A 1,059,503-nucleotide genomic window follows, 5' to 3' on the forward strand; every position below is an offset into this window, starting at 1 on the left:
ACCCTAAACCCTAAGCCCTAAACCCTAAACCCTAAACCCTAAGTCATTCTTGTCAACCTCGAATTCCGAGCAGCTTCGAGTCTGCACGCAATTGGAGTCTGCTTCAATACTATGGCATTTTGCCCCATCGAAGTTGCCAAGGTAGTACAAAATCTGGGACGAGAACTTATCCTTGATGTCGTCTTCGTCAGAGTTGTCTCGGTAGGCCTTCCAATCCGCAATCACATCACTCCAGGCATCGGCGGCGCCAAGCTTTTCCCAGCGGGTCATGGGGGACCAATAGGGAGTCTCCCTGTAGTACTCGTCGTCACAGCCCTTGTTAGTCCAGTTGCCCCTGCGTTTACCAGCGCCTCGTGGAGTGATGATGCCAGACTTCGCTTGAAGTATAATACCAGGCCAATTATCGAATCCCTCGGGTGCGTCGTTGAATTCTTCCAAATCGGTGGCCCAGTTGACTGTGCCGCCCATACCAAGGGATCCGTACATCTTGGCTCGCTGAGCCCTGATTTCGGGGCTCATGTAGGCCACCCAATTTGTGTCGTCGTAGACCATGATGTTGCTGTTGCTGTGGGTGTCAATATAATGTTTATTGACGCGGGATGAGTTGTGCTTGAGGAGTTGGTTGATCTCCGCATTTGAGATGTAGCCTGCGGTATCAGTGCACTCTGCCTTATCGGCATTGGAATTCAGCCGGCCTCCGGTGAATTTGCACAGCGGTCCATCGCAGTCTGCATCGGCCATTTTGAAAGATCTTCCGTAGCTGCTGACGCCGACAACTACCTTGCCCGAGTCCACACCAGCCTTGGTGATTAGGGAAAGAGATTGTCGGGTCTCCGTCATATTGACATGGCTTCGCAGACAGCTTCCATCATCGCAACCTGGTTGAGCGTTGGGATTACCTGCATCCCATTGTCCGTGCAAATCATAAGTCATGAAGACGATGTAGTCAACAATCTTACTGATCTTCGCGATGGGGAAGCCCTTGAGGTACCAGTATGAGCCAGGAGCAGCAATTGAAACAGACTTGTCTTTGAGAAGATTCTTCAGAATCACAAGGAAAGCGAGATAGTTGTCTCCTTCGCTCTTGTCACCAGGCGGGGTTCCAGGAATATCAGGTGCCTGGTTTTTGTTAGTAACTGATCACACTTTCGGCCTCGGGGAGAAATTGCGCATCGGGCAGTACATACACTTGGGTACTCCCAGTCAATGTCGACACCGTCAAGGTTGTTTTCGTTCACGAAGTTCGCAATGTTAGTGGCAAGCTTCTTGCGATTAGCCGCGTTGGTTCCTTGGCGTAAAATCTGGTATGTGTCTGCTTGGGTAGAGAAGTCCCATCCACCGAAGCTGATAATCCTCTTGGGACCAGAGATATGCTTAAAGTTAAGGAACTGATAGTTGGTGGATTTGTCGTTAATGCTGATTTTGTAGTCGGAGGAGATATCGGCAAAACCAAAATGCAAGTGAGTATATTTTGAATGATCAACTTGCGACGCATCTTGATACAAGCAATCACGTTTGAACTGATAGCCTTCGTAGTATCCGATGCTGCGGAACTCGCTGGGGGCATTTCCTTTCACGATCTTCATACCACAGTGTGAGATGCAGCCGTTGGTGCCGGCTTTAGCAGTACCAGGGGCGCCCGTGTTAGTATCAGTACAGAATTCTGCCGTGGTTCCGCACTATAGGAAGTATTAGTGAGCCCAGTGTAACGGCGGAAATCAGATGGGGAGCATACGTGGCCAAATGTGTTGCAGCAAGCATTCAGTGGGCAAGGGTTGAGATCGGCAAGCTTGTTCATATCCTTTGGAGGCTTCGTGCCAGGAACCTGGGGACCACACTGGGCATCAGAAACCTCAGCCGGCATGGGCGGAGATCCTTTGCTGACACATATGACAGAATCTTTGAAGATATTTTTGCACCCAGTCCATCCCCAAGTCTTTTGATTGAAACCATCGATGTCTTTCTCGGTAAGACTATTGGCCGCAGCAATCGTTGAACAACTTTCGCCATCGCCAACAGTGGTTGTGGCACATGATCCGTCTTTGTTGGGCTTTGGGCTGAAGTCGGGAAGTGTACCAGAGGAGCAGCAAACGTGCTGACCAGGCTTTAACTTCGAGCAGAAGCCTTTTGCGGAGTTGTACTTAGTGAAGTCAGCCCCGGAGATACCACACCTCGAGGCGATTGCGGCGCAGCTATCACCATCCTGGACCTTCTCTGTTTTGCACTCCGCCCTGGAAGATAGCAGATTCCCCTCTTGCTGCGTAGATGACTTGGCAGGTAGGGGTGAACCAGAGGCTTTCATGCTGCTTGTGGTTGTATTTCTTGACTTGATGGAAGACAGCATGGGAGATGTAAAGTGGGCACTAGTCGTGAAGTTCGTGCTTTGTTCGAAGCCAAGGCACTCGGCATTGGACCAGGATTCAAAGGCAGACTGGATGGATCTAAAGGTGCCATTTCTCAGAGCCAGAAATCCAAAGACGTGTTGAGAGTCATAGTGTGGTCCACAAAGCTGCATAGCCAAGCTGTCTCGACGTCCATCGAAATCGTGGGAATCGTCGATGAGAGACTCCAGAGCCACATCGCTAATGTCTTTGCTTTGTAGACTGTTGCCAATGTAGATACCAGCTGAAGTGGCACCAAAGCGAGAATATAGCATAGCTGTCTTGCTGGGATCAAGGTGTCCGCGGGCAATATAATCACGCATTTGTCTGATCAAGGAGCGGTACTCGGATTCAGTGCCTTCTGAATGTGACGACCAGCCGATCTCATAGTTGACCTTATGCTCCTTCACAGGGCGAGAAATTCGCAAATGGGCCTGCGAGTTTTCTCTCCAGTCATTGCCGTATGCCGAGCAAGCGAGGATACGATGATAAGAGTTGGTATCATCGACATCATCGTACATATTGAAGCCATAGAACAGAGGCAGGTCACACCTTTCGAGCTGTTTCATATCGTGGTAGGTCGACCAATTGGAGGGATTGGGTCCCGTGACAATACATCGCTCGGGGCAGGCGTTGTTAAACCCCTGATAGCTTGGACTGGCACCCAGTCTGGGATTTCCCTGACCGGAGACGACTGCAGCTGATAGCAGTATGCCTGCAGCCATGCCATTCAAAAGGGGCGCCATGGCTTTGGACCCCTCTTTGCGGAGGTTGAAAAGAGTGTAATGTAAAAAAGTTGAAAAGAGTGAAGAAAGTTGACCAAAAGAGTGTATAAACAAATGAAATGAGTGTCTGTTGGGAACGGTGAAAGTCCCGAGAATCTCCCCAAGTCGAAAGGTATATTTATTCTGAGAAAACCATGTCCAGTGCTGGAGCAGCACAAATAAATATACGATATTTTCTCGCCCCCAATCTTAGACTTGACATATGTTGTAGAATACTCCCAAAGTACAAGTCTCTCCAGGGCTGCACTGGATCCGCAGACCCATCTGGTATGGCCCCCGGGTGTGATTGTATCACGGACGACATACTCATGCGGATACTTTCTTCGAGTCCAAGAACTAGATCCATCCGGTGTTTCAGAGAAATGCACCATAATCTCCGTAGAATGCCATGAAGTATAGGACACCCAATTGCAGCGTTTGTACAAATCATACAGGGGCCGCCAAGAGTGGCAAAAGACCCCTAAGCACTGGCTTGATCCACTGCACTGGCTTGGCCTATTGTAAAATAGACATAAACTAGGGTTATTACATACATATACGTAATAATGTACGGATTAGTTGTGTATTTGTATATAATTTCGTATATAATTTCGTATTGAAATGACCCACTTTAAAAAAAAAGGACCCTCTTTTCCACCCCCAAACTACAAAACCTTCTAATCTCCCTAGCGCGCGTAGTCCCGTTTGTGCCCGGAAAAATTACACCACATTTGGGGTACTTCGGTACTTCGCCCTGCATCAAAACTTCCCCTGTCTTTAGATCTCTTCTCCTGACCTTGACAGCCTTGGGATCGATATCATTGATCTCGGCTTTTTCTTTTAGACTGTCCTAGTCATCCATTGTCTCACGACAGACCTTTCCACTCCAATATTGCCGAACTCGCAGGATGTTCAACATCAAGGCGCAACTTCTCGCCCTCGGCCTTATGGCGTCTCTAGGAGCGGCCAATACGCATGACTTGGGCTTCGGAGAGGTCGATCTGATCTTCCCACGAAATGGCACCTTTGAGCCGATGGAGCTTATGCCCGTCATCTTCGCGTATCAGAACCCTAGAGTGATTGATGGACTCTATCCATACCTCAGATACGGAGTGTGGCCGGTGGATCTCCCAAGGGGGAATCAATCAATGGCCGCCTATTTCGATGACGGTGAGTTGCCTCTTAATACGACGGACCCGGTGTGGTACCTTAAGGGTAGCATACCAAGCACTCAGCATCCCGAGAGTCTAAACACCGAGAATGAATGGCAATTTAACTGGGGAATTGAATACACAAACTGCTCTACATCGACGAATGGGACCACTTCCGACGACAAGCCCGAGTTCAACTTGAGCGGCCCGTCCCAGAGCCAGAGCCATTCCATCCGCTTCACTACGAAAAAAGGGGCAGGTCAGCCCAATTTGACCGCTCTTACTGCCGATGACAATTGCGATGACATCTCCGCCATAGTGTTCAACGTCAAGAAAACTCTCATAGCTCAATCGGGCTACCTCGAAGGCGACAAATGCGCCGTGCTCGATACTCCAGCGCCTACTCCTTCTCCTTGCAAAGTCAGTATCGTTCCTTCGGCTGCCTCGAGCATAGCAGCTGCTATCACCTCGGCTAAGTGCCGGGGTATTGACCCCGTTGTGAGCTGCCCAGCTAAGCACAGCGGGGCTGCTATTACCGATATAGCTTCTTCGCTGAAATGGTGGACTACTAGTGTATTGATTGTGGGAGCGTTCTTGATTTAGATGCGATCTTGTTCATATTTCTATGTATTAGAGCATTCTACATGTATGAAGTATTACTGTCACAGCGAGATTGGAGATATCACATTTTTTTAATACAAGGAATGGGGCCAATTTAGGGTCGCATTTGAGCTGAATTGACGAAATACTAGATAATAAATATGTTAGTTATAAATTATGTAAATATTCCAAATACTAATAAATCAATAACATCACCAATAACTATTCTCTACACAATATACAGAATAGGAACTATAATATCACCACTAACATCCCTAGCCATGGGCCTTTGCACACCGGAGTTCACCGTGGACCTCGTCGGGTCGTGTGATATTTAATATATCTAGCTCTTGGCCTTTGTTTAAGGTCCCTACGCACCTCGGAACTCCACGACTTGTCGACTTTCGTACTAGAACAAGCTTAGTGCTGCAACCTCACTTCAATTTAGCACTTTCTTGGCATTACAAGTAGCGGCTTGAAAAATTTACGTGAGGGCAAATTTACGTGAGGGCAAATTTTTCTTGTGCTAGTAACTTTTACATTATTCAAACAGCAAGTTGCCTTCCGAGTACGGAGTATAACTAACTAACTATAGGGTCTATTGGCAAACTACACTATTAAGTACCCTAGTACCTGTATTTCCTAGTTAAGTACCCTCCTCAATGCCAAGTAAAAAGGCTTATTAAGTCCCACAGCGCTCTTCCAACCGGGGTCCTAATGTTGGGCGCGATTGAATTAGGGAACCTTGAGCCCTTTGAGAGCATGGTCTCCGACAATCTTTTGCATTTACGAGGGCACAAAAACAATAACGGTTCCATAGGGCTAGATTATACACTACCGGTCGATTGCGGGTGGAACAATCGGGGGTGGAAGGTGGGTCAAGCCCTGGTAATTTAAATGTGGCCAATTCACATCAAGAATGAAAGTCCTGCCAACCCCTTTTCCCATTCCCGGGCCGGATCACCAATCGGGACACCACGACTGAAGTGCAGGTGGAGATCCGGTTAGGCATAAGGCGGTTTTTGAAATCAGGTTCGAAGGTCAGTGCAGTTTGGAACTGGGCCGAGGTTTGCGATAGGCTGATGCCTTGGCTGAATTTTGAGCTGTGGCTGACTTGTGTAGGGTTTGCGAGGGACTCTTGGTTCCTCGGGCGTTTTTAGGGCCTTGGCGTGCTTCCAACGTTACAGTCTGTAAGCGGAAAAGCGAGTAAACCCGGCCCCATCCATCCTATTTGGGACTATCAAAGCTGCAATAGGGCCCATTTGCATAGTTCAACCTACGATGCAGCCCACTGCAATTTCCTTTGCCATGATGGATTGAGATTGAACTGAGACAGCACTACTCATATCTATCGCGCCGGTGATTTTGGATGCGGGTCGACAAGTCTCCCAGAAACGATGGAGGAATTGGAGTCAACCATGTCGTTGGGGGCTAATTGTGTCGAAAGACTCTCAAAATGCATATAAATGCACAAGTTATCCGACGCTATGGCCCAGTCTGGTTCAGATCGACTTGGTTCCTGAAAATCATTACTAGAATTCAGCAATATAGTCATTATGTACGGAAAGTCTGTTCTTGCCTTGGCTCTCTTGCCGGGATTGATTTCTGCACGCTCCATCAGACATGGCTTTTCTCGTCGTGGTGTTGACTGCACCTTCACGATAGCTGCCAATTCTGGAGACACTTATGAGACCTTTGCCGACAGCTAGGGCATAATAACCAAGGAGCTTAAGTCCCTCAATCCTGATCTGGACTGCGCCAAATTCGATGGTCTCGCTGAGTACTGTGTCTCTGGTGAGGCGAATGATGATAAGCCCACCAAGACTACCGCAACTTCCAGCGCCGCTGAGACCACGACTGCCGTGACGACCTCCAGCTCGACCGAGACTACTAAGGCTCCCACCACGACCTCTTCGGCCAGTGACCATAAGCCCACCCAACCGGGTCTGGCTGAAAACTGCGATAAGTTCTATAAGGTTTCGGACGGGGACAGTTATTATAATATTGAGGCTTCAGCCGGAATCACCCATTCGCAATTCTTGAAATGGAACCCCTACATCAACGAAAGTATGTTCCCACATCTTCATTCACATTTCTTTCTTCTCTAGCTTAGCTAACTAACAATTATCAGAGTGTACCAACATCTGGGGAGACTACTACGTCTGCGTCCACGTCCCTGGAGCAACTACTACCACTTCTGCTGCTCCCACGCCTACTGACAGTGGCAAGACCCCCGCACAGTCCGGCATTGCCGAAAACTGCGATAAGTTCCACAAGGTCGTTTCCGGTGATCAGTGCGACTCCATCCAGGCCGAGTACAAGATCACCCACAAACAGTTCATCGACTGGAACCCCGCCATTAACTCTGGTATGTGAGAAACCGTTCAAAGAATATCTCCAACCCATTTCCTCAACACTAACTCTTACGCGCCTCAGACTGCACAAACCTGCAACTGGACTATAACGTGTGTGTCCACATTCCCGGTGCTACCAACACCCATGGCCCTACACCGCAGATGCCCAACCTGTCCTCGGACTGCAAGACATACCACAAGGTTGCTGATGGTGAGAGCTGCCCTGCGATTCAGAAGGAGGCTGGTGGTATCACTCTCGCTCAGTTCCGTAAGTGGAACCCGACCATCGATGCGAAGTGCAGCAACCTTTGGAGTGGATACTACGTATGCACTGGCGTTTAATATCCCATAGTATATGATGGTTGCTGTAGAAGGAAGTTGGCATCAATATGACCCTCAGAGTCATCACGCGAGCCCGCCGGTCAATGTTATGTATTTATAGTCTAGAACTGGCATGAATTTTGATCTTGTTGGATCTTATCGAAACCTGGCAAGAGAAACTTAGATACATGTGGACAAGCCCCAGGGCTGTGGTATACTATGAGGAAAATGTTGGTGAAGTTAACATCGTGGATTATCTATTCTCTAGTTTCTATGGATATAAAGAGCTTGAAAGTGCCTCTTAGTAGTAATATTACGGATTTCTAGGTCGCTAGAGCTAAAGCGGTATTCCTAGGAGCAAGCGGTAGATAATAAAAGCGATAGTTCATTAAAATCAAGCGAAAATAAAAAGAATCTGAATAGCGTGGTGCATTTTTTTGAGGTGAGCTGTTAAGCTGCTCTCGGGCAACTTTGCTCAGCCAGTGAGCAAAAGGCTAAAACGGAAAGGGAACGCCAATGAAGTAGCAGAGGAAATCAAGTACGTGGTTAGTCACCTACTCACTCCCAGAACCATCACAGTGCCCGCATAGGCAGTCATAGTCAAGAGCAGTCCAGTACCTATCACCATAGCCAACGGTGATCTCTTCAAATGGCAGAATATCACGAATGACCTCAACTGTGCACACAACTCGGTTTCCAATGGTACGAGTCATGAACTGCGTTGCGGGCCGGCACGAGTGGCTGATAAAACGAGTCCAGTTGCCAAACTGGTGGGGGCAAATTGTACACAAACTGTTAACTGTAGTGGTAGTAGTAGTAGTAGTAGTAGTATTGTTTTTGTCGTCGTTTTGCGTCAGAGGATAGACATTCTCTACGATATCGGGAAGGAGCTCGCCCATGAATATATCGAGAATATCACCGCGTCGGAATCTAGTCAGCGCTCGAACACCAGTGCCAGTCCCGGAGTATTCTCTCAGCTCAATCAGTTCTCCTGCCCGAGTTTCCAAGCGGCAGGCACACGAAACGGGGCTGCCACATCGAACACATTGGCGTCCAACATTTGTCGGAGTACCATTGGCCTTGTGGCGAAGCGTCGGGTCCTGTTTCTGACCACTCCACTTCTTGGGATCATAGATACTCTCGTTAATGTGCTTCTGTAACTGGCCGTTGTAGCTGGGCTCCTTTAGCTTGCCGTCGAGCGTGATGACGGTGTGGTGAGGGTGGTCGACTTTCCAGTTCATATATGTCTCGATTTCAAGTTTCATATCGGGCAGGCCTGGAATGGGGTAGTTCTGGTAGATCCAGAGAATGTCGCGCCACTTCAGGGTACGGTTGTGCGAGTAAAGTTCAATACTCAAGAAGTTTTCGTGAATCTTCTGGAGCAGGCAGCCCCAGGCTCTATCGTCGGCTTCTTTGATACCTCGTCGGAAAGACTCGGTATGGGAACAGATAGCAAACATCTTCCATCCGAGTGCAGTAACGAACTGTAAGAATCTACTGTTAGGTGTGACGGATTGGAACTCACCATGTTCCGCCTCGAAGGATTGCATGCAGGACATGTAGCCGGTAATTTCCCGCTCCATAAACCCTTCCGTAAAGGTACGCAGGTTGGAGAACGTCTCTAGACAACCATAAACATTCTCTCCCGCAAGTCTCTCAAGCTCGCAGTAGGCGTTGATGTCATGGTATATGGCCACGGTGATATCAGTAGCTTCCTTGTTTGCCGTCTGGTTCTTGGCCTCTTCGGAGCCCCAGGGCGGGAAAAGCTTGTTGAGATCGATAGGAGGTAGGGGGGCTTTGGCGATCTTCTTGTTGACCCTTATATTGGTAGTCTTCTTGCTGGCAGTCTTCTTGCTGGTAGTCTTGCTTGCGTTGTTGCGTGTCGGGGCCATTGTGGTAACTATAAAAAGTAATAAGATAAGAGGTCTTATAAAGATAAGAGTGAAATGTTGGATGTTGGATGTTGGATATTGGATATTGGATGCTGTATTGTTTAGAATGTATGATGAATGATTGATTATCTGGCGGGGGAGAGAAGTGCCTTTATACTCGTTCGCCTCGGCCCAGGAGCTATTGCATTATTATACGCACTTCTTTGTTTCAACCATAAATAGTATGGTGTTGCAAATGTCCAGAGTAAGCCATTCAAACACTTAAAAGAGACAATGAGTTCTCGAAATATGTTTGAATTCATTGTGAATCGTGAACTGAACCGACAAATTATCCTTGTTAAAGTCAGAACAAGGTGAAAAACTGAAAGAAATGGCCGAGAATAACCCCAAAGAGCTATATATTTTAGGCCCAAAGAAATGAAGAACTAAGGCAGGGGGAAGCACAAGGAGAAGAAAGATGTAAATAGCGGAATGACGCTTGACGCTTGACGCTTGGCGTCATATGGTGGGGAAGCTCCGTTGCGACACTTTGTCTTTGTCTTTCTCTTTCTTTTTTCCCAACTCTTCTGCCTTCATTTGCTTTTTATTTGCTGTTAGTATTGGTATGCTTGTACATTGATATCTTCATTTCCGGTTTCAGCGCAGAACCAGACAACATGGCCTCCGAGCCGACCGAGGAAGCTATCACCAGCTTTATCAGTTTTACAAGCACGACACGCGAGCAAGCCATCGCTTTCTTGAAGGTAGGAGACTGACACCGGGCTGATAAACTGTATTGTAACTAAAATTATTCTGTACAGGGAAACAATCTCGACTCACAGAAAGCGATTAACGCATACTTCGAAGATCCGACAGGGTCTCAGCTAAAGGTAAATTTGGCGGCGCGCAGCAACTTCTGGCTATGAGCTGACATCTCAAAGCCGATAACTGGTTACTGGGATGACAACAGAGGTTCTTGTAAGATCACCTCCCTTATGCGAATTCGGGTTGGAAATTAACATACCCCGCCTCAGCATGGGATTTTGCCCAACAAGACAACGCGCCACCAATGCCAGCGACAGCACCGCCCTCTCGTCCTCCTTCCCGAACGGAACTACGTGACCCGGAACAAAATACTGGATATCAAGATTCAGTCGCGATAGCTCCAAAAGGTATCATGATCTTGACATTTCAACTGCAAGAGGTATGCTAATTTGTGGTTATTTGACCATATAGAAGGTTCTGGACAAGGTCTCAGTTTGGCGGAACGCGAAGAAAAGGAATTGCAGCAGGCAGTTGCCATGTCTTCCCGAGGATGGGGACCAGACAGTCTGCGAGGCCAATTTGTTTGCACTCGTGAGCAATTTCATTGGTCACGTTACTTCTACTTTCCTGATGGGTGAGGCGTTCGTGGAGAATTCCCCTAATCTCGCAGAAGACCTTGGAAGACTCGACGATTGCTTTGTGACATTGTTTGCCGGCACTCCTCGCTGGGTCCCGCATCCAGCGGCTTCTGCAGGGCACGCGGCCAGTGATCGGCTTCGCCATATCTTTTCGGTCTTTCACCGAGCTTTTACCGCTTGGGACGATGGGATTGACGCTGGCATTGAATTGCGTGACCTTGATGATGTCTCTGAACTGGTCAAAGATAGGATGCGGACTTTCCGTAAATTGGAGCTATCTCCAGGTGCCAGTGCTGCAGGGCACTTGTCTCTGTATTATGATCTGATTGAACACACGACCAAGATCACTTTTTGGACAATTACTCATCTCTTTGCCGAACCTTCACTTCTCGATCAAGTCCGCAAAGAGATTGCCCCTTATGTGGTGGCTTCCAGGCCACCTCGGGAGGAAACCGGTTTCCCCTTCGATGAACCTCCTCGTCTCTCTCTGGATATTGAAAAAGTGCTCACATCTTGCCCTCTATTCCGAGCGTGTTACTATGAGACTGTGCGCCTTCATTCGGCGGGAATTTCGTTCAAGAAGCTGGCGTCTGATGTGACACTTTCCGAGTCGGCAGAAGAAGCTGCCTATGGTCTGACGGAGCCCCGTACATACAAAGTTGCAAAGGGCGAGGATATCATTGTGCCCCATGGTGCCCATTATCACGATGCTCGATACTTCTCAAATCCGGAGCAGTATGATCCCCTGCGATTTCTCGTGACTGATCCTGAAACGGGAAAACAAGTGGCTGATTCAAGCATCCTTGCCCCCTTTGCGGACGGATTGTATGGGTCGACAAACAATGGCTTTACCGAGAGAGCTATCTTAACTTTCACTGCTGGTATTGTGGCCTTGTGGGATATTGAACCCACAAGTGGTAAATTCCTCTCAGTTCCAGGGCATAAGACTAGCTGGGGAGCTTGCCGACCTACCAAGGAGCTGCGGGTGAAGATGAAATTGAGAGTATAGACTGTATTTGAAGCATTGGGCATTTTGATTATAGAGAAATCCTTGTGGTCTTCAACGGCGAGTCGTTCGTAAGTCTCGAGGTCCTGTTCGCTGCTAATCGGTCGGCGTGCAAATCGTCGGCCGTGGTCTTCCAACGCAACTAGTGACGTAAATAACTCTCGTGCATCCCCTTCGGTTAGTTGCAGGTAGCGGCAGACAGATTCGTAAATTTTCCGCTGTTTATCCTCAGTCCGTCCACGGACGTAGTCGTAGGGGACAGTGTTTTCCGATAGGAGCGGGAATTTTCCCTGTCGTGGAGCGAGACGGTGTTTGCGCTCGGAGTGGCCTCCAAAGGAGATCGTGGCAAAGTCGGATGAACTCTGGAAAAGTCGTCGGCCGGTTGCGTTCCCTCTGTTGTCTCTCCCGCTCCTCTGCCTACCTTTGGCGTTCCTCTGCTCGTTTCCTTTCCTCCTCTGCCTTGAGAAAAAGCGCCTTGTAGTCTGGGGGGCTGTTCTCACTCATCTTTATTGTAAATAAAGGAAGATACAGGTGAGAAACCCTATGGCGATGTTGTTGGTCATACTCCCTTGTATTGAAGCTCAAAGAGGGTGCATACTCGGTAAAAGTGTTTTTCCGCTGGCACGTGATCCGTGGGGAGCCCCTTTCCACTTAGTCAGCTAAGAATGTAGTTAAGGCCTTGTAAGGAATGGTATCTCTTCCCGAGGCGCTGAACTTTGTTCGCTGACGCAACCTGCAATGATCATTAGATAAAAAATACTTGGAGGGCGGACGTCTACGAGGTATTTATAGGGATAAGCCTTGCTTGGTCCTGGTGGTCTCTGACAGTATCAGCAGTTTTGGGTGGGTTGATGGCAAAGTGTACCAGAAGTTTTTATAATGCTAATATTCCTAGATGGTGCAATTAACATTTCTCGTCGCTAGAAGGTGGACCGGACCGCCTAGGGCTCAAAATAGTCCGCCCTAAGGTTTGTTTGCTAAATCGTTCAATGAGAGAGTCGCTCGGATGCGTTAAGCAAATGCTGGATATGACCAAGATTTATATATATCTAAAGGTTCCTCGATTAACCTTCAACTCTCGTTTAGGTCTTAACCGCTTCCTAACCACTCTTCTTAACCACCCTTCTTAACCACTCTTCTTGACTACTCTTCTTGACCACTCTTGACCACTCTTGACTACTCTTGACCACTAGCATTAATCACCCTCCACTTACCACTAGATATCTCATCTGAATATTATTTGCGACGATACTCAGTAGGCTGTTTATCGACGCACGCAGATGTGCTGACCTCAAGAACTCATTTATTAGGTATGTTGGACTCAAACGTAGACTGCGCCAAAACCCGCAAACCCGCAAACCCGAAAAAACCCAACCCGCAAATGGGTCGGGTTTCGGGTCGACTTTCATAACCCGCAATGGGTTTCGGGTTAGCTTGGGTAACCCGCGCGGGTTTGCGGGTTACCCATACGGGTTACTAAACAGTGCAAACATAGGAAGAGTCGTATCTACATAAATTGTGCATTTCTTACCTATATCTTATTGTATTTCCTTTTCACCTTAAGAGGGTAAAAGCTCCTACAGCCCGCTCTAATTCCAATATACCACTACTATTTCTAACGGCTATCAGAAATTACTTATACGTGAAAAGCCACTTTAGCCTATACTGTTTCTGACCGCGGTCAGAAATCAAGCCTAAAACCTCCCTCGACTGTTACTATTATACTATATTTCCTATATATACTTAGATTGTAAATAACACAGTTATCAATTTGAAGCTAATAGTATTCCTATTCATCGTTATCCTGCCTTATACGTTTCCGGGATCTAACAAATCCACGTACCTAAGTATTCCCTTCCTTAGGTATGGGTAGTGGGGTATCACACTCTGGTCCTTGATCATCGTTACTAGTTGATAGAGTAGGCTGCTCGGTCTCCCCTCTATTACTGATCTCTACCATCATCCCATCTTCCTCATTATCGCTAATCGGATCAAACTCGCATATATAAAGACTATCATTCTGCTCTTCGTTAGCTGTCTCGACCTTATCGCGAGAGAAGAATTCCTTCAGAAACGTATACTCGGCTTCTTCGAAGTCAAACCTCGATGTATATAGGTATATTATAAGATCCTGAATAGTATCGGCGTTAAGTCTACCTCGGTAGTAGTGACTAGACTGCGACAACGCCCATGAAAGTGGAGACACTTTTAGCGTCGCCAAGACATATGCGGGCACTCTTGGCAAGGTGGATACTGCCAAGAACTAATTATACACATAAAATAGCCTAATAGGGTAATTTTTGCATTATTTTTGCATAAGGGTGGGCGATGGGCGTTAAATTCCAAAAGGCCCACGGGCCGTGGACACTTCCTAGTGCCCATGGACGGGCGATGTCGCAGTCTATCCAAGGCATCCTTCTGCGAATAACCTCATGAAGATATATCGTAACAATACGGTTCTATAGATAATAATTACTCATCATCGTTAGCAGTGTGTGGCTTGTTTATGATCGGAGCTAGGCCCCGCCTAGGTGAGAAATAGGCGAGCACCGCTTTACTGTCGAGAGACGCCAATACTAAGATCTCTGAAATAATCAACTTTCCTCTGCTAGGAATTAAGAATACAAGGTTTAAACCTGAGAATTCAGGGCGGACTAAAAGTGTTTGAGGCTTCGAGAACGCCTGCGCCCAAATGACTTGACTATACATGAGCTCTCCAAGTCGACTCTAAAAACTCCTGAACAGTCCTCGGTTTAAAGCCGGGGAATCTGCTTCCAATTCGCCCTTCGTCAGGTAAATGAAAGCCCCTTGCAAGGTAAAGTTGATATCCGAATACACTGTAGTCTAAAAGTTCATTTGGCTGTATGCCACTTCCGTCGGGAACCTTTAGTATAGGAATATTGCCTTTTTTGACGTCCTCGGCCTTCAGATATTCGACTTGAAACTTTTCACCTTCATATAGTATATGATAGTTAGAACAAACTGCATATTGTTCCAGGAAAGAGTACTTACCGCAGATTTCCTCCGCTATCCTCAAAACCTCACTTAAAGTAGTGTCATCCCCATTGCAAAAGCTGAATTCAGACCATTCATCGACTTCTAACAGCTTGGCAACCAAGGTTGCAGCATCATAACTGTAAATCATGGTGATAGGGGTATTCCCATCCCCAGGAATGTAAGCTTGTCGATTGAGAACATCAACGACAATGTTCATTGGGGCAATATTTGAACGAGCGTGTGGCATTCCCAGGAAATCCATGAATGCGCCACAAACAGGGCGAGTATAGATCAAATTGCTGTTCTTGAGAATATTTGCAGCCTCCAAGAACCAGTCAATCCCTGGATCAATATGTCGCCTCCTGCCGGTGTATGTAAGCTTTAGGTACAAAAGGAGTATCCGGGGTATAACCGGGGCGAGGGCTAGGGAGGCGATACTCTTTATGTGTAAAATAGCCAAATTCACTCGTTATGAACCTTTGTACCGTGCTTGCTTCGTCGGCAGCCTTGATTAAACTGATTTGGGCCTGTGAACAGTCATCTCCTAACATGCCAATTGCACAGATCACCGTCTGTACCGCATGGCGCTCTAGCTGTTGCACAAGTGTTGAGTGATCATCATAGTCTATTTGTACATATTGTACGTCATTGACTGGTGATTCGATATGTCCCTAGTTCAATTGTCAACCGGTATGCTTTGAGGAATTAGAGGGGTTTGCTTTACTGGAACATACCCTTCGTGTCAGAGCCACCACCGAAAATTTGTTCTCATTCAGGATCTGTTCAACGATTGTTCTTCCTACGGCACCAGTCGCACCGGCCACTGCAATTGTCAAGGCCATATGGGGTTGTTGCAGGGAAAAGGTAGACAAGATCGAAGATCGATGTTCGTCTTATGCGGGGCGATCCAATAACACGTGACTAGGTATTAGCCGGACTATCTATGTACCTATGAGGGTTAATGCCTGAGGCAGAAACTATACGGCCTAAGGCCGCCACAACAGGTTTGACTCACTTTCGTTTATGCGTTACATCAACTGCACTTGCAATTTCTATGGATATTTTTTTGCTAACAATGTGAATATAATACATATGGACTATTAAAAGCCTTTCTATCGATGGTCATCATCCTCGTTTAATCCCGAACCAGAACACCGCGGTATCGCATCTTTCCATCACGCAGAGTCTGCATAGCAGCCTCGACACCATCTTTGGTTAAGGGGAAGGTCATTGTAGTCGGGCTAATCTTCTTATCCGCAGCGAACTCAACCAATGTGCGCAGACTCTTGCGCGACGCAACAAGCGAACCCTGGATCCGGATACCCTTAAGATTCATGAACAGAAGGGGAACAGGCGAGGGAGCAAAATCGACAGTCAGAGGGTAGATTGAGCCGTGCACATCCATAAGCGGGATGAGGCTAGGGTAGTCGACGTTGGCGCTACCGCAGAGCAGTAGGTGATTCACAGGCTTGAAGTCCTTCAGTTCCTCGCCCTTGCGGAATACATGGTACTCGGACGCCCCGAACCCGAAGGCCTCCTCACGCTTCGCCTCCGAGCTGGACAAAACAACGACGTGGCACCCCATCGCCGAGGCGAGCTTGATAGCCAGGTGACCAAGACCACCGACGCCCATGATGGCCACGCGGTCCGTCGGCTTGACGCCGTATTCCGTCAAACAGGTCCAGACGGTGGCGCCAGCGCACATCAAGGGCGCTGCATCGCCGGAGTCATAGCCATCCGGGATGGGAACGACGCATCCGGCATCCCAAACGACGCCGCCGCCAAACGAGCCCAAATCGTGGTCGTGTGAGCCGTATTCCTTCTTATTCTCGCAGTATTGGTCCCAGCCTGGTTACTATTAGCATGTTGTTGATCTTGTCTTGGGGTTGGAATTCGTACCCGTCAAGCACTTGTCACAGTTTCCACACACGTAGTGTGTGTATCCGTATCCGACACGCGCTCCAACCTGGACATTGGTGACATCCCGGCCGAGCTGGCGAACGATACCAACACCCTCATGGCCGAGAGCCATCCCGGAACAGAGATAGTGCTCATCTGTGCCGCATAGACCGGAGTGTGTTGTTTCGATGTAGACCTCGTTGGGCTGCAAGGTGCGGGTGGTCTTGTCGGCCACGATCTTGCCCTCCTTGGAGCCACGGAAAACCTCAAAAGTGACGCTCATTATGACAGTGTGTGAACGTGATTTTGCAGGAAAACAAATTAGTGTAGCGTGAGATAAGAGGGCAAGACAGATGGCAGTCCTTTTAAATCAAATCGCTTCTCCAACTTCCGAGTTTTACATGTCTGGGATTTATCAGCCTGGTCCCTGAGCTGTGCCGTTTCCCGTCGGTTCTCAACATGAGAGTGCCAATGAAGTCTCTGCTAGGTGTGGATCAAACGATGATCAAATGGATTAAAGTTATTCTGTATCATTCTGCAGCACGTTGTGTAGATCGGCTAGTGGCCATCGAGCCTAATCACTGCTATTGCCGAGACATCCGGCCGTCTTCTCGAAGGCCTGTGGAACCCGTCTGGGAATTTTATGTTAAGCTAAACCACAGAGGGTGCCCTCCGAGCAAAGTCTCCACTAAGCCAGATAATTTGAGATGGCGCAAGGGGTGGAATTCCTCCGAAGTCAAAGCTTGTCGGAGACTTTTGACCTTGGGTCGGGTTTACTCGGCATAGATATTATAATCATTGTGCCGATAACATGGTAACATCCATGAATACCTTGATGGAATGACAGGGAATTTTGCCATAACCTTAAAATTCGTCCCGAGTCCATGGAAAACTCGGTGCTTAACCTAAATTATTCAGTGACGTCAGTACATATCGATGTACTGCATCTTGTAGGAACGTGGTCTTTTACAGTACGGACTACTACAGGCACAGCTGATTGAGAACTTGAGTGTGGTCTCTTTTTTTCTAATATGGTAGAAAATATAGAATAAAAAGGGATTATTTTGGCTTAACATTTTAAAGTCAGACATGTGTGGGTGCTGAATATTCCTTGAGCGCGCTACAAATTGAGACCCTCTTTTGTTGACAGAAACATCATACGATCCTCCTCCGATAATCACTTTTAGTGGATGATTTTCACTCCGGTTCCCACTGAGCGCGGATGTTGTCGCTGGTGAGCGCCTTTTCCCTTGTGGAAAGTGGGTGGGAAAGGTATGGCCGGCCGAGTTGCGTCATTTCTTGGGTTGTCACAATGTCCAATTATCCATTGGAGATAAAGCGCGATCCCCTTTGCTTGGCTTGGACTCGGGGACCGCGTGTAATATGTGATAGTAGGTCGGATTTGTTGCCGAGTTTTTGGATTGCCTTCGGGGCTGATATGCTATCACAAAGGATCGTGGAGGATGTTAAATACTTATTTATTGCTTGATCCCTGACGTACAGGCTGTATGTAAATTGAGCCGAGGGTGTAGAATGTGCCAATAAGCTCAGCCATATGAAGAGACCACCGATCCAGCGGTCCCACATGGATTTGTTGGAAATCCATCATCTCCAGGTCGTCATCGGGCGCGATCATGGCAGCACCTAAGTGCCCCTGGCGACTGGAGGTAGTCTGCCATCCGAGTAGACGACAACGTCGGATTTCGACCGTACAGCTCCGGCCCGCTTTTTGGCACTGCTCGGTCTGAACCGATCTCGGCCTCGCTGAAAGGCTTCTGTAGCCATTGTGGGAGTTGTGTTCACTCGGACGACCAATTTTGGGGTGGGGGGGGACACTTTATGTTGACCTTCACGCCCAACGAAAGGGAATCCGATCCCTTCACTTGTGTTGTAGATAAATGGGTTTCGTCTAACAAAAAAAAAGAGAAGAGATTATTATTATTGGATTTCGTGGCAGTGGGCGCAGACTAACGAATTATTGCACATGGGAGGCGAAGGACCAGGCCAATTTCTACAGCTACAATTAGGTTGTGGACTGCATGGGCGCTTCTCAGAACGTCGACCATGTTTGTTGAAGGCGAAGAATCTCCCGTTCCATTTGTACAATATTTGACAACATCGTGAGCCCGGAAAATGCCTTCCTTGCACAGCTCATCTGGTCGCAAAGGTACGCGCATCGATGACAATGATGCGCATGAAGTTGATAGGTTTCTACCACATAGTACTCATTTCCATGGGGAATGCGCACGTCATGAGGAAGGGCCGGGAAACCGGGCAGACCTCGGCATTGCGACAAAGAGTGTCACTGTCAAAATGTAAGTTGCAACCGACACTGGACAGCTGCTTTTACATGCACTGGCCCACATGCACCCTGAACAACAAGGAACGATACAACGATAGCCAGCTCATTGGGCTAACTTGGGGCTCGATGCGCCAAGTCGCTAATTTCAGCATCAATTGATGATACAATCGCTGTCGAGAATTTGCCGATGAAGAAGCAAAGGTTGAGCGCTTCTTGGTGCAGAGATGGGAGTTGCGACCGGGAGCGGCGAATCGGGGAAACCGATAATTCGTCCCGCCGCAGCTGCTAAGAGAGCGGTACGTCAAAGCTACAATGTGAGATCTTGATCCAGATGTATACAATGCGAATTGGGCTTCGCTACTTCTTGTTCAAAATCAAGGCAGCCGAGAGCGACTGGTGTAATTGTGACGAGGGCTCGCAAACACCGAAGCATATTCTCATGCAATGTCCGAACTATAACATGCCGCGAACGAAACTGCGAAAGCTGACAGAAACCTGTCTGTATTGCAATGTATGGGTACAAATGGCATAGATGAAGACTCATTAACTAAAATGACAAAACTCGCTATTTCAACAATCTGAGCGGTAATGATGACTAAACGTAATATATGGTATGCATGGTACTCGAAGTCACATGATTTGCATGGTATAATACCTTGTAAATCCATGTATTTGACCTTGCACTTTGACAAAAGCAATTGTGGGATATTGGGATTAACGAGATGGATTACGATAAGATCGTGTCGAACCCGTAGGTTACCCGTTACATTGTCAACATTTTTCAATGCGCACGTGGCGAGGCTGGAAGGGTACTGGCCAATGGAACTCCTCACGATTTGCAATACAAAGTACGGTCATCACCTTGGATAGTCCAGCGGGCCCATGATAGGTACCACAGATGCGAGTGGAGTCTGCTGGCAGGTTATCGTCGATAGAGGTAGATTTGGTCATGGTCTCAGTATCTCTCACTTCCCGGCCTTTGGTTCCTGTTCTGTGGCCATGTCAGTAGTATTGTGTTTCTATTTTCGGGCTCACTTAAGAGCGGCCTTCCAGCAATCACTGGAGTACTTTGTATATGAAACGCAGCCAAATGCTGAAGTGGAAGGATGAGACAAATCTTGGAAACCTTGGCAACCTCGAAATGATATCAACACTTGTTCTGGCCCAACGATAACTGCCCGAGTGGAGTCAGTGCCTCAGTGGCTCAACTTTAAATGAACTAATCAACCCCCCGGGGCCTCCATTTGGGGTTTAGCCTCAAACCACCAAACCCCGATCGACCGGATCCCCCATTCTCCCCGGCCCCTGTCTCCATTCTTCTCAAAAATTGGACGATTCAGTCCAAGTTCAACTCCCTGCCCATTTTCCTATGAACGGCTTCGGCCCACAACGTAGCTCATCAATTCGAGCAATTTCAACTCGAGCATCTTTCTATGCTCATCGCTGGCTCGATCTTGCCCATTCACCCATATGACGGACGAAACAAATATGACAGGCGAAACGGGACCAGTCGAGGTGTCTCGGACAATTGCAATGGTAATTGCAGGCCTTTTCGCCCTAGCATGTTGGAACGTCCTCCAAATCCTGGTTTCCATTTTTAACACCTTCCAACGCCGTCGCGGCCTTTACTTCTGGAGTATGGTGATCGCTACCTTGGGAATTCTTCTTCACGCTCTTTCGACATTCCTTCGCTACTTCGCTCTCGCCCCCAATTTCCCTATGTGTGTTTTGATCTGTATCGGCTGGTATGCCATGGTCACTGGCCAGTCTGTGGTGTTGTACTCACGACTGCATCTGGTCACGAACTATGATTGTTACTCCCGCTGGGTGCTGGGCATGATCATCTTCAACTTTTGTGCTTTGCATATTCCGACCACTGTTCTCTTTCTTGGCATCAATCTTGATGTCGAAAGCTTTGTCGGTCCGTTTGATATATACGAGCGTATTCAATTGGCTGGATTCGCCGCGCAAGAGATCATCATCAGTGGTTTGTACATCTGGGAAACTATGACCAGCCTGCGGCTCGTTTTGGTGATGAAGGGCCGTCGCGGTCAGAGGGTTGTTGTCAACCTCATTATTGTCAACGTTCTCGCAGTTCTGTTGGATGCAGCTCTCCTGACGACAGAGTATACCAACCACTTTGACGTGCAGACTACCTTTAAGCCCGTGGCCTACAGTATCAAGTTGATGCTAGAGTTCACGGTCCTTAACAGTCTCCTTGTTGTGATCCGCACCAATCCATCGGTTATTGAAGACGTGGAACAATTACATGATGATCTTCACATCGACTCACGCTGGGGTGGGAAGCACCCCGACAATACTGCTGCTTTTGTTATCGATCCAGAAAGGTCTGATCAAAGTGATCGGGGGTTCCAAATATCGCCTGTAAGATCACATTCCTCTTGGGTTTCGTTGGACCCTCACGTCGGGCCCGCTTGAGAGGTTTCTGTACTATCATTTGTTTCAATATCATGTGTTCATCAAAATACCCCTGAGATTCGTTATATTACTTTGGCTTAGCCGTGGTCATCCTTTATCCGTAAAAGAGCTCATTCTAATGAACTCACCCGTCAATAGTCTTCTAGTATCCAAGATCTAGCTGATATTGAATTTTCAGGCTCCTGCACCAAACTATATAAAGTGGCGTCCCTAACACTCTGGTCCTGGCATGGCGATCACCTCGCATTTTATTGGCTCATACTAAAAAATGACCCACGGGACCGGGAGCTCTACCCGTACATTGGACGGCATTTAAAGACGGTCGACAAATTCGAACGGGGCAGAGATGGTAAGGAGCTTGATTTGGAGAGATCTAGAAAGATCTGTCACTTTCAAAATCTGCTGACACTGCCCCTGATTCTGCGAAAGCCGGCGAGGAAAACCTTTTACTGCAGGGGATTACATGTCTATGCCATTCTCTGCACCTTCGTCCGGCCTCCCAGGATCCCCCAAGATCCTTCTTCTGGCAATGAAGAATTACTCTTTGCCACGCTTCACACAATACGTTGTGTTCCCCTCTCCCTCATTATACCTTACCTGGTTGGCAGGTCTTACACCTGAAAGCAGTATGCCTTTACACTCTCAGCTTCCTCTCCAAGATCTAGGGTATTGAAAAGTCTTACATCGCAAGACCAACATGCCCAAGTACGTCCTTACCGGGTGGAAACTGGTAGCATTGGAGCATCATACATACGCATATGGCCATACATTTTCGGAGTAATGGATTGGGGCCCACATATGAAGACCCGGACCTCGGGATGAAAGTGTTGAAAATGTTGATGGATAACTTGGCGTGGATTTTTGGAATGAAAAAAAAAAAAAAAAAAAAAAAAAAAAAGAGTTCTTGGCATCGCTTCGGTTCTTCAATTCCTTTTTTTTCTTCCTTCTTTCTTCGTTCTTGGATTTTTGACAATTGGAATTGTATGTGGTAGTTCCTCGTCAATATGGGTTTGAAGCCATATTTTGGCCTTCGAGGAAATGCCCTTCTCCGCGCTGCCCTTTTCTTGGTCGTGTGCCCAGCCTTTACTTGCTATGGGTACAACATGGGAGTGACCGGTGGTCTCTTAACGCTCGATGCATTCAATTCACAATTTCCCCGAATGGACACAATTCATACTCACGGAGCTCAAAACAAAGAGAACTCACAAATGCAGGGTTGGTAACCATCGGACAAATTCTTACTACTCTCTAATTCGAACTCTTTTTCCCCCCCAATAGGCACCGTCATCGCCCTCTATACCGTTGGAGGTATCTTTGGCGCCCTATCATGCATCTACCTGGGTGACCTCTGGGGTCGACGTAAGGTGATTTTCATAACCAACTTCGTCAGTATCATCGGCGCTATCCTCATGGCAGCATCTTTCGATTTTGCCCAATTTATCGTCGCAAGATTGGTCCTCGGTTTGGGCATCGGTGGATATGTGGCGACGGTCCCGGTCTGGCAATCTGAGATCTCGCCAGCACACAAGCGAGGATCCAACGTCGTCACCGATGGCATCTTTGTTGGAATTGGTGTGACTCTGGCCCTGTGGATCGATTTGGGGTTCTATTTTGTGAAAGGCAACTCCGTCTCTTGGCGGTTCCCTCTCGCCTTCCAAATCGTCATGCCGGTCATGACAATGGTTTTTATCACAATGCTGCCAGAATCGCCTCGCTGGCTCATTAAGAATGGACAGGTGGAGGAAGGACGCAAAGTACTCGCGGCATTGCTCGATCTCGACGAGCATGCGGATGATGTCAACGAGAACATCCTCAGTATCGAGGCATCTCTTGCCTACTGCCCGGGATCGTGGACGGACATGTTCAAAAACGGTGAGCAGCGGCTCTTTCACCGCGCATACCTCGCTGCCACGGGCCAGATGTTTCAACAGATGTGTGGTGTGAATCTGATCACCTATTACGCAACAACGATCTTTCAGCAGTATCTTGGAATGAATGCTGTGGACTCTCGGATCCTCGCGGCTGCGATGACAATGATGCAACCCCTCGGTGGATACATTGCCTATTTCACTATCGACCGTCTCGGTCGCCGCCCTCTCATGTTGTGGAGTGCCGGAGCCATGGCAATCTGCATGGCAGGCCTCGCTGGCACGACCTCCCCCTCTGCAGCCAATAACACTGGAGCTCTCGCCATGGCCGTGGTCTTCCTATTCTGCTTCCAATTCATATTCACAGTTGGCTACTGCGGTCTAACCTTCCTCTACGCCGCGGAAATGGCACCTCTACAGGTCCGTGCCGCAGTGAATGCGGTATCCACTGCCACCGTGTGGGCTTTCAGTTTTATGATAGCTCAGGTAACCCCCGTTGGTTTCTCCACGATCGGAAACCGTTACTACATCATCTTTGCCGTTGTCAACGCGGCTATTGTGCCCAGTGTGTATTTCTTTTTCCCCGAGACCAAGGGGCGGTCACTGGAAGAGATCGACGAGATTTTCGCGCAATCCAAATCTATCTTCGACCCACCTCGTGTAGCTCGCGCTATGCAAAGGCGTGCAATGCAGGTGAGCGAATCCAACTCCAATTGTGGCGAGAATACCGCGAATGCCGTTACTCTCAGTGAAGAGGTCAAGGCTTGAGATCAATTCGAAGAGTCCGACGGTGAAAAAAAAACATCACTTGGAATGTCCTGGTGAGCCAGGGAATTTGTAAATATGATCTTTTCTTAATTCTTTTGTAATCATCACTCTGTTTCTTTCCTTTTGAGCAACTTCATCCAAGTCTATTGACTACATACCTATGCCGCAAGCCTCAAACATTATGTACAGGGATTCGGAGACAAAGGTGACAGCATGTGCATTCAGAAACCCCCAGCAGTGCCCTCTGAGCAAGATAAAAAAAGTAGCACGATCTCGCAAGCGACCATGTTCTCCAAATATATCGGTTCGAGTTGAGAACAAACGCTCAATGAAACCAAATCTGATGGTGTGCCCATGAGGCTCGGTTCCAGTATGGTTACTTACATCCCTCACTGCAGTTGCAGCCAAGAAGATCACATTCTTTGTTTGTTTTCCCCCGTCAATGATCAATTCAAATTCAAAGGGTTTCGTATATTCACTCACTTCCTTTCCCACAAAAGGGGTTTGGCTTCGATCCATCAGCGCATAGTTTCTTGCAGATTTTAGTACCCAAGGCATCTGTCGAGCAGTGTCTCTTGCCCACTCCATGACAGCACTCGGCCATTGAAAGGTGTGCTATTGCAAGGAAGAGGAGGCAAATCGTGAGAACTCTAGGTACACCCATGACAAACATCTTGGAAGATTTTCACCAAGGAACTAAAGGAGGTTAGTTGAATGGGATTGACTTTGGGAAATGCTTGTATATATATACCAATAAAAGTAGAGTGTACTAGGTCTTGTCAGAGATCGGAGATGGTTTTTCTTGATTTCTGGAAAGGTCAAAAGTGAGATGATTTTCTTTTCCATCTCAGAGGTAGTCTCTGTCTCTTATTCGGACGATGTCTCCCCTGCCGTCCCCTTTCTAGGAGATTTGACTACGTATTCTCATACCTGAAAGATCCACAGCCCTCTAGGGATGTGACGAGTGATATCATCGAAAGTATGTCAACACAATAACAATCACCCTGCCAAAGATGGAATGCGATTATACGCAGAATCCCTATAACTCTCGAAATGCCTACGCGATTCCCAATGAGGACATTGTCAGAGACACTGGAAGCAAAAGAACTCCATTTTAAAGCGTTGAGTGCCATTTCCAAGGTACACATTGTCATAAGAGCAAATTTTGATGCAAAAGGGATGGTATTCGATCATTCTAGCAGTTCGTACCATTTGATTGCGATCTTAGAAAGAAGAAAAAAACAACAACAACAAAATGACATACCTTGTAACACTTCAGAGCTCTCATTTCAATCATTAAACACGACTGTGACCTTGGCAACAGGCCAATTCTACATAATTCATGTCTTGATCATCACTCTTCGCAAGGCTTCACATCATACTCTACGTCGGTTCGAATAATATATTTTGCCCCCTTCCTCACCCCTGTACCTTCATGTAGCAAGGCTCCATTCGACTCCCCATGGGGGAATATCGCAACAGCTCCCATCACAGGTCGCACTGGGTATCCATTCAAGGTCCCCTCCCGCGGGGCTGGCATGAAGAACGTCGTCTCCCCGCCCTCAAACTCATCGTTGAGATATAATAGGAAAGTGTACATCGAGCTCTGCTTCTTTTCCTCGGGCGAAGAGTCGTACACGTATGTGTCATCCGGGAGAATACCGGACGGTGGCCAGGCTCCGTCAATGTGGCAGCGATATTCGGCTCCGGGGATGTACCTATACACACGGAAGCGACGATTGATGCCTCGGACCATGCGGCCGTTGATCGAGGGCGGCACATATGGGGAAATTCGCGCCCAAAGCATGTCGTGGAAGGTGGTGTCGATGATCCAGTAAAAGTTGTGGGCCAGGATGCTGATGTCTCCATCTTCGCGAAGGGGCGCGTCCGGCAGGAAATTGACAGATTCACCAGCAGCGATGATCGCCCTGCATTCAGCGGCGGAAAGCACATTGAGAGCGAGGCCGAGGCCTGGCACGGCGGGATGTGCGTGGTAGGTTATGGACGGACCGACGGGAGCCAGTGGGACGGCATTCGGGGCGGTGGTATAGAGGATGGCGGGATGGTGGTTGGGAGGTTTGCGGAGTGGGCCAGGGGTTTGTTCGATGACGCGGAGGGCGGATGGAGACTTGGGCGCCTCATCCAAGATTGATTGGTCAAGGACTGAGGCGTAGACCGGGAGTGGTGTTGTCGAGGGGCGTAGGTCCCAGATGGACTGGAAGGCGATGGGGTTGGTTGAGTCAATGGCGTCCGTGTTGGTGTCAATCGAGGTGCTGACGCGCAGGATGGCATCAAGGACACCGAGGATTTCCATTTCCTTCACACTGCGCTTAACGGGGACATGATCTTGTGCTTTGGGCTGTGTGGAGAGGCCGCTGACGACATCCAGATCTCGTACCCAGCGACACAACGCTCCGATCTTGGGTTGTTCCCCCCGAATCCTCATCTCGGCGAGCAAGATCCGAGCTTCAATGTATTTCTCGTCCACCAATGCACCGGTTATTCTGGCTGTCAAGTTGGCGCCCTCTATCGAATGATCTGATTAGTTAGAGTCCTGGGGCAGGGACAAAGCGGCATACCGGCGGTGTTGACACCCGTAGTGCATGTCTGGCGGAAGTCATAGATCGCGACTCGGAGATCCTTGCATGCCTTGGACTTTGTCAGGCTGGGATATTGTGCAAGTGCTGTGAGCGTCTCGATTGTGATGTCGAGTTCCTCGTCTGAGACGACGGCATTGAGATGTGTGGACTCGAGAGGTACGCCATCCGGAGGTGGTGTTAGATCCGGGACTGCCTTGGGAAGCTTTTGTGGAAGGTCGACCTGTGCGTTGCGCTTGCGCTTGGCTGCTTTGGACTTGCCCATTGCTTCTATATATATATATATAGACTGAAGAGTTAAAGTGTTCACAATTTCCCAAGTGCGTCTTCGGATCTTCTGCGTCTACCGATATTTTGCCCGAGAATTCCGACCTCATGGTACTTGGATTATGTAACACGGGAATTTTCCCGGTCCAGCCCCGGGGCCAACATCTCGCATTCTGTTTATATAACAACACTTGAAGTCTACCTAGGTACAATCCGACTTGTTCATGACCTGCAATTAGACAACAAACAAAATGATAATCGGGGTATCTTGTTCGGCGCGCTAAATATTAAATATACGAAGGAATAGAAAGAATAGAAATCATGTGCCCCCGTACTCATTTTTGCAAATGATGGAACTTTTGCTTGCGTCGACCTTTTCATGTACAGCACGCGCCTTTCGTTTTGTTTTTGTATAACCTTCAATTCCAGCGAGCATGAGATAAGACTTGCTCATCGAAACATGGGACATATCAACACCTTTTTGCTGTAGGGCATGATGGAATGCTCTGAAGTTGGCAGCTGGAGGGCGATAATGACCACTGAGCAAGTTAGCCTGCCCTTTCGAGCAATGATGGAAGCCAATGAATGAAACCTTTGATTGAACTCACCTGAGTGGTGCCAGACTTCGAAGTTGGCCGTGTTTGATCTTGACCATTCCAGCTGCTGCGATACGGGCACCTCGAAGAAAAGATGAATGCTGAAAGGCACCTGATTTCTTTATGCCAATGTACAAACGAAAAGACGTATCCGCAACCTAAGGTTGGGTCAGTGTTCATTCAACAACCACAAATCCACACTTAACTTACAAATAGCCACATATCTTCTTTCTCTGAGGACTTTCCCAAAAGTCGCTTAAATGCAACAGTAGGGTTTGGGTGCACCACGTTTTTCATCATCTTCGCAGCTTTGTAATCCTCATCGGCGAAATTCTTCGGGTCTTGATTTGAAAGGACATCGTCAGGGCTGTGTCTTGCAGATGTTGTTGATATCGACGATGAACATGATGAACATGATCTTGATGGTGCTAAGTCCCAGGTGGAATCTGGTTGCAGGGTTGCGGAGTTTCCACTGAATTGAGGTACATCATCCTCGATTCCCACAATCCCTTGGAGGCTATCTTTGAAACGTGCAGTATTTGTCCACACTAGTTCATTGTTTTTGGCCCAGCGGAAGCGCCCAGTCTCGTCTACCGTCACCATGTAATTCATACGCTCCTCGCGAGTGAGATAGCGGACTTGTTCTTTCTCAAGTCTGTCTCGTGGACATTGTGGAAGCTCAATGTTTTTCCCCTCGCCATAGTCCAACCAGTAGAAGAAGTTTTCGTTTGATGATGAATTCCGCCAATACGTGTGGTACGAGTGCAGATTGCTCCCGTGCCGATGTTTGAGATCAACCATTTCAAGAAAGTATTGAAGATCCATCATTTTAGCCGTGGTCCCCGCGGCGATCTCTGTGTTATGTTTTGACCGAGTCCCCGTGGATGGCGAAACTTCCAAAACACGATCGTCACCGCCGACGCGCCTAGCGACACTAACCGCTCGTTGCCAGTTTCGACGAGCTTGATTGAAACCATCATTGCTAGGTGCCACGCGAGGCTCGGGAGGTCGATGGAGTTGGCGCCACTGGGCTTCTCGAAAGGCCTAGAGGGGCCAGAGAAACAAGATTAGATTCGGTCGGGTTCGCGCAGGACACACACACACTTACCTCAACCCATCGTGTGGAGGCAGCCAAACCAAGTCCGCGCAGCTCTCGTCGTGTTCGGTGACCACGATAAATTCGCTATTGATGCTCAGGTAGTCAGCGAAAATCGACAACGCCAGGATATATGGTAACTGTACCTGAACCGTCCGCGCGGCGTCTTCCTTATCGATGACGTCAGAAAAGGTCGAAGTCTCGGGGAGTTTGGTCATGGAGAAGGTATAAGTTGGAAAGGAGGATATTCAACCATCAGTTTCAACCAGCAGTGAGTCAAGAGTCAAGAGTCAAAAGTCAATAGTCAAAAGTCAAGAGTCAAGAGTCAAGAAGTCAAGACATTCCAGAGTCCATGTACCTATGTAGGTATGGATGTCCATCCATGGATGGGTGGCGGGGGGAAGGTCATCTTTGTCAGCCCTCATTTTACATGTGGACATCAACATCCATAGACTATTACGGAGTACAGTCAATATACAAAATATAAGAATTGGAGAATTTAACAGACCCCTCAGGACAAATTTCCCTTCTCCTCCTCAGAAAATAAAAAAAAAAAAAAAGAAAAAAAAAGGAGATCGGTATAGATCCCGAGACTAAGAAGTAGATGGGATATTATTTCCCCATTCAGGATCCGACCCCCCTTCCCCCCACACAATGGGCAATCTATACCATCGTGTTCATCTACTGCGGGATAACGACCCGGTTACCCCTCGTGAGGAGATGTGAGGAGATCTGAGGAGATCTGAGAATTGAGGTTGGAGCTTATATTACATATAAGTGGGATCCACATTCACTCTAAATTCGTTCATTGACCTCAATAATACCCACGCATTTTCCATTTCTCACCATGGCACCCTCTCTCCACCCTCTTATCGACAACGGCATCACACCAGGCTCTAGCAGCTTCTCTGGTGGAAAGCTCCACTGCCGCTGCGCCTCCGACCAGGTCGAAATCACTTTGAATAGCAATGTTGCCCACAACCACGCCTGTGGCTGCTCCAAGTGTTGGAAGCCCTCTGGTTCTCTCTTCTCCATTGTTGGAGTTGTACCTCGGGATGCCGTCTCGGTGACAGCGAATGCCTCGAAACTTTCGATTGTGGACAAAGAAGCTACCATTCAACGCAATGCCTGCAAGGACTGTGGTGTGCACCTCTTCGGGCGCATCGAGAAGGACCATCCTTTCAAGGGTCTTGACTTTGTACACGTGGAGTTATCCGATGAAAAGGGCTGGCAGGAACCACAGTTCGCCGGTTTCGTCTCATCCATCATTGAACAAGGTTCTCACCCCAAAGAAATGGATGAAGTGAGAGCCAAATTCAAGGCCATCGGACTGCAGACATACGACGTGCTATCACCAGTGCTGATGGATCTGATCTCCACTTTCACAGCTCAGAAGTCCGGCATCAGATTTGCGAATTTGTGATCTAGAAAAGTTGTTATGATTCATGTACTTAAAGGGTGGGTGTTGGCAGAGGTGGGTGGAGTTAGAACTCAGAGGGGATTGTGGAAAGGAGCATACTTGAACCTCAGTCAAATAGTGTATATCCCAAGTTTTATGTCATCGTGAATATTGGCTCATTTTGGTAGATTATTGTAGATTTTGAAAAAGAACATGTATCGCTGCCTGAGACCTCCAATTCGCTCTCCAGAGAGGAGATCTCCCTCCACCACCGGCACCTTTCATAGTCATTTATTCACTACGACTTCGACATCATTCATTCTCTATTGGGTTCAAAAACATGGAGTGTATTTTTTGATTTTAACAAGCAGGTTTCCTCAGATCCCAGCTGAATGATGCATGTCTCCGGAATCCAGTTTATCAATTGTCCTATCTGGTTCCCTCAATGTAGCGACAAGTATTCAGACTTTTCCACGGGCTCTGATCGATCCGTCCTTCTTACATGCGCGCTTTGAGCTTCTCGGCCGTTTCCTGAAGCGGATACTTGTGATGCTTTGTTTTGCTACGGACGCGTTCGCCGTCTTGAGGTGTGATATACCGAGCTTCGACTGCGGGATTGTATCCCAACCCAGAAACCCTGCTAATATCTTCATCTGGAATAGGATGGCTGACCTGTCCATCGGCACGTTTATAGATCGTTACCACCACTGCTCCCCCCAACCCGAGATTGTGCTGCAAAGCGACATCAGTGCCAGGGACCAAACGATTGTTGGCCCAACCGCGGAGCTGCCAAGTGAGTTCCGCACACTGAGCTAGCCCCGTGGCTCCTAGAGGGTGACCCTTTGAGATCAGCCCGCCAGATGGGTTAACAACTAGGCCGCGACCTCCGTACGTGATGTCCCCCCGACGGACCATCTCATGGGCTTTTCCTGGCTCCGAAAACCCAAGTGCGTCAAGCAACAGAAGCTCGTTTGTGGAAAAACAATCGTGCAGCTCGCAAACCCCGATATCTTTTACTCCGACACCAGCCTCCTGCATCGCCAGCTGGGCAGCTTGGCGCGACATATTGAACCCGACGAGGTCTATTGCGCTTCGGGAATATACCTCTGGTCCATCGGTCAACAGCCGTTGGCCAGCCATCAGAATAGCCTGGGATTTGAGGTGAGGTCGCGCATCCAAGAACCGTTGGGAGACAATGATGGCCGCTGCGGCACCATCACTCGTTGGGGAGCACTGGAGCTTGGTCAGGGGTCCATAAATCTGTGTCTTCGGGTCCAAAATCTGATCCAGAGAGTACGCAGTTCGGAACTGGGCGTACGGGTTTCGCTGGGAGTGTTCATGCGACACCCGAGCAATTTCAGCGAAGTCTTCCGCTTTAGCGCCATATCTGTTTACATGGTCAGCACCAAGTCGAGATCCAAGTCTCCGGGCGCTCTACTTGTCCATGTACTCCTGTCCGGCATTTCCAAAATACTGAGCATTTCGAGGGCTTTGGTGTTTACCGAATGTATCCTCCATCATTTTGGTCGATGGACCCAACGGACTGGGCCGATCATCCCATACACTCTTAATTGAACCCGGGCGCATCTGTTCGAAGCCGACGACGAGGACACAATCTGCCTGGCCTCCTTTGACCAGGGTACGTGCAAGATGGAGACCAGTGGATCCAGTGGCACACGCGTTGTTTGTATTATAGATTGGGATCCCCGTCATTCCTAGCTGGTACATGATCCGTTGACCAGAAGTCGTGTCGCCGTAACAATAGCAGGCCACACCTGCCTGTACATCATCGTATGTGATATGCGCATCGATTAAAGCTTTGACTGCTGCCTCATATCCCAGTTCTGGATCTGTCAGGATAGAGACATGAGCAACATAGTATATCGACCAGAGACTACGTGGAAAGGGATAATCTCACATTCACGAGTGCGACGCGGTTTCAGGAACTGAGTCATTCCCACCCCCAAGACGTATGATTGAGATTGAGATGCCATGGTGAATTGTGAAGACCAAAAATTGTGAAAGCGAACCTAGTCATTATTCACCTTCCAGGGCTACATTCATATAATACAACATTTGAACTCGTTAGTAGCCGAGCTTCCGAGGTACGTTGCCTTTCCCCTCATCACGCTCATCTCCTTTGGCAAGGTCATGAAGCCGACTGTATGACATCTTGGTCTTTTTGATATTATGTATTCTGACTATGCAAAGTATAGATTGGTTCTCATATAGCCTATTTAAATCGCGGAAGCTTTTCCCACAGCTCCGCAATTACTATGTATGTATTGCATGTTAACGATCGCATGAATATCTATGAAGATGTCAAGGGACTCGATCATCGAAATATTAATTATTGTGATGTACATCGATGTAGATATGTATGAAATGGCCTGAGGTACTGTCTACATATATGTTTGTATGGATGAGATCCTCACAATTCCACTTGCAATTGCAACTGCAACTGTCAGGTTGCACTTGGTATTCCATATATTCCATATACACTGGATACGAATCAAAAGGTGCTTTCGTCTTTGAACCCCTCTTTCTCGATACTCGATACTTCGCTCTTTCTCGGCGATTTCTGAACATCCTCGGTCTCCCCCCGCACCATGAGCTTTGCTGTCAAAAGGCCGACATGTTGATTCCGGATTTTAGTCCCGGTATGTTTCATAGCAGATTCCCTTCGACATGGCAGTTCTGACATACGTACGGAGACTTACCCGGTCGAAATTCCTTTCTAACATCTCATTTAGATTCCACGAATCCCTCGATTGCTGCCTCTTAAAGCAAGAAGTGTGTCACGCTGCATCCGATTACGATCATTACACGCGCGTGCGACCGAGTTTCTTCAAAGCCAAGATCCCGATCTATCAGAGTCCCAGCGAACGGTGCGAGGATCTATTTCCAAAATATGCAGGGATTTCCCGGACAGTTACTGGGCCCAGGTAGACGAGTCGCATCGATTTCCAACCGAACTCTATGAGGCTTTGGCAGGCCAGGGTTGGTTGGGTATCTGCCTGCCACAGCGTTATGGAGGCTCGGAACTTGGTATTTCGGAAGCAGCAGTGATGATGCAGACTATTGCGGAGTCGGGGGGAGGCATGACGGGTGCCTCGTCTATCCATATGAACATTTTTGGCCTGGAGCCAGTGGCCAAGTTTGGGACCGAGGAGCAGAAAGAACGGTGGCTCACTCCGCTCATTTCTGGTCACCACAAGGCCTGCTTTGGAGTCACGGAGCCCAATACGGGCTTAGATACCCTGCAATTGCAGGCAACCGCACGCCGGTCGGGGGATGGGTATGTGCTGTCGGGACAAAAGGTCTGGATTTCCACTGCGCAGCAAGCTGACAAGATCCTGATTCTGGTGCGCACTACACCACGCGACCGAGTGAAAAAGCCATCACAGGGTCTGTCACTTTTCTACACAGATCTACAAGTTCCTCAGGTCCAAATTACTGAAATCCCAAAGATGGGCCGGGCTGCTGTGGACACCAACTCCCTTTTCTTCGATAACTGGCGGGTCTCAATGGAAGATCGCGTCGGAGAAGAAAACGAAGGATTTCGAATGATTCTTCACGGAATGAATGCCGAGAGGATTCTGATCGGCGCAGAGGCTCTCGGGCTAGGATTTGCTGCCTTGCGTCGTGCAGCCTTGTATTCCAATGACCGACATGTATTTGGGCGACCGATCGGTCAGAACCAGGGAATCCAGCATCCCTTGGCGGACAGCTGGATGAAACTGGAGGCGGCGCGTATGATGATCTACCAGGCTGCTCGACTTTATGACCAGGGCTACACTGGTGGTGAATATGCCAACGCTGGAAAATACCTGGCTGCAGAGGCAGCCTTTGAGGCCTGTGAGCGAGCCATACTCACACATGGCGGAATGGGATATGCGAAAGAATATCACGTTGAGCGATATCTTCGAGAAGTGTTTATTCCTCGTATTGCACCTGTTAGTAGAGAAATGATTTTGAACTACATAGGGGAACGGGTGCTTGGTCTCCCAAAGTCATACTGAGTGGTATCATCTTGCAAAGTCTCGTGTCTTCAATCAAACCAGAGCTGTGCAAGGCCTGACATCACTTTCAGTAGATATTATCATAATCGGAGACCTTCATCGGTGAATTTCGGTGTTTTGCTACAATATTATTTCGGCAATCTACCCCCTCTAATGCCTATTTACTGCGGAACATCTCAATGACCTTGAAAGCGGGGATGCTTTTATAGATCGGCGTTAACCATAGGCGGGGGTAATATCATCACTTGAAAAAAACATTTCTTTATTTTTTTGCTCTCAGTACTACATTAAAAAGAGCAGATATGACAACAACTAGGACCATTCTCAAAGGCTGCCCCTTGGTTAGGACGACTACCACACAAGTGTTGAAGCATCGTAAATATGGTATCCATTCAGCATCATATTCGGAGAATTCTCGATTCCGTTGCAGTCACGCTTCAGCACATGCCAATGGTCCCTTGTCGGGGATTCGGATTCTTGATCTGACGCGTGTTCTCGCGGTGAGCTTCTGATATTCGTACAAGGTTGGAAGTGATCAATGACTGAAACATCCCAGGGACCATTCTGTACACAGATTCTCGCTGACTATGGTGCCGAGGTTCTCAAGGTTGAAAATCCCAAAGGGGGTGTATGTCCCCGGCTATCTTTCTTTGGTCCTGTTTGGGTGGATTTGATACTCACCAGGGATACAGGATGACACTCGCTTGTGGCGAACGGCAGCAGAGAAAGATATTTGGAAACTCACGGGCAAAGACATGTCAGCCTATTTCTGCGCGATCAACCGGAACAAGATGTCTATCACCTTGAACCTCAAACAAGACAAAGGCCGGAAGATCCTTTTTCGACTTGTCAAAGATTCCGACGTGGTGTCAGTAATCCCACGCAATCTTGATTCAACAATTTTCCGTACTAAATTTATCACAGAGTAGAAAACTTTGTTCCAGGGAAGATGGATAAGATGGGCATTGGATACGAAAAGCTACGAGAAATCAATCCACTGATCATACATGCAAGCGTCTCTGGTCAGTGCTCTATCCCCACTGATTCATATCCACTGTAAGCACAGAGTATTCCTGACTTCAATGCCTACTAGGTTACGGCGCTAGTGGTCCATATTCCCATCGTGCAGGTTACGACGCCATTGCCGCAGCTGAAGCAGGCATGCTACACATCACTGGCGAGCGCGATGGACCCCCAACACGACCTGGTCTTGGTCTCACCGATATGAGCACCGGTCTGTACCTGCACGGGGCAATTCTTGCCGCGCTTTATGCTCGCAGGGATACAGGTCGGGGCCAGAAAATTGATGCATCCTTATTTGAGAGCCAGGTATCGTTGCTTTCTAATGTAGCAATGTCCTGGCTGAATGCTGGCGAACATGCAAAGCGTTGGGGTACAGAGCATCCAAGTATTGTCCCTTATCAAGCTTTCAAGACAAAGGATGGCCACCTGGTTCTGGGCGCTACGAACAACCGCCAGTTTCAAACCCTTTGCCATTTGATGAAGCTATCGGGGTTGCCGACCGACCCACGGTTTATTGACAACAGCTCTCGTGTCCAAAATCGGGCCGAACTAAAAGGGATACTTGAACCAATCATGAGCGCTAAGGCGACGGAAGTCTGGCTGGCGAACTTAGAGGGTAGTGGATTACCGTATGGACCTGTTAACACGATAGAAGAAGTGTTCTCACACCCACAAACCGCTGCGAGGGACATGGTCTACAGTCTCCCTCACAAAGCGTCAGTATCAGGGGAGATTAGAGTACTCGGTTTGTTCTTCATCAGGCCCTGACTCTACATACACTGATACAGGTAAACGTTCAGGAACCCCTGTCAAATTTAGTGAGACAAAGCCTCAACTTCGACGATCACCGCCAAGTTTAGGGGAGCATACAACTTCCACGCTTGAGAGGATGGGATTTTCACCGAAGGAGATTAGGGCAATGCGAGAACAGGGTATTGTATGACGATCCTACTGGGTGATTGGCCAAACTATATACATACATTTATCTTACCATTGTTCCTTATTCTCCCAATTTTCAGTAATAGCAAAAAGGAAAACATAAAAACAAATTGACCAGTCGGCCTCGAGAGCGCAGGTTACAGTATTGAGTGGTTGGCGCAAACGATGCCGCAGCAAAATTGACCGAGTCCACCCTCGTGACAGGAGTTGGCATAGCTGAGGTGGAATTACAATACTTATGGCTAGCTGAGATAGCTGCAATAATTTAATGAACCCCAGTTCGTGCCAATTGTCAAGCCAGCATGCAGGCCGAATAAAAATCCCGTACAACAGTTAGTTGGTGATCTCCGAACACCATCAACTTGGCATCAAGTTACCCCCCCCCCCCCCTCTCTCGGGTCGAGGTCACAGCTGTATATAGCCAAATGTGGTAATTGTGAAGTTGACTGCATCAGGGAACCTTGGCTGGGAACGAATACCTGTATTGTTTGGTCGCCAATAATTTCCCCGCGCTGCACGAGGGGTCGTAAAAGGCGTCGTCATTTGTGAGCTGAGCTATGCGCTGATGCGAAGCTTGCATTAAAATGTGACAAGACAGCATTTATACCAATAAGTGCTAATGGGTGCAAAGTCCCATGCAATGTCAATCAATAATTGCTTTTTAGGTAGTCTCTGACTGATGTCCTGCTATCACAAGGCGCGAAAGAAATCATATAAAACACTCACTTCGATCCGGTCCCCCAAGTAAACCTTTCCCTGATAAGTTCGAATGCACCTCTTCGGGCGATTGAGAAAAAGTTCTTCGAAACGAAGTATTGCTGCAACAATTTCAACAATCTCAGCATCAGATAAAATGGCATCTGAATCATCTCCGCACGAGTACTACCAGATCCAAGCCCGGTTTCCGGCCAAAGATTCTAGTCCTGATGATGGCATCAATCGCAAGGTCTTTGTCCGGCAGGATATCGACGAATGGAGTGGCAAGAAGTCGAACAAAAAGCAAGTTGATCTTTTCATTCTAGCTCTGGGCAATTTCCAGAAGTTAGACCCCAAAGAAAGACTCTCGTACTTTCAAGTGGCTGGTAGGTCCTGCCTCCAATTTATGAGCTTCTGTTCACGGTATTTGACATGCATTTGACCAGGTATTCATGGACAACCTTTTGTACGATGGGATGATCCTAGCCCAGAGCCCATGAAAAATGGCTACTGCTTCCACTCTCATGTGATATTCCCAATTTGGCACCGGCCGTATGTGCTGCTTTTTGAGGTAGGAAGACCTCTTATCGGAGACAAACTGGGTAGTACTGATTCCATTCTAGCAAGTTGTGTATGACATCATGATCAAGGAGATTATCCCTCAATTTCCGGAGGCCCATCAAGCTTCATGGCGTGAACAGGCCGAGTCGTGGCGTCTTCCCTTCTGGGACTGGGCACGAAACGGCCGTGTCCCTGACTTGGCGAAATACCCTACCATCACTGTTGCTAGACCCGAGGGCGGATCGGTTCGAATCAACAACCCCCTGTTTCAGTTTCGCATGCCCACAGACAAGCCGATGCGAAGCGAGGGCGTCGGTACTGAAAACACGTGGGAAAACGACAGCGAACAGGAAGAATACAAGAATGTACGTATATATAAGATCTAACGTGGAAACAAACGAGCTTACTCAATCAGTTCGGCAATGCGATCGGAACCAGCCGTTGGCCGGATGAAGAGGACCAGAATCCAAACAGTGAGGGCTGGCGACACGGCGTAGTCAATAACCGCAAAGTGGCAGATGCCTTCAACTCCCACGAAGGATACAACGACAAGAATCATGGTCCTGCGGCTGAAATGGTATATCGACTGCTTACTGTGCCCATGGACTACACTACCTTTGCAAGCACAAATCCCACCTCGAAAGATCAAAACGTTGATGAGGATTTGAACATAGAATATGTGAGTATATTGATCTGATACATCATAGCACAAGAGCTAACCGGAAATTCGCCCGAATAGATTCACAACAATGTGTAAGTACTTCATCACCCCTAGAGTGCCATCGCAGGGGAATCTGCATGTAATCATCTGCTGTATGGTATTCGCAATCGCTTCAACACTAACAATATTGTTTCAAAGTCACGGGTGGACAGGTTCTGCAGGACATATGGGAAATGTACCAGTTGCCTCTTTTGATCCGCTATTCTTCTTGCATCACTGGTAAGTATACCTTTTTCGACCAGCTAGAAATGAAACTCCGATTAACAATTTCTTGCAGCAACATCGATCGTCTATTTGCAATTTGGCAAGCTCTCAACCCGGACAAGTGGATGGATAACATTCCTGCCGACAACACTACCATCCGTGATTCATTCGGCAAAGAGCACCCCGTGAATGGAAACACGCCTCTTCAGCCATTTAGGCATGATGCTGAGGGGAATTATTGGACCCCTGAAGGAATTAGATTTCCCTCCAATCTAGGATATTCCTATCCAGAACTGCCACGATGGGAGACTAAATACCACCAGGAGGACGGAACACTCAACCAAGTTCTGTTCAAGGAAAACATCACCACCATCATTAATACATTGTATGGCGTGTCGCGTGATTTGGCATTGGATCCCAAAGCTCCAACCCCGGAGGGTGTTGAGGCAATTGACGGTGGGCTCAAAATTCCCGACTTCGCCTTCAGTGTTCGCTTCTTGAAGTAAGTTGCCCTTGAGGAAATATATGCCAAAACAAGAAGTGATAGCTAATTATTCTAAATAATGCAGATATGCATTGGGAGGGCAACCTTTCTGGGTCAAATTGTATCTCGCCCAAGAGGACGGCATTCAAACCCCACTGACAGACTTAATCGCTGAGGTTTACAACTTCAGCCAAAAGCCCGAGTTAGATGGTTCTTCGGTCTGTGGGAACTGCACAAAGGGACAAAAGTCGCGTGTCAAGTCAACTGCTTACATTCCAATTACCCCGGTTCTCTACAAGCTTATCAGGGGTGGACGGAAACTGAAGTCGCTGACTCGCGACGAGGTTCTGGCCTATATAAGAAAACGCGCATACTGGCGGGTATTCAAGGCAAGCAAACCCTAACCATTGACTCTCACCCTCCTTGTATGAAAATCGCTGACCGTTCGCAGAACGAGAAAGAATTGCCTCGCTACGACGTTGAGAAGCTGGAGCTAGAAATAATTGGCAGCAGCAATGACACCAAGCACTTCACCAACCCCGCTATCCCACCAGCCTTTGAAAACTTCAAGAAAGAGCCTACCATCACTGGCGGTGCTGATGGAGCGCTGGATCCAGAGCTGAAGCAGGCGAAGATTGACCCACCGGCTCCTCGGTAAGCTCCCAACCCTACAAATGAAGGGATAGACATGAAAACACGATTGCTAACTCCAATCAGGCCGAAACGACCAAGAGCGAACCTACCACTCCATGGCAGTCGTCGATTCCAGCAGACTCTCAAGGCAGACAGCGTCATTCTTCTCGAGTCGTCAAGCGTGGATCCTGTCAAACCCGACGATGGCGTGGACATGACCCAGATTTCAATCATGGATGCAGAGAATGACACCATCTTCCATATCTCCATTCGCCGAGCCCAAGGTCAAATTGTTTTCAATGCCAAGATCGGTGGATCATGGGGTGAGGAGGAACGAATTAACATTGCCCGTCGCTTCGACAGTGAAGATGGTGCGACAATTTTGATTCACGACCAAGGAGAGGGCTTCGAAGTTTCTATTGACTGGGTTCATGCAATTTGGTTTGCTAAACGTGCCCAGGGCAAGGCAGCACAATCAATTCGTTACGAACTTGGTAACAAGGAGGGAACTTCTGTTTTATCTGATGATCTTGAAGTGCGCACCTATCCCTCGATGAAAGCTTTGTTCCTTCAAAAGCATGCTCATGAGGAGGGGAAGTAGCCGTCTGTCGTTGATCTGCCGTTTTATAGTGGTACTGGGAAGCTGGCAATATTAATTTGATCAAATTAAGGAAAAGCCTCAGTATCACAAAATTATCATTGTCTTGGTGTATGGGTTACCCACTGCAACTATAGAGCCTTTGGCTTTCAGTGCCAGACCAATTGATATATTCTACATCAAAAAGGAAGTAAGAATTGACTCACTTTAACACTCGCAACTTTAGAGACCAGATATCTTTGGATTCTCTATATTTCACATACATCAGAGCCAAGGGTGCACTCACTTCCACCTCAAATGAACATACATACAAAATCACCTCTCACTTCTTCCTCCACAAAGCCACCAATTAAAGGCATTGACAAGTGCCAAGAACAGGGCAAAAAAGAGCTATAGGGCCCGAAGGATTTGGCTGTGTGAGATGAATGTAAGGCTAACATTCTAACAGTCATGGAATCACCACGAGCCAACGAGTACTGTGCTGCAGGAGAAAGGACCTTCTCTCCCCCGGACAACGATGTTAAAGAGAATGTATACCCGGTCCCGATATATGGAGCCTTCGGACAATTCGACAAGGCGCCGGGCTACTAGGCGAGCAGAGCCCAGATAATCTAACAAGAGTTGGAGCCTGCCAAATTCTGGGAAATGGGCAAAGTATATTGAACGGCTGTCATGGGGCATTGCAAAGGAAGGCGACCTTGTGAAATCACTCTTGATTCGCTACACCCTCCTGATGGATAAACTCCGCGAGCCTGTGGTCAGAGCATCGACGGTAATAACCTCTGAAAGATGGGATGAAGAAATTGGTGGACGAATTGATAACGTGGAGACCTTGTTCATTCGGATGGTTGGCCGGGTTGTGACTGAGCGCTGTGAGTGGCACTCCGGGCACTGCAACGGATGAATCTTTCCCCCGCCTAATGCTGTCAAATGCTATCATTTACGGGGAAGGACTTGCTCTCGTTAGCTTTTGTTGTTGAGGACGGCTGCCCTTCGTTCTTCTTGCTGCATGTATTATTCTGTTGTTATCATCCATCTGTGGTGTATGCAGTACCTACGTTTGAATTTATTGCTTTATTTGCATCATCAATCACATACACGTGATACCTATGTATCCTTTTACGATGAACCTCGAAAGATCCGGGTGTCTTGGTAGGGAGCGCATGAGGAACTAGAATTACAATTGTATTGGGCGAAGTATAAGCACGTCCACAACGACAGTGGATCTAACATCGCACTGTACAACTCAGCTGCCTAGGCTTTCTTCGACGGGTACTGGATTGGCCTGTATTATGAGCCTTGCAACGGGAGCTGCCAAACCAGCATGATGCAGGTCACGAATGAGCCTCAGAATCTGGTCTAGTATTCGATCAGCACGCACATGACGGATGTGGTGGTGCTCGATGGGAAGAGCAACCCGCGTGAATCGAACCACAAAGGTGGGTGGGAAGCCATCATCTAGGTTTATGGCCAGTTCACAGCGTGATATTCGGCGGGTTGTGTTTACTGCGTCATCATCACTGGATATGGGAATGTGGACACCTACCTTTAGTCTAGGCTTGAACCAACATGACTACAAGCATAGAAAAGCGCCTTTGATATTAGAATAATGCCTTCTGTTCTTGGTATATAGGTGGTTCTCCGCAATCATAATCCTTGGCTGGGTTAAGGCCAGTAATAAATCCCATGGTCAATATCCCTCTTGAGTTTACCATCCACGCGTAGATATCCAAGCTTTTTCAAATCGTCAAATTTCTGGGTAACCAACTCGGCCACAATTGCCCCAAACAGAGCACTCCCTGGTACGTTCAAATGTGTATTGTCCGCTGGGTTGAGGTTGTATGTGAAAGCATTTTCTGGCCCGATTGCATTGAGGTACCGGGTGCTAGCTTCATTCAGGTCAATATACGCAGTATATGAGCGATGGGCAGCAGTGACGGTGGCCATAGTCTCATTGGCGAGACTCATGATGATACGCGGTGTCCCTGTTGAGTTATCGTAGTTGCGCCGAGATAGAGGGGTGACGAGAATTGGTGTAGCCCCAGCATCCGTAGCCTCAGTCACAAATCTTTCGAGATTGCTGGTGTATTGTGACAATGAAATGTTCGCAGCTGGCTTTTGGTCGTTGTGCCCAAATTGGATTGTCACAAATGGATGATAGTCGTCTCGAACTTGTCTCACGGTCGTTAAAACATCATCCCAATCACCTCCATCTCGAAAGCTAACAGTAGTTGCACCGTTGTGGCCGAAGTTGCGACCAGAGGCTCCGTTAAAAAGAGTTGTGTTGAGAAATCCGTCTCCCCATCCTCCACCGTTCGAGGATTGAGTAGCTGTGGTGCTGTCACCAGCCAGAACAAAGAATGGAGGCCTTGGCAAGTGTTTGAAGGCACTGGAAGAATACGCCTGAACATAGGATATGATACTGAGGAGAGCCACTCCGGTTGTTTTCAAGCTTATGCTCATTGTTGTGTCCCTGGATGTAATCCCGTTAAGTTATGGGAGATCAGAATCATTTGCACCAAAGATGTCTTTGATATGAACTTATATGAACTTATAGCACTCCGATGTGGGGGAATAGAACCGTTTCTCCCGTTGGTGGAAATCTCTTGACGCAGAAAAGTGATTTGCGGGGTTTTGATAAATGAAGTGACGACATTCCAACAAATTCTCGCGGCCAAATATCCCGAAGGTATTATGGCCAAGGAGCAAAATCTTTGAGGAATTCTCCGTTGGCTTTCTTCTGCATGAGACCTTGAGATGTTAACCCGAGGTCCGTTGTCGGATCTTCTTTTCAGTTTCCCCTCTTGTGTCGCCTTTTACGGCGATTGAGTACGACTTGGCATTTTGAGCAAAGATTGCAAGGCAAATTCCGCAAAATGGATATGCATCTGCATTTCTTCAATTCATAAATCTTCCTTCTTTCTTAGAATACCTCCATTCTACCAGCCCCACGTTGGCTCAAAGCTTTAGTGTCTTGGACACAAGCTCCGCCACTTTCGCCAATTCCTCGTCATGCATGTTCCTACCAACGAGCTGCGCACAGCACGGAGCCCCCTCAATATCATCAGCCACATCTCAAATTTCAAATCAGCATTAGGTTCACCAATCATAATAGGTGATGGGTGGAAAGTATAACACTTACAGGGGGGTTTGTAGTTCACACTCCGAATGAATGCCTTGTCGGCGCTCTTTTTCGCTTTCCCATGCGGAATGATGCAGCTCGGGTACTTAGAAAAGGATTAGTTCAGTGCCGTGGGACTAGAGAACGTGAACTTACATCCATCACATTCCAAAGGACGGTGTAGGGCACAAAGCCAAACAGATCATGAGGTTGAGCGGTACCTTGATAGCCGGGCATGATAATAGCGTCGACTTTTTCCTGCATAATGAGATTGCGGAACTCTTCCTTGATGTGATTGCGCTCCTCGTTGAGGTCATACAATCCTTCAAGTGTCAATGGGGCATACCCATATGGCATGTAGCTATGGTGCAGAGATGTCGATGCCAGAGCAGGAATGGTGGGCTCCCCACTGGCAGTAATGTGCTTAAATGGAGTCTAAGCTGGATCCATCGAGAACATGCGAAATGCCAGCGCACAGGCATCTCGAATAAGCAGGGTTTTCAGGGGGATGATCTCATTTCCAGCTTCTTGAAGCTTTCCAGTTGCTCTTGTAAGAGTTCGCAAAACCGGTGGATGCAGAGGGAAATGGGGATCCTCCTCGATGAACCCGAGTCGCAGGGCGGACTTGGGGGAAACGATGCGCCATGGCGAAAACAAAGCCGAAGAATCAAATTGCCATGGGTCTGCATTAGTTACCAGTCTCATGAACAGCTCCAAATCTCTGACTGATGTTGCCAACGGTCCTGCACAAGGCTTGATCCCAGCCAAGCCTCCACGAGCAGAGCTAGTCTGTCCCCCATATGGAATGCGGTCCGCGGAAGGTCGCAATGCGTAGATCCCGTTGCAGATAGCTGGGATTCGAATGGAGCCAGCAATGTCTGTACCAACACCCAGCACCGATCCTCTCATAGCAATCAATGCCCCTTCTCCCCCAGTCGACCCACCAGCGGTAAGATTCGATCGATGAGGATTGAGGGTCCGGCCGAATACGAAATTGTGCGAATCAGCGGCCTAGTATTTTGAGCAATTGTGACAAGTTTAGAATCGTAGGAGCACTCACCATCATTGTCTGGGGAACATTTGTCTTCACATACGGGATGGCTCCCAGGTTGAGCAGAATCTGAACTGCGGGAGAAGTTGAATTCACAGGGCCATTTTTGATAAACGAAGTAAATCCAATCGTGGACGGAACACCATCAATGTTGAAGCAATCCTTTATATCACATCAGTAAACCCAAATTCGTTATCCAAAGTTGTCGTCGTACCTTGAAACTGATAGGCAACCCATGCAAAGGCCCAACAGGTGTCCCTGTTTTAGATAAAATCTCATCCAAATCCTTTGCGCGCTGCAAGGCACAGTCAAAGAAAGTCTCAGTGAGGCATCGAGTCTGTGAGTTCATTGTAAGACGGTGGCTAAGCTTTCGAAGGGTCATGTTAATCATATCAACACATACCACTTGCTGTGCGATCGCAGCGCGAATGCAAAATGCTTCCGTGGCCTCATAGGCAGAGAGCTCTTGACAATGAATCTTGGCCAGCAGATCAGTCGCGTCATATTTCTCGGTTATCTCGGGTTGTCTTGCCGACAAGATTCCCGACTAGCGTGGAACATCTAGCACATTCATGCCAGATATCTCGGATATCTGACTCAGTTGTTCCGAAATTCGCCATTCAGTTGGGATTTTAGCAGCACCTTCAAGTTGCTTCTTGTGCACAAGGACTTCCCATGGTTCAGTCTCCATTGCTGGCAGTGTATGTTGAGAAAAGATGAAAGAGAATAAAGAATAGAGAAAGTCGGAGATGGGGAGAGAAGAGAAAGAGAAAGTGAAGGTGGAGGATATTATATCCAGCGCAGAAGCCAACGCATCAAACATGTGGGCATACAAGAGAGTCAAGTAAATTACTCAAATTGGCTTCACACTGGAAATTTGATATCTAGCTATTTCTCTGCTCTCCCCGAACTCCTTTTTTTTTGAGTCCATAGTAATAACCGTGCGGAACATTACCGTCTCTTGAATTATAGGATCTACAACCTAGCAAGCTCAATGTTGTCCCAAAGTGATATAACATATGTCTAATTTGGCTTCGATAGAAATCTCTGGGCCATATAGTGGATTTGTTCCGGCTCAGGGAACTCAATAGTTTCTTCTGAATCTATCGCATGACCATCTGAGCCACGTATGGACAGGCGAGCCTCGGAGAAAGCTACATGTAGACACTTATGTTAAGTACCCTGGTAAAATAAATGCCCATGAAGGCTTATCATCAGTCTAGTGTCAAACGCCACCTCCCCAAGCACTATTTTCCATTAACATTAGTTCCATATTTTCATTAATATAGCTTACCGGCTAAAATGAAAATATATTTGCTACAATCGAAAGTCATTTCCCGGAGAACGAGATCGCACGTGCCATCAGGTGCTGTTGCCACGATGAGGGATAGTCCCCTGGCTTTTGCAACGCTTCAGCCCGGTCCACCTTGCTACCCGAGTGCTATCGATACATTCATGAGCTCCCAAATCCCATAACTAGTTCTTCTTGGGATTTCGGGACAGGACAAAAAGCAAGTACCTGAGTTTGGGTTAGTCATAACCATTTACTTCAACCTTGGAAGTCGATTTGATGCAGCATTCTGACCTCCATGCCATGCCCCACCGATGTGACCTGAGCTCAGTCTTCCACTACGAGACGGAATCTCTGACTGCGACTACGACAACTTCTCCAACAATCCCATGACCGGGCACAACTGGACTAGCAGACGTTAGTTCGGTACACTATACTAGGACGATGGTGAGAAAGACATACAAGGATTGGCCCATACGGTACAACTTGGCAATGTGATCCAAGAAGCAAACACCATATTCCTCGAGTTTTAACAACTCTGCACCTGAATCGGGTAGAGTGGATGGGGTGTCTTCGCTTATAAGAGGCCCTCCGGCCTCTTTGGAGACGGCACACTTGTGGGAAGTTGGATGGCCCGGTTGCGGGTTTCAAATTCATATTTGTAGAACTCGGTGTGATACAGTTGTACAAGTCATACAGTGAAGTTATATTGCACACCAGCAACTTCCTTCCTGATATTCACTTTTGCATCTCTGGTCGGCCATCGTTTTCACGATCATGATTCTAGTCAACAGATAACGGATATATCTAGGCCTATACCGAGGGACCGGTGAGACGCATATTTTCTCTCCTTCGGCTTCAGACAATGTTTACAATTCCAAGCTTGGGATAAGCAATATTTCCGTCAGAAATAACTTGGAACTCTCAAGGGTCCGACGAGTCAAATGCAGCCAACTCGGTCCACTGATGCTCCAGCTCCCGCATTATCCATGAAGTGCGCCATCCTAGCACTTTTTCCACTCGACTCAAAAATTGCAATGATCCCTCCTGTTCGACTACATTCCGAAGACAGTACCCAACTAAGGACAGGTCAGCGGGCAAGAGGATCGAGGGATATGGAGCGCACACGAACAGCGATGTAATAAATGGGATGCCATGAAATAGGCATTCTCTACGTTTTCGTTGGACAGTGACAGGCCAATAACCATGACAAGATGGTCGGCAATCGTTTTCTAGGATTTGTATTAGCCTGCAAATATAGTTTCCCAGAGCTTTAGTTTGACTACCTCCTGCACACGCCTTGTACGGGCCCTTTCGTAATCGCTCATATTGTGCGATGGGAATTCAGACAAGGTGAGAAAAATACACGCCGAGTGATAATACTGCATTCCGACCACTTCGGTTGCGGTCAGTAACTTTAGGTCACATTGTCATTGGGACTTGAAAACATACCTGCCGGCGGGGATATCATCCATATCACAGGGAAAGGCCGACCATCAGCCACGCTTGATGCTTGGTACCGAATAGGTTGCCAGGTTGTGGACTTTGCTTGATTCCACTCGTTCACGCTGTCCGATATTTGGCGCCAGGTATCCTGTGCCACAATATGTCCAGGCGCATCGCAGCATACTTGTAGGATGCGAGCACAATGATAGATGATTTTATTAGCGCAAGCAGCGTCATCGTGGCGGTGAAACATTGACGACCGCTCGTAATTCTGCATATCGAGTTGTAAAGGTTGATACTGTACTACCGATGCATAGATAGCTTGTCGTAAGAACTGCCAGCTGACTGCCTCTGCTACTCCGCCAGAGGATGCCGAGCGGGTCATAAGATTCACCAAACGATTGGACCCAAGCAGATGAAACTGTTGGTCTGTTTTAGTTTCCAGCTCCTCATATATACGAAGAATCACGACCGCAATGAGCATGTTCTCGTCACAATTTGTCTCAGCTTCATCCAATGCTGCGATTAATAATTTCAAACATTGACCGTGATAAGCCGAGGCCTCCCAGTCACTATCGTTGGCCAAGATCGCATCATGTCGCGCAGACAGGGCCAGCATGGCTTGCAATACCATATTATTCTCCAATGCCCGTCTTGGGACTTCGGTGCTGAAATGTGAATGGATATCACAAATATCGGCCTATGCAGGTCAGATATGTAAAGCTAACAAGAGACTCGCTTGTAGCTTACCCAGGGGGCTAATTTCTGAATAAAGTAGCGCACCAGTGATGCCTCTCTTAATGTCAGTGCGGATCCATTGTCTGACAGCAGGCTGAGTGGACTGTTTGTAGTGTCCTGGTGGGGTCGGTTCTCATAAACTGGGCTGCCAGCTTGAGCCTGATATGTGTTCTCCGAGTGAAAATCTTGAGGCCATCCATTGCGACTATGTGATACTGGCTCTGGCGCTGGAGTATATTGTTCCAAAGTACCCCCAACTGATTCTGGTGCTGGCGTGTTGTATTGTTCTACAGCACTATGTTCGTCTCCAGCCGATTCATCATTCGCCTCAAGGACGAATGTCACTAGATAAGATCAGTACATGTCCAAAACCATAGGCTCTGGACTCCTACCGGGTTGTGAGACATCCACCCAAACTTGTTCTTTATCCCAATCCAGTTCAAATCGGGCAGTAGCACCATTATTTTTCTGATAAACGTGGTGGACAGGCTTGAACTGGAAGCGGGGATCAAGATGACACGCCCGACCAAGTCGCAAACATGGAGTGCAAGTTGATGCACCGGTGGGGATCACACATCGGATATGTCGATAACGACACCTTCCACAGCCCTTTCCTACTCTCATAGAGATATGAGCTCGAGGTGGCTGTTATCGAGGTTCATCTATGTAGAACCTCCCAACATGATGCCGGGGAAGGGTTCCCCGCATATGCTGAGTCATCTTTTTTGGGGAAGTTCCAAGAAAGTTTTCGACTTCCATGGTTTGCCACTCCTCAGTACCAACCTTGGAAGGACCTCGGGCATAAAATCGAGTCTTCAGCGATGTTTTTGATATTACAATGTTCTATGTTCTTCTAAATGGATTCTTGTCTCTTGATACCTCCGGGATTCCAGTGATGTCAGTCCATGCGGGCCTTTTGAACCAGACCGGGCCGCCAAGGGCCACCAATTCTGTTGCCTACTTTGTACTCCGTACCCCATTCGACACTACCACTCCATGCGGAATAGCAGAACAAGGGTTCCAGTACATACTCCATACACAAAAATAGCAACACCGCTTCGGTGGTATTCAGCGTCGATTCATCCAGGCAGATAGAGAATGGTTTTGTGCAGACTGAACTCGCGCATCCCGGTCTCCCGATCCGTGTCTTGGAATGGAAATGCCATGGGTTTCGGATGTGGATCGTCAACCAGAAAAATCCAAAGTTGACCAATCAACAATAAACAGACCGCGACGATCGGCAATCTTGATGCTCAATTGATATACAAAGTACAATTGGCCAAGGCCGGAAATTTTCGACTCCGCCTCCTTCCATATTATTGACCTTAAAACTGCGAATGCCCGGTACCTTCGCGCAAACTCATTCAAGGTTTGTCGTGTCAAATAAGTAACTAGAGATTCGCAGATCTCCCCGTACGGATGATTGTAATCTACCTTCTGCTGATTGCCAATGCATGGCAAAGAGCGGTCGCTGATTCTGATGCTTGTAAGTAATGTATTGCTTGCTTGTCTTGCCAACTGTGTAGCTCATTCCCTATAGGTTCAAGCAGTGTGACCATCTCAAGTCAAAGCGATGCGGACAAGCTGAGCAGCTGCGACACATTTGACGGAAGCATTACGATATCCCCTTCTACCAGCGGAGTGATCACCATCAACAATGTCGAGGAAATTAAGGGCGCATTAATTGCCGAGGGTGCCTCAGAGCTCACAAGTCTTCTTGCCCCTGATTTGGACAGTGTGGAGGGAGGTATCACACTGAGTAACCTCAACTCACTCACAACCATAACCATGGGCGCGCTATCACAAGTTTCTTCGGGCATAATCATCACGGGGAATCCGAACCTGAAAACACTGGGATTCCAAGATCTAGAAAAGGTTGAAGGACAGTTGGATTTGGCGGGATCATTCGACAGGTATGATCATTGCAACGGTCATCAACTCCTCACCTTCTAAGATACTGATGAATATGCCAGCGTATCGCTACCTTCTCTCGATCAAGTCAAAGGTCGGACAACAATCATAGGCAGCAGTTCCATGTTATGCAGTGTATTGGACAATTTGAAATCCAACGGTGTCTTCAGAAACGGCTACACGTGCTCTAGTGGCTCGTCTGGTCTGAGTCCAGGAGCCAAGGGCGGAATTGCAGTGGGTGTCATTGTGGCTGTCCTTCTCATTGTGTTACTCCTATGGTTTGTGCTTCGGCGGCGGCGCCAGAGACAGAGAAGTAGAGGCGTCCAATCAACTATTCCACCTTCATCAACCCTATCAACTGTCGTGGGTCCTGATGAAAAGGCCCCCATTTCTCAAGGCAGTATCTCACCTCAAGAAGAGCCATTACGTTCAAAAGAACCGCAGACTCTCTTGCCCCGAAAGCCAGTGGGATCGGCAATATTCTTGGATGGTCGCTCAGTCTACGAGGTCCCGAATGCATCCACTCCAGTCCATGAATATCACGAGTTGGACGCAGGACCAGTCTTCAGCTCTCATCAACGACCAATACACGCGAACTAAGGTGATTCTCATGGATTGATGAGCACAGATGATTTTGGCCATGAATTAACAGCGATGAGATGGCTAGGCGACATGACAGGCAGCCTTTTGCAGTTATACATATACCCTTGAGACCCTTTTGTCAAATGCAACATGTAATAATGATTTTTCCCTTCGTTTCTGAATTCCAAAGCAGGCAACTGTTTACGGCCAAGTGAATCTAACCTACAATTATGTATCTACCTGGGCTTGTGTGGTCTTTTGGATCCTCGCATTTGAACCATACGTTACCACCGGCGCCCACTTTGTGGCCATTTTGTTGGGAACGCAGTCTACATGGACGGCTTCTGTTTGAACTCGAGGTCTAGCAACACACGGTACATGTATCAGAAACCAGGCATTCAACAGGCTTAGGCCAAGGCATTTATATGTAATGGTAGTTTATCTTGGTCGGTTCATTATTGAGCATGTTATCTAGATATATCGGCATTAGTGCAAGCCTGTTTACACTCTATCAAACACACCGATATCTACATCTCATTCAACCAGTGGTCGCCTGGGGCGATCAGCGAAATTAAACACTCAGAATGACCTTGTGATCAGCGGCCTTCTCCTCGGGCTCGCCGAAGATATCAATGTTCCAACGAGGCTTGTTGGCAGCGTAAGGAGCGTTGTAGCGTTTCCGGTTCTGGCCCAGAGCACTGACCTTCTCAACCTCCTCGGGGGTGAGTTCTACCTCCTTGAAGTTGTCACGAATGCGCGAAGGCGTAATCGACTTGGGGATGACACTATGTCCGCCGACCTGAGACCAGGCGAGACTTGAAGACTGTTAGCTTTCACGGCACAATACCACAGAAAAGGCGGGTATAATCTTACATAACGTGTGCGGGGCTGACTTCCTGACCAGTGCGCTTTGCAACAGATTCGGCAACTTCCTTGACCTCGGGGCGGGTGATGAGCAGGGGAATATCGAGCATGTTGTTACCAAATGCCTAGAGATTGGGTTAGCGTTGAGTTTCTCTGCCATCAACCAAAAAGAAAAAAAAAAAGGGGGGGGGGGATAGATACGCACAGAGTAGGCAGTGATGTGAATTCCCTTCTGTTGGCAGTACTCAATCAGGTCATTGCTCTGGAGCACGGGGTGGCGCTCGATCTGGTTGGCGGCAGGGACAACACCAGTGCCTTTAATGAGAGCCTCGAGCTACGGGAGTGTATTAGCTAATGTATGGCGAGTTCTGGAGCAGGGAGGATACGAACATGCTCAATCTTGTGGTTGGAGACACCGACGGAACGGGCCTTGCTCTTGGGGAGCTGGGTCATAGCTGAGAGGAGTTAGCTATGTCTGATTTTCCCATTCGCACAAGATATCCACTTGCCCTTCCAGGTGTCCACAATAGAAACACCGTCGTCAATGATCACATCGCCACCCTCGACGGTGCTGTTGGCAACGAGTGGGAAGTACGAATCGCCCTTCTGGAATGCAACGGGCCAGTGAACAAGGTAAAGCTTGGTCTGTTAGCAATAGCTCACGGGAGTCACTGGATGCAATAATCATACGTCGAGGTAATCCAACTCCAGCTCAGCAAGACAAGCATCCAAAGAGGCCTCGACAACCTCCGGGCGGTGCTGGCTACATGCAGAGTCAATAACTTTGTACTGTAGCGCTGTAGTTCGAGATATCGTACCTGTTCCACAGCTTGGAGGTCTGTAGAATTCATGTCAGTTGCTGAAATTGTGTAACATCCCAACTATGGATTAGACTTACAATAAAGAGATCCTCGCGCTTCAGACCGGGAACATCTTTATAAGCACGCTTGATGCCCTCCGCGACCTCACGCTGGTTCTGGTAGCTGTGAACAGGTGATAAGTATATCGCAATTGTAATGGGTGGGATTTTGCAATTAAGGAGTTGGTGCTGCATACATAGTTGCCAAATCCTGAGAGGGAGTGGGGGGTTAGCGAACAGTTTGAAGAAATGATCGATGTACACATGTACATACCAGGTGGCGGTAACCAGCCTTGAGGGCCTCATAGACAGCCTCGCCGACCTGGCCAGGGGCAGACTGCCAAGTACCAAAGCCCAACTGGCTGAATGTGGGGTCAGTGGTGTCGTCTTTCAATCTTCTGCAGAATATACTCACGGAATCTGGTGGCCGGAGTTGAGAGTGACTTTCTTGCCGAGAGACATGATGTTTATCAGAGATTAAAGAATAATTGGAAGGGAAAGAGGAAAGAGGACAGAGGACAAAGGAAAGAGATGGTGGAAGATCCCCCAACTTTTAACTCCCTCTCTATTCTCCGGTGGGGAGGAGGGGGACCTGTCCATCCCACGCCCCTCTCGGAGTAGACCCCACCGAAGGTACACACAGGACATCAGTACATAGTAGAGTACTTTTAAGAAAGTCATTTAGATTCATTTATTTCTAATTCATAGCTTATGGGCGTATTCTATTGGTATATACACGATGTCCTACTACATACTACATCATCTATAATTATAACTAGGTACATAGTATGTATATATAAGGACCTTGGGAATCTACAACATCGAACCCGCTACACGCGGGGTAATTTATGATGTCATTCTGGATGTGAAATCATGATTGTATTCTTTTGCATACACATATAGACACATCGTTGCGCATAGAATCCCTCCCTCTGCAGGAGAGAGACCGGCTTCGTCGGTGCGATTGCTCCGTGTGCCGAGAATGGGACAATATTGGAGTGCGGTGTCACCATCACCATCACGGTCGTTTTATACTTTCTAACAGAACTTGCATCGAATCTCATCGAATCCCCAGTCTTCATTGTTCTTAGATGTGTCCACAAAAGCGAGATCGCCCCCGATAATTAAACTACTCTACTGGCCCATAAAAATCCTCAAAAGTTCCGGATAGTTAGGGGTACCCAATCCAGTCACTGGATCCCAACCCTCGGCCGCAGAGAAGCCATCGGTATTGCAACCTGCATTTGTGCCCTTGGTCACGTCAAAGAACGCCTCCGGGTGAGCGTACAGTACAGGGTTGACAAAGCCAACAGTGGACTTGCCAACGGCTAGTCGCTCCTCGTTGATGCGAGTGAGAATTCCAGCAAAGACAGGTGCAGAGGCCGATGTCCCACCAATTGACGTGGCCGTTCCTCTGTTATAAATGATGACTTTGTCGCCAATAGCAGAAACATCCGGATACGCACGTCCGATCCGGTTGTAGATACCGTTATTCTCACCGAAGCTGCTGTTGTCCACACTCTCATAATATGGGTATGAGGGCTTGGCCTTATCAAAGTAATCGGCAACAGCCTGGGCTTGATAATCAGGCGCCTTGTAAATGTTACTGAAACCGCCACCTGACGGGAACCTAGTCACAGCTTGCTCTTTATGATCCCCTGGAGAGGAACCCGTGGGGATCTCAGTAGCTCCCACCGCAGTCAGGTATGGACAGGAGGCAGGGAAGTCTGGGGCAAAGATTCTACCATTTGGGCCAAGACAGTTGCTGGGGGTCGGATCGCCGCCACGTCCAGCCACACCAGAATCACCCGACGCGACCACCACTGAAACTCCCATTGTACCCAGCTTCATAAACTCAGCACATTGTCGTCGCTGATAGGAAATGGGAAGGTCTGCTTCGGCGGAGCCATAGGAAATCGAGATGACCTTGGGTGGGTCGTACACGCCACATTCAAGGGAGCCCTTGTATCCTCCGGCTGCCGGATCAGGGTATGGAGGGTCCAAAGGCGAGATGGTACTGCAATACGAGCCATCAATGGCATCCAAGAACGTGTTGAGGAAGCCACGGAAGGTGTATTGATTCTCGTAATGCATATCATCGGTTTGGAAAAGGATAGAGTTCTGCGGCCAGATAATCGGGTAGGAGATTTGGAAGTCCAGATCAGATTCAGCCCCGGCATTGGAAATGTGTGCAGGAGCCTGACCACCATCAACTGACTTGAGAGTTGGGTGTGTGCCGTGTGGGATTTTCCTATAGGAAAGTCAGTTCGAACTCTAATCCCCTCGACGAAATAGGATTGAAGGTGACATACGAGTACAAATTGGAGAAGAACAAATCTAAATCTTCCTGGGCGTAAACATCCCCGATGCCTTCGAAGATTCCCAATTCATTTCCTTTTGTGGCAGAGTGGCCCTCGCTGATGTTATACAACTCTGAAGGCTTGTCAGCATATTCAGCGTGTGGGTATCTGTACTCGGATCACTTACGTTGAATGCATTGGGGCGTAATTGCTTGCGAACAAAAGGACGAAACCTCGCTCAACAGCTTCTCAAGTGGTAGGAGGATCGGCTCAAGGATAGGTGGAATCCCACCCATGGAGCGTTTCTGCTTATCGGTCGATCTCCGGACACCAGTCACCTCCCGCAGAGAGATTCCAGGAGTGATATAGTCGACGTGCTCACGTACAGAGTTCGGGAGGTGATATCTGTGGTCAAAGGTCAACGAAACTCTAGATCCAATCGAAATGACAGCCTTACTCGCGACAGGCCACGTGGGATCGGCCCGTTTCAGCATGTGAGTAGACATAGTACTTTGTGTGCAGCAAATTCTCGAGCTCCTCGGCATCGGCGTCAAACTGGATCCATTGCTTGTTGGTCGACTGCGTGATGCGGTCTTTTGCAATACCAGCCGCCTCCAGCCAAGAACGCACATCACTCACGCTCTTTTCATTCGGGGCAAACAGGTCGTGCACTTCATCGGTGGACAAATGCTGTCCGTAGCGGCTCGAGGATGGGTTAGATCTAAAATAGTCCACGTCAGTTTCAGACGGTGGGGGGTGCATGGCGTGGCGCAAATTCATACAAATCCATAAGTAGCTCATGGCCATAGTCTAGGTTAGACTGGGTCAACCCGATTCGCACAGGTAGTGACACATTTCCGTCGAGCTTCTTGCCTTCAATCCAAGATCTTGGAATGAAATCACGACGCTCGTGTACTTGATAAGTATGAGCCGTTGGCACTGCGATAGCACTGGCTGCCAGGGCACAAATCATTATGAAGGATTTCATGTTGATAATCTTTAGCAGGAGTTTGCCAATTCAGCTTCCTGTTTAGAAGTTGCGAATCAAGTCAAAAAGACCAAAGGCGGACAAGGTATACTTTATAAGTGTATCTCGTCTGGTAAGGTGGGCCTGTATGGGGCTTTCAGGGTCGATCACCATTAATTCAGTTGGACTGAGATCACCCAAGAGGAAAGACAGCCAGTCGATCAATGATGCTAAGACCCCGGGAAATCAAACAGGGTAAGAACAGAGCTTATCCTGCCTCTCATTAACTTTGCCTTAGCCTGTGAGTATCTCGCTAGGTGTTGAACATCGGGGTGAAGTTGCTCGGGGCCATTCATCTAACAAGATAAACCCCAATCGACCCCCCTCGGAAGGTTAAGGCAGGTCACACGGGGTCCATGTGAAGATCATTAACACGGAGAATATGACTCTTCCCTAATGGGGTTGCGTTCTTCGGCGACTTTTCAAAAAATGGCATCGTTACAACCCATCAAGTCAACGAAATTGAAGACATTTCGAAACATGTATCTTTGTCGTCCGTCGGAGTCCAGAGTCCATTGGTTCCGAACGTCCGAACGGGATCTTAGCAATTACAGTCCGAGATAACCAAGGGCTGTCTCGGAAGTACAGGCATAATCTCAGGTGAAAGTAAAAAGATCATCGGGGTTGTACCTCGGGAGAAAACTACCCCTGAGGGATTGACTCGCAACCAGGCGATGAAAATGCAACCATCGCATGATTCAACGCAGAAGGCTTAAGCCACTGGACGTCGAAGGCTATCTGGTGGAAGTGTGGAGAGTATTTCTTGAAAGAGATGCTTCTGTCGAATCATAATGACAAGGTTTCACGTTATCATTTGATGCCGAAATGAGGTCGACGATCCCGATGCACCCCTGGACACTTTCCGCATTTCAGGGTGCTGGATGAAGTTATACATTCTGAAATGTGGTGGAAACATGGATAGGGGAATTGAATTGGTTTGAGACCAAGCCCAAGCTTAAAGCTAAACTGTTGATGTTAAAGGATCATCTTTCCTTGAAATTCAGACAGCGGAATTATTGGGGATACTTGCTCACGTGGTCAAATGGTAAATGCCCGGTCTTATACGCTCTGCATACCTTTTATCAATTTACGATTAAAACGATTGGTTGCCATTCCGACGCCATGATTACTACGGGAAAGGATACTTGCATCGGGTCTTGCATCGCAACTGTCATCCACCCACTACGCAGGTGCCTAAACTCCGCATATGGGGGATGATCTCATGAGTGGTATTAAAGAATTGATACAGAAGACCACCCAAGGCTGCGTGGCTGCAACGTCGGTGGCAGAAACAGAGTTGCATGTGCCTTCTCCAGACATAAGTCATGCGAGCAAAAGATGATAGCTCTAAGGCTTTTCATGTGCGCGGAACTTGATTATATCGGATGGCATTGCCGTCGAATTCCAAGTGCCAATGATCAGCGGAGAACTGGATAACCCAATGTGAAAGAACATTTGGAGTCCTAGAAGCCCCAGAAATCAAAGCATTGCAAAGAACGTGGTTTCAAGGCCGGTTTGATGGACTGGTGGTCGAAAGGTCCTGGTGAAAATGGCGGCATTTCTGCTGCATCGATAAGGGGGCGTGATTGGAAAATTCTCAACCTAACGGTTCAGCCGCAGTCTATGATCCATGACGCTTACACGGGTCTGTTTCAACTGCCGTGCCTTAATCGCATTAAAAGACGGCTTCAAACGGGCGATGTGGTTTTTGAGAGCACAGTTTCCCCTCGATTTGGGATGGGCAACCACTCAGGATCCACACCATTTCCATAATAAATCCACCAGCTGCTGCCGATGCAAGGGCTTGGCGATATAATCGTCCATCCCCTTGGCCAGATACGTTTCTGCATCTCCCTTGAGGGCATTGCCCGTCAATGCGAGGATAGGCACATCGAGTTTCATCCGTCGAATGTGCTCTGTGGCGGTTATTCCGTCCATGACGGGCATGTTAATGTCCATCAGGATAACATTATAGGTCAGGGGCTTCTGCTTGACCATACGCACTGCTTCTGCTCCATCCCAGGCAGCATCGACGCGCTGGAAACCCAGGCTGCTGAGAAGTTTCAGCATAATAAGTTGGTTGACCTTGTTGTCTTCGACTAAAAGAATGTGTTTGTGTGGAGCGATCTTCTGGAGCGAGGCGGAATTATCCAACGCCTCGGGGGTACCCGGTTGCAACTTCGACTTCACTGGAGACACCGGCGAAGTGAGGCGAGCCATCTTAGCTGTCATCCAGAACACACTGCCAGGACCGTCGGGGTTGGCATGGAATCCAACCGCTCCGTCCATCAATTCAGCCAGGCTCTTGCATATCGACAGACCAAGGCCAGTACCCTGGTATCTTTTTATGGCCGTGTCCGCGAATCGCGTGAAAGGGGTGAAGAGGGTGCTTGTGGCATCTTCAGGTACGCCGATACCAGTGTCCACTACCTGCGTGGAGATCACATACATATCAGGGTCCTTTTCGTCGATGGTATAAGCGGCATGAACTCGAACATGACCCCTCTCGGTAAACTTGACCGCGTTGGTGACCATATTTTGCAGAACTTGGCGGAATCGCAGCGGGTCACCTTTGAGGTTTGGAGGAAATCCTTCGCTAACAGTGCCCATGATTTGGACACCCGGCTTGAGCGCCGACTGACAATTCCGAACCACAGCAGAAATCACGTTGGGGATGCTGACAACGTCTGGGTTCAAGGGGAAGGTTCCCGACGATAGCTTAGAATAATCTAGCACATCGTTAACGACTTGCAGCAGGATCGAAGTCGAGTCTTCAAGGATGCACCCGAATTCCCGCTGGTCATCGGTCAACTCGGTCCTCAGTAGCATTGTCAAAGCCAAGAGCATTCCGTTCATCGGGGTGCGTAATTCGTGGGACATGTTGGCCAAAAAGTCGGACTTCAGCTTAGCAGATTCTTCGAAGGCGTCAATCAAACGGGCCTCAGTCGCTCGACGTTCGGTCATGTCGCGGGTGACTTTCACAAATCCGACATGGCTGCCATTCTGATAAATGGCGGTGATCATGACATTGGCCCAAAACCGGGTGCCATCCTTGCGGTAACGCCAGCCCTCATCCTCAACTTTTCCTTCTTGTAAACAGACCTCCAACTCGCGGGCGGGCTTTTTCATTTCGCAGTCATCGCGACCGTAAAAGACGGAGAAATGCTGACCGATGATCTCGGATGATGTGTACCCTTTCAAAATAGCAGCGCCCGAATTCCACGTCTCAATATAGCCGCGCGTATCCAGCATAAAAATGGCATAATCCCTCACCGTGTTGACCAGGATTTTGTAGGTTTCGTTGAGATAGGTTTGTTCGCTCATGGAACTCGACCTGTTCCGTTGGCGTTTGGTCCGCTGGGCTTCGAGGAGTACGTAGATCAGGGCGTCATCCTCAAAGATGGGCGTCACGCTAAGTGAAAAGAAGGCGTCGATTTGTGCCACGTGAACACGCTTGATGACCTGCACTTCGCGAGTTGATATGGCAGTACCGAGGGCACCACTCAGGGAGGCGATATCGGGAGCCGGGAGGATGGAGGGGGGCAGATCATAGACATTCGTTGCCAACAGTTGGTCTCGTGAGCGCTTGAAGATTTCCACATGACTGTTGGACACTTCGATGATTCGTAGGGCGCCGTCTAATACGAGAGTGGGTTTACTGGAGAGGGTACGGATGTTAATGGAATAATTTTGGAGGGGGGGGTGGATATCCTTCTCAGGATTCCAGGGGGTTCTCACGGTGTAAATCGATAGATGCGACTTAAAGATCCGGTCACAATGGGCTGTTCAAGGGCTTTGTTCTCAAGATTCACGTCACTCTCGGCCGGAGGAGTGATCACCATATCGACATTGTTTATAGGACAGTCGATTCTCAGGTGGAGCATCTGATCCACAGGCATATTGCTAACAGCCTGGGAGGAAGTGAGGATGTCATTCAAGGAAGATTTTTCACAATTTTGAATGAGATCTAGGGATATATGGGGGGTAAGGATGAAATGAGAACTTTGAAACCGGGTGGAATTTGGAATCCCAAAAAGAAAAAAAAAAAAAAAAAAAAAGCTGAAGAGAGAGAGTTGAGCCGAGAGGAAGATGAGAGGAAGATGAGAGGAAGATGAGTGGAAGATGAGTGGACGGGGGAACGGGCTTTTCATTCCAGGCCAAAAGGTGGATAACAGAAGAAAAACAAGATAGATTAAAAATATTTGAAACTATTGAAATTATTGAAACAATTTAAATATATTCTGAGAAACGTCAAGATAGTTAATACATATATGTATCTTTTCTAGTTTGTAGTTGAGCCTAGGGTTAAACCTCATAGTTATTGTACACTCCCCTTAGTATACTCTCCCCTTAGTTACATACTATGTACAACATATCCGCATGTCCGCATATACGCACATCCCTACGTAATTCTCTGTTTCCAAAAATACAATGAGGGGCAACCTTGGAACGGCGATAACTCGGATATATTGCGTACTTTAGTTCTCGGGATGGAGTACTCGACCTCAGTACGACTACGTACATATACCAGATATGTACGGAGTGCTCCGTACCGAGGATGATAAAAGAAGACCTTTCTAGATCACATTTTCACGCTCAGCCCTCTCCACCATCTTGACCAACGCATCGGCAATCCCATATGAAAAGGCATACCCACCGCCCCCAAATCCATAGGCTGACAACACCACCCGGTTGCCCTTTCGCTCCGACTCGAGACGGAACCCTCCTTTTCGGGAGGGTCGGATCCCAATAATGTAACTCACCTTATCCGCAGCTGGCTGTTCGGGAACAATTTCAGGAGCTAACCGATGCGCGCGTGCAATCTCATCCCTTGCGATATCCATATCGACTTCAGGTGACCTGGAGAGGTTAGCTTTAAGAGAGTTCTCCAGAGTTTCGGCATTTTCATACAGGTTGCCTTGTTGTTTCACTCCACCGAGGACCACCCCGTTCGACAGAGGTCGAGGGATGACATAAGTATATTCCTTGCCATTTCGAAAGTGGAGTGTGTGGCATTGATCAGTGGCCAGAAACAAATTCTGCCCTCGCTCCGGGAAACAGTTATCATCTTGCACATCCGTCAGGGTTTTACTGCCCCAACCGCTTGCATTGATGAAAACCCGTGATTCGGGGAACATCTCATACAGCTCCTGAAGAGACTCGACACGTTGGCGGATAAAACGACCCCCGAGAGACTCAACCTGTTTCTTAAGATAAGGCATATGTCTCGTGGGATCTGTGACAAGCGTTTCGTAGGCCCAGGCACAGTTGAAATTGGGAGGGTATTCACCGGGACTCATCTCCCGGAACTAAACAATTCGGATAATGTCAATATCAATCAAGCGGGAACCACATGGAGGACAAGGTACCTTGGCGACCACCGTCTTACCCCATATCGCGGAGTCAGGGGCAGGTTTCTGTTCGAGGTATTCTCGTGCGTTGACAATGCTCACCCCTGCCTCGGGGCCATCTTGTGCCATCTTGAGTAGGATGCGATGCGTGACAGCTTGAAGGTATCGTTGATCGGGAGTAATACCTCCCGCGGCATGCCACGCCGCTCCTGCCCAAGCCGATGCATAGTAAATATTCTGGTCTCCTGGTAGATATTCGGCCACCAATATCACGGGGAATCCATTCAGCAGTAATTGCCGGGCTGTCGCACAGCCAATGATCCCCGCACCGAGGATTACAATGGGTCTTTGAGGAAAAGGCACCTCATCGGTATCAAGATGGTCGCATTCACCCATTGGGAGGTGTGTACAAGGTTCAGATGATGAATGAGACCACAGAGTTTCCCGAGGTCCTACGTAAGTTCCCGGTAGAACTGGACCAGCCTTTGAGACAAATTCAAAGGCAATCGAATCCAGGGTTTAAGGGTGGCTTCGAGTAAATAGTAAATATGTGTATCTTCAAATCGCCCAAAAACAAAGGGAAAAGGGGGGGATCAACCCTCAACCATTTAGGGGTTCGAACTTTTAAGCCTTCAACGTGGCGTTGCTACTTTGTTACTTTGTATGTCTAAATTTTAATCGATTAATTGAATTAATTGAATTAATCTGATTATTTCACACAAATTCGAAGCTATATCTTACTTCGGCAATAATAAAGTGGGTCTATAACGGCCTCTTCCGACGTCGCATCCTCCCGTCAGTCACTTTTTCCCCTTCCTATATATCCATTTTACCTATACTATCCAATCCCATCCAATAGAACAGAATCCGGGGAGGAAGTGATGTGATAGATGCCCCGATACCCATTCTCTATTGGTTATTTTGTTAACTCACCCGTGGACATCCCTGTATGGAGTACTCCGCATCTGGAGACACTTCATGCAGGCATCGGTACCTAGTCGGTCTAATATTTCGGCCCAACCCGACTCAACACTAAACTGGGGCTTGGTGTGCTTTCCCCCTTGCTCTAGGGGAAGTCTAGGGGCTCCTGCGGAGGACCCGGGTTCATGATGGAGAGGGCTGAAAAGAGTCAGGTGGGTGCCCGTTTCGAGATTGACTCCTCCCCCACATATTTGGTTTAATTAATTGTTTCATATCTCAGAACGCTCCTTCCGATCAAGATGGAATTGCCATTCTTCACGATCGGGATGCCGAGAAGATCTTACCCTATGAAGCCGATGATTCGCCTTTCCCGGAGGTGCGGGCTGTCATCCGGCCAGTCAATGACTTGACGCTGCCTGTCAGCACGGTCCGCATGTGGACTATTGGTATATTGTTTACTATCGTACGTCTTATCTTTTATGCGACCGAACTAGCGGCAAGATAATACTAACCAGCACAGGTCGGTAGTGGACTGAACCAATTCTTCAGCTTACGACAGCCCAGTGTAACTATCAGTGCTCTAGTGGCGCAATTGCTGGCTTTTCCTCTGGGATGCGCCTGGGCGAGATGGATCCCCCTCGGAGTGATGAATCCTGACCGGCATTTCAATATCAAGGAGCATGCCTTGATCACAATCATGGCGAACGTCTCGATTGGCTCTGCTGCTGCCACTCAAGTTATTGAAGCGCTTGTCAAGTTCTATAACATGCCATCGCAGGGTGGGTTTGAAGTTTTATTGTGCATTACCACGCAACTGTTTGGCTTTGGCTTGGCCGGCATGGCCTCGCGCTGGCTAGTTGGTCCGGCTTCGATGCTTTGGCCACAGGTGTTGTCAAATGCAGCACTTTTGACCACCCTCCACTCCCATTCCAATCCTATCGCAGATGGCTGGCGAATCACACGTCTTCGCTTCTTTCTTTATGTTTTCATCGGTGGCGCCATCTGGTACTTCGTCCCGGGATATCTCTTTACAGGTCTCAGCACCTTCGCCTTCATCTGCTGGATCGTGCCATCCGATGTGGTGGTGAATCAGCTCTTTGGACAAACCACCGGACTAGGGATGTCGGTCTTGACCTTCGACTGGGCCCAGGTGGTCTATGCCAATCAGAGTCCCCTGCTTGTTCCCTTCTGGGCTGGGCTTAATGTGATGGGATCATTTGCGCTCTTTTTCTGGCTCGTGTGCCCCCTCGTTTACTACACCAACACCTGGTATTCCGCACACCTGCCGCTGCTCAATTCCAACACCTTCGACAACACTGGAATTTCTTACAACACCAGTCGTATCATGGGCCCCGGCGGGGGTATCGACCAAACTGCTTATCGAAACTACTCGCCCATGTTTTTACCGGCTGGCTATGCAATCACATTCGGTGTTGCCTTTGCTAACTTAACTGGCATCTTCTTCCACGTCGCGTTGTATCATGGCAAAGACTTGTGGCAGCAATGGAAGGGCACCAGCAAACAAGACGTCCATAGTCGACTGATGTCTTCATATCGAGCCGTGCCCTGGTGGTGGTTTGCTGCAGTCACTGTCCTGATGTTTGCATTAAGTATTGTGACCAACGAGGTGTGGCATACGGGCCTACCGGCATGGGGTGTGCTTGTGGCATTCGTGTTACCAGTGGTCTACTTTATCCCTGTAGGAGTCATCAAAGCTCTCACAAATATCAGCAGTAACCAACTGAACCTGCTCACGGAATTTATTGGCGGATACGCTTTCCTTGGGCAGCCAGTGGCCAACATGGCTTTCAAATTCTATGGCTATGTCGCTGTTCAGCAAGGACTCGAGTGAGTTATATACTGTTCCAAAACAAAATTGACATGGATTAACACCACATCAGATTTGTCGCCGATATGAAGTTGGCTCATTATATGCACATTGCCCCACGGCTTCTGTTTGTAGCCCAAGGCCTGGCCACACTCATCGGAGCTATCGTTCAATGTGGTGTGACAGTGTTCATGATCACCAGAATTGAGGGCGTGTGTACCCCCGAGGCCGAGGGGAATTTTATCTGCCCTCATGGAAAGGTCACATACTCTTCATCTCTCATTTGGGGTGAGTTCCATTTTATTGTCGATGTTCTGCAATCATATAGCTAACCAACCTTCCAGGTGCTGTTGGTCCCGGTCGATTATTTTCTTCCGGGGAGATATATAGCAATCTGCTTTGGTTTTTCCTGGTCGGACCCGCCGTGGTAGTCATTACTTATCTTCTAGGTCGTCGTTGGAAATCTGCCAATTATGTCTCCTGGCCCGTCGCTTTCGGTGCAATGAGCCAAGTCCCACCTGCTACAGGTATCAGCTTCTCCTCGTGGTGGATAGTTAACTTGATATTCAATGGCGTACTTCGTCGCCGCAAGCCCGCGTGGTGGTCGAAATATAGTATGTTCATCGTTTCTCCTTCATTGTTGCTTCTTTTGCTGATCGTCCGCAGATTATGTGTTATCCGCCGCTCTAGATTGCGGTGTTGCAGTCGCGACGGTAATCATCTTCTTTTGTATAACTCTCCCAGCCGGTTCATTGAGCTGGTGGGGAAATACTGTGTCGAAAACCACAGCCGACGGCAAAGGCACGCCTTACATGGGCTTACCAGCGCGTGGATACTTTGGCCCTCCGAAAGGATCTTGGGAGTGATCAGGAACGCTTAATCGTGCACGTTTCCTCTTATTTATAATATACGATAGGGTGGGCATACAGGGGTTGAAAATGGTCTTTTGGATACCTCTGCGAACTGGGCTACCGGGGGGGGGGGGGGGGGGGGGTTGGCGTTTATTCTCATGTATCGTTTCTCATTCCTCATAAACTAAAACTGACCATCAAACTTTGACCGACCGACCGCTCACATAGACTTTGAAAATATTCCGATCGTCCCCAGTCATCAAAAACTTCTCAAATATCACCTGGATGGTATCTTCACCTTCGACTGGGCTCATCACTCCCGGTTGGTCAAGATCGGTGGTATGAACTTCCAGCGCATCGAACTCTTTGCCAACTGCAAAGTTACCGACTCGGTCATCGAGACCACACACTTGCGCGCCACCCATAGTAGCGAGAAAGAAGCCCTCGCGCAAGGAAAGCGCAGGGTCCCGTCCTTGTGTCAACATCTGCTGCGCATTCGACACAATGAAGGCCTGTTTCATGGCATCCAGTATGGATGACGAGTAGCCACCGCCACTATCAGTGCCCAGGCCCACCTTGATACCGCGGCGGAGATACTCTCGTACAGGTGCTACCATAAAATCTTGCATAGTGGTGTTGGCGATTGGGCAGTGGGCAACCCCACAGCCAAGCTCTTGGATGCGACGCATCTCTCCTTCTTGTAGAAAGATACAGTGGGCAAGAATGGATCGATCATTCAATAGACCATATCGCTGATAGAGGTCAGCTTCCGTGTCAAACTCTGGAAAGAGCTGACGCGTGAACTCGATCTCCTGCTTTGCTTCATTGAAATGTGTTTGTATTGGAAGATCGGGATGTTCACGAGCGATGGCACCAATCCCATCCAGGAGTTCCGGCTCACAAGATATTGCAAAGCGTGGCGTCAGTATTGGTTTCACCAGATGGTATTCCGGATCAAATTTCTGAACATGGTGGATGAGCTCACGCGTTTCGTACAGTGAGTCGGACACCGACGGATCCCGATACCAGTCCGGGGCATTCCGGTTCATGTTACACTTGCCCACGAGAGCGCGCTGTCCCTTTTCGAAGCAGACATCAGCCAAAATTCGAGTTGCCTGTCCATGATGTGAGCCGTAATATGATGCGGTGGTAATGCCCTGTTGCAAGAATCCCGTCACGCAAGAGGCATACATGCGTTTGGCATATTCCGGATCTTCAAATTTGGCCTCATGGGCAAAGGTGACTTTATTCAACCAGTCAAGCAAGGAAATCCCTCTTCCGACACCACGCTGTGCCCACTGAGGTGCATGGTTGTGGGTATCAACAAAGCCGGGGCACAGGAATTCCCCACGCTTGAGATATTTCACTGGGAAGACGTCGGGTACATGGCCATTTTCTGAGACAATGGAGTTGATCTGATTTAGTTCCACATTTTCTTGTAATGCCTGGATCTTGCCATCTGTTCCCACAATCACAATGCAATTCTCTAGGATCTCGAGCTCATCCAAACTGCGGGAATGAATTACCGTGCCGTGAAAAGCGAGGGGGAGCCCGGAGGTCGGGCTGGCGTTCTTGTCGAGATCTTCCATAATACACAAGAAGAACGATCACCTATAACTATTCTGAAATGATGGCTGGAGTCCCGGACAATGTAGAAAAGAGATAGAGATGGAAGAGCGCTAGAGGTGAGGGGGAGGGCATTAATAATCGACATATGCTGCCCAGCTACTCAGCAGGTGGAAGCCTGAACGTCAAGAAACAACCCGTGATTGCGACGCTCCTTATTGTTCTAGCAGAAATCCAAGAATAAGCCTGCTGTGCTTCGAATCTAAATAGTATATTTCTCTCGATTAAGTGGGAATCTTGATTGTTGGTATCGATTCGACTTGTCTGTCTTGAATTTTGACAAACTCGTAAGGGATTAACATGAAAATAAAAAGCTTGGCCCGATGGAAAACTCCGTCTACCTCCGATAGAGTACGGTCTAAATACAGAGAAAGAGATTCGTTCAAAGGGTATAGTATGATGCCATCTCCTCTTGGAACCAATTGTAGGAGTAGAAGAGTTGTTCCGCCATCTGTGGATCGATCATAGGGACAGTCCCGCTGCCATCTACGAGTAGCACATCGTCGAGAACTGGAGCGAGTGGGACTGGAGGTGGAGGGGGTGCGGCCAAAGACATGGGATGAGGTGGGAGGAGTGCAGGTGGAGGCGGTGGTTGTAGTTGCGGTTGGTGCTGTGGGTGATGGTGATGTTGCTGCTGTTCTAATTGCTGCTGCTGATATGCCATTTGGCTGAAGATCACTGTGCTCTGGTGCCGGAATGTCTCTGCCAACCGGTCCACCCCAGGCCGACGCTTGCCAAATTCTTCCAAGAGTACGACAACCGCCTGAATACCACGTCGCATCGTCTGTTCTTCGGGATGCCAAGGGGAAGGCTGAGACTCGCGTAATGAGCGCGCGTTCTGCTCAAGGCACCACAGAATAGTGATACCAGCAAAATAAACTTGACTCAGTGTTAACCAGATCCATTTCAGCTTGCCGACTGAATAGCTGTCCCAATATGATCGAATGACTTGGATACTAGATTCGCCACAGCTGATGATGCTGGTTATGTCGGGTGTCGGATTGCGGGGGCTGGGGCGGTACATCAAGAGAAGGGTCGTGTAATAGAGATAATCGTAATAAGATGTAGAATAGAGAAGTGCGGATGGATATACGGGAGCCGTCATGCGCCAGTCATCAACCTCATGCCGGAACCGACTGAGCGTGGCGGTAGCTTCTTGGGGTGACAGTCGTGGTAGGCTGCTATATACTACAGGCGAAACAGTCAGAAAAGAAAAAGCAGACGGGATTCCAAGACTTCACTTACAGTATTGATAGATGCGCGAGAATATCCGCCGCAGACGTGTCACCTGCAAGGGTATCGTCATCGCGCTGGCGCCAGGTGCTTCGGTTTCGTCGTCGTTGAGTTCTCGCAGAAGACCCACGCTAATGTCATCGTCGGCAATTCCTAATGGCCGACCCAAGGTGCTAGCGATGAGGCGATCCAGGTTGTAAAGACTCCAAAAAGCGCGCTTGGCCATTTCCTCCTCGGCAATGCTAGGATACGACCGCGCTTTGTGCAAACCCATACTAATCGACAACCTCATCGTCGCACCCAACACATGCCAGATGCTGGGGCCAGCAGTCGCAAACATGGTATACAAGGCCAATCCCAGCAGTGCCCGCACAGCCGGCAAGTCTTCATTTTGCAATGCCAGTGGGAGGGTTTCCTGGCTGGCATGGTAAAATTCAGCGGCTTGGCTCGGGTCCGCAGACCCAATCAGAAGCGAAATGGCAATGACGATATGATAAGTATGATGCGTTTCCGGTGACGGAACACCACCAGTATAGATATGGCGCAGATTGGCCATGAACCCCGGACGAGACAAGAAGGGGTATTGGTATCCCATGCTGTCGAAATATTGTCCAGATAGCCTTTCCGCTTCCTCCAGCGACGACAAGTGCATGACTCGCGGCGCGGAGGAAGGCCGTGCGACCGACGGTCGGCGATGCTCCAGCTGATCGCGAAAGATCTCGCCGATGTTAGGCAGTTCGGTGCCCACTCCGGTCGATGCCTCCGAGGGTCCTGCAGTCACAGAAGAACCACCACTGCCGGCAGGGCTCGGCATTGAGGTAGGACGATTACCCCCGGTCGCAATCATAGCGGGCACCTGATACCACCAATCCGGATCTCCCTCGCCATCGACTGGTGTTCCCGTCGGTAATTCCGCCACAGAGAGGCCCGACTTGCGGCGGACAACCTCCTCTAGCCATTGTACTCGTTTCTGCAAATTCTCTAGTTGATCTCGGGGAACTGAGGCGCTAGCGACTTGGGGACCGGGCGGGGGTATGGTGCATCGGACTCCGGCGCGGGTGCAGGCGGAACAATTGGGGTAGCGAAAGTCGCATTTCTTCTTCCTTTTGCGACAAAAGTCACAGGCAGTCGATACTCGTTTGCTGCGAGCATGATGCGAGACATCTATAGACTCATGAACAGAGGGTGGTTGAGGCCAAGTTGGGGTATAAGTATTAATCGAATCCAAGCGGAACTTTCCCAGCTGATCGCGGAAATCCTTATTTCCAGATGTGCTCATGGTCGGGGGTCACTTAAGCTATCCATTTCCCACATCCACCAATTGTCATTGAAGTAAGCACACGTTCATCGTACTGTACTTTGTATTGTTGAAGAAGGGAAGATATGAAAAGTGGGGAGAAGAGCTTAGCCCCCCGGTACGGAGTACTTTCGCTTACATAGGCGAAGCGCCGATGACCGAAAGAGTTATCATTCTGCGAGATTAGTTGTACTTTGGATGTTTTGTTTTATTTTTTCTAGGTATATTAATTTGATTATTCTATATCATCCCCGTATTGATACATATATCGGTGATTATATCTTGATATTCCTGTTTCATCGGGCTTATCTTGGGGATTTCAGGGTTACTTTGCATTTCCTCGGCAGTTGAATACATCTATCTACAACATACTATGAGGTCTATGATCATATTGAAGTTGAATTATTAAATTACCCATCTCATCAATCTGAAACCTTACAGATGTATGTAGAGTCTATTCATCTTACCAGATCCCTCTAAACCGCGGTATCTCCCCAGGATGCTATATACCAACTAAAGTGCAACGTTGAAAGATTAAAAAAACATACAGGAACTGATCTACAAGAATCGATCTACATTGTACATGCCTGAAGTAGGATAAGAGAAATGGACCCTCATGTTTCCATTATACAACCTTATACTGCATGATATCCTCGTATTATTGTATGGTCCCCGAGGTTGCAATTACATGAGGCTTCATTGCCTGGAAAACACATAAATAGGCCCTCAGTCCCCCTTCCAAACTCTTGATCACTGATTCAGACTGAATACACTCTCCACTTACTCTTCCAATCTTACTCTCACTCTCACCATGAAGATTAATGCCCTCCCCCTCCTATTCGCCACTGCTGCCAGCGCCAGTGTCCAGGGCTTCGACATCTCCGGCTATCAACCCAATGTGGACTTTGCCGGTGCTTATGCAGCTGGTGCCCGCTTTGTTATGATCAAGGTGGGCTTTGACTTTCCTGAAGTTACTACGAATCCCTTCTCCGCCATAATACTAACTATATCAGGCGACTGAGGGTACCAACTTCATCTCCAGCTCTTTCTCGAGCCAATACACGGGTGCCAGTAGCGCCGGTCTGATCCGTGGCGGATATCACTTTGCCCAACCCGGCAGCAGCAGTGGTGCTGCACAAGCCACTTACTTCCTCGCCCACGGTGGCGGTTGGTCCGATGATGGCCTGACCCTGCCCGGCATGCTAGACATTGAATACAACCCGTCCGGCGCAACCTGCTATGGGCTCAGCCAATCATCCATGGTTGCCTGGATCAAGGACTTTGGAGAGACCTACAAGAAGACTGCTGGCCGGTACCCTATGATCTATACAACCGCCGATTGGTGGAACACTTGCACTGGCGGCAGCACGGCATTCAGTCAGGACTACCCGTTAGCTCTGGCTCGATACAGCACTTCGGTCGGCACTATCCCCGGTGGCTGGCCTTCCCAGAGCTTCTGGCAGAACTCGGATGCGTATAGCTTCGGAGGTGATTCGGATATTTGGAATGGCAGTGAAGCCTCTCTGAAGACATTTGCCAAGACCGCTGCTTAAAGCAATTGGTCTGACAGTCCCCCACAAGATGGACATGTATCTATTGGATTATGATTTGTTTTATGCAGATACTTGTGCAGATCGCCTGGTTTTACCTTTTTGGCGGCACTGGAATTGACTGTCCGTATATACCAGACAGACCCTCCTACAGTAGTTGACGGCAAGTTCATATGCCCTATAAACCCTTGTCGCTATCAAATCGGCATCAAACTATCCATTGCCATGCAATTTTTCCAAGGTTGTAATAATGACTCATTCTTATTCATCGTGACAGATTGTTTGCATGTGACTAGGATCTATATCCATCGTGTATTTGAACCATCCCATGTCGAGACAATTTACTACTCATGGAGGCAAAAATCAAGCAGTAATGACTTATCTTATTTCCCACTCAGATGGCTTTCTTGTGAAAGATCTCTCTGTCATATATCTTCACCGACAGCCCTCTTGGGCTTTCTTGATGTCCTTGCATGGTGTCGGAGGGAAGAACCGACAATACCGATTGTCAACTCATACTCCGGTGATATAACTTTGAAAAGGGCTCAGTCGGGATTCATGTCAGATGCCAGAAGGTTGATCAGAGAAGGAATTAAGAAGGTAAGTTGGGTAGCTTTCATAACAAAACACTGCGTCTAATGTAGAAACTTCAGTTCAATGGCCATTTCGCATTATAACGACTCTTGGCTCTCGGGTAATCCTCCCAGCGTCTTATAATGAGTGGTTAAAATATTTTCTGGATTTAGATCATCAGGCGCTTGTCCACGATGTATGTTGCAGCCCCCTCTACTAACGAGAGATGGGAACTGACACACGATTTCATACAGCAATATTTTGCGGCATACCCCGGGATGGAAGGACAGAGAGTTGTCATTGATCCTAGGAAGATTATGATTAATGTCACCAAAACGAAATTTAACAATCAGAACGGTCGTATGTGACAGCTTCAGGGCCCATGATTTATATTGGAGTCTCACTAACATGGTCTTCCATCACAGAGTGTGCGCTGTTTCATGAACATATTACGGAGTCTCTAGAAGAGATTTGGATGGACCGCGACGGTAATTTTGCTCTATATATTACCAAAGTGCTTGATTGACTTATTCTTCAGATTGGCACACCGTTGGTTGGTCTCAACATGCAGTCCGCTTCATCGGGCGAATGTCAGCATCTGTCGTTGTCGGACCTGAATTAGCTCCTGAATTCTAACTTCTACAATGAATACCTTTATGGGGATTCGATCCCTCCGCGCTTGGCCCGCCTTTCTTCGTCCATTGGTTCATTGGTTTTTGGCAGAACTCAGAAAGGGCCATCAGCAACTTCGCCTTGCTCGTCTAATGTTGCAGCCAATCTTCGACCGCAGGCGGTATAGGCAATCTCACTCTACTAAATCTGATAAGGTAGAAAATTTCGAGGATACTATACAGTGGCTTGAGGAAATCTCTGCTGAACGCCCCTGTGATGCCGCTGCAGTGCAAATTGCGTTCGCGATAAGCGCAATGCACACAACTTCTGAGCTACTCAAGCAGGCCCTACTGGATATCTGTATGCATCCATATATAATTCCGGTTCTACGGGATGAAGCACAGAAAGCTGTTGAGGAGAGCGGATGGACAACTGCGGGTGTTTTCAAGATGCAGCTGTTGGACAGCGCAGTAAAGGAAACACAACGGCTCAAGCCGGGATCTTTAGGTATGTGTCTATAATGTACTTCTGCCAGCTCATCAGTACTCTCATGTCACAGTACTAAATGCACGCTCTCACGGTAAATCTTGAGCGAAAGGCCCTGCGAGATGTTATCCTCCCCAATGGCTTGACTATCCCCCGCGGAACAAATATTGCCGTTGATTCATCCATGATGTGGGATCCAGCGATTTACCCCGATCCATTCTCTTACGATGCTTACCGTTTCCTTCGTCTTCGTAAATCGGGTAATACTGCGGCAGCACTCGCATCCACGAGCCCGGAACATACTGCATTTGGAATTGGCAAGCCAATTTTACCCTGGGAGATTCTCTGCTAGCAATGAAGTCAAGATTGCTCTGGCTAAGATTCTTTTGACTTACGATGTCAGGATTCCTGAAGGGACGACACCCAAGATTGTGGAGATGGGATTTGAAATGCTGAGTGATCCAGATGCGAAGTTGGAGGTTAGAAAGCGAAATGATTTATAGAAATGATATTATAGTAAGAAGTAGTATGTACACTACATCAATCAATTAATTATTTCCAACTCCATTAAAATCGAAGAGAGCTGATACTTATGTACATAGTGCATAACTACACATGTAGTTAGTGGGGGAAACCCCGGGGTACCGATGAGGATTAGTGTCTCTTGACTCACTCCTACATCCTCTTCCGTCATAAGGCTCTGGATATTCTCTGCTCTCCTTCACTTCCGATTTGTGCTTTTTTATCTATGAAAAGAATCATGGATCTCATCAAATATGCCGCCGAGGCCGATGGACCAGGACTTGCCAAAGTCAACGTCCAAAGCTTCCAAGGCCGCCGTCTCCTCGAGGAGCTTTTCCCAGAAGCCAGCCTGACCAGAATGCAGGAATACAAAATAGTTGTGGGCATGAAACATCTTGCCAACCCCAATATGCATGTTCTCAAGATCCATGATCCAGTCAGTGGGGAGCTGGCGACCTACAGCCGCTGGCAGTTTCCCACATCATTTGGTCCGAGTCTGGTTACTCTAAGTGAAAAGGCAGCCTGGTTGGCCAAGGACCCTATTCCACATGCACCCAAACCAATGAATGAGGAAGTTTTCAATGCCTTCAAAAAACTCCTAGAAGATGGTCGCAAGCGATACACCACCGATAACGATATTAGTAAGTGGCCCCCACATCCATTCCACATCCATTCCCAGCAAGGGGATTTTGCTCAAATGGATCATCAGTCCTCGATCTACTAGCAACCCTACCGGAATATCAAGGGCGAGGTTTTGGCTCTGCTGTCTTGAAATGGGGCATGAACAGGGCAGATGCCTCCCAGTCACGCATCTTCCTCGAGGGTACGCCCGAAGGTGTCCCCATCTATCTCAAACACGGATGGAAGATACTAGAGGAGGTGGTTATGGATTATACACCATATGGTAGTGTTGGGCAAGAGTCTTTTTTCCTGATGATGAGAGATCCAGTTTCACAATAAGGGATTCAAGGTTCATTATGAATCTACATGTACTTTGGAGAGATGAATGAATACCGTTAAGGCAGATTTACCGAGGATAGGCTTGAAGTACGAACATATTACTTCAGTGCATTTCAGTGCATTATGCACAATTCCTTGTCGAGCTGTTTGATGATATTACACACATGGATATGTTTATAACTAACTATATACTACATAACTAGTGGTCCGTGGATAAATGAACTGCCGGGCACGTCATTTCCCCCGGAATTTCTCACTTCCCCGCTGTTTCCCCTCGGCTCTCTGTCTGTCATACCTACATGTGTACACTTATATAACCTTGGAACTATAGGTATTCATCTTTGACAATGGCTCAGCTCAAATTTGCTATTCTTGACGATTACCAGGGCATTGCACCTCCCTATTTCAATCACCTCGACTCGCGAGTTGACATTTCCAGTTTCCCCGAAACCCTCGACCCTCGTGATCCTACACAACACGATGCTCTTATCCAACGACTCCTTCCCTTCGATATCATCTTGGCGATGCGCGAGCGAACTCCTTTTGCAGCCAAAACAATTGCAGCGCTGCCAAATTTGAAACTTCTTTTGACCACGGGTACCCGCAACCTGGCCCTAGATCTCGAGGCATTTAAACGTTCCAATGTGGCCGTTGCAGGCACCGAGGGCCGCCCACCCGGTGTGAATTCGACAGTTCAGCATACATGGGCTTTGGTCTTGGGACTTGCTCGAAATATAGCACGCGACGATGCAGCTGTCAAACGCGGCGCATGGCAAGGTTCCCTTGGGATCAACTTGTCTGGGAAAACACTGGGGCTGCTTGGCTTGGGAAAACTCGGGTCACAAGTAGGAAATATTGGCGCTCTGGCTTTTGGGATGAAAGTTCTCGCATGGTCCACAAATTTGACACAGGAAAAGGCCGACGAGCAAGCGCATGCTCAGGGTCTGCCAGCGGGGACATTTGCCGTGGCTGCGTCCAAAGAGGAATTTTTCGCACATGCCGACATCGTCAGTGTACACAGTGTGCTATCGGATCGAAGCCGTGGAATCATTGGTGCGGCTGAAATAGCCAATATGCGATCATCTGCATTTATCATCAATACTTCACGTGGGCCCTTGATTGAGGAGCGGGCCCTCCTCGAGGCCTTGAATATGGGCCGCATTCGTGGCGCCGCGTTAGATGTCTTTGACCCGGAGCCATTACCTCTTGATAGCCCATGGCGTACTACTCCTTGGGGACACGATGGACGCAGTGAAGTTCTACTTTCGCCCCACATGGGATATGGAGAAGAGGAGCTATTGCGGGGGTGGTATCGCGAAACGGCCGAGAATTTGGAGCGCTGGTTAAATGGACAGGAGCTACTACGTAAACTGAACTGATGGACAGTAGACAATAAACAATAGGCATATAAATATAAATACAACGAGTTCAACGTGACGAAAAGAAAAAAAAGGAAAAAAAAAAGTATGCAGCACGCAGATCAGGAACATTCCGAAAGAGTCGGGATTTCCGAAACAAGAATTGTGTGGGCTGATGGATCCAACTTCTTAAATAGTTGACTGGGATAGACGTACATAGACGTACATAGACTGTGCATCCATTTGACCTAAACCACTGAACCTTTATGAAGCCGAGAATGTGCCCAGGTGGTCAATGTTCTGCATGTGGAGGCTCACCGAATGACGAATGCGTACGATCACCCGGCTAAAAGTTCACGTTCACGAGTCTAAATGTCTAAAATATCTAAAATATCTACAGATTGACTCTTTTTTGAGACAATTAATTGTGTTTTAGGCCTGTGCCTCGGTCTTCCGAGCGGAAAGACCTCGGTTGAAAGGAACAATGTGGGATGTTCTCTACCATCTCTACTCCGTACATCTCTACTTAAATAGAACCCTAAGTAATTCCCCCTCATTTTCACTTGCCTCAAAGATCTCCCATTCTCATACATCTCCTCATATCCTCTTATACCCCCCTCCCCTTCCTCACTCCATACCTCCGTCAGTATGGCCCCATCCGCCGATCCCATTCCCGTGACGCCCACCCTTGCCAACTACCCTCCTCCGACCCATCCCGAATGTCTGCGTGTTGAACGCAGTACGAAAGCATTTGCAAGTGGGGCTTATTCTCTTGTTGACCTCCCCGCGGGTGCCGTCTTCGCCAAGATCACTACGGCAACTCCTGGAAAGAAAGCCTACACGAGTGTGCAAACCGGCCGCGACACCCACATCGAACTCAACTCCGACCTAGTCTACTGCAACCACTCATGCGCACCATCATTGGTCTTCGACATGGGCCGCATGGAGGTACGGGTCGTGGACGACCATCCTTTGAAGGCAGGTGATGCGCTCACCTTCTTCTACCCCAGTACTGAGTGGGATATGGACCAGGCATTCCAATGTACCTGCGGGGCAGGTGACGGGATCTGCAGAGGCTGGATCTCCGGGGCCAAGACCATGCCCACCGAAAAGTTGGAGGGGTATTGGCTTAATGGCCACATCTCCGAATTGTTGAATGAGAGCAAGGCCAATTGAGGGGCTGGCCCCCCAAACAATTGAAGGACTTGTGCTTATAAAGGATCGAGAAAGGAAACCAAAAAAAAAAAAAAAAAAAAAAAAAAACGATATCCAAAATATCCGATAGAAAATATATACTAGCGTTGAGACAACTCAAATACACAGACGCTCTATACATTTCATAAATCTCAACTACCAGCTCCCGCAATGATTGCCAATTGAATCATCCTACGTCGGTCAATTTCCTTCTTCAACATCATCAAACACGTCGCAACAATAACCGCCTCGTCTAGCTCCAGGGACTGTAACGCAGCTTCATCAATCTGCAATTCACCCCCATTGCCCGCAGAACATCGCGACGTGCCAGGTGTCCGAGAATCCTCTCCGCGAACTAACTGTGCAATCCTGTGGGCCGGAGTCTCTTTACTCTTGCCCTTCTCTTCCTCCACTGCACGAAAAACAATCAAATTGACTTTCTGCCCATCCACCCTTTTTTCCTTGGCATATTCCCATTCAAACTGTTTACCTCCAGGCATACCGAAGCGCATTGTGCGGGATGTCCATTTCCCAGCAACAATCACTTCTTCGGGGATGTCACTGGAAGGTTGAAGCCGGTACACAACGGGGTCCCGGTTCGGACCGAAGAAGTATTCGGTTCGGATAAGACTTCCGCGCTTTGGGTGAGACAGAGTCGCATTACCTGAGCAAAGCTTATCACGCGTGGAGATGTAGGCCTCGGTGCCGTCTGGATTGTAGATAAATATCTCGGTTTGGCGAGATGGCAGTGGGAGACGAAAAGCGCGAATCCCTTGCGCATTGATGGTTAAAATGCGTGAGGGGCAGAAAGAGGATGGACTCTCGATGAGTGTGCTTAGGGTACTGCTGGATCTCATAGACAAGGCCGAGGAGTGAACCTCCATTTCCTTTGTCTTGGGATCGAGGGTGGTTGTGGTGGTCATTATGAATGTGATTTGGCTCTGGGTGACCACTTTATCTCAGAGGCAGGAGTCTATGTATGTCTGTTAATCGATATATATATATATATTGTTCTCCAATACGAGACTTGCCTATTTGGGCCGGGAACTCTATTCCATTTCTCGGTGCTCGTGTTTCCATGACGTCGATCACCTGGACTACCTCCTTCGCCCATTCGCCACACATGTACTTTTCATGCTGGCTATATCTAGACTTGCTGAGCCTCACTCGTATAGCCCGCGTATAGCCCGCATCTCATCACACTGGGCAGTGAAACAATATCCTTGAACAGCCTCCAAAATTGGTTCCGAGCGATCAGCCCAATGCATTAACAGGTCCCAAGGCAAAAGATACTGTCTTACAGATCTCTATGGCTCTGGCGAGAAGCATCTATTTCGGTAGAGGAGCGTTTCCATTACAGGCGCTTCAATCTCCAATCTCCAATCTATTGATGCCGACCCGTTTCCTAATGGGGTATTCTAGACGATCCAGATCCACTCCCAACATTTACTGGCCCCTTTATTGGTGAAGTCACAGCCCCTTTCGGCTAACCTGGTCCATTATTGGTTTCCGCTCTTCAGTCATTAAGAGGCAGTCTTTTCCATCTAACTGGGCTTGTGGTTTAGTGGTATAATACTCCCTTAGCATGGGAGTGGTCCGGGGTTCGATTCCCCGCGAGTCCATTTTTTTGCTTTTGCTATGTTCCTCTAATTGCATTGTATTTGGGATTGCGATTTCTTTTTTTGGTCCATTTCATGGCCATCATCTGTCATGTTGGCATGATCTATACATCGTGAGGTTCAAGTCTAGTATCTATATCTATCAGTTGACACCAATGCCGCTATATCTACATTCCAGTCACACTCGAGTCCAGATCTCTTGAGCAGTTAGCAGTGTACTCAACACCATGGTCGATCCAACCACCACATCCCCCGTGGGCATCCAGCCCAGAAGCTCCAGCGGGATAAGCAAATCACAGCCATCCACCACGATCTGCTTGACCCGGGCAGAAGCAGCAGTCGGTTTGACCGGGGTAGCTTTCTCAGAGACGGTCTTCCGGTTCTTTCTCTTGCCATTCGTCTTAGAAGACTGCTCCACGGGACTGACAAGCAGCGCCCAAATAGCCCCGGCAACGGAGAAAGAGAGCGCATAGAACCAGAAGGTATTGGCCTGGTCCATAACATGGTCATTCCAGGGCACTGCGTAGACGCCCATTGCATGAAGCTAGCTCTTTATCAGTCCTATTCACCGAGAGAAAAATAAAAAAAAAATAAAAAGGAAATAACATACCGTGGTCAAGTCTTCCAGGACAAAGTAAAGGCCGAAGCAAGTGCATTTAGCCAGTTCTAGCATCCCAGCCACAGAACTGAATCCATCCTTGCCCAGCAACGCAAACATGCGCTGGAAGGAATCAATGAACCCAAAGAAGCGGAAATATCTCCGCGCTACGCAACAGACCCTAGTATCAGCATACATGACAATCAGAGAAGGGGGGGGGGGGGTATAGCTGTCCATTGGACATGGAATTCAACTTACTCAATGCCAATTGCAACTTGACCGTGGTTAATTGCACGACCAGGGCACTGCTCACAGTGAGTGCAGCGACGACCTGGGACACGCATTGGATCAGACGAAGGGTCTTTTCAAGGCCAGCGCCCGATTTGACAAAGCGAGAAAATTGTTCGATCATCGTCATAGCACTGCTACAAGGCTCTGGGGACAATATAAAACAACCTGGAATATACTCTCAATGGGATAGGGGTGGAACTCATGTGTCAAAAGGCTTGGAAGCGGGCTAATCTCACCTGCACTAGCAGTGTTGCTTATTCAGCCTTTGCAGGTTCGAAAGCCCAATATATCCATAGATGTGAATTAATTTACATGTAATCGGATATTAATTATCGTTCAGAGTAGTTCATTCGGGTTACTCCGTACTTTGGGGCATGGTTGAAGAGGCTGGTAGTTGTGCGCTAGAGAGACATCTATATAGGGCGACAGGTCTAGCACTACAGAAAAATAAACAATTGATACGCAAAATGAGACAATGCTTTCAAAATAGTAGGTTATATCAGTCCATCAGCTATTCGCCGCAAGTAGGTTCTATCAGACCACTCGACAATATTTCCAAGTCTGCTCTACCGCCCTTTGCCGCCTGAGATATCCTGACCCAGACGGTACCCACCAACCTTCTCCCACTCTACTTTCTGTCGCGTGATGGGAAGCTGCCTCCGGAGACCCTTAAACACGCCCTCGGATGTTTGGATAAAGGCCCGGTTCAGCGCTTCCTGGTAATCGCGCTCCGCCGCAGCAATCCGCGAGACAATCGACTCGGCTGATACGGAGGGGACGGAAATGTTGATAGGTTTAGTAGTGTTGAGGGCTACGTTGCCATCTTCGTAGTAGTGCACGTCAACGTGGATGTTGCCAGTCAGGGTAGAGGACGAGGAGGAAACGGGAAGTTGGTAAATTGCGCGGAAACGACCATTCCTATTGTGACAGAACGGACAATCCTCCCCAGATGGGGAAGCGCCCACAACGATTAGTTTCCACCCAAGGTTTTATTTGTAGAGATTGTAATCACTCACCAGAAGTTGTTGGGGGAGTATCGGTTGGCGACCAAGACGATGGCGACGGCAGAGTCATTCTCAATGGGGTAGACACCATATGAGCAGTTGGGGTAGTGTTCACGGGCATGAACACCGAAAGACTTGAGCAGCGATTTGCTAAACACGGTAAGCGGAATACCACCAAGACCTGAACCGAGATAATTTCTTACATCAAGTCCGCATGCTCTGACTCCAATGCGTATGATTGTGCCGCAGATGCAGTCTATTTCCATGGTGCAAGCCCGTAAGCCTTCAATGTACTACCCCAGTTGGTCAGATGAAACCTACCTGTGTGGTGTGGTCGACCTCGAACGAGGTTTGGCTCTCCGGGTCGAAGTAGCGGTTGTCTTCGAGCTCGTTAAATCCACTAATGATGACCTTCCCAGCAAAAGTGTTAGTTCACCACAGACAGAGACCACTCCCGGGCGAAACCCACCTCCTGACTTGATCCCGGCAATTTTACCGTTGCGAGCTGCGTCTCGTTGTACCGTTTGAATGCAGGTAGAAGGGAGGGAACGATATCCTCGCCCTCAGAGGTCAAGGCTTGCACATCTAATCAAGTAGTAGGGATCAGCATCACCATTCGTGTAAGAGTCGGTGTTGCGGGGTTCGGGACAGGCAGCGTAGCGCTAAGAGGGCGATTTACCGGCGACAACATCTGCAAGCTGAAGAAAAACATATCAGCGGTCATCCTTCAAGCTCTAGGAAGACGATGACTAGGGGAGTGGGGGAGCCTTGGATCATTGTTGACGTGCATACCTCTCCTGGCGGGGCACCCTCGATGAAGGCAGAGGCCAGTTCAACAGTGGAAGCCATAGCGTAGAAAAATGCGATCGAGGTATTCAATATGGAGCAAGAGGCTCAAGCGCAATTGAAGTCCTCGAGAGAATTATCGGAGGTAGCTTGGAAGTGGTGATTGTCTGCGGAGAGAAGGGGAGCTGTCGGAGGCGGAGAGTGATAAGCACGTGGCTTGGTATACAACCTACGACGTACATGTTTACAACATAGACTTCAACATCTTGTAAAGTAAAATCATTCATAAAATAACTATGAGGTATCTGAAAAATCGCTGGAATAACAAATGTGTATCTTGCTTGAGATATCCATATCCAAATAACACCATGCTCTTGAAAACCCTCACAGAAAAAGAAAAGAAAAAAAAATACCCATAAGATGAGAGCGCATAACGAAGAATATCAAATTCTGTTCGCAAATTCAAAATGCTCCTTTCAATCAATGCTCATGTTCATAAAGCCATCGCTGGCCTCGGTCATCCCTTGCAGGCCTACGCGTTTCACGCCTCCAGCATGAGAGATCGTTCGATTGCTCGATTCAGAACTTAGTCGTTCCGAGAACGGTGCACCGAGGCCCGGCTTTGGCGGTGGACCCCAGATGTTTGGGCCCGTATCATTGACATTGTGGGAGTGAGTCATCACTGGACTGCTTTGAACACTCACACTGGGCGAGACAGCGCGGCGCTTGAAAAGATTAGGATCGAAGTCATCGTCACGACGCCGCTTGCGACATATCTCCCCAATAGTTGGCATGCCCGGGGCATGGGGCGTGGAAGAGCGGGAACGCTGCTTGAAGGATTCAGCGGTAACAGAGCCGATGGTTGTGGACGGAGTCATATCCATAAACATATCCTCATCTGCTATAGATGAGGGACCTCCCTGACGAGCTGGGGGTGGGGTTCGGTATCGTCCATCAAACGAGTTCCAAAACTCGACGCCGCCCGAGTTGCGACTGGCTTGCTTGCCAAAAGTATCTGTAGGTGCTGTGTCTATTCCCGCTTTGACCGCGGGGTCTTCTGCCGCTGTCGAATCAAACGAGGTCGAGGGCTGCAATGATGGGAACTCGCCGAGTGCAGGGGTTGATTCAGGTTCAGTGTCGCGGACCTGCCGGACCACTTCTGCCTCTCGTTTCATATCGCTATCAACCGGAGCAACCTCCTCCATCAAAGCGGCACGAATGCGCGCAAAGGTCTTGGTTTTGGGCTGTCACTGGAGTTTAGCTTCTGAATCATTGAATGAGAAAGGTACCAACTTACAAGTAAGCTCCCACGCCGGGTGACCGCGCGACGAATTACCCCCAATGGGCCGCCACCTTCCGGGTGTGGAGTGGGATTTGGGCTTCCGCTCCGCGTTGTGCGACTCTCACTATCGTCACTCATATCGGACAAACGCAGGTCGCGCGTGCCAAGACTGAGACTCTCTCTGCGTGAATGCGCCGTCTGTCGCGGGGCAAAATAACCACTGGAGTGCTCGACACTCTTCATGATGGGCGGAGAGTGAGGGGTAGGGCTAGGCTTTGTACTGTTTCCACTCGCACTGCTGGAGCTGTGGCGACTACGGCCTTTGCGAAAGCGCGCGCGTTGGAAACTCATCAAGCTGGCAGCGGCTTGTGAATATCCTCCCATCCACTCGTTGCCCGGGCTCTGCAGATTGCTGGCAAATGGACTCGGCGCACTTATTCGAGTGGGCTGTGGCGTATTGATCATAATATCGTCGCGATCAGCCATCGACTCATCTTCCTCCTCGCTACTACTCGTGTCCGACTCCATCATATTCACACTCGACATGGAGCTTGAAATTGTTGTACGGTCCGCCGGACCCGATGTTGAAAAAGGTGGGACGGATGTCGCTCCCAGTGATCCGCGTCGCTGGGGTATTGCCATGCCTCGCCCTCCAACGGTGGGAGACGAATCCGGGGAAGACTCGGCTAGGGTGGAATGGTGGAGGTTCGTACATGCGCGTGAGAAGTCGAGGCCCCGAGATCGTCGAGGGAGAACAGATCCCGGAGATCCGTAGATATGTGATGGGTCAAGTTTGGGAGAAAGAGGGGCGCGGTTTGTAAGTGATGGCGACACGGCGGGTTTGGAAGGCAAGTTTAGCGAGAGGTTCGAATGCGATGCACTTGATCTTCGAGGTGTTGCGGGGAGAGCAGGTATTGCATTATCATCTTTGGTTGGTGCTCGACTGAGATCACCAGCGGATGGTTGAGTGGAGGATGTAGGTCTGGACGCATCGGATAATGAACGCGACTTGGGAGAGCGCGACGGTTCAAGTTGGTATTCCAGGTCTGTTTGGTGAGGCTGAGCTAATTGTTGACTGAGTTTGCTTTCAAACCCGTGGGCTGATGTACTGCGCCCTGGCGCTGGAGGTCGCACCTGCGCCATATTCAAGTCACTTTGATCTGATTTATCGGTTCAGTGCAAGGGCGTACAGTGAAGGGCATCATTCGTCGGCACCGAGGCAGGAAAATGGGACAACCCTAAAATTGACGCCCGTAGAGCACATGCGCTGTGGTATATAACAAGATATACACAGTATTCGGGTCGATGTGAGGTCTACATTGCAATTGCAGGTCGCTGGCTCTGGGCGGTTAACGAGATCAGATGACAACGCGCTAACCTGATCCGGACACGCCCCTCATATCGTATAGCGTGGGTGATCTATGCATGTATATATATGTTGTACGATTGTATACTTTCCATGTGCATAGGGATGTACAATTGAACTGAAAAAAAATATTGAATTGATCGATTATTTAATGTTTCTCTAATATACAGAGATTCAATATGCTCATTATTCCTCGCTCATGCCCTCACGCTAGACTCATGGCATTGCTGATTGGCACCACATGCCATTCCCAATCATTGTATTCATTCTGCAGAGTGGTTCCCTTGATCAAATCCGAATCGCGTGTCTGCCATAACTTGGTGATCACTGCCCTTGTTCTAGCAATGTTCGAGATCGTTGAATCGGCCAATGTTGCCAGGGACCGTAGCACAATCGCTCGTCCCGACCCTGACTCCATTTCCGATTCCGGGCAGAGCTCATCATCGGATGGGTCAAGCTCCACAGCCGCCACAAAGACTGGCCATGTTACATTGACCAGCGATTTACGGTCAAGAAGGTTCGATACGACTCGCAGGATCTGGCGCACATAACTCTTCACCAAAGGTGTGGTAGGCCCAGCCCCATACAAAGAACAGTGTAAGTAAAGCATGGCAGCCAATCGCTTAGAATCTGCAACCAGACCAAGCATTTCTTCGTCACCCTCTCCCACCTCTTGGACCAAGTTCTCTAGCTGGCGCTCAAGGGACGCCGCACGTCGTGAGAACGATGCCTTGTCCGCCTCGGACGTATTTTGTCTCCTGGTTCGACTCATATCTGTGATTTTGGCCAGGATCGAGACCAATTCAGGACTACATCCCATCCAAAGATCGATGTTGCGTTCGTCCGGTTTCCAGTAGTCAGTACCAAACAAAACCTCTTTGGCACAAGCTGTTCGACCCATGACATCCTGGAAGGCAAAGAATTGCTCTGCAAAAGTCGTCACGGGATCCAATGGGGCCGTTGACTGCGATAATCCTATTTGCTGTTTTCTTCGCAGTCGGATTAAATCGTTGGCCCCTTTGAGATGGATGATCCATTGTTGATCACACTTGTCCACTATCTCGTATAAACATAGCATGATCATGATAACCAGTACTTCAGGATCCATGGAGCATGTCAAAGTTCCCTCCGACGAAAGCCGTCGACGAAGATCTCTCAAAGCCTCTGATTTGAAACGCAGGCCGATGGCACCATAGCTTGGATTGCGCCTTGACCAGTGGCATGCTCCCAATGCTTGAATGGCTTTGAAAAGCGTAGGAGAAGCCGATAGACAGAATGGAAGAATCACAGAGGCAAACGGCGAAGAAAATGTGGAGCTGGCGGTTGTGCGAGGGCACACTTGTTGAAGATAGTAATCAAATAGCTCTCCGTGCCCAGATTTGGATAGCTCTGGAAACAGTGCCAGAGACGGCGGGAGGCCTGGGTTGAAATTTAGGCTGAGCCCTCTGAGATGTGGGAAATGTTCTAACCAGGACCATATTTGGTGGTTTCTGGAAAATGGTGAGTCGGAGCTTTGAGCAACCGAAATCAGTGCATTCAACTCGTCGAAGTCCACGTTCACTTCATCTGGGTGTTCGAATGTCGACACACCGCTATTTATGAAGCCCCAAGGGCTAATAGTTGGCACTGGGCACCACTCATGTATTTCCGAGGAAACGGAGCCGTGTGTAGGTTGAACTGCGCCGGTTTTGTTCCAAATACCTGCACGCCCAAATGCCACTCCACGACTGATAAATTCCGATTCCCATTTTAAAACCAGATTCTTCGTGCATGGCAATCCTTTCTCCCGGCAACGTGTGCAAAGAGGCTTTTTGGTGTCACAGCGAACACGACTTGCCCGGCATTCTTTGCACCCATCGCGAGATCGGGTTTTCACCGGACCTGTGCGGTCTGCAGCTTTTCTTCGTGGCATACGAGTTACCAATTGTGGATATATAAACTTCACATGGTATGAATCAGCCTGCCAGGGTCAAAGATCGTAGGTTGAGATAGTTGAAGTCGGCAAAGAAAATTGGAGGTCGCAAGTGGCGGATAAGGGTCTTTGGCCACCCCGCCAAATCTCCAGGTTTAATTTTACTCTACTCCGTACTGTCCAATGTGCTATGTACTAACTAACTAACTATGATATAGTTACAGGTCAAATAGAATGAATTGAATTGAAAGATTGTACTTAAGCATTCTTTTTCCACTCTGCTGCACAATCGCCAAATGTCACAAATTCAACCTCATCTCCCTGCTGTTTGAGCCACGAAATCATTCGGTCAATCATCCCAACCACATGGGCCATTCCACTAGTATCGGGGTGCAGAATCAAAGGGAAAACAAAGCCTTGCTCAGAATCTTCCTCAATTGATTTTTCGAGAGCCTCACTGTAGAGGAATGCAAATCGCGACTTCCAATTCTGCTCAATGGTGGTCGGACTGACAAATCCATGCGAGTTGGGGGCCGCTGGCAGATAACCAAGGGGTGTCATGTCCTCCATATACCAATTGCATGGAATTTCAACCAAAGTCTGGGGAGTCCTGGCTGCAGGGATAGGGAGGGGCTTCATCCAAGTAGAAGCAGACTTGGAAGGCGAAAAGTCAATGGCCTTGGGCTCTGACATTCGAGGGATAAAGTACAACGACGAATCATGATGCGTGAGAGAGGAATCTGGGCTGGATTTAGTTTCCTGGTAGTGAGATACGATACGAGCAAAATAACATACCGTATAAAAATCCAAACTCTTCTAGAACTTGAATGGTGTGTGTTCGCAATTGATATAATGGCGCCCTCCATCCTTGAGGTTTCTTTCCAGTTAAGTCGGTTGCTAGCTGCACACATTTGGCGATGACCTCTCTCTCCTGCGATTCAGTCATTTGACTGGAGCCCTCGTGCGCATACCCATGGCAACCGATTTCGGCGCCCGACTGAACAATTGCTTTGGTTTCTTCTGGGAATGATTCCATTGAATGACCGGGCACAAACCAAGTCACCGAGGAACTAATTCCATGTTTCTTAAACAAGCGCAATAAGCGTGGGACTCCGACTTGAGCCGCGAAAAAGCCACTGCTGTAATCGGCCAGATTGGTTGTAGTCGAAGCACCAGTGCCTAGAAAGCCCGAGACAGCATCGAAATCCACGGAGAGTAGAATTTGGACTTTGGGTTTCCGGGAGAAAGACATCTGTAACGGATTTAAGTGTAAAATTGTGATCTGAGTGAAAAGGTCAAGGGGGTTATCAATTTATAAGAAGTTCAAGATGAAGTTCAAGTCAGAACCCGAGAGGGAAAAAAGACCCGACACTTGGATCCACCCCCGCCATCGAGAGAGAATTCAACCTTCACAAATAATATGGGGCATTAATATGGGGATGAGCATAGACCAGATCATAGACCAGATCATGGAAGTACTATGTCGCTGAGGTGGTTAAGAGGCTGTGTTGTTTACTGTGGTGATACCATAATAAATGACACTCAAGCAGAAAAATGTGTACCAAGGAGTGCTATACTACTTCCAAGGTTAATTAGGCTAGGCCAATGTGGCCAATAGTAAGACTGCTGTGCCAACATTATATCCCTTCTTGGTTAGAATCAATGGCAGTTGTCGAACTAGGAATATGGTCCAGTGGTAAAATGGCTGTATTTTTTCCCTCAGCATTCTCTGCCCTTCAGCGACAGGGCTTATATCTATTTCCACAATTTCACAGGCAAGCAATTACGGGACAACGTGCCAACCACTCGACTTGCCATTGTCAGATCATTAGCACATTTCTAGCTCAGTGCTTGGGAAACTCTGCAGCCAATGTGCCGTTATCTTTGGTAACCACTGGCTGTGATTCGGTCATCACTCCCACCATGCGTGACCACTTTGTCTTGCTCGGGTTTCGCCACTAATGTAGGGTCGAGAGTTGGATAGTCAGGTAGCCTTATTTGATAATCCGCTGCTCGCCGGTGGATAGCGTAAGCTCAATCTCACCGTAGATCCGGATGACGAAGTCCAGACTGACGGTACGGTGCATAGGGCTCGCGGAGTCTGGGGATGTATCGATATACCAGACATTGGCACCACCGCCGGGTTCCACTAGGGAAGGGATATCGGTGAGGGTGGCTTCGTAGAGATTGAGATCGCTGTCGGCTGTAAGTTTTAAGCATGGCATTGCCGTCCTACCTTGGTGGATTCGCATTTTCTACATCTATATCGCAATTCAACACCTGATCGCCTCAATGCTGCGCTCAGACATTTTTGCCTCTACATTTCCAGAGGCTTGGGGCACCGCTATGGCTGCTCTCGGAGCACATGAATCTCTGAGCCAATCGGTCAGTCGATGTATGGCAAGTTTTCGGTATATGTGGCAAAAGGTCATAGATATCAACTGTCGAGCGACCCTACCCCCCGTTTAAGGTTGAAACCCAGGTTTTCCGGGATATTTTTGAACACTTGGGCTTTGATATAGATCTACCTACCTTTGACTTGGATAATGCGGCGTGGCTGGGAAATGTGGATTGGAATATATAATATAATTTACCAATGTCAGCGATGACTCTGATGTTTCAACATTGTATTTGTCATTCGATTCACATTTTAATCGGAGAACAACATGCATGTTCGCTTGACTCGGCTTCAACAAGTTTACTCTTGTTATCCTCTTGACTGGACACAGCCACATCTAAACTTGGGTTTCCCGTAAAGAAGTTGACCGGTTTGAGACCAACCACCATCTTTTCAGATGGCATCACTGGCCAATCCTCGATTCTTGGATTGTGCGTCGACCCAAATGTGTGCCAAATAACTATGTCTTCGTTTCGCACTGTTGACTTGGAGTCCGGGTCAATTCTCCGCCGAGTAATGGCTGAGTTGATTCCTTCGCCGCCGAGGGACTGCATGGTATGATTCCCGGCCGGAAAAAGCTCGTCATCGTTATAACGAGTGATCCAGATTGCGTGGTTTCCATATTCGGATCGCTTTGCATGGAAAGACTCTGGATGGGCGAGTAGCAGTTGGCTGTAGCATGGAACGAGTTTGAATCCCACCGGCGTACCGGTAATAGGATTGACTTTTGCTTCATTGATGATCTTGAACGTGCGATTCTTGTTAAAATCAAGATCTAACCCCTCCTCATCCGTCACAATCTTTGAATGTGTTGTGTACCCAACCCCGAACGGATTTTGAACGGATGGTTCGTTAAAGGGCAAAGGGTTGGACTCTTCAACCTGCAACGAGTTTGCAACACCATCTATCGCAGGATCGATACGAAGAGAGAACAAGTGTTGGTGATATGGTGCAAGGACACCCGGGGCAACAATAGTACCATATCCAACCTCGTCGCCAATGTTGATAGGACTGGTAGATAAGATCCCAGTGGCCCGAACTTCATAATGAATCGAAGCATCTTGGCCAAAGTGGAAAGCAAAGATATACTCATAGTTGCTGACTGTGATGATTGTCTGCAAGACCAGAATACGTGATCTCACCACCGCCGCATTTCCCGTACGGAAGTTTGTGTGCTTCCATAAAATCCCATCATCTTGTTCATGACAGCAGATGACATTGGGCAATTTCAATGGTTCTCCCGAGGAAGTGTTGTGCCATCCATCAAAATATTTGATCAGTCCCAGGCAATCACACCCAAGGGATAAATTGTTCGCATTAATCCCAGCACCATCGTTCCCAAGATCGAATGCAGCTTTGCGTGGAAACGGAGCACGAGGATCACCATAAGGCACGAACATCTCTGCCAGAGACAGTCGGTAGAAGAGACTCCGACCGTCATAACGGATGTCGTGTAATGTGAGGCCCTCGCGATAATTGAAACCCACGCGCATAGTCCATTTCTCCCAGGTCAACAGGTTTCCATGTGACTTGAAGGAAACCCCTTCTGGCTGGACAACCTGGTAGGGCTTGGTGGTTGTGCGCGGTGGTGGTCGTAGACTGGGATGGTATTCACTCATAGTAGTGGAATGAATCTTGCAAGGGTCATATGATCGTGCTTCTTCATGAACCCTTTCACTCTCGGACGAAGGTAAATGGTAGACCTTGGTCACCTTGAGATGCTCAGAGACCTCCGCACACAAATCAAGTGGATATGCGTAATAGTTGGCGTCGGGGTTGTCCACCAGTCGCATATAGAACCAACACTATGCATTTTATGTTAACTAGGATTAAGACATTGCAAACATCATCGGACGGATACTGACCATGCTAGTTCGCTCCGACATGTCGTTCATGCCATCAGTGGCATATGCCCACGGTTCGACAACGACCGAGGCCCCTTCAGGTAGCTTCAACTTTCCGATTTCATTTTGTACCCTTTCATCCGCCATACAAGCATTTTCAACATCTTTCATATAAGCGGAGTCAATAAACGAGTGTTTTCCCACCAGGATCTCTCGTTTAACGACAGCACTCCGGTCCAGATCCACCAGGAGCTCGGTCAATTCGTTTGGCCCCGAATCACCACGAACGATGACTTGGATATGAGCGATACGAGCAGGTCGGGAGATTTGGGGCTGCTCAAGATGTTCTCTCTCCAAGAATGCTATCATCTCTTGCTTTGGTGGTTCTTTCAAGGTGATGACACGAAAGTTGAAGCTTTTTCCATGGAGTAGCTCTTGGACAACTTTTGCTGCCTAATATATGGTGAATAAAATATTCCACTTTTGCTTGATATAGAGGACATACCTTGGTAATTTCCTGGGGCCCAAGAGGATCAAAGGGGTGCGTATCAGACATAATGGTGGTATTTAGGAAGTAAAGTAAACCGGGAATAATGAAGACAATGCGATTAATCTAGAATTTTATAATTCAGCGAGCAAGATATATAAGCCATGTCATACCCCGGCCAAGATAACAGGAAAATGCACGATATTCGCTAAGATATAAGAATAACCGAAAAGATTGGCTGGTCAATCGCTAAGGTAAAGAATAGCCGGAGGACCGGATATCTTCGACTCCAAAGGTTAGAACGGAAATATTATGGTCCACAGGTATGATTTTAATCCAGTCTTTGAATATGATCATCTGGTTATGTAGTATTGAGTATGAAGACTCGAAGTATATGCTCTAAGCTTGTGTACTACATCTTGATAATGAACTGACTATATTACAAACAGGACCGAAAGAAACAAGGAAGATTTCAAGAAAACAAGGAAACTCGCGAGTTAGCTATGTGGTGAAATGAGGTTGATTCATTTGTGCCATGTCCACATTTTGGGAATACCATATAGAGAGGGAGTGAGTAGAGCTTGACACATTAGACCAAAATAATGGATATTTTTGACGAGACCTCATCCGAGTTTCTTTCTACCTCGGCAATGTGATACAGAAAAATTCTACAGTACGTGTGAGAGCAATGGGCATGCCAAGACTACCATGTTGTTCCCTTTCAGATGTCTTCAAGACAAGGGTCCAACAGCAAAAGGCCTCTAACAGTGCGAGTGAATATTTCAGGGCAAAAAGGAAATGACATGATGTCAAAAGTAAGCGCTAGGTTCATCGAGATGGCTCTATGTCCTGGAGCTGATAGTTTCCCTCCGAGGGACTACCGCGTGAAATGAAGGGCTGCGCAAGTGCCTCCTCGTCGCCCAATTTAGCAAATCCATCGGGCCCAGCAATATCAGCCTTGTCGTAGGGAACGTCGCACATGACCGACCGCAGCGGTGGATAGTAGCGGCGGTATGAGAACCAAGCTATCAGCATGCCCAAGAGTCCTCCACATGTCACATCATATACATCATGTCGATAATCGGCCAGACGGGAGAGGGCAACCATCAAAGCACATAGTAATGGGGAAAATGCAAGTAAACAGCGTCCAAGATCGGTTCGAGGACGGAAGACATGCATTTGACCACACAAGAAGCTATATGGTCATTGTCAGATCCAGTGTCCCAGCGCTGTGCGATTGAAGAACCACTTACAGATATAGATAGCCCAGACCACCAAAAGAGAAGCTGCTATGTCCACTAGGGAAGCTCCTCCATCCCTCTTGTAGAATGTGCTGGTTGGACTCTGTGCAGACGGTCCATGCGACCAGCGCATTGTTCGATGTACCCCGAGAGGGTTTGCAGCGCGACAACAAGTCTGGACGTGGTCTCCCCGCCGCATTTTTTATTATGTCCGTTAGAAACGAGGTCAACATCAAAGCCACGAATAGCCCGAGTACTGTCACTTGCGTCTTCTGCACACCGGCGCGAAACATTGCGGACCAAGCGAGAATAACCAGGAAAGGAATCAGACCAGCGAAGATGACCGACCACACTATTAGTCCCCGTTAGAATCAAGGGAAATAGACTGTATTATTGGCAATTGACTTACAAACAGGAACTCGTTCATGGACGGCGAACGGGTACTGAATGGCCTTGTTATCCAGCGAAAACATGCGGTGGAACGGGTTCACGAATAGTTGAATCTATTGATGTGTTACAAGAAAAAAAACTCCCCCATGTGTGTGTATCGACAATTAATATCATTTAGGACTTACTAGTACCCATCCTGCCACTAGAAATCCCAATGCGATGTAGTCGGCGGCATAGGTGCGTTGCGCAAAGCGAGCTGCAGCACCAGCGAGTCCAACACGTTGTAGAATCGGGGTTGACCCGTTCCCCGAACCATTGTGAGGCATCCTGCACAACTTCCGAGGACTTCAAGAAGATCTTCAGATCTTCACTCGGAGCATGTCGAAATTGAAAAAGGTTAAGTTGACATTCGACACATTGCGGAAGCACAGACCACGTCACCGCCTCTCCGCTCTGTCTTTCTGTCTTTCGCAAACCAAGAGAACTTCCACTCTGCTCACTTGGCTCACTTTTCTCTCCTTTCTCACATCCGTTACCTTCTTGCTGATCGATATGGCCGATGAGAGCCAACAACGAGCCGTGAACACTGCATTTGCGCCCCCGCCGCCCTTATGGAAACACTTTACGCGCGAGAATATCGACAAGGTGGAGCAGATCAAGGCCGAAGCTTCCAAGAAGGAAGATGGACGGTCAAATAAGAACAAGCAATGGTCAGCAGCCGAATTGCGCGCTCTGGAGCTCCCCTCAGAGCTCCGGTACCTGGTGCCGCCCGATATCCCTGAAGGCCAATACAGTGTCTTTGGCGAATTGCAAACCGTTCGTCCACCTACACCTGAACTCCGTACCTGACAATACTGACTCTGAAATAGATGTCTACAACCTTGCCATCATTACAAGAACAGGGAATCGAACAGCTCTACCCAGAACCCCCCGCGGCCGGTACCGAACAGAACTCGCAGCCCTCCCCCCTCTCAACCACGCATACTACCTTCTCAAGATCAGCAAGTCCCTGCTCCTTAATTTTCTAGAGTTTACCGGTATCTTGTCGGTTTCGCCGGAACAATTCGAATCCAAGGTCGAAGATCTGCGCAACTTGTTCATCAATGCGCACCACCTTCTCAACCTCTACCGTCCCCACCAAGCCCGCGAATCACTCATCATGATGATGGAAGAGCAGCTCAATCACAGCCGAGAGGAAATGAGACAAATGGACAAAGTCAAAGTGGAGGTTGAGAGTGTACTAGAGCAGCTGCAAGCGGAGGGCAGTCGCGTGAGTGCGACTGGGTCAGAAGACGGTACCGACCAGGCCAAAGCGCTGAAAGAGAAGGCCGATGAACACTCTCGGTTGATCTGGGATCTGCTGGACAAAGAGAATTGAATCCAACAAACGGGCTGGTCTTTCTGAATTTGAACAGTATTGCCTTCTCCGAGTCAAATGACTGACCTTTTCCTGCGCTATGTGTTCAATTGTGACACTGGGTTCAAAGGTCAACTTCGTCCTTGAATGGCCCAACGCGGAAGAATCTCAAACTGAGGATTCATCAACATCCAACATCTAACAACATTCTCCCTCGGGTGCTCTATCCCAGACGCCTCATGAGCACGCAAGCTCTCACTGAGCTGCTAGATATGACGCCCTGATGTGTCGATTGAATCACCGCGCATTTCGCATCATCCCGAGGCAGACATTGGACCGCATCAATATCTGGAGGACATCCTCCGATGTACCAACGAGCTGCTACCACCAACCGCACCTCGTTTCAGGAAACTGAAATATCTGAGACAGGCTGACTCGAGATCTCATTCCATACACTTGAGAAGCTAGCAACATGCCTGTGTTTCGTGAATATCTGCCGGGAATTCTCGCTTACAACTGCATACTGCATCATACATATATGAGATGTCATTCTATTAGATACTGCTCTGGCCATCTCTACCGAATGCAATCCAAGTGACCGTTCTTCTATCTATATTAATATTTTCGTCAATTCTAAGTACCGTAGCCGATAAACTCCTCACGCTAAATTGCAGCCAATAATATCGACCCATAAAACAATAGGAAGAAAACAATGTGCCAAATCAATGAGAGGCGGCGCGCTGCTCCGCCCAGGCCTTGTCAATGGCACACTCGGCCAATCGCTTCAATTCCACAATGAAATCGGCGACCATTTTGAAGTGCACAAGCTCACTTTCATGTAGTTTCCGTGAGAAGATACGCTCAATCATAACCGTGGCGACATTCAATCGGCCCAAGTCTTCGCGCGAATGTGGGTCCAATGGGTTCTGAAGAATGTTGCAGAAGATAGTGAGCAGCGCGGACATGGGGTAGAAGATGAGAGTCCTAGGACAGATTAGCTTAAGCTCTAGACAGCCAGGACAAGGAACACCTACCAGAAAACCCCGTCGACTACCACATGTTCTGCCGCCTCGAGGTAACATAGACTTGATCGACTGGCCTCTACTGAAAGTGCCATACTTGAACTCACCCCATCCATCATGCCACTTTGTCCTTGCATCCATGCCTTGCATCTTCCACTCGCTTGATGGATGATGGTCATACATAGGTGATAGTTCAGACGCAGCATGACAGTGTTCATACCCATGTTTGGGTCAGAGGTCTCGGAAGAAAAGGACATGGTTGGACGCCATTTAGGAGGGACTGATAGCCGCCATTCTTCTAGCGCGTCATCGAGTTCTCGGATTGACTTGAGCAGCTCGGCATCGGATTTTTGGAGACAGCTGATTGAATATAGTTCTCGATGGGCTCGGGCTTTGATCATACTCAAGCGCAAGTCGAATGGAAATACTGCACCACACCATGGAGCCTCCTCGTCGTCCACATCCAAGAATGCTCGATCGAGATAGCCCGGCGGAAGCGTCAGCTCACAATTTTCGTCAGCGATAGTAGGTGGCTGACCCGTGCGCAGGGCAAGGTCCTTATCAATTGTGTAGCAAATCCAAAATACATTCCGTAGTTGTGCATGCTTTTGCTGGCTGCGCGCATCCCTCGCGGTGGCGTGACCGCTAAAAAGATTGCCACCAAGCATGAAGACGAGTCGCGCAGCAATCGCCGCATAGTAGTTTGTTGCCCGCATATTTCCCGAAGATAATTCGAAGAGGGTCTGATGGATTCACTGGTCAGTTATCGAAATTATGCACCAGATCGGCTCACTTACCAACATGGTAATAGCCTGGGCTGCGTCCAGACTGGCAGACTCTTGTAATACTTGAGGCATAAAGAACTGCGCCTTGGTGGCAAGGAGATCATGGTCGACTGGAATATTTGTAGTAGCGTTTGCAATGGTTTTGACGTGGGGTAGGCGAGAAGCAAAGGTAAGAAATGCAATGACACAAACTTTGGCACTAGCTTGGCCATATTTGAGGATAGATGTCGACTGACTGTAAGCTTTGTTGAGGGTCTCCTCGAAAAGATCCAGATCTATAATAGGAAAGATGCGCTGCATCACCTTGGAGCTCTTATATGCGTGGAAGTACACCTGCACTGTTCTCCAGTCGGGAAGTTCATAGGGATTGCAAGTGTTAGTGTTCATGTTCATGTTCATCAAAACAGTGTTGAATGTTTCTCCACGCTCTTTCTCCCAAGGTGCTCGAGCTGGACTAAGTTTGTCAATTCCACTATACTGTCCTGTGCGAGCTTTGATCCATTCCTGTCCCTCGGGGAAGAGAAACGGCGCGCCTGTGAGTAGACTGATGGCACCCAGTTCTTTGCCTGCAAAGTGAACTCGCACTGACGATGGATCTGGAAACTGAGTGTTACTTGGCGAGTTGGTGGCTGTCGTGTTGGCTTCGTAAGACTGAGGCGAGTCTTCAGGCACTTTTTACCAATTAGTCTTGGATTGCTCCTCGGTCTGCATATTGAAGAGACACTATACCGGAGATTTGATCGGCCATCAAGTTCTCTGCCAGAAGCTGCTCGATGCGACTAATTCGCTCCGATAGCCGTGAAACTTTGGGGCGTCTTTATCTTTCAACGTCAGACACACGAACGAACAAGCTCGACGTACAGGCTCACCCCTCATCGTTGACGTTTTTTCTTTTCCTCTGCACCACTCTGTCGAATGTGCAGGGAATATTATGGTGACTGCACCAATTACACTGCGGAAGCGCCGCATCACATTTGATCTGGGACTAGTTTAGCGACGAGGTCGAGAATTGATCAAGAACACATTCAACCTTTCTTTTGTAACAAGAGTCGCACGCACGGGCAGTCCGTGTCCGCGGCTGATCATCCGACGTATTAGATGCCGGATACATTATAAATCGATACTTTGCTCTCTTTTTCAGGGAAATTGGCCATTAAGCTCAAAAGATTGCGGATGTCTGGCCCCGGGGCCCCGAAAGCCGCTGACCAAAAGGGCCGCTGACTCAGCTATCTTGTGCCTCAGGCATCAACGATTGAACTTAGTTAACTATGATTGACTTTAAAAACTAGAAGATATTTATATCAATTAGTTTATATCGCATCCATGATTACTGAGATTATATAAACTACGAACCAAAAAAAGGGGCCATTAAATAATAAATATATTGGTGGGCTCAGGGTATGTCGCATGGACCCAACCATCAAAATCCCCTTGGACCCTGATCCGCAGATATTCCCCCGTATATAATTTTCTGGTGACCTCTCCACATGCGATCAGACCATCCGCCACTGGAATTCCCAGAAAAGTACGGAGTATATCGAGGAAGATTGAGAGGAATGGCAGCCAGCTCACATCACAGTGCATATGCAGAAATCGCACTCTTGATCGCCACAGTCACAGCCAAAGCATGGCTTAGAGACTGATTTGATGGGCTTTTTAATGGAGCTACCGGAGCTGCTGGAAGGAAGGACGCAGTCGAAAGGGGTTGAAATAGAGGTGACAGCCATGGTGGAGGCTAGACGGGCGTGGGATCTATTGAGGTTGTTAGATATCCGAAAGAGAGAGAGAGAGAGAGAGAGAAAGAACAACGTACCGTCAAGCAAAGATAATAAAACAAAAGCAGAAGTAATATATAGGGCTGAAAGCAGTGGGGGTTGAGGGGGGGGGAAATGAAGGGGGAAAGTTGAGAAAATCAGGTCCCAGCAGGCAGCCATATAACTTAACTTATGTATATAACATAATTATATGAAACATATGAAATATATTAAAATATTCAATGTTTTCACTTAAACTTCACCTCCAAAGAAACAGATCTCGACAATTTTAATTATATTGATACTCCCCGTTATACTCTTGTCTTGCTTTTAGCCTTGGGTTTGTACTCTGCTTTATATTCTCTCCACTCGCACCTCTTCTTGAATACGAATACCATCATGACTGCTTCCATATTGACCCACTAGAACCTCTTCATCACTCCGGCTATAACCAGTAGTAATATATGACTCGGTGTGCCCCTCCTGGACAACACTAAAAGCCGTGGCGCCCTTTGCCAGGTTCCGCATGCGATAGCGAGGGGATTGTTTGGGGTCTTCATGTTTGACATATCTGCCCTCCGAGCTCTCTGGACGCGATCCATGGACAATGGTGCGATATAAAGGGCGGACAGTGGGGATGCCAACGCAGATAAGGGTGACAGCCAGTTCAACGGCGGACCAAATTATGAGGTCAACCGTATCCTCTAGAAAAGGGGCACATGTGAGAATTAGTGATGTGTAGGGACTGAGAGGTTAAGAAGTGGATTACCAGTGTAGTTGGAGCTGGACATCCCGCCCAGTTCAATGGTTCTGATAATCCCGCAAATACAGGCTCTATAAATAAACATTAGTCTATATTCATAGAGGACGAGGCACTGAAGTGACACACATGAAGCCCAGACTTAAGCTAATTGCGATGGACATCTTTTCCTTGAATTTCATGTTAAGATTCCAAATGAAAATCCATGGAAGAAGAGCAAAATAGAAGTCCACAGCGGCACACCAGCCTGGATTGCATGAATATTAGCATATGGCTCATATAACAAGTCAAGGAGATCGAACATACATCCGAGCAAAACGGAGACAGGGGTGACTGGGATAACGGTATTCCCTGGAACGCGAGGGTCATATATAGATTGAGATGGAAGACGCTGGACCCAGAGGACGATGGCGGTCACTACCGACACAATGAACAAGCTGATCATCGAGATCCATATTGAAATACGATGCCATTGCTTGACAACAATGCGAAGCAGGAAGATTCCCAGCGACAGCTTCGCGATTGCCATTCCTAACACGGCAAATGTTTGTCCAATCAGTTCGTTATAGACGGCTTTCACGGCTGAGTCCATCTCCAAGGTATGTATGGGTTGTCCAAATCCATGTACACCAGCAATCGTGAGAAAGACGGTGTAAAGAAGTAGAAATACCTAGAGTCCGGTCAGCGTCCTATCATACTGGGGTAGCCCTGGAAGATCTGCCTTGGTGGGTTTATAGATGGAATGGGAAAGGAAACCTACCCAGGCCATATTGAAGACATGATCGTCCACTCCAAGTCCCTTCACGATATAGATTCGTGTATAGAGCCGGAGAGGAATCAGAATAAAAGAGATTAAAGTCATCGCCCACATCACTGAAATGGCACGAATGCCTTTGCCAGCTAACATCTTCCAAATTTTGAAACCGGGTTCAATGTAAAGCACCAAGCCCTATAGAACAGGGTGAGGGATCGAAAAATTAGACGACGTCATTGGTGTACAGAAAGGTACAGAAAAGTACAGAAAAATCCTCTTCCTCGACTCAATGTCTCAATAAATTAGAAAAAGAAAATGTCAAAGAAGACAGCCGTGGATTACCAGATAACTACAAATCAGACCCAAACCCAGTATACTCGGTTCAAAGGTTATAGGAGAACAGCGACAAGTGACAGCTTACTCCCTATGTCTCTTTGTTCATTCCCGCCCTTTCACAGGGTTGTAATTTGTATACCAGCTAATTTATGTGATAGCTTATATTATATATTAAGGCCAAGCAAACTAAACATCAGCGGGTCGGGAAAGGTCCATTTAGCTTAGCAACGGTCAGTAGCGCTCACTTAGGGAGTTCCCAAAGCCAATGGGGTTCTTCTAATTGGATATTCCGTACTCCGTATTTCGTACTTTTGGTGCTTCGGGCTATTGTGATGTGTTGACGTGTCTTTCCGGTAGCTCATTCGACCACTGTCACCGGAGGATGGCCCCTTTGGGGTAAATAAATTATGTATTTTCCTATTCAATTGGAGCTAATGTTTCATCTGATTGGCATTGACAGGGCCTACTTTGGAGCACGGTTGAATCTAGGCCCAGAAATATGGAGCATAGAGGATCTTCGTATCTTCGGTTGAACTAGCTTTTGATTCGCATGCTCATTTATACTCCGTATACGCCGTACAACGTACATGGGATCGGCCTTTTGAGGGGCATATTGTTACACTCGCCTATATGTTGCACGTGGGCTTATAATTTATTGTACGACCTATATGATAGATCTTCGAGAGTTTAGGGATGTATCCAACCCCTCCGAAACAATCAAATATCATTCCACATATGAATATTTTTACAATGTTTGATTATGGGAATAAAGATGCTGTCACCATGATTGGCTATGTCTTTGTCCTAGCACTCCCGATCTGGTATTTGACGGCATATCTTCTGTCCCCGCTACGCCGTTATCCCGGTCCCTTTCTCGCAGGTGAGTCGACCAGTATCCTTCTAAAGGCCAATTTGGCAGCAGAGGGAGCCAGTTCCATATTGACCTCTCATATTTTGATAGGCTGGACGAATCTATGGCGCATGCTACATGTTCGCCAGGGGAAGTACCATGTGGTCATCCACGAGCTGCACAAGAAGTACGGCCCAGTGGTGCGCATTGGCCCCAACGTGCTCGATCTAGATATCCCCGAGTTGATCAAGACAGTTTACAATATCAAATCGGAGTATTTGAAGGTGAGTGTCTCTCTGACCGCGAGTGGTTACTAGTACTGATCATAGCCTGTGACAGACCGAGTTTTATCATGGCAGCAGTGCGAAAAACAACGGCAAAATCATCTACAATCTCTTCAGCGAGTGCGATCCTAAATTACATGCACAACAGAAGCGACCCATCTCGAAACATTACTCCCTCACCGGGGTGCTTCCGCTGGAGCCCCATATCGATGATATGATTTCGTACTTGTGTGAACGCCTGGAGGAGAAATTCATCGATGGATCCAATCGAACCAAGACATGCGACCTAGGTGAATGGATTGCGTATTGTAAGTTCAGACCCTGTACATCCATGCTTCCGAGGACTTATAAATCGTCCAGATACCTGGGACGTGGTTGGCAATGCCACATTCAGCCAGCCCCTTGGATACCTGGAACACGGATGTGACTTTGACGATACCCTACGCATCGCGAATGTTGCTATGGACTACTTCTCTCTCGTGGGACAGATGCCAATTCTGGATCACTTGTTGGACAAAAACCCCATCTACCGAATTGGCCCGCCGTCCTTCGGAACCGTCGCCAACATATCAATCCAGCACCTCATGGACCGACTGCAGAACAAGGACACCGACTACCATGACCCCAGCAAGCCCGACTTCCTAGACAAATTCATCGAGGCCAAGGAGAAATACCCAGACGTGGTGGACGACTCGCAAATCATCTCATATCTACTAGCCAACATGATTGCAGGAGCCGACACAACCGGCATCACCATCAACGCGGCATTGTACTTCTCCTTGAAACATCCTCACGTTTGGGAGCGTCTCAGAGCCGAGATTCCCGCCTATGACCATACCCCTGAAAACAAAGTGGTATCGTACAAATCCGCCAGGCAGTCCCCATACCTAGATGCCGTGGTACGAGAATCACTGAGATGTCATCCCGGTGTCGCCATGCTCCTGGAACGATACGTACCAGAGGGTGGACTTGCCCTCCCTGATGGAAGTCTCGTTCCTGCAGGGTCCATAGTTGGCATGAACCCCTACGTTGTGGGACGCAATAAGTCTGTCTGGGGCGAAGATGCCGAAGAATTCCGCCCGGAGAGATGGCTTCGCGATGAGAAACGGGAGACTGAAGATGCGTTCCAGGAACGTTTGCTGTCAATGAATAAGGCTGACCTCGCTTTTGGTGGTGGAAGCCGTATTTGTATCGGGAAGCACATTGGTCTGCTGGAGGTGTATAAGGTGATTGCAACTCTTGTGTCACGGTACGATATCCAGCTGGTCCATCCGAAGGAGGATTGGAAGACGCATAACAGCTTCTTTGTGCGGCAGACGGGCATTGAAGTGAAGCTTACTCGCCGGAGCTGAGACACTGTGATCTACGACATGACACGGCTACAGAGGTACAGATACATGTACGTAGGTAGTCTAGCCACTTCTACACAAAGGTTCAAGGTTGAAGATCAAAGCATGTAGTCATTGACAGTATATACAGCAGCAACTTTTGAGGGGGTTTCATCAATCATCGCCGCAGTGACTGGGGTATCGTCTAGTCATCTCGGGCTTCCAAGCCATCCGTCTATCCATTAAATAAATCCTTTTTTTTTGTTCATCAATCCATAATAGAAGCAACTTGCTTACAGCTGCTCCGCCCAGGGAGCGGCACCGGGCTGCATCTGGTTCAGCCACTTGACAAGCTCAATGAGCTCGACCCGGCGCTCATCCTCCAACTGATCCTCATCGCCGGTGAGAACCGACTGGAAGACGGGAAGGAGGCTGGGGGTGAGTTCACGGATGGTGACATCCTCCCACTTGTACATCTGGCAGATCATGCGGTACAGAGGCTCGTTCTCCTCGTAGTCGTTCTTCAGGGGAAGAATGTTGACCAGAGCAGGAAGAACATCCTTGGTAGGGACACTATCGCGGTAACGCAAGATCATGCGGCTGACACAGCCGGTGGCGTTATCCTGGAGACGCGAGACATCCATCTGAAGGCAAGCCTCAAGACGGGCAAGGATGGTGGGGATCTCCTTGATGATCTCGGCCTCAGCGTTGGAGTGCTGAATCAAGCGGCCAACGGCATAGGCAGCGTTGGACTTGGTCTGGGAGTCCTCATCGGCGAGGCGGTGAAGGAGTAGCTTCAAGAAGACAGAGGTGAAGGGGGTCACGGCGGCACCCATGCCGTTGATGCACTCAGCGAGGACACCGACAGCAGTGGCTCGCTCAAGAGACTCAGAGCTACCAGCGTAGCGAAGAATGGTCTTCTCGAACACCTTCCAGAGCTCAGCGAAGCTCTGGCCCATGGCAGCAGCCATGCCAGAGACAACATCCAGGGCGGTGTCAACAACGATCCAGTCGAACTCAGAAGATTCCTCTCCAGCCTCGAGAGTCTCCTCCTCAGGGCCGAACTCCACCTGACAGATGTGCTGCTTGGTGATGATATCAGTGATCATCTGGATCACATTGTGAAGCATGGTCTCGTTGGCAATGAGGGCGGGACCGCAGAAGCGCAGGTTCTCGGCCATGTTGCGGTTGATATCGGCGACAGTAGAGCTATTAAGTATCGGTCAGCAATCAAGTCATTGAATCGACAGTGATAAATAATGAGGCAATGGTAGGAGTAGATCTCAGAATGTAGACTTCGCCGTTTACATCAAGTACGCCTTTGGCGCATCAAAGTGAGCTGGGTTAAGCGGAAAAACATCATCATAGAAATGATTGGGCAAGGGGTAAAAAAGGAAAAAGGTTAGGTGAAACATACCGGTCATCTTCTTCGGTCCACATCTTAACAGTAGCCGTCATGAGGATTTCACCGAACTTCTGGACCTCCTTGGCAGGCTGAACCTGAAGGGGGAGACCAGGCTGCCACTTGGGCATCTGACCATTCTCCTCTGCGATAGCGAAGAGCATCGCGTAAGAGCGGTGCAAAGTGCTGATGGTGCTCTTGCGAACACCCTCGTAAGGGTGCTCACACAAGGGCATCACATGCTCAATGGTCTTCTCGAAGTAGGGCAGGAAGGAGCTGCGGGTGTGGGTGACAAGATCACCAATGACCTCAACAGCGATCTCCTTCTCGAGCGAAAGAGGAGTGGTGGCGGTGATGTCATCCCAGTCATCCTCGTCCTCAAGGTCCACATCCTCGATATCACCATCATCTTCGTCGTCGGCACTTGCGACCTTGACCTTGCGGCCGTTGAAGGTAACCTCCTGGCCAACAAGATCCTTGGCAGCACTACCGAGGTCGACATCAAGGTCGCTCTCGTCCTGCTCGATGCAATCGTACAGACCCTTCACGACACCGTCAAGGAAGGGAGCGAAGTGCTCGCCATAGACCTTGGCCATGGCACCCCAGAATATGTATGTGCTCTCCTTGAGACGGGAGTGACCGAGGTGCAAAGCTTCCTCAGTGGCGCGCATGAGGGGCTCAACGTACGGCTGGTAACGCTCGGGGCCAGCAGCAGCGGCCATCTCACCCATGGAGTCGGTGACACTGGCACGGAGGTCCAGTTCATCCTCACTGTCCTTGACGGCGGCGAACTCTTGGAGGAGATGCATCGACTCATCGAAGAATGAGAGGAAGGAGTCTCCGGCAGAGGAGGCGAGGGAGCCAAGAGCACCGGCAGCAAGAGCCTTGATCTTGAAATCGGGGTGCTTGAAGAGGTTGTGCAGGATAGGAACCAGCTCAGCCTGGTAGGGGGAAACATCCTTCTCATCCAGGCCATCAACGACAGCATCAATGGCACTAATTCCGGCCTTGATGATGTCAAGTGTAGGGCCTTCCTCCTCACCCTTGTACTCCTGCATAGCGCTGGCCAAGTTCTGGAAGAGCAAGGGCATGAGGCGCGCGTGCTCGGAGCTGAGATCTTCAACGAGGTCCTCTGCGAGACGAGCGACAGCGTGCAACGAAGCCTGGCGCACCTTGGGGTCCTGATCAGCAAGGAGCTGCAGGACCATAGGGAAAATCTCCTTCATCTGGGTGCTGATAAAGTCGGGGGCACCCTCAACACACATGCCAAGAGCCATGATACCAGCGCGACGGTAGTCTGGGTCGGGGTTGTTAAAGTACTGGCCCAGCGCGTTGAGCAAGGGAACAACGACCTGGCTAGGAGGCAGACTCTGGGAGAGCATGTCCAGGAGGCCAAGAGCAGAACGGGCAGGTGTGATATCATCATCGCCAGGAGCGGCATCGCCCAGCTCGGTCACGATCTGGAGAGCGGTGCGGGTGAGCTCCTCGCCAATACGCATACCCTGGACCTTGAGCTTGCGGTATTGAATGGTCTGCATGAGGAAGCTGATGGCCTGGGTGCGGACATCCTCATCCACCTCGGTGTTGGCAGAGATCTGGTTCATCAAGATGACCAGGTCCTTGAGGTGGACAGTCAGCAAAGCAGGGTCACAACCAAGCAGAGTCTGGAAGACTTCGAAAGACTGCATGATGTGGTCCTCCTCTTGCTTCTCAATGGAGTCCTTGAGGATGGCGACCATGGCAGGAACCATCTCCTGGAATGCCTTGACGGGAGCCTCATCCTCCTCAGAGTCCAGGTGCATAGCGAGCTTGCTCAAAGACATGAGTGTGTTGATACGAACTTCAGCACTCTCAGGATCCCGGATCGTCTTGTTGAAGAGGTTGAAGAGGTCCTGGAACTTCTCCTCAAAGCCTTCACCTAGAGTATCCAAGATGGTAAAGAGAATATAGATAGCCACAGCACGCTCTGCGGCATTGCCATTGTTGCCAGCCTGTAGCAGCAGGTTGGGCAGGTCAGCCCACTCGCCGTCGTTCAAATCAATCTTCGCAATGGCGGAGATGATCTGAGCGATGGAGTGCTGGACGAGAGATGAACTCTCGCCCATGGTGGAGCGAAGCAACTGCTCGCGGATCTGGGGCTTCTGGTCGGCAGGAACCTTCAACCAGTGCTTTGAAACGAGCGAACGGGACTCCACGGAAGAGAGCTGGCGCAGATTTTGGTCATCATGGCTAGTGCAGATCTGGATGAGGAAGACAAGGGATTCGGGCTTGTTGTAGAACTCCTTTTGCAAGACTCCGGTGGCCTCCTTAAGGTTTCCCTGGGAGGCTACATGAAGGGGTCAGCGAGACGAACATGGGCTTCGACATTGCAAGACTAACTCACGATCCAGGATAATCTGCAATTGCTGCAGGAATCGCTGTTGATCCATGATGGAGAGAGGGGATATAGAAGATTTTCGAGTGATTCTTTTTTCTTTCAACAGTTTCAGTTGCCCCAGGTCTCTCTATCAGAGAGACAGGCCACAGGAACAAGGATTGAGCAGTCTGTCTCAGACAAACAACTCAAAGGGGGTATCACAAAGCAATATTGACAGGAAGAAAAAAAGGAAAGAGAGAGGAAGATGAAGAAAAAAAAAAGGAGAGTGGTGGGGGGAGAGAAGAAAAGAGAAGAACAGAAAAAAAAAATTTAGGGGAGTGGGCTCGTGCCGAATTGGGCTTAGCGCGGGAACAGTTGTCAACACGCGGGAATTTGGGCAGAGATTTCTTTCAACTTCGTTTATATTGGGTTATGTTGGGTTATATTAGGGTTGTATTTAGCAAGATTGTATTATATTATACATTAACAAGTACTATCATGTTATGGTGATAATTCGCACAATTGGTTCTTACTATAGAGAGTGCAATTGGGACATGATCATTATATACATGTCACTGGAACCTCTAGGTCACAGAAGAGTATAGAAATGTCCCACATTGAAGATAGAAAAATAGGGCGGGGGAAATAATTCAAAAAAAAAATCCTTTCGCTTCCAAACTCCTCTTCCGTCCATCTTGTTCGATGGTGAGCAAACTGTGCCTCAGCAAAAAGAACACCGGATTGACAGTGCTTTGTTATGTACTAACAGCCGTGCATCCGGTGGTTTCCAGAAGACCCACACACCAATGAAGCCCCAAATAACCGAGGCATCGCTTAGTATTCATCAGTGTCATAATCATCATGGACTAGCGAGGAGCGGTAACCACGTGAAGCGAGGTTGGCTTCTAGGCCACCGTCAGACGCAGGGTCAAAGTAACCTAAATCGGTCAGTAGAGCTCACGTTATTCCATGGTGATGGGTCAATTTGTACATACCACCGCCGCCAAAGTAGCTAAGAGCGACTGGTAAGAAGATGAGAGCATGTGTAGCAGCAAAAATCACCAGGGCTAGCCACACACGGAAGTAGTAGATCTCGAAGATCTTGCTCCGAGTAAACGCCAACACGGAAACTCCTAAAAGCTTGGTCACGGTGATACCACTGAAGACACTGCCACCGACATTGACCAAGGCCGCCCATGCTCGAGCATCCTTACCACGGAATTCGACAGGAACCTTCTCCATAATGGGTCGAGCTGGGAACATGAATGCTCGGGCAATGTGAGCACAGAACTCAACGCCAATGCCCACACAAATAATCAGGTTGACAAGAGACACGGCGTTCAAGGAGACACCAGCGATCGCCATGGTGCCAATGATATCGACCACTATCATAACCACCGTGGTTGTAACGACAGCGCCCGTGGCTATAGACCCCAGTATCACAGAGGTCAAGACGAAGATGATAGCCACAGCCGACCCTAGAAGGGTACCAGTAAGTCGCACAATGGAGACGTATTGATCAAAGAAGATGTAGAACTTGGAATATGGGAAGACGTCGATATTATGCTCCTGTGAGATGCCATCTGCAATCCGGCGAGCTGCAATATACGCCTCGATGAATTCCTCCTGGCTCCGAAGGGGCGTGTGACTAGTACGGAAATGGCTGGCATTGATTGTCGTATACTTCTCATCAATAACCAAAGCATTGCTGTAGGGTGCTTTGCCACCAAGGGGACATGAGGCATCGGTGGGAGCATCGATCCATTTTTTGGCATAATGAATAAATTCAGATCCCTCTGGCATTCCCAAGAGAGAGATATTCCAGGCAGGAACGCGATCCTCGAAACAAAGCTTGCCGTTTTCTTTGCAGCAGTCTTGCTGGGGGTTTAACCAATAGAGGAAATCATCAATCCAGCTCGCGGCAGAACCTGCAAGATAAGAAACATCCGGACGCTTAGACTCTTGCTCGAGAATAAAGGGCAGCGAATATTCCTCGCAAGTGGTGAACCGTCCACAGAGCTGTTGTTGGTGACCTCGCTCAGTGACATTCACATTCCGGGTCACGAAGTAGACCGGAGGCCCCACACCAAAGTATGAATCCAGGTCGTTGAAATATGAAATCAGATACGAGTCGCTGGGAAGCGCAATCCGTTGATCTAACCCAAGAGGAACCTCGGGGATAAACGCTAGACCAGCAGTCAAAAGACCCAAGAAAAATATAACAACCCCAACTTTCACACGACGATCCAGGAGGAAAGGAGCGTAGACCCGACGAATAAAGGCCTGCAGGGTACTCTCCCCATCCTGTCCGTCATAGTTTTCCTCGGGGAAGCCGAATGAGTTTGCTTTTCGGACAGTAAGACAAGGGATACAGTCCGCACGGAGACTCTGCACCCGTCTCTGATTCAGAGCCAAGACGGAGATGAACATAGTAATTTGCAGAATGGCATTGATGAAGACAGCACCGGCGGCGTATGCGGCAAAATTCTTGACAGCAGGCATACCAACAAAGACACCCAGGGCAAAGGCCACTGTCTCCGTCAAAGCAGACAGGAAGATGCTAGGTCCGATTCGACTAACCGCTCGAGCAACTCGCTCGTCAATTTCTTCATCGGGATGGCTGATATTGACTCGCTCGAATTCGTGGACGATCAAGAAAATGTTGTCTACTCCCACGGCCAGGACTAAAAATGGAATAACTTCAGCAATGATCAAGGTCACCTTGACGCCCGCTGCCGAGAACAGTCCGACCGATGCCGAAACGGACATCAAAACAATGATGATGCCGACGATACCCAGTGTAAATTTAGACTGAACAAGGGCATTGGACGGATTGGTCAGCAGAGACCTCCAGGTAACTGTGACGGAACCCAGGGCCATTGAGGCGTAGAAGAACATGATCAGATAACTGATGACAACGATCTTCGCATCTGTGTTGGTAGACTTGTTCAGTTCCTGCTCCAAACTGACCTCGGAATTGAACGACACGCGAAGGCCTCGCTCGGCAGCTTCTTCTTGGACTACCCCGAGAACGGCCTGGAAAGTGTTCTCCCAGTCGATAGCTTTTGCTTCTTCTTCGGTTCCCTGCGCAAAGTTATTTACCACCCAGGTCACAATGAGTGCCTGGGCATCCAGAACATCCCCTGTATCTTCATATCCACCAAGAATCATTTCGGGCTTGAGGGGCTGCGAGAAATCGGGGAGACAGCTAGGGTCTCCGGGTGACTCTGTACAGTGGCTAAGTCTGTCCTTCCATGTATCTGGGGCAAGGTTTGAGACAGAACCGCCGAAATACCCAGTGACCGATTGCACGACACAGGCTTCTCCGGTCGGTTTGAAACAAACGTCATCGAAGTTGAGAGCCTGGTCCAACGAGATCACGCGGCGCACGCGAGACTCGACGTCAAACCACCAGGTGAGGGTTTCGTAGTCCAAGAGCGGACGTGAGTCGTTCTCTGGGCGGTTATTCACCAAAAATGCCTGCTCAGCTCGGTAGAATGGACCAAAGCTCTGATCAAAGAAATCCTTCTCCTGGGCGGCCGCAGATGATGGACTCACCCAGAGTCGCACCGGGTCCGTTTCAACGGTGAAGCTCAGCCACCCTAGGCTCAGCAGTGCAACTCCGATGACGCTGGCGGATATTGTTATTGCTGGGAACCGCGCACAAACACCACCAATTCGGTGGAACAAGGCTGACAGCACAGAGTTGAGCTTGTACACTCCCTGTGACCGTTCCATATATCCTCCACGGTGCATGATTTCCCCTTCATCTTCGTCGTCACTGAGCGTGGGATCTTGCAGCAAGCGCACCCGCTCTGGTTTGCGGAACCGGCGCTCCTTGTATGTGACATAGCTTGCCAGAGCCATAACAAACAATAGAAAGATGGAATAAACGAGAATGACGGCAAAAGAGAGACATGGTAGAAGTCCTACGTGACATATCTTGTGGGGAGAGATGGCGGGCAACTCCGGACACACGTCCGGACAATCGACACAAGAGCACCGGAATGATTTGTCCTCGTCATTGCAGGCCTTTGGCTTTATTGACAAAGCCTTCATTCCTTGCGGGTCAGACCCACTGGGCTCTGTGTGGTAGTTAATCTGGAACGGGCTTCCCAGAAACTTCTTATCACCTAAGAATTTCATGAAATGGGTATCGTCTTTCGCACCGCCACCAATGAAGTCGATGGCTTTTCCACCCGAAGCACCGTTCTTTACATTCTTGCAGCTGTCGAAGAAGCCGCTTTGGTACTCCTTGGACCAAATATTGTCCAACTCGGTCACAAGTCTTTTGCCAGAGCTGTTTTCTTCTGTTTTGGTGACATTGACGAAAAGCGACTGGTCAGGGGAGCATGTAAAGGTACAGAAGATGTTGAAGAAGTTGTCTCGGCAGGCGGGACAGGATGCAATGATTCCCTCTGCTAGTTTGAGGTTACTTGAAAGCGCATCGATCTATGGCTCATCAGCATGATGGAAAAATAAATATAGACATGGCAGCCTTATTGAAACCAGAGGTCGGGATTGCTCACCTGTTCATCTAGACAACAGACCGGGCCTTCACTCCACTTGCTGCCACACAGATTTACCAACTTCTGGCGTACAGCGTCTTCTGGTTGTTGCGCCAGGTCATTATCGGGACAGGGTAGTTCTCCCCCGAAAATAGACTGCTTTCCACAATGACCTCGAATAGCACAACGGCCCCTTTCGTGGATTTTGGTTTCGCCCTGTGCGCCGACCAGCATGGGCGCAAATGAGCCCAGCCCAACGATCGCAGCGATAGCCCTAGGTAACCGCATGTTGTGGGGAGGGTGAGTATGGTGAGAGAAAGGACCCTTTATACCAGACTTCAATTAAGATGCCGAGGGCGACACTTTCAATACCGGAGGTTGGCCATGCACTGGTCGGTCCGTGTGGGGAAGGTTGTAGGCCGAGCTCAGGAGCTGGTGCAAGGAGGGAGTGCGAATTCGAAGGACAATTTGACGATGGGGTTCAATACAAAGATCAGATTAATATCAATATTTCAAGCTTGATAGCGGCTATGATAGAAGAAGCGATAAAGTAAGAGATAGAGTAAGAAAGCAAAGCAAGCTTTCAGAGTTGAGTGACGTGAAGGCGGAGACCCCCGGTACATTTTTGGTCCCCGCACGGTCACCACAGTCACGCAACAAACCCATCAAAGTACCCAGTTGGCGCTAACGTCAGGCACAAATGATTTGGCTATATCGTGGCTCAAATCACATTGTAGAACTGACTTTCCTCTTCTTGGCATTTGGAACTAGAGCCAGATTGCTCAAAATATCTTTCCAAGGGATTTTCAATATATATATATATATTGAAAATGTCATCGCTCAAAGAGACCCCAAGAAAGGTATATAGGGAGATTTTGAGTCTACATTGTAAGCCCTAAGATATGTCCTTTTGTAATACTCATGATTTCATTCAAAAAAAAATAATACAAACATAGAAATGACCGACTCCGAGCTGAACCGCATTCTATGAACAGGAACTCCGAGTCTCAAAACAGAAGAGACAAATATGACTGCGTCTGCATCGCCGGTGATTCAGTTAGCGATGAGAACAAATATGAGAAGAGCCAAGAGAGATATCATGAGGTGTCACATGTGAAAAAAAAATTGGCAAAACCATTCGCCCAAGGGGTATCATCACAATCCGGGCCTGGCAACATAAACATGCAACTTAATAGTTGTCCTCTTCCAAATGTTGGTAAACGTGGCGGGTTCGGGTCGGATCCTTGCGCATGGTTTGTCCAGAACCTGTAAATCCCACTAAGAAAGAGATGAGACCAATTAGCATCCACCAGAGTTGAGAAAAAACAAAAAAAAAAACAAAAACACAATTGAATAGAAACCCCATACCTCGTGCATTGACACCTTCACCTGTGCGGAACATGCTCTCCTTTTTGCCGAACGCACCCTTGCCTTTGCCCTTGGTCTTCGCAGCGAAATCTTTCCACTTATTCTTGCCTTCTTCGAGCTCCTTGTTCGCTTTGACCTTGCGGGGCATCTTAGCGGGACGAACTAGTCCATCACCGGCCTTGTTGGGTTCGTTGCGAGCCTGGGTAGCTAGTGCGGGGTTGATATCTGCCGCGGCGGAGATCACACCGGGGTGAGGGAGAGCGGGCGAGGGCGATGCCGAACTGCCTGGGGTTCCATCAGCCTTGCGCTTTCGTGAGTCAGTGCCAGACATGGGTCGGATATCCTTGGCTGTCAAATTTTCCACAGTTGCATATGACTTGAATGTGACAAGGTAGACTGGGTTGGTTGATGAGCCAGTGATGGAGTTAATTTTGGCCGGGTAGAAAGCACGATCGCCGGAGACCCAACGCGCAAGAACAATGTCGTTCACCGAGAATGATACGGGAGTAGTAGTTACAGCAGGTGCCTCCTCTGGGTGTTCAGTAGGCTTTGGGGAACCATTATCCTTGAATCGGCCAGCCTTGGGAGCCGGTTTGGCGGGTGCAGTGGGCTTGAGTTCGGCGATTTGGGTTTGGAGAACGGCGATGTATTCTTCGAGTTCGGTTTTGAGGCTGTTTAGTTCCACATTATCAGGGTCTACCTCCAAGCCTAACGCGACAGTTTCCATCTATTGATTCTAAGTTAGTGACGAATCACGGCGCGTGGTGACCGTTTGGGGGATTCGATTTGCGGTAACTAACCTGCGATTTGCATTCCGTCAGATCTGTCTCCAAGGAAGAGATATCAGCCATGATGAAATTCTGATTGATTTTGAATTCAGAGAGATGTGCACGATCGTGATCTTAGAAACTGAACCTGATTGACGCGTATCGGTAGGAAGAGAGTGCGGAGAAATAATTATTATGTTCTATCTCATGGCAAATTCATCCGTGATCACGTGCATTCGCTTTCCGCCTTTTTCTCCGCCTTAATATATGGTTTGACGCCACTATGTAACTAGTTATCTAACATGATTATGTACGTAACTAACTACGAGTAAACTAAGTACCTAGGTAAGTCTGGTGTGGATTGAGGTTTTGATTTAGGGGTCATGGGGTAAATTAAGCTATTCTATCTAAATTAGCAGTCAAGCTTGTTCAGTGTGATGGTATCTATGGATGTACGGAGTACATAGGTCATTATCTTATAGTATTGGATACATCATAGAGAATCCACTTTCTGCAGATCGACGGGGATATGCATGTTAAAAGTCTACATTGTTTTAGAGCTATGGAGTACGGAGTACGGAGTACAGTATGGTCGATACTATATAAACCATGTCCAATTAATTCCCTGTTTTCCTATGGGGTATAGGAAAAGTGGCAAGTGGCAACGTCATTAAATGGTCTGACCTCGGGACACCCAAAATCTCGGACCGGAGATTGGGAGACCCGTGGGGCCAGACCGGAGAGATTAGTGAGTACATATGTACATGTATACATGTATACACAAGTATATATGTACTCCGTAGATTACAGGTATATTGCCCGTCAAGATATGAGTCAAATAGGATAATCCGATGAAAATATACTCGGAATTCCGGGAGCAGTAGGAGCAGTACGCAGTACATAGTAACCCGTTTAGGGCTCTTGAGAGAAGCTACTCGAAGTGGAGAAGAAAAAAAAAGAAGAGAAAACTGATTTCAAAGCAGAGACATCCACAGCCAATCATATCCTTAGAACCATTCACCGCCCATCCATGATCGCCCTTCTCCCCCCCTCCTCCAATCCTCCAATCCTCCAGTCCTCCAGTCATACTCTCTCTTTCATTATTTCTCTTGGATTCTGCAACTTTCATATTTCAATTTCATTTGTTTTCAATCTTTCCATATCAGCCTCGTATTTTGAGCCACACTTCGACCGTAATTTGACTAGCGGGGAATCTGTCCTCAGGCCCCTCTCGAGAGAGCCGCTAGAAACTCTTCTTCTTCTTTCCCCCTCCATATCCAAATATCGCCCCCCCATATCACCTCATCCCCACCATATTTGCAATTTTTATTATCGATTTTTACTTGCGACTGATAAAGATCCAATATACAATCGGATTGTTGAGATTGTTCACTCACAAATCCGGCGAAGCTGTGAAGCTATATTGTGAGGATCGAATCATCCTTCAATCCTCGTCGTTTTACGGCATCCATCAATATCTGTTACGGGCGGGAGGCCCGGCTGGACTCTGTATTGAAATCTATTCAATTTCCATCTCGTCGCCCTTTTTTGGTTTTCGTGTCAGCCCCTCTATTGAAAGTAAACCGTCACAATGGGTGATTACGAACGATTCCAGCAAGGTCTTTACCTTTCCCCAAACCAGCAAGATCTCCTGCTTGCCGCTCTATCTTCCAACAACCCCAGTCAAAAGCCCCAAAGTGGCTCTCCCCCGCTCAAGTCCTCTCAGAGCCCCGACGAAAATTCCTCAAACGGTCTCAGCGCCCCTCCCTCGGGCGGGTTTGATAATTCCCATGCCAACAATTTCGGGTTTGGGGATGATGAAAGCCCTTTCTTGGATTTCACCCCGGACGTTGACTTCGATTTCCCCGGTTCCGCCGACTTGATTGGGGACCTACCGGGATCGGCCGACTACGATATCGGCGGGAAGCGAAAGTCCCTCGACGGAAAGTCGGACATTGAAGGGGAAGAGACCGGAAAGAAACGTAGGGAAAGTGAGGCCAAGAAGCCTGGTAGGAAGCCACTGACTTCAGAGCCTACTACGGTATGCCACTCTTGCTGCACGCGGAAGTTGCTGGGACTAGAGTCGTGAACTGACGTGATTGAGCAGAAGCGCAAGGCCCAAAACCGAGCTGCCCAGCGAGCCTTCCGCGAACGCAAGGAGAAGCACTTGAAGGATCTGGAGGATTCGGTGGAAAAGCTGCAGAAGACATCGGACATGACAAACCAGGAGAATGGTTTGCTGCGTGCCCAGGTCGAACGGTTGCAGGTCGAGCTCCGTGAGTACCGAAAGCGCCTTTCCTGGATGGCCTCGGGATCAGGAAATGCCATGTCGGCTATGAGCTCGAATTCCATTCCGAGTGCTCATTCTAAGGGAGCCTATGGCCTCCAAAACAATGAGTTTCTCTTCGACTTTCCCAAGTTCGGCGATTTGCCTGGTGGTCATCTCTTCAATGGACAAGCCAACAAGAATGACCAATCCAAATCCAATGTCAACACCCCTCAGGCACCGGGTGTCTTGGGTCGTGACAATCTGAACAGCCCTTCGTCTCGATCGAACTCTCTTGCCCCGTCCAACAAATCGAAGTCTCATGGGACTGTTCACAGCGTTACTTCCGCCAAAGCACCCTACTCTGGCTTCAAGTCTTCCGGAAATGATACCTCTACTTCGGAGAATTCTCCGTCGTCTTCGTCCGACTCGCACCAGAGCCAGATGCTGTCCTCGAACGGGACTTCCCCAGAACCAAGTCTGAACTCTCCTGCAGATGGGCAGTACCGCGAGCTGGGACCAGGTGATTCGTGCGGCGGGCATGTCACCACCGATGGCGAGAAATCCTTCTGTGCACAGCTTGGTATGGCGTGCGGGAACATCAGAAATCCCGTCCCAGCGGTCCGGGATAATAGCAGATCCAAATCCCAGAGCGTTTCAAGCGGCCAGCCCACCCCAATTGATAACCCAGCCGAGGGCGAAGATCCTCCGGATCTTGGAATCGATTGGTTGGCCCATCAGAATGGCGGCCAGTTCGATCCAGTGCTCTTTGGTGACTGGCGAGAGCCCCAAGATGCAGTGCTGTCTCAGGACTTCGGCTCTTTCTTCAATGAAGCATTCCCTCTACCGGACCTGGGTAGTCCCTCCCACAACTTGTCCGAGGTCGCCACTGACGCGACCCAACCCAAGAAGAGCCTCCTTTCCCAGATTGATAGCAGGCTCGAGGAAGATGAGGTCGTTCCCGGCGAAGACCAGTCGCAGATGCTGTCGTGCACGAAGATCTGGTATGTCCCTGCTCATCTCCATATTCATCAATTCATTTTACTTCAGCTTACTGACATTATTTTTTCTTCTCTAGGGATCGTCTTCAATCCATGGAAAGATTCCGCAACGGCGAGATCGATGTTGACAATCTCTGCTCCGAGCTTCGCACTAAGGCCCGATGCTCTGAGGGTGGTGTAGTCGTGAACCAGAATGACGTTGACGACATTATGGGACGAGCCAAGTAGCGGCTTGCTTCCAGAAGGCTCACCATCACCGCCGCCCTCAGCATAACTCACACTCGGGCTTAATTCACGATTCACGGACCAACACCAACTCATTGATACTCGCGTTCTTTTGATTTCTACGCATACCCATCATCGATTGTCATTTATGGGAGGAATCCTGCTCGGCGTCATGAATACAACACAGGATAAAAGAGGAAAATTCATGGGAGGGGAGAAATAACATCCAATTCAATGGATATTTGATTTTGAACACAAATCTTTTTTGTCAATGCCCATAGTTGGGCAATCTATCAATGTCCCATCTTAAGGGGACAACACACTCCTTTTTTTTACTTCCTCGCGCACATTTGCCTATTTATCCTCCCTTTTTTTTTTTGCAACAGTAATTGCCGTTTGATTGTTTCATGCTTGTTTTGATCGACATCGTTAAGCTTATCGAACGGGGGACTACCGTCTCACACTGGCCATGAGATTTAAGCAAATACGGGGTGGCACTTCCAATGCCTATTGTACGGAAAGGGACTATGGCGAACTTGATATACTACTTTACTTTCCTTTGCAGCTGGGACAGGATGACTCTGCTTTGCGATGCTCAATGTACTTTTCTTTTTGTACACAATCTATTCCTGAATGGTTCTCTACTCTGTTCCATCGACTCATTCCTACCATTCCAGATGCTTTGTACGCGAGAGAAAGAGTATGAAGTAGCAATCTCGTAGATCTACAGACTTTAAATGAAGCAGAGCTGTAAGGGTATCGATGTAGTCCACGGACATAAAACTAAAGTACAAAGAGAAAAGAGGTGAAAGGGTGTATTCTGTTTTTTTTTTCTTGCTTTTTTTTCCCCGATGTTTTCTGCATCCACTCCTCCCTCTGCAAACAAAAAAAAAGAGAACACTGTCTGGAGCTCACCGAAGGACTTACTTCGGAGTCCAATCAACGCTGCAATTCGCGTTCATGCTCTGTGCCTCCGACCAGACTTGAGAACAAAGAACATAGATATTGAGCGCTATCAGAGTCAAAAAGGCAAAAAGAAGATTTGCAAATGGGACGAGATAAAAAAAAAAAAAAGACACAAGAATTAGAGTATCAAAGAGGTGTGAAATCGAGGCAATGTCGATGGCCGGGGGAAAAATATGAGACAGAGAAATTTCCGTGTCACCGATCAGGCGTCGCCGGATGCGACAGGCTTGTCACCTGAGGGAGCAGGAGAGTCATTGGGGCCACTCTTGAAGCCGCCCCGACCTCCGCCACGACCACCACGACCTCGCTCGCCACTGCCACGGCCGCCGCGGCCACGGCCACCGAATCCACCACGGCGACTGCCATCGCTGTCACTGGCGCTTTGATAACCACGCTGAGCGGTAGTGATGCCACCCCGGGTGCTGGACTGCCAGGTTCCAGCATTGCCGACAGCAGCACGGGTGCTGCGATCCTCGAAGAACTTGAAGTTGGGCTTACGTTGCTGACCATGGGGAGTGGGACCGGGCTTCTTCAGCTCAATAGGCAGGTGGTCCAAAGCCGCCTTAGCCTCTTCGGCGCCCGAGAAGGTCACAACGTGGTTGTACTTGCCGAGCTTTTCGATCTTGGTGATCTTCGATCTGTCCTCCTCAGAGATGAGGTCACGGACAGCCTGTTCGCTTTCGGCGCTTGTTACGAAAAGAGCATTTGCAGGCTTCTTTTCGCCGCGGGGTGCAGGTGATTCACTTGGCTTTTCGTGCGGGGCGGTACCATTAGTGTCGGCAGCTGCGGTCTTCTCCTCCCCGGCGGGCTGAGCAGAGGCGGCAGCAGGTGGCTGCGGGCTGATGGACTTGGGAATCACGGGAACAGGAGAGGCTCTCGGTCCCTTCTGACCCTGAGGAATGGGTGCACGTGTAGGAGGGGCTTGGCCGAACTGGGGAGCCACGACGGGGGTCCGGGCAGCGCCTGTCGGGGCGGGCGAGGCAGTCGTCGCTGGGAGACCGCTGGATACAGGCTGAGGAGCACCACCGGCCTGGGGCTTGCCAGTGCGGTGGGCGAAGTTGAATCCTTGAGCCCGCATCTCCGTCGCGATGCGTCCACCTTCAACCTCCAGTACGAGATATCCGAACGCGGCATCCGCCAAGTTGAAGTTCCACATGTTCTTGAATGCACTCTCATCGACCTGTCCAGCAGCATTACCAGCAGCAACGGGGCCACCGAATGGATTACCGCCATTGGCAATGGAAGGCATCTTGTGAACAACATCTAGGGCATTCTCTAGGAGAGTCTTCTGTCCATCATTAGAGGAGATAGCTGCCTCAACTTCGATTTTGACCGTCTCCCAGACATCGTTGAATGACGCCTTGGAGGCAGCAAGCTTGCCGCGATAGTGGTCCAAGGACGGGTTCACGGAGAACTCATTGTAGGAAGAACCGTAGCGGAAATGAAGACCAGCTGAAATGGAAAAATCGGCCTTGAGCGTAACAGACAACTGGTTCAGCATGCCCTCGCGGGCAGGGGAGGCGTGGGTGACAAAGACACGAGTCTCGGAGGGGTCGTAGACACGATTGGCGGTGTCAATGAGTTCGCCCATCTGCAAAAGTGTTGTCCACATAGTGCCTTGGCCGCCGGCAATAGTCGTCTTTCCTTCACCATTGTCGAAAAGCTTATGCATCACGACGGCACCTCCCAGACCCAGCAGACGGAGCTTCACACCGCCGATATCGAGAAGGCGCGAGTTGGCCTCGTCGATAATGTGAAGTTTATCTACCTTGTACTCACCCGAGCGGAACTTCTCCAACACGCGCACATCTTCGCAAGCACCCCAAACTGTGTAGACCGGGACATCAAGGGTGATGCGTTTGTCGAGAAGCATGGAGAGCTCGGAGAGGGGCAGTTGCTCGGGCGGGAAGCGCTGCTTAATTGACTGCTGGGGAGATACCTGTGCGATGGACCGTTTCACGTTCTCCGGGAGGAGGGGGGAATATTGTGCCACATGCTTCAATGTCCTATTCGTAGATCCAGGGTTAGCTGATGCTGTCCGGTATATTTCGATGCCTGGTGAGGCGAATGTGTTGGGCAGCAAACACGCGCCGAAAAGCTTGGGGAATACTCACTTGTCCGCAATCCGCTCAAGGGAAGTGTCATCGTAGAAACCAAAGTCACCGGTGTGAATGATGTGGTCGGCGCGGGCCTGCTTCGCAAGCTCGTTAAGAGACTTCAAGTTGCCTGTTTTACGGGTCCAATTAATATTGTGTCACTTTTTGCCAAGGAAGATATTGCCAGAACGTAATTACCTCGCACGTCTGCAATGCACAGGATTCGTGTCGGACCGCTCTGAATCACACGGCCATTGTTGGGGAGAAGCGGCGTGGCACCGGGGACAGGGCCCGCAGCCGCACCATTCGAAATAGGGTAGCCTTGAGCACCGAAGTTGGGGCGGGGCTATAAATGAAAAGGAAGTGATGAGATTAGCCAAGCTGTCCAAGATCTCGAGATGTGACATTCATCTCGCGCGGTTAGAAGCTGGGGTGCGCAAATGCGAGGGGAGAGGTAAGGTTAGGGAGCAACCTACAGAAGCCATGGAGTTTTTTCAATTAAATCGATATGGATCGGAGGATATGGAGTGTATGGTGAGGATGAAGGAGGAGAGAAAGAAGGGAAAGGAAGGAAGGAAAAGGATGAAGGTGGGTGTCGAGGGGGAAAAGATGTCGAAGATTCACTTTCTCATCGATGAAGCAGCAGGCGTGACATGAAGATTAGGTAAGCCGCCCCTGGGCCGATACGGAGTACAAACAACACTCTTTATATCCATGCATAGGGCCTTTGCACTAAATTGATTGAAACTAACTGATTTGAATCTTTTGATTCTTTTGAATACATTTTATTACTCTTACCCTGCTAATAGGATAGGGTGTTTCACTCCCCTTTACTGGCCCGAGTTAGTGTACAATCTCGTCCTGAGCTTGTTATAGTCTGACATTGGAAGTGAGACAGAGTCTCCTTGCCCAATCATCTGGGATAGATGTTTTCATATGATCTGTAAACAACAAACTTATAGAGCTTAATTCCCATCTCAAGGTGTCTCGACTATCAGGTATGAAGCTATCCTACTCTATAGCCCAGATGCCTGACCAGCCACACCGTGTATCAAAGTTCTTCGATATAGTTCCCAGCGAGATAGTCCTGCCTATCCAACATCTGCACAACGGGGTCTGACACTCCTCCACGCTGACATGATAAGGATTGGATGGATTGAGGGCCCTTCAATGCCAACAACGCAAAATGACCACCAACAGTCGGACGGGCCCGACACAAGATTGGAACTCCTGGCTCATTTCCGTGCGCAGAAGTTGCAACATACCGGTCAGAGAAAGCCCAGTTGTGTTTTCCGTTGGTCATGAATGACCACAAGTCATCGACGAACTCATCCCTGGTGCTCGTCTCAAAGGTGCCAGCTAGCCACATATTCCAATCTGATTTGGCCCAGTCTTGCCGATTATCGAGAGGGACCCCGTATTCACCGCGAACTGATGTGAAAAATCTACTTCCCATTTGATAGGCAGCGTCGGAGAATGTTTCCAGGCCCAGCAATACATCAGGGAAGAGATTGTATGGGGTCTTCCAGGTATCTGGCCAGTCAGGATATTCCAGAACGAAATGTGTCTGATCTCTGTCTGTCCCGAGGCCTTGCTGGAAGAAGATATTTGCATGCTCCTCCCCGACGCGGGAGTAGAACTCATCTCCACTCATCTCCCCAAACGCCTTGAGACCAACTGCGGCCTTGATTGCCAGATTTGTCTCGTTGGCGAGGGGTCCAGCTGCATCATTCGACGACAGCTGATTGGCAATATCAACACTATTGTCCACCAAGTAATCTGCATACTTCTGGAAAACCTCCATGTACTGCGAAGTCCAATCGGTATCGCCAGTGGCTCGAACATATGCAGCAGCTAAGATAAGGAGATTTCCACACTCCTCGATAGGCATTGGTTCTGCTTCCTGGTCATCGTGACCAATGGCATGTGGATAATGAGCGCCAAGGTCATGGATCATGTATGGCAAATGCCAGCGACCAGCAGCAAGGTACTTCATCACGGGCTCCAGCAACAGTCGGATGTAGTCCGGATCCATGACGTAATAAATTGGGAATGCGGGCATAGTCACATCAATTGTGTTGATATTTCCATCACTGGAAAGCTCCTTGATAAAAGCCAAAACCTTGCCTGTGTTGAGAGAGTCATTGGGAATAACCAGGTCGATGCCTCCGTATGCTTGTCGAGTCGAAAGAGCTAGGATATCTGCGTACTTGGGGCCCGCTGTGGCGGTCGACAAGGTGGCCAGCTCCCGGTCCAGCTTTAAGGACTCTAGCAATGCGCTTCTGTAGTCATCTAAGAAGAATGAGAGGGCACTCGATGTGTTCGGGCACTCTGCGCGATAGAAACCTGTGTACGCTTCTCCCAGATAATCGATGGCGGCTTCCCTCTCGTATCCGACCACGAAGTTCACAGAAAGCCCACCAGTTAATTTACCAAAATTGTGAGCCAGTGCGACAACACTTCCCTCGCCCCAGATATCGTCCTCGCCGGATAGCTCACCGTCCTTGACGAATAGACCTCGTACATCCTCAGGACCTCCCGAAAGGGCGGACAACTGAGTGAAGCTAGAAGGTCGAGAGGCGAAGATTGCGGAACCCCAAAGAGCCATGTCGTCTGCCTCGGCATATAGCGGTGCGTCTTCGACTGTGAGCGAGTAGAAGGCTAGACCGTCTTGTTCTTCAAAGTCACGCCGTGAGCGTCTTTCTCGGCCAGTCCACCTGGCATCGATATCCGAATACACCTGGATATCATGACCATGCGCTTCAGATACATGCACTGTCAAATAACCTATTTGTTGTCAGTAAATCCAACGAATACACCATCTACTATACTCTGCATAACCCACTAAAAGGAAGCGATTGCCGAACATAGTTTGACGGTGACACAGGCGACAAGAAATCCAGCGTGACTGCCACGGTACCAGCCGTGAGATCAAACATTGAGTGCGTAGCAGTGAACTCAGCACGACGCACCGTCGCTGGGCGGATATTGCTTGCGTCCGGGTCCGGCACCCCCATCAGACTATATGCCTGACCATCCACACGAACAATCACGGACCAGCCGAGCTCCTGGCCAGCCCAGAATTGGGGTTCGGCAGAGGGTAGCTGCTGTACTCGGTCGCTGGGCATCCATGCTGATAGATACGGGTTGCGCACTGCTAGTGGGTAGGATGGCGGGAGGACCGGGTGATGTGTTACAGAAATCGACTCCTGGCTCGAGTAAAAAGAGAGCACTGATGCGTAGAGGGAGCCCAGTCCCAATGAGTTTAGATTAAATCGCATGTTGACATTTGTGAGGCCATCCGTGCATGTGCCGGATGTTGAAGTATGTAATCAAATGCGCCGGGCATATATATTGTAGATGGAAATATAAACAGCTTGATAGATGTCAGTACATCACCTTGATCAATATTCAAGGGAAGTATACTGTTGAGGTCAAGAAGCATGTAACTATATCGTAAATCGTAAATCGGAACAAATCCCTTGCCGATCTTCCTGCGTCATATTGGGGGAAACCCCACAGTACTTACGTATCATCCATGGACTAGTTATAAATAAATTAGTTAGTTAACTAACTAGTTAACCATACATCATAACTAGCTCTAGTTTCAGGCCCATTTATTTTGCGTAAGACTGTGGCTGAATGGCGTCAATACTTGAGCCGAGGCTTGGTAGAAGAAAAGAAGATTCTGGTATCCAACTATAGAACTATAGAACATCATAAAATTCATCTAATTTCATTTATATATGTATCTACAGCTGGGCCTTCTCAATCCGTCGCCCAATCTCATCGAAATGAATCTGCTTCCCAGATACCAGTGCCTCCTGAAGGTACGAACCAATCTCAACGGCCTTGACAGCATTGCTCAACTTCATAGGAAGCGGGGTGTTGTCCAAGCAGGCCGCGGTGAAGTCATTAGCCTCCTGGACAAAGGCAGGGCTGAATCGACCCATGAAATTGTGAGGAATTTCGCGAGTAATGCCACCGTTGTGGTATAAGTTGACAAAGTTCCGCTGGGGGTTGCCATTCACTGTCAACTTGCCCTCGGTACCAATGATCTCAGTGGTGTCCTCCTGGCCGGCGGCCATCATGCGCGAGCAGTAATAGTAGGCAATCTTGCCATTCCAGAACTCCACAATGCCCACAGCATTATCGTAGTCGTTGTACTTCTTCAGCTCTGGTTGGACTGCGGTGATACCATGGGCAGAGATGCTCTTGGGAAGGACTTCATCCCCAAAGAACCACAGACTGAGATCAATGTCGTGCACAGACATGTCGACAAACACGCCGCCGGACCAGGCTGCATATTCAACGTAGAAGCCCGAGGGATCAAACTTGTCACAGGTCTGGCTGCGGATAATGGCAGGCCGTCCGATGAGACCTTGCTCCATCTTGGCGTGGGCATCACGGTACGAATCGTCAAAGCGTCTGGAGAAGCCACACATCACCTTCAGATGGGGCTTCTTCTTAGCAGCCTGGACCACTGCTCTGCACTTTAGAGGAAAATCCATCAGCATTCGTTATAATTCCAAACAGGGAGAAACTCATACCACTTCAACATCGGTGGACAAGGGCTTCTCGCAGAGAACGTGCAAGTCTTGCTCGATAGCCTTGATTGTCTCCTCCGCATGCACCGAGGTAGCCGTACCAATGGCAACAGCCTGAAGACCGGGATGCTTGAGCATCTCATCGTAATTGGTGTACAGAGTCACACCATGAGGCTCCAAGTTCACCCTTCCCCATGTAATCTCAGCAGGGTCTGGGGTGAATGCCGCAACAAGCTGTGCACGGGGTGTCTTCTGGAGGAAGTTGATAGCATGGAGCTTGCCAACTCGACCAAGACCGGCCAGGCCAACTTGTAATTTTTGAACTGCCATGGTTTTGGAGGGATTGAATAGGAGAGCTGGGAATAATTGATGTCTTTCTGAACCCTCAGTTTCCTGGGTCTTCGAGGGGGTTTAAATAGTTTACAAAGAAGCTGTCCCATCTGCATCTTGATCAGTATATTGCTTTTGGTCTTAACTCAAGGTAAAAGTCCCCGTTGTGAAATGTAAGGTGAACGGAAAGAATTGCTGGATGCAATGAAAGGGGAAGGTTGCTTAGGTTGGGTTGGGGTTTCCCCGCATTTGCACCCCAGTTACACGATTAATGTACTTATGTAATCATTTCGATATGTTTTTTGCTTGGCTGTATAATGCCAAGCCGTTTTGCTTTCCAGATATTCCGTTTATATGATATATGTGGGTCATGCACACTGCCCCGTGGGGGGACGGAAAGAATTTCCTCCTTGCAAATCTCCGTGGAAAGCTGCATGTCTCCAAGAAGAAATCGCCTAGTGGCTGGCTGGTGGGTTAGCCAGTATTCAAATTGCATATTATGAACATCTCTGCTAATTGACCTGCGCAGCCAACGATGTCGTGGTAAGTCACCGTGGGGTAGGGATCGACGTATAGGGCAAGTTACTGAACTCCAGACAATTGCACAGTCCGACACCTTAAATGTAAGAATTGCCGTCTAAAAATCAATAGGCTAGACTGACAAGCATTTAGGTGATATCAGTGACCTAGGTTGCGAGCATTGTCAACAAGCTGGTGTGGATTGTGACAGGACCAATGTCCGGTTTCGCAATGGCCTCTCATTACCCAAAGAGGCTGAGCTTGCCTTTTCGGAGGGCTGCTGGCCCCAACTGCGTGGCAAAGGTAGGAGATTTGATTATTTTCGATTATCTAAATTTAACCATGCGTTCTAGTGCGCTTCCATGACGAGACACTCGAGATCGCTAGCCTGTACTCGACTATTCAGGATAGCCAGTCGGCTTTTACCAATGACTCCAGTTGCAGGATAGCAGTCGGTCTAAGAGAGGAGCTCGATATCCCCAGTGGTCCACCGGCACAGCAACCATATCCAGGCAATGGAGTTGATGAAGCCAATGCCTTGGTCCAATTCCCAGCTTCTACTACAGAAAGCGTGTCACCCTCTTTCTCTTCTCCAAGATCAATCCAATCAATAAACTCCTCTAAGCCTTTGCAACCGCTAAGCGAAAGGGAAGCTATATTATTGAGGAATTTCGTCGAGAATATGGCACTCTGGGTGCGTTATGCTCGACGACATACCCATCTACAGCCACTAATTAGAACAGGCTGATATCACCGACCCTCAACGTCATTTTGAAACAAAGGTTTCAGCTCGGGCATTGAAGGAGCCTGTCTTGCGCTATGCAATTTTTGCATTTTCCTCGCGCCATCTTGACCGACAGGACAACAGCGATGTAACAGAGGCACTGCAGTACCATAATTGCTGTGTGCAACTGCTTATTCCAGCGCTCTCTGGGTCCCGTGAGCACATCACCGAGGACATACTAGCTGCAGTCGCTATACTCCGTCAGCATGAGGAAATGGATGGTCAGTCATCGACGCGGACAAGTATCATACGTCAAATAAATGCTCACACATTCCAGGGGAGGACAATCAATTCCATCTCACTGGCACAACTCATATCCTGAATACAGTATCCACCTTTGGTTCTTCAGGTGGCCTAGGTGAAGCTGCTGCTTGGCTTTGTCTGCGGCAGGATATCTATATCTCGCTAACGAGCCAACGGCCTCTGCGGACCAACCTACAAAGCTTCTACCAGTCAGATGTGTTTCAAAGAAATGATGACTTTGCATGGTCAAGCAAAATGGTCTTCCTCCTTGCTAATATTCTCCAGGGTGCATTTACGGACTCCACTATAACACATGGGGCAGACCAGATCGAAGAGTGGTATTCCACTAAACCGCACACCTTCGACCCGGTTAGATCAATCCCACAAGGCCCCGGGCCCGATCAACGACTCCCTACCATGTGGATGCTGCTACCCGTGCATGGTGACTGGTCCCCATAATATGTGTGCCTATCAGACTCGAGGCTGACATTGGCTCTTAAATGCTTGGCAGTTATTGGAATTCAATATTACCATATTGCCAAGATTGTTTTGGCGCTTTCCGAGTCTTCACGGGCATCTTCCACCTATGAGAGTTTGCGGCATTCTCGAACAGTGGAGGTTTGTTTGAACACCAACAGCCTTTTTGGTCGGTGCTCACAATGGATTTAGAAGAATGTACGCCACCATCTGCTCACGGTCCTCGGATTGGCACATTCCAACGCGAAGGCCGAGAACACGCTATTTACTGCACGTCACAGTCTAGTTGCCTGTGAGTTGCCAGTGTTGGGGGGTTTTTTTTGAGTATTGAAACTGACTTGGCAGGGGGATGGGTCCTTCGGAATCCCCTCGACCAAAGGGCTGCGGAATCAGTATTACAATCCATGCATGCAAGGACTGGTTGGAATATGAACTCGCTCATTCAAACATTGCGCGCACAGTGGCAAGAGGTGGACGAGAATATGAATTAGTCAAGGTCAAGAGAACAATAAGGAATAAGGAATAAGGATAATTGAAGACAGAGAATTTATTCAGCCAAAAATACCCGATTTTCATGAGAATGCCCCTCAAGGCTCCCAAGACTGCCCAGGTGGGTATACCAAAGGGGGGTGTCAAGGGGAAGATCTCAATCTCAGGGGGACTATCGTCGTACGTAGTCGCACCCCACCCCTTTCTCCAGTTGAAGTCATTTAAGTCACCATGACACCTTGTTTTGACTATTGCAACTTATATTTATTTTCTCATATTCTTCACTTCAAAAGTCCCTCAAAAAAAGCCGTACTCAATTTGCGAATTACCCCAAGTTCACTGTGTCTCACCCCCGCAAATTCAACCTCAACGCTAGTGAAAGCGGACCCGCCTGCATTGGCCTCGGACATTTACAGAGTCGACGCGCGTGACAGTACATTTTGCTTTTTGCCCTCGAATCTTCCTCTCCTCAAAAGCATGAACGCAATTCTCAGCCTATTCCTCGGGCTGGTCCCAGGAAGTCTGAAATCCAGTTTCGATTTCTCAAATTCCGACGAATCGAGACATTACTATATACCCATCATGCAAAGTTCATTTTCCCCCAGCGCAACCAAAGAGCACAAAAACACACCAATTCCACCGTCAATCGCACCCCCGCCTGCTTACAATGATGTGTGCGGCGGCCCCGTTATCATAAACCAAGACGGCGAACCTCAATTCCTATCACCAGAGGAAGAGGTAGAGCGACAACATCGACTACAACAAGCTGTGCGAGAGAAGATGTTAGGGTTACCACGAACGACAAAGTTTGAATGGTACCAGCGAAAATCATGGATGTCAGGAATGTTGGAAACTACAGGAACCGAGAGCGAGGAACTACCACTGCCGCTGTATACACCCCGAGAAGATGAGAAATGACGTCATATCAAGTGTATTGACAGAGCCTTGGGGTTCCCTTCTGGTGCATTGGTTGAGCCTGTACAAGGGGGCAGGGTGCAAACCGCAGTACACTCTATAAAAGACTGCAGGAAGGGAGTTTTGTATGATAATGCACCGAGGGGTTCGCCTTTTAATTTTATGGCCGTATCCACTATTTGTACAATGCGTGTGTAGATGTATGCAAGTCTAGTTCCGGAACAGTCTCAAACCACCTTCCTCCCGATCAACATCATCCTCTTCATCACTGGCACCCTCCTCACCTTCACCGAGCAAGCCACTGGCCGTTTTACCGAGCAGAGAAGCAAAGAACTCATCTCGTGCGCGCGTAGACCAGGAACCACGGTCATCAGGGGCCATGAAGTTCTGAAGCTTTTCATGCACATTGTACTTCATCTTGCGGCCCTTGGAAGCACGGGTATCAATGTCTCGCTTGACCTTATCGTTGCGCATACCAGTGATGGGGTGAATGGGCAGGCGTGAGGGGAGCTGGTGCAGGTTGTCAAAGCCACTGGTCATGGAATCGGCCGAGGACATGCGCTGCTCAACGAGATCGCGCAAAAGGGACTGGTAGAAAGCTCCGTCATCGTAAAGAGGTTCTTGTTGATCGGTGCGCGAACGCTTGTTGGATCGTTCTCCGATCTCTGTGGCGACTTGAGCATCGAGAACGGCTGTGATGGTCTGTTGGCGACCGGAGGTAGAACCGAGCAGTTTGCCCCTGGCATTGGGGAGAGATGCAGAAGTGCCACGAACTTTCGAGGACCACTTGTCGAGAATGGAACGACGGTGGGAAATGGACTCCGACTCTAATTCAGCCATGCGTTCCCATAGCGAAGCGGAGCTGGTGGTAGGTGAGGCGGGGGATGGTCTCTTGCGCTTTTTGCTGCCTTCTTTGGCGGTAGCATCGGCCAGGGCAGTACGTAAACCTTCAAGAGTCGACCATAATGCCAGCGCAGCTGACTCCGCCGACTTAATTGCCTCCTCGTCAACAACTTCCTCTTCGTCGTTCATCGTGTCCTCTCCATCTGCTTCGTTCTTCGAACCCAAGACAGCAGCAATACCGTTGATAGACGTCAATCCACTCTGAAGCTTCATCCGCGCGTTAAGGAGCGCATCAAAAGTGGTACGTTGTTGCTTGACAGCCTTTCCCTTTGTAGCATCGGCTTTGGCTGCCGAGGAAATTGTCGCAGCGATAGTTTTCTGATCCGTCGCCATTAGTTTCCGGATCTCGTCGCGATCACCGGACGGTGCGCTTGTGTCGCCATGTCGGACATCTTGGCGAGTCTTCTTGGAGTGCTTGTGCACTACCTCGTCGGCATCTTCACTCTCATCCTCATCATCCTCCTCCTCACTATCTTCCTCGTCGTCATCCTCGCCTCCCTCTGTGTCCTCATCGGAACTCTCCTGGGCCAGGGCATCGTCGTCGCTGGCAAATTCTTCAGAGCCGGACGAGAGGTCTGAGTCCTCGTCATCCTCATCGCTCTCAGCACCTAGCGCTGCCCGGCTGACCCGGGCACCATCATATTGTTTCCCCAGGGGGAGGGGGTCATCTTTGCGGAGCTTTGCTTTCCTGTTTGATTATTAGCGAGTTGTTGATACCAAATACACCTATTTTTACACACCCAACAGTTTGATAATGCTCTCTGCCTGTAGTCACTTCTTCATTATCTTCACCTTCATCATCGCTTGATTGTTGACCATTATCGATATCCTCGGGGTCGAAATCTAAGCGCGAAGTAAGCATTGAATGTCCGGTACCAAAGACAGTCTGTAGATGCATCATTCAGGCATACCTTTAGGAGTTGGGTCTTCAAAATCAGCAAGCTGATCAGCTAGGGAACGAGCTGCGCGTGGTTTGCCCATGGTGTTTGGTATGGAGAGAGAAGAGGCTGACGAGCAACTTTTTTTTTGTGGTTTTTCCGGATAACGGATTATTACTCCTATCTAGGTTTAGCGTCCGTGGGCGGTATACGTTCACGTGGGCGGTGTACAGCGCGGGAGCTTCAACCACGAAAGGCGGTCGGCTCTTTTATTGGCAGTATCGCGGTGGATATCTTGCGCTGCATCCTCTGGAACTACTTCTGTTACTCACAGATTATTTGGTCTTACATTCTTCCTTCTCATCTGCCTCTTTTGGCCTATAAAGATGTTGTGTTCTCCATCCGGTGCCATTGCCAGGGGCACAAGACTTTTTTCCACCTGTCGAGCTCTTCAGCATGACAATCCTTTGGTTAGTGATTGATCTACATTTTGGAGCTCCGGTGGTTGCATCTCTCACTGGTTGATTCCAAGAACCATTTTCATCGCTAAAGTTGCTATTTTTATTTGCATTGACTAACTATGATTAGGGACTTCCACGCTCTGGTACTCCACCAACTTTCCGTTCGCGCCGAGGGCTGCCCGAAAAGCGCAAGATTCGAGATGTCAAGAAAGTCGTTGCAGTCTCTTCAGCAAAAGGAGGAGTTGGAAAGTCTACAATAGCAGGTGTGTTGGTATTCTTCGTTCCTATATATGTTTCAAACCAGTAGCGACAGCGCAAGACCTGTGAACTCAAGTGCGACGAACAATCACTAATAAGGTCTTACCAGTCAACCTCGCACTATCATTTGCACGCCGTGGTATCAAGACTGGAATTCTTGACACTGATATCTTCGGTCCTTCCATCCCTACCCTCCTAAATCTCTCCGGCGAACCTCGCCTCGACGAAAGTAGGTCTCCTTTTCTAGGCTCATCGCCATTGCCGCTATAATCAATATGCTTATGAACATTGCCAGACAACTGCCTCGTCCCTCTAACAAATTATGGCCTCAAATCGATGTCAATGGGCTACCTCCTCCCCCAAACACAAGCCGACAGTACAACAGGCGAACTACCTATGGACACAACACCAATCTCATGGCGCGGACTAATGGTAACAAAAGCCATGCACCAACTCCTCCACTCAGTATCATGGGGTCCACTGGACGTCCTAATCCTCGACCTACCCCCCGGAACCGGCGATGTGCAACTGACAATCAATCAAGAAGTCATCATCGACGGGGCAGTGATCGTATCGACGCCACAGGACATTGCCCTCCGCGACGCCGTGCGCGGCATCGGGATGTTCCAGCGAATGGAAGTGCCCGTGCTCGGAATGGTGCGCAACATGGCATATTTCGCGTGTCCACAGTGCGGGACTCAGACTCGCATATTCTCGCATGGCGATAGTCACCACCACGCGCACGGTGATAACCACGGTGTCGTGGCTGAGTGCAAGCGGCTCGGAGTGGACTTCCTTGGTGACATCCCTCTTGATGCTCGAGTGTGCGAGGATGCTGATCGTGGGATGCCGACTGTTGTTGCGGAGGAGAGTGTTGAGCGCAGTGCGAGGCGGGATGCTTTCCTTGGTGTTGCTGAGCAGGTGGCTCGGAAGATTGGTCTTGATTGGCACTGAAGGGTCAACTCTTCTTACCTAGACGTAGGGTTATAAACATTATGTATTATTATATTAGACTTGGATCATCCAGTGGCTGGCTACTGGTTGTTTATGTTCCTCGGCATTCAGGGGTTCTTCTCATTTGAAGTATAGTCTGTATTCATTCTCCAGAACTACTTACATCTACAAATGATGGTCGACTGCCAGAGGTCTCGCAGTTGACTGCCAAAATGGGGTATATCCAACGCAATAAAACACAAAAATAACAAAATGAAATGGGAATTCACTGTGTGGAGCTTCAACAAAAGAGCCAAAAAACCATAGAAAGAAATTGTAAAGGTTTGAAACGATGGTTCAAAATGACACAGATAGTGGAATATGTTCATAAATGGCAATTATACAAGCCTTACTCGGCGGTTTTGAATCCCTCTCTGTCCAGAACTTCAGGACGGTGTGACATGGAGTCCCGACCAGCCGCGGAGAACACAGATAGAGTATCTGTAGAACGACGGCCATTCTCGCCAGCCATAATTGGGGCAATAACACCCCGCGCGCTCCGCACAGCTCGGGTGCTAGCGGTATCGGGTGCCATGTTCATATAGGCAACGGAGTCCTTGTCGCCGCCAACGGTACTAGCAGTGTCCGACAGCATCTCGCTTCGGCCAGCGGCTGATCCTGCAGCGGATGATGGCCGGTACCGGCTGTGAGCTAAGGAAAGATCGGATTTCATCGGGAGAGAGCCTGCTGCATGAAAGAGAGCCCTTGTGCTAGCATTCTCATCCGTGAATTTGTTGTTGTTCACCTCGGGCAATATAAGGATTGGACCAGCGCTTTTCTGCGAGAGGGGTCGGGAGAAGGTCTCGGGATCTGTGGACGTACGTCCAATAGAAGAGTCACCGTTTCTGGGCCGTTCCCTTTTGTCCGGGCTGACTGTCGTGTAGCCGTTAGACTGCGACTTTGTGTCGGTAAGGTCTTTGTCTGAGACTTTTTGGGGTTGGGGATGTGTCGCTGGAGTGCTAGACCATGCTCCAGCCTGCCCAGCATCAGTGCTGACACGGGTGGAACGTCTGCCCGATTCCTCAGCCCGCTTCTCCATTTCCATTCTGCGTTCGTCATGCCTGCTTCCCCAGCCGCTCCACATCATCATGCCGTAGTTCTTCTTGGCATGCCGTTTTGGTAGTACGCCAGGAGCAGCTCGCCGGGCGGCCAAAGAGCTCGGGGGAGGACATTCACCATCAAAGTCTTGGAAGCCGTGCGCCAGCTCTTTCAAGCGTCGGCTCTGAATCCGAAGTTTCTCCTTCGCAAATCTGATGTCCCATTCCTTTTTTGCGTCCAACCACATTCGGATGAGCAAGGGGTTGATTGCCCCGACTTCGGCAGGGGGTATCTCTAGCACTGGGTATGAAGAAGGGGGATCTAGCGGGAAGACATGTCCTCGTTTATCGATTCGTTGGCGTATCATGTATTGATGGAACGCCGGAAGAGGATCCCCAGCCTTTCCGACAGAGGAAGGCCCGGGTGCATCAGGCGGACTGTTCAATGCGGTTCGAGGCCCCGGGACGTCTTCATCTTCTGAGCTATTTGATGAAACGGCCGAAAGAGCACTATCATCCACGATTTCGACCTCGCCATTCTGAGCACGCGCCAACGCCCAAGAGCCAAACTGGGAAATGGAACGGAACATGTACTTGGCTGGTCGCGTAAAGCTCAGAGTGGGAGCGACATGGCATAGGTTGTCCCAGACCTGAAGTTGTACATAAGTTGGTTCGTACTTGTTCAAAGTCTCCCGGGTGGGATCATTCTCGTCGAGATATGCGTCACTGGGTGGGTATGCTGTTGGGTTGGCTGCTTTGTGGGCGATGTAGAATTGCTCGTCACGAAGGGTCTCGCCGCCGCCGCTCAATATTTGCAGAGGAGGCAAGCCACCCAGGGAGGGTTGGAGGACTGGGGAAACAAGAGGGTGGGACATGAGTTGGTTTGTCGTGTACAACTGAATTTGGTCCTTGAGTTCGACTGTCTTCCCATCCAGAACAACGTGAATGTTATCGGGTTCAGCATGTAAACTAGCAGGGTTGGGGGCTTGCTGCAGGCCAGGGTAGGCGTGTTCGGCTAGAGGTGGGCCGTTCTCATGGACAGTATAACCACGGATGGCGGTCTCTTCAGCAGTGCTGTTTGGTTGGGGAATAGCCTTTTTGACATCCTCGGTATTCACTATTGGCTGGCGCGACAATCTTTTCATTTCCAGGATATCATCAGCATTGGGAGGAGGCCAAGCAGGTGAGGGTTTATGACGGAAGCCATAGGCAGGGACATAATCACCCGGGTTGTCCTCAACAATACTCGGGAAAGAGTGTGTTAAATCAACCCAGGGCGAGATCAAGATGGCGCCCGCTGGTAAGGGAATACCCTGGTCTCTCATGATGACCAGCATCGATAGAGCCAGGCCTCCACCCGCAGAGTCACCAGCAAGAATGATTTCTTTGGGTTCATAGGAATTAAGCAGCCAGAGGTAAGCCGCCATGCAGTCATGCAGGCCACATGGGAAAGGGAACTGCGGTGACAGTCGATACTCCGGCGCAAATACACGTCCCTTCAGTTTGCGGGCATGACGCTGCATCATGTATCGATGGGTGTCGACACTCCCGAAGAAATAGGCCCCACCATGGATATATAGCATCACGCGGTTACAATGCCCACCAGCCCCCTCCGTTTGATTATAATGGTTCCGCATCTCAATCCACTCCCCCTTCAGCTCTTCGGATGGCCCCCGCCATTGCCACCATTTCTCTCCTCCCACTCGTATGACGCCCTTGGGACCCAGCTGCTTTGTGACAGCATCCGCAGCAGAGGACAGAAATGTGTCGGGGATTGTGATAGTTTCGGTTCTCACCCAATGTGGGCTTGGGGCCCATTGGCGGGTGAATGCCTGTAGGTCTTCGACGGGGTGTTTAGATGCATAGAACAGGAATTGACGAACGATCTGGATACCCTCATCATAGGTAACATGAACGGTGGGTTTGTTATGTAGCGATTTGCGATGCAGGTACTATATAGATCATGCGCTATCAGCCAGATAATCCTAACCCTGTCAGGGTATTCCACAAGGACTTACATGACTGATGAGAGTGTGAAGGACAGTGGGAGTCAATGCCACACCTAGTGCAACTGTATGTAATGGCATAATTGGTTCTGTTCGGGGGGGAAGATGGTAGGAGTATGCCAGCTGTCGCAAAATCCAAGAGAACTCGAAGAGCCAAAACCAATGTGATTTAAATGAAAGACAAAAGTGAGGGTCCGATCGTAAAATGGGCCGACGTCATTTAAGGAAAGAAAAGGGATTGGAAGAAGAATATCCAAATAAGTTGACAAGTTGACTTGAAAAACAAAAAGAAGAGAACCAAACGAAGACACCAGGGGGGGGAAGAGATGATGTCATCGGGGAAATGGATCTGCAGTAATCCGAACATTTTAGGCTCTCCCAATGTCAATCCTCCGATCTCTTACCCCATACTCAGTGTATACTCAGGCTATCCTCTTCATCTTCATCTCCATCCCTTTACAAATTGTGTCTCCTTGGTCTTCCAATCCAACTAACAATCACAATATAAACCATTGCAATAATACCAGCAACAACACTAGTTGCAATGACCGCCCCACGCGGTGCGTTCGCAAGCTTGAACCCAAGCCCGACATTGATGATACCCAAAATTATCATCAACCGTCCAAACCAACGGTGCATATAAGCAAAGGGTCCTTTCCCACCTGTCTTCCGGAAGAATCGGTGCTGCAACACCCCCATAGCAGGCTGGAAAAGAACAAGGCATGGTACAACAATCATCCCCAGGATGGTATGGTAAGAATCGATCAATTCAATCTGCCGTGCCATAGAAATACCAACTCCAAAGCCTGCAATTACCACGGCCAAAGTGAGGAGTTGAAATGTTCCATGAATGTTCACCGTCCATTTCGATGGGAAAATATGAAGTCCGAGCGCGAAGAAAGGGAACATGACCACAAAAGCCAAAATCATGAGCACAGCATGAGCCGTCTTTTTCCTCTTGACTGTTCTTCGGAAGGCCACAAGGCCCGGATCTTCTTCACTGGATGAGATGGGCGCTCGGGCCATTTGGGCGAAGGGATTCACTGAGTTACCGCCCGTCGCTTTTTTCAGGTTGATGGTCATGGCACCGTGATCATCATGTTGGCTAATACCTTCAGACAAACTGACCGAATTCAGGGACTCTCCATATTTGATGGACCAAATCCATGGACTTGAGGAGCTGTTCACGTTTGCTGTTCCCCCATTCCATTTTAGGCAGGTATCGCATCGGACATTGGCAGTGATGACCCCATCGTGCACACCACTACCATTCAGAATTGTGATTTGGGCGTCCCTGTTATACAACGGTTCAGTTTCCCCGACACCCGACCGCGGAGAAACGGTGACATTGTTGCCAGACGTGTACACGACAAACATATTGGCACCTGCCATTTGCATTCCTTGGCCCAAGGCAAACCACTGTACTTGGCGAGTAGAATTCATCTGGAAGTATATGGGGCCCGAGCCCGACTTAGCAGTATCATCGGGGACATTGAAGCTATATGTGATCTCATCGTGGCCTTGAGGGTGAATGCTCTGAACTTGAACATGGGCCAGGGCAGGAATGGCCCAGAGCCAAGATAAAATATGCCGAACCATTGAAAGACTGAGATTGACTACTCTGGTCTAACAAGGGAATCATCCCAATAAATACCTCCCAGCGCTTTGTTGCACGGTTGACATACCAATTGGGCTACGTCAGGCCAAGTCTTTGTGGGCGTGATTTTTGAATTTGCCACAGATATTGGGAATATCTGTCAAAGAGTTGAAGGGTTATCTTACAAGATTCCTATTGGAATAGCTTAAACTAACTATCTCGCTTTGTGCTTTTGTGTTTCAAGTTACCTCAAGTCAAAGAAAGGTAATACGACTTTGCTGCGCCTGTCAAACCCTGATCAGCGTCGGGTCAGCCGCATCAAATATCAAGGCTACTTCAATTCTCCATGTATTGTTAATGGGGGGAAATATTAGTGGTCAATCCACAGTCAGAACTGGAAGATATCCCGAGGTCAAGGTCTATACAATTCCGGTGTGCCTAAGCTTTTGGCATATTAAACCGATGCAGATTATGGGAAATTAGGGTTATGCATAGTTACAAGGTTACTTCTGTGTTTATATGAGGTCAAAGATATCCGGGAAGGGAAAAGAAGACAGTTCTATAGAAATATAAGAATTTCTTCGACTCTCAAACTATCGAATACGGACATCCTCAATCGCAATGAAGAAGTCGGTTTGTTCCTCTTGGTATTTCTCTGCATTAACGCCTAGATGGAAACAGTATGACAACTAAAACTACCGGTGAAGACAGCTTCGCCGTTGTGTCTCCCCGGAAGAAAAGATCGAGGTTCATTTTGACCCGAGTGATTCAGTGTCGCAGGTCTTTCTTTGTAACCCCGGTGACCCTAGTGGCTTTGTCCCAACTACAAAGGAATCAGTAAGCATTACAACAAAGCCTATCAATATCCCGCCGAGAACTGTGGTTACTCGCAATAACACGAATCCAATTTGGTACTACTATGGTCAGATTGGCCATTGCCAGGCCGGCATGGTTGGTATTATCAATCCGCCGTAAGCAGGGCAGGCTCGGCTTATTCATCTTTTGTCAGCTGCAGTGGCTGGGAAGCCCTGGACTCTTTCTAGCAGGCTGCAGAAAATGTAGAAGGCAGCACCATACCTCCAATTGTTCAGGGTTGTCCTAGGAGTCCAAGGAAGAATCTCCAAGCAGAACGGCCAGTAAATCGGCGAGCGGAACAACCAGCTCTATTTCAAGCCCAACAACTCGGTTAATAAGATGATCATGGCCATGTATATAGATGTAGTTATTGTACTTATGCTGGGCCTTTCATGTATTGTCTCCCTGTCTTTGGTGTATTGTCGCAACAACTGACAGTCCAGATCACAACAAGAAGCACGTGTCTCTGTATGATTGCTTAGCTCAATTGGTTGTAAATGAGAGATATCCCCAACTTACGCAGACGATGAAAGAGAACCCCAAGATAGCAACTCACGGCTCACATCATGCAAGCATATTCGAGAATAGTAATCAAACCTCATTTTCCATTGCCCTCATTCTGGCGCTGGCCCACCTATATTGCCGTGCATAACATTTGGGACTTTGGTCTTGGCTGATTTCCAGCAGCAAATTACCCATTTATCTGATTTTCGAGGTTATTATAGCGTGATAATTGATTGAATAAGTATCTCTAGTCGTATAGATATAATCCCTTGTTAATAATGAGGTAAGCATGACTACCTAGAAGCTTATATGAAACCTACTAAAACGAGTTTATTAAATCTCATGTTGACTGTTGAGTTCAGACTTTCAAACATATCGGATGATTCAGGCACCCCAGACCTCGAGTGTTTCGAGGCCTTACGCTACACGAGATGGGTTTACTGAGGTCGATCGACCTGACAGGGTCTGCACGTGTCAGAGGCAGGTCTTGTTCAAAGGAGCCCGACGGGTCATGGGTCCCTCAGCCACATTTGGTAGGACGTGATGAAAAGTGGCCAACCGTTGTGATGGAAATTGGAGTGTCGAATGCATTTCAAAAGTTAAGGGCAGATGCAGCGTGGTGGCTGGCAAACTCCATGGGCCAGGTCAACCTTGTCCTCGTTGTGTCGATCGATCAGACTTGCCCAGAAATCACCTTCCAGACAATTTTCCTAGACCCGGAGTCACCAGCCAAGCGGCGCTATATCCCAATGGTGCGGCAGTCAGTTACCACCTCGCGCGCACCGAAACAACCCGACACTCCCATAACCACCAGCCCCGAAGAACCTTTGATCATCAGGTTTGAGGAGATGTGCTGTCGTCCACCAACCGCCCCAGAGAGAGACATCCAGATTTCGCTTCATTGGTTGGAAATGATCTCACGCAACGTTTGGATGAAGCAAAGCTATAGGTCTACCGATCCTAGAGGGTGGGAGTATTTTGCTTTTATATTGTGTTTTTGGCTTTACTTTATACCTCCAAGGCGTGTCTTAGCTTCTTTGAAGAATGACACCTTGTCATGGTACGCAAATCATCGGGGTCTGTCTTGCAAAATCCGTTTGATTTGGCCGATCTCTGCCACAGTCGAGGTCAAAATCTGTGGAATTGCTGATCAACCCCAAGGTCCCCTTCCACGCGGTACTCTTCAGAAGTGAGATTCGGGGAATATTCCCACTTTTTCAGGGAAATAAACATAATATGCTCAAATAATTCCCGCGGATACGGTCGATCCCATTCTCGTGCCTTTCTTGGCACCGCGGAAGGTCCCCAGGGCCACCGAAGTGTGGGATGCGCTAACGAGTCTGTGAACATAAAAGCTAGAAGCCATGCCAAATACTGAGCCCAAACATAGTCACAATGCTCGGCAAGCCATCTCTTGTAGTGGCTACTTTGGCCGCCCAGGCTTTGTCTGGACTCGGAGCGATCATCGAACGAGAAACGGTCAAAGTGACAACATCCGAGACAGTTCGAGGTGGTGAACTGGCCAATATTCATCTCGATTGGTATGATCAACCGCCAAGTCTGATCAAATCTGTCTATGCGCCCTGTGGCGGCGAGGATTCGTCGACAAAGGGACAAATCATTGGACAGTTTTCAATTCACGATCATCCTCCACAGCGACTAGCTTGGGTGGTTCCAGATGAGGCTCCAACGCACTATTGTGTTTACATATATGGGTCTGCCGGCCCAAATGTGGCTCAAAGGGTCTTGGGCAAAAGCGGCCCTGTCTCCTTGCAGAAGAAGTCGAAGAAACGATCCACAGCAGACACCAACATCTCATTGCTGAAGGACTTTGATGCGCAGGGTGCATGGTTCGACGGAGTGGCCAAAATCAAGGCCAAAGTGGAAAGTAACGGAGGAGTTTCTTCGAAAAATTCACCAAAGAACTCCTCAATCGCAATTGTTGGAGGTGGAATCTCCGGCCTTGCAACGGGGTTGATGCTGGATAGCGTCGGTGTGCACAACTGGGAGATCATCGAAGCCAGCGACCGCGTTGGTGGCAGATTCCGGACGAAATATGTTGCAGACACTAAAGAATGGGCTGAGATGGGACCAATGCGACTTCCGCACTCTGTCACTTACAAAGACGATAATGAGACACTCCTGTATTCTGACCATCAGTTAACTTTTCAACTGGCCAAGATATTGAACAACATGAACAAGAATGACTCGCAGTGGAGGATAGACTTCATCCCCTGGATCCAACACAGTCCCAATGAGTTGTATGCTCAAGGGACTCGCCGCCATCCAGATGGAAGAATCCCAACACGCGCTGAGATCGAGGAGGATCCAAGCCTGAAGGATCCCCCAGAAATGACAAGTGCCGAATACAGCAACACTGAGAGCCAGATGAACAAAATCCTGAAAGACGAAAAGACTCTCAAATCTCTTCAGAGGGATGTCTGGAGAGCCCATAAGACCGCGATGGACCAGGGGCTCGATGACTGGAGTGAACAGGCAATGATGCGACATGTCTTCAAAGCCAGCCAGAACATCACCGACGAGATCTGGACATCATCCGACTACGATGTGTTCTGGGATGAGCTACATCATAACTCCAATCTCGGCTTGGATGGAAGCAAGGATAGTCTAGGCGAAACAGAATGGCTCTGTATCGATGGAGGATTCAATCGCCTGTCCGACGCCTTTCTTCCTCACGTCCGTGACAGGCTTACTCTCAATCGAAAGATCCGGAAACTGGAGTCATTCAAGGGAAGTGATGGTCACACCCGCACTCGACTGTCATGGTACCCCAATGTCTCAAATCGCACCTTCGAGTCCAAAGAGTACGACTATACAATCATGGCAGCGCCATTTACCATGACCCGCTTCATGGATCTACCCAAATTCTCCTCCGTCCTAGACCGCGCGATCAGCGAAGCAGGTTTACGCTTCAAGTCCGCATGCAAAGTAGCCCTACTATTCTCCGAGCGATTCTGGGAAAAGGGCGACCGACCAATCTTCGGCGGCTACTCCAAGCCATCAAGCAACTCAGTCGGTGCACTCTACTACCCAGTCTACGGACTCAACGAGTCCCGTCCAGGTCTAATCATGCACTACCGAGGCGGCGATTGGAGCGACCGGTTTGTGAGCTTCTCTGACGAAGAACACGTCCAGACGGTGCTGGATTCGATTGTCAGTCTGCACGGTGAACAAGCGCGTGACCTTTACACGGGAGACTATGAGCGTCTTTGCTGGCTCCAGGATGAGCATACTGCGACCGCTTGGTGTCGGCCGGATGTTGCACAGCATGAACTATACATTCCGGCCTATCATCAGACGGAGCATAACACGATTTTCATTGGAGAGCATACTGCGCCAACTCAAGCCTGGGTTAGTTCTTCGCTGCATTCTTCTGTTCGTGGGTCGGTTCAGTTGCTGTTGGAGTTGGGTTTGGTGGATGAGGCGAAGGAACTTAACCAGCGGTGGATGGGGAGATGGATCAAACTATGATATCACCGTCCTCCTTAGTTTGGGGTAAACTATCCTAAAAGATGGAAATACCCACGATATACATACATGCATACATTCTATATATCTATTTTCATGGCTCCATATCAATTATACAGTTTTCCCTTTACCAGAGGCTTCACAGTGTCCGCAGAAAAGGTCACATGTCCAATACCATTGTCCATCTGTAGCTCTTGAACCACACCCCATTTTAACTTCTTATACGTCAAGTATTTATCGAATTGTTGCCAATCGGGTAGATCATCGTGTTTCTGAGGCAGGCAGGCAACAGCTACACAGGTCATTATTAGGATCCCCCCCCCCCCAGAGCCGCCTATTCAGAGATATAAGATAAAACGTGAACCTAACCATAAACATGGGCAGATATTTTTGCTCAGCTCAGGTTCCCTCGTGCGACTTCAGGCAGACCTAATCATTCAAATACCCTCTCTACCATGATAAAATATCTCCCGTTTGCGACATGAACTTTCCCGACACATTTCCCCTTGTAGCACTATCAATAACACCAAGCATTCCCTTGACACTATCCTCAACAGTTACTGGTGGGTCATCAGGATACCCCCACTCCTTCGCAGCGAAATCGCCCGCGCGCGTCTGCACCCAGCCAGGATGCAGAGCAAACGCAACCAATCCATGTGCCTCATTTTCAACATGAAGAGCCTTGGTGAGCCAGTTGGAGGCCGCTTTACTTGGACCATATGCTCCACCAGGAACAGGCTCCTGACTAGCAATCGAACCGACGGAGGAAGATATGACAACAACCTTGGGCGTAGAAGCCGATCTCTGCAGAAGTGGCCAGAAGGCCTGGAACACGAGAAGTGGGGCGATGGTGTTGACTTCAAAAGAGGTACGGAGGTCTTCCGCCGAAGTGACTAGGGCGGGAGTCAGGGGCGCCGCGAATCCAGCATTGCAGATAAGCACATCGATGTGCGTCACTGTACTGACAGTTGCGGCGAAGGCCTGTGCGATCTTTTCGGGGGGTATCGCAGTTGAAAAGTCTAATTCGATGATGTGGAGGATACTGTTTTCGCCAAACTCAACACCTTCAATGTCTGACCTAAGGCTTGTGGCAGTATCGTGGCTGCGCACCGAGGCCACGACGGTGGTGGCAGGACGTTCTAGTAGGTGTTTGGTCAGTCCAAGACCGAGGCCTCTGTTTGCACCTGTCACGAGGTATACTGCACTTGCAGCAGATGTCATTATGAGTGATTTTTATATGTAACTCTTTTGGTTCAAGAAGGAAGAGAGGAAAGAAAGAAAAGAAAGCAATGCGCCCCCTCCTTTTATACCAGGTTAGTTAGGGCTTATGTGAAGCGGGCCAATCAAAGCAGAACTCACCATCACGCCAACAGTTGTTGGAGTTGTCATATTTAATTCAAGCTGAGCATACTACTACTTATATATTCAATCAATTCGAATGGCTATTAAGCTCTATACTGATATACAGCCAAGGTAAGCCTTCAATAAACGCCAAGATCTCCCAAGGTTCTCCAAATTCCCCCTAAGATCCACCGAGAAATCCCGAAACCCATTGCCAAGAGAAGTTGGAGAAGACGTATTATCTAGCATGAAATATTAACAGAAGAAAGGCTAATTACTGCAAGCTATGTCCGTTATCTCTCTATTTGGGGTTCTTGGGGCTAATAAGACCTATGACTCCAATGCCCTCGGAAGGTCCCCAGCCGGATATGCGTGAAAGCATCCGATTGTGAGTTAGGCTGGCATATTTAAAGCTCCTGTCTGCTTTTGCCACATCTCTGCAAGAAATGCACATCATGGCTCCTAATGGTCTTAGTTCCTGCCTTTGGCGGGTCTCTGCCTCTCTTCTTCTCTTTTTGGCTGCCTCGACTATCTCCGCCACTGCAAGTGTCGATAATGGCAAACTGTTTACGATCAATGGTATCAACTACTATAGTGGTGATGCGGTCTCGAAAGTGGTTACCTCGGATTTTGATTCGACTCCATTCGATACAATCGTTCCCCTGACAGTCATTCGGACAGATGAAGCTCTTCTCACCACGAATATTGTAAAAGAAACTATTTCAAAGTATTCGGCCACCGATGATGTTTTCCAGGCCGGATTTCTTGAAGGTGGGTGATTAATAGAATCAATGTTTCTACCAAAAACTTCTGTTGACTCTAAGATAGCGGTTCTCCTTGTCTACGACGGAGATGGTCGTGGCCAAGTCGAGTCTTCTGTTCAAAAAACTCTCAGTGGACTTGGAAATAGACTTGCGATGGCCTCTTCCGGCTATCAAGCTGGGGCACATATTACATCCGCCAAACTGGTCCATGACATACCAAAGGGGCCCTACTTTTACTCGCCGCGGACTGGAGAGATCTATCAGGCCTTCCGCCTGTACTCCGATCACCAGCTAGCATTCACTGAAGCTACTCTTAGCGATGGGGTCGGAGGGTTTAAGCCCTTGCCAGCAACCTCATCGGTGAATAAAATTGTGACCTGTCTTCGGGAAACTTTGCTAATCAATCCCAGGGTGCTATGACGAAGAGCGTTGCTGTACCATCTAGGTTATACCACACGCCAACATCAACGAAGCCACTTTCAGGGGTACTTTCAGCAATAAAGTCCACTATAATTCAAAATTTCACTAACAATATGTAGCTACGTTTAGGAGTGAAAGATATCTTTGATTTGAAAGGACTACGGACTAGCGGTGGCAATCGGGCCTTCTACGATTTATATCCTCCGCGAAACACCACGGGCCCCGCACTCCAGAGACTCATAGATGCGGGGGCTATCATTGTAGGGAAAATGGGCACTGTGCAATTTGCAAATGGAGACAATCCAACAGCTGATTGGGTCGACTTCCACTGTCCTTTCAACCCTCGAGTAAGTCCAACCATTGGAATCGATGTGATTCAACTAAACCTTGTTTCAGGGTGATGGCTATCAAAGCCCCGGTGGTTCTTCATCAGGACCTGGTGCCGGTATCGCATCTTACGACTGGCTGGACATTGCCGTAGGAAGTGACACGGGTGGCTCTATGCGCAGCCCGGGTGGAATGCAGGGACTGTTCGCCAACCGTCCTTCTACTGGGGCTGTATCTCTTGATAATGTTCTTCCACTTTGCCACGAACTCGATACAGCGGGCGTTTTTGCTCGCAATGCTGCAACCTGGTCAAAGGTTATGCATGCGTGGTACCAGAATTTCACTAACTATAGAGAGTATCCGAAAAGGTTGTTCTACCAGAACTCTTCTTTCCCCAACTCCAACACCGCATCCGGTGCAATTCTTGAGGAATTTGTTATGAAAGTGGAGTATTTCCTGGGTACGAAGAGGGAGTTTATTGATATCGCTTCGCACTGGGAGAAAAGCCACCCTTCAGAGACACCCTCGAATATAACAGACTTGCTGAATACAGTGAGTGCCCATCAAGGTTGAAATACATATTCAGACACTGATATCCTTTAGACATATGCTGTGTTGGTATCTGTCGATCAATATCGCTCACTTTCTTTGCCATTTTATGCAGACTATGGTGCAAAACACGATGGTCGCCGGCCATTTGTGAATCCAGGTCCCTTAGCGCGATGGACCTGGGGCCAGAATAATGGTGGTGACACCGCATACGGCGAAGCTATCAAGAACAAAACGATCTTCAAAGACTGGTGGGAATCCGATGGATACGGAAAGGCAGACAAACAGACTTGCTCGGAGGGTATCTATATGTATCCTTACAGCAAGGGTCAGACACAGTATCGGAATGCCTATTTTGAGTGAGTTAAACCCCCTTGAAGAGACAACATGATCTATGAAATGATCTATGGCTCATATCTACAGTGCACCTTCTCCGCCTCCAATGGGCTTCAAGGATGGTCGGATCGCCATCTTGGCCGGGACCCCGGATCTGGTAGTTCCTATTGGAGAGGTCCCCTATTACTCTACAATCTCGCTCAAAACGGAGTTCATGCCGGTTACGATGAGCTTTGGCGCAGCCCGGGGCTGTGATTTGATGCTGGTCAATCTCATCGAGGATTTGGAACAAGCGGGTATCTTGAAACCCGTGAGCACAGGGTCAATGATGTACCCTGCGTGAGTCCAAAACAATTTATTTCAATGTTTTAAGTCAGTAGAGAATTAACTCATGAATTGTGTGTATGAAATTTCAATGTTAAATGATTAATTGTGCGAAATATCTCGTGGTCCGCCGGGGCCCTCTTCCAACCCGTTTCTTCTAGGTGCGTCAGGGCGCCAGCGCCAGAACGAGCGCATGAAAGATGAGCTTTTATCACCATTCTCGAAGATTTCCGCCGCATGCTGTAAATTATCAGATATTATCTTACAACTTGAGTGGGGTTTCCTACCTTTCCTAGCACCGGCAGGAATTTTGCACCATGGCCACTACCCCCAGTGCAAACGAAGACGGATTTCTCTGCGTATGTTGGGACATGATCAATCTGATTCAAGATAATATTAGCAAAGGTATTGGGATAAGGAAGAACTATGTGCTCACCACAAATGAATTGTCCAACGAGTCGGTGTACCAGCAAAGCTTTGTGGAGAAAAAGGGCGTATTTTCGAACTCAGGCAGGAAGATAGACACAAACTGCTTAATAGCATACAAGGCTGGTTCTGGAAGTAGTGAGCACTCCTCCGCTGGAAGAGGCACTGACCATTGACCGTCCTGGGTGAACGGGGTATCTTGCGGCGCTGGCTGAAAATTGGTCCACTGAAAACAACACAGTCAGTAGATATCAAGAGGGATATAACTACCAGTACTCACCTTTATTCCACGGTATCCAATCTTGACGAGGCCTTCTGGGGTTCTTGGTAGGACGTAAATACTCCCTGTGTCCTTTCCGGAAGTGTCTCGTGGTGTACTCTTCCAGGTCATGACAGGGAATCGTTCCGGTGAGTATTTGTCCCATAGGTCGGTGTTGCTCTTATCTATCTTAAAGGTCCCAAGGCTACCGGCTGAGGACTCAAGATGATAGCTCAATTCAGGGAGAATTTGTGTCGAAAATGATCCGGCTTCAAAATTGTGAGTAAAAGCAAATGGGGATAGGGGGGTCTCTCGCGACTTACCAGCCACAACAACGGCGTCCGCATCATGAACAATGCCATCCTTGGTCTTCAAACCTGTCACTTTGTCTTTGCTTGGCTCGAGGTTGCTTTTCACTTTAACCAAGTGATCAACGGCTCCCTCCTGTGGCCCGAGATGAAATTTCACGCCTTTATCGGCGGCCACTTTTTGGTAGTGGGCACAGGCATTACTGCACCTCACAAATCCAGCCAGAGAGTCAAGAACCGCCTCATATGTGCTTTCAGAGTCTGGGATGCGGAAATTGAGTATCTTATCTTTCCAGCCCAGCTTATCGGCCCGTTCGCAGTCTGCGGGGTCACTCTTGACGAACTGCGTGTCTCGCAGACCATCACGCTGCATGTTGGCTAGAGTCTCTTTCTCTAGGGCAGCCAAGTGGTCAAAGGGCTGTATACGGAGCATTCCGCTATTAACAAAAAGTCCGACATCTCTGCTATCGTCTTGTTCCGTTGATCCACGCTTTTCATCCTCCGAAACCCACGCTTTTCGGCTTTCCAGTGCGAGACGCTGGTAGTGAATCTCTTTCCCATATGACGCGCGGAACTGATATTCTTGATTAGCATGGACTTTTATCTGTGCCAGTTTGGATTACTCACGATTTTGTTGTGATCGGCAGATGCAGCTTGTACATCGTCGGCTGTTGGGTCGTATCCATTTTCATCGTACTGACTTCGATCAAAGACAGTCACTTCATAGTCTGTGGATTATAAGCTATTTGTAAACTTTCTCCAGGGAGATACCTTGCTTACTTCGATCTCGCAGGGCAATCGCTAGTGAAAGACCAAATATGCCCGCTTTAATGGTTGTTAGTAAGTCTCAAAGACCTGTACACTCAGATATTTGTCTTACCTCCGATAACAGCGACTGACTTGGGATCTGTCATTCTTGGCTCTGCTTCCTTTGAATCTGGGGTTGTAATGTCTTGGTGAACGTAGTAGGGGGTGAAGGTCCCCCGCGATGAAGCCAAGAGCTTCAATGCTCATGGGGTCCTCACGATACTCCGCCTGGGTTAGCGAGAATAACCCCTCTGATCACGTCAGACGGGTCTAATAATACCCGTTACTATTTTTTTCCGTTCCTATGTGATATTTCGGTTATAATCATTGGCTCACTATCGTCAATAGACGATATATATATTTTCCCATGATAACCATCGTCAGTGCACAAATCAATCGTATATTATGTGTTACCCATATTTTATCTTTCAAGTCACTGTAATACAATTTATAGTAACCTTTAAATAGATTATTCTTCGATAGAAGAAATAAATAGCTAGATTGAGTCTACAAAATGTATAGATCTGATTCGTCTATATCAAATGTAGGTCAACTATCTTCAAACATCCAAATCTAACACACAACCGCCCGGATGGTCTAGTGGTACGTTCCACTTCTATATACTGTCCTGCGAATCTCAACTAATGAATAATTAGGTATGATTCGTGCTTCGGGTGAACCTGTGCGAGGTCCCGCGTTCAAATCGCGGTTCGGGCCCTTCTTTTTTTTCTCTTCTATTTTTGCATTAGATACGGAGTACGGATTAGAGAGAGATATTTTAAAAGTAATCCCCACAAAGTAGATATTGGCTCCAAAATGAAGGACTAGGGACTCAGCCCGAAGTAATACTAGAATAGCGCTGTATGGCTACTGCTGGCGTCGGTCATGCAAATCTTAGAAATACTGGAACCTGTTTTTAGAATGTGCCATGTATTAATAAAGGGGTGGCGGCCGTCTACATATTTACATTGCTAAATCCGAATACCAAAGTCCACCTTAATTTGGTATAAAGTCATCGATCAGAGAATGATCCGAGTGGTGGTGCAATATACTCTACTCTCCCCTCGGAAGAATTGGAGACAATAGGGACATATAGTGTATACAAAAACGGACACGGTAAATGTTTCACCCACAGGGAATAAACTATCTCGATATTGACGTGGTTATCGCTATTTTGGAACCAGGAACCAAAGTGAGATAGATGCTTTGCCACGGAGTCCCTTACTGCGGTACTTGGAAACGCCGCTAGTTGTAACATTGGTCTACTACTGGGAACTACCATAGCAGCTGTGGTAGGTGTTGTGCTCGGTGTCAAGGAAGATACGTAGTGCCGTTAGGAATCGGTGACACCGAATTATGTCCTACCCGGCGTATCCGTGGGGAAGGAAGGAAGTGGCCATCCGACCTAGGGTTAGTGGTAGCGGCAGCTAGGTGGTTGAATATTTCCTGGTTGTCCGCGTATAATATTTGCATATGCTGTCGAAGATAAAAGGAATGAAAGTACTAGCCCCAGAGACGCACTCGGGGCTTAACCAACAATTTGAAACCAATATTGGAATTTACTATGTACATATATATATATGTAGGCAAAAAACAACCACAGATACTAAAACAATGTATGTACGGAGTATGTGAGCTCTAATTTGAACAGGGATCTACCTCTCCCTGCTCATGAATTTAATCAAATGACAGAGATAAGAAAAAAAACCCCTCCCCAAAAGAGATGAACAAGGACATGAGTGTGTAAGTAAAGTAACCGACCTCAGGAAGACCAAACAAAAATCAAAAGCAAAAAGAAACGTCCCCGGGAAGGCTTGAACTTCCAACCTCCCGATTAACAGTCGGACGCGCTAACCAATTGCGCCACGGAGACGTGCTTGTTGAAGAGACATGGACTATTTTGTTACTTAATGTAGACAAAAGTATAAGATGGTCTTAATAACCATGATCAATCTTAGTTAGGACAAATATACATAGTTAGTTATGGGAAATAATAGTACGGAGTAGACTAGGTACCTTAGGAAACCTTCAAAACTACATTTAGTTTCCGTACATCAAACCTCTTTCTACTGATTTCGCCATCACAAGTCTCCGTGGCGCAATTGGTTAGCGCGTCCGACTGTTAATCGGGAGGTTGGAAGTTCAAGCCTTCCCGGGGACGTTTCTTTTTGTTTTTGCTTTTTGCTCCTTGGTTAGTTATGGAGTACTTAACACGATCCAACTATCTGCTTTACATATTTGCGCTCATTTCCTTCTTCTTTTTTCCTTTTTTCCCTTCCTTTTTCTAGTTTGATGAGATCAGCTTATAGATCTAATATTAAATTTTGATTCAAACCCAGATCGAAATAAAATGTGGCTGTGGCATTCTGTCCGTATTGCTCGATGCAACCTCGAATGCAGTCACCCTATACCGTAGCATAAAGAGAGTCTCGCGTGAGCTGTATGTGGATCGACTATGCAGTCCTTTTACGGACCGGACCAAAATAGCAGCCAAGATATGCCATGTCTCAGTCTGCCTGCATGCTTCCTCGTGAACCCCACAATAGTCCTCGGCCTTATTGCACCGGTTTCTGTGGGTTGTTCGTTATGGGAGTATCGGCTGATGATGGACCCCAGATGAGGGTATCCTATTTGGGCCGTTTCACCTGTGAGTCTAAGACCTTCATCCAAGACCTGTGCCGGATGCAGCCTGCCATCAAAGAGGAAATAGAACAATATTAGATGGGAGGCCTGAGTGAAGGAGATATATAAACCTCGTCGAGGAGGGAGCAAAGTAGATACAACAAGCAACAAAAACATTCTTCTCTCTTCCTCAAAGTACCACCAAATCCTCTACAAATATGAAGTCCACCATCACCTTCACCTCTGCATTCCTGGCAACCCTCAGCCTCGTTTCTGCTGCTCCGGCTCCGGCGGCAGCGGAAACAGTATCCGTCTCCTACGACACCAAATATGATGTTGGAACATCCTCTCTGACCACCGTCACCTGCTCTGATGGTGTCAACGGCCTGATCACTCAAGGCTACACCGACTTCGAATCGCTGCCAGGCTTCCCAAACATTGGCGGTGCGCTCACCATCCCAGCCTGGAACAGCCCCAACTGCGGCAAATGCTACGCGTTGCACTACTCGAATGGCAAGATCGACAATACAATCAATGTCCTTGCTGTTGATGCCGCCCCGGGTGGCTTCAACCTTGGCTTGCAAGCCATGAACAAGCTGACTAACGGTCTGGCGGAGCAACTCGGCCGTATTGATGCCACTTACGTTGAAGTGGATTCCAGCGCATGCGTGTAGTGAGGACTAGATAAGATTCATGGAATGTAACAACGAAGGGACAGAATGGTACACGGAAGCGCTGGATAATGCACGGGCAAAGATGAGAGTGTTGGGCCGAGTATGTAATTAGATTTGTCAAACTATGTATACAGATAGTCCATAATATACATAAAGGTTCAATCAAGCACCTTCAACATTTCTTCTACACGCCCAAGCTTATCCCGAGGCTTGCCCTTTAGTTGGCCGCTTTCTCGCTCTGCCGCATCGATTCGTTGCCAGTCTTTCCACGACGTCGGGCGTAGTCCGCGGCGCTGGGCCTCGATTTTCACTCCGTCCCAGCCTAGACCGCTACTGTGATCGGGTGAATGAAGCAAGGACGCTGAATCGGCACGTTTTGCCAGATCTTGCACAACGGTGTCTGCAGTAGTGAATGCATCGGTCATTGTGGAGGCAATTACACCCGTTGGGCCTCGCTTCACCCAGCCAGCGCAGTACAGACCGGGCAGGTGGGAGATAAGAGATCCGTCAGATAGACTTTCAGGCTCGCCCTTGTTCGACAAGCTTGTTACGCGGCCAAATCCATCATTCGGGATGATACCGCGTCGGGTATCGAAGTCGATACCAAGATCCTCTAGTCCTGGAAGAGGCAGGGATTTGTAGCCCACGCTGCGGAAGAAAACGCTAGCTGGTAGATTGACCTGTGCACGCTTTCCGCTCGACAAGTGCTTTGGAGACACCTTGGAGGTGGGGCTGTGGGGGTCGGATGGGTCGAGTTCGTTGCGAGAGAACTTTACATGGGATAGATGGTATGGGTAATCAGGCGACCAGTGAAGAGAATCAGGAGCAAGTAAGAAATCCAAAGACCATGACTTTGGGGCTGTCAGAGGATCATTGGCTGATCCTTTAGCCAAGAGCTGCATTAGACGCTTCTGCGCTCGGGGCAGTGCCGATACTACTTCTTCCGGGGGAAATATATCTTTTGGAATGGGATCAAATGATACACCTGGAAGCTGTAACATTTCACGGAGCTCTTTGATCGTGAATGAAGCCTGAGTCAAGTAATTAGAAACCCGTGTGTATCAACAGCGAATTCATGGTAGCTCACCTGCAGAGGTCCGCGACGCCCAACAACTCGCACTCGCTTAATGCGACTTGTGGCGAGTTTTTCCACAGCATAATCTGCTATATCTGTCTTTTGGAGGGTATCGACGTCTGAAAGAAGAATCCGGGCAACATCTAGTGCAACGTTGCCTTGTCCGACAATAACAGCGTTCTCTCCGCTTAGGTCCGGGTCAAGATCTCTGTGCTCTGGAAGACCATTGTACCACCCCACAAAGGCACGGGCTGAGTGCACGCTATGCAGAGCTTGTTCTCCAGGAATCCCCAGCTCTCTATCCTTTGAGGCACCGTAGGCGAATATGATGGCATCGTAGTGTGGTTTGAGGGCAGCGAGCGGTAGATCATGTCCGAGGTCGATATTACCGACAAAATTGAAGCGCGAGGACTCCGCCACCTCTGTGAATTTATCTTCGCAATTCTAATTTTCATATAATCATGAGCTTATTCCTACATACAATGTTCAATGGTCGACTCATCATTGAATCGTGGTTTACTGTGACTCACCTTGACTTCGGGGTGGTCCGGAGCAACACCGAACCTGGCCAAGCCGAATGGTACAGGTAGCTTCTCATACATATCAACTATCGCATCTTGCTGTTTAGCCAAAAGACGGTAGGCAGCATAGAACCCCGCTGGACCGGAGCCCACGATGGCCACACGGACGGGTCGGTCGGTTTGGGCGACATGGCTGTTGGAGCGTTTGGGTGTAAATCGAGATACGAAGCTCTGATATTGTAGAAGAGGTCGGCGATTAAGCCGCACAGTGCATTGAGCACATACAAAGGTCTGTTTTAGGCGCATGATGCATAGATTCGAGAAACCGCGGAGGTGATCGGAGATAATGAGACATGACACGTGATCTTATCGGTTGCCCCGGGTTACTATCACATGTTTGCAGGATGTACAACATACTCAGACCTGAGCACATCCCAAGCTGACAGTCGCATTTCACATTCCCAAGGTTCTTCACATTCCTCTCTTTTGCTTCGCGTGGGTGCCACGAGTGGCTTCCAGTCGCTACCATGGGGAGATCGTCACCTCCATTCCTTTATGAAAGCCCGGCCGCCTACAGCTTTAAAGGTCCGACCGACCGCGGCTTCAACCCGAGAGCCGCGACAGAGGCGAGCTGGACTCGTCCAGCAGACAAGCCCAAGCAAAAAGGACCGCTAGTAAATCTAAACCGCCACCCTGATACGGTATGTGCGATCATTCGGAAATTAATGGTGGGTTCTGCTAATGGTGGATGTAGTGGGGTTCCTTCAATACGGCCAGCTCATTTACACCGATGAGCTACAAAACAAAGGATCGGGTCAAGTATGCACGATCAACCCAGCTCGCACTTCGCGTGCTCACTCTTCTGGGGGCTCTCGGGTCCCTGTTCTGCTCTGTCGTTATTAAGGGAGCTGCAGTGACCGTCATCTGGATCATTCGCGCCGGCGTGAGTACAGTCCACCCAAGAAAACGTTCTCTTGCTGACCTCTATTGTAGCCCATAGTTGCAATTCTCCACACGATATATGCCATCTACCATAATTCCCGATCTGTTATTACCCGCCCCGCAGGCTCTCAAGCCAGCTATGGGCTATTCGCTGCGATTTTCGACTTCGGACTCATCCCGTTCTACGTGTTTACTGCGTTTATGGCGTATGGAGAATGGAGCCACAATGCATACCATTGGGGAACTCTCTTCAACAATAGCGACCTGACTGTGAAACTGTCGGAGGCCACCTTCATCTTGGCTATCGCAAATGGCGGGTTGCATCTCATCTCCCTTGCCATATCGGTTTTCTTGGCTGTCACATTCCGGAAGATCTCCCGCCTACCGCCTGACATGAACCCACTTGAAGACAATTTGACTGCACGTCCCCGTAAGACCCACCAGGAGACTCAAATGGAGGAGAAACATCTCAGCCAATCCACCCTGGATTCCACATTCGAGGATCCGCTCATTGGATCTCCTCGCAGTGTACCATTCATGCACACACGTGAACAGTCTTCTGGTGGTGATTTCAACCGTGAATCAATGGGTATGCTCGACGAGCAGCGCCAGTCACACCCTTCCTTTTATCAGCATCGCCTATCCCACTTGGAATCTCCAACAGAACCTCACATGGATCCTTCCAGCCCTGAGACACTATTCCAAGAAACAGCGAGCCAGCCATATGACTTCACATCACAAACACCTGGCCCAGAATATCGAAAAGTTGCCTCGCACGCCCCCGAAATCATCAATGCCACTGCTCAAATGCGTAACCTGTCATCACGCACCGCTGATCGATCGGAAACCGTCAGCCCATTGTCTGATAATTGGGTGGCATACTCTGAGCGGTCTCTATCGCCAATGGGTGAGACGCAGGATGGGAACGCAGCCGCTCTCCGTCAGTCCTCTTCTGTCTACAGCCGAAAATCCGCCACGTCCGCCGGTAGCGGCATTCGAGACTGGTTTGCTTATGGCTCCAAGCCGGAGCCAAGTATCGGAAATGCTATCCCAGAAGATGTTCGTGGTGAATATGCGTCACTCGCCATGCATGAATTCTATGGCCTTGATGATGGCCGCCGTGAACAAGATGTGGGTGATCAGCGCATGGACATATTCCCAGACCCAGAAGATCACAGAGACGACCTTGATGATGACCGTGATGGCTATATCCCATTTAACCCGCTCATGCTTAATCCACCAACCCCGCAACCTATTCTGACCGAAAAGCCGGAGAATACCGATCCCGTGCGCCGCGTTGTCTTGGGCGATAGCCCCAATCTATCGTACAATGCACAGGCACAGCCAGTGTCTGTTCCACACGAGAGCCCCAAACCCACTTCGCCCAAGACCCGATTCTATGGCGAGCTGGATGTAGATGGCAAGCCTGGGTTGGCCGTGACTCGCGAGCCAAGCGAACAGATAGTTCGTAAGCCCACCAAGCTTCAGAAGAAACGCAGCAGCAAGATGTCTGCTTATGAGTCTCTCAAGAAGAACGACGACAACGAAGAAAACGGATACCTCTCAACCAGGATGCCTGCTTCGCCCCGCGCCACCGAAAGCGACCGCAAGGGCCGTGTCGTGAGCAACACTGGTACAGACACTGCTCGGCCTGGAATTGCAGCCGGAGTTGGTGCGTCTTTATCCTCGTATGGAAGTTACATCGCTGGTCTGGGCGTCGGACGCCGCCGCGATGTGAGTGGCAAGGTCGCCGAAGAAGGACGCAGTGACAACCTTCTCAATGAGGAACCCGACCGCAACCAGAACGAAAGCGACAGACAAACTCCGAGTGCTTCGCCAAATCGGGCTGCAGGATGGGCTCGGTTCGCCGGACTTTGAATGTGATATCTATCGTCTTTGTTTTTCTTTTCTCCAGGAGTTTACGGTTTGTCTTCATGAATGGCATGTAGCGACTTGCTTTTGTTTGGGACTTTGATATCCCGTTTCCAGTGGTTTGATTTTCATGGAAATATGTATGGATTGGAATTGTTTGTGTATTATGGATATCATTTTTGTTGTATGTAGTTCTGACCAATGAACATTTGAACCGAGCATGATAGCTATACAACTTGCCGTACACTGTTCCAATACACCAGCGAGCCTAGATAAAAAGTAAACCATAGCAGTGAGCCAGCTGATTTTGTTAGTGTTAACAGGGTCTCTGCAGCTAGAGTGCAGATCAGCTCATTGATATTTATCAGGTGCGCAGTCCATGCTAGCAGCGTTGGCACCAGAGCCGCCAGCTGGGGCCCCTACCTTGGGTTGTAGATATTATTAAAAAGCTGTAGATCAATTTCTATGGGCTCAGAGATGAAGTTGACACCATCTACGATCTACGGAACGACCGACCATTTGGTCACATTGGGCATAGCTCTAAGTGTGGGGTTGGTCTCTGAGGGCAAGATAATTAGGTATGGATTCTTAGAATTTTTGACTGCGTCTCTATGGTCTACATTTGAAGCAATAGCCCATAGAATCCTCTTGTGTAGATAAGATGCGACAGAGAGACGAGTCAAAAGAGGTCCCAATAGAATACAGACCCCCCATTTCTGGCAGTTCTTTGAAGATAGCGATCGATCAGGTTCTTGATGTCCAAAGGCAAATCCGGGAAATCGCTAAACGAACGAGATCGCAGTCCCCTAGGAACTGACGTTCTGAAGTGTCTCATGCGCGGCGAGTATCTGCATGATTCGTGACGCCTAAGTGGCAGATGTCGAGCAGCGGAAACCCATCTATTGTCGCACATCCTATGTCATTGGCAATTGTCAATGAAGGACAGCTTGTTTCAGGAAGTCGCCGATTGTGTTCATGTTTCCATGGCTAATATAATCAACGGAAAAGAGCATCCCGGAAGAAATTCCCCACCCGCTGTAGAGTCGAGCCCGATAGCTGGTCGCTGGACTTGAGCTCATGGATGTTGCGGGGAGTGCGCTCAGACAAGCCCGGTGGTGGAGAGGGTAGGAGCTTCAGAATTATAGATGTGCAAATGAAAAGGCAAGGCAATATGCATAGTATATAAGATGTCCAATTTTGATATACACCCAAAAGGCCGAGACAGCACCTTCAGGGTGTGCCGAGCGCTTGGGGTCATCATCGAGATAATTCCAAGTGCATAGACTGTCTCATGAGGGAACACCTTCATATGCCCACCCTTCGATGACACGCTTTCTGCGCCGGGAATTTCGGCGGTTGGCGTTGCACTTGACAAAGAAAGTCAAGGCCGTGATAAGAAGGACGATGATACCCGCAATCGCAGCTACAAGCACAGTTCTGCGCTCGATTTGCTGCGGGTCAGAGGCATAGGGACACCTCGCCTCATAGCCACCGGATACCCAGCAGGAAGTAACATCTATCGAGTTGAAGTCTACGAAGACCTCTTGAAGGGCGGGGTTTGTGGAACCCAAGTCGACTTCTGTCTCTGGCAGAGAGAGAAGGTGTCTGTAGAGATACGTGTTTTCGAGACCGGTGCGCGGTACAGCGAAGCTCGATCCTGGCGGACAGGTTTTCGACACATTGGAGAATGATTCGGTCGAGTCTGACAGGACCCAGGAGAAAGGCGAATTACCGACTCGACAGGCGCCACGCCGCTGCTCAGTGCAATTCGTGGATCTCCAGTGGCCGTCCAGCGTTAGATCCATGATCGCACAGCGGTCATACTTGGGATCACCGTCGCCACCGCCATAGTTTGCATCATGTGGCTCGCCGATAGCCCAAGCCCAGGAAGAGGCGAGGGAGACATTACGGTAATGTTCAACTTGCTGGTCTGCAGTCTGGCCGAAGAGGGTGGTGTTGAGCATTGGCGAGAGACCACAAGCTGTAATGTTAGAGAGAACATTCGATAGTGAAGCCATCGTCTCATCTGTGGAAAGACCACCAGGGACAGGGAAGCGACTGGATATAGCCCATGATGAGTTGGTTTGAGACACGCGTGTGAGCCCAGGCTCATACAGACAGCCTGAAGTGAGGGTCCCGTTGGTGGTTGCGGAGATATTCACATCAGAAGTCAGTTGTCCGGGAGGAAAGACCAAATTTTCTTCGGTAGACAGATTGTAATTCATTAGTTGGGAATCGATAGAGCCGTATTCAATGAGTACTCGATCGCGTTTCGCAAGCTGAATGTACTTTGATGATGGCCAGCCATCCGGAGTGCTCTGTTCACCCGCTTCATTTTCATGAACGGTGAAATACTCTGTGATGGGCATGTAGCCCTGCTCGACCTTGTACCATGACTGGTTTAAATTGCTTCGGTCTGAGGCAAGCTGAGCCGGGCTATAGATGAAGTCCTCAAGGGACATCCCGAGGATCGAGCCGGCTAGCTCAGTTCCCGATGGCATTTGACCCCCTGAGATAGTGGAAGCAGGCTCATCTGGTGTGGAGTCACTTGCGGCAACATGGAGATTGAGAACGAGATAGGCTGTGTACACGGTCAGACGTGAGTTTGTCTCACGGAAATAACCTACAAGCACTTCCGCCAAGGTGTAGAGATCGAGGTCGTTGGTGCACTTGTATGAGCCTAGCTCATAGAGAGTGTGTCCATGTGAATCAGTAGTACCAGTGACAGTCGCGGAGTCCGCGCTAGCTGTTGCTGTTGATGTGGCGGATGTACCTGAGGATACAGACACTCCAGATTCGGCTGGAACAGACACCGGACAGAAAGACCAAGTCCTACGGTTGACCGACCAATATAGATCGACAACAAGACGTCGGTACCCGATTGCGACGAGGTTAGAGATACATTTTGCAGCGTCATCTCGATCATAGATGCGGTTTCCAAAGCAGGCAGCTGACAGTGACACAGCAGGGTTTGTCACATAGTTAAGTGGAATTTGACCAGCCACATCTCGTTCGCTCTAGATCAAGATATTCATGTGAGTGTGGGGGCATTAATTGCGAAGTGAGACACATACCAGTAGAACAGCCACCAAGGTAGCGTTCAACAGGGTTTCTGTAGAGTCATATTGGACAGACATTGAGCATCGACATGAAAATAGCTCTGAAGCTCATGAAGCTCATGTTCAGTGTTCAGCGTGAGGTTGAATGTAAAAGGGAAGAAGATTAAGCTTGGCCGGGGAAGTCGGGAGGGCGGACAAATCAGCTGAGTCAATCTGGCCACTTCTCTTTCTTTTCTTTCACAACTTCTTCTTTGCCTTGGACTTCCTTCTTCTCTTCTGCTTTTTATTTCCAATTTTAATTCAAAATGGCCACCCCCGGCCAGCCCAGTCCTGAGCAAATGGCGGCCATGCAGCAACAGTTCGCTGCCGAAGCCGCCAAACGAGGGATGACGCCCCAGCAATTCGCCGCAAAGCAGCGTGAACAGCTGGCTGCCGATGCTGAAAAGCTTGGCCTGACCACTGAACAATATGTTGCGCAGTTGCGCATGCGAGCAATGCAAGCCCACCAACAGCAACAAAAGATTCAAGCCGAACAACAGGGTCAAGCAGCACCAGAAGGACAACAAGCTGCGTCGCCCGCGCCCCAGCAGCACCAACACACAACCACACAACAGGTTCCTGTGAACCCCAACAATCCTCCAGACCCAAAGGCATTGGCAGTGGCCAACTGGCTGCGGTCGCAAAACCTCAAGCCACGCACGTGTATCATGGACGGACAGCGCAAGGACATGTTCAAGGGTGAGCAGCGACCAACATCTAAACACATTACGAGGAATCACTATCTAACATAATTTTTCTTCAATGCAGTCAAGCGCGCAATCCGAGCCATTGAATCCCCCGCCTATGCCAAAGCCGCCTCAAAGAAGAACTCTCTCCTCCCCCCAGTGACCGATCGCGCCTCCGCCGAGAATGTTTTCAAGCTTCTTCCACTTTCTCTTTTGGCTCTCCGAGTCAGCAAGGTTGATCCCCACGAAGGACACAACCATGCCAAACCCAAGAACCGCACCAAGGGTCTATGGACCGTGAAGATCGAACAGCACCAGGAGACCGACCCTATGATGCATTATGTTTGGCTGTATGACGGCCCCCAGTGGAAGCAGAAGGCCATGGCCGCCGCCGTGGTCGCGGGTATTTTCGCCGTTGTCCTGTTCCCGTTGTGGCCTATGATCATGCGCCAGGGAGTGTGGTATCTGAGTGTTGGCATGATGGGACTGTTGGGTCTCTTCTTCGCCATGGCTATCTTCCGTTTGATTCTCTTCTGCATTACTGTCTTCACTGTGGCCCCAGGTCTCTGGCTCTTCCCCAATCTGTTCGAGGATGTTGGATTCTTCGACAGCTTCAAGCCTCTATGGGGCTGGCAAGAGGTATGCATCTGTTCCATCCTTATATTCTCCAGAAATAGTAAAACTGACAATTCAACCCCACAGACAAAAAAGAGCAAAAAGTCTAGCAAATCCAAGGCCTCAGCCTCTGCTCCCGCCCCAGTTACCGCAGCTGCTCCCTCTACTCCCGCCCCCTCGGCGACCACAACCTCCGCCGAGCCCACTTCTACCCCGTCCGCAGTCGCAGCGCGACGAGGTCTGACCGCAAGTGTGGAAGAGGTGGAGGAGTAATGCTGCTATGTTTCGAACGACATTCAAAGCCGATAGATCAGAATTGGTCTTACACGGTCTTATGCGGGTGCTTATTTCAAGCCATCCGAGATTTGTATTTTCAAGATCCTTATTCCACGTTCATTATGGCGTTTTGGGCCTTGCTCCTGAGAATTGATATCATTGGGATATTGTTTATTTCCCCCGGTTTCTATCTTTATTTCATTGCACAACTTCTATTTGGGTTTCATGTAGCATCAAATCGACGTAGGAGTATTGCAGACAGTAGACAAGGAGGAAACATGGTAATGTACAGGCTCAGTTCTATGCTATGCCCACTGTAAACCCATCCGCCGTAGATTATATAGATCCCCAATAGAAAACAGAAGACAGAAAATACCGAGTTCAGAAGAGAGAAGAGATATGCTTCTAATGCAAAGAACAAGAAAACAGAATAAAACGGGGTATATACAAGGAAAAAAAAGCCAATAGAAACACATTCGAAACGAAGCGAAGTAATGCATAGAAAGTATAGACAAAAAAAGGAACTGACATATGCACGCAAGGGTTGATATCGCCGATGTGCGCAATAAGAGAATGGGTATGATAGGCTCTCAGATATGCAATAGATGTAAAAGGGCCCGGGGGTATTCGATGCTGAGTAAGGCCGAAGCCGAAATGCCAGATATACTAATAACAGATTCAAGAAAAAGGAAAGAGGGTATAGGGAATGCATCTCAAGGTATTGTCGTGAGAAGGAGATCGTAGGAAAGGGATGTGAGGGGGTATTGGAGTATCGGCGTTGGAGCGAGGTAAAGCGTCATAGATGTGATGTTGAGTCACAGAGAGAGGGTGGATTTAGACCAGGGGACTCTTGATAAGTTTCGAATGCCGAGCAGTTCGTGGGACATTGCTTGCTGGATCATTGCTTGCGGCATGGGCACCGCTCTTCCGATCTTCGACGTGATCTCGCACTGGCTCGGATCCGTAGAACCGTTGCGTTGGAGACGTTGGAGACCAGGGTGATAGCATCTGCGGCGCGGTCGTGCCGGTGGAAGTGGCAGGGGTGGTGGTGGTGGTGGTGGTGGTGGTGGTGGTGGTGATGTTGACGATAGGAGGCGAGGGGAGTTTAGGGAGTGGGCAGTTGGGGGGTGGTGCGGATGGGGGCCCGCTTGTTAAACCAAGACCGGGCATGCTCTTGCGGCGTAACATGCTATGAGCAGCTTGGTTGTCTGGGTATATAGTGGAGACTCTCTTGCGCGGTATTGGGTTTGTCGGTGGAGGAGCAGGTTGGACTTGGGTTGCATTGATGGGTTTCCGACTCATGCTCGAGCGGCCGATCAGACTGACTGGGCGGGAAGATGCTCTGGGATCGGGTAGAGGACCTGTAGGAGGCACTGTTCTGGGCGCCCGGGAGAAGTTTTGGGCATTCTGCGTTGGACGGATGGGTTTGGTCAGGGCATCCTCTGAATTCGAGGGTCGTAGTACGCGCCTGGGCTCCGATGAATCTGTGTAGCGCGAACTGGCGACGCTGAATGTCGGGGATTGTGGAGGAGATGCAAAGGCAGACATATTTGGGTCGGTCTCGACGCGGCGTGCGAACCCATTAATTGACGAAGGAGAGGCATGGGAAATGGGGATCGGCCCAGATCTCGGAACAAATTTCTTGCTAAACGAGGGGACACTGAAATTAGGCGCTGGAGGTGAAGCACTGCGGATGAGAGCTTCGGGAATAGGCGGCGGGTGATTGGCTTGCGGCTCCTCCGTGAAGTCGGTAATTGGGGGAGGCTGAGGTGGCGTGGGCATATATAAGGATTGTCGTTTCCCTTGACTAGAAGCGGGCGGGGTGCGCGTGTAGATTCGGTCAAGCTCTTCTGGCAGAGGCTCGTCAGGTCTGAAAGCACCGGTGCCTATTGGCGGCGAGTTGGGTATATTCGAAGAAGTGAATGACGAAGAACGAATGTCAGACGCGATCGAAGCAGAACCGTTGGTGGGGTTTGTGGCCTCGGTTCGGCCAGTCGACGCTGATCCGGATCGAGATTCAACCGTTGAGCGACGATTAACCGACACATATGAACTGCGGCGAGATTGCCATGTTGCGGCACCGACAGAATGACCATCTTCTTCCTCAGTGGGCGATTGGAGGGTCTGGGGTTGAAGGAAAAGACTGGAAATGCGATGGGGATCTTTCTGTATCATTTGTCGAACGCTTGATTTGGACCGCAGCTGAGGCATAGTATCTTCATCCGAGTGCTTCTCTTGCGTGAATTTGCGTCCTCCCCGTTTTTCGATCTCAGCTCTCACGGCCACCAACCAGCCAATCATATCTTCGGGGTTGTCGAACACCAGAAGAAAGTTGCGCGAAAATCGCCGGGTATTCGATTTATGGAAGCCAAAGCGCGAAAATCGAGGTTTGGGGGGCTCCGGCACGGCGGAACCATCATCTGTCGGATTGTGAGAGACCTGGACTACCCAATGTTTCCCAGGGATAGCATCACTAGCAAATGCGACAGAGTTGGGCCCTAGCAGTAGCATCCTCTCCGGAAGACGGTCATGCTTCCCTTCGCCTGCATATTGGAGGATGTAACCAGTGGTTGCTAGGACATATATTTTCTCAGTCCAATCCACCTTGTTGATGGTACCGGATAGCGTCCGGAGATGCTTTCTTTGCTTTTGTTCCCGCTTTTTACGCGCGGCATCGGCGGCCTCATCCTGTTCTAAGGGATTGGCAGGGCTATCGTCGGTGGAGCTCCTTGCGGTGGTCGCGTGCAGGCGCAAGATGGAATCCGCAGAGAGAGCAGGGGCCGGGAGACAGGCATGCTTGGTAGATTGGGGATATGCCTGGAACAATGGGGGAGGCTTCCAGCCATACTGTTCCTGGTTCGCATGTTTGGGGTCGGGTTTCGAACGGGAGGGCTTCAATGTCGTGCGAGATCGTTCTGTCGGGGAGGTAATTGTCGGGGAGGTAATGGTGGGATTGGTATCTATAGTTTGGGGGCTCATAATAGAGGGCGACAGGGCTGTTTCCAACAGAATGGCCGTTTGAGGTTCTGTCTGTGCCTCTATGATCTCCTCCAATTTGGGGTCTGCGCGCGAAGATTTATGGCCAAAGAGATTGCGCAGACTCGTTTTGGAGGATTGCCTTTTAACCGGAGTCTGGAGCGGAACGGGACCTTCTGATCCATCGGTACTGGGATACTCGGTTGGCCGAGGGCGTTGTACCCGTTTTTGAGCAGCTGGTCGACTGAAATTGGTTTGTAGAGGCGCAAGTCGACGACCTCTGCGTTCGCCAATTGATGGCTGATCTGGATTCATGATGGAGAGTACCACACAGTTCACAGTTCCACGCAGCTCCAGACAGCTCCGGACAGTTCAAGTCAGGATTTCACGTTGAGCGCATTGAAGAAAAAGGAGCGACCAAGGTTTAATAAGATAGGCAATGATCATCGGAAAGGAACGTGGGCATGGACTGATTGCGACGTCATGGCACAGCCGTTGAAATATAGATCTATAAATATATGTAACTTGAGAGAAATCCAAATCGAAATAGAAAATTGAAATCGAGGAACGACCCTTTCGGGAGAAAAAAAAAAAAAAAACACTCAAGAGAAAAAAAAAGTCACTTCCAACAGGATTTCAAGGGGAAATTCGCATTCAGACTAGTTCCAACCGCCAGTGGGGGGATCTACTGGTGATAGTGTGCGAGGAGGGGGGGGCCAGACCGGGGAATAAAGGAACTGCCAGTCCACGCAAATTTGAGAAAATGAGAGAGATCAAACTAGACAGTTGGACCACATTTCAGTCCCTGACCTGGATCAACAGCACCCATCAGATCAGCACCTCGATCACAATGTTGTGCCATTGTAATATCCTTTTGGGTGAATCCTCGTGGGCGATGGGTTGTCCAGTGCACATCGACCGAGCCAATCCGCTAATGAGGCGTCAGCCTTAATTTCTTTTTTTTTTTGACCCAGGCACCGACGATTTAAAACGTCCCACTTACCACTGTCATAGTGGGATGATGTTTCTTGGATGCACTCTCGGCTGCAATCATATTAACAAATGCCTACTCCGTATAGGTTGTCAGTTTATCCAGTCTCACAAGCAGAAAAGTAGAAGCAGCCCCAGTCTGAAGTCCAGACCAGACCAGGAACAACAAAAAAAAAAAAAAAAAGGAAAAGAAAGAGAAATAATAACCCACCACAGCCTTGAAATAGCTCTTAAAATGAAACGTTTTCGTGACCCCCATCCCGTCTCCATCCTGCGCCCAGCCCTGCTGTAATAAAGCATCGGCATCTCGGGCAAGTTGCTGCGCATCCTCGCCCTCGGCAAACTGAAACGCGCTGGATGCCATTCTCGGGAATGAGCGCGCGAGCGGGAATGCGGGTGCGTGCAGGTTGGGGAGTCGGGTGAGAGGTGTGATTGAGATGCGTCTTGCACAGAGACGCATGGAAGTAAGACAATTCATTTCCTGTAGGTAAGTATTCTTATGTACTTTGGAGGTCGGGGGGATGGGAAGGAGAGTGTTGTCAAATGTGGGTGCACGGACCAAGAGTATCTTATCGGAATCCGATGGCTGAGACTACAATGCTATTCTTGTTCATACATCTATTGAGATATTGATATATTTATATCAGTGGAGATTTATCTATTGAAATATTTGCTATAGAACTGCTGTTCAGATTTACTCCAAATCTATGCATTTTGCCGAAGGTGTAGGTTGAAATGCCATATAGATCATCCCTAAGCTCCCCAAACCACCTCTTACCCAGCCCCGGAGAGTATAATAAAGTACAACACCTGGGCTGCAGTATTATAGGTCGACCTCGGGAAATTATTATGCGTCCCACTGGTTATACCAAGCCAGCCGGTTGACTATAACCATGTATAGGTCATATTTCGTTAAAAAATCTAGAGGTACAGCTACAGCTTGAGGTGGTTGCGATAGAACAGTAGAATAACGGTTGAATTATTTCGATTGGTATTATACATCTTGATAAGCACAATCCTCAGTAACCTGATCCCGAAAAAGACAAAACAAATACATAAAAGTGTCATGCCGATGACAAAACTCAACGCCTGAATTCACTGTCGCGTTCTAACCACGTCCCAAAGTCTTTGAGCCCTGGGTTGATTCTTCTCAGCTCAGGGATTTCAGCCTTGTAGCCCCCATCATGGAACCACTTGAACATATATCCCATATCCTTCATCGATGCCATGAAGGTCGAGCAGAGGAATTGGAAAGTCGACGGGATCGACTTGCCCGTCTTTTGTTGGAAAACCGACGCCATTTGGTCATATGTCAACTCATCTCCTGCCAAGGAAATACCCTTGTTCTGGTATTTCTCCGGGTGTAGGAAAGCTTCGGCCCCGAAGAATCCAATATCATCCGTCGCCACCATCTGTAAAGGCTTCCCCTTCAACGCCATCTTGAAGCTAGTCGCAAAAACCTTGCCGAAGAAGCCCGGAACGAGATTCTCATAAAAGGCAACCGGTCGAAGAATTGTCCATCGCATGTCGGTATTCTTGCTTCGCTCAACGAGGTGGTGCTCGATGTTGTGCTTATTGATAAAGTGCGGGACTTTAGTCGGAGTCGTATAAGAGGCATCTCCTCCCCGATCAACAGAGCTATACACGAAGAATTGAACATTCTCCTTCAGCGACTCATCAATGAGTGCCTTTCCTTGCGATTCCTCCAGCGCGCCGTTGCCAATTGCGACCTATTTAGGGCTGGTTAGCCCAAGTACATTTTGTACAAGGAGGTAGAAAGTGCATACCTGAACACTGTAGACACCCCAGATGGGAGTTTTGGAGACTTTGCGTGCATTTTGGAAGATCGCTGCGGGATCGTCCATATTTCCCTCGACCAGTTTGATGTTGGATGACAACTTCGCCAATTTCTGGGCCGATGAGGATTGGGCATTTCGGGTGACGGCAAGAACTTCGAAAGAAGATTTTCTAGCAATTAGACTCTTGATGAGCGCGCCTCCTTGCTTTCCTGTCGCACCGGTAATTAGTACTGCAACCATTGTGTAGAGGAAACGTTCTGTTGCGTTGGTTGTATATGGATGTGGCGGTGAATGATGGTGTCTCCTAAGATCGCCGGACCATTAAATATATATAGGACTTTTAAGGTGGCAATAGTGATCAGGGAAAAGTGTAGGGGGAAAAAAAACTTAAGTGAAGTCTGGTGTGTAAGTGTATGTTATTATTAGCTTTCGGGCTTCATCTCAATCCCGCGCTGAGTAAATCTACACTTTTGGATAAGAAATACCTTGGAATAGTATCACGGCAATGATATTAAGCCCGATAATAGATTTTGTTACCAAGATTATACCTCCGGGACACGTTGGCTACGCTTACAAAACAAGAACCCCGAAATCCGATCTCTTTGCAAGCAGAAGCTATTGCAGGCTTAATCAATTGGAGCCCTCGAGACATCGCGACCTATAAATTCCAATGCTCAGCACTTCAACTGGTCTATAACCAAGCAATTACCAAACCCATCTACAAAGTCAACAATGTCTAAACTTATCACGGTTTTCGGTGCGACAGGACAGCAAGGCGGTTCTATCATTCGCACTATTCAGCAGGATGCTACCCTCTCCCAGGAGTTCAAGATTCGTGGTATCACTCGTGATGCATCCAAGCCGGCGGCTCAAGCTCTCGTGAAACAGGGCGTCGAGGTCAAGACCGTAAGTTCCCTCATTATGCACTACATAGAAATAAACCCGATGCTTACATACTCTTTCTCAAGGCCAACATGAACTCAAAGGAGTCACTGGTTCAGGCATTGCAAGGCAGCCACTCGGTCTTCCTCGTGACCACCCCGGACTGGGGCAATGCCGGATCCGATGCTGAACTGGTACATGGAAAGAACGTCGCTGATGCAGCAAAGGAGGCTGGCGTGCAGCATCTGATTTTCTCGTCTTTGCTGAATGTCACAGAGACATCGGGTGGTCGGCTCAAGCACGTTCCTCACTTCGATCACAAGGCAAAGGTCGAGGAGTATATTCGGTCGATTGGCGTGCCAGCCACCTTTGTGCTGCCCGGTTATTTCATGACCAATTACACCGTGTTTGGAATGCTGCGCAAGGGCGATGATGGTGTTTACAATTTGGCCTACCCTGTCGGCAAGGACGCTCAATTCCCGCTCATTGACATTGCTGGCGATATGGGTATGTGATAAACCATATTGACTCAAACACCAAAGGCTGAGGCTAACGCAATGTAATGAACAGGCAAATACGTGGCAGCGGCCTTGAAGAACCGTTCCGAGGTTCTTGGCCGTCAGCTGTTGGCAGCAGCAGACTATTACTCCCCTACGCGTATCCTGGCTGAGTTTGAGTCGGTCACTGGCAAAGAAACCCGATTTGTTCAAGTGGACTCTGATACCTACAAGAGTTTCATCCCTGGTCCGATGGGCCAGGAGATGTTGGAGAATCACTTGTTCGTTGAGAACCCGGGTTATTTCAACGGCAAGAGTTTGAAGGAGGGCCATGCACTGCTCGAAAAGTCTGGTTATCAAGTGACGAGTTGGGAGGATTTCTTGAAGCAAAGCAAAGTCTCGCTTTAGTATATTAGTGTACTATCAGCCGCAGATCGTAATCCAAGCTTCTTCCTAGATCTCGGATTGCCAGAGAACCTTCGAATGGAATTTATATACAATCGAAACATGAGACCACCTAACCCAAATACTAGATCTGAAGCTGAATTCCGCAAGCCATCCTGGTGAATGGCATCCGCATTTTTGAGTGAGCATCATCTTGTCGTATTGGCGTATCGGTATTTTTGTTCACACACTTCATCTTGACCTGGGCAGTTAGTTATACTTCAAGACCAAGATACAACTAACCAAATCCCTCAGAGGAATTCCCTGTACTTCTTATGGCCATGGTTTCACTCTCCAGATATTGGAGCAATTACTCTTTACAGCATTCGTTCCGAGTGGTATTATACGAGGCGGGTAGATTACTTAGCGTGAGAATTACAAATAGACGATCTACTTTCTCTTCAACGAACCCCGTTTTTCTATTTTGTACTCACCGTGGACAGTCCCACATGGCTACCAACACACTCACTTTGGGATTAATTCCAGGCAAAGACGAAATGGATAAATTTCACGAGGCATCCAGTCAGAAATTAACCAAAGGATCATCTTCCCGGAACTCTGGCAATGATAATGAATTCCGTTGTGAGATTTGCCACAAAACTTACTCGCGGCGTATGTTCATTTCTTATTCAACAGGTAGAAGACAGGTCTGTGTCTGACCTGATATCCTACCAGATGATCTACGAGATCGACATCGGCGTCGATGTATCGCCAAAGGAGGCCAGGGCCGCAAATCCAAGCAGAAGTCCTGTGAAACATGCGCTCAAAAGAAGATCCGTTGTTCTTTGGCCCGTCCTAACTGTGCGCGATGTGCTCAACTGGGCATTTCATGTCAATACCCTTCCGGCAGAGAGGCGGAGATGAATTTACCTTCGGTCAATACGATGGCCCCAACTATTCAGGAAACATCAGAACCCTTACAGCCTACCGAGATAAGCCCTGTCTCATTGGATGATACTTCCTATGAAAACCATCAGGAATCTCTGGACCTCAACGCTCTACTACCTGACACATGGCCACCCTTCGATTTGGAGAGTATGCAATTTACCGAGGATACAATAACAGATGAAATTTGGTCTTATCCAACTAAGAGAACTGGGAGCTCTCTGCCATGGAATGGAGATATAACACAACTTCTAGAGTTTGAACCAATTCAACCTCCCCCGACCGGGTTTACTTCAACTTCCGACCAATCTATTTCAAAACATCTCGATCCCATTCAACACACCGAGAACAAATCAAGTCCATCAACAGAAAGCGGCCGATCACATTCCTCCCCTTTGGAAAGAGTATGGCTTGATAGTTCCAACGAAGAGGAGCGTTTAATGTCCGTAAACCTGGATAATAGGCTTTACAGCCCCTCCCACCTCATCTTCGGGCACACATTCAAGGTCGGTCTGGGACATCAGATCCGGACTGATTCAAACAGTCTGTGCCAGGAGATACTCGAGCATCTGCGGGAATATCCCAGTCTCATTCTCAACCGAGACTTCTGGTCCCCCTTCGTCCACCACAGATTATACCGCTGTTCTTTGGGCAGAATGGCACCACCAATGGCAGATGCCTTAGCCTGTGTAGGTGCCTATGCAAGCACAGCAGGCTCAGATTCTGGTTTTGTCGATCGGATGATATCCGAAGAGCGGGAGAAGCTTGTTCGGAATTTCCACAGTTATACCGATACCCCCGAACTCTGCCTGGCTGCTATGCATGCTGTATGCATTTATCAGATTATGGGACTCTTCGGTAACAGCTTCGTACCAGCTGCTGTTAAGAAGCCAATGTTTAGCAATGGAAGCGAGGAGCGACAGCAGGAGTTTGAGAGATCTGCCGAACTCTATAGCTCATTCTTGTTGAAGGTAAGCTACGCTTATTCCATTTATATAACTGATTGACTCACCAAAATGAAGATGACCCGACGACTATCGAGTGTCCATTCAAAGGCCCTCCAAATCCACCACGAGGATGAAAACGATTGGAACCAATGGAAATTCATGGAATCCCTCCGTCGGAACTTCTTCTTCGTTCATATAATCAACATCCTGGAGTCGAAGACACAAAAGTTAAACGAGAACTACTTTGAGCCACTGAACGATAACATGATTCTCAGACTTCCACTTCCTGCCCCGGAACAAATGTGGCGGGCATGCAGTGCCGAAGAGTGGATGCTTGCGCGTGCACAAACACTAGGACGTCCAATTCCACCCAAATCTCCTGGAACTGGTGGTGGATCGACTGCTCAGACACTGGGGAATGTCCTACAGGAAGTCCATGCCGGAAAGGTGGATATCGCGTCATTGTTGCCACTTACTCGCATGATCCTGGCCTGTGCTATCATTTCCCCGCCAGGGACTGCATCATTCTAGTCGAGACCGTTAATCTCCTATACTAGGCTTAGTGGTTAAGTTTAAGTTGTCATGTATGTGCATTCGTTCATCTCGAATAACTAGCTCAATTCTACGCCGAGATCACTATGTGAGAGGTGAGCACTAAATGGAAAGCGAGAGGTGCCCAGTGCCAGACATTATCCGATATGTACTGGAGGTACATGGATGTACATATGGAATTATCTCATTCGGAAGAAACCCATATGTAACATAACAACCTTGAAAACCCTCGAAGTAATAGAGTGACATTAAACTACATTTAACATTTAACACTAGTCCCAATTAGTCCCGAGGTGTCTGGCCCCCGGATGTTTTGAGAAACCACAACGCCACAAGCCTTCGATGTGACCTAAGCTTGAGAGTATAGTGATTTCGTAGTCCATACCAAAAGCGGGTTCTTTCACTTGAGTCTTAGACCCTCGGCTTCATTGACTACATCTAGTCATGGCCGGAACCGGACATGGATTAACCCAGACCTCCGGCAAGAATGCCACATCGTCTCTACCGTATCCTTGGCGCCGGGACCGATCAAAGATACCAATCAATGTATTACTAGATCGTACTAATGTAGGTATACTGCTAGATCGAACTCGATATACATGTACTCGCAGTTCTCGTGCTGCCTAGGCACTTTCTTCCAACTATTACTTGTCCAAAAGAAATTCAAATATCTACACATGTACACCGTTACTACATTGTATACTCATACACTGGTAACCACAAAGCAATCTCTTCAGTCAATAATAATGGTATAATTCATAATTGGTATCGCTCAGTTGCGAAAACCCATAGCATACATGACAACCCCCCAGATCGCAAATCTTGTCTTTCGAGTCAAAAGGAAACACAGAAAAACAAAAAAGACAATTAATTTTTAAACCAGCGCCCGTTCCCCCTCCAGTCCAATTCCCATCGTACTCAAAATGCACAGGGTCAAAAAGCCACAGACCGGGAGTGGGATATCCACCGAGCATCAGGTGCAAGAATTAGAGCCAGCCAAGCACAGCGTAGGATTGACGCCGACGTAAACATGCACAGAGAAGAAATGTGAGAATGCTCATAGATTCCCATGACAGTGACTTCAGTCCCATCACTACCCCTGCTGGATATGAGTATTCACAGCAAAAAACAACAAAAAAAAAACAGCGATTAAGGATTGAGGTTGATGCTGTTGCGGCGCGAATTGGCGCGGGAATTAACTTGCGAATTGACCCGGGAGTTGCCTCGGCTGCCGATCGTTGGGCGGATGCGGAGGTCTTGCTGGGAGCGCGCATATGAACTGGCGCGAGATGCCGGAGGGATCTTGGATCCGCGTCGGCTCTGGATCTGCATTTGGTGACGAGCATCCTCCAGCTGCTGGGCGAATGGAGAACGCTTGCGCAATGCCGGGCCCTTCCAGTAAATGACATAGACCGCAACAACAAGAGGCAAGGAGATACAGACTAGAATAACCGTTAGACCATGGCTCATGGAGGGAGATAGGGCAGGATAGACATACAGAGAATGGTCGAGGCGTATTCGAGATGGTATTTGCCACCGATATCTGTGAAAAGACTGTCAGTATTATAACAATGGGAGATTTATTGTAGATGACAACTTACTTGTGAAGAACGGCGTGGCCGGAATAGTGAGAACACCGGCAAGGAAGTCTCGCGCCCACCCATTGCCACCAGTCGCAGACGCAGAGTATGGTCCGTAGGCGCAGATCATGTAGTCAACTGTGGCCATGTAAATAGCATAATTGGCAATACCAATGATGGCAGCAAAGATCATAGATCCAATCCAGTGGCACTGGGGCAGACTGGTCCAGGCGAATCCGATCAGACCAATTGGTAGACAGGGGGCAGTATACAGCAGCCACCACAGGCGGGACTCGTATTGTGCTCGTTCACTCTCCGGATTGTCACGACGCTCTTTCATATTGCGCTTGATGATCGGGAAGAAGGAGAACCAAGCGATGAAGTAGCCAACCACAATTGGGATGAAGGCCAGACCTTTCTCCCAGGTGTTGAAGCCCCACTGAGAGTACACAAGGGAAAGCGACTGGATGAACATGAAAATCAGGGCATCACTGAAACCACTCAGCAGAGAAAGCACCAATACAATGGGCTCAGTCAGGAACATCTTGAAGGGACGAATCCAGGTAGCCATAAGCTCACGAGGCGGGAAACGCTGGCGGAACGACATGCCCTCTGTGGGACCGTAGATGTTGGGGTTTTCGCCGGACTTGCGCATATTTTTGGCAATCCGATCCATCATCACGGTAGTTCTGGTTTCTGGGACCAACAGGTAGTGGGCAATTTGCACGAAACCACCGAAGATCAACTGAATCCAGATATTCCACCGCCAGGGCAGGAAAGCTTCGACGAAGCCACCGACCACCGGACCCAGCACAGATCCACCAACCGATGAGAACACGACAGCAGCCACGGCGTATTGTTGCGCATCGGGTTCCCACATATCGGCAATCATTCCCAGGGTGACAGAACCACCAGCGGTAGAGAGACCACCGAGGGCACGGCCGACCATGATGGAGGCGAAGTTAGGGGCCAGAGCCACCGGGAGCTGAAAGACGTTGACAAGGAACAGAGATGCCTGGAGAATGGGCTTGCGACCCAACTCCTCACTCCATGGTGCCCAGAGTTCACAACCAAAAGCATAAAGAACCAAGAAGATCATGGCACCGCAGCGCGCAGCTTGCATGGAGACACCGAACTCCTCTGAGATTCCTGCGGCGGCGTTGGAGTAGAGCGATGTGTTGAAGTTCATGGATGTTTGCACGAGGAAGATTGTAGTGATGATGATCCACTTCTTCTTTTCACTGAACGAGTATCCCAGTTTATCATAGCACATGTCCTCGGTGAGCTCGATTATCCCATCAGGTGTAGGCGAGGCCTCCTCGAGCTGATCCTCTTCCTCTAACTTTTCAGTAGCAGCATTGACGACAGCTTGGGCGTGGGCAGCTTCTGCTGCCTGCACGGTATCCCTGCCGGGTTTCTCGGGGATGATCGCCATTGTTTTAACCTGTGACGCCGAGGTGATAGTATAGGTATAAACTGGTATGGAAGACCAGTGATAGTAGAAGAAACCCCAGGAAATGAGGACACAAGAAGTCTGGAGAAGATCAACAGAGAGAAAGAGAGAAAGAGAGAGATATAGAAAAGGAAAGAGGGAAAAAAAAAAGAGGAAAATGGAGGAATTTAAATACAGAAACGGGGAGAAAAAGGGCAACAGCCAAATGCAGGAAAGAGCCAATGTTTCCAGGGTTCACCATGTCAGTGGTACCTTTCCATTACCGTCCTAGTACAGAGTTCCAGTATGTCAATTTCCACGTTTCTTGTGATGGACCAGTGAGATTAATCGGTTGGTTTTATTACAAAATACAAGGTGTACCTGGTACTTACTTTACTTAACTTAACTTTTTTTTACCTCCAGACGGGATGCCGAGTGTCCCCACTTTTTTCTTTTTTTCTCCAGACTTCTCTCCGGACTCTCTCCAGACTATTGCCTCTTTTGCCTCTTTTTGACCCCTTTGGAATCTTTGCATATTCAATTCCATTCTGATTTATTACCTTTACCTGAAACCTACATATAAACCTCTATGGGTGAGAATTCTGTCTGGTACTTCTCAGGGCCAAATAGCCGGAACAGGAAGCTCGCATTGGGGTAACCGGACCCACCTTGGAGAAAACTACATCTCCAGCCAACTTCCCCCGTTACCGCTCTGGGCCGAGAGAATGTCCGCTTCGAGTTTCAATCTTTCTACATGCAACATCAAGTCTACATCAAGTCTACAGGAGATCGTATCAAACCCCATATGCCCCGCGAAGCAAGGAGCCGGGGTTATTGCCGACCGTGCCCGACCGCATGGTTCCCCATATGTGATGGACATTCTACGTGGGACGGAGTGGACTCCATGCAAAGTCTATGAAAATGACAAAAGGGGCTGAAAGAAAAAAAAAAAAAAAACCAAAAATCAACAAAAATCAACATTTGGTTCAAAGCCTTGTTAAAACAAGATATTGCCAAGTCGCCCATTACTTGCCTTCGCTGTGTGTGACGTCAGGTCAGGACAGGTACGGCTAAAGTGTAGACTATCGCCCATGGGGCATCTTACGGCCGTGGCGTTGATCGTCATCAGGGCTGGGGGCCATAACTCTTGTTCTAACTCTCGGACTACGCTTACCTCGTGATCAACATGTAAGTATAGTATGTATGGCTTAGTTAGGTATTTTTTTTATTTTTATTTTTATTTTTATTTTTTCTCTTCTACATGGCCTGATTATCCAATTTACTCCAAAAACAAAATATGTATTCTTCGGCCTTCCCGGCTTTGCGTTCCAGAACACTAAGTGGAAGGCTGTCAATTACGTACTCAACCACACATAATCACACATAACCACACGACGGATCGGACTCCCTTGCAGGGCAACCATCTCACTGTTACATTTCCCCAGGATTATTGATCCTCACCCGCCATTGCCCACTGGGGTAAAAGACCAAAAAGAAGGTTTCCCTAGTCACATCGCCCTTGAGCGCCCTTGAGCGCCCAAGGGGGAATATACGTCCGGAAACAACAACATCGTACGTCCCAACCCGGACTTCGATACATTCCTGCACATGGCAAATCACATTCCTAAGATCGACTTAATCATATCTAGAGCGCCACGCGATGCTTTGATGATCTTTGCGGCGATCCTACAGCCGGAATTTGTTTACATGTAAACTCTAGAGCATGACTCTTTCTAAGAAATTTGTAAAATTTGAACGCCACTCGGAGAAACCGGCGTATTCCCTTCTTGGCCTGCGCGCAACCAGGGGCCAAGATATGATTTGCTGTGGCTCGACCTCTTACCCGTGGACGCCTAGCCTGGCCCATGGTCCGCAAGAATCCTATAAGCCCCGAAAGAAAAGAATCCGAGTTGTACATGTTCGGGGTGTAAAGGGAATGAGAGAGACAGAGTTTGACAGTCTAGGAGCCTCTAGAGCATTCCACGACAGTTCCAGGCTTTCCAGCCTCAGGCATCAGTTTCCACAAACGGTTTTTTATCACGTGACTAACCCCGCGAATCAAGAGGCTGAGTCATCCGATCATCACGGGCGGGATGTCTGACGTTACCTACAGATTAGAGCTTGTGCAATCATACATATTCTTCATCCCCCCTACACAGCTATTGGTTGAAGATGTCACCGGATCTGAATTCTCTTCCTCCATCCCGCTCGTCTTCAACCTCTTCCTCGATTCCGCAACGTAATATGCCCGGCCCTGGAACTGGTCCGGCCCCCGTGAACCCGAACACCGCTTCACCAAGGCCCTCCCGTGGCTCAAGCATAGGTCGACTATCGGTATCCGAGCGACGTCGATCCGCTGCCGGCATGAACCTAAACCTGAATGAAATGCAGGGCACTAGTCCAGGAGTTAGCAGCGAGTTACCTGTATCAGACCACCGCGATCATCGCAGCTCGATCGGACATGCATTCCGCACAGCTAGCCCATCCAGCCATGGTGGAAGCCCCATCTTTGCAACAGCAGATCCGCACCATCAGCGCGCACCATCGTTGGGAGAGCTACATCAAGAGCTAGAACAAGAACAGGAAGCACAAGTGGTGGGTTGATCTTTTATATCCCCAGACGCCAAATTATAGTAAGCTAACCAGGTAACCATGGTGGAATGTAGAACCGTCTTCTTCAGATGATCCGCAGCCAGCAGGCCCAATTGCATCAATACCAGCAGCAACACAACCCGCAATCAACCGCTGCAATCGACGACACAACCCCGGCATCGGAACGGTCGGCTTTCTTCCCCCCGGGCCCAGCAGCACCTCCAGCCGGGAACAGATTATCGATCTCTTCTTCATTCTCAAACCGCCGAAACTCGCGACCTTCAAGTCAAGCGACGTCGCCGAACCTGCGGCCGCTAGACTCACGTGGGCCGGATGGCGTGGAGCCATTCCCGGGGTTGCGGGATAGTCCCTCTCGGCGCGGGAGCCGGGACGAGAGTGCCTTTTACCAGGCCGAAGCGAGCTCACTAGCCCGAGAAAACGTGCTCCTTCGGCAACGGATCCGGGAACTAGGTAAGAAAATCCCGGGTTAGCGTTTTTAGCCTAATTCTACAGAGTAACCCCACTCCGAGATGTGGATCTCGATCTAAGCGCATATATTAATTTCTTCCTCCACAGAGAGACAAATCGGTGGCCTAACGACTTCCCAGAGCACGTCGTCTGCAACAACTACTTCGGGTATTGCGTCCGGGCAAGCGGGGACCGAAACCGCGGACCCGCCTGCCGTGGGTTCAGCACCAGACGGCAAAGACTGAAAAAGCGCATTTAACACGAGTTCTTGGCCCGACCCCCCACACCGCGATATGATTGATACAGGCGATACCCCGGATGTCAGCCCAATACTATGTTCAATACTCTATGCAATACGATGACAGAGAATAACCACAGAAAACCCCTCAAACCCCCCAGGCAATGGACGTTGCGCGATTTTACAATCTTGGCGTCTGGGTTTTCGTGAAGGATTCAGTCTTTTGGGTTCTGACCACAAGACCCTTTTTTCCAGGACAGAAGGTGTTTTTTTTCCATTTCTTTTGTGGAATGTGCAAATTTGACTTTATGGGCTTTTTGTCCAAGCTGCAGTGTGATCTGTACGCACGCAGGATGTAATGGCCTGTTGCTGTTAAAAATCTTCCCATTGGGAGTGTCGAGGTCTCCATATGGGAAACCCCAAATTAATGTAGAAATCCATGACGATACATGTTGACTTTATCCTCGTTGTAGGTAACTAAACACTAAAGATACATACATGTAGACTACGCTGTCTTCCCAGATAGGCTTAGCCATATCAACGAGGTATTCTCGAGGTCTAGATAGCATTTCTCATGTTTTCTACCCAAGTCTAAATCTTTCAGACAACCCCGATGTCAATGTCTCACAGATCCCCGAAAGATCGAAGACATAACCCGACCACCAAAAGACTCGACAGGGGCAGAGGTAGGAATCAACTCATTCCGACACAACCTAACAATACCCCCTTGATCAATAAAAGGCCCCAGTACACCCTCAATCCTTCCCCGAAGAGCATCAACAGAGAAATTCCCCCTACCAGAGCCCGCGATTCATACGAGTACCGGAAAAACCAATCATATCAGCAACAACTTGCCAATGCCAATCAAAAAGGATGCCCAAGCTCAATCGGCTCCAAAGTATTACCCATGTGATTAGTATTCCTCCAAACAGCCTTCAAACTCCAACTCCTCACTGAGAATACGATCCAACAACCGAATCCCCGAATCCCCGAATCCCCGAACTAGCAAGAACAAGACCAAGTCCGTACCAAAACACCGAAACGAAGTGATCGAAATCCAAACAAACCTTCCGTCCAAGTAACAGATCATACCATGTATCGACCGAGAAATAATTCGCTCGCCATCCTACAACGAACCGCGACTACCACGTTCATCACCACCATCCTTCCTCCTCTCCTTCCTCTTCCTCCCATTGCAAGTACCCTGCTTGTCCATCTGCGTAATACCCACAACCTCAAGATCACGCCCACGCTCAAAGTCACGAAGAAGAATCCCACAAGCGCCATCGGTGCCAGCAACACCATAACTCGATCCTGGGAGTCGAGGAGTCGCGCGAAGGTGGATATACCATCGATGTACATTAGAGGATATGGGGGGTTTTGTGATATGGTGTAGGTGTGGAGGTAATTATCTCACTGACACCAAGACTGATATTCTTGTATCTGTATCTTGGTCTTTGTCTGTGGATGTCTCTGTATTTGTATAGACATGGACATGTGCGGTAGTAGGTAGGGGGAGAGCCTAGGGGAATGTTTATGTGTACCGCATTGCTCAATTGATATGTATATATCTCTACTAAGAAAAAGAGTAGACTGGGTTGAGATTGAGGTGGACATGGGAGTGGTTTTGATCTCTAGTAGACATGACTGGATTATAGTGTCACTCCGTGATTGTATCACCGAGATTGTTTTGGTTTTTCTTTTTAGGTTAAAACGACTGAATAAAGAGATGGTTGTAGTGAGTGAAGAAGAATTTGGGTGTAATCGTAGCCACGGCCTTGATTCCCCGATGTGGGTAGACTTCAATTTTTCAAGCTTGGAAATGACTTAGGACTATAGAACTGGAGATTGCATATCTACAATAGGGGGAAGTATGTAGGTAGGAACTATGAATAGACACATTCGTCGATCCAATTCGTTCTATTCAAAGAACAAGAACGTAAAACCAGAGGCGAACCACATTGTGTACAAAAACTGTAGATCAAGACATCCCAAGTTGAAAAAAAAAACAAAGATATATTCATCTATCAGGCGCTGGAGGAAGGAAACAAAAATCCCAAAGCACCAAAAGTAACAAAAACCGGGTATATGCAAGACACATCTACAGCTTCGGCTTCGCGGCCTGGGCAATCAGGTCGGGCATGAGGAGGTCACGAAGCTCAGTGGCAGCCTCGTTGAGGTAGTGACTCATGCGCTCAGCACCAAGACGCTTGCAGACAATGTTGAAGTTGAGACTGGAAAGGATTAGTTAGTGATATGCATAAATGAAGAGGGGGGGGCTTGATGCTTACCTGTTCTCGTTGATCATGTAGGCAATTCCGAAACCATCATCAATAACTTGGCTCCACCCGTATCCGTTGAAGAACTCGGAGCTCAGCTGGGAGGTGGAGAGGTACCAAGAGGAAGAGTAGGCGTAGGCGGGATCCTGGTAGAGCTCGGGCAGCTTCTCACCGGGCTGGAGAAGCTTCTTCAGACCGAACAGGTGACGGTCGACACCGTGACCGGAGCTAGCCTCCTGGGTGTACTTGGTGTGCTGGGCGAGGGCAGCGCGGAAGAGCTTGACGGTCTCCTCGCGGGGGGTGGTGTGGTCCTCGTGAGCCTTGCAGAAGGCGACACTCTCGTCCGAGACGGAGCGGGTTGTCTCTGTGCGGCCTTCGGCGTACTTGCGGGTGGAGGCAGACTCGTAGGTGGGACGGTTCTTGCCGTACATCTTGAAGTAGGCGAGTTGGATGGTCATCTGGACGAAGGCATCGGGGCTGCACTTGAACTTCTTAATCAGACCCTTGCCGTAGCCCTGGTAGGACTGGACGACTAGCTCGTGAGAGCCGATCTGCTTGCGGTGGTACACAGCTGCGACATCGATGGCCTCATTGGCGGCGTCGTTCAGCTCGAAGTTGATAGGCTTAGGGTCGGCGAGCTGGGAGCGCACGGTCTGGGCGGAGAGATCGATCTTCTTGTTGAAGATGACGTTGTTGATATAGTCGTTCAGGCGGTGGGTGGGAGTGCCATCCATCATGCTGTGCTCGCCCGTGAAACCAGCGGTACCATTGTCATTAATAATGAACTGCAGAGGCTTGTCGAACCAACGGTTGGAGCCATCACCGTGCCAGTACTGCGAGCAGCGCTCAGCCAGAGTGACAGGGCGGGCATCGTCCAAGCAGATCACGAAACCAGCGGACTCAATATCCTGCAAGGCCAGCTCATTGGCAGGGTCAAGAGAAACGAGGGTCTTGCGGGCAGCAGTCCAGTGATCACGGTCAGCAACAGTCAGTACACCCACGGGTGGCGCAGGCTGTGCGACCTCGTAGATGCGCTCGAACTGCTTCTCCAACTCAGAGACATTGAGCTGTTGACCGTCCACGACGAGCGGGACCTTGAAGAACTGGTTCTTCCGGACCACAACGATGTGCTGGTTCTCAGCAGCGGGATACTTGCGAGGGAAATCCGAGCCCTCGGCAGGGATACGGCAGCAGTTGAACATGTACTGGTACGAGCTCATGGCCTGAGGCTCCTTGCGGAGGTACTCGGGCTCCAAAGAGCCATCATCGACCTTAGCCTTGAACTCGAGCGCAGCAGTGGTAATGGCAGCAGCGCGCTTGGCGGGGTTGCGACGCTCGCGGTCGTCCCGGTAGGAGTAGAAGTAGGAGACGTAAGGGATGACGGGGTCGCGGTAGGTGAGGTAGGCGGCCTGGTTCCACCACTCGGCGAGCCAGTTCTTGATCTTAGGGTCGGCGGCGCGAGCCAAGAGACGCTTCTGTAGAGACTCACCCTGACCACCGGGGCGGACGAACTCCTCTACGGCATTCTTGGTGCGCTCATACTCGGACTCGGAGACGACGGCGTGGACGGACTTGAGGTACCGACGGCTGGTCTCTTCTAGGGAGGGAACGGGGAGTTTGGGGAGAGAGTCTTCAAAACGAAGCATTTTGCCCTTGGAGAGGTCCTCCGTGTATCCTATTCTTCTGTTAGCGAGTCTGATTCTTATTTTTGGGTGTAGATGGGCTAAGGGATAGCCCGCATTGCGCCGGACGCATGTGTTACTCACCCTCAGGGACGGAAGATACTGTTCGTCGGGGGGCCATTGTGAGAGTCTATATGAGAGTCAATGGATTGATTCCAGGAGATTTTACTGCATTCCACCGCCACTGTCATTACAAAAGAGGACTTACTGAGCGGGTGAGAGAGTTTGAAGGAAGGCGTTGCCTTGACAGGGTAGAAAGACGGCTTCGGGCAGAAGCAGTGAACATCCCTCTGGTTATATGAAAAATAAAATCGTTGGGGTATAAAGAGAAGTGAACGTGAAGGTGAAGCTTAAAGGGAAAATAAGAAGAGTTGGCCGAATGACGCTCGACACAGAAAGCCTCGGCTGGCGGGGAAGCCGGTAAAACGCGGTACCGGGGGGACCACTGGGAGGGTACATATGTATCTCAGTCGGTCCCGTCCGAGTTGTTTTTTTTTTCCCACGGGAAAAGGGGAGGAGATGAGGAGATTAAAGATCTAATGAGCAATTGTTTTCTTTATGTTTTCTATGTTTTCTTTTCCTTTCTCTTATTGTGTTGACTGGTGTTGATTTGTGTTGGTTGTATCTCAACTCGACTTATAAGCCACTATGTACATACATATAATACGGAAATACTAATACCATGCTCCACCGACGAGCCTCGGTCCATTTTCTCGTTGATCTTCACAGTCACAAGGAAGAAAGGAAGAGAGGTGGATATCACCTGAGACTAGGAGAATAGTAGAATCTCATTATTATTTTCATTAAAAAGGGAGTATAACTGTATAAAGCACACACATAGACATTTACAAAATATCCAAAATACCCAAAATACACAAAACCCAAACTTCAATACTCCGGTTCTCCGGGCGATCACAATGCGGGGAGAGCTTCTAGCGTAAATATACGGAGTACACATACAATATACGGGATCATGGACAGTCTCAATGTACATAGTTACATAGTTACAGAGTAATAAGGGAAGAAAGATAACATAGCGCTAGATTATGTATAGATGGGAAAAATAAATCGAAATCTCCCTTTCATCCGATCCCGTTGACCCGGCCAATAAAACAACACAAATTTCAACTAAAGAAGAAAATGACAAGAAAAAAAGCCACCTTGGGAATATCCCAAAGTACACCAAACACGGGGAAAAGGAAATAAAAACAAATCAAAAAATCATAGGCACCTGCCAAGGTAGATCAAGCCCAGATAGGCCATCAGGAGACAGGCTGCACAGCTGCCGGTTGATCCTGGCCATCGATAGGTCGAGGTACCTGCACCCCACTGCGACGTAGTTCATCCAATTTAGCCATGGCAGGCCCCGTGCAGATGCGACCGGTCTGCATAAGCGTACGGAGACGTTTCCGACGGGCCTCGCCGCTGCGCTCTTCGCCACGAGCAACGCCCTCATCCACCCAGTCCACGGCATGAACCTTGAAGCTCATGCCATCGTGGTGACCGGCCCATTTGCGGGACTTCAGCCCGAACATGAGTGTGCTGTCATACTGCGCCACGCGGGGGAGAACGAGCAGGGTGATGTGCAAGTCCTTGTCGGTGGGGGGGATCGGTGGTAGGCGGGGGCCCTTAGTCGGGGTGTCGCCATTAGTGGCTTCGGGTGGCGGTGCATGTTGGTAGGTATCTTTAATCTCGAGATCGAGCATTGACTCGTCCACGTCGTCACCCCACGCACCGCGAATGAAGCCGGAGTGGATGGCAGCGGCGACAGGGTCGGAGTCGTCTGTATAAACACCAGTGCCCCAGAGGGCGCGCCGGGCGCAAATTTCCTCTCGGTGAGATTGGTTGATTCGGAAACGGGGCACTCGGACAGTGAATGTGCAATTCTCCCGCTGTTCGAAGCGGGGAAGGGGCTGAGGGGTGGTTGTATATCCAAACTTAGAGCTGTCCAAAGAGGACTTGGCAGTAGGGGAACTGATGCGAGGTGTGTAGAGCGTTGAGCCAAGGTGGTGGCGAGGAAGATGGGCCACACTCGAAAGCAACGGCTCCAGGTTCACGGTAGTGCGAGGCTCGCGGATAGGAGATGCAGCCGGAATGGTGGCTGGTCGAGGAGCATGGTGATGATGGTGGTGGTGATGTGGGTGGTGATGGTGTGTGGCAGGAGGCTCCGCTGGGGATGTTCGATGGAAGAAGGTGGGACGTTGAAGGGAGCTCAGGGTAGCCGCCTCTTCGTCTGCCTTGTGGCGATGGTGGTGGTGGCTAGAGGAATGTTAGCATGTGGATGATAACCAAGGGTATTCTGATTGGGTAGACCGTACTGATGGTGATGGTGGTGGGAATGCCGAGAGCGACGGGCGTTACGTGCTGATAGTAAACCTCGGGCGTCATTGGCCTCAATTTCCATCTGCTCCTCGTCGCGCGATTTTCTCGACCGTCTGCCGGCTGCAGAAGATGGTCGGGCAAGCTTGGACGCCTCATCCATCCCTTCTCCGTTCATCGAGCGACCTGTGAGGCTATCGCGCTTGAAAGGACTGGTTCCCAACGGCGTCGATGGTCCGCTGCCACCAGTAGCCGCGGTGACACCACCAACACCGCTGCCAATACCGGAGAAGACTCGCCCCAGTTCATTTTTGATCGCTGGCTCACCAGCAGGACCAATGTATGGAGCCTGGGCGCCTTGTACAGCTTGGGGAAGCGGCGATGCACGGCCACCGCGTTTCCCATCAACACCAACGGTCAGCAGATTGCGATGATGGAGCAGCTCATCGCTGCCTTTGCGGCGTCCCTCATCAGCCAGGGCTGCTAGACCCGATGACGCGGCAGCTGTCGATGCGGTGATGACAGGGGTTGGTCCCATCCGTGAAGGCTGCGCTTGGTGTCTGAGATATGGATCATGGGGAGGAGGAGGAGGAGTGGGTTGACTGTTCCGAGACTGAAGAGAGATCTGAGGCTGTCTATTCCCACCCGGTTGCGACCCCAGTGATTTAGTGTAGCTCTGAATAGCCCCAAACCCGAAACCCGACCCGTGCTCCGGCGCAGGGAAGCGCTTACTTTCCGGCGATGGAGGGTGAGAGCGACCGTTGTCCCAGGTAGAGCTGCTCTGGTGCCGATCGAGCGGGTCGCGTTCACCATAGTGGGAGCCATACCGATATGATCCAGGCTGGTTCAACTTGGCATCTGATCCGGATCCGTGGGTTGGAGCTCGGTCTCGCTCCCGCTGTGCAGTATCCTCCGAGCGCCGCTCGCCAAATATGTTTGCAAACCGACCATGCTGTGGATCATGATTTCCGTACGACCCAGATGCAGACCGAGGGCCGGACTCGAAAGGGCGATCCGCGGCCCCGCCGGGCTGAGAGATCGGACTGTATCCGGGGGGTCGTGTGGGTGCGTCAGCCTGGGGCGGCTGACTACTGGGCCGAGTGATCGGACCGTTGAGACTCATGCGACGAGGTTCGGTGTACGGTGGCTCTACCGTGGAGATTCGAGGCGAAGGGTGCGTCGAGTGTGGCTTCTCAGGATACTGTGAGAGCGACGAGCGCGTCAAGCCCCCGAACACCGACTGCTCTCCACCCTGACTCGAACCTCCACCGGACCCAGACCGGTATGTGCGGGGCCCTGGAGGCTTGGAGAATGGCTTCTCTGGCGTTTGAGAACGACGGAAGGAGTTATCGAGCGGTGAGGGTCTTGCCGGGGCAGTAGGTGGGGACATGGCGGCGGAAGATGATGATGGGGGTGCATTTCCAAATATCGACGATGCAGGTGGTCGCGAAAAGAACGGCGCTGATTCTCGTGCCGGTTCTCGCGCAGCCCGATCCGCGTCCGAACCTAACATCGCGGAAATCGACATGCTACTTCCCGGTCGGTGCGCTTGGCCGCCAGGTAGATCGCGCGACATCAAAGATCCCCCAGGTGTGTGGGTTGATTGTGCTCGCGAGGAATATGTGTGTGGAGGGGATGGGGGTGGCATTTGGCGATTCCCAAACGCGGGTGGTGCGGACTGTTCGTTTGGACCTGTCAGACGGGTTCAAGTTAGCAAATGCTTTTTTTTTAATAAAAAAAATACAGCGAAGGGATTCCAAGATAACCGCGCATGTCCCGATCGGATGAGTAACGAAATTCATGTATCGCGACAAAGACGGTTGCACGGGGCTCTCGGGGCCAAGTCGGGTGCTCACCAGGAAATCCAGGACTCCCACTGCTGCCCTGAGAAGTACGACGCGCTGTTTCGTGTTGTGATGGCGTATGATTCATAACGGAAGCACCTAAGAGCCCTGAGAACGAGTGAGCAACAGTTCCAAAGGGAAAGCAAGGGCCAGATCGAAGAGAACCCGTGACTCCGGAAGCTCACACGCTAGTCCCAAAAGGGCAGGGGCTCCTCTAGACACGCTAGACCCGACCTGGACTAGCGCTCCCGAGCTGTCGTCCAGTCGATCTGCGCCACCGGGGAAAATCCATCAGGGGGGCAGTGTGTTGGGGCAAGAGAAGAGGGGGCAAGTTTTGGAGAATGGGATTGGATGTGGTCACATAAATTGGACCTGAATCTGATGGCTACAGAACCCCATTTCCTCCGGTCGCGCATACCCCCCAAAAGCGGACTGGAACAACCTTGGAAGGTGACAAAGTGGAGGCCAACCACGGCACAAGTCCGATCCTTGGAATCCTCAATCTGGGGCATCGGAACCATCTGGGCAGGCGAAAATAAACAAAAACAACTTAAAGAGATTGCCTACCTTCACGATATCGAACAACCTGAGGTTGTGAATTATTCCTGCGATGTGTTTGTTCATGATTCCTCGTCTCGAGACTCCCATGCCGACGGTGTGCTTGTGTTGGGCCATTCCTCGGAAAGTATGCGCTGGGAGTATCTCCACGAGAAGTATTCGATGTCCGTGAAGCGGTTGACTGGTAGAGCTGTGACGGAGAGGGTGTGGTATTTGAGGAGGGAGAGGGGTATGGGCGAGGCTTGTCAGTCTCTTGACGAGACTCGGTAAAAGGCGCAAACTGTGGATCGCGAGGTTCTTGCGAGGCCCCCAAAGGCGAGGGCCGTGGCGGGTATGAATGTTGTAGTCGTCGGTAGTCCATGTCCAAAACCGTGTTTGAGTAGTAAGAGTATAGAGGGAAGAAAAGGATTAGAGAACAGAATGGCGGTGGAACAGTGAAATGCAGAAGAAAAGAGAAAACGGAAATGGGCCAGAGCTGCAGGATCAGCGGTTGATCGCGCGACCCGGATGATAGCACAATGGGAACGTGCAGAAATATGGCGTTTAGGTGGAAATGTGTCAACAATCAACAATCAATTAAAAGGAATTTCCCCTTTTACCGAAAATTTCTTCCCAAAGTTGGGGGAAAAGAAAAAAACGGTGAAGCGATGACGGTGTTAGCGGAGCCAAGACCTTTTTAAAAAAAGCTATGCATGCGGGGATTGTGTACATTGTATACAGAGTATAGATTCTGTGGATACATTAGATACATATATATTATATATATATATATATATATATATATCAAATATTATAAAAAAACAAATACAACAGTTATATATCTTTATTTTAAAAATATATTCTCTTTTTTTCCCATTCAGATTCATGCCCAACCCACATGCTTTAAATCCTGGAGTTTGTATGTCTTGTATTACCTGTTCCTTGTGTACCGGGATGTGTGTGTGTGTGTGTGTGTGTGCGTGCTAGGCCCATTTGGAAACTTGCATATGCAGGAAATATGCTAGGATGACCTTGTTTGGGCAGGAAATAGGAAAAAAATATCCTATTATACTAGGCTTTGGGTATACTTCATTTTTAGCCTCTTAACCTCTTCAACCGGACACACTGGTCCTAATATATGTACCTACCTAGGTATGTATCTTAATATACCGAGGTAATCAAATGCAAAGATAATGCACACAAAAAGAACCAATCAGAGACACTCAAACGTCATAGGAAACACAATATTCAACACCTGACCGTGGAACCTCACTCTTACTTCAATTGCAGAGTCGGCCTCATCCCACTCTTGGCCATGGCGCGCTGGGTACGCTCAAGCGGATAACTGGGGGATTCACCACTAGTGAAGATCAAGAAGTCATATAGAAAGCCCCCATAAACCCACCACTTAGAGCTCTAGCCTAAGGCCTATAGAACTAGCAAGGGTTAGTGAAAACAGTGGTAAGCCGAGGACCAAAGTCATGACTCGGGTTAAATGTTGCCCTAGTTTAATAGGTAATGCACATGCTTAGAGAAGTAATTGACCAAGCCAATGATCAGCGAGTTTATACTAACACTAGGTAGAGTATTCTGGTCACCACTAAGAGCTAGAATGGTGAGGATTGAAAAAGGCGTAGAACTAACCCACACACCGCGAATTCGTCGCGGAGCTGTTAATAATACCAATGTCCGGATTAAGGTGGGCACTGGAAACACCCTTATAATTGTAGATGGGGTTCCTGCTTTCCTATGGATTGTCTCTGATCTTGACTGGGATGCCACGGGAGATTTATAAAAAGGGGGGGGGGGGGGGTTCTGTTGATATGTACATCAATTCTATTAATTTGCATCATAGTTATGAAGCCTTACATGTATTTTCCCTCCATAAGATATAAAGTCCACGGGTACATAATTAGCTTACATTATGACCGATCGCACATCTATTCTAACCTTGGAATTGATATTACGCGCTTCGCGAAGCTGCAGGTTGAGAGCCGAGAGTATTCCAAAGTGGATCACCTTATCAACCTCCTTGCTGTGGATGGGAAGTCGCAGATGTGTATTAAAAGCACAAACACAATATTGAAAATCGAAATCATTCACATTATTAAAAGAAACTCAAATTGGGTATCACAGAAGTCAACAACACTCATACTATACACACCGGCGATAGATGTCGAAGGTTATCCTTCGTAAGCTCACTCGTCGTAAAGCGTCCTTCCGGTAGAGCAGACCAGAAGACATCAGAATAAGAATGATTGACACAATCACTCTCAGAGAATGCCTCCCCAGTAACCACGACAGTCACAGGGCGCTGAACAACATTCTGTCCATCCCAATGAGACAGATACCCCCTCTGCCGGAGAGTATCAAGTTGTTCCACGAGATGCGGGTACAGTTCATGAAGTGGCGTCTTGGCATCAAGCATCAAAAGGAAAGTTTGCGCCAAGTCAGCGTGAAAGCTGCCTGGTGTTTCGGGGTTAAGAGATGTCCGGGCGGTGGCATCGTTCCCAGCGTCAAGTTTCGCTAGAAGAGGGTCGAGACCGAGTCGCTGCAGGAAATCCTCGGGCTCGGTTTCCGTAACGGCGTTTCCAATCTGCAGCTCGCCGTGGTGCATCCACACGGCTGTTCGGAGTCCATCGCATCCCTCGTTGAGAGAGGACTTCAGGGCACCTGGTCGCGTATCTAGTGTAGGGAACGTGCACGCACTATTCTGGGGGTGGATCTGGACGTGTTGTATGGATGCATGAGGCGGGAGTATCCGTTTGATATTGGTTGGGAGCAATCGGAGACATTGGAATGCGGCTCTGGTAAAAGAATGATGTCAGCTTGGCGTATCCCAGGGACTACAACGTTGTAGATATTGCGGCAATACTTACAAGCATCCGAGGATAAGGCATGCAGCGCGGAAGAGAATTGCCCTTCGCTTTCCGATGGATTCATAGTATTCATCGAGATAAAGCGACAAGCCTGGAATGCACTCTGTCGGATATGATCGTAGGGGATGATCATCGAGGAGCCATGGGTCGCAGTCAAATCGCGTGTTGGATTCAAGATCAAAAGTCTCCTTTGAAGACTTCATGGTTGCAGTTTGCCCGTCAGATAAACCAACAGCTTCCATAGCGAGCTTCAAGGGCGAAAGCTCCCAGGTGCGATATAGCGCGTATAAGGGAGGTTGCAGAGTGTTAAGTGCTCAAAAGCCACGGGTGCGACGTGCATAATATAAATATTGTAAGCTCAAGGTATCCAAGACGAGGGGGCATCGCGCAATTGTGCAGTGAATTGCGTGAAGCACGCAATCATGATTGGCGATTGCATTTGCATGATCGTCGGATAAGGTGAGGTCTCGTCTTAAACTCGCACATTTGTCGGATCGATAAATTATGATTTTGTAAACGGTAATAATGCATCCATTCGCATGGTGTACATGTGCAATAGATCGTAGTTATATAAGGGGTTGCACAATAAGACCTCGGGAGTATCTCACAACTCATCCGCCAATACGCCAAGACGCCAAGACCAGGCGCATTTAATCTCACTAGATGCAATCTTCAGAGTTCAGTAGTATATTTATTTAGAATAAAGTGAAAATAACTGCATTGATGGGTAATAGCTCCAAATCACAGAAGAAAGGCGATACCAACATGGGATCACACAGAAAAAAGTTGTTCTGATTGCGAGGGAAATCAGTGATACCTCAGCCCTCCATATCCACGCCCGCAAGTTCCAGCTGGGCCATTTCCTCCTCATACCGGGAAACCACTGATCTAGCTTAGGCTGAGTCTGCCTCCGCCTCCACTCGATGCCGGTGTATTCTAGTTGCTGACAGTTGACGTCGCGCTTCTTTTTGACACGACCTAGCGTGTGCTGTTGTCGCAGGAGAAGTTCTGGAACCAATTAGCGGTCGAGTGCGAGCAATCGGGAGCGTGACCTTGATCGGGAAATTGGCGGAGGCAGTGGTACGCGTGGCTCTGGGAGGGGATTCAGCGGGGTCTATACCATGCTCCGAGCGAACGGGTTGAAACCCTCTGGCCATTGGTCGAGTCCCCTCCCCAAAGAGATGGTATTGCTAGAAGATCTTGGGGCGCTTGCAATTGAGAGTGGAGAATTTAGCGATTACCCTTAGCCGTGATTAATCGGAGAACAGGATTAAAGAACTTGGGACAATTCGATCTTCCCTCAGTTCTCTTGATTATATGCTCGGGCCAACGGTGAGGCTCAAACCGCCGTTGAGTTTTTCGGATGCTCATTGATATGTTCAAAGACTGAAGATCGCATTTGGATAAGCTCTAGCTCGAGATCGGATTGACTTGTGATGGGCCATTGGTTGTTACTTTCGGCTCGAACCGCCGACATGTGGTATCATGGCCTGCGAAAGCGAACAACCTGTCCGAACCAAGATTTCAGGCAAGTATCCTGATTGATTTACATGGTCGGACAGGAAAGGTAAAGAGAAGAAAAGCAGCCTCATCAGAGTCTGCGGGAAGTGAAAAGGGAAGAGGAGGGGGAGGAAGGAGCCATTCTCATGTCCCTACCCTGAGGCCTAAGGCTACAATTATACCATGAGAGTAATTCGTACGAAAGGCCCCGGGGGCACCGCCAACATTTGCTCCCATGACTGTGGTTTATCTAGCCACCTGTTTCCCATTAGTAGATCTAGAAGGACGAGAATGAGGGCTGATACATCTAAGGATATATGTAATTGCAGACGAATCCCTCGTCTTGACTGCATCCTAGATGCCTGGAGCTAACTAGTGGTGTTTGTATCTCGGCGAGTAACCTGTCTCGCCCAATAGAGAATAATGATTTCCATCCGATTATTTTATGCCTGTCCTGACATGCAATATAGCTCCATGTAACTCGTCAATAGCCAGTAACTGAGCATTTGAAAATTCAACTCCTGCTCATAGTCTTGCTTGCGGTTTCTCAGCCCCGGGGGTGCTAGCGAATATCTTGTTCTGACGACTATCAAGCCGGGACTGAGTAGACTCGAACAATCTCGGGAGTCCAGTTTGCGCAAAATCGAGATCCCTGAGTACCATTTTTGCTAAGCCCTCAGCTGCTAGGAAGATCTGTGGCATTCCATGTCCCGTAAACCCAGCGATGATATACTGATCCTTCTGTCCTGGGACATGACCAACATGCGGTAGCCCATCTGACGAGTACCCCATAACTATTAAGAAGTCGAGTCAGCTTGGCGGTCAGCGTATGGGTATCATAGATCGAGCAACGTACTCCCTGTCCATACTCTGTCCGTGTAAGCGTGGCTATTCTCCCACCCGACAAAGTTACGCTGCATATAATTATCCCAGTATCGAACAGCAGGTTCGAGTACTAGGCTGTCATCACTGACATTGTACCAGCTGCCCAGATCATTGATGAAAGCCGGGCGAGCACCGCCGACGACTATACTCCCATCGGCCCGTGGGATGAGGTAGTCATAATTCCAATTGTTCCAACGCAGGGTATAAGTATTCGTCAGGCGAGGGGCGGTGGTACTTGCAGGAACAATGATTCGACTGCATGTTCCTCGGACAGGGATAATCTTCTCCTTATATTGAGGGGCCAAAGACGAGGTATAGGCATTTGTTGCTAAAACCACTGTCTTGGCGGAAATAGAGCCTCGGGCAGTATTCACCGTCCAGAGATAACTCGACGTGGAGTTAGTAGACTGTGTCATCCCAGTTACCGGCGTGTGCGTCTGTAGATTTACACCTTGTGCAATTGCTTTTTCCAAAAGGTGCAGCACGAATTTGTATGGCCAAATGTGACCGGCATCATATGTGAAACAGGCCTGCGCGCCTTTGACTCCAGAGAACTGAGGTATTGCTGGTTAGCTTGTACGCATCCCGGGGGTTAAAAACATGGGCTCACCTTCTCTGCCTCATTGCCGGGGATATATTTTGCCTTTTTTGTTGCTTCACATCCTTTCTCGATCAATGCCTCATATCCCTTCTTGAGAGTTGCGCTATGACTCCGCGACAGCTGCACATCGATAGCTTTCGTAATTGAGTAGTCACAGTCTATATTTTCTCTTTCGATGAACTCCTTGAGAAATGAAACATGTTTAGCCTCGAAGGCTGCAACCTCAGCAGCAGCCTCGACGCCATGATCAGCGGCCAAGCCAGCGATACCATTATAAATATCAGGCTTCATGTGTCCTCCTATAATAAGAAAAATAAATAAGAATTGGCAAAATTCCTCATTTGGGATTATTCTAATCTTACCATTTCGACCAGTGGCACCAGAACAAGCCTGTCGCGCCTCCAAAATCACAATCGAGGGCGGCTTCGACCCGGGGCTAACTTGGTCGAGGATATGGTGCACGACAGAAGCACCTGCATATCCAGCTCCTATAACGACGATATCGCACTCCCGAGGGAGAGTTTCGGTAGATCGATGGCTGTCTAGAAAGTGAGGCTCTGTCCGCCAGAATGACGTCATCCCATTTGGGACTGGGGTATGTTTTGCTTCCATTTTGGAGATTTTGGGGACTCCAAGACTACCTAGGTATTAGCGGGCTTGGAAACTTAAATGAGTTGGAATTATTACATATATATTTGTTGGCATTTGGGGGACTGTCTTGTCTCCTCTCCCGGCGGCTTTTCCACCGGGAACTTTCCCGGTCCAGTTAGTTCACTCCCGATAAGTAACAACGCTAGTACAGCGTTGGAGGTGATAACGATGCGGGGGTATCGGATAATCTGAGCAGTTGACTTGAATTATTCAACAGTAGAGAGGCGAGGAATAAAAAGTGTGAAAATTAAACCAACATTATCGGTAAAAGAGTCGAGGTGGAAATTGGTTGTCATAGAACCTCCCAAGGCTATAAGTTGATACCACAATGGTTTAGTGATATAATGATGTATTACTCCAACATTTACAAGTGCACAGAAGTTGATATGTTTAATCAAACGTACGATACTCAAATTGATGTATGTAAGACTAATTGCAAAACCTCAAGATGACGCCTGGTGGGCAATGATCTTGCCCGCCATCCCTGGCAAAGTATCATCCATAACATCCATTTCTCCAAAGAGTTCCGACAGGGACTCCTTCTCCCACACAGAGCAGTATGCTCCCTTGAATCTGTGTAATACAAGTGTCAGTAACAGCTATTAGAAATTCATGACTTCAAGGATGAAACACATACCCAGCCTTCCTTGCCGCGGAGACATCCCACATATGTGCCGCCGCAAACCAAGGCGTCTTCCCATCATTTTCCGACTTCAACTTCTCCAACAAGGGACGATAAGCCTCCAAGTCAGGCTTACCGACACCAACGTCATCACAAGAGAGCAAATTCTCCGCCGGTAGCTCGACACCCGCGTTCTTGAAATAACCTCCAACACGGTTGATATCCGCCGCAGTAAAAGCCCACACCGTGAAACCGGCATCACGCAGCTTTTGAACGCACTCCGCCGCGTCAGGACGGAATTTGAGAAGTTGGTATTCCGCCATAATATACTCCAGATCTTCCGCTGAAGCCCAGGTGCGCGGCTCAGCGATGCCGGCCATCCAGAGCATCCGGTAGAAAAGTGCACGGAAGACTTCACCAAAGGGGACGTAGCTTTGTGCAAGACTCAGATTGGTGTACTCGCGCTCGGCTGCTTCCATCCAGGTATATCCCAGTAGACGGGGCTTGATTCCCTCTGCGCGCAATCGGTCTCCTAGACGGGTATCGATGGCGTCGAAAACATGATCGTAGGCGACAAGGGTGCCAACGATGTCGAAGACAACGTGCTTAGAGGAGGACATGGCTGGGTATTGATGCTGGAGGTAGTCATCAAAGATTTGAGGAAGGATTGAATATACTCAAACACCTCTTGTAAGAGAGAATCTTGATTTATCTTCAAATAGATGAAGGGAGACAGGGAGACAGGGAGACAGGTCAGATAAGTAGGATTCAGCTAGACACTGCCTATTTCCCAGGTGTTGAATTTATCTCTGATTTTGGGACTACATGTATGAATCATCCTTGTACCCCGCACCGGTTATGCGGGGGCTTGCATTGGGAGGTTGTCAGTGAGATAGTAGTAGAATAATAGTAGATGATAGGGATAATACCCTTACAATAACTAGTTATTACGAGTATGATCAATACATGTTGAGTGAACCGCCTGCTTTGTTCCCGGCCTTCGATATACATTCGAGATTCACGCCATTCAAAGAAATGCGGTATGTCACAGGTTTTTGAAGTCAGCAATTAAGGCTATGTCTGCGGAGTTTTGAGTGCTATATATTTCCTCCCGGGACAATTATGTTATTGGCGTGGAAACTCGTTTGATCTCTGCGATACCTCTAATTGATTTAGCTGGGTCCTGCTAGAAACTCTTCTTGACGGTCCCCGAGTCTAACGACTACTATCTACCTTGCTTAATTATTCTACTCATGCTACTATGCAGTAATTACAGGTAAAGGTACAGTATTACTTACTAGTAGTACTAGCAGTAGTGCATATCATAACCCTAAATACACTAGCCGTTCAAGCGCAGTGCCGGCGGGAAGTCCACAATTGCTCCCGCCGGGAATGTGAGCGCGTCGAAGAGATACCAGAGATAGTGACAGAGATAGCGATAAGGATACAATTACATGGTTGACCCTGGTAACCAAATCTCAGATAAATGGACACATAGTAGGTTTCTAGTTGCTACAAACACAGCTACGACTCACGCAGTCACCAGCATGAACGAATCACCAATGCAAATCGCAAAGGACGCAACCGATCTTAAAACGACCGAGACAAATGACATAGAACGCTCAGCAAGCTCAGGAACTGAGCGTCATGGTAGCACAGTCGTCCTATCTGCGTCGGACGATGCTGGGTACCATCGTTCTTTGACGAGACGTCAAATCATGATGATGACTTTTGGAGCTGGCATCGGAACTGGTCTTTGGGTGGGAACTGGACAAGCATTGCACTATGGTAAGCAATGAGACTTGGATATAGCCTTCAAGATTCAAATATTAACTTTGGATAGCCGGTCCTGCTGGTACAGCAATCACCTATACGATCACAGCGTAAGTCATTCCAGAATACTCCACCATTGTGCTATTGCGACTAACACCATCTGCGAAGGATGATCGTATACGCCCAATACTCTTCAATCGGCGAGATGACTACATACAAGCCTATTCACGGTGGCTTTATCCGACAATGCGCCGAATACGTGGATCCGGCTTTCGGCTTTGCAATTGGTGTTAACTTCTGGTTTGCAGTATGTTAGCCTACCCGAATATGAGTGTTGTGTGTACTGACGCAGGATAAAGTGGGTGATGATCATCCCAGCAGAGATTACAGCAGCGATATCCGTCCTGAAATACTGGCCACAGACAGACGTCATCCCACTCGCGGGATTTATCACTATATTTTTGGTAGTCTTCGCCCTCGCAAACATGTTTCACGTGAGGGTCTACGGCTATATCGAGTATTATATGTCTTTTGTGAAGTGCATCGCAGTTGTCTTGATGATATTCTTCATGTTCATCATGACATCGGGAGGAATACCAGCAACAAACGGCCCAATCGAGTTCCGATACTGGAAGAACCCTGGGGCTTTTAATAATGGAATAAAGGGTATTGCTAAAGCGTTCGTACAGGCGGCGTTTAGTTTCGGCGGTGGTATGATATCCGAGCACAAATTCCGAGGAGAATATACTGACTGAATCTAGGCGAGCATATTGCTGTTATAGCTGGCGAAGTAGCCGATCCACGTCGCACTATCAAGAAGACAGTGCGACCCGTTTTCTGGAGAATGTTTACTTTCTTTGTGGTTAATATCTGGCTTGTCGGAATGTGTGTGCCATCCAATGACACTGATCTTGTTAATGCCAGCGGGACCATGGGAAGCCCCTTTGTCATTGCAATCAAGCGGGCGGATGTTTATGGTCTAGCGCATGCTATCAACGGGTTCATCTTCCTTAGTGTTATTAGCTGTGGCATTACCAGTGTCTATATCGCAAGTCGAAGCTTGACAGCACTATCTGACTTGCAGATCATCCATCCGTTCTTCGGAAGAAAGGACTCGCAGGGCCGGCCCTATGTGTCCCTGGTAATCAGTTTGGGACTTGGTGGTGGGCTGGGCTATCTCAACTGCAACAGTGTGGGCACTTTGGTATATAGTTGGTTTTCTGCCTTGGTAAGTACATCATAAAATGGACGTGTTTAGTGAAGAGGGGTTAACAATTTGATTTAGGTGGCAATAGCAACCCTCTTCCAATGGGGTTCGATTTATATTGCTCATCTTCGCTTCCGGCAAGGTCTTCGCGCCCAAGGCAAGGATCTCAGCACCCTCCCATTCAAAGGTCTTCTCACCCCATGGGCGCAATACTTCGGTCTCATCATTGTGTTGTTTGTCTTTGGTTGTGAATTCTATCTAGCTTGCTGGCCTTTTGGAGAAAAGGGTTCCGTGAAGAGCTTCTTCTCTTCTTATCTCGCCGCTCCTTTGTTCTTCTTTGATTATTTTGTATACAAGGTGAGTGCCTCCAGGTTGTGGTTGAAGACCGAAAATGTCTGACTTTCGCAGTGGTATTTCAAGACAAAGATAGTCAAGCCAGTTGACATGGACTTCGGCCCTGCTAGAGCCTTTGATGAGCAGGATCTTATCAATGCTATTGCAGCTGAAGATGCGGAGCGGGATCCAGAGAAGAACAAGCGCAAAACCTGGACAAAACGTGTTCTGTATATGGTATTTGGATAAGGGGAGCAATCATCAAGGAGATTAGTTCTATATACCTCAATTTGAAATTATTTTCACAGAGATGAAATATTATACGTATCAAGCTCAAAATCACCATTTGACCAATCAGGGTCAAAGAAAGCCGTCATATCATTCAGCTCCGGATTCGTAAAACCTTCTGTGCCAGGTGTGAGATGCGATAACGGACTAAAAGAAGACAGCTCCACATTTCCACTTGCAGACTTGTCCTTCTTTAGTGACTGCGTCCAGTCTTTGAACTTCGAATAGGCAGAGACGGAATTCTGGTCGCTTTGTGGTTGCGAAATGGAGTCTTGTTCGGGGATGGTTAGAAGCTGGCTGATAGCTGATTCGATAGACTCGAGGTAAGATATTTCTGATTCCGAAGAGCATCCTCCAACCATCTGACGTATGAGACCCATGCCACGATGTAGACCATCTTGGAGTCTCTGCGACTTCCCTGAGTTGAGGCTTTCTGCAAGGATGACCAGAATAGCCGCACGACAAGCACCAAATTCATTGTAGGAAGCGCGACATAGACCGACATGATCAGATAAAGCTTGTAGAGTGTTGAGAATGTCCAAAGCACTTGCTACGCAGTCGTCCACCAAAACTGACCGACGAGCCCGTCCTGGATCATGGTCTGCACCAACTATAGGTTCACTCTGCTTTTTTCTGTCATCGACAAATATAAAAGCACGGCCCATGTAGACATATATAAGCAGGTAGCAGAGTCTGAGATGCGCGTTTTGTCGGAAATTCGGACCTTGCGAGCATAAGTCTCGACATTCTTTAGTGGCTGGGAGTGAATCCCACCACTTCTTGATACTCGCCCTCAGCCGCAAGAGCCGCTCTGAATATTCAGACAGAAGCCTTTTCGGACATCTTTTGAATTGTGCACTGTCGAAGTATCAGTGTGTCGTTGATGAACTGTTCAACTTTCTGAGCCGCTTACAGTGTTTCGGATATCTCCCCCAAGTATGAAATCAATGTATGAAACGCGGATAGGTTGGCAAATCGTGGCGACTCAAAGGTAGGGCAGTCCTTTGGCATGTCGGCATTTATCTCCGATCGCGCGATTGACATAGGGCGTCCATGCATGATGCTGACATATCTATGAAGTATTGGTTAGCTTTTCTCTAAAATGCCCTCTAGGATATCATACTTTTCAACAGTGTATGTTGTCCAAAATAACCGATTTCTGAGTTCGATAGTCCTAGAGTCACAGTTACCCCCTTGATATTGGCGATGCATCCCATTTTGAATCGCCATCTTCATTGCAAGACCGTAATAGGTGTATGCAAGGCCACCCGTGGAAACAGGCAGTGAATATGTGGCGAGAAGCAGGAAGACCTGCACACTTTCGTGAGAAGCAACTAAAAGGACATCGGGAATAAGCTTGCATGCGGCATGGTAGAAGACTAGCCCGACAGAGTCCTCAGAGCACAAGTTGAGTTCTTCGGTGATCTCTGAATCGGGCTTTGGCTTTTCATCCTCCATATGGGCTACCTGAGTTCCAATAGCCAAAACAACAAAAACAGAGCATACCCAGGGGAAATCAATGGCCGTATATGTAGTTTCTGAGCTGTAACAGAGGGCTACCTTCTCTTCAATCCATTTCCGCTCCATATAAAAGGAGTTTATCTCAGCGTACTTGAAGAACATGTTGATAAGAAAGTCGGCAATAGGCCTCGGTGGTAAATGCATCATTGTCTCCACCATAATCTCGGGCGAGGATTGAAGTTGGGTTGGTCGCCAGTATTCTTTGACCTGTTGCATATCGTTAGACATGCTCGAGCTTTTGCGGGGAAAGGTACAAACCCTAGAATCAGTCTGATCTATTTGGCAGCTCATTTTACGGCGTAATTTCTGGGAAAAGTTCCAGTGAGAAAATTCCCCTGAGTAATGCGCCATGTTATTTGACACGAAATGAACGTCGAACGACTCGTTGATATCCAGGGCAGTTTCCGGCAGGGTGGTAGTCGTCGAGCTTCGTAACTTGTCCGCAATACGACTTATATTCTCCTCGTCCAAAGACACATCCCCAAGGAAATGACGAGCAATATGTTCCAGACTTTGTATTCGCCGATTCTCGTCTCTCGGAACAGACACGATGGGGGCCGAAGAGGAGCAAGGGGACGTCGTTGTCGGAATCGGCTGGCCTTGGAAAAGACATGACCGTCCTAATCGCTGACATCTCCAGCAGGGCTGACCACCCTCGCACTTTTCTTTCTGTTTTCTGCATGTCTCGCAACTTTTTGAGAATTGTCAATGTGAGGCGCGGAATGATGCCGAGCAGCAGTGTACTTACGCCAGCGAAGCGCGTCTCCGCTCCCCGCGCTTACGCTTCGTGCCATGATCTGGTTCTCGATCAAGAGTCATGGAAAGAGCAGGCAAATACCAGGGAACTCTGGTGAAAGTCAAGAAGACAGGGGAAATGTCCACGGTTGGAGACCTTCCAAGTTTGGTGACACACGGTCCTTATCTCTTATCAGACATGCGGGGTTCCAAGGGTTGGAAATAACGGTAACCAATCAAATCACAGAAGAAGTATATAAAGCCGTGATAGTACCGGTGATAGTACCCGGGAATGTACAATATAGACGAAATAGATAGTATAGTAGATGGATAGCAGATGGATAGTAGATGGATGGGAATAAAAAGGAAGGAGTAAATAGAGAGGTCTTTAATATCTGATTCCCAGTCTGTTGACGTCTCAGCCAAAGCAGAAAGAACGACACACGCGCCTTCCATTGTCGCATCATACCTGACTTTGTTTACTTTTTGTCTTCCCACATTTCAGCTCTGCTGCTTGACTTTCTCTTACCCTCTTAGCCTCCTTTCTCTTCCCCCCACTGTCTCGTTATTTCTCCCTCATTGCCACTCCACCTACACACGACTTGGATGAGCATCCGAAACGCATCCATTGCTCCTTTTTTCACGCCCCATATCCACTTTACTTGGCTAATTCTTGACACACAAAATGACAGCCGGAGCTTGTTACTGGAGCGGTAACGGCTCTTACTCCTGCCCTTGCCGCGGCAAAGGGCAGCCCGATGTGGGCGAATCTTCGACGACCTCTTGTCTGGAGTGCGGACATCCACTCAGAAACCATTTTTGGGGTAAGTAATCTTTTCTCTCTGTTGATTTGACTTTAACAATTATTTAGTACACTCAAGTGATCCTAGTGTTAGCCATGTGTTCATACCAAGACACAAAACCGTGAGAAAGCTTGCCAATCGCATCCATGAACAAAGAGTGGTCCTTGCTCGTGGGATCCCCGCATCAGGGAAGACCTTTCTCGCTCGATCTCTTCATACCTACCTCCGCGGACAGGGCGTCAAGTCGATCTACATCAAAAGCTTTCCCCTTAGTTTAGAGGATGGCCCCTCCGCGTTAGATTATCTGGTCGAAGCCTGTCATATGCAAGGTTTTCCTACATTTTCCCACAGCCTTCTGCGCGACAACTTTGTGTTTCTCATCGACGATGCACACACAACCTACAACAGCTCCGAGTTATGGTTAATTCTGAATTCAGTGAACCAAGATTGCCTCTCGAACGGACCAGGTGCTAGTTTTTGTATGTTCAGTGCATTCGGTACTCCTGATAGAGGTGTTATGCCACACAACATGGGGAGTGACCTGCTGGTATTCAACAAGCGTCAACGCCTCTTATTGAAAGCAAGGTTTGACGAGGATATTTCACTTTTCTACACCCAAGAAGAGTTTGATCACCACATGGAAATGCATCTCCAGGCTCGAGGTTCCGATTACGAAATCTGCGATATTTTGAAAGATATCATCAAGGACTTCACTGCAGGCCAGCCTGAATTGGTGGATGCATTCATGATTCTCTGCGACATGGTATGTGATCTGCAAGCATTGCTAGTATTTTCTGTTATGCTAAACTTTGCCTAGTGGTATGACGCCTTTTTCAAGGATGATGAAATTGATGAAATAAGTCACGATGACTACGAAATTCGTCGATTCTTTGAAGTTCGTGGCCTCCTAGAAGGAAGTATCGCTGTGATTTTAGACTTCGCGGGTCTTCCGCTTTCGCCCGACACCTTCTTCCCTCCTGAACGGGAGTTTGAAGTTCTTCGCCAGGCTCAGCAAACCCTTGGCAAAGGCTTGTTGTTCAACCCACACAGTGAAGCTATGCTGTCATGCCTCACGAAAGGTTGGCTGCACATGGAAGAGAACCGAGACGGAGAGTTCAAATGTTACTTTCCAACCCTGTTTCACAACAGGTAAGCGATGTACTATCTGCTTAAGCCTGACATGCGTACTAATAATATACTAGGCTCGTGGAGTACCTCGTGGGAGTCCAGGACCTTCGATATCCCACTCCGCCTACACTGAACAGAGGGGAACTTGAGTTGATGGTGGGCATGCGAAATATGGCGATTTCCTAAAAGAGGTTTGTCTCTTGTGAGTGATGAGGACAAGGTTTGACGGACATTTCACTCACGCTGGGTATTCGACTTTTGTAGATTTCTCATACTTTCTTCCTGAAGGGGTTGCTTGATTTGTTTTAGTGGGCGATGAACATATGTTCCGCGAATAGCCGGCTGATGCTGCATCGTCAGTCTATGTCAATTTTTTACCATGCTATCAAGTGTGTAATCTACATGTATAACTTTTTAATCTGTGGAAATACTGTAGCAATTCAACTTGATTAAAATTTGACCCGAAAATTTGTAGCTTCCGCGAAAGCCTCAAGTCGCTTCGCCCACAGAAAACGAGATTGTAATCTCCTCTTTAACCCGAATATTCGAGTTAGACAATCTCGCATCATCTCTACTCTTCCCACGTAAGAAGTTCAATGGCCAACCAGGGAAGCTTGTTAATTGAACCTCGTCACCGTGAGGGCCATCTTCTTCATCTTCAGACCTTTGCTGTCTCGAACGACGGGTCTGAGAACCCCCACCATAATAGTCCTCCTGTTTCTTGGAACCCTTCTTCCCCCCCAAAATAGCCCACCAGCGACGGAACAAGGGTGAAAAGGTTGGTAAACAGGCGCATACAATTCCGATGAAAGGCTCAACGCAAGACCACATGAACACGGGGGCAATTGTCCATGACGGATCATTGGAATGTGTATGTTTATATAAGAAAACAACGCGAACGACACCGGCGACACAGACGCTGTAGTAAACTTTGATTAGCATAGTTCCTGAAATCCCTAGGATGCTATCCATGGATAAAAGATCGACTTACAATCCACCGAGCAGCAAGATACTAGTAACTGCAACGCGCTGGGATTTGGGCATTTGCAATTTCCAGATGACAGGAGCTGGGACACACAGAATCATGACATCAATGATGACAGCGGCAATGCCATTGACAAAGAAGAATTGAGGGACGTCTATACATGTCCCTTCAGCTGTGGGATCCGTATATTGCTCCCAGAAATATGATGTTGGGCGACATGCGGCGGCAATGGTGACAATGACCGCGACGAAGTAGCCCAGGATAATGGATATGGCGAAATATAATAACCAGCGTAGGTTAAAGATGCGACGATAGAACACAACGATTGAGCATTTAGTGAGAGTGACCGTTGTTGAGTAAAGAAAAACATGTGCGAAAAGGAGCTTCCAGAGAGAGACGAATTCGGAATCGGTCAGAGCTTGTTGGTGCCATCCATTTTTGTACTTGATACCTTTTAACAGAGCAAGAGTCAGTCAAGAAGGGTTGAGATGTTGGGATATACTTGGGTTTACTTACTGATGATCACACATATACCAGTGCCGTAGGCAAACCACTAGAAGATAGGTAAGCCACCAGACCACGGGGACAATTTACCAATATTATAACTGTATATGCCCACTCACCAAAGCAGCCAAGATCAAAAAGTCATCCAGGCCGAAACTTGTCTGAGATGTCTTTGCCCGTGTATATACACGCAAAATAACCGCTAGGGTTCCAATAATCATGAGGGTAATGACTGCACCCAGCATCTGGGTTTGCTGGTTCACGGCAAGGTCAATGCCTGGAGGCACAGGTCCAAAATCCCCAGTGACTTCCATGGCACTGAACAAAGCACATGAACCATGTGTGGATTGTGAATCTCCAGGATTGCGGAATATCTTCGAATATGGGATATACCTACATATATGTGACTACATGGTATTTACTATTTGAATATTTGAATATTTTAAATATTTAAATTATTCATATCGGGTTAGTCTGACAGCTGTCAGGGGAAATGGTTCCACGGTTGATTGCGGGGCCCAGGTCTCCCAGCGCGAGATATCCCGAGATCAAGGAAGTTTTGTCAACATTGGAAGTGCCCTGAAGCTGTAGAATATGAGACTTGAGGAATATTCTAGACAGCTGACATGACTACCTAGGTAAGACGATAGAAAAAAACTTAAAAATTTCATGGGATCGAGGCACGGATGTGTAACTGCACACAGCTTACCTAGGTAACCCCCCCGATGCACAATGCACAACCTTACCTAGATACATTAGTGCGCAGATTTTTCATCCAATTAAAAACAAAGTAAAGTAAAATAAAATAAAATAACAGCCGATTCATATAAACTCGCAAAGCCACCAGTGGGGGCCGAGTTCATCTATACAAAGCCAGGTGGAGCCTAAATAACGCTTTGCCGCACTTTCAGGCACTTCCAAAGTTGACAGGAGAGATTAAGTGAAATCAAGGGTACGGAGTACCTGGATAAATGACATAATAAACACTTTACGGCATATTTTCTCTGCTTTTTCACTGATTGTTTGAAATGATCAGGATCCATTTTGTGGGGATAGCCGCACATTCGGGAGTCTAGATCCAACCTGCTATTAATATATAGATGCTAGCGAAATATCGTACGTTATTTTGTGAAATTGCAAAAAAAAAAATGGATCCATGAAAACCAGCAAACGATAGATCCAAATCTCTTGTAGCACTGTGCTTTTTCATATCGTTCTATCTGAATGAGACAAGCCAAACATGTCACTCGAAATTTACCATTCTGAAAATATCAAACTCACCAATTTTTTTTCATCCTAGCTCTGGTCTTTTTCTCCAGACCTCACACTCATTATCAACAATACTCAGAGCCTCATGACGATTCTAGCATAAGCCTCGGTGATGACTCGGCCGTGGAATGCCATAGGTGGGTCTCCTCCGCATCATACGTTTGATCTAGAGTTTGCTGTCGTGGGAAATAACCTCAACAAGATGCGAACGAATGGCCTCTCCGCGTGGGGTTTCTGATCTCCTATATGGTACCACCGACCTCGCAATGTGGGGATATAATTGCTACAGTGTCCGATATTCACGGTCAACCGCTGGTATAACATGGCGCTGTTATAGCCGCTGTTATAACCATGTTCTAATCGTTTCCCGAGTGCTTGCCACGTGAATCGAGTAATGAGGTGTCGCCAGAAGATAGTACCGTTCTTTCCTTAAAAAGCCGCTCTAACCACCGGTAAATGGCCATGATATCAGTGGCATACAATTTGCAGGATTCGAATTCCCTTTCCGGCACTTCCATCGGTGCTCCACCCAAAGAAGTGTGCGGGTAAGTCCGGAGACTTCTTGGCCAGGCGTCACATTCTTTTCTCGATTTCCTGACATCAGTTACATGATCTAGGCCTGGTCACTAAGATCTCGCAGCCATAGATAGTACCCAAAATGAAGCTCTTGCAATGTTCGAAGTGGGGAGCCCGTCTTTACCCGCTGGGCCAACTGAGACACCATACTTCCAAGTGGGGATAGAGAAGACCGATAGTTCCCGGTTAGTTCAAAAAGCATGGGTAAACCGTTCTTTGTTGTCCCTGGAGGATCCATCGGTGCCGATATATCTGGGGTCGAAATGGTACGATTGTCCGGGAAGATGGGAAAACGGTAGCAAGGCGTGAGAGTTTTCCCGATTTAGAGTAGGCAAACGAACGTGTCTAAAAAGTGTATATCTTCCTTCTCTATGTTTGTCGGAGTATGACTGACGTTAACAAGTTCAGGTTGACTAGGGGTTGGTGTCGGTAACTAATTGCTTGTCTACTGCAGAACTTGCAGTCAGTTCAATTTCCCCCCAAAAAAGGATTTTCATTAGTCTCGTGAATGTACGAAGTATACCTTTGACTATTAAATACTACCTACCATCGATGTCGACGAAGTGCTAATGAAACCGTATCACAAGCAGTCTATTGGTGTTGGAAGAGCAAATCTTGTCTTCATTTGAACAGCGAGATAAATACTGACTATCCATGGATCACTTCTTGATGATAGCAAGATAACGAATGAGACGAAATAATATCTTAGTTCATATTATATGAAAACTCCATTTAAATAGTAACCCAAGCCAAATTGCTTGCTTATATAGGCAGGTATCAGATCCGTGGACCCGCCGTGGACCCCTGGATCTATATATAATTACTTCTGAAACTTTCGTTTCTTTATTGTCATGAAGTTATATAGATGGTTTCATGGAATCAGTAATGTTAAACGTGTGGGACATGCATACATGTTTGTTTGCAGACTGAGCGTACTTTGGATGGTTATTGTCAGGGTATATAACCCCTGTATTCTTAGTTCTACAATAAGCAACTTCTTCTTCTGTGTTCTCCCCAAACTGTAGTATTTTACTACAACAAGTAGTGCTCTTCATCTCTATATTTTTGAATACGAAGATATTGGTCATCCAGACTAGTTTTACGGTATACCCCGCGATGACTCAGAATTGTTAGGGTTAAACCGGGTCTACGGTTAATATAAGCTTAATCGCCAAGGGTAACCAACTTTGTTTTCAAGGACATGAACATATTCTTCTTTTCACCTCGTTTGCACCTCATCCTCACGCATCAGCCTTCACGTACCTCTTTATGCTCACAATTTCAACATCATACTTCCACCCCAACCATCGTAACTGCGGCTTGACTGCCATCAAAGATGGAACCTTCTTTAACGACCATGCAGGTCGATGGAGGCAACCTAGCAACCCCAAGAGCTCGTCTGTATGTATCGTAACCCCCAGCATAAAAGCTAAGCTAACGCAGCCGCAGACAATCAACCATCATCATCACCGCCTCGACGACCCTCGTATTTACAGGATGTGGAATAAACTTCGCATTCGGTGTCTTCCAAGAACTGTACGATTCCATGTCAAAGGAGCCAAACACGCCATTCACCGGCGCAACACCCGCGCAAATCGACCTGATCGGTACTCTCTCAATCGCACTGATGACAATCGGCGCTCCATTCGCAACAGCGTGGACAAAGCAATATCCCCCCCGATATGTCATCTGGGCTAGCGGAATAATCCACTCAAGCGCTCTGCTTTTTGCCAGCTTCAGTCAACACTTGTGGCAATTCATCCTCACCCAAGGTATCCTTCTCGGCATGGCCACATGTCTGACTTACATGCCATCCGTAACCGTGGCACCCACCTGGTTCACACTGCACCGCGGACTCGCAATGGGGATAATTCTCGCAGGAACCGGAATCGGGGGTGTTGCATGGCCACTGGCGTTTAGGTACCTCATCGAGTCAGTCGGATTCCGGAACACACTCCGCGTCACAGCTGGAATCTCTTTCGTACTCATTTGCGGCTCGGGGACATTTATCCGCTGGCCAGCTAGCCAGATCACTCGTATTCAAGCCGAGAACGCCGCTTCCTCCCGTTCTTCGACCTTCTTCCGCCTTCCATTGGTTGACTGGCGCGTCGTCCGAAGCCGCAAATTCGTCGCGCATGCTCTGGGTGCAGCGTTACAGTCCGCTGCGTACTACACGCCGGTGTTTTTCTTCGCGTCTTTTGCCCGCACACTAGGTTATTCACAGGCAACATCGGCAAACTTCATTGCCATCTCGAACGCTGCAAATGCGCTAGGCAAGGTTGTTATTGGTCATGCAGCTGACCGCATGGGAAGACTCAACACCCTGGTATTAACGACCCTCATTTCAGCTGTCTCGGTCCTTGCATTGTGGCTTCCTTCGTGCCTATCCTCCACACAATCTACCGGGAGCACACTGTTCATCGCCTTCACAATCTTCTATGGCATCTTTGCATCAGCATACGTCGCTCTCTTCCCGACGAGTCTGGTCGAGTTGTTCGGTGTGCAGAACTTTGTCAGTGTTAATGGCTTGCTTTATATGGTGCGAGGCTTTGCGACATTAGTTGGAACCCCAGTTGCCGGTGCGCTGATCCGCGGAAACCACGAGAAGAGCGTCGGAGGTCCGCGAAGTTATGAGAATACCAGCATTATGGTGGGTGTATTGCTAGTTGTGGCAACGTTGGCTGTGGTTTGGGCGCGGCTTGAGGCTACACTTACTCTTGATGCTGCAGCGGGGCGCAGAATGAAATGGTTGATGTAAAAATTCTTGTCACGTAGAGATTGAAAAATGGATGCAGTGTCATAAACTAGACGTTAACAATATCTACTATTAACAGGCAGTCGAATTTAATAAAATCTCCTCTCAGTTCCATAATATCTGGCATCTATCCTGGGCCTAACACTTCTGTAAACGCTTGAGACATTGACCGGGCAAGAGAATTGCCAACGCACAAGCAAACTAGATGCGTTGTCAGACAGGGAATAACAAGGCTATGAATTCTCTGTGGCTACCTCTACGGGAACAACAACACTAACAAGTACACACACACAGTGTTATGCATTGGCTTGCAGATTGGGACTGCTGGAAACAAAATTATTGGTGCACAAGTTTTTCCACCTTGGATGCATTTTCTATAGAGAAGAACCTTTGGCTTGAAATGTGGACACTCTGGTAGGCATGCCTCGATACCCCTCTTCTAAAGTACATACCCCACGCTACCTTGAGTAGGACGGTTATATAAACGGTTATATAGCTTTGCAGAGGTCCTCGTGTATTTCATTCTTTGACCACTGGAATTCCTCCCCTCTCGCTCGACTATACCGACAATTTAATTACAACCATCAACATGAACATCTGCTTTATTTGTCGGCGAATGGCTGCCAATAATTCAACCAAGCATAGTCATCTGCTAGAAGACCCAAAATCGTATCAGACTGAATGTTGCGTGCTTTGTTCTCGTGATTTCTGCAAAGCCCACAATTCTAAAGATGAATCGGTTTGCGAGATCAATCATCAGACCTATTATACCAAACACCAGCAAATTGCTGGCATATTTCCTTCCCTTGAAGCGCGAAACGAGCAAAACGAACAATTAAGATTTGTACAACTACAAAAAATGGTGTAAGTCTTCCCTCCCCCTCCCTCCAAATATAACCCTAGAACCTACTAACACGTTTGAAGTAGGGATGGTCAGAGTCTATAGTTGGACCCCCAGGATGGCGGCCAGATGGAGATGAACCGATGATCCTGGAATGTCGTAAACTGGACATTAACAATATCTACTATTAGCAAGCTGTCAAATTGAATAAAATCTCCTCTCAGTTTTATCATATCTGTCATCTATCCTAGATCTATTCTGGAGCTCTGTTTTGTCATTGCCCCTTTTTACACCGCTCCGCGCCATGTTATATTTCTTATTTTCAACAAGAAAAGACATTCTCCTATCATATTTATAACTAGTTTGAAGCCCCAGACCTACGTTGCTCTATAATCTCTTACTCCCCAATCGATTTATCCTCCCAATCAGTCTTTCAGTCTAAAAGAATGTCACTTCCCGAAGACTCGCAACGAGCTTCAGTGATCGCCTCTTGCGCAAACCCGTTGCCTGGCAATGTTGTTAGCCAATACGGCAAACGAATTATCAGAATCTCCGATCATCAAGCCGTTAAGTGCGGCCCAGATGTGACAAGAGAAGAATTTGAAAATCAAAGGATGGCGTATGAACTTGTGGACAGCCGCATAGCTCGTATCCCATGTGTGTATGATTTCTTTACTGATGAGCAAGGCTGTGGTTATATTGTGATGGAATTTATAGAAGGAAAGGTCATCGATCCTTTAGAAGACATTAGCGCTATACAGAGGGTTGCCAGTATGCTTAACCATTTCGCAACTTTGCGGTGTAACACCCCTGGATCACTCTATGGAGGCGCTTGTCGTGGCCTTCTATTCCCTGAAACAGAAGACCTGGTTTTCGACAGTCTTAGCCAAATGGAGGAGTGGTTCAATAGCCGGCTTTTCGCGCACAACCCGAACTTAGTTTTACAGGGCTGTGATCTCGTACTCTGTCATCTAGATATTGCACCTCGAAACATCATATGGAAGGAAGATGGCTCCCTCTGCCTTATTGATTGGGCATCTGCGGGCTTCTATCCAAGATTGTTTGAGTTTTGTATACAGTGGATATTTGATGGAAAAGATGGAAGCTTCAATTCCCTTCTCTTGGAGTCCGTGGATCCTTTATCAGATCGTGAAATGGCGCAGAAAGAGGCTATTCTATGTGCGTGGGGGAACATCCAAAAGTATCCATTGTAAGTCTCAGTTAGGGAGCTCCAGGTATTCCTCGGTTAATGCTCACCTGCTTTCAGCCGAAACAAAACGTCAACATCATCCCAAAGATTGTCGAGACATTCGACAGATTTTCTCCCCATACCCGCGCATCCTATGCCATTTTACCCGTCTGGGTGGCATGAAAAGGCTGAATGTGAACGCTCTATACTGCCGAGCCTCACATGTGTTGAATCTTCAAAGCTCAGTTGCGAAAGATAGAAACAAAGAACAGGTTTTGCTAAGTCTGCATCGAACCTTCCACCCAGCAGGAGCGTCAGCGAAATCAGTCCCATGAAAAATAGTCATTACGCGTCATTACGCAGTGGAGCTGCGTGCGGGAGATGTCCTCATTCAATTATACATACCTAGGATTTTTCTAAGACATCTTCGATTTTCAAGCCTAAACTTGCTCCGAGTTCTACTAGTATAGCTGTGCGCGGGTAAGCGAGAGCACATGACTCTCTATGTATATAAGTAGATAAGTATGGAACACTCTCTTACCACTTCAAACCCACACGTTGCTGAGAGATTTGCCAGTATTCTCTCCCATGGATCCCTTCACAACTCTGCCTTCGGAAATTATCCAGCAAAATTCTTTCCTACATACCTGATTTTGTGGGCATTGAAAATCTTCTTTCCACTTCACCATGGGTCAAAACAATCTTCCGGTCACAGCCTCGCCGAGTCACGTCACGCTGGACCTTATAAGGTCAAATACTATCACCACGATGCCTGAAATCCAACAGCTGCTCTATGATATTGCTACTATCAATAGCCCCTCGACCCACTGCAACAGCACTGATAGCTACCTGAAGTTATGCCCGAATCAACAGACGGATATCATGGCCGAGGGTACTCCATTTGGTCTCCCCGATCAAATGACACCCAGGAAATAATTCACATCATCTCCCTCGCAGCAAATATCCAGCGTCTTGCATGTATGTGCCTCTACACCATGCAACAGAATTTCATCTCGGCAATGGAAAGGTCTCTTGGCTCCACAGCAGCCCAACGGGCAGCTGAACCTATTGTTTGGATCGAAGATTGGTTCTATGGCATTTTCAGCACTATAGCACCCTTCGGAATACCGCGACGTAACGCTGGAACTGGCCAAAAGAGCCCTGCAAGAATCTGGGCGATACTTACATGACTTGGGACAACATTTCTACCGGCCTACGAGAGCAAATGTGGACCGTAGCTAGTGTTTTGGGGACCTGGGATTACATCCACTATACGGGCATCCCCATAAAAAAGGGGCCGGGGAGACAAACCTGGACGAGGAAGAAGGTCATGAAGAAGAATCCTCAATCGCCGCTTGGGAATTCCCTGCCGAAACGCCAATTCCAATCCCGTTCTTCTCATCGCTGGAGCCACCCCCACGTCTTCATTCTAACGAGGGTGACTTTCCAATCTGGAGCCCTGCCCGATTTCCAGACGATGATTCCCAAACCAAGAAGTTTTGGGGTCGAACTTCGCGCTCTCGGCTTGAGATGTCCAATTGCGCGCCAATGATCCACTCATACACTGTCATAATCAAATCTCGTCCAGCTTTCCAGCAGGCTTGGCGGGATATCAGGCAAGTTCAACCCTTTCGACGTATCGGGGCGATGGTGTGGACTAGATGGCGCATGTATTCTGTCGGGCTGTATTCGTCTTGTCCCCGGGGTATGGAAATAAGCACCCCGGATGGGAACTACGTCCGAGAAACGGACTTCCGGCTGTCAATGTATGATGTTATTTTCAGATGGCTGGCATTAACTGGCAAGCCGCCGCCAGATATGGGCGAGAATTATGATAACAGTCCTTCTACATTGGCTAAGATCATAAATCCTCGTTGATAGCTAGGGATACATCTTCCGGTTCAGGTAAAAGGGCATATATTTCTAGAACACAAATGCTTGATCTCACTCTAACCCGAGATATTCACCCAAATGTCAGTCGTAAATCGTAAGTCTCCTCATAGCCCGGGAGTCTGTGCCCCTTCCCCGATCCCCATCAACCCACCAGCAAGTCCGTTCATCCGACGATCCAGCAAATCCTCTTCACTATCAAGAGAAGCGATACTCCGTCCTCTCGGACGAACTACACCCGGACTTTCAGGAGCACTATTTGTCTCATCGGGATCGAAAGGGTCAGAGCGACCCGCTCTTTCCAAACATCGGAGCTTAGCAAGGAAATCCTCCTTAGCATTGCGGTCATCCCCCAACGATGTAAACCCGGTAACCCGGGAGGAAGCAAAAGAGGATCGTGATCTCCTCCGACGCGTGCGATGTCCAGACTTTGATGCAAGTGCATCCTCGCTACCAGCAACGGATGTGATCTTGCTCATGCTCATCTCCAATGGTCTGTCGTCGTCACCGGAGGACTCGCCAGTGAACTTTCGATGGTGGTTACGTCCCTTATTAGAAGCATTTGCTTCGACTTTTCCTGGGCCAGACCATTTGAGGGAAGTATTAGCTTTCAAAGCATTCACATCTTGATCAGGGTAAAGTAAATCCGCCTCAGTGCTGTCGGTCTTAATCCTCAGCGACAGACTCTCCAGCCAGTCCGCGCTGCGATGGATATACTTCCACGCGTCGGGGAAGAAGCCAGCCATCTGCATGAATCCGTGTGAAATACCAGGGATCAGGGAGATCTCGACGTGGTTTCTCTCGTTGAAAGAATGGTTAGCCCTCTCCAACCCCAGGTCCTGGCGCTCGCGGAAGTGATGCAGCTTTGCTTGCCGCAGTCTGCCTGCAAATATAACCGTGTCATCAACCAGAGGATCTCGCTCTCCGGTCATGATATACGTTTTCGGGAAGCGGGCAAGTAATGCATCTGGGGCCAGGACGGGAGACAGGAGGAAATCGGTGTTGAAATCTGGGCGATGGTGGGGTCCGATGTATAGAATGATCATCGCACGTGTCATTTCAGGTGTGAGGATGCGGTCGTGGACATAGGTGATCATGGATGAGACAGCTAGTCTGGTCTTGATTGGCTTGACTTCGTCTTCTGCTTTAACAGCAGGCTTTAGGACTATCTGCTCGTTCTTTTGGAGTTTCTTCTCCAGTGATTCAGCAGCCTGGGTGGCCACATTGGCTTCTTTGCTATCCTTTGCCTTCTCAGGTGGTGAGATAGCAGTTAAATCGTCGACGGAGCCACCTGGCGATGTGAATGGCGTGAGTTTGCGATATTGATCCTGTTTCCGTTGCAGAACACTGCGGTTTGTCTGACGGGTGCTCTTCTCCTGAATCAATGACATCTGCTCATCGCTCATCCAGCTCTCAACTCTCATATTCAACGCAGGGTATCCCAAAACCACACCATCCGGGGCCGGGAGCACATCCTCTCCACGCCAACCCTGAGCCATCGCAGACTGCAACACCATCAAGGTCATGCCTACTGCTAGGTTGCCACCGGCACTCTCGCCAGTGACAAGAATCCGAGGACGGGTCTTACCACTCAGGCCCATGCAACGACCGTTCGTAGCAACGATGCTATGATATACATCGTAGCATTCATGCAACGCATATGGGTATGCAAATTCCGGTGCCTTCTTGTAATCAATGCTGAGAATGGGAACTTTGAGTCGTCCTGCCCAGGACAATAGCTTATCCTCTGAATTTCTAGGACTCATAGCCACAAACCCACCACCAGGCACATCCAGCACGATGACACTCTGATCTCGGAGCGCACTTAATGGGCCATCAAAATACAACCACGCATTCACTGGATCGGTGTAAACAGACTGCGCTGGGCGGGGAATACGAATCGCTCGGGCCGGGAACTGAGTCATTCGTGGCCGTAACAGTTTCGCCATTGACCACAGGTAGGGACTGGTGGCTTTATTCCAAGATACACGCAGATGCTCCAGTGTCAGTGTGGCACGAACCCTGCGAACTTTCTCATCGGCCTGTTCAGCAGCGATTAGGTAGTAAACTGTGAAGACTAGCGAGGCTATGTCTCGTAGCCATTTTGGCTTTATGTTCATCGCGGTCCAGAACCCAGCATCCAAGCCAGTGGTGATCCACGTTGCTCGGAAGAAGGACCGCGAGTACATGTTTGCCAATGGTTCAGGGCATTCGAGCCCAACTATCTTGGCGAAGTTCCGGCTGAGGTAGAGCCAGAGGAATATGATAACAGTTGTCTGCCATGTTGTCAACTTCCCCGTGAAACGGGATGAGAGTGCTCGAATAAACGGCGGGCCATGTTTATCTGCTCTGGTGGATGTTCAGCGGTTTGGAATTTCTTCGACTGATTTGGACTGGATATTCTGTACCTTAATAAGTAGACAGACCAGAAAGAAACAACTGCAAATACTTGGATCTTGCGGAAGCGGGTTGAAGGTCTCCCTAAGACGTGGTCTGAATATCGATTAGCCTGGTGGATGGCAAGTGGAATACTCTTTGCATATCCTTTGCATACCTATCATTTCTTGAAGTTAAGGCTGAGACTAGTCAGTCTAACTAGTTCAGCCTGTAGTATGTAGTATATGTGAAACCCAGATAAGAATGCATGAAGGTCGAGTCTAAAGAATAGTCAAAAAGAACCAGAGAAAGACAGACATTTTTAGACAAGCCACCACAAGAAATTAATGCCATCAATCAGCATCGAAGTTCAAGTAATGCAACCTTGTCATTGGAGAACAACCCCTTGGGGAAGGTGAATCACATGTCAACCAAGTCCCACATTCACATGCCAGTGACGACATCAGCTGACTCTCCCAGGCCGGGGTAGATCTCTCTCATTTTCGGGTTTTATGTTTTATGTTTTGTGTATTTATATCTGTATGTTTGCATGACGAGGTATTTGTAGATCTATGCCAATCACAGATATCTCCAACTATATCCTATGTCTTTTGTCGGCAATAATCACGCCCATGTCCAACCTGCCAACTGCACAACCAGACCTCCCACCCCATACTGAGGAAGCCTGCAATACAAATACCGCCCGAGTCACTGACAGTGGTAGCCCCCAGTGAGAATTCACGGTCCTCCTTGGGAACACGATCGGCAATCTCAGCAAAGGTATTGACGTATACCACTCCACCGAGGAGACCCTCCCAGAAAACAATGATGAACACAAGCCATACGCTGGGAATAAAATTGAACATGGCATGGAGGGTCAGCAACGCAAGATTGACCACCTGCAGGAGCGATGGCAGGTACAGATTGTGGATGCGGTAGAATGGGGTCGAGGATCGTGAGATGAAGACGCCAATCTGGTAGATGGCATTATAGGTGGGATAGAACGAGCGGAAGTGCTCGAAGGGCGATTCATGCAGTGGGAAAAGCAGAGTTGGAGCCACACCTTGGTTGATCACGTACTCGGCAATGTAGACCAGTAGCATCGGGACCATGCTAGATATCTGTCAGCCTAGATTTGGGAGAACCGAAAGACTCGGATACTTACAAAGGAATAAAGAGTCCCTTGATTCGATGTAGATTCAGGCGAGTCTGGTCCTGCCAGGAACCACCTTGGTCGACATGGATAGACTTGTGGGCGGGGGAATTATGCGACACCCCCAAGAGCCCCTCGTCTTCTCCACCAACACGATCATCCAGTTCGTCTTCTTCCACCTGTTCCCCGCCCTCAACCACACGATATCTATCAGCGCCGGGTTCGGCAGATCTTAGGGGGGACCTAGGTAGCACGACAAAGAAGCTCAGAACCATAATGGCCGGTAAGCAGGCCGAAACCAACAACGTGACATGAACAGAGAAGCCCAGCGCCGAAGTTGCGAGGGCATAAGCACCAGCTCCGATCAGCCCAGCGGCGCCAGTACCACTCCCCCACGCAGCCAGACTGAATGGGCCATAGAAGTGCGTGAGACCCACAAAGCTCAGCTCTCCAGCACCGCAAGAAAGGCTAGCCAGGATGATTCCCGCGATCTTAGACGATATCGTTCCCCCATCGGTATAACCTGGGCTCATGGCGACGACCAGCATTCCCACGGATGACAGGAAGGCGAAGATGAGGATACGCATCCAATATGGGACCAGGTGGATGAAGTACGGGGCGACGAGTTTGGTCGCGAATGACGGGATCACGTCTGCGAGGAGAACAACGCCTTTGGGTACATCGGGTCCGACTAGATCTACGGCTGCCGAGAGGATGATCACATATAGGACATTGTTGATAAGGCCTGCCGGGTATGAGTGTTAGCTAAGCTGATCAGCTGCCCAGGTGGGCTGGTTGAGGATGTGTACCAAATAGCCAGAATGCGACACAGACTCGAGGGTCTGCGCCGCTAAAGGCACCACTAAGACGGGCGCCGAAACGTTTCCAGATGGGAGAAGGTTGCTCTTGGGAGGAAAGCGTTGCGGCATCCTCATCGGACGCTGGGAGAGGCATTCGGTTGTTGCGCTGGGGGGTTTGGTAAGAAGCTACAGCGAAGTGACAAAAGATATTCAGTCCATAATTTATTCTAATTTGAATATTCAGGAGAAACAGAAGACAGAATACGGGGGCATATCGAATCAAGCGCGAAGAGTGACGACTCCTTATCTCCACGCGATCCACCGCCTTCCGCCCTACACGTGGCTGAGAGTGGCCTTCTCCACATAAAAACAAGGGGACACACGACACTTTTCCTTTATTGCTCTAGTTTCTATGAAAATATGTCTTGTCATATCCAACGCAATACAAGATGGTATAAAAGGAAAACAAAATCATAACCGGCATTCAGGACAAAGACACTTATGACTTGGCCACAACCGAATCCACAGCCTGCTCCAAAATCCGCAGACCAGCCTGGATCTGGTCTTCGGTGATCGTCAGGGCAGGGACGAATCGAATGCAACCCTCACCAGCAGTGATGATCAACATACCACGCTCACGGGCAGCAGTGATAATGTCACCAGCCTTAGCGGTGTACTCCGGGGCGAGCTGAAGACCCAGGATCAGGCCGCGCCCGCGGATCTCGGAGATCACACCTGGGAACTTCTGCTGCATGGCCTGGAAGCCCGAAACAAAGAGATCGGACTTGGCCTGGACGGACTGCTGGAGCTCCGGCTCAGCGAGACGCTCGACGATGTGGTGAGCGACACGGCAAGCCAATGGGTTGCCGCCGAAAGTGGTGCCGTGGTCGCCGGTCTTAATGTGCTGGCCAACCGTCTTGCCAGAAACAATGGTGGCACCAATAGGAATACCGTTACCAAGAGCCTTGGCGGTAGTCAGGATATCGGGGTGGGCAGCCTCGCCAGAGGCCGGGGCGAGAGAGGGGTGGGCGTGGGCCCAGAAAGTACCGGTACGGGACAGACCGCATTGGATCTCATCGAAGATCAAGACGGCGCCGGTCTCGTCACAGCGCTTGCGGAGAGCGGCAAGGAACTCGGGGGTAGCGATGTTAACACCGCCCTCGCCTTGAATGGGCTCAACGATGACACCGCATGTCTTATCCGTGATAAGAGTCTGGAGCTGGTCGATCTGGTTGTAATCTCCGTACTTGAATCCGGGGATCATGGGCGAGAATGGAGTCTGGTACTTAGGGTTGGGGGTGGCTGAGAGGGCGCCCATTGTGCGGCCGTGGAACGAGTTGTTGAAGGACACGAACTCGTGCTTATCACCTGAGGGATCCAGAGTGCGGCCGGTCTTGCGAGCGAACTTGATGGCGGCCTCGTTGGCCTCGGTTCCGGAGTTGGAGATGAAGACCTGCGAGGCATCGCGCATAGCACCGGACTTCTGAGTCAACTCAATCAACAATTGACTTAGAGCACCGGTCCAAGGGTTGTGGTAGAGGTTTGAAGCGTGGATGAGGGTTTCGGCCTATAATTGAGGGCCTTTTGTTAGCGATTGATCACTATCCAGTCCATAAAAGCATTTCGCACCTGCTCCGCAATGATTTTTGCGATCTCCGGGTCACAGTGACCAAGAGAGTTAACTGCAATTCCCGCAGTCAAGTCCAGATAACGTCGGTTCTCCATATCCCACAAGTAGCAACCCTGTCCCTTCATCATCATAGGAGCCGGGCGAACGTAAGTTGGGACCATGAAAGGAGCCCGCTCATTAATGAAGGACGCCGTGACTGAGTCCGCCGAAGGGTCGGGGTTTGGCAGAGTTGACTCCTTCTATGCGATCGTTAGTTGCCGATTTAAACGCTATCCTAGACAATTTGGGTTACACATACCTTGACCTGAGACTTCACATTTTGAGGGGCATTGGACGTAGTCGCGAATCGGCGCTGTACTGGTGACTCGAAAGCAGGGACGAATTTGGATGCGCGAGGCAGACGGCGCGCGGCCACACGGAGGGCAGACATGGCAAACTTTTGATTTATAAAAATAGAAGAAAACAAAAAGCTAATCTGCAGCAAAAGAGAGGTGAGGATCGTAAGAGAATCGACTGATCGGATCAGCGACCTACCGGGAGAAATAAAAAAAGGCGATATCGGGATCGGCCGTCTTAGTCACATCGGTGGAGTGAGTCAGTAACCGGGCGAGGTCCCGAGATCTTCCCGTACATTGTACAACTTCAAATTGCCTCATTGGACATATCATTCCCTCATACACAAACACAATGGTGTACTCTCTCATCATTCGCCGTTCAATCCTCTCGGCTACCACAGCCCGCGGCGCAATCCGGCCACTCTCCACAACTCGATTCCTACGCCAGAGCGGCGACGACAAGTCCATGCCCTTCTCAGACTCCCCGGCTCCCCCGCGTCTCCCGAAGGAAGAACAGGAGATCTTCGAACAGCTCCAGAGGCGCTCGACTGGCGCCTTCAGCACGCCTCAAGTCAATCAATCCCCACAGGCCGAGATTCAGGCGGACGGCAAAGGTGGCGAGCTTCACCCGGATGCGCCAAAGGGAGTGCAGCCAGAGTTTGAGGGCGAGAAGAACCCGAAGACTGGTGAAGTTGGTGGACCAAAGAATGAGCCCCTGCGATGGGGTGCAGGTGGTGATTGGAGCTATGGTGGTCGTGTCACTGATTTCTGACTGACCTCGCCTTGACCAGAGAGATTTGCATCATGTTGGCGTTGGTGTTTCTTGCCTAGGGATATAATGTCTCCATAACCGGAGATGGAGAAGTGGGTGTTTGGTTCTGGTTGACCACATCTACAGTGTACATAACAAAACGGCCTAGACTGACAATGCAAAGCATATTTACGTGTGTTTTTGGCAAATATGTGAAACTCGTTGGGAACCAATAAACACTCTGAACGATCACAAGCACGAGCTATAGCGCGAATTGATCAAAGCGACGCTTTTTCTCCGGCCAGACGAGCCAGAGTCGCCTTTCCAGCCCGGCTGTCATTAGCTCGGCCCAACTCCCCACTAATCCAACCTCCAATCTTCGACATCTCATCCAGGCTGATCCCGGTGTGCATCCCCAGACTATGAATAGTATGCACAAGGTCCTCCGTCGCCACATTACCCGTCGCACCCTTGGAATATGGGCAACCGCCAAGCCCACCGACGCTGCTGTCGAAAATACGGACACCATGCTCCAGGCCGACGATTGTGTTCACCAAGGCCTGTCCATAGGTATCATGGAAGTGCAATGCCAAGTCTGTATTAGCGATGCCAGCAGCCTGGAGCGCCTGCAGAAGCTCCATGGTCCGGGGAGCGGTCCCCATACCCGTTGTATCCGCCACTGAGACCTCATCCGCTCCCATCTCCAGCAGCGTCGCGGTAATCTCAGCCACCTTGACGGGATTCACATCGGGGCCTTCGTAAGGGCATCCCAGGGCAACTGAGACATATCCGCGTACCCGGATATTCTTCGTCTTTGCTAATGACATAATCGGCTTGATGCGCTCGAGTGACTCGGCAATGGAGCAGTTAGTGTTCGCTTTTGAGAAAGCTTCCGTTGCTGCTGCAAAAAGAGACACCTCTGTAGTGGTCGCTGACTTTGATGTCTCTCCAGTCGCATCTGCGGGAACTCCTGTGCTATCAAGTATCTTGACCAGGCTCTCCAGTCCTCTGACATTGGGGACAAGATAGTTGTAGGCGATTGTAGATTGTGCTTGTGGCGGTTTTGTGAGAATATGCTCGCAAATCTCAGCTGTGCTTGCCATCTATCATAATGTAACCAAATCGTCAGTTTTCAGTGCCTGAAGTCGCCCGCACTGCATGATGACGCTCGGCAAGGTCATACCTGGGGTACCCATTTTGCGGGCACGAATGAGCCAGCTTCAATAGTGGCAACACCCGTTTTAGCCAGTCGTTCAATCAACTCAAGTTTTGTTTGCATTGGAATTGATTTCTTCTCGTTTTGCAGTCCATCTCGAGCGCCAACCTCTACGATGCGGACATGGTCCGAGGTTAACCGCGACTCGGTCGCGAAGCGGCGTGTAGAATATGGAGACCGTAGGGCTGAGAACAAACTCAATCGGGGGCGAGCTTTCATCATGGTAAATCCTGGGCCAACTTGTACGATCAGAGTAACCAGAATCGTAAAGAGAATGACAGGTAAGAGAGCGAGCTTTGAGAATGGAACAGTAGGAGGCCGAGAATGCGGAGAGCGCTTTACCCCTTCCGGACTAGTTGATCACCCCACCTCCTGCTGAGTCAGTCGGCAGAAAAAAGAAGTGGGATGATATTGATTATCGATTCCAATACTTGAAGATCATCAAGATCAAGTAAAAAGTCCAATTTTGGATATTTTTGACTCATATTACAGCTGGATATCATGGAGGCAAATCTGCCAACCCCCTCTACTGAGGATGGCTCACAAGCCGCTAGCCAAATGCGACAGCCAAAGAAGAGATTTGTCGGACGACGAACAGCAGATGCCCAAGCCCAGAAGGATACGACTAGTCAGAAGGATGTCGAGTCCACAGCGGTGCAAACAGGTACGTATTGTCCACTGACGCAACTAAAACACTTGTACTAATTTTCACTTCCTCCAGCCGCTCCCAGACGCACACCCCGCACCCTCAACCAAGTGCCGCCAGAGATTCTGAACGACCCCGAGATCCAAGAAGCAATGGAGCTTCTCCCCAAGAACTACTCATTCGAAATTCCGAAGACAATCCACCGAGTCCGCACATCAGGAGCCAAGCGAGTAGCCCTGCAATTCCCGGAGGGACTCCTCATCTTCGCGACAACCATCTCCGACATCCTAACCCAGTTCTGCCCTGGGATCGAAACTCTCATCATGGGCGACGTCACCTACGGCGCCTGTTGCATCGACGACTACACGGCGCGCGCTCTAGGCTGCGATCTACTAGTACACTACGCGCACAGCTGCCTGATCCCAGTCGACGTAACCCAGATCAAAACGCTGTACATCTTCGTTGACATCAGCATCGACACAAGCCACCTTCTCGCAACACTAGAGCGCAACTTCAAGCCTGGCCAATCGATTGCCACCGTCGGCACGATCCAATTCAACGCAACGCTTCACGGACTGAAACCCGTGCTTGAGCGCGCCGGCTTCCGCGTCATAATCCCCCAAATCACACCTCTCTCCAAAGGCGAGATCCTCGGCTGTACATCGCCACAACTCTCCGAAACCGAAATCGACGCAATCCTCTACCTCGGCGACGGCCGCTTCCACCTCGAATCCGCCATGATCCACAACCCCTCGATCCCAGCGTACCGGTACGATCCATACTCGCGAACGCTGACACGCGAGAGCTACGAGCACGAGGAGATGCATACGATCCGCCGGGACGCGATCGCAACAGCCAAGACCGCGAAAAAGTGGGGGATTATCCTCGGCTCGCTTGGTCGACAGGGTAACCCGCACACCATGGCGATGATCGAGCGACACCTGCGCGAGCGCGGTATTCCAATTGTCAACTTGCTACTCAGTGAGATCTTCCCTGGTAAGCTAGCGTCTATGGCGGATGTGGAGTGCTGGGTGCAGATTGCTTGTCCGCGGTTGAGTATTGATTGGGGATATGCGTTTGCGCGGCCGCTGTTGACGCCGTATGAGGCGCTTGTTGCGTTGGGAGTGCGGGAGAACTGGGATACGGGGAATAAGGGCGTGTATCCGATGGATTTCTATGCGAAGGAGGGGCTTGGGCGGACGAGGCCGGAGCAGGCTTAAAGAGGTTGGCTGTTGAAAAATAGAAAAAAATTATATATACCCCATTTTAGACTCAGGGCAGCAGGACTGGCTCTGGCTGCAAAAAGGTTTATGACAATGATATACATGTTGATATGTTTCTGTTTAGATTATCACTATGTATGTATATAGTAGACTGGAGTAGAGAATTATACACGGAGAGCAGGAGTATTATTAATAACTGTCGGGCTATCGAAGGCACCGACAGAAGACATCATGGCATTTCATTTCCAAATCCAATAAACCGATCCTAATCAAATACAAAGTTTCATAATACAAGATGGCGTTCGAAATAAATCACCCCTTCACATCATCAGTACTGTCAGTGTTGAAATCACTGGCACTTCCACGCCGAAGGGAGAGAACATTCTTATTAGCCAATTCATCAGCAGTGCGTTCAGCAGCCCGCCATCGAGTAACGGCCTGCTGAACATCCTCAAACATCTCCAATGAGTCCTGGATGATACCGCCCTCGTCGGAATCGCCCAGTTGGGTACTCTCGCGCGAACCACGGTCACTAGACATGGGGAAGGCGGGTCCGAATCCTCGCTGAGGAATTGGGTTGAACATGATAGCGTTGGCGAACATGCGAATCAACTCTTTCTCCAGTTGTGCAGAGTTTACAACTCCCTTGGGTGGTATGAAATCCTCATTCTTCTGCAGCATTAGCACGCCGCTTTTTGACGGCGTGCCACCAGGAACAGGAGACTCTCCATCCCCGGCCGGGGTGCTTGCTGATTCTCCTGCGGTTGCGACAGCTTTGCTACCCTGGTGGATGGCCGATTTGATTGACTTGAGGTCAGATGGTCGATAGATGAGATCGTGGTAGCCGGGGGCGTCGCGCTCGCTAATTGGCTTGGCAAAGATGGAGGCAAGCTTGTGCGTGGCTACATCGTTCATGATCGGTGCCGCAGTCCGGTGGAAGTTGCGCGTAGCCATGACATATTGAGTCGTGTCGAATCTGGGGATGTCCGCAGGGTGGGGTTCCAGTTCCACTGCTTCACTTGCGCCGCGTTTACGTTTTGTCCGCGGTTTGGGCGTCCCTTCATCGGCGGTAGCAGCTACACCCTTTCGGCGGCCCGATGCTCGTGATTCACGTTGGGTGTCTTCCGATGGCGCAGCAGACCCATCGCGTGAGGCCATGGATCGCCCGCGACTCCGGGAAGAAGCCGAACTTACGGCACGCGTCCTCCGAATTGAAGCTAGTTTCTCGGTCTTTATGACGGGAGCGGGTTTGGTGTCAGGCTGGCCGCGTCTTGGTTTCCTGTCTTCTGTAGATGGAGCTCGTTGGCCTAGATTGATCCTTGGGGGAGGTGACATTTCCATCGCATCAACGGGTGATTGGTCTCGTTCACTGATGGGACTGACGTCCTCCGGCCGTGGCCGTGGCGGTGAGCTTGGAGAGCTCGAAACCCTCGGGCGAGGAGTTCTCTTCCACGGTGTGGAGGAGCCTTGCGTGTCAATTGACAGGCGTGGATGGGAGGCGCGCGATTCGGAGAATGAAGGGAATGTGGCACTCGGCGTTTGGGAAATACGCGGGCGGCCGATCGGAACAGGTGTGTGAACTGCGGACGGGACGGCGCTGGGTGTTTGTGGAACAGGAGGTTGGAGAGGAGTCTGGTTTTGTGACCCGGGCAAAGGCGGGTTGGTGGGAAGTGGTGGTACAGGTCGCTTGGTAGTAGCCTGGGCCGCTTGAGGTGTAGCAGCACCTGGGGAGGCGATCGGGTATGGTGAGTGAGGAGAAGGATCCAGCTGCCACTGCTGGAAGCTCGGCTGCGCGGGGGTTCGCTGAGACGCCGGTGCCAACGGGCCAGCCTTACCCGTAGCAATGGGCGCAGGTGGGGCGGGATTGGCACGAGGTGCGATTTGCGACGGATGTGCCGGTGTTACTCGTGGCCCGGCTGGTGTGGTTGGAGGGGCTTTTTGGGTAGATGGAGCAAGTGTAGGTTGGATGGACGGTTTTGGTAAGGGATGGGTGGTGGTCGGCTGCGGTTGAGGTGCATTCCCAGCTATGTCTTGCGGTTTGGGTGTCGGGGTTTGCACTTGGGGAAGTGGAGCTTGAGGTTGGGTCACAGGAGGGACGGGGTGTGTTTTAGGAGGCTCGTTTGTCGTAGGGGGCACATTTATTGCGATGTGCTGTGGTTCGGGCTTTGCCTTGTCTTGGGCGAGCGGGATGGTCGTCGGAACAGGTTGAGCTGTCTGATCTTGTACATGTGGGCGCGACACCTCTTCCTTCATAACAGAATCCTTCCCTTCGATAGGCAGCGGCTTCGCCGGTGTGAGTGCTGGAGCTGCGGCAGCGGCTGGTTTGTCGCCCTCCTGCTGTAGCCGTTCCAGCTCAGCCCTAATTTCTGTGTACTTTTTCTCCTCGTCCCTAATTTCCCTGGTGACTAGATCTCTGTATTTGGCGTAAAGGTGTGTCACTAGCTCTGGGACGAGCGTGGCATGGGTGAATCCGCCGGTCAATCCATCTGGTCGCGGACTGGAGATCTTGCGTTTCTTTGGATTAGGCGGACTAGAGGTATCTGCGGGTCGTCCGTTGACCGGGAGCGCACCATCACGACTGAATCCATCGCGCATTAATGTCGCATAGAGATCTTCCAGCGCCTCCGGGGTCAGGCGATCGGCATCGAAATCGATATTCTCGCGCACGAGCTGGTTGTTGCGCAAAAGGGTTGAGATTGAGCCGAAGCTTGTTGGTCGGGAATCGGAGGTCGCTAGAGACTGGAAAAACAGGAGGGACTCAAACGAAGTGTATGCCGACAGAGGAGGCATCCCCCATTGCCCGTCCGGTCGGCCACTGGGGGGAAAGGCTTTGAGGATGGGGGCCACGGTGGTCGGTCGGCGATCAGGGTGGTCACGGAAAGTGTTCGGTGTCGCTGAACTGCGGGCTTCGCGGGCTAGGTCGGCTAGGTCGGCTAGGTCGGCTGGTATTTAGAGATAGTGAACGCGACAGGTTAGAGAGGCAATACGCATAGCCCTTCAATCTATCCGCGCGAAAAATTGAGCGGGCAAGAAAAAATGAACTGCGACCACAACGGGTCAGGTAAAAACGCGTCGAATTTGGGATTAGACGAAGCGAATAGATGAAATGCCCCTGTCGAATTGAAATGACGATGGAAATGGAAATGGAGGTTGGAATTGAGGAGAGTTCACGATGCTACCGTACTGTATGGTATAGGTCATGTGACCAGTTGCCAGGGAGGAATCTGCCAGAATGCAAGTTATGCAACGTACGATGTACTTTGTCTATATTGGTCTATATCTATATATCTATAAATCTATATATTTGAATATCTTCTATAATATATGAAAGCATAGACATTTTCAACCTTATATGCTTATATCTTCCGGTAACATTGAGCCCATGTACTGTAGTACTGTGGTGTACTCAGAATGAAAATCACCCCCTAATTGCCTTGAACCCCATGTCAGGGGCTATTTTGCCTTTTTTTTTATAAAAGAAAGTCCTTCTCCAAGTGATTTTCTAATTTCCTAATTTCCCGTTTGTAAGATGAATCAAGCCCTAGAGTACAATAGATATGTATTATGTATGCAGCCTCACCCCCTATTTTTCCCTATTTTTCTTCCAATATAAGAAAAATAAGAAAAATAACCAGAAAATAAGGAAAATAAAAGAAAGATACCTGTAATGGAAGTATAAAATAAATCAACCCCTGAAACAGAAACCCCCCTATATGTACGGATTACTCCATACTAATTCTGAAAATGCGACACATAATGGCGTCGAACCCCTGTAATACAGTTGTAACACTTACCTCTCGCTCCTTGCTGGTGGAGATATATGGGACCTCCAATTACCGCGACTAGTAACATAGTCGGTGGGCTATGATCATCTCTCAATTTCGCACTTCTTCCCCTTCTTCTTTCCCCTCCCCCCTTTAGCTTCCTCTGGCAGGTCTCCAAAGTTCTTGCTTATCACTCTTCCATCGGTTCATCGCGACTAGTACTATTGATATCCGGTATTTTTTTCACCTCTCCAGATTATGGCTTATCTGTCGAGAAGTATAAAGAACTGACACTGTTTTTTTTCTCTCCCTAACAGCCTCCAAATCCTCGATTCAGTTTCATCTGTACTTGATTCTTGGCTGGTCCTGGTCTCGACGATACCTAAACCGCCTAATACCTTAATATTTGCGACTTGTTCTTGCCCCGCCTATCTCAAGGTCGCACACCCCTCTGCGTTCAACTGTTGGGACCCGTTCCGTAATCACAGAAATCAAAGAGCTCAAATCACCACACAAGATGTCTGACCTGGATCGCGAGTGGAAGCCGAAGGCCCGGCCTCAGTCGTTCGTTTCCCTATACTATCGTCAAATATTCGAGTAGTGGCATTAACCGTGACCTCAGGACCATGGCGCAAGCCTTCTCGTCGGCCTTGGACAGCGCCTTTATGCTAGACTCTGACGTGGACAACCTTTCGCAAACTATCGACCAGAAGTAAGTAAAATTTGATAATTCCTTCAACATCGATATCGCACGCGACTCTCGTTGTTATCATGATCCTCATATTCATAGCGCTAACCTCAACCTCAAAGGAAGCAGCAGATGTTGATCCAGAACCGCGAATTGGAAGAGCTGCAGAAGCGCATCCTCGAGGCCGAGAGACGCCTCCAGTCCCAGTCTACCGGGAGTGGCAACACCTCGTCCCAACTCAGCCGGGGGCAGGGCCAGTCAGCTGGTGAGCGCTCAATCTGATCTTTTTTGCGGGCCGATTGATATAGCTGGCCGGGTTTGCGCTGTAGCGGGGTCTGACTGTAACAGCTTCCCAGGGAGGATCCTACAACGAGCAGCAGCCGGAGCAGTCTGAGCAGCGGGGGAACAACTGAATTCCAAACATCTGCAAATGTTAAGATCTGGAAGGTCCAAAAAAAGGACCATCCAATCCTGGAGTCGGAACGTCGGAACTAGATTAAGGCTGGGACAAGCGCATCAGGGCGGAACTCTCTCAATGATCCGTGACATTGGACCCGCGCCGCGTCTGATAGACGCAATATGTCCCAGTCGGCGTGGTTATTTTATTGGGATGATTTTTTTAGTTTTATCTTTTTTTTTTCTGGCATCCATTGAGAAACCCCCTATTGTATGGATCTGGTCGTGGAATTTCTATTCCCCAACGCCGTCCCTCGTTTGCAGTGCTACGGCGCTGCCATTCACCTGTGTTTTTTTTTTTTTTTTTTTTTTGCCTTTGTGTCTGAAATTGAGATTCTTTCAATCAGATTTACCAGACCCGGGATATCTGCATATTTATACCCTGGGGGTAATGCGTACATCTTATACAGAGTAACTGAAGATATAGTTCCGGAAAGTGTCCTGCGCCTTCAGGCCCGAGCCGAATGATAAGCAGGCAAGTTGCTAATGGGCTTACTATGGCGTCCAATCATAGGCCTGCTATCAAAAATTGAACGCCCAGCTATCCACTCGATTCCGTCATTGTCCCTGTTTCCCTGGTCTAGGCGCAGAAACCAGAGGGCACGGGCTTCAAATACTGAGCTGTCAGCTCCTGGGGAGCTGCGGGGTATAAATTTGTGGCTTTCGTATGATTCCTTGCTTATTCTCTCAGTTGATAATGGTAGAAAACTAGTCTTTTCCGGGCGAAGGATGTCATAGGGGGGCATGAATATATCTCTACATACGGCCAAGTTCTTCGCCACTGTTACGTCCCTTGATCCTTTGAAAGCAATCTTCTTAGGATGGCAAGTATACATGGTATGGCTTACTCGTTAACTAAGGTTTTTACGAGGCTTCATTTTGGTTAGGCCCATTCTTTCAGATAACCGTTGTAGCCCACTATAATTGGACTAGTTATGTCTTTGGACTAGAGGATTAGATAAGTTGCTGTGTCCGTTCCATCATCGCCTCTTGGTTCTTCTTCTTAAGACTCTGTCACACTAGAGCACTGGTCTTTGGACAAGTTTCCTGCACGATGTATGGTTTTATGCTTGTTGAATATGGGTATGTCGAAGTATGGAAGGTGGAGCGAGGATATCTGTGGATCTGAACATCCAACGATTTTAATAATCATAATACGCCGATTACTTACTTTGAAATCTAGATTTCTTTTTTTTTTTTTTTAATTTTCCTTCTAAACTTGTAATGCTAGGTTATTGTGAACTTGTAGGTCAAGCTAAATGTCACTGCCTTATAGAGCTGGCTACAACATAAATGTCTCAGCTCTAGCGTTACATCCATGGATAGTTAGTATGTGCAAAATAGTGGACACGATAAGAGGGTATTCTTTCCCGATACCAACATTGAATTCTCCTAGAATACATCCATGGATATATGTAATCGGGCAGAAGCCGATCTTTGGGCACCGCCCACTCCGGATCATCGAAATGCAACAGAAGCTCTATGATGATTCGAGCTAAGCTGAGACGATCGATTATATGGATTAGTCTTTTCTTTATTCCCCGCTTTATATGGGCTGAGCTAGCTGGTCTTTTCTTTCCTTAGTCTCGATATGTTACAAACTACAATCAAATCTATGCTAATATACTTACAAAGTACGTAGGTAGCTTATATAGCTAATAATATAAATTTCGGGGCCAAATCAAGGTCCATGACCTGTGCACCTTCCAGGCCCGAACCGAACACAGTCGTATCGACCAATCAGAGATCTCCATTTCCCCAATCCGACCCGATTATCCACCCGAATCGATGTCTGTGGACCCGTGGAACCGGTGATTCACGTCATTTCCTCTCCAGGGCCCCAGGTTGGCACGGACTGCAGGGACATTTCCCCTCTTAACTTCTTTCCCCTCCTCTCCATCTCAATAGAAATTTTTTTTTTGGCCATTGATTCGGTTTCTTCTCAATCGTCAGTATGGTCTTAATCGATGGGAAAGAAGTCATCACAGCGGAAGAGAAGCGCCTAAAGGAAGACCGCGAGAGAACCAAGTATTGGAAGGTAAGATCTTTCCAAATTTTGAACTAGCTCCAAGAAGTTCTTCCTAACTGACCAAAAACAGCGCTGGGGACCATATGTGGTAAGTCGAGGTTTTGGATAGCTCGGGAACATACATATTAGCAGTGCTAAAAGCTCTTGGATTGGTACAGGCGGAGAGGCAGTGGGCCACAGGTGAGAGCTTGCAAAATTATACCGAATTGAGATACAGCAGGCTAATGCCGGGTTTGTCATGGTATAGTCAGAGAGGATTACAGTGCAGATGGCGACGCCTGGAGCTACTTCACCCACGATCACGCAAGATCGAGAACATTCCGCTGGGGTGAAGATGGAATTGCAGGTGTATCTGATACGCACGGTATACAGAACATTGCCTTTGCGTTCTGGAATGGCGAAGAGTAAGTTGAGCCTCTACTTGAATGCTGTGGGTCTGGTCCCCCGCAATGGAATCTGACTGGAGTACAGTGACTTCCTGAAGGAACGCCTGTTCGGGTTGTCGAACCCTCAGGGTAATCATGGCGAGAGTGTCAAGGAAGCACATTTCCATGTGGACAACACCCCAACGGTAAACTCATTTATAAATCCAGTCCAGTTTATCTCTAACCATGCTGACCTCGGAGTATAGCATTCTTACATGAAATTCCTCTACAAATACCCCCAGAGAAAGTTCCCATACCAAGACCTCATTGATGAGAACGCAAAGCGCTCGCGTTTGGAGAAAGAGTATCAGATCCTTGATACTGGCATCTTCGACGAGAACCGCTACTGGGATATCTACATCGAGACTGCTAAGGAGGCCGACGATGAGGAAGAATTGCTCTTCCGTGTAATTGCCTACAATCGTGGCCCAGAGCCTGCTCATCTACACATCGTCCCTCATGTCTGGTTCCGAAACACATGGTCCTGGGGCGACGAGAAGAAACAGGAAAGACCATCTATCAAAAAGGAGGGACCGATGGTAGCCAAATCGGAGCACAGCACAATCGGCGAGCGATATGTCTCCTTTGCACCATCGCCTCCAGTTGGGTCTAGTGATGACGATATCCAGCCTCAGCTGATGTTCACCGAGAACGAGAGTAATAACAAATTCCTATGGGATACTGAGAATGACACACCCTATGTCAAAGACGCATTCCACCGCCATATCGTCGAAGAGGAGAAGGATGCTATCAACCCAGACAACGAAGGCACTAAGTTCGCTGCGTGGTACGCCTTCAACAACGGCGAGGGAGTCCCTCCCGGCGAATGCGCCGTTGTCCGTTTTAGAGTGTCCCGCAAGAAGGAAGAGGTCCTGGATGAAGAAGTCCTGGATGATGTGATTGAACAGCGCCGTGCCGAGGCCGATGATTTCTACTACCATCTCAACCCACTCCCTATGAGTGACGATCTCCGCAACATCCAGCGTCAAGCCTTCTCCGGGATGATGTGGTGCAAGCAGTACTACAACTTCATCTGGGATCAATGGAGCAACGGTGACCCGGCCGAAATCCCCCCTCCGCCTGGCCGAAAGGGCATTCGTAATGAACAGTGGCGTCATCTGTACATCGACGACATCTTATCGATGCCGGACTCTTGGGAGTACCCATTCTTCGCCGCGTGGGACACTGCATTCCACTGTATCCCACTGGCTATGATGGATCCCGATTTCGCAAAGAAGCAACTTGACCTTCTCACCCGTGAGTGGTACATGCACCCGAACGGTCAACTGCCTGCATACGAGTGGAACTTCGGCGATGTGAACCCTCCCGTGCATGCATGGGCTGTGTTCCGCACGTTCAAGATTGAGCGTAAGATGTATGGGCGACAAGATTTGGACTTCCTGGAACGTGTATTCCAAAAGTTGCTGCTTAACTTCACCTGGTGGGTGAACCGTAAAGACTCTGGTGACAAGAATGTGTTTGAGGGCGGCTTTTTGGGACTCGATAATATCGGTCTGTTCAATCGCTCGGAGCCATTGCCCACTGGAGGTGTGCTTGAGCAGGCTGATAGCACTGGTTGGATGGCCTTCTACTCCCTTACCATGCTCAACATAGCCCTAGAGCTGGCCAAGCACCGTCGCATATACGAAGACATTGCATCCAAGTTCTTCGAGCACTTCCTGCTCATCAGTGATGCAATGACCTTCCGTTCGGGCGATGACACTGTGCAGTCACTTTGGAACGAAGAAGACAACTTCTACTACGATGCCATCTCCTACGGCGGACCATGGACCCAGCAGCTACCTATTAGGTCCCTCGTCGGCTTAATCCCGCTATATGCCGTTCTCACCCTAGAGCCCGAGCTTATCAACAAGTTCCCCTCCTTTAAGCGGCGAGTGGACTGGTTCATCGAGAACAAGCCGGACATAGCCGAGCGCAACATCGCCAGCATGAAGCGCCGCGGCAAAGACGATCGACTCTTACTAGCCCTTGTCAGCAAAGACCGTCTCGTCAAGATTCTCGAGCGAATGCTCGACGAAACTGAGTTCCTATCCAAGCACGGTATCCGCTCCATGTCCAAGTTCCACGAAGAAAAACCTTACTCCATGGATGTCAACGGCCAAACCTACAAAGTTAACTACGTCCCCGGTGACTCCGACTCCTCCCTTTTCGGCGGCAACAGCAACTGGCGCGGTCCAATCTGGCTCTGCGTCAACTTCCTCCTCGTCGAGTCCCTCCTCCGCTTCCACATGTTCTATGGCGACTCCCTGCAAGTCGAGTGTCCCAAGGGCTCAGGCGACTACATGCACCTCGGACACGTAGCGGAAGAACTGCAGCACCGCATGCAGCACCTCTTCGCCCGCAACGATGAAGGTCGCCGCGCCGTCAACGCCGGCTCAGACCTGCTCGATTTCGACGAGCACTGGAAAGACAATCTCTGGTTCCACGAGTTCTTCGACGGCGACAGCGGTCGCGGACTGGGAACATCGCACCAGTGCGGATGGACAGGATTAATCGCCAAGATCATCCACGATACCGGTATCAATTGCCGTCTACCGCAGACGCCACGGTCACCCTTTGCCGCTGCATCGCACTACTTTGACGATATCTTCTCTCGTTCTGGACGACCGCGTGGCTCGGGCCGTCCGTCTGTCCGTCGCTCGTCGACTACACGTTCCATCGGTAACCGTAGTGACTTCTACTCTGGCGATGCTACGCCTGCTGCATCGACGATCTTGGACGAAGATGATGAGAGTCGTGGTCCTAGTCGTGCGGGCAGTCGTAGGGGAAGCACTGCGGCCCCTGACAACCAAGATCATGTTGATCACTATGTGGAGAGTCAGCTGCAGCGGGTGCGCAGCTCGGCTTCGATTGCTGCGTACGAGGACGAGTTTGAGACGAAAGCTGACAAGGAGAATGAGCAGAATGGACAATCTTAATCCAGCTGTCCTACCTTCTATATTTTCTCTTTTCTCTTCTCATCTGATCATTCTCCCATTTGGTTGCTTCTGGACACGATAGTAACGATCTCGTCTGTGGTTACTGGTCCTGTTTCTTTCCTATTTCCTTTTGTACACGTGTTGCATCTCCATAGTATTTTCGGAGTATATCCTTGATTTCTAGTGCATTTGATAGTAAAGTAAACGTCAATAATATCATTAGCCTTGCAAACAGAAGGGACCTACCTGCCACCTGTGCCTAGGCATATCACATCCCCCACACCCCTAGAAGAGTCAGGATATAAAAATAAAAAAGTCATCGCTCGGATTGACTGGCGATCAAAACAGCATATCGGGTCCACGCGATACGGAAGGCAGGCAGACACCAAGGCAAGCAGGTTGAGGGATAATGCGAACTATAAACCTGCTAGACCAAGGTGCCCACCGTACCTTGTAGGACCAGAGCAAAGACCGGATCTATAAGACATCAATTATGGATGAATTTGTGCAATTGACAAGTAGTGAGAACAAAACAAAATAAGAGTAGAAAAGGGAATCTTAGAACCCCCTTTTCCCCCTACGAACGCTACCGTTCATCCGGGACGATATGCTATAATCTAACCATCCCCTCAAACGCTGAGGCTAATTTACATTTACAAAGCATCGGAAAGAGCCTTGTTCATCTTGGCGATCTTGGAAGAAACGCTAAGGTCAACGGTGCGGTCGCCAATCTCAACGACGAGTCCACCAACGAGGTCGGGGTTGACCTGATCAACAGAGTTAGTAAACAGAACACAAAACAAAAAAGTTTTTTTATCCATTAGAAACGCACCTTGGCAACAACCTTGAGCTTCTTGCCCTGGCTGAACTGAGACTTGGAAACAGCCTTCTCAAGACGGGAGATGGTCTTGGCATCGAGCTCCTGCGGACGAAGTTTTAGCTTAGATCCTGAATTGATTCGTTTTTTTCTTCTGCTGAGACCGAAACACAGCTCATGGAGTTCGTACCTGAGCACTGGTGATGTTGAGGTCGATCTCGCCGCGGTGAGCGCCCATCAGGGTAGCGAACTTCTCGCAGACACCCTCGAGGGAACCGAGACGGTTGTTCTCGGCGAGAGTCTCGAGGAAGTTCTTGAGGATACCAGCCTTATCGGCACCGGCGACCTTAGCGAGCTCCTCAACAATGGACTTCTTGTCGGCGATGGTAAGCATAGGGGCGCCGAGGATAGCGACGAGCTTCTTGTCAGCCTTGATGGTCTCGCCGAGGCTGGCGATAGCACGGGCAGTCTGGTCGAGAGCAGCGGACTTGGCGGAAGCGGTGTACTATTCGTAAGTCATTGTTAGAGGCGGGATTCATTCCGGGGATTTAATTGCGGGTTGTTTGTGATTAAGATTTGAAGATTGCTTTTGAAGGAGTGGAAACACAACTGTGGGAGGGGTCGGGGAAAGACGGGGGGAGGCTGTTTGTCGCGAAAAAAGTCCAATATACGGTCGCGACAAGACCGGGGCAATGGAGGTGCATACCAGAGCAGAGGCGTAGGTGCCATCAACGCCGAACAGGGCGACGGGAGCGCGGGTCTCCTGGGCCGGGGTGGCATAGGACCTGATGCCGTTAACGGCGGCGGTGCGAGGAACGGAGAACTGGGTGGCACGCAGGCCAGCGCGGGCGAAGCGAGCGGACATCATTGTGCAATTGGCTGGAGGAGTGGCCTCGGGGAGGGAGGAGGGACGCTGAGGGTTGAATGGGGAGGTGATATCGACGTTCGGAGTGCTTGCTTCAGTCAAGGATGCAAGGTTGAGACCTCCGGGCCGAATGTTCCCGTCGTCACGTGCACGCACACAAGGATTGGGTCACGTGTGTGTAATTGCTTGGCGGCTTCGACGTAGCTTCGACATCCTTGGTTACTCAGATGTAAATAACTTGTTGATTCTATAAATGTGCACGGGTGAAGGCATTATACACTGAAATATTACATATGTATTAGCTGAATCTGGCAAAATGTTTACTGCTCCAAAAATGATACTATTGACATGCGCATGTAGTTTGTGCAACTATGATAGGACTTGACCGGCTAGGATATAAAATAAACAGTCATTCCAAATCCCGTTCGTGACTTTCGCGATCTGCTCGTGTGTCGGGGGTCAAGTACCCAGACGTGAACATGACTTCCGGGCTGCTTAGGGCATGTATAAGCTGATATTGGTGTATCTAGTGGCCTAGTGGTGAACCAGCCCACTAATAACGACCAGCGTATTATTGATAATTGGTTTAACATCTTGAACCATACCTTATGCTGATTGCACGAGCATGAAAGTATAACATCTATTCTACACACCATAACCCGCAAAACAATTATAGAAACGCCCTCTTTACAAAAAGAAAATCAAAGTTGAAGAAATATCCATGGATTCATCGTTTCAGTCTTCGCGTCAGGTCAATCCCCAAACGCCAGAAAGTCCAAGCTAAAATACTTCAATGCATGTACCGCACCCGAAACGCCGTTAAAATATCTTTTCCATCAACCAGCCAGTATCCTTGACTGCGGAGATCAGATGCAAAACACAATTACTACCCGATTCCCCCATTCAATTCTCAGTCGCTTCGTAACATACTATCCACCAAATCACCCAGCGGTCCCCAGAAGTCCTTCCCACTGGCCAGCTTGTGCTCATCAATGAACAAGACATAGTGCTTGAAGCTGGTGTTGAGGTGAGGCTCGAGGCCGAGGTGCACTACCACTGGATAATGGTGGCAGTAGATGTGGGCGTAGACACGGTATAGACGCTTGAAGATCTGGCGGAGAAGACTGGGGAAGGTCTTGGGGAATGGAACACCTGAAAGGGAAACATGGGTGAGTAATAGATCTACAATCTAAACGGACGACCACTGAGACATACCGATCCGGCTAGGGAACATTTGTTCGTTGTCGACGTTGCTCTGAACCCAGGCCATTAAGTGCTCAATATATTCCGGGGCAGACATCTTGGTTGGCCGCTTGAAATTCTCCGAGTCTTGCCAGAGGTACTCGAACCTATCCAAACTTGTAAGCCGGGAGTCAACGACCTGCCGAGGAAGTACCGTACTCATCTGTAGCCTTCATCTCGGGACATGTCTGCGGTGAGCAGAACTCAGTTATTGAGCCGTAGAGAAGGTTGATCTGGTTGTAGAAGTCGACAACTACATCGCCAAAACATTAGCAGAGACACCTAGTACAACGCCGCAAGATGTGCCTTACTGTTGACGGCGAGCCATTCATTGTGATCTTCGCCTTCGGGCAGCTTTACGGCCTTGCGCAAGCTACCACTTCCAAGTGTGGCCTCGGCGAACTGTCGTAGCTGATAACTGCTTGTGCCCTTGGCGGCCGAGCGGGGCTTGAAAGGGGCGCGTGTGCGTGCATTGCTGGGAGGTGTTAGTCCAAAGCAGCCTTGTTTGAGTGCGCGCACCGCCGGCGACAGGTAAGATGGAGGCTCTGAGAGGGGGATATGAGAAGTGCGAGTAGTCTGATATAAGGCGGGAGGGCTGATAACGGAAGGGGAGTGGGATTGCGGGGAGCAAAAGGTAGGCTCCCCAGGGGAAGGGAAATGGGCAACGGGAGGGGTAGCGGGGACAGACATGGTGGTGATGAACGAAGCCATATTCTCTCAGGCTCGAGAAAAAAAAAAGTAATCCTTTTCGGTAGGGGGTGTATTTCGGCGGGGTTTGCGCTGATCGCGATGTGCCTACATTCCCATGTTAGATATCAGTTGCTGTCTAAGATTTGAGGAATGTCATCAGATGTGCAGATGTGTTGACATCCAGATGATGCCAATGGACCGTACCTGACAATGATTCTGGATGATATGTCTGAGAGAAACTTTGGAACGCGCAAGGAGAGAGATGTTATCGGGTTTCAGCTCCCAAGTCCATAATGTGAGATCCGATCCGTTGACTGACCGCGTTGCCCCAGTTACCGCATGTACGTCACAGACTACAAGAATATATTTTACATATCTTAGTAGACGAGTAGAACTATGTAGTTATTTTCCAAATTCAAATTTTATATCAATTATACAGGGGGAATCCAGAGCCTGGTGGGGCCTATATTTGGGGGGGGGTTTCTCCCTCGATGGTACAAGGGGAATATTTAATCACACAAAATAAAATCAAGCATAACCTGCACGGCAGGCAAGCAAGCACATGTGTACATCTAGTGTACATCTAGAGTTCTAGATCGGGTAGCCTTCATTCTCCTCGGGCAATCGTTCTCGAACAGTCTCTCCGTAAACCGTCAACGGGATAGCGATCTCGAATGATTCACAGTTCAAATGCTCCATAGCAGACAACACCGTGCCGCGATCATCCGATGACAAGGCCTCGAGTAAGCGAGTACCCGAGGGTTGGGCCCCTTGCTCGCCTCGGACACTGGATGTCACAAACTCGAACCGCAGTTCCCAGTCGAGAGTCACACCGCTCGTCAATATTGAAGGCGTGGCTGTGATAGGGATGGCAGGGCTGAAAGCCACCCGGGTGGCATGGAGTGTGTTCTCGAACAGGGAGGCATGAATGCGCCGCGTGGTTCGGTGAATGCTAGCATTGGACCGGATGGCCAGAGTAGGGGTGACTTTTTCAGATGTCTCTAGCGAGGCACGTACAGCGTAGCATGGAATTGTGGCATCTCCAAAATCCATAGTGGCGATAATGGTCTCTCCAAGTCGGTGAACTGGTCGGTTCAAGACGACCACTGCGATACGTTTACCTTCGCGGGCAATCTCAAAGCGATTGGGACTCCGGCGAGAATTCACGGCCTGGTTGCTGCGAAGGATAGCAAAATCAATGACATCCTTGGTAGTAAGCATCTGGGGTAATCCTTCAACGCTAGGTCGTCTTGAGGGCATAGCACCAGGTGGGAACAGCGTGTTGGAACGCGCACGTTGCTCCAAAATTTCATCGACAAAACCAAGGAAATCAGCCGCGGAATGGTGGGACTTGCTAATACTTTGGTTTTTCGTTATCACAGGCATCACTGGCCCGACCTTTTGCACCTTCGCTTCATCCCGTAGAAGTACGTAAGGTGACATCAAGTCATGCCCAAGGATATCTCCCTTTTCTATAAAAACGTGAGAAATTGGATGGAAAGCGAAATGGAGGATGTAACTTACCATTCACACCGCTGAAAACGCGGAAGGGTATGTTGATGCGGTTGACCTTTTGGGGTTCGTTGGGTCCGCTAGTTCGCTGGGTTCCAATGACTAAATTATATGAGATCTTGATTGCTTTCCCTTTATGACTCGCCGGGAGTCCTTTGGGAAGGGCGAACGAGAAGGAATATGACTGTTCCTCCCCTGGTGCCAGTCGGAGGTCAACAAAAAGCAGCGACTGTGAGGTGGACAACAGCGGAATTGATCTCGACGATGTAACACCACGCATTTCTCTTAGACCATCCAATTCGTTGTTTGAAAGAAGGCCATTGATAGATTCCTCAATGGTGTTCCATTTGAGTGCGCCCCAAAACCCACCAGTTTTACGTGGCCGCTCGGCTGTTGGCGTTGGGCGGCCAGGAAGTCCGCCTGAACCCGGTTGACCACCAACAACTCCCTTTCGCTTGACTTCGTCGAAAGCTGACTGGTTCACTAATGATCCATCGACCGTGAATGATGCATTAACCTGTGCATAGCCCATCAGCAGCGCCTGGCTGTTAGAGGGTTTGGTGGGAGATGCAACTACACTCGAATAGTGCCGCGCGTGCCGAATGGGAGGGGGAGCTCGTGCCCCCTGTACCGAATAATTTGTGTATTCAGACCCGACGGTCTCGGTAGAGTGGTCGCTGGCGGAGTAGAACTCGCCGCTGCTCCGGTTGCTCCCATTCACGCTTGTAGCTGATATAATCCGGGTCAGTTGCTGGTGCGCCGGTCCAGTGAGACCCTGTGCGTCTCTGCCAGTGGGTCTTCCGCCGGTTGATGATGTACCGTTCGTTGTCGCCGACTTTGGTGATGGAGTGCGCACAGTGCGATTGTTAGTTGAATCAGTCGAAGGTGTCGCTGGAAACTTAAAATCGAGGGGAGGTGGTTGGGGCCGTCGTGAAGGTGCACGCAATGGTTCTACTGCACCTATTGGACTAGTTGCTAGAGAGCCAGGGCGGCTGGCTCGCCCCAAGTGGGAGGTATCAACTCTCAGGCTGCCGTTGGGATGCTCGTTAGGAGCCTCGGTCAATGGGAATGGAAAGGCATGAGAGGGGGATCTCGCTGATGAGAGACAGTTATTAGTTAAAGAGCCCTAATCACATATTTGCACTGTCCATCATCTACCTTTTTTGTAAGAATCCTCATAGCTATTGTTCCTTCGCGGCAGAACCTGGAGACTCGCCGAGCGCCCATGACCCCTGGCTGGCTGATGTCGATTATAATGGTGCGGGGAAGGCGTCGGATCGAGTTGGCCTTCGCTATCAATGGAGAGGATGGAGACGGACCGTTTATGGTTGTGGCCCGGTTGCCATGCTCGCGGTGTAGAGGGGCCGTTGTTCGGAGGAAAGCTATGGGAGCCGACCAACGGAGAGCTCAGGGATGAGGCTGCCCGGTGAGAAGGCCTTCGTTGCGAGCTGGTGGAATATGATCGCCGACCAGAAAAGAGCGCCTGTGGTGATTTGAACCCGAAGAAAGATTCCGAGTTCGAGTTGGGTGTGTGGTTCGCGACTCGAGAGATCTTCCGTGAATGTTGACTTCCTTCGCCGCCATTATTGGCATCGGCACCAGTGTCGGCCACGTTCTTGAATGTTATAGTGCATTCCACATCCTCTCCTGCAAATATAGTCTGGTCCTTCCATTTCACGAAGACTTGGATGTTGGATGACATGGCGGTTGTGTCAGCATGTGGGTTGCAGTTCGAGGGGGGCCAAGGCCTTGGAGAAATTGCCGGCACGATGAACTGCAATTAGGTCGAAGCTTGGTGAAATGTGCCGCCAGTAGCATTCTGTCAACCCGAATGAACCATCCTGGTTGTAGAGTTGAAGATGTGTTGCCGAGGGAGTTGCGTGGCGATGATATCCTTGCTCCTAGCTCCACCCCGAACTACGGGCTAAATGACATACGATACCCACCCTGCTCTGCAACCAACTACTATAGTAAATATGTTGTTTATTCCCAAGATTAAAACAGGAAAAAGTCACAGGTGATATTATTTATTGTACAGGCGCAAATTAAAACATATATAACATAGTATAATATACACAGACGACTATCTTCGCTCACGATTGTTGTCATCATACAGCACATGGAAGTCGGAAAGGGTTCGCGTGCGGTCGGTCGAAGGGCGAAGACCAAGCTCAGCCATGCGACTCCAGATTCTATCGTGTCGGTTCTCCCATCGCTTGCGCCGACTCTCCATCTCGTCCTCCGATGGGCGCCATTTGCTCTTTAAAATTCGGCGAATGGCTTCTGGGGACATCTCAAACTCCTCTGCAAGGACAGCGGTCGTGAATTGTTCGGGAGCCTTCGCATGAAGATGGCGGATTCCATCGAGGGCATCAGGTGAAAGCTTCTTGGGTGGGTTCCAACCACCGGCGAATTTCTCCTTCAAAGCCGCTTTTTGCACTTGCCAGCTCTCAGGCTTTCTCTTTCCCCTATTCTCTGAGAACTGTTTCGATTTTTGGGCTCTGTCTTGCCAATCCTTGCGAGGTTCCTTTTTGGCCTCCCTGCGAGTCTCGTTGCGGAAAGCTCTGCGCTCTCTGTCGGTTCTTCCGGTGCTATCTGGGTCCCTTCGCTGGTCCTTGGGGTGACGTTTATGAGTATTCCATCCACCTTTCTTGCCGAATGAGTCGTAATCTTTCTTTGTCGGTGTTTTGTGTTGAGAAGGCACGGTGTCATCAGCGGCGGCCGGAGTTTCAGGGGCTGCGGGCGCCGGCTGGTCATTCTGGGAATCACCCAAGCGCGGCATTGAATTGAAGGATCGTTGAATCTGGATATTGGAAGGGAAAAGAGGACCAGAGGCGAGAGGTCGGTGATAGGGGATTATTGAAGAAGCGCCCAAGTTACTGGTGAACTGAGAGCGGAAAACATTGCGCAGAACTGCAGGTAGGGCCAGCCTCGATGAGGCAGCACATTTAGTAGCCATATTGGGAATCACCTGCAGATGGAAAAAGAGGGAGTAACAACCAAACAAAGTTGAAAATGAATGAATGGGAGAGATCTGGAAGTTCAACGATGGGAAAATATCCGGTGGCGATAAGATAACCAGATCAAAATGTTGGTGGCCTGAATAATGTGGCATAACAGTTTGTAGTTACCAATTTGAACTTTTCGATTTATGTACAGAATAGTCAGCCGCAAACGTTGTCATGACTTTTTGTACACTTTTTCTGGGTCTTTTTAGTAGACGGAAAAAGGCTTTAAATGTGCAGCCGACTTTTGAAAATATATAACCGTGAACTTATATACTATGTGTCTGTTTAACACCAAATGGATCCATATATATTGGATCATATAAAGCAAGTTTATGATCAAATAGACATTGCCTCTTTGAGTATATTATTCCAACCGTGCCCTATAATTATACCAATAGTCTTCCCAAAGTTTACCCAAGCTGATCATCAAAATATATAGATCTACCAAGAATGTAAATCCATATTATTTTGACTCGCAGCTTTGGCTTGATATATTTATCCCAAAAGAGATGTATTCTTGGCAGATATCAACCAAGATATATATGGAGTTATAACCTGAATTGGTTCCATATGGCTTGCTGAAATAGTATCTCTCCATTTCAAATTGTTTGCATCTGTCTCAAAGAGGTTCAATGCAAAGCAACTAAATAGACGTGCAAAGCACAGATGGATTTCAATACAGGCTATTCTAAAAAGCCACATCTGTAATATTTTATTGTGATTGATTGTCGACCAAAGCATATCTGCAAGGTGACGCAGGAAGAAGCTGACCGTCTTAGTAGGATGGCCAGGTGGTCTAAGGTTGCCCTTGACAATCTGATCTGTGATTTGCCCTTAGGACAATTTGTAGTTGGGCAGACTATAAATGGCAATAGGAAAGTAGTATATGTACTCTGTTAACCAAGTAACAGAATGCTTGGCTATTCCAATTTCCCATTATCAATATCCCTCAAGCCGAGAAAGCTAGAGATAGCAGGTTTTGGTACATATATGACTTGGAATTCAAAAGATGCCCTGCTTCTCCAGCCAAGCCTCCAGAATATCGTTCACTTTATGTGACCGCTGAACCATAATCCAATGCGATGAGCGAACTTCTTCAACTATCAGATGGAGAACATACGTATGCTCTCATATCCTCCACCATGTTCGAAGTAATGGCAAAATCATCCATCGCCCGAATGAAAAGCGTGATACAATTGATCACCGCCTCTTTCGGATCCCAGTGAGTAGGGACAAATCATCAACGAAGTTTTGATAAAGCACACGATAGGTGTTGCCCGTATCGTCTTAGTATCCATCCCGGCCTTTAACGGCCACATCAACCGCGAGTGCTGAAGTTGGAAGTTGACGCTTATGTATGTAGCTTTTTACGGCAGTGAGATGTGACCAACACTGGAACATGATTATTGTCTAGCGAGATGTTAGGGCCCGGTACTTCATACTCTGTTGATCTGTGATTGGTAGAAATGGATAAATATAGCTGCCCAATAAGTACGGAGTACATATGTACTGTAGTTATAATACCAGAGTTGGTGATGTATCGCAATAGACTGGTCAAATTATGCTGTGAGATTAGGGCATCGGAGGGGCACGAGATACTCGAGGCACGTGAGACTGAATTGAGGTGTACAGACAACCTTGGAAAGTCCGGATTTGCTTTAGTCTGGGACCAACCCGTGGACCTCCCTTGGTTCCGAGCTGAGCTGATCTGATTTGATTTAATCTGTGATATAACCACGTCCAACATCCAACGTACAACATACTTCCATCAGAACTCACGTTGAGCCGAAGGTCCGGGTTAGTGCGACGACCTGTGCGTACACGACCCACCGTTCATCTCACGCTTTTTCGCAGATCGAAAAGAGTTCAAAGATCTCAAAGCTCTGGACAAGTGAGAACCTGGCAATTCCTCAATTCCAGGCTAATCAGAAGCCAAGCATAATCCCCATATAACCCCATGGAGCCAGGGGGAAGCAGAAATCCAAGGTTCAAATTCCTCTGATCGACTGGAATGATCTGCCTTATCGCGGAATGAGCCTCGTGTTTGTTTCTTTCTCTCTTCCTATACGCTCTTTTGGTGAGTTCTAGATTTGTGTGTGTGTGTGTACATGGAGATCGGACTTGGGCTGATCAAAGCTTCATTTCAGCTTGCCCCCACTAATCCTACTATCCTTCCACACTCTCTCCTGAGCGCTCCCGAGATAAAATTCCCGACGCCTACTACAGCCTGACTGGCATCCGCGAACCTACCTCATGAACTTGGCTTGAAATATAAATATCCTGCGCTCTCAGCGGACCTTGAATCACCGATCGCCTCCTTCCCGAGGATATGGCTACCACCGCCCCCCTCAGTGCGAAAAGCAAGCTTGCTGGACCCGGCGCATCCTTGAAAATCACTCCTTCGAACTCTCCAATCCTCCGACCAGGCACGCGATCCCCTAGCAAAACCTCCCATCAATCCTCCTTGTCCCTCCAGACTGTTATCGGCACAACAACAACCACTCCCAATGGCTTTTCAAGCCATGACCAGAGCAGAAGCTTTGCTCTATGCGCTGGATCAGCAGCAGTTCTTGCAGAATTGGACGAAAACGATAACATAACACAGCGCTTCTTCCGAGCCCGGCCCTCCGCAACAAGTGTCAACCCATCAACTTCTTTTTACAACCATTCGACTCCCCCAGCCACCCCAGACCCGAGATCACGATCCCTTTCCCATATCCGGTCCAATCCACACCTTAATCTCCACAATGGGTCTCCGTCAAGCGAAGCTATTGACAGCGGCAGTCCACGTGGATGGTCCTCGAGGGAAAGAATCAAAGCAGTAACGAGTGTTTCGATCAGCCCGAATGGAAGATTCCTTGCAGTAGGAGAGGTAAGTGGGGGAAGTTGAGATAAATTATTGCAACAACAGCAGCTGACAACTTCAAGACTGGTTACAATCCTCGAGTTTTGATATTTTCGACAGCGAGAGATGCTTTGCCGGATGTTCCCCTATCAATTCTGAACGAGCACACGTTCGGTGTTCGGAGCCTGGCGTTTAGCCCCGACTCTCAGTATTTGGCAACACTCGGCAACCCGAACGATGGATTTCTCTTTATCTGGACAATCAACCTCAAGAATGGGTCGGCCAAGCTACACTCCGCGAATAAATGCACTTCGTTTATTAAGGATATGTGCTGGGTCGGCCAGAGCTTGGTCACGTATGTTTGATTGGATGGTGATAACTAGCTCTCGACTAATCTCTTTGTTTAGGACCGGTCTGCGACATGTTAAGGTCTGGCGTCTTCCAACAGTGATTCGGCCTGTTTCACCAACCAAGACACGTTTAAATGTCGAGGGAGCTGGCCCCTCACCCAATCCTGCCCCGAAAGCACTCTCTGGCAGGAATTGTCTACTAGGGGCACTGGGCGACAACACCTTCACCTGTGTGAACAGTATTTCCTACAACGAGGCTGTAATCGGCACAGATTCAGGCGCAGTTTGCTTTCTCGATGATCGCGAAGGATCCCAGAAGATGATCACGGTAAAGCAAGTTGGATTCAGCATCACCTCGTTGGCCGTGGACTTTGACCAAGAATCCATATGGCTAGGTGGACGAGGAAGGCAAATGCAGCGGGTGCCATTTGAGGTTCTACGATCATCCGGCTCATCCAGGCCGATGTCCCCTGTGCGCCTTGACAAGAGTGCGCTTGACAGGAAAAGCAAGACACCGGCGATTACCTGTATGGGGTCTCTCAATTCCCATTTGGTCACCGTTGAATCCACTCGCGCGATTCATGTCTATCCAATCGACACTTTAGGCGAAGATGGTGAACAGGAGGAGGGCGAGGCTTCTATGCCGGCCCATCGGGACCCGATTCTCGGCATTTGCCGCATGGATTTCCCCAATGACTTGTCTGCGGACTTCTTCACATGGTCTCGCAATGGTTCAGTGAACTTTTGGGATGCCCAAGGGAAGTGTCGAGGATCTAAAAATATCGACCTCGACCAATTTCCAGGAAAGGAAGATGATTCGGCAAACGAACTCAAGGTTTTAAGGACCGCTGAGAATGCGGGCTGGTTTGTCTCTGCTGACAAATTTGGTGTATTGAGGTATGTGCAAATATGACATAATGACCAAGCCCTTCAGCTGACTCTAGTGCAGAATCTTTTCGAACTCCGACTGGAGTTGCCTCAACGAAGCCCGCGCCCATGGTGGAGAGATCACGGATGTGGCCATCCAAGGAATGGACGATACCTGGCTAATAGCTAGTTCTGGGCGTGATAGGATGGTGCAACTTTTCGAGAGACGAGACACCGAGTTGCAATTGATTCAAACCATGGACGATCACGTCGGAGCTGTTGGACAATTGATGTTCATCAACGAAGGCGAAAAGCTGCTTTCGTGCTCCGCAGACCGCACTGTTGTCATACGAGAGCGCGCGACGCGAGAGGTGGATGGTGGCACATCTGTTGCCTACCTCATCTCAAGGGTCATCACTCAAAAGTCCTCGCCAGTGTCCATGACACTTTGTCCAGACGACTCGAACATTCTATACCTTTCTACCATGGATCGTTGTGTTTCGAAATTCGATATCCCCTCCGGCCATCAACTTCACTGTTTCAAGGCATCTGATTCGGAGACAGCTGATGCGGTGGTTCTGTGCTCGTTGACAATTGCATCTGAAATTTCAGGCCAGACTCCGAAGGTTCTTATAGGTGTTTCGAGCACCGACAAATCTATTCGTGTCTATGATCTAGAGCGAGACCAGCTGCTCACTGGCGAATTTGGCCATACAGAAGGCGTCACCGACGTGTTACTTCTGGAGGAGCGTGATAAATCCGATGGGTCCCAAACCAAGCGCACAGTGATCAGTGCTGGTATGGACGGTATCTTGATGATATGGAACCTATCTGTCCAACAACAGGTCTCACCAGACCTCATCGGGAACACACGTGAGGACGATGAAAACCCCGTAAAGGAACTGACAGCGGCGAGGCCCCCTCTCCGAAAAGTCCTTTCCCGTAGCGAGCTCGCCGGATTCCAACGACCTGATAGCCCCAATCCTACAACACCAACACCTATACGCGAGCACTCCCCAACCCTACTCCGCAAGCTGTCTCGACTATCACTAGCACCATCATCACTCAAAAACCACGCCGTTTCAGAAACATCCTCCCCACCAAACCGCCTCTCGCCAACACCAGGGCCAGGCACACCACAAGACCGACGCCGCCGCTCCCCATCCCCAGTAAGCCCGAAAACCAAAACCCCAACACCCCGAAAACCACACAGCGCAAGAACCACCAACCGCCGCACATCCCTCGACTTCCGCAACCGCGGCAAAACAACCCCGCGCAGCGAATTCGGAAGCCTGGATATGTCCACCGAGCAGCTATGCCGGAGTCTGCGAACGTATCGCAAGAAACTCAACGGCTCGAGTCAACGCATGCAAGCGCAAAAGGAGCTCGAGCGCGAGCTCAGTCTCACACTCCGTATTGTGGGTGGTCGTGGACAGAGTAGCGACGAGAGCGCCGAGACTGAGACGGATAGTAGCGGGAAAGATATGGAGCGAGAGCAGAAACAGAGCTACTCGGCCATGCCCAAGTCGCCTCGTATTCCTCACCGTATGCCGTCTACGCCGTCGTTGAGGCATAAGGGAGTGCGGCAGGTTTCACGAAGTCGTTCTTCCGATACGAATGAGGAGGAATGAACTCCGTTCTCTCATCGGGGAATTTTTATTCTGCTTTGAGGAGAGGTACTGCAGTTTTGGTTTTCCATGGCTTCCTTCGGTCATGGAATTGCTACGGCACTTCTATATCACCCACCCTTGATCCTTTTTTTTTTTTTTTTTTTTTTTCTTTACTGGCATTTTCGCTCGTGCATTCTCTTGGGGTTTTTTTTGCATTCTTTTTGTTTCCTTGCATCTTTGCATCATCTACTGAATTTTCGGTGGCTTGCGCGATTTTCCTTTCTACTTCCTGATTTCCTAGAGATCATTTCCCTTCTGATGATACCCATATTTACCCTTTATTGAGAGGCTATAGGCCATCTCACCATGATCAACATCCTTGAGTCCTTTCTTTCTCTTTATATAAATTTTTTTCTTTTGATCGGGAAAGCATAAGAATACCTAATTCAAGTTTTTCAATTTCATTTCAAAAAAGCTAACACTTCACTCTACACACACATTCCTCCACCTCGCCAGAACCCATGTGAAATACCATTGAATATCTTCATCAAATCCTCACCTAATGTCAATCAATCAGTAGCGTCTTGATAGACGCTTCTTGCTAACTGCACGCACACGCACTCTCACCACACACCCACTCGAAATCTCCAGACCAAATCAGCTTAACAACTCAGGGCCTCAAACTCCAATCAAGCCCCCCAGTCTAGTTTGAAGCGTCTCGACCAGTTGTTTGCCCTGGGTACCTGGCACAAGCTGAGCAATACTAATGGCCTTGTTCGCCCAACGCTGACAATCCTCATCTTGTGTAGCACGGTAAAAGTCAGTAGCCTTGTTGAAAGCCACGGTAGCAATCTTGATCAACTCCGCAGCTGGATATGTAAACACTCCGCAGAGCTCAGACCCGGTATGCATGGTGCTCAGATCGTGCAGTGTATTGAATCCCTCCTGCGTAACGTCTGCTTCGTTTGCCATTGCAAGGATTTTGTCGAGCACTTCTTCAGCAACCTTGGGGTCGGCCATTTCGACATCGAGATAAACAAATTGAAGATACTCTGGTTGTTGAACTGGTGTAATGGCTAGAGAAAATAGACAATGGAGGTAGCGGGGCAGAGAAACCCGGAAATCGCGCTGCCATGTGCTTGGGGGGTCATCCTGTGGCTCGCTAAGTTTTAACACGATCCGCTATTGCATCAATGTCAGTGGTTGTTCAGAGAATGCAGTATCACATCCATAATAATAGAGCGTACCTTGATGATCTGGATTGCCAGTGTGGGTGGTGGGTTCAATTGGAGAGTCAGATCCATGATAGGTGCGTAAAACTTTGGATCGGGGAATGTGTCGTCGGATGCACAGATGCTGGCCACATTGTCCCACTTCTTAAGGTGCATAGCAGCCTCAAGGTCAAAGAATTGGGCAACATCATGGTGCCTATCTTCTTTGTAATTCGCGTCATCATCTGCCTCCTCCTCTCCATCTTTCCAACCACATAAGTCACCGAGCTCCTGGAAACAAGCGCGTACATTCTCGTAGTGCAATGCCTGCATATGGTCAGTATGGTCATCAGGCTATGATATTGTGATATTTCCGGGGGATAACTTGGTATGGACAAGAACCGCTGGAACTAACCTTTTCAGTCGGATCATCCTCGCAGCGGGCCTTCAGGGAGCTAACAAGGAGACGGAGGTAAACAACTGCAAATAAATGCGGTCTGGGTGCTTTGGAACCCATCTCGGGGTATGCAATCTGACGATACTGCAGCGCAAACTGTAAACTTATTAGTAAATATAGCCAGAAAGATACATTGCATGAATTCAAAACAGACATCTCTAGAGTGATCCAAGACAGAAGTAGCCCACAGAAACCCGGAAGAGTTGATAAGTTTCAAAGCAAGTTTGTAAGATGCACAATACAGCCATTGCAGTTGGGTGACTGAGACCTCCTGGTCACCACCTTCAAACATGCTGTTCTCTTTTGCGTAAGAAAAGGCTGTTGAACGGTCAGTATCAGAAGATAGCTATAGCTTTAGAAGGGGAAAACGCACCACTTTGGAGTACAGTCTCGATACAGTTGCCAATTCTCTGGCTAAAGCCTTTTGAGAGTTCTTCGGAAAGAAGAGTGATTGCGAATCTGTTCAGGGTAGCCAAATTAGCCTTGTAGACAAAGTCATAGATTCGAAACATGCTCACATGTAATGTTCGGCGGCGGGAAAGTCATCATGATAGATGTCATCTGAAGTCAAACATTTGATGAATTGATCAAGACAGTTCAGTACTTCTTCTGGTTTGTGTTGTCTCTGAGCTTCCATTGCGCATGATAGGAGACTCGTTTGCTTGTGCGGCACCGGGTGAAAAGGAAAGCCGAGATAAAAATGCCCTTGTATTTGGTTAGAGTAAATCAGAAGAGTGAAAGTTCCATGGAATATCCATACCAGAGCCGTCTTTCCCTTCCAGCAAGCGCAACTTATAAGACAAGTACATCCTCTCGCAATCCACTTGACTTTGGAGTAGACCCCGGTCGATTAACAGACGAGCAGCGGTGGTATCCCCAGTCTGTAGGTAACATGCCACCAGCTTCCTGAATAAATATTAGCCTCCAATGCAAGTAAAACGACAGGTTTGTTCCGCTGACTTTTGTATCGCAATCTGGATTTCCATGGAGCAGTATTGAAAGATCTTCGGATCAGTGCACACCTGAAGCCATAGCTGTGCAGTCCAGTAGTCCTTCTTGAGAAGGGCTTCGCCAGTCATTTTCCAGATGCACTGTAGGCAATCAGTCAGCTCTTTTCTTTGATTATCATGGGAGTTTGCCTTACAATCACGGTGGCATGAGCTGCCTTGGCGCTAACTGATGGATATCCACGTTTCTCTAGTGCGTCAATAACACCCCGGAGGGTCCGAATGCGCTTGGAATCAGAGTACTCCGATCTGCCCAGAAGTAGAAGAAAAGCAACAAAGCATTTCTCTGTCCATTCTCTTGGCAGAGGGCGCGTGAGCAAAATTCGAAATGCTTCCATTCCGTTATCCGAACCACTAAATAACCGTTAGCAAGGTACCTCACCAAATAGACTACACCTAGGTACCCTGAATGCCCCAGAGATCTGGCAAATTGGAAAATTCTAGATCCATGTTAATATCTGTGAAAAACTCCCAGTCAATACTTGTTGGGATAACTCACATCGGCATGTTGATATCTGCGAGAGGTAACTGATCAACCAGACCCTTCAGGCCTACAACAATATGGTTAGTTCAATTCCACCCAAGATAAATATCAGTCTTACCTTGTAGTAATTCGTCGTTACTAGGATTGTTATGTCCCACAGAGAGATCGAAAAGGACCATAGCAGGGTGCTTTGCGTAATACTGAAAAAGTCAGCTTCGGGTTTACCACGCCTCACCACAGACGTACTTCTCTCAAGCGTCTCACTTCAATCTCGTAGGTGACGATTGCCTGGGTGCTTCTAGTCTGTGCGGAAGCCACAACTGCAACATGTTAGCCCAGGTCATCAACTAGATCAACCCACTCACTAAGGGAGTGTCGAATGACCAAGTTCCAATTATGGTAATCTGGAAACTTCAACTGATTCATAATGGAATAAGAATGGAAGTGATCGCCTGCTCTCTGCAGCCATGTCATTGCGATTTCTGGCAGGCACCGTGCGAGTGCAGAGTCACCGATGATAAAACAAGTTTCGAAAATCAACTCTTCATCGTTTGACACAACCGGTGTAGGGAGTTTGGCGAAGAAATGTTCGGCGATATCGACTCGCTCCTGCAACCAGGCCTAGAATAATGTGTCAGTTCTGATGTTGACACAACGCAGTGTTCCGACGATACAACTCACCAGTCGAATACGAAGCAAGAAATATCGGATGGTGAGATTGCGGTTGATTGCAGGGTCAAGGCCAAGATGAACAGGCTGAACACTCGTCAGCCTTAGAGCGGCCACGGACAAGATATTCAGCGCAATTTCGCGTTGCTCGTTCACTGTTCTTGTTGTTAGATCTGATAAAGTTATCGAGTGGGATATAGGATGATATACCGATGCAAACACGCGCTGCCTTGAGGGCCAGGTCGAGAGCCCTGAGGCTCCCTATAAAAGGTCAGACAAGCTCACTTTAACAAATATTAGAGATCGTAAGAAACCTAAGAGATCAGGCGTGACAGCCATGTTCAAGATGGCGAACGCGATAGCCCTCACTTTGCCGAGCACTAGGACATCCTCCGGATTGTGACCACGCAAGGGCGTCAGATAAATGCAGTCGTTCCAAAGCAATGTACCAATCCCATCCAGGTGCTCGCGATTCGGCATGTTTACCACGATACCAAACGGGTTACTGTTGAGGTCGCTATCCAGTCTGAGGATGACATCGGGGGCGAGGAGAGGACTTGTCGAAGTATTGACTGTGGATAAGATCGTACGCAAGGTGCAGGCAAAGTCTGAGGTAGAAGGATCTGAAGATTAGCTGTTGCACCCAGAGGAACAAGGTGTGCGTCTCGTACCTGCCAGAGCATGGCGTGTTCCAGACAGTTGCGCCATAGAGAAGACCTGGGAATTGGGAGACAAAGGGAGAGGAAGATGAAAAATAGATAGGAGATGCTAAAGGTTGACGAATATGTTAAGAGAAAAGAAAAGAAAGAAAGAGAGTGAGAGGGAAGATGGTTGAAGTTGGAAGAGCGTGGAGGTGGAGGGACGAAAGAGACAGTTGAGTCGTGGAGGCTGCGCTTCAAACTCCAAGTGCACTTGTTTGCGTCGTCTCTTGACTATTGCAAACGGAACATCCATGGATATACACTATTCAGAGGATTACCTCTCTTCCTATATATCATCCGAGTCAAAATATGCTATTAGAAGTTGTACACATAAATCAAGCACTATACATTTTTCCGTGAAGAGCACAGCCAAAACTCGGGGAATCACTAAACCAAAAGATGATACCAAAAGAGAAATCCTTACGTGATATAAAATAAATAACAGAGTCTACCAAAAAGTACTATTTATCGATGGGGAGGAAGTTCCCAACGATGAGAGACGGGCTGCACAGTGTTAGATTCGGCACGTTAGGATCTAGTGGATAGTGAGCAGTGAACACTTACATGTTGTGATTGTCTCGTCTGATCGTAAACGAAAAGCAGCAGGTAATACCATCGCCTGTGGAGTTAGGATTAGGGCTCTTCAGCGTGCAACTGGTGAGCATGGCCTTTTGGGTATTGTCGAAGGCGATAGCGCCGAACTTTTCCCAATAGCTAACCAATTGATCTTCGACAATGATCTCGTGGATAGCAAGTTTGCCCTACAGAGAGTAAACATGTGAGTTGGCTGTGATATTATGTGGGGATCTCCAATTTTGGAACTTACATCTCGCAGACCCTCCACTGGGACATCAATAAGCTTTGCCATCTCATTATTCCCTCGGAAGATCTCGCCTGTTCGACGCCAGCAGCAGGCCGGGATAGCCATACTGGCAAAGACGCGGTCGTACTCCATAAGACTCCGCTCGAACCACATCTCCACCAGAATCAGTTCGATATCAGTCAAGCTCTGCATGCGTTCTCGGAACTTGGGCCGGAACTTATCAAGCTGCCGCAGAATCTTTTGCCGAGATATTTGCTGCATGTTCTTTTCCATGTACTGGTTCAATCGTGCATATCCCTTGACATAGTTGAACGGTTTCAGCAAACCGGCGTCATATTTCGCTTTGAGAAGCTTGTTCATTCGCTCCTCTGGTGGGTCCGTTCCTGCTGGGTCGGCGGCAGTCATGTAGTATGTTTCCCGAGCTTTGTCATTGCCCACCGTGGAGGTTGGTCGTTGAATGGAGTCTCCTGGCGGTACTTGGCTTTGTGCTGGCGGCGGAAGTTGTGCCGGAGGAGCCAACCCGCTCGGTAGCGCCATACCATTCATCGAATTCATCAAGGATGAATCGGTGTAGATTCCCTGCATGTCTTGATTTTGGAACATCGCCCCATCGTCCAAGAGACTGTTACTGAGGAAATCTCCGAGCAGATTGTACTCGTTGGTCACCTCATGGGCATTAAACATGTACGACGGGTGGAGAGAATGCATATCCTGGAACTGATTCTGACCACCTACCCAGTCGGTATATTGCATGACTGTCATACCACGTCAGCTGAGTCCGGGGGCAAAAACAGGATTTGTTGCAAACTCACGCTGAGAGTTAGGCTCGAGGCCCTGACTAGATGCAGAAAGATTGCCAGGCGGTACCGTTGAAGGCGGGTTCACAGCTGAGGGCGCAATTCCGATCGTGGTATCAGGGAATGATTGCTGACCAGCAGCATCGGCGACATCGACACTCCTAGACATGCCTTGAACGGAGCCCAATTCATTGTTAGACGAGCCCTCGTCGTCTGCAGCAGAATGTTCGTGTTCGCCACGTCCTCGTTTTGCAGTTTCCCTCGGCTCATCATGGCACAGGTGGCCGATGTTTCGCTTTATACAGCGGGTGCAGGGCCGTTCCTTCGTAGATACAGACAGGTCAGCTGGTGCAATTTATTTTCCCGCAAGTTTGGCTTCAGGGTTTCAGATGTGACGGGTCGCGAACGGGGAAAGGGGAGACAGGCGTCGTACCGAGTCACAGGTCATATGCTGTCCCACGCGAACAAAACCCCGTTAGCAAAGCCAGTTCCTCCAATAGATATGCGCCAGCACTAATGCCATGGCCTATCGCGTATGGCAATCAAACATAATGACATCCCAAGAGGTAAACTTACCGAGCGGCGACAATATACACAAGCTAGAATTGCGGGAAACTCTCGTTAGCAAAGATGTTCTTATCGTTATGCGCAACAGAATCGGCCGCGCCCAGATCCCTGTCGCATGCTGCGCAACGGCACCTTACCGTGATTCACCTTCCGGCGCTTCTTGGGACTGGAGTGACTCCCCGAGCCGGTCGTTTCGGCCTTGGCCGCAGATGTTTGCGAGTTCTTGACGCTCGTATCCTTCCCTGCATCAGTGGACCTGGACTTTGTCGCATTGGAAGCGCCCAGCGGCGCATTCTTTTCGGACATTGCGCAAATGTTGAGAACCACCAGGGCCGGGGTGAAATGGCTGCCTGCAGACCAGTTGGTAGTTGGTAAATGTCAAAAAGTTCTTGGGGATGGAGAAAGCGGAGTCACCCCTCCGAACTGCTCCGCATGGGGTTGGCTGTTTGGGCACACGCCACTTTCGGGGGCGAGACCTCGGTCAAGGAATTACGTTTTTCTATTCTTACAATTGGGATTTGAATTGAGACCATATTCTGTACTCCGTGCAAAAATGCAGACTCGTGTTTTATTGATTTACAACCGTTTAGTCTTTTCCCCCCTTCCTCTCATGCAGTGGGGGCCTCGGGTTGCCTAGTCATCTTTGAAGCTAGGACTCCTCAGATTCGACTGGGTGCGCATGATACTCGCATTACCCTTCTCCCAATATAGTGTGATTCATATTTGACCCTTGCAAACCTCTTGCAAAGGGATATCCTCTGTTGAAAAAAGGTGCGGTTCCACCATATGCAGCTATTCAGCGACTGCATTGAGATTCAAGTACGCGACAAGGATTGCCGATGTGATTCCTGGTCGCCAAGCTCGGTCGGTACTTGGTTTGCGTTTTTAATAAGCGTGCATACTCTGGGTCCGAGGCCCTTCATGTGTCAATCATAAGCATCGAAATGCCGGTATTGGTGGCTTGGATGGTGTGGTATGGTGATGTCCAGGGGGACGATCAGTCGTTGGGCATCGAGTATAGATCCAAGGCAGCTTGTGAACGAGTGATGGCATCGCCAAGTCCTGCGAAGGGGGCTGTGTTGCTTTGCATGGATTGAAGATGGCCATGCAGTTGCTTCATGAGTCCTTGGACTTCGGGGTCGGTCTCCAACTAAAATCAAATACAATGGTCAGTTGACAGAGCGAGCACGTGTGGTTCGCAAGCAGTCCATACCTCATCTAGTGTCACTTGGCTATCCTTCGCGCCAAGAAGGATGAACTCGGAGGACCCAGAACTCTCGGTTTGAGGAAGTGCATCCAGCTGTCGGAGCACGGGGTGTTCCTGCGGTCGCAAAATATTAGCCAGTCCCGGTTGGAAGCAAGATGCGTTTGCTGCATACATTCTTGGTCTGTCGTTTCCTTTCAGCCTCGGCCCGTTTGGCATTCTTGTCCATTTCCTGGAGTGACTTCGTCTCCCCAGCAAGGAGCGCTTCTTCTTTGGCAATTTCGGCTTTTAATAGATCGACGCTGTCGTTCATCGTAGCCAAGTGGGCCTCGAGCGACCGCTAAAGATTTAATTAGGATGGACTTGTCGACAATCGTAGAGGGTCACATACGTGCTCATTCAGGGCAGATTCGTAGTCGAAGTTGGATTCCTTCGTTATGGGTGGAAACGGCATTCGCGGGAGTCGTTTGCCTAAACTAAAACAACAGTTACTATCATCATCTCTCTCAAGACACTGGTAGCTCTGCGGAAGCTACCAGACTGAGCATGGCGCCCTACTTTCGCACAACCGCTTGCACGGCACCCTGTGCCTCGATACGCTTGCGCTCATTTTGATTCCGCATTATCACCGGTCGCTCAAGGGAGTGGAACATGTCCTTGATCTTTTCTTGGACGGGTTCCGGTAGAGGGGTCCATTTCGACTTGATGGTCTTCTCTGGGACGCGGCGGACGTGAGGTTTGAGATAGGCGTAACGCTTGGACTCGTCCTCCTGCGGGACATCGTCGGTGTGTTTTCGTTTTGGAGGCATGGTAAGTTGAGGGCGTTGGGTCTGTCGAGGTCCAAAATTAAGGTTACGTCGACGCGTCTTCACATGCAGGCAAAACAGAGCGGTGGGGACAGAACATGGAGATACTAGCAGCATTCCGACAGGTCTTGGTAGTCTTGGCCTTTATTAAACATATTCGTACACGCTGGTATTTTATATCGAAAACTAAGATAGAATCTGGGCATGTTCTTGAAATGTCAAATTGTAGCATTATCTATATCAACTTCAACACTAAATGTGTACACATAGTAGAGAGCAATGGCGGACCTATATCATAGCTTTTGGCAGGGCAATGCATCACGTACTCTCTATATTATGAGCTACGTAGAAATATATATCTTAATATATGGACCAACACAATTATTTTTTTAAAAATAAGGATTTGAAATACTCAAACTATGTTCTGCCAATACAGGCTTTTCGAATTATGCACCAGGGTATCGATATTTGCCGAGAACCAGCCAGAAGATGACTTGTATCACCTACAGCGGGTAGATGGAGAAAAAAAAAAAAAAAAAAGAATACGGCTAAGAAACAGTGTGCAGAGAAAGAAAAAACAAAAGGTATCTTGTCGCTGGGGTTTTCAAAGATGAAATGCCCACTCGCCGGCGTGCATGCACAAAACTGTCCACCCGCTGAAATGCTTGCAATCCCGGCCAAGAAAAGAGGCAGGGGCCATCCATGAGATCATAAATTAACGTTGTGATCGTGTCACAGAGGGTATCAACGCGGCATAACCAAGCCATTGATGCCCTTCAAGTCATGCAATTGGGTTTGGAGGATGTCATTCCCATGAAGAAGGTCCTCGAGCCAGTCAGCAGCTCCAGTGAGCATTGCGCTTTTGCTGAACCCGCCGCCTCTGAGTGCAGGGACGAGGGTGCACAAGTCCTCGAAGCCTTGGCGAATGAGATTTCGGCGTTTCTGTTCCGAAAGAATGTGGTTGGTCCGCTTTTGTTCCTCTGTAAGATTCTCTCGTGCCGCTTTGGACCCTGGCTGTAGTCGGGCTTTTCGAGACATGTCTGTTGATGCCCGTCGGCCTTTGCTGATAGATCCTCTAGATTTCCTTGAGTGAGGTCGTGCATCATCGTCATCGGAGTATTCGTCGCCCTCCTCTTTCACAACCCTTGAGCGTTTCCGAGGGTGTAAGCTCTCGTCCAGGATAGCACCACTTCGGAAGGTGGGACCTTGAGGAGGAGCCCCAACCATGCGTTCTGGACTAGGTGCTCGTGTGTTTGCTGCACTGCTTTGTGGCTCGAAACACCCGAGATGATCGAGCAGGTCATTTGTCCGCTGTTCCTCGTCGGGCTGGTCAGGGGGGCGAAGATAGCCTTGATCCATAAAACTAGCATCTGAGCCCCATCGCAAACTGCGGACCTTCCTTGATGGATGTTGGTCTGCGGGAATGGGGTCACGGACGTCAAAAAACATCTCCGAGGTATGATATCCAATCGGTACATCAGCCCGGGGTGGAGATGAAGTTGAACCATGTGCAGTAGTGCCGGTATGTGAATTGTTTTTTCGTTGTGTCCCAAGGGCAGGGAGAGTGTGTCCCGCGAAAGTCTGTTGTGCTAACGTAGATCCCAACTCTGATCCGTTTAGACCGCTGTGGTAGAGCATGGAGGCTGCAGCGAAGATATCCGAGCTTGTGGGGTTGTCTGTTATCATTCCCCCGGATGCTTTTCCTAGCCCATGCTGCTGAAAAGCAGGCTGTGATAGGGACGTGGTTGATCCCTCAAAGTTGGGTGGCAGTTCACCTGACCAGTCAAAGTTAGGTGCCCCGGGTTTATGTTCTTGTCGCATCCAGAAATCATTCGTAAAGTGGTTTGCGTTCATGGTAGTAAAGAAGTTGTCGAGCATGTTGGATTCATTATCATCAAGAAGAGAAGGCCCTGGGGGAAGAGCAGGTGCCTGTTCAAAGGGGGTATCCATGGGGGAGAGAAAGGAGTCTAGAACCGGGTTAGAGAAGGAACAGTACAGAATGATGCTCGGGGCAACTCACATCCAAAGGGAGCAGCCGGAGGGGATGTGCGCCCAGTCCGAACTTCAGTCCCATGTCCATTCATAGTGACGATTGGTTCAATATCAAGAGGAATTTGTATGCCGGAGTGTCGGTCAACAAAAGGGTTGCTACTCTGATGCTAAGAGTAGCGCGGATCAAGACGACACTGTCATGCCTTGGACTCAAGTGCAAACAGCCTGCGATCAAGGTGATAGCGAAAGTTCGACTCCACAAAAGAGGGACGCGGGGGGGTAGATCAAAGCCACGGGGTTCTCCAGAGTTGATAATGCGACTCGATAAGAAGCCGGTTCGGTTCGGCGCAATGGGAATAAGAACAAGAAGGTCAGACAGAAGTGGAAAGAAAGAAAGAAAGAAATAGAAGAGGATCAAGAGAGTGTCCAAAAGCAAGAGAGATCAAGAAGAATACGTGGAGAGTTTCGCATCAAAAGCAATCGTCCTGTTCGGCCTCGACCTGATCACATGCAAAAATTTGAGCGCGTGACGTAACAGTACCAAAATGACCATAATTACCGTCGTTCTGGTGTGGTCTTACAATGTACCCCCGGTATTTAATACGTTCCCGGGGAAGAGCTCATGTGCTGTTGAGTCCCGGAGAAGCCTTCCCGAGGCCCTGAGACCGACCTTTGTCTCCAGTCCTGTCACTGCCAGACTGCCAGACTGCCAGTGCTGCAAGAAGTACTACACAAGTATACTGCAGGTACCCCCTTTATTACTTGATTCTTTGATGTACATTCGGAATACATCCCACTTCATTATATCTCTTTCTCTTTCTCTCTCTCTCATTCTTATCTTGCAAGGGGGAAAAAAAAACCAGATAAATTGGGTCCGGTTCATCTCCCCTATTTTGGATAGTTCTCCTGGGATCGTCCGCCGCCACGGGGTATTTTTAAATTAAAACATTCGCCTTGTTCAGCCCCGCAATCCCGAGAATTTCCAAGGTTTGCCCCGAAAGGCCCATTGCTTCGGATGATCGTCCTCTGTCTTCTCTTAACTGGTCCCTCCCCCGAATTTGCATTTGGATCTTGTTTGCGGGGGCTTTCCTGAATTTCCCACTTGGGCAGGGACCGAGGTATAACTGAGTCTCTAACAGGCCCATTACATGCGATCCACGATCCACATACTAGTCTAGAAAAACGATCGTGCAAGTGTCAATTTCCCCTCTGCCGGAGAATACTACCCAATTTTCGGGAGGTGCAATTGTTAGGTCACCCCACGGATAAAACCGATTAAGCTCTTACACCTCTTGATTTTCTGATTGGCGAGAAGATTCTTGTGAATCCCATCAGAGTTTCCAAGGTTATTGTTGGCTGGCCCCCCTCATCGCCGATTAGTTCGGGGAACTGTGATGTTGAACACCTCCCGACGGATCATGACATGAAGGTTTCCGGTAGCATGGAACCTACACTCCGGAGACGCCATGGAAGGGACAACGTCCGGGTATTCAAGCCGTGAGTCCATGCGATCTGTTACCCTTGTGGCTTAGTGCAACTGTGTGATCTGAAGAGCTCTTGCTGATTGTGACTGAAGCCTCCTTCGCGCCTACGTCCTCGGGTACCTGTCTTCTGTCACCCCAAAATTGGTGTCTTATGTACGCCGACTGCGCAATAAGGACTGGACTGCGCAACAGAAACTCCAAGAGGTATGTCGCGACATCACCTAAGTACGGACCTGTTATCGCGACTTATCATGTCACCCGTTTTCTCTGGTCCATCGCGCAAATGAAGTGCTACAGCTAACCTTGATTTGAGAATAGCTAGCTAAAGTGTTGACTGGCCCTTTGCGTCTGAACAGTTTCCCAACCGCGTGTGCTTCCCTGGTCGGTGGTTCAACCCTACTACCAATAGGATTGTATCGTCTGTGTGCATTGGTCACAGCAGGGCTCTCCAAACGTGACGTTCAGATTTCAAAAAAGCTCGACCGCTTGATTAGATTCGTCATCACTTTTCTATCCGGGTGGTTCAGTTTTCAACTGCTGAACAGAAACCGCATCTGTCTACCAATAGAAGATGTCAGAGCTATCCGGAACTCCACAGATCAGGGGAAGGACCCTAGTCAGGTCATGGCCAATCCGCTAGAGCATCACCGCCCGGAGTTAGCAGGGAGGACAATGGACCTCACCATCTACATGGTCACAAGAGCTGTAGATGCGGTCGCATGTGCTGCTTGGGGTCGCTGGTCCCGTCGCCGCCGGGCCCAGAATCGCTGGACGACTGTCGAATCCCTTGTCCCTGGCTTCGCCGACGCAACTGTCTTTGCCATGAGTGCCGCTGTAGTCATGTGGGCATGGTTTTATCTCCCTGAAAGACTGCCCAGAGCCTACGAGAAGTGGATCGGGGAAGCTGCTCAGGTCGATTCGCGTTTAATTGAAGCCTTGCGTCGTGTTCGACGAGGAGTCTTCGTTTATGGAAAGGATACAGGCCAGGCACCTCTTCTCCAGTCGATGTGCAAAGACTACAACTGGCCAGAGGTCTGGGGAGACCCAGCAAAAGTGATCCCGATCCCTTGCGAAATGGTTCACATGGGCTGTGGTCCCAGTTGTGAGAAACACGCATTGTCTCGATTTGCCAAAACCTTCAAATTTGCCTGTGCAACCTATATACCCCTACAAATTGTTTTCCGTCTGCGCACGATGAAATCTGCAACTGCCCTCCGTCGGGCCCTTTCCGATGCAGCACGATCATCTGCCTTCCTCGCATCTTTTGTGAGTTTATTTTACTACGGCGTTTGTCTCGCTCGGACACGACTTGGCCCCAAGATCTTTGATGCGAAGACCGTCACTCCGATGATGTGGGACTCTGGGCTTTGTGTCGGTGCGGGATGTCTCATGTGTGGCTGGAGTATATTGGTTGAAAACTCGCGGAAGAGGCAGGAGATAGCACTATTTGTGGCACCCCGGGCTGCCGCCACGGTTTTGCCACGGTTGTATGATAACAAGGTATGTATCGGACCCTCGCATCCTCTGTCCACAACAGGGTTACACCCACATCCCCTCCAACCCCTTCTCAACGTCTCCAAATTAGCCTGTGGCAGGTTCCAAAACAATCACAAGGTGCTGACGCGTGTTGGTGTTTCCCAGTATCAATATCGAGAGCGTGTTGCATTTGCTGTTAGCGCTGCTATTCTTATCACTTTCCTCCGCGAGCGACCTAGCATGGTACGAGGAGTTTTTGGTCGCATCACATCGAGTGTGTTGAATTAGACTTTTCTTTCAATGAAATGCCTCGAAGGCATCAAACGGTTGTATTAGTTATTGGTTATTTTAGACGTCGGGTCTGACTTCTGAGTGCTATTACCCTGTATTATTTCTTTACGAAATTTGTATCCTTACGCACATTCAAATGTTCCAAACTTGATGGTACCGGTTAATTTATGTACTATGTACAAGGCAAATAGTATGTTCATACTAACAGTGTGGTGTGCTATTCTTACTGTAAACTGGTCGCTGATCATGTCAACTCTGCAGGCTAAGCAGCCGGAAGGGTGCAGTTGGGCCTGTTTATTTGACACGATCACGATCAAAATCCAATTAATCTTCATCAGCAAATCAACAATCAATTCAAGATCCACATATCCAACCCCATTGTCTCAATATTGCTCGCCGTTTAGATGTAACGTGACCCCGAAGCTTAGGGCTTATCGATAAGCCATCGAATCAGAGTTGTCATCACGTGTTGGGGATACGCTGGATCTCATGCAACCCAACATCCGATCCCATTGAAGTCATAGAACCATGTTTTCACGATTATTCCCCTCGCTAGGGCGCTCTGCGCTGACGGGGACGATCCCCCAGCGCTCAGTCTGTCTCCGGAAGAGCGTCTTCGAGGTAGAGCGGAGGTACTTCTCAAGGAATTTCCTGCTTCATGAACGCAATTCATCTGCGGCGCCTTTTAATACCCCAGAATCGCAAAAGCGCAATGCCTCTACAATGTAAGCTGCCATCGAACCCGTATTTGAGGTAATCTTTATCCTAACAAAGCCCCCGATCAGGTACTATACCATCAGTATGATCCTCGGAACGGTTGCCCTTGCATATGGATCTGTCCCTCTTTACAAAATGGTATGCCAAGCTCTCGCTCGATCTAGAGTACATCCTAAACAGAATCTCATTCTGATCCCAATTGCAGATCTGCCAACAGACCGGTTGGGGTGGTCAGCCCATCCTCACCCACCGAACCGGCGACGGCGATACCTCTGCACGTGTGACACCAGTGACGGACTCTCGTCGTCTACGCATCACATTCAACGGCTCGGTATCGGATGTCCTCCCTTGGAAGTTCACTCCCCAGCAGCGCGAGGTCCGAGTGCTGCCCGGTGAGACGGCGCTGGCATTCTATACCGCAACGAATAAGGGCCCGCAGGATATTATTGGAGTCGCAACATACAGTGTCACGCCAGGTCAGGTTGCGCCGTACTTTAGCAAGATCCAATGTTTCTGCTTTGAGGAGCAGAAGCTCAATGCGGGAGAATCGGTCGATATGCCTGTTTTCTTCTTCATTGATCCTGACTTCGCTACCGATCCTAACATGAAGGGTATTGATACTATTACCCTTTCATATACCTTCTTCAGTGAGTTTTGTGTCTATTCGTTGCTCTCTTGGCCAGGTCTAACCCCAAAGCAGAAGCGAAATATGACGACAACGGTGTTCTGACGCCAATCGCATCATAAGAAGCTCATACCAAGGGCGCATTGGGGTACTGCATTTTTCAACTATGTGGATTTGCATAGACTTGGACATTCAACGGTGAACAAAGAAACATGCGTGGTGTTGTGTCCGGCTTTTTCGCATTCATCTCATCTCTCAAAGCAAATTTTGCATGTACTATACATCTCGGAGTTTGGCGGAAGGCTGCCAAATGCCTAGAAAAACTATATATCTGTATATATTATTGATTTTATTCATATGTAATCGTACAATCTTCATCGAATTAAGCTCATCGATGCCCTTTGCTGCATTCATTGATATAGTGGGAGCGTGCACGGACCAGTGATTAATTAGGCGCGTACCTGGACGCGTTCTCCAGTCCGCATCCTCTATCGAAAAACCACCAGCACTCCGATACCTCAATCCTCTCAACAGTCCTACGGAGTTTTCAAAATGGCTCTCCTTGTGGACAAGCTGCGGCCACGCACCCTTGATGCTCTCTCGTATCACCCCGAGCTCTCTGATCGCCTGCGGTCACTGGTAAGAAACCCTGACCTGCGGAACATGAACACGATTTTAATACAAGGTACCATCGATAGGCACAAAGCGGAGATTTCCCTCATTTACTAGTCTACGGACCCTCGGGCGCTGGCAAGAAAACACGCATAATTGCGACACTAAAAGAACTGTACGGCCCCGGTGTCGAGAAGATTAAGATCGACGCCAGAGTCTTCCAAACGACAAGCAACCGAAAACTAGAATTCAACATTGTCTCGTCGGTATACCACCTCGAGATCACCCCCGCAGACGTCGGACAATATGACCGAGTCGTCGTCCAGGAATTGCTCAAAGAGGTTGCGCAGACGCAACAGGTGGATCTCGGCGCGAAGCAGCGGTTCAAGGTCGTCGTGATCAACGAAGCCGACCATCTCACACGTGATGCCCAAGCAGCTCTCAGACGGACCATGGAGAAATACAGTCCCAATCTGCGATTGATTCTCCTGGCTAACAGCACCTCCAACATCATTGCACCGATTCGCTCCCGAACCCTGCTGGTCAGGGTTGCCGCGCCTACTGAAAGCGACATTTGCTCTGCGCTCCATCTTGCAGGGAAAAAGGAAGGATGGACAGAGTCAGAGGTGCTTAACAAGAGGATTGCAAAGGAGAGTGGACGCAATCTGCGTCGTGCGCTGCTCATGTTTGAGTCCATTTATGCGCAAAAGTGAGTCTTCGCTTCGATACTCATTAAATTGGATTTTAGAGGCTTACCTTTTTTTTCCCCGTAATTTAGTGAAAAGGTTACGGACAAGACGCTCATCCCGCCTCCGGACTGGGAGGCTCTCGTTGCTCTTACGGCAGATGAGATTCTGGCCGAACGGTCACCAGCTCGACTGTTGCATGTCCGCGCACGTCTTTATGATCTTTTGACTCATTGTATCCCACCGACGACTATTTTGAAGGTGTGTATCCACATTCATAATTAACATGCTCCAGATACTAACTGTTGACGCTAGACCTTGACATTCAAGCTCGTTGCACGAGTTGATGATGCACTGAAGCCAGAAGTTATCAAGTGGTCTGCCTTCTACGAGCACCGCATCAAGCTGGGAAGCGTAAGTCATTGATGATTATTATTGCTATCAATTCAAGCGCTAATGAAGGACTCTATACAGAAAGTAATCTTCCATCTCGAGGCCTTCGTGGCCAAGTTCATGCGCATCTATGAAAGGTATGGTTTCCCTAGATGATTTAACCGATACATAACTAATAGACTAGTTACCTGATGGGCATGGACTTTTAATTACTCACTACCAACAAACCAAGACAATGGATGAATGACGATTTGTACACTAAGGTGGTTTTCAGTGAGCATGGGATCTAGGAAGTTATGGTCTGCTATTAAGCAGAATCATGCTTTTTCGAAATCTCCAGGTATCCGAATTATTTCCATTTTTCACGGGCGCATAAGGCATTTGCTGAAAGGGTTCTGGCGTTATATCACTTGTCATTGTGTACTATCTCTGAGGTGGTAGAAATATCTTTGCATACATCAATATCTCAAACTCATAGTTATATATGCACTTCAACAGTGAAGGTGTGTCCGCATTGTAGATAGGAGTAGTCAATTCTGAGTAGTATAGGTTTGATGCAATGATATCAACCCCGAATTGTGTATATCACATGGGTGTCTTCTTAACCTACGTCATCACATCCCCGTCATCCATAAACTGGACCACTCGCTAAAAACATCGGAATAGCTTTCATCTTTCGATCAGGAATTTCTGCTATATTTTCATAATACTGTATCTATCATTGTCCCATCACTTTACTTCTACCCCAACACGAACAGCATCCAAAATGTCCGACCCCAGACTTGTTGATATGGAACCCGGCGGAGAGAGCACTCAGTATGGACTGCATCAAGACCGCCTCTTACAATTGCTCTTCACTAATGACAGGGTACAGATATGAGTCTATCAGACAATTCACTAAGAGTCCCCCAAAGCAAACCGGACAATTGGGGGGTGTGTCCTTCCTTGGAGATAATCCTGAGTGCACTATAGCAATTACTGACCTCATGTAAGCCGGCGATAAGCACACTACAAGCGAAGTGAGCCCTGGGCTAGGAACACATAGCCCGGCACCCAGCTATGACTCGGATTTCCAGGCCCAGAAGCTGGGCATGGGAGCAATGGCTGACTCTGGTAAAGGTAAATGCTGAATATATTTTCCTTGTCTAAACTCCTAGTATCAAGACAAAAGATCCATCGGAGGAGCCCGTGCCTCGATGGCTCCTAAAGAGACGCAAACAGCTGATGATAATGTACAAAAGATATGAAACGTGCCGAGGACGATGCCGTGGCCAAGGCCCGCAGACAGCAGGGGTATGGGCCTGGATCTGGTGTCGGGGCTTAGTCGGCGAAGACGACCGAAGCAAAAGACATGACCGATGAAAAAAAAAAGGGAAAACGGTATCATGCGGCAAAACGACAGTTTATTGGGTAGGTTCGGAGCTGGAGGAGGAGCTCTTCGGAGGTGAAGCGAGGTCGTTGGTACCAAGAGGCGGGTTTCTGCGTGCCCGCTTGAGAGACTCGAGAGTGACACCGTTTCCGAGCTTTGTGATACCGACGACGGGGGGGGTCATCCTTGTTAACGAATTCCCAGAGACCTAATGAATGAGAATGAACATCTTTCGTACACCAAAACAGTACATGTAGAGAATGAGAATGCATAACCTACCAGGCAATTTGTGGCCCGCCAATCTGAAAGCCTCGCGGGCAATCTTCTCGTGAACATCTCCCTTCAATTCAAAGACGATTCGGCTCACGGGCAGTCGGACAGTCCAGTAGTCGAACTTACCCTTACCCTTACCCATACGCTGCTCGTTACCCTTGGTGTAGACACCAACGTTGGCGCTGACACGCTTGTACAGCTTATAGTTCATTCCTCGTAGCCGCCGCTTGATAGTCTCTTCGGCGATCTTCAGCGCCGATGCGGGCATGCGGCGGTCGTGGTCCTTCATGCGCAGACCGAAGTCTCCCCACACGACTGTTGTTCCTCGGGTGGATCCGCCGGTAGCGACGTGAGGGCGACCCTTGGGGGACTTGGATTTTTCTTGGAATTTCGGGGTCAGCCAATCGAGGGCGGGCGAGGTGGTAGAGAAGCATCGTGATAGAGAAAAGGTGGCCAGCGGTCCCGACACTGTGTCGCACTGTTAGTCTTCGGCAGAATGGGTTTTATGGAAATTAAATGGCTCGTACGGGTTGGCCGCGTGCAGGCGGAGAGAGGTCCAGCAAACATCTTGATCTGTGGACCCATTGCGAGGAGGGAGGCGGCGAGATATACCAATGTTGCGAAAGGCTTCGTTACTCCGGCACTTTTCGATGATTGGCACTAGTCCAGAAGTGGAAGGATGGTGTACACGTGACATGTCTCCTACTTATTTGTTTTGCCTTGTAAATCAGGCCGCAATACCAGCCCACTAACTATGTAGTTACGTACGGCATCTTTCATTCTAGAGTAGCTCTAAATAGCAAATTATTGGTGTGAGATGTACTTAATTGTACTAGTAGAGGAACCTCGGAAGGCTGCACTGCGCTGCTTAATAAGTAAAACTATATGTACATATATAGTATGTTCAGAGTCTGGCTGGTGATCTTCTTGCCCTTTCCCAAGGCTTCGTAATTGTACTTAGTGGCTCATCTTACCATAGAATTATTACGCATAACCTATGTTATTTTCGATGGGTTGGGCAAATCTTAGGTATGCTCCTTTCACGATTCTTATAGTTCTTACAGCTGTACATAGCTTATGTACGCTAATCCTAAAAAGGAAGAAAGTGCTGCCTTACGTCAGCCAGTCACGTCTCCCGGGGGAGTGTCGCGTCGTTCGCGACCTACCAAACGCTGCGGCAAGAGCTCGATTGGTCTTAAACCAAGTCCCCAGTTACGATTCTACGTCGAATTTTCGTGTGACTGATCGAGGCTCATTATGGATATCCGGAATTTCTTTGGCGGCAAGCCAAGTCAAGGCTCCAGCGACGCCGCCGCGAAGCCCGCCGCCAAAAAAGAGGTAAGCTGGTGCCTTGCTTGTGAGAGGAGGTCCTGGTCACTTTATATGTGATCTGGCGCCCTTTGAATCGCTCGAGATTATAATCTAACCTCGAATCCGACAATGCAGGACTCATCCACCACAAGAAAGAGACGTATGCTCTCCATAATCCATACTTCCACAGCACTAGTCTAACGCAAGAACAGGCAGCAGGAAAGTTGTGGATGACAGTGACGAGGAAGAAGATGTAGCACCCGTCAAAGCCCCCGCTACCAAAGCGAAGTCCAAGAGTCAGCCGTATGTCCATCGCTGTATTGAAATGTCTCGTACCATTTGACTGATGAACTTTCTTTGCAGAAAGCCCGAAGACACTAAAGAAGAACCTACAACTTCCTCCGCCTATTTCGCCTCCAGTAAGAAGAAGGCACGACCTGCCAAACCGACCGAGCAAGCTCAGCCCGATGAAGCCAAGATTGTTGCCGAAAGTCCCAAACCCAAGAAGACTGCCGAAGAACCCGCGAGCAAAGGTCGAACCACTACCCGAGGATCAACAAAGAAAGCCACAAACGTCCTTGAGGATGAAAATCTCGGTGCCGATGACATTTTTGCAACCGAATACGGAAAGGCTGGCAAAGGAGAGGACGCTTATGTGGCCGGGGATGGTAGCGACGAGGACAGTGACTTCGAAATGCTCGAGGTGAAGCCAGCCGCTGCAGCATCGAAGAGGACACAGAAGAAGCAATCTTCTCGCGATGACGAGGATGATGTGGTCATGGAAGATCTCCCCAAGATTCCTGCTCCGAAGGCTAGACCTGGCCGCAAGCGCAAATCGGAAGCTCTCATCGACGAGGATGAAGATGGTGACTACCAAGAACCCAAAAAGGAAACCAAAAAGGCAGCCCCGAAGGCCAAGGCCGCCGCATCGCCAGCTGCGAAGAAGCAAAAGGCTAGCCCTAAAAAGGCTAAAAAGGAGGACAAACCAGAAAGCAAAGAAGTCCAAGATATCTTCGACAGCATTCCTACGATTGACGCCCCAGAACCTCCTAAGGGAGAGCCAAAGAAATTCAAATTTGGAGCACAGCAAAGCCGGGACCCGGCAACGACTGGCACTAAGGAAATGCCCGTTGGGCAAGAAAACTGCCTTGCTGGCTTGTCGTTTGTTTTCACTGGTGTTCTGGAATCCCTCGGTCGCGAAGAGGGTGCGCAACTGGTGAAGAAGTATGGAGGCAAAGTCGTTGGGGCTCCTAGTTCTAAAACGAACTATGTGGTCCTCGGAGGTGATGCCGGCCCAAAGAAGCTTGAGACCATTGCAAAGCACAAGATCAAGACCATCAACGAGGACGGTCTCTTCGAATTAATTCGCCGACTGCCTGCTAACGGCGGTGATGGAAAGGCAGCCGAAAAGTACGCCGAAAAACTGAAAGCCGACGAGGCCAAGGTCCGTGCCATGGCCGCCGAAATCGATGCGGAGGAGAAGAAACGAGAAGAGCAGAAACGAAAGACGGCCGCGGCTCAAAGACCCAAGACCACCACTACAGCGTCTCAGACGCCACCAAGCTCACAGCCCGCATCATCTGGCGATCTCTGGACCACGAAGTATGCCCCAACATCGACCAGTATGATCTGTGGTAATAAGGGTGCTGTGGAAAAGATTCAGAGCTGGCTGCGGAACTGGCATGCCAATGCCCAGGACGATTTCAAAAAGGGTGGTAAAGACGGTTCGGGAACATACCGTGCTGTTATTCTTCACGGTCCCCCAGGAATCGGAAAAACTACAGCAGCCCATCTCGTGGCAAAGCTGGAAGGATTCGATATCGTGGAGACCAACGCCAGTGACACCAGAAGTAAGAAGCTTGTCGAGAGCTCTACCCTGGGTGTGTTAGATACAACATCATTGCAAGGATATTTTGCCGGACAAGGCAAGCAAGTGGAGAGTGAAAAGAAAAAGCTCGTCCTCATCATGGATGAGGTTGATGGTATGTCTGCCGGCGATCGTGGAGGTGTGGGAGCTGTCGCAGCCATCGTCAAGAAGACCAAGATTCCAATCATTCTTATCTGCAATGAGCGAAAGCTTCAAAAGATGAAACCTTTCGACTTCATCACTTATGACGTGCCATTCAGACGCCCGACTGCTGAGCAAATTCGGGCAAGGCTGTCCACTATTTGTTTCCGAGAAGGCCTCAAGATTCCGCCTCCTGTACTTGACGGCCTCATTGAAGGAACACATGCCGATATCCGCCAGGTCATCAACATGCTTTCTACCGCAAGACTGGATCAAAAGGGTCTCAATTACGACGAAGGCAAGCAGATGTCAAAGTCGTGGGAGAAGAATATCATCCTCAAGCCGTGGGACATTGTCAGCAAAATTCTCAGCGCCCAGATGTTTTCCCCGAGTTCCACTGCTACCCTGAACGACAAGGTCGAGCTTTATTTCAACGACCACGAGTTCAGCTACCTGATGCTTCAGGAGAATTACCTCAAGACCAAACCCGCCCTCGCAGGCAAATATCATGGCCAGGAACAGCGACTGAAGTCGCTTGAACTACTGGATAATGCCGCGTCGAGTATCAGTGATGGTGACCTTGTCGACCGCATGATCCACGGCACCCAGCAGCAGTGGAGTCTTATGCCCACCCATGCGATCTTCAGTTTCGTGCGGCCGGCCAGCTTCCAGTACGGAAACTTCAATGAGCGGCCTGCATTTACTAGCTGGCTGGGCAATAACAGCAAACATGGTATGTTTTGGATGTCCACCCATCGTCTGTATACATTCTCTAACTAATTTATCCTTCAGGCAAACTATCACGATACGTCAAGGAAATACAGGGCCACATGCGTCTTCGTACCACGGGTAACCGCGACGAGATCCGTCAGCAGTACATGCCCTTGCTCCAGGAGAAGATGATACGCCGAATGATGGACGAAGGCAAGGACTGCGTCGACTCGGTCATTGATCTAATGGATGAATACTATCTCACTCGCGAGGACTTCGATTCCATGGTTGAACTAGGACTCGGCCCAATGGACGAGTCTAAAATCAAACTTGAGACACAGACCAAAGCCACCTTCACGCGACTGTACAATTCGCGTTCGCACCCTATGCCATTCATGAAGGCCAGCAGTGTTGTGGCACCTAAGCAGGCAAAGAAGGAGAAGCCTGATATTGAAGATGCCCTTGAAGGATCCGATGAAGAAGAAGTTGTCGAAGAGGTCAAGAATGAGGACGAGGAAGAACTTGATCTGAAGAAGGACAAGTATGTGACCTTGCCTAAGAAAAAGAAGGCGCCAGCCAAGGGCAAGAAGACGAAGAAGGCCGATGATGATGTTGATGCTGAGGAGGAAAAACCGAAAAAGGCTCGTAAGAGTAGGGCTAAGGCCAAGGCTTGAGAGATTATTATTTTTTTTTGTAACATATTATCCATTTGTTAAGAAGCATGCGTTTCATAGGGTTGGTGCATTCCAATCTGATATCTCTTGAGCACACCAATTTAATTGTTTTACATCTTGACGTGGCTTCGTATTTCTCTTCCTTCTCTCACTGTTCTCTCACTAAGCCTTACCCTTCGCAAGTGCCGTGCTCTTTTTTATCTCTTACACCTCTTTGAATCTTAGCTGTTGCTCTCTCAACTCTTGTTTTGTGCAGGCTTGCTCCCGCAGCCAAGATGACTTCTGTGCCTGGATGTGGTGCCTTTGACGATGTCACACCAAGTACGTCATATATTCACGCTCATCATGGATATAAACACTCAACTGTCTTTCTTCTTTCTACAGATTCTCTTCACACTCGGCATCCAAACATCTCATGCAGAAAACTCCTTCCGAGCGTCCACCCCACGCATCATGCTCTCATTCTTAGACCTGCTCCATTCACTGAACCCCAAGTTGAAGAAGTTCCTATCCCGACCCTACTGCCAGGAAGCGTTCTTCTGCGTATCCTCACAACGCCACTCCATTCTTACAGGAGGCTCTGCTTGGAATTTTACAACCCTGCGAGATCTCATCAAAAACCATTTATTCCCGGCTCAAGTGCAATTGCCCGTGTGAGCCGGGTCGGTGACGATGCAACAATTTTGGAGGTTGGTCAACTAGTCTTCTTTGACTCAGTCATGAAAGGAAGAGATAGTCCAGAGACAGTTAAATTTTCTAATCCTGTATATCATGGGTTTTATCTTCATAGCAGCGAACTACTAGCCTCTAGCGGCTTCGCAGATGGCTCATATGCGGAGGTTATGAGGGCACCACTTGAGAACTGCTATCCATTGGATGAGGCTAAGCTTATGGGAGATCCGAGACAATGGGGCTTTGCATATACCCCAGAACAGCTCTGTGCGATTGCTACCTTCCTTCGACCTTTTGGTGGACTGTCTAGCATCGATGTAAAGGCCAGTGAAACAGTATTTATTTCTCCGGCCACTTCTCCAAACGGCGCTGCTGCCTGCATGGTAGCTTTGGCTATGGGTAATACATTACTTGGCTACCAAAGACACCCCTGGATGCTGAGGAGATTTGACTAGCTGAATATTAGGTGCCGATGTTGTAGCTTGGTCTCACGATGATGCGAAGCTCATGCATCTCAATCACATCCTATTATAGACTCACAACGGTTCTTGCGAAAGGATCCCCACGATAGCCTGGACAGGAAATTGTACAAAAGATAACCGTAACATTATTAGAAGGTTTGGTCCAATGGATGCGTTCCTCGACATTTCCCCTCCAGGAACTGGAGAATCTTTCCATCTCAAATCCGGCATTATGTCGCTCAGGCCTGGAGGCCAGGTGAGTCTGATGGGTGCATATGAAACCTTTGAGATCCCAAATCTCTTCGTCACGCGTTGCAATATCACATTGAAGTGAAACTGGACGTATGAGCGAAATGATATTCTCGCACTGATCAAGATGCTAGAGAAGGGGAATCTTCGCCTGAAAGAAGAAGACGGACGCTATGTTGTCGGCGAATTCGGGCTGGATCAATGGAGGGAGGCATTGACGGCGGCTAATCAGCTCACTGGCATTGGAGAGAGCGTGGTGTTTTCTTTCTAGGTACAATCTGGAGGATACATGTATTCAAGGATCTTAGTCTGGTTTGATTATTTGAATCTCAATGCTTATTGTCATATCTATCAACCACATACCAGTGAGGAGGAGTAGTTGCTTATAGTGGTATAATATATTCCACGGACCAAATTCTCGATTTGCTCAAGATTGAGAGCATTGTCACTTGCGTAGCTATAATTGATTCGTTAAGTATGTTGCATGTACATCGATGTAATTAACTACATAGTTAACTAGTTAAGAACATTGAAGTTGGTAGGGTAACCCCCTTGGCGGGGAAACGATCTGCGGAGAACACCGAAGTTCCCTCTCTTCTTGCTTTGGCATACAACGCTCCTTTCTCTCCTTTCTCTCCTTTCTTGATATCTTTATCTTTTTGATCTGTTTTTTCCAGGCTGGTCCTGTATAGGCTATATGAGCTAGTCTCATTCGCTTTCATCCCTCCCTTTATTACGCCGAGCATGCGCTTTTAGCTCGAGTTGCTGTGATCATCCAGACCTCGATCGCTACGCAGCACACCCCTCCTTACTACAGACATATGTCCTCGTGAAAACCGAGAATATGTCTCTTCTTCACAATGAAGAGTAAGTCGCGTCCGGGATTGCAGACCGCCCCGTCAAAGCGCCGCGGAAAGGTCTCCAAGGACTAACCCGAATATAGCTTTACAATCTGGCAATTACGCTCCTCATATCTCTCGACAATCAAAGATGGAATCGGGGACCGACTTATCAACGTCAATGACTCCGTCCTGAATACACCTGGCTTCCGTGCGGCGGGCTGGTCAACCGCCGCCGCGTACCCCAACACACACAGCTCCTCCCACCTGAAGCGCACTTACTCCCCACCCATTCCAACAACGGCGAACGTTTCGTCCGAATATTACAGGCTAGCAGAACGAAATGCAAAACCCCAGCGCCACGAATTGCAAGGTCTAGGCCTAGAAGACGGCGAGGATGATGGTGGTATGGTGACCGGCAAGAGCCATACAGACATGACTGCGCGGCGGAACCACGCACGCGGTGGAAAGAAGAAAACTCGACGGGAAAGGCAACAAGAGGTCCAGAGACAAGCGGAAGCAGAGGACGACGATAGCAGCGATCTGAGTGATGACAGCGACGACGATGGAGACAACGTTGGCAGGTTGGTGAATTATTGCGCGGTATTCTACTTTCCTATCTGACAAAGAACAGTGCTGTTGATCAGATCAAATTCGACAAGATGCCCATCCGCCGAGATCGAGCCGACTCCTCTCCAATACGTTCTGGGGAACCGAGGGAACGGCCAGAGGTGATGATCACATCTGCGTCAACACAAAACCTTGCAAGTCAATACCGCCAAGTAAAACCACGCCCCCGTCGAGACACAACTACTAGCAGTGATCTGTCCACGGATAACGAAACCGATCCCAGAGGCTACAAACAAGGACAAGTTCAATTCTCCGTGAGTGATCAGGTCGTCGAGTATTCGCGCAGACGGCGTGAGCGCACTGGCAGCCGAGGTGCAGAGAGCCTGGCCCTCGGGGAACTCCACGAGGAGGACGAGGATGAGGACTCCGGTGCCGAGTCTGTTGGGTCTGCAATTTCCTCCGATTTTGACAATACGGCTGGATCTGGCTCCTTGCTACTGGCAGGTGTGGCGGGCGGTTTGAATTTGTCCTCGCCCATGGCTATGATGAACAAGCTACCCTCTGGCACAGGGCCGCAGAATAATTCACCGCGCAAGCATCGTACTCCGGCTCCTGCATTGCAAGATCTTCCCCCGCCACGGCCTATCAGCATGTTACAGCCGGTCAGCTTATTAACCAGCCAGCTTACGTCCCGGAAGCGAGCACCGAGCAATCCAGTGGATAAATTCGTGGTGCTCTCTGGGCGAGGCCAGGACGACTCGTTGTACTTGAAGATCTACGTTCCATTTTCAAGCGACCCCGAAGACCCGCTAGATCTGCCACTTACACGCGAGTCTAAGCTTGCAGAACAGCCCGCACCGGTGACTGTTGCTGAGACGATTGGTCTTGCCCTATGGAAATACTCGGCGGATGCTCGCGGTCCAGCAATTAGTCGCGAAAATCTGACCGTGAACCGATGGACGCTACGGATGGTCGATGATGGCGAAGTTGAATATGACTTCCCAGCGCTTGGGCGGACTCTTCCAATGACGGATTTCACGTCAAACAACAACCAATCTGCCAAGTCCCGAGGACGGTCAAGGGGCAAGCCGTACGATGAATTCGCACTGGTTGAAGCATCGAAATCGGAGTTTGAGGAGAATGAACGCCTATATCCACAGTTTAGCTCAAGTATTGGGTCAGAGGAGGCGGATCAGCCGGCGAATCTTGCAGCGCCGGGGACTCAACCCGCTACACAGAATAAGACCCCTCAAACCACACCAGCCCGAGCAAACCCCATCCTAGGCCAGCCATTCTCGTCTGCCCTCAACCACAGCACTCTTACTCCTGCTGACCGCCCCGTGGTACCTATCTCGCATGCCACTCCCCGTCTCGGTGTTTCCAAGACATTGAAGATTCGCTTCATCAACATGGAGGCTTCCGCACATGTCATGACCATCAACACATCTACCGACAGCTACATAGCCGAGATCCTGGACTCCGTATGTAAACGATGGGGCCAGGATAAGGGCAACTACCTCTTAAAGGTGATGGGGTCGAACACAATTGCACCACTCGACCGCACAGTGGAGGCATTGGGCAGCATCACAGAACTTGATCTGGTGCGCCGTCGCTTCGGCGGCGGGCCCCTTGCACTCGGAACCTCACCAGGCAGCTCATCACCAAACGCGCCTTTGATGGTAGAAACCGCCGACCCGACAACCTCCAAGAAGAGTAAGAAGGAGGCCAAGAAGGGCGCCCAGCGCATGTTGCCCTCATCTTCTCAGAAACAAGACCATCTAGGCGGATATTACCGCCGATACCATGTGTTCCGCAAACAACCCATGTCTTTCACCGCATCCAACCACCGGATCCTCACGTTCGAAAATGATTACATGCATATCGTGCCCGGTGATACGGGCAAAACAGCCTCCGGCGGCAAGACCCGGTCGATCAGCTTCAGCGATGTGATCGGATCCAAGGTCAGCCGACGGCACCCCAAGAGCTTCCGGGTGATGATCGTGCGCGGCAATGATGCCACAGAGCAGAAGCGCTATGACTTTGAAGCAAGGAGTACCAATGAGGCTGTGGAGATCGTGGATGAGATCAAGAAGAACATGGCACATTATCGCATTTGATTATCTGCTCTTTCGGACATGGAGATTGCGTTTTGGGGGGGGGGGGGGGGGTGGGGGCTTGGACTTGGTGTTAGTAATGGCGTTGTACAGGCATTATTCAACAATGAACATTCAACATTCAATCAAGCTTTTCAGTTGCATTTCGATTTTAGTATGGATTCAACCAACAAGCAAGAAGTGAGGATGTTAGGGAAACTCAGCTGTCCGGATTATTATCGGTCCTGAGACCTCAAATATGACCTCAGTGTAAGTCGTTTGGTACTCGGCATGGATTGCCAAACCCCGAGTGGATTAGATATATAAATATCGATATCTCTTTCCTTTCCTCTTAGAATCTCCGATATCCGAGCGCGGGATAGTGTTTTCAATAAGAGCTATAATACCGTATTTAATAGTATTGTTGTACCGAAACAGAGCCTATACTTGTAAGATTGATATACTTCTCTAAATCTTGGGAATATCGGGTATCTAGAAGGATTACGACTACCGGAAGACCTAATTGAAACGATTACTATATAATAGATATAATAGATATAATATTTCTTTTATCTACTACATCCAGACGCTAGATCCTATCGAATAAGGAGGTACGACAAGGAGCTGTGAAATGCTAGATCATCCAGTCAAAGTCCCTCACCCATCTACGTTGCCTGTATGGCTCTACAAATTTTTGATACATAGTCAGGGCCTACAATCCTCTGCCTGATGATCATAAGGCTCTCAACGACCTAACTAAGCTCATCCCCTATTTATTCTGCTCTTTCTATAGTATATAAAAATCACACATAACCGCTGTACCGGACAAGTATTAATGCACATCTCACAATATTAAAAAAAAAAAAAAAAAAAAAAGAAAGAAAGAAAGAATGCGAATGGGAATAATGCGTTTATTCACATTCCTTTATTCCTTACGGATCCCTAGATCTGCCTCTGCTTATCATAAATCTGACAAAAATGCTGCTTATTTTCCGGTTTACGATACGATAGTGGTTGGCCGCATCGGCCGATCTGAGACAGAAACTCGACGACTAAGCTGTGATCGCTAGTTACGGATATCTGCGAGATTGGTTCCCTCGCCTGTTGTACCGATTTGGTCTGGTATAATATACAGGTTTCCCTGTTATAAGGTCTCTCCCGTGTTGATACTTTTCAATGTGCCTGAAAAGGCGATCTCGGTCTCCAAATGTCGCATCACATGTCATGCAAGTCGAATATGGATCAAGTTGCTCTGTGTAGTGTGCTGGTCTGGTGTATTTTTCGGGTTTCCCTGTGATAAGATCTCGCCCGTGTTGGAATTCCTCAATATGCTCGAACAGACTGTCTCTATCGTAGAATTCCTCCTCGCATGTTAGGCAGGTCAGGCGTGGGTCGACTTCTTGGGCTTGGTTTTCATAAGGTCTGATGTATCTCTCAGGTTTCCCTGTAACAAGATTCCGCCCATGTTGTAGCTGTTCGAGATGTTCGAACAAACTGTCTCGATCATCAAATCCTTCCCCGCAAGTCAAGCAAGTCAGTCGTGAATCCACGTGGCGATTCCAGTCATTCCGGATTCTTGACGTTATTTGCGCGTTTTTATTTGACCAAGTTTCAGAACTCGTGTCGGATGCGCCTTCATCTTCCTCGTTGTCCGCCTTGTATTCGACCATTCTGTAGTCCATTTGCTTCTGTGCAATCTTTTTGTCTTTCATGTCTCTAATTTCTTGGCTCATCTGCTCAATTTGACTCGCTTTCTGGTCGCGCTGGTCTTGAATCAGTTGGACATTCTCTCGATGGCTCTGAAGAATCCGCTCGACTTCTTCGAGATGGATGCGATTTTGATTTTGCTGGTCCGCTAATCGCTCCGCTTGCTGGCCTTGAAGTTGCTGGACCTCCTTCCGGTGGCTCTGAATAGATCGCGCCATTTCTTCATGATGCATGCGAGTTTGATTTTGCTGGTCCGCTAATCGCTCCTCTAGCTGTTGAATCTTCTTTTCGTGCATCCTCTCCATGCTGATCTTGAGCTCTTGAATCTCTGTGTCTCTGCGTTGGAGTTCTTTGGCCTGGTTTTCTTGGTCTTTCCGGAGAATTTCGCGCAGCTCCTGGTCCTTCTCTTCCTGAATCTCCTTGGCTCTTTCTTCTAACTCCTGTAGCATTTTCTCCCTTTCCTTTTGGAATTCGCCCTGCAACTCCAGACCGGCAGAAGTTTGATCCAGATCTTTGTGAGAGTCAACCATCTCAGTCTGAATTGCCAATTTCACATGCTGAGGTGGCTCGGTTGTATCAAGAGGGACGAAGTTCTGAATGGCGGCGATCGCAGAGTCATGGTTGTTCCAATGCCTCTGGACCCGGGCCCCCTTTTCAACAAAGTAGCCCCAGAACTTTTCGGTAGTCTTCAGAGTTTGCTCACGGGTATCACCATCAGAACCTTCTACCTTTTCCCAAAAGGTGGTGAGAAATATCACGTTCTTGACCCCTTCGGGCCCACATAGCTTTTTGAACATGACAAGATTTCGATGCGCACACCCACCCATACGATTGTCGGAGATGCGATGCAGGTACAAAATGCCACTCAACTGGATGTTCTGCTTGTAAGTCTTTGTCAGCCAGGTGGCGATCTCTTTGAGGATGTCGGTATCTTTGCGATCCGTATCATCGAAACCCGGAGTGTCGACAAGATAGACGTTGGCGCGCGGACTAAAATATGTGCAGCGATACATGTGAACTTCCTGTGTGCCTAGATTTAACAATCGGCATGCTGTTCTTCATGCATAGTCAATATGAGGATCACATTTAAGTCAAACTTACAAGATTGCAGAGCGCCGGGATCACTTATCGCAACTTTCACATCCGTGCAATGCGAGATAAACGTGCTCTTTCCAGCGCCTGTCATTCCCATGATCGCAATAAATATATTCGGCTCCTTGGCGTCCAAGGTCTCCTTTGAGACTTGTCCATTTAGTAGAAAGAATGGATCAGCATCGGGAGACGTAGATCTTCTCATGATTGCGCTTTAAAATCGAAGATAGGGTTCAGATGATAAGTTTTGATTTGAAATTAACTAAGACAAGTCTATATCGGGGAGCCTATGAGGCTTTATGAGCATGCTTAAAGAGCGCTTGTCACCAGGTCACCAGTTGGCGGTAATTACTAGTTAAGGTATAGGGGTTACCATGACCTGGTGACCTAGCAAGCAAAACGCCGTGGCTGATTGACAGACCACTGCTTTCCCAGTCAACTACCCGCCGCGTGGTCTCACGTCAGCACTGGAGAGTTGCTTACTCCTCACCTGGGCATGTTCCTCCTGAGATCGTATACCAGACACTTGCAAATTCTCGCTTCCCCTACTATATACAGGCCCCATTGGTGGTCTTTTTAACGCCACAGTTCTCAATTTTGGATTTTGCTTTCAGCTTCAGCGGCACCCTGCTATTTTTGGCGAAAGCCATCATGCAGACAAAATTAGTTGACGAATCATAATTTTTCTGCCTACTTTGCTCGAGCCTCAACATTCAATTATTGTAGCTTCGGCTAGCTGTTGACCGCAGCTCCTCGACGCTGAACCCACTCCTTGTGATCTATGATCTCACCAAAGGAAGCCTGATTTATGCAGCTGTAACGCCACGTAGAGGCTCCTGACTCTACACTGACCCCCTATTTTTGTTGCGAACAAAGCAATTTCCGTCGGGTTTGCTAAATATCCCCGAGAGCGGCGCACAGCCCGGCTACAGTCTTCCTCCGGGGAGTGGCAGTGGCGGAGCAGTCGCCGTTATATGTGTGGGTCAAATGTATGAAGAGGCCTGCTCAGACAAAAGGTGTTTCTTGATTGATGCAGTTCGGCGTCTATTTGGAAACCTGTTTAAAATCCATTCATCACCCAAGGCCATTTCAGTTTTAGCATGGACGAAATGGCACTGTACGTCATATAAATCCATTATTTGAATTTCTGTCTAACATTCTACAGATCTTCTGACTCCGCTGCGGGTTCAGCAGTGCTTGTAATGGGTATTACGGGTGTTGGAAAAAGCACCTTCATATCGAAGCTTGTAGGAAAGGATACTGGCATTGGCCATGGCTTGACATCGTGTGAGTACAGTTTGAAATCCCCCAACTAGCTATATTAACATACAATTCAGATACCCAGGGTGTTGAACTCCACAGCATGAGAATCAAAGACAGACCTCTGTATTTGGTGGATACACCTGGATTCAACGATACCTATCGTTCGGATTTTGAAATATTTGCAGAGATCACTTTCATTCTTTCTCAAATCTATCGGACAGGCATGAAAATAGCTGGCATTCTATATCTGCACCGTATCTCGGATAATAGAGTTTCAGGGACTGCTTTGAGAAACTTTAGGCTTCTGGAATATATGTGTGGTTTGGATGCTGCACCGCGGGTATTCCTGGTTACTACCATGTGGGACTCAAGAAATGAGGATTATTATGAGGCGGTGCTTCGAGAATCGCGATTGAGGTCGACAACACAGTTTTGGGGGCGATTTTGTCAACAAGGTAGTCAAACAAAGCGATGGCGCGGCGACGAGTTGTCCGCCCTCTCAATCGTCGATGCAGTAATTTCAGTGGGGGATGGGGAAGGCCACAAACCCCTTCTCATCCAGAGAGAGCTCGTTGACGAGGGAAAGTCGTTGAATCAAACGACCGCCGGGCTAGAGCTTATGTCGGAGTACATAACAGCGGAGAAAAGATTGTCGCAGGAAATAAGCTTGCTTCAATCAGACGCGTCAGTTTCTCAGGAGGATGCCAAGGGTAGTCTCTTGGAACTGAAAAAGGAGATACGGGAGATGAAGCATGCGCAAAGGAAGCTAAGAGTATCGACTCGAGAGATTTTCGCTGAAAGGGAACACTCTTATAGCCAAGTACTTGCACATATGCGCGATGAACAACAAAAGCTTGTTTTTGAGCTTCGAGAACAGAGGCGACAATACCAACGATTGCAAGATGAGATGAAAAGCAACGACCAGCTACTCAGAGACGAGCAATACTATTGGAGCCAGAAAAGAGTGAGCCTTGAACAAGAGGTACGAATGGGCCGACGTAGGAGAAAAAGCATCGACAAAGAATGCCAACAGATTGAAGAGGATGAATCGCTTCTAAACGAGCATTTGAGTGACTTCCAAAACGAAAATGAACACAGTATGTCACAGATGTCGCAAAATATGCTGCAATTGAGGAAGAGAGACGTGGCCAAACGCAACTTGCTCCCCTTTCTGGGAGTTCTAGCTGGAGTCGGCCTCACTGCAGCTGGCGCTGTGACAGGACTAATCCCCCTGGCGGGAGCTGGCGTGGGATTGACTGTTAGTAGCGCCAGTGAGATGAGACTATCCCGAAGGATCCAAAACGAGGGGCCATATGAAAACTATCACGGCTCCTTTGTATCAAACTCCTCCACGACAGCTTTCAACGGAGCTCAAATCTCGGACCTTGTCATGAGTGATAATAAGTAACATGGGGGCATATTTAGTCAATATGATAGTATCCTGTCTCATTACGGGGTTGACTTTTCTTCTCGACTTTCTTTCTTTGATCGCCATATCCAATCGCTTTAATACATTGAAGCCAAAGGGGTATGGCTATATAGCGTAGTTTCGGTGATTGCGACTGGGAATAGCAGCCAGGGTCGAAGACTAGATATTGAGGCTTTCATTGTTGCCATTGGGGATAAAGTGATGATAGTAGTAACTTATTCCGTCCAATGGGCGGAGGAATAGTCTGATCGTCTTAATATAGTTCTAGGTGAAAGTTCTTTCTATCATAGCAGAAAATAAACCAATACATATATATATTGACAATACGACCCACGCTGACACCAGATGGATGCCTAATAGTATGAACACGTTGGGAATGCTAGGTTTTTTCATTTTTTTTTTTTTCATTTTTTTCAAACAATACAATACTCAGTGTAATGACAGGGTTGTCCCGAGGTTCCTAAAGTAGACAAATCCGGAGATATAGGTAGGCAATCCATAACCTCAATCTGCGTCTCATCTAATGCCTGCCTAACAATAATCGCGGTATGTGGAGCGCGCATCACCAGTCTCATGACACATGTGACTAGTAACGGGCACTGACCCGTGACAGTACTCCCATGTCCCAAGACGAAAAAGGAAAGACAAAGCGCCTTAGGGCTCGTAAGCTAATTTACGTGATCACATCCCTTAGTCTTCTCTCCTCACAGCTACTTTTGACGAGGAGAAAGGGGATAAGATGGAGGAAGACCAACTAGGTGATGCATGGAGAAGGTTGACGAATCATTTCGCCAGGAGAATCGTTACATTGCAACAGCTGAGTATACGGACGCGAGCGGGACAGGTGTAGTGATATGATTTCCCCATGCAAAATGGGGAAATCATTGCCCAGGCGTCGAGAAAACCGAGCCCTGCTAAGACAAGGTATTCTGCAACAGACAGGGAACAGCTGTCGCCACTATTGGCTGCTCAGAAACTCCGTCCATTCCTGTACCGTCAGGGGGCTTGGGTTGAAGTGTACAACGATCACCTGCGTTTGACCTGGTCAACTACTAGCTGATTGCAGCACGTCCAGAAATATATTCTTCTCGCAAGGGCGATAGCATATTTAGCATCCATAGTACTGTAGAAGTGTAGTCATAAATATCTATGGGTAGTATATGTATTGAAAAGAATCTTGCACATAGCTAAAGGGTTAAAATGTATCATTACAGCTACTATGAACACGCTTGGCTCAATGTCTGGGCGTTTTACCCGGGTTTTGCTCACAACGAATATACCGTGGCGTATCATTAGTATTTGCACCCCAGTACTTCCGCTCCTGACCGCTCTTTGTATACCGCCTTCCTATTTCCACCCCCACAAACTAGTTAATTATACAGATTAGTTATTACCCCTATTCTCTATATTCTTTAATCCTTTACTACTTGTCAATCTAGCTGAGACTATGCCGCACCGTGTGGAAGAGGTTATTAAATATGAAGGCTGGCATACTAGCTACTAAGTAGATAGGAATTCAGGGGGTTTATACTGGCAGAAAAAATAGTGGGTCTTATGTACTGGGGTGCAAATACTAATGATCACTGACTGTAATAGCCCGACAGAACGCTTTGCTAGTTCCGGACTAGGGTGCCTGCCAGTTGTCTAGTGCAAAGTCAACTCATTAGCCATCATCTGCAGGACTTCGCACAATCCTCTGCATGGTTTCGACCTAACATCTGCACATCCTCGACGAATCGTGGTGACCGATGCTTGGTCATTGTAGGGTTAGCCTAGCGAGGAAGTCGTATATTTAAGCCCCCCCCCCAACTACTGTGAGCAATTACTTAGCGATTAGGTCAATTCCCATACGCATAACATTCCTACCAATCTACCTCCAATATTTCTACCCTCCCTTGGACTAGAGTCCGAGAAACAATACTCTCACGATCAGTGATCGCCTCTACTACATAATCATTTGGGCAATTTCCTTTCCAGGGTTATCAACACTTTCCCTGTGCATTATCCTATTACTCTACTTATTCCTTCTGACATATCGTCAAATCCATCGTATGTCATTTGTCTCCTCAAATTTTCTCATATATATATATATATTTATATATAACAATATCTCTTCTGCAGATTAGCCGCCATGAACCAGGATACTGCGCACACGTTCGTTGTCATTGGAGGATGTTCCAACTGCATGAGGGAGATAAAAGCGGTGGTGAACGCACCTTCAGTATCAGCAGCTCAAGGTATAAGTCTAGGCGCGAGCTGTACTGCATGTGTGGCTGGAACTCTCAGCTATATTATGAGCACAACTCAACACAACTGAACAAGGAGAAATTTTAAGAGATGTCAGAATATGGAGTGTGTACTGTTACGTGCCGTGGCAAATGTGCCGATATGAACACGAGTGGGAGTTGTTCGATAGGTTAGCTTAAGTGTTTGACGACGATGCGATGCGACGACTGGAGATTTTTATGCGATTGAATTCCGCTGGCCTGAGACATCAGGCATGACCGCAGGACGTAAGACTGCCTGATCGGACAGGAAGAAGGTGTTCAGAAGAGAAACTCTAGTTAGATACGTCTCTGTTTTTCTCTTCTTTTCTCTTCAGTCTGGATACTTTCGTTGAAATGCACAAGTTGGTTTGGTCTGCTTCCTGGCACGTAACATAGTGTCAAAGCTCATCTGTTCACTTTCTTCTTAATCGATAGCTGAGCGAAGGACATAATATCAACATATCCAAGCTACCTAGTTGATCTTACACCCTACCTTATCGGACTGACCCAATTCAAACCGATCTGAACCGAAACCTCCGAACGAGTGAGGCACAATGGCTTCGACCACGACGGGACATACTCGATCTAGTCGGTGCCAGGGAGAACGCCAACCATCTTTGACCGCCCGGGACGAGGAAGATACCGCAGAGATTTCAGTGGAGACTGCTGATGATCTGATTGAATGGATCCGGGCCGAGCCGGAGACTGCGCAGTAGAGCTCCGCAAAAGCCCATAAAGCCCATAGCCCGGCCCAACCCAACCCGCAAATGGGCAAGTCAGGGTACTCAATGATGTGCTCAGTTTTACTCAGTGATCAAAAAGTGGAAAGGGGTGAGTACTAAAACCGAAAGGGATAGATCTCGAGTGCCAGGCATTATCCGGTACATATGCACCTACGGACTAGAGAATATGATCTTACAGGAGTAACTTAGGTTTATTGGCGGTTTATATAGAAATTGCAGGCACCATAGGTGTTTTCATTATTATGGATGTATCAGGAATACCAGGAGTCACCAGAGATACTGAACGACTCGTCATGTTTATGCGGTCTTCAGCATCAAGCTCGTTTATGTATTAAGCTCAGTCTTCCGACGAGAACTTCTGATGCGGCAATGACCCAATTCTCTGCCGAAGATTGTCCCGTAAGTCCCTAGTCTGGGGAATATCCATACTATGCAGAGTACCTGTCTCCAATAGCGGTGATTATCTAGAACGAGCTTGCGTACCGGTATGATCTCATATATTGACGTTAGGTATAAGAATTTGATACAGTTCCATAACCATACACGTGGCCTACATCTGCGTGCTATATGACCCATAATCTATATCCCTGCATTAGAACATCTCCATGCTGCAGATCTTGTCTTTATACGACCCAAAAAAGAATATGCATTTTCCGATCTAAGTAAAACAGATCTCAACAACATCCTATGAAAGGTTTACCTCGATTATAGCTGAAATTATTTTTAAAAAAAAATCAGCAATTACTGGCTACGTATACACTTAAGAAATAAGACCAGCCTTGGTTGATTGGTTGGTCTTGTAGTTCATAGAGAGAGAGAAGCAAAACTAACTAGACGGAAATATTAGAGAGATCCCATCTAGATCAGATGAAATCTCATCGACTCTTGCTATATAAGGTAGGTCTTTCCTCCTCTTTCAATGTTCCCAATTCACATTCCAACTCCACAAACATCCCCAATCTCGACAACATAGCATCATGAACCTTTCCGGAACATATGACTCGACTGCTTTTCACAGCATCTCATCTCTTCATGATGCCAACAAGCACTTTCGAGACAACAACGGCCTTTCCTTTGTGGAAACGAAGTTGAAGTCTCTGATACTGCAACACGGTGTCGCAAATCTTTTCGGAGTCGCACTTGTTCATCGCCATTTCGACCTTGAAGAGGGAACTGTCCTTGTGGAGAAAGACATGGTCACAGCTCCTTGGAGCTGTGACAGTTCCTTCACGAAGCACGGTGGGAGAATTATCCCGACCGTTTGGTTCTGTAAGGGGGACAGACTCTATCCTTACGAATTCGGCTTTTTCCCGTACTCCAAGGTCACACCCCCAAAGCTGGAAGAACATGCGCCTTTTGTTGAGGCATTTTTTGATGCTGTCAAACTTCACGGGCTGGATAATTTCATCGGTCTCCGTCGTCTGTCTGGACATGAATCCACGGGAATGCTCGAGTGCACCGAGGGCAAAGTGAATATCATGTTTGCAAGCAACGAGGTTCGTTCAATTACGTATGTCTCTGCCTTGGTATATCACAAGTCTCATTCAAACAGGTCCCTGCTGAACTTCTTCGAACCGGAACTGACACAATGTGGTTTTTCGATGGTCAGCCACCATACCGCATGTATCGATGTGCCTGTACGAACGTAGGCAGTATATTGAACCCGAACCACAATCATATTGACCAGCCTTGAAGCACGCTAGAGGAAGCAACTCTACTGGTGAGTATAATCCTTTGGCCACGGGTTTCTTCTGTACTCATTATGAACTAGGTCGCTTGCTTTGTTGCTGGAAACCAATGCGCTGACACATTTGTGCTGTCACTCCTTACGTCTCACTTATTATCAATTTTTCATTTTTATTTCACTCAATCACTTTGTTGTTGATAGCTCCAGTCCTTTCCACTTAAATCAATGCTTAGCCATGTCCACGGACCATCATTTATCGTTCAAGAATAGGAATGTGGCATAGCGGTAGATTAATTGTCCTAACTTCTGCCAATATGAATAGGAATTCCAAGACAAATTGGTTGGTTTAATTAATTTAACCAATGGTGCACTCTGTACTCCGTAGATGCATTTAATTAATGGGTGGGTGTCCAAGCTCGGTGGATTTAAGCATTATGATTATATAAGGCTATATGTCGCGGCCCGAGAGGCCCCACCCGGGCAGGGACCCACTACCTAGGTACTATGTATGTGCTACCAACTGTAAGGTACCTCCTACCTCTCAGAGTCATGTACCTGATTCTTTGACCTCCCTCTCTCTCTACCAACTCACCTTCTTAAACACCATGATCACTTTCATTTCCCAGAAGTTCAAATATGGCAGACTCACTTGATCTGCTCTCTGAAGCTAGCCGCCTTCGCCTAGGAGTCCCATGCTCACTTGCTGACAAACCTCCTTGCCACGGCGGCACACACCGCGTATTCGAAGTTGTCTTCGAAGACTCCGTACGATGGGCTGCCCGAGTCAATGACGGTCCCGATAATTGGAAAAACGAACTGCGAACCTTTGAACAATTTCAGCATATCAAACAGCAACGCGCAGAGATCAAAGCGCCAAACCTTTTTGTGGAACCAGAGCACCCTGTGCTGTATTCAGAATGGGTCAGTGGCAAGCCGCTAGCAATCTGGAATTCCGAAATCCCTCTGGTTAAGCGTCAAAGGCTTTTAGATGATCTCGCAGACTTTCTGTTGCAACTATGGACTACTCCTGTTCCTCCCGCCTTTGCTGCAGAGCAAAATTGTCTGTACTCAGCCTGGCTCACGAAAAGCCTAGACCGAGGTCTTCGACGAACTCTCAATGGCACTGGTAAATGGGGCAATGCTATTGACTATCTGATCATGCGGTCGATGATCCCAAATTATGCTGCTGAGTTTGATAAATACGCTGGCATCGGCTTTGCCCATGGGGATCTGAATGCCAACAATATCATGAAAAGCGACGACTTCCACTTGACAGGGTAAGTGTAAAACGTCGCTTCTCTGCTCTATAATCTCATTCTAACAGACGGAATCAACTATAGGGTCATTGACTGGGATTGGATGTATGTGGCACCACTGCCAGCCATTATCCACCACCCTTGGTTCATAGCCGATATTCCTGGATGGAATAACAATGGTGTGGCAGAAGGCGAAAGCTTCAGAGAAGACCGTCTTTACCTTGAGGATTCTATCAAGAAGAAAGAGCTTTCACAACACTTGCCACCTATGGTGTCAACGTTACTGAGTGACTCTGGAAAGAGATTGTTTTTCCAATCAGCCTTCCACTTCAAATACCTCCATGAGAGTTTTGTCAAGATGCACTGTCCATGGACAGAAAAGAACATCAGGGCTGCGGGGTCACAGTTAGATACCGTACTTCGTTTGTATCCTGAGTTGGGAGATACAGAGGATGCACAGAAAGTTAAGAACCTGGTATGGGGAAACGAGGAAAGATGATGTCGGATAGAGTGCAGTCGGCCACGACCAGCTTAACGGAGACTAACTTGGTGCTTTTCCTTCAACACCTCAAACTTCTGTCGAAATCGTGATTTTCACCTACGAATGTCAGAAACACTCATTCCACATACATCGCACAACTCATCTTCTAACAAAGCGACGACTCTCCTCGTTCATGGCAGATTCTCCGAGGGCCAGGAGTAGGACGCTGTGTGGCCGCTTCTCGTCGCCTAGGGCCACCATATGCTAATTCCCGACCTCCCTGCCTACGGACGATCGCTTGAGACCAAACCTCCGGAAAATAACGACGCCCCTTGCCGTCTTGCAAGTGGATCATGGGCGGGGATTTACTAGATGGCTTCGAACCGATTCCTTGACTTGCTCTCATAGCTAGTTGACATTTACGGGGCATGTTTAATATCCTGTATTTCTATCACGTATGTCTCCATAATATTCGACAAATTGAATTGCTTTGCCATCGTCACATCGTCCCAACAAACTTAAAATCCAGGTGCTTCGAGCAAGGAATCTGAAAGTGCACAGTTGATCTTGAACAGCTCATTTTGGCGTAGGTATTCCTACTATCGGGTGTACTGAAGGTATACTCTAACTGTACACAGGCAAAACACACTGTGGGCATTAGGTTCCATTGGTAACTTTCAAAGTCTGAGAAACCCTACTCCTGATCGATATGGTAAGAATGACGAATCACCCCAAACCTTATACTCATGAAGCTTGCGTTGAATTCTTCATTAGAGAACCTCACCTCAACGACTGCCGAGGTCAGCGATTCAGTCGTGTCAAATTACTCGGACTCCCCCGACGTCGAATGCTTCGAGGCACTTCCCGCTGACACATTCGAAGCCATCGGGTTATCGACCAGAGCTATTCGAAGGATCATAGAACAACAGAAAGGACTTCCTATTGAGGTGGTGAAATACCTACGTTTCAGGGATGTCCCACCATCCATTGCGGGAAAGATTTCTTCGAGCTCTACTCAACAGATGTTCAACCACAGCACTCAATCCATGATCGTAAACCTCGTGACTGGGTCTCATCAAACAGCTTCGCACGACCTGTTTCTTTCAGTGAGGCGTGTGGGCCTCGGATGCGTATCGAAAGTATGCAGATGCAGCATGGTGGCTCACCAGCTCCCAGGGGGCAGGTCAAGCTTGTGGTCATTGTTTCTATCAATCGAAAGGTTCCCAAGATCACGTTTGAGACTGTTGTTTTAGACCAAGTGGTAAATTCCTTACACAAATGGCCCTACGTGCCAACTGTGCGACAGTCGATTACGACATCCCGTCCACTAAATCAACCTGATGCATATATCAGTGTCTATTCAGCAGTACCTCTGACTATCAGGTTGGAAGAGTTGTTTTGTCGGCAACCAGCTCTGTCCGAGCATGACATCGATATCTCGATTGATCGGTTGAAGAAGATCTCAGCTACGTCTGGAACGAGCAAGAACTATAAATTTTCGGTTTTACACATTGTACTCTTAGCTTAGCTCTGTTCACTTCCTCAAAGAAGGACACAATTAAATTTAAAGTTGATAGACTATTCTTGTTAGTATACAAATTAATAACCAACTATGTAGTCGCCTGTATAAGCCGTGGAGTGGAGATAAGATGACTAAGGCACGTTATCTCCGCGCTTTCCAGATCGGAGCTCATTTATCATTTTTTGACATTCCCCTGATGCTTCTACTCAACTCCAAAACAATGAGATCCGCCGATTGGAACCGCTTCGTCAACTGAAATATATTCGCAATGGAATCCCCTAACCCCACACCGACTGAGGGGCCTGGGACATCCCACCCTCCAGAGCACCCTCAACCCACCAAACCTGCCGAGGACTCCAAAGAATCTCACGACCCCAACCCCGCTCCAAAAGAACACACTCGCACAAGTCACAGCCGGGCATTCCGATTCAAAGATGGCAGCCGCCCCCATCGAAAACGAACCCACCGTCACAGATCACGGACACGAGACAGCGAACCCTCCAAGCGACGCCATCGCGAGGAGAAGCAACCCGAGCCTACAGCCGAAGATCCCTTCGGTTCAACCAGAGACACATTCCGAGAATCGCTATTCGACGCCCTCGGCGACGACGAAGGCGCCGCATACTGGGAATCCGTCTACGGCCAGCCAATCCACAATTACCGCGTACCGGAAGTTCAACGGGGCCCGGAGGGCGAGCTGGAGCAAATGACCGAGGAAGAATACGTTGAATATGTCCGTCGACGGATGTGGGAGCGGACACGGGAAGGCATGCTTGCGGAACAGGAGCGTCTGCGTGCCGAGCGACAGCAGAGAAGGAAGGAGGAGGCTCAGCGCAATGCGCAGTCTGGGAGGGAGGAGTTTGAGCGCGCAATGGATGAGAGTTTACGACGAGGCGCGGAGCGCAAGAAAGCTAAGGTTGAGTGGGGTGGGCCGTGGGCTGAGTATTTGGAGAGCTGGGAGGCTATCGGGAAGGCTGTGGAGGGGTCTAGTACTACTAAGTCGCTGCGCAATTTGATTTTCTGGCCTGTTCGTTCGGGGAAGAGGGTTGATGTTTGGCCGAAGGCTGTTGAGGAGTTTATGCGTCATGCTCCGGCGCCGGCGGAGTTACTGAGCACGCTTAAGGCAGAGCGCATTCGGTGGCATCCTGATAAGATTCAGCATCGGTATGGTGCGTTGGGGATTGATGATGTTGTGATGCGCAGTGTCACGGAGGTCTTTCAGATTGTGGATCGCTTGTGGAATGAGGAGAGAGAACGGCAGAAGTAATGAGGTGGCGTCTTGATTTTTTACTTGTACTATATACCATTGATACCCCGAGCATCATGCTGCATACTATAGAGCTTTCTTTTTGAATGATCATGACTTTAATTCATTTCAAGGATGAACAGAAAAGAAAACAATAACTATTGTAGATCAGAATAAAAAGAAGAGCTTCAAACAGGCTATGTATGCAAGATCCCTTTCGTCAGACAGAAACTGGGGCAAACCCAGAGACCAACTTGAATCGCACAGAAGAAAGGATTAAATTCTGCGCCTTGCCAAATGTCCAATGTCCATACAACATAAATTTAGAAACGCGATGACCGGGCCTTGGTCCGGTAGACCGTCCAGCCAAAGTAACCACCGACAATAACGGCGAAGAACAGAACGGTCTTGAAGAGGAACCAAGACCAGCTACTCTTCTCCTTGACAGGCTTGGAGGAGGGGCGAACACGGCCCTTGGACCGGTCTTCCGTGGTCTTGCCCTTGTTGTTATTGTTGCGGTTAAGGGAGTATAGGTTGTCAGCCTTGAGGGAGATAATGTCGTGGTTGTCGCTCAGCTCGCCGGTCTCGGCGGAGAGGCCCAAGTATGCGACGGAGGGGATGGCGATGTTGGAATCCTCAGCGGAAAGATTGAAGCACTCGGTCCACGTATCTTCGCTCTTGTACTGCAGCTCCAGGGACAAAGACTTGTCCTGGAAGTAGGTAAGGCGGGCTTTGGTGGGGACGGGGGCGCTGCGGAGACCACGAGCCTGTGGACAGTTAGAGGTATATCCAAGAGAAAAAAAATCTGCTAGTCAATTTAACTCACAGAGCAACCGGCTAGCTCGTTCGCCTTGCCATCATGCGCCTGGTCGTAGGTGGTCTGCCCGTCACCCATCATGGCCATGACGTAAGGGAACGAGACACCGGGGCGATTGTTCTTATAGGTATCGAAGAAAATACCGAGACCCTCGAATCTATCCGTCGAACCGAAGACAGGACCCTGCGTGGCACGCTCCTTGGTGAGCCAGAGCGCAAATCCATCACCATGCAAATTGCCGGAGCCGTGGATCTCGAACTCGAGCTCAATCTAGTAGAGATATACGTGAGCCTTTGGCGCAAAATTTGATTCGCGGGGATAGTGTATTTACCTGCCAATTGGTTGCGGTCAGAGGCACGCGGGAAGAGATCCATCCTTGCTGCGATGGCCGGTCAGCCGTGAGGCGGACGTATCTGAACACAAAGACGAAAATCAGCATTGGCGGTCATGAAAAATTCTGCCTGAACGCCAGAGTATCCTTACTTGTCAGCGCGGATTACTGTATCTCCTCCGAAGTCGAACCAGCGGCTTTGGAAATCCGAATCGAGGTATGGCTGTTAATGGCGGTCAATACTGATATTCCTCCTCGGAGCACGAGCTATGCATAGTCTGTTTCCGGAAGTCGCAGACAAGCTGGGCTCAGGATATAATCATACCGGAGAGAGGCTGTGGGTGCGAAGCTAACAGACGTCCAAAGTCAGTACCTTGGCATAGGATCGAGTCAACATTGAGCACATACGGGGATGCTTTTGATATTTGGGTCGTCATAGGCATTCACGGGTAAGGCGACCAGGCCCGCGAAGCAGAGAAGTGACAAAAGAGACGGAAGACGCATTGTGGAATCGTATTAGGGCTCAATGGAGGGGAACCCAGAATGTTTCAAGGATAGACTGGAGGTTGGATGAACGGGGCACGGTGTCGCCAGGACCCGAAAACCCAGGGAGTAGGAAAGAAGAGAAGAGGCCGTGAAAAAAAAAGTCGAGTAAATTCGACAACAAAGAGTGAATAGGCGAAGTTCTTGAGGCGCGGAGACAAGGAGGTGAAGTATACAGCTTGTTATGCTAAGGTGTCCACATCGGATGTGGCGCAGCAAACCCACCAGCCACAGCCCTGCACCTCAGATCCTGAAGTCCGCCGACTTTCTTCGATTCGATCCCATTCAACCCCATCTCATTTACACCTTTTCCACCCATCTCACTCCTTCATAATGTCGTCGCTTTTCGGTTCCGGCTCCGCCGCTCCCATTCAGACCTCCGAGGAGATCAAGGCAGCTGTCATGCGCCAGCTCCAGCAGGAGGCCGCCATGTCCAACGCCCGCTCCCTGATCGGAGTACGTCACCACCCTTGATATCCAAATCCGGCAACGAACTAACAACAACCCCAGAAAATCAACAAGCACTGCTTCAAGGCCTGCGTCCCCACCCCCGGTACCTCGCTCTCGGCCAAGGAGAACACCTGCCTGTCTAGCTGCATGGAGAAGTACATCGCCATGTGGAACACCACAAGCAAGACCTACATTGCCCGTGTCGGCGTGGAGACCAAGCGTATGGGTGGTCAGGACGCTGCTGCCATTGCCTCCATGGCTACCGGCATGCCCGAGGGCGGCAGCGGAATCCTGGGCTAAATCCGATCCATCCTCGAATCGGAAGAAAGCAAGGAAGATGAAGGACGAAACAAGAAGCAAAAGACACACAGACACACAGACCTCTGTGAATGAACTACTGTACGATAGAAGCGGCCTGGTAGCCCGTGTATAATATGGGCGTGGCTTTTTGTGCCCCAGTGGTTGGGAGAGATTGGGAATAAAACAGGGTTCACGACGAATCCATTTGTACATCGAGCAGGCAATTGAAAGAGATATTAAAAAAAAAACACAAAAATTCGATTGTAATTGCTAAGAAAAATGATGTGCATATAGAAAAATATGGGATTTTCATATAATGGCGCCTGGTTTTTCACGACTCCTCCCGGGGTCAATCAGTTCCGGCCCTCCCCCAGAGGACTTTTCGTCGCGTCATAAAATCATACAAGCACCTTAGAAGTCGGGGAAAAGGTGGCCATATCTGGAACGAGTTAGTCAGGTGTGCGGATGGCGGGGAGACAAGTACATACGGATCTTCTCCTTCCTGGCCATAGTGCTCTGTCTCTTCCGGATACTTGTCGTATTGGCTTGCATCGCCTTGTCCACCGCGAATGGGTGGGATATATGGCGCGTCAATATCCTTACGAGCTAGTCGGTCCCAAGTGACCTCGGCGAACCAGGCATGGTTCTTGACATCACTCGGGCCACCGTGCAAGTTGCCGAGGCGCTTGGTGAGGTCGGATGTGATCAACTGAGAGAGTAGATCGACCGCGTCGGCGTGCAAGTATGGAGGATACTTGACTTTGCCGCGTAGGATATTCTCATAGATCTTGACTGGAGATCCACTGTCCCAGAAAGGAGTGAATCCACACAGCATTTCAAAGATTAAGATTCCCAATGACCACCTTGGGACAGTTAGAAACAATTCGACGGAAGCATTGAAAGCAAGCTTACCAGTCAACTGATTTGTTGTATCCCTTGGAAGAGACCACCTCGGGTGCTAGGTAGTCGGGGGTACCACAAAGTGTCCAAGTAATATCCGGCACATCTTTAGCAAATCCAAAATCCGTGATCTTCAGGTGACCATGACGATCCAAAAGAAGGTTTTCTGGCTTCAAATCACGATAGATGATTTGATGTGCGTGTAAATACTCCAGCGCTAGGGTAACCTCCGCGGCATAGAATTTGGCCACCGGATTCGGGAATCGCTAATGACAGATGAGTTCTTTGTTTCACACACACACAAGACCGAAGGAAGTGGTCATGGATCACTCACTTGTGACTTGCGCAGGAGACTGAACAATTCACCTCCCTCCACAAAGTCCATGACCATATAGAGGTTTCGGGAGTCCTGCCAAGTTCCCCACAATGTAACGAGGAATGGATGGCGGACCCGATTTAGCATGCGGCGCTCGTCATTTGTATGCTCAATTTGCTTCATCTTGACCACCTGGGCCTTCTTCAACACTTTCATCGCATAGAAGCGATGATTGTGGTTAGACTGCACCAGGTGGACACGGCCGAAGCTCCCCGTTCCCAAAGTGCGCTGAAGCTCAAAGTCCTCCTGAGAGTACTTCCCCTTTGTAACGCGCTCCTGCTTCGGCTGCTCCTGGTTTATAATATGGTCGATACTGGCGGCATTTTCGTGTGTACCTGTAGCCGTACCCGTATGCTGGGGCGAAGCGTGTGAAGCGGGTTGCATGGATGCGCCTGAACCGTCGTGGTTCTGAGAATCTGGCTTCCCTAGATCTTGCGAATCCTTCGTTCGCCTCTTCTTCAGTAAACCTCCTAGACTCGGCATAGAGAGAAGATTAGACAGGCTTTGGGGCCATTGGGGGGAGGGGGGTGATGGGGGGAAGAAAGCTGGAATGGGAGGTCCGGATTAAGTGGGGAGGGGCAGCGGCCAGAATGACGCATTGATCTTTCATTATGCATTTTACACTTGATACACCTGAACATCACTATTAAGCTAATATATCCTACTTAGAAGTCTATTATGTTGGTCGATTGGGTCGATTTTAGTCTCTAGTAGAATTTATTTATCTATTAATCTGATCTTGTATCCTTATTATTCCTTTATTCCTTCAAATTACTCGGATTTTCACTTATCTACACATACAATCCCTCAACTACTACGTATATCACATATTAATCTATCAATCCTAGAGCCCAGTCAATTCAGATGATTCAATTCTTTAACTATAAATGTCTATGAACACCATTGCCCAATGTATGACCCTATTAATCTCCATAGAAGCGGAGAACCCGGATGCGATGACGTTACAAAGTGATGCGATCATCCCTGCTGTTGCAATGTTTCACTTCGAAAAGTTGAATTTTAGCTTGTGTTTTCGGACATTTTTCTCTTTGGTCCATTCCATCCCGTCCCCTGGTCCACTCTGTAATGTCTCTTTTCCCTTTCCACATTCTCCGAATCGCGATTCGGATGATATGCTTATATAATATATTGATGCCCGAGGGTTCAGGCAGAAAGTAATTTAACTTGTCGCCAACTACGATCTCTCAAATCCCAAGGAAACAACAACAACCCCAACATAAATCTCCCACCATGGCGCTAGTAAGCTACAGTGACTCTGAAAGCTCAGACGCTGAGCCAGATACTACACCCGCACCCCCACCCCAGATTACCAAGGGAAAGAAGCTCGGCTCCAAAACTGGGTTTCATGTCGAGCGCAGCGACTCGGGCAAGATCCGCGTCGCGATTCCAGAAATCAAACCTGAACACCCATCCGGCGACGACACCGAAGATGGTCCGCGCAAAAAGGCTCGGTTAGGTGGAGGAGGCCTTTCGGGATTCAACGCTTTCCTTCCAGCGCCGAAACGAACACTCGAAAAGAAAGCACCAGTGGCGACAACACGAAAAGCGTTTAGTCTCAAAACAGGAGCAGGCCCTGGATTTGATCGCACAGCAGATGCGGAGATGATGAATGATTACGCATTCGAAAATCTAGCGGGAGATGCGGAGGACACCACATCTGCACCCAGCAACTCAAAAGCCGACACTTCACCAGATGCATCGGCGGAGACACTGAAAACCCCCGCGGAGGTCAAATTGCAAGGAAATCCGATGATGTTCCGACCGTTGTCCGTCGGACGACCTCAAAAGAAGAGAAAGACGACCAAGATTGCTGAACAACCAACACCCTCCTCATCAGCAGCGCCGAAGCCTGCTCAACCTCTACAGCAAACCCCTGCCCCTGCACCTGCGCCAGCGCCACCAAAACCCAAAGTCAGTCTCTTCTCCCTATCCACCGATGAGGCCACTTCCCAGCCAGCCCCGGCACCGGGACCGTCAGCCACCTACCAGCCACTGGTATACAACGCCGAAGGCGAAGAAGTATCGGCAGCTGATCCAGTACTCGCCGAACCCGCCCCAATTGCCGTTGGGCATTCAACAGCAACAGTATCAACCAATCCTACATCATCCTTGGACAGCATTGCCAACGATCTGAATTTGTCCAAGGCCGAAAGACGCCAGCTCTTCGGTCGGAATGCCATGCCGTCCCAGTCACATGTACGTACCTTCAACACAGACGAGGAGTACGCGTCAAACAAGGTTCTGGCGCAAGGCGAGCTGGCCGGAACACAGCACAACCCTGTGCGCTCTATTGCGCCAGGCAAGCATACTCTCCAGCAATTGCTCAATGTTGCAAGCTCTCAGAAGGAAGCATTGGAGGAAAGCTTTGCAACGGGTCGGAGAAACAAGAAGGAAGCTGGATCCAAGTACGGGTGGTAGTTTTAACATACGTAAGGCCATTCTGGGGGAATTTTTGTCAAGCGCATTAGCATTGAGATACCATACCATTTTGTAGGAATGACATACGAGAATTTGACTAAATAAAAAAATGTATATTCAACAGACATGTATTTACGTATCACGTCTCTAAAATCTATCATGTACAAAAAGAAAACATCCCAACGCCGTAAAATATGACAAAATAACTCCAAATAGACAATTCCAGACTCCTTTTAATTTTTTTGGCGTATCAAGACGACACATCCACAACTTCGGCGAACCACTGCTTGAGTGCAGTAGCCAAAACAGAGGGCAACTCCCTCACATCACGAACAACGAGGTAGTAAGGGAAGGGGAAGTCCTCGAGGTATCGCTTCATCTTAAGCTTCATCTCACCGCCAGAACCAGGATCGGCCTCGAAGCTAGCCTGCGAGAGGTCAAGGATAGAGCTACCCTTAACGGCATCGACGATAATAAAGACAACCATGATGCGCTCCTCAAGCGCCTGTCTAACAAGACGGCGAATAGTATCGTGGTCTTCACAGATACCATCAGAGATAATCAACTGAAGCTGCCAGAGATCGGCAGAGCCAGAGCCAGGCGAGCGCTTCCAGCGAGCCTCGCGGAAGAGAGCGATAGAATCGGCAATCAGCTTGCGTACATTGGTACCAGTTTGCTGGTAGCTGAAGTGCTGGAAGACCTGGGAGCCGGCCTCGGAGGAGAAGGGCTTTCCGAACTCATGGGCGACGCGAACATGGTCTTCATTACCGAAGCCGAGGACACACAGGTCACCGGCTTCCAGCATGCTCAGACTCTTCGCAACAAGGGCGAGGGTCTCGAAGGCGAGCTGGCCACTGCCACTTTCCAGCATGGACTTGCTGTCGTCGACAGCCAGCATGATCTGGTAGTTACGCTTCGAAGGGATAGAGCGGCGCATCCAGATCTTGTCGCGCTTGTACTGAGAGGCGATATAGGGGATGATGCGCTTGATGTTCAGCCGCTTTCCGGTGCGGAAGTCACCGCGGAGCTTGGTGGCCATTGTGGGGGCGAGGATGAGACGGAGTTGTTCAGTCAGGGAGAGGGAGAGATCATTTGTGGCGGATTCGTAGTGCGACCAGAGGCGGCGGGCTTCATCTTGTGGGGTCAATGGGGGAAGCGAAGAGGAGAGGTGGATCGCTGCGAGTTGCGAGTCAACTTCGTCGAGCTCTTCGTCCACTTCTTCGGTACCCTGTGCTCCGTCTGCGCGATCGTGGGAGGATTGACCGCCAGGAATGAAGGCGCCGGCGGACTCGCCGTCGGTGGGAACGGTCTCGCGGTCGATTTGCATCTCATCCTCAAGCTGGTTGTCCACGGCATCTTGCTGCTCGTCCGACACGTCTGGGAGAACATCGTTCTCGCCAGGCTTGATGTCAGACTCCACACCCTTGCTTTGGTCGAGGGCTTGCGTTTGATCGTCGTTTGCTTGTCCAAGGGCCTGGGTGTCTGCGGCATCTTCGTCATCCTTTAGGTGCTCGAAGTCTGCGTCGGCCATATCGGTGTCTTCGGGCATGGCCTGAGATTCCTCTTCCTGTTGGGACGGATTGAGGATCTCCTTTTGTCGTCTATGCCATTGCTCGAGGATATCACCGAGCTTCTTGAATGCCTGCATCTGAGGTTCATCTGGCCCTTGGTCTTCGCCACCAGCAGCGTCTCGGCTGGGCTGGCTCTCCTCGCTATCCTTGGCAGCACCTGTCTGTTGGTCGACATTGGCACTGGGATCAGTCGAGCCGCTCTCCTGCTGGGCGTCACCCGAGGCACCCTTTTCTTCATTTTGGTCTTGCTCGGCTCCGAGCCCACCAGTGACAGCTTCGCTAGGAGCGACGTTGTCACCTGCGGCATCATTCTCATCACGCTGTGCGAGGAAGTCGTCTTGCTCAGGCTCCTCGGGATCTTCTCCACCAGCTTCCTCTTCCTCCTCTTCTCCGGCTTCGCCTTCATTGGTTTCCTCCGCATCATCGGCCATTTCTTCATCTTCCTCACCTGGCACTTGATCCTCTGGGGCTGCCTCGGCGTCTTCTTCACCGGCCTGATCATCGGCGTCTTCGACCTTTCCTTCTTCGGGGGCAGGACCGAAATCATCGTCAAGATCATCCATATCATCGTCATCCTCCCCATTGTCGTCCTTGCCTTCACCATCATCAAGTTGCATTTCCTCGGGAAGTTCAAGTGTTTCTTCTTCCTTTGCTTGAGGATCGGTGACATCCATTTCCTCACGGCCAACTGCCTCGCCCTCGTCTTCGGGGGCCTCTTCATCTTCTGTTTCTTCTTCCTCTTCCTCTCCCTCCTTTTGCTTTTCTTCACCCTTTTCACCATCCTTGTCACCCTTCTCTTCTTGAGCAGCAGCTTGTTGCTCGGCCTCTGATTGGCCCTTTCCTTCTTCGTTTTCGGTATCCTTCTGCTGCTCATCGTTACCACCATCCCAGAGCTTTTCGTCGACAGCACCTGTGTCAAGGTCATCAACGCTTCCTGTCTCTTCGTCGATATCGTCATCTCCTTCGTCGGCGCTGTCGTCATTCTCCTCCTCATCGTCCTTGCGATCCTCGGCATCACCTTCCAACTCTTCCTGATCCATGTTGACAGCATCCTTGGAATCATCCATCTCATCATCGCCGTCCTCTTTGTTGTTCTCTTGCTGCGCCAGCTCAGTTAGATCCTCATCATCTCCAACATCTTTGCTGATATCTTCCGCGCCTTCGCCTTCGCCGAGACCTGTTCCACTTTCCATCTGGCCTTCCTTGCCTTGATCTTGAGATGCTTCGGCAGGGCTACAGAAGCCTTCGGATGCGACCTGCTTGAAGGTCTTGGTCAGGATGTAGGAAGTCTTGCAGATCTCGCGATGAACGGCAATGAATCGATCAGCCAGATCCCGGCAGATTTGGTAGTATCTGTTGGCGATAGGCAAGATACTGGTGATCAGTGCGGCAGCAACGGAAAGGCCGCCAGCGGAGTGGTCTTGCAGGCAGTGCAATTGATCAAGGACCTTCTCCAACGCACTGGTGATCTCGGTGAGATGGACAGCCTTGATACCGCGAGAGAAGAACTCGTCACTCCTGGACAGCAATCCATCAAAGGTGATGGCAGAAGGCACATCCTTGAGCTTCTGGAGGCCAATAAGCATTTTGTCGATGGCTGTCAGGAGGCTGCTATCGAAGGCTTGGATGGATAGGGTGTTCTCGTCATTGACCTCAGGGAGAGCAGCGATGTTTGTATTGACCCAAGGTGTGATCTGATCCAGCGCGAAGGACAGATCAGGGCGAGCTTGGCTCCATTGCTTCAAGTCAGCAGCCAATCCATCGAGCGAGGATTGGGTCTGCTGCGCGATCTCGTAGTTTGCGTTAGACGCGATCCTGGTGGGAAGCATGGGAAGGGCTTCGTGCGACTTGCGTAGGCTATCGAAGGATTCCTTTTTGGCACGGAGCCGTTCCACAATCTTAGATGCATCAATTCCTGAGAACTTAGAATGCACTCCAATGATCATTGCAGCCAGTCCAAGAATAGGAGACAACCAAGCCACGATTCTGGCCAGATTGGTTCGCTCCTCCAATGCAGAAGCATGATCTTGCGAAAGAGAGTTCGAAGCCGCTGTCCAAAGGTTCTGCACCTTGTCAAGCGTAGACTTCAACTTGCCCAAGCCGGTGAGGGCAGGCGAAATGACACCTCTCTGACGACGGACAGTGAAAATGAGATGCTCAATGGATCCCATGCTCCTGTGGACCTCGACATTGCTTAGCTCCTCGGAATAGTTGCGAGATGCTAGGCGAGTCTTAGGCAGGAGATCCAGAAGTCTGTGGAAGTACCAGTCGGCACTCTGAACTGCAGTTGAGGTAGCAGCACCAGCCTCAAAGGCGGCGGCAGTGGCGAGAACTTGCGGAACCGTTTCTTGTGTTTCGATCACACTCGACCCAGCATTACGTTTCACGCCCATCTCATAAAGCTGCTTGAGGGTCTCAGCATAGAGGCGGCGTTTCTGGGACTTGAGGTGCTGGACGTCGTCCTTGTTGTCTTCGGTCAGGACCTTGGGTGTCTTGGACTTGAACTCATTCATGCTTTCAATCACCGAGACAATGAAGCTGTCGAGGTCCTTCGCAATGTCGAACTCGGCTGGAATTGACGAATACAGGTTCATCATGTTACTGGCTGTTCCATCCGGCTTCTGGAATCTGAGCGCTCGAGTAGACCACAGGTTCTTGTCATTTTGGCAGATGGCCATTGCCTCGGGGAATGTGGCAGTGGGGCGGACTGGCTCTGCTTGGGACATCGAAGTGATCTCCTCGGTGCTTTCTGGAAGGCCTGCTTCAAGGATAGATTGAACGGGCTGGCCAAGGGCTGCACGGTACTTACGAACCAACTTGAATAGCTTGACGTGCGACCTTCTGGCGCTTTCCTTCAGAGCCACGATGTTGACATCTTTCCAGCTTGCGAGCTGAATCTGCTCCTTGATATCCTTCTCAAGGACGGACCGTTTCTCCGTCAGATACTTGTCCACTCCGGGCTGGAAGGGTCCATAGTGGTGGAGGAAGTTGTCCAAGGCAGAGACAATCTTCTTGAGGCAGGGATAATCTGTGGTGAAAACTTCAAGCAGTGCTTGGAAGTTGGCAACGAGCTGTAGACGGCGAGCAAACTGGCCCGTAGTTGTAGACTTGAAGAATTGCTCCAGGGTCAAAACCAGGTTTTGCGTGTGTTCCGTCATGTCCTGTTCGCCTGCCTCGGCCATCATGATGGGAGCGCCGATAAGAGCTTCATAGGCGATGAACCACCAAGCACTCACCTCGTCCTCGCATCGCTCTTTCTCGATATCCAAGAGCTTAGCCCAAGTTGACAGCTCAAGGCGGCGCCAGCTAATGAGAGTGCTTGTAATCTCGTCGTAGACAATAACAGCTGAATATTCTCTGCTGGCCACGGTCTGCCACTCGTGTACGAATGAATGAAGCTTTTCAACCTTGGTCATAAACTTGGCAACAGGTTCGGTGTGCTTGAACTGAAGGATTTCGACGCAGCATTGAATGACATCGGCGAGGACAGCATGTTCAGGCCAGGCGGTTTGAATCTGGGCAAAGCGGGCTTGAACAGAAAGTGCGAGTGCAACCAGCTTCCTTGCCTCTCCGAGATTCGAATCGGTGTAGAAGTTGTAATTCTTCTGCTGAGTGTTGGCTCCCTCGCCTATGGCATCATCGAGAAGCAGAAGAACTGCAGGAAGATGGGTTTGGGGCGACATCGGCGAGAATGAGGTCTTGTTGTCAGACCAGATTGAGCCTAAAAGATGGCCTGATTGCTTGACAAAGGTAGTCAATGCAGTTCCACTGCGCTCATTCGAGACGATATTTGCATGAAGCGAAGCAAGCCGGAGAGCGATACTCTTAGGGTCAATGCGGTCAACACCAGCGGTCGTTTCTGTGTCTTCGACTGATCCTTCGTCGAATGTAGGGAAGAGTGCGTGTAGCTCGGCTTCGTTGACTTCTTCCTCCTCTTCCCAGGATCCCTTGAAGCGGTACAATTCTCCCTTTTCAGCCTCCTGTTCCCGATCTTCTTCAAGCTTGGCCTTCCACAGTTGATGGAAATCAGCGAAAACACGGCGAATGATCCCTCGTCCAGCCTTTGTATTCAGAATTGTGGAATCCGCATCCTTGGCGGCCCATAGGGCCGACAGTTCTTGGAGGCGCATTTCGTTCGCATTCTTCAGAGTTCCATGGGCCTTCTGATCATTTTGAGAAAGAACGGGGTGGTGAATACCTCCTAAGAAGGGCGTGCGCTCGCTCAGAGACTGAATATCAGGGATATCGCTGGACTGTTCCGGCTGGCTAGAGGCCAGGAATACACCAAGGTCCAAAAGCTGCAAGAAACGAACCACAGGCACTGTGATATCATCATAAGCTCTGTAGTGAGTGCTGAGACGGCTGCTCAATTGTTTGATGTTATTGCGCAGAAGCTGGATCATGTCTTGAGACTGTGAAGATTCGGCAGAGCGGACCATTTGCTCGGGGTCTCTCTTCAGGACAGAGTTGATCAAGTTGACAAACTCGCCTTGCAGGAGACTCAATTGGGACTGCTGGGGCCGGTTGACCAGTGAAGGAGGTGGGGCGGAACCCAGATCACGAATTTCGTTGTGCAAAAGTTCAGACCGGAGATTGGAAACCTGGCTGGTGAAAGACTTCTCAAAGGCAAGAATCGCCGCAGACTTGGCGGTGTATTCTTGCAGGCGTTGAGAGTGGCGTTTGCGCTGAACAACGAGACCGAGAGAAGGGTCAAATGTCTTGTCAGGCACGAACAGACGCAGAAGAATAACAGCCAGCTGTACCGTTGCTAGTCCAGTGGTTTGAATGCTCTGCTGCTGGCTTGATGGCTGGACTCGCAGGGACGAAATCAGGGTTGGTAGAGCCTGCTCAGCGAGGGGCTTGAGGAAGTGGGCATCTGGCAAGCTTTGGTCCAGTTCAACCTTGATAGGGGGCTGTTCAACACAAAGATCGCCATTTTGGATTGCCTGCAGCACCGAGATGAGATGCTCGGCTGAGCGAGGCTCGAAGAACTCCCGATGACAGGCCACCAGCTCGGTTGTGAGCTTGGCGATAGTACGTCTGAGCTCCATGGACTGATCTGTTGTGATCTGCTGGGTGCTCAGGGAAATAGCCTTAGAGAGAGCTTGTTTCTCTGCCTCAAGCATGTCCATCTGTCCTAATTTTGTATTACCGATAGCTGTCAGCCTATCCAATAGAGACAGAGAGACAATGCCACCAGTAGCAAGCGCGGACTCGGATTTGCTTAGAGAGCCTGCAAACAGCGAGATTCTATGAAGAATATTTGGCACGTCGCTCTGGAAATTCGATGCGTCCAACGGACGAGCTGCACGACCAGCGAGAAGTGGCACGACTGTTTGAATGACCTTATCATTGACTGGGTTCCGGAAGAACGAGGAGATGTCGTGGTACTGGCAAAGAGCTTCGAAATCGTTGGCGAAGTATGGATACTCGGTTGACTCTGAGCGTCTAACTGCATGAGATAGCTCAGCCACAGTTTGTTTGATACCCTGGACAAGTACGTCACCATCAGCGCCATCCAAAAGGATGAATCGCTGGGCATCAATCAATGAATCGCGTACACGACTCAATTGAGACAATTCCACGCGGGTTTGCAAAGCCAAATTTGTGAATTCAAAGACTGTTGACTCCAACTCGGTCAGAGAATCCAACTTGTCTTGAGAGATAGGAGTGACATGTCTCCAAGAATCCCAAATTCTTTGCATGCTAAGACCGGTGGTCAAAGCCCAGCCTTCCTGGAATCGATCCAGAGCCTGTGACAAAGAGACTTGAAGCGGTTTGAGGAGAGGTGACGAGTCGAGCAACGACCCACAAATCTTCCGGCCCATCTGGAGGTAGACTTGGAATTCTCCTTCGTCAACCTGGCTCACTTCTGTGGCTCTGTAAATGTCCCAGCATAGACAGATCACGGTCCGAAGGGCTGTGATTATGACAGGGCCTTGGAGGGAAATTTGATCCAACGACTGAATGTAATCATACAGAGCCTGGCCACAATCAGACAAGAACGACGCAACAGGTTGCGTCGTGTCTTTCATCAACGCAGGGATCCTCTCAGATGCCAATGACCGCTCCAAACGTGTCATTTGGCTGGGCTTGAGCTCTTTGCCGGATACGTCGGCCTGAATCAAACCTTCCCTAAGGCGATGAATATCAAGTCTCAACTCTTGGAGATAGGCCAAGACAACCAAACTAGACCGGAAATCACTGGTTCCTGCGATAGCGATCAGAGGCTCGTTTGTGAGCGGGTGAAGAGGCTGCAGCATTCCTCGGATACCAAGGTGGGCTCCTCCAAGAACAATCTCGCCGCTGGCGATATCAAGCGGCTTCCATTGGTCGTTGTCATGGAATAGAGAGGCATATCGCTGCAGAACCTTGGATGGCTTCTCCTCTCCGTTGTTTTCGGAGTTGATAGCCACACGGTTGCTTGGCGACTGTTGAAGGTAGGCCAGATCCGCTGGTGACAGATGATCCAAGCACACCTGGAGAGCGTCTTCGAAGGCAGACGATGGCAGGGAGGTATCAAGGTTCCAAATATGGCGAAGTCGATAGAGGAACGATTCGCAGGTGTAGGATGGGCCTATGGTAGGTTGGATATCTTGCAGCTCGCTTGGCAAGAAGCAGATTTCGGTACAGCGGTTCCTCATGGCACGAGACAGCTCACCATTGCGGGGGTCCATGGTCAAGAAGATTCTGAAGTTGGGATGGGGCGTAATGATCTTGGCAGATCCATCCTCTGTCCGTTGCTCATTGAGAATGAGTGTTCCATTCGGCTCCGTCAAAGAATTCAATCGATCGAGGACAGACGGATTGCACAGGTTAGCATTGTCAAGAATAACCCAGTTTCCATGTTGAACAGCCTGAGTGAGGACACCTTCTGTCCATTCAAATCCAACCTTCATTTTATCGGATTGTTGAATAGCATTCAACAAGGTCTGGGCTCTCTCGAGGAATTTTTGGTAGGCCGGGTCAGAAGAAGACTGGCAAAGGCTGGAAAGCGAGGGTATGACATTTTCTAGCGAGATATCTGCAGACTGGAAATGCTCGCAGATGTGGAGTGCGGAAATCACAACATCAGATACATCTCCTGAAGCAAAGCAGTGGATGAGCTGGTTTCGCAAGAACATCTCAATATCATGGACAAAGCCTGAAACCTCTCTGCGATGATCGATTTGTTCAAACCCACCAATGAGATCCATGGTATCAGTGTCAGCACTCAAAGCCAGCTCGACAAGGTTTGCACCGTTAACCGCTGCCAGCTTTCTGATGAGAGTAGTTTTACCACACCCAGCAGGACCAACTAGGATGCTCGGCCAGGAGTTATCGATACACAGGATGAGCGACTCGACAATGTGAAGGTCCTTTGGTAGAATCCTCATGTTTGGCTCGGCCAAGCGCTGCAGCAGAGGGTCACGGGTCAAAATTCCCAGACCGACCTGCAAGTACTCGGGTGTGAGGTTGTGGAAGTAGCTCTTCGTGCCAGTGTCAGAGTCTGTGAAAACGCGGTCATAAATCTGAGAGACCACGTTACGATCCTCTTCACTTCTGAATCGCTGGCTGATAATGACATCAAGGAAGTGCTTGGTCTGGATCTGCAGGTTTCCTCGATCGGCGAGTTGAAGCCATCGCTGGATATCACGCAGATTGACTTCCCATGGCCCGCCAATGGCTCCCAGCCGACGATCTCGGGTGATCGCTTGGTTCAGGAGAGAAATGAAATCGACCAGTCTCTCGGTCTGCACAGAGGGACTACCAGGGAAAAGCCTGGAACAAATCGTTTTCAAGTCATCATCAGTGAAGCTGTCTGCATAGACCACTGTGAATCGGTTGACGAAAGATGCAGGAAGACCCTTTCTGCCACCACCCTGGTGGTGAGGGTTCTGGGCAGCAAAGAGAACGAAATCGGGATGTCTCTTGAATGTTTGGTCCAGCTCAGCGATATAGACTTGCTGACGATGATCCAGACAAGAGTTAAGACCTTCCAGGACAGATTGCGAGGCCAGGTTCATTTCATCCAGCAGAACCCAGTCACCACGCTGCATGGCTCGTAGGAATGGCGCGTCACGCCAAGTGAATTGCCCGACATCTCCTCCTTCCACTGGAACGTCTGAACCGAACAGATCTGTAAGATCTGTCTGTTCCGAGAGGTTAATTCGAGTGAGAGGTTTGCCGAGGGCTCTGGCCAGAGCCGTCACAAGTGTAGTCTTACCCACACCTGGACTTCCTTCCATAAGAATAGGCTTCGAGGACTGCAAACCACGAGCAATTCTCACAGAGTTGGCAATTGTGGTTGGCGCATCCATTGTGAACTGAGGATCGGGGTCTGCTGTGCCAGCCGTAGGGAGAGCGAATGGCCCGACGCGCAGAACGCCAGGTTCCGCGGAAACAGAGGTCGATTCCCAGTAAATCTTGGAAGCATCGACATTAAACAGTTCGCTCAACTTGTCGAGGCATGACTTGCGGTTGCCCTCGAGATTGTTGAGGGAGATGGCAAGCATTGCAGCAGGGTTGGCACCCAAGGTGTCGACGAAGACCATCGCGGCACCTTGTACGATAGCGAATTCAGTGTCTGCGCTTTGACAAGTGTTGACAAAGTCAACCCAGGCCAGAAGATCACGGATGGAGAGCGATGTTGCGGAGGTGTTTTGGAAGGTAACTTTGAACCACTTGGCGAACTTCAGCATAGCCTTTGCCACACTCTTCTCCTTTAGGTTCAATCTCTGTGAGAGAATTGGCAGGATATCCTCATCCTCAGACAGCTGAGGCGCCCAAATTTCAGTCATACGATTGCGAAGAGCAGCCGAAAGCTCACGTTTTCCGTAATCACCACCGGGGTTCATAGTGGATAAGAATTGGAATCCACCATCTGCCACAACCATTGAATCAACGGGGCCCTTCTCGGCGAGGAGAATCGACCTAGCGGGCTCCAGAACACTGTTAAGTCTCTCAAGAACGGAGTCGTCTGCAAGAGAAATTTCGTCAAGAAGGAAGAATTGACCGGTCTTCATGGCGGTGATCAGACTTCCGTCGGACCATTCAAACAGGGCATTGCAACGAATAGCGTTCTTCTCAATCTTCTGTAAAAGAAGTTGATCCTTGGCTTGACGCTGCTCCGCAGTCAATGCTGTGAATTCCTGCTTCAAGTCATCGAAAGATGCGCCACTAAGCTGCCCGTGGAGGAGCATCTGAAGATCATCTACAAGCTGCTTCTCGATTGCAGCCCGGTTTCGGATGGGCCGTTGAGCACCAATCAAGTCACCGGTCTCCAAATTCACATGAGCGTTGACAATGAACAACTCGCGTCGGAAAGCTTCAGCGACGGCCTGGCACAATTGGGTTTTACCGCAACCAGTTTCTCCGACGAGAAGGACTGGCTCGTTGTTCTTGAGGGCCTTCGAAACGAGAACAAATAGACGTCTCATGGCTTTGGTCCACACAATACCGGCTGGAAGCTCGCTCATCTCGGGGGCATTCTTTTCCAGCTCTGCGGAGCTATACAAAGTATCCTCGTCCAGCTTTACCTTCATCACTTCCTCGATCACAGCCTTAACTGCGGCTTTCTCTTGGGGGTTGCGAACACGTTCGCCGAGAAGCATATAACCGTTGACTGCTAGCTGCTCGCGATCATCGGCATCACGAAGAGCCCATCGGAAAAGATCACGCAAAGTGGCGAAACTGTTCTTTTGCTCGAAGAGTCGATTAGACTGGCGCAACAAGGACAATTTCCGGTAGACAGCAACAATCCGTGTACAGAACGAGGGGGCGATTTGAGAACGTTCCTTCAGGATAAATTCCAGCTCGCTTTCTGGAATATCATCGAAGTGCAGCTCGAGGAAGCGGTTCCTGAAGGCACGGGACAGGACCTTTCGGCCACCGTACAGACCAGCGGGATTTTGCGTAGCGAAGAGCATGAAGTTAGGGTGCGGGTGAACGACTTCTTGAGTCTCGGGAATGAAAAGCTCGCGGTTATCGTCGAGGAGTCGGTTAAGGGCTTCGAGAACATCAGAAGGTGCCAGATTCAGCTCATCCAGCACAATCCAATAACCGTTCCGCAGCGCCTCCACCAAAACACCCTCTTGATAACGCAGGCTTCCATCATCCGAGGAGATGTAAGAACCCAGGTACTCTTGCAGATCTGTATGTTCGTGGTTGTTGATTCGTACAAATTTGTTTCCAGACACCTTTGCCAGATACTCAATCATACTCGTCTTTCCGGCTGATGTTGGACCTTGGAGCAAAACGGGGAATCGCCGGGTTGAACTGGCCCGGACCAAGTTCTTGAGGTTCTTCTCGATGAATGGGGTGATAATGTAGTGGGGTTGCTCCTCCGGAACCATAGGACCGCGGCGCATCCAATAATGTTTGAATTGCACATAATCGTTGCCATCCGTTGGTGGGCGAGGGGTCTGTCCGAGAAGAGACTTGGCGTTCTTCGCGTTTCCGAATATATGAAGCTCAAGCAGAGGAATCAAAGCTTGTTCGGAAACCAAGCTCAGCACGGTCAAGAAACTCATACTGAAACCCTCAAACATTGCCCTGCGTAGCCCATAGACGTGTGCGTGGTCGATAACATAGATCAAAGCACGCACAAGAGTACGGATACTGAAATGGGGTCGCTGCCCAGCTCCGTCGGTAAGCTTGTTCTCGTTGCTGAGCTTCTTGGTCACCATGTAAAGCTGTGCGAGGTCTGGCACAGCACGCTGGTCACTGATTGTCAAATCACCCAGGTATTTCTGAATCAAGGCCAATAAATCATCCAAGTCACTATCAGGCGAGTGCACGTAGAATTCGGTGAACCGGGAACGCAGACCTGGGGGTAGATCTCTCTTTCCGGCATCTGTTGCAGGGTTCATAGCACCGAAGATACGGAATTCCGGGTGGCCGAAGACTCTCTCAACATCGCCAGCTTCGGAGAGAAGAACAGATGGTGTCCCCTCACTGCCATGGTGCAGAAGACTGGCAATATTCTCAAGGGTATCAGGAGAAGCCAAGTTTACTTCATCCAGGAGAACCCATTCGCCGTTTCGCAGAGCTCTCACAATCTTACCTTGGACAAAGGCAAAGGCAAATTTGGCATCACCTTGTGAGACCTGAGCCTCGAAATCCCCGAGCTGGGTCGCGAAGCTCTCCCATCTTTGTCGCAAGTGCTGGTATTTAGGAGAATCCAACTTCCGTTTTTTGGCTGGCTGCTCATCGCCATTCTCGGCTGCGGTATTGGGGGGGTTGAACACGCCGTTTGCAAGACGAACGGCTTCATGCCACAAGGTCACCAATCGTACCCAATTGGAAGATGCGGCACTCTTCGATATCGAGGACAAGAACTTCTGGTTCTTTTTGGCGGAGAATGTCAGTTCAAAGAGCTGGGTGAATTCATCCAGCATTGGAACTGCCATTGTACGGATGTTGACGGGTTTAAAACCACCCAGCAGATCAGTGCTTTCACTCTGTTGTGACAAATTCACTACTGTGAGTTTCTGGCGCATCAAAGATGCAAGATGCTGGATGACTGTGGTCTTTCCGATACCAGTTTCTCCCACAAGTAAAACAGGCTCTGCCATCTGGATTGATGCAGCTACCTGTTCCATGAGGGTCAATGCCGCTCGAGTGGGAGCAAATCGTGAAGCTGCTGCGGCAAGCTTCAATGCAGATCCACTTGGTACCTTGATCTTATTGCAGGTTTCTCTGCCAAGGACAAGGCTGTTGTTCTTATCGGTATACGAGGGAGTACGTTCATTGAGACAGTATTGCGCTCGCTGGGGAGAGATCTGAAGCGCTTCGGCCACAACGGCGGCGAGAGTGTTCTGCATCGACTTCTCGGGCAGATATTTGAGGAACACGTCAACAATGTCGAGGAATATTTCATCCTCGGTACCTTCTGACGTGGGCTCATAGCCGGTCTTCGCACCCATGCGGTGTAGACGATTGTGCAGACGGCTGCACAACTTGATCAAATCGCGGAAGCCTGGAGTACGACCTTGAGAGCCCTTGATTGCAAGACTTCCATGGAATGCAGAGCATACTCGTCCGTATACGTTCATGAGAGTTGGCACACGAGACTCGAGCAAGGAGAACTTTTGCAGGATGACATCACGCATCTCATCCACGGGAAGAGACTTGACTTGCACTCTCTCCCAAAGTCTGCTTCCAAGCATTGAAGTGCTCGGTGCGATCTCCTCTCCGGCAATGTTGTACGATGACTTCATGGTTGCGATGATTTTGAAGCCCTCGGCACACTTGATTCGCTCCCTCCGGCTTGGGATGGTGAGTTCCCCCCTCTCAATGATCGGCAGAATGAGACCCATCACTTCAGATGGAGCACGATCAAGGTCTTCAATCAATACCCAGCGACCTTCGCGTGCAGCCTTGGTCAATACACCGGGCTGCCAAGAGAAGGATCCGGAGGCAGATGAAGTGGCATACATTCCAAGCAGACTCTTCGCATCTGTCTGCTCGTTCAGGTGAAGCGTAACCATAGTTTCAGCTTGACCCATCGTGGCAGCAATGTCGTTAATCAAAGACGTCTTCCCCGAGTTCGGCAAACCGACCAGTAGGATGGGTTTGTACCCGAGTAATGACCCTGCAATCCGGCGCAGGTTCTCAACTGTGGTCGAGGTCTTGACGACAGACGAAGGAGTCGGGGGCGTATCTTTCAGCCTAGGAATCAAAACTCCGCAAATCTCTGCGGTCTTGGTTGTGAAAGATTCCCGTGTCTTCTCGATCAACGCCAGAGTGTTTATTTCCGTCCTGGCAGACCTCTCGGTCTGGAGAATTCTTCCAAGAGTCTCCCATCGCCGTTCTTCCCACAATCCTAGCACACGGTAATCGATCAGAGTGCCTTCCCACTCTCCTTCTATAGGTTCAGTCCCAGTATTGACGCGGACCATCTTTTCCGTTGCCGCATCCGCTGCGTGCATATATAAGGCAAAGCATCGTACAGCAAGGTATCGTGTTACTTGGTCTTGAGATTGGAAGAGGGACTGAAGTTGAAGCGGCGAAACGATGGGAGAGAAGGTTTCAAGATCAAACGAAAGAAGTCGGAAGAGGGCGAGGAGTAAAAGTCTAATGCTAGGTTGGTCCAATTGTAGCAGTGTTAATTCCTTCGAGACGGCCAAAGCCGCTAAAGGTCCAGTCTGTGATGAGGCATATTGACTGGCAAGCGACCGCAGATGCGGTGCAAATGGTAAAATCTGCGCGAATGCCGCTAATACATGAATGTAGTCGGCATGTAAATCCGATTGAAGCCATCGAGCTGCAAGATCGACAAAAATCGGTTCGTAGAGTCTGAAAATGCTCTCTGTAAATTCGTTGTTTAATGCGCCAAGAGCAAGCGCGTGGAGGTGTTGAGTCCCCGATGCAGTCCGAATGAAAGTCGAGATTCCACTCGGAAGCTGCTCGAGCAGTTCGGACTCAGTAAGAGTCCTCTCATAGACCGGCCTCCGATCCATGTTTAATCCGGTCGTAAGAGAAACTGTGAAGTTTGAAATAAGAGAAGAAATCCCGCTTCATCGGCTTTCGCTCCAACTTTTTTTTCTTTCTGCCGCCTGTGGCGCAGCCCCGCCTAGACTTGGATCACACCGCTTTTGATCGCGGAGCTTGCGCCACACTTGCGCGTCCGACAAAGCTGTCCTTGAAACAAGGCCGTTTTTACGAGGAGATGCTAATATCGCGATATCGTGATTCATTTATGTTGCACGATGCCAATGAGCGGTCAGGGCTCGGGTGGCGAGGGCCAATCCGGGACGCAACCAAGAGCTGATCAGGATGTCCTTCAGCCTCAAGAAGTGAATCGGGAAGCCGAGGGGTTAGATGAGCCGTATGCCTTGGAGACTCCACCTTTCGTTGTGGTTCTAACCAGGTCATTCATCTAGTATCTCCTTCAAGCGAAAACAAAAACAGCGATCACGGTTCAGTTTGTCTAACCTCCTCTCCCCTCCCGCCGGCGGATTGGATACTAGCTTTGGCTCTCCGGCTCCGCAAGGTGGTCAGAACGGCGATGCGTCGCCCCTCGATCCTTATGCGCCAATCGGATTCAATAGCGGTGCTGAAGCATCAAAAGATGGTGCGCCGTTAGACTGGTATGTGGAAGGCCCCGGACGACGTGTGGGTTACGACGACTTCACCGCTATCGATTGGATCTACGAGTATACCAAAGAACGGCAAAGGAAACGGCTTCTTTATTCGAGTGGGCAGGGCCTATTGGGCCATGCTCGTAGACTCCTCGACGCAAGCAATGTCTGGCTGGTGTTGATTGCGACGGGCATTGCTGTAGGAATAATCGCAGCTTCTATCGACATTGCAACGGATTGGCTGGGTGATCTGAAGTCCGGATATTGCAAAAATGGAAGTGGAGGTGGCAAATTCTATCTAAACAAAAGCTTTTGTTGCTGGGGTCTCGATGGTAAGCCGATGTTGTCAAGTCTCCACGGGTATCCCTGCTGAATTTGGATTTGGTATAGATCACTCCAAGTGTCTGGACTGGACACCTTGGGGGAATGCATTAGGAGCAAACTCCAGTGGAGGAACATATACGATTGGGTACATCTTCTACGTTGTATTTTCGGTAATGATATCTCTGTCTCTTACCTTTAGGGCTCTATTGACAATATCTAGGTTTTCTTTGCTGCATGTGCTTGCTTCCTGGTGCGAAATTATGCCGTTTATGCTCGACACAGTGGAATCCCCGAGATCAAAACGATCCTCGGTGGAACTGTTATCCGACATTTCATGGGGCCATGGACGCTTGCCATTAAATCACTGGGCCTAGTGAGTCAAGCTTCTTCTTGTCAGAAGGGATATTTGCTAACAACGATCAGTGTCTTTCTGTTGCATCCGGTCTATGGCTAGGTAAAGAAGGCCCACTTGTGCATGTTGCATGCTGCTGCGCGAATATTTTAATGAAACCTTTCGAAAGCCTGAGAGGTAATGAAGGTATGTTATTAATCCTCTATCTCTCTCCGCGCGTTTACTTATTTCACAGCGCGTAAACGAGAGGTCCTTTCTGCGGCCGCCGCGGCAGGTATCTCAGTCGCATTCGGGGCACCCATCGGGGGTGTTCTGTTTAGTTTGGAGGTATGACCTATTGTCGATTTCGTTCTATCTACTTTACTGATTTTTCCAAGCAACTGTCATATTATTTCCCCGACAAGACAATGTGGCAAAGCTTTGTCTGTGCCATGGTCGCAGCTGTTACTTTGCAAGCCTTGAATCCATTCCGAACAGGTAAAATTGTGCTGTATCAAGTCACCTACACTCGAGGCTGGCACCGCTTCGAAATTATCCCATTCATTATTCTCGGCATCATTGGTGGTCTCTATGGTGCATTCCTCATCCGCCTAAATACGAGAATCACCAAGTGGAGGCGAGCTCGAACTTCCTCTCGACCGATCATCGAAGTGGTCGTCGTGGCTCTCATTACAGCTTTGGTCAACTATCCGAATCACTTCATGCGAGCTCAAAACTCGGAGCTTGTTCAGTCGCTGTTCGCCGAGTGCAACAGTGTGACATATGATCGATTTGGCCTTTGCGCAACGGGATCTGCCTCAATCGGCGTGGCAATCTACCTGGTCTTAGCTGCTTTACTTGCCTTTTTCTTAGCTTCCTTGACATTTGGGCTCGAGATTCCTGCGGGTATTATCCTTCCTTCGGTCGCTATCGGTGCTCTCTACGGCCGTGCTCTAGGCATTATAGTCCGCTTGTGGCAAGAATCTTATCCGCAAGCATTCCTATTTGTCAGATGCGAGCCAGACATCCCATGTGTCACACCTGGCTTATATGCAATTATTGGGGCTGCTGCTGCTCTTGGTGGTGCTACTCGAATGACTTTGTCGATTGTCGTTATCATGTTTGAATTGACTGGCGCGTTGACGTATGTGATCCCGATCATGATTGCCGTCATGTTGTCCAAGTGGTGTGGTGACATCTTTGGAAAGCGAGGTATCTACGAGTCATGGATTCGACTAAACGAGTATCCTTTCCTCGACCATCGCGATGACACTACTCCGCCAGACGTATCTGCCCACCGGGTCATGACAACCGTGGACGATATCAGCATCATTACTGCCACCGGCCATACTATTGCCTCGATCCGCAGCCTCCTAGCTAACACTACATATCGCGGGTTTCCCATAGTCTCAGAAACCTCGAGTCCCATCCTGCTAGGCTACATCACTCGCAATGAGCTTTCTTTTGCTCTGAAATACTCAACCTCTCCTACAACCCGCAACCTCTCCGATGAGACCCAGGTTTTCTTTTCGCATCAACCTTTTGCGGACCCTATCGATACCCTTGATCTACGACCTTGGATGGACCAGACACCAATGACCTTGAACAGTAACATCACTTTCTTGATTGTTTTACGCATGTTCCAACGCCTTGGCTTGCGCTATGTGCTATTTGCCAATAAGGGCATTCTACAAGGACTACTGACCAAGAAAGATGTCTGGTCAGTGCTTAATGGCGTGGAATTTCGGCGAGAAGAAGCCCTTCGAGACGATGAATTCCAGGATTTTGGAAATCGTAATGAGGCTGAAGAGGTTGGTCTGCTTGATGGGAATGATACGTCCAGTCTTGGTAGTTCGTTGAGGCGGGATTCTCTTTGATTATGTTTGCTACCATCTTGCTCTGTATATTCATTATGTTACTATCTTCACGAAAATTCACTCTCAGTAAATGCCAGAGAAGTTCTTACATAGGTTGTAGGTTATTGAAATAAAATTGTGGCTTTGCCCCACCGCCTCCAACCCCACATCTTTTTGTCGATTTTTAAACCTGACCGCCCTCATGTTTACAGCTACCGATCTTCCTACCGTCGAGAAAGCCAAAAAGTCAGAAGATAAAATGATGATCGATCCTTTTGAGGTGCGCATGCGCTTCACTACGCAGCTGCAGCACCTCAGCGCTGCCGTCACATCGTCGCAGAAGGCTGCCCATTATGCACTGAAGTACCGTGACCTCGATGAGGATCTTCACTCATGCATCCTAGAGCAGCTTGAACGGGTAAGAGCTCCAATTTCCCTTGTGTTGATTTACTCTAACATTGTTTATGGTAGAACAACATGAATAATCGCGCGAACATCATGTACTTTATTGAACACCTCTGCGAAATGGCCATCAAGGAAAACTACCTCCCATACGTACGCATGATGCAGCGAGACATCCTGCGCGTAGTCGACTCGGTTGTTCCTCCCGATGGCACCGGTGCAGCCAATGTCAAGCACGTCCGCCACGTCTTGAACGGTCTCCAGGCGAAGGAAGTTCTCAGCGCCGAAACAGTGACCGACATCGACGCCGCCCTAAAAGACCGCGATTCCCACCCCTCCCACCTGGATCTTGAACAGGATGAAGGCACCGAGGGAGGCAGCAGGTCCAAGTCTGAGAAACCCCAACTGCGCCTTGACAAGAAGCAGATCGAGCAGCGCATTGAGGAGGACCGTGAGCGCAACAAGCGTCAGCGCGAGAGCATGTGGGCCATGACTGGCAATGATCTCGACGAATATAATCAGATGTGGGAAGAACTCAGCCCCACTGGGGAGGATGACTTTATCAGATCTCGTGAGGAAGCCCTGGAACGCGCCGAATGTGTCCGCAAACACGAGGAGTTCTATAAAACCCGATACGGTACCAAGGAGTAATGATTCGGTGGGCATATTGCTTGCTATGCTTTACATTATGATTTCCGGGATTTTATTTACGGTCTAGGCGTTCAACTCGGGACTCTGCAGCGTTCTGGTCTTTTAGTGGAGTTATACACAGCGTGGTATCACTTGCATCTGGTTGCACAATATTCAAGGGTCATGCCGTATGACTGAATATTCAACTTTCTCAACTTTCAACTTCCAAACTTGCCATATTTATTTTAACTCGCCTTATTCCCTTCGAAGGGTCTGAAGGATTATTTCTTCATGGGTTTTATCCCAACAGGCTTGCCGTACAATCAGTATATAGAGGTTATACTTCATTACATATATATTATTTGGCCTCGCAGCTAAGAACCAGTGGATCTATCAATTCAATTTGAGCGGAAAATGCCAGGGAATTTGAGTCTTATACTATAATATACTTGGGATTTGGCTTCAATGCTTGTATGACACGGCTTATATATATTTTTGACCTAGTAGGACAAATTCGTTGTCTGCGCAGATATTCGGCAACAGAGAGTCCAAACCATAAATTTCATTTTCAATACCAGACAAAGAGAACTTAATTAATTAATTTAAAAGAAGATAGACACTACTTACTCACCGAGTGAAGGTGAAATAGATGTAGATGAAGTGAAGTGATAGCGGAGAGTTGCTTATCGTCTCCGCTCTCGGGAAATCCTGATCGCCGAGAGATTTTTTATTTTTGCTTCACCTCTTGACCAACACGAGGAATCGTTTCCCCCATTCGGGTTTATTGCTTTATTTCTCAATTTCCCTTCCACTCTATGTTTGCTCACTTGGTCACTGCCGCCAAGGGTCTATTTACGCGACAGTCCGAAGAACAAGAGTCCCAACCCGCAGGCACCTCTGCCACCAATTCCAAGATGGTGACAGCTACCCGACGAGGAGATGTTGCGCCCGAAATTGCGAGTGGCAAGCGCAAGGCACACTCAGCAGGTGCCAGTAAGACCGAAGACCAGCAGACCAAGCGGAGAAGAAGAAGCGACCCGAAGGCTACTGGAACCGATCAAGATGCTATGAAACCTACCCCAGCAGAGAAATCCACCGTAATTGGCGATAAAGCACCTGCAGGAAAGAAGATCCGATTCGGTAGCGAAGAACCCGAACCAGTCGAAACACAACCAGAAGAAATCTCGAAAACACCAACCCAGGACGACGACGAAGATGATAGCGACGATGATGCGCCGGAGACCATTGATAACTCTGCCCAGTTATTGAAAATGAAGGAGCAGGCTAAGAAGCAAGAAGCAGCTAAGCAATTGTACGTGTGATTTCTTACGTTTAGCGAAGAATTTTGACTAATGATTTTTGTAGAGAAGAGCAACTGAAGAGAGAGAAGCGACGGAAACTCGATGAGCGTCGCAAGTTGCAAGCCAAATCGATTGTTAAGCCCAAGGAGGCTCCAACTGATGATATGCTTTCCGAAAGCACGGCTACTCTCCAAGGCACAACTACCCAAGATGCACGACGAGCCGCTCTTCCTGCTTTGCTTCCTGATGACATTTTGAACGCCGAGTTCGCCATTCGCCCTCCCACACCCCCAGCTGAAGATCAATTCGCCATCCCGAAGAAGTCAAATAAGCTGCGATTCTTGGATAAGCAGGACAAGTTTCCCAAGGATATCAACATGGGGGATGTCTCTATCCGGGTTCTCGATGCGCCGTCCTCCAAGAAGTCCTCAAAGCCCGCGCTGGCCCCTAAGATTTCCAAGGCCGGACGGAACCTCAAGGGTAGCATGCTCCAGAAGACCCGTACCGCAGCTCAAAACAATGGGCTCCGACAGAAGGCAGGCGGTCCTTCTGGATTCATTCGCCGGTGAAATGGAACACTTTGTACGGCCATTAAAAGCGATTTTTGTTCAGTGTCACATATCTTCAAATATAGCTGGAAGTTACATTTACGACCTGCCAGTTGTCAACGAGGGACATGCCCACCTGGGCACTTGCATCGTCTGATGTTCCTCTCGGGGGGTTTCGATGCCCCATTGGCGCAAGTCGAAAGTCGGTGTCGACTGGATATGCAACCAACCCCGCGTCCACTGCAGCCATTTTGTGATCAGTCATTATTGAAAGAAGGATTTTTGTCCAAGTGTTACTCGGGTTGCATGGTGTTTGGCGGGAGTAGAACCTGGTCTGCAATTCAACTTTGGGGGAGTTATGTATATAGGATTCAGTCAATTATGCCCAATAATGTCTGGCAATAAATTCATTCAAAAAGAAGATATAAACATAGAAATCTCTGATATCTTTTGAAATATAAAAAAAGTGAAGAGTCAAAAAGTGAAATGCTACAAAAGCGCCAAGGACCGGACCCGGACCGATTCTCAGATTATTAAGGCGAACATCGAAAGCTTGGAAGCTTGCCAGAGTCCTTGACTTTTTTTCCCCTTCACTCTTTGCTTTTTTTTTCTACCTCCAATCCCATTCGCCAATGGCGCTTGTTGTCTAACTCTACACCTTTCATTCCTCTTGCCATGGCGCCTGACGCAGAGAATTCTCCTCTGCTGCCGCAGCATCAGAACTCGGCCTCGAATACGTCACCACGTGCAAACCGGACGCCGCGGTCGGTATCCTTCAATCCGCTCACACAAATCAGCACCTACGGCAGCACAGCCTCTACTTCCGATCCTACATTCCGACCCTTGCAAACAGGCTCACCTCCTGTGCAGAATGTCAACGCCCAAGGAGGCCAGCCCCGTCCGGGCAGCCAGCCCATGCTCTCAGCACTGAACAGCAAGCTTCGTCGTCGCAATAGCCATGGGGCTCCCTTCAACCCCATATCGAATCCACCACATGCAGCATCTAAGATTGGACCGCAGCGAACCACGAAAAAGGCGCAAAAACTAAAACTGCTGCCGGACCCTGTAACGGAAGAGGAAGAGGGGTCTGATGGAGATTTCCCTCGGGATGTCTACTCACAAATCACTCGCATCAAGGACCCCGCTGCACGAAGCCATGCTGCACGATTGGGCAAAGCTGACCGCGATCGCATACCTCGAGTGACAGCTTACTGCACGGCCAATTCGTATCGACTCGAGGGCGTTATCAAGTTCCTTAAGTCGCGGAGCAAGACTCGCGGAGCCAACCCCAAGTTGTATGATGAATGCGTCTACTCTCCGTTTGATTACCAGTACGAAGAAAAGCAGAACGCACGATTATTTCAGGATCAAAATGGCAATGGACACCATGAGAGACGACCCAGTGAAAGAAGATACTCGGATAGTGCGGTGGAGGTTGAAGACAATAAGAAGACCAGAAGGGAGGACTTGATTGATCTGCATGACGAGCGCAGTCACTCAAATGATAACGAACAAGTAGTCGTCAAAGACACTCCGGATATTGACACCACAATCCACACACCTGAGATATTCCTCTTCGATTACGGAACGGTCGTAATATGGGGAATGACGCCTGCGCAAGAATCAAGATTCTTGTCCGATATCTCCAAATTTGCGACCTCCATATTGAGCCCTGATGACACGCAGATTGAGAACTTCAATTTCTACTATGCGCGCGAGTACCAGGCTAGGATCTACAACGACTTCATCTCTCTTCGCGACCCGCGCAACAACATGGTCAAGCTAGCGATATCTCATGCTCTGGCCCAATCGGTCAAGACTTCGCTTTTCGAAGATCTTGTGTCAGAAACAATCACCGACACCGCACCGCTACCTGCCCAGATTGCGCAAACTGGTAGCGTCAATCTCACCCGTCGGCAAATCAACATGCAGATTGGAGAGCTCTTCATTCTCCGCATCAATATTCACTTGCAAGGATCTGTCCTCGATAGCCCGGAACTCTTCTGGGCAGAGCCGCAGTTGGAACCTGTCTACCAGGCAGTCCGAAGCTACCTGGAGATGGATCAGCGTGTCAGTCTTCTGACGGAACGGTTGGATGTTATTGCAGATCTTCTTGCAGTTCTAAAGGATCAATTGACCCATCGCCATGGCGAGTATCTCGAATGGATTGGTAAGCCTCCCTGCAATTATGATTTCTAACAACGACCCATCTAACAAATATCAGTCATTGTCTTGATCGCCGCAGAGATTCTCGTGGCTGGAATCAACATTGTCGTCGATCTCTACGCTGGAGTAGAGTAGAGCGACTCATTAACTATCTACGCTCGTCTCGATCAATCAATTGTGCTGCGAATACTAGTCTTTAATGCTATGTATTACCAGCATATTGCTTATGTGCCTTGGTATACAATCCATTTGCGATTCTACATGGACAATCGCACAACGCAGCATCCCAGAGGCAAACACCCAACGGAATTCGCCCGACATAGGATTCGGATTCACCCACCGTGTCTAATCTTCCTATGCTACCACTACCCCCTGCTATCTGTATCATCTTTCCAGACTCGTTGTGTCTTCAACTGTACATGACAGAAGACATCCATACCCAGATAATCATATCCCATTCGTGTTTCCAATAATGTGCTGTCTTTTTTTCGCTGGTATTGGAGTTGGCATGGGTTTCTTTTGTGGGAAAACGGCGTTGGAAATCTGTACAGATGGTGTCGATTAATTCAAAAATGCCATTGGCCTTACTTTGCCGAATTACTCTGCAAGGTCTTTCTTTCAAATAGAGCCAAGTATTCGCAGTCCGTACATTTTATCAACCGCAGATAGCACTAGCGCTATTGAGGCATCCCAAATATCAAATAGCGACGCTGAGCTGTACCCCAAAGCCTATAGATCCCCCTGAACATACAGAAATGCACCCATTCCATTGTCATTAGCATTCTCTCTCTTCTCTTGCTCTGTCTCTACCCACAGCATTAACTAATAACAACTATAACAGAGTCTAGATGAGCGTTGTCAAAAAAAACTACCGGGAGCCAGTTGCTTCAACCATGCTTTCAGCGTGAGATTTCTCAGACGAAATTCCTATCAGACACAGAACGCCAGGAGACCGTAGAATCAAGGCCCACCAAAGTAAAAAAACAAATAAAAACCTAGAAAATAGACCAGCACCGCATCCGAACCCGATGCATAAAAAACCCCTCAAATAAAAGAAAACAAACAGAACAGAACATCAGTCTCCGTCACGACTGTGCAAAGCCCAAAAAGCAAAGGAAAAGAAACTCAATAAAACACAACCCATCCACTAAGACTGCTCAACCTTAGCCTCCTTAACCTCCTCCTTATCGACATCCATCGGCGTAGTCCCGGACTCGGGCCCGGCCTCGGGCCCAGCCTCGGCACCAGCCTCGGGACCAGCCTCCGCAGCAGCAGGAGTCTGATCCGCAGAGCCACCACTACCCGTCTGCACACGGAAGGAATGAGTAAGAGACTCCTGTGTAGGAGCGGGCGCGAGACGGGGCAGGGCCGCACCAGCCGGATCCGCAGATTCAGGGCGTCCATCTTGAGCAGGGAGATCATCATCCTGCCCTTCGACGCCAGTGGCGTTGGACTTGCGGGAACGCTTAACGCGTAGCGGACGTTCCTCGGGCTATACAATATAAAAAACAAAACACGTTAGCTTTGGATCTTGCGGACGATCAATCAATCGGACCAATTCACAGAGAAGGGTGTATGTATAGTAAAAGTTGAACAATGTTTCTGGAGAAGATGGAGAAGAGGGTGAAGGTGATTTGTATGAATACGTACTGTGCGTGGCTGCTCATCGGAACTACCCTCAGTATCATCTTCTAGAAGTACACCAGCACCACCCTGAGCGGGATTCATCATTGCTGCGGCGCGGGCACGTAGTTCCGGGTTTGCGGCGCCGGTCTTTGCCTCGTCGGCCATGCCGGTGACTTTTGTTAGACGCTCGAGGAGCATGCAGGTTTCCAGACGCATTTTCTGGATGTATTGGGAGCCTCGGCGGTTGCGGGTGCGCATGATTTCATTTTCGGCTTCGACTTCTGCGAGGCGCTTCTTTAGTGCTATGCACTTGCGTTTGTAGGCGATCTCCACACTGGGGGGATTGGCTGGTGGGATGGAGGAGGGTTGGCGGGAGGCTTCCATTTTTGGTGAAGAGGGAGGAGGTTGGTATTTGTGTGTTAATTGACGATGACCGGACTGGATTGTTGGACACAGCGGTATTTCGTTGGGATCCTTGGTTGGAGCTGACACAAAGCACGATGCGAAGGGGGTGATGTGAAATATAGAGAGAGAGAAGAAGAGTAAAGGATCGGATAGCAGGCGGTTGGATATAGTATATATAGCTTCGATTAGTCGTGGATTAGTCGTTGGTAACGAGGGTGAGTCGATTGACTGAAATGGTGACCCTATTGAGAAGTACCAAACGTTGTCGGCAACAATGCGATGACCTCCAACATTATTCTGCCCCGATATCAAAGGCGGTCTACACAATATTGTTTAACAAATATTTATCCATTCAACTCCTAGCTATATACAATTGTCTAAAAAACGAGAACCCCCCAATAATAACGACTGTCTAATGACCTCCAGTGGTGGGAAGACCAAGGAACACTTTGAAAGAGTCATAACTGAAGAACGTTAGCGTCGCTGTACACGCAAATCAGGACGGAACAAACACTTACATGAGCCATTGGAAACCGGTCAAAGTTCCCAGCATGACAATACGAACAGGCAGACCATTCCATAGGCCAGAGAAGCCAATGTTCCCGTAGATCCGGGACACAGCTGTCATGGCACCTTCACCGGCTACAAACGGGCGGTTAGCATGCATGCATCAAGAACTGCAGCTGAAAGAAGGAAAAAGCTCACCTTTACGATCAGCATTTAATTTGCTGACCATGACATCTGCTGGGTGGCTAACAATAGCACAGAAGATTCCAGCGATGTAACCACCCAAGAAGCTAACACCAGTCTGTGTCAATTGGCCATACTCCTCCTTGGGTTTGCCCATGGTGCGGTAGATGATCTTGACCGTCTCCTCAAAGGTGGCAAACTTGGTCATGGTATAAGGGATCTGTCTGGCCCACAGAGGGTACAATCCTTTATACAAACCACCAAAGCCCTCCTTGGCGACGATTTTGCCCCAGCCCTCGCGCATAGTGGAAGCGTATGGCGGCAGGGTGGTCTGCATGCGGACCTTGATAGCCTCCATGGGACACAGGGCCATATCAGCAAAGAACTCCGCAGAGGCACTAGCACCGAGGAAGACCAGGGTGCGATTGGACTCTGGGAACAGCTGGTTTCCGTACAAGTGCTTGAAGTACTCGTACAGACCGTACTTTCCGGCACCCTGGAAGGAGTAGCCTAGGAAGGTGGGGGACCAGCCGAAGAAGACGCCGCGCAGGCCTTCTTTGGAGAAAATTGTCCGCCATGCTTGTACGTTGGAGGTGTAGATCTTTGGGTCAACCTGGCGACGGCATTTCACGAGATCGAGGGGTGTTACGGCTGTATGGGTTGGTCCTGTGTGGAATTGGGTGTCAATTGAGGGTGTTAGTTGTATTATGGAAAAATTTTACTTACCACAAGCTGAATAATATTGTTAGTGCGTGCCTTGTGATATGGGGAAGCTTGGACATACCGATGATTCCACCGAAGCCACAGCTGAGGAAGTACTTGAGTGAGTTAGGCTCGATCTTCCCAAGGGGAAGCCTGCGTTCCTGTGTAGCCATGGTGTATGTATCTGTAAATAGTAAATATTTAGAAGAGGGGAGAGTTGTAAGATCAATAAAAAGCAAAGTACAGAGCAAGATTAAGCAAGATTGTACCTTGGAAGAGCCGGGAGACCGATGTCGTCAGTGGCCGGACTGGGCTTATCTCTCCGCACTTCCCGAACCTTTGAACGGTTCAACAGGCTATCTACCTAGGTACTCCCTACACTCTTATTGATTTAGATTCTTTACTTTTTACTATTCATTCTCTAGATATTTTGTATTCTTGCAAATCAACTAATATCCAAAATGTTCACTGTGATTTTATATGACGTCAATGATACCCAGCCCGGTACTACCTAACTAAGTATCCATACTACAGAAGCCGACTTAGCCGGACATCCTGCATAATTACCTACATAGGTACCTATCTAGGTAATTAGAGAGCTTTAATGCAATCAAGCTTCTTAATGAAATTATGAAATTATGAAACAGTGGACACGTTATCAAAGCTTACACCTGCGAACGGTTAATTCTGGCCTGAGGCATACAGCACCTGGGATACTGATATCTCAAGCTAGGGACCTTGCGAAGACATTATAAGCTCAAGCATGACCTTGGTTACCAGGTATTCAAGACATTCATTGGACAGATCGGACGCGACCAACATGAAGCTGTACGTCCTGGCTGGCTCAGTATGCACAATTGGACAAGGAGAATGTCAGGTCAAGGGAAGAGTGAGATGAAGCTAGCTCTCAAGGAAATAGACACACGAATCGAAAACTACGCTCTTTTTCTTTCAAAACACATGTCATACCCAGAGAGAGGTAACTAGTCTTTTTGCAATGTTTAGTTTACTTGTAAGAAAGAGGTAAGAAAAAGTGAGAGAAGAAGTGAAAGAGAAGTGAAAGAAAATGCATTCACATCAAATATTGATATTGATATAAAGCCCTTTATGGCTGAAGAATGCAGTATATTTGGTAACTGTATCTGAATCAATAGATCTACATATTGTCGGGATAGATGTCTTGTTTGTTGAGCTTTTATAGGCTATTTAGCCTCAGTTGGAGAGAATACAGATTCCTTCCTTTCTCTCTCATCTGTCGTCAGTTATGATTTAAAGCACTATATATGAAACATATACATATAAATCCTGGAGATGGTATTGGATGGGGATCCTCTAGTTTCTCTCATAGTCCTGGAGAACTGAGAAGTATTCGACGCTTTTGATAGTTTCCCCTTTTGACGAAGTTTCGACCCTTCAAGTGTTTGCTACTATGAAGTGATGACTTAAGGCACTCCGCGTCCCAGTTGTTTACCCAAACAACTACATTAGATTTCCCACAAACAAAATTCACACATTTACACATCTCACTTTCGTTAGATGACCACCATGTGCCCAACTCGCGCCCCAAACAGTGAACTGACAGAGCTACCTTCTCCTGGTACATCCGTGAGGCTTCGCACGGCCGCCGAGCTCACAGCTGCAATCAGAGACCAGGTCGAAGATAGTGAGTATTGTATTCATTCTTCACTACAAGCACATGAATTCGCTAATAGGATTGATACAAAGCTTCCTTCCTGGGCCTAGACATTAACGGATTGCCACTGATGCGCAATTTCCTAACCTCGCTTGACAATAAATTCCGTGATTTGCATCCTGAGCGTACCGAGCTGGACTGGAAAAACGGCACACGCAGGCCAGTGAAGTTCCCGGCGGCTCGACGTTCAGCACAGGGACAGTTGTGTGGCGTTGAAGCCCCGGCAAATCAAGAATGTACCTCGTGCGTCGAAGGCAAAAACATTACATTCGACCATTGTCGTATCGTTTTCACAAAGGAGTAAGCCCAGTGGGCGTGGGCATGTGCCAATTGCGTCTTTGTGGGAGCAGGCCACAAATGCTCTTTCCGTACGTCGTCCTCTATACTCGAATTGCGATAAAAGCTAACGTACAGACAGGCCCTGATCGTTTTCTGCATGTGCCGTCGTGGGTTGTCACGGCCGTGGCTGAACGACAGCCGTCAAGCCCAATGCTTTCCGCACACTATCCCACAATGCATTCAAATGCTAATCGTAAGTCCACAAAGTTGACTAGTCTGAAGCGGCCTGCGGCTGCGGCTCACTTGAACTTGTATTCTCTGACGATTTAATGTGTCAAGGGAATTTCACTCATGCGCAGAAACCCCATCTTGAACGTGACCCCCGCTGGTTCGAATGATGCAGACGAAGAGAACCCTCCCAAGCGTCGCAAGTTCCAGGTTGGTCCCGTCAACCCCGGCGAGGGTGCCGCGAAGGACGCACCCCTAAAGCTCAAGAACGGAGGGCTCCCGTTCAACCCGACCTGGTACAAATCGCCCCTCGAAGACCCAAAGGTATACGGGACGGAGGACAAAGCTTACGCACTTGATACCTACCGTGACCTCGCAGACATCATCGCGCGAGTCACGGAGGATCACGCCCGTATGAAGGAAGCAATGCTTGAGAAGGGATTCCTGTCGGAATCAGATGACCAGAAGCCCGAAGAGGAGAACGTGTTTGCTGTGGAGTGAACGCACTCGGCGGCTCTAATGATTTTTTATTGATTTTGAGATATCCACTGACTGACCTGAAGTCTACCTAGCCGTATTGTAGATGGTCTGGGTGTTAATCTGACACTATTATGCCTTTGTCTACCATAGTCTTAAATGTCTGAAACTGGCGCCTAGTTTCTTTTACCATAAGTCCTGCCAGTGGCCCATTGAGTAACACATCGACGCCAAGTGAAATTGGCACACCTCTCACAGCGTAGCCCTCAGATCCCGCGCAATGGACGCCTTCAAAGCCCATACATCGAGTTTGAAAATTGCACGCAACCCGTGGTAAGTTTCGACCAAAAATTTCGCTTTGCGTATCATCCTGCTCTCTGCTCCGCCTCACTGGCAAGCACCAGCGCCAATTTAATGCCCAGCGTAGACCCAACACGCGACAGCACAGTACGGATCAGATCTGCCTGCGCCAAAGTTGGCATACCGGAGGAGAGAATATACCAGAGGGGCCAGAGCAATCCGTAACCCTGCGCCGCGCGCATTTGCCACGGGCCATCTGATTTATTAGGGCGGCCGAGGGAATCGACGTCAGCCAGCGCGAAGGGGAGGCTGCGACAGACGTCTGTGGTCATTTCGCGGATGGTGGCTTTCAGAGCTGGCTCATCGAGAGCGGTCTCGGACTCTGGTTCAGAACTGCTGATATGCTGGGAACTGGAGAATTGCTTGTTGGTCGCTTTGATGAAGGTAAGTGTGGCATTTAGGCTGAGGAGAAGTTGCTGCACCATCACGCGCACTGCGCGGTAGTAATTCCAGACCACAGCGTTGGTGATACGGTTGTAGGTTAGGAGGGTCTCGCCCTGTGCTGAGTAGACTTCTAGTGGGAGCCAGCGGTCTGGAATGGTCTCTGTCCACTGGGAGAGTTCGATGTCGTACTCGCAGCCGGCTGTGATCCATGATTCGACGGTAGCCTGGTCTGGGGGTTTTGGTGAGGTGCTCATGCATAGGAATAATTGACAGAGCTTTGATGCGGTGAGCAATAGGCGCTCGGTTGGTTTGTTGATGTCTAGCATGCCGAGAATCCAATCGATGTCGAAGCGAGGCCTGTCTCCGAGTGCGAGGATTTCAACATACTATACAATGGTCAGTCCCGGATCGATATCCAGTCATATATGCCAGGTCCCGATGTCAGAGCCTTACGACAAACCTACCGTGTGGGCATAAGCAAAAGTAAGCATATCTCGACCATGCGGATGATCAACCAACGTGTTTCCACGAAGTTTCGTCAAGAACTCAAAACCAGCCGTATGCGAGCTGAACAGCCCGTTCCGCTCACCTGAGATATCCTCATACAACGAAAGCAAAACGACCGAAGCAAACGTCTCATCTTTAACCGCATTTGTCGGCGACGCCAACGCCTCCTGCAAACCTCGCAAGGCCCGCCCATAGCCCTGCCGCGCCTTGTTCATGAGAGGTGGCGCATTCTTAGAATTGGCGAGAGTCATCAGCGCCGTAGCCTCGACCGCCCAGCGCAAACAGGAAGACGGCGATTCGCTGCTCTGGCGACCGAGCTCGCGCGCGTACAGCGGGGGCACATATTCGAGATGTCCGCCATCATCGGAATCTGCTTTTATGGTATATTGGTCGAAGAAGTAGCACAGTGCTCGTTGTTCCCAGCTGGAGTCAGCGAGCGAGTATAGCGTCAGAGCAGCCTTGTCATGGTGTTTCGCATGTGAGCCTGCGCGTCGGCGGTGCGAGACGGCTGATAGAGATGAGTCCGAGGTCGAGGAGCTGTCTGGGCTGTCGGCATTGCTGTGGGTATTTACGCTGGTACTGCTCTTCATCAGCCGCTCGACTTTCCTGGTCTCGTTGCGGAAGACAGCATCCGGCCGGTATCCTGGACATGGTCGGCCATAGATAATGCAGTTCCGGCACTCTGGGTGTGCTTCATCGCACTTGAAGGGAGGATATTTAGCATTTGGCCTTTTAACGAATGCAAATAAGACTACATATTATAGACACAATACAGGTTCATTGGCGGGGTAAATCGAAAAGCCAAGATTGAAGCTCGGGACATACCTTTATCTTCCGCTTGCGACACAGGTAACATCCGGTACTTGGTTTTCCCCCATAGACCATTGTTCACCCGCAGGCAGTCGTCTGAGGAACCTCTAAGTCTTGCGGGTACTTCGACGGAAACCGCAAAGGGGGTTGCGAGTTACAGAGAGGTCGGACTCGATCTGGGTTCCACAAAGGTCAAGGAAGGCCGTGTGTCATCGGTCGTAACTGGATCAACTTGACTGCCTAGTCCAAACGAAGCACATGCACATCTTAAAGGATGTGCGAATGTATTTTCTAAAGCAAAGATCTCGTGTATTTTCAGCGACCAATGTTCGCGTTAAAGTCTTTTGCGTGAAGGTTTACCTACAAACTAAGAGACGTCAAGTTCCGTTCGGGACATTCTCCAGACCGAGTAGCCCGCTTAGTCATTATACAGTAGTCCCGAGGTCCGACCTCAGGAGGTCAAAACCGACAAGTTGGGCAATTGGGAATGTAAATGATATAGATTTCATCAAACTAGATGGTATATAAATCACATCCCAAGTGTTCCCAAAAAAAGGTATCATGTACTCAACCACAAAACACTCCGAAATGGTCGATATGAAATAAAAACAAGGTAAAAAAAAAGGATCTCACAACTCCAACTTCACCAAGTCTGCATAGAGAACCAAGACACAGTAACCAAACAGATTTGCAACACCAAATATGCAACCGCTTGGTGCTCTAGAAACACCTAGGGAGGAACGCCGGCAGCTCATTCTGAAGGCAAAGCACCCACTGTTGACAAAAACAAACCGCGCTCAAAAGGATGGGGAGATAAATATGACAAAATAAATGGATATGCGTAATCGTTAGATGGCAGGATATCAAAACACGTTTGGATCAGTTCAGACCAGTAGATGCTAAGAGATTAGGAGGGCGCGTCTGGCATAAGTGCATCACTATCAGTGCCTAATGGGATCTGTGGTGGAGGGACGGAGCAGAGGGTTCGACGTCGAGTTGGAACAGCCAGCTCGCGGTCATCAACAGAGCTTATGCCTGGAGTGCTTGAAGCACTCCCAATGGCTGTATCATCGTAGTCTTCTGGGGGTGGAGAGAAAGACCAGACCTGCGATATATATTAGAAAACATATTTTCCACCAAACGGAAACATGGCACGTACCTCCATAACTGTGCGGTTAGACCGGCTCGCCATAATTACTGCTTTTTCATCCTCAAAAGCAACCCTCCAAACCGCCTCGGCCGGAGTAGAAAGCTCCCGCAACAGCTGCCCTGTCTGTAGGTTCCAAACCTTGACACGGCCATCGCTGCCACCACTAACAATGCGGGTCTTATCAAACTGGAGACTGGTGACACTGTTATCGTGCGCCGCAAGACGGTGGATCGGTGCCATCTTGGTTAATGACCAAACACGGACAGAGCCATCGGAGCCACCTGTGACTAGGGTATCGTCCCGCATCTGTAGCTGACCAACCAAAGATGTATGACCTTGTAAAATTGCATGGCACTGCCCAGAATGCGGATCCCAGATCCGAACGCTAGTATCCAAACTTCCCGTCGCGATCCGCCGGCCATCAAAGGCAATAGCGTAGATCTGACTGAAATGTCCGGAAAGGGTGCGAAGACAGCGTCCTTGGGATATGCTCCATATCCGCGCAGTCGTATCATAACTGCCCGACACGACTAGATCACCATGAATCGCTAGACACCGCACGCTGGCTTGGTGTCCGACGAGAACGTTGCGACATGTCCCTGTAGCCAGATCCCATATCCGAAGGGTGGTGTCTCTGGATCCTGAGATGGCTGTATTCCGATCCGACATCTTCAGACAACGGACGGTTGATGTGTGGCCTCGAAGGAGATGGATCCCAGCCCTATCATACGTTAGTTTTCGTTCGTGCAAGTCGTGGGGGTTCTGTCCTACCCAGTAGCCATGTTCCATACTCGAACTTCGCGATCGCAGCCTCCGCTGACCAAAATGTCATCCCATGGGACCATCGCCCATACTCCCATCACATGGCCTTGAAGCGTCTTTTGGTTGTCGCCGTTAGTATCGTAGACGTGGATCTTCGCATTATCCAGCGCAACGACAATGTATTTCGGAGTGAGATGAAGACTTGTCACCACACCCTGGTCAGGGGTAATATGGCGCTGGGTGCAGCGACCACCTTTGGTCCACGCTGACTCAACCATGTATTTTTGCTTGAACTGTGAACGGTACGAAACGGGCCGGGCCCGACGTCTTCGGGAGAAGCTTGTCGGAGGCAACCATTCCCCAGAAAGCGTGCGGGGAAGGTCTGGTGCGCTCTCGGTGGTGTGGCCATTTGACGCAGTCAAGCGCCGCTGCAACCCGCCGAAGGAGCGTGCGCCAGAAGCCGAGTCCACGGGATGGGCGGTGAAAGGGTCAACGAGGTCCCCTTCATCTTCCAGCACCCGCCGCACCGAATATGCATGTTTCTCACAAAGGTTTTTCCAAGTGATGTCATCATTTAGTAGTTCTCGCCAACGCCGTGATACTTGTGAAGCTCGGGCGAGTGTCTTGGGGTCGTCGATGAAGGAGAGAACCTAAGCAGACTCAATATTAGTACAGAAGTAGACAGAGACTCGACCAAACGGCTCACTCTTAAGCATAGCTCATTAGGGAAAACCTGAAATGGGTCTTTCCTCAATCGAGGACCGACGTAACTCGACACAAAGCTCAGCTGCTGGCTGTCGCATACGTCCAGAAGACCCTCCAGGAGTTTCTGTTTTCGGGCGTTGGATAGAGTACTGAAGTGAATGCGAAGGTTTAACAAGAAGCTGGTTTCTTCATCGTCGGCCGAGTGCCAAGTTGGTGGTCGTTGATGGGGGGTAGGGCTGGGTGCGGGTGTCGGGGGCGATGCGGGCGCTGAAGGAAGTAGGTTGGCGGGTAAAGGAGTGACGGTTGTCTTATTGCTGAGTGATCTGGATGGGGTGCTGGCAAAAGTGGTGACTGGGTCGTGCGAGGGTTGGTTATGACTGTCTAACTGGTCTGATGTGTGCGCATTCGACCCATCTCCCACGTCGCTGAATGATGCCCGATGGGGGTCCATGGCGACGGAACAGGGGGGAGACCGCCACAGTCGAGTATGATCCTCCCACTTGTCCGGGTTGTATTTATTGATGTGACGCACTGAACCTCTAATAGTTCACGGCTAGCATATAGTTATGAGCGAGTCGGGAGTCGGGAGTATTGAAGTTCGGGGGTATGAGGAGAGGCTGGCGAACGGCCGAGGGAAGGAGGGAGGTGAGACCAATAATCCTCCGAAGGTATCGAGACCGCCCGTTTTTTTCTTTTTTTTTTCGAATATATTAGTTTTTTTTTTCTGATTCTTTTCATTCAATCAGAGTCCGAAATCAACTTCCAATGAAAAAAAGGCGATGAGGAAAAGGGACATTTGAAGCGGAGGTGTCGTGATTCCTGACAAAGCATGGTCTCCCCGGGACTAATCAGATGAGAATTATATGGATCTTATGCATCCGGCACAGATCATCTCTTTTTCTCAGCATCTTTTTTTTGCCTTCTGATTTGCCTAGTATTTCCTTTTGGGGGTTCATGGCAAAGGAGGCAACGGGGAGGCGTCGAGGACGTAAACCTAAAGGTGGTTTGGTCCGAGACCAAGTCATTGGTCTCTAAAGCTGAATATCGTGAACTGTAAAAGGCAACCTGGTATTCACGATGCTCACGATCCTCATGATACTCACGACAAATGTATAGATCCAAGGCTTTGGATTGACATGCGGCTATCGGAGTTGGACCATGGAACTTGTGAACAACGGGATGATTCAGACTGACGAAACTGACGAAACTTGTCATCACCGACATTCTGAAAAAGATAAAACTACGCCCTGGGGAAGTCAGACATCGGGGGGACCTGTCAGGCTTAAAATAGGGCACAGTGACGCTACGTCGATGTGATCGTGAGATAGTGAAATACCATGCAATTATGACCAATATAACACCCAACAGTTATACAAGGAAATCTATTCAAACATATCCTCCCTTTCTCAATTTATCTCAGCTACAGCTACCCATCTCCAAACCGTATCTTGCTATGGGTATAAAGCCCTCCAAAATCTAGTTGAAAAGCGAAAAATGTAAAAGCACTATGGTGTAACCCCGAGGAATACACGAGGTACTTGCTCAGTGAGCATGTCCAATCTGCAAGAATAGCGGCAAGATCATGCCCAAAACAGATGCAATCAAGTCTCTCATGGACTTGTCCGATCCATTCTGGTCTCGGTCACCATATCCGTTGATAGGAAGTTCGCGCGGGGACGAGCCCGGGCCGTTTTCTTGCATGGTGTGCATCGCAACATACCTACATAGATTAATAAGAAAATGTTAATATACTCCGCGAAAGAAGACTCACAAAAAGGTACCACCAGAGAAAAGCAGTAGCATTCCAGTGCGCCAGTGAGTGCCTGCCTCATCGGCACTGGAAGATCCCATCATCTGTACAAAGAGGAAAGTGGCCAAGGCACCGAAAGGAGCTGCCAGACTGAAGACTAGCAAATGCGCTCTCGCGGTGCGACTTGACAGCCCTTGCTTGAGCAGGATGGATGTCAATCCAAAAGATGCAGGAGCCTTGTGCACCATGATCGCCAAGAAGATAATAAAACTGAGCCCGGCATCCGAGCTGGAAGCGCCTAGAGCAATACCGTCCGCCGCGGCATGGATCACGAGGCCGGTCGTGGTCGCAAAACTGTGGCCACGTCTGGACGCGTGGTTCGCATCAAGGAGTCCACCCTCACGCGATGGGGAGGAACCCCGCCGCAACCCGGACCCAAGGTTATCCAAAGAGATATGGTAAGGTATCCGATCGCTCTTAGTGGGCGCAGCAAATTCGGGCAGTTTATCGACGAGATACATCAAAATGAAACCACTGACAAGGGCAATTCCGACCCACGCATGCGGCGAACTCTCCTCCTCTCCGTGAATTGTTTCCTTGCCCGTTGTTTCACCCGCCGAATCCTCGCTTCGGACATAAAGTGTTTGTGACTCGGAGAGTTGGTCTCTTTCTGAGAGGAGGCCCGGGACAGGGGCTTCGGATGGTAGGTTTGAGGCGCTGTCTCCGTTGGGGCCAAAAGTGGCTGCGACGGCTGGGGCTTGATGTTGCCATTCGATAGCGGTAGACCGTGTATTGTGTTGCTTGCGAGTGAGGGAGTTTGCGCTGTAGAGGGTTTCAATGCCCTCGGGGATAATGACGATCAACGATGTCCCCACCAGAACGCCCATACCAATGGACGATATTAAGCGGAGCTGAGAGGGGGACAGTGTAAAAGCTAAAGGTAATGAGCCGACGACAAAGGATCTGCCAATAATTCGGAGCATTAGCTTGAATCCAATTGACCCTTAGGTTTCCAAACGCAGGGTAGCTCACGTAATTGCCATCACAATGCTCAGGACGAGCAGAGTGAATAGTCCCTCCATGATTATCTCGCAGTTCACTCTATAGACTTTCTATCATGGTGAGGGGAATTGGAGAGAGGGTCCAGAGGGAGTCTGGAGAGAGAGTGTGGTTGCGTAAAGAGGCCAAGGTGGTGGAAGGATCCAGGTCGGGGGACCCACGTAGCCCAGGTACCGCTTTCAAAACATACTAGGGGGAAGTATGCAGGACAACATATGGATATTTAAAAGGCATTTTATTTGATAAGGCCCTTGAAAGGTATGCATATAGGGCTTAAGGCTGATTCTAGAACGTGTTGTCAAACATTATGTCTGTTCCCCAGCTATCTGGCCTTACCGGACTATACAGGGCCAAGTGCAACCATTCTTGCTTGAATCGATATGTTTTGTATTTGTTCCTATTTTTTTGGTCTATATTACTTTAATTTATGTCTATAGTCAACAATTATCGTGTTATGGTTTTAACATTATGAATTGTTCAAGCCACGCAAGCCACCGTCGGCCATGTTTGCACATTGATACTCCATGCTGATGCAAAGAACACAGCAGTCGCCCTTGCTCCACTAGAATATGCAAAGATTGCAGATTGCAGATCGCATGTTGATCCACCCCGTGATGCTTATAGCATCCCAATCTCCGAGTCACGGCTACTATGCGCACCCTTTGGCAGTCGAAAGCCCAAGTACGGCAAGTATCTGGCTGGGTGCCAATAGACGAAAAGGGCAACACACGGATAGATACACAGAGCATCAAAGACATACAAGGGCCACTCATGTGTGCTCAAATATCCCTTTGTGCCTTCGGTGAATTCCACAAGTCGATAAATAGACCGAACCTGGTACAAGTCAGCGAGTGAACAGTAAGTGAAGGTGAAGAACTGACAAGGATCAATATCGTAGTGAGATTAACAATCCGCAACAGAGTAGGCCAGTTCTTGTCCTTGACAACGCCACCAATAATATACTCCTTCTCCCCAACATTCTCATATCTCTCACTCAGAGACCCAGTGAAGCGCTTGGAAGTGAAGTTGAAACGGACAGCTGCGACTGCAAACATGCCAAAAGCAACAAGCTGAATAATAACACCTACTTGGGCAACGTGTTTTCCCGTGTTGAGCTTGTTTTTCGCATCCTTATCTGTGGCATCGACTGCAGAGATCATCACCGCACCGCCAAGCTGGAGGAGCAGAGCAATGATATCACACCCAACGAAGATCGGTGTAATGAATCGGGGAGGCACCCAGCATAGTCGAAGCGTACGTGCCTCTTGGGGAACAATAAGGAATAGAATACGACCGAAGATGATGTAGCAGCACGCTGCCATGAGGACGGGCGCAAGGATGACGAGGGAAAACTGAAGCACGTAAACGGGTCTCTCCAATGTGTTTTGGACCGAGACACATCGTCCAATATAGCCGACTGCTTCCACTGAGTTGGGGGTTAGCTTAAGTGGATGGCAGACCAAATGCGCACGTACTGGCTGCTGATATCACCATAATGCTCCAGACCCAGGCCCTGTACCGAATCCATTGAATTGTCGTCAACAGAAGGGCAAGGGTGTACAAGACAGCGGCAACAATTGCCACTGCCAGGGAGGGGTTATAAAGATAAAAGGGAGTTGTAGCCTCGCTGGTCGCACGTTTAATAAGAGACATTGTAGATGTTTGATCCAGACACCCACGTCTGGGATGGTTGAAAGTGAAATCTTCTATCTCTTAATGGGTTCCAGATGTCTCTTTGAAAGGATCGTAAGAGATTGTAAGAGAGCAATTAAGTCAAAGTGAGAGTTGGCAGACTTTCAATTCAACAGGGAGGTTTCTCTGGTAAGCGCTTGACCTCTCAGCTGTATAGCATTTGACTCTTAACTCTCGGCTCTCGACGCCATGAACACTGCGGACCGATCTCACTGCCGAATGTTTCGGGTAATCAGGCTCCCGTGAGAACTAGTGGGAATTTTAGCGATTTACATACAAGTTGTACTGTGTTTGCACTATGTTTTTTGTATGTTTATAGACTAAATTGATGAAACGGATACCCAATTAGGAAAGGACGATGCCAAGCTGCCAAAGTGGAGAGTCTAAGCCCCAGTCATCGGCACTCAATCTCCCCGGGGGCCGATTCTCACGAACTCTTGGATTTAACTTTGTAGAATAAACGTAGCTGTCGATGCAATAAAAAGGGTACGCTCGCCTAGAGATTGTGTTATTGCAACGGCAATGGACTTTGGTAGAGCTGGTCTCTGCGAAGTAGCATAGCAGGCAACCGACCTCAGCAGCTTACGTTAGGTCCCAACTCATGAACTTCTACACTATTTTCTTCTCAGGGAACATAGCTCGTATATGGATGCTAGCCGTTAGTATTAGGGAAAACAGAATAACCTCAAACTAGGCCACTGGAAACTGTTCTGGGGACAATTAACGTTGAATAGTAGAAAATAACCCTAGTTATATATAGAAAAGTGCTCTATACAGCGTACAGTTTATGCCTTTAACCGCTTTCGTATATTATTATAAAGTGAGAAGCCCGCTATTCTTCCTTCTATAGCTGATGGGTATCTTTCTAGCTATACTACCGAGAAGAAAAGAATTTCTTTTATAAAAAACATCTGAAAACCGACAATATACCCGGAAAGAACATCCAAAAAAGACACCGGAGTATATATTGACAAGAAAGAATTGATCCCTATAGATATCATCTTGAGCCGGATAAATCAAATGGTTAAACTCCCTCGTTGAGGATAGGGGCCGTATCCGAACCGGTCCGGCATGATGGATTCGAATATTACTCGGAAAATCTTCGGTGTTTCTTGTCAAGTAGACCCTTCTAAAGCGAATGTGAACTCACTTCCAACGTCAACTATTTGATCAACAGGCACCTGAGCCCATACCCTCAAACATATACAGAGGGAACATGCAGTGATTCGTTTTTCTTAGCAAGACAAGCTGTCCGGAAATCCAGTTATCCAAGCTAGGGCATAACTGAAACATAAGTTGTTTTAACTAGATTAAGAACGGAGCGCTAGATCTCGAATTCATCTACTTTTTATTCCACGCAGTTTGATCTAACATCTAACTACTCCGTACAGAAATAATGATCTTTCATTGATATTTGTTGCTTCAGTTTCGTTCTTGTTCATTCCTTTCTCTTGCCATATTTGTATTCATATATGCTGCCCTTCCTGCAATGGTCGCCTTCCTTTCTTTCGTTATCCCCTTTCTCCCCCTTGTAGCAAGTTTTGTGCATCCCGGCCTCCTCGTCTCCGATGGCGATATCTCTCGCACCCAGAAAAAGATCAAGGCCAACCAGGATCCATGGACTACCTCTTGGAATACCCTGACCAGTCTCTCATTCTCTGACGCCAGCTACACTCCTTCCCCCGTCAGCGTTGTATATCGGGGTACCTGGGATGGCCATGCCGCGAACGCAGAGCTCCTCTGGCATGACGTCGCGGCAGCATTCAATCTAGGCTTACGCTGGAAAATATCCCGAAACACAAGCTTCGCTGATGCCGCTAGCAATATCCTACATTCGTGGGCAACCACTCTCACTGCAATTGACGGTGGCGACGACAAGTACCTCACAGCTGGCCTGCAGGGGTACGAACTCGCCAACGCAGCCGAACTCCTTCGCGACTATCAGCCCTTCGTGGACGATGTTCTCCCCGCTGTTGTGGACATGGCCAATAATATCTTTATCCCGATGCACTACAGATGGCTGAACCATGAAGAGCCGTCCGAGCATAATGTTCTTCATTTCTTTGCCAACTGGGAATTGTGCAATGTCGCTTCGGCGATGGCTATGGGTGTCCTAACCGAAAACCAAACAGTGTGGGATTTCGCCGTGGATTACTTCAAGTCTGGGGATGGAACGGGCGCGATCAACAATGCCATCGTCAACATCGTTGAAGAGCCTGGTACTGGGGCTTTACTTGGCCAAGGCCAAGAATCCGGTCGTGATCAGGGCCATTCCGCATTAGACATACAACTTCTCGGTGTTATCGGGCAGCAGGCCTGGAACCAGGGACAGGATTTGTTTGCCTATAATGATAGCCGCATCCTCCGTGGGTAAGTACTATTCAATCGTTTCTACCTTGCCAGTTACTCACATATCGCCCTAGGACGGAGTACTTCGCGCGATACAACCTTGGAAATGACGTTCCCTTCGTCGACTACACGAACGGCATAGTCAGTCACACAGAGATCAGCAGTGCGTCTCGTGGAGCTATTAGACCTACCTGGGAGCTTCTTTACAACCACTACGTCACGACGAAGCGAGTAGACGCACCTTGGACTACTCTGTACCTCAACAACTCTCTTGAGTATTATGGTGGTGCGGAGGGCGGTGCGGGTTCCTGGGGAGAAGGGTCTGGCCATTACGATGGGTTGGGCTGGGGATCATTGCTCTATCACATGGATGAGTCTGATGTGATAGCTGCAGTCTCCTCCAAATCTGCCTCACCTACGGCAAGTTCCACAACAAGGGCGTCTACTACATTGAACTGGGCTCCTAGCCCAACAACCACGACTTCTAGCGCTTTTAGCCAAATTGCGCTTGTTTCGCAATCAACCACCACCCCTTTTGCTGCTGTCTCCACTGCTTCGGGTACCGAAACATTTGCATTATCAAGTATTACTCCTCCGTCTTCTATGAGCAGTACAACTTCGCCCCCTACACCACTTGATATGTCACAGGAAGCTCCTCGCCATCATCATCATACTCATCATCACAATTACCATCACGTGGAGGGTCAGGCACTTGGTGCTTGCCATGTATAATACATCTGCATTTCGATGTCCCAAAAGGGGCTTTTTTCATCCGCTGACTCTGCCCGGGTTCTTTTGTCATATGCATGTCCTGGTTTAGCCAGTCGATTCCTTATTTTATGTATTTAATTTTCCATATATTTGTCAACATAAATAGTCCGTTAGTGTTGTGTTTATTGAACCAACTTTTCCCACAATTCCGAGGGTCAAAGTCCCGTCTGGAGAAGGAGAGCTTGTCTCGAGAATCACGATCAACTAGCCTAGTGTGCATATACAACATAAAACCATAAAATCCTAAATGGTTAAAATCCGATGTGTATGCATGTGTCGGAGTAAACGATGAAACAGATACCCCATTAGGAAAGGCCGATGCCAAGCATATACCAAAGTGGAGCGCCTACTGTAAGCCCCAGTTTATCGACTCATCTCCGATTGTCACGAATTCTTTGCCTATTTAGAATCGAATATGACACACCCCGCATTTACTCAGAGACGATGCCTTTCTACGGTCGTCCCAGTAAAGCTTGCAGCAGTTGTCGGGAAAGACGAATAAAGGCAAGTGGCGTGGCCCAAGACCAGACTATTATAGCCTGACATGGTCTAGTGTGATCGGCTTGAGCCCGTGTGTTCCCAATGCAGGAGAGCGGGCAAGCCATGTGGCGGTTATCGGGACCTACCGTCTTTTATGTTCCGTGACGAGAATGACAAGGCGGCTCGACGAAGTGCAGAAGCAAAAGCGAAGACCGAGGCCCGTCGAAAATTGGAGGATAGTGCAGCTCTAGAATTTGATATATCCACCCCCGGCTCGGGAGCCGATCCTTCGCCGTCAGATGCAATAGTCTGCAGGAGCAGGGGCCAACTGATCCTGACTCCGAGAATTATTGCCCCGCTATCCATCCCATTGGAGGATCAGGGGTTGAGATTCTTTGTTAACCGTTTTGTGACACGGATGGCCAACAGAACAGGTCGCTCCCTGCATGCAGATACTGTGCAGCCATCTCCTCATCTTGGATCAGTTGCTCTCGATCAATCGAGTCGAGATGCCGTCATCTCGGTTGGCCTTGCTGCCTTGTCCAATGTCAATAATGACAGAGAACTGCGGATATTGTCTCGAGAGAAACATGCCATGGTCATCAAGGCCGTACGAGAAATAGTGGAGAACCCTGCCCAGGCCAATCCCGATAGAACGTTTCACTTGATCGTAATGCTGAGTCTATACGAGGTATGCTCTTCAGGTTTAAGGTTTTTAATAATTGCAATAACTGACCCGCACAGATGGTCAGCTGTACCCCAAGCCAGCTCGACTCTTGGATAGTGCATCTGGATGGTGCGGCTGCCTTACTTAAACAATCCGCCTTTCGGCTATCGCTCAAGAACTTGGACCACCGAGCCCACTTACAATTCTACTTTGTTTCAATTGTCAGATATTTCTCCAAGAGGGTTGTCTCTCCAGATATACTGAGCTGGTCTCCTGATCTCGTACCATCTGCGCCACCAGAGATCTCACCGGGCGTCGATCTCGTTGACATACTGGTAAGATTTACGAAGTTCGATGCATATGTGCATCACCAAAAGCCCGACGCCAGAGCAGTAGTGGACTCGGCACTATTATTTGAAGATGAACTTCGCGAGTGGGAAACCAACCTTCCAGTAGACTGGTCATTTACTGTGAAAGAATCCAACACATACGAGTACACCTTCCGTGGCCAGTATCATGTCTACAAGTACATGTGGGTTGCAAGAATTTTCAACCACTACCGCTGGGCACGACTGTTGGTCAACCAGACCATCGTATCCCAGATTTCGAAAATGACACGACCCACAGCAAATGATGTGATTCAACGGCAGCGAGCATTGCACACGATTGCTTGCATGGCAATTGAGATATGCGCTGGAAGTGCAAGTCAGGAAGCTATCTCCGCGCAAGGAGTTGCCGAAGACCCATCACATATACCCCTGTTGAACGGTACCTTCATGCTGCTTTTCCCATTAGGAATTGCCGGAGGCGCGGCAGGGACCCCTGATGAGGTCCATGATTGGGTTGTTGAAGCCCTTGAGCGAATAGGAAGTACGATGGGAATCCGGCGAGCTTTGGAAATGATACCCCAACTGAAGAAATCAGTCGGGAAATGGAAACTAGATCAGAAGCTGTGGAACAGCATACATGGGTATAAATAGAAATTAAACATACAGACAGCCTGTAAATACCATTCAAAATCTCATAATTTTTTCGTGGGCGGCGCACCAAGATGTGTTCTAGGATGTTTTGGCAAGTTAGATGGATGGGTTATTGGAGCATTGTTTAAACGAAAGAAGACATCGCAATCCTGGAAATCAAGTCCAATTGTGCAAAGATTACATTACTATACTAGCTTTCTGAAGTGATGTGATAATACCATCTATCAACGCATGAAACATGCTCAAGCTTCACTCTCTAGTCCGACTATCTTAAGGGAATCCTTCCAGAGACGGTCCTCTTTCTCGGGATTATACGTTTGTTTCACCCATCCAGCACCAAAGACTTGGCCATCGTCCTGACCACGATCCGCTTCCTTGCAGTCCTCGAGATACCTACCACCCTTTGCCTCCCACTCCTTGCCCACAGCCGCCCACACTGTCGTAGCCGCCCCCTGCTCGGAAGACTTCAAGATTTTCAGAACGTAGGGGTTTGTCATGAGACCCTCCAAGAACTCCGGAGGCATATTGCGGGATATATCAGTGTTAATGGCGCCGGGGTGGAGACTGGTAGCATGTAGTCCCTGGACACCATATAACCGCTCGATGGTGCTGACCAAATATACCGCTGCTAGCTTAGAATTGTTATATGCTAGTTTATGGTCATATTCGCCCTTTTCGAAGTTGTAGTTGTCGCTATTCGGAAGGGTGCCAGCTCGGTGGGCAGATGAAGACACGACCACGACTCGCGAATTAAGCTTTGGAGTGACGCTGGCTAACAAAGCTTCCCTCAGAAGCTGGAAGAGGAGGAAGAATCCTAAATAGTTGCCGGAGAATTGCGCCTCAATGCCATCTTCGGTGAGTGCGTGGTTTTGGACGCCCATAACACCTGCGCCGTTGATAAGAATGTTGACCTGGCCCTTGGACGTGGCGAGAATCTCCTTAGCTCCGGCACGAATACTCTCAAAGGAGTCAAGATCCAAATCGATCAGCGAGACGCGGCCGGGTTCCAGAATCTCGGCGAGGTTCTTCTCGGCCTTAGATCGGTTGCGGGCTGTAAGGAGCAGAGTGGCCCCGGTGGCCGATAGGGCACGAGCTGTCTCGATACCAATGCCTGATGTGGCTCCAGTGATGACAATAACCCTGCCGGCCAGCTTGCCTTCGACGCCTTCATCTTGGATGATTTGAAGGGCGGTTGGTCGTGCATCTCCGGCACCTTGAGGGTCGAGATGCGCGGCAGCGTAGGGGCTTAACGAGCTCATATTAGGAAGAAGAGACGGAGACTTTCAAACAAATATCAAGGTATAATGTCTTGAATGTATCGGCAATAATTGCTGCTTATATATGTCCAATTTTGTATATTTCGGCCTCCGGTATCTCCGTCCATGGCCCCCATGGCCATCATTTGCGCCTGTCATGTATATCCCGCATTCTGTAGTCACCTTTCCTCACTTAGTCTCCCGTTCTTGCGGCCATTGTTGCGGCCGTTAAAACCCGCCAGAAACCGAAGTCCGTCCACCTTCCACATGCAATATGCAGACCCCTGGTCATGAATCCAGCCTCGACCTAGCCCCGCAGTCCTGCCAATCCTGCAGGTCGAGCAAGAGGAAATGCGACAAGGCACTCCCTAGATGCTCCCTCTGCGCCAAGTAAGCACCAGGTATTACGTTACAGCAACAGAGCTAACGCCGAGCAACGCAGGCGTAATAGAAGTTGTAAATATTGGAGACCAGAGCCGCTCAGTCACTCGGCCACCGCGTTAAGCCCGGAGCGAGGATGGTACCCCTCTCCCCTAGATGAGCAGGCAGATATTCAGACTATTGATGTCCCGACCATCTTGTTTCTTGACCCGGCTCTACTACAGCACAGCTTACTGGAGACCTCACCTACGACAGGGACTACAGTCCCGCAGGATATTTTAGAACTCCTAGGGGATTTAGATGGAATTCAGCTCACGGCAACGCGGTTTTTCAAGCATATTCACCAGTGGATGCCCTTTATCTCGAAGAAGCGATTCTACGATTTATACCTACAGCCCTCATTTCGCTCGCGGCCTGATGTTGCTCTTCTTTTATTAGCACTGAAGCTCATCACTACCTTCCCGCCGGCTGGTTCTCGTAGTCCCCGGACAGCCTTATATAACTCAGCTAAACATTTTTATCTAAAAGTGGAAGAGTCTTTCTCTATTTTAGTACTACAAGCCGGAGTTCTTGTTGCCCTTTATGAGCTAGGACACGGGATCTACCCGGCTGCGTTCTTGTCGATCGGGGCCTGTGCGAGGTATGCCCATGCCTTGGGTATTAATGTCAGTCGCACGGTGCCGACTAGGAGAGTGCTCACTTTGGTGGAGGTTGAGGAGCGACGGAGAGCCTGGTGGGCTATTGTCATTTTAGACCGGTTCGTCGCTGTCCACCGTAAGCCCTTTATTATACTAATAACAAAAAGCTTTGTGAGCATCGGCTGTCCGGGACGGCCCTTTGCAACTGCAGATCCAAAATTGGATGATTATTTACCGTCCGACGATGCTGCATGGGACCAGGGGGTATGTCAATTCGTGACCTTTGTCTTTTAGCTGCTGATCTTTTGATTAGACTGTCAAACCCGATAGGTTCTCGACTCTCTCGTCCCCAATGACAGGACACATGAGTAAATTTGCTCTGCTCTGTCAAGCCGCCAGGCTATTAGGCCAAGTTCTCCATCACCTCTCAACAGACTTCACCAGCGAAGATGATGTTTGGATACAGCTCGATCGTACCCTGCAGTCAATGCTAGCCGCTGCATTAAATATTGACTGCCCGGACTATGATCAAATCACTTTCGTGTACAGGTTGGTACTATAACCACCCTTATCTTAGTTACAGGTTTTCATACTAAACATTGAACTTAGTGCCATAGTCGCCCTTTATACGCCCTGGCTATCATCCGGTGCAGTTCAAGAAATGGACAGTCATCATTCACAACGAGCGAAGGTTATCCTTCAGCAGATTACGGAGCGTATTAATGCAAATCTGATCGAGCGACAATGCTTCTTAGGTCGGGATCCAGAGGATATGTCCCCGTGGGGTCTGTATTTTGCCTATCGTATCTGTGGGGCCCATATGCGGACCAGCAGTAAAGCACCGCATGACCTTGAGGTGGTGAGGAGGCTGCGTGAGGGATTCATGGATATTGATGTACGGTGGAATGTGGCGGGTGTTTATTTGAAGCTCTTGGAGGCCCAGGAGGCTATCAATTTGGAAGTGTGAGTTTGGTATGATCCTACCTGGAGTAGTTTAAACGGGTGTGTTTAGTAACGATCATTGAATTTTACACATTGTATATTAAGCTCTACCTTATATGTTCAATGGCGTGGCTTAGCTTCTTCAAAGAATGCCACTGCTTAAAATGTAGGTTTAAAGCTAAATAAGACAGGCATCTACTCCTCTCAGTCACTCATTCGGTCTGTATAGGATGAGTAGATTGGAGGGTTATTACTACTAGTACGACCAGGGTCATCTGGGTAAATTTACATGGCTAAATCGTGTGCGATTCTCCCATAGAGTCAGGTACTCTATAAGTCTTCCTTTTAATCGAAGTGACATTGAAGTGAGAGTAAACTGAACGCGTTCACTGCTCACTCTCCCAGTATTGAGTCTTAGGCTGTATGGAGCGTGATCATTATATGTAAATGGTCCTGAATTAGAGCCGTCCAAAATACGTGCGCAAAACCTGGAGCCATATAAGTTTTTTTTTTTTCTTTGGGGACTCTCTCATTGAGATATTGAATCTTTGATGGCCTGTAGTGACGGGCCATAGATCCAGATTAGGTAATACTGATGCGCGCCGGGGCGCGTATTCGCGCGTCTCTTTAGACTTCATTGTCTGATTTGACATTCAAACTTCACATATCCTATCAAAATGGCGAGTGAAGCTGGATGTAAGTTCATAGTCTCCCGATACCCGACGCTGCCAAGCTATAGACTAATTAATATTCGCTTTAGGGTCTTGCGACGCCAATGATGCGGTCCATGTTACCGTCATTCAACCGGGCGAGAAGAAGCCGAAAACACTTTCGACGTTTCACCCCCAATTCACCTATCCTATCTTTGGTGACGATGAGCAAATTTTCGGTTACAGAGGCTTGATTATCCGTTTGCGCTTTGCGGCTCATGATTTGCGCCCTCATGTTCATATTTCCTATGATGAGAAGTTCAAATCGGTCGGTGACACAGCTGCTGTCGATCTCCTCGATACTTTGAAACCTTTTGTCCAGCAAGGTGAGTTTCAAGCTTCGCGACAATACATGTGATATAAGCTAACCACGAATTTACACAGAGGCGTTCGCCGATCTCCAAGACTATGAGAAAGCTGTTCAAAACGACCCAGACGCGAAAGATTTCAAGCCCCCGGGCGACTTTGTCATCGGCTACGAGGTTGATGACAGAAAATATGAGGTCTGGGCTGGATCACTTGCAAACCCGGAGGTGCGGAAAATTCTGGATCGCATGCAGGTTCTCGTCTCCCTCTTCATAGAAGCTGGAACTCCGCTAGAGACAGATGACCCAGAATGGACGCTCGACCGCTGGAGGGTATATTTCGTGTATGTTTTTATTTTCTTACTGTACTGGTACCTATGACCTGAGACTAACCCAGTCTACAGATATGAGAAGGTCACTCCTCCAACACCAACAGCATCATCATATTCGATTGTCGGATATGCCACAACGTACCGCTATTGGTATTACCAGCGGGATCAATCACAAATCCCCACAGTCAAGAACGACGAGTTCCCGCCATCAGAAGTCAAAATTTCCGAGCTTCCTGCACGGCTCCGCATTGCTCAGTTCCTTATTCTTCCTTCACACCACCGCGCCGGACACGGCACACACCTATATACCACAATCCACGCGGCATGCATCGCAGACCCAACCATTTTAGAATTGACCATCGAAGACCCCAATGAACAATTCGACGCGCTGCGGGACACGGCCGATTATTGTCTGTTGCGGCCGGAGTTCCTGAAGCACAACGTGAATCTCAACCCCGACCCCCTCGGAGCGTATTCTCAAAAGAAACGTCCTCGCAATGTGCCCACTTCCGCCCTCATCCCCACCAAGCTTCTCCACGACATCCGCAAATCGTTCAAGATTGAACTTACGCAGTTCGCGCATGTTCTGGAGATGTACCTTCTCGGCCAGATTCCCCAAAGCCACCGCCTGGCCGGCGGCACAAACCTCGCTCGACTGTTGATCAAGAAGTTCAAGGCCGAAAATGAGGATGACCGACGCTACTACTGGTGGCGTATGCTAACCAAGCAACGTCTCTATAAAAAACACAAAGAACTTTTGAACGAACTGGAGCTTTTAGACCGTGTGGAGAAACTTGATGCCACGGTCCAAAATGTGGAGGAAGGCTACGAGATCACATTGGATGCGCTCGAGGGCCGCTTGCCAGAAGATGAATCGGATGAAGAAGCAGAGGCAAACGACCAGGCCAGTAAGGCTCCTACCGGTAACCAAGACCGGCGTGTCAAACGCAAGCTCACGGTCATGGAGGATGATGACGACGAGGAGGAAGAGACGGAGCTAGCTAAGCGACCAAGGGTTTAAAAGCCCTGCGGTGGTCAGCTCTTTTATGTACTATGTAATGGACACGAGCATGTTATATTGGAAACATTCAACAGGATTCTTATAGGGTATTGGTATACCGTTACCCTTCTTATACCTTTCTCCAATATGTGTGCAACTTGAGAAAGCTCAATTCTAGTCGATATCCACTAATTTATCTCACTCAAAGCTCTTATACTGGTATAACGATGAAGATTTGAATAGTAGATGTAAACGAAAAATATATAAAAAAAAACCTTTGAGAGTTCCTTACATATGGCAACGAAGCCACATTTGGGCTCGGCACTTCCCTTTTTCCGGGCTTCCTCGTCGCATCTCTTGGAGCTTGAATCCATTGCTACGCTCAATATCCCCAGATATATCAACAGGTCCCTTCCTTAGGGTTTAATTCCGCTATTCAATCCATAGGTCACAGATTTTGGATCTACGCAGCAACTCGCGCTCTTTCAACTCTGTGCGCTAACTGACTCTCCCACCTTCACCCACCTCATCAATCGCATTCCAAAATGGTAAACTCCAGCTTTACCCAAACGCCCTTTCCGAAACCTATACTAAGTCAATTTCTGATCAGCTGCCTCTCGGTCTCCTCACGGCCGCACAGGGCCACCCCATGCTGGTGGAACTCAAGAACGGCGAAACCCTGAACGGCCACTTGGTTACGTGCGATAACTTCATGAACCTGATTCTGCGCGAGGTAGTGCAGACGAGCCCCGAGGGCGACCGCTTCTTCAGGTTACCCGAAGTTTACATCCGGGGCAACAACGTAAGCCCTCTGATGAGCCATCAACTCAGAGCCCCGCTCTTTGGGCTATGTGCTAATAACCCACCAGATCAAATACCTACGAGTTCCCGAAGAGATTGTCGAAATTGTCAAAGAGCAGCAACAGAACCAACCACAAGGCCGTCGCGGAGGGCGAGACGGTGATCGTGGCCGCGGCCGTGGTCGGGGTGGTGGTGGCGGCCGGGGTGGACGTGGTCGGGGACGCGGTGGTCCCAATTAGACATAAAGCTTGTTCTGCATCAATGATTTTAAGAAGACGGCAAACGAGATACCCCCGGAGGAGACGGTGGTAAGGTCGCTCGGAAGGTCCGGTGGAACGGTTTGATCGAGCATGGCCGTGGCGTATCTGGCTCTGTATTTTCACGGCATCTGGGTCACTTGGTCGATTTACAACTACCTCTAAATGTTATACTCCAAAAACCCAAACCAGACTTACATATTTCTCTGTAAACCGCGTGCAATTCAAGCAGCGAATATTCGGGGATGTCACGTGATATCAAATTCCAGATCAAATCCGCGGAGGCTAAGCTTCCGATCAGTTAGCCACAAGCGGATATGTCGCGGCGGGCATTGGTCCTCGATGGGCTATGGTACTCTCTCTGTCCATCATTTACAGCTCTGAACCTCAGTCGATCAACAGCCTTCCCCAAATCCAAGGGACGAAACCCGAGACTATATCAACTACCTTCGATTTCTAGCGCGAGCTCGGGTTCGCGCCGATGCTACAACACCTCAGGCGGCGATAGTTTCAAATTCCCATATAATGGAGGACATCATAATGATCGGAGCGAGCCACGGGAGCCACGCGAGAATGAATACCGTGATGTTCGCCTGTCTGCAGATGCAACATACGCCGGGCCACCCACACGACGAAAAGGCCCGCTATACACACGAACGCACAAGGTGCAAGACGACCTCCTAGGAAAAACGAACGAAGGGCTAGAGTCCCGATTGCAATATGCAATGGACAACAAGCCGAACATTCGACACATAACGCAGATCCTGCGACTGCTCATTCGGGACCGTCATGTCCAGCCGAATGCTCGCCACTATAAAGCGCTGATCCTGGCAAACACCGATAACGAGAGGGGCTCGCCGCAGCTTGTGCGTGGCCTACTGGAGGAAATGGAGAATAACGGCATCACCGCGGACTCTGGTACGCTCCACGGTGCATTGCAGGTAGGTTATCCAGTTGAACCAAGCTATATATGCAAAGCGAAGCTAACCATACAATATCTAATACAGGTCCTCGCTGTACATCCGGACTACCTCCTACGACAGGAAATCCTCAACAAACTCCGAGACCGATGGCTCACGCTGAGCCCAGCCGGATGGCATTTTGTGGCGGCCGGTCTTCTCCGCGAGAACCAAATCGAGCTTGCGCTCGAGCATGTTGCATTGATGGGGCGCAAGGATATATTTGTGGAAAATTGGCTACACAGTATAATTGTCTACACGCTCTGCGACCATGGAGAGTTGGATGAGGTGTACGACGTGATGCGAGCGCGCGTCGACCAGGGCCACGACATGACCCATCGACTTTGGATGCACGTGTTGGCCGAGGCAGGGAAACAGGGCCATTATCCCATGGCACACTTTGTGTGGCGACGGATGGTTGAACTGGGCTACATGCATCCGCTCATTGAAGTCTGCGACGACGTATTGAGAATGGCTGCAAAGGCTGGTGATACGGAGATGGCAAGCTCTGTGTTCCGTTACCTCCGTGATAGCGGGATCCCGCTCGAGCGTACACAGTATGAAAGACTTGTTGAGACGCACGTGGCAGCGGGTGATCTGCCTGCTGCATTTGAAGCGCTGTGCACCATGCACGAAGCTCAGATTCCTCTGGCGGATAGCTCGACGGAGCGTGTTCTTGCGCACATGATACAGAGTAAAGTTGATCGTCGGGAGGCGTGGCAGATTCTCAAGCGGTTGAAGAATGCGAAACGGACTATTCCCATCGACTCTGTCCGTGTCATCGCGGATCTCTGTGAACACGATGCCCATGACGATCCATCCGTGGTGGATGACGGCGTTGGGTTCTACAAAGAGCTCTATACGTTATGCCCCGAAGGCGCTGATGTCCGAGTGTACAATGCGCTAATTCGGATGTGCCGAACGGCCCGCAACCGCGAATCGGGCATGTTCCTGGTGAAAGAGATGGCGTCACTTGGGGTGGTACCAAACGGCGTTACTTTCGAGTCTATCATCCTGATGTGTCTGGATGCGGGGAATTTCCGGTCCGGTTTCATGTACTTCCAAGACCTGATGAAGCGGGACGCCAGACTCAGCCCTGAAACGCAAATGGAAATTCGCGAGATCTGTGCCGGGTCTGTGGACGAGTTTGCGATGCGACTACAGTATCACCCCTTCATTCGAGACGATGTGAGGAAGCTAGATGAGGAGCTACAGCAGAAACAGAAGGAAAAGGAAGCGAACGAGAGAGCTGGTCGCCACCCCGTACCCCCGGCGGTCCGTCGGCTGAACATGTCAGATGAGCAGCGACGTGATTACAACAAAGAGCGCCGAAAGAAGAAACGACGTCGCCTTGCCATTGAGCAAAACATGAGAGAGGAGGGTTGGGATGAATGGGAAGCCGGTGGCAATGACAATGGTTCTGCCAAGTCCGAGTGAAACCGCGAAACCGTGAAACTTGAAACTGGTGGAATCCTTTCGATATGCTTTTGAGAGCATTGGTTTCAATTTCGATCGGAATATTCATTTCCTTGACGGCACGTTGCCTGGGATATGCAGCTAATGCAAGCCACACAATCCCCCAGGAACAGAGCACCAATTCCCTTTCTGGGCATGTCACACACAACTTTTTGACCTCGGTCAATATGTATATATCCTGTACTATAAGTCTCTTCGCCCTTGTATTACCCACATTTTGCCCCAGCATCATAGCAATTTATTTCCGTGTTCTGTTCTCACATCATTATTACAAAACAACAAACCCCTGGGACCATGAACCATAGACCCTGTTCCCTGTTGGTGGATCCCTGTACTATAAATAGTCGGACTGAAAGATCTCAATGACGATGATGGGGTAACTGTCGGGCAGTAAGACCTGTATGAATGCCAAACAGCGATTGATTCGATGATTCGAAGGCTATCGAGCAATCAAACGAGTATTGCTATAGGATTGAATCTTGAAAGGTCCATTCACAACATTCCCCTGAAAGTGATCGGCGCGTGTTTCCGAGTGCCAAGGGCAGCCGTCAGGGAAGGGTAAAACGCCTGCCGCCTCTTCAACTATATAATTCCCTCCCTCTCCCCTCCTTATTATTTTTTACCTATTCAACTATTCATTGATTAAAATATCCCTATTTCTTTTCTAATCCAAAAGAACCCTAATTTCATAATCCAAAATGCAACTCACCTCCATCCTCCCAATTGTCCTAGCTGGCCTAGCCACCGCACGCCCAGCCGCCCTCCAAACCCAAACAATCACCGACGACATCATCTGGAGCGTCTCCAACTTCACCGTGGGCTGTTCCCAAGGCGGCTGTGTATACAAATACGACATTGTCGGTCGCGAGAACGCAATGACCCCCAAGTTCCACACCCACTGCACCGGCATCACAGGCAACAAGACCGCCTGCGACGACAAGAACATCACAACCATTATTTCCCCTGCTGCAAACCCGGACTGGAATGTCGATGTCACCCACACCTGGAAATCCCAGCTCAGTGACAATAGCCTTGCGACTTGGTTCCAGCATGGCGCGAAGAATGTTACCGTTCTTGACCACAACCCGATTCGGTTTGTTATGAAGCCTACTCAGGAGTACGGTATTGCTTAAATTGCTACCTGTCTTGACCTGTTGCTCTTTTGAATTGGGGAGATTTGGCTGTTGTTTTCTTTTTTAATGTAATGGATGGTCTCAATGGGTCTGTTTTGATGAGCATGCGACCTGTGGTTCGATTGGAAATTTTCTGGGATTTTCTGATGGAAATATTTCGTGTACTTAGTTTGGGATTGTATGATGTACAAATGAATTGGACTTGGCATGAGATACATGAGATACATAGTAGTTTATAGTAGTATACTTTAAGAGTAGAATGTAGTAGTCGGTGGAGGGCTTAATCGACCCTGTGACATCATCGGCTGCGCCTCGAAAATAGCCCGTGCTTGCTTTGCTTTTGCTTGTCTTGTCTTGTCTGCTCTTGTCTTGTCTGCTCTTGTCTTGTCTTGTATATTATCTTTTCCACATAATTCTGGTGGAACAACTAATAAACACCTATATATTCTACAAATGGTACGCCAGCTCTCACTCAATAATCTTCCAACCGCTAATCTTGGAATATCACCAGTCATCAATTCTCCGCCAGATAGTCGCCGGTCCAAGACAACAACACCCAGAAGCAGGGCTAGATCTCTGCTATGTCACAGACAATGGTAGCACACTCATCAATTCCACACCAAAACTCGGCCTCTTATTAACATAATCTACAGTGATTGCAACCTCTGGCCCATCAGCAACATACCCACAGCGCGCCTACCGCAACCCACTAGATGCCCTAGTCAACTTCCTCGACACAAAACATGGCGCAAACTGGTGCATCTGGGAATTTCGCGCCGAAGGCACAGGATACCCCGACTCAGAAGTCTACGGACGCATCCACCACTTCCCCTGGCCAGACCACCACCCACCGCCATTCGCGCATATTCCAAACATAATGGGCAGCATGCGGAACTGGCTACAACGACTCGATGAGGAAAAAGAATCATCAAACACAGACACGGACAAAAACGAACGAGTCGCCGTCGTGCACTGCAAAGCAGGCAAAGGACGCAGCGGGACGATCGCGTGCGCATACTTGATTAGCCAGGAGGGGTGGAAGAAGGAAGACGCGCTGCAGCGGTTTACGGATCGACGTATGCGGGTCGGCTTCGGGAACGGCGTTAGCATCCCCAGCCAGCTGCGGTATGTCGGGTACATCGATAAGTGGGCGAATGAGCTGGGGAAGCAATATGTCGAGCGGCCGGTGGAGATCCTAGAAGTTCACATCTGGGGCTTGAGGGATGGGGTTAAGGTTGCGGTGGAGGGGTATGTGGATGAGGGGAAGAAAATTAAGTGTTTCCATCTGTTCCATCGGAATGAGCGTACCATCGTTGAAGACGGGGGTTCGACGTCTGAGGAACAAGATTCTGGCAAGGGGAACGATGCCACCACGCCAAATCCCACCTCCAACCCCAAGCTCGAGAACCCACTCCCTTCATCTGCGACCTGGTCCCCGACCGTATCAGGATCCGACGTCTCTGGCTCATCGTCCTCGGCGGGCAACAGTATCTCGACAATAATCTTCAAACCCAACAAGCCAATCATTGTCCCCAACTCGGATGTGAACATCGACTTCGAGCGCCGCAGCAAAGCATCCTACACAGGCTTCGCGATGGTAACCTCGATCGCACACGTCTGGTTCAATCCCTACTTCGAAGGCGGAGCCGAGCACGACTCGGGCGTCTTCGAGACGGAATGGGACGCGATGGATGGGATCAAGGGAAGCGCAAGGAAAGGGATCCGGGCGTTAGACAAGCTGAAAGTTGTATGGCGATATCCTGCGGCAGAGACCGTGGAAGCCAGTACAGTCAGCAAAGGAAAGGGGAAAGGAAAGAAGAGCGAGGACAGCGTGCCGGCAGCGGGGAGGCCGATCAGCGAGCCCAAGCCCGGTGATCCCATCCATGAAAGCGAGCCGCCTGACTGGCGTGGACTGCCACAGGGAGATAAGAAAGAGAACCGGCGTCCTTCTGAGAGTTCGTCGCGGAAAAGTACTGCTGCGAGTATCTCGGACAAGACTAAAGAGCTGGGACATGCGCTGGAGAAGGAACTTGGACTGCGGAAGCAGACGGGTGATAGTCGGGATGTTAGTCTTGCTGGGAGTGATGATGAGACTACAACTATTACCGATGATGAGGGCCGGAAGGTTAATGTCAAGAAGGTGCATAGTAAAGATCTTGAGGGGGTGAAGGCGAATTATGCGAAGAATGGGGGGAAATAGCATTAGCCAGGGCTTGTACAAGTGCATAAGTAATACATAGTGCATAGTGCATTTATAAATATACCATTGAATTGATTTTTTTTTTTTTTGATTGATTGATTGCTGTCACAGGTCGTTTACTCTGTACTATACATAAATGAAGAATATCGTAGCTCGCTAGGAACGTGATGGGTGTGGAATCTAGATATGCCAGGTTTATCTAACTCAAACCAAAAAAGAAAAAAAAGGAAAAGGAAAATGAAAGGACGGGGGTATGCGAGGATAAAAAGGTGAAAAAAAGTGCTGTATATATTCAATGGCGTGGTATTGAATGCAGCTTCAATCAGGGTGGTGGTTGGCTGGATAAAAGAGCACAGAATCATAGAGGCACAAAGCCTTCCATCTTCTTCCGATGCTCTGCGGCCTCCTTCTGCAGTCTATCGGATTTCTTCCGCTCATAGACAGCACGGACAACACGACGAGTCTGCTCTTCACCCTCAGAGAAGTTTGCCTTTGCAAGGCCAACGACTGAATCAATCTGTTCAGGCGTGTAGATGAAGTTCCAAGTAGAGAGGAAATCATCAATCTCGGGGTCGATCGAGTTAGGCTGTGGAGCGAGGGGCAGTTCCGGGTCTTTGGTTTGAGAACTATCCTGTCGCATGGACTGAACAGCTGCACGCGGACGCACTTTAGGTTTGGGAGGGATGTCTGGTGCGGAAGGATTGGGGATCAAAGGGAAGTAAATAACTGCGATACCGGCATCTGGGCGCATCAGGTGGAACTCGGATTCAGAATGGTCTTCGTTGTGGGAAGAATCAAAGAGACGTTTCGATGGTGGAGGCTCGTCTTTCGAGGTTCGCTCTTCTGTGGTGCCGACCCAAACGTTGCAATAACCCAGATCTGTGCCGGACTTGGGCTTTTGGCTAGCGGGCTGGTTTCCAGAGTTATTCTTGGCGTCGGCGAGTTTCTCTGTTAATTGTTCCTCGGTGATGTTCTCTGGCTCACGCAGGGCATTCTCGGTATCCTTGAGACTCGAATTTTTAGGCCATCCGGCGCCGACGGGCCAACCCTTGATACCACGTTGCCTGGCGTATCCATCGACCACAGAAAGCCAGTTCTCTTGCTTGACGTCTGCAGATGCATCAAATGCGACAATTATGTCAACATCGCGCCCAGGTCGAATGAGTGGGTATATTGGCAGGTTGTTACTCATTCCCGCATCCATAAGACGCAAGTGGTCATTTCGGAAGATCGACTCTGGACAGGAGTCCGGCAGCTGATCTTTCATGCCCATGACGTAGTTAGGTATACCCGCAGGGTCGATAGGATGCACCTTGATCAGATCTTGGTTCTTGCCTTGGATGAGAGAATCAATTCCACCAAATCCAGCTAGACCTCTTACCAGAGGCCGGATCTCCTTGTAATAGTGAGACAAGGTCGCACAGAAAGCGCTACCCCAAACACCCATGAGCCCAGGGATTCTCAACTCCGGGATGGGAAGATTTTCAGCGGAAACCTCAGAGCGGCCTGCGTTGAAGTGACGTCCCAAAGCCCAGGTGGGAATACCGGCATTGAGTTCTTCACAAAAGAATTCGTAGGGAGTGAACTCAAACCACTGGAACCATGCTTCATTCCGTGACTCTTTCACTACCTGTTCAGGCGTTTGATGCTTCTTGGTCTGGTCGTTTGAGTGCTCGAGGGCCTTGACAGGAATCTCATGTCGCACCGCCGTGTAGATAGGAAGCGGATGGGCCCCATTTATCAAATTGGTTCGCTGGTTCGACAACTTGAAATCCACATCGGAGACTCCGAGTTCTCCTCGCGGGACCAGGAGTCTCGCTGCAAGCAGCAACCCGTAAATATCCACCAACCCAAAGTCCGCTCCAGGGTCGCCTTTCAGCTTTTCCACAAAACCACTGAGTAAGTATTTGTTTGTTGGAGCAGTAGTGAGGAGGTCAAGAGCTGCCGGCGGGAATGCAATATGAACACCAAGACGACTCTTCAAATGGTCGACAAGTTTGTCGAAGTCTCGCTGCGCAATGGACGAATGATATAAGGTCTGCAACCAGCAGCTGCCACTGACACCAGCTGTGTAGGTAATACAGTCCCACAGCCCTGCTTCCTGTGTTGCCAGGTACGATCCGGTGCCTGCAACTAGAGCGCGCAGGCCACCTCCCGAGCCACACATCGCAATTACCGGTACATCTTCGGGGTAGATGTCCTCCTCGGGTATGTTGAGGTAGGATGACAATGCTTTGACAACCTTCCGTTGTCGCTGCTGTCTAAACTCCTGCTCTTCATCGCAGAGATCCCCACTTACCCGTACCTCGGCGTCGCGGAGAACCTCAGGGTTGATGTCGGGGTCCTGTGCCTCCTTCCAGATATCGTTTGCCAATGAGCCGGGTGAAAGGGAGAGCTCTCGCTGAAGCTTTTGGACGGTAGCTGGTAGAAATCGCGTCCAGTCTGGGATAATGTAGTCTGTGATACTACCCACATCTACCCACTCGCCGGAACCAACAGTTTGCTTAACCTCATCGAGCTTGTGGCCGATGTTGTTCCAGATGGATCCATCGTCCTTGCCGTCCTCGCTAACCCCATCTGATCCCGCATTGGACTTGCTAGACTCCGAATCATTGTTGTGTCGTGTTCGAGAAGTAGTGAATTGAGCTCTTTGTCTGGGCTGAGACCATTCCCCCGCAGTGTATGCAGCTAGGGCAGCGGGAGGTACCGTCCACAGACGAGTGGTCCTTGCAGCGCCCATTGTAGACAGAGAGTGTAGGGTAAAGTAAGAGGCCTGCTGCATCCAGTGGGATCCATTGGAGGACTCCCAAACCCCTGCCTGCCTTTTCTTGCAAGCCAGCCGTTAACAGCCCTCGGTGCATGACGTCGTCATTCACGTGACCGACTAACACGTGATGGCGCCGGACTGGGTCGCTGGCTTCTTTCGGACTAGCGTGGCGGAGCTCCTTATCACTGGATGGAGCTCGGAGGGGACAATCAATACATTCCATTTGGCCTCAAAGGACATGAGGGGTCCGGATGACATGTGATATGATCTCTCTGGATTGATTTTGCCTGAACTGAATTTCCCAATTAACCATGGTGGCGCCAAGGAATACCGCCTACGCCGAGGAGAGCGCGGAGGTTGAGGTCCTGTATGCCAACCTCGAGAAGCTCAACCGACTCACGAAGAAGATACAAGGCTCTATGGTACGCCTGGAAACAGGAGGAAAAGTTGTCAAAGAAGCCATTGGTCCCATCTATAGCAACACACAATCCCTTCAAATCACCAACAGCAATATCGACAAGGTCAACGACGCCATCGATCGCCTCCGCCAGCCTCTTGATGCAAAGAACCGAGAAGATGGCATCATTCGCGCAGGGTATGTGTCTTTCTACTCTATTTGAATATACAGGCTCGAGTCTTTTGCTGACCGTTCTCCAGACCACAGAGCTCCGGCCTCACGCAGTACCTGTCGGCGATGAAACGTGTTGAAAAGGCGCTGGTCGACCTCAGTACAACAAACCTGCGATCAAATCAGAATGCGATCACCGACTTTAACTCTCTTTTAAACACCGGAAGCGCAAAACTTCAAGAACTGCTACGGGGAGAACTGAGCCAGCATGCCACTCCGGTTGAGCCCCTACACTATCTGACCAAAGGTACGCATATCACGACCAAACGACCCAGATCGAAACTAATGCGCAACGTTACTAGATCTCTCCTTTCCATCCATACCTGAAGAAACAATCTCCCATATGGCGCCCTTGTGCTCGGCAGTCGGCTCCGCATCTATTCATGGATCCCAGCGCGGCAAGGGGGATAACCCCGCGTTGAAGGTGTATGCGGAGGTACGAGGACCATACATCTCATCCAGCTTGCAGAATCTCGCCATTGCATCCCTCAATACCGTCAAACGGCGGCCTACCGATGGCCCTTACAGGCAGGGTACCAATGGTATTGGTATCTACTCCAATGCGCTGGAGGCCTTCATAACTACCGAGCACGGTATTATCGTACAAATGTTTACGGGAGATCAGCAGGGTCTGGCGTTACAGGCTACCTTCTTCCCGGCCATGGGCGAATACTCCAAAACACTGCGTGAGCTCAACCAGTATATAAAGGCCAATCTGATGACGGACTGCTTCTTGGCATTTGAGATCATCGAAATTGTGACTGCGATGTCCTATCGGATTGATTCCAAGGCCGCGGAACTGAAGAGCCTCTTGATGGAGGCTCTTCGGCCTGTGCGCGAGACTGCAAAGTCGTCTCTTTCCGAATTGCTCGAGGAAACGAAGCGCAAAGCTGCTACCGCGCCACTCCCACCGGACGGTGGATCGGTGCCTCTTGTGGAGGAAGTGATGAGCTCATTGGCCACACTAACAGGATACTCGGGTCCTTTGGCTTCTATCCTGACATCTTTGGGAGATGGAAACTGGCGTGCCAAGTCCAACGCCGCCGGCTCGGCTCCTCTAGATGTAGGTCCAGACAGCGGCACACTTCTGTCGCATTTTATTCTAGATATGATCGAGTCCTTGATGACCTCCCTAGAAGCTCGAGGTCGGGCTTTCCATCGATCCAAGGCCGCGCTTGGTGTGTTCTTGTCTAACGTGTTCTGCGTGGTCGACCGGTCGATCCGACAGAGCTCAGAGCTGGCACGTTATTTGGGCACCCCCGACAGTATCGCCCGGATCGACACCTTCCGCAAGCGCGCCACGTCTACCTATCTCGATGCATGGAAGGAAACTTCCCAGTACCTTCTTGATGTGCAGTATACCTCCCGTGGCGCCCAGCGCAATTCTGGCGGCAACGTGGATTCAAGTGCCATCGTCAAGTCGCTGTCGTCCAAGGATAAGGATGCGATCAAGGACAAGTTCAAAGCATTCAACGCAAGCTTCGATGATATGGTGTCTCGGCACAAAACCCTTCACATGGAGCGCGAAGTGCGCACTTTGCTGACTCGTGAGCTGCAAACCGTTCTCGAGCCCTTGTATGCGCGCTTTTACGATCGATATGTGGAGATCGATAAAGGCCGCGGCAAATACATCAAGTACGACAAGGCAAGCCTATCGGTACAGCTGGCGCAGTTGGCTTGATTTTCCTGAGCGAAAATTGAAATCACGAAGGACTGTCATTTATACGAGCTAATATCATAATAATGTATGCCACCACTATGGATCATTGCCCGCCAGTACCTAGGTAAAAACATGTGCGTATCGTATGGTGTCATGTGACATGTAGATCATCTCCGATAACGTGACTGATAAGCCCCGCTAAAATCGGAGTGCAGCAAAATTCGTTGCTCGCACATTGCCTTGTCACTGTCTTATCCTCCGTCCCGTTGCTCAATTCTTCTTTTGAGCGTCTTAGACAACCACCGACACAATGTCCGGAAGCAACGATGTCTACCAGACCCCCCTCAACTCGCGCTATGCGAGTAAGTCGGCCCCGACTGCCCCTCCTATAGAGGGGCAACCCCGGAAATTGTATAGATCAGAATTAACCATCTTCAATTGATTAGGCAATGAGATGAAGTACCTCTTCTCCCCCCGGAAGCGCTTCTCCACATGGAGACAGCTTTGGACCTGGCTCGCGGAGGCTCAAAAAGGTACGGGAGAGTTGAGGCTCAACCGAGATCGGAGGTAGTTGAAGCAAGACACCCAAATTGACTGAATCATGGCTACAGAGCTTGGACTTCCTATCACCGCCGAGGCTATCGAGCAAATGAAGGCCCACGAGGTTATCCAGGATGACGAGTTCGCCGTTGCCGCCGAGGAGGAGAAGCGCCGCAGACACGATGTCATGGCCCACGTCCACGCCTTTGGCCTGGTTGCCCCCGCCGCCGCCGGTATCATCCACTGGGGTGCCACCTCATGCTACTGCACCGACAACGCTGATCTGATCCTGCTCCGCGACGGTCTTGACATCCTCATCCCCAAGCTGGCTGTTGTTGTCGACAAGCTGTCCCAGTTCGCTCAGAAGTACAAGGACCTCCCTTGTCTGGGCTTCACTCACGGTCAGCCCGCCCAGCTGGTGACCGTTGGTAAGCGTGCTTGTCTCTGGATCCAGGATCTCCTGATGGATCTGCGCAACCTCGAGCGTGCCCGTGATGACCTGCGCTTCCGTGGTGTCAAGGGTACTACCGGTACTCAAGCTTCTTTCCTGCAGATCTTCAACGGTGACCACGCCAAGGTCGAGAGCCTGGACGAGCTTGTCACTGAGAAGGCTGGCTTCAGCTCCGCTTTCATCATCTCCAGTCAGACATACTCGCGTAAGATCGACGTTGATGTCGGCAACGCTCTTGGTTCTTTCGGTGCTACCTGCGAGCGCATTGGTATTGACATCCGTCACCTTGCCATGCTCAAGGAGGTTGAGGAGCCTTTCGAGAAGGACCAGATTGGCAGCAGTGCCATGGTGAGTTTGCTTGTCTGTTATATTAATTGGGACTTTTTGGCTAATGATCCGTAGGCCTACAAGCGCAACCCCATGCGCTCGGAGCGTCTGTGCTCTCTCGGACGTCACCTGCAGAACCTCCCCAAGGACGGCTTGGACACCTACTCCGCTCAGTGGTTCGAGCGCTCTCTCGTAAGTGTATTCTGGGATTTATTTAGAATCTTTTATTAACTTGTATTAGGATGACAGTGCCATCCGCCGTATCAGCATCCCGGAGCTGTACCTGACTGCTGACGCCTGTCTCATCCTCCTGAGTGAGTTTTCAGAATCATTAAAGCTCAGAGTATAGCTAACCAGTACTAGACAACGTCTCCTCCGGCTTTGTTGTCTACCCCGAGGTCATCAAGCGCCACGTCAACGACGAGCTTCCCTTCATGGCCACGTGAGTCTACATCCAACCAATCTAATGGATATTGCTAACAGTGTAATCTCAGTGAGAACATCATCATGGCCTGTGTCGCCAAGGGTCTCTCCCGCCAGGACGCCCACGAGGAGATCCGTAAGTTTCTGTCTTATATCTTCCCATCCGAACCAGAATTCTAATGTACCTAGGTGTCCTCTCCCACCAAGCTGCCGACAACGTCAAGAAGCAGGGTAAGGACAACGACCTGATCGAGCGCATCCGCCGCACCGCCTTCTTCAACCCCATCATCCCGCAGCTGGACACCCTTCTCGATGCCAGCACCTTCGTCGGCCGTGCTCCTCAGCAGGTCGAGAAGTTCACCAGCACCGAGGTGGCCGCTGCCATCAAGCCCTACGCTAGCACCATTGCCAAGGGCGAGACCTCTGCCCTGTACGTTTAAGGGTACCTTAGTACAGTCGTATTCTATGTATCTGTTAGAATGTGAAAAGTTATATAAAAAGACGGAGATGGAGAGATATGAGATGTCCCATAGACGAAAGGGAAGGGAGTCACATGTGTGTATACAAATTGAAATGCAAGGCATTATGTTCCACTTGTGGATATCTCCTCTTGAGGGAAATTTCCCACCCCACTTCCCTGCTTCCCCGATGCCCCGCGCAAATCTTCGAGGGGTTTAGATAGGAGGGGTCAATTTGGAAGTGTGTCATAGACATTTAGGGCGATAAGAGAAGACAAGCTTACTAGAAGAGAAAAGAGATATAGGATATTCAAAGCTTTTGCTGTATAAAAAGAAAAACTGACAATTGAACCTCCCCAAACATGAATAAGAGAGAAGATAGAAATACTCAGGCTATCAACCTGCATGGTAATCATAACTATATGCAATAGAACGCTGTGGACATGCAATCATAACAGAAATGCAAATAAAACGAATGAAGAAAGCAAAAAAAGAAAGCTGTTTGGGGTCAATTGAGCGCCGAACAGCAGATATAGTCCGTAGAGAAATGACGACCATTGCAAAAAAAAAAAAAAGGAAGCGAATCCACCAGCACATCATCGACAGTGGCATAAGCCCCATTCCGAAGTGTCCAACAGCGTCATTGCCAATAACCCGGAGATACTCCGAAGACCACCAAGCGTAAATCCCAAACGGCAGTTGGAACAAATCAAGCCCACGCGTGTGGATTGTGTTCCTCGGCGCAATCTCTCCAGGGGCCAAAAAGGCGTGTTCCCCCGAAGCGCAAGATGCATCTCTGCCCAAGGCCAGTCTACCCTCTCAGACCCAAATATCCACAGAACCAAAAAAAAAAAAAAAAAAAGAGGCCAACTTTGACGTGTAACAATCCGCAATGGGCAAAAAACCCCCCCACTCTCCGGGAAAAGGAAAATGGATGAAACGCAATCCTTTGGGCGCCCCCCCCCCCACACACGAAAGGCCTTTAATTTTGTTCGGGTTGAGCAGGAGGGGTTGATTCGGATTCGGAGGGTAAGAAGAGGTCGCGGACTAGCCAGACGATGTAGAGGACGGCCAGCACCCAGAGGGTGGCCATGAGTTTGTATGTGGAGGAGCGCCATGTGACGCGACGGATGAGACGACGGCCATCGGGACCTTCGATAGGGCCTCGACGAGGGGGTTGGCCGTTGGATTGACCGTTGGACTGCATGAAGGGGTAGGCGAGGGCCTCATTCATTTCGCTGTGGGATATTCGACGACGAGACATTTGTGTGGACTGTAGAATCCCGGAGGGTATATATGTTTTTTTTTTTTGCTTTCGGAGGACGGGGGCTTTTTTTTTTTTTTCTCGCGCTATGTTATATGCGGGGGGGGAGAGGGTTAAAGTATAGGATGTCACGGGTGCACAGGTCAAGGAATTGAAGAGATGAAGATTTGAGGTTTTGACCGGTTTTTAGGGCACAATTGGTTGTTTTCTCTTTTTTTTTTGTGTTTTTTTTTTCCTTCAGGGAGATTTGTTTATTTTGCCAACGCACACAAAAAAGGAGGAGGGGCCGATGAATAGCCAGTCAGAGACAATAATTGTTAGACAACAGCAAGAGCTCGAAAAGGGAATCTTGAGTCTCCAGAAAGCGGATCTGTTGGACGGGTGAATGGGTAGCGGTGGGAACGTGGCCCGTTGCATCATCTTATGGCTTTTTCTCTCTCTTTTCTTTCTTCTCTATGGGATATAAAGGATATAGGATATCAGGATCTTCAAATGAAGATTCTTCTGAGGAATTGTTCAATTAAGGTGAACAAAGAGTGCTTGCGTCAGGAAATGCGAGATAGCCGCGGTGCTCGACAAGTGTCATTTTCGTTAGCGATGGCTATTGAAAGGCTAAAAAAGGGGGGTGATGGGGGGAAGTTGACAAAAGTACCAAAATGTTAGATTATGCACGGTCCTACATTATGTATGTATCGACCTGAGTCATATGGTGCACCGTTATATACTCTGTAGTTCTATCTGATCTACAACATGCAAGGTATATATATCTCTATATATAAAAATAGAAGTCATCTGAGAAGGAAATCCAGAATTGTTATATAGACAGTATATAGTGTATAACACTAAACTATATCAATTACAGATTCGAGTACACTATATTTTACGTATGATTAGCCTAAATCATGCCATTGTTCTTATTCTACAGGTTCTTCCTAGGTTGCGTGACGATGACTCATCGGTTGGTCCTCGTCGATCTACATATATGTATGCATGTGTGTATTACTTCAATTTATTAATCAAGGAGTTCTTGTTACCCGTGGCTAAGGTAGGTCAGCGGAACTTGAAACTAAGACAGGGCCGGGTATATGGTAGTTTCACATGTCCCTAACATTCCATTTGATATCTCGCATGTGAGTCATGCCTCAGGCCTATAATTCTAGGCCTGAGGCATACATAATTATGTCATAGGCCGACTTTGGATACGGGTGAACGGAGTTATACATGTCGACTTAGTACCTTGAGGATTATGACAACACTTCTCTGTTTGTTTATATATTGTTTAAAGAAAAATGTAAACGAAAACAAAAAGAAAGAAAATCAACTATAAGCAATAACTCTGTAAATCATACGTTGCTTATTTTCCCGTCGTGTGATCTTCGAAGGTTCCTCCGGTCCCCGGAGAGCGCAAGCGGAGAAAACCCGGGGACCGCTTGACCTCGGCAGTGAAAACGTTCCGATGACTCGCATTACTCACACTTCTTCCTCCACACTTCACTTCTTTCAGATAAAACACTCTCTAGAAAAACACATCTTCTAGGCCATTCGGCCAATATACACCCACCATGTGGAAGCCTTCAGAGAGGCTGATGGACACCATCAGACACTATGCCAGCTTCCCCGCAACCGGTGTCTCGCTGAGGCAGATGGTCCAATTTGGTGATCGTCCCTCAACAGGTATGAACGATGAACCAATATGGCACTGTCGCGAGTCAATATCTAATTCTCATCTAGGTACCCTATTCCGCGCCTCTCAATTTCTCTCCGAGGAGCTCCCGATCCGTCTCGCACATCGCGTGCAGGATCTGGGTGAGCTGCCAGATGGACTCAGTGAGATGCCGTCGATCAAAAAAGTCCAGGATTGGTATGCGCAGTCATTTGAGGTATGTGACTCACCCATTGGCAATCGATCCCGGTTCCATATACTGACCCGACTACCAGGAAATCATTGCTCTTCCTCGCCCCACTCTGACTCAAGAAGTGAAAGCACGCCTACTGCGACCAGGTGGGATGAACGGCGGCCCTTCAAAAATCCTCTCTGAAACAACTCAAAATCCCAGCGTGCGTGAAGGACAGTACCGGTCATCCGTGACCGCAGCCAATGGAAATGGTGTTGCAAAGGCGCACGCCGCGGCAGGCCGACGGTACTTTTTCCCCGCGGACGACCGCGGAGACTGGCCTCCGGAACTCAACGACTACAACCAACGATTCGCCAAGACCCTCCAACAGATCAAGCGACGCCATGACGGGGTCGTGACCACCGTCGCGCAAGGTATCCTGGAATGGAAACGTGCGCGACAACGCATGCAGATCGACTCCACGATTCAGTCCTTCCTCGACCGGTTTTACATGTCAAGGATTGGTATACGAATGCTCATCGGCCAACACATCGCACTCACGGAACAAACGCACATCAAACACCCCAACTATGTCGGAATAATTTGTACCAAGACCAATGTTCGGGACATCGCGCTCGAGGCCATTGAAAACGCCCGCTTCGTCTGCGAGGATTACTACGGTCTTTTCGAGTCGCCCAAGGTGCAGCTGGTCTGCAAGGAGGACTTGAACTTCATGTATGTTCCAGGACACCTATCGCACATGCTCTTCGAGACCCTCAAGAACTCGCTTCGGGCGGTCGTCGAACAACATGGTGCCGATAAGGATGAATTCCCCGTGACTAAGGTCATAGTTGCCGAAGGCAAAGAGGACATCACGATCAAGATCTCCGACGAGGGCGGTGGTATTCCCCGGTCATCGATCCCTCTTGTATGGACCTACATGTACACCACTGTGGAGCAAACGCCCAACCTGGACCCTGATTTCGACAAGAACGACTTCAAAGCGCCAATGGCTGGATTTGGATATGGCCTACCAATAAGCCGACTGTACGCCCGGTACTTTGGCGGTGATTTGAAGCTGATCAGTATGGAGGGGTATGTTCAATTCTCTGCTTCTTACTATCTTTCATAAAACTCATTGCTAATTGATCTCCACAGTTACGGGACTGACGTCTACCTCCATCTCAACCGCCTCTCTTCAAGCTCCGAGCCCCTGCAATGACAATCACCTGTCATGAGAGACGGTCGGATCCGGATCACCACTTCGCACCGCCTGCACCACCCAATTTACAATGACCCGGAATACAAACCCACGCCGTCTCGAGGACTGACACTGATGAATGCCCAGGCCCACTACGCTCGCATGCTCAGCCGAGAGGTTTCAGAGCGTAAGCAAGTAGGAGACATGGAGAGTCTGTTTCACTCGGAGAAGCGGAGAAGAGAGGAGGAACAGATGTAAGACGTGCCTCACTTGGCTTAGCCTTGGCTTTGGTCCTGGCTACTTTCTGTCTTCTCATTGGTTCCTCTATATCTCTCGTCTTGTTTAATCCCTTCCTCCGATTTGGATATTTTGGATGGCTACATCTGTGATCAGCTGCTCCATCAAGAATGCGAAGATGAGTTCACAAGTTGGACTGCAGTACCACCGCGTCGCCTGAGACTCTCGGGTAATATCCCAAAGATGAAAAGAGGAAGAGCACACAAAAAAAACCCCCCAGTGAAGCTATTCTGTTTTCTGGATCCTCTCGATGATACCCCTTTTTCTCTTTCCTTTGTTCTCTTCCTCATCCTCTCTGGGCTGGTGATTCTGTCGTCGATTTGGCTTCTCTGTATAGTATTTTCCTTTTAATCTGCTTTAGCGAATACAAACATTATAGTATCATATCCGTCTTTAGTAGTACCTAGATAACCTGTAGTCAAAAGTATTCCACCACAATAAAATCCAACCATGCAAGAACCAGCACGCTCAAAAAAAAAAGAAAAAAAAAAGAAAAAGAACTACCATCAATTCATAACTCATAAATCCTCATCCTCATCCTCCTGCCTCCGACCCAAACCCCTCCCAACCAACGAAGCCCCCCCTCCAAGTCCCACACCAACACCCCCAGAAACCCTCCTCGGCGAATTTGCACCAGAAGAAGACCCCGAAGCCCCATGGGACCGCGAACCACCACCTCTCGCCTTCTTCGCATCCATCGCTCTCAAATGCGCCGGCTTATGCCAATTATGATCATTAATATTCCCAATAACCTCCCGAAACCGAGCACGAATAAGCGACCCTTCCCCGCCCTTCCCATCGGGCGCGATATAGAACCGCGGGTCGTAGAGTTCTTCTGCTTTTTCTGGGTCGCTGGGGGCGAGATATTTTGCCAGGAAGCGACGGCGGGTTTGGGGGATTGTCTTTTGTTTTGTTAATATTAATTGTATCTGTAAGTATGGCTGGGTTTGGCACTGGATTCAAGGGAAGGAAGGGATGTGGTAGGTTAGGTTTAAGTCAGGTTAGACAGGGTATGGTATGGTTGTCAACGTACTTCTCGTGAAGCAAGCGCATATGTAACTAATAACTCACTGTCCATGAGGACGGCTAGTGCGGCGTGTTTTTCGTCGCGGAGATGTGAGCGTGTGCGGGCGTCTTTTTCAAAGGCGGTTTCGGGTTCTGTTGTGCCGTTTGGGCCGGCGCGGTTGTATGGTGTTGTGAGGGGGTTTTGGGCGCGGGCGTTGAATCTTCCTTTTTGGGGTGTTAGCTTTTGTAGACTTGTGGTTTTATTGGATTCACGCGGTTCAGGTGAGAGAGATAAATGGTGGATCCTTCGTAGTTGGACTTGATAACTAGGAAAGGGAAAAGGGATACACACCCGTGTCTGATCCATTTGACGTGTTCAAGCCCCAAACATCATCATCTGATGGAGGGCGGGGCATTAGTATCCCGTCCACGTTTGGAATTCTTCCATTTTCACCGATGTCGAACATTGGTATACCGTCGGCGCGGTCCAGGTCATCGAGTTGCATTCCGCCATCAGATTCGGATTCAGATTCCGTGTCTGAAATGATGTGTACGGGTTGGTTGGACATTTTGAAGAGAGTGAGATAGGATATAACTCAGTGGTAAATCAAAAGCAGACTGAGACAGGGTCTTTTGAGTTGATATGTGGTGGTGTGGAGTCAGAGATTGGATGACGAGGTGCAACCAATGAGTAGTGAGAATGGAAGTACCTAATAAAAGGTGTCTGTGGTAGGCTCTAGTTCACGTCTGTGATTAACAGATAATTTCATGTATATCTTGTTGTATGATCCCAGGATTGATCTATAGCCAGTGTCAGCGATGAGAAACAGATATTGGTGGTAAGTGAACGAGAGACTGGTCATCTTCCGGAGAGGAGTTGACGGGAAAGGATTTTCACCTCAATAAGGAGTTTCAAACATACGTAGTCATAGCACTTCAGACAGATGTCGAGATATAGAGGATTCAGCTTGTTGACGAGATAACCTTGTGCCCTCTTGGGGTGGGTCCCGGTTCTGTGGCTATATCAAGTAGGCGGTGAGGACTCACAATGGCAATTTGGCCAAACTGCTGGTGTTGAACTCCCTAATTGGGCTTAGTGGATATCAGGTATATTGCGATCTGAAGTTAGTCCTAAATATTGTTCAAGACAGTGATCCTTTCAGAATATTATCATTGGGACAGATATAATACAAGCTCTACAAGGAAGAAGTGAAAAGAACCAAACGGTTGTATTGAACCAATGATGAATGGCAAAAATAAATATAGTGTGATGCCAAAAACCCAATAACGCCAGAAAACAATGCCGCTAAAACGACCAACAGTTTAGGAGACAAAGTGAAAAAAAAAAGAAAAAGTAATAATCTAATTAGCCGGACAGTCGTGCATGTAAGAATTTTTAGGCCAATGGTACCCAGCCGCATCCCTGAGATTCAATGTTAGTAAAGCGCAAATAAGAATACAAAACCAGGGTGATAAACATACCAAGTCGTAAAGTTCCAATTATCGTATGCCTTGCGATGTTTCTCAATATACTTAGTGGTCTCATAACCAGGCGGGTCACAAGTAACGCTCTCATCATCGGGGTCCTGGTAGATTCGGACATAGTCGAAGCGCAAGATAGCAGGCATGAAATCAATGATGCTCTTATTCTGCGGCGCGAAGTTATCCGCCATACCCATATTCATGATCAGCGACATAGGCTCGAGTGGGATCGTGCGTTGCCCGATATTGCCGTTAGGCCCGATGGCACGAGCGTCCAGTGTCCAGGTCTTTTCGGCGCCGACGAACCATGTCACCTCGCCTTGTGCACCTGGTGTGTACTCGAAGGAGTAGGTTTGGTATTCGGTTCCGTTGTACCAGCGGTGGTTTAGGTTGGTTAGGCCAGACATGGCTTGTTGGTAGACACCGCCTCGGTAGTCGTTAATTTCGGTGACGCGTGAGTCGTAAACGGCGGCGAAGTCTAGAGTTTGCTTAGTTAGTGGATTTTTTGCATAATGGAAAGCTCGAAAGATACTCACCATAGTCAGGCATGTACCACAAATCAAATGGCGCAGTCTGTAGACTCTGCGACGCACTACCGACGTAGGGACCGCTGTCACCATACAGTGGAGCAGTGCTACCTTCAATGACATCAATTTCTGGAGCACTGCGTGCAGTACCAGGAGTCGGGTGATCAGAGCCCGGACAGGCACATCCAGGCAACCGCATACCAGGCAGCCAGTTGATACCATCAGGAGCACTCTGGTTCGGGGTAATGCCTGCATCGCAGCCGTCATGGTAACTGTATGGCCACATGCCATCGGTAGTAGCAGCATAGCCAGGGCGAGCCAGGTTTCCCATTGCCCAGAAACCAGGCCAGAAACCTTCGACATGTCCATCACCCGGGAGGGACATGCTGGCTTCGAGACGACCACCCTTGAAGCAGAGCTTGTTCCAGCTCTGTACCATACCGGATCGGTAGTTTAGCTCGTGGTTTTCGAAGTGGTCAAATCGAAGCTGGAGGGTGCCATCTGCTGTGGTTACTGCGTCGGGGTCATACCACTAGGCAGTGTCAGTGTTTGAGCCGTAGGTTTTTTTTTTTGGACACAGTTTGTACTAACCTCCTTGTCCTGTGTTACTCCGTACCACATATCGACTGCTTGGAAGTACGGGTCATCGTCCTCGAAGAATGTTCGACCGGGCATGTTAAACTCGTCGGAGAACTGCAATCGAAACGTCAGCCACTCGTCGTTGTTAACGACATATCAAACAACTCACCACTAGCTTCATCTCCTTCCCATTGGCATTTTTCTTGGTGTGTGCCTCTTTCGGTGTGTCTGGGTCAATTAAGCCCTTCCGCAGGTTTTCCAACAGTGGGCGTTCCCCAACATCCAAACACAACGTGTCTGCGGGGTGGCATACTCCATGAGGATGTTTTGCGAAGCCCGTCAACCAAGTTCTGTGATTTCTGGTTAGCCAAGGGTAGAGATGATCAAACAAGCCAACAATGTCTTACATGAGTGGGTAGCCAATGAAAAGCACCAGAAGACCTAGTGTGAAAACTGCCAGACCACCGACATTCAAAATACCCCTTCGATTCCAGATATCACAATCTCGATCCTTGTCCGCTGGGTCCGGGTTATGCATGTAGTCATCCTTCTCCACATCCTCAGGGAACAATAACAACCCATCAGTAGGCATGATATTGAACTTCCCCGAGACAGTCTGCGTGTTGACATCGTACTCCTCACTACCAGCGTGCGAAGGCGCCCTCGAATCATGGAATGGATCCAAGGGGAAGGTGCTCTCACGACTGATGGAGCTGATACTCGAGCGAGCCGCAGACCACCTGTCCGGAGACCGGGGCCGATCAGTATCACTCACACCATGTCCCTGTGTAGGCCGCAACTTCGGAGGCAACAGGAATTCCGAGGACTCAGGGACATTTGATGCTCCGTATGGTGAAATTGCCATCCCTTGAGCGCCAACCGCCGTGGGCGTGTCGGGGCCCTGTGGTGTCAAGGGTCGGGGGAATGTCCGCGACGTCAAAGGTGCGTAGCCCTCATTTGTTTGAAGGAAAGGATCTTGCCGTCCCGAATTGAGTCGGATGTGAGGCGTCGCCTTCCCTTCAGACCCATCAGATCCGTGGTCCGACATTTTATTGTCGATTTTCAAGTTCTGGACAACTCCGACACGCTCGTTTGCTCTGCACTGGCAAAACCTTGCTATCTATCTTCGATTGCTGCCGCGAGAACAGCCTTTTTGCCTCAGTCGTTGGTGGAATCCGTGGGCTAGGTTGTTATGACGATGTGGTTGTTCTGCTTCTTCTTTCTTCCGGTTCTTCACACGAAGATTTCGCTATATATCTGAACGGTAAGGACTGAGGACCTAGGTAGGTATACTGCACAGTTGATGAGTGCGATGTTTAGCGAAAGAACGGACACGGCAGGTCGGATAGCATCGAAGGTCCCTCGGCGACACGATAGAAGAGACAAACAGAGTCTAAACGGAGAAATAAAGCCAAAACCACAGAAGAAAAGAAGAGCCTAGATGGCCCGAGGGGTCTTGTTTGGGTTCACGAGGAGACAGGAATGACACAGATCCAAGGGGGCAACCAGTGGTATGTCTAGGCCTCTCTCTCTTCCCGGGTCTTTATGATAGACTATGGATAATTGTAAAATACTGTTCAACACTCTGTTCCATGACACAATGCCATATTGTGTATACAATTGACTGTCAGGTTCAATTGATTTAAGCAGACTGGTGGTTTTGAAGCTCTACCCTAGCTCTCACGCCCTGGGTAGGGCTATTCTAGGGTGCGGCATTCCCGTTGCTTCCCAGGGCCCGAGGAATGGCCCGCCCTGAATGCTGGCCGGAATTCAGGGATCGACATGGTCATGAACCTGGAGAGATTTCAAATGTAGTAATAATAGCAGTTCAAGGTTGCTCTGTATAGATGGAGAGTTGTTGAAGCGAAGGGCGGGGAAAGATGAGAGACATGGCCCGAGACCCCGGTCTACCAGCGCAACATGAGGGATGTATCTAATTTCTTTACTTTCTCTAAAACATGTAGCTACGAGAATTATTGCCACAGTTGTTCCCTTCAAGGTTAAATGAGTAATTCAACCTGTTTTGCACAGCCATTGACACGCGTCCTGCCAAACTCCAACTCATCGGGCCTGAAGAATGCGACAGATCCCGAACAAACGCTGTCAGGGCCACCTTACACCAAGGGCATAGTAGGTTGAAACCTCTGATTATCCATTCCGTGCCAATATTATCAATGTCAAAGAACAAGGCAGCAAGAAACCCGTACCGATGTGCATCGATGCTTTCTCATAAAATATCGTATTTCGATGAAATAAACAGCTACATATCAAATAGCAAAATACAAACTATGCCCTACACAAACTCCCAAGGGCTCTCTTCATTATGGATATGAACAGCCTGACCATCTACGACTCAACCGCCTTAGCACGCAAACCGACAAGACGGCTCTCAGGCGCATGCAGTGCCAGAACCCAATACTCGATCTTGGTGCTGGTTTGTTCAACGCGGTAGACCTTCAGCTCAGCAGCCGACTGATCGGCACCAGGATCTTTCTCGACAGCCGCAGCGCGGACAGCATCCAGGGCGGCGGAGTATTGATTTTTCGGGTCGAAGGAGGAGGGGGATAGAATGGAGATGGACTGGGACAGGTCGGTATCTGGGGAGATCAGAGAGGAGAGCTGGTCTGCAGTGAGGGAGGTGGGGATTAGCAGGGCGGATCAAGGATATTTATCTTGGAGTTTTTTCCCAAGGGAGCAAGTCTATGAAGGAGGATGCGGAACTAGGAAATGGAAATGAAATCGGGACAGGATCAGGATCAGGACATACCAGCACTAGGCCATGCGCCCTTGGCAGCACCATCCCACTTCAATGCCACAGGCTCGAAGGGCTCGTCTGTATCGGAGATGTAGTATGCGTCGACGGACTGCAGCGGTTTTGGGACTGACAGGGAGCTGTGCACGGTCTCGGTTTTGACGGTGCCGGCCCCTTGCTGCGGAGCGCTGCCGCTCACATCTGCGTTGGCTTTGTCCAAGAAGGACATGTATGCGTCGTCGGAGGACATGATTTGTGTTGAGGTTGAGAAGGGGGACTTGGTGGGGAGGGAAGAGCTGGTTTGTGGTTGCGGTCTTGCGGTTGCGGGGAAGAGGCGGGTTTGGTGCTCTGTGTTTAGGATGTGGGTTCTTGGGCTCGGTTGGTGGTATAGACAGTGTTGGAGACGGTATTGAGGTGGACAGTATTCAATTCGAAAGGTTGATCGTAAAGTGTAAGATGAGATTGGAAAAGCCCGGTTTCTTGCTGAAGCTGGCAGCGAAAAGTGTGGGATGACGCAATGGACCTTGGACTGGCGCATTTTGTTCACCACCGGCCTGTCGGGTTGGAATATCGTATATTTAAACAAACAAAGAGTTTGAAAGAGTGTATATAATGTACCAGATATATGGAGGAATTAGGAAGAATTAGGGAAAGGAAAAAAAGGCAGCTCAACATTTCGGGTGCGTAAGTACTACGTCCATATATAATATATATACAAGACACCCGAACCAGACATATACATTTTTAAGTGATAGGTGATCCAAGAAACGATTTAAGAAATTGATATATTTCGTGGTAGAAAATTCTCCCACATACACCTTAGATATATTTATATAAATTTACAGACAATTATACAGCTACATGCAAATCGTGAAGGATATTCGCTTTTTTATTGAATATGAAACGTTGCACTATCACCAACCATAGGCTTAAACATCTTAAACAGTCTCCACAAGGTCCTTCTTGAGGGTACCCATGAAGGCCTTCTTCTCCTCGAAGGTCTGGAAAGCACCGTGACCGAACTTGGAGGAGGTATCGATCCACTTGAGCTCGACCTTCTCGGTGGCCCTGCGGGAAGTCTGGGGGTACAGAGTCTTGCGCAGAGTCATAACACGCTTCTTGACACCGGGGACGGAGCCCTTGACCATGACGAAGTCGTTCTTGACCTCACCGTAGTGGACGAAACCACCCATGCTGGACAAATGTTAGAATTAAGAAACAAAACACACGAGGAGAAAAGTATCAGGGAGGAACATACGGGGTGATCTGCTTCTTGGAGATGTCGAACTCGGTGGAGGCGTTACCCTCATCGGTACCCTTTCCAATGCGGAAGATCTTGTGGTTGCAAGAAGTACGGTGGTGGTATCCGTCCTGACCGGCACGGGCAACAGTCCACTGGACGTGGTTAGGGTGCCAAGCACCAATACAGGCGACCTTACGCAGACCCTTGTGAGTCTTGCGGGGCAGCTTGGTGGTACCCCAACGGGAGGTGACACCGGAGAAACCGTGACCCTTGGTGACGGCGATGACATCAATCATCTCATCCTTCTCGAAGATGGAATCGATATCGATGGTCTTCTCGAAGAGGTTGCGGGCGAAGTCGACCTTGTCGGAGACGGAGCCACCGTTGACCTGGATCTCCATAAGGTGGGCCTTCTTCTGCTTGATAGGAGTCTGGCGGATCTGGGTGTGGGCGAGCACACGGACGACAGTGCAGTACTTCTGGATGCGCTCAAGCTCGCGGGTGATGGAGGCACCGGAGCTCTCGGCGTGGGACTTGGCGTACTTGGTGAAGGCCTTCTTCTTGGACTTGTACCAGTTCTTGTAGAAGCGACGCTTGACCTCATCGCTCAGGTGCTCAGCCCAGACGGTGGTGAGAGAGCGGAGACCACGGGGAGTCTCGATGTAACCGACGACACCGACGGCAACGAGCTAGAAAGAAAAAATCCATGTTAGGGCCCGGTCGATTTTTTTTTTTTTCGTCCTTCACTTTCGCACACAACGGGGAAAACGTACAGGAGGGGTCTCGATGACGGTGGCGGCCTCGACAATCTCCTTCTTGTGCATCTTGGCACCAGGACGGTCAAGGTCACGGACGATGGTGGTCATACCGGCCTTGTAGCCCATGGAGGCAGTAAGGTGGACAGGCTTCTTGGCATCATCCTTGGGGAAGCTGTCGCAAAAAAGTCTCAGCGCACAAATTCACAAATCACGAACTCATTCAGAAAGTACTGACCTCTTGACCTTACCACGGTGACGGGCAGCGCGCTTGCGCGGGAGGTAGGCAAGGGAGCCTGGAGATATAATCAGTATACTGTTCACACACAGAGGCCGTATTTCGAAATTTCGATATCGAGGAAAAAGGTGATCACGAACCGTGACGAGGCGCTTCGAACTTCCGGTGACTCCTGAATAGCGAAAGCAGGTCAGCAATTGTATTCAATGGCGATTGTATATGAATCTTCAATCGGGATAGACTCACATCTTGACCCTGTTATCGTTAGTCGTCGAGGTGGTGGGAGGACGATCTGGAAATGTCGAAGTTGATTTTGCACGCTTGGTGTGTGGGCTAACCTAAGCGAGACTCTTGGCGGTGAAGAGCCTGAGGCACCCCACAATAACCCAAATTAGCTAATCCAGCCCTGGTCCTGTCACGTGTCGTCTAGATTTTCCCGGGCCCTGAGATAACTTTTATGGGTCTTGCTGCTGCCAAGGCAAACGGCCAGCAATATGGTTTTAGGACATCCACATTGTGGGCTCGAATGAAACGTAGACCGAAATACAATACGGAATATAGAGTGCTACAGTTACAGTTATACGAGTGTACACTTTAATGATAAAAGAAAGGAGATGTTATAAAATTTACTCTACCAAATTCCAGAGTATCAAACAAATGATTTGCTTCAAGGATGCCTAATGCACCATAAAAAATTCACAGTGAAAGGAGACTAAGAAATCATAAAAAAGAAGAGAACGAACAGACATGACGAATTTTCAGCGCACGCGCTTGAAACTTGGTAGTCATCGTAACTCGCACATTCATACCGTACATCACACACTGAAAGAGAGGAAGGACAGGGAGGAGCAAGGAAGCGAGAGATTTGGGGGCTTTTTGCCCGGTTTAACCAGACCACACTTTTGTGGCCGGGAGATGAAAGAGTTTTTACGCCGTTGGCTCGACCTTGGATGGAGTACTGGCACGAGCATTTCCGGCGCCATTGGCTGGGTTGCCAGCAGCGCTGCAGTTGGGGCTCCCCTTGGAAGCAGCAGCAGCAGCCTTCTTTTCTTCCTCAACTTCGTCATCGTAGTCTTCATCAACATCCATTTTGCGCGCGGGGGGCTCGTGCGCAGGAGGAGCCTCGGGGCGAGGAGGTTCTTCCTTGACCGGGGTGTTGGCGGAAGGAGGTCCAGGGGGCGGAGCGTTGGGTGCTGGTGCAGTGCCCTCGGCCATCGGGGGAAGACTGGGGCCAGCAGAAGGGCGGGGAGGCATGTCTTGGATCGAAGGCAGAGTAGGAGGGTGGTGAGCAGCCTCTGAGGGGTGGTAGTTCTCATTGGCACGACGGGCGTCCTCGCGGCGAGCCTCTGAGGAGCTTCGTCGTTGCATCTCACCAGGAGAAGGCAAGCGAGCGGGTGGGCTCGGGCGGCGGTTGTTCTGGTCATCCAGACGAGCGCGGCTCTCTTCATTTGCATGTTTCTTGACTGGACCAGCATCCGCCTCCCATTCGCGGCCGCGCTTCATTGCAGATGCGGGGCGATCTTCGCGATCACGGGCGGCAGCCTCAGCAGCAGTAGCAGCCGAAGCAGGGGCCGGAGCACCAGAGGCGATGGAGTTACCACCTGGAACTTGTGGGGAGAGGGTAGGACCGGGGTGGAACTGTTGGAGAGGGTATCCTGAGCCCGGCGAAGAGGGACGCTCATCGCGAATAGGGCGAATTTCAGGAGCAGGACTGAAAGGACGATTCTGGTAAGGAGGGGGAGGAGCACCGCCATTGGGCCCGGGAGGTCCAGGGGGGCCAGGAGGAGCGACAGGCAGACCACTCGGCAAACCACCTCGTGGGGCACCAAAGGCATTGCCACCACTAGGAGCGCGTTCGTGGCCTGGACCAGGAGCGTTTCCAAGCTGAGGTAGGGTGTGAGGCGGCGGGTAGGCATTGGGATCACCCATCTTTGGCGAGCGAGGCGCGCCACGGGGATCCGGGAACGCCCGACCAGGCTCCTGTCGAGGACTCTGAGCAGGAGCACCGGGGATCCGGACATCGCGCTGGTCAAGACCGTTCGATGGGGGAGCTTGGCTCTGAGATTGAAGCTCGTTGATACCACGGTTCCAGTCAGGAATCTGTCTCGGGGGAGCAGGAGCTTGTGGAGGGGGACCGATGGGGGCTGGGGCGCCCCACTGAGGAGCTGGAGGTGCACCAACGCCAGGCGCCTGATAAGCCTGAGGGTGAACATCCTGCGGCTGAGGCGCGGGAGCAGTGGGAGGCTGTTGTCCAGCCGTGCCAGCAGACAATTGACTCTGAAGAAGTTGCAGACGAGCCTTGATGTGAACGTTGCTCGGATCAAGATCTGCGGCGCGTCCATAGGCATCCAGGGCATCGGCGATCTGGTTGTTGCATGATTCGTACAAAGTGCCGAGGTCATACCAAACCTCCGAAATATAAGGGTTCAGGCGGATCGCACGAGAGTAGGCGTCGAGAGCATCGCGGTATTGGTTGATCTGGTAGTAAAGAACACCAATCGAGCACCAGAAGGTAGGGTTCCGGCCATCGCGGTAGACCGCTTGCTGGTAGGCTTCGTACGCCTTGGGGTATTTCGCCATGGACATGTAGCAACGACCGAGGAGATACCAGCTTTGAGCGTCATTGTTATCTAGGGAACCGATTGATTAGTTTCAATGTATACAATCCAGATGGGGATTGAAAGTGTACTTACCAGCATTGACGGACTTTTCCAAAAACTGGATGGCCTTCTCCTGGCTGTGGAAGGCATTGCTCTGCTGGTGGTAGAGCCATCCAAGTTGCTGGAGAACTTTGGCGTGGTTTGGATCCCGCTCAAGGACACGCTGGTAGGCAGATTGAGCAGACTCAAACTGAGGGTTTCATTAGCATGAGGTAAGAAATCAAAAGTGGAGGAAAGCATGACTTACGTCTTTCTGTTGCTCGTGAACATGGCCAATCTGGAACCAGATGTCTTCTTCGGTCAGAGGGCGTGGGGGATCGCTAACAATGTATTTGAAGCACTAGAATGGATTAGCCACAGCTCTCAAAATTCATAGCAAGAGATTTCACATACCTCCAAACTCTGGTTAAACTTCTGTTGCTGCTTGTATATGATTCCCAGGCGGAAGTAAATCTCATTGGCCTTCTCGAAGTCGGGTGCCATGCGCATCACTTGTGAGAAAGCCTCCTCCGCATGATCCAAAGAACCATAGCGGTCATACAAGATACCGATTCCATACCACAGCTTGGGTTCCTAATGAGGGGGATTGGAGTCAGCGACTAAATATTTCAGGGAAGATATGAGGGGGAACCGCTTACCTTAGGGTCGCGCAAGTGGTAGAGAGCTTGCTGGTAAGAGGTATATGCCTCTTGCAAATTATCCATCATGAGATGGCAGTGGCCCAAGCTGCCCCAAGTCTCTCCATTGCTCGGATCCAACTTCAAAATATTTTGCAAGTACTCAATTGCTTTGGGGAACTGCTCTTTTGTCCGGAGAATGCATGAAATAGCATTCATGGCCGAGATAGACCACTGGTTGTGACGCAGGGCCTGCTCGTAGGCATTCATCGCACCTTCGAGATCACCCATCAGTTCGGTCAAGCTTCCTACAAACGAGACACTGTCAGCAATCGCCAATTTTAAGTACATGGCCTAGTATTCCTTACCTATTTGAAGCCAGACTTGTTCATTGAGTGTGGCGATCTTCTGTGCGGTGGTGAGAGAAGGGACTCCCTTTTGACCTTGCACAGGAATTGCTGACATGTGACCATTGGCCTGCGCCTGCGCCTGCGCCTGCGCATGCGCTGCGAGATGCGCTGCCGCATGGTGAGGAGCTACGCCCGCGGTGGGTGATGGTTGAGTGTGAGACATGGTTCCCGAGAATCGTGAGTATGGTTTGAGTTGAACCGTGTCGCGACCGAACTCTCGGGGTAGGTTTGCGACACGATGATGCAATCCAATTTCACACCAGTATTAGACACTGGTCAAGTGTACTCTTGTGATGTCGCACGCCAATCCTGAGGCGCAATGTCCGATGGGCACGAGAGGAAAAAGAGCAAAAGAAAAAAGAGGGACGGGTCGCGAAAGAAGCAAATGTCCCTAACGCGACACTATCCAGCAGTGAAGGGCGGCGGTTTTCCAAAATCGACTAGACCTTGGCGCTGTCCCGAAGATAAATGAGTGGCGCGAGATGGGCAGTGACACAATCTCGGGGGGCAGCGGGTGAGGTCACAGCTATGTAGAGCTTGATGCGCGAAGGTAGAAGGGGAAAAATAAGATATTGAAGAAAGAGGCGAAGATACAAGGCGATACAGTGGGGAAAGGGGAAGTCAGAATTGAGGATGATCCGAAAGCCTAAGGGGGGAAGAGAGAGGGAAGAGTCGAGGGGCTGGCAGGAAAGGTGAAATTCGCCAAGAGACGCTAGTGGTTGGGTAGCTCCCGGCCGTCACGACTGATTATCTAATACAAGCTGACGCTCAGGAACGGCTTAGCGTTGTGGAGAAAGATCTGGAGGCGGTTATGCTCGTTTTATTTTTATTTTTTGTCCTTTTTTGTCCTTTTTGGGAATTCTTGGGGGATTTTTGATTTTTGATTTTTCTTTTTTTCGCTTTTCTCTTCCTTTTTTTTTCTTTTTTCTTTTTTCTTTTTTCTTTTTTCTTTTTCCCTTTTTAGGCTCCATCTTCCAAACCCACCCATGATCTCATGAAAAAAGAATTAAGCATATAAGAATTTTTATAATTATTTACTCGATATATACCTTCTATAGGTATTAGAATTAAACCCAATTTATTTTTCAATGCCGTTGTAATAAAATCCATCATGCCCAGTCTCCCTGACACGAACACACAAACCCCCGGCAAAAGACGCCGAGTGGGGACTCCCCCCGTGGTTGCCTCTAAGGTGCGTTAGTGCAACTGTGCTCCGTGGTGCTATGTAGCCCACAGGGCCGTGCAGCCGCATTGGCTTTCTTAGATCCCTGTTCCCCCCCCCCCTTTTGCCCAGCACTTTTTAGGTACTGTGCGTACTTAATCCTCCGTCAAATGAGAATGGAGACCACCTCCGAAAATATTCGTTTTACTTGATTTTCTTTGTCCAGTCCTTTTACTATTTATTCGACCTATCTCTATTCAGATACTCTGTACGGAGTACATAATATATATATATATATATATATAATTATTGTATACGTCAATAGGCTGCAAGACCAGCACAGACAGACCAAACCCGGAACTGTGCAGGGTGCAGCTGTCGAGTGACCTTGTGTCCCCTCTCTTTTTTTTTCCTCATCATTTTTCTCCGGACTTCGTGTACGCAATCCCAAGCACCCCCTTGACTCTTGCAAGTCCATGAATTTGTTTGGTAAAGTACCAAAGTACCATGCAGGGTACCTTGACTTGCATATTCGCCCCTTCCGTCATTATTGTACCCGCTTTAAGCAGATTAGCGTGTCCACAGTTTTCAATTTTAAAACTTCCTCAGCCACATATCCAATGGCCCTGTGCATGTGGCTGGTGCATACTTGTGGATTCGATGATCTTTGATTACATTTTCAGTGGACCTCGGGAGACTCCCGGATATGACAACCGTGACAACGCCTTTGGAAATTCCATTACGGAGTAGTGTAGCCCCTTATGGACAGTACTCACATACCATTGTCTCCCTACTTACTTTCAAAAGTATATATAGTATAACTCGGTGTATATAACATACGTGGCCATATTAAAGACCATGTGTACCTTATATTTTCTCCCAATGACGGGCTCCACTTGTGCGTGGGCCTCAATTTTTCCATCAGGGTTTGCTAGCCGAGCCGCCGTCTCTGCCGTTAGGAGGTTGTGAAACGGGGTGTTTCCCAACAGCCTCGGTCGACAACTGTCTTATTATGGTTCCTACTAGGAGGTACATAGAGATCTCCTGGGTTTCACAGCCGCTTATTATTTTAACTTGCCGACCGAGTCAACAGCCTGTATATTTTACCCTTTACCCTTTTTTTTTCTTCTTTCTCGTTCATTTCCCCATCTAAATCCCTGCTGTCTTGGGATGTTCTCGCCGAGTCTGGGTCAATCAGGACAGAATGTATAAATTATTTTTTAAAAAACAAAAGAGAGTGACTTCGCTGCAACTGCAAATCTCGGAAGCATGTCAAAAGCCAAAGCACCACGGGAATCACGGCAATGGCCCGGTCAAAGACAGATCAGCCGCGCGCATGCCTCTGCACTGCGGTCCCATCATTGTGTCCACTGTGGAGAACGCCCATGATTTATCCTGAGACCATAAATAAATAGTAAGAACCAAGACCCCCTGCGACGGGATTTTGCAGACGCCATGCTCCGAGGCGGTGGGTATGACCGTGCGACACGATTCCAGAGTTAGAATCGAGGCAGGGGGTGTGGGCCAGGAAAACAAAGCTAGACTTGACATTGCATGAATCACTGGCGCTTCCGAGTTGATCAGCGGGAGAGAGAAAGAGTCATGACGCAAAGCCATATGCAGATTGTATTTTCATATGAAATTGAGTTCTTCTTGGACGTGGCTCACCTGCACGGTCAACGGTAGACCCTCCACCATTTGCCCGCGGTGGATATCATCTGCCTCATGGTCAGATTATAAGAGGGAAAATAAATAAAAAAGCAAGGCAACTCAAAGCCAACAAAAAAAAAAAAAAAGATAAAGGTTTCAAGTCATGTCTTGCCAAGACTTGATAATGCAAAGCGCAGGGATTGAAGCCCGGTCCAGTTGGGACACAGATGTTCGATTTGTGTGACCTCGAAAAAAGACCAAAAGCCAAAATAGATGCGTCCATTTTCTACCCTCCCCGATCACTGATAAGATAGGGATCGTGGGGGGGATTGGCCTGACACTGCGCCATTTCCAACCGGGCTCGGTGATGCAGATGCGTGGTTCAAGGACGTGGGGGGAGCACAGATGCTGTTTCTTGTGTGAGGTACATTTCTGTTGGGTAACATGTCTGTGTTGCTCTGTGTTGGCGATGGGACAGGGATATAAGTCTAGTCATATATGATGTCTAGATGCAGATGCTTATCATTTGACGTTAGGTGGTTTTAGGCGATCAGGAGGGTCTCATGGTTGCATGGGTTACCCCAGGCGGGCTCAAGCCTTCAACGCGGGCCCGGAGGTCCTTTTCAGGTACCGCTAAGCCAATAATACCAAGCAGTTATTGATGTAGGAGTCGGCTAGCGGACTTCCAAATCTAGCCCGTCACATCTTGATCACTTGTGGCTGCAAGCCCCCGTCAGCCACAAATAAGGGAACCTAAGTTTTTATGAGATCTCTTGATGGACATAAGTACGGAGGGAATATATTTCGACTTGAACTACGGAGTATTTGAATGAACGAACTACCTTCAAATTTAGTATTTTTTGTTGATTGCTTGCATTCGAAATAAACTTGACATTACAACATATATATGTTTTGCTGCGAACCCGATTTTTCAACTCGGCATTGGTTTGGATTTCCTCTTTTGCACGTCTAAATACACAACACGCTATATATACCTACAAAAAATAGACAAACCATTTAAATATCAACACCTTGTTTCAATTCCAACTTTGCCTACAAGTCAACCTTGTTAATGAACCGACACGTGACCATATGCGACATGGAGATTATTTTTGGCATTTCTAATATGTATCAAGAAAATAACACGAAATATTATATCCAATCAAGCATGGATATATAAAAAGAATCCACACTACAACGCACACGAAGAAAAAGGTACCCGTGGACAATAAGAACGCTCAGACGCATTAGCTATGATGGTACGGAGTACATTGAGAGACTAAGTCCAAACCGCATTTATTGCAAAACTGATCATGAATATCGATGTTAATCTACGAAGTCGGCATACTGTCAGTTTAGTTTGGACGTAGAAGCTAAGTAAAGGAACCTTGAGATGAGTGGAGGGGCCTAGAAAAGCACATGTGCAGCAAATAGCTCTAGGGGAGCCGGTACAATATTGGAACCCGTGAATGGGATTGTGAGTACCGAGAATCGAGGATCGAGCGCATAAGCATGTGCAAAACCTCCCAACCTACCTTTGTACGAAATGGCCGAGGTTGGCGAATATTGGCAAACCGATGTTCAAAATCTTAGTGGCGACCTTAGTAATTTGTTTCCAAGCATCTGTATTTCAAGTCTTCAATCCATTATGGGATTCGATAGTGCCGGTGGAGGTTCGTCCGTGGTGCAGTTCGATGAGCTTGCGGTTAATGGATAATGTGCGGGAAAGATTAGTGAAAACCACCCCATGTGGATGAGGGATGATTTCCGGAAGAGAAGCTGGATATATGTGCCGTAGGGCGCGGTTGGTGCCTCATGAGCGAAGAGCCAGGAAGAAGAGCTGCTCAGATGGAATTTTTCTTGGAGATAGCGACCTCGAGTTTGCGTGCAGTCAAGGGGAAAGGTGACTTCATATATAACGTTGTACCTGTCATTTCCCAGGGGAATATGCAAGGAATGACATACAAGTCGGCCCAATATGACAGGTAGATAGTGTGGTCGATCGGATATCTGTGATACTTGAGAGATATGGAAGAATATCGGAAGAGTCGATAATTTTTGACGGTAGTCCATAGCCAGCACATGAGCAGACCACGACCCCTCATATTGGGTGGTTTAGAATAGCACCCAAATTTGGGGGAATGTGATTGATCTACACTCGCCACCTGTCATTGTCATGCCATGCCATTGCGTGCTTGGCTAATGGTAGTTGTATGGTTGATCACTGGCCGAATTTGAGAAAAAAGCACATGATTCTCGTGTTGATTGAGTAAAGACTGACAGCCAAGGGGAATTAGTTGGACAGCGTGCAGCCGTAAATAAAGGAAAAACAGTAGACTTGACCGGGAGTGCGGCAACGTTACGTTTGCCGAGCACAGAACACGCAATCAGTCGCTCCTGACCGCTCACCCGGGCAGCCAAGCAGAGAATACGGTTTTGTATACAGTGCCCAGGCATCCAGATAGAAAAATCCTACAAGCCAAGAGTTGAGATCTGTTGAGGAGAAAGAAAAATTTGGATCTGAAGCGGATGTCGGAGGCGCTGATTCGTTGATATAATCGGATTCATCTCAACGGGGCAGCGGAATGAAAGGACCAGGAGGCCAAGACTTCCAAGACTCTTCCTGTCAGGGCTGGGGGATCTGACAAGAGGGATCAAGATAGGTACGGAGTATCTATTTTGGCTCTCACTATGCACCTGGGCAAAACTCAGGACAATTATTGGCAAAAGTTAGGTAAGAGATATTGAACAATCTGAAAACTTATTTCCCCGAAATCGAAATGCCAACACCCGCCAACCTCTCGGCGTCTGGGCGTTGACCCTCCCTTGGGGGGTACTGTGTTGCCCCTGATTTGGTAGACATCCATGGGTTATATCGTAGCCCTGTGAGGTTCTGTGAGATCGCGAGTATTAAATCACATAGAATTCAGATACATACAACATACAGCCCTAGAGGTTACCTATGTACTTTTGGGAGATTCTAAGATTATATAGATGGGGCAATAGGAGTAATACATATTATCACGTGCGTATGGTTGTTACCGCCAAGACTTCAGGATTCGTCTCAGCGCGGATCATCTTGTCGTCATCGACCAATCAGAGACCGGAAATTATTGACTTCTCATGTCCGGTGGCTGCTTGGCGCCTTGGCGGGTGGTAAAATCTCGTAATTCGATCTGCACCTTTGACCAGACCACTCAGCATTTCTGTTTCACAGTAGGACAACTGCACATCTTGTCCGACACAACCCTACCCTGTTATCGTGTACGCTCTGAGATAGCCATGGTCGGGATCTGAGATAAAAGGATCGGCAGGATACCCACAAAGGATACTTGTACCCCATACAAGGCTCGACTCAATGCCAAGGTCTCGGCATCTGGGCGTCTTGGCGAGAGGGACTGCAAACAGCAGGAAATGCTCTTCCGCTGTCTGGCACGGCCTTTCCTGGGCTTTCCTGGCTTTTCCGCTCTTTCAGGCTGCGGCTCTCCGTTGTCTCTTATAAGTCTCTCTTCCGCCCTTCCTGCCCGCCCCCTTCCCCCTTCGACTTGTCAACAGAGAGCCCCCTATGCCCGAAGGATTACGACTACGGAAACCATGCGGTGAATTCTACATGCAATAGTCGCCCTCTGTGCGTCTACCTCATACGACTCTTGCTTCGTCTTCAACCTACTGCTTTTATCTTCTTGCCCAACATGCGGTCACCGGAGATGTCATATAGTCCCGCCTACTATCAGGATCAGGGACCTCTTGGAACGACACATCCTCGCAGCTCGATCGTCACCCCTCCACCGGCTACCCGTCGATCTCAAGAACAATCCTCTATATTGGGTCACCCCGTAGGCGGATCTCGACCCTCCTCTCCCATACCAAGCCGCGACGTCAGTCCCCGCACATCAGGCTCACGGGCACACCGTGTATACCATAACCAAACACTGGGAGGACCTTCGTGGCCCGGTGCAGACATCCGAGAGACAGACTCCGTTCCGGCCGGCTCAACATCAAGTGGTGCACACAAGGAAGAGCGGGCCCCCAGCAGCTGGACAGACCGGCCGTCATTAATGTCGGGGGAACAATCCAACCCTAGCATAATCCGTGTCCGAAAACGAGCCATCCCGGATGACGAACTAGTCACTAATGAGGGCCAAGATGCTCTCTTGATGCTGGTAAGTGCGCAATGTAGTGGTCCAATGTTTCATGTACTAATAAAAACCTGACAGTTCCGCCTCACAATCGTTCCATTATACTCATTCGGCGCTTCTCTATATACAATCTTCGCCCTCCTCTTCGCACTTCTTGTCTCACCTTTCCGTCTCTGCTCATTTTCCTCATACCTTCGCGCCACGACGTTCGCATCACAACTTTGCGATCTCCTCTCTCCTGTCCTTCACATCCATGAGCGGCTCGTTTGCTTGCAGCCACCATCCGTGGAAGACCGATCATCCTCGACCCAATCCACCCAATGGATTCGCTCAGAGCCAGATTCAGACCAACCGTCAGTCATATCTGAGCCGAGCGAGGTTTACGCGGTGACTACTTCAATTTTCGTCCTGGTCCTATCCCCATTACTCAGCATTGTGATCCTCCTGTTCGCATGGACGGCGGCCTTTTTCTGGGTCTTCTCCATGGTCCTGGGTAACCCGGACGGCACTGAGCGAAAGGACGATGGCCGCACCGCCGTTCTGGGAGTCTGTAAATGGTGGCGGTCATGGCTATGCAAAGCCCGAAAATCATAATAACTTCCAATAAGAGCCCGCCAGAATCAAGCAGGCCAAATCAGTGATACATCTCACCGCCAGCTTCACGAAAGCTGCATCACTCCCCCTTACCTTGAAATATTGTCCCGCACTACATTGATACCCTCCCCTCCCCTCTCGGTACATGGGCGTACACCGGGAATACGTGGAATGACCTCGCTTTACTTTACTTTTACCCTTCACATGCTGATATTACCCCCGTCCCTGGTGGCTATGACTATACACATTCTGCATCGTTGATGCACGCGGCGTCTGGGATTGGCTTTTATTTTTTACACGGCGTCTGGGCGGGCGCACAGTTATATCGAAATTATTTCGACGTGTATCCTTTTTGTTCTTGTGTTCTGCAGGTTATCGGGGTGTGGTTGGTGCCTCCCCTTGCTCGACTCAAGACTTTTGATATTGTCTTGTCTCGTGAGCTGGTGGGGGATCCTCGACCTGCCTTGGAACTGTATTTGTATGTATGAAACTTGCCCGCGAGAGGAGGTTGTATGTATGCACTGCTCTCGAGTGCGAATCTGATACCCGGGTTTATTGCTTTTGATTCTTGGTATTTGCCTAAAGTAGACACTATATGATTCTGTCTTTCACTCAATCCTTGCAAGGTAGATGGCCAGAAGTATTTGTAGTCAAAGGGGAAACTGGAAGTCATCGCTTCAGATGATTGTCTCATGCCTTTCAATTTATGTAGGTAATACAAGAATAGTCGGCCGCTTATGCGGTTTCTGCCCTTGCGACATAGTTCATCATCTGATCCAGTTGACCCAAGATGATATCAGGAATGTTATATCTTAATTTAAGATTCTACTTTGATGTCTTTCCCCCTTCTTAGAACAAGGTTTTGACAAAGCCTGAGGTGATCGTCTTCAAGTATGCTCTTTTGCCCTGCCAGACAAGGACTAGCATATATTCGAAAGACCATATGCCTGAAATATAGGTTTCGTATACATATGAAGTCACAAACGAAGTCGAGGCTAACACGAGCTGACAAAAACCGAACAGTACAGATATGTACCATTCATTGAACAAGACTTTACATTTACTCCCCTACAATCACTGTGTAGTATCCCATATCAAAATGGGAACTTCCTCTCACTATCCCTGCTTGCCTTTGTTGAACCACCCGTCTACACCGTAGGACTATCCCTGTAGAGATATCTCCACAATTCACAACTTCTTCTTTGTGACTCCCAGGGATCTTATTTAGCTAATATTTCAGCTCCCTCTGCCCCCTGAGTTATGTAAGAAACTCGTTGCTTCCAAGATTGTCCAAATTTCATTTAAAGAACCTCCCCTCCAATTCCCATGGAAGCATGCATCCCACCCAGACAACCGGAGGCCCTAACCTCAATATATCCATTGCCGCACCTCCAATATGGACATATGCCGCAGGGGACACTATAATCGGGAGCGTGAACCGGCACTCGCACATCGTGGCCCCAGATGCCAAGATCTCACTTACATTGATCGGACGCACAAGAGCCCGCCTAATAACAGAAGGCTACCCATCGAAAGTCTCATCCTACGGCAACTGGAAGCTTTTCGAGCTTCCATCACAAACCTTGTTACGTGGACCTATACACATAGCCTCGCCCAGCACCCCAACCGACTGGATCAACATCCCCTTCTCAATTGAGATCCCCGAAGCAACTTCACTATCAGCAGTCCGCAACCACACACAAGAGGAGAGCTTCACCCCCCTAGAAGCAAACTGCATCACACAGCACCCGTTACCGGGGACATATTCCACCAAATGGACCGGAGCAAAGGTCTGCATCGAGTACTATCTCCACGCGCAGCTGCGGTATATGCGAAATGGCTTGTGGCGTGTCCAACGTGCGACAGCGCCCATCACGCTAGGCTATCCGACAGTAGACGCGGGCGGGATCCGGTTCGCGCTGCAGCGGTGTAGTATCGTGAGCCGGGTGCGTAGCCAGCGATTGCTTCCGTCGATGCGGGATGTGGATTTATCTTTGATGCAGAAGACGCGGAAGATTCTTGGGTTATCTTCTGTTCCTGGATTTAGCTTTGAGGTTGTGATGAGTGTGCCCGTTGCTATTCAGCTTGATGGTTCGTCGCCGATTCCGCTTGTTATCAGGGTTATACCGCGGAAGGATGGGAGTAGTAGTGCTATTTGGGATGTTGCGCAACGGGTTGATGTTATTGCGGTCAAGATGAGTATTCTTTCGAAAGTTGAGATTGTGCTCAAACCGAGTGAGGAGAGCTTTTATAAGATTCCTAATGATGAACATGTGTTTGTTCAGCATTTGGGTCTGGAGAAGGCGTTTGAGCAGCGAAAGGATCCTATTGTCACTTTTGCTGGGTCAAGTGATACACCGGTCGATATTGGGAGGATGCTTCGGCTTGTTCTTAGACACGATGGTCTGATGAGTGATGGGAAGCGCCTCAGTGTTTTGGCTAGCATCCAGCCTAGTTTTGTCACTTTCAATACTAGGCTGAGTCACTCGATAATATGGCAGGCCTCTCTTAGTATTGCCGGGGAGACACGAACTGTGTCGATGACGACAGTGGTCACTGTGTATAACAGTGCCTCTAGGTTGTGAAGTTGTGCTTTGTTAAGGCCATGGGGATTTTTGAATTTGACTGGTGTTTATTTTGTAGATAGAATTCACTTCTGTCGTATTGCTTTGCGGGAGCATATCCCTTGTCGAATATAAGACAAGGAAAGCAACAGCGAATAGCCTAATGATTGCACGGCTAAACACTTATAATTGAATTGTCATATAATATCATAATTAACAGATAGTATCAAAAGAATGAAGCAGCGGCCGCTTCAATAGTTACCGATTCGTATTCAACGTCACCAGCATCATGGTCGACAAAAGAAGTATCCGGGCCATTAGCATCATCATCAGATAGGCCAATGTCATGGATATCCAAACCAGTCACACCACGAGATAACATCTGGATCTTTATCTCCATATCATGTTTTCTCTTCTGCTCCTTCACCTCCTCCTCTGTCGACCTCTGCAACTCCCTCTCGTACGCGCGCTGCTCCTCTTGGTCCCGGGCATTGTCCGCCCATACCTTTAGGTGTTCCGGGTATCGCAGACACCATATCACAATATCCCGTGTTGCATGCGCATCCTCCAGCGCACTGTGGCCCTGCTTCCCGACTTGGATATCATAATTGACCAATTCATTGGTAAGGGTCTTCAGACTCCATGTGCGGTTGAGTGGTTCACCGGCATGTACAGTGTAAAACACCGCTTCGCTGGTAATGATAGAGGAGTCGACAACGTTCCAGTGGATGATACCTAAGACGTCAAGATCATTGTTGAGAGAATGACCAACGAGGACAGTCTCGCTATCCATGAACTCCCATAATTTCGAGCGTGCGCCTTCCCAGCCAAACAAGGCTGTGCCTTTCTTCACAGCCTTGTTCATGGCACTAGGAGTCACCCCACTGAACCGAGAATCCCAATTCACGACTCTAGATTTAGGCTGCACATAATTGTCGATGAGAACCTCGCCAGTCAAAAAGTCAATTGCACTCAAAAAAGCAAGCTCCCGACGCCCTGCTTCGACTTGCACCATCTCACAGTCAAGGACAATTGCTCTCCTTTTCGGCAAGCCGTCCGTGGAGCGAGGAACCTGGCGGAAATGTCCTGTCTTCGGAGGGGGCTTCTTCGACGGGCGTCTGTTGACATCCGCCAAGCCTGCCCGAAAGGTGAAGCCTCGGGTGGCGAGACGGGTTTCCGAGTGACATCGTGCCGACAAGTAGCGAAAGATCAAGCTTTGCTCGAGCGGCTCAAGCAGAACATGGTAATTTGCGTTTTGGATGGCAAGTGATGACGCATTCGGGGTGTCAAATTCAGAGGTCTTGTTCCATAGGTCTTCAAAAGCCTCTGTACTCAATGGAGCACGTGCTGGGGCCTGGTTTGATGTGCGCTTTTGAGCCGATTTCGCAGGCTTGGCAGGCAGTATATCAGAGCGATCCAGGGACTTCTCAATCTTTGTTTTCTTTGGATTGGGTTTCGCAGATTTGGCAGACAAAGCCTCAAACGGCTTCGCAGTTTTGACAGACAAAGCCTCAAACAGATCTTGGGATTCCTCAAGCTTTGTTTTCTTTGCAATGGATTTTGTAGGTTTGATAGGCACGGGCTCAGAAAGATCCTGGGAATCCTCAAGCTTTGTTTTCTTTGTGATGGATTTTGTAGATTTGACAGGGACGGACTCAGAAGGATCCTGGGATTTCTCAAGTTTTGTTTTCTTTGCAATGGATTTCGCAGGGTTGGCAGACAAGGGCCCAGAACGATCCTGTGACTTTTCATCCTTCGCGGTCTTGGACGATGGCTTTGCAGGCTTGACAAAAGACTCGGACAGATCCGGGAGCTTGTTATATTTCACGGACTTTAGGGCTGATTTCGTAGGTTTGGAAGACAAGAGCTCAGAAAGATCCTGGAACTTCTGTTCCTTTGTGCTCTTTGGTGCTGGTTTTGCCGACTTGAGAGACTTGAGATCGGAACCATCTAAGGGCTTTTCATGCTTCTGGGAGTGCTTGAGCAACGCCGTTACATTCCCAAAAGATCTGTCGCATGGACTGCAAGCAAGTTTGTGGCCTTTGGACTCAAAATGAGCCTTGACAGCACCAATGCTTTTGAAGCCACCTCTCTGACATCCAGGACAGATAAATAACTTGTCATCGGCTGTTGTGGGTGAAGCCATGATAGACAAAAGAGAAATTGATGTGTTGTTTTCCAATTTTGTCGTGAATTGGGTGTACGAAGAGCTATTATGGAAGGAGCAATATGTGTATGCCTTGCCTAATCGAGCCCAAACGTGGGGAGCAAGGATGGGTAGGCGTAACACTTTGCCCGTAATTGCTATGGAAGCGTATGGGTCAATGAGCCAACGATATATAATCGATGGGACAGTCTTGAGTGTCCAAATTACCTGTTTCAACTTGTGGTCAGACAAAAGCGCAGAGTGAATTGATAATTGATTTGAAGAGGGATGAAATTGGCCAAGCCGAGATTCTGCCCAACTCTACCGGGTTGGAGTGGTGCCTGAAATATCGGGCCAATTAAGGCACTCGGATGTCACCGCCAATCACAGCGTAAGAAAAGAGTTTCTCCAATCAGCGTCGTGAATAATATCCTGGCTTATTATTAGGATGTTAGATTGTCGGATGAGGTACTCGTAGCTACTAGTAATTTAGAAATTACTATCGATAACAATTTCTTTACCTATAGCCACTACTTAGTAGTATGAACTCTTGATTTCTGGGGATTTTAAAGAACCCGTCGTCTATATTCTATGTTTAATAGTGACTTACGGGTTTAGAAGCTGCCATAAACTTCAGACGAACTATTGGGGTTTATACTCCAAATATATAAAAAAATCTTTATCATATATAGTTCTAAAAGACTGTCAATATGCACACAAAACGTTTCGCTAGACCAAAAAAACAAATTAAACCGTAGACCTTTGGGAAAAGGCCTAGTATTCCCTACCCTCCTCCCTCCCCTACTTATCGTCGACTTATATATCTAAAGTTCTTCTTCTTCCGAGTCAGATACTTCCCCCATTTCATCATCTTCTATCGAGTCATACACTTCTTCCATTTCATCATCATCATCATCATCATCATCATCCCGCGGCGCTTTCATTCCTAGGATAGCCTCTTGCCCTTGGACGTATAAACTGGCTGGATCTGGCAAGTCTGGATACTCTGGCATCTCCCCAAATGCTAGCTTCTTATGAACTGGAAGTTTAGAATCGTCGTCATCTGCGTCATCTCGTCCTCGTTTACGTGATGTTTCCGGTGCAGGTACAGGTGCTGCTGCTGGAACTGGAGCTGGAGCTGGGGCCGGTACTGGGGCCGGTGCTGGAGCTGGAGCTGGTGCAGGTGCCTTTCCTGTGGCCTTTCCTGGGGCAGGTGCTGGAGCCGGAGGTGGAGCCGGTGGTTGCCATCCAGTCCTGAGTGGTGCAGGGAGTCCCCAACTAGTGGGGTCATGGGCTCGGTAGAAACGATAAAGCTCCATCATACACTCAACAAGGTCAGCTTGAGGACGGCCTTGGATAGATGCTGGTAGATTGGGTATTTCAGCGGCGAAACCAGTCTCCAAGTTTGCTTTACGCACGGTTGAGTGAAGAAGGTGCTTAGCGATTCCACCACCAAGTATATGTGCAGCTTGCTCGCTGTTGTGAACTCTTCGAATAGCGGCCATAACAGTAGCTCTGGCCTGGGGGTTCGCATAGAGACTAAGTTGATCCCACAAACCTTGTTCGGGCCGTGAACCTACACCCAAATTGTACTTGACCATTTTGAAGGCTAACGATGAAAAGTAATATAGAGTCGAATTGTGTTGGTTATTGTATCGTTGGATTGATTGAATAGTTGCTGTGAATATGGAATGAGAGCTGGAATGGATTTCATCGACTATTAAATACTTGACGCGCTCTTTGTGACCGAGGCAGTGTTAATTTAGAACCCAGCTCTGAGATTCGAGCTTTGAGAATGCATTGTTTATTGTCTTTGATATCGACAAAAGAGAGCAGCAAAGGATATGGCTAAGACGATCCATGAGATCCCCTTTTAGATCAAAACAAGGAGGGCTTAAACAAAGCGGAGATGCTTTAATTAGTCTAAGAATAATGGTCCCGAAACAATGGTGTGATATATGGCATTATCTATGTATCCGCTTTCTTGTTGAGGTAGAACATGGGTACTATGTGGAACTAGGAATCTGTGATGATTTAGTCTGTTGATTCCCATATAATGTTTATTTAACTTATTAGAAGAGAAGACGAGAAACAAAGTAGATTCGAGAAGGGTATTATACTTCTATCTCTTAAAAGTTTATCTAGAACCGAGCTAGTGTTTGCTCATGCTCAATATTGATATATGCGAAACAACTCTACAATAGGACGGCGTGGAGGTCAGGATTCCAAGGGAGATTCCAAAGTGAGACTGTTGATGCCCGAACTTCAAACCGTCAAGAATGAAGTGAATGCATATCAATTCCCAAGTAGAAATATCATGTGATTGATCCATGTTGCCGGTCGCGTATATCTCTTTGTTAAAGTGAAGAGAATCCAGATACCTACACATTCATGGAGACGATGACTGATTTCCACTTCACCCAACAGAAATTGGACAATGACCTCGTCTCGTCCATTTCTACTCTTCTCAACTCAATAGGTGTCCCAAACCTCCTTTGGGGCAACTATCTGCTCACTGTTTATGGAGTGCACACGATTGTGGATGTGAGTATTATCTTGATTGACTAGAGAACCTACTAATGTTTTATAGGAAGCCGCTTTTGTTGTTCCAGATGATCTCGGCCAGGCCGCATTCTATTCACTTATGAGTGCTGGATTTCTACCCTGCAACGAAAGCTCGGGCTGCCCGCACTCAGGTACTTTCGGAGTCACAACAGCATTTAAGCATCTGCATATTGATGATGAGCTTCCGGTCTCACCTTATCGGAAATCTGAAGTAATATGGGAATTTGAAGGCCTTGACTTCTTGCCTGATAAGAGCCCAGAAATTATGCTTGCCTCGGATGACCGACTCCCGTCAGCATCTCTAGGCCGTGGCCGGGGGCGCTTCTTGTCACATCCTTGTGCTGTGAAAATTCCCTGTGCTGTCAGTTATTGTGAGGCCCTGATTCTGTTGCTTTACCGTGGCCGTGACTCTGTTTGCGAGAGTTATTGGTTGGCTATTCTGAGCTATATGTTGGAGTATGTCGATGGTACGGATATCTTGGGCGAAAACAAGCTGCAAGAAGGCTATAGGAAGTTTTACCATGATATTAAACTGGGAGATCCTGCGATGTATTCGATACTAAATGACCTCCGACTTAGTTTGATCGAAGAACGTCGCCTCCCAGTGAAAAATAATTAGCAAAACAGGATGCATAATTCAATCTTTCAGTTTAGAACAATTGATATAAAACATAATTTAGGAGAAGTCCGTTGCCACTCAAGTTCTAGGTTTCAATCGTACTTTCACGATCAAATCCTCTAGACTGAGAAAAGTAATAACCTCTTGGGTTTGATGTCACTGTTTTCCCAGTCTTCAAGTCTTGGAAGACGCAATTGAAATGCGTGTGACCTAAAGCCCAAATTTTGACAACTTCATTTCCCCAACAACGTCCGTTTAAAAGGTCGATCATCAAAGCCGATGAGATTTTCGATAACCATCTCGTGGGTGGTTGGACATAAATGAGTAAACACGACAACTTTGCGATCTGAGAAGGAAGTTCGATAATGTTGGATGTTGGACTAATTGTAACCGAATGCGGCCTTGTATAGTCCTGACCAATGGCATAGATTCCCTAGTGGACTAGGGATGAGAAAGACAGTGAAGCTGTAGTTCATTGAGAGTTTCTCGCACCCACATAAGTAGATGAGTTCACTCGAGTATACACACGGATTCTCATCTACTTGGGAGAAATTCGGAATCACTCTTCTCCCAAGGATAATGCTGTTCGAGGTCTCGGATGAGTTGTTCGTGCACTGCGCTTCGCGGCTGGATCGACACCTTAAACGGAGCGGGATGGCTAATGACCCCAGGGAGAAACTTTAGTGGGATATCCTGAGTAACCCCGTTTTGTATCGGTTTCGAGATACTGAAGACAGCCAGAGCCTGTGAAACAGTGAGAAAGACGTTCGCGTCTGCCAGAGTACGCCCAGGACAGGCTCGACGACCAAACCCGAACACAAGCATGTGGGGATCGCGCTCTGGGAGTTTGCCGTCGGGGGAGGTCAAAAAGCGCTCCGGGTCGAAGGTCATTGGGTCACGATAGACGGTTGGATCGTGCGTAAATGCCCTAGGATATTGAAAACTGCATCAAAAACTACTGTATCCCGCAATGGAAAGGAAGAACCCACCAGATGTTTGCAAGAACAGACGATCCCTTGGGGATGAAGTACCCCTCGCATGTATCGTCCTGAGTTGACGCGTGTGTGACACTCATGGGTACAACTGGATGCCATCGGAGAACTTCCTTGACTAGTGCATCCATATATGGAAGATTTTCTCGATCTTGGAATTGAGGCAGTCGATCACTCCCAATTACTGTGTCGATTTCCTGCTGAGCCTTGCGTTGCGCCTCCGGAAAAAGAGCCATTGCGAGGAAGAAACTCGCAATAGAGGAGACAGTCTACTTTTTGTCAGTCAAATATAATGCGTACAGTCCAGATTTTCTTACTGTATCTGCGCCTCCTGCATATAAAGATCCAGCTGACCACTTAATGATATCTTCGTCTTCAGTCCCAGGCTCCACAGGATTGTTTTGAAGAAGATTGGACAAGAAAGATGGCACGAAGCGACCATTACTTATTTGCTGCTTAGTGAATGCATATGGGACGTCACTGAACGACTGTGCTCTTGACTTGTAGCTTTGAGCGATCTTCACGAATCCTGCCCCAGGGAGCCAGCCCGGGAGATATTTCACTAGCCGAAGAGTCAGATGATATCCCATAATTCAGTGTATCGATGTAAATTATCAATAGTTACTTACTTATTGGAATAAATTCTACTGCCCAAGTTGCTGGAAGCAAGGCATATGAAAAGTCCTCCATCGCCTTGTCGGCCAGGTCTACAAGAGGGTCCTGAGCATGAGGTTCAATAGTATACCCATACCCAATCTTCAGGACGATCGCTCCAGCATCCCTGCTGCAATTAGAATTTATATACTAAAATATGTTGAATAGAGGAATTGACCCACTTTCGTATGTGCAGATGAAGTTTGTCTGGCTCATCCAATACCCTCAACAGGAAACGACCAACCTCCGTTGTCTGAACATCATTGAAACGGGCAACGGAATTCTTTGAACCAATCTCCTGATATAAGTGTTTCCGTGTTTTCCTTACGTGGTCCGGGTTTCTGAGCGCCCCGAGAACATATTGCCAACCCGACCTGGCGATATGCGATATGAGTTACCCTGGTGTCACGCGAGCGATGCTTTCACTTACATGTCAGTAAACATGTTTTCTGGACGTCCTGAGTGTATAGAAGACCGCTTTTCTAGCAGCTGCACCGCCAAATTGGCATCGTTAAGGATGATGACGTGTCTGTCCAGCACAGTGAGTGAGCTAATGGGTCCTAATTTGGCAACAGTCAACATCCCACGTTGCATATTCCGCAGTAATTTTCTCTTACCATATAGCTCCTTATGTTTCAGCCAGTGCATCCAATCTTGTTGATCTGGCGTCGGAAGGTCCTTCAGATTTCCAATTATGGGCTTCTGTTTAGGACCGGGAGGAAGAGGAAGGGGGTATCTTTTGCGGCCGCGAAGGGTTGTAACAATCCAAAACCCAAAGGCAATGAGAAGACCCAACCACAGTGTTGACAACATGCTGATATTGGCGTTAAAGATAAAAATTCAAAAGATCAAGGGAGGGGCGCTGGACGGAGGGCCCTTTAAAGCGTTAAAGAGGGGTTTTTTTTGGCACAGATACCTGCAATATGAATATTAACTATTGATTGGTCTCGGTATCTTACAAATGTAGCATTGCAGGATGTATGCACTCGATCGAGCATCTCTAACTCTACGATAGGTCGATCATCTACATATAGGAGGGGTGAGGCGGGGTGTACGTGCATATTTAGTGTGCATCTACGCCATACAAGGCCTGTCTGTGTAACTGAAATTACCCAAGCCCTCTGATTGGATTGGCTTCCAAGGTTTATACGTCTGATGAGTTTGTAGAAACGTGGCTACTCAGTACATCGATGGGTTCAATAAAGTAATGGCTATGGCGGCTTATATATGAAATATTATACAACGACGCTAATTAACGGTAAATAGGCTACCAAAAATGGTTTGTTTCAAGACACTAAACCCCGGGCATGGTGACGACTTCTGTTTGTCTTTACGGAGATCATTCGTTCCGATATTCATGTTACATGTGAAACACAGAGATTCCCTGGTATAGAACTAGTAAGAGCCCATAAAACCTCGATGAATAGAGACAAAACGAATTCCGATAAAGAAGTGGTGAATCGTCCAATATGCTCATCGATATAATTACTTTTCACTTCGTCCATAGATCAACCCTGCGTCTGGATGCGGTGGATGATGATGATACATACCTACGAGTGATTCGCCTATTCTGGGTTCTTGAAATGTAGAATTCGTTGCTGTATAATAGTAAGTACATGGTTATATCACCTCAAATTCCACCCCCTCTACCTTTACAGCAATATCCCCCCCGCTTGCCTCTCCCAGCGAAGCCCGTTCACCTGGGGGCGCCATCACCTCGGCCTTCCTTCCAACCCGCCACCAGGCCACTACCTGACCCTCCTTTATCCCAAACCAATATCGATGTCCAACTTCGAGCGAATTTTGATCTCTTGATCCATTTGGCCGGCGAAATGCCTCCTGGAACTCAGTGGGTGTGTCGGGCTCTAATGTAACGAAAAAGCGATCATCAGACCCACCCGACTCACGACTGAAGGCTGGGCGCTTTCCGCCTTTAGAGTAGTTTAGGCGCAGTGGTTTGATATCTGCTGTCGTGATATCGTGACAGATGAAATCGCTGCGACGCTGGCTCAAACTGAGGTTGAATATTGTTGGGTGAGTGAATATTGTGATTGGCTCACAATATTCTGAAACTGCTGTTAAGGTGATTGTCGGTGGCTGGCTGAGACTGAGGGGGAACTTGGGCGGTGTGATAGCGAGTGTGATGGATATTGATGGGGGAGGATTGGACATTTCGTCTTCTTGATTGCAATTGATATGGAGTAGGAAACCTCGAGTGGATGTGAGAATAAAATTGTATTTTCTTACTGATATCAAAGTTGACACTGAGAATTGGTTGCTTGACAAGTGGCCTTGGTGTTTGATGGGTCTACCTACTAGCCTTTAGTAGAGATTAGCCGAGGCTGCATGAATCACCAGTGCAGATCACCGCATCGCCCCTCAGGTAAAGATGACTGTGTATTGAATCCTTCGATGATCCATCTCCATGGGATAAACTAAGTCAGCCTTGAGATTATTACGCATTCTCTTACTATAAAAATGAGCAATCTAATTTTGGACGAAGGTCCATCCGATACGATTGGGTTCGGGGAGCCTGGGTAATTGGGTGGCGACTCAAAACCAGTCGAAGGGAGTATAGCTCCTTGAGGCTGCCAAATGTAAGAAAGATCAGGTCAGAAGGCTGAGCAGCCGAACTTCGACATTCTTGAAGGGGTGAAAATTTCTAGAGATAGCGAGAGAATTATGTATTAGAGACTGACAAACGCCCGTTGGATATATAGTTTAATGGGCTTCTTCATTTTCTCAGTTTCTTTCATTCTGGATTGATGGGCCTCGTCCATTCAGCCATCTATTTATGTATAGAAACTGTAATCCACTATACTAGGAAGAGCATCTGGTGGAGCTAGACCTTTCTTCAATTAATGCAGAGTAAGGATTAATTCAATAAATCAAGATAATTAACAATTAGAAACACATACGCACTCCAAGTTGCCCGTGAATGAGATCCAAATTACTGAACGCAGGGGAGAAAAATCACATTTCATCCAACTCAGGCGCCCGCTCCTCCTCCTGGGCAGATTTGGCTGCTTTCGTGCCCCTAGAGGCCGGCTTTCCTCGGATACTTTCATAGATATCTTCCATTGTCTGGCAGTCGAATTGTCAGTAACGTCAAGCTAGGTCGAATGTCCGGGAGTATACTAACGGGGTGATAAGAAGCATCAACCCCCGGATTTGGATTTCGTTTCTGGAGAATTTCGGACTTCAAAGGTGAGTCCTCGAAGTCATCGGGAAAAGTCGCGCTGACATTAACTGAGACCATTTTAATCTAGCTGCTCTTTCAGGTCATCAAAATAGGAACAGAAGTCATACATTTCTTGTCATCCTTATTCTCAGGCTGGGCATTTCCATGCACAGCTCGAGCTAGTCTAGGGATGCAGGGAGCAGAAGATCTGACGAAATATCGTTTCACAAGAGCTAGTTCCATAGTGATTGAAAAGTATGAGATTTGAATATTAAATTACCTCCGAACGAGAGTTATTTAATTAGCCAGGCTAATATATACGTATCTAGGGATGGGATCATAATGATGTCAGTCGTCTGATGACCTTAAAAGTTGAATACGAACTGACCAGATTAAAGCATCCTTAGGGATTCGCCACATTGATTCAAAAACCAGGTGTTTGGGACAGTGAGAGCCAGTCCTTAACCAGCCGATCTGCTGTCATTTCCTGGGTTATCGCAGTGTTCTGATATCCATTGGAGACGAAGAGTGGTTCCCTTTGCCTGGACCTCTCTGGCTGTCTGGAGGATCGTGTGGATGATGCATTGTCCTAATTTATTTCCCCGGTTCTGGATTGCTTGCAAGGCCGATCTGCTGTCGCAGAGGATCATTGCGGTCTTTGTTCCATATGCTTCGTTCTAGCTGATGGCTGATCTTGGACACTGTACTGAGAGCGTAAAAAATGCCGACCAGCTCTGTTCGGATAATGCAAGGCTCTGCTTTGTTCTCGGAAGAATTAGAACTATATCGTGAGCAAGGTTTGGATAACTTGCTGACAGACAGGTGAAACTTATGAAGGGCGAACGCACCCTGGGCTCTAATGCGACCATATAGTGCCCCGTTCCAAGGTGGGACGATTAACAGCTATTGAGGACAGTATGCACTGGCTTTTCCATCAAGTTATTGGGCGGCTGCGAGCACCCCCACAGTGATCGGGAATTTCTATACATAGCTTGGTAACGTTCACGCGCTTATCTAGGAACTTGGAGTGATTCCTAGCTAATATCTTCAAGGTTGCGAACTAGTCACCCATACCAATTATCATCTATTCTTTCCCGGCAGTTACATAGGACGTTGATATGAATTCTGACCTGATTTCCATATTTGCAAAACATCCCGTGAGTTTGAACCCTTGGCTCAAAACCCTTTCACCACCCGTTCATTGTCGGGCCGAAGCTTCAAGGGACATGAAGAAAATGACCGACGAGAAGAAAGTGCATCAAACAGCATGCATAATGGACAAAGAAGGTCTGGTAGAGCACATTATGTTGCTCGAAACGTACGTTGAGGCTCTGCGACTGGTAAGTTCTTTTCGAAGTGACTCATAACTTTAAGAAGGGTATTGCGAGATGACACATCTGGCTGACGTGCGCTAGTATAAATTGATACCCCAACGGCCGCTTATTGGCTCCGGGTCGTTAACTAACAGGGTTGGTAATCCCGAGATTACCGAGTTCGATTTAGCCTCATTTACAGGGTAACATCCGCATCGGAGCTCCGAGTTACTGACATATTAGTGATAAGCGCCATGTCACCTGACACTTACAAGGTCAGCTTTCGTTGTTACCTGGCTTCCTTCGACCAAGGGTGTCCCTCACTCTCCCACCTTTCATCTTTTATGGTGTGGTTGGCTCAGTTGCGATATACTATTCTCCAGGCAGAACAGAGACACGGTTTGGCGCGGCAACGAAGAAAGCTTACACTGAAAGCATCCAACCTGTTTGGGCGCTTACAATGCCCTTCACCACCGGAGAAGAGAACTTGCTTCGGCTGAACCAAGAGAGTTTTGACTTCAACATCCAGTTCGAGCAATTATTCTTCTCCATCATTCCATCCGCTTTGTTCATCGTAACATCATCATGGCGGACACTTTACCAGGCACGGAAGCCCAACGTGGTGAATGCGCCGGTTTTCCAATTGATCAAATTGGTATGCTCATTTGCTGATGTAGACTCTCAACGTGCTGATCAACTTGGTGCAGGGTGCTATCACAACCTATGTTGGGCTTGAACTTTCGCTCCTCATCTTAGTTGCGGCTGAGTCCTTCCATGTGACCAAAATGTTCATAGCTTCCTCGGCCCTTAACCTTGTCTCAGCCCTACTCATGATCACACTGAGTGTTGTTGATCACAGCAAAAGCCCAAGGCCGTCTGTACTGCTGAGCAGCTACTTGTTCTTGACTATTTTTCTAGACGTGGCTCAGGCAAGAACGCTGTTTCTTTCATCAGATGGCAAGCCTGAACTCACCTATAGCAGTATCTTCGTCGCTGCTATAGCTCTGAAGACCGGGGTATTACTATTAGAAGCCCAGCAAAAGTCTAGATGGATAGGCTGGGATGAGAAGGAGCATAGCCCCGAGGAGACGAGTGGCATCTTTTCTTTAGGAGTGTTTTTCTGGCTTAACAAAATGTTCCTGGTTGGCTACGGCAAAGTCATGACAATTGGGGACCTTTACCCTCTGGATAGCTCCTTCAGCGCTAGACCGCTTCACGATAAGTTTCTGAAGAACATGGATTATTCTAAGTTGAAGGGTGACAGATTTGGTCTGGCGAAGGTGCTCATCCGCACACTAAAAGTCCCTCTTCTACTTCCTATACCTCCACGTCTGGCACTTCTTTGCTTCACATTTTGTCAACCGCTTTTTCTTGAAAAATTGTTGGATTACCTATCCAAAGCTGAACTCGACGCGAACGTCGGATACGGATTTATCGGCGCTAGCTTACTTATCTACTCCGGACTTGCGATATCATCGGGATTTTATTGGTATGGTGACATCTATGAGACAACTACTAGCAACCTTAGAAGGTCCGCTGCTAATATATATATATATATATATATATAGGTACTTCCACCACCGAATGCGTACTATGTCCAAGTCAATACTAGCCACAGAGATTTTCATTAAAGCGACAGAAGCTCGTATCGGAACTGGCGATGACAGCGCGGCGGTAACTTTAATGAGCACAGACATGGAGCGAATCGACACGGGTTTGAGAAATCTGCATGAGACTTGGGCGAGCATAGTTCAAGCAGCTCTCGCCGGGTGGATGCTATATATCCGAATTGGTATACCGTTCGTGGTACCAGTGGGAGTTGTTATAGTCTGTTTTATCGGCTTAGGGATCCTGCTAAATTTTACGGGCGATTCCCAGAGGTCCTGGATGGCAGGCGTCCAGAAGCGAGTGGGCTTAACGGCCACAGTCATTGCTAGCATGAAGAACTTGAAGATCTCTGGCCTCTCGATTACTATAGGCGATTTTGTGCAGAATCTCCGTGTGCAAGAGCTAGCGGCTGGATCCCGATTCCGCAAAATACTCATCGTTGCGGCACTTTTTGGTTTCATTCCGCTATTGATTAGCCCGCCATTAACATTCGCATTTACCCAAAGAACAATCGATACCTCGACGATGTTTACTAGTCTTTCTTTCCTTACGCTCTTGACCAACCCGTTGTCACAGGTCTTTCAATCTATCCCCCAACTTGTCTCCGGATTGGCGTGTTTAGGTCGAATCCAGGCCTTCTTGGAGTGCGAGACTCGCCATGACTTTCGCCAAGTTCTTGATGATACAAGTCGAAATGCTGAAAAGCCCCGAGCAGACACCGAAACCTTGTCTAATTCTCAACTGGATAATTCTCAACTGGACTCCCTACACCCTCTCGTCATCAAGAGCGGGAACTTTGGTTTGGAAGCAGACAAGTTCGTTTTAAGGGATGTTAGTACTCAAGTACCCAAGTCCTCACTAACTATTGTTGTCGGTCCTGTTGGTTCTGGGAAGACCACGCTATGCAAGGCACTGCTTGGAGAAATCCCTTTCAGCAAAGGTAGCGTGGTTTTAGGTACCAGATTTCCACATGTTGGGTTCTGCGACCAAACAGCATTCCTCTCGAACGGGTCGATCAAAGACAATATTGTGGGATTCTCTCCGCACAATAATGAGAGGTATGCCGAAGTAATCAAGGCTACCTCCCTGGACTTTGACCTTGCCACACTACCGCAGGGGGATAAAACGAATGTCGGCTCGGATGGAATCGTCTTATCTGGGGGCCAGAAACAACGAGTTTCCCTTGCGCGAGCTCTATATTTGCGCTCTGATCTCCTAGTGCTAGACGATATCTTTAGTGGTCTCGATGCGGATACTGAGGAGAAAGTCTTCCAGCAGGTATTTGGGCCAGATGGACTGCTCAAGGAACGGGGGTCTACGGTTGTATTGTGCACCCATAGCATCAGGCACCTCCGCGCGGCGGATCATATAATAGCACTCGGCAACGGCACTATCATTGAGCAAGGTAGCTTTGACAAACTGATGGCTAGTCAAGGATATGTTCAACGTTTGGGATTGAAGGGCTCTTCTGATAACACTGCCTCAGCCGAGAAAACGACTTCAAATAAAACCCCGCAGGAATCAAAGCCAGAAATGCTTCATCCTACAATGACCAATAAATCGTCTACTGCACCGGATGCTGATATATCGCGGCAAATTGGCGACAAGACGGTATACAAGCATTATTTCAAGAGCATGGGATGGATTCTGGCAGGATGCAGCTTGATTTTCGCTGTTCTTTTTGGTTTCTTCACGAATTTTCCAACAGTTTGTGAGTCGCCTCTGCCTTTAGATAGTAGATTCACGACCATAGTGGTCTTCAAACCAAGAGAAATGCGGCCTGTCTTGAAATCCGAAGCGTTATAACTAATTCAAAATATTACAGGGCTTACATACTGGACCGATGACATCTCCTCGGAACATCCGACGCACCCTTACTCTTACTACGCAGGGATATATGCTTTGCTTCAAATCTGTGCCTTGATCTCGCTGCTTCTCTTTGGTATTTCCATCTTAATCGTCTCTGTGGAGAGGGCGGGTGCTAGTCTCCACCAGGATGCCTTACAGACACTTGTTCAGGCACCGCTATCCTTTTTCACCAATACGGATACTGGCGTTGTCACAAATCTGTTCTCGCAAGACCTAAATCTTATTGACACAGAGCTACCAAGTGCAACATTGAACACTGTCTTTTCCGTAAGTTTATTAAAGTTGCATGCCAATTGAAACCCAGCGGTGGCTACTACTCGCATCGAGGGAGACATAAAAGTCCATCCAATTGTCTAACACAGATTACAGGTCTTTCAATCACTCGGACAGGCGGCAGTTATGCTTACATCGTCCGTGTACTTGGCCATAAGCTACCCATTCCTCGTCGGCCTATTGTGGATCTTACAAATGTTTTACCTTCGGACGTCCAGGCAGCTGAGGTTGTTAGACCTTGAGGCTAAAAGTCCTTTGTAGTAAGTTTATCACTGGTTACTACCATATACCGGGTGTGCTTTATTCTTTAAACTAACCTACGTTCATTCAGCACACATTTCCTTGACACTATCAAGGGAATTACAACTCTGAGAGCTTTCGGTGAGTGAGATGCGAAATAAAACCCAAAACTGAGACCGAATTTAATAAGACGATTTGGAAAATGACGGAGTATGACATGGTGTCGCTGACACTACATATACACAGGTTTCATTCCCGGCGATGTCGACAAGAATACTCGCCTAATTGATGCCAGTCAACGACCCGCGTATCTTCTCCTCATGATTCAACAGTGGTTGACCCTCGTCCTCGATATTGTAGTCATGGTGCTTGCAGTGGTCATGACGACTCTCGCCGTTCGGCTCCACTCTAGTTCTGGCTTCGCCGGTGCCTCTTTGTTCTCCCTCATGAGTTTCGGGGAGAGCATTTCAGGCATTGTCATATTCTACACCAAGCTAGAGACTTCTATTGGAGCGATCGCTCGTCTCAAGATGTTCACTGAAAACATCAAACCCGAGGATAGAGATGAAGAGGACATTGTTCCTCCTGTTCAGTGGCCACAGAACGGTGTGGTGGAATTAAAGGGCGTATCCGCGAGTTACGGGTAAGAGAGATATATCCTCACAGATGCTACGCCCACTACATACCATGCTAATGTACCGAGCAGTGCAGAAGATCAACCCGACAGCACGTCCAACTTAGCCCTCCGTAACATCAACCTCACTATCAAGACAGGCGAGAGAGTTGCAATCTGCGGTCGTACCGGCAGCGGCAAGTCTAGTCTCATCGCCCTCCTCCTCAAACTCCTCAATCCTACCCCAGATACAGCCGGAAACGCAATCATCGATAACACGCCGCTCCACCACATAAACCGGGCTGCCCTCCGTGAGCAAATCATCGCAGTACCCCAGGAAGCCGTATTCCTGCCCGATGGATCCACCTTCCGAGCGAACCTGGATCCGTCCAACGCTTCAACTCCTGAGGAATGCCAAGTTGTGCTTGTCGCTGTGGAACTGTGGAAGTTTGTTCAAGAGCGCGGTGGGCTGGACGCAGGCATGAGCGCGGGGACACTCAGCGCGGGCCAAAGGCAACTCATGTCGCTTGGGCGTGCGCTGCTGAGGCGTTTTATCCGGGCACGGAATGGCTCGGAATGTGGTATATTGTTGTTGGATGAGGTGAGCTCGAGTGTTGATCACGAGACGGAACGTGTTATGCAGGAGATTATCAGGGCGGAGTTTAAGGACTACACGATCATAGCGGTCAGCCATCGGCTGGACATGATTATGGATTTTGATAGGGTTGTTGTCATGGATAAGGGGGAGATTGTTGAGATTGGGAATCCTATGGTGCTGGCTGGACAGGCGGAGACGAGGTTTGGAGATTTGGTTCGGGCTGGAGCGAAGTAGAATGTGCTTGGAAGTTTTCTTCCTCGCGGAGCCGAATAGTTGGAGGCTTTGAGGGAAGGTCGTTGGGACCAATCGTTGTCAAACTGCCGTTCGAGAGGAATGTCATGCAGGGATATTCGTTTAATCGGACTGGTGGACTACCCGATATGTAACCCCTTTCCTTTTACCTTTTTGGTCGTAGACCTGGGAGGATCTGTGGGAAGTCCCAGAAGCCCAGAGGGTAGAGGGCGGCGATGGTGAAGTAATAAAATTTCATTATATCCAAGGGAGAGTGTCATAGTAGTATATAGGGCTGAGTGGGTAATGCGAGGCCCGACAATGATATTTGTGTCCAGGCACTAGGGTGGGCTTTTTCCATATTAACCAATCTCGAACCTGTTTGAGCACCTGAATAATTGACTCATGCGAATTAGATATCACCGACTGGACAGCAGTCGGTCTTTCTCAGACTAATCCATTGGCCCACTAGGCTGTAAACCCCAATATTAAAACGAACCCGATCGAGCCATGCGCACCCGTGCCAAGCTTGCCAAGACAGCCAAGCCTTCCCGCCCCATCTGGTAAAACGAACTTTTCTCCGTACTCAGTAAGGAAGCCCGGTAGCTGCTGGGGGTGCATATAGCTGGTATTGACTGCAGTAGTTGAAACGGTGAGCTGACCGGAAGCGTTAAAAATTCGGGAAAAAGATTTCCCGATCGCGAGATAGTCTCGTACGGCTTGAAAGTATCGAGTTGATGTGAGGATCATACTGGGCAGGTGCGAGGGTAGGAGAAGAAATATGTATATTTAGGTGGGTCTGCGACAGTCGCGGTCTTTGGCTGATCGGTGACTGGGTTGGAGGGCAATGCGTTGGAGGGCAATGCCTCGAAGATATTTCTATTTAGCGGTTAGCCTTAGTCGAGAGCTTATTTTCTTTCATTTTGTCAGGAAAATGCACCGAGATGTCGATGGCGGATTAGAATAAGGCGAAAAAGAAGGAGAAATGAGAGGAGAGAGACATGAGAAGACTATACGCTCTTATATATAATATCAAATAGAACTTAGTGCTCAGAAACAAAGTGTCAAGAGACAAGGACAAGGACAAGGAAGTGGAGGTAACGTATGAATATAGCAGCACTAAGAGCCGGAAGTGAGTCTTAAAATATAAGGCAAACATGCAAGTAGAGCAAACAACGGTGGACGGTACAGACTACAGAGGAAAACGAAGGGAAGGCACAATGTTGAATTGCTAGGCTCTCAACTTTGCGCGGGTCTACGTTAGTTAAACGCATCTGGCGAGGACCCGTCTACAAAGAGAGAGGTTGGAGGGCACTCTATATCCGTCAGAAAAGAATTATTAATATCCAAAATGAATACAAGGAAGGGGAGTCCTCACAGACTACTCGTTTACTTGTGGGACGGGTGTCCAAACCCGGCTGCCATATCTTCCCACACCTTCTGCAGGGTCTGGATGTTCTCATCAGCGGCAGAGAGGCGTGTGATTTGGTCGCTGAGGACGGCACGCTGGTGAGTTATGTCGTTCTCGATCACGTTTCGCTCCATGATGAGTTTTCTAATCACCTCGTTGAGCGCCACCAGTGCATCTCTTTGGTGAACCCGTTGAGCATGGTCCTCTGCAGGCTTAGGTCCACTTGTTGTGGCCTTTGTGTCCTTATTGACTGGGTCGTGAGACGACCCCTGGGAAGGCATTTCTGTGTAACAGTTAGCCATGTCTCACAATAAATTCGCAATAAATGCTCGTAGATCGTACCGAAAGAATGGAGCTAAACCTTGGTAGATATGATAGGATATGGTGAATAAGATCAATGGGAGTTGGTTAAGAAAAAGTGAGACTGAAGGAAGATGAAGCGGAAAAAAATTGAAGCGAGATACCGAAATGAGAGAGATATGAAGAAGAGAGGAATGTGGGAGAGGGAATAAAGGAGGTGGGTGCTTGGGCGTTTGTGCAAAGCGCAGTTCAGACGAAACCCGCCGAGGAAGACCAGTATGATTTGAACAACAATTTATATGTGTGTAAAGGAATCAAGGGATTCGACGGCGACTGTATACATGTGGAAGCAGGAAGTGGCCCATTTGTTAAATACGTACCTTCTTAATAGTAGATATATAGAATGAAAACCTAAGATATTATTATTCACGATCTCCTAATAATGCCTGTTAGTATTCGGAGTGCTTCGAATAAAAGCCAATACGTGACTCCTTTAGCATTCAATCATACAGAAGTCATGATAGTGATCTTACTGTGTCCACAGCGATGTCAAGGTTAAGTTCCATCTTGTATTTTCCTTTTCCACTGGCGTGTAATGGAACAGTGTATCTTGACTAAGGAAGCGGAAGCCACCACTGGTCCCAAGCTGACATACTAGGCGAACTCTCAACCGTATCGTCCGTTTTGAGGGTACACACGGTGGTAGAGGCTGCGGTTGCTGACAGAATAAGGATCTTATTATTTTCATAGTCCTAAACGGAATCCTCTGTCTGGGTGCATAACCGGCAACGATTCCAAGGCTCGCAGGTTATAAATCGGAAGTTGTCTTTCATTTTCAGTTGCCAAGCCATGGGGCAGTTTTGTCGGAACGAGCAGCAGATCATCCATGGGGGATTTTATTCTGCAAGACCGGCTTAGCCACTACCTTCCTGAAGAAAACCTCGGCCTCCATAGCCCCTCTAAGGTGACTGAGAAGTAACCCCCTTAACCGTTCTAACAGCACTTGCGGCTTCATCGGGGACACCAAAAGGCATTCTCGAAAGAGTTACTACCTCCGAATTCAGGCGAAGCTTTTGACGTGCGCGATGGCATGCACGACTGACAAGCAATGGAGTCAATGGCCCAGTGTGTATTTCTTCGATGCAAGTCCAAACCCGGCTGCCATCTAGTCCCACCGGCTCTAGAGGCTGTTTATATCCTTGCGCGTTTGCGGGGAGGTGTGGGGTTTCGCCGTCGAGTACTGCATGCTGCACTCTAAAGCTATCTTCCTGGAGCGCCACAAAGGCGTTCCGTTAGGGTTTCGCTTGGCTACAGGACCAGCTTTCTGATCACTTCAGCGAGCGCAACTGGTGTGTCTCATTTGTGAGCTCGTTGGGCAGAGTCCGGGATAGAGTTTGGAGCTGCCGTTGCCTTCGGCTTATCGGTGACTGAGTCTCGAGGTAGTTTTGTGGGATGCATTTCTGTATAGCAGAGTTAGCCTTGTCCCGGAATTTATTTGCTTTTATACTCTTACAGACTATAGTTGGAGGATGATGCTGGAATACCAGGTGAGGGAGATGGAAGGAAAGTGAGATGTGAAAACTAGAGATGCCTTCGAGGAAATGAATGTGGAGAGAATAAATAGAGGGATGAGTGGCGCTTTGCTTTGCTTTTTGTGAGAGTAGTAGTTTAGATGGGGATTGGGGGTCTTGTTGAACAATATCACTATATATATTTATACTCATTCTGCAAAGAAGGAGAGCGGCGTTTCCATAATTATATTCGCGGCTGAAGAAATGGCTTATAATATTTGTAGTTTAGCAAATAAATAGGCACTCACATGCGGCTCGTGGAACCTATATATTGACGGGTATTTGAACTGCCAAACCCAACCCTTTGATTGATTGAGAGAGAGAGAGAGAGACCAAATAAGGTCCTATCCGCCTGAGGCAGGAACTGTCTCAACACGTATTTACATCCAAAGCGCCATTTTCCGAATGCTCAGCCAAGGTTCTTGACGTCCTATAGCTAAATGGTATGGCCCAAGTCCGTGATTGATTGAGAGAACTGAAGGGCTCTGAGCTCGTTCGCTTTGTGAAGTGAGACTGCACCGACAATAAAGCTGGCAGATAGAGACGGTCTTAATTTATGACGTTGTCCTGATGTGATACAATATAGCCCTAAAACGAGAGGCTCCGATCGAGTTATAGTCGTGTTGGACTCACACAGAACCTTCAAATCTTTTATCTTATAGTTCCTATGCGATATAATGCCTCGCTAAGACGGAATGCTTGACTTGCGAGGCTGATATGGATGGCGGGACTCGAAGACAAATTGCACACTACCTCATTACGGTTGATTCTGTGATACTAGAGCTTGGCTGTTGCGAAGACCCCAAACCATCGAAATTGTGCTGTGGTATCTGTTCGGAGTCCTCAGACAGCTTCTCGTTGACCAGTTCTGGATACTCTTCCTGGATGAACGAGGGATCCGGGGAAAGGCTCGTAATACCTCAAAAATGAGCAATCGTGGCCTCGAGAAACGAGATCGGCCGAAGGACGTGATGACAAGAACACAGCTCTTCCTAGTAAGAGCAACATCTCGCCTTGTGTTGTGTGCCTCAGGAAATTAATGCCTAAGGCATTAAGGCATCAGGATTGAAACAAGCGCAAAAAGTTGACCCCGCTGTTACTGCCAGTGAGTATATCAACGATCTTGTGTTTGACCGGTTCGCCAAGTGTCTCCATGATGACGATGGTGTTAGTGGGCTTGGCACGATTATTATTAGACCTTTTCGCCTTGTAGGATTTCATCGTGCAATATATCGAGAATATTCAACAAGGGGATTTGCTTCGTCTGATAGAATTTTGCCATGCAATATCCCGAGAATCTTCAACAAGGAGGTCAAAGTCGCAACACTTCGTTAGGGTCTAATGCAAAAACTATGTACATAAGTATGCAGTGTGGAGTAATCCGGCTCGGGGTTTGCGGCGATAAGCAATCGGCACCGGGTGAATTAGTGACTCCGCCGATGACTTCAAAGCTGACCTTCTCTCTCTCTCTGTTCATTAAAGATCTCAAATACAACAAATATGGTGTCGCTCGAAACTGTACAAAACAGCAACTCTGCTATCAAGGAATATGGCCCCAACCTGGTGGCAGTTTTCGGTAGGACTCGTCATCCGACTCATCCCTAGCACGGGACGATCATTGACATCACTCTAGTTGGTGGCACCAGTGGAATTGGTGAAAGTACCGCCCGTGCTTTTGTGAAATATGCTGTTTCTCCACGCGTCTATCTCGTTGGACGGAGCGAGACTCGAGCTTCCCAGATTATCGAGGATCTCCGCGCTTTGAATCCAGATGGACAAATCAATTTCATCAAGGGTGATGTTTCACGTCTGCAAGAAGTAGACCAAGCATGCAAAGAAATTCAAGCGAAGGAGGACAAGATTAATCTGTTGGTTCTGAGTGCTGGCATTTTGACTACCAAGGGGCGTGACGGTATGTTTTTTATTTTTATTTTCCCGGCCACTTATCAACCCCTCTAATGAATAAATCCCAGAGACCGATGAAGGATTGGACAAGAAACTCAGTCTCCATTACTACTCTCGCATGCGTTTCTTATACAATCTGCTCCCTCAATTAACAAATGCCGCTCAAGGTGCAGCCTCCGGCCACCGCAGTCTATCGCGTGTCCTTTCTGTTCTCGATGCCCGCGGAAATGCACCCTTGATTTTGAATGATTTGTCCCTGAAGGACAACTACTCTCTACGGAACTGCGCTAATCATGCAATTACCATGACATCGCTGTCAATGGAAGAGCTTGCTTCGTCGCATCCATCGATCTCCTTTGTTCACGCATATCCAGGCATTGTGAAGACAAGTCTACTGCGTGATAATGGATTTTTGATCAAGACTGCTCTGAGCGCATTGTTCCTTCTGTTCTCCCCGATGACTGTTGGGTTGGAGGAGAGTGGTGAGAGACATGCCTACGCGGGAACCAACCCAAGTTTCGCCCCGAGAGGATCAAAGGGAGGCAATGATACTGCGATTGGCTCGGATGGTGTTCAGGGGTCTGGTTGTTACTTGGTTGGTTCTGATTCGGCCACCGTGAGTAACCAGAAGGTCTTGGAAGGCTACCGTGCGGATGGTACGAGGGCATCAGTTTGGAAGCATACCCTCGATATTTTCAAGGGTATCCGTGGGGCTTAGGTGTGAGCATCTGGATTCGGGGGCTGGAAATTGTAAATAAGACACCTCTACTCTTAGCATTTAATGATTAATAAACTTCATATCACGAGGTCTGTTTGATTCAAATTGAAACTATTGAAGCAGACAGCTAAGACACAAGTTCATCTAGTGTCTTGCATCGTTGACATGGGGCGTCGTCTCCAATAGGCGAACCGAGGTGACAGGTTCTCGCAGCGCCCGTCCAACATGGCCACGCATACCGGCCTCTTCCATCGCCATCAAACCGCCAATCGTGCAGCCTTCAGCAGATGTTCCCTGGTCTCTCAGTATAGCAAGATGCATACCGCCCTGAAGCATTGTCGCGGTTCCTTGCAGCGGAAGGGAAGATCATAATATCAACCAGATTCCGTGGAACACAGACGTGTAGAACGGGATAGGGGCTGCATTTTTCCATTTGATGTCTGGTCGACCACAGTTAGATCTCTCATAGACCTTGATAGCACATGTCGCTGGCATTTTTTAAGGAAACAGGGAAAACGTCATCAAGGGTGGGCCTTTTGCATGTGAAGCATTCTCTGACTTCCTGGGATTCTGCTATTTTGCATAAGGTATATAGACTTTGATAAACGTTTGACGACCCGATAGGCTTGTATTAAAGGAGATGCCAACAGATCACCTAACTATATATATATATAGTAAGGATCTGTAGTGACTCAAGAGATATCTCAAGTGATTGTAAGTGGATATAGGTACTTTGTAAAAGTACCTCGCCCTGGGCCCGGACCACTGCCAATCGCCCCACTTATCTAACGCGTGGCCTGTCTCCAAGGCAGCAAATTTTGAAGTGAGATGACATTTTTTCTTCCTTTTTTATCACTTCTCATTGTGCATTGTTTTGAATTCATCTTTATTTTGATATTTTGATATTTTGCACTCCTCACTTCTTTAGCCCGGCGTGATTATTTTATTGTTGCTTTTTGCCGCATACGACACCCTACATATCAATTAGATATCCGCCCTTCAAGATGCACGAGGATTATTACCCCACAGATAAATACTCCAAATGGGACCCACGGGGATGGTCCCTGATGAAGAAGATTTTTCTAGCGGCCGGCATTATCGCGGTGATTGTGGCAGTTGTCGTTGGTGCTGTTCTAGGAGTGCGCGCCAATCGATACCCCAATTACTCGAAACTAGACTACAGCTTGAAAGACGAGTTTTCGGGAACGTCCTTTTTCGACAACTTTGAATATTTTACTGATACCGACCCAACAAATGGATTTGTTCAGTACGACTCCTAGATATCAAACTCTGGCTAAACAAATCAGCTAACGTGTAATCCAGGTACATAGATCGACCTGCAGCTACATGGCTTAATCTAACCTCCGCTACCAACACCTCCGCGGTGCTCAAGGTGGACACGAAGTACAGTGGATCGGAGGCTGCTAACGGGCGTCAATCCGTGCGAGTCACCTCCAACAATACATATGCTGATGGGCTTTTCATCTTCGATGTTATTCACACCCCGTACGGGTGTGGTACATGGCCAGCCCTGTGGCTGACAGACCCCAGCAACTGGCCCGCGTACGGAGAAATTGATGTTGTGGAAGCGACCAATGCTGGAACCTTTGGAACTCAATCAACACTTCACACATCGGAAGGCTGTACCATGGGCGTTAAACGAAAGGAAACTGGCTCTGTGGATAACGAGAACTGTTATTACGAAGCGAATGGCTATACGGGCTGTGGCGTGAAGGGTACTTCGAGTACTTACGGTCCTGAGTTTAACAGCAATGGTGGTGGAGTAAGTGACGGTGTCCCGAACTATTCAAAGTCATTTATTAATAACTACCCCTTCTAGGTCTATGCGATGGAACTCCGCGACGCCGGTATTCGCGTATGGCAATGGGTACGCTCTAAGATTCCCTCCGATATCACTTCGGGCAGCCCCGATCCATCTACCTGGGGAAAAGCATTCGCCGACTTCCCCAGCACTGATTGCAACATCGGTTCTCATTTCAAGAACCAGAGTATTATTATTAATATCTCTTTGTGTGGTGATTGGGCTGGTGCGAGCAAGTACTATACTACACAGAGTAGCTGTCCTGGCGACTGCACGACATTTGTGCGGGATAACGCGACTAGTTTTGAGACCGCGTACTGGGAGTTCGGTAGCTTCAAGGTCTATCAGACTTCGTGATATGTTGACTTGTCAAGCGCAATTCTCTTTTTAATGTGTCCCTGAATTGATGTATACTGAGTATCGATCATTGTCGAGGCGTTTGGTTTGTGAATTTTATTTGAAAAGGGTAGAGCTTTCAGAGCAGGCTGTGCAATCATGGAGGCTTGCATGTTGTTACATGGATAATGAATAGATACTTCCATTCTATGTGGTTTGATGATTGGAAATCGTAGGATAGTTGGCTGCAAGACAACCGTTCTATATCTTCCCTCGTGTTTTTGAAGTCCTTTAGAAATCCACAAGTTGACTGGATAATTATTGCACCTTGCCTCTCGAGTCGACCGGCCAGATTTCTTCAATTACACCCCCTCGATAGGCGTAATAGAAATCATGCAAGTTGACTGTAGGGTCAATGTGACTCGGTACCATCTCCACGCGGTCCCCAACCGAAAGCGCCGGGGTACCCTCCTCCCAACTGAGTGACCCATGCTCATCACCAAGAACACCATAAGTGTATCTGGGGTCCTTACACTCTGCCAAGCCACTGTCGGTCGTCAATGACTTCAATCCGCTGTCAATTGTGACCGACCGAGGACCTTGTTTGCTTAAAACAGTTGACAGAATGGTAAGACTGTTGGAATAGAATGTTCCCACGGCATTTCGGTAATCTGTATCCATGAAAATAAACGATCCAGGCTGAAGCTCAGTCACACCCGGTACTGTGGCACAGAACTCGGCTGTTCCAGTTCCACCAGTAGTGACCACTTCGATGTTGAAGCCTGCCTTCCGCAGCACATCGGCAGTGTTCGTGAGGGTCTCCATGGACTGCAGACATTGGCTCTTGCGATCTTCCTTATCATGCAAATGTTGCAAATGACCCTCATAGCCATGGAGTCCGATCAGTTTCAAATGCTTCAGACCCTGTACATGTTTTGCGAGGGTCGTGGCCGGGTCACCTGGTAGAAGACCGGTGCGATGGAGCCCGACATCGAGGTCAATCAAAACGGAGATAGGTTCGTCGATACCGGCCTTCGCCAAAGCCTCATCAATAGCTGTTGCGCCAGCTTCGCTATCAACCACTATCCTGATTTTGCGATGTTTACGGTACAGTTCCACCAGCCGTTGTACTTTTGCAGGGCCGATAATCTCGCAGGTGATAAACAAATCGTCGAATCCGGCCGCGGCAATGACTTCAGCTTCGCTCACTTTGGCGACGCAGCCTCCCTTTGCCCCCGCTTTGACCATCTTGTCGGCTAGGATCGCGCTTTTTGTGGTTTTCAGATGGGGGCGGATATCGAGGCCAGTTGGCAACAGTTTGTCCATCAGTTTCTTGATGTTGGCCTCGACGAGATCGAGGTCTGCGATCATGGATGGCGTGTCGAGGGTATCGACCCTATCGCCGACTTTGGGGGAATACATGTTGAATTCGAAGTTGCGGGATTGAATGAGGTTCAATGCTAGTTCGGTTCTGGTGATGGTCAACGTCTGGCTTTGAATTTTGAGAGGTCGTGTTGGACGGCAGGGATGTTGCAATTTATAAGGTGACGAGAGGATGCAAGGGGTAGGGATATGCCCCCGTGCTCCATATTGTACCCCCGCACTAAAGATTGCCTATCAACGGAGTGGGGGGTTTATCATTTAACCCGTGCGGGGCACGATGTTACATTTCGAAAACAGTGTAGCATCGTCCAGGTGGGAGCGGAGTATTTTTTATTATAGGTAGTCGGAATCGACCTGGGCTAGTGTATGTAGACCTCAGCTTTCAAGGGTTTTAAGTGAGCTGATATCAAGCTCAAATATCCATGGATCACTTGTCCCATGCACCTTGGAACTTTGGTGCTATTGTATTCCTTCAAAGTAATGTATAATACCTAAATTGTTATATGAACATCTGCCATTCATTGATTTGTGAGAAACAATATATTGAAGAATAGTCGGACCTTTATGCGGACATTATCCACATTATCCATGTAGGACTTGCGTGACCCACATGTAGATAGCAGCCAATTTAAATGAATTTTCTTTGTCCCAAAGTTATGAAAGAAAGAGTTTCAGTCAGATTACATAAGATATTATAAAAATAAAAGACGGCGTCTGAAAAATACGTTTGAAAACACTGCTAGAACGGCATATCAAACGAACCTTGTCTTAAAAGACATTATATAATGCCCCCAAATTTCCTTTCCTTCTTTGATCTTCCTATATATACATATATTCACTTTCTCTATACCCCCCGGTAATCCCTTCATCGAACCACAAGACTATTATCTCGATTCACATCTTTGGTACTTCCCTATTTCTATTGTCTCTCCGCAAATGACGAAATATGGCAAAGCAACCCAGATGCCTAATCACCCTCCTCGCGAAACGCATCCCACTCCAACCATAGGCGCAGTTAAAGGGGTGATCTATACGTCATGCAGCTCAAAAGGGACTTTATATTGGATGCGGCCCGTGGAACTGGATTCCACAACTGCGGGTGGGAGCTTCCAGATCGAACCGCGCAGCATTTCCGATATGAACCCTGTACCTACATACCTAGGTAGGTACCTTCCTGTTATGCGAGAAAAACAGACTTTTAATCTCCTGCAATAAAAAGAATTGCCAGTCGAAGGAAAAAGGTTGTTTGAGGCGGGATCCCTTCGCGATCGTGGGAAATGACTGCCCGCCGTCAACATTTATCAGCGACAGAGATGTGAATCTTCCAGTGCATACGTCGGCCCTCTATTTCTAGCAATAGAGAAGGCGATGGATAATAAGGGATGAGCTCAGTCACCACCGTACTGCGCTCTCGACCTTCTGCTCTCTGTTAAATTTGCACTCTGCATTGCGTTCTCAACACTACACTTTGCACCGCACTCTACACTACACTTCGCCGGTTTTCCACCGATTCTATCCAATACACTACGCTACTCTCAATACCCTCAGATCTTTTGATCCAACTCGAGCTACTCGATAGTGTACAAGGTCGGTCCCCCATGCAACGTTTCACCTCCGGTAACTCAGGCAACTGATCAATTCACCTCTTAGATGTCAGCTCCACATCAGTCCTCCCAGGGACCTATGAGGTCTACCCGTTGGCCACAGAGACTCCTGGCCGTTTCACGTAGGATAGGGTATTCTTTGCACCAGAGCCCAACGCCCCTCATCCTTAGTTCGTTAGGATGCCTACCGCTCCCCGCGAACTGCCTTCATTTGACGGCCATGCTTCACCGCTGCTTTCACCCCCGTGACGTGCCTCATGAATACGATCGGCACCCATATTCCCAGCTCCCCCGCTTCGGGTCTGTGCACGGAATTCAGTTGTTGTGACTTCATGCGTCGGGATGGTCCGACCCCAGAGTATAGTCGCTGCCGGAGTCTGGGCCTTGCGTATTTCCAGGTCACAGATATCGATGGACGGTCTACAATCGTCTTCATCAATTTGATAGAAATAGTGAGGATGATGGATACAGATGTGTCTAGCTCTCTTATGCTTGAGATCGTCCAGGGATCGACTCTTTCCATCGCCAGGAAGTGCTTTGATGCGAGATTCGTTGTTCTATTTGTAGTGAATACTACGTGGGGAGGGGTTTGAAGAGGAAGTCATCAATTATTGAAACTAACAATCCTAAGTTTATATCCCCTGTCTAAAACCATCCAAAGTAAGGCTCAGTCTAAACAAACAAGTATGAACACCCTGCATGTTCAACACTATTGTTGTACCTGGAACGTAGCCAAGGTAGTTCTATCCGAATGTTCCGACGACCAGAAGGAGCCCGTCTGCCTCCTGACTGATTAGAAACACAGGAGTTCCCGACGTTAGGTTCTGGGCTCTTATGGTTGCCAGTACCTCTGCCGGTTGTTGCCATGTCACCCGAATCGATTTTCCAAAGCCTCTGGACTTGTCTCTCTTAGCCTCTATCAATCTTGCAACTGGCGTTTGGTTTTTGTTCTCAGTGTCGGAGAGTAAAGGAAAATGTGGACACCATCGTAGTCTCATGGCGGGTAAAGATGATGTGAAAAGAGTGGTAAATTTGATATAAGATCTCGCTGGGAGATTTCTCATGAAGGAATTCGTCGGCGATTTCAAGATTGGGATCTTCTCGCATTCGATGGAACCAACCAACGTATCGGGGGAGAGACTGGAATGCTATGATAGAGCTCATTGATTAAACAGATGACAACCTGTTGAATGTGATGATCCAGATTCAGAAACCCTCTTAGGATGTTTGGCGATCGCTGCGTTTCGGGCTTGAAATCTGCAGCATGGTGCTGGACACAAACACGACCCGCCGTTTCTTCTTCAGCGACTTTTTCAACCATCGTTGCCTTATGACCTATTTCAGGCGATCGAGAATGAAAGGAAGACAAGTCCGGTTCTCGAAGATCTTATGTGTAAGCCCGTCGGGTTCGAGGGCTAAGCGCAAGTGTCGTTGCTCACTTGAAAGCTTGCTTGGTTTGCATCATGTGTACCATTCGGTCGATCGGCTCGGGTCGTGCGCAATCGAGGACTGAAGCCTGGCTGCCCGTTTCGCGCATTTGTCCAGAACCAGAATCCATGGGGATTTAGAACGAGGCAAAAGTGGCAATGTAGAGTGTTGAAGCGACGGGCAACAAAAAGGATGAGATGTGCCATTTTAGTGGGAGAGGTGCTGACGGGAGAGAAAGTAAAAACCTTGGAAAGAGTGGCAGATTATTGGCAGGGAGACCTGCTCTCAGATAATAAAACATGCTCATCCCCATTTCCAGTTAGGACCTCACGCGGGAAGTTCCTTCCCATGATTGGTATCATATCCACATTCATCAAGCGTTCCAGTTTCCTATAAAACCAGACAGGGCAACCTATTGGGCCGTGTGCAGTATACAAATTATGAGCTACCTAGCCCTATTGAGCCAGCATTGACCAACCTGATCGACATCATAGCCCATGAGAGAGAGCGGAGCGGGGGGAATAACCATAAATTCATGTGTAGTTATGGAGAAGAAGGTGTATCTACGTAACAAGGAGATCAATGAGAAACAAAGGAACTTGTCTAGCTTTAGGCTGTAAGGCTCCTAACATAACGCTTCCATTCCTAGCTCTCCGCATGAGTGCAAGGAAACAAAAAGAAAGAAACGATCCTCGTCAGTAAGAACCTCAATAAAGCCTAAGAATGACCATTCTCCGGTCTCCAAGAGTTGAATACGGTCTTCTACTATCTTCACTCAGGTCCGGCTAGTGGGCGTGGATTGCATGTTGGCAGAGATTGTAGGAGTTAGGTTGACTGTACACTTTGCGTTTCTTTCCTTCAGTTCCAGTACTGGCCCACCAGCTAATTTTCTTTTTATTTAGTTTTGTTTCTATATGTGTGTATTACGAAAATCCTTTGATCGAACATCGAAACCATGATTTTGGTTGACATGTTTCATGTTTCCATTTCTGGTTCGTCTAGTAGATGTCTAAACACCCTGTAAACAAACGTAGTTCAGGTGTACACCATCGCGTTCGGGCTGGAGACGGTAGTAGGTAGATATGAGCGGCTTCTCCAGAGCAGGCTGAGTGTGAGTGGAGTGGGGAAAGCCCATACGATAGTCAGCCAGGCCGGTGGTTCGGTTCCGACGTAGGCAGTATTGGGTGCTATAGCGGTGCCGTTGAACCTCATTGTGACTCAACAAGCTAATGGCTTGAGCGACGGCGGATCAAAGTCAGTAGCGTTGACTGCAAAGGTCAGTATGGGGTTATCGTTCGCCACCAATCAAATAGCCACATACCAATTGATATCATCATGAACCCAAACTCATCGGCTTCTCCCAGCCACCTTTCCGCCCGCAAATCCATGACGACGCCTGGTCTGATCTTACCAAATTCGGCTTGCAGATAACCCCTGCCACTCCACCGCGATAGCCAATGGATATAACGAGTGTTCCATTCTTGTTCCGTTTGCGCCTGCCAAAGTACCTTTGCCGCTGGCGCAGGCATGAACCCAAGATCTCTGCAGTCAAAACATGGGACCTTATGCAACACAGAGTATGCCCAGTGAAGTAGATACAAAGCAAGGATCGCACGGCGCTTTGACGTTACTTGTATCCAGGCTTCCCAGGATGGTCTCATTTGTGTTCTTTCTTCCGGCAGGAAAAGACCTCCGTGGACGACATGGTAGACCAGCAGCTCCACTTTGCGAAAGATAATGCTGTGGTCGATAATGGGGCGCGGGGAACTTGCTGATGGGGAGATCAAAATAATTGTGTATATGACCACTGCTTGTAATGCTGCTAGCAGGGTTGTCTCGTCGAGTTGGTCGGACTACGACCCAATTTTGAGTTAGTAAGAACGACGAAGAAAAGAGCAAGGAATAAACTGACCTGATCTACGATGCTGTCCAGTTCTTTTAAAATTGTTTTCCGCACCATGTCTTCTGCGCCTTCACATTGCCCATGCCACATTTTGGTCAAGGTTATACAGTTCGCTAGTGGCGATGGTAGTGTTTTATTTGGTGCAATCTGGGTAGAGTGGAATAAAGGAGGAAGTTGAAACTCTTCGGCGAGCATCTTTGGCCAAGTCCGAATAGCTCGGAAGATGAGCTCCATGCTATGATTCGCTAGGGCTATTGAATTTGTGTCCGCCGGCGAACCCGACAGAGGATTTGGGGGTGGGGTAGCTCGGATTAGCTCTGGTGTGTCACATCCGATGCCAGTATTCAAAGAGAAGAGGTCTGTGTTGGCTGCCTGTGGAGAACGTAAAGCAAGACTCGTGGGCTGTGTCGGATCCCAAGAACCTGGACCCGAGAAAAAGGAATCGAACAAACTAGGATCGAATATTGGTTGTAACTCATATGGCTGGGTCATGAGTGATGTTTCCGGTAAAGAAACGCTTGGAGCATCATTATTGACTCTGAACTCGTTATTCTCGGCTTCCGGGGTGTCAGTTGCATCTGCACTGATATATTGACAAGGTATGCTCCGCACAGAACACCGAGAGCAACTAGGGCGTTTCAGGTTGCACCTGGCTTTATCTGCAACACACTGATGACATGACTTGCGTCTCAGAGTGTGTGATTGGGATTTATTACAGTTGTTCTTTAGGTGGCGGATAAGCGACGATCCTGTAGGCGTGTTAGTTCCAGGCTCAAACGAGGAAGGATCTAAACGTACGATGGCTGAACTGAGTGGCACAGAACGGACAGTCGGAGTTTTTCTCAGTGGATTTCATTTTGATTGCGGAGCTTGCTGTTGGAGCAAAGAAGGTGGGTGTTGAATGGAATGAAGTTCAATTTAACTCGGAACTCCGGGTTGAGTGGGGTCCGATATGAGCAAGGTTTAGAAGTGACATATAAACCCGGGCACCCACGCAAGTAAACCCTAGATGAACTATTAGTGAACTGTCAGTGAATGATCAGTGAGCTGTTAGTCAAGTTTGGAGAAAATGACAGTCAATCATATTTTCTTTTGGGCCTCTGCTGCCAAATACGCGCCACTGCGGTCATTTTATCGCGCCATCCTGCAGCCGATCGGGTATACCGAGATGATTCGTGTAAAGAACGATGCTCTCATAGGCTATGGCAGTGACTATCCTTACTTCTGGCTCAAAAGGCTGCCTGAGGAAAAAGAACCTTTGCCAACTCACATCGCGTTTGATGCCCCAAGTGAGCATGTGCAACATTGAACTTCAGAAGATTCGCTAATACACGCAAACTAGGTCGTGAAGCTGTGGATCAATTCTACCAGCTAGCACTGTAAGTCAGCTCCACCATTTGGAGATTGCACACTACTAGCATTGTATATAGCTAGAGGCTAACCCTATTTCAGGCAACATGGCGGTCGAGACAATGGAGGCCCAGGGATCAGGAAAGAAATGAGTCGGCAGCCATACTACTCAGCCTTTGTAATTGATTTGGATGGAAATAATGTGGAGGCTGTGTATCTTCCAAAGTAAATGCTTGTGGATCAGACTCTCCCCAAAGGCAAAAGATATATATTTATGTATTCTTATGTTCATGTGTTGATGCCACGTCAAAAGTATAATTTATCACCTCAGTTGAATGCCGTATGTCTTGCTACTCAGGGTGGGTGAATAATATAGCGCAAAGTCTACAATTTAATTTTTACTAGCTAAGTAACAAGAAAATGAACTCAAGTCGAGCACTAAGTGGTCAATTTTCTATTTATTGTTTCGATTTGAACTTAAAGATCATTAATAAACCCGATTATACCAAATTAGGATCACTTTAATGACCTGTCTTTAAGCTGCAAGTACTGTGAAAGAAGTTGTCTCACAGTATCCTCAAACCCGGTAAACTGCCAGCCAAATGTTTCCTCCGTCTGCTGGGCACTCAGCCTCCATTTTAATGCCGTCAAAGACCCTTCGAGCGGCAAGGTTTTATTAGCCACCTCTTTCGAAAAGAACTTCCTACAGACATCTTGGACATCCCTATCCCAGACCACTCCATTTGGAGTATCGGAAGAGAGAATATACTCAGAATTTCCAGGGACCAAACCATCGTCTACCGCATCAACGTGTGCGCGCGCAACATCGGCAACATAAACTGGCGTTCCAACATAGGGGAACGAAGAATTGAGCGAGGAGGTCAGCGCAGGGGCAAGAACTGCTGCCCGTGTGCCCTGGAGGAGGCTGTCGACCGTTGCGGTTGGATCTGCATCGAGGCGGTCGTCTGGTCCAATTACCACTGACGGCAAGAGATTGACAAAATCGAATTTCGGGCGCGCATGGTTAACAAACGCTTTGGTCGCAACTCTTGCGAGAGCTTTGGATGCCCAATAAGCTTCCATTGCCGTCGAGAAAGGACCAGTAACGCTGGTATTCACATCCTCCGCTGAAAATCGAAAATGATTATAAGCTGACATGCAGCTATGAATGGATGGCGTCGAAGACTAACCTATATACAATCGCTGGCTGTCGGGGTTGATATTCCATTCAAATGGAATCAGAGTGACGCCTATGGAGGAAGTTAACTCCCTAAATCAAAATGAGGGCGAGGAATTGCATACATGAAGATGTTAAGATTACGCGGCGAATTGACGTCACGCGAGCGGCTGCTTCCAAAACGGTAGTCACCATCGATATAGCTGGCTTAACAATTCCAACATCGTAATCATCGGTCTGTCAAAAGATGTGTAAGTTGAAGGAAACGCCCAGTTCGTTGCGTACGCATTACCTCAATTGCTAACGGTGATGCGAGGTGAATGATGACAGTAATTCCCTCGAGGGACTGGAAAATTGCGTCCGTTTCAAGAAACTGTGGAATAACAACGAACTCGAGTTGCTCTCGATCAAGACTCTGTGCGATGATCGTACTCTTTTTTTCCAGTTCATTGATATTGCGCTCGCTTCGGACGATAGCGCGAACACGATATCCTCTTGTGAGGGCAATTGTGAGCGTCTTGAACCCGATGTAACCAGTGACACCTGTGATCTACTTTCGTATGTAAGCATTCTGTTTATGACAGTATGCAAAGGGTTGCTTACCAACAGACGCTCAGAGCTAATATCATGGGCTTTGCGTGACATGGTGGAAGATCTAGAATTTAGTAGATCTATGATTGAGTAAGATAATATGGAAGTTCCAGTTTTATTTAAACAGAGCTAACATAGAACATGCGGAAGTAACCAAGCCCCCACTATGCGCTCACCGGCACTCGGAGTTCCGGGTCGTTAGGTATTTTAGGTAGACTCCGAGTTAAGAGATAAGCATCGCGATATTCGAAAGTCAAATTAGACGATTAATTAGGAGACATGCCAAATAAAGCAAAGAAGGAAATGGTAAAGCGGATGGGAAAACAACCTTGGAATTGGATAAGTTGCTGCTATTTGGCTAATGAGCCTGACAATCAAGGCCAAGGTTGGGATTTTAGGCTTTTGAATAAGCTTATCTGATGATAACTTGGTACAGAAAGGGAAGGTGCAACCCTGGGAATTCTATGGAAACTAACCTTCTATATGTACAGCGGACCGAAAACAGAAATGAAAGCCCAATGCCCAAGGGACAAATACAAACAACACAAACACTGATGAGTGGCCAGTAACTTCAAGTCTTCCTTTACAACAACCCAACTTCAATCTTGATTCCAGCATCTTTCAACCCATCCACATATTCCATCCCCAGAAATGATGGTGTGACCACTCCCCCATGTCCATGAGCGTCATTTCCCACCTTGTCGGCATTAATCTTGTGATCAAGCAGTACCCTCGCTCCAACACAGGTGACAAGCGCAGTCAGCTCATACAACGCCCCTTCCCGTGCAAAGGATGCCCAAACTCTAGGTTTGGGCCCTCCACTCTCGCTTCCAACAGCACGAAACTCTGCCCGCTCCACACCCCGCAGCTGGTTTATGTCAGGAGCTGAATCCATTCCCGATGCGAGCTTTCGCGTGAGCCAACGGATGAAAGGAATGGATAAGAGGACAAGAAAAGCTTTGGTGAGGAAATGCACAAAAACAGCGGATAGTACACCATTCGCTGGGAGATACTCTTCGAAGTGAAAGTCGGGTCCGTAAAAATCGGGTTTATGAGAGGCACTACGGTAAACGACAGCCTGATTTCCTGGGCCTGTGAATGATGTAGCCAGAGAACCCAGCTCTTGTATGTGTCGATAACCAAGCAGACGTGTGATCCAGGGTGCCTTCTGGGTCTTTCGTTGAAGCGATGGAGACAATATCGACGAGTCACCAAATAGGTACCAACCAGAGCCATATGCCTCGAACGTGTCGAGGACGGTGTTCAGAGAGCCAGCGCTCATTGCCTTAATACTGGGAACGACGAATCAGCCAGATTCCCAAAGAGACTACGGGATGATCATACTCAAGCTTTCCGGAACTAACGATCTCACCTGTACCGGTAGAGTAGGCCTCTTGGATTTTGCTTGCGATTAGCCATGCGATAATATCCGACGGGGTTGACGTTGACAAGCCGGGTATCAACTGCCCAATGTCAGCTCCAAGCTATCCTTGATCCATGAATGTCATTTGTACGAACCAGTGACCCGCTCTGTCGAGCAACTTCGCCATAGCTTTCAATCACTTCATGAATCCACGGAAGTTCCGTCGTACTTTAAATGGTGAGTTTGGGTAATCATCCAAAAGGCGCAGAGGATGGCTTACAAGTCAACATAGTGCGTGCCGAGCGTAGCACATGCTGCCACAATTGGAGTGGAAAAGCGATGGAATGGCCCGATCCCATTGATTACTACCCTTGTTCTCTGTATCAGAGGGTTGAGGCTTGAGGGATTGAGCTCTATGATCTCAATATCTTTGTAGAGGTCAGATCGGATCGAGACCATGACAATCAACAGTGGAGTCATACCTGGCGGCACTCGATCTGGGAAGAGTTCTTTTAATTCATTTACCACAGCCTCTAGACGAGGCAGTGACCTCCCTGCAATGCACCATTGGGTGGTCGAAGGGTAATTTTGCGCGATGAAGTGTGCACACAGCTTTCCAGTAAACCCAGTTGCTCCGAAAAGGATGATGTCGTACATGATTTTGGATTCGTGAGTAATTGAAATATATTCTAAAAGATATATGCATCTTCTTTAAATAGTAGATTCTTGTTCTGGCTCAACTGTCTCATAGCCGGAATTCCGAGTTGAGCTTCAACTGCTAACGTCACTGCGGAGTTCCACGTATAATATGCTTTTTGGACTTAGTTTAAACTCTCTTCCAACCGATAGAATCTAGTAGACGGTAATCCAAATATCAGTACATGTACCTGTCAAGTGCTTGGGCTTGCGTTGCGATGTCGGGGTAAACCAATATATACTTAAGTTAATTCCAAGACTGCATGTCCGAATTTCTCAACCCTGGAATATCATAGTGAGATCAGGCTAGCTTGCCATGGGGGGAAAACCAAACTCTGATAATGCAGGCCATCTCGAAATGGACTGGCCTGGATTTTAATGTCTCAAGTCTAGATGTTATATGTAGTTACCGTAGGAAGCCAGGCCTAATTTGAAATACATCGTAGGCTGGAGCCAATGACAAATGATAGTAGTATATTGTCAACTTTTATTCTAGAAATATATCCTAATTAAGGCTCACTGACAACAATATCCCCACGACGAATGTCTCTTATCGGTTGAGCGAGATCTGGCTCACACGGTACCGCTCCGCCGATTCCTACCATTAAACCAAAGCGAATGTTCGGAAACGACTGAATCAGGTTTGTAACGGCCTGAGTGGCGGAGTTCGTACCGTAGGCACTAGTTGAGATGATAGCCACGTTATGTTTCTCGAATCTTTCTAAAAGGTGGAGATTCTCATCATGCAAACCCGGCGCCAAAGGCTCATCCTCTTCATCGAGCAACGCTCGGACGGCAATGAGCTCACATCCAAGGGCACATATCCAACCAACAGTATAGACATCATGGCTCAGCTTTTTTCGTAGTAATGGCGTTCTGGATTGAAACGTGATAAGCGGTAGAAAGTTAACTCACAATACCACAGAAGAGTTTAAAAAGAATGTGCCTACGTGTCAACTCCCTAAGCATGCACCTGAGCCGAGCGGTTCCTATCTCTGAGAAGCGGGGTCTGCTTACTGAGCGCCCTGATCCGATCACTAAGTCCTGTAGAAGTCTCTGATCAGACTTGAAATCTGACATGACCTCCCATTGCCTCATCTGTCACTAGCAAATAGATGATCATCCAAGACAGAGAAGCGGTAGTGGCCCAACATGATCGGATACTGAAAAAAGGCCGGGAAGACCGTCCTCTGGTCATGTATGACATAAATTGACCTTCCCTATGGCGCAGACATAACGCCAAAGCCGGCGGATTGAGCATAATGTTAGATATTAGACTAAATTGGATTGAAGTGATTAGAATTTTCCAGCTAAAGTGGCATGCGGCCGTTCTGATTCTGTGGATTCTGGAGAAAATATGCGTATTTGACGTGAATCCTCTTGATGCCGAACAAGCGAATCACCTAGGCATTTTGATGATGATGGTAATTTTGCAATACAGCATAAAACGCTTAATGGTGAAACATTTGGAAGACCATGTGCGAACCATTTGGAGAGTGTTGTATTGATACCGGTAATAAATACACCCATTCACAAAATCAGAGTTTGAAGGTTATCGCGCGCAAAGTTTCCACGCACTTTATTCCCACTTTCCAGATCCGAGGCAGAATCCAAAAGAATAATGGAAGATCGGAGCAATTTCCACGAGCTGTCTACCGAGCCATACGGTATTTTCTGGCAAGAAGACTTCATCGATGCCGAACACGAGCAACGACTGATCTCTGTCTTCACCAACGAGCTAGAATGGCCCGACCGCCCTGGCCGGATATCACTCCATTACGGCTACAGTTTCGACTATAAAACATTCGGGATAGACCCCGAGATTCCATACAAGGAATTCCCAGAATGGCTCCAACCTCTCATTCCAACAACCGAGGACCGACCTCCAGACCAGGTCTGTCTGCAGTATTATCCTCCAGGTGCGGGGATCCCGCCCCATGTAGATGCACACAAGCCATATGACCAGCTCTACGCGTTATCTCTTGGTGCGCCGGCGATGATGATATTCCGCCGCGGCGAAGAACGCATCGAGGTCGATTTGACCCCGCGGAGCATGATGCAAATGAGCGGTGACTCGAGGCTGCATTGGACGCATGGTATTAGGAAGCGGAAGAATGATACCCTCCCGGATGGGACGGTGAGGCCGCGCGGGAAGCGGTGGAGTATCACTTATCGCTGGCTCAGGGATGGGGAATGTGAATGTGGAAACCTGGAGCTGTGTGACACGGCTCAGCGACGGAATGGCATTGAAAAAGAAAAGAGATCGTTAAAGGCTTTGGCGGAGCAGGCTGCGCTTGAAGAACCGATTGTATAGATTGGATCGCGATGGTCTGATGACTTGGCCTGTTTGTTATGTAAATAATATCAGAGCGAAATATACCCGGGGTTTGGGTCAGTATCGATGGCGTCTGGCTGAAGCAAACATACTCGAAAGATGTGCATTTATCCTCGTTTCACAGATTTTCATCGCTGCGTTGCGGATCTGGGATATTTCTGAATCAAATTGGAAATGAGGCGCTGGTCATCCTGCTTCTACGGCCTAGACTCGTTGCCCGGCTTAGCAAGATGGTGGAAATAGGTGCATGATACATGATGAAGTCCCAACTTAGTTTCCAATTTTGTTCGATCCCTCAGGGTCACAGATCCATGGCTTACTTGGGATTGAGGATGTGTGTAGTGGGATCGAATATCCGAGCTGAAGGAGATATTGCCTCTCAGAAATCGGAAATTCTAATGAGTTACCTGGACACTATTTTCAGGATTCTATTAGGTAGTACAAATGAACCCAGCAGACGCTATTCCATCGACGGGTCTGAGTAACAGATTTCGCACAAAAATGAATGAAGCACCGTCAACGGGAAGATTAGCGGTTGCCTGTCGAAAACAGGTACTTTCTCTATTTTGTGGAACATCGTTCGGTCAGCGACTACCTATTTGGGACACTTGAAAGCTTTTAAGTGTGCAAGGCTCCCTTGGAATATCCCTCACCAACTCTCAACCGTGCTTTTGGCATTCCTAGAAATTCCTCAACTTGCTTTTGACTCGAACTGAGCTATCTTAGCCATGCTAGGCCTTCATATTGCGGCAATCATTGGTGTGGTGATGGTTGTGGTTCTATCCGCATCGTATACAATAATGCACGGCCAAAGTCGCGAGCCTCCGTCGGTATCGAGCAAGATCCCACTTGTGGGCCATCTGATGGGCTCATCCAACATGGCCCAAGATATTTTAGCATGTTATGGCGAGTTAGCTATCTTGTCATATCGGCAATCTAAACTAACGCAGCATATGCGGCAGCGAAAAATATCCAGAGCACTCAATATTTGCAGTCAACATATTCTCCTTCAAGCTCTTCGTGACATCCTCACCTGCCATCATGCGGGCTGCTCAAAAGCACCCCACAAACATTACATTGGAACCGTTGTTGAAGTTCACGCATAAGCGTATGTGTCAAACTCCACGCGAGAAACTCGTCCATTTGTGTGATCAAAATCGTGGTCCCAGCCTACTTTTCAGAATCGTGCATGATACAACACCCGTCCTTGCTGGGAAATCCCTTGACATAATGAACCGGATGATGCTTCAGCAGTTACTACCTATCATTGACGACATGGGCAACTACGATTATATTGATTTGCACGCATGGCTTCGGCATGCCATTACCATTGTTAGTACAAATGTGACATACGGGAATTTGAACCCATTCCAAAACCGACACATTGAAGACACCTTCTGGTGAGTTTATCAGACCTATATTTGGTTATGAAATCCCTCAGATATTTGTGCAGGGAACTCGAACGGAATGTGGCGTTACTACTGGCCGACATTGTGCCATGGCTAATTGCCCCCAAAACCTGGAAGGCACGCAAGCGTTTGTGTGCTGCGTTCAAAGATTACTTCGATCTCGCAGGTTATGAAGGCGGCTCCGATCTCCTAGCCATGCGATACAAATCATTCCTCGGGGGTGGACTTACCCACGAAGAAATAGCGTATGTGGAGGTGCCCCTGATTGTAGGATTACTGACAAATACTGTTCCTGCTGCATTCTGGGTTCATTTTGAGCTTTTCTCGAGGCCGAAGCTGCTCGAGGAGATACGGGGAGAGGTAGAGCAAAACGCCCTCAATATTGCTCCCGACGGTACGCACATGATTGATTTGGGGCACCTTCGCGATAATTGTCCACTTCTTCTCTCAATGTACCAGGAGGTTCTACGGATGAGGACAACAATGGTGACGATCCGTTTCGTCACGCGGGATGTTGTTTTGGCGGACAATTACTTTCTTAGAGCCGGAACCATGCTCTTCATGCCAGCGAAGCAATTAGGCCGACATCAAAGTGCTTGGGGAACTTCGGCTGATGAGTTCGACGGACGAAGATTCCTGAGATCCACTACCGCAATCGATGATAATGGCGACAGGAGAAAGGACCCGCGGCGTACTGGCGGGTTCATGGCATTCGGTGTTTCTCCGACAATTTGTCCTGGGCGCCACTTTTCCACAAGTAAGATCTTGGCACTAGTCGCCATGATCGCCTTGCGATATGACATTGCTCCAGTCGATCGGCTCTGGCGTGCGCCACCAAAGATGAACTCGGCGACCACATCAAATATGGGTCCAGTTGAGGGTAGATTTCCCGTGACCGTGAAAAAGCGACAAAAGTATGAAGGGAAGCTGTGGCAGTTCAAAATTACCGAAGGCAAGGGGCTGTTTGGTTTGGCTGTGGGTTAAATTTGGGACATAAGGGTTAACCCCCTGGATGCGAGGAGTGATGGGATAAGTTCATGATGGTGTATCAACTTTGGTAAGGGCCAGGTTAGACAATCAAGGTCGCAAAGCCTGCAGGACGAAAACTATGTACCGGAGTATTGTTAAGAGATACCATCGACACGGAACATATTCGACACTGGGTTAAAGACCTCCTAGCGGATATTCAAGAATAGGGTAGTATATTGGCGTCACACTGAACGATAGTGTAGTGTCATTCTAGTTCTGGTGTCTACCATTCTTACTTCCGTGTTTCAGTCGTATGTTTGATGGTGAGCCATTTTAAAGTAGAATTCGAGTTGAACTATATTTGATCAATCTAGATAGAATATCCTCTTTTGCTCCCCCTAATCAACATTTATCTTACACTAGGGGCGAAATGTGGGAGAAACTCGCTGGGTCTAATAGTCAGGTAGGGAATTGTTAGAGAGGCTGCGATAAGGTTCTGGCGTGCTTGTTGGACGCTTTGAGGTGAGCCTATTGGCACAATGATACTAGGACCATCACTTGTATGATGGCTATGGTTAGTGGTGTCCTGTTAAATACTGGCTCACGACCTTGGTATTATCCGTGATGGTGCAACTTAATTCATCCAGAGGAAAGGTTTGTTCCAACATGCCATTTGGTTTCTGATCATGTTCGCGATCTAACGGGGTTGTCCACGGCCGGGGGTTGCATTCGTTCCTAGTTGGTCCCCACGGAAATAAGACGGGGTTTATCCCCGTTGTAGTTCAGCAAATTCGCTCAGTTCGTCTTAGGAGATTGAAAGAAAATTCTAATAGAGATACATAGCTTATCTCCGTGCCCGACCCGTTAGCCAAAATTCTTAACTCCGTTTCTTTCGTATATACCCTTACACCGGGATGTGCCTCGACCAGATTCCCTTTTGTTACTATAAGGCCGCCTCGCTCGTGGAATATATTCAATCCTAAGATCATATTTTATTTTCGGACCGTAGATATATAAGGTGCAAAACGATCACGAACGATGCCCGTCAGATACGCCCAAGATCAACCCGAGGGCTTCACCAACCGCATCGAAAATGTCGCGATTGTCGGAGTATGTCGATCACCTCACCCAGTGGTCAATTCACTTGATATTGCTATTGAAGTCGCTAATAATCCAAACTCCAGGCAGGCGGGTCAGTTGGAAGACATCTCATCGACCAACTTCTTAAAAACGGCAAGCATATCGTAACCGCCATCACCCGCCCCAGCAGCACCAACCAAATGCCAGAAGGGGTCCAAATTGCTCGCGTCGATTATGCCAGTGACGATGACACGGCGCTCGTGGAGGTCCTCCGTGGTCAGCAAGTCCTCTTAATCACTATGAACGTCATGGCCCCACCCGACACCATGATTAAGCTCATCCGCGCCGCCGCTAAGGCCGGGGTGCCGTATATCGAGCCTAACTGGTACGGCCACGATGCCGCCAACAACTTTCTCTGTGATGATAGCCTTCTGACCCCCAACCGCGACCGCGTCATTGCCGAAATCACGCGTCTGGGCATCAGCTCCTACCTGTTCCTCGTCTGCAACTTCTGGTACGAATTTAGCTTGGGTGGTGGACCGGATCGATTTGGGTTTGATTTCATCAAGCGTAGCTTGACACTCTACGATGGGGGCGATGTGCCCATTAACACGAGCACTTGGCCGCAGACTGGTCGGGCCATTGCGAAATTGCTGAGTTTGAAGGAACTCCCCGAGGATGAAAACGACCAGTCTCCCACCCTGTCTCAATTCCGAAATCGCTCTGTGTATGTGTCAAGCTTCCGATTGACCCAGCGTGAGATGTTTGACAGCGTCAAGCGCGTAACCAATACCACGGATGCGGACTGGACTATCACGCAGGACTCTGTTGCGCGGCGGTTTAGAGAAGGACAAGAGGGCATGAAGGTGCACAACTGGAATGTGTTTACCAAGATGCTGTACAGTCGGATGTTCTTCGCGAATGGAGATGGGGACTATGAGTCTAGACATGGTCTGGATAATGAGTTGCTTGGTCTTCCCGTTGAGGATTTGGATGAGGCTACAGCAGAGGGAATCCGGATGGCAGAGAACAACGAGGTTCCATTCTCGCATTGAATACCAAAGCTGGTTGTAGACCCCTTAAGAATGGGGAAGAGTTTTGGATTTTGGTGATCTTAAATGAATCAATGTATGGGTCTCTGTTCGACCCTTTACTGCAATCCTATGTTCAGTGGAAAGCCCCTGTGAATGAAGGAATTTGGCTCATCACATGGTTGGGGAGTTTCTCGTATAAAATATATATTTTTTCACTATCAGGTTATTATGACCGTCTAACTCATACCTCAACGTTCTGGCCCCGCCGAATGCAATACTTGTTTGCCGTTTATCATTGCACTTGGTACTCTTGATGGCGAATAAATGGCACCTACCATCAACTGTTTCGGCGAGGTCGTATTCGAATATGCCTGTGGAAATCTGGCGGGATATTACTCGCGGCAGGAAAGATAAGACTAATAATGTCCGACTAAGAAGTTCGTTGATCCTTTAAAGCTCTTGAGTATATTAATCTAGTTACTGTTGGGACTTTCACTCCGTTGCCCATAGACAAGGTGACAAACTAAGCGGCAATGCTACCGTCAACATTATTACACCCTCCATCTTTCCATCAAGGAACACTATACAACTTGGTTTACATGAAGGCTGCAATAAGACAACCAGCAAAGGCACCAGAGACCAGTCCACTGCCCGCATTAATCGTAGCACCACCAGTGTAGACAGGAGAGGAGGAAGGGGTGCTAGCAGTCTGTGGCAAGTTAGCTATGAGTCCACTACTAAGTAGAAGAGAAACGAACCGAGCTTCCAGCAGGTGTCGCCGAAGGAATCAATGACGATGGGCGAGAAGAACCAGAAACACGCGGGGGGCTCACGGAAGTTGAAGCGACCGTAGTACCGGTAGAGGAGGTCACCGCATCAGTTGTCACAGCGGAATTGACGCTCTCCTCTGTAGTGGTGGTACTAACAGATGTAGCGGTAGAAGTCTCTTCAGCCGAGGTAGCAGAGGCTTCGGCTGAGGTAGAGGACGCTTCGGTCGAGGTGGAAGACGCTTCGACCGGGGTGGCATCCAATCCACATGCAGTGGCAGCCTTGGACACAGAGCCACCGTAATACTTCCAAATGTCGAACTCAATAGCACAGTTCAAACAATCGGTCAACTCGGTCTTGAAGTCATCGGCATCACAGTATCCGTCAGTGCGGGCAGAGGTAATTATGCCACCTGATCAGTCAGTTTGTGTGATGATTTGCAGGATTAGGGAATATGAAACATACCACAGTTGGCGTGGCACTCGTATGCAGGAGTGCCGGGATCCTGACGCCGGTGCAGAGGGACAAAATCCGGGAATTCGAATGCGCTGGCACTGATTACAGCGCAGGCAAAGGCGGCAACATTGACAAGATGCATGATGGTATTAACGAGTGAAATGAGGCAGAGATTAATATTTAGAATTGTAAAGACTGATGATGAAGGCACAAAACTGACGGCAGTTCAGTGTCTACTTATTCCCCCGTGCATGCTCCCCAAGAAAACACAATGTCTTGGCTAAATGCTCATTTCGGTGCAAGAACTGGCCAAGGTGGTATGAGACTTCCGGGAACTGGGAAGTTTTCGGGTGAGGTTACCTGTTATGGCCATGTCTCAAATGAACCCTCGATGTCGGGTCAAAACGTTGAAGCGAACCAACTAAAAGCGACCAAAACAGCCTTGGAGGACCCACTCATCTTATCTGATTGATCTTATCTGATCTAGATCCTGAGTTTTTTTCCCTCTACGGTCTTCATCCGCGGGTTCCTCCGGCTTCAATAAATTAATTTCCTGCATTGGCAAGCCATGGAACCATAATTTGTATCCTGGCAAGTGACTCGTGACTCGACCCCAATAGGTTCCTAACAGTGGTCCAACTTCGGTGAGAGGATTCCCGGCCATAACATCTAGGGAACTTTGGTCGCCACGTGCTTGGCAGTTATTAAACCCCTTGGCAGTGGAGGTCGGCTCAACCCGACACAAATCCGCTCGAGACTGTCTCTCGTATCGGTTGCAGTTTGCACGCGAAAGCGATGGTGACTTAAAGTTTATAAACGCCGATGTCTCGGTTTTCCATATTTTTCTTCAGGACCTTTCTACAAACATATTCCTCTCGTTATACCCTTGAGTATATCAAGTCTCTCAATATAATTATGCGGAACTCTATCGCACTAATTGCCCTCTCCGCCGTTGGAGGACTATGTGCTCACGGCGATGAAGCAAGCACGGAGATGGGTCCGGCTGCGTTCATGTGGCCACCCGATCGTCTCTGGGGTGCAGCGTATGACAACAATGCACCCTGTGGCTCATCAACCGGGGCCGTGAACCGAACGAATTTTCCTCTAAGTAAAACCATACATATCCGCAACCCAAAACATCAAATATACTGACATGACACTGTAGTCAACGGCAAGCTTGCACTTGTGCTTCAAGACGAGTCATGGAATGTGCAGGTTGCGATCTCTCACAAAAGCAGTAAGCCACCTCCAATCTTATCATCTATCCAAACTAACCCTCCTTAGATCCGACCACGAATGACGACTTCGAGCCCTTCATTAAAGGCTCCACTCTTTCTGAGATCGAGCCAGGACACGAATGCTACTCTGTCCCTAACCCATCTATCGACATAGAAGAGGGAATGAACGCTACCTTCCAGATCAAATACACCTCGGATTTTGATACCGATAAAAACGAAACCTACTACGCGTGCGCGGACGTCACGTACATTCCGGCCAGCAAGTTCACCTACCAAGTCCCCTGTTTCAATGTGACATCGGACGAGTTCACCGATGTTACTACCACAACCACGGCCACATCTGGGGCTACTGCTACTGCAGCATCTGGCGGAACCAAGAACACAGGTACCACGAGCGAAAAAAGCTCTGGTCTTTCGGGAGGAGCTATTGCGGGTATTGTGGTTGGCTCGGTGGCTGGATTGGCTATTGGAATTGCCTTGCTTTTCTTCTATAGAAGGCTTTTGCAGAAGTATCGCTTCTTCCGTCAAAAGGCTTCCACCCGAAATGTGGACTGGAATGAGGAGGCACCTCAGCATAAGGTCGACGATGAGGTTCCAATTGGGCTTCGGAAGATTAGATGATTCGTTATCTTCTAGGTGCTAGGTGTAGTAGGAGGAGTGTGCAGCTGTTCATGTCTGGGTCCCAGTAATGATTAATGTGCTTATGTTTGTATAGCTTTCGAACTATAATATCTGTGATACACTTACTCCGTAGTTCAACTTGCGTTATCTCTCTATTCGTGTCTTGATGATTAAACCACAAAATTAAGTGTTAATGCATGAACCCCCCCCCCCCCCCCCCCAGCGACACACTTGGACATGTACTTCCTATACTTCCTTCCTATAGATTGCACATCCAAGGCCCGTTACTCAACGTGATCCACCTTGTTATTCAGTCAAGAAGAACATGGACCAAAAGCCGTAAGGAAAAAGAAAAAGCCATCTGCCAATCTGACCCTGTTAGAACAGGGTAGGCCATCAATGGTGGAGCATACATACTCCGGTAGTTATCTCGTCAATGCTCCCGTGGTGGGCCCAGCATACTGTGCGATGCCGTTCTTCCGGAATACAAAAGCCAAGACAGTGGTAGTCAACTTAGGTAAATGCAGGGATAAAGTGGAGCCACGCTTTCGACCTCGGCGACTAGCTTAAGGCTCCATAATGAAAGAAATATGTTTAAATGTCCGACAGAGAGATTAAATGAGATTGTAAGGCAATAGGGATATTGTACTTGGAATGGAAGCCCATATAAATGATATAAACATGGTGTTCAATTCACATAGAAACTATAGATAGGATAAGTACCAGAGCAGACTCTGACCCACCATCCAGCGGACTCGGGATCTGACCGCGAGATTAGCTGAGTTTTTGTCGGAAGTGGATCCGAAAGCTACCTACTAGACAACCTTGGAGCTTCTCTCGGAAGATCACACAGCCGATGCCAAGTCCTATATCTGAGTGGCAAGGAAAAGGTACGTGCAGATGGTATGATATTCTTCATTGGCTTAAATGATTCCTATGGATAAAATCGCTCCGTCGGATTTCCGTCTGGAGGTTCGGAGGTTCGGAGGCCAGCAGGAGTGACTTAATCGGGGTAAGTGTATCTTGGCGGGAGTATTGTCGGATCTGCGAGAACGGCATGTTCCCAGAGGAAATTAGCATTTACTGGAAGCTAGCAGCTCACAGATCCGTCTGTAATCTCGATCGGTATCCCCGTTGGTGTTGATAGACATTCCATTGAGCAAACCGCCTTGATCGGGATTCGGGAAGGCCATTGGGTAGTATGGACGGCGTTCGTAGGGTTTTGCTCGTTCTTAGAAGTAAACCGGATCAATTATTTATGCAGATCCGCTCTGAGAGGCTGATTGGTGGAGTCCTGCTGTGGTCTTCTCTTTCTTGACCACAGTTGGTGTGGGGAACAACATATGAGCGATATGAATGTCGGTATTCACATCCGGGGGTTGACTCGCTGCTAGTGCAATCAATCTGAGCATAGTGCCGGCGGTTGGATCGCGGAAAGGCGGGACTTGCGTACCTCATCTCGCTTGCCGAAGTAGTAAATCAGGGACTTATTGCTGGGCAAACAGATCCAGGAGTGCTAGAGGCCGACAGGCCTTGACCGCAGGCTCACTAGGTGTAGGGAGATAAGGAAAAGGCGAGAGGCCAGTGCGGTGTTTGAATTTTTTAAGGCAGTGTATCCTCCAAGGTTGGGGGTCATCCCTTAGGGTCATTTGCCATCGTGGAAGTAGTGGATTGTTCCGGGATATTCATTGTTTCGCAAATTGAAATGTCTGACAATAACCTACATACATATGTTTTAGGATGATCTCATCTCTCGTTCAGTAGATCGCAGTTCACCTACTACCTCGACCGCTACAATATCCTCCTCCTTCCGAAAGATAAGGCCGGTAGTGTGTACGGGGTTTTTAATTGGAAGTACAATATCGGTGGTGTGTCGAAGGTTCCCAAACCCATCCACCACGCCGCTTTCAATCAAATTACAAACATATCAACATCTATGGATGTGTTTACGACAAGTCTACTTGAGCTGAATATGCCGGAGGGGTTGGAGATTTTGGAGCATACCTAACTAAGGATATCATCATAAACTGGATCCTGTCTAGCAAGTGACGTCTTGTACAATCTGGGTAAGCCAGTCTCCTCAAATGAAACCGAGCTCTGCACCATATCCGCAACAGCCTTACCAGACAAGAATGCTACAGGCATACCATGACCATGGAATCCAGCCGCGATAAACTGACCCGGTTTACCCGGAATACTACCAACATGAGGCAACGAGTCTGCACTGTATCCCATGACTATAAATGAGACAAGAGGTTAGCAAAAGGAAAATATACCCTCGAATTAAGGGAATCGTGTACAAAGGAATTGCACATACCACCAGCCCAGACATGTTTGATCTCCGCCTTACTATCCTCCCACCCAATGAACGTGCGTTGCATATACCCATCAAGATAATCTGCAGCAACCTTAATCAACTTCCCATCATCAGGGTTATTATACCACTCCTCCCGATCATCGTTATAAAGATGCGCCGCCCCGCCAACAATGAGCGACCCATCATTCCGAGAGATTTGATAAACGCACGCCCCCGGACCGGACCTAGTGCAATAAGTACCAGGCAGCTCCTGGCGGGGTGCACCAGGTGCCGCAGCAATCTGGCTACAGACTCCCTTGCATGGAATAATAGCTTTGGAATATTGCGGGGCCAAGGCGCTGGTGTATGCGTTTGTAGCGAGGATAATTTTGCGCGCGTTAATGACACCACGACTGGTGGTTACCGGCCATGATCCATCTGCGTTTGGAGTTTCCCCAATTGCAGATACCGGTGTATTGGTCTGCAAGTTCAGGCCGTGCGAAACGGCAACACGGATGAGATGGGTGACGAGTTTGTAAGGCCAGAGGTGGCCTGTTGGGAAACTGAAGCCTCCCTTGGCGTCTCGGACATGTGCCGTCTTAATGCAAATATTGTCAGAAAGAATCTCGGAGATGGATATACTATCTCGAAAGCTCATTTTGACTTACATCTCGAGTCTCGGCCTGAGACAGGTATTTGACATCTTCCATAAAGTCCAATCCCTGGTCAACCAACGAATCGTAGAAATTTTTCACCTTCTTCAGTTGATTTTCATCGAGATACATGTCATAAGACCGGGTGAAGGTGAGATCACAATCGATGTTCTCTTTACGCACCAGCTCCTCTATGATCTTCATGTGTGTGAGCTCAAACCGCACGATCTCCGCTGCTGCTTCGATACCATAGCGCTTGGCGAACAAAGCCGTTGCATAATAAATATCTGGTCTCAAATGACCACCTAAGCAAAAATAAAATAAAATAAGTGAGCTGGAATTGTATGCCTATATTTTAGGTCATAGGTAGGCCCTTACCATTGCGCCCGGTGGCCCCAGAACACAGCTCCCGGGCCTCAACTAACACCACCCGGGGGGTTGGATTTTGCGGGTTCTCTGCGAGCAAACGATAAGCGGCCGAGGCTCCGACATAGCCACCGCCAATAATTAAGATATCGGTTTCCTCTGGCAGATCTGGAGTCGTTTGGTGGTTATCGAGAGGGTCTGGTTGCGTGCGCCAAAATGGTTGGGTATACCCCGCCGTTGGGCGAGGGAAGGACTTCGCATCGGAGTTGGAGGACATGATGATTAGTGGTCCAACAGTAGTTCGAAGGCCTAAGATTCGATTTGAACTCCAGGGATGTGAAAAAGCAAATACAGGGGTAACGCGAAAAACAAGAGAAAGAGAAAGCGTGGTATAGATAAGGCGTCATCGGAGTTGATTCGCTGCAACCTATCGCAGGGGAGACCGAATTATGCGGGGCTGGGAAAATGGAGTTGATTGTGGGACTCGGGTCTATATTCATGAAATTGATGGTATTGCTAATCCTCTCCACTATTTTCATCATTGGGAACTTGCTCGTTCCGAATTCGTTGAGCTGGCAGTATTCCCAGGCTGCTGTTGTTGAGTTTCAAATGCCTCAATGACATCGGGGCAACTCGATTGGGCCTTCGCTGACTGTCTAGCCAAGTATTCAGACTCTGTCAACCGTGCTTTGACAAGCTGCTTCCGAGTCTTGGAATGTATAGCCGAATGTAAGCTTTTGGCTAAGCCCTGACCCGGATACGCTACTAAACCCAAAGCACCTAGAGACGGTCAATTAGCATAATCCTACCAGTCTTGTAGGGATACAGGGCGTGACAAACCTGATGCAGCTTTTGTCCCCATGCCAATAGGTCCTTTCACGAATCCTTTGATTGCACCCCTAATACCATCTTTCTGGCCACCCTCGTAGGGCTGTCGGAAGATATCAGTGAGCCCATGTGAGAACCCATGCGCAAAGTTATCTGAAGCGGCAGCTACTCCAGACTTGAAGTCCCGGATGTTGTCGTAGTCTTTGACCTCCTCGCCGTAAAGCCTAGGAACAGCTCTCAGGCCCTCATTGACTGCTCCGGGTATGTCTACCAAAACACCCTTGTAGTAGTAGGCTATGATCCTCCCCACGCTTTTGGCAGATCCCCCCACTGCCTTTCCCGTAACTCCCCAGTCTTCGTCTGTTAGGTTGGTTCTGGAAGTACGTGAGATCCCTTCGGATGGACTTCGCTCGGATTGGGGATTCGTAGTCTCGATCACTACGAGCTCGGGCTCGCTTTGTTGACGGGCGCGGCTGAACTCTTTGTAGGGCCGAATTACCACGTCGCTTGATGCTGTGAAGATATCCTTGTACATGCCTAGTACGGACGACGTGCCACCTGTGATAGGATCCCACCGCCGAGTCTGAATAAAAATCGATTTACTCCCGTATCTAGTTCAGGGTGTGTGTTAGCATAGATATGTGTAAATAGGATGGTTGGGATATATGATCTCACGCTTTGAGGTCCTTTATATCAATGCGAGAATTTTCAAGCAAGATCCCCGCTGCCATTTTGGACAAATTTATAGGGACCTTTGCATTTTGTTTTAACTGCCACACAGCCGGCTCAGAATCGATAAATTGGCATTTCATGTTGTCGATCGGTAAGTTGCGATGGAAAGAGGCAACAGCCGCTGAAACACCATCTTCCTCGCTCATTTCACGAGCAAGGTTACCAGCTGCTTCCAGGGTATCAGGATGCAAGCAAAAACGGATGGCTTCCGCTAGATTATCTGCGTTCAAAGACTTGTGTGGAATGGGCATTGGTCCAATCCCGCGGGACGCGACCATATTTCCCCAAAACAGCTGACTGCGACAAGTAAGCGGGGAAACTGAAAAGGCTTTCAAGGGATTACGTACTCTCCGAAGAATGGTACAATAAGAGAGGGCCTTCCAAATCGTAAACCACATGCTGTAGTTCCTGCTCCTCCGTGGTGTACAACTGCAGTGACCTTCTGGAATAGCCATTCATGCGGACAATCTCCAAGATAAAAGATCTGATCGTCCGATTGTGCTTCGCCGAGATTACTCCAGCCACGGGATATTATTGCACGACCACCCCAGGATCTGACTGCATTGACGAGTGTGGCAGTCATGGCTGGGGGGTCCTCGATCACGATGCTTCCGAACCCGATATACACCGGCGGAGGCCCAGCGCGGAGAAATGCATCAAGGTCTGGAGGTGGTGTAAAATCCGGAGGAGAGCGGAAGAAGAAGCCACAGACGTTGAGATGTGCCGGCCAGTCCGTTGGTTTAGGCATCAACGTAGGGGACCAGCAATATGTGAAGGGTATCTTCAGAGTCTCTGCTAAACGGGGACCTTCGGTCGCTGAGATAGGTTCTAGATCTATAGATTTTCTCCAATCATTGATGACATCGCCCAGGCTATTGCGAGGTCAGCGTATTGGATTATAGGTCCGTAGATATTCGGGCTGTTATTACCCTTGCCATGTCAGCCATTCGACAATCCCGTACGAAAGGTAATTAGCCATTTTCGGCTCTGTGGTTGAATATTTCAAATTTGCCAAGGGATGGGGAAATGATCTTGTGCTGGTCCACGGCATGGTAAACATCATATGTAGAGGGATGCCAAGCGCCTGAGCGCAGTGAATATGGGCGAAGCTTGGAGGGTTTGCGATGATGGCATCGGCCACAAATGGTGTTTTGGTCACGGAGTCATCCTCAATACAGGACTGCCAACATCCCTGGAGAATTTGACCTACCATGACACGCTTGCGTTGAATATCACCCTCTTGGACAGACTTCATCTGTGGTATCAGTCCCGGATTCTTCACCATATATGCCATCAGCTCCGAGGGATCTCCTCCAATGGAATAAAATTCTAGACCGGAGTCCCGCACGAAGCTTTCAAATACACCATGTGTGGCTAGTCGTACGCGGTGTCCATGGCGCTGAAGCTCGTTGCCTAGTGCGACAAAAGGCTGGACGTCGCCTCGACTACCAACAACTTGGATCACAATGTTAAGCTCGAGACCACATCCTGCATCGCCTGAAGGCTCTGGTTGTGGTTCAATATGCTCTTCCTTATGCAGAAATGGTATCAATTTCGACACTTCCCTGCCCACTTTAGAGTCCAGGTTGATCTCAATTCGACCATCAGCTTCGAAAAATTAGCACGTCCTTATTGCCAACGAGTTAGATAATTAGAGCCGTCCCCACCTTGGACCTTTGCCCCATCCTGGGTCGACTGGTTGCGTTCAAGCGTAGAAGGTCGGCGCGGTGGTTCTTCCATCACTGCGGCCGATGACATCACACGTGGGGAGAACAGAGATCTTTCCAATGTTGAATATTCGTCAAACAGCTAGGTGAGAGCTGAATATTTCCAAGTCTCTGTGAAGCATCCAATGTTTTCAAAAGGAAAGAAGTATATCCAAAGGAGGTCCCAAAAACAACTGAAGACCATGGTAGCCTTGGAGCTCGGATGATTCTGGGCCTGGCACGAGTGGATCCCCGACATGGGGATGCGCCACGTGATTGCTGATCCGAGCCAATAATAGGTCGTCTTCCAAGGAGACAGAAGCCATATGACGACATTCCTAGGAGAGTTCTACTTGAGTCGAGGCCTCCAACAAACTTCAAATACACCAATATACATGTTTTTGAAAGAACCATATTTCCACTTTCAAGCTAAACAAGAGATATCGTGGGTTGGGTATTAAACTTATGATGAAAAGCGATATCATGTTAAATATATATTGAAGGCTAATTCCAAAAGATCTTGGGCAAGGAGCAAGAATCTTAATACTAGTCATAAAGCCTAGTCATAAAGCGAATTACGATAATGATGGACTCAGGTTGGGACACTAACAATTTATATTCATTCTTCGTAATGTACAGAGTTGTGTTTAGGGGGCTTTCCCCATGATTTTCAACTTTTTTTTCGTTTTTGTTTTCCAAAAGAAATAAGAGATCCAGAAATACCCCAAAATTTGTTCTCTTCCGAAAATTTTAGCACAACTTGGGCCACTCGCGCCAAAGCGAGGTTATGGGGGAATCGCAAACTAGGAATGGAGCGCAAGGAAGTCGGGGTCATTGTTGAGAACATCCCACACCGACCGATCCAGAGTCAAGTTCACATCAACCGCATGAGGAATCTTGACACCGGGCAAAGAACGTCTATTCTGGCGGCTGGGCACCTCCTCCTCGGTAGATAAGATCATCGCCAAACCATCGACCGGGTAACCTTCACTAAAGGCTGGGGACACTAGAGAAGGGGGAATGCGCTTACCCTCAGCGGTGGCATCAAAGTCAACACCAACGTATGTCTTTCCCCTAGTCCATTGGGTGGCGACGAGGCAAGAACGGGGAAGCATCTTCTTCAGCCTGATGTGGCTTTTGTTGGGCTGCGCAGCAATCCATTCGAACTGTTGCTTCACCAAATCCATATCGACTGAGTGAATAGCATCATGGACAACCTGTGCAACCTGCCAGAGGGCGCCTTTTTCGAGTAGTTCGTGGGAGGCGGAAGTGGAGGGGCAGTAGACCGCGTTTGGGAAGTAGCGTGCGGGAAGCTTCAGACGGGCGGAGTCACGCATGTCCATGGTTGTTCCAAATTCGCGAAGTGACTGTAGGGCGTCGGGGTGTGGTGTGTGTCCCTTGTCACGCAGAACCTTAATTCTGGCTTGGTAAATACGCTGGTACAGGTAGGCTGCGATGAGCTCGAATCTGGTGAATGGGGTCTGCCCCTTGGCGTTGGGGTCGGTCGCAGCAGTCTTGAGTGAAACCAGGTCTTGGCCATGAAAACGGAGAGGACAGGTATAGACAGAGGGAGGTTCTGAAACCTCAGACATAACAATGGGGGTTTCGTCGAGGTAAAGGTTTGGAGGGTCGAACGCAAGCGCTTTCTCCTTCTGGCTAGCCGATGGACTTTGCGTTCCGCGGAAATGTGAGAAAATCTCGGGGGGAGATACAAGTGTTGGCGGAGAAGAGTCGCGCAATTGTTTGTAGATCTCGGCGAGATCGCGCACGAGCTGCATAAACCCAGTGGCATCGCAGACTTGGTGATGAACACGAATACCCAGTGCAACCCCTCCACAGCCGAAGCGAGTGTGTTGGATGGCGAATATAGGATTGTGGGAGATAGATCCCACTGTCGAATGAAAGATTGGAAGAAGACCATTACCAGAATCAGGCAGCTTGAAGACCAAGATACGGGCAGAGAGAGCAGAGATTGCGATGCTTGTGAGTTTTCTGGTGCATTGTGCCTCCCAAAGTTCAGCGCCAGTGCCCAGGCTACCAATCTCGGGGGCTTGGGTGACTGGATTCTGCTGCAGACGGCCAGTGAGGTGCGGGTAGTAGTCGAGGAGGTGGGATGCAGCCACCTTCAAGCGTTCGACCAGGAGAAAGTTATCATCTGACAATATTTTCGGCTTTCTGTAGACGAGTATGGCTTCGATGGTCAACATAGAGGAGACGGTGTGATCCATCGGCCCTAGGCTGAAAGGGGACTCGACGGCGGCGAATGTCGCCTCATTGGCGCAGTTAAGCGTGTGCCGCGTAGAAACGCGGACTTGGTCGAGTACCATCGCCGTGATTGGACGAAGCAACGACAAGGATAGTGAGATAATCAAAATGAGTAAACAGATGGATTCGAGATGACAAGGATCAGAGACAACGAGGATGAAAGATGATGATGAAAGAGGATGAAGACGAAAGGGGATGAAGATAAAAGATAAATGTTTGTGCTGCTTAAAAGCAATGGGGAATTGTCACTTCATCCCATCATTGCCTACTTTGTTGGGACGATGAACTTGTTTGTCCCCCCGAGCCCTTCGAGTGAGGGTAATTGACTATAAAGACACCTCGAGGACATGGGCACGGTTTATTCGACTATGTAGACTGTCAAAGGAATTAAAAAAAGAGTCAAAGAAATGCAACTTGGAGATAGTATGAACACATTTCGAACAAAGAAGCGGCCCGGTATATTGTTTTTTAACTTCACAAAGACACCGAAGTTGTCAGTGATCGTGGGAAACTCCACATATTTACCTAGGTATAGTATGGTTATATCAATTGAATCGTCCACTAAGATGTCCTACAAAAGGGTTGAACAATTTTAAAATGTGAATCTTAGACTACAATGCTAGTGAAGCTATGAAGATGGACGTGAGTGTAGACGTGTAGACCTGTCTCATGTCTCGTGTCTCATGTCTCGAAATATAAAAGGAGCTAACATCTCCCTTCCTTCCCATTTGGGCCCGTCACCTACCGTAGTTTCCCCGTTTGCCTTCACTGGGAAAATATAAATACCCCTCCCCCTCCCACTTCTCTCTCTTCTTCTTTCTTTTCTTCTCCACACCACTCCAGGTCCACATTGCACATCGTGGTTCCTGTTGAGTACCCTTCAATCTTTTGACCTTTGGTTCAGCTTCAGGGTCATATTCAACATATGGCTGCTGTTGTCAAGTGATCGGTTTATCCTGATGGCTCTGGTGGGTCTCTGTAGGCGGCCTGCGCTAGGCTGCGAATGGCACGAAGCATGTCTTGGGAGGTAACAGGCAGGGCTTCGGTCGAGACACTACTATAAACCACTGCGGATACAGAACGTGTTCAGGTGCTCCCGTTCACCGTCAGGAGCTGAACCAACCTAGGAAGGGGCTCTGTTCTCATCCCCTTCGATATTAACTTTTGGAACCTTTATACCAGAGATAACTCTCTGTTGTCCAAAGTATTTTCTGAGGACATTTGTTTTCAAGGTTACTTTTTATGGTTCCATATCCTCCTATCCAGAGGGTCTATCCTTTCCTTCGTGAGTCATTCTTATCTTTCTGTTATGAGTCTCACAGCACTAATTATCAGCATATGACTGTCTAGGTGGAGATGATATGGGAAGTGTGAAGAGGAAAAATTTGTGACATATCTGTGGGATAGTTTCTGTTGAGGATAATATATTTTAATCTAGGGAGGAGGAGACTTGCAAGTCTCATCAGTGATATCGTGATAGCATAATCTTAATGCCTGAAAACTGAATGTATTCCAATGTCCAAAGATCATATGTCAGATTTTCTCAGTACATATTATAGTACCAGGTAACACTAGCCTTTTGTCTGACCTCGGGATGTAGGTACTGGCTAGACACCACGGCTGATGAGCCTTTCCTCGAGGCCGAAGTAGCAAGAAGTTTTGGCATCCAAATGAGGTATCGGTCTAATCGTTGATACCAGCGGTAGTTCTCACAGTCTTTGCGTGGATAACACAGCAAGTTTCTTAAACACTTCTGTATGCACCGTGATGGAACTGTAGGTCTCATCTACCATCCATCGATGTACAATGAAACGAAAGAGCCGCTGGCGGGATCTGACCAATCAGCGACCGCCACACCCTGGAAGGCGGCTCCGACCAACCTTGGAAGAGATCCACTTTGGAGCGGCTCCGATGTGGGGACATTTTCTACATCCCTGCCCAGGTGGACACCAAATGTTTATCGAGATATTTAAAGCCTTCACCTCCATCATGACTTAATCCTAACTCACTACTCTTCATCTCTCTTCAGTCTTAATACTCATTCCTCTTTTTTTTAATACGACTCCATGATGGTCAATCCCTCAATTGTCATTGTGCCAGGTGCATGGCACCAACCTGCACACTTCCAGGGCCTCATTGATGAGCTCGCAAATGTCAACTATGATGCAGAGGGCGTGACCATGCCTTCAGTGGATTCCAGCCCGCCACTGCCTACCTGGGAGCAAGACGCGCAAGCTGTGCGACAAGTGATTATGAGCAAACTGGATGCCGGGAAGGATGTCGTCGTCCTCGCACATTCATTCGGCGGCATCGCTATGTCAGAGGCAGCCAAGGGTCTCGGGAAGAAGGACCGAGATGCGCAGGGATTGAAAGGCGGGATTATCAAGCTGGTCTACATGTGCGCGATGGCGTTACCGGAAGGCCAGTGCCATGTCGGCCAGTTGGTCCCGCAGACGCCCGAGGAAGAAGAGATCGAGCGTCAGCGCAAGGAGTTGGAGGAAAAGTTTGGGGGACTAGATGTGTCAGCGGTATGAGTACCAGTCTTTACTTCTATTTCTCAATGCTAATCTATCGCCAGGATGGAGCAATCAGCCTCCCGAAGGACCGTGTCCATCTCGTCTTTTATAACCGATGCGACCAGAAGGATATCGATAGGGCTGTGGAGCTGCTGGGGACTTTCCCCGTGGGCCCGTTGACCGTTCCTGTTACATACACCGCGTACCGTGAGATCCCAAGCACATACATTGTCTGCAAAAACGACCAGGCATTGCGGGAACCATTCCAGCGAAGGATGATCGCGCAAGGCCAAGACTGTTTTGAAGTGGAGGAATGTGATGAGGGCCATTCCCCATTCATGAGTAACCCAGGCTTCATCGTCGATTGCGTTCGGAGGGCAGCCGGAGAGAAGGTCTAGACATGCGAGGATGTCGAGTAAACCCTGTTGTCCTCTCCGTGTGTCCAGAGTTTTTCAGTAACACTGCCGGGCCAGGGAAGTGTATCATATTTAGATTTTTATGTTTTATATAACGATTCTCCTCTCTGCCGAACATAGTTACATTTTTAATATCGGAGTAAAATACATAGGCATACCGGCATTTGGACTTAAATCTATAGCCCGAAGTACTTGGCCCTAGATCGGCTGCTCTGGGCCCTCGCCTATGGAGCCATAGCCCTGCCACTATAGCTCCTCGGCATTGAACGTGTGTCAGTCGACTACTGGCTTGCCTAGATACTGGTTTTCAAACCGCAGTCACTGTTCCTAAGGCTATGGCCCATAGTCCTAGGTGGCTCACGAACTACGAACCGAGGGCTAGCTGGGCTCAGTATGTATTAACTGGCGACATGGCCTGGGAGCTTGGCCCACATCTCATAGCTGCGGGCCTCAAAAAATAAGGTGGTTGCTAGGCCCAAACGCATGCACTAGAGTTGCCATAGCACAACTCTTGTATCCTACAATGATATTTCTGTTGTGTTACAGTACACCACTTGGTTGCCATTTAAAGGGCCAAATTTGTATTTTATATTGCCGTTCCTGCAAATTTGCTTGTAATAAATCAGCTGTTCTTGCCCTTTAGCATCCTTTGGTAGCTGACAGCGTAGCTATCAACGTCCGCATGTGTACAATACTCCGACAACCATGCGCCCTCGGCGCGATGTGCCTTGACTATGCTCGATTTTGTCCTGAAGTAGACAACCGATTTTAGGCTCTTCGCAATACCAACACCAGGGTATACCACAACACCAAACATAGCGCAACCCGCTTTAGTCGTCATATTTGCTACGCCCTTGCCAATGCCCGTCACAGCGCCCTTTGCACCATCCTTTCGGATGCCTTCGTAAGGCTTCACAACCAAATCGCTCACTGCCTCCACCATCCCCAGAGCGAAACCTGTGCCGCCAAGAGTGAATCCGCTTTTGATGCCAGTAACGGAACCGTCATGCTGTGGCTTTTCGCCATATAATCGAGGGACGTTACGCAGTCCCTCCGTCATGGCGAGGGGGATGTCAACAGTCATGCCTTTCAGCGCAGTCGGCACAAAATTGGCAACACTTTTCACTGAAGCTCCAACCATCCTCCCTGCAAGCCTAGAACTATTAAATTCAGAGGCTGACGGTGCATCTTCTATGGAAACCATACTTTTTGTATCGTCAGCTCCCTCTTGTGTCTGTAGGGAGCGGTTTCCGGTAGAGCTGCTTGTAGGCCGGCGTACAGCTTGACCCGAGGCACTTGTCAAGGGCCGATCCCTGTGGCTTACTTGATAGTCTTTGTATTCCTCAAAAGGTTTGTAGAACAACCCCAAGACGGAATCAAGGAGTTCTGTCGTGGTTCCCATAACGGCAGAAGCTCCGCCTGTGATCGGGTCCCATCGACGATTCTCGATCACAATGGGCTTGATTGCATGTCTAAATATTGGTTAGTTTCGTAGCTCCATGGGACCAGAAGCTACACGTACAACTTTAGTCGTTTTGGATTAATCAACTTTTGTGCGACTAGCGTAGCGGCCGCAACTTTTGACAGTTTCACGTTGATATTGCGTGTGGAATAAGACCACACTGCTGGTACCCTTGGACATACATCACAGGAGAGGCGTTCTAAGGGAAGATGTGAATGGAAGGAAGAGACGGCTGCTTGGACTCCTGTTTCAGAAGCCATTTTGACCGCAATTTCAGAGGCTGCAGTGATCGCTTGCTTCGTGAAGCAATATCGAATTCCTTCAGCTAAGATATCCGCATTTAGCTCTTGGTGAGGGATGGGAGCAGGACCAGCGCCCGCTGCAGCCACCATAGCACCCCAGAACGGTTGACTGAAAAGTAAGTCTAAAGGTCGTTTGAAATACCATTGGGGTTCAAGTTACTCACTCTCCGAAGAACGGTACAATGATTGTAGGTCTTGCATTCCGCAAGCCACAAGCCGTTGTGCCAGCGCCTCCATGATGTACCACCGCCGCCACGTGTTGGAACAGCCACTCATGAGGGCAATCTCCAATGAAATATACGTTCTCGCTATTATTTCCGCCCAAATTCGACCAACCTTTAGAAATGATAACCCGAACACCAGCAGCATTGACCGCGTCAAGTATGGCTGCATTGATCCTGACCGGATCCTCAAGCACAATACTCCCAAAGCCAATATATATCGGCGGTGGACCAGACGATAAAAAAACTCGGAGATCAGATGGAGGGTCATATGCAGGGGCGTCACGAAAGAAAAAACCGCAGACGTCTACATATCTTGTCAGCAACATCTTTCGATATCGAGAGAGCTCTTTTGTGGGGCACTGACCAATATAAGACGGCCAATCCAACGGCTTGGGTACAAGAGCCGGAGACCAACAGTATGTGAATGGGACTTTCAGTATCTCAGCAAGATGAGGACCTTCAAACATGGCCACTTCGTCTAGATCAAGATCTTTCCGCCATCGATTGACTACATCCCCAACCCTAATAGAATAGATTAGTACGGTGTACACGTGTTCGATTTTCAATGTAACCATACCCTTGCCATGTAAGCCAGTTGACAAGATCGTACGAGGCATAATTTTTGAACCCCTGGTCTGGACTGTCGGCCTTGAAGTTGGCCAGAGGATGTGGAAAAGACTTAGTACTGCTCCAAGGCATGGTGAACATCAGATGTACCGGGATGCTGAGAGCTTGGGCACAGTGAACATGTGCAAAGCTCGGTGGGTTGGCAATGATAGCATCCGCCACGAATGGGTGGCCTGTTACCAAATCCGGCTTGATACATGATTCCCAACACCCATTGAGCATTTCCCGTATCATGATGCGCTTGCGACGAATCTCGCCTGCTCGAAAACTCTCCATGCTTGGGATGAGCCCCGGGGTCTTGACCATGTATGCCATCAGCTCTCTTGGATCGCCTCCAATTGGGTAAAATTCCAAGCCCGAGTCCCTGACGAAACTTTCAAACATATCATGTGTGGCTAGACGCACGCGATGACCATGTCGCTTCAGTTCATTTCCGAGGGCAACAAAAGGTTGAACGTCACCCCGACTCCCCACTACCTGGATCACAACGTTCAATTTAGCGACCCAACTTTTTGCAGGTTGTCGACTTGGCTCGAAGTGTCCCGACACGCGATCGGGTCTAACGGTCGTAGACTCGGCATCTTGCGTCGGTAATTCAGAGTATTCAGGCGGGGGTGTAGGAGCTCTCAAGAAAGGGCCAGTGTAGAGCTTCGAAAGACTTCGTACGACCTTTGAGTCCCAATCGATATCCACGCGACCGGCATCTATTTCTCGCAGGTCATATATCAATACATCAAACGTCAAGTCCAGCATCAAGATACCCTCACGGCGAATAAAAAAGGCCTTAAGAAAGAAGTACACATACCATTCAGATTGATACCACCCACAGCGGTAGTCGGAGGACTAGTGGTAGATGCCTCTATAATAGGTTCACCAGGTAGCTCGAAAACACATCCCGAACGGCCATTGCTAGCCATGTTCGCTAACGCTGCGGCGTCTGTCGTAGATGGATTAAGTGAACAAGATGAAGTCCCGAGAACCACAAATATGACCGAGTGATAAAAACGAGGCAGACTAGAGTCCGGAAATGAGATTCAACCATTGAACTAGGACATTGGACTTTGACCCACTTCCAATAAACGAATACGGGCCGGCTTCTTCACTTATTTCTTAGATTCCAGCCAGAGTTTAATTTAAGCTTAACCCCAAAAGTGGGGCGTATTCGTATACGTTTAAAGAAGATTTTATCGACCAATTACGAGGAAATCTTTTAGGTTTGAAATTTAGAAACAAGTGGCGATCTAGGCAACCTCAAAAACCATCTGTCAGTTTAATTACCTTGGCGATCCACCGCCACCGGCTACGGAACGGGTCATCAATAATATTATCTCTTTTGCGTCAGAGTTCCCTATTTTGCACGAAAGGGGCTAATCATAGGTAATAAGGGGGAAGAGGTGGTTAGTGGCGCGATAGTTAAGTTGATCTACAATTAGAAGATTTACGAATAAGAACAATCCCTAGGCGATTTCACCTCGTATCAATGGCGAGTGGGTCTGCTCGTAGATCCTGGAATCGTATACTTTTTCGGCATCGGCTTGTGCGGCTTCCGCGCTGCCGCCCTTCTTCAACTAATCGTATACATCTGGGCGATGGAGTCAAGTGGTTTCTCAAACCAGGGGCGAACCCGTTTACGTATAGAGCTATCGTGTTCGTACCCTGCCAGTAATATAGGCATCGGCCCACGATGTGTCCCGGCATTATGACGTTGTCCGGTTTTAGATTTTCCTAGCTATAAAGCCCCTTTAGATGTTCCACGACAGTCTTGACAATTCACAGAAAGGTCTTTACCAAAGAAACTGAGAATATATCGCCAAACAAAATCATGAAGTCCTTTGCCACAACAATCATCACAGCGCTCCTCGTTGCTGCCGAAGGAGTCTACGCGTTTCCCAGCACCGGTACCACCCCGCTGAGGAAGGAGGCAAGCAAGAAGGAAATTCTTATCGGGTCTGGAGCGATCAACCCGACGTATCTCAATGATCCGGAGTTCGCGGCCGTCCTCGCCAATCAATTTAACAGCCTCTCTCCCGAAAATGAGATGAAATGGTCGTCCCTGAATCCGACTAAAGGGCACTACAATTGGGACACGCTCGACCGCCTCGTTGAATTCGCGGAAGACAACAACATGGTGATCAAGGGACACGGGCTCATCTCGAGCTGCTGTAACCCTGATTTCCTGCTCAACATCACCCAACCCACCGCGTTTCGTGCTGCGATGGAGACTCACTTTGAGGCAATCATGCATCGATACGATGGCAAGATGGATCGGTGGGACGTTGTCACCGAAGCCCTGAAAACCAAGGGCGGCGGCTTAAATAACAATACCTTTTACCAAGTACTCGGACCCGGCTACATCGCAGATGCCTTCCGCATCGCTCGAGCAGCAGCCCCAGACGCCAAGCTATTTATCAACGAAAATCTCGTCGAGTCACTTCCAGGCAAGCGCCAGGAACTCTACAACCTGGTCTCCAGACTCGTGGCAAAGGGCGTCCCAATTGATGGAATCGCCCTGCAGATGCACATCACTGAAGTAGCCCCGAAACCGGGCGTGATCACGGAGATGATCAACTCTTACAAGGCGCTCGGATTGGAGGTGGCCATCGCTGAGATGGATGTTCACACGCTCGACAACGCGGTTGAGACTGATATTTACGGCGCCGTCGTCAGCGAGGCTCTCAACGCAGGAATTACCGACATTAGCTTCTGGGGCTTTACAGATAAGCACGCTTACACCTGGGTGCAGGGCGCAAAGCCATTGATGTTCGACCAGTGCTACAAGCCCAAGAGTGAATTTTATGCCACTCATGCTGCTCTCACCAACTTCGTCAACGGTTTCTAAGGGGCTTGAGCGCCATCTAGGCATCAGGGATTGCGCTTTACAAGTCTGCAGCCACAGCCCTGTGAGATTGACCGCAAGTTGTTTGAAAAAAACGTTGTTTGAGGAAACAAGGTCAGGATCTTAGTGACGCATCCGAGGAGTTTAGAAGTTTCCAACATTCCTGAATGTCTGATTTGTTCCATATTCATAAGGCTGTTAGATTTCCCTGAGGCACCTTACAGCCTTATTTCATTAAGCCTGGCTCCCCTTTATCTTGTGTTATATATAGTATTCAATTATTCACACTGAAGTATCCAATCGGAAGCCCATACTAGTTTTAGTTTGTATTGTGCTGACCTGTTCTGACAGTTATGAGCCCAGTCAGCCCAGAGTAACGGCTGAGACCCTCCCCCAAGTACAACTGGACCCTCCCCCAAGTACAACTGGACCCTCCGCCCGACCCTCTAAGGTCAATCAACCAATCAATCACGTTATATTAAACCTTTGGTGCCTAGGTTAAATCACAACATTCTTTTTCCAGTCATAATCCGTACCTCTGGTCATGCTCTCATTGTACAGAATCAGAGGCTGATGTGCAACGAGAGCATCAAGATGCCAAAAATCAGTTCCAATATAGCAAGTCCAAATAAACATATATCTAAGCGATGACTCTCAGTACAAACTGAACGCAGAGAATGCGTAGCATGCACCGTCCACCTCGATCTGTCTCTCTCTTCCTTTCTCTTCAAATACCCCCTCACCTCTCATTCTAGTGGGATCAGGACTCGGTTACAAGACCGGCTTCAACTTCACTTGTGACTCGCTTTCTTCCTAAGAACGTTCCCACAAGTAATAGCTGCTCAGTTCTAGATATTGTACCAGTACTAAAAACCGCTCTGCAATGAAAGCAACTCCAATATATGAGAAAAATTCGATACCAAAGACTTATTTGGCTGCCCTTGCAGACTATAAATTTGGCGATTATCATGGCATTGAGACCACCACTATAACCCTACAATCGATTGTTGGGCAGAGTTTGAGTTAGAGAACTTAAGGGCAGATCAGTGGACTCACTCGGGTCGGTGAGTGTTCAAATTAAATTTCGGAGCCTTTGAATGGCTATCGAACTACTGTTGAAAAAAGTGGCCTAATAAAGCTCTAATTGGTCCTCTTGCAGTATTACCTTTTGTTATGTCCTTAGCTTGAACAGCCTCATGATCCCTCTGGGTAGCGATTTACGAAGTAAATTTGGGCACAGGTTGCCTCACTTCTAGAAGTTGAACCTAAACCTTCATAAGAGTAGTATTCATGTCCGTAGAACAAATTTTCATGAACCTGCCTGCAGGCTTAGGGACCGGAATTTGAGACTGGTTGGTATCTACGTCTCTGGTTGCTGTGGACCGCCCTGATTATGGGTTCATCGCCGGATTTGACTTAGCCAACTACTCACGAAAACAGGCTGCAACTTTGCGCAAATGTTACCAACCATGGTGGATGTTCTCTTTTACCATTAGAGAAGTTTTGTGACCTGAAAATGGACGAAGATATCGCAGTTTTGGGAGCTTCCGACAGCGCAGACAGTCACAGAGTTATGAGAAGACATCGCGTCCGCCACACCAAATCTCGCAATGGCTGCTATCCTTGCAAATTCCGAAGGGTTAAGGTACGCCTCCTTAGTACTAGTCCTGTTAGTTTCTGTATGCTGACTAAATGCTGATTGCACTAAGTGCGACGAGCTTCAACCCGTTTGTGGCACATGTTCTTCTAGAGGCGAACCCTGTTCCTACCCTCCCCCGCGCTTTACTTCGAAAAAACCTCCTAGATCAAGAGCAGACACGGAGGAAGACAAAGGATATCTCTTACCGGATTATTTGGCGCAGTCTCATGAAGATCCACTACTCAATTGCATCCAGCCCTTGTCAATAAATGCACCAGCACCGGCGATTACTTTAAACCAATCCTACCAACACCGAGATGGAGATCTAGAAATGGATGATCTGAAGCTCCTCCAGTTCTATCATCTATACACTGCAAGACAAATGACGTTGCACCAGAGGCGATCCAATATTTGGCAGCATATTATCCCCGAATTAGCAAGCGAAAGTCGATATTTGATGCATCTGCTCCTAGCATTAGGAGGTATTCACATGGTCAAACAGAAGGCCGATGCGAATAGGATCGTGAGTTTTCAAAACTCGGATACGGTGGACTTGGCAATCATCATGAAACATCATCAAAGAGGGTTAGAAGGCTTCAGGGAAGACGTGTCCCGCATTTCTCCCTCCAATGCCGAAGCTGTATTCACCGGGTCAATGCTCGTGGTTGCATTTGCATTTGCATTCCTTAAGATTGAGGACTTTAACCCCCTTACTGGGCCTACCAAAGGGAGGAGCGGCGCCATGGCAGATCCTATTTCCACAAATACCATGTCGCGCCTTAACTGGTTGTACCTCAACCGAGGTGTAACCTCTGTGATAGGTGACCAATGGAAGACTTTGAAAACCAGCCGGCTCCGGCAGATTTTGTTATTACAGCATAGCGATGAGTTTTGGGTGAATTCATCGTCTAATGCACCGTCTCGGATTTCTCATTGCTCACCTCGCCTGCTGAAATTTGCCGACGGAGCTCGTCAAGCAGTCGCTTCTATCAAGGCTTCTCTGAATATGCTTGAACATGACTTGTCCAGCTGTTCGGGCACGCCAACATCTCAACCTTCACCGCCCACGACTTTAGACTGGGCTATGGATGCGCACAACGAGACAATATGCATCCTAGAATCTGTTTATTCCCGCATTCTATCCATATTGGGGTGTGCTTCAACTGAAAATCCGACAGACAAGGAGATCCAGTTGGACTTGGAAGAGGCAGCAATTCTGTCCTGGCCGAATTTGCTCCCCAGTGCTTTCTTAGCGTCGCTTATGACAAGCGACCATAACTACTTTAGTGGACTCTCGCTCGTCATCTTCGCTCATTTCTATCTAGTAAACACTCTGGTCGATACTTGGTATATGAGAGGCTCTTTTGAAGGCGAGATACTGAGGGTCCATGCGCTTATTGATTCTTTGAATGAGAGCCATTTGTCAACATTCATGCTGTGGCCCAAGGAGGTCATGAGCATGCCATTGACCTGTACATCATAAACCGAATGCACGGCAACAGTGAGGACCCGATAACATTGCCAACGCCGTTCGCCGCATATTAGTGCACTTGTAAAGTATCCATTGCATGCCACATAAACCCATTTATCCAAAAACCAATCAGATCTACCGAAACACTCGCTGATACGGGATACGGAGGTTTCTTACTTGAGGGTTACCCTGAAATTGTTAATCATGACATGATAGCATTAAGACTTCCTCCACTAAAGGTTGAAATGATCGAGCACATGATTTTAGGTAAATCACTGACTGCCTCGCCTCGTAAATAGCTAAAGCTGCTGAATAAAACAGGAAGTGGCAACATGAAAGAACTTTAATGACGAATAAGTCTTAAGTAGCTTACAGTATTTCAAGAGTAAGGGTCGCTTAGAAGGCAGAAAATAAGAGATTTCTTTTGAGAGGGCTTAGCTTATAGGGAAATCCTCTTGAGAGGGAATCAGTCACAGTAGGGCCTACTGAAGAGCACAGGCGACACGAAAAGCGACATGTCATATGAACTGGCTCTTCATGATAGTCGCGATTCTTTTGTTGTGTAAATTGGGTTTTCACCGATTAATTCTCAATCACGAGTATACACGGTGAACGTCATACAACGTGGATAAGGTCCACTGGAATAAGGGCCGGGGTTTGCATCCTTTACTTGCGTTGTTTGACAGAGAGAGAATCGAAATGAAGATCTCTAGCTTGATATAAGGGCAATCCAAATGGAATCTAAATTAATGCAGAAAGCAAGACAGTTAGAGCCAAAAGATCAATTAAAAGAAAGAAGGAAGGAAATGAACAAAAACACTCGTAGTCCATTCCAAGGTCTAGCGAATCGATATCTAGCCCTACTACAACATTTAACCTGAGTAAAGCTTGATGTGTGATTCTCGGCACTCTTTCATTATCCCTTGATGGCTGACCCTGCAAAGCCAAGCGCGACGCTCACTGTGGTTCCCCCCAAAAGTAGAGCAAGTGGGTGCCGAGCTGCCCACCCCTCCCTGCGATTCCACGCATCGCGGACTACCGGGAGGAGATCTCTTCGTTAAATCATGTACATAAAGTTAACAAGTTTTGTCTCTTACATGGCTGCCATTGGGACTTCTTGATGATCCCCGTATTAGGATGATACAGGTCGCCAGCCTCAAGTTGACTAAGTTGACTTGTATCCGCTCGCTGTAGGAGGTTGGAGTTCGGCAGAGAAAAGGAGGCCGAGGAGCTTTGTGCAGACGCCTGGCGTGGGGCACGGTTGGGAACAGCCCTGTTATTTGGGAAAAATTTCCAGGTTTTGTCAACCGTATCAAAATATTCCACAACCCCAGTGTCTGAACAATGGAACATAAAGTCTATAGCTTGAAATTCGCTGTGTCTCTCCTGCATTATGATGGAGGGAATCTATAGATAGTGGAATAAAAGCTCCGAAAGAGATATAATATCGATGGCGTGTATTGGGAAAATAAGTGGCTTTGGGAAATAGGGTCTCGAATCTGGCGGCTCTATATACTGCTCCAGGCGCCAGGAATTGAGTGCCCAATCTCTGGTGCCTAATCCATCGAGGTGAGATCCCATGCTGATTTGCTGATAAAAAAAAAGCAATTCATGGCAAGCCGTAATCAGTGCATTTGATTTCTCAACTTAACCATAGCGCACCTCCTTTGAGTCATGTCCGAACCAATTGTCGGTCGCTAATGACTCTTCGGTCGTGGCAAAATTAATAATGGTGCTCTTAGCATTTGTGTATGCGTTGTAACCCCCATCCCTAAGGGTAGGGCCCGTGGGCAATGCCCACCCGCCCATCTATGGGCGATGTCGCAGTCTAGTCCCATGGGACCAAATGGAGGGAGTTGGCAAGGTCTACTAGTTATTAAGCTATAAAGATCAATAACTATACCGATCTACTAGGTCTAGCAATCCTATACTGGGATAGCTGTGTCGGAGTAAGATATATAGGTATACCGGCATACCGGAGGATTTATTAATCCTATAGTTAGTTATGTTTTATAATTAATGTTATATAATCAAGGCTCTATAACTATAAATTGTAAGAAAGAGCCGATATAGAAATATAGAGTTGAATACTATTGATTGGACCCCTTAATTTACAATACCACTTGATTCGACATTTAGTTAACTATTCGGTAAGCGAGCTGGCCATGTAAGCGGGCTGGCCACACCCAAAACACATAGTAAAGGCGATAAATTACAACTTGATATCTCAACGCCAATACCTTTATTTGACTTCAATCCTTGTCGATAGCTATTGATAAGGATTTTGAATACTATATATCAATCTCAAGGAAATTGAAGAGGTACATTACCATAGTATTGAAAATTACGGTGCCAAAATCCAGAAATATATATATCGTAGCCACAAAGTCATATATATTTCCCAAACTCCCAAGAGAGGCTAGATATTACCTAGAAAGCATTAGGCTACAAGGAAATCTCTATATAGACTACCGTTGCTGAGATATCAAGTTGTAATTTATCGCCTTTACTATGTGTTTTGGGTGTGGCCAGCCCGCTTACATGGCCAGCTCGCTTACCGAATACGTTAAGTAGTGGCGCGGAACGGAAAAAGAACCCAGCCGTGCCGGGAATAGCCCGATCCAGTCAACATCCAGTCAACACTACCTCGGCTTGTAGTTATCATGTAGACACGGAATGCCGGGAGACCTCAATTCTCCAAAGGCGTCGACATCTCCCGTGAATCCACCGCGGCGTCAAAACACAAGTTGTGATCCATGCAGACGTTCCAAGCGACGGTGTGTTGTTCAGTCGGATCCAGACGGAATCCCCGATGCGATCTGCGCAAATTGCAGACGTCTAAAACGCCAATGTACATTTGAGTTCGCTATAGCCCAGTCCAACCCTTTCTCTCGCAAACGCCAGAGACGCGACTGCGGGGAACCTAGTTTCTCAACAACGCAGAATGAATATAACGACTTTGATACAACAACCGACGCAGTTGCTGGGACCCCGAGCAATCGATTCGATGCTACCTCCATCGCTGAGCAAGATGTTCTGGCTGCTTGGCTGAATCTTGACTATGATGAGATTGTCGCGGATAGCGTCAACTCGTTTTCAACCAACCTCGATCCTTCTAATCCACTCACTGCGCTTCGTTCTGAGGACAAAGCGCCAGGGAGCCAGAGTGACGGTCAACTTACAGTTATCACGCCCCAACTGACTCGCTTGCGTGGAGGACAAAATCTCGAATCAAATTGTCACCGACCAACGGTTGGCCTTTCATTCGACAGTCCCATCTACCTGCTGAATTCTGGAATAGACGCAAAGATCTTTGGTGATCGTCTCGCCCGGATTTATGAAGCAATCGCAACAGCCAGTGCGTCGAGGTTTTTGGACTATGACTGCAATCTTTATGCGACTAAGAGTCGCTACCGGTTGGGAGAGAGTGACTCAGGGAGCTCAAATGGATCGGCACCTACCAGCTCGGCCATGGATCCAATCACTATCTCGCCTCGATTCGCCCTTCCGGTATCATCACAAGCAATGCCTTATGAGATTTCCTTGTTGGGAAGCGTTCGGTTCCTTGATCACCTGGGCGACCTATATGGCAATCGACTGAACTCGGCTGCGCGGAAGAAATCAGATGAAACTTTCAAAGCTGTTCTTCGCGCATTCTCAATGCAATGGTTGCCGAGCTCACCCTCCCCTTCCTTTGCAACAAGCTCGGCTTCCGATCCCTTTCGACGTAATTCAATGTCTGGAGAGGCAGGAGATGACTCTTCCTTGAATGCCTTCATTGATGCTTGGGTACGGGCAAGATCACTTCTCAACGATGCGCATGATATTCGGTCATTTCGAGTCGTATTGGCAACACTCATGTTTGTCGGGATTGTCGCACCAACTAAAATAACCGAAAGAGAGGACCCCGTACCAAACCACTTCCTTGACACCGCTTTGCAAAAGTTATCCCACTTGGATGGACTAGTCACGCAATACTGTGCGAACCTAGGACCATCATCTACGTATAGTGCTCTTGCTGAAGCATCTCTGAGTATTGTCCGGTGGACTGCATATATCCGCGACACGGGCGCAGCCTTGGCTATGGATCGGCAGTGCAAACTTCCAGACCTGTGGGGTACTACGACAGGTTAGTGTTCTTCGCATGGGGAATCTCAAACTCATAGCAACCAAACTAATACCGCACAGTCCTTTCAGATAAAGAGCCCGTCGCAGCATTGGCAGTCTCTCAAAACATCCTAGAGTTGGATATCAATGTTCAACCCATCTGCCGAAAAGCCAGTGCGGAAACATTTATTGTCTGGAGGCAGATTATAAATATCAAAACCGTTGCTAACCGGGCGCATGGAACTACCAATGGACAGTCCTCGTCAACAATTGAAGCAATAAATTTGAGCGTAGCGGCTGTTCGTGACTTCAGTCACTCATTCCAACCTTTCATCCTTCACTGCATCAGAAATTTCCATTGTCTGTCCACCTGTCCTAGGATATCCCTAGGTAAGTTCCACTCCTACCAATTCGCTCACTCGTATTTTGCCCCGCACTTCTATCACTGGTATCTCGCTGACAGTTTATGACTTAGTTTCCCTCGTGATGTTCTGGAACCTTGGCATTTTTCTTCTCGTTGAAGTCTTCAAAAAGGTGATCAAAGACCTTGATCCTTCCATGGAACAAGAAGTAGGCCCAACCGTCCGGGAATACCAGCGCGACGCAGCCTCGTGCGTGGCACAGGTAGTTGAATGTGTACTCGACTTACCCGCCGAAGAGGCCTTCAACCTCCAAAATGGACTGGGTGCCGAAGTCCCACTCACCGCTTATCATGTCACTCCCAGTTTGGTCGTCACGGCCCTTCAAAGGGCCATTGAGAGTGTGATAGACCTGCAGCTTCGCTCTAGTTCTGATGGTGCCTCATCAGACGACGCGCAATTTTTGATACCAGACGGGGTCTGGGATCGACAACTCGACATTCTAATGAAGGGACTCATGTCGCTTGATGTTACTATTGGCGGGTCACAAACCGTTGGTGTAGCCCTTAGCGGATTGATGCACAAACACGGAGACATACTATCTGAGTGCTGGACTTCAGGGTTCGGCTCATGACATGTCAACGTGGCGGATACATCCGAAGCGCCAAGGATGTATGTAATGAGGGGAAAGTGGATATGTGAGTGTTGATCAACGCCAAAGCCAAGTACATACCGTCGATATTCCTAAAATAAAGTAAGGTCATGGCAAAAATGACAAACTTACCTAGCCTAGAGCCCTCCATTCGGACTTCCTATTGGATCTAATTTTAACGATATGCACGCCATCACACTTCACACTGCATTGTGGCGCTTGCTTTTGAGTAAAATGGGTCCCTTTTGAGTAACATAGGTCCCATGTCGACAATTTTAGTATTGACTGTTTTCGCGCTCGGGCCACACTTTTCCATACCCAACCTGGACTTTGTCCTGGCCATGGCAAGTGACCTGCGAGATGCTAGATTCGGTTATCGTGGTTATAATCTCGATGACTCAGTTCCAATAAAGAGACCTTGGAGGCGAGGAGGACTGGGATTAGACGTAAGTCGAGCTTGTCCACTAATTCTCCTCAAAAGCGAGACACTAGCAAAAATCCTGGGCTGAATCGTCACTAGAAGCTTGGCAACGCGCCGGTCAGTCTCATCTCAAATTCTCAGGCTGATCGTGAAACTCGGTCAAAGAACACTATAAGCATCTAGGCCTTTTCGTGCGCATGCCGCTGTTGATCCTAGTGCCATGCATGATTTCCTACCCCGCTACAACACTTTGCAGGGACAATAAAATAACGGAGGGTGACGAAACAGAGCTACTGGCAGCAGTGGCTACATAGTTCTGCTAAGTGATTGTACGTTTTGTTCTTTACTTTGTATTTTCATTCCGTCCTATTCTGATATGTTGTATCATGCAGGGTGACAGCATAATCACCTCTTGACCCCGCATACCTTGGGCTTTCTATTTATTATTCTGTATGTACCAATGGTCAACAATATCGCTTGTTAATGAAACACCCATCTATCAGTTTTCATGTGATGATCTATCGCAAACCCACCCGTTTTATCTTCGCAACGTCAAATGTCATGGTTACTCTCTTCAATAAACAAACATGGACCAAAAGCACCTGTCACGCAAAATAGATACGTCCACCGCATGTCTCCTCTTTTCGAACCGAAAATCCGCTGCAAACCCCTGCATATGTGTCGAAACTCGGATATTCAAACCAATGAGCATTGAGCAATAAGTTTTGACTAATGCAAGCGGAAAAATTGGAGATACACAGAGTACCAAATTCTCCGCTTTCTCCTTATGTATCTGGTCTACTACAGCTATACATATCCCCAAATTTTCGACATGCGAGCTCATCTTGAAAGCTCACGCGAGACTAACTTATTCAAAAGTCAAGTCATCTCCCTTGGCAGGCTGTTGTGCCAGAATGGAACTACAGCTACGGAGTCAAGAGTTCAGTGAGCTGCGCGATAGATAATCCACGGGTACTGCGTTTCAACACATTAGGTGGAAGTACCAAACGATCGCCCATCAAGAACTTTACCCCGCTAGGTGAACAGGCTGTATGTCATGGCCCTGCATACTAGGTACCACGGAAGTACGCACATAGCTCACATATAAATATCAATAAAACCCGGCTCGGTATTCTAACCATCTCAAGATATCTTGTTCCCAGCAAAGTAGAGTAGCCATGGCACCAATATCTTTCGAGCTCTTGCAGATTCCCTTTTATGGCCTTGTGGCTGGGGTTGTCGTGATTGCTTGGTCGTTAGCGAAGACTGTACAAACCTATCAAAGTATGTACCTCTTCCTCATTAACAGCGAACTAACACTCAGACTAAATACTCATCCAGGATGGAAGTACGTTCGTGAGCACGGCTGCAAACCTCCAACACACTCTGTATCCCACGGCTTGTTCGGCCTCGGAATGGCCGTGGAACTAGCCAAATCCGGCCCCGAGCATAGGTTTCTCGAGCTTATTCGCGGCTGGCATCAAAGCTACGGCCCGACATTCAAGGCGAGAGTTGTTAATCGAAATCTTATTTTCACTGTCGAGCCAAAGAACGTCCAAACAGCCCTCGCGTTGAAATTCAAAGACTTTGGAATTGGTTCGGCACGAATAGACGCACTCCGTCCACTCATGGGCCAAGGCATCTTCGGCGTAGACGGTAGCAAATGGGAACATGCACGGGCTCTCCTCAGGCCTAATTTCTCGCGCACTCGGATTAACGACACTGAATTATATGAGAGCCACGTTGCCGAGCTCATCGATCGGATCCCGCGCGACGGGTCGACTGTCGATTTGCTCCCGCTGTTTCTCAACGGAGTACGTTGTCGTGCTTGATATCCCCCAAAGTATACGGCTGACCGAACGCAGACACTTGACACCGCTACCGAGTTTCTGTTCGGAGAGTCTGCTCACTCCCAGCGCGGAGAAGACTCTTCTTCGGGGGTCGAGTTTGCGAAAGCCTTCGATGTAGCCCAATACGTGGCTGCCATACGCTTCCGACTTGGGTTTTTGGGGATGTTCTACCGCAGGAAGGAATACATCAAATCCATCAAAGATACCCGCGCCTATGTCGAGAGATTTGTAGAAAAGACCATCGACTATCGTGTCGCAGTTAATAGCGGTCAAGACGTTGATCGAGATATCAAGCGGTTGACTGAAAGTCGATATGTGTTTTCCTACGAGCTGTCGAAGCAGACACTTGACAAGACCAACATAACAGACCAGCTATTTAGTATTATGTTTGCTGGTCGCGATACCACCGCCAACCTACTGGGTACTGTATTCTTCGTCTTGGCTAAAGAGCCTGAGGTGTGGACCAGACTTCGAAAAGAAGTGCTCGCTTTGGATGGACGAAAGCCATCATTCGAAGATCTGAAATCCATGACTTACCTGACCTGGGTCCTGAACGAGAGTAAGCAGCACTAGTTCCAGCTCTACCTATGCGGTCCGCTAAACTAGATACAGCTCTGCGTTTGTACCCAATCGTCCCCTTCAATATTCGCGAGGCCAAAAGAGACACCTATCTTCCTGTCGGCGGTGGCCCGGATGGAAAATCCCCCGTTCACGTACCCAAGGGCCACGAGGTTATCTTTAGCGTATACACATTGCACCGCGACCCCGAAGTCTTTGGACCTGATGCGGACGAATTCCGCCCAGAGAGATGGGGAAAGATCAGGCCTGGTTGGGCGTACCTTCCTTTCAACGGAGGTCCTCGGATATGCATAGGCCAGCAGTTCGCGCTGACCGAAGCTGGATACACTATTACTAGGATTATGCAACAGTTTGAGACGATCGAAAGTCGCGATCCTAATCCCTGGACGGAGGATTTGGGGTTGACGTTGGCAACTGCCAATGGAACAAAGGTTGCTCTGACGCCCATTCAGGATTGACCTATGTTGTGGATATACATTCTTGATTTTAGTGTACATCTTACGTTACTCCTGGCGTTTTCTTTTTTCTTTCAGCTCGGATTAAACAGGACATTGCTATATTATCGAAATCACATGGTTGTGTGTTCCCTGACTCGTATATCAGGTGCTTCGGTGTCCACTTTTGTCGGACTTTTTTCAGATGGCTTTTTGAATAACCCATGCTAGTTGAAAACTGTAGGATACGGGGTGACAAGCCCAATTTGTACAACCGGTCATGATTTCCATAACAAGAGGTTTAGACAGGGAGTGTACATGGCGCTAATGTGCGGAATTGTCCGAGTTCCTCCGTCCACTTTTTATGTATATGCCCGCCTTACCCGCGCCAAGTTGCGAAGCTACGAGGCCTGAGAGTTCCTCCCAACTATGATTGGTCGGCAATAAATTGGCTGTTGTTTAGACTTTTGCCAAGGAAATCTTGAACATCACCGTCGAGGTTTGAGCCAAATTGTGGAGAATGAAATCTCTTTCCCAACCATTAGGGTGGAAAATATTTTGCCAAGTGAAACATCTTTTCATGGCCCCCAACCAACTTGCCATAGCACTACCAATCATGTAGACAGACAGTGGGTAATGTCGTTGCCTTAAATGCTACATTCCGAGGATACCGCGCACACAGGCCTTTTCGGCTAGGGAGGTCTCCATCTGTAAAATTATAATCGATAAAAAGATCATAGACGCGAACAATAAGTACCACCTAATCAGGTTTCTGGTCTTTGGTAGAGAAGCACAGGGTCCATATTAAATAAGTCAGAGGCCAACGCGCTCGATGAATAGAGCTAAGACTAAGACTAAATCGGATTTAACCGACACCATCTGCGCATTCGGAGTTCCAAGCTATCGAAAGCTTGTACATGTAGCCAAGCTTTGAAAATCACGGGAGGCAGATTTGGTGATTAAAAAAATTATATGATTGTCAAAGTTATCTGATCTTCGAATTTATCAGATCGTACGGAGTAAAAATTATCAGATCATGGAATTTATCAGATCATGGAATTTAATCAGATCACGCCACTCGGGTGGAAACCTTGGAACCGGACCCCCGCCCTAATTGGATGGATATTGCCGGGAGTACGGCGTACTAGGGAATGAGCTATCTGAGACTTCCCTCGGAGTAATTTCCTGTCTATGGAGTCCTACTGCAGGGGGTTGCACACTACTTATATTAGAGGACCCACGTGCAATGACCAACGCCACCCTCGCTTACACGAACTCAAAAGGTCTTTAAATTTTAATATATACCCATGAGAGAGAGAGGTTCAAAATCATATCCGTCCTTCTAACCTTCCATTCTGGGTTATTGATCCCAGGCTTCTCTAACCGCCATGGATTCGGAGAACATAACCACCGTTAAAGGGGCCACGGAGCGCCCGGAGTCGTTGGACCCCAAGGACTCAGAGATACCCGAGGTTCAGCAAGATGGTGTTCAGATCGCCGACGCAGTCACAACTACGTGGACTCGCAAGCATTTGATTATTGCTTATACTAGGTGAGCAACCTTGGGAGAAGAATTTGTTCTCAAATGTCAGGTCTAATGCGATCACAGTATGTGGCTGGTGTATTTCGTCAACAATCTCAACAGCAGTCTCACTGCAAACCTGTCGGCTTACATTACGAGTGACTTTTCGGAGCACTCGCTGTTGACCGTAATTACCGTGATTACTAGCGTTATGGGTGCTGCGTGTTTGATGCCCGTCGCTAAAGTCCTGAATCTTTTTGATCGAACTGTTGGATTTGTGATCATGCTTGGGATTGCAATTATGGGTTTGATCATGATGGCTGCTTGTAACAATATTACGACATACTGTGCTGCACAGGTGTGTTTCTATCGCTCACACCCTCCACAGCACCAGGTCAAAATCGCTAATTAATAATTAATTAACAGGCGTTTTACACTGTTGGATTTACCGGTGCCATTTTCTGCATCGACGTGATAACCTCAGACACCTCATCGCTTCGTGATCGAGGTCTTGCTTATGCTCTGACCTCATCTCCTAGTATGATCACTGCCTTTGCGGGCTCGCCTTTATCAAACCAATTCCACGAAACCAACTGGCGATGGGCGTACGGCACAATTTGCATCATTCTCCCTATCGCTGCGGCGCCTTTGATTGTGACTTGGGAATTGGCCAAGAAAAAGGCCAACAAGAACGGTCAAATACAATATAAGGAGAGGACAACACGAACCTGGGGAGAAACCATTAAGTACTACGTCATGGAATTTGATGGTCAGTAAAGCTCTCAAATCGATTTTCTTACACATTTTACTCACACCTGTTTTCAACGCACAGTCATCGGAATCTTCCTAATGATCGGCGGCACAATTCTTTTCCTGACATCTTTCAATATCGCCGGCAACACTGAAGGCCAATGGCAATCTCCCAAGATCATTGCTATGATGGTTGTTGGATTCTGTGTTCTGGTGGCATTCGTCAGTTACGAGCGATGGCTCGCCCCGAAGCCTTTCATTCCATTCCATCTGATCAAAGACCGCACTGTCATTGGCGCATGTCTACTGGATATTACCTACCAGGTCTCCTATTACTGCTGGGCCAGTTATTTCACGTCCTACCTGCAAGTCGTCTACAACACAAGCCTGACGCAGGCCGGTTACATCAGCGCAATCTTTGATTTCATGGACCCGGTTTGGCTTATTGGCTGTGGCTTCCTCATCAGAGCAACTGGTCGCTTCAAGTGGCTTCTCTGCGCCGCTGTGCCTCTTTACCTCCTGGCCAGCGGTCTGATGATTTACTTCCGCCAACCCGGTCACAACATTGGATATATGTGCATGTGTCAGATCTTCCTCGCAGTAGGTGGTGGAACATTTATTCTGATCGAGCAGGTTGCTGTTCTTGCTGCGGCTGCGCATGAAGACTATGCCGCCATGTTGGCACTTCTCAGCACGTTTGGATACATTGGTGGCGCGGTTGGCAGCAGTGTTTCTGGTGCTATCTGGACAAACACACTCCCCGTCAAGCTGCGCGCAAATCTGCCAACAGAGTTGAAGGACCAGTGGGAGGAGATTTACGAGTCGTTGGACGTCCAGCTCAGTTATGCGGTTGGTACGCCTGCTCGCATTGCTATCCAGGATGCGTATGCATTCAGTCAGCGAAACATGATGATTGCCGGTACCGCGGTGATGGGACTGTCAATTGCCTGGGTGCTTATGATGAGAAACATCAAGGTTCAGTCCAACAAGGATCTTAACAAGGTGCTTTTCTAGTGCCTCAATAGAAAGGTGCTTGGGAGGGGGGTAGGTAGACTGATTGAGAATAGAGACGTCTCTTCTCAGCGTGTTGACCAAGCCGCAATGGTTCGAAGTTGGTTGATAGCAGGACTGAGACCATAGAAGATGGAATACGTATATTCAAGGAGTGAAGTGTTGCAGGGTCAATTTACTGTTGACAGAATTAAAATAATAATATATCAGCTTAGAGCAGTGACACAGCGGAGCAAGCATAAGACATACCTCAAGGTGTTATTAACACCCCAAAGGTAGACGTGATTTCAAGGCTCGAGTACCAAACATCATCTGGTACAGTATAAATAACAGCTAAGGGAGGGAATTCTTGAAGTCACCAACAACTTCCTACGCCTCTGTGGGTAATGACATAATTATATGATGTGGCATTCATAATATGCTTTCCAACGGTACCTCACAGGTAGGACATTGCTCCTTCCTCCATTGACCTCTCTTGCCATTTTCTCTCCCTATCCAGCAGCCTCACTCATTCCACGGTTTTTCTTCCTTTTTAACTCCGCCATTGCAGCTTGTTCGCAATGCTGGGCAAGTTATTCGTTTTTTATTCCAAATTATGTGGCCCTCGACTCTCCAGATTGAGACTCGGTCGGGTATTTTGTCATTTTCTCCCCGGAGGCCTGCGCAAAAAAGCCCATAAGTTCTGCTACTACGCAATGTGGTACATGTAGAGATAAAGCTCCTGAGCCGGCCGTTTATCTCGTACTCCAAAAAGCGAGGATCTGCGAGCACAGGGGATGACTAAGTGCTAGGTTATATGGGTAGGTCTCTATCTAATATGGGCTCCAGTTCGCCAAGCACTTCTATCACAGAATTCCTTATTAGACCCCCGTTGATTTGCTTAGTTCTAATATTTTCCTATGATACGGTGCTACGCATCCTCTATGTCCTATAGAATTAGTCCAGATCAGAGATTTGAGCTTATTATATCTAGCTTTTATACTAGAATCGCTGTCCTATCTTAGACAATGTTCTTTAAATAGTAAAACAAGTGAAGACTTTTGTATTGTAACAAAAACTGAGAAACAGGCTGGACTTTTCGATAACCATACACCATATCTCCAACCATAACTCCGATACTCACTGCCGTACATAGGAACCAGTTCAAAGCAAAAATCAAACGGTTGCGCGGTGAACATTCCGGATGTGCGCGATCAAATTGTCCTTTCGGTTGAACGACTTTCGGCACTCGCCCTCGGGACATTCATATAAGCCTGGTGAGATGTGCTTTGTTTTGATATGGCGTAGCAGGGCTCCCATCTGAGAAAATCCGCCTGAGTATTCGCAGTGCTTCCATTTGCACTTTAGTGGAGTGCCACGGCTAGATCTGTGCCAGATGAATGTTAGAACCCACGTCTAAAAGGGATACGCCAGAGGAGCAGAGATTTATTCCAACAGGAACATACTTGACGCCCATCGAGACTTTTCCATAAGATTTAGACCTCTCGGGTCTATCATCTGCGACGGTGGTCTGTGCTTGCTCTTCGCCCGCAGTGGAGATGATTGTAGAGGTGATATCCGACATCCCGTCGTGAAGGTCAAGACTCAGAATATCGCCAGCAGCGGCACCATCTTCGTCCGGGGACCGCTTATCGTATTGAGTATCGGCTATCTCATGGAGAGTCCCGTGTGAGGTGGAAGCCGCAGGGTTAGGCGTAAAGGGGGCGAAGGTAGATTCGAGAAAAGAGTCATATGGAAAACCGTCGACAAGAGGGGACCAGTGGTCAGCGAAAATGTAGGAGAAAGGGGGGTCACTTTCGTTCCCCTGAACTCCTCCCCCTTGGTCGAGGTATGACAAGCCATGCTCAACTGGTTCTGTCATGATATGAATCGTAGTTCGCAGGAGCGGAAGAAACCAAGCTTAGCGAGTATCATGTAGAACGGGAATGATGAGAGCGACCTACACAGAAATGCGGGGAAACCCCTGGGGATCTACGCTTATATACTGAAGGGTTTGCAATGACCTACCTACCTGGGTGCCTTGAGAGGCATTTTGGCAGAGTTTTCATACATCCCAGCGTATCCCAGCGCCACACGTCACCATGATTGGCGATCTTATCAGAAATTTTCAGAGGGGGCAGCTCAAGCAGTGGCGCAGGCACAATATGGAAAAGTTGTATTCTTGAGACGTGACTGGATGCGCACCTTCAGGGCTTGCTCGGATGCCTTGGAAACGGCTTACGTGAAGGAGAGCCCTGATTCCCTCCAATTGGTTTGACAGCTCCAGACTGAGGCTGTGATTTCCATTAGTTGGGAAAATCGAAATCTGACCAAAGAGGATTCTGCTTCCTATGGCCCGAGCTTCTCCTCTCTTTTCTTTTTTGATCGCACCCCGCGCCTCGATGATTTTGCATCCATGCCGTCATCCAGGCGTAGTATGATAACACCTTGTTTGGCCTACCAAGTTGCAGATTTCTTATTAAGAGATGGTGATATCGAAAGAGTAAGCGCAATGTATTATTGAAGAAAAAAACAAACGAAAACAGCAATGTATCGAAGAGAGGAGACGAGATGTCCAGTTCAAGGAGTCCTAACCACTTTAGGCAGAACTCTAGCCTGAGGCGAACATTCTGGTGATCAATTATACCCGCGACCACTATCGTTTTCTCAGTGTTCTGTGACCTAAACCACATTCAGTTCCCCTTATAATGAGAAGCTAACAAAAATGAAGATATATAGAAGCAGTTGTTCGCACTCAGATACAGTTGATTTTAGTCATGTGAAATTATACCCGTGGACATATATGGGTCAGTCAACAGATGACAGTCAAGGATTGTGCTATGCACGTATGGCAGCATTAAGAAATGTATTGTTACAATATCAAAGTTACCAATTTCAGTCCTGGTTTATCTTCGTCAAAGATATCAACGAGCGCACCATATGAACACATCTAGTAGCGCAGGTAGGAGTCCGCAGCCTCCTCGAACTCTTTGTCCAGAACTCGTTTCTTGCCATTAGCATCATAGAAACAAAATAGAGTACCATCCACGAAAGGATCAGAAATATCGTCGAACGCTTGCTTCAGCTCGAGGGTAAGCTTGCCAATGGTAGCTTTTAATGGCCCCAAGCGCGAGAGGTTTTTGTGTTGCACGAGCGCATACAGGAATTTCTCGTAGCCTTCAATGAACTACTGTAAATTAGTACCAAGAATAAAAGCATGATGAGATTTGGATAGGCTTACACTTCCCCAGCATTTGCAGATACTCTCCTTCTCGAATTGGGTATATTCGTAGACATTGGCACCGTGAAGCTGATAGTTATTCTTCTTTATGACCGCAGGGATGCCATCACGACAATTGGGTGTCGTAAATGGTGTCATAAATGGGTCCACGCTAGCAGTTTTCTGTGATTCCAAGTCAGTCCTCTAAATAACGGCTCGTCAAATTTCAGGGCTTGATTTACATACCTCTGGAAAGACTATGGTAGCAATCTGTATAATAAGGTTGTAACTCTCCTGCAATTTCTCTGAGAGGTCGGGGATGGGTTCGACTTCGCGAGGGCTCAAGGCAGCGTTAGCACCTGCGACCAGGGCTAGAGCGGAAGCGATAATGGCGAAACGCATATTGGGGAATATATTTCCAGAGCGAAAGGAAATTCAGAGGTGTTTTTCTGATAGAGTTCTTGGGAATGGAGTGAGGTATGTTGTAAATGGCCGGGAGAGTATGGGAGCAGTATGCTTTATGTAGCTTTCCAGGTCGTGGGCCTCCTTATACTTTTGTTTTTAAATCATTTCAACTACTACTCCGTAGTGGGATATTCCTTCACTAGTTCCCTTTGGTATGTAGGTCAATATTTGGCAAGGCTGTACAACGTATGGAGATCTCTTCTGGGTGAAATTGCTATAGCAAGATTTGATTGAACCGCCAGATCAAAATACGAGTATTTAGGCTTCTATTAAACTTTGAATTTTAAAAGTGCTATTGATCTTCATGTTTTACATAGGTTCACCTCAGTTTATCATGTAATTTGCCTATGTCAGTCAAGGTGCAGATGTTTTAATTTCACTTCCAATAATCTGGCCGGTCAATTTCCATTTATACCCACTGGTCTACAAATCATTGTTTCTTTCTCATCAAATTCGAAGGTTTCTAATCCTGTGAATTTACGACATGAATGTAGTCCTTTCCAGTGAACTAGGGGGATAAAAGCCGTGTTGGAAAGCCACCCCGAGAAACACCCCTTTAGGGATGACTGTAGGAGTCTCATATCCGTTCAGGTAAAATATCGAGTTAAAAGTGATCGAACATTCAACTTACTCCAAGGCCCTAGAGACAGGACTGCAAAAATCTTCCAAGGTTTGTGTTCAGCTCTCCTTTGTTCAGCTCTCCTTGGATCGCACTGGTGGGGGCCAATCAGGTTAGAGCCGATCGCCAGTGTGGTCCCGATCTATGTCGAAAACGGGTGGCGCCGGGGATACGCCATGCATAGACTATCGGCTGCTACTCCGTATATTATGCAAGTTCTTGTGTAAAGGTGCATTCTTGTTGTTGAGGATAATCACGGCATGGAATGAAACATAGCCGTTTGACAGCCTGTGCCTCCACATTTACCTGGTAAGGCCAAACTTTGTCCTGTTTTTCGTGCCTTTGCGACAACGATCAACAAAGTCAAATGGAGGAGAAATATGCTAAACATAATGTACCTACCACCAGATCTGCAAGAATATTTTCTCACTGCAAGTTGCTTTGGAGGCAGCGAGTTAGAGTGGGAAGATTGAGGGGCATGAGCCAGAAAGGATTCTGACCAAAGTTTTGATGCTCTGCGGTGGCGATGCGCAGTGTTAAGGGAGTAGATGCACTGGAACCCAGTACACAATATTTTAATATTCCGGCAAGGCCTACTAATCACTCTCATACCCAAGCTCCTCCAACGACCACAGCAAATGATCATCGTTGTCCGGGTTATGAACTACCTCGGCATTGGGAATCAATTCATCGATTCCCTTGAGCTCTTGCAGTCGGGATGACCCAGACTTGTAAAAGGCCATCAACGCATCCATCTGCTGATCATGCTCCTCGTTCTCACCCTTCTGGTATCCCCGAACACATAAGTACTCTAGTCCATTTGGTAGACAGTCTACCAGATCCAACTTTCCCTTCTTCTTGTAGGGTTCTCCGTTAACACCAGCGGCAAAGTATAACAGAAAGTTTATCCCCAAGCTCAACCGTTTCAACGCCACAAATTCTTTCAGTGACCCACTGTATGTCCATACCAATTGGTAAAATATACATACTTCGTCGCTAATGCCGGATTCAAAAGCCCTCCCGTATTCATTAAGTTCATAGTCTCTCTCTTCCTCGTCAACAATGTCGAATATATGGATTTGACTTTCCGTATCGACGTCGAGGATTTCCAGTGTTTTTTTATGTGCGCAAAGTACTTTGATGAATGATTTGGGGTTGAAGATAGGAGAACCCCCATCATTGCTTGCTCTACCTCCGATAGAGTACTGGAAGTCCTTGAGGATCTTGCACGACCATATCAGATGCGCAAGGTAGAGAGAATCAACCGACGAATGATGGATAGCGATCTTGCTGATATTGGAACATTTCTCTTTAAATTCCAGCTTTTCGTTTGGATCCTCTTCCATTATATCAACGCGGACGGATTCAATTGACGGGAGATTGTCAAATAGCCTCAAGCAGCCAGAAAAGTCCATTGGGAGGTAGAAACGGCCATCGGACCAGGTGCTATCGTTTTTGTTGATCACATAAACACTGCGGAGGTGGCAAAGATATGGATTGTTTTTGGGACTGGCATTAGCCCGGCGAAGGAGCTGCGCGAGCGAGAAGTCGATTGTGTGGTTGCAACTCCGGCCAGAGGGGTGTGTCAAGGCCATCGACACAACATTCGGCGATACCACAATTAGAATCGCGGTCAATGCTTGGGTGATGAACGTCCCGAGGCTCTCACGGTGTCTATCCACGCTGTTAGATAGTTGCTCGGAGACCAAGAGCAAATGAGACTCTCACCGATAGCCGCCATACGTTGCCGTTTTTTCCATCCTCTGCATAAGCATATTGACCACTCGATCCACTTGGAGTCCTGTGAAACCACCCTTTTTGACTGCTTTTTGCACGAGATTTATCTCCTCATTACTCAAATCACGTTGAGATTTGACTTGCTTGTAGTCCATATGACTGGATGTTGCCGTGCAACATTCGACATGACGCACGTAATTACCCAAACTAGGTCGTTTGAGGATGTCCATAAGCAAGGCGAACGGCTTGTCAATATCGTCTTCGCCTGCGGAGACACTAATTCGGTGATACTTCTTGCGCGTTGCCATGTCACACAGAGAGTGGAAAGTTCGACATTGTACTGATAGAGCGGCCACGTCACGGTTGGAAAGAAGGCATGAGATGATCCTCTGATGTATCTCGAGGGGCAAACTGAGAAATGACATTATTTCTGCTCGTACACTGCCAATGTGGAAAAGGAGGTTTATTTAAACCACTGCTCTTTCTCTCCCGAAAGGGACTAGCCTAGGCATCCACACTGTTGCCTGAAACTCGGTCCTAACATTTTGAGGCTTTTAGTTGGCTACCTTGGTACATCTGAGAAACCCACACGACGATGATTTTGATAAGATATGGGCTTCTTATTCACATGGGATTGTCAAAATAGGTGGACCGAAATGCTGAAACGTGTTGACTTGCGCATAACATGAGCTGTTGCTATGTATTTTTGACGGATTGCGATGGAGGCCAATTGCTTTCAATCTTCCGACTAGAAAAGGGAGAAGATATAAGAAGAATTATAACGAAAAACAAGATAGCATGTCGTGATGGACCCAAAAATCTGTAGTTGACCCCGCAGAATGTCTCCACGGAGTCACTTTCCTATCCTGGTGCGCAGGGATGTATATTAAACCCCGTGCCTCCTGTCTCTCCAACTTCTCCTGTCTGTGCATCTTAAACCATTTCTAACAAGCTCGATTTCAAACAAGATGACACAGATATTCCTGTAAGAATTTCTGTTTCCTGATGGAGCGTGCTCCATGTTTTGCTAACTCGTGGCTCAAACCCCAGTACCGGTGCCACGGGCTACATCGGAGGCGAAGTCCTCCACGCTTTGCAGCATGCGCATCCCGATTATGAGGTTGCCGCCTTGATCAGAGATAGTGAAAAGGCCGGCAAGGTTTTGGCTGCATTCCCTAGGGTCCGAGTGGTCCTTGCGGATTTGGATGATGTTGAAATCATTGAAAAAGAATCGCGCAAAGCCGATATTGTTATCCGTGGGTCAATTTACATATGGTAGTATAACCTATCCCTAACATTTATCTATTTAGATACTGCTAGTAACAAGCATCTCGAAAGCGTGAAAGCGATCGGACGAGGCCTGGCGGGACGTCAGAATGGTATGCCATCTACTACTGCAATATCTTCTTTCGGGTATGATCGCTAATTGAAGTAAAACTGCAGCCTATTACATTCAAGTTACCGGAGCTAGCGTTCTGGCAGGTCCCGAGGTTGATAAAAACTTATATGGCGAGCCCTCGGATCAAATCATTGATGATTTGGATAACGCTGCTGATCTCCGGGACATAATTCGGGCGTACAAAGATCGTCGAGTGGTGGATAACTACATTCTCGATTTGGGATCAGGTGGCCCCAAAACTGCGATCATCTTCCCTCCTATCATATTTGGCGCCGGTAAAGGTCCCGGGAATCAACGCAGCATCCAGGTTCCCTCCTTGGCCCGGGCCGCTCTACTGCAACGTTTTGGTCTATATCTTGGCAGGGGACTGAGTCGATGGGGCATTGTTCATGTCTCTGAATTGGCTGATCTCTTTGTCAAATTGGTGGAGCATGCTGTCAACGCAACCTCCGGTCCTATTTGGAATGAGAATGGCCTTTTCTTTGCCGAAAAAGGCTTCGAGGTTGGTTCATGACCTCAAATGTCGCAATTTATCCTGACTAAATTTCTTTCTATCAGAGCTTCAAAGATATCGCTTTAGTGATCGCCAAAGAGGCCCATAGCCTCGGCTACATTGATTCACCTGATTCAGTGAAATCCATGAATCTTGATGAGGCCAACGTAGTGATACCCCATGGAAGTGTGTTTTTGGGTACCAATGGTCAAGGTCAAGCTTCAAGGGCAAGAAAGCTATTAGGATGGCAACCAGATGGCGAGAGCTTCCACGACACCGTGCGGGAGACAATCATTGCTGAAGCAGCACAGCTGTGATCACTTGCAAGGAGCATTCATTGCAAGCAAATATGCGATCTGCAACTCATATTGTTCAACTGAAACATACTTATCCTGTTTATCTCGTTTCATTCATTTCACATTTCTTTGTGTAGAACCCAGTGATTCCTAGTGGTCATAGTGCTGCAATCTTAGGGCTTCTGTGCCCACGGGACTACATATCTAAGACAGAAACATTCCTTGTATTCAAAACCTTCGCAAAAGTATTAAATGACCTATACGATCTCTCTCACAATATCCATTAGATGACTGATCTGAATTTTGTTAGACAAGACTGCCATAACAATGGGCACTTGGAGCCAAGAAACCTTGGAAGGATCGGATCAATTGAAAGCAACCAGAAGCAACGACCAGGCTAAAAGCCACCATAAGCCTCACTCAATCCACCCTACACATAGCTTAGCTATCTTATTAAGAAGAAATTGAAATTTTATACAAATGGTTCTCTAATTATCAACAATGAACAAAGATAGATGAATACAAATAATCTTAGTCAGCGTACCGCCCCGCCGCCTGTCTGACCGCCTCCAAATTTGCCGGACTTTACTTTTTTTCCTTTACGATTTTTATCACCGCCAAACAGCCCTCTTTCTCATCCCAATACATTGCTTTCTTTGACTCTTCTCCACCTCGTCGTCCTCAATCATCATGGCGACTCTGGCGGAGAAGCTTGAGAAGATTAAGTCTCCCAAGCTGCAGAACCAGCATCACGTAAGTTTTCCCGCTGCATACCCAATCAATTAACACTAATATATTGATCCATGAACAGACCGCTGTGGTGCTCTCTGCAGTTGAGGATACTCTCCGTGATCAAAAGGCAGACTTCTCACCTACCGCATATTTCGCCGCTCTCCTTGCACTGCTCTCGCAGTCGCTTTCCGCATCCCAGGGCATTGTCAACAAGGACCTAGCGACATCCGTTGTCTACCTTCTCGACATCACAACCGTTTACGTCCCCGCCCCAATCCTTTGCTCCAAATTTTCCCAGATCCTCGAAGGTCTTGCACCCGCGCTCTCCCTCCCCGAGGTCGAAGCCCCGCTCCTGCGTCCTTCGATTGGCTGTCTTGAGTCTCTGCTCATTGCCCAGGATGCTGCATCATGGAATCTCCCCCACACACAGGTCGGCCCGCGACGCGCAATGGCAGGTCTGCTGAGTCTTTCAGTTGATCACCGTCCCAAGGTGCGGAAGCGTGCCCAGGAGGCTCTTGTCAAGGTTCTCAAGGCGCCCCCGCCCAGCCCGTCTCTGGACCACCCGGGTGCGGATATGTGCGCTCAGTCTGCGATGAAGACTCTGGGTGATAGCATCACGGCTGCTCACAAGCAAAAGAAGGGTCGTCATGATGCTCAGGCCAACAACCACGAGCCCCTTATCATTCACTCGTTGCAGCTGATCAAGACCATTGCCTCGGCGTCTGGTGGCTGGCCCAGTAAGAAGATCGAACCGCTCAGCGAACTTCTGATGAACGCTTCCCGATCGAGCAACGAGTATATCACCATGGGTGCCTTCGAGGTATTTGAGGTCATTTTCGAGGGAATGGCCGATGAGTTCTCATCTTCAAAGCTTCCCCGTCTTTTGGATGCCATCTCCGAACTCAAGCCTGCGCAGAATGACTCCCAGCTTCTCCCACCTTGGATTGCAGTGCTCTCTCGCGGTTACGATGTTGCCGCGCAAATCACTCCCGAGGACACTTTCGAGAAGTTGCCGGATCTGTTCACCCTGATTTCTGGATTCATGGCTTCCCCTTCCAGCAACATCCGCGTTTCCGCATCTGAGTGTCTCATCTCATTCCTACACAACTGTATCCCCAACAGTGTTATTGTGGAGCCATCTGTCTATGACGAGAAGACCTTGGAGAAGTTGTCTCGTGCAGCCGTTGACCTTCTGTCGGTGAAGTACCAGGCTGCTTGGAAGGAGGTGTTCAATGTTTGCTCCGCCCTGTTCGATTGCTTCAAGTGGCGATCAAGCCCGTATCTTGTCAAGATTGTCTCTACAATCGGTGAACTGCGCAGCAATGGCGGTTTCCACGGCAAGAAGGAAGCCGATGCTGTTCTTGGCAGTGCCATCGAGGCAATGGGCGCCGAGGCAGTATTGGAGATTCTTCCCCTCAACATTATTGAACAGAAGGCTGGTCAACCTGGTCGTGTCTGGATGCTGCCCATTATGCGCGACAGCGTGACCAACACGAACCTCCGCCACTTCCGTACCGAACTCGTTCCCCTGAGTGAGGCACTGTACCAGAAGGTGGTCAACTTCGGTGCCGCTGAGAAGTCTGTGGAAGTGAAGATCTTCGAAACTCTCGTCCAACAGACCTGGGGTACCCTTCCCGGCTACTGCGAGCTGCCGCTTGATCTTGAGGAGGCATTTGACCAGACATTCGCCGAGCTTCTTTCTAACGTTCTGTACAAGCAGACTGAGCTGCGTGTCGATGTCTGCCGTGCCTTGCAGAACCTGGTTGAGTCCAACCAGGCTATCTTGTCTGTCGAAAACGACGAGGATGATCTGATCTTGCAACGACGTATTACCAAGGTCGCTGCACAGAAGAACCTCACTCATCTCGGCAGTCTCGCGAGCAATCTGCTGGCTGTGCTGTTCAACGTCTACAGCCAGACCCTTCCCCACTACCGTGGCTACATTCTGCAGTGTATCAATGCCTACTTGAGCGTTACCCCTGAAAATGTAAGTTTCCCCCTCGGTTTTCTCCACGAATTAGCACGGACTAACACCCTTCATAGGAGCTTAACGAGACCTTCAACCGTGTTACTTCCATGCTTGAGTCTTCTTTAGTTGCCGAGCAAGAGACAGCTACCAAGCAGAGTGCTCAGGCTCAAAACCCGTCCGACAAGATGCCACCGACCTCCCACACCCTGATTGACCTTGTCATCGCTATGTCAATCTACCTCCCTCGCTCCAGCTTCAGTGGCTTGTTTGCCATGGCGGCAGCTATCCTCAACAGCTCATCCCCCAACCCGGATCAGCAACTCATCAAGAAGGCCTACAAGTTGATTCCCCGCCTTGGAACAACTGAGACTGGCCGCGCCGCCCTGCAGGAGCGTAGTGGAGAGTTGCAGGCTCTTATGCTTGCCACCACAGATACCACCCCTGCGTCTGGCCGCCGCGACCGCATGCTCGCTATCACCGAGATGATCAACCACCTGCCCACCTCGGATCTGCACTTTATCCCGGCAATCCTCTCCGAGGTGGTTCTGGGCTGCAAGGAGAGCAACGAGAAGGCACGCACAGCGGCCTTTGACCTGCTGATTCTCTTGGCCAAGCGCACAACCGATTCAGAGCGCAACCCTCCCGGCACTGTCATCCGCAGATCTCTTGTGCCAGGTGTGGCGGATGATTCTCCTGATGCTCCCGCTACCCTTGAGGAGTTCTTCACAATGGTCTCAGCCGGTCTGGCTGGTTCTGCTCCTCACATGGTTGGCGCCACCGTCACCGCCCTTTCGCGTCTGTTCTTCGACTTCCAGACACAACTTCAGCCTGAGATGCTCAAGGAACTCGTTGAGACCGTCGAACTCTTCCTTACTTCCAACAATCGTGAGATCGTCCGCTCTGTCCTTGGCTTCGTCAAGGTTGCAGTCGTCGTTCTCCCCGACGAGACCCTGCGCCCCCGTCTCAACACCATGGTTCCCAGCCTCATGGCCTGGAACAAGGAGCACAAGGGCCGTCTCCGCAGCAAGGTCAAGGGCATCATCGACCGACTGGTGCGCCGCTTCGGTGCTCCCCTCCTTGAGGCTATCGTCGGCGAGGAAGACCGCAAGCTTATCGTCAATATCCGCAAAGCCCGTGAGCGCAGCAAGCGCAAGAAGAAGGAGGGTGCCGAAGGCGAAGACGAAGACGAAGAGGAGAAGGCCTCCAAGCCTCAATCCGGCAACGCCTTCGACAAGGCCGTGTACGGCTCTGACTCCGACGACTCCGACAACTCGGATGATGGCGACAGCGATGTCGACGTCGACGACGTCGCTCAAATCAAGGGCCGCAACTCCAAGAAAAAGGCAGGCCAGAGCACCCAGTACATTCGCGAGATGTCCCCCGAAGACAACCCCCTCGATCTGCTCGGCTCCAACGCCCTCGCTAGCATCTCCACCACCAAGCCCAGCCAGCGCTTCCTCAACACAGGCCCCGGCTCGAAGAAGAAGCAGCGCGCCGCTAAGGTCGACGCTGACGGTCGTCTTGTCCTTGGCGATGATGGCGATGTCGTCGCTGATGATGTCGAGATGTCCGGTGCTGGTGACGGTGGCGTTAACGCCTACCTCGCTGCTGTCAGTGGACCTGACGCTGTCCGTCGTGGCCAGAGAGGTAAGGTTAAGATGGGTCAGTCGTCTAAGAAGAATGCTGGCGACAGCATGGATGTCGATGAGGACGACTTGAAGCAGGACCTGCGCGCTTCTGGATCCGGTCAGAGCTCTGGTCGTCGTGGTCTTGGTGCTCCCAAGACTTCTGGTGCTCCTGGCGGTGGTCGCATTGAGAAGCGTCGCAATCCAGGCAACGCTCCTCGGGGTGGTAACCGCTCGGGATGGGGCAAAAAGAGATAAACTATTTACTTTACAGTAAATGTTATCTCTTTTTTTTTGGCCTTGTCTGTCGGACTAGGGTACTGTAGGTGGAGAGAAGGAGGGTGGCATCTAGCAGATCCCGGAGTTATCGTTCTGAGTTCCCTGTTTTTCTGATTTCTTGTTTCTTTTGTTTCTGCCATCTGGTCTTCGGTCCCTGTCGTGCTTGGTTAGTGTTGACGTTCTCATAATACCCTCCGCTGTGGTGATTCCGTTGACTCTGGGCTTTTTTCTGTTTCGATGCAGAGTTATTCGACTCCGTGTTTTTTCATGATATGATTACGATTCTGTTCAAAAGTTTCTCTTAGGTCAATGGACATAGATATTGTTTTATTTTCATCGGTGTAAGATCTACGTACATGTAACCTACAGGCTGCGCATATCCTAGATGAGCTGTACCTTGTATATTTAACAACACTACCTAGTCTCGCAGCATCCCATCGCATTTCTATCCAAATTGGCGAATTATCCGAACTACAACTAAACACCCAAAATCCCAAATGCAGTGTGATTTTATCATATTCTCATTTGCAAAGCAGTTTATCATGCAAAAAAAAAGTGTATCGAACATATCAATCAGAACTTCATGAACGCGAGCCAGCCAACCAGGCAGCTCAGCAGCATTTCCCACAGCCCCCATCACTCGCCCAGAAAAAGTAGATGTAGAGTGCGATGCAAAAAGGGGAACAAATAACAAAAAAAAAAAGCTCACGAGCTCTAGACCAGAAGGCATAGCATCCATCAAAGGCCATAGCGTCGACAGCTTCTCCTCGCAGTATACAGCAGGACACAGTAGTAGCCCAACCGCTCGAGCATTCGAATCCAGCCAAAACTCCCATCGCCGATGCAATTCCAAACAAAATCACAATCCGCCACGGCGCAGAAATCGACTCCGTCGCTCATCGGGAGGTTATCGACCGGTTTGTACTGACGCCCCTTTCGTTCCTTTTCAACACTCTTGTCTTCAAATGCAGGTATCAAATATCAAATACCAGATCCCGGGAAATAGAGCAAAGCGATAAGTCGACAGAGCATACAGACACCAGACAGGATAATAATAATCTGGTCTAGCACACACTGACCCCAACAGACCAAACAACACAACAAGCAGGTGGATGATAATAATTAGAACAGGATCTCCCCGCTGTGTTCTGGTTCGAAGCCGAGCGCTTGCAGCTCATCGTAGCGCTTCTTATCGCCTGTTTTCCGCTTCGCGTCCTCCTTCTTCTTCAGCTCGAAGACTTCTTCGAATGGGGCTCTGGTCAGCGTGGGTGGGATATCGTCTTCGCGGTCAAGGTCCTGTGTATCAATTGTGTAAGCGGGGTTCATTGCCGGGGTACATTGTTGGTTTTCACGGGATAAATCCCGTAAATTGTAGTAGGGAATTGAGGAATTGAGGACTGTGGATTGGAGGAATTGGTCATACCACTTCGCCTAGCAGGAGCACATTCTCTCCACGAACGATGAAGATCCCGCGCGAGACATCAGCGAACAACTGTCCGGCATAGACGCGCTCTACGGTATCCTGGAAAACAAGGTTTGCTGCGAGAATTGAATGTCAGATAAAAGGGCGAGAGAGATTGGGGTTTGAGTGTGGTGCGACTGGCGTACCGAACTGGTCCCAGCTTCGGAGGACGCCGATGAGTTTGCGGCCGTCGCGGAGGATGAGGACGAGTTTCTCTGCGATTGCGTCAGCTATGTTCGTCTCTTGCACTCTCGTTCTTTCTGCTATTGAGTCGCTTTGAGCGCGGCTGCGTGCACATACTATCTGTTAGATCAAGCAGCTGTGCGGCGGTCGTGAACATCTGCGGGGGTAATTGCGGTGGGCCGCCTGTTGGCTGGGGGCCTGCTGGGCCGAGGGCATTCTGGGAGAATTGTTGGTTTTGCTGCGGGGTTCGAGGGGCCGGGGCAGGGCTTTCGTTTAGAGATAGGCGCTCCATGGTGTGGTGACTGTAGTTGTTGGATTGGCGGAGAGAAAATCGGAAAGCGGTGGGGAGGGGTAGGGGGTGGTGGGCGGGAAGACGCTGTTGCAGAGAGATTCAGGACTTTGATGTGGAGGTTCTCATTCTGTTTCCTTCGATCATCGCGATGGAGGATCGAGGTCGCGAAGGCCGTCATCAAGGGCGGTGAGTTTGTCTTGTTTGCTTGGGGTCGATCTATACATTTTGGTTTTTGATATTCTTCTTTTCAGAGGCACAGATACTCTCTATGGAGGGGGAAAATATACACCTGCTTTCTAAAGGTCTCAAGAAAAGTACATGCTATACAGAAGCGAAAGGGGGAATATCCAGAAACGAAAAAGAAAAAAAAAAAAAGACCAAAACCTCGAACCAGAAGCGAACAGGAAGCGTCTATATCTACAACACCCCGACACCCCTCTGCTGCCCCCTCATCCTCTCCTCCCGCCGCTTACTATACGGCGCACAGTATGGCTCATCAGCAGAGCCAATACTAGCCCTAATACCATCCTGCGAGCGATGATAAGCCGGGCTGGACGGCGCAGGCGGCAACTGCATCGCCTTAAACTGCGCATCCGTGATAACCCGCATTCCATAAAGATACCGCATAAGCTCAAAATCCGGCCGACTCCCAGCAAGCGTCTGGCCAAGACAATAGTGGTCCGCAGCGACGTGGTCGAGCATACGATCCCAAGCAGAGGGGAAGTCCCTCAGCGGAGTTCGAACAGTGTCATCAATAGAGCGGACCGACTCGCCGTCCTCGAGAACAGGCGATGACACGGGGTCCGAGATACCGTCGACAAACTTTGTATTCGGACACAGCGGACACCGCGCTGACGGCGGGGTCGGATGCGAGCGAAAGTGACTAAAAACGTGGGTGCGCCACTCTGCGCCGTCGTCGAAGGACTCGTGGCAGTCCAGCATGTGGAAGAGGCATGCGTATGTGCGCTGATCCGTGCTGGCTGTTAGCGATATGGGTATTGATGGGGTCGCGGATGATATAGAGGCTGCTGCGGTTGTGCCCCAGGACGAGATCGAGGCGCGCGATAGAGCGGGCTCTTGGACGCTGTCGGTGGTGATTAACGGTGCCATGTCACCGAGAACGTAGATCCCATCAGTGCTGCTATCTCCATGTGCGGCTTCAACGCCGGTGCCGGGCCTGGTATCCACTGATGATATTGACGGCGAGGGCGATGCGCTGGACAAGTCCGGCATGGTGGGCGAAGACGACATGGCGGTGACGACGACGCCCGGTTGCTTCTTCTTGTTGGGTTGCTTTTGCGACAGCGCGGGGTTCCTACTTGAAGCCGTGCTGTTGCTGGCAGTGGAACTCACGCTGATACTGACGCTGCGAGCAGAAGACGATCGACGATGGTCTCGATCTCTATGGCGGTCTCTATTCGAGCGTGAAACGAGAGGCGGATCGAAGTCGCCTCGACGATGGTCATCGGGGCTTGTGGGCTTGCGCTCCGACATGCTCCGTGATGCAAAAGATGGACGTCTATTTGCGCGGGATGGGTACGGCTGGATCGCGTCAGAGTCGGGTTACCTGACGGGGCTTACATAGCAAGAGTAGTAGGACCTGGTAGAGGTATAGGTATAGGAGAAAAGGAAAAGAGGGAAGTAATACAAATGAGGGGAACGGGATAGAGCGGGAAATACATACACCCCAGCGATCCGATATCAGATCAACACAACACCGTCAGATCTGCACTTTTTTGTCAGCATGCATGACATCTATAGGCTGATTTTGCGCATACGATGTAGGTAATGGCCATATAGAAAATGTTGAAGTGGGGGTGCTAAGGATTGGAATTTTTTTCCAATGCTTTAAATCTTAGGGCGGGGCATTGGGGGCTAGTTGGGTTTTATAAGGGACTTATATGGATTGTACTGTACCTTATAACACAGAATTATAAATATATTTTCTTTTACTTCTTCTCTTTGTTGAGGATGCATGGTCTGGGATACAATGCACGGGTACGGTTATCTGCAGGTTATTTTTTCGTTAGGGTAGTCTGACTCTATTACTTTGTATACTCGGCAATATGGTCATTCGAATCTGTATTCGTCATTTGTGGATATTAGTGAAGAATTGTATATTAAAAGCATGTTCGTAGCCTGAACTTGGTGGAGCAAATTTTAATTAAAATGACACAAACATCGAGTTATCTCCGTTTGTGGAGTAAAACATATAAAATAAATACCTTAGGGCTTTCCATGGGCTACGTCAGTAATAGTAGATTCTTCACACATACAAACATACATATGTAGGCTACATATGTAGGCTACAGGGTTGTGAACGGGGATCTAGATCATTGGGCGTGTTCTAGACAAAGTACTTTCACTTGACATGTGAATGTATCTTTTTGTTGGGAGATCCTATTCTTGGATGGGATAGAGTTGCCACACCGTTTCAGATTCGATACCTCAAAGACATATAAGACATATACGAGGACAAAAGGTCTATGTATAGTATACGTATGTTATAGACGCACCGAGTCAACTATACTGCCAAACCAAGGCCAAACATGGAATATGTATACAGATTGCGGGGGGATTTCACATGCAAATCAAGCTAGGATCTTCAATATACGAAAAAAATGATGAGTGAAAAATTTCTTGATTTTGCTCACAGTGTGAGGAATTAAGTAAGAGAAGAGAAGTAAAGGAACAGGGATCAGAAGTGAATGAGACCACAGGCCTCAAGAGAGGAGAATGACATAAAAAAAATAGAAGCAGGTCTTTCGACACGGAATTTTGGACTCGAAAAGAAAATGAAAAGTCTCCAGAGAGGAGTGAACAGCCAAAGGTAAAAAACAAAGATCCCAATCCGTCTATTTGGTGGAAGCGCCAGAGATAAGAAAAATCAAAACCAATCCGACACCGTTGATGCCCGCAAGCCAGAGTAAAAATGCACAAGTCTATATCGTTTCGTGGCGCGCATAACATAAGTTTTCAAGGCATAAAGAGGTTGCAAAGAAGAAAGCTAGAACCGCTCTGCCAAGTCACCGCCAGCAACGGAATTGTTGGCTGACGAGTTCATGGAAGAGAATCCGGCCGCGGGGTTGAGCATGTCCTGCACCGCAACCTTGGGAATCTGGGGCACGGGCAACTTGCGCTGCGTACCGTCCGGTTTAGACATGATGTCGGAAATGGTTGGGCCCATGTGGCCCTGAGTCGGGCTGTAATAATTGGGACCTTCTGGTTGCGGCTCCATAGGCGCCAGCGCAGGAGTGTGCTGGAGGGACAGGTGGCGAATCGAAGGCAGATGCAACTCGCTGGCACCGAGAGGGCGCAAGCGGGGTGAGTGTGCAGGGGTGGCCAAGGGGGTGTGGTCGGGGGTAGGGGACAGAGAATCATGAGAGAAGGTAGGAGAAGAAGGAGCAGTGGAGTTGGGGGAGTTGGGACGAGAGCGCTTGACACGATGGCCATAGCCATCATCGTCATCGTTGGAATGAGAACGGGTCATGTTCTGCGAAATCGCATAGGCGGAGAGCGAAGGGAGGCCTCGGCTAGTGCCGTGGTGACGGGAGCCAAAAATCTGGTGGCCTCGCGAGCCGTGGAAGCCCATGTGATCGTCACGCTCTACTTGCGACGCAGCTGTAGCCAGAAGGTTGATATCCATTCCAGAGGAAGCTCGCTCAGTGGTACGAGAGTAAGGACCCAAATTTGAGCGCATGTGGTTGGCGTAGTTGGAGAATGAATGAGGAGGCGAAACATCCGGAGATCCAACCTGCGAGACTGGGGCGGAGCGAGTGATGGGCTTGCTGGGAGGTGGCATCATGTTGGCAGCGTTGACCATGCCAGTGTCCTGGCCTGCAGCGGCCGCGGCCGCTGCCAGGTGCTGAGCCTTATTGCTGCGGCGCGAGTTGGGGTTGTTGTGGATGCGCGAGTGGCGGGTTAGTTCGTCTGATCGACTGAAGCGCTTCGTGCAACCAGGGAATTGGCAGGCGTGTGGCTTCTCTCCAGTGTGGGTACGGATGTGTCTCGTCTGGTGCTCCAGACGGTGGAAGGCACGGTCGCAAAGAGGACACTTGTACGGCCGGGGCAGATCCTGGCGGACCTCCTCGGTCGCGGGGCGCGCACCCTTCATGAGAGGCGGTAACAAGCTCACTGAAGAAGCCATTGAAGAATCTCCTGGAGTCGAGGGTGTCGAGTCGGGTGAGGTATCGTGAGGATTAAGTAGGTTTGAAAATCCCACTGAAGAAGCCGGCGGTGGCATGTGAAATCCCTGGGGTGGAGTTATGAAGGTTTGTTCTGAAGAGAGGACCGAGGACGGTTTTATCGCAGGGGTCCCGAGCTAACGTCGATCAAACACCCGGATTGGGATGTAAGGTCGATCGGGATCGGAGTGATGCGCAGTGAATGCTGATGGCTCGCTGTGTTGCAAAACCAAGTAGTCGAGTAGAGTTTGTGGGGGAGGAATAAAGCAAGAGAGAAGGAAGGGAAAAAAAAAGGAACCTGGAGACGACGATCTGGGGAGTCACAAATAATATAGGGAATGGAGGGGGAAGGAAGAAATCGGGGGAGAAGGGGCAGTGTCGGAATCGGACTTGGAGAAAAGAAAATTCTGAAAAATTCAAGTTCAAAAAGCAAAAAAATTGAAATTGAATTAAAATAAAAATTGCAAATAAAAAATTACAAAATAAAATAAAATAAAATAAATGCAGAGATTCTCAAGGTTGGAAGGTCAAGTGTGGGGGAGAAGAAGGGGACACTGGGGCAAAATAGGAAAAGTGGGAAATTTTGAGAAAAATTCAAAAATTGGAATATCCAAAAGGGGAAATTCAAACCCCAAAATGGAAAAATAAAATAATAAAATATAAAATAAAATAAAATACCCTTACTCGAGTGGGGTTATGTACACCGATCAACCTCATATAGTTGCAAATATACTATAGATACAATTGATTAATGAACTATTTTAAAAAACATTTAAATATAAAATGACATCCATCATTCTAATATGTAACATATACTTACAAAATGTACAAAAGAATATCCCCAAAAGAATCAAGAAACTACGTAACTGCATAAAGCAAAAATGTGGGGACTCGCATTTTTCCTGAAGAACCGTGTGGTGTGAGGGTGCGTGTCCCTATCCGGCTATCGCGCCTCTGGAGAATTTCTTATCAAGAACATGGGGAATTTGGGAATTTCTACTGGCCTTCTGATTTGGCCTATCTCCGAATGACGAGCGACCCAGAGTGGATGATAAAAAAATGATGGCATGCGGAGAGCTGATGACGAGCAGAACCTGGGGTCTCCAGCACTCCAGATTATAAATTTATATATGTATACTCCGTACTCCGTAACAGTATATAACTCTTGAGATACCCTCCAGAAGGGTCAAAGTCTGGGGGTTACGATCATTCTAGGCCGGACCAGTCCAGACCCATGTACAATGGAGATCCTGGGGACCATCTGATCCTGTCACGGAGTGACGAGAGCGAGGATCATCGATGATGTCGACTAAGGTGAAATCTCACAAGGTTAATTTTTTTGTAATCATGTAGTCACGCGAAAAACACAATCAACAGGTCATCCAGTATAAAAACATGAGGCACGAAAATGACTCGGGTCACCCCAAATTCCTTTATGGCTTCATCATCCGGAGGAATCATCATCCCCCGGAACCCTACATCGTATATTGACTGTACTCCATACTCCGTACAAAACCCTGGAATCCTCCACTCAGGTTCGCCGACAATCCCCCGGACTTTGGGGTAAGATATGATGAATTTCCCTTTTTTTATTTTTAAACAGACTCCCAAATTTGATTGTGGAACGATAAAGCGAAGCAACAGTTTTGATAGGCGCGGATCATCCAATTATTGATAGCCCTGATGCACCTGCCATGCAGCCGCAAAGCCGCGTATCTCGACAAAGGGACCAGATGTGCCAGTGTCAGCCCCTGCACGATGAGCATTTAGCTGCATTCCTTGCGCAAGAAGACAGCAGTCTCCCCAAGTTGCCAAGACGTCCAAGTATAGAAAGTGACCCAGGGGGCGTAGATTTCCTTTTCTTGGCCGGCTGAATCTCGCAGGGTAATAACCGGGGGTCTGGGGGCCCCTGTTCCCAGGATAATATTAAATCTATTAAATATATTAAAATATGCATGTGTATATATTTTATTATTCTCCTATCAGTGTGTGGGATATGTTCACGCTTTCTCTGGAAGGCAACCATGACACGCTTACAGGCTACTTTCATCCGAAGTTCCCCCGGCTTTATGGAAGAAGCCAACCAAAGGGCCGAGGTGCGGGACAAACGGACGGGGGGCAAAGATACGCCCACTCGGCAAGGCCGTCTCGCCGAGAGCCCGGTCTACCTTTTGATAATAAGGCGTTATCTTTGGGGTTTGGGGTCCGGGATACACTACTCCGTTATCACATTATAACAGTAAGATGTATATGGGCACCTCTACCTTACTTTTATATTGTATATTGTTATCCAGAGTACAATTGGTAGTAAGTAAAAAGTCCAGGGTAGGGTCCCCCTTTAGTGGCAGATCTTAACGGAAGTTGTACCCCCGGAACAGCAAATCCAGCCGATCTCCACAGTTCCCTGGGGATATTGGCTAATGTCCCCCCTTGGCAAATCAGGATGATTTAACAGACAAAAAGGCAAAGACAAAGATAACGGGTAGTAACCAGGGCCCAGATTCTTATGCCGGCCCGACTGCCGAGTTCGTACTTTTGAGTTCTACGGGGATCTGGAAGAAATCGCACGAATCCCTGTTCTCTTGGGTTTTTAGGAAATAAAAATGAGCTCACAAATATACCCGACGGTACACTGCCGCAACCTGGAGTTCTCCATTTTTCTCCACGGGGAATATGGATATGGCACCATTCTAGATAAAGTCCGGATTCGGAGTGGCGATCTGCAGGAAGTGATAGTTTGATCTTTTATTTAATATTTTATTTTATTGTATTAATTTTAATCCAAGAAGCAGGTACGAGTCTACAAGCAATTACCCGCCTTTTGCCGACTTTTTGCGACGTGTACATAGTACATTTGTTAAGGATCATGAAACCAGGGTCTAAGGCGTTTCTGTTTCAGGTGACGAATTCACTAAGATCTATTACGCTTTACGTACTCCGTACTTAGCACGGGGTAGTAGAAATTGAATCATATTTACAGAGAACAGCAGGCATATCGGATTCAAAGTCCCGACCTATTTCCTTCCCCAGAACTCGACTCACTTTCCTAACCAGGTCCTCACAATCGAAAGATCCACAAAGCTACCCCGTACTCCGTACTATCTTTCGAAATACGGAGTACGTTGTAGATAGTGGAAGGTGGGGGAAATCAAAACCGGTAGTTCCAATCGCCGATTATCCAAAATCGCAATATCACGGCTACAGAACCTCATCCCATAAGCCGTATACGCCCCAGACAATTCAGTCTTCTTTTTTACATGATCTACCAAGTTTGTCATGCCGCTTTACCCGGTGATCACCGTTCTCCAAAACATAAAAATATGTAAAGTCCTCCGTACTCCATATCTTATCCCTACCCCACAATCCCCCGGCGATACGCCCTTGGGGAGAGACCCCAAACCGCACCCGCAGAAAGCGATCTACGACTGACATCTCAATCCTTCTGCCAAATCTACCTTGATCGTCGTGATCGCCCCTAGAATGTGATCCTCCGATATCGCTATCGTCATGGGGGCGCCCCTCCACATAAGGTCGATCCATCACGCCATCTAGGGAAACGCCGCAATATACGGAGTAGTGTATATTGTGCCTGAGGTAACCTACCTATAGCCTTGCAAACATATCAACTTGAATTTACCGCTCATGCCATGAAAGTTAGATTGGGATTCGTCACTCTCAGCATTCCTCCCACTTTTCACTCCGACAACGCTGATCAATCTCATTATTCTGGCATGCAGACCCGCGCACAGGGCGGGTACGTCGATCCTGGATGGGGGGAAAAAGCAAAACCCAGTCCCACGGACCAAAAATAGGGCCAAGATAAAGAGACGAAATGCGAAGCAGAAACAACAGGAAAAGGGAGAAAGGGCAAAAAAAAAAGGAAAGAAAATGAAAAAGTCAAAATGAAAAGAGTGAACGCAATAATGCTGGATTGGGAACATGGAGATCCCCCCGGACTCCCTCCGTTATTAGTCCGGAGCCTCGATGTACTCCGTGCGGAATTCCTTTTCCATCCGAGCTCTTTCAGGACTGGGATTCAGCCCTCGAGGGTACCTACAACATATCTTCTTAGTCAAGATGTCGTCGGCGACCAGTGAGATCTATTTCTAGTTACCTAACGGTTCCCTATCAACACCCCCGCACATCCCCAGATCGTCACGCAAGATAACATTCGAGGGGGCTTGAGAGACAAGGATGGGGAATACTTTTTATATTTCTTTATTATTCACACCCTCTTCCTGGATATTAACCCTAAAGAGATTTTCTAGTGCAAGCCAGTAGGGCATGAGTCCGGGTCTGGACGCGACCCTTTTCAGCCCGCACCCCCCTTGCTACATGGGACTCAGCAGTTGCTACTGGCTGTACGACATCCAACACGGTGTGAGTCATGACGTGCTCACGTCTCAGCTCGAGGAATACCCAAGCTGAAAGCGCCTAAGAGAAAGCCAAAAGATAAAGATAAATAATAATAAAAAAAAAAGTGACACGCCAACTAACAACAGGGGGATCGACTCGACTTTTGCGCGCTCTGTTTCCAATTGCGCTGCTGCCGCTGGGTTCTGTGTCCTGTCTTGCTGCCTGGAGACTGAAACCCATCCTACCGAGCGAGGCGCCACCTGTCAGCAAGACAAAGACGTAATTTTACGCCGGGTGATGGTAGGCTGCGAAAGGGGGAATAGGGTGGTTTTGGATGCTTCAATATATAACTTGTGGAGTACAGTTGTAGGTAGTATGTCTCATTGTGTCTCAAGGTGACATTTGGTAATGCTTGGCAGGTCTCGATGCGGGGGAGTAGTTTCAATAAGGAAGAATCCGGGGTAGGTTTGGTTTTGGAGCAACATTCCACAAGACTCAAAGGAATGATGGGGTGTCCTTTCGGGTGCAGGTACTTTGTACAGCGTGGGGGGTTGTATTAGTTCTACGTAGGCTACTCCAAATGTTCCTCAAGAAGACACATATGCTTTGAAGAATTCACAGGTGCAACCCTAATCAGCTCGGGGGTTTTGCATGTGATTACGTAAGGGATTTCCCAATCGAGGTCAACCCCATCTTTACCTATCTTGGACTTTTTACGGACACTCACTCTCTTGCTTATTGCCAAATTTCAGCCAAGGCGAGCGATCAGCGATCCACACCTTCTGGAACAAATACCCTCCCTGGCACCCAATAAGCGGCGCAAATGGCCTCACACTGATATCACCATATGCGGGGCCGCTATTCCGGAGTCCGCGATCAGACCATTGGTGGAATTCTTACATTTGTCCGGGAGATTACACCCTATCTTGCTATTTACAATCTATGTTCTAATAGACTATAGAACATGTGATATTCTGGGGAATAGATAGCGTCAACGAAAAAAAAAAAAAAAGAGAAAACAGAAGCTGAGGCGGGGAAGATTGTCCATTGCCGTGTCCAGTTCTCGGTGAAACCCCGACACTCCCCCCCATTCCACCATAATCCCACTCGGGCACTACATACGTACATGTAGAGGGGGGAGAAAAAAATTTTCTATCTTTTCAACTCCACTGAGCGATTTATCATCATTTCTCTTACCCCATATTTGCCTGAGTACCATAATTCAACCCACTCGCGGAAGCCGGGATCAACATACGGAACACAATGCCCCTGTCGCTCATGCGATCCACACCGGCCACAGTTTCTATGTAATTTAAGTCTTGGAGGACGCTACAACCAGGTACCATATGCAGTAGATCACTTAGTCTGAGATGAAGTAGATCCTAGCTTTGGATAGAATTTCCAAGGGTGTGGGAGTGGGAATAAACCTTCCTAACCTATTAACCCACTAGAGAAACAGGGGGGTAGACAAAGAAAGGGAAAAAAGGTACCAAGTACTCCGTACTAAACCCTTCTTTCCCTCTTTCAAATCACACAGTGGGATTCGTGGCTTAACCCATTTCGCCCCAAACACATACCATAACGGGCGAATCCCCGAGATCGATATTGGCGTATTTTTGATCTCGCTCGCGGGAGGAGTCCGCTCCGAACCAGTTGCGCTATCGCTAGCACGTGTATGGGGGGTTTTCTTGGTAATTGGATTATCGGATTATTGGATTATTAGTTTGAACTATTGGAAACCGGCACACAAAAGCATAACTGCGGGAGCTCCGGACTCTGTCTTCCCCATTAGGATACCGTGAAGCGGGGGGGTCCAGATCTCCACAGGTGTGATAGCTTGCGAGTTTCACATGTTCACATATTCACATGCGGAAATCATGTGTTTATCTTGTTGGCTTGCGCTCAAGTCTGGAATGCGGGATGTGGAGGTTTTGATAAGAATGACTGGAATGCGCCAATATGTGTGTGGCTGCATGCCTTGCATTGTGGACGGAGTATGTAAATGTGTAGGTACGAAGTACCTTGGGGAGGAGCGAGAAAATGGCGTCATTGAAAGGGGGGCCATGTGTTTTCTCCAGATTTGTTGCCCACATTGATAAGAGATTCAGATACGAGACGTATTAAGCACGTCTTTCTTTCAACTTGACCCGGATATAAACACTAATCTGACCTAAGGATGTTGTATGTGGTATGTTATATGACCATGTACATATCGCGAAAGATGACGACAGAGCTCATAACCTAGACCATTCTTCTGCAGGTACCAGACCACGACATCAGCCCATAGGGCTAGCTGGACAGAGAAAATCCTCGGGTGATCTCGGAGGATGACATGGTGACATTCTCGCACAAACTTCCAAGGTTATGGCATTTTTTTTCCTAGTTGCGGGGCTTAGTGCCGATATGGGAGTCTACCGAAACTCCACGATGATCAGGGGGGGCGTTTATTTTATTTTATCCAAGTCAGAAAGAGGAAGGTATGCCATGTCTTGGCTATCCATTTTGGTCTGATGTGTAGTATAAACGGAGATATGTACCTTGTACGGAGTAGTTTTAGACACTATGAAGAACTACTCGATGGCAAATTCAAGGAAATAGATTTTTTTTCACGGAGCAAACACTAAGTCAAGTAACTATAATTCAAAAAGGGGTTCGGTGAGACTTGATATTTTTTTCTCTCTCCCCCTGTGTCAGTTCCCGTCTCTGGAGCCTCCCGATTTACGCAACTCGGGCGAAATTCTCTCGGCATTGCCGTGCCGAGTCGGGTTCTCTCTCAGCGAGTCACCGTGCCGGTTTCTTTCTTTTTTTTTGGCCCAGGTATTGGTTTGGTACTCTCCACACTACCCGCACCTATTATTATCATTCCATACTGTATCAGCTGTATGGGGGGCTGGTTTTCTTTTTTGAGAAGAAAAAACTCCTAGCTGCCGTACCACCCCCGAAATTCCTCCGAGGTTCGGAAGTTGGAAGTCTGGGGTGAGCCGTGGGATGATCTGGATGCGCGGACCTACTGCCCATGCAGGCAATCCCCTAGGGTCTTCCCGTCTAATAGCGCTGCACAGAATGCTTGTCTTCCATTGTTGTGCAAGCCTCGGGATGGGAGAGCCTCGGGATAACGGAAGTTCCTCGGATATAGCTCTTAGGTAATTCTTGGGACATATCCTGTTTCTTCTCCGGGTTTTGTACGGAGTATGCCCAGTCTACTCCGCATGTAGCGGTGAGGCCCTGTGGAGTTTTGCCACTCTGTACAGGCAAGTTGTGGAGGTCTGATAAAAATTTGCTGTCTAGATCTGGAGTGTATGATTCGACTCGCTGTCTCTTCAAACCCTAGATTTTCCTCTTCGGGAAAGGAAATGTCAAAATATTGAATATCAAAAGCTCTAAAGGTTCAAACAGAGATGTGATTATACTAATCATTGAAAACAGAATCGATTATGTTAAAAGAGAGAACCGTCTAAGTATTTCAGCCAACAATATATATTCTTCAATCCCTCATACTCTCCAAACTATTGGACGTTCTATTCGACTAATAAGCCTACGTACAATAGCTGTGAATGTTTTTCCCTTTCAACATGAATTACAGATACTCGCTTTGACCCCGGCGAAAAGAAACAGAGAGATTCCGTAACTGCACAGATGCTCGAGGTTCTGAATGCGAATGTGAAAAAACCATCAATTTGATCTCATCTATAATCAGTCACTTTTTAGGCTCTATAGGAAGCGGTATATAGCACTTAAGCATTTCCCCTCTAAGAAAACTTGTAAAAAGATCAAAAACCTTAAGAATTAAGAAAAGAGAGGCAACCCTAATTTGGCGTCGGAGGTTCTTCATTCTATATCGATATTCGGACGTCTCATGAGTCTATGACACGCCCGCTGGTAACTTTCTGTTGGATGTATGTATGCCCAACTCCTTGTCCAACTCTTGATCTCTGTAACCTTTTCTTCTGTTCTTTTGATATATGCCGGTTTGTTTTAATTCCTCACTAGCACTGTTCGTTTTGTTATATTCCGAAAACTTCGCTTCTCGATCCCTCTAGATGCTGTGAAGGGGGCGTTAGGTACGCAACAACGATATTTCATACAGTTCCTTGAAAAGGAGATCAAAGCCTCTGACCAGATGATATTTAACTCGAATTTGTATTACCTCCGGCCGTATAGTCGGCAAGCTTTTCCGCCTTTATAAGGAAAGGTATGCAAGATCACTATAGCATCAAAGCCTAGGTAAATGGCGCCTCCTGCTAATACAGCTACAGCTCCTTCCCCTCTGTCTGCGCCGATCTAATTCCATGAAGCATTACTACAGAGCACCCCTCCATAACCACGGATTTACCGTACAGCGATGATGGGGTGCTTGAAGGGCCACCAGCCTCCTCCCCCGAACACCGATCCAGGAGCCTGGAGCCACTGTTGTCGGCTTACGCCCCGTACCAAGTACGAGTAGGCGTAGGCATTTGTGACCTCGCGTATATGTGGAAGAACTTGCCAACGATTCAGCCGGATGCGACATCCGCGATGCTCACCACACAACTGGACGCCTGGACCTCATCTACAAGGAAGCGTACAAAAGATCTCTGCAGCGCATCCATGGCCCCCTTCACGGCGTCCGGGGGGATCGACCAACGTAGCTTGGGAGACATGGCAGGAGAAATGGGATGAGCGGAAAAAGAGAGCAGACCGTCATGTGTCGGCTGAGGGCCGAAGAAGTAAAAGAAGAGAGAGGAGACATGGGGAGGAGGGGGGATTTACATTGCGAGGCCATCATGGTTTGGGCAGGTGTGATTAGGGCAGGTGCGAGTTAAGGCAGGGACGACCTCAATGTCTGCGGTCATGGTGAGTACATGGAACTTCAAACCCGAGATGTACCTTAATTGCTTGGAGAAATTTCAGAACTATTGCTGGTGGTCGATCTCTATTAGAACTATTAGTGCTAAAATTCTTATATCAATGCTTCGATGGTGGCAGTTGGGGGAATAAATGATAGAGGTTGAGCCTTGGGGGATGGAACATATTCTTTAGTTAAATATCTCCTTCTCTAGTGCAGCAGCTGGAATTTTACTGTCAGCATTTGAAAGAGGATTTGTTCAAGAAGAAGAAGAAGAAGAAGCTGAAGCTGTTGCCCAAGCCAAGATAGGAACAACACAGTAGGCACTTTCAATCACCAAATCGAGCGAAGACTGAAGGTAGTTGGTCGCAAATCATGAGCTGGCGGGAATCTATCACCACCAAAGCAGCAGACGATATATTGTACGTATTTCAAAGCAGTCGAGTCGCATGTGACACTAGAAACAGTGATGTGAAAGCACCAGACACACAAACAAGGTAGGGTGCGAACTCTGGGGGAGCATCCAAAGACGATGGTATATCTTATGCTACCTACTTTGTAACTGCACATTTTAATCTAGTCTCCTTTATGGTTGGCGGTTTTCATCCTCGGTGGGTTTAGTAGTGCAAAAACAACGGCTCTAGCGCATACAATACTTCACGTTGCCTCGCTGCGTTTGGGTGCATGTTAAATTGGAACTAACGCTAACGATCTAGTGATTGCATACAGTATAGATTGCGACAGTACTCTGGATTACAGCTAGCTTCCCGGTGGAATGCCAAGTCCACTGCAAATGCGATTTCTAAATCCAGAGGGAAAAGGTCCAAAAGCCACAGCCATTGACAGAATCCCAGCAACAGGCGCAAATGCGGGTATTCAGCTTTCAGTGAAATAGAAAGGTACCAATTTCAGAGCAAAGGATATAGACCGCAATACAGCCTTGTGTTATCTGGTCTAGACTATGGATGTCTATGAGTATATTGTTGAGATAATTTGACATATGGATGTAGACGAGTCAACTTGGCAGAATGTGACAAATTACCATGGGGTTACTCCGCGGCAGATATGAGATAAGATAAAATGCAAGTATGAGTGTATGAATGTATAAAAAAGCCCTCCAGAGCTTCAGAGCAGCTACAAGTAGGCTTTCAAGTCAACTTCGATGTACCTGCGGGCAGTAGTACCAAATTAGGAAATACTCTCCGTGATTACTCCTTATCTCTGCTTTCCAATGTTCACCTCAGGCACTAAACCAGAAGCAGAAATGACGTTTCTGCCACACCCGGCCGCCCGGGGAAACGAGAATCTCAAGTGTCAGGTCCAGACTAAGAGCGCCATCCACCCAATCTACTTTATACAGCGAGTCTATGTATGATTTGATCCTATCAGCAACCCCTCAATCCAAATCCTAGACATTGAACAACACCCCCATTTCAATATCCCTCCAGCCTCGAGCTCCGGGACGCAATGGCACCCCCGCGCCAGCGCACCACAGCTATCGTGGATGACTCGAGGTCCGAAGCCTCAAGCGGCACAAGAGAATACCACAAAGCCACCAAGTCTCGCAGACCGGCTGCTGCAAAAGAGAAAGCCTTGATTACCAGCGCGCCCGTCGTGGACAACCAGCACGCAGAAGAACAACCCCGAGTAAGTTTCATCCTGAAAGAGATCGATCAATCGCAACTCAACGCACAACCCAGTTAAACAGACCATAAACTAATCCCCCTTCCCCCCCTACAGCTCCCCTGGACAGACCTCCCCCTCGAAATCCTCCACTCCTACCGCCACGTCCACAAACTTCCCACGCCCTCCGCCTTTTCAAGTGACTACTCCCGCCTAATCCTCTCGCAAGGCGTCGGCCTTCGCTCACCAACCTCCCTCGCCGCCCGCCGCGCTCAATCCTCCTCATCTCAGAACCACTCCCACTCCCACCGAACAAACACCTCGTCGGACTCCCTCTCTGACTCAACGCTGCGTCGCACCGTCGGCCAGGACCGCGTGAGCAAAGATCAGTTTGCGCTTGTTGTCCGGAAACACTTCAACAGCGCTGGTCTCTCTGAACAGGAAACCATTGCGCGGTTTCTGTACACTGTCCGTGAGGACAGGAGAGGGAGACAGTTCCGATTGCGGTTTCAGCCGTAAGATGAGGGGCGAGTGTCCTACTTTGGTCCCTTGCTCTTTTCTTTCCCCTCGTAGTAGGGGAAATGGGATTATACGGGGCTTGGGGTGGAGCCAAGGCTTTTCTCCTTCTTATCCCACCGTGCTGGTGCTGGCCTGTCCTGGTTGACGGTGCGCTCGGTTCGGTGCGGTGAACATACATGGCGTGTGTGGTTTACTAGGTTGCCTTGCTTCGGGGATCTGGCGGCCTGTTCTCTTTTGCTATATTAAGATACCCATTGGCGTTCAGTGTGTTTATCTTGGTTGTTTTATCTTTATTTCTTGGGTTGCGAGTTGCGGACTCTCCCTCCCCCTCTCTCCCTCTCTTCTACTATGTATACTTTGCACACCATAATCGAATACTCAGACAAGATAACCATATATGTACATAGGTACCTAGACAGGTTACAATCAAAGGTTATACATAGAAAAGTCTCCTGAATGCGCTTTTTTACCGCCTTCGTACACATCTAAAAAGAGCTTCCAAAAGACCAACCAAAAGACCAACGAAAAGACATAACAAGGCCGCATAAGCAGCTGACTATTCTTGTCATACGTCATTTAATATCGGGAAGATGCACAGCACCGCGTTGAACAAACCTTAATTCGAGAACGCAGGACCATACTTGCTAGTATATTTCATTTTGTCATTTACATAAGAGCGTGCATGTTCCCTCCAGTAATCAAAGAGGGCAGAAAAGACAGATATCCAAACCGAACGTGAGAACAGGGACAAAAGCCCCCCAAACGAAGCAGTTCAGACTACATAATAAAATCCCGCGAAATAACAAAGAATCAATCGAGGGCGACCTCAAAGCAACAGGTGTAAAAGTCCACAAACGCCGAGATATATGGCTCCCTTCCAACCGCCTCCTTCGGTACATGTTCCATGTTTCATTTTGCCAAATAGGTCCAACCGAATCTAGCCCATTCCATCCCGCACTGTAGGCAGTATTATCAATTGCCCGGATACAGGGAAGTCAACCTTATTTCCAGGCGTTGAGACCAGCCCATGGATCGGCGGAGGAGCCGGGCTGTGACTGTGGCTGCGACTGCGAGGGGTTCTTGTGGTGCCCGTACTGTCTGGTCTGCGCATAGCCACCAGGACCAGAGGGGTATATACCACCTGCTGTAGGAGGGTATGTTGTCTGCTGGGGGCGTGGGGGAGGTGGAGGCGGGATGTAGCCCTGGGGAGCCATATAGTGCGAGGACTGAGGGCCAGCGCCAGGAGCCGGCGTGCCGGAATTTGAGTAGCCACCGTACGGGGCCGGGGTTTGAGAGAAGAATTGCTGGTTCGGGGGTGGGGACACGGGGGTCTGGTAAGGATATGCCATGGGGTTGTAGCCCTCCGATAGGGGAGCTGCGGCGCCTTGCTGGAAATGCTGGGCTTGGTAAGCTCCTGGACCACCTCCCATGTACTGCCCGTAGGGAGCTGGAGAGTGCGAGAGGGGTGCGCCTGGCATGGTAGGCGGGTAGCGGGGTGACGGCTTTGGAGATGGACCGGTGGTTCCATATGCCGGTGTCTGGACGGGCGGGGGTGGTGACTTGACTTTTGAGGGCGGTTTTGCGGAGCCTGTGGAGGGTAAATTTGAGGAGCTCTTTGGTTCCGTTGATAGTCGCTCCATCAGCTGGCGCAGCTTCTCTCGCTCGCGATCTTCTTGCTCTGAGACACCGCTGGAATTGTCACGGCTAGTGAAGGAATCGGCATTCCTGCGGAGACCGTCGGCATTTTCGCCTATGGCCTTGTCGCGCTCGATCTGGCTGAGAAGCTGGGCACCTTCTGATCGGCGGTTGTTGATGAAGGTTTCGACATTCTTGCGGAGACTGTCGACGTTTTCACCCATGTCCTTGTAGAAAGTCCGTGCTTGCTTGATACCCGACGAGAGACCATGGAATGCTTCATAAACCTTCTTGTACCGAGCTATCACGGAATTGCGTTGTCTCTTTATAGACTCATACTTCGACTTCTCGGATTGAACTCTTTTGTCTTGAAGAAGGCTATCGTGTATCTTTGTGAGTTCGTTCATCAAAGATGATTGTTTGTGATTCGCCTGCACGAGTATGTTCTGATATGGCAGGAACTTTTCCAATTCTGTCTTGAAGAATTCCTTTTCTCGGCCGACGAAGGACTTTTTGTTAAGAATCAAGCGCTCCGTGATGTCATCTTTGTGAGTCTAAAGCACATATAGTTAGAAAGTTGTCGTAGACAGATAGGTTAGGACACTCACCTCCACTTTGAGATCTGCGAGCAGTTGGGACTTCTCCCGCTCCACGAGGTTCAGTTTCTTTAACAAACTCTCCACCTTGGCAATCTGTTCTGCAATAGAGGCGCCACCCTCATCATACACATCATCTAGCAGAGTACCTTCTGCCGGACTGGTGACACCGTCCTTGCTCTTGCTATGCTTTGAACGGGCTTTGATTAAGGCTCGCTGGAAAAGAACATCGGCTTCATCTGTTTCGCCAGCAGACCGCATCTCATCAAAATCGCTTTCATACTGCCGAAGTGTGGAAGACAGTTGAGAATCACTGGCGCTGGCCTCATTGATGGTATCTCTATACGATCGGACATCCCCTCGAAGCGTGGTATTGAGTCGAGAGCTGGGCTGCTGGCTCCAATCTGCTCCATACTTTGAGCGCATCTTCTCACACACGCTTTCTTCCAGATCTAGCTGCTTTGAGCACTGGTCTAATTGGGATAGTACTTCTGCTTTGCGATCCTGCAACTCGTCGAATGCCTTGCGGAAGGGATTGTGGCCGGCAAGTTCTGAACACCAGCGACGGAAGTCCTCGTCCACTGACATCTGGTTCATGCCTCCCTTCAAAACCTCGAGGGTGTCTGGCAGTTCAAGTGAGCCCAATTTAGCGGCTATATCACGATTGGCACTCTCGGCCTTTCCAGTCTCAACTCGACGTAACTCGGCCATTTCTTCCTCGTAACAACTGGCGGCCTCAGTGACCCACATAGGCCTCAGTTTTTTGAATAAGTCTGGCCCAATGATTTGACTAATATCTTGTCCTTGGTACAATTCGCTAACCGGAATCGCCTTGGCAGCAGTAACCCTGGCAACTGGTGAAAGACCAGCCTCATTAGGGACTGGTTGGTGGTAGATGAAATCATTGTCTTTGACCATAGTAGCAAGTAAAGCTTGCACATTTGTTTGATTATGCTTGATGAGGTCCAAGAGGTTGGAGCCTGACTCTGCCGTCAGGCCGGTGTCCGCTGGAGGTGACGAAGGGAACGTCTTTGCCCAGCTTAGAGCAGTGGCGGACTGCTTATCAGCCATCTGTAAACGAGCAATAGCAATTCCATGAGATCCGCTCTCACTATCCGCAACCGCTTGATAATATGATGCTACTGATCCCATATGTGCTGCCTTAGCCTGCACAACAATCGTCCAGACCTTGTCAAACACATTCTTGTCGACGAAGTTTTGCATTATCTCCGCAGCCTGTGAGTAGAGGTACGCTGCCTGTCCAGCGAGCTTGGCCAAGAGCCCAGGCTTCCTCTGATCTGCCACTTGTTTTTCAAAAAACACCTCTTGGGCTTGAGCTAGTGTGACATTTATCAGTGTCTTGATGGTGTCGTCTTTCAGGTCGGTTGATGGCGGGTATAAGAAGTTTTGATTAATATATGTAAACATCCCGGCGGATGCCTGGAAAGAGTGATAAGCGGTCTTGAGGCCGGTATCGTCAGCCCGGCTCTGGCTGGCAGCATGGCAAGATAGGATGGCGGAGATGTTAAAGATAACGGATGCCTTTTCGAAGGCCAGGGAGAATTGCGAGGTAGACGCATGAGTGAAAGCATCGTACCTAAAGGACAAGTATATAAGCACAAGTGGAACATACACGGGAAAAGTACCCCTACCATGTGAAAGGGATCTTGACGTGGTTGTCATCGATGGGGAACCTGAGGTCCAGCAGCTCCAGCTGACCGTAGTATCGATACAACAGATCACGACCGATAGCGCTGTCTTTCCCTACACCCCTCATATCCTGGCGAAGCCGGTTGAGAGTCGCGCATTCTTGACTGTATTGCTCGGGGTCTTCGCCATGGCCCTGTCGAATGTAATCCTTGAGAGGCTGGATCCAATCAATCTCGTTGGTCTGCTTCAACGGACACGAGAGCATCGGCGACTGAGCCATTGTCGGGTGGTTGCCAGGAGCGATATGCTCCCATCCAACAATACAAAAACTGTGTGAGAGAAAAAAAAAGCGCGGGGCAGGGATGGTCAGAAGCTCCGTGTCTGAGGGGATCGGAGTCGAGGCTGTGGGGTAAGGGAGGCGGAACGTCAGCGCCTGATGCCCCTAGTGTGTCAATGACGTCGGCCGATCAGGTATTCTTCGATGCAAGCAACTTAGAAAATGACGAGATAATGCGAGAATTTTTGAGAAAAGAATAGAGTTGCCTAGAGTGTTGAAGTGCTAAATGTTGAAGTGTTGGAGGAGGGAGATGTGGGATGTGATTGTCCGTGGCCGTGCCTCTAGCCGTGCCTCTAGGCGCCAAACCCCAAAACAACCAAATAACTAGAAACACATACAGAACACAGACATTCAATAAAATATTTTGAATTTTGAGTAATATGAGATAATTAATATATGGGAATGATCATAGTACAGTCAGAAGTAGAGAGCTTCTTAGACATCTATCACTCAATAATAGTAATACAATATTCTGCCCCCCAAGCCCTGGGCAGAACAGGTCCCCAATATCGCCGGCGCTATGACATGGGTGAGAGGTAAATACAAACGGATATAGAGTACATGATGATTTACATTTTTCAACTCGACTTCTTCGAGCTATCCTTGCTGGCATCGCTGCCAGCATCCTTGTTTTCCGCATCCTTGTTGGAGTCTTTGGAGTCTTTCTTGTCAGCCTGGGATGGCTTGGAGGAATCACCGTGCTTCTCCATGAGTCGATGCCAGACAGATTTCAGGAAACCTTCGTTCTTGGCAGCGTCATCTGCACTATCAGAAGCAGAGGGGCTATCAGGGTAGTTAAGTTAGCACAAAAACCAATATTCACCATGAACTGTGCATCTTACCTATCCTTGCTGAAGTTCATTGTCCGCTTGGCTGTCTTATCGTTCATCTCGTCGGCGAGGACCTCCAAAATGGTGCGCTGGTTGCCTGTCAAGTACTTGGGCATGGCAACCTTAAATTCGACCTTAAGATCGCCATTGGGAGTGAAACCGCGAGCACGGCCATTAAGCTTCTTCATGCCCATTCCTGACAAAGTGATCCGGTCACCGGTACCCGTACCGGTGGCCACCTTGACCTTCACTTGATTGTCGAGAGTTGGGATGGTGACCTCACCACCAAGGATGGCAGTGGTGAGGGGAATTGAGGCTGTGTAGAGAATGTCGGACCCGGAGCGGCTGAAGCGATGGTCTGGAGCGACTCGAATGGAGACGTAAAGATCACCAGGTTGGGTGCGAGCACCAGGCGGAACAGCTGTTCCAGTTGGTGGAGAGTCACCTTCGCCGGTGACACGTAGACGCATGCCATCTTCGACACCACCGGGGATGTCTACCTTGATAGTCTTACGCTCTCGGATCACGCCATTTCCATTGCAGGGGCTGCACTCTGATCCCCGGGGAACAGACATACCGGCACCTCCACAAGCGTCACACGTCGCGGCGACTTGGAAGCCTCCCTGCATGAGATGAACGCGGGTACCTGTGCCGTTGCACTGACGACATTGGGACCGCTTGGCACCAGACTTCAATCCGTCACCTTTGCAGGTTCCGCACTTGGTCAACGGCGTGATGACGATTTCCTGAGAAGTGCCCTTCGCAGCTTCCATGAACGAGATGTTTGTTTGCACCTCAATGTCTTCACCGACCAAAATCTGTTCCTGGAAAGGGTTGCGCCCACCCCGGGGTCCACGGCGCGCTCCTCCGGTAAAGGCTCCAAAAAGATCCTCGAAGTTGATGTCGCCGGAAAAGCCCCCGCCAAAGCCACCTCCACCGCCAAAGCCATGGAATCCCCCCGCACCAGAGAATGGGCTGCCGCCGGCGTTTGGATTGAACCCGCCATTCTGATCAAAAGCGGCCGAGCCATACCGGTCGTAGTTCTCTCGCTTCTGGGCGTCGGATAACAATTCGTAGGCTGTCTGGGCTTCGGCAAACTTGTCTTTGGCCTGGGCGTCCTTGTTGGTATCAGGGTGGTACTTCTTGGCCAAGCCGTAGTAGGCCTTCTTTATGTCGCCGGCGGATGCTTTCTTATCCACGCCTAGGACCTTGTAAGGGTCGGAAACAGCCGAAAGAGGAGAGGTAGTGTGGAAGGCCTGTAAATTGGAGAAAAAGCATGTTATTTAGCAACCTGAACCTTGACAGCCCGTAGAGACGACATACCCTAGCAGATATCACCAAAGATTCCTTTCTCTTGCAAACGCCCTCCCGGAGACGCCTAGCCGGAGAAGCAGAGACGGTTGCATGGTAGTTTCTTGTTTGGTTGGATGAGTGAACGCTATTGCCGGAAGTTTGCTTAGAATATTGTCGCTGGGTCCGCAACAGACGCGCGGGGAGAGCCGCGGCCTTGGGAAATGCCGTGGATGGATTCATGGATAGTAATAGCCGAACAACGGTTGGACGGCAGTGGTAGTTGCGAGGATGAAGGGGGATAGATATGCGCGGGGAAATGATCAAGAAAAAAAGAATGACAATTTGAAAAAGAGAAAGAATGGTTTCAAGAACACCAATGACGTTCCAAACCAAGTCAAGCTACTCTCTGGATCACAGAAGCTTCGAGTTCTTTGGCTGAGAGAAGTTTCTCGGAAAAACGTGTGGCCGGACGATGATGAAAGAGTTGCTTACCGAAGCAATAATGGGGTGCTCCGACTACGGAATTCCAGCTTCCACTCTACCCATTTGTATCTAATACTTATTGCTGTCCTTTTGGAGCTGTGCCACGGGCTGTCACGGTTCTTCACTATATCCCTTTTTATTTCCTTCACTCCATTGCCCGGGCATCCACCTCATACTCAAGGAGCATGCTCCGCGGCCAAACCCTCCCCTGGAGAGCTGTACTCCACCAAACGCCACGACCTCTCCTCCGACGGCCGTTTCTTGCTTCACCGAGATATAATGCAACCTTTCGATCAACACTAAGTTCGGCCCGCCTTGGTGACTCTCTTCCCTCGTCTTCCCGCGCCTTCTCTGCGAGCTCCATTCGGCGGAGGGAGAAACCCCCTCCAGAGGACTCTAAAGACGGATCGGAAGAGAAGGAAGAGCACGAAACTAGCCAGAATGATAAGGAAACGGAACGGGCTCCTGAATCGCGGAGGAAGGGAGCAGACTCAGGAAAGAATGTCCCTTCCGCAGATCAAGTAGCTCCCGCGCGGAGAAAAGACCGGTCATCTGATAAAGAGCGCGGAGTGGGAGAGGAAGTAAAGAAAGAAGCCAACGCATCAGATGGAAAGGGGAACTCGAATGACACACCTTCGCCCATCCCACCAAGTGATGGCCCGGCCGACTCCAAACCCAGCGGTGCAAGCAGCGGTGGTAATAGCGGCAATGACGATGGTGGGAAGAAGGGCAAGAAGGCCTCTGGGGAAAAGGCTTTGCAAAAGCCGGCAGTTCCGGACGTTTACCCACAGGTAATGGCAATTCCCATCGCGAAACGCCCTTTGTTCCCCGGTTTTTACAAAGCGATTACTATTCGCGATCCGAATGTCGCCGTTGCGATCCAGGATATGATGAAACGGGGTCAGCCATATGTCGGAGCGTTTTTGTTCAAGGATGACAACGCCGATGGTGACGTGATCGAGAAATTGGACGATGTTTACGACACTGGAGTTTTCGCTCAAATTACCGCCGCGTACCCTCTCCGTGGAGAGGCTAGCGGTGTGACAGCGGTTCTCTATCCCCACCGACGTATCAAGATATCGTCGCTACTTCCCCCTGGAGAGAACACCAAGGCCGCTACACCTCCACCCGCACCTACGTCAGAAGATAAGACAACTGAAAAGCGAGGTGATGTAGTGGCTAGCTTTGAAGAAAGCGCACCCGAGCCAGCTCCCAAAGACCATTACGAACCGACATCCTTCCTGAAGAAACACCCCGTCAGCCTTGTCAACGTGGAAAACTTGGCCGAAGAGCCGTTCGACAAGAAAAACCCAATTATCCGCGCGGTGACCAGTGAAATTGTTAATGTGTGCAAAGAGATCGCCACCCTAAACCCTCTGTTCCGCGATCAAATCTCAGCATTTTACACAGATCAATTCCCGGGAAACCTCAGTGACGAACCATCCAAATTGGCTGATTTCGCTGCCGCTGTATCTGCCGGTGAGCTCCACGAGATGCAAGAAGTTCTCGAGACAATGAACATTGAGGAGCGTCTCCCTAAGGCACTTGTCGTTCTGAAGAAGGAATTGATGAACGCCCAACTGCAATCCAAGATCACCAAAGATGTCGAGGCTAAGATCCAGAAACGCCAGCGCGAGTACTGGCTGATGGAGCAAATGAAGGGCATCAAGAGAGAACTTGGCATCGAGTCTGACGGGAAAGACAAGCTTGTCGAGAAGTTCAAGGAGAAGGCTGAAAAGCTTGCCATGCCTGAGGCTGTCAAGAAGGTCTTCGATGAGGAGATCAACAAGCTAGCACACCTCGAGCCTGCTGCATCCGAGTTCAATGTCACTCGTAACTACCTAGACTGGCTAACCCAAATCCCCTGGGGCCAGAAGAGCGTGGAAAACTTTGGCGTCAAGAACGCAGTCAGTGTCCTCGATGAGGATCATTACGGGCTGAAGGATGTCAAGGATCGTATTCTTGAGTTCATCGCTGTGGGCAAGCTTCGTGGAACCGTCGAAGGAAAGATTCTTTGCCTTGTTGGTCCACCCGGTGTTGGAAAGACTAGTATCGGCAAATCGATTGCTCGCGCTCTGAATAGGCAATACTACCGGTTCTCTGTTGGTGGCTTGACCGACGTGGCAGAGATCAAGGGCCACCGACGAACCTACGTTGGTGCTCTCCCGGGACGCATTATCCAAGCTCTCAAGAAGTGTCAAACCGAAAACCCTCTAATCTTGATTGACGAGGTTGACAAAATTGGGCGTGGGCATCAGGGCGATCCGTCTTCTGCTTTGCTCGAACTCCTCGATCCTGAGCAAAACAACTCGTTCTTAGACCACTATATGGATGTTCCTGTGGATCTTTCCAAGGTCCTTTTCGTCTGTACCGCCAACGTGACCGATACTATCCCTCGGCCTTTGTTGGATCGTATGGAACTCATCGAATTGTCCGGCTACGTGGCAGATGAGAAGATGGCAATTGCTGAGAGATACCTCGCCCCCGCTGCTCGGGAGCTGACTGGCCTGAAGGATGTGGATGTGAACCTTGAACGGGATGCCATCGAAGAGCTGATCAAGTCATACTGCCGTGAGAGCGGTGTCCGTAACTTGAAGAAGCAAATCGAAAAGGTCTACCGGAAGGCAGCATTCAAGATTGTCCAGGACCTAGGCGAGGATGTGATGTCCGAAGAGGCGGCTCTGACCGAAGCGGGCAAGGCTGCCCAGGAAGAGTCCAAGGAGCATGAGCCAGCGGATCCTGCGCAAGTTCCGATTGAGCCAGAGAAGTCAACCACAGAGATTCCTCGACTGGCCCTCAAGGTCCCCGACAGTGTGCATCTCAGCATCGGCAAGGGAACCTTGAAGGATTACGTTGGACCTCCCGTTTTCACCGCCGACCGCCTGTACGACCAGTTCCCTCCTGGTGTCACCATGGGTCTTGCATGGACCAGCATGGGTGGAGCTGCTCTGTACGTTGAATGTATTCTGGAGAATGCATTGAATCACAACTCGCGCCCAGGGCTCGAAATCACCGGCAACCTGCAAAATGTCATGAAGGAGTCTACTCACATTGCGTATTCCTTCGCCAAGTCTGTTATGGCGCGGCAATTCCCTGAGAACCAATTCTTCGAAAAAGCGAAGGTTCACTTGCACTGCCCTGAAGGCGCTGTTCCAAAGGATGGTATGTGAAACTTGAACATTTATAATAAGTCGGCGGCTAACCATTCCAACAGGACCCTCTGCCGGTATCACTATGGCTAGCGCCTTGTTATCTTTGGCTCTCAACCACTCTCTTGAGCCAACCGTTGCCATGACCGGAGAGTTGACTGTGACTGGTAAGGTTCTGCGCATTGGAGGCTTGAGAGAGAAGACTGTGGCTGCTCGTCGGGCTGGTGCCACAAAGATTCTTTTCCCTGCAGACAACACATCTGACTGGCTTGAGCTACCTGAGGTGAGTCATAAATCTATCCATTTCTAGTGGTTCTCTTAGCTGACTGTTTTATCTAGAACATCAAGGAGGGTATCGAAGGTCACCCGGTGAACTGGTACTCCGAAGTGTTTGACCTTCTTTTCCCCAGTCTCGACAAGGAGGCTGCCCGCACCATCTGGCAAAAGGCACTGGCCAAGCCCAAGAAGGGTAGCGAGGAGGCTAATGAAGAGTAGCGTGCTGATACCTCTTTTGGTTTGGGGGTCCTTTTTGGGTCATGTCGTATATACCTGTTGTGTTTTTACGTTGTATAGCTTTTTGTGTGATTTACTGTATACATGGCGTCTTTGTCTTCCGACACGGAATGCATGGTTGGAGTTGAAGGACTGTTAGTAGACCTTTTTGTTCCCATGTGAGATGTATGGACTAGAGCGAGAGCCAAAAAAAAGATTACTCCACTCAAAACAGGAGGCGTTCTATAGTAAGGTACATTTGTATAGTATATAGTGATATTGCGAATAATGCAAAGATAATGCAAAGACTCACCTGGATTTCGTATATCGAGTAATATTCATCGAAATTTAGGGCCGCTGTCGTGTCATATAAATTGACGCCAAAATAAACAGGGCGTGAACGGAGCCCCCAATCAGGCATAAGGGTCAGGCCGCAACGCATCCTCGAATTTTGATCTGTGCGCCGTTCGATGAATCATATCTTTATTCTAATTTTTTTCTCCCTCACCCTTGTGTCCCTTAGAAGGGCTTTTGATTGATCTCCTGCAAGGTCCTTTTGCCTCCAGACATTCGAAGCCTTGCAGCGGAAGCATCTCATCACCGCTATCAAACGGCTGCAGGCGATTCCTTAGAGAAAAAAAAAATTTAGAGGGAGAAAAAAAAAAAAAAAACAAAACCACTTATACCTAAGAAATTTCATCTTGACCGACATCTCTCTTCCCCTTTTGCACCCGCCCTTTTTTATGAGCTTGTGCTGGGCCGGTCACCCAGCCTCGTCCATTGCAGCCCGACGTTGTGCGACACTTGGACGTTGGACCTCGACGTGAACCTAACTCTTCAACCTCGAAAGGAAAAACACTACTTGGAACTGGTGGGACGAAAACCGTGTTAGTGTGTCAGTGCGACGCCAAACTTCCCTGCCTCCTTGACCCTGTCTCAATTCTTATGGACATCGGAGATTCGGCCAGCGGGGTGTTCGAGTCGTTCCTTGCACGACAGAGCGGCTTGCCGTATGGCCATCTCTGTTCCCAACTCCTGTAGCCCGACGCGGCTGGCTTTTCTGGACGACAAAGGCGGAAATCCGCCAAAGCAGAGCATGTGGCACCGGTTGGGTTTGCGAAAATTATGGCAGGGCCGCGACGATCATCGAGACACGTCTGCCGGGGAGAGTCAAGATGAGATTTCTCCCCGTCCTTCTTCTGACAACTCCCGCAAACAAGACAACTTGACACGTCGACTCTCGCGAAAAGTTGGCGTTCTACCACGAAACACCCCCTTTAAGCGACAGAGCTCCGATCTCGAGCGACTGGCTCCTCGGGAACCCGATCACCGCCGTGCCCTCTCCGCCGACCGTCGCCCCTTAAGTTCCCAGAGAAGCAGGTCTCCACCACCAACCGTGGGCCCCAGACAGTCCGCGCCCGAGGTTCAGTGGCTCGGCCCGGCGCCCACAACCACGGTCGATGATTCCCCCGAACCAGAATCCGAAACGAACGAGGCCCATGAGATTAACGATATCTCCGAAAATTCGAACCCTTGCCCCGAAATGACGACGGATAATTTCGACGCACCAGAGGAGGAGGAGGATGACCACACAATCGATCTGGATATGGAACTGGAACAACGGTGGATTTTGAATCTGAGCATGCACTTCCGAGATGGGTCAGAGCGGGAGAAATTCTTTGTGACGTACGCAGAGACACCGAACCGATGGCGCCGAGTGACGATTTCCTGCGATTACCACGATGCACCACCATATTCACTAGAGCGGGAACTGAAGGAACTACGGTATCAACGCGACAAATGTGCACGGATCTACGAATCCATTCGCGAGTCCCTTCTTGCGATCCAATTCTATGAAGGTGTCACGAATCTCCGACTCGAGACGAGCGATGGCCGTTTACACGTTCATGTGACGGAGGACGTAAACGAAACAATCCCTTACCCTCCCATTTCCAGCATCAGGCATTTGGTCAACGCTCCTTTCATCCCCGAAGACTCGTTACACTTCGAATCTCATTTATCCGGCTTCGTTTACAAAATAAACCTGGACGGACGTTTCTATATCAAGAAGGAAATACCTGGTCCCGACACCGTGGATGAGTTCCTCTACGAGATTAACGCTTTGCATGCGCTGAAAGACCGCCCAAGCGTGATCCAGGTGGAAGGAATTGTGATCGATGATTGGCGAGGCGTCGTCAAGGGTTTGCTAATTAGCTATGCAGAAAAGGGTGCACTGGTTGACATTCTGTACGAGCAACGTGGGAGAACGAGCTTTGCACGACGTGAGCGATGGGCAAAGCAGATTGTCCAGGGCCTCTGTGAGATCCACGAATCGGGTTACGTGCAGGGCGACTTCACACTCGCGAACATTGTGGTGGATGCGGACGACAACGCCAAAATCATTGACATCAACCGTAGAGGATGCCCAGTTGGGTGGGAGCCCCCGGAAATCGCCGCTAAGATCGAGAGCAACCAGCGCATCTCCATGTATATTGGCGTCAAAACTGATCTCTTCCAACTGGGTATGACGCTGTGGGCATTGGCGATGGAGGAGGACGAGCCTGAACGACAACCGCGACCTCTTCGACTGACCGATGACGCGAAGATTCCAAACTATTACCGACGGATAGTGGATATTTGTTTAAGCCCAACTCCGCGACATAGGCTCTCTGCGAAGGATCTCCTTTCCATGTTCCCCCCACTGTTGGAAGCACGGGTATCGACACCTGTTCAATCACTGGAGACCATTGCCAATGATTCTAGGCACTTGCCAATTAGCAACTGGGCTCCGCCTCAGCCTGCTGGGCTTGGGCTGACATCGCCAGGGGGCATGATACGGCAAGATGATCATTATTATCCCCAAAAGGAGTTCTCGGGAAATTCTTATGGTGATCTGCAACACCGCATATTCCCTGAAAACCACGACCTCGTCAAGCGATCAACAATAACGCTCGCGGAATCCAATGAAGACACGGGATTCCCATCTAAGCCCTCTTCTTCTTCTACATTGAATCACCACGAACCCCACAACCCTAACGAGTACATGGATTTTTCCAGCCATTTCAATGATGGCTCGTCACCCTACCTACCCTCTGACAGTCAGAAACCGGAAGTCGCCCCGGTTTCTCAGACAAGGTCAATGGGCAATGGCTTCCGCAACCACCCAGTGGAGCTACCAGCCCTCCCAAATGAGCCTGTCTATCTCGAAACTGCCCCCATGAATAATCAGCAAGAGACACCTGATGAGTCGACCTATAATAATTCCCGAGCTTTGCTTGGCTCTACAGTTACCTCACCTCCACTCCCGCCCCCAGTCAACACATCTCTTGTTGACTCGCAGAAACAGGAGGCTCTGAATCGACCAAACCCAAAGGCAGTCAATGACGAGGGTGACCTTGAAACCTCAGCTTTGCCAATAAACCCTACTTTGCGTGACTCTGGTACATCAAGTGGCCCTCAGGCCATCCCATCTTCAATTAGGCATACAAAGCAGGATGGTGTGGATCAGCCATGTGCAAAGGCCACCAGTGACAGGGATGATCTTGAATCCTCATCTTTGCCCCTCAGCCCTACTTTCCGTGATTCTGGGAGTTTTGTTGGCCTTCAGAACGCCCCTCGATCGGTAAAAGCTTCTCCTATCGAGCCGCCAAAGCAGAAATGTGCAGATTTGTCATGCGCAAACGTCGAAACCAACCCTGAATTTACTGAGCCATCCCCCTCATCCTCATGTCTGTCTCTCTCGGAACTACCTATCAGTCCTACTTTCCGTTCTTCTGGAACCTCCGTCGACGCTCTGGGTACCACTCCATCGCTGAACCCTTTGCCTGTTAAACCGTCAAGGCAGGATAACGTGGATCAACCACGTGCAAAGGCTACCACCTATATCAAGCCCATGCCCACAACACCATCAGACGCAACATCTTCCCAACCTCTCCCGACATCACCTATCAATCCTACTCTAGCTCGCTCTGGGCCTTCGCTCGAACTTCCGAGCGCCCCGCAATCAGTGAAATCATCTCCTATCCAGCCGCCGAAGCAGACTGATCCGACTTCGCCATTCGCAAACACCGATATGAAACCCAAGGGTACTGAGCCGTCGCCCTCAACATCAAGTCTAGCCCGTTCGGAATTGCCTATCAGCCCAACGTTCCGTTCTTCAGAGACTTCCATCAACACTCTAAGTGCCCCTTCATTGCAGGGCCCTTCCCCAACTGAACCGCCAAAGCCGGAGCGTGCGATTATGCCACGCGATAACGACATCACACCCACCTCTCCGTCAACACCGTCTCGATTCTCTTCAATGCACATTTCGGGCCTTCGTCACACCGGGGCTTCCATTGGCTCTCTGGGTACGCCATTCGCAACAAGTCCATCCGTCGTTGGAATTGGACTGTTAAGGCGGCCTTGGGAAAAACCATCTGCAAATAACTCAGATGTCAAATCCGCATCGACAATGTCATCAGGGTCAGCCTCATCCCTCGGGAACTCTCAGACTTCAAGGAAGCCAGAGAGCCCCATTTCACCGCTCAAACCATACCCCCTCCAAACCCAGAAGAATGAAATTTTAGGCCAATCCAAACCAAAGACGGCCGATATCAAACCTGCACAAACAAACCCACTGAACTCCAGTTCGAATTTGCTGGGATCGAAGTTGCCCATCAGCCCTGCTCATCCAAATTCAAAGCCCAGTTCCACTTATGCCGAGGCTGAGATGACACGAGCTGTTCAGGGCCCATCTTCAAGTCAGGCCAAACCCAGCATTTCGAGCCAGGCACGTTTTCTCTCGAATTGAATATACTCACCAATCTATCCTCCACGAACAACTTCGTGAAGCCCTCATGGGCAAATTCACACCTCGAACCAACGCAAGGTCACTAATATTTTTACCAAAACAATCTTGCTACATTGGCCGCCACCTACGACGCCACGACCCATTTCTCCGAACGAGCCCCATATTCGGGGCCGAGCACTCGATACCCTTTTGATTTGCTCTGCTTGTACAGTTTATGCCTCGTCGTTTGCCTCGTGTTATTCAGCTTTTGGAAGCATTTATACCGATGGCGGGCGAACCCCTGGAGTCCTAAAAAGTCCTTTTTTTTTACTTTTTTTTACTTTTTTTTTTTCTTTGCATTTTGGCGGATTTAAATTGGTTTTTGTTCTGGTAGCTTTTCTTTTGTTTTCCCTATCTCTTTTGTTATGTCATTCTCTTGTTCCCTTGCTGTTTATTCTATGATTTATCTGTTTTCTCTCAGCGGAGGCCCTCGTTCTGCGTTCTGGTGTTCTCACCCGGAAGTCGATGTATATTGATGGGATTTTTTTATACCTCTTCTTGTCTGACAGGGCTGTATTATTTTTTCTTTTTTTTTCGTTATTTGGCAATGCAATTCTTGGCTAGCACTGGCTTTCGCATTCTAACCGTAAATAGGCCCTGGTGTCTCCTTTCATGGAGAAATGACTTCTTTATGCTGGATCATAGACAATGAATTAATTCTCCTCATTTGGTAACCAAACAAGATTCAAAACTCTCTCGCCAAGGTTCTACACTTGACCCTAGTCCTCGTCCAATCAGTACAATCTTGCACTGGAGTGGTTTAGACTTATCCTCTGTGTCTATGGGCTCCGCATCTCGAATCTCGAATACATCGCGCACGGCTTGAATGATCCTGCTTGTCCCATCATTCAGGATCAGTATACCCTTTAGCCGATGAACCTCAAAGTCTACGGGGTGCGGCTCGGATGAGACTGATTTCGTAGGCGCAGGGAATGTTGTATCCCACAAAACAGAGCGCAGCCAGGCATCCACGCAGCTGACCTTATCTGCCGGGATTGGAGGCGTAACAATCGCAGTGGTAGAAATTGCCTGGTAATAGTTAGAATCGCGAGAGTATGCCCCTCCTTGTTTGGAACAGGCAGAAAACAGACAATATAAACTTACCGGATCCATATGGCTATGTCCCTTCTTACTGAAGTCCAAATCCGCCAAGTGATCATAAGCATGCAAATCCAGCACGACACCCTCAATCTGCGGCGTCCGACTATGATCCGTCACATGAATCTTAGCCACGCTGTTGATAGAGGCAACACGATCTTGCACAGCCTCCAGCTCTTGCTCCGTAACCAGATCCGTTTTGTTGAGGATCACCACATCTGCATGCGAGATCTGCATATGTGCCATAGACAGAACAGGGCCAGAACCATGATCGTGGTTCACGTCATGCGACTCGGCCTTCTCTTCAGGGGCCGGTTCGTCCAGCAATCGCGTGATGTTCTTTGCGTCAACGAGCGTGACAATTCCATCTAAGTAGATGGAGCTACCCAGCCCTTCGTCCATCCAGAAGATCGGGGCGATGTTGCCTGGGTCGGCAAGACCGGTTGTCTCTAGAAGGATATAATCGAAGGTGCCGCGGCGTTCCATCAATGACTCAATGGCCATCACGCCTGAGTCTTTCACGGAGCAGCAGATGCAGCCATTGCCGACTTCCATCCATTCGGTCACTTCTTGGCCGCCTTGGTTTACTGTCATTGGTTTTTCAATGTCCATTGCTTTGTGATATAATGTTAGAATGTAAGTTTTTGGTCCATTTGGTTGGACATCTTACAGTCACCAAATTCTGCAATTGTATTAGCGATGTGTATCATATTACACAGTCAGGTGTAATAGACGAACCGTTCATGATCACAGCAATTTTCTTGCCGTGTTTTTCTGTCAGGATATAGTTCAACAGGGTCGTTTTCCCCGCTCCCAGGTACCCTAATCAGTGTATCAGTTTCATGTTATGACTGCTCAATATGCGCTCTATTCAATCATACCAGTAACCAGTGTTATGGGCACTCGCGCTGTTGGTTCTTCATCTACCGATGTTTGGTCTGCTGGCATTGCAGACACATCGATAAGCTCCGGAGGAGCATCCTCATCTTCAAAATTGGCAGACATACTGTCCTAATACTGTCCTGTTATTTGAATGTTGTGTAAATATTAGATAAGAACACAGAATCCGAAGAAACAGAAAGCTCGTAGATGCGGCGGATGACGTTGTTTCCCAAAATAGGCTTTAGGGCACAGGGCTCGGGCGGTCAGCCGTTGTTATGTTGATGGTTGCTACGTATCTTCAGCGTTGATGCTTGCTCCCAACACTCGACCTTTGCTTTCATTAACACGGTTTAACAAGGCGTTAAGGGCTATTCACTCTTTTATTTGTTTCTCGGTTTTCTCGTTTCAACCAGCGTCCTCGTTACGTTACCGTCATGACTGCTGCGGGAGTCTCTCCGTCAAGCTCCCCGCGGCTTCCCAGTCCTCCTCCATTTACTGAGGTTCAGATTGGGCCTCAGTCGCCATCGGTTGGCGAATCTTTTGGCAATGATGCAGACCTGCTTGGTGGTGCGATAGGAGAAAACGATGGCCCGACGCGCAGAATCCGACCAGGGACAAAATCCGCCAACATGGGCCTGCCGGCGATTCCCCTAGAGCAGGTTAGTTGCTCCCCGCTACATATTTTAGACATTACTGACAAATTCAGATAAATTCTCCATTCCAGCTCCAGGAACACCTCAAAGCCCAGTTCCATAAGCTTGCGCCCCGGTACACTGAACTTATGGAGAAATACGATCTGCTTATGGAAAAGTACGATCTGCTCATGAGGGAGTACAATGAGCGGAAGCGCAAATCATCTGACAAGGCGGATTCGAAGTACGATGTGCTTATGGAGGAGTACAACGTGCTTTTGGAGGAGTACAATAAGCAGAATCCCAACGAATTCGACATGATGGACCAGACAAGCGAGGTTGCGGAAGAGCCGACAGAATCCTCAGAGATCAAAGTTGCTAAAGAGCCAAGAAAACCCGCAAGCGAGGTTGCGAATGAGCTGACCAAACCCCCGAATGGGTTCGAGGAAATTGGTTGGAAATACGAACTGTGCCGCTTCTTCACTCTAGAAGTTAATCGCCTAGTCGAGGGCTTTTTTTCTGAGAGCCCGCCATGCTCGTCGCAAACTTGTCCCGAGATGCGAGTCAACGATTGGCAGTATATTTGCGCGGGTGCGGGGCACGATAGAGCCAAATATTGCTGCGCTATTGACTATTGCTGCCATACTCTGGATTGGGCTATGAACATTCTTGCCTCGGAAACTTTCGACAAACGACTTGTATTGCCAAGCCATGACAAAATCAGGAAACCTTTGGAAGATATCTTCCGCCGCCTCTACCGCTTCTTCGCACACGCGTGGTTTCGGCACCCTAATGTGTTTTCGAAGGTAGAAAGGAATGGCGGTCTGTACGTCTTTTTCAAGACCGTTTGTGTTCACTACAACCTTGTCGCGGACTACACGATCCCTCTTAGGGCCGGAGGACCTGATGAAGTCGCAGCAGCCAAGAAAAGGAAGGAGGAAGCCGAGGGAAAAGCACCCAAGGAAAAACCTGTCAATAGCAACCGCTTCACTATTCTACGCAAGGAAGGTGAAAATACCTTCGGTACCACTGCGGAGAGTCAGGACCCGGCGCTCGTCACTAGCGCGACCACCCGTCGCCACAAACACAGTCCTTCAACGGGATCGCGCGTTACACCTATCGCGGAGGATGCGGAGGATTTGGAAGAGATTACGCCATCGCCATTGCGTGAGCCCCTGGGGCAATCGCCCGAACCGCGGCCTGTTTCCGTTTTGGAAATACGGACTAGAGAGGAACCTACTGTCGCGGATGAGCCACCTGCCGATATAGGAAACCCCTCTGAGGAGCCAGTTGAGGAATCCCAGGAACAGCCACCGCAAGAACCCTATGAGCAGCTATCCGAAACTCCTGGAGACCAGGAAAAGATTGAGCAGGTTGAGCAGACTGAGGAGGCTAAGGAACCCTTCTCCGAGGAGTCAGCTACAAACTCAGAATCGCCCATCGAGGAGCATGCTACGAAAGGCGATGAAAATACAACTTCCTACGAAGAGGCAACTCCTGCTGAAAAGCCTGAGGCAGAGGCCGAGGTGTTACAAGAGCCTTCCGTTGCCCCTGAAACCAAGGACGAGCCAGAGAAAGAGGATTCTTGACATCAACACCCTCTCGAACCTTTCACGCCAATCTCACACTGATGATAATTGACCGTTTGTATGTATTCTTCATATCTCCCTTTTTTTTGTTACCCTTGCGACCAGCGATGAGTCGCAATTCTTTAGCTACCCGATACTCTTTTTGTAATATAGTTCAGGATATTGTTTATGGCCAATGTCAATGATACCCATTCTCCTGTGCTTTCTGGATCTATTCATGGCTAAAATAAAGATCGTAGTTCGTAAATATTACCTAGGTAGCCTCGATATGTCCGTAGGCACATAGTTAATATGTACCTAGGTAGTCCACAGGTGGAGGAGATGATCTTAATATCCATCTGATAAGCGCTTATCGCCCGACATCACCGGAAAACTACCGGGACAACCTTCAAATTCACCTCAATATCCCAAATCTAACACCGAAATGTCACCTCTTAAAGGCGCCACAACGCCAATCTACTTTGGCTCCTTCATTGTCACACCACAGGTAAATCTCTCATAATCCAAAAAAAAAACCCCCCCAGTCTCCTCAACCAACACCAACCAGTGGTTCATTATAGCAGAACCAGCCATAGACACAAGCACAGCCATTAACATGACTAACCCTAGCACACCAACATAACTAACAACTTACTTCCGAACTTCAGGTCTTCCACACAACCCCCCTAACCTTCGCCCTGGTAAACCTGAAACCAATCCTCCCGGGCCATGTCCTAGTCTCCCCACGTCGCGTCGTCCCACGCGTCACAGACCTCACCCCCGCCGAAACAAGCGACCTCTTCCTAACAGTGCGGCGCGTGGGCCGCATGGTCGAGCGCGTATATGGTGCCACGAGCTTGAATATCGCCATCCAGGACGGCGTGCACGCCGGCCAAAGCGTGCCACATGTCCATGCGCATGTCATTCCGCGCAAGGCGGCGGATCTGGACCATGCCGGTGGCACAGATGCGGTTTATGACTTGCTTGATGGGGATGAGGGAGATTTGGGGAGGGTGTTTAAGAATGCCGTTCCTACGGAAGAGGGTAATCAGTCGGCTGAGGTTGGGAATGGAAATGCTGTGAATTCGGGGAGGAGGTCTAGGTTCCCGGCTGTGGATAATGATGCGCGCAAGCCTCGTGGTGAGGAGGATATGAGGGCCGAGGCTGAGATGTTGGCGCAGGAGATGGAGAATGAGTCTCTTGATTAATTGGGTCTGTGTCTTGGATATGAAGGTCCACGGCAATTGTATATATATGATTCTAATAGAGAACAAATATGAAAGTTCACCAGTAAAGGGGACGGTTGAAGAAGTCTGGACGGTCCCACTGCTCAGGCCATTGGTGACCTGTTAATAGATCAGGAAGGGGGCATTATCCTACGCCACGATATCGTGCATATCTGGGGAGGTGCTTCCAAAAGCCATTGAGGACTTTGGTGGTCTTATTCTTGAGCACTGGCTGAATGTTCCTCCAATTATTGGGAAGGAGGACGTCGACGAGCATCAATATAGTTACCTTGTCGATCACCAAACAGGTTAAGTTGCGAGCGGGAGGCCACGAGCAGAACTATTCACCCTCGTTATCGTCTCGTGGTAGGGCTAGTACTGGAGCTCTAATGTGAGCATTGAACTGTCAGGTGTGTGTCTCGGCTAGGGTATCTTGATCCTCGACCATGTCTAGTTTGAACCGGCGAATGACCTCGTTTCCGTATGCGAATTGGGGTTCACTTGACGTCGCGTTATTTCCTCTACCGAAGTTTCAACGGCTTGTGGGGGTTTTATTTGGACATCATCCGAGTAGCTCGTCTCAAACACATAGAAGCCCTAGGTAAGATAGTCGTCCTCATGGAACCTTTCGAGATCTTCAAGATAGAGGAGTAAGTTAAGTTCATTCGCTGTAGCTTAATATCTCGTGTCAGGCTAGACTTTGTATAAGCCTTTCGAAATGGCCGTGCTGGTTTGATATCGGCCGCTCTGCCATGGCTAAATGATCGTACAGCGAAGCTGCGGTCTTGTGGCGCTGGACGAACTTCGAGAGTTGGATCGACTATGGTATAAGCACAGATAATCAATGATGTTCCTCGTCCGCTCATTTTTAAATAAAGTCAGAAAAGCCGAGAACTTGAAGTTGCCGAGGCTGAGCGACACTTAGTTACCAGATATCAAGTATAGTGAAAATGAAGGTTATACTACGTCTATAGCTTTTTAGTTTGAAATCATGTGTTCTCGTAACTCGTCCTCTATGGTATATAAAGTACCCGGGGAAAAAAATGCAAAGATGAAAATGAAGAAACAAACGCCGAAAACGCAATGGGTCTCAGTGCATGCATGGCCCATCACCCATTCCCTGCAATTACGCGCAAAGCGCATGCATATCTATGCCTTCTTCGGTCTCCCCTGAATGATCTTCTCAGCCCATTCTTGCATCGGTTCCAACTGAATTTTCCCCATGACGTGGGTGAACTCGGTGAGATCAACACCACTCGAACGCTCATACTCAACCATCTGCAACAGCAGCTCCACTTTGTCGATATCATGCACGAATATGGCCTCCTCAGTCGTATTCGCCTCGTATTCCTCAAAGATTTCCTTGATTTCCTTGCCCGAAACGACGCCTCCGGGGACCTTGGCGAGGAGGGTAGTGGTGAGGTAATCCATAACGGAGGCCTCGCGACGAGCCTTCTCGGGCTTAGAGACGGGGTCGACTGGAGTGATATCGCCAACAAGCGCCTCGGCCATATCATGGATCAAGGCCATCTTTATGCAGCGCGGGATGTTGATCTTCTCTGCCACTGACGGCGGGGCCATCATCGTCATGATCGACATGCGGTACATATGGTCAGAGATTGACTCGCCATTTTCGATGCCGAAGCGGCACCAGCCCGCACGCTTTGTAGTCTTAAGGCGCTCGATCAAGTGGAAGAAGGGGACAGGTGATTCAGAGTTCTCCTCTAGACGGTAGGGGAGGGTAGAGAGCACTGCAGATATCAGCTTTGCGGGGTCTAAGAAGAGGGGTTCGAGGCTTACCAGTCTCGGGGGTCCACGTAGAGTTGTCGGAGGCCATAGCTGATGCCTTTAAAGGGAGAGGACGACCGAGAGAACCAAATAAACACAACCAAGAGGGTAATTGAGGAGCAAAAAAAAAACAAACTATAACCAGCGCGGGACTGATATACGCTGCAAACAGTGCAAACTTTCGTTATCTGTTTACTCTCCGCCGCCTGTTTACTAAAGTCCCCTTGGACACAGGATGGCTGCGACAAGGCCTGTTCGGCCGAAACCCCTGGACTGGCCGGGTCCCTCACATTTGGATGTGTTTATTCGCAACCTGAAGCTGTTACATCTAGATCAACGTGAGGATTGGCCCGGTATATCTCTCCGCGCCTTGACCCCGACGTCACAGAATCAACGACACCGAACCCGACTGATAGAATGGGCCCTGTACCACCTCTACGCCATTTGGGATCCGGAGACCGCTCAAAATGTACAGTTACTCAATTGCCAGCTTCGAGTCTTCTGAACTTTACTAACATCCCCTGCAGAAACTCCGGCCCTTCTTCCCCCCGTTAGAGCCTCTACAGTCTGTTAACCTCCGCGCGGCCTTGTTTCGATGTCTAGGCGAATTGAAGAAGAATGGCGATCTGGGAAGGGAGATTATTCTTCGCAAAACCATGCTGGATGATTGCAAGGGCGATAAATTCGAGGAGCTGCTCGCTGGCTTCTCCGCCGCCGTTCTCCGTAGAGTTGTGACGGTGTCCGCGGACGAGATGCTTTTGAATCCCGCCATGAAACTTTCGACTACGACAGCAATGACCCTAACCGACTATCAGAATCTCCTACCGCTCATTCTTGCGCACCAAGTATCTCTCGGTTCTGCGGGAGAACGCCATGCCCGAGTTAGAGAGGCGTATGATCGGTTCTCACAGCTGCTAGACGATAAAAAGGTCGAACTGACCGAACGTGCGAATCAAGGATCAAGTGGTTTCTTGGATGATACGCAGAGCGAGCTGGAGAGCTTGGTGCGTGAGTTACAAACAAACTGGCTGGGCAGCGAAGAATGGGCCACTGCACTGCTCAAAGGTGGATCACAAAGCAGCACTGATGCCTTTCTGGAACTCCCTTTCTCTGCGGCATGGATGCGAGCAAAGGACTCGAATGTAGACAGTCTCAGCGGTGGGCTGAAGCAGGACCTGGTCCTTGATTTGGAGGCTCGGGTTCTACTCCAACGAAGTCGACTACGCAAGTGGCATGAATACAACAAGTCCCTCTCAAAGGAAAGAGGCCCCAACGAAATGACCACAGCCTCGCCTAAAGAACCACGTGTGTTATTCCGGGATCACCAGTCTCTCACAGTTGCTAGTATATCCAAATCCGTTCGCCAACCCGGGGATCGCGGGCGGACGTTGAAAGGCCCAGAGAAATATCTCCTATCCTCTGTAAACGAGGCCCTATCCCGTATCAACGGCAAATCTCGCGTCAAGCCTGCAGTTTTCACACCGGAGGTTAAAATGAGCAGCAAACTACAATTCAGAAGCTCCTCGGAGATTGTCAGCTCGCCATCAACAGTGGCCGAAGATCACCACGTCCCAGGTCATTCAACAGACTTGGAAACCCAAGAGCTCTATCAAGAGCCTGAGCCCAAGCCCAAGCCCAAGCCATATCCAGAACCAGAGTACACTCAACCCTCTCCCCCGATCGTCCGTCTCCCCCCAGACCTCCCCTCATCAGGCGATGAACCAACCCCAGAACCAATCAAACGCACCCACACCTTAGCCGAGCGCACGCGCAGATCAATGTCCCTCCTTCCACCGGTTGCCCACGAAGCGCCACGCCCACGCCGCAGACCCCGCCCGTCATTCCCGGTCAACCAGTTCGTGACGCCGCGGAAGACCTCTGCGCACTCAACCCGTTCGAGGGGCGAGATCTCACGTGCTTCAACGCCACAGGATCAACTCTTTGAGGAAGATGCTGAGTACGCGAGTGTCTTCAAGTCGCGGCCGCGTGTGGCGCTCAGTCCTATCTCGTCGCCGGCTGTGCATGTCAGTCCATCTTTTGAGGAAGAGAGTTTTGAGTTAGATTATGATGATGGGGATGAGAGCGAAGGTTATGAGTGGGGGGATATTGATTCGCCTTTGGCTGCTCCGCGATTGAGGGGCTAGGTTGTCAAAGTGTACATATGCACATATATGTACCGGGATTTCCCTACAGGTTGGGGACTTTTCTGTTTGTCCTGCTGCTTTTAAAGGTGATCAAACTCAACCTCCATCCCTTCCATTTGACGGTGGGCAGACGGGATATTACGTGCGGATCATAGAGATGTACTTATCCATACCCGTGGACAATTCATTCATACATAAAATAATATAATATAGGTGTTGACAGTATTTAGAATGGTACTCATATGCATGTAACTTATCGATCACTTCTTGGTTTTTTTTTTGCCCTTCGCTTTAGATGTAGGCTTATTTCTATCGGATTGTTTTCTCGGTTGAGTTCGATTGTTATACAGAATCTGATGGTCATCCTCTCGTAGTGCGGAAGACAAGGAAGAGGAAAGAAGAATGGAGCAAGATACGTGTATCCATGCACCCCTGAAGCTCAGCCCGAATGAGGCTCTTATAGTCTATACTACTTTTTTTAAGGAGCCAATGGCTGCTCTTAGATTGTAATTCGGATTCAACGTGGTCGCCGCTCGTTGGCTTAGCTCGGGTGAACCAGGGTGGCTAAGTCAGACCGGTCTAAAGAATTGAACAGATTGGGAAGAGGGGAACTTGGGGATTTGTGTAAGCACAATTCAATAGACATGTCATACTTGCATGTTTTTTCTAGTCGATTGGTCGACACCTCGGATGTTTACGAAAGGGAAAGTTCATGGCTTATAAGAATAGCACGGGGCATAAGTCTTGTCCGAGCTAAGCAGCAGGTATTAAGACAACCCCCATTTCATCCGAATACTTGGTACCTTCTATGAAACTGCTTCTACGGAGTACTCGTTATAGATCCCATCCTCCAATCCGGAGTATTTGCACTACAAATTACCTAGAAGCGTCCATCATGTCATTCGTCCGCCCTACACTCAGTCTCAGTTTGGGTCACACTATCAACGACCTCAAAAAGGCAGAGAGCATGAGTGGCCAGTCAGATATCAAAAACGCCCCCGCTATTTTTCGCGAAACAGTCAAACGCATCCCATCCCTCCTGGCATACTTCGAAAATTGCAAGCAATATCTCGATACAACTATGGTGATGGCGATGGGAGAAGAGCTCCCTCCATCAGCCATTTCCATCATGAAAATTTGCGAGGAAAATGCTGCCCGGGTAAATGGGATTTTCTCAGCCGTGGTTGGAAGTTCAAATGCAGCGGCACAGTACTGGAAAATTGCACAAGGAGCCCGATTGGAAGATCTAATGAAGAAAATTCTCACGAATGCGATTGAAATGTCAAATATCACACAACTTGCGATCATAAGTAGTGTCACGGAAGTTGGGAAGCTTCATAGAGATTTGCGCTCGTTTATGGAGATGTCTGCGTCGTTGCCGGAAAACTAGGCGGCTTATTCTTTCAACAACTTCGGAGATGGGTATCAGAATATCAACATTTGAAGACCAGTGTGGGACACCAATACAACAACACTGGGCCCGGCGATATGTTTACTGGCACGATTCAGGGCCTTCAGACGTCCAAATGATATGTAGGAAGCAACACTGTTGTTCAAGTAAACCTTGTATATACTGAACCAATATATGAGGAAGCAGCATAGTTATTTCAATCAATTCACCAAGGTGACAACGATTCTTTTCCGTATAATTTGAAATTCGTTATTTCTTACCCTCCATACAAAATTCCCTACAGGTAAGTTTCCAAGGTTACTTTAAAGTCTGCACAAGGTTTAACCTAAAGTTTGTTTTAGATCTTTAATATACACAAGGTACACAAGGTAGCGATGAGACAATTAATGGAAGGCTAGAAACCGTCGCCTTTGACGCCATTTTAAGCCTCCCGCTTCACCGTCGACGGCAATGGCGTCACAGTATCTACCACCCCGCGTCGCGCAATCTAATGCCACTATAATTTCTTGTTTGTAATGCGTGCTGGCTAGACTCTAGTTCCTAAAATTCCACTTTTATCTCTGGAAAGCCCAAATAGGCCTCGGAAGCAAGGCGTTTTTATGAGTAGATATTTGTTCGATGGCGCTCCTAAGTGACTACAAAAGCCGAAGGATTCGGTAGAGAAGAAATAACATATGCCGCAACGGGCACTAGAAAACTCTAGTTGGATACTCTAAATTTCAACATATTCAATATAGAGGGATTAATTATCCAGTTTGAATTTATTACTAAATAGCGATGACTCGCTCGTACCGCACGGATCGAGTGGGGGTCGAGTATGATGTGGATGTTTTAGTCTCCAAACATGAAACGCACATGTTAGAGATAAATTGGGGGCCTCAGTTTTGAGACCTGCAATGTTAAATACTTGCAACTAGTACCCATGTACAGAGTACTCCGTACGCTAGTTGGTTAACTAGTTAACTAGTTATCATCACATGTAGATACAGTAAGATTCAAAATATAGAAAAAGTATCCTAGGAAAAGGATTCCGCAACGGCCATAAATTAAGACCAAGATCCTAAAAACTCTGCCACGTTTTATCAGTGTGACAGAGATCAACTCTACAGGAGGCCCTTGCTCGGAATCTGGCGATCTTACTCGTTGTAGTGCGTAAATGCTGTAATGGGCATTGGTCTCGAGATAATTGCCCCCGCCCTCGTGCGCTACTTAGGCCCCAATATTTTCATGTCCGAGTGTACGGAGTACATATTTTGCGGATGTTGTCCAAGAAAATAAAAATAAAAAACATCCTTCCTTCCGAGGAAGTTCTCTGGCGTCAACTTCTCCCTCATGGCGTCTCCCTCGGACACACTCGTTCACTCCCTTGGTCATAATACCTTGGGAAAGATAGATATCGCTGTTCAGTCGGTCCTTTTGGCTATTGTTTTTGTTTCTGTCGGTCTGCGGTTATGGGCACGACGATTGCAGTGGATTTCACTGCAATTGAATGATTTGTTGATTATAGTTGCCGCGGTAGGTGTATCTATTTCATTACTTCTTCTCAATATGTGGCACCGTGGGTTCCCCGCAATATCCCGGCAAGGCTGACGATAAAAGTATAGTTCTTTATGGTCGGTCGCTATGTGGTGGAAATCGTCATGGTCGTGCTGTGTGGAATGGGGCTACATTCCACCGAGGTAGCCCAGGTCGGAGGGTCCGATATTTTTGTCCAATTCAATCAGGTAGGTCATAATGAGTGGCATCTATTTTGATTAGATCGATTTATGTTTCTCAAGCTAACCCTACCGTCAGCTTACATATGCGGGTGATCTTCTCTGGGTCACGATAATCGCCTTGATCCAACTGTCAGTTCTCAGCTATTATGTGCACAGCTTCGGTCAGCGCACTATTACCTTGCTAGCATATGTCCTTGTAGGTCTATGTTCGGCTCTCTGGGTTGCAGGCTTCTTTGCAACTGCGTTTTTCTGTACCCCACCGAAAAGAATATGGCTTGCAAACACTCCGGGTCATTGCGGTGATCGCAAGATGCTGCATACCGGCGTCAATGCGAGTGAGGCAATTCTCAGCTTCTTTGTTGTCATTCTTCCTATCCCCTTGATATGGGGCATGCCCCTGTCGAAGACTATAAAGAGTTCACTAGCGTGTATCCAAGTGCTAGCGCTGGGGTGAGTAATCCGTGGTCGTGTGCAACAAATATACATTACACCCAGTGACTAACCAATGACCCAGCATCGTTGCCATCATTGCTATCCGCATGAAAATCGAGTTTGACCTCGACCCCAAAGACCCAACCCATGGCTCTGCCAGGAAGTCAATACTTTCATGTATCGTGCCTCTTCTGGGAATAATTGTTGCCTGTCTCCCAACTCTGGAGCCAGCCATTCAAAGGATTTTCAGGATATCGGCGCTTCCCTCTCCAGCCCATACATCTATATATGATCCGACGTTTGCGAGGTATTGGAAGGCGACGGTTCTTTCGGGTAGAGGGATGGAGGAACCAGAGATGCCTCTGGTCACTCTTGCGCAGCCTTTCATGGCAAAGATGGGTTATCTCGCTCCTGGGGATATTCAGGTCACATCTCATTGGGAGATTCATTCGTCGCGGGGTTCGGCGAGACTTGATAGATCACCCGTACGGCAGGCCTAGGGAGGTTTATATCGAGAAATGTGTGGCTTATATAGATTGAATTCTAGACTTTGGGTCTGGTACCCGAAATATAAATATATTAAGTTGATGTCTTTTTTTCTTCTATTCCATATAAGTACGGTAGGTAGGTAACAAATGCCCTCGGTATCGACCACCCGAGATATAGTTTGCGCTTCCAACTATTCCAGTAATTCTAATGGTTGGCCCCTTTTCATTGCTTTCTTTGTGAATACTGGGGATGTCAAGTATATTAAATTTGAAAGGAAAGGGGGTGATAAAAAAAATGGTTGGAGCCAAAGACTTGCATGCACCTGGAAATTATATATCTCAAACATGAAAACATTTCCATGCATGTATACCGATTTCTGCGCCTCCTTTCTTGCCTCGAATTCATTAGTATTACAGTATATACCAAACTCAGGCGAGAAAAATGACTGTCTTGTCTTTGTTAATGTATCGAATAACCCCAGAAAATTGCAAACCATCTGTGCACGCAATCAGCACATACTCTCAATCTGGAAAAGGGAGCTATGCTTTATATACGCTGCCCACGAACATCTTTCATCCCAACTCATTGTGGTTGGCCAATTGGCCTAGTGGTAAGGCATCCGTTTCCGGTGCGGGAGATCGTAGGTTCGAATCCTGCATTGGTCGTTATATTTTTGCTTTTGTCCTCTATAGACATGGGGGATGATGCATTTTTGCATCTGTGTTGCTTACTGCATGGATCGATTGACTTCATTGATGGCGAGGGAGGGGCTGGAGGGGGTAGAGTGACATGATGTTAGTTAGGGATTGTAAGCCAAGTAAGTCACCACAGAGATAGCGAGACCTGGGTGGACAGAGAGAGATACATACATATATGGGTGTCAGAAACACATACTCAAATTAGTCTGAATTATAACATGCCTCCAGGGCTGTCTGTATACAGGCAGAACAAGTCGCTTTTAGTACAACAGATATATCATAACTAATATAATATACCTTCCTGGATGAAATTAGAAATTACCTAGATGGATGGAATAATTGAACATATAAACATATAATTAGCATCCCATGTTAATTTAATCTATGACATCGACCATGTTCTTAACAAAAGATGTTTTTAAATAATCAAAATTCACCCTTCTTGGTGATTAATGTACCAATCAATGTGTATGTATGTATGTATGTATGTATGTATGTATGTATGTATGTATGTATGCATTATGTATATGGTATGTATGGATTGATTGCCAAAAGACATAAACTTCCTTCGCCATATGAGGAAGAGAGAGGACCGTCCACCCACCCCACCCAGCTAGACAAGAACAAAAGGGAATAAATAAATAAGCCTAGCTGATGAATAAGGAGTACGTACAATTTGTTGTAGAGTAACAAAAAGCAAAAAGATAACGACCAATGCAGGATTCGAACCTACGATCTCCCGCACCGGAAACGGATGCCTTACCACTAGGCCAATTGGCCGCCTTGTGTGTTAAGTTGATCAGAAAAAGGACCCATGAGAGAGGCAGATTCAGCGCGAGCTGTAGCTCTAATAGGAAGACAGCTACCTACATAAATAAGTATGAAGGTATGCAAGAATATTGTCGTCTGCAGGTACCAACCAAGACTTTGGGTGGGATTTGCATTTTTATTCGCGCTCAGAGCAACCACTGTGAAGGACAGTAAACAAATCCATGAGATCCTAAGCAGGAGAACCTCAAGGTGGACGATGTCTTTCAGGAAGAAGCAAACAAACCCTTGAGCAGGGCGTATTGCCCATCGCCAATTTCCCGGAAAAAAGCCTGCGGGATTAAAGACCTATGGCAGAAGGATTATTAGTGTAGGTCCTGGACCCTACATTATTTCCCACGATGAGCCAGGATCATCCCTTGCATAGCAGGGAGGTGAAACCATGATCGACGAAGAAATTTGTCGCGATCAAGCATTGGTGCATTCCGGTCGAAGGAGAAAAGAATTCAGCCACCCTGTCAGAGCAGCCAAAAAAGCAACCGGATTGGCCGCGAGGGGTGTTCATATCGGGGGACGGAGCAGGACGCGACGACGCCCCTTCATATCCCAGTTATGGCAGAATGTCACCAAGACGATCCGTACTGAAAAGATTAAAGAAGGTCTGGAATCCCTCCAGGTGACTCGCATTCTCGCAGACGCTCATTAATACCCCTTCTTGTTTTTTTAAATTTACCTCATCCAGCTCCGTCGCTCGCCGACACTTCCTTTCCTTCAGCTAGATACTTGCGATAAAGGTCTATACAGCCGACACAATGGTCAAGACTACTTACGCCCTTACGCTCTTTGCGGCCGTCAGCTTGGCGGCTCCCGTTGCTCAGCTGAATGGTCGTGCCGAGCAGCAGGGTTCCGTTGAGCACAAGAACCTCATTGAGGATATTCCCATCATTGGAACTATGCTTGCAGGGGTATGTGCTTTTAGCTCCATTGGGAGCTGAGGTGCTAGAAAGGCAAAATACTAACACCAATCGACCAACAGAAGCAGGAGACCAAGCGCGACGAGGCTCAGCCTCAGCACCACAACGTCATCGACGATCTTCCGGTCATTGGAGGTCTTCTTGGCAACGTAAGTTTGGGCTGTGGTTTTGAATACAACTACAGGAGGACTAACCATAGCCTCGGAATAGAACAAGGAGAACCAGCGCCGGGATATCGGGAGAGATGGTATCAGTGGTTTGCCACTCGTCGGAAATCTTTTTGGAAAGGTTTATATTTCAAACAACAGTCATTTTAGGGTCGGGATGTTAACGCAATCTAGCACACGCACACTGGTGGTGAGAATGGTATGAACAAGCGCCAAAGCTTCGGTCAAAACCATGGTCAGAACGCTGGTCAGAACGCTGGTCAAAATGAAGGTCAGAACTATGGTCAGAACGCCGGACAAAACGCCGGCCAGAACCATGGCCAAAACCACGGTCAAAACCACGGTCAAAATGCCGGCCAGAATGGCGGCAAAAACTGGAAGCGTGACATCGAAAGCAGCCTCAGCAGCCTTCCTATCGTTGGAGATCTTCTCGGAAAGGTACGACAAGCATCCCCGGCCATTGGAACAGCCACTAGAATAAGAGAACGAAGTCTGACACCACACAGAACCAAGATAAACCCTCTCACCAGCAGACCGAAACCCCTGCCAAGCACCTCGACAACCGCGATGCGGGCCACTCCCAGGGCGTCTTTGGTATCCTGCAGTCTTTGACCAGCGGTAGCGTAAGTTCTTCCCAGACCAGATTATTTATACAAGTGTTAATAATTCCAATAGCCCGTTTCCAAGAGCCACAAGCGCGATGAGTCCGCTACCCCCAAGGTCAACGAGGGCCAGCAGGGTAACCAAAAGGGAGCCGAGAACCAGGAAGCCAAGGAGAGCGAGAGCTCTGGCGGCCTTCTCGGCGGATTAATGGGCGAGAACGGCCTCGGTGGTCTTAAGGGCAACTCCGAACATGGCGTCGGCCTTCTCCCAGTACGTGCCACTCACCAACACAGACGCACGACACCAGGCTAACATTCGTCTAGATGCGCCGTGACGCTAAGGAGCTTGAGGCTCGACAAGCCCCCATCCAGGGCTCCACACTCACCGGTGTTCTCCTCGAGGGTGGTGCTTTGGGCAAGGTCACCAATTTCCTTTCCGGAGGTGCTATGCCCAAGCCCGGTTCCAGCTCCCCCACTGACATGGGCGATGGTTCTACTTCGGGTCCTCCTGACCCTGCGTCTGGTGCTGGTCCTCACTCTGGTCCTGGTCTTGCTGCTGAGCAGCAGCAACAGGGGTCTGGTGCTGCTTCTGAGTAAGCTATACGCAGGGCAATTGCTTTTGTTTTATTTATTTCTATCAATCGAACAGATTGGCATACGGATTTTCATGAAATTAGTTGGACTAGCCGGCCAAGATTGGGGATGCGCAATCGGTTATGCTGGGTTGTTGAGTTGTTATTTATTCTGCCAAACAATGTCAAATGCTTTCATTGGTTCAATAATAAACAGTGTGTAAAACACAGGCAATTTTGAAGTTTGGACACAGAAACCCGCAGGAAAACCCTGCTAAGTAATGAGACAGGCAGACGAAGCTGCAAGGAGCGCACGCAAAGAAAGCAAAACATCGAAATCGTTAATCGTAGTCAAATCAAAACCGGCTTTTCCGGTCCGGACCACCCAGTTAAAGAGCGCCCTTGGGGGGTATCAGGTCGTTACACGCGATGAAATCAAATACAGCCACTCGAGATGGAACAAAATGCTCCGAAAGGCAAAGACGAGCCTAATCAGAGTCATCATACATGTCCACATCGTCCACTACCACCGTCGTTCCCAACGCCTCCTTCCCTTCCCGGATCATAGCTTGTAGCTGCTTATTCAATCGCTGGATACTGGCATCTTCTTCTCGTTCCTTGCGGCGCATCTTAGCAGCCTGTCGCTGTATATCAGCAGACGCAGGTGTATCCCTCAACCGAGGGGATGGCAGTCCCCCCTGTCCCTTAGTAGGGGATTGGGGTCCGGTAGAAGCGTAAGCGACTCGTTTAGCGAGCCGGGGCATCACGGCAGATTTGCGACGAGGACTAGATGCTTGAAAAGTGCGTCGTGTGCGGAGTGACGGGCTAGCAAGCTCGCTGCTACCCACGAATGGATCCGAGCTCTCGGGTACTACAACCCAGCTTCGGTCGACCTCGTCGTCTGGATATTGGCCGGGTACGGGTGTCGAGCAGTATGCGTTCGGGCTGTACATGTCTTTCTCGGTGGATGGGCTGGTTGAGGGCAGCCAGCTGGATTCAAGGGTTGTTGCTGGGCTGGATGACATGTCGTAGCCCTGTCCTCCTCCTGCGTAGAACCCTCGGAATGCGCCAGTCCAGCATAGATCGAGTACTTTGCTCACAGCTTTGATCACTGTCTGGCCCCAGCCTGTGGGTGTTGTGGTGTTTGGGCCATCGGGGCTTGCCGATATAATGTCAGAGTCGCGGCGGCTACGCTTGCGACTGCCGTTGTAGTTTGTCAGGTCTGTTGACTCGTCGCAGGAATCGAAGGAGGGTGGGAGGAAGGATTCGCGGTATCGGTTTGGACGGTAATCAAGCTCGGCCGAAGCGTGGGAATCGTTGCCTCCGGTTACGCTTACTGAGCGGTAGCTAGAGTGGATCACCGGGGATCCGGTGAAATTGCACTCAAAATGCGACGAAAGTTTCTCTGTGTTACGACGTGGTCGCTTGCGACTTAGTGAGAGAGAATAGAGCGATGTGGAAGCCGTGGAGGCTGGGACTTGGAAGAGCTGAGAGGGCGCATTGGAGAGGTCAAGTTTAGGTTGTGAAGCAGAGTTGAAGATAGCGTGCATGTCGGGCATTTTAGAAGGAAAGAAGAGAGTAAGACAAAAAAAAAATCAAAGATCAAAGATCAAAAGATCAAAATCGGAGAAAAAAAGAGGAGAGTCTCTTGAGGAAAAAAAAAAAGCGAGAGGTTGGATATCCGTGTCAGGATTAGTGTTCCTTACTCCGTACAAGTCACTTCTCTTTGTCTCACACTATTTAAACCCCCCTACATGACATTCTCATATAACATGTATCCCATATACCCCATATATCCCATATTTCAGTATTCCCCATATTGAAATTACAATCGCTGGCTGGTCCATTGTACTCCAGCTGCCTCCAATCCCTCATCACCATCAACTAACACACACCATCCCTCGCCGCCCTGTCCCCCATCTCCCGCAATCACCGCCTCAAAGTGGCTGTGGGCGTATTCCAACACCTGATCGTTAAAGGTACCAGGTTGTAACCAAACTGCAGGGATCCCCACCGAGTGCGCTTCCTCCAACACCTGGAGGGTTACAGCCGGGGGAGTCACCACTGAGAGGGAAGTCTGCGCCGGCGATGGCAAGCTGGCCGGAGAGGGGACTGTATCATAAGCACGCGAGGGGAGAGTGATCTGCGCTGCTCGGGGATTGAGTGGTGTCACCGGTAGGGAGTGTTGATGATACCAAGCGAGGACTGTAATAATTTAGTTTCTCTATACCAATGCCAACAAAGAGTGTGTTCCCCTACTTTTGTATCCGAACTTATGAGTGTCATTGCTGGCCCCCGCCACCGCAAAGCGGGGGGAAGAGAAGAATCGCTTGACTGCTGCCATGGTAATTTGAATAATTTGAATGGAATAAATCGATTTATGTTCTCAAAGAGCGAAAGTAGTCTTTGAATGTTATTATAACTGGTAGCCAAGTAGGTAATAGCAAACAGTTGTAAAGTTGCAAAAAGAAGAAAGTAAAGCGCGCAACCTCGGCCGATGACGACTTTGTCTCCCTTCATCACCCATCTCCGACATTCGGCGAACTTACTTGTTACTTCACGTCTTTCACATTCATCCGCATGCCACCCTTTCTCCCTCGCAAGCGCGTATCCTCCGAGGACCCGCCCCCGGCCAAACGCCAGGCCCGGCCCGATAATGCTCAAGCTCCCCCCCAAGCTCCTCCCCCAGCTCCGTTCCACCTCTCCGACTCCGACTCCGATTCCAACTCATCTTTGAGCGACGCACCTGAAGGTCTCCTCAACAAGGACAATGCCCCTCATGAATCTGAGGAATCCGAAGATGAAGAAGAGGATATTGACTGGGAGGATGCGATAGACAAGACTAGCGCCATTACACCTACTGTTGCGGCCCCGGAGCTACAGGACCTGGAATTGACCCTGGATCAAAACGAGACACACGTGGCCGATCTTCTGGATGGTAAGAAAGGACCTAGTAAGATCGAACGCCAAATCCGGATCCAGACACACTGTATGCATGTCCAATGCTTGCTTTTCCACAACGCTATCCGCAATGCCTGGAGCAACGACCCCAAAGTTCACGAGATACTGCGTAAAAAGCTACCGGAAGGGATCCATAAGGAAGTCAAGAAATGGCGCATAGCATCGGGCCTAGAACCACCAGAGCCAAAACCTGAACCGCCCAGGAGTAAGAAGAAAGGCAAAAAGGCCCAGAAGAATAAAGACTGGAGTGAAGAGTCCGAGCGCCTGGAACCAGGCCAGCCGGATATGAGCCGTGGCGATCCAATCATTATCTTGATCAAGGTGCTGGTCGCATACTGGAGGAAGCAGTTTCGCATCACAGCGCCAGGACTGCGAAAGTATGGATACCGACCGGTATCTGCTCTTGAGACTGCAATCACCGACTTTCGCGAGGAAGAACACGACCCAGAGCGGCATGGTGAGCGTATCGCCAACCTTGACGAATTTCGCGCGATCGCCGAGCGTATGCAGGGCTCGCGGGATGTTGGCGCGCAGCTGTTCACGGCTCTCGTCCGTGCTCTAGGCATTGAGGCTAGGCTCGTGGCTAGTCTACAGCCGCTGGGTTTTGGTTGGACCAAGGGAGAAACCTACACACCTCTCACACCTTCCAAGGCAGATAAGGACACCGATAATGAAGGGGAGCGAGAAGCATCCGAGCCTGAGACTGACGCAGCTGAAAATAAACTGCCAGCGAAGAACAAGCGCAAACAGTTTGACGAGGATCTACCATTTCCTATCTACTGGACCGAAGTTGCCTCACCCGTCACGAATGAGATCATATCTGTCGACCCGCTTGTACTTTCCAACCCCGTGGCGCCATTTGCAGATACAGACCTACAAGCAAACTTCGAGCCACGCGGCGCAAAAGCAGACCGGGCCAAACAAGTCATATGCTACGTTGTCGCCCACTCGTCAGATGGCACTGCCAAAGAGGTCACAACAAGATACCTTCGACGGCGGACCTGGCCGGGGAAAACGAAGGGCTTCCGAATGCCCTTGGAAAAAGTACCCGTAGGTCCTCGCGGGCACTACATCGCCTTCGACTGGTTCGGGATGGTAATGCGCGGGTACCAACGAGCCCGAAAGAGCAAAACAGCAGTCGACAAACTCGAAGAAACTCGAGATCTACAACCTAACCAACCCGAGAAGAAGAAAACAACGCAAACCGTCGATACTCTGCAAAGCCTCCGAACTTCCACTGAGTTCGTCCTAGAACGCTTTCTCCGCCGTGAAGAAGCCCTCCGCCCCGGCGCGGAACCAGTCCGAACCTTTATCGCCGGAAAAGGCGCCCGCGCTAAAGAAGAGCCCGTCTTCCGACGAGCTGACGTGCTAAAATGCCTCTCCGCCGAAAGTTGGCATAAAGAAGGCCGCCAGACAAAACCGGGCGCGGTAGCTCTTAAGCGTGTGCCCATCCGCGCCGTGACGCTCATACGCAAACGCGAAGTCGACGAACTGCACCGCCAGACCGGCGAGAAGCCTCTGCAGGGTCTATACGCGCGTGATCAGACAGAGTACATCGTCCCGCCACCTATTCAGGACGGCCGCATCCCCAAGAACGAATATGGTAATATCGACTGTTTCGTGCCGAGTATGGTTCCCGCAGGCGCGGCGCATGTCCCCTTGCCTGGTACTGTGCGGGTATGTAAGAAGCTCGGCATTGACTACGCGGAGGCAGTGACGGGGTTCGAGTTTGGATCGAAGATGGCTGTGCCGGTTATTCAGGGTGTTGTTGTTGCGGCTGAGAATGAGGATTTACTTCGGGATGCTTGGAAGGTTGAGGCCGCGGAGAAGAGAAAGAGGGAGGAGCTTAAGGCCGAGAAGAAGATTCTGCAGACGTGGAGGAAGTTTTTATTTGGGTTACGGATTATGGAGCGGGTCAGGGATGAGTATGGGGGTGGAGATCCGGATGCTGATCGGGAGCGCGATTCGCATAACCCTTTCGCTGCACAGAAGAAGAAACAGGAGGACGAATCGGATGATGATGGTGTTGATGAAGAAATGCCTGATCGGGAATCGTCATATAACGCTATTGATCATGGCGGTGGCTTTCTTCTTCCTGGTCATGAAGATGATGCGGACGATGGGTTGATTGTGGAGCACCATCAGCAGCAGCGGAGTCATGCAGGTCCGTCTCATACTGATGCCGATGATCCTGATGACAATGAGCCATTCGAATCTGGATCTCCTGCGGCAAACTCCCCGCCTGTGTCTATCTCTTCGGATTCAGATAACGAGGTGGATAATGGCAAGGGTGAGGACTCAGAACCTGAATACGCACCTCGCTCGACACGCCGAATGCGAGGCCGAGGCCGTTAATGGAATGAATGTATCATCCATATGGCTAGGACTAGAAGAGGGCTATGTGTTGTGTTATGTACTATGTACCGATGCCAGCAGTCTCTTGCACCAAGTAGGATTGTTTGCAAATCCTGATCTGAAAAAACTTCTTCGAAGGATAGTGATTAAAAATCCAAAAGAAATTTGTCTTACGGTGTGTAATGTAAAATCGATTGACCATATCAACAATTGCCCACCCTCATTATTGGGCTATATGCACAACACAACGGTCAATGGAGCCCGCTATCGGCAGTTTTATCCTTGTCCAGGTCCAAGGGGAGTTACGAACAAGGTTAGTTGGAGCATTCATCGGAAGCGACTAGCTCAAACAACTCCGGAGGAATGGACCGAAGATCCATATTTCATGTGTCACTTGTTGGATCTCGCGCAGCTTCAGGAGCGCAACCTCAATTCATCAAAACCAATCACCTACACCGTATGTTCTGCCTGCTGATGCTATTTAATCGGTCTATCGCGGCCCCAGCTGATTCGTTCTTAGTCGCGTCTTCTCGTGACTAACGCATTAGAACGGGAATATATCATGTTGTACGAGGCCAAAATCACCACCGAGCTCCTGGGCGCGCTCAAAAATTGGATGGATGCAACAATCCCCATCCAACGGCCTACAATTCAGCAGAAAAGAATCCCATACAAGCCCTATGATACGTTTGATAGCCGACTCAAAACTGAGATAGGGGAAACCAGCCCTTTACCTTCCCACATTCTTTCAAATACATCAGATGATGTGGATGGTGTTGACGAGTACAGTGGAAAACGATCATATGAACCAGAAGATAGCGGCTCATCCAAAATGATGAGGATTTGAGAAAGAAGAGCGGGTCTATTGGGGGACCTGGGAGTAGGGAATTCATCGGCATGTTAGCGATCTTTTTTTGGATGGTCAATTTCGAGGAGCGTTTCGGGGACATTGTATCAATATTTTGCATGTTCTAAGGATGAGTGACGACTATGTAGTATTCCTTTTAAACAGCTTACCCATATTTCTTTTCGATAGATGACTGTTATTCGTCAATTTTGTAGAATAAATATATATACCCTTGGGTCAAACTTGGGCCTCGGCCATCAGCTTTTCTGAGTCATTCTAACTCGAATAACCTAGTAAATTGCTTAAAAAAAGGCGCTAGAGCACTTGGTCTTGAATCAATCACTAACTATGTACTACTATAGATCCTCGATAAAACCGGTCTCTTGTGTATTGTTACACTGACACAGATCATTCTAAATAATCAAGGGGCAAGCCCATGTTGTGTGTTGTGAAGAGCGAAAGCGGATGGTGATTTATTTATAGTGATGTTATCTTATTCTAAAACCCCCCACAAACCTATTGAAAACCATTGAATACAAGCTCGATACGAAGAGTAAGGCAAGGACTATGAGAAAATATCTTTTTTGACTATTGTGACAGTGAAGACAAAAACAAAAGCCAGTTGAGGACATGGAATTGAACATCCGTGTGATCTACCCATTTACTGTAGCCGAGAGACAAGCGTAAACCGTCTCATCTAGAAGGCCGTGGCCGAGGCAGATGGGGCAGCACCGCTGGAGGAACCGCCGGGGGGAGAACCACCACCACCACCCATACCAGCACCGGCATTCTCGTTCTCAACACCACCCTGCTCAGTGTAATAGGCTGCGGGGGAGACACTGGAGTCGACGGTAGGGTCCATACCAACGGAGATCCAAGCGAAGATTCCGTCGGAGATATCATCGCCCAGGTAGACGTATTCCATGAATGGGTCAATGGTATCGAGCTCTTCGCTGAGAATGCTGTCGTCGGAGTTGAGGGTCACCTCCTGAGTGTTGGACGAGTACGGGGAAACCTCATCAGCGGCAGTAATAAGATCCTGGTCGAAGAAAATCTGTCCAACGTGCGACGAGTGCGCGGAGTACAGACCGGAAAGGGTTCCGTTTGCAAGGACCTGGGTCTCGTTGGCTGGGTGGGTGAGAACTATTGATGATGTTAGTAAATATTGGAATTGATTTCAATTGGTAGCATTTGGCAAAGGTCATCCATGCAAACAAAAAAGAAACGGTAAAAAGAAAAAAAAAAAAAAAAGACAATAACCATGAAGGGAGAATTTCGTATCTGAGTATCATACCGTGGATGTGAGTTGCGCGGCCAGTGTAATGACCTGGGAAGGTGGTTTGCATCTGGACAACACCCTCCCTGTTACTCTTCTGAATACCTCGGAGGAAGGTTGTGTTGAGGTTAGTCGTATCATCAGAGTTGCCGTTTCCACTGGCGACGACTCCGGAATAGACACCCTATGATGATTGATATGAGCGGAACTGTTCGTACTGCAATACAGTGGGAATTAGAGTGAAGGGTTTACTTACGGTGGAGTTGCAGTGCCACAAGTCCATGTAGATCTCCGGAATGGGATCGCAGGTGTTGGTGTTGATCAGCTGGATGTCCATGTAGAGAGGAATACCCCCCTGGGACTCCGACATGTTGTCACGAATAAGTTCACCCGTGACATCTAAACCGCGTTAGTAACATTCAATCATAAAACAGAAATGGGAAGCTAACAGTAAGGTCCCTGGGTGACATCGGGTGCGAGAATGCAGGTAGCATCAGTGCCAAACAACACATCGGGGTCGGTAGAAGGATCCACTCCCGTGAGGTTGGAGTGGTGTGAAGTATCCAGAGCGCTATCGGAGCGCGCCTTGTGCAAGTGGCTGGCTATTGGGTTGTTAGAATGTGATAGTGTTTGTGGACTTGACTTTCAAAACATACTAGGCTGAAGACCAAGGCGGCGACGAAGGTTCTTCACGGCCAGGTGGCGACGGACCACATTTCGGTCTTGCTGGCCTCGACGCTGAAGGCGAGAAGAACATTGCGCAAGGCTGCGCGAGTGAATAGGGGCACTTTGCAAGAATTCAGCCCGCTCAGCAGCTTCGGCTCTAACATCATGTCCCGGGTGAGCGGACACGATGCCAGTCAGAGCAGTCAGGCCAATGGCAACAACAGATGGGAGATGAACCATGATCGAGGTATTGAAGTAGTTAAAAGTTGAATGTGAATGAGGAAGTTGAGGATACCACAGGTGGGTGTCTTGGGGTGTTTTATATCTATCTTCCTGATGCCTATTTGGAAATACCAAGGCGGAACATGGCTAGATTCAGGATAGACCCGCTTGAGATAAACGATATTTTTATGAAGCTGACGAGGTATATGGGGTAGCCCTGCGCCTGCATTGGCAAATGAAACGCGTAACATTTCTCATCGAGGAAGGGCATTTAGGTAACTGCAGGCCCCTGCGGTGGAGCTTCAACCATCCATTAATAGCCCCGTCATAGTGCGAAGGGTAGCAATTGCTTGCAGCTGATAGGACAACGGTAGATTGTGAAAGAGCCAGAGGCTTGGTACAGCAGCAACTCTAACCAACTGTGATGAATCCACCGTCGATCACCCTGGCACTATTGTCCTGCCAAGGACAAACTAGCCATTGAGGGTTTCGAAATTTGCCATGCGGGGAATTAAGGACGCGGCCCAAGGATGATATCCATAGAACAAATCTTTCTCTGCGTAGCACTAGACTTCGGCACTAGACCAAGTGATCGACCATGATGACGAGGCCCCACTCATCCAATCCAGAACTGACCCATCTAGAGTCTGTAGATGTGAAAGGGTCTTCAAACGTAGAGGCATAACCGCCAGTTGGCAAGCGAGCACTCCGCTGCCCAAGGATGTGGCTGGGTAGCTTATGCGTCCCTGACTTGTCATGGATGGGTTCAATGGCAAATGGTAGATAGGTCCCCTATACTCAGCCAGTAAATTTTCAAACAAGCCCGGTCCATCGAAACCGCAATGTAACGGCTAGACGGGGCGCATGGAGTCTTTGCCCTAACGTGCGTAGTAGTGTATACGTATTCGGTCTTGGCGGTCCACGTCCGGAGGTCCCCTGCGAGATCAGTCAGCGGAGAATGGAGCCCCGATGGCTTCCAAGGTTTGGCTGAATACTTGTGTCAACAATCAACAATATATATGCCGCACTCCGAGATTGGCTACAGGAAACATTCAATCAATGAAAGACAAGGCACATGTGAAAGTATTTTTCTTGTTAAGAGTGTATTTTCCCATTCAATCTGTGTCCTGGAACAAAATAATGTTGGGTTTCCAAGATTTGCCAAGACGCTGACATAAGCTGAAAGAAAGGCTTGGCAATTGCTTACTGTCCGGAGATCCCGATGTTCCCAGGGCTGAGTTGGTGGATTTCAACCTTATGGGGAGAGAATGCGAGTACACAAAAAAAGTGGGATCCATTTTAATGAGGTGTGGCTGTACGGAGTAATGTCTCATCAGTTACGCCTCTGGGGCTGTTTTGCGTCGCCCCCTGATGACTTCACTATGTCCTTCATGATGAATGTGCAATTCGTTTCCGATTTTGCTATCCCAAGGTTATTTTTGGTCTGTTACACCGCTCTTCCCTGTTCTTATATTACTATCACCACTTAGTTAACCTTGGAATTCTACCTAACCGGCCCCGATATAGGAGGGTCTATAATTTTTATAAAATAATGTAAGGGCCGGTTAGGTACGCCTTTGGTACTTTGGTATTAGACTTCATGTTCCCTAGGGCTATTCCCCAACTAGGAAATTCTTTCATTTTTCTACCGAGGATAACAATTGTCAATATGATCGAGACTATGGCCCAAATATATGTGTGAACTTTTGGGTATCAAGCATCGTCATAGTTAGCTAAATGGTTGGCTACAAGAATTAAAAGGAAAATAGTATTAAAAGCCATTTGAATTATATTAAGTATGTTACATGCATATTCGTGGATATCGGGGGGATCGCATGAAACTGTTAACTCATGATAGAGGCAATAATAGAAGCAAAGCCTGCTGAGGGTGGGCTAGCACTACGTAAAAGACAGAGAACAAGAGAACCACCATGGCAAAACCAGCCCGATGGATTAGACTTCCTGCTGGGTCACGCTGGGTGCATGGGCAGCCTTCTCGTCCATTCCAATATCGGCAGCAAAGGTGCTGTGAGGCTGCCACTTAGCGGAAGTGCGAGGAGTGGTCTCTTCCATCATCTTGTCAACCTGCTCTAGGGTTAGACCCTTGGTCTCAGGAATGAGGAAGTAGGTGTAGATAAAGGCGCAGGTGCACAAAGAGCCCCAGATGAAGAACACCTTAGCGCCAAGGTTACCCTTGTCGGCATCCGTCATGTAAGGAGTGATGACTGCGATGATGCAGTTCCAGAGCCAGTTGGAGGCGGTGGAGAGGGCCACGCCGCGGGACCGGATGGGCAGAGGGAAGATTTCGCCGATAACGACCCAAGCGCCGGGGCCCCAGGTGCTGGCAAAGAAGAAGATGTAGATGCAAATGAAAGCGATCATTGCACTGACGGCCTTGGGGTTGCTGCCATCGGTGACACCAATAATAGCGACAATGAACTGGCACACAACCATACCCAGGGCACCCCAAAGAAGCAGAGGGCGACGTCCGTATCTCTCAATGGCGTAGAAGGAGAGTGGAGTGGAGAACACATTGACAATCGTGGTGATCATGCTGATCAGGAAGGGGTCATCAATTGTGCCAAGCTGCGTGAAGAAAGTGGTACCGAAGTAGAAAATGAAGTTGACACCAGTCCATCTATAGCTAGTTAGTTTATATTCAATAACAGGGAGATGAGAGTAAGACATACTGTTGCATCATCTGCAGCGAGGTACCCAGGATAGTACGACGAAGGTTGCTGTTAGGGTGCCAGAGGCTTCCGTTGAAGCAACTGAGCCAAGTGCTGAAGTATCCACCCTGAGGGATAACCATTTGTTCGTACTGGTTGTTGGCGTCAATCTCATTCAGCTCCATCTCGACAAAGTCTGAATTCTCGGGCTGTCCACGGATACGGGCCAACACAGTGCGAGCCTTATCCTTCTGACCCTTGCGGATGAAGAATCGAGGGGACTCGGGCAGCATGAACAATCCAAAGGCTAACAAAAGAGCCCAGAGCATCTGGAGGGCAATGGGGATCCGGTACGACCCACTGTCTGTACGGTCCTGGGTACCATAGTTCACGCACGAGGCAAGCATCATGCCAATGGTGATACAAAACTGGTAACCCGAGACGATGGCACCACGGACCTTGCGGGGTGCAATCTCAGACATGTAGAGAATGATGATAGCGGAGACAAATCCGATACCGAAACCGGAAATGAGACGACCGGCAACGAGAAGTCCAATGCTGGTAGAGGCGGTCTGCAAAACGACACCAACGATGAAAATGGCACAGCCAGCGATGATTGTAATCCGACGACCGAACCAATCAGCCAGATCACCGGCGATGAGGGAACCAAAGAAGGTTCCAGCGGAGAGAATGGAGACGATGAGTGACTTTCGGGAGGACGGGATGACGAATAGCTTCGGTTCGGTAGTGGCAGGATCCTAGGCGTGGTTAGTGAGATTCTAGGAACTTGTGGGCAGACCTTGACACTCACAAGATCTTCGAAGTGCTGGATGAAATACTTCATGCCGAGAACACCGTTTATGTAACCTGAGTCATAACCGAAGAAGATACCGCCAAAGGCAGCAAAGGCACACATCAAGTAGGCCTTGAATGTGACCGGGGCCTCAACACGCGTGGCATCGACCGGTCCAGAGGTGACCGCTCCACCAGGCATGGTAGCTAGTCGATGAGGGTAGATGTATGTAAGAAATCCAGAAAGAGACAAAGTGAGATGTCTCAAAAGGAAGATAATGTGAGGTGAGAGGTAGATGGAAGAGGAGGAGAGGAAGGGACTGGGGAGGGGGAGAGAATTTATATTTTATATGTCAGGCAGGTCCTCCCCAGACTTCCCCCATATCCCTGGAAAAAAAAAAAAAAAAAAGCAAAACTACGAAAAATAATAATCTCATCTAATCCATATTTGACTTGGTCCCTGTCCGCCGAAAATACAGAAAACTTAGAAATCGGCTGGAATGACTGTGTAGCCAAGTCGACTCTAGAAATTTGACCACGCGATAGAAACGGCAAGTATAGAAAACCGGGGAAGTGCTGCACGGCCCAAGCCGTAAAACTGTGAGACAAGGTGATTCGATTGGGCAGAATCCCCAGATTTGATCCGCTGATCCTTGTCTCATTACAAGAGGGTCAAAGTGACAAGGAAAGAAACCCAAAACCACTGCAAGAATCCTCCCCCAACTTCATACATGAACATCTAGATCCAAACAGAGCCTCGGGTTGACAAACCGGAGATGCCCACTTTAGGATAGAGGGTCCGCAGGGAAATCACCTTTGATTGGTTGGTTGCCTATGGGACTGTGCACGTGGATACTTCTTTTCTTTTTAGACTGTGACTCCTCCAGTCCACAACCCCCCACATCTTTTTCCCCAGATTATTTTTATTCCACTAGTACCTCCAGGGGTATATATATATATATATATATATATATCTAGCCTATTTGCCAATGAAAAAAAAGGCGGCTCAGTTATGAGTCTGGTGATCTGAAGGGAACTGCATACAGCTCACAGTTGAATACTTCCAGACTAAAAACTACTACTCCGTATATTCACATCAATGTCACATTGAGGGCAAGCCGTACAAAGCACAGACCTTGACGACGCCACACAATCACACTCTCCCCTTTACTTTAAAGGGAAAAAAAAACTAGTCTTGGCGTAAGGCAAGCTGACTACGGAGTTAGTACGGCCAGGGTATACAGTTAGAATAATCATAGTAAATTAGTTTCATGACTGCTACCGCTTTACCGAGTGTATGTTGCTAGCCGTGTATAGTTAGAAAAAAATAAGCAATAAAAAGACGATCAAGACGATCAAGACGATCAAGACGATCAAGATGTGAATATGGGGTTCGGGCATTGCCGAGCTCACTAGTGGGTCTCTCAGAAACACAAGATTTCTGATGGCAGAGGTGGGCTTTCGAGGGTTTATCCGTTTTTCTTCCACGGAAAAACCAGCCAGTTACACACGGGGGGCCCTAACCCCTTTCACCTCCGCAATCTGTCTTGGCTATCACGTGAAGTCGAGTTTTTACAGTCTGTCCCGTGCCAGACATCGCCACGAAGTGAACGAGCGGGCTATTGTCGGGAGAATTTCGTGCTTGTTGTCTTGGCTACTTTGCATCGCGACAGCGCGCTTGAGCGTGGCATGCTATTCGATGTCAGAAAATGTGACTCTACTAAACTTCCGAACCATTCCCCCTTTGTTACCTACCCAACTCTGGAGTGGCCAAATACAGCAAATGCTACCCCGTGCCCCATCCACGGGTCTGCGCTCGGCTTACGGAGTACAAAGGGACTGATCCATAGGAAACTTGCCATATGGTCTCGGGTGAAATGGTGGTATAAGGGATCCACATTGGCCATACTAAGTGGATATGGGGACCGAAGTTAGGGGAGCTGAAGGAACTGGGACTGCCCGAAAAACAAACGAGAAAATGGAGCGAGCCGAGGAAATCACATCCGATTCCGGTGAACACTTTCCGTTAGAACAGAGATTTGTGATCCTTTTTGAGGGGAAAATATCTATCGATACGTGGGGACTCGGTAGTTCCCGAGTACGATGTACTTTTGCACTACTCCATACTCATTCGGCATTGAGAATATGGAGAAGTCTCCGGATCCCCCGAATTTAGGTTAGTTTTTCTGGGCGTAGCATTTTCCCAGGACTTGTCTTCAACGCTGGATCTTGTCACCGGTGTAGAATTATGATTATTATATTATTCCCTGCGATAATCAATTTCCTCTTTTGGATTTCAATACATGGCCTTGACCACGATTCGTGGCATCTCGTTTTTTTTTGTATATTATTTCTCCGGTTTAACTGACACGTACATTTTGACACAACGTTTGAGTACCATGGATTGCATCTGTACATATTGTCCTACGTTGTATTCCGTGCAGGGGTCTCGAGTCCAGAGCCAGGGTGTTCGGTTGCACCTGCATCAAGATTCGCCTTGATGGCTCCTTCCTATAGCGATAGGTACCAGGTAAAGGTTTTATTTTCAATAAAGCAATAACATTGAACAATGAAACCAACAAGTCTTTAAATCAAACTGTGTGAACATGATCCCCCAAACCTATGCCTCATGTCGAGACTGAATGTCAAGTCCAGCCAACTCGTCTGTCTGGCGCCAATCCTCTATCTCCTTCACATAACTCTTAATCCCCTCTCCCCAGATACTGAAGTGTGCCGCCAGAAATGCCTCACGGTCGTCAAATTGGAGTCCCTCCCGATTGAAGTACCCCGGAGTGCAATCTAAAACACCTCCCAGTGCTCGCGCTCTCATCAAAACCTTGGAAGTCCATTCTCCTTCGGAGTGAGAGCTAGGCTCAACAGTAAACGCGGAAACGGTGACATTTGGCTTTCGCTCCGAGGCTAACTTGCCGGCTTCCGAGATGATGTGCGCGACATGAACGGCAAGCTGATCGAGAACATAGACCTGGTTTGCTGACGCTCCTGCTTGATACGGACCTGGAAAGAATAGGTTAGGAAATCCATTCGTCATTACTCCATGGAGTGAATTCAGCCCCTTCTGCCATTTTTCCTGGAGGAGCTGGTTGTCACGTCCGGTGACAGTCAGATCCCCACGATCGCTACTACCTCCAAGACTGTAGCCAGTCCCAAAAATGATGGCATCCAAATCATATTCTTGGTGTTCTTCCAATATCCCTCGATCTGTCACACTCCGGATTCCCTTTCCATTAGTGTCCACCAGGGAAACGTTAGGCCGATTGAATGTCCTGAGAAAGTTGTCACTGAAGCACGGCCGTTTGCACCACCCAGGATACCAGGGCTTCAAAACTCGAGCAGTCGATTGATCGGTCACTGTCGCTTCCACTCGACGGCGGATTGCCTCTTGGCGACGTAAATCTAATTGATGCATCCGCATCAGATGGTCCGGGTCAAGACCAGAGGGACTCCCGATGAGTACACTGAAAGACTGCATTTTGGTCCAACCATCATCGACAAGGTCTATATCTGGGAGAGGATCCTCGTCCGAGGGGAAGGCGTTGAAATTCTCCATGCGCTCTCGTTGCCACCCCGGGCCGGCTTCTTGAACCATGTTCGCCCACCAGGTGCGATCAGTGGAGTGGTTGTGACGCCAATCAACAGCAGACGGTGTGCGTTGAAATACAATTACTTTCTTTGCCCACTGGGCAAGGTGTGGGATCGCTTGGATGGCAGATGCACCCGTGCCGACAAATCCAATCGTCTTGTCTTGAAGTCTATGCATGGTTGGGCTGCTTGGACTTCCTCCGGTATAATCATAGTCCCAGCGCGAAGTGTGGAAAACCTTCCCCTTGTAGGTCTCAAGCCCATCCAATTTTGGAATTTTCGGGGAATTCAGCAACCCGGTAGCCAAGATAACAAAATCAGATTGGATTGCGGTGGGTGACTGGCCATGTGGTGTGATATGGACTGTCCATTGACAATCCTGGTCATTCCAAGCCAACTTGCTGACCGCGGTCTGGAACAAAGCCCGTTCACGGAGATTCCATTGACCGGCAATGCGATTCGCGTGTTCTCTCAATTCAGGCCCGGTGACATACTTTTGCGACGGCATGTACTTCGTTTCCTCTAACAACGGCATATAAGTATAACTTTCGACATCACACGCTAGGCCGGGATATTTGTTCCACCACCATGTTCCCCCAAAGCCACCTGCTGTATCCACAAAGAGGATCTCAGTCGCACGAAGAAACCCCGACTGGAGTAGTCGCACTGCGAACAGCAGCCCTCCGAACCCAGCGCCGACAATGAGCACCCGAACCTTTCTCTGCCCGAGCAGATTGTTGTCGACATTTCCGTTCGAATGGAGGTTGTTCGTGGATTCATCGGTCAAGCCCACATATTGGGTTGGCCCGTCAGGGCGTAGGCGTTTCTTGCGTTCCACATCATACCGATCTTGTGTATTCTGCAGATCGTGCTCGCTCGTCTTGGCCATATTCGTGGTAGGTTGGTCAAGACCAGGAGCCTCTAGGCCGGCAACGTATTTGTCTGGCATCATGACGAAGTGAGAAATATCCCCTGCATTCTCATGAGCAAGCCGAATAGAAGTTTATAAGTGCCATCGTGAGTTGTGTTAGCTGTTCAATGAAATGCAAGGTGTTAGCAAATCGTTTGTGCTCTATGTGGTATTTCCCAGCAATTCAGCATAAACAGAGAACAAACAGAGAGTAAACGGTAACAGAGCAAACAGTGAAAAGGAAGTGGTCTTGTCCAAACGGTGAAGTACAACTGAGCTGGAGATTCCGAAAGCAAGAGACCGAAATCCGCTAAGAAGCTCGCTCCACTGGACTCTCGTGCATATTAGAATAGGGCCAAATACTCCGTACTCTAGTACTTATCTTCGGACTCACCGTAATAGGCTGCAGGAACATGTCATAATTGGCCGGAGCGCGGACTAGTAGGATCCGTTTGAGCTTGGCATTTCCTGCTTAGCCCGTAAGGGGGAACATTAGACGAGAAGACGAATCTGAACCTCAAACAGGTAAAGAACACATTATTTATGCAGAGTTCCTTAGCAATCTGATTGGACTTGTTTGAGCCCCATGTCAGCACTAATATCCCGGGTGAACCCTGTGGCTCCAGCCTCATGGCGCCCTGGTGTACCTTAAATTATAAGTAGCCCTCCTTCCAGGCACACACTATGTTGGTGGAAAGAAATTGTTTAACGCGCCAAGAAACCTGCTAGTATGAGCCTCTCATCCCGTGCACTGTTAGCTCTAGCAGCCCTTTCTTCTCTATCGCTCGCTAAGGAAGTCGGTTACTTTGACCCATCCTCTTGCGCCGATCCCAAAGGGTTCGAAACCTGCTACGATAATGTAGATACCAACTACTCAAACTGTGTAAACAACAATTGCGCAGGGGGAGGTGAAGCCTGCTCCAAAGAATGCGGTGGAAGCACATCCTGCATGAACGAGAAATGTCCTGGCCTGGGAATCGACTGCATCAATGCTTGCGAATGTGAAAGGTCCACTTTCCAGATCGATTGCGCAGGAGCGAGTTGTTGGAACCGGGTAAGGGTCCCTTGACCTTCATATAGCTTCAAACCCTGATGCAAATATCTTAGGTCTACTCTTGCGAGTACCAAAATACAGTCATGGACTTCCTCGGCGTCTGTACCAACCCCAACCGGGATGGGTTACCGTATTGGCCGACTCCTGATGATGCCCCTGATTCCTGCTCCTGCAACCTCGGTAAAATGGAGAAAACAGAATACCTGATCACCAAACAAATGACCGAGTGCTCGAATAACAGCACAAATACCGACGGCATGACCGATACGGACGTGATTATTGAGTACGGACAAGCGTGCTTATGCTGTGGATACAGTGCTATTATCTCTGCGTATGATTCCATCCCGGAGCTTAAAGAAGTTCGTTTTTACCCTTCTGTTACTAATAATGTTATCTAGTATCTGGGACATCTGCCCTGACACCAAACCCTCCCTATTAGCTGCAGATGAATGGTTTGCTGGAGCTCTCACCCCCGGCCACTGGGAAGAGTGCGGACCATACCTTGGGAAGTACGATTGCGCCGGCTATTTGGGCTATGCTCGTGCCGATGCCGGTGGTAACACCAAATTCTACCATCCTAGCAGCATGCCGAGCAATGGCACGAAAACAATGTCTAACGTGGGCGGTGTTATCTCCACCCCGGTGAGTGGTGATACTTTCACATGGACATTTAGGTCAGCACTGCAGCATGCTGTCACTGTATCTTCGGCAGATGCTACTGTCACTGGCACAAAGACTACCGGTGGGAGCGGTGGGAGCGATGTTACTGCAACGAGTAGTGCGACTGGTACAGCAGAGAGTGACGCGAAGCCTGGCATGGGTTCTTCTTTGACTGTTCCCTCTTGGATCATCGCTGGAAGTGTCGGTGTCTTGATACTATCGGCTTTGTGAGGATCTAAGGTATTGTTTACGTATGAATATATTGGTTGATAAAATAAATGGACACTTCTGCGCGCTTTCTAATAAGCCAACACTCTTAGTTTGCTACAACTTGTATATACATGTACAGTAGCCCTGAAGATATGCTTCATATGACATGCGTTAAACGATCCAATCTTTCTTGGGATTTAGAGTTCTTATCCTTGCCTCATCAATATTCATTCCTCTCTGCCATAAATACCTATGTAGATACCAGGGAATCCGCAATCCCCTTACTGGATAGCAATGTCGGAACAGGAGAGATAGATCTGACCAGTTTGGAAAGAGTTCCACTTCCAGGAGAGCAAAGTGTGGTTCGAGACGTAGTCCGGAATCTTGATCTGCTTGGAGACAGTGTAACCGCCGGAGATTGTTGTCTCACAGGAGCCAAGCTCAGAATTGTCGACACCTTGACACTTGGTATCATCGAAGCCGTTGCAGGTGAACCAGTCATTGCGGTAGCAAGCTTCATCCTCACTGCAATCGGCACTGTAGTCGCAGGTCTGTCCATCGACACCGGTGCATTCAAGAAGACCTTCGTCAAAGCAGGCCTCGGCTGCCTCCTTCTCCTCGTCGGTTGGTAGGTAATCTGCGTCCAGGAATTTGTCGACGATATCTTGATCTTGGCAGATACGGTAGCTGAACATGCCACCGTGATCACCGTTGTGGTCAAGACACCACACGACGTCAATTACATCGCCAGCTGAGTAAGTCTTGACCACCTCGTTGCCCCAGTCGCTGCCGGGTTGGTTGTAGTCGACGCTCACACGGGCATTGTATCCGCAGGGTCCGCTGCGGGCAACTGGAGCCACGTCGAGATCGGGCCAAGAGGAAACGGGCTCGAGGATGGTGCACTCGGGACATGTGTCAATTCCAGCCTAAAGATTGTCAGTCAAAGGACTCTCCTTGATGCTCAGTTTATCCAAAAGCCTAACCTCAAATCCGAGCTTGGTCCGGCTGTCCGGGGTGACAAGGTAGCCATGTCCAGCAACAATGGTAGACAATGAGCCCACAAGCACAACTGCGGCAGACTTCATGATGTTGAGGGAAGATGTAGTTTGTTTGAAGGAAAGTGAATGATTGGAATCGGATACAGACCAAACCAAGTGTTGGGGCAATGTCCTTTTATATTTGCATCACTTACTGTTTTGTACTTCACCTATGTCGGGGCTGGCTTATTGCTGTGCAAGATCTGATCCTACATTTCTACAGGGTTCGGACAAGAAGACCAATCATGAAGAGTTGTTTTATTGGATAGAGCACCCTGTGAAGAGTCTAGCTTGGCCAGGGCTTGTAAAGATGATCAGCGTTGACGATGCCAAGTATAGAACGGGTGACCTGGGTTACCAAAGATATGATTGAATGATTGGACTATCCATCACGGTGAAATTTGATATAGCTATGCAGGGTTAAGACCTCGCAACGCCACTGAGGAAATTCCGAGCTTGGCAGTCGGTTGGCTGAAGGATGCAACGCCCGATATATTTCCGCCAATTAACCACTTCCAGGCCCAGGAGATTAGATTGAAGTGCACAAATGCAATAGTTATGCATAATTTTAGAAATTTCTCTACGAGTACCAACAATTCGTCTACATCATACGGGATAGTCAATTTTCCCTCGAAATTTGCTACTCTGCAGGTTGGATTTGGAATTGACCTTTTATTCCTATAGCATACACTTCATCTAACTGAAACCCGTAGCTTGGCCGTGGGAATGGTGGCTGCGGGGTATTTCAGCCTTTTCAGCCTTTTTTACGCCATGGCGCTCGGAAAAAAAAAGATCGCCAGTGCATCTCGGCTCTAAGGGGGTTTCCCGACTATTCCCCGACGACTCGGTGTTGTGTGCTTTTTTTGGTAATTTCGATATTGTTTACGGTAGACGTTATTGTAGGAATCGATCCTGACGATGGGGGCAACTAGCTAGTAGCAATAACGTTTCTCGGAAGTTTACTAGTCGACTTATCGGCCTACTTACCGGCGACTAAACGAAAAGATACACCGAAGCTGAAATCCAAAGGCTCGATGCGCTCGGCAATCAAGATGTAAAGGATTTCTCGCATCTCAAACGTGGAATTACTAGCACAGCGGATGAAGATTATCAACTGCAGCTGTACTTGCTGGATGAGGTAAAGCGAAGACGTTTGGTTATACTTGGAGAAGAATAAGAATAGCTAGAAGGGCATGTAGTCAACGTTGAGGAGAATGATAAGCAAGAAGATGTGGGTTGCAATGGACGTCTGTTTCAAAAGTAACAGATTATATAGTGTATTGTTGGGTTCGGGATTTTAGCTATAGGAGATAGGAGTGGAACTGGCGAGCATTGATATTGCGGCATTTTTTTCGTTCTGTAGGATGCAACACACCTGCTTACTGGATGCCTAGACTGGCACTGTATCATTAGTAGGGTAGTGGATGTGGCTCGTGAGCTTTGAGGGATTCGGCTTCCGAATCATACACGTGAGGGTACAAGATAAAGATGGTATGTTGTGGCACCACTCAACTAGCAAGTTGATTTCAGGTCTGTAACTTAGTGTACCTACGGTTGTAAGTACCGGGTTTCCTCCGCTATTTCTCGGCTTTCCTCTTCCGTTTTAGCGCCCAAGCGTTGCCGTCTTTTGTCATGTACGTACACAGATGTATGACAAATATAAAGGGATAGGAACCATAAATGAATGATGATGCGAGATACAGTAAATCAGGTGGATCATGGCGGTCAACCTTGGAAAATCAGACTAGCCCTATACAGCCCCCAATGGATTTTGGGCCGTTTGCACTGACCTGGCCCAATGCATTACTCGGCTTTCTGCTTCTCAACAAGATTTATAGTTGTGGGAGCATGCATATCGCCGAGGGGTCATGGTAAAGAGCAAGAAACGAGAAGAAATGGATTAAGAATCGGGGTATCGGAACTAGGCAGTGCAGGGCACGACCATAAGCTGCCCCCCACCCCCAACCTCCCCCGGCAGAACTTTCATCTTGGACAGAATTTGGTCTTTTATTTAGCGAAGCATTCTATATACTTCCGTTTGACATCATTGTCGACGGATGTCTACTAAGAGAGACATCAAAGTGCATGGTTGCTTGTGCGAGGAACCTAGTTTCTACCCAGGTAGACTACTTAATTTGACATGTGACAATCATCATCAATGCATATCATCATTGTAATGTTCATATTTATGTGGAATTTTGCATTTCCCTCTATCAGCTCGACGTGCATATACATTTGGAATATAATAGAACTCTTCAGGCATTTGCCGATCCTATCCGCCTGTATACGAAGCAGCATCACTTGAGCAACTAATACGGCTGCTCAGCCTTATCCTCAGTCCTAACGCGAAACAACGATTGTACTGGGGGCTATGGCGAGTACTTCGGGGCGCAGGTTCGCGAGAGATAGGTGGGCGGCGATGCCCATACTACTGCATAGCCCGGTTATGGCGTACAGTATAGACGCTGCCTTTACTGGTATAGACAAACAAATGGATACTAAAGCTCAATCTTAATTGGGAAGGATTTGGCGGATGCTTTCCTTTTGACGCCCCACAACGGGGCGCTCGTGATGTTGACCGAGCTCCGGATTTTGCAATTCATATTCTACTGCTCCTGTGCCAAAAGCCGTCAAGATAATGTGCTTCCTATTCCAGCAATGGGGATGGAATTCAGACATCCGATATATCCGGTTGTAGAAAATGGCGAAAGTTAGGCACATCAGATGAGGCTCTGTAGCGACGTTCCACTTTCCCAGTGGTAAGGCCGTTCGCCCGGGTAAAATGGGGTGAGACAATACAAGATAGTTGCAATTATCAAATACGATTGGTTCATGCAATGAAAGCATTCGTCATGCATAGACTTGGGCTAATCAAATCTTATTTATAACCCAATGTGGGCGAAACTAACTTATATGGGGGCTGTATTCGCGATAAACTGCCCAGTGCTACTCTATGTAAACACCCAGAAGCCCCGCGGTTAATATCCATTCCAGTCATTTTCCAATCTCATCAAAGATTCTGTGAGTAAGTGAGACCGTGATTCATCGTCTGGCTTGGAACTTCGACCTGACCATGAACCATACAGTAGGAATCAGGTGCAAACCACAGCCTCTCAACTACACATCTTGCACAAACACTCAATAAGTCCACGGTGTCTCTTCCTAGTCCCACCTTTCTGCTACCTAAAAGGCTGACAGCCCATAAATACTAGACCCAGTATGGAGCGCGAAGCTCAAAGAAGAGAGGAATGGCGCAGAAAGAAGGCCGCCGAATCTGCTGCTGCGTCCGCTGCTGCATCCTCTGCCGCATCTGCTGCCGCTGCTTCGAGCTCTTATGATACCGGATCAAGCTCGTGCAATACTGGATCGGGCTCGTCCGGTGGGACGAGCTCATGTGATAGTGGAATTAGTGGATGTTAACGCTAGGCAGACGTGGTTAGCTTAGAACAGTACGAAGCTGGGCCACATCCATGCAATAAGAAAGCGATGTTCTATCCCTGTGAAACTCCCTAAGTATCGAATCGTCATATCTGCAGCCCGCGGCATCCACAATATCATTCCACCATTTTAACCGTGCCGCCAAAGACAGTGATGTCGACCAAGTGATCAATTTTCCTAGAAAGACCTACCCAAGAAACATATATTTTCCAAATATAGTGTCTTCTTTCCTACACGCCTGTATGTAGTTAGTAGTGGCAAAGTAAAAACATAAAATTAACATGTGAATAACGGCAACTAATTTGAATAAATCGGCAATTGTATCTATTATGATTAGGAAAGCAAGAAAGCTCACTAATGTTGTACACCGATGGGGCCCCGTTCGGCTCCGCAAATGTTTTTGCCGAGGTCTAGGCGCGAAGATGACCTGTATCGGTCGCCTAACCTATATACATATATGTATGTTATAAAGTGATAGGCATATTATATCAACCGTACAGTGTAACCTCGGGAACATTCACTGCAATCGCTAACATCCTATCCCACAGGCGAGTAATTGATAGTGATAGTGCAGGGCTATCGTTGTGCCCCTATCGGGCCATCTAGCCTCGACCAGCAAGTTCCTTTTCATGCATACTAGACTCGCGCTCCTCTCTCGTAGGCACGGTATCCAGTGCGTCGATAGTGATGTCAACACGAGGACCGGTGAAATTCTTTCTTCCATCCACAAACCACTGGAACACGGAGATGATGATAATAACAGCAAATGCTGCAATACAGTAATCTAGATAGGTACGTTAGTGGACAAACTGTCATAGATAACTCCGCAGGTAAACTCACTCATACTGCTTCCTGTGACCGTGCTTGACGGAGGGAAGACGAATAGGACGGTAGTCAAGGCGATATATGATAAAGCAACCTAGTCATGGTCAAAGGTGTTCCACTTTATTCGAATTCATTCATGACCTCAACATACCAAATCGACAAACCATCCAAGTGCATTGGGCAATTTCCATTTCCTTTCGGGAAGCGATCTGCGTCCCTGAAGACAGTTGATGGCAATGGGTATTCCATAGGACAGGTCAAGAGCCACAACCGAGGCAGAGATAATTGCGTTGAAAGCACTAACTTCTGTTAGTTACCATTTGTGATATCGCCCATATATAGTGATTATTACCTTGAAGATCCTAGGAAGATACATCCGAATGCGATCACCACAACAACAGTAAGAATGAGTGCGTTGAGGGGCAATTTGAGTGTTGGGTGAACTTTTGCAAAGAACCGAGAGGCAGGAAGACCCCCATCTCTGAGAAGAATTATTATATGCGGTGAAATCTGGAAAAAAAGATCAAATACCTTGCAAAAGCGAAGATCATTCGGCTACTAGTGGTCATGACGCTGATTATAGCAAAGACCAAGCAGACCAGGGGTAACCTAGAACCTGGCGTCAGAGTGGAAGCACAATGGGGGAAAGTTTCACCATGTACATCAAAAGGCAGATACCTCCCGCGTTGCTTTTAGTCGCATCGACTAGGATCTGTAGAAGTGGACCGGCTGCGGAGGTTGTGACAGCTTCCATGTTTCCTGCGACGAAGAGGAGGACTATTAAAAAGATAGAACCGGTGAACACACCGATGCCCACGCAGGTAACCATGATTTTCGGTCCCTCGATGTCAGCGTTGGGCACCTCTAAAAACGTGATGTGTCAGTTCCTTTCTCTATCTTCTCAGACCTAGTGTAATCCTCTACCTTCGATCATGTGTGCCACCGCATCCTAGATAAAGTCAGTTGGTTCGGTTTTGGTAATGCAATGGCGATGATGACTTACAAAGGCAGTAACGCCAAGCCCTCCTTGAAGCAGCTAGAATATCTGTCAGTATAATTGCAGTATTATAGTGAGTGCAGTAAACATACACCTAGAAGCCATGCAACTCCATCGGGCCCTAAGCTGAATTAGTAAAATCCTCATAATGGAGTTATCGGGGGGCCGTACATCCGGTTGTATTGACAAAGTTGCAGAACACAAAGCTGTGGATGTCAGTTCTCCGCTATAACTTTATACTGCTGGAGGGGGTCATACTAAGCGGAGTTATAGTTGGGAGCAGCGCATGCGAGACACGTAATTGACACAATCACAAAACCCCCAATAGACCACATAACTGGATATAGTTAGAGATGGACCAAGCCAAAGTGGACGAGGGTAACACACAAGCACCGCGGTAAATGACCGGTAAGATGGAGTTCATGAAAGCATTGATGACGAAGGAGCCAATGGTCAATCCGATGTAGATAAGGAATTGATGCCAGCGTTGCGGGACATAGCTCTGCATGTCACGTTAGTCCCGCGGTAAGAGCACGGGTGGGATCTCTAACCTCGTGAAGCACGGAAATGATGCCAACAATAAGCTGGCTAGAAAGAAGGGAGTTCGTTGCTACGAGGGCAACCTAGTCGTCTGTGTTAGTTTGAGCACCGCATTGAATGATTGCCTTGCCTACCCAGCCTGCCACATTGATCCAGCCTGTAATCCATGATAGAATTGGTACTGTGCTTGGCCACGCGACTTTCGATTCGTTAGTATAAACTATGACCTGGCATCAGAGAGTAACGTACTAGCTGGCATCAAAGTTAGCGTTGGCCCAAATCGTATAGATTTTGTAGGTACGGAGGGACTTACCTGCAACCCAATGATACTGTCCACCGGCTCTGTGAAAAGAAAAAGGAAGTCAGTCTGATGTATGTATCGAAAGGAAATATGTCAGAGCTTACGTCGGATATGCGGAGAGAAATTCAGCCAACGAACATGCGATACAAAGATTACAGAATCCCGCAGTGACCAGTCCTAAAATTTGCGTGTTAACACTGTCTCAGAAAGCAAGTATCTTCGAGATAAGCCCACCCCAAATTACACTTGTGCTTCCACCAGATGTAAGACTGATCGACAAACTGGCCGAAAGCGCAGTCCACGACTAGCCTAGTTAGTTAAATGATCCGGTCGCAATCCATGCCTAACGTACATTAAGAACCGCAAATGCCAAACCAAGCATTGACCTAGAAATTTCCGTCAGCAGCAAGTCTTGCATATGCTGGCGCATTCCTCTTACCATGTTGAGTGACTACGTTGGAGTTCTGGCCGATGGCCCATGGCCGCCAACCGGGCATCATCGCCTTGGAGTGGACCGTCCTTCATAGTGGATCAGGATTCAAGGACGCAGAGAATATTTACAGATCCAAGAGTTGGGGAGATCATCAATCTAAGTATCTCCCCTATTCAAACGCATCAGGAAGGCATTGCCAGACGAGTTCTCTTTGTGGTTAAGCTCCGATAGAGGGCTACTAGTATTGTATGCGGGGAAGCTGCCCATGTGCGGAATACCTTATCTCAGAGGCTTGAGACGCTTATCACACAGTGTTTATACGCTAAAGTGCTAGCCGGCTGGTCGCATGGACTTGCCCAACATCGTATAGTCTTACTAACACCAACTAAATAAACAGGAAAAAAGGGCCTTTTAATTAAATATTCTATTCAATAGAGCGATGTTGATGAATCATATTGCAGAATGCAATTTCTAGATGTCAACGTTAGGTTGCTCACTATCTTGCATTTCATCTCCACTGTGGATTTACGACGCTAAATGCCCCAAACAGATATGTAATACTCCATGACAACGGAGTATTAGGTTATTACTTATACGGAGTGGGTATAACTATATATAATAACCTAGATACTTACTCCATATCTCCTATTCCTTTCCATAGCCAGAGAGTGAAATGTTTAACCGAGAGTTGCCAAAGCCCTACATCGATACGTTGCGCGTGGAAAGACGCGACATAGAATGCGTGTTGAAAACAATATTTGGCTGAAACTGGTAAAATGTACTGACCATGCCGATACAACAATAACTCCCCAAGATATGCCTATTCTGAGGGCATGTGGTCCCTTGGAATCCACTAAATCCCGAATCCTTCAAACTCCGCCCAAACGCGAATCGCAAATCGAGCCAAAAAATCCATTCTTTACCTCAAGACTACCAGCATCTTGAAATACGGATCCGATATTCATTGATTGTAGGTGTCAAGTGCCTGCTGGACATCATGCAGACTGTTCTTGTCGCCGTATGCGTCCATCAACTGTTGGTTTCGCGCCATGCGTTCTTGTTCCTCCAGCATAGACTTTTCTTGACGCGACTTGGCTGCGGTGTAATAGTTGTACGCGCCGAAACCTGCACGTGCCAGAGTCACTATGAGTATGATCCCTCCTAGGACATAGGAAGAATACGCGGCGATTAAACATACCGAGACCAATTGTAGCCATTAGGGGAAGTAGGCTAAATCAAACAGAGTTAGTTGAATCGACCAAAAAAAAAAGGGGGGCGGCACAACTTACAGCCGCCCATTCCGAGGCTTGAGGCTGGAGGATGGGGGGTTTGCGTATGACTTGTTCGCACCGGGGAGAGCAAATTGAGACATGATATATATATGTATTTTGTGTGTTGTAGAGTGTGCCTGGATATGGATATTTGGGAGATTTGAAGTGAAGAAGCAAATAAGAGAAAAAGTAAAGTAGATTTCAAGGGTTAAACGGAAGAAGCGGAATGCGGGGATTCATGACGTGAAAGGTCCGAGGATCGCTGCCGAGGATCGCTCCCGAGGTCATATACCTGAGGTGATCAGACCACATCCGTTTGGCCTCATCATACAATCGTGTGCATATGTGGTGTGGTTCTAATTTTTGGTATGTTACATTGAAATCGTAATCGAATCATCGTGTGTCTGTAGTCCGCATTAGGAAAAGATCACACCCGCCTCTTCATATTCTCTATAATTTATATTGTTAACTTCAAAAATAGCATCAATTTCCTAGAAGTATCATATGAGACCTGAGACCTGAAACATGATCATGCAAGCGCTTTAGTTGCCGTTATTCTGGGGCGCAGGGGTTGCCGGACCCTCCGGGGTCACATAAGCCTGAGATAATTGGTCAGCGCAATTCTGGGGAAATAACCGACCAGGGCTATACACGGGTCACACTTACCTTAGTCATTCCACCATCGACAACAAAGTCCGTTCCATTAACGAAGCTGCTCTCATCGCTGGCCAGGAAAACTACAGCATGGGCCTGCTCAATGGGTTCACCAAACCGACCAGTGGGGAAGTGCACCTCCCGACGGTACCGCTTGGCCTGGTCATCACCGAGCCAGTCTTGCAGAAGAGGAGTGCTAAATCGTCGTGAGCTAATATTCAGAAAAATCTAGTCGGAAAAACCTACTTCAGGGGGGCGGGGCACAGAGCGTTGAAACGGAATCCCTCACGGGCATGAACGATAGCCAACTCCCGAGTCATCGCCAGCACGGCACCCTTGCTCGCCGTGTATGCAAGCTGGGGGGTGGCAGCGCCAACCAAGGCGACGACACTAGCTGTGTTGATGATACTGCCACGGGTCTTCTTGTGACGACGCAGACTGAGGACAGCATGCTTGCTGCCGAACCAGACACCCTTGACATTAATGTTGTGCGTGAGGTCCCAGATCTTCTCGGGGGTATCGATGGCATCTGCGTCGTTGGCGTGCATAATTCCGGCATTGTTGAAGATCACGTCGGTGCCTCCCCAGCTATCCTGTGACTCAACCATTGCCTGCACATCCGACTCCTTGGACACATCACATCGGATGGACTCGACTCGAGGGGCGGAAGGAACTACTTCCTTAACTTTGGCCAATGCCTTTGCGAGGGCGGGCTCAGAGACATCGGCCATCAGGACATTAGCGCCCTCACGGGCGAAGAGGATACTGGTTTCGAGACCGATGCCACTATCCAAGCCCGAAATCGGTTAGGATTTTCGCGACGATGTTGTATGTTTTTCTGGGTTCAAATCATAGACATACCCGCCTGCACCTGTGATGATGGCATTCTTGCCTTGGAGACGTCCTTGGGCAGTAGTGGCAGCCATTGTGACCTTATCTTGGAGCTCTGTTTGTATAAATGGGATCCAGGTTAGCAATGACTCACCGCCAAGGCCACAGAAGTGTAATATATGAATGAAAAACGCTAGAGGGGAGGTCACTCACATGAACTGAGGATAATCGAATTAATATGAGAGTTGTCAATATCACCGAGTGTGTTGCACCGAAGGTATACGCGGGGCAGCCCTGGAGCGTGGATCCCGTTAGGTAAGCGGTGACGATGTTGGCCTGAAGGGGTAAAGCGTCACCGCTATCTCGCTGATAAGCTTCCAAGCTGGCCCTCCTGGGCAGCTGCGCTGGTCGGAGTCCCTCAACGTGATTGACCTGATTTATCCGATTCGCCTGGCTTGAAACGTGATTCTTATCGTTCTGTTCCCTTTTTTATCTCCCCCCTCCCCTCGTTCTCTACAATATTTTGGATCCCTATACTCCTAATATCACCCTTTGGTACCGATCATCATGTCGAGCCCCGCTGACCCCGAGGTCACAGCCGAGAATGTCGCCGAGATCCTCAAGAATGATACAAAAGTGAAGGTGGCAGGAGTGGATGTGGATGGCATTCTGCGCGGCAAGCTCATGAAGAAAGACAAGTTCTTATCTATCATCACCGAGGGCTTCGGCTTCTGCTCTGTCATCTTCGGCTGGGATCAACATGATGCGACGTATTATAAGGAGCTGGCCATCAGCAACAAGGAGAATGGATATCGCGACCTTGTCGCAGTTCCAGATTTACGCAGTTTCCGTCGCATTCCTTGGGAGAACAATGTGCCCTTTTTCCTCATTAGCTTCTTGGATCCAGACACACGGGAGCCGGTGTGCGCCTGCCCGCGAGGACTGATCAAGACTGCGGCCGCCAAAGCCGAGGCGGCGGGGTATCGGGCGATGGCAGGAGGTATGTCGACCGCAGACCAGGGTATGTGTGATTCAATGGCTGATCAGACTGATTTTACCCAGCGGAGTATGAATTTTACCAGTTTCGCACGCCGGGCAACCACGCTAGCCCCGAACAAGGCGCATCTGCAACAGCCGCCTTCCTCCAGTCGAACCCAGTCGATGCATTGCCGCCTGTGACCGAAGGAATGTTTGGTTATTCGATCACTCGGCCCCTCCACAACCAAGATTACTACTATGGTATTTTCGACGCCTGCGAGCAGTTCCGATGCGATATTGAAGGGTGGCATACTGAAAGTGGACCTGGAGTCTATGAAGCTGTTAGTGACATGAGAAAGTGAATGGGTTGCATTGGGACTAAACATCATCATAGGCATTACAATTTGGCGAAGCGAAGGACATGGCTGATAAGGCGGGGTTGTTCAAGTAGGGTTGTTCCTTTGCCAGCAGTTTGGGTGGCTCTTTCATCATGAGCCATTGCTAACCAGGATGTGTGCATAGGTACGTCGTCAAGGCATTCGGAATTAAGCACGGCATTACTCCATGCTTCATGGCCAAACCCCGACAAGGCCTTCCAGGGAACAGCGGACACATGCACATCTCCCTCGTTACAGCCGACGGGAAGAATGCGTTCATTCGCGATACCCCCGATCCATCCCCCCTCTACCCTGATATCGCTCATCTGTCCGACTTGGGGCGACACTTCCTAGCTGGCCTCCTCGTTGGTCTGCCGGACATCATGCCGATCTTAGCCCCGACGATCAATTCCTACAAGCGCCTGGTGGAGAACTTCTGGGCGCCCGTCACGGTATCTTGGGGACTGGAGCACCGGGCCGCGTCAATCCGTCTGATCACCCCACCGACAGCCAGTCCGAAAGCGACCCGGTTCGAGGTGCGCGTACCAGGTGCGGACACCAATGCGCACCTCGTCCTGGCGGCGATCCTGGCATTGGGATGGCGCGGAGTCGAAAAGAAGCTCGAGATCCCCGTGCCGCCTCTTGCCCGTGGGGAGGATATGGGCGGTGCCAGTGATAAGGGTGTGCGTCTGGCCAAGTCCTTGAAGGAGGCGGTCGTTACATTTACACGGCCGGAGAGTGTCGCACGGGAAGTCTTTGGCGATTCATTCGTCGAGCACTTTGCTGGAACTCGGGAACACGAAGTGCGCTTGTGGGAAGAGGCGGTGACTGATTGGTACGTGATATCATCTACTGCGATGTCCATTCGGACGCTGACTGACTTGACATGTTCACAGGGAGATGAAGCGGTACATCGAGACTGTGTAGATGTTGCGTTTTGTTTTCATATTGATTTTCCGATTTACAGACACAGGATCTGGAAGGCATCGGGTGAAGAATTGTAAATAGTCGCATTGGCCTAGAGATTGGTATGTAAGGGCGCGTAAGGGCAGGACAGTAGCAGGGTTACTACCCCAGATATATACCAAATGACTTTAAACATTGAATTGGAGGTTGTCAATTTGCCACAAAGTTCGTATGTTGTATGTTGAGTCCAGACACGCTCTCCCGAGCAACGTCACATGCGGTCACATGCCGATGCACCACAGGGCGACACAGAAAACCGCCGGGACAACTCGGTTCGGATATGACTCTGGAGAGCTCTGCGATATATGGATGATCAGAGACAGCCGCGGCTGATTGGAGTTTCCGATGCATACGGAGAGTATTCTACCGCCACTTTCGGGTGAAGCAGGGGTGAATGGTAGGGATGAGAGTTGTTCAAGGTTTTGGCACTATTATTAGATTCGCGAATTGGTCATTATCATTGAATCAAAGCCAAACTATATAACTCTCAGATTTTCCCAAATATGACCAGAAATCAATAGAAATCAACAGTCTGATAAGACTCGGTGTGCGGCGTATGCCGTTCTAATTGGGAATTGAGGGCGGTGCCAAATTCAACAAATAAGCTTAAAAGAACGGGGAGACGGGGAATGTCGGCCGAGAGGAAGAGTTTCCCGTGGGAAAGTCGTTAGTTTGAACGAGTTTCAGTATGGCAGAAGACAAAAAGAGACACGGTCAAATGGGGGTTCGGCTTATCATTTGCGGGTCCAGAACCAACCGCGGCAACTTTGGTGGCTCTGACGTATTTGATACCCTCGGGCAGATGGGCTATAGAAACAATATTATACTCCCTTCCCCATGATTCATTCTTGAATTCTTGAATTGGATACCTCTTCTTGTGGATAGTATATCATCTATTCCATATTCCATATATTTACATATTTACATATCCTATACACATCATGTCTCACGTCGATACACAACTCAAGGATGTCGCCATCCTGGGCACCATCAATAACGATGCTCGCAAGATCCTAACCAAGGAGGCATGCGCCTTTTTGGCTCTGTTGCACCGCACCTTCAACCCTACTCGTAAAGCTCTCCTCCAGCGCCGCATCGATCGCCAAGCCGAGATTGATAAGGGAAATCTTCTTGACTTCCTCCCCCAGACCAAGCACATCCGTGAGAATGACGCCTGGAAGGGTGCTCCTCCCGCTCCAGGTCTCGTGGACCGCCGTGTCGAGATTACTGGCCCGACCGACCGGAAGATGGTGGTGAACGCGCTGAACTCCGATGTCTGGACTTATATGGCTGATTTCGAGGATTCGAGCGCCCCAACTTGGGACAACATGGTGAACGGTCAGGTCAACCTGTACGATGCTATCCGCCGACAGGTCGACTTCAAGCAGGGTGATAAGGAGTACAAGCTGCGAACTGACCGCACCCTTCCCACTCTGATCGCCCGTGCCCGTGGCTGGCACCTGGAGGAGAAGCACTTCACCGTGAACGGCGAGGCCATCTCCGGTGGTCTGTTCGATTTCGGTCTGTACTTCTTCCACAACGCCAAGGAGCTGGTCGCCCGCGGTGCCGGTCCTTACTTCTACCTCCCCAAGATGGAGTCGCACTTGGAGGCTCGTCTCTGGAACGACGTCTTCAACCTGTCCCAGGACTACATCGGTCTGCCCCGCGGAACCATCCGTGGAACTGTCCTGATTGAGACCATCACTGCCGCATTCGAGATGGACGAGATCATCTACGAGCTCCGCGATCACAGCTCCGGTCTCAACTGCGGCCGCTGGGATTACATCTTCTCCTTCATCAAGAAGTTCCGCAACCACCCCAACTTCGTCCTCCCCGATCGCTCTGACGTCACAATGACCGTGCCTTTCATGGAGTCCTACGTGAAGCTTCTGATCAAGACCTGCCACCGTCGTGGCGTTCACGCCATGGGTGGTATGGCCGCACAGATCCCCATCAAGAACGACCCCGCCGCCAACGACAAGGCCATGGAGAGTGTTCGCGCCGATAAGCTGCGCGAGGTGCGCGCCGGCCACGACGGTACCTGGGTTGCACACCCCGCACTGGCTGCGATTGCCTCCGAAGTCTTCAACGCACACATGCCCACTCCCAACCAGCTGTTCGTCCGTCGCGAGGAAGTGAACATCACCGCCAACGACCTCCTCAACACCAACGTCCCCGGCAAGATCACCGAGGAAGGTATCCGCAAGAACCTGAACATCGGCCTCAGCTACATGGAGGGCTGGCTCCGCGGCGTCGGCTGCGTGCCCATCAACTTCCTCATGGAGGACGCCGCCACAGCCGAGGTTTCTCGCAGCCAGCTGTGGCAGTGGACCCGACACAACGTCACCACGGCCGAGGGCAAGCGCGTGGACAAGGAGTTTGCACTGCGTCTGCTGCAGGAGCAGGCTGATAGTCTGGCGGCTAAGGCTGGCAAGGGAAATAAGTACCAGCTTGCTGCTCGCTACTTTGCTGGCCAGGTTACTGGTGAGGATTACGCTGATTTCTTGACCAGCTTGCTGTACAATGAGATCTCCTCCGCTGGTAGTGCTGCTAAGCTTTGAGTGCGGCTGTGATTTTTATGATGATGAATACCCTTTGTTTCTTTCGCCTGGTCTTGACTTCAATACGACCTGATCCACCATCTGCAGTTAGCATAGTTGTATAAAATTTATTTTATTTGGATTACCTTTTTACCGGTGTAGCATGTAGATGGATTATCTTCCAAGGCGATAGTGAGAATTGCCCGAATGGTGTTTACATAGTGCCTTCAAAAGCCCTGGTCCCAGAGCCAAGGAGCCCCTATCAATTCCGTCCTTTCTCGGCTTAAGTTTATCTTCTGGAAGTCTCATAAAACATGGAATTGGGATCTCTCTTTTTTCCTCCTAGTTTTTATTTTTGCCTCTCTAATATATATGATTGAGCATCTAGACACCCTAGCCTAGTCATAGATCATCATACCGGCCTATCAAATACTCGTGAGAATGTCCATTTTCTCTCCAAAAGCTGTCGAAGTATGCACCATAAAATGTATGATTAAGAAGACGTAGGCTGTGCTCCTCTATTTCAATAAGCTTATTCCTTTTCACTTGAAAATTCTCATGTAAGAATAAAGTTAAATTGAAGATACCATGCCCAGGTGGTTTCTCTCATCAAAAGTCAACCCAGACGGCACGATTTTGCCCAACACAGCCATTATAGATAAAATCGAGGATAGTGTGATTTGGACGAAATAGCAAAAAAGAATACAAAATCAGCGATAGAAGTATTCACCCGCATCCTCCATGTCTTTCTCAGGACCACACCTAACAATCATATTGTACAATCCAAATGCTAAGTCACTGGCTTAAACACTTTAGATGTACTCCCAAGCAACAGGGGTGGTAGTGTTGACAGAAACAGCCAGAGCATCGAAGCCGAGGCAGTCCTCAACCTTGCCGGAGGGAACAGTAGCGTTCTTCAGAGCAGCGTAGACCTGCCACTTAGGGACGGCAGCAGCGCCCCGACGGGAACGGCGGTGGCCAGTGGTACCGTTGGTGGTCGGGCAAGCCATGAAGCCAGCTGCACCCTGGCCCTTGAAGCTCCAGTGGCCGAAAGAGGTACCGGGAGTGTACTCGAAGGGACCATCGGAGGAACCAGCAGGCTCATAGGCAGAGTGGGGAGAGGTGAAGCGCAGAGCACCCTTGTTATCAACGTAGATGGCCTGGCCACCGGGGACCTCGACGTCCTGGATATAAAGTTAGCAAATTTGAACATTGGAAAGATCCATGGATGTATGGGTATTACTAACCAAGAAGTGACTATTGGCAATCACGGTCTGGTTGGTGTCGGGAACTCCGGGGATGGGAGAATAGGTGTGGGCTTTACCACCGAGCCAGAAGTAGGTACCGCCAGCATTGAGAGGCAGCAGGTGGATGGGAGAAGCAGAGCGAGCAGAGACGACGCCGAAGGCAGCATCGGAGCTATTGGCCTGCTTGGAGCCGGGGATGGCAGCCACAAGAGGGGCGAGAGCGAGAAGGGCGGAGAACTTCATTTTGAAGGAGAGAGAATAGGATTGATATTGAGGATGAGGAATTTATCTACGGAGAAAAAGATTCGAGGGGATCCATCAGGGTCATATATAATATGGGCAGAAAAAGGGACCTTCTTAGGCAACTCCATAAGCGGATCCAATCTGAGAAATGTTGTGATCGACATTGAAGTCCGGTGGAGCCGAATTCAAGAAACAAGAAAGAGTGTCTTATCTATTCCGTACACCATGAACCCATTCGGGGTATATAGAGAGGGAAGTATAGGGAGCCATGAGACCCAAAATGGGAAGAAAGCCGAGTTGGGTAGCAGTGAGAATAAACAAGTCACATATAACGCCATAAAATGCTTCTATCCATTGAGGGGTTTGCATTCAGAAACATGACAGCCCTGGGGGATCCAACTCGGTTGCAGACTTTCCACTAAAGATCGCACTAAATGGACCACACACAATTGGTCTGTTTCTGTTGTTCACGCCACTGTATTCCTCTTCACTGTGTCAATTGACATGCAAGAAGATAAAATTAGCAGATGACACCCCAGTCTCTCCAAAACACACACGGCAGGACACTGAAGATCCCAATAGAAGACCCTGAAGAGGTGTTTCAGAGAAGTGATGAAAGTTCAACAGTGATTAAAGATCGACAGGACTTATCGGAAGTCCGACAGATTTTGCCCGTGAGGAATAACAAGAAGAAAACGCCAACCTCTTAGCTGCGCCATATGGGGATCCACGATATCCACATTGTCTCAGGGCACAGCACTTTTGACATCATTGTTTTGTCCCGTCGATTGTTGTGATCTATTGGAGGCACGTTGTTAACTGTCATGTTGCAATTTTAATTTGGATGGTCTCGAATGTCTAGGCTTAATATAGATGATATAAATCATATACGGAGTAGGCTATACAGTAAATTTGACTCCACCAACTTTAATTATTCTTATACATCGATGTACAATGATGGGGTAGTAGTTAATCTGTCACGGGTTTCTATGTATAGTTGAATATAATTAGACAGAATATACTTTCTGGCCATCATCCCTCCGAGCTTTGTAGTCGCACTGCCACCGTCTTCCCATATATGTCTCACCTTTGAGATGTGGAGTTGACGAGGAATGATAATAGAACAGCCCTTTCGAGATAGCCAACCTCGTAAAGTGCATAGTAAATATATATGTTGTAGGGAGGGCATTAAAAAATATAGGATGGTGATTTCACACTGTCCTCACAGATCCTAGGTTCCTGACAAAAAGGGGCATTGGATATGATGTCAGTGAGGTCAGGTGACCCACCATTTTCTCCCTGAGACGCGTTGGAGATAGAACAAGAATTAAATCGACAAATTTGTACTTGATTATTTTTAGAGAGTCTGCAAAATCATGGGCATCGAAGACTGAATGGCTTCCCCACATGCCAAGGCCGGAGCCTCGCGCTCGGTCAAATCATCCAACCCTCCCACGCGTCGCGGCTATACGTCACTTCCAAATCCAACGGTCGAACACTCAACATCAGAGAGCAGTTGGGGGCAAAATGATGGGTTGGACACTCCTTCGAGTGGAGATGAATCCTCCGAGAAGGCCGATATAGAACTCTTACCTTTGCAACAAGGTAGAGCTCGAGATCCACGACCCTCAAGTTCCAAAGCAAATGACTTGAGGTCCACTCCCATCGATGTTCTCGACGACGAGCGTGATGTTTCAAAGCGCATAAATGATATTCTCGAGGCGGATCGCACCCTGTTGTCGGATTCATTCGCCACAGATTTGGAGGAAGGAGACTCGGGCAGAGACTCTTTGGTTCTCAGTGATCGATACAGTGACGACTATGGCATCCCACCTGACAAGGGCTTGCTGTTGAAAAACAAAAATAGTGAAGATGGGAAGAAAGGCTTTGACTGGAGGTCATTGTTCCGTCTGCATTCGTGGTGGAACGTTGCTGGCATGTTGACGATCGCCCTACTGGTAGTATGGCTTTCGATCAGGGGACTACCCTGGTCCTCTGCCGGAGCTGCCCTTGATGAGTTTGTAGGTATCCCTTCCATTTTATTGGTGATTTGAAAATCTAGAAACCAGTCCCTAATAACTACAGCAAGCGGTCCCCTGGTACCCTACTCCCCTTGGTGGAACGAGCGAACAATGGAAGGAAAGTTATACCAAGGCGCAAGAAATGGTCAAGGAAATGACCCTCGCCGAAAAGGTGAATGTCACAACTGGAACAGGCTGGCAAATGGGACTCTGTGTTGGAAATACTGGTAGGCCCTTACTATCTTCTCTGTACTATGGCCATGCAAACACTGACGCGAACTGTGTTATCCAGGACCTGCCGAACACGTCAAATTCCCTTCTCTTTGCCTACAAGACGGCCCGCTTGGACTCAGATTCGCGCAAAACATTACAGCCTTCCCCGCAGGGATCACCACGGGCGCGACGTGGAACCGCGAGCTTATGCAAATGCGAGGCCTTGCTTTAGGAAAGGAAGCGCGGCTGAAAGGCGTGAACATCATACTCGGTCCATCCATGGGGCCGCTTGGCATGATGCCTGCCGGTGGCCGTAATTGGGAGGCATTTGGTTCAGATCCAGTTTTGCAAGGCGTTGCCGCGGCAGAGACAATCCGCGGTATCCAACAGAACGGGGTCATGGCCACGGCGAAACATTTTATTGGAAATGAACAAGAACACTTCCGTCAGTCATTTGAATGGGGTACTCCAACTGCACTCTCGTCGAATATTGATGACCGCGCATTGCACGAGGTCTTTGCCTGGCCCTTCGCTGAGAGTGTACGTGCCGACGTGGCTAGCGTTATGTGCTCATACCAAATGGTCAACGACAGCTATGCTTGCGAGAATAGTAAACTCATTAATGGTATTTTGAAAGATGAGCTTGGCTTCCAGGGATTCGTCCAGTCGGATTGGCTGGCTCAGCGTTCGGGCGTTCACAGCGCTATTGGAGGCCTGGATATGAGCATGCCCGGCGATGGTCTTCATTGGGCTGATGGTGTCCCGCTCTGGGGAAGTGAACTGACCCGTGCAGCATTGAACACGTCTGTTCCTATGGAGCGCTTGAACGATATGGTCACTCGTATCGTGGCCGCCTGGTACCATTTGCGACAGGACTCATGGGAACCCCCTGCACCCGAGGGTGAAGGCGGGCCGAACTTCTCATCCTGGACGAAAGAGCGGGTCGGACATCTATACGAAGGCTCGCCGGATAAGGATGCAACGGGTGTGGTCAACAAATTTGTCAACGCACAGGGAGCAGGCGAGCATGCTCATTCTATTGTTTCTCGCCACATCGCTGCAGAAGGCACTGTGCTTCTGAAAAACATCAATAATACCCTTCCGCTCTTGCGCGCACAGTCCGCACCTAATGGCAAATACCGGGTCGGTGTATACGGCGAAGACGCTGGCCCTGGCCAAGGACCGAACGCTTGTGCTGATCGAGGATGTAATCAAGGAACCTTGGCCTCTGGTTGGGGTAGTGGGGCTGTAGACTTCCCATACTTGGTCAGTCCATGGGAAGCACTGCAGCATGTATGGTCGAAAGACTCTGTCGACGTTAAAGCTTACTTGACGAACAATGTTGCAGCTGAAGACCTCGCAGAGCAGGGCCTCTGTTTGGTCTTTGTCAACGCAGATGGGGGCGAAGGATTTATCCGCAGTGACGGCATTGATGCGGACCGGAATGACCTCTTTCTACAAAAGAACGGCACTCAGTTGGTAGAGGGGGCAGCCAAGCACTGCGGCGGTGGCCAAGGTAAAACTGTCGTTGTTGTACACTCCATCGGCCCCGTTGTGATGGAGTCTTGGATTGACCTTCCTGGTGTCCACGCTGTACTGTATGCCAATCTACCCGGGCAAGAAAGTGGGAATGCATTGATGGACGTTCTATTTGGAGATGTTGATGCCAGTGGACGGCTGCCATACACCATCGGACGAAGCCTAGAAGACTACGGCCCAGGGGCGCAAGTCCTATATGAGCATCCAGACCCCTCCGTTCCACAGGTAGACCTCGACCAGGGCCTGTATATTGATTACCGTTATTTCGATAAGTTCAACATCACCCCCCGGTTCGAGTTCGGCTTCGGCCTATCATATACAACCTTCGACTACTCCGCACTGAGCATTGAAAAACTGCAGAAGAAGTCCCAATGGCCTTCCAAACGGCCCATAAACGAAGTTGAACCTCCCGCATACGACAACAAACAGAGCAATCCCACTAGCAGTCTATTCCCCCCAGGTTTCCGTGCGCTCCGCAAATACATCTATCCCTACCTCGCCACCCTGGAGGGAACCGAACCAGGCCCGTACCCGTACCCGGAAGGATACAACAAACGTCAGAACCCATCTGCCGCAGGCGGCGGACCTGGTGGGAATCCATCCCTGTATGAGCCCATGCTCGAGCTCACTATCGAAGTGACAAACACCGGTACGCGCACAGGACAAGATGTGATTCAGGTATACGTTTCCTTCCCAGAAGATGTCGCCGAGCATCGTGGAATGGGCTGGTCGCGAGAGTCAATTGAGTTCCCTGAACGTGTGCTGCGGAATTTTTCAAAAGTTCCCCTACAACCGGGTGAGACTAAAAATGTCAAGATGACATTGACTCGGAAGGACCTCAGCTATTGGAGTGTTCGCGCGCAAAACTGGGTATTGCCTATCGAAGGTAAATTCCGTATCTGGGCTGGACGTAGTTCTAGGGATTTGCCACTCGTGGTCGAGTTTTGATCGTTTACGAGACTTAGAATACTGTTGCTGCTATGGCGTTGGAGGTCTATAGATACCGTCATTAATTTGGGATTCATGATTTCCCAAATTTTCCTAGGTGATTACATAAATTCATGAAGTTGCTGAAACCAATGGACATAATATATATTTATCCTATTGAGTAGGGCCATGTAGGGCTTGTAAAGTGAACCAAAATCAAATAACGTATAAACTTTTTGCTTTGACATGGTAGATGCACTAAGGTATCTGTCGGAAACATGTACAGTACTGGCGAAAACGGCACTTAAACAAAATCTATGCCGGAAAAATGGGACAACAGAACGCCGAAACACCGTCTATCAGATCCAATGCAGACCAAAACATTAACATGGTGCTCATGATGCGAGGATATAATCGGAATTATTCTCAGCGATTACGAATCATAATGTTCAAGCACGTGGAAGCACGTCTATTCGTCGTCGGAGTCCACGGGCTTGGGGGTACCCTTGGGGGAGTTCAACTAGAAAAAGGGTTAGCAAGCTGTGGAAAGTAGAGATATGAACATGAGAAACTCACCCATTCGATGTAGCGCAGACGACGGCGGGTCTCACGCTCCTTCTGCTGAGCACGGGTCATCTTCTTCTTCTTCTTAGCGCGGAACTTGAGGTCGCCTTCATCGCCAGAGTTGACGGCGGATGGGGCGGCACTGGTAACGGCCGAGCCAGTAGCGGGGGTACCAGGGCCAGAAGGCGAGTTGGTAGCGCTGTCCTCGAAGCGGTCGAGGCTGACGGCGTTGTTGGTACGGCTGACAACACGGCCATCGGCAATGTGCAGCTGCTCGGGGCAGAGGGCGCCCACGAACTCCTCGTTGTGAGAAATCATAACAACACCACCCTTGAAGTCACGGATGGCAACAGCCAGACCACCAAGCGAGTCACGATCCAAGAAGTTAGTCGGCTCGTCCAGGACCAGCAGATGGGGGTTGTTCCACATGGCACCAGCAAGCACGACCTTGACCTTCTGACCACCAGAAAGACCGGAGATCTCGTTGTGGTTGGCGATCTCGGGGTCCATACCAATGTCCTCGAAGTGCTTGGTGATGGTCTTGGGGTCAAGAACACGGAAGCCCAGACCTTCACGGGAAGCCTCGTGATCGTCGAACTCCTGAACCAGCTTGAAGAAACCGAGCTCGAGCAGGGTCTCACGCGAGATCATGGTGTTGTACTTGGGGAGAAGGCCAACCCACTTGACCTCATACTGGAAGGACTTCTTCCACTTCTGACGACCAATCAAGGTCTCGATGCGACGGCCACCGCGGCCGTCACCCAGGTCAACTGGCTTCTCCAGCTGTGCCTTATCCTCTTCAGTGAGGATACGGGTCTGCTTCATGAACACTTCACGATCGTCACCGTTGGCGTAACGCCACTGGAGGTACTGGCTGGGAGTCTTCTCCAAGTGCATCTCCACGTGCTCCAGAGCGTGCTGCTTGATGTAACCGATACGCAAGTTGGGGTGCTTCTCCACCTTTCCGCCCTGAGGAATGGTCTCACCAGTCAGAATCTTGATGAAAGTAGACTTGCCGGCACCGTTTCCACCAATAATAGCGACACGGGAGGAGAGTGTAAGCGACAGCGAGGCATCGTGCAGCGAGGGGCGGGGGGCGCCCGGGTAGGTGTATGAGACGTTGGTCATGCGCATAATGGCACGGGTCTGGGACTTGATACCAGACAAGATACCGGGGGGAGGGAACTTGAACTGCACATTAGATGCAGACAGAGTGTAGTAACTCTTGCCCTCGGGCTTCTGCTTGACGAATTCGGCAAGGTTACCCTTGTAGCAGACAAGCTTCTTGCCCTCGTAGTGGTAGATATCTGTGCAGACTTCATCGAGGAAACCGGAGTCGTGACTGACGATCAGACTGGTGATCTCAGTGTGCGACCGAAGGTACTCCTGCAGCCACTTGACGTTTGCCACATCCAAGTGGTTAGTAGGTTCGTCCAGCAGGAGAACATCAGCCTTCTGGAGCATAGCACGGGCCAAAGCCAGCTTCATCTTCCAACCACCGGACAGAGAGCCCACGGGCTGGGACTGGCGGCCCTCGGGTCCATCAGTGAAGCCGAACTCGAGTAGAACCTCACGAATGTGATCCATGCCCTGAGAAACAATCTTGGGGTCCTTGGCAACATACTCAAGGATGGTGAGGTTGGCGTCTTCACCCTGGTTGTGCTCAACGAAGCAAGTGCGGACCACATCCTGGGGCGGGAAGCCTTCGAGCTTCTCGTTGGCGATACTGCGCATCAGGGTAGACTTTCCGGCACCGTTGCGACCACAGAGACCGTATCGGTGACCCTTGAGGAGACGCAGGTTGGTGTGGGACAGAAGGAGCATACCTCCGTAAGCAAGAGAGAAGTCGGCGTTGACAATCTCAACATCATTGGGGTCTTCGGGGGCGGGCTTGCCGTACTTGATCTCATCCGCTGCAATGTAGTGGGCCTGGACAGCAGTGGCAACGGCCTCTGTGTTGCCATCCGCAAGCAGACCGCGAAGGTATGGGTCAATGCGGTCGGTGATACGGTCGTGCATGCGGGAGTTGATATCCTCGCGGACCATACCGGCAATGTAGTTCTTGGCCAGATCCTGCAGCTTGGAGTCACCAAAGCCACCCAGACCACCGTGCTCCTGAATCTTTGCATTCAGCACGTCCAGGACCTCCTCAGGGGTGGTCTTAGAGATGGAACCTGAGGCAAGATGACTGTCTCCCATGGCAGTCTCGATAACGTCGAGAGCACGTGTGGCGAGCTCACGAACCTCGGGCAGGGAGGCGGTCTCCTTGACCGACTTCACACCAGGCTGGAGCTTGGGAAGGAAAGTACGAGCCTCGGCGGGATCGTGGACTAGCTTGGTCAAGTTCTCCACAACGACAACAGTCTGGCGAAGGGTTTCTTGGGGAGTAGCAGGGGTATTGAGGGATCGGGCGAGCAGAGGGGTGAGCATGGCCAACACGGGGGAAGTGACGATGGCGACGAAGGTGGTCTGGGACAGAGCGTGAATCGCCTTCTGGAGAGTCTGAGCGGAGGGGTTCTCCATAGTCTTGATCAAAAGAGGAATACGGGGGGCAACGTCGTCGTTGGACAGAAGGGTGGTGAGGGCAGTCATGGTCTTGCAAGACTGCTTGGTCACTTCACTCTTGAGGTCGTGCATGCCGGATTCAACGATGGGAATGAGCTCCTTCAGGGTCTTGCCCATAGAATCACGCAGCAAGTCCTTCTGGCGCTCCTCGTCCTTGGTACCCTTGCCCAACTGCGCCTTGACCGCCATCTTTTCGATAAGCGAGTAGGCGCCGACAAAGCCTTGCCACTTGCCAGAGCCTTTGGCCAGGTAGCGCTCGAGGGCGGGAATCAGACCGTTGACCATGGCCTCGGGGCTGAGACATCCGAAGAGAGCATCGATGGCATATTGGGCAGCATCGCGCACAACGGCACCCTTGTCAGACAGGGCATCCAGAGCAATGTCAAAGATGCCTCCGTCGTGCAAGAGGAAAACGGCTTCACTGAGAGGGAACTCTCGGGGGAAGCGCTCGAACAAAGCACCAATAATGAGCATGGCACTCTCGCGCTTGGCACCATTCTTCTTATCGGAGGCAGCCTTGCGGACAGCAGCGAGAACATTGTAGTTCAGTAGGCCTGCACAGCCGGCACCCTGCATGAGCAGGTTGGTCAAGGCATATGCGCCATCAAGGGACTTCTGGGAGGAGTCGGATGTGAAGATAGAGTCGAGGAGGGAGGAAATCTCCTCGGAGGTGGGGGGCACGCCGGAGGGGCCCTTTGCGACGATGGTCGGCATGGCGGGAGTCTCAGAGGGGGAGACAGTGTGTGGCATTTTCCAGAGAATCAGAGAGTCGATGATCGAGTGTCGATATCAAAGAGAGATATCGGAAAAAAACGATAGGGAAATGAAGCCCTTGGGAAGAGAGGGGCAATTCGACCTAACGGAAGATAAAGAAACTGTCCACAGCGCAAGTCGCGCACACAAACAGAATAAGTAGGATCGGGTTGAATCGTAGAGTATATACAAGACGATTCTAAGAAACCCAGAAGACCCGAAACACAACGAAAAAAAGAAACACAAAGAGGGGAGAGTGGTCTAAAAAGAAGTAAAAACAATCTTCGCCATCCTCGATTGCTGACCCACCGGCGACCGAATTTTTTTTTTTTGCTTACTCATCCAATCAGCGGGCCCGGCGGCGCCATGGGACAAAAAAGCGTCTAACCCGATTTGTCTGATTGGATCAGTGACTTCGCCGCCTTGGTGCCTTGGTGCCCGAAAATCTTAATGCCTTAGGCATAAGGCATTCAGTGACATTTGTACCTCCTGCCTGAGGCGTTTACCTTCTACGTCACAACAAGCCACAGGTCGACCAACGCTTCTGACGGGTAAATGGATGTTCTTTTCCAGCCTGGCACCCCCGAGGCCAATGTGACAGCGAAAAAGTTCCCCTTGGTCTTATCTCCGTCAATCCGAAATGCAGGTCCAACGCCAGCCTTCACCAAGTATGTTTAGATATTGTATACTAGCAATGCCAATAAAAAGATATAATCATGACTACCACTACTCCGTAGACTATAGTAAATTATCAAATAACCCAGATGTTCACTGATATTGTCTTGTCAGTACATTTCATCCCTGTCCAACATCGAACGGAGCTGATCACAGCCGACATGGCCGCATGGCCCCGGGCCTCGGTAGACAACCCCCTGTGCCCCGCGTCCAACCGACCTGCATTCGGTCAAGTCGATCATCAAGTCTGATTCTTTCTTGCTCTTCTTCTTGTATATTTACCATCTTCAGTTCCGCAAGATTCATTCAATTGCTGTTCGTTCAGCTTGATCCTCTTTCATATCCTCTTTCATCCCCGCAATTCAACTCCGCCCCCGCAAATCCACCCCCGGACTCCATCAGCACAACAACACAAAATGGCCCTTAGCTGGAGATCAACCCGCCATGTGTCTAAGCTTGCCCAGGTTAGTTTGAATGATGATTTTTATTTAATATTTGGCTTTCCCAGTTCTCTGAGTTCTCTGACACTTTCTAGGCAGCACGACCTGTCCTCTCGGCACGACACTATGCGACCGCCGAGCCCGACCTGAAGACCACCCTGAAGGAGGTTATCCCGGCTAAGCGGGAGCTCCTTAAGAAGGTCAAGGCTCAGGGTGATGATGTGATCGGTGATGTGAAGGTCGGAAATGTCATTGGTGGTATGCGTGGCCTCAAGGCTATGCTCTGGGAGGGCTCCGTCCTCGACGCGGATGAGGGAATCCGCTTCCACGGCAAGACAATCAAGGACTGCCAGAAGGAACTTCCCAAGGGAACCACTGGCACAGAAATGCTACCTGAGGCCATGTTCTGGCTGTTGCTGACTGGCCAGGTGCCCTCCACGGGCCAGGTTCGTGCCTTTTCGCGCGAGTTGGCCGAGAAGTCCGAACTTCCCTCCTACATTCTGGACCTGATCAAATCTTTCCCAGCCTCAATGCACCCTATGACTCAGTTGTCAATTGCTGTGGCAGCCCTCAACACCGAATCCAAGTTCGCCAAGGCCTACGAGAATGGCATCAACAAGGCCGACTACTGGGAGCCCACCTTTGACGACTGCATCTCCCTCCTTGCCAAGATTCCTCGCGTGGCGGCACTTGTTTTCCGCCCTAATGAAATTGATGCCGTTGGTACCCAGAAGCTCGACGTCGCTCAGGATTGGTCACACAATTTCGCAGAGCTGCTGGGCAAGGGTGGCGCAGAGCATGCTGACTTCCACGACCTACTCCGTCTTTACCTAGCTCTTCACGGTGACCACGAAGGTGGTAACGTGTCAGCCCATGCAACCCACCTCGTTGGAAGCGCCCTGAGCGATCCCTTCCTGAGCTACAGCGCTGGTCTCCTCGGCCTGGCGGGCCCACTCCACGGCCTGGCAGCCCAGGAGGTTCTCCGCTGGGTGAATGCCATGCAGGAACAGATTGGAACCAAGTTCACCGATGAGGATGTTCGCACCTATCTCTGGGATACTCTCAAGTCGGGTCGTGTGGTCCCTGGATATGGCCACGGCGTTCTGCGCAAACCTGACCCTCGTTTCGAGGCTCTAATGGACTTTGCCGCCACCCGCCCTGAAGTTCTTGCCAACCCGGTATTCCAGTTGGTAAAGAAGAACTCGGAGATTGCTCCTGGTGTTCTTACTGAGCACGGAAAGGTATGTCTAATAGCAACCTAACATCCCAAATTCTTTTCTCAGCTAATGCTTTGTTACTTTTCTACAGACCAAGAACCCATACCCCAATGTCGATGCCGCTAGCGGTGTCCTCTTCCATCACTTTGGCTTCCAACAGCCCCTTTACTACACCGTCGCTTTCGGTGTCAGCCGTGCTCTTGGTCCCCTAACCCAGCTGATCTGGGATCGCGTTCTTGGCATGCCCATTGAGCGCCCCAAGAGCATCAACCTTTTGGGCCTGCTTAAGAAATAAATACCAATACTGTTGTCTGGTGCGACCAAAAAAAATCCTTGGCCTCGATGGTTCAAATGATGAATTTGATATGAAGCGAGCTTTCCTACTTTTTGATTTTTGTCCTCTTTTTGCTTGAAGGGGCTGCTCTTACTTTTACTCTCCTGTTTATCTCCTTAGACAGAATTACACGTCCATAGACTACTTGCTTTCGCAAAAGCCTGGTCAATTAGACTTCAATTCTGAGCCGGTCGTGTTTACGTGGCTTTCTGCATGGAGATCATGACTTTCAGACCACCTTCATATTTGAAATTACCCAAGTAATATGTGTAAAACTTTAGTCTCTTGCAACATGACATCCCAGACTTAACCATGAGAGCTTCCGCTGAAGGGGCCGTTATGAAATCTCGGATAGCATGAACAGGAAAAACGAAGTGCCACGTGCAGTAGAAGGAAGTGCTCATTGACATGCCCAACAAGAGGCAGATATGCGTCAGGCTTGTGCGGATATGCACGTAGTATTGACGTAGGCAACGAACCCAGGCGAGGAAGGGGCTATTTTACGCACCTACTAGATACCCGAAGAGGTCATTGAAGATGAGATTGGTGGCAGCACTGTGTCCCAGACATAGTACATGGGACGAGCTGTCCACGAAGTGCGAGGATCAACGAGGTCCAGACCATTGCAAGTTCCACGGTTCCACCTCAATCATACCCATGGATGTAGTTCTTGTCAACCCTCCATCTCTACCTAATCAGGCAACCGGAAAGTGCGACGTCCCCACCCGCAACTATAAACCCCTCTCGTCCCCAACAATCCTCTTCCCAATTATCCGCTGCTATCCACACATCATTGTTTAGCATCATTGTCGACATCAGGTGATATTCGAGCTGATGGTAAGGACATTGGTTGTTCCGGTATGGATTGAGCCGTTGAAGAGTTCAATCAAGGTGAGTTGATTGATTAACCCAATATGAATATGAACTAGAAGGAACATGATCAATCGAATGCTAATATGTTCGAGAAGTAGAATTGGCGGTCTTAACAACAGAAACAGACAGCGAAGATGCAATCCCAATCAACAATGTATAATGACTAACGACACAGCTCACAACCGAGCACTCCCAGTCGACAATTGCTCCCACTCTTTCTGTCCATATGGCGAATAACTCTCATCACCAGGTGCAATCCACAAGAAGTGGTCATCTTTACCCTCGGGGGCTTTAGTTCCAATTAGGGCAGTATCAACTCCCTCATCCCGAAGTGGCACTTTGTTTTGCTTATGGTTGTGGATATGAGTGGGATTCTGCACGATGCGAAGGAACAGGGGCACAGCATATTTCGGCAGCTTGGAGCGTACAAATCTCGCGAGCTCTGTGTAATCAAATGCCTGACGGGCATCTGGGCTAATTTGAATTGCTGCACACCCGGCTCGTCCCTCGTGATTAGGAAGACGGACGCCGTAGACGTTGGCTTCGGTGATACCAGGGAATTGGCCTAGAACTTCCGAAACCTCGGCAGTTGCTCTGTTTCATTGACACTATTATTAGCTTTTGCGTCCAAAATTCATACCCACATCTTAGGCTGCTTTGCAACTTACACGTTCTCGCTCTTCCAGCGGAAAGTATCCCCAAGTCGGTCGAGGAAATACCAACGCCCATCACTCTGCCGACGCAGAGCATCTCCAGATCGATAATAGAGATCCCCCTTCTTGAACACATCGCGTAAGAATTTCTTATTGGTCGCCTCGTCATTGTGCCAGTACCCCTGGAAAGCTTCTTCGCCGGGAACGTTGACAAGAATTTCACCTCCCTGCTCATAAGGCGAGCGAACCGCAAATCCGGTCTTGGAATCCCGCAGAATATCTCCAGTCTCTGGGTCAATGGCAACAGGAACAAAGACATTGTGCATTATACCACGCATGATCAAACCATGGTGACCGACACTGCCAGACGTGAAAGGACCGCGATTGTGGTTGAAGAGACCAAATAGACCTTCTGTGCTATTAAAGAATTCCCCAACTTCAGCGACTCCAAACCGCTCACGGAACCGCTCCCAAATATCCGGCCGGAGACCGTTACCGTACATACAGCGGACCTTGTGGTTCCGATCTTGAGGCGATGGAGGCGGCGCGAGCAAATACCGAGCACTCTCTCCAACATAAACGAAAACAGTCGCCTCCGAATCGCGCACATCTGTCCAGAATTTACTGACGCTAAACTTGGGCGCGATCGCGATGCTCATACCCATGACCAGAGATGCGATCATGGCAATAGCCGCCGTGCCGTGGTACAAGGGCATACAGCTGTACCAGCGATCACCGGCTGGGCCGGGCGTGTCTCCCATCATAGCAGGGCGGATGAAGAGAGTGGTATAGAGTCTGGACATTGTGAACGCACAGCCCTTGGGCATACCCGTGGTGCCAGAGGTATATAGGAGAATCGCCGGGAAGTCACCGGCCACATGCTTGCTCAGCTCCTTTGGCGGGAGCTTTGTTGGGAAAGTGCTGATATGCGCCTTCAAGGAGCTATCCAGGGTCATCGGCTTCATTCCCAAATTGCCTGTAATAGCGTCGTGGCTTTCTTCGACGCGGGCGCGACAGTCAGCATCTTCGTCAACGAGCAGAATGGCCGCACCGCTGATCTTCAAACAGTGTAGCAATGCGGCGCCGGTGAGGTTGTAATTTATGGCTGCGGGTGCACAGCCAATACTCCAGAGGGCCACCCATGCGACGATGTACTCGTTACTGTTCTGGAGGTAAAGGGCAACGAGGTCGCCTTTCTTCACTCCCTGTGATAAGTAGAAATGGGCATATTGGCAGGCTTGGTCTTGGAGTTCTCGGTAGGTGTATGATCTCTCTCGAGTCCAGAGACAGACCATGTCGGGATATTTCTTCACGGTCTGCAGTAGGACGAACCATGGATTCCCTTGGTTTTGACTAACTAAGGGTTGGTTAGTAGGTGTGTTGCAATCGTGGGAATATATTATTATCATACTGGCATTGTCATATTGTCGTTGTGATTGTCTCACCGTGACCAAGCTTGATATATCCTTCCGGATATGAAACTTGGCATTTAAATATCCTGCGACTGTAGCTCCTCCGACAAGAGCAGCGGCGGCGGTTCCTATCATTTGTCAATAAGATCAATTGTGATCATCATTTCACCACGCACCTATATCCATCTTCCCAATTTGATTTTGATTTTGTATACAAATAGCCAAGGGAGTTATCACATTAACAATATAAGTATACAAATGAGGGGATCTCAGTGATTAACCGCTGACCTCGGCATAAATTGATCTCCGCACTTTTGGCCATTTGCCAGTCAGGGGACTGTTTGACCTTTTAGCCAATATTATTCCCAATTTCGTTGGTCAATTCGGCTAGGATTCCCCATAAATGAAATGCGGGGGAGGCTAAGATAATCTTGGCCTCGGTCGCATACTGTATACTGTAAAACCCGGTTATAACGAATCAATTGAGACACGGGAAAAATTTCGTTATATCCAGGTATTCGTTAAATCTAGGTACCATATATTAAATATATATTTCTGGTTTATATACAAATTTAGGCCCCAAGAAAGCTCCTTATATTCCTCTGCTTCTGTCCTCTAATTCTCCTTACTTTAATTAACCTCTTATATTTAGTTAGATAGAGCACTAATTAACTAGGTTTTACCCTATTCTTACTGCTCTTTATATAACTGAAGGGGTTTCAAAGCCTAAATAGCCTTATAGTATAAGACCTAGGGCTATATGACCTCTATCTTATCCTTATTAACCTCCTTATAAAACCCACTAAGTACAATATTATCAATAATATTAATACTATTATATATAAGCTTATTAGCTAGGCTTAAAAAGTATTTAATATCTATAAGATTTGCTACCTAGTTTTATATAATAAGTATATTAGAAGATATCTTATTACTAAGTGATTAAATACTAATACTAGTACTACAAGTACTAGTATTAATATCTGTAGAATTAAGAGAGTATATAAATTTAATCTATTAGCTACATGCGAGCTCCTTTGCAGAAAAAAGTCTTCCCCCTAGGCTCAGCCAAATGATAATTGCCCTGCCTTTCACAATGACTTTGAAAATTGGTATCGGAATGGATTCTTTGCATCACTAAGTCCCTCTTTTAGGACAGCTCTGGATGAATAACTCGAGGTGGCAACGGCTTGGACGGAAACTCGGACGAGTCAGCGTCGGCCTCCGAGAGTGCCCCCGAGCCCGAGAGCTTCTGCCCACATTTTTACCCCAGCCCCAACCTCAATATTTAAATCTTGTTTTTATCTTAAAAAAAAACTTGAATAAGGATATTCTGTTAAACCGCCATTCACTTTCATTTCAATCGCGTCAACAATGCTTACTCTTTATATCGCCTATACCGAACCAGTAAATGGTGCCGATCCAGCCACTCCAACTCTAACACAAGAACAGGTCTGGAACGGCATCAAATTGAAGGCTAGATGCCCTGAAGCATTTATCCCATCTTTCGACGACTCTCGTGTCGTTGAAGAGCGCGAGAATGGCTGCGTCATTGTGAGAGAGGCTCATGTTTCAGCGGATCTTCACGAGTCTCCAATGGCAGGGAAATGGACCCGCGAGGAATGCAGATTACATGTACCGGTAAAGGTAAGTGCCCCACCCCAAGAAGCTTTATCAATCACTTGAGCTACTTGAGCTTTTTAACATCGCAATTTGTTACTATTGTCTAATCAGAGGACAGACCTGCTTCACTCTTCCAGGTGGATCTATAGTCGAGAATATTATCGCCAGAGGGCCGGATCAGACTTTACATCTCACCTTCACATACGAATGGCACCTGCCAGGTATTGAACCTGGCACAACTGAGGCCAAAAAAGCAGAGGATGATCACATGAAAATTGCAGTATCTTCAGTTCAGGGGACCATCAAAGCAATGAGGAAAATGGCACAGGAAAACAGAATATGAGTGGAGCAAAATGAACCTGGGAGCAAAACCTGTTGAACATGCAGGTGTCTATGTTTGACAGACTGAGCAGTCTTCGGATGAAGTTTGATGGAGAGGGTATTTAAACCCTGATTTACTAGTTTGACAATTAACAACTTCAACTTCTTCTTCTACTTCTACTTCTATCCCACGTAGTACTCCACTACAACAAAACCTAAAACTAGACTTAAGAAATATATTTTGGGTTTATGAATCGATGTGTTCTAAATCGCTGTTAATAATCCTCCATGAAGCTAGATTACTTTTGTAGAGTCGTTTCACAGTTGCGACCGCTTTCGCCTTCCATGTCGGACAATATGTGGCCAAACAAAATCACATTTTCGTTAAGTATTTCAAGATATCAGGCTTCTACGCTCGCTTAAGGGCCTGCGATGGCGCTCTTCGAGATAAAATGGCAGATGGATTAAGCAACGTGGAAAGCAGGCGAGCGGTACGTCGATTATTTAATGCGGTGTGCGCTTCGACTTCCAACACGCTTCCATTTGCAACTCAATCCTCAACTACTCCCTCTTTTGTTGCAACTTCACCCTAAAATCAGTCAACAGAAAAACACTCCTACACTTGATCATGTCAGCATCAGGGCCTATCCAGAATTCGGTTGTGCAGACTTCTCATTATACTTGGTGCCTTGGCTGCACAATCGAGTGGGATCGAATTTCGGGCTCCGGTGACATGGGCGCAGCAGCTTCTTGGAAAGACGGAGAACATTGGTATATTCTTCGGCGTGTCAACTCTGAACAACAACCTGTTACTACGCCTACAAATTCAGACGAGGTCCGTGTGATCCATGAAGGAGGCACTGTGTCGGCGGTATGGGCTATTGGAAACAATGCCATCTGCAAAGTCTACTACTGGAGCTCCGATATCACCTCAGAATGTGAAACCGTCAAATTCATTCAAGAAAGGGCCCCCAAAGTACCTGTACCTGAAGTGATCTATTCCTGGGTGGATGGGAATCTGTTACAACCTGCCCCTGGACTGGCCGAGTTACACACTAGGCCAAAAAGACCACTATATCAGAGCATTACGCTCAGATAGTCCAGGCACCGTTATATATAGTGCGTGTCATGACAGAATCGATCATTCTTGGTGCTAAAAAGAGTCCCGGGCATAACACTAAGAGATCCTTGGGCGACTATGTCCGCTATCCAACAAGAGTCTATCTTAGCTGAGGTTGTTCATTCATGTGATGTACTCGCCACTATCACTCCGGAGCGAGTCCAGAATGTTCACGGTGGCCCAGTGTTAGAGCCTTACCTTGCTCACTCGGAAAAGGACTCATTAGAGCCGCTAAGCGTGTACGAGAGCAAGAGATACTTTTTTCGGGAGGATCTCCATCATAATCCGGAAATTGAAGAGAGATTCCTTCTATACCACCCTGATCTAGGCCCGGGGAACATAATTGTTTCTAATCAGAGGCTATCGGCGATCATTGACTGGGAGTGCGCTGGATTTTACCCACTTTTCTGGGTCCACAACGCAGATCGTCATCTTCTCCTTTCTTGGCGATAGGGTCCAGTTCCAGTATAGTATTTCGCACTTACAGTCCCCACATCCAACTTCCATCTGTCACTCACCTAACCTCCCACCTTGCAAGCATTATGGTGAGAACATCGCAGATTGCGCGGGATTCAACCGAAGAACCCATCCGATGGATCCAACGACACTATGTCGACCATCAAGGCAACCCGGTGATTCTGGGCAAGGTGGCTAGCCACGGAAAGCAGTTCTATCAACCAGAGCCAAACGAACTCGAATCGTACCGACTCCAAGTATACAGCACAGCTCCCATCGAGCCAGAAGAGTTCAAAAATCTGTACGAATATTTTTACTCGGAATTCGACCAGTTTCCCTTTCTGGAAATTTACTCATACAACCCACCGGATGGTCTGGCTTGTGTGGAGCATCAGCGCCACGAAGTTGCTTATCGGAAGCATCTTCACGCTGAACAGCGGGAAGGTCTTCCGCCTTTGATCCCCACGATGAAAATTGGATCTAAGGACGAGTTCATGTCAGGATTCTGTTTCCTTCTCACGTCTAAAAGCTATCTCCAAGGTGGATACCGTGTTAATGACCACGGTACCGGCCCCTACTGGATTACCTTCGATCGGAGTCTTCCAGCTGCGACGAAGAAGCTCCCTATGATAAAACGTCTTGGTAGCCCCGCGACTAAGCTTGAAACCTTTATGGAGTGGGGTATCTCAGTTGATCCCGAAATTCGCGATATCAAGGTGGATATTACGACAGATCAGAACGGATTCGGCTTCGATATAAAAGATCTTATGATAGGACGCTGTTCGACATATGTTTATGGGCAATTTGATTATGGGCTATATGAACCGCCCCCGCCCGCACCGTCTGAGACTCCCAGTGTACAACATATCCAAGAGGCTTTAGAGCAGCAGCAAACGGCAGAAATCCAATCCCTCAATTTGAATCTACTTCGACTTACATGGGGATCTGAAAATAGTACTATCACTATCACGAACCACTCTTCGGATGGGGAATGTGACCTTCAGTACGTGATCTACGTCCAGTTCCTCGCGGATATCGAGCAGAAAAGGGCCACTCTCCTAGAAACCACCGCATGCACATTCACTGCAGCCATCATCTCCTATCTCCCCGTCTCCAAAACTGTTTACTTCGAGTTCAGAATCCCCAGCTCCCCCTCCTTATCTTCCCTTATATCTGCGCCACCCAACGGATTTGACATCGGGGCCTCCCATGAATTCGAGGTGGGCTCGGGAACGTTTATACGGGCATTGCCTCAGGGTTCTCGTGACTATTCCTTCCGCCCGTTCGCCCATCACTATTTTACAGTGATTCTTGATAAGGCTGCCTTCATCCAGGAGCCCGGTGTGCTATTCTTCACTCTCTGGGTCGACCCCGCGCTCGAAATTGAAATTGACCCCGACTCTACTACGGACCCCATCATTGAGACTTGTCGGAGTGCTGGTATCTACGAAGCTACGAGAAGACTTGGAATGCTCTCGGTGGAAGAGAATATCTATGATAGTGCAAGGAAGCTCACGCGAGAGGAGCATAGGGAATTGTTGTCTTTGTCACCAGAGGAGTACGAACAGAAGATGAACTTCTAGTGTTTCTTGACCAAGAAATCAAGAGAAAGATTATGGCGTTGGAGGTTACCGGCCCACTTCGTTCTAGAATGAACAATCGAACGACATGTGGATTAGGTGCCGGAGCATCGTAAAGTATGGGAGACGAAGCCATGATGTGATGTAAAGAAAGAAGTCGGCTAAACATTAGTTTCTCTTGATGTATGTGAAGGAGACAGCTTTAATATTTGTAAGATTTACTGACAACCAAGTTTCAATAATACCAAATCCTACAGAGCGGGGTTAAATCACCATCTCCTACCATGCCTCGCGCAAGGCGGTCGACGTCTAAGAGACCCTCGAAAGCCAGATATGACATCTGCGCTGAAGACGAACTGCAAAACACCGCGCGTCACCTCACCGTGATGAACAAAAATGCACAGCTGGAGCTAGCTGGATACAGCAAACACTATGATCTTCCCTACTGCGACAAGATCGAGTTCGACGACAAAGAGCAATCTGGTTTGGGAGGCGACGCTTACGAGTGGTATAATTCGGAGCTCACTGACATAGAACGCGCAGGGAGATACTCCTTTTTAGCTTTTTAGGTGTATAAGAAGGCAGTTAAAAAAAAAAAGCATTATTTGTGCAACGGACTTTTCTATGTATAACATTTAAATCACAAAGCGTGCCTCGGAAAGTCAGCATGAGAGAGGGGTATTCGGATGTATAACACGGAGTTAATCCCCGGGGTTATGTCGGATTTTAGCTTTGGGCTCATTCATGTACTTGGTAGGCTGTCCCCAACCTCAAACTCTCAGAGTCCACGAAACTGTGAAATGGCTATTAAACAGAAAGTACTCCTCCTTGGAGCTACTGGCGAGACTGGCACCTCTATACTGAAAGGTCTGCAGGAATCTGGTAACTTTGTGAGTTTCAATGACTGCCTAGCACAAGTCCGTGGCACTGATCTTCTGTCTCTTCCTTTTATAGGATATTGAAATCCTCGTGCGACCAGCTTCTGCGAATAAGCCATCGGTCCAGAAGATTCAAGAGCAAGGCATCAAGACCTGGTGCATAGATCTCAATGAATCAAGCGATCTCATATTTGCATTGTCTGGTGTTGATGTTCTTATCAGCGCTATTGGACCTCAGGACGTACTGCAGCAAAAAAAGCTATTTCAAGCTGCAAAGCGGGCAGGTGTCAAGCGAATAGTTCCATGCGCTTTCATTACGGTCGCACCCCCAAATGGCGCTATGTTGGTTCGTGATGAGGTACGAACAGCGAAAACTACCAGGCGCGACTCGGGCTTAACTGATCAATCTAACAGAAGGAAGAAGTTTACAACGACATCAAGCTCCTTGGCATTCCTTATACTATTATAGATGTCGGGTATTGGTATCAAATCTCATTCCCCATCGTTCCCTCCGGCAAAGTGGATTATGCATCGGTGATACCAAACAACAACATCCATGGCGACGGCACAGCCCCTAATCTTCTTACCGACCTACGTGATATCGGCCGATTTGTCGCGCGCATAATAGGCGATAACCGAACTCTGAACAAATATGTCTACACATATGGGGACATTCTGACCGAGAAAGAAATTTATCGTATTGCTGAGGAGCTCTCCGGGGAGAAACTCGAATCAACTCCGGTAAGCTGACTATGCTGATACCCTTTGAGTATATTATTGTTGGTCAAACCTGTTTTATTAACTGTACTCCTAGATGTCAAATGAAGAAATCGAAGATGGAGTTGCACAGGCTCAAGCTGCTTTCTCTCAGGATCCTCAGGATCCGATGAAACGCATGTTCCTTTATCTTTCCGAATACAAGCACAGTAAGTATGTACGCAAGGACAACACTCCTGCTTATGCGGAGTATCTTGGTTATCTCAATGCCAGAAGCCTCTATCCAGAGTTCACACCCTTGTCTTTCCGAGACTTCTTTGCGGAGGTACTCGACGGGAAGGGGAGAAAGGTGTACTCTAGTTCATAAATCTGTTTTGGTCCATTGACCTGTCACATGAATTGAATTGTTGGAATTGCTTCGCACACAGAGGGAATGAATGAAGTCCAAATTGAAACGTATCTGAATTGCGAAGTGTACTTAGCTGTTCCATAAAACACAAAATTCCCAAGCCATGCATTGGACAAAGTCTGGTACTCGGGCTATGATCGTTATTTTCTCGGTATCTCAGTGGAAGAAATCGCCCACAGAATAGCTCCTATCTTAGTAGCTGATCACCTACTTAGGGCTAGAGTTGCGGGAAGCCGGAAGTCTCTCGGAAAGGGGGATAACAACGGGGCGTAAGAAAGGTAGATGTGAGAGGGTGTGAGAGTGATGTAGGAGAGCTGTAGACAGAAGAGTGAGGGGTGAAAGTGAGAGATGTCGCCAATAAAGGAGTGAGCAGTGCGCGTGTTACGGGCTTGTCAAACAGGTAGCCGTGTCTCCTACGACCTGTCTGCTTGCTCTGACCTATCTACAAGGGATCTAGAAGAAATCTGAAAAAGATCTAAAGGACATCTAAAGAACATCTAAAAAGAACACGACAAGGCTGCATAAGCGACTGACTGCTTTTGTATATTGTAGTAATAGAATGCTAAAAGTAGCCTACTAAAACGGCGATCCCACTGGCTTTTGCTGGGTCCTCTGGGGTTCTCGTTGCGCGTACATTTCCGTTCTGGTCGAAGTCCACAGGGTATCTTTGCCCGCGTTCGACGCAGTTCAGTGTTTTAATTGCAATGTAGACGCCTTCGTCCGATAGCTTTACCCCTTTTGGGGGTGGCACCCATTCGCCGTCGCTGTTGGTAGTGTGGACGCTGGCTAGTTGGGGCGCTCGCCACGCCATATCTTCTTTTGCCGGGTTTGGGACGTCGTCGGATGGCGTCCATTGCGGTCTGGGGTTGGCTTTGATTCTGACCTGAAGTTCGAACTCCTGGCTTTGACGCTTTTCAGCCTCCCTGCGGTGCCACTCCATGATTTCCTCAAAGTCTCGTTGGTCCCCTGGTACGCAGACCATGTCAGTTTGTGTCAACTTTTGGGCGGCGAGTTTCAGCCATGCTTTAGTTCCTTTTCGCGGTTTTTTTTGAACTCCCTGTGGAGAGGGGCTCCGAGCCTTCCGTTTTCTCCGGGTCCCCATGGCTTCAAGTTGGTTCTGGTATTTCTTGTATGTGTAAAAGGGATGCAAAGTGAGACAAGAGTGAGAGGTCGAGTGAGGTGGAATGTTTGTTTGTTTGGGGGGATGTAGAAGGAAAGACATGGTGTCACCTAGGCCCTAAGCGGGCCATATTCGCAACCTCCCACTTCGGGATGCGAGAAAGTCTGAATATATTAAGGGGAGATACCTTCGTTTACTACTAACTCTACTCAGCCAGCCAGTGTGAGCCCTACCTCCACGTAGGGCACCAGTGGACCGCGCAAGGATTCCAGGAGCAGATCGACGTCTTCTTAGTTGACCCAGTTGTCAAATGGTCGGTGGCAGGAAGAGATGGAAGGGTTGGGAAAAGATCTAGTTTTTTTCGTATACATATTTGTCGGATAGCCACAGCTCCCGGCTGCTGGAAGTTCATCTATGAAATGAATGTTTAACCCCCGCAGAGTCTCCACTAATTTAACGGTCATACACACCCGGCTTAGCTATAACATAATTCTCTAGGGTTTTCTTCCAAGTTTTAGACTTATGGGCAACCTCGCCTGCTCTCTATCGTGTTAGGTTATTTCCTAGGTATTTCTTTTAGTACAACCTATCACAATTGTACAATAAAGGCGGCCTACGATCGTGGACCTTTTGCCTACGCGATAAAGTGCTCTATTTTTGTAACCAATTCTCCACTTGGTTGTAGATGCTCTGTGTCTTTTGGTCGATATGTATATGCGCTCATCAAGTTTGGTTTATCGCTTGTGTGTGTCTATTCAGGTGATTACACGGAAGGGTTTCAACCGTACTTGTCAGGATTTGGGTCCTCATCCTTCATTGGTGTTCCTGTCGCGTGGATGGTATCATGTAACCTTGGAAGTGAATAGCTCAACAATTTACAAAGTCCATGATATTTTCTCGCGTCATGTAGAGCTAGGTGAGTAGGCAGTGCTGCTATATTATTTAGACCGCCCCAGCCGAATTCTGTTACATCGGGAATAGGAATACAACTGCAAGTTGCTTCGCAACACACTAAGCAGGGGTCTAGCGCTAACTAGTGGCAAAGTACTTTTATTTCCCGTTCCTTGAGTCTGCCTTGGAAAACAATAACCTTGTTTTGGCACTGAGCTTGGATTGTGGTGCCTGGGAATTAAGTTGGGTATTAACTAAGACAGGTTATGTTTTATAATATGCTTCATTGCGCGAAGCAAATCAGATAATCAGACCAACAAAACACTGCCTCATCGGCTACTGCAGCTTCCCTGTTAAGCACCTTCACTTAGGAAACTCGTTGCCTACATTGCATAGGTGGCTATGCTTCTAGCTGTGGCTTCACATGAAGGCGTCCTGGAATTGGATGCCGTTGGCAATATAAAACAAGAGGCTAGCCCAACCTGAAAGTGATTCAGCTGAGCCATTCTCAAGAGTACTCAGCTCTTGTCCGCCAAACCGTCTCTCAATCATTGACCAGCATCATATCTATATCAACTCAATGTCGTACCCTACCAGTTGCACCCCATTGAAACGAGTTCTCGATGAGCGTGTCATCCCCCTAGATGGAAGGATACCTTGCCTGGGAAAGACCCTCAAAGGCGAATACTGCAACGCTCCGATATCCCACGATAGACAAAGCAAAGCTTTGTACTTACTTGAGTGCTGCATCTATTGCCCCAGACCAGGTGGCCTACCACTGAAGTATGTGATCAAAGATCTCGCGATCTTGCTCGTCCATCATCAACACAGTGGGGAGCAGGATGCGGCCTATGCTAGATGGACCAACATGGTGAAGGAGTATAAGAATAAGAGGGAGAAGCCCCCGCGGAAACATCACCGAGAACTTGATCAACAACTAGATCGTCCGCAAGAATATCATTCCGATATTTTCAACGACCCTATCATTCCACAACCAGTCAAACATCGAAGGGACGAGCATATTGTCAAGTGCAGTGAATCGGATCAAACCAGTAGCCTGGGATATCCAGCGGCATCCAAAATCCAGCAACATCGAACCATCAAGGCTAATGAACCCATCGAGAGTGACAAGCCTGCTAAGCACATGGTGATTCCTCCCACTCCACCCAGGTCAGAATGCCCAACAGAAAGTCGCAAGTTTGTGTCTGTCCAAACCGAGGCCAATGAGGTATACACACCTATCACCTTGTGGTCATGCTTCTTCGGGTTGATCCTGCAATGCGGGGTCATAATTTGCAGCCTTTTCAAGATTCAATTTGGTCCAGCTCAGTTTTACGACCGCGCAGGGAATGTGGAAAAGGGCTCAACGATCTCGAGGTTTGAATTGGGTATCCGGTGGTCATTAACGGATTTGATGCCACGATGGGTGATTTTCATGGGGATTTCCTTTCTAACATTGTCTGTTTTGCTTGGGCCATGGCTTGGGTTATTGTGTATATGTTGGGTTGGAGTGCAATTGCAGGAAAGTCCTATAGAGTTGGAATTTGAAGCCTATAGGCTGAGATAGGAATATACAATATACAAGATAATTGTTAGTGAATATGTTGAGATTAGAAGTGATGATCTCCGAAACGTTGATCTCTTATCATTTCCGCTTTCGATCCACCGGGGGGGCCAGTTCGGTCATATGGGAGACATCTGATTGGTTGGAAAAGACAATGTGGATTACCCTGTGAGGGATGACGCAAACAGCGAAGAAATGAAAAGGATTTACACTACTCTGTATCACTGTAGGAAATAATTCTAACTAAATGGAATAATATGTTGGTACTGTTATAATATATACATATATATATATAACTACTTATATCAAAAGGTGGAAGATAGAACACACCTAAAAAAGAAAATTCTCGAGTGGACAAATAAGAGACGAGTCAATTCCAATCTCCCGAGGATAACCACCCACTAGTTTAACATTGAACATGTTGGGATGACTCAACAGAGTAGTAATTCAACCATATCCCCCCCAAGAAGAAGAATATCACATGAAGAATCAAATCACACCAAATAAGGCACTTTAACTTCGTCCCCTGTAAATCTTACTCCAATGAGCTGACCGCATGTCTTCTCCACACGATTGTCACCGGTGAATCACTCCGGGGTCCCTCTGCCCCTCTCGAGTCATCCTGTTATACCTAGGTACTCTCTCTTCCCTCTACTTTCTTTCCTCAACATCACCATGTCGCTTCCCATTCGCTCATTGTCCCGAACGTTGGTACGGTCCTACGGTACTGTCCAAGGTCCACCCAGTGCTGCTTCATTGACTAGCATCCCCATCACCTTAACCGACGCTACGGGTGCTACCGCTCCCCGGACCACCTGGACTCGAGATGAAGTCAAGCAAATTTATGAGACCCCATTGAGTCAACTCACATACGCGGCAGTAAGTGAAATTTAATATATAACCCGATATCGAGCTTTAGCTAAACCGACCCTCCTCTAGGCCGCTGTGCACCGCCGCTTTCACGACCCCGCGGCTATCCAGATGTGCACCTTGATGAACATCAAGACCGGTGGATGCAGTGAGGATTGCTCGTACTGTGCCCAGTCATCCAAGCACAACACGGGCCTGAAGGCCACCAAGATGAGCCCCGTCGACGATGTCCTCACCAAGGCCCGCAATGCCAAGGCCAATGGTAGCACTCGGTTCTGTATGGGCGCAGCTTGGCGCGACATGCGTGGCCGTAAGACCAGTCTCAAGAACGTGAAGCAGATGATCACCGGAATCCGCGAGATGAACATGGAGGTCTGCGTGACCCTAGGCATGATCGACGAACACCAGGCCAAAGAGTTGAAGGATGCTGGTCTGACCGCATACAACCACAACCTCGATACCTCGCGTGAATTCTATCCCACTATCATCACCACCCGCTCCTACGACGAGCGCCTGAAGACGCTCTCGCACGTGCGCGATGCCGGCATCAATGTCTGCTCTGGCGGTATCCTCGGCCTGGGAGAGACTGACGCCGACCGCATTGGTCTCCTGCACACAGTTTCCAGCCTGCCTGCCCACCCCGAATCCTTCCCCGTTAATGCCCTCGTCCCCATCCCCGGTACTCCTCTCGGCGACCGCAAGATGATCCCGTTCGACCGCTTGCTGCGCACCGTTGCCACCGCCCGTATTGTCATGCCCAGTACCATTGTCCGCTTGGCTGCCGGTCGCATCGCGCTCTCGGAAGAGCAGCAGATTGCCTGTTTCCAAGCAGGCGCCAACGCTGTCTTCACCGGTGAGAAGATGCTCACTACTGACTGCAGTGGTTGGGATGAGGACCGTGCCATGTTCGACCGCTGGGGATACTACCCCATGAAGAGCTTTGAGAAGCCTGGACTCAAGGCTCATGCCGCTGCTCCTACTCCGCCTCCTGTGAACCCCGAGGCTACTTCTGCGCCGGTCGCAGCGAGCGCTTAGATTTATAGTTAGATCTGTTGCTTCTATATGACTGCGTCAATAGTTTGGATCGAAACGATCCTGCAAAATGCAATTGTCAATGATACAGTTCAATGAGACTTTCACCTTCACTCCTGGGTACATGACGAGGTACCCGTGAAGCCATGGTAGTATAATAATGTATCAGGTCAACAGCCCTTACCCAATGATGAGGTGAAATAGCCAGACACTAAAATGAGAAAAATGTTCCTTTCCGCGCATTGTCAAGACGAGTTGCCGACTTCGGGAACACTATAGTTATATATATGTGACTATACGTACCGGATTTTCCCTGGCGGGTGGGGCTTTCCTATTTGAGCTGCCGCCGCTTTTATGAGGGTGCTCAGGCTCAGGCTCACTGAGTAGATGTCAGCACGGGCCAAGATCAGTGATCATGCTCAGATCAGTCACGTGCAGAATGACTGTTGCTCAGTGAGTGCTCAGTGAGTGCTCATTGGATGCTCACTGATTAGTAAAGTGGTAACTGTAAATGCGGTTTTGCTGTACTCTAGTCCTACGAGACCTAGGGTCCGAGATGTTTAGTCTTAGGAAGATATTCGGATATTAGGCCGTTTACTATTAGAAAAAAAGGGTAGACCTCTTAAGGCGTACTAAGATTATATAATATTTTAATAGGGAACTGAGGCACTCGGTAGTAGACTATCTATACTAGGCGGTCGGTTAGTCTAGTAAATGTTACGTGCCAGATCGATCAATGAAGAAAGAGTGCATTCCAACGAGAATAACAAAGCTAGTAAGGAGAGAGAGAGAGAGAGAGAGAGAGAGAGAGCTGGCAGAGCATGGGGTTTAAATAGTAGAGCGCTCCCCCATGCTAGCAAACAATCAAACATCCCTCTTTCTTAATTAGGCTTAGTAGATATCACCCGATTAGGCATAGTAGCAATCTGTAGAACAAAGGAAAGAGAGCAAACGAATGTGATGTGCAAACAAGCAAGCATGTGACAAAGGAAATAATGTAAGCGAGCGTAATGCATGCATAACATGCAGATCGTGACAGTAAAAATAGCTTACGTCTCTATACGATCGTTATCGCTAAATAAGAGGGAGCGATAAGAATATTCTCGCTCACTAGAGCTAGTAATTGTTACGATCTGGAAGAGGTGCGAAGGAGGATTCTGCCATTAGATTCCGACTTCCATGGATGTTTGCATAGTTTGTTTGTTATTCGACCAGGACCCCACAAAGGTCCTATGAGACTTGTTTCCTCTCTTCCTCTTTTCTTCCTTTCTCTATACTTAGTATTTTCGTTAAATACACTCTTTTCTTTAAAGAATTGGCTGGTAACATAATACTAAGTACCATTCTCATTTCCAACAAAGCAGCACGACTATACAGACCATTATCGTGATTAGTCTTAGTCACGCTTTACCCCACTCTCCGTTCCTTAGCACTGTATAGCTAAGACTCGAACCGAACCTAAACTAAAATCCGACTAATTAAGATAGTCGGACCGAAACGAAACCTACCCGCGACCCGCGGTAAGTAATCCGTTATTATACCTAATAAAGAAGATAGTAATAAGTAGGATATAACTACTTACGATCCGAATACCCCGAGTCCCGAGATACTAAGACTAGTGCTTGAGAGCTACAATGGTCTCGGGTATTGTATGTTCCGCTGACTAGGAATTCAGGGTTTACCGTTACGCTAGATGGCCAAAAACACATATTGTTTGGTCAACCAGGCCCGAAGGAATCTATCCCGACGGAGCCCTCTTCTTTGAACTGCCGGCGGCAAACAGTCTTGATTGTAGGCCGTAAGGAGATGAGAATAAGGCATACAGCTCTTAGTATTCTTAACAATCCTCTATAGCCTAGATTTTCTTCCGTGCTAATTATGTTTGAAAAGAGGTCAATACCATAATCATACACATTGTGATGGGCTGATTCTGGATTCAGAGTGTCATCAGGAGGAATGAATCCAGTGCCACGAAATGTTTATTAAGCGGACGGGCCTGGACGTTGTTTATTGGCTAGCTAGCTTCTGGACCCACTGTGATGCCCCTCCTAGCTGGACGACGGTATCGAGCCTTTCACCTCGTCCCGTCACACAAGAGACGGGCGCTTATAATCTAGACCCGATTGGATGAGGATCACTCCCGTTATTTGCTTGAGAACATAAAGTCAAGGCTTAACCCCGCAATTTTCCATCTTGAGTACATAATTTTCAATCATCCCAGTACTACACTACCTACTCATCGTCGAGCGACGCTCAATGGCAGAACCCATTGGCATAGCATCTGGTCTGGTGGCTTTGGCTACATTTGCATTTCAATCCAGCACTGCCCTCTTCGATGTGGTTCAAAGCTACCAGTCTCATCCAAAACGCGTCCGCGACCTGACGGAGGAGCTCGAGACTCTGAATGGAGTTCTTGGCGCTCTAACAGAGACCTTAAATGCGAACACCGATGCAAACTTCGCTAGCCTCGAATATCCCCTCCTTCGTTGTGGAAATGCCTGCAGAGATTTTGAAAAGGAGCTTAAAAAATGTTCGACGCGATCTCTTGCCGGCAAAACGAGCTTTCGAGACTGGGCCAAATTAAAGTACATGGGCGAAGATATTGATGGTTTCAGACGGATGTTAGCTGGTTATAAATCAACTATCATTATCGCCCTCAATGATGTAAATCTGTGAGTCACTTTATGCACATTAGTTAAATTTAAACTAACGCTGATGTGCCTTTCTAGCCGGCAGTCCTCCATCGCAGCTGATAGCCTTGAAAGCTACAAGGAAATGATTGAAACCACAACCGATGATCTCGAAACTCATTTAGAGAGCATTGACGAAAAGCTCGAGAATATTATAGCCAAGAATACACGCGACTCATTCACGGACGCTGGGGAAATTCAGCTGATGGAGGAGGAACGCCTGAGCACCCAAAAATGTCTCGAAATATGTGCACAATTATCAAGCCACATTGATCAGATTCAAAAAATGCGGAAATCTCGTGACAACTCCACCGACTCTGGCAGTTCAAGCAACGTACCCGAAAGAGTCACCAACGACGGTTTGCAGGAATGCAAAAATAGCCTCATCAACACCGCTGCGAAGCTGGAGAATCATCTTAAGATAGTGATGGACCGAATTGTGACGAAGACAAAGACAAAGACAGCCTCTCAGGAGGACATTGCAGAACTTCTTAGGTTACAAGAAGAGTGGGAGACAACTCGCCAGTGCATGCATATCTGTTCGAAGGCTGGAATTCATTTGGACGAAAATGCTAGTACGATCGATAATTATGCCACTGGCGACGCTATTCAATTTATGGTCTCTACCAATGAGAAAATAATTCATGGCAGAAATCGTGGGCTGGGATGGAGGACGAGGCAAGTTGGGGGCCATCTGAGTGATGCATCGCTTCAACAGTTGTCAAGGGATATGACCAAGGTCAATTTTGCGAACACCGAGCATAGAGGCTCACCTTCAGCAGGGCATTCCATGCAAGACGAAGGCTTGCAAGATCAGCCCTTATCGGAGTTCAAAGATCGTTATGGCCGAGGCTTTAAGCTGACGACGGAGCGGTCCGCGCCCAATGTTTCGTCCACACCCCCACCCAAGAGCGAACGATAGCGACGCTCTACACCTTGACCCACACGTCGTCTTTCGCTTTTCAAGAGCAAGAGCTAGTCAGTATCTAAATTGGCGGTATCGTGAATTCGTTTTGAGTATCGGAACCAATAAGTTGTAGTAAATATTGGAAGAAATTAAAAGACCGGAGAGTGTAGCTTTTATGCATCAGCTCAGATCTTCTTCATATGTAGTCCCTTCACGAAAATTCTCGCCCACATGCCTTACATAGCAATTCGTCAAACTAAAAACCGATCTTTCAAAAACACACTGGTAGAACTTCGGCGCCACGGGTATTGTTGAAGAATGGAGGAAAGGACGAGGCAAATTCATCTCTATCCTTCGAACCGAAATCAGATGGCAACTTTTGGCCAATATTAACCGTAAAGTTTTGAACCTCCAGAATATGTTGAATGAGAGCTTTCAAATTTTCGCGTATTTCTTGAGTTGCGCAGCCGAATGACATCAGTAGTAAAAGCGGCTCGCTCGTGGCAAGCTGTGTCTGTCCAGTCCTGTGGTGGTCCTCAATCCTGCGGGAGCTGCACTTTTTGAATCTGGTCAGGAATTTCGAGCTTCTTTGGACATATTTCAGAATTTCCGCCATGGCCTGGGCCCCAGGTATCAAACTTTTTCCGTGTGAACTGTAAATAAGCTCTACAAGAAGAAGTGTGACAAAGAGCGGCGGCGCTGTGGATATTGCACTGATGCCGTTCGATAATTTCGGGGGCGTTCAACCCTAGAGGAGTAACGGGAGCAGAGCTTTCAGCCCCGTCCAAAATGACGCCCTCCGATCTTTTTTCTCGTGTGTTCTTTGCAAATCTGTTATCTTTTACCCCGCTTCTCTTCTGCCTTGATATTCCTGCTGGAGCTGTACTCTGCAGCGAAGACGAATGACTTCTTGATTTTACCCGAATTTCCGATTTATTTGCCTATCTGCAATTGGGCCAGTCCTAACCAGCTGTGAGAATTGATGCATGTATCAGCACCCACGGTGCCCTTTAGTCAGCCATCCTCCTGCGACCCCGCGTCTTTTTCAAGTTGGAGGTGTTCGCTGTTCGCAATAATCAATCAGAAGTACATTACATGGGTCCTTCGCTCAATTCGGGTGGAGAAAAAACCTGCAGTGATGACCGGTAACTGGAGATTTCACTGATCGTGAACGTGGGTTTTTCTCCATTTCCTTCAAGCCCACGCTATTATGTACAGTAAAGGTCGGAAACAGATTCCATACGCTTTCTTTCTCAGTGCCCCACTGTCGAGCTAAATTTGAATAGCCCAGTTTCAGATCGCTGGCACAGCCAATCGAAATGCCCCATGCCCCAAGCGACGAGCTTTCGCTAGCCTAATTGGGCTTGGTCCGTTCATAGTGGGGCGCTGGGAGAGAAAGCGAGAGTTGGTTCGAGGGGAATCTGTTTTCGACTTCTACTATACCCGAATACGGCAATAAAGGAGTAAAGGCAGCCAGTGACTCTGCTTATACTGGTAAATACTGTAGCATACCTCGGAGTACCCCAGTGATTGCTATCATTTAAATGACCTCAATCAGCTCAAGGCCATCGCCTTGAGACACTTGTATCTTTCCCTAAATTACTGGGCCAAACGTGATTCACGAGTCAAATATACTTCAACCTAACATCAACAGCGGAAGAAAGCATGCCCAACGAGCCTCCACCAACCTCCAAGCGAACCCTTCTCATTGCAAGTCCATATGGCTCATCATAAGGGCCAGAGATGGAGGTCGAGTCAGTCAACAACCTGTTGAAGGCACAAGATTCGAGACATTGGTATGTACTGGCTTGCTTGCACGACGAGGAGATAAATTGAGCCAGTGGAACTCATCTATTTCACTTGTTCAGAAAAATGACACCGTTCTCATTTATTTCATGGCACGGTGGCTTGGTTGAGCCTTCCAAGGATCAAACCGGTAGGCGACCCAACCACTTCATTGTGCCTATGGACTTTGGGACTGGTCAGGATACCAACAGCATTCTTGACATCGAAATCTCATTTCTTCTCCATCGTATCTCTGCAAAGACTACGAATGTCACCACTATTTGTGATTGCTGCCACTCAGGCATAATTGCTCGCAGCACCCACTTTGGTGACAAGGCAATTGCCAAAAAAATAGCCAAAGTTGCGCACACAGAGATACATGCTAACTTGGAAAGGTTGTCGGAATCGGGAGATCTAGATCAGTCTGCCATCACCAGCATCGAAGCCAGCCCGAATATCGTGAGAATCATGGCTTGCACGGACCGTGAGACAGCGTGGGAGTACCAAAATGAAGACTTCGAGAGCCGGGGCGTGGTCACTGAGAAGCTGGTATCCTTGCTGCAAAACGCCCTCGAAGCAAATATCCAAATATCCTGGCGGAGCGTGATGATGAGAGTCTCCGAGCAGGTGACCATTCGATTCCCAGACCAGCATCCTCACGTCGAGGGTCCTGATCATCGGACGCTCTGCTCACTGGAGACGATTCACTTTACCGGGATACCAGTCACGGCCCAGGAAGATGGAACTGTCGCTCTTTTTGCTGGATCTGTGGCTGGAGTGCGGCAGACCAGTGAGTATATGATCATGCCTTCGGCCTCCCACGAGGCAATAGAAAGTCAGAAGCTTGGCCATGCCAATGTGTCCGCAGTCACAAGTTTTAGCGCGACTCTCGACATCGAGCCCTTACGCTTACCTGACGGGACAGGAGTTGCATTCCTGGTCACTGAAGCCCCCTGCCGCGACTTGGTCACCGTGTCACTCGACCTCAAGGAGCACTTGAGCTTGGCAAATAAACGGCAGCTGATCGAACTGATCGCTCATCGGCAAGATAACCCTGTCTTTGTTCATATTGAGACGCAAGGGCACGCCACCTGTTTACTGGACTGTTCTGGAGAGACCTGCGCATCTTTCGAAATCCAAGATAATGCTGGAGGTGTGCAAGCTACCGTCAAAGATGCAATTCAGCAAGCTGAGTGGCTATCCCGAGCAAATCGTGTTTTGAGGCTGCAGCCCCCCCTCGGCGAATAAATTACGTCATAGAGTTCCGCTACAAGTTCAAGACTGTGCCAAGACGTAGCGAGATCCCATCCGATGGCATAGTCAGCCTTCGCAACGGCGATCGCGTGATTATAGAATTGCAAAATGAAGGTGACAACCCGATCTTTGTCTCGGTATTCAATATCAGTGTTGCTGGGAAAATATCATTAGTATCTAGTGCCAGTCCGAGAGGAGCCCATCTCCAAGTAGGAGACACTTAAGTGCTTGGAAGGAATCAATAGACGTCGAAAGAGAACGGTCTCGCGATGTCTTAGCCTAGGTGCATGCTTCCCTCGACACGGGAAGCCATCCCTGAACACTTTGTCTTCTTTGTTTACAACCAGGAAGTCGATCTCCGAGCATTAGAGACAGATAGATCTCGTACTCTTTGTCGCGGTGATGAATCCCGCCTGGAGAGGATGATATAGAACTTATCTTACGGCAAGGGCCGCGACAGCAGGAGTGAAGAGGGACCAGTCATTCAGTGGGAGCCTATTCACGTATCCTTTAATTTACATTACAATGCCTCGATAGATGATGCCGCGGTGCTGCCCCATGATCCATCAATAAGAAAACGAACAACAGATTGAATGAATGTTCCTTTTCGTCATTCTACTCTTCTCCCCTATCTTCTCCCCTAACTTCTGCATAAATAAAACTAAATTTGCTTAAAATATACCATCTCACTGTGCCAGACAGGTAGTTTATGTCACCAAGTAGCCACCTATCCAATCGAAGACCGAGACGGAAAACAACCAACATGATAAAGCGCTCATGGGACTTCTCAACGTGCTAACTTACGTAGATAGAAGCAAGCGACTCCGAGGGCCCGTTACATATCTTCAAGCATGTTTCTCTTGATTCTCCTCATCCACGCAGAATGATGGCTGGTAGTGACAAATAATACGCAAATCTGGCTTCCCCGTGAAATAGGCCATGGCCCCGAGCGGAAACCGGTCGTTCTCGATAAACAGGGATCTTTCGGGGCCACTGAATACCGTAATTACCCCAAAGCCCTCTTTCCGGGTCCACAGAGAAACACCGCGGTAGCCCTTTTTCTGTGGTTACACGCACACGTCAGTGTTGAATAAATATATTTTCTCATTTCGTTCGATTCAGGGAAATACTGTATCTAGTAGATGTTTTTTGTGCGATAGGGCTTCATTCTTAACGCCGTCTTCACATTTACTACCACAATCATGTATCACCCGGGGGGGGGGGGGGGGATACACCGGCCGTTTCACGAGAATGATTGAAAAATCAGAAGCCTATGACGTGAGGCTCGAAGTTCGACTTCCGCAACTCGCATAATCAACTTATCAAAAACCCATATGCAGGCTGCAACCGGACTAGCAGTTAGCAAATTGCGTAGTCAGCACACTAAGCCCGGTATGTCTCTACACCCGGCAGACTGGGTTAAGCAATTCACAGAAGATGCTCGAGACAAGCTGCAGGACAGAGCTGCATTCCAAATTTGGGAAACCGTCGATGAGACACTGATTTTAATAAGGAAGACGAGCCTATAAATCTAGAAGGGCCGCTTCCAATATCTTCATCTGCACGGATGCACACGCCGGGAGGTGGGGGAAGGGAGCGGGGTCGTTTAGGCGTCGAAACCAATCCTCGAAGGAGTGCGGCATAGCATATCGAATAGAGATTCCTAAATCTGAATTCGTTATTGCAACCGTGGCTATCGAGAAACCCTTCCAATAGTCGCAGTAAGGAATACCCATTGAAAAACCGGCGTATATCAGTACTAGCAATAAGGCTTTCGCAAGCAAAACATATGGTATGTCCGCTGGCAAGTGTCATCCTGTTCTCAAAACGAGCTATGGAAAACCGAATGTAAGATAATGAAATCTTGGGCGGGACATGGCAGCTCAGGCAGACACGTGTCTCGAGAACATGGGTACAGGTTAAAAACATGCTAGTCGACAAGCGAGGCACCGCGGCGGTTGGATAATTGTGGATAGACGCACTTGGCGGTCACAATTATGCTAAGGACGATTAGATAACATATTGGAAAATGAACACAAAAGCGACAAGAGGGGCAAACACAGGAGATAAAATACTGGCTGGGAATCGTGGTGGTAATAAACAGCACAACGTTGCGATAAAACGAAGGACAAGGTGCAGAAGACGAAGCAATCATACCTGCTCAACGTGCATAAGTATGCGGAGAAACCCCTAGAAACCTAAAGCCAAGACCATCTAATCCGAAAAAAGCGACAATAATGCAGGTACCAGTGGGCAAGCGAACGAGCAACGTGCGTGGCAGAACAGTCCATACGTAGTTAAGCCACCTCTTTTTGCAACGTCTCGCGCACACGTACATCCGTGTTGACTATTCCCTCTCTCACTTCGTTCGTTTCATTTCAGGGCATATCACAGATCTTGCGAGATGCGGGTATTTTCAGCAGGTGCATTAGAAGTATTTTGTAAACGAGTGTATCACGCGATCATGTATTGCCCTGAAACGAACTATGCTCGGTCAATTTATGAGGGCTGATACGAATCACCAAAGATTGAGCACAAACATCTAGAGTGCAGGGAAATTGTATTGTTTAACCCGTTCTGTAAGGGTATCAATTCATTCAAATCTCTCCAACACCTCAGAAATTATCTGCCAAATGTATCCAGTGTCACTTTACTCCGCAGTCAATCAGTAGCACACGATATGCGTATCACTGTTGCTTTCATCTAAGCCCATTTTCCAAAGATAGCCGTGTTACTGGGATCAAGAAGAACATTCAGGCCCACGAATTCAAAGAGCCTGCCATTCTTTGCGCGATGAAGGTTCAAAGGAGGTTTTGGGCAAAGAGTACAGAAACGCTAAAGGGTCATCATCCATGGAATGCATTGAGAAATCCTGAGCCCCTGTTCAGCCAAGCGTGCTTTATCACATAATCAGGGGTGTGTCATTGAAAGCAGAAATTATTTCATGATCAATGGCTTGCTGGCAACTCTTGTGGTTCGCGAAGAGGAGCATCATCCATCTCTGATCTTATTTGGCCATCAAGCTCCTTTCGGGGTAGGCCATCTCCGACTTCGGAATACACTGGAGGCGAATACGACTGGCTTTGCTGCTGATACGGTGTTTGGGCTAGTGGCTGAGTATTTTGTTGCTTGCGGCGCCGAATGAAGAAAAAGAGGATGGCAGCTATAGCCGCTACGCCAGCAACGCCGCCAACAACACCGCCAGCGATTGCGCCTACGTTGGTAGACGAGGAACCACTCGAGCTGTTTGATGCAGCTTTCGAGGTTGATGAGGATGAGGGCGATGATGAAGACGTCGCTGTTGAACTTGCGACAGATTTACCTGAGAAAGTGTTAATCAGTCATTTTTATTGAATCTCGTCCGTATGCGATAAACTAACCGACCGATATCGTTGGCAAGGTGATGAAACTAGAATTTCCTGGGGATGTTGCGTCAGAGCAACCAACCAAAACTCTTTCATTAACACGAAATCCCGACTGTCCTTGATCACAGCAGAAAGAACCATTCCCATCGAATAGATTCCAGCTCCTGTCAGCACATGCTGGAGCGCCTGATATAGCTTGCGTGCAATTGTTTTGATTGTCGCAACATATGATATTGGGAATTCCAGTGTCGGAAGGAAAGCAGAAAGAATTTCCGGGACAACACGCCTGGTAGTCACCCCATGTCGCGTTTTTCGTACATTGGTTTTCGCTGGTCTCGCATGTGCTATTTCGACGAATAGCGTATCCCTTTACATATTCCTCGGACATTGCGCTTGAGACACGATTGACGCGAGCTTAGAATCAACGGTAAAGGGATGCGGGGCGGAATCGGCCTGGCAGAAGTGTTGCGATGGGGAAACAACATTATTTATTACGGTCCTGGAAAACAGTGGGTAAAAAAGGCGGCATGCGAGACTAGTAAGCTAGTCTGTTTTATATGCAACCATTTTAATAATGGCCCTCGCCGATCGCTGCATTGTAGGCACCGCCCAGGCGGGGGCGGTAACTACGGAGTATCCGTGGACGTAAAAATAGGATAGACCAACGTCAAGATGAGTTTCGGGGAGGTATGGAGTGAAAGTCTATACATTTAAGACCTGCTGCCAAGTATTCAACTGAGGTGAAGTTCCCCATTTTGCATTAAATTATACGGGCTCTAGATCTTGTGAGTCAATCAAGATGCCGAATATATCTGGTGGCACCCGCTGGGCTGGTGGTCCGCATACCAATTGATCATTTCCCAATACAGGTAAGACTCGGATATTAGCCAATGGCAGGCCACAATGCAGCCGAGGGCTTTTACTCCGTACTTCTTGCCGGGGACCGCCCCCGATGTTTTGGCGCCAAAAATGTAAGAGGGGGAAAAAAAAGGCCCGTGTGTTCCTTTAGTCGATGGTGGCGTGACGCCTGGTGGTTTCGATCAACCGCCCCCACCATGCTGAAAATGGGTATGCTTCGGGGTCGAACTCTCAAAAGAGTGTCTTCGCCCGCAATTTGGCGCCAGTTATGAGGTATGAATTAGGCCAGATTGTCAAAGTGCAAGGTCAAATACATGGATTTACAAGGTATTATACCATGCAAATCATGTGACTTCGAGTACCATGCATACCATATATTACGTTTAGTCATCATTACCGCTCAGATTGTTGAAATAGCGGGTTTTGTCATTTTAGTTAATTAGAGTTCTTCATCTATGCCATTTGTACCCATACGTTGCAATACAGACAGATTTCTGTCACAGATCACTAATTCCGCTTCAATGTATAATGTACTATTCATTCTAACGGGGTCGTAGCGAGGTGTGTCAACACTTAGTTCAAATGTGTCTGTAAATGCTACTATATGTCAAGTTGGAACTGATGCGAGGATAGAAGAACAGAGTCTCTAGTCCTTAGGGGAGAAATGTGGCCTTTTTAAGCGTCCGAGAAGACGAAGAGAAAGGGCAGAATCCTGTCGATCCCTGGGGCTTACCGCCCAATCTCACTGCTGAACACGCTCGGTAAACTTCTGGAGGCAGTGGTGGCCCGACGGCTGTCCTTCCTAGCCGAAAAGCACGGGCTACTCCCGAACAGCCAGTTCGGCGGACGCCCGGGAAGGACGACCGAGCAAGCCCTGCTGGTCCTCTCTAACGCAATCAACCGTGCATGGTACAAACACAAAGTGGTGACCCTTGTCGCGTTTGACCTCAAGGGTGCTTTCAACGGGGTAAACTAGACCAGCTTGGACTCCTGTCTACGAGCACGGAGAATCCCCACGATCGCAAGAAAATGGATCGCAAGCTTTATGAGTGACCGTCACGCGAGCATTGGATTTGACGACTTCCGCACCCCCATGAAACCGCTCGCAAATGCTGGGCTGGCACAAGGATCGCCTCTGTCCTCGATTTTGTTCGCATTCTTCAATAGAGAAATATATGTCTCAGGCAACGAAGCGTGGTGCCTGAGTGGTGGAAGTGACTCGTCAAAGGCAGTATGTATTGTAATATGAATATTGTACAGTAGTAGTAGATTTCATTTACCTCGACCCCTCGCAAAGTTGTACTAGTTAGTTACTGCGAAGGAGGCCTGGCAGCAACTTGAACTTAGTTTCCGAGAAGGTCTATCAGAGAGTGAGCTACGTCGGGCAATTCAATCATTCGAGGAAATGTTCGCGCTGCCCCTCAAAAAGAACAATATCTATTGCACCAGTCGCCAGCTTGCGCAAAGCGAGGATATGCAAGATATCCAAGTTTCTGATCCTTTTTCTTATTTTCTTCTATCTGCGCATTAAACAGGATAATTGACAATGGTAACAACCACTACAAAGAGTCCAATACTTCAGGATAGAACTATTCGGTAGATGTAGGTATCACGAGCTTCCCTGATACCCGATCCGTAGACCCAGGTCAAGACTGAGTGAAGGACCCTCAGGCATCCATCCGAGCCGTTCTGGACTGGCCCGATCCGATCTAATCCGTCGTGGACTGGCAGTAGACTGCGACAACGCCCGTTAAAGTGGAGACACTTTTAGCGTCGCCAAGACTTTCGTGGGCACTCTTGGCAAAGTGGATACTGCCAAGGATTAGTTATGTACACAAAATAGCCTAATAGGGTAATTTTTGCATTAATTTTGCATAATGGTGGGCGATAGGCGTCAAATTTCAAAATGCCCACGGGCCATGGACACTTCCTAGTGCCCATGGACGGGCGATGTCGCAGTCTAACTGGCAGGGTCGAAATTTTTCTCAACTGTAGACCTGGGGTGTATAGGGTATTGGGGCTGCACGTGATCTAAGGACTGGGTGGAGAGTTCGCTACTCTCACCAATCATATTTATTATCTGCCCTACAAGGTGTTTTCCCAGCTTCACACTTTTCACAGCCTCTGTTTAAACAACTGGGTTGTGGAAGATTTGATTGCAATTTCACCGCCCGCCATCATTCTCTATGCGTTGACCCTCCCGTTGAACCCATACCTGACGGCCTTTCTTGTCTCTTAGACCAGTGCTTTTCAATCCTATCAATATTTATGGTAATGGAAATTGACCAGATGGACAAAATAGTTGTAGCTTTCATCAACGTCGTCTCGCAGTAATCATCCGTATGATTGTCTGTTTGACACACTGTATATCTGGGAATTCTATAAATTGGTCTGAACTGAAATATCCGTCATTGTGTTGAGCCCTCAAACAGAAGAGGCTCGGCACCGTTTGTACTGTAGTGGCACACCAACAAAAATTGTGGTGATATGCTCACCGTCAATTAGCCACGTTTGGTCTATCGGTGGTGAACATCAACATTTCTAGAGAGCACAGTTGAGGAAGGCGAAAGCGGTCGCTACTGTATGTACAACTTCTTGAGTAGTGTCGTAAGAAGACGTTGACAAGAGTGTGGTTTTAGGTATACCATCTCAAGAACCAATCGTACTTGGAAACCTCGGAACAAAGCCCCTCTTTTGAGAGGGGAACGTTATTGAGGAAATCCTCTTGAGAGGAAACTCGTCCTGTGAGACCCGACCGGGGAGCATAAACCAATCAAGAGGTGATACGTCATATGAAACGCTTTTTCGTACCGCATCCCTCCTCTTACCATCATCCTAGGCCTGGGCTGATCATGAGACAGAACAAGGCGCTCCAATATTGCGCATAAGCAGCTGGGCGATGCACGCGAGCGTTGCGGAGGCGGATTCAGGGATTCAGAACCCAGTGAGGTGTGATTTCATTGGCACAGCGTCTTCGTTGCCTGAAGTGGGTCAAGTCTTGCTCCGCAGTAGCCTCCTATTCGGTGATCTTTGCAAGTCCACTTCCTTGGGTGATAAAAATAACAGCTAATGACATCACACCTCATCAAGCCGAGCATCATTGGCGAACCAACCTAATCTTCTGAGGCGTATTCGGACTTCAATATCATCCATTCGTCCTATTGGTCCATCCTCAATGGCTACTCCGACGCAGCGGACGTTCGTCCGGAGATCCAAATTACTGCCGGTCTTTCCTCAGGAGCTCTGGGATATCATCATTGAATACCTACGCGATGAAGAATCTGCCCAACATCTGAGCCGACTTGCTCAATCATGTCCCGCTCTTTATGCCAAAATTGACCCTCTCCTCTACAACAACCCTCTACGCCTGTTAAATTCAGAAAGCGGTGCTCGTCTTGCTCTCACGGTCGAGAAGCGTCCAGAGTTGGCACCACTCGTTCGTGAGATTCAACACAAGCAGGATTCTGGGTCAGAATTCTGGTCCTACCGTCATCTCAAATTCTACAAGATGGCTGTGACTTTGCCGAATCTGGAAAATCTGAGTTTGAGAAGAAATCCTAGGTCCTTTGATTCTACTCGGTGGGCCAGTATATATGCCAGAGATGACGCAATGTTGCAATGGGAGAGAAAGATTCGCTCTGGTTCAATCAGCGTCAAAGAGTACCGAGAAATGGGATATGGGCCTTTAGGAGAATCGTCGTTCAGTCCTCCAGATCACGAGCTTACTTATATGCGAAATAGCGCGGTTGAAACTTTGTTCTGGCACGCTTCTCTTCAGTACCCGCCGGGAATGCCCGCTCTGCGGGTTTGTGAGTCTTATACCTGACTCTCTTCACTGAATCAGAAATCTAATGTTATTAGGTCACATCGGAAGCGACTATGATCATAACGAGAACAATCCGAAGATGGACGGCAGATACCTACCAATTGTCAATGAAGCACTCTTCCGCCATCCAGCTTTACGAAAACTCTGTGTTACTGGCGCTACTTTTAAAATTAGCCAGTCTGGCCTTTTACCTTTAATGTTATCTACACCGCCCCTGGAGGAACTGACCCTTTTAAACTGCATAATAAACCAGTTGGACCTCCGAGAAGCGCTCGTATATCTAACAGCCTTAAAGCGGTTCACCTTCAGAGGTCCTAGGCCACAGGTGGAGATGATAGACCATGCGGGGCATCCCCTATGTTACATTCTATTGGCGTTCCCACTCGACAATTCGCTGGAATATATGGATTACGATATTTACTGGGGCACCGATGAGGAGACATGCTTTAGTGTATTTGACAACCTCAAGCATCTCACAACAACCCTCACCACACTTGCGGGGAGGGAATGCTTAGAACCGGATCCTATGGATGAGACTCTGCCTTCGAATCTCGAGAGTCTTACGATACGATACGATGAAGCGGAGTCCTGGCTTCCTTCGGCTATCTATGAGATGGTGAAAGATGAAAAACTCCCAAAGCTGCGCCGCTTTACCTGCCAGGTACCGGAAATCATGGAGCACCTTCCATCAATCAATGTAGACAAGTTCAACCCCCCCGCCACCGAAATATGCCGGGAGGGTAACACCTGGAAAAGCAAATTTGCGGTGCTGAATGTGGAGCTGTCCATGGTCTCCGTTCCTTATCCGCTTGGTCTGCCCAAATACGACGTGTGTTCTTGCGAATGCCTGTCCTTTTACCACCGCATGTTCTACCATCCGCATAAACCACTGGCACTTCCTTGGGAAGAAAGCGATTTGGGGGAGGAGGACGTGTTCTTCGATGACTGGGCCGACATTGATGATGAAATTGACCTTGATGTTCTTATGGGGGATCTGGCGGAGGAGTCTGGATCTGACATCTCGGCTTGAGGACTTGATTTAATAAAACTACTGGGTCCAATGCATCTCTTATAACTTGATTGTGATATGCCTTCTGATCATTCAAAATAACAAGACTAGGGCTTCAGCTCTTGGCGCCTACTTGTTCCTATATTTGATGTGTATTAATAAAGACATTTTATAAGGCACTGTATCCAAACTGTGACCTTTGATTAGGGCTTGATTCCTTAACCCAAATGCTGCATGCCCGAGGTCGTTTCGGCTAGCATGTGGCGCCAACATACCCGGTCTAGGCCCTATTCTTCTTCCCACACCACTCTTAACTTTATATTCAGATACCATGATCTTACTTCATGCGGTAAAGGGCATAGACCCGTACATAGTTGTTAATTTGCTGGTTTTGGTTTCCGTTCCTGGGAATGAAAACCAGGTTCGTGACGTCATCCAAATCCCAGTGACCATTGGAGGATTTCAAACAGGGGTGTTGTTTGGCTATGGGTATGGTTTTACATTTAATGGCGTGGAGAGAGCGGACGTAGCCTCGACGCAGAAGCAGGCAGCGGAGCGACTTAGGACGGGTGCATCGGGACGAAAAGTAGATCGTGATAAAAACTTCATCATTGGACCAGTTAAAACGTGACTAATTAGTGTTACTGCCTTAGTACAATCAGAAACATCATTGAATAAAGTGTGCCTACGGGATTTACGAACGACTAATCCTCACCATGATAAATATCGTATTTAGAACACCAATGGAGGGCTGCTGAAAGTCTCTTACTGCTGGATTCTAGACAACGAGGAGTTTCAACAATGGCAAGACAACCAGAGCAGTTGTCTCCTCTGGATCAGAGGCGATCCTGGAAAAGGCAAGACAATGCTCCCCTGCGGTATGTATCGGCTGAGGATCAGGGGAATCTAGTGGTATTTGACCAGGAGTTGCGGTGGAAAGATCACGTACAGCAGGCCATGAAACGAGCAACCAAAACCACCACCTGTTGAAGTGGTTACTATATCGGATGGTGATGACTGCTCATCTGGTCTAAGATGTCACTCATTAGGAGCGCACTTCAGGCTTTACGACTTTGAAATGTGATTAAATCTGAGGACACCCAAGCTTAACCAACCTCGCTCGATTTTCAAGGGTCTACCAGAACTTAGTTGTGGTCTCCGAATTAAGATAATCCAGACCGTCAAGTTTGACCGCACTCAACTTTAACCGCTCTAGGCTTTAACTTCCCTCGGCTTATTGACCACACAGTAATGCATTTTGAGAATAGTTATATTAAGAAGAGCCTTTACAGTAGCTATCCAGTGTGTGTCGAGAAAGTCGGGGTTCGATCAACGTATATGCAGCGAGACATCATACCTTCTAGCACATTAATGGTCGCACAGGCAATTTTACAACAGACTTTGCTATGAAACAGACTAGATACTGTCTCCTAGTCTTTGGAATTACAACGTACTAATTCAGTTTTTAGATTTGCAAATCTTCTCGGTTTCCACATCTTTTACTGGTACTTCATAATGTAGGCATAATCCGCACAGCGCAATTCAGCCGGCTTCGAGTCTGTTAAGCGGAAGTGCTGTCTAAAGACCAGATATATTAAAGATCTTGACATTTTCTGAGGTTTTGGTCTGGCGAAGTTATCCTTCGTTTATACTAATTGAGTTTGTGAGGCTTGTAAACATGTTCGTATAAACATTCAGTGATTGGTAAACCAGCTTTTAACCTTCCTCACAGGACGTCGATTTTGAGTGTCTTGCTACATGATGCGACAAAGTACCCCATTAGACTTCGGCAGAACCCATTTTGGGTCGGAGTCTCCGACCCAAAACCCAACCCAAAACCCAATGGGTTAAACCCAATAACCCAATAATAACCCATTCGAACCCATTTTTACATAAAATATAGGTCTTGCGTTCATAACGATGCTAAGTCATTCAAATAAATGACTGTTTTTTACAACTGTTCTGGTTTGTTCATCGAATATTGCTATATTATCACAATATTGAGTTGGAAAATTTATGTAATTGCTCTGAATTTGAAGCTAATAGGCTTTATATTATATTGATTACTGATAAAAGTTGAACATATATATTTGTGGTAGAGGTGAGTATGTATATATTATAGGATAACTATAAATGTAAATAGAAATATCTTATTATTATTTTATTTTATATATAATTGATATTATATTAAAGCTGTATTTCTCTTTTCTTATATTTAACTTCTTATATATGCTCTAAATTATATTTTCTGACCGCGGTCGGAAAATCACTTCTAGGAGGGTAGGTGTATATATTATTATTTCTAACCGCGGTCAGAAAAGCTCTTCTTAGGGGGGTTGTATTTACTATAACTTATAACCGCGGTTAGAAAAGCTCTTCTGGGAGGGTAAATAAAATATTTTTAATGAATCTTCTAGGGAGTGTAGACTTCCGCACGACCCAGTTTGGGTCGAAGGTCTCGACCCAGAACCCAACCCAGTGACTGGGGCCCCAGAAAACCCAGTATAGCCCCAGTTCGACCCAGTTTCTGCATAAATTATGGCATAAATATTTAAATAACATACCGTCATTTTCCCCTGTTATGGTTTCTACATCGAAATGCTACACTCTCTACTAACAAGGCAAAGGAAATTTTAAGAAATAACCTCGTTATTCAAAGCAATATATCTGGTTCAAGATTAATTACTTCTTCGAATGCTCTATTTTATATGGAAAGGTGGTATGTGTTAGCTGCTGGTTTTGTCAAGTGTGGGATAGCATTCCATTTAAAATATAAAGTATACCCTAAGTTGCAGATATATATATTCAATATACATCAATATAATATATATATTTATCTATAGAGTAAACTAAGTTTTGAATTCATTTATTTCTCTTCTTCTGTTTGATTTTAGAGCTTATAAGTCTATAGATAGATATCTGGTAAACTTTTATATTCAAAACTACTTACTACCTCTTAATCTACTTAGTATATGCAACTTGAAGAGGGGGGAGGGGGGGGGGAGGAAGAAATATTTTGAGAATGCTTAATAGAACTAGGGTGGGAATTGGGGTTTGACTGGGGTTTGACTGGGTTAACTGGTTTCTTACTGGGTTAAATGGGTTTATACTAGGTTCTCACTGGGTTAAATGGGTTATGACTGGGTCTTGACTGGGTTATCTTAGGGGTATTTCTTTAGACCTATATAATTTTAGTATAATAGACCAATAAACGAGAGTAGGATGATTTACTATATTTGATATATCAATATTCCTAGACACTCCTATAACTTTAGTATATGTTACCAGCCAATTCTTCAAAGTAAAGAGTGCATTTAAACGAAAATACTAAGTACAAAGAAGGAAAAGAAGAAGAAGAGAGGAAACGTGTGCGACAGGACCTTTGTAGATCCTCGTCCTGTCTCTTCGTACAAACATGTCAAACATCTACAAGTCGGAAACATCTGGCAGAAAACTCTAAAGTCAGGGCGGCTAGTTACGGCAGAAAGTACGGTCCAGTCCCGATCGTCACATAACCCCCGGTTAAAACTGCATTCAGTCCCTGAATGCGGGCTTGTTGTCGTCAATGTGATCGTCGAGAACTCGATCTTCTTCGTCAGCATGTAACCATTCCTGTAAACGCATTGGGGGACCCGGCTTCGCAGGATACTGCGCATGGAATTCCTGTAATTTCCTCGGTGCGTTCTTCATATCGCCGGCAGGATACCATTGTAAATCGAGGTCATGTCCCACCCATTGTATCCTGTACTGCAGCTTCCGGTAATGCGTTCTAGCGTCCAGGATATTCTCGACTTCCCATTCGTCTGTCTCCCCAACCTGTACCGGGGGAGGAGGATCCATGTGCTGTCCAGTAAGAGGCTCTGTTGTCGCTGCCTTTCGTAATTTGCTTGGATGGAAGATAGGGTGTACTCGAATTGCTTCAGGAAGGTCCAACTTGTAGGAATTTCCCACTTTCTCAATGATCCTATATGGCCCACTGGCTAGGTGTGAAAGCTTCCTGCTCGGTCGATCTTGAAGCCAATCCTTCGTCGTAACAAACACCAAGTCGTTAACTCCGAAATCCTCCTCACGACGATGCTTATTTGCCTGCCGGACCTGTAATTGCTGCGACTTTGCAATTTGTTCTTTAGTCTGAGTCCAGATTTCCTGCAGATCCGAGAGCATCTGGGCTGCTTCTTGCTCGTTTGGCGTTGGTGCTGATGATCCTCGATCTCTCCAGTCGAACGTCATTGCTGGCTCGTAGCCTCGCTCTACGAAGAACGGAGACTTCTTCGTTGAGTCCTGGGGGAGGATTGATGCCGCAAAGTCAACCATTGGTAATAGCTCAGACCAGTTATCTTGGTTCTGTTCGACGTATGGACGTAGCCTTTGAGCCATGTATTGGTTCGCGATCTCACTTTGTCCGTCTGTTTGTGGATGGTGCGCAGTCGAAAGCTTCCGTCTGATCCCTAGAATTCTGCAGAACTCAGTCCAGAACTCTGAGATGAACTGTCCTCCGCGATCTGATACGATCGTCTCCGGGATTCCCGAAATACGTATGACATGATCAATAAACAGCCGGGCCATCTGCTTAGCTTTGGTCTCCTTCTGACATGGTATAGAGATCGGCCTCTTGCTTAGTCGATCTACAACCACAAACACTGCGTCGTATCCATGACGATCCTTCGGGAATGAACGGAAATCCATTGAAAGATGCTGCCAAGGGCGCTCTGGGATCGGCAGGGGTTGTAACAATCCAGGTGTACGATCTCTCCAGGCCTTCGTACGCTTACAGATCAAGCAATTGTCAACATATCGCTTTACGTCGGTCACCCATCCGTGCCAATGGTATCTTATCGCAACTAGTTTCTTCATCTTTTCGACTCCTGGATGCGCTGTCAAAGGTTGTCGGTGTATCTCATCGAGCAGACGAGCACGCAAATCTCCGTCGTCCGGCACCTCGAGCCGTCCTTCATAAAGAAGCAATCCGTCCTGCATTGTCCATCGGGAACTTTCTCCTGTTTGCACCATCTGCCGGAACTCGTCTAATTCTGAGCTTTGACGGTTAGACTCCTTGACTCTTTCAACGATCTCCGCTGTCTCTTCAACGGTATCCTCTGGCGTGATAGGAGCTAAGCGAGTTGGGAGCACTCCTTCATCTAGACAAGCTTTCGGTAGCATTGTGATCTTACGACTCTCGTCCACGCAAGGGGTCTCCTTTCTTGACAAAGCGTCTGCAATGACATTCCTCTTTCCGGGCCGGTACTTAATCACAAAGTGGAATTGCGACAGGAATTCACTCCATCTCACTTGTCGCTGATTCATCTGTCGAGTCGTCATAAAGTATTCCAATGACTGATGGTCGGTAAGGATCTCAAAACGATCCTTCCGTGACAATCCTTCGAGTTCAGGTCTCCACTCCTGCAATGCACGGATGATTGCTAGGAGTTCTTTATCTCGGACTTCGTAATTCAATTCGGCTTGCTGCATTGTCTTCGAGTAGAACGCTACCGGATGCCAGAAATCATCTTGTTCGTGGTACTGGGTAAGTACTGCTCCGAGAACTCCATCTGATGCGTCCGTCTCAACTCTAGTCCTCCGAACTGGGTCGTAATGTCGGAGAATCGGTGCATCAATCAGATTCTGCTTTAGACGTAGGAAAGCTTCCTCACACTGTATTGACCACTCAAAGTGAACGTCCTGTCTTGTCAGTCGATGCAATGGCTTCGAGATCATACTGTATGCTTTAATAAACCGTCGGTAGAAGTTGCAGAATCCAAGGAATGACTGCACCCCTTTCACTGTAGTTGGCGCTGACCATGACTGTATCACTTCGATCTTTGCTGGATCCACAGCAATGCCATCGGTGCTCACAATAAAACCTAGAAACTTGGTCTTTTTGACTGAGAACTCAGATTTCGGCAAAGCGACCTGTAGTCCTGCTTCCTGTAGTCGACGGAGCACTTCCTTGACTTGTCGCTCATGATCCTCGATATTCTCGCTGTAGATCAAGATGTCGTCTACGAAAGCAACTGCGTATTCATCTAGACACTCTCGGAGTATATCGTTCATAAATCTCTGGAATGTTGCGGGACCATTCGTCAGTCCAAACGGTGTCACTCTGTATTTGAAGGATCCGTATCGTGTGCGGAATGTAGTGAGATCTTCGGCTTCAGGGGTCAATCGGATCCGGTGGAATCCTTGCTGGATATCAAGCTTCGTGTAGATCTTCGCTTTGCTTGTTCGTTGGATCACTTCATCAATCAGCGGCAGGGGGTAACAGTCTTTTTTTGTGATTGCATTCAACCTTCTGAAATCGACACAGAAACGCAATCCTCCGCCTGGCTTCTTCGCCATCAGGATCGGCGAGGCATATGGAGAAGAACTTGGAACAATGAAACCCTTCTGTAAATTCTCAAGAATGTACTTCTTTGCTGCCTTCAATTCCTCTAGTGACAGCTTGTAGAGGGGACAGTATCCAGGCTGCGCTTCTGCTTCAAGCACAATGTCATGATCGACTCCAGGCCTATAAGGTGGCAATTCGTCTGACTTCTTCTTCGAGAAGACTTCTGCAAGCTCATGATACTCTTTTGGCAATGTCTTCTTGATCTGCTCGATCTCTATGTCCTGGATCTGAGAGACCTTGATGTCAATGATATGGTCAATCTCATAAAGCGAGGTAGAGAAGGTTTCGGTCCCTTTGTCAACCTTCCCACGCTCATACAACCGGTTGAATCCTGCTCCGCCAATAGCACTGATGTCAATTGTTGGCAGTGCCTCCTCAGGCCGCCGAATCTTCGAAGTCATCGTCTTACTTTCATCTTTCAGGTTCCGGCTCATTTTTCTTTGTTCCTCGATCTGCCAGTGCCCGTGCTGGTGCTCCCGTGTATGCCTATGACCGTCCTTCGTCTTTGATTCTTTTCGTCCGAAAAGACGGTCTCGTCGGTCAGCATCAGCTTGATGATCAGGGTTCGGCTCCGGTTTCCGGAGGATAGCGGTAGGCGTCGGTACTGCCATCTTGCTCGACACATCGTCAAAGAGCGTCTTCTCATCTGGCCAGATCATTCGGTATCGACGGCAGTCTAGTAAGATGTCGTGATCTGCAAACCATTTTCTTCCGAGAATCATGTCGTATTTTCCGAGATCAGCGATCAGCATCGGAACTTGCTGCTGTACCCTGCCATCCACACACATTGTAAGGAAAGTAACGTGCGTTATCGGCTTGCTAAGCTTTCCGTCGAATCCTCGAACAGGACATTCCTGTCCTATGCTTTCTGCTTTTAATCCGAATCGTTTACCGAGGAGTACACTTAATCCTCGGTTCAAGAACACGTATCCATCTGCTCCAGTATCACCCAGTGCTGAAATAGAAAAAGAGCGTCCATTGTGCATTAGTCTAGTATTGAAAACTAAACTATCTCTAGGACCGCCAATCAATTTGTGTAAATCCAGCGAGTACAGTGATACCTTCTGTCCACCTAGGCAGGAGACTTGGCCTAGGCATTGACTTTTCCCTGGTTGTCATCTTCATTGTCGTCAAGTTCAATGATGCGGGGAGATGGGTGAACTGTAGCAATAATGCCAGTTGGCTTCTTCTTCGGACATTCACGGGTTATATGTCCTTGTTCCTTGCAGCTGAAGCATCGACCTTCTCTCATCAAGGTATCTCGTTCGGAATTTGAAAGTCTACCGGGGTTAGAACTTTCTTCGTGCTTCATACGAGGAGTGTATGTCGACTTCGTGGTTGTTCCTGTTCCTGCACTACTGCCAAGGATGGCTGTAGCTCGCGTACGGGAAGTAGTCTTTGCCTCCTGCTGGAGGTTGATCTCATGAGACATACTCTGGCAGGTCTTGGAGAAAGATTCGAATGTCATGGTGTCATGGTTGACCGCCCACATCACCTGGCTTTGGAGTAGGTATGGCAGTTTCGAGTACAGATCACGCTTACGGTTCTCTTCAATCACGGCAGCCTCTTCAGCAAGCTGCATAAACTCAGCAAGGAAGTCGGTAAAGTTGTCCTTCGGTTTCATCATCAGTTTGTGGTATGCGGTGTAGGCTTCAGCGCGTCGATTCGGATTCGCAAAAACGGTCTTCAGGTGGACAATCATGTCTTCGGCGTCCATATACGGGTTGCTTGAGTCGGAACTCATTCGGGGTGCGATATGCAGCTGAGCCTTCCCTTCACAACGGCTCTGCACATAGAGCTTACGGTGCACAGGCAACGGGTAGTGATCAGCATTTGCTTCGAGCTTCTGTCGTATCACGGTCTCCCAGGTCTCGAATCGGACTTCCTTGCCATCATTGAGCATTGGAGCATCTGGCATCTTCGTAGTCTTCCGAGTAGTAACGGCTTCCACAATCGGTGTGCCGGAACTGCTCTGAGTTTGGAGGTTGACAAAACGGTAGGCAAGGTCACCTCTCTCACGGATTGCGATATCCCGGTGAGCGATAGCTTCGTCGCGCTCCTGACTAAGTGACTCGATGACAATGTCGGTCTCAATTTTTTCGGTGTGAAGGACAGTGACCTCGTCTTCGAGTTCGCGAATTCTCTCCTTCAGCTTCTGGTATTCTTTTGCGAGTTCATGGAATCGCTCCTTTGTTGGGGTCTTATGCAATCGTTCACGCATAGAGGACCCTTCTTCAGCATCATTTTCTTCATCAAGTCCACCAGTACCAACTGGTCTCAGTGTCTCGGGACTCGGGGTATTCGGATCGTGAGCAGTCACATCCTGCTCATTGCTATCTTCTTCATCAGGCACAACAACGGGTTGCTTGCCGCGGTTCGCGGGTGGGTTTCGTTTCGGTCCGACCATCTTGATTGGTCGGATTTCAGTTTAGGTTCGGTTCGAGTCTTGGCTGTACGGTGCCAAGGAACGGAGAGTGGGGTAAAGCGTGACCGAGACCAATCAGGATGATGGTCTGTACAGTCGTACTGCTTTGTTGGAAATGAGAATGGTACTTAGTATTATGTTACCAGCCAATTCTTCAAAGTAAAGAGTGCATTTAAACGAAAATACTAAGTACAAAGAAGGAAAAGAAGAAGAAGAGAGGAAACGTGTGCGACAGGACCTTTGTAGATCCTCGTCCTGTCTCTTCGTACAAACATGTCAAACATCTACAAGTCGGAAACATCTGGCAGAAAACTCTAAAGTCAGGGCGGCTAGTTACGGCAGAAAGTACGGTCCAGTCCCGATCGTCACAGTATATTTCTACCTTTGTACGTTAAAGAATTTCTCCCCTTATATCCCTTTATATATATTATATGTCATTCTTATATTATGTCTTAAAGCTAACTTTCCGACTTTATATCATCACTCTATAGTGGTGATCTTAACAATCTCTTATATATTTCAACTAGATAAGTCACACTATCCGCAAGTCAATATACATTCGACTCGAGCTTCCGAAGACTAGATAATCCCCTCCTAATCCCCCCTTTATTGAAACGCGTTGGACCCGATCGTAGGAAAGGGTTTATTCTATACGATATAATGTCATTAGTCTTCCGCACGACCCAGTAAAACCCAGACCCAACCCAGACCCAACCCAGTCTGGGTTGGGTTTTGGGTCAAGACCTTCGACCCAGTAATGGGTCTGGGTCGGACTGGGTAACCCAGTACTGGGTCTGGGGCCCTAAACTGGGTTACAAACTAAACAAACATGCTAAGGATTCCAAATGTATAACTTATGCATCTGTTCGCGGTAATTCTGAGTATTTGCTTTACTTGATTATATCTAATTTTAATTGTGAAAAGGGTAAAAGAGATACGTATGATTAAGGATTCTTTATTAAGCAAGCTAATGGTATTCAAATATATCATCCTCCCTGCTTTTACGTTTTCTCCCTGATACTCGTGTCTGTGTATAGGTTGGTGGTAATGATGGTGAGTAAGGACGACTATATTCACTTATAGGTAAGGGCCTCTCGTCCGGTATATCCTCTAGTTTATCCTTAATTACAACCTCAATTATGTCCCCTAGTTTATCTTCCGGTTTATCCTCCTACTCCTCTATATCACTAATTGGATTAACTTTAACCTTACTGAGCTTCTCTTCCCTCTCCTCTTTTACCGCCTTAAGCTCATCCTAGGAGAAGAATTTCTCGAGAAGTATTACTTCCTACTCCTCTATATTAAATTTCGTTATATAAAGAAACATCATTAATGCCTTAATAGTCTCACTCTTTATTCTACCGCGACGATAGTGATAAATATCTCGAGCGGTATTAAAGAGGCGTTTAACTCCTACGCTAGTTACTAGAAATAAGAGTATATCTCGCGTAAAGGCAGTAATAGCCGGAAAGCGAGCCTAGTACTCTTTCTAGAAAGTAAGCGGCCTAATAGAAACAGTATCTATTTATATATTAGTATTATTATAGTATATGTCACGATCTGCATGTTATGCATGCATTACGCTCGCTTACATTATTTCCTTTGTCACATGCTTGCTTGTTTGCACATCACATTCGTTTGCTCTCTTTCCTTTGTTCTACAGATTGCTACTATGCCTAATCGGGTGATAGCTACTAAGCCTAATTAGGAAAGAGGGATGTTTGACTGTTTGCTAGCATGGGGGAGCGCTCTACTATTTAAACCCCATGCTCTGCCAGCTCTCTCTCTCTCTCTCTCTTTCTCTCCTTACTAGCTTTGTTATTCTCGTTGGAATGCACTCTTTCTTCATTGATCGATCTGGCACGTAACAATCGAAGATAAAGCTATAATATGCAATATTAGACATACAGTGTCCTTCTGTAAGGCTATAAAGTACAAAAATTTTGGTTTACAGTTACAATGCAATACAGCCTGTTTCTATATAATTTATGCAACTGAGCCCGAGTCACGTTTTTTTAGCTGTTTGTCATGTTTGTTTAACCTGAGGTTCGGTCCTCGGATGGAACCTCCCTCAGGTTCCAAAACCCAGAACCTGACCCGCCCAAATGGAGGTTCAGGTTAGGTTCTTCAGGTTCACCCGCGGGTAAGTGCCAGGTCTACTCCCCCAGAGGCTTCTTCTATTCTTCGTCGACCCCGACAAGTAATTTGACAGAGTGTGCCGATCTATCCACCTCAGCTACACGAAAATGTATGAACCGGATACGTTGGCAAACTTCGAGGGAAGATTGAGGAAACTGCTAGGGCTATTAAAATAGCACGTGATTAGAGGCGACGCGGTCCATCAACCACTAGTCGATCCTCTTCTCTCGTGGTTTCCCCCACCCCGTGCCCCGCTTGCATCCCCTGAAATCCATGACTCTTCACGTCAAAAACTTTAGTACTCCGCACAGGGCCCAAAAATGAGAGGACACCCAGAGCCAATCGAAATCCATTGGTGCTCCACTCTGCACGATCAAATGCTGCAATACCGAGGCTCAAGCCGAGCGCACGGTGCCAACTCAACATCTTGACCCACGTCCTTTCCACCTACTATTCGGCAGAGATCAATCTTCACGTCGGATCGCAGTGGTTCCCCTTTTGGTTTCAATGATGAACCCCACGATCTCCATTTTGGTGTCCAGGCGAGATTTAGCCACCCTCCCAACACCAACTTTTTGCGGAGAATTCACATGCCTACGCAGATCCTCGCCAAATCAGCATAGTGTCTACCATCTTCTATTCACTCGGTTCATACGTTCTGTTGGGGTAAATTGATCCATATAGGGATGTTGACACATCGCTACTCACATGGTGTTCATGACCGATGCCCTCATGGGAATGATATAAACGGAATCTCCGCCGCCATGGATGGCCGCAAAATCCAACTCAAGCATCCATCATGGATTCCAAACCGCTATCTAAAGATTCTATGCAGTCAACATGGCGCACAGCCCCTCGCAGCGAATGGAACATCAGCCATTACCTGCTAGACGCGCTCAACGCCCACCCCATCGACCTAAACAAGGAGATACCAGTGCATGGCAAAGACGAGAAAGTGCCATACATGCCCCAGTGGTATCTCCAACGATGGGTTCTCTTCTACTCAGCCGTCCCCCTTCTCCTCCATGAGACCTACATGGCATTCACTGGCCGCACCATAGGCCCAATCACAGCCTTCAACTTCTACTTCTTCGCCTTCAACGCGATAGTGATCTACCAAGTACACATCCTCCGACGTCTCGGCCACAAATACGGCTTCTTAGACGGCGACAAGCACTCCCGGGATGGCGTCCCTGATGTCGGCGTCGCTAAAGTGGTAGCCTCCCTATACAAAACCACCGGATCCCGACTGATCCTCTCAATCATCCTCTCCTACAACAAAACCCAAAGACCCTCACAGATGTCCTGGATCTGGCTCCCTCTTGAAATCGGTCTCTACGGCATCGTCCTCGACTTCTGGTTCTACTGGTACCACCGACTGATGCACGACGTCAGCTATCTATGGAAATACCACCGCACCCACCATCTCACTAAACATCCGAACCCGCTCCTCGCTGCGTATGCAGACCACGAGCAGGAATTTTTCGATATGGTCGGTGTGCCGATGATGACGTACTTTAGTTTGAAACTGGTTGGTTTGCCGATGGGGTTCTATGAGTGGTGGATTTGTCATGAATACGTTGCGTTTGCGGAGGTGTTTGGTCATAGTGGACTGCGCATGCATTCGGGTGTGCCGTCGACGCTGGGCTGGTTGTTGCAGATGTTTAACGCGGAAATTGTTATCGAGGACCATGATTTGCATCATCGGAAGGGTTGGCGGAAGAGTTATAACTATGGTAAGCAGACGAGGCTGTGGGATCGGATTTTCGGGACTTGTATGGAACGTATTGAGTCTGCGGAGGGGAATGTGGATTATGAGAATACGGCGAAGATGCCTTTGTTCTAGGGGGTTAGATTGTTGTTTGTCGTGTGAATGATGGGAAATTGGAATGGGATGATGCTTGCTTGTTGATTTTGGGCATCTTGTATATAGCTCAGTCTTTGATGAATTATGTCACTTTACGACTTGACTTGAAATGTAAAAAAAGGATAGAATTGAGAGATCCATTAAACCTATCGAGCTGAATTGTCCTTGGCGTGTACCTTGAGTCTATTTTCTTTCTGCTTTCTCTTCCTTTCTTTCGGACGTTTTGAAGCTACAACTTCCGAGCAATGAAAGATGTCACAAGAAGCTTCATCCGTTGATCTAAGAACTCTAGGCCCTTTGCCTGCAAGGGATACTTCCAACCAGCGCGAGAAGACAGCACATACCCCTTCTCCCCACGGCTACGGAGAAAGACCTTGACCATCATTTATCGATTCTCTCTGCAACTATATGAGATTTTCCGAGACGAGATCTTTCCCATGTCTTCACCACCATATCCCCTCAATATACATCGACGACACCGTGTTCAAGAGGGAAGGATATCTCTGATGGCATGGCAGTTGAGGCGACCTGAGCGTGGGGCCTTGAATGTCGTGGGTCATCCCGCTTGCCGTCTTTCATCCATCCCCATAAACCCACATATTGCATTCCTGTTTTTATTACAGGCAACATGCTCGAGTTACTGTCGAGTCAAACACAATGCCATCTTTCTCATAGCGGGAATCTCAATAGAGTCTGCATATACGATATTTGCTTTCAAACCCATGCGGTAACATGGCATGCCAAGGACAGAGCAGGTTTAACATATGAGGAATTCTCTAACGTAATCTAAATTATTTGTTTGCGTTTAATCAAAACTTGGGGTCCGTAATAACCGGCTCCTACTCGGGGACACTATATTCAACCCCCTATTCGTGGCTCATCTACTCCGTATTATCCTTGTATACGGATAAACTATTATATACTCCGTACTCCGCACATAAGCGATAATTAAAGCCGATCTCAACACATTGGGTACCTTTGGGAAAGGGCAACGTTTATCCGTTGGAGGAACCACATGTCCACGCTGCTTGGATTAATTAAGATATAACCCAGGGCACAAACTAAAGATTATGAAAGTACGGGATAGCCCGTCGGTGAGATTATGTGGTTGGGTTGTCTCCGAGGAGAAATGGGCTATGCAAAAGCTGGAACGGCGCTACCCGCGTTAATTCACACGTGCTTTTCAATCCAGGAGAACCGCTAAATCTTGTACACGTGGGACTAGGTCAGGCAATAAGAAGCGAAAGTTTGATTTGATTAATGAAGGGGTGAAATTAGTCTGAGACTAGTTTACAGACCAGGCTTAGCAACTTTCCAACTAGTACGGAGTACAAGGATCTAAGTACTTTCATAATATACATATTCGTGACGGCGTAGGCTAATCTAAAATAAGCCGGGTTCTAGAACAATCTAAATATAAATTAGATCCGCTCTAACTCCCCAATGAGAGATCCCCCATATGCTCCTTCGCAGGCTGCCGAGAATCTGAGATAACCGAAATCTCCACCTGCTTCGTGATACCGGGGGTAGAGAAAGTAGGAGAATCAGGCGCCCCTCCTATAGACGTGCTAGTATGCGCGCTCTGGTTATGATCCAGAATACGATCGATGCTATTATTTTCAACGTCGGACTTGAACTTGCGCGTGCGGCGCGACTGGTTTGTCTCGTTTGGGGCGGCCCCCGATTTGCGCCCGCCGAAGGGCATGCTGAGTTCGTAGGAGCGGGAGTATTTGCCGCTGGAGAGCTTGCGGACGGATGAGATGATCAAGGGGCGGATGCAGGGGATCGAGGAGGTGATTATGATAATGACGTTTTCGATGTATCCCCAGCGGATTAGTTCGATGCCGCCGCCGGCTCCGGTATTCGTGATACTCGGTACAGAGTCCAGTTTGGTTGTTTTGATGATGGATGCGATCATTGCACTGTAGCATTGGGTTAGAACATTATGGCTATACGATTTGGGGCAGAGGTACTTACACGATACCCAAACTCAGAAGACCGATCAAACTGATCTTGATGCGTAGTTTCAGATTTAAGTTCCAGAATACCACTGTTGGGAAGACAGCCAAAAACAGATCGGTGGCTGAGTTGAACGTGTTGGAGTAGTAGGCGAATTTGATGACTGCTTTCGAGTTGCCACAGGTCGTCGTAGCTGCGACTGCTGGATCCCATAGAGCGGCCACATTGCGACAGATGCTAAGCGGCAGGACGGCCGATGCAACGTTCCCAGCGAACTGTATCACCAGAACAGCCCATAGCGCGGCTTGGTAGTACTTGTTGGTTCCGAGGAGGGGGAGGATGTAGAGAATGAACGCGGAGCGGGCTATGGTGGTGCTGATGGTGACGATTGGCACTTGGATTGCGATGTTCTTCAAGACTTCTTGCTTGTCATTTGATGGTAGTGTGTTGAGATTCTTGCCGAACCCATGCTTAACCGACAAGGTCAAGAATGCTGTTGATACAATCGCCAGAATCTAGAAAGCATTGAAGTCAGTCTATGGAGGTGATCCACAAGCTAGCCAGGGAGATCTACCTCAGCGAAAATCATCAGGCCATCATCGACACCAAACCGATTGATCTTGATTTTGCCGAAGATCCGTAGAATAACGACCACCGCAGCAATGACTACTGCAGCCCAAATCCCCTTCTCCAGGGCTGGGCCAAGATCAGTTTGCGACATTGTGTGGAGATAAACAAGCTAACTTCACAGCATTGTCAAAAGGGCGATCCCTCATATAAATGAATGCGGATTTGACAGTTGGAATAGTCAACGGGTACGAGTCAGGAAGAAAAAAGAGTTTAGCAGAAACCACGGATCGCTTCGGTCATCAACCCCGGATAGACACCTTCCAAGATTTCTGGAACCTTGATCAACTAGATTCATAGCGGGCAATAGCTCGCATTGTGCGCCGAAAACTTGGGATGATTCATGGGCCCAGCCACAGATTGGTTGTTCTTTAACCTCGGATCGTGCAAACTTCGACGATCATTCCTACTTTAGTCGATTTAGCGCATTCCAACCAATGTTTCAAGGCTACTAGGTTCCCAAACTCAATTTTGTGCATCTGAGGTCTCCTCCAACTGGCTAGGTTGAATTACAACATAAGTTATATTTGTGGGGCGAGAGTCATTTTCAATGAGACTGAGACTTGGTTGACATGCTCTCAATTATGATGTTAATACAACATATAAGCTTGGCCATTGAGGTCAATCATCACCTATGAAATACCCCTGAACTGGGAAATTGTTCGATGCAAGCTTAAAGCCACCAAAGCATACAACATACAATATTCAAGGCGCACTGACCTCCGGACATGGATCTCAGCCCTGGAGCCATTAGGGCTCGCTGAGGTGGAGCTTGGTGGCGTTGAACCAAAGACACCGATTGGATGAATTTCATTCAGGTTACACTGAGGAACTGCCCCAGTGGATCCCAGATCTTAGCCTCAAGGTTTCTTAGTGTGGTCCGGCACTTCCGCGTCGTAAAAAGAAGTTGTCCGAGATTGGAAGATAATGTTGATGGCAAAGAAACAAACCCATTGTGCTTACAACAAAAAAATCAATAGCCGTGCGATCACATTCCGGCTAGTGTAGATCACAACTGCAGTGGTAGATCGCGCTCGCATGAACGGTATGTACACCATATGTATTGCGTACTCGGTATCCGTAATCCGTACCTGCCTTAGAATTTAGTATCTCGGTTCCACCCCGATTAAATCCCCTTATCCACAATGAATCCAACTAGACGCACTGGGCAACATCTCCGAATTGTTATCCATGTTCAATATCGAGGAATGTGAAGTCCTGTTGTAAATAAAAGAGGGTGATCGACACCTGTGCCTCCATTCTTCCACAACCTTATCCCACCCATCTCCTCCACCATGAAGTGGACTTTGGCTTCCCTCGTGGCTCTTGCCGCACCGGCCCTCGCATCGAACTGTCACTGTTTGCCAAGTGATAGCTGTTGGCCTGCTCCATCGGCTTGGGCCTCCCTGAATAGCACAGTTGGTGGTCGCCTGGTTGCGACCGTGCCAATTGGTAGCCCCTGTCATGAACCCAACTACAATGCTGCCGCCTGTGCGGCGCTCAAGACAAGCTGGAATAACCCGCAGCCCCAGTAAGTCGTGCTAGTCTGGGGAAATTGACATCGCTAATCGCCGCCAGTCTTGACTCCTCTTCGTCGGTGATGCAGACGTACTTCGCCAACCAGAGTTGCGACCCGTTCACCGCCAAGTCTAAGCCATGCCTCCTTGGTAACTACGTGAACTACGCCGTGAACGTCTCTTCCAGCGATCAGGTCGTTGCTGCTGTGAATTTCGCCCGTGATAACAACATCCGCTTCGTTATCCGTAACACCGGCCATGAGTAAGTTGCCTCAACAGTTTTTCTACAGATCAATGCTGATATGGCGTAGTTATCTTGGTCGTTCAACCGGTGCCGGTGCCCTCTCTGTATGGACTCACCACTTGAATGATATCGAATACAAGGACTGGTCTAGCCCGACCTACCAGGGCCCTGCGTTTAAGGTCGGTGCCGGTGTGGTTGGTTACCAGATCCTCAAGGCCGGATCTGCCAAGGGCCTCGTCGTCGTCACTGGGGAATGCCCCACGGTCGGTCTCGCCGGTGGTTACACCCAAGGTGGTGGTCACTCTGCCCTCAGCACCAACTTCGGTCTTGGGGCTGATAACACCCTAGAGTTCGAGGTTGTCACCGCTGCTGGCAAGCTGGTCAAGGCCTCACGCTCCGAGAATGCCGATTTGTTCTGGGCACTGAGCGGTGGTGGCGCCGGCAACTACGGTGTTGTCATGTCCATTGTTGTCAAGGCACACAAAGACGCGCCCATTGCCGGTGCCTCTCTTCAGATGACGGCGGCCAACATCAGCACCGATACCTTCTACGAGGCTGTTTCGCAGTTCCATTCTCTATTGCCCGCCATGGTCGACCAGGGTGTAACTGTCATCTACCAGATGACCTCAAGCTTCTTCATCATCAACCCCGTCACAGCCTACAACCAGACTATCGACGACGTCAAAGCCATCCTCAAACCGTTCACCTCGAAGCTCACCTCGCTTAACATCAAGTATCAAGCTAGCTTCAGCGAGCACGACTCGTACTATGACCACTACAACAAGTATATGGGCCCTCTTCCTTGGGGTAACCTAGCCGTGGGCTCCTACCAGTATGGCGGCCGTCTGATTCCCCGCAAGGCGCTAGAGCAGAACTCCAATGGGATTGGTTCAGCATTGCGCAGCCTGACCCAAGCGGGTGTGATCGCCGTCGGAGTCGGAATGAACGTCTCAGCCCCGGTCAACGTCTCGAACGCAGTATTCCCAGCCCTTCGCAACGCAGCCGTGACGATGCAAATCGGCACACCGTGGAACGAGACTGCGCCTTGGTCCAAAATGATCGCGGACCAACACAAGATGACGACCGAATACGTGCCTCGGCTCGAGGCCGTCACCCCGGACAGTGGCTGTTACCAGAACGAAGCTAATTTCCGCCAGCCAAACTGGAAGCAGACCTTCTTCGGAAGCAACTATAATCGTCTGCTCGCTGTCAAGCGCAAGTGGGATCCTTCCTCGTTTTTGTATGCCCTCAAGGCTGTCGGCAGTGATGTCTGGTCTGTCTCTGAGTCGGGGCGGATGTGTCGTGCTTAAGCTTGCTCGAGCTTGAGCATGGGATAGATTTGGTTTGATTTCATGGCATGATGTAAGATAGCGATCCACCATTCCGTTTAAATCTTAATTATATAGATATATATATGTTGTCTATTTGTCTATATTGCATATATCATTAGCATGTTTTGCCAGATAATGACCTTTCTCATTGTCCTTCTAAACGGTGAATTACACTGTGCGGTTAGTGTTAGCACTTTCGGTTTAGCCTCTCAATACTTCCGCACAATTTTGTAGTCCATAATACACTAGGTACGATAGAAACGACATTAGAAGTTCGTATCTTCTCTTCTCTGCACAACTAAAGATTTTCCAGAGTCTCCTATTTTTTTCGTAGTTCTCTAGGTTCTATGTCCTCACAACCATATGCCAAGAAATAAAAGAGGGAGCCTGTCGAAAAGACGTTATATATTATAGTAAATAATAGTTATAGTAGTATAAGCTAAGGTAGCATTGATTAAAGGCATCGGATTTATATAGAAATGATCTTTATAGATCTTTTAGTCAGAATCAATTTATAGTAGACGTTAACTATAAAGTTAGAATCCTGAAAGTTTCGAACTAGGAGTCCTTCACATTAAAGATAAAACTCTTGATTTTATAAATTTTGAACACTAAGATGCAGTCACAGTGCTATTTACTCCCATAATACACCAAAGAATTTCCTTGCATTAGATTTGTCCTCTGTGGTCTCCTGATTTTGCTCCTCAAATTCAAGGGCTGAGGAAAGAAAAAGAAAATCGAGTGTATACCAGATACAAATTTGCCCAATATCATGCATTTATATGAACCTAAAGTTGTTGATTGAACATGGACTAGCATTAAGTGAAAGATGTTGTGTAAACTATACTTGATCAAAATATATATCTTGGTAATGTGCGTATTTCGCTAATGCATATTGCTTTCTGATTTTGTTCTCAACGTAGAGCGTTGCAGCGGTTAGTAAATTATGATAAGAATAATTTCTCAAGTTGCAGTGGCGTTGGGTCTACAAACAAACATTCGGCACAGGCATCACTTCGGCGATTGGAAGATGTTGCCCCTTCTTGTAAATCTGTCCCGTCGCCCAGGATTAGGTAGGAGATTCCATGATAAGCAGGAGATATACATCGGTAAGAATCCCGTAGTAGGAATAATTTAGATATGACACATTTATTTCACACGGCCGACGCGCCTGATTTCGGTTGGAAGCATGGACCAGGCAAGTCTTGCCCGTAGCGTGGGGACGCGATAAAGTTTATGCAACTACAACCGACGGGAAAGCCCAGCCGCATGAACGCAGAACATACCTTGCGCATAGTGATAAGTTGTAGTAGTTATAAACACCCCAAGTCACATAATTTCAATCAAAATATAATTCATTTCTTATTCTCTCATTCCCAATACCGCAATACCTTTTGTCGGGTTCACTCCGTACCATACGCAAATTATTCGCAATGGATGTTTCCGGTTTCGCATTGATCACTGGAGCTGCATCGGGCATTGGCCGAGCGTGTTCACTGGCATTCGCTGCCGAGGGCGCCGCTGGCTTGGCCTTATTCGACCTCAACCAGGGGTCTTTGTCGGCTGTCAAGGCCGAGATCGAGGAGGAACTATCCAAGCAAAATAAGTCGGACAAGTGCCACATTGAGACTTACGTCGTCAATGTTGCAGATGAGGACCAAGTCAACGAATCTATCTCGGCCGCTGCCAAAGCCTTGGGCCGCATCGACTATGTAGTCAACGCTGCAGGCATGGCGATGAAACATAAGGGTGGCGCAGCCTTTTGCGAAACTGCAGACTGGCAAAAGATCGTCGATGTCAACCTTACAGGATCATTCTTTGTTCTCAGAGCCGCGTGCAAGATTATGCTGGAGCAAAAGCCTATTCTTTCCGCCATTGATGGACGGCCGCTGCAGCGGGGCTCCATTGTCAATTTCGGTTCTATTCAGGCAGTCGTTGGACTGCCTATGTCGACAGCATACACTGTCACTAAGCACGGGATTATGGGGCTGACGCGAACTGCGTCGGAGGATTATGCAAAGGACGGTGTGCGGATCAATGCTGTCTGTCCCGGATACACTGAAACACCTTTGACGGCTAAGCCGGAGATTCTTGCGGTTATGAATGAGAAAGTTCAAAACATGGTTCCCATGCAGCGAATGGGTTCGGCACGGGAAATTGCGGACGGTGTGCTATATCTGGCTGGCGGTCATGCTTCTTTCGTCACTGGAACTGCGCTATTTGTCGATGGCGAATATACTCAGCGATGAATTATGAGTGTGATGTACTCGCTTGATGGCTTAGTGAGGCCCCGGGCCCGGGGAGTCAGCAGCATATGTAACTATTAGGCTATACCCAGTGAGCGATCTCCAGCCCTGTAAAATTGGGCACCTGATCTTGGTGGATTAACTGGGGGCCTTTTGAGTATTACTCGATTTGGCGCAGTGGTCAAAAAGCGGCAATGCCTAAGCACTAAAACGACACGGGATAGCCATCCACCTTGCGCCCCTTGAATATGGTGTATATCTAGCAAAATTCAGAGTAATACAATTTCTAAAGTTAGAAAAAAGGATTATCCGAAACTCAAACCGACACTTTCCACGTGAATAGTAAATTTATAATGTAGGTAATACCTGGTTCTTAGCCAAGCAACCCTACGCAAATGCAAACTCTTGCCAAACGCAAATTTTAACCAGCGCGTCAATTTTCTTTGATCGTGGACTCTTGCTCATGGGCTTGTCTCTTAAAATGGTGATACACTCGCTCTCGGTGGTGTGGTTAAGCCTTGAAATGAACCCGCACAAACCGGGATTCGACCTAACACTGCCAAGTGGTACACAGACACACACACCTAACCAGACGGGGTACTATATATGCTTTGATTTTAATTAATCCGATTACTTACCACGACACTGCTTCTGGGACATTGCTAGGATACCAAACCCCACCATAGAAATACACGTGAGCACAGAATCGAAGACATACAACGTCCACTGATGGCTCTCAATGGATACCCCTCATTCCCCATAGCATATTAAGTGACTCGAAAAGTGGATCGGATAAGTACCATGTAGACGTTATGGAGCGAAGAAGGCTAGATCAAGAGCAAGCGAAGACTTTCTTTTTGAGAAATCAAAACTTTCATCTGCGCTTAGGAAGTTGGACATGTTAGTGACATCGTTGGAAGAATTTCAACAGATCTTTTCCGACTACGAAGTGTTTTGTATGAGATGAAAGTAACGAGGGCATGAGCTTTCCTCTGAGTGTCTTTTCCTTCCTGTCAGTTTTGTTTCTTCGTGTTTTTGGTACCTAATGACTAAAATTCCCTATCCTTGAAGGTCCAAGTCATGTGCAGAATACATTTTTAATGGACATGGTAGAGAAATGAATTATAGACAAAATCCACCAATCCAGTGAATTCGTTCCCCGGCTAACCTGCCGTAGAACTTTGAATGATATATTAGCTAGAGTAATCTGAGACATGCATCCCCATATTGCAAAATTAGGCCACCGGATTTTGGCTAAATCGTTGGATAAAAGCACTCGGAAAGCCTGGCCTTGTGATCCATCCCTGTCTAAATTTTGCGCTTTACCTGGATTGTCTCGGCGCCGACGAATTCAAGTATAGTAACGTTTCTCATTTTCTGCCTCGGTATCTAGAGTTTCTACTTATACACCCTATCAAACATCGCCAGAATGTGGTTTGCATTTCAACTCCTGGATTAAGACCTGCCATGGCCAAGTAAATTACTACTATGGGAATCGGAGACAAGCATATTCATCGGTGGCCATTTTACATGGACTTTGTACTATAATTCAATTTGGACTAGTACTGAAAATGCGGGGTTGTGTCGTCCCGTAGTGGTCTGTCTAGTGGGGATATCTCCATACTAGTCTGTACGGATATTAGCGTTGCTGATAAATATCAATCAGATAATAGTGATTCAGACAGTATCATTCTAATATCGACATGTTAAATCCATGATCATTACTTCGTAAGGGAAACCCCATGGGTACAGAAAAATCAACATGGTGAGGTCTACGCAAACTATCAAAATACCAGCCAGCACATGCCAACGGATCCTTTGTTCTTACCTTCTCTAAACCTACTCTATACAGTAGTATACCAAACGCCACCAGGAACTTCTAATCCAAGTTTAAGTGTATTAGCATTTGACTTTATCCTTTTTTGCCGGCCGACTATTCCATTTTATTGCCACACTTGCTAGGATGGATAGCCTCTAAAAGACATATGATTCCCTGGCCCATTCAACTCCATTGTAGAATTCACTCCACCTTTGATCAATCACCATGGGTAAAATCTATACAATAGGATTGGCAACATTTGCCGCAACGGGCAGCTTTCTGTTCGGTTATGATTCTGGTATTGTTCACCAACTCACTACGCAAAAGTTGACTATGGGACTGATATTATAGGTGTCATGACCGATGTGATCGCTTCCCCGCACTTTTTAAACTTCTTCAATACGACCAAAGCATCCACAATTATCGGCGCCATCAACAGCACATTCTCAGGAGGCGGTTTGTCTCCTACCGTGGGATTTGGGTGATCAGACAAGAATTGACAGCAATATAGCGGCCATTGGTGCCCTCATGGCCGGTTTGACTATCGACCGATTCGGCCGTAGAAGAACAATCCAGCTCGGTGCCTTACTGGCGACTATTGGTGCTATTCTCCAATCTGCAGCTCGGAATCTGGTCATGATTCTAGTTGGACGAATTGTCGCTGGCTGGGCAGTGGGTGTCCTCAGTATGTCTGTTCCAGTTTACCAGGCCGAATGCGCCCATCCAAAAACCCGTGGCTTGTAAGAACCTTCAAACCGGAGAAGTGATATCAGACTAAATCATGGCTTGTACAGGATTGTCGGACTTTCACAGCAAATGATTGGGGTTGGCTTCATCGTTAGCACGTACTTTTGTTCCTATTTCATTCCATTTGGACTGCAATACTTATACATATCAGATGGATTGGATATGGTTCCCTTCATGCCCCTAACAGCAGCTCTTTGCAATGGCGATTCCCACTCGCGTTTCAAGCACTTCCCGCATTCATGCTGTTCTTAGGAATGTTTTGGCTCCCTGAGTCCCCTCGTCATCTCATCGAAAAAGACCAGGAGGATGAGGCGTTCCGCATCCTGAAGCGCCTGCACTATGACGGCGCGAACATGGAATGGATTCAAACTGAATTCCGCGAAATTAAAACCACTATAAACGCTGAACGGGTTATCACGGCTTCTGGGTGGACAATCATGTTCAAGGTACCGCAATGGCGGACTCGGTTGTTGTAAGTTCCCCACACATTACTATTGGGAATCGGGATTCTCATGTTTCTTTACCAGGCAAGGAACCTTGGTGCAGGTTTTCTCCCAAATGACCGGCATCAATGTTATTAACTACTACCAAAATATCATGTCAGTTCTCCACTGTCGACATGATTATTAAGTATTAACCCACGACAGGTATGAAGCACTAGGCATTACCGGGAACCGAGCTACCCTTGTCACCGGAATTTACAACGTCGTCGGTCCTCTTGCAAACCTCCTCTTCATTACTTTCATCCTCGATCGTATCGGCCGTCGCCGTCCTCTACTCTTCGGTGCCGCAGGAATCACCATCGCACTAGTCTGTGAAGCAGCCCTAAATTCGCAGAACGAGGATGGGACAAAGACCGGCTACAGCATCGGTGGGGTCTTCTTCCTATTTGCTGTAACGGTCTTGTTCTCGATGTCCTTTGGTTCAATTGCCTGGGTATATATGTCCGAGGTTATGCCGATGCAGATTCGCGGCAAGGGCGTTGCATTTGCTACAGGAATTGGCAATTGGACAGTTAGTACGCTATGGAGCCAGGTTTCACCCATTGCGCTGGGGAAGATCGGATGGAAGTTTTATTTGATTTTTGCAGCATGGAGTACGTTACCCCTGTGACTGTCCTTGCTATGATACTGACGAGCTAGATGTGTGCGTTACCATCCCAACAATCTTTTTCTGGTTCAAAGAAACCAAGCAAAAATCGCTCGAGGAGATTGACCTCCTCTTTGGTGGAAGAGCACTGGGCGCTCTGGATGATAATATCAACTCAAAGGCAGTAGAATTGGAAACGGTTGGAACCGCTAGGCAGTTGGAGGATGTCACTGTCTAGATGGTGTCCACCAAGTTACATGCTGGGAGTTTCGATGATTTTAGGAAATGTTTGAATTTTAGTATATTTTTCGCTTGGTACCAATAATACCGTTCTTTGCCTTTTTATCTGAATCTATAATGAATCTATTATTAGGTACTTCGTCATCAATAACAACGATACGCTGAAAATATAGCTCAATGCTGAATTTATGTGCATAAGTCTAAATTCTATGTAACCCAATCAAATGATATCGCCCAGCAACAAAGTATCCATGAAAACATTTTATATACAAACAACAAGCTTAAACCTCGGCATTGCTAGCGCAAGAGAAGCTGTTGTTGGAGGCATCATCATGAATAGCCTTGCCGGAAACGTAAAGGCCAAGACCACACATGCAACCACCAATCATAATAATGCACACATTCGCAATAGTGAGTGCAATCTTCCGAGGAGAGGAGAACCACTTGCCCTTGTTGATGTGCAACCAGTACACACCACCAAGACCGTAACTGAACCAACTAGCGAACAGCGAGCTAATCAGGCTCAGCAAATCACTGAAGACGGGAATGGCATCGGCAATGATCCAGGCAATAACCCAGCACGCAAGAGCGATTCCAACCCAGGAGCCAACAGCAAGCAGGTCACGCTTGTGCATGCGGTCAGTGCCACGGAACAAGCGGACGTAGATGTACTTAAGACCGATGTGGCCGTTGACGACACCAGCACCGATAATCTGTGAGTGTGTTAGCAGCCGAAGAGAAGATAGAATGGGAAGACAACGTACAGTTGGGATGGCAATTCCATAAGCAACCTTCTTCAGAATAGGGCCCGCAGATCCAAGGGCAGGAGATGTGACCTCCTGGCCGACATAGTAGTAGATCACCACAGCAGCAACGGTGTAGAAGATAATTTCAAAGGTCTGCAGCATGATCAGAGCCTTGGGGAAATCCCTAGGTTCCTCCATCTCAGCGATCAGACCGAAGAAAGCCACGTGGGCGCAGTAGGCAAAGACGATGTTGGTGACAGCGCTGAAGGCCTGGACCAGATCGGTGTCGATGGTAGCCTTGAGGTTCTGACCACCCTGGTTCTGCACACCGACTGCGACCATGGTGATGATAACAGCAGTCACAATACTGGCGAAGGCTATAAATGACAATTAGCGATTATTCCTTCGAGTCCCGGCGGAGTTCGATTGTACATACACAGGCATGAGATGTAGGTCATGTTCTTCATGGTACGGGGCAGAGAGCAGACGAAGCAGATGATAAATCCGACGGCGGTGAAAACCATGGTGCAAGTTCCGTGTTCTGTAACGGTGTTCATCATGACACTGAAAGTCAAGATGTGAGAACCCATAATGAAAATCGAGAAGAGCAGCTGGCCGAGGCCGAACAGCTCACGTCCAAAAGCACCGAACAAGACCTCGCCAGCGTCGGCCAAGTTCTGGATGTGGGGGTATCGAGTGCGGAATTGGTAGATTGTGTATCCGGTGTAGGTAGCGAGAATTCCCAGTCCGATAATTAGGATGAGAGCTGGGGCGAGGCCTAGCTGGGCGAGAGTCTTAGGAAGGGACAAGACACCCAGAGAGACGGATTCGGCAATCATAACTAGATAATGGTCAGAGTTGGTTCATAGCAATTAATCAACAGATCAACAGTTGTGATCATGCGTGTGCTCTAGCACTTACACATTCCCGTTTGCCTAACACAGAATTAGCCCATATTCTTGAAGGTTGTTGCTTCATAGCATGAACTTACCACCACTTCATAGTTTTATATTTAACCTCCGCACCCTCCTCGTTTCCAAAGGCATCTTGATACTGTGGATTCTGATCCTCCAACGTCTTCTTCTCGTTATATCCCGACTCCGAGTCAGTCGCCTCCTGGTAGGGTGTCACTCCATCGTGAATCATGATGTCGACGTGTATAGACCGACAGGGAAGGGGTGTAAGCGGAGATAGAGAAGAGAAGTAAAGGAAGAAAAGAACCCTTGTATGTGTGCAAAGGAAAAAAAATTCTCGGGCCAAGAGGTGGAGCTTTCCTCAACGTTAACTAAGACAACCCCAGCTTAACTTGTATGGAGAGTTGGAGGGCATAATTCTGGGGCCCGGATCTTCTGGAAGGGATGGAATCAGGGCTTATCAGTGTCCATTCAATTTCTATTGCCTATTCACATTATGTTTTCAATAATCTTGCGGCTCAGATTAAAAAAAATGCAAAGCTTTGATGCCAAGTTATGATCATCCATAGAAATTAAGCGTAGGTGGGTCCACTTCCGGGCTGAAAGTGGGGTTACTGTGACCCGCTGTGTCGACAATCACCCAATCACAGACTCGGCTCGGAATTCTATTATCTAACAAGAATCGCCGGACTCGCGTGGCTGGCCGAGGGTAGCCGCTTATTCCAATCCCGAATCTCACTGGTTTCAAGCTGTTACTAAATGCCAAGATGTGCACTCCGTTATGGGTTTCTCTCTTTACTTATCTCCGTTATTGTCAATATGAATGAACGGTGTACCGATACCACGTAGGTATATTGTAGATTGTACTCAGTACGCAAGGGGTAGCAAATCAATTACCTAGGTAGGATCCAGTAGAAAAAAAAGTCCAGTATGCATAGAAGGACCGTGGGTCTTAGAGTGAAGCTCTTTTGCCACCAAAAAAAAAATTAATTTTAGTCAAGCCTTGCCAATTCCAAGGTTTCATCAAGGCAGACATTTATGGTTCGGCAATTTTGTTAAGCCGCGTATCCGACGGTTAATGCGGCCCTAAAGGTTAGGGCAGGTACACTACGGAGTACTGACGGGGCTAGGTAGTATTTGGTAGGTCGGGTGTGGGTATTCCTGAACAGTCCCTTGACCACATACTTGGAACGACCGAGCTGGTTATAAATAATTGAATCATACCTTCCTAATCCGGACAATCTATGATGTGTGTACGGAGTATATATGTGCATATCACAAACCTAAAGGGCTACTGGAGTATCCGTGCCTCCCTCCACATTCTGACCTCTCTATCTCCAACTTCCCCCGGACGACCCCGGGTTGGAAGCAATTCGAACGTAAGTCAAAGTTTAAATCCGCGAATAATGCTTCTCCGCATTCAGCCCATCCCCAAAAAGCACTCCACCTCTCGGAGTCCTCGTGGGGTCTGTCATGTAACATAGTCAATGAAAGTGTTGATCTCACCACACGACTACAAAAACTCCCTCTTAGTACGGAGTACGGCTCCCAATATGACAAACTATGGACCAAGAGCCGGAATCTTCCGTGAACGGAATGACCAGTGGCCCATACGCAGGTAGTATAACCGGATCCCGTTTCAGTGGGGTAGCAAGGCTTGTCACGACATCCAGATGCCACTTCTCTGACTTAGGAAGCCCGTGTCGTGGCCTGTGAAGGTATGTCGGTTCCGGAACCGACGGCCCGTTCTGATGACAACATGCATCGTAGGTCAATACAATATACTCATCAACGAAGTCGCTGCAATTGGGCGTCTCTAGTAGTCATGGTATATATATATGTGTGTGTGTGTATCTTACATCCTGGAGTTCTAGAAGGGTTTGGCCTGACTGGTCGAGATGGATGGGCGGTGGGTTGATATCTCGTCTATAGAGAGTACAGCTATCATTCCTAAGCTCCATTTCTTATAAAAGGGATTTGAAAGTATTTCGCTGATAATTGGAGTCCATTCGAATGCCCTTATGGTTGCAGATGATGTGTACAAGATCATGCGCTCAAATATTCAATTGTCATGTCGGTATATATGTATTCTTATCTCTGGCTTACACTAATGCCGATCGGAGGAGACGCTCCATCTCTTGGAGGGAGTCGGGTTTAGAAGTCACACTGGACATCAGGTAAAGAACATTGCCAAGGACGCGCGAGTGAACATTGAACTGATCACCGCCAACAGCAAGCTTCTGCTGCAGTCCCTTTGCGGCATTGGAGTTGTAGCCTGCGATATTGTTAGCTTTGTTAATTTATCAGGTGTTTTAGGTCTGAAGAACATACCCCCACCAGCTGCATCACGCAGCGAAATACTAAGCACAGTTCCAATAGCAAACACGCTCTCCACCGACTTCGTGGAAGATAGGTCCTGAAGGAGACCATGCGACCAAACACTCCACACATCTGGAGTTGAAGCTTCAGCAGTAGCAGGCGAGCTGCTACGCCAGTCAGCGCGGTATACATCCCACGATCCATCAGTATCAAGCTTAGCCATGGTCTTCAAGGAGTCAACAGCGACCGTGCATCCAACGGCATGGGCGGTGTAACTGTGACCATGAAGGAGGGCATCGCTCTTCTCGGGACTCGAGAAAGCATCAAAGATTTCCTCGCTAGCGACAGTCGTGCAGAGCGGTACCAGCCCGCCCGTGAGGAGTTTAGCGTTGACGGCGACGTCGGGGTGCACCCCTAAGAAAGATGCGGATGTGCGGCGACCGAGACGGTACAGTCCGGTGAAGACTTCGTCGAAGATGACTGGCAGGCCCGACCATGACGGAGATTGTTTGGGAGCGGAAGCGTTAGTGGAGAACAGCTCTGGGTGGTCGCGGACCACATCGGTCAGACATCTCTGGAAGAGGGGGTCACTAGGAGAGGGTTAGTTCATCTATAAATAAACAATTGCGCTACCGGGTTCTCACCAGAAAAGCATTCCACCCGCACCGAGGATTACAGGCTCCAGGATCAATGCACCAAATTTCACTCCTTGACGGTGGACCAGATCCTGAATAGTGCGATGGATGTAGTCCTTATAACGCTGGGCAGTAGCAGACTCAAGACGCTGGCCGAGATCAAAGACCGACCCCAATGAAGCGAAATCAACATCCTCGCCGAGTTCTGCCTGCAGCTCACCGGGGATCTCAACTTTCCAAGATCCGCCAACCATCTTGACAAGAGGGAAGTCAAACCAGTGCCCACGACCACGATACCACTCCACCTTCTTATTGAATGTTGAAGGCTCCGAACAATCCATCACACCGATAGTGTCACCGTGGTAGCTACCCTTGAGTCCAAGAATCCCGATCTGCTCCTGGCTCGCATCCCAACCGTACCGGTCGCAAGAAGCGCGTAGACCCATCTTCACAGCAACTTCCATCCCCGTGCTTCCATTGTCTGTGTAGAAGACCTTAGTGAACCTCGGGTTTTCGATGGTTTTCAGTAAATTGTCTGCAAGCGACAGTGCTGGCTCATGGACAGCCCCTGCGAACATGACGTGTCCGTACCGACCGGCGGCATAGGCAGCAGATAGAGACAGCTCGGGGTTACCGTGGCCCAAGCCTTGCGTCCACCAAGACGCAGATCCGTCGAATGTCGGGCGCAGTTCGCTTTGGGTATCTTTCGATGTGTTGGGGCCGAATGTTTGGAAGTAATCATCATGCGCTGAGTCGATGACGGTAATATCCTTCGCCTTCATGCCTTGGTGCTGGGTGAAGGGGTACCATATCAGCTCTTGCGCCCGGTCGGCCATCTCTTCCAGGCGCTGGACGCGCTCGGTGTTGTTGACGGACATCTCTTCAAGCAGTCGGGGGACCTCCGACTCCTTTGCGGACTTTTGGTAATAGCCGAGCATGGCCTCCTCGTCCCTTAACTGGGAGTCGGCATCCAGCTGCGATGGTCGGGCGGGAGGTGCCGGTAGCGACACCAATGGAATGCTTTTTTTCTGGAAATAATCACGCAGGTATTCGTGATTTTGGTAGTACTCATCTCGGAACAAGAGAACCGATGAGATGTCATAGCCACGGAGGAGCAACGACTCGTAAGCAGAGATCGAAGAAGAGATTCCCCCTAGACGAGAGTCTGCCACCAGCACAATTGGCAGCCGAAGTGGTCGATACAAGTCTGCTTGCGAATTGCCATTGGGGCCCGGGGAGTGTACACCCCCGGCAGTCTCAACAAGGGCGAAGTCAATGTCCGACCGTGCCCAGCCGGACAGGGTGTTATGTATGGATGCGAGGAGATCATCATCTCGCGGGATCTGCGCGGTGAGCTTCGTGTGTTCTAAATTAGGACAATGGGCACTTACAAATTTATCTTTGGCTGCCAAATGCGGGCTCACTGGGTCATCGAATTGGTAGAGACATTTGGTGAGCGTTCCGGCGCCGTAACGTTGCAAATGCCTGCAGTCGTGAGCGATTGAACGAAATTAAATTCAATTCAATGGTGTTTTGAAGTTCGCCTACCGATCGTCGGCATCATCCAATGCCCCTGTTGACACGGGCTTGAGGAATGCGGCCCGCTGTTTCTGACGTTGAACGGCATTACACAACACCGTGGAGACAATTGTCTTCCCCACGTCCGTGTTAGCCCCGTAGACTTGGTGGGCTCTTAAACTGCGCCAAAGCGCTGCACCGACTGGAGGCATGATAATGAGATGAAGTGAAGTGAGTCAGTTCAAAACAGACCTCGGTAGAGTATTGACTTTCCGACTCCACGCCAAAATCCCCACATTTTCTGTAATTCACCGGACTCTCTTGTTGGGTGACTCAACGACTTAAACTTCTTGGACTTTGGGGAAATAAGACTTGTCCTATTGTCAATCTCAACAATCAACAATCAACAATCAACAATATTCGAAACTAAAATAATCAAGTGGATAATCCCGTGCATAAACCCTTCAGGAACAGAACCCAAGATCATCAGGGGAATTGACGTCAGTGATCGTGAAAATCAATATGGTTGCATCTCAACCCAAAACATCGAGCACATCGGGCTCAGCTCCCAAAACCCTCATTGACTCACTCTCTGCCGCATTGTCGCGCCGGGAAGCCAAATCTGCCCGTCGGAGGCTGACCATTTTACCCCAGACAGCTGTGGATTTCTCCTCCAATGACTTCCTGTCACTGTCAACGTCTTCTGCATACCGGGAACGATTTTTAGCACTTTTGAACAACACACCGCCATCATTCCCCCTTGCCAGCGGAGGTTCTCGGCTATTAGACGGGAATTCGGCTTACGCGGAAGAGCTCGAAAACTTTGTCGCGGAATTCCACCAAGCCCCGACAGCACTTTTATTCAACTCCGGATATGATGCCAATGTCGGTGTACTATCCAGTATTCCCCAGCCAGGCGACGTGATTTTATACGATGAGCTCATCCACGCAAGTGCCCATGAGGGCATGCGTCTGTCGCGGGCTGGTCCTCGGAAGATGTTTGCCCACAGTTCGCCCATTGGCTTGAGAGAGGCTCTGCAATCGCAAATAGCCGAAGACCCAGCAATTGCGGAAGGTGCGCGCAATGTCTTCGTGCTCATTGAGTCTATCTACAGCATGGACGGCGATGTTGCTCCCATCAAGGAGTTTATCGCGGTTGTTGACGAACTGCTACCTCACGGCAATGGATATTTCTATGTCGATGAAGCGCATGCGACGGGTGTGTTTGGACCGCGGGGTGCTGGGGTGGTTCAGGAACTCGGCGTTCAGGATCGCATGTTCATCCGAGTGCACACCTTCGGCAAGGCACTAGCGAGTCACGGAGGTATGTTGTCTTGTCTGGTTTGGTCGGCCCTTGAAATACCCGACTAACATTTACCCAGCCATGGTTCTCTGCGGGCCAGAGACAAGGGATTACCTGATCAACTACGCCCGGAGTTTGATCTATACTACCGCTCTAGGATTTCCCTTCCTGGCATCGATTCGCGCAGCATATGAGCTCCTGTCATGCGGTGAAACTGAATCAGTGAGTCGATCCCCTCTCCATACTCTTAATGTACCAACAACTAACTGGGTCACAGTTACAACGCCGGCTTCAGGAGTTGATCCGCCATCTCCGACAACAGCTCGATGGCCTCCATACATATCAATCAGTCATGTTCGAAGTCGACCATTTCCCCACGTCTCCCATTATCTCTCTTCGCACATCGCAGCCACGGCAGCTGGCGAGTCTCTGCCAGGAAAACGGATTCATTGTTCGAGCGATTATGCCACCGACGATTCCCGAGGGAAAGGAACGGGTGCGAGTATGTTTGCATGCAGGAAACACCGAGGGGGAGATCGATGGTTTGACGCGAATGATCCAGTCGTGGCTCGATCAAAGTCATAGAAATGCGTCCAAATTATGAAAGCTTGAGGTTCTTTGGGCTTTGCATTTCCATGGAGATTGTCTCCTAGCTTCAGCCAGTAATATAGATACTCGGATATATATTATTATACATAGCTTGATACACGTACTTTATCTTTTCACCTCTTAGATAAGTGATAGTGATAAATAACAATGAATACCATTTTTGTTCGAAGGATTTTACTAGGATCTAGTATACTAGTACTAGTTGCGTCTAGGAGAAAACCCTTAACAATCTGATAGGTTGGTCCCCCTTGTACTTTTTACCTCTCGTAGCTGCCTAGCTAAAGACATTTATCAAAAATCTACTAGGATCTACTAGGATCCAGTAAGCAAAACTCGCTTGATAACCTGACAACCTGACAACCTGACAATCCCCGCCCAGGCAGACATGGCTTGGGAAGTTCTTTCAATTCTTCCAATCTTGCGAGCCTCATCTCTCAGTTACTTCTAACGTCAACAACATCCGTAAGATTGTGTTTTAGTCTTCTCATACCTCTCCTAATCTCTCCACCTCAAGCGGTCAAATAGCCAAATCAATCAGCAAAATGATTTCAGAGTTCTGGTAAGCAAAGCTCGTAGACCCCGCGCATTTCATCTGATCTCCTTTCATTGCAATCTGATTCTCTGCACTTCTAGTGTCCTGTATCTAATCCATACTCACTGAATCTTGTCTTAGTCCCGTCTATGCCGTGAGTTCGCCCTTCCTTGTGGTTCCTTCAAACAAGATAACCCAAACATCAACCAAAGCTCACACCCCTTGTCCCTCACTATGTTCAACTTGCTGCCCCGATTCAAGTGACTAACTTTGAGACCCGCAGCCATTTTTTGGGGCTATGGGCTGCGTAGTCGCGATTGTCTTCACTTCCTTCGGTGCTGCCTACGGAACGGCTAAGGCCGGCGTTGGCGTTTGCACGATGGCTGTCTTGCGGCCTGACTTGATTGTAAAGAGTATGTCACGTCCTAATGCCGGCATAGTTTACAGAGGAGTTTCGCCGTTCAAGATGGGTCATTTTCATTACTTGAGAATGCGACGCTAATCCAGACGTGATTCAATAGACATAGTTCCGGTTGTGATGGCTGGCATTATCGGAATCTACGGCTTAGTCGTTTCCGTTCTTGTCGCAAACGATCTGAAACAGAATCTCCCCTTATATACAGGCTTAGTCCAGTTCTTTACGGGTCTCTCCGTCGGCCTTGCCGGCTTGGCATCTGGGTAAGTAGTGTAACAAATGAGTACCAAAATATAGCTAAGGTGGCCCTTTTATCATGATTTCAGTTTCGCTATTGGTGTCGTTGGTGATGCCGGAGTTCGTGGAACAGCTCAGCAGCCAAAGCTATATGTCGGCATGATTCTGATACTCATCTTCGCTGAGGTTCTGGGTAAGAACAAGATTATACCTTCTGAAAATATGCAGAATGAGAAACTAATATGTGAACCAGGCCTGTACGGGCTAATCGTCGCCCTTCTCATGAACTCGCGCGCCAAGGATGCCTTGGAGTGCATATGATATTTCCTTGCGACGGACGTGCCGTCGGATATAGTAATCTTTGCTAGAATGTAGCGAGATCTTCTGCAGGCTTCGGTCTCATCTATGCTACTCTGCTTCTATTGTTTCTATTTCTAGGCGGAGACACTGGTTTAGCTATCATATTCATGTTCGAGGCTCTCAAAGGAGGTCCGGATTTTATACCGCCGTAACATACTACGGAATGTTATATTGCCTGTTTAGCTGCGCATTTTCTTTTGCTTGTCCACTCCGCTTATTCTTCAAAAGATCAATGAAGTGATGCTGACCAATGTTCTCGTCACGATCGAAAAAGAATGAGGTTGGTTATGCAGGAAGTAACTGTGGCAAGATGCGCTTTTTTTGCTCTTTATCCTTTTCATTCTTCCAGCCTGCTAAAACACGCTCTTGGCGTACAGTCTGCATATGAATTTTTTCCCCTTTGTTTGCCTTTCTTTTTGAGTATCCCATGTATGCATGTTTGCTAGCAGACTGAGCTTTGTTCGGATGGTTTTACCCGGGTATATAACCCTGGATTGCTAGTTATGAGTAGATCATGATTCTTCCTCTGCTTCCTCCCCTCCTTGGTAATAGTCAGTCCTCCAACACTTTCCATTTCCACTGAGACTCTCTATATAATATATCTAGCTTCCTCGCCATGAACAGCTGTGCATATTGCACCTCACCTAATATATACAGCCATCGATGGCTTAGCTGTGGCTCGAGGCTTTAATGGCCGATCTCTACGGTTTAGGTGAACGTGTAGCCACATCGCTAGCTCTCTGTTTATTATATATACATACACTTTATTATAAAATCAGGCCGAAATACCAAGCTCGCTCTGATAACCGGGGCCCTAGCAGCAAGCAGAGCGAAAAGGAAAAGTGCGAGCATTGCGTTAGTGATACCCCCCTGGATAACTCCCAGCTTGATTTCTAATTATATAAAAACAGCATGACTTTCGAGAACCTACCTGTTGTGGTTGTTGAACATACAGCATACATACCCTGTCAAAACCACCCGAACAAGGCTCAGTCTGCATAAACAAGCATACTTGGAATGATGCTCCAACATTACCTACCCAGGTAATTCTCATGATCGGAGACGCCCTCGACTGCCAGGACAGCATCCATGGATCTCTGCCTGAGATGCACCAATGGTCGCATATATTCGGTGCTTGAGAAACCCCTTTATAAGCAAAATGTTTCAAACCACGAAAGCTCGGCGTTATCCTGGGCATGCAAGCATGGGAAAAGGTCCCTGGTTGGCAAGCTATTGCTTCTCATACGGACTACGCCGAGACCGTATAGCCAGTGTCCCTTAAACCTGGCTACCCTTGGTGGTCATGCAGGCACTGCGGAATTTCTCCTCGCGCATGATTCCGGGATTATCAGCCAGTTCCTGGCAAGATTGATTTCCACTTCAGGCCAATATTACCAGACGATGTGGAGTCTCAGCTGCAGGAACTTACGATCGACGAGTGTGATGAAGATTATTGCGATAAGGATGATGAAAAATGGGACCAGTTGTTTTTATGAGATGTGCAATATGGATGATGAATTATGCGAGGAGACTGAAGATGAGGAAGAGGAGGTTGGTTGAGGATGAGGATGAGTAGACGTTGACAGGGAACAATACATCCTAAAAGGAAATGCTAGGCTCGTCCATTACAAGTCCGAGTCTCCATATTTCTCTGGGTCATCTGCACCCATTCCCTTACACCTTCAACCATATCAACCAGTCCGCTTGTACCTCCCTTTCACAGCTGTACCGGCTCGGAACTTCGAATGTGAGATTTTCGATCGGGACAGCATTTCGCACGCTGCTACTGGAGGAATTACTCTGGTGAAACTGTGGATACACATGGAGTGATAGATACTATGTGGATTCGGTCCGGCTGGCGGATGTACGATATCAATGACAAAACGCTGGTTTACGGTTTAATAAGTATTTATGTTATAACGTGCTTCTATTTGTATTGATTTAAAATCCTCTGCTATCTGAGGGTTATTTGTTTATTCGACATCTAGACCATAGACTGCTCCACCTTCATTTCACTCGCCTGAGTATCCGAACGGTCCATAGTAGTATAGCGACTGAAATCTCTCAGATCCCGACGGTCACCACCATCACCCCGAGCCGCAGCCTTTCGGTCCTGGCGACGGAAGTAAACACGCTTGCACCATTTCCAGCTCTCAATGCCAAGGAAGAAAAGCACTGTCTCGACAAAGACAATAGCCCACTCCCAAGAGATACTGCTGTGCTTGAAAACACTGTGGTTGATAACCGGGATGTAGATAATAGGGAAGGCAAGAACGAAGCCGGTCATGATACCAAAGAAAAGGAACTTGTTGCGCCAGATATCATGCATCCACTGGGTAAAGACTTTCTTCGAGTTGGGCTGCATCTGGAAGAAGCTGCGGCGCAGATGCATCATCTCCCAGGCGAGGAAGAGGGCGAACCAAGTCATGCAGGTAAAGGTAGTGGCGCGGGCGCGGAACACTGTGTCACAGTCATAGGGTTTGTTGGGGTCGTTGTAATGTGTGTTGCAGCCCTGGGCTAGGTTGCCGTCGCCCCATTTGAACATGACGAGAGAGAATGCTGACAGACAGAGAGCGGCCATCCAGACTCCGTATACGAGGGTGTCGATGATGATTTCCCAGGTGAAGATACCTTGTTTCTGTGGTTTGTTAGTAAATTGAATTGTAAGGGAAGAGGTTTAAGGGGACTTACGCTTTGTGGTGGCCGGTCCATCACTTCTGGGGCGGCGATTTCCATTCCCAGGCCCATATCAGGGAGACCAGAGGTAACCATGATAATCCAGATGATCTCGACGGGGGAAATAGGGAAGACAGACTGGTTGGTGTCATCCTTGAAGGCCAATCCAATAAGCAGGGTCAAAGCCAAAGCGACATTTTCGGCAAGAAGATGCAGAACGAATTTCTGGATGTTATCGAAAATGCGACGACCTTCCTCAATGCCGTTGATGATAGACGCGAAGTTATCATCAGACAGCACCAGTTCGGAAGCATCCTTGGCTACATCAGAGCCATTCTGACCCATAGCGATACCGACATCAGCCCGCTTAAGGGAGGGGGAGTCGTTAACTCCGTCACCGGTCATAGCCACGAAGCGCCCACGGCGGTGCAGAGCATCAATCATGCGGACTTTCGTATTAGGCGCACAGCGAGCAATAACCAACGGAAGGGTAGGAAGTTGGTCAATCTCGTCTTCGGTCAATTTGTCAAACTGGGAAGCCGTCATGACCATAGCATCAGCAACGTCCTTGGCGATTGTATCCATATTCGCAGGAATGATTCCGACTTGCGCGGCGATCGCACGCGCAGTACCAGGGTGGTCACCAGTAACCATGTGCACGGAGATTCCCGCCTTGTAGCACAGGGTAATAGCTCCAGCCGTCTCGGGACGAGGGGGGTCGTAGAGACCGATCAAACCGTAGAAAGACAAGTCCTTCTCAACCTCGTCGCGGGGAAGAGGGTCACCACCTTGTTTTGCGGGAGAGGTGTTCTCGCGACCGGCCATAGCGAGCACACGAAGACCCTCTTTAGCCAAAGCCTCCATGTTCTGCAAGATTTCATCACGCATTTCATCGTCGATGGGAACAGGTTCAGAGTCGGGCTTCCATTTAATGGTAGTGCACGCCTCGAGAACACGTTCGACAGCGCCCTTGGTGAAAATCATTTCGCGACTCTTCTCCGAGTTGTCGTCGCGCTTTGAGAAAATAACAGACATTTTCTTCACGCTTGAGTCGAATGGATACTCGGCCTGTTGTTGCCAGATCGGCTTGTCGCCCTTGGTCCAGCGATTCAGACCCCAGTTAAACCGAGAGGCGAAAACCTGAATGGCAATGTCGGTGGGTTCGCCACGAGCCTGCCACCCCTCAGTGGCACTTTGGTGGAGATGGGCCAGGTTAGCCATAGCAGTAACGTTGAGGAAGTCCTTGAGTGTATCGTTGTCTTTTAACAGGTCATCTGGCGATGCTACATCACCTAGATTCTCCGCACCCAGTTTGACCGGGGGCTCGGGCATCAAGCTCAGATCACCCTCTTGAGGGTTGAGAGGTTCATTCGAAGCACCAACTGAGTAAGTTCCCAGGGATGGAAGCCAAGCCCTCTTCGCGACCATGCGGCCTTGGGTCAAAGTACCAGTCTTGTCTGAGCAGATATTGGTAACAGCACCGAGTGCCTCAAGGGAATCCAGCTTCCGGACAATGACATGTCGCTGGACCATCTGTTTCGTCCCGACGGCCATAGTGATTGTCAACACAACCACCAAACAGGCGGGAATCATAGCCAGACCAGTCGCGACCGCATAAATGATAACCTCGCTATCACCGCGCCAGTCGTTCGACGCAGCGACGACAATCGCAAAAACGACAGCAATGGCAAAGAGCAGAAGTGCCAGCTTAGACAGCTTCCTCTGCAAAGGCGTACCAACATTGGTACCCAAGAACCGGCCAATGGCGTCAGTGGTCGTCAATGTCCAAGCTTGGATGTACCATCTCTTCTTTGTTTCGCCTTCAGGTCCGCGCTTAACAGGGCGACGCTTCGAGTCGGTTCCACGGAGGGCTTGAGCAATAGCTCCAATCTCGGTTCTCATTCCGGTTCCCACGACGACACCGCGAGCACGTCCTCGGGTCACGGTTGACGAGCTGTAGGCGATGTTCAGTCTGTCGCCTGGGCCGGTGTCGATCTCGAAGGTGGCCTCTGCGTCTTTCTGAACCGGGAGGGACTCGCCGGTTAGCAGCGCTTCGTCGGTTTCGAAGTTAAATGCTTCAACAAGTCTGTGAAGGAGTTAGATGGGGGTTCTGGTGAATTCTGTGCGGGGTTGTGGTACATACCTGACATCAGCAGGAACAGTGTCTCCTACTTTCAATTCGACCATGTCACCAGGGACGATCTCATTTGCGGGGACGGTTGCTGTCTTGCCGTCGCGAGAGACTACACCAGTGGGAGAGCTGAGCGATCGCAGCGAGTCCATGGTCTTCTCCGCGGCGTAATCCTGGTAGACACCAACGACGATATTCAGAGCGATGACGGCGGCGATGAAACCTCCTTCGATCCAGGACTGAATACCGAAACTGACGGCCATGGCGATAATGAGGACCTACGAACTTTTAGCAATTAATCTTTGGCGGGTCTTTCCGGCTTCTAACTTACCAGCATCATGGCGTTGGCGATCTGTCGAATGACGATCTTGGCCAAGGAGACGCCTTCGTCTCCTTCAAGTATATTCTCACCATATTTCTCAAGGCGCTGCTTGACCTCCGCAGTTGTTAGACCATCGTCAGAATTGGTCTGGAGTTCGGCGATGGCGTCTTCGAAGGAGAGACTATGGGCGGGCTGGGAGAGAGGTTGTTGTGTAATATCAGCAGGGCTATCAGAGCCAGAGCCTTTTTGGGCTTCCTGCGACATCACGCGATTTCGCGAATGGTAAGAGTGTTTCTCTAGTTGAGCGAGTTGAGTGAATTGAGTGAATTCGGTAAATTGAATGAAAGATGTACTTCTATGAAGCTCTTAAGGGGGCAACTTATAGAAGGTTTCTGTAAGTAAATGAGAGTCCATACAATTACTTTGAGTAATAGGCACACTTCTATGAAATAACCTTCTTTTTCTTTTCTTCCGGGGGGATGTCTCAAAGTATAAATAGGCGTGGATCAGAATGTCAGTCGATGGCGAAAGATAGCCGGCTATTAAGACCGGAAATAATCTGATGGAAATCGTGTCCGACGTCCGGGGAACCAGCAAAATGATGTTCTGACAACCAATAAGCTTCATCTACCAGATCTCGATATTAAGCGGACTCTTCTTGGCGCATCATACTGACTTTCCCCATTCAGACGATGACGCAAACGACTCTGGGCACGCCTCGGCCGGTCCCCATGCGACAATCCTTCGATTATGATTGGTGCGGAGTACTCTTGGCATTCCCTTGGCTGGACTGGTCATCGCCTTCTGTCTCCCTGATTTATTTCCCACCTCTGGGCATCTTGGCTCTTGGCTCTTGGAACTTCTTGGCATTTCGGGGCTCGAGAGTTCCTCCGCCTCAAATCCCCCTACTTCTCCGGGACATTTTTCTACTCTTATGTGGCAAAACCCCCGATTTACACTTGTTTTGTTGCCTCAAATAATGGGCCATCAATTATTATTGGGGACACGGTGCCTGAATACATGATTGACCCGAGTGATCCGATCTAGGTTGCACTGTCTCACCTTGCGCTATTCCTCCATTTTATTGGGTCTATTGGGCGATACTCCAATTCTTTATTTTTATTTTCTTCTCGTATCTTCTTCGCTTGGACCCAAATTCCATATGACCCTCCACTCATGGCGGACGATTCCATGCCGCGAGAGGAGATAATCGGGGTTGTGATTGGGGCTGTTGCGCTGTTTTCCCTGATCAGCATGATTCCGGTGTAAGTACGGAGGCACGATAGTCTTGGCAACTTCCCCCGCGCGCTTCATGCATACGAATTGTTCTCGAACTTCTGACGTGCCGATCACTGATTTGTATGATTTTCCATTCAGCATGATCATGTGGCATCACCGACGACGCACGGCGCGGGCAATGGCCGAAACCCGAGTTCGCCCACCGGTCTATCAGGTACAGTTGCAGAACGTGTTGGGCCAACCTGTATCTGTGGATCGATGGTTGGAGGAACAAAATGTGCCTGCCAATGCCCAGCAATACGGCCAAGATACTTGGTAAGTGTGATTTCTCAGCATTCCACACGTCTCCGATTCCGGCCCCCTCCCCTCAACCCTCTTGGCCCTGCGGCTCGATGATGTAGTGCGGGGACACTAGGGCTGGGCTCTCGGTCCCTCCGCCCTATCGGGATCGGCGAGTTTTCGTTGAGGCGGGTTCATGTTTCTGGGCAAAGCATTTTCGCCTGCCAATACGCCCCAATGCCAATTCGCCTCGTTCCTGGATAAACACACGTGGTCTTGGCTAGAGATAGCAGAGCACGCAAACGACCCTAAACAAATCGTCTGAATCTTCTAGAATCAAGCTAACTCGCCCAGCCCCATCTGTCTCTCAGCACTTTCGTCATCCCCATATCTGGCCTGTCCCGACCCAGCCGTTCTGGCCCACGGCCAGCATAATCATAACCCGACTACACGCCCAGACCCCCGCTGCAGCTGCGGGGCACAGCATTCCCCACCCGATAGTGAGGTTCTCGTACTGAACCGCTGCAAGCATGCCTTCCATCAACATTGTCTAAAATCTTGGTTTGAATACCGTCGGTACAAGTGCCCGATCTGCCAAGCTTCGTATTCGCCAGAGGAAGAGACACGAGGATAATTTCCAGAAATAATTCACTTGCTGCATGCATGATCCTGTGGGGGTGTTTGCGATTTCCATTGATATCGTCAGCAGTTATACCCTCCAAAGTTTGCCAAGTGGGATCAATATGGCTTCTTGCTTCTTTTTTTCGCTATTTGCTTTTGCTTGGCTTTTTCTTACCTTGTTTTGCTTTGAGATATCCATCAACGCGACACGAAGTGTGTTCATTCAGTCCTTTGATTAGACCTCTGCATAGCCCACAAAGCCCATAGCCCAACCCAACCCAACCCACGAATGGGTTGGGCTTTGGGCCCATCCTTCGAGCCCATCGGTGGGTTATGGGCCCAGAGTGAAAGCCCACAGGGCCCATTTCGGCCCATAATGGGCCCCCATTATTCATCAAACAATACAAACATACCAATGTATCGCAGCTGCATAAGTAATGCATTTTTCCCTGGTTTTTTTGGGTATTCCAATTACCGTCTAAGCCGTACATGAACCATCTTCTTCTTATAAGCTTATATGATTGATTGAGAAGATATTAAGTGATAGATGCTAGGTGGTTGAATTATATTAATAATGCTCATACATATCATCCTCAACTCGCATCCTCTTCCTCCCTGATGTACGCTGCTGAGTATGAGTAGTCGGTAATTGTGGTGCAGCAGCATCATCATCATCTCCGTCAAGACTGTAGTTATCAATATCTATCAAATCCCCAGATAGATCACCCTGTTCTTCAGTATCACTAATCTCATCAATCTCAACATCATCCGGCGTCTCATCCTTCTCTTCCATCAATGCGTCGATCTCATTAGAAGTAAAGAACTGCTTCAATTCCTCCGCTTCCTGTACATCAAGGTCAAACTTAGATGTACAGAGGTATAGCATTAGCTCTTCGATGGTGCCCGATTTCAAAGAGCCGCGGCGATAATGGCAGATATCGCGTGCAGTATTAAACAGACGTTCCACACCAGCACCCGTTGCTGGGATTGCAAGATAATCCCGTGCAAGTGAAGCGATAGCTGGGAAACGAGATTCATTCTCTTTCCAGAATGAGAGCGGCTCCGAATCAGTTATATCTATATCAACATTAGTATCTATTAGATAAGTGATCGGAAGGATTCAACCTACTGCCATCAAGATACTGCGTTATTTCATCAACAACCGGCTTTGACTTGGGGATAGATTTCTGGCTTCGAATAAGATTGTGAAGAACTGATCTTGGTGTCGATGTAGAAGACCCTTGCGGGCCCTTAGCACTATCAAGACGTTCCTGGATTGGAGTAAGTGCATCCTAGAATGCTACTCGATACTGATCCCGTAGCTCTTTAGCGTCGGACCAGTCATCAGAAAGAAAGAATTAGAATCTATTATCCGGCGACAGCATTATACAAACTGCATAGATATGCCCTCGCATTTTATCAGTCTCCTTGTAGTAGTCGCGTAATTTTGACCAGCTAGCATCGAGAGAAGTAAGCATCTGCTACTTCCATACAACTCGCTTTCGTTTCAATTGTCTTTTTGATCGTTCAATATGCTCAAATAGCAAATTATAGATCTCAAAGATAAGATATGATGTTATATCTCGTGTCTTTGAGAGAGCAAGTATATAATCAAAGAATGGCTTTGTAAGACAAAGAAGATAGTCAATCTGACGCCATTGATCATCATCTAGTGCGAAGTCTTACTTATTGAACTGATCACAGAATTGTATAATAAAGATACGGAGTCTCTTAGCTCGCCGGAGCATAAGATATGTTGAATTCCACCGAGTCTTCACATCTTAGAGAAGCATAATCCCTTGCCCTAAAGGTTGAAGTGCGATAAATGAATCTCGGCGCTGAGGACTAGCGCGGATGTATACAGCAAGTGCTCGTATTCTTTTCAAAGTATACGAGATATCCCGTTTTTTTGTATTCGCCCTTACGAGAGTAACTTGTTGCTCAGTCCATTTGGTTTCTGTAGTCTCATTCTAAGGGACTGCTTTAAGACGGTTAAGTAGCTGGTTCAAACTCAATTAGATCACATACGCAAGACAGGGGATGCGGATGATATTGATATCCCGTGCATTAGATAAAGATTGTTATAGCAAAGATTGCTGTAGTGTATCAACCAGAGTCTTATTATTCGACGCATTATCAGTAGTCAATCCAAATATCCGGTCCTCAATTTCATACTAAGTAACCGTCTATATGACAGTTGTACTTAGGTTCACACCGGAATGTGTTCCATAAAGGGGTTTGAAACCGAGTAGCACCTCGCGGTAGACCCAGTCAGTATCGATAAAATAGCTAGTAATGGCTATAAATCCTTGCCCAAATGGAGATATCCAACAATCCAATGCAATTGAGATCCTTACATGCTCCGGTAGCATCCTAAGTATATTCTTTTGCCGCTCTTTCACACGAAGAGATAGCCGACGTTGAATTGTAGTAGCGCATAGTATATCCAAAGGGCTTGGGGCTAACTGTGATTGCGAAATCAAGAGACGAAAGGATGGGTTTTCGATAAGTCGGAATGGGAGTCGGTTGATGGTAATAAATTATAGGAGTTGATCGTTCCAGTCCTCTTACGAGAAAGATGCTTCCGCTTCGGTATGACCCTATATTGATATTGATATAAGTAAGTAGTATGAAAGAAGGATAGGACTATATATACCGATTGAATAAACCCTCTCATTACCCCCTTTTACTTCCGTATCCCTATAGCTTTTTTACAAGCTGCAGTTTCCAGATGACGAGTGATAGTCGTTATACCATGACGGTTGACCTTTTCAGTACTCTTACCGTTGCCAGTTTGTTTCTTAGTGCCATAAGGATGCTCAAGGATAAGACCGCAACGCTTGCACATCACCTTCGGGCTCCCAGAAACTACATGCGCCACTTGTTCATACTGTTTCCAAGTCTCCGAAGCAGAACCATGCTAGGAGTCCCATAGAATCATCGTGTTGGTAGATCCATAGTCGGTCTGTAACCACCAATCAACCCAATTGCTATGATTCATCGCGTCGAAAAGAAAATAAGTGCCTATTCTACCAGGACCAACTCGTTAAAAGCACTGAAAATGTTCTGCTTCTAAGGCAATTGACGAAGGAACAGACGGCTGAAGAAACGATAAACGACTACGGTAGTAGCTGCTGGATGCCTGATGAGAGGTAGTAAATGATATAGTATCGAGGTTAGGTTCAAATGGGTCGAACTGAGATGATCCAAACTCGGTTTGCTGGCTTTGCGACATGATCAGTTGACGATTCAATAATGAAGATTGATTCAAAGATGAAGATGTATAGTATGAAATGTATAGTAGGAAGGATATAGGGCTTTAGGGGGATAGCTTCAAGGTCATACATTACAAAAGGCCACTTCTTGAATCTTGATAGTAGCATTAAACAGCAAATTGATGCAATAAACAGAGGATTCATCATAGTGCTAGTCAGAATTGAAACGTATGATTATAATACTCGTATATGATTGGCTGCATCGTGCATATTAAGTGGGCTTAGCCCATCAAAAGCCCATAGATAGCCCATTCCCAGCCCATTTCCCGGTCCATTTCGCAATATTATGATCCAAAAAATTTCACCCGATGGCTTAGGATATATTTTTAAACCTCTATTACCTCGAGATCAGCTATAATATCACCTATCTATAAAAGCAGAAACAAAGAAGGAGAGATAGGTATCCGTCAGTATAAAGTTCAGTCATGTAAACCTACAAAACATGAATTTGATACTTGGTTTTATACTTCAACAGAAAGATGCACCTAGTTCAATCTAGATAATATATATATCTCTTCATACTGATACTCAGTACGCTATAATAGTATGAATTCATGGTCAAATTGGATCTTTTTTGGGTGATTTTGTATGAAATCTGGCATCATGATGTTGAATTCAGTATAATATCTACTCAATTCCTACAATATTGTACTTCTGATGGTGATAATATAATAATACTGAATATACAGGCTGGAACTTGCGTAAAATACAGCTATTAATCAGCTACTTTATGCATGTCAAGACTGTATTTGTGCGTAGAAATGGGCTTTGATGGGGGCCTTATGGGCCCCCATTAATGGGCTGTGGGTTGGGTTGGGCTTTGAATATTGGGCCCATAGCCCACTGTGGGTTGGGCTTTGGGCCGGGGGTATGGGCCCATTTGTGGGCTATGCAGAGGTCTACCTTTGATCCACATTCATACACCTACAGTCCATCTGTCCAAATATGCCTCAGGGGAAGATCTTGTTTTACATATCCATACACCAGCATAATAAAAGGAAGTATGGTCACTATAATCATGATAAAAAATAAATAAAAGAGTCTAGTCCGACCAAATAGGCGCCTTCATGGCATAGTTTGACCCCTTAAAGGATGATCTGCTCGTAACTTCCTCCTAGCCTGCTTTTCACACTAGCTGCTTACATTCGGGATTTATACACTAAATTATCATGATTGTATACTCTCCTCTTCCGCAGAACCAACTCTGGGCAATCGGGCACCGGAATAGGAAATTTCTCTCGGAATTCCGCATTCCCCGCAGGCTATGCAGACAACTTTCAAGCTACCCCTTCTTTTTAATTTCCCCCAAAGATATACACATTCTGTATTTGCTACCATCTGGGCTTTCCTGATTTAGAACATTTCACAATATTACACATACCTCTTATCAAAAATCATCGAATCCCTTCATTCGTCACCATGGATTTGACTCCTGAAGAAACCAACCTCATCGAAATCGCAAGAACAACAATCAATGCCATCCCCAAATCGGACAATCACAGCGTAGCCAGCGCAGCCCTCTCATCCGACGGCCAAGTTTTCACCGGCGTGAACGTGTTTCACTTTACAGGCGGACCATGTGCCGAGCTCGTGGTCCTTGGTGTGGCTGCCAGTGCCGGGACTCCTCGTCTATCGCATATCGTTGCTGTTGGGGAAGACGGCGGCGATGGAGTTATTCTCAGTCCATGTGGTCGGTGTCGACAGGTGCTGCATGATTTGCATCCTGAGATTAGGACTATCGTGCAGAAGGGTAAAGAGGTGAAATCCGTTACGATTAAGGAGCTGTTACCTTATTCTTATGAGCCTAGGGAGTAATATGCAACCTTTATTAAGTACATTATATATATGCACAAGTAACACTTAGTAAAAATACATCACAATAAACGATATAAACCCTGATCTGACTCCACAAGTTCACCCATAGCTTCTCGGGTCAATCCAATCAGCCCCAAATCTGTCTCCTTAAAATACATTTCAACAATCTAGACCCTGGAACGAGTCCATGGTTTGACCCACTAAGAACTTGAATCAAATCCAAGTAGCGTAGTCACTTCCCAAAACCGTCTCCTTGGTGACCGCACCCGAGATGGGGCTCAAGAACTGACGCGCAGAAGTGCTCGATCCAGCCCCATTATTCTTGTACTCATAGTACAATGGAGTAGCACCCTGTGCCATTTGGGTCCATCCCTTGGCATTGACCACACTACCCAGGTTGGAGTTCTGGTAGATGACGCGAGCAAGACCACGCCACGGGCGGCCAAGGAATACACTACCATCGGCAACAGAACCCTTGATATTGCAGTGGTCGAATGCATACCAGGTCTTGTCGGTGGCTTTCTCGCGCGAACTGGCGGTGATAGCGCCAGGGCCGTTGGAGACAATATCGCAGTTGTTGAACCAGGCGGAAGCCGCGCCGAAGATGTAGTCAACAGCTCCTGGGGATTGTTAGTATATAAATAGTGAGATTGATGAATTTGATAGAAAAATGACTTACCCTCAATCTTCGAGTTGGAATAATACTGTGTTCCAGACTTGACGTACAGGGTATCCTGGTATCCAAGGAACTGGCATGCGTAGAAGCCGAGCTTATCGGCATTGGCGACAAGTCTAGTAGAGTCAGTTAATAATTCAAATACCAAAGAAAAGAGATATATACTCACGCAACAGCCTGCGCACTTTTGCCGAATCCATTCACCACATTGATGTTGTGCATCTTGAACCCAGGGGCGACAACATTCACAGTAGCACTCTTATCCAACGAGCCAGCGGCAGGGGAAGAGATGGTGTGGGTAATGGTCACAGTGTTCTGCTTGTACGTGTCCGCATCAGCAGTCTGGCCATACAAAGTCAAAGCACCGCCATAGTTGATAGTGAGCTGTTCCTTGTATGTGCCACTTGCGACATAGATACAAGCCGGGGTCTTGGAAGAGCCCAGGGCAGTCAATGCAGCGCCGATAGTGGAGTACTTTCCGCGCGAACCGACTGTCAAGCAACCTGCGGGGGCACTGTTCCTAGCTGTGCGAGCAACTAGTTCAGTGGGTGCGGCCAGGACAGCCGCGCCCAGGGATAGGGCTGCGAGAAGGAAGTTGTGGGGATGCATTTGGTAGGAATTGTTGCTTTACGTTTTACTGTGAAAGAGGGAATGATTGTCGGTTTATGTACTCGGTACGGAGTATACTACATGCGATAAAGTCTAGTATATGAGGGTTGTTTGTTTCAAGATGAAACCCCACTTGAGCCCACCGGAGCTTCGATATAGTTGAAAGAGGTAAAATGAAGCATGTTTCTCCGAGACATTTCCATATGCAGCCAGGTTTCCGTGGCCGTGGTTAAGGGGTAAATATATTTAGGCAAATATATCCACAATATATTAATTTTCTCATTTGTCTTAATTTAACAAGAGACGTTTACACGGACTTCCGTGGCTATAACCAAAGTGGGTATGGTCTATGCTGTAGGGAGTTCGTAGATCGAGAAAAATGGACCTCGGGAGGAAAAACTGGATAATCTAATAGGGTTTCTGGGTCCTGTCTCTGTTTGAAAAAAAAGAAATGATATTCACTGAAAAAATTATTCCTCGAGTGACCAGTCCGGGGGCTAAAACAGAGGCTTTGTTTCAGGTTGTCTTATTTATCCGCTGACGAAACGTTGGAACCTACCACATGCAAAATGCCCGAAGAGAAAAGGGGGACGGAAAAGTTATAAAAGCTATAATCCACTAGATATGTAGATATATACAGACTATACCTGTGATATCTTCAATCACTTGCGCCATGTCGATAACAAAAGCCCTCGCAATCTTTGCCCTCCTGGGCTCATCTCTCGCCCTACCAGACGCAAGACACCAGTATCACGTTCGTGCTTCAGCTTGCACACCAGTAGCAGGTGGATCTGATGATACTCCCGCTATCGCAGCGGCAATTGCCAAATGCGGCAAGGGAGGCACTATCATCATTCCCGCGGGCAAAACCTACAACCTGAATAGCCCACTGGATTTTGCAGGATGTGCTGGCTGTGACTTCCAGTTGGAAGGCACCTTGAAATTCAGCTCGTCCACAAATGTCTGGAAGGGACAGACAGCAATGATCAACATCAAGAATATTGATGGACTTAAGATCCGATCTCTGTCAGGCAAAGGAGTCATCGATGGAAATGGGCAAGCGTCGTACGTATTCCTTTCCTTTCTATTTCATTTTTGCCTCAGCTCCCAGTTCAGTTCACTAATATCATGTATAGATGGGACCTTTTCGCCAAAGACAGCAGCTACCGCCGCCCAACTCTGCTCTACATCACCGGTGGCTCTAACATCGAGGTCTCAAACCTCCGCCAAAAGAACCCCCCCAATGTCTTCAACTCCATCAAGGGCGACACCAAGACCGCTAAGTTCCTCAATCTGAACATGGACGCTGTATCCAAAAGCAAGAATGAGCCGAAGAACACAGACGGCTTCGACATCGGTGCCAGCACAGATGTGACCATCAGCAACGTCCACGTGACGAACGACGATGACTGCGTGGCCTTCAAGCCCGGTGCGGACGGCGTTATCGTCAAGGATATTACCTGCACAGGAAGCCATGGAATATCCGTAGGATCCCTGGGAAAGAGTGCCAAGGACTTCGTGAAGAATGTGCATGTGTCCGGCGCGAGGATGATCAAGTCGACCAAGGCGGTGGGAATCAAGACATACCCCACTGGTAACGGTCACGCCAAGTCGACAGTGAGCAATATTACTTTCACGGATATTGTCGTTGATGGGTGTGACTATGCGATTCAGATCCAGAGTTGTTATGGAGAGAAAGGTGATTACTGTGTGAAGAATCCTGGAGATTCGGACTTGACGGGCATCGTTTTCGACGATATTCGTGGTAAGACGAGTGGAAAGTATAAGGCTGTTACCGGCAGTCTTTCTTGTGGAGCTCGTGGAACTTGCGATGTCAAGGTTAAGGGCTATACTGTTGTGGCGCCAACTGGGGGTAGTGAGGTGCAGTGTGCGAACACCCCGTCTACATTGGGGGTGAAGTGCACTGCAGGTGCCTCGGGCTGAGAATGGAGGAGACCTATGTATAGTATTGTTGTGGATAGAAGAATATTGAAGAAATACTGAAAAAGAAAGCTCTATGCAATTTTGCGGTATATAAAAAAAAAGATATATGTTCGTCATACACGTGGGGTGTCCAACGCAGTACACCAAACCCAGTCATTCAATGTTTACGAGGAGGCAATCATCTTGTCCTTCACGTAGAGGTCGACATACTGGTCGACATCGTAGTTCTCCAGCTGAGGGCGGTTCCAGCCCAACTCCAGCAGCTCATCGACGCGAGCCTTGTCGAAGTGCGCCTCGATATGACGCTTGTACTTGGCCAGAATCTCAGGCTTGGCCTCCTCACGGCGGAGACGGTGGCCCAGAGGAGCCTCGACGACGATCTCCTCGAGGACAGTACCGTCGTTCAGGGTGACGGTAAGCGCGTTGGGGATGGTGCGCTTGCTGGGGTCGTGGTAATCGGTGGTGAACTTAGTGTCCTCGACACAGCGGATCTTCTTGCGGAGATCCTCCAGCAGAGGGGAGGTGGCAGCCTCGGAGCCGTCAGCGTAATCGCTAGCGGTCAGGCGGCCGAAGACGAGCATGGTGGCAACCATGTACTGCACACAGTGGTCACGGTCGGCAAAGTTATCCATCTCCTTGAACTGCTTGTCGATGATACGGATGCATGCCTCGTGTGTGCGGTTGGTGATCTCCTTGATGTCCTTGGCACTCTTGCCCATGGCCGCAAGCTTGGCATTGACCTTTTCAGCGGCCTCAATGGCAGTCTGAGAGTGGAACTCGGCTATTAAAAAGGAGTTAGCTGTTGCCAATCTCTATACAGGATCATTTTCTGCAAAATATTCTTGTGCTTACCAGGGTAGGAAACCTTGAACAGAACGTTCTCCATGACGTAACTGCCGTAGGGGCGCTGGAACTGGAACTTCTTTCCCTTGAACAGGACATCATAGAAGCCCCAGGTAGGGGCAGAGAGAACAGTGCGGAGACCACCCTCGCCCTTCTGGACCTTGAGAACCAGGTTGACAGCACGCTGGCAGGCGTCACCGGCGGCCCACGACTTACGCGACATGGTGTTGGGTGAGTGGCGGTAGGTACGGAGAGATTGGCCGTCCACCCAAGCCTGGGTAATAGCATCGGCGGTCTGCTTCTCAGTAAGACCCATCATCTTGGAGACGACAGCGGCAGTCGCAACCTTGACGAGAACAACGTGGTCAAGGCCGACCTTGTTGTAAGAGTTCTCCAGGGCCAAGACACCCTGGATCTCGTGGGCCTTGATCATGGCCTCCAAAACATCATGGATCTTCAGGATCTTGCCATTACCAAGGTTTCCACCGGCGCGGTTGGTGCGCGAGATCCAGTCGGCCACAGCCAAGATACCACCTAGGTTGTCCGAGGGGTGACCCCACTCGGCAGCGAGCCAGCAGTCGTTGTAGTCGAGCCAGCGGATCATAGCACCGATGTTGAAAGCACCATTGACGGGGTCCAGTTGGTAAGGAGTGCCAAGCACACGGGTACCGTTGGGGACGACAGTACCGTCCACAACGGGGCCAAGGAGCTTCGCGCATTCCTTGAACTTCAGAGCTTCCAATCCACAGCCAAGGGTGTCTAGGAACACCAGACGGGCAGTGTCAAACTGCAAAACAACAAATTTTAGAATTAGCCAGTGCTCCGTTTGACCGAGCCAGAGCTAACTTACTGCCAAGTCGGAATCCACCTTATAGTCGTGGATGTAACTGGCCATATCCTGAATTTCAGGGTCATAGGACTTGTCGGTATGAACCGCCGGGGCGGTAGATTGACGGGCGGCCATTGTAGAGAAACGAGGAGTGCGAGGAACAGAAATACGGGGAGTAATGGAGAGGGAAGATGCTAAAGTGGGAAATCTGGAGATGCGGGCCAAAGTGCGGGGAGAGGTGTGGGTCAGGCGTCTCACTGCGGGCAGGGACATTGTGAAAGAAGAATTGGGGATAGGATCGAAGGTGAGGGTTCAACAATTGACACAATTGGAGAGAGAGGGGGGGAGATGGTGGTTTATTTAAAAACAAATGGACGAAAGGAGAAATGTTGGGGGAGAAAGGGAGAAAATGGCCGGGGAAGAGTTCCAAGCTGACTTCATCCTGCCGAGGGTCGGTTACAGTCGGGTATATCACTTCACTCTACTTTTGGACACCTCCTACTCCCTTGTTTATGGGATTAATTACCTTGTCTACAGGTCAACAGGCCAATAATTACACTATTACTTTCTTAATGGGCCGAACTTATTGCTACATTTCCGTCTGTTGAGCTCCCTAGAACATGGGAATCCGAGTATCGGACGTAAAGAAAAACACCAACAGATCTTAGCTACAAGATGTAGCGAAATCGGAATTTCCGTGGTCCGAATGTGCAAGAAAGAGTAAAGAATAAGAATCTTTGTACAGAGTACTGAGATGGAGCTCACACCGAGCTCCCCCTTCGCCCTCGGCTGATCTGCACGTGAGGCAGATCAGCACCCAGAGGACCCCATTCCCATTCCCAGTCCCCAATCCCCAATCCCCAACTCCCCTGTCTCTTCCTATTCCTCACCTTTCTCTCACCATCTCCCTAGTCAGTGGAAGATTCCCATGGCCTCCTCTGTATCAGTCTCACGCAGAGACTTGACGATCTCTCCATAGATAGCCTTGGCGAAGAGCGGTGGCACGGCATTCCCAATCTGCTTGCGCATAAATCTTCCAGTAAACTGGAAGTCCAGGGGAAATGTCTGCAAGAGGGCCATCTCACGACTAGTATAGGGCCGGGTGCCTGAGGGGTGGTAGTTGTATTCGCCACCCCCGCAAGTAATGGTCCTAGCTAGAGAGTTGCGATCAAAGGATGGTCGGTGGCTCAGAGCCCACCGCGCCAGTGCCCCTTCAACATTGTGATCGTCGGCATCGGGAGGAATGTTGTCGATGGTGGATGAAATAGTCTCTCGGGGAAGTAAACCGTGACCAGACATGCCGTGGGTGGGTTGGGCATAATGTGGCAGAACTTCACCGGGTCTATAAGCACGTGGTTAGATACATAAAAATGGAAATATGAAAAGCTTCGTCTTTCATTTCACTTACCCCGCAGCAATGAGAAGCAGCCTCTTCCGCTCCTGGGGCACACCATACTCGTCACACCCCAGTACCGACCAGCGAACAGAATATCCAAATTCAACCATGTCCAGTACAACTCGGTTAAATATGACGGGAAATCGTTGCGGCAATCCCATGGTTTCCTCCATAGTCAACACCCGGGGACGTGATTCTCGAATTAGGCTGCCAGCCGAAAATACGCAGGCGGAGTTGGCGTCATCACGAGGACAGGGCACAGTATGAGCAGGAGACCAGGTTTGGCAAGGGGGTGAGCAGTGTGCAATATCAACTCGTAGGAATCTCGGATCGTTGGTAAGAAAACTGAAAAAGTCCGAATGCTCCACCTCTACGTCGTCAAAATTCAGCTGATATGTTTCCAGTGCATATTTGTCGATATCAACGGCCCATTGGAGCTTCACGCCAGCTTGCTTGGCCCCGCAAGACACACCACCAGCACCACAGTAGGCGTCACCGAAGGTGTATGCACGGTCAGGGGCAGTCAGATCAATCACACCCTGTCGTTCAAGATCCTTAGCCATAGAAGACGCCGTCGCCTCACCGAAAGCCACAGTCTGCCCTCTCCATTCGGCACGCAGCTGGTTCGCGGGTTTGCCAAGTCCTGGGTCTGATTCGGAGAAGTTCAACCATTCAATTGCACACTGCTCTGCACTCAAAGGTGCGTGACCAGGAATAATGACAACCCCGTTCTGGCGAATGGTGAGCTTCAGTCGGCAAGTCAGTTCTGCTCCCGGCGTGAGATTGTTGAAATCAGTCCGATAGTTGGTGAAACGAATGGGCATAACCCGTCTGACTCTCTTGATGCTGACATGGTCTGTGTTCTGAGTGAGCCAGACCAATTCATCGTTGAGTTTTGGCAAGTATGTCTTGGCTTCGGGGTGAGTCGTGCGGTAAAGACGCCTGCCGAAAAAACGCAGGTCATGAGGCTGAGGAATCACGTCTTCGACACGCATGAAAGAGCCATCATCAAGCTCCAAGGAAATTCCAGGTTTGAACACAATGCCCCCAATGTTGATTTTTTGCTGCGCTGTCTCTGGCGTGGGGCTGCAGCTGGCAGACTGGTTGCTGATGAGAGAAGAGTTGCCGGAGGAAGACCGGACACTCGCTGAGTCGTCGCCGGGGACGATGGCGGAGGGAGCCGCAACATTGGCCATGTCAGAGGTCAATTCTTCCATGGCTTGATTGCTTTCATCGTCGCAAGTCAGGTCAATCACGGTCTGCATGTTCTCGGTGGGGAGAAAGGAGGTGTGACTGGGCTCCTGCATGGGTGAAGTAATAAAGATCTCTGACGGATCCGACATGATGATGTCGTCGTCAGGCTTTGTTGGCTCATGAGTTACAGCTCGAAACTCCGCTGTGCTGACAGGAATTGGGTCTCCAAAGGGAGACACCGAAATACGGGATCGATCATTGATATCAGCCATTGGTGTGATGGTTGACCGATGAAGATGTTCCATACTCGGTTTATGTGAGGATGCAAAGTCCAGGTTTGAAACCAAGGTGAAGAAAACAAATCAAATCTCAATATCAAACCGATGGATGATCTTGGGGTCTAATGGGATCTCAAGTTCAGATGACTTCAGAAACACTTCTACTGCTATAGCCGGGTATTCGAAACCAGCCTTGCGCGGATAAACACAATTTGGCTGGGACATGTGATGTAAAGAGAAGTGGCAGAAGGCTTTACCAGATCTTCTATACATAACAAGTCAAGTGAAGCAACTCCTACGGATTCGTCTATGTATTTCTATCTGGTCAACAAAGCAGCAGATGATACCTAGTTTTGTGAAGCATGAAAGACTGGTATAAAGCCATGGTATTCATGTTATCTCATTGAAGGTGATTCTTCCAAGCTAAAGTTGTACATCCATGTAATGTATCAACATCAACTCTATACAACATAAGACGCTTGTCCCGTTCTGGATAGTAGGGCATGGGCCCCGGGAGCATGTGGGTCACTGCTTACTCATGACATCGCCCCGAGGTCGGCCCGGGCAAGAGAAGAGAAAATTTAATTCTGTGGGGCAGCACAACGACCGAAGAAACACAACTACCATGGAATATTTCCCTCCCTCTTTCTGTCTTCTTGGGGTGGTGTTCATTTCTAGTGATGACCATTCTCTAAACTTCACTCCTTCTTTTACGTGATCTGGTTTTGGTAAGTCGCATGGTTTTATTGTTTTTGGCTTTCAGCTTTATTCAAAGCATCCCCCCTCCCTGTCTCTTATGATGAATTTGGTTTTTTATAGATGTTAGACTTCCTAAACAATTGTTGCGGAGAAAACACCTGAACTGATTTGAGACACTGCAATCTTGCTATACACTGTGAATGCAATGGATGAACACTGGTACTAATTCTCTTCGTCCATCACAGAAAACCTACCCTCCGTCAGGATGTGTGGTATCATTGCGCTGATCCAGGCGAACCCCTCATCTGCGGCCGCTGTGGATCTCCACGAGGCACTTTACCTTCTCCAACGTGAGTTCCGGCCAGAATAAATACTCCTGCGACCGCGAGGCTAAAGGTTTTGGTATCACAGATCGTGGTCAGGATGCAGCCGGTATTGCGACATGCGCGTCCGGCGGTCGTATCTACCAACTTAAGGCCAACGGCATGGCTGCCAAGGTCTTCCAAGAAGGCGCTAAGGTGGCCAACCTCCCCGGCTCCATGGGTATTGGCCATCTGCGCTATCCGACCGCAGGATCCAGTGCCAACGCCGAGGCCCAACCGTTCTACGTGAACAGCCCCTACGGTATCTGCTTTGCGCACAACGGTAACCTGATTAATGCCGGGGACCTCAAGAAGCACCTTGACCTTGAAGCCCACCGTCATATCAACACCGATAGTGACAGTGAGCTGATGCTCAACGTCTTCGCTGATGAGCTAAGCGAGACCAAGAAGGCCCGTGTCAACCACGAGGACCTCTTTGCCAGCTTGACTCGCATGTACAAGCGTTGCGAGGGTGGATGGGCCTGCACTGCTATGCTTGCTGGTAAGTTAACAACCATTCCTACTACCCCTCTAGCCTATAATACTAACTCGCAATCTAGGCTTTGGAATCTTGGGTTTCCGTGACTCATACGGTATCCGTCCCCTCATTTTGGGCTCTCGTCAGTCCGTGGATGGACCTGGTATGGACTACATGATGTCTTCTGAATCAGTAGCTCTGGACCAGCTGGGTTTTACCAACCACCGTGACATTCAGCCTGGTGAGGCGGTTATCATCGCCAAGGGCGGTGAGCCGGTCTTCCGCCAGGTGGCTCCCAAGAAGGCCTATGCTCCGGATATTTTCGAGTATGTCTACTTCGCTCGCCCTGACTCCATCATGGATGGCATCAGTGTGTACCGTAGCCGGCAACGCATGGGTGACCGTCTCGGTGCACGGATCCTCGATGTCCTGGGTCCCGAGGTCGTGAAAGACATTGACGTGGTCATTCCTATTCCTGAAACGGCTACTACGTCCGCGTCCAATGTCGCACTATACCTCAACAAGCCTTACTGCCACGGTTTCGTTAAGAACCGTTACGTCTTCCGCACCTTTATCATGCCGGAGCAAAAGACACGGCAAAGGGGTGTCCGCCGCAAGCTCAATGCCATGAAGGCTGAGTTTAAGGACCGCAACGTCCTGCTGGTTGATGACAGTATTGTGCGTGGTACTACCAGTCGCGAAATTGTCAACATGGCCCGGGAAGCTGGCGCCAAGAAGGTCTACCTTGCCAGCTGTGCACCAGAGATCACACATGCCCACATCTACGGTATCGACCTTGCCTCCCCTCACGAGTTGGTTGCGCACAACCGGAACTCAGAGGCCATCGCCAAGCACATTGGTGCGGAGGCGGTTGTCTTCCAAACTCTGCCTGATCTCAAGGACGCCTGTGCTGAGGTTGCTCGTGAGAATGGTCAGGAGGAACCTACAAACTTCGAGGTCGGCGTCTTCTGTGGTAGTTACGTTACCCCCGTTTCATCCGGTTACTTCGAGCATCTCGAGTCTGTCCGTGGCGAAGGCCGCAAGGTCAAGGCTCTCGACAAGGCCAAGGAGGCTGTCACCCATGGCTTTGCCAACATGACCGACTTCCAGATCGCTGCCCACGGAGTCACCATGGACACCAATGGCAAGATCATCCCTGCCATTGATAACGAGTCGTCGGCAATTGATGCCGCCAAGCAGGCCAGCAAGCCCGAAGACCAACACAACCCGAAGGTCTCGGACCGCATGGACATTAGCATCCACAACCAGGCTGACCATGAGGCATGATTATGAGACATCTGATTTTAAATCTTCTTTTTATATTTTTTTATATTTTTTTTTCTCCACCATTTTGGTAATTTGCATTGGGTGTCTGGGCGTTTGTTTGAGGGAGCATATGTGCTGAGTGGCTATCTGGCTACATGATGTGGAAATGATGTGGAAATGCATTGAAAATGCCAATACCCGGTGTCTTGAGATACACTTGTCAATAACTCTTATGAAACTAAAATAAATGCAATATTCCAATGTTGTTGAAGTCATGCTGTTTTTCATTTTGGCCATTGCCCCAAAGAGGCAGGTCACGTGTCAAAGTCATTAGCCAGTAGCATCACCTCATTCCCTCCGCATCATCGACAGACCCATAATGCGATCATCTGCGTTGAACATCTTTTAACCTTTCAACTCGATCCTGTCGTTGATGGTTAAAATGAATTAATACACCTTGATACATCGGTTATCGGTTATCAGCTCTTGCACACAAGGTTGTCTGTGCAACGTTGAAGGAAATTGACACTTGCTACAGGCTGTCTGGCCTGACCTTCTCTATCATGGAACGCCGCATTACTCGCTCCGCAGCACGGGCTGCTGCTGCATTGATTGCGAAAGAAGAAAACAGCCCTCCGATCACTCAAGCACCAAACGCTACTAAAGCGAACAAACGAAAGCGTCTCAACACCGCTGGCAATTCCAATGCCTCCAATGCTCTGAATACAACCAAAATTACCACCATCACTGATTTGAAATCTCCCAGTGATTCTAATACCACAATTAAGCAAGAGAAGCCGGTGGTACCCCCAGCCTTGTTCAATGAACTCCCTCACAACCTAGGATCTGTCCCGGTCCCAATATCTATGGTAACGGAGCCCACGGCCTCAATTGTTGGGTCTGACAAGGAAAACCAAACTGTAAAGGGGAACCAGGTCATCAATACGGCTACTGAACTTCAGGACACTGCGGACAAAGCTACAACCAAGCTGAAGAAAGAACCGAAGATTCAAACTACCCCAACCGGCCGCAAGCCAAAGAAGAGTACTTATGGCTTGACGCCTGGTATCTCTCCTTTCCCCGAACTGGTTCGACCGACCACCGAGGAGTGTGAAAATGTCAATCAACTGTTGTCCAGCATTCATGGGGTAGTCACTGCTCCAGCAACCCTCCCTGAACCCTCCCTGACAGTCACCGGGTGTGGTGAGGTCCCATCCGTTCTGGATGCTTTAATCCGCACTCTTCTCAGCGGTGCCACCACGGGCAGCAATGCTGCCAAGGCCTTTGGTGGCCTTGTGCAACGATTTGGCGTTCTTTCAGAAGGCATCGGCAAAGGAAGCGTGAATTGGGATGCCGTACGACAGGCCACTGTGAAAGACGTGTTTGAAGCGATCAAAAGTGGCGGCTTGGCCGACATCAAAAGCAAGAACCTCAAGGCGATTCTTGACATAGTCCACGAGAACAACCAGGCACGCCGAGCTACATTGCTAGATTCTGAGTCCAAGGACGACTCAATGTCCAAGCTGGTCCCTGAAAAGGCTGAAAAGGACAAGCAATACGAGATTGCCTGCGCAGATCAGAACTTCCTCTCCCTCAACCATCTCCACAATCTCAGCACTGAAGAAGCCATGGCCGATCTGATCAAGTACCCCGGGATCGGACCCAAGACAGCCGCCTGCGTAATCCTGTTCTGCCTCCAGCGGCCCTGTTTCGCCGTCGACACACACATCTTCCGGCTCTGTCGCTGGCTCGGATGGATTCCTGCTCGTGCAAACGAAGTAACTGCCTTCAGCCACCTGGAAGTCCGCATCCCCGATCACTTGAAGTATTCGCTCCACCAGCTGTTCATCCGGCATGGGAAGATCTGCCCCCGGTGCCGAGCTGCTACCGGCGAGTCCAGTGCTGGCTGGGAGGACGGCTGTATCATTGATCACCTGTTGACTCGCGACGGGAAGCGCAAAGGCAACGGTCCGACTGTGGTTTCGAAAAAGAAAGCAGCTGCTAAGAGCGCGGCTGGTAAGCGCAAGAGGACGAACAAGGACTCCGAGGAGGAGACTGACGAAAGCGAGAGTTCGATTTCCGACGAAACGAGTGATGAGTGAACGCATTTATGACAACGAAATTATGTGAAATGAGAGTGGAATCTTTCCGAAACGAGGATTGATCGCATCGATCTATGACGATGAATGGCTTAAGCCCAATATTTGTACTATATATCATTATCTATTTACCGTATTGCTCTTGCTCTCAATACAAGTGTATCATTATTGCTCAACACAAACATTAATTTCCTAAATTCAGTCTTCTGATATTCCTAGAACTCTGCCAGTCTAATGTTGAATGGCACGACTACCCCTGGGACCCCGGTGGACGCTTATCGCCTTATCGCAAACGCAGAAGTCTCCAGGAACTCCCTTTACTCTCCTAACAACACTTCCCAGTTGTCCGATTGCACCACTCCCGCCATGGATTGTCTGGCATCCCACATTCCGCCCTCGCTGCGCACTCTTCTGGAGGCCTACGCGCCTCCCGGGTCGGCAGAGTACGCCCCGCACATCGGAGTCGCGTTCACCTCCCTTGTCGCCGTATACGTGGGGTACCTCTACCTCCAGAGCTGGAGAGAGGCAGCGGTCGTTTTCAATGTTCCTATCCCATCCGAAGTGCGCAAGAGTGGATCGATCAAAACATGGGATGAGGTTCAGGGGCAGCAGAAAATGGTCTTGCAGGATCAAGCTCGCGGAGTGAGTTAAGCCTAGTCTTTGGCTCGGGATTATTTTATTGCGGCCTCTTTTTTCTTATACTCAAGCTAATTGCTGGTCTACTGCACAGAAATGGAACCATCAATTGATTATGAGCTACAGTCCTGCCGATGGGAGGGTGCTCGGTAACGGAATCAAGCCCGCCACGGTCGAAGATGTCAATAAGGCCGTTCAAGTTGCGGGGGCTGCTCAACCGGAGTGGGCAAAGACTACCTTTGCGGAACGCAGAAAGGTTCTCCGGACACTGTTGAAGTACGTGGATTGGCAAATTTTCTCCGTCCTATGAAATCATTGCGCGTTGCCCACGGCGCCCCTAAGGCTTGTCCAACTAACACCTCGCAGATATGTCCTAGACCACCAAGAAGACCTCGTTACTGCATGCTGTCTGGATTCGGGTAAAACAAAAGTTGACGGCTCATTCGGCGAGATCCTTGTGACAGTGGAGAAGCTCAAGTGGACAATTGACCATGGCGAGAAGGCACTACTACCAGAGCGGCGGCCGACCAACTTCCTGATGATGTACAAGAAGAATATGGTCACATACGAACCGCTAGGCGTGGTGGGTGCCTGTGTGTCCTGGAACTACCCGTTACACAACTTCATCGGTCCGATCATCAGCGCGCTGTTTACCGGTAACGCAGTTGTTGTCAAGCCGTCCGAGCAGACCGCATGGTCTGCAATCTACTTCCTCGATATGGTGCGCGGCGCGCTCTCTAGCTGTGGTCACTCACGCGATCTAGTCCAGTCGCTAGTCTGTCTACCCAATGTTGCCGACACATTCACCTCGCACCCTGATATCGCGCATATAACCTTCATTGGATCCCGACCCGTTGCCCACCACGTCTGCACATCAGCAGCCAAGTCTCTCATCCCCGTATGTGTCGAGCTGGGTGGCAAAGACCCCGCCGTGATCCTGGACGACTCCCGCACTCTCCGCAATCTCCCCTCGATCGCGTCTGTCCTCATGCGCGGTGTCTTCCAATCATCTGGTCAGAACTGCATCGGCATTGAGCGTATCATCGCCCTCCCCAGCGCATACGACAGACTCATCGAAATTGTAACGCCACGAATTCAAAATCTCCACCTCGGCTCTGTCCTCCTCGACACAGCAACCCCAGACGTTGGTGCGATGATCTCGCCTGTCTCCTTCGCCAAGCTGGAAGCACTCATCAACGAAGCCGTGCAACAAGGCGCACGTCTCCTCGCCGGCGGTACCGAACACAAGCACCCAGTCCACCAACACGGCCACTACTTCACACCAACCCTACTAGTAGACGTGACACGCGACATGCGGATCGCGCAGACAGAGCTCTTCGCCCCCGTCTTCCTTATGATGCGCGCCGAGTCTGTATCCGACGCAATTGCCATCTCAAACTCAACGCCGTATGCACTAGGCGCCAGCGTCTTCGGACACCGACAAGTGGAGGTGCAAGCCTGCGTGTCGAAAATATCTGCGGGAATGGTAGCGATCAATGACTTTGGCGCCTTTTACGCTGTGCAACTGCCGTTCGGCGGCGTGCGCGGATCTGGATATGGCCGGTTCGCGGGCGATGAGGGACTGCGCGGTCTGTGCAATATCAAATCCGTTTGCGCTGATCGATTCCCTACTTTGATTGGCACTGGTATCCCGCCGCGCGTGGACTATCCTATCCAGGACCGGTCGAACGCGGCGGATGCTAAGGGTGGAGTCGCCGCTTGGGAGATGTGTAAGGGTATCGTTGAGATGGGATATCAGTTGACGCTGGGTGGGCGTATTGCTGGTATTCTCCGGTTGTTGAGGAATCTGTGATGGGTTTGCCCTTCGGGAAATCATTCCAAAAATTTTGTCTCATATCGATTTTTTGTACTATACATACTCCATCTTGCTATAGGTAATACCTCTAGCTATAGGAACATTTAATTCACAGTAAGTTATTATTACAGATTTATATGTGGGACTTTATGTTACATGAGAGAAAATCTAACATCCGGGTATAAGGCTAACAACAAAGTCCTGGTGAGACTACTCAGAACAATCTCATGGAGGAAGAGAGGGATCGGACTTCTTCAGCCAGTGATCTTCAGTTCGGAATGAACTCTCCATCATCCAATTCCCTAATGGTTTGGGGAAGGCATCAAGAACCTCATCGACAAAGCGGGCGCCCTCAAAATCCGTGACATCCAACTGACCATTACAGAACAGCTGACCAGTCGGGAATTCATGGGCATACTCAACCTTCGCAGGGAGACGCAACAGGAAATTCGACAACCAGCGCGCAAACTTACCATTAGTCTGGTTATAAGCATTCGGGTTCTTCTTCGCGAGTTCCATATTGTCCACAGTCCACTTCGTGATCTCGGATGACCAGCTAGGCAAAGACTCCGCACTAGCACGGAGAAGAGCCTCGAAGAAATCCAAGTTGAGATGTGGCTTGTCACGGCCGGTGCGGGTAACAGCGAGGAAATGTTCATATGGGATCGTATAGTAGACGCCGCGGCGTTGGTTCTCTACTTTATAGCGGAAGAGGAACTCGTCGATTTTGAGGAGGGAGAGCATGGCGTCGAAGTTCTGGTGACGAATTGCGTTCTGGATTCCTTCGTTCAGAGCTTTGCGGTCGACTTTAGTCAGAGTCGAGGGTGACAAGGAGCTCTTTGGAGGTGTCCAATTGCACGAGGTCATGCGCAGCATCTCTAGGAAATCAACATCTTCCGGAAGGAAACCGTTGCTGCGGCCTCGGAGGAGATGGGATGGGAATTTGCACAGGCCCAGTGCAGGTATATTGACGGTCAACCCCACATCCACACATTGGAGCTCGGTGGCGACCATTGGCATGACATGGAGCTTGTATTCGTGAATGCCATTCATCGCGTTCAGGGCCATCCGGAAGGGCTCTGGGGGCATGCTAGCTAGTTCCTTCATTGGGCCACCCTTGCCATGGAAGATGCGTACGCTGTCGTCCTTACGTGCTATGAGCCTTTCAAACGCATTCTGTTCCTCCTCCTCCGTCACAATACCAGCGTTGATCCAACGGCGGTAGATACTCAGGATCTGCATTGTCGGGACCTGTTCGCGCACGCGGTCCACGGTACACCACCTGCACTTGAATACGGCTTCCTGTAAGCGGGCTCGCTCGTCCAGTTTGAGAGGAACGTAGTCGAGCGGGACCATCATGCGATCAATGGCCTTGCTACGGGGGTTGTCGAGCGCATCATTCCAGAACGCAAGAAGGATGAGAGCGCGATAGATGTGTTCACCGGAGAGGGCCCGGGATAGGAACGGCGAAGCTCGGGGAAAGTTTAGATTGAGCGAGTGCAGGAAGATCTGCTCGATAATCTCGACTGGGAGGGCCTCGAGGATGGACATCCTGCGGGGAGTATCCGGGCGCGAGATTCTAGGTCTAGGCGAATTAGAAGGACGATCGTAGGGGCTCGACCTCGACCGGGAGGACCGGGAGGACCGAGATGAGCTGCTCCGAATCGGGTTCTTGAAGGTGCGACCTGGTCGGCGCTTCGATTTGGGGATAGATGAGCTTCTTGCGGGCTCCGGCGGAGCGAGCTTTGTCCGCGTCATAATTTCATCTTCGCCTTTTGGGGGGCCCATGGAGCAATTGAGCCTTCTCACTATCTGGAGTAGATCAATCTTTGACCATGAATCATTTCTGATTCGTGTGGGATGACTTCAATCGTAGTATGTTGCACTTTCGCATATAACCTCAGAAAGTACTATACAATGTTGCAGGCCAAGTCTGAGCCTACCTTCGTCTGATTGGCGGAAAAGAGCCCGACAGGTAATGGCTTGGCTTTAGGGCTTGGCACTGGAGGGCATGAAAGTCACATGATAGCACATGATTCACCCCCCGCCTGTTGCTAAATTTGGTTTAGTCTGTTATCAAATGACGTCAAAGACTATCAGCCAAAAAAAAAAGCTATCACAAAGAAGAATATCATTTGAAAAGGGTTCAACATGGTTTAATTGAAATTAAAACTGGAGCTATTCTTAAACGCTAGACCGCCCATTTAGAGTCCATCAATAGCCCCACCAAGTCTCCAATGTAAAGATTCTGTCCTGTCGAACAAATCCAAAATCAAGGAATGGCCCGGGGGGTCTGCGTCGAGATGACGGAATGATGGGTTTGACACACCCCTGGTACCTTGTCATTTAGCCATGGGCTCCATTACAAAATATTACTGCTTCTCGTCTTCGATCTTCCTCTCTCATTCTTCACCAAACCTTGAAATTCTGTCATAGCTTTTCCAACGACGTCACTGGCGTCTGCACCTTGTGATTTCTGACGCCTCTCAAGACAAGCTTAACTGCACGAACTTGCCAATCAATCGCCTCTTTCGGACACCACTTACGTATCTAAACAAGAAACAGCAGTTCCTGTCTTAAGACGATCATTGTTACCATTCTTTATTTAAACCTCCTCTCCGTCTACTTCATTATCTTCAATATGCACCCTTTCAGTGATCCAACTGTCCACACACACGCTTCCTCTAGCTCAGAGTCAACTCTCACCTCCAAACCAAAATAAATCAACACCTTGATACAAACCCCAAGAAAAGCTCCTTCATCTTCAATATGGGTGCCGTCGTCTCTTGCGTATGTGAACCGCATCTGCTTTCCAGGAAAACTCAACTAACATACCTACCTCTAGATCCAAAGCGTCTTCCGCGCCATCGGTAGCTGCCTTATGGCCATCGTCAACGCTATCGGCTCCATCTGTCATGCCATCATCAGCGGTGTGGTCACAGTGATCGATGTTATCATCTCCTGCCTGACCTGCGGCTACTGTGGAAAACGCCGGCGAGGTCGTCGATCAGCAGTCTGATAGGAAACAAACTATCATGTCTGTAAACACACACCTATGAGTCCATGGGGATAGAAGGGCTGGCTATGGGTTCTACGATTGTTATGCCGGCGTGAATTTTCTTTTGTCATTTTATCTTCTTGGAGTTTATACCCCGTGGTGCAGTTTTTAATTGTCAATCATGAATCGATTTTGGGTTATGAAATACTTGATATCGACGTATATTGTTTCTGTCCCGTAGATGATGGGCATGTAGAATAATGTATATACACATGGTAAGCGTTTGAAATATTAACATGAAATTGTATGTATATTATTGAATATACACTAGCGAGTCTTACTCCTGTTTAAATGGGAAATATATCAATGCCCGTCTTTCGGCGAGGAGGACTCAACATATCGCAACAAATCCCGCTTTGCTTCTGTGGGCATATCATCCCAACGCTCATTCAAGATAACATTTGCAAACGGATCTCCCGGTCCGCTTCCACAGCGCCGGACGAGAGAATAATGCGAGGGCTGTAGCGGCCAGCGCGCAGGGACACGACAATTTGCAGCACGGAACGATATACGCAGCAAGCGACTAAAAGGCTCGATCTTGCGCGTTCGAATGAGACGATATGCGATCTCAGAGGATCGATCTGGCCTGGCCTCATCCTCATCCAGGTAGAAGTCCGAAGAGAGCAGCTGTAAGAACTCAAACTGCGCATCTGACCAGGGCGAGCGCAAGACCTTATCCGGAATGCGGCCAGGTCCAATAGCCGCTGAGCAGGGCAGCCGGAAGAGGTCGTTCTCGTGGTATATCTCGTGGGGTTTACGGATCTGGACAGCGCCAAAATGGAACCATATTGCCACTTTTCGGTCGACATTGCGAGATGATGGGGTCCGCAATGTTTCCCCAAGCTGTGCGGGGATAACCAGATCCCCTTTACCACGCCGGCCGAGTACGGCCCAATCGCAGGCTTCGAGGTTTTCGAAGCGTGGGTCCAGATTGGACAGCATTTCTTGATCGTCTGGATGGAAGACCAGGCCGGCACATTTGCGACGGATGGCATGGGCAACGTACTCACGCTGACATTTTCGGAGCAGGGGAAATGTACACCACCGACATGCCAGCAGGTCGGTCTGTAATTTTTGGCGCTCTTTCCATGACAAAGCCCAAAAGTCCAAAGGTGGGGGTAGGAAATCCGGGGTAAAGAAGCCCTCCCGCGAGCCTGAGTTGGGACTGCTGAATGCAAGTCGAATGAGCCAAGTATAGAGCAATGGAGTGGAAAGTGCCTCGCTGAGACGTGGTGAGGCACGAGGGAGGTTCACTTCCAGGCTGTGAAGAAAGATCAACTGCAGGATTTCCACGGGCAGTGACTCCAGGCACGAGCTCGAGTGGTCGGCCAACGGATCAGAGGAGCCTGGGCCCATTTGCAACAGTGCGTCTAGATGTGATGTGTTCATATATAGCTTGTATAGCTTGCTCGCAGCAAGACGGTGTTCGGTTATAAATCACACGGCGCGTTATAGTTGTAAAGGGCCACGGAGGAGGAAGAGCAGAGATAGATATGGTTTATCTCAATGGAAACACAGTCCATACAATGCCTACTGCAGACTTCGCATAATGTTGTCCCTGTAGCTCCTCGTGACTCGTAGCAAAGACACTTGACAGCGCTTCCAGCGCGGTCTCCAATGAAAATAATTGAAAGGAAAAAGCCCGACCCATTGCTGGGAGAGGGGTAGGGGAAGTGGGTAAACTGAGGTGAGTTGCGTGTCTTGGCAAGACCAGCTTGGGAGCTCCTCATCACGCACGATTATGTATGTGGCGTGATCGTCTATTGTGCCTAAAAGGACTGGATTATATCGCTGTTTAGTGCGTCTTGTTGAAGTTTGAAAAAGAAACGATACTCACTTGATACTCCACCATATATCCCAACTCGATCTACACGTTCGGGGGAGCTTGCTTGGATATATATCAGATATATCAGGTGTTTGTTGACCTTGTTTTTTTCTCTTTCTCTTGAGATTACGGCCCATTTCTCGATCACTTGGATGATAACATAGTCGAAAAAATTACAAGATTACGGTAGAATCTATCAATGAACGCAGAAACGACAAATGTATTGTTTCTATACACATCCCAACTGCCCCACCACACTATCGGAGGTATCTGACCACACACTGGCTGAATAGCCATCTTCTTGGCTCCAAAAGTCATGATCACGAAGTGTGATGGAGCAAGGGATAAAAAGGCGGATTTGAGGCCACAAGAGTCCACGCTTAGACGGCGGACAGATCGCCGAAGCGCTCCTACAAAAGGAAATGGTATTAGTATCAAAACGGAAGCATTGCTCTCAGCAAGACAGTCAACACATACCTTGTAGCCAGGGGGCATCCACTTGCCCTTGGAGACGAGGGAAGCGGTCTTCTCGTCGATCTCGGGCTGGGCGGCGGCAACCTCGTCCTAAAAAAGGAGACGTGTGAGTAATGATTCCAATTCCGCGGCATGCAGCAGATAATACGTACGACAGTGAGGTCCTCGAAGGGACGGGCGGTCTCAATGTTCTCCAGGGTCTTCTGCAGGTTCTGCAGCTCGGCCTCAACCTTACCCTTGGTAGCCTCGGCGTTCTGAACAGCCTGGGACTCGAAGGCGTCGATGGCCTTCAGCTGACGGTTGACATCGTAGGTAGCGGGCTTGAAGGTCTTGAAGTGGTTCTCGAGCTCATCGATGATGGCCGTGTTCTTCAGGATGCCGCGGTAGTGGCTGAAGTCAACGGCCTGGGGCTGCTCGGACAGGACCTGGACCTTGCGGCGAGCCTCGTCGTTGCGCTTCTTGAAAGCTTGGAGAGAGGTGGCGGTCTGGCCGCGGAGGCCGAGGGAGGTTGACACCTTGGCCCAGTCGATCTTGAGAGCGGCGCTGCGCTGTTTTCGGATGAAGGGAGTTAGCGGGAGTCATTCGGACGGGTTGATAGGGGGTTGTCAAGTCGAGGAGCAGGGGTAGAACATACAGCAGCCATTGTGACGGGTATGATAGAGGTTGGGGGTGGGGAGAAGAGAGGGGAGTTCAATGTGCAGGGAGGTGCCGAACGAGGAGCGACCCGGAAGGTTTGGATTGTTCGGGTCACGTGATGTACATTCCGAAATCCACCGTGTATTATACAAAAAGACAAATTACAGACTGATCATGTTAATTGTTGTAAATAACTTATGCATAGGTCTTATTTTTCATCATTACGAAGTATATGTATTGATTGGTTGACACAATAATGGGTTCAATTGTTTTTTGGGCTAAATTGTGTACACTATGGGCGACAACATGCCAGATATCTTTCATCCCGGCATCATAACCCAAGTCCCTCATAGAACCTTAAATACGGTCACTCATTATATGCTGAGAGCCATGATGGAGTTAACGATATCGTTGTCGTTCTCCCGGAGAGCCTTGACGGCCTTCTTGCGGGAAACGTTTGCTTGTGCCATGACCAGCTCGATATCCTTGGACTCAAGGTTGGACTCATCGACCTCCTCACCATCATCCTCCTCATCCTCCTTCTTATCCTCGGTCTCGGGGGCCTTGGCCTTGCCGAGAATCTCCTCGTGGTCGTGACCGGCGTGGTCGCCAGTGGCCTCGGAGGCAGCGAGCTGCTGGGCGGCGGAAGCCTGGGCCTGGGAGTTCAGGTCCTCAATCTTGGCCTCACCGAAGATGCTAAAAAAATGTGTCAGTAAATGTCATCCACACATGACTGACTATAATTGGGTTCCACGTACATCCAGCAGTTGCTGTTGGGGGAACGGTAAACCTCGGGCTGGTTGACAACGAAGAGGATCTTTAATTCCAATAATTAGCATTTCCACATTGAGAATGATCAAGATATTCCATCCCGTTAGTAGATAGTGTTGCGGTTGATGGTCGCAATCACGTTGTACTTGGCGGGGTAGAATTTCTCATGACCGGTCGCATCGGGAATCACATACGTTCTTGGGGCGGCGGAGAGTGACACGGGTGATGCCAGGGACGAGCTTCAGGCCGAGCTTGCCAATGGCCTTGCGGGCCTTCTTCTCACCACGGGAGTGGACAGCGACGGAGGCACCGGCGGGAATGTTGGGCTCATCGCCAGCCTCGGAACCAGACTCAGAGGAGCTCTCCTCGACGGTCTTGGAGACCTCGTCATCGTGGATTTCTTCAACGCGGGGATCAGCCATTTTTGCGGTGTAAAGGGGCCTAAGAAGAATCCGAAAAAAAGAGTTGATTAGTTGGGTTGTTTCGTTCGGCAATGGGTGTCAGGGCTGGTTGAATGGTGTGAGGGCGGGCATAGTGGGAGAGAGATTCGAGAGGATTGGTCAACCCCCCACGAATCGCACAACACTCGGGAAAGGGCGGAATTTGACGTTGAAAAGGCGAGAATTCAGTCGAATAAATACTCATACATACCTGAGAGGTAAATATCAAGCTGTTGTGAGTGGGGATGGATTTTGTTGAAGTTGAAGGTGTGTAGCTGTGCGCCAGACCGAACCCGAAAATCATTAGCGAGCGCCCACCCCCAGACTGCCCACCTGGCACACATTGCCCTATATGGAACTACATCACCAATTCTGAACTAGATTGGCTAATAATTTATAGATCTCATCTAGATCAAATTAAATGTATATAAATAATACAGTTAATACAGTTTCCAGGTCATTATTTACGTATCTGCTCGTTCTATTCTTTTTGTAGAGCCAGATAATTCAATATTCCCGTAAAATTGGGGGATATAAAACTGAGTCCAGAGCCGGAGGAAAACCAAATGACAAAAGGCCCCTTTGCCGGGATATCAAGGATTTTGAATCATTTTTGCTGTTCATTGATATGCATACAGCGATTTTGCCAGAGTATTACCAGCAATGGAAACCCTTCCAGGACACCTCCTTCAAACCCATGCACCGAAACCTCGTAATCATCTATGACTTGTTGGCAGCGCGAGCCTTGGCGTGGGACTTCTGGACCTCGTAGCGAGCCTGGAGTTATGTTGTTAGTTGAGCTGTTCGTAATTCCCCAGATTATTCGATCGGGTAGGCCTAGGCGCATTGTGCCAGAACGAATCCCCCTTTCGATATTTCCACGTACCTGCTTGCGGAGGCGCAGAACCTTGAAGCGCTCGAAGTCGGACAGGTTCTTGCGGCGCTCGGAGCGGTCGGTGCGCTGAGAGAAGGAGCTCTTGGCCCACTTGCCATCAATCTCGTTCTTAGCCCAAAGCTTCTTCACGGGACCGGTACCGGCAGCACGGGGAAGCTGGGGGATGGTGAAGTGAGTGAGGGTGGCGTGGGCGAGAGGGAGAACGTGACGGGGCACGATCTTCTGCTCCTCGGTGGAGGGACCGTCGACCAGGACCTGAACAAAAAAATCGCAAGTCAATACACATTCCGACTCAAAGATCTCCAAAAATCCGATTCTCCAATTTTGTCCCGATTTCCGGATTCATAGGGCGATTCCACATACACGGCGGTGGTCCACGATCTCAACGATGGCAGCAAGCTTGCCCTCGAAGGGTCCGCTGCGGATCAGCACTAGGCGGCCAACCTCAACCAGCTTCCACGAAGCGACCTTGACATCGATATCGGCCATGGCGAAATTCTGCAAGACGAAAAATTCAGCGTCGCGGTTCTGTAATATTTGGAGATTGCACACTCACGGTCGACAGGGGGTATGAGTCGAGAAGGGGTTGTCGAAAGAGTTCAATTGTCCAAGAGTTGTCTCGAAATTCGGATGTGCCCACACTCGCAACATTCTCGCTTAACCGGCCACTTGCAGGTCTAGGGCTCTGATTATCTCAGCACGCGCGTTAACCTTTATCCGAACCCGTCCATTTATCTCGTTTTTTTTGGCGCAGAACTATTGTTGATCTCTTCAAGCTACTCAGCTTTACAAGCTTAAGACTTTAATGATGAGTCTGCACTTGCTTGAGTTACGACAATTGCTCATATGTAGCATTTACTAAGGTATGCTCATATTCCCCCGTTTCTTTCCCCCGTCTTCTGGTCTTCTTCCCCTCATTCCTCATATGATGCCGTAATTTGCGATTGACCCAGTGTCTGTGAGGCCCTCGCCGGGGCTCTCTATACAGCGCTGTCGGATGATATTCAATTTTCTTACATATTCTGATATGGATTATAACCCTCATGTTATATTGTCAATGCTTTTGAGAAACATCGCGCTGACTGTTTCAAGATTTTAGGACATTGGACTTGAGAACTCAAGGACTTATCTCGACAACATTGCAACTCCGTCTTTCCACAGGGTATGTTCACACCATCCTCCATCCTCCACCACACCCCCAGGTCCGATGATTAGAAACTTTTATCACGCCTAGATAGTAATTGAGCTTCTCGCTATGAAATTACCTAACTACCAAGATCTCTGAGAACCTTATCACCTTGCACATTATTGCTTGTTATGTTGGTTGTGACTCGTCGCTAACCTTCAAAAGAATATAGGATCCCTGTGTCAGACTAGCAGCTCGCTGTCTTATATAGCTATTGCAATGCAAAATATATATTTTTTTTTTCAAACAATATCTTGTCCTCCTGTAGCTTAGTTACGTAGTATTACTCCTATATCTCCAAAACTCAACTTGACTCGCCTTGTTCCACCTATGGTGTACATGTACATCTACAAAACACCTCGGTACAAATGCAAATAGTTTTGATTACAATAAGTCGTGCTATATCGTTACCTCGGCTGTGCAATGCCCAAAGACCCAGAGCAAGCCACTTGTCCCTTCATGTTATGCCTTCCTACCAACCTAGTCTATCTCTCCCAAATCGCAAAGAGCAAATCATTCCTTGCCTCTCTGCATACCTAATTATGACGATGCAGAGCCGGTAGATGCCGCAGAGGACGGTCCCTCGCGACTGAGCACCCACATGAAAATGAACTGAACCGCGTAGGAGTATACGAACAAGAACTGGCCGCGTCGGTTACGCTGGGACCGAGCCACAGCCTGCATCGAACCGGCATGCATGGCGGAGTCAGTCGAATCGGGGAGCAACACATATTTCAGCGAGCGAAGCTAGAGTTTAAATATTAGCAACTGCGGAACGCATTGAGAAGCGAGATAGAAGTTGTCACTCACCAGGAAGAACGCATTGGCCAAAAATGTGTACGCAAACACCGTCCACCCCACCCAACCCCTAGTCCCTTGCCCGGGGTTGGAGATCTCAGACGCTACCATGGTGATAATGATTCCAACGAACTTGTAGCCCGAGTACGCCACCAGATCCAGCAGTTGTGAGTCATTGTTGATGCTCAAAATGTACGTCGCTAGCTTCAAGCATAGAATCTCGAAGGCGATCACCGCAATGGCCGTGGTGGTGATCGAGCCCAGAAGCTCTGGGTGGAAATCACCCCGGAATCCAGCGAGTAACACCGACAGAAGAATATATGTGACCAGGGCCATGACGGGGATATACATGTCAGGCGAGTTCAGGTCGTCGCGAGGAGGCAGAAACATGGACGAGTATTGTTGCTGCAGGATTTGACCACTTGCTCCGGGGGTTGGAGCCATTCGGGCTTGCTGTCGGGACCAAGGTTTGTGTCGCCAGGGGAAGAGAACAAGGATCAGCTTGTTCAGGACGTAGGAGTTGGAGACGTTAAAGTAGTGCTTGAGAGCGGGTATAGAGACATAGCGATTGAACTGTAGATTATCTCGAGGTTAGCTATAAGCAGCAGATAGAGTTCTTTCAATGTTGCATACGTTATTTTCCATGTACTCCTGCCCAGCGGCCATTGCGCTTTTGCCAACCTGGAAGCCCATCTGTGCCGTGGGTTCGTTCATGAACCCACCAAATCCAGGAGCACCAGGGGCATAGCTTCCACTGCCCCCCTGGGACGGTGACGGTTGATATGGGTTACCGCCATATCCAGCACTTGGGGGTTGCTGGGGAGCTGGTGGTGGAGGTGAGCGCATCATAGGGACGGTCGAGACATGTTGTGGGACAGGGTGGTGAAGGGGCGGCGATTGCGCGGGCGGCGGAGCGAAAGAGCCCCGATACATAATGCACGTAAATAGGAAAACGAAGATAGAAGGGTAAGGAACGTGGAACTTCGGTGGTGAACGTGTTGTCCGGATCGTGTGACGGGGATTTGGGGAAGAAGCGAGGTTGATAGCGGAGGAAAGTGTTTATACGTGGCTGAAGATCCAATCCGCTTCCGAGCTCCCCCAACTTCGCCCCGTCCCGCCACCAACAAGTCACACCGGGCTATTTTTCCCTCCCACATTGATTATCTGCTTCTCACATTTGACGATCGATTGCCGGAGATACTCAGAATGTTGGAGGCTTTTGAAATATTGACGACTTCGGGCGTGGTGCTCTGGTCTAAGGCATACGCTCCAGTGGGCGCACATGTTATCAACAGCTTGATCAACGATGTCTTTATCGAGGAGAAGGTCGTGCCCCAGAATACGACAGCTGGTGGAGTCTCGCCGGCATACAAGAAGGAGAAATACACACTGAAATGGAAGAGAGTCAAGGAATTCGATTTGATCTTCGTGGTACGTCTGGTCGCATGCGCGCATGCGCCTCACTGCTTCGACTAACTCTGAGTTTATGCAGGCTGTCTACCAATCGCTACTCCACCTTGGCTGGATCGACAAACTTCTTGAGAACATTTCGACAATCTTTATCGATCTCTACAAGGACCAGGTGAAGGGAAACCGCGCGAGAATTCAGACCTATCGCTTCGATCAATACTTTGAACAACAAGTTCGGGAACTTGAAGACAACACTGGTGGTTTTGTAGAGGAACATGTGCCAGAGACGGGTGAAAAGAAAGACCCGCTTGTTTCGTCGGACAATGGAGGCCCACCGCCGCCACCGGTGCCTGGCCTGGTGAAAGGTATGGAATGACAACCCCCGGTTTCAAGCGCATGCTGACCATCCCAAAGCGCAGCCTAGAGCTGCGCTAGCCGGGGCGACCTCAGACGAGGGTACGCCACCAGCTACACCAGAAATTTCTAGATCTTCGACCCCTCAGGGTCATCTTCTTACAGCGAAAGCCGGACCTGGAGGTCGTGGTTCCCGACGCTCCCGCAAGGCTGCCAACTCTAGCGCCAACGCATCGTCTGGTGATGAAGTCCGGAAGGGAAAGTCTGCCAAGACCCCTGTGAAGAAGATGCGCAGATGGGATGCCAGTGGGATGGCAGATGAGGATGACGGAGAGATCCTCGATTATTCTGCCCCCGCGGAGGAAGGAGAGGCTACCGCTCCAGCGGTGGAGGCTGTCTCCGAGGAGGATTGGGGTCGTCGAACTGGCAAGGGCCAATTTGTGCTGAAGGAGTTGGGCGAGGAAGTTCAATCCATCTTGGACCAAGCCGATGCAGAAAAGTCGAAGGCCACTGCTTCGTCGGGTGTCGTTGGCTCCGGATTCAACGCAATTGGTGGCTTCTTCCGTAACATTGTTGGAGGAAAGGTTCTGACAGAATCTGATCTCGAGAAGCCTCTCAAGGCGATGGAAGAACACCTTTTGAAGAAGAACGTCGCCCGCGAAGCTGCTGTCCGGCTCTGCGAGGGAGTTAAGCGTGAGATGATTGGCAAGAAGACTGGCAACTTCCAGAGTACTGATGCTGCATTGCACGTGGCCATGGAATCCTCGCTGCGGAACATCCTGACGCCGACTTCTTCCTTGGATTTGCTGCGCGAGATCAACGCTGTGGTCGCTCCCACCACCAAGCAGCAGGCGCCTCGCCCATACGTCATGTCTATCGTTGGTGTCAACGGCGTTGGAAAATCGACCAACCTGAGCAAGATCTGCTACTTCTTGCTCCAGAACAAGTACCGTGTTCTTATTGCAGCATGCGATACTTTCCGTTCCGGTGCCGTGGAGCAACTCCGTGTGCACGCTGACCGCTTGAAGGAACTGAGTGTCCGCGAGAACGCAGGCGATGTAGAGATTTACCAGAAGGGCTACGGCAAGGACGCAGCCAACGTTGCCAAGGATGCAGTTGACTACGCTGCGGCCAACAAGTTTGATGTTGTCCTGATCGACACTGCCGGCCGTCGGCATAACGACCAGCGGCTGATGTCCTCACTTGAGAAGTTCGCCAAGTTTGCTAACCCAGACAAGATTTTCATGGTTGGTGAGGCTCTGGTCGGCACGGACAGTGTCATGCAAGCCCGCAACTTCAACCAGGCGTTTGGTACTGGCAGGAACTTAGATGGCTTCATTATCAGTAAATGCGACACTGTCGGTGACATGGTGGGAACACTGGTCAGCATGGTCCATGCCACAGGAATCCCCATTGTGTTCCTGGGCGTTGGACAACATTATGGAGATCTGCGAGGGCTCAGTGTTCCCTGGGCTGTTAGTCTGTTGATGAAGTAGGGACGACACGATATCCTAATTTGATATTTTTTAGCTACATACATTTCATATGATTTCTTTGCTTGCTACTTTGTTCCTTGCAGTCAAGTTGCTATGGTCTCATATAATGGAGTCCCGGTTAAAATACAATATCCCATTTGTCCCCACGCATGCCATCGCCAGCACCAATTCAAACATAACTGAACTCCGTACATAGTCTGTCAAGGTCGTTCATGGGTAGTAGGTATGTGCTGTATGATATGCAACCCTGACCGGGGATCTGTTTGGCCTGGAACCTCCACTATCGAGAGCTGTCAAACTCCCAGTCCCTTAGATTTTCATTTATCGATACAGCTGTTCTAGTACTGGCATTTTGGCGATATCTCCCAATTTTGCCTCCCCAATGGTACGGTACATACACTACACTCTTCCTATCTATTTGCAGGTCCTCCATGCCAGTCCAGCACCATTCATTATACAGGGCAATATCCTTGTTCTTATGCCTGTATTCCACATTTCCGAACATAAATCTCATATGTCACTCATTATTCAAATATTGTGCTTGTGATAGGCAACTCATCAACTACCCCCAAAAACTCAAAACGCCACCCACCCACCAACCACTCTACTCTACTTATTGCCTACCACAACATCAGTTTGACCCCATCTCCAACAATAGAACAAAAAGAAAGCCAGGAAAGCAAAAAGATTGACCGACGCAGGGATCGAACCTGCAATCTCTTGATTCGTAGTCAAGCGCCTTGCCATTGGGCCAGCCGGCCTGTGCAAGATTTGGTCCAGTTTTGATATATGGGGCGGCAGACTTTTTTAGGGCAAGGACCCACTTACATGTTCGCATCGGGATTTTCATGCCGTGTTCAGAGGCCATTATCTCTACCAACCATGAGTGAATAAGATCGGATTGAACAGTTTGGGAGATTTGGAGCTAATAAAAAGGGACAGACCCCAAAAAAAACTGAAAATTATTTACCAATATGGTACAAAAAAGTGCAAAAAGAAATCTCTCCCTCGGGGAATCGAACCCCGGTCTCCCGCGCTTATCGGTATTAATGACAAGCGGAAATCATCACCACTAGACCAAGGAAGATGCGATGGTCGAGTTACTGCTCGGCCACTTGGCTGGTTGATGGAAGACGTGGCAGGTTGTGGCTTTATAACCGAGAACAAATCTGACTTGCATGGATCTTTATCCGATACTTCATTCTCAAATCTAGATGATCCAGTATTTCGAAGATCCGAATAATGTCAGAAGGCTGATGGAAGCCGTTAAGAAATGGATAGCGTTCGAAACATGTCGATTAATGGCATTATTCGGAGATCTCGCCAGAGACGTTGACGTCACGGTCTAGAGAAAAGAAGGTTCTGGTACGCTTCGCCTTGCCCAAGTCTTAATTGATCTTTTGAGGAGTCTCGGTGACGAGCATAATATTTTTTAACGGGGGCACGGTTCGTCAAGAAAGGTAGATAAGTGTCATGACGAATGAGATGGTGCATATGGTGCCAGGTTACAACAATCAACCAGGGTATGGGAAGTAAGTGCGCTGTTTATCGAGAATCTTATTGGGGGATAAAGAAGGATAGCCTAGTAAACTATCTGTTTATATACTATGTATGAATCTTCCTGCAGTTAAACGAGCCAAATCGGGTGGTTACTAGATTCGCCCGTTTGCTCTACGTTCTTGGATTTTGTCTAGTCCCTGAGATAGCGTCAAAAGTAGCCGTTTTTGGCACCCGGTTTCCCATCATTTAGTATTTTACTATAATATACTCCGTGCAGGGCCATTGTATATAATAATGCAAGGAGCGCCATATTTCGAGTCGTGATGGTTTGTATTATCGGTAGGATGTTGGTGATATATATACATAGACTGCAGTACCAATCACATCAGTATGATGCCTGTATAGTCCTGGCCCACTTAATCTGCGAGTAGACGAATAAGTGGTTTGCCATAGTATTTCAACCTATAGCGCGGTTATATTCATTTTATTCGCAAATATACTATGATATGGGTAATTTGATCTGGGATAGTTATAGTAGGAAATCAAGTTACCCAGCTACATAGTCTACCTAGCTTGGAATAATTTGTTGAGTCTCGGCACCCACTAACAATGGTAGCACAAGATCGACACATGCAAGGGCTATGAATCTTCAACCCAATAAGGAATAAGCAAAACAAGCGCTATGCAGATAAATCCAAAGGAATAATAATCTGTACTCCGGACTACTGCGGTGCTTCAGGGCTAGAACAACTGACTCAGCATAGATCTGCAGAATCGCTTACATCATCATGGTGTTCCCTGTTCCGGCTTGCGGTCTTTTGCAGTCAACTTCAACCATCCTAAGCTTCCCCACACATTTTGTTTCTCGAACATCCACTTGTACCTGAATTTACACCTCTATTCTATTGATCGGGGAAACAATCAACTAGCGCAGTTTGCAACTGTACCATCAAGCTCTCACACGACAGCATTGCGTCTACAATCAGGCTTTCGGCACGACCCCAATCGCATGGTTAGCTGGGAAAAGACTTCAATCAGACTTGCCTTTGCTGGTGTGTCGCCAGAATGACGGGTCCAGACCGGGCTTCGCTCAACCGCCGCTCCTCCACGCAGCATTACCAGACCTTCGATACTCCACCGCCCAAGTCGCGTGGGCGACCTAACTCAGGCCAGTCCGAATCCTCTGCGGACGGCTCGCACGATCCCCACCATGACACCGCTGATCTACCCGGAATTTCATCGCCGCTGCCGAAGAGGCAAATGGCAGTGCTAGCGATAATTGCACTGGCGGAGCAAACGGCGTTGAACTCGATTAGTCCATACCTCCCGGACATGGCATCGACATTCCCCGAAGTGGAACCGACCCAGGTGGGCGTATACGTGGGCAGCATTGCATCGGCTTTTGCACTGGCTCAATTCAGCACAAACTACTTCTGGGGCTGGCTATCGGATCGTGTTGGTCGCAAGCCGGTGATCTTGCTTGGCACATTTCTGACTGCGCTGTGCTTTGTTGCATTCGGATTCTGCAAGACTCTTGTACAAGCTATAGTTGTGCAGGCGTTGATGGGTGTGGTAAATGGCAACCAGGGGTTGGTGTCCACCTGCCTCGGAGAAATCACCGACCGAAGCAACCAGTCTCAGGCTTTTACCTACCTCCCAGTATTATACGGAATTGGAGGTATAACGGGACCACTCCTAGGAGGACTGCTCGTTTTTGAGACGAACCCTTTTACTGGCAATAAAAACCCGTATCCTTATCTCGCACCAAACATACTGTCCGCTGTTGTCCTTCTGGTGGATTTCGTTTTCACAGCTATTTTCCTGGAAGAGAGCCTTGAAGACGCAGACAGTCTTCCAAAGATCGGCAAAAAAGTGCGCAGCCTGTTCACATGGCTGTGGCAGTTCACTGGCAATGCTCGCCATCCGACCTACGTGGAGGTTCCACAGGCAGTGCCATATCCCTACAGCCGCCGCGATTTAGAGACCGAGGATCACGATAGTGACCTAGACTCTGCGTCTGAGGTGTCAAGCATCCTTGGCCACCACGAGGAACTCTCTTGGGATGAGATATTCACTCGAGATACAATCTTACTTCTCTTGACATACCTGATCTTTGCTTTCTGCAATGTTTCTTTCAACTCGCTCTTCCCAATTTTCGCGCAAGCTAAGCCCCCGGCCGGACGGTCACTCACCCCGTCCGAGATCGGCCTTGCTCAAGGGTTTGCTGGAACTGTGACGATCATTTTCCAAATCTGTATCTTCAACCGTCTGCGAGACAAAATGGGCAATCGATGGTCTTACCGCGCGGGCCTATTTGGATTTGTCATCTCGTTTATCTTACTACCCTTCATTGGGTACAAGAGCAGGGCTAGCGAGGGTCTGACTGGCAAGTCGGCCCTCATGGCCATCGAACTCTGCCTTGTGTTGCTGATCAAAACTATCGCCTCCGTGGGTGGTTTGACCAGCGCTCTGCTTCTGGTAAGAAATTCCGATATTCTCTTTCTGTGAAGTCCATCAAAACTAATCATTTCTCCAGGTCACAAACTCGGCACCTAATCATGCCGTTCTAGGTGCTTTGAATGGTCTTGCACAGACTCTCTCCGCAGCTGGACGTGCAGTGGGCCCGTTCCTCTCGGGAGGACTGTTTTCCCTCACAGCCAAGATTCAGCCCAAAGGAGAGGCCCTGGCATTCGGAGTCTTTGGTGCGGTCTCCTTTATTGGCTTCATCATGAGCTTCGGCATCCGCGGTCGTTCACTTGAAGCAGAGGGCTGGGGTGAGGACAGTGACGATGGAGACAAGTCGGATGACGACGAGCCGAATGGTGTTTGATTAAAATACACGGACCTATAAAATGTGCCGACATGACGATATGACGAGATTATGCTTTCGTTCCAGCCTTTCTTTCTTTTGCATTTGTATATATACATTAGCCCCGTTTCTTTAAGATAGATTATTGCTGTTGCATTCTTTGAAAGACAAAATCGGGTGTTCGATTCAACTTGAGCCTGATAGATCTTTTTGTGGAGATGTTGCTATGGCCCTGAAAAAGAATACTATTCATGGGGGATTTGCAAACTTACCTACTTTTGAAGACCCATGCCTAATCCTCACTTCCCATCCAGCCTTCAGATGCACTCACTTGACCAGCCAAATTTAACTCAGACTAGCAATAAAAAACATCTAGTTTAGCTTATTGTTGCCTCTGGTATTCTATTCTTTGTGCTTTCATAATAAAACCCGTAAATGTCACGTTATATTGCATACATATTATGACGTGTTAATTTCTATCAAATCTAGGATAACATAGTCATAGCTTTCCAAAAAAACCGCACCAGCGCGCAGAGTTGAACGGCGACGGCGTGTGCTCCTATACATACAAGCCCAAGCCGTCTATGGGTACTTTATCATCTTATATGAGCTCGCGTGAATTAAAAAAAAATGGGTAGCTTCTCTTTGATTGAGCATGTCATCCTAGTGCAGGGGCCATGCTAATCTTCTCTGTATATTTTCAGTTGACCAGTATGCCCCGAAGGGCGAAAGTCTTTGCGTTCAGTTCATTTTAACCTCACTTTACGGCAGAAACATACCGCCTTCCTATTTGGGTAATATAGTGGGTGTGGAATCAGACCGCCTACAACATACTGTTCTAGTCTGTGATGCCCAGGCTCGCCACCTCTACTATTATTTTGTAGTGCCGAGCTAGACTGAGGTGGATTCGGAACAGATATCTCTTTGGAGATAAAACATTTCAATTTATTGACTGAATATGATATACTCATATACATACTAAGAAGATGAGATTAGTATTAAATCAGACAACAACAAGCACAATTTGAGATTGAAGTGGAAAGCGATTTAGGAGAATGATTCGAAATCCAGAAACTCAATTCAACGATAAACAACAAGGGTATATAGCAAATAATGATCGTGGCAGTAAATCGTAGATAAGTGGCATGAAGGAAATGGAATGTAGGCCAAAAATAACAAAAAAGACAAAGTAATGAAAACAATATCAAGCCCAGCGCCAGCCCAATTCCTGTGACTTCTGACGCTTAATAACATCTGACAGTAGGGTATCACCTTGACCAAAGGGATTGCCCTCATTCTTCTTCCGCTGACGCTGAAGCAACTGCACAGCAGCGGTAGCATCAATCCCTTCACCAGTATCTGTAATCTTAAGAGCCCACTTAGCATCTTGCGTACTAAAGCCAAGCTCATTAACCATCATATCAATGGCACGGTCAACAGGATCTAGAACCTGCGGCCTCAGAGGCAGAGGAATCATAGCTGGCGTGGAGTATGCGACGAAGCAAAGACATTGGCAGGATCGAACGGATGAGTCGGGGTCTGAGGAGCCGTCCCAGCCGTTGAAGTCGAAGACCTGTCAAGAACGAGCGCAGGCACAGATGGAATGGGCCGGTGATCTCGAAGCGAGCCGTTGAGATTATGGACAATAGTGCTGAACTCCGACATAGGGCGTTCGGCAGAGAAGGAAAACCGGCCTTTGGGATCTGGATCGGGACCGCGCTCACGGCGACGACGAAGCTCGTAAGCGAATCCGGCTTGGCGCTCACGGATCTCGCGGTCACTTTCGATAGGGCTTGATTTTTGCGGGCTGATTTCGGTTGGGCTGTCAAGGGCCCGTTCTTGGAGATCATAGGCGCGCGAGACTGCTTCTTTTAGGAATGATGATCGACTGGCTTCGGTTTCGGTTCCTTCCCATTTGGCCAGACCAATTGACTTCGCTTTGGTGAATGTGGCGGCGGTGGTGTCGGCTGGACAGACTGAGCTGAGTGTTAAGACTGCGCCTAGACCGAGCGTGAGAATGTATGAAGTCCATTCCTCTGTATTTCTGAGTTAGCCGTGATCAAATAGACAAGATTGTTGCTTTCACTTACCGAGAACAGTCTCTTCGCGAGCCAGATCACCATCTGGGACATTCATGCCTTCGAAAATGCCGACCTTGCGAGCTTCAATGCACTTTCCATGTAACGGCTGCAACAGAACACCCATGCACGTCCAGATCTCCGTCAGGTCGTACATCTGCTTCTGAGATAAACCGGTAAGATTCCCACGACCAAATCCCTCGGGCGGTTCAAATAAAACATTATTCATACCGAAAGGCTGTGTCATCACCGAAGCCGAGGTGAAATGATTCTTCGCCTGAACACCACCCTTCAACCAGTCCATTTGGCCAGTGATATCATTTTCCCGTCCCTTACCACTGCCAAAAATCCGACAGAAGGTCCAGAGCCGCCAGAATGCATCGTCGACTTCTTCAGCGCGGGTATTATCCACGCCTGCCAGACCACGAATAGTATCACGACGGAGGAACGGAGCGCACCGCGCAAGAATCAATGCCTTCAGCTTAGCAAGGGTATAGATATCCTGCGCGTACCTTTGCAGATATAGCGTGGGCGTGTATTCCGGAACCTGGGAGTCCGGATTTATAAGTAGCTGCCACTCCATTTCCCATGGCGGACTCATCTCGCGCATTTCCCAAGCGGGCGGGGACATTTTGAACAGAGCATTTTTCAGCATGGGCAGCTCGCGACCCTTGAAAGCGATGTAGATTTTTTTATTGACGAGGGCGAAGTTGAAAAGGTCATCTAGAGAGTCGATGTTCTGCATGATTGATAGAATCAAATCCACCGGCATGTCTTCGGGGAGAGGGATATTGACTGGGACATTGCGCTCGACCTCAGAAGGGAATTCAGATAAAGGTGACGTGGGAGTAGCGGGAAGTTCATAGATGTGTTCGGTGAGTTGGACGCTGCTCGCCTGGGCAGTCGAGACCAGAGCCCAGCTCTGACGGGTTTTGGAGGCTATGGGCTTCTCCTCTAGTTTCACGCCCTCAATGGCGACCGGGCCGGGGATACCCGATAACACTGCTTGTTCCGCAACGTGATCGAAGGGATTCCGGAGATCATTAGTTTGTAGACGAGGTAATTGAAGCAACAGGCTGTTGCGTGTGGGGGGACAGATCGAGGGGATCGGCAGAATGCGCTTCTAATGTCATGTGGAGGGAATCTTCCGACCGGGAGCTGACTCTAACTCCATCGCGCGGCGCTGGGCTTTGCTTGCGAAAAGCCGAGAAGGATTTCTTGGATTTTGCCTTTTTGATGGTTTCTTTGGAGGTTGGAGTATTTTTGGCGTCGGTCTTTTCATCCATCTCCTTCTCCTTATCCCTGCCCGATCGCTTGTCTTTCGCTTCTCTCCTACTGAGTTTGTGACCTTGTTCTTTGGTTGGACTTGAGCCTATTGATTTAATTGTGTTGACCCGACTGTTCTTCAGTGTGGACTTCCCTTGCGGGGTTTGTGAGTGAGGCTTGGTGGAAGGGGGGAGGGGCGCGGGCCGGGTAGCAATCAGGTCCCCATTATGGCGGCTGATCTGCAACGGCCCATCAAGGATCAATAGCGTTTTGTGAGACACATCTTGATCGCCCAGGCCCGCCAGGGCATCTTCAAGTTCCTCGGTAGCCTGCGATAACGTTGGGACATGGCGAGCTCGATGACCAGCGGGCACCAGATCTGACCGTTGTCGACCCTGGCGCTGCGGCTGATGCTGACTGTGTCCGCATGTCTTGCACGGATGTTTGGAATCTCGGTGGGAATTCAACTGGTGTAACATGGAATGTTTCCAGTCGCCGTGGCTTACTGTGGCGGAGTGCTGCAGCGACGCCCGCGAGTCTTTCTTTGAGTATTGTGTTGACCACTTTGGTCTGAGGTGCGGTGAAACTGCCGAAAGGGGGGAGTCATCGTGGTGACTTGGTGCTGAGCTGGGACCGAAGGATGGCTCTAGTGGCAAGGGTTTGTTCTTGAGATCGTTCATCGATGCATTTTTGGTGATGGGGATTGGGCGGGCGAGTTTTGAAAGGTGTAGGTGGTAGGGCGCAACTATCGAGGAAGGCCGCGAGGGACAGATGGAATTGGCATCGTCGAAGACCCCCGCGGCGACGGGGGAATAGATTGAGTATGCATCTGCCATTTTGTAGGGGTGTCGTCCATCATCTCCCCAGAACGTGCTCCCGACGCTGGTCACTGAAGTGCGATGACTGTAGCATGATGAGGCACAATCCAAAGTCTCATCAGACACAAAAGACGAGAGGGTGATCTGCGGGTTATCGACAGCCCCATGTGAATCAGGGGCGACATCCGAAGAGCTTCGATATAAAGTCTGTACTCGCTCTTCTAGTTCTCGTTCGAAAAAAGAGGGCCCCGTGGAGCGGTCCATTTTGGAATCAGCACTGACCGGGGAGACAACGGCGAAGTGCGAGGATAGCTCTGGGAAGAAGCGGGCCAAGCGGGAAGCCGAACGCAATGGATGGGGATAGTCCGACAATGGAGAAATTTCAGAATCAGCTTCAGAATCCTGGGGTGATTCCAAGTCAATCATAGTGTCCAAAGATTTCCGCGGGGAGGCAGACCGAGTGTCCCCGGTGACTCCCCTAGCGATATATTCTTCTTTGAGACCTAGGTGGTGTGATTGGCCTTGAGTCTTTTCAGTGGCGGCTGCCATGTGTTTAGCAGGGGCCCCTGGAGCCGATCCAGACGGGCCATGGGTGGTGTCCGCGTATGCTGGCATTGTCTGCATGTTTTTATTGACTGTGGGACTCGATTGACCTGAAACAGTGCCTCGGAGAGCTGTGACTTTGGTTTCGAGACTGAAGGGTTTTCTTCGAAGCTTCAGCGACAGAGGTCGAAAAACTAGTTTCTTTTGTTTCAAAGCCTTGGTCTTCTGGTTTGAAGGATCACGAGGCCCAGAAGGCGATGGTAATAGCCAATAACTCATATCTTAGACTCCTGTTCTGAATTTCTATTCGTGGGGCATTGTTGACCGGTTTAGGCCGTCCTTGCTCTTTGTTAGCAGGTCAGGATGTTGCTCAAAGCCCCCCAATCACATGGTGGTTGCGCTAGAACATACTATGGATTGGAATCTCAGTGAAAGCAGACTCGTGGAGGCGAAGTATATGGGTTTCTTTGTTGAAAATAGTTCGTACCGGTTGTGGCTGCATAGAACAAAGACCAACGAACCCACCAACTATTTTTTTTCTCTTCTCTTGCAAGCATAGGAGTTCGCAAAGATGAAGCAGAAGAGAAGCTTGGAATGAGAACTATTTTAGGTAGATCTAATACCGCACAACATAGGCACACACCGGTTGATATCGTCCTTTTAGGCGCCCCGAAATCAGCAGGTGGTCTTCCAAGGTTGTGTATGCAGTATGGCGTTTGTAAAAATGATCCCCTAGACAAATAATCAGACCGTAATTGATTATTTTGTTGATTATTGGATTAGTGTGCTGCAGCTAAACAGCGATCCCCTGGGGCCAAAAGATCCCCCCCCCCCCCAAATTCCCTATTGAGTAAGTCGTTAGATAGTTACGGAGTAAAGTACGGAGTAAATGTGTTGATATTCGAGGAAGATTCTCTAATCCTTAAATGGTGGGTTCTATAGTTATAGTATCAAACTTAGTGTTCTCTCGTACTCGGAAAGGCGCAGTGAATGTTATTCTTATTCTGTTGATCCTGTTGATCGTGTCAATCGTTGCCGTCAGATAGTTACCTACGATACGAATAGCCAAAATTGGCCAATGATATGCGATAATAATCCATAAAAATATATGCAAGGCGATCACTAGATTTTCCGCCCCATTGCCCGGTGCATTCCAGCCCCCAACTATGACTGTGCCCAGGTGACTAAGGTAGACTTGTACTGGTACATTCGTATACCCTAGACCTGCTCATAGTCCTAGATTTTTTATTTTTACAGATAATTTCATCAGCTAGTATTGTTTGCCAGCATAATCAGAAGGGGAGTCTTATCTCCTAGTGCGTGCCTATTTTGCCTAGCTGAAAAGCGCCCGTGCATACTGCATACTGCATATCTAGTATATTTTGAAGTTTTCTGCAGCATCCTGTGGATATATCCCCTCTTTTAATTCCTGAATAATTGTGGGAACCAAAATGCCATGGCTGAGCTTGGCTGGAGTCCACTGTGGGTATCTGCTTGACTCTGCATTTTGAAACTAGACCATTGGCCCAATCAGGAAGGAGGATACATAGCACCAAAAGAGCAACTACTCAACTAGTCGGTTGAAGTGAAATCCACGTGTTACTCCTCTCACATTTCTCCCCACCGTTAGCGATAGCACGGCTATGATATCACGGCTAATATTGCAAAGGAAACGGCGAAAGGTGGGGGCACAAAACTCCAGCGTTCTCGGGGATTTTCCTTCGCCACGGTAGCCACGTGTGGATTGGACTGGTCTGGATGCTCGATTCAATAACGATATAACTCCACGTCCAAGCTTTCATTGGAAAGGTCTATTTCTTTTGTGACTGAAAAACTCGTTGTTCACAAAAGCTGTTAACTAAGTTAGGGAAGATACGGAAGGTAAGATAAGAGTGAGGGAATTTTTGATAGGAACAAGAAAAAAAAACACAGGAAACAAAGGAGACGGAGAGGAAAACGAAGAAAGAGAGAGAGAGAGAGCTATGATATTGAGACATATAGTAGATTGTAAGTAAGTGAAAAGAGCAGCCTCGGAGAGAAAAGCAGGAAGACTTTCTGCCTGAAGGTTATGGCTGCCAAGGCTCCGAGATCGTTCAGTTACTGAGTAACCTCTACTCATCTTATATTGCTTCATCTTGGTTAACTGAATCTCGAATTAATTGTACTTACACCATTTGCTTATAAAAGTAAGGTTGATGGCTATCAAATCTCCGCTGAGAAATTTGGACGCCATGTAACGTTGTGCAGGGTTACCGAGTACCTTTCGACCAACGGGTGGCGAGAGCTAGAAGATCCACAAGCAGGGGTTATATATTAAATCATCTAAATTTCATGTCAATCCCAGCCATTGGCCCAATGATACTCACCAGATTATCCGCAGTGGATTATCAGGAGTATTGTTGTAGACGAATCCGGCCTTGATCGCTCGTCTTGGATGCCTTGGCTTACTTCTCTTTTGAGTAAATCCTCTACAACATAGATCTTTGAAGACTCAATGATAGAACATCAATCAAACTAATGGGAAACTCGGCACTCTTCATCTTCCCCCGAGGGAAGCCCGGATCTGTACGTATAAAACCGCCCAACTCGCGAGAATGTAACTAGTTGAAAGATACAACCGCCAACTCTACTCCATATCAATTGTCTCTACCTGCCCCTACCATGCTTGGCAAACTCCCCTCAGTCGCAGCATTGCTGGCACTCAGCCTGACTGCTCAGGCGAGCCTAATCTTCAAAAACTCCGGCACAACCTCAGGCTGGAACAAAATAAATCAAGAACACAAGGGCACTGTGAAGCAAGTGACAGATGAAGCGTATGAGGGCAAAACGGCGCTCAAAATGACCCAGATCTACGACAAAAGTTACTCCGGCCGGTACCACTCGGAAGTAGTCAAGAATGACATTTACAAGCGCGGCGACGCGGGCGCATACGGGTTCTCCTTCCGACTGCAAGACGACTGGCAATTCTCCCCCGTGCAATCCTACGGCATCGCGCAATTTATCGGTGATTTCACAGACAGCGGCTGCGACGACTGGATGCCGACGACCATGGTTGCGCTTAAGGGAAACAAACTCTACACGCGTGTCAAGCAGGGTTCGGTCTGCAAGCAGAATGTCAAGGGTTTCAACAATCTAGCCACTGTCACTGCGGGTGAATGGCACCGAGTCGAGATTGAGGCGAAGTGGGAGTCAGATGAGACCGGATACTTCAGAGTTTGGTATGATGGGGAGAAGGTTTTGGATGAGAAGGATCTAGTTACTACCATTGACGGTGATGCGGCTTTCCAGTTCCGGGCTGGTCTTTATGCGAATGGTTGGCATGATGATAAGGAGATGAAGGGATCCCAGGGAACTAGGAGTGTTTGGTATGATGAGATTGCTGCGGGGACTAAACTTGCTGATATTGAGGCTGAGGCTAAGATTGATGCCGGCGACTGTTGATTTGAGTTTGGGATATTCTGTATTTAGTCAGAGGTAGTATTAACGGACCAGTGGATATGTTTAGTTAGAGTTGAAGGAGAGTTATGGTTTAATTCTCCCGAATCTGAATGTGCCTGTCTTTGATCTATACTAGAGTTGCTCTTCGATTTGGAGTCTATGGCGCAGAAAAAAATCCCCAAGGGAAATTATAAATGTTCACAGTCCGAGTGGCTTTGATTTGTAATAACAAGTCTCTCGTAAATTACAAATAAATCATATTATAGCGTTGGCCCCTGTTTTGCGCCTGTGAAGAAGACCCATGCCGCGTGGGGTCCAAATTAGAAAATCCACCCTGCATGAATATCGTCTTGTTGGATAATTTATGTTTGTATGCTGATCGCGGTTGCCCTGCATTGTATTATGTCGCAGTATTAGATGTTGACCCGAGATGCTTTCTGTGAGTTTTTAATTTTCAATATCTTACTCTCCCCATCGAAGGGTCGGCAATCTTGCCGAACGTGTTGGCCCTGAAAGAGGCTCTTCTGCATGATTTATTGGATGCCAGTAACAAGCCCGTAATTTCTCTTGCAAACATGATATTTCCCCAGAGTGGGGGAAACTAATCCACAAATGTTAATGTTGTACGAGCGGAGCGTTGCTAATTATATACAAAGCCAAGTATTTCAGGAATGAGGAGAAAGTCCAGATCAAAGTGGAAGCAAAATACGAGAACGTCTAATGCACTACCAATAATAAAAAATTACCCCAGGATCGGGGGTAATTTTTAGTGTTTACTTGAATTTTGATTGATGTCTTGCAGAAATCTTTATGACTTTTTAGGCTTTTCGAGAGTCTCCACCTATCCTATACAGCTTAATACTATTAATAGATTATCCAGATTGATTGATCTTATATTCGTAAGGATAAGCTATCCCAGCTGTAGGTCTCTATCGAGAGTATTCTCTGCATAGTCCAAAATGGCTTCCTCATTCTTACGGCTCTTTCTTTGTCAAATCTGCGGGCAAATTCCTTTCAAATTCGATACCGATCTTCGTCTTGCTGATTGTGTATCTACATCTATCTGGTATAACTATTTACCCACATTTCAATGCCCCTAGCAAGTAAATCTAAGTCCTGAAATTGGAGTTTAGCTAGACTATTAGGTAGCCTTTCTCCTTTCGTTTCAATTTGTATGTAGAAACTACGAAATATTTAAACGTCACTTCTGGGTTGTGAAAGAAGCTCTTTGTTCTCAAGACGAACCTGATCAAAGCCACGTTTCCTACGTTTCTTCTAGTCCTCAATCCTCTTTGATGGCCATTAGAAATGTGGGATTGGACTTGCATTATTCTTAAATTATGTGGTTAAACAGTAAAGTTTTAACTTTTCAATGTTTACTTGATGCCACAGAAATGAACGTTAGTGACCCTCATTTTCCGTTCGGCATTTAGAATTAAGGCCCAGGGCTCGGCTCGCCGTAGACTGGACCTTCATAGCTGGGCTCAATATTCCACTTCAAATATATAAATATGAGCGTGCTAGACTCTATCACTTCAGAAAAACAGAAGTTTGGTTCTTCAACTCTTTGTTCATTTGTGCTCTTAGAATCGTCCTCGTCTACCCTGTTGGGAGGAATTCATGTTACTTCTTGTCCAATAACTGCAAAAGAATCTATATTTATCTTCTTTGGTTCTTTCGTCAAAGAAAAGTGTAGAGAGAACTGTCACATACCGACGTTAATGGGGGTTGGAGAGGTGAGGATATAAACTAGCTGTATGTCAACAGCTCGATAGATTCCCACGAACCTCAAAAAGTCTCACAATAAACCTTCACAAATTCATTCATAATGGCCGGCTTCGATGAAGAAATGCTGGAATCTTGGGGTCCAGCAGTTTGGGGAGTCATCTTCGACCGATTGCAAAGTGGAAACGTTAAAGGTGGTGTGCTTCAGGTTGCCTGGCCTAGCAAAGTCGACAAGAAATCAGCAGCCCAGCAAATCCAATGGGCCACCAGGTTGCCTCTTGCCCAGCTCCCTCAGAAGGCACTCGAGATGATATTCGACAGGATGGTTGGTTTCTCGGTGGGAGTTCGATATATGGAGGAAAAGAAGATCCACGCTATGCATGGACTCGTAAGACACAATGGATCTCTCAAAGCAAGTGTGGAAAAATGGTTCAGACGCCCTGGTACCGTCGACAAATGGAAGGAATTGATCCGATCCTACGAAAATTATGAAGATGCAGTGGGCCACTTGTCGGATTGCACTACATTCCCAAGAGAAACGGACCACCATCCATTCAAGACCCATCCTGCATACAATGCCGCAATGCAATGCTCTTCCTGCTTAGAGTTTCTGGTTTATTTTGGCATTGTCACGCCCAATGGATATGATCTATCGGGAAGAAGCTGGCTTGAGGCAGGACTGAATGGTCCCAATATGGATTTGCTCACCTACATTGTCAGCAATGCGGATCCTCAACATCTGACCAAACCCAGAGATATCAGAGAAACCCGCGAAAACCACATTCTTCTTTCACTCGTCGGTGTCGGTGCATTTTCCCAGTTCGTGATTGCCCTGAACAGGCTACGTCAAGCGCGATTTGTGCCGATCGAGGAACTTCGCATGATCTTCCACGAAGCAGCGATGCACGAGTTCTGCGCTGTCGCACCCGTCCTAGTGGCGGAAGCACTCTATCAACACGGAATCAACATCGGCAACGTCGAGCACCAGTTCCACGAGCTCGGCGGACAGCTAGAATCCTCCTGGCACATCGCAGCAGCCTTCAACCCCGCCGGAGCCGACTTTATGGAGTGGCTCGATAAATTCTCCATGCTCAGTGCAGAGGTCCGAAACTCAGAAAACATGAACCCGCTGATGTACGCCGCATGTTTTGACGAGCCAGCCGCAATCGACTGGCTGTGCCAGAAATCCGACCCAATGCAGTCAAGATTAGACGGAGGCCCGCAAGGGTACGCCTTGATCTGCGCGGCTCGAAGCTCGTACCTTCACAGCGGCGAGATATTCTCCATAATCCTCTCACATCTCCCAGACTCGCTATTCGATAATGAATATGGCAAGATCTTCGGCACCGAGATCGCCGAAGGACTAGCATCCCACAAGCGCAAGCTCGCCGACGGCCGAATCACAGAACCCACGCAGAATGTGATGGAGCTCCTCGCGGTGCGCAAGATGCAAGCTCTCGTCCGCCGTCTGCCTAATTTCTGGCCCGGCAGCGAATGGCATCTAGCGCTGAAGGCGTTCATACAAGATAACGATATGCTTGTCCTCATGCACAGTATCGGAACAGGGACGCGGCTGCTTCGGAGCAGCTCGCGAGATGGCTCGCGCACCCGAGATAGTGCAACCTACCCCAGAAGCCCTCAGACACGCAGGCTTTCTCGACATGAGGTACCCCTAATGTATGATGATGGCACTGTGTCGGCTGCTGTTCGCGCGGAGGCTATTAGGAGGAATAGGCCGACCCATGTTACTGCTCGCAGTGGGGGGAGACAGACTCTAGGTCGTATCAGAGATCCTAGCAATATGGTAACTAAGAATGTGCGTAGGGGGGGATCGAATCGCCGAAGCTGAGAGGTTGTGTCTCGACCTGGTACTGGTAGAGGGATCGGCGTTGCTTGTAGTATGAAGCATGGGGGCACGCTTGCTGCATATGATTTTTTTATTTCATTTATGCCTGATGGCTTTGCGGTGGTTTATGTTTAGCTCCTAGGTTTGTTTTTGATTTTCCGATTCGATTCGTGTCGACCTTTTGCTGGGTTTGTATGTTTATCCTATTTAGAAATTTACGAATAGTTTATTTCCGTGTCATATTCTTGAAATAGATCATTCTATATTGCATAACATCTCTTATCCCAGTTAATCAGTCTCAATTCACCAAACCAACTGCTAAATAAACGGGCTGACCCAAAAGGAAAGATGAGATCTGGACAAGTCTACCAGTCAAGTGCACTTGGTGAAGTACCGTTCTGCGATCCACCGCTAACACAGTCTAGCTCTTTGCACACTGTTGTAAATTAGTAGGACAGTAAGACCTAACTAGAAATCAAAGTACTTACGTTGATCGGCCTTTTGGAATAGAGTGCTTCCTTCTGGTTTGTGCATGGCTGGGAGGATCTGCCCCCCTTCGATTCGTTCGAGCTTTGTGTGCTCCTGGAGTCGACTCAAAATTCGAAGAGTGTCTGCTTAAATGAATTAGGCAACAGAAAAAGAAAGTTGAGCATCAAGGACCATACCTATGTTATTTAACTCGCTCGAATATCTAGTTAAAGGATTATAAGCAGGTCTTCTCGCGCATAACATTCATGTAGCATATAGTACTCACCCTTGCTTGGTCGAGATATATTGATATTCAAGCTCAATATCTCCAATCAAATTCTTCGTCGCACTTTGTAATACTTCGGAGATTTTCTGAATGTCTGGTTCATTGACAGAGGAGCGGGCGAAGAGGTCGTAGCGAATATGTGTCTTTGACTCAGAGGCGGGAAAGAAAGAAAGGGCGAGGCATAAATCCTCATCTTGAAGCGAATACATAACTGTAATAGGAAATAAGGCACAATCTTCTTGGGTGCTCTTCCGCGTAATAGACCTGATAAACTTCATGACGGGAGAGGCCGCCGATACTTCAGAAATTCTGCGACGTAGCTCGCTGGTATAGGCATCTAGGTGACGAGTCCGTGCTATTGAAGTGTCAGCCATTTACCCCAACTATCCTTGACATTAGTTACTCACCACCGACCTTCCAGTTGAAGTCCCCCGACAAAGTCTGACCAGAAACCCAAGCGGATTTCGCTTTCAGACCAGCTATGCGCGAAAATTCACCTAAACTCGAAGCCACCTCACTGTCAAATGCAGCGGGCTCACTAGACTTTAGATTCACAAAAACCATCCCTTGATCAGTGGTATATGTATGGACCTCAAACAGACTATTCTGCGACTTATCAAACCCGGGAACGTCATCAAATTGAGGAGCCTTCACGAGTCGCCCAGTGGTATCATAGCTCCAACCATGATACCGACAACCAAGAACAGTCGAGGCACCGGTTTCCTTTCTGGTAATAGTATAGGCACGATGGCGACAGACATTGTGAAATGCGCGGATCTTGTCGTCTTTACCGCGAATGAGAAAGACTGGGAACCCGGCAATGTCGAACGATTGATACGCGCCGGGCTTTTTAAACTGGGAGCTGTGGGCAAGATAGAGCCATGTCTAGAGCTGTATGTTAGCAATTTCGCCAAGCGATATCATACTTGCATTTCTATTACTTGGCTGAAGAGCGCGCGCCGTTCGAGCTCGAAGACTTCCCGACCGCTCCACCATCCTTCTGGGACTTCGGGTTCTTTGGACACCGTCAAGTCTGAGTTGTTTAGGGAGGTAATTGTAATAGAATCAGTGAATTTATCGGTTTTAGTTTGAGATAAATGAGGCCATGCTCGGTGGAGTAGAAAGATGAGTGTCACCAAGGCCACGAGGATGGAGGCTGGAGAGGCTAAATAATCTGTATCGGTAGACTCCATGATAAATAACGTGTTGCTTTTTTGGAGAATAGAAATTGGTTGGCATCTGCCACTGATATATTTTCAAGGTTGTGGCTAAGAAGGCTAGATGTCACCCCTCCACATTATACTCTCCACATTTAGCGCAGATGTCTGCCTTTATTACCCGATTGGGTTGGAATTTCCTGGTATCAATCGGATGACTTGTCACTTCTGATTTTTCATCCTGTGTGGTTGGAGTTACCTTTATCCTACGGTGAGTACTGTGCAATGCGTTAATATATAATTGTATTAACATTCATATCTCATATCAAAAAAGCGATCACTATCTTCCCATGAATAAATACTACGCTGCCATTTGAACTATGGAGGGCGAAACATGCTCCTCCAGTCCAGAATTCTTCGCTTTCTTGGCGGTCCTGTCAAACTCATGCTGTTCGCAGACCATATCAAATACTCGTCTCTGGTAGTCTGAAGGTGACATGTGTATTAGCATTATTGCATAGACAAATTTTTAAAAAAACCACAACTCACAAGACACGCCATTCTCCTTGTTTGGGTTGAGAATTCCCTCATGATAGACTCCCTTGGCTAGATTGCTCTGGGCCTTCTCGCAAAGCTCGAAATCTTCCATAGCAACTTGACGCACGAATTTAAAATATTCCTCGAACTTTTCCCCAGATTCAAGATGGAAGTAATCGAATTCCATTCGGGTGACATGGGGGTCAGCGGTCGGACATACTCTGAAGCAGGACATGCCACCGCCATAGACGTTCAGCGTGCAGTTAGGAAAGAAGTACAGGAAGAGACCATCATCTGGCTTGTTCGGGTCTGCGATATGCTGTGAAAAATTGTGCTTGTTGCGCACAGTGTAGAAAGTTGGCGGGTAGTATTTGGAAAAGGATGGGTGGGTGTATTGGCAGTGTAGACACTCTTGATATCCGTCGACCCTGACGAAAGTTAATACTAACACATTAAAAAGGATAATAGAGAATATTACATGGTCTTCCAGTTGAACCGGCCTTCATAGCTGATGCTACGACGGTGCGGCAGCTTAGTGAAGTCGACTTTGCCGAGCAGCTCTTCAAGCTCTGGGAAGAATTCATGGAAACCGGGAGCATCGTCGGAGATAGTTGAAAAAAGGAGTCCAGTTGGGGTGAGATGGCTGCGCAGTTCTTTACCCTGTAAGTAGCAAAATTGTTAGAAGAAGCTTGACATTTCAGCTGGCTCATACGTACAGTTTTCGTGCAGACAACCTTCAGCTCCTCGGCAACGGGGTTCAGAGCGTCTCCCGAGGTGCGAACAGCAGAGACAGGCTGTTGCGCAACTTCGTACGGAACATGTTCGCCCACAACCTGGAATCTAGTGACGGGGCCGAGCAAGTACCAAGACTGGAGCATGTCTTAGTCTCCTTCAACTGCCAACAGACTGCGCTACATACTTTGAGAAAGACCGCCCGCCGCTCTATCTGGTACAGCGGCTGACTGCAGTACCAAGAGGCGGGCAAAGTGCGGGTGAGCTCGGCCATGATTTCGATGAAATTAGTGAGTAAATTCAAGTATCACATAAGCACCATTGAAATTGTGAACAGCAACAGCGACAGCGAAATAGTCTCATTTTTATATCACCACAAATTGCCTTTTGTGCCAATAGAGTGACTCTCGACCTCAACTGATAGACACGTATTTTTTTTGGTGGCAATAAGGTTGTCTAACCTTGAGTGCGCTGGAGAGGTTCGGTATATCGTTTCCCAAATGAGTTATCGAGTCCCGTTGATGTCACATCTGATCACACGGGTGACGCACAGATCTAAGATGTTCTGGTCGTGCAAAGGCCTCAGAGATAGACAGAAGATCTTCAGGGTCTTTGGACTTTTATGAGCTGAGTCAAGGAATAATAACGTCAATGGGGAGTCTACGAGGGTAGAAGTGAATATACCTAAGTAGGCATTTCTAGCCTGTCTATGCTTGGGCGAACTTCAGTGGACGGATGATATTGAGAGAACCAGAAATGACGATTGAAATATTTACGACAATTCGATAGCAATATTTGTTCCAATCATTTGCTGTGGTTTTCTAATAGTGATCTAAATGGATTACCTACATCATCCATCGGGTTTCAGGCCATGCGATCCCTTTCTGTTTTAGTACTCACCTCTTGCCGCTTTTTAATCGCCGAATAAAGCTGAAGATGCTGTAGTATTACATAAGTATTAACCGCCTGGGTGACTTTCTCACTGGGTAAGCAACTTGATAGCCCTCCAGGGCTCCCTGCTCTCTGCTCCCTGGAGCCCTGGAGGAGGTCGCAAAGGCAAGGTACTTAAAGTCAGCTCCGTTTTTTCGAGGTTGAAATAACGCCCGGATACTACTCCAATCCGGTTGGTCAGATACTCCACTTGAAGCTCTGCAGCTTAAAGTACAAGTTTGATTATCCACCTTCTTTTCTTCTTTATTCAGCCCGGGCTTAAAATACGGGCCGACCAATATGTGGCGATATCACTTAACTCGATAAAACCTAAGGATCGCACAGTTTCTTTTCCTTCTTTCCTTACGAGAATAGACAGCATCCCCCTTCTACTATAAGTCAACAATGTCTGCTGTGTTGATTACAGGTGCGACGGGAAAGCAAGGAGGCTTCCTAATCAAGAGTCTCATCTCTCGCAATGCTCCTTTCGAAGTCTTGGCTGTCACACGCGATCCAACTTCTGCATCTGCGCAAAAGCTCCGGAGCCTATCTTCCGATATCAAGCTCGTTCAAGGTGATCTTGATAAACCGGCCGAAATCTTTCAGAATGCCCGGCGCTTAGCTTCGGCTCCCATATGGGGTGTCTACAGTATGCAGGTAATCGAATTCCTAATAATATCTTGTCAAGAGACGATCCCATGATACTAATTATGGAGAAACACGCGGCTATCGGGAATAGCTCAGAAGAAATTCAAGGCAAAAACCTAGTCGATGAAGCGATCAAACAGGACGTCAAATTCTTCGTGTATAGCTCTGTCGACCGTGGTGGCGAGGAACGCTCCTATAACAACCCAACCAAGATCCCACATATCAACAAGCACAACATCGAACATCACCTTATCGATTGCACGAAGAACAATGATATGAGATGGACCATCCTGAGACCAGTGGCTTTCTATGAGAACCTGACTCCGGATTTCTTTGGCAAGATGTTTGCGACCTGTTTCAAGATGGCACTAAAGGGAAAGCCCCTACAGCTGGTCGCTACTAGTGACATTGGATATTTCGGGGCTGAAGCCTTCCTGAATCCCGACAAATACGAGGGCAAGGGAATTTCCCTGGCTGGCGACGAACTGACATTTGACCAGATGGATCGGACCTTCTCTCGTCGCATGGGAGAGAATCTGCCAATGGCTTTCCGTCCGATTTGCTCTTTGTTCATGGCTGCTATGAAGGACATGGGTTATATGTTTAAATGGTTCCATGATGAGGGCAATGGAGCTGATATTCAGAAATTGCGAAAGATTAATCCTGAGATGAAAACATTCGACACCTGGCTTGTGAACGACAGTGGGTTCTCCAAGAAATGAAGAGTGGTGGATAGCTTTCTTTCTCTTTTCGTTTCTTGCAGGTCGTTTGGAATTCCTTCTTGGGGGGTGCGAAAAAGAATTAATACTCTTGTACTGGTCTCGACCTTGGGAGGTCGTATTTCTCTGTAATATAATTATTTCTGTTAATTAATTCGTTATTTTATAATATACTGTCAGTTTCCTGGAAAGCTTGGTAAATCAGCTTACTTAGATCAGCTTAATTTCTTAGCTGATTGGATGCAACCGTATTATGCCATATGCAACTCTTCTATCCTTCCCCTAGTTTCCATTCAACCTTGATATCAGTAAATATGTATTATAATGATAATATTCATGCATGGATAGATTGCTAAATTGCTTAATAAGGTCTCTTCCACTTCCAAGGCTGACTATTGAATTTGGCTGCCTGGAGGATCCGAGATGGAGGCGAAAGAGCAAAATGGACAAAAAAAGAATGCCTTCAATATCTGCGATTCAACAAAATCAAACATCTCAATAAAGACCCAAATATCCAGAAATCCCAAAGAAAGAGAAGAGTGAAAGACGCATCACCTGCTTATATGTAGGTGGGGATATAAGGGAAAAGGGAAAATCAGACGGTCCCGTATCGTATCTTATCGGGCAATTACGTCGTCTCCAACTTTCAACTTCCAACTTCCAACCTTCAACTTGAAAGGTTGGAACTTCTAAGCAACTCCAAAGTTCCCAAATCTCTATCATGGCCCCGGTCAAATATACTCCTCCTCCTACACCATCACCTCCAGCATCTTGTTACGCCATGAGTGACGACGAAGAAGATGAATATAACACCATAGCCCAGGCTTCCTCGAGCAGAGGGGTTAAGCTGCTCTTTTCCAAAAGCAAAGTGAGACAATTTTCATCAGAGAGGAATCCCAGGCTAATAAAAAATCCAGGTCTATGTTCATCCAACTTCCTCCTCTAAAGATAATATCCCTGGCTTTATCGCCCTCATTCAGCAAAAACCTGTCCCCGCATCACATGCATCCGCGTCTCAATCCAAAAACCCCGACACACCCTCCTATCTCCTCGCATGGGTCCCAGAATCCTCTCTTGGAGAAGCCTATGATACATATGTGAAAGTAGACCTCTCGGAAGGTGACTCTCCGCCGCGTCAGAAGTACCTCGTTCCGCCGCTTCCGACCACCACCACCTACAAAGACCCCATCGGGTTGTATTCTTTTGCAGTCCCGCTATCACAGATATACTCCATATTAGTACGGCCACCGAGCCTGGGATGGTGGTTTGGCAGTTTAGTGATTAATACCCGAGCGGGCGATGGCTTCCCCGCGCTATTCTTCCATGATGACGAATGCGAGTCAACTATCCTACAGAAGAGGAAGAGGGTCAAGGAAAACTTCGATCCATTTGGCACTGAAGGCGGTTTGTTTTGGGGCGGCGATGAGGTCCTGCGCTGGTTGCGGAGGTATGCGGAGGTGCAGCGCTCTGCGGTGGATCACAATGTGTACCTCATCAACCCGTCGGATGAGGATCAGCTGTCCTTCGGCCGGCCGTTAAGCCACAGCGATAAATCCCTATTAGCAAAGGCCCAACCTGAAGCCGCCGCCGGATCCCGAGCCGAACCGCCTGATGCCACCATGGATCCGTTCATGAAGACTCTCAAGGAGACACGGTGGAAAGTGCTGGAGCAGCTCAGCAAAATCACCACCTTTACCCGTCGAACCGCCAATGAGATCGCAGAAAATCCTCGCATACCGCCTCAGATGCGCCGTTTAATGAAGAACCCAGAAATCCAGACGTTGCAAGATGAGTTCGACAGCGCCAGAGTCTATCTGGCTCGTTGGGCGATGAGTGTTGCCGAGCAGAGCGATAAAGAGCGAAACCAGCGTATATGGACCGCGCAGGACATGCTGGAAATGGAGAATAGCTCGGTTGGCGACTTTGAGATCTTAGAGCTGGAGACTGGGAACCTAGCTATCCAGGAGCGACGCCGTGTTCTCCAACTGGAAGAATGGGAGGGCTTCTTCGACCCGACCTCGGGTAGACTCCAAGTAACGGCGGAGGAAGTCAAAGAGCGGATCTTCCACGGTGGGTTGGATCCCAATGATGGCGTTAGAAAGGAGGCTTGGCTCTTCCTTCTCGGTGTGTACTCGTGGGATAGCAGCCGCGAGGAGCGCCAAGCGATGATGAACTCCAAGCGCGATGAGTATATCCGGCTGAAAGCAGGCTGGTGGGAGCGAATGGTCGAGGGCAACTCAACAATCGAGCAGTTTGATCATTGGAAAGAACAGAAGAATCGGATAGGTGAGATTACACAATGGATTCGACATGGTGGCCACTAACACATGGATATAGAGAAGGATGTTCACCGCACTGACCGTACGATTCCTTTGTTTGCGGGCGAAGACATCCCCCATCCGGATCCTGATTCTCCGTTCGCCGAGACGGGTACCAATGTGCATCTGGAGCAGATGAAGGATATGCTCTTGACATACAATGAATTCAATCCAGACCTCGGGTACGTCCAAGGAATGAGTGATCTCCTGGCGCCGATCTATGCTGTGATGCAAGATGACGCCGTAGCATTCTGGGCTTTTGTCGGGTTCATGGATCGAATGGTATGTTTTCCACAATGCAGAAAGCCGTACTCTCTTACTAATGTCTTTGCACAGGAACATAATTTCCTGCGAGACCAGTCTGGAATGCGTGGCCAGCTATTAGCGCTGGATAACCTCGTTCAGCTCATGGACCCCCAGCTCTACTTGCATCTGCAGTCCGCCGACAGTACCAACTTCTTCTTCTTCTTCCGCATGCTGCTGGTGTGGTACAAACGGGAGTTTGACTGGAGCGATGTCCTGCGTCTATGGGAGACATTGTGGACCGATTATTTCTCCAGCAGTTTCCACCTGTTCATTGCACTTGCGATACTCGAGAAGCACCGTGATGTAATCATGGATCACCTCAAGCACTTTGATGAAGTGCTAAAATACAGTATGTTGACAACCGGACGTAACATTGATTTCAAATTACTAATATTGAAATCTCTAGTCAACGAACTATCCAACACCATGGATCTCGTACCCATTCTCACCCGCGCAGAGTCGCTCTTCCACCGTTTTGAGCGTTCCGTACAAGCCATTGACAAGAAAGACAATTTCCCCGCTGCGCCAACCGCCCACCAGCGTCGCCCAGGCGCAACCGGCCAAGATTCACCTTCGGGCAGCAAGGGAAAATCACCCCAGCCTGCCGTTGGATCAAGCAGCGGAGTCAACGCTGGCCCTTCTAATCTTCAAAAGGCGATCGATGCCGACAAGCCGAAGGTGATTTCTCCAGAGCTGCGCGAATTACTTCGGAAAGACATCCCCTGGAAACGCCAGCAGACTTCATGATTGGTATCAGGTGTTATGAAATGTTGGGATTGGATGTCTCGCTTGATACGGATTTCATGCTCTCCGGGCGGAGTAATTGCTTTCCTTGCCCTTTTCTCTGCCTGTTCACGATTTACGATTGCCTCATGTATATTCTTCTTTGGTTTTTTTTTTTAACGACTTGGTTTTGTGGAATAAAGGGACCTGGGTCAGGGTATTTTGCCATATCGCACTTTTATTTTGGAATGAATTATGCAACGTCTCCATTCACCCGCATTTGAATGCAATCGATGATTCTAATCTACGACTAATTGCACTCATAGAGATATCTACAATAGCCACACATTGTAAAACTACATCCAGTAAGGACCCAAGTATACATGCAGTGAGAATACTCGAAACAGAAAACAAGGCCTTTCAAACAGGTGCTAAAATTTGAAACCGAGAACTTCAACTTTCACATAGAAACATAGTTCTTGAGCCACCGAGACCCTCCTGATGCAAACAAAGCTTCTCCAACTGTTCGAGCTAAGTCAACCTATGATGGTAGGTTTCAATCCGGTCAAGTTACTGTGCATGTGTGGCCGGACAGCTTGACGATAGAGTAACCCTGAAGGTTGGCCCTCCAGTCATCTCCTGTGGTTGGCACCTCTTCAAAATGAGTGTCAGATCGGGGATTCGGGTTGAATGTGGTGTTGGATGTGGTGATGAGGACTTCTGCTGCGAGCCCGTTCTTGTCCTCGTGCATGATCAGTTCGTTCCAGTCTGTCCCTGTATGTATTGGCGCGGTCAGATGCACTCCTGAGCTCTGCTCCTCGGGAAATTATGTATCTCGGTGATTGATAGATGCATTCTTGATGAGCAACCCCCCTTTGAAAGTGGAGAGTGGTAGGAGGCGAAGTGTAAAAGCAGAAGGGATTCGAAAGTTGGATTGATACTTATTTATACAATCGGTCACATGTGTGAAGATGATGTGACTGAAAGTGATATATCCTTTGGAATCTTTTAGTCTCAGCTCATTGTGTTATCAGATCACCGGCATTTGTCAGGGCTTTCTTTATGCTCTTTGTCTTCCATAAGGTATATTAGAAGCTCATAAGAGTAGATTTGCTTGATAAATTATATATTGGCTTTCTCATTTCCTCTATAAATGGAGACCCTAGAAGACAGTCACTTCGTCGGTCACTAGGATTTGAATTTTAACTGAGAAATATCAGCCTTCCAAATGAGGTAAATATAGGCCTCAGGTCCCCATACACCCGCGCGTTTGCTATATTTAATGGTCTCTTCCCCCGTCTGCTTTCTTTCCTTCTTCATCTTCTCTTCTTCATAATACAATACCTATCACGCGTTTTCCACATCCTTTCGAATTTGAACCCTCTTCAAATTTTCCCAACAATATATCTCTGATTCTCTCAAGATGTCCTCAAACAACGTGAGTTCACTGCGGATATTACAAAATATGCCGTGACTAACAAATACAGGATAATATAACTCGTGGAATTGCGAGCATTCGCAATGTCCCCATCAGCGCTGTAGCTGTCGCCGAGGCAGAGGCTGCTGCCTCTCTGGCAGAAGAGACAACCGCACGAGCTGTTGCACGGGCTTTAGCACTACGTGCCCCCACAGACGCCCTCCGCAATGCAGCGGAAGAGGCCGAAGCTGCGTCCCAACAGCTGTAAGTCCACTCTCCAATTTTAACCCTTCTATCAAGTATGCTGGTATTATAAACTAACCATCTACAAAGTGAGCGAGAAGTAAAAGACCCAAATTGGTGATCATATTACATTTGAATATTCAAGTTACTACCTATAGGTGGACTGCTTTCTCAAGATACTATTATCTTCCATAGTCATACATTTTTTCTTGTTCCAGCTGTGTTGATTCCCTGTATCATTATATCTCTCAAGTTCTATTATACTCAAACATTCATTGTATTTAATGGACACCCTTCTTCACCTTTACTTTATTTCCTCTTCTTCTGTTAATTTATCACCCTCCTTTTACTTTCTATTCATAGTCACTTCATTAAAATGCCATCCAACAATGTGAGTCTAAAAAAAATCAAATAATAAATAGAAAGGGCCTAGGGGGGAGTCGAACCCCCGGTCTCCGTGTTCCTGTAAATGTACATACAAGCACGGCGCGTTAACCACTGCGCCACTGGGCCAATATCTATTAATAGACAATTTCTAGATTTTGATTTTATTTCTTTGGTCGATACGCTAAGTAGTGTATGCCCTAACTCCTAGGTAGGTAGCCCATACTTTACATCAAGTTCTCTGAGAAACATTTTCTATATATATCAAGAGCTTTTCTCTTTCACTTTACTTCTTTATCTTCCCTCTTTCACTTAGCAGCACCTACGATTCCATTGTGTTGAGATGATCCCATCTCTCGTCGTTTGCTTACAGACTGGGCGCTTGTTTGTCAGATTGAGGTTATAAATACCCTGCTCTTCCTGGAGTGAACATACAAGGATTCTTCTTCTTCTTCTTCTTCTTCTTCTTCTTCTTCTTCCAGTAGCTAGCGGCTACAACACATTGTTATACATAAATACTGGAATGCGAGGCTATCCAAACTGTCATATGCTCGCGCGTTGACTATATTTAATAACCCTTCTTCTACCCCTTCTACTTTCTTTCCTTTCTCTTATTCCCTTCATCCACCCCGCACTTTTATATATTCTTCCTGTGGTATATTCTTTTTCGACACCCTCCACCCCGCCAAACAGTCAATTGTAAGTCTACGAATCTACGTGGATAATATCCATTGTATTATGATTGACGAATATAGGATGAGGCTGGTACTCGCGAACTTGCGAGTAGCGATCACGGGATCCAGTATAAAATATTTTTTAAGGGGTGGGGATATCGGCAATGGTGTTCTGTTCAAGCGAACTGACACCAAGAAATTATCATGATGGTCGATATACCTGGCGGAAGAAGAGTCATGTACCTCTAACGCCACGCGAACGTGCATAGGCTTGTGCCATCCTACCGGCAGATCGGCATATTTCCGAATCTGTTAGAGAGGATCGGGCTTCCAAGAATGGACGTGAATTGGATAGTTCGCCTGTGCTTGAACAAGTGGTAATGATTTTTATAGACATCTACACACCAAGCGAAAAGCCTAGGCTGAGGGAAACCGCCGGGTACAGTGAGGAGATGTATCTCGAAACACTCGGACAGTGCGAGATACCCCAGAGCATCTTCCATCCTCTCAACCACGCTATGCTATACCACTCAAACAACGGAGCATGCAAATGTGGAGACAGTCGAAGCCAGTGTGGAAACCCGGTCCTCCACGAGGCTTTTCCAACCAGCAAAGAAAAGAACGAAAGATACACCCCTCCTAAAAGAAAGGGGAAGTAATGAAAGGTCTTCTGGATACCGGGTATGTCGAAATTGGAGCAGAAATCCGGAGCCAAAGCATTGTATACGTCGCCGTTTCCAAGGTGGCCGTGGTGCACAACTGTTCTGCCTGCTATTGGTATCGACTCCGAAATCGTGTTGATCGCCCTAGTACATTGCACTGCAGCTTTCATGTTCCATCACCAGACCATGCTGGAACTGCGATGCAATGGAGTCCTCCGAATAGTACTGGCACCCAGAGGACATGGACGGTGTTTCTCTGGTCCACTCATTGATCAGCGCTTCCACGGTTGCATAAGGAGTGGATGCTGTTGCGTGTGCGAGGCGCTACACATGTAAGTGATATTCAAGAGACTGATGAAGAAATTGAAACTACTGCGTTGCTTCTATGACTTCAGGCTCAGAAATCGAGCCCACGATTAGACTAACCATCACCTTATACAGGTAGTCCTAGTCATAACCTCATTGAAATGCTGGAAAGGCTGATGAAGTATGCTACTGGAGATCTCAGGTAATCTGCATTTTGGGAAAGCGTTTGCTCCAAGACAGTATTCTTCCGAGTATAAATGAATGAACATAACCTTCCGAATATTGAGTATCCCGCGGTTTGTACCTAGGCCAGTGAAAATTAGGTAGGAAGGAGGCCATGAATTCTTTTGCACCTGAGATTTTCCCAAGAATACCTTCAAAATCTACGAGCTAGGGGTGTAATAATATGGCACATCATGTGAGGGTGCCCGGGCCCTTCTACACTTTTGATATGTAAGACAGTTTCCCATTTCAGCCTCGTGTTTCGGGCTGACCCCAGTGGTGAGGTGATATTTTGCTCCATCTGGGGTTATGTTCTACCCTTGTTACTTACTCCCCTGCGGCTTCATTCGTACTATGTCATTGATACCGCTGATCCTCTTACATAGGGGAACTTGATAATCAAATGGTGAAGGAACCTGAGCGTTTACATTCCACGCAATCCTATGAAAGTCTGTATTCTCAAGTAAAGACTACGCTGTAACACATGACTTATACGAAGAGATTGATTCTTCTATGTTTGCTAGAATACCTACAAACAATATGAGTGGAAATTCTCTCATAATCGGCCATTTGGCATATTTAATATCGCTCTCTCTCTCTTCTACCTTTTTTCCTTCTTTCATTCCCTTCATTTATCACTTCCTTCAACATTTCACCAAATTCCCAACACATACTCTCTATCCTCATTTTGAATTTAACCTTCAACATGCCTCGCGTGAGTGTACATCGACATCATCCAGTGTGTTATAATTGATACAAAGGGGTTGACCCTTCTCAATTTCCCTTATATTTGCTATATATAGGACTTTCCCTTCTTCTTTTTTCTTCTCCTTCCCACCTATCTCTCACTTATTTCTAACCTTTTCACTTCACTTCAACTATTTCCTATATTATATTATATTCTGGGTTTCCTATGAACAGTACGAACGTGCAGATTCTCTGATGCTTGGCCATTGACTAGTAGGTGGTCCTCTTCCCCTCTTCTCTTCCTTTACTCCTTACCATCTTTCTGTCTTTCCTTCTCTTCGTCATTCTTCGCCTGTTTCTTTCCACTTTAATTCCACACATCCTCTACCCACGTTATCTTCTACCACAATATACAACCTGCTGTCCGATGTGAGTCTACACCGATAACGTGATGAAGTTGACAAAGACTACAAAGTGAGACACGGATACCAAGTTCCATCCCGGCCATATGGTAACTCTAGCTATTAGGCCCTGAGCTCAGTCCCCAGCCTCTAGAAAGAGATAGACTAAGCCATTTGACATGGTTCGGCTCTTCCTCCAGAAGTACCGGGTGACAAGCAATGATTCCTTTTGCGCACATGGATAGCAGCACTATCCTTGTCGGCCACGCCATCCCAAATTAGCGTCCTGGGGATTCCAGACTCTACAGTTGTCGACATTGCAGTCCTGACCACCGAAACGGCCTACAGACTCCTCAAACGACCCTTATGGTACGCCTTTGTCGAATCAAAGGGGGAAGTGGACATATTGCGCCGGAGGGCACGATGGCTACTGGGGATATGCTACTTCATTGCATCATAACACCTCCCAAGTTTTAGGTTTGGGCTGCTAAAGCCCGAAGCACAGAACAGGCAAAGTGCGAGGAGCCGGGGTTAGGTCTTTGGCAGTACCAGTAAGGAAACTTGAGACAGGAGGGAGCTGGGTGCAAGAGGAATTTGGGGATGGCTGGTTATGGAACAAGTTGGATGTGGTGGCAGATGTGATGGCTGCTCCATGTCGACTGGAACATCATTCCACATGTCCAAAGTGACCCGATTCTCGGCCATTCGTTATTCAATGACCATCTTCCCCTTCTGCCATTCTCCCTTCTTTCTTCTCTTCTCTATTCTTCATATACATTTAACCTTCCACCTAAACCTTCCCTCGAGGAATTCTCATCAAGCAATCCACCATGTCTCACGTGAGTCTATACCGACACTATCTAGTGTGCTATAATTGACGAATATAGGATGAGGATCAAATCTGCCACATCGCAAGGATGGAAGCCCATCTCCAACTTCCGGTGCTTGTTTGATGGCAGAAGAAGAGGCCACTACCGTGCAGGGTAGCACTACGAGCCCACACAACTAAACCTCGTTAAGCTGCAGAGGAAGCTGAAGGTGAAGCCCACCAGCTGTAAGTTTAGTCCGGAATCTTGAACCTTTTACCAAGTAGCCCGATATAATCATGAACTAACGATGAACTCATACAGCGATTGGGAGCTGGATGATATTAATTGGTGGAAAATCCACATATCTAATCCACGTGGCTACTATCAGCCGTGGACAGAACAAAGTCCCCTGTCGTTTTACAATGAACAGAAATCCAACTGCATACGCACTAGTCTACCAATCCAAAGACAAAAAGGATCTTGCGTACACCCGCTTACAGGATCTGGAAGGCTTCACTGAACGTGTCTGTGGCGATAAACACGACTTCCCAGACCTAGCCTTTACCAACGTCCGACCATATGATGCAGCATACCAGGTGATCCCTGAATCAAATTTCGACGGAGACACGTTCACATCCGGCAGGCCTTTCCCAAACCAAGACCCACCGGTATAAGACGAGGCGAAGCTACGCCTTATCCCATGGAAATACGAGATTCTTGATTCCTTCGGAAATGAAGCCGCGCGCCGACGCAAATAAGCACGCCGCGAAAGAGAGAGGGAGCACAATATCACCTCTGATATGCACATTCCTTCCTAGGGCCGAGAGGCCATCGCAAAACTTCGATCTGGCCCCCTGCGTAACACGGATTTGCGCTTTCGAATTAGTCAGATTGATAGATCCCCAGATGTCATTGGCCCTATCGTCTCACTACTGCTTGTAGTAGAAGCGCTGTGACAGTAGGTCGGAGTTATGGCAAACCTAGCACGCATTACCTCTCTAGATCATGCCGGGCTGATTGATTTCCGGGCCCGGTTCGTGGAGGGTAACCCACGCGTCGTACGCGCTATATAGGAGGACCTCGGCGCCTCCCTTGATACTATCCGGGACGCCGCGACGTTTACAGAAGGTTTGCTGTTAGTGGACCGATGTATTGAAACCATGACAGACACTGTGATCAAGGCGGAGGTAGAAGACATCGCGGCCACAATGCGCCCGCCGCCGCAAACGCCACTACCTTCTTCACACGACGCGATCTTAATACATTTCTAAGAGCTGGACGTTGAGAGCTGCCGAGGACGGCAGCTGCCTTTCGAGGGGGCAGTTGTTAGGGCCCCAATAGTATCCATACTAAGCATGGTCTAGTTAGTTATGTACCTACCTAGGTAGCCTCTTTCATAGCAATACGATCATCTTTACCACTACGAGTCTTATTCCATAACAGGGGGTACGAGGAGACCCGAGAATTTCTAGGTAGTTTCGGACTTTTAAGCTACGATGTACCTAAGGTATGACGAGCTTCAAAGTACTCTGAAAGACGTAATGTATAAAAAGAATAATGCAATATGTATGTCAAACTATCTGTAAATGCAAAGATCACTCTATCAACCAAATAACTGTAGGGTATTGTTGAGCTCTAACACCACACCAAATCCCGAATCAAAACACAAAACCAAGTGAGAACAGATTCGCCACGCTGATGCAAGTAGAAGAGAAAATAAAAACCCGAGATATGAAAAAAAGGACGGCGCCAAAACATGTACAGCCAAATGTCCATATGTCCAAGAGCCCAGGGCCCAGGATGATGCGAAAAAAAATAAAATAACTGCAGACCCATCCATCATGGGTACAGCGGGGAAATAAAAACAGGGGGAAAAATATGGGAATCAAGAAGATAAAAATGTATATGCGAAGGATCACTTTTGTCCAAATTCACGGCCTGCGAGACCCAAGACCTTTCAGCACGACCCGCCGGCTTGTGCCGATAGATCCGATATCGCCAATGCTGCGGACTTTAGGCAAGGAGTGTCCAATCACGCTGCCGTCGCCGATCTCAAATCGGTCATCGGCATCGTGGTTGGGCGGCATGCTGAGTGCAAAGTGGGGTGGGTTGTGGGAGCTAGAGCGGCGGGTCTTTTGAAGGACATCTGCAACCCAGGCTTCACCCTCTGGGCTCATGGATTCGTACCGAGCACGTGGTTTGGGACCAGCTAAACCAAGTGGCGTGGAGCGAGATTCGTTGGCAGTGGATGTAGTAGCATTGTTGTTGGGGGAGTGGGCGTCGCTGACTGAATAGCCCGAAGACACTGAAAGGCGTCTGCCGGTCGAGGAAGGGAGAGGGGCGGCGGTAGGTGGAGGTGAGGTGAAGGAGGATAGGTGGCCTGTTGTCACTGCTCTGGTGCCCATTACATCAGATGCGGTTGAGGCGCGGCGTTTCTTGTGAACGGTAAGGGATGAGGGTGGCCGGGCACTGAGCACGGATGGTGGTCGGGAGGGGGTAGCCCGGCCGGAGGTAAGATGTGAGGTAGCTGGGGTCAACATAGCGCCCGGAGAAGCGTAAGACGGCGATGAACGTGTTTTTATACCCTGCACTTCCACACGGGGGGTTTCAGACACCTTGCGGCGACCATGATGAATGACATATTCGCGAAGGTATTCGCCGAGGTCAGCCCATCCACCGCCAACACGAACCATCACTCGCTGTCCCTCTTCTCCAACGGTGCGAACGAAGAGTTTCGTCGGTGCGGACTGGCCCCCGTGGTGGAGGTGATAGAGTTTGACACAGCTGTCCTCTGTCTTGTAGGCATGGGAGTGGCGTCTCCGGGAGGCGGGCATCAAGGTCAAAGAAGGTGCGGGAGTGTTGCTGCGAGTTGGACCAGTGGGGGATTCGGATCTGTACCGCATTCGTCGGTCCACCGACGAGGATGACGAGGATGTGTCTGCTTCGTGGTTGGAGTCGACCAAATGGATATGACCAGGCAACGAGTTGAGAATCGAGTTAATCTTTTCATCGAGCTGGTCTCGCGGTTGCTTGCTGTGTTTGTTTGGTGAGGAAGGGCGGAATCCGAAATCGGTGAGTTCGGACTCATGCTCTTCTACATAGGACAGCTCTTGTCTCTTCACACCCAGACTTTCAAGACTTGGATGGGCAGTCAGTCGCTGTCGCAAGCGGACAGACTTGGGCTGAAGAAGGTGCTCCATAGCTCTTCGGGCGGAATTCATTCCGAATGTCTTTTTGTTTCGCTCCGCTATTTTTGCCATCTCGTTTTGAGTGTTCAAGTCAGTTGCAGACTTTCCTCGGGACAGTTGATGACGGCCGGTAGGGAGACGTGGAACCGGTGGAATGGATGTAGCAGATGCATCCTGGAATGTGATTTTGCTTCGTGTCTAGGATAATCAGTTAGCGATGGGCATATAATCAAATGGACAATGGCTTCACATACTTTTGGGGGTTTGGGAAAGTCGGTAGATGTAACAGAGCGCGTCCTGGTCCTAGACGGTTTCACACTAGCCACACCTGGCGCCGGCTCGCTTCCCAGACCCAACCCCAAGCGTTCGTTGATAAATCGCTCGAGGGGCAGGCTGACCGTGCGACTTTGTTGGAAACTGATGCGCGGGTCAGGTTTCTGGTTTTCCAAACGACGCAGACGATCCTCTCTCAAAGTATAGTCCCCATGTGAAGGAGGCTGTATAGGTTCAGGGTGAGATGATGTCCCAAGAGGCGTTACATTAGAGAAATCAGTGCGCGGCTCAGGTATCTCGGGACTGGATATGAGAGAAGAATGGTCTGAAAGCAAGGAGCCCACCGAGCCAGTAGATGTCCGACGACGATGCGTAATTTTGTGCGCTACTGTGCCATCTTTGTCAAGATCAGGCTTCCCTGGGCGGAATTTGGACAGTTTGATAGGGCTCTGTAACGGCTTGCGAACAGTCCGTTGACAAGGTTCTGCTTTCCGTTCATTCTGCGGGTGGTGAGACTTGATGGGCGTAGGGTTTGAGCCTGACTTGGGTGATGCGACAAGCATGGGTATTTGGGAAACCCTGCCAGACGGTCTTGATTTCGGCACTCTGATTTCTGACCTGTTTGGTGTGAGGACCGGAGAAATAGTTGCTGCCACCGGAGTATCACACTGGCTCTGTTCACTTGGCCCATTCAGGGATCCAGGATCTTGGGAAACAGGAGAAGTGGCAATTTTAGGCTCGGGATTGAGCTCGGCTGATTTGAACTGTAGAGAAGGTTGTTTTTCCCCCTCATCAGTGTTATTTTGTCTTTCATTGGCCACAGTATCACGGGGCAAGTCTTTGCGACCTGCGGGGGCATTTAGCTCTCCCGCGGCAGGTACACCGGCAGAAACGACAACCTCCGGAAATTGGACTTCCATTTCAATCGCAGGGGAATCTTGAACGAGAGGATCTTCAGCCAGAGGGCTACGCTCGGACAATGGGCTTGTTCTTGCCGAAGCTTGGCTGAGGGGTGACACAGCTCCGTCAAGCTGTTGGAAGCCGGGCGGAGGAATGTTTTCCTTGTTTTCCAAGGTGCGGTCAATTGCGCAGGGCTTATGTGCAAGAGCTGGAAAGGCCTGCCGGTTGATCGCAGGAGCTGGCGGAAAGTCGGACTGTGTTGGTGTGTCTAGGTCCTCTGCCACAACCACGGGTGTAAGATCTTCTTGCTTCTCTTCGATTGGAGACTTCGATAGAGGTATCGAGAGTTGTAGGCTTGGCGAAGCGTCCCCTTCCACGCAGTCTGCAGGAAGAGGCGTCTCTTCGAGAGGCACCACCTTTGATTGTTCCACAGATTGTGGGCTAATCGGCCTTACATCACCGGACGAGAGTTCAAGGCCACACTGGAGTTCAGGCTCATGTTCGACAGCCTGGGCCGCAGGGGAGCCGAGATCATCCGAAGGTTCCGATACAGCTATATCGGATGTTGGGTCCTGCCGTGTTTCCTTGAATGACTCTGCGCGCTGGAGATCGGCTGCGTGCATGTCCGCCATTTCAGACTCGGCTTTTGACCGCAACCACGCGTTGTGAACCTTGTATTTATCAGCCTCCACCACCCATACAGCAAAGTCAGACTCAATGGCTTCTAAGTCATCAATCCATTGTTCGGGCAAAGAATCCGGACGACCCTCTAACGCGTCGAGAACCCGGTCCATCCGCCTCCCCACACCCACAACTGCGGACTCCAGTTTAATATGATCGGCAGCTAGGGATGCATCGGAGGATTCGCTCGGGTCGGAGGCAGAGGAATGTGGGGTTCGCAACGCGTGGAGGGATGAGTTAAGGGCGGAGCGGGTCAAGCTCAGCTCTCTGAGTAAACCAGGAATTTGGCGTAGGACGAAGATGCGAACTTCCCAAGTGGCAAGTAGGGCATTCAGTCGCGACAGATATGGGAGAGCTCGGAGAATGGTCGCGGTAATAACAGCTGTGAAGTCACTCAGCTGTACATAGCTAAGCGGCGGAGGCACAGAGACGCAGCTTGTGGCGGACGAGGGCCGAGACCTGGATGGAATGTGGGCATTCAAAACGTGTTCCTTTAATTCTTCCACGTTAAGATCATCCATCCCATCGCGGATTTCATCGGCTCTCCTCTCGTATCCTTCGACCACGCTGGCTAACAAGCTCCCATAGTAGCTTGCCTGGGTGTTGCTAGGGGGAGCCAAGAGCCCCGAAGGGATGAGATTTTCTCCAGAGTGCGACTCAGATGGAGGAATAAAACCCATCCCAACCTTCGCGTCGCGCTGGTTTGGCCAATTCCATGATTGGACCTCTTTATGCCACAAGTTCAAGTTCTGGGCAGCTACCGCCGCGCGTATCCCTAGGGCGCGTTCTGACGGCGACACCTGGGAGATGCTTCGCGAGAGGATATCATGGGCGGCTTGTTCGTTCGAAGGGACTGCGTCGGTCGATGTGAGGGCTTGGAGAGTTGATTCGGGAGAGAGGTTGCTGAGGAGAGGGTCGAGTTGCTGGTAGATGGAGCCAGGGATTCTTTCAAGTGAGGTTGAGCGCGAGTCATTTCGAGAGTGGGAGGGGGAGAGGCGGATGGAAGGGTGATTCGGGTTTATTCGACTGGCCGCCATTCCGAATAGATGCTCAGCCTAAGTCGGGGGGAGGTAAAGTCACAGGGAGCCTCGACTGGCTCGAGGATGGCATGTAAGTGACGGACGTCGGAACGAGGGCGGGAAAGAGGACTGTCGAGCCCGCATGCTGAGACGCGCGTCTTAAGAAAGTGCAGAACTTGGCAAGCAATAAGCTCTTGAAAATAGAGAAAATAAATGAAATGGAAAAATGATCGGAGGTTGACGAAGGAGGTCAAGGTACAAAGGTGAGAAGAAGCGAGGGAGTGCGGAGAGAGTGGATGGTGCTAAAGTGGGCACAAATGAGCGACAAGGAGCGAAAGACCGGCTTTCTGATCACAATTGATATCAAAACAATAGTTTCGGAAGATTTTCTGAAGTTGAATTTATTTTGAAGTGGAGATCTGATCAGGGGAAAGGCCCTAAGGTCTTTTTAGTGGAGTTGCCGGTATGAACCATCGCCGGATGATCCGCCGGGGAAAAATACTCCAACACGACAGTTCAGTGGTTTAAATTTTTTTATACCGTACACACATGTACATATATCTTGGATATCCAAAATTGCTGCATATCGGAGGGTTGGGAAAAAAAAGCAATTCTGCATGTTCAATCGACGAAAGAGAGAAAAAGAATTCCTGGAAGGGGGAAACAAGGCTATTTGAAAATAGCTTCAACTATAGACGCAAGGAGTAATATTTAAATACTTATCCAATTATTTCCTATATACTCCGTATATACTCCGTAACAGATATTGATATCATAAAACTAAAACAAATTGCTTATTCGATCCATTTCTACAATCACTATGCGGTCATGATGGCGTTGAACTGATGGCGCACATCCAAACCCTGGAATAGGGCCCGGGAATATCCCCGAGACTCTTCAGAAGTGCAGAGTAGCAGAGCTGCACAAGTATCTTCTGCCAAGTTAGTCGAACATCATGCAAGGGTTTCGCTATCGCCCAGAACTTATGGAAGGTCTTCCCGAAGCCCTCGCCATAGAGCTCAAGAAATATGAAGATTGGTTCTTGCTTGAGCCACCCAAATTGAAGGCGATCACAGATCACTTTGTTCGGGAGCTGGAGAAAGGTCTTACCGTTGAAGGTGGATCTATTGTCAGTACCGATTGACCCAAGGCGATTTGCAAAGTAGATGCTAACGGAAATGGTGGCATGGATTGAAGCCTATGAACATCACATGGATCATGAGATACCCAACAGGCCAGGAGAAAGGACGCATTCTCACAGTTGACCTGGGAGGAACCAATATCCGTGTATGTGAGGTCTGTCTTTCCGCCGGCAAGAGAGACTTCGAGCAACGTCAGAGGAAATACAAGCTTCCGGAGGAGGTCAAGACAACCACAAAAGAAGCCCTGTGGGGTTTTATTGCGGAACGAATCGCGTCGTTCCTCACTGAAAGTCAGAGTGATATCAGTGCTTCAAACCCACTACCAATGGCGTTCACATTCTCGTTCCCAGTGGAGCAAAAGTCCATCCGCAGTGGCGTTCTGCAGCGCTGGACCAAAAACTTCAATGTTTCCGGGGTGGTAGGGCATGATGTAGTACCTCAGCTGGAAGAGGAACTTGCAAAAAGGGTAAGCTCATGTTGAATACCAAGAGAGTCGGAGTTGACCAAATTAGAACATCCCAGTGAAAGTGGTTGCCCTCATCAACGACACAGCGGGGACCCTTGTCGCATCACGTTACCGGGATCCGCAGGTAAAGATTGGTAGCATTTTCAGCACTGGCTGCAATGCAGCGTATATGGAAGAATGTCGGTTGATGCCCAAGCTGTGTGATTCAGGACTGCCCGAAGATGCAACTGTAATCATCAACACCGAGTATGGCTCCTTTGATAACGAGGGTAAGGTGCTGCCCTTGACTCCATTTGACCGCCAGATCGACGGGGAATCTGCCCATCCAGGCAGGCAGATCTACGAGAAAATGGTGGCTGGTTTGTACATAGGAGAGATGCTGCGCCTGGTGATGCTTAAAATGCATGAGGATGGCGTACTGTGCAAGGGCCAAGATTCCTCGCGTCTTCGGACCAAGAACTCATTGGAGACATCATTTTTATCTACTGTCGAGATGGACATGTCGGAAGGTCTGACCAACATGAAAGAGGAGTTCAAGGAGAGCCTTAATCTGAAACTCTCGCTAGACGAACTGAAGGCGTGCCGTCATCTTATTGGTCTGATCGCGATGCGTGCATCGCGTCTCTACGCGTGTGGGATTGCGGCCATCTGCATGAAGAAAGGGATCCGTCAATGCCACGTTGGGGTTGATGGCTCGGTGTTCAGTAAATATAGTATGTTGAAGGGGCGGGCAACCCAGGGTCTTCGTGATATTTTTGATTGGGATCCAGGCAGATTGGATTTGATTGCTCTAAACTCGGCCGAGGATGGGTCTGGAGTAGGAGCAGCTTTGGTTGCGAGTTTGACTCTTGACCCGAGTGAGCTAGAAGAGTGTGACATTGAGGAGATGTAAAATTGAATGCCCTCAAGCTGTTCCAAAGTTGTGAGAAGAGTGGGAGTTCCAAGGTTGTAAATGTAAGATCGTCATCTCTCCAGAGCGACCATAGACGATAGCGATAAGCACTTTAATTGCAGTCGACCCTCTTCCCTCCATCATCAACTCGCACAATGCGCTTCCGAACACAATTAAGAGACAGCAGGACCTTCTCCAGTAAGATTAATCGATAAAACAAATGATCCATGCTAACTAAATCAGAGCTCACTGCGTCGCTGTCATCGCTAGGCAAAGTATGTTGGATGCGCCTGGAGTACGAGGTGATCCGCTTTACCATCATACCCGACCAAGGCACACAAGTGTGGGCATCAATACCAGTCGTATGCATAATAATACAAAACCTATCAATAATATGATCTATAAATTAACCGTTTCCCAGGGAACTATTTTCGATGACACAACCTACGAGCTAGAGTCCAATTCGGACGCCATCAACATCGAAGTCAACATCAGCGTCCTAAACCGAGCCCTGCGCTCCGCCTGGGGCTCAACACATTCACAACTCCGCCTAACTAAAAAAGACAAAACCCCTCTCTTGGCACTAACTGTCCTCGCATCAGAATGGACCGAGGGAAACATGGCCTTGGCCACCAATAATGATGCAGATGGCTTTGGCGACGACGCAAACCCAGAAGCTCCAGCCGACACGACAGGCGATCGAGGACCGCGCGAGCGCCAGACATGGATCACGCAAGAAATCCCGATCAAGATCCTCCACGAGTCAGCAGTCGAAGGCCTGCACGAGCCGCATTGCCCAGACCCCGAAGTGCACATTATCCTACCCAATCTGGCGCAGTTAAAGAGCATCTCCGATCGCTTCACGAAACTCGCCTCCACAGATAGTAAAAGCCGACAGCCGGGTGTGATGGCGCCCGAAGCCCCGGGGATGCACTCTGTTTCTTTCAGTGGGTCGGGCGCTAACACAGCTGCCACAGCACTGTCCACCAACTCGTCTCCCAAGCTGGAATTATCTGCTAATATGCATGGTTCGCTGCGGCTGGCTATTGCTACGGATGAGCTGCGTATCGCGAGTGTTTGGTCTGATCTCGTGAACCCGCCGTTAGACCCTGCGCAAATGACACAGGAGCAGATGAGCCAGCTTCCAAGCGAGCTTAATCGGAAGCGGGAGGCGAGTGAGGGATTCGAGTCTGGTTGGGCTAAGGTGCGAATTGATGGAAAGGATTGGAGTCGGGTGCTCAGTATTGGGAGACTCAGTCCCAAAGTTGTTGCCTGTAAGCTGACCGATGATCCTTGGAGTTGCCGCTCGATAGTACAAGCACTGACTCGATTCCTCATTCGCTATGGTTAGGCTTCGTCAATGAAATGGCATTGGTTCTTTACGTTTATCTGCCAAGTAATCGGGATGGCGAGGAATCTTGTTTAACGGTGAGTTGACATTGTCCCAAGAATACATTCATGCAACAACCAAGCCTTCTAACAGTTATGTTTTAGTATTATATCAATTCATTCACCACATGATGCTGTGGTGAAACTTGAGCTACGGTGTTCATCTTCCAAAAGTTCAGGTGTTCAAGGGTCGGAATGAATTATTAGATATCGTTATTAAGACAGGTGCATGTCAAAAGCCATGCAAGAAGAGACCTCCAGATCCAGAAATTTCCAGCGAGCAACAAAATGTCAGGCCAGAATAGAACAACAAGGGGAGGAGGGTGATATACATAATGCCAGGAGTACAAGCCCTTGACTCCATGGATGAGGTCGCGCCAAAGAACAACAAAGATCAAGCTATGTGCAAAAAGCAAGGCATCAGATGATGTTCAGTGAGCGAGAATGCAGAGAGATGGCGTGTCTGCCGGGGCAAGAAACAAGACACATGCAGGATGCTGGGGTAATGACAAATCTAGTAACAGGGGGTTGTATTATGGAAGGGTAGGGGGTAGGGGATGCGCTTCATCAAAGAAATCATGTGATAACAAATAAAAGACATAACAATGAAACAAACATAATGAAACAAAAGAAAAGGACATTATAGCACTTAGTTAGTCGGGAGACTAGTGAGCACTATAGTTATCATCGCCCATACAGGGAAAGTGCGATGATTATTGAGCCATCACGTCAACGTAACGGCCCTTCTTCTTGCCACGAACCGTGTTGCCCTTTCGCGCCTGAGGCGCGCCGATCAAATCGTCGATTGAGCTAGCATGAGTCAAGGACGAAGAAGGCCGCGGCGGCGGGCCGCTAGAACTACCAGGCGGTGTTGGCATAGCCGCTCCCGTAGAAACAGAGCGAGGCGCGAGACCAGATAGGCCTGGGCTGGAGGACAAGAAAGGTGGGGCGGCGGTTGAGGAAGATTGAGGCCGGCTGCCAGGAGCCGACATGGGGGGCATCGGAGGCATCGGAGGTGCACCGTTTGGTGGCATACTGCCCGAGCTCGCAGTCCGACTGGGGGGAGCGGATCCTCGAGGAGGGGGCGGGGTAGCATGGACGGGTGCGCTACTACCGGGATCTTTCTTGTTGACCCATTTCTTCAGATCCTTGTCGTAGTAAAAGGAGCTCTCTTCGCCAAGTTTGGCTCTGATGGGACCGCCGGCGGTGTTGTTTTCCTCTTTCTTGGCTCCGCTGAACCAACCACCAAACCAGCCCTTCTTGCCAGATTGTTGGGCATCTTTCTTGGCTATAGGAGAAATCGGATTAGTAAGTGAGTTAAGCGATAGGCGCTCTTTATACATACCATCTTCCTCGGCGGCTTTCGCGAACGCTTCATTTGCTTTGCGGTCATTCTCCGCTTTTTGGATAGCCGCTGCCCGGGCAGCAAGATCATCATCGTCGTCATTCATGATCGACTGCTTCTTCGGCTGCTCTGTGGTAGGTGGCAGATCCTCCTCCTGGGCACCATAGCCCATGTCTACACCAGCTGCAACCGGCTCATAAGAAACTGGTTCGTAGGAAACCGGTTCGTAAGAGGAGCTGGCAACGGGGGGTGCGTAGGGTGACTCTGAGTCAGGTATACCAGCTGGCATACCAGGAGGGCCTTGGTAATAGGGGGATTCGCTGGATGTGGCAGCCTGTCCTGGAGGCTGGTAAAAGAGGCCATTCACCATTGGTTGTGCAGCTGGAGGGGCTTCAGTGGGCGACATAGCTTCTTCTACTGGAGCAAGAGGAACGTAAGAGGACTGAGGCGGTGTTGGTTGATACCCACCCGCGTTTGGCGACCCATGCACTGGAGCTCCATAGGACATCTGCTGATCAATCGAGGGCGAGAGTTCTTGTGAGCTTCGACGTTGTCCAAAGGGCGGGAAGTAGGAAGCAGATCTCTGAGAATCCATCGAAGATCGGCCCTTGAACTGCTCAGGCGAGGCATTGGGCGCATATTGACTGGAAGGGTGATACTTGGATGCGCCGCTGGTGGGAATAGGCTGCGCTCCTGCTCCTGCTCCAGGGTAAGAACCGTAGATGTCAGATACAGAAGGTGAGCGGCTAATTGTTGGGGTGCCAGCCACGTTTGCAAAAGGACCAAATTCCCCATGCTCACCACCCTTGCCGGATCCAGTCGATGCAGCATCACTATCATCACCCACCACGAAGCTATTGAAACGAGCCCACATAGACCCCGAGACCTTCTCCATGCTTGGCCTCGAGATCCAAGAGCCACTATCGCTAGTTGTCTGGCGCAGACGTGCAGATAGCTCTTCAACTTCCGCAAAGAGGTGCTGGTGATAGTACGGTGAGGGACGAGTGGTTGCTTTCAATGCCGCTGCCACTGCATCGCAATAGCCTTGCGCTTCTAAATTGCGACCCTGGTCTACGAGGCACCTGGCATTCAGGATCTTGAAAGCCAAGAGATGTGGCAGATGGGCTGTTGGGCTGTTGCCGAGAACAGATGTAGCATACTCATAGGCCTCAGTCAGCAAGATAGCATCCTCGTCCATCAAGGAAGAAGGGCAACGCTGATGGTCAGCACCAAGGAGAGTGATGTTGGCCTTTGTGTCGTCGGGGCCACCGAAAACCGCAGCACGCGAGAAGATGTAACAAACATGAGCCGCCTCTGTTCGTCCATAAGAAGTAAGCAGGTGGCCGAGGGAGAATAGGGCCTGGTGATCTTCAGAACTTCGGTTACTCAAAACCAATCCCAAGGTATCCCTCCACTTGTCTAAACCCTCGAGCGCATTCTTAGTAGAGCCCTGGCCATCGGCCTTGCTAATAAGTTGCAGACCTGCTCGGGCAGACGGGGGAACAAGCTCGTCGATACTTTCTTCGATATTCCCAGCGAAGATCTCGTAGAGGGCTGCAAGTGACTCGGTGTTTGCGGATTTGGACCTCACCTCGCGGCGGACAAACTCCTGCGCAACCTGTTTCGAAATTGACCTGTCCATGGTGGACGAGATAATCATCGCATGTCCCCAAAGACGTCGATCGACAGCACTCCAGATGGCCTTCTCCCGATCGCCACAGATCAAGTGTAGGCGAAGCTCCTCCAACCACTGTGCATCAACGGCATCAGGCTGCGAAGGCATTTCTGAAGGGGCAAACCCTCCCGAGGTGGCTATGCTGCCGGTGTATGATCCGTCTGCATCGGGGCTGGGTAGATTGGGGAAGATGATCTGGCGGAGAGACTTTTGAATTTCAGGCGAACTCTCCAGATTACCGTCATTCTCCACAAGAAGCTTGACAACCTTCCAGAGGAGAGTTTTTTCCTCCTGGCGTTTGTGCGTATCAGACTGAACCTGTTTGTAGCTTGGAAGATCTGAATGTTCAAAGGCTGCAATCTTGCTAGAAAGCCAAGCAATCAATTCCTTCTTCTTTGACTTTGCCTTGAGGGGCCCAGGGTGCTGGACAATGCTGTCAGCGGAGGGCAGCCATTCGCTCCGCTGGGAGATTTTCGGTTCACCAAGAGTGGGTTGGATCATTGGCGCCACTTGACCAGCGGAGTAGCGAGGAATGTGCCTGGGGAAACAAGATACGACGGATCCACCGAACCCGAATTTGAAGATTGGGGCACCCTTCCATCGCTCCAGGGGATCATGCTCCTGTCCATCATTCGGAGCGATAAATTCAAGATGCTGCGTTGGAGCGCGGGTTTGAGAAGGAGCTAGCAGAGGGGCATACGGATTCACAGTTTTAGTCGGCGAGCCTGAAGCTTGCACCGAAGCCGGGCGTTGGAGGGTATCGACGTTTTGTCCGTAGGAACGGGGGCTCGTCAAGTCTCGGGCCGGTGACTGGGTCTGGGACCTGCGAAGTGGAGCCATCTGCATATCGCTAGGTGGTGGGGACATGTACACATTAGTCGCGGGAGCAGCAGGAGCGTGCTCCGGAGCCGGCGCGAGACGCTGGGCGAATTCATTGAGATATTCCTGAGGGGCATAGCGACTTTGAGGCGGAGATGGCTGGACAGGCGAGCCCGCACTTTCTCTCCGGGGTAGGCTGGCAGAACCATTGAGATAATGCGGGGCACTAGGTGGAATTTGTCCAAAGCCAGCTCCTTGCCCGCGCGGCGGAGATAGATTGATCGCAGGCTCGAGGGATGGTGGCTTGTGAGATTGATCAGGCTGGTACGAAACCTTCTCGTGGTGTGCAAGCGGACTTGACGTTCGTGGCTGGAAGGGCAAATTTTGGCCAGGAACATTAAGTGGCTGTGAGGCATACCGATTGCGAGCGGAAGAGGTAGTCGGGGGCGCAGGGGAATATCTCGGCAACGAAGGTGGCTTTGCGGGTGCTTGCAAGCCAGGAGGTTGGGGAGAATACCTTGCAACGGCAGGAGGTCCGGCCGGGGCACTTGATGCTAGGCTGGCATACGGATCCAACTGTTCAGGCGACTGAAGTGTGGGTTGGATTGGGAGCGCGATAGGCTGCGAAGCGGGCGGTGCGGCAGGGGCATATTGAACCTGGGGAGCAAGAGACGGCCCGGTCATCGTTGGCGCCACCTGCGGATTAGGGGTGTACCGACCAGAGCTGGCAGGCCTAGACCTTGGTGTCGCCAAAGGAAGCTCCTCGTAGAAATTCTTCGGTGCAGGGGGAGCGGACACAGTAGACGGGAGAGCTGCCGGAGTGGGGAAGCCAGATGCAGCCGGAATCGGTACGCCAGAAACACCTGGGGGAGGAGGTGGGGGCATACTAGTCACCGTTGGAGGAACAGGCTTGTGGGTCACGACCGGCTTTCGGGGCCGTGAGATATCATCTGGAAGGTCGTAAGGAGATTTGTAACCCTGTTTTGACCGCTCAGCAAAGCTCTCTCCCCTGGTTGCCACGGGGTTCTGGGGTGGTTGTGAGAAGTATGATGACATGGCTCCGGTGGCTGGGGGCGCAGTGCCTGGGAGAGGAACACCCTGCAATAGATCACCAGTGGACGGTTGGTGGGGTGCGTATATGTTAGGAACAGGTCTTGGCTGAGAAAAGGCCTGAGGGGTCTGGTACGGACTGTTCAAGCCAGCCGACAGGTCCTTGTTCGCAGGCTCGGCAGGGGTTTGATGGATGTGCTCCTGTGCAGATACAGACTCGAGGGCTTCAGTCTCCAGCAGTATATCGTCATCATCCAATGCCGCCTCCCAGCGAGCTGCCAGGTCATCATCTGGTGAATCGCCTAGCTCAGCTTCCCACCGCGCCGCTAGCTCTTCCTCAGAGGGATCGGCGGTTGGTTGGGGCTCCAACGACGCAGCCTTCAGGGCATCATCAAACTGCGCTGCAGCCGAATCGTCACTGACCGGGGAGTCAAGAGCAAACCCACTCGATTCCAAGGCCTGAGACGTGCTCTTCCGGGCGAGATGAGCGACGGGTTGCTCCTCAGCCTCTTCCTTTGAGATAGAGCCGAAGAAGTCCTCATCGTCGTCCTTAGCCTCTGGCTTTAGAGCCGAGCTGAAGAAGCCATCTGCATCATCTTCATCGTTGGAAAAGACGTTGTCGATGGATTTCTCTGCTTGCACTGGGTGTTCGGGCGAACCCGGTGCAGACTCATCTAACAACGGGACCCCTTCCTCGAACCTGGACTCCGCTTCTGGCGGCGCAAAAATAGGCTTTGTCTGGCTGTTGAGTTGGCTAAAGAAGTCGCCCTCATTGGAGTCGACTTCACCGCTCAGCTCGTTTTTCCAGAAAGGTTGATCCTGGGCGGTTGTATCCACGTCCGCTGCGGCCGGATCTGGATGGACCTCGTTGGTCGGTGCAAAGGCTTCCACCGTAGGAGCTGGAGAATCCGTATTCTCAGATTCAACATTCATCGCGCGAGACACAAGATCAGGTTGCTCATTTTCGGTCGGAGAAATGGCCTGTTTAGTGGAGTTGAAGACATCAGTACTCTCTTCATCAAATGTCACAACCGTAAGTGCTGTGTCCTCTTGCGATGGACGTACAGCTTCTTCAGCAAACTTCGGCTCATCGCTATCCTGGATTGGAGTAGAGTTCGAGGCAAACTCTGGGATAGTGTGCGAATTTTGGCTAAGCGGGGTAGCCTCTTCGCTGGAGGGCAGCGTATTGCTAAGGTCCTTCTCAAAGGTGGCCCACAGGTCCTCAGAATCGGTATTCCCCTCGTTTGTTTGTGGAAACAGTTCTTCGGTGGTATATTCATGTTTAAAAGTGTCCAACGAAGGTTCGGGTGCTGTGGTTTGCTCCTCTCTTGAAAGTGTAGCATCTCTCACAGATGTCGACTCCGCCGTGGTTTCTTGTTCGGGTGCGACAGTAGGAACGGCACTATCAAAGGTTTCGGTTTGAACTGAGGGTGGTGCGTTTATATTGCTGGGGAAACTATTGCTAGCCTCCGCACCAGATTGGATCGAAGGTGTTTCGGTCTCAACTGGCTGCGCGGGCTGAGTTTCTGGCGGGGTCGGGTTTAGGACGGCATCTGTATTCTGAGTAGATGGCGCGATAGTTGTATGAGCCACTTCAATGCTCTCGTCGGGAATTTGAATGGTCTTGTTGACGGAATCAGTGTCTAGGCACGCGTCTTGGTCCACCACTGGCGATGCATTGTTCACTAGCACGTCCAAGCTCGTGTATTGAGGCTGATTCGCGTCTATCTCGTCGGGCATATCCCACGCAGAGAAATCCTCACTCTGTGGAGATATGATATCGTCTAGGGACTTGTCCTTTGGCTCATCCGCCGGAGTCGGATCTGACAACCCACCCTGGACCGAGCTCATCGTAACAGGAGAGCTAATCTTCTCGGGCCGTGATGCCGGATTCCATGACTCTGAATCATTGTCGGTCGCTTGGTGCGCCATATGTGCAAAGTTCTTCTCGATTGCCAACGTGACTGGATATGGGGAGCGCAGTCCGGAGGGACCAACCTGACACGTCTCCAATGACACCTCAGGAGATCAACAACCGTAAAGAAAAATGGGGGTCGAAGGCGTCAACTTAAGAATCCATTAAACGATGTAGATATAAAACAGAGCAAAAAAAAACTCAAAGAAATAAATCGATCATGAATACATCAGCTGATGGCAAAAGAAACCAAGCAGTTTGTCCTGGAATAATGCGACAGCGAAGGACGATCTCCGCCTATGATTATCCCGGGGAGGCCAACCTAAGACGCTGAGTCATCATAGTTGCTGTTCCACAGGTCATTGTTCACCCGTGGACCTCCAGGGCTGTTCAATAGAGCTTGCCTAATCGCTACGGGCGACTAAATGTGCCATCCGGGCGATAAGTGTCTCATTGGTTAAAATACAGCATACAGTCTTTTTATCTCTACCTAGGGACAATTGTATCAACTTGCCTGCTATAGTTATGTAACTATACTCTCCAAGTGCATTCGACTGATATTTTACAATAGTATTATCCATTCAATACTTTCTTTACAAGGGTATACTCTATAGTAATTCTATTGTGTTAAACCAGTTTTCTTAAGAGTATAAAACTAACACAGTAAGTAAACACAGTAGTAAGTATCAAAATCGTTTAAAAAGTAGTATAAAAGACAAGAAAATGCTGTACATCCAAATGATATCAAATGAAGCGTTGCATGTATAACACCGGTTTAAAAAAAAGAGATAATCTCATCTTTATAGGTTGGTTGTACCATTTCGAAGTATCCATGGAGATATATATAACTAAGAAGGTATCTAAACTAAAAAGAAAATATTAACTAATGACTCTATTACTGTCTTCACAAACAGTCTCTACTACACCCAAGGCGATGAATCTTGCACCGCCTGGCTGAATTAAAACCGGACAGTCATCTATGTTAGAACGACAAGGAAGGTTAAGTCCGAAGGGAAGAAGCGAAACAGGTATTGGAATGAAAACCGTCGCATGAACGGCATCCTAGGATATAGTACACAGTCCTAACCTCATTTGGGCCTAGCTCTGATGCCCTAATGCCTGTTTTTAGCCTGGTTCTTGACTGCTCGTTATACCGTTTTACACAACATATGTAAATTATTCATCTAAAGATATGAAATTTTTTACACTATGCAAATCCACGCATCTCGATTTCTCCGGGTTTAATATAACAACGATAGTAACACCATACTGTAAAAATAATGCGCTAAAGAAGGTATGAAAATAAAATGCGGTAAAAATACAGTAGGCTCACCGAATTATTCACGGCCCGGGGTTAGATGGAAGGTCCCGAATAGGATAAACAAAAAACCCGTAATTCGGAGTAACAGATAGTCCGGCCGTTTTATGTTTAACCTTAAAGCTGCTGCATTACGTCAGCTATTAATCGCCCCGGGGCCGCGAGTTATGCACTCATGTGATTGCGTGGCCCAACAGGCAGTCATCGACCGTCCTTGAATGAGTTTCAAAACAGTTCTCCGTTTTATATATCTCACAATTTTTGATGATTGTGGATTTGACTGCATTTTACACAAAGAAGCTTTTCGTTTCCTCTTTCGACCCTGGCAGCATCCCTCCACTCTTTCATCATTATGCTGCACATGCGTCTTGACCAATACCACCGCACATGACAACATATACTTGAGATGAACCTTCCTTCGATGCAAGGCCCAAAAGCACCACCTTCTAAAAAGCCAGCGATTGATTTGAATTGAACCACACCAGCTTCCCCATAATGCCTTCCTCATCCGACTACCTACACCCCCAAGACCATCCAGATGCGCCAGACGCCTTCTCGGACTCGGACGACGACTTGGATCTAGAAGAGCTAGATCCCAACACGACATCGCCTCAACAGCCTCGTGAGTCTCGGGACTATACTGGCCGCAAAAGAAGCTATGGGCCGGGTATCGCGCTGCGCAACTTGCGTGTCGGGGCGGCAAGTCGGTGGAGACGCAGTGCATCTGGACGTGCAGACTTGGAGGATGATACAGATGCGCTTTTAGAGAACGGGGAGGAACAAGGCTTGCGGGACTCACATGCAAGCTCTCGGAACTTGGAAGATGATGATGCGCCCCTCCTGGATCGCAGGGCCTCGACTCGCGATTTCAACGATGAGCCTCCCAAGAAAGGCAGCCGCCTGCGATTCCCAGGATTCAAGGCTCCCGCCTTCCTACAGGGTGTATCCATCCTATTTGGATCAAACAACAACGACTCTGAGAACCAACCTCCCCGTGAGGTACTTGTCGGGCAGTACCAGGCTGCTAAGTACCCGGCCAATGTGGTCTCGAATGCAAAATACACACCCTGGAGCTTTTTGCCGAGAACGCTTTACAACGAATTCTCCTTCTTTTTCAACATCTACTTCCTCTTTGTGGCTTTATCACAGGTCATCCCGGTGCTACGAATTGGTTATATGTCGTCCTACATTGCCCCTTTAGCCTTTGTGGTTTCAATATCATTGGGTAAAGAGGCACTTGATGATATTGGTCGTCGGCGACGAGATGCCGAAGCCAATGCGGAAGAATACTGCACTGTAGCACTAGGAAGGTCCAACGCGACGGAGGTCACAAAAAAGTCGCGAGACTTGAAGGTTGGTGATGTGCTCAAAGTTCGCAAGAACCAACGCCTTCCTGCCGATGTGGTGATTCTGAAGAGCATCTCAAATGACTCTGGCACCCCTCGTCATTCATTAACGGAAGAACCCGTCCCTGGCGCGTCTTCCGACTTGCTCGAACCAGGTCAAGGATCGTTCGAACCCACAGCGAACGCCACATCGAAGAGTGGTGAAGATGATGAAAATTCACCTGCAGGTGATACTTTCATTCGGACCGATCAATTAGATGGCGAAACTGACTGGAAGCTTCGTCTGCCCTCCGTCCTGTCTCAATCGCTCCCTCTGAGCGATTTAAATCGACTACAAATCACAGCTAGCGCTCCTGATAAAAGAGTCAACGAATTTGTGGGGACCATCGGGCTGGGACCGCCCACTGGATTCTATGATGCTCATGTTGACAAGTCATCTGGGCCTACAAACAACGAAGGAACGCCTGGGGGGCCGGTGGAAAATCAATCAGCTCCCTTGACAATTGACAACACCGCTTGGGCCAACACTGTTCTTGCGTCTAATACCATCACCTACGCCGTCATAATCTATACAGGATCTCAAACCCGGGCTTCACTTTCGACTTCCGCTTCCCGGTCGAAGATCGGCCTGTTAGAACTTGAAATCAACAACCTAACCAAAATTCTCTGCGCTCTCACATTTACTCTCTCGTTCATCCTTGTCGGGTTGCAAAGATTCGAACCAACAAACGACAAGAAATGGTACGTTGCGATCATGATCTATCTCATTCTCTTCTCCACCATCATTCCCATGAGTCTTCGAGTGAATCTAGACATGGCCAAGTCGGTATACGGGCGGTTCATCGAACGGGACAAAGACATTCCAGGAACGGTCGTCCGCACCAGTACAATTCCAGAAGATCTAGGAAGAATCGAATATCTGCTTTCGGATAAGACGGGAACGTTGACCCAAAACGAGATGGAGCTCAAAAAGATCCACGTTGGCACTGTATCATACGCCAATGAGGCAATGGACGAAGTCGCTTCATTTATTCGTCAGGCTTTTGCCTTTTCGGGCAATACCTTGACCACTCCTTCGACTGTCTTTGGAACCCAGGCCGGCCATGCCACAGCGCCGCGGACAAGAAGAGAGATTGGTTCTCGCGTCCGGGATATTATCTTAGCGCTTGCTCTCTGTCATAACGTCACACCGACCACAGAGGAGGAAGACGGCCGGAAGGTGACAAGCTATCAAGCGTCGTCGCCTGATGAAATTGCCATTATTCGATATACCGAAGAAGTCGGATTGAAGCTAGCATATCGAGACAGGCAAAGTATTGTCTTGGAATCCACCGATTCCAAGCAGGTTGTGGTCCGGGCTCGAATCCTTGACATCTTCCCATTCACATCCGACTCTAAGCGAATGGGGATTATCGTCCAATTCGAGCACGATGGAAACGTGCTTGAATCCGGCAAAGACGATAGTGAGATTTGGTTCTATCAAAAGGGTGCAGACACTGTCATGACAACTATTGTTGCAGCGAATGACTGGCTCGACGAGGAGACTACGAACATGGCTCGGGAAGGGTTGCGAACTCTCGTTGTTGGGCGCAAACGAATCTCCGCACAGCAATACCAGGACTTCTCTACTAAGTACAAACAAGCGTCACTGTCTTTCCAAGGGCGAGATGCGGGCATGGCGAAGGTTGTGAGCGAATACCTTGAACAAGATTTAGAGCTTTCCGGCGTGACTGGTGTGGAAGATCGGCTGCAGCGCGACGTCAAATCCTCTCTCGAGCTGTTACGCAATGCTGGTGTTAAGATCTGGATGCTGACGGGTGACAAAGTGGAGACAGCGCGTTGTGTCGCTATTTCTGCCAAATTGGTCTCCCGGGGCCAGTACATTCACACAGTCACCAAAGTCACAGACAAGTCGACTGCCCAAGAAGCTCTTGACTTCTTGCGCAACAAGACTGACTGCTGCCTGCTGATTGATGGTGAGTCCTTGAACCTCATGCTCGGCCAATTCAAAGCAGCTTTCATCTCTGTCGCCGTGCTACTGCCCGCCGTGATTGCATGTCGATGCTCCCCCACCCAGAAAGCTGAGATTGCGGACCTGATTCGCCAACACACAAAGAAACGCGTCTGTTGCATCGGAGATGGCGGCAACGATGTCTCGATGATTCAAGCAGCCGATGTCGGAATTGGTATCGTGGGCAAGGAAGGCCGCCAAGCCTCTTTGGCCGCTGATTTCAGTATCACGCAGTTCCATCATATCACCAAACTTCTAGTCTGGCACGGCCGCAACTCGTACAAGCGGTCTGCTAAACTAGCACAGTTCATCATGCACCGCGGGTTGATCATCAGTGTTTGCCAGACTATGTACAGCATCGCCAGCCACTTCGATCCCAAGGGCTTGTTCATCAACTGGCTCATGGTTGGCTATGCGACTGTCTACACCAACGCGCCGGTCTTCTCTCTTGCCTTTGATCGGGATGTGGATGAGCGTCTCGCTAATCTCTACCCAGAGCTTTACAAAGAGCTCAAGACAGGGAAGAGCCTAAGCTACCGCTCGTTTTTTGGCTGGGTTTTCATTTCTGTCTACCAGGGTGCAGTGATCCAGGGCCTCTCTCAGATATTGTTGGATACCATCACAGGCCCGCGCCTAATTAGTCTTTCCTTCACGGCCCTCGTACTCAACGAGCTTGGAATGGTCGCCACTGCAATCACAACCTGGCACCCGGTCATGATCTTCTGTCTGATTGGTACGTTACTCGCATACGCAGGCAGCGTTCCCTTCCTGGGCGAGTACTTCGACCTCAGTTACGTGATCACCCTTGACTGGCTGTGGCGAGTTTTCGCTGTGCTAGCTGTGTCTCTGGTTCCGGTCTGGGCTGGCAAAATGATCAAACAGTCATGGCACCCGCCAAGTTACCGAAAGGTCCGTGGATAGAGTGGGTACTTGTCATGACTTCGGTGTATAATAGTTATTCTCTCGGCTTAGATTCTTCATCTCCCTCTTCTTTCGTTGCCCTCACTACCACCGATCTAGTATCGTGTGGCTCTCTGTATATTAATGTTAGGCATGTTGTGTTGTTGAGTGCATCTAGCATCGCACAACTTCCCTACTGTTAAATTAGCCAATTACTTCAGTTCCACCCTTGGAGCCATACATACAAGGACATCGCAGATGGATGTTAGTTATGGGTTGTTACATAGTACTCTGTAGTCGATGCCAATCTTAGCAAGCGGATCCCCGGAACCATCCAATGACGTTGCGCGTAATCGATAAGCAAGCACGTGACCACCCTACTCAGGAAGGCGGTCAACACATATCGAATCTTTTTTTTTCTTCGGGGTCAAGCATCTGCTGCATAGACTCAAGGACCAACCACTTTTTCGGTTGCCAATTCCTCGCCCATCATGTCTGACGAAATTGTCTGGCAGGTTATCAACCAGCAATTCTGCTCCTACAAACTCAAGTGAGTATTGCTCTTCACTCCCTGGCTATCCAGTCCGCAGAACCTTTTATCTCCATTATACATGGACAAAAAAAAACAAGAACCTTCCACTAACCATACCAACCTTCCATTTAGGACGACGAAAGACCAAAACTTCTGTCGCAATGAATACAATGTCAGCGGTCTGTGCAATCGCCAGTCCTGCCCACTGGCCAACTCGCGGTATGCGACGGTGCGAAGCGATCCCGAAACAGGCGTCATGTACCTGTACATGAAGACCGTCGAACGAGCCCACATGCCCAGCAAATGGTGGGAGCGTGTGCGCCTATCCTCCAACTACGCCAAGGCTCTCGAGCAAGTCGATGAGCGCCTGATCTACTGGCCCAAGTTCTTGACCCACAAGTGCAAGCAGCGTCTCACCCGCCTGACGCAGGTCAGCATCCGCATGAAGAACATTGCTAAAGAGGACGAGCGTCTCGGAGAGAAGGTTGTGCCCAAGCTGGCGCCTAAGGTCCGCCGTCGTGAGGAGACTCGTGAGCGTAAGGCCGAGTCTGCCGCCAAGGTCGAGAGAGCCATTGAGCGTGAGCTTATTGAGCGTCTGCGCAGCGGTGCTTACGGTGACCGGCCACTCAATGTCGAGGAGGGTATCTGGAAGAAGGTTCTCCGTGGTCTTGAGAGGGCTGGTGACGGAGAGCGTGATGTGGACATGGATGACGGCGAGGAGCTCGAGGAGGAGGAAGAAGAGGGTGTTGGTGAGGTCGAGTACGTCAGCGATCTCGATGAGGAGGAGGACCTCGAGGATATGGAGGACTGGCTGGGTGTCGACTCAGCCGACTCCAGCGATTACGACGACGATGAGAGTGATGATGATGATAGCGAGGACGACGAGGAGGCTAGCGAGGATGAGAAGAAGCCCAAGCCCAGTGCCAAGAGGAAGCATGTTGCTCCCCAGGCGAAGCCTCGCAAGAAGGGTCCTCGCATCGAGATCGAATACGAGACCGAGGGTGCTGGCAAGGACCAGCTCATGGCATGATTTTGTCGATGTTAGAGGATTTGGGAAAAGTTTACCTGATCTTGCATGGCGTTTGGGCTGTCAATTTTTCTGTTTTATATTCTTATTCTGTGCTAGTGATCGGGCATCATACCCTGCTATATCGCATCCACTACAACTCACGATCTTGGATCTTCCAATGTCTATTTCAATGTTTATCTTTAATTGTACCGCTTGATATCTCTTTTATTCCTGAGATGTTTGAACATAATTTATTTGAGACAAGACCAGACCTGTTGCTTTATTTAGGTGAAACACGTGATCACGTGGCTCAATCAATGCCGCTGTCATTGCTCTCCATTTTCCTTTGAACAACTTCACCTCACCCCAGGAGCCGGTTCTTCTGTTAATATCCCCCTTAATAATCTGTTTCAATTATTGTCATCTCTTCTCCAACTCTTTGACCCCTGAATCTCTTGCATTGGGTCCCCGCGAGTAAATCTCCAACTCCGTGCCCATCCCACCCCGCATCGAAGCTACCATTTTGCAGACCGCGCATTACTCAACCACACTACTCGGCTGCTACAAGATGAGCTCGTACTTCTCATCATTGACCACCTCTTCGGCCATTTCTGGCCTAGGCTCACGGCTCACCAACCTTCGCCGTGCCATTACGCTAGGCGACGAGGGAGACGACCCCGATAATGAAGACTGCTCCCACATCTCCAACGCCCTTCGCGCCTACTACACCGAAAAGGGCCGTCCATTCCCACCATGGCTCCCACAAGATCCCAAGGGTCCAGCTCCGGCCCCCTCCCGCCCGATTGCGACTTCACAACTGCCCTCCAGCGGCTACAACCAAGGCCCCGCCAACCCCAACTCCGGCCGGAGCGGCGGTCTAGGTGACCTATGGGGTGATTCTCCCTCATCCCAAGGATCGATCCCGCAGACAGCCAGTCTTCGTCGCGGACGTGGTGGCACAGCACCACCGCTCGCCTCGGCCAACAGCGCGCCGCCGGGTCCGGCCATCACACTTTCTCAGTCCCATTCGCCTGCTGGGTCGGGCTCCCCTAGTCCATCTGGAGCGCGGCCATTGCCCAGCCAGCGAGCTGGCTCGAGTCAGTCTGCCCAGACTCGTCCGAATCTCGACCGTGTTGGATCGGGTGGTGGTTCAGCCCAGGACCGACTGCGAGCCAGATTACAGGGAGGAAGATCTCCTAGTCCCAATGTTGACCCTAGTATCCGGAAGCCTGTTGGAATGTCTGGAAGACGGTGAGAGTGTGGAGGCTTACATTGCATGGTGGAGAGCATGGCGTCGGGAGTTATTTCATGTCCAATGTTTACCAAGTACATATATCTTAAGGACAAATTCCATTCAATGATCGTCAGGTGATTGCTAGAGTACCGAATACGTTATAGCGTCATATTGTAGTATGTTCGAGAATTCGTCGAGAATTGCTGATTTGAATTTTCCTGTCACGCCTCCGGGATATATTTGGCTAAATTCCTCAGACTCTTACAGGCCCAACTCAGTCTACTACCGATAGGGTATATAGAGATCACCCTATCGCCTGATGGGCCAAGATATGCGGTGGCCTACCCACAATTGCTTAGCGGCGGCCAAGTAACAGTCAGCGAATGACCATCTCGGCTTGCACTGGGGAACATCCCGCATTTTACCAACCCCGGACGGGGCCGTGATGCTCCGAGCCTATACGGTAGGAGAGTGTAACATAAGCATCTTAGAAGTTGGGTTTCAGTCATTGGCCAAGTCAAAACAGTTGATGGGCCCAAGCCCGAAGTTAATGCTTAATTGAATCCCCATTATTCTCCCTGGAAAGATCGTCGATGTATAGCAGTCCTCTCCACGTGGACCTCAACCCAGTTTCATACCGAGTCCTAGCGTCTTTGAAGTGCCGGATTATGCCCGGGATATCACCCATGTGACATGATATATTTTTTTTTTCTTTAGCAATTGATATATTCGGCTCCGAGTATCGGGATTGGTTTCTTCCCGGGATTCACTCTTTCCAAATATTCAGGTAACTGTGATATGTGCCGACACAACGGCAAGCCGGGAAGATTCCAGAAGTACTGGACGATACTAACTACATTTGAAAGCATTGCTAATCTGCCACGCCTAATGGCTAATTCCATATAATGGCTGTATTCCCTAGAATAGACGATATCAGCTTTGATAGCACACCATTCGTCCAAAATAACGAAGGGTTGGTTTCCCTGTCTCTCCACTTCCCAATCTCCAGTCCCAGCTGTACACCTATTGTACATTGCATATTCTAGGTTTAGTCTCGTTTTGCCTCCCAGTGAGATCTCATCTTCGTTCTTCTTCTTCTTCTCCCCAACCTGATCTTCATGGTCTGGCCTGATATCCCCACTTATCTCCGCACATAGCAATACGGAGTGCATACTTCGGGGCCAGGTCAACGACTCGGCCAATCTCTACAACATAGAGTATCCGGGAAGTCTCTTTCCGACTTTGGCTTTTGCGAGACCAGGGCCTTTCTCGTCTATAATATCAACTATCGCCGTGATCTTCATCCGGAGAGCTGGTGGGCCTCAAATAGTCCTGCGTTTCTCCCCCTGGGCCTGCTAGCTGGTGTCTTCGCTTGTTCCATGCTTTCTATTCATTCTCTATAAATCCTAGTCCCTGCGCCGGCAGAACCTTAAGTGACAGTCCCACTCTACTATTATCCTTAATATCCTTTAGTAGACTCCTTATACAAACAATCTCCCTTGAAGGAGGTCTCATTCTTCATGGACAACCTCAAAGATCTCGAGGCGCCCCAAAGCACGTATAGCGAATACAAGGAAGCCATCGCCTTGAAGATGGACGACATGGCAGACTAAAAGCTCTAACATGGGAGGAGCGGAGCCGCTATGGACGCGGAACTGCAGCAGCTTGAAGAGCAGGTGCAGTCTCCCCAAATCCCGCTTTGAGATGACCCTGTCCAACCCTGCTACCTTCACCTATAGTATCGTCGCTTTCGTGTCCATGGGAAGTATGCTATCTAGCCTTGATCAGTCGCTTATCAGTGGTGCAAACCTGCCCGTTGACCTGGGCTTGTCTTCATCAGATAACAGTCTAGTCAACGCCGGCATGCCGCTTGGTAAATGGTGATTTCAAGAGTCAAATTCACCAATCAGATCGAGAAATATCATTCCTACTCCATGTTATATTCCGCGAATAGCCAGTATAAAACAACTGACTTGAGCAATTAGGTTTAATCTATTTTAATAGGGAAAAGATTGACGAAATCGGTAGCCCGAGGGCACCTTGGATGATATGATTTAAAACATATCAGAACTTATACAAAACAAAACAAAAAGGTCGGCCCGTGATGGTATCTTTTTATTTTTTATTATTTATTATTTTTTTTCACTGCGACTTGGCCGGAGACGACGAAGCCGGTAGTGGCACTTGCAAGTATGTCGAGGAGGGGGGAGAGGTACCATGTCGACATCCTCATCGGCGGCGCCGGGGGGTTGACGTTAGATGGCGGGCCCTTGCGGGCGCTGCCATTGCCGGAGCGAGGCTTCACGGCTCGCCTCCTTCCGAGGGGCTTGAGGGTTCCACCGTGACGCATGGAGTCTACGGCGGGGTGGAGGCAGGCCCCGTTGAATCAGCTCGGCCGCGCGGGAATCATGTCGGCCGGAGGCCCGGGATGATTGTCCACCGGGCCATTGTTGGTATTGAGGGCCCCGGAATTCTTGTCCACGGGGCCCCTGGGAGGCAGCAGCCCGGGAGGTACCTCGGCCGGGCGCCTGTTGGTGGTGGTGGGGGTGGGAGTTCGGGAGCGCCGGGACTCTTCTTGGCGGGGGCGGCGAGACTCTTCTTCGCGGGGGGAAGCTTGGCGTTCCCGCGGAGATGCGGACCGACGGCGATTTAAGTCGAACGCCCTCTTCAGCCCCTTGGCCATGAAGTCCACGTATTCATCGCGGCGGGCCTCTTCTCTGCATCGCTGTATATTTGATTAGCGTGTTCATAATATAACAAGTGATGACTTATCGATCCAAGTTGCCGTAAGAATTGATAGGAATCGACAAAAGACGAACAGACATAGTATGTATCGATAGGATGGGAATTGACCAGACATGATGAGAATCGATATAGATTGATCAGAAATGATGGGAGTTGATGAGGGTTGATGGGAGTTAATGGGAATCAATCAGAGAATATGAGAAGTGATGGGACGAGATGAAGCCCATCACAAAGTGGATGCATCACAAGACAGATCAGATAGAGATATATGAGATCTTGACTTACAGAGTCATCTTCTTCTTTCTTCTTCTTCTTCTCCCCCTTTTCCTTGCGTGCTCGCGCGAGTCTGGAAGACATTGTGGGGGTTGCTCGGAGGAAAGAGAGAAGAGATAGAGAGAGAGAAAGAAAGAAAAAGAGAGAGAGAGAGAGAGAGAGAGAGAGATCACATGCCCATGTCATTACATTTTAATAGCTTAATCATTATCAGATTTCTTCAGAAGGCACGACCCACGTCAAGCGTACGAGCCAAAGAATCAATATAGGCAGAATGCGAGACCAGCAAAGGATAAAAGCCAAGTAAAAATAGTATGGTTGAAGGTTATACATAGAAAAGTCTCTTACGCAAAGTGCGCTTTTTCTACTAGCTTCGTAGACACCTGAACAGACATCTAAAAAGACCATTCGAAACGACTACCGAAAGGAGCCTTGGTATACACTTAAAAAGATATCTAAAAAGAACACTAAAAAGACATCAGAATGCCGCAGAAGCGGCCGACTATTCTTGTTGGTATATAAAGTATAAATTTGTTGGAGCATCCCAGGTATGTTTGTTTGCTACAGACTGCGCATTGTTCGGATGGTTTTAGGATGGTTTTACCGGTGTATATAAACCCTGGATTGCTAGTTACAAATAGGTCATGATTCCCGCGCGAGCTGACTCAACGGGGCCTGCCCCTCAACACACCCTCAGGAACCTCTCGCCGCCAACAACTCCGTCGCCGATGAAGATGTCGAGATGGCACCTCTCCCACATACTTGCAGGTGCCACTACCGGCTTCGTCGTCCCCGGCCAAGTCACAGTGAAAGAAAAAAAAAGAATTGATACAATCACGGACCGACCTTTGTTCTATTTTGTGTAAGGTCTCATATGTTTATTTTTTTCTCTCATTTTTTTAAAAAATCTTATCATCCAAGGTGCCCTCGGGCTACCGATTTCGTCAATCTTTTCCCTATTAAAATACTCCGTAGATCAAACCTAATTGCTCAAGTCGGTTGGTGAGAGAAGTGAGAGATAGGAGGTGGAGAGTGCACTCCACGACAATCATTATGTGTTAATTTCTTATGTATGGGTTGGATGGGTTACAGGAATGGGCTGATTCCGCACTCTCTATAATTAGCACCTGTATACTCTGGGAGAGACCCCACTCAGAGTTTGGCTTCGAGTTCTTGCTTCAGTTGGATGAAGCGCCTGCATAGTCATACGCAACTAGTTAGACTGCAACAGGTTAATGAACTTTGATTGATTGATTGATTGATTGGCTCTCGTGCCACTGAATCTTGTGCCGATATTATACGTTACTATGTTTCCGAACTAGAAACAAACCATATAATACGTCACCTCACTATAACTTACTTCTTCCTCCTAACAAATAAAAAAGAAACCATATTTAGTACCTTTCTCTCCCCTACTAAAACGACTCAATGTAGAAGTCGCGGAGAGCACCGAGGCACTCAGATGGATTGAGCAAGTAGGAACAGGAAGGGTTTTGCTCGACGTGGTGGTAGAGGTGAGAGACGCCTAGGCTACTATCTCCCACCGGTGTGAGGAATGGTATGGTGCGATCTGGTGAAGTTAGCTCTGAAGTCATTGTGGGTAGAATGCGGGACTTACATTCGCACCTTGTTTCCTAGGTTGCCGTCAACTAGTATATGAATGTGAATCCCAAGAATCATCGGGAGCCAACTGTTCCAGACGGGGCGTGCTCGGAGTTGTTGGGAGATATAAGATACACTGGGGTCGCCATCCCTAATAAGGTCGGCCTTCTGGGATATCTTTGAACCAATATTGAAGGTGCTTTTGATAAGCTTGGTGCGTGGAAGGAGTCGAATTGGGTGTCGTAGATTTGAGATAGAACAAAGCAGGCGTAGGTAAACCGGCGATCAAGCCGTCGATGTTAAAGGGAGTAGTAGTATTGAATACCTCTATCTTAATCAAAGGGTTGAGCGAGGTCATCCGTTCACTGGAGCCCGAAGGCTTGGGGGGAAAAGAACTTGAAGGTACCGGAGCGAGTCAAGCCATAGCTCGCCTTATGCTCGGAGGCGAAAAGTTCCTGGTGGAAAGGCGCCCAAAAAAGTAGGTATAACAGAGTGGTCGACTTGAGATTTGTTTTGGATCGCACAAATATCGATTTGAGATGCTGGCAATGCTTCCGAATGGAGAGGATTTGGCAGTTGAGGTATTGAGATTTGATACCTGGAATCGGTTTGAGCGACGAAACGGTGGAATGCCTGAATAGGAGTTGTACTTCCATTGTTGTATGCTTGGGATTGAAGAGGATTTGGTGGTTGAGGTATTGAGGTTTGATGCTTGCGATTCGATGTCTTTGGTAATGGCGAGTGAAGAGGGAGTTGATAGTTTCGATTGAGTGGGTTTGTTTTGGGTGAATAGGATCGAATTTGCGTTCAGTTGGACCAGCTCTAAAAGGCTGGACTGTCCAAATTCGGGATCAAGATGTGCACATCCAACCTCCTCCCCTCCCCTCGCCCTTCTCTTGAGTGACCCTTCCTGGTGACGACCCTCATTCAACCGAACACACCGATTCATATCTCAGACTCATCAGACCTCTCGCCCTCTTCCCAATCACGACCCTCAATTAGTGTGGTTGCCCGCTTTCTGCACTCATACCAGTATCCCTGGCACTTATCACCCTTCTTAGGCTTATACATGGTTCTTATTTGTGTTTATAGAGGCTGAATTTAGAGCGGTCCCGTGTGATGCCCTGGCATACCATCATTGAGAGTAAGAATACCGCATGAGAACTATCCAGGAGCAGAGCGGTGGTTGACAGAACCGGGGTCAATGGAAGATGAAGATATTAAATTGATACTCTATAAATATATACTCTATAATAACCTTATTGTTTTAAACCAGTTCTTTTTTTTTTTTTCCAAAAAAATAAAACATAAAACATAAAAGCCAAGTAAAAGTAGTATGAAGGCTATATATACATAGAAAAATCTCTCGCACCTTCGTAGACACCTAAACAGACATCTGTGAAACGAAAATACAGCCGTTTTTCCACTAGACCATAACAAAAACCAAGGTTCCTGTTTAAGGCCTAGCGGGGCAATATTCCTATTCGACAATATCTAAAAGAATCATTCGAAATGACCACCGAAAGGACCCCGCCTCCCCCCCCCCCCAAGACCTCCAAAAAGACATATAAAGGCCGTATAAGCGACCGACTATTCTTGTTAGTAAAATTAAAAAGTGACATACGCCATACTTCGTGGGGGTAAGAACCACGGTCAGGTAGTATAGAGAATTGTGTCAACTGTGGCATACTTGGTCGCCCAGGGCTGATTTCTGTCTTAGCAGTTCCCGAGGTCAGCTGACCTGAACTGACCCTAAGTCACGTGTCGTATTCTTATCTTATCTCTTCCGGTCATCTCAGTTCCGCCCATATCAAATTGGCGTCTCGCCAGTTTCCCTCAAAATCGAACCGGGATTGATGGAAGATGAAAATATTAAACAATCCTCTTGCCTGTAAGAATTGGTTCTGTAGTGTAGTGGTTATCACTCTGGTTTTTGAGATGAATCTTCATTGAAAATATACCAGAAACCCCAGTTCGAACCCGGGCAGGACCTTGTTTTTTGATTCCACAGTTATAACCACTAGTATAAGACCTATTTAGGGTCAGGTACGAGAAATATATGTCAATTGATACTATTGTACTATTACATGGGACGTAAATAAAAAGGAAGAAGGAATTATCTATATATCTATACTCTCGAAAAATTGTGAGCAAATTTCCAGCGGAGAAGAACACTTCTCATATTCTCCCGAGCGTAAACGGTAAAAGACCTTTAGTTTGATGTCAGCTTTAACAATGGATAGTGTACTGGCGTAGTTAGGAACTGGAGAAATTAGTATGTCTTCAAACCAGGTAGTATTAGGAACGAGCAAAGTAGATCCCAAGGGACCTTAAAAGGATAGGGTTATTGTGAAATCCCGGCGTTCCTGTTAGGCGGTGTTTTCAAAGTCTGTCATTTAGATGATTTTCTTATAATAAAATATATGCTTCCGCCAACAGCCTATGCCATCTACGATGCAGATCTTTCTCGGCCATGGCTAGAAGGGCGTCGAATCCATCAGCAGTGAGCAGTAGCCCCACGATGAAGCCCATGGCGAACGTGTGGTACGGAATAGAGGGTGTCTGGATGGGTTGCAATCCATAGACCGTATGGTCTGTGTCTTGGCGTCTGGTTTTCAAGGCAAGTTGGACACTTTCTGATGTATCTATTGCCGGAGCAGCCTTGCGACTTTGTAGAAGCAAGCTTATTTCATTCTCTGCCAGGGTTTATCGTATCCTTTGTATTGATGAAGGAACACTTGATCTTATGGTCTTATACTAGCGGTCATGACTGTGGAATCAAAAAAAGGTCCTGCCCGGGTTCGAACCGGGGTTACTGGTAATTTTCAGATCAGATCATTTCAAAAACCAGAGTGATAACCGCTACACTACAGAACCTGTATTTTACAGTAATTTTCAATTGAATTTTAATATCTTCATCTTCCATTAACGCTGGTTCGATCATGGGTAGCAAAAGTGGCGAGGCGATAGTTTTTTGGTATGGGCCGCTGAGCGGTCGAGATAAGATAAGCTTATGCCACGTGTCGTACCGGTCAAGTCGGGTCAGCTGACCTCGGGAACCTTGGAACTGCAAACCTTGGAAGTGGCAGAAAGATCGATGTCTGAGAAGGCAGAATAAGGCAGAAATCAACCCCATTCGTTGGTTGTAGTGAGATCCTCTATTTAAAAAAAAGAGTAAATAATTTAGATAACCCAGCGAAATTATCGGTACATTTTTTTGGGGCGATTTGTGTATAGGAGAGGTGAAGATAAACAAAACAGAGTACGAAATAGGTAAAAATGGGTTTATGGTCTCATAACAAAGTAACTATCTTAGTTATCAATGCAAGATCGACGAGCGACCAATATGGATAACAAAAATAGAGCCCATGAGAGGCGATGTTTGCCACAGGTGGCTCTTGAAGGGCCGAAGACAGTCCGATATAGTATTAAGACTACTCGCCAAGTCTCTACTATTCGCTACTAACAGCATGGAGAAAAGGGAATCCAGCGGCGGCCTTGCCTCTAATTCTGAATCCAATGATGTCGAATTATTCGAGTTACAATACAAACATTTCTCTTGTCAACGTCTAGAGTTCTTTGACGGACCATGGTTGCAGCTCATTTCGGCCCGGGCGGTTCGGGGCGACTCTCGTGGGCATGGCCCCGGGGCCGAGCTAATTGCTGACATCCCACCTGGCCATCGGACATGATTGACTACTCGTCAATTTTGGGGCCAAGCCCCATTTTCAACACATTAATTTCCGCTATATGAAACGGGGGGAAGTAAGCAACGATCTTATTTCCCTTTTCGGGAGGCTGAATGGAGACCGGTGGGACAAGGGCTAGGATTCATAAAATGAAGAACTCGAGCCCAACAGGGTGATTAGCCCACGGGTACTGCTGATGTTATGACAAACACGTACTAGTCACCCTCGCTACATCCCAACAGGTCCATCCATCCATGACAGGCCTCGCCCGACTAAACCTGCTCCGCCAGCACCTCGATTCTTCCTTTCATCACCAACAATGATGAAGAATCCAGACAAGGACAGAATAGCGATGGCAAAACCCATCCCTCCTCTCCCTAAAGAGCGACTATCCCTTTCCCACCGCCTAAACTGCTTCCTTCAACTCTGGCTGCTCAAATCCCTTGCCGCCCTCTACTTCCTCTACCTCCGCCTCTTTAACCCCCCTCAACCAGGCACCCAACCAACCCTCACCAAGCGCTACGCCTGCCGCCCAACCCTAGAAACTCGCATCTTTTACCCGCGCTCCTACAACCCCGCCCAGCGCCAACTGCTCCCACTCTACCTGAACATCCACGGCGGCGGCTTCGCGCTGTGCGATGCTAGCGTCGACGACTCCTTCTGCAGCGCCTGGGCCAACCGCACGGGAATGCTAGTGGTCAGCCTCAACTACCGCAAGGCGCCACTCCACCCCTTCCCAACAGCCAGCTTTGACGTTGCCGAAGTAGCCAAGTGCGTGCTAGCAGATGAATCCCTTCCAATTGACCACTCGCGCATCGCCATCGGCGGCTTTAGCGCAGGGGGCAACCTCGCGCTGTCTGTCTCGCAATTCCCCGGTCTAAAAGGCCTGATCAAAGCAGCGGTGATATACTATCCCATCGTGGATTTCAGTCACCCACCCAATGAGAAGCTGGATTCGAGACCGTACAAAGGTGGTCCGGATGATACGCTGAAAAAGACCTCCTGGTGGCTGGACTGGGGGTATGTGAGTGTAGGCCAGAATCGGAGGGACCCACTGCTCAGTCCGGTGTATGCGGGGAGCGATGAACTACCACCGTGGATTTATATGATTGGCGCGCAGTGGGATATGCTCCGGTTAGAAGCGCAGCAGATGATTCATGGGTTGGCTGGGTTAGAGGATAGAGTTGGGGTTGAGCAGGAGAAGGACTTTGAGGTGGGTAGGTATAAGTGGACGTTGGCGAGGGGTTGTCCACATGGTTTTACCCATGCATCGCCACGGAGGAAGGGTGGTAATAGTAGGAAGAAGAGGGAGGAGGTTGCGCAGGGGATTTATGAGGAGGCGCATGAGTGGTTGAAAAAGTCTCAGGTTCTTTTTTAGGTACTGTACCTACCTACTGCGTATACGCGGCAACCATCCACTTTGACCAGCGAGAAAAACACACCGAAGTTAGTTATGACCTCATCGTCCTAGATGACAGCGCCCTGAGTGGCACGCGAGATTTCCTTAGCGTCATCCGCAATGGTGCTACGGGAGGACAAGATGGAACGTTTATCAAGAAAGGTGCATGTTTACAGGTGAGATATTGAATGTCTATTTCATAATTTTCATTATCAATCTCAGAAGTTGGGTTTGCTTTCTATCATCCACTGGTGAGAAGGAATTCGCGGCTGCTTTCTTCCAATTCATTGGCCGAGGTCTCGCACAGGGTTGGTTCTCGAGCCATCCGTATGAAGTCAGAAAAGGTGAACTGGGTGGTATTGAGGGCGTGTTGAAAGATCTGGAGGCTGACAAGGCATGGATGACGACATACCAGGCAAGCTAAATGTGTCTGGGTCTGTCAGCATGTGGCCTATTGTCTTGGTGATGCAGCATATGCCTAGGCGGGGGATATATACCAACTGCGTCTTTCTCTGGCGATAAAACTTTATACAAGGCTGATTATATAAGGATATCGAGAATTATATTCTTTATCTTTCCCCCTTATTTTATCATATTTTCTATATTTTGCAAATATTTTCATCTTCATCTGTCCTCGACCCCCTCTTGTCACATTAAATAACCGACCTCGGAGTTGCCACTTGATAAAGATCAAAATCTGCTTCGCATACCATTACATCCTTGCCACAGGATCGGTTGATTTCTGTCAGGTCAAACTATGTACAACATATATTAGTGTAGTTACCCTCATGTGCATAAATGCCAAGGGAATCCACGCTAATCTTCCCACTTTAAAAGTTCGCCCTTCCCACTTGATCTCTTTCACCTTCGAGCTTTGTGCAAAATGGATTTCACCATTTCCGTAATCTACTATCTTTTTCTATTCCTTCTCTTTGGGTATCTTGTGGTGTATCTCTTTTCACAAATGACTTCATCTCCATCTGACTCTGCCTCCGCTAACGACCCCGACCCCAACGATCAGGCTGAGGAACTAGATCCTGAGAAGTTCTATCATCACCCAATGTGGTCACAATGCTGACATCACCCTGAACTCACTAAAGAGGCCTCTTCGAAATGGGCGCGAGAGCCATGGTTCAAGAATGCGGCTGGTCGTCCTAGCCATCATTTCTTAACCCAATGACTCACATGCAATCTTCCTTGGGGCTTCATCATCTATCGAACAGTCTATACGCCTGAATCTGAAGAACTGTGGCCAACTGTGCTAAAAAGAATCGCTCAACAACTGAAAAGGGGGATCAGGTCTGAAATCAACGGCAATGAATCCCACCTTGAACAACTGATAGAAAAATCACACAAAGATGTGATTCTTTCTGACCCCAATCGTTGGAATACTACCAGTATTCAACAAATCCGCAGCCATTTCGTCGAATATCTGCGTAAGATCAAGCAGGTGGAGTTTTGCGATGAACCTCGTTTTGCCTCTTGTCTTGTGATTGATGAGAAATCATTAAAATCGATTATCAAGGATGAACAAAATGGGTTTCTTGAGGTAGTTGATCCGCGGTATAGCCCCGAAGAGAGATACGACAACGCTTCTTACCGCGGATTTATGAGGGTGCAAATCAAAGCGTTATGGTATCTCTATATGCAATATGATTGGGACCCCATGTCGGCGCTGTGCCCAAATTCCCCCGATGGATGGATTCCCGTTTACGATGGCTGCTATGGGACGGTGCAGGATGAAGATGGGAATGAATATCCCGAGGACTATGCAATAAAACGCCCCGAAATCAAACTTGAATTCCGTTTTGATTGAACCCTTCATGTTCCTTCTAAATAACTAACTAGAAGTGCGCATTGACAGACTTAAGACTAGTCCAACTAGATGGAAATCGAAAAGATCAAACCCAGGTGATTTTGAATTGATGCTGAGACTTATCCTTCAGCTCAGCCTCCATAACCTCAATCCAACTGGTCGGCCTTTTCTTATCATCGCCTTTCTTATTAACCACTGCCGTCCAAACCGATTTGATCTTCTCGCCGTTTTCAAAAATAAGGCTTGTGAGAGTGGTGGAAGTTTCTTTCGGTGGCCCAGCTGTCTGAAGATTGTACTATATTCCACGAAATAGGAATTGGAGAACCTGAATATCAAGTTGCCCAGGTGGTTTAATATAATATCACAAATGTGTTGAATTTAGAAACTTTGTTTTAGGACAGATACGGATTATTATGTCTTGACCAGAGTTTTCAAACTAATGCTTGTAGGAATTAACATAAATATGGCCGAAAGGACTGTCAAACTGCTCCCTCGTGGATAATGGAACCATATGAGAGACGTTTGGCCCAACCTTCCAAGAACAACAATTTGCTGACTAGGAAGGGAAAGGGCACTAGTTACAGCTCCACCACCAGCTTCGTGGCACTAACTCCTGCCTTGGACTTTTCTAACGCAGATTGTATATGCTCTAAACCTTTGCCGACGACAAGCGGAGGCGGGAAGCACTGGAGCTTTCCAGACTTCAAGGCAGGCGTAACATATTTCTCCCAGACAGGCGTCGCAACATCGTTGACAGCAAAGATCATACCGGCATTGACACCAGTGGGGAGATCGGTAGCAGGAGGAGGTGGATGCACGCAAACAAGGTGTCCTCCACCCAGCTGACCAAGAATGGTGATGTCGTGAGCGTAAGTCTCGGGGGTAGCTATGGCATCAAAGATGCCAACGAACTCGCCATCACTCGCTCTAACTGCTTCGCTAACCTTGTTGGCAAGTGAAGTATCATTGCGATCGAATACTTCAGCTGCGCCGCATCGCTTGCTGAATTCGAAATTGTGTGCTCCAGAAATGGCGATGACGTGTAGTCCGGCCGCTTTGGCAAGCTGAGCCGTCATCGAGCCAACAGAGGATGAGCCACCATATATAACGAGTGTCTTGCCAGACGATGGGACGTCTTGCAGCGAGGGGTATGGAAGGCCCAGTGCCGGTGTAGCTACACCGAGCATGGCTACACCGGGCTCCTTGAGGGACAGCACGCAAACAGCCGCCTCCAATGCGAATGGGACCACAACGCCATCCGTAAACGATATTTCATCGGGCAGTATGGCCGCTTTGTTTGCAGGAATTACCGTGTAAAGAGCAAATGCGCCATCCTGGGGGCGCCCACTAGTCAGGTTGATAGCATGTCTATTGAAGAGAGGTTAAATTATGTCAGAATTGTTTGATCTCGATATGCTGTCAAATAACATACCCAATTACACGATTCCCTTTCTTGAAGCGTTCAACGCCGTTCCCAACTTCATACACCTCACCAGCGATATCGCAACCGAAGATGGCGGGCCATTGTTGCACGAAGACACCGGAGTCTTGCATATGACAGTCGAGCGGGTTGATAGCAATCGCGGAATTTTTAACGACGAGTTCTCCTGGACCAGCTGTGGGCAGCGGAGCATCTCCCACCTGTAGGGGAGAGCCAGCTTTGATGAGCCATGCAGCTAAGTTCTTGGGGGTGGACATTTCAATAGAAGAATTGGGTCTTGGAAAAAAGGCGAGAAAGGTAAGACGATGCTTATGAGATACTTGATTAGAGCAGACTGTTGATGTAAAAAGCAAACTTGGGCAGAACATGCCAAACTATAAGTACTTTCGCACATTTGAGATGATTTCAAATTAGCATCATTATTTCAAAGCAAGTAGGTAGTAAATATTACCAACTATAAAAAATGCCAGAACCGCATGTGCAGTTCCCATCGAGAACCATATCTGCCGTTCCACCCTTAACTCCGATCTCGGACTTAATGCCGAATTATGTTGCTTACGCAGCACAGATATATTTGGATAGTCTCAATAGAGACGGCTGTCTAGTGATTCATTTCTATGTAGACCTCACCGATTCACTGATTGGCATATTATTCAATTCGATCAAGAAATGTTTCTATTAATAGAACTCCAAGGGTGAGCTCCGAATACGTAAACCGCAGTACATCCATGGATGCCCTTTCGGCCCCGCGTTATCTTCCAGCGTCTATCTCAACCTCCACCCCGGAAAAAGGGTTGCTATTTAATATGCGGCTCGGTCCACGAGATATTCTCGAGTATAATGCGAAATACAAAGTGCTGATCTGCCGAGATTGCCAGTACGCCATTCAGAAAAATGCGTTGGGGAGCCATTTGCTCCGCCACAAAATTTACCGAGAAGAAAGGCTTAGTTTACTGTCCACCATCCATCAACTCGACATCGTTGAGCCGGGTGATATTTCACCGCCTAACCCAAGTACATCGCCGGTTCATGCCCTACCCATAGTGTCTGGGTACTCCTGTACCATGACCGGGTGTGAGCATCTCTGCGCAAGCTCTAAACGCATGAGACGCCACTGGAGTGATGTCCATAATGTTAGTGGGCCGGATTATTTTGCCTCCCACGCGCGCTCAGTGAAGCTTCAGACGTTCTTTCGTGGTACGAAACTCAAGTATTTCGAGGTCTCGGTGGCAAGAGCTGCGGAGTCACAGGGTTCGGATGAAGGGGGTGGGCATGACAGGCAGAACTCTAGTGTGAATGAAGTGCCGCCAGTAGCACGGCCGATGTCACGTTCTGAGCTTTCTCCCGTGGTGGACCTAGATACATTGACCTACTTCCATCATTTCATCATTACAACGTGTTTGACACTTCCTCAAGTCGAGGATTCCCCACCAGCGTCACAATATTGGGGGACGTACATTGTTTCGTTGGGTCTACAACAACGGTGGATGATGTGTGGATTGCTGGCCATTTCTGCATACCATTCAGCCGTGCTCAAGGATGAGACAACAGCACAGCAAAAGCATTGTGAACGGGCGACAGTCCTCCGTTCCAAATTCTTGGTCGGGTTCAACGAAATGATAAACAATAGTTCAAACGTTGCGTCCACCGAGACTCTCAGGCAAATGAGAAGTGCTGCAATTCAAGTAAGGGGCATTTTGAGCTGTGCGCGATGGACCTTGATTGGATTCACTGCGAATCGAGAGAATGTCCTAGGTCCTGCCACATCTATATCTTGGCTACAGTCTTTACTATGTGATGTTCGGGATTTTGCGTCTTATCAGCTAGGAAACTCTTTTAAATTTGAGCAGAGTACGGGCAGCGATCTTCAAATATCTTTGGGTACGAATAGCCCGCGAGCTGCCACCGCAGCACCGACTCTGCTTCTCAACCGTCTTCAGGTGCTCCCTTATCGCATGGCCGAGATATTCGGGAAACCAGATGATGAACAAGATGCGCCAGCTATCCTACTCGGCATTGCAGCATTGGTCCAATGCTGTAACAGCGTCTACGAGTCCAATGTTTTATCAGGGGGGTGGGAAGGTATAAGCGCATGGTTAAACAAAACCACAGACCACTTCAACCATATGGTTGCACTTCAAAGTCCAGCCGCCCTTATTGTGCTAGCCCACTGGGCGGCTGTTCTGGTTAAATGGGCTGGAGCTCATGAGTGCTGGTTCATACATGCCTTTTCGGGGGCAATTGTTTCGCTTATTCACGAACATCTTTCTACGGATGGTGTAGTTCAAAATTTAGTTGAAGATCTGCTGGAGTGAATGAATGAATCTATGTGGCTGTACCGAGCTAGTTATGAAAGTTTTTTGTCTGGTGTCTCAATTCAGTCTGCTAAATTGCAAGTGGGAAACTGGGTTGCCTCTATATACTAGACTAATCATCTTCGTCTGGTTGTCTAATGATAGTCAATGTTAATTTCATCATGAAAAGTGCCATACAGACAATTGCAATCAGTCCTATAGAGAGCCATCCCAATGCCATCGCCACAGCTCCCACATGGCCCGAGACGGTGCCATAGGTGAGAATTTCGGTCAATGTCGCTGTAGCACTGCTGTTGATGTGCTGCCACAATATGGAAATAAGACCAAATCCAAAGCTGGTCACAGCGAGTAAACAAATCGATAATGAAATTTGAGAAGGGAATGGCTTCATCTCGTACTCTGATCCGTTATCATCAACTTCCTCATGCCATCCAGGGAATGTTGATAGGCTGAGGATACAAATGAACATCAAGGCTACCACGATATATCTATATAATAATGCCATTAGTATATTGCAGTATCGAAATAGCCACCTGGACAGAGAAAAAGACTTACATCAGACCATTGAATACAATCTTCTCCTTAAATTCATTGGCAATCATAATCAAATTGAGCGGGTCGGGTACAAGTTCTGTGCTTGTATTCCCGTTGTTGACAGACCTTTGTGTCTGAAACAAATTTGCTAGCACCTTTACATTACTAGAGCAGATGCGTCCTGTATCGCTCTGCGTTACGCAGATCCCCATGTACCCCGCTCGCACTTCGAGAGTTGTTCCGTTGCCGGTTTGCGACACATTGTGAATAGCATGCGCAATAGCTGAGCTTACTTGCACGGGTGTTGTAGAGAACGAAGACTCTGTCGCTGTATATTCTAGCGACAACAGGTATATATTGCTTAAGACTGCTGGAAAAATAACAGCCCGCAAGTAGAATTGCTGGGAGAATATATTAATCGACAAATCCAGAATCAATATATTAATTTCCCTCACATAGTAAAATAACTGCAATCGTCGACAGGAGCATCAAAGATTGATGGTAAGCGAAATGAGGCAATGATTCCCCTTTGTGGCGGTTCGTCATGTCAGCACTTATAACCCATTCTAAATCTTGACAATCGTACTTATTCGCTTAATTTCGGACCTCAATTCCATGGCTTTAGTACTAAAGATGTAGTAGGTTGAGAGGAGGGGTAGAAGAATTAAGTGAGAATGTCAATTTCAATTGCGCCTCGTATTTCGAGCTGAAAACACCCTATACTAACTTATCTAGACTAGTGCGCCCATGCAACATTTAGGATAGATCTGTGTTGGATTCTACAAGACGAAAGACCAGAGAGAAGGAAAGAGAGTTATATTCTCTAGGGGACAAGCTCTCAGAACTAACTATGCAGTTACTACCCTAGATTGGGGCCTAATCTACCATCTCAACAATCTATTATAACATTCAATCTACTTCATTTCACTTTTTTGGTACGATCGAACTTTATTGACACGTTCTGTGACCAAGGGGGATGACTAGCGTTAAATACCGCGAGTTAGTGTCTCGTACTTGTCATATGGACACGATAGTTCGTCGCGCAACTTCCGTGACAGGGTTGTTGTTAAACGCTATCCTCCGTGGACAACCACGCGTGTTTGTACGCGAGTATATGCGTGTGTGGTTATCAGTCTTCTCATAATGACGAGGGGGCTCGAAAGTGTGGGGTAAGACGGTAAGCTCGTCAGTTTCTCGGTCGAATAATGCACGAATTGGCGCGGTGAAGTCGAAATTGCGCGTAACGTGATACTGTCGATGTGACATCGAAGACTTCCCTTCCCGTGGTAACGAGGGGCGGTGGCCTGCTACCTCTGGTTTATTGTTCAATGTGATTGTGCTCAGAAGATGGAGTCGATAAGAACAAATTGCTCAGATCCCTCTAGAGAAGGCGAGAGGGAAATAAAATCATGGGTTGGGCTAAGCTGGTGAGGGAAAGGAAGAGAGATCAGTCCTGGGGCAGAAATATCAACTATTATTATTATACTGTACAAGTCTGAGAATACAAACAAAAGGTCCGACGGTTGGCCGGCTGTAACATCAATCCCTCAGGGTTTTAAAGTCAGCACGAATTGATGAGCATATATCATCAACCAATGCCATTTCCTCCTCTACTGGCACGCCCAAGGCTCCAGCTTGCCAACTCACTGTGCACATCAAGCTACCCCCTTTGACACTGATGATGTTGAAAACAAGCGGTGCACTAGTAACATTACCAGGCTGTGAGAATACCATCTTGACGACCTTGCACTTTTGATCTGCACCGTCACCCATGTTATCGAAGGCAAGCAGATTGCTCAGTTCATACGAGGAGTCCCGCTGCTGTCCAATTTTACTCAATGTCCAACTCCTTATGCTGGGGACATATCTCAGGAGGCCGATTGCTTGGTCCTGCAGCCTCGCACCGCATGTAGCAAGATTTCTTGTCATCGAACTCGCAGCTGCCCACATCTCCTCGGAAAAAGCAGGCTCCGTCGCATTTGGTACCCGTGGATGTACCTCGTAATGACCAGATACGAAAAGGCCCCACGTGAGACCCGGCGTCCCAATAGACGCTCGCATATCGACAGGCGTCCCCGAAACAAAATTGGTTACTTCGGGGTTAGGAATGGCCCTGCTTAGCGCCCGAACAATCATCTGATGCACCGTTGCCGTGAGCTTGGTCCCATGATTTCTTGATGTTTGCAAGGCCGTTTGGACCAGCGGAGCCTCAATCTCGAGGAGTCTTACTCTACTCTGGAGGGTGGCCGCCGGGTCAAAGAACATGGGTGACCCAATCCAAGTACCGGCATCTAGCGTGCTGGCAGATGCGCGGAGCCCAAGAAGTTTGGCCACAAACGTTGGCAAGTAAACTGCTATCAACGGCTCGAGCAGGAACTTCCAAGATATGGGAAGCCTTTCAGGTGTATCAAAGGGTGCCGGAAGCGTTTGACTTGGCGGAGTCACTAAGAAAGAGGTATTCTCCTCCACGCCCGTAGTCTGTCGCCACGCATCTAGAAAGGTGCGGTGGAATGCAACTCCAACCATGCCGTCGCCGAGAGCATGGGAGAACGCAAAGGTGATAAAGCATCGCGTCACTGTGGAGTCTCGCGGCGACACCAGAGGGAGGACCACGATTCGCCAAGGTGGAATATCAGCGGGCCATGACCGATCAAGTATGGCTGGTAGAATCTTTTGGATTGTTGCCATATCGCCTTTGCTACTGGCTTCATCGTCGTGAATTATAGACACATGATCGTGGAGATCAATGCTAGAAACCGCTTCGTATGCTGGCTTCTCGGTGTGCTTGTCCTTGACAACCACGTTTAGGTATGGATACTTCTCGATGCAGTGTCTCAAAGGTGCAAGAAATGACTGGGCGGAATTAATGTCTATATTTTCACTCGCAATCTCATAAACTGCGGCTATGACGAGCGCGTTGTAGTAGCCGACATCTTCGCGGCTAATTGTACGGCGTTCATTGGGACCTAGGTTCCGGTTAGCGCCACCGACATAGTTCAAAAAATATATTTCACTAACTTGCAAGTCTCATGGATTCTGTGGGGTGCGACATTTCTATACAACGACTATGTACAACATAAAAGCACCATGTGCTGTCAGAATATAGGGGAATAAGTCGGCATAACTATCTTCCGGGTATATTAAATCTATTTTGGGACATCGACAGTTTTTGGGGGGCTGGAAAGACCTTCAAAGCAAGACGGAAACGTATCGCCGCGAGATAAAAGATTTCATATCTGAACGACTATCGAGGCTGCATAGGTCAGCAAGTCTAGATATTGCAAATCATGTTTGTCAGGAGGAGATGGTTTATTCTGCAATTTTATGGCCCTTGGCGCCTAACCCAGGCAATGAAATCTCTTGGAGTTGATGAGATTGCATATAAATTACTCTAGCTACTTAGCCAAAATATATCAAACATTTGTCTCGTTTGCTAAATACTCCTTGCTGAATGGGTAATCCGAATAGCCCACTGCCGACTCGAAGACATAAAATGTGTCTCTCTTGTACGCATTCAGCTCCAGACCCTTTTTAATCCTAAATATGAGATCCGGATTGGAAATGAAGTGCCGGCCAAAGATGACCATGATGTCCTTGTCCGGATACTTCTCGTCCACCAACTTACGGGCCTCATGCGATGTATACCCGCCAGCAATAAGAAAAGGTCCGTTCCATATATTGTATGCAAAGTCCAGAGTGTCATGACCGTCATAATCTTGGGGCCCAGAGATCCGCGACTCGACCAGATGAAGATATGCAATATCCGCCTGGCTGGCTTTGCTGATCACATCCGTGAACTGCGGGATGGGATTCTGCATTCTCATACCCTGGAACGTACTCCAAGGGCTCAGTCGAAGCCCGACACGTTCAGGACCAATGGCATGAGCAACAGCTTTGATCACGTCGTCGAGGAGACGAGATCTATTCTCCACATTCCCACCGTACTCATCGTCACGGTTGTTGCTCACATCTTGGATGAATTGGTCGAGCAAATATCCATTCGCGCCATGAATCTCGACTCCGTCAAAGCCGGCTTGAATAGCGTTCTTCGAAGCGGCGACAAAATCCTGGATTGTCTGCTTGACCTCGTCGGCAGTCATGGCCCTGGGTACCACAGCGCCTTCTTCCTTGGGAATAGCACTGGGCGCCACGATATCGATACCTTCTTTCCGAGCTACATCAACATCCGCCGCACGGCCCATAGCGAATAGTTGGCAGAATATGAAACATCCCTTGCGATGAACTTCATCGGTGATGACCTTCCAGGCAGCGACTTGGTCCTCGCGCCAAAGCCCTGGTGCGTGCGGGAATCCGCCGCAGATTGCTGATATAAATGTTCCCTCGGCGATGATCAAGGTACCTGGTACTGCGGCGCGTTGGCCGTAGTATTCCTTCATGAGAAGTGTTGGCACTCGATCTTCGGTTGCTCGGAAGCGAGTGAGTGGTGCCATTCCGATGCGATGTTTCACTTCCATGTCACCAATCTTGAGGGGCTTGAAAAGACGTGATTGAGGCATTGTCAAGAATCTTTAGACAGCTGTGCTTCAGTGGGAGAGTTAAGAATAGTTGACCCATAGTGGTTCACGGCAGGCCAGGTATTTGTACTCGACTTTCAAATCAAGATATCCTGTAGTCGTCGGATGAACGTTAGATGCTCTTTACGAGTAGGGTAAAGAGATACTTCTCAAAAGGGAAAAAAGATACTTCCTATTAGGGAAAGGCTAACGAGCTTAACCATTTGCGGTTAGAGCTTTCGGCATTGGGCCAATCATCCATCCAAAATATGAGGTTAGTGGAGCACAACATCCGGAGAGTTTCTCCCTTTCAGCCTGGAAGTAATCGGCGCCACCTAGGCATAATTGGCCATGACAAATAGAAGAAGGCTGTCATCAGTTCCAAAATTAATTATATATGATTTGAAATCAACATTTCAACCCTTTGACCGCTTAAGCCCGGAGCTGTCAAGGAATTTCTCGATTGAGCTAGTCTAGAGTGAATTTTCTTCCCAAAAGGCTTTAACCTGGGACAAAAATGCATTGTCGGACCATATGAACTGCTTAAGAATGAGAAGCAGTTCTGGCCATGATGTATAAAGCCACCTTAATCTGCTGTGATTCAAGTGCAACAGCTGCACATAGCCCTGTCGTATAGACCCTGCGGGAGCAAAAGCACCTCCGATGTGCAAGAGCCAAGCCAACAAATCAAGCGAATCATCCCATACTGGACTATTTATCGCTGATTGTATCTTGTAGAGCAATTGTAATGAAAGGTGAGACTAGCTGGAGTTAGCAATACCCAGTATGAGCGACTGGGGGGGAAATGCAGTCAACGCGATTACTTACGGGGATGGTTGAAGTCCGCCATATTTTGCAGCGCAGCATGGTCGAACATAGATACGCCGCTTGGTGGCAACATTCCGAGATAGGTGAACAAACTGGCAAGCTCACTAGCCTCGACTGGATGGACGCTTGGTGGTTATCGATGTGTGCCATCGGCATTGCCTCCTCTTTGTCGAGGATTTTTGTATCTCGGATACATTGCAATGCAAATACATCCTTGAGAATTTCAACAAAATCCTGGCCTAATAAATAAGCGCGACTTTGAAATCCAGGTGGAAGAATAAAAAAGTCCGGATGGGAAGGATACCTCCTCCATTGGAGCTCGGAAAAGGTTGTGTGATCAACAACTCGGCTTGAGCCTGTCACGACCGAACCATTTAAGTCTGACCTGTCGACCATTATAAGGCTTAGCTGTCAGGAAATGCTCTGACTTACTTACCAGAAAATTGCACGTTTGATATCGTCACTCAAATAGACGCGCTTTCTTTGGCATACATCAAGAATAAGTTGTATTGCTCCCATGTGGAGCTGGACTTGACGTGGCATCCCAAGCCGGGCCTTTATAATAAAAGCTTTAGCTTTTATGACAAAATTGAAGGAAAGCTTGGACAAACCTCTATACCGGCAAGTAGCAAAATAGCTCCTATTGTAGACTCCGTAGCAGCCTTATCCGGAGAACTCATTCTTTGACGGATAGAGCTCAGAGCCTTGTTTTGGTATTCGAGACACTCCCTGTTGGTCATACCTGCTGTGACGGTAAATAAAAATGTGAGCATGACAGCGCTCAGAAGAGCGTTATCATCTAGTCCTTTTCGAAGAACGGAGCGGAAATTTTGAAGCACAAGTTCATCCGCAACACTGAATACCGGCTCCGTAGGTTGTTGAAACTTTTCTGTATCTTGTGAGCCGCTGTCGGACATCGGGTGGGTTCCAGAAGCTTGCCTCTTAGCAATACCCGTAGTATCGGGGACTCTGCGGCCATCATTTGGAGAGGATCAGAGAAGCCTACAGCAAGGGAGGCTGGTGGTGCGATAAGAGCTTCATCTTGTTTCACTTTGCTCGCGGATTGGCTCTTATTGTTTGCTGGGCATAGAACATGGAAATGATGGCCGGAACTTTGCTGAAGCTTTCTTTTGCTCCGGAGGCCTTGCGCTACAGCATGCGATCGAGCTAAGCGCTTCGTTGTGCGGTCATTTGAGTTTTTTAATGGAATAAAAAGGAATTCAGCACCTGAAAAGTCAAGGTTAATCAACGGAGTCATCCCCGCTCCCTTGAAGCTCTGCCCTACCTGTATTGAGCTCGTTGTGTGTAGACATCGAAATAGAACAATATTTGTAGATTAATTAAACGGTCGCCTTTGATCAAAATGTGTGCATATTCTTAAGAAAGGCAAATTCTATGATATGCACATCCCTTTCATAAGCGTACAATGAATTAGTTAAATCAGTATCTTGTCCGGGGTCGACGGCTAGGCTCCAGGGGCCTCGGGGGGTGGTTGGATTACAAATCAGACGCACTGCCCCCGGGGTCGAGGGCGGGGCCAGCCGTGGAGGTGCCCCCCCCCCCCCCCCGAGACCGGCAACCGGCATGAACATATCGGTGATAAAGTTTCCAAGGTTCTGAGTGAGACGCGGCCGCTCGGCTAACCAAACCTTGGAAGGGACCCGCGGCATATACACAGCACAGCGTAATAACACAGGCTTTATTCCAACCATCTTTCCCAGTAAGGATGATGCAGCGAACAGTGGAGAACCAACTCCCAGAAAGTGCCGATATGGCCAACACAATGACAGACACCATATTATATGCATTCGTCTCAATCACCACTCGGCAAAACATGTATGTACATAACTCCACTACCAGGCTGTCATACCACCATCGACCCGAATATCCGCAGCAGTGATATAGGAACTCTCATCTGAAGCAAGGAAGCTAGCCACAGCGGCAATCTCCTCTGGCTGACCGATGCGTCCAATCATGATCTTTTGCATCACATCTGAGGCCCACTCCGCGTCCTCGAGCAAAGGTGCGGTTTGCAAAGTCTGAATAAGGCCTGGTGAGATTGAATTGGCCCGGATACCATGCGCACGCCCTTCCATAGCCAACTGGCGGGTCATGGAAATCACACCAGCTTTCGCAGCTGTGTGAGCGATACCAGGCAATGGACGAATCGCAATCCAGCCGTTGGCAGATCCAACATTGATTATGGATGCACCGGACTCCTTTAGGTGTGGCCATGCGACACGAGTCAACAGGTAGACAAGGCTTAACTCCTGGTCAATTGTTTTGTACCAGTCGTCATCCTTGCCGTCATCCAGCCAGCTCATGTGGGCCATTCCCGCATTATTGTACAGCACATCAATACGTCCATACGTTTTGATGGCTAGGCTCACAAGTTGCTCGCAGTTTTCATGTTTTGTGAGATCGCATGAGGACATAGATATCATTTCACCACCTAGCTCTCGTACGGCTTCGATGGTTGCGGTGTCGTTCACGGCGTTGATGTCACAGCCAACGATTTTGGCTCCTTCTCGGGCAAATTTGAGGGCTGCCGCACGTCCCATCCCACCACCTGTACCGGTGATAAGGCATATCTTGTTTAACAAACGGGGTGCCATAACGGTTGGTTTGGGGGTTGGTATGTGTAGAAATAATTATTTGGAAAGCTGTGATAAAAGTATTTCTGGGAGGAGAGCGAGGCCACGAAGGGCAATATGAGGGGTTGACCGATTAGCAAGGATCTGGTAGGACTCAATGAACTGGTGTTAGTATCTATTTGAATGTTTGCTTTTTTAGAGGAATCCAATCAAGAAAGCACTTGAATCTATTCTTTGTTAGTTTCTCCACATTAACTAAGCGCCCCGCCAGTTATCGAACTGGAAGCTCGGTAGGTGCATATTGTGGCTGCACGATGCACGATCGAAGGGGCAGATTGCATCCACGGATGGACGATCGGGGTTCGATAGCGTGTCGCTTTGTAATTTATCTACCATCGCCTTAACTAACACTACTAGGGTCCTCCTAGCAAACTTAGCTCCTAGTCAACCGATAGATGGCAAAATCATACCCCTGGATGGGCACGGATGTCAACGGACTTTCCCTTAAGTCCCACCCCTACCTCCCAAACCACAAGGCTAAGCTGGTTTAGGCTTCTGAGATGCGCAATGACTCGCCGAGGTTCACCAGAGATTTGGGTCTCCATCCGCATTTAGCACAGCATGTTAGAAACTTCGAACTCCTTTAAGCTTCTCAGGATTAGCCATAGCCAGTATTAGCATCGTTTCGTATAATTTACTGCTTCCGACTCCAGGAGCGATTGAGCAATTGAAGCCCGCGAATATGAAGGAAAGCTTTACTACCCTAAATCCCGCGGTCCCACCGGCGCAATTCTTCGTTATTCGTCCGATTGGCCGTATTAAGGTACCATCCATCATCCAGCACTCCGTCCGCCTCATGCAATGGAATGAGTGATGCGTCACATCGGAAGAACAAGCACCAGTGAGTCTCGTTGTTTGGTCATGAATTATATTTTTGAAGCCAAAAATTGCCCCACATACCCAGAGCAACTAGGCCGATCAAAGTGGGCGGGTGGTCTTCCAACTCCCAGCTAATTGCAGAGACCAAGGATTCCCCCTCATTCCGGCCAGAATTAATCATAGGCCTTTGCAAACTCAATTGCTCAAATGTCAGCTTAGTCTGTAGGTTTGACATGAGGGCTCTTAATTCCGAGATTTTGATGTTAAATTCCAATTAGCTCACTCCAAACCACAACTTACATTACCCGATCGAGTCATTCTGTGATACACAGCCTGTTTTGAATAAAACCTACCCATTATGCGAAGACTGATGCAGAAGCTTGTTATTCGCACATGGGGAAGCCATTAGCGGATCACACAGCACAGGGGATAGATAGACACGGGGCACACACAGTTGGATGAAGAATACCAAGCCAGCCTAGCAGTGAAACTTCTTCCGGGGATCCATCTTTATCTCTTCCCTCAACAGAGTTTCTGGTATATTTACTCTTTCAAAGTCTGGCTTCTAGGGGCACATCCATAGAACTGGTAGATTTAGTCTTGTCAAGCTGGTGGATACTAGACTTGCTACCGAATTATTATCTTCCTTCTTCCTCCTCCTTCTGCCCAACTATTATAATGGCATAGCCACATATCAAGGCCTTGCGAATTCTTCCTTTGTCAGGAACACGACTATCTGGGGCTTCCTCTAGTCAGATAGGTATTTCTCTCCTTCCATGTATAGATGAATAGTCGTTGGTTCATAAACTCATAAAGTATCTAGCAGCCATCATCCTTATTGTCTTAAGGAGCTAAGAGCGTCAAAAGCGGTCTCTCGCCATTATAAAATAATGGTTATTTACGGCACCTCCCGCGAAATTGTTGACTGGGTGTAGAGCACCTTACGTCCTGCGTCTAGGACAAATTACCCTATTACAACAATGACTTGACAATAAACCAGCCTTAACCAACTGTGATTACTACCTCCCAGGTATAATGTAAGATGGTCTGTCTAATTTGGAAAGAAAGGTGCTTAGGCCGAAAAAAGAAAACAGAAAATGTGGCGAGCCGGGTAAGATGTATGTGATTGGAGTAAACTTCCATCGCCTAGGCACCCGTGGATGCTCTCCCAATTGAGCTATCGCCCCACTTCATGATATCCCAAGGACCTGGGCAGGGAAAAAGCAAAAAATAATGGGACGAGCCGGGATCGAACCAGCGACCTTGCGAACTTCAGTCGCACGCTCTCCCAACTGAGCTATCGTCCCATTTGGGATGAAGATTGAGGCCCAGGTTGGCATGATGAATCTGACTAATGATTTAGGTGCTTTAGGTGCTCGGACCAGCATGACCCGGATTTGGGTCTCACGGGTCTACATAGTCCGGTAAGGATTTCTTGATATAAGTACCTTTTATATAGTGCTACCGTACAGGAGGTCTACGGTCGCATTTCTTAGAAAGCATATTAATTACTCACTACAATCTTCGAATGCCACAAGAATAGCCCGCCGCTTATGCGGCCTTGTCATGTCGTTTTGGTAGTCTGTTTAGATGTCTTCTCCCCGTTCTCTGTTGAGAATGAAGTGAATTCTGAGAAACCAGGATTTCAACGCTAACCCTAACTCGGCATACATTCTGGCTTGCCAGGTGTGAACTCCTACGCAATCGAGATTAGCGCCTTCGATACGATTTGAGATCTGCATATATCATACATTATGTTATATCGCAGGAAAGCATTTCAATTCAGGCTGCTTTCGTTCAATGGAATCTAGTACAAACTGACATTATCACTGTTTATTTCTGATTCCATTACAAAATCGAATTCAACCAACGAGGGGTTTTCAGATCTACGGTGATAGTAAAGTTCATAGATATGGCCTTCCATTCGTCCATTCCAAGTACGAACAGATTGGACGTTTTTACAATTTATTCTTGATACCTTGGATTCTGATCCCAAGTAAGTATGTAAGTGGAAGTAAGTACGTTTGCCAAAGGTATCATTTTGCAGTTTAAAAAAAAAGGTATTTCTTTTACACCCACCCTACCTAAATAGTACGTAGTAGTACCTATGTCACGAAATTTGCTTTAGACTGGCTAGTTTTGCATTATTCTAGAGTCGTATCCCGAGCTCATGCTTGAGCAGTGGGTCAAGGGGGGAAAAATATAAAAAGAATAATGGGACGAGCCGGGATCGAACCAGCGACCTTGCGAACTTCAGTCGCACGCTCTCCCAACTGAGCTATCGTCCCACTTGGGATAAAAATCGAGAGATATTTAAGAGTTATGACTCTAAATAAATCTAAACAGAATTATCTACAAGAAATGCGGTTTCTGGAAGTGGTTAGCTACAAGCATTGTCTAATTCATTAAATGTTATAAGTAGAAAAATATCTTGTGCAGTTAGTTCATGCTTCACCTTCATATGCACATAAAAAAGAGATCCAAAAAGAACATACAAAAAAAGGCATGGCATAAGCGGGCGACTATTGCTGTACTCGGCCCAACGCACGGCCCAACACCCAGTAGCGGGTGTTGGGCCGCACTGGTCTAATGCAAAAACTAGTCTAATGCAAAACTTCATCTACCCACCATTTTACAACTCTCTCTACTACCCCAAAAATGCCTTTCTCTTCTCCGAATTTGGAGGATCGCCTTAGTAGTGCTATTGAAGCCTACCATGCAAGCAAGAAGCCTGTTCTCTCAGTATTGGCGCGGGAATTCGACGTTCCATACTATACCCTGAGGGGTCGAATCCACGGTCGCACTTCTCGAAGCAGTCGTACTGGTCCTAACAAAGCCCTAGAACCAGATCAAGAGAAGGCATTAATGCTTTGGATTGACACTTTGAATACTGCAAATGCACCACCAACCTCAAATATGATCTATAAGTGCGCAATTGACATTCTTCGGCGCCATGATCCAGATCGGCAGCTCGGTAAAAATTGGGCGTATCGCTTTATTAAACAACTACCTAAGAAATATACCTATATCAAGCAAAAACCTATGGAAAAAGACCGGTTAGAAGCAGTTACCCCTAGCCATCTTACTACCTGGTATACTCGCCTTAGTACTACGATTCAGCGTTGTGGAATTCAATTAAATAATATCTACAATTTCGACGAGAGCGGCTTTAAAACTCGGCGAGGGTAAGCAACGAATGGTTATTTTAACTAAAGGTAGCCAATCTAGTATTAGAACTAGCGGCCCTAGTGAATCTCTCACTTCAATTTTCAAATGATTGGAGCTATTAAAAGGCTATAGTATTATCTGTCTAGCTATTGGCGGTAGGGGTAATCCAATAATCGCTAGGAACGTTGGTATTCCTATACCAATTCTCTATATGAAATTCACCCTTCACTAGAAACCAAGGTGGTATAACCTAGCTATCGGCAGCAATACATTCAATTGAAGTGAGAGATTCACTAGGGCCGCTAGTTCTAATACTAGATTTGGCTACCTTTAGTTAAAATAACCATTCGTTGCTTACCCTCGCCGAGTTTAAAGCCGCTCTCGTCGAAATTGTAGATATTATTTAATTGAATTCCACAACGCTGAATCGTAGTACTAAGGCGAGTATACCAGGTAGTAAGATGCCGGTGGGAGTTGGGCCGTGCGTTGGATCGAGTACTACCTACATAACCATACAAACCCATTACTTATTCAACGATTGTTTTTTTTTTCTTTTCTTTTTTTTTAAAAAAAAAATATCCTACATAAAATAAATCAACGGTATTTGTGGGAAAAATACAAAAAGTAATGGGACGAGCCGGGATCGAACCAGCGACCTTGCGAACTTCAGTCGCACGCTCTCCCAACTGAGCTATCGTCCCATTTGGGATGATGTCATGCTCGATATGACAACCTAAGTATAACTAAGGCTATTTGTGGTTTAAGGGAGATTTAGAGTTACTCGAGGCTGAAGTTAAAGTTGGTTTTCTCTATAGTTCAACCGTGAGAAAACTATGGCTTCCTTATCTTATTCTCACGGGTCACGAGGACTCGAGAGACTCCGAAACCTTGTGTCATACATTTTTACTGCGAAGATTATATATACGGGTTTCCAAGCTTGCCAGATACCTCTTGGGTCTTGCATTCACCTCTCTTCGTGCTCCTTTGGGTTTTGCGTATCGTGTGCTCATGTCACGGCAGACATGTTTAATCAATATTGTTGATTGTCATCTATCCATATATAAAATATATGTTTTCAAATCACACCCAACGTTGAAATATATATTCACAGAATCGTACTTCCACATTACAATATAAGTACACATGTAAACATCAAGCACAAAAATTATCAGCAATTCTAAACGGCAGTGCATATAAGTTACTTAGAGTGGCAATAGCATGTACTCAGATAGATAGTAAGGAAGCGCATGGGAGAGAGTACAACATAAAAAGCATCATCCAATTTGAAATGACACAAAAAGAAAGTCTAAGGAAAAAATTGGTTGTGTAGTGTAATGGTCATCACTCTGGTTTCTGATACCAGCAATCCCGGTTCGATCCCGGGCACGACCTTTCTTTTTGCATGCAATGCATAATGGTGGAAAGGCACTCCGATAGGAGGAAAGAAAAATAGTGGGGACTATTTTTTTTTTTTTTTTTTTTTTCTCGTGGACACGGCTTCGATATCTGTTCCTGGCTCGAAATATGTACCAACTGACTCCCATAGACTTCTCGAACTATGAATCTTTGTACTCGGGGTTCTGTCCATGTATCACCTGTTTTATGTCCCAGGGTCATGTATCACTCTACCAATCGTTAAGAAAAAATTGGTTGTGTAGTGTAATGGTCATCACTCTGGTTTCTGATACCAGCAATCCCGGTTCGATCCCGGGCACGACCTTCTTTTTAGGCCATTCTTTTTGCCGGCAAGGCGTAATGATAGAAAGGCACTCCGCTAGGAGGAAGGAAGAGTAGTGGGGGGCTATTTTTCTAGAAAAACTCAGTGGGGAAGATTTCTACTCCTAAATATCTACCAACCGAGTCCAGATTTCGTCTCGAAGTACGAATTTGTACTTTGGGTTCCAACTATATATGGCACCCTTTAGGCACTACGGTCTGACTTTATACCCCGCTTATTAGGTTTGCGGCTTTAGGCTGTCAACTGGCGCCTCAGGCACCAACAACCATATCAAAAGTTATACATAGAAAAGTCTTTTGCGCAGAGTATGCTTTTTTCTACCGCCTTTATATTTCCACTACCGTCAGGTCTGTCATTCTTCTGAGAACTGCTTCCGGAACCCGACTAACCCAATCCAAAGCCCCTTGGATAAAGCTGCTGCAGCTCCCGCTCAACGCACAGTCACCGAGGAGTCGCCTCTCAAATAGAACCTTCTCACCGACTAGACTTCATTTGTTGGGTGTTTCTCGCAATTCCTGCTCGTGGGGAGGTGTTAGAATTGGATAGTCTGTTCGGAAGTTAGTTTTACCAAGAATCAACTCTTATCGCAATGCGTTCTGATCTCTCCCTTCTCGTGGGTGTCTTGTAACATGAAAGCAAAGGCTTGAAAATTACCTTGAAATATATAACAAAGTATCGAAATTATGGCAGTCTGTTACAATCGCTCCATTTGGTTTGGCACACTGAATTTGACCGTCTAACGCATTAACTACATCACTCCAACCGCTGATAGACGAAGACCCAGGCTGCTTTTACCCCGGAAACAAGGTCGCTCTTTTCGGTCCTAGAGTCAGGCTCCATTGGCCTGGACGAGTAAGTGGGGCACTCTGACATGGCTTTTGAACTCGATCTCAACATCTTTCAGGCCAAGGAACCTTGGAGGTCACCCAGAGGAGGGTGATTGCCCAGGAGTCTACCTTCACATTATGTGGACTCGGCAAGGGAAATTTTGGCTCTACATTGGCTAATCGATGAGTATGCGAGCGCGGATTATGAAGCACTGTGACAAGCAACATCGAGCAAGGCATCTGTCTCTACACTACAGTGTTTGGGATTTTGAAGATGTCGTTAGCGATATCTGGGTCACGCTGTCCCGATTCCCTGCTTTTAAACCTACACCAAACGGGGACAGTATATCTCGCTACACACTTCAGGGCTGCGCGCTCCTTCTTAACCTTGAGGAAATGTTCATGTCATGCGTGCTTCAAACTCTGCGGCATCATAACTTAGAGCGCTACTTGCCCAAGGGGGCCTTCATTCCATCGGCAGGCTTACATTTGAACATTGCGCTTCCCCTATGTCAGGGCTTCTCTACTCAATCAGGAGAGGTAGTTACGCGGCAGATATTCATGGACGCTATTCATAGCTCTGACGCAGTTCGCGAATGGGCAGCATCTTGGAGAAATTCCCACAATTCCCTCGGATATTCTTCTAATCCCCTACTTCGTGGATACTGGGCCCGATAGATAGTAGATATGAGAAACTCGGATATATCACCCGCAATGGAAGGGATAGAGCGGGCAAAAAAGGGAAGATATCATGAATTGCTGAATTGCGGAGGTACTGTTAAAGTTTACTAAGACTCACGCAGCGACCGTATGTTTTTCAATTAGGGCGATAGGAGTTTTATCTTCCCGCTTTTGAAGGATGTCCGGGAGAGCTTTTCCTGCAAACCCAAAGAGAAGTTGTATTTCCTCCCACTCTTATTCTAGGTACCCCAGAATCCCCTTTCGCACGTGAAGCCCTCGTCACAGATCCCGCTAGTAGGCTCGTAGTTGCAGTGAGACTTGAGAGAGGGGGCAAATAGTACTAGGGCTGGCCATACACTAGAGGAAAGATGGCGGTCTTCAATATGAATAAGGATTGTCTCTCACACAATCCCAACAACTGCCACGACGGTCCATGGTGAGTTTCCAAGATGGTCGAAAAATCATGGAAATAACTGATCCGGATGCTCTTTCCGAACACGCTGTTTCTGAAACTTACCTTCGAGAGTTTGAACTGGATCATCTTCTTCTTAGGTATTGTTTTTGATCTGCTCTATTTTTTGAGATTTTTGCTTCCTCGGCGTCCATACGTATTACGAGGTAATTAAGATAAAGAGTAACCCTAATTCTTCCGTCCATACGCCATACAATCTTCGTATTCCACCTAGAAGAATATGAGACTCCCACAGGATCGATATTAGCAGAATTGATGCAGATAAACACCTTACTTACCCATTCCTATAAACAGGATACATTTATATATTTTTTTTCAGAGAATTTTCTTTCAATTCGGACTGCTTTTGGTCAACAGAATATGAGAGAATCTAGCACTCTATGCTATCACTGCTCATTTGGCTTCTTCTGATTCCTCATATAGTTCAATGAGGAATATATGTATTTGTAATTGTGGAATGACATCAGTAGATATGGCCCCAACCCTGGGTACAAAGATATTGAATAATATTAGCATATTATTTCTATAGCTCTGAGATTTGTGGAAGATCTAAAACTCAAACACCACATGCTACCTGGAGACCCCAAACCAGGTGGAATCTAACTAACTACATAGTCAAAAAGGAAACACTCCAATTTTTATGCTCTCTAGTGTACTGGACGATCCAACTCTCGCAATTCACAGTCACACCAAACAACTAGACATCTGCAGACCCCACATGGCCCAAAGCCCAACCCAGGCCCAACCCGCAAATGGGTTCGGCCTCGGCCGTACCGATGGGCTATAGGCCTAAGGTAGAAGCCCATTATAGGCTAACAGGCCCTGAAATAGGCCCCAAACAGTACAGGAATAAAAGTTAAACCCCCTTTTGGGGGTTTGAAATTACCCTTCGTTTTATTCCCGTTTCTAAGCCTTATTATAAATGTAACATTTTACTAGTTTAAATAATTTAGAATCAATCACTATTTATTTCTCTATACCACGTCTAAAAAAGTGAGAAAAAAAACGCGTTCATTAGAAATTCTGAAAATTTTGTAGCGCTACTAGAAAATGATAGTACTGCCGTATAAACTGTAGGTAGATATCTGATATCAAAATATCAACTTTTACCTTTTCCGCGATACCTCAACCCTTACTTATAGGATTCTATTCAAAATTAAACATATATCTATATAGCAGTTTTAAACCCAGATTTCAAATTTGAACTTTATACGACCAGTAGAAGGTCGTGATATAGCGATTACAGAGGCCGATTTGTTAGCCCCGAGATAGGCTTTGATAGGGGCCCTATGGGCCCCCACTAATGGGCTTTGGGCACGGGGGTCGGGCCCATTTGTGGGCTTTACCGAGCGCTACATACAACAGGGAACGGGAACCAGGAGTGAATTCGGAGAGATGTAGGGGTTTTTATTGTCAATCTGTAACTATCTGCCTACTTGAAACTTCTATACTTGAATTATAACGCCGCAGATATAAGAGAGAATAGGCGAGGGCAGTAAATAGTGAGGACATGGTTCGCCACTACAATAGCTAATGAAATTGCTCGAAGTTGTTTTGAGAAAGGGGGGGTAAGGTTGATGATTCACATCAATGAAGACTGTGTATAAGTAGGGCGGCTGGCCTAATGGTAAGGCGTCTGATTTCGGTTGAGCTTTCCTCAAATACATTCTCAGAAGATTGCAGGTTCGATCCCTGCGTCGCTCATTCCTTTTTTTATTGCTTTTCGTAAACAATGTCCTCATTTGACCGATAAAGTTCACAACTACCCAATAACCAAGTTTACCCTACAAGGGCGGCTAGCCCAATGGTAAGGCGTCTGATATCGGCTGGGTTTTACCAAATGCTGCTCAGAAGACTTGCAGGTTATTTCGCGTCGCTCATGGAATCTTTTTTTTTCCTTCGGCAAAAATAATCAAGTCCTTATTTGATAAGTTTGTTCTTTGTCCAATATACAAAGCTGTACTCTGTATAGGGGCCAAGGTTCATTCACCCTTTGGCGAGAAGGTGTTGGTGTCTGAATGCCTTACTTTTGCACAGTAGGATATAACGTATTTCACATGCGACGCAACACCATATAGTAAATGTGACATAAGCTACACTTATATCTCAACAACCAACGTATTTCGAATATCCTTTTGTTTGCCGATAGCCATTGATTAGCTCATTTAGAGTATATATCAATTTCAAACAGTTTAAAAACTTACGTTGTCGTCGGATTGAAAAATACGTCACTGAGCCCCAGCACTGCTTTATGAAATTCCCTTAACCTCTACATATTAGCTAAATATCATATATGAAGCACTATGCGACAAGGATATGTTCAGTAGACAACCGTTGTCGCAATATCTAATTGTAATATATCGGATTTACTATATGTTTTGGACTTCGCGTCTCGCTTGTGTGCGTGGCTCGTATATGAAATACATCAACTAGGCAAAGTAGCCTGCCAAGGTGCAGTTTATTCTACAAGTGCGTTAGTATGTAGATTTGAAAGCTATGTGTTTTTGGGACTTATGGACCACATAAGAATATGGAGATACCTCGATTTATATGGTGGTTGAAAGCTTCATCTATATTAAGAAGAACTTACAATACATATTAACGTATTTCATAGGCGAGCTATATAGTCCAGTATACGTAGTAAATCTGATAAATTATAATTGGGTATTACAGCAACCTTTTGTCTATAGGAACTTTTCCTTATAGCCTAATGCGTTTTATATAATATCTAACCAATAGATAGAGTTGAGGGGAATTTATTAATTGAGTAATAGAGATATATATATTTCTAGAGCTTAGCATTGTATGTAGACTGCGGCATATCCGCTCCAATGGATATCAGATCGATCCTTATATCCGCAATTTGCGGATATTGGATATGAGTTGATATCCACATCCGCACTGCGGATATGAGTTGATATCCATATCCGCAATGCGGATATCCTTGGATATCCGCACTAGCATAACTCTCGCTTACTTTCCCCCTTGTAGCCTGTCACATGATCTTAATGCAGCTTACCAATATTTCCTTACCGTTGAAATAAACGTATGTTTGGTCCTGATAGAACTAACCCCTTTAATCAACGGTCGGCCCTTTGAAATTTTAGGAAATAGATATGTATCGAAGGTCTCCTTATACAGTATTTGTAGGTAGTGTCGTAGTTTTCTTAGTCCGACGTTTTGTTGTAAAGATGGCCGTAGATTGACGATTTTGTTGTAAGTTATATATAGAAATATATATTTAACTACTGTTAACAATGATAAACTTCGTAAGAAATAGAACATGGAAAATCAAAACCTTTATTATTGGATGAATTATTTCAACCTTAGGCTTAAATAAAAGCCGAGAGTCCTAGCTATCTACTGATTATTTTTTCAATTTGTTCTGACTACTAGAACTTGAGAAATCCGAGATAGAAGTTCTTGAAATGCGGACTTTACGAGTTTCGAGGTCTTGCGGATATCTTATAGATATCCACAAAATATCCACAAAATATCCGCAAGATATCCTCAATATCCTCAAGATATCCTCAAAATCCGTAGGATATCCTCCAATTATCCGCACTAATATATAATATAGCCAATCATTTAGGTAAACCATATCAAAAGTAAGTCTAAGTTAGAATATCCTAGTACGCTTACTTTACCCCTGAAAACCTCTACTACTTCAGATGTAAGCCTCTCTATTCTTTTAAGCACCCTACTATACTATATATTATAATTGTTAACTTCTTAATGTCTTAATCACAGTTCTCGTTCACTAATTCAGATGTGGATTTAGCTTCTGATCGGATTTACCCTGACAACTTCTCCGATTTTTTGGGTATCCAAATACCAGTCCCATCGATATCGCCGACTCGTTTAACTCGTTTAACCCTTGCGCCCTTATCCCTTACTCGCGTCGGACCTCCCCTTTAAAAGCACTGGGTTTTATATCCATCTGATTCTATGTGTGATGATATGGAGGACTTACGCAATAAATTCGTTAGTTGGTGGCTTATAACTGAGTATGGATCTCAGTCTGATGTTAGGAACACAATTCGATGGGAATCAAAAAGCAAATCGGATATCTGGGATAGCTTCTACCAGGTTGCAAATGACAAAAATGGAAAGCCGAAGGTTATGTGCAAGGCATGTCTCTGTACGATTGGCCATCCAAGATTCCGGCGTGCTGGTTCTTCGCCTATGACAGCATACCTCAAAACTGGAGCATGTTCAAAAAAAAGTGGCCTAAGAATCGACCAGCTTCTCAAAAGAATGGTATGTTAACCAGGGCACTTAACTGGCATTACTATAGTAGTCAAGTTCTTTATAATTTAGTAGCTAACATTGAGTACTTTGATCTAGCCAGGTACTACTAGCATATCATTCACCTAAGACCATCTCTCCGATGCTATTCTGAGATTCATTTCGACTGCATATCTGCCCTTTCGAGTGATCGAACACCCCCAATTCCACCGTATGTTAGAGGTTGCTCAACAATCATCTACTAAACTTACAATTCCATCAGCACGAACCATTCGACGTCATCTCGATATAATAATCCAGAATAACCAGAAGGGGATTCTACAGAGACTTCCAGAGGGGTGTCGGCTATCAATAGCCTTGGATTGCTGGACTTCTCCTTTCCAGCAGGCCTTTATGGCTATCACTAGTTACTTTATCGATCATAACTGGGATTACTGTGAGGTTCTTCTAGGCTTTGAGCCTCTCTATGGCTCCCACACTAGTGAAAATCTCAGTAAAACTGTGACCCAGATCCTAACAGAGCATGGTATCTCGGATCGTGTCCTATCAGTGACTACAGATAACGCAACCAACAACAATACTTTGATGCAGAGTATCCAGGACCACCTTCAGTCTCAGCATTCATCAGATATCTCAATCTTCCGTGTCCCATATATCGCGCATATGATCCAGCTGAGTCTGAATGAGCTTCTTGGGAAGCTTAAGGCAGTGCCAAGCAACAAAGAGATCGAGTTGGAGTGGTCCGAGGAAAAAACCCACTCCTTCCAGAATAAGCGCAATACCTCCGGCGGTATCCAGATCACAGATATATTAAAAAAGGTATATCTTCTACCCCTAGATCCTTATAATAGCTAGACTAATAAAAGTATGGAAGATCCGAGGACTAGCAGTCTTTATTAATGTAAGCCCACAACGTCGGGAGGCATTTATGGCCCTTCAGCCGGAGCCTGCATTGATTCCAATCCAAGATATTCGGATACGATGGAATTCAATATTTTTGATGCTCAACCGGGCCAAGAAGCTCCAGCCATTCTATGATCAGTATTGTACTGATCATCAATATCTTTATTTCAAGCTCGATCCAGAAGAGTGGCGTCAAGTCGAGTATCTTCTTCTTCTGATAAAGCCCTTCTTTGATTTCATGATGATGCTGTTAAAGACAAAGGATATTACCGCACACAATATCTACAGTATCTATAATAAGCTTTTCTCCCATCTCGATGTAGCCGAGGCGAAGCTTAAGAATAAAGGTGTGATCTGGAAGAAACGGATGTTGCGGGTACTCTAAATAGCAAAGAAAAAGCTCTCCAAGTACTATACTGCCACCGACTACGAGCCTTATGGTGACATCTATGCTCTAGTAACAATCTTCTCTCTATCAAAGAAGCTCCGGTACTTTTCCTCGACTGATTGGCAGGGTGATATTGATTATATGAATCGTTATCAAGAGGTCCTAAGCCGAGAGTTTGATCGATATAGGAAGATGCTTACCTATGATACCAATGACCCAGCAGCACTGGAGACTTCTGGAGTAGCTATTGATGAGAATGATGACTGTGATCTTGATACTGCTTGTGCATCCCAGAACCAGCTATTGGAAGAGCTTGTAAAACCAGATGACGACGAGATTGCACGATATCTTGCTCGTGGAATTGAGCGATAGAAACCTCGACTTTTCTGGAAGGAACATGAGAAGAGCTTCCCGACCCTAGCTAGGATGGCAAGGGACATTCTATCTATCCCTGCTAGTGGTGCTGGTGTTGAACGACTATTTAACTGTGCTCGTGATATCTGTTATTACCGTCGTGGTCAATTGAAGCCGAGTACAATCCGTGGCCTGATGCTATATCAGTTTGCTACCAACTTTGATCTTCGGCAAGAGGAGCTAGGGATTATCAAAGAGCATCTATCCTAAGGTGAAGCTGCTTTGCTAGATCAAACCCGGAGATCATTACCACAGCTTGAGGTCTTGGAGCCTATCAGTGATAACGAGGAGGAGGATTAAGAGACTGGACTCGAGGCTACCCAGCACACTGAGAGCGGTGATAATGACTCGGATGATGATAGTGCTGAGCGACGTAGACGGGTAAAAGGAAAACAACCTCAAAAACGACTATGCGAGGCTGTTGAAGAGGATGATAAGCTTCTAGAGATGCCGGTCGATAGGAGTATGCTAGGCCGTTCAGGGCGGATTCGAAAACAGCTAAGGTTACCAGATGGCTTCCAGTTAGATCTATGAATAGCAAATAGGGCCTAGAAGATTCAAATTCATAAACCCCCCAAAAAATGCATAGACTGAATTTCTGACCGTGGTCAGAGATTCCAATTGTATACTACTGTGAGTAGAACAGTACTTGACCTTCTACCCATAATTTCTGACCGAGGTCAGAAATTATACTTACGGTTTACCTGGTGATATTCAATAACCTCGAGTACCAAGTATTACACGAAAAATACATAGGAATGTATAATAATAATGCACACCCCTTGAGGTCACGAGTCTAGGCATGTTTGTATTGTTTGATATCCATTGGATATCCGCAGATATCCAATGGATATGAGGTCCATATCCAAATCCGTAAGGCTGCGGATCTTGGATATCAAAAAATATCCATATCCGCAGTTTGCGGATATGGATTGTGGATATCCGCGGATATTGTGGATCGTGCCGCAGTCTAATTGTATGTTTCAATACTACAATGACGGAAGTTTTGAATCTGGTTGAAATTGATAACTATATAGTACTAAGAATGCTTACCAATAGCTAGACCTTGCCAACTCCCACCATTTGGTCCCATGGGGGTGCCAAGAGATGGGACTAGGGTACCCAGTCCGGTCCCATGGGACTATGATGGGACTCCCATGGGACTGTAAACAATGCAAACATGCAGAAAAACGTGACCTGCATAAGATATGAAGAAATGCCCTGTATTAATAGGTATTTGGCTTACAGTGAGAGTAGAGTGCGCCAAAAACAGCAAACCCAAACCATACTTTCTATAACTAGGCTTTTGACCGCGGTCAGAATATAGGGTGGCATAGAATCTAATGATTGAACTATCTAGTATACTCGTATAGATCATCATCCTTGCGCCTCTTACGATCTCTTTGGGGTCGAGCTTGACTTGTACTATCAATGACAATAAGAGGCAATGGATGTAGTGCCGAATCATCCTCTGACTCCTCAGCAGCCTCCTGATCTGTATCAATATCAACACCTCCGACTTCATCTAAGCCCTCACCATCTTCACCCTCGCTAATTCCCACCAATGTAGACTCGGGAAGATTTGCTTCCCTTGCCTCATCAACCTCCGTCCTTTCGTCTGGATTCAGAATAGATTCAGGTTGGAACCCTTCACTAGTTTCCTCGCTCTCAATATCAAACTTGGACAAACAACGGAGCATCATTAGATCCTGGATTGTTCCTTCGTTTAATAACCCTCGTCGATAATGGCAGATATCGCGAGCAGTACTAAAGAGGCGCTCAACACCTGTACCGGTGGCTGGGATAGAGAAAATATCCCGTGCGACCGCTACGAGTGTCGGAAACCGATACTCGTTCTCTTTCCAAAAGTGGTATGGGTTGATCAAGCTCCGTTCTATATAGGATTAGATTAGTTAACTTATGATCATGATCATATAAACATACCAGTATTAAGATATCCCTTCAGTTCTTCTTACTACCTAGCCTTCGGCTGCGGTAGTGGCTCTGGCTAATCCTCTTCGAAGAGACTTATTATTACATCTGTACTATACGAGGAGGACTTTGCCTTCGTAAGCACTTGCTTTTCTAGCTGGCGTTTTGAGTATTCCTCCAAGTGCTTATAAAGAGAAGTCTTATATACATTATACTAGGAAGAATCTATGCTATCAGTATCACCTACCTATTCTGGCCCTTTAAAGAATTCAAGCTTATACTAGGGTGTAAGAATTGTACTAATCGTATATAGGCTACTATATACTTACTCAGTCGCTTTATAGTATACTGAGAGTTTCTTACTTCCGGCCTTAAGGGCCTTAAGTATAGCCTTTTTCTAAGGCACTTTCTTTCGTCGAAGGCGGGCCTATACCTGCTTAAAATAGGTAAATAGTCGGTTATAGACTCGGAATATATTATATATTGTTATCGCCTTAATCTTAGATAGGCTAACGGTCTATTTATAGAAAGGCTTTATAATATAGAGTAAGTATTCGATCTGCCGCTACTCGCTTTTACTTAGCCGGAATTCTGGGCGCTAATATTCTGCGTAATATATTTAGTAGCTACCGGAAAGTCGATTGGCGCGCTGGAGTATAAGATATATTGAGTTCCACCGAGTTCGTATATCCTAGATCGGAGTAAGCCTCGGTTCTTCACTTTGTAGATTTAGAAATGCCTCCCGTCGCTATAGACTAGTATTAATAAAAACCGTAAAGGCCCGTACCTAGTAGTATAGTGGTTAGGATAAAATGAAATTGTAGGAATACTTTAATTACTTTACCTTAGCTAGCGTGTAAATGATTCCCTTTTGTCTCTTTACTTATTGAAGAATACTCCCGTTTTCTTCTAACTAGACTGTTACCGTTTTATCGTTTTTTGGATCAGCCTTTATTAGGCTAAGGAGATCTTTTAGACTCAATTGAATTATATAAGTAAGGTATGGAACCCGCACAATTTTAGTGAAATTAGGAAGCTCTATCCGTTCGATTGAATTATATAGACTAGACTGCGGCACGATCCACAATATCCGCGGATATCCACAATCCATATCCGCAAACTGCGGATATGGATATTTTTTGATATCCAAGATCCGCAGCCTTGCGGATTTGGATATGGATATCAAACAATACAAACATGCCTAGACTCGTGACCTCAAGGGGTGTGCATTATTATTATACATTCCTGTGTATTTTTCGTGTAATACTTGGTACTCGAGGTTATTGAATATCACCAGGTAAACCGTAAGTATAATTTCTGACCTCGGTTAGAAATTATGGGTAGAAGGTCAAGTACTGTTCTACTCATAGTAGTATACAATTGGAATCTCTGACCACGGTCAGAAATTCAGTCTATGCATTTTTTGGGGGGTTTATGAATTTGAATCTTCTAGGCCCTATTTGCTATTTATAGATCTAACTGGAAGCCATCTGGTAACCTTGGCTGTTTTCGAATCCGCCCTGAACGGCCTAGCATACTCCCATCGACCGGCATCTCTGGAAGCTTATCATCCTCTTTAACAGCCTCGCATGGTCGTTTTTGAGGTTGTTTTCCTTTTGCCCGTCTACGTCGCTCAGCACTATCATCATCCGAGTCATTATCACCGCTCTCAGTGTGCTGGGTAGCCTCGAGTCTAGTCTCTTAATCCTCCTCCTCGTTATCACTGATAGGCTCTAAGACCTCAAGCTGTGGTAATGATCTCCGGGTTTGATCTAGCAAAGCAGCTTCACCTTGGGATAGATGCTCTTTGATAATCCCTAGCTCCTCTTGCCGAAGATCAAAGTTGGTAGCAAACTGATGTAGCATCAGGCCACGGATTGTACTCGGCTTCAATTGACCACGACGGTAATAACAGATGTCACGAGCACAGTTGAATAGTCGTTCAACACCAGCACCACTAGTAGGGATAGATAGAATGTCCCTTGCCATCCTAGCTAGGGTCGGGAAGCTCTTCTCATGTTCCTTCCAGAAAAGTCGAGGTTTCTGTCGCTCAATTCCACGAGCAAGATATCGTGCAATCTCGTCGTCATCTGGTTTTGCAAGCTCTTCCAATGGCTGGTTCTGGGATGTATAAGCAGCATCAAGATCACAGTCATCATTCTCATCAATAGCTACTCTAGAAGTCTCCAGTGCTGCTGGGTCATTGGTATCATAGGTAAGCATCTTCCTATATCGATCAAACTCTCGGCTTAGGACCTCTTGATAACGATTCATATAATCAATATCACCCTGCCAATCAGTCGAGGAAAAGTACCGGAGCTTCTTTGATGGAGAGAAGATTGTTGCTAGAGCATAGATGTCACCATAAGGCTCGTAGTCGGTGGCAGTGTAGTACTTGGAGAGCTTTTTCTTTGCTGTTTGGAGTGCCCGTAACATCCGTTTCTTCTAGATCACACCTTTATTCTTAAGCTTCGCCTCGGCTGCATCGAGATGGGAGAAAAGCTTATTATAGATGCTGTAGATATTGTGTGCGGTAATATCCTTTGTCTTTGACAGCATCATCGTGAAATCAAAGAAGGGCTTTGTCAGAAGAAGAAGATACTCGACTTGACGCCACTCTTCTGGATCGAGCTTGAAATAAAGATATTGATGATCAGTACAATACTGATCATAGAATGGCTGGAGCTTCTTGGCCCGGTTGAGCATCAAAAATGTTGAATTCCATCGTGTCCGAATATCTTGGATTGGAATCAATGTAGGCTCCGGCTGAAGGGCCATAAATGCCTCCCGACGTTGTGGGCTTGTATTAATAAAGACTGCTAGTCCTCGGATCTTCCATACTTTTATTAGTCTAGCTATTATAAGGATCTAGGGGTAGAAGATATATCTTTTTTAATGTATCTGTGATCTGGATACCGCCGGAGGTATTGCGCTTATTCTGGAAGGAGTGGGTTTTTTCCTCGGACCACTCTAACTCGATCTCTTTGTTGCTTGGCACTGCCTTAAGCTTCCCAAGAAGCTCATTCAGACTCAGCTGGATCATATGCGCGATGCATGGGACACGGAAGATTGAGATATCTGATGAATGCTGAGACTGAAGGTGGTCCTGGATACTCTGCATCAAAGTATTGTTGTTGGTTGCGTTGTCTGTAGTCACTGATAGGACACGATCCGAGATACCATGCTCTGTTAGGATCTGGGTCACAGTTTTACTGAGATTTTCACCAGTGTGGGAGCCATAGAGAGGCTCAAAGCCTAGAAGAACCTCACAGTAATCCCAGTTATGATCGATAAAGTAACCAGTGATAGCCATAAAGGCCTGCTGGAAAGGAGAAGTCCAGCAATCCAAGGCTATTGATAGCCGACACCCCTCTGGAAGTCTCTGTAGAATCCCCTTCTGGTTATTCTGGATTGTTATATCGAGATGACGTCGAATGGTTCGTGCTGATGGAATTGTAAGTTTAGTGGATGATTGTTGAGCAACCTCTAACATGCGGTGGAATTGGGGGTGTTCGATCACTCGAAAGGGCAGATGTGCAGTCGAAATGAATCTCAGAATAGCATCGGAGAGATGGTCTTGGGTGAATGATATGCTAGTAGTACCTGGCTAGATCAAAGTACTCAATGTTAGCTGCTAAATTATAAAGAACTTGACTACTGTAGTAATGCCAGTTAAGTGCCCTGGTTAACATACCATTCTTTTGAGAAGCTGGTCGATTCTTGGGCCACTTTTTTTTGAACATGCTCCAGTTTTGAGGTGTGCTGTCATAGGCGAAGAACCAGCACGCCGGAATCTTGGATGGCCAATCGTACAGAGACATGCCTTGCACATAACCTTCGGCTTTCCATTTTTGTCATTTGCAACCTGGTAGAAGCTATCCCAGATATCCGATTTGCTTTTTGATTCCCATCGAATTGTGTTCCTAACATCAGACTGAGATCCATACTCAGTTGTAAGCCACCAACTAACGAATTTATTGCGTAAGTCCTCTATATCATCACACATAGAATCAGATGGATATAAAACCCAGTGCTTTTGAAGGGGAGGTCCGACGCGAGTAAGGGATAAGGGCGTAAGGGTTAAACGAGTTGAACGAGTCGGCGATATCGATGGGACTGGTGTTTGGATACCCAAAAAATCGGAGAAGTTGTCAGGGTAAATCCGATCAGAAGCTAAATCCACATCTGAATTAGTGAACGAGAACTGTGATTGAGACATTAAGAAGTTAACAATTATAATATATAGTATAGTAGGGTGCTTAAAAGAATAGAGAGGCTTACATCTGAAGTAGTAGAGGTTTTCAGGGGTAAAGTAAGCGTACTAGGATATTCTAACTTAGACTTACTTTTGATGTGGTTTACCTAAATGATTGGCTGTATTGTATATTAGTGCGGATAATTGGAGGATATCCTACGGATTTTGAGGATATCTTGAGGATATTGAGGATATCTTGCGGATATTTTGTGGATATTTTGTGGATATCCACAAGATATCCGCAAGACCTCGAAACTCGCAAAGTCCGCATTTCAAGAACTTCTATCTCGGATTTCTTAAGTTCTAGTAGTCAGAACAAATTGAAAAAATAATCAGTAGATAGCTAGGACTCTCGGCTTTTATTTAAGCCTAAGGTTGAAATAATTCATCTAATAATAAAGGTTTTGATTTTCTATGTTCTGTTTCTTACGAAGTTTATCATTGTTAACAGTAGTTAAATATATATTTCTATATATAACTTACAACAAAATCGTCAATCTACGGCCATCTTTACAACAAAACGTCGGACTAAGAAAACTACGACACTACCTACAAATACTGTATAAGGAGACCTTCGATACATATCTATTTCCTAAAATTTCAAAGGGCCGACCGTTGATTAAAGGGGTTGGTTCTGTCAGGACCAAACATGCGTTTATTTCAACGGTAAGGAAATATTGGTAAGCTGCATTAAGATCATGTGACAGGCTACAAGGGGGAAAGTAAGCGAGAGTTATGCTAGTGCGGATATCCAAGGATATCCGCATTGCGGATATGGATATCAACTCATATCCGCAGTGCGGATGTGGATATCAACTCATATCCAATATCCGCAAATTGCGGATATAAGGATCGATCTGATATCCATTGGAGCGGATATGCCGCAGTCTAATATAGACTATTAACTAAGGTCTTATTATTTAACGCGTTATCTGTAGTAATTGCAATTACTCGATTTACAATATTCTGCTACTGAAGAATCTTAAGGAGAATATCTGCGAGATTAGAGCCTATGTGCTGGCCGTGAACTGGTATAAAACCTAGAAGGATCTTATAATAATCCCAATTGGTATCTATAAAATAGCCTATAATTGCTATAAATGCCTATTAGAAGGGCGAAGTCTAACAATTAAGGGCAATTGACAACTTTACTCTAGCTGGGAGTAGAGAAAGAAGCTTTTGCTGCTCTATGTGGACGATTGACTGGAGTCGACGCCGCGCGGTCTTTAGTAATAGAAGGGTAAGCTTCTGTTAAGAAAGCTGAGCCTCTATAATAAGATTTTCGAATTCTTTATACCGGAGGACCTCGAATGGAAGGCGTAAGTTCGCTATAAATTTGACTTGAGCTCTTTCAAATCGCTGTTAGTCAAAGATCTTACGGGTAGTTGGGCGAGTGGACTAAATATAATGAAAGTATTAGTATTAGATAGATAGAATATAGAATTAGATGTATATAATACCGTAAGTTCGAGCGATTGCTGTATATCCTGTTGTATAGACCCCTTTTTCGATACAGTTATATATATACGACTAGATAAATGCGTAGCGAGTGACTTTGAACTATTTGCTAATGAGGATAGGTGTAAAATTGCTTTTCTATATCTCCGACAGAGTGCTATTGGTTTCCTAGTTTAGAAGTGGGCTACTTGATTAAAGTGCTCCTAAGCGGTAGAGGTATACCTTGTATTAAAGTTCACTTTACGTAGCGGAGGGTATGGTTGTGTACCTGCTATATGACGCTACCACTTAATAAAGTCGGTTTTATTCATTGAAGTCTAAAGAACCCAGAACTTTTGATATCTAGGACCGATACGACGGAGGGTTAGAGGAATCGGATTCGGCTCTATTTGGAGGATTGAAGATTCGGGCCCGCTATAGATCGGCTGCTGGCTAATTGAATGATCTGGCGTAAGGGGCTCGTAGGGGCTCGTCAATAATACTAATACTATAGACTGAAGAAGGTGGAGGGTTTCCCGCTTAGAACGAAACCTGGGATGAAGGGCCAGCCTCAGTATATAGTTCATATTGAGATATACTCGAATAATAATTCTATCAAAATGGAAGAGGGTATAAAAAGGATATCTCTAAGGCCTACCTTTACAATTAGGAGAGTCGCGTCCATCTACTAGCAGATTCTAAATAATAAGTAGCGCGACTACATATCACAAATAGGTAACGACCCACTTATTATATCTCACTCATTGGTTTATTTCATGGGACTCCCGTAGGACTCCCGTAGGACTCTCGCGGGACTCCCGTGGGACTCCCATATAAAGGGGAAGTTGATAGATCTGGGGGTATCTAGAATCCCCCACAACTTCAATTGGAAAATCTTCACTTTTAAACCTACTTTATCCTGAAATTCTGCAACAACCATATAGTAGAGAATAGTAATTCCAAGATAAAAATAAATAACTTAGGGGTAACGTTTCTTATGGCATAGGAATTAATTATACTTTACTATATATCTGTCGAATTTTTGCGATCGCAATAATATTTAAGAAATGTAGTTTAGTAGTACCTTATATGAATATATATATCTTGCTTAACCACTTCCACCACATACCATATTTATATCTCTTTGATACCTATAGGCGATAATAGTCTATTATACAACTTTTTATCTCAAAGGAAGATACTTTTTAATTAGACTTCGGCAAAACCCATTTTGGGTCGAAACCTTCGACCCAAAACCCAATGCCAAGAACCCAAAATTAAAGTTTAGGCGTAAAAATGCCAAGACCTGCCTAATTATGTATATTTATGCAGGTTTTGTGCAGGTTTTATGTATTTTGGGTTCCGATGGGTTCCGATGGGTCCTTGGCATGCCAAGAATGGGTTATAAAATGGGTTCTGCCGAAGTCTATTTTTAATGTAGACTTAAGTTATTTATATACTTAATTGTAGACCATGTCATATAAAAAAACCACGTTGGTTGATATTGAAGGTAAGGACGCTCATACACCTGTAAATAACAGTATTTTATCTGATTACTTTGCAGATTTGTGCAGCCGAAAGAAGAAATTCTTGGCAAAATTATGCTAGCGTGGGACTATATGGGAGTCCCATGAGTCCCACGGGAGTCCCATGGGACTACTAGGGTTATGGGACCAGAATCTTTTTAGTCCCATGGGAGTAGATGGGACCAGGATATGGGACCAAAATTATTTTAGTCCCATGGGAGTTGTCAAGGCCTACCAATAGCCATCGGCAAATTACAAAACAGTAGAAAACGTTGATTGTTAAGATATAAGAGTCGTGTATATCATATTTTCTCTAGTGGTTCGGCTGTGCAGTTTGGATACGAAATACGTTCGGATAGCGGTGCAAATCACTCATGGTTGAATTCGTATGCAAGACTTTGCTATACTTTAAGCTCTGTACACCGCCTTTTCCTCTGTTTGTGTTGTTTTATTGGTTGAACTGCCTTACCGACTACGGGTAGTTCTACCAGCCGTACCCTATCTATTTTTCTACAACTAGTTATACTCCGTACTCCTAGTTATACGGAGTACTAGATCAGTTAGGGCCTAGCACCCGAAACCGGGTACGAGGCCGCGGATTAGGCTGAGCGTAGCGAGGATAGGGCTTATACTATAGAGTGATTTACTATCCTTTACTTTTATTTATTATACTTCGTTATATTAACTATATATATTATTTCGGATATCCCTATAAAACCTACTATCTAATATTCTAGGTCTCTAGCGCTGTCTTTTCGTATTATAGGACTTGTAACTATATGGCCGCTTGTCAACTAGGAATGCTCAGTATATTGTTCCATTTTTATATATATCTTTTAGATTAATACATTCATGTCTAAGTACAGCATTGTTAAAAGATTGTCGGACCCCCAGAAACATTCAGACATGAAGCCCTTGCTAAAGGGATGTGTTCTGGTCAGAAGCTTAAAACTCGATCATTGAGTATATATCAAGGGCGGCTGGCCTAATGGTAAGGCGTCTGATTTCGGTTGAGTTTTCCTCAAATACTTCCTCAGAAGACTGCAGGTTCGATCCCTGCGTCGCTCATTTCTTTTTTTCCCCTGAAATGATATCTGTTTTGAGAAATCTCCATCGTACCTATTGTATTCCTCTTTGTTATCCGACAAGAAGTCCGTCAACCTACGGAAATAACAATGGCTACCTACACATGAGCCACAATCCTGTTCGTTTAGTAGTTAGGCGGGTGAGCTTGCGTTATTGGGGCGTATGCCATTCTTCCCGGAAGAGTAAATAAAGGAGGAGCCATAATATTCCGTCGTAGTCATGTTGGAATGATTAGGCACGGTCATGATCTCCTCGTGGCTTCCAGGCAGATTTGGTCAAATCAATATTTGTAATTACGATACGAGAAAATGCGTTGAGGCCCAAGGTGTGCGCCTCATCCCATCATTACCAAGAAAGAGGGTTTCACATTTCTAGATTGTGGTGCGGTTCTTCTAATTTGGACAGACTCGATCGCCCGATGGATTTCGATTACTGGGTTCTGTTCGACTCCTGTGATCCCATTGTAATAGCCATATAACTAACTGTCTGGTTCAATAAGCCGATGAGTGAAACGTAAAATTCTACCTAATTCTAAAGCTGATTCGGGCCTGTGACATTGTGAGACCCGAAGTTTGACGATGGATGATAGTGAATCATCTTCTGTAAGTACAGTTGATGCTAGAATCAAATAACAAATCCATTTAAGGCCCATCTCCAGATAGGACGCATTTTAGGGGAATAAACTGAGGATAAATCATCCTAAATCATGCTAAAGAGCAAATAATGAATATAACGGGCAAGATTATTAGTTCCTTCACAAGGTGGGGGTTTCGAGGGTGCAAGAGTTGCCTTGTATAGGCTTAATCATACACTAAGAGTGCTGGAGCCCTGGAGGTGGTTTGTTGCTATCCGACCTTGAAATACGTATAACGGCTTGGATCCATACAGGTCTCTTCGCAACCGGCTACCAAGACCAAAAAAACAAAAAGTTTCTGGACTTGCAGGGAATCGAACCCTGGACCACTCCCATGCTAAGGGAGTATTATACCACTAAACCACAAGCCCAGTTAATTGATTACTATTCGACAATTATGTAACATAAAGAAATACTCAATTTTACAATTAAGAATGAACATCTACTTTTCTCTCATCTCATCTCCCTTACCTACAACAAGATCTAGGGATTGTTTTTTCAAGTTGATTTGACTTTTTTTTTCTTACCATTGTTGTTCGGTATTTGATGTAATTCCTTCAATTTAAATATGACTCACGGGTATTGATATTTTCGCTGTGCATATATATCTCGCGGGATTATTGAAGAATATTCAAAAAAGTTTTATATTATGTCTCGATGCCTGTGTAATAGGTTTCCCAAGAGAACCAATCAAACACGTTAGTTATCTGGAATGGACCTCTTATTACCAAGACGTGAACAAGACACAGCGGGCTGATCGGCGTCAAATATAGACCATGGGGCTCATCTCTGTTGGTAACCGTTCGAAATACTTCGCAACGTTAAATTCTCCAAGATGAAGATCCACTGGAAATTTAGGGCCTTGGTCGCGCCTGCCCATATGCTCTTCAGGCTGTGATTGAAATGCCTTGGCCTGCTTTTCAATGGTCTCAGTCAGGGCGTGGTGCGGAACATGACCTTGAGCTAGTTGCAGGAAAACAGACGCAGTATGCTGAAGCCTGGAGCATATAGTTGCTAGCAAGCGCATCTGTTATCTCATTACTGCGAAATAGTCCACCGTGGCAGGTAAAAGGTTCAGATCCTGCGCGATTGCAGATGTCTGGGCACCATCGCTGTAGATGATGTTGCCGAATATCACGAAGAAAGGGGTGAACGGACAATATAGAAGTTGCCTTATCAGTTTAATTAGTAACCGGTACCAAAAAAAAGCGGGCGTGAAGATATATGGACATACCATACTGCCCCATTGTATACAGAGCTCCAACTTGACACCATGCAGCTCAGGGTAGAGATAGCTTCGCGGGCAGACGAAAGGCGTACAACGGACGAAGAATCACCCCCTTGAGCAGAAGGATAAGAGAGAATGTAGATACTGAAACCTCATTGTACTGATTCCCGAATTCATTTCTTGGATTTGGCTGGCTGTTGCTGAGGTACTTTCGACATGCAAGATGCTTGTAAGAGACTGTCACTAGGTATTAAAAGACTTGTCTTTAGTCTACGAGGAAAAGTGTAACATACCTCATGGGCGTCCAACCACCAAGTCCCGAGGCTTGATCGAATCTCTTGCTTTTTATGTACCGAGCCATCCATCGCGAGAAGATTCACGACCGACCCTCCGAGTTTTGCCCACTGAATAGAACGTGTGATAATCTCAGCACCAAAGCGCGAGCCACAGGTAGGTCCCCGCCCCTGCCCATCCTCAAACACAGCACGCTCGTGCGGTTTGAATTTGAGAAAGACTAGTTTGGTAACGGTACGTTCTGATACAATGCCGTGGGAAGAAAAGCCGGTCTTCCAAAGCAGAGGGAGCAAGATTTGTCTATTAAGAAGAGGAGCCAAAAGAGACAAACCCGTTTCTTTCTCGAGTCCAAGTCCTGGTGAGCCGGTGAATGCAATCCCAGAGCTTTGGCCTGCCTGCAAGCATGCCCTAACAACATCCATGATAGATTTGGCACTGCGTAATCCTCGCCATGCATTGCCAGGAAACACAAAGCCTGCACGTTGTCGTAACTTGGTTTGAGAAAGACACTGCTGTCATTCAGCGCGAGTTGCACATTACGTCGAAAAATCTTCGTTTCGCCATTTTCTCCGTTCTCGTTCAAGGCAATGGAAAGCATCATGTAATTGAAGTAGGCAACCCATGCCTTTTCCCGGACTTTGTGGGGTTCAAATACCACTTCTTTTATGACCTCGCCTGGTGGGAAAGAGAAGAAAGGTTCACTGGTATCAAAAGGTTAGTGCCGATCGATATCCCTGAAGAAACGAAACATTACTGCTGATCAGGGGGTAGCCGGTTGCCTTTGAAGGTATATAGAACGTGGTTGAATCCTCCACAATCTGCTGGTCACTCTCCACGGTGGTCAGCCGCCCAGAGAGATATTGAAGTTTCGAATGTGCACTTTGACTAGTCACATCGCCTGGTGATTGGCGGATTGCATCAATGTTGGCGATGCCTCCTTTAGGAAGGAGAAAGAATGCGAGGGGCCGACGTATGGCCTCGACTCGGAACCAACATTTGTTTGTGACGAGGGAGCGAGAATTCCAACTCGATATTCCAGTATTAGTCCCAGGTGGTGCGAAAGTGATAGCCTGCAGGGCTCGATTGACAGAATCTGTCAACTGATGGACTGTATTCTCAAGTCTCTTCAATCTACCTTCGATGTCGTTTACTACCGGCAAGTCTCTCGTTCTGAGATTATCAGATCCAGCTTTGAACACAGGTATTCTGATGCTATCAATCTCACATCTGATTGAATGTTAGAATTCGAGTTGACTGAGCGGAGCTCGATTTGTCTCGCGAGTATACACAGCCACGGGGCCACAGTTTGCAGTTACTGCATTCTGGGAGTTCCCGCGAGCACCTTCAACTTTTTAAAAATCTCAGCTGAAAGAAACCTGATCCGTGGGTGTGGAATACTTGAGCTTTTTTTGTCGGCAAACGACATAAGGTCTATGGTCACATTTTTGTAGTCGCTTTCGTTTATTTTTTTGCTGGACAGTAAGTGGTATTATAACCTTCCCACTACATGTATTTTTCAAGTTTCGTTATAAAGGGTAGTACATATATAGGTATGTAGTCAGTACAAAAGGACCTGGCGTTACTCGCCGCATTGGCTGCAATATACATAGATTGAACCGGGAATATAGATTTAACCGGGAATATACATATTTAACGTTCCCCCCAAAGAAATCTGGGCCATAGCTCACATGCTGGGTCATGAAATTAATATTTCGTAATTTGCACCTATTGCAGGCAGCTTGTACTCCGAGGTCTTGCCTAGTCTGTTGCGACGTTGTTTAAGAGCCACCAAATATGCAACCTGTATTTGCTCACCTTGATAATGTCTATCTGGAGTCGATCTTCATCCCAAGTGGGACGATAGCTCAGTTGGGAGAGCGTGCGACTGAAGTTCGCAAGGTCGCTGGTTCGATCCCGGCTCGTCCCATTACTTTTTGCTTTTTTCACTGCTAATCCATCCGTACGAGAAGAAACATGGTTTAGCCGGACTTTTCTTTTTTTTTAAAAAAAACCAACGAACCTCTCTCCCTTTTACTACGAACCCGATTAATTCACCTCCCATAGAACATTCGTTATATCAAAACTGAGTCTGCTAACTTCGGCCAATCAAAATACTTGAAGGTCCAGCGGTTGCTCTGAGAGTAGCGGCGGCACGGGGTCACAATCAGCCAATTATTCTGCTTTAAGTAAATATAAGGGATTTCCATGGATGCTATATTAAATAAGTAGGGAAACATACGTTTTTTGGAGGATAAAGAAGATATACTATACATATATATTTCCTCAGTCTTCGAACTAGCTGAAGTAATAGGACGTGTACGAATATTACAGGCCTATATAGAAGACGAATGATAATTTAGAAATGACACTATGTCAAGGTCATGCGGAGAAATATGGATACTATATTTGTTTTAATATATGTTGCACTTAATATTCCTTGCAAGTTTGGTTGAATAATATAGACCTCCTTTATACTACCTATATATATCTGCTTATATCTTCCCTAACCAGTTCAGGGCCGAGAAATATATATTATGCCTAAAGGGTATGTATATCTTGTATAGACAAGTCAGATAAAAGATACCTACTTTCTAGATTTTGCGTTTGCTGGGGCGCACCAATATCCGGTAGGTATATTGGGCGCTTGGCACGGCTATGGGGCCTCTTTAGAAAGAAACCTCCAGTTTAACGAACATTTGTTAGATCTCAGTTTAGTAATTAGTTAACTAGGGGTTGTCTACTGTACCTGGGCTATTCCGATAGCATTATTCAGATTCATAGACTCTAATTGTGCTTCAATCGTCATCCCAAATGGGACGATAGCTCAGTTGGGAGAGCGTGCGACTGAAGTTCGCAAGGTCGCTGGTTCGATCCCGGCTCGTCCCATTACTTTTTGCTTTTGCATTTTGATAAATCAATCGACCTATCTAGCTAGATCTGTCTATCTATCCATATATCATAAACAAGAAAGGTGTGAAAACTGGTGGTTGGTTGTATTGTGACCAGAATTGCGCATCGAGAGATGGAAGGAAGCCGACGTGTTAACTTTTTTATTCATGGATAGATAGATAGAAGATAGCTTGCTATGTTGGGTCACGCGATAGTGAGATATTGGATAGCGCGAGACGGCTTAGTTATATCTATCCATATCCATATCATTTTATTCAATCCAAGTACTTCACCCTGCCGGAAGACTCTCAGACGTCCGGGTAAAATTGAAACCTATCCTGTGGACCATGCTCTAGGACCTATGTGAATATCATTATATTCATTCCCTAAATTGGGATCACTCATAGAGCGTCAACAAGGTTAGTCCATATATAGATAGCTCCTACTCCAAGAAAAAGGTACCACTTCAAATCTTCAAATAGCTTGGTCACTACGGTTTTTGCACCACGAACTTCGAAGCTCTTGTCGAATTTTATACTAAGAACTTCAACATCGTCCCATCATTGGAAAGGAGGAAACAAGAAGGACTTGGCTCTATCCAGAAAGGGTACAGGTCTACGTGTGGTGTTAGCCAGCATATTTATTCTCAAATCGCAGGTCTTCGACTACTGGTGGGATACGACGGGAAATATGATTGAGCATTATGCAGATGGGGATTCGGCATATGGTTAGACACTCATTGGGTATGGACCGGGTGATGAGTCTTTCGCTGTGTGGTGGACCTGAAGTTCCTTCTTGGGTTTTGGAGTGATAATTCTACTCTCTGCAGTTGAAGGAGGAAGGGTAGCAAGTGGACAGGGCAGGAGACCGGCTAGATTGACTTTAGCGCGGCCTCTTATAGTTTCCAACCTTGGAAGGTTATCATGGTGAATTTCGGAATCGGCAATTCCTTTTTTCATTTTCACGTAACAAAAGTTCTTCACTGTTTCGCGATTTGAAGATATATATATATATATATATACATGTGAAATTTAACTCTAGCCGGTACATGATGAAATGAGTCTGCCGGGGAATGACAATATTTGCCATTGGAGATATATACATCGACAGCACATCGATCTTGAGAACTACTGCAGACACAACATAGATCGTGCTCCAAACTCCTTCTCCACTGTTCCATCTCGTAATAACATGTCTCTCAACCAACGTTTCGCAGCATCTACATCCGGAGCCCCAAATTTGACTATGACAGAGCCTCGCAGAGAAGCAGCAGTCCATGTTTTCACAGATTCACCTGAGTGCAAATCAACTTGTTCATGAAGTTTCCCATTTGCTCGAATACGCGGGAGATGGGAGAACTCTGCGAGAAAGAAGTCACCGAGAGCACGAAACATTGGGCCCCGGATGATGAGAGTGCCAAAAACCCCGAGACCGTCCATCTCATTTTTATAGCTTCGCCCCGTAGACGATGTTTCATCCAAAACCAGGCTATCTCGGATCAAAAGCTTCTTCGTGGTTCCTTTGTCTGGCCTAGGAAGTGACCAAATCTCATTTCGACCTTTCCATCCAAAAAAATCCCATGCCTCGCCTATCGCAGTTCGTCCTTCGGAAACCCAGTCTAGGACTAGTATACTGGATAAAGAATGGTGGACATGGAATATTTGACATTGCTCATACGAGCTGTCTTTGAATGGCTGTACCGGGTCCGGTAACAGTAGGAGCGCTGCTCCTTCATCCACAGTGACAGTGAGGGATTGGTATGAACATATTGACTTGGATGGTGTCTTGTACACCTTCGTGCTTCCTTGCGTAAGAAGGGCTAATCGCGATTTAGGCCGAACTCTGATGTTCAAGTCTACACGGTCGCCGGCAACCAGCCCGCCACCATAACTCATCATAAAGACGAGGACAGACCGGTCGGTTGGTCTGGATGGCGGTGACACAAGTTTCAGAGGATATGTGCATGAAAGCGTGGAAATAGAAGAAGAGCCGCAAAAGGCGTGAACTTCAAGTTGGCCGGTACCTGACTGGGGTTTCTGGGGTACCGCCATGGTGACTTTTCGCACCGATGAACTCCCGCGATTTTGAGGGACAAAGTCAAGTTGAGGGTTTCATTTTGCTAACAGTAACGAATGGTGGACTGCTAGAAATCGATTTGGAGTTCACGGGTTGAATTTGGCGACATCGACAGTGGAACCATAAATTGAGTCTCTTCGGCGAAAAGGACCTGACACACCCGTGGGCTTCTACTTACCACTGGATAATTTGTCGGTGGATTTTAGCCTTTGATTAAAATTTCGCATGGCAGATTGGACATGGGATGTCGTCAACGTCATTTGCCGCTTGCGGACAACAATGGCCGATAGGTCGTACCTTGAAATCCTCCCCCACAGCTTTTGTTGGCCGAGTGGCGGTTAAACCGGCGATGACCAACGTGACTGTTGGTATCTACACATTACCCACTCTTAAAAGGCCGAAGCGCCTATTTTATATGCAGGGCTGATCGAGTTCATGCGTAAATTCGTGACTAAATCCTTTCCTACTCCATTTGCCGAGTTCTTGAAAAAGATCTGCATTCCGACTTGCTACAAACGGGCATTTGAAGTGTACCCGTTAATATCAGCTTGTATCGCGCTTACGAGGAAAAGTTGACTTCAAATTGCGAATCACGATGCAGTTGATAGCCCGTGAGGTACGGCGGACGAATAATTTGATCTTTTATTTCGACGACTAACGAACAACCTAGTTGGATAAATTGGTCATTGCCCAGACCGGGCTTTTGGCCCAACGACGACTGGCGAGAGGAGTGAAATTAAACTACCCCGAAGCTACGGTACCTGCTATCTTCATCCCTTGGAACCCTGGAAGGTTCCAACGTTAGTGATATCAATGACTATGTACTAACGACAGAGTAGGCATTAATCACAAATGTGCTGCAAGAAGTATGTATTAGCCTCGGAGCCAGCACAGCACCTAGCTCTAACCATTCCTAGATGATGAGAGATGGCAAGCACACCGCATCAGAGCTTATGTCTACCGGGAAACATATCCTTGGCCGCCGACATGTCCTTCCGGCCGTGATATCAACTCTTACAGTACTGCAAATTGAAGGGACCTTTACGACAGGAACGCATCTAGTTACTGTCGATCAACCCATTAGCAGCGAGAATGGCGATATTGAGCTGGCAATGTATGGGAGTTTCCTTCCCATTCCACCGGAGAGTTTATTCCCCTCATATCCAGAATCCGAGTACGAGCCTTTGAAGATGCCTGGAGCCATCTCACCTGGTGAAGGAATGATCGAGCTCAACCCCGGTAGAAAGCGAACTCAATTGAGGGTTACGAACAAGGGTGATCGGCCAATTCAGGTATTCATCCTTTGTTCTACATACACTTCGACGAGATATATTGCTAAGCTTTTGATTGCAGGTCGGCTCTCACTTTCACTTCATTGAATCAAATCCGGAGCTGGATTTCGACCGGATCAAAGCTTATGGTTATCACCTTGACATCCCCGCCGGAACGTCGACTCGTTTCGAGCCAGGCGATGTCAAGACCGTGAATTTGACGCAGATCAGTGGTCTCAAAACTATCAAGGGAGGAAGCAGTATTGCGACTGGAACCATTGACCTGTCTCATACCAACGCGGTACTGCAACGTATCCAGGAGGAAGGCTTCCGACACACTCCCGAGGAGGTGCTCATTAATATACAAGAGATAGAGCCATACAAGATGGATCGACTTTCTTATGCCTTGATTTACGGTCCGACTGTCGGTGACTCGGTCCGTCTCGGCTCGACAGATCTCTGGGTGACGATTGAAAAGGACTACACAGCACACGGAGATGAGTGTACATTTGGAGGGGGTAAGACTTTGCGCGACGGAATCGGACAAGCTGCTGGGCGTGCAGATGATGAGTGTGCGGATCTGGTTTTGGTCAATGCATTGGTGATTGACTGGACTGGTATCTTTAAAGCTGATGTTGGAGTGAAAGACGGGGTTATTGTGGGGATTGGGAAGGCTGGCAATCCTGATGTGATGGATAATGTGAACCCGGCTCTGGTGATTGGATCCAATACGGATATCATTGCTGCAGAGGGGAAAATCGTCACTGCTGGTGGTATCGACACCCATGTTCACTTTATCTGTCCGCAGCAGGTTGAAGAGTCTATCTCGTCGGGTATCACAACTATGTTTGGAGGAGGCACTGGTCCGAGGTAAGACCACAAGTATTGATATTGCGGTGTCTAGATCTAATATTTTGTCCAGTACGGCCTCCGTTGCCGCCAATTGCACCCCGAGCAAGACCTATATTCGACAGATGATGCAAGCGTTAGACACACTGCCAGTCAATTTTGGTGTCATTGGAAAGGGAAGTGATACTGGCAAGCCAGGTCTTCATGATCAGTGTAATGCAGGTGTCGCTGGCCTCAAGCTGCATGAAGACTGGGGATGCACTCCCTCAGCAATCGACACTTGCCTAAGGTAATGGAATCTTATTTGCTTGATCGACACGGATACTAATACCTATTACAGTGTCTGCGAAGAACACGACATTCAGTGCCAAATCCACAGCGACTCTTTGAACGAGTCCGGGTTTGTCGAGCGAACGGCAGCTGCATTCAAAGGAAGGACAGTCCACGCATACCATATCGAAGGAGCTGGCGGCGGACATGCGCCCGATATGATTTCTCTCGTACAGCACGCCAACGTCCTCCCTAGCAGTACCAATCCAACGAAGCCATACACCTGCAACACAGTCGACGAGCATCTCGATATGGTTATGTCCTGCCATCATCTATCCAAGAACATCCCCGAAGATATTTCGTTCGCGGACAGCCGAATTCGTGCAGAGACGATTGCCGCAGAAGATGTCCTCCACGATACTGGTGCGATTAGCATGATGTCATCTGATTCGCAGGCAATGGGACGATGTGGAGAGGTTGTCCTTCGCACTTGGAATCTGGCTCATAAAAACAAGGTAGAGCGTGGCCCGCTGCCTGAGGATGAGGATACTGGAGCAGATAATCACCGAGTCAAGCGGTATGTTAGCAAGTATACCATCAATCCTGCCCTCGCGCAGGGTATCAGTCATGTTGTGGGCAGTGTTGAGGTTGGAAAACTTGCCGATTTGGTGATTTGGGAACCTTCAAGCTTTGGCACCAAGCCATTCCAAGTTCTTAAGAAGGGATTTATTGCTTCAGCTCAAATGGTATGTCCTCCTATAATACACCTTAGATGGATATAGGTCGAGTGCTAACCATTGCCATAGGGTGATCCAAACGCATCGTAAGAACCACTCTGCAATCTATGGTCTTCTCCCCTGTTCTCTTTTCATGGATACTTACTGTCACAGGATCTCTACCGTTCAGCCCATCATTGCGCGACCGATGTTTGCGGTAAGATTAATCCAGTCCTCACCTTACCCAAGAAGCTTTCCGAGCTGACCACAATCTAGCCCTTGCTATCATCAAGTAGTGTGATGTTTGTTTCTAAGGCAGGCATGGAGAACGGTTCCGTTAAATCCTACGGCCTGAAAAAGCAGATCGAAATTGTGAAGAATACTCGCACGGTCACCAAGCTTGACATGAAATTCAACAATGCCACGCCGAAGATGGAGGTTGATCCTGAAGCCTTTGTAAGTTCGCGCTTTGCGTTTCAAACTTTAGAATAAGACACTGATGGGTTACAGACGGTTATGGCCGATGGAGTGCACTGTAAAGCAGATGCGGCTACCTCGCTTCCACTTACGCATCAATATTTCATATACTAGGCTGCAGATTGTAAAGGCTATCTGTTGAGTTTGTTCTTATACACCAGGACTCTGCCGACATATACCTTTGGCTTTAATATGGCTGGGCGGAAGGGAAGCCCTATTTTCCATGTCATTTCATTGTATGTGCTGGAGTTGCCCCTAGAGCCCTAGAGCCCAAAAACACTTGCATCAGAGAACCTTCAAAGGAGGGATGGAATGAAATAAAAGAGTCTCACAGTATGAACACCGGAAAATAGTTAAACTTGAATTCCCCGAGATAACTACAGAAAAACCAAAAGCCGAAAATAAACAACGAAACAACAGTAAAATTGATTACATAACCAAAGCCGAACAAAAAAACCACAGCGGGTATAGAAAGCACTTTCATTGATCTCATTGCCTCACAGGACAGGGATCTCACGACCACCCCTCCATAGGCAGCGGGACACCCTCCCATTCATTGCCCTGTGTCACAGGGGCACTGACTTCCTCCTCGCAAGACCCACCGAGCATCTCCTCAGCAGGACCCCAGCCCATAGACTCAAGTTCTCTCACAAAGAAATCACGCTCTTCTTCCATCATAGAGGCACCCTCATCACCACCCATGACATCCTTGTATTGGCGCAGATGCCACCAGTGCGTAAGGCCACGAAGTGCTTGCTCCAACGGCAAAGCTTCTTCAACCTCAGCATCGACATCAGAGCCAGCGAGCCAGTCGTCGCGTAGCTCGGGACGGCAGTAAAGGTAGATGGCGGTGATGACGCGCATGTTACTCTGGCGCCATTTGCGGCCGCAGTAGGGGACTTGGGACTTGAAGAGTTTGAGGGTGTAGAATCGGAGGTGTGGGTCTGGGATTTTGAGTCCCTTGCGGAGGATGTTGCTTGATTTGTACTGCACTAGTAGCAGGCAGCGGTGGGCTTTGTTGCGCGTGATCTTTTGCATGACGTGTAGGTAGTTGATGGCGGAGAAGAAGTTGCGGAAGGAGAATACTTTGATTGGTTCTTTAGGGAGGGGCGCGGTTGGGTAGCCTAGTTCGTCCACTTCGGGGCGTGTTGGTCCGCTGAGGATATCCGCTAGGGATTCCTCTTCGGAGAGACCTGGCATGCTGCCATTGGCTGTTGGATCCGTGCGGTGGCGGGCGATTGGGGGCGGCATGGCTTCGTCTTCGCTTTCGGTATCGCCGCAGGAGCTTCCTTCGGTCTCCAGGGGGAAGTCTGTGTTGCTTTGACAGAAGTGGAAGAAGCTGGTTTTTGTGTTAGTGTGTGAGCTAGCTTAGTGAATGAGGTTGAGTAACATACGATAAGTCTTCACGGTCATTCTTATGTGCCACCGTTTGGTCAACGTCTTGGTGTGCGAACATTTTGAGAATCAAGGGGATGTAGTTGGAGTCAAGTAACAGTTGTGTCATGTACTCAAATTTCAAAATATCTTGATGGGTTAGCGACACGTCATTCAGAAAAAAGATTCGGAATATAGACTCACGGGATCGCTTAAACCACTTAAGGAGAAGCAACAGAGTCCCAGACACGGCTTTACCGGTGATCTCGCGGAGTCGAATATTGTCTAGCTCATCGATAGATGCGTCGGAAAGGAGATTGTGGGAGGAGCCATTCATGGAATGACTGTTACTGAAGCCTGTGTTAGAACGCATTCGTTATTCTTTTTAAGTGTCTGAGCTCACCTCATGCCCTGCGTAGTCTGGCTAGCAGACTGGCTGACCACTGCGCTGACATTTGTCAGGATGATTTTTAAGAATACAATGGTAATGGACTGAAGGTGAGATAGAGTATTGGTCTGGTAAACAGTAAGCGAATGTCGAAATTTGGTATCGAAAGCGTGCACTCACATAAAACGAGTCAACCGCATCCAGACGCCGCTGGATATCAGGATCATCTGTCTCTTTCTCTACTGGTTTGGGTTTAGGTTGGGCCTTCTCCTCATCGCCCGACAAATCTAGATGTTCAAAATCGTCCGGTAGATCATCCGAGATGTTATCGGGGAAGTGAGCAGCATCCTCGGAGTTCCAGCCACGATCGTACTGCATAAAGTGTTCACGCTCCTGCCAAAGCTGTCGCATCGCACGGGTCATTTTCACATGGGTTGAAAAGAGCTTTCCAGCTTCAATAACTGACGCAGGGACATCACTGCCTTCCCATCTCTTTCCAACCAAGGTATCCTGGCGTTCCGTTGTGCCCTTCCCGCCAATGCGGTTGCTGGAATCATCTAGGGGAGGGTACATAAAGGGGAAATTCTGATTGGTCTGATAGTTCTGTTTCTTCCCAGCTTTCCCTCCTGGGCCGGCGGGGGATGGCGGTGGGGATGGGGCTGGGGTTGCAATATGGACGGCCTGTTGAAGGATAGAGCCATTTCCACCCGAAATCGAGGGGGCAACACCACAAAAGATGCCGCTGGACGAGTTCATCTTAGCTGCATTGTGTGGAAGAGGGGGTAGAATGGAATTGTTTTCTAATTCCAGTGGAACGACAAGTGGCGGAGGGTTGTAAGCTGGGTATTTGGAAGTAATTTCCTGGCGGAAGAGATGGTAGTCCAGAGGGGAGGCGTGTAGAAATGGTGTCCTGCGTTTGGAATCATCCTTCTCAGAGGACACAGCTGGCTCTAGTACCTCCTTTGCGCGCTTTAAATCACCAGTCCCACCGAAGACGAGAAGTACGGATTTCCATAACAACAGAAGGATTCTGGTCAGCGGGATATTGGCAGATTCGTCCCAGCGCAGTCGAGCGATGATTTCAACAATGGAGACCAATAGACTAGGATTTGAGCTGCTCAGCGCATCGCGGATCGAGCTGCATTGAGGGTCGCGCGCCTGTTGCCTGCGGCCTACTTCCACAGCGAAGTATAAACTTGTAAGGACCAAGTTGGCCTCACGCTCCGGTGCCGCAATATCACCAGGGTTGATTCGCTCGTAATCAATGTCACTGGAGTCTGATCCGAGTGCTGAGCGGGTCTTATCAAAAAGGCGGCACATGTACTGTACCAAGGCGGTAACGCCCGAGCATTCTTGAACAAGGGAAACGTTCTCCTCGATGCACCGAATCTGCATTGACTTGAGCAATGGCGTTTCGGCAGCTGACTCGGAATTCCCATCTGAAGGATAGTCGGGCGCCACTCTCCCACCGCTGAGACCCCATACACCAGTGACAACATAGCAAATGGTTTCAAGGGCTTCCAATCGCGCGGGGGCTTCAGAGAGTTGCATATCCTCAAGCACCCGATCAATAAATGAACGACGTAAATCCTTGGATGCGTCAAGCCAAGACACACAGGGCGTGTCTCGCTGGTGTCGCTGACAAAAGGCGGGCCATTTCTTGTTAAAAGTCGCTTTCGTGCCCATCAACATGACACGATCAAAGGCGTTATACTGGAACCACTCGTCGAGCTCATCGGGAAAAGATTGGGCGTCGGCATATTCAAAAGCATAGGCTGGTTGCTCGATCTTGGGCATTTCACCCACAAGCTTCCGCAACTCCGATAGGCTTAGAGAGCTCGCACCCCGGTCCGTATTCTCCTGGACGGGAGCTGGAGGGGGCGGCTGCATTGGAGGAGGTGGAGCGGAGCCTTCACGGCGAAGTTCCGGTCGTTTCATGGATTTTTCGGGCGCAGAGGGCGCCGTCTCAGGAGCGGGTGTGGCCTGTTCGGCCTGTTCCTGGCGGAGCCCCTCAGCCACCTCCTCCATGAGTTGGTCGTCTGAAACTGGCGAGATATCGGTCCCTGTTTGGTCGACCTCATCCGCCTTAACAATATGATGCTCCTGCATAGTGGCTTCGGGTGGATCTGAAGACACGTCCATCACTGGGGACTTGTTGACTTGTTGAGTTGTGTTCCTGGCAGAAAGTTGGGTGGATCACCAAGGTACCAACGCTCCATACATCAGGCAAAAAAGCGAAAAGAAAGGAGCGCGAAAATCAAATGAAACTCATGCAAATGGACCACTACACATTTTGTTAAGTCTTCGAAGTGCACGAGGGGTGACCGGTAGCTGTGGTGTTGATGCGGGAGGCCAGCTGACACGTGACCCGACTACAAAGCCGTTGTGTTGTTATTTTGAGATTTATAATGAATTGAGTAGAAAGAGATAGAATGAAATTGATTTCAAGCAGTTAAATCAACAGGCAGGTGTTCGCTCGCGACTATGGTAGGTATACGCTAAAAAGGGGACATCCCTTACTCCGACTTCTTCTCACTCAGGCCGCGACGCTTCAATCTCTGAGATTCCCAACGTTGCCAGCCAGCCTCAGCCAGGTCCTCACTTAAGACGAGATCACGGATTCTGACCAGCCGAGATACAGTAGTCTCCATGGCCCATTCAATCAAACCAGAGCTTCGGAGCAGGCTGGTGACCATGAACCAGCCGCAAGCACATACGAATCCAGCGGCACAGCCGGCAAGGACTTGTTTCGGGGTGTGGTAGTTGAGGTAGACTCGGCTGGCAGCGACACCAGCAGCTCCAATGCAAAGGGCCATCATGACCAGGACTCGTAGGAGGACGGCGACATTGGGGTAGGAGCTGGCGGAAGCTTGGCTGTGACGGAAGAGAAGGAAGAAGGTGAGGTAGACGGAGAAGAAGGTCATGAATTGGGCATGGGAAGATGGCATTCCATATCCCTTGCCGAACATTTCTGTAAATTACACGTGTCAGTTTAGGGAAGGTACGCACGAGACCATCAACATCAACATCAACAACTTACCCTTCGGTCGCTCTTCCTTGATCAAACGTTTGAGAACAAAGTTCAAGGCTTCACAGCCCATCTGTCCTACAAACATCAAGATGACCTCCACCTCTCTTGTTGACCAAATCAAGGTTGCATAAGAAACGCATAGTGCCTGTGGGATCAGGGCTACCCATGCTGAGGCAAAGGACAGTCGGTCCTCGGGGTTCTTGAAACCTCTAGTTAGTGGGCAAGTCAAACAAGTGATTATAATGGGGGTCACTAACGTAGTGAACATGAGTCAGAGACAACGACGCCAGCGGAGTGTCTCCCATGATGTTTTAAGAAAGGAGTGAATAAGGGAAGTTCCAAAAGTTCCACAGTTCCCCTAAACTTGGAGATTTCCCTTTTCAGGGATTATCAGGGTCAAATGCCAAGACTAAATGCCAAGACCCTTATCAGTGGACGATAAGGAGATTGGGCAGCGGGGACTTCGAACGTTCAAATTGTTTTTCCTTTCCATCTTTTTTTTTTTAGGCATCCGAGGAGGATTTGCCCTTTTCTTTTTTTTTTCTTTTTGGTTTTTGAATATTTTGTGTGTCTTCTTTTTGATCTCTTTTTTTCGATCTGTCTTGTGTCTCACTACTTCAACTTTCAAACAATGACGCCGTTGTTCTCTCTCCAAACCCCAGACTCTCTATTGCATCATCTTTTGGACCCCTCCCGACTTTCTGCCGAACATTGGCCCATAGAAGGAATACTCGGAACATCTTCATCTTTGGTTGGTCTGATTTTTTTTTTACGGTCCAAGTCACAACGCTGATTCGAAGTCATCTTCCTGCAGGATATAAACCCCCCTTTCGTGCCCGATCGTCCTTAGTGACCGTTCACTTGGGATCGGTCATCATTATTACCTTGGTCAAGGTTTTTTTTTTTTTTACGACAGTCATGAGCTATTGTTGCTAGGATTTCTTGCAGGAGACAACCCTTGTCTCCAAGTTGCGATCCGTTGGTATCATATCGGAGGCAAATATACAACCCACCCCCACCTGAGAAATCTTCACAAGTGATCATACTCGGTTTCATCTCGACATGACCGAACTCGACTTCCCAGAGGATGACCGCTCGGTCGAACTTTCCTCGATTGCTGCGATCTTTCCAGAAATACAAATCGATCCTTCCTCTCCGTTCAAAGCCGCTCTCGATCTTCCAGTCGCACCTTCCGCCCCAACCTCAATATGTTTTCAGCAACCGCTCGATGCCGCAGCTGCCATCATCACACCTCCAACTTCATTAGATGAGTCTAAGGGAGAACTAGACCAGCCGCCCATTAAAGATGTCCATGTCCTCTCGCATTTGCCTCCGCTTAATCTCGAAATTGAATTGCCAGAGGGCTACCCAGCCGAAAAGCCGCCTATCGTTCATCTGAAAACAATCCCCTCATGGCTACCTCCCTCGGTCATCGATCAACTATCTAGCGATTGCCAACAACTCTGGGAAGAGTGTGGAAAGGATCTGGTCGTCTTTACCTACATCGACCATCTCCAGCAGCTCGCAGAAACAACTTTCAATATTCAGGACCCATCTGGGGAAGTATGTTTGTCGCGGGACTTGAAGATCGGACTACTGGACTACAACAAGAAAGCCGAGCGGGAAAAGTTTGAGCAGGGAACTTTTGAATGTGGGGTATGCCTTGAACCGAAGAAGGGAACCGTTTGCTATCGATTACTTCGCTGCTCCCACGTATTCTGCATTCAATGCTTGCAGGATTTCTACAACTCCTGCATCACCGAAGGTGATGTTGACAGTGTGAAATGCATGGCGCCGGATTGCGAGTACAACAAGAGACCTGCAGCTGTACCAGGCGATGGCCAGACCCCGCCACGCAAGAAGCGCGATCGTACCCTAGGACCAAGCGAGCTACTTCAGATCCCTCTAGCCGCTGAAACGGTTCAGCGATATGCATTCCTCAAAAGGAAGAAAAAAATCGAAGCCGACAAGACCACAGTCTACTGCCCACGGCAATGGTGCCAGGGAGCTGCACGATCCAAGCGGCACCCCAAGCCAGAAGATCCCATGTCGGATGACTTGGATAGTTCGGACGAAGAAGATGGTTCAGAGCCCCGCAGCGAAGTAAATGATGGAGAACTTCCTCCCATGGCGGAGCGAGTGTCTATCTGCGAAGACTGTAACTACGCATTTTGCTGCGTCTGCAAGAAGGGCTGGCATGGCGAATTGGTACGCTGCTTCCCACGCCGTGACGGCGAGCCCACAGAGGAAGAAAAGGCAACCGAAGAGTACCTGCGTCTGTACACTACCCCTTGCCCGACTTGCAACGTGCCCTGCCAAAAGCAAATGGGATGCAATCATATGCGCTGCTTCCAGTGTGACACACACTTTTGCTATCTTTGCTCGGCCTGGCTGTGTGCCGACAACCCATATAGACATTTCAACGACGAGAAAGGCCAATGCTTCAATCGTCTTTGGGATTTGGAAGGTGGCGATGGCATCAACCCCGATGGAGCCGAAGCACTCCACCGCATCCCAGACGCACTCCTAGACTTTGATGACGACCCAGCGGTGGTAGCCATCCACGAAGAAACCGATGAAAGCGATGACGACCGCCCCGCATTTGAATTTGATAACGATGAAGACGATCTCCACCGACACCCTCCTCCTCCCGCCCCCGTTCCACCCCAAGTCAACCGTGGTGGTGGCAGACCTGGCCAGCGTGATCATGCAGCTGCCCGTGCAGCAGCAGCTGAACGTCAAGCCCAAGCTCGCGCCATGGCTGAGGTACGAAACCGAAATGCGCGACGACAGGCTAGACGCCCTATCCGATGGGCAGAAGCTCCTAACCAGCGTCTCCCTCCACAGGCAGGTGATCCTAGACGTCCTGTCCGGTGGGCAGAGGTTCCTGCAGAACCATTGGCAGATGAAGAGGGTCCCATCCGGTGGGAGGCCATCGCGATCCGACCAGGTCGAGCACAGGCCCATCCTGGCCTTCAGCGATTCTTGGATCTAGTACAAAACGACCGTGAAGACGAATGGGACAGTGATGAGATGGATGATGACTTCTAGATCGAGATTCTATGTGCACAACTCAACATTCAACCGCACATGAGAGTTTTCACACTTTCTTCCCTTCTAAAAAGCGTCTTAATGACATTGATGCATACAACGAATTCATGGTCTTTTCTTTCCCTTTCTTCCTTTCCCGATTTGTGTTTTTCATCAATTCCCCCTTTGTCTTCTGTCGCATTGCGTTTCGTTTCCTTGTTTTTTTTTTGGTTATTTTCTTTCTTTCTTTCGTTTCTATTTGCTTCTGATTTTCATATACTAGGTCTTTCTTCTCTGGCCAAGCGCAGGCACTGTTCATACATACTTTCCCACACATATAGAGTGTGTCGCTAGCGCCTTGCTTATTTGATATTCTGCTTTTCTATCTGATACTTTTATAATTTCATCATGGTCGATCGTTTGATTGTCTTTGGTCTTTGATAGTAAAATAGGGGCATATGGTTTTACTGTCCTCTATGGTCACTTAACCGGACCAGATGTATACAACTATAAAATAACATAACATTTTGGTTATGACTACCCCTCCCCAGATTTAGGAAGTCTCTATACTACCTACATATAGGTAGTTTGAGAAATGATCGCCTCTCTCTTTCGAGCTAAGGCTCTTCCCACTATATCCATAAGACGCTTTTTTTCTCAGCCAATTACTTGATCATCTCTGTTTCCGTACTGACTCTATTTGCACAGTCTTTATATAAATCCCTAGTTTCCTATGGTAGTTGGTAAGCCCTACTGATTTTATCCGCATCTCACTCAGCTGGGCCGAAAAACTTGGAAGGGCTTGATTATATTGGGATCCCGCCATTTGGGCTGTTGTAGTCAAGTCATAGTGCTACTCTGAAGCATGAGAACGCTTTGTCAAGAGTGGGCACCCTTGGAGTATCCAAGCTTGGGAGAATAGAGTACGTCTTGTCTATCTTTCATAGAGCCCAGCAATCTATGGACTGTCATCAGAATTAGTCAGAAGTATAAGAAGCTGTATAAAATCGACTATCTCGGAGTTACCACCTGCATCCGGGATTGCTTGGGAATCGCCGTCATACATTGGGCTAGCGTCTAGCGCCGAAGGCTGCGCTTGATGGCTTGGGGATATCATCATCCAAGGCTCCAAGGTTGATATCCCAGTGCGGACCTTCGATAAATATACATATCTTAGGAGTTAGAAACCTTGTTTTAGGTGACTAAACATTGCGTTTAAGCTTATTTGGCGCGGAACCAATCAGGTCCACCTTGGTTAGAGCCTCAAGTCGCCGCTGTATGAATTAATCACGTTGAAACGATGACATATTTCTTCATACTATTTCCCGACTACAGTTATTGAGTTTGATGTGCAATATTGACATAGATATTTTGTATTGCTTCAAGTTCATTTGACATACATTTGTACAATTAGATACTAACACGGGTGGATCTGTTAGTTTGGATGATACTTCTTACACCCGTGATTCAAGAAGCACAACCTGATTCGGTGATTGTAGTTAACCCCTCCAGTCATGCCAGAACTCATAACTCATGGCCGTAAGATCACAGAATAGCAAAATCAACCTGTAATGTCGAGAGGGGTGGTAACCATGCCAGGTCTCATGAGGTTGGTAGATGTCCGAGGCATAGGCGTGGGTTTCGGGAATTGTGAGGTTCGGGTCTTCGGAGCCAGGGCTGAGATCCGGGTTAGAGGAACTGGAAGCCCCGTATTCGGGTGAGTCTGCGACACAAGGCTCATCTTTATCTGGGTTGAGCAGACGGTGGTTGAATCTCAACCGATCTTTGGGGTTGACATCCCGAGGAATGCAAGGAACATCTGGCGGTATCTCAAATCCAGGCATGGGACTTGCAGCAATACCCATAATAGGTGGTGTTGGACATCCATCGTCCCTGTCCTGGTTGGCGAAAGGGAGAAGCCAGTCTACGCGGAAGGAGTGGCCGGTTTCCTCCTGCCATGTAAGAGTGATGATGGCAACCCCACCGGCCTGGGAGGCGGCAATGACGATCCCAAGTTCAGGGAGGTACTTGACCATGTTTAAGCGATCACAGGAGGAGAATATGGTATCTCCTACCATCGATTCAAGTGGATCTCGACAGAACGACCGGAATCCATGGTCCAACGGATAAGGATCTAAAGTTATGTTATCTCCAGAGAAGTGGAGAATAGGGAAAAATCGAGGGTTGCACGCTGAGTAACATATTAGCATTCTAATCTAATAAACCAAAGTATATCGCTCACTTACGATGGCGTATGAAACCGTTTGAAAAATCGTCGTCAACAACAGGATCATTGCCCCACTGCTCATTTTCTTCTTCAATCAAATTGGAAATACCACGTCTCACGCGGAGAGATTGACGGAGTGGAGTCGCCTCATCGTCTTGAGATAATCCAGTGCTGGTAACAATGCTGTCACTAGCGCTGGCAGGAGAAGCAGTTTCCGAAGCCTCTGGAGTGGTATGATCACGCTCTGAGCTCAATGATCGAGGTCGAGATTCAGTATGAACACCATCAGGAAAAAAAACATCGTCTGGTAGAAATAGCCTCGAAGTTGTTGCACGTTCTTCAAGCGCGACTTTCTTAGAAGCGGCGAACGATCTCGACGCAATATCAACAGCCGCATCTGACACTTCGAAAACCATCCGACCATTTATATTTCTTAGGTCTGGTTCGCATCCACAGGCATCAAACTTGTATTGGTGCTGTTGAACTCTGTGAGGATGTAAAGGAAAGACAAACCAGCCCCTTTGTTCTAGACCACTCCCTGGAAAATTATAACTGGATGTCTTGACAGGAGATAGCTTGTCCCAGACTCTCCATACAAGGACTCGGTTGAGGATATCGGTGCTGACCATCCACAGACCATTGGGGTCCAATTCAAAGTTGGCAAACGACACGCATGGGATGTTGTCAAAATGGCCCTTATAGCTGAGCCGTAGGTTGCGTGTCCGATGATGGGGCATGTCCTTTTTCAGCTCCTCCATCGACGGTGAACTGTCTATTGATAACCATGTGCTTTCCAATACATCAGAGCCTCCCACGTTTGAGGTCTCAGAGCAACTATGACTGTTATCGTCACCGTCAGACACAACATCCACCAACGCGAATGCAAAGACTGTGATGACGCCTGTGTTCGCGCTCACGGCAATCAACCGAGCAAATTTGTGGGTGGCTAAGCCCCAGGCACTTAACTGGACATGTTCAGCAAAGAAAGGCTTTACTTCATGCGCATCAAATGGTCGACTGCCTCCATATTCGGCGCTCCTATTGATTGCTGAGAAAATAGCCTCGACATTGTAGCCAGTAACGTTTCCAGAGTCTGTCGCCAACAACAAAACCTCATCAACTCCCAGATCATCCACAATGATGTGGTTGATTGTATGAGGCCTAGAACGATCGATGTATCCAGGCGAATTAGGTTCTTTCATCACCGGGTGAATGATCATCTCGGGTTGGGAGCCAAGGAGCTGGCGAGGTCCACTGGGAACCCATACGTAAATATCGTCGAGCTGAGCTGTAAAAAGCAAATTTCGACGCTGTGAGAGGGCCGCCTTTAAAAACCAAAGTCAGAAATTATACAGTTGAAACAGCAACTCGGTCAGTGGGTACTCACCAGGTTACACCTCCAAGTAGATACAACTGGCCTAGAAACATCTCTATAGCTCAATGATAATCAGCCACGGTGAATTTAGGCAGCACACGTATAAACACCCACCTAGGAAACTAGCACAAGTCAGTTTATAGTTCTCACGTGAGGTAACTTCAAAGACAAACATACGCGTTCCTCGTCTGTTTCAACATTCAAGATTTGTACTTGAGGCCGATATCGCGGAAATTCCCTCTCCGTATCCGTAGAGCACTCGTCCTCAGAAAGAGGAGAAGACATTGCTGTAGGCTAAGGGCGCTTGTCTCCAACGGCGGAGCGCAGAGAAGAATATTTCCTTGGGTCTGAGCAGAGAGAGTCGTGAATAGTAAAAGAAGAAGCTTGTTCTGTCATTTCCAAGGGTGGAAAGGCCAAGCCACGAGAGACAGAAGGGTGGGAACTTTGTAAACAGATCATGATCAAGCTGGTCGAAAACATCTCCATGGCTGCGGGGAGGTGCAATCATCCGATGATGGAATGACTGACCGCCCGCGCACGGACCAACTTTTGAGTACGTACAGACCTACAGCTTCGAGGGCTTTGGCTTTCTCCCTCCTACAACATAGACTCCTTCAACACAATCCTATTACACGATGGATTTGGTTGCTGGTGTACGAAAAGAAGGCAGCCGGTAAGTTGGTTCGCTGGTTATCATTTTTAAATATGTTCAACTTTGCTAATTTTCGTATTAGCGGCGGCCGCAATGAGTTCAAATGGTCCGACGTCCAGAGTTCCGTGCACCGCGAGAACTACCTAGGCCACTCAGTAATGGCCCCAGTCGGTAGATGGCAGCAAAATCGTGATCTTGCCTGGTATGCCAAGGGAGACGAAGACGAGGAAGAACGAATCCGGAAAGAGCGAGAGGAACTCCAGCGTGTCAAGGAGGCCGAAGAGGAAGCAATGGCCGTCGCTCTGGGCCTCCCAGTGCCCCCGAAAGCATCTGAAAACGCCAACATGGTTCCTTTAGGAGGACCCAACAGTACCGCCATAGTGTCAAAAGAAGAAGAGATGCCAGATGCTGCAACAAGGGAAAAAGACCACCGCTCTAGTCACCGACACAGACGCGAGCGAACCCGAAGCCCGCGACGGGAACGGCGACATGACCGGGGTGACGATTCTACACGTGACAAGGACCGGAGGCATCGCAGACATCATGACGATCGAGAGCGCCATCATCGCACCCATCGTCACAGATCACGATCTCGCGGTCGAGACCACTACAGACGGCGCTCAGTGTCCCGTTCTAGGAGTCGACCCAGCCGAAAAGACGAGGAACACCAGAAACGACGACGGATGGAGCGCAGCTACTCACCAGCTGAGCGCCGGCGACACCCCGAACGCAGACGAGACCGAGATGACCATGACCGCCGCCATTGAGCTGCAGACCAGGGATACAAATTGTTACATTAGCTTGGCGTTGGAGGAAATCGATTCAAATGTTGGATAATTGATTGCGTACAACTATCAATATGACAACTATCTAATCTACGTGACGAACCTTTTCACATTGAGGTTCAATAGCTTACAACTCGTCATGAGTGGTCTTTTCAACCCCGACCAAATCAGGCATGGACATCATGTTCACCACCATACTGGTCCAGCCGGTAAAGTGCTGTGTCCGCTGGCCATTGCCCGAGTCAGGGTTGTACTGTTCCCAAGCGAACCCAGTCTTCTTCCACTCGCGGAAGACATTCTCGACCAAATTCTTCCGCAAGTCGCAGTACATCTCCCGCGCCTGTTCCTGGTGAGGACCGGAAACCGTTGCAGTGTCCTGTGAAGGTTCTGTTAGATTTTGCGGGCAAATAAATCAAAAGATGGAAGCACTTACATAGAGATTCTTCAACACCAAGTAGTTGATGTTAATCCAGATAGGGCTTCTCCAATAGTTCTCATCGGTCTCGTAGAACTTATCCTTCTTGCTCAAACTGCGGATACCATAGTCACTCCACAGCTCCTCGGGGTCACTGATCAAGTCCAACACAGCCTTGAGACGCGAGCTATCAGGACCCAGCATACCAGTCAGGAAGGGGAAAATGGAGATGTAACCCTTGTGGCAGACGTGGACGCTCTCTTCGTATTCATCGATAGTCGCATCACAGAAGGTCTGCTCCTTCTCGTCCCAATGCAAATCATCAATGTTGCGAGTGATAGCGGTCTCGTAGTAGGCGAATTCCTCAGCATCTTCTTCCTCGCCGAGGCTCTCGGCAATGCGACGCATAGCGCGAGTCATCATTCCCATCCAACTGATCAGATCAACATGCAGCTCACCGGGGTGCGGCGGCTGAGCTCTTGGGTAGTCATCGATGCCAGAAGTGAGGATGTGCTGCACGGAACGTCCGCGCCAGCGGTAGCCTTCCTTGGTCGAGAACGCTTCACGGTCATACGACTTGATATCGCCGCGCTGAGTGTTTCTGTACCAGTTGTAGTGCTTCTTCAGGAGCGGGTAGAATGAGCGAAGGTATGCTTCAGACAGTTCCGGGTGTCGGACAGTGGCAGAGCGCAGGCTCGCGGTCGCATCTTGGTTGTCCAGGGATTCGAACTCGTTGCTGTTGTTGTGGCTAGTCTTGACTTTGTCCATGAATGCTTCTAGGGCCATAAACAGAGTGGGCGGGTTTGCGTAATGGGGATATTGGATCGTAAACTCCGGGGGAACCTTGCTGCGTGCCTCTTGACCGAGGATTTGTTCACGGGCAATCCATCCATCCTCGTCCATCAAGTGGAACCAACTCTTGATAATCTCGAGCCTGTAAAAGTCAGTATATCAGCTAAAACTAGTAAATTAAACGAAATTAGGTGTAAACATACGCAAGATCAGTATCGTATTCAATCACGGGCATCAAGTGGAAACCTTCATCCCAAAGGAACCCTCTAGGGAAGAATGGCCGGGAGGGAACGCAAGTGAAAAGCTCCTTCGGCCCTTCGATAACAGGCTGGACGGCAGCCCTGGCCTCGGCAGTCTCTTCCCAGAAGCCTTCGTTCTCCTCTTCATATGCAGGGTTTGCGGACCGATCCACGACATCATCGCCGTGGAAGAATCCAATACCACCGATAAGGTTAGACAACATTGCCTTGGAGAAGCCCGAGTACTTTGGCGAGTCAAATGGCGCCTTTGGCTGGAGCAGCTGCTCAAAAGTCTCAGAAAATGAAGCCGAAGCAGCATCAATTTCCTTAGTGAGGATTTCCGAAGTCAACGGTTCGGGAGCGGAGCCAGAGGAGAACAGGACATCGAACTCGAATGCACCTGTGAAAACCTTCTGGACAAGATGAACATTACCCTGGCCAGGCTTATGTTTGATGGTAAACAGTTGGGCCGGGGGCGAAATGTTCTCTTTTCCATACTCTTCAAGGGCTTCATCAACCTCTGCCTTCAATTGAGTGAAGAAGATTCCCTTTGCTTGCCAAAGTTGCTCCTCTGGGAAGGCCACACTAGCTACAATGCTGCGATCCAATGGCTTATCTGTGGAGCTCGGATGATTGTAGCGGGGGTACGAGTTGGTTTCCGGTCCAGTGGTGACATCGATAGCGAAATCACCGAGCTCAGTGGAGTATCCTTCGAGCTTGACATTGCCTTCCACGCCAGTGGACTCAGAGGATGAAGAATCGGCTCCCAAGTGACCGAAGCCTTCAAGCGTGGAATAAAAGATCATCGAGATGGGCTGATCGGGATCTGCGCCCTCTGTGGGCGTGCCTTTGACTCGGAATCCCCAGCTACCTCCGTGCTGGCCACCGGGAACTTTGATGAAATCGATAGTCAAGTCCAAGCTGTTCCCAGCGTCGTGAATGGTTTCTCGTCCGCCCTTGCGGATATCGTACTCGTCCCAGCCATACCCAGCCATTCCTTCATTTTGTTCGCATGTGTGTCTAAAGTCTTAGGTGGATGTTAGCTTCAAAGTTCACCAATGGAGCCGAGATACCAAAAATCACATACTTTGTTGAGCACCGGCATAATCGTCAACCTTTCCCCAGATCAACCCTGCCGTAAGACTCTTTGGAATGCGAGGACGAACTCCAAAGTAGAGATTCGACTTGTAGGGGCCCCATAGCAGGGACTCGTTGCTGGCGCGTCCGGCCTCTTGAATCAAGACGGACACATCATTGGGATCTTCGCTTGCAACAATTCCAGTTGCACAAAGCAGCGAAGTCAATAACGCTGAAATTCTGAGGTGACGCATTATGTAGCCTCAGTCAATTGACTGCTGTCCTCTCCGCGGGATTAAGCTATAGGTGTATGTACGTACTCCCCGCTTACCGCCTACTTAATATAGACTAGTTCCACATGCGTACCGGATAATGTCTACTAACGTCACCCGCTTTTCCTTTTTTGCTTTAGTGTTCCCCTTGTTTACATGCTTGTTCACGAGTATACTAACTATGTCTCATGAAAAATGCATCCAAACTCATAGAAATACGTGCCATCTTTTATATTATAGACATTGTGGTATCAAGTATGTATTCACATGAACTCGCGAGGATCCAATGATCCAATCTTTGCGCTCTTCGCCTTGCCATCAAATACAAACTCACTCATGAGCTTCCCTGTACCTGGCGCATTCTGGATACCCCAGCAGGTATGGCCAGCTGCAATATACAGTCCCTTCACACCAGTCAGGCCAACTAGTGGCCCAGCACCAGAATCACAGTTTGGAAGATAGCAAGCTTGGCGAGTGCGAACCTCCCCGTCACGCAGCTCGTCAGAAATACTACCCACATGGTCTATGATTTCCTGGCAGCGTTCCTGGTCAACCTCGACATCTGCAGTAGTCTTTGGTAGTGGAACTGTTCTATCTCCATCGCCACATGCATAGACAGTGGCATCAGGACGTGCGTAGATTTCTGGCGCAGCCACAGTTGGGCGTGACTTCTTTTCAGGGTTGAAGTCGGCCGGGATTTCGATGTTTGTAAACAGGCAGTATGGGCTGACTGTTTTCTTGGGCTGGATCACCACGCTGTGGGCCCGCATGGCTGAAATCGGAACCTCCGGGAGGATAGTGTTCGTCCAGGGACCAGCAGCAACAAGCACATCGGTAGCGGCGACGGTTTGTGTTTCACCTGATGCCTTATCGGTGTATGTCACTGACTCGACAGAGCTCTTTGATCGAGTGATATCTGTAACCTGTCCAAGAATGATACTTGCGCCCTTCTCCTGCGCGAGCTTTGCAATGGATGTAGTAAAGAGGTATGGGTGCACTTGAGCGGTTTCGCCCGGTCCACTCATACTTTCATAAGCCCGAAGAAGCTCTGGCTCAATCCAATCCAAGTCATGAGGTATTTTGGCAGACCTCAGCTTAGACATAGCTGCTGTGCTGCGTTTCTGGAGGGATTCCGTATTTCCACTTCCGGCTTTCCCTGTGGTGTTCTCACCAAGAGCACGGCCTTTCACGACGAGTTGGCCACAATTGACTTCTCTGTATCCCCATCGGTTGATACCATCGTGCTCCTTTGCAAGTTCGGCATGCAGCTTATAGCTGAGACCAACGAGGTTGCTCGGGAAAGCCCATTGCGCCAGCATACCCCCCGCTTTTCCCGATGCTCCGCCTGCAACTTCAGAGGCTTCAATGAGTGTGATTTTGTGGCGGGCAGGGTCGTAGGATGGGTGTCTGGTGAGGTAGTATGCAGAGCAACATCCAATGATGCCACCACCTGTGAGTATTTCGGTCAGCGAGTTGCGAATATAGCGCGCGGGGTACGAAAGTCGCAAACACTCTATTCTTACCAACAATGACAATCTCACGCCGGGCTTCTGCTGCTGACATCTTAAATTTTGGCGTTATCTTGGGCGCTAATGATCGTAACGAAGCCACCGTGTAGGATGTTGTAACAGACAAGTTTGGACCGCAGGTGTGCTTAGACACAGAGATGCCTACGTCACTGGAGATCTAGTATACCCAGTCATATGTCGCATCCACAATCAAGCACACCATGACCGGTTTTTTCTATAGGGTTGACCTGTATGAATCATTTAGATATTTTTTTTTTGGTTCACTAATATTTGAACTAATTGGTAGTAAATTCACAATGGCTAGGGCCATTGAATGGGAGGGTGAAATATCAAGCCAACAAAAAAATACTCCGCAAATGCATGTCGTGTCAAAGGATGGCAGAAAAATGTCCAGTGTTTTTGAATACAAAGAAAGTAGGAGACCGTTGGAATAGTAAGATGTGAGGATTCATCGCGAGGGACTGAGAGGCCGGTTGAAACCGCCCTGGCGGTTCATGTACTGTCGGTACTCGATCTTCTTCTCCTTCCGCACACCATAGATGTCGTTTCCGGGGATTTTGGTGTTCTTTGTAGTCCGGAACCTGCTGAAACCCATGGTCTTTCGCATTTGTGCTTCCATTTCGTCCTCGTCCGCATCTTCTTTGAAGTCTACATCCATCTCATCCTCATTGCGACCCGGTCCTCGTTGTGCGCCAGTTGCCTTCCGCCCATCATCTCGCGATCGAGAATCTTTGCGGTCACTCTTGGGGCCCCGAGGGGGTGACCGGGCCTTTGTGCCATTGCGATGCGGAGATCGGGAGCGCGAACGTTCGCGGAACTTGACACTTTTGGGTGCATTACCTGATATTTATATGTTAGCAACGCACAAATACTCCAACGAGTTAAATATTTCACCAACCTCGTCTATCCTGGTTGCGCTCCCGACTGGTGCTCCTCTTTCGGTCTTGAGCCCCGCGCCCATCTCTATCTCCGTCTCGTCGATCCCGGTCGCGGCGATCTCGAGACCAGCTCCGTTCTCGCCTTCCGTCCTTGCGTTCTCGCGAGCGAGAGCGATACCGGCCGTCGCGTCGGTCATCTCGTGGAGCTGGTGAACGTCTGCGGTCGCGGTCTGACTCTTGATCTGGCGCACGAGGCCGTTTATCATTTGAATCCCACATGGTAGAGCTGTCGACTCGGCGAGGACGTTTTGAAGGTGGCTCTGCCATTGTGAAAAAGGTCTGGTCTGGTTTGGGCGTTGCCCCGTTCGGCGTGGGTGTTTTGTTGCGGCTGGGGGCAGATGGAAATAGCCTTGCTCAAATTTCAAGAGCTTGAGCAATTATAATAGGATTAATGAATAGAAAAGCGAATTCTCACAGGGACAGAAACGTAGAGGGTATCAAGTTATCGCAATGGGTGTTGGCCTGAATATCTGAGGACCAGAGAAGTTTATTCCGGCTGCGGGAAGAGACCAGTTGCGCATCTTGTGACATGGCAGGTGACCGATCTATAACCCTACAAACAACATGGACTTGTCCACGAGTACAACTTTGACTCATCTTTAATAACTGCTTTAATAAGTGTGAGTAAAAGCTTCATGAAATATTTGATATAGGAAATATTATTATAGTTTTGAATAAATGAAAGTAAACTTAGTCAAAATATATCTACAAATGTAACGATATATTCCTGCTCCTGGACTGAATTTTCCTATGCCGTCCATCGCCTCAGTAAATAGAATACGATGTATCTACTCTAAATAATTTACATTCTAGATCTTATTACCGAGTCTGCTAGAGAATGGTAATTAGCATATATACAGAGTGCCTGCACCTCCCCCCATCAACAAGTACTATCATCGGCACCGAGAAAGCATTGGCATTGGCATCGTCCTTGCAAAACATTACATACGCATAACAGAACAAAATCTCAGCCTACATATCCCATTTGTTGATGAGCAAGGGTACCTGGGCTGGAGATGCAGTTGGCTTCTGAATGGACATATCAGTTCAGGTTTCTGAGAGCTGGATGTGCATACTACGGCCCACAATCTCATAATTGACTTTCAAAGGCGAGGTGTGGTATCCATTTATATTGTTTCTCTATCAATGCTCATTATTCTCGTCCGAACAGGGCTTTCGGAGCAAGGGGGGAGCCATCAATGGGTAGAAGACAACGAGTTTGGCAAACAAGAAGATTGTCGGACTCAAGCCTCTCCAATATTGTTCATCTCCTTCTCCAGAGTGTCCAAAAACAGCTCAGCCTGGTCATTTGAGATCAAATCCGGTGTATACTCAACTTTCCACAACAGCGCATCGTCTCGCTTGCTAGAGCTCACCTCCAAATAAATAGCACCAACGCCGGGCAGACCTTTCCAGTCAAACTGATCAATAGAGGTTTCTCCAACCGGTGGTTCTTCAAACTCGGAATTAATTGGAGAGTCGATGGGCAAGGGGACGAAAATGGAATCCTTGTCTTGTTCAGCAGCAGAACCATTGAGTTGACCCCAAACAATGTTGACAATGACATTGAATTTTAACTCATTCCCGAATGCTTTTATTTTCTCACAGAGAGTCCGAAGATCGGTCTGATCATGGAGATTCCGCCGAACCAAGTCATGCTGCATGGCAACCAAAGCCTGTGGAGTTGGGGACGTCAGAGCATCTGGAACTACCAGTGGTAGCATGTTAACGGTAGGACCTGCCATATGTTGGATTTGCGGATACTCGCTTGAGCGCCCAGATTGGAAAAGGCCAAATGTTGGATGGGAAATACCCGCGGTACGCGCAAGGCTGCGACCCACTGCTAGCAGCATCAAAGACGACACAGAAACTTCAAGTCTCCGGCATTGAATTTGTATTTCGCCGGGCTTGCGAGAGAAGATGCGCTCAGAGGATCGAACGTGGAGAGTGCCCTCATGACCAGCAAGACCTGGCCCGAGGATAGTCCGTTCGCCCATTCCGAGTGCCCCTTCCCAGTAGCTCTGTGCGGATTCGGAGTTCGCTGCTTGAAGAGTGCTGGTCACGAAAGAAGGAAACTCGCGCGGAGGTGCTAGGTTCTCTCCCTGGTACAACGCTTCTAGCTCCTTGACAAGAATTGTAATCGCCCAAGCGTCATACAAAGCATGATGCAAGGTAAGCACAAGAGCGTCCGATTCAGGGTGCTGGATTAGATGTAGCCGAGCAGGAGGCGTGAAGAGATCCGAAGGGTTATGAGCAAGGCGATGAACCAAGTCTTGAACCGACGCATTCAGGTCTCCAGTGGATTGCTCGTTGTACAACTGAACTTCTCTATTGGCTTTGCTCGCTTTCTGCACAAGCTGCAAGACTTCATTTGAAGACACGGCTGCGAATGATGTGCGAAGGATTGCGTGTCTCCTCTGTAGCTGTAGCCAGGCGCCTTGAACTTGGTCTGGGTCAAGCCTAATGCGACTGTTAAACGCAAATGTGAATTCCCACAGTTGTCGCTTGCTTTGGAGCCACGCAGATATGTAGAATAGCTGGCCACTAAGGCAAGGCATGACTGCTTCAACGCTATCTTCAGATAGACCCAGTACATCCAATGCTTTGATTTTTAGATCTGAGTCGACAATGAAATTATCGGATTTCACGGCTTTTGCTGAGCCAAGAGGTTGAGTGGGCTTATCGGCAACGAGAATCGCGATGCCCCGAATTGTCCGTCCTTGAAGAATATCGCTCACTGAGACCATCAGTCCAGCCTCGCGACAACGAGCACTAATATCTAGCGCTAAGATGGAGTCGACTCCGAGTGCGAAGATACTGTTCCCCTCCTGAATCGTGTCCATAGATATGTGGGTAACATCTGAAAGAACTTTCCTAAGTATTTGCACATTTTGGTCTAGGGCAAGTGTGTGTACAGGCTGCTCAGCATCCCGATGCGGACCCGTGGCGACCAAGGGCAAATCACTGAGTCCAGAAGGGAAGTTTAAAACTGGCTCATTTGCAGATAAGACGAGATTCTCAATACCCCTGGCAAGATTCTGTATCCAAATGCGCAGCTCGTCGTTGGTCAGGAAATCGCGACTGGTTGCCCGGATCACAAGAGAGTCCTCAGTCTGGTCAAATTCCACATTCAGGCGGTGGTGGGGAACATCAGGCTTGCGAGTAAACGTGTAGGGTTGGAATAATGAATTTTCCTTTGGATCTGTTGATTTGTTGAAAGTGAAAATGGCATCGAATAATGATGAGTTGTTTCCGTTAGTTGCCAGACGCCATCTCTTTTGAATGAGACTCAACGGTGCATGGTGGTGAGGTTGGGAATCGATGCAAAACAATTGGATATCTCGCAAGACCGATCGGGTGCTTTGGGAAGCAGAATCAAGCTTCAAGCGGAGGGGCACAGTATTGAACAGTGGGCCAATAACCGAAGCTGTAGGATCAACATCAAATCCTCGTCCTGATACTACATGGCCAAACACCACGTCTCGCTGACCAAGACGCAATGCCAATGACCTCCCAAAAGCAAGTAGCGCCACGGTCTGTAAGGTAACATCAAGTGAGCCGCATTGACGTTGCAATGTGGCTACTGAACTCTCAAGCTTGGTTTCTGCCCACTGGACACTGGTCGTCGGGGTAGAGGCCGGAGGAGACTGCAATTGTGGGTATTGGTATCCAGCTACTGCATCAGTCCAAAATTGGACGGATGATTCTTGCGTGGATGCAATTTGGCGTGCTACAGGTGCGAACAAGTCAGCATGGCTTTGATGACCATGGTAATGTTGCTCCACACAAGTAAAGAGCATGGGAAGAGAAAACCCATCATAAAGACAATGATGCATAGTAACGACCATAAGACGCTGGGAAGGTCCAGTGAGAAAGGTGATCTGCCATGGTGACCTGTCAAAGCTTTTGATGTTTGGGTAGGCTGCTCGCTGGGATATTTGCTCAACAGCCTCAGGAAGTGATACAACATCTTCATAATGTGACCACTGTATGGCAGAAGATCGATGAACTGCAGCGTGGAATTCACGACTTGCTCGGGGCCGGTGAAATGAGGTACGAAGGATATCGACCTGTTCTACTACGTTTTGCCAGGCATTGATCAATTTCTCGATGTCGAATGTGCTTGCAAGCTCAACTGAATGGTGGTGCACATATTCTTTACCCTCGGAGCTTAAACATTGGCCAATCATCGCTGTTTGCAAGGGCGTGCAGTGATAGGTTTCAACAATTGAGTCGTCCGTGTCGAACAGATCAACACACAAGTCCCGATCAATGGTAGTCTCCTCAATGAGCGGTATATTGGAGACGACATTGGTGTTATCCAAGGACTTGTGGAGAGCGCCGATAGATGGATATCTCAGAATATCGCTGGAAGACACTTTAAGTCCATTCTCTTGTAAGCGCCGAGCTAGATGAATAGAAATGACAGAGTCAATTCCCAAAGCGAAGAATGACACATTTTTCGATACCTGAAACTCAGGAATACCGGTTGTCTCAGCCACAGCTCGGCGAGTAGCGGTTTCACTTTCGGTCCATTGCGATTCGTCCCATTTGACCTGCTCCTTTCTCTGTTGTTGAGAGATTGTTCCAGCATCAATGATGACATCTCCATCAGAGACCAAGTATTCAACAAGAGTAGAAATTCCGTCCACCAACGCATGGCTTTGCTCGGTGGAAGAATCATTACTGGCAATTCTCAAGCGCAAAGTCACCGTGTCGTGATCTGACTCCGCTTTAATCTCCAGTGCAAGGGGGTAGTCCACTGACATGGAACTGTCCATTTCCAACAACATGTTATCTGCTGGTGACCGAGGAACAGATGCAAGATATGAAAACATCGAGTTGAACAGTGGACCGGACGCATTAGCGTAGCGCTGAATATCGCGAAGTGGTGTGTGTTGGTATGGTAGGGATCCGATGATGGCCTCAGTGTGCGTCTTTATCTGGTCAAGCACCCTCGATTGACCGGAAGGAAGCTGGAACCGCCCAGGGATTGTTGTGACGAGTGGGATCAGCATTGACTCCACTGACCCTACTGGGATTCCTCTTCCGTTCATTACTCGGCCATAGATGATGTCCCTCTGGTCCAGGTGTTTTGCCAAAGTGATCGCCCACGCCGTTTCCAAAACCATGGACGCGGTAGTGTAATTTTGGGAAGCGTATTTGGAGATTTTGGATAATGGTAAAGCTAACTTCTTCTCGACAATTTCATACGAACCATCGTTTTCTCCATGGCTGGTGATGATACCTGGCAGGCAATCGGAAAGATAGTGAGTCCAGAATTGCTCAGCTTGCTTGGTGTCATTGGTAGCAAAATAACGATAAAGTGGAGTGAGATCGACTGGGGTCATGGCTGTCTCCCCAGTATAGTGCCGGTGAAGCCGGCTGAGGAAGATATTCATACTGGCACCATCGAAGATGGAATGATGGATGGACAGCATCAACCACCCCGATCCTTCCTTGTTTGCTGCACTGGCCGCCAGAAGATGTAGTGGAGGCTTGGTCTCAATTTGGCGGACAATGTTTGATGCGACCCCAGTTTGAACGCTGTTGAACAGATCCCGAGCGGTGCTTTCATCCGATACAGGGAGCTCAGTCCATGGAATGCTGACAGCACGAGGTTTCAGGACAACCTGTACTATCCTGTCATCTGCAACATGGAAGCAGGTGCGCAGAATCTCACTCTCGTGTATTAAGTCTTCAAAGGCCATTTTCAGCGCAGAAAGCGTGATACCCGGCCCCAAACGGCACATGATGTGATTGACATACAAGGGGACCGGGCTACCCACGGAATTGGAGACAATGCTCTCCTGAAGAGGAAGACATGACCGAACCACAGAAATGCAGGGGCCTGTGAATTGTTTCTGGGACATTCGGAAGACTTGGTCAAGTTCCTTCATTTTCCGTGAAGCTTCATCTGATTTGTCTGAGAACAATTCTCCTCTAGATCCTTGGACTGGGGCTCCATGGGTTCTCGGCAAACGTGCAAGACGTACGATTGTAGGATTGGAAAGAACATCGCCCGCTGCACAAACATAGCCCGCCTTGCGCATCTTGGCAGCCACACCGAGAGAAGCCAGGCTATCGATCCCAAGCTGAAATATGTTCGTGCCTCTGGTAATACTGCTTGATTCCATTTGCAACTGAGAGCAGAGGATATCACGAATCTGCTCCTCATCCGCTGTTAAAGCCGTGGTATCTGCTTCCATGATCGTCTGAGGAATCTGAGTGGCAGTCCCTCCGGCCTCCAGGAGCAAATCTGACACAGGGATACTTTCATATAGCGCCACAAGACGACGATTGTCGACTTTCCCTGAAATTTGAATGGGAATTGAACTAACAGTGAGCAAGACACTGGGTACCATGTACGCAGGTAGTTCAACGCGGCAGCGCGCCAGAATATTTGGCACCCATGTCTGGTATCTGTCCTTCAGGAAAGTGGGTTGTGTTGCGGTATCTTCTGGTCGATTACTGGAAGGACTGATGAAGGACACCAACTGAGGGCGCTTTGTAATTGGGGAGGGTGTCACTATTGAGGTGACATTGACTGGAATGTCTGCACACCGACGGACCGCCACTGAAACCTCTTCGAGCTCGAGACGCTGACCACGTATTTTAGCCTGGCTATCTCGCCGGCCCAGGTACTCAACGCAGTTGTTGGCCATCAAGCGCACAATATCTCCAGTGCGGTACATTTGTTGCCCATTCAAATCAGTGAAGCCGCCTGCGTCGGGTCTGCGATGGTACCCATTGGCGACTAAATCACCTGTCACGCAGAGCTCTCCTGCCTGACCTCGCTTGACATATCTCGTCGTGTCGGGCTCCAAAACGTGGATTGTTATGTTACCGACAGCAGTACCAATATTGCGCACAGTAGACCGAGGTGTTACCGTGTGGCTTGTCATCCCAATTGTCACCTCAGTCGGGCCATATGCGTTCACGAGTGCAATGGATGGTTTGCCAACGAAGCGCTCAATGATTGTCTCTGAGATCTTCTCCCCTCCGACGCCGAGATATCGGAGATCAGGCAGCTGCTCAGCGCTAAGACCAGCATGCTCGAGGAGTGAAGGAACAAATCCGGCATGACTGATCCTCAGCCGACTGAGAACTAGAAACAAGTTGTCCAGAAGCATGGTCCGAGGACCGGTTACCAGACGAAGACCATGTCGCCAGCCTAGCACCATCTCACAGATGTGTACATCGAAGGCCCGACTGGCATGCGCAAGATAACTTCCCGTGCCTTTCAATTTTAGGGTATCTGGTATATCCCGACAGATATATTCTGACTGCGCTTCAGTAAAGGCAGAGAGATTTCCCCGACTGACAAGCACGCCTTTGGGCGTCCCCGTTGACCCAGAGGTGTAAAGAAGATAGCAGTCATCAGTTGGTTTAGGATCGAATTCCGTGGCTGGTTTGATTACCCAGGTATCTTCAAGAAGCTCAAGGTCTTCAATATCAATCACTAGACAATTCTCAGGAGGGGCAATTGACTTGGCGACACTCTTGTCCGTGAAAAATGCCATAGCACCGCTGTCTGCGAGAAGGAAGATCTGGCGCGCCTCTGGGAGATCTTCTGCCACAGGCACATAGCAATTTCCACTTTTCCAAATTGCTAGAACAAGTGCGTAGGCCATGAAAGAGCGACTGAGGCAGACTGCAATGGACTGATTGCGCCATCCACGAGCTTTAAACCATGCACATAGCTGGTTGGAGGTTTGGGATAGTTCATCGTACGTCCATGTTTGAGAGAGAGTCTCGTTCTCACTGATATTCTCTATTATCTCGAGGGCACTCCACGTGGGATTGCTGGATGCCCAATGATCAACCCAATGTGCAGGGGATAGGAGAGGGGCTTGTTGGAGTTGGTCACTAGCCAAGGGTGAGTGGACCGAGAGCAGGTCATTTGGAAAGGATTGTGTAAGATCTCGAACTGATTGGGCTTGCTGGGACGACATGACAACAATGAGAGTATTGATCTGCCTTAGGACCAGCTCCAAATTGGGTGCATCCATCAAATCAGCTCTGACATATAGCGTACAGATGAGCATGCCTTGCTCCGAACGTTGGAAGTTGAGCTGCATGGGAGCACTGAAGGATGCCATGAGTGTCCCGTGTGATTCCATGTCCGAGTTCTGACAAGTTGAAGCATCAGAATGATGCGTAAAGAGCGCATTGTAGGGGGTACCTTTTGAAGGACCTCGCAGAATCTCACGAAGCTCTTTAAGAGGCGGGATTGGGAACGTGGTTGCTCTTGTGGTGAGTCCATCGATCCGAGAAAGCAAGTCATTGACAGAATCATCGGTGGAAATCAAGATCGGGAGTGGGGTTATAGAGTCGCTATCTCTAGGATTTGAGCATGGCCAGTCCCCTAGGATCACCCTGTCTGACTCAATATATTCAGCCAGGATACATGCAAATGCCGCACGAATCACTGAGATAGGTGAACTCAGATGGGATTCTTGTGCCAGGCTGTCCAGCTTTTCCCACGACACACCCAGTGCGAGGGTTTGCGTCAGCACTGGAGTGTTACCGGTAGAGGTGACCAAACGGTCACAGGATATCGTGGGGAATTTTCTCTCAGGACAGCCCACAAACTCCCCCAGCTCCTTTCTCCAAAAGGTGGCACTGGAATCTTGGTTTTTTGTTTGTTGCATATAGAATTCCAACCGATCAAAACTTGATATATTCGTTCCCTCCTCCAATTCCCCTCGATAGGTGAGATTGCCACGCAACGATTGCAAATCAATGGACAATAGTACTCGAATCTGTGAGACATGAAGTAAAAGATTAGCCATTGATCTTTTATTTAGCAGTGCTTTGTTCCGACTTACGGAATTTGGCAAATCCACCGCCATGTCTGCTACCTCTACGAGGCGCATTCCGAATTCCACGTTATCCGTTCCCTCAAGAGCGGCCTCGTACACCTCCCACGTGAGAGATTGATGTTCAGATGTGCACTGCGCTATCACGATTGCATATTCTGCAGTCGAATCTGCATCCTCCGCCATGATCCAAAACGAGATCTGACTTTGATCACTTACGGACATAATCCAACGGGCGTATCCATGAATCAAGGAACTGAGAGCATCTGATTTTCCCACCCCCTGCAAACAACCGACGTCAAGCTGCGCATTCTGGAGATCCAAAGGTTGACTTGTCTCGGTGTGCAATGGGAATGCAGTGGTTGGGATATTTGCTCCTTCCAAGTGAGCTGACGGCCGCAGAGAGCACTTCCATGGCTTGTTTTGGGTTGACATTTTGGATTCGTTGGTGAGGTCGACCCTTGGAAACACTGAGTCTCTGCAAGAATCTGTGAGCTTGCTTTAATATCTAAGAGTTGCAGCCCAAGAAAAAAAAGACCTACAATGTCACTATGTACTATTACTATGGGTGCTTCGGTATATCAATCAATCAATCAATCAATCAAAGTTCAATTAACCTGTTGCAGTCTAACTAGTTGCGTATGACTATGCAGGCGCTTCATCCAACCGAAGCAAGAACTCGAAGCCCAACGCCGAGCGGGATCTCTCCCAGAGTATACAGATAGATGCTAATTGTAGAGAGTGGAATCAGCCCATTCCTGTAGCCCTTAAAAACCCCAAATCCCCAAACCCGTACATAAGAAATAACATAATGACTGCATGGAGTGCACCCTCCATCTTCCATCTCTCACTTCTCTCACTTCCATCTCTCACTTCTCTTTCTCTCTCTCTCTTTGCTCTCTCCCTGCTCTCTCCCTGCTGTCTCCCCTGCCTCGGTTTCAATTGATGGTGACGTTGTCCTGGCCAGTTGATTGGCATGTTTGTCGACTTTGGCTGAGTTCTCGTGTCACAGCATCGTTCTCGTCATTGGCTAATACCCATCGTCTTCCACACCTAGATCCATTGCCGCGAGGCCTCTCGGTTCGTCGTCGTCATTTTCCTCCTCGATTCCAACGTGTTGAAACTGCTGGAGGAGACCTGTTCGGTGCATGAAGTTGACCACGTAGCGGGTGGCCTGCGGGTTCGACACGATCTTATCGTAATCCATCTCGTTGATCCCAATACCCCACAATTGCTCCCACAATTTTGTACGCGGCACTACGTACCGCGGACATTGCATCAGGATATGTTTTGGTGTTTGTGAGCCCTCATCACAATTACACCGGTCAGTCTCGGCTGCCTTGATTTTGAACAAGAAGTGTCTAAGCCCGATCCGCATTGTACGCATCTGAATCAAGATCGCACATTGTGGCTTCGACAGTCCTTCGTACAAACGAAGTGTCTTCTTATTCGGCGCCTGCACTAAGCGCTTTGTCGGAGCGGAGGTTCTCTCCCGCTCCCACTGCTTCTCCCACCGCTCTCTGATTCGCTGGCGTACCGCTCTCTTAGCAGCTGCGGCGAGGCGGGTTATCGGTTCACCCGTTCCGCTCCCGGTCGCAACTCCCATCCCCGCACCAAGAAGCGCTGCGCTTTTTGCTTCTCCATCGGCAAATTCATTGCCGTCCACACCAACGTGTGCAGGGATCCACCTGATGGTGACTTTGGTTGGCTGGCTTTGCGACCGGATGGCCCGTACGTGATTGTATATGTGTGTGAGTACGTACTGGCCAGACGGTCGCTGTGGGTTTTGAACTGCCTGAATGGCAGCTTGGCTGTCGGAGAAAATGATCACTTCTCGAGCCGTCGGTTGTCCGTTATTAAGATTTGAGTCTGTACCCTCCTTGGTTTTGGCAAGTGCCATCTCAATGCCGCTGAGCTCGGCAGCGTACACTGTGGACTGAGAGTCCGTTCCAAGGTATCGTCTTTGTGACGTTATTTCCGGGTAATATCTGGCCGTTGATGCGCCAATATGCCCTGCAAACCCGCTTCCGTCTGTGAAAATCATGCTGGTACGACCGTGGTCATCGCAAGCAACATCTTCGTAAATACTATTGTGGGTTTCCAATGCTGCTTCCTGATTCTCAATAAAGCAAGGGATTGGGGCTTCCCATGGTGCAAGAACAAATGCCCGTTTTTCCTCCCATTTTTCACTCAATTGTAGGCGTAATGGTTTCTTCCGCGCAATCGCTTCGGTCGGGGACCATCCACTGAGACTCCTTTGCGATGCTTTCCTGGTTTTCGTTACTTTGACAATCTGTGGGCAGGCCCATTGCGGGCCGGTAAGGATTCGTATGGCTGTCTCTTCGACGATTTGCTGCAGTCGTAGTTTGATTGGGGTAATAAATAGTTCTGTATCCAGTGCTGCCCCTGCCGTTCCCCGGAAGGCACCGCTAATCAGGATTGCCGCACGTTTTTGGATTTTTGTGAGTTCGTTTGTGAGCTTGTCGAGACCTGGTGTCGCTCTTGCAGCTGGGCAGTACCACGCAGACAGTCCCCATAGCATCTGTGGAATGATGACTGCCTGGTATACCTTCCGCATTGCGATCAATGATGACCCCCAAGTGGAACCTGAGATTCCGCGGAGTGCTTCCAGACTGCCAGCTCCCTTTGCGAGCATTTTCTTGCGGTGTGTCTTGAAATTGAGGTGCTTGTCGAGCCATACACCGAGGTATTTAGCTGTATTTGATGGTGCGAGGATGGTTGGTATCGGGTCCCCTGGGATAATCACCGGCATGTCGTCATGTCCTGATGGATCATCTGGAACCTCCCAGATGTCAGCGTTTCGGGGAGGCGTTTCGCTAGTGGTGTTGATGGTGGCGGTGGATTTTGGATTGTTGAAATGGATCAATTCAAATTTGTCGGGTGCGAATTTTGCTGCATGTTTGCTAGCCCAGGAGGCCGCTCGTTGCAGTGCCTTCTCCAACAACCGGACGTTCTCTTCATAGCTATTTGAGATAGCCAGAATACAAACGTCATCCACCCAACCGTATGCCTCACTCTCCCCATAGTGTAGCCCCCGTAATGTACAGGCGCGAACTAGTGGTGCATTGAAGAGTAGGAATAGGATCGGTGAGATTGGTGAACCCTGTGGGATGCCGGTTGGTGTAGGAAATTCTTCGCTTAGGTGGCCGTTGGGTAGCTTGATCCGCGTACTCCTACCGGTAAGGAACGACTGTACCCACGGAGTGAGTACACCGAGCCCCATTTGTTGCATATTGAACAGTAGTCTCTCGTGAGAGACCATGTCATACGCTCCAGCGACATCTAGGAGTAATATACTCGCTATCTTACCTTCCCCCCAGGCCTGGTGTACTCGCCCAAGGATCAACTGGATTGCATGGTCGACAGATACCCCTTTCCGTCCCCCAAGGTGTGTATCCGGGAGCAGTTTGTGTTCCTCCACCAGCCATGCAATTCGAGTCGCAACGATTGCCTCGAGGACCTTGCCGAGCGTGTTTAGTAATGCAACTGGCCGGTACGATTTAGGGACTCGGTAGTCTCGTGGGCCGGCTTTCCGTAGTGTCACTGTGACGGAGGTTTGAAAGTGCTGGGGGTTGTGTCCAATTTGAACGCAGGCGTCAAAGATCTCAGTGAGGAGTGACACAAATCGCTTCTCTGATCGTGAGCCTGGCTCTGCAAGGACTCGCCACAGTTTGTTCGGCAGTGTGTCGTATCCAGGTGCTTTATCGGGTGGCGCCTTCTTTATTGCAGCTCTCACTTCGGTGTCGCTTACCGGTGGAAGCTGGAATTGCTCTCTTTGGGTGGTGTGGATGTCGGAGAGATCCGCTTCTGGTGGTTGCGGGAAGAATACCTTACGGAGTAGATTTACCTTCTCTTCGTCTGTCTCTGCAACCCCTCCTTCAGCTGTCTTCAGTACTGGCATAGTACTCCCCTGCTGCTGGCCCCGATCTCTAGCCCATTTGGCCACTCTCCACAAACCCTGGGGGCCCTGATCTACGGCTTCTTCAATGAAGTTCCTAAAGCCACGCCGGAGAGCGGCTTTGATCACCTTCCCCTTCTGATTCCTAGCCAGTCTGTGCGTCTCCCAGTCCTCCTCACTATGTGTCGCGAGATACTGACGAAACATACGGCGGGAGTGCTTGACAGCCTCTCCACATTCCTTGGTCCACGATGGATTGGCGTAGGGGCTTGACCTAGCCCATGGTGTCGATTCGTGAACCCCTCGTTGTACGATGTCGATCAGGTGGTCGACTGCGTCGTCAATTTGTCGGGTGGTCGTCAATTGCGGCGGCATTGGGAGGTTGTCAGCTACAAACACGTCAAATTTCTCAGTGTCCATGGCCTTCCAGAGCCTTCGTCTCTGCGCCTCCGCCGGCTTTGTAGGTGTGTCTATGTCGATCAGTACACGGATCGGCAGGTGATCTGAATCTGCATGACAATCTAGGGCCAGCTCGCACACCACTAATCTCTCAGTGAGATCCGGCGTACCGAAGAACAGATCAATCGTTGTCTGCTCCCCGTTCTGGTCCCTCGTGATCGCGCCAGGTTCCAGCCACAGATCGAGGTCTGCTTCGTCACAGAGCTCAATTAGCCTGTCAGAATCTGCATCTTGTGTGGCCTCGATGCCTCCCCAGGCGGGGTGGTGGAGATTGAAATCTCCGGCAATCATCAGATGCTTCCGGCTGCGTTGTCTTTGGTTGTCGCATAACAAGTCGTTGAGAAGGTCCACTGTACCGGTGGTACCACACTCGTTATATATATTGAAGAAGCAGATCTCGCCAAGGCCGGTTTGGATCCTCACTTCCTGGCAGAATTGACTATGTGCATAGTGCGTCCAGTTGGTGCCCACTCTCTTAGAGATATATATACACACTCTCGCTCTCCCCCCAGTCTCCGCGCTAGACGGGAAGAGCAGTTCATGCGTCTGTTTCAATGGGTGGTATGTGGTGTCATTGTATGGGTTTTCCCATGGTTCTTGCACCGCAATAATGTCTGCCTTTGAGACTTCTGGCTTCGCCAAAAAGTCCGCCATCACGACATCTCTCGACCGGTGCGTGTTGTATTGGATGATGGTGAAAGGTGTATTATTCATTGACAACTTGTGTGTCAGCGTGCTTCTTGGTGAATTGACGGGTTCTTCTCTCCTCCTGGATGTCTGTCCTGCTAGTGAATTTCACTGATGGAGCCGACATTGTGAGGTTGACTTGATCGTCGAGGGTACGCTTGTTCTTGCCCCGGGGGCCTGGCGTGTGTACTATGGTACCCTTCGTCGTGCTAGCTTTGAAGATGGCATTTTCCTTGCCGATGGCATTTGGCCTACCGGCTGTTCTTTGCTTGCCTGTTGACATACGTCTGTTCCCGCTGGTACGGGATAGAACTGACGGCTGGTATTCACTGGCCGATGCCACCGGTGCTGACGATGACGGTGTGTCTGGCATTGCCACTTCTTTGTCCTCGAGGACATATGTGTTGTCCCTTGCTCGCTTCTGCGCTTTGCCCGCATTTGTATCCAGTACTGACCTGAATAGGCCTTTGCACCTGGTTGTCGTTGATGACGTCGATGCCCGGCTGGGTGCTCTTCGCCTTGGGGGCTCTGAGCGTGTCACCGGTGCGTCGATCGACCTTTGGAGTCCCTTCGGCAGTCGTGTCGACTGGCGGATTGATTCCCCAATTGCATCTGCCTCGGTATTGCCTACTGCGAAGCCGAGTATCGTAGTGTCTTCCCCTGGACCTCCTCCTGCGCCTCCTCTCGGGGCCCCTGAGCCTCCTGCATTTCGGTATCACCCGACGATGCTGGTTCTTCGTTGCTCGCCGCTTGGGTAGAGCTTGGTGTTTCATTTGATGCCTGTGAGGCGGTTTGTGGTCTATCTCTAGAGCTCTCCTGTGTGGAGCTTTGTGTGGTAGAAGTCCTGGAGCCGCTACCCCCTGAACTTCCGGATATAGTGGCAGCCGGCGTCCCCTGCCTAGTCTCCCTGATTGAGAGGTATGCCGGCACCCGGTGGTGCCGCTCTCTCGCCTGTGCAAGAGCCTGCACCCTCTCAATCTCTCTGATGAAGTCGGGGCACCGCTTTGACCATCCGTTGTGTGCGCCCCCGCAATTGGCGCACTTTCGTTCACTGAGAGTTGCATCCTTTTTACGCTGGCAGTCTCGAGAATGATGTTTCTCAGCGCAAAAGACACACTTCGTTTCGTTGGAACAGGTGTTTCCTATGTGTCCGTATTTCTGACAATTGTGGCATTGGCGTATACGCGCAGCCCGGTCGTATAAGACCGTAGTAAGCACCTCCGAGTCCCAGAGTGTTCCAGTGTCAATGGCTTTGTTCGCAGTGTGCGGTGAGGTGAATTCAACGATCATTGAGCCTGACTTTTTGCCTTCCGGAAGGACTAGCCACGAGATCTGGGTGATCTCTGCATCGTCTCCCCAGTGGAACAAGTTCTCAGTAAGCAGCTGCTTAATGATCCCCTGCTTCCGGTCTCCAAGCCCTGCAGCTGAATTGATTCCGAGCGACCGTACATTGACGTCGTGGACAACAACCCCCCAGCTCGGCAAGCGCACTTCCGATCCCTTCCACAAATGCTTTACCCAGCAAGCACGGTGGCATCGCATAATCTCCGCTTCCTTTGCAGTACGAAGGCTGAGCGAGATATCCCCCGATTTCAATTGTCTCGCCGCGACAAACTTAGCCGATGCCACCGTCACCCCGTACGTAGCCTTTGCTCCCTTCACACGCGCTTTTTCGGCAAGCTTCGTGATCTCAGCAGGCGTCTGGGCGCGGAAGTGCTTGATGCCGTCGGAATCACCCAGTTTGACAATAATCTGTCGGTCCTGGATGAGATCAGAGGGCGTTGCGGGGTTAGTCGACGCCGATCCATGACTGGACAAAAAGTGCGTCGGCGGCGGCGCATTTTTGACGGCATCAACATACGAACGGATCCGATTCGATCCGCTGGCATTGCCATTGGCATTGACATTCGAAGAAGCTATCCTCACCGCATGGATATCTTGTTTAATCTGGCTGGTCTCCTGGCGCAGCTGTTCAAATTGCTGCTTCCAGTCCTGGCCGATTGGGTTCTTAATCAGGTCTGCAGTGAGCTCCTGAATCGATTTGAGGTATTCCAACACTGGTTTCGGGACTTTGACAGAGTTGTTACTGCTGATATAATTCAGCAACTGGCGCACGTCGTAATTGGCATCCAATATGCGCTCGTTGGTGTTCGTTGCAGAGTTTTGGCGGGCCCCTGAAAGGGGCGGCCACTGGCTTCCTGGCGCCACCATGATTGCCACCAATATGAGATTGGTATCAAAAGATGGAGCCGGAAGTTACAATTAACTTGCAATTAAAATGGAGGCTGTAGCCCTCGGCGTTGTGGTACAATTTCAAAAATTAGGTTCGCGCAAAGATATGTGTTTTTTCGTGCTTCGGTATAACGGTTAATAATACATGCCGTTTCGTACCGTCACGCTCATGCAACCCTAAATTCTCACCACCCATACGGAAATACACGACCCCACCACTTGTATTTTTCAAAGCTTGGAAACCGGGAACAATATTCCCAGCTTGAAACAACTTGTATGATCAAGTGGACACGCCTGGAGGATCTCGAAACTACGTATTCCCTTTTTAGTTTGAGACATTCTTGGCAGAGCAGAAGCAAATTGACTTTTGGTCCTTTAGAGAAGAAAATAGAAATTTCTCAGGGGCATCTACGTATCTCATACATTGTACGGAGGTTGATGTATGTTAAATCAGGTCAAACTGCGCTGTTTCCTAAGCCGGCGATCACTCACTACATACTTACTTCCATATGTAGGCATTAGTAGGTAGGGTATGGCCGGCAGCTTGTGCCGGTAAAAACCGAAAAAACGATATCTGATCTAGATTTACAGGATCAATATGGATTAATTTTAAACTACCTAGTGCCTTTAATAGATTGGGAAGGTGACATCTCCCCAGCTGGATCAGTACTAGGACTTGGCGAAAATAGTGATCAACCCCAATATTAAGGATTTGTTACACACCAGAGTAACAAAACATGGCGATCTTGATTCTACTCACAGGATGTAGCCAGCGGTTTGCCGTGGAGTTGCACCACAACACACACGCAGCTGAAGCGTAATGGAGTTGCCTGGTTGGGATCATGTCCTAGGGCTAGCTCAATTCAAGATATAGAGATGTAAACTGATGTAGCGGATTTCACAATACCGAATCATGCCACTATTCCCGTAGAGGATTGATGTCCGTGATTTAGATTTGGGTGGTAATCTCTTGGTCACAAATTGCTTTTCACTGTGGACCAATTACTAGTTAGCCTCGCCACAAGCGCTAAATCTAGTCCACGAAGGAGTTCGTACCCTTGCAATAATGAATGCCGAACTCGGTGCTGAAAAAGTGGCGACCACGCCTATAGACAGAATTATGTGGTTAGGTCATCAACTAGATTTTTTTGGATATTTATTGCTCCTGTTAGAACCCTTTGAGAACAGTTTCGATCAGGATCTACCAATTTTCCTTCCTTTTCAGACAGATTACTTGGCGGTCTCAGCTTGTTTCTGTCATCATGAGCCAGCCTGCATCCAATCCCTCTAAATTGGGCGCGCATTCATTTCCGGGTCAAACCGGTACGATGTTTGCAACGGACTCTGGAAAGGATCAGCTATCACCCTCAAACCAGAAAGAACTCGGAGAGAGGCCTGACGAGATTGTCGAGGAGGGCCCAACTGGTGTTCAGAAAGCCGAAGCGGTAGTGCTTGCATGGAGCAAACACACCGTGTGGGCCATTTACGCTTGGTATGTGGCCACTTTGGGGTTAACTACTCACTTAACGATATGATATATTAATTAGGATAATACTAACATCTAATCATAGGATTTGGGTCTGCTTTTTCATATTGGCGTTCCATTCGTCGATCGGTACCAACGTGATTTTCAACGCCTACGCCAATTTTAATACCGCCCCTCAAATTTCGACCGCAGCGATCCTAGCCACTGTCGTAGGTGGTGTGGTAAAGCTTCCTATCGCCAAAATTCTGAACATCTGGGGTCGAGCCGAGGCCCTCGCTATCTTTACAGCGCTGTTTTTGCTGGGGACAATCATATTGGCGTCATGCAATGGGCCGAATGGATTTGCGGCAGGATATGTTCTATATTGGGTTGGCTACAACGCAATCTACCTGATCCTTGATGTCTTCATTGCTGATACGTCGGGGTTGAGGAACCGAGCATTTGCGTTTGCATTCTCCAGTACGCCCTTCATTTGCACGGCGTTCACGGGTCCCTTGGCTGCCCAGTCCTTTTTAAGTATGACAACATGGCGCTGGGCATACGGAGCATTTGCAATCATCTTCCCATTTGTCTTTCTGCCCCTCGCTGTGGTGTTCAAGTTCTACGAGATGAAAGCCATCAAATTGGGTTTGTATCACAAAGAAAAAAGCAACCGCACTTGGTCTCAATCTGTCATCCACTATGTCCACGAGTTTGATGGTGAGTGCTATTCCCCTTTGTGAAAATAATTTGCACTCAATTATTAACGGTGAATAGTCGTTGGCGCCCTTCTGTTGATGGCAACATTTATTTTACTACTGCTGCCGTTCAGTCTGGCAATCTATGGACGAGCCACATACGGATCGGCCACCTTCATCGCTATGCTAGTCGTCGGCTTCTGTCTGTTCTTTGTCTTTGTCGCATGGGAAAAGTTCTGCGCTCGCAAGCAATTCATCCAGTACGATTTGCTGAAGCAGCGGACAGTCCTCGGTGCTTGTCTACTATCGGCTATGCTCAACCTCGGCTACGCCGCTTGGGATCTCTATTTCCTCAATTTTGTCATGGTGGTGTATGACCTCAGTGTGTCGGACGCAGGCTATATGAACCAGATATACAATATTGGTTCTTGCTTCATTGCGCCCGTGTTTGGTATTTATATCCGACAAACCAGACATTTCAAAAACGCTTGTCTTTTCTTCGCTCTTCCCTTGATGATTCTTGGCTCAGGGTTGATGGTTCACTTCCGCGGTGAAGGTGACGGGATCGGATATGTTGTCATGTGTCAAATCTTCATCGCCTTTGCTGGTGGTATGTTGGTCATCGGACAGGACATGGCCGTGATGAGCTCAGCGGATCACGACGGTGTGCCAATGATGCTTTCAATTCTTGGACTTTTCGCCAGTCTGGGAGGAGCTGCTGGAAACACAGTTGCCTCTGCCATCTACGCCAACGTCTTCCCAAGCACTTTATTGGCCAACTTACCTGCTGAGGCACAGGCTAATTGGACGGATATATACCTTGGAGGGTATTTAAAGCAGATGAACTATCCCGTGGGATCAGAGATTCGGACCGCCATTAACTTGGCCTGGGGTGATACCCAAAAGTATAGCTGTATCGCAACCACTGCTGTCGTGGCACTGGGATTGCCTTGTATTGCTATCTGGAGAAACGTGAATGTCGACAAGAAACAGGTCCCCGGCACTGTCCTTTAGACCTAGACAGCCTTCCATGATCGCTGTTGGTATTCAATCTGACAGCAACGTTGTTCCCGGAGATGGGGAACCTTGCCTGAGTTTAGTATATCGTTGTTCTCTTCATTTCAGTTTTAATATTTGAATTTGGACTAAAATAATAATCTTGCCTTGCTTGTCGTTTGTAGCTTCTCGTTTTTATTTTATTTTTCTTCATATTCCAATTGTACTCGGACCGAATGTAATGGCAAGTCTCCGTCATAAAGTAGTTGGCGAGGTCCCTTTATAGTAACAGCCAAGTGGATTCATTTATATTGCTTGATTGCCTAGGTCAAGCTATCCGGTAATGGTCTTATCATGCTTCGTCTGTATTAAACGAGTCGCCACCCCAAGTTCACAATCCTAAGTCCCCTGGAATTGAAAAAAAGAAAAAAGAAATACACGAAACAACACCTTCACTAAGCGTAGAGGAGGATCAAGATCTCCACACGTGTCACTAAACCTTCTAGGCCTGATGTAGAACTATTAGTTAGAACAAAAACTCATTAATTTCAATAGTAACAAAATCTATCTCTTGTAATACGTCTATTCTGAAATTCACCATAGATCCGACTGGAGGTCAAAGACACCCCCACATCCAATCCAACATTAGGTGGCTAGTGACTGATGCAACACGCTCTCCCGATACATGTCACTCCGATCAACTAGCTCCGTGTGGGTGCCGTGGTCAACGCAATGGCCATCCTGAATGAGGAAAATTTGATCCGCACGATAGATCGTCTTCAGCCGATGCGCAATCGCGATTATTGTAGTTTTACCCACAAGGTTAGACAAGGCATCCTGAATCTTTCGCTCAGATTCACCATCAAGAGCACTGGTAGACTCATCGAGAAGTAGCAGGCCTGGCTTTCTGATCAAGGCCCTTGCGATGGATAGACGCTGGCGTTGACCGCCCGAGAACTGCTTTCCATCGTGCGTGCAGAATGTATCGTAGCCATCAGGTAAGCTCGTAATAACATCATGGATCTGAGCTTGCTTACAAGCTTCCTCAATGTCTGCTTGTGTGGCCGTATACCCGGGTCTTGCCCCGAGCCCTATGTTAAAAGCCAGGGTTCCCTCGAATAAAACATTCTCTTGTGAAACAAGGGCAATGTCGTCCCTGAATGTCGTCGACAATATAAGGTTGATGTTCTGCTCATTGATTGTAACAAACCCGGATGTGGGTTGATAGAACCTTTCCAGCATGTTGAAGATGGTTGATTTTCCTGAGCCACTGGGCCCGACCAGTGCGTAGAAGTTTCCTGGTTTGAAATCGATGCTCAATTCATTGAGCACGGGAATATGGGATGATTTGGGGTACGCGAAGCACACTTGGTGTAGCTTTGCACCAACTGGTCTCTGGGAATTTTTAGAAGAGGCTGCATCAGAAGAAATGTTCGCCTCGGGATCTGTATCTGGCATTTCCATCTTCATCATTTGCTGTGTGTAATTGTCACCACTGTGTTCCTCCTCGGCGGAGTTTTTTTTCACAAGATCAACGACACGTGAAGCAGCCTTTCCAGCCTTCGAAACATCTGGTGCCAACGCAAGCATCTGACCACACGATTGTGTGCTGAATAGAAGAGCTGGCAAGACAATAAAAAAGTGGGTTTGGGAGTATAGCCCTGAGGCAATTTGCTTGGATCCCCACCAGTATGCAAGGGCGCTGATGAGATTGCTAACGCTGAAGGCCCACGCTAGCCAGAAGTTTCCCCAGGCGATCGCCTTTGTGGTGCTCTTATATGGCTTCTGGATTGATGAAAGGAACTCCCGATAGAGCTGATTCTCGAGTGAGAAACCTGCAACGAAACGCAGATTTCCCAAGGCCTCTACTGTAAGCTCGGTAGCACGAGAGAATGCTTTCTTGTGTCGCTCCGCAAATTGGCTCTGAACACGTAACTTCATGAATCCGGCCACCAGGAGAACAGGGATTGTCGGGACCAGAACAATTGAGATCTTCCATGCCACGACAAATGCAATGATAACCCCCGCAAAAAGATTGACTGCAGTCGCAAGGAGAAGGCCGATTGTGGTTCCGGTAAGGCCACTGATGGCCGATGCATCACCTGTGATATAGGCAATGAGGACACCAGGGCTCCGTCCCTCAGCACTATGCCATGTCATGGTTTGGTTAAGGAGCGATCTAAGGGAGTTCATGCGAATTCGGTACAGTGTCTGGTCTGCTGCCCATCCATAGGCACACCCGCCAATGACATTCGCGAATAGTTCGACAATTCCCACGACGAAAAACATAAGACCGAACAGGTTTCCGCTGTGTCGGATGTTTGCGGTACCTTTGCAGGGACTGAGCCCTCCAACGGTATTGCCAAACAAAATCGCATTCGAGCTGTAGCTAGCTCCGATGATTGTTGACATTAACAAGCCCAAAAGGATAAGAAGGATATTGGGACGGATGAAAGCGAAACAAATTTTGGCAGTGAGGAACTTGGATGGTTTAGGTTCTTTCTTCGACAACGTAGTATCGGACTCTGCTTTCGCGTCAGCGGGCTTTTCTTCTTCAGCCAGATAGACACTCTGCTCTTTGTCCGCCAAGATCGGGTCTTTGTGGTCGGAAGTGAGAGAGCTTTTGGCCTCACTCAATGTATCTTCTGAGCTATCCATTCCAGTGTTGGCGAGTCTCTGTTGATTGATCATTGCCGCATACGCCCCGTCACTCTCCAACAAAATTTGGGGAGAACCGCTTTCCACCAAGCGGCCATTCTGGATGACAATAACTTGATCGGCATCCCTGACAGCAGCTAGACGATGGGCAATAGATACTATCGTGGTGGTTCCAGACAGCTTAAGCAAGGCAGCCTGAATTAACTGCTCACTCATTGAATCGAGGGCAGCAGTTGCTTCATCCAAAATAAGCAGTTTGGGTTCACGAACAAGAGCCGTGGCAAGAGCAATGCGCTGCCTTTGGCCGCCACTGAGTTGGCCACCAGAAGTTCCAACTGGACTAGCTAGACCAAACGCTAGAGATTCGATAAATGAGAGCGCATTGGCCCTGCTAGCTGCCAGCTTTGCCTGTTTGAAAATTTCAACAATCCTGGGATCACAATCTCCCAGGGCCTCCTCTTCAGAACACCCAGCCTGGATTCTGGCCACAAGGTCAGCCAAGCTCATATCCAAAATTACTTCAGTCAGATGCTCGTGGTCGGCAGATCCAACCAGTCCATATGCGATGTTTTCCACAATGGAGCGGTCCAGCAGTTGGGATTCTTGCTGTACAAATCCCATTTGGCTTCGCAGGCTAGCCACATTCAAGTGTTGGAAATCTTGTTCCCCGACGTAGATGTTTCCGCTTGATGGGTCATAGAAACGTTCCACAAGTGCAACGACGGTAGACTTTCCACCTCCCGATGGACCAACAAACGCGGTGTGTTGCTTTGGAGGGATGGACAAGCTCAGCCCTTGCAAGACTGGGGCCTCAGCCCGGGCAGGGTATGCGAAATGAACATCCTTGAATTGGATCTCTTGTTCGCCCAAGTTCACACTTTGCTCTCCAGTAAGTGATGTGCCGTCGATATTGGAGTTCCGGTGAATTACCTCCAATAAGCGCCTCGATGCACTAGTAGCAGCGCCAAAAACGTGCATATAAGGAGAAACTTGGCTAAAGATGAAGGTTGCTATTATTTGTATTAGCCAGTGAACCGTGGGGGTAATGTGTTACGTCGATAGAAATCTTACCATCAATCAGAATAAAGATCACAGTATACACTGCACCAATAGAGACCCCGGAATTTAATCCATCAACAGAGTCTGCTATCAAATGGGCTCCTTTCCAGTATGCCAAGGCATTTGAGGAGTAGACTATAAAGAAAAGCGTTCCCATTTGTGTAGCATGCACGGCCGCTTTTTTCAAGGCGTCCTTTCGAGACTGAACAAGATGGGAAGAGAAGAGGTCTTCTAGACGCTTTTGAGCATTGAATGCATGCACGATCTTCAAGTGAGAGAGACTGGACGACGCAATTGAAGTGGCGAGGTCGACCTGCTTGCCCACACGGGTACCGTATCGTGAAGCAAGACGGCCTCCGACGAGAGCCATAGCGAAGAAGCATGGAATCACCGCAATCAGGATGCCTGCAATGACAGGCACCTTGATGAAGGCCACAACATACGCCGTGACGAAGTATGATAATGTAGCAATGTAGATGCCAACTTTTTCTGAAGTCCCCGATTGCAATGTCTCAATATCACTGACCAGTCGGGAGATAACCTGACCAGAGGGTAGACTGTCGTGGAATGCTGCTTCCTGACGAATCACGCTGCGGAAGTAAGCTTTGCGATAACGACGGGCTATCCGTTCACTCACAAGAGCCCAGCATGCCGCATAAATGTATATACTCGCGAAGTTGAAGATGGTGATATAAATGAGGTATAAGACTTTCGTTCGGACGGAGGAAGCATCGTAAACCGTCGCAGAACAGGCGACTTCGTTGAGTTCGTTGATAAGTTGACCAAGCACAATACCAAGTAATGGCTCAGGGACACCTGCAGCAATGGCGAAGAATGTTCCCACAATAACGAGAGCGACATCAACACCGGTGTAATTCAACGAAAAAAGAAGGCGGATGAATGAAAAGGCTGTTTTCAACTCCTTCAGCTTGGAAACGAACCCGGACACAGGCTTCATCTGTTGTAAAACGAGTCAGTATCAATATTGGTTTGGAATAATGAGATGTTTCTCTTACAAACCAATGTCCTGGTCGGCTCGTCGTCCTTTTGTCCTGTCCATCGCCATCAACAGTCTCCGACGTCTGCATGACTGTTTCTCGGGGCTTCCGTGAGTATAGAATGGGGTTTCTACAAAAAGGAAGCAAATGAGGATTTTTCTCAAGGTGCGTATGAACCTTGCCCTCGAAATATTCCCACTTCTGAGCCACTAAATCCCACACAATCACGGTGAAAACTTGAGGAGCTCCAATGTCGCAATGTTGATCTGTATTTTACAGCTGTCATTAACCAAGTGCAAAAATACATATACTCCACAATAAAATACTAGGACCCTTATCAGATTGGACCCACTTTATGTCTCAAGCCACGATGGGGCCATTTCGGAGTGAACCGGTAACTTATAAACTGAAAGATATTCCAAGACTAGGAGAATTGCTTAGCTTTTGAATACCAAAAAAGCTTCGCAGTTTTAAATTGCTCCAAATAGATTGATAAATAAAATACCCGGAATTTTCTTTATGTTATCAGATCCGATCCACTCACATTATGTCTCAAGCCAGCCACAATGGGGCCATTCTGGAGTGCACCGGCAACTTGCGAGGATAGAATTGCGTAATGTTTGAATACCCAAAAGGCTTCGTTGGTTTAAAATCACTATCTAATTGCTTGGTATATAAAATATTATGTACATACATTGGACCCTTATCAGATCCGACCCACTTACCTTATGTCTCAAGCCCGATGGGGTCTTTCCCGCGCGCACCGGTACATAACTTATGTATAAAGAATGACTGTATACATAGTTGCTCAATATGAAATAAAAGCTTTGTGGTTTAAATCACTCCGAATTTCTTGTTACTAGTCATGCAGGTTCAAATTTCGCTACAATATGGCGGTTCTTTTGCCTTGAGAATCATTGGGCTGTTTATAGGAATTTCTAGCTTGTAACTCTAAATAAGACAGGTGACGCATTGGTAACACCCTGTTCAAAGCTAGTACCTAGCTAGTAATATGATTTGTGCAAAGCACCGCAAAATGTACCTCGGTCCTTTGAGCTTTCTTATGCCGACCAAAAACGTTCTGGTGGGTGCCACGTATAATTCTTGGCGCACCCTCGCATTGATTGGCAATATAGCTAGTCCCCGCGCGGACGGCAAGTACAATCAATCTAGCCTTTTTGGCTTGTAGCTAAAATATCTAGTGCGCACGCTCTGAACCCTGCCAAGAAACGCAAAGTTCCGGTCAGACAGATCAAAAGAACCGGGAAAATCCCGAATACCTAGGGCGTGCTAATATCCACGGAGGCAAAATTTCCATCCATATAGTATGTGTGGCATAGCCTTGCTTTATGTGGGCTCGTACCCATTGTTTACTAATAGAGTAATCGGCGTATTGCGAAGAAATAAGCAGGTGATAAATAATGTTCAAAGATCGTGAGCGCAACTCCTAAATCGGAGATTCCGCTGAAAATCGCGCATTGTGTTAAAGCACAGCACTCGATGCCATTTTCATCGAAATTCGAGCTCAAATATCAATTGAGAAACTCCACTAAAGTTTGATCAGATAAAAACCTTGGAAAGAGGGTCCCGCCAATATTGAGACGGGTCCCGGGCCGGAAATGGTCCCTGGTAACGTAACGGCTTATCAGATTATATTGTATGATATGAAAGTTTCAGATGTGTTTTTTGCAAATCATCAACTTTCTGTAATATTGATGTTACAGTGAAGACCGTTACCTCCAGAAGTATCCACTTATTACTAATTACGCCTTTTGGGCTGATGTCGGGCATCATGTTGTAAGGCTTATATTATCATATGGCGTGTACCGCCATGAATTCTTTTTTTTTTTCGAATGCAATAGACCTGCAACGCTTCGATGGCATCTTTCTTCTCATCTCGCAAAGTAACCTCTACTTGATTCTCAGGTGGACCGGAGTGTGTCTCGCTTACGCCAAGAGTTAGCCTCAGTAGCCCGTGTGAAAATGAAACGTAACAATGGAGCCCTGAAGACACAATTGACGCCCATCTATACCTAAAAGAGGATGGACATAGTGTGTGCTATAAATCAAGTTAAAGTGATAAGAATCTTGCGCCAAATAACAATAGAGGCCAAGAGTAAGACATGGCCAACTGTTTGATATTGAACAAACCACGGCTTTGTGTTAGTCTAAAAGGTCAACAAAGAAACTGGGAAATGAGCCTAACGGGGACCCTTTCAAAAATAGTAGTATGACTCGGTAGCTAACACAAAGTTCATGTTCTTGATTTGCATGTTTTAAGCCTAAAAGGTAAAAGGCAGGGATATAAGAAGAGAGTTGCTTTGGAAGAGACAATCAGTCAGAAAAGCTAACCACGTATGTAGCTATCAACTATCCCGAGCTACTGATCTGACACATCAGGCACCTAACTCGGGCATTCGGGTATATTCAGGGCCCAGACCGCGAAGCACAAGCCACGTTGGATTCTGGGTCCCGAGAGTGGACATCTCTCCTGCCTCGGCTTAGCGACTCGAGTATACCCATACGGTATGAGTGGTCTGCCCCAGTACAATAACAATGACGATTGATCTTTTTGTGTCGTCCAGCCGGAGACGTCAAAATCCAGGGACTGCGCATGAGCCTGGGAGAGGTTGACAGAGTCATCCCTCGAATCCAGTCGCTCAGAAGTGACCTTATCTGAACACGATGGTCACAAGGTTGTTGCTTTGGTCGGAGCAACTAATTATATTACCAGGAAGGTCAACTTGGCGAAAAGATGGATGACTAGTTTTCTGAATTCCTGCCCAAATGTATGTTTCCAACCGCGTTTGTGTCAATGAAGTCCAAGCCGCTCACGGTGTCATAGGTTATTTATCAACAGCAGTTGCTCGGCCGGTTACCAGGTACGAGCCAAAAGAACCTTCCAGCATACCACAAAGGGGGCTCTTCAGCCAATGCCTGCTTTGAAATCCCAATCACCAAATCATTGGCGGTCGAAATCAGCAACATTATTGCAGACGGGTTCGAGAGCAAGGAGAAAGACTTTGCAGAATCTCCCCAGGGAGAACAATTTCCGCTTGTCAGTATCGGCCCCATTTCCACGCAGCTAGTATCATTGTCGAACTTGATCCGGAAGAAATATCGGAAGAACTCAATCAAGATCGAAGACTTGCAGAAAAATGCTTTGGCGGTATGCGATATGAAAATATTGATAGGTGCCGTATATTTGTCCGGCCTCAGGGGAAGTAACTGGAGTATTGGAGAAATGCCTCATCAATCTCCGGTGTCTTCTCACCGATGCGGCTCATCTCCGCATAGTTGAAGTTACCATTCATCCAGTCTTCAGACTCGGAAACCAATTCAGCGGATGGCTGTTCAATTGAGCAGTCATTTCCGACAACAGCGGATATTGATGACTCCTCACTGATACAGCGTGGAACAAGGGGGCCGGGCTGGAGTTTCAGATGAACGGTGATAGTGTCCACCATGGATGGCAGAGTTTGCCCGATTTTGGTAAGTAGCAGTGGAAGAAACCTTCGACGTCCTCCGGGAAGATCGTGGATGAGAGTAAAGAAATGCTTGAGATAATCCTGCGGGCCAAGCTTGAATCCCGAAGAACGGAGCCCAGCCGCTGAGAGGCATGCCATAACATCAATCAAGGTGCACGCGACCTCAAATATTTTTTCGATCTACAATCCGTTAGAATAGACTTGGTATTTTGATAAGGTGAATCATACAAGACCAATTCCATGGGTTTCCATACTCTGCTTGGATAATTTCCATGTTGCGAAGCAGAGATCTTGAGCAATTAGGAGGGGGTATCGAAAATCCATGCATTCATGAGTAGGATTTGTCGAAAGAAACCCAGCAGTTGTAGAAAGCTGCCATATCATGATACGCAGCCACTGCTGGGATACACGCAGATCGGCCATGAGTATATCAGGCAGATCGAGGTCCACCGGGACTGCACTTTGGATCCGCTCCTCAAGGTGAACTAGCGACTCAATGGAGCATGTGGCATTCGTTCCATTCCACTGACCCAGAAAGCCTTCATCAAATGGACGGTAGAGGTTTACCAGACACCGAAACCCAATAGCTGACGCATTTGCAAGTGGATCATCTTCCAGTTGCGCTGGAAGTGCATCGTCTTCTAGTTGAGGGCTGTCGGGAGTGACCTGGAGCGTAATTGGTCTATGTCGGCGGATCGCATGGGCTCTGTCTCTGTATTAGCAAATAACTACTTAATAGGCGAGGAAAATACCTCTCGGACACCACTAAGAGCCAGAACAATTTCCCTGCCAAGGATGGGTCATCGTCATCCACCTGTGCTGATGCTGCTTGACTTTCCAGCGCGCTGGCCGTATAAAGGGTCGTGGATTCGCGGAGAAAGTAATACGCATGTCGTTGATTTCCTAGTCCAATATGACATCCATACAGAAGAAAAGCGATGATAATGTTTTGCCGTACAGGGTCTGTGAATGGATCGATATGCTTTCGAGCTTCGGTGGCTTCCTCAATAAGGGAATTTCGGTAGTCTTCAGTACAAAAGTCTCGAGAGAATTCCGAGGACGCGTGCTCCACGGCAAATCCGGTTTGAGTAACCACAAAAGCACAGAAAGCAGTGACGAAACAATAAGCATGGAGGGATGTATCGGCAAGGTCCACCTGCTTTCGAAAGCCACCGGGTTGCAAAACCGGCACCGTTCCTCTCATTCGTGAGAAAAAATATATTGAGCAGGCGTCGACAAGCTCCCGGCTCAAAAGACCCGGGGTTTTCGAGAACTGACATCTTCCCGAGGCTTGTAATGACTGGGGCGTCGGTATGTTATCTCCAAGCCTGAGAGCTGCCGATGACGGAGAAATATTCGCATCCTGCACTAGTGCCTGTTCAATTTCGTTTGCTCTGAGCTCATTAAGGATGTTGGCTGTTTGGCCCTGTCGCCCCTTTTTCTGACGCTGCGAAGACGTCCGACAGACTAGGCCGGCAGCCCGACACTGCTCACAAGGTTTTGGGAAAATGCATTTGACCTTACGTCGGCGACATGCATCACATGCTTGTTTGACAGGTGGGTCTGGCATCTGGAAAGTAAGGTCTAAATATACCGAGAGGAACTAGCACAACGCAAAAATCCGGGGTTGCGGGGGGAAGTCGGGAAGAAGCCGGAAGAAATGGAATTCGCTGGCCTTATTTGTCAGGCCTGAACACCCTGTTTTGGCCCCCAAATATTGTTGTCCATCCTGAATCCAGTGTGGCTATTTTCTATTTATAGTCACCTCTTTGCAGGCTTTTTATTTTTATAAGATGAGAAGAAAACTGGGGGTTCCTAATAGACTACAACCTGTGCATTGCTAAGAAACTACCGACATGAGGAAATATTGTGGCTAGCTGCAAGAGGACGTCCTATGTAGAATATCATCATAGAAAGTTACATTTCAACCAGTAGTCATAGTAATTCATATATCACTGATTGGTATTTCAAAACATAGACGCGTCCTTCGAAGGGCTTCAGGGTTTCCAGCGATGAATTGCAATAGTTGCCCACAAGCAACTTCATGCCCGCGGTTTTCTCAGCCTGTGTGAATGGCTGTGGTCTATCAGTGAAGTTCAAAATGATTAATGCTCGTTCATCATCTCTCGACTTCACAAAGCAAAACGTCTCTTGATTCTCGTAGTCAAGCACTTCAAATGCACCGTGAATAAACAGCTCCCGGTACTCTTTCCTCAGACGCAGAACATCTTTCCAGAAAGACAACACACTTGATGCATCATTCTCCTGCTTCTTTACATTAATCTCACCATAAAGATCATGAGCTCGCATCCACGGTTTCCCGGTAGTAAACCCAGCATGTTCCGAGTCATCCCACTGCATCGGCAGCCTGGAATGATCGCGAGCCAGAATTCGGAGACCATCCATAATGTGCTCTTTGCGAGTAGGATCGGCGCCACTCGCACTGCGTTGCTCTGCTTCTCGGTAATATCCTAATCCTTCAATATCCTTGTATTCCTCAATGGGCCACTCGCGTGGTGCATTGATCATACCAATCTCCTGTCCCTGATAGATGAACAGAGTCCCAGTCATGGTAACCATCATCAGAGCCAGCATTTTGGCAGAGATCTCCCGGAACTCAGGTGCATCTGATCCAAACCGCGAGACAGAGCGTCCGTTGTCGTGATTTTCACAGAAAGCGGTGGTCCAGCCATCCGTTCCCTCAATGAAAGTCTGCCACTTCTCCACAATTGATTTCATCTTTGTCAACTTCCACGGCGTAAAAATGTACTTCTCCTCCAGGCTGGGTCCCATGCCAATATGGCCAATGTCCAAGTGGAAGACCATACTCAGCTCCTTGGCTGACGCTCCCACATATTCGAGGACATTCTTAGGATCGGGTGTATTGGCCAGTTCGCCCACAGTCATGACATCCCCGTACGGAGCAAATGACTCATCATACATTTCGCGCAGGAACTCGTGAATCCGAGGGCCGTTACACCACATTCCAATGGCGGGCTGGATGTAACTTTTTGGATCTGTGATTGGGGCGTCTGGGAAGTTTGTGTGCTTGCTGTACTTGTTCACTGTGTCCACTCGGAAACCGTCGACACCTTTGTCTAGCCAGAATCGAACCGCACTGTTGTAGATAGCCTCGCGCGTGGCCTTGTTATCCCAGTTGAGATCGGGTTGTTCTTTGGCGTAAAGGTGCAGGTAATACTCTTCCGTTTTCTCGTCCCAGGTCCCTACGTAAAAGCTTTGTTAGTTCATAGATATCGGGTATTTTTGAATATTTCGACTCACATGTGCTTCCTGCAAAATAACCGCGATAATTACTTGGAGGCATCCGATTTCCCGCCTCATCATATCGAGGAGGACGCCAGAAGTACCAATCGCGCTTGTCATTGTCCTTGCTACTCCGACTTTCCTGGAACCAAGCATGCTGATCACTGGAGTGATTGACGACTAGATCTAGGATCAATTTCATGCCTCGCGAGTGACAAGCTTCCACAAGGTTCTCCACGTCTTGTACGGTTCCATAAGCAGGGAGCACATTTTCGTAGTCGGATATGTCATAGCCCATATCGTGCATGGGCGAGTCATACATCGGCGATAGCCACACGACATCAACTCCTAGCGACTGGAGGTAATCGACCTTTTTGACAACGCCCGGGATATCGCCCCAGCCATCACCGTTGGAGTCATAGAAGGAAGCCGGGTATACCTTTCAACTCGAGAAGACAACGTCAATTTTATGTTTTCGGGAATGCCTGAATGTTGTGGCGACTAACCTGGTAGACAGTGGCTTCTTTCCACCAGTTATTGGTCCCCGTAGGAACGGCTGTATCCTGCGTCGCGTGCGGTGACATGGTGGCTTGACACCTCTATTTTCCATCCCAACACCCCTCTTATATCTTTTTATCATAGCTCGGCACCAACTCGGCCTGGGCAAACGCGGGGGTGTCTTCAGGAACCCTGCATACCCGCCAAGCCTCCGACGGGATGCTGCATCTCCGACTAACGACCGACTTGCCGCCGAATGACTCCTTTCCGGCACGATGATTGGCTACGGTTAGCCCTCCACACTTCGGCTTCCCCAGTTTTCTCCAAATCCTCGGAAGCGAGCAACAGACCATGTGCACTTCCCCCGGATCAGCGATGCGCGTGAACTGAACTATGCGTACATTTCTTTTCTCTGGGGGTTTCTGTATAAATGACGCATCGCCCCGTGGTCTATCGGCTTTGATAATGCCTGAAATATCGGGATATTACCAGCCTTTGACTCTTACCAGGCCTTGACGAAAACACCTATTGTTCCAAACTCCTTGTTTAGCGTCCGATATCCAACGGGCCCACCAAGATTCGAAACCACAGCGCAGTTGTTCAATGGCCTCGATGGGCGACGCATCCGCGAGAATGGACGGCAAAGTCTCCCCCGTCCTTGCAGAGGGTAGACAGGCAGCCAGAAAGGAGCAGTCCATGACCCTATGGCAGGCTTTGCGGCTATACCCGAAAGCTGTCGGCTGGTCAGTCCTCCTTTCGTCGACTCTGATCATGGAAGGGTATGACCTTGCATTGCTGAGTTCAATGTACGCATCACCTGCGTTCAACCAAAAGTTCGGAGAACAAACTGCCTCGGGGAAATGGGCTGTTCCAGCATCCTGGCAATCCGGCCTTTCCAATGGTGCCCGTTGCGGTGAAGTCATTGGACTTCTCATCAATGGTTTGGTCTCTGAACGCCTGGGGTATCGCAAGACCATGGTCTGTGCCTTGGCCACCATCACAGCGGTCATTTTTCTGTTTTTCTTCGCGGTCAACGTTCAGATGTTGCTAGCTGCCGAGATTCTGGCCGGTATCCCTTGGGGTATCTTCCAGACCTTGCCAGCCGCATACGCCTCCGAGGTCTGTCCGGTAGTCCTTCGACCTTACCTGACAACTTTCATCAACATGTGCTGGGTATTTGGGCAGTTTGTGGCCATTGGTGTCAACCGTGGTTCCATTTCTCGCGATGACCAATGGGCCTGGCGCATTCCTTTTGGTGTGCAATGGGTGTGGCCAATCCCAATCATGATCGGTTGTCTTTTCGCACCTGAGTCCCCTTGGTGGCATGTTCGTCAGGGTAATGTGGAAGGAGCTCGACGAGCGTTGCAACGGTTGACGTCATCCAATGACCCCAACTTTGACCCGGAAGAGACGATTGCTATGATTCAACACACCAACGAGTTGGAGAAATCTCTTTCTAGCGGGACCACATATTGGGATTGCTTCAAGGGAACAAATCTTCGTCGTACTGAGGTAGTTTGTCTTGTCTGGTTAGTGCAGACGCTATGTGGCCAGAACCTGATGGGTTATTTTGCCTACTTCTGTGTTCAAGCGGGCCTACCCACCGTTCAATCGTTCAACTTGTCCCTGGGGCAATATGGTCTCGGCGTTTTGGGTACAATAGGCTCATGGTTCCTGATGTCCTACGCGGGCCGACGAACTATCCATATCTCCGGTCTCGCTAGTCTTTTCGTCCTTCTGGTCATCACAGGATCTCTATCCTTTGCCCCAGGAGACAACAATGCAGCCAAATGGGCAATCGGCGTGATGCTCATCATTTTCACATTCTGCTATGACATCAGCGTTGGCCCTGTCACATACTCGCTCGTCTCAGAACTATCCTCCACCCGTCTCAAGGCTAAGACTATCGTCCTTGCCCGCTGTCTATACAACATCAGTAACATTGTCGTCAATGTTCTTACCAACTACCAGCTCAACTCCACAGCCTGGGATTGGGGTGCTCGGTGTGCCTATTTCTGGGCTGGTACGTGTCTAGCCTCCCTGGTCTGGGCATTCTTCCGGCTCCCCGAGCCGAAGGGCCGCACATATGAGGAACTGGATTTGCTCTTTGAGCGCGGAGTTCCAGCAAGGAAATTCGCGACTACTGTCGTTGATCCGTATGAGGGAGAGGCGACGGAGGTGCACGAGGCACATGCGGATAAAGATTGATAGTTCAGCGATGCCCCTTCGTGTGCATCTTAGGATAAAATCATGATAAATACCCACCAGATAACAAATTTGAACCTTTGAATTGACTTTTTTCTTCCGTCTTATGCCACTTTAAACTTGAGAATCTAAAACAGACTGCAAGTCGCACAATACTCATTTCACAATCAGAACTAGGTAACGTTAATAACAATTTGAATAATATTACGTGGGTAAACTGATAAAAGTAGCCACGAGCCGGAGTCAGTTAGGCTATCGGAGTTCGTATTTAATGCTCACACAAACCGAAATCACCAGCCTGAAAGTTCTCATTATGTTTTCCCGATCTGTACCCACGCTCTTTCATGAGCTCCAATCGGTACTCTTTGGCCTTCTCCAGGGTCATCATAGGCCCCAAGTCATTTTGAACGATATTCTGCAGCTCCACTGGCAGACTTGCCAAAGCCTGATTCACAGCATTCTGCCTCTCGTGACCCCAATCCTCCTGCTGCGGAGGTACATTGGCCGAGGAGATAATCCGACGATGGGGATCAACTAAGAATAGCGCGAGAATCTTACGATGACCGGACTTAGACGGGTCGACTAGCGAGAATGGGGAAACGCAATGTTGGACGGTGTTCGGGAAGGTGAGTAGCCGACCTTCTTTGCAAGCGACAGCCCCAAGGTCCTGTGTGATATCGCGATTGGTCCCATTGCCGTCGATATCGTCGCCAAAGCCAAAGACATCCTGTAAGAATTTGAACTGCCCTTGGGGGTATAAAATCTCTAGCATGTCCATCATACCGCGTTGACGAAATGCCAAAGTGTTATCGGTTATATTTTCACTGTCATAGTAGTAGATTGCGGTAGCGCAGATGCGCTCGTTCTGTTCAAAGTTAGAATATACAGTTAACCAAAGGCTGCAAAACTCTTACCAACTGTCCCTCAATGTGCCAAGAGCCTCCTTCGTACTCGGGGTTGTCCGGGCTCAATTCAATGTTCGCCAGCTTCACGATGATCTGCAACTTCTTGTCGGGGAATTGCTCGCGTAGATCAGCACTATACATTTCTTTCCGAGGTTCAAAGCTGGCTGGCTCAGGAGGAATAATAGGACGGGTACTCTCCCACTGTTCATATCGTTCCCAGAACGCACTTCTGTCGTAATCATCCCCCTCCGGCTGAACAGGCTTAGGGTCTGCATGCTCACCATATTCGACCTGGCTGTACTCGATTCTTGGAACGATGAATTTGGACAGGCTGCGGTTCCAGAGTGGGATTGCCTGAGCGATAATTTTCTCAACGGCCTCATAGAGAGGCTTATGGTGAACAGGGTGGGCGTTATTGATGTATGACACGATTCGACAGCTGCCATCATCGCCGAGTTCCACATCGCACGGGAGCCATTGAAACTTGTCGCTGAAGACACGGACTTGCTCATCGGAGTCATAGTCATTGGAGTCATAGTTATGTTGGATATACAAGAGTGGGCCACAATTTTCACTCAAAGGAACAGGGACAAGATCTCCTTGTCCAACGCTTGCTAGGCAGTCATTAAGGCCAATGGCTCTGTCCGGAAGCACGCGAGTTTGGCCGTAGATCACGGGAAACATTGAGGGATGTACTAGATCAACCACTTTGTTATCAGACCCGGGGTGGTAGTCTTTCTCCGGTATATCCTCGAGAGGTTTTACTGCCTCTTTCAGTGATTGTTGTATCTCTTTCGACACGGCAGTATCAGACTTTATCACGCCCACATCAAAGACGCGGACGTAGCCCGTCTCTTTAAGAATGCTGGCTTTCCATTGAAGTTCCTTAATGATCCAGTTCATCATCGTGGGAGTCACATCTTGACCACTTTGGGCAATCTCGTCGCGCCATTTCGTCGTGATATCATCATCAAAGACCTGTAGGAGGTTAGAAACAAACATGGAAGCTGACATATATGCAAGCCCAGACACACCTTCTGATCCCATTGGGGCTTATCGGTAATGGTGTTCATCACTCGCATCATCAGAACTTCTCGATGAGTCACTAAGTCCCTGAAAGCAAGGTCAACTCGGGATCCCGCTCGTAGTACAATTGAAACATACTCGAAGCAGTCTTCTTCGAGCGCATTATCATCCAATGCATTATGAAAGCCGCGATCGCCGGTGTACACCACGTTTTTCTGGTTTCTTAGCAAATGGCATGTGTGGAAAGAAGATACAGATTCTCACATCGGGCTGGCAGTCCAACTTCACATTGAACCCTGGCATTTGAAGCTGCGGATTGGAAATTAAAGACATATTGACGTAGGACACTGGGATAATAATATTCAATCATTCCTGTCCACGGGAGGTTTTTGTACTCGCGCAATCTTGGCGGAGTCCAGGCAGAAACGGGTTAGTTCCAGGCAGATAAGGCGCTAAGTCCGCTTTGGGCGGAGCTGCCTGGAAATTGGTATAGGCAGCCGAGGCTCCAAAACAATGAATGTTTTATGATTTTCTTTCAAATAAATTGCGAACGAAATGTATACTCGGTTCCGGGGATAAACTCGTGTGGTCAGAAAAGGCAACATCAGGTGTGACAGTGGTGCTTGCAGAGAGTATCTTAGAAGTAATACCCATCACAATCCGTCATATATATGACGAGAAAAAATGCCTCCTTCGATTCTAGTTTCAATTTCCTTGGAGATATTCGTTCTCGCTTGTTCATTCTCGGATATGTATTCCTCGGGACTAACGGGAACAATCCAGCAAAATCAAGTATTCGCTGCCAATCTATCACACAAGTAACGATGGTTTAATGACAGAAATCTGTCTGTATTGCAATGTATGGGTAAAAATGGCATATATGAAGAACTCTAACTAAAATGACAAAAACCCGCAATTCTGTGCGGTAACGATGACTAACTGTAATATGCACCTTTGTATGGTAAACCGAGTACATGAAATCACCTGACTTCGTGTATAATATCTGGTTTCTACCATGTATTTGGACTTAGTATTCGACATTTAATTATGATCTGAGATCTCAATATTCCGGATCCCTAAAAAAGGGGTGAACAGAACCAGAGCAGCGGCTTCTTTTACTAGCAAATGTTCTCTCCAAATATTTCTATGTCCCACATGGATTCAGTATTTATCTATCTATTATACTTGATAGCTCCTAACAGCTGTATAGATTGTCAGGCGTTCACCCTGGCTGTATTGATGGTTGTTTGCTATCTCACTAATGAAGAGGGTATGATAATAAGAATAGGAGATTAGTATCCCAAACAACGTTAAGGTCTTCTACGCTCAATTTTATTACATGGAAGTGCTTGTTGATGCCAGAAATTTGACGTGTTTCTATATCTTAAACACTACATATTCCTTCACCTCTTCAGCTTCCATGGGGAAATCTATGGAACAACCAAAGCTTATAGGTGATTACTACTTCAAGAGGGAAAAACTCCGAAGGACTTGATACAATAGATCTATAATATCCACACACAGACTGACCCAACAACCCAGAAATGTCGATAAAGATAATAGGAAGGGCAAAGGTTGCCCAGGTGAAGTGCTGCAGCCCACGGGCCGGCCCGTCGAGCCCCAACTTTAAATCCCACCACGAAATTTTCGCAGCGCAACCCCACTTCCTGTGTGGTCTTCACCCTGCGTCTCCAGAAAGCAATTGGGCGAGAACAATATCTAATATCAAAAAAGGATGGCGCCTATCAACCTTTCACACAGGCGGACGCACAATTTGCTCCTGATTTCAAAACTCCTGAGTTTGCGTGACACTGCGTCGCCCCTCACACTTGTGTTGGACTCCTTGGAGCAGCCGGCTACGCCACTCCTGAAAGAATATATTAGACGTGCAAAGGTATATTGACTTATAATCTTACGATAAGCGACACCTGCGTTGCTATTCACGCGGATAAACAGCCATGCTGACTAGTTCGACAGCTGTCCAAAGTCCATGTCACGCTCATCGCTTTCGAAACCCTGAAGCAACCCGAGGGAGTCGATGCTTTTGTATCAACACGCCGCAAGAGCCCTGCCGATATAGTTAAAGAAGTGAGCGCAGCTTATCAGTCTGTCGCAGCTTCCAACCCCTCACGCAGTAAGCATTGTGCATTTACCCCGCTTGTGATATTAATACTTACTGCCTTTATAGGGCGTCTTATCCTCATTGATTCAATTAACCCTCTTCTCAACTCAAAAAGAGTTGATCCTGGGTTCCACCTGCCCTCCTTCCTTGGCTCGCTTATTGCTCCCTCGTCGCCATCGGCTAAGGTTGATGCATCACTCGTGGTGACATATCACCAAGATGTCCCCGAACTTCCACAGCAAAGTCCCTATTCACCACCACCTATTTCTCTATTGACATACCTTGCTACGAGCATCATCACACTCCATTCATTCTCTCATGTCCTAGCACAAAAGGCTGCTCGCGACCGCAGTCTGGCCCCTCCAGTATTCGGGCTTGAGGAAGAGCAAGAAGGAGTTCTCCTCGGCCGATTGGACAGATTGGCCGGCACCGGCAAAGCTGAGGGGATTGTCATTGAGCTAGAGCACAGACGGAAGAGTGGTCGTGGTGTACTGGAATGGTATATCCTCCCGCCTGCATCGCGGTATTCGCCACAGCATCTGAAAGAGATCGTGACGTTGCTTGACGATAATGTTTTGTACAACCCTCCCATGGAGCGAGATCCAGGCGCCGGAGATGAGGAGCCGACATCAACCTTCGAGCTGGGTCTCACTGACCGACAGAGGCGCGAAAGAGAAGGTGTGGTGTTGCCATACTTTGACGCCCAGCATAACGATGGCCCAGGCGAGGGAGGCCGGATTCTTTACGACATGGGAGAAGAAGACGATTTCGACGAAGAAGAGGATGAGATTTAGACATCATAAAATACGATACATGTTCACACGCAATTCTCCTTATTCTAGAATCGGCGGATTGTAACCCGCAATCACCGAGGTATTAACTATGCGTACATTCATACAGCGAGGCCTATGAGCATGGCCACGGAGAGCAAGGAATTAGAAGAATCGCCAGAAAAGAAGAATGCAAATGACAAGCCCGACGCCAGCGAAAGGTCCGTACTGTGAGATGGTTAGCCAATCGGTCAGGGGAAATCTAGCACAAAGTATAGACCCACCTGCTTCAGCAACAATTCCCAGTTGATGCGTACAGCCGCCTTTCTGTACTTCTTACTGTCCTCGCGCAGTCGCCCTGACAGTTCACCCATCCGCTCCAAGCTATCGCCTCGGTACAAGAGGTCCTCGATGTTCTTCGTCATAACCTTGGTGACATCACGGAGCTCATCGTTCAGCTTGTCGAGGTTCTGGGTTGCACGACTGTCTTGGTACAGTTTCTTTGTGCGCTGAATAAAGGTATCAAACTCGACAAAAGCATATGGACGGAGGGTGGGTGAGAGATATTGTGAGGAGGTATAGGTAGTCGTGAATTCGGAGGCCAGATCAGCGAGATAGGTGAATGCGAGTTTGCGGGGGTAGGATTTGTCGCAAATGCAAAGGAAGCAGATATCATCTTGGATTGTGTAGCTGCAAGCCATGTGAGAAATTGCCCATTGATAATGTTTGTTAACTGGTGGGTGTAACTTACTGTAGACTGTATTGGCCAGACTCAATACTGGCTTGGGGTGCGGAATTGCGATTCAAGCGCCGAAATATCATTTTAGCCTGACCCTTAACCTCAGAGAGCTCTGATTCAGCCTACAGAGGTTGTAAGCTCACGGCCAGCTTAAATAATCTTTGTCACGTACCTGCTCGTCGTCGACCGAAGCGGCCAGCATAAGACCTATTTCACTTTGACATCAGCACTCCACCTCCTCACAATCTCCCCAGAGAGTTTCTCACCATCGAGCCTTGCAATCTGCGTGGACCTGACCATCCTGAAAACGTTGCTTTCTTGTTCTGAAGGACAGCGCTCTCTCCTTTGTTTTGCCGTGAGAATGGCTCCGAGGAAGAGACGCACGAAGGCGGTAGCCAAGTCCCGTGCGGCAGAACCACGACGTTCGGGGTAAGCTCCGCATTTGCTTTTTAACTCTCTTTTTACTGACGTATTATAATAATGTCCTAGTCGTGCTGCTGCTAGTTCTGCCAATGTAGCAGAACATTCGGGTCTCGCCATGTCGACCCCGAAATCCGAAAGGAGCTCACGAGCTAGAACCCCAAGAAGGCCTGCCGCTAGAGGGAAATGGAGCGAGGAGCAGCTATTGACGAGCGACAAGTCCCTCCTCATTGACTTGGACCTAGTGGTATGAACCAATCCTTCACAAATGCGATACCAGATTATCCAAGCTAATAATAAGCTCAAAACATATAGAAACTGTTGGCACGACCTGAAGCATGGAATTCCCTGGAGGAAAGCGATAAGCGTGAAATCCTCGCTCTACTCCCCCCAGATGTTCATCCAGAAGCACAAGCTGCATCAGATGACCCGGATGCAAAGATACAACCCATCCCCGACTCTTTTATCCGCTATTCAAACAACTGGCGCGACGGCGTTCGACAGTTCCAGCTCGACCTCCAAAACGGCCGCTACGACCCCGAATGGCTACGCCAGGCGCAGGAAGCCAGGGAGCAGCGCGAAAACGGCGACTTTGATGACTTCAAAGAGCGCGAATATGAGCAGTTCTGGGGGCAGAAGCAGAAGGTCGTCTGGAATGCAGCTGCTGGAGAAAGTGCGCGTGTGAAGATGGGAACTCTTATCAATGAAGATGTCATCCAGCTGGGCGACATCTGGAAATTCTACTATGTCTACGGTCGAGGGCCCGGCAGGATCGTCATCGAAAAGGAAGTCAAGGTGTGTAAAGATCTATCCACTCTGCATATAGCTTCGCCATTTACTGACAGCTACAGGTTCTTGGCCGTGATGGGGTGAAATTGACTTTTGCTATTCCACGTGGTGAACGAGTCTTTCTTCGTAGCAATTTCGACCAAGCAGAGCCAGTTTCGACGCCAGAGAAGGGAAAGGAAGATGTGAAAGTCGATTTCGACACACAGCCAGAGCCAGTAATATCATCCTGGAATGATAAACAATTGAAATATGAGGACCCAGAATCACAGCTCACCAATGCAACCTCCAATGGCGAGGAGATGAAGCTTGATACCGATCAGGCGCCACAAGAGATTCCTCCACCTTCTAGTGACGAGATGAATCTTGGAATCGACCAAGCGCCACGGGATACCCCTGCTTCTTCCAATGTCGACGAAATGAAGCTTGACAATGACCAAGCACCACGTGAGATTCCTACATCTTCCACTGATGAGATGAATATCGACACCGTCGCACAGCCAGTCATTCCACCTTCAGATGACGAAGCGACCCAACAAGAAACCCCATTCAGCGTTGTTATTTTTAGCCCCGGTGGTACGCGAAAACAAAAACCTAAGCGCACAATTCCTGAGCCCAAACCTCAGCCCCCAATGAAACGCAAGCGAGGACGACCACCTAAGAAATCACGAAAGCAACCCGAACCAGAGCCACCCCGAGAACCGGAGGTCTCTCGGGAAATAGAAGTGTCCCAGCGCGATGAACAGAGCACAACTGCTCCTGTTTCCTTCATGGACATCGTGACTGCACAAATTGAAGAAAACTGCAAAGCTGCTACTGCGGCACCCTCCGACCCAAAGCCCTCGCAGCCAGAATCCCCTTTGTCTGTGCTTTCTTCAACCCATGAGTCGCCAGAGATTCTTGATCCAGAGTTATCTGCGTCAGTGGAGGAGTCATCCATTGCCGATACCAATGGCAAAAGCGATAAAGCGAAATCATTGGAATTATCCACAGCTCAGTTCGATACACCTACGGACAGCGTTGAGGCCCCCGTTGAGGCTCCTGTTGAGTCACCCATTGAGCCACCCGTTGAGCCACCCGTTGAGGCTGGGCAGGACAAAATCACTAAACCCCCAAGTACTGAACCACAGAACGATCTAGTCCCAACACCATCTCAAGCTACTACCAATGAGCCAGATGAGATCATTGTTCCCAATCTCTCCTCGCCCCAAGCACTCGTCCATAAGATCCTACAAATCGATGGCCGCATGCCGAACGGCCGTACAGCGAATGCCTGGAAGGAAATCCGGTGCTACCGAAATAACCAGGACATGGGCAGCCTCTTTGATGTGCGAGAGGCTTGGTTCCTCCAGCAAGGACAACTTAAGTAGCCGCCTTTCACTTCTAGCACAAAAATAGCGATACACCATACCATTTGATTTTCACCTACACTACCCTTGATACCATGTGAAGATCACAATTGAGAACGGTCCATACGTGACCAGTTTAGCTAGCTTGCAATGAACAATTGAGCCCCCAAGGTCTAGTAATATCCTACAGATAAAGTACCAAATAGGAGTCTATCATGAATGCAAAGGAGTGTATTCTGATCACACTTGCAAACGGACTGTATCAGAACTCCCAAAAGTCCATGGTCAACCGAAGGAGGATCCAAGTGTTGAGTGCGTCTTACTGGACGAGAGAAGTACCACCTTTTCCTAAAGCTTCATTTCGCCTACACAGATCTTCTATGTTACTGTTTTGTCGTAATTGAGGTAAATTAAATCATATATGTAGACCCTATATCGAAACATCCATGCATTGTTTCTGGGATATTCAACCAAGATTATGATTACAAGTTACATCCTCGCTGTCCAAAATTCATGCCATGAGCGGGCAACAGGTACTAGATTAGTGACGGAGTTGCATAGATTTAGAAATTTAGAAACTTGGGTGAGACCCCGATTTTCATACCAAACCCTCGGGCCTAAGAGGAACCACGAAATATACGGAATACAGAGTCGGGGATTGGGAAGTTATAAAAGTTAAAAAGGTTGGATTTAAAGAATAATTCCGAAATATATATGGTGGGTATACAGTTTCTCTTAACCTGTAGCTAGCCAGGGAGTACCTCACTCATGACGCCCATTTACGGAATAGAGATTTGTGGACGGCGCAACTATATCTACCAAGCTCCATTGCCCCTTCAACTCTTCCTACTTCCGCAGAATCTTTCTCGCCTTTCCTAGTCTAACCCGTGGAATGGCACGGTAGGACTAGTGAGCATTGTTAAAAACAGGGTAGACTCTTGGGGGTTGGAGTGATATATATAATTGCTGGTACTCTAAACTAAGGCCCTTCGTTCATTCCAGAAATCGCTGGCATAGGATCCGAATCCGCAGCAACATCAACAGCAAAGCTGGCCTGTATAAAGTCTTCAAGCTCTTCACTCACAGTCTTGAGCTTCTCCTTGACACTCGCAACACCTTCTTGTCCAACAATGTGTCGCGAAGGGGGGTTTTCATGGCCACCAATTGATGTGATTGCATAGACTGTTTCAGAGACCAGCACTTCGAGATGTGCCGAGCTTAACGGTGGGTGCATGGAAACAACCTCCGGAGCGGAGAATGGTCCATTTTCAAGGGAGCTGACTCGGGCGTTTTCATCATTTGCTCGACTGGGTGTGACTGGGCTGTCAGATGAGATAGATGCGTCGGGAAGTTGGGGGACAAGATGATTTAGGATCCCGCGGAACAGAGGGGCTTGATTGTTGGCGGGTGAATAGGCCGGGAAGATTGGAGGGACGCTGGTTACTAGGTTGGTGAGGATGCCAATTTCGATGCTGCATTGGAAGATGGTGAGTTTGACGTTGAATGGGGCAATTTCATAAGCCAGACTCTGAAAAGCTCGTTAGTTTTTGCAATGGGAATCATTTAGTCAGATGCGCATAAAAAGACTGACATCACAGAATCCTTCAAGGGCCCAGCCTGCTGCGCAGTACATTCCTAATCCAGGTGTACCGATATGGGCCGCTGTATATCGTTAGACAAATATTCAAGCACTGGGAGAGATATGTTTCTTACTGATCCCTGATATTATCATCACATGCCCTGCTCGTTCCTTCCTCATATGGGGGAGCGTGGCCTTGATGATATTGAGGGGGCCGAAATAGTTGACCTCGAATTGATCGCGTACGAGATTCATAGTTTGAGTTGAAGCGGAAAGTTCCTCAACTGTTCCAATAAGGGCTTAGGAGAAGGTCAGTGTATTGTTCAAGGGCGCCTCCAAGAAGGGTGGGTCACCTTGACTTGTACAGCATAGAAGTATGTCTACTCTTCCGAATGTTGCGACTGCATTTGCCACAACTGCCTGGCACTGCCCCATCATTCTGTGTCGGGAAACCATCAGTCATTATGATCAAGATTCATGATTAACTTGACTGCCTAGATGTAACGCACCGGATATCTAGCGGAACTGTCTTCATGCGCTGTGCCCAGCCATCACCGTGATGCTCCACTTCGGCGAGAAAAGCATCAAATTCATCACGGCGACGTTCATCGCGTTCCAAAGCTGAATGTGCTAGTCCAAGAAATGCATAATCTCCATGCGCAAGGACCTGCCGCGCGACTGAGAGGCCAATAGGCGAATCCCCCGCGGTGATCAGCCATACTCGAGGCTCATTATGCGACGGGAATTGCGCGCGGGCATCAAAAGGGGGGTTATTGTCCATGAGGGTCAACGCCAACAGCTGGACGCGCTATCCATCACGCGATTGCAATTTCAAAGCGGCTTAATAGCAAACAAGTATAAAGAATGGAAGATGCCCGGAGGGTCGGAAGACAAATGCCAAGACCGCGCAAGTTCCCGGGCCTCGATCTAATCGCGTGCTAATCGCCCACGTTTGCTGTCCTTTTGGCTTCCTCTCTTCTTTTCCTCATCCATCATGTCGGAACAGAGGCCACGCAGACAGGAGGAGTCCAACGTATGTGTCGCTGATTTAGTGTTGTTGTGTTGAATTCACTGACCCCCTTTAGTCGGGCTTCAAGGGTGCCCTTCAGGGTCTTGCAGTCTTCTTGGTGGCCCAGTTTGCTATCAACCAGTATATGGGAAGTAAGGACAAAGCAGACACTCCCAGCGTGAATTCCGGTGGCATCCCCGCTTTTGCCGATCGCCCCGATCCCAGTGAAGTCGCCGAGCGCAGTGCTCTCCCCGAGGTTATCGCCCCGATCTGGCCCTCCGACAGCGCTGTCGATCTCAGTGTTTATGTAACCCCCTCTATCATTGTGCCCAACTTCAAGTCGCCGGACGGTGTTCTTGTGGTGGACGAGAAGAACTTTACCATTGGAAACTACAGTGATACTCGCGAAATTGACACCACCATCAAGGTCCCAAAGCAGGTCCAACAGAATGGAACTCTCTGGGCTCACTTCTTTTTGGCTCGCGCCGGATACCCGTTGGACCCCGCCGCTAAGGACTACAACACCGCTGATGCAGTCCACTTCCTCCGACCTCTGAACCAGTACCTTCCCAAGAAGAAGGTCAAGAAGCTGAAGAACCTTCTGTCGGGCCCCGAGGATGAGCAAGACCAGGAGGAAGATAACACCCCGGAAATTTCAACAATGTCATACTACCACCCCAACTTCACCCTGTCCCTGATCCCAGACTCTGGAACTCAGAAACTGGCACAGATGAACCCCGCGGTTCGCCAGTATGTGCAGCTGGAGCGGACTGGTGCACGCGATGCCAGTGGAAAAAATGGATGGTACTACCCGATCGCTTTCGTCAACACTTTTTGGCAACTGAAGACCCACATGACTGAGTTGAACTCTACCGTTGAGACCGTGCCGTTGCATATCACTCTCAACAACATGGCGAACTGGAAGTTCAACATCCTCAGCAGTGTTGATGAAGGCTCGAAGCAAAGTTCTCGCCAGGCTGCCTACGGCAAGCCTCCTCCCGGTGGTGGAGATGGAACCGAGTGGGAGATGGTGAAGGAGATTCTCTTGGATACGAACATTTGGCTTCTCTGCACCACGGGTGTGGTCACTGTCTTCCACATGTTGTTTGAAACTTTGGCCTTCAAGAACGATATTGTAAGTGATATCTCACTATTGAAATATGTGGTGTATAGTATCGCTAATATTCTCACCTTCTAGGCCCACTGGCGCAAGAAGAAGGACGTTGTTGGTACTTCAGTTCGGACAATCTTGGCAAACGTCTTCATGCAGGCTGTCATCTTCCTCTACCTCATGGACAACAGTGATAACACCTCTTGGATGATTCTGGCCAGTCAAGGATTTGGTATTCTTCTGGAATTCTGGAAGATCACCAAGACCGTCGACGTTCGTTTGCGCCCGCCGCCAGCCAGCTCTAAGTTGTCGTTCTTGCCATATGTGATTGTGTTTGAGGACAAGCACAAGCTTAGCGAGACCGAGGAAAAGACCAAGGAGTACGATGAGATTGCCTTCCGCTACCTGTACATTTTGGCTGTTCCCCTTCTGCTCGCATACGCCGCGTACAGCTTGGTCTACAACACCCACAAGTCGTGGTACTCTTACGTTATCCAGACCCTGGTGGGTAGTGTCTACGCTTACGGCTTCCTCATGATGGTCCCCAGTCTCTACATCAACTACCGGTTGAAGTCTGTTGCCCACATGCCCGGAAAGGCGTTGACCTACAAGTTCCTGAACACCTTCATCGACGATCTCTTCGCCTTCACCGTCAAGATGCCTTGGCTCCACCGCCTGGCCACTCTTCGTGACGATGTCATCTTCTTCGTCTGGCTCTACCAGGGCTGGAAGTACAAGGTTGACTACAAGCGCGTCAACGAGTTCGGCCAGGGAGGTGATAGTGATGAGGAGGAGGAGCCTACTCCTGCTATTGAGGGTGACAAGAAGGAGGAAGTGGCTACCCAATCCTCTTCCAAGGCTACCTCCAAGCCGTCTACCCGCAAAAGGAAATGAACAACGTTTTAGATGCGGGCCTTGTCGGCCTATAGGCCGATGAACCTGTGATAAACGCTTTTGCATATGTAATGAATCACTCGATTTCACTACTTTTGGCATGATGCTAGTGAGCATCGGATCATAATTATTACGATATTGTAGCCAGCAATGTTTAATTCCGATTCTTTTAATTAGGATTCAAGAAAATCACTTTAGAATTCTGAGCCTTACTTATCCAGTATCATGAAAGTAGACGAGACCAAGTAATATGATATAACATGACAGTATGATCAGACCAATAATGACAGACCAAGGTACAGTAGAAGCCGTTGTTGATGGTTACCCGATTGGGTTTAACGCCATTTTCGCATCTTCGCGCCCACTCGTTCTTCTATGCGACTATCGTTAGAGCTGCGCCAAAAACATTCATACCTTTGGTCACATTAGGCTTTAAATCCTCGGAATTGCACTCGACAAAGCTTCTGAGTTGCTTCTTTAACGGGCGCAATTGAAGACGAAGCGTGGCATCGCGCAACTACGCGCCAATACCACCATCCCAAAGCCTACACTCCACCATTCTCGACACAACACCAATTGCGGGAAATTTTAGAATAAAAGTTGTGTAGATGGATATTGATGCAGGTAGCTTGTACTCGTTTCCTTCCAATTGAACGATGCTAACAATTCTTCAGGTAGCAACCAACCAAGCGGCCTGCTTGATGCGGTCGAGCACTTGGAAGCCGGTATGGCCAAAAAGCTCTCTCAATTGAGATGGATTGTAAAAATTTACTAATACGATCCGACAGTTGCATTTGTTCCGCCCAAGCAGAGATATACAGATGCGAGTCTACTAGCCAAAACAATCGCTTCAAACGCGTACGAGAGCGGCATTCCGCAACCCGTGCTGGCCCGTCTCCTGAAGATTCTGACCACCAAAAATAACTTGGATCAGGGCACAGTTACAACGCTGATCAAGAACCTGTACCCCCAGGAGAGGATTGCGTCCAAGAATGTCACTCAAGTGGTGTGCTGTCTTGGGCCTAGCAAGAACAAACCGACCCCCGCCACACAGGCTCTGCTATTGCGCTGGTTGATTCTTGCGTATGATCTTTTCGAAGATAGGACACATCTCGCCAAAATTTATGCCGTTCTTTTCAACTATTTGGACATGATTAGTTTGCGGAAACCACTGTGTCACCTTCTCTCGCTTCTCACAAGACGGAAACACGTCAAGCCATTCCGGATTCAAGCCTTGATGGAATTGATTCAGACTGCTGGCGGTGAAGACAAAGAGCTTATCAGTCTTCTGAGGATTTTCAAGAATTATTACCCTGAGATCATTCTCGGTGAGTTTGGAGGATCGAGAAGGAATGCCCTCTTCTTCAAACACCCAGACCCCGAGTGGTCAAGCCATGTGAAGGTGCTTCAAGATCAAAATATGGAAAGAGTACAGGCCGGCCAGGGATCGAGTTTCCAGGTTGTTCATCGCGGGACTGTGAAAAGAAGTAGGATTGAAGTGGTTATTCCGACTTTACAAACTTCACGGGTATCTCATAAGCATACATCCTTAGAGGAGCTCCGTGACGTTGGCCATTTTGTCGACAAGCTTGACAAGATCGAATTACCTAACCAGATTATCTCAACTTTGGGCGATGCAATGGCTCAGAAGTATCTTCATCTGGTCCAATCCGAACTTGCACATCATCGTCTAAATGAATGGCTGAGAAGTTTCCTGGAGGATAAGTTGGAGACTCTACGTGAGGATGAAGATGATGAACCCGAGACATTATCATATGTGTTGGATTTTGTTGTGGGATATGTATCCTATACGAAGGTGAGTTGTTCGGATAGATCACTGTTAAATCAGACACTGACAAAACATTAGGACCTCCCATCCTCGATACGTTTTTTTTTGAAGTCTTATCTCCAAATATGGAATGGCAAGGATAATCGTGACCACGTCTTCCGACTTCTCCAGTACATCCCAATCGAACCTTTCGCCTCGCTCCGGAGTGAATTATTGTCACCATTGGAATCAGCCGTGTTGGACGAGAGTCTTCGTTCCAGAACAGCGTTGCTGGGTTTCTACTCAGCGTTAATTAACCAATGGGGCGTGAAACTTCGATCAGAGTCAGATACGTCAGAAGAATCAGTCCATCTGAGTCAAATCATCGTGCACGCCGAGCTCCTAGCATCTTCGATTCTAGAGTTCTCAGTGGAGGACGAAGATAAAAAGTCCAAGCCAGCCACAGTCTCTGTGCTCGACTTCTACAGAACCCTTTCAGAACTCTTTTCTCACGCACCTCAAGATGCCCGGTTCCGCCTCACACTTCCGCATGCCCAAACTGTATACACACTCGCCTTCACACCCAGTGTCGCTGTGATCTCAAGCCTCAACTCCATCTTGGCTGTCTACAAATCTGCATTCGAGGCCTCTCTAAATTCACAAGTCCTCCAAGCGCAGAACTCTCCGGCCTATGGAACAGATCTCGTTGGCCGATTTAACGGGTATGTTATGGACATGTGCAATGTGCTATGGCGCAACCGTGCCCTTAACACTGAAGACCCGAATGCGCTAGGCTGCCTCGTCCCAGCACCGACTACCACTGCTCTGACAAACTATATCAAGGACTTGTCTGAGGCGGCCAGACATTATGACCGCGAAAGCGCATTCCACATCAATCTTACATCGATATTCTCTCTCAGCCACCACGCTGCATTCTGCAACCTGTCGGCAGCTTGTTTTGCGGACCTGGAAGAGGACCAGCAGGTTGCAGATCACCGCCCGAAATTGAGAAAGCCGGTCACTCAGAAAGTGCTACAGGCACTGGAGAAGGACGGCGGTGCTAAGATTACATGGCAGGAGTACCGCGTGCATATGCTGGACTGGTTGGATGCGATTGGATGCCGGGGTACTGGCATTCTGATGAGAAGCACAATGAAGGCTTTGCGCAAAGAGTAATAATAATATTCGGGTGATAGTTGATACCAGTCCTAGAAATGAAAGTTCCCATAACGCCGTTTAAATGCTTGGTATCTGTATAATACATATTTTGTACATACTGGGCCCTCGATGTGAGATAGTCTCGGCTTCAGATTGACCGCAGCATAGCGTCAAAGAGGTCAGAACTTCTCCACTGAGTTCAGATATATATCTTGAACACTGGGATCTTCTCGCAGAGCACTCAAGAGGTCCTCAAGATCTTTCACCTGTTCCTCGTCCTTTACCTCGACCATGCTATCCCTATTGGGATCCCAGAAGATCTCTAATTCCTCGATGCTGAGACCAGATAGTTTCGCAAATGTCTCACCGACAGTTTTCGTCTCTGACGGATCGGTCAAGACCACGAGGCGACCCTTGTCATCGGTGGTGATATCCGCTGCTCCTGCTTCGATTGCCTGGTCCAAGTAGTCGTCTACATTCGCATCATCTTTCTTCTCCATAACAACCCTCCCCTTCCTCTCAAAGAGGAATGTAGTCGGGGTGACGATTCCTCCATTGTCTTTAATCATATAGCGAACGTCCTGTAGCACGCGCGCCTTCTGATCCGTTTGACACTCCACAACCGCAGCCACCGAACCAGGCAGCATGGCCTCAATTGTCACGGATTCTAATGCCTGGCCCGAGACACTGAGTCCTTGTCCGCGAGCAATTGCTGCCTCGATGATGATTTTCGGGATGGAGGCTCGTTTCGCATTCGACAGCGCGAGGGCTAGACGAGGGTTGTACTTCGTGTCGGGTCCCCACACTAGAATAAAGTATTAGGATCTGAGATGTGCACAATTGAATTATCATACGTACTCTGAGTTGCACTGGCAATCTCCTTTCCCACTATTTGGCGTTCCCTGCTTTTGGCCTTGTCGTTTCTGGCCTTGTCATGCTTAATCGTGGACCATTTGTTGTGACCGGAGAGGATGGCCGAGGAGGTGCTGAAATAGCGACACTCATGACAGGCAGAATCAACCCACCGGGGCTGCCGCAGCAGCCTGCTAAGCCTGAGAGCCATAATGCTTTTCCCTTCGTCTATTGTAGACGACGATCTGATCTCCATTAAGATTCCCTCGGGCGGCTGTTTATCCGATCTCCGCGTGAGGCCACACGATAAGGAGTGAACATGGGGTTGACGCAACTACGGTGAACTAAATACTTCCCTTTTTTTTTCTTTTTGTCTTCCTTGCTTATGGGGTTACGCTCGCCCTGAATCTATCTAATGTCTGCCTCCGAAACGGCTCAAGCACCGTCCCCTCCACAAAATGGAGTCCCTGAGCTCGACATCCCTAAACTACATGCCCTCCCCTCCGAACAACAGGAACTGTACATGCTTACGTTCACCTCCGACCTCGTACAATACATATCTGGATTGGAAGCTGCGGAAGTTACAACGCAACAAAAGGATCTGAAAAAGGAATTGTTCAAGATATTGAACCTCCCTTCACCGACTATCACTCGAGTCCTCCGCAACAATCTAGGGCGATGTTTTGGCGCAATACTCAGCAAAGGGGATCGGGGGATCCTCTTCGAAACAATCACCGACTTGCTGGCCATTCTGAATGCTGGAAAGAGTGAAGCCGAATTGAAGACCAAATTCGCTGCGGCGCATTGTCTAGGGGAGGTCTTTGCGACAGCCGGCGAGAGTGCGTTCATGCAGTCGAATGTTGCGACTTCGGCCGCACTGAAACTGCTCAAATCAGCAAGCAACCACACTGGTCTCAGGGGAGTCCTCTTTGCAGTGATGCGCAAGGTGATTGTTGGAATTGGGGTTCCGATCGATGAAGGAACTGCCCGCGACATCTGGAAGCAGGCCCGAAACGCTGCTATCAGCGACAAGTCCACTTTCGTCCAAGTCAATGCATGCCGATGCCTGGAGCAGTTGGTTGCCACGACACCATTCTTCGATAATGCACATGACTTCGAACACCTCAAAACCCTTGTGTGGAAGGTTATCGACAGCCCCGCTGCGCCAGTGCGGCACGCCATAGCTGCGGTGCTAGGTCGGGCACTGATTAATCTACATGCTAAGGATGCGCACATCACGGCCACTCCGAAACCGAAATCGAAGAAATCGAAGCGCATGTCGAAGAAACCTGGTGTGGGGCTTGGAGATGAGGACGAGGCCGAGATGTCAGAGTCGTCTGCTCCTAAGAAAACCGACTCGCGTCTGTACTTCCTTCTTCCGGACTTGTTGAGACAGCTTTCATCCCAATACCTGAAGAGTACTACCACGAATCGCTCACGTGCTGGGATCTGTATGTGCTATAAATATGTTGTGCGCAATCTGGGTGACAAGATTGTCGAAGAGCGCTATGGTCAGATTGCGAACAATTTGCTTGTCGAGTTGTTGAATCATCCAACCGTCACATACAACCGCTTCCGTCTACTCATGACTAGGAAGTTCATCAAGAGTATCCTTGAAGATACTATCGGGCAGGAATTGTTACGGGAGAACAGTCAACTCAATGCTACAACATGGCTCATCAACGATATCCTCAAGGACTACCCCCAGGTTATCCAGGAACGTCGCGAGCCCAGCAAGTACACACTGACGAGTGCGGTCAGCGCTCTGTCATCGTTGATTTCATCGCTTGGTTCCGCCTTCAGTGTTCAGGCTGATAGCTGCCGAGATGCTCTACTCCAAGTCCTTCCTCACCCGAGCTACACTGTTCAAGTCCATGCTGCGCATTGTCTGCGAAACTTCGTCCTGGCCTCTCCCCATCAGCTGCTGTCATGTGTGACAATCTGCATGAACAGTTTGAACAGGGAAATCGGACAGCTAGGCACACCGCGCCAGTCGCCTCGCCGGTGTGTTGGCTATGCCAATGGATTATCTGCAATGCTCAGCACGTCTCGTTTACAACCACTATATGGAGCAGTGGATGTGTTTGCGCGCGTTTTTACGCAGGCAACCGATCTTCTCAAGACGAGCAGCACCTCCGAGCTTCGGGTCGCGAGCATTCAAATCCAGGTGGCCTGGATTCTGATTGGAGGTTTGATGCCTCTCGGACCCAGTTTCGTCAAGACCCATTTGTCTCAATTGATGCTTCTCTGGAAGAATGCACTTCCCAAACACCTCGGCAAGGAAAACGCTGCCCAGCCAGGTACTGTTGAGATCAGTTTCCTGACTCATGTGCGGGAGTGTGCACTGGGCTCGCTCCTGGTGTTCATGGAGTTCAACAGCAAATTGATCACATCGGATGGCGCAAAGAGAATCTCAGCCATGTTGCAAAATACCGTCGAATTTTTAGATAACTTGCCTAAGCCGAAGGCTATGGAAGATCTTTCACAAAGACTGCACCCATCAATGCAATTGCAAGATTATTCAACTATGGTGCGTCGGCGTGTGCTGCAGTGTTTCACGAAGCTTGTGCATGTCCATCCACCTAGTCATGGGGACATCATCTCTCAGTCCAGTCTTCTCAGCCTGGCTATTTCCTCCTTCGCAGACCCAGATGCTCAGTACAAGCAACTAGAAAGCTCTATTTCAGGCTCCGCCGGACAATTCGATGGTCTATGGGATCTATGTGATAATTATGGATTTGGTGTCACCGGACTCTCTCGAGAATATATTCATGCTACACTGTCTGGCACCCAGGAAGATGACAAGAGTCCCGCCTGGTCTGCGCTTGATTCTGTGGACCAAGTTGTGGACGACACCCTAACTTTCCCTATTTGCCAAGCTAGTGAGCATGACGCAGTTCTTCTATACAGTTTGCGAGATGGAGATAAGCTTGCTGTTGATCCCCCAACAACCGGGGTTGTCAACTCGGCAATCGATTTGTTCTCTGTGGCTCTCGCTCTTCACTCGTCCAAAATCCAGGAAAGCAGTGTCGAACAGATCGCTACATTCCTCACTTCTCCCGGCCTACAAAGAAACCCCGGCAGGAAAGCAGCATTGGTTGTCAACATCTCGGTCGCCCTTTTACATACTCTGAAAGTTGCTGTTAAGGAGACAGACTTCGTGCCTGGCAAGCTAAATCCGTCCACTGATAAGATTTTGCAAGAGCTTCTCCAAAAGTTCGTCATAGATGCTGATCCAGTTGTTCGCACAATCGGCGTTGAAGCACTCGGACGACTTTGCGACAGTGCTGGCAATGCGTGCACCAATACACAGGTTAATTGGCTTGTTGATACCATTGTCGAGAACAGAGAGCCTAACGCTAGAGCCGGCTGTGCTGCGGCCTTGGGATGCATCCATGCTCAAATTGGTGGAATGGCAGCTGGTTTGCACCTCAAAACGATTGTTGGTGTTTTAATGTCTCTATGCAATGACCCCCACCCCGTTGTCCACTTCTGGGCTCTTGGAGGCTTGGAAAGAGTTGCCAACTCTGCTGGTTTGACATTCTCGCCTTTTGTCTCCGGCTCTTTGGGGATGCTTGCTCAACTCTATAACGCTGACACTCACAACGAAGAGGCAGCCGCGTTGGCGACCTCCAACATTGAAATGTCATTCTTGACACCTGTCGTGATCAGTCGATGCGTGGACTCTCTCATCAATGTTCTCGGGCCGGACTTGCAAGACATTGCGAAGACCCGAAATCTCATTTTGACACTGCTTCGCCAATTCCAGTTGGAGGAAAACCCAGCATTGGTGACAGAAAGCTCCAAATGTTTGGACCACTTCTCGATGTATGCGTCTAGTTACGTCGACATTGCGGCATACGTGAAGCGACTTCAGACTGAGCTTCGAGCAAGCAACTTCCTCATGCGAGATGTGGCAGTCCGTGGACTCAACAACCTCATGAAACGAGACGCATCGTCTGTGGTGGAGACAGTGGGTCAGTCTTTAGAAGATGACATTTGGCTCGCATTCGATGAAGCGCCGAACAACAAGTCGCTCAAGTCAATGATACAGGACTGGCTACAACAGACTGCTTTGACAGAAACCGAGCTGTGGATCCAACGTTGCCAAAATATCATGACGAAGACACGCCACAAGGCGGAGCCTGTGCCTACCACGGCTGTTCAAAATGCAGCTGCCGATATCCCCGATGACGAGGTTGCCGGTTTTGCCTCGGCTGCTGGGGAAGGACAAGGTGACGCTGCGAATGAAAACATCTCCGGGCAAGAATTGTTGAAATGGCAGACCCGCAACTTTGCCATGAGCTGTCTCTCCGAACTTCTGGCTACTGTCCAAGAGGCGATTCTCCCAGACTCTGCTATCCCAGCGGAGTTGGCTCTCCAGAAAAACGTCGGAGATATTGTCAGGATGGCATTTTCGGCTTCTACCGCCAATGTCATTGAGCTGCGCGTATGGGGATTAAAGATCATCGACCAGGTTCTTACCATGTTTGGCAAAACACCGGATCCTGACTTTGCTGAAGCATCGCTCCTCGAGCAATATCAAGCTCAGATTGGGTCTGCACTTACACCCGCTTTTGCTGCCGATTCATCTGCAGAGCTGGCCTCAGAGGCTATTAATGTGTCTGCGACTTTCATTGCCACAGGAATCGTAACAAATGTCGACCGCATGGGCAGAATCCTGAAGCTTTTGGTGCTCGGCCTGGAGAACTTTGCGAAGAACCCGGAAACTACTGAAATCGGTGATCTCAAGGGTCTAAACTCAAATGCTCGAGTTATGGTAAAACTCGCCCTGTTCTCGGCCTGGGCCCGGCTCCAGATCGCAAGCATCGACCAGGAGTACTTGACCCAGGTGGTCCAACCTTATATTGCTAAACTCACACCTCTGTGGCTTTCTTCTCTTCAAGAATATGCTCGATTGCGGTTTGAGCCAGACATCTCCGGTAGCTTGGGGACAATCTCGAGCGGTGATCTGGATGAGGTGTATGCCGCGTTGAATCGTGAGACTTTGTTGAAGGTAAGTCCTGAAATACCTATTGTATCTGGCGGACGCTAATAATATTTTCAGTTTTACCAAGACACATGGTTATACTTGGTGGATGCGATTGCCGGGCTCGTCGAGAAAGACATCGATTTTGTTTTCGATGCTTTGGATGGCAAGTTGCAGCAGCTACCTGAGGAGCCTAGTGGCGCTGAGGGCGCCGAGGGCAAGGAGAAACAAGAAAAAGCCATCAAGAAGGATGAAGGGAAAGGACACGATATTAATTACCGCGAAGAGCCGGTCGCTTTCTTCTTTGTCTTGTTCGGACTGGCTTTCGAATCTTTGGTTGACCAAGGAACTTCGGCATCGCAACGATTGGAGATTCTTCAGGCTCTGAAGCGAATCCTGAGACCCGTCATCTCTGGAAATGCCATCTACCAAGATGCAATTTTCACAGAGACCATGGACAGTTTCGACCGTCTTGTGTTGACAGAAGCTACCCCCATCCAGACCGTCATTGTCGAGATTGCCCAAAACCTGTCATTGGATCACCCGGCAGCAAAGGGTGACCTCGAACGCAGTGACCATCTGTCCGATGACATCGAGCAACTCTTCGAGCTCACAAGAAGCATCATTCTTGTTCTCGCTGGAATGCTTCCCAATCTCCGTGAATCGACCCCACTTGCGCGATTCAACGTCACTTCGGATGAGTCTTTGACTCTCATTCGGTTGGCACTTCGCTCTCTCGTCGATGTTGCATCCGTATTCCCATCCATCATTCGCAACGATCTCCATGCTTGTATCCTACATATTTTCACAACTATCCTCGCAACTGGAATCTGCCAAGCGGGCGTGGTGCCGCAAGCTCTTCCCATCTTCAGGCAGTTTGTTCATGGTATTACCAACACAACGGAATCACCCGAAGACCTTGAGGTCGTGTCATTCCAGCTTCGGGGATGTCTCACACGCTTCCTGACCATTCTCACGATCGCTCAGCGACGAGAATCGGATATCTCTATCCCTTGCGCCAAGAATACGCTCCTCGCCATCACTTTCCTCCTGACTGCCGGCGCACATGTCATCCCGCCCCAGGAGCCAGTCCTGATCCGAGTTCTAGATGAGTTGCTCGACTGTCTTCAAGACGTCGGTCTTGCCACCGTGGCAGCTAGCTGCCTCCGTTCAATCCTCGTTAAGCCAGGCTCTCGTTCCACCACCGACGAAGTGATCGGCCGATACCTCGTCCCGCGACTGATCGCCTTCATGGTTGCCTGCCCTCTGGACAACGGCGATATCCCCAGCGACCCCGAAAACTCCCGGACAGTGGTTGCTCGCACGCTCGTGTCTTGTATCTCCAACGCCACTTTCTCCGTTTCTGAACTGCCCGCCGCTACTTCTCTCATCATGTCGGCACTATTGGCACGGGCTAAGCGTGAAGGCGAGGCCGTGCACCAGGAATCCGCGGGCCATCTCCTCGAGCTTGCCAAGGCTGATCAGCTTACTTTCCGGACGCTAGTGGCTACTATGAACGCAGACCAGAAGTCACTGCTAGAGGAGGTTCTTCGTAGTGTCGGAGTCGGGGCTGTTGCTTCGAAGACTGGCGCTGATGCCGCAGACAATGCTCCCCAGGCTGCGCCGAGTATAGCATTGCGCATGGATTTCTAGAAACTTTATACGGTATAAACAGACGAAACACTTTATGATATAGTTAAATGCCAAATCACTTTTTACATTCAACCTCGGAGAAGGTAGACAACGAATCGAGTGACGAACTATATATTTGTAGAGGCCAATATCGATTGACCGGAGCTTATTTTATCCCTACCCGAAGCATCAGGTGATCTTCTAATTCCCATCTCAGCTGTACTTTGTTGTCTACATAGACTTCAGCTTGGGATCATTGTATGCTGGAATCTCATCTCTAAGAGCCAGTTTCCGCTTGTTAGGTCAAAATGCCTCCGGATCGGGGTCGTGCGTCGCGGGCGTGCACCTCCTGCAGAAAACAGAAGACCAGATGCTATGAGGCTGGAATTCCTGGACGAGCATGTATGCGATGCGACCGACTTCATCAGAGCTGCTCGCTCGTTCAAATCATTGCCTCTGATGAGGAAACCGTCGTCCCCGCATCAGGCACAGATGCTCGGTATGAATGCCTCAGCCGATGTTTACTCCAAATCTGACAAATTTCCATAGTTTGGAACGTCTTGAAAAGACCGTGGCTACTCTGCTGGATCGGCTTGGAGAAGGTCCAGCAAAAACACCCGGTTATGAATCGAGTAGGACTACCCCCGCGCAGACAAGCCCGGGGCGTGGTGGTGCGTATAAGGACGCCGAATCCTCCGCGGCTCCGATCATGGTCATCCGCGATCTAGCAACGGATAACGCTATCAAACCAATCTCCGATGCTAGATCTCTAGGGGCGGGATTGGACGATCTTATCTCGCCCGATCTTGCACTTACACTCATTACAATGTATGCTGCCCTTCTACATGAACTGTTTTATTGTGACAAAATATCACTAACCCTTTCTTAGCTTCCTCGAATATTATGGTCGATGGGTTCTCTTCGATCCCGATTGTGATCCAAGTGAGCTTCTCCACCGAGTAAAAAAATCGAGCTTGCTATTCTGTGCTTGTTCTCTGATTGCTGTGCGGCACACTTCTGAGGAATTAGCTGCAAGCCTTGCTCCGAAGTTGTATGAGTATGCCCGTTCTCTTGCTTCTACCACTCTTCTAGTTGCGCCGCAGCCCATTGAGTTCTTCCAGGCTACGTTGATCCTGTCTATGTGGTCGACGACTGTCGGACAGGTGCCTTTGAGTATCGATAGCTGGCTTTTAAGCGGGTTCGCCTTACAACACTCCCACTCGAGTCCGCTGTTTACTGCTGTCACGACCCAATCTCATCCTCCAAATAGATTGGATGAGGAAACTATGAATAATTGCTATCTGTGGAATCATCTCTGTCTTGCTCATATGCACTATTGTGTTGGCACCAGCCGTCGATCCATGCTACAGCCCTGGCAAATCGAGCGATGTCGTGCTATCATTTCTTCAGACCATGCGATAAATTTTGAAGTGCGCATGGTGGCCGAGATTTATCTTTATTGGACTGTATATGAACACCTCATTCAGGAGTCGGTTGATTTGCTGAACTCAGTGGCAGCTTTGCAGGACTGGCGACGAAAATGGGAATTTGTGCTTGGTATGTTACATTTGCTTTATATTACCTCATTCTTGCTAATGAATTTCGCGATCAGAGCAATCGAGATCTCAGTTTCTCTCAATGGGCTTCCATTTCTCCCATCTACTTCTCTACGAACATGCTCTGAAAGCTAAGTCTTCCCGATCTCGGGAACCAATCGTGTCGGAAATGGTTCGCCATGCCACGGCAATTGTGCAACTGGCCATGGATACAGTAGATGAGCGCACCCGCCATTTGACCGATCACATCTACCACATGATCACCTTTGCAGCAATTGTCATCTGCCGCCTACTGAATGCCTACCAAGAACAGGTCGCCTCGACTCACAACATCGACGAGCTCGAATTGCTCGTACGAGACTTAGTGCAGTGGCTATATTGCATTGGGTTGCCATGCCATGCGGCGCATACTTTGGGAAATATCATCACGAAGGTACATCAAAAATTACGACCGCACATCGAGCTACCGCCAGCAAATCCGCAACCAGACGAGCTACTTGGCGAACTTAACAATTACTATTTCCCGGAATTTCTTGGATTGGGGATCTCGGCTAATGGAGATTGGGATCTTATGTCCAATATGGGTCTCTTTCCAGAAAGCCCATCTGTTCCAGGGAGACCTGACTGAGATATCAAGCGGTATGAGTTAGAAACAATAACTATAATGCGACAACATGATAACGGCTCTTCACCGGCCCCCATAATGTTTTTCAATCCACCGGAACAGAGGGAATACGAGCCCAGAGAACGCAAACGTCAACTCGTGGCCTATATTTGCACCCTTCTTGCCAATCAAAGAAGCAATAGGGCCTGAATACCACGCAGTTTTCATACCAAGAGCAGCACCCAGGAACCCGAAAGCAAAAGCCCCGATCGCAGCCCACCCAAATGGCAAATTAGCGGCGCTGTTCCACGCGTCGAAATCATATCCTTTCCATCCACGACGGAAAATGAAATGTTCTTCCATCACTAGAGTGATATGGATCATAGTCCAGTACCCAATCACACTGAGCAATGTCTGCAGAGTATCTGAGAAATATTCGGCTGCACAACAGCCGACTATTATCGCCGCGATAAATCCAAATGTGACCATGACCACACGGGGAATGCGAATCGCCCATTGTCCCAGATTCTGTGCATGTAGTGCAAAGGAGTAGTTGTTTGGGATGTTGTTCTTTTCCAAGAAGTTAACTTAAAAATGACCAACTGGTGGGTTAGGCCCAACTGGCGAACCAGCGCCTACTAGTAGATCAAACCCAAAGATTCGTTCACTCACCGGAATTGAACTCAATGCCGCAAGAACCATCAAAAATTTCCCAAACCCACCCGCCGGCTCCAATGCCATCTTGAGCAACCCCCCAATCGAAGAAGCCGTATACGCCTCTTTCCACGCTGTATTGGTCATAGTACCTGTATACAAAGCTGCACCAAGAGTCTGCACAAGCACAGTAGGAACAGATATACCCACATAGGTGGCACCGAAGATCTGCCAGCGCGGCGTGTCCTTAGGCATGCGCACATTATAATCCGCTGCACAATTTACCCAGGAGACTGAGAAGGAGAAAATCAAAGCCATGAAGGTAAGAATCGCAGCAGCTTTATCTGAGCCCTGAAGACGCGAATGGTCCTCGCCAGTGAGCTGGGAAGCACCCGTCCCAGCTGCGACACACCACACAATTAGAGGTGGGATCCAGATAAATGTGTCGAGGCGATGGATCCAGGTAATACCCAGAACGCAGATAACCCAGACAGCGACGCAGATCACAATCACGCCGGCCCAGATAGGGAATCGGCCATCTGAGACGGCGTGTAGGACGGCTGCTCCAGAGATGGAGTTGATTGCATTCCAGCCTGTTGTGGCTATCATGGAAAATATGACGACGAGCATGTTTCCCCAGTAGCCGAATGAGTATCGTCTGGGAGTATTGGTGTGTTAGTGGGATGTTTTACAGAGGGCTAATCGGGGAAAGTCGTTACTCACGAGAAGGTTGTCATCCGTAGCCCCGTTAATCCAAATACAGATGTCCAAGCTGGTAACAGGTTGCTTGTGATGTTGACTATGAGAATGACGATGAAGCAGTCCCAGAAGGGAAGCCCGAGAGATCCTCCCAGGGAGCCGATGTTGAGGGTGGCTACGGCCATGTTTGCACTGAACCTGTAAATAGAAAATAGTATATTAGCGTTGATCTATATTCATTCAGATATCAGTCTTACCAGAATGTAGCAGCATGCCAGAACTTGGTTGTATTCTGTTGTCGTTCTTCATCGGTGACCCGTTCGATGCCACCTTCCTCGATGGAGAATCTTCCATTAAAGAATGGCCGATGAGGCTTCACTGTCTCTGTTTCAGACTGTGGTTTCTGTATAGATTCATTATAGTTGTTCATTTCGACGAGTAGCTCAAGATAGAAAAGTGAAGTGTACTTGTCAATTTGCGACCATAAGCCGGGGAAACAGTGCCCTTTCTATGTTTCCACAATATCTCCTTTTCTATTCATCATCTATTCATCGATAACATCTTACACACTGAACTATACCTATTATCATCCATGATTGGGCTTATCTCGCGCCATATCGAATGTCTCTTGGCTAATACTTATCGCCCGCGGCATACCGCGGCATGCCGGTCCGGGATGCCCTAAGAAACGACGAGTATAATCCACTTCCCTCAATTTCGCCAAACATAAAGTCCCCTACATCTGCATTGCTTTTCCTTTCTTCAAATAAACTTCCTCAAAACCTTCCTTAGCCAATTGAATCATCTCCAATGGAGCAGCACACCTTCCGCCGCCGAGGCCTCGGTCTCCGCGGAGTCGACACCGAGCGCGTCTCTCCAGGCTACGTTCTATACGCACCTCTCACCTCAAACACCGCACACCTAGTCTCAACAACAGGCAAAGAAGTGCACCGCTGGACCCTCCCGCACCGCGCCGGCCGCCACGCCCGCATCCTCGCCGACGGCAACCTAGCCTACAACGGCGCGCACCCAGATGCCCCAAACCTCTTCCCAATGTGGGCGAAGTACCGTGGCGGCATAATGATGCAGGTGAGCCTAGAGGGCGAGATTCTGCGCCAATACAGCGACCCACTCGCACATCACGACCAAAACCACCTCGACGACGGCACAATCCTGTACACAACGCTTGAACCACTCACCAGCGCCGAAGCAGCGCGCGTGCAAGGCGGAATCCCATCCACCGAAGCCCCAAACGGCGTCATCTACAGCGACTGCATAAAACTCGTCCAGCCCTGGTCAACAAGCACCACCTCCTCCTCTGCAGACTTCGACGGCAGCGGCGGTCAAACCGGCGCCAAGCTCCTCTGGTCATGGCGCGCAATCGACCATCTGGATCCTACTGTCTTTGCTGCGCATGACCACTACACGCGCGAGCACTGGCCGCTCATTAATGGCGTTTCGTTTGATTCTGCTGGGGATATTATTGCTTCGTCGAGGAATGCGTCGAGTGTTTTTGTTATTAGCCGGGCTACGGGTGTGGTGAAATGGCATCTTGGTGCGCCGGTTGTTAGCCAGCAGCATTGTGCTCATGAGATTAATGAGGCCGGGGATATGTTGATCCTTGATAACGGTGTTTTCAGGCCTGGGATTTCGGTTCCGTTTTCGAGGGCAATTGTTGTTTCGAAGGAGGGGGTTGTTAAGTGGGAGTATAAAGATTTTTCGACGGGAGGTTTAGGGTTCTTTACGCCGTTTATGGGGTCTGCGCAGAAGTTGGTTGGAGGGAATGTTTTGGTTTGTGAGGCTGCTAGTGGCCGGGTTATGGAGGTTACTGAAGGGGGTGAGGTTGTTTGGGAGTTTGTTGTGCCACAGCTGGGGAATTATAAGGAGGTTATGAAGAAAGAGGAGTTGGACGAGATGGAGGCGATTGGGTTTGATTGTCTTAGCAATGCGGTGTTTAGGGCTTATAAGTATCGTCCTGAGGAGGTGCCTTGGGTCAAGGAATAGTCGAGGGTTTTAAGGGCTGAGCTTTGATGTGCGAGAATGAAAATGTGATTTTTTGTGATTTGAGTCTGTTGTACACCCCTGATTAACTAGGTGGGTTCGCCATGTTATGTAAACAAATATATATCGACTTTTGTCTAATTGGTGGTGATACAAGGAAGGTAAAAGAGCCCGGTCAAGTGGATGCATACATGAGACCGGAGACAAATGAAAGAAAAGAGTATGTGGGCCGATGGCTATAAGACATGGGGAGTGGAAATGTTAAAGTGGATAATGAAAGGAGGTGGATCAGGTGAGGATTTATGTTCGAGATCTTAACCAAGGGATTCGCCGAGATGTGTGTCAGCGGACGGAACAACTGTCTGAATACCACCATCTTGGGCGACTCGGGTTTCAGTCACGGTTCCTTTGATGACGGCCGGCTTCTCCGCTTGCTTGACTTGCTTGGGCTCAGGCACCTTGCGCGTGGAAGCATACTTCAAGAAGACGATGATCATGACTAATAATCGAGTTAGCTACACGAAAGAACCAATTAGGAAGGATGGGGCACTTACAAGCACAGATGGCAATGGTTAAAGCGGCACGTCTGGTCAAAATCCATCGAAGACCTTCAATCTCACTCTTTCCATCGCTGTTCAGCGACACGGTGATCTTGTAGTTCAATTCCTGAACCGAGGTATCAATGCTCCGCTGCTGCTCTCGCGTGGTCATCTTGTGATCATTGAACATGCCCTTGATGTCATCCTTCATGCCCGCAAGTTCCTGGCTGAGACGCTGCGAGATTATATCCGTTTCATGCTGCAGTTGTGTGCGCGATGAGCGCTGGTGCTGTATTTCCGAGTTGCGGGCAGTCTGAAGCGATGACTGAAGCTCAGAGCAGGCTGCTTTGAACAAATATTCCTCATTCTCGACATCGGATTTGGAAGTAAGGCTCTCCCTGGCCAGGGAGAGGTTGTTCTGTAGGATAGCCCGCACAGCTTTCATGATTGTGGTAGACTGCTCTTGGCTGTATCCTCCTTTTGACAGATCCTGTACCAACGAATATGTGTCGAAAGGGTGCACATATGGTGCTGGGGACAAATGTGGCGGGCGACCCTCGGAAGAGGGTTCCCCGGTTGGGGTTAGGTAAACAGACGGCGAGGGCATGTGGAGGACGTCCTCGAACGGAGTTTGGCTTGTAAACGAAGATTTATCTGTATTTTCTTCCGGGGCGCTTTCGGAAGGAGGGGGCGAAGAAGCTGAAGGCTGTTCCTGTTCGGCACCATCTATATCCTTTGCCTGCTCCTCGTGCGGTTCCCGGTCCGTAGGGGGGTTGTCTTCCCTGGGTTCGGCTTCGGCTTCAGTTTGTTGGTCTAGGGCTGGGGTTTCCGAAGAAGCGACATCTGCGGTGCCTTGCTCGGCTTCCTGTGGTGGCGGTTCCGACTGTGACTCTTCCGGCGAAGCTTCCTCCTGCTCGGAGGCATTTACAGCCTCGTGTCCGGCCGATGGACCCTCTGGCACCTCCTGGACCTGGTCATGTGAGCCCTTCTTCGGACGCAATGAAGGAGTGGCACTCGGTTCGACAGCTGGACCATATCGCCGCTGATAGGAATCGCGCTCCCGTTGCTGGCTCGTATGGAAGCGTTGAGTGGGCCGGTATGGGATTCTAAGTGATCGGTATGTTCTCGGTTCGCATGATCGCACCGCGCGCATCAAATTCGGATACAGGAATGGCAGCCTCGGTGTGGCCATGGTGACAACCGGCATATGCAGAAGCTAACTTTCTTTCCCGCGGGGAATAATCAACGTCACCTCCGTCTCCGGTGATGCATGATTAGTCAGCGTTCCACGTGCCGGCCTGCAGGAGATCTCAATGAAGTTTTGATTTGATTTTGATTTATAGACATGGGCAAGAGATCGGGAATTCATTCTCCACAATTGGATCATATCTTATCAAATTGAATTCCTTGAGATGTGATGAACTTCAGTATAAAAATCAGAACACTTAATGCACCCCGAGCTTCTCTAGCTGAGCTATCCGACCTCGGGCGGATCTGATTGGTTGATAATCCTAGACAAAGGAGCCCTAGCGAAACGCATGTTCAGACTTCTGGGCGTTTTTTTTCTTCTTTCTCTTTAAATGCATCACCCCTTAAAATGCCAGTAACGCGAAGTCAGTCCAAGAGCCTGGCCTACCAAAGTTTGAGTTCACAGGGCAACACTGAGAATAGTGAGATCACCACCAAAAGTGTGGAACAAGAAGAAGCGGCGAAAGGAGCCTTCATTGAATGGCTTGGTCTTGACTATTCCACCAATTCAACATTAAAACAGATCAACTGGAAGTCCATTCTTCAAGATGTTTGCAGAATTAATGGCTGTCGCCAAATTACATTTGCATCTCCCGTGGAAAATCCCCTGAGATTATGGATTGTAATACGTAAGACACGACGCAGATCTCCCTCTTATGACAAGTTTAACTAAATGGGTAAGGACTGGCGTAGCAGAACTCTTCGAAACGAGTTTCATCAGTCAGATTTAATGACACGGGACATGAAAGAAGTCATCTTCTCAGATCCCGATACCCCCGGAAATGACAGAAGAAGCAACAACAAAGAGGCCCTTTTGATTTATCAAGTTAACAACACTGTTGGAACATTCATTATTGATTGCTTTTCAGACTCCAGTCTTTCAAGCATGTTCTATGAGATCTGGATGGTTTATTTTCCGATTGAAGATCTCCTTGCTATGTCGGATTCAAAACCTCTTTACGATTATCCAAAATTGGTGAATATTTCCCTCCAACCCGATGAAGAACCACACCCTATGTCTGCGATCCTGAACCAGACTATTGCCTGGATTTCAGGTGAAGTCGTGTATAAGGGCCGATGCTGTAAACGAATGGCGTGGTTCGGGACTTGGAAGTCTAGAGAGGCGGAAGACATTTATAAAACAACGGTGTCATGGGGTAGGAAAGATAATGGCGAATGGAAGCTAGCCTCGGATTTGTTTATTGAGCAACTGAATGGTCTCGGCATGGTTGGATATGAGACTTGGCATACTAAATTTGAGGAAATTAAAACCTGGATGTAGATATTGGACATTAGTGGCGGACTGTGGGCATCCCCGAGATATAAACCATATCCTCTAGTTTGAATGGAGTATTAGCCCTGTTCCTAAACCGGGTCGCTTTTCGAATACAGAGCTACCCACCCGTTCAGAAATGCCGAGACCTACATTTCCCACCTTCGCGTTTCTTGATTTTGGAGACCGGGTGTTCGACCCGGCCCTGGCAAGTAGCGAGATGAAAGATGCCGTTATAGAGGACTACCTGAAAGACCTCGGGTCCCTAAAGGCTGCGCTCAACTATTCCACCCTTGCAACTACCTGTCAATTGGCTCTCGAAGGCCGTGGGCCTCCTGATCTTAAAGACCAAATAATTGCCACTATCTTCTGGTAATTAGCTTAGATTCAGCGAGTTGGCCAGTTGCTATAATATCTGGCTAAGCAGGGACTGATAACGGACATGGTCGACGTGGTCGACGTGGAAATAGCCACTCAAGCGCTATCCGATCACGGAGACGATATTGTGCTGCCCCTGGCTGAAAGGCTTGTGGACGACAACAAGCTGATGTGTATAGTGGATCCTCCGCGTAACGGCCATGTCGGTGTCCATTTCGACGATGCCCTGTACTGATTAATTGACTGCTTGGCTTATAACCTGCTGATATATCCGGATGGGTTCGATCTCGATCGTGTGGAGAACGAGATGCATGCGTTTTTGGCTTAGCTTGTGTGGGTCTCGCTCCTCTTCCTATTGCTAGCCTTATCTGATTCGCTAGTGAGTTAATCATCTAATTGGTATGGAGATTTTACCGATGGCATAGGGGTCTAAATCTTTTTGGGTAAGTTCATTGTTCGTCTACTAGGGCCCTTCCTTTGAGCGTGTCTCTATTAGCTCCCTATTAGAAGTATATGGTCTATATAATTTTAAAATTCTGGTCTTTATCTATTGTCGAGTCTACCCGAGCTGCATATGTATCTCAGTGCATATCTCTTTGGTGGTCCTATTGGCTTTTAGGGTTCACCGATTATGTCTCCTTGAGTAATTTCCATTGTTTAATTGATGTATCCGAAGAATTATTAAAAGTATGATTACTATTCGGAAATGATTTCTTTTGAATACGGTTGATATGTCCTTTTAATATCCTTTGGGATAGTTACTTATTTCAATGACTTTTTTGGTGTTCTTTTAGATTTATTTCTTTTTGGTGTCTCAAAGTTGGAATTATCATTTGCCAGTACAAAATATGACCGACGGCTGGTAGATGTGCTAGGGTTGGATAAAATATCAAACACCAAACAGACGGATTTCTGTGAAACTCTTTGGTTTGCTGTGTACGATCTGCCGGTGTTTGTTGTTCACATCTATGAGGGCTCTGTGTTACCCTGCTTAGACAAACCAGAATACTTCAGCCTTCTTTTCTCTACTATCTCCGATTTTGTGGAAGTATAACAGACTCGACCTTTCTGATAAATCATAACATGACCCTGTTGCAATCATTTCGCTAGCAGACCTGTGTGATGTGACTAAAACGATGCTCTTGATACTATGAGGCCTAATAAGGAATATCAGATATGGCTCCGTATTTAGCAACGCATATTCTGAGCTCAATGAATGCCAGATGCAAGTGGAAAACTGCTGGATAAGACATAAACTTTCGCTTTCCGACTTCCTCCACGAACCATATAAAGAGCAATTTGCCTGAAGGCCGTACTGACCATGACAAAACATGCTAGGGGAGATGTCTCTACTAGCATGTTAGCCCGTATAGGTGCAATTGCAATGAACTACTATATCATGCAGCATGATATCTACAACCCGGGAGTCTGCTTGCTAGAGATGAAATTGTGAGAAACCTTTATAACTATATTGCTAAGGACTCTTTACTTTCAAATAACGGCAGCCCTATGAGTGCAGCTCGGGTAGCCTCATCTTGGGGGTATGTCATTCTCCAAAGATTGACAGTTCTCTCTCGCAGATGGGTAATTGAGCACTACACTTGGCCGGACTCCTACTATTCCCAGATAGTATGTAGCGACTTTCGTGACTTGTCTAGACCCTCACAATTCAGGATTTGGTGATGAGCGTGGAGATATCTAATGTTTGCAATGCATCCAGAGATGTTCGTGTTTGTTTTGGACAAAGAGCTTTTAGGGAAGGAGCGACTGTACACGTCTGAGGGACATCTCTGATTTGGAAGGCATGCCTCTAGCCATATGACCCACACCTCTCTCCTCTTCCACCTCTCTTTCCTCCTTGTTTACCTCTTGTATACACATTGATCTTTATCACTCCAAGCCATCAATTGATCAGACAGTGGTGAACCCATTGTTTTCTCTTCGGTTGGCTTTCCTAACCATACCATTTCCTGTCCTAGTTGCAATTACGAGAAAACCCCCCAGAAAACCCCCAAAAAAAAGGAAACCGTCCCTCACCGGGCGTTTGACGCGTCTATCGGTCCCCATTTGTGTCGACCAACTTCTCAAACTGTAATCAACGAGAATCGAGTCTTCTCACACAATGGCGTCTGTACAGACCCCGTGGACCTTGATATTGCTGCAGGAGAAGCCTGGACTTCACGAATACAACCATGCTCTCTCGAATGTCGAGAAGTACTACACTCGCTTACAGCGAGCCATGCAAGATGGAGCAATCCATGACCAGCTTGTTCTCAAACCTGACCAGACACACTCACGTCTTTTGAGATCCTTCGATATTTTACGAGCAAAGCAGCTACCAAGTCCTGCTGCCGAGGAGATCTTCAAGACCATGGTCCTACCGTTTGTTCACGATAGTATCTTCTCGCCGCCACAGATGATCCAACTCGTTGGAGCCGCACTACCTCTCATCACCAAACAACACTCTCAATTTCTATGTGACTTGACCAACACCCTCCTCTCATCACACGACCTATTCGATCACCTTGTGGCCAACGAAAAATACACTGTGGTTTTGAAGGAATGGTTGTTGTCAAAAAGGAACCACCTTCCCATTGCTCTCTCCAGGCAGGTCGGAGACAGGTTAATTTCCATGTGCAATGCCTGTTCCGCTGATCACGGAACGGGAGGTATTGTTGAGAGCTGGGATATTGCTCAGAAACTGATCGAATCGGTCAACTCGCTGATTGACACGTCCTACAAACAAGAATTAAAACGATTCAAGGTAGAAAATCTACCTCCGCTGGAATCAATGAAAGTGCTGAATCGGGACGACAAGAAGTCGATTCCAGCAAAGCAAAGCACCAAGAAGGAGTGCGAGAACGAGTTCAAGGTCTCAGAGGAGATCCTTCAACAGATGAACCATTTCAAACTCCCCCCGCCATTGTCCACCCGAGGCCTCACCCATTCAGGGGAACAGCTCCAGAATGAGATAATCCCCGCACTGATGCGCTCTGCCCTGGAAAGCTTCCCATGCAGAATCTGTTTGGATAGGCTCACTACTGGCAGTCTGGCAGGCACTCTGGCCAGCTCGGCAAACCTGCCCTCGGATCGAACTTCAGCACCGGGCAGTGCCCAGGACATTTTCGGAAAAAGAGTCGGTCTGTGGAAGGTTTTGCTATCTGACATTGCTTTCAAGAATGCAAAGAAACTGGTCCACGGAGGTATGTCGATCACCTGTTTTCCTCCAGCTTGCGGACTTTGCTCATTTCTAACCGCATCTAGGAGACTTTGGTGGGGTTGAACAAAAGCTCAGAGATTTGGCAAGCGGCGAATGGAAGGGCAAAGATCTATCGTGGCGGGTGGGATCTAAACAACAGAAGCAAAGAATGCAAGTTCCTATCTTGGAAGTGAGCACTTCCGCAACTGTGTCAATCCTGTGGCAGGTTGATGTCGGCTTTTACGATGAACTTCCATGGGTGCAGCAGCAGATTGTCAAAGGTAATTGTCCTTAAACTATTTGTTCGAGACTTACGGATCTATGCTGACTTTGGGCAGTTTGGCAAATTGTGACCTCGGAAGAGGAGGTGTGTTTTAAATTCCAACAATATGAGAAATCTGCTAACTGAGTTTTAAAGCTGGAAACTGCCATTGAGCAAATAATTTCGATTCAGGAATCCTACGCTCCTCAACTTGCTCGGCTCTGTTTGGAACGTCCGGTTCAACAATCCGACGGAACCTGGACACCACAGCGGTTCCAAAATGTGAAAGAGACTGGGTCTAACCAAATGAGATCCATTTCTTCCTCCAAGGCCAGCACTGCTTTGATCGAGATGTCAAGTATGAATTCATCCCCACTAATCCATCCCAAGTCCTACGAGCTGTAAGCTAACCATGAGTTTCAAGACAAGTTTTACAATCTCACTGAGCCATTTTTGAAGTCAATCATGGTTGAGAATGGCACGGAAGAGTTCCCGTTTGATCTCTCACCGGAAGAATTAGAGATTGTCAAGCACTTTAGTACTTCGAGCTTGATTCTAGGACGAAGTGGTACAGGAAAAACCACCTGTCTACTGTTTAAGATGCTTGCCAAGCACAAGGCAAGGCAGTCAGCATCAGATGAGCAGCAAGCTCGACAGGTATGTCTCTCTATTCTCACAGCGGCGGATGGAAAATTGACATGAATAGCTTCTCTTAACTCGCTCCTCCTATCTGGCCTCAAAGCTTCAAACATATGCCAAAAGTCTGATCGATGCTCAATCTAAGGCATCACCGGCCGAAGAAGATGTCGATTCGGACTTGAAACCAACTTCATTCTTTGCCCTGAAGAACTGGCATTTCCCGGTCGTCTGTACTTACGACGAATTCCTTGGACTTCTGGAGAATACCATCAGGTTTGAATATATCCGATGCCACACTTGTCAATATTTCCTCGCTAATTTGAAGTAGAATGGCCGATCGAAAGGATTTCCTACGAGATATCAATCCCAACAAGACAAAGGATCTGGACCCACAAGTGGGAGACAAGCCACGGGTGATTGACTTCAGCATTTTCAAAACGGAATATTGGAGCTCTCTAGGTGGATTGGCTCCACCATCTTGCTCTCCAGAGCTCCTCTTCGCAGAGATCATGGGCGTCATTAAAGGTTCCAGCGTCACAGCAAAAAGCCTGAAACCGTTGTACCGCGCAGAATATGTCAAGAAGAACGCGAAAGCTTCTCCTGCCTTTACTTCTGAGGCAGAGCGTGAGAAAGTATTTGGAGCCTTTGAGCGCTATGAAAAGCAAAAGAAGCTGCGCAAAGAGATCGACGAGTTGGACCGTGTCAGTTCCTTGCTGAAGTCTTTAAGAAACAACAAAGCTCTAGCAAAGCAGATTCAGCACTGCTTCGAGGAGATCTATGTTGACGGTGGGTTTCTTACTTTAATATTCGAGAGCAACCTACTAACTGCATGTTTAGAAATTCAAGACCTCCGTTGTCTGGACATTGTCTTGCTTTTGGGCTGCCTCAGTGACGCCCGTGGGATCCACCTTGGTAAGGTCTTCCAGTTGATCCACGAGCTTAATCAACTAACAGAACCTAGCTGGTGATACTGCCCAATGCATCTCCAAAGATTCAGTTTTCCGGTTTCCTGAGATAAAGGCTCTGTTCTACGAACATTACGAAGTCATTGCCAATGAACTCAATCAGCCCTCCTTTGCTAAGCCAGTTCAATTCTCTCTGGCGAAGAATTATCGCTCGCATCAGGGCATTCTAAGTTTCGCATCATGGGTGATGCAGCTACTTTGGCAAGGTATGAGAAATTAAAAGATCAAAATTGTCTCTATCTAACGTCTTATGCATAGGATTCCCGGAAACGATTGACAAATTGGACCCAGAGATTGGCTATATTGGAGGGCCAAAGCCAATCATCTTTGGTATGTCGCATCGCTATATTCGCCCGCATTCAATCGCTAACATTTGTCACATAGCGGGATTTGACTCTTCCATCCTTTCTGCCAAAATGATTGGCCTTGTCAAGCTCAATGACAAGGTCGCCGACTTTGGCGCCGAGCAAGTCATCCTTGTCCGAGATGATGCATCAAAAGACAAACTGCAAATTCAAATTGGCGAGATTGCCCTTGTCTTGACAATCCTAGAAAGCAAGGGCATGGAGTTTGATGATGTCTTGGTGTATGACTTCTTCGGCAGCAGTGGGCTTGGAAGTAGCTACCGCTGCCTTTACATGCTTGTTCATGGAGCACGATCACAGTTTGATTCGCAGAAGCATGCGGTGAGTATTTCATGAAATACCCAACCCGTTATGATTGCTAACATGTCCAACTAGGCTTTGTGCTCTGAACTTAAGGTATACAGCTATTCTTTTCCTAATTTCTCCTTCTGCTAATAATGATAACTAGTCACTTTATGTTGCCGTCACACGAGCCAGAAAACAGCTTTGGTTCATGGAGACACAAGAGAACAGCGTTGACCCCGTTCTTCAAACGCTATCACTGAGCGACAGCCTCGAACTCGCTGAAGTTGTGAAACAGAAAGACCCTAATGTAAGTATGCTTCTGATTCAGATGGCTCGGAAAATCATCTCATCTCTCTCAGGTTGCGGCAAAGGTCATGGTTCTGCGGGCCGGGGGCTCAGTGGACCCAGACAGGTGGCTCAAGAGAGCGGCACATCTTCTCCACCGGAAGAGCTTTGCAGAGGTAATATACTATCACAAGCCGGAAAAAGGTTCGGTGCTAATAAGAGTTCAACAGGCATTGTTTTGCTACAAGAAGGCCAATGATCCCCGGGGAATGACACACTCGCAGGCCTGTTTGTACGAGCAAGAAGGAAGATCCCACCGAGCAGCTGGTAACACGGAAGAATTCACCGCGTGCTATGAGAAAGCTATTGTTCTTTTCTTAGAGATAGGTCTCATCGCAGAAGCGGCGATGTGTTACGAGGGCCTTGGGCAGTTTGGCAAAGTTGCAGGTTTGTTTTTCAATCACATCGAGCCTGATGAGTACTGACCTCTTTTCTAGAAATTTGGAAAGATCGTGAACAATATCAAAAAGCTGCATCTTTCTATGAGAAAGGAAATCTGTTCACCGATGCCTCGGAGTGTTATCATTCTTGTGGTCAATATGAGGCGGCAATCGAGGTCTTGCGCCGCGGAGACCAGTTCGATGAACTGGTCACCTATGCCAACAGGTTTTTACATCTATTTCTCTGTATATTGATTACACGTTATTAACTCTGTATAGGAACCGCGAATATCTCAGCGAACCCACCTTGCTTCGCTACTCGAGATTATGCAATATCTTGCTAAAGCAGGGACGTGTCTCTACCAGTCTGAGGGCGATAACCATCAACATGCTTGGATCAGATGTGTCCAAGATCGCTTTCTTCAAAGAGTTTGAGATGTGGGACCAGTTGCGTGCGCTCTACTCATCAAAGTCCCGATGGTTTGAATATTACGATCTGTCAGTAGCCGTCGGTGAAATTCCTGCGGCGATAAGCACATTGCTGGTTCACAAATTGATGCCAGTGGTCGACAAGCCAGTTGTCGAAAAGTTGTTCAATTATTCCATGGTCGAAGTCTTGTACGCCCACAGAGACTTAATTCCGGGCAAACCTGAGAGAGATGGGCTGCTGAAATCAGTCAAGTCGACTTATCTCGAAAAACTTGGAGCTCAGTGGAAAACGCTATTGCTGTTGATCGACGACTTTGACGACGTGGACTTACCTGCTTCAGTTAAAAACCTGGATAAAGGTCTTTTGAAGGATATCTTCTGTCTCTTTGTTCGTTTTCAACCTCGACATCATTTGTGGGCAGTGAGCTAATTATTTTCAGGTGATCGCCTTCGAGCCGTCAGTCTTCAACAAGCAAAAGGTCGAACACCTTCCAATGGATATTGTCATCCGGGTGGGAAAGCTGCTGCAGGACTTTTATGCCCGGAGTCAGTACTCTCTCGGTTCCCTGGCTATGGCTTGTGGCATCTTTACCAACCCAAAACAAGAGAACCAGACGATCTTGCTTCACTGGTCTCCTTTGAGGACTTACACATCGACGCCTCTTGATGGGTCTTCGTTCGAGAACTTGCTTGACATTGCAAAAGATTTCATTCAAGACAAGTTTGCTGCAGCACTTACTCAGTTCCATGAAAATGCATACAGCCTCATGAAGAAGGATTTCCCGCCCACTTGTTTCCAACAGCTTTACAGAGGTAAGCTATGTCCGTTGACGCCATCGTTCGAAAATGTCTAACGATTTCAATCAGGGTTTTGTTCAAAGCTTAAGGCCAATGAATGCTTCTGGGGTCATGAGAAGCCTACTGCAGAATTCGCCATTTCGAAGTTGAATGTGAGTAAAACACAGGGAATGAATAACTAAAAGATAAACTAACAGCTGACTCCCGCAGTGCCTTCTCACCATTGCTGAGGTTTTTGCGCGGCTCACGCCTATTTACTATCAAAGAGTTATGGGTGAGGCATTCAGCAAACCATTCCTGGGTCGTAGTAAGTGGTCTGTCCAATCTTGTCGTACGTCTCAACTCTAACATACTATAGGGAGAACTTGGGTCCAACAACTCCAAGAGGAGCTGGTGATTGTTAGCTCCCTGGAGCAGTCCCCTACTGCAATTGCAAATTTGCGTTCCAACTTGCAAAGCAATCCAGAGTTTGATGCAACTGCATACTGCCTTGAAGAACTATTGTTCTATCGCATGAACAAGGAGTGGAGCTCGATGAGCAGTCTGAGCTCTTCTCTAGAGAAGGTGCAAGAAGCTCAAATTCTCGGTATGATGAACTTGCTTTTCTGAAAGAAAACTAGCTCTGATAGCTAATCTAAATTTGCAGGCCCTCACCCAGCTACGCGCTTTCAGCGAGCACTGGTTTTGCATATGGATCGCAACATGCCACCGCGCCCTAGGCGATCCGGCGATCCTCTCGTGTTGCCTTTGACAGCCTTGAATGCTGCTGAGAGAATTCGGTCAGCGGTTGCAAGGCGCCATGCTCAAGACTTTGTGAGACATTAATCTACATCATTTTATCGAACTATACTGACCTTTGTATAGCATAACGGCATCAGTGCCTTTGTCCAATGTCTTGAGAGAACACCCAAATCCTCCCTTGGGTCACTCCATGCTGTCCTTTCTGTGCTCGAATTTGCAGCTACGTACATTGTGTGTTCCCCAATATCGTCAACGATACAACAAGTTACTAATATTTTGCAGCTTTGTATCGCGAATCCAGGAAAGGGTATTGTGATTCCCTGGTCCTGGGCCCTGCAGCATCTTTCGACAATTATGCAGTCGCCCGCTAAGGACTATGGGTTCAAGGACAGAGAAATCCGAGTGCAAACAACCGACTTGATGAACATGGTCATCAGCTTCTGCGGCCTCATGGAACAGGTCGAAAGTGGGCTCACTAACGGCATTCTGAGGTTCCAAGGACTGGGCCGCAGTAATCTTCCAATCCCTATTATCAAACGGCGCTGCACTGAGCTTCTGACGACCGTGAACCTGAACCTAAACCATTGGCCCAAGCAGCCAATCGGCTACAAGGAAATGGAGAAGACAGTCAATAAGGTTTGTATCTTTACTTATGCCAACGTTTCCTAAAATAAGCTTGGCTAATTATACTAAACAAAAACTAGACGCTTCGCTCATCCCTTATTCCACCGGGAATGGCACTGGAGTTCTCCAACAGTGATAGGTTCCGGCAAAGTTGCATCCGCGAATATGCAGCCTACAACCACAAAGACGAGCTTTGCGTAATTGCGCTTGATGATAGAAAGTCTGCTCCTCTCTTCCTGCGGTCCTTCACGCAGGCCAACGCCAAATTCGCCCAGCTAAGTGATATCCTGCAAATGTCACACATTGCCGAGAACCCGCTATCCATGGGTCTGGGAGAAGACTGGCAAGTCGATGAATACACCGGCTACGAGCTCGACATGATCACGAATCTTCAGCGACGTTGGCGGCTGGTGATGAAGGTCCTCGAGAACAACCGCTGCAGGGCACAAACCCGCGAGGGCAAACTTATCCAGCACTTCCATGAGGTGTGCATGAGACGCATGAGCGTTCTACCCGCGGCTACTTGGTCAACTCGGGATAAAATACACATGCGCAAGGTGATGTTCACCGACGGTATGAAGATCGCCATGTCTCTCGAGGGCGTGTTGGACAGTTTCCGACAACTGAGGGAGCGGTGGAGACAACAATTCGATAGCAATTGGTCCACCGCGAAGCTAGAGGAGCTGTCCATCATTCGCGGACGCATTCTCCCGATCGACGGCCAGCTTGGATACATTGTTGAGCACTGGTCTCCTAAGGGCATTGAGGAGGGTATGATGACCGTTCCGGCTGGGGACCTCGGTAGCTCAGCCCGTGAGGCCCAGCGCGCCCTCTGGGCTGTTCAGCGCGAGATTGAAATCATTCGGTCTCAGGTTGAGATCATTGCGAAGACTGCTGACCGATAAAGGGTATTTTCCCTCCCCTGATTGACGAGCGGAAGCTCGACAACAAAAAACCGCAAAAAACATTTGAAAATAAAAAATCTCAGCAAAAAAAAGTTATCGGGTCATGATCTGTGTCGAATGACGGGGATTTCTTAATATCTGGCGTGAGATCATTTTATGGTAGGATGAGATACGATTGTATGAAGTGAAATGTATGAATATCTTGTCTAAATACTCTGTAATGGATTCTTGTCTGCGTACTATGTAACCAATGTATCTTCTCTTAGAAATAGACCCAAGTACAGTATGTATCCACTGCTGCTTGAAGGGGTAATGTAAAGCATAGACGGACATTTGGCAAAATGCAGCATTATCCTAAGGAATCACTCAGTGCCCTGCCAAGAGACCAAACAACAGCTCCGTCCGAGTCCAATACTCAGCTGCAAGCTTCTTGGTAGTCTTGACAGTATCCGCACTGGAACCAGCGCTCTTCTGGGCACGCTCGACGACACCAGCCAGCTGATTGCGCTCGCCGATCATCTGAGACAGGTACAGAGAGTCGAAGAAGAGCTGAACCTTCCAGTCGCGCAGGCCATCGACTTGATCTAAATCCGGACTTTGGGTCTCTGGTTTCTCCTCGGTGTTATCTTCCTTTTCCTCATCTCCGTTGGCAGTCGGTTGGTCCTCTTTAGTCTCAGACTTGCTAGGGACATCCTCACTGTCGAGATCATCCAAAGCAGCCGAGATAGCCGCCTCAAGTTTCGTTTTCAATTCCTGCTTCAACGCCTGCACAGTGGACGGATCCCACAGGTCCAATCCGCAGGTATCCATCGATGAAGTGAGACGGCGCAGGAGCTTGAAGCTTGAAGCCGAAGGCTGAACTGGTATGGCGGGCTCACCTTCCCAGAGTGATCGGCCAGGCACCGTCTTAATCTTGCCTGTTTGGGGATTGCTCTTCGGGGACGGGATCAAGCTCAGCGAACCAGCCTTGGCGACTACTTCCGTTGCAAGCAACTTCTGTAGATCAGGGACGATTTCGCTCGAGAAGACAAAGTCTGCAGATACAAAGCCGGTGGGAATATCTCGCCGGACTAGTCGTATAAGTCTCAGGAGGAAAGTAGCTTTTTCACTTGAGTGCGATGGGGTGAATGACTTGAAAGCGCTGCTGAATGATGTCTGGAGACTGGTGAATGCGTCGCGGACGGCAGAATGCAGAGAATCGGATAAGTGGCGGGGGTCATCTTCGTTGAGCCGAGGTGTGATGTCGATATCTTCATCTTCGACTTCGCCTCCGACGAGAATATCTGTCCATCGCGTGCGACGTAGAGAGTCGATGGATTCGTTGAATTGTTGGATTGATTCCAGCCATGCTTGATACTTCATAATAACGGTAGAGACGTCTTCGTCACGACCCAATAATCTGTCTGCGACGGTTTGTTTGAATGCTTGTGCGCCGTTCGCGTATTCTGCGGTAATGAGATCTGCATCCCATAGAGATCCGACGGAATTGTGGTCGGTGTTCTCCCAGTCTGATATTATAGACGAAACCTGAGTACCGACTTCGCCTAGGCTTTGTGCTTGCACATTCAGGATTCTGGAGAGCTGCTCATTGAAGATATTTCGAAGACTTTCGAGGACATCCACTGAGCCGTGGATGATTGTTGAGCCCCAGGATGATAGCCACAATTCCACAGTCTCTGTGCGGAGCGAGAGGAGCTCAGAGAAATCGGTGCTGTGGGCTAGGCTCTTTTGGCAACCTTCGGAGAATTTCTTGAAAGCCTGGAGTGACCATTCCTTGATTGATTCCACGCCCTGGGTTCTGTTTAGTTCGCTGAGCTTGATCCAGGGGGTGAAATTTTTCACATCTGGAGCTACCCAGCGGCCAAGAATTTCAACCTCCAGCCCATCTAGACTCTGAATATCCGGGTCGGCGAGGAGGGGTCGAGCTTTAAGTTTCAAGAGCACATCTGAAAATCGATGGGATCGTAAGACCTTTGAGGCCTGAAGTGTCCGAACGAAAAGCTGGAGGGCTCTGGGAATGTTCTCACGAGACGTATCCAACTGGCCAACAATGATGTCCAGGCGCACTTGGTGGAAATGATGGATCGCATCATCGGAAGAAGAGCTTGTTGCCAGGCAATAGGCAGCCAATGATTCAATGATAGTGTCTTCTGTAGCGCTTGTAGATGCAAGGCGTTTATTAATCCGTTTGAGAAGTGTTTGCCGAAGGGACGCTACCTGCTTCCAGAGATCCTCAAGGAATGGAGGGGGTGATTCATGTTTCGATAATGCCTTGTGTAGTGATCTGGAAACAACTAGAATCTTCGCAACCAACAGGAGCGAGCTGCGACGTCGCAAAAGCCGGCTGATAGAGGTTGTACAGCGGTGAAGGAGAGAAAGCTGCGCTCCGAATGCGTGTTTCTCTGCATCTATATTCACAGTATCAGCTACTGACTCCTGATTTCCTCTGAAATGGTTTCTACCTTTCTCTGCATCGCCAATCTTTATTTGCCGGACGTGAACATGCTTCCTTTCTATAAGTCGGGGGTTGCACCGGCGTCCAACATCGGCCAGAATGGATTCCACGTCTTGAATGTCTCGGTTCATAGCCACAATTGTCTCGGCAGTTCCAACCAAGTCACGATACCGCGTCCTGTAACCAGATTATATCAAGATTAGCAAAGGGACAGCTACTTTGGCAAATCAATCACCTACCCCACGAGAGCTCGGAGCTTCTCCTTATTGCTCGCGATGTCCCGGCGCAGCTCCTGTTCCACGCGGCGGACCGTGGGAATTGGGTATTGGAATGCATCCTGCCATGACTTCAAGCTTTGAGGATCAGGGGCCTCAGGAGCCATGCTGGCGGGATATGTGGTAAGACCGTTGGTTTACAGAGAACAAGTAATCAAATCAATGCGAGACGGATGCCTGAGCGCCTTAGACCCCTGCGCACTCGTCCTTATCGTTATCGTCATGTGATGGCAGAAAAAGTCCCCCGCCACTGAGGGGAAATCGGTTGTCGCTGGACGATCTTATACTTTACACAAACGATATTCAATATGCCGTTGATCGAATCGGACGCTCCTATGGCGGAGACATCATCCAACGATCTCCCAGATCGCCTCCCTTTCCCACCCACCACCTACTCCCATATCTTGCATTGCTCCTATCATGACTGGCATCCGCGGTAAGCCTCCATATATGACTCAACACCAAACATACAACATATCTGACCGAAGTTCTAGCTATCGCACGCTTGCTCCCAAGTCGCGTGTCATTCCATTGACTGCTCCTTTCGTTAAATACCTCCGCGCCGACGGCATTGTTCTCCCACCCGAGGCCGTCGCCCCAACCGACGATGATAACCTGGACACATTCTCCGATTCGGGCGAGGAGGAGCCCGATCCATCTACAGAATGGCAGGAGATCCACACCCAGATCAAGAATACCATCTCAGAATTTGGTGGTATTGTCACACCGAAATTAAACTGGAGTGCTCCCAAAGATGCAACCTTCATGGCCGCCACAAACGACACCCAATGCCGTTCTCCAAATGACATGTACCTCCTCCTGAAAAGCAGCGACTTCATCACCCATGATTTAGATCACCCCTTCGACGACTGTGTGCCGGATACAACCGACGACGAACCCACGTCATCCACCGTTGACTCACCGCTGCCGGAGGTTCCGTATTCTCTGGTTCTTCGCAAATATGTCAACTTCAACCCTTCGCTCGAGTTCCGGTGCTTTGTGCGCAACCGTGTACTACTTTGCATGACGCAGCGTGATCAGAATCACTTCGACTTCCTCTTCCCCATGCGTGATATGCTTCGGTCTCGTATCCAGTCATTCTTCGATGAGAAGCTCAAGAACACCTTCCCGGAATCCAACTTTGTATTCGATGTCTATATCCCCGCGCCACACCAGCGTGTCTGGTTGATTGATATCAATCCATGGGCGCAACGTACCGACCCATTACTGTACAGTTGGTTGGAGATTCTCCAGATGAAGGATCCGATTGGTGTGCAAGAGGAAGAAGATGATGGAGCGGAAGAGTTTGTGAGAATCTCACTTCATGATGGCAAAGTCATCACTTCCGGCACGGCGGAAGAGCTTGAAAAAGAAGATGATCTGAGTTCTTCTGACTCGGAGGACGAACATGAGGGTGCCGAAGGAGATGACGAGCAGGCCCCCTTCCTTCCCGAATTCCGTCTTATCAAGAAGGATGATCCTGAGGCATATGCGTTCAGCTCCACTCAATATTCGGCTCACAAGGTGCCGAGGGAGCTGGTCGATGCCTCACTTGAGGGGCCTGGCGGCATGAGTGAATTCATGGGCCAATGGCAAGATATCTTGAAGAAGCAGGAGCAAGAGGATCGGGCTGCTGACAGTGACTCTGAATAATAAAAAATCTCAACTCAGAATGCTGAGTGGGATAAAAGCATGGATTATTGGTCTAGTGGCGTTTGAGTATAGCAGGGAAAGAAATATTTGGGAAATTCAAGGTTGCATCGTGGACTACAAATCAATCCACATATTATCAACGAATAAACATCAATATGCATCCATGGATGTAATGGTCGTTGTCAGTCACTAGTAATCACAATAACCTCAACATCTATCAATATATATAAAAGACAAAGGTTGTATACTACATACATCATGACAACCAACAGTGAGGTTTGATTGAAAGATTGCACTCTGATATTATGTTTCTTACTTTTATTCTTTGTCTTGACTAACCAATTAATGCATAAAGAGACATTCAATCCCGATAGATCGTTCTACTGAAAAAAGGACACCGGAAAAGTAAATACCAAGGTGAGGCCATAGCACAGGCAGCCGTAACTTCTGATAGATATATATAAAAGCACCATCTAGTAACTAAAGCTTATGTCTCTTCTCACCAGACGCCAACTTCCGGAACTCTTCCTGCGGAATTCCCATCATAAAGCGCTCAAGGCCCATAAACGCCTCAATACCATTCTGGCGGTCCAGAAGCACCCTCTCAGGCCGTCTTACCAGCTCCTTAATCTTCAACAGACTACTCTGGTTCAAGTGCGTACCAAGACGATCATCAACCTCCTCAAGCACCTTCTTCAAGAACCCATCAGAGTCCTCCTTCTTCCCAGATTCCGGCGTAATAACCTTATTCACAAAGCCAGTCGAAACAAGCTCGTCACAGGTAATCCGCTTACTCATGATGAGCGCCTCGTTCGCCTTGGCAATTCCAAGGCGCTCGACAAAGGCACGACTAGCACCGCCTTCGGCGACAAGACCTAGCGAGGAGAATGGGGTGAGGAGGAATGTGTGCGGGGCGGCGTAGATGAAGTCAGCGTGAGCAACCAATGCGGCTGAAAGACCGACAGCGGGGCCGTTCAGGGCGGCAACGAGGATCTTGGAGTGGGTGTAGAAGGTGCGCGTGGCATCCAGGTTATTGGCTACGAACCCGCGAACGAGCTCGCGGCGGACGTTTGTGTCGGCATTGTCGCTGCCAGGACGTATGCTTGTTACGTCTGCGCCGCTGTGGAGAAGAGATGAGTATTGAAATATATAGGGATGGGATGTCTGTGGATGGCATACGCAGAGAAGAAACGCCCTGTTCCGGTCAGGACTGTGATAGAGATATCCTCTCGAGCGTCAATTTCGCGTAAACGCTCGGCTAGGAGGTAGTATAGGTCGGCATTGAGAGCATTTAGCTTGTCGGGTCGGTTGAGTGTCACGATCGCTACGCGATCCTGGTAGGTGACGGTAATGAGATTTTCGTTCGACATTTTTACTGTATATTGTAAGAGAAAACTAATCAATGGAACGTGAAATTAAACTGGATTGCAATGGTTTATTAGTTATTTCTATGTAGGGTATCCGGGTACTAGTTAGGTTTGCGGGGAGCCGAGGCCCGCGGTGAACCTACATGTTGATGCCTGAGGCATTAAAGGATAGCATGTTTGTCTTGTTTGCTCAAATTCGAGTAATCAAGCCCGTGACTGGTCCACCTGCCATGGCACCACTCGGCGATTGAAGATTGAAGATTGAAGATCAACCTCCAAATTATCGCTGCTCCCTGTCTGCTGGAATCAGGCGGTATTATCAATTGAGCACATCCCAACAATAACATCGAATCTCAATCCACACTCTTAGCAATACCTGAAGTCAAAACACCCCGGAAAAAAAAAGCAACACATCAAACCCATACAATGTCGCAAATGTTCCGCAAGTTGCAGGGAGGCAACCTCGAAGTCCTGAAGGTGCGTAGCTGACATCAAGACTCTTGAGCGGGCAATGCTAGCCCCCGCCTTCCATCGTCTGTTCTTAGGACTAACGGAATCCATGTAGTTTGGGATGTACGTCCTCTTCCCCATCGGCTGGATGTACTATTTCGGTACCAACCTCGACGACCGCTTCGCCACAAAGGGCTTCTGGCCCACCGCCGAGCAATCGCACAAGATCCCGCTGGATAAGGAGGAGATTGATCAGGAATTGGCACGTATGCGCATGGTGGATGCCATTAAGCGGGAGCAGAGACAGGCGGCGGAGGCACAGGCTCAAGCGCAAGCGCAGGCACAGGCACAGCTCCAGGCAACCCAGAGTCAGCAATGAGACTGCAATTAGTGGGTGTGATTGGGAGGAGCTGGTGGCATGGTCTGAAACATGACATGCGCTCGTTGTCTAAATCCCCGGGGGAACAAAAGGGCCTTGCGAAAGGAGCCATTGATGTTCCTGTTCCCGTTCCCTCTCGTTTGGGGGATTGATAATTACCGAGGACAATATTGGCATCACGCTGGGGAGTTACACATGTGCTGATGATGGGTTTACTTGTACAACACTCTGCTCTGGGCATCAAGGGCGTTATGGGGTTTTCATTTTATATGTTGCATTATTCAACATCATATTGCTTTTTTTTACCATCTACGATATACTATCTACGTTTCCTGTACATCATTCTGGAAAAGTGTGCAAATATGAACTTCAATCATGATCACGTTCCAATGATAACACAAACTGGCATCAGTCGACCACAGAAATCTGCCGGGAAAGAGGCATATCTATACACAGTGTGGTGCGAATGACCCAAGAAAAAAGAAAAGACAAAAATTAATAATAATGTAATCCGCCGCAATGCGACAATGCAAGTCATAGGGATGCCGCAAGTTCCCAGAACACAAGAACTCCAAACAAGCGCCGGCCGACAGGAGTGGATACGAGGGTCCCTTGGATACAAAAATCCAAAGTCATCAGACGCTTCCTCACTCTCGGTAATAGAGAATGCAAATGCAACCATTATGCGTGTCGGGCTTTTATTCACAGTTCACCCAAGCGCTCGGTCGAGGTGGCAGCGGCGTTCTTCGCCGTTTCGTACACCATGTCCCCAATTTGGGTTGCCACGCCGTTTTCGCCAAAGACCGAGCTGATGGACAACCGACCGGAGCTGAACAAGCGCTCGCCGGCCCAGTAGTAGTAGAGGCGGCCGTGGATGGCGCGGAGGTGATCGGGAAGGTAGATATAAGTTCCCATAGCGATCATAGCGATGAGGCCAAGGAGTAGCGTGTCTGAATAGGAAATTAAACGTCAGCATGGCGTACTAAGAGTATTTTGGACGACAGACAGGCGGAACGTACTGAAGATGAGCTTCTCGATCGGAGTAAGCATGTAGAGGGAGAAGGTCACCTCATACTGGTAGACCTTCAATCGCATCCAGCGGAAGAGGCTAGACACAGCCCAAATTATGAAGTCCATTGTTGCGGGGTATTCAGATGTTTGTAGGATGTTCCGGTCTTTCGTTGTTTCCTGCGGCTTGCGGTGCCGTTTGGTTTTTTTCTCTCTCCACCACCTGGGCAAGAACCGCCAATTATAAAAAGCGGGAAACAGGTCCCGGAGACAGTACGGGCACTGTATGTATGTCCGACGGAGCGTGGTGTTGTGAAGGGGAAAAATGACGGATGATGTTCCAAATCAACACGGCTTGGGGAGGTGTTGACGTGAGGTCCTCGGATACTGCGGGGAGGTAGGCGATTGGGTGATGTCCGTTACAATCAGGAAGAGTGTATTGGCACGGAGACGTTGAGGTGGATTGATGATAGGAGTAAGGAAGAGAGGGCGGATAAGAGTCGCGGAGTTGGGGGAACTGCAAAACCCTTCCCCTTTCCGTGGTCGCCGCGGGAATTTGTACCTAGTACACACCTTTGCCGCTACTTCACGCCTGAGTCTCAGGTACTCGGTACTTCGTGTTTCAGAGTATGTACAATTTGTATAAATTAGATGTCACGGCCTTGAATAGTAGAAATATATATAGACATAACATATCCTGTACATATTCTCTGTCAATACATCTGTCTATTCTAATCATTGGTTTTAATCGTACTTTGTAGGCAAACGATATTGAGCATAGAAGTACCAGTAGTTCCATGATCCTTTTGCTAATCAAGTTGATTTACCCAAATGTAAAAGACTCATATCCATCATATATATCTCATGATCCTTAGATAAGTGCTTTACTATTCATGAACACCTCCCAAGTCCTCTCCTTTATCTACATAGTAGTAGCGAGGAAAGCTTACAAGACTAAATAGGTATGTACCACCACGCCTAAACAACAAAACAGATATATATCCAGTGGCCTATAACCTCCATTGGTCTAAGATATTAAGGTAATATTATCTAAACCAACCATCAAGCAACCCAAAGAAGCCAAAGAAAGTAATACCTCCAGGGCTGCCCGCATACTTCCAGCTTATCTCTTATCGCAAACATCAGCGGCAATAACTTCAATCTTCAACAAACCACAGCACAAACACCAAAGCAATGTTTTCTCGCCTACGCTGGTGGACATCATCCAGAACACTATCAGCACCAGCCCGACTCTTCAGCCAAACCCCCATCGTCCCCGCAAAACCCCTCCCCCCACGACTCAAGATCAACGATGCCGACATATCAATATCCTACCTAAAAGGCACCGGGCCTGGCGGACAGAAGATCGTACGTTTCAAGTGTCAATCGCATTCCCAGACCATGCGCCCTCCTCTCCCCTCTATCTTCTCAGATCCCACGGCCCACCCCCAACCAGCAGACCGAAACTAACAAAACCTAGAACAAAACCAACTCCGCCGTCCAAATTATCCACAAGCCCAGCGGGGTGGTAATCAAGTGCCAAGCGACGCGCTCGCAGTCGCAGAACGCGAAGATTGCGCGCTCGTTGCTCGCTGATAGAGTCGAGGCGCAGGAGAAGGGGGATAAGAGTCGGGTGGCGATTAAGGCTGCGGCGGCGAAGAAGAAGAAGGCTAGTAAGCTGAAGAAGACGAGGAGGAAGTATCGGGAGCTTGGGGAGGGAGGAAAGCAGGGGGGAGCTGATATGGAGGAAGAGGATGAGATTGAGATTATATGGGACGATGATGTAAAGGAGGGGGAGAGAATGAGGAGGCTACATCGGAAACTAAGCCGGAAACTGAGCCGGAAACTGGTGGTGAGGCTAAACCCTCTGAGTCCGGAAAGAGTTCATGATATGAGCTTTATGCTTTATAGTGTTGCATGTGTTTGGGGATTTTGTATAGTAGGTCTACTGCATTGGTGTTTGAGCGTTTACTTTTTGAGATATTTACATTCTCATGGATGTTCTTGTAATGGAAATCAAACAAACATTTATTTCATGGATCTAGTGTCTCATCGCAACATGCATATGGTGTAATAGGGGGAGTTGGAAAAAATGATTGCATTGCTCTGAAGGAGAAAGCAAACACGAGTAGGTCGAACTTTTTTTAGTTTCTTGAAAGGGAAAGGGGGTCATAGCAAAGCCACAACTAAGAAATGTAACTTCCCAGCACAGTCTTCGACTGGTCGTCAAGACGCTCCTGGGCGAATTGTGAAATACGGCCATTCTGCTTCTTGTCGGCCTCCTTCAGGTATGAGCCCACCCAAGCCTTGAGATCGGCACCAGTTTCGGGCCACGGGTCCTTCTGCTGGGCACGGATGGTGTTCAGGGGAGTAAAGCCAACACCGAAGGACATGTCTTCGATGTCTGCATCATTAATGAGATCATCCCTGCTTGCGGGCAGCGGAGGAAGCTCGAGGAGCTTCAGCAAGGCGGTGCAGGTGAAGCCCCATCCCTTCTGGCTGTAGCGAGTGGCAAAGGCCTCCGAGTTGGCAAGGGTCTTGGTGAAGGAGATGATAGCCGTCTTGCGATCCAAAGGCCGGGCAAGCTTCTGGGTTTCAGGCAGGATGACATTGACATAAATGGGGGTGAAGAGTCTAGGCATGGATTAGCATATGAGTAATATACAAAAGGTGAGGATACATACCCCTCTTGCACCTTGTCGGTGACCTGGATGACAAAGTCCGCGCTGTAGCCCTTGTTGTCCTGTGCCGAGATGAAGTGGAAGAAGCGGATAAAGCGCATAGTCAGGTTCTCTGTCTTGGAGTTCTGCAGACGTTGAAGAATGATCTGCATGATCATGACAAAGTAGTTCTCAAGGGCAGTTCTAAAGAAAGTGAAGTCAGGTAACCGTCGATTGAGGGCTTGGAAGAGGCGATACGCACGGTGGGAAGTTAGCAACAACGGTCTCCAGGAGATCAAAGCCGAAGCTCTCATTAGCCTTGGTAGAAACTAGTTTCTGGAAGATACCAAGGATGGGCTCGATCTGGTTGTGTTCAATGATGAACTGCGAGCCACGGGGAATAATCGAGGAAAGGAGGCGGACCAAGGCAGGAATATTTCCCTTCGAGTCCCACATAACGGGCATCAGGATAGGACCAATAAGCTCCTGGTAGTAGGTGGGAAGGGTGCCGGATGGGTTGGCCTCAAGCAGCGCCGCGAAGAGTTGGAAAACGTAGGGCATGAATTCTGAAACTTGTTAGCAAGGGGTCATTCTGACAAATATATCGATTCGTTTGATTTGACTCACCCTGTACGTCATTCTGGAGGATAGCTGCGAAGGGCGCATAAAGAGCTTGCTCTAGCTTGTCGGGATTGGCAGGAGCAGCAAATCTAGGACAATGTTAGGTTTGGGCGCTTGGAAACTAAAAAAGAAAAAAACGGATAGGAACATACCGGATGAAGGCGCCCATGGCTTCGAAGTGGAAGTAATAGAATCGGGGGTTACTTGGGTTCGCGCTGATGATGGTGGTGATATTAATGAAGCGCTGCAGCACGACATCAGTGAAAGGCACCACGCCCTCCTTGATAACAACCAGAACCCGCATCACGCAACGCATCAAGAATTCGTTCTCTTGCACCTTTTCAGGAGCTGGGTCACTCTGAATCAGCTGGAAGATGTGTTCGAGAAGATCCTTAGCAAGCGGTGTGATTTCAGTGGGTGGAATGACTGCCTGTCCCTGGCTGTCGGTGAGGAAAAGTACTCGCTCCAAGGCAATGGCAGCGTAAGTGTAGACGACAAAGTTCGACGACGCCAGGTGCTTAACCAGCACAGGGAGAACCTGCTGCCACTGTTCCTTTGTGATAATACTGCGGAAAGTGTACAAATACTTGATAGCGTCGACCTTCAGGATAGGGTGAACGCCATCCTCGTTGATCAGATCCGCGGCAAGGTTCTGCTGGAAGTAATCCGTGATACTGACCAACTGGTTGGTGGCAGTAACACCGTGGGAGGAGGTCGCAGTGCCCTTAGCGGCGATAGCGGAGTAAAGGTACGTCGCTGTGTCCTTAGCCTTCCAGTTGGATGAATCCTTGGCATACTCGGCCAGGTAGTGCTGGGTATACTTGAGAACAACCTGGGTCACCGGCTCTTCGAATTTCTCTGCGAGTTTACGGAGGAAATCAGTGGCAGCTCGGCGTCTGGTCTCGCTGTCAGACCCTTCCAAGTCCCGGCGAATGAACTCAATTGGCTCATCCTCGAAGAGTTCCTCGTCGGACTCACGGAGGCTCACGTTGGGCAAGATGACCTTTTCAACAATCTGGCCCAAGGTTTCCTCGGCTTGGAAAGCAGCGGCATGCTCGGGCATACCTGCGACAGATGTCAAGAAGTGCAGTGCTCGGCTGACCAAAATATCATACTTGGTCTCCTGGCCGATGGTTGTAAGGAAGTTCCACGAGCTTCCAATGAACTGTCCAACATGAGGCTGGAAGACATCCATGTACTTCTGCACGTAGAGAGTCAAAGCCTCAAAGATTCCAGCGCGAACATATTCCAACGGACCAGCCTCCGTCTCATCGTCGGTGTGGAGTAATTGGTTATCATAGGTCAAGTATTTGAGGAAGATTGTTGTGATTCCGGAGATGTTGTCTTCGAACATGGGAGGGAGATCGTGGGAGGAAAGGTCGTAAAACAGCTTCACCATCAGGTTGAGCTGATTGAACCCTTGAGTCAAGTTCTCTTTGTTGGTCTTGTTTTGTTCAAGATAGTTGTCCAGGGCCTGGTATTTATTAGCATTCGGCCCACCGAAGCAAAACTGGGTAGAAAATTGAAGATACCTCAAACAGGGCCAGGAACGGAGTGCCGAACTTGCCGAGAACGTGGTTGATCTCGGTGTAGAGCGCATCGGACTGGAACAAAGGTCTCCATCTCTTGAAAATTGAGTGCGCGACTTGCAACACACCAATGTTGACGGTGGGGTTGCCCGGTGACAGCTTCGAGACGAGATCCTAGAGAAAACAAAACATCAGAAATAGCATTACAATGCTTTGTTGAGTTGCAACTTACATCAACTAGAGTGTCCCACCGCTCCCAGAAGTCACTGTCGGCAATCACACTAACGGCCTCGCCCAACTGGCTCTGGATTCCTGACGGAACCGAGATCATCAAGGAGATCAGCTCGCGCTTGAGAGTGGTAACTTCATCCTCCTGCAGCTTGTAATTTCCATCTTCGTCCGTCCAGTTGCGCTTGATGAAGTTCTTGAAGCATAGAGCACTGGCAAGACGTGTGTTGTAAGGTGTGGTCTCCGATGCGGTGATGTGAAGAAGCTGTAGCGAGAAACCGGGCTTCTGTTCTTCCTGACGAAGAGTAATCTCGGCTGAAAGAAGAAAAGAATCACACCGGTCAACACTGATCGTAGTACTCAAGGGTCAACATATAACTTACCCGCCTTGTTTTGCCTGGGGTCCAAGCTTGCCTCTAACAGAGCTCCAAGACCCTCCGCCATCTTGTTACGTGGGGTATCAACACAAGTGAGGGGATAAATGAGGGAAAGAAAAGAGGGGAAAAATGGATGAGGGCAGATAGGAATTAAGTATTCAGTGGCTCAAAGGGGAGCAGGAGTGTTGACAACCACGGAAGGAAAAAGATAAAAGATCCAAAGCTCAAAGATAATAATGCGAGCGCTCAATAAATTGTAACAACCCACATAAACACTGAAAATACGCTAAGCCCAATAGGGTTAGTACGTCACATGCTTGAGCCTCTCTCTGCCTCAGGCATCACACTTGATATTCTGAATGAGCGCTTTGCATGGAGCATGAAAAAGGTAAGAAAGAGAATATGTATAATTGAAGAGTAGTATTATGTGGTAAATATTTTTATTTAATTCTCTATATTCATATGCTTTTCGTGACAAATACAAACTCCTATGGAACCATCATTGGGAACCATTAATGCTTAGACAACAATGTTGCTAACGCCGTTAGCCAAATCCGTCTCCTTGGCCTGGGACAAAGCCTTGACCTGGTCGAAACAGCCGGCTGCGGCGGAGAGGAATCCAAGGAATGGCTTGCTGGGTGCCAGGACACGAGAAATATACTCGGGGTGGAACTGAACACCCACGAACCAGGGGTGGTCCTTCAGCTCGACAATCTCCATGCGCTCACCCTGGTCATCCTTGCCAATGAAGTGAAGACCGGCAGCCTGGAGCTGATCGATATACTCGGGGTTAACCTCATAACGGTGGCGGTGGCGCTCATCGATAGAAGTGCGGTCCAATCCGTAGAGAGAACGGAGCTTAGACCATTCGGAGTTCTCCTGGAAGAGGGTAGGACGGGAACCAAGGCGCATAGTACCGCCGAGGTTCACCTGGTCGATCTCAGGCATGTACACCACAATCGGGTGGGTGGTACGCTCGTCAAGTTCAACGGAGTTCGCACCCTCGAGACCACAGACGTTACGAGCGTATTCAATGACGGCAATCTGCATACCCAGGCAGATACCAAGGTAAGGCTTGGACTTGGTGCGGGCGTGGTGGGCAGCGCGCATCATACCATTGGTGCCTCTAGTACCGAAGCCTCCTGGGACCAAGATTCCATGGGCGGTGTGGACATCATACCAGGCCTTGTGGTACTCTTTGGAGTTGGTCTCCTCCCACTCGGTTTCAAGGTGCGAGGCATCGACCCAAATGATGTTGAGCTTTCGGCGGGAAGCCATAGCCGCGTGCTCAAGCGACTTGATGACGGACAGGTAAGAGTCATGGAGACTGACATACTTGCCAACCAGAGCAATGTTGACAGTCTCAAATGTGTGCTCCTGCGCAGTCGTAAGGGTCTTCCACTGTTTCCAAGTGGACTGACCCTTGAGCAACTGAGTCTGAGAGATTTCGAGCTTCTTCATGTTGAGAAGGTCACCCAGAACACCAAGGAAACCTTGCTGCTCGAGAAGCAGAGGGACGTGGTAGGTAGAGCTGACATTGTGCACGCCAATCACCTGCTCTGTCTCAACCTGGCAGAACATGGCGATCTTATCGGTGGTGGCCTTGTCAAGGGGTTTCTCGCAACGGCATGCAATAAGATCGGGGCTCAAACCAGCTGAGCGAGCATCCCGGATAGCCTGCTGGGTAGGCTTGGTCTTCAATTCATCGTGGATGACGGGAACCAGGGAAACGTGCTAGGAAAGAGTCAGAATTGGCTGGAATCAAATGGTCTGTTGGTTGAACATACGATCTGGACGAAATTGTCCTTGCCAGCCCGACGACGCAGCTGACGTAGAGCCTCAACGAATGGAGCACTTTCAATGTCACCAAGTGTGCCACCAAGCTCGATAACACAAACATCCGGCTCCTCGTTGGTGTCGTCAGCGGGGGTTCTAGCCACACGCTCGATCCATTCCTGGATAGCGTCTGTCAAGTGCGGCACAATTTGCACTGTGCGTCCAAGGTAGTCACCGCGGCGCTCCTTCTCGATCACATGCTTGTAGACCTTTCCGGTTGTGATGTTGTTATCCCTTCCAAGGGTAACTCCAAGGTAGCTAGATCGCAGAAGATCAATTAATCTCCGGTCAAATAAACCCATGGAGACAAGAACCTACCGCTCGTAGTTTCCGAGATCAAGATCGGCTTCACCACCGTCGTTCAATACGAACACCTCTCCGTGCCTAATAAATCATCGTCAGGAACAGCATTCAGAAATGAGGACTGATCAACCACATACTCGGTAGGGGCCATGGTTCCCGCATCGACGTTCATATAAGGGTCGATCTTGATCGAGGTGACTCGAGCACCCTGGGTCTTCAGCAGCAATCCGGTACTCGAGGCTGGAGAAAGTTAGACCGAGCGGACTTTTATTTTCTAGTTCGGTTTAAAGAGAGGTGTACCAATCACGCCCTTCCCAATGCCACTGATGACACCTGTTGTACATGAGTCAGTTACTGCTTGTTCATAATAGATCGACTCGGAATAAATACCTCCAGAAACCACGACGTACTTCATCTTGGTGATGATAGGGACGAAAAACCCGACTGAGACAAGAAATGTGTGATTTGATATTGAGTTTAAAAAAGAATGACCAGTATAACCAAAAACCCTCGAAAAGAAAAGAAATGTAGGGTGCCGTTCCTGGCTTCTGCCAAGGGGGAAGAAAGAATGAAATAATTTTTGAAGCCGCAAGAAAACCGCCTCTCTGTGGTTACCGCCCCCCCACTTTGATTGACTTTTCTGCCTTCCCGATAACTATGAGTCATGTGATTTGAATGAGATCCAAAGGGTAGAGGGGATATGCTTCGTTAGTGTGTACTCTACATAAGGAAATCACAACATGTAAATAGCTCATGGTTACCTTCGTTTACAGTCTCAACTCTTTGATGCTTATCCCTAGCAAAAGTACATACATGTAACAAGTTTAAAGTCTAACTAACCTTAACCTCATCTCTCACCGCCCTTTCTGCCACATATGCTGGGCGGTGTGTGACATCAGTACCAAGTACATCAGGTGATTGGGCTGGCATATCTTCATCTCCAGTGCGTGATTGATAAACCCCTCTCAATCCACATCACATCACTTGCTTGTTGTGTCATCGATCCGGTGGGGTACTGGTTCCATTGATATTCATCTTCTTAACCCTGTGATCCCGGTCCAATTCACTATCCGCTGCCGATCAGTATCATTTTGCGCGCCGATATTGATCACCAAATACCCACTGTTACAGCTTGCCAGACATCATTTGAGCCCCTGCATGTGCATTTTCTTATCATAGGAGCTGCCTATGTAGTCAAAAGCTCTTATTTGTCACTTATAAAGAGTAAAATTCCCTATCTGTCCTTTGATGTTGTCCATCATGGGTGATGCAATACCTGAACTAACTTGACTGTCAAATAGTTCACAAGCCACGTCCTCCTGACTATACCCTCTTTATGCTACTGGGCGGATGTCTCCCGATGATGTTCCACACTTCTCCCAGCACAAACCCTCGTCAACCAGCTTCGCAGATGTTTTCAAAACTCTAGGTGTCGGTCGACCTAAATCGCATTCCCCAGTCTCATTACAAGAAAGCAGCAGCGACTCGCTGTCTCACACGGATAGTCGCGGAACAAATCGGCGTGGATACGGATCCGAATCAATGCATCGTGGCAGTGTCGTGTCGAGTTCCTCGGACACTCCGAGTGGCCTGGATTTCGAGACGTCACTCCACAATCTATCGCAAAGGCAAAATATAACCCAGGCGATTGAAGAGGCTGATAGTTTATCGAGAGGCCTCTCATGGTTCAGCTCCGAGCAGTCCGTGGTGCTGTGGGAGGCTGCCGAATATCTCTTGCGTCATGAAAGCTCGTTGGATGCTCAGCAAAGTGGTGCCAGATTGTTAGAAGCAATCGCAGCCCGTCAAGATCTATCTCCGTCAGCTAGGCGCCTGATTTTTGAATCGATAGCCTCCCCCGCCGAGCCGGATGTGATTGCTGCGCGCGTACAGTCGTTGATCTCTCTATCAGACCATGGCAGGAAGTTGGATTTCGCGAGTTCCTCAATTCTCCACATCATCTCCTCGTGGATTGTTCCGTTCTATGAAACAATCGCATCTGCACGATCGAAGGCGAAAAAAGGAAAAGTGGTTAAAACACACGGCCCCACTCACGATGAAGCAGTGTTTGGAGACCTCTTCCAATTCGCGGTCGACCTGATCACTTTGCAGCGAAAACAGCCCACCCAGGAAGAAATCGAAATGCTTCTCACAGAAACATTTACCACTTGCAGGAGAACAAGTGTTGCGGCGGATATCAAGAACTCTTTGGCCGTATTCGACGCCGTCATTATGTACGCCGATGTGCCTGACATAAGCTTCCCAACCCTCCTGGAAGTCCTTTGCAGCATCCATGCATCAGTGAAACCCCTCTCTGGGCCCACATCGCGAGCAGTGCGCAATCTAGCTAAATCACGAAGACAGGCGGAGATGGTGAACACACTTCATGACTTCCTGAGAGAGTCGTCCGCCGTCGAACAAAGTCGGAACTTGAATGTTCTCCGTGGTACGCTTTATGTGTTCTCGGATTTTGTTCGTGCTTATGGACAAGATGGTATGCCCGAGCTTCCCTTTGATCAACTGATGGAATCATTGCAAGTCATTGCCCAAAAAGACGATAGCAGAGTGGATGCCGACCTGTTGGATCTGTGTCTAAATATTCTGGAAGGAGACTATGTTCGAGTCGCATTAGAACAGGATTGGATGGCATTTGCCAATCTTCTCATGCTCTGTTCTCGCAGGCTTGTGGACGAGTCAGCGCCATCCCCCACTTCTGCAACTAGCCCTCAGCTCAAACCTACGTACGACGAAACCAAATCGTACATTCTGGCAAATCTCATCCGCATTGCTTCTGTACTTGAATCTCAGTGGGAACAACTCAACAGAGAGCAAAAACAACATGCGGTCCGGTTCCTCACGAAGATATACCAGCACATTGATCCCCCACAGGCTGAAATCATAATCCATTCGATGAGAGAAGACAAACTCTGCCATCCTTCCAACAACTCAGATTGGGCTCACCATTGCCGTGAGCTGGTCGAGTGTTTCGTTCTATCACGAAAGCAAAGCTCAGACATCCGCATCCTGGCTTTGGACACGCTGAAAGAAGCTCTTTCCGGCCATGAGGATTTGCTTTTTGCACCGGAGCAGGGTCTTCTCGGGCTTCTATTGAAGGATTTCTCGGCAGAGCATGATCTTCTCTTCTTGGAGTCCCTGGTGTCTTTGTTGACCGGCCCGGCCGTACAGTACAGTGATGATGATACGTTCAAGTTGCTGATAAGCACCATCGGAGCGCCGATGCAAACGGAGGTCAATCGAGACGAACCGCGCGAACATCCTCCGAGTCATGGATCTCAACGCCGTACATCCACCACCAGTGTCTTGGAGTTAAGCTTGACAAACGTTTGTGCTGTGGGCCTCGTGAAGATGATGCTGCGTGCCTTAAACCTCTCCTCGACCAAAGCTGTGATGGTTTTCGAGGCGCTTCTAGACATTGCTCAGTCTCCAAGTCGACCAATAGACTCTCGTTTGACGGTCTTAAAGCTACTTTTCCGACTGCGATGTGACTCGGCTGGGTCAGTCACTGTCATATCAACATCGGAGAGTGACTTCTTGATGAACGTGCTGGGTCGCAATCTCGATGCTGGCTCTAAACTACAGGCCCCCAGCGATAGCCCAACCCGCGAGATTCCTCAACATGATAACTCACCTGTCTCACCAACCGGGAAGATTCCAATGAGGGAGTCTGCGTCAACCCCTATGTCGAAGTCGGCCCCGGGGCGTGGCTCTATCTCTGCCCGTGGATCAAAACTGATGGCCCCAGTGTGGACATATGCTCTGCCACAAGTTCTTCCAGAGCAGCCACCTGGAGAATCTAGCCCTGTTGTGTTTGCTTACGCCCACCCAGAGGAATCTCCCGCCGCCGAATCAACAACACCAGAAACAAGGATCACGGGGCTGTTGAAGGTCAAGATGTGGGTCGAAGTTGTGATCACCTTATTGCAACGAGAAGCCGACTGGGATGTTTACAGCTACATTCTTACTCATATCGGACCTCAGCTTGGCAACAAAGACTTTTTCAGGGATGCCATCCCTCAGATAACGCTCCTTCGCAGCATTCTGTGTGATCAAGTCAAGAATGGAACTTTCCACGAGCCCCCTGAAACTACTGGGTTGAAAAAGAGCGATGTGGCTGCCTGTATCTTCGATGCGCTCTGTATGCTTGTCAGCTACCACGAACACTTTGCTAAGAGTGAAAAGGATGATCTCGTCCGAGCTTTCATGCAGGGTATCATCGGATCATGGGGCGGCACGTCCCGTGGGTGCATTCAAGCACTGTCACTCTGTTGCCATGAAATCCCAATGTCAGTCACGAAATCATTGAACAGCATTCTTGATAGGATGTCAAAGGTGATCACCATGTCAAACATTGCCGTCCACATCTTAGAGTTCTTGGCTCTGCTTGCAAGATTGCCTGATGTTTACGTCAACTTGCGTGAGGAGGAGATCCGCACTGTGTTCGGCATCTGCATCCGATTTTTGCAGACCTCTCGAGAGCATCGGTACAAAGCCGCTGAGTTGGCTGCAAGGGCCTCTCTATCAAACCAACCTCCTCAGTCTAGGCTCAGTGCTGGGGCAAAGGAAATTGCCGCCCATGCAGCTGAAGCTCTCGAGACCTCTCAAGATGGTATGTCAAAGTATATCTCGAATCTCACCTATCATGTCATGGTCTTCTGGTTCTTGTCTCTGAAGCTCCAGGATCGGCCCAAACATGTGAATTGGATCACCAGCAGGCTCATCTATCACGACGAACATGGAAAAGAGGTGGTAGAAGAACAAAGCCAAGTATTTATTGATCTGATGCAGCGAGTTGCTTATTCGGATCTCGGAGAGACCATCCCCTTCGAAACCTTCCCTCCTTCCCCTGAGGATGGCCCAGTTGCAAAGAAGTCCTGGATTGTCGGCATGAGTATCGTCACCGTCGAGAGCGCCGGAGTATCTGGATTGTCTCAGATTACGAAGCGCCAGGCATCGGGTACCACATACTCTGTCTATCAACAGCGGACGGCCCCAGTTCTGCCGCATCAAGTTCCTCCAACTCCAGATGCCCATTTACATTCCGACTCCATGCGCACAGCAATCCTTCCGAGTCATATCATGCTTCAATTGACTGCCACTGCCTTCCCTACACCTACGGTCATGCAGCCTATCCCGGTTCCGGAAGACGATATCACTCGACGTGCGATTAGTAATTTTGATCGCACCGACATTGTGGATGGTCACCGGATCGGCATTGTTTATATTGACAATGGCCAGACAAAGGAGGCGGATATTTTAGCGAATACTGGTGGTTCTGCGGATTATGAAAACCTGCTGTCGGGATTGGGAACCAAGGTGTCGCTTCGGAATCCCCAGTTCAATCCGCAAGGATTGTATGCCGATACTGATGGAGAATACACCTATGCTTGGCGGGATCGTGTGACTGAAATTGTCTACCACGTTGCAACGATGATGCCTACGGACTTTGACCGTGATCCAGCCTGCGTCAACAAGAAACGAAACCTTGGCAATAACCATGTTACGATCGTGTTCAACCGATCCAACTTACCCTTCAACTTTGACACAATTCCATCCGAGTTCAACTCTATCAACATTGTCATCACCCCATCCTCTCGGATTGCCTACGACGAAAGTGCCAATGCCAATGGCGAGACAGACCCGCAAAAGCTCTACTACAGTGTGCAGGTCCTGAGCAAGCGCGGATTCCCCGACGTCTCACCTGCTGCGGCACCAAAGGTCATCTCGGGCAAGAACCTGGCAGCCTTTGTTCGCATTCTTGCTCTCAATGCATCCGTCTTCTCGCTTGTCTGGAGCAACAAGGGTGGCGAACACACCTCGTCCTGGAGCACCCGTCTGCGAGAAATCAAGAAGGTCCGTGAGCGGGCTCTCACGGCCCAAAGCCAAGGTTCTGAGGCCGCCGAAGGGGCTTATCCAGGTCTACGACGGAATACCAAAGCCAACATCTTCTCGGAGGAACTACCCTCTCGTGCACCTCAAGTACAGACAGATTTCGCTGCGGAATGGAATGCAGCGGCAGACACGAACATTCTCCAGAATCTGGATTTCTCCCGCTGGGCCCGCTAATCCGTCTTTCTCGAGAGTCTTGACGATGACAATATCGAGCGAGATGACCTCTGTGGTCTATCCTCTTCTCCTCTCCCTAGTCGTATCTACCAGACATCCTCTCCTCTCACCTTCTTCCCTTCATTCTCTCCTTATCTTACACTACCACCTCTTCCCCTCCTTTCCCCTCTCGATGACCAACGACCCCTAGAAACGACTTCATGTACATCATCTTGTGTTTTTTCTTGATGCAAGACAATTGTTGCATTTGTGAATACCCCTTCCCGCCCCAAAAGTTTTTTGTTTTCAATGTTGTGCCTGTCAGCGACTGTCGCGATTAGGATTAGTGAAATAAATGAGTGTTTTATACTGGACTTCGCATGATGATGCCGCCTTCTTTTTATCCATTTTAATCGCCATGTCTTGGATATTCGGCCTTGTTTCGGCCCAACTTATCATCATAACGTCAGAGCACACCCAACCTCGAATTTTCCTCCCCGCAACTAATTAAACCTGTCTACATTGGCTATTAGCCCTTCATTATCCAGAACTAGCACCGTCTAACGCTATATGTCTAGGCCTAGAAATAGGTAATGCAGATCCTACAGTTTTATTGCTCATTATTTATTAGAGAGCAGTCAAGGTAATAGTAAATACCATAGCTACAACCTACGAACACGTGCTCTACATGGGTTGATTGTGGAAACAAACAGTGTTTCTATATCCTAGCGGTATGATATGAAAGAAAGTGGCTCCGCATCTGTAATCAATCCAGTTGACTCTGTACACTGTCCAAGGGACTTTTCTCCGCGTGCACGCTTATTTGCACTTTCCGAAGGGCTGGTTGGCCAATTTCTGTTGTAGAACGTAATTAGCACAATTCTCTTGCTTTCGCAGTTATATTCAGGGTCATACCACGCAGAGCTTGGATTCACAGTTACCCAAGCTTCCGTCCGGCTTGCACTGCCCTCCAGAGGGGATCTATTGCTAAATTAGCTGGGCTGAACGGAATATGATAGGTATGAAATGGTTCATACCGAGCCAGCGATGGAAAGTCCAACAAAGGCGATAGTAGTGAGGATGGTGAAACGCATGATGATAGTGGGTGGACTTGGTGGTTGAAGGAGGATTGTTGAGGATTGTTGGAGGAGAGTTGTCTGTTGCGAGATATCAATCCTAGGACATGGGAGGACCTACTTATACCTATTTCTTGGGGGAATATCTATAACCGAGATCTTCTGATCGATTGCTTTGTTTGGTGTTGATATTCATACCGATTAATTATAGACGGTCAAATGGAATTTATGGGGCTGCAGAGAGTTGATGTCGATCATGAACAGGGTTGAACATGTGAATTGTTGTTTCTTCGTCTTTAATCATCAACCTTTCTTCTTCTATGAGAACGACACTTCAACTTCACTAAGTAGACAAGCGAATTCCTTTTGTCGATGTGTTTTACTTATCGTTATATCGTTTTATTGTATTGGAATTGAAATCTTATGATATAACTATGTACTAGTTAACTAGTTAGTTAACTAACTACACTCAACCTATGACGTAATCAAACTATCAAGCCCTAGAGCGATTGGAATATACAACTCCATACATTGTACATTTTTATATGAACGTTGTCTTACAGTTTCTAGAAACGCCATTCGGGGGTAACTAATAATAGGCCACTTAGATATATCCGATGCACGGACTTCAGGGAACGGAAGTCTTCAACTTCCGAGAAGCATAGGGCTGTACAGTCAAACCCCATTAAAACCTTGTAAGGAGAGCCAATCCTTATGAAGTATCGGGGTTTGTAAAGGAGCGAGGGTTCCGATTACTCAAGTGCCGCGGGGCCGCAGTTTTGGATTATGTAATTGTGCAGTTTTTGTATTATATAATCCTATTTTAGTGGTGCTTAAAACTGGCAGAAAATCTTGGAAGGGCAGGATACAGAGTTAAGCCAATGAGATTGAACAAACATGTGGGCGGTGTACAGGGGTTTTAATATATCCGGTGCCAAGGCACTACTACCCTAGTCAAGCGAACCCTGTCAGGGGCTTAGCACAGTTATATACGTATACACGCATACAAATATAAAAATAGCATTAAGAATAGTTCAAACCTGGAAATAAAGAACTGATCAGAGCGTGTCTGTCCAACCAGAACGAGTCTTCAGCAGCAGAGCCCCCTTTAAGCGCCATACAGAAATAAACCAAGTGGGACCATGAGCTTCTGGAATATCAAGTTCGACACGTTCTAACTATACGTTCTATACTAAGGTAAGCGGGACCTAGCAATCTATAGGCATGTAGAGATTAATTTAGAGGCTTATACTTCAATATATATTGTTCCCTCGACTAGAAGATACAGAATGGCAACCACATTCTTTTCTTTTCGTACGCTTCGATATCTCAGGCTACTCTTACTGTCTTTTCGTCTTGTCTCTTTGGCAATCACATTCTTTTTCATATCTTATGCTTCTTCAATATCCTACTACTCTCGCTTTCTACCAGAATGTCATCAAGGACAGCACTTAAAGATCATTCTAGTCCTCTTCCAGTGGTACGGGGCTCTGATGATTGTTACTATGCGAAGTATGCTAATCGCTTCAAATCCTACTCCAGTGTGACTCGTGCTTCTCTCGAAAGGTGTGAATTAAACTTCCTACAAAATAGTCAGTTTCACTAACCAAACATAGGTCCGTTGTGACAGAGGCAATCCATGTGGTAACTGCCAGGATAACGATACTACATGCACTCGTCAGCGAGTCATGAAGCGAACCAAAAATAGCAGTCAGCTGGCGGTGGTGAAAAACAGAAGTCGAACGCGTCCAAAATCACCACAAGTAACTTCAACCCCTCAAGATCCGCAAATTTCACCACCGGGGCCGTCCGATCATTCTGCAACTACGCCCAGCACATATCCCAGGCTGGACTATCAACAGTCTCATGGCGAACCTCCGGGCTCCGATAAACCTCTCTCGCTTCATGATGCTCATGCCACCATTCAGTATCAACTAGACAATCTAAAATGGCCCGCCATCAATCGCCGTCAGATCTTGGAATCAGGATTGGGGCTGGCTTCTCAACTCTCGGAGAGTTTTGGGGACCCCGTGCAAGTTGTCAGTGACATCACTGTCAACGAAGAGCAAATAAGAACACCTTCGTTTGAATTATTAACCTGGATGTTAAAAGGTACATCTCTTATTACTCGCAATAAGACTGACTGATTCTGATATCTTCCAATAGACATCAATGAGGCAACCCTTGGTTCCTTTGTTAGGGATTACTTCAGACACGTATCTGAAGCAACCCTCAAGCAAATGGGACTCAATCTCCTTCATAGGACCGGATCGCCTCACGACTTGCTCATCAGCACTGTTTGCGTCAATGGCATGGCCTCTAGGTTTCTGACTGCCATCACCACCACTGGAATCGACAGTGAACTTATCCACGAAATGACACATAGCGTGGTGCAATTTCAGGCGGCAGCAAAAGTAGCTCTTCGGAGCATCCCTCTCTTAACGAATCCTTCGCTCGCACTCTTACAGGCTCTTATTTCTGGTGTGAGTATCTGCAACTCTGGAAAGAATGTATCGGATCTAATGAAAACCAGATATTCCTCCATCAAGGATCCGGCGACATCACTGTATGCTGGGAACTTACCAAGGCTGCGTGCAGGGTATGTAAGAGTCTGGGTCTTGACACTATCATGAAGACAGGAGGCACTGTAAGTGAAGAACAGTATTACTGTGTCGCTTGGTGCTATATTTTGGATAAGAATTTTGCTTTCAAGATGGGAAGATCCCAGCCTTTACTTGATATTGAGCTTGCACACTTCATTTCCGACCTATCCGGCCATCAGCATCCCACCTCGGATCTCTTTCAAATTTACATGAGTCTTGCTAGAGTACAGTCTGCTCTCGTGCCATACCTTAGGGGACGGTCATTGGTTTTTACAGGCGATCTATCATCTTCCCATGGAATTGGGAAACTTTGGCTGGTGAATATGCAACAAATTCGAGAGAGGATCGAGCATGTGAGGAGCCTACTTGGACACATTTATACCTGCACCACTGACTTGTTACTTAGATATCGAGTCCATATCCGACCTGGAGAGGACTAGATGCTCAGTCCGAAATATCAGCTCTCCAATTCGCCTATCACTCGATTATGACCACCATCTTCCATATCACTGAGGGTGCAAGAGACCAGTCTATTGATATACGGAAACAGTGTTTGTTAGAAGCCCACCAGGGTATATCTTCACTAGTTTCGATATGTATATCTGCCGAAAGGCAAAATACAGTGGCCTTGTTGCACTGGTAAGCTATGTTCTGCACATGAAACTTAAAATTAGTTCTGACGAGGTATCTAGGACACTTCTCGTCTACCCCATCACCGCATACTTCGTTCTGTTCTGCAATGTCATTGCAACATTAGATACCGATGACTTCAAACTCATGACCACGATTATCGACTGCTTGACCCGCATTGAAACAACAAGCCGTCCAATTATTCAAGTACGAACGATCTTCCAGCAATTTTTATCGCTCGCCGGAGAAGCTTTCGACGATGAGTCAAATGCAACGGGTTCAAGTCAAGATCATCAATTACAGTCTCAGTCAACTACATTGCAACCTTGGATGCCAGACGACCTATTTCTACCTTCGACGGCTGACGCCGTTTCTCCTTTCTCTCCGTCTTTACTGGCTGGGATGGAGAATTTCTCTGAGATACCCTTTTTTCCGGAGAACGAGATGTTTATACCCTTTGGGGATCATTTTCCTGATTTCGGAAAGGATCCTAGCATCTGATTCAATTTCAACCATCTCGGGCATATGTTCTTGAATATGTATAATGTATATAACTAGTTAATATATCTATTTAGGAGTCAGGAGTTGGTACATTGGAATACAATGCTCGGATTCATGTTTGTTAATCCGAATACGCAATAATATATGAAGTAAAATTGCAGATTCCGTTCTGGGCATAGCCTCTAGGCTAGATGAAGTGGTTACACCCACAGCGAAATCCCACGCAATGAACATACAACACGCAATGCCGAACCAAATCAAAGCCCATTAGACTCTGAACATCGGCCAAGAAATGAAAATGATGTAATTAATTTATTCGGCGCTCCAACTCATTGAAGTTGGGAAGAAAATACACAGCCAGTTTCTATCGGGCATTTGTGCCGACTATAAATAACCTGGGTTCCAACTTCGGCGCATAAAAGTTGACTTACCTTATTAGGAAGAAGACACCTATTTTATATCACCTCTACAGCGCTATATTCTCTATTAGGGGGGCTTCATTTTAAGACATCTTTATTAGGGTCTCATTAGAAGTACAGATTTGTGGAAATTACCTGGTGACTCTAGTTACTATTTAATAGGTTCGGGGTCTCTCTGCGCTCAAATGTTTCGGATCCCCCCGAACTACTAGCCCTAAATAACCGCCACTAAACAACATGTCTCAAACTCTCGGAATCTAGTTACATATTAGGCAGAACTTTTCAAATGATAGAATAGCCCGATAATAGCGCAATAATATATAGCTATAATATTAAAATACCTCCGATTCCTGTTCCCCTCTCTTTAGGTCTATCATACTGTCTTTTCTGAGAACTGCCTGTCACTACTCTTAGTTGTTAACCTCGACTCTTTCTTCTATTCATTCTTTTATATCGTATCATACATATTTCCATTCTTATACCAATCTGATATTTCAAATGCTGTGCTACTTGAAGTATGCCGCTGCAGGCTTGGCCGCTGCGACTCTGGTCTCAGGTCAAACGTACACTGACTGCAATCCAATGAAAAGTATATCTCATACTCAACAATTTTAAAACAAAACACCCTCTGATATATTATAGAAACTTGCCCGGCCAATCCTGGGACAACCGAGTCGAGACACACTTTCGACTTCACCCAGAGCTCGGGTCTAGATAAGTGGACTACTACTGCGGGCAACGTCAAGACGGGCTCAAACGGCGCCGAGTTCACTGTCAACAAGAAGGGCGATGCCCCCACCATCAAGACAGACTTCTACATCTTCTTCGGTGAAGTCTCCGTCACCATGAAAGCAGCCCCTGGCACTGGCATCGTCAGCAGCATCGTGCTCGAGTCGGATGACCTTGACGAGATCGACTGGGTAAATCAGCACACCCATTCCCTCCTCCAATTCATCCATATATCTAACCTCAATACCCATATCAGGAAGCCGTTGGCGGCGACACGACCCAAATCGAGTCAAACTACTTCGGAAAGGGAGATACCACGACCTACGACCGCGCAATCTGGCACCCTATCTCGACACCCCAGGAGACATTCCAAACCTACAAAGTCGTCTGGACCAAAGAAGCCACCACCTGGTCCGTTAACGGAAAGGTCCTCCGCACTCTACCCTTCAACGACGCCAAATCCGGAACCAGATACCCCCAGACCCCCATGAACGTGCGTATCGGTGTCTGGGCCGGCGGCGACCCAAGCAATGCGAAGGGTACGATCGAATGGGCTGGTGGCGAGACAGATTACAGCAAGGCTCCTTTCACGATGTATATCAAGGACGTCACTATTGTCAACTACAACCCGGCCGAGTCTTATACCTGGTCTGACCAGACTGGTTCTTATGAGAGTATCAAGTTCACGGGTTCTGTTAACTCGACTTCCGAGACAAACTCCACTTCTGAGACTTCTGAGACTTCTGAGACTAAGTCGACTGTCTCGACTACATCGAAAACAACTTCGGCTACTACTTCTGGGTAAGTTTCCATATCCTGCTTGTCTATTGGCGCTGTGTCTAACTGTCCTGGTCTTATTAGAAGTCTTATCTCTGCTACCAACACTGCCACCCCGTCTAGCTCTGCCTCCAGCTTTGGCTCTAACTCCGGCTCTGGCTCTAGCTCCGGATCTGGCTCGGTTTCTTCTAGTTCCAGCTCCCCCTCCGCTTCTCCGGCTTTTAACGCGGCTTCGAACTTGGGCGCTGGTAGCTTGGGTTTCGTGTCTGTCCTTGCGGCTTTCTCCGGGTTTCTTTTCCTGTAGATTAGTTACTTGATATTGGATTTTATCTATATATCGGCTGTCGATGGCAGTTGATAGATGGACCTTTTTTGGACTTTTCCCGTTCTCTTCTTTTTTTCGAGTTTTCTTGATTGGAATGATGTATTTCTATATCAAAATAAGTGTAGACAAACGGAATATCTTGCCATTCCTAATTAGGAAAGTCCACGGGTTTTTGGGGTCGCGTCACGTAACTCTGTGCTTTCCTCCGATCTCTCTCTCTCGCTCCTTCCCTCCTTCCACTTTTTTTTTTCTCTTCTTCTTCTCGCTTCTTCTTCTCCACAGCCTTTCATACTACATCCCCTGGTCTGTCTTTCCAGAAGACTTTTGCGAAAAAGTTGGCAGGGAGTCGCGTATGTCTATTCGAGATACCCAAGAAATATATGACTGTATGGTTTGATGCTGACCTAGATACAGTCAACGCCAGATTCTGGGCACAGCAATGGCTAGAGCATGAATCGCCATAGCAGCAGCAATGTTGAGGCAACGAGCATTAAAACGAAAGGGCCGCCAAACCCAAACTATTGTTTTCCTTTTTCCTTTTCTTATGCATGTCGCATTTGAACCGACTCGGGATGTTTATGTTCCCATTTCTTCCGGGGCGATCTCTATGAAGAAGAAAAGTCCAGGCAAATGTCCGGAATCCCACCTTGGGAATACATATCCTAAGGCCCTAATTGTCCGGACGAAGCTGCGTATCACCAATGAGCTCTGCCCGACCCCGGCAAAAGGTTGCGGATACCTGCCCTCAGCGGTCGATTCAGTTCACCTGTCTCATTTCCCAACTCCCCCAGTGTGATCGGACCAAAGACATGGACCATGGGATGTTCCCAACTTGGACCTCTAGTGAGACAAGTTACGCAAAATGGCCAAACTGATACAAAGCCTTCGTCCTCTCCCTCGATTACATCAAGGGAACAGCATGGACTGAATCAGAAAAGGGATTGAAAGGCTCCGGCATGCAAAGCTTGACCCAAGGCGAAATATCAACAGTGGCATGAGAGTGAAATGCACCAATGTCGAACCCTCGTGAAAGGAAACACCGCGCTATCCTCTGATTCTACGTCGAAGATAAAGATGATAAATCTCGTTATTTCCGCGATTTAGACCTCCACGAAGCATTTGATATGTTAGCGGAGACTTTGTGGCTAAGGAGACCCTTTCCCTCCATTTATTTCCCAGCCACAAACAAACACTTGAGATCCAAAAAGGTCCAGGCAGTTGACTTTGGGAGTTCCTAGCTATTCTCACACAAATGTCTTCCCATCCGATTCTGGAGTTGTTCAACGGAGCGATCTACAGTGGTAAACTTACCCCACACAGCAATACCAACCACCTGGAGCGAACTGGAAGAACCCGATATACTTGTGTCAGGAGGTAGGAATTCCTATGATCACCCTCTGGTTAAAAAGAGTACAACAAGCTTACAGGTCATAACCATCAGGCGTGGGAAGATAGTGACTTTGCTCTTGAGCCAGTTGCCATCGTTGAAGTCAAGGCATTTATCACGAGATTCTACGCGCTACTGAAAAATGATCGGAATCAACCTACAATTCCTCCAAAGTGCTCGAAGAATTCGCCAATTATTTTGGCCTCATCCTTGACTTGATCGCTATCCAAAGATCGCCAAGGTCTGAGCTTTCCTACAAAAGCATTCCTTCACAATAACCGTGCATGCTCAAGCAAGTCCATTCCAACAATATCTCGATGGAGATTCCGAGAAACGGGGAACGGAGTACCAAAAACTATGAGTCCCGAAGAGTCACGGAAGCAGGGTTTTATCAACCAAGAGCCAGTCTACTTTATCAGAGATCTCCAACGCCAAGGGCCTTAGGCCTAGGTCGCAACCTAAACCTATGTGAAAGCGGCCTTGGAACAAGAACTCGCCCCATCATCTTGTCAATCCCTCTCGTGGCTTGGGCTCTCTCATCCCGTGACAATGGCACGTCTGCCGAGCCGCAGGCAGGTTATCAAGTCCCCAAGCTCTACTCTCGGTTCCTCTTTTGATTTCGATGAAACCCCCATTACCAGTTGGCTCTTCTATGACCAGCTCACCCGGCTTTCCAGCCGAATAAATTGTCGGAAGCTGCACAGCGCAGCCTACAGATGCCGTCCCCCACGAAAGATTCCATGAAGGGGAGAGAAAGAAGGATGATGAGGAGGAGAGTTGTGTTGTTGATATGATCATCTTGTTCCAACCACCTATCCCGGGATGGCCGAGATGGCCGATTCTCTTCACTTCTCACAAACATGCTGGAATCGGCCGGGATGGTGGATTCTCTTCTCCCTTCTCCTATCACAGGCCGTCACAACCTGCTGGTCACGTACATAATGTCCGTTTCTCCTAGAACTAGCCTGGGAGCGGATGTTACCGTGAGGGATTGTTTGGTGTCGTCGGCTGTGTTTTGGATTGTATTCTGCTTTTGACATGTATCTGTTCTCATAGTCCCTGCGGGCCTCGTTGTTTTTGTTGCTTTGATTTGATATCATTATTGGAATTTTCATTTCCTGAATTTCCCTCTCGGTGTCTGTCTGCAAGCTAAAATACCATAGATAATCATTGTTTATTCCAGTTCAAAATAAATCCCACCCGGTCTCATCCGTGAGCAGGTATCTAAAGTGGATATCTGATAGCTTTTATATGTATTTTTTTATTTAATAGACCGTAACCACGATTATAATAAGTATCTAACTACCACCACAGATAGTCGAACCAATAAAGAAATGGGAAAAAAGAAAAGAGGGAAATGTGATGTAGAGCACATATACAAGTGCGAGAGCCAGGCGATGCAGAGAAAGGGAAAGATGCAAGGGTTTTGTTGTGTACAAGGCCGTAGCCGTAGGAAAAGAGGGTAGGTAGTAGCGATTGTACCATGAAAAAAAGAGAACCGGGGACAGAAATGCACATATCCAAGCGTGCAAGTTCTTTATCCAATCTGAGATTGGAACTTATATTCCCCGGCCCGTAATTCCCTTTTCAACCCATCATCACCAACCAAAGATCTCACCAACACTGAGAGTACTCCAGCGCACACCACCGACAGCAACGACCATCAAGACAACATCGACAACAGCCAGTACCACCGAGCCCATCATGAAACGAGGGCTGAAGATGCGGTAGAGCATGAGATGGCGACGGAGATGGCCGGCCCACATGGTCGTGGCGAGATTAATAGTCGCCAAGTATAGGATATGTGTTCCAGCGGCCTGTACGACATCGGAGAGGATGCGTGTGGCTGGGTTTTTGTTTGGGTTTGAAGCTGGGACACGGTCGTGGGTCTGGAGGGGACGTTTCCAGAGGACGGTGAGGGGGACTGCGATTGCGGCTAGGATCTGTGCGCCGAAGGTATTGAGGATGACGAGTAGCGGGGACCAGGGGTATTGGATTGATGTGAGGGGGATAAAGGCTGTTTCCCACTGGATGCTGGAGAGGGTGGCCTGGTGGCCTGTTTTGAAGTAGTAGAAAGAACCAAGGACACCGAGGATGACGGGGCCGATGGAGGAGTTTGACAATGTTAGGTTGTTTGTGTCGAGGATTTCGAGGAGAGAGAGGATTTGCCAGAAGAGGAGGGCGATAGCGCCTTGGCCCATTGGCTTTTGCATGAGGATGATGGCAAGGGCGAAGTTGATGAGTAGGAAACAGAAGTGGGTTCCGTAGACGTTGCCGAAGCCGAGGATTGTGACTGTTGTTCGTGGGCCTTGTTGCTGGCCGGCGATTATAGGGGCCGGTGGGCTGTTGGGATCTTCGGTGGGTTTGCTCACGTTGATGCTGACGCAGGGCTTGGAGTAGAAGAATGCTGCTGTGCCTGCTGCGAACGCGAGGGCGAGGACGAACTGGGCTAGGAAGACCCGGATGAACTTGAGAGTTTCCTTGCTTACGGGTAGCCACTCGCCGTCGTCCGCGCCTTCGAGGATCCAGAATAGAGAGGTGACAAAGAGACCGAAGCGGAAGGCAAATCCGATCCATAGTGATGCGGCGCCTTCGTAGGACTTGGAGCCGGCATAGAAGGATCGCACGACGCTAGGCAGGAAGAGCGTGACCAGGAAAGGAATGGCAAGTTGCCAAGGAGCGGAGGTGGAAGAAGTCGATGAAGCATAGTATGTGGAGCGGCAGAAGGGCATCTGTTCTTCACGGCAGAGGCGCGAGAAAGACGCGATTCGGCCTAAGATCACGAAGAGAATGGAATGGTACACACCCAAGACCCGGTCCGTGGTCTGCTTCTGCCGCATGGACGAGATACCCGCGCACACACCGAATGTAGTGAGGAAGAACAGAAGAATTTCGTCTTCCCAGATAGTGTATGAGTTCGAGGCAAATCCAATAGACTGAGAAACGGTAAAGAAAAGCGCAAGCCATCCCCACATGCCGTTCGGAAGAGGAAGGTTCAGGTTCACAGGCTTCTGGATGAGAGCCGGCGTGGCTCCAAGGATGCTTCCAGCAGCAGCCAGTAGCACAGCTCCATCGACTATAGAAATCTCGGTCAAGCCAGTCAATCCCAATACAGAACCAGCCACGGCACCAATGCCAGCACCCACGCTTGCGAATTGAAGCAGACGAGACGTGAGTTGCGTTCGGTCTGTCTTCAAGCCTCGGGCATAGATGATCAACAATACAATACTAGTAAAGAGAATCACAACACCTTGGATCATGCTTGGCACATCGAATCGAGCCCACAATCCCCGGCAGATATCAAGAGTGTGACGTTGGTACTTGCGGTAGAGTTCATTGCTAGCGCGAGCAGCGGTCGACTTGGACGAGAAGCCCTTAGAGGCAGACTTCCACTCCTCTTCTGCAGCAGTCCAAAGCAAAGCCGATTCTTCATCATCACCAGCACCTCTAGCAAGCGCATATTGGTGCTGATATCTCTTGACCTGGGCTGCAGTCAACCGGTTGACAGTCGCCAGGTTTGCCCAGTTGTTCCCACGTGGGCCAGAGAAAACCTCTTCGATAGGCGAGCCTAGGTTATTGAATGGGATAGGCATTCCAAGGAGCAAAGACAGCGTCGGGACAAGGTCGATCTGAGGCACAAATCTGTCGCGCGCGAATTGAGGAGGGAGAAGCGTATCCTTGCTTGTGCGTCCGAAGATGCCACGCTTAGAGTACATCCACAACGCGGCCTCAACCTCATCATCAGACTCGCCGCCATGGTCGCCCTTGATGTCCATCCCATGATCTCCCATGACGACCAGAAGGGTCTTATCGTCGAGCGCAGCAATGATATCGCGAATGACACGGTCCATTTCCTGAAGTTTGGATGCCATGGCAGCATGGTTGGGACCATATCTATGACCTGCATGATCTACGCCGAGATAATGACCAAAGATAACATCCCATTTCTTGCTGTTGTCCGGTCGGAGGAGCGGGAAGAGATGCTCATTGACGCCATTGTCGACGGTGTGCAAGTCCCAGACGTTGAACGAGTCATACGCATGGGTGAGATTGGTATCAAAGTAACCCGGGAACAGCGATTGCCAGGTATCATCGCCGAGGTGAACCAGGTTCTTCCCGGCGCTATGCAGCTGTGCGACAAGATTGTCCTCGTCGATGGCGGTTCCGGCGAAGTTGGAGCCTGCTTCCAGGAAGGTGGGCAGGGTTCCGGTGGTTAGACCCTTCAGACGGTTCAGAGTGGTTGTCGGGGGATCCGCGATGAATGGCAGGAGGAAGGCGTTGGCGGGGTTTTCCACTGCGGTCTCGTAGAGGATAGGGATGTTATTGTGGAAGAGGTGGACTGTGTCACTCTCTCCCTTCGGGGCGAATGGTACAGTGAAGTCATAGCGGAGGGCGTCGATTATGATGACAACGGCCTTGTCAAAGGTTTTCTCGTGCCAGCAGCCTTTCTGCTGTTTACTCCCCAGAGCTGTAGTGTGTGGTTGGCCCAAAATGTCTTCGAAAGGTAGTACGTCGCATGATGATTTGTTCTCGAGAACCATTCGCGTCAGGAGAAATCCTTTTGTGAACAGATAAATACCTGCGACATGCAAGAGTCTGTCATTTATCCGGCGTCAGTTCAAATTTATTTTTCAACGCCTCAAGCTGGCGGGGCCTTGAACCTTGAGCTCTAGCTAGGTTTGAGAAGGAACCACTCACAGTATCCACACCAAAACACCCATCACACCAAAATGCTTCGTCTTGAACTCATCCTCAAGCTCCTGCGCTTTCTTATCCAACAAACCAGCTTGCTTCCGCTTGGACTGGGCACTAGCCGATTGATCGGAGCTGCGAGGGGTGGCAGCTGGAAGACCGCTTTTAGGGCCGCTAGGGTTTGGACTAGTCCCCATAGTCCCTGCAGGTGGTGTGACTACCATTTCCAAGGTCTATCGTATAGTCTTAGGTCGAGGTCGGAGGTAGCTGGTGCACCAGGTCGCGGATCTGGCAGCTGGAGGCCGAAGGGGCACCGAAGGGACCGCGAACGATGAACACGGTGTGTTTTTCAGGGGAAGGGAAGCCGAGAGCAAGCACAACTGAGCCGATTTAACCGGTTCAAGCGCGATCCATCGAAGTCGGAGAAAAAGTATAGGCGGGGGGGAGCGGAGGAGATTGCGGAGGTATGTACCCCTTTCTGTGCTTTGTCGAACGGCTTCCCTATGTATCAAGAAGCTATAACATGCACATTATTCGAAGGAGCGATGTGAACAAAGCCCAATTAGGGGGGAAAGCTGTTTAAGAAAAAGAAAATAATTCGTGCCAGTCGCGGAACCCACGGGTTGGGGAACTCGGCATCGGCGTTTCTCATTGGCCGGCTGCGGATACGTCGCAGGAGTTCAGGGTTATAATCCTTACGGTTTTCCTCAATGCTCATACGTGTGTTATTGAATCTAAAATCTCATGATAATATGATAAGAAAAGTCGCAGAACTTGAGAAAAATGGGGATCATCACTGCTTTGTGTTCATCTCTGAGCTCCAAGCCCTATGTTTTGTTTTGGATGCGAAGCAGTATTTCGGTCTCTTTAGTCTCGCCAACCCACAAATACCTCGTCTGTCCGGAATCGTTGGGTGCAGGTAGATTCCTTCAGTGGGGTGCGGAAGCCCGTTTTATACGCCATCATACCCGCCTGAGCAATCATGATTCCGTTATCGATGCAATATCGCTCATCTGTCGCGAAAACAGAGCCGCCCCGATCCCGCGCCATGATCCCCATCATCTCCTGTAATCGCTCATTAGACCCCACGCCGCCGACAATAAGCACCTGCTTAGAGCCGACATGCGCCATTGCGCGCTCGGTGATCTCAACCAGTATCGCATACACCGTCTCTTGTAAGGAGAAGCAGAGATCAGCCCGAGTAGGTTGATCATCGGGAGTCTGATGATCAGCCTGCTCTGCTCTATTCAAACCAAGGGACACAGCTAGCGCATCAATCGTAGCCAAGATTCCAGAGAATGAACAGTCCATACCCTTGACTACATATGGGAGATCAACAAGCCGACTCCCTTTCTTTGCGAGCTGCTCAATATTGTATCCCGGGAACGGATCGTTAGGAATATGTAGCGTGCGTGCAAACCGATCCAGGCAGTTTCCAACGGCGATATCCAGCGTCTCACCGAAGATACGGTAGCGTTTATCACTATACGCAATGACCTGCGTATTGCCACCAGAGACATATAAAACGACGGGATTCTCAGCGCCGGTAATCAAACGGCCCATTTCGATATCTAGAAATCAACAAATTATATAAGTCACTTCGCACATCCAACGACATCACAAATATTCTCGTAAGATGTTCAATAATTCTTCGAGGGATTAAAGACGTACGTCCAACACAGTGATTTACTGCAATCAATGGCTTGTCCCAAAGCAGACTCATCATCCGCGCCGCAATAGCTATGCTCTGCAGCGGGGCACCCATCCCAGGGCCTTTAGTGAAACAGATACAGTCCACATCATGCGGTGATAAGGATGCCTCTTGAAGAGCTGCCTTGACCATCTTGACAACCCATGCCCGGTGGTGACGTGCCGTATCTTTAGGTAGGAAACCTTCACCAGGTGGGGCATTGTAGGTGTGTCGAACATTCGCGAGGACCTGGGGTGTGCTGCCGTCTGTGGGATGTAGGATGATGCCGATTGCCACCTTGTTGGCAGATCCTTCCATTCCGATGGCGATCATGGCGAATAATCAATGAAGGATTCAGTTGACTGGAATGTTGCTTTATACCAACTCTGGAAATGTCAGTAACTAGTAAGTTCGGCTTTACTGGCATGATTCACCTGGGCATCCCTCAATTTGGCAATCTGTGGGTACCTGGATGCTTATATAATACATGAGCAGGGCTCCAGGGCTGCCCAGGTGGGCACCTGCCTACTTTGTAGGTGGCCAACCTTGAACCTTCCAAAGTCTAATGTTCCAAGGTTGGAAAAGCGCCGAAAGGTGAGCACTAAACAGATCAGGAAAGCCAAGACCTGCCAGGCATACTCCGTAGTATGTGTACATCTATTATCCTTTAAATAGTGTGCTAAGGCAAGCTGAGAAGCCCTAATATGAGAATAAAACTACGCTGTTCCATTTTCAAACCACATACGGAGTAATCATCATTATGTTCTTTTTTTCTTCCCTCTCCTTGCGTATGGTATTAGCTCGGTTTAGCACCTGGTCCTGCTTAGAGCCCGTGGATCCAGCCTTCCCAACTGCAACTCACACGAGGCTTAAATCCTTGCTCAAGTCGCATTGGTGCTCTCTCTCTGGGTATATCTCAGGATCGGATATCGGGTCACAACACTTGATACCTAGGTAGTTAGTTAATGTTAATGTGATTATGTCATGCTCAGTGAGCGGATATGCATGAATGGATCCATAAATGGATCAGGGCTCAGGGGCGGCAAGGCCGGAGCACTAAAGCAAAAAGGGAAAGCCAAGAAGGGGCAGTGAAAATCAAGTACATCACCCCACACTTCCGAGACAAGGATGGATTTCAGATTTGCCTAAATACGGCGAAACATAGGAGGACTAAGTACATACATTATCCAGCTGCCGAGTACCGGGTGAAAAAAAGGCACATGAGAAATGAAGTAAAATAGAGGGGTCCCTAAAACATAAAAATAGGACCCCATAAAGGGGGAAGAAGAAGAGAAAGTCGAAAGCAGGAATACTGTCACATGTATATCGGACCCTAGGAACGTAGCAGGGACGAAAGAGACATGGGGAACCAGACTTAAGAAAGAAAACGCCAGAAAGCAAATAGAGAAAAAAATCGGCAGGCCCTCGCTATGAACGATCCAGCTTCGATGGATCTTGGAATCCAAGCAATGTGGGGTACCCATGAGTCTGTCCAGAAACCGGGTGTTCCGACAATGTGCCTTGGTAAGACCAAAACGGAAACTGAAGGGCATATGTGCAAGCCATGTAGGCCAAATCGGGGAAGGAAGGGTATGTAAGAGGTAGAATCGAAAAAAAGATGGTTGCCAGGGTACTCGTCATGTTTTGAGAAGTCGTCGAAGGTTCAAGGGAAATTGAGCGCTATGCGGGCGGTATACGCGGTCGGTTCAATTGGGCGAGTTGGTTGGATAACACGCCTTTAATGGTATGTCTTCGTCTCCTCTTTCTCCTTCAATCCACCCATCCGCTCAATGTCAAGGGACTGGAAGCGACCGGTGTCGGTGCTTTGGTAGGGTGGGAGCTCCTCGTGGCAGGGCTCCAAGCCAATGCTGCCCGCGTCACTAATCCGGACAACGACCATACGGCCAGAGGTACGCTTGCCACTGGCATCTTCTTCCTCGGGGAAGGTAATGCGGATCTCGGGCACAGGGCTAGGTGGAGGGCTGTCGGAGTTCTCCATGAGGCTACGTTTCTCATCATAGACAAGCACGGAGTCGGTTTTATTCGTGGAAATGGTTAGGCGGCGTCTGTTGGGGGACTCTCCATTGTGGACTGGGAGCAAGTTCTGGTTCCGAGACTGACGCTTGCGGCGGAGGACGAGCAGACCACCGACCAGAGCAAGGGAGAGCAGGACGAGAACCAGGAGGGCGATGAGTAGGTCGACCATGGCGTTGGAGAGTCCGCTGTCGCTGTCATCGCGAGCCACGATGCGGGGGAATAGGTTATTCATCATGTTGGTTGTTGATTGTCGGTTGTCGGCGGTTGGTCTTTCGATACCGAGTTTGAGAAGTGTATGATCGGAAATCGACAGATATGTATGTGATCGTCGAGTTCGGATTCCAAGGAAGGTCACGGAATCAATCCGGGGAAGTAAACAGTGAAGCGCGATGGAATGTGCGTGCAATTTATCAGTCACGGGATCGTGGCGGAAAAAAAGGCGAAGATTCAAAAACGAGAGTGAGTAGGTTAAAGAAAGAATGGACAAGGTGAGCCGCTGAAAGAGTGAAGCTGGCACCTGCAAAGGAAAAGAATGGAGGGGATGGGTGAGAATGAAGGGAAAACAGAAAAGGGAGGAAGGGGAGAAGAGGAGAAGGGTTGTAAGCCTAGAACGCTTTGCTATTGTTAGTGTAGAGCTAAGCTATTCGTAGATTAGCGCTGTTCCTTGGGTGTTGCTCGGGGCCTCTTGGCCACAGGGGTCAGCCAATTACAACCGTTGAGTGCCTGGAGAACGGGCCCTCTGGGGGCAATTTACGCCCTCTCATTCGTTGGACGGCTCCACCGAACTATGCCTGTTTATTTTGGTTCCCCTGAGGCCCACGCTCATAACTCGCGTAAATCTTATGAAGGTAGTATGTTGTACATCCGGGGTAACTAATATATATTTACATCATGATCTTCAAGTTATGTTTCATAAAGATAGGCACTTATCAGCGGCACTTATTCTGGTCACACAAGCATGAATCACTCAGATTTGGATTTACGGTACAAATAAACGAAGCCTAATTGTGTACATACTGGCATGGCTTGTGCTCTCTCAAGGCCGATACTCGTGCAAAACTGCAGGAAATGAGTGTTTCAAAAATCTGTAGAGGGAGATTAAATCTCATGCACCTGATCTTTGAGACATATAAACAAAGCCCTAGAACGCGTCAGCCAAACACAACTACTTGTACAGGTAAATAGCAACCATGTTTGTTGGGAAATAAACAAAAACATAAGGAACAAATTGTTGACTTTGAAACAGTTGAGTTATTGTATCATATGAGTGAGTGAAGTTACATATGTACATGTAACTTAGTTGTTGAAATATACGGAGGTGCATAAACAACATTGAAGCACCAAAGATCAACCATGACTTGGTATGTTATACATTTTTTGATTGCATTTCTTGAAACCTGAAGTGACTAGCATAATCAATATCTAAGTCCATCCCTATTGGATTCTTTCAAAATAAAGTAATGTGTCAAACTTGGATGTCTGCCTAGAGGGACATATGTAAAAAGTGATCACATGCTGAATATATATATATATATCAGAATTGAATAAGCCACATTCAAAGAAGTCGCCTATGGCTCTAAACCAGTAACAAAAGCCAGAGGAATTACTCCATACTCATATACCTGACATGCAAGGTCACTATAGCGAACTAGTTACCGTTTGCCACATGTTGGATGTATCAATCGCGTGAATTGCATGTATCCTTCTTGCATGGATTTTGCCGCCACACCGGGGACACACAGCATAAGGGCACACGGTCCCAGTGCCACAAATAATGTGCTCAGTTACACCCAAGTACATGGTGTGTGGACTTTTGGTGTTGCGGCATTAGTCATTGGGAGGATGGTGCTAGAATAGCTATTCCTTCATTATAATGAGTGCTGGGCATGATCCTGGGGAAACAGCCCGCGGTTTCTGTCTTTGAGTATTTAGTACACCTTTCAAATATCCATCAATACATACTATATGTTGATTTGCAAAATATAATCTGGTTTGTACTTTGAGTTCTTATTTGTGGGCCTTTGACCAGGGTGCTGACACACGAGACACATCAATGGAAGTATATATCGGGCTTGGGGGATATCAATTGAAGCTATCCGTGGAAGTCACTTCCTCCAGATGACAGAAATCTCCCATCAATCAAAAAGCCGGAGGTCTCATACCGATGCTTTAGTAGGGATTCTGATGCTCTACAACAAAAGGCACTCCGGCCTTCCATCCACACCGCCAAGACCTGACACTCGAGATCAAAAACACAACTAACACCACGTCGCTATCAAAATTTGTCCATTGCACCGACTGACATGTCCTACGCTATCTTGGCGTACACCGTAGTGGACGGACTCTGGACCTTTTATAATGCGGTCAGGGGCCGCCAACACACATTCGACACCTCACAAACCCGGAGAAAGGACGATCATCGCAGGAAAAGTAACAACCCATGCCCGGAAACTGGTAACACGGCCAACACCTTATAGTCTCTCTGCAAGCCAGCGGGCATCGCGCTCGGGACCATTAAGTGTGCCTGAGCCTACAGGAGTTGGACGCAAGGCAGGCAATGCCCCTCAGCGATCAGATCCGGGGAAGGTTTCTGCGAGTGATGGCCTGACACTTGACCTGTGCAACCCCTGTGCAAGGATCCAAAGGCGAGTATCCTTGTCAGACTCTCCCTTTTCCAGTCAATGTCTCGGCCTTTTTCCAATCTCGCCGGATGAGATTACACCGCGATGACTGGACACTCCAACGTTGACAGCAAATTTCCATCAACACATGCTAGATGATGACCGCTTTTTTTTTCTTGTTTCTTTTCTCTCCCCTGGGTTTCTATGGGTTTCTGACCCGGACAATGAGTATTTGGGTCTCGTCATTTAACAGGCTGCATATCACACTTTACCCACAGATTCATCCAAGGGTCAGTGTGACGATGCGCCGAAGCAAGGGGCTGGCCGAGTCTACGGAAGTCTACTCAGTCGAGAACCACTTTTTTCGCAGATAATTCTTCTGGATTTGGGACCCCTCAAGGCCCGAAGCGTACTTCTATCGATGGTTGCGCGAGAGACTATTGCATAGCTCGCAGTTGGGGTTTGCCGTATTCCTTGATTTATTGAGAGTTAGAATCAAGGGATTGGAACCCAATACCAATACCAGCGCACGGCCACACGGTTGAAAAAGAGACAGGACATAAGCGAAAAAAAAAAAGAAAAGAAAAAAAAAAAAAAAAACAGTCCGAACAGAAGAGCGAAACAAATCCCCCCTCCCATTGAGTTCCTGACTAGACGGAGAAAGTAAGCCAACGAGAGACGCCTTGCCCATCCTGGAATGGCAGGTAATGCGCAGGTAATCCACAGTTAGAAAGGCGGCCCTTGGCTCTTTCTGTCAAGAATGTTTCCGGATCCAACCGGATGTTATAGGTTAAAGAATATCAATTCGAGATCTAGCCCTGTAGGATAAATATCCCAAGATAGGATATACCTAGGTAAGTGTATATAGAGTGTACCTTACTTTGTGGTTAAGACTAAAGTGGGAGGGGCTTAGTGGGCCCGATCGGACCTCCAGAAAACCTTCAATAATCAAGATAAGCTGTTGCCGAGCATTACAGGAAAGCTTCATGAGCTTCATTTGCTTCATTTAGAGGAACATCAACTTTGAAGTTGCCCACGTAAATTCCCTTTTCCTGATTCTTTTTTATCAAGAAACCTTCTTCTTTATGTTGGGCACCGGCTCCATTCGGGAGCATGTTCTGTCTATATAAGGGTTCCATGGTCAATACAGCTGCCAGGCAGTTCTATAATGGAGTGGGTAGGAACTTTTGGCCGAAGTGTTAAATCTCTCCTATGGTGACTTCAGGTTTGCTCGTTCACCCTTATTACATGGGCCATTTGGTACTGTTCCAGGGACTATTTGTTGATGTATTAAGCTGGACCATGGGAGATGACGCGACTAGTTACCTAATAGGGCAGTGTAGAGACTGAGTGCATGAAGAAATAGAATTGCAATACAATCTGTAATAGAAATCAAGTTCAATAGAAATATGTATACTTAATATATATGATATATACTACCAAATCACAATCCCACAATATTCACGATGTAAAAACAAGATAAAGAGATGGGGCCAGGCTAAAAAAGAAGCGTCGGGAGTTAGATTGCGGTGACGGTCAGATACGTGCGCCATACACAAATGGCTGAAAAGATACATGGATTTACCGCTAAACTCTAACCTAAAGTCAAGTACCACCATATTCCAACTAGGATCGACCTGTTCACATGGTTATGGTATTACGCAGCAATACAGCGGCTGATCTGCCTGAGAAATCATCTTTCTTCTTGTTATCTATCCAATTGACTCTGTTCTGTTCTTTTTTTCTTTTCTTTTCCTTCTTCTCTTTTTTTCGTGTGACTCTTTTTTTTTTTAATTGTCTTCCTTATTATTTCAACCGTCTCCTCTTTTTTTTTTTGACCTTTCCCTTTTCTCCTTCCATCACCGCCTCACCATCAACCCACTCCCAAGAACAGCCACACAAAAAAAAACCCTTGGGCTGTCATGCTCGCGCCTGTGTGACAGCTGGATTACATTAATGCCGTGCCTTGTCTCTCGTCCACATTCCCTTCCATCGATCCACTGAATCCCGGATTCTCATCCTTCTTGCGCGAGCGCATTCCATTATCCTCTCTTAGTTCGCTACTCGAAAATCTTCCCCCCCCCCTCAGACATCCAAACCCCTTGCCTACGCCAATCAATCTAGGGTCCCCCAACGTTCTAATTGCCATTCTCGGGGATCACCTCTCCACAAGGCACATGAGGACGATCTGCAAACTGGGAGATTCTTGGAGCATGCACGGAGCAGAGTAACGTCGCGGCGCCTCCTCAATTCAGAACACTCCGGCTACCAACTTGCAACCCCACAGCTGCAGCAAACGAAAGGGTGATAATAATCGTTCCAATTCTTTGTCACCTTGCATCTTCTATCACTGTCAGGTTCGATCGACCTTCCTGCCACAGTCAGCATTTCTCGCCTCATTCAGAGCTCGTCGCTCTTCCTCCCTTCCGTCTCCCTTCCTCTCTTGCTCCTGTATAATCTGTACATGTCCTGGGTTCGCCGTTGAGCAATACAGAAGACAAACGTTCGTTTTCTTCCCTTTCGCTCTTTCTTGTGATCCCTTCTATCCCCTCCTTTGGTGAGCCTTCCTTTTCAGAGACTTGGTTACCCCAGGGTGCCCGTGTACCTTTCTCCAGATCTGCCATCCCGATGTAACGTTTCCCACTATGGCCTGAACCCTGCTAACAAGGGCTTGTTCTCATCGCAGTCATATATTCCTTCGTGTACGCCGTCTCTGGTGCCTGGTGCCCGTTTGCAAATACTAGTCGACACAGCATCGGCCAATCGTCTCAGCTCTGTGATTTATTACCACGAGACAACACTCCGAACCATCTACAAATAATCGTCGCCGTTCGAGTACATATCGAATTACTGTTCTGCCGATCGGAATTTTCCTGGGATGGCTTCTACGATGGCCGCGAATACAACCAGCGTACACAACGTGAGTGGGACCGTGCATGTCGGTCAGTGGAATCATAATAACATCGAATCCAGGCACGATCCAACCGGGCTTCCAACATGAGTTCATCCGGGATGAACGACCGCAACCGCGGCTCACAAGGCAACAGTGTCGGCAAGGGTTTCGGTGCTAGTAAGGCTAGCTGGAAGAACAACATCTGGGGCGACTCCAACCTCGGAGGATTCGGGGATGGTAAGTCACTGTGCATCAATTGCGACTGGGGTTATGCTGACGCAGTTTGTAGAGCAACACCTCAGCGAGACTGCATTCGAAGGAAAGTCGGGATCGGGTTCCCTTCTCTCTACATCCGAGTCAGACAGCTGGTCGGGACGTGCCAACCTGCCATGGAGCACTGTCAACACCAACCCCTCCTTCCAGAACAGAGGCCTCGCCACATCCCCTACCCAGACTCGTGCAAATGACCGCAGTGCTCCTGCTATCAACGAAGGCAGTGATAGCTCTTACTTTTCTCTACCCCGTACCACTGGCATCAACACCGCCGCTGGCACCGCCAGCCACCGGCCCTACCTCAACCCTGCGTCGGAGGGTGTGTCCCCGTCCGGAGAAGGGATCACATTTGGTGGGTTTGCTGGTCGACGTCAGATAAACACTACTGGTCTCGGTGGCAGCCCTGTTGGGGCGACCTTCCCTGTCAAGCCTGGCTTTGCGAACCCCCTTGATGGTGCGAGCGGAGATGGTATGGGTGCCCAAATGGGCATGGCATCCTTGGGGTCTGGAATTACCGAGCATATGTCCCCGCCCCAGGGTCGCAGCGGACTATCGCACGCGTCTCACAACTCCGCTTCTTACACTACTCAGCGTCCCGCTCACTCCGCTCATCCTTCTTTCTACTCCGACAACCACAGCATCGATGGCCGCTACAGCGGTGGCTCGATGGACCTCAATGCCGGCTTTAACAAGCTGCAGCTCAACGAAGCTAACTACGGCTCCCAAGCGGCTCAGCGACCCTCGTTCGTGCCTCATGCGTCCTTCGATGGCACCTTCCCGCGCGGGAAGTATCAGAACAACGAAGACACTTACCAGGCCCTTGGATACACTGCGGAGGCTGCACAGGAGATGCATCTTGCTTACCACGCAAGATCCAGAGCTGCGAACACCGGCTCCATCTCACCCTCAGACTATGCCCGCATGGATAGCCCCATTTATGCCGGCGTTGAGGGGGCCGCCGCTCAGTACCGCAACGCAGGCGCGAGTGAAAGCCAAGTGGCAGCTTTTGAGCGCAGACTTCGCAACTTCCAGGAGCAGGAGCTTGCCCAAGGTGCCTCGCGGATGCAGTACCCTCCGTCTTACGACTTCCAAGCTTACCAGGCTTCTCGTTTGAATGCTCTCTCCGGATTTTACCCAGTGGGTCACCTTAGTGGCCTCGGTGCCGCTGCTCTGGTATCGCGCACTCAGCGCGAGCATGATCCTACCCAGGTTGTCCGCAGCCCTCTCCTAGAAGAGTTTAGGGCCAACAGCAAGGGAAACAAGCGCTACGAGCTGAAGGATATCTACAACCATGTAGTTGAGTTCAGTGGTGACCAACACGGTTCTCGCTTCATTCAACAGAAGCTTGAGACCGCCAACAGCGACGAGAAGGAGCAGGTGTTCCGTGAGATCCAGCCCAACTGTCTCCAGTTGATGACTGATGTCTTCGGCAACTATGTCGTCCAGAAATTGTTTGAGCATGGCAACCAGACCCAGAAGAAGATTCTGGCCAACCAGATGCGCGGCCATGTCTTGGCTCTGTCGACCCAGATGTATGGATGCCGAGTGGTCCAGAAGGCCCTCGAGCACATCCTCACTGACCAGCAAGCTGTGATGGTCAAGGAGCTAGAGAACCATGTCCTCAAGTGTGTTCGCGATCAAAATGGTAACCACGTCATCCAGAAGGCCATTGAGCGTGTGCCTTCGCAATACGTGCAGTTCATCATCAATGCCTTCCGCGGCCAGGTCAACAGACTAGCCGCCCATCCTTATGGCTGCCGTGTCATTCAGAGAATGCTCGAGCACTGCGAAGAGGTCGATCGCCAGTCCATTCTAGCTGAGCTTCACGCCTGCACTTCCAACCTGATTCCTGACCAGTTTGGCAACTATGTCATCCAACATGTTATTGAGAACGGTGACGAGAAGGACCGAACTCGCATGATCGACATTGTTAAGGGACAGCTCCTTGCTTATTCCAAGCACAAGTTTGCTAGCAACGTGGTCGAGAAGAGCATTGAGTTCGGTGCGGAACATGAACGTATCCACATCATCAGCACCCTAACCTCCCCCAACGACCGCGGCGAGAGCCCTCTCCTTGGTCTCATGCGTGACCAGTATGGCAACTATGTCATTCGTAAGTTCAACCCAAATCACTCGTTGTGTACTATATTAACCCCCAACAGAGAAAGTGCTGGGCCAATTGAAAGATGCCGAGCGTGAAGCCCTCATCGACCAGATCAAGCCCCTTCTCAGCCAGCTGAAGAAGTTCAGCTATGGAAAGCAGATTGTTGCTATTGAGAAGCTTATCTTTGACCCCAACTCTCCTGCGACTGGTCCTCTGTCTCACACCACCTCGACCACTCCCCCTCACTCACACAAATCCTCTCCGCAACCCGCCAAGCGCTCAATCCCCACTGAACAGCCCCGGGTCCCTTTCGTCGGTAACGCACCACCCACCCCTCCCCCGACGGATGCCCAGACCACCGTCGATACCACCCTCGAGTCGAAAGGCCTCGCCAAGAGCACTGTGACCTCGGTTTCGAGTCCCGAGACAGGCAACACCGGTGTTACCGTCCCGGTCGACGTCACTAGTGCTCACTAATTCGTTGCACACTTTATCTTGCTCGCCCAACATAATCTTTCTAATCCTGATTTGATCTGAGCCGAGTGACTTCTTGTTCTCTATCTAATACGGGGCGTATACATACAGGGGAATCAGGCGGGATATATGTTACCAACGTCTATGTGATTCTCCCCTACTCGACCATGGCTTTTGACGGCGCAACAATGAGGGCCTGGAATGTCTTTATCTCTTTTTATTATTTCTTTTCTTGTGTTGATCTCGATCTCGATCTCGGACCGCCGACTTATTTCTTATCTTACCTTATTTGTTCTTGTTTCTTTCTTGACATGTTCCTTTATTCTTACGATTGTGCTTGTGAATCATTGTCAATGCTTCTCGCTACGAGATCCAGGTCCGAGAATCGATATGGCTCCGGCGTCTTTGTTCTTTCACTTCTTTCCATTTATTTTTATTTTGTCACGGGGTTAAGGGCGGCTGTGATGGGGGAAAAAATCGGCAACCGGCTCGGAAAGGGGGGAACGGATTTGATATTTTCGCTCTTCATGATTTTCCGAGCGCATATGCCATAGCATGGAGTCTCGGACCTTCCACATTCACATTCGGATCCAACAGAAAATACGAGGAAAAGAATCAATTCAACCACTTTGCACAGCAGTTACCTTGTGCCCATGGCATCCGCATGATCTACCCAGAACCACCTACCACTTTTATTTCTTTCACACAATTTCTTTTCCTTCTCTGGCCAAGTCAACATATTTCAAGTCATGGCTATTATTCCTGATACCGAGCTCCACGGCTTTCCTTTCGCATCAAGGTGTTCTTATCAAAGGTGTTCTTGCTTCTGTGCTTCTCGGTCAGCGTGCACGATTCTACTTGTTCGCGCGCTTGTTATAGCTGCCGGCGATTGTGGACTTCGTGCTTGTCTGTTTCCGGGTTGTCATGCCGTGTTGATAATTTCGTGGTTTTCTTTTCTTCCTCTTGCTACTGGCTGTATTATCAATGCATTATGACTTGACTTTCAATTTTGCTAAGTATTGCTGAGAATGATGTAGATTTGTACGTTCGTACATAGTAGAATCTTCATCGTATCTACCTCAAGGACCCAAAGTATACTCTTGTAGTGCATAACGACCACTTGGGCCTTGCCTTATCTTCTAAAAAGACATTTAACACATCCCCAAAGCCAAGTAGTCGCTGTACATTGGATAGAAAGGTACCCGACACGTGATCCATATAGATCATATCACACGTGATAATAGTCCCGTGATGGTCGATAAGGCGGCGCATTTTGATAGAGTTGGAGGGAACCAGTCTGCACTCCCACTTCTTCCTTGACACTGTGATCAACATTGTCTCTCTGCGCGTCAACGGATAAAACCCCACGGCGTTGACCAATTCACCTGCTATCTCTGAACTCTTAACCCGAGCTCGAAAGAACCCACATCCAAAGTCGGCATCCAGACTAGCTCCGAGCTCTCTTCATCCCGCAAAACCACAATCTACAAACCTACAATAATAATCACTACCACAACGACCACATACAATTCTCCACCGGATAACCCCCGAATCAAACCACACTTTCAACCCCACGCAAACCAACCCACCAACAACCACAAAAATGTCCTCCAACGTCGGCCTCACAACCCCGCGCGGCAGCGGCACATCAGGCTACGTGCAGCGCAACTCCGCCCTCCTCAAACCCCGCAACACAGGCTACGGTGCGCCCTACCCACCGATCAGCGGCGCGAACGGCAGCGGACCAATGGACCGACCATTCAAGCAGCGGATGCCAGACAAGCAGATCCTCGAGCACGACCGCAAGCGCGCGATCGAGGTGAAGGTGATGGAAGAGCGGGAGCGACTGGAAGAAGAGAACGAGCGAATCGAAGAGGAGGCAGACGATAAGAAGAAGAAGGCGAAGAGTGGAGCCAAGAAAGAGGAAGATGGCGAGGCGGATGAGGGGGAGAAGGTTCTTAGTGAAGAGGAGATTGATGAGAAGTGTGATACTCTTCGACAGCGCTTGCTGGCTGAGCTTGAAGAGGATTTGAAGCGTGGAGAGTCTGGGTTCAAGAAGCCTTTCCCTGGATCTGGGGCCGGGGCTGGGAGGGATAGACGCAATCTTAAGTCTTATCAGGTTCATGAGCTTGCTGAGGCGAAGATTGAGGAGACGGAGAGGTTGCGGAGGGCTTTTGGGTTGAGGGAGGATCGGGAGACTGGGGAGATTTCTAGTTCGAGGGATTATCGGGAGAAGAGGAGGGATTAGATTATGTCTTGACTTGTTTCTTTTCTTTTCTTTTCTCTCTAATTGTCTTTCTTTCTTCTAAATGGTGTTGATCGGTGTTAGGGGTTTATGGGATTATCATGGAAATCGGGTTGCATGAACAAGTTTTTTCTTTTCTTTTCATTGTTGTCCATGTTATGCTGTACAATCTTTTTCGAATGCAAAGAAATGAACAATTGGATATCATAACCTCATCTATAATACACCAAAACCAGTACACTATGCCACAAACTTTTCAATAACCCAACCCTCCTTAGGATCCTTCTTCTGCACAACCTTCTTAGCAGGCATAGGCCAGCCCACACTACCCCCATCACCCACCAAAGAAGGAATAACCCAGCAAGATCTGCGCGGTGGCATACCCTCAATAGCATCGGCCTTACCAATCGGCTTTCCATACTCAATGAGCGGGGTATCATGCGCAATCGCCGAGAGCTGCAACCCACTAGGCGCAACAAGCGGGAACATCCTAATCTTAGGAACCTGATCCGAGACGAGTGAAGCAGAAGACTGCTGCAGATGCGAATAAGTGATATACTTGGGCATTTCCTTCGGCGAGAGCTTAGCAAGCAGCGAAGACGGATGCACATAAACAGCTCGTTCCTGCAGATCCTCACCCTTACCATCCCGAGAACGGAAGAGCGTCAGATAAGGAACGTCAATGGCGCGACGGGGAGCGCGGGGATTCTCCGGCGGAACGGGGGCTTGATCAGCGCGGATAGCGACATGATCGATGAAGCCAGCAGTGACGATCTGCTTCAGGGCCTTGATCTGCTTTGAGGAAGGCTCTGGAAGACGGGCTTCGTAGGCGGGGACTAGACCCGGGTTATTTGAGCGCACGATGTCGGTTAGCTGGCGACGGAGCTGGGTTGCTTCTTTGAAGGCCTTTGCGCGGAGGAACATTTTTTCACTGAAGGCGTCGCCGTCGGAGGCGTAGCCGTAGGCGCAGATTGCAGAGAGGGATTTTAGAGCGTCGGAGGTGTCGTCGTGTTTGCTGAAGAGGCGTTGGGCGCGGGCGTATGCTTTGTTGCGTTGTTCGCGCTCGTCGTCTTCGAGACGGTCGGCGTTTGTGTAGACCTTTCGTCTGTCGCTGTCGCTGTCGCTGTCGTCGTCGACTTGCTTCTTGGCTGTCGTTGGCAGGGGTTGGTTCGGGTCGAGTTGGTTCTCGGGGACGAAGAGGTCGCCCACTGCTAGGGCTGCGACTAGGGCGATCACGTACGGCATGCAGCCGTGTTGGTGGCCGATGTGGAGCATTTTGCTGAATCGGGGGGAGAGGGGGTAGGTTGAGAGACGACGGCCGACGGGGGTTATCTGGCCTTCGGCTGTGAGGGCGCTGAGGTTCTTGAGGAGTTTCTCTGCCGTTGCGAGACCTTGGCGGCTCGGGGGTGTGGGGAATGGGAAGTTGATCACGTTGTGAAGTCCCATGCTCTTCATTTGGAGGACGACGCCTTCGATGGGAGTGCGGAGGATCTCTGGGTCGGTGTATTCAGCGAACTCGCCTTCGTAGACCGCAGAGGAGTACATTCGGTAGCAGTGGCCAGGTCCTGTTCGACCAGCTCGACCAGCTCGCTGGTTTGCGCTTGCTTTACTGATCCAGCCGACTTGGAAGCTTTGGACTCCAGTGAAGAGATCGAACTGCTTCTCCTTGGCGCGACCGCAGTCGAAGACATACTTGATACCGGGGATGGTAAGAGATGTTTCGGCGACGTTGGTTGCGAGGATGATCAGTCGTGAGTTCTCTGGGGCCGGCTCAAACACCTTCATCTGTTCTTTCGTGGGAAGTTGGGAATATAGAGGCAAGACGTGGACGCGAGTTGACGAGTCCATGGCCTCTTCGCCTTCGGCGAGTTCGAAGCCTTCGTCTTCCTCTGCGTCATCTAGTCCGGTGATCTCCATATCACTGTCGTAATCATCATGCCCGGGATTTTCCATCTCGGTGCCGCCTAACTCAAGGTCCTCTGCCTCCAAAGGAGCCTCGGTGGCTGAGAGCTGCACCTTTGCCTGTGTCGTATCCTCCCGTTGAGTAGGTTTGAATGCCTGCTTCAGACGTTTAGAAAGCTGTCGGATTTCGTTCTGACCAGTCAAGAACACAAGCATTCCACCGGCGGGTAGTTTGCGGTGTCCGCGCGAAACCTTGCGGAACGCATCTTCAACGTAGTCTCGCTGGGTGCGGCGGGAGAAATGCACTGCAACAGGGTATTGGCGGCCCTCAGCTTGGACCAAGGGGGGTGCACCATTACGGAAAAGACTTGGGTTCTCAGTGAAATCCGAAATACGGAGAGTAGCCGACATGATGACGACCTTCAAAGGCTTGACAGATGGGTCCTCTTCGCTCAAAGACTTGCGCAGGCCCACAATACGGCTGACCATTCCAATCAGGATATCAGTGTTGACGCTGCGCTCGTGAGCCTCGTCAATAAGAATGATAGAGTATTTGCGAAGGGCAAAGTCATCTGCAATCTCTCGTAGAAGAATACCATCAGTCATGAATTTGATGGCAGTCTTCTTCGATGCCGTAGACTCAAATCGAATTTGATAAGAAACCTTCTCGGCGTGTTGACCCAATTCCTGAGCAACACGGTTCGCCATACTCACGGCCGCGACTCGGCGAGGCTGGGTGACACCAATTAGACCCGGGTTAGGGCTGCCTGGAGAGCCGAAGCCGGATTCGAAGAGGAACTGGGGAAGCTGGGTTGTTTTTCCACTACCAGTAGCACCCCAAATGACGACAACTGAGTTGTTGTGAATTGCTTCCATGATTTTCTGTTCTTCGCCAACGACAGGGAGTCCAAGACGGGCGACTTGGATTTCCTCTGTACGGTCAACCGCAACACTGTAGGCCTTACGATTGGGATCGCCGTGAGTTACCTGAAGCTCCCGCGGGAGAGGTTCTTCTTGGGTGGTATTGTGGGTTGCTGGCAACTTAGATGGGTCGAACACCTGCTCTTCCTCGGTCACAGCTCCCTCGGTGGGTTTGAATCCTGCGGCTTCGTTGATCTGTTGTACCGCCCAAGATTTGAAGGCTGATTGGCGAGTTGTGAGCGTTGGCTTATCTTCGTCCATTTCGTCATCATCTTCCGAGTCTTCCTCGTCCTCATCTTCATCCTCATCCCCGGAAATGTCCTCGGAGGACGAAGTATCTTCCTCTTCAGAGTCCTCTTCAATATCACTTTCGGACCCTTCGCTCATATCATCTTCATCTTCATCTTCATCCTCCTCGCCCGAATCAAAGCCCTCCCATGCAGCCTCAGCCTTTACTGGTGCAGGTGCAGGTTTCTTCTTCGGTGCGCGCTTCCGCTTCTTTAGAACAGGGAATCCATCAGCTCCTAGCTCTAATGGCCGCTTAAGTCCACTTCCAGCGGCTGCCTCTTCTCGTAACTTTTGTTCATTGGGATCTGTTGCAGGATCGGAGACTTTTAGGTTGATGTCTGAATCATCGGTATCATATCCTGAGATGTCGGCGGGAGCATTGTGTTTCGGCGCGGAAACGGCCGGTGCAGATACGTCGTCATCCTGTCTCTTGCGCTTGGAAAGATCTCGGGAACTCTGTAAAGAGGAAGTATCGACAGACGACTGCGCTAGCTTTTTCAACAATTCGATGTTTTCTTCCTTCTTGAGTTTGTTTTCCTGCGGGAATGTTAGAGCCATATCTTTCTATTGCGGTTATCCACATACAATGTATTTGTCCAAGCGCTTCTGCTTCTTTGAGGACATCTGGGGATGCTGCTCTGTTAACTCTCCCTTCAGCTTCTTTCGCCGTTCCTCTTTCTCATCCTTGGAGACGGGCTGGAGCTGTGCGACATTGGTATCAGCCGACTCCCCGTCAGGGTTTTGCCGGTGCCTTTGTTTTCTTAGACGTGGTGTAAATTTAGGCGGCATCTTGGATTACTGCAGCCACTCTGACTGAGAAAATAAGATAATTGACTGAGTATGCAAGCTCTGCGATCCAACTGTTTCTTCTCAAAAAAAATTAGGGCGGTCGGGATATTGCCAGCTTGGCCCGAGGCGGTGTAACTAGCCACCGCCTACAACATACGAACGGACGATGAGTGTCGACCTCCGATACACCTAGTTAACATACCTGCACTTGTTCTCTTTCTCTTCACTGAAGTATTCCATCAAAGATAAATACTATAAATCACCATGGTTGAATCTTTTGATACAAGCTCTCTGCAGGATTCCCTCAACCTGCCATTTCCTGCTACCACTAAGCAGATTGCCGGGTTAGTCAATGGCGTACAAACAGATGTGGTGATAATGAGCTTTAGCGATAAAATCATGGTCACAATTTCACAAGCAGGACGATTAGCACATTGGGTATTTATGTCTTAAATTTGACTTCATCCAACATTGCTAATGGTATATAGTTGCATGTACCGATGGAGAACCAGAACCCAGGCACTGAGGGAATGCACACCCTCGCTGAGGGCGATGATGCTCTTTTGCCCCTCAAGAGCCTAACCACCACTACCTTACTAGGTGGCTATTCTCCTGGACAAGATACAACGGGTCAACTACTTGCTCGTCAGATAGCTACGGCTATTGCTACAAAAACACCTAGTGAAAAGAGATTACTCCTCGTTGGCCTTGGACTTGGAAAATCAACTGCTGATAGAGATTCATTTTTTGCTATCGTGGATCTGGTTCTGCAATGCCTATGAAACCATCATAGCCCGATCTCCGACGGAGAGCAAGGCAGCCATCAGAACAAGGCTTCCGGAACCTGCGAGTCTTCGGTAATATGCGGGTTTTTCGGAATCTGCAAGTCTTTCGGAACCTGCGGGGTGTGCGCTAGAATTCGGGCTCGCTCCAGAACAAGGTTCAGTTTCTCCTCGGTGATGTGTCCATGAATTCGAATTCTTTCCATTGAAACAAATGCGCCACAGGCCAACAAGTAGGCGAGATCCCACTCGCTGAAGAATGAATTCTCCCAGTTCCTTCTCAATTCGACAATCACCGTGCGAACGGCCATAAATCCCTCATCTCTGTGCTTTACCATGAACTCGATGAATTTGTACGCGCGCTTCCTTGCCTTCTTGGGGTCTTTGTCACCCAGCGCGAATTTCATTGCTCGAATTCGGTTCGTCATCAGTTCTCGGAAGATTGGGCATGGCGGGGCGAGGTACCCATGCTTGGGGAAATCCTTCACCACCAGGGTCCGATTGCTCAGCGCATTGATGTATGCAATCGAAGTCTCCGACATCCATTCGAACGATGAAAGTCTCATGGAGCTCGGTATCTTGGGGGTAAGATCATCGTTCTCGAGAATGATTGCCTCCTTGCAGTCGTCAAAAACGTACTTCCATATCTTGGCGCGGATCTCCAGTGGCAGCCAATCGAGTCGGCACGAGCTTCGTCTATTCGCGGTAATCTCCGGGTGGTAGATTCTCATGTCTGCAAGGAACCTGTTTTCGAACGATTCCCATGTGCCAAACTGCAACCAGAGCCTTTCCACGAAAACACCCCCAGCGTGGTCGCTGATGTAGAAGAGTGCGCTGTCGGAACTGTTACATTGTCAGATGAAATGAACTTGTTGGTGGCTTTGCGCCCCATGGGTTTGAATCAACTTACTACATGTACGACACCTTCTTAGATGTCGGGACTACATCCACGACTTGGTCAGACTCATGCGGGATAGCCGAATCTCCTGGGCCAGGGACTTCCAAGCTTCCATTCTCGGCTTGGACGGATCCATACGAGACCTCAGAAACCCCGACTTCGGAAGCCGGGACTTCGGAAGCGGTCACTTTCACTTTGTTAGACTCGCGCTTGGCTGCAAGCTTTCCTCGGAGGCGCTCGCGCGTGGCCGATGCATTCGCTCGGATGCGATGAACGGTTCTTTTGAACCTCTTCATCGTGGTTGATGCTTATGCGAGGTGAGGAAGTGATGTGGGGGGAAGAACCGTGATGGGATTCACCTGGAAATAGGTGCTGTTTTCGCCGACATAAGCAGGCGTCGGCGCGCGGCGTCGCCCTGACAATTTACCTGCCGACGTCTGTGGCTTTGATATTTACAGACGCTACGACTGATTTTATCTGAAGAATCCCCAATGGTCGATTACCCATAGATGCCCGGAGTTAGGTTTATTTTGGTGTTATTTTGGACGTCAGTGGGCAATGGAGGTTAATGGAGGCCTACGGTGTTTTGTAGTAATTGGACAGGCCCTATATGGTATAGTTCGATCTTGTCTACCTCTTTAACTACCAGGAAATAAAGGTCTAATCATGATATGAGATCCATAAGGTACTTTGTATCATTTCACCCACTGCATAAGATATCAGCTCGAACTAGATGCCATAAAGTGATTAGATATGGGGCTAAAAGTACAATGAAACCAGCAGATCAATATACATCTGTAGTTAACGACCGGAGGTATACTCTTGATATTGCGGTATGGCCAGTCACGTGGTGAATATTGACACAACAGGGGTTGCATACAACATCCAAGACGACACCTGTAGGTAGACCGTGAACAGAGTCAGTTTGGGGTTTGGGACAATAATGATTCTCTAAACCTTTGAATATCCGACGGCTGGTTAATGCGAGTCCATTTAGTGATAGTCCGCGCGTAATCTGGCGGTCTTGCACTTGAAAATATTCCTTGGGTCTCATACTCCACCCGTCAAACGTTCCGTTATTATCTCCCATCCACGTCTTTTTTTATCCCCTTTGTCTTCATCCATCTTCATTTCCCGAAAGAAAACCTGCATTTCGGTCTTTGTGGAGTTCTGCACGATGGAGCCACTAGTGGATCCTGAGTTAGCCGCTGCCGTTGAGGCTTCTCGCCAAGATATGTATCGCGAGCAGAACAGACATCCCTCGTCCCAGGCATCCCAGGATAATTTTGTGGATCTGACCAATGACTCGGGAAATGACTCGGACATTGAAGAGGTATTCCCCAAGTCAAAGTCTGTGGTTAATTCTGAGTCTGAAGATGACGAGCATGAGCAGCTACAGCGTGCTCTTGCTCTGTCGATGGAGCCTACCGAGATCCAAGCCCCAGACAATGCACAGACTCCCAAAAATGCAACTGCGCCCCGTGAGGACTCTGTGGCATCGGCCGGTTCAATTTTGGGCATGAACAGGAAGCAGATGGAAGAGGAGCGTCTTGCACGTCTCGCCAAGCGCAAGGCCGACGATACTTCGTCTACTCCGCCATCTCAGGTCAGCCGGAAGCTCCCCAGGACTGACCCTTTGCCAGTCCGTAATCCTGTCGCTCTACGCAATCCGTTCCAATCAGCCCCGCAGGCGAATATGGTTCGAGTGAAATCTCGCACCGAGGTCTGCCACCAGTTGGCATCAAATGCCCCAAATATTAACATCCAACCTACCTCCCGCTCAGTGGCCCAATGGCCTCTTGGAGCTGTCAAAAAGACACACATCACCGGTTTCCCTCGCAGTGGAAATGAGATCACCATTGAAGAAGTTATCCAGCGAGATGACTTGGAGTTGGGTGTATTTAGCTCGTTTCTGTGGGATATGCCATGGCTTTATTCCAAGTTCAACAATTCGACACGCATCTTATTTGTTATGCAAGCAAATGATGAAGAAACGGTTAGCGATGCACTATGACCTTGAATGACACGGACTAACTTGACTTCGTTTACAGCGAGAGCAATATCGTCAGGACATTAGCAGCATGCCCAATTTTCGCTTGTGTTTCCCACCCATGGAGCCGCAAGTGTTTTGTATGCATTCTAAGCTGCTTTTGATGTTCCACCCTGGATATCTTCGTATCGCAGTTCCCTCCGCCAATCTCACTCCCACTGACTGGGGAGAGGATAGACTTATGGAAAACGTATGTGACTACGGCTACCTGATGTCCTTGAATTTTCTAACAGCGTGCAGACTGTATTCCTTATTGACCTTCCCAAACTCGAAGTTCCTGATGCTGGAAAGACCCCATTCTACAAAGAGCTAGTCTACTTCCTCCAGGCATCCGATCTCCACCGCAACATCATCAAGAAGCTAGATGGGTTTGACTTCAGCGAGACAAAGCGCTACGCATTTGTTCATACAGTGTATGTATTTCCCCTGGCTGATTCCCATATCAAAGAATAACCACCAGCTAACAATATAAGTGGCGGAACCAACACCGAAGACAAATGGCAACGCACTGGATTCAGCGGTTTGGGTCGTGCTATCAAAACCCTCGGTCTAGAGACAACATCACCCATCAACATCGACTACGTCGTAAGTTTCTCGATCTACTATACTTCCATGCATTGGGCATACTAACAACAAATTTAGGCCTCGTCGCTAGGAAATCTCAACACTCCATTCCTGCGCTCGATCTACCTCGCCTGCAAAGGTACGCCATCATCTTCCAAAAACCCCAAACCAACTAAACTAACCAACTACAACCACTAGGTGACAACGCTCTACTAGATTACGAGCTCCGAACCGCAAACAAGAAAAAAGAACCCCGCACAGAAGTGGAAGCCTATAACCAAGAATGTCTCGACCACTTCCGCGTTTACTTCCCCTCAGACGAGACTGCGTGTGACGTCCACAGCAATGCCAAAAGCGCCATCGGCACGATATGCTTCAATCCAGCCTGGTGGTCCGGTGCCAATTTCCCGCGTGACACGCTTAGAGATTGTGTTAGTGAGCGTGGAGTCTTGATGCATAACAAGGTGAGCATTTCGCGGTAACGGGCAGATTACATCGATTTGTTACTAATACACATTCCTTCTGGCGTACAGCTTGCCTTCGTCCATCCTTCCACCCCGATCGAAATGCCCGATAATAAGGAGTGCCGGGGTTGGGCTTATGTGGGGAGTGCGAATTTGTCAGAAAGTGCATGGTGAGTACATGCCTATACCCCTGTCGATGAAATGGCAAAATTAACATGATCCAGGGGTCGTATCGTCAAGGATCCCAAGACGAAACAGCTGAAGATGAACTGTCGCAACTGGGAATGCGGCGTTATCGTGCCTATCATCAGTGAGAAGGAGACAGAGAAGAAAGATAAGGGACCAGAGACAAATGGAACTGCCTCTTCGGCTCCTCTCCCCGTCGAGGTCTTTAAGGATACCGTTCCTATCCCGATGAGAGTGCCCGCTGCTCCGTTGTCGGAGTACCGGCGGCCTTTCTTCTTTGGCATTTGATTTCAACTTCGATCTTAAGACTTGACCTGAATGGAAAGTCTTGAGCCTTTGTTCACTCTACTTCTGAGTCGAATCTATCTCTACATCTGCAACATCCCGTGAGAGTCTAGATTTTCACTATCCTTTGTCATGGGTATCTGGGATATGAGTTCAGATCGGGTTGCCTGGTTCAAACACTGCATGTATTATCGAGCAATTAGGCTGTGTGACCTTCAAACAAAAACAGAGAGATAGTAAAAAAAAAACAGTTCATGTCTTAAAAGCAACGTGATATGACTAAAACTATATAATATAAATCGAATAATAATATCTAAATGTGTGTGCATATAAGCATCACTTCTGGTATATCCAATATCACGCTCTATGTAAATGCATGTTGAAAATGTAAAAAAGTCCAAAAGAAAAAAAAACACAACATCACCAAATTTTCGAAGCCCTAGACTGCATCACTCTTCTTCCCCTTAAACAGTCCCTTCACACGATCAATCATCAGTCCACCCAAACCAAACAGCGAACCAATACCAAAGCTCCAACCTCTCACACGAACAGTGTAAATGAAGAAATAAACCAAAGCCCAGTTAATAATAACAAAGGCCAGGAAAATTCCAAAACAACGCCACTTATCCTCAACATGGACATTCAAGTTCGCCATATACTGCGCACCATCCTGGTAGGGACAGTACTGACAATCCGCCGTAGCCTGGGGGTTAACCAGGTATCCGACCTTGGCGATGGAATCGACAAAGTTACCAGCATAAGCATCACAAGTTTGTCCAGGGGGAGGATTGAAATGGGTAGCTTCAAGCGAGGAACACTCGATCTGGACAGCCGGCAAAACAACCGAGAGCACACCACGGAACCACCATGTCATCGGGTTGACGTAGTACATCCAGTATTTCCAGAAGACGGGGTAATCGGCGTAGGGACGGACGATACCGTTGAACAGATTGACCATGACGAAGAAGAAGGGGAGGGTATTCGAGATGACAGTGAAGGAAGGCGCGAATGCGCAGATCCATTGGCCCCACGATGCCTGGAACAGGAAGAAGAGCATAGTCATCAGGAAAACGTATCCTGCGTTCGAAGACTCGGTTGGGAATCCGACCGGGTAGTACCATAGCAACCAGTAGATCAGACCGGAGATGATGGCGGCGGGGATCTCGCAGACGACGTTTGCTGTGCAGAAGGCGACCCAGCCGTAGATTCGGGATGGGTATTCTCGTGCTTCCCAGATGGCGCGGTTGATGTAGAATTTCGGGACGATGGAGTTGAGGACGATGGGTGGGATCAGGATGATTAGGAAGACGGAGAACATTCGATCTTGCATTGATGCTACTGTGTTTGAGAGCATGTAGAAGGTGAAGCCGTTGAAGATTCCGATGATCACTGAGACGAAGAGTTTGCTGTAGTAGTAGGATGGGTCGCGCCAGTAGTTTTTGAACAGACGTTTTGTTAGCTGGAGGGTTTGGGTTGAGGTTGGGGCGGCGAATTCGTAGTGGGCCGAGACGGATTCCTCGATGGGGACTTTGCTGCGCTCTGTGCGGATGTTTTCGATCTCAGTGAGCATTTCGCGGTTTTGGTCTGAGTTGCGCCATTCTTCGTTCCAGTCGACGAGTTTTCCGTTTCGGTGTGTGGCTTTGGCTGCTGTTTCCAGGATGAATTCCGCGACGTTCTTTGAGGGTGGGCAGACGAAGCCGCGGTCGCCGAAGTATTTGATTACGGCGGCGCCTTCTTTGCCGACGGGGCCGAAGTAGAAGGTGTTACCGCCCGGGTTGAGGGCGAGGATCATGTCGAATTGCTGGGTGATCATGGACGAGGGCTGGTGGATTGTGCAGACGATGGCTTGACCGGCTTGGGAGAGTTTCTTGAGGAAACGGACGATGGAGAATGCCGCTTGACTGTCGAGACCGGAGGTGGGCTCGTCCAGGAACAGAAGTAGACTGGGCTTGGCTGCGAGTTCGACACCAATGGTGACACGCTTCTTCTGCTCGACGTTGAGAGAGCCGATGATGGCGTCCTGGATATCCTCGAGTTCGAGCAGGTTGATGATGCGGTCCACGTAGTCGATCTTCTCCTGGCGCGGGACATCACGGGGCTGGCGGAGGATGGCTGAGAACTCGAAGGCTTCACGGATGGTGGCGGTATTATCGTGCAGATCCATTTGCTCACAGAAACCCGTGCCACGCTGGAAATCAGCACCCAGCTTGTGGCCATCGACGAGCATATCACCAGTCACGACACCCATCTTCTGGCGCTGGGCGAGAGTGTTGAGTAGAGTCGTCTTTCCAGCACCGGAGGCACCCATCAAAGCGATCATGACGCCGGGCTTGGCGTAGCCATTGACACCGTTGAGGAGCTTGCGTGTTCCATTTCCGTAGGGGACGGTGTATTCAACATTCTGCCAGGTGAAGCAGCGCTCACTTGAGGACAGGCGGTTGAAGGTATCATCATTAGAAGCGGCCTGGCCACGGGCCAGAGCGGCGTTGTCGTTTGCGTTGGCGACCTTTTCTTCATCGTTGGTGGTCTGGGCAGCGACCTTCTTAGTTCGGTTGGACTTTTTGAAAACCAAAGCACCGCCTCCACCACCAACAAACGAAAGAGTCTCAGCAGCCAACACAGTCACCAAGATGTACAGCACGGTGAAAGCAATGACAACACCAAAGTTGCGCCATAGATGGCTGCGCGTGAACTCAAAGTTGGCAGTCAAGTACTCAGTTCCGGTAACAGAAGTCTTACCCAATGACGATCCAGTCAAAGCACATCCCTGGTACTTGGGGTCCACGCCGGGGCCCTGTGGGACAAGCTGTAATGGGCTGCATTCCATAACACGATCGGAGAACTCGCTTGTCAAGACGGCCTCGTAACTGTACGCGAGTGGGTTGACATAGAACAGCCATCCAAACCAGATAGAGTCCTTGATAAGAGTCTGCTTGGGAATGACATAACCGACATACAAAACGAGCAGGTTCAGCGCAATACCACTGAAACGCACCGCGTCATCAATAGTCGGCGACAGCGCAGCGAACATGCGGTAGAGCGAGGTGATACAGAAGGTAGTCGTGTACACGAACAGGAAGTAGATAAAGAACTTGGAAGCCGTGATATCGAGACCACTCATGAAATAGACGACAATCGTGAACGGGATGACCATACCCAAGATAGCAGGGAAATCGACGATGATACGGGCAATGGAGACAGCAGAGGGACGGTAGAAGGCGTAATCCTTGTGACGGGCGACGATGCCACGACCAGAGACAGCAGGCATCAGCTCGGTCAGTTGCATCCAGCCAAGGAACAGAATCGAGAAGAACAGAGCACCACCGCGCGAGAAAGCGCCGCTGGTATCCAGGGATTCTCCGTAGAACAGGGAGGAAACGATGAGGGCGTTGGAGATGACGATGAAGTACTTGGTGTAGAGGGAGGTTTTGTCACCCCAGAGCAGCCAGAACTCGCGCTGCACGCAGGCCGTGACCTGGCGCACGAACGAGACGGTGTATGGCGACTTCTTGGAGACGGACTTGGACTTGGACTGCGCGACCATGGATTGGAAGCGACGGGTGTCCTCCTGCTGGGTGTCTTGGAGACGTTTCTCGTATCTGGCGACATCTTCCAAGATCCGGCTGTGGGCATGACTGTTCTTGAAGGCATTTTCAAGTTCCTCGGCGGTCTTGGGGGTGGACGCTTCACGGCCGGGCTGGAACTCGCGGGCATTGGGGTCGCAGAGCGAAGTAAGGAAGTCGGCTGTGGTCGATTGCGCGGGGCAGTAGAAGCCCAGGTCGATGAAGTATTGGCGTGCTTCGTTGGCGGGACCTTGGTAGAGCATGCGGCCCTCATCGATGACCATGACCTTATCCATGAGCTCGTAGATGCTCTCTCCGGCTTGGTACAGGGTGACGAAAGTAGTGCGCTTGCTGACATCGGTCATGATGCGGAGCGACTTGGCGTAGTCCAGTGCGGTACTGGCATCCAGACCGCGAGTGGAGTTATCCCAGCAGACCACTGAGGACTTGGTGGCGAGGGTCTCTGCGATACTCACACGCTTGCGCTCACCTCCAGAGACACCGCGGACATACTCGTTACCAACGAGGGTATTCCTGGTGTGAGTGATACCGAACATCTTCAGCAGGGCATCGATGATAATGGGGATGCTTTCCCGGTCCTGCTTGCGGGTCTTGTTGATCAAGGAGAACTTGAGAGTTTGCCAGACAGTGAGCGAGGGGAAATGCTGATCGTCTTCCGGGTTATAGTTGACTTCTCCACGGAAGTGCTTATTCTGGTCCTCGGAGGAGAGACCACCGTAACTGACCTCACCATGGACACCAGCAAAAGCACCACGGTCATTCGCAATCGCCTTGAGGAAGGTGGTACAACCAGCACCGGGACGGCCCAGCACGAGCATCATCTCACCTTCACGCACAGCACCGCTGAAATCATGGATCAGATCGCGAATAGGAGGGTGTTTGCCGAACCGCAGCTGCGGCACGAAATGACAGACGATATTATACAAATCCGGGCCAAAGGTACCGATGACAGCCTGGGGGAGAGTGCGCACGAAAGATGCGCCAGTCTCCACACCTTGCACGGTAAGGTTCTTGAAAACGACGCCGACCTTTTTGGCGGGTTCGCCGGCGGTCGTGCGACGCTCCAGATGACCACCGGTCAGGAACTCACCCAGATCGAAGCTGTCGTCAGCCTCGTCCTCGGTCTCTTCTTCGTCCTGAGCCTTTTCCTCATCGCGGGCCTGTGACTTTCGGCGACGAACGCTCTTAGTGACAGAGCGGGTGCGGTTCAGGCTGAGGCGGGTGAGTTCGCGGCGCATCTCTTCCATGTCCTCCATGGCACCGCTGCGGGAGACAGCCTTTCCGGCCTCCTGCTCTCCCCAGCGGCCATCGCCATCACTTACAGACGAGCTGACGGTTGAGCTGTCGGTTAAAGTTGAATCGATGGGGGTTGCTGTGGTGTGGCGGGCTTGCTCCGTAGTGGGTTGTTCGGAGCTCACATCATTGCGGTAGGTCTCGCCAGTTGAGCTGGATTGTTGCCTGGGGGACTGGACATGGGCCTGGGAGTCCGAGACGGTATGCGACTGTTCGGAATGGCCCTCCATTTTGGGGCTTTGATGGGTTCTACTCTCCAGCAACAATCAATGGCAGATCCAAATGTATTATTGTTATAGCCAGGCTAATTAGAGGATTGGAATATGGATAGAAATTTAAAAGAAGAGAAATGTAAAAGGAATAATAGGATTATAAAAGGAAGAAGAGAATTATAAAGGAAAGATTAGGGAGAAGTGCAAACAAGGATGTACACCGTTTATATTGGAAGATGTCACGAGTAATCAAGTAATCACAGTTAACGCCGACAGTCGCTAAAAAGGAAATTGGGACCCTTGGAAGAAGCCAAAACGAATTATCGAATCATAAGCGAGATAATGAGCCCAAGCCAGGACTGCCGAGCTATAGTGGAGTCGTAGACAGTACATGACTCAGGGTGAATGAGGATGAATCAGGCCGAAAGAAATTTCTGTTTCAAAGGAATTGACGGAGATAAGTCAAACACCGGACTTTAGCGGGGTTCAGTGTGGTATACTGGGTGTTGATTGGCTCTTGAACGTGTCATCCAACGGAATATCCATTCCTATCGATCTCAGTATCAGAGTCTGGCTTATGCAAGCACGTGGGGCCGGACTTTATATTCCGTTTCTTTTTTTCTTTTTTCTTTTCTTTTTTTTTTTACATAAAATAGAGCCCTATTAACCCTATAACCCTAGAGAATCCATGGATGGTTGAGAATGGATTAACAATCTTGCTTACGAATACCCTATAGTCTGACAAACTCGGCCCCTCGGCCCTAATAACCGGGTCGTCGAACTGCGGCCACCGCCTTCGCGGTGTCCGGGTTCCCGGGTCTAATTGCATCCCGGGTCTAATTGCATTTTTGTCCACCAACACCAACTAATTCATTGAATTTAAATAGCATCACCTTCTAAATCAACACAATAAAGATCATCTATCCATTCCCGGGCCATTTCTGCACCATCATCATCCTCAATATCACCCGGGTTTTCAATGTCGCCGTCGTCAATCGCTTTCAAAATAGCTGCTTCCCGCCAGGCTTTCTTAGATCTGTTGAATATCTGTAGTCTTTCTCGGTCGGCACGGTCGGAGATGTGTTTTTTGCAGTCCTTTACTAAACGAGGGCCTAGTTCAGGCAGCCTACGCTTTGTTTTAGCAGTATTGGACTGCTTTTTCCGTCGTAAAATGCGAACATTGTCCTCCGCGAATTGAGCACCAACCTCGGCAAGAGCGAGTCCACCTTCTAAAATGCGAGAAAGACTATCCTGTACCTTCGGAGAAATTGTAGCATCGTTTTGTATATGCTTCACGACCTTACTACTCGCTTTTCAGAGCTTTTGAACGGTCGTAGGTGGTGAATTTGGTAGTGAACTTGATGGTGGGGGTGGTGTCGTTCCAGACATAATATCATAAACTATAAACCCCGGCATTTCGGGAAGATCATTGTCTGTCAACTTCAATTTTTCAAGACCTTTGTCTGAATTAATAGGCCAAATTCCAGTTTCTCGGAACCCGTGTCGAATTGTCCGCTCGGTTAATGATCGTGTACGTATATCATGAATACCCGCGAAGAAATTGGCTTTGTGTTTCGTATCACCACCCCAAAAAGCAGTCTCGTTGTTGTATTGTTTATAGTAATGCTTTAAGACCGAGAAAGGTGTATCATCGAGAGGTTGGCAACCATGTGTTGTATGTGGAATAAAGCAGTAAGGAATAATGCGTTTTGTCCAACAAAATTCAATGAAATCATAGGTCAAATATGAACCATGATTATCCATTAAAAGAAGACGATATTCCCCCTTTTTAATACGCAATGATATAAATTCATCGAATACCTAGAGCCATGCAAAACTAATGATTTCATCAGTCCAGCCATTTGGGGTTGGACAAATTGTGTAGTTGTCTAGTAAATTGGTGTCGATAAACCAACTTTCTATATGGAATTGTCCCTTCACTAAAAACCATAGCGGCATAACCCAACCCGTAGCTGAGACACATTCAATACCGGTAAGCGATTCGGCTTGACCACCGGTACTATTGTATGAATTGCCCCGGGCTGAAACAACCTTTTGAGCCTTCCCTTCGCCAATTCGAAACCCGGTTTCGTCGAAATTATATAGATTTCTCGGGCTAATATTGTAGCTTTTGAGCGTAATTTACAGACGATCGTACCAAGTGACAATATAGCCAGGTTCTGCAGCCTGAAACCGTACTTTCTCTATTGGTTTTTGGGTAAGGTGCTCAAAGCGTGGTGGTAGACGAGCGATAAAGTCGTAAGCCCAGTTTTTACCGAGTGTCCGAGAGGGGTTATAACGCCGGATAATTTGTAGCGCAGCACATTGAATTTGAGCAGCAGATGGTGGAGAATAAGCCTGATCTAAGGTATCGATCCATAGAATTAATGCCTTTTCTTGCTCGGTTTCCAATGCTTTGTTGGGTGAGGTACGGTCGTTTCGAGACTTCCGACCTTTAAGCCGTCCTCTTAATATGCCGTAGCTAATACCGAATTCCTCAGCGATGGCCTTGATGTTTGGCTTCGTTTTAGCATAGCAAGCTATTAAGGCATTGGTAATACGATCTTCCAAATCTGGAGACATAATATGAAGAATTGAGGGTGTAGTGAATTTTTAAAAATAGGTGGTTGGGAAAAAATGCAATTAGACCCGGGATGCAATTAGACCCGGGAACCCGGACACCGCGAAGGCGGTGGCCGCAGTTCGACGACCCGGTTATTGAGATATACAACAAAGAGGAATGTCAATCCTGCCAATAATGCCGTGCTCTATCGGCCCGCCTACCTAAAACATGTGTAGTTCGGCGACATTCCAAGATCCCACTGCTCCACTCGGCGGCCCAAAGCGTACCCCTAAAGCGTACCCCGACTAGAAGGATCTTGGTAATCCGAATCTCTGTCTGAGCTCCTTTAGTTCCTAAACATGTCGGGACCTGGCCTAAATTCACCTTGCCGAGAACTTGGCTGTTACACGGTTCCACTACATTATTTTTTTTAATTCTCCACCTATATAGGCACCTCATACTCCGTAGTATATTTACACAATTAGTATTCTATACCATCTTAACCATGCTAATCATCACACCTAACTCATGTCCAGGGCTCCCTGGTAATATTTGAAGCTATCATCAAACTACATACCTCCACGTTGCCATGTACGCTATATCACATGTCATGCAGGCTACACCTACTTTTGGGCATTGATGTATGTAGTTCGTTTCAAAATTCATCCAAAGCCATAGAAATCACATGCATGTCGGATGCCACATATGCATCATCCACGGTACAAAGATACGGTCTGACTCGTGTACAGGTTCCAAGGTTATACTCGAAGATTAGTATGAATGCTTGCAAATGACGGTGTCCGCGGGCTCGGAGGCGCGATTCTGGTTTTAACCTATAACCGTGCTAAGCACCTAACACCAGAGCCCCCGGTATTGGGCGCTTGGCAGGGTCAGACTGTATACGGCGACTCCGGCGCTGTGAGACCTAACAGGTCTACATACATCTACGGCCATTATTCATGCTTGTAGCAAGAACCTTGGAATCCAACATTGGAATAATATACAATAAAACCTTTAACACTGCCTACCTAGGTAGCTATTTTTGATCTACTTACGCTTAGCAGCTGCTTGAGCGATTCGCTTCTGAATTTCTTCTTTTGAGAGGATCTTCACGGCATTGTTGGAGAAGACATAGCTGAGTCCAGACCAGAGAGTGGTACCGGCGACAAGGTACCTAAAATTGGTCAGCAAAGAGAAACAATGAAACAAAATCCAACAACAACAATAAAAAATAGAATATAGAAGCCAAAAAAATAGAACAAAAACATACAACAGTGAGGATTCGCTGGTGGTCACCCACCCAACTACTAACTCACCGGCGTGTGGCTTAAGTACGGCTGAGCGGACGGGAAGCCCTGTTTTCCACACCCTATGGTCGTATGTACCAGAAAGAGCCTCAATGTGCCTTAGGGCGGACCATTGCAAACTGATCTTCCAGAGAAAACAAAAAAGAGAGGTGAAAAAGAATGGAAAATTGGGTATAAAACAAGAAAAGATCAAACTTACTGGAATCCAGTCATAGCCTCGCTCAAATGCCAAGCACTGACAAACGCCTCGGGGACCACAGGCAGCGCAATCGCACTACCCACCAACACCAACTGCAGAGCAGTATTGATCTTGGAGATCTCAGTGGGCTTGACTTCCGCCGAGGGAAGCGAGAAATCCCAGTACCGGGCCATAGTCTTAGGCTCAGGCAGTGAGATCCAACGGTAATAGATAGCCGAGATAGCCAGACCGACATCCCGACCGAGGATGATCACGGCGAGCCAGACTATTCAATACGTTAATCCATGTCCATGTCCATGTCCGCATACCACCATGCAATCAATACGAGCAGACTTACCAGGAAGAGAGCCATTCACGGCCAGACACGCGACACCAATGGTCATCAATAGCTTATCAGCCATGGGATCAATGATGGTTCCAACCACTGTTTGGAGGTTATACCGCCGGGCGATGTAGCCATCAACGAGATCGGTAATACCTGCATAGGCAAACAGGGATAGTGCTGCAGTGTGGTAGTTGTGGACTAGGAGATAGCCGACCACGGGGGCGGCGAGTAGCCGGGAGAAGGTGAGAATGTTGGGCACGGTGTAGATATTCTCGTGGGAAGTTGGTAGGGGAATCCGTGATAGAATGGGAGTTTTCTTGGATTCCTCAGGTCTACGCTTGGTTAGTTGCAGGTTCATTTGGCCTATGTCCTATTTGGATATTGGGTATGTCGGCTTGGAGGCTGTGGACCTACTGTTCAGGGGTTTTGTTTTCGGGCGATTTTGACCCGGACCATCTTCGCTGGGTGAAGAATGATGGTGGGATCAATTTGGTCTGCAGACAGCGGGGTCTCAATCCTCTGGTGGACAGTTAGAATTGCATGAACAAAGAAGCGACAGACGGCCATACCCGGTTGGCACTCGGTTCAATGTCGACTGGACTGACGTAGATATACACCGGAACCCATCTCTCTGGAGAGCTTGAGTCTTGAACACATTTGACCGAATAGAAAGACGTGCGTTCTTGAACAGCACTTGGGATCCCTGCCGGCTCGCCCGAAGGGACAACTGGGCTGCGCATGAGCCAATCATGGTGACACCAACACAAAGGTGACAACGGCAGGCGTTGGTAAAAACCCAAAATTGACCGGCGACACCGATAATCACAAGTTTTCAATTGCGAGCTTCAACTGCGCATACCCGGTCGTTTTTGGGCTATGCAATGGTGATTTGGTCCAAGTGATAAACCAGGGGACCGACCAACGGAGGCTGTCGCGTCGCACAGTTTCTGGTAAACCTGCAAATTCAAACTCCCAGCTCAAAATAAAACAAACGAACAAGCTGATAATGCAAGCAATGCAAATAAAAAGACAGAATGCTATATAGTACAAACACAATCTAGGGATTGTTAGCTGGATACGCCGGAATTCGGGACAATTTGGCTGAACGCGACATACATTTTAGAGAATCCAAAGTATAGATCAGTTCTACCAGAAATTCAATAACCTAGAACCAAAAGCTCTAGATCACGGTCGCCTGGGGTTAGGTGAACATTGGAGATTGCACCTCGGCGATGAGTTTCTGGTCGGATAAATGGTTTATCCGCCCGTCTCTATATCATCCACATCCAACACACGATCCTCCTGTCTTCTCCTAGTTTCATACATAGAATTTAGTATGACAACATGTCTAACTCTATTGAATTGCAGATCTATAAAATGACCATATTACCTCTAGGTCCCCATTTCCTGAAATTGTGTCGCGGTGACCATGATGATCAAGCCTATGCTCACCTGATAGCCTCTACGACTCCTGTGACCTAGAGCCCCAGGTGATGAAGAACATCATCGTACAAAAATGCTCACTTATAGTTAATTAAAGGTCTATATAGGACAATATGCCATGCAGGTTAAGCTAAATTCCCCGCGTCTGCGTCTAGAGCCCTCGAACCAAATGGAGAGCGAGACAAGCCTGTCAGAACGAAACTGCAGTCTTATCGCTTTGCGGTCGCCACGATGTCATTTACCTCTGTTCAAAATAGACGTGTCTTGGACTCACGCTCGCTAACTCCAATTCGCAATACACCATCAGCCAAAGAAAAGGAACCTCCGGATCCAAACATGGCGAATCCACGCCTAACTATCAACCGCGCTCTCGTATATGAGCGGCGACTGCCCGGCGATGCTTATATCACTGCGTATGTCCAGCGCCTTCAGCATGGCTATTACTCTAGCGCCGCCGTCTCAGATGAAGATGCCGAACACGTAGATTTTCTCGCCCTTGCATTCACCTTTCATTCGCCACACACTATCACACACCGCATCAAGTCCGCCACTATTAGTGTATCAGTTCGTGGAAACCATGATCTTTCAAGTCCCAAGTCGTACCCTTATGGATATCCGCCTGGTAACCCACGCTTCCTTATGCATGCGCCGCACCTGATCTACGGTACTGTTTCCCCCGAGACGATGGAGTGGACATTCAGTCTGGCTGGGTCCCTCGGAATCTCAGAATTGCCTGTCAGCGCAAGCGTCATTCCTTCGGGGAGCTTCAATGGCCGATACAAGCGGTACGAGATGATGCGCATCCAAGGCTCGGCGCGTACTTTGAAAATTCCAGCTGGCCGCGAATTCGATATCGAAGCGGGCAAAATCGTCTGGTCCATGGAAGAGAACAATGTGCAGCGATCCGGTCTACCGCGCGAGTTCACCTTCGCCATGTTGATCCAGAAACCCACTGCAAACAGCAAGATCTCCCTGTCCATCGACGTCGACCCCGTCATCGACGCAATGATTGGCAGTTACCCATCGTTGATGCTAAAACTTCCCGAGTACCAACCTTTGCCGCGTCGGGGCGTCAATTTCCAACAAGAAGTCGGACAGCGGTTCGAGCCCGTGGACCCAGTGCGCGGGTTCAACTTTGCAGAACTCGATAGCATGTTCGATGAGTACATCGCGATGCCAGGAAGGAAGTTCAGCCGTCAGGTGTGTTTACCAATTAAGAGACCAATGAATCTCTTAGTACATATGAAGTGAGCCGAAACTAAGAGATACCCCTTTCAGATCCAAATCCCAACTGAGACCGATATCCCGGACAATCACTTTCAGGGCACCTACCCAGGGCAGTACGGGCCTCTGAACCCCATCCCATACCAACAACAACTGCAAACACACAACCTAGCCCTCCAGAATAATAGTCTCTCCTTGCAGAACAACCTCCTGCAAACAACCCTACAAAACCTCTGGATCACTCAGCCGAGGGGGGAAGAAACCCAATCGCGCCTTCAGCAGGTATCCCCCCAAACCCAAAATCAAAATCAAAACCAAGGCCAAGGCTACTCCTCCCCCCAATCCTCCCACCCTCACCCTCACCCTCACCCAGCACCAACAACTTCCACCATCCCCCAAACACCCGCAATAACAATCCCTCTTACCCTCCACCTCCACCCCTCCCCCGCAACAACCACCAACCTCCCAAACCTAGCCCGACAAAACCCAAACCCAGGCCCCTCCCCCCAACCCCCACGCCGCACACCAAGCCTCCGCCGTACCCAAGCACGGGAATTCCCTAAGCATGCAGCGAGCGGGGCATCAGATAACACTTCCACGGACTCCTCGCCAAACCTAACAGATTCGACGATCCCGCGTACGGGCGCGCGTTTACAGTCAGGTCGTGCTCTTTCGGAGATTGCGAATGGGGATGGGGATGGATCTGGGGATGACGATGAGTATCAGATGTTGCGGCGTTTGAGAAGGGATTCGGTTGGTGGTGGGACTCGTGGGCATGCGAGGGTTATGAGTTTGGTTAACTCGCCACTTTCGGGGTTGAATTGAAGGTAGGGGTTTCTTTTTTCTTTTTTTGTTTCCGTGTTTTTGGGTGGTTCCCTGTCTTTTGTCTTGATCAGATGCGCTGTTTGAGATATTCATCATTCCATTGTTTTCGTGTTGTTGATTAAGTTTGTGTTTTGCTTTGTGTTTTGGCCTGTTTTGGATCAGGGTCAAGGGTGGGCGGGTGGGTGTATGTCTAGGTTGTTTAGGTTTCTGCTTTAGTGAGTCTATATTCGCTCTGTGTTTTTATTTTGTATTTTGCTATTGTTTGTTCAAGTATACCGTTGTGCGGAGGTGTTTGTCGGATTGAGATACCCATTGTCAGAATATGAGTTCAGGGTAGGTCTGTCTATTATTGTTCAAGGTGTGGATAGTGTATAAATAAGGCTTGGTTATGAATTTATGAATTTTGATTCTCTATTTTCTACAAATACATGAAACTACAATAATAGTGAGTGGTATATATATGCATCCGATATACGGAGTAGTAGGTACATATTATATATATGTATTTCTGTTTAGTTCCGAGGACTATGGATGTGGTTTGAACAGACTTATTGTACTTTGACAATATATATATAGCACCTACTAGACTAACATTAATACCAACAAAACAAGAATATAAACAGATCAGCACAGTAAGCATGCCTTCCGGAGTCAGAAGAGAGGAGATATATTATCATTTACCATATACCAGCAGTCAGTTAATACCAACCTCAATTAAACAACACAAAATACAAAACCTGAAGACAGAATATAGTTTGACAACATCCGTCTTAATCTTATAACCCATACCACATTTACAATGCTAACAAACGCACATAGGAGGGAAGGATAGAGAAGCGGTAAAGTATGGAGCACAGAATATAGAGTATAGAGTATAGCAATTAGAAAGAATAGAGTCAGACAGAAGCAGCTAATATTGGAATTGGGGAACTATAAATATCAAAAAGCCACCAGTAGTGCACAATCCTATAATCCATACTATAGACGGGGAATCGAGTATGAAGTACACGGACATATTGATAATAGCCACCCCCCAGAACCAAAACCAAGAAAAGGAAGAAAGGGACGCATTGAAGCAATCTTTGACCATTGACCATGGAATGAGATGGGAATCACTAAATCCTGTCCCCCGGGGAACTGGATAGAGCAGAGAACAGAGAATCGAGAATCGAATCGAGACCAAGAACCCGCCCAGACCAGATGTTGGAAAAGAAACATTTGAACACCGTTTGTGATCGCAAAACAAACATACAGGGAGGGGCGCTGCCTTGGCAGCGAATAGAATATAGAGTATAGGAGAGCAAGGAAGTAAAAAAGTAGGAATCAGAGTCCAAAGGTAAGAAGTAAAAGGAGTAGTAATAAAAAAAAGTAGAACCGTTTTGGGGTTATCGGGTCGTTGCATGACATCGTGAAGAATAAAAGAACGCCACCCACCCGGATTCCCAGAACAGAATCCATATCAGAGAGCCACCGAAAGAGAAAAGAAAATAATAAAAAAAGGCAAAAGGGGGTAAAAAGTAAAAGCCAAAACAGTAAAAAGCAGGAGAAAAGACACAAGAGCCACCGCCGTAACCATAAAGCAAAGAGACCATAACCATATAGACAAGAGACAAGGAGACGAGTACAGCCGCTGTCAGGTACATATTGTAGCAATAAAACGGCGTTTTCCTCCCAAACATAAGAGAAGCGTGAGGTGTCTATCTCCAGGTAAAAACGTAAGAAAGTTGATCATTGATCAACAGAAAAAAAGAAACAAAATCCCGCCCTGACTCCCCGCTCCATGGCATAAGCAACACTAACGATACGAAGAGGTATCAAGAGATTAGATTTGAGGTTGCGCCATTTGCGGTTGCGTCGCGGCCGTAGTCGTCCATGTTGACATGGGTTGCGTGGCAGCATAAGGCGCAGATACATAGTACTGGGAGCGATCCGTAGCGTAGTAGGACGGATGGATGGGATTTGATTCGCGACGAGGAACGTTAGGATCGAGACCAGGCATATTGCGATCGAGTGCTGGATGTGGGTTTTCCATCTGGCCGGACATGCTGAAGCTTCCGCGGGAGTAGGTTGCCGGGGTGGAAGGATCCATTGGGGAAGTAGCATCTGTTGCTTGGCTGCGCGAAGAGATGGAAGAGTTGCGGTAGGCGGAAGGGCTGTGTTCCGAGGCTGATCTGTTGCGTTCGTTGAGGGAGCTGGGGAGGCCTGCGTTGATACCGCCTGGGATGGAGGCCATGCTGTGTGCGCTCATTGAGTCCATGCTGCCGCCGTAGGGTCCTGCGCGGAATGCGTGGTAGTCTTCCTGCTTTGGGGGGATGGCGGATTGCCCTGGATTTGGCAGGTACGGATTTGGCGCGGATTGGCTTGCCATCGGCGCGCCCATTGAATATCCCTGGATTGGGCCTTGTTGCGGGGGATGTGTGGCGGCATAGGGACTGGGGTGCATGTAGAAGTCGTTCGAAGGATTTGGCATGGCGTAAGTGGGTGGGGCCATCATCTGCGGGCGATATCCGTATAGAGCGGCATGGGAGGGTTCCTGGGTTTCCACGGCGTTGGCTTCTAGCTCGTCGATCGGGGAACGGAAGCTTTGTTTCTGGGTGAGTTCTGTGCGGGGTCGGATAAAGCGTAGGGAATCGACCATCGAGGGTGGGTTGAGGATGCCGCGCATCACGTCCTCCACACTGTAATATGAGACCAAATGGTGGGTCACGCCCAAAACCGTCACGCTCATTGTCTTCTTGACCAACCCGGAGTCCTTGAATCCGTACGAATCAACCAGGGACCCAACCAATGCCCGCTCGAGCTCCGATTGATGGGATGAACGGTCTGTGAAGGGGCCCGAGCTGGGAGATGTAGGAGAATAGCCCTGGCTGCTATCGTGTCGCGGATAAGGTTCGCCTGGCCGTCCGGCTGGCACTGGTCGTCGAGTGGCCTTCTTCATGGCGCGCTTCTTCTCCCCAGGAGGAAATGGCTTGTCTAGCTCACGGTACACAAGGAAGTTGCCCAGAATGCGACTGGGACTCCAGGTGACTCCATCGGTCCAGCGTTTGATGCCGGATGCATTCTCCTCATAGATGAAGACGCTGCCACTGCGCACGAGATGACTCCGTTCTCTGTCATGAGGGCGTCGGGGGACATGATGCAAGACACCGGTCAAGCATGCCTCGAAGAGGATCAGAGCGTCTTGAGTGGTTGCGACATACCCGGTGAATGTGGGCTCCAACACGGCGGCGGTCCCGTTCACCATGATGTAGAGTGTGAAAGAGATACAATCCCAGGTGCAACCCCCCGGGCGTTTTGCGAGTGATATATTCCCCGATTAAGTGGTCCAAAGGTGCTAAAAAAGAAAGAAAAAAAGGAAAAAGAATTAAGCTAAGAGATCGACCAGGGTATGGAGAAGAAGGAGGAGGTTTTTGAGTTGGGACCCCTCAGTTGGAGAAATTCCCAGGGATCGTGATCGGCCAGCGAGAAGCACGGGCCTTCCAAGTCAAGTCAGCGAGTCAACAGGTTGCACCGATTCGATCAGAAAAAAAGATGGGGATCTACTAGAAACCCGTTCCACGGTTTGAGTTGCGGCAATTCCCAAGCTTTCTTTTTTTTTTTTGGAAGGATCCACTGAGAGAAGGGAGGGAAGGGAATAACTATGTACCTAAATGGGGACCCTGGCTAATTAAGTGTAAGAGAGAGGGGAAGTAAGAAAAGAAGGGGGGGGGGGGGGAGGGAAAGAGAAGGTCTGAGTGGTGATATCTCCACAGGGAAAATCATGGTACAGTGTGATAATCATTAGATTATTTAGATTATTAGATTATTTAGTGATTATTGAATTATCCATTACCATTATTACTTTGTAGATTATATCTTTGTACCTAGGTCTTATATCAAGTTGATACGTACCTAGTTAGATACCCTAGTTCAAAACCTGCAGAAAAAGAAGTATGGTAAAGGGCACCCGAGAGTCTAATGGCTTAATGTTAATGTTAATGTTTAAAAAACTTCGGAGGGTTGGAACCGGAGAGTACTTGGATGGTGGTAGATAGAATGCTGAGGCCTGGAGTATCAATGACAGATATGACATGCGATATTATGTTTTGAGCTTTTTTATTTTATTTTTTATTTTATTTTTTATAATCCTTTTTTATAATTTTCAGCTCTATTTTATTTTATTTTATTATTTTTGCCATTTTCTGAATTTGGTTTAGTTAATCCAGAAAATGAAAAATGGAAAATGGAAAAAAAAAAGAAAAAGAAAAAAGAACAGAAAAAAAAGAAGGAAAAAAGGAGACGGTGGAATTCGGGGGAGCGGAGAAATACGGAGAATGAAACATCAAAAGTCATGATTTCACCAAACCCTCCGCGAAAAGCAGGTACAGTTTCACTTGTAATTAGAGACATACATAACCATGTACTATATCATAAAGTAGAAATTATTCCGGTAGACAGCGATATAGTTACAAACTATCTAATATAATTAAATTAAAACAATATACGAAGTAGAAGAGAAGACAAGAACAGGTCAAGATACAATCACCCCCCCGTGCCATGGGTGATCCCGGTGGAGCCGTGGGTTGAGATCGGAGGGTCTCCGTGACATCGTATACCAAAAGCCAAGGTAGCCCCCAAGTCGATTTTAACCCAGAAGCAACGGACAATATACCCAAGTCTACCTCACCTGCAGGTCGATTCTGACTCAGCGGACACCTGCCTTATTTGGAAGAAAAAAGAGAACAGAAAACAGATCATCGCATGTGCCGGTCTTTCTCGAGGGCAGTTGTGTAAAGTACAGGACAACGCCCGGGGCTGCGACCAGTGGCTCTAGCAGTTGTAATTGTACATCTTATTGGTCCATTTGACTAATCTTCTCCACTTTTCCCATCTGACGCCCCATAAGAGAAATGATCGACTTTGTCTCAGACAAGTTCTGTGGTTTAACTGGTTTAACCTTAGGAACCTCAAGAGGATCCCAATCCTCCGAAGGGCGTCATATCTTCCCATTACGGGACTAATCTCTCCCAAGAGAATGGACAGTGCACGCCATACCGAGCTATTGAAAATAATGACCTCCACCTTGAACTCCGCATGGGTCATTGATCCTCCAACGGCAGTCAAGGATATGCTCCACGGCCTGGAGCAGCCAGTCAGACACGGGCTGAATTCCATAACACTTGTGGTGATTATTCTACTCTTTTTTTTCTTCCTTTTTTTCTTCTTTTCTCCGGGTCCGGGCATCGGTGACTTCTGGATTTACTGCTCCATGACTGGCTTCTCATTTTCACGGTCTATGGAATTTCCCAAGAAGTGCAAAGAGGACTGAGCGCATCCAGTTCCAGGTAGATCTCCGCCTTGACCCGTCGATTTCGGTATACAATCTACATACAATAATGTATACTATTATACCATAAACGGAGTGAAGACCCCGGCCAGTGTTTAAATCCCAATCAGCATGAACGGATGTGCAGAACCGGGGGGAAAATGTTAAATTAACAAAACAAACAAACAAAAAAAGAAGGTTAGGCTTCCGGGCTTAGAGAGAGTTTTCGGTAACTTCTTCTACTTTACTTTACTTTTACTCCTCGGGCCCTCCAGGGCTTCGAAACTTAAGAGGGGAAGAGGGTCCCGTACCTAAACTAATCAGCTAATACCGTCAGCACTAAGAAATTACGACTGGGGTTCGATTGGATGACCAAAACTTTCGCGGGAGATCCTCAGCAGATCCAGGCCACACTGCCACGCTCATGAGTCTTAGCCTGGGCCATACCAAGACACCAGAACCAAGTCTGGTCTCAGCCACTAACCATTGACATGTGGGCTATGCACCCCGGTCAAGCCATGGAGCTAAGGATATAGGATCGGCGGTTTTGTGGTTTGAGATAGAGGGAGAATGAGCGATTTTTGAGAAAAATGAGATTATTATTATTCTGGTACTTCGGACGGAGTACAGGGAAGGGGAATTAATCGAATTGTATGGTGTACGGAGTAGAACGTTAGATAATGGTTCGGAGGACAGTGTTCCGTTGATTTTAGAGTCACGATTAGGGGTCCCAGAGGAGTGGTTGGCCACGCTTTCTGAAACCTAATTGACGCGAATGACAGATGTCAATATAATAAACAATTTAACTACCCTTAGAAAGTATACGACAGACGCGAGAGATTATAATATTTCGATCTAAAATATCAAAATATAGGGCGTAAGTGAGTACGTAAGTATGCGCTGAATGTGATGTATCAATAATAATAATAAGAAACAAAACAGTATAATCGCCGAAGTCCGAACCCAGTCCATGCAGAAAAATCAGGAAGGAGCACACCGGACCAAGAAAAAAAAAAAAACAATAATCAATTCGAAAGTGGAATCGAAAGTTCTGGACCAAGAAATATCCTGAGATCATCGATTATTCTGCACAGCCCATCACAAGCCAAGGATTTCTCTAAGCGCGGGGAGTTCACGGCTAGACTCCGATTACGAGAAGTAAAGAGGTTAGCGTTGGCGGTTGCTAACAAAGGTACCCAATATACGGACAGGAAAATATGTAGCTTGGCATTGCAATCTAATTACCCCACAAATGCTTTAGCAAATCATATCATAACCTCCGAGGGAGACGTGTACTCCCCTACCTTTACCTTTTACGGGAATATGTGGCTTGGATCTTTATTAGCTAGACCAGAGGGCGGTTTCAACAATATTTCAGCAACGGGCGATCTCGGTTTATGACATTATCTTTCCTCGATTCAGAAGATCATCCAGCATGTACTATTCCGTCGATCTCTTGGCTGTTTGATTGTTCGGAGAAACCCACATCCACGGACAGTGCACACCCGTACCCAAAGACTCGGGGCGAATTAGATTATATTATGTTTCTTATTAAGAGTGGGGTTAAAACTCCTAGACGCTTGAACGGGTAGGTGAATACAAACAAAATGTAGGGATTGTAATAAGCAACTGCAGGCCTGTCAGGTAGAGTTTCGCTGACAGTGAAGAAGGGAAAAAATATTATAATATTTTAATCTTATTTTCCCATAGTACGGAGTACTTCGTACTCTGTACTCCTCAATAATCAGCTCTAGACCCGTTTGGGGTTAGAATCGGCGGCGATACGAAGATCGCCTCAAACTAGGCACAGGAGGCCAGGGAGACACAGGAAGTAGGAAGCACAAGAAGCACAGGAAGCACAGATGGGCACAGGCACAGAGCCACACAGGAAATAATAGGCCAATGCACGCATCTTGAAGAAGAAAAAATCCCAATGCGAAATAAAACACACTAATCCAACTAGTCCCGGTGGCGTCCGTACCATGCTTCCTTTGGAACAAACTAAGAAATGCCGCAACTCTCAAGGGTCTAGCACTAAGGGGCGATCATCATTAGGGAACTTGGCGTCAACGAAGATCCGGTTTGGTCCACCGACTGCATAGCAGTCTCGGGGGATTGTAGCTTTGTCCTCGGAGGCTCGGAGAAACTATATATTAATTCTTATCAGAGTATGGAGTACTCCGTACATTTGCATGTATAATACGGAGTATGTAAGCTTGAGATGGTGTCATCTACTTATTGCTACTGAACTACAGATACTATACCATAAAACGGACGGAGTACAATCAAGCGAGAGGTGCATTGCATGTGCATTCACACATGCACCAAATATAAGACTCCCCAGTACCACTATGCACCGTGCCACAAACACAAGTCCCTACATATAGCCTCGCACAGAGATCATGGGGAAACAAAGGACAAAAGCAATCGTCCTACCTCCCTAATTCGTCCACAACCCCGAAGACTGTTTTTGGGACCTGGTTCTCTCACCCGCGCAAGTGCGTACGTAGTCTCTGCCCCTAATTCTAGTTACCGATTGCCGATTGGCTATTTGGATATTGCTTTTAATGTCAGATTCCCAGCCTTTTTACAACAAACGTCATTAGGGTTGGAAGTCAATATCTTATTGGTTGGATACTTTTAAACCTGGACATGTATACGTAGTACAACAGTGACATACTCAACAACCATGTCAGGGCAATAATGCTTAAGTGATGTTGATGTTGGTTTGGCTAATATCGGATGACACGGCTATTGTGGAGAGCGGAAACATTTCGACCATTTCTTCCGTGAGTCGATGTCAGCCTCAGGAGGGTCGGTGGCCATGATCAACGCGATCGTCTATTTCTTCCGTTTCGGGGGAAGTGACTCCGTAGTGGGTGCGCTCTATCCGATCGCGCTTGTCTGTGCATCCAACAATGGACTAGTTCTAATTCAGGTACACCGTACTCCGGACGGAGGTATCCGGAGGCAAAAAAAGACACGAGATAGGAGGCAAAAGGCAAGAGGCGAATAATCCAAGACATCCGTGAATAGTAATGATGATGTCGGGTCATTTGTAGAGGTAATTCCTATGGAGTACCAAGCATCGCCTCCACCTCGTATATCAAGACAGACCCCGTGATCCTCGTGTCAAACCAGCCGATCGGGTGGAAACGATGACGATGAATATGAATGAGTCCAATGAATCCAATCATTTCTCTAATTTCCAGTAATAGTTAATGTTGGCGTGTCATACACAAGGGATCAACCACGCCCATGTGGTCAGAAGGACTGTTCGCAGGGATCACTAGTAACAAAGTCCCAGCGAAGTCCCAGCGCTACGGCTCGTATCTGGTTGTGTGACTTGACTCCTTTTGTTTGAATCAAGGGGGTGTCTTGTATTCTAGAATTGTACATGGAATGATGGACTCCGTACTCCGTACATTGTAGGTATCATAAAATACGAGTGACTCACCCCTATCACAAGGGTTTTACCTGTGTCTCCATGGCTCTAGTACATGATTCCTACGATAATTACAATAGAAAACATTGAAATCATGTTGTTTTACGCTTTGAACTACTTGCTTTGTTGCTGTTATTTTCGGCCTTCCGGATAGAATGTGAAACAAGGCGTCAACCCTTGTTATATATGGATATTTGCTTGCGATCCCTAAGTTCAGCTACTATATACAAAACAACCTCAATTTATTCCCTAAAAATACCCAATTGAACGTCACGATATGTATTACCCTAATGGTCCTAAGAAACATACCAGTGCGAAGAGAAAATCAACTCCCTGCCTCGGCTTCCCGTTCTCCGCTTTCTTATTTCCCCTTTAGGAAGAGCGAGACTCCCGCATCCGGCACTTGGTCGTCGAAGAAAGCCGAGCTAAACCAGAAGCCCTTTTAAGTTAAGGTTTAACTACTAGATCTCAGGTAGTATGTTACTATAGTTATGGAGACCATACTTCACGATCTGACCAAGATGTACTCCGTATCAAAATGCCGGATGATCCACTATTAAAACTAGGTAGAGAGATCCCTATGACGGCTAAATTTAGCTACATAGAAACAGAGCTTGAGATTTCTAAATAGAAGGTAGGGACGCAAAGTTGGAAAAGATCTCGACAACCAATTGAGTTGTGTAATAGATTTGAACAGCAAGAGTTCCTATTATAGGGTACTTTCCCATAGTCCGTCTTTAATAGCCTGAGGATTGCCAGTCATCACACTGCAATCACAGTTAGATTGTCACATTGACATCGATATCAGAGCTACTAAGCGTGTAGTATTACAAGTCTGTTTATACAAACTTTTAGGGGAAAGTTCTTCAGGTTACTATGTAAAGTGTCCTTCGATGAGTACCGCAACCCTGAGACACGTCGCCCTGCATCCATATAGTAGTGGACCTCATGGAGCGTATAAAGCATTTGGATCTATGACATCAGTCGAAAAAAAGCCCCATCGTGATATCTTCAAGATCCACAACGACGCTATTGAGTCTTTTGATAAATGGCGAGCTCATAGGAGCTCCTCTACAGGATGTGCAGCGTAGCCTCTAGGAACGGATATCCCACTAGCCTCGGCCGATCTATGTTTTCGTTTGTGATTGACCCTAGCTAGGAAGACTGGGAATACCGATCTATGTAACCCGCAATGGAGCAAAGAATGTATCCGGAGTAACGTACGGAGTACACTTGTAGATCATAACCTCGGGATCCACTAAATGGTTTGTTCACCGATCCCAACTCGAAAACAGGGGAGCGAACTACGGAGTACATCGCATGTTGTATGCACTAGATAGGACCCCGTACTCGTACTCCATATAATGGTGGGCTTCGGTATGTTACCTATTTAGGCAATGCGGCATACATCGTGTCTCTAGCGCTGCACACTATATTGTACTGCCACAATAGTTTAACAGATTGCCCGATATGTGGGGACGAAGAATATGGATATTATGCACATATATGGAGCATCGCCACTATCCCAGTTCAGCTAGAACGTGTCATCATCGCAGTTCGCAAGATAACACCCAACATTCTAGAAGGCAAAATCCCGACATCTTCTGCGGACCCGCCATGTGCATTCTTCACCATGCAGGAGAAAGACGTCTTCCATACTCAGCCGCCAAGTCGTCTCAGGTGATCGTGCTAGTGTCCAGGTGCATGACAATCGGCATATTACGTACCCCATAATCGCCATTGCCTCATGCAGACCAGACAAATCCATACAACATCCATGTACGGAGTACGGAGTACCTAGTGCAGGATACCCCTATACATTTTACTGTAAGCCACTTTTATGGAGTACTAGTTTTTGACACTATTCCAGCACAAACCTGCATAGTCCACGATCTACACGCAAAAGAAGCGCGCTAGGAAGCAAGGACGCATTTCACCCCCTTACAACCTCCAAGCGTTTACCCGATTAACACGAACCCCTCAACACCGACGTGCCCCAAAAAAAAAAAAAAAAGAAGAATGATGTACATCACTTACAAAAGAGCCCAGATGCATCAAATAGATAGATCGAACGCTCTCGCCGATCCATCCACACCTCTCAGCTATCCACATCACAACGCCCCGCCCTTCCCGGAGGGGTGTTAGCGGAGATGTGATTTGGGAATTTTTTCGTATACATCACAGACCTCAGACCTCGGAGGAGCGGAAGACCAATAGAAAGTACACAGTAAGCGATTCACGCAACCGTTTTCTTAGAGGGGGAAAAAAAGCAGCTGAGATCAGATCGCGGCCAACGGCTTATGCACGCCACTATCCTTTTTTCCCATTTCAATCGAACAAAATACAAAAACAAGGTTCTTGGAAATTGGATGGGGCTTGCAGAGGTTGTCATGTACGAGGCTCGATTCAGTAGGCTTTGTTCGTCACATCTGGGAGCTGGGAATGAGATTGGATGATGCGGATACGTGCTGCAATCGGGATCACCAGATGGTGGGGGAGGTGTGTGCGCGGTGGTGGGTTTTTGAGTGAGAATCTAACGAGGCCCTTTTTTGGTCTTTGAGTGCACCACATTTGGGTTGGATGGGATAAGGAAGGATCGTTGGTTCTGGGTCTATGCTGTTGTGTCCTAATTTGGCCATTGGCAATCTTGTCCCCGGTTTTTATCATCCCTGTTGCGAGGAATTGATCTTTACCCCTTGCTTGGTCTCTTCAGATGGTTTGATCGGGTTTGGGGCTCGAGAGTACGTGGCTGTGATTATCCTTTTCTTTGCTTTTTCCTTGCTTTTTCTCGCGTGTTTTTGGGCTGGGGGAGGGGTGATGTAAAGTATGTTTGTTTCTGCATTGGGTTAGGCGTGTTTCTGTAGGGAAGATGGTTGTTGGGATATTGTTTAGGCTTTGGGATGCTTGTTTTTTTTTTTTGGAGGTGGTTGTTTTATGCTTAGGGTTCAGGTTTAGCTATGAGGTTGTTTGAGACTGTTTGCCTTATTTGGACAAATGGTACTTTGGTATCTTAGTGTGGCTTGGGCGGAGATGATAATGCTTGAAGAATTAAGAAATTTCCATATGTTTGGATATAATTATGCAAATATGCACATTGGAGATCAAATAGTATACATGTCGATATTGTACAGTCAAAGCACATCCAGCGCCGAGTCACTCCCGCTATGCCAATATATCAAAAGAAAAGAGTCCCATCGAGTCATGCATGGGTACCCAAGAATCAAGGCGACGAGCGGAGCACTTCAGCAACAGCAGGGTCTTCCCCATCAATTTCCTTGGAAAACCCACTGCCCTTCCGCACATGCATCAGCAACCGCAAAGCACCAACAGGCGTGACACCTTCAATACGCTTCGCCATACCAACACTGACAGGTCGCACGCGCTGAAGGACCTGCCTCTCCTCATTGCTGATACCGTGAACCTGAGTGTAATCTAGATCCGCCGGTAGTAGCAAATTCTCATCCTGCTGGAACCGCTCAGCCATCTTCTCCTGTCGCTTCAGGTACGGCGCATAGCGGCCTTCAATGGCGACGCGGGTGAGGATCTCTGGTGAAAAAGAGGAGGGGGTATAGACCGTCCCTGTCGGAGACTCGATGGTAGGAATGAGGGTGTTGATGTCGATGCCATCCAGACACAAGATATCGAGAGCGGAACGGATCGAGGTATCAGAGCGCACCTTGAAGCCCTTGCGAGACCAAGCAGACGACGAGAGCCTCGTGTTGCCAAGGAGAGTCTGTAGTTCCTGGATCTGCGCTTCGGTATCAGAGAAGTGGCTCCAACGCTTGTCGGAGACGACACCAGCTTCGCGGGCCATACGAGTCAGACGCAGGTCGGCATTGTCCGAGCGGGTGGAGATGCGGTATTCGCTTCGCGTCGTGAACATGCGGTAGGGCTCTGAGACGCCCTTGGTGATAAGGTCATCGATCATGATTCCGATGAAGCCGTCTGACCGGGTCAGGGTGAGGGGTGATCGGTTCTGCGACTCGAGGCCGGCGTTTGTGCCTGCGATGATGCCTTGTCCGGTTGCTTCCTCGTAGCCTGTTGTGCCGTTAATTTGACCGGCGAGGTAGAGACCGCTGAACAGTTTTGTCTCTAGGGTTGGTCGTAGGTTGCGCGGGTCGATGTAGTCGTATTCGACACCGTAGCCGGGCTGGAGCATGGTTACGTTCTCGAGACCGCGGATCACTCGCAACATAGCGTATTGGGCGTCTGCAGGCACGGTCATTGAGATACCATTCGGGTAGATGACATCGTTCGGTGCGAACCCTTCTGGTTCGAGCCAGATCTGGTGCTGGGTCTTATCCTTGAATCGAATGATCTTTGACTCCAGGGAGGGACAGTACCGTGGCCCACGAACAGTCTCACGGATATGGATGGATTTGTCCAGATTGGCGCGGATGATTTCATGGGCAGCTTCGTTTGTGTGGGTCATCCAGCAGGTAAGCTGGCCTTCATCGCCCACTTCAACAGTTTTGTTGAGATAGGAGAAAGGATGAGGCGGCGAGTCGCCCTTTTGCACTTCAAGCGCGCTAAAGTCGATGGTCTTCCTATCCAATCGAGGCGGCGTACCCGTCTTCAAGCGTCCCAGTTGGAAGCCAGCTTCTTGGAGGGACTTGCTGAGACCGTATGTAGGGGCCTCGCCCATGCGTCCCGAAGGGAACACATCCATTCCAATATGAATCTCACCACCCAGGAAAGTGCCTGTAGTGATAACCACACGACCAGTAGGAATGACCTCCCCGGACTCCAACCGCACGCCAACAATCTTGCCTTGTGCACCGGGGGTGTTCTCAATGCCTTCCGTGGAGAGCACAATATCAGCCACCTTGCCCTCCACAATGCTCAGATTTTCCGTGCTGGCCAGCTCCTCGGACATGTATCGCTTGTAGAGATCGCGATCGATTTGCGCACGCGGTCCCCAAACGGCCGGCCCTTTAGAACGGTTCAAGACTCGAAACATGACACCAGCTTTATCGATAATTCGACCCGCAACACCGTCCATGGCATCCACTTCACGAATCATCGTTCCCTTTCCAATGCCGCCGAAACTAGGATTGCACGAACAAACACCGATATTCTCCAGCGAGGGCGTGACTAGCGCGGTGCGTGCGCCAGAACGAGCAGCAGCAGCGCATGCCTCGGATCCAGCATGGCCACCGCCAATAACTATAACGTCGTATGGTCTATAAACGAACCAATTAGCAAGGCTGTCCGAAAGGACAACAGGGGAAAAATCGCGAACCGTGTATTATCCGTAACAGTCGCGAAACCACGACTGCGGCCCATAAATGAGCGGAGTCCGCGGCCCTGACGCATCAGCGCCACCGACCGTGCTCGAAAAGCCATGGCGGAATGCAATGCAAATGTTAACTAAAAAAACAGCCAGGTACAGGACTTGAAGATCAAATCAAATCGATAAGGAAATTTGTATCTTATCACGTGACAATACTTATAACCGTTAACACCGAAGGCGGTCACACAATGACATAAGCGCTTGCGCCATCGGCCAATTGCGGGGCTGCTGATGTTCAGGTGTAAGCTGATCTGGGCTTTTTTTCTACGACTGACCCCTCTCTACATCTTCAAAACTACCAGCGCAACCAGCGAGACAATCCCCCAAAATGAAGGCATACTGGTACGACAACGTTGAGGTAAACACAAGCCAATTGGCCGTACCCGGCTTTCCAAGCATTTCCTGGTACAGCCCACCCCGAACTAGATCAAACGCTGATGTCATTTGTTTACAGGGCGACCAGCGCGAGCCCCACGATTCCGGCCGCGCCGTGTCGGAAGAGAAGCTCGCCTCGCTAGGCGTTCTATACAAGCACTGCCCCACGATTGCCGCGGTTGACGCCATCGCAGCGGAGCGTGGATACCGTAACCGCGACGAGGTCTGTGTCTCGCCTGCGACTATGGGTGCTATCTACGAGGAGAAGGTTAAGTCTTTCTTCTCGGAGCATTTGCATGAGGATGAGGAGATTCGGTATATTCTTGACGGAGAGGGATACTTTGATGTGCGTGGACAGGAAGACGAGTGGATTCGTATCGATCTTGTTAAGGAGGATATGATTATTCTTCCTGCGGGCATTTATCATCGGTTCACTACCAATGAGCAGAACGTATGTTTTTTCCTTTTTTTGGTTTCCTATGGTTGTGGATTATGGGTCTGACTTTGTTTGCAGTACGTTAAGGCCATGCGTCTTTTCCAAGACGAGCCTAAGTGGACGCCGTTGAACCGTGGTGCCGAGGTTGATGTTAACCCACACCGTAAGACTTATCTGGAGGCTGTTGTCAGCCCTACCGCGGCTGTCTAGGATGGATCACTTTGATATTGAGATGCGTTATGACTGAATTCTTTGCACATATTCTACTGAACGATTGAAATCGAAATTTCTTGAGATTGTCTTACATCACTTCGATTGCATAGTGCTTTTAAATGTACATGGGGACATCAAACCCACAGTAAATCAATCCAAACCATACTTAAGTGGCTAGGAATGGTCGAACGACACTTTTTACAATATCAATTGTCTGGCATACCAGGCGTCCCAACTGGCGTACCTCCCGGCATGGCCCCAGGCATATCAAAATGGTCACTCGTAGCACCACCGCTCTGTTGCCTCGTCATACTCGAGCTGCGCAAGCCACCCATATCAACATTGAAATTATTCATGCGTGAGCCTAGCCGTGCATCCAGGCCACCACGGAACCGCAGCCCCTCCGGCTCCCGACCATGATCGTCAGAGAACCGGGGTGGTCCTGATGCTTCGGTAGAGCCCGCGCTACGCGGTGGTGCCGTTGACCCAGCATCCGAGTCTTCGCCGGGTCGGACACCTGTCCTACCCATGCGCGGCCAGAGGTCTGGAAGCCCGACGACTTGCACCCGAGGCTCGACGACACGCTCCTCGAACCACGCGTGGACTCGCGCTTCGACGAGCTGAGCTATCTTCGGTACATCCTGCAGTCGGCTGCGGGATCCGATGAGTGAGCGCACGGAGAGGTCTAGGCGGTAATCTGGCAGGAAAGAGAATGCGACGTTGCTCTTTGGGCTGCTTTTTGGTGGGAGTTGGTCGTGTGATGTTGTGTGGTCTTCAGGACCAGAGGGTCGATTCCCTGCGTTGTCTCTTGGGTCTGATGTTGGGGGAGCTGGTGATCCGTCAGGCGTTTGAAGTGGCTCTGGTGGTTCGGTTGATGCTGGGATCAAGGATATGCAGAGTGTTCCTGAAAATCTCACAACCGAGACTGATAGCGCTACTGGGATGATGGCGGAGCGTGGTTTGGGGTAGTTCAGAACCATGGATGTCTCGACCGCAATAGAAAGGTTATCATCGCTGAGGTCGACATCCAGTAGCGCCTGTAGCCGTCCACCGTCCGACATGGGGTCGTCAACGGCGATGATGCGGCAGTTGCTGAAGATTGGAAATTCTTCGCCTAGTGAGATATCGGTGACGTTTATCTTGTCTATGAAGGATGGTTTCTTCTCCGGGTTGTTCATTGCCGCCGTCAGGGAGCTGAGAATTGATGAAGTGGGCGAGTCCTTGAGGGAATACGCTGTCTCCCGATACTGAGCAATTGTCTGCGCAATGAGCACATTGAACCAGTCCAGCGACTCGGGCTGATGCGACGAGTGATTCATGCGGTGTCGGCCATGTTTGCTCGTAGGGTTGGTAGGAATGGCACTGTAGTAGGTTTTGCGGAGGATGGAGCGGGTGTTTGTAGAGGTAGAAGGTACGGGGCGAAGAACATTCGACGTGGACGGTTTTTCTCGTAATGACTTTTGGCTATCTTGAGGGGGGTTGTAGACCGAGCTGTAGCGGCGGTGGGTTGTGCGGTTTGACATGCCCCGGGACGGAGGGGGTGGCGCTTCACCAAAAATAAAAAACTTGATGAAAGCGCCGATCAGAAGTACAACTGAGAGTTGGCCGAGAAGAAACCCTTGCGTAAAGGACAAGCTAAGAAGGTGTTAGCAAGATCATATAGTCCACTCCACGGGCAGAGGGCGTACGAGGATTGAGGCGCGAATGGCGCGGGCTCATCTACATTATTATTAGCATACCAGTTCAAATCCTTGGAGATATCATCACTCACTATTTTGCAGCGCCATTGTCAGCGGCTGTCGACAATCCTTGTTCACAGTACCATCTCCAAGTGGAGAAGATGTTCCAGCTTTCGGATCTCCAGGGCTAGCTTGGCCGAACAGCATATCTCTTATCGCTGATATGCCACTCTTGACCGCCTGCCTCTAAAACTTTAAGGAAGCGGCCTTATCTATTTCGGGACTAGCGTCACTTGCATCTATAAAATACGATGAATGCCTGCCACTCGTTTCATTTTAGCTCCGATTTTTGATCTCAGAGTTAAATTTAGCCCATGACTTGCCCATCCCTGGAGGTTCAAGGCTGTTGGCTAGTATTCCACATCACAGAGTGATTACTCAGTGAACGCTTTGACCCTGGGGTATGCTGTTTAAACCGTGCTCAGGCTCAGTGAATGTCCGCGCTTGGCGCATGTTTAGTCGGCCATTAGGTTGTTCACGGGTCCATTGAAATAAACAAACACCATAGCGGGATACAAGCGATGCCGCGACAGCTAAGATCGGGCTGCAAGGACCTCCCTATGTCTGAGATAGATGAGCTCAGCCTCCAGGATGAGATCCATGAACCAGTCCGTTTTATTACATTCATGTCGACCTCTGCCGAGCAAGCCATCGTCAGAAGCCTGGCACGTCTCCCAGGGCTTTACGGGTGCGAACTGCGGATTTTGCGTAAAAAGCAGAATCGACTACGGGAATCGGCTTTTCTGACCGCCAAAACGACCTTGGGCGTGAGCTCCCACGCAGTACGAGGACTGGCATCGACGCTCATCTTTGCTCAGCATGAGGCGGGAACTGCCGTTTGTATCGACTCACGTGGCTGGATCTTGACCTGTGCGCACTGTTTCGGCGAGACCCCTGAAGAGTGGAAAGCCGAGCGCCTGAAATGGCTTCTCTATTACAATGGGCTCGCCATTGAGGTCGAATGTCGGGCGTGGGATGAGCGCCGCGATCTAGCTTTGGCCAAAATTGTTCGCATTGAGGTCCCAGACGAACAGTGCAGAGGCTCGGTGAACCCCATTTTCACCTGTGTCCCTGTTGCTGAATCACTATCACTGTCTACCTGCTCTCCAATATTCTGCATCGGGCAACCGGGGGCAGACGACCTGGAGTCGGACTCCCCGCGCAAGACTGCCTATGACCTGATCGAACTCTCTCGGGGTCGGCTGTGTGGCATGGTAGCCGGTGCAGACCCACAGGACAACTCAGATATCGGTACTCTGAAACATAACGCCTGGACCTACTGGGGCCATTCTGGCGCCCCGCTTCTGCGCAGGTCGGATGGTGCATTGTTGGGTCTACACTCCTCGTGGGATGATGCCACGGCGATGCGTCATGGGGTGCCCCTGATTGCCATCCGGGCATTTCTTAGAGAACATCTCCCCACTGAGCTGGTCAATTTCGCGGCACCCGTTTAGTGATTTGCACTCAGCTTTACTTGGTGATCGAAAAGCGGCAAGTGATGAGCACTAAATCGGAAAAGGAATGCTATGCGGTCTGAAATCTGGAAGGCATACGGTAGTCTAATACTATGGAAGGTCATGTGCCTTATGAGAGATCTTAACAGGTAGACATCCCTTACGCGCGTATTAATCAAGTCCCACGACTGAATGCTCATGATATTCTTCTCAATCTATCACTTTACGGGTGCTGATAGCAGATTCAAACAGTGGAGGTAAGTGAGAAATGATCAGGACATCTTGAATGGATGCATGGAATCAATTCATGCTGACAGTGATAGCAAGGAATCTTGGGCCATAGTATCTTAGCTCTTTTCCGGCTCCAGTTCCGGCTTCTCTTCATCCCACTTAGAATACAGATCCATAGGTAGCATTCTGTCTCTATCTGCCTTGTCGATAGTCAACTTCTTGCTTTGAGCTTGTCGTTCGATTGTGGCAGTCCCACCACAGCCCTTTGTAACTTCGATGATCCTATGGATCAATGCACCCAGGTTTCTCAAATCGATCTGATGTTGGTCTTCCCAGCTCTTTACTGCAGCTGCCGCATCCTCGACTTCGGGTGGCTGGAACTTCCCTTCAGTATGGTAGGCTCGCACAAGTTTGGGAGTTTGTGAAATCCACAATTGTGGGGCGACCTCTCTTATTGTAAGAGGTCTTTTAATGCTTCGCGTTTTAATCTCGAGGGTTGATACCAACGGCACCGCTTCACCATCTTTTCTGATAGACAACCCGGACTCTGTAAGAGTGGTATGAGGAGAAAAGTCGGACCGGGATAAAGAGACTGATTTCATCTTGCTTGAGATGCTATCATGTGTTGATTGATTGACAGACGTCGAAGTCCCCGCTGTGTCAGCGGCAACGTATCCATCTGTTTCATGACGAATCAGGAATTTCAGAGCCCCAAAGTTATAAGAGATGACGAATTGTGTACTTTTTCTCGAAGTAGTGCCCGAAACCACTGTGTTGGCCAGGCTTAATAAATTGAAGTTTTTGTTTCCCCACACGACAGAGGATTGCCGTATTCTTGACTACTTCAACATGGATCGTGAAGCGTTGACTTCTCTCCAGACCAGGATTGATGAACGAAAGTAGTTGTCTGATAGTGTTCCGGTCGGCGACAACATCAATTGAACGAATATCAAAGGAAGGATTCTGGAGGTAGTGCCCGAAACAAAGGCTCAAAGGGACTTTTCGGATGACGAACGCCGTTTTCGGCAATGAAGTATACCCCAGAGTCCATTTTGACTTGCTGAGGGCCTCTTAGGGGAGACCAACAAGCGGGGGTGCCTGGGACGGCTATGGTCGGACTTCGCGCCTTAATCCAATTATACGAAGAGAGATGCTTGTTGCTTCGATGTCATCAAAGTCTCCCTGACCAATCTCCGCTATCCGAGATGATGCCATATTCGGAGTGAAAACGAGTAGAGCAGACAACTTGACGGGCTGGGGAAGTGATGGAAGATAGCTTAGGCTAATCAATGTTATGTGTGAAAAGACAAGGAAGATATCTCTGAAAGGATAGGAGACAAGAGTATCCTCGTTTCATTAGTTGGGTTGACAAGAAAGATAGAGAGGAGAAGGGTGCTGAGCTACTGGGGGAAGAAGAAGAAGAAGAAGAAGAAGAAGAAGAAGAAGAAGAAAGATCCTTGTGTATCCAATCTAAGAAGATGAGAGTATTTATAGGGGATTGTTACTGGGACCCCCCCTTTTGTTATTTGGACCACCCTGCCTAAATCTGGCCTAATTTCTGCCTGATTCCTACCTGCCCCAGACACACGCTGACTGCTTTGCTCTCGAAATTACTGCTTTCACTGGTAGATCTCCGCACCGGCCCATAAAGCCCAGAGCCCAACCCAACCCAACCCGCAAATGGGTTGGGTTTTGGGCCCGGCCTCAGGCCTACCGATAGGCTTTGGGCCTAAGGTGAAAGCCTACTGGGCTTTAATAGGGGCCTAATGGGCCCCAAACAATACAAATATGTCGAGAAATCTAAAGTTGAACCCCCTTTTTAGTCTTTTTAATTACCCTTCGTTTTACCCCGGTTTCTAAGCCTTATCCCTAATATAATATTATATCAGTTTAAATGATTTAGAATCAATTACTAGTTATTTCTCTAAATCACATTTAAAAATACGAAAAAACGCGTTTTTTTATAAAGTCTAAAAATTAGAGGTTCTCTAGAGAGTGGTAGTACTCCCGTCTAGATCCTAGACATATATTGAGTGTTAAAATATTAATATTGCCCTTTTTCGTAGTATCTCGACCTCTCCTGATTGGATTTTATTTAAATTTAAAATGTATACTTATATACTTATATAGCTATTAATATTATAAATTCCAAAAATTTAAACTCTATATGATAAGTAGAAGGTTAGAATACAGTGATTATAAGATACTAGGTAACCTCTTGGATTATGCGTTCTGCAAAATACAATTCGTGTCAAATCTCTCCTCTGCTTTCTCCCTATCGCCCGCCCGAGTCCAAGCCTTCTCGGCTTGGCAGAAAGTCCGCATATCGAAAGCTCTTCTAACGGACACAAGGGAAGTATCGCGACCGGTATACCATTACCAGCGATTACAACACCCAAATTCTTGGCATTACTTAGTAATGAGCTTTTTTAGCGTAATTTGTTGTTAAGTAGTGTCGCAACCCAGGGCGTAGTGGATATCTGCATCAATCAATAGAATCAAGAGAGAGTCTGAATTGCTGTATAACCCCTATTCTGGCAATTTATGGGGACAAGATGACTAATATTAAGCAACTGGCAATTTAGATAATCCACCTCCGAGCTATGGATTGCAACAAATAGTGTTTTCGAGGTATTCTAAATTGAGACAGACTTACACCTCTTTCCATACGATACCCTAGTTCATGCGTGAGGCCGTTCTACGCTCGCGAAAGGAAGTGGATCAAACGGGTGCACCAATGAAATGGATAACAGATCCGAGTTGCTAAGATGCCCCCTATCTGACAAGTTGTATGGGCTCGTAGGCTTCGGATTATCAAAATCGCTTCTCCGGGTCTCCATTTTCCCTGCTGCATTCCGATATCTTCACCATTGCCGACGTAAAAATACCCCGCCTTTCCTCCCCGTGCAAGCACGTCTAGCCGACTGGAGGCTCGCAGCAGCATTCGGCACACTCGAGAATATCATCAAAATACCTGCCAGCTTTGAGCCACTTCGTATTTGCTAGCTACTACCTCCCAACAAGCTCAAACAGAGGTTTATTGCTTAGACTGACTGGTTTTTGCTGTCATGGCCTGGAACTCCAGTTGTCAGCCAGTTCTTTCATGTGAAGACAGCCCTCTTGCAATAATAGGAAGCCTTATTGGAATAATAACGCTCGCTTATGCGATTATCATCACGGTACTATATCGTACGCAAGAGCTAGGAAATGCCAATGAGGATATCAAACGTATTGGCGGACAGATTCGCAGGGAGTACATTTCGCTTGATTCTTTGCACAAATGGATACGAGATCTGCATGGAACCACTGAAATGTCACATGAGATTTACTATATGGCAGAGGCCTTGGTAAAGGAAGCCCGGAAGGTATTTGAAGATTCCGTGAAACTACTGGGACCTTCTGTGCACAGAGATAGTCGAATGTGGAAACTTCTGGTTGAGAGAGGCCGATTTCTATCTCGCAAGACAGAGATCCAGAAAGATCTGGACGATATCCTTCGAATAAGATCGAGCTTGGAAGCAATATGCCAAGAATTAGCAAACAGGTAAGAAGTTTAACCTTATACACCTTGACATGCTCCAAGCTCACGCTTTTGGAATGGCAAGAGTCATGCTCCACAAAGTTCAAAAGCAGTCCGAGATGTTCGAAGGTTATCGTGCCAGTCTGAAGAATCAAAAAGCGATGCTTCGACGAGTCATGGATGCCCTTCATTTAGACGCTATGGACGAGTCATCGGACGAAAACTCGGTTTCTAGCAGCAGCTCCAGCAAATTGGAACTGGATGAGATAGATATAGAAATGCGTCAGCCTACACAATGGGATCCACCTGGTCAACGAAACGATGATACATGAAGTTGTCCCAAAGACAAGCCCATACGAGGGCTATCAGCACCTATGGTGCTGCTGTTCTCGCTGACCTTTGGCCTGGCAACAGCTATGTACGGGAGATTTAAGCAGCCTATACAAAGTTGCAGGAATAATGGATACCGTTGATCGCGATGGAATTTGAGGGTTTAGACCGGCGAAACGTCGAGCGGTGACCATCCTGTTCTCCTGAAGCCAATCTATTTGTCGCACCCAGACTCGTCGATATACAGTATATGGGATGACCATAACTCGGACTCTTGTAAGAAATATAAACCGGCCTTCTGTTCTGTCGCTTTCTGTCGAACGGCCTCCTTTGGCTATTTCTTGGCAATAAGTGCTGTCCTGGTGCCCGAGATGATTGCACGTATCCCAAACCCTTTTTATATGATAATCACCATCTCATCAGGGCAAAATTTCGGCTTCTCTAGCAGATGATCGCAGAGATTGTCTAACATCAGTGGGTGGTGTTACTGTGTGGTCTGCGTGCTCGAATAGGACGATAACAACCCTGACATTGCAACGAAGTCGCTAAAAGAGCAGTTCGATAAGCTTCTCCACGAGCTATTGCTAAGCCTCGAGCTTTCCAATCAGCAGTTCCCCTCTGCAGTCATTGTGATTGACGCCTTAGATGAATGTGAAGATAATAATGACATACGGGTCATCCTTCAATCATTGCCTCGGCTACGGGAGTCAAATGCCCTAGGCGTGCGAATTTTCTTAACTAGTAGGCCGGAATTGCCAATACTTGCCTTGTACTGAAAAACTAAATTGAGAAATTTATTTAAAGATCTTTTTGGCTATGCTGTCGAGGGCATAAAACAGATCCATAACGCCCTTGTCCATCATCATGATATTTACCTGAAGAATATGCTTGTTGTGTCTGGCACAAGGATAGTTTGGGTAGATTTTGATGTTGCGACAACATTCAGCAGCATGGGCCCTTGCGAGAAGGCATATTGCGATTATGAAACCTAACTCGTCGAAAGGTTTGGAAATTTTCTAGTTTGTATAACTTCCTTTACTCAATCATCATAACAGAAACTGACAAAATCAACCATCAGAACAACGACAAGAGACAGGGTCTTTCACCCAATACAAAATATTACTAAATGAAAATCCACAAACACGAAAAAAACTGAACTGGCACAATATGAGAACGTGAAACGGGTATTGCGCAGACATGACGCTCTTAAATACGACAGACAGTCATATCTTCTCTATGGAAATACCTGAATGTCGGAAATGGCCCTCGGCGCTATCTTGTTTCGCACCTACTTCATACACGCACCGCCGAAGGAAGGCATGAAACCCTTGGTCAGGATTATTTCCGTATGCTGACCAAGCTTTCTTGATATGGGCCTTCAGCTCGGCAAAGAATTCCTCGATGGGGTTGAAATCCGGTGAATACGGCGGGAGGTACAGTAACTTGACTCCCGCCTCAGCCCATAAGGTCTTGATTCGATCCGAATGATGGAATGATGCGTTATCCATAACAAGCACGGATTTTGGCTCCGGCCATCTTCCACAGTGCTGGAGAAGCTGCTCGATAAATGATTCGAAGAAGGCGGCATCCGTTGAACCTTTGAAAATACGAGACATCATGATACCGTCTTGAGCATATGCAGGCAGTATCTGGAAGCGTTGGCCGCGATGAAATTTTGACACTTGGACTGGCGTCACGCCGAGTGGTGACCAGCCAGTTCGCCTATATAATGACAACCCCGCTGCACGTATTGCGGCGCTTGATGTAGCAAGCATAATGTTCGGCCACTTCTCGGTCAACAGCGAAGTAGAGATCGGCCTGTCTTGCGGAGAAATCACACGATGGTGGGGAGACAAGGCATCCAAAGTTTACGTTGCCATTATCGTCGAATAATCTGGTGATGCGAGGTTGGTCAATTCCCTTGTAGATCGTTGTATGGTCCGGTGCTCTTGAAGCTGCAGTTGTTGCAGCTTCCGACAAAGCGGTTTCATGCGATAGCCAAGAGACCATTCTCATAGAATCTGAAATTGATCGCCGTCCAGATTCAACAGAACTACTTTGTCCAGGTCGGGAAGCTTCCCGCCGACTAGCCATATCTCGCTCACGGGAAGCTTCTTGTACCGCCTGGAGGGCTCGGTTGCGTAACTGAAAGGTGTCACAAATCCAGAACTTGCATGAGTTGGTTAGGCGGATCGATCGGAACTTGGGATCCATGATTGCTTCCTTAAGCTCGCGATTAATCCTGTACAGATCCATGCAGTGGAACCATTCGGCATCATTCTCTGCGCAGGTATCGGGAGAATGATCAAGGTGACCTTCGACGACGTCAATAAATAGGACACCATTATCAGTGTCATCAGTCTCCCTCTTGGGCTCCCCAGGTGGCCAGTTAGTCCAATACTCCCAGATACGAGTTGCAGTTTCCGAGTTATAGCCCAGATGCTCGAGTGCGGCCAAAGAGACGAGATGACCCGGGATACTGACAAAGGAATCGGAGCTTGAGGAGATCGATACGGGGATCAGCGGAAGATGCTGTTCTTCTTCATCGCTAGATCGGTTTAAATGTCGTTTATGAATGCGACGTGTTCCATCAGACAAAGGAGAGCTGACCAGCCCCGAGCTTTTTAGGGTTGCTGCATCATCCGGAACCAGGATGTTTGTTCGCATGCCGTCATCGCTGGTCGACATAATGGACTTTCGATGCGCGGGTAAAGGTGCCGTGGTGACCTGGCTTCGTTGAACGGGATGTGACAGCAGAGAATCCGACCCCTACACCTTGCGAATAGCCACAGGTTCTCTTCAGATGTATAACGATCCGATCCAGAGAAATGATGCTCACAAAACTGATGATTGGATGTTTTTGAAGAATGACCCCAAGGTCTATACCAGAGGTAGTTGGAAATGTGGCAATATGGTATTATACAAAGAAAACTCTTGCACAGAACATGCTTTTTCTACCACCTTCGTGTATATCTTAAAGACCATCTAAAAGACCATCTAAAAGACTATCTGAAAAGATTACTGAAAAGACCACTGAAAAGACATAACAAGGCCGCATAAGCGGCCGACTATTCTTGTGGTTTTTTCAGAAAAATAAGTTCCGTTGCCCTCTTAGTCGACGGCACCTCGCCCCACTGCCCCACTGCCCACTTCCCCGCCGTACTATCCGACGCTAACCTAATTTGGCAAGTCTGTCCATCAACTTTAGAAAACGCAACTCTTTTTTGCCCAGATCTAATTTTATTTGTCTTTTTTCTAACCACCTCTATCTTTTAATCCTATTCTTATGGGTATTAAAGGACAGCTACTACCGATAGTATGTAGAATACAACTAGATTTACCCCGTGAAACTAAGTTTCTAAATCCCCAATATCATAACTTTGGTACTATAAACGGGCTCGCTTATAGTACTAGAGAGTAAGCTTCCGCGAGAATTCCCGCAATAAGGCGTCCTAAGTGTTCAGGCACCCTATAAATGAGGCCTATTACAGGATCCTGTAGATCAAAAACTAATGTATAGCTTGAAATGCTTAGATAGCTAGATAGTAAGTTTTGATGGTGACCACTTAAACAGAGAGAATATGAATATGATCAATTTTAAGAGTATTTATTGAGATCATTAGAACTCCCCTTAGGTTGCCTAAATCTGCCTCGCGACATATAAAAGCCAGTACATCTACAGCTCGGAAGAATACAGCACCACATCAATTTATTCATCTTCTCAGCTCAGAACAGGTTCTTTACTTCAATCAAATCAGCAAAATGATCGCATTCTCCACAAAGACAATTGTAGCTGCCACCTTGGCCATGGGTCTTTCCCGCCTTAGCATATGTGGAATTTTCAGGCTCGATCAATACTGATCAGTTCGGAGGCGACCTCAAATCAGTGGACAACGATGTGCAAACATGCAGTGGTAGCATACATTCAAGCGATAATAACGTTGGTAAGTCTTCGGGTTATCACGTTTTCAAAGACTCTTCTCTGGGATTCATATCTCTCTTAGCCCTCGATCTGACCTATTCACAGACTGTATTTCGGGCTACTCGCTGAACTACGACTATACGGACAATTCTGACAGTGGGCCCATGCCGGTCACTTACTGTAACCCGTCAAACTGGTAAAAACATCAATTTTCTCGTAAGTTTGGCTGAATACATACACATTTAGCTAACATATCATAGTTACGCCGTGAAGATCCCACTGAATTCCGATTTATATGGCTACACATTTGACTACTCCTTCTATTTTCACTAGAATAAACACTCAGGAGGACATGTTTCACCGGGAAGTGTAGATGTTATTCTGCTCGAAGCAACGGCTTATCTCTGCGAGATGAGCTGGTGCTCAAGAAACTTCACGTGTGCAGTATGTTGAGGGGAAGGCAATGGCAGGAGCGGGAATACGGATGGTTCAGAATGCTGAGGGGTCTCGGGAGGGGGATATAAGGACACTCATTTATCATATAGACCTGCAATAGACCTTGAAGTTCAATAAAACAGTTGACTTTGGTTTGAATTTGCGTTGTCACCACCTAATACTGTAAGTGAGGCAGCGTTGAGGAATTGAGTGGCCACTTATTTTACATGGTGATGGTGCTGGAGCCCAAAGCAACGTGTTTGCCCTCGTCTTGGTAGGGTGAGGAAAGAAATGCCCTTCAAAAAATGTATGTTGTGGGAATCGCGTGGGTTGGTTTATCATGGACGTGAGTTGACCATTGCACACGATGAAGTCGATGAACGTTGAGTAAATGGGGAATCAACAGTTGTTGACATGTATTGTTAGTGATCACAGCCGTTCTTTTTAATGCGCTTGTCAAACATTCAGTGAAAACAACCCCCTCCTGGCTGTAGAGCCTGACTAGTTGCGTATATATCCACCCTGCATGAACCACCTCATTGGCAATATGCGCCCCACTGGGCTGAACAAGGTAATGAATGTCACTTCATCCCCCCATTTGGTGATAGTGGACTCGTTAGTCCCCCCAAAATGCAATAACATTGGTGTATCCCAGGCTCAGCCTTAGGTAATGATCCCTAACGAATTTTAATGATCCCGAACTTCCCCTCATCGCCCCCCAAATCTATCAAAGTTTCAAACACACCAAAACTGCACCATGCCAGAGCCCCTAGAGAAGGGTTATCAACTCGGAGTTGATGTCGGCGGGACATTCACCGATGTTTACGTGCTCACCCCGCATGGACAAACAGTGCGCGCAAAGGTTCCAACAACCATCCCAGACCAAAGTATCGGGATCCAACAGGGCATCGCAAAGGCCCGTGAATTACTCAAAGACCAATTCGGCTGGTCAGGGACTTTCCAATTCATCCACCATGGTACGACAACCGCAACCAATGCAGTCCTCGAAGGAAAGGGTGCTCGCACCGCACTGATTGTTACTGCTGGCCATAAGGATATATTGGCTTTACGCCGCTCTCAGATCCCGGGTGGGCTGGGTGCATGGCTACACTGGACCCCACCCGACCCTATAGTGCCACTTGAGCGAGTCGTTCAATGTAAAGAGCGCATGTCAGTACAGGGCGAAACAGTCACGGCAGTTGATATTGAAGATCTACGACAAAGCTTGAAAGAGCTGGCCCGACAGAAGCCAGAAGCAATTGCTATCTCACTATTGAACTCGCATAGCAACGAGGCTCATGAACGGGTGGTTGCACAAATAGTCCGCGAGGAACTTGGAGCTGATATCGCTATCACTTCTTCTACGGATGTCCTCCGTGAAGTCGGGGAGTATGAGCGGACGGTCACAACCTGCACTAATACGCTGGTGAAGCCGGTTGTCGAGAAATATCTGTTCAATCTGTCCAAGGCGCTTGCGGCGGAAAGTGAAGCCATTCGGGTTCTCAAGAGCGATGGTGGATTGACCAGTTTGACTCTCGCTTCGGAGCTACCAGTCAATATTCTTATGTCCGGACCAGCGGGAGGTGTTAAGGGAGTGGCAGATGTTGTGGCTCGGAGTACTCCGTACAAGAATCTGATTACCTTGGACATGGGAGGAACTTCTACCGACTGCGCACTAATTTACAATGGTCAGCCTCAACTCCGACGAGAGACTGTTGTAGAGAGTCTTTCCGTTCGGGCGGCCGCCGTTGACATCAAGACCGTGGGGGCTGGAGGAGGGTCGATTACAACGTACATGGAGCTCACGGAGACCCTGCGGGTAGGCCCCGAGAGTGCTGGTGCAGCACCGGGACCTGCATCTTATGGAAAAGGCGGAAAGCAAGCCACTGTCACGGATGCGAATTTGGTGCTGGGATATTTGCCCAAGACATTGTTGGGTGGTGAGTTCGCGTTGGATGTCCAGGCTGCTATAACTGCGGTCGAGGATATTGCGAACCAGATGAAGCTTCCGGTTATCCAAACAGCCGAGGATATCATCACAATCATCAACGAGACAATGTATGGTGCCTTGCGGCTTGTCTCTGTGGAGCAGGGTTATGACCCTCGGGAATTTGCACTGGTCGCTTTCGGTGGTGCTGGCCCTCTGCATGCAAACGCCGTGGGTCAACTTCTCGGGGCCTGGCCTGTGATCATCCCGCCTTCTCCGGGAATCCTTTGTGCACAGGGTGATGTGACCACTAAACTTAGACACGAGCAATCTGCCACCTTCATCCGTATTGTCTCCGGAACCACTGTTCTCGAGGTACAGGAACAGTACCAAACGCTAGAGCAAGAATGTCGGGATACCTTGTCGAGAACGTCGGGTGATCTATGGCCCGTGTCATGGAAGACGGCATATCAAGCAGATCTTCGGTACAAAGGCCAAGCTTTGATGATAACAATTGAGATCACCGAAGAAGACTTGGCCCTGACTACTGAGAAATGGCATGATGTGTTGCGAGAAAAGTTCGACCAGCAGCACCAACAGATGTTCACTTACTGCTTACCTGACTTTGAGCTTGAATTGATGAGACTGGGAGTTGTGTTGGAAGACGCCTCGCCCGGTATTGATATTCCCCAAGTTCCCAAAGGGACGATTCCCCCTTCAGACGCAAAGATTGGCGAGCATAATATCATCGTGCAAGGCGAAGAAAAATTGGCAACACTGTGGGATCGTCAGATGATTAGCAAGCAGGGTATCCAAGTCACGGGTCCGTGTATTATCTCCGAAATGGACAGCAACACGCTCATCTTACCTGGCTACTATGGTGAGATCGATAGCATCGGAAATATTTTGATCAATCCTCTGGAAAAGAAACCTGCCGCCGTTACCACACACACTGCCGAGTCAGCCAAAGAGCTTGTCAAGAGTACTCCATTAATTCCCACGCTCATATCCTCCACACTGGCCTCCATTCGCGGCGAGATGGACAAAATGATGCTACGATGCAGCATGTCCCCTGCCATTCGAGAGCAACAGGATGAATTCAATGTCATAACAGATTGCGAGGGCAAAATGCTGGTTGGTCAGTTTGGTAGCTTTATCACACAGTTCCTCGATATTTGGAACGGTACAATCGAGGAGGGCGATGTGTTTATTACCAACGACACCTACCAAGTGCAAGGTGCCATTAGCCACCTCAACGACATCATCGCGTTTTTGCCTATTTTCCACAACGGTCGGATCATTGGATTTGCATCGCAATTTGGCCACCTGACAGACGTTGGAGGTATCGTTCCAGGAAGCATGTCCATCAACGCGACATCCATCTTTGATGATGGCGTGCAGATTCCTTGCATAAAGCTGTATACCCGCGGTGTTATGAACAAAGATCTGGTCGATCTTCTTTGTCGAAACTCTCGTCAACCGGCATGGTATCGCTCTGACTTGACTGCCATTGTAGCATCCTGTTCTATGGCAGCCACCAGGGTCCGCGAGTTGGCCACCCGTTTTGGAAGTGAAGTATATCTGGCCGCATGCTCGGAGTTGCTATACCGGAACCGAAGTGGATTCGCAAAGATTATCGAACGCCAATTCGATGATCTGGAAAGCAAATTCACAGACTTCGTCGATGATGATGGCCACGGTGTGGGGCCTTGGGCACTCACCTGCTCCATGAAAAGAGTCGACGGTAACCGGCTCAAATTTGACTGGAGTGGCACTTCTCCCCAGAGTGAGCGTAGTATCAACTTCTACCTCTCGGAGACAATGTTCAGGATGTTCATTGGCTACTACCTCATCGCAGCCGCTGCCCCAGGAACGGTTATCAATGACGGGTTCCATGACTTGATTGATGTGTACATCCCTCAAGGATCAGTCCTCAAGCCTGTTCGCCCTGCCCCAATTTCATGTCGGACTCACTTCCTCGGACGGACCTTGGACATTGTACAAGCCCTGATTGGCCAAAAGCAAGACTCCTACCAGGCTGCAGCTGGGTTCAGTGACTCGCCTCACTTCTTTTATTCTGGATTCAAGCCGGACGGAGAGTGGTACCAGCTCTACCAGATTGGGTTTGGAGGTGTGCCTGCACGACAAGCCGGCGATGGTCCTGATTGCCACTGTCTCTTCCCCGCCATCAAGTCCATCCCCACGGAAATAATAGAGCTAAACTACCCGTTGCGTATTGAAGTAAACGAGAGCGTCGCCGACAGTGGTGGCGCTGGACTTTACCGCGGTGGTAATGCTCAGCGCACGCTATACCGATTCCTCGCCCGTGGGGAGTTCAGTCTCCACGATGACCGATGGTTCACCAAGCCATGGGGATTGAAGGGCGGAAAGCCGGGACAGCGATCCCACAAAATCCTCTACCGGTACTCCAGGTCCGAGGACAATCCTCCGACTGAAATCTTGCCTTCCAAGTGTGATCATATTCGCGTTGATCCCGGTGATCTTCTCGAGTGGGTGACTTGGGGTGGAGGCGGATTGGGTGATCCTTTGACACGTCCGGCAGAAAAGGTTGCTCTTGAAGTACACCGCAAGCTTGTCACGTTTGAGGGAGCTCGTATTGCGTATGGTACCGTTGTCAACGACGATTTCACTGTAGATGAAGCTGAGACAGAAGCATTGCGGACCCAGATGCGGATGGAACGTAGCCAGATTAGTGAGTCCTCCATCTATGACCGTGGTGGGAGTCTCGAGCAGTTACGGGAAACATGTCTGCAGGAGACTGGACTGGATGCCCCGTTGCCTCAGTGGGAAACGGATATTTATGGTCCTCATGCTGGGTTGGCATATGTGCAGGACTGGTTCACTGGGATGCGGTCACGCAAAGGTTGGGAGCTTGATTAGTCTATGACAGGATGCACTATTTTTTAGATGGTTGTTTTAAAACCCCTTACCAGTTCGCATACATATTTAGGTTTACTTTCACATATTTATCAACGTGGGTGATCCATGATTCTACTGACATCCATGGATACCAACAATTCTGAGCTAAACCTCCGCGTTGCCACTCGCAAAGACATTAACAATTTATATCCCCTTGGGCACTCCTAGATCTGCCAGTGACTTCGTCAAACCCAACCTGACCCAATTCTCAATCTCCTTCGTCGTAGCCACAGCAATAATCCCCAACATTCCTAACGAATTCACCCCAGCCTCCTTATTAATCGCGCCTCGTCTTCTCGGCAGCACGACAATCCACCTCTTAGTAAAAATCACATTATGCGGACAGACCGCTCTAGGCCGTGCATCCGTCGTATAGTCCCCGGCCACCTTTGTAGCCTCCTCCAGCAGGTCGTTGTAAGCTGCGAATAATGCAGCGGGTGTCAAATCACTCCCAAAGCGTCGATAGAACCACTGAAATGGAACCTTGGTCTCAGGCTCACCGCGAGAATCCAAAAAGGCCGCAAAACTATTTGCCGGCAAGGGCATCACCTGCAGATGCTTATGCAGCCGACTACATCCGCCATTCGGGCCGCAATTGTAAAACGCAACGTAGTCGCTCTCTGCGGAGTTCAGCAGCTGCCACGTGTCATTTAGATCGGACTCATCGAGCGCCTCGTATTGTCTTTTGTATCCATCGAACGTGAGAAGCATGAGGTGTGGTCGCGCAAAGCAGAACTTGTTCACGATCACTAAGTGGCTATCCAGCGCGCCGAGCTCGAATCCGGTGGTGCTTATGTCGCTGCCGTCTCGCTTTTCGGGTTTTTGGGCGTCAGCATCGGGTTGGGACTCAGCGGTTGTTAGGGTGGGCTTTTTGATGAGGGCAGAAGTGAGGACAAATTGGAACTGGGTCATTGCGTGAGTTGAGGGTTGATTTGGATTGTGGTCGGGGAAGGGATGAATACCTTGAGGTCGCCATCAACGTGCTCGATGATTTGTTGTTCATCATCATATTGGACGATGCCGGATTGGACGAGATTGTCGAATTTGGAGAGGATGAGGGATTCTTCCATGTTGTGGGTCAATCTCTTGGTCGTGGGTTGTGTCAAAGGTAGGTCTATAGTCTATGTGGTTGGAGGTGGGATAGAGATCCGGGCCCAGGGGGAGTTACACCTTATTTATAGTATTCTTTACCAGTAGAATGCCACCTAGCTTTCATTGGAAATTACTCTAATATATTTTCGAAAGTACATTTGCAATTATCAAAACGACTAATAGGCCTCTATAAATTTAACAACATGGAGGCTAAAGAGTGAACGTTCTCGAAAATTCCTGAAATAAATTCACCTGATCGAACTTCCTTTTCTACTCGTCCTCGATCCTCGACCATAATCTAAGGGAACAAACAGACTAAATGAGGTGCTAGCCGAAAAGGGAAATGTGGGACGTGGTCTATCTAAACTTGGGATCTCTAAGGTTAGAACCTCCCGCGGTCTCCACAACGCTTAACTATGTTGAGTGGAGTCCGAGAACAACCCTGAACTCCTTGTCAAATGCCCAGCCTTGACTCCGCCAAAGGATTGACCTTTCCCTGTAGCGGGGCTCAATCAATTTATTTTTTTCGTGGTATACCACTCCATCACCATAATACGCTATCCTGTGCTATTTTACGCAATAGCCCAAGATGGTACTTTCAACCATCGCAGTGAAACACATGGCAATGTCTCATAGGTCTATTCTATAGCATTACACTATACACCCCGAGCATAGACCCGAATGGATATACCCGTGTCTTGGTTGGAGGGTATAATGTGTGGGAGGTAGGTTAGACTAGGGATAGCAGTCGACTGATACTACAAAGTACGTAGACATCCAGTCCCCTCCTTTTTCCTCCTTACAAATTCCCATTATAACCTTGCGTCCACAGAGAACTTCAAGCACCGTGGGATTTTGTTCAATAGAACCATCACACTGGAATTTTCTCCCTTCGTTCTATGGTAAACAGTATGGATTCCCAGGCCACTGAACGTGACAGACGGGATGCAACCGAGGACGAAGTCAAGACCCTACCCCATGTGGTAGACTCGATCCCTATCGTTGTTTGGATAGCTCTTGTAGCTGGTGCATTGGAAATATTCACGTACTATGCCGTCACCGCTCCATGGCGTAAGTGTCTAAACCATCTAACGATTAATAGATCTTAACTGCCTCCAGAGAACTATATGCAAAATGACCGTGATGGTATCGAAGTCCCGGGAGTTCTGGGTCTTGTTCAAGCAACCGCAACAAACATCTCCAACGCCTTTTCATTCTTCTCATTCATAGCCCCTCTACCATTCGCTGTTCTCTCAGACGCACGGATTGGGAAGTACAAAACATTATGCATCTCTTTTATGTCGGTCATGCGCACCTTTCACATGGGAGTTGAAGCTAATTATCGCCAGCCTGAATACGTGTGGATTTATAGTGCTCTTTGTCACATTACTTCCAGTGGTGACCCAGGTTTCCATCAAGACCTTTGGATTGGCTTTTGCCATGGTCCTGCTGGGTCTGGGAACTGGGGGTATCAAGGCCACTGTCTCCCCGTTTATAGGTGATCAATATACAGTTTCAACTCCACAGTTGGTAGTCACGAAGAAAGGGGAGAGAGTCATCGTGGATCGCATGTTGACTCTTCAATATATATACAATGTTTTCTATTGGTATGGGGCACTCTGTTGCAAACATATGGAGCTAGCTGACATGGGAAGGTTCACCAACATTGGAAGTCTCTCTCTGATTGCTTCGACCTATTTGGAGAAAGAGGTTGGCTTCTGGGCAGCCTACCTACTGCCCCTGTGTTTCGTCTGGATTCCAATTCCTTTGCTGCTGTTTTGGCAAAGATCATTTGGCAAGTCACGAGGAGCTGTCCTCTGTCACTCAATATATACAGTGCTGGAAGTGCTAAAGACGAGACAGTCAACCTTGCGCCAGTTGGGAATGTTCTTCCCCAGGCAGGGAGAGTGCTTGTATACTCCGCCCGAGAACGATTCCGACTCGATGCAGCAAAGCCTGTATTCCAAGCCGAGAAATATGGTAGAACCGTTCCGTGGGATAATCTGTTTGTCTTGGAGATGAAAAGGGGTCTCAAAGCCTGCAAAGTCATGTTTGTCGCCGTGCAAGTTGGTCAATGTGCTTCGCTAATATTAGTGCTAGGGCTTGCTTTGTACCATTCTACCTATGCATGAATCAAATCACCAATAACTTTGTCTCTCAAGCGGGTCAAATGAAGCTGAGCGTTATCTCCAACGACACCATTCAAGCACTCAACCCCATTGCCTGTGTACTACTCGGTCCGATCATCCAACAGCTTCTCTATCCCGGGCTTCAAAGGTACGGTGTCGCCTTCGGGTCAATTTCCCGTATGACTTGGTCGTTTATCACGATAAGCTCGTTAATGGCATATGCTGCAGGATTGCAAAAGCTGATCTATACGCGGGGACCGTGCTATGAGTCTCCACGGACTTGTCCCGGTTCGGATGGGGGAAAAATACCCAACAACATCAGTGTCTGGGTGCAAACCCCCTCCTATTTCCTGCTCGCCTTCGCCGAGATCCTGGGATTTACTACTCTATCTGAGTACAGCTACTCAGAAGCACCACAGGACATGCGCAGCCTAGTGTAGGCCCTACAACAGGTGACCGCTGCAATTGGGTCTGCCTTGGGGATGGCTCACTCACCAGTTGCGGTTGATCCGAAGGTGATGTACCTGTACACGGGACTAGCGACAACGATGATTGCTGCAGCTCCCATTTTCTGGGTTGCATTTAGGAATTATGACAAGATCGATGACGAAGATGAACTGAATGCGGCCAGGTTGGTGGAGCCGGATAGCCATGGCGAGATGGAAGAGACTTCTACCAGAGCGCATCTATAGCAGGGCCATATATGTGGCTGAAAGATTTGGGCCGTGTGTGGACAACACCGCCATGGATTCGGAAATACTAGTAGGATGTTTTACTCTCTTTCCTAGCACAAAAGCCGGCCGGGGGGGGGGGGGGGGGTTCGAAATTGCGGTTATATTTCAGATTCTGGGCTAACTATCTCAATAATATGATACCCGATGCCTGGTTGTCTAAGATATGATGGGTCATTATCAGTTCAAAGTTAGGTGACTAAATATAACTAGCATCCGGAGCCCGTCTATTATATCCGGCGCTAGTATTGAATCCCTGATTCGGGAACTGGGCGAAGCAGAAAGTACGCGTCATCCTCAATAATATAACAGAGATTACGATCAGCGAATGGTCCATCCACCCGTCCCAGCCCGGCCGAGATACGCTGCGAGTATAACACCGTAATATCAGCCTTCCAAGAGGAGTGTATGAATTGTGGGACGGAGCTTCGCATGGATATAGTGAGTACTTTCCTCAAACTTGCATTGAAGCAACGCAGATTCTGTAGCCTTAATATGCCCCGTGAACAAAAGAATAACATAGTCATGGAAGTGTAAATCACAAGACCTAGATAACATATATCTAGGCGAATGTGAGAATAGACACGAATTTCTCAAGAGATAAGAACTATCGTTTTAGAATTTAACATAGAATATGTGCGGAGTATCCCCACTCTATATGTACGAGAATATGTAGTACATGCGGACATACCGTAGGTACCGGGCTTACCCTGGCATCGGGCTCGGCCGATAGGACCATCAAGCTCTGGGATGCGGCGACCGGAAACAGTTGCGGACAATAATAGACGATTCAAGTTCCGTTAATTCAACGGCTTTCTCTCGCGATGGGGTTACACCAACTACTTAATAGAATTATCACAAGGTACATAGTGTGAGTTACCGGCGGCTTTGAAGAAACGCAATAAATTAGTTTGTGGCAGAGCTGCTACTACGCTCGCGCGTTAGCACCCTCCGGATCAATCAGGCCAGTAATTTACAGTGCTTTTCAATGCCTCTCTCGGGTATAGTCATGAATTTGGCAAAGCTTTGTGCGTACGGAACGTTGAAAAATTGATATCAGTAACTATTAAAAGATAGAAACATGTTCTGCAATCAGATTCGCATCTTTCATAAGCGAAATCATCGCAACGTACTTTTATCTCAACCATAATGACCTATGTAGCGGCCATGAAAGAGTCTCTTCGAAACCTTCAATCTTCAATGGAGTTACAAGCCGGGTACACGGTCCGAGCCGCTATCCGGCTCGCCGAGAAAGCCAAATCACTAGCCTCCCACCCCAAGATAACTGCTTTTGGGAAAGCGAACAATCTCTCATTCGTCGAGGTTCCTGACATCACCTGCGACGGCACTTACGACGAGGCTACCAAAAACATTACCTACGTCATTCACCTCGCCTCACCTCTCTCTTCGCCGTTCCTAGACCCGCAGACCGGCATCTACCAGCCAACCATCAAGAGTGCGAGCACCCTATTGGTATCCGCATCCAAGGAGTCATCGGTGAAGAAGATTGTCATCACGTCTTCGGTCTTCGCAAACACACCGTTCTTCCCGACCCAAGCCAGGAAATCACGGCCGAGACCAGATTGATTGCCCAACCTGTCGAGACCTTTGACTCGATGCTCCCCGCATACCGTGCCGGTAAGATCACATCGCTGAACATCACCGAGAAGTGTATCAAGGAGAGGGAGCCTTCCTCCACCGTTATCAACATCTTCTCCGGTTTCGTCTTTGGTCGGGATGACAGAGCTCTAGAAGCAGGGGGGAACAGTAGACCTTGAAAGTTTTCGCCTCCAGGACATCAATTAGCTTCTGGTATGCTTTCGGTGCAGTCCAAGCCCCCGGGACGAGGACGATGCTAGGTAGTGTCGTAGACATGATTGGACGTGTTGACGACAGAAGAAAGAAGAGAATGCAGATGCTATGCGAGGCGAGCAATTTCATGTGAGGCTTTCAGCGATTTGATATGCTCAAGCAGCCGGGTCGGTAGGCTACGAATGAGTGGAGTCTTCCAACGTTTGGTTTAGAAGGGAGCTCCAGGGCTGCTCCACATATCCCCTGAGTGGAGTCATCTGGCCTACCGAGCATTCTATTGGCGATTTGATCTGAGGCGAGCTCAGCCCCGCGATCTCTTGATTACAGGGACCTGTTTCTCTGGAAAATATTTTTCATTGACAAACTTAGCATCCTGCGTGCATTGAGATCTTTATATAATCCCCCAAGATCCAAAAAAAAAATCATAGCGGAAGATGGGTAGCTTTAAGCAACGCTTCAAGAACCTAACGCAACGGCTAAAGAAGGAGAGGGGAACCAATGGGGCACATATTCCTCCGAACGCACAGTCAAACGCGTCTAATCCTTCTGAAGACTCGATCACGGAAAGCTATGTACAGTCTTCTGGACCTGCTGGAGATCTTGACAAGATCTCCAAACCTGCTTCAATGAATTGCAATGCAACCACGGTCCCAGGACTACCTGAGTCCCCCCAGCCCGAGAACACCGTACCTGACTCATCGTCTGCTGATACGACTCCAACCTTGTTAAGTGACAGCAAAGGTCCTTGGGCTTTGGCATATGTAATCTTGCAGAAACGAGAGCCAAAGTTGGTAGAATATTACCAGACTCACTTGAGCTTAGCCCAGCGCAACAGCTCAGTGGACTCCTCCGATACAGCGGACGCGGATCTTTCAAATCCGCGGTCAGTCGAGTCAATGATGACGCGGCTGCTAGAAGACCGGGAGCAGAAACAGTGGAAAGTCTCACTGCTGGGAAAGGATGTGAAGATACGCGAGCAGACCGAAAAATTGGCCAAGTTTCTCCTCTGGGCCGACCCAGTTGTGAAGAACGCCGTTAGCACTCAACCATACGCAGCGTTGGCATGGGCTGGTGTTTCGTTACTTTTACCTGTAAGCCAAGGCGACCCCCTATTGTCTATCTGCTGCTGACCCAGATAGTTACTTTCAAGCAGTACCACTCCACTGCCAACCTGGCGATGCTGAAAGGCTTCGATTCAATCGACAATGTTCAAACCTACTGGAATATCTGCGAGAAGAGATACCTGCAGTCCGAGCACGTGGAAGAATATCGAGATCTCATCAAACCTCTTGCTACGCTCTACTCCTATATCATCGAATACCAAGCACGTGCTATCTGTCATCTATCTGAAGCCCAAATCTCCCGTGCATGGAAGAACATAGCCGGCGAAAATGATTGGGATGGAATGAAATCCAAAATCGAGCTATCAAGCGAGGATTGTAGCTCCTATCTCCCTCGTCTCGAATTGGGGGAGATTCGCAATCACCGAGACCGTCAGCTGCAGGAGATTAAAGAGTCTCGAAGTATTCTTGATGAGATTTGCAATGTCTTAAAAGAGGACACGAGTCGGAATCAGAAGAATTATGAAGACCGGAACGAGCGAAAGCTTCTTGAAACACTTGCGTCCGACTACGAAGATGACAAGAATTACAACCCACTGAGAGTTCCAGGCACATGCGAATGGTTCTTTGAGGGCGACGACTTTCGAAACTGGCGCGACAGCGATACTTCTAGTCTTCTGTGGATTTCCGCTGGCCCTGGTTGTGGAAAGTCCGTGTTGTCGCGGACTCTTATCGATGAGAACCGGCTTTCAACAAATATCACCACATCAAAGATCTGCTATTTCTTCTTCAAGGATGGAGACGAGTGCCGCGTGTCAGCGACCGATGTTTTGTGCGCATGGCTTCACCAGCTTTTCACCCACGATCCGACGGTTACACTGATTCAAAATACAGTCATCAGTCACAAAAATCACGGTGAAAATCTAGCGCACAACTTCTCCGAATTGTGGCGTCTTTTTATCCAATGTGTCGGCTCACCAGAGCTTGGGGAGGTTATTTGCGGCCTGGATGCTCTGGATGAGTGTAAAAGTGATAGCATGCGGCGATTTCTCGGCAGCCTGAAGGAGTTCTACTCCAACCCCCAACTTCCATCCGCAACGTCAAAACTAAAGTTCCTGTTCACGAGTCGCCCTTACGATAACTTGGAGGTATCGTTTCAAGATTTCCCTGATACCACTGCCCTTTTGCATTTTGACGGAGATGACAAGTCTGCCGAAATCAGCAAAGATATAGACCTGGTCATCGATGCCAAACTACAAAAGGTCGCCCGAAACTTTAAGGAGAGGGACCGTCAAATGATTGCGACGGAGATCAAGGACAAGAAGAATCGCACTTATCTGTGGTTACATCTCACGTTCGATATTATTGAGCAGAGCCCAAGTGAGTATAGTCGACGATCCGATATCAAGGGACTCCTCTCCGCGCTACCTTCGGAGGTCTCAGATGCATATGAAAAGATGCTAGACCGGAGCAAGAACGAGCTTCAGACAAAGACCCTTCTTGAGATTGTTTTGGCTGCAGCACGACCCTATCGCTTGATGAAGCCAATATAGCCCTGACGATGGCTTTGGAAAAGGACGGCTTCGATTCTCACGATGATCTAGAAGCAGAATTATGGGCACAAGATGACTTCAAAAGCGTTGTGAAAAATCTCTGCGGTCTCTTCATCAATGTCTACGATTCGAAGTTGTTTTTTATTCATTTGACCGCCAGGGAGTTTCTCACTGATCGACTTCCGAGTGGAAAGTGGAAGGGGCGGCTGAATATGACACAGTCACACACGACGATGGCGCTGCTGTGTCTATCATACCTGCCGCATATAGATTGGAAAGGATCGGCGGAAGAAACCGGGGAAGAGCTTCTATTGGCTGAGTACTCAGCCCGGTATTGGGTAGACCATTGCCGGCCTACCGAAACCGAGGACGAAGTGCTGGAAAGCGTGTTGAGATTTTTCCTTCAACGAAGTGAAGCGTACACAACTTGGTTGAACCTATTTGACCCGGATCAACCTGGGAGAGGGGAGCCGCAGGATCGTCGAATCTACAAAATCGGGACTCCACTATATTATTCGTCGCTCCTCGGTCTCCAACGGATAGCAGAAGTCCTATTGGCCAAGGGGGCGGACATCAACACGCCCGGCGGCAGGTGTGGAAATGCACTCAATGGTGCTTTGGATGGAGGCCACGAAGGGGTTGCGCATCTACTATTAGCCAACGGCGCGGATATCAACGTGCCGGCCGACGAGCTTCAGGGAACTGCACTCCAGTATGCTTCTATTGGAGGCCACAGAGGGATTGTGGAGCTACTGTTAGCCAGGGGTACGGATATCAACGCGCTAGGTAGTCCTATGAATGCACTCCAGTGTGCTTCAGTTGGAGACCAGGTAGGTGTTGCAGAGCTACTATTAACCAAGGGCGCGGATATCGACGCGCCGAGCAAGTATGGAACCGCACTCCGTTTAGCTTCATTTAGAGGCCACGAAGAGGTTGTGCAGTTACTCTTAGCCAATGGCGCAGGCGTCAACGCGCCGGGTGAGGATGGAACTGCCTCTAGCAGGCTTCGGCCAAAGGCCACGAAGAGGTTGTACAGCTACTCTTAGCCAAGGGCGCGGACGTCAACGCACCGGGCAATGATGGAACTGCACTCCAGTGTGCTTCAGATAGAGGCCACTAAGGGGTCATGCAGCTATTATCAGCCAAGGGCGCGCGCGATATCGGCTCGACACTTCTTCAAAAACAAATAGCACATCTCGGGAGAAACATCAGCCAGATGAATAAAATCAGGAGGGGAAAGGAAAAGGCTGGAAGGAATAAAAGAATGACCCACGTATAAAGCACTTCTGCCAAAATCCGAAATCTGGCTAGGTTGGTTATTAGTCTCGGTCACGCCGGCCTGATCGTCGTGGATCGTCTTAGATCGTTGATAACGCTGGTTTCCAGATTAGTATATTGACACTGAAGATCGGGTGAATTTCCCAGCCAACGTAAGAATCTTTTAGTCTTCCCTTACAATACACTGTGGTTTCATGTAGGACATGTTTCCACCAGCAGGTAGCTCGGCCCAAACTTTGCGCACAAACTGATCCCAGGGGCGGTAGTCCTTATTCTTGACCTATTGATCTTGGGAAATTCGGAACCCTGGTCCCTGGAGGTAACCCGCCTGTGCAGCAAAATGCAAGCAGGTATCGCCAAGCTGATTCCTGAGAGTTAAATCTGCCTCTTTAGTAAACAAATAATCAAAAATCTCCAACTGGTTATGCTCCATGGCGGTGCAGATTGGTGTATAGCCAAAAAGTCTCAAATTGAGGAGACTAGGTTCCTTTGTCAAGATTAGGTCAACAACCCGTAAATGACCTTTTCTAGCAGCATAATGAAGAGATGTGTCACCCGGGCAAGTATTGATGGTTATATCTGCCCCTTTGTTGGGCAGATAGTCAAAAACCTTCATGTGTCCATACTTTAAAGCGGTATATATAGCTCTCTGACCACGAGGACCCGGTGCATCTAGGAGTCCAATATGATCCTTTAAAAGACGCTCAACCACATGAAAATGTCCATGTTCAACCGCGGTATATAGCGCTATTCTACTGTGAGCATTCTCAAAGTTGGGTTTCAATTCTCGGGAGGGTAGAACGTCGAGCGCAGCAACATGCCCCCCTTGGGCTGCGAGGTAAAAGCATCTAGTTCGGTTATCTCTCTCCGCGTTCCGTCATCTCGTTTCATTTCTAGCATTTGTGTGGCCTCGAGATTAGCCCCTTATCAAGTGAACATTTGACAACAGAAGCATGGCCCTTGCATGCTGCGGCAAGGAGAGGCGTTCGGCCTTCAACAGTTGCCATTTCGAGGAGCTTTGTCCCGCCTTGGTTAGACAGGATTTCAACTATGCTTTCATGACTCTGCAGAGCAGCAAAGTATAAAGCAGTTGACTTGGTATCTGTTGTTGCAAAGACATTGGCTCCTCTGTCTAAGAGTAGCTGAACAATTTCGCTATGGCCTAATTCTGAACAGTATCTTCGTGTCCGAACTGGTGAATGAACACAGCTTCGAGGAATACATAGTTGTCGAGAATCCTTTACATGACATTCAAATTGTTGCACTCGATTGCCGTGTGTAGCTCATATATCCAACCATGTTGAACCAGAGAAATGTCTGCGTTAGCGGGTGTATCTTTGGGCGTGCACTCGAGAGATCCATTTTGGAATGCTGTCTCAGTCAGATCCAATCTATCAGACTCCCGAGTAAATGGTAAACTGCAGTACCTTATATGTTATCTTCCATTTTGAGTCAAATGGTAGTACGCAATTGTGGAGTGTAACTTTCATGAGGAAAGAGAAAGAGAAATCCTACCCTCTCCCCGCACGCCCAAGTGCGGTCTAAGTGTTGTAGGGCCCTAGACATGTTGTAATGATTACAAAAGTACGTTGCGTACCCAATGTACATCCAATCATCCATGTCAAGCCCCTCCCCTTATCCACAAATGCACCCGACTCATAACCTAACTTGCCTATCAATTGCAATTTAACCTGTTGAGCGCTTAGCAGTGGAGTCTATATATATCAAGCTTCATATTTAGCGACTAGTTGTGGGGGAGCGTCTATCATATTTACGACCTCAAAACCAATAAGGGTCGCAACTTCATTGTTGATCATTTCTTTGCTGCTTCAGCGGGCGCGCGTCCGGAGTAGTATGAACTTCCCTTGCGAAAGTAACGATGGAGGCAAGCCTGTTTTGCAGAAAGCCTTTCCGCAGGGTCATACTGGAGAAGAGCTTCTAGTAGCTCGCAACCAGCACTCTCCAGACCAGGGACCAGAGGGGTGCCAGGCCTCTTCCATTTCGGGAAGGTGTCTTTATAGTCGGGTAACGCAGTAACGCCGGGCCAGCTCTCTTCGTCGGGAGTACCAAGGAGGCTATAAAATTGAGAAGTCAATCTCATTTGCAATATAGATATAGGAAAAAAAACAAGATTATTTTTACCGGAAAATCGTGAAGATTTCGTCAATCTCTGAATCACCAGGGAAGAGAGGCTTGCGGGTGCACATCTCAGCAAAGATAGCCCCCACAGACCACATATCGACGCCAGTGGAGTACAGGGGACTACCAAGAAGGATCTCCGGGGCACGATACCATAGAGTCACAACCTTGGAAATACATGTTAATATTCAAGAGTAGAGATGATTTCTTTGACTGGGGATTTCACCTCATGGGTATACTTCCTCAGGGGAACAAGGAAAGCCCGAGCCAGTCCAAAGTCACCCAATTTCAGTGTACCGTCCCGGTCAATCAGCAAGTTCTGCGGCTTTAGATCACGATGTAGAATACGATGACTGTGACAATAGCGAACCCCCTCAAGCAGTTGAGCCATGAACTTTTTCACCATCGCTTTGTCTAAACCGAGGTTCATTATTGCTGCATTCTGTAGAGGTTTGCCACGGCCACCTTCGCTGACAGGTAGTGCGTCCATATATTTCTTCAGGTCCAAGTCTAAGAATTCCATGACGAGATAGAGGTTGTGACTATCGACATGTACAATATTCAGTAACTGGACGACATTCTCGTCCTTCATTTCTTTGAGAAGGGAGATCTCCCGGATGGCTGTACTAGGGACGCCCTCGTCTTCGTCATCGAGTCGGACTTTCTTCAGAGCAACGATGCGGTTAGGATAGTTCAGCTCTCGAGCCTTGTAGACGACACCGTATGCTCCTATGGTAAACAAGACGGTCCGTTAGCTAGGGTCCAAGGGTAACCATGCCAAACAGACACGGCAAAATGTCACCTTCGCCAACTTTCTCCATTTTCTGATAATTTTCCATGGTGAAGGTGGGACTCGATGTCATTCAGCAAAAACGTGGCAAGGTCCAAGGTAACAAAATGGATTCAGGGGGAATAGAAAAAAGTAAGCATGGAGAAAGCAGGGGAAAAAAAGGTTATAAACCCACATACCAGTAATAATTATTCCGCTTGTTGCTATGGTGAATGAGCTGCCATCTATACGGGGTGTTGCTATGGTGAGTGCGCTACAGTACTGATCTACGGCACGGTACATATTTTTTGGTCATGTAATTTACTTGCGAGTTAAACATACCAGTGGGCTCTTGTATAGTATTTAAATCCATTTATTTTAGCCAAAACGACAATTAATTAGTAAAACAAACCGATTGGGCCTATTTCTCTATTTATTTCTCTTATGGCCCTCATTTCCTCCCGCTCCGCCCCTCGACAATTCTCGTTTTTGTTCGCTGCTATAAATGGGAGTTGCCAGTGCTTCAATTGCTTTAGAAGCTCTGACTAAATTGCATAACTATTTCATTCAGGTCTGTAATTTTTTAAAAAAAGAAGAAAGAAAACCTATATTACAGTACCTGGTGGATAGAAAGTCTAGTTTCTCTCTATATATCATCGAGCATGTTGGCCTGGAAATAAAGTTTTAGACCAGAATCTGAAGAAACACTACTCATCTGATATTAACAGTCTGTTTACGGTCGCCGGCGAACTATGTTTTGATCTCTTGGTGTTGATATTAATTCTCACGCTCACGATATTGCATGACTCCAACCTATGCTTAGCATCTCTATATATTCCCTTTATATACTAGCTTAGCCTATCATTATAGACAACTAGGTGTGACCAGCTACAATTGCATTGCCAAGTTACTCAAGGAAAGGGTGTCTTGCACTTCCCCTTTTCGTATTCACTGGAGTGAGAGTTAAAAGAAATCAACGTGTAAATCAATATATGGTATGGATGACGTATATATTTCTCTATCTAAAATGGTAAAAATCCGCTGTTTTGACAATCTGTATGGATATGGAGTGATTCAAAGGTGGGGTTCAAAGGAGCCGCATGAGAAATCTCAACAAATCCGGAGTCCCCTTGCAGGCAAGCTACGAAACCTACGACGGCTGAGCGCATGAAGTTGATCAGCACACTCACCCAGGAGCTACCACCGGGCGGTATGACGAATGGCACTCTTCGCCTTGGACTCGCCAAATTTTCTCATTATCCATCCACTCTGCCATCGACACACATTCATTTGAAATAGCGAAGACGGAAGCATCCCCTGGAGACACGACAGATTTTGGTGACTTCGTGAAGGATGAAGAAGAGGAACTTGATCTCGAAGAGCTTGTTGAGCCATGGCATAGGTACGAAACAGAGGATAACGAAAATGCCCTCTATCCCGTTCGCCACGGGGAAGTGCTCAACGAGGGATATCTGCTTGAGCATAAACTTAGCTTTGGTGGTGGCCCAACTGTCTGGATGGCATTCGACCTGCAAGACAAGAGAGGCGTGGCCCTCAAAGTCATGGCCCCAGGGAAATGGGGCGATAATGAAACTCGAATCCAGGATGAGATTATCAAAACGGTACAAGATAATTCTCGCCTGGTTATATATACTGCGACTTTCTTTCTACCCTGAGACGTTAAAAGTTACCGTAGGGTCTTGGTGTTCCCTATGAAAGGACCGTATATCTGCACTCTTACCTTAAAGGAACTCCTGAAGCGTTCCTCGGCCGCTGCCCCACCGAGCAAGCCTCCTCGGCCCGCACCGTCAATCAATCAATCAAAGTTCAATTAACCTGTTGCAGTCTAACTAGTTGCGTATGACTATGCAGGCGCTTCATCCAACTGAAGCAAGAACTCGAAGCCAAACGCCGAGCGGGATCTCTCCCAGAGAGTATATAAAGAGACCCATAAAGAGTGTGGAATCAGCCCATTCCCATAAATCAAACCCATAATGATTGTCATGGAGTGCACCCTCCATCTTCCATCTCTCACTTCTCTCACTTCTCTCACTTCTCTCACTTCTCTCACTTCTCTCACTTCTCTCACTTCTCTCCCTCTCTCTGCTCTCTCTGCTCTCTCCCTACTCTCTCCCCTGCCTCAGTTGCATTTGATGGTGACATTGTCGTGGCCAGTTGTCGAGTGGCATGTTGGCTGTCTTTGGCTGAGTTCTCGTGTCACAGCATCATTGATCGTCATTGGCTAATGCCCATCGTCTTCCACACCTAGATGTTGGAGGAGAACTGTTGGGTGCATGAAGTTGACTACGTAGTGGGTGGCCTGCGGGTTTGACACGATCTTGTCGTAATCCATCTCGTTGATCCCCCCCCCCACAATTGCTCCCACAATTTTGTAACTGCACGGCCCGCACCGTCATCCTCTCCTCCTACAATACCTAGGCCACGCGCACCACCACTGAGATCGATGAAATTGGCGCGCCGACACACCGCGCCCGGAAGACTACGCGGAAGGAGACCGATCCGATGGCGCCTGATCTCACTGCCGCCGAAGCCGATGTGGATGAAGATATGCCCGACCCCGACGACACCCCGCCGTCCTCGGACGAGCCAGGTTCCCCAGACCGCCCACACACCCCACGCGCCGACAGCGTCACAACCCCTCGTCCCCAGGCCGTCGACGCCGCCGTGATTGAACTCAGCGAGCTCCAGGAGCAGGCGGGCAGCCCGTCTTCGGCAGGCAAGGCTAATGCGCACCAGCCCCGCCGATTCTGCTCCGATATCACTGCCTCCTAGGGACACCGCCTCAAGACCATCTCTTCGCGCCAGTATCAGTTGGTCGCCCTCCTAGACCGGGAGTGCACCTGGTGTTTGACCGCGACCCCTATGTGGAACCGGGCGTTAGACTACTGCGGCTACCTTGCGTTGCTATAGAAGGCCCAGTTTATAATCCCGGCCGATAGCCCACAAAAGTTCCCTCCTAGTGTCACGCCCTCCCCGGCTACCGCGAGCGACCCACTAGAGCCGTAGGTCGACCAGCTTCCCCTCGAAGGCAAGCCATACTACCTACTAGATCCCCGCGGTATTTTAATACTAGCCCGGCGTAGCAAACTCTCTACGGCGAACGGGTGTATCGTATGCTCTTTTCGTGAAAAGCCATGCCCGCGATTCATCTTCATTCGTGGTAATTTCTCCCTATTCCACTGCCCGGCAGTTGATCCGACTAGCAGCCCTGATAATGTCATGGTGAGGCTGATTGTAGCTTTGATGTTATTTGTATGATAAAATGTAAATATTACTTTGTTTGAAGACTCTGGCGAATCAAAAAAGAAAAGTCCTACATTGGTAGGGTCTATAGATCATGCAAACAGAGCAAACATAACTATGTAGATTAGGTATTCCACGGTGGTTTGTTCTCCACTTCTGTCCAAGCAAGTTTTAAAGGACACGAAATCCTTAATGTAATCGCCACCTGTTGACTCACAGCATTGGAGCCTAATCACCGAAAATCGACACTAGCCACATCAAGCTCACCACTAACCACAACCTAAGATCAACCTCAACCAATACTCCAGGCACTGCAGACAACAGATCATACACCAGAAGCCAGAGAGCTGTCCAGCTCTCAACCACCCAACCATGCACAGCCTCCCTAAACTGGCACTCACAGCCCTACTCCTCATCTCATCAGCAACGTGCATCTCAAGCTCAAACCCACCAGGCAAAGACGCCATCCTACTATCAAATGTTAAAACCCTAACATTACGCGCCCACCGCATGACAAGCGCACGACGCGTCTCACCAATCCCCCAACTCAGCTGCGCAGGCCCAAAACAAATATGCAACCTCTACCAACCAGAAGTCATGCGCTGCACAAACCAAGGCTACGACTACGATATCGAAGACGTGCAGTGGACATGCACAGCAGACCTACCAGCGGAATTCAAGCTCGGCGCAACAGATGTCATCTGCGAGGGATACCGGAATGCCGATGATAAGTGGGTGGTGAAAGGGAGTTGTGGGGTCGAGTACCGATTACTCTTGACCGAGGCTGGGGAGAAGAGGTTTGGGAAGAAAGGCGGTGGTTCCGAGTGGGATTGGAATGAGAACCGGCCCAAGACGGGTGTTCAGAAGTTCATGGAGGTGCTTGGGGATTTGATATTCTTCGGGTTCATTGTTGCTGTTTTCATTCTGATCTTGTGGCCTTTGTTGGCGCAATGTTTCGGGTGGGGGAATCGGCGAGGTAGGGGTGCGGGGCCGGCGCCGGGGTGGGGCGGTGGTGGTGGTGGAGGTGGAGGGGGTGGAAATGATCCTCCGCCTCCGTACAGCAGTTTCGATCCTTACAAATCTGCTAGCCACCAGCAGGGATGGAGACCTGGTTTCTGGACTGGTATGCTAGGTGGTGGTGCGGCGGGTTATCAGATGGGGAGACGAGCTGGTAGTGGATCGCGCGGCGGAATGCCAATGGGTAGGTCTGGTGGATATGACCCAGGTGAAGGTAGCTCGCGCTCGCCGCCGCAGTTTTCGTCTACGACTGCTAGTACTGGGTTCGGGTCGACCAAACGTAGGTGATCTCATATCTGTCTTCGCTTATCATTTGCTACCGACTTTGAGGGAAAAGAGATACCAGAAGACAGCGAAAAATGTGCTCGAGAAAAAAAATAAAATAAAGGAACCAACAGCTCGCTAACCCGCGGCTGTAACTTCTTGGCTATTATGAGACTAGGACATGTACAATGGGAGAAATGTTATGAAGTAACAAATCAATTAGCAAATAATAGCCTGGAACTCCGGGCTTGATCAATGTGTATCCTGTAATCCCACACTTAAAACGCCGTAACCCATAACCTTCGCTTCATAAGATTTCTATTAGAATCCCCGACTTAAGCCATGGGAAAGTCATCGATCGATCCCAGAACCTCCTCTGTTCCGCCTCCCTGGTTCTTCAGGCCCGCCTTCTTGCGCGACTTCTTAACAACGGTCTTGTCGTTCTTGTCATCCTTGGAATCACCGCCAGTTGGGTTGCGCAGCATGTCCTCTTGCATCTCCTTCTCCTTAGCGTGCTGGCTTTCGATGCGCTTCTTTTCATCGTCAAGTTCTTGCTGGACAATCTTGGGATCATCGTAGACGGTGTTTGTCATCTCTGAGTAGGTTGCAATGTCCATGGCCTCAGTCGGGCCCATCAGGGTTTCCTTGATTCGTTGCGGATCACGGCGCTCTTCGTTATTGAACTTCAACTTGATCTGGCGACGAGACCGACCCGGGAACATTTTGCTGATAACCATGAAGTCTGTACCGAAGATGCGGAGCCCGCGGTAAAACAAATCTGTCATCTCTTCGTCCCATGTTTCGGTCTTTGTACGCTTGCCGTACGAGGCCTGATTTATCTTCCGAGTGAACGAACTTTCCACCACATCTTCGAGGTCACCGGCGGCTCGGGCCGCATCGGCGTGACGATCGACCTGCAGGGACGTATTATCGAGCACGATCTCGCCGTTAACGATTCGCATAATGGGGCCACTTTGGGGTTTCCAATCGATCGGTTTTTCGGAGTTCTCCGATTCGGGTTCAGTTTGCTTGACAGGTGTTCCTGTTCCTGGGCCAGGAGTTCCGCCTTGCTTCTTTCGTTCTTCTTCCGCCTGATCAATCTTGCGTAGCTCCGTCTCGCGCTTGGACTTCTTTCCGGTTCTCAGATCTTTGCAAAGCTCGGACATCTTCACAACATTCGGCAAGATTTCAACTGTCTCTGCGCCTTCCGGGGTGGGTTCGCGCTTCTTCCGGGTGCGCTTTGGCTTTTCGCTACCCTCAGCATCCGAGGTACCGGCCTTTGAGTACTTTCGTTTCTTTGGCTTTGTTGGATCCGGAGTCGAAAGGTTGGATCCACTGGGCGTTGCGCTTGAGTCTTCGATGGTAGGCACAATTGACTGGGAGCCTCGACGGCTTGCCGCTGCGGATACGGACTTCTTTCGAGCCGGGACCGGAGTAGCTGTAGTTGACAAAGTTCGAGCGCGCTTTGCTGGTCGACCCTCGACGGGAGCAGTTTGTTCAGTTTCAGGTTGAGATGGTGGTAGAGCTTCGTTCGAATCGACAAGGTTTTCGGCGGCCCGCGCTGTTTCAATCCTGGCGTATTCTAAAAGAGCCGTCTCTGGTCCATGGTCCTCGGAGGATGGAGGCTGAACCTCACTAGTGGAGACATTGGCGGGAGATCGTGTGGGTTGGGTTGAAGGAGGGGTGGGCGGAGCGGTCAAGACAGGTGCAGGTTGCGCGACGGAGATAGAGGCTTTCCGTTTCTGTGGCAGAGGAATCGCAGCCGGCTTGGGGATCGGAGTTGGCTTTGCGATTGGAGTTGGCTTGGGGATCGGAGTCGGCTTTGCGATTGGAGTTGGCTTTGAGATCGCAATCGGCTTGGGGATCGGAGTCGGCTTGGCGATAGGTGGGGCGTTAGGTGTAGCGGTAGGTGTGACGATCTGGGTGGTAGGGGCAGTGATAGGAGTAGCGATCGGGGGAGTAACTCCATTATTCAAAGCAATGGGTGTTTGTTCCGTGGTGGGGGCAGCGACTGCGGGTGAGACTTCTGTGACTGCCGGTGGTTCCGGCTCTACAGCCACAGAAGGGATCGGAGCAGCATCAGCTACATCTTTAGCTTTGTCTTCCTGGACAGGCTCGGCTGGCGACTGTTGAACAACACTAGGTCGTCTCGCGGGCGCGGCGGCAGGCGCACGACGGATAGGCGCCTTCGGGGCGAATTTCTTGCCGGTTTTATCTGACAAACACACAGTCAGAGATTGCACAGTTATGCTTTTCACTGAGATAATACTCACTGATTGCAGAACTGGAAAAGGACTTCATGGCTGCCCATTGCTGTAAGGTGTGGATTGATGAAGATCGTAAAAAGTTCCAGGCCGGGGAAGTGGGTGAGAATCACGTGACGGCACTAGCGGACGCTAAACCTCGTTGAAAATCCTCCTGTCTTCAACTCCTCGATCTCTGCCATCCCACCCCTTCTATCGTCTGCTCGCCCACCCTTTATTTACTTCCACTTTTTTCGCTTTCTTTTACTCGTTATTTGATCTTCTACCGGACTTTCCTTCGACAGGATTGGACACAGTTTCGAGATCTGCGTCTGGCTGACTGACGGACGGTCCGGTGGTGATAATAGCCCTCCCATGCCAGTTTAGCCACTGATGCCGGCCGTCGAACCCCCCGTCGCGTCTTCAGAACCCGGTCCTGTCAAGATGGAAGACCGGAAGAGGCCCGCTGCGGACAACAATGACTCCGCTCCGCCGTTGAAGAAACAGGCCACCGGTGTTAACGGTGGTAGCAAGCCTCATCCAGATGCCGATATGCCATGGAAGGATGATTTGGAGGTAAGTTTGTATTTTGGAATGCGTCCGCGATCTGGACGTTCGATTTTGGTCCCCTGTTGGATATGAGCTAATCGGAGCCTTTTGCGATAGCGATTTCAAAAAGAAGCGATTTTGCGCCAGATGCAAGAGTATAAGCGAGAGAAATCCTCACTGGAATCACGTTTGAGTCAGATGTCAAAGGCTGCCACGTTTCACAATGATCATCTCCGTATTATCGATTTGTGGTTCAAACAGGTGAGTTTTCGCTTCTTTGTACCGACTTCGCAAGAATCCGGGAGCAAAGACTAATTCCAGGACAGTTAATTGATGAAGTGAAATTACTACTCGGATCATCGCCAGCAGAAGGCCAAGGTCAGTACCATCTTCCTGCCCCACCTCACACCCACTATTCCAATATTAACAACATTGGCAGAAAACTCCTTTAAAAGCTCCTTGCAGTTTGAAGACGTTGAAGAGTTCGAGACGCATCTGAAATCGCGGTCGGAGGATATTCGCGCAATAATTTCTCAAATTCAGTCCACGTCTAATGATGCGCCTACCGATGTTTCAGAGGTACAAAGTCGCCTTGCAAAGAAGTTGGCCGAGGAAAAAGTAACGATCGCCGAGCTTGAAAAAACCCTAGCCGAAAAGCAACAGTTGGAGGAAAGCCTGGAGGAAGCCTCGCTGCGGTATCTGGTGGCCGAAAAGAAACTTGACCGCGCGAAGAGTCTGACTGTTGCAAAGCTGGAAAAGCAGCAGTCTATGGGCATCCAACGACCCGGGGAAACGGCACAATCGAAGCGCGAAGAATCGTCCCCGGCAAATGGAGGAACCCCGGCAGGAGACCGCAACCCCGAGTTGGAAGAAGCCAATAACAAACTCACTGCAATTTCGGAGAAACAGAAGGAGCAGGTCCGGAAACTGGAAGCCGAAAATGCCAGCCTGCTAGGCCAAATCACCGAAATCAAAGTCAAGGTTGGATCCACCCCGTCGTTACATTGTCGTTTTGTCGCTCACATCGGGATCCCAGTCTTCAAAGTTCACCGATGACGATTACGCCCACACTGATTTATTCAAACACCTTCGATCACAATACGACGATGTAGTTAAGCGAATCAACCACCTGGAAGCGACAAATGTTCAACTTCGTGAGGAAGCAGAGAAATACCGCTCGGAAAGAACCGCATACAAGATCCAGGTGGAAGATGAAACACAAAGTACGATTGCCGAGAAAGAAGCCCAGTTGATGAGGGCTGAAACGGATCTTGCTCGCATACGAAATGCCCGCGACGAACTTTTGGCCGACCAGCAGATGCGAAAGGCCGCGCAAGATCAGAAGAAGACTTCCAGTCTGAAACTGCAAGAACTAGCAGACGCTAGAGAGGCTCGCATCACAGCATTAGAGTCGGAAAGTCAAAGATTGCGACTGCAGATTGAGGGCTCCAAGTCCGACGACAATATTAACGATATGCCGCTGGAAGAGCTTCGCGCCAAGTACACCAGCCTGGAACGCCAGTACTCCATGCTCAACACCGAGTTGACATCGATGCAGACGGCCTACACCAAGTTTGCTACTCTCGCATCGCAGAAAGTTACTGACTTTGGGGCTATGGAAGAGAAGGTTGCACGGCTGACGGCGGAGAAGTCTAAAGCGGATCAGAAGTTCTTTGCTGCAATGAAAAGCAAAGAAGCAGGTGATGTCGAAGTCCGAACGCTTAGAATGCAAAGCTCCAAGACGTCAGATATTGTGGCCCAGCTGAAGGAATCCGAATCAACCACCCGGTCCTTGGTGTCTAATATGGATAAGCAAGCCAGTGAGACGAAGGAGGCGTTGAATGCAGCCCTGGGCAAGCACCGCGCCATTCAGCAGCAGCTGACCGAGAGCAACATCCTCATGGAAGGCTTGAAACACCAGGTTGCCGAGCTCAAGGGTCTTTCAGTATCCAAGGACTCGACACTGGGAAGCACAACTTCTGCTTTGCGACAAGCCGAGACAGAGGTCGCTGGCTTGAAACAGTCGCTTTCAGATACCAAGAAGAGTCTGGACAACTGGAAGAACAAGAGTCTTGGCAATTCGTCCTCGGAATATGAAATGTTGCGGGTATGTTGAATTCCCACATTTGTCAATGAACCCAAGCTAACCTCGTTTAGACACTTGCATTGTGCACGGTCTGTCGTCGCAATTTCAAAAACACTGCGATCAAAACATGTGGCCATGTATTCTGCAAAGATTGCGTCGAAGAGCGTCTTACGTCTCGCTCCCGCAAGTGCCCTAACTGCGGTAAATCCTTCGGAAGCAACGACCACATGCATATTACCCTCTGATCGACCTTCAAATATCCTGTATTATATCTTCCTTTCGATGGTTTCCTCTTTACGTCTATCTCTTTTTAGTGTGTCACATCCGGACAGGTTCATGGTGTGGTGTTTTTTGTGTGGTTTAGCAGGTCTGGTTTGGGCCGGCGTTTGACGAGTTATGCACGCTTAGCCCTAACTCGGGGCATGTTTTATTTATCTCCCTTTTCCTCTTTTTTTCCATTACAAACCAAAGCAATGGTGGGTTTCTCAAGGCGCAGGGGCGTCGTTCTTCATCCTCTCCGGACGAGAGACCGGCGCACACTGATTTTCCTCAAGAGGCTGAGCTATTCTAGATTTCTGTGTCATGTAGGACTACCGTGTACGGAGCAAACCCAAAAGTACAAAGCAACATGACGAATGCAATGTGAGGATTTTTCATGCCCCATGACTTCCATGTTTTTCATTATGAAGGTTCTTGACTCTTAATTCTTAATATTCTCATGAGTTAAAGATCCGACTATACAACAACTCATGTCTCCCAACCCAAAGATCCAGTGCAGGAACAACCTGCCCAGCCTGTTCAACAGGCGTATTCCACTCCCGCGCAATGCGCTTCATCATCGTATCCTGCAACGCCTGACTAGCCAACACATTCTGCGCCTGGTAAGGGCCCATGACACCCGCTCTGACAGCCGCACTAAGCACAGCCTTAGCATGGTTCATAACAAAGACATATGCGGTCTGCTGCAAGTCCAGACCCATGGCCCGACAGACGACACCCCACAGCGGGGCAAAATGGCCCTTAGGGCCAAGGTCCTCATCCTCCTCGAGACATGACTTCAACGCATCGGACAAATCATCAATGGCAGCAACGGCGGCTGCGGTTTCCCCCAAAGCTGGGTTCTCGGGCCCAGCAAAGCTGACTCTGAATGCGCGCTCCCAGACGCCGATCAGCGCACGGCCTTGCGCAATGCTTGCGCGTTGTGCGACGATGCACGGCGTTGATGCGTCAAGGTCGTTGTCTAGTGTGTCGAGGGTTGAGGGGTCTCGGTGCCCGGCTAGCACGTAGGGGAGGGATGTGCTTGCAATTGAGGCGATGGAGAGCTTGAGGAAGCGGTGGAAGGAGGTTATTGGAGCTGTGCGGGAAGGTTTGTTGTGCGCTAGGTAGGACTCTAGTCCGCTGGAGTAGGCGAAAGATCCTAGTGGGAGGGCGGAGTCTGAGAGGAGGAGGAGGGCGTGAAGAGATGTGCGGGTCGAGGTGGTGAGTTTGTTATTATTGGTATTATATTGTTCTAGGAATGGGTTAGCTAGAGGTATGCGACATTGGAGGTATATAATTGCCTACCTTTAACGGCCCATGAGGAGGGTGGGCTGGGGTATTCGGAGGCTGCTAGCTGGGCACGCGCATCTTGCAGTTGCGACTCAAGGAGTGTGACCTCGGCTTCAAGCTCTTGAGTGTCTTTGAGGATCATAATGTAGTTATCAAATATGTGGTAGAGGGATAATATATGTAGTTTGTATAAAATACAGATTTAATATGTGAAAACTAATGTAGCATCTGAACCGGAGGATATCGAGGGCGGTCTTATAGAAGCAGCTCGCCGATCGGCAAAAAAGAAAAGTGGGCGGAGACCGCCGCACAACTCCGACTGCTCCCTATCAGCTTGACTGTTTCACATTATTAACTGTTCCTAGACCGGACATTTATTACTATCTCGCTGATCTTTTTTTTACCCTATTTTCCCCGCGTCATGAACTAAAGTCATCTCCACAACCATGTCAGGCAAGCGTCTGCTCGACGCCCTCCAATTCCTCAATGTGTCCAAAACGGTCGCAGCCAAACACCTGGCCATCCGGCAACGCCAGCTAGATGTCTACACGCGCACATCCTCCCTGACCAAGGGTATCAAGGCCCAAACAGAAGGCCTGATTTTGACCGCTCAAGCCGCCGCAGCATTGGCACGCCGATTTGACGAACCTTCGCCACCACCTTCGCCGAGCCCGGCAGACTTCCCCGACAAGTCGACATCGGCCGATAAGCCGCCCACCAGCACTGCAACGTCGCCACCACCCGACCTCGCCCGCAAACTGCAACGTCAAGCAGAATCGCAGATCCCGGCTTCGACGGCAACATACAGCGGGGATGAGAAACCGAGCGCTCTGGATGTGAGCAAGCAGCAGGATGTCTTCTATGAGCCATCGCTTCGGTCGGAGCCAGATCTCTCGAGCCTGCCGAGAGTGAAGGTACCCAAGGTCGCGGGCGACGCTCAAGTTGGTAATGATGGATTAAACGCGGATGTCTTCCACTCGTCTATTGAAGCGAGTAAACCTGCTCCGGTCGAACAGGAGATGTCCGAGGAGATGATCCAGGGTCTTTTCCATAGCCCGAGAGTGTCGCGCATGATCTCCGGACAGCCACCACCAAGAAGGGACTGGAAGCTGGCCGCGAAGCCTCGGCAGTCGGTCCAGGATGTCCCTAAGCCCGTCTCCCCGGTGACTCCAAAATCCGAGGCACAGGAGATGGAGGAGCTTGCGGCCAGCGTCGCCGAAGAGGTGGTGCCCAGTGACAAGACCGTCAGCGAGGCCAAGGAGCAACAAGTGTACCAAATGCTGGAGTCGCGTGTGCCGTCCTCTCGACTGGGCAGATTGTGGCAGTACGGTGGTCTGGCGACCTCAATGGCATTTGGGGCTGTCGGGGAAGGTTTCCGGCGAGCCACTGGCAGCCAAGACAATGGCTCGATTATGTTCAGTGCTGGTAACATGGAACGAATGGTAGCTAAGCTGTCAAAAATGCGCGGCGCGGCTCTGAAGCTGGGACAGATGCTGAGCATCCAAGGTACGTTCCATCGCCTAGCTCACTAGTATCTCCAACGCCCAAACTAATTCCTCTAGACTCCAACATGCTCCCCGAACCAATCCAGCAAGTCCTCCAACGCGTGCAAGATCGCGCTGACTACATGCCCGCCTGGCAGCGCGACAAAGTCCTTACCGACAACCTCGGACCCAACTGGCGCGACCTGTACACCTCCTTCAACGAGATCCCTATGGCAGCAGCCTCAATCGGCCAAGTTCACTCAGCCGTCCTAAAAAGCACCGGCCAACCTGTCGCCGTAAAAATCCAATACCCAGGCGTCGCCGATTCAATCGACAGCGACCTAAACAACCTCTCCATTCTTCTAACAGCCTCCCGCCTCCTCCCAAAGGGTCTGTACCTTGATAAGACAATCGCGAACGCGCGCACCGAACTAGCCTGGGAGTGCGACTACATCCGCGAAGCCGAAGGCGCGAACCGCTTCCGCGAGCTCCTAGCCGACGACCCAGTCTTCATCGTCCCGGAGATAATCGCCCACGCCTCGGGCAAACAAGTCCTAACAATGGAAATGCTCGACGGCATAGCCGTGACCAAAGTAACCGACTTCACGCAAACCCAACGCGACTGGATCGGCACCCAAATAATGCGCCTCTGCCTCCGCGAGATCGCCGAATTCCACTACATGCAAACGGACCCGAACTGGACAAACTTCCTATACAACGCCTCAACGAACAAGCTCGAACTTCTCGACTTCGGCGCCTCCCGCGCCTACCCGGAAGACTTCATCACAACGTACGTGCGCACACTAATCGCCGCCTCCCGCAACGACCGCCAAACCTGCCACGACCTATCCATCGAGTTGGGATACCTGACTGGTATGGAATCGCAGGCGATGGTCGATGCGCACGTGAGCTCGATCACGACAATCGCAGAGCCGTTCATGCTTTCCTCGCCTGAGCTATATGACTTCAGTAACCAGACGATCACGGACCGCGTGCGCGCGCTGATTCCGATTATGATTCGGGAACGGCTGGCGCCGCCGCCTGAGGAGACGTACTCGTTGCATCGGAAGTTGAGCGGGGCTTTCTTGCTTTGTGCTAGACTTGGTAGCTCGGTGCCTTGTAAGGCTTTGTTTATTGAGGCTGTTGAGGCGGCGCGGAAGAAGGGGTTGAAGGTCGAGTAGAAGAATTGTGGATGTGGCTATGTACTATTATAGACTATGTAGACTATGTATACTGTATATTATATATTGAGGACACGATGTTTGGATTCTTTTTTTGTTTTATATACGTATCTGGCTTGTTATTCAACGGGGTTCTCTGTTGGCCGCATTATAAAATTAAACTCGCCCTAAGTCGTGCCAAGAGCGCCTCCCGGGGATTCCCAGATTACCGGGACCGACCTGGGGGGGCATGGATCCACACGGCCCAACTAACACAAGGTGGGTTTTGTCTCTCTATGATCTCTGATGTATTTGTCTACCTCCATAGCTTCTAAATATTTAATCATATACAAATTAAACCATAGGTATAGAATTTAGCAGTCTGAGCTTTGCCAATTGTTTAAATCTTTTATAAATATATATATCTTGTTGACCTTGGCTGAACGTGTTGAATTAGGTGCATAGAGATTGTTGTATTGATTTTGGAAAGCTACGATGTAGGAAAGGATCCCTGCCGGACTGCGTTTCCACAGTGAAATCTCACTTCCGGCGGCAGGTTCTTAGTAAGATATCCTCCAGGCAAGTCGGTGGAACTTCGCCTTGGGACAAGAGACCTGAACTACCGCCCTTGTTTTGTTTTGTTTACGCCTTGTGAAATGCAACGAAAAGCTTTAATACAATAAACCATCTATAAAAATGTATGTAATCCATTTGTAGCTATGATTGTTATAAAGCCTTTGGGTATAGCAAGGGAGAGGGAAAGAAGACAGAGTGCATTCAACCTTTTGCTCCTGGCATGGAGGCAACATCATCGGCCCTCACCGGCGTATTGAGATTCCCTGACGCTCCATATGCCTCTGAGGGGACAAGAATCATATGGTGTCACGCAGAAAACATTTCGGCTGCATTAGGATTTTGTATTGACGATTTCATAGAAACGAAAGATTGTAAGAACAAAGGGTTTCGACCGACCAGTCTTTTGTGACAGCGGCTTCAAAAACGGACAGAGGACTTATAGATGGTATTCTTGTATCCATCGAGGGTGAGTGCCGAATCAGTGACTCATATTCGTGGTCTGTCCATTGGGGATCATCTCGGCTTAGACCTGGGCCCAAGTTGATCCACCTCGTAATGACTAGAGCTAGATCATATTCATTGCACTCAATAAGTTGAAGCTTGTAATCTGTGTTGCACACGTTGAAAGTCGCATAATCTATTGGTTTGTTTCCGGCAGTATAGGATAGGACCATCTGCCTAATCGAGCCTAAGAATCCCTACGACAAGTGTACGCAAATACAAGAGGGTCGACGGGGGACAAACGACGTTCCACCAGAGGAAAGTAGATACGGCTGGTTGTGAGAAAGTAGCATGATATTTTGAATCCGTAGGCATAGGTTAGGAAGCTCGGACTGAGTAGATCGTCCTAGATATTCTCCTCCTAAATATTACGTTTCATCTGAGAATATCGGTAGGTTGGGGTTTCCAGTAACCCTTGGGGTGTTAACAAGTCTGAGTATGTGGATGAGCACGAAATCCTTTCTCTACCAGGATATATCTGTGCTTCAAGTGAGAATAATGTAACCGAGTCATCGTATTCTTGCTGATAGCGATTCGGTAGAAATACCCAAATTTGGACCATAGTAGAACCGTCTCATAGCAAGTTGAATGTAGAAGAAGTAGAAAATGTAGTTAGTGCGAGACAACCCATGTATTATTATAGCATGGTTATGCTTATCCACACAACGAATGGCGTTAACCCATCCATACGGTGAATTCAATACCGTAGAGCATTGTGGCCCGTCAAATTTGTGCAAAACAAAACAACAGTGGCCAACGACGTATTCGGGTAAATCATGCTGAAGTCTGCGAAGGATTTGTACTTTATCGATTCCGATAGGCAATCGGAGCTTCTTCCTTTGACGTTCGAGGACCTTAAAAAGTCGGGAATTGGACAATGAAAGACAGTTGATGTCTTCGTAGGATAGTACGTCTGATATTAATAACAAAATCTCCACGAGGAGACCATCCAACGAGTGTTTTTGTTCCTCGTCGATGCAGTAGAAGATAGCTTCGCGAATAGGTTCGACGACTTGCATGGTGACAAGCGGGAGTCTTTGATTGAGTAAAACTTCACGGTGGAACTGAAAAATGAGGATTGTCAACGGAGATGGGCAGACTTGGATATTGGTTATAGAGCAATAGGTCAAGATTACGGAGTGGAAGTATGTGACTGAAAATAACCTTGGAAGGTAGTTGCTATTTCCTATTTAAGCATAGTAGACTCCTCCCGTCGCTGTATCCATGGATAAATAGGTGTGGGGACATCTATAAATCCGCTCTGATGACCACCTGGGCAGTCAGTTGGATCCAAGCTACAGTGCCACCATCTACACTTTCGAGAAAATCAATCTCGAAACATACTAGTCTATATTAGGAATAGACCCGGAATGTCAATACAATAATACGCTGCTCTGTCTTAGCTATAGTAATGCAAACAATGCAAACCCCAGAGCCTCAAGAGGGCAGAATCTCACTCAAAATCTCACTCCCTCTGCCACTTCCCATGTCCAAGTGAAAGCCACCCAGAGACCAAATCAGTATATACCGCTCCATCTATTCAAATCTCTAATCCCCTTCCCCTTCTCCACCGTCAGCTTAGAACCAACTGCCATCATTCCCACTATGCCCGTTACAGTCGCGCAGATTCTCGCGCCGTACGAGTACAAACCGGAGCAAGTAGAACGGGTAGCCCAACGAACGGTACAACCCCCCATTACTATAGTTGAGCCGAACCCAGAATGGCCGCAACGGTTCGAAGAAGTCAAAGCCCGGATCCAAAAGTCCATCGGGCCCTTGGTCCTGGAAGTCACTCATTCCGGCTCTACCGGTGTCCCTGGCCTACCAGCTAAGGACGTTATCGATGTTGATCTGACAATAAAAGACGCTACGGATGAAGCATCCTATGTGAAGCCTCTGGAAGAGGCAGGGTTTCGGTTCCTCTTGCGCGAGCCGCTGTGGCACCAGCACCGGTTCTTTGTGGAGGATTGGCCTGGAGCCTACCATGTCAATCTCCACGTGTGGGGCCCCGACTCGCCTGAAGCTACCCGCCATCGTATCTTTCGTGATTGGTTGCTCAAAACACCTTCGGATCTGGAACTATATGCAAAAGTGAAACGCGAAGCGGCGGAACAAGCAGCTATAGCTGGGGATTCGATGATGGATTATACGCTACGGAAAGACGAAACGATTCATGAGATTCTAGCACGAGCGTTCCGTGATTTAGGCTATATTGAATGAGACTGAAGAGGTGGTTTAATTGGCTATTGTAATCAAAGATGGGTATTGAAGAAATTCAATAATTCAAAAGGTGATTTGGAAGTCATGATTACCACTTGTGATGTCAACTCATATCTCTTTCGAAGGTGCAATGGCCTTTAAGTAGATACATGAAATTCATATGAAGGAAGTAGAAATCAGTGGGTGAGCACTGTCTTCGAACTCCTTTTAGAAGAGCATTATCTCCTTGTTGTATAGTATTGCTGCTCTTGAATGGGAAGAATAACCTTCCCTCTGCCAGAAGTTATTGCTGCGACGAGGCAACTCTAACCGCAGCTCTATTGAAGGGAGATGCGAGCCGGAGTGCAAGATGTGAGCGCATTAGTTTATGGCTATGCCACCATTACCTTGCACAAGGCAGCAAAGGCAAGCAAAGCCAGCAACCGGAAGTAATATAAGGTTTTGGCTCTAGCGAATATGCATATAAAAATCAAGAATAGCAGTATAGCAGGGTATACTTCAATTCTCCATGCCACATGCCGGGCCGGCAGCTCGAACATACAATCAATCCGCCCCAAAGACAGCAACCCAGTACTCCTTGGCTGCGTCACAAATCCCCTCATACTCAACCCAACTCTGAAACTTATCCTCAAGCTCACAAGCCGTCCAACGAATCTCTTCCCAAAATCCCTTTTCGACATCAACCTTGCTATTGAACCCGCGCACAACATCCACCGGCAACATCCAAGCCCGCGTATAATCCCCCTCATCCGTAAACGCAGGATTTACCTCATGGAGGTCAAAGATCGTAGCAGGGTTGAACTTGGGGAAGTTAGCGTGGATGAAGAAAACTCCTGGCGCGGGTGCATGATCGCCTCTAACACGCCATATACCGCGGCTAGTCAGTTCGAAGTCCTGCACTGGATCGAACTGCGCCATTGCGGAGCCGGCTATGCCACTGCGTGTTTCGTGACCGAGGGCGCATATGGACTCGCTGACTTGGTAGAAGGATTCATTCATGGCTGTTGCAGCTGCGATAAAGGTCTCCTTGTCGCCTTCACCTGCGGCGCCTTGTGAGAGAAGAGGGTAGTAGTGTGAGGGCCCGTGGTAGTTGTAGTAAGTGGTTAGGAGGAGGGAGCGGAGATGTGACCTTTTGGAGAGGAGGACTTCTCCTGATTCTGTTGATTGGCGCAGCTCCATTGGCGGGGGTGGGTAGTTTGCGATTTCGTAGAAGAATGGGGAGACAGAGGAGGCCCAGAAGTCGGGCCAGGTGACCATTCCCTTTGAGAGGAAGGGCTCAGTCGTGAAGAGATGTTCTGGTTTCTCGAGGGGGAAGGCGTCTGCGTCTAGGAAGAGAATTTCTTCGAAGGACGAGAAAAGCATTGCGAAGGGCTTGAATTGGTATTTTTGGATTCGGGCTGGGGCGGCGATGAGAATGCGAGATAGAACTATGCATCGCGCGTTTAAAGAGGGTAGGACTACATCGCATATGTAGCCTTCGTACTCTTCTTCGTCAGAGAGGAACACTTCCATCGGGAGTTTGGAGCCGGTTCGGCGGAGCATGCGGAGGGATATCAGTAGCACTGGGAGGTAGGTGCCCCCTGCTGTTGAGACTATGCCCTTTGTGCCGGGGAGGTAGGGGAGCTCGGGTGGGGAGTCGGTGATTGCATTGACGAACCCAGCATGAGCTTCCTTTATGGTTATAACGTCTTCCTCCGGGACGTCGAGGATATCTGGGCGCGGTGGTGGACTGTGGGCATTAAATCCTTCTGTGGGCGCCTTCTCATATTCGACGATAGGATCTGTGTCCGGTGTATATTTCTCTAGCAGCGCGTGGAACTCCTGCCAAAATTGGCGATGTGAGGGTGTCAGGTCTGAAGTGGTGGCCCGAGACGAGAGATTGGGGATGTAGGCTTGGAACTGGGCCAATATTGCCCAGAGTAGAAAGGCAGCGAGTGTCAAGGCTGCCAACAGCGTTCGTACGCGCAGAAAGGATCGCGGGATCATCGTGGAATGTCTCGGAGGTTACTGTTTACTCCACAGAAGCTTGATCGGATAAGATCGACGATATGACGTCGATGGTCAGGTACCCGGGGACCCGTACGGTGAACAATCGAGCTATTGCAAGTCATATATAAAGAAAGGCAAGGTCAATAAAGGCTTGGAACTTTTAGAATGTAAGCTGGGAAGGTTATCCCTTAATTGCACAGACCCCTTTGAGGTAGACCGAGGCTTTTCACATACGCACTATATAGCTCGTAGGAATCATGGTTAGTCGTCAGCTGCTTATTGAGGTATGTGTGAGACTTATGGAGATGTTGTCTAAAGCCAGGCATCTGAGAGAAAAAATAACAGCTCATTCAATAGCTCATGGAACAGCAGCTGTATACTATATTGCCCGGCATATCAACTTCAAATCTGATACGTGAAAGCCGGGAATCCCTGTGCCGGCACATGTCTAACCTCCTCCCTCAAAGTCTTCAGCTCTTTATCCTTCTCCGCACTTTCTGCCTTCAACTCCTCATTCTTCTGAGTAAGATACTCAACCCTGTTCAATGCCATTGTAATGGTGGACAGCTTCCTCGCAAGCTTATGCGACAAATCGATCATAAACTCTCCTCCCTCTGTGATAAGTTCGTCCAAATCTTCGCCAACCAATGTGGTGTATCGCAGTGCCACGAACTGAGATAACAAGTTCCTTGCATCGTCAACCACACTCGTCGTCTTATAGATGAGTCGGATTGCATCCACCAAGTACGGGAACAGGACCTTGTCTGTTTTCTCCAGGGCAACAAGCACCTGAGCCAGACGGTTTAGAGCGAATTGCTCCAATTTGTCAAATTCGAGCTGACGTGCGAAGGAATAGACTTTGGCGTGGAGATAAATCTCGGCGGCGTTGTTTCCTTCAGTTTCTTGTTCTGGCTCTTCTTGGTCTTGGTCTTGCTTTTCGTTGCCGGTGACCTTTTGCGTCGAGGCCTGCTCCGTGGCCAAAGTGACCCCATCACAATATTCCAGCGGAGTGAGGGGTCGGTTATTTAGGTCGAGCTCTGATAAAGCCTCGGATGGTGGTGAATCTGGGGCTATGGGTGACTCTGCAACTGGTGACAGTGACCTTGCACGGGCAGGAAATATTGGAGATGGTGAGTGTCGCCATGAAGGTTCTGACCGTGGACTGTCAGGTGGTGATGTTGGTTCTGCATTGGTTGATTTGATATTAGCTTCCCATTTATTTTTGATTGAGATCTAAGATGGGAGTTTATTACCGTTTTCTTCATCTGCCTCTTCCGGCTCATCTACTACTGCCTCTTGTTCTTGTTCTTCTTCTTCTTCCTCTTCTCCATCTTGCGCTGGGGCCTCTTCCCCCGCATCACCCTCATCTTCTTCAACTGCCACGGAGGTCGCTTGGGGTGCCTGATAGCCTGCAGTATAAAGGAAGCTCAACACGCAATCAATTGTTTGCTCGTCAAAACCGCTCCAATCAATCGCCTCCTCGTATTCGTCAGTTGACGCCTTCAGTCTGGCATCGAATGCGGGGTGGACCTCGAGTGTTCCACGGTGGACGTAGTAAACGGATTCCTCACTACCCACAACGATCTTGACTGGGGGCTTTGCGAAGATCGACCTGTCTGATGGTTAGCGATAGTCGGCGAGGTTATGAATACACCGTGATCCTGTGGGCATATACTTAAGTGTTTTCGAGTCGGATGACATGGTCAAAAATAACGAGCCGGTAAACGAGAAGTATAGACAGATGAACAACGATTCTGGAGAAAGTTAAAAGATCAGGATATAATATTATGATATTTAAGTAGGAACTCCCAGAGACCACCCCTCATGATAAAACAAGCCAAGTACTTGGCGAGGAGGTGCTTTTGACAATGCAGTGAGACCCAATCTATTTTAAAAGTAGGGCGACCTCTAGCAGGCCTATACGTGGGCTGACTAGGCTGTTGCATTTCTCTACATATGTACACAGTAAAACAACATATATACATCACATCTGTATTTATGTGGCCAAGGCTATACTGATTGCAAAACATCCAAGTACCTACAAATAATGCTTCTTTCCAGCTGTCGGTGAGCTCAACATAATATTCGGGACTAGGCAATATCTTTGTCGTGATATAGGAAGGACAAGAAAAAAGATTATTTTGTATTTACCTTGGCATTCATCCGGTCTGGCCTGACAATTTCACAAGATCCTGCCCATAGCATTTTATGATAGAGAAATACATATATGTCCTTTTATTATCCGGAACCCCATTTGTATTAATCACTTGATCAGAAGTCCTATAAAGACTCTAGGCCAAGGCCAACCAGCCCTTTTCTTTTTTTTCTCTTCCCTCTCTATCCTTAGTATTTTGAATGGAATGCACTATTTTTATCAAAGAGCTGGCTGGTGACACCTATACTTAAAAGCTCTATCACTCGTGCACAAATATTGCGCGATCCCCCTATTCTAGCGTTGGCTACCGCTTTTTTTAAGAGATTAAAAAAAGGAGAGGAGGATTCCCAGCAGTACATGACCCAGATGACCATCCGACCACGAACTTTGGTTCCAAGGGGAATCGAACCCAGGCCTGTGCCTCGTTAATATGGCAACCGTGCAAGTTTGTCTTTGCTCTTAACTACTGCGCTACCCGGGTTATTGCCTGGCATAATCTTAACTTTATATAAATCCCCCTGGCCCCACTATAGGTTTCTGTACCATGGAACAAACGTGGGTCTCCGAACACCAACTCTAACCTTATATGTGGAAGATCTGCCCGGAGGCTTATATATAGATTCACTAGTCGGCTAAACCTATCTACATATATTCAAGAGTAATAGAAGCAATAGTCGTTAAGTGCGCCACAATGGTCGGAGCCCTATACTCTAAGACATCTTACGTCACCGAAACAAAACATCGCCATTTTCAAACACCCATGGGCGAATTAATTGATTGCATAAGCAAATGGCTCTGTAAGCTCCAAAGCAAACAGGAGATAAATCAGATGTTCTATTATAACTATGTGTTGGAAATGCTAGAAAGATCCTCGACTACTGCAATTGTAGGCTTCTTCCTCAGATGGGAAAATCCAACACTACGTCAAACTTTAGACCGATCAGAGCTTATTGAATGGCAGGATTCCCACTTTTGTGTTATTCTAGCGAAGCGAAAGCCCTACTGGAGTTTTCTAGACTTTTGTTGCCCCCGTGGTAAAGCGCTCCTGTAGTTTCAACTCGACGACACGAAGATCGCGTCGGCCTAATGCTCAACAAGTACCTCCATGATAACTCTCTCTCAGGGAATTGGCAATAGAAAGCGCAACGCTCAAATCGGCCCCTTCCTCGATAAGGCGGTTAACGATCTCTGTCTCTCTTCTCAAAACGGCAGCGGTGGGAGCGCTCCCGTAGTCTACACTCGTGAGGTTCTTGTCGGCCCCATTCTCGATGAGGAGGTTAACGATCTCATTCTCTCCATTAGAAACGGCAGCGACGAGGGCGCTTCCATAGCCTCCACTCGTGAGGTTCACATCTGCCCCATTCTCGATAAGGAGGTTAACGATCTCTTTCTCTCCATTAAAAGCGGCAGCGACGAGGGCGCTTCCATAGCCTCCACTCGTGAGGTTCACGTCGGCCCCATTCTCGATAAGGATGTTAATGATCTTTTCATATCCTCGACAAGCGGCAGCGGCAAGAGCGCTCCCGTAGCCTCCATCCGTGAGGTTTACGTCGGCCCCATTCTCGATAAGGATGTTAACGATCATTTCATATCCTCGACAAGCGGCAGCGGCAAGAGCACCCCCGAAGTGTCCACTCGTAAGGTTCACGTCGGCGCCATTCTCGATAAGGAGGTTAACGATCTCTTTCTCTCCTCGACAAGCGGCAGCGGCAAGAGCGCTCCCGTAGTCTCCACTCGACAACGTAAGGTTCACGTCGGCCCCATTCTCAATAAGGAGGTTAACGATCTCTTTCTCTCCTCGACAAGCGGCAGCGGCAAGAGCGCTCCCGAAGTTTCCACTTAGTAATAGAAGATTCACGTCGGCGCCATTCTCGATAAGGAGGTTAACGACCTCATTCTCTCTATTAGAAACGGCAGCGGCGAGGGCGCTCCCGTAGTCTCCACTCGACAACGTAAGGTTCACGTCGGCCCCATTCTCAATAAGGAGGTTAACGATCTCTTTCTCTCCACTATGAGCGGCAGCGGCGAGGGCGCTCCCGTATTCTCCACTCGACAACGTAAGGTTCGCGTCGGCGCCATTCTTGACGAGAAGGTTAACGATCTCTTTATATCCCTGAGAAGCGGCAGCGGCGAGAGCGCTTCCGAAGTTTCCACTTAGTAATAGAAGATTCACGTCGGCCCCATTATCGATAAGGAGGTTAACGATATCTTTATCTCCTTCCCAAGCGGTAGCAGCGAGAGCGCTCCCGAAGTTTCCATTTAGTAATAGAAGATTCACATCGGCCCCATTATCGATAAGGAGGTTAACGGTCTCTTTATTTCCCTGAGAAGCGGCAGCGGCGAGAGCGCTCCCATAGCCTCTGACCAGCAACGTAAGGCTCGCGTCGGCCCCATTCTCAATAAGGAGGTTAAAAATCTCTACCCGTCCTCCACAAGCAGCAGCAGCAAGAGCGCTCCCATAACGGTTTTCAGGCAACACGAGGTTTATTTCTATTCCTCGGTTTATAAGTGTCTCACAGATAGCTTTGCAACCTGCCTTGATAGCAAGCACCAAGAGGGTGTCGCTATATCCATTGGTTTGTGAAACAGTGAACTCTGCGTTGTCCCACCAGTCCTGTAAAAGGATGTAGAACGGGAAGCGGCACATAGCGCAGATTGTGACCTCTTCTGGAGAGATATCCGCCTCTTCGATGTGGCCGAACCGGAACTTGCCCCTCTCACGCAAAAAGCTCGACGGTGGGCTGCGAAGTGCGGAGCCAAGTCTACGATACCAGGCGCGGTATTGAAAACTGCTCTCGCTGGGAGAACCAAGAAAAGTCTTCAAAAGCTTCGCTAACAGAGAGTCTACTTCTTGTCCTTCTTTGGCGATTAGATCTTCGTATGTTGCAACGTGAATCACCCAGTGATGTCGCACATATATTTCAAATGGATGAACGGGACCAAGTTTTTTCATGTTGTGCTTGTCGCCTGAGCTTTTTATATTGCCTTCGTAGGTCGGGTTCCCATAAGTCTCAATCATAAACTTGAGACACACTTTGGCAGCATTACAATGAGCCTGCCGAAGGCTCCAGTGGTTGACTTCAAAATATTCCACCACTGAGAGGTGGGAGAACCTCCAAACCTTTCTCTGAGAGTCAAAGACAAGTAGGTTGTTGCATAGAGACAGTAAGCTTGATTTGGTGACCTTGTTTTCAAAGTTGACGGAGTTTTCGTTAGGATCAATGCAAATTGCGGACAATAGCCCATCGCTGCTGGGAGGTGTACAGGCACTCATCACCCACTTGCACGCGCGATCCACGAGCACCTTCGAATGCTGAAATTCGGCGATCTTTCTGTATATCTCATCGTATGCTTCTTTGAGTCCAATCGGAAGTCTCCCAAGCCTATCCTGGATGTCTCGTTCAGTTGGCAATTCAAGCACCTGTTTAATTTGTAGGTACGCCCACTGGAACCTGCCTTGTATCAGCTAAATCTTTAAATATTCTCAACTAAGTGGAACTTACATTCCCTGACTGCCTTCACGGACAGTTCTGACGATGTCGCTCCGCAGTGATTGAGATATCGGCCCCCAGTGTCTAGGCTTGTCTATTTCAGCATTGACAAATTTCTCAATGTCATCTTGATTGTTTATTGCGTGGATCTCAATGCTCTTCCCAGAGAACTGCGTCTTGATATATTCGTCGGGCCGGCTTGAGATGAAGACCTTGAGCGGCCGATCAGATTTGGATACCAACTCCCGTATCACATCGATGAGCTGCCAGCGCGAGTGCTCATAGCATTCGTCCAGGGCATCAATGATGATGGAGGTCTGAGAGTACCCATTTACCGATTCTAGTAGTTGAGTCTTACATGCCTCGAGGCCAAGGTGAGATCCCTGACGTCTTGCTTTATCGCTGACGACCTGGAGACTTTTTCGTATATGTCCAGTACTTCCAACAGCGGTTGAGAGTTGGCGAACGCAGCTTTGAAGGATGGAAAGTGGGTCTCTTCGTTCCTCTTCATTCCGATTGCAATAAAAATATGCGAAACCCGCATCGGGTGATAAGCTTTTAAGTAGACCCTGGACATGGTCAATAACCTTGGAAGTGAGGTATGTTTTCCCGGCTCCCACTAGAAAGGTTAGCGTTACAGAAGTCAAAAATAATGACTGTCGTGCGCTTACTCGAGCCTTGGAGCCACATAACTGCCGATGACTGATAGTCCCTCCATTCAGAAAAGTCTTCATCTTGTAGCAACCACTCACATGTGCCGTGAGTTCGAGATTCCGCTTTAAAAGTGTGATGTTTTCCATATGATATCGGCGAGATCCATTCTAGAAGCTCGCGCTCGTCCTTGGAGCTAATTCGTTCTAGAACCAAATCTCTGCAGACATTATTAGCATTGACTCCCTTAAAAGTGATTTCATCACTTACACCTGGTATCGAGTGGTAGGGATCTCCGCTGCGAGGTTAAGAAGCTCTCTGAGATCGGATCTGCTTGATAGATCACAAGCCTTTCCACAGTCGTCTGCAGCTTGCAGTAACTGCTTTTCACTTCCAGAGAGCTTGTCCATATGACTTCGCGTATTTTCGAGCTTGAATACAGCATCTATCTTGACCTTGCTCCGCTGGCGTCTTACGATGAAGACAAGGAATGACTGTAATCCAGCGTAAGTTTGGACAATGGATGCGCTCAGTTTACCCAAGGCGTCTTCCGGCGGGCGGAGAGCGGGATCTGGAGCCATGTATAATTGCTGGTACATGTCGCATCGTACGAGGAGCGAAGCGACCTCGGTTATTCCAGTGAGAATAAACCCTTTTAATTCGCGGTCTGCGGTCAAAATCTAAAGAATTCAGCTTTATTGTCGGAACAAATAGGTTATCCGAGGTCCGTATTGTCCACATACAACACACTCGAACCAATGGTCTACTTACCACAATAACAGATCGAACAGCAGCCCACGGCAAGGCAGCATGAACAGGGTCAAAGCTGACAACGACATCTCCGACGGAAAGAAATTTGTTCAACACCGATAAGAATTTGTCAATAGATCTCGTTCTGTCGTGATGCTCGCTCTTCGATGCCACATCCAGTTTCTTTTGAATGTCGTCTACCAAACCTTTCCTGTCGGTGTCGTCGCGGTTCAAATCACCTAGCAACGCCTCCACATCACGTCTTTCTTCCTCCTTCAATGACTCTAGGGCTTCAGTCCACAGGTCGTAGGTGTCGGCATATGGCTTAACCTGGCTCGATTGTTTGGATGCTTGATCGTTTGTAGATTCGTGCGGCACTTGGGCCTGAGAACCGGATTTGGGGCTTCGCTGGGCAGAGGGCGCCGAAGGAGTCTCGGCATCGCCGGGTGCCGTCAATGCTTTGGTTTCAGCCGTGACTTGGCTATGGACTAGAACATATCAGTTTGGGTGACAGGATAGCAAATCTACGGTCTAAAACTTCGTACCGGTGGAATGTCCCGCACTGGAACCTTTGATTGCGAGACTGCCCTCAGGTTGCCTGGGACCATTTCCGTCACGGTTTCGGCGCCAGATACCACAACATAATATTGAGGACATCGCTTCATTTGATATTGATACTTCGAGAGATCAAAATTGTCACATTCAAAGGGAGAATCAAAGCGATGCATAGGGGAGGCTGAGGTGTTCAGCTGCCCCGCACAAGCGCGCCCTTAGGCAGTGCGAAGTTTTACGTGGCGTACGGTAACAAACAAGGCGCAGTTCAGCGGAAGGGGCCCCGGTTGGGACTAGTACAACGTTTTATTGGGTCGACAGTTGTGCCGCCGATGACGAGCATACTACATACAACATACATGTATAAGTCCCACCGACTGGTGGGTCGGCGCTAAGAATGTTATAGTGGAAATAGCTACGGAGTAAAGATGTGGAAATACAAGAACAGTGGTATTTATCAGGGGAAGTAACCTAGTCCAGGTCGGGAAGGAAATGCTCCACCAGTTAGTTAATTATATTGAAAGATTTATATTTATATAGATATTATAAATTAAACAAAGTTCCAGGGTTATAGCGAGATAAAGATTGGTATCCATTGAAATATATACATTTCATCACTTTGAGCCTAATCATCTCGGTCCTTAATCATGGGCTAAGATTTGCTGTCCAGGTTGAATACCTATATAGGAGCTGACTGACAATCTACTGCCTAGTACATAGTCTTAATGGTAAACGCCTAAGGAGGAACTGCACGTTAACACGATACAATATTCCCTCCGTAAGCAATCCTTAAAGCCGCAGAATATTCTAATATGAATTTCAAATCGACCACGGAACACGGTCTATGGGTTTACCTCATTGTCCGTGCCAAGATTATCAACCACGGAGGACGGAGCCCTTCGAACGGCCCGCGCCGCGATTATGTGATATTCCAGAAAATGACAGCCCTAAGTATTTAAGCAGCAAAGACAACCAATTCTATTAACCATCAACAAGCAAAACAAACTTTATTTGAAACTCATCCTTCGAAACTCCTACCAAAATGGCCCCCATCCAAGTTGGCGCTCTGCTCTTCGATTACCAAACAATCGACGTGATCGGACCATGCGATCTACTCAATTCCGCGAGTAAGATGCTCATGGAGGGTATCAATCGATACGCGCCCGTGGACCCGAAAGTTCTAGCAAAGACGCCCGAATTCGTCTTCCATCATATCGGCGAGACCCTAGAACCGGTGCACCTGCTTACAAGCTTTGTAACAATTGTGCCTACGGTTACTGTGGAGGATGTCCCGGAATTGGATATCCTCATTGTCGGTGGGGATATTCCTGCCAGAACCAATCTTCCTCCGAAATTGCAGGACCTTATTCGTCGTCATGCTGCATCTGGAAAGCTACTGTTCACGACCTGCACCGGCGCTGCGGTTGTTGCTGCCACCGGTGTTCTGGATGGTAGGATGGCTACAGTCAATAACCTCGAGTACAATTGGATTAAGGAGAAATATCCGAATGTCAAGTGGACTAGGGAGAAGAAGTGGATTGTTGATGGTAATATTTGGACTGGGAGTGGAGCTGTGGCGGGGATGGATATGGTTGCCCATTGGATCAAAGAGAACTTTGGACTGGATGTTCTTATTCAGGCGGGATTGTCGCTTGATTATGAACCGCGGGATGTTGATGGACTTTTCAATGTGCTGCCTCAGCGGTACGATTCGACCGGAAAGAAAATTTCCACCCATGTCTTTCCCGACGAGATCTGAGACATTCGACGATGAAGCTGCGATTTCGCAGGGTTGACGTCTGGGGCATGGATAACTTGTTAAGTTTCTGCAGATGATGAACCTGTCATGCTAGAAAATGTATCCATAAACAGAATATCACCCCAAAGCTTCTCATCTTCTATTTTCTGGACTTCCGTAGCAATGGCGTTTTGTAGTGTGACTTGATCCGGAGCCTGAGCGACCTGGCGATTCGAATACCGCAACGCAGGGCAGCGGTGCTTCCCTCGAGCAGATGAAGCTGTACTTTTTGAAGCCCCAAGCTCGTGATGCGCACGGTTACTATCATGAAGCTGACCGAGATTCTCTTTTGCTAATGCATAGGAAACTTTCACACTTCCTAGTATGTCAGGCAGCATTGAAAAGAGATTCTTGGTGGGGATTTGCCTATCTGGCGATGGCTTAATAGCCTGTAGGTTTGACAACAATGTATCAAGGTATTCGTGCAGATTCACAGATTTCTGTGCAATTTCCCCGTTCCATTCGGGTACTTCTGACAGTCCCACAGACAATCTGTACAGCACAAATACTGCCAAAATAACCTGATACCACGCAGAAAATGGCAGGCTGTTGTGCTCTGTAGTGGGAATGGCGAAGAACAAATCCAGATACTCTTTGGTAGAGCTGACGCATTTAACTAAGTTGCTGATGACCATTGGAGGTGTAGATAATATGGTGGAGTCTTCCTGTGATTTTGGAGGCGGTGGTCTTCTCTGTCCGTAGCAATATACCAAACCCATTTCTTGAATCCGGATCTTGACGGCATGATAGCCGTTGATCAGCAATACTAGGTAATTTTCAATCAGCTAAATGGGAAGCCCAGAACTTGGGAGGAACCTACCCGTGTTTCGAAGATCCGTCGATAGAGACGACCACCATTCCTCTAACCGGGTCGTGAATCGTTCAGCATGGATGTACAGCCGAGTTCCATGAATTCCTTCAGACCGGTAAGTCTCGCAGACTTCCTCTGCAAACTGCAGCACTTTCGTCACTGGGTATATCATTAGGTCTGTATCGAATTCTGGCTGTTGTTGCAGCATCATAGCATATCGAAGCATGGCCTCGTGAAATTGGAGATTGTTGGGCTTTCCCGAGGACATTGATATTCTATCCAAGTCAGCTCAGGCCAATTAGCGCTTGTTCGAGGAATCGCATCGTACATGCTAGACATGTAATAGCAGCCTAGGTAGGCCCGGCATACTTCCCGGATATATGCATCACCCGGCTCGGTTTGCTGCTCAAGCAAGTCGGCAAGCTCTTGATCAAGCCGAAGGTCAACGACCATACTGATTGCGATGTGTAAATACTGGTATGTTTGTTGACTTCCTGGAACAAAGTGAAAATGGAACCTGACATTTATGAGCTTTCCGGTGCCTCCAATGCCGACGAAATAGGAGGCATTGTGGGAACTTGGATCTTACCACGCAAGGTGGACAAGTAATCCCTGGAGCAGATCTAGATCTTTCTCGCCAGCTATGATCACCCGATGACTGAGAGATTCTTTAAATCGCCTAATCAGAGCATCTTGAAGATGACAGTACTTTGAGGAAGCAACAGCAACAACTGCAAGCAATAGGAAGGGGCGATCTTCAGCCATCGACGCAGCAGTCCAGGTGTCCGAGAGCCGCACAAATGGAAAATAGGACGCCATACCGTGGAACCTATCTAGAAGATGCTCGAGAACGACAGGATTGAGCCTTAAATCGGTGATCCACGCGGCGTCCGTTGCAGTGGATGCATCCCAAGACTTTTCTAGGGTATTTTCGGCAGTATCCTGGTTTTCGTTCGACCCCAGGCCTTCGCTCAATTCGGGACCAGCCAGACACCCTTCGCTCATCCATTCAGTTGTTGGATGTAAGCTGTCGCTGAAATATTCGGGAATTGAAACCAGCCCATCATCCGGATGAACGGGGGGATCGACCCCGCTAAGGGGTGCGCTAGAGCGCGACAGAAGACCGATAATATTGGTGAGTTTGGACTCAAGATCTACCAGTCTCCTTCATTCCCTTACTGTTAGCAAAAGTGAGCTCTTGACTACAGCGTCCTCCACGGTCACGTACGGTTTCGCTCGTGAAACCCGAGCTCGCTGTCTCGGCTCTGAAATTACGCATTGAGCGTTTGATCTGGCACATCTACTCCAATTAGCTAGAGGGGAAGTGTGGGCTCACAGATATGGCACCCACTTGGTACAAGGCTGTCCTTCCTCGGGTCGAATACATTTGACCTTGAGAACGCGGCATTTTTCGCACGCTGGTGTCAACTTCTTCGGCTGACGCGATAAATCCGTCGAGATTGCGTCATCCATCGTCAGTAACATAGATATTCCATGATCCTAATGTTATAGGCTTCAAAAATAATGGGCTGGGCTAATATAATTGGAGACACCACCGAATCTTCCAATCTGACCTCATGGATGCATCCCTGCTGACAAATCGGGTGAACACCTGGGCACTAAAACAGAAAGGGAAACTACATATGTATTTCACGCCTAAAGTCCAATGTGTGTGTACCTACATAATGTACCTAGGTAACTACATATATTTACGTGTTTAATTTCCTTTGCTGGGTGGCGCTTTCCTATCTTGGCTGTCGCCACTTTTATGAGGGCGCTCAGAGTCAGGCTGATTACCTACCTTAGGTAGGCAGTGAGCTTCCCAGACCATGTGATGAATCAGTGAGGTCCAATGAATGCTCAGTGAGTGCTCAGTCATTACTTAAGAGACTGCTCGCATCTAACTATGAAAGCAGTCGGTCTACGCTCAGACCATACCCAAAGAAGCACTTCGCCCTCCCTCGAAGTGTCCATGTGTAAGTTTGTCCGGCCCCAGGCACCAGCTGACAATGTCCTGGGTCAACTCCAGGTTAAAAGATTATAAGGACAAACAGAATGTGTGTTTGCCTTTGCATCGGTATATATATTAGACCCTCATGGTATGTCGGCCCTTCTCCTGTTGCGGGTATCGATTTTTTCAGCGGTGACCAAGTTTCTTCTACCAGTCTCCTCATCTAGAGATAGCTCACCAGCAGGCGTGTTTCGCGCGGAATCAGTAACTCAAATCAACAAAGAAAATGAGCAGTTCGTCAGACACCACCATCCAAGTCTATCTTCACAGGCGGGAGTGTACGTCACACCTAAAATATCTCCTTACTTTAAAGCAAGGTTGAGCAGGTTGTTCACCTCAAATCTACCTGCAATCAATAAATTACATGCTCATTCTTGTTCATTCCAGCCCAGGTTACAAAGTCATAGCCAATACAATCACTGGTACACACACCTGCGTCTACGGCAGGCTTTAGATGCCGTCGCGCCAACCGGGCTTTTGCCAGGCAGAAAATTAAAAGGTTATACATAGACAGGTGTCTTGCGCAGAATAAGCTTTTTTTTTACTACCTTTGTATACACCTAAAAAGACCATCTAAAAGATCTGATATGGCCGTATAAACGGCTGACTATTCTTGTTAACGATAAATTAATAATCCATACCCATCTGGAGTACAAATCTCACTTGTATTCAGATCATACTGAGAGAAGGGGATAGAATATGTCTGCCTTTTACTACTTAGCGCGTCTTTCCTATTAATAGACCTAGCTATCTATCCGCTCATCCATTGATCCCCTAATGACTACAGGTTCTACGCCTTATCCCAAGTATCTAGTAACAAACATGCCTCATTGAAGATATCCTAGGCGCATATATAAACCTGGCAAACCAAGCTATTTATACCATACTTTGATTTGGAGCGAAGAAAAAGTCCGAGGCACCCGCAAGAGGACGAGTCCAATTTGGGTCCGGCTTTGGTCATTTATCCGTCAGGACTTTTGTAATTTTCGCTGGTAATTTGAGTGTGTGCTCAGTTGGTTGGATTCCAATATTCAGTCTGTTTTCTCGATGCGTTGTTTGCCAGCTAACCCCCCTGTCACCTCCTACCCCGCCTGGGTTTTTACAACGCATCCTCTTCTATCACCTTCCCCTTAAAGGATTTCTCAGGCAGTTGAAATCCTTTCTTCTTGCTTTTTCCTTGCGTTTCTTCGGTGTCCAGTACGGCTTGGAATCACCTTTCTGTCACCAGCATGGATACCCACGACGTCTCCGATGTTCCGGAGTACTTCAGATATCTTCAAACACATAGGCAAAATCTGAAGAACGCGCAAGCCCTCAAGGGCTGTCCAGCAAAATCCCCAAAGTCCAAAGATGAGATCCTGATGCAGTTCATGTTTCGACAGATGATGAAAACGGAAGCTCCCGGTGGTACGACAAATATCCGATCTTCGTTTCTACCACCTGCCTACCCCCCATGCCATACTCCTTTCAGCAAGTTGAGCAAGGTTATGATCAAAAACCTGTGTCTTGAAACTCATCATAGAAAACGGTATCTCCTCATAAGAACGGTCACTCCGCCAGGTACGATGACCGCCGTGATGGGCATCGTAGAAGATGAAAACGGGAGTGTTCTCATGCTGCAGCTCTACAACCAAGAGCAAGAGCTATCGAATACACACGGCCTCAGGGAGGGTACGGTGCTTGTTGTGAAAGAACCCTATGTGAAAGTAATGGCAGACGGAGACTACGGGATTCGAGTGGACCATCTCTCGGACGTCTGGTTTGTCCCCGAGTTTGACGACCTGGTTCCGTTATCCTGGAGGAAACGTGTGACGCAGTGTGATGAGGACGCCTCCTCTTGGAAGGAGAAAGGAAGTGGGCATTTTGGTCGGGGTGATTATCGTTCGGCAATCCAATGGTAATCTACAAAACATCGCTGTGTTTACAAGGGGTATGCTAAGAATAATTTAGCTATTCGAAGGCTTTGGACGCCCATCCGTCACCGGAATTAGCAGTAATAGCACAGCTCAACCGTTCCCTTTCCTTTCTTCAAAGCTACCGCTTTGATGCAGCGCTGAAGGATGTGGATCGTGTGCTGCAAGTTTCAGAGCTATCAGAAAAAGGTCTCTTTAGGAAGGCTCAGGCCCTGTATCAACTTCGAAGGTTCAAGGAATCATGTGAAATCCACGCAACACTTGCAGAGAAGTATCCAGGTAACACCCAGGCCGCACATGAGTACTCACGAGCATCTGCTCGGCTTATGGAGCAAGATAGCGGAAACTACGAGTTCAGGAAAATGATGCTGGAGGCCAAGAAGCGTCGGCCCCCGACGCTTGACCGCGCCACCTACATTGGTCCTGTGACTGTCAAGCAGACTCAATCTCACGGGAGAGGGCTCTTCACAACAGAAGCTGTGAAGGCAGGCGACCTTCTGCTCTGCGAAAAGGCATTCGCTCACGCTTTCCACATTAAAGATACCTCGCAAGATCTCCGTCTGTTACTCAATGTCGACATGAACGAAGCTACGATTGACACTCAAGCCGAGCTTATTGAATTGATTACTCAGAAGCTGCATAAGAATCCGTCCCTGATACCAAACTTTGTCGATCTTCATCATGGCGCATACAAATCAGTGGATGTCCTAGAAGTGGACGGGATACCCGTCGTAGATACGTATGTCACTGAACTCCCATGTTGGTACCAAAGCTAATACCCTCCAGATTCCTGGTTGAGAGAATCATTCTCCTGAACAGCTTTGGTTGCCCACTTTCCTCTCGCGAGAGTCACATAGACTGCATGAAAGGGGATGATGATACGGCCAAAAAGACCAATAAGCAATTCCATTCCTGTGGGGTCTGGTCGATGGCATCATACATTAATCACTCTTGCCTGAGCAATGCTCGCCGCTCATTTATTGGAGATATGATGATCGTTCGTGCTTCACGGGACCTGCCTCCTAATACTGAAATTACCTTCTGGTACAAATCACCCATGTCGCGTGATCCAAAAGAAATTCCCGTCAACCTAAAGCACTGGGGATTCAAATGCGATTGTATATTGTGCCAGGAAGTACGAGGTGCTAGCAGCAGTGTTCTATCAAACCGGAACAGAATTTTGGCCGACCTTCAAAGATTATTCAAGACATCCAAGAAGAACCTGCGAAAGATTGAAGACAGAATCTCCAACCTTGCAGGCACATATTCCCCACCAGCTTCCGAAGTCCCTCGTCTTACACTTGATTCGCCATGCCTGTCTCTCGCTGCGATCTACGCTTCATCCCGAAAACTAGAAAAGAGTGTGGAATTTGCATTGAAGACCCTCGAGTCACTTGGCTTCGTTGTCGAAGGTGGAAATCTTCCTCATGTCTCAAATGCTCCATTGATTGTTAAAAAATGGGGGCTGATGAATGATGGCGTTGTGGGATGTTGGATGATTCTATGCCTCGCATATCGAGACCTCGCACCAACTCTCGCGTCCCAAGCCGAGGGATATGCCAGAGTCTCCTACAAAATCTGCGTTGGCGAAGACGATACCTTTGATAAGACATACAGCAGGCTATCGGCTCGGGCCGATGGCTTTCTGATGACCGCGAAGTAGTCATACGAGGTCATACGATGGCTGCAAATCTTTGGATTCATGGCACGGCCGAAATAGTACGCTCCTGCAGCATAAGTCAGGCTAGTTTTTTACTTCAATATGTCTTTATCTATGCAGATTTGAAGAAGCGAATGATAAACATAATTGGATTGTGCTCAGCGTGTCATTTCCTTGGTAGAGTACATCTCATACCACCCTGTAGGAAGGCAACGTATTCAAAGCATTATTCAGAGTGTGGCCATATGAAACGCAGTTGAGATTTAGGTGTATATCGATGTTTAGGAGATGTGGAGTTCTGTAATTGTGAGTCTGTTGTATCCTTGACTAAAGAATTGTTACTCGGCGACGGACGACTAAATATGGCACCGGTTCATAACTCTCTCATCGGATATTACCTGGGTAGGTAGTTTCCGACCCTGGCCGGGATATACCTTCGCATACTTGTAAAGTGAGAGTGGATCTAAATTACTGCATGGCGATATGAATCAGTGGCTTGGTCAAATTTCTCTGTAGCATCCTTCGTCTACATTTCAGTTTCGGCTAGAATCCATAGATGGACAGATCCAAGTTTATGCCACTGGGCACTGGGGCGAGTAGCAATAATCCAAATGTCCAACATACATTTAAAGCATTTTTGTAGAAGAGGACCCTCCTAGTCATTGAGAAAGTCTAAAGTATATAACAACATAAAGATAAGGAAGGTCCAAAACGCAACTTATCCGCATCGATAACAGCCATTTATAAGATTCTATTTGATGCCATCAGAGATCACATCATCCGAAAAACCCAGACGATATTCTTAGAAACCTCGTCCACCAGCACCTGTCTAACCGCTTCAAAAATGTGGTCTTCAAAGAATTTAGAAGGAAATCTTTCCTGAATAACATCGAGGTCAGGGTTGCCATCTTCTGTACAAAAGGGGCTTGTATCGGCACCATTTTGAAGGAGAAGTCTGACTGCTTTGGCATTGCCCCCCCCAATATGCCGCAATTTCAACAGGAGTATCGTGCTTCCCGGAATAAAAAACACCAAGACCATCAACATGTGCACCGTTTGTCAAAAGCAACTGGATAGTCCGTAGACACCCACGAAGTGCTGCAGTATGAAGGGGGCAGAACATATAAGACCAGCCGTTTGCTAACAGCACCTGGACCACATCTTCACTCCCATCCCCTTCACCGGCAGCATGCAGTACAGTGCCATAGAAACCTCCTTGGGCTGTGATATCCGCTCCACCATTCAGGAGCACCCTAACAATTTCTTTTTTTCCTCCAATGGCGGCTGCATGGAGTGCAGTGCCATAGAAGCCACATTGAATTTTGACATCGGCACCTCGATCCAAGAGAAGCCTGACTATAGATAGATCGCCTTTCAATGAAGCAAGGGCGAGAGAAGTGTCCCCGTGCTTGGCAGTTTGAAGTTCAGACAAACTGTCGTAGTGATTGGCGCCACTGTGAATGTTGGCATCGGCACCCAGATCTAGCAGTGTACAGACAATAGTTTCGCTTCCGAAGAACGAAGCCGCCTGAAGGGCAGATCCATACAAGCCACTTTGTCCTTTTATATCAGCACCTGCTCCTAGTAATATCGAAAAAAACCTTTTCTCGCCCGGCAGCCGATGCGGCATGCAGTGGAGTTCCCAGCCAGCTCCAATATTCCTCATCGAGGCCCCCCTTGTATATGGAGTTCATATCGGCACCGTTTGTAATCAATGCTTCAGCCATGTGTCCATGGCCTCTGTATGCTGCAATACAGAGCGCATTGACGAGAATTGTAGCTTTGTCCTTGGTAGCATGTGGTGTGGGCTCCGGGATTGTTGAAGCAGCCGTCAATAGCTCATTGAAAGCAAATTCCAGTCCCAAATGGCAGGCGATTTTTGCTCGCTCTATTGTATCGCTCAAGAAAACTTCATCTTCCAATTCTATATTCTCAGGTAGTAGAAATGTATCTTTTGGGTCGTACGGCCCTTGTAGACCCCTCCAGGTATTGAATGCCAGAGTTTCGTGAATGAAAAGTCTCAAGACCAATGTTTTGAGTCGAGCTGGAGCCTCTTGAGATTCTTCATCTAGGGCATGTATATAATGGGTATACCAGCACTGAGCCGCATATATAGCAAACGGATATTGTTTGATGTTCGGATGATCGATTTGGCCGAGAGAAAGTTCAGGATGGAGAAGGTAGACCAGACACACTCGACAAATTTCGTTATGCGCAAGGTCAGCCTACATAGCAAACATTCGTGCCTCTCCTTTGAGATAATCCGACCGAAAGTATTCCTGTACTGAGAAGTGGGGGAGTTGTACATAAAGATTTCCCTTAGTCGGGCCTGCGCTATGCTCGTATTGAACAATCATGATTAAGCCAGTGCATATCTCTTGGAGCTTGCCCACATCTAGCAAGCGGCCATCAAGATCAAGACACTCGGGCTCATCGTCGATCTCAACAGCATGGGAATAAGAAGGTCCGCAAGCGTCAGGGGTTGGGTCGAAAAGCAAATCATGGTGAGAATTCGCCTCATATCTTCTGTCCATCTTTTGTCGATACTACACAGTAGTCGGTCGTAAGTTTCGTTGAGATCCTTTGGTAGAGAGTTGAGGCATTTTTTAAGATGTCTTTTGTTTGGACATCGCTCGAGCTCGCTGAATTGGCATTCAACGTAGCGAAACCTAGATCAATCAGGATCAATAATCGCCAGAATTTGATTATAAGTTTCAGATAGCTTACACGCCCTGTGCACGATCTGTGAGTGCCTGTTTAATTTGACGATGTAAAGATTTGAATATCTTGAGCTCTTTGCTAGTCTCAAGGTGACGGGAGACATAGCAGGCTATATCTTTGTCAATTTCCGCAATTTCCATTCGCAATTCATCAGTTGCCGGTGAGTTGAGTGCTTCGCGAATATCAATCAAATCTCGGCTCGTAACAAAAAGATGTAGTTTGTCCCATTTCTGCATTGTTTCGATGGTCATTAAGACCTCGCTTCGCCCCTCAAAGCGAGGGATCTCGTCCAAAGCATCGATAAAAATAAAGACTTTGTTAAATCTTTGAATAATGCGTTGGAGGCATGCCTTCAGTGCCTCCGTTGGGGGCGTGCCTGTGAGGTATGATGAATGTAATTGCTGTAGGTCGTGCTCAGCCTCTGGGAGTTGTGCTGATAACTGTAACAGGACAGCTCGTAGAATAGCTGACAAAGTTTGCTTTACATTATCACTAAACCGGATATAGAAGAAAGTGACCCCGATCCTTGGATCCTGCCACTTTAGGCGAAGGGTGCGCTGGATTGCAGTTGAACATATAACAGACTTGCCAGAGCCGGCGAATCCGTTGACCCAGAGAAGATGACTTTCTGTGAGCCACTTTTGAAAAGCGTCCCCCTTGATGAACCATTGCCCTGTCCCAGTTTGATGTTTGTTGGATATTATGTTGTGATCCAGTGTGGCATCAGGGGCCTTCAGCCAATGGAGAATATCCGAGGCAATGTGGCTAGCACTCATCTGTCGGATAATCGAGCTCACATCGCGTATATCGTCGTGAATAGCCTTTTGGTCGCCGATATTGAGTGTAGCAATGGCTAATCTCAGATTATCACGTATATCGGCAATGTTGGTCTCCAGCATTTCCAGTGTGTTTATTTGCAATGGATAAGCCGCCCGGCGAAGAACGATTTTGATCCTCTGTTTTCCATCGCTCGCTGGACTTTGTTCAAATCGAGGAAGTTTTAAACGCAGCTCTTGGATGATCTCCTCGCAATCTAACATAGATTCTTTGATTTGTTGAGCATCTTTTCCGATCGGTCCTTCAGTGCTTTTTTGAGATGGTGGAATATATTCAGAACAGAATTGAGGGTTTTGAGTAGCTGTGACACCTGGGCATTCTGATCTTTCCATGAAGTAAAGTAATTGACAAGACCCGCGGCCCCCGTTATGGCCGCATAAACTTCAGCCATATCAAAGTGGGTAGACAAGGCGAAGTAGCAAGGTACGAGATGGGTTGGATGCCAGAATGAATAAAATGGATGGATCAACTGGATTATAGAGAGGAAGAGTGAGAACGCCCTCTGAAGACTATTTAACCACAGGGTGAGGCATTAACCAGCCTCAGCTCCTGCGCCATGCACGTGTACGGAGTACGCAGAGGATCGATCGCGCTAACAGCAGTGTTTCTAGTGGTTGAAAAAAAAGAAAATATGCAGTCGCCAACAAGGAGTATTTCAGAGCTAAGAATGATATCCAATCATCTCTCACAATAGCTTTCCACGTATGTCACATACATGGGACCTCCACGATTACACCCGGGTAAATCGCCTGACGATGTCCAAATGATACATCCGGTTCCCGTCTAGAAGATGTCTACATATGTATGCTGGGGCAGAGGGGCCAGAGTTATTTTTGGCCTTGATGCAATGCATTGGGGCCTTAGTGCCTTAATTTGGCCTGATGTTGGCATTAATCCTGACCGCTTTCAGATCCTTGCATACAGTGTTCGGGCCACTCTATTCAGCCTCACTTCAGGGCACTCCTTTACCTTTAATATTCTTCACCCGAATATTCAGCCCATACAGCAGAGCTTTAAGCTCAATCCAGATCCACACCACAAGGATTCATTTCTTTTTCTTTTTCTTTTTTCTTTCCTGTGTAGATCTTTACTGCGGCGTAAAATCCAAGCCTCGAAACTTTCTGTTTGGGGCTGAGTATAGAATCACCCCACAGTCTTGGCAATCAGGGGGCCAAGCTTACTGACTACAAAGGACATCCATGGATGCTATTAGATTATCATCAAAAACAACCAAGACTATATTTTACGATGATTCAGCCGGGACATGGTCTGTTCTCCGAGATGTAGTTTAAAGGGGACAGTCCGTCAATACAGGCCAGCTTGTGGGGCGGTTATGTTGGACGCTACTACATGTAGGTTTGGCCCCCATGGACATTTACGTGGGTTGTATAATCTTGGCGAAGATCCATGTCGTGGCGGAGTCATTCAAGATCCCGTGTGGGGCCTGAGCTTCTGGTGACAATAATAAATACCCGCGGACCCCTCGCCCGTCTTCAAAACGTCACATTTTCAATAATCCAAGCTTCCAAACTCCTTCTCCTTTGAAATGATGAGTTTTAGCAACAGTCGCCGTACTTCGGCTAGTGCCTATGACGTCATCAAATCTACATCTGAGTTCGTTCTTCACGTCTTCCATACTTGTCACTCTCATACTCATATATCCTCCATTAGGGCCTACGCTGAACAGCAGGAGCAAAAGCGGAAGCATAAGGAAAGTCTCCAACCTGCTGCCCAAAGGCTTCGCCTTGCTTCCCAGCAACAGTTCTATCTTGAAAACAAGCGGCGAATGGGCTATAAGGATAGTAGCAAAAAGACCGACCCTTATGTCCACCCACCGGATCTTCCACACGAGCCTCGCTCAAACCATGATAGCAATGTGAACAATTCTAAGCCACAAACACAATCCAAATCGACCTACCAGTCGTCAATGCGCCGTACAACTACAAAGACCATGGATGACCCTCCACCATACGATCCCTCACCACAGGCACAATCCAAATCGACCTACCAGCCATCAATGTGCCGTACAAGTACAAGGACCTTCGAGGACCCTCCTCCATACGACCAGGTAGATGGTAAGGCTGGATCAGATCAGGAATATTCCAAGTCAAAATAGCAGGGTATAGGTTTGATTAAGTGGTAGCCGTTTGCGAGGGGGCTTTGGATTTGATTGGTTTACATTACATCACAGGTTCTGCTAGATCTACGAGAGATCTTTGAGAATTTTAAGTTAATTACAATTGAAATATTCCGAGCAGAATAAATTGAGTTGATTTGATGGTATTCTACTCTGTTGTTCAGGATCAGAAATAGTTATCTGTCATAGGGTGGTGACATGGCTGTGTCGGTTAAGCTTCTAATAATCGAAGGGATTATTCGGCATGAACTTTTCTTGACTTTAATAGAGAAGCCATAAGCGTAGATATTCCAAGTAACAGTGGAAACCTAGGATTCGATTGATCTATTTAGATTTGTAGCTTACTATAAGTTTGATTGCGAGAAAGCTGAAAATCCATATATATATATATATATATATTCATTATTGTCTGGCCTCGCCTTTAATTTCTGAGAAGTTTATTCTGATATGCAATTCACGGTTTAGCTGATGTGTTCGAATCCCGAACTGTTCTCAGTACACTATAGTATAACTAGAGACGAGACGATAGAAATAAAATCTACCTGAAGCAATCCTGTCGGAAGCGCTACCCTTATAAGTTGTAGTCAGGGTGGATTACTGAGGCGAAATTCGTCGAAAGACCTTTTAATTTATTCAAGTGCGTGAACACATAACACGTTTGGTACATATTAGCCTTGTTGAACTCGCCATGTGCGCTTTCCCTTTTTCGGTAGTATAAACAGAGTATGGTTTTAATTAAATTAGGAAATAGATCTGCAGCCTGAGCGTCCAGCAAGGAACCACTTCTGCTCGGTGTCTCTCAAACGCAATAACACGCATTTTACTAGACAGCTTCTCCCTTGATCGGTCACCCTCACAAGTATGCCGAGCCTTTGGATCAGGAGGAAATTTTTACGTACTGTTTCGTAATCAGCCCTGCCGTATTCAAATATTTTCTTGTTATGATATGTATTGCATGAATCCTCACAACGTTACCTCGCTCATAATCTGTTCCACATACTTTATACTGCCTGCGCTTCTATAACTGCGCTTACAATGGGCCTATCTCAATTCTGTTCAACCGTGAGTTCGTAGTGATTGCTTTGCATCGAGGCGGGTGTCTGGGCCACGAGCTGTATGCGTCAGTCTGTAATAGTTGATTTTAGATAAATACGTCCACAAATTTCAATGTAGTGCATGTAATGTACATCTGCTTGTACCGCTATTTCAGTTATTAGTATAAATTCACGCCCCCTCCCGGTCTTCTGCAGTCCTTTGAAGGGCATGCATCATTTATTACCACTCTTTGTCTGTGTCTAAAGTGAACCTGTAATCACGATCATGGAAGATAATGCCGAGCTCGAATTGTTCCGCCGACGGTGGCGCGAGGAGCTCTTAATTGAATCGAACCCCAGGGCTTCTCCTGCTGCAGCTTTGGCCTCAACTGCCCCGCCTCGGACTAATAACGAAATGCCTATTACGACATGGTCCATGTATCAAGCTCTTCACGATGAGATATCAAGCCTGCTAGCCGAAGCAGATCTTCATTTTGAGTTTTACGAGGATGATGATGAGACGAGATGCACTCGAATGCGCGACACAGATATTATGGGCCGTTTTCTGTGCAATAACGGAGCATGCGAGTCCAAAGGATGGTCTAGCAAAATGATCGCTATCACGATTCGTCTTTATCCAGAGCAAAAGTACAATGCCAGGGTATACCACCAACGCTGCAAGGCTTGCAGCTCGCTGAGCCGACCGGTTTTGGATCAGTCATACGCCGAGAGAATCGTTTACTGGATTAAGAAATGGAATGGAATTCGGGTGGAGAGGCCTCCATCATCCGGCGAAAGCAGAGGTCCTCATAACCGTCAACTTTGCGAGGGTTGTAGAGCTGGGCACTGCTCCAAATCAGGGGAGGATTGGGCTACTCGGCTAGAAATGTTTGTCCCTCCCAAGCCAATATATATGAATTGCTTTACTAATTGAGTACCAGGTTGACTCTGTAGCGAGCCGAAGTTCTATTCTTGATTGAAGGAATGCAAACAAAGAAGTGAAACCCTACTCACATCATTCTCCGCTCGCGAAGTCATACCAGCATAAGTGTACCTTGGGGCTATGATCTCCCATGAACTACAAGATTTTCCACATTTCTCCCAACAGCATAGCCTAGGGGTACAGCGAATTTCGAAAACAGTTTATCCCTCAGATACACATACTGTGTTTCCCGGCTCGTACCCGAAACACGGTCTTTTCGGTTTCTGACTAGCTGTAACTAGCCCTAGCCTATCATTGGATGTTATCTTATCACTTATTGAAATCAAGACAGCACCCGTTTCGGGGAGTGCGTTTTTGAATTCTGCTGTATGTAGTTGATTATTGCAAATCTTCGATCAACGGAGTTGGAAACCAATAGTAATTACTCAAAACAAGGTTCATTACAATCCTGAAGTGATCCATCAGATTGTCGAGGTAAATGAACACATTTGGGTTGTAATATTGTATCTTTAGCATTATGTCTAGTGGGGAAAACTCCTGTCGTTTCCAGCTATGGAAACCTAATGAGAAAGATTCTGCCCTTGGAAGCTAGGAATGAATGCAAAGACCTGATCGAAGAATCTGGGGGACGGTGGGTGCTTGCGTATCTTGACGTCAGTGTTGATGAATTGCGGCGGCGCGTCAGAGTCAGGAATCAGCTGACTGTCAAAGTCTGCGATTCAGCCTTTTCAGCGACGAACGAGACTCTCGAGAGATTTATTGCTGGCTTCGAACGGCCGATCGGGGACAGTGAAGTTGTTTTCTTACGTCTTGATAATGAGGTGAATAAGGGCACCGATCTACAAAGCTGACCGCCGAAATAAGATATGCTGATGATCTATTGCGTTGGTTCGTGACTAGAAGGGGTGAACATTCTAGCCATATTTATTTTTAGACTCCTTCTTAGCTTTCGAAGAATAAAAATTACTGTTGCTTGCGGCGACTCATCGTAGATACTTGAACAGGCACAAATACCAGCGGTGAGACGTCTTGATACGTACTGGTAACATTAACATGGAGCTTCGGGAGAGGGATTGGATGAAACCTATAGTCTGTCTGATACCAATCGGAGCCCTAATCAGTCGCCAAGACGAGCATCCAACCAGTGGGGGAAGTAATTATATCGTACCTGTACCAAAGACTCAACCTGCGGTGAGCATTTGGGTTTTTTCATATAATACATCTCAACATTTCTCAATAATCTCCATCGCTTCATACTAATATTATCTGCCCAATCCATTCCAATCGTCTCGATGGCTTGTATTTTAGAACTGGATCAGCCTACAGCTGAGCTGATTATCCAGATACAACTCCAAGACGCCTGCTCTTGTTCGAACACCTTCAAAGGCAAATCTCGGGATCCTACAGACGAAGAGCTGGCCTTCTATTTACAAAAAGAGGAGCTGAAAGCAGTCTCACATGCTCTTAAGGATAGGCGAATGGCCACGAGTTTTGCAGCCGCGATTCAAGAGGATGGGCGCATCCTGGCTGAAACCAAAGTGGAAGAAGAGAGCGCATCTAAAGATCAAATCGTTGCGCGTAAATGGATGGATGGGGAAGATCTTGTCGAGCCCAATGATTTCGAGCCACAAACAGCGGGTTTAGATGATGAGACTCTGGAAAAACTCGAGATTTTGTATGTGTCCGGTTTGAAAGGATACTACAAAGGGGAGGACGGAGGCATGACTGGCACTGAAGCTGACCATGCCGAATCATCTGCTTGGGCAGCTCGACGATCTCATCAATCACTGCTCCGAATGGCTCAATGTGTCGCTTGTGGAGATAATACAGAGTTCTTCAACATGGCGCGGGTCCCCTGTCAACACGAGTATTGTCGTTCTTGTTTGGAAGCGCTTTTCAAAGCCTCAATAACAGACGAATCGCTATTCCCTCCAAGGTGCTGCCGCCAACCCATCAATTTGAGCACGGCTCGGATATTTCTCAAATCTGATCTCGTCCAGCTGTACGAGAAAAAGAGGATTGAGCTTGAAACGCCAAACAGAACGTACTGCTACTCCACTGGATGTTCTGTCTTCATTGAGCAATCCCATATCGATGGTGAAGTAGCCACATGTCCGGAGTGCCAGCACACGACTTGTACAAATTGCAAAGGACGAGCACATACGGGCGACTGTCCGAATGACTCTGCTATGCAGCAGCTGTTACTAGCGGCACAAGAAAATGGATGGCAACGCTGTTATTCCTGCTGGCGACTAGTGGAACTGGATCACGGTTGCAATCATATGACGTCTGTGCCCCTATTTTCCCCTCACTACCCTGCTTTCTGACAGTGAATGATAATAGCTGCCGCTGTGGTGCCCAATTCTGTTACAATTGTGGGGAGGAATGGAAAAATTGTGAATGTGAACAATGGAACGAACATCGTCTCCTTGCGCGTGCATACCAAATTGTTGATCGAGAAGAAGGTCATCCACGGGTTGGCCCTCCACTGCCAAATATCCATGAATATCGGCTAGGAGAACAGATTTCGCCAGATATTGACGAAGCTCATATTCAAGAGACACAGGAAGAGCCACCCTCGGTTGCTCCGGCACCGTCTTTTACACAGAGTCTTCGTGATACTTTAGTTGCTAGAACAGTTCAGGAGCTTCGAGACAACCACGAGTGCCGGCATGATCGATGGAAATTTGTACGAGGGCCCCATCGGTGTGAAGAATGTTCTCATCATCTGCGAGAATACATATTTGAATGTCGTCAATGCAGGCTGCGAGCTTGCAATCGCTGCAGAAGAAATAGACTTTAGTTATAGTGAATGCAAGATTTTTGTTACTCGTTTATTCATTTATTCATTTACACTGCCAAAGCATAGGATTGAACGCGCTCTCCATCGTGGCGGGGCTCGCATGGCCACAATCTATCATGTTGGAAAGCAGCGTCACCCAATATCAGCAATAGTACTGTAGTAGAGACCTTTAGCGTTCACGCCTTTCCAGTTGCGAATCCTGTCCAAGAATATGAATGCAGAGAGGCTGACAATGCCGTAACCTTCAATTAGTTGAGTCCGCCTGGGAGTCTTTAGTATTTTGATCACTGGCTCAATGAAAACAGATGGGCTGGAATCGGCTCGCATTAGTCCCTATATTGATGATTCCAGGCCCAATTTATTGCATATGTCTGGAAGGATAAAGAACCTGGAGCGATGAAGAGATGTTTAAATGGTGCCCGAGCCTCATCTCCATCCTCTGTTTATGGACCAGCAACTACCTGAGTCTGTCCTTGCAAATCTGCTTGCGATGTTGACCAATGGGTTAAGATTAGCCGGGGTAAGATGGTTGTGCCATTTGGAGTTGGTAGGCCTAGTTTTCTGCCCTTCCCAGCATCACTTCCATCCCTGCCCCAAAACAGTGTAGAACAAAAGAACTGTTCTTTTTGGGTATCCCCTTACGCAGTCTGCAGAGTAGATGTTGATCTTCTTTGTTCTTTCTTTTTCTTATGTAATTTGAAGTAGACGCCTGTCTCTTGTCTTTTTATCACCAATTTGACCATGGTTTACCATTCAATGGGCCTGCCCGTATCTGTCGAGAATGCCGATCTTCAGAGTTATATCCTGTCCGCTGTCAAAAATATTCAACTGATTTCCTTTGCACTTACAATAACCAGCAACTTCAGAGCTTTGAAAGAGAAGATATTTTTGTATCTTCGACGGCGCAAGAACGATGCCAATGAAGTTAAACTTATCTGACTTACTGATATAATTTGCCTATGATGCCTACTGACTGGACAGCTAAAATCTGATAGGCGCGGTATCAATTATCTTTTCCCTATTACCAAATTCAAGTCCGTGACAGCAACGCTACGGCCGCATCGGCAGCTCGCACAAACGCTTCATTTTTTGATGAACAGTGGTTGATGGACACCACTTTTTCTCCCTTCAGCCAAACAGAGATATCGTGCAGGCCACCCTCGGTTTCTTTGACATGAAATTTGGCCTCACGAGTACCCGTGATTCGGTCAAGAGCGCTTTTCGGGTGCTCTAACTGTATATTCTGTTCCACAAAATGCTTGAGGTAATCCATCAAGTGGATACGTTCCAAAAGGCGTTCGCATGCACCCAGATCTCCTTGACTTTCAATGAAAATCGCCCCAATAGTGCTCTCAACAAGGTCAGAGTAAAACTTAGGTGCGCCTAGCTGGGCGAGTGTTGCCCAAGGGTATGAGCGCCCACTTTGAAGAGTTTCCTTGAGTTCATCACCAAGCATGCAATATATCTCGCTGCACGATGTCTGCATCTTAACAATATCTGAAGCGTCATGTCGCATGAACATCCATAATGCGGTATTTCTAGGTTGAACGGTCGACTTGAAATTCCCTGCCGTTATCTCCCTTCCGTAGTAAGGTTCTTCGGTGAGAGCGAAATCCATACAGAGGAATGCCAAAAAGTCGGCATTTACCAAGGCAGTTCGAAGTTCTGTCATTCGACCTTCTGCGATCTTTGGACACTGGGAGTACAGCCTCTTTGCAACGAGGAAGTCTAAAACCGCATCTCCCAGAAACTCAAGTCGTTGGTAAGACCCAGTGCTTTGGTCTCTTTGCCATGATGGGTGGGTGAGTGCCTCCCAGATCAGAGTTCGATTTTTAAATTTGAAATCAAGAAGTTGATCGAGTTTGTTTTCTAGGTGGACCGGGAAGTGACAGTTTTGGTTTTGTGGTTGTCGGGGTGTTGGAGTGAAGTCGGACATCTCCGGTAGAAACTTGCCGACACACTTTCGCGAGAATGACATCCCACCATGCTCATAGGCAGCTGCGACGATAGCTTCGACCACATCAGCATAAGCCTTTCTGGAAATCTGTTTGTTGGTACCGCCATCTATCTGCTGCGAAAATACAGGATGTTTCCGCGTGATAAAATCGGCGCAGATGAAGTTACCTAGATGAGCACGATGGGCTGCGTTCGTGAGACTATCGTTTGAGACCAGCAGATCCTTCAGCTTTGAGAGGTATCCTTCATGCCATTGTGGATAAGTGTGAAATCCATATATCGAGACAAAGAACTTGATAAGTGAGTCGCCCAAAAACTCTAGTCGCTGGTAATTTATTGGCCATTGGGAAGACGGGGTTGCAAGTGTCTCCGCTAGAGAACTCAATCCGATCTCTGGCACACCCCCAAAAAGTTCAACTTGTACGGATTGTGCCATCAGGTGCAGATGTATAAGTTGTATCATTGGTGGAATCAGGAGGCTGGCCCGGCTCAGCTCCCAAGGCAGGAAATCGACGGTGCATTTGGCTGCAGATATACGAGCTATTTTGGAGGTCGACTGGCCTAGTGTCGCTTGCTGTAATATATTTCGCCTTTTCTCAAATGGTCGACATTCGATCATAAGTTCCTTCGCTTCCAGGTTTTGAATCCACCTCACAAAGATATGAGGGGCGGAGTGAAGCATAGGACTTCGGATAAACCCACCAGGGCAAAGAAAAGGGTCTTCAATTGGCTCATTTTGAACTGCAAGAGACCCTTGATTGATGTCAAGCCAGCACTGTAGCTCTTCTGGCTGGAGATCTGGAGTAAAAAATGGAAGAAACTCCGGATAATCTTCCAGTTGCGATTTTGAACGTGTTGAATGAAACAATAAGGCCGTTATCTTCCGTATAGCACGCCTTTGGGGCAATGATAGCGCAGTCTCAACATTATGTGGCTGCAAAGTTGCCCTAAACGTTGTTTGATTGTCCCAGAATAAGTCCAGATTCGCATCCAATGGTAGCTTTGCTGGGGTAAAAAGAGCCATGGCCAAATCCGATCGAACCTTTCCATTCTCAGAGAGCTCAATGCGGCATCTGTAGATCGGCCGTTCTGTCCAATTACCTGGAAATCCTTTCCAAAAGTTGTAAAAATCCACTACGGGAGGCAGTTCGGCAGGAACTGCGCTTTGTTGACTCAATTCAGCCCAGGAATCATCATGAAACAAAGGGAGAAAATGATCATTGATGAGGCCTTGGCGATGTAAAGCATGGACGGCGTGGAAAGCTGCGTCCTGTCGCGCTGACTTCTTGCTGGCCCACCAATGGCGCCCTTTCGCTATCCGTAACGAGCAATCAACACCACTCGGCAGATGGGCTCTAGACCGAAAATAGCCTTCTGTGTTGCTCTCATATGAGAAACAAGGAGGGCATCCACCCGGTGTTCCACTTTGCAAAGTGTTGCAGAAGTGGTATAGATGAGATATGGCATTCTCTGCTGTCAGCAGCGCCCTAGGGAAGGAATCACCTTGAGTTAGTCAATCAGTCAAAAGTCATAGAGAAGAGACAAACCCTGTCTGTAAACGTAATTGGAGAACTATGTCTCCGTCTTTCCTGGCATCTGTCTCCAATATTTGACGACATTCATCAGGATACAAACACATTTTCTCCATTTTCTTCTCAAGCTCATTCCATGGACGCGAAGCCGGTGAAATATCACCATCTTCTTCCATAACGACAAATTCCGAAGCATTTTGTCGTGCTCGAGCCCGGCGTTGAATATAGGATGTGATGTTGTCTGGAACTTCAAATGAAATGACGAGATGACATGCTGGAAGATCAATGCCTTCTTCGATCACATTGGTGGCGATAATCAAGTTGATTTTGCCGCAGCGGAGCGCATTGACTACTTCCTGGTTTTTTTGGGGAATCAGGGAGTCATATGTCGCCCAGGGCTCAGAGCGATTCGAGCTGCTAACACAAGGCAAGCATCGAAACAGACCGCGGGTCAAAGGGTGCTCATTAAGCAGCGCTGATAGCACATAAGCAGTGGCTCTTTCTCGAACAAAAATAATTCCTGAGAAGTCTTCACAGGCCTTTCTGGACAATAACAATAAGAGTCTTTCAACCTTATTGGTCACACTACCAGGCGCCTGGAGTTGAACTTCGGAGATGTTTCTGAGCACCGTCATCAAATTTAAATATTTGTGACTTGGCCACCAAGGTGAGAACGAATTCTCCTGGCCAGCAATTTGCCTGGAAATATGGTGCATATTCCTATCGAGGAAGTAGCTTGACGCCCACTTGCCTAATTGAATCCAAATCATTCGAGCCCCTTTAGTGAGATTGGAAACCTCATCGGGGATGCCACGTTCCCCTGATGTGCTGTCTTCAAGTAATACCATGACAGCATCTTCCAAATGCCGGAAACACAAAGAAAATTCTGCTGGGTCATCGTGGAAACGGGAATAGACAACCCTGGTAAGGTTCTGACGAGAAGTATGCTCCGCCAAGTCCTGCCGCTGAACCAAGGGGGCGCGGCAACTTGCATCCAAATTCTGTTCGAGTTCCCTATGAGTTTCATCAGTATGCTCTATATACAAAGATTATTTTGTGTTATTCCTTATTCGCTCACCGGACTTTCTTCGGGTCAACCGAAGCTGTCAAACCAAGAATGCTTGGAACGTTGGCAATCCCGTTCTCGGGTTTAATTTTGTGGTAGAAATCACGCATGACACGGTTCCCCGGATGAGATTTCATGCAATGATGAGCTACAATATCGTCAAATATATTGGGTAACAGTTCGAAGTGGTACCTCTTACCTTCATCAAAGACCAGCAAAGCCAGGCTTTGCAATTTAACAAAGCCATGAGTGAGCGCATCGGCAAGGACAGCATGTGTAGAGAACACAACCTTCGATCCTCGAAGAGCAGTGTCCCAAACTTCTTGACTGCTCCAGCAGTCGACTCCGTCGTCCCCTGTCAGCATTCTCATGCTGACTGCGGGCATTTGACGCGAAACATGCGTCAATTGCTGACTACACAACACTTTCGTTGGTACTAAAAACCAGACCATCTAAGGCAGCTGATGTTTAATAACAGCTATTCTTTGCACTTGGAAAATAGAATTCACCTGGTTCTCAGGGCATCGCTCCAGCTCCGCCATGATCCGCATGCTAGCTCTAAACCCCCTTGTCAACTTCTATGTTGCCGGGAGGTTACCGTCCAAATCATACATGTATGTCTTTCCACAACCCGTCGGCATCTAAATGTTGGAACGTCAATGTGATGGCTCGATACATAGGCTTAGAAGACAAGTCTTACCACTGCTATGATGTTTTTTTCCATGCTCATTTCGAACATTTCCAGCTGATAGCTACGTGGATGAAGATCGACCATATTTGAGAAAACGTGAATAAGTCCAATATGTGTCAACAGGAGTGATTCGATGCCCCTAACTGCTGGAAGTTACGCCTTTTTAATCTTGTACGGTCAAATGCTGTTTGTTACTTATGGTCTGCCTTTCGCGCGATATGTTATAACGATGCATATGACACGTCAAATCTGCACTCCCGACGCCAAACTTCCTCCGGGGATAACCAATCAAGTTCCGCGACGTGGATATGCGCTGTTCTATGCAAGAGTGTCCAGTCGGCCAGACGCACTGTTTGCTGGGGATGGCACATTTTCCTTTCGCCAACATGGCCATATTTCTATATATAATGAACGACTGATGTCAGACCTCGCCTTTGCCTAATTTCATAACCGTTGCATCTGGCACCTTATCACAATCATCTTCTTTATCTTATTATTTGTACACTCGACATGAGCAAGGATTCTGCGGAATTCATTCGAAAGCTAGTCACATGTCCAGAATTAACCGATTCGGACATAGACGTTGCGCTAACCGCTGCTGGAGTAGACGAACTTCTGCCGGATGGAAACAGAATATTAGCCCAATTGGGCTTGGCGGCAACCGGGTTCTTGATTGATTCCAGCGTTGCCTTCATTGCATTATCTCGAGGTATCAATTGGTAATCTGTTGCGAGTCTTTCCAAACTGACACTCTCGAGATTTTACATCGAAGCTCAAATCCCGTGTCAACGGTATCCAACACCGTGCAGACATTGCAAAGCGTACTGGCATTGACAAGCACTTGAAATTTGATTGTCGGCCTGGCGCTCGCTCGTCCGGCGTTCTTGCTATAGCGACAAGTGCCCTTATCGGAGCCATATACCTCAGGAAAAAATGTTTCATGTCCGTGGCCAAGGGACTTTACTCTCTAGGGTAGGTCTACTCTAGTAACCCCAGGAACATGTTAAATAGATCTCTAATTGTTCACAGCGTCCTAGACGAGCACCTTGACCAGTTCAACTTGATGGAAACATTCAAAGATGAGCAGAGTGATCTGCTGCTTTTGCCTTCCTTGGTGGATAGTGACCCCGCCCAGACTAGCGAAATCGATGCTTGGAATCAAGAGATCCTCCCTTTTCCGGATTTTCCGACCACTCCGGATCTAGGGGGTTTGTCTAACTTTGAAAGCCTTTACAATGAGAATGGATTGTTGAAAGATGCCCTTCCATATGGACTTTCTTTCGCCGACTCGAGTTCACAGTCTCCTTTAACCGAAGACTCGGGTCAACGGGCGTTAGAGAGGCAAGTCCTTGGGATTCTTCATCCTTTTGCGCATCAGGAAATGCACCATGGAAATCTCCATGAGGTAGATATGCCACCTGAACAAGTTGAACAGCATGCTCTTCCTTGCAGAGTAAACGATCACCTCTCGGTTAGTGTTGACTTGCACCAGCCACATGGCTTCTCAGGCCAGCGTTCCTCACGCAAGCGAGAAAACGCTGGGGGTATGGAAGTACAAAAGAGAAAGTCTAGATGTGTCGATAATGAATTCAGATCATCACTGTGTCGAGAAGCTGAAATGACTCGGGCTCTGGGTTTGCCGCTCCCCGGAGACACTTATTTCAGGCCCTCCATCGAGGACAAGCTACTCAATCTGGGCTCAGAGACGTTTTCCAGTCTAAGTACCTTTTTAGCTTTGGTGGGTGGCTCTCAATCACTTGTTGCTCTTCGGGCGGCCCTGAAATACACGAGAGAGCTGGTGGACCAAGGACCTAGCGTCCAAAGGCGAAGATGGGTATCACGCGAGCTGACCATTTACGAACGCTTCGAAATCATCGGCGAAATTCAAGACAATGCGGCATTTCTCCAGATCTTGCGATGTAACCATATCCTGCATTTCTACCGATGTACCTGCAGTCCGGTGGGGGGCACCTCAAAATTCGCTATTGAGTTAGCGTCCAACGATGAGCTTATTGGCCAGCCGAGAACAAGAGGCAACCCGAGGAAGATTGAAGCGGCTACAGCAGTCAATAAAATGATGAGGGATATTTTCCCAGACCTGGAGCATAACTCAGCTATTTACAAGAGCAGGCGCCGAAAAATGTTGGGATTTCGAAAATTTGGACAACGCCTACACATTCTAGCGGACTGCTTTGGGGATGCTGTTCTAAGCCTACTTCATTTCGATCGGTCCGGTGACGTGGCGGGCCCCATTATTATCGAAAAAATGTGAGTCTATATCACTATGGGATCGTGACGAAATGTAAACTGATCATGCAAGTATTCTTGGTCCGGCGGATGAGGCATTTGAAAGTTTTGTGGAGGTCCTCGAAGAATCGCAAGGAAGTCTTCTTCGAGAGATTAGCAAGGCAGCAGAGCAAGTTTTTAATCATATTCTTTATGAGGATATGAGGAGGGAAAATCTTTTTGCTTTAGAAACACTGGCACCGGAAGAGATTCTGAAGTTGCCAAAAGGCTCTCAGGAGCTCAGAAATCTCTTGCAATAGTCAATTTTCTTTTGAAAGGGCAAATGAAATGCGTATTGTTGCTTTCGGGACATGGTGAGGAGGAAGGGGCTCGTACAGGATAGCAAGTTTGCAGATCTATTTTCTTATGCATATTGAATTAAATCAGCGCTCTGTTTATAATACCGTAAAAGGAAAAGGCTACATCGAGACGCCGCCAATAGCCAGTCTTTAAGGAGGTTACTAAATAAGTGTTGAACAGCAAACATTCTTTCCTTATTTCTGGCACGGAGACTACCCCCTCATGTGTGATACAGCTGGCTACTGCATCTCTCCACGGTACAGTTCACAGTGCGGATGATGAATTTCCCCGTTAATTGAGACTATGTGAGAAACTTGGATATATCAAGTAAGGGTGCAGCAATCAAAGCTGGTGGCGCATTGATATGGTATGCCACCGAGCGAATGCTCACCATTGTAATCGTAGTACTGGGTGGGTTATCTAGGGGAAAAGGAGGTCTTCGAATTCAAGGTCATCAGGAATTACAATATGTGAGTTTCACAGGTTGCCCTCATGCAAGCTGAGTCGTTCAGCATCGATACCGACCACCCAATATGCGTTTCCAAAGATAGGAAAGTTTGCCCCTAAATTCGATCATCGACGGCCACCTGTGGATATACCCACCCCGCCCCCCATCAAGGCATGCCATGTGGATCAGAGCGTATAGTTGAGCTCTGATCATAGATCCTATCCCACAGTATTCTAAATAAAGCATAAATAGTACGTTTCAAAAGGGCATGCACATGCAATCAGACCACTTCGGCCTTCATATTAAGTTTCATAGTAACCTGCAAACAACGAATGTAGATCTTTCGGGGTTTGTATGGTTCCACGTTGGTCGCAGCTGTATGTGCGTAATAACTATTGAAAGCACAAATCTCCAAGTGAGAAAGTAGCTCGTCTAGCGAATGCAAACAATGCTCCGTCCACCATCCCATGTAATCCTTTTCCTAATCATTACTTTGAAGGTTTCATGTTGAGTATTCATGAGGTTGCCATCCTCCCCAACGAGATGCGCTGATGAAGCGAACACAATCGCCTCGCCAGTTCGGAGCCTGGCAACTTGAGAGAGACCTTTTCTAGCACTATCGGCCTGATGTGGAGCTTTTTCACCACCCATCGGAACATGCTTTTCGATCGTCTTGTACCATTCAGGGCTCGTAAATCGGTGGATTATGGTCAACGAGCAGAGGTCGATCAGCTGGGGCGAGATCGTCGGCTCTTGCGTAGAAATAATTATACGCACACCCAAGTGTCGTTGCTGGCGGATAATGGTTAGGAAAGTCTCGGTAAGCGCCTTCGCAGCGAGGGTATCGGCCATATACTACCCGCTAATGTTAATGAATAATAAGGATACCTCAATAGGAAGAATTCACCTTGTGTGCCTCATCAGCTACGATCATCTTTCCTCGGGAAGGGTGAGCGTAGAGGAACAAGTCGATGGCGATACGGAATAGAATGCAAGCAGTGCTTTGGTCGACGAAAGGGCACGACAAGTCCAAGATAGTGACACCGCCGTCAATAAAGTAGTCACTTGTGCCCGTGCCAGCAAGGTCGAGATAAGAGTCGAGCAGATCTAATCTTTGATATAGAAAAGGTGTCTGAGAACGGTCAAGTTTGAGTTTGTTCAGACGGCCCCGGAAGTCAGAATAATCAAAGTAGCCGCCACTCTCCATCGCCATTTCCCGAAGGATCCGAGTAACCTGTGCCATGTAGAGGGGGGTACCGCTAGATTGAGAAACAGACATAAGCGAAAGCATCATGCTTATGTTGAGGTGCTTAGGTTGAAGCTTGAACGGTTGAATCTCGATATTGGGAATCTGGGAGTACATGCCCCTGAGATTAGAAAGGTTTGTTGGAGAGACTAGGACGCGCAGTGGGACCGGCTGTTCATGAGCATATTGCGGTAGAGCACTGGCTAGGAAGGCCGCTTCGCTGGGCTGCGAGCTCGTTGTTGATGCATACTCGTCAAACTGCAGCACAAGAGTCGATATGGACTGGTTCAGGGTTCCCAATGCCGGCAGCCTCATAGAGCAATTTTCTAAGGTAATATCAATGACTAGTGGTCTGTCTATAGGTAGGATTAGGAACATACCGATCATGCAAGCCGTGGTGTGCGACTTGCCACTCCCTTGCACGCCGCAGACAAAGGCAGAGAATGGAATATTCGCATTCAACATTATTCTGCAATCTGGGAATTCATTCCCTCCGACAATATTTCCGAGCAGCATACATTGAGAAGGCAAACAATATCCGAACCTTTCTAGCAAGGGAGATACCAGGATGGCACGTTCATTGAGTACAGCATCCATTGCTTCTTCTCTTTGGTCTTCACTGGAGCTCAAGAATTGCCACTGTACCTCTAGGGAGGGGAAGGACTGAGAGGCCCCCGTTTCCCTCCTATGGAGGTCGCCGGCAAGGTGATCTTTGAATTCTGCCAGAAATTTAGAATACCGCAAATTCGGACACAAAAGGGATGGAAAAGGAAGCTCTACCTTGTAGACGGCTATTGACTATGCGGCCAACATCACTGTCAATGACCGAGCTCGCTGCCTCAGAGTTATCGCGGCCTGCGTCGAGATGGCTATGAGACTGTTGACCTGTATCTACATAGAGCGCGTTAACCAAAGCCAGTTCTGTTGTACCGTCCCTCTAATATTTTCCGAGACATACCGGATGATAGAGGATGCTGGGCCTGACCTTGGGACCGCTGTGAAAGAGTGGGAGCGGACAACGGTATGCTTTGGACTTGAGCTGATCCTTGCGTTTCGATTCGATTGTCGCTTCTCGGCATTAACTCGAGTTGACTCGCGTAGCTTAGGCTGTCTTTAGGAACTGGACATATAGGTTACAGTGAGTGATATACTTACCTGTCCACAAATGCTCTGATAAAATCTGCTTGGTTCGGGTTCTTTTTCAAGTATGTTTTCTTGATGGCTTCCCGATCGATTGGCTGGTTTTGTAGATAACGATTATAGATAGCGTCACCAATCGCCTTCCTGAGGAGAACCTGAGTCCACTTCTCAGATTTTTGCGCCATTGTTGATAGATAATCTGGGGATGAAAAGAAGCCCGATGAAACGATGCTAGGAGAAAAATTAGCAGTGTATATGAGAGACGTGGGTACGGCAGTGCGAAAGATAGTTGCAGGGTGTGGGGGTATTGGTGCTTTTAGTATGATGTACCATACGTCTCACGGAGTCACAAAATACCGCAATCAAACCTGCGCATTGTTTGAACGCTAGCGCCAAGTGAACCAAGTATGTATGTATGCATCCTTACTGTCAATAGACTTTTCAAGGTGAGTGTAGACAAACCTGGCTGTCAAATTTGGTCAACATAACTATCTCTTACTGCGACTTAGATCGTGCCCGCTCGATTGGTGTGGTGGGGGCGGTGGCTTCAAACTTACGCCATACCAAGGAAATTCATGTGAGATACATGCGCCAACATGCAAAAAGCCCGACGGAGCGCGATAAGCGGCGCTCGATTCGGAAAATCCAGTAAGGGTTACTTCAGAGGGTGGGTGTTGCGAACTACCAGGTAACCTAGGTTTAGACTGGCTTTCCCTTTTAGGTATTATAGACATGGCAATGTTTTAATTCCATACATGGAGGTTGCATTACAGGGGTGTAAATGTGTGTGTTTCATTTACCCTGACCCCTCGCAATGATGATTTCCCAACTAGACCAAAATACGAATCCGTACCCAACCTAGTGGGTTGTGGTTGGGAATCTAACTCTCCCCCATAAACCAGAGACACTTGGCTGGGAGCGCGTATGAAGCTCTGCTACCTGGCTGTGCGACCAATCATAGGCCGTCTACTGGTGGCTCTGGGTGCCCAGGAACGCAGACTGTGAGTATCGAACCGGCGCGCTCAAAGGTCACGCAATTCAGGCTCATAGCCAGTTGTTTCCCAACTAGATCAAAATACGAATCCGTACCCAGCCTAGTGGGTTGTGGTTTAGAATCCAACTATGAAAGGGATATGCAGGCTACCAAAACTATACATACCCCTGTACGTTCATGTAGAGTGATCTACTTCCTGAAAATGAACTTAGAGGCCTCTTGTAGCCTAATTGCCGTTCACATTGCTAAACTCCCCTCGTGGCGCACGATTGCGAAACCGTTGGGTTGCCTCGGCAGTCCAGCACGGCCTGGACCGTCCTGGCCCACGAGACGGTGTCTGTTTTACCTCTCTCATCTTCAGTTGAGCCTCCCAGCAGACTCGATACGCTGTTAAACGCGTCTCCAACTTCACTCTTTGACTTCCGTTAAATTGCCCTCAAGTTTGGGCGGTCTACCAGCACGTGGATGACTGTCTCTTGCGCGCCACACGCGCTAGATCTCAAGGCTTATATTGCGTTTTAATGGAGAGTGCCTTCGCAGCATGATGAAAACAGACGTGGGAGCATTAAAATACTGATAACGTAGTCTGCTTACGGGAGTAGGCGTTGGAAATGAGGTTATAGGTTTCGACTGTATTGCTATTCCATCTAGTTCACAAATGCAATTAACATACATATAATTTCATGTCTTCCTCAAATCAAAATAATAGCACCCCGATCCTTCCTCTCACCACGCTTCTTGCTTTGCTTCTATGGCTAAATAGTGAGGTCATTCGGCGTATTTTTATTAAATTGACGTCTAGACGAATGTCTTGATGTGTCCGCTCATCAGACAAGAGAAGTTGGAATATACAAGACAAGCGACAAGTCAGGGCGATTATAATAGGCGCATTTTTGTCTAGGCTGTTGTTGAGACCAATGTTTTGTAGAATAATGAGTCGTTCGATAAAGAACCAAAAGAAAATCAACAGGGCCAACTTACCGCAATTTTGTGGCTAATATAAGCGGTCTAAGGTTAGATCAATTTTCAATAATATCGGCCTTTTCCAGATCCGGAGAGTACTAAAAAGGCTACTAAAATGGACTCTACAAGACCATGTAAGCGACTATTCTTGTACTTTTATAAGGAAAGAATATCTAAGAATATTTAAACAATTCCGCTGTTCAGCAATGCTGCAATATGACTGGATCGGGTACTTAGCTCGGGAAATTGTGGGAACTGCTATCTTCCCCTTCTTCCGAACTTCTCTACTTCTCTTCTCCATCTCACCTACATTTACCATAAATTCGGTTGGCTATGCCAAGCCATCGGATTGGTAAAGATAGTCCCATCCCCCAGAGAAGGCGAGATGGCTGCACAGAATGTCGACGCAAAAAAGTCAAAGTAAAGAATTTCTTGCCAGCCATCTGAACATCGCTAATAAAATGTCTAGTGTGACCTGAAGAAACCCATCTGCGCACGCTGCACGCGGTTTCCCAAAGAGTGCAAATACGATATCAATATCATCAACCAGAATGTAGTCACCCACACAAGGCCGAGTGAAGCGAATCGCCACAATGAGAGCGTCAACCAAAACCTAAACCCCATCGCTCACCAGCCTGTTCTAAGCCTGTCACCATTTATATCATCAAAGGAATCTCAATTTTTCATGCACATCTTTAACACCGAAACTGCCCCACGGCTGTTCCCTGCAGCTCCAGCGCTTTTCCTGCAAAGAATCATTGCAAGTTCCCTGGAGACACCCCATCTTCTCTATGCTCTCCTCGCATCTGCCTGCAGTCACCACAGCCGACTTGTCCAAGACACAGGACCAAAGTCAAAGGTATCCTGTTTGAGGTTCACGAACTTGTCAATTTCTAGCCTACGCTCGGCGCTCAGTGAAACGAATGCAACACTGACAGCTGAGACCGTGACAACAGCCATGGCTCTGTGCACTAATGATGTGTGTAATGGGAATATGCAGACATGGCGCACTCATCTTCGTGGGGTAATGCGTCTTTTGGGTGCCTTTTTGGATACTCAAGGAACATTGCGAATTGCTGATCCTTACATTCAATGTTTGGTCAAATGGTTTACAACAATGGATGTTCTCGCTGGATTATCGGGATTGAGCACTAGCGGTGTAATGAGCTCTGATACAGGGCTACTGGGTAGATCTTTTGATCTGTTGAGCCCGCATGTCGACGATATATGCGGATATTCTTTGAAGTTGGCTCCGCTGCTTGCACGGCTATCCCAATTGGTGCAGCGCCAATATCACACTGAACCTAGGATGCAACAAGACGTCTTGGAAGAATCCCGAACGCTTGAGGTTGAAATTCTTTCCCTTGTTGAGTGTAGTGTTGCTAGTGGAGATTCCCTTGAGCTGCAGAGTACACATCTTGCCTTTGTACACGCTGCTTTATTACACCTCCATCGCCGAGTCCAAACACTCCCAAGAAACCATGAAACGGTGAAAGAGGATATCAGGAAAGTCATAGCCGCAGTAGAAGACATCCCACCGTTCTCTTCTACGAATATCTTGATCCTTTGGCCCATGTTCAGTGTTGGCTGTGAAACCGACGATACCAAGGAACGCGAGTTTATCCACAAGCGGATGGGCGATATGCAAAGCCTTGGGATGGGAAATTTTACAAGAGCACGAGAGCTTCTGAGTAGGTTTTGGGCATCGGAGACATCCTTGCCCTGGGACATCTATTTTTCGAATCTGGGTTTGGAATTGGTTCTATTCTAAGCCCTCAGCAAACCCTCTTGCCGTACTATGTTTCCCCCAGACGTTTATGGAAGCGCTGCAGCCTACAAAATACCCATGATTCTTTATATCTCCCATCTAGTCTACCTTTGACTATTAACTCTCCAGCAGCGGTTGAACAGGGTGTCCAGGGGATTTAATAACAGCAGATCAATTAAATTACAAATGCATTGATGGCGGTAATCAGAAATTCCCACCCATCTACGCTTTATCTCGTTTCTTTGGCGGGGCATGGCATTAATATTGTCGATGTGTGTGGCTTAATACTGAGCGGACGGAAAGCCCTGTTCTCCACACCCTATGGTTGTATCTACTGGATAAAGCGATGAAGGCAATTACAAGTAAAGCAAACGCCTGATAATTGCCTACATACCCAAAGCCAGCGGCAGCTTCTCATACTCATCACGCATGAACTGTCTCAGAGTGATCAATCCATCAACTATCACATGGTTGTCCTGGACATACCCCAACCTCACATACCCGCGGAAGTCCACACCACCTCCGAAGCACTGGCTTCCAGGGACCAGCATGACACCAGTCATTTCCTGGAGTCGCTGGCAGAACACGACATCGTCAATTGCCCTGCCTTGCCTGTCAACAAACTTGATGAACGCAGTCGTTCCGGCCTTCGGCTTTGTCCACTTCATAGCCCATTGGTACTCTTCGATGAATGCCTCAAGGACATCGAGATTCTGCCGAGCCAGGCTAAGATTGCGCTGCAACAGGTTTTCCACGCACGGACTGGACAATGCATGAGCTGCCACGCTATCATCGATTTGGCCAACTGAAATCAAGGTATAATCACGACCAGAGGCACAAGCTTCGATGATCTCAGCATTCGGCGAAGCAATCCACCCCAATCGGATACCGGCCAAGCTGAAAGCTTTGGACATGGAACCCGTTGCAATGACATTCTTATACCCAAATTCAAGAATCGACGGAGGAATCTCTTGGTCTGAGTCAGGAGAATGGAACAGAGGTCGATAAACCTCATCAGAATGAATCAGGATACCATGCTCACGCGCGATATCAACAATCCCCTGCAATTCCTCACGACGAAGAATCGCACCAGTGGGATTCTGGGGGTTGCTATAGACTCCAATCAGTACATATCCAGTAACCAAATAAACCACCAAGAGTCATACATACTTCAAAATAATCATCTTCGTGTTCGGCCTAATCAAGGACTTCAATTTCTCCAAATCCATCCCCCACCCATTCGCCTCATCCGACCGCCACAGACTAACCTCCGCCCCGAAAGACTCAGGGACAGAGTATAATTGCTGGTACGTCGGATACTGACAAATAACATGATCCTCTGGCCCGACATGAGTATAAAGCGCCAAGAAATTAGCCTGGATGGCACCGTTTGTGACGAGGACTCGATCAGCAGAGACGGGGCTGGTCTCGGTAGATCCAGATTGCGAATACAAGTTCGCGATGTTGGTTCTCAGTGCCTCGGATCCCCGGATCGCGCCGTAGACTTGCTTCTGCGTGAAATCTACCAGATCCTTTTTCGGGGACAGGGCTAGTAGGTCATTGAGGGAGATGGATGCGCAGCATGTTTCGGCGAGATTGTGCTTCACACTGGTTTCGTAGAGGTCCATCCACTTCTAGATGTTAGTTTCTGTGTAACTAGGTAGGTGATTGGTTTGGGGTTGGGTTATGGAATGGGGCTTGAGGGTTTGCTTACTTGCTCCACGGCGAAGGCGTTGATTCGGACCATTTTGGGATGGGCTTGATATCGTAATAAAGAGGAGTTTGGAATATGAAAGAGGATGAAGAATTTTGACACTCAGGTGATGGATTTGAAGGATATTATATACATCGCACCTTGTATTGTTGGAGACTAGATGTGGATGATGTGATTGGCTGGATCGCATATGTGGCCCAATTAGGCAATATTGGGGCCTGGTCCACCAAAAGACTACCAAAAAGACCACCAAAAAGACATGACAAGGCCACATAAGCAGCCGACTATTCTTCTTTCTCTATCAAGTGGAATATAATGTCGCCCACAGATTGGACAGATCGCTTCCATTGCCTGGTTGAATTCTTGGCAGCTTAATGGCAGGTTTGTTTCCGGCCCGCCAAGGAGGCTCATTTGCATCTTATTATAATATCATACACTAGGCTCAAGAAATCTCTGCACATCAGCCTGACTCATGGCTATTCTCTTCCTCTTCCAAGATCGTCGAGTAGGGCAAGAACTTGTGATCCTCCGTCTGCGCTTCTAGATAGTCGAAGGATGGATGCTGGTATTCAGAATTTAGAAGCTCCCCTTTCACACGAGGCCGCCGTGGCTCATCTGACTCTTCAATTTGTAGGAACTGTGATATGGTGCTGCCGGTGAAATGTAGAATCATTCCTATAGTGGCCCCGACAAGCACTGCCCCGGTCATGAAATAGATGAATGCCTATTAGAGCTTAGTAAATGCTACCACCAAAGAGCTACGATATGGAGGCATGGGATAGCATAGATAACTGTCTCAAAACATACCTCTAACTTAATGAGGATACGCAATGGAAGCAGTGTCAGGTACAAGACGACATGTCCAATGTAGATCACTGGGGATGCGAGGTAGAGAAGGGTTGACAAGAAGTAGGACAGTAATTGAATTGTCAAGCCAAGAACGAGTGACAGAGGATATTTTAGAATGAATACCCAGCCCATGATTATTATGAAGGTATGTAGGTATGTAGCAAATCAATCTATGCATCTCGACTCTGTTATGATATCCAAGTAACACGCGCCGCGGACCAACTGCCAAGCCCTAAGCCCTATATTACCGGATTGGGCTTCCGGCGTCATCGGCGTCTCCTGTACTTAGACAATGTGAGTACATCAATCGACTTTGATTACTGCCCACCGCCAATCCTTACTTTGAGCTGGTATCGGACGTGTCTTTCTCCAGCCCGCCATTGTGACTTAGTTCGACCCTCGTCTTTCCCCACCTCCCAGCAAAAAGTTCAGCTCAAAGTTATCACACCTTTCCCCGCCTTCGATGGGCAACAACCCTTCCAAAGGCCCGGTGGGCGACGCGCACCACGCCCATGCCCACCATAGCTCTACAAGCGATCGAAAAGTCGCCCGTCGATCCTCCCTCAACACAATCGCGGTCCCTAAGGCCACCGCGGCCGATCCTTCGGCCACAAAGGAGACAGCCGCTGGGCACTCGGCAGGATACCAAGGATCCGTGCAAGAGCGCCTACAATCCCGAAATGTCCCCGAATCTTCACCAAAGAACGTAGAGAAGGCTCCGGCACAAGATGCACGTCGAGTCGAGCCCTCCCCGATCAAGGACATCCCATCCCGCGACCACTCCAACCCGGTCCAGGTCCCGATCTCGCGCCATGTCCCGGGGCGCGATCCTGTGGCACCATCGGCCCCGCCCCTCAACTCGTACTATAGCGCATCGGCACACCTACAACATCCCCCGCGCTTGCCATTGCCAATTGGTGATGCTAACACCACTCCTGGATCGCCCGCCGCCGGCCCTGAGGACTCGCATATCCAGTCGCTCCCCGCGGATCGACTCTTGGATGAACAGATGGATTTGAGTACTCTAGCTGCAGGTCATACGACTATTGAAGAGGAAGAGTTGCTTGATGAGCTCCAGCCATACACCATCAGCGGCGCGGGCAAGGCCGTCCCGGTCGTTATCGAATGGACAGCACCTGCTGAGAAGGTCTATGTTACTGGTACTTTTGTTAACTGGGAGAAGAAGTTCCGTCTGCACAGAAGGTTGGTTATGGCATGATTGGGATTCCCGAGACTC

The 1,059,503-nt window shown here is 48.4% G+C and overlaps 410 protein-coding genes across 410 annotated transcripts in view; 204 read left to right on the forward strand and 206 right to left on the reverse strand.

Moving 5' to 3' along the window:
• Positions 1 to 24: 24 nt before the first annotated feature.
• Positions 25 to 3,127, reverse strand: N7455_011110 (Peptidoglycan-binding Lysin subgroup; the record flags this gene model as incomplete). The annotated part of the gene is made up of 3 exons (XM_040962608.2): positions 25 to 1,119; positions 1,188 to 1,679; positions 1,736 to 3,127. 3 exons carry the CDS (start codon positions 3,125 to 3,127, stop codon positions 25 to 27), a joined length of 2,979 nt encoding a protein of 992 aa, XP_040806948.2.
• Positions 3,128 to 4,053: 926 nt separating this feature from the next.
• Positions 4,054 to 4,899, forward strand: N7455_011111 (uncharacterized protein; the record flags this gene model as incomplete). Its single annotated transcript, XM_040962606.1, has 1 exon — positions 4,054 to 4,899. One exon carries the CDS (start codon positions 4,054 to 4,056, stop codon positions 4,897 to 4,899), a length of 846 nt encoding a protein of 281 aa, XP_040806950.1.
• A 1,706-nt stretch (positions 4,900 to 6,605) lies between these two features.
• On the forward strand, positions 6,606 to 7,592 carry N7455_011112 (LysM peptidoglycan-binding domain-containing protein; the record flags this gene model as incomplete). Its single annotated transcript, XM_040962604.2, has 3 exons — positions 6,606 to 6,963; positions 7,028 to 7,264; positions 7,333 to 7,592. Coding segments are annotated over 3 exons (855 nt in total), but the record flags the coding sequence as incomplete, so codon positions are not given.
• Positions 7,593 to 8,125: 533 nt separating this feature from the next.
• On the reverse strand, positions 8,126 to 9,463 carry N7455_011113 (SET domain-containing protein; the record flags this gene model as incomplete). The annotated part of the gene is made up of 1 exon (XM_040962605.2): positions 8,126 to 9,463. The coding sequence occupies one exon, from the start codon at positions 9,461 to 9,463 to the stop codon at positions 8,126 to 8,128; it is 1,338 nt and encodes a 445-aa protein (XP_040806953.2).
• A 656-nt stretch (positions 9,464 to 10,119) lies between these two features.
• Positions 10,120 to 11,854, forward strand: N7455_011114 (uncharacterized protein; the record flags this gene model as incomplete). Its single annotated transcript, XM_065606592.1, has 3 exons — positions 10,120 to 10,206; positions 10,264 to 10,332; positions 10,679 to 11,854. 3 exons carry the CDS (start codon positions 10,120 to 10,122, stop codon positions 11,852 to 11,854), a joined length of 1,332 nt encoding a protein of 443 aa, XP_065459758.1.
• A 2,698-nt stretch (positions 11,855 to 14,552) lies between these two features.
• N7455_011115 (uncharacterized protein) lies at positions 14,553 to 15,695 on the reverse strand (the record flags this gene model as incomplete). Its single annotated transcript, XM_065606593.1, has 3 exons — positions 15,583 to 15,695; positions 15,287 to 15,519; positions 14,553 to 15,210 (listed from the first exon to the last, which is right to left on the reverse strand). The coding sequence occupies exons 1-3, from the start codon at positions 15,688 to 15,690 to the stop codon at positions 14,553 to 14,555; spliced, it is 999 nt and encodes a 332-aa protein (XP_065459759.1). The 5' UTR covers positions 15,691 to 15,695.
• Positions 15,696 to 15,983: 288 nt separating this feature from the next.
• N7455_011116 (NAD(P)-dependent alcohol dehydrogenase) lies at positions 15,984 to 17,030 on the reverse strand (the record flags this gene model as incomplete). The annotated part of the gene is made up of 2 exons (XM_040962480.2): positions 15,984 to 16,696; positions 16,748 to 17,030. The coding sequence occupies 2 exons, from the start codon at positions 17,028 to 17,030 to the stop codon at positions 15,984 to 15,986; spliced, it is 996 nt and encodes a 331-aa protein (XP_040807075.1).
• Positions 17,031 to 20,519: 3,489 nt separating this feature from the next.
• On the forward strand, positions 20,520 to 21,488 carry N7455_011117 (uncharacterized protein; the record flags this gene model as incomplete). The annotated part of the gene is made up of 1 exon (XM_040959827.2): positions 20,520 to 21,488. One exon carries the CDS (start codon positions 20,520 to 20,522, stop codon positions 21,486 to 21,488), a length of 969 nt encoding a protein of 322 aa, XP_040809758.2.
• Positions 21,489 to 22,492: 1,004 nt separating this feature from the next.
• N7455_011118 (sugar porter family MFS transporter) lies at positions 22,493 to 24,124 on the forward strand (the record flags this gene model as incomplete). Its single annotated transcript, XM_040959813.2, has 2 exons — positions 22,493 to 22,703; positions 22,767 to 24,124. The coding sequence occupies 2 exons, from the start codon at positions 22,493 to 22,495 to the stop codon at positions 24,122 to 24,124; spliced, it is 1,569 nt and encodes a 522-aa protein (XP_040809742.2).
• A 1,354-nt stretch (positions 24,125 to 25,478) lies between these two features.
• Positions 25,479 to 26,986, reverse strand: N7455_011119 (prolyl hydroxylase family protein; the record flags this gene model as incomplete). The annotated part of the gene is made up of 2 exons (XM_065606594.1): positions 25,479 to 26,650; positions 26,704 to 26,986. 2 exons carry the CDS (start codon positions 26,984 to 26,986, stop codon positions 25,479 to 25,481), a joined length of 1,455 nt encoding a protein of 484 aa, XP_065459760.1.
• A 321-nt stretch (positions 26,987 to 27,307) lies between these two features.
• N7455_011120 (IQ calmodulin-binding motif protein) lies at positions 27,308 to 28,898 on the reverse strand (the record flags this gene model as incomplete). Its single annotated transcript, XM_040959815.2, has 5 exons — positions 27,308 to 27,527; positions 27,597 to 27,742; positions 27,795 to 28,628; positions 28,693 to 28,767; positions 28,827 to 28,898. 5 exons carry the CDS (start codon positions 28,896 to 28,898, stop codon positions 27,308 to 27,310), a joined length of 1,347 nt encoding a protein of 448 aa, XP_040809704.2.
• A 629-nt stretch (positions 28,899 to 29,527) lies between these two features.
• On the forward strand, positions 29,528 to 30,103 carry N7455_011121 (S-(hydroxymethyl)glutathione synthase; the record flags this gene model as incomplete). Its single annotated transcript, XM_040959865.2, has 1 exon — positions 29,528 to 30,103. One exon carries the CDS (start codon positions 29,528 to 29,530, stop codon positions 30,101 to 30,103), a length of 576 nt encoding a protein of 191 aa, XP_040809687.2.
• Positions 30,104 to 30,577: 474 nt separating this feature from the next.
• N7455_011122 (uncharacterized protein) lies at positions 30,578 to 32,073 on the reverse strand (the record flags this gene model as incomplete). The annotated part of the gene is made up of 3 exons (XM_040959856.2): positions 30,578 to 31,466; positions 31,518 to 31,929; positions 31,998 to 32,073. 3 exons carry the CDS (start codon positions 32,071 to 32,073, stop codon positions 30,578 to 30,580), a joined length of 1,377 nt encoding a protein of 458 aa, XP_040809740.2.
• Positions 32,074 to 32,767: 694 nt separating this feature from the next.
• On the forward strand, positions 32,768 to 34,101 carry N7455_011123 (acyl-CoA dehydrogenase family protein; the record flags this gene model as incomplete). The annotated part of the gene is made up of 2 exons (XM_065606595.1): positions 32,768 to 32,785; positions 32,833 to 34,101. 2 exons carry the CDS (start codon positions 32,768 to 32,770, stop codon positions 34,099 to 34,101), a joined length of 1,287 nt encoding a protein of 428 aa, XP_065459761.1.
• Positions 34,102 to 34,639: 538 nt separating this feature from the next.
• N7455_011124 (CaiB/BaiF CoA transferase family protein) lies at positions 34,640 to 35,892 on the forward strand (the record flags this gene model as incomplete). The annotated part of the gene is made up of 4 exons (XM_040959851.2): positions 34,640 to 34,729; positions 34,794 to 34,969; positions 35,026 to 35,123; positions 35,195 to 35,892. 4 exons carry the CDS (start codon positions 34,640 to 34,642, stop codon positions 35,890 to 35,892), a joined length of 1,062 nt encoding a protein of 353 aa, XP_040809715.2.
• Positions 35,893 to 36,916: 1,024 nt separating this feature from the next.
• On the forward strand, positions 36,917 to 39,963 carry tyr1 (uncharacterized protein; the record flags this gene model as incomplete). Its single annotated transcript, XM_040959837.2, has 10 exons — positions 36,917 to 37,145; positions 37,206 to 37,330; positions 37,383 to 37,685; positions 37,736 to 37,999; positions 38,060 to 38,073; positions 38,180 to 38,260; positions 38,319 to 38,747; positions 38,815 to 39,109; positions 39,181 to 39,383; positions 39,447 to 39,963. 10 exons carry the CDS (start codon positions 36,917 to 36,919, stop codon positions 39,961 to 39,963), a joined length of 2,460 nt encoding a protein of 819 aa, XP_040809737.2.
• Positions 39,964 to 41,625: 1,662 nt separating this feature from the next.
• N7455_011126 (rhamnogalacturonan acetylesterase) lies at positions 41,626 to 42,423 on the reverse strand (the record flags this gene model as incomplete). Its single annotated transcript, XM_040959863.2, has 1 exon — positions 41,626 to 42,423. The coding sequence occupies one exon, from the start codon at positions 42,421 to 42,423 to the stop codon at positions 41,626 to 41,628; it is 798 nt and encodes a 265-aa protein (XP_040809753.2).
• A 423-nt stretch (positions 42,424 to 42,846) lies between these two features.
• On the reverse strand, positions 42,847 to 43,438 carry N7455_011127 (uncharacterized protein; the record flags this gene model as incomplete). Its single annotated transcript, XM_065606596.1, has 3 exons — positions 42,847 to 43,034; positions 43,103 to 43,187; positions 43,238 to 43,438. 3 exons carry the CDS (start codon positions 43,436 to 43,438, stop codon positions 42,919 to 42,921), a joined length of 402 nt encoding a protein of 133 aa, XP_065459762.1. The 3' UTR covers positions 42,847 to 42,918.
• Positions 43,439 to 43,516: 78 nt separating this feature from the next.
• Positions 43,517 to 44,481, reverse strand: N7455_011128 (uncharacterized protein; the record flags this gene model as incomplete). Its single annotated transcript, XM_040959823.2, has 3 exons — positions 43,517 to 44,092; positions 44,142 to 44,294; positions 44,347 to 44,481. 3 exons carry the CDS (start codon positions 44,479 to 44,481, stop codon positions 43,517 to 43,519), a joined length of 864 nt encoding a protein of 287 aa, XP_040809735.2.
• Positions 44,482 to 46,347: 1,866 nt separating this feature from the next.
• Positions 46,348 to 48,231, reverse strand: N7455_011129 (Zn(II)2Cys6 transcription factor; the record flags this gene model as incomplete). Its single annotated transcript, XM_040959858.2, has 6 exons — positions 46,348 to 46,502; positions 46,556 to 46,655; positions 46,710 to 46,819; positions 46,876 to 47,569; positions 47,620 to 47,951; positions 48,000 to 48,231. The coding sequence occupies 6 exons, from the start codon at positions 48,229 to 48,231 to the stop codon at positions 46,348 to 46,350; spliced, it is 1,623 nt and encodes a 540-aa protein (XP_040809762.2).
• A 795-nt stretch (positions 48,232 to 49,026) lies between these two features.
• Positions 49,027 to 50,118, forward strand: N7455_011130 (uncharacterized protein; the record flags this gene model as incomplete). Its single annotated transcript, XM_040959793.2, has 3 exons — positions 49,027 to 49,093; positions 49,148 to 49,520; positions 49,581 to 50,118. 3 exons carry the CDS (start codon positions 49,027 to 49,029, stop codon positions 50,116 to 50,118), a joined length of 978 nt encoding a protein of 325 aa, XP_040809728.2.
• A 553-nt stretch (positions 50,119 to 50,671) lies between these two features.
• On the reverse strand, positions 50,672 to 52,285 carry akr1 (putative aldehyde reductase (AKR1); the record flags this gene model as incomplete). Its single annotated transcript, XM_065606597.1, has 11 exons — positions 50,672 to 50,915; positions 50,974 to 51,089; positions 51,170 to 51,298; positions 51,355 to 51,419; positions 51,474 to 51,603; positions 51,655 to 51,727; positions 51,783 to 51,802; positions 51,863 to 51,947; positions 52,021 to 52,034; positions 52,098 to 52,185; positions 52,239 to 52,285. 11 exons carry the CDS (start codon positions 52,283 to 52,285, stop codon positions 50,672 to 50,674), a joined length of 1,011 nt encoding a protein of 336 aa, XP_065459763.1.
• A 597-nt stretch (positions 52,286 to 52,882) lies between these two features.
• On the reverse strand, positions 52,883 to 56,078 carry N7455_011132 (S53 family peptidase). Its single transcript, XM_040959819.2, has 6 exons — positions 55,781 to 56,078; positions 54,906 to 55,721; positions 54,581 to 54,844; positions 54,311 to 54,528; positions 54,136 to 54,256; positions 52,883 to 54,074 (listed from the first exon to the last, which is right to left on the reverse strand). The coding sequence occupies exons 2-6, from the start codon at positions 55,109 to 55,111 to the stop codon at positions 52,958 to 52,960; spliced, it is 1,926 nt and encodes a 641-aa protein (XP_040809690.2). The 5' UTR covers positions 55,112 to 55,721; positions 55,781 to 56,078; the 3' UTR covers positions 52,883 to 52,957.
• A 180-nt stretch (positions 56,079 to 56,258) lies between these two features.
• On the reverse strand, positions 56,259 to 59,163 carry fos-1 (sensor histidine kinase/response regulator Fos-1/TcsA). The gene is made up of 2 exons (XM_040959869.2): positions 58,889 to 59,163; positions 56,259 to 58,808 (listed from the first exon to the last, which is right to left on the reverse strand). The coding sequence occupies exons 1-2, from the start codon at positions 59,047 to 59,049 to the stop codon at positions 56,900 to 56,902; spliced, it is 2,070 nt and encodes a 689-aa protein (XP_040809736.1). The 5' UTR covers positions 59,050 to 59,163; the 3' UTR covers positions 56,259 to 56,899.
• Positions 59,164 to 59,621: 458 nt separating this feature from the next.
• On the reverse strand, positions 59,622 to 60,968 carry N7455_011134 (FAD-dependent oxidoreductase). The gene is made up of 3 exons (XM_040959808.2): positions 60,520 to 60,968; positions 60,062 to 60,459; positions 59,622 to 60,010 (listed from the first exon to the last, which is right to left on the reverse strand). Exons 1-3 carry the CDS (start codon positions 60,895 to 60,897, stop codon positions 59,728 to 59,730), a joined length of 1,059 nt encoding a protein of 352 aa, XP_040809705.2. The 5' UTR covers positions 60,898 to 60,968; the 3' UTR covers positions 59,622 to 59,727.
• A 528-nt stretch (positions 60,969 to 61,496) lies between these two features.
• optE (uncharacterized protein) lies at positions 61,497 to 64,148 on the forward strand. Its single transcript, XM_040959829.2, has 6 exons — positions 61,497 to 61,634; positions 61,703 to 61,885; positions 61,943 to 63,270; positions 63,324 to 63,538; positions 63,595 to 63,864; positions 63,917 to 64,148. The coding sequence occupies exons 1-6, from the start codon at positions 61,608 to 61,610 to the stop codon at positions 64,114 to 64,116; spliced, it is 2,223 nt and encodes a 740-aa protein (XP_040809781.2). The 5' UTR covers positions 61,497 to 61,607; the 3' UTR covers positions 64,117 to 64,148.
• Positions 64,149 to 64,298: 150 nt separating this feature from the next.
• N7455_011136 (putative guanine deaminase) lies at positions 64,299 to 65,690 on the reverse strand (the record flags this gene model as incomplete). Its single annotated transcript, XM_040959859.2, has 1 exon — positions 64,299 to 65,690. The coding sequence occupies one exon, from the start codon at positions 65,688 to 65,690 to the stop codon at positions 64,299 to 64,301; it is 1,392 nt and encodes a 463-aa protein (XP_040809755.2).
• A 419-nt stretch (positions 65,691 to 66,109) lies between these two features.
• N7455_011137 (putative C6 transcription factor) lies at positions 66,110 to 68,239 on the reverse strand (the record flags this gene model as incomplete). Its single annotated transcript, XM_040959800.2, has 2 exons — positions 66,110 to 66,915; positions 66,973 to 68,239. 2 exons carry the CDS (start codon positions 68,237 to 68,239, stop codon positions 66,110 to 66,112), a joined length of 2,073 nt encoding a protein of 690 aa, XP_040809696.2.
• Positions 68,240 to 69,068: 829 nt separating this feature from the next.
• Positions 69,069 to 69,810, forward strand: N7455_011138 (lysozyme; the record flags this gene model as incomplete). Its single annotated transcript, XM_040959782.2, has 2 exons — positions 69,069 to 69,206; positions 69,271 to 69,810. 2 exons carry the CDS (start codon positions 69,069 to 69,071, stop codon positions 69,808 to 69,810), a joined length of 678 nt encoding a protein of 225 aa, XP_040809760.2.
• Positions 69,811 to 71,557: 1,747 nt separating this feature from the next.
• N7455_011139 (uncharacterized protein) lies at positions 71,558 to 71,830 on the forward strand (the record flags this gene model as incomplete). Its single annotated transcript, XM_065606598.1, has 1 exon — positions 71,558 to 71,830. The coding sequence occupies one exon, from the start codon at positions 71,558 to 71,560 to the stop codon at positions 71,828 to 71,830; it is 273 nt and encodes a 90-aa protein (XP_065459764.1).
• A 408-nt stretch (positions 71,831 to 72,238) lies between these two features.
• On the forward strand, positions 72,239 to 72,960 carry N7455_011140 (GNAT family N-acetyltransferase; the record flags this gene model as incomplete). The annotated part of the gene is made up of 2 exons (XM_040959790.2): positions 72,239 to 72,641; positions 72,710 to 72,960. 2 exons carry the CDS (start codon positions 72,239 to 72,241, stop codon positions 72,958 to 72,960), a joined length of 654 nt encoding a protein of 217 aa, XP_040809777.1.
• Positions 72,961 to 73,307: 347 nt separating this feature from the next.
• On the forward strand, positions 73,308 to 74,339 carry N7455_011141 (D-2-hydroxyacid dehydrogenase family protein; the record flags this gene model as incomplete). The annotated part of the gene is made up of 1 exon (XM_040959807.2): positions 73,308 to 74,339. One exon carries the CDS (start codon positions 73,308 to 73,310, stop codon positions 74,337 to 74,339), a length of 1,032 nt encoding a protein of 343 aa, XP_040809702.2.
• Positions 74,340 to 74,966: 627 nt separating this feature from the next.
• On the forward strand, positions 74,967 to 75,494 carry N7455_011142 (uncharacterized protein; the record flags this gene model as incomplete). The annotated part of the gene is made up of 1 exon (XM_040959870.2): positions 74,967 to 75,494. One exon carries the CDS (start codon positions 74,967 to 74,969, stop codon positions 75,492 to 75,494), a length of 528 nt encoding a protein of 175 aa, XP_040809750.2.
• A 170-nt stretch (positions 75,495 to 75,664) lies between these two features.
• On the reverse strand, positions 75,665 to 76,435 carry N7455_011143 (uncharacterized protein; the record flags this gene model as incomplete). Its single annotated transcript, XM_040959834.2, has 1 exon — positions 75,665 to 76,435. The coding sequence occupies one exon, from the start codon at positions 76,433 to 76,435 to the stop codon at positions 75,665 to 75,667; it is 771 nt and encodes a 256-aa protein (XP_040809734.1).
• An 874-nt stretch (positions 76,436 to 77,309) lies between these two features.
• Positions 77,310 to 78,204, reverse strand: N7455_011144 (PEX11 domain protein; the record flags this gene model as incomplete). The annotated part of the gene is made up of 3 exons (XM_040959831.2): positions 77,988 to 78,204; positions 77,742 to 77,896; positions 77,310 to 77,675 (listed from the first exon to the last, which is right to left on the reverse strand). The coding sequence occupies exons 1-3, from the start codon at positions 78,145 to 78,147 to the stop codon at positions 77,310 to 77,312; spliced, it is 681 nt and encodes a 226-aa protein (XP_040809726.2). The 5' UTR covers positions 78,148 to 78,204.
• A 382-nt stretch (positions 78,205 to 78,586) lies between these two features.
• N7455_011145 (F-actin-capping protein subunit alpha) lies at positions 78,587 to 79,873 on the reverse strand (the record flags this gene model as incomplete). The annotated part of the gene is made up of 7 exons (XM_040959786.2): positions 78,587 to 78,938; positions 79,037 to 79,174; positions 79,228 to 79,280; positions 79,346 to 79,435; positions 79,494 to 79,609; positions 79,704 to 79,722; positions 79,817 to 79,873. 7 exons carry the CDS (start codon positions 79,871 to 79,873, stop codon positions 78,587 to 78,589), a joined length of 825 nt encoding a protein of 274 aa, XP_040809743.1.
• Positions 79,874 to 80,286: 413 nt separating this feature from the next.
• N7455_011146 (uncharacterized protein) lies at positions 80,287 to 82,235 on the reverse strand (the record flags this gene model as incomplete). The annotated part of the gene is made up of 2 exons (XM_040959787.2): positions 80,287 to 81,054; positions 81,108 to 82,235. 2 exons carry the CDS (start codon positions 82,233 to 82,235, stop codon positions 80,287 to 80,289), a joined length of 1,896 nt encoding a protein of 631 aa, XP_040809709.2.
• Positions 82,236 to 82,663: 428 nt separating this feature from the next.
• Positions 82,664 to 84,370, reverse strand: N7455_011147 (Zn(II)2Cys6 transcription factor; the record flags this gene model as incomplete). The annotated part of the gene is made up of 1 exon (XM_040959838.2): positions 82,664 to 84,370. The coding sequence occupies one exon, from the start codon at positions 84,368 to 84,370 to the stop codon at positions 82,664 to 82,666; it is 1,707 nt and encodes a 568-aa protein (XP_040809691.2).
• Positions 84,371 to 84,628: 258 nt separating this feature from the next.
• N7455_011148 (polysaccharide deacetylase family protein) lies at positions 84,629 to 85,622 on the reverse strand (the record flags this gene model as incomplete). Its single annotated transcript, XM_040959794.2, has 2 exons — positions 84,629 to 85,110; positions 85,166 to 85,622. The coding sequence occupies 2 exons, from the start codon at positions 85,620 to 85,622 to the stop codon at positions 84,629 to 84,631; spliced, it is 939 nt and encodes a 312-aa protein (XP_040809769.2).
• Positions 85,623 to 86,364: 742 nt separating this feature from the next.
• Positions 86,365 to 86,595, reverse strand: N7455_011149 (uncharacterized protein; the record flags this gene model as incomplete). The annotated part of the gene is made up of 1 exon (XM_065606599.1): positions 86,365 to 86,595. One exon carries the CDS (start codon positions 86,593 to 86,595, stop codon positions 86,365 to 86,367), a length of 231 nt encoding a protein of 76 aa, XP_065459765.1.
• Positions 86,596 to 87,013: 418 nt separating this feature from the next.
• N7455_011150 (amine oxidase) lies at positions 87,014 to 89,168 on the reverse strand (the record flags this gene model as incomplete). Its single annotated transcript, XM_040959816.2, has 3 exons — positions 87,014 to 88,573; positions 88,634 to 89,065; positions 89,118 to 89,168. 3 exons carry the CDS (start codon positions 89,166 to 89,168, stop codon positions 87,014 to 87,016), a joined length of 2,043 nt encoding a protein of 680 aa, XP_040809776.2.
• A 759-nt stretch (positions 89,169 to 89,927) lies between these two features.
• On the reverse strand, positions 89,928 to 91,056 carry N7455_011151 (phosphatase PAP2 family protein; the record flags this gene model as incomplete). Its single annotated transcript, XM_040959849.2, has 4 exons — positions 89,928 to 90,294; positions 90,353 to 90,692; positions 90,750 to 90,843; positions 90,916 to 91,056. 4 exons carry the CDS (start codon positions 91,054 to 91,056, stop codon positions 89,928 to 89,930), a joined length of 942 nt encoding a protein of 313 aa, XP_040809697.2.
• A 226-nt stretch (positions 91,057 to 91,282) lies between these two features.
• med7 (mediator complex subunit MED7) lies at positions 91,283 to 92,108 on the forward strand (the record flags this gene model as incomplete). The annotated part of the gene is made up of 2 exons (XM_065606600.1): positions 91,283 to 91,550; positions 91,600 to 92,108. 2 exons carry the CDS (start codon positions 91,283 to 91,285, stop codon positions 92,106 to 92,108), a joined length of 777 nt encoding a protein of 258 aa, XP_065459766.1.
• Positions 92,109 to 92,690: 582 nt separating this feature from the next.
• Positions 92,691 to 95,060, reverse strand: N7455_011153 (putative C6 transcription factor). The gene is made up of 6 exons (XM_065606601.1): positions 94,925 to 95,060; positions 94,764 to 94,873; positions 94,624 to 94,709; positions 93,907 to 94,565; positions 93,122 to 93,852; positions 92,691 to 93,071 (listed from the first exon to the last, which is right to left on the reverse strand). Exons 1-6 carry the CDS (start codon positions 95,003 to 95,005, stop codon positions 92,810 to 92,812), a joined length of 1,929 nt encoding a protein of 642 aa, XP_065459767.1. The 5' UTR covers positions 95,006 to 95,060; the 3' UTR covers positions 92,691 to 92,809.
• Positions 95,061 to 95,970: 910 nt separating this feature from the next.
• N7455_011154 (uncharacterized protein) lies at positions 95,971 to 97,347 on the reverse strand. Its single transcript, XM_040959792.2, has 5 exons — positions 97,169 to 97,347; positions 96,715 to 97,078; positions 96,538 to 96,655; positions 96,418 to 96,482; positions 95,971 to 96,352 (listed from the first exon to the last, which is right to left on the reverse strand). Exons 1-5 carry the CDS (start codon positions 97,313 to 97,315, stop codon positions 96,003 to 96,005), a joined length of 1,044 nt encoding a protein of 347 aa, XP_040809723.2. The 5' UTR covers positions 97,316 to 97,347; the 3' UTR covers positions 95,971 to 96,002.
• Positions 97,348 to 98,248: 901 nt separating this feature from the next.
• N7455_011155 (cytochrome P450) lies at positions 98,249 to 99,984 on the forward strand (the record flags this gene model as incomplete). Its single annotated transcript, XM_040959775.2, has 4 exons — positions 98,249 to 98,378; positions 98,460 to 98,632; positions 98,688 to 98,940; positions 98,993 to 99,984. The coding sequence occupies 4 exons, from the start codon at positions 98,249 to 98,251 to the stop codon at positions 99,982 to 99,984; spliced, it is 1,548 nt and encodes a 515-aa protein (XP_040809744.1).
• Positions 99,985 to 100,253: 269 nt separating this feature from the next.
• Positions 100,254 to 103,791, reverse strand: N7455_011156 (putative importin beta-4 subunit; the record flags this gene model as incomplete). The annotated part of the gene is made up of 3 exons (XM_040959803.2): positions 100,254 to 101,169; positions 101,378 to 103,688; positions 103,746 to 103,791. The coding sequence occupies 3 exons, from the start codon at positions 103,789 to 103,791 to the stop codon at positions 100,254 to 100,256; spliced, it is 3,273 nt and encodes a 1,090-aa protein (XP_040809739.1).
• A 496-nt stretch (positions 103,792 to 104,287) lies between these two features.
• On the reverse strand, positions 104,288 to 108,825 carry ncr1 (sphingolipid transporter NCR1). Its single transcript, XM_040959796.2, has 3 exons — positions 108,248 to 108,825; positions 104,714 to 108,170; positions 104,288 to 104,656 (listed from the first exon to the last, which is right to left on the reverse strand). The coding sequence occupies exons 1-3, from the start codon at positions 108,512 to 108,514 to the stop codon at positions 104,553 to 104,555; spliced, it is 3,828 nt and encodes a 1,275-aa protein (XP_040809721.2). The 5' UTR covers positions 108,515 to 108,825; the 3' UTR covers positions 104,288 to 104,552.
• A 298-nt stretch (positions 108,826 to 109,123) lies between these two features.
• N7455_011158 (tudor domain-containing protein) lies at positions 109,124 to 110,531 on the reverse strand. Its single transcript, XM_040959817.2, has 3 exons — positions 110,395 to 110,531; positions 109,595 to 110,321; positions 109,124 to 109,504 (listed from the first exon to the last, which is right to left on the reverse strand). Exons 1-3 carry the CDS (start codon positions 110,443 to 110,445, stop codon positions 109,416 to 109,418), a joined length of 867 nt encoding a protein of 288 aa, XP_040809764.1. The 5' UTR covers positions 110,446 to 110,531; the 3' UTR covers positions 109,124 to 109,415.
• Positions 110,532 to 111,952: 1,421 nt separating this feature from the next.
• On the forward strand, positions 111,953 to 113,856 carry yap1 (putative bZIP transcription factor AP-1/Yap1; the record flags this gene model as incomplete). Its single annotated transcript, XM_040959836.2, has 3 exons — positions 111,953 to 112,402; positions 112,469 to 113,631; positions 113,706 to 113,856. 3 exons carry the CDS (start codon positions 111,953 to 111,955, stop codon positions 113,854 to 113,856), a joined length of 1,764 nt encoding a protein of 587 aa, XP_040809782.2.
• A 1,165-nt stretch (positions 113,857 to 115,021) lies between these two features.
• Positions 115,022 to 117,400, reverse strand: N7455_011160 (uncharacterized protein; the record flags this gene model as incomplete). Its single annotated transcript, XM_040959868.2, has 4 exons — positions 115,022 to 116,825; positions 116,934 to 117,045; positions 117,114 to 117,261; positions 117,392 to 117,400. The coding sequence occupies 4 exons, from the start codon at positions 117,398 to 117,400 to the stop codon at positions 115,022 to 115,024; spliced, it is 2,073 nt and encodes a 690-aa protein (XP_040809741.1).
• Positions 117,401 to 117,966: 566 nt separating this feature from the next.
• On the reverse strand, positions 117,967 to 120,196 carry N7455_011161 (putative glutaminase; the record flags this gene model as incomplete). Its single annotated transcript, XM_040959826.2, has 2 exons — positions 117,967 to 119,702; positions 119,761 to 120,196. 2 exons carry the CDS (start codon positions 120,194 to 120,196, stop codon positions 117,967 to 117,969), a joined length of 2,172 nt encoding a protein of 723 aa, XP_040809754.2.
• Positions 120,197 to 120,667: 471 nt separating this feature from the next.
• N7455_011162 (putative NAD binding Rossmann fold oxidoreductase) lies at positions 120,668 to 121,792 on the reverse strand (the record flags this gene model as incomplete). Its single annotated transcript, XM_040959785.2, has 2 exons — positions 120,668 to 121,408; positions 121,466 to 121,792. 2 exons carry the CDS (start codon positions 121,790 to 121,792, stop codon positions 120,668 to 120,670), a joined length of 1,068 nt encoding a protein of 355 aa, XP_040809700.2.
• A 370-nt stretch (positions 121,793 to 122,162) lies between these two features.
• On the forward strand, positions 122,163 to 123,797 carry N7455_011163 (uncharacterized protein; the record flags this gene model as incomplete). The annotated part of the gene is made up of 6 exons (XM_065606602.1): positions 122,163 to 122,261; positions 122,322 to 122,335; positions 122,523 to 122,614; positions 122,665 to 123,005; positions 123,055 to 123,316; positions 123,373 to 123,797. The coding sequence occupies 6 exons, from the start codon at positions 122,163 to 122,165 to the stop codon at positions 123,795 to 123,797; spliced, it is 1,233 nt and encodes a 410-aa protein (XP_065459768.1).
• Positions 123,798 to 124,886: 1,089 nt separating this feature from the next.
• On the forward strand, positions 124,887 to 125,222 carry N7455_011164 (uncharacterized protein; the record flags this gene model as incomplete). Its single annotated transcript, XM_040959777.2, has 1 exon — positions 124,887 to 125,222. The coding sequence occupies one exon, from the start codon at positions 124,887 to 124,889 to the stop codon at positions 125,220 to 125,222; it is 336 nt and encodes a 111-aa protein (XP_040809708.2).
• A 207-nt stretch (positions 125,223 to 125,429) lies between these two features.
• Positions 125,430 to 127,103, reverse strand: N7455_011165 (AATF family protein; the record flags this gene model as incomplete). The annotated part of the gene is made up of 3 exons (XM_040959810.2): positions 125,430 to 126,810; positions 126,863 to 126,965; positions 127,034 to 127,103. 3 exons carry the CDS (start codon positions 127,101 to 127,103, stop codon positions 125,430 to 125,432), a joined length of 1,554 nt encoding a protein of 517 aa, XP_040809780.2.
• Positions 127,104 to 127,386: 283 nt separating this feature from the next.
• Positions 127,387 to 128,673, forward strand: N7455_011166 (Mrp/NBP35 family ATP-binding protein; the record flags this gene model as incomplete). Its single annotated transcript, XM_040959788.2, has 4 exons — positions 127,387 to 127,470; positions 127,589 to 127,724; positions 127,829 to 127,948; positions 128,015 to 128,673. 4 exons carry the CDS (start codon positions 127,387 to 127,389, stop codon positions 128,671 to 128,673), a joined length of 999 nt encoding a protein of 332 aa, XP_040809748.2.
• A 388-nt stretch (positions 128,674 to 129,061) lies between these two features.
• On the reverse strand, positions 129,062 to 131,836 carry N7455_011167 (uncharacterized protein; the record flags this gene model as incomplete). Its single annotated transcript, XM_040959867.2, has 2 exons — positions 129,062 to 131,701; positions 131,768 to 131,836. 2 exons carry the CDS (start codon positions 131,834 to 131,836, stop codon positions 129,062 to 129,064), a joined length of 2,709 nt encoding a protein of 902 aa, XP_040809772.2.
• Positions 131,837 to 132,211: 375 nt separating this feature from the next.
• N7455_011168 (cytochrome and DOMON domain-containing protein) lies at positions 132,212 to 133,354 on the reverse strand (the record flags this gene model as incomplete). The annotated part of the gene is made up of 1 exon (XM_040959853.2): positions 132,212 to 133,354. One exon carries the CDS (start codon positions 133,352 to 133,354, stop codon positions 132,212 to 132,214), a length of 1,143 nt encoding a protein of 380 aa, XP_040809738.2.
• A 1,788-nt stretch (positions 133,355 to 135,142) lies between these two features.
• Positions 135,143 to 135,904, forward strand: N7455_011169 (uncharacterized protein; the record flags this gene model as incomplete). The annotated part of the gene is made up of 2 exons (XM_065606603.1): positions 135,143 to 135,678; positions 135,733 to 135,904. The coding sequence occupies 2 exons, from the start codon at positions 135,143 to 135,145 to the stop codon at positions 135,902 to 135,904; spliced, it is 708 nt and encodes a 235-aa protein (XP_065459769.1).
• Positions 135,905 to 136,106: 202 nt separating this feature from the next.
• On the forward strand, positions 136,107 to 138,203 carry N7455_011170 (flavin monoamine oxidase family protein; the record flags this gene model as incomplete). The annotated part of the gene is made up of 1 exon (XM_040959841.2): positions 136,107 to 138,203. The coding sequence occupies one exon, from the start codon at positions 136,107 to 136,109 to the stop codon at positions 138,201 to 138,203; it is 2,097 nt and encodes a 698-aa protein (XP_040809756.2).
• Positions 138,204 to 138,307: 104 nt separating this feature from the next.
• On the reverse strand, positions 138,308 to 138,505 carry N7455_011171 (uncharacterized protein; the record flags this gene model as incomplete). The annotated part of the gene is made up of 1 exon (XM_065606604.1): positions 138,308 to 138,505. The coding sequence occupies one exon, from the start codon at positions 138,503 to 138,505 to the stop codon at positions 138,308 to 138,310; it is 198 nt and encodes a 65-aa protein (XP_065459770.1).
• A 145-nt stretch (positions 138,506 to 138,650) lies between these two features.
• On the reverse strand, positions 138,651 to 139,421 carry N7455_011172 (SDR family oxidoreductase; the record flags this gene model as incomplete). Its single annotated transcript, XM_040959828.2, has 1 exon — positions 138,651 to 139,421. The coding sequence occupies one exon, from the start codon at positions 139,419 to 139,421 to the stop codon at positions 138,651 to 138,653; it is 771 nt and encodes a 256-aa protein (XP_040809759.2).
• Positions 139,422 to 139,996: 575 nt separating this feature from the next.
• Positions 139,997 to 142,280, forward strand: N7455_011173 (uncharacterized protein; the record flags this gene model as incomplete). Its single annotated transcript, XM_040959798.2, has 7 exons — positions 139,997 to 140,312; positions 140,370 to 140,665; positions 140,716 to 140,790; positions 140,845 to 141,072; positions 141,122 to 141,604; positions 141,656 to 141,960; positions 142,025 to 142,280. The coding sequence occupies 7 exons, from the start codon at positions 139,997 to 139,999 to the stop codon at positions 142,278 to 142,280; spliced, it is 1,959 nt and encodes a 652-aa protein (XP_040809765.2).
• An 83-nt stretch (positions 142,281 to 142,363) lies between these two features.
• Positions 142,364 to 144,168, reverse strand: N7455_011174 (NAD(P)/FAD-dependent oxidoreductase; the record flags this gene model as incomplete). The annotated part of the gene is made up of 8 exons (XM_065606605.1): positions 142,364 to 142,501; positions 142,549 to 142,641; positions 142,698 to 142,913; positions 142,968 to 143,215; positions 143,270 to 143,828; positions 143,882 to 143,982; positions 144,035 to 144,079; positions 144,135 to 144,168. The coding sequence occupies 8 exons, from the start codon at positions 144,166 to 144,168 to the stop codon at positions 142,364 to 142,366; spliced, it is 1,434 nt and encodes a 477-aa protein (XP_065459771.1).
• Positions 144,169 to 145,829: 1,661 nt separating this feature from the next.
• On the forward strand, positions 145,830 to 146,257 carry N7455_011175 (uncharacterized protein; the record flags this gene model as incomplete). The annotated part of the gene is made up of 2 exons (XM_065606606.1): positions 145,830 to 145,973; positions 146,150 to 146,257. Coding segments are annotated over 2 exons (252 nt in total), but the record flags the coding sequence as incomplete, so codon positions are not given.
• Positions 146,258 to 146,901: 644 nt separating this feature from the next.
• aspf13 (allergenic cerato-platanin Asp F13) lies at positions 146,902 to 147,357 on the forward strand (the record flags this gene model as incomplete). Its single annotated transcript, XM_040959850.2, has 1 exon — positions 146,902 to 147,357. One exon carries the CDS (start codon positions 146,902 to 146,904, stop codon positions 147,355 to 147,357), a length of 456 nt encoding a protein of 151 aa, XP_040809688.2.
• Positions 147,358 to 147,515: 158 nt separating this feature from the next.
• N7455_011177 (NADPH-adrenodoxin reductase) lies at positions 147,516 to 149,259 on the reverse strand (the record flags this gene model as incomplete). Its single annotated transcript, XM_065606607.1, has 3 exons — positions 147,516 to 148,388; positions 148,445 to 148,876; positions 148,963 to 149,259. 3 exons carry the CDS (start codon positions 149,257 to 149,259, stop codon positions 147,516 to 147,518), a joined length of 1,602 nt encoding a protein of 533 aa, XP_065459773.1.
• Positions 149,260 to 149,480: 221 nt separating this feature from the next.
• N7455_011178 (uncharacterized protein) lies at positions 149,481 to 151,773 on the forward strand (the record flags this gene model as incomplete). The annotated part of the gene is made up of 3 exons (XM_040959818.2): positions 149,481 to 149,654; positions 149,708 to 149,896; positions 149,947 to 151,773. 3 exons carry the CDS (start codon positions 149,481 to 149,483, stop codon positions 151,771 to 151,773), a joined length of 2,190 nt encoding a protein of 729 aa, XP_040809745.2.
• A 1,283-nt stretch (positions 151,774 to 153,056) lies between these two features.
• On the reverse strand, positions 153,057 to 154,959 carry N7455_011179 (Lectin C-type domain protein; the record flags this gene model as incomplete). The annotated part of the gene is made up of 2 exons (XM_040959812.2): positions 154,842 to 154,959; positions 153,057 to 154,784 (listed from the first exon to the last, which is right to left on the reverse strand). Exons 1-2 carry the CDS (start codon positions 154,902 to 154,904, stop codon positions 153,057 to 153,059), a joined length of 1,791 nt encoding a protein of 596 aa, XP_040809694.2. The 5' UTR covers positions 154,905 to 154,959.
• Positions 154,960 to 155,080: 121 nt separating this feature from the next.
• On the forward strand, positions 155,081 to 156,439 carry N7455_011180 (Sec62 family protein translocation protein; the record flags this gene model as incomplete). Its single annotated transcript, XM_040959861.2, has 3 exons — positions 155,081 to 155,564; positions 155,634 to 156,190; positions 156,254 to 156,439. The coding sequence occupies exons 1-3, from the start codon at positions 155,132 to 155,134 to the stop codon at positions 156,437 to 156,439; spliced, it is 1,176 nt and encodes a 391-aa protein (XP_040809763.1). The 5' UTR covers positions 155,081 to 155,131.
• Positions 156,440 to 157,276: 837 nt separating this feature from the next.
• On the reverse strand, positions 157,277 to 159,733 carry N7455_011181 (peptidase family M20/M25/M40 protein; the record flags this gene model as incomplete). The annotated part of the gene is made up of 1 exon (XM_040959855.2): positions 157,277 to 159,733. The coding sequence occupies one exon, from the start codon at positions 159,731 to 159,733 to the stop codon at positions 157,277 to 157,279; it is 2,457 nt and encodes an 818-aa protein (XP_040809732.2).
• Positions 159,734 to 160,196: 463 nt separating this feature from the next.
• On the reverse strand, positions 160,197 to 160,868 carry N7455_011182 (4a-hydroxytetrahydrobiopterin dehydratase; the record flags this gene model as incomplete). The annotated part of the gene is made up of 3 exons (XM_040959852.2): positions 160,197 to 160,349; positions 160,422 to 160,484; positions 160,620 to 160,868. 3 exons carry the CDS (start codon positions 160,866 to 160,868, stop codon positions 160,197 to 160,199), a joined length of 465 nt encoding a protein of 154 aa, XP_040809711.2.
• Positions 160,869 to 161,425: 557 nt separating this feature from the next.
• N7455_011183 (uncharacterized protein) lies at positions 161,426 to 162,504 on the reverse strand (the record flags this gene model as incomplete). Its single annotated transcript, XM_040959824.2, has 2 exons — positions 161,426 to 162,138; positions 162,196 to 162,504. Coding segments are annotated over 2 exons (957 nt in total), but the record flags the coding sequence as incomplete, so codon positions are not given.
• A 435-nt stretch (positions 162,505 to 162,939) lies between these two features.
• On the forward strand, positions 162,940 to 163,994 carry N7455_011184 (NmrA/HSCARG family protein; the record flags this gene model as incomplete). The annotated part of the gene is made up of 3 exons (XM_040959822.2): positions 162,940 to 163,113; positions 163,176 to 163,596; positions 163,660 to 163,994. The coding sequence occupies 3 exons, from the start codon at positions 162,940 to 162,942 to the stop codon at positions 163,992 to 163,994; spliced, it is 930 nt and encodes a 309-aa protein (XP_040809757.2).
• Positions 163,995 to 164,479: 485 nt separating this feature from the next.
• Positions 164,480 to 166,393, forward strand: N7455_011185 (Zn(II)2Cys6 transcription factor domain-containing protein; the record flags this gene model as incomplete). The annotated part of the gene is made up of 4 exons (XM_065606608.1): positions 164,480 to 164,642; positions 164,706 to 165,065; positions 165,171 to 165,886; positions 165,938 to 166,393. The coding sequence occupies 4 exons, from the start codon at positions 164,480 to 164,482 to the stop codon at positions 166,391 to 166,393; spliced, it is 1,695 nt and encodes a 564-aa protein (XP_065459774.1).
• Positions 166,394 to 167,563: 1,170 nt separating this feature from the next.
• On the reverse strand, positions 167,564 to 169,547 carry N7455_011186 (uncharacterized protein; the record flags this gene model as incomplete). The annotated part of the gene is made up of 3 exons (XM_040959866.2): positions 168,016 to 169,547; positions 167,913 to 167,957; positions 167,564 to 167,856 (listed from the first exon to the last, which is right to left on the reverse strand). The coding sequence occupies exons 1-3, from the start codon at positions 169,427 to 169,429 to the stop codon at positions 167,564 to 167,566; spliced, it is 1,752 nt and encodes a 583-aa protein (XP_040809731.1). The 5' UTR covers positions 169,430 to 169,547.
• A 1,911-nt stretch (positions 169,548 to 171,458) lies between these two features.
• Positions 171,459 to 172,947, forward strand: N7455_011187 (uncharacterized protein). The gene is made up of 3 exons (XM_040959779.2): positions 171,459 to 172,021; positions 172,093 to 172,489; positions 172,595 to 172,947. The coding sequence occupies exons 1-3, from the start codon at positions 171,599 to 171,601 to the stop codon at positions 172,729 to 172,731; spliced, it is 957 nt and encodes a 318-aa protein (XP_040809722.2). The 5' UTR covers positions 171,459 to 171,598; the 3' UTR covers positions 172,732 to 172,947.
• An 870-nt stretch (positions 172,948 to 173,817) lies between these two features.
• On the forward strand, positions 173,818 to 174,120 carry N7455_011188 (uncharacterized protein; the record flags this gene model as incomplete). Its single annotated transcript, XM_065606609.1, has 1 exon — positions 173,818 to 174,120. The coding sequence occupies one exon, from the start codon at positions 173,818 to 173,820 to the stop codon at positions 174,118 to 174,120; it is 303 nt and encodes a 100-aa protein (XP_065459775.1).
• Positions 174,121 to 174,677: 557 nt separating this feature from the next.
• Positions 174,678 to 177,023, reverse strand: N7455_011189 (carnitine O-acetyltransferase CAT2). The gene is made up of 4 exons (XM_040959780.2): positions 176,894 to 177,023; positions 176,770 to 176,815; positions 175,016 to 176,678; positions 174,678 to 174,958 (listed from the first exon to the last, which is right to left on the reverse strand). Exons 1-4 carry the CDS (start codon positions 176,969 to 176,971, stop codon positions 174,826 to 174,828), a joined length of 1,920 nt encoding a protein of 639 aa, XP_040809778.2. The 5' UTR covers positions 176,972 to 177,023; the 3' UTR covers positions 174,678 to 174,825.
• A 924-nt stretch (positions 177,024 to 177,947) lies between these two features.
• N7455_011190 (uncharacterized protein) lies at positions 177,948 to 181,767 on the reverse strand (the record flags this gene model as incomplete). The annotated part of the gene is made up of 4 exons (XM_065606610.1): positions 177,948 to 178,944; positions 179,004 to 180,696; positions 180,771 to 180,956; positions 181,416 to 181,767. The coding sequence occupies 4 exons, from the start codon at positions 181,765 to 181,767 to the stop codon at positions 177,948 to 177,950; spliced, it is 3,228 nt and encodes a 1,075-aa protein (XP_065459776.1).
• A 1,737-nt stretch (positions 181,768 to 183,504) lies between these two features.
• Positions 183,505 to 184,718, reverse strand: N7455_011191 (uncharacterized protein). The gene is made up of 2 exons (XM_040959835.2): positions 184,265 to 184,718; positions 183,505 to 184,192 (listed from the first exon to the last, which is right to left on the reverse strand). The coding sequence occupies exons 1-2, from the start codon at positions 184,504 to 184,506 to the stop codon at positions 183,535 to 183,537; spliced, it is 900 nt and encodes a 299-aa protein (XP_040809707.2). The 5' UTR covers positions 184,507 to 184,718; the 3' UTR covers positions 183,505 to 183,534.
• A 1,571-nt stretch (positions 184,719 to 186,289) lies between these two features.
• Positions 186,290 to 187,862, reverse strand: N7455_011192 (NAD(P)/FAD-dependent oxidoreductase; the record flags this gene model as incomplete). Its single annotated transcript, XM_040959776.2, has 4 exons — positions 186,290 to 186,558; positions 186,621 to 187,203; positions 187,260 to 187,549; positions 187,613 to 187,862. 4 exons carry the CDS (start codon positions 187,860 to 187,862, stop codon positions 186,290 to 186,292), a joined length of 1,392 nt encoding a protein of 463 aa, XP_040809698.2.
• Positions 187,863 to 188,344: 482 nt separating this feature from the next.
• N7455_011193 (uncharacterized protein) lies at positions 188,345 to 189,143 on the reverse strand (the record flags this gene model as incomplete). Its single annotated transcript, XM_040959842.2, has 2 exons — positions 188,345 to 188,474; positions 188,539 to 189,143. The coding sequence occupies 2 exons, from the start codon at positions 189,141 to 189,143 to the stop codon at positions 188,345 to 188,347; spliced, it is 735 nt and encodes a 244-aa protein (XP_040809752.2).
• Positions 189,144 to 190,070: 927 nt separating this feature from the next.
• Positions 190,071 to 192,116, forward strand: N7455_011194 (uncharacterized protein; the record flags this gene model as incomplete). Its single annotated transcript, XM_040959846.2, has 7 exons — positions 190,071 to 190,311; positions 190,367 to 190,406; positions 190,465 to 190,603; positions 190,656 to 191,007; positions 191,058 to 191,524; positions 191,582 to 191,860; positions 191,912 to 192,116. 7 exons carry the CDS (start codon positions 190,071 to 190,073, stop codon positions 192,083 to 192,085), a joined length of 1,692 nt encoding a protein of 563 aa, XP_040809766.2. The 3' UTR covers positions 192,086 to 192,116.
• Positions 192,117 to 192,138: 22 nt separating this feature from the next.
• N7455_011195 (transcriptional regulator family TF) lies at positions 192,139 to 194,464 on the reverse strand (the record flags this gene model as incomplete). Its single annotated transcript, XM_040959791.2, has 5 exons — positions 192,139 to 192,982; positions 193,038 to 193,196; positions 193,248 to 193,852; positions 193,904 to 194,336; positions 194,394 to 194,464. The coding sequence occupies 5 exons, from the start codon at positions 194,462 to 194,464 to the stop codon at positions 192,139 to 192,141; spliced, it is 2,112 nt and encodes a 703-aa protein (XP_040809775.2).
• A 601-nt stretch (positions 194,465 to 195,065) lies between these two features.
• On the forward strand, positions 195,066 to 196,674 carry N7455_011196 (uncharacterized protein; the record flags this gene model as incomplete). The annotated part of the gene is made up of 4 exons (XM_040959857.2): positions 195,066 to 195,204; positions 195,252 to 195,946; positions 196,001 to 196,332; positions 196,386 to 196,674. 4 exons carry the CDS (start codon positions 195,066 to 195,068, stop codon positions 196,495 to 196,497), a joined length of 1,278 nt encoding a protein of 425 aa, XP_040809768.2. The 3' UTR covers positions 196,498 to 196,674.
• A 126-nt stretch (positions 196,675 to 196,800) lies between these two features.
• N7455_011197 (uncharacterized protein) lies at positions 196,801 to 198,114 on the reverse strand (the record flags this gene model as incomplete). Its single annotated transcript, XM_040959821.2, has 4 exons — positions 196,801 to 197,230; positions 197,303 to 197,747; positions 197,813 to 197,849; positions 197,920 to 198,114. The coding sequence occupies 4 exons, from the start codon at positions 198,112 to 198,114 to the stop codon at positions 196,801 to 196,803; spliced, it is 1,107 nt and encodes a 368-aa protein (XP_040809751.2).
• A 2,867-nt stretch (positions 198,115 to 200,981) lies between these two features.
• N7455_011198 (putative MFS monocarboxylate transporter) lies at positions 200,982 to 202,403 on the forward strand (the record flags this gene model as incomplete). The annotated part of the gene is made up of 2 exons (XM_040959806.2): positions 200,982 to 201,046; positions 201,095 to 202,403. 2 exons carry the CDS (start codon positions 200,982 to 200,984, stop codon positions 202,401 to 202,403), a joined length of 1,374 nt encoding a protein of 457 aa, XP_040809774.2.
• A 1,284-nt stretch (positions 202,404 to 203,687) lies between these two features.
• N7455_011199 (aminoglycoside phosphotransferase family protein) lies at positions 203,688 to 204,491 on the forward strand (the record flags this gene model as incomplete). Its single annotated transcript, XM_065606611.1, is given in 2 exon segments — positions 203,688 to 204,451; positions 204,467 to 204,491. 2 exon segments carry the CDS (start codon positions 203,688 to 203,690, stop codon positions 204,489 to 204,491), a joined length of 789 nt encoding a protein of 262 aa, XP_065459777.1.
• Positions 204,492 to 205,117: 626 nt separating this feature from the next.
• Positions 205,118 to 205,366, forward strand: N7455_011200 (uncharacterized protein; the record flags this gene model as incomplete). Its single annotated transcript, XM_040959864.2, has 1 exon — positions 205,118 to 205,366. One exon carries the CDS (start codon positions 205,118 to 205,120, stop codon positions 205,364 to 205,366), a length of 249 nt encoding a protein of 82 aa, XP_040809692.2.
• Positions 205,367 to 205,425: 59 nt separating this feature from the next.
• Positions 205,426 to 205,620, forward strand: N7455_011201 (uncharacterized protein; the record flags this gene model as incomplete). Its single annotated transcript, XM_065606612.1, has 1 exon — positions 205,426 to 205,620. One exon carries the CDS (start codon positions 205,426 to 205,428, stop codon positions 205,618 to 205,620), a length of 195 nt encoding a protein of 64 aa, XP_065459778.1.
• An 807-nt stretch (positions 205,621 to 206,427) lies between these two features.
• Positions 206,428 to 208,881, reverse strand: N7455_011202 (putative lipase; the record flags this gene model as incomplete). The annotated part of the gene is made up of 3 exons (XM_065606613.1): positions 206,428 to 208,669; positions 208,729 to 208,813; positions 208,875 to 208,881. 3 exons carry the CDS (start codon positions 208,879 to 208,881, stop codon positions 206,428 to 206,430), a joined length of 2,334 nt encoding a protein of 777 aa, XP_065459779.1.
• A 417-nt stretch (positions 208,882 to 209,298) lies between these two features.
• N7455_011203 (battenin family protein) lies at positions 209,299 to 210,803 on the reverse strand (the record flags this gene model as incomplete). The annotated part of the gene is made up of 3 exons (XM_040959860.2): positions 209,299 to 209,809; positions 209,862 to 210,594; positions 210,659 to 210,803. The coding sequence occupies 3 exons, from the start codon at positions 210,801 to 210,803 to the stop codon at positions 209,299 to 209,301; spliced, it is 1,389 nt and encodes a 462-aa protein (XP_040809701.2).
• Positions 210,804 to 211,148: 345 nt separating this feature from the next.
• Positions 211,149 to 212,709, reverse strand: N7455_011204 (acetylornithine transaminase; the record flags this gene model as incomplete). Its single annotated transcript, XM_040959848.2, has 3 exons — positions 211,149 to 212,216; positions 212,279 to 212,518; positions 212,578 to 212,709. 3 exons carry the CDS (start codon positions 212,707 to 212,709, stop codon positions 211,149 to 211,151), a joined length of 1,440 nt encoding a protein of 479 aa, XP_040809716.1.
• A 257-nt stretch (positions 212,710 to 212,966) lies between these two features.
• Positions 212,967 to 213,386, forward strand: N7455_011205 (succinate dehydrogenase assembly factor 4; the record flags this gene model as incomplete). The annotated part of the gene is made up of 1 exon (XM_040959809.2): positions 212,967 to 213,386. The coding sequence occupies one exon, from the start codon at positions 212,967 to 212,969 to the stop codon at positions 213,384 to 213,386; it is 420 nt and encodes a 139-aa protein (XP_040809689.1).
• A 257-nt stretch (positions 213,387 to 213,643) lies between these two features.
• Positions 213,644 to 214,803, reverse strand: N7455_011206 (hydroxymethylglutaryl-CoA lyase; the record flags this gene model as incomplete). Its single annotated transcript, XM_040959784.2, has 2 exons — positions 213,644 to 214,468; positions 214,549 to 214,803. 2 exons carry the CDS (start codon positions 214,801 to 214,803, stop codon positions 213,644 to 213,646), a joined length of 1,080 nt encoding a protein of 359 aa, XP_040809773.2.
• A 219-nt stretch (positions 214,804 to 215,022) lies between these two features.
• dph1 (2-(3-amino-3-carboxypropyl)histidine synthase) lies at positions 215,023 to 216,447 on the forward strand (the record flags this gene model as incomplete). Its single annotated transcript, XM_040959814.2, has 2 exons — positions 215,023 to 215,245; positions 215,303 to 216,447. Exons 1-2 carry the CDS (start codon positions 215,083 to 215,085, stop codon positions 216,445 to 216,447), a joined length of 1,308 nt encoding a protein of 435 aa, XP_040809779.2. The 5' UTR covers positions 215,023 to 215,082.
• A 315-nt stretch (positions 216,448 to 216,762) lies between these two features.
• N7455_011208 (uncharacterized protein) lies at positions 216,763 to 219,240 on the reverse strand (the record flags this gene model as incomplete). The annotated part of the gene is made up of 1 exon (XM_040959802.2): positions 216,763 to 219,240. The coding sequence occupies one exon, from the start codon at positions 219,238 to 219,240 to the stop codon at positions 216,763 to 216,765; it is 2,478 nt and encodes an 825-aa protein (XP_040809712.2).
• A 1,105-nt stretch (positions 219,241 to 220,345) lies between these two features.
• N7455_011209 (uncharacterized protein) lies at positions 220,346 to 221,566 on the forward strand. Its single transcript, XM_040959799.2, has 5 exons — positions 220,346 to 220,448; positions 220,532 to 220,778; positions 220,837 to 220,926; positions 221,025 to 221,167; positions 221,251 to 221,566. Exons 2-5 carry the CDS (start codon positions 220,732 to 220,734, stop codon positions 221,313 to 221,315), a joined length of 345 nt encoding a protein of 114 aa, XP_040809761.1. The 5' UTR covers positions 220,346 to 220,448; positions 220,532 to 220,731; the 3' UTR covers positions 221,316 to 221,566.
• Positions 221,567 to 223,312: 1,746 nt separating this feature from the next.
• N7455_011210 (uncharacterized protein) lies at positions 223,313 to 226,751 on the forward strand (the record flags this gene model as incomplete). Its single annotated transcript, XM_040959854.2, has 6 exons — positions 223,313 to 223,396; positions 223,458 to 223,475; positions 223,546 to 223,567; positions 223,635 to 223,791; positions 223,859 to 223,958; positions 224,019 to 226,751. The coding sequence occupies 6 exons, from the start codon at positions 223,313 to 223,315 to the stop codon at positions 226,749 to 226,751; spliced, it is 3,114 nt and encodes a 1,037-aa protein (XP_040809770.2).
• Positions 226,752 to 227,404: 653 nt separating this feature from the next.
• On the reverse strand, positions 227,405 to 228,436 carry N7455_011211 (F1F0 ATP synthase subunit 5; the record flags this gene model as incomplete). Its single annotated transcript, XM_040959804.2, has 4 exons — positions 227,405 to 227,518; positions 227,584 to 227,673; positions 227,759 to 228,073; positions 228,275 to 228,436. The coding sequence occupies 4 exons, from the start codon at positions 228,434 to 228,436 to the stop codon at positions 227,405 to 227,407; spliced, it is 681 nt and encodes a 226-aa protein (XP_040809724.2).
• A 907-nt stretch (positions 228,437 to 229,343) lies between these two features.
• N7455_011212 (Mob1/phocein family protein) lies at positions 229,344 to 230,365 on the reverse strand (the record flags this gene model as incomplete). The annotated part of the gene is made up of 4 exons (XM_040959847.2): positions 229,344 to 229,585; positions 229,649 to 229,782; positions 229,835 to 229,928; positions 229,987 to 230,365. 4 exons carry the CDS (start codon positions 230,363 to 230,365, stop codon positions 229,344 to 229,346), a joined length of 849 nt encoding a protein of 282 aa, XP_040809713.2.
• Positions 230,366 to 230,956: 591 nt separating this feature from the next.
• N7455_011213 (putative intracellular protein transport protein (Sat1)) lies at positions 230,957 to 233,579 on the reverse strand (the record flags this gene model as incomplete). The annotated part of the gene is made up of 3 exons (XM_040959781.2): positions 230,957 to 231,837; positions 231,890 to 232,972; positions 233,036 to 233,579. 3 exons carry the CDS (start codon positions 233,577 to 233,579, stop codon positions 230,957 to 230,959), a joined length of 2,508 nt encoding a protein of 835 aa, XP_040809727.2.
• Positions 233,580 to 233,960: 381 nt separating this feature from the next.
• Positions 233,961 to 234,836, reverse strand: rrg9 (mitochondrial ribosome assembly protein RRG9; the record flags this gene model as incomplete). Its single annotated transcript, XM_040959805.2, has 1 exon — positions 233,961 to 234,836. One exon carries the CDS (start codon positions 234,834 to 234,836, stop codon positions 233,961 to 233,963), a length of 876 nt encoding a protein of 291 aa, XP_040809720.2.
• Positions 234,837 to 237,214: 2,378 nt separating this feature from the next.
• Positions 237,215 to 240,578, forward strand: N7455_011215 (WD40 repeat domain-containing protein; the record flags this gene model as incomplete). Its single annotated transcript, XM_040959783.2, has 4 exons — positions 237,215 to 237,757; positions 237,814 to 238,085; positions 238,138 to 238,977; positions 239,030 to 240,578. 4 exons carry the CDS (start codon positions 237,215 to 237,217, stop codon positions 240,576 to 240,578), a joined length of 3,204 nt encoding a protein of 1,067 aa, XP_040809706.2.
• A 657-nt stretch (positions 240,579 to 241,235) lies between these two features.
• On the reverse strand, positions 241,236 to 245,093 carry N7455_011216 (SPO22/ZIP4 family meiosis protein; the record flags this gene model as incomplete). The annotated part of the gene is made up of 18 exons (XM_065606614.1): positions 241,236 to 241,739; positions 241,805 to 242,095; positions 242,184 to 242,321; positions 242,380 to 242,543; positions 242,599 to 242,684; positions 242,744 to 242,930; positions 242,986 to 243,131; positions 243,186 to 243,316; positions 243,370 to 243,586; positions 243,637 to 243,672; positions 243,732 to 243,783; positions 243,835 to 243,916; positions 243,981 to 244,036; positions 244,082 to 244,337; positions 244,398 to 244,540; positions 244,596 to 244,646; positions 244,700 to 244,993; positions 245,057 to 245,093. The coding sequence occupies 18 exons, from the start codon at positions 245,091 to 245,093 to the stop codon at positions 241,236 to 241,238; spliced, it is 2,871 nt and encodes a 956-aa protein (XP_065459780.1).
• Positions 245,094 to 245,547: 454 nt separating this feature from the next.
• acuM (gluconeogenesis transcription factor RDS2) lies at positions 245,548 to 247,579 on the reverse strand (the record flags this gene model as incomplete). The annotated part of the gene is made up of 7 exons (XM_065606615.1): positions 245,548 to 245,590; positions 245,651 to 245,847; positions 245,913 to 246,664; positions 246,722 to 247,028; positions 247,140 to 247,157; positions 247,283 to 247,305; positions 247,411 to 247,579. The coding sequence occupies 7 exons, from the start codon at positions 247,577 to 247,579 to the stop codon at positions 245,548 to 245,550; spliced, it is 1,509 nt and encodes a 502-aa protein (XP_065459781.1).
• A 691-nt stretch (positions 247,580 to 248,270) lies between these two features.
• Positions 248,271 to 249,286, reverse strand: N7455_011218 (uncharacterized protein; the record flags this gene model as incomplete). Its single annotated transcript, XM_040959811.2, has 5 exons — positions 248,271 to 248,423; positions 248,487 to 248,594; positions 248,653 to 248,817; positions 248,869 to 248,953; positions 249,036 to 249,286. 5 exons carry the CDS (start codon positions 249,284 to 249,286, stop codon positions 248,271 to 248,273), a joined length of 762 nt encoding a protein of 253 aa, XP_040809695.2.
• A 741-nt stretch (positions 249,287 to 250,027) lies between these two features.
• Positions 250,028 to 251,670, reverse strand: N7455_011219 (basic helix-loop-helix domain-containing protein; the record flags this gene model as incomplete). Its single annotated transcript, XM_040959832.2, has 2 exons — positions 251,304 to 251,670; positions 250,028 to 251,250 (listed from the first exon to the last, which is right to left on the reverse strand). Exons 1-2 carry the CDS (start codon positions 251,365 to 251,367, stop codon positions 250,028 to 250,030), a joined length of 1,287 nt encoding a protein of 428 aa, XP_040809693.2. The 5' UTR covers positions 251,368 to 251,670.
• A 1,028-nt stretch (positions 251,671 to 252,698) lies between these two features.
• Positions 252,699 to 254,523, forward strand: N7455_011220 (uncharacterized protein; the record flags this gene model as incomplete). Its single annotated transcript, XM_040959840.2, has 4 exons — positions 252,699 to 252,772; positions 252,852 to 252,963; positions 253,078 to 254,259; positions 254,401 to 254,523. 4 exons carry the CDS (start codon positions 252,699 to 252,701, stop codon positions 254,521 to 254,523), a joined length of 1,491 nt encoding a protein of 496 aa, XP_040809730.2.
• Positions 254,524 to 255,054: 531 nt separating this feature from the next.
• On the forward strand, positions 255,055 to 255,990 carry N7455_011221 (cytochrome c oxidase assembly protein; the record flags this gene model as incomplete). The annotated part of the gene is made up of 4 exons (XM_040958918.2): positions 255,055 to 255,251; positions 255,312 to 255,381; positions 255,449 to 255,890; positions 255,944 to 255,990. 4 exons carry the CDS (start codon positions 255,055 to 255,057, stop codon positions 255,988 to 255,990), a joined length of 756 nt encoding a protein of 251 aa, XP_040810707.2.
• Positions 255,991 to 256,420: 430 nt separating this feature from the next.
• On the forward strand, positions 256,421 to 257,768 carry N7455_011222 (replication factor C subunit 5; the record flags this gene model as incomplete). Its single annotated transcript, XM_040958855.1, has 6 exons — positions 256,421 to 256,507; positions 256,567 to 257,189; positions 257,259 to 257,427; positions 257,482 to 257,580; positions 257,641 to 257,696; positions 257,744 to 257,768. 6 exons carry the CDS (start codon positions 256,421 to 256,423, stop codon positions 257,766 to 257,768), a joined length of 1,059 nt encoding a protein of 352 aa, XP_040810648.1.
• A 557-nt stretch (positions 257,769 to 258,325) lies between these two features.
• N7455_011223 (uncharacterized protein) lies at positions 258,326 to 258,883 on the forward strand (the record flags this gene model as incomplete). The annotated part of the gene is made up of 4 exons (XM_040958871.2): positions 258,326 to 258,375; positions 258,434 to 258,492; positions 258,553 to 258,678; positions 258,801 to 258,883. The coding sequence occupies 4 exons, from the start codon at positions 258,326 to 258,328 to the stop codon at positions 258,881 to 258,883; spliced, it is 318 nt and encodes a 105-aa protein (XP_040810683.2).
• Positions 258,884 to 258,911: 28 nt separating this feature from the next.
• On the reverse strand, positions 258,912 to 259,981 carry N7455_011224 (mitochondrial 54S ribosomal protein uL16m; the record flags this gene model as incomplete). The annotated part of the gene is made up of 4 exons (XM_040958884.2): positions 258,912 to 259,136; positions 259,208 to 259,669; positions 259,729 to 259,861; positions 259,970 to 259,981. 4 exons carry the CDS (start codon positions 259,979 to 259,981, stop codon positions 258,943 to 258,945), a joined length of 801 nt encoding a protein of 266 aa, XP_040810624.2. The 3' UTR covers positions 258,912 to 258,942.
• Positions 259,982 to 260,395: 414 nt separating this feature from the next.
• N7455_011225 (replication factor C subunit 1) lies at positions 260,396 to 263,905 on the forward strand (the record flags this gene model as incomplete). Its single annotated transcript, XM_040958831.2, has 5 exons — positions 260,396 to 260,539; positions 260,648 to 260,672; positions 260,725 to 260,815; positions 260,876 to 263,253; positions 263,313 to 263,905. The coding sequence occupies exons 1-5, from the start codon at positions 260,459 to 260,461 to the stop codon at positions 263,903 to 263,905; spliced, it is 3,168 nt and encodes a 1,055-aa protein (XP_040810695.2). The 5' UTR covers positions 260,396 to 260,458.
• A 275-nt stretch (positions 263,906 to 264,180) lies between these two features.
• Positions 264,181 to 265,032, forward strand: N7455_011226 (putative isopropanol dehydrogenase; the record flags this gene model as incomplete). Its single annotated transcript, XM_040958888.2, has 2 exons — positions 264,181 to 264,226; positions 264,290 to 265,032. 2 exons carry the CDS (start codon positions 264,181 to 264,183, stop codon positions 265,030 to 265,032), a joined length of 789 nt encoding a protein of 262 aa, XP_040810702.2.
• An 846-nt stretch (positions 265,033 to 265,878) lies between these two features.
• Positions 265,879 to 268,813, forward strand: N7455_011227 (Sin1 family protein; the record flags this gene model as incomplete). Its single annotated transcript, XM_040958842.2, has 3 exons — positions 265,879 to 266,154; positions 266,231 to 266,710; positions 266,761 to 268,813. Exons 1-3 carry the CDS (start codon positions 266,132 to 266,134, stop codon positions 268,811 to 268,813), a joined length of 2,556 nt encoding a protein of 851 aa, XP_040810621.2. The 5' UTR covers positions 265,879 to 266,131.
• Positions 268,814 to 269,859: 1,046 nt separating this feature from the next.
• N7455_011228 (GTPase domain-containing protein) lies at positions 269,860 to 271,793 on the reverse strand (the record flags this gene model as incomplete). The annotated part of the gene is made up of 2 exons (XM_040958864.2): positions 269,860 to 271,526; positions 271,598 to 271,793. 2 exons carry the CDS (start codon positions 271,791 to 271,793, stop codon positions 269,860 to 269,862), a joined length of 1,863 nt encoding a protein of 620 aa, XP_040810641.2.
• Positions 271,794 to 272,688: 895 nt separating this feature from the next.
• Positions 272,689 to 274,259, forward strand: N7455_011229 (GTPase domain-containing protein; the record flags this gene model as incomplete). The annotated part of the gene is made up of 3 exons (XM_040958926.2): positions 272,689 to 272,705; positions 272,754 to 272,875; positions 272,926 to 274,259. The coding sequence occupies 3 exons, from the start codon at positions 272,689 to 272,691 to the stop codon at positions 274,257 to 274,259; spliced, it is 1,473 nt and encodes a 490-aa protein (XP_040810692.2).
• Positions 274,260 to 274,900: 641 nt separating this feature from the next.
• N7455_011230 (uncharacterized protein) lies at positions 274,901 to 275,130 on the forward strand (the record flags this gene model as incomplete). Its single annotated transcript, XM_065606616.1, has 2 exons — positions 274,901 to 274,943; positions 274,991 to 275,130. 2 exons carry the CDS (start codon positions 274,901 to 274,903, stop codon positions 275,128 to 275,130), a joined length of 183 nt encoding a protein of 60 aa, XP_065459782.1.
• Positions 275,131 to 278,267: 3,137 nt separating this feature from the next.
• Positions 278,268 to 278,983, forward strand: N7455_011231 (uncharacterized protein; the record flags this gene model as incomplete). Its single annotated transcript, XM_040958857.2, has 2 exons — positions 278,268 to 278,786; positions 278,843 to 278,983. 2 exons carry the CDS (start codon positions 278,268 to 278,270, stop codon positions 278,981 to 278,983), a joined length of 660 nt encoding a protein of 219 aa, XP_040810731.2.
• Positions 278,984 to 279,613: 630 nt separating this feature from the next.
• N7455_011232 (uncharacterized protein) lies at positions 279,614 to 280,732 on the forward strand (the record flags this gene model as incomplete). Its single annotated transcript, XM_040958943.2, has 2 exons — positions 279,614 to 280,254; positions 280,318 to 280,732. 2 exons carry the CDS (start codon positions 279,614 to 279,616, stop codon positions 280,730 to 280,732), a joined length of 1,056 nt encoding a protein of 351 aa, XP_040810663.2.
• Positions 280,733 to 282,504: 1,772 nt separating this feature from the next.
• N7455_011233 (uncharacterized protein) lies at positions 282,505 to 283,503 on the forward strand (the record flags this gene model as incomplete). Its single annotated transcript, XM_040958894.2, has 1 exon — positions 282,505 to 283,503. The coding sequence occupies one exon, from the start codon at positions 282,505 to 282,507 to the stop codon at positions 283,501 to 283,503; it is 999 nt and encodes a 332-aa protein (XP_040810697.2).
• Positions 283,504 to 283,805: 302 nt separating this feature from the next.
• Positions 283,806 to 285,134, reverse strand: N7455_011234 (legume-like lectin family protein; the record flags this gene model as incomplete). Its single annotated transcript, XM_040958907.2, has 6 exons — positions 283,806 to 284,249; positions 284,309 to 284,569; positions 284,631 to 284,712; positions 284,783 to 284,853; positions 284,956 to 284,979; positions 285,039 to 285,134. 6 exons carry the CDS (start codon positions 285,132 to 285,134, stop codon positions 283,806 to 283,808), a joined length of 978 nt encoding a protein of 325 aa, XP_040810660.2.
• Positions 285,135 to 285,506: 372 nt separating this feature from the next.
• Positions 285,507 to 285,923, forward strand: tim13 (protein translocase subunit TIM13; the record flags this gene model as incomplete). The annotated part of the gene is made up of 2 exons (XM_040958823.2): positions 285,507 to 285,629; positions 285,684 to 285,923. The coding sequence occupies 2 exons, from the start codon at positions 285,507 to 285,509 to the stop codon at positions 285,921 to 285,923; spliced, it is 363 nt and encodes a 120-aa protein (XP_040810681.2).
• A 254-nt stretch (positions 285,924 to 286,177) lies between these two features.
• On the reverse strand, positions 286,178 to 287,682 carry pkaC (cAMP-dependent protein kinase catalytic subunit pkaC; the record flags this gene model as incomplete). Its single annotated transcript, XM_040958836.2, has 4 exons — positions 286,178 to 286,362; positions 286,412 to 286,786; positions 286,836 to 287,089; positions 287,158 to 287,682. 4 exons carry the CDS (start codon positions 287,680 to 287,682, stop codon positions 286,335 to 286,337), a joined length of 1,182 nt encoding a protein of 393 aa, XP_040810690.1. The 3' UTR covers positions 286,178 to 286,334.
• Positions 287,683 to 288,450: 768 nt separating this feature from the next.
• On the forward strand, positions 288,451 to 289,638 carry N7455_011237 (PRCC domain-containing protein; the record flags this gene model as incomplete). Its single annotated transcript, XM_040958914.2, has 1 exon — positions 288,451 to 289,638. The coding sequence occupies one exon, from the start codon at positions 288,451 to 288,453 to the stop codon at positions 289,636 to 289,638; it is 1,188 nt and encodes a 395-aa protein (XP_040810638.2).
• A 250-nt stretch (positions 289,639 to 289,888) lies between these two features.
• On the reverse strand, positions 289,889 to 304,651 carry N7455_011238 (AAA family ATPase midasin; the record flags this gene model as incomplete). The annotated part of the gene is made up of 1 exon (XM_065606617.1): positions 289,889 to 304,651. The coding sequence occupies one exon, from the start codon at positions 304,649 to 304,651 to the stop codon at positions 289,889 to 289,891; it is 14,763 nt and encodes a 4,920-aa protein (XP_065459783.1).
• A 249-nt stretch (positions 304,652 to 304,900) lies between these two features.
• Positions 304,901 to 307,804, forward strand: N7455_011239 (chloride channel protein; the record flags this gene model as incomplete). Its single annotated transcript, XM_040958845.2, has 7 exons — positions 304,901 to 305,019; positions 305,075 to 305,604; positions 305,663 to 305,766; positions 305,817 to 305,969; positions 306,020 to 306,134; positions 306,184 to 306,275; positions 306,326 to 307,804. 7 exons carry the CDS (start codon positions 304,901 to 304,903, stop codon positions 307,802 to 307,804), a joined length of 2,592 nt encoding a protein of 863 aa, XP_040810669.2.
• A 181-nt stretch (positions 307,805 to 307,985) lies between these two features.
• N7455_011240 (CTD kinase subunit gamma) lies at positions 307,986 to 308,836 on the forward strand (the record flags this gene model as incomplete). Its single annotated transcript, XM_065606618.1, has 2 exons — positions 307,986 to 308,201; positions 308,255 to 308,836. The coding sequence occupies 2 exons, from the start codon at positions 307,986 to 307,988 to the stop codon at positions 308,834 to 308,836; spliced, it is 798 nt and encodes a 265-aa protein (XP_065459784.1).
• A 794-nt stretch (positions 308,837 to 309,630) lies between these two features.
• Positions 309,631 to 310,685, forward strand: N7455_011241 (uncharacterized protein; the record flags this gene model as incomplete). Its single annotated transcript, XM_040958877.2, has 2 exons — positions 309,631 to 310,127; positions 310,181 to 310,685. The coding sequence occupies 2 exons, from the start codon at positions 309,631 to 309,633 to the stop codon at positions 310,683 to 310,685; spliced, it is 1,002 nt and encodes a 333-aa protein (XP_040810729.2).
• Positions 310,686 to 311,339: 654 nt separating this feature from the next.
• On the forward strand, positions 311,340 to 312,965 carry N7455_011242 (YagE family protein; the record flags this gene model as incomplete). The annotated part of the gene is made up of 2 exons (XM_040958932.2): positions 311,340 to 312,834; positions 312,889 to 312,965. 2 exons carry the CDS (start codon positions 311,340 to 311,342, stop codon positions 312,963 to 312,965), a joined length of 1,572 nt encoding a protein of 523 aa, XP_040810656.1.
• A 1,012-nt stretch (positions 312,966 to 313,977) lies between these two features.
• Positions 313,978 to 314,840, reverse strand: N7455_011243 (uncharacterized protein; the record flags this gene model as incomplete). The annotated part of the gene is made up of 2 exons (XM_040958939.2): positions 313,978 to 314,322; positions 314,481 to 314,840. 2 exons carry the CDS (start codon positions 314,838 to 314,840, stop codon positions 313,978 to 313,980), a joined length of 705 nt encoding a protein of 234 aa, XP_040810713.2.
• A 433-nt stretch (positions 314,841 to 315,273) lies between these two features.
• Positions 315,274 to 316,426, reverse strand: N7455_011244 (putative mitochondrial phosphate transporter Pic2; the record flags this gene model as incomplete). Its single annotated transcript, XM_040958867.2, has 5 exons — positions 315,274 to 315,325; positions 315,380 to 315,503; positions 315,567 to 316,217; positions 316,278 to 316,283; positions 316,336 to 316,426. 5 exons carry the CDS (start codon positions 316,424 to 316,426, stop codon positions 315,274 to 315,276), a joined length of 924 nt encoding a protein of 307 aa, XP_040810673.1.
• A 1,372-nt stretch (positions 316,427 to 317,798) lies between these two features.
• On the forward strand, positions 317,799 to 318,954 carry N7455_011245 (uncharacterized protein; the record flags this gene model as incomplete). The annotated part of the gene is made up of 5 exons (XM_065606619.1): positions 317,799 to 317,916; positions 317,979 to 318,189; positions 318,245 to 318,314; positions 318,365 to 318,478; positions 318,565 to 318,954. The coding sequence occupies 5 exons, from the start codon at positions 317,799 to 317,801 to the stop codon at positions 318,952 to 318,954; spliced, it is 903 nt and encodes a 300-aa protein (XP_065459785.1).
• A 341-nt stretch (positions 318,955 to 319,295) lies between these two features.
• N7455_011246 (putative C6 transcription factor) lies at positions 319,296 to 321,066 on the reverse strand (the record flags this gene model as incomplete). The annotated part of the gene is made up of 3 exons (XM_040958923.2): positions 319,296 to 320,060; positions 320,139 to 320,882; positions 321,007 to 321,066. 3 exons carry the CDS (start codon positions 321,064 to 321,066, stop codon positions 319,296 to 319,298), a joined length of 1,569 nt encoding a protein of 522 aa, XP_040810689.2.
• An 832-nt stretch (positions 321,067 to 321,898) lies between these two features.
• Positions 321,899 to 324,059, reverse strand: N7455_011247 (F-box/WD repeat-containing protein; the record flags this gene model as incomplete). The annotated part of the gene is made up of 4 exons (XM_040958853.2): positions 321,899 to 322,096; positions 322,151 to 322,862; positions 322,913 to 323,553; positions 323,610 to 324,059. The coding sequence occupies 4 exons, from the start codon at positions 324,057 to 324,059 to the stop codon at positions 321,899 to 321,901; spliced, it is 2,001 nt and encodes a 666-aa protein (XP_040810674.2).
• Positions 324,060 to 325,150: 1,091 nt separating this feature from the next.
• Positions 325,151 to 326,440, reverse strand: N7455_011248 (Mn(2+) transporter ATX2; the record flags this gene model as incomplete). The annotated part of the gene is made up of 3 exons (XM_040958915.2): positions 325,151 to 325,328; positions 325,380 to 326,321; positions 326,391 to 326,440. The coding sequence occupies 3 exons, from the start codon at positions 326,438 to 326,440 to the stop codon at positions 325,151 to 325,153; spliced, it is 1,170 nt and encodes a 389-aa protein (XP_040810679.1).
• Positions 326,441 to 327,196: 756 nt separating this feature from the next.
• N7455_011249 (uncharacterized protein) lies at positions 327,197 to 328,070 on the reverse strand (the record flags this gene model as incomplete). Its single annotated transcript, XM_065606620.1, has 2 exons — positions 327,197 to 327,843; positions 327,893 to 328,070. 2 exons carry the CDS (start codon positions 328,068 to 328,070, stop codon positions 327,197 to 327,199), a joined length of 825 nt encoding a protein of 274 aa, XP_065459786.1.
• A 1,528-nt stretch (positions 328,071 to 329,598) lies between these two features.
• N7455_011250 (Chondroitin AC/alginate lyase) lies at positions 329,599 to 333,356 on the forward strand (the record flags this gene model as incomplete). Its single annotated transcript, XM_040958874.2, is given in 6 exon segments — positions 329,599 to 330,479; positions 330,533 to 331,173; positions 331,527 to 331,580; positions 331,592 to 331,713; positions 331,783 to 332,400; positions 332,454 to 333,356. 6 exon segments carry the CDS (start codon positions 329,599 to 329,601, stop codon positions 333,354 to 333,356), a joined length of 3,219 nt encoding a protein of 1,072 aa, XP_040810619.2.
• Positions 333,357 to 333,598: 242 nt separating this feature from the next.
• N7455_011251 (putative short-chain dehydrogenase/reductase) lies at positions 333,599 to 334,615 on the reverse strand (the record flags this gene model as incomplete). Its single annotated transcript, XM_040958901.2, has 1 exon — positions 333,599 to 334,615. One exon carries the CDS (start codon positions 334,613 to 334,615, stop codon positions 333,599 to 333,601), a length of 1,017 nt encoding a protein of 338 aa, XP_040810703.2.
• Positions 334,616 to 334,886: 271 nt separating this feature from the next.
• N7455_011252 (Zn(II)2Cys6 transcription factor) lies at positions 334,887 to 336,598 on the forward strand (the record flags this gene model as incomplete). The annotated part of the gene is made up of 5 exons (XM_065606621.1): positions 334,887 to 335,002; positions 335,055 to 335,750; positions 335,799 to 335,895; positions 335,945 to 336,180; positions 336,241 to 336,598. 5 exons carry the CDS (start codon positions 334,887 to 334,889, stop codon positions 336,596 to 336,598), a joined length of 1,503 nt encoding a protein of 500 aa, XP_065459787.1.
• A 633-nt stretch (positions 336,599 to 337,231) lies between these two features.
• On the forward strand, positions 337,232 to 338,941 carry hat1 (histone acetyltransferase catalytic subunit HAT1; the record flags this gene model as incomplete). Its single annotated transcript, XM_040958897.2, has 4 exons — positions 337,232 to 337,269; positions 337,334 to 337,609; positions 337,668 to 337,932; positions 337,993 to 338,941. Exons 1-4 carry the CDS (start codon positions 337,251 to 337,253, stop codon positions 338,939 to 338,941), a joined length of 1,509 nt encoding a protein of 502 aa, XP_040810718.2. The 5' UTR covers positions 337,232 to 337,250.
• Positions 338,942 to 339,465: 524 nt separating this feature from the next.
• N7455_011254 (U6 snRNA-associated Sm-like protein LSm4) lies at positions 339,466 to 339,960 on the forward strand (the record flags this gene model as incomplete). Its single annotated transcript, XM_065606622.1, has 3 exons — positions 339,466 to 339,468; positions 339,531 to 339,722; positions 339,790 to 339,960. The coding sequence occupies 3 exons, from the start codon at positions 339,466 to 339,468 to the stop codon at positions 339,958 to 339,960; spliced, it is 366 nt and encodes a 121-aa protein (XP_065459788.1).
• Positions 339,961 to 340,295: 335 nt separating this feature from the next.
• Positions 340,296 to 342,374, forward strand: N7455_011255 (pentatricopeptide repeat protein; the record flags this gene model as incomplete). Its single annotated transcript, XM_040958856.2, has 2 exons — positions 340,296 to 340,919; positions 340,986 to 342,374. The coding sequence occupies 2 exons, from the start codon at positions 340,296 to 340,298 to the stop codon at positions 342,372 to 342,374; spliced, it is 2,013 nt and encodes a 670-aa protein (XP_040810671.2).
• A 737-nt stretch (positions 342,375 to 343,111) lies between these two features.
• N7455_011256 (uncharacterized protein) lies at positions 343,112 to 343,546 on the forward strand (the record flags this gene model as incomplete). Its single annotated transcript, XM_040958925.1, has 1 exon — positions 343,112 to 343,546. One exon carries the CDS (start codon positions 343,112 to 343,114, stop codon positions 343,544 to 343,546), a length of 435 nt encoding a protein of 144 aa, XP_040810676.1.
• Positions 343,547 to 343,999: 453 nt separating this feature from the next.
• On the forward strand, positions 344,000 to 345,746 carry N7455_011257 (putative phosphatidylinositol-3,4,5-trisphosphate 3-phosphatase; the record flags this gene model as incomplete). Its single annotated transcript, XM_065606623.1, has 3 exons — positions 344,000 to 344,002; positions 344,058 to 344,142; positions 344,200 to 345,746. 3 exons carry the CDS (start codon positions 344,000 to 344,002, stop codon positions 345,744 to 345,746), a joined length of 1,635 nt encoding a protein of 544 aa, XP_065459789.1.
• Positions 345,747 to 346,104: 358 nt separating this feature from the next.
• Positions 346,105 to 348,486, reverse strand: N7455_011258 (putative phospholipase A2 (PlaA); the record flags this gene model as incomplete). The annotated part of the gene is made up of 1 exon (XM_040958827.2): positions 346,105 to 348,486. One exon carries the CDS (start codon positions 348,484 to 348,486, stop codon positions 346,105 to 346,107), a length of 2,382 nt encoding a protein of 793 aa, XP_040810616.2.
• A 338-nt stretch (positions 348,487 to 348,824) lies between these two features.
• N7455_011259 (EXO70 family protein) lies at positions 348,825 to 350,822 on the forward strand (the record flags this gene model as incomplete). Its single annotated transcript, XM_040958944.2, has 3 exons — positions 348,825 to 349,108; positions 349,171 to 349,388; positions 349,444 to 350,822. The coding sequence occupies 3 exons, from the start codon at positions 348,825 to 348,827 to the stop codon at positions 350,820 to 350,822; spliced, it is 1,881 nt and encodes a 626-aa protein (XP_040810640.2).
• A 202-nt stretch (positions 350,823 to 351,024) lies between these two features.
• On the forward strand, positions 351,025 to 353,124 carry ade13 (adenylosuccinase ADE13). The gene is made up of 8 exons (XM_040958850.2): positions 351,025 to 351,163; positions 351,248 to 351,334; positions 351,413 to 352,140; positions 352,195 to 352,311; positions 352,361 to 352,433; positions 352,483 to 352,561; positions 352,614 to 352,678; positions 352,732 to 353,124. Exons 1-8 carry the CDS (start codon positions 351,112 to 351,114, stop codon positions 352,980 to 352,982), a joined length of 1,452 nt encoding a protein of 483 aa, XP_040810629.1. The 5' UTR covers positions 351,025 to 351,111; the 3' UTR covers positions 352,983 to 353,124.
• An 858-nt stretch (positions 353,125 to 353,982) lies between these two features.
• Positions 353,983 to 354,264, reverse strand: N7455_011261 (uncharacterized protein; the record flags this gene model as incomplete). The annotated part of the gene is made up of 1 exon (XM_040958868.2): positions 353,983 to 354,264. One exon carries the CDS (start codon positions 354,262 to 354,264, stop codon positions 353,983 to 353,985), a length of 282 nt encoding a protein of 93 aa, XP_040810646.2.
• A 1,395-nt stretch (positions 354,265 to 355,659) lies between these two features.
• On the forward strand, positions 355,660 to 357,321 carry N7455_011262 (PDK/BCKDK family protein kinase; the record flags this gene model as incomplete). The annotated part of the gene is made up of 4 exons (XM_040958910.2): positions 355,660 to 355,938; positions 355,996 to 356,144; positions 356,203 to 357,194; positions 357,258 to 357,321. The coding sequence occupies exons 1-4, from the start codon at positions 355,827 to 355,829 to the stop codon at positions 357,319 to 357,321; spliced, it is 1,317 nt and encodes a 438-aa protein (XP_040810700.1). The 5' UTR covers positions 355,660 to 355,826.
• A 12-nt stretch (positions 357,322 to 357,333) lies between these two features.
• Positions 357,334 to 357,558, forward strand: N7455_011263 (uncharacterized protein; the record flags this gene model as incomplete). Its single annotated transcript, XM_065606624.1, has 1 exon — positions 357,334 to 357,558. One exon carries the CDS (start codon positions 357,334 to 357,336, stop codon positions 357,556 to 357,558), a length of 225 nt encoding a protein of 74 aa, XP_065459790.1.
• Positions 357,559 to 358,115: 557 nt separating this feature from the next.
• N7455_011264 (uncharacterized protein) lies at positions 358,116 to 359,171 on the reverse strand (the record flags this gene model as incomplete). The annotated part of the gene is made up of 3 exons (XM_040958931.2): positions 358,116 to 358,499; positions 358,631 to 358,827; positions 358,955 to 359,171. 3 exons carry the CDS (start codon positions 359,169 to 359,171, stop codon positions 358,116 to 358,118), a joined length of 798 nt encoding a protein of 265 aa, XP_040810728.2.
• Positions 359,172 to 359,964: 793 nt separating this feature from the next.
• Positions 359,965 to 362,238, reverse strand: N7455_011265 (SKN1/KRE6 family beta-glucan synthesis-associated protein; the record flags this gene model as incomplete). Its single annotated transcript, XM_040958859.2, has 6 exons — positions 359,965 to 360,025; positions 360,085 to 360,562; positions 360,621 to 361,143; positions 361,203 to 361,304; positions 361,360 to 361,540; positions 361,598 to 362,238. The coding sequence occupies 6 exons, from the start codon at positions 362,236 to 362,238 to the stop codon at positions 359,965 to 359,967; spliced, it is 1,986 nt and encodes a 661-aa protein (XP_040810701.1).
• A 1,298-nt stretch (positions 362,239 to 363,536) lies between these two features.
• On the reverse strand, positions 363,537 to 364,480 carry N7455_011266 (uncharacterized protein; the record flags this gene model as incomplete). Its single annotated transcript, XM_040958917.2, has 2 exons — positions 363,537 to 363,814; positions 363,958 to 364,480. 2 exons carry the CDS (start codon positions 364,478 to 364,480, stop codon positions 363,537 to 363,539), a joined length of 801 nt encoding a protein of 266 aa, XP_040810726.2.
• A 400-nt stretch (positions 364,481 to 364,880) lies between these two features.
• rpL3 (60S ribosomal protein uL3) lies at positions 364,881 to 366,967 on the reverse strand (the record flags this gene model as incomplete). The annotated part of the gene is made up of 7 exons (XM_065606625.1): positions 364,881 to 365,136; positions 365,201 to 365,874; positions 365,959 to 366,115; positions 366,179 to 366,236; positions 366,319 to 366,350; positions 366,425 to 366,470; positions 366,922 to 366,967. 7 exons carry the CDS (start codon positions 366,965 to 366,967, stop codon positions 364,881 to 364,883), a joined length of 1,269 nt encoding a protein of 422 aa, XP_065459791.1.
• Positions 366,968 to 367,105: 138 nt separating this feature from the next.
• Positions 367,106 to 370,028, reverse strand: cyc8 (60S ribosomal uL3 domain-containing protein; the record flags this gene model as incomplete). The annotated part of the gene is made up of 6 exons (XM_040958841.2): positions 367,106 to 368,808; positions 368,872 to 369,028; positions 369,086 to 369,178; positions 369,232 to 369,411; positions 369,477 to 369,763; positions 369,824 to 370,028. 6 exons carry the CDS (start codon positions 370,026 to 370,028, stop codon positions 367,106 to 367,108), a joined length of 2,625 nt encoding a protein of 874 aa, XP_040810622.2.
• A 6,341-nt stretch (positions 370,029 to 376,369) lies between these two features.
• On the forward strand, positions 376,370 to 377,410 carry N7455_011269 (uncharacterized protein; the record flags this gene model as incomplete). Its single annotated transcript, XM_040958844.2, has 2 exons — positions 376,370 to 376,840; positions 376,895 to 377,410. The coding sequence occupies 2 exons, from the start codon at positions 376,370 to 376,372 to the stop codon at positions 377,408 to 377,410; spliced, it is 987 nt and encodes a 328-aa protein (XP_040810711.1).
• Positions 377,411 to 378,744: 1,334 nt separating this feature from the next.
• On the forward strand, positions 378,745 to 379,995 carry N7455_011270 (uncharacterized protein; the record flags this gene model as incomplete). Its single annotated transcript, XM_040958824.2, has 1 exon — positions 378,745 to 379,995. The coding sequence occupies one exon, from the start codon at positions 378,745 to 378,747 to the stop codon at positions 379,993 to 379,995; it is 1,251 nt and encodes a 416-aa protein (XP_040810722.2).
• A 205-nt stretch (positions 379,996 to 380,200) lies between these two features.
• N7455_011271 (3'-5' exonuclease) lies at positions 380,201 to 382,120 on the reverse strand (the record flags this gene model as incomplete). The annotated part of the gene is made up of 1 exon (XM_040958905.2): positions 380,201 to 382,120. The coding sequence occupies one exon, from the start codon at positions 382,118 to 382,120 to the stop codon at positions 380,201 to 380,203; it is 1,920 nt and encodes a 639-aa protein (XP_040810632.2).
• Positions 382,121 to 382,944: 824 nt separating this feature from the next.
• N7455_011272 (uncharacterized protein) lies at positions 382,945 to 383,721 on the reverse strand (the record flags this gene model as incomplete). Its single annotated transcript, XM_040958829.2, has 1 exon — positions 382,945 to 383,721. One exon carries the CDS (start codon positions 383,719 to 383,721, stop codon positions 382,945 to 382,947), a length of 777 nt encoding a protein of 258 aa, XP_040810635.2.
• Positions 383,722 to 384,520: 799 nt separating this feature from the next.
• N7455_011273 (uncharacterized protein) lies at positions 384,521 to 385,304 on the forward strand (the record flags this gene model as incomplete). The annotated part of the gene is made up of 2 exons (XM_065606626.1): positions 384,521 to 384,664; positions 384,711 to 385,304. The coding sequence occupies 2 exons, from the start codon at positions 384,521 to 384,523 to the stop codon at positions 385,302 to 385,304; spliced, it is 738 nt and encodes a 245-aa protein (XP_065459792.1).
• A 534-nt stretch (positions 385,305 to 385,838) lies between these two features.
• N7455_011274 (cytochrome P450) lies at positions 385,839 to 387,763 on the reverse strand (the record flags this gene model as incomplete). Its single annotated transcript, XM_040958886.2, has 7 exons — positions 385,839 to 386,232; positions 386,294 to 386,565; positions 386,614 to 386,858; positions 386,926 to 387,077; positions 387,133 to 387,324; positions 387,381 to 387,510; positions 387,568 to 387,763. 7 exons carry the CDS (start codon positions 387,761 to 387,763, stop codon positions 385,839 to 385,841), a joined length of 1,581 nt encoding a protein of 526 aa, XP_040810636.2.
• Positions 387,764 to 388,570: 807 nt separating this feature from the next.
• Positions 388,571 to 389,122, reverse strand: N7455_011275 (uncharacterized protein; the record flags this gene model as incomplete). The annotated part of the gene is made up of 1 exon (XM_040958936.2): positions 388,571 to 389,122. The coding sequence occupies one exon, from the start codon at positions 389,120 to 389,122 to the stop codon at positions 388,571 to 388,573; it is 552 nt and encodes a 183-aa protein (XP_040810732.2).
• An 801-nt stretch (positions 389,123 to 389,923) lies between these two features.
• On the reverse strand, positions 389,924 to 390,405 carry N7455_011276 (uncharacterized protein; the record flags this gene model as incomplete). Its single annotated transcript, XM_040958854.2, has 3 exons — positions 390,260 to 390,405; positions 390,093 to 390,199; positions 389,924 to 390,034 (listed from the first exon to the last, which is right to left on the reverse strand). The coding sequence occupies exons 1-3, from the start codon at positions 390,372 to 390,374 to the stop codon at positions 389,924 to 389,926; spliced, it is 333 nt and encodes a 110-aa protein (XP_040810626.2). The 5' UTR covers positions 390,375 to 390,405.
• A 961-nt stretch (positions 390,406 to 391,366) lies between these two features.
• On the forward strand, positions 391,367 to 391,651 carry N7455_011277 (uncharacterized protein; the record flags this gene model as incomplete). The annotated part of the gene is made up of 2 exons (XM_065606627.1): positions 391,367 to 391,471; positions 391,547 to 391,651. 2 exons carry the CDS (start codon positions 391,367 to 391,369, stop codon positions 391,649 to 391,651), a joined length of 210 nt encoding a protein of 69 aa, XP_065459793.1.
• A 253-nt stretch (positions 391,652 to 391,904) lies between these two features.
• Positions 391,905 to 396,879, forward strand: N7455_011278 (uncharacterized protein; the record flags this gene model as incomplete). Its single annotated transcript, XM_040958889.2, has 8 exons — positions 391,905 to 392,099; positions 392,152 to 392,933; positions 393,013 to 394,763; positions 394,878 to 395,188; positions 395,291 to 395,454; positions 395,526 to 395,575; positions 395,681 to 396,077; positions 396,141 to 396,879. 8 exons carry the CDS (start codon positions 391,905 to 391,907, stop codon positions 396,877 to 396,879), a joined length of 4,389 nt encoding a protein of 1,462 aa, XP_040810639.2.
• Positions 396,880 to 398,265: 1,386 nt separating this feature from the next.
• N7455_011279 (uncharacterized protein) lies at positions 398,266 to 398,568 on the reverse strand (the record flags this gene model as incomplete). Its single annotated transcript, XM_040958848.1, has 1 exon — positions 398,266 to 398,568. The coding sequence occupies one exon, from the start codon at positions 398,566 to 398,568 to the stop codon at positions 398,266 to 398,268; it is 303 nt and encodes a 100-aa protein (XP_040810643.1).
• Positions 398,569 to 401,658: 3,090 nt separating this feature from the next.
• N7455_011280 (uncharacterized protein) lies at positions 401,659 to 402,781 on the forward strand (the record flags this gene model as incomplete). Its single annotated transcript, XM_040958843.2, has 3 exons — positions 401,659 to 401,734; positions 401,792 to 402,070; positions 402,132 to 402,781. 3 exons carry the CDS (start codon positions 401,659 to 401,661, stop codon positions 402,779 to 402,781), a joined length of 1,005 nt encoding a protein of 334 aa, XP_040810685.2.
• A 144-nt stretch (positions 402,782 to 402,925) lies between these two features.
• On the reverse strand, positions 402,926 to 403,117 carry N7455_011281 (uncharacterized protein; the record flags this gene model as incomplete). The annotated part of the gene is made up of 1 exon (XM_065606628.1): positions 402,926 to 403,117. The coding sequence occupies one exon, from the start codon at positions 403,115 to 403,117 to the stop codon at positions 402,926 to 402,928; it is 192 nt and encodes a 63-aa protein (XP_065459794.1).
• A 668-nt stretch (positions 403,118 to 403,785) lies between these two features.
• Positions 403,786 to 404,960, forward strand: N7455_011282 (glycoside hydrolase family 16 protein; the record flags this gene model as incomplete). The annotated part of the gene is made up of 3 exons (XM_040958906.2): positions 403,786 to 404,048; positions 404,105 to 404,564; positions 404,622 to 404,960. The coding sequence occupies 3 exons, from the start codon at positions 403,786 to 403,788 to the stop codon at positions 404,958 to 404,960; spliced, it is 1,062 nt and encodes a 353-aa protein (XP_040810706.2).
• Positions 404,961 to 405,257: 297 nt separating this feature from the next.
• On the reverse strand, positions 405,258 to 406,361 carry N7455_011283 (DSD1 family PLP-dependent enzyme; the record flags this gene model as incomplete). The annotated part of the gene is made up of 1 exon (XM_040958938.2): positions 405,258 to 406,361. One exon carries the CDS (start codon positions 406,359 to 406,361, stop codon positions 405,258 to 405,260), a length of 1,104 nt encoding a protein of 367 aa, XP_040810657.2.
• A 4,211-nt stretch (positions 406,362 to 410,572) lies between these two features.
• Positions 410,573 to 412,113, reverse strand: N7455_011284 (Zn(II)2Cys6 transcription factor domain-containing protein; the record flags this gene model as incomplete). Its single annotated transcript, XM_065606629.1, has 4 exons — positions 410,573 to 410,622; positions 410,676 to 411,207; positions 411,267 to 412,006; positions 412,056 to 412,113. 4 exons carry the CDS (start codon positions 412,111 to 412,113, stop codon positions 410,573 to 410,575), a joined length of 1,380 nt encoding a protein of 459 aa, XP_065459795.1.
• Positions 412,114 to 412,326: 213 nt separating this feature from the next.
• On the forward strand, positions 412,327 to 412,836 carry N7455_011285 (VOC family protein; the record flags this gene model as incomplete). The annotated part of the gene is made up of 3 exons (XM_040958828.1): positions 412,327 to 412,546; positions 412,600 to 412,636; positions 412,710 to 412,836. 3 exons carry the CDS (start codon positions 412,327 to 412,329, stop codon positions 412,834 to 412,836), a joined length of 384 nt encoding a protein of 127 aa, XP_040810634.1.
• A 287-nt stretch (positions 412,837 to 413,123) lies between these two features.
• N7455_011286 (uncharacterized protein) lies at positions 413,124 to 414,429 on the reverse strand (the record flags this gene model as incomplete). Its single annotated transcript, XM_040958900.2, has 5 exons — positions 413,124 to 413,734; positions 413,798 to 413,857; positions 413,910 to 414,021; positions 414,077 to 414,334; positions 414,388 to 414,429. The coding sequence occupies 5 exons, from the start codon at positions 414,427 to 414,429 to the stop codon at positions 413,124 to 413,126; spliced, it is 1,083 nt and encodes a 360-aa protein (XP_040810704.2).
• A 529-nt stretch (positions 414,430 to 414,958) lies between these two features.
• Positions 414,959 to 416,395, reverse strand: N7455_011287 (uncharacterized protein; the record flags this gene model as incomplete). The annotated part of the gene is made up of 4 exons (XM_065606630.1): positions 414,959 to 415,667; positions 415,720 to 415,838; positions 415,894 to 415,966; positions 416,019 to 416,395. The coding sequence occupies 4 exons, from the start codon at positions 416,393 to 416,395 to the stop codon at positions 414,959 to 414,961; spliced, it is 1,278 nt and encodes a 425-aa protein (XP_065459796.1).
• A 1,660-nt stretch (positions 416,396 to 418,055) lies between these two features.
• On the forward strand, positions 418,056 to 418,748 carry N7455_011288 (uncharacterized protein; the record flags this gene model as incomplete). The annotated part of the gene is made up of 1 exon (XM_040958890.2): positions 418,056 to 418,748. One exon carries the CDS (start codon positions 418,056 to 418,058, stop codon positions 418,746 to 418,748), a length of 693 nt encoding a protein of 230 aa, XP_040810735.2.
• Positions 418,749 to 419,810: 1,062 nt separating this feature from the next.
• N7455_011289 (cytochrome P450) lies at positions 419,811 to 421,162 on the forward strand (the record flags this gene model as incomplete). The annotated part of the gene is made up of 2 exons (XM_040958887.2): positions 419,811 to 420,169; positions 420,223 to 421,162. The coding sequence occupies 2 exons, from the start codon at positions 419,811 to 419,813 to the stop codon at positions 421,160 to 421,162; spliced, it is 1,299 nt and encodes a 432-aa protein (XP_040810664.2).
• Positions 421,163 to 422,185: 1,023 nt separating this feature from the next.
• On the forward strand, positions 422,186 to 423,282 carry N7455_011290 (uncharacterized protein; the record flags this gene model as incomplete). Its single annotated transcript, XM_040958921.2, has 2 exons — positions 422,186 to 422,257; positions 422,332 to 423,282. The coding sequence occupies 2 exons, from the start codon at positions 422,186 to 422,188 to the stop codon at positions 423,280 to 423,282; spliced, it is 1,023 nt and encodes a 340-aa protein (XP_040810666.2).
• Positions 423,283 to 423,856: 574 nt separating this feature from the next.
• On the reverse strand, positions 423,857 to 424,627 carry N7455_011291 (uncharacterized protein; the record flags this gene model as incomplete). Its single annotated transcript, XM_040958916.2, has 3 exons — positions 423,857 to 423,970; positions 424,020 to 424,441; positions 424,495 to 424,627. The coding sequence occupies 3 exons, from the start codon at positions 424,625 to 424,627 to the stop codon at positions 423,857 to 423,859; spliced, it is 669 nt and encodes a 222-aa protein (XP_040810675.2).
• Positions 424,628 to 425,400: 773 nt separating this feature from the next.
• N7455_011292 (uncharacterized protein) lies at positions 425,401 to 426,344 on the forward strand (the record flags this gene model as incomplete). Its single annotated transcript, XM_040958883.2, has 3 exons — positions 425,401 to 425,593; positions 425,651 to 425,722; positions 425,770 to 426,344. 3 exons carry the CDS (start codon positions 425,401 to 425,403, stop codon positions 426,342 to 426,344), a joined length of 840 nt encoding a protein of 279 aa, XP_040810709.2.
• Positions 426,345 to 428,348: 2,004 nt separating this feature from the next.
• Positions 428,349 to 429,936, reverse strand: N7455_011293 (NAD(P)/FAD-dependent oxidoreductase; the record flags this gene model as incomplete). Its single annotated transcript, XM_040958838.2, has 4 exons — positions 428,349 to 428,581; positions 428,662 to 429,238; positions 429,309 to 429,598; positions 429,672 to 429,936. 4 exons carry the CDS (start codon positions 429,934 to 429,936, stop codon positions 428,349 to 428,351), a joined length of 1,365 nt encoding a protein of 454 aa, XP_040810680.2.
• Positions 429,937 to 430,197: 261 nt separating this feature from the next.
• On the reverse strand, positions 430,198 to 432,977 carry N7455_011294 (glycosyltransferase; the record flags this gene model as incomplete). Its single annotated transcript, XM_040958858.2, has 6 exons — positions 430,198 to 430,439; positions 430,500 to 431,098; positions 431,163 to 431,516; positions 431,567 to 432,091; positions 432,149 to 432,827; positions 432,887 to 432,977. The coding sequence occupies 6 exons, from the start codon at positions 432,975 to 432,977 to the stop codon at positions 430,198 to 430,200; spliced, it is 2,490 nt and encodes an 829-aa protein (XP_040810719.2).
• Positions 432,978 to 433,728: 751 nt separating this feature from the next.
• N7455_011295 (uncharacterized protein) lies at positions 433,729 to 435,252 on the reverse strand (the record flags this gene model as incomplete). The annotated part of the gene is made up of 1 exon (XM_040958922.2): positions 433,729 to 435,252. The coding sequence occupies one exon, from the start codon at positions 435,250 to 435,252 to the stop codon at positions 433,729 to 433,731; it is 1,524 nt and encodes a 507-aa protein (XP_040810730.2).
• A 1,883-nt stretch (positions 435,253 to 437,135) lies between these two features.
• On the forward strand, positions 437,136 to 438,104 carry N7455_011296 (alpha/beta hydrolase; the record flags this gene model as incomplete). Its single annotated transcript, XM_040958940.2, has 2 exons — positions 437,136 to 437,718; positions 437,769 to 438,104. The coding sequence occupies exons 1-2, from the start codon at positions 437,257 to 437,259 to the stop codon at positions 438,102 to 438,104; spliced, it is 798 nt and encodes a 265-aa protein (XP_040810630.2). The 5' UTR covers positions 437,136 to 437,256.
• A 640-nt stretch (positions 438,105 to 438,744) lies between these two features.
• N7455_011297 (glycosyltransferase) lies at positions 438,745 to 441,654 on the reverse strand (the record flags this gene model as incomplete). The annotated part of the gene is made up of 6 exons (XM_040958869.2): positions 438,745 to 439,594; positions 439,645 to 439,995; positions 440,051 to 440,414; positions 440,475 to 440,632; positions 440,688 to 441,441; positions 441,543 to 441,654. 6 exons carry the CDS (start codon positions 441,652 to 441,654, stop codon positions 438,745 to 438,747), a joined length of 2,589 nt encoding a protein of 862 aa, XP_040810645.2.
• Positions 441,655 to 442,559: 905 nt separating this feature from the next.
• Positions 442,560 to 443,576, forward strand: N7455_011298 (endo-1,4-beta-xylanase; the record flags this gene model as incomplete). Its single annotated transcript, XM_040958866.2, has 1 exon — positions 442,560 to 443,576. The coding sequence occupies one exon, from the start codon at positions 442,560 to 442,562 to the stop codon at positions 443,574 to 443,576; it is 1,017 nt and encodes a 338-aa protein (XP_040810736.2).
• A 1,478-nt stretch (positions 443,577 to 445,054) lies between these two features.
• Positions 445,055 to 446,695, forward strand: N7455_011299 (Zn(II)2Cys6 transcription factor domain-containing protein; the record flags this gene model as incomplete). The annotated part of the gene is made up of 2 exons (XM_040958920.2): positions 445,055 to 445,218; positions 445,283 to 446,695. The coding sequence occupies exons 1-2, from the start codon at positions 445,090 to 445,092 to the stop codon at positions 446,693 to 446,695; spliced, it is 1,542 nt and encodes a 513-aa protein (XP_040810667.2). The 5' UTR covers positions 445,055 to 445,089.
• Positions 446,696 to 447,079: 384 nt separating this feature from the next.
• Positions 447,080 to 447,346, reverse strand: N7455_011300 (uncharacterized protein; the record flags this gene model as incomplete). The annotated part of the gene is made up of 2 exons (XM_065606631.1): positions 447,080 to 447,235; positions 447,305 to 447,346. The coding sequence occupies 2 exons, from the start codon at positions 447,344 to 447,346 to the stop codon at positions 447,080 to 447,082; spliced, it is 198 nt and encodes a 65-aa protein (XP_065459797.1).
• A 253-nt stretch (positions 447,347 to 447,599) lies between these two features.
• N7455_011301 (uncharacterized protein) lies at positions 447,600 to 448,075 on the reverse strand (the record flags this gene model as incomplete). The annotated part of the gene is made up of 2 exons (XM_065606632.1): positions 447,600 to 447,718; positions 447,781 to 448,075. The coding sequence occupies 2 exons, from the start codon at positions 448,073 to 448,075 to the stop codon at positions 447,600 to 447,602; spliced, it is 414 nt and encodes a 137-aa protein (XP_065459798.1).
• Positions 448,076 to 449,359: 1,284 nt separating this feature from the next.
• N7455_011302 (Zn(II)2Cys6 transcription factor domain-containing protein) lies at positions 449,360 to 451,783 on the forward strand (the record flags this gene model as incomplete). The annotated part of the gene is made up of 3 exons (XM_040958904.2): positions 449,360 to 450,812; positions 450,872 to 451,180; positions 451,266 to 451,783. 3 exons carry the CDS (start codon positions 449,360 to 449,362, stop codon positions 451,781 to 451,783), a joined length of 2,280 nt encoding a protein of 759 aa, XP_040810618.2.
• A 1,617-nt stretch (positions 451,784 to 453,400) lies between these two features.
• On the forward strand, positions 453,401 to 455,109 carry N7455_011303 (cytochrome P450; the record flags this gene model as incomplete). Its single annotated transcript, XM_040958830.2, has 4 exons — positions 453,401 to 453,506; positions 453,564 to 454,036; positions 454,088 to 454,631; positions 454,685 to 455,109. 4 exons carry the CDS (start codon positions 453,401 to 453,403, stop codon positions 455,107 to 455,109), a joined length of 1,548 nt encoding a protein of 515 aa, XP_040810633.2.
• Positions 455,110 to 456,300: 1,191 nt separating this feature from the next.
• N7455_011304 (uncharacterized protein) lies at positions 456,301 to 458,441 on the forward strand. Its single transcript, XM_040958891.2, has 4 exons — positions 456,301 to 456,637; positions 456,695 to 456,965; positions 457,034 to 457,376; positions 457,440 to 458,441. The coding sequence occupies exons 1-4, from the start codon at positions 456,474 to 456,476 to the stop codon at positions 458,369 to 458,371; spliced, it is 1,710 nt and encodes a 569-aa protein (XP_040810686.1). The 5' UTR covers positions 456,301 to 456,473; the 3' UTR covers positions 458,372 to 458,441.
• A 1,082-nt stretch (positions 458,442 to 459,523) lies between these two features.
• N7455_011305 (C2H2-type zinc finger protein) lies at positions 459,524 to 460,229 on the reverse strand (the record flags this gene model as incomplete). The annotated part of the gene is made up of 2 exons (XM_040958865.2): positions 459,524 to 459,734; positions 459,814 to 460,229. 2 exons carry the CDS (start codon positions 460,227 to 460,229, stop codon positions 459,524 to 459,526), a joined length of 627 nt encoding a protein of 208 aa, XP_040810655.2.
• Positions 460,230 to 461,297: 1,068 nt separating this feature from the next.
• Positions 461,298 to 461,969, reverse strand: N7455_011306 (uncharacterized protein; the record flags this gene model as incomplete). The annotated part of the gene is made up of 3 exons (XM_040958919.2): positions 461,298 to 461,534; positions 461,589 to 461,750; positions 461,814 to 461,969. 3 exons carry the CDS (start codon positions 461,967 to 461,969, stop codon positions 461,298 to 461,300), a joined length of 555 nt encoding a protein of 184 aa, XP_040810617.2.
• Positions 461,970 to 463,247: 1,278 nt separating this feature from the next.
• Positions 463,248 to 464,696, reverse strand: N7455_011307 (uncharacterized protein; the record flags this gene model as incomplete). The annotated part of the gene is made up of 2 exons (XM_040958822.2): positions 463,248 to 464,325; positions 464,380 to 464,696. The coding sequence occupies 2 exons, from the start codon at positions 464,694 to 464,696 to the stop codon at positions 463,248 to 463,250; spliced, it is 1,395 nt and encodes a 464-aa protein (XP_040810677.2).
• Positions 464,697 to 465,356: 660 nt separating this feature from the next.
• On the forward strand, positions 465,357 to 466,609 carry N7455_011308 (uncharacterized protein; the record flags this gene model as incomplete). Its single annotated transcript, XM_040958937.2, has 5 exons — positions 465,357 to 465,373; positions 465,439 to 465,644; positions 465,699 to 465,767; positions 465,832 to 466,289; positions 466,346 to 466,609. The coding sequence occupies 5 exons, from the start codon at positions 465,357 to 465,359 to the stop codon at positions 466,595 to 466,597; spliced, it is 1,002 nt and encodes a 333-aa protein (XP_040810725.2). The 3' UTR covers positions 466,598 to 466,609.
• Positions 466,610 to 467,266: 657 nt separating this feature from the next.
• N7455_011309 (mRNA-binding protein RRP12) lies at positions 467,267 to 471,160 on the forward strand (the record flags this gene model as incomplete). The annotated part of the gene is made up of 3 exons (XM_040958862.2): positions 467,267 to 467,329; positions 467,388 to 469,295; positions 469,352 to 471,160. 3 exons carry the CDS (start codon positions 467,267 to 467,269, stop codon positions 471,158 to 471,160), a joined length of 3,780 nt encoding a protein of 1,259 aa, XP_040810694.1.
• Positions 471,161 to 472,303: 1,143 nt separating this feature from the next.
• N7455_011310 (U6 snRNA-associated Sm-like protein LSm1) lies at positions 472,304 to 473,118 on the reverse strand (the record flags this gene model as incomplete). The annotated part of the gene is made up of 4 exons (XM_040958934.2): positions 472,304 to 472,477; positions 472,605 to 472,720; positions 472,790 to 472,858; positions 472,944 to 473,118. 4 exons carry the CDS (start codon positions 473,116 to 473,118, stop codon positions 472,304 to 472,306), a joined length of 534 nt encoding a protein of 177 aa, XP_040810650.1.
• Positions 473,119 to 473,535: 417 nt separating this feature from the next.
• On the reverse strand, positions 473,536 to 474,612 carry N7455_011311 (uncharacterized protein; the record flags this gene model as incomplete). Its single annotated transcript, XM_040958927.2, has 1 exon — positions 473,536 to 474,612. The coding sequence occupies one exon, from the start codon at positions 474,610 to 474,612 to the stop codon at positions 473,536 to 473,538; it is 1,077 nt and encodes a 358-aa protein (XP_040810642.2).
• A 1,513-nt stretch (positions 474,613 to 476,125) lies between these two features.
• N7455_011312 (C2H2-type zinc finger protein) lies at positions 476,126 to 477,361 on the reverse strand (the record flags this gene model as incomplete). The annotated part of the gene is made up of 1 exon (XM_040958847.2): positions 476,126 to 477,361. One exon carries the CDS (start codon positions 477,359 to 477,361, stop codon positions 476,126 to 476,128), a length of 1,236 nt encoding a protein of 411 aa, XP_040810720.1.
• Positions 477,362 to 487,818: 10,457 nt separating this feature from the next.
• On the forward strand, positions 487,819 to 488,704 carry N7455_011313 (uncharacterized protein). Its single transcript, XM_040958876.2, has 2 exons — positions 487,819 to 488,130; positions 488,224 to 488,704. Exons 1-2 carry the CDS (start codon positions 487,951 to 487,953, stop codon positions 488,623 to 488,625), a joined length of 582 nt encoding a protein of 193 aa, XP_040810668.2. The 5' UTR covers positions 487,819 to 487,950; the 3' UTR covers positions 488,626 to 488,704.
• A 922-nt stretch (positions 488,705 to 489,626) lies between these two features.
• bro1 (putative signal transduction protein BroA) lies at positions 489,627 to 492,786 on the reverse strand (the record flags this gene model as incomplete). The annotated part of the gene is made up of 3 exons (XM_040958899.2): positions 489,627 to 490,814; positions 490,869 to 492,453; positions 492,509 to 492,786. 3 exons carry the CDS (start codon positions 492,784 to 492,786, stop codon positions 489,627 to 489,629), a joined length of 3,051 nt encoding a protein of 1,016 aa, XP_040810721.2.
• Positions 492,787 to 493,421: 635 nt separating this feature from the next.
• N7455_011315 (putative mitochondrial DnaJ chaperone (Mdj1)) lies at positions 493,422 to 495,206 on the reverse strand (the record flags this gene model as incomplete). Its single annotated transcript, XM_040958882.2, has 3 exons — positions 493,422 to 493,626; positions 493,686 to 494,929; positions 494,997 to 495,206. 3 exons carry the CDS (start codon positions 495,204 to 495,206, stop codon positions 493,422 to 493,424), a joined length of 1,659 nt encoding a protein of 552 aa, XP_040810649.2.
• Positions 495,207 to 495,499: 293 nt separating this feature from the next.
• On the forward strand, positions 495,500 to 499,335 carry N7455_011316 (endopeptidase La). The gene is made up of 3 exons (XM_040958849.2): positions 495,500 to 498,611; positions 498,664 to 498,881; positions 498,938 to 499,335. The coding sequence occupies exons 1-3, from the start codon at positions 495,635 to 495,637 to the stop codon at positions 499,091 to 499,093; spliced, it is 3,351 nt and encodes a 1,116-aa protein (XP_040810710.1). The 5' UTR covers positions 495,500 to 495,634; the 3' UTR covers positions 499,094 to 499,335.
• A 767-nt stretch (positions 499,336 to 500,102) lies between these two features.
• N7455_011317 (protein kinase family protein) lies at positions 500,103 to 503,882 on the forward strand (the record flags this gene model as incomplete). Its single annotated transcript, XM_040958896.2, has 1 exon — positions 500,103 to 503,882. The coding sequence occupies one exon, from the start codon at positions 500,103 to 500,105 to the stop codon at positions 503,880 to 503,882; it is 3,780 nt and encodes a 1,259-aa protein (XP_040810682.2).
• Positions 503,883 to 504,584: 702 nt separating this feature from the next.
• On the reverse strand, positions 504,585 to 506,024 carry N7455_011318 (CobW family GTP-binding protein; the record flags this gene model as incomplete). The annotated part of the gene is made up of 5 exons (XM_040958835.2): positions 504,585 to 504,950; positions 505,026 to 505,633; positions 505,690 to 505,701; positions 505,758 to 505,841; positions 505,901 to 506,024. The coding sequence occupies 5 exons, from the start codon at positions 506,022 to 506,024 to the stop codon at positions 504,585 to 504,587; spliced, it is 1,194 nt and encodes a 397-aa protein (XP_040810654.1).
• Positions 506,025 to 506,230: 206 nt separating this feature from the next.
• On the forward strand, positions 506,231 to 508,122 carry N7455_011319 (Mob1 family protein; the record flags this gene model as incomplete). The annotated part of the gene is made up of 2 exons (XM_040958872.2): positions 506,231 to 506,560; positions 506,608 to 508,122. The coding sequence occupies exons 1-2, from the start codon at positions 506,336 to 506,338 to the stop codon at positions 508,120 to 508,122; spliced, it is 1,740 nt and encodes a 579-aa protein (XP_040810623.2). The 5' UTR covers positions 506,231 to 506,335.
• A 424-nt stretch (positions 508,123 to 508,546) lies between these two features.
• N7455_011320 (HIT family protein) lies at positions 508,547 to 509,309 on the forward strand (the record flags this gene model as incomplete). The annotated part of the gene is made up of 2 exons (XM_040958832.2): positions 508,547 to 508,609; positions 508,770 to 509,309. 2 exons carry the CDS (start codon positions 508,547 to 508,549, stop codon positions 509,307 to 509,309), a joined length of 603 nt encoding a protein of 200 aa, XP_040810670.2.
• Positions 509,310 to 510,326: 1,017 nt separating this feature from the next.
• N7455_011321 (HD domain-containing protein) lies at positions 510,327 to 511,211 on the reverse strand. Its single transcript, XM_040958913.2, has 2 exons — positions 511,128 to 511,211; positions 510,327 to 511,078 (listed from the first exon to the last, which is right to left on the reverse strand). The coding sequence occupies exons 1-2, from the start codon at positions 511,162 to 511,164 to the stop codon at positions 510,477 to 510,479; spliced, it is 639 nt and encodes a 212-aa protein (XP_040810698.2). The 5' UTR covers positions 511,165 to 511,211; the 3' UTR covers positions 510,327 to 510,476.
• A 139-nt stretch (positions 511,212 to 511,350) lies between these two features.
• On the forward strand, positions 511,351 to 513,259 carry N7455_011322 (uncharacterized protein; the record flags this gene model as incomplete). The annotated part of the gene is made up of 2 exons (XM_040958895.2): positions 511,351 to 511,584; positions 511,643 to 513,259. The coding sequence occupies 2 exons, from the start codon at positions 511,351 to 511,353 to the stop codon at positions 513,257 to 513,259; spliced, it is 1,851 nt and encodes a 616-aa protein (XP_040810651.2).
• An 895-nt stretch (positions 513,260 to 514,154) lies between these two features.
• Positions 514,155 to 514,649, forward strand: N7455_011323 (uncharacterized protein; the record flags this gene model as incomplete). Its single annotated transcript, XM_040958941.2, has 1 exon — positions 514,155 to 514,649. One exon carries the CDS (start codon positions 514,155 to 514,157, stop codon positions 514,647 to 514,649), a length of 495 nt encoding a protein of 164 aa, XP_040810665.2.
• Positions 514,650 to 516,002: 1,353 nt separating this feature from the next.
• N7455_011324 (uncharacterized protein) lies at positions 516,003 to 517,320 on the forward strand (the record flags this gene model as incomplete). The annotated part of the gene is made up of 4 exons (XM_040958893.2): positions 516,003 to 516,185; positions 516,275 to 516,394; positions 516,465 to 516,838; positions 516,903 to 517,320. 4 exons carry the CDS (start codon positions 516,003 to 516,005, stop codon positions 517,318 to 517,320), a joined length of 1,095 nt encoding a protein of 364 aa, XP_040810714.2.
• A 1,897-nt stretch (positions 517,321 to 519,217) lies between these two features.
• N7455_011325 (uncharacterized protein) lies at positions 519,218 to 519,481 on the forward strand (the record flags this gene model as incomplete). Its single annotated transcript, XM_065606633.1, has 1 exon — positions 519,218 to 519,481. The coding sequence occupies one exon, from the start codon at positions 519,218 to 519,220 to the stop codon at positions 519,479 to 519,481; it is 264 nt and encodes an 87-aa protein (XP_065459799.1).
• A 106-nt stretch (positions 519,482 to 519,587) lies between these two features.
• N7455_011326 (uncharacterized protein) lies at positions 519,588 to 521,115 on the forward strand (the record flags this gene model as incomplete). Its single annotated transcript, XM_040958924.2, has 7 exons — positions 519,588 to 519,740; positions 519,812 to 519,898; positions 519,960 to 520,037; positions 520,091 to 520,354; positions 520,423 to 520,539; positions 520,592 to 520,789; positions 520,843 to 521,115. The coding sequence occupies 7 exons, from the start codon at positions 519,588 to 519,590 to the stop codon at positions 521,113 to 521,115; spliced, it is 1,170 nt and encodes a 389-aa protein (XP_040810652.2).
• Positions 521,116 to 521,578: 463 nt separating this feature from the next.
• N7455_011327 (uncharacterized protein) lies at positions 521,579 to 522,649 on the reverse strand (the record flags this gene model as incomplete). Its single annotated transcript, XM_040958881.2, has 1 exon — positions 521,579 to 522,649. The coding sequence occupies one exon, from the start codon at positions 522,647 to 522,649 to the stop codon at positions 521,579 to 521,581; it is 1,071 nt and encodes a 356-aa protein (XP_040810644.2).
• A 221-nt stretch (positions 522,650 to 522,870) lies between these two features.
• On the reverse strand, positions 522,871 to 523,543 carry N7455_011328 (CoA-binding protein). Its single transcript, XM_040958898.2, has 2 exons — positions 523,350 to 523,543; positions 522,871 to 523,295 (listed from the first exon to the last, which is right to left on the reverse strand). Exons 1-2 carry the CDS (start codon positions 523,432 to 523,434, stop codon positions 522,916 to 522,918), a joined length of 465 nt encoding a protein of 154 aa, XP_040810672.1. The 5' UTR covers positions 523,435 to 523,543; the 3' UTR covers positions 522,871 to 522,915.
• A 127-nt stretch (positions 523,544 to 523,670) lies between these two features.
• On the forward strand, positions 523,671 to 526,406 carry N7455_011329 (Rad4 family protein; the record flags this gene model as incomplete). The annotated part of the gene is made up of 1 exon (XM_040958873.2): positions 523,671 to 526,406. The coding sequence occupies one exon, from the start codon at positions 523,671 to 523,673 to the stop codon at positions 526,404 to 526,406; it is 2,736 nt and encodes a 911-aa protein (XP_040810620.2).
• Positions 526,407 to 526,791: 385 nt separating this feature from the next.
• N7455_011330 (uncharacterized protein) lies at positions 526,792 to 527,253 on the forward strand (the record flags this gene model as incomplete). The annotated part of the gene is made up of 2 exons (XM_065606634.1): positions 526,792 to 526,863; positions 526,927 to 527,253. 2 exons carry the CDS (start codon positions 526,792 to 526,794, stop codon positions 527,251 to 527,253), a joined length of 399 nt encoding a protein of 132 aa, XP_065459800.1.
• A 697-nt stretch (positions 527,254 to 527,950) lies between these two features.
• On the reverse strand, positions 527,951 to 529,435 carry N7455_011331 (intradiol ring-cleavage dioxygenase; the record flags this gene model as incomplete). Its single annotated transcript, XM_040958880.2, has 5 exons — positions 527,951 to 528,396; positions 528,548 to 528,713; positions 528,786 to 528,928; positions 528,979 to 529,131; positions 529,186 to 529,435. 5 exons carry the CDS (start codon positions 529,433 to 529,435, stop codon positions 527,951 to 527,953), a joined length of 1,158 nt encoding a protein of 385 aa, XP_040810678.1.
• A 1,859-nt stretch (positions 529,436 to 531,294) lies between these two features.
• N7455_011332 (sugar porter family MFS transporter) lies at positions 531,295 to 533,197 on the reverse strand (the record flags this gene model as incomplete). Its single annotated transcript, XM_065606635.1, has 3 exons — positions 531,295 to 532,055; positions 532,108 to 532,844; positions 532,898 to 533,197. Coding segments are annotated over 3 exons (1,722 nt in total), but the record flags the coding sequence as incomplete, so codon positions are not given.
• Positions 533,198 to 535,498: 2,301 nt separating this feature from the next.
• On the reverse strand, positions 535,499 to 537,427 carry N7455_011333 (flavin-containing monooxygenase; the record flags this gene model as incomplete). Its single annotated transcript, XM_040958861.2, has 1 exon — positions 535,499 to 537,427. One exon carries the CDS (start codon positions 537,425 to 537,427, stop codon positions 535,499 to 535,501), a length of 1,929 nt encoding a protein of 642 aa, XP_040810717.2.
• Positions 537,428 to 538,525: 1,098 nt separating this feature from the next.
• On the forward strand, positions 538,526 to 539,333 carry N7455_011334 (uncharacterized protein; the record flags this gene model as incomplete). Its single annotated transcript, XM_065606636.1, has 2 exons — positions 538,526 to 538,773; positions 538,841 to 539,333. 2 exons carry the CDS (start codon positions 538,526 to 538,528, stop codon positions 539,331 to 539,333), a joined length of 741 nt encoding a protein of 246 aa, XP_065459802.1.
• A 260-nt stretch (positions 539,334 to 539,593) lies between these two features.
• Positions 539,594 to 540,397, reverse strand: N7455_011335 (uncharacterized protein; the record flags this gene model as incomplete). Its single annotated transcript, XM_040958833.2, has 2 exons — positions 539,594 to 540,238; positions 540,296 to 540,397. 2 exons carry the CDS (start codon positions 540,395 to 540,397, stop codon positions 539,594 to 539,596), a joined length of 747 nt encoding a protein of 248 aa, XP_040810712.2.
• Positions 540,398 to 543,568: 3,171 nt separating this feature from the next.
• Positions 543,569 to 543,769, forward strand: N7455_011336 (uncharacterized protein; the record flags this gene model as incomplete). The annotated part of the gene is made up of 1 exon (XM_040958852.2): positions 543,569 to 543,769. The coding sequence occupies one exon, from the start codon at positions 543,569 to 543,571 to the stop codon at positions 543,767 to 543,769; it is 201 nt and encodes a 66-aa protein (XP_040810724.2).
• Positions 543,770 to 544,389: 620 nt separating this feature from the next.
• On the reverse strand, positions 544,390 to 546,975 carry N7455_011337 (Amino acid/polyamine transporter I; the record flags this gene model as incomplete). Its single annotated transcript, XM_065606637.1, has 20 exons — positions 544,390 to 544,571; positions 544,628 to 544,706; positions 544,764 to 544,911; positions 544,965 to 545,093; positions 545,144 to 545,221; positions 545,275 to 545,476; positions 545,537 to 545,561; positions 545,616 to 545,648; positions 545,702 to 545,730; positions 545,781 to 545,815; positions 545,868 to 545,946; positions 545,997 to 546,111; positions 546,161 to 546,232; positions 546,284 to 546,348; positions 546,399 to 546,401; positions 546,463 to 546,491; positions 546,555 to 546,627; positions 546,685 to 546,754; positions 546,803 to 546,836; positions 546,890 to 546,975. 20 exons carry the CDS (start codon positions 546,973 to 546,975, stop codon positions 544,390 to 544,392), a joined length of 1,566 nt encoding a protein of 521 aa, XP_065459803.1.
• Positions 546,976 to 547,844: 869 nt separating this feature from the next.
• On the reverse strand, positions 547,845 to 548,255 carry N7455_011338 (uncharacterized protein; the record flags this gene model as incomplete). The annotated part of the gene is made up of 3 exons (XM_040958879.2): positions 547,845 to 548,008; positions 548,082 to 548,113; positions 548,173 to 548,255. The coding sequence occupies 3 exons, from the start codon at positions 548,253 to 548,255 to the stop codon at positions 547,845 to 547,847; spliced, it is 279 nt and encodes a 92-aa protein (XP_040810613.2).
• Positions 548,256 to 548,696: 441 nt separating this feature from the next.
• Positions 548,697 to 549,734, reverse strand: N7455_011339 (putative short-chain dehydrogenase/reductase family protein; the record flags this gene model as incomplete). The annotated part of the gene is made up of 4 exons (XM_040958892.2): positions 548,697 to 548,753; positions 548,821 to 549,004; positions 549,055 to 549,594; positions 549,670 to 549,734. The coding sequence occupies 4 exons, from the start codon at positions 549,732 to 549,734 to the stop codon at positions 548,697 to 548,699; spliced, it is 846 nt and encodes a 281-aa protein (XP_040810734.2).
• Positions 549,735 to 550,206: 472 nt separating this feature from the next.
• N7455_011340 (glutamine synthetase family protein) lies at positions 550,207 to 551,921 on the forward strand (the record flags this gene model as incomplete). The annotated part of the gene is made up of 5 exons (XM_065606638.1): positions 550,207 to 550,660; positions 550,702 to 550,958; positions 551,012 to 551,064; positions 551,140 to 551,829; positions 551,891 to 551,921. The coding sequence occupies 5 exons, from the start codon at positions 550,207 to 550,209 to the stop codon at positions 551,919 to 551,921; spliced, it is 1,485 nt and encodes a 494-aa protein (XP_065459804.1).
• Positions 551,922 to 552,901: 980 nt separating this feature from the next.
• On the forward strand, positions 552,902 to 554,521 carry N7455_011341 (malate synthase; the record flags this gene model as incomplete). The annotated part of the gene is made up of 1 exon (XM_040958834.2): positions 552,902 to 554,521. The coding sequence occupies one exon, from the start codon at positions 552,902 to 552,904 to the stop codon at positions 554,519 to 554,521; it is 1,620 nt and encodes a 539-aa protein (XP_040810696.1).
• Positions 554,522 to 555,312: 791 nt separating this feature from the next.
• N7455_011342 (putative IgE-binding protein) lies at positions 555,313 to 555,990 on the reverse strand (the record flags this gene model as incomplete). The annotated part of the gene is made up of 2 exons (XM_040958860.2): positions 555,313 to 555,684; positions 555,748 to 555,990. The coding sequence occupies 2 exons, from the start codon at positions 555,988 to 555,990 to the stop codon at positions 555,313 to 555,315; spliced, it is 615 nt and encodes a 204-aa protein (XP_040810708.1).
• A 1,394-nt stretch (positions 555,991 to 557,384) lies between these two features.
• On the forward strand, positions 557,385 to 560,711 carry N7455_011343 (beta-glucosidase; the record flags this gene model as incomplete). Its single annotated transcript, XM_040958935.2, has 3 exons — positions 557,385 to 558,011; positions 558,076 to 558,238; positions 558,304 to 560,711. 3 exons carry the CDS (start codon positions 557,385 to 557,387, stop codon positions 560,709 to 560,711), a joined length of 3,198 nt encoding a protein of 1,065 aa, XP_040810693.2.
• A 448-nt stretch (positions 560,712 to 561,159) lies between these two features.
• On the reverse strand, positions 561,160 to 564,569 carry N7455_011344 (putative mRNA-nucleus export ATPase (Elf1); the record flags this gene model as incomplete). The annotated part of the gene is made up of 2 exons (XM_040958930.2): positions 561,160 to 561,210; positions 561,267 to 564,569. The coding sequence occupies 2 exons, from the start codon at positions 564,567 to 564,569 to the stop codon at positions 561,160 to 561,162; spliced, it is 3,354 nt and encodes a 1,117-aa protein (XP_040810733.2).
• Positions 564,570 to 565,663: 1,094 nt separating this feature from the next.
• mcsA (putative citrate synthase Cit1) lies at positions 565,664 to 567,199 on the forward strand (the record flags this gene model as incomplete). The annotated part of the gene is made up of 3 exons (XM_040958821.2): positions 565,664 to 565,711; positions 565,783 to 566,928; positions 566,996 to 567,199. The coding sequence occupies 3 exons, from the start codon at positions 565,664 to 565,666 to the stop codon at positions 567,197 to 567,199; spliced, it is 1,398 nt and encodes a 465-aa protein (XP_040810699.1).
• Positions 567,200 to 568,287: 1,088 nt separating this feature from the next.
• N7455_011346 (putative very-long-chain acyl-CoA synthetase family protein (CefD1)) lies at positions 568,288 to 570,362 on the reverse strand (the record flags this gene model as incomplete). The annotated part of the gene is made up of 4 exons (XM_040958909.2): positions 568,288 to 568,705; positions 568,780 to 570,121; positions 570,176 to 570,304; positions 570,353 to 570,362. The coding sequence occupies 4 exons, from the start codon at positions 570,360 to 570,362 to the stop codon at positions 568,288 to 568,290; spliced, it is 1,899 nt and encodes a 632-aa protein (XP_040810687.2).
• A 1,188-nt stretch (positions 570,363 to 571,550) lies between these two features.
• N7455_011347 (SRPBCC family protein) lies at positions 571,551 to 572,142 on the forward strand (the record flags this gene model as incomplete). Its single annotated transcript, XM_040958929.1, has 2 exons — positions 571,551 to 571,823; positions 571,918 to 572,142. 2 exons carry the CDS (start codon positions 571,551 to 571,553, stop codon positions 572,140 to 572,142), a joined length of 498 nt encoding a protein of 165 aa, XP_040810716.1.
• A 606-nt stretch (positions 572,143 to 572,748) lies between these two features.
• Positions 572,749 to 573,219, forward strand: N7455_011348 (uncharacterized protein; the record flags this gene model as incomplete). The annotated part of the gene is made up of 1 exon (XM_065606639.1): positions 572,749 to 573,219. One exon carries the CDS (start codon positions 572,749 to 572,751, stop codon positions 573,217 to 573,219), a length of 471 nt encoding a protein of 156 aa, XP_065459805.1.
• Positions 573,220 to 573,782: 563 nt separating this feature from the next.
• Positions 573,783 to 575,279, forward strand: N7455_011349 (uncharacterized protein; the record flags this gene model as incomplete). Its single annotated transcript, XM_040958875.2, has 1 exon — positions 573,783 to 575,279. The coding sequence occupies one exon, from the start codon at positions 573,783 to 573,785 to the stop codon at positions 575,277 to 575,279; it is 1,497 nt and encodes a 498-aa protein (XP_040810688.2).
• A 797-nt stretch (positions 575,280 to 576,076) lies between these two features.
• On the forward strand, positions 576,077 to 577,238 carry N7455_011350 (Glutathione S-transferase N-terminal; the record flags this gene model as incomplete). Its single annotated transcript, XM_040958840.2, has 4 exons — positions 576,077 to 576,166; positions 576,231 to 576,512; positions 576,569 to 576,895; positions 576,969 to 577,238. The coding sequence occupies 4 exons, from the start codon at positions 576,077 to 576,079 to the stop codon at positions 577,236 to 577,238; spliced, it is 969 nt and encodes a 322-aa protein (XP_040810715.2).
• On the reverse strand, positions 577,151 to 578,382 carry N7455_011351 (uncharacterized protein; the record flags this gene model as incomplete). The annotated part of the gene is made up of 2 exons (XM_065606640.1): positions 577,151 to 577,258; positions 577,915 to 578,382. 2 exons carry the CDS (start codon positions 578,380 to 578,382, stop codon positions 577,151 to 577,153), a joined length of 576 nt encoding a protein of 191 aa, XP_065459806.1.
• Positions 578,383 to 579,871: 1,489 nt separating this feature from the next.
• N7455_011352 (uncharacterized protein) lies at positions 579,872 to 580,697 on the forward strand (the record flags this gene model as incomplete). The annotated part of the gene is made up of 2 exons (XM_065606641.1): positions 579,872 to 580,519; positions 580,617 to 580,697. The coding sequence occupies 2 exons, from the start codon at positions 579,872 to 579,874 to the stop codon at positions 580,695 to 580,697; spliced, it is 729 nt and encodes a 242-aa protein (XP_065459807.1).
• Positions 580,698 to 581,342: 645 nt separating this feature from the next.
• N7455_011353 (biotin synthase) lies at positions 581,343 to 582,760 on the forward strand (the record flags this gene model as incomplete). The annotated part of the gene is made up of 2 exons (XM_040958851.2): positions 581,343 to 581,734; positions 581,795 to 582,760. Exons 1-2 carry the CDS (start codon positions 581,531 to 581,533, stop codon positions 582,758 to 582,760), a joined length of 1,170 nt encoding a protein of 389 aa, XP_040810627.2. The 5' UTR covers positions 581,343 to 581,530.
• A 2,253-nt stretch (positions 582,761 to 585,013) lies between these two features.
• Positions 585,014 to 586,369, forward strand: N7455_011354 (uncharacterized protein; the record flags this gene model as incomplete). Its single annotated transcript, XM_065606642.1, has 2 exons — positions 585,014 to 585,429; positions 585,487 to 586,369. 2 exons carry the CDS (start codon positions 585,014 to 585,016, stop codon positions 586,367 to 586,369), a joined length of 1,299 nt encoding a protein of 432 aa, XP_065459808.1.
• A 1,857-nt stretch (positions 586,370 to 588,226) lies between these two features.
• N7455_011355 (uncharacterized protein) lies at positions 588,227 to 589,387 on the forward strand (the record flags this gene model as incomplete). The annotated part of the gene is made up of 1 exon (XM_065606643.1): positions 588,227 to 589,387. One exon carries the CDS (start codon positions 588,227 to 588,229, stop codon positions 589,385 to 589,387), a length of 1,161 nt encoding a protein of 386 aa, XP_065459809.1.
• A 1,340-nt stretch (positions 589,388 to 590,727) lies between these two features.
• N7455_011356 (uncharacterized protein) lies at positions 590,728 to 590,922 on the forward strand (the record flags this gene model as incomplete). The annotated part of the gene is made up of 1 exon (XM_065606644.1): positions 590,728 to 590,922. The coding sequence occupies one exon, from the start codon at positions 590,728 to 590,730 to the stop codon at positions 590,920 to 590,922; it is 195 nt and encodes a 64-aa protein (XP_065459810.1).
• Positions 590,923 to 592,341: 1,419 nt separating this feature from the next.
• On the reverse strand, positions 592,342 to 593,146 carry N7455_011357 (uncharacterized protein; the record flags this gene model as incomplete). The annotated part of the gene is made up of 2 exons (XM_065606645.1): positions 592,342 to 592,715; positions 592,774 to 593,146. The coding sequence occupies 2 exons, from the start codon at positions 593,144 to 593,146 to the stop codon at positions 592,342 to 592,344; spliced, it is 747 nt and encodes a 248-aa protein (XP_065459811.1).
• A 3,645-nt stretch (positions 593,147 to 596,791) lies between these two features.
• Positions 596,792 to 598,472, forward strand: N7455_011358 (uncharacterized protein; the record flags this gene model as incomplete). Its single annotated transcript, XM_040962548.2, has 2 exons — positions 596,792 to 597,425; positions 597,478 to 598,472. 2 exons carry the CDS (start codon positions 596,792 to 596,794, stop codon positions 598,470 to 598,472), a joined length of 1,629 nt encoding a protein of 542 aa, XP_040807009.2.
• An 11,727-nt stretch (positions 598,473 to 610,199) lies between these two features.
• N7455_011359 (sterol desaturase family protein) lies at positions 610,200 to 611,246 on the forward strand (the record flags this gene model as incomplete). The annotated part of the gene is made up of 1 exon (XM_040954467.2): positions 610,200 to 611,246. The coding sequence occupies one exon, from the start codon at positions 610,200 to 610,202 to the stop codon at positions 611,244 to 611,246; it is 1,047 nt and encodes a 348-aa protein (XP_040815193.2).
• A 1,453-nt stretch (positions 611,247 to 612,699) lies between these two features.
• Positions 612,700 to 613,947, reverse strand: N7455_011360 (uncharacterized protein; the record flags this gene model as incomplete). Its single annotated transcript, XM_040954285.2, has 3 exons — positions 612,700 to 613,189; positions 613,245 to 613,741; positions 613,801 to 613,947. 3 exons carry the CDS (start codon positions 613,945 to 613,947, stop codon positions 612,700 to 612,702), a joined length of 1,134 nt encoding a protein of 377 aa, XP_040815122.2.
• Positions 613,948 to 615,148: 1,201 nt separating this feature from the next.
• On the forward strand, positions 615,149 to 616,924 carry N7455_011361 (putative isoamyl alcohol oxidase; the record flags this gene model as incomplete). Its single annotated transcript, XM_040954368.2, has 3 exons — positions 615,149 to 615,384; positions 615,432 to 615,632; positions 615,682 to 616,924. The coding sequence occupies 3 exons, from the start codon at positions 615,149 to 615,151 to the stop codon at positions 616,922 to 616,924; spliced, it is 1,680 nt and encodes a 559-aa protein (XP_040815044.2).
• Positions 616,925 to 618,378: 1,454 nt separating this feature from the next.
• N7455_011362 (SDR family NAD(P)-dependent oxidoreductase) lies at positions 618,379 to 619,194 on the forward strand (the record flags this gene model as incomplete). The annotated part of the gene is made up of 1 exon (XM_040954339.2): positions 618,379 to 619,194. The coding sequence occupies one exon, from the start codon at positions 618,379 to 618,381 to the stop codon at positions 619,192 to 619,194; it is 816 nt and encodes a 271-aa protein (XP_040815057.2).
• A 2,172-nt stretch (positions 619,195 to 621,366) lies between these two features.
• On the forward strand, positions 621,367 to 623,084 carry N7455_011363 (sugar porter family MFS transporter; the record flags this gene model as incomplete). The annotated part of the gene is made up of 7 exons (XM_040954496.2): positions 621,367 to 621,466; positions 621,522 to 621,750; positions 621,805 to 621,855; positions 621,909 to 622,229; positions 622,285 to 622,356; positions 622,405 to 622,853; positions 622,900 to 623,084. 7 exons carry the CDS (start codon positions 621,367 to 621,369, stop codon positions 623,082 to 623,084), a joined length of 1,407 nt encoding a protein of 468 aa, XP_040815074.2.
• A 192-nt stretch (positions 623,085 to 623,276) lies between these two features.
• N7455_011364 (uncharacterized protein) lies at positions 623,277 to 624,978 on the reverse strand (the record flags this gene model as incomplete). Its single annotated transcript, XM_040954298.2, has 5 exons — positions 623,277 to 623,799; positions 623,851 to 624,209; positions 624,269 to 624,673; positions 624,754 to 624,767; positions 624,824 to 624,978. The coding sequence occupies 5 exons, from the start codon at positions 624,976 to 624,978 to the stop codon at positions 623,368 to 623,370; spliced, it is 1,365 nt and encodes a 454-aa protein (XP_040815049.1). The 3' UTR covers positions 623,277 to 623,367.
• Positions 624,979 to 626,848: 1,870 nt separating this feature from the next.
• On the reverse strand, positions 626,849 to 629,430 carry bioDA (adenosylmethionine-8-amino-7-oxononanoate aminotransferase; the record flags this gene model as incomplete). Its single annotated transcript, XM_040954462.2, has 5 exons — positions 626,849 to 627,021; positions 627,078 to 627,655; positions 627,710 to 629,043; positions 629,092 to 629,185; positions 629,249 to 629,430. The coding sequence occupies 5 exons, from the start codon at positions 629,428 to 629,430 to the stop codon at positions 626,849 to 626,851; spliced, it is 2,361 nt and encodes a 786-aa protein (XP_040815034.2).
• A 310-nt stretch (positions 629,431 to 629,740) lies between these two features.
• Positions 629,741 to 631,125, forward strand: N7455_011366 (aminotransferase class I/II-fold pyridoxal phosphate-dependent enzyme; the record flags this gene model as incomplete). Its single annotated transcript, XM_065606646.1, has 3 exons — positions 629,741 to 630,542; positions 630,601 to 630,743; positions 630,799 to 631,125. 3 exons carry the CDS (start codon positions 629,741 to 629,743, stop codon positions 631,123 to 631,125), a joined length of 1,272 nt encoding a protein of 423 aa, XP_065459812.1.
• Positions 631,126 to 631,672: 547 nt separating this feature from the next.
• On the forward strand, positions 631,673 to 632,635 carry N7455_011367 (V-type proton ATPase proteolipid subunit; the record flags this gene model as incomplete). The annotated part of the gene is made up of 6 exons (XM_065606647.1): positions 631,673 to 631,689; positions 631,804 to 631,816; positions 631,946 to 632,075; positions 632,184 to 632,340; positions 632,404 to 632,507; positions 632,568 to 632,635. The coding sequence occupies 6 exons, from the start codon at positions 631,673 to 631,675 to the stop codon at positions 632,633 to 632,635; spliced, it is 489 nt and encodes a 162-aa protein (XP_065459813.1).
• Positions 632,636 to 634,591: 1,956 nt separating this feature from the next.
• Positions 634,592 to 638,292, reverse strand: N7455_011368 (uncharacterized protein). Its single transcript, XM_040954302.2, has 5 exons — positions 638,157 to 638,292; positions 637,813 to 638,099; positions 637,494 to 637,759; positions 635,366 to 637,436; positions 634,592 to 635,312 (listed from the first exon to the last, which is right to left on the reverse strand). Exons 2-5 carry the CDS (start codon positions 638,065 to 638,067, stop codon positions 634,659 to 634,661), a joined length of 3,246 nt encoding a protein of 1,081 aa, XP_040815266.2. The 5' UTR covers positions 638,068 to 638,099; positions 638,157 to 638,292; the 3' UTR covers positions 634,592 to 634,658.
• A 687-nt stretch (positions 638,293 to 638,979) lies between these two features.
• Positions 638,980 to 639,955, forward strand: N7455_011369 (RING finger protein; the record flags this gene model as incomplete). Its single annotated transcript, XM_040954338.2, has 3 exons — positions 638,980 to 639,068; positions 639,181 to 639,357; positions 639,676 to 639,955. The coding sequence occupies 3 exons, from the start codon at positions 638,980 to 638,982 to the stop codon at positions 639,953 to 639,955; spliced, it is 546 nt and encodes a 181-aa protein (XP_040815190.1).
• Positions 639,956 to 644,636: 4,681 nt separating this feature from the next.
• Positions 644,637 to 645,032, forward strand: N7455_011370 (cytidine deaminase family protein; the record flags this gene model as incomplete). The annotated part of the gene is made up of 1 exon (XM_040954347.2): positions 644,637 to 645,032. One exon carries the CDS (start codon positions 644,637 to 644,639, stop codon positions 645,030 to 645,032), a length of 396 nt encoding a protein of 131 aa, XP_040815051.1.
• A 213-nt stretch (positions 645,033 to 645,245) lies between these two features.
• On the reverse strand, positions 645,246 to 646,317 carry pmeA (putative pectin methylesterase; the record flags this gene model as incomplete). The annotated part of the gene is made up of 3 exons (XM_040954478.2): positions 645,246 to 645,652; positions 645,712 to 645,824; positions 645,878 to 646,317. 3 exons carry the CDS (start codon positions 646,315 to 646,317, stop codon positions 645,246 to 645,248), a joined length of 960 nt encoding a protein of 319 aa, XP_040815209.1.
• Positions 646,318 to 646,990: 673 nt separating this feature from the next.
• Positions 646,991 to 648,261, forward strand: N7455_011372 (putative extracellular exo-polygalacturonase; the record flags this gene model as incomplete). The annotated part of the gene is made up of 2 exons (XM_040954433.2): positions 646,991 to 647,382; positions 647,454 to 648,261. The coding sequence occupies 2 exons, from the start codon at positions 646,991 to 646,993 to the stop codon at positions 648,259 to 648,261; spliced, it is 1,200 nt and encodes a 399-aa protein (XP_040815197.2).
• A 54-nt stretch (positions 648,262 to 648,315) lies between these two features.
• Positions 648,316 to 650,299, reverse strand: N7455_011373 (putative 2-methylcitrate dehydratase). The gene is made up of 3 exons (XM_040954292.2): positions 649,955 to 650,299; positions 649,114 to 649,891; positions 648,316 to 649,042 (listed from the first exon to the last, which is right to left on the reverse strand). Exons 1-3 carry the CDS (start codon positions 650,204 to 650,206, stop codon positions 648,426 to 648,428), a joined length of 1,647 nt encoding a protein of 548 aa, XP_040815037.1. The 5' UTR covers positions 650,207 to 650,299; the 3' UTR covers positions 648,316 to 648,425.
• A 546-nt stretch (positions 650,300 to 650,845) lies between these two features.
• N7455_011374 (DNA cytosine methyltransferase) lies at positions 650,846 to 652,795 on the reverse strand (the record flags this gene model as incomplete). The annotated part of the gene is made up of 2 exons (XM_040954470.2): positions 650,846 to 651,275; positions 651,342 to 652,795. 2 exons carry the CDS (start codon positions 652,793 to 652,795, stop codon positions 650,846 to 650,848), a joined length of 1,884 nt encoding a protein of 627 aa, XP_040815132.2.
• A 603-nt stretch (positions 652,796 to 653,398) lies between these two features.
• Positions 653,399 to 655,627, forward strand: N7455_011375 (amidophosphoribosyltransferase; the record flags this gene model as incomplete). Its single annotated transcript, XM_040954323.2, has 4 exons — positions 653,399 to 653,529; positions 653,746 to 653,850; positions 653,912 to 654,364; positions 654,423 to 655,627. The coding sequence occupies exons 2-4, from the start codon at positions 653,766 to 653,768 to the stop codon at positions 655,625 to 655,627; spliced, it is 1,743 nt and encodes a 580-aa protein (XP_040815230.2). The 5' UTR covers positions 653,399 to 653,529; positions 653,746 to 653,765.
• A 542-nt stretch (positions 655,628 to 656,169) lies between these two features.
• On the forward strand, positions 656,170 to 657,708 carry N7455_011376 (endonuclease III domain-containing protein; the record flags this gene model as incomplete). The annotated part of the gene is made up of 1 exon (XM_040954476.2): positions 656,170 to 657,708. One exon carries the CDS (start codon positions 656,170 to 656,172, stop codon positions 657,706 to 657,708), a length of 1,539 nt encoding a protein of 512 aa, XP_040815211.2.
• Positions 657,709 to 657,939: 231 nt separating this feature from the next.
• On the forward strand, positions 657,940 to 660,154 carry N7455_011377 (aldehyde dehydrogenase family protein; the record flags this gene model as incomplete). Its single annotated transcript, XM_040954329.2, has 3 exons — positions 657,940 to 658,347; positions 658,436 to 658,617; positions 658,708 to 660,154. The coding sequence occupies 3 exons, from the start codon at positions 657,940 to 657,942 to the stop codon at positions 660,152 to 660,154; spliced, it is 2,037 nt and encodes a 678-aa protein (XP_040815267.2).
• A 228-nt stretch (positions 660,155 to 660,382) lies between these two features.
• Positions 660,383 to 661,945, reverse strand: N7455_011378 (uncharacterized protein; the record flags this gene model as incomplete). Its single annotated transcript, XM_040954353.2, has 1 exon — positions 660,383 to 661,945. One exon carries the CDS (start codon positions 661,943 to 661,945, stop codon positions 660,383 to 660,385), a length of 1,563 nt encoding a protein of 520 aa, XP_040815272.1.
• A 598-nt stretch (positions 661,946 to 662,543) lies between these two features.
• N7455_011379 (uncharacterized protein) lies at positions 662,544 to 663,176 on the forward strand (the record flags this gene model as incomplete). The annotated part of the gene is made up of 2 exons (XM_040954520.2): positions 662,544 to 662,947; positions 663,003 to 663,176. Exons 1-2 carry the CDS (start codon positions 662,927 to 662,929, stop codon positions 663,174 to 663,176), a joined length of 195 nt encoding a protein of 64 aa, XP_040815264.1. The 5' UTR covers positions 662,544 to 662,926.
• Positions 663,177 to 663,518: 342 nt separating this feature from the next.
• Positions 663,519 to 664,571, reverse strand: N7455_011380 (uncharacterized protein; the record flags this gene model as incomplete). Its single annotated transcript, XM_040954418.2, has 1 exon — positions 663,519 to 664,571. The coding sequence occupies one exon, from the start codon at positions 664,569 to 664,571 to the stop codon at positions 663,519 to 663,521; it is 1,053 nt and encodes a 350-aa protein (XP_040815102.2).
• An 849-nt stretch (positions 664,572 to 665,420) lies between these two features.
• Positions 665,421 to 666,157, reverse strand: N7455_011381 (F1F0 ATP synthase subunit d; the record flags this gene model as incomplete). The annotated part of the gene is made up of 4 exons (XM_040954509.2): positions 665,421 to 665,450; positions 665,518 to 665,604; positions 665,667 to 666,062; positions 666,149 to 666,157. 4 exons carry the CDS (start codon positions 666,155 to 666,157, stop codon positions 665,421 to 665,423), a joined length of 522 nt encoding a protein of 173 aa, XP_040815089.1.
• A 367-nt stretch (positions 666,158 to 666,524) lies between these two features.
• Positions 666,525 to 667,343, reverse strand: N7455_011382 (nascent polypeptide-associated complex subunit alpha; the record flags this gene model as incomplete). The annotated part of the gene is made up of 3 exons (XM_040954447.1): positions 666,525 to 666,846; positions 666,909 to 666,967; positions 667,116 to 667,343. The coding sequence occupies 3 exons, from the start codon at positions 667,341 to 667,343 to the stop codon at positions 666,525 to 666,527; spliced, it is 609 nt and encodes a 202-aa protein (XP_040815280.1).
• Positions 667,344 to 667,816: 473 nt separating this feature from the next.
• Positions 667,817 to 669,246, reverse strand: N7455_011383 (60S ribosomal protein eL14). The gene is given in 6 exon segments (XM_040954455.2): positions 667,817 to 668,138; positions 668,248 to 668,511; positions 668,620 to 668,754; positions 668,813 to 668,949; positions 668,968 to 669,056; positions 669,090 to 669,246. The coding sequence occupies 6 exon segments, from the start codon at positions 669,179 to 669,181 to the stop codon at positions 668,082 to 668,084; spliced, it is 774 nt and encodes a 257-aa protein (XP_040815241.2). The 5' UTR covers positions 669,182 to 669,246; the 3' UTR covers positions 667,817 to 668,081.
• Positions 669,247 to 669,982: 736 nt separating this feature from the next.
• Positions 669,983 to 671,173, reverse strand: N7455_011384 (protein transporter YIF1; the record flags this gene model as incomplete). Its single annotated transcript, XM_040954272.2, has 3 exons — positions 669,983 to 670,189; positions 670,253 to 670,813; positions 670,874 to 671,173. The coding sequence occupies 3 exons, from the start codon at positions 671,171 to 671,173 to the stop codon at positions 669,983 to 669,985; spliced, it is 1,068 nt and encodes a 355-aa protein (XP_040815098.1).
• Positions 671,174 to 671,446: 273 nt separating this feature from the next.
• Positions 671,447 to 673,500, forward strand: N7455_011385 (signal recognition particle receptor subunit alpha; the record flags this gene model as incomplete). The annotated part of the gene is made up of 3 exons (XM_040954511.2): positions 671,447 to 671,671; positions 671,733 to 672,015; positions 672,065 to 673,500. The coding sequence occupies 3 exons, from the start codon at positions 671,447 to 671,449 to the stop codon at positions 673,498 to 673,500; spliced, it is 1,944 nt and encodes a 647-aa protein (XP_040815198.2).
• A 382-nt stretch (positions 673,501 to 673,882) lies between these two features.
• On the forward strand, positions 673,883 to 674,286 carry N7455_011386 (uncharacterized protein; the record flags this gene model as incomplete). The annotated part of the gene is made up of 2 exons (XM_065606648.1): positions 673,883 to 674,037; positions 674,136 to 674,286. The coding sequence occupies 2 exons, from the start codon at positions 673,883 to 673,885 to the stop codon at positions 674,284 to 674,286; spliced, it is 306 nt and encodes a 101-aa protein (XP_065459814.1).
• A 62-nt stretch (positions 674,287 to 674,348) lies between these two features.
• On the forward strand, positions 674,349 to 674,743 carry N7455_011387 (uncharacterized protein; the record flags this gene model as incomplete). The annotated part of the gene is made up of 2 exons (XM_065606649.1): positions 674,349 to 674,386; positions 674,443 to 674,743. 2 exons carry the CDS (start codon positions 674,349 to 674,351, stop codon positions 674,741 to 674,743), a joined length of 339 nt encoding a protein of 112 aa, XP_065459815.1.
• A 1,322-nt stretch (positions 674,744 to 676,065) lies between these two features.
• Positions 676,066 to 677,830, forward strand: N7455_011388 (MFS transporter; the record flags this gene model as incomplete). The annotated part of the gene is made up of 2 exons (XM_040954415.2): positions 676,066 to 677,478; positions 677,537 to 677,830. 2 exons carry the CDS (start codon positions 676,066 to 676,068, stop codon positions 677,828 to 677,830), a joined length of 1,707 nt encoding a protein of 568 aa, XP_040815185.2.
• A 1,183-nt stretch (positions 677,831 to 679,013) lies between these two features.
• Positions 679,014 to 682,793, reverse strand: N7455_011389 (uncharacterized protein; the record flags this gene model as incomplete). Its single annotated transcript, XM_065606650.1, is given in 4 exon segments — positions 679,014 to 679,382; positions 679,394 to 679,845; positions 679,900 to 681,010; positions 681,051 to 682,793. 4 exon segments carry the CDS (start codon positions 682,791 to 682,793, stop codon positions 679,014 to 679,016), a joined length of 3,675 nt encoding a protein of 1,224 aa, XP_065459816.1.
• A 2,382-nt stretch (positions 682,794 to 685,175) lies between these two features.
• N7455_011390 (polysaccharide lyase) lies at positions 685,176 to 685,955 on the forward strand (the record flags this gene model as incomplete). The annotated part of the gene is made up of 1 exon (XM_040954278.2): positions 685,176 to 685,955. The coding sequence occupies one exon, from the start codon at positions 685,176 to 685,178 to the stop codon at positions 685,953 to 685,955; it is 780 nt and encodes a 259-aa protein (XP_040815092.1).
• A 1,825-nt stretch (positions 685,956 to 687,780) lies between these two features.
• N7455_011391 (uncharacterized protein) lies at positions 687,781 to 689,526 on the forward strand (the record flags this gene model as incomplete). Its single annotated transcript, XM_040954388.2, has 1 exon — positions 687,781 to 689,526. One exon carries the CDS (start codon positions 687,781 to 687,783, stop codon positions 689,524 to 689,526), a length of 1,746 nt encoding a protein of 581 aa, XP_040815208.2.
• A 747-nt stretch (positions 689,527 to 690,273) lies between these two features.
• Positions 690,274 to 691,470, reverse strand: N7455_011392 (putative iron-sulfur cluster-binding protein; the record flags this gene model as incomplete). The annotated part of the gene is made up of 3 exons (XM_040954269.2): positions 690,274 to 690,632; positions 690,685 to 691,162; positions 691,219 to 691,470. 3 exons carry the CDS (start codon positions 691,468 to 691,470, stop codon positions 690,274 to 690,276), a joined length of 1,089 nt encoding a protein of 362 aa, XP_040815275.2.
• A 325-nt stretch (positions 691,471 to 691,795) lies between these two features.
• N7455_011393 (aromatic ring-hydroxylating oxygenase subunit alpha) lies at positions 691,796 to 692,977 on the reverse strand (the record flags this gene model as incomplete). Its single annotated transcript, XM_040954465.2, has 5 exons — positions 691,796 to 691,920; positions 691,984 to 692,399; positions 692,450 to 692,631; positions 692,688 to 692,840; positions 692,891 to 692,977. The coding sequence occupies 5 exons, from the start codon at positions 692,975 to 692,977 to the stop codon at positions 691,796 to 691,798; spliced, it is 963 nt and encodes a 320-aa protein (XP_040815116.2).
• A 1,061-nt stretch (positions 692,978 to 694,038) lies between these two features.
• N7455_011394 (uncharacterized protein) lies at positions 694,039 to 695,003 on the forward strand (the record flags this gene model as incomplete). The annotated part of the gene is made up of 2 exons (XM_040954486.2): positions 694,039 to 694,290; positions 694,350 to 695,003. 2 exons carry the CDS (start codon positions 694,039 to 694,041, stop codon positions 695,001 to 695,003), a joined length of 906 nt encoding a protein of 301 aa, XP_040815078.2.
• Positions 695,004 to 695,721: 718 nt separating this feature from the next.
• On the forward strand, positions 695,722 to 698,371 carry N7455_011395 (GTPase-activating protein GYP7; the record flags this gene model as incomplete). The annotated part of the gene is made up of 5 exons (XM_040954333.2): positions 695,722 to 695,868; positions 695,918 to 697,286; positions 697,338 to 697,600; positions 697,655 to 697,973; positions 698,031 to 698,371. 5 exons carry the CDS (start codon positions 695,722 to 695,724, stop codon positions 698,369 to 698,371), a joined length of 2,439 nt encoding a protein of 812 aa, XP_040815263.2.
• Positions 698,372 to 698,912: 541 nt separating this feature from the next.
• N7455_011396 (uncharacterized protein) lies at positions 698,913 to 699,098 on the reverse strand (the record flags this gene model as incomplete). The annotated part of the gene is made up of 1 exon (XM_065606651.1): positions 698,913 to 699,098. One exon carries the CDS (start codon positions 699,096 to 699,098, stop codon positions 698,913 to 698,915), a length of 186 nt encoding a protein of 61 aa, XP_065459817.1.
• A 672-nt stretch (positions 699,099 to 699,770) lies between these two features.
• N7455_011397 (uncharacterized protein) lies at positions 699,771 to 700,128 on the forward strand (the record flags this gene model as incomplete). Its single annotated transcript, XM_065606652.1, has 3 exons — positions 699,771 to 699,785; positions 699,835 to 700,028; positions 700,098 to 700,128. 3 exons carry the CDS (start codon positions 699,771 to 699,773, stop codon positions 700,126 to 700,128), a joined length of 240 nt encoding a protein of 79 aa, XP_065459818.1.
• Positions 700,129 to 704,173: 4,045 nt separating this feature from the next.
• On the forward strand, positions 704,174 to 704,826 carry N7455_011398 (uncharacterized protein; the record flags this gene model as incomplete). The annotated part of the gene is made up of 4 exons (XM_065606653.1): positions 704,174 to 704,182; positions 704,231 to 704,284; positions 704,331 to 704,397; positions 704,474 to 704,826. 4 exons carry the CDS (start codon positions 704,174 to 704,176, stop codon positions 704,824 to 704,826), a joined length of 483 nt encoding a protein of 160 aa, XP_065459819.1.
• Positions 704,827 to 706,083: 1,257 nt separating this feature from the next.
• On the reverse strand, positions 706,084 to 710,231 carry N7455_011399 (GAS2 domain protein; the record flags this gene model as incomplete). Its single annotated transcript, XM_040954342.2, has 2 exons — positions 706,084 to 707,538; positions 707,595 to 710,231. 2 exons carry the CDS (start codon positions 710,229 to 710,231, stop codon positions 706,084 to 706,086), a joined length of 4,092 nt encoding a protein of 1,363 aa, XP_040815039.2.
• A 920-nt stretch (positions 710,232 to 711,151) lies between these two features.
• On the forward strand, positions 711,152 to 712,713 carry hxkB (putative hexokinase; the record flags this gene model as incomplete). The annotated part of the gene is made up of 3 exons (XM_040954497.2): positions 711,152 to 711,342; positions 711,411 to 711,821; positions 711,868 to 712,713. The coding sequence occupies exons 1-3, from the start codon at positions 711,169 to 711,171 to the stop codon at positions 712,711 to 712,713; spliced, it is 1,431 nt and encodes a 476-aa protein (XP_040815042.2). The 5' UTR covers positions 711,152 to 711,168.
• Positions 712,714 to 712,868: 155 nt separating this feature from the next.
• N7455_011401 (checkpoint protein HUS1 family protein) lies at positions 712,869 to 714,234 on the forward strand (the record flags this gene model as incomplete). Its single annotated transcript, XM_065606654.1, has 5 exons — positions 712,869 to 712,911; positions 712,957 to 713,075; positions 713,135 to 713,987; positions 714,065 to 714,141; positions 714,208 to 714,234. The coding sequence occupies 5 exons, from the start codon at positions 712,869 to 712,871 to the stop codon at positions 714,232 to 714,234; spliced, it is 1,119 nt and encodes a 372-aa protein (XP_065459820.1).
• Positions 714,235 to 714,815: 581 nt separating this feature from the next.
• On the reverse strand, positions 714,816 to 720,923 carry sec16 (COPII coat assembly protein SEC16; the record flags this gene model as incomplete). Its single annotated transcript, XM_040954297.2, has 2 exons — positions 714,816 to 715,390; positions 715,448 to 720,923. 2 exons carry the CDS (start codon positions 720,921 to 720,923, stop codon positions 714,816 to 714,818), a joined length of 6,051 nt encoding a protein of 2,016 aa, XP_040815237.2.
• A 1,796-nt stretch (positions 720,924 to 722,719) lies between these two features.
• N7455_011403 (aminophospholipid-translocating P4-type ATPase NEO1) lies at positions 722,720 to 726,502 on the forward strand (the record flags this gene model as incomplete). Its single annotated transcript, XM_040954287.2, has 1 exon — positions 722,720 to 726,502. The coding sequence occupies one exon, from the start codon at positions 722,720 to 722,722 to the stop codon at positions 726,500 to 726,502; it is 3,783 nt and encodes a 1,260-aa protein (XP_040815231.1).
• Positions 726,503 to 726,972: 470 nt separating this feature from the next.
• On the forward strand, positions 726,973 to 728,043 carry N7455_011404 (ribosome biosynthesis protein MAK16; the record flags this gene model as incomplete). Its single annotated transcript, XM_040954396.2, has 2 exons — positions 726,973 to 727,031; positions 727,146 to 728,043. 2 exons carry the CDS (start codon positions 726,973 to 726,975, stop codon positions 728,041 to 728,043), a joined length of 957 nt encoding a protein of 318 aa, XP_040815282.1.
• A 547-nt stretch (positions 728,044 to 728,590) lies between these two features.
• N7455_011405 (uncharacterized protein) lies at positions 728,591 to 729,277 on the forward strand (the record flags this gene model as incomplete). The annotated part of the gene is made up of 1 exon (XM_040954321.2): positions 728,591 to 729,277. The coding sequence occupies one exon, from the start codon at positions 728,591 to 728,593 to the stop codon at positions 729,275 to 729,277; it is 687 nt and encodes a 228-aa protein (XP_040815120.1).
• A 1,683-nt stretch (positions 729,278 to 730,960) lies between these two features.
• On the forward strand, positions 730,961 to 731,909 carry N7455_011406 (putative MFS sugar transporter; the record flags this gene model as incomplete). The annotated part of the gene is made up of 2 exons (XM_065606655.1): positions 730,961 to 731,129; positions 731,419 to 731,909. 2 exons carry the CDS (start codon positions 730,961 to 730,963, stop codon positions 731,907 to 731,909), a joined length of 660 nt encoding a protein of 219 aa, XP_065459821.1.
• Positions 731,910 to 733,689: 1,780 nt separating this feature from the next.
• Positions 733,690 to 733,869, reverse strand: N7455_011407 (uncharacterized protein; the record flags this gene model as incomplete). The annotated part of the gene is made up of 1 exon (XM_065606656.1): positions 733,690 to 733,869. The coding sequence occupies one exon, from the start codon at positions 733,867 to 733,869 to the stop codon at positions 733,690 to 733,692; it is 180 nt and encodes a 59-aa protein (XP_065459822.1).
• A 4,015-nt stretch (positions 733,870 to 737,884) lies between these two features.
• On the forward strand, positions 737,885 to 738,943 carry N7455_011408 (Alpha/beta hydrolase fold-3; the record flags this gene model as incomplete). The annotated part of the gene is made up of 1 exon (XM_040954452.2): positions 737,885 to 738,943. The coding sequence occupies one exon, from the start codon at positions 737,885 to 737,887 to the stop codon at positions 738,941 to 738,943; it is 1,059 nt and encodes a 352-aa protein (XP_040815095.2).
• Positions 738,944 to 739,928: 985 nt separating this feature from the next.
• N7455_011409 (uncharacterized protein) lies at positions 739,929 to 740,780 on the forward strand (the record flags this gene model as incomplete). The annotated part of the gene is made up of 2 exons (XM_065606657.1): positions 739,929 to 740,026; positions 740,255 to 740,780. 2 exons carry the CDS (start codon positions 739,929 to 739,931, stop codon positions 740,778 to 740,780), a joined length of 624 nt encoding a protein of 207 aa, XP_065459823.1.
• Positions 740,781 to 740,865: 85 nt separating this feature from the next.
• Positions 740,866 to 741,291, reverse strand: N7455_011410 (uncharacterized protein; the record flags this gene model as incomplete). Its single annotated transcript, XM_065606658.1, has 2 exons — positions 740,866 to 741,075; positions 741,238 to 741,291. 2 exons carry the CDS (start codon positions 741,289 to 741,291, stop codon positions 740,866 to 740,868), a joined length of 264 nt encoding a protein of 87 aa, XP_065459824.1.
• Positions 741,292 to 741,358: 67 nt separating this feature from the next.
• Positions 741,359 to 742,478, reverse strand: N7455_011411 (zinc-binding alcohol dehydrogenase family protein; the record flags this gene model as incomplete). Its single annotated transcript, XM_040954337.2, has 2 exons — positions 741,359 to 742,148; positions 742,213 to 742,478. The coding sequence occupies 2 exons, from the start codon at positions 742,476 to 742,478 to the stop codon at positions 741,359 to 741,361; spliced, it is 1,056 nt and encodes a 351-aa protein (XP_040815159.2).
• Positions 742,479 to 743,324: 846 nt separating this feature from the next.
• Positions 743,325 to 744,536, forward strand: N7455_011412 (uncharacterized protein; the record flags this gene model as incomplete). The annotated part of the gene is made up of 1 exon (XM_040954366.2): positions 743,325 to 744,536. One exon carries the CDS (start codon positions 743,325 to 743,327, stop codon positions 744,534 to 744,536), a length of 1,212 nt encoding a protein of 403 aa, XP_040815141.2.
• Positions 744,537 to 744,648: 112 nt separating this feature from the next.
• N7455_011413 (Fig1 domain-containing protein) lies at positions 744,649 to 745,616 on the reverse strand (the record flags this gene model as incomplete). The annotated part of the gene is made up of 3 exons (XM_065606659.1): positions 744,649 to 745,024; positions 745,092 to 745,471; positions 745,539 to 745,616. The coding sequence occupies 3 exons, from the start codon at positions 745,614 to 745,616 to the stop codon at positions 744,649 to 744,651; spliced, it is 834 nt and encodes a 277-aa protein (XP_065459825.1).
• Positions 745,617 to 746,609: 993 nt separating this feature from the next.
• Positions 746,610 to 748,122, reverse strand: N7455_011414 (uncharacterized protein; the record flags this gene model as incomplete). The annotated part of the gene is made up of 2 exons (XM_040954469.2): positions 746,610 to 748,036; positions 748,089 to 748,122. 2 exons carry the CDS (start codon positions 748,120 to 748,122, stop codon positions 746,610 to 746,612), a joined length of 1,461 nt encoding a protein of 486 aa, XP_040815147.2.
• Positions 748,123 to 748,483: 361 nt separating this feature from the next.
• Positions 748,484 to 749,587, reverse strand: N7455_011415 (alkene reductase; the record flags this gene model as incomplete). Its single annotated transcript, XM_040954440.2, has 1 exon — positions 748,484 to 749,587. The coding sequence occupies one exon, from the start codon at positions 749,585 to 749,587 to the stop codon at positions 748,484 to 748,486; it is 1,104 nt and encodes a 367-aa protein (XP_040815250.2).
• A 463-nt stretch (positions 749,588 to 750,050) lies between these two features.
• Positions 750,051 to 753,027, reverse strand: N7455_011416 (SDR family NAD(P)-dependent oxidoreductase; the record flags this gene model as incomplete). Its single annotated transcript, XM_065606660.1, is given in 6 exon segments — positions 750,051 to 750,345; positions 750,413 to 750,797; positions 750,849 to 750,967; positions 751,024 to 751,353; positions 751,365 to 751,639; positions 752,283 to 753,027. The coding sequence occupies 6 exon segments, from the start codon at positions 753,025 to 753,027 to the stop codon at positions 750,058 to 750,060; spliced, it is 2,142 nt and encodes a 713-aa protein (XP_065459826.1). The 3' UTR covers positions 750,051 to 750,057.
• A 2,048-nt stretch (positions 753,028 to 755,075) lies between these two features.
• N7455_011417 (uncharacterized protein) lies at positions 755,076 to 757,784 on the reverse strand (the record flags this gene model as incomplete). The annotated part of the gene is made up of 3 exons (XM_065606661.1): positions 755,076 to 755,297; positions 756,129 to 756,211; positions 757,673 to 757,784. Coding segments are annotated over 3 exons (417 nt in total), but the record flags the coding sequence as incomplete, so codon positions are not given.
• Positions 757,785 to 778,357: 20,573 nt separating this feature from the next.
• On the reverse strand, positions 778,358 to 779,538 carry N7455_011418 (Transcription factor; the record flags this gene model as incomplete). The annotated part of the gene is made up of 6 exons (XM_065606662.1): positions 778,358 to 778,585; positions 778,637 to 778,766; positions 778,829 to 778,858; positions 778,915 to 779,048; positions 779,116 to 779,336; positions 779,448 to 779,538. The coding sequence occupies 6 exons, from the start codon at positions 779,536 to 779,538 to the stop codon at positions 778,358 to 778,360; spliced, it is 834 nt and encodes a 277-aa protein (XP_065459828.1).
• Positions 779,539 to 783,132: 3,594 nt separating this feature from the next.
• N7455_011419 (urease accessory protein UreD) lies at positions 783,133 to 784,056 on the reverse strand (the record flags this gene model as incomplete). The annotated part of the gene is made up of 1 exon (XM_040954522.2): positions 783,133 to 784,056. One exon carries the CDS (start codon positions 784,054 to 784,056, stop codon positions 783,133 to 783,135), a length of 924 nt encoding a protein of 307 aa, XP_040815047.2.
• Positions 784,057 to 784,676: 620 nt separating this feature from the next.
• On the forward strand, positions 784,677 to 787,778 carry N7455_011420 (uncharacterized protein; the record flags this gene model as incomplete). Its single annotated transcript, XM_040954349.2, has 11 exons — positions 784,677 to 784,697; positions 784,752 to 784,838; positions 784,921 to 784,947; positions 784,999 to 785,373; positions 785,435 to 786,222; positions 786,275 to 786,490; positions 786,542 to 787,217; positions 787,278 to 787,294; positions 787,362 to 787,404; positions 787,464 to 787,643; positions 787,698 to 787,778. 11 exons carry the CDS (start codon positions 784,677 to 784,679, stop codon positions 787,776 to 787,778), a joined length of 2,511 nt encoding a protein of 836 aa, XP_040815115.2.
• A 399-nt stretch (positions 787,779 to 788,177) lies between these two features.
• On the reverse strand, positions 788,178 to 791,568 carry N7455_011421 (FAR11/STRIP family protein; the record flags this gene model as incomplete). Its single annotated transcript, XM_040954362.2, has 5 exons — positions 788,178 to 789,003; positions 789,059 to 789,188; positions 789,243 to 789,388; positions 789,442 to 789,554; positions 789,607 to 791,568. 5 exons carry the CDS (start codon positions 791,566 to 791,568, stop codon positions 788,178 to 788,180), a joined length of 3,177 nt encoding a protein of 1,058 aa, XP_040815069.2.
• Positions 791,569 to 791,942: 374 nt separating this feature from the next.
• On the reverse strand, positions 791,943 to 792,762 carry N7455_011422 (phosphatase PAP2 family protein; the record flags this gene model as incomplete). The annotated part of the gene is made up of 3 exons (XM_040954286.2): positions 791,943 to 792,397; positions 792,467 to 792,656; positions 792,715 to 792,762. 3 exons carry the CDS (start codon positions 792,760 to 792,762, stop codon positions 791,943 to 791,945), a joined length of 693 nt encoding a protein of 230 aa, XP_040815262.1.
• Positions 792,763 to 793,519: 757 nt separating this feature from the next.
• On the forward strand, positions 793,520 to 795,508 carry N7455_011423 (RBR-type E3 ubiquitin transferase; the record flags this gene model as incomplete). Its single annotated transcript, XM_040954475.2, has 1 exon — positions 793,520 to 795,508. One exon carries the CDS (start codon positions 793,520 to 793,522, stop codon positions 795,506 to 795,508), a length of 1,989 nt encoding a protein of 662 aa, XP_040815181.1.
• Positions 795,509 to 796,852: 1,344 nt separating this feature from the next.
• On the reverse strand, positions 796,853 to 799,570 carry N7455_011424 (uncharacterized protein). The gene is made up of 5 exons (XM_065606663.1): positions 799,267 to 799,570; positions 799,204 to 799,211; positions 799,102 to 799,144; positions 797,734 to 799,039; positions 796,853 to 797,678 (listed from the first exon to the last, which is right to left on the reverse strand). Exons 1-5 carry the CDS (start codon positions 799,372 to 799,374, stop codon positions 796,987 to 796,989), a joined length of 2,157 nt encoding a protein of 718 aa, XP_065459829.1. The 5' UTR covers positions 799,375 to 799,570; the 3' UTR covers positions 796,853 to 796,986.
• A 131-nt stretch (positions 799,571 to 799,701) lies between these two features.
• Positions 799,702 to 800,578, forward strand: N7455_011425 (MMtag domain-containing protein; the record flags this gene model as incomplete). The annotated part of the gene is made up of 3 exons (XM_065606664.1): positions 799,702 to 799,762; positions 799,824 to 800,088; positions 800,123 to 800,578. The coding sequence occupies exons 1-3, from the start codon at positions 799,725 to 799,727 to the stop codon at positions 800,576 to 800,578; spliced, it is 759 nt and encodes a 252-aa protein (XP_065459830.1). The 5' UTR covers positions 799,702 to 799,724.
• Positions 800,579 to 800,653: 75 nt separating this feature from the next.
• On the reverse strand, positions 800,654 to 803,303 carry cwh41 (mannosyl-oligosaccharide glucosidase; the record flags this gene model as incomplete). Its single annotated transcript, XM_040954312.2, has 4 exons — positions 800,654 to 800,902; positions 800,960 to 801,875; positions 801,937 to 802,999; positions 803,060 to 803,303. The coding sequence occupies 4 exons, from the start codon at positions 803,301 to 803,303 to the stop codon at positions 800,654 to 800,656; spliced, it is 2,472 nt and encodes an 823-aa protein (XP_040815189.2).
• A 281-nt stretch (positions 803,304 to 803,584) lies between these two features.
• N7455_011427 (NAD(P)/FAD-dependent oxidoreductase) lies at positions 803,585 to 804,884 on the reverse strand (the record flags this gene model as incomplete). Its single annotated transcript, XM_040954410.2, has 2 exons — positions 803,585 to 804,771; positions 804,845 to 804,884. The coding sequence occupies 2 exons, from the start codon at positions 804,882 to 804,884 to the stop codon at positions 803,585 to 803,587; spliced, it is 1,227 nt and encodes a 408-aa protein (XP_040815119.2).
• Positions 804,885 to 805,298: 414 nt separating this feature from the next.
• N7455_011428 (SNUT3/LISCH7 family protein) lies at positions 805,299 to 805,994 on the reverse strand (the record flags this gene model as incomplete). Its single annotated transcript, XM_065606665.1, has 2 exons — positions 805,299 to 805,690; positions 805,745 to 805,994. 2 exons carry the CDS (start codon positions 805,992 to 805,994, stop codon positions 805,299 to 805,301), a joined length of 642 nt encoding a protein of 213 aa, XP_065459831.1.
• A 1,038-nt stretch (positions 805,995 to 807,032) lies between these two features.
• On the reverse strand, positions 807,033 to 815,125 carry sidC (nonribosomal siderophore peptide synthase SidC; the record flags this gene model as incomplete). Its single annotated transcript, XM_040954472.2, has 2 exons — positions 814,620 to 815,125; positions 807,033 to 814,553 (listed from the first exon to the last, which is right to left on the reverse strand). The coding sequence occupies exons 1-2, from the start codon at positions 815,043 to 815,045 to the stop codon at positions 807,033 to 807,035; spliced, it is 7,947 nt and encodes a 2,648-aa protein (XP_040815218.2). The 5' UTR covers positions 815,046 to 815,125.
• An 8,044-nt stretch (positions 815,126 to 823,169) lies between these two features.
• Positions 823,170 to 825,084, forward strand: N7455_011430 (uncharacterized protein; the record flags this gene model as incomplete). Its single annotated transcript, XM_040954500.2, has 3 exons — positions 823,170 to 823,399; positions 823,479 to 824,092; positions 824,150 to 825,084. The coding sequence occupies 3 exons, from the start codon at positions 823,170 to 823,172 to the stop codon at positions 825,082 to 825,084; spliced, it is 1,779 nt and encodes a 592-aa protein (XP_040815288.1).
• Positions 825,085 to 825,711: 627 nt separating this feature from the next.
• On the reverse strand, positions 825,712 to 829,871 carry N7455_011431 (ABC transporter ATP-binding protein; the record flags this gene model as incomplete). The annotated part of the gene is made up of 3 exons (XM_040954380.2): positions 825,712 to 828,734; positions 828,796 to 829,741; positions 829,800 to 829,871. 3 exons carry the CDS (start codon positions 829,869 to 829,871, stop codon positions 825,712 to 825,714), a joined length of 4,041 nt encoding a protein of 1,346 aa, XP_040815244.2.
• A 3,125-nt stretch (positions 829,872 to 832,996) lies between these two features.
• On the reverse strand, positions 832,997 to 834,839 carry N7455_011432 (Zn(II)2Cys6 transcription factor; the record flags this gene model as incomplete). Its single annotated transcript, XM_040954427.2, has 3 exons — positions 832,997 to 833,449; positions 833,498 to 833,975; positions 834,022 to 834,839. 3 exons carry the CDS (start codon positions 834,837 to 834,839, stop codon positions 832,997 to 832,999), a joined length of 1,749 nt encoding a protein of 582 aa, XP_040815204.2.
• Positions 834,840 to 835,204: 365 nt separating this feature from the next.
• Positions 835,205 to 837,117, reverse strand: N7455_011433 (glycoside hydrolase family 13 protein; the record flags this gene model as incomplete). The annotated part of the gene is made up of 3 exons (XM_040954335.2): positions 835,205 to 836,493; positions 836,552 to 836,972; positions 837,040 to 837,117. The coding sequence occupies 3 exons, from the start codon at positions 837,115 to 837,117 to the stop codon at positions 835,205 to 835,207; spliced, it is 1,788 nt and encodes a 595-aa protein (XP_040815085.2).
• A 517-nt stretch (positions 837,118 to 837,634) lies between these two features.
• Positions 837,635 to 839,239, forward strand: N7455_011434 (putative MFS maltose permease; the record flags this gene model as incomplete). Its single annotated transcript, XM_040954299.2, has 1 exon — positions 837,635 to 839,239. One exon carries the CDS (start codon positions 837,635 to 837,637, stop codon positions 839,237 to 839,239), a length of 1,605 nt encoding a protein of 534 aa, XP_040815124.1.
• Positions 839,240 to 839,504: 265 nt separating this feature from the next.
• Positions 839,505 to 841,470, reverse strand: N7455_011435 (DUF4246 domain-containing protein; the record flags this gene model as incomplete). The annotated part of the gene is made up of 5 exons (XM_040954378.2): positions 839,505 to 840,101; positions 840,151 to 841,119; positions 841,176 to 841,254; positions 841,306 to 841,382; positions 841,432 to 841,470. The coding sequence occupies 5 exons, from the start codon at positions 841,468 to 841,470 to the stop codon at positions 839,505 to 839,507; spliced, it is 1,761 nt and encodes a 586-aa protein (XP_040815256.2).
• Positions 841,471 to 842,902: 1,432 nt separating this feature from the next.
• On the forward strand, positions 842,903 to 844,083 carry N7455_011436 (Elongator subunit IKI1; the record flags this gene model as incomplete). Its single annotated transcript, XM_040954394.2, has 3 exons — positions 842,903 to 843,061; positions 843,145 to 843,301; positions 843,356 to 844,083. 3 exons carry the CDS (start codon positions 842,903 to 842,905, stop codon positions 844,081 to 844,083), a joined length of 1,044 nt encoding a protein of 347 aa, XP_040815163.2.
• Positions 844,084 to 844,224: 141 nt separating this feature from the next.
• Positions 844,225 to 845,098, reverse strand: N7455_011437 (SNAP receptor SEC22; the record flags this gene model as incomplete). The annotated part of the gene is made up of 5 exons (XM_040954502.2): positions 844,225 to 844,287; positions 844,344 to 844,749; positions 844,811 to 844,920; positions 844,971 to 845,005; positions 845,065 to 845,098. 5 exons carry the CDS (start codon positions 845,096 to 845,098, stop codon positions 844,225 to 844,227), a joined length of 648 nt encoding a protein of 215 aa, XP_040815156.2.
• A 61-nt stretch (positions 845,099 to 845,159) lies between these two features.
• Positions 845,160 to 847,374, forward strand: N7455_011438 (uncharacterized protein; the record flags this gene model as incomplete). The annotated part of the gene is made up of 4 exons (XM_040954305.2): positions 845,160 to 845,227; positions 845,288 to 845,465; positions 845,534 to 846,013; positions 846,070 to 847,374. The coding sequence occupies 4 exons, from the start codon at positions 845,160 to 845,162 to the stop codon at positions 847,372 to 847,374; spliced, it is 2,031 nt and encodes a 676-aa protein (XP_040815067.2).
• Positions 847,375 to 848,332: 958 nt separating this feature from the next.
• Positions 848,333 to 849,713, reverse strand: N7455_011439 (short chain dehydrogenase/reductase family protein; the record flags this gene model as incomplete). The annotated part of the gene is made up of 5 exons (XM_040954350.2): positions 848,333 to 848,881; positions 848,945 to 849,015; positions 849,067 to 849,231; positions 849,286 to 849,371; positions 849,442 to 849,713. The coding sequence occupies 5 exons, from the start codon at positions 849,711 to 849,713 to the stop codon at positions 848,333 to 848,335; spliced, it is 1,143 nt and encodes a 380-aa protein (XP_040815268.2).
• A 213-nt stretch (positions 849,714 to 849,926) lies between these two features.
• On the forward strand, positions 849,927 to 851,946 carry N7455_011440 (CLPTM1 family protein; the record flags this gene model as incomplete). The annotated part of the gene is made up of 3 exons (XM_040954385.2): positions 849,927 to 849,965; positions 850,018 to 851,076; positions 851,140 to 851,946. 3 exons carry the CDS (start codon positions 849,927 to 849,929, stop codon positions 851,944 to 851,946), a joined length of 1,905 nt encoding a protein of 634 aa, XP_040815061.2.
• A 608-nt stretch (positions 851,947 to 852,554) lies between these two features.
• Positions 852,555 to 854,890, forward strand: N7455_011441 (Mis6 domain protein; the record flags this gene model as incomplete). The annotated part of the gene is made up of 4 exons (XM_065606666.1): positions 852,555 to 852,570; positions 852,621 to 852,671; positions 852,735 to 853,762; positions 853,814 to 854,890. The coding sequence occupies 4 exons, from the start codon at positions 852,555 to 852,557 to the stop codon at positions 854,888 to 854,890; spliced, it is 2,172 nt and encodes a 723-aa protein (XP_065459832.1).
• Positions 854,891 to 854,944: 54 nt separating this feature from the next.
• Positions 854,945 to 856,008, reverse strand: N7455_011442 (post-initiation translation factor DPC29). The gene is made up of 2 exons (XM_040954466.2): positions 855,731 to 856,008; positions 854,945 to 855,677 (listed from the first exon to the last, which is right to left on the reverse strand). Exons 1-2 carry the CDS (start codon positions 855,978 to 855,980, stop codon positions 855,052 to 855,054), a joined length of 876 nt encoding a protein of 291 aa, XP_040815075.2. The 5' UTR covers positions 855,981 to 856,008; the 3' UTR covers positions 854,945 to 855,051.
• A 131-nt stretch (positions 856,009 to 856,139) lies between these two features.
• On the forward strand, positions 856,140 to 862,367 carry N7455_011443 (AP-1 complex accessory protein LAA1; the record flags this gene model as incomplete). Its single annotated transcript, XM_040954348.2, has 2 exons — positions 856,140 to 860,741; positions 860,793 to 862,367. 2 exons carry the CDS (start codon positions 856,140 to 856,142, stop codon positions 862,365 to 862,367), a joined length of 6,177 nt encoding a protein of 2,058 aa, XP_040815164.2.
• A 287-nt stretch (positions 862,368 to 862,654) lies between these two features.
• Positions 862,655 to 864,530, forward strand: N7455_011444 (Zn(II)2Cys6 transcription factor domain-containing protein; the record flags this gene model as incomplete). Its single annotated transcript, XM_040954406.2, has 4 exons — positions 862,655 to 862,845; positions 862,896 to 863,174; positions 863,236 to 863,903; positions 863,959 to 864,530. 4 exons carry the CDS (start codon positions 862,655 to 862,657, stop codon positions 864,528 to 864,530), a joined length of 1,710 nt encoding a protein of 569 aa, XP_040815225.2.
• A 60-nt stretch (positions 864,531 to 864,590) lies between these two features.
• Positions 864,591 to 866,289, reverse strand: N7455_011445 (purine-cytosine permease family protein; the record flags this gene model as incomplete). The annotated part of the gene is made up of 4 exons (XM_040954345.2): positions 864,591 to 865,076; positions 865,179 to 865,818; positions 865,884 to 866,057; positions 866,117 to 866,289. The coding sequence occupies 4 exons, from the start codon at positions 866,287 to 866,289 to the stop codon at positions 864,591 to 864,593; spliced, it is 1,473 nt and encodes a 490-aa protein (XP_040815040.2).
• A 380-nt stretch (positions 866,290 to 866,669) lies between these two features.
• N7455_011446 (uncharacterized protein) lies at positions 866,670 to 867,863 on the forward strand (the record flags this gene model as incomplete). The annotated part of the gene is made up of 1 exon (XM_040954393.2): positions 866,670 to 867,863. The coding sequence occupies one exon, from the start codon at positions 866,670 to 866,672 to the stop codon at positions 867,861 to 867,863; it is 1,194 nt and encodes a 397-aa protein (XP_040815154.2).
• Positions 867,864 to 868,006: 143 nt separating this feature from the next.
• On the reverse strand, positions 868,007 to 869,606 carry N7455_011447 (CCDC90 family protein; the record flags this gene model as incomplete). The annotated part of the gene is made up of 2 exons (XM_040954508.2): positions 868,007 to 868,359; positions 868,415 to 869,606. The coding sequence occupies 2 exons, from the start codon at positions 869,604 to 869,606 to the stop codon at positions 868,175 to 868,177; spliced, it is 1,377 nt and encodes a 458-aa protein (XP_040815232.2). The 3' UTR covers positions 868,007 to 868,174.
• Positions 869,607 to 869,996: 390 nt separating this feature from the next.
• N7455_011448 (uncharacterized protein) lies at positions 869,997 to 870,929 on the forward strand (the record flags this gene model as incomplete). The annotated part of the gene is made up of 2 exons (XM_065606667.1): positions 869,997 to 870,276; positions 870,373 to 870,929. 2 exons carry the CDS (start codon positions 869,997 to 869,999, stop codon positions 870,927 to 870,929), a joined length of 837 nt encoding a protein of 278 aa, XP_065459833.1.
• Positions 870,930 to 871,059: 130 nt separating this feature from the next.
• On the forward strand, positions 871,060 to 871,296 carry N7455_011449 (uncharacterized protein; the record flags this gene model as incomplete). Its single annotated transcript, XM_040954275.2, has 1 exon — positions 871,060 to 871,296. The coding sequence occupies one exon, from the start codon at positions 871,060 to 871,062 to the stop codon at positions 871,294 to 871,296; it is 237 nt and encodes a 78-aa protein (XP_040815055.2).
• Positions 871,297 to 871,362: 66 nt separating this feature from the next.
• N7455_011450 (uncharacterized protein) lies at positions 871,363 to 871,533 on the forward strand (the record flags this gene model as incomplete). Its single annotated transcript, XM_065606668.1, has 1 exon — positions 871,363 to 871,533. One exon carries the CDS (start codon positions 871,363 to 871,365, stop codon positions 871,531 to 871,533), a length of 171 nt encoding a protein of 56 aa, XP_065459834.1.
• A 1,887-nt stretch (positions 871,534 to 873,420) lies between these two features.
• Positions 873,421 to 881,235, forward strand: N7455_011451 (uncharacterized protein; the record flags this gene model as incomplete). The annotated part of the gene is made up of 25 exons (XM_065606669.1): positions 873,421 to 874,501; positions 874,563 to 874,778; positions 874,836 to 874,864; positions 874,916 to 875,117; positions 875,184 to 875,416; positions 875,466 to 875,671; positions 875,727 to 876,184; positions 876,236 to 876,310; positions 876,360 to 876,569; positions 876,622 to 876,693; positions 876,748 to 877,049; positions 877,104 to 877,124; positions 877,177 to 877,320; positions 877,373 to 877,474; positions 877,529 to 877,745; positions 877,796 to 877,964; positions 878,018 to 878,555; positions 878,608 to 878,980; positions 879,035 to 879,117; positions 879,176 to 879,272; positions 879,324 to 879,551; positions 879,612 to 879,778; positions 879,830 to 879,937; positions 879,989 to 880,342; positions 880,411 to 881,235. 25 exons carry the CDS (start codon positions 873,421 to 873,423, stop codon positions 881,233 to 881,235), a joined length of 6,510 nt encoding a protein of 2,169 aa, XP_065459835.1.
• A 366-nt stretch (positions 881,236 to 881,601) lies between these two features.
• N7455_011452 (COG1/VPS51 family protein) lies at positions 881,602 to 884,072 on the reverse strand (the record flags this gene model as incomplete). The annotated part of the gene is made up of 3 exons (XM_040954386.2): positions 881,602 to 883,643; positions 883,698 to 883,867; positions 883,930 to 884,072. 3 exons carry the CDS (start codon positions 884,070 to 884,072, stop codon positions 881,602 to 881,604), a joined length of 2,355 nt encoding a protein of 784 aa, XP_040815242.2.
• Positions 884,073 to 884,273: 201 nt separating this feature from the next.
• Positions 884,274 to 885,618, forward strand: cdc123 (cell proliferation protein CDC123; the record flags this gene model as incomplete). The annotated part of the gene is made up of 2 exons (XM_040954306.2): positions 884,274 to 884,401; positions 884,460 to 885,618. The coding sequence occupies 2 exons, from the start codon at positions 884,274 to 884,276 to the stop codon at positions 885,616 to 885,618; spliced, it is 1,287 nt and encodes a 428-aa protein (XP_040815150.2).
• A 480-nt stretch (positions 885,619 to 886,098) lies between these two features.
• On the reverse strand, positions 886,099 to 886,988 carry N7455_011454 (dodecenoyl-CoA isomerase; the record flags this gene model as incomplete). Its single annotated transcript, XM_040954387.2, has 2 exons — positions 886,099 to 886,738; positions 886,798 to 886,988. The coding sequence occupies 2 exons, from the start codon at positions 886,986 to 886,988 to the stop codon at positions 886,099 to 886,101; spliced, it is 831 nt and encodes a 276-aa protein (XP_040815082.2).
• A 423-nt stretch (positions 886,989 to 887,411) lies between these two features.
• On the forward strand, positions 887,412 to 887,814 carry N7455_011455 (uncharacterized protein; the record flags this gene model as incomplete). The annotated part of the gene is made up of 2 exons (XM_040954512.2): positions 887,412 to 887,462; positions 887,551 to 887,814. 2 exons carry the CDS (start codon positions 887,412 to 887,414, stop codon positions 887,812 to 887,814), a joined length of 315 nt encoding a protein of 104 aa, XP_040815108.2.
• A 702-nt stretch (positions 887,815 to 888,516) lies between these two features.
• Positions 888,517 to 888,951, reverse strand: N7455_011456 (serine palmitoyltransferase small subunit family protein; the record flags this gene model as incomplete). The annotated part of the gene is made up of 2 exons (XM_040954279.2): positions 888,517 to 888,764; positions 888,834 to 888,951. 2 exons carry the CDS (start codon positions 888,949 to 888,951, stop codon positions 888,517 to 888,519), a joined length of 366 nt encoding a protein of 121 aa, XP_040815093.1.
• Positions 888,952 to 890,016: 1,065 nt separating this feature from the next.
• N7455_011457 (peptide chain release factor family protein) lies at positions 890,017 to 890,712 on the forward strand (the record flags this gene model as incomplete). The annotated part of the gene is made up of 3 exons (XM_065606670.1): positions 890,017 to 890,190; positions 890,303 to 890,605; positions 890,650 to 890,712. The coding sequence occupies 3 exons, from the start codon at positions 890,017 to 890,019 to the stop codon at positions 890,710 to 890,712; spliced, it is 540 nt and encodes a 179-aa protein (XP_065459836.1).
• A 296-nt stretch (positions 890,713 to 891,008) lies between these two features.
• N7455_011458 (uncharacterized protein) lies at positions 891,009 to 894,304 on the reverse strand (the record flags this gene model as incomplete). Its single annotated transcript, XM_040954432.2, has 8 exons — positions 891,009 to 891,456; positions 891,507 to 891,686; positions 891,745 to 892,048; positions 892,110 to 892,192; positions 892,256 to 893,577; positions 893,636 to 893,806; positions 893,865 to 894,175; positions 894,244 to 894,304. The coding sequence occupies 8 exons, from the start codon at positions 894,302 to 894,304 to the stop codon at positions 891,009 to 891,011; spliced, it is 2,880 nt and encodes a 959-aa protein (XP_040815228.1).
• A 452-nt stretch (positions 894,305 to 894,756) lies between these two features.
• On the reverse strand, positions 894,757 to 896,791 carry N7455_011459 (uncharacterized protein; the record flags this gene model as incomplete). Its single annotated transcript, XM_040954346.1, has 6 exons — positions 894,757 to 895,971; positions 896,025 to 896,331; positions 896,392 to 896,457; positions 896,514 to 896,616; positions 896,677 to 896,709; positions 896,767 to 896,791. 6 exons carry the CDS (start codon positions 896,789 to 896,791, stop codon positions 894,757 to 894,759), a joined length of 1,749 nt encoding a protein of 582 aa, XP_040815157.1.
• A 935-nt stretch (positions 896,792 to 897,726) lies between these two features.
• On the forward strand, positions 897,727 to 902,457 carry N7455_011460 (putative GTPase activating protein (Tsc2); the record flags this gene model as incomplete). The annotated part of the gene is made up of 1 exon (XM_040954390.2): positions 897,727 to 902,457. One exon carries the CDS (start codon positions 897,727 to 897,729, stop codon positions 902,455 to 902,457), a length of 4,731 nt encoding a protein of 1,576 aa, XP_040815174.2.
• A 798-nt stretch (positions 902,458 to 903,255) lies between these two features.
• N7455_011461 (uncharacterized protein) lies at positions 903,256 to 903,530 on the reverse strand (the record flags this gene model as incomplete). The annotated part of the gene is made up of 3 exons (XM_040954507.2): positions 903,256 to 903,291; positions 903,352 to 903,417; positions 903,474 to 903,530. 3 exons carry the CDS (start codon positions 903,528 to 903,530, stop codon positions 903,256 to 903,258), a joined length of 159 nt encoding a protein of 52 aa, XP_040815118.2.
• A 1,414-nt stretch (positions 903,531 to 904,944) lies between these two features.
• N7455_011462 (Zn(II)2Cys6 transcription factor domain-containing protein) lies at positions 904,945 to 907,246 on the forward strand (the record flags this gene model as incomplete). Its single annotated transcript, XM_065606671.1, has 7 exons — positions 904,945 to 904,992; positions 905,055 to 905,078; positions 905,129 to 905,624; positions 905,679 to 905,995; positions 906,046 to 906,111; positions 906,522 to 906,754; positions 906,808 to 907,246. 7 exons carry the CDS (start codon positions 904,945 to 904,947, stop codon positions 907,244 to 907,246), a joined length of 1,623 nt encoding a protein of 540 aa, XP_065459837.1.
• A 917-nt stretch (positions 907,247 to 908,163) lies between these two features.
• N7455_011463 (glycoside hydrolase family 16 protein) lies at positions 908,164 to 909,475 on the forward strand (the record flags this gene model as incomplete). Its single annotated transcript, XM_065606672.1, has 4 exons — positions 908,164 to 908,254; positions 908,308 to 908,585; positions 908,651 to 909,195; positions 909,256 to 909,475. The coding sequence occupies 4 exons, from the start codon at positions 908,164 to 908,166 to the stop codon at positions 909,473 to 909,475; spliced, it is 1,134 nt and encodes a 377-aa protein (XP_065459838.1).
• A 3,006-nt stretch (positions 909,476 to 912,481) lies between these two features.
• On the reverse strand, positions 912,482 to 915,772 carry N7455_011464 (mannose-ethanolamine phosphotransferase GPI13; the record flags this gene model as incomplete). The annotated part of the gene is made up of 2 exons (XM_040954473.2): positions 912,482 to 915,479; positions 915,582 to 915,772. 2 exons carry the CDS (start codon positions 915,770 to 915,772, stop codon positions 912,482 to 912,484), a joined length of 3,189 nt encoding a protein of 1,062 aa, XP_040815105.2.
• Positions 915,773 to 916,442: 670 nt separating this feature from the next.
• N7455_011465 (uncharacterized protein) lies at positions 916,443 to 917,598 on the reverse strand (the record flags this gene model as incomplete). Its single annotated transcript, XM_040954352.2, has 2 exons — positions 916,443 to 917,146; positions 917,247 to 917,598. 2 exons carry the CDS (start codon positions 917,596 to 917,598, stop codon positions 916,443 to 916,445), a joined length of 1,056 nt encoding a protein of 351 aa, XP_040815278.1.
• A 1,405-nt stretch (positions 917,599 to 919,003) lies between these two features.
• N7455_011466 (uncharacterized protein) lies at positions 919,004 to 919,537 on the reverse strand (the record flags this gene model as incomplete). Its single annotated transcript, XM_040954429.2, has 1 exon — positions 919,004 to 919,537. One exon carries the CDS (start codon positions 919,535 to 919,537, stop codon positions 919,004 to 919,006), a length of 534 nt encoding a protein of 177 aa, XP_040815134.1.
• Positions 919,538 to 924,801: 5,264 nt separating this feature from the next.
• N7455_011467 (mRNA-binding protein PUF3) lies at positions 924,802 to 927,670 on the forward strand (the record flags this gene model as incomplete). The annotated part of the gene is made up of 4 exons (XM_040954284.2): positions 924,802 to 924,843; positions 924,897 to 925,053; positions 925,106 to 927,202; positions 927,252 to 927,670. 4 exons carry the CDS (start codon positions 924,802 to 924,804, stop codon positions 927,668 to 927,670), a joined length of 2,715 nt encoding a protein of 904 aa, XP_040815253.2.
• Positions 927,671 to 929,270: 1,600 nt separating this feature from the next.
• cwc21 (U2-type spliceosomal complex subunit CWC21) lies at positions 929,271 to 929,915 on the forward strand (the record flags this gene model as incomplete). Its single annotated transcript, XM_040954381.1, has 1 exon — positions 929,271 to 929,915. One exon carries the CDS (start codon positions 929,271 to 929,273, stop codon positions 929,913 to 929,915), a length of 645 nt encoding a protein of 214 aa, XP_040815086.1.
• A 237-nt stretch (positions 929,916 to 930,152) lies between these two features.
• Positions 930,153 to 933,812, reverse strand: N7455_011469 (ATP-dependent RNA helicase ECM16; the record flags this gene model as incomplete). The annotated part of the gene is made up of 2 exons (XM_040954304.2): positions 930,153 to 933,560; positions 933,609 to 933,812. 2 exons carry the CDS (start codon positions 933,810 to 933,812, stop codon positions 930,153 to 930,155), a joined length of 3,612 nt encoding a protein of 1,203 aa, XP_040815182.2.
• Positions 933,813 to 934,076: 264 nt separating this feature from the next.
• N7455_011470 (uncharacterized protein) lies at positions 934,077 to 934,594 on the forward strand (the record flags this gene model as incomplete). The annotated part of the gene is made up of 2 exons (XM_040954281.2): positions 934,077 to 934,250; positions 934,301 to 934,594. 2 exons carry the CDS (start codon positions 934,077 to 934,079, stop codon positions 934,592 to 934,594), a joined length of 468 nt encoding a protein of 155 aa, XP_040815130.1.
• Positions 934,595 to 934,635: 41 nt separating this feature from the next.
• On the reverse strand, positions 934,636 to 935,788 carry N7455_011471 (uncharacterized protein; the record flags this gene model as incomplete). Its single annotated transcript, XM_040954518.2, has 2 exons — positions 934,636 to 935,437; positions 935,505 to 935,788. 2 exons carry the CDS (start codon positions 935,786 to 935,788, stop codon positions 934,636 to 934,638), a joined length of 1,086 nt encoding a protein of 361 aa, XP_040815212.2.
• An 881-nt stretch (positions 935,789 to 936,669) lies between these two features.
• Positions 936,670 to 939,044, forward strand: N7455_011472 (uncharacterized protein; the record flags this gene model as incomplete). Its single annotated transcript, XM_040954425.2, has 8 exons — positions 936,670 to 937,488; positions 937,544 to 937,732; positions 937,783 to 937,955; positions 938,016 to 938,127; positions 938,185 to 938,245; positions 938,305 to 938,570; positions 938,640 to 938,740; positions 938,795 to 939,044. 8 exons carry the CDS (start codon positions 936,670 to 936,672, stop codon positions 939,042 to 939,044), a joined length of 1,971 nt encoding a protein of 656 aa, XP_040815170.2.
• A 436-nt stretch (positions 939,045 to 939,480) lies between these two features.
• On the reverse strand, positions 939,481 to 944,148 carry atrF (ABC drug exporter AtrF; the record flags this gene model as incomplete). Its single annotated transcript, XM_040954471.2, has 1 exon — positions 939,481 to 944,148. The coding sequence occupies one exon, from the start codon at positions 944,146 to 944,148 to the stop codon at positions 939,481 to 939,483; it is 4,668 nt and encodes a 1,555-aa protein (XP_040815091.2).
• Positions 944,149 to 945,009: 861 nt separating this feature from the next.
• On the reverse strand, positions 945,010 to 945,407 carry N7455_011474 (uncharacterized protein; the record flags this gene model as incomplete). The annotated part of the gene is given in 2 exon segments (XM_065606673.1): positions 945,010 to 945,376; positions 945,388 to 945,407. 2 exon segments carry the CDS (start codon positions 945,405 to 945,407, stop codon positions 945,010 to 945,012), a joined length of 387 nt encoding a protein of 128 aa, XP_065459839.1.
• A 2,276-nt stretch (positions 945,408 to 947,683) lies between these two features.
• Positions 947,684 to 949,320, reverse strand: N7455_011475 (cardiolipin synthase). The gene is made up of 5 exons (XM_040954367.2): positions 949,094 to 949,320; positions 948,939 to 949,043; positions 948,537 to 948,856; positions 948,200 to 948,464; positions 947,684 to 947,867 (listed from the first exon to the last, which is right to left on the reverse strand). Exons 1-5 carry the CDS (start codon positions 949,273 to 949,275, stop codon positions 947,741 to 947,743), a joined length of 999 nt encoding a protein of 332 aa, XP_040815285.2. The 5' UTR covers positions 949,276 to 949,320; the 3' UTR covers positions 947,684 to 947,740.
• An 878-nt stretch (positions 949,321 to 950,198) lies between these two features.
• Positions 950,199 to 952,016, forward strand: N7455_011476 (uncharacterized protein; the record flags this gene model as incomplete). Its single annotated transcript, XM_040954379.2, has 2 exons — positions 950,199 to 951,167; positions 951,246 to 952,016. 2 exons carry the CDS (start codon positions 950,199 to 950,201, stop codon positions 952,014 to 952,016), a joined length of 1,740 nt encoding a protein of 579 aa, XP_040815054.2.
• A 1,822-nt stretch (positions 952,017 to 953,838) lies between these two features.
• N7455_011477 (camp independent regulatory protein) lies at positions 953,839 to 955,260 on the reverse strand (the record flags this gene model as incomplete). The annotated part of the gene is made up of 1 exon (XM_040954431.2): positions 953,839 to 955,260. The coding sequence occupies one exon, from the start codon at positions 955,258 to 955,260 to the stop codon at positions 953,839 to 953,841; it is 1,422 nt and encodes a 473-aa protein (XP_040815178.2).
• A 6,870-nt stretch (positions 955,261 to 962,130) lies between these two features.
• N7455_011478 (uncharacterized protein) lies at positions 962,131 to 962,450 on the forward strand (the record flags this gene model as incomplete). The annotated part of the gene is made up of 2 exons (XM_065606674.1): positions 962,131 to 962,143; positions 962,227 to 962,450. The coding sequence occupies 2 exons, from the start codon at positions 962,131 to 962,133 to the stop codon at positions 962,448 to 962,450; spliced, it is 237 nt and encodes a 78-aa protein (XP_065459840.1).
• A 1,536-nt stretch (positions 962,451 to 963,986) lies between these two features.
• Positions 963,987 to 966,112, reverse strand: N7455_011479 (tRNA modification protein MTO1; the record flags this gene model as incomplete). The annotated part of the gene is made up of 2 exons (XM_040954482.2): positions 963,987 to 965,949; positions 966,009 to 966,112. 2 exons carry the CDS (start codon positions 966,110 to 966,112, stop codon positions 963,987 to 963,989), a joined length of 2,067 nt encoding a protein of 688 aa, XP_040815271.2.
• A 275-nt stretch (positions 966,113 to 966,387) lies between these two features.
• Positions 966,388 to 967,080, forward strand: N7455_011480 (acireductone dioxygenase (Ni2+-requiring); the record flags this gene model as incomplete). Its single annotated transcript, XM_040954436.2, has 3 exons — positions 966,388 to 966,417; positions 966,514 to 966,885; positions 966,949 to 967,080. The coding sequence occupies 3 exons, from the start codon at positions 966,388 to 966,390 to the stop codon at positions 967,078 to 967,080; spliced, it is 534 nt and encodes a 177-aa protein (XP_040815128.2).
• Positions 967,081 to 967,289: 209 nt separating this feature from the next.
• Positions 967,290 to 968,969, reverse strand: mmm1 (ERMES complex subunit MMM1; the record flags this gene model as incomplete). The annotated part of the gene is made up of 3 exons (XM_040954359.2): positions 967,290 to 968,718; positions 968,772 to 968,802; positions 968,855 to 968,969. The coding sequence occupies 3 exons, from the start codon at positions 968,967 to 968,969 to the stop codon at positions 967,290 to 967,292; spliced, it is 1,575 nt and encodes a 524-aa protein (XP_040815192.2).
• A 374-nt stretch (positions 968,970 to 969,343) lies between these two features.
• Positions 969,344 to 970,512, forward strand: N7455_011482 (S1 family peptidase; the record flags this gene model as incomplete). The annotated part of the gene is made up of 2 exons (XM_065606675.1): positions 969,344 to 970,198; positions 970,426 to 970,512. 2 exons carry the CDS (start codon positions 969,344 to 969,346, stop codon positions 970,510 to 970,512), a joined length of 942 nt encoding a protein of 313 aa, XP_065459841.1.
• Positions 970,513 to 970,623: 111 nt separating this feature from the next.
• N7455_011483 (uncharacterized protein) lies at positions 970,624 to 971,722 on the reverse strand (the record flags this gene model as incomplete). The annotated part of the gene is made up of 4 exons (XM_065606676.1): positions 970,624 to 971,248; positions 971,278 to 971,290; positions 971,323 to 971,575; positions 971,627 to 971,722. The coding sequence occupies 4 exons, from the start codon at positions 971,720 to 971,722 to the stop codon at positions 970,624 to 970,626; spliced, it is 987 nt and encodes a 328-aa protein (XP_065459842.1).
• Positions 971,723 to 974,080: 2,358 nt separating this feature from the next.
• N7455_011484 (uncharacterized protein) lies at positions 974,081 to 974,359 on the forward strand (the record flags this gene model as incomplete). Its single annotated transcript, XM_040954435.2, has 1 exon — positions 974,081 to 974,359. One exon carries the CDS (start codon positions 974,081 to 974,083, stop codon positions 974,357 to 974,359), a length of 279 nt encoding a protein of 92 aa, XP_040815135.2.
• A 106-nt stretch (positions 974,360 to 974,465) lies between these two features.
• Positions 974,466 to 974,829, reverse strand: N7455_011485 (uncharacterized protein; the record flags this gene model as incomplete). Its single annotated transcript, XM_065606677.1, is given in 2 exon segments — positions 974,466 to 974,750; positions 974,770 to 974,829. 2 exon segments carry the CDS (start codon positions 974,827 to 974,829, stop codon positions 974,466 to 974,468), a joined length of 345 nt encoding a protein of 114 aa, XP_065459843.1.
• Positions 974,830 to 975,580: 751 nt separating this feature from the next.
• On the reverse strand, positions 975,581 to 975,973 carry N7455_011486 (transposase; the record flags this gene model as incomplete). The annotated part of the gene is made up of 1 exon (XM_065606678.1): positions 975,581 to 975,973. The coding sequence occupies one exon, from the start codon at positions 975,971 to 975,973 to the stop codon at positions 975,581 to 975,583; it is 393 nt and encodes a 130-aa protein (XP_065459844.1).
• Positions 975,974 to 976,079: 106 nt separating this feature from the next.
• N7455_011487 (uncharacterized protein) lies at positions 976,080 to 977,045 on the reverse strand (the record flags this gene model as incomplete). The annotated part of the gene is made up of 1 exon (XM_065606679.1): positions 976,080 to 977,045. One exon carries the CDS (start codon positions 977,043 to 977,045, stop codon positions 976,080 to 976,082), a length of 966 nt encoding a protein of 321 aa, XP_065459845.1.
• A 2,426-nt stretch (positions 977,046 to 979,471) lies between these two features.
• On the forward strand, positions 979,472 to 983,542 carry N7455_011488 (uncharacterized protein; the record flags this gene model as incomplete). The annotated part of the gene is made up of 1 exon (XM_040954341.2): positions 979,472 to 983,542. The coding sequence occupies one exon, from the start codon at positions 979,472 to 979,474 to the stop codon at positions 983,540 to 983,542; it is 4,071 nt and encodes a 1,356-aa protein (XP_040815214.2).
• A 183-nt stretch (positions 983,543 to 983,725) lies between these two features.
• Positions 983,726 to 984,651, reverse strand: N7455_011489 (uncharacterized protein; the record flags this gene model as incomplete). Its single annotated transcript, XM_040954290.2, has 2 exons — positions 983,726 to 984,484; positions 984,544 to 984,651. 2 exons carry the CDS (start codon positions 984,649 to 984,651, stop codon positions 983,726 to 983,728), a joined length of 867 nt encoding a protein of 288 aa, XP_040815290.2.
• Positions 984,652 to 985,584: 933 nt separating this feature from the next.
• On the forward strand, positions 985,585 to 987,242 carry N7455_011490 (uncharacterized protein; the record flags this gene model as incomplete). Its single annotated transcript, XM_065606680.1, has 5 exons — positions 985,585 to 985,744; positions 985,793 to 985,946; positions 986,023 to 986,280; positions 986,511 to 986,723; positions 986,774 to 987,242. 5 exons carry the CDS (start codon positions 985,585 to 985,587, stop codon positions 987,240 to 987,242), a joined length of 1,254 nt encoding a protein of 417 aa, XP_065459846.1.
• Positions 987,243 to 988,733: 1,491 nt separating this feature from the next.
• N7455_011491 (uncharacterized protein) lies at positions 988,734 to 989,311 on the forward strand (the record flags this gene model as incomplete). The annotated part of the gene is made up of 2 exons (XM_065606681.1): positions 988,734 to 989,030; positions 989,096 to 989,311. 2 exons carry the CDS (start codon positions 988,734 to 988,736, stop codon positions 989,309 to 989,311), a joined length of 513 nt encoding a protein of 170 aa, XP_065459847.1.
• A 468-nt stretch (positions 989,312 to 989,779) lies between these two features.
• On the forward strand, positions 989,780 to 991,959 carry N7455_011492 (uncharacterized protein; the record flags this gene model as incomplete). The annotated part of the gene is made up of 2 exons (XM_065606682.1): positions 989,780 to 990,436; positions 990,496 to 991,959. The coding sequence occupies 2 exons, from the start codon at positions 989,780 to 989,782 to the stop codon at positions 991,957 to 991,959; spliced, it is 2,121 nt and encodes a 706-aa protein (XP_065459848.1).
• An 8-nt stretch (positions 991,960 to 991,967) lies between these two features.
• On the forward strand, positions 991,968 to 993,005 carry N7455_011493 (ankyrin repeat domain-containing protein; the record flags this gene model as incomplete). Its single annotated transcript, XM_065606683.1, has 1 exon — positions 991,968 to 993,005. The coding sequence occupies one exon, from the start codon at positions 991,968 to 991,970 to the stop codon at positions 993,003 to 993,005; it is 1,038 nt and encodes a 345-aa protein (XP_065459849.1).
• Positions 993,006 to 995,050: 2,045 nt separating this feature from the next.
• On the reverse strand, positions 995,051 to 996,448 carry N7455_011494 (cyclin-dependent kinase; the record flags this gene model as incomplete). Its single annotated transcript, XM_065606684.1, has 5 exons — positions 995,051 to 995,312; positions 995,380 to 995,543; positions 995,603 to 996,105; positions 996,179 to 996,228; positions 996,342 to 996,448. 5 exons carry the CDS (start codon positions 996,446 to 996,448, stop codon positions 995,051 to 995,053), a joined length of 1,086 nt encoding a protein of 361 aa, XP_065459850.1.
• An 864-nt stretch (positions 996,449 to 997,312) lies between these two features.
• On the forward strand, positions 997,313 to 997,821 carry N7455_011495 (uncharacterized protein; the record flags this gene model as incomplete). The annotated part of the gene is made up of 2 exons (XM_040954428.2): positions 997,313 to 997,355; positions 997,445 to 997,821. 2 exons carry the CDS (start codon positions 997,313 to 997,315, stop codon positions 997,819 to 997,821), a joined length of 420 nt encoding a protein of 139 aa, XP_040815153.2.
• An 847-nt stretch (positions 997,822 to 998,668) lies between these two features.
• Positions 998,669 to 998,938, forward strand: N7455_011496 (uncharacterized protein; the record flags this gene model as incomplete). The annotated part of the gene is made up of 1 exon (XM_065606685.1): positions 998,669 to 998,938. The coding sequence occupies one exon, from the start codon at positions 998,669 to 998,671 to the stop codon at positions 998,936 to 998,938; it is 270 nt and encodes an 89-aa protein (XP_065459851.1).
• An 843-nt stretch (positions 998,939 to 999,781) lies between these two features.
• Positions 999,782 to 1,000,714, forward strand: N7455_011497 (DUF1183 domain protein; the record flags this gene model as incomplete). The annotated part of the gene is made up of 1 exon (XM_040954480.2): positions 999,782 to 1,000,714. One exon carries the CDS (start codon positions 999,782 to 999,784, stop codon positions 1,000,712 to 1,000,714), a length of 933 nt encoding a protein of 310 aa, XP_040815276.2.
• Positions 1,000,715 to 1,001,025: 311 nt separating this feature from the next.
• N7455_011498 (transcription factor TFIIIB subunit BDP1) lies at positions 1,001,026 to 1,002,991 on the reverse strand (the record flags this gene model as incomplete). Its single annotated transcript, XM_040954490.2, has 2 exons — positions 1,001,026 to 1,002,905; positions 1,002,964 to 1,002,991. 2 exons carry the CDS (start codon positions 1,002,989 to 1,002,991, stop codon positions 1,001,026 to 1,001,028), a joined length of 1,908 nt encoding a protein of 635 aa, XP_040815199.2.
• A 335-nt stretch (positions 1,002,992 to 1,003,326) lies between these two features.
• On the forward strand, positions 1,003,327 to 1,005,813 carry N7455_011499 (E3 ubiquitin-protein ligase BRE1; the record flags this gene model as incomplete). The annotated part of the gene is made up of 6 exons (XM_040954454.2): positions 1,003,327 to 1,003,509; positions 1,003,600 to 1,003,743; positions 1,003,809 to 1,003,860; positions 1,003,922 to 1,004,463; positions 1,004,519 to 1,005,589; positions 1,005,640 to 1,005,813. The coding sequence occupies 6 exons, from the start codon at positions 1,003,327 to 1,003,329 to the stop codon at positions 1,005,811 to 1,005,813; spliced, it is 2,166 nt and encodes a 721-aa protein (XP_040815121.2).
• A 471-nt stretch (positions 1,005,814 to 1,006,284) lies between these two features.
• On the reverse strand, positions 1,006,285 to 1,007,303 carry N7455_011500 (urease accessory protein UreF; the record flags this gene model as incomplete). The annotated part of the gene is made up of 2 exons (XM_040954377.2): positions 1,007,132 to 1,007,303; positions 1,006,285 to 1,007,078 (listed from the first exon to the last, which is right to left on the reverse strand). The coding sequence occupies exons 1-2, from the start codon at positions 1,007,256 to 1,007,258 to the stop codon at positions 1,006,285 to 1,006,287; spliced, it is 921 nt and encodes a 306-aa protein (XP_040815269.1). The 5' UTR covers positions 1,007,259 to 1,007,303.
• A 259-nt stretch (positions 1,007,304 to 1,007,562) lies between these two features.
• On the forward strand, positions 1,007,563 to 1,009,781 carry N7455_011501 (protein kinase COQ8; the record flags this gene model as incomplete). Its single annotated transcript, XM_040954300.2, has 2 exons — positions 1,007,563 to 1,008,622; positions 1,008,679 to 1,009,781. The coding sequence occupies 2 exons, from the start codon at positions 1,007,563 to 1,007,565 to the stop codon at positions 1,009,779 to 1,009,781; spliced, it is 2,163 nt and encodes a 720-aa protein (XP_040815142.2).
• Positions 1,009,782 to 1,012,442: 2,661 nt separating this feature from the next.
• Positions 1,012,443 to 1,013,057, forward strand: N7455_011502 (GrpB family protein; the record flags this gene model as incomplete). Its single annotated transcript, XM_040954392.2, has 1 exon — positions 1,012,443 to 1,013,057. The coding sequence occupies one exon, from the start codon at positions 1,012,443 to 1,012,445 to the stop codon at positions 1,013,055 to 1,013,057; it is 615 nt and encodes a 204-aa protein (XP_040815088.2).
• A 103-nt stretch (positions 1,013,058 to 1,013,160) lies between these two features.
• On the reverse strand, positions 1,013,161 to 1,015,043 carry N7455_011503 (alpha-mannosyltransferase; the record flags this gene model as incomplete). Its single annotated transcript, XM_040954468.2, has 2 exons — positions 1,013,161 to 1,013,304; positions 1,013,619 to 1,015,043. The coding sequence occupies 2 exons, from the start codon at positions 1,015,041 to 1,015,043 to the stop codon at positions 1,013,161 to 1,013,163; spliced, it is 1,569 nt and encodes a 522-aa protein (XP_040815117.2).
• A 405-nt stretch (positions 1,015,044 to 1,015,448) lies between these two features.
• N7455_011504 (uncharacterized protein) lies at positions 1,015,449 to 1,016,747 on the reverse strand (the record flags this gene model as incomplete). The annotated part of the gene is made up of 3 exons (XM_040954351.2): positions 1,015,449 to 1,016,230; positions 1,016,300 to 1,016,658; positions 1,016,722 to 1,016,747. 3 exons carry the CDS (start codon positions 1,016,745 to 1,016,747, stop codon positions 1,015,449 to 1,015,451), a joined length of 1,167 nt encoding a protein of 388 aa, XP_040815287.2.
• Positions 1,016,748 to 1,018,291: 1,544 nt separating this feature from the next.
• N7455_011505 (ankyrin repeat domain-containing protein) lies at positions 1,018,292 to 1,022,750 on the reverse strand (the record flags this gene model as incomplete). Its single annotated transcript, XM_065606686.1, has 6 exons — positions 1,018,292 to 1,020,653; positions 1,020,705 to 1,021,311; positions 1,021,364 to 1,021,563; positions 1,021,614 to 1,022,023; positions 1,022,115 to 1,022,581; positions 1,022,639 to 1,022,750. The coding sequence occupies 6 exons, from the start codon at positions 1,022,748 to 1,022,750 to the stop codon at positions 1,018,292 to 1,018,294; spliced, it is 4,158 nt and encodes a 1,385-aa protein (XP_065459852.1).
• A 937-nt stretch (positions 1,022,751 to 1,023,687) lies between these two features.
• N7455_011506 (DJ-1/PfpI family protein) lies at positions 1,023,688 to 1,024,404 on the forward strand (the record flags this gene model as incomplete). The annotated part of the gene is made up of 1 exon (XM_040954303.2): positions 1,023,688 to 1,024,404. One exon carries the CDS (start codon positions 1,023,688 to 1,023,690, stop codon positions 1,024,402 to 1,024,404), a length of 717 nt encoding a protein of 238 aa, XP_040815050.2.
• A 59-nt stretch (positions 1,024,405 to 1,024,463) lies between these two features.
• Positions 1,024,464 to 1,026,727, reverse strand: N7455_011507 (uncharacterized protein; the record flags this gene model as incomplete). Its single annotated transcript, XM_065606687.1, has 6 exons — positions 1,024,464 to 1,025,209; positions 1,025,264 to 1,025,529; positions 1,025,583 to 1,025,771; positions 1,025,844 to 1,026,419; positions 1,026,483 to 1,026,554; positions 1,026,606 to 1,026,727. The coding sequence occupies 6 exons, from the start codon at positions 1,026,725 to 1,026,727 to the stop codon at positions 1,024,464 to 1,024,466; spliced, it is 1,971 nt and encodes a 656-aa protein (XP_065459853.1).
• A 1,767-nt stretch (positions 1,026,728 to 1,028,494) lies between these two features.
• N7455_011508 (TPR domain protein) lies at positions 1,028,495 to 1,030,841 on the forward strand (the record flags this gene model as incomplete). Its single annotated transcript, XM_040954282.2, has 3 exons — positions 1,028,495 to 1,029,162; positions 1,029,216 to 1,029,917; positions 1,029,965 to 1,030,841. The coding sequence occupies 3 exons, from the start codon at positions 1,028,495 to 1,028,497 to the stop codon at positions 1,030,839 to 1,030,841; spliced, it is 2,247 nt and encodes a 748-aa protein (XP_040815140.2).
• A 2,720-nt stretch (positions 1,030,842 to 1,033,561) lies between these two features.
• On the reverse strand, positions 1,033,562 to 1,034,458 carry N7455_011509 (uncharacterized protein; the record flags this gene model as incomplete). Its single annotated transcript, XM_065606688.1, has 1 exon — positions 1,033,562 to 1,034,458. One exon carries the CDS (start codon positions 1,034,456 to 1,034,458, stop codon positions 1,033,562 to 1,033,564), a length of 897 nt encoding a protein of 298 aa, XP_065459854.1.
• Positions 1,034,459 to 1,035,942: 1,484 nt separating this feature from the next.
• On the forward strand, positions 1,035,943 to 1,036,512 carry N7455_011510 (uncharacterized protein; the record flags this gene model as incomplete). The annotated part of the gene is made up of 1 exon (XM_065606689.1): positions 1,035,943 to 1,036,512. The coding sequence occupies one exon, from the start codon at positions 1,035,943 to 1,035,945 to the stop codon at positions 1,036,510 to 1,036,512; it is 570 nt and encodes a 189-aa protein (XP_065459855.1).
• Positions 1,036,513 to 1,037,853: 1,341 nt separating this feature from the next.
• N7455_011511 (3CxxC-type zinc finger protein) lies at positions 1,037,854 to 1,038,521 on the forward strand (the record flags this gene model as incomplete). The annotated part of the gene is made up of 2 exons (XM_040954309.2): positions 1,037,854 to 1,038,455; positions 1,038,509 to 1,038,521. The coding sequence occupies 2 exons, from the start codon at positions 1,037,854 to 1,037,856 to the stop codon at positions 1,038,519 to 1,038,521; spliced, it is 615 nt and encodes a 204-aa protein (XP_040815169.2).
• Positions 1,038,522 to 1,039,802: 1,281 nt separating this feature from the next.
• N7455_011512 (BRcat and Rcat domain-containing protein) lies at positions 1,039,803 to 1,040,837 on the forward strand (the record flags this gene model as incomplete). Its single annotated transcript, XM_040954517.2, has 1 exon — positions 1,039,803 to 1,040,837. The coding sequence occupies one exon, from the start codon at positions 1,039,803 to 1,039,805 to the stop codon at positions 1,040,835 to 1,040,837; it is 1,035 nt and encodes a 344-aa protein (XP_040815239.2).
• Positions 1,040,838 to 1,042,343: 1,506 nt separating this feature from the next.
• Positions 1,042,344 to 1,046,253, reverse strand: N7455_011513 (uncharacterized protein; the record flags this gene model as incomplete). Its single annotated transcript, XM_040954488.2, has 4 exons — positions 1,042,344 to 1,044,772; positions 1,044,905 to 1,045,815; positions 1,045,880 to 1,046,015; positions 1,046,067 to 1,046,253. 4 exons carry the CDS (start codon positions 1,046,251 to 1,046,253, stop codon positions 1,042,344 to 1,042,346), a joined length of 3,663 nt encoding a protein of 1,220 aa, XP_040815281.2.
• Positions 1,046,254 to 1,047,068: 815 nt separating this feature from the next.
• On the forward strand, positions 1,047,069 to 1,049,104 carry N7455_011514 (uncharacterized protein; the record flags this gene model as incomplete). The annotated part of the gene is made up of 4 exons (XM_040954391.2): positions 1,047,069 to 1,047,267; positions 1,047,317 to 1,047,530; positions 1,047,588 to 1,048,826; positions 1,048,879 to 1,049,104. 4 exons carry the CDS (start codon positions 1,047,069 to 1,047,071, stop codon positions 1,049,102 to 1,049,104), a joined length of 1,878 nt encoding a protein of 625 aa, XP_040815097.2.
• A 920-nt stretch (positions 1,049,105 to 1,050,024) lies between these two features.
• On the reverse strand, positions 1,050,025 to 1,052,163 carry N7455_011515 (uncharacterized protein; the record flags this gene model as incomplete). The annotated part of the gene is made up of 6 exons (XM_065606690.1): positions 1,050,025 to 1,050,447; positions 1,050,500 to 1,051,164; positions 1,051,219 to 1,051,557; positions 1,051,619 to 1,051,707; positions 1,051,797 to 1,051,949; positions 1,051,994 to 1,052,163. The coding sequence occupies 6 exons, from the start codon at positions 1,052,161 to 1,052,163 to the stop codon at positions 1,050,025 to 1,050,027; spliced, it is 1,839 nt and encodes a 612-aa protein (XP_065459856.1).
• Positions 1,052,164 to 1,054,620: 2,457 nt separating this feature from the next.
• N7455_011516 (transcription factor domain-containing protein) lies at positions 1,054,621 to 1,055,706 on the forward strand (the record flags this gene model as incomplete). Its single annotated transcript, XM_040954268.2, has 1 exon — positions 1,054,621 to 1,055,706. The coding sequence occupies one exon, from the start codon at positions 1,054,621 to 1,054,623 to the stop codon at positions 1,055,704 to 1,055,706; it is 1,086 nt and encodes a 361-aa protein (XP_040815149.2).
• A 383-nt stretch (positions 1,055,707 to 1,056,089) lies between these two features.
• Positions 1,056,090 to 1,057,450, reverse strand: N7455_011517 (putative aminotransferase; the record flags this gene model as incomplete). The annotated part of the gene is made up of 3 exons (XM_040954521.2): positions 1,056,090 to 1,056,813; positions 1,056,874 to 1,057,337; positions 1,057,418 to 1,057,450. 3 exons carry the CDS (start codon positions 1,057,448 to 1,057,450, stop codon positions 1,056,090 to 1,056,092), a joined length of 1,221 nt encoding a protein of 406 aa, XP_040815251.2.
• A 427-nt stretch (positions 1,057,451 to 1,057,877) lies between these two features.
• Positions 1,057,878 to 1,058,398, reverse strand: N7455_011518 (uncharacterized protein; the record flags this gene model as incomplete). Its single annotated transcript, XM_040954365.2, has 2 exons — positions 1,057,878 to 1,058,141; positions 1,058,225 to 1,058,398. The coding sequence occupies 2 exons, from the start codon at positions 1,058,396 to 1,058,398 to the stop codon at positions 1,057,878 to 1,057,880; spliced, it is 438 nt and encodes a 145-aa protein (XP_040815123.2).
• Positions 1,058,399 to 1,058,729: 331 nt separating this feature from the next.
• Positions 1,058,730 to 1,059,503, forward strand: part of N7455_011519 (putative Snf1 kinase complex beta-subunit Gal83) — a gene marked incomplete at both ends in the record, with an annotated part of 1,471 nt that continues 697 nt past the window's right edge. Inside the window, one exon of the mRNA XM_040954354.2 lies at positions 1,058,730 to 1,059,469. Within this exon, the coding sequence (XP_040815175.2) occupies positions 1,058,730 to 1,059,469 (740 nt within the window). The remainder of the gene's footprint in view (positions 1,059,470 to 1,059,503) is intronic.

The sequence above is a fragment of the Penicillium solitum genome (assembly GCF_028829755.1).
Source record: "Penicillium solitum strain IBT 25940 chromosome Unknown utg000009l_segment0_segment0, whole genome shotgun sequence".
NCBI classification, from domain to species: Eukaryota; Fungi; Ascomycota; class Eurotiomycetes; order Eurotiales; family Aspergillaceae; genus Penicillium; species Penicillium solitum.

Excerpts from the sequence above, each read along its gene's own strand:
- ade13 (XM_040958850.2), top strand. The coding sequence starts at position 351,112 with ATGTCCGGAAGCAACGATGTCTACCAGACCCCCCTCAACTCGCGCTAT. Across the intron at positions 352,312-352,360 it reads AGTGGTTCGAGCGCTCTCTC|GATGACAGTGCCATCCGCCG; the intron begins GTAAGTGTATTC and ends AACTTGTATTAG. Across the intron at positions 352,679-352,731 it reads GGACGCCCACGAGGAGATCC|GTGTCCTCTCCCACCAAGCT; the intron begins GTAAGTTTCTGT and ends TAATGTACCTAG.
- fos-1 (XM_040959869.2), bottom strand. The coding sequence starts at position 59,049 with ATGCCTGTGGATCAGATGCTCCACCTGAGAATCGACTGTCCTATAAAC. Across the intron at positions 58,809-58,888 it reads CGCATCTATCGATTTACACC|TAAACCCACTCTCGTATTAG; the intron begins GTGAGAACCCCC and ends TACCCTCTCCAG.
- N7455_011304 (XM_040958891.2), top strand. The coding sequence starts at position 456,474 with ATGGATTCGGAGAACATAACCACCGTTAAAGGGGCCACGGAGCGCCCG. Across the intron at positions 456,638-456,694 it reads TTGATTATTGCTTATACTAG|TATGTGGCTGGTGTATTTCG; the intron begins GTGAGCAACCTT and ends ATGCGATCACAG. Across the intron at positions 456,966-457,033 it reads CGACATACTGTGCTGCACAG|GCGTTTTACACTGTTGGATT; the intron begins GTGTGTTTCTAT and ends ATTAATTAACAG.
- N7455_011187 (XM_040959779.2), top strand. The coding sequence starts at position 171,599 with ATGTCACCGGATCTGAATTCTCTTCCTCCATCCCGCTCGTCTTCAACC. Across the intron at positions 172,022-172,092 it reads AAGAACAGGAAGCACAAGTG|AACCGTCTTCTTCAGATGAT; the intron begins GTGGGTTGATCT and ends GGTGGAATGTAG. Across the intron at positions 172,490-172,594 it reads GCAACGGATCCGGGAACTAG|AGAGACAAATCGGTGGCCTA; the intron begins GTAAGAAAATCC and ends CTTCCTCCACAG.
- N7455_011189 (XM_040959780.2), bottom strand. The coding sequence starts at position 176,971 with ATGTTCACTGCTTCTGCCCGAAGCCGTCTTTCTACCCTGTCAAGGCAA. Across the intron at positions 176,816-176,893 it reads CAAACTCTCTCACCCGCTCA|ACTCTCACAATGGCCCCCCG; the intron begins GTAAGTCCTCTT and ends ACTCTCATATAG. Across the intron at positions 174,959-175,015 it reads TACATGATCAACGAGAACAG|TCTCAACTTCAACATTGTCT; the intron begins GTAAGCATCAAG and ends AATCCTTTCCAG.
- N7455_011134 (XM_040959808.2), bottom strand. The coding sequence starts at position 60,897 with ATGGGTGAATGCGACCATCTTGATACCGATGAGGTGCCTTTTCCTCAA. Across the intron at positions 60,460-60,519 it reads GTAAGACGGTGGTCGCCAAG|TTCCGGGAGATGAGTCCCGG; the intron begins GTACCTTGTCCT and ends CGAATTGTTTAG. Across the intron at positions 60,011-60,061 it reads GTGAAACAACAAGGCAACCT|GTCACCTGAAGTCGATATGG; the intron begins GTATGAAAATGC and ends TAACCTCTCCAG.
- N7455_011321 (XM_040958913.2), bottom strand. The coding sequence starts at position 511,164 with ATGGCCTCCGACAACTCTACGTGGACCCCCGAGACTG. Across the intron at positions 511,079-511,127 it reads TACGTGGACCCCCGAGACTG|TGCTCTCTACCCTCCCCTAC; the intron begins GTAAGCCTCGAA and ends TGATATCTGCAG.
- N7455_011328 (XM_040958898.2), bottom strand. The coding sequence starts at position 523,434 with ATGGCAGCAGTCAAGCGATTCTTCTCTTCCCCCCGCTTTGCGGTGGCG. Across the intron at positions 523,296-523,349 it reads TCATAAGTTCGGATACAAAA|TCCTCGCTTGGTATCATCAA; the intron begins GTAGGGGAACAC and ends AAATTATTACAG.
- N7455_011316 (XM_040958849.2), top strand. The coding sequence starts at position 495,635 with ATGCTCCGCGGCCAAACCCTCCCCTGGAGAGCTGTACTCCACCAAACG. Across the intron at positions 498,612-498,663 it reads AGGCGCTGTTCCAAAGGATG|GACCCTCTGCCGGTATCACT; the intron begins GTATGTGAAACT and ends CCATTCCAACAG. Across the intron at positions 498,882-498,937 it reads ACTGGCTTGAGCTACCTGAG|AACATCAAGGAGGGTATCGA; the intron begins GTGAGTCATAAA and ends TGTTTTATCTAG.
- N7455_011132 (XM_040959819.2), bottom strand. The coding sequence starts at position 55,111 with ATGAAATCCTTCATAATGATTTGTGCCCTGGCAGCCAGTGCTATCGCA. Across the intron at positions 54,845-54,905 it reads CATGAGCTACTTATGGATTT|ATCTAACCCATCCTCGAGCC; the intron begins GTATGAATTTGC and ends GGACTATTTTAG. Across the intron at positions 54,075-54,135 it reads TTCTTCTCCAATTTGTACTC|GAAAATCCCACACGGCACAC; the intron begins GTATGTCACCTT and ends ACTTTCCTATAG.
- N7455_011153 (XM_065606601.1), bottom strand. The coding sequence starts at position 95,005 with ATGTATCCGGCATCTAATACGTCGGATGATCAGCCGCGGACACGGACT. Across the intron at positions 94,874-94,924 it reads ACTCTTGTTACAAAAGAAAG|ATCAAATGTGATGCGGCGCT; the intron begins GTTGAATGTGTT and ends AACTAGTCCCAG. Across the intron at positions 93,853-93,906 it reads CCCAGGCTATTACCATGTTG|ACCCTCTTCGAATTATCTTC; the intron begins GTAAGTGAGCCG and ends TGAATCCATCAG.
- N7455_011373 (XM_040954292.2), bottom strand. The coding sequence starts at position 650,206 with ATGTCCCTGCCCGCAGTGAGACGCCTGACCCACACCTCTCCCCGCACT. Across the intron at positions 649,892-649,954 it reads AGGTGGATTCCGACTTGGCA|TTTGACACTGCCCGTCTGGT; the intron begins GTAAGTTAGCTC and ends GTTGTTTTGCAG. Across the intron at positions 649,043-649,113 it reads GTTCAAGGTTTCCTACCCTG|CCGAGTTCCACTCTCAGACT; the intron begins GTAAGCACAAGA and ends CCTTTTTAATAG.
- optE (XM_040959829.2), top strand. The coding sequence starts at position 61,608 with ATGATGGAGAGGGCTGAAAAGAGTCAG. Across the intron at positions 61,635-61,702 it reads AGAGGGCTGAAAAGAGTCAG|AACGCTCCTTCCGATCAAGA; the intron begins GTGGGTGCCCGT and ends TTCATATCTCAG. Across the intron at positions 61,886-61,942 it reads TTGGTATATTGTTTACTATC|GTCGGTAGTGGACTGAACCA; the intron begins GTACGTCTTATC and ends TAACCAGCACAG.
- N7455_011475 (XM_040954367.2), bottom strand. The coding sequence starts at position 949,275 with ATGATTGGCTCATGCGCAGCCCAGTTGTCCCTTCGGGCGAGCCGGCAG. Across the intron at positions 949,044-949,093 it reads TTGAACCGAGTGCCAACCGG|AGGATTGAGACCCCGCTGTC; the intron begins GTATGGCCGTCT and ends ACTGTCCACCAG. Across the intron at positions 947,868-948,199 it reads GAGGCTATGACTGGATTCCA|GTACCTTGTCGCCGGTACCA; the intron begins GTAAGTTTGATC and ends GACCAATTTTAG.
- N7455_011442 (XM_040954466.2), bottom strand. The coding sequence starts at position 855,980 with ATGGAGATCAGATCGTCGTCTACAATAGACGAAGGGAAAAGCATTATG. Across the intron at positions 855,678-855,730 it reads GATTGCCAGTGCAACTCAGA|TGTGGGGACCCGACACGAAG; the intron begins GTACGTATGATA and ends ACTTTATTCTAG.
- N7455_011424 (XM_065606663.1), bottom strand. The coding sequence starts at position 799,374 with ATGTCTTCTCCTCTTTCTGAGGACGAGTGCTCTACGGATACGGAGAGG. Across the intron at positions 799,040-799,101 it reads CTACTTGGAGGTGTAACCTG|GCGGCCCTCTCACAGCGTCG; the intron begins GTGAGTACCCAC and ends TGGTTTTTAAAG. Across the intron at positions 797,679-797,733 it reads AAACGGTTTCATACGCCATC|CGTGCAACCCTCGATTTTTC; the intron begins GTAAGTGAGCGA and ends TATGTTACTCAG.
- N7455_011154 (XM_040959792.2), bottom strand. The coding sequence starts at position 97,315 with ATGTTAGCTGGCAAAGGCATTCGTGCCATTTCAGTGATGTGGGCGATG. Across the intron at positions 96,656-96,714 it reads TGTCTCCGTTTTGCTCGGAT|GCTGGTGTGCCGCTGTGGAC; the intron begins GTATGTTCGATC and ends CATGCAATCCAG. Across the intron at positions 96,483-96,537 it reads AGCTTAAGTCTGGGCTTCAT|AGCCTGTATTTGCGGGATTA; the intron begins GTGTGTCACTTC and ends GTTTATTTATAG.
- N7455_011209 (XM_040959799.2), top strand. The coding sequence starts at position 220,732 with ATGTCTGACCTGGATCGCGAGTGGAAGCCGAAGGCCCGGCCTCAGTC. Across the intron at positions 220,927-221,024 it reads TCGCAAACTATCGACCAGAA|GAAGCAGCAGATGTTGATCC; the intron begins GTAAGTAAAATT and ends TCAACCTCAAAG. Across the intron at positions 221,168-221,250 it reads GGGGCAGGGCCAGTCAGCTG|CTTCCCAGGGAGGATCCTAC; the intron begins GTGAGCGCTCAA and ends TGACTGTAACAG.
- N7455_011191 (XM_040959835.2), bottom strand. The coding sequence starts at position 184,506 with ATGGAAGCTGTTGGTTTATCTGACGGGCAAACTGCAACCATGAAGTCT. Across the intron at positions 184,193-184,264 it reads TGCCTTATCCTCGGATGCTT|AGCCGCATTCCAATGTCTCC; the intron begins GTAAGTATTGCC and ends TTCTTTTACCAG.
- N7455_011383 (XM_040954455.2), bottom strand. The coding sequence starts at position 669,181 with ATGAGGAATGAGGGGAAGAAGACCAGAAGACGGGGGAAAGAAACGGGG. Across the intron at positions 669,057-669,089 it reads GCTACATATGAGCAATTGTC|TCTTAAGCTTGTAAAGCTGA; the intron begins GTAACTCAAGCA and ends TCATCATTAAAG. Across the intron at positions 668,512-668,619 it reads AGATCGTGGACCACCGCCGT|GTCCTGGTCGACGGTCCCTC; the intron begins GTATGTGGAATC and ends TTTTTTGTTCAG.
- N7455_011313 (XM_040958876.2), top strand. The coding sequence starts at position 487,951 with ATGGCACCCCCGCGCCAGCGCACCACAGCTATCGTGGATGACTCGAGG. Across the intron at positions 488,131-488,223 it reads ACGCAGAAGAACAACCCCGA|CTCCCCTGGACAGACCTCCC; the intron begins GTAAGTTTCATC and ends CCCCCCCTACAG.
- N7455_011368 (XM_040954302.2), bottom strand. The coding sequence starts at position 638,067 with ATGTCGCAGGAAGCCCAAAAAGGCTCTGGCTCTGATAGCCCTGCTGAT. Across the intron at positions 637,760-637,812 it reads TCGCCAACGCCATGATGCTG|GTCCTCATTATCGCCATGGC; the intron begins GTAAGTTAGAAG and ends AAAAGTTCGTAG. Across the intron at positions 635,313-635,365 it reads TGGACCGGCCACCACAAAGC|AAACAAGGTATCTTCACCTG; the intron begins GTAAGTCCCCTT and ends AACAAACCACAG.
- N7455_011158 (XM_040959817.2), bottom strand. The coding sequence starts at position 110,445 with ATGGCTGATATCTCTTCCTTGGAGACAGATCTGACGGAATGCAAATCG. Across the intron at positions 110,322-110,394 it reads TGACGGAATGCAAATCGCAG|ATGGAAACTGTCGCGTTAGG; the intron begins GTTAGTTACCGC and ends TAGAATCAATAG. Across the intron at positions 109,505-109,594 it reads TGAAGGTGTCAATGCACGAG|TGGGATTTACAGGTTCTGGA; the intron begins GTATGGGGTTTC and ends TCTCTTTCTTAG.
- ncr1 (XM_040959796.2), bottom strand. The coding sequence starts at position 108,514 with ATGCGGTTACCTAGGGCTATCGCTGCGATCGTTGGGCTGGGCTCATTT. Across the intron at positions 108,171-108,247 it reads TCTGTTGTCTAGATGAACAG|ATCGATGCGCTTTCAAGTAA; the intron begins GTGAGCAATCCC and ends GATGAGCCATAG. Across the intron at positions 104,657-104,713 it reads TAGCTACTTTGGCGGCGGTG|GTTACTTTGACCCTGCGTCT; the intron begins GTATGTACAAAT and ends TGACCGATTTAG.